The sequence below is a fragment of the Saccopteryx leptura genome, chromosome 4 (genome assembly GCF_036850995.1).
Source record: "Saccopteryx leptura isolate mSacLep1 chromosome 4, mSacLep1_pri_phased_curated, whole genome shotgun sequence".
Taxonomy (NCBI): domain Eukaryota; kingdom Metazoa; phylum Chordata; class Mammalia; order Chiroptera; family Emballonuridae; genus Saccopteryx; species Saccopteryx leptura.
In genome coordinates, this window is record NC_089506.1 from 139,154,219 (window position 1) to 140,307,651 (window position 1,153,433).

At 36.5% G+C, this 1,153,433-nt stretch overlaps 1 protein-coding gene and 2 non-coding genes across 4 annotated transcripts; all 3 read right to left on the reverse strand.

Moving 5' to 3' along the window:
* Nucleotides 1–90,677: 90,677 nt before the first annotated feature.
* On the reverse strand, nt 90,678–628,167 carry EDIL3 (EGF like repeats and discoidin domains 3). 2 transcript variants are annotated; one of them, XM_066381790.1, is made up of 11 exons: nt 627,554–628,167; nt 474,144–474,272; nt 445,189–445,218; nt 397,072–397,200; nt 316,966–317,079; nt 259,556–259,737; nt 217,041–217,196; nt 215,342–215,486; nt 210,055–210,239; nt 123,047–123,202; nt 90,678–93,554 (listed from the first exon to the last, which is right to left on the reverse strand). In XM_066381790.1, the coding sequence occupies exons 1-11, from the start codon at nt 627,618–627,620 to the stop codon at nt 93,405–93,407; spliced, it is 1,443 nt and encodes a 480-aa protein (XP_066237887.1). In that variant the 5' UTR covers nt 627,621–628,167; the 3' UTR covers nt 90,678–93,404. The 2 variants fall into 2 exon arrangements, with proteins under 2 accessions (XP_066237887.1, XP_066237888.1); XM_066381791.1 differs by lacking the exon at nt 445,189–445,218.
* TRNAV-GAC (transfer RNA valine (anticodon GAC)) lies at nt 188,820–188,895 on the reverse strand. Its single transcript has one exon. It is a non-coding gene; the product is annotated as a tRNA-Val (tRNA).
* A 274,500-nt stretch (nt 628,168–902,667) lies between the features above and the next one.
* Nucleotides 902,668–902,743, reverse strand: TRNAI-GAU (transfer RNA isoleucine (anticodon GAU)). Its single transcript has one exon. It is a non-coding gene; the product is annotated as a tRNA-Ile (tRNA).
* Nucleotides 902,744–1,153,433: the final 250,690 nt, after the last annotated feature.

Sequence of the window (1,153,433 nt, forward strand, 5' to 3'; positions counted from 1 at the left end):
CAGAACTCAAGTACCAAAGTTGTAGAACAGAGGTTCAGTCTGATTACACAGGTCTAACATCTGATATTGTTTTCACCACTGCCAACACTATTATTTTACTTTGTAAAAAACTAGATAAGTAACTGTATTTTTATTTAGCTTCACTTATATGGTGAATAGCTCTAGTTTTCACTTTTCCTTTGTGCATTTGTATATGTGTGCATCTGTAGAGTCATTCACTTTATTTAATGCAATACAACCTTACTATAAAATGTTTTGCTACACCATCTTTTCAACTATATCAATGCAACAGAATATATTTTTAATGTTTATTATGATGCCAAGTAGTTCTTTTGCATTTTAAAAGTGATACCCTGAAAAATGAATCCATGTCTATCAATATCACATATATTTTTAAAAATTTTTTTCTTTTAAAATGATTTTAAGAGAAAGGAAGGAGAAAGAGGGGGTACAGATCTACGGTTTCTCTTATTAATGCCAGCATTGCTTGACTCTTGCATGTGCCTGACTGAGGGACCAAACCAGCAACCTTGGCGTGTTGCAACAATGCTCTAAGCAACTGATCTACCTACCCAGGGCTCACATGTAGTTCTTAATTATTTATATTGAACCTTTGAGTTTAATTTTATCATTATCCCCATTTTCTTAAGTAAAACAAAGGCTCAAAAGGAATTCCAAAACTGTAGTTTTTCAGTGAATCTGACAGGTCATTAAGCCCAGATTCTTCATGTTATATAATTTTTTTTAAATGAGCTTTGTGTGTATTTCTATTTTTTATAAATGAAAAGTTAAAACAAAGTGCCTGACACAAAAGTGTTGGAATTTTTTTAACTTTCAGAATTTTCTATGACATTTCAATGAGAAAGAAAAAAATTATCCATTACTTGGTTTTTAGGACTGCCTTTAAAATTTTATCACTGCATCATTTTCTGAGAAAGAATCTCCTAAAATAGCTGAGGTAACCTCTATGAAATATGGTTTATACATATATTCTAGTTAGTTTAGTAGCAATTAGTAACACATGAGTAAAGAACCATATTTTAAGGTCATGGAGACTGAGCTTAGTGAATGATATTTTGCTTTATAAGAGTCTGTTGGGGGATGTTATGAATAACAATAAGGAAAGAACATGTATTTGCATCTATAGTGAATGCCCCAGGATCATGAGGCCTTGAGAACAATCCGTGCTCAATTTCCACTGCCTGAGTGACACCCCAGACTACCCTCCCCAGCAGAGAAAAGCTGCAAACAGTCTCTCACTGCAAGGATCATTATCTATTTCACACCACTTTCATTGCTCTTTTCATCCTAAAGTTCTCAGAATGAGTTTTATTCATTCTATAACTATAATACATCTAGTTTTGACACTTTTTATCAGTAATTACAAAAGAATCAGTAGACTGAAATTTGGAGCAATTCAGATATTGTTGAACTCAACTGTGACTCAATTTTGTAGAACTTCCGATATAAAATATGACAAGCAAACTTTCCTGCTTTGTACAATTAAGACCAGAAAAAGGGCATCTGCTCAAAATCCTCTCAGTGGAGGCAAACTTTAGATACACTTTCTAAACCAAAACCATATCCATCTTTCTCTATTTTCTTTCCCCAGTTTATGTTCATTCTAGCACGCATCACTCCCTGACATTATAATATCTAATTATTAAGTCACTCTCTGTCTTTTCAGTGGAATGTAAGCACTATGAGAATAGGATTTTGTTTATTCACCTTTGTATCTTTAGTACTAAGACAATGCCTGGCACATTTTTATTGGATAAATGAATGATAGGACTATAAGGTCCTTGAAGGTGCATTTCTGTACAAATATGTATGAGTGTGTGTGCATGTACATTCACCATTGACAGTTTCAGGGCCTTAGATTTCAGCATTTAATCCATACTGATTAATTTCTGAAAAAAAATCTAAGTGCTAGGTATTAAGATAAGTGAATATGAATAAGATAGAATCCCTGCCCACATAGAATTTAGCAACTTACAGAACATTACATTAATCTAATATCTGGGGGTGGATTTTATGATTTTATTTTTATTTTTTTAATTTATTGACTGGTTTTAGAGAGCGAGTAAGGGAGAAAGAGACAGACAGACAGAAACATTAATCTGTTTCTGTATGTGCTGTGACCAGGGACCAAACCTGCAACCTCTGTTTATCAGGATGACACTCTAGCCCAGGGGTCGGGAACCTTTTTGGCTGAGAGAGCCATGAACGCCACATATTTTAAAGTGTAATTCTGTGAGAGCCATACAACAACACGTTACACATTATCCAATAAAAATTTGGTGTTGTCCTGGAGGACAGCTGTGATTGGCTCCAGCCACCCGCAACCATGAACATGAGCGGTAGGAAATGAATGGATTGTAATACATGAGAATGTTTTATATATATATTTTAATTTATTTATTAAATTTAATGCAGTGACATTGATAAATCAGGGTACATATGTTGAAAGAAAACATCTCTAGATTATTTTGACATTTGATTGTGCTGCGTACCCCTCCCCCAAAGTTAAATTGTCTTCTGTCACCTTCTATCTGGTTTTCTTGTGCCCCTCCCCTCCCCCAACCCCTCTCTCCTTCTTCGCCCCATCCCCCCTCCCCCCACCCCCACCTCTGTTGCCATCACATTCTTGTTCATGTCTCTGAGTCTCATTTTTATACCCCTTCTATGTATGGATTCATATAGTTCTTAGTTTTTTTCTCATTTACTTATTTCATTCTGTATAATGTTATCAAGGTCCATCCATGTTATTGTAAATGATCCGATGTCATCATTTCTTATGGCTGAGTAGTATTCCATAGTATATATGTACCAAAGCTTTTTAATCCACTCGTCCTCTGACGGACACTTGGGCTGTTTCCAGATCTTCGCTATTGTGAACAATGCTGCCACAAACATGGGGATGCATTTCTCCTTTTGGAGCCGTTCTATGGTATCCTTGGGGTATATTCCTAAAAGTGGGATAGCTGGGTCAAAAGGCAGTTTGATTTTCAGTTTTTTGAGAAATCTCCGTACTGTTTTCCACAGTGGCTGCACCAGTCTGCATTCTCACCAGCAGTGCAGGAGGGTTCCCTTTTCTCCACATCCTTGCCAGAACTTATTCTGTGTTGTTTTGTTGATGAGCACCATTCTGACTGGTGTGAGGTGATATCTCATTGTGGTTTTAATTTGCATTTCTCTAATGATTAGTGATGTTGAGCATTTTTTCATATGCCTATTGGCCATCAGTATGTCCTCTTTGGAGAAGTGTCTATTCATCTCCTTTGCCCATTTTTGAATTGCATTGTTTGTCTTCCTGGTGTTGAGATTTATAAGTTCTTTATAAATTTTGGTTATTAACCCCTTATCAGACGTATTGTCAAATATGTTCTCCCATTGTGTAGTTTGTCTTTTTATTCTGTTCTTGTTGTCTTTAGCTGTGCAAAAGCTTTTTAGTTTGATATAGTCCCATTTGTTTATCCTGTCTTTTATTTCACTTCCCTGTGGAGATAAATCAGCAAATATATTGCTCCGAGAGATGTCCGAGAGCTTACTGCCTATGTTTTCTTCTAAGGTGCTTATGGTTTCACGGCCTACATTTAAGTCTTTTATCCATTTTGAGTTTATTTTTGTGAGTGGTGTAAGCTGGTGATCTAGTTTCATTTTTTTGCAGGTAGCTGTCCAATTTTCCCAACACCATTTGTTAAAGAGGCTGTCTTTACTCCATTGTATTTCCTTACCTCCTTTGTCAAACATCACTTGTCCATAGAACTGTGGGTTTATTTCTCGGTTCTCTGTTCTGTTCCATTGATCTATATGCCTGTTCTTATGCCAGTACCAGGCTGTTTTGAGTACAATGGCCTTGTAGTATAATTTGATATCAGGAAGTGTGATACCTCCCCCTTTATTCTTCTTTTTTAAGATTGCTGAGGCTATTCGTGTTCTCTTTTGGTTCCATATAAATTTTTGGAATATTTGTTCTATATCTTTGAAGTATGTCATTGGTATTTTAATTGGTATTGCATTGAATTTATAGATTGCTTTAGGTAAAATAGACATTTTAATGATGTTTATTCTTCCTAACTATGAGCACAGTATATTCTTCCACTTGTTTGTATCTTCCTTGATTTCTTTTATCAATACTTTGAAATTTCCGAGTACAAGTCTTTAGTCTCCTTGGTTAAGTTTACTCCTAGGTACTTCATTTTTTTGGTTGTAATTGTGAAGGGGATTGTTTCCTTAATTTCTCTTTCTGACTGTTCATAGTTGGTGTATAAAAATGCCTCTGATTTCTGAGTATTGATTTTTTATCGTACCACTTTGCTGAATTCATTTATCAGGTCCAGTAGCTTTTTGACTGAGACTTTAGGGTTTTCTATATACAATATCATATCATCTGCAAATAATGATAGTTTTACTTCTTCTTTTCCAACTTGAATACCTTTTATTTCTTCTTCTTGTCTGATTGCTGTGGCTAGGACTTCCAGGACTATGTTAAATAAGAGTGGTGAAAGGGGGCACCCTTGCCTTGTTCCTGATCTTAAGGGTATTGCTTTTAATTTTTTCCCATTGAGTATGATGTTGGCTGTGGGTTTCTCATAGATGGCTTTTATCATGTTGAGGTATGTTCCCTGTATTCCCACTTTGCTGAGAGTTTTGATCATGAATGGGTGCTGGATTTTATCAAATACTTTTTCTGCATCTGTTGAAATTATCATATGGTTTTTCTCCTTCTTTTTGTTTATGTGATGAATCACATTGATTGATTTACGAATATTGTACCAGCCTTGCCTCCCCAGAATAAATCCCACTTGATCATGGTGTATGATTTTTTCCATATATTGTTGGATCCGGTTTGCTAATATTTTGTTGAGGATTTTAGCATCTATATTCATCAGAGATATTGGCCTATAATTTTCTTTCTTTGTGTTGTCTTTGCCTGGTTTTGGAATCAGAATTATACTCACCTCATAAAAGGAGCTTGGAAGTCTTCCTTCCTCTTGAATTTTTTGAAATAGTTTGAGAAGGATAGGAGTTAGTTCTTCTCTGAATATTTTGTAGAATAGAGTTGTGAAGCCATCAGGCCCTGGACTTTTCTTTGTTGGGAGTTTTTTCATAACTGTTTCGATCTCATTTGTTGTAATCGGTCTGTTTAGGTTTTCTGATTCTTCCAGATTGATTTTTGGAAGATTGTATGTTTCAAGGAATTTGTCCATTTCATCTAGGTTGTCTAGTTTTTTGGCATACAGTTCTTCATAGTATTTTCTTACAATATTTTGTATTTCTGTTGTGTCAGTTGTTATTTCTCCTCTCTCATTTCTAATTTAATTTATTTGAGTCCTCTCTTTTTCTTGGTGAGTCTAGTTAAAGATTCATCTATCTTGTTTACCTTTTCAAAGAACAAGCTCCTAGTTTCATTGATCCTCTGTATTGTTTCTTTAGCATCTATGTCATTTATTTCTGTTCTGACCTTTATTATTTTCTTCCTTCTACTACATTTGGGCTTTACTTGCTGTTCTTTTTGTAGTTCTTTTAGATGCAGGGTTAAGTTGTTTATTTGAGCTTTTTCTAGCTTCTGAAAGTGTGCCTGTAGTGCTATGAACTTCCCTATAAGTACTGCTTTTGCTGTGTCCCATAAATTTTGAGTTGTTGTATGCTCCTTGTCATTCGTTTCTAGGAAATTTTTTATTTCTTCTTTGATCTCATTCTTAATCCATTCATTATTTAACAACCTGCTATTTAGTTTCCATGTGTTTGAGGATTTTTGAACTTTTCTGTTGTGCTTCATTTCTAGTTTCATGTCATTGTGATCGGAGAAAGTACTTGATATGATTTCAGTCTTCTTAAATTTTTTGAGAGCACTTTTGTGCCCTAACATGTGGTCTATCCTAGAGAATGTACCATGAGCACATGAAATGAATGTATATTCTGCTGCTTTAGGGTGAAAGGTTCTGAAGATATCTATTAAATTGAGTTGATCTAGTGTTTCCAATAAGTCTGCTGTTTCTTTGTTAATTTTCTTTCTTGAGGATCTATCTAGTGATGTTAGTTGGGTATTGAAATCCCCTACTATTATAGTATTGCTGTTGATATCACCCTTTAAATCCATCAAAGTCTGCTTTATATATCTGGGTGCTCCTATATTAGGTGCATAGATATTTATAATAGTTATATCTTCCTGTTGGATTGCTCTCTTTATCATTATGTAGTGGCCTTCTTTATCTCTTACTATATCCTTTGTTTTAAAGTCCAATTTGTCTGATATAAGTGTTGCTACCCCAGCTTTTTTTCATTTCCATTTGCATGAAAATTTTCCATCCTTTTACCTTCAATCTATGTGTATCTTTTGTTCTAAGGTGTGTCTCTTGTAGACATCATATATATGGGTCCTGTTTTCTTATCCATGCAGCTACCCTATGTCTTTTGATTGGATCATTTAATCCATTTACATTTAAGGTTATTATTGATATGAAGTTGTTTATTGCCATTTTCTTCTTTAAAGGTATATTCCTTTTTTGCTATATTCTTTTCCCACTTTGATCTGTTTACAACAGGCCCCTTAACATTTCCTGCAGCATTGGTTTAGTCGTCATGAGTTCCTTGAGTTGTTTTTTGTCTGGGAAGCTTTTTATTTCTCCTTCGATTTTAAACGATAGCCTTGCTGGATAAAGTAATCTTGGTTGTAGGTTCTTGTTCTGCATTACTTTGAATATTTCTTGCCATTCCCTTCTGGCCTCAAGTGTTTCTGTTGAGAAGTCAGATGTCATCCTTATGGGGGCTCCTTTGTAGGTGATAACTTTTTTTTCTCTTGCAGCTTTTAATATTTTCTCTTTATCGCTTAGCTTTGGTATTTTAATTATGATGTGTCTTGGTGTAGGTTTCTTTAGGTTTCTCTTTAATGGAGTCCTCTGTGCTTCTTGGACTTGTGAGAGTTTCTCTTGCATTAATTTAGGGAAGTTTTCAGCTACGATATGATTTAAAAAAGTCTCTATCCCTTGTTCTTTTTCTTCTTCTTCAGGAACCCCTATGATGCAGATGTTATTTCTCTTCATGTTGTCACAGAGCTCTCTAAGGATTTCCTCTGACCTTTTGAGTCTCTTTTCTCTTTTCTTCTCTGCTTTCATGCCTTCATTCCAGTTGTCCTCCAACTCGCTGATTCGATCTTCAGCTCTATCTATCCTGTTTTTAATTCCTTCCATTGTGGTCTTTATTTCTGATATTGTATTTGTCATCTCTAACTGATTCTTTTTTATACTTGCTATTTCTTTATTTAGGTATTCATAATGAGGCCTGACCTGTGGTGGCACATGACCATACATTGTTGTTCTAAGATCCCTAAGCATCCTTACAATCATTATTTTGAACTCTGCATCTGGAAGTTTGATTATTTCCATATCACTCAGTTCATCTTTTGAAGGTGTCTCTTGTGGTTTCATTTAGATTGCACTTCTTTGTCTTCTCATTGTCTGTTTTGGGGTTTTTTATTTGTAGAGTTGGTTGAGTCTAGGCTTGTCTGCCTCCAGTTTTCAGTTATTTCTAGGTCTTCTTGGGTTGGTATCAGCTGTTTTCTGTAATCCACTTTTGGATTTGGGCAGCTTTGAAGTCTTGATTTGTTTGTTTTCTTAACAGGTAATAGTCTTGTTTACTGATCTCAGCAGGGGGCTTCCTTGAAACTGTATCCAGGAATATGGTGGGTGTAACCTGAGACTCAGAAGGCCTCTAGCCAATTAATCTCTCTGGGGGCAGGGTGTTTTCTCAGCTTCAGTAGAGGGAGGTGTATCTCAGATCTCCATGGAGTCCTGAGTTACTGCCCCTCCTCCCCACTTCTTGTTTTCAGCTGTGTCTTGTTATGCTGATTGGATGTCTGGAGATCTCTGATCCAGAAGCAATTCAGCTCTGTTTTGTGAAAGGTTCAGTCCCTCTCCCAGCTATGGCCACTTCCAGCATGGATGAGTCAGCTTTTTTAGTTCGTCTCCTGCATTCCTAGCCCCTCACAGTCTGTCCCTCTCCCTGTCCTTTCCACTTGGGAGATAAGCTGGTCTTTTCAATACACCTCACTCTCTAGTTGCCAGGAAAGTGGCTGTGAGCAGTAGTTTCTGCCCTTTTCCCTTGTGTGAGATCCCCTCTGGGCTCTCAGCCTCACCACCCCCCCTCCGTTCCTGTAAGCAGGGGATATTCAGGTGCTCCCTACCAGGTTTTTTGTGGCTTCTTCTTTGCTCCTTGGTTTTTGAGAGCTGTTCTTGTAGTACAGAGTTGGTTTTTCATGCTTATTTTTCCTATATTGATTTGTATTCCAGTTTGGTGGTGAGAGCTGGGCATCTGTGCATCTGCCTACTCCACTGCCATCTTTTCCTCTCCATGTTTTATATTTTTATTGTTCTTCTTATTATTTTTATTAAAAATGTCTGCGAGCCAGATGCAGTCATCAAAAGAGCCACATATGGCTCACGAGCCATAGGTTCCCGACCCCTGCCATAGCCAATGAAGCTATCTATCTGTTCAGGGCTGGGGTTGGGTTTTAAGACTGCATAACCAGAAGCATTGAATTTTCTTTACTTACAGAGCGTAAGCTATATTTAAATGTCATAAAAGACAACCAATGCAGATCTCAGGACATAGCCACTCTTATGAGTTAAGCCACTGTTTCTATCAGCAATATTTGAATACAAACATTTTAGCAGGGATTGGTAATTAATTAAAGCAATAGCACTTTTGATAACCTATTGTCATTAAAAATTTTTATTGAACCTCCTATATGGTAGGTTTATCTATATTTATATTTCCAAAGTGCCTAGAAGAGACATGGTAAAAGATCAAATTTGTGGAAAGCCAAGGCTAAGGACCAAGAGAGCAAAGGGTTTTGTCAGGACTCTTGGTCTTTCCAAGGTGAGGACCTGGGGTAAGCAGAGAAGAACATAAGAGGCAGGCATTAAAGGAAAGCAGAAGTCAGGTATAGAAATAAAGGTTTGCCAAAAATTAATAGTTATGACTTATAACTTTTCATAGAACTTTAAGGTAAATTCAGATATTATACATTATCTAGGTCAATCCTTCATTTTAGAAATGAAGAAAATGAGGCCTAAAAATGTATGATGACTTGCCTATTGCCAGTTGCTAGAACTGTATTTGACTACTATGGTTTCATAACTATTTGTCATTAATTATTTTCTTTTGTTCTTTTGGTAACTAGCTTTGAGTTTTGTTTAGGGATCTGACTCCCTTTTATCCCCAGCTTTTGTGGCATAGTGAACTTCATTCACAGACTTCAGGGGTAAATAATGAGACCTCAGCCTAACCCAACTAGAAGAAGCCATAACTTTAGACACATTGATGGTCTCAGTGTGACTCCAGTGATGCACTCAAGTGACACATTGTTACTTCCAGTTTTTTTCCCAGTCCCAAAAAGCTGTGTTCTCTACTTCTAGCTTGACTCAAACTTAAAAGGAGGAGAAACTAAAGCTCCTCCAACCATCTTGCTATTCCCAGCAAGAACCTGTCTTGGACTGAAGCCAAGGCAGAGGATTTGGGGCCCAGGATGATGGAGGACTCAGGGTCTGGTGTCATTGTTGAAACCTCTGTATCAAGCAGTGTCTGAAATGCCACAGTGTCTCTTGTATGTCTCAGCTTCCTGAGTTATTGAACTCCTTTGTTCATTTTTCTTTTTCTTTTTTTCTTATACATATTTGGAATAAAGTTTGCACTTTTATTTGTTTATTTATTTCAATTTAAATGCCCTAACTAGTACACCGGTGGATCCTGACTCGTTTGTTGTTTGGATGTGTTTCTTGTGCACTGCCATAAGGATAGTCACACAGGTGAATGTGTCTGCTGGCATGATTTGGTAGAACTAGTGTAGATACGGCTACAAAAATTTAGTATGGGATATAGATTAAAAATATCAGATTTTGGGATAGAAAAACAAGAGCTCAAGTCCCCTTTCTATTTCTAAGACCTTCAGTAATTTTCTTTGACTCACTTCTCACCAGCTTTTTCAGATACAAAATGGAGACAATAGTTCTACTTGACTTATGGAATCATTCTGAGAATAAAGTGAGATTATTTGCCTTTAGCATTAACAGAGCCCAGCACATGGTTAAACACTCAGAGGTGTATTATGGTGATTCCTGTTATGTTGTGTTAACTAGTTAGCATTGGCCCAACATAGAGTCATTGCTAACTAATGGTGGGTTAAACGTAGAGTGTTTTAATTTGGAGTCAGAAGAATTTGATCTTACTATTTCCTTCAAAGATGTTATTTTTAAAATATATTATAGTCCTTTTTTCATATTACCACTTGTATATAGGCAATGATTTTCTTAGGGCTCTCCTTTCTTCATGTTGTTTTCCAAAGACCCTTTGTAGGTTCTGTTTGCATCCCTGATTTCCTCCTGCACAGCCAGGTTACTTAATGATTTAATGGACAACCTGCCTGTTAGTTAAACATGCTAAAAGAAATTGTGACTGATTCATTTATTTTTATTTCTAATTTGTCCTTATGCACTCTCTAAAGATGTTTCTTATGTTTCATTTTCAGAGATCCCAGTCATTTTTTGGCCTAATATATACAACTTTATGCTTCTGAAATATGTTAGAATAGGTAGAAAAATAGATCTTTTACATGTTTTCAATTATAGTGGTACCTTGAGATACAAACAGACCAACATAAGAATTTTTTCAAATACAAGCTGTTTGGAGTGTGAGACGGCCAGCCTGATATCCTGGTCGGCACGCACGGAGAGGGGGAAGAGACTCCTCTGAGTGCCTCGGGAGTGGGCGCTGGTGTTCCCGGACAGAGAAGCAGAGTCAGGGGCCTTTGTGTGGGCCAAAAGCAGAATCTCTGGCTTCCCCAGCACCCTGAAAAAGCCGTGCACGGGGAGGGAGCAAGAGCTAATTCCAATGCTGGAACTTTTCCGTGCGGGCGGGGGTCTCATTTGGAGTAAGAGATGGCCGGCTCCATATCCCGGTCTGTGCGCAAAGATAGTGAGCAAGAGATTCCTCAGAGCGCCCCGGGGAGTGGGCGCCCGCCCGTGTTATGGACAAAGGGGCAAAGTCAGAGGTCTTTGTGTGAGCGGAATCCCTGCTTGATTATGCTAGCAGCTCTGACTGATTGAGCCTTACCCAGAGCCCTGTGCTGAGTGGCAATTTGCCAGCTCTTTGAGCCTTTAACTATACAGGCAGAGGCAGCAGCAACCACATAGCTGGATTATCAGGCTACTAATTCAGGAAGGAAAGACTAGGAGAGAGGCTCCAGGAACACGGATTCTCTCATTGGCAGAGCCTACAAATGCTAATGAGCCTCGACTGCCAATGAGACTGAAGCCCAATATATGACATCACCATAGAGACTTATAAACTGCAAACCTCTACCTGAGCGTGCCACAGGGGCAGAACCCAGGGTACAGAGTCACTGACCAGGAAGAGGGAGAGAAAAGAAAAAGCAAGAAGATAACCTCTCAAAATCAAGAATAATCCACAGACTTTATAACCTATCCCATTTTATTATATTTGTTCATTTGTTTCTCTTATCTTCATGTCTTGATTATTTTCTTCCTCTTCCAATTTGGTCGTTTAATTCTCTGCTTGTCTTACTCTCTCCTCTCCTTGAACTACACTACCCATAAGTGTTACATCTCCCATTATCTTTTCTTTCTTATTCCTTTCTCTCTATGAGGGCTGCACTCCAAAACCCTTAACTCTCTCTCTCTCTCTCCTTTTTTTCTTTTTTCTTCTTTTAGTGGTTCCCTCTTTTTTTCTCTCTCTCTCTTTCTTTTCTCCCTCTATATTAGTTTCTTTCTTTCTCCTTTACGTCTCCTCTCATTCAATCCTCAATAACAAACATATTATCTTATCTGGGACTCAAACTTATGTTTGTGGCATTTTGGGGTTTTTTTACTTCACTTTTTAAACTCACTAGCAGTGCTCCCAACCCTGGCTCACTATTTTATCTAGTTCTTGTTCCACTAAATATAATAGTAATTTTTTAATCCTGCCCCCATTTTCCTGTTTCCTTCTTATTCCTCTCATCATATCTCTTAGTCAACCAACACCTAAAAGCAAATCATTTTATTCTTGACTGAAATTTTTTCCTTATTTGCATTTTGTGGGTCCATACCCCTTAATTACTTGCCCCTTTATTACTTCTCCCCAACTCAGGCCCTCCATTATAGACATTGTTTGTTCTATTTAGCACAATATAATTCACAGTTAACCACAAGATTTTCTCAAGAATGAGGTGAGAGGAGAGGAGAGGAAAAAAGGAGGGGGGGAATAATTTTTTTTTAATTTTTAAAAAAATTCTTTTCTATTTTTACTTTTATTTTACTAACTTTTTATTCTTCATTAAATCTCATTAATACTATCAACAAAACCACCTTCAGATGCCATTAAGGAAGAGAAAATAGAATATCATGGATACAAAAGAAAGAGAGGTAACACAGATAGATGAGGAAAAATCTGTGGAGAAAAAATTTAATATATTGGAAACCTTGGAGCTAAATGACAGAGAATTTAAAATAGAAATCCTAAAAATACTCAGAGATATACAAGAAAACACAGAAAGGTAATTTAGGGAGCTCAGAAAACAACTCAATGAACACAAAGAATATATTACCAAGGAAATTGAAACTATAAAAACAAATCAAACAGAGATGAAAAACTGAATTCACGAGCTGAGAAATGAGGTAACAAGCTTAGCTAATAGAACAGGCCAGATAGAAGGTAGGATTAGTGAAATAGAAGACAAGCAACTTGAGGCACAACATAGAAAAGAAGAAAGAGACTCAAAATTAAAAAAAATGAGATAGCGCTACAGGAATTATCTGACTCCATCAAAAAGAATAACATAAGAATAATAGGTATATTGGAGGAAGAAGAGAGAGAAAATGGAATGGAGAACATATTCAAACAAATAATAGATGAGAACTTCCCAAGCCTGTGAAAGAATTAAAGCCTCAAATTCTAGAAGCAAATAGAACTCCGAGTTTTCTTAACCCCAACAACACCAAGGCACTACTCCAAGGCACATCATAATGAAATTGGCACAAACCAATGACAAAGAAAAAATTCTCAAGGCAGCCAGGGAAAAGAAGAGTACAACATATAAAAGAAGGCCCATTAGATTATCATCCGATTTCTCAACAGACACTCTACAAGCTAGAAGAGAGTGGACCCCAATATTTAAAGTCCTGAGAAAGATGAACTTACAGCCAAGAATACTATACCCATCAAAGCTATCCTTCAAATACGAAAGAGAAATAAAAACATTCACAGATACAGAAAAGAGGAGAAAATTTATCATCATAAGACCCCCACTCCAGGAATTACTAAAGGAGGTTCTCCAATCAGATAAAAAGAAAAACAAACAAACAAAAAAAACCCCAAAAACAAAACCACAAGTAAAAGCTCCAAGAAGAACACAATAAAACCAAATTTAAAATGTGACAACAAAAAAAAAATGGGGGGGAGAGGATGGAGATTAACAGTAGCAAAGGATTATGGAGTGCAAAAGTACTCACAAGATACTGCACTACAATGAACAGGGTAGGAACCCTTTTCATTACTTAATGGTAACCATCACTGAAAAAACCACCACAGAAGCACATGATTTAAAAAAGATAGCAACAGAGGAAAGATGTATGGAATACAACCAAATAAAAACAAAAGATAGAAAAACGAAAGAAAAGAATCAAACAAGACACAAAACTAACAGAAAGCAATCTCTAAAATGTAAATATGGAACTCACAAGTGTCAATAATTACACTAAATATAAACGGATTAAACTCACTAATAAAAAAGTACAGAGTAGAAAAATGGATTAAAAAAATCCAATTGTATGCTGCCTATAAGAAACTCATCTAAGCAACAAGGATAAAAACAAATTCAAAGTGAAAGGCTGGAAAACAATACTTCAAGCAAATAACCTCCAAAAAAAAGCAGGCGTAGCAATACTCATATCTGATAATGCTGACTACAAGACAGGAAAAGTACTCAGAGACAAAAATGGCCATTTCAAATGGTTAAGGGAACACTGAATCAAGAAGACATAACAATTCTTAATATATATGCACCAAACCAAGGAGCACCAAAATATATAAGACAGCTACTCTTATTGACCTTAAAACAAAAACTGACAAAAATACAATCATACTTGGAGACCTCAATACACCACTGACGGCTCTAGATCGGTCATCCAAACAGAGAATCAATAAAGATATAATGGCTTTAAACAAAACACTAGAGCACCTGGATATGATAGACATCTACAGGACATTTCATCCCAAAGTGAGAGTATACATTTTTCTCCAGTGTGAAAAATGATCTCCAATGATCTCAACATGGATCATTCTCAAGAATTGACCATATGTTGGGCCACAAAAACAACATCAGCAAATTCAGAAAAATCGAAGTTGTACCAAGCATATTTTCTGATCATAAAGCCTTGAAATTAGAATTCAACTGCAAAAAAGAGGGAAAAAATCCCACAAAAATGTGGAAACTAAACAACATACTTTTAAAAAATGAATGGGTCAAAGAAGAAATTAGTGCAGAGATTAAAAGATATATACAGACAAATGAAAATGACAATACAATATATCAGATTCTATGGGATGCAGCAAAAGCAGTGATAAGAGGGAAGTTCATATCACTTCAGGCATATATGAACAAACAAGAGAGAGCCCAAGTGAACCACTTAACTTCCCACCTTAAGGAACTAGAAAAAGAAGAACAAAGACAACCCAAAACCAGCCAAAGAAAGGAGATAATAAAAATCAGAGCAGAAATAAATGAAATAGAGAACAGAAAAAGTATAGAAAATATTAATAGAACAAGGAGCTGGTTCTCTGAAAAGATCAACAAAATTGACAAACCCTTGGCAAGACTTACCAAGGAAAAAAGAGAAAGAACTTATATAAACAAAATCCAAAATGAAAGAGGAGAAATGACCACAGACACCATAGATATACAAAGAATTATTGTAGAATACTACGAAAAACTTTATGCCACTAAATTCAACAACCTAGAAGAAATGGATAAATTTCTAGAAAAATACAACCTTCCTAGACTGAATCAAGAAGAAGCAGAAAGCCTAAATAGACCTATTAGTATAGAAGAAATAGAAAAAAACCATTAAAAACCTCCCCAAAAATAAAAGTTCAGGCCCAGATGGCTATACTAGTGAATTTTATCAAACATGCAAAGAAGACTTGGTTCCTATTCTACTCAAAGTCTTCCAAAAACTTGAAGAAGAAGCAATCCTTCCAAACACATTTTATGAGGCCAACATAACCCTCATACCGAAACCAGTCAAGGATGGCACAAAAAAAGAAAGCTACAGACCAATATCTCTAATGAATACAGATGCTAAAATAATAAACAAAATACTAGCAAATCGAATACAACAACATATTAAAAAAATAATACATCATGATCAAGTGGGATTCATCCCAGAATCTCAAGGATGGTTCAACATACGTAAAATGGTTAACGTAATACACCATATCAACAAAACAAAGAACAAAAACCACATGATCTTATCAATAGACGCAGAAAAGGCTTTTGATAAAATACAACACAATTTTATGTTTAAGACTCTCAACAAAATGGGTATAGAAGGAAAATATCTCAATATGATAAAGGCCATATATGATAAACCATCAGCTAATATCATATTAAATGGCACAAAACTGAAGGTTTTCGCCCTTAAATCAGGAACAAGACAGGCTTGTCCACTCTCTCCACTCTTATTTAATGTGGTACTAGAGGTTCTAGCTAGAGCAATAAGATAAGACAAAGAAATAAAAGACATCCAACACCCTTAAAGGCTCCAATGCCCCAAAGGGATCTCATAGGATGCCATCTGGATCCTGCTTTAATAGTGGAAAAGAAGGTAATTGAGCTAAAGCCTGCCAGGCTTACATGCCTCGGCTGTGAGGAAACAGGGACACTGGAAGGTAGGCTTCCCCCTTGCTCCTCTAAGGGAGGGTTCAGTCTCCTCCAGCCCTGCTCCAGCCACCTATGACCTAACCTTGCCCAGAAAGCTGGGGCTTGCCACTGAAGGCTGAAGGTGCCCAGGGCCGTCGGCCCCATCTATGACACTGTGGACGAGCCTAGGGTATTTCTTCAAGAAGCAGGTAAACTGATCTCATTTGCACAAGGGCCACTTAACTATGTTTTGCCTGAATAGTCAGGTTTTTTTATTCTTCCCTCAACGATCTCTGTTGTGGGTATTGATACTCCTATTTTCTGCTGCTTTTCTTAATATATAGTGTTTCCTTTATCCCTCCTACCTCAATGTCCCACTCATTTTTCAGGCTTGGTCCTACTCCTAATTTAGAGCTCTCTTTCCCCCTTTTGCCAACTTCTATTATGAATTTACCTTTGCCACCCAGCTTAGTGTATCCCAAGGTTCTCTTTACCGCGCCACAGTTGCAGAGCTCCAGGGAAAAGCAACCTGGTCTCAACTCTTCAGGCAGAGGAGAACAGAAGCTCCATATCCACGCATGCTGCAAATGGCTTTTCCAGTCTACCTGAATCATTACCAGCTAGAAGCAGCGGTCATTGGGACTTGGACATGAGCTGCAAAGTATAGAATGGAGACAATAATTCCAGTGCCATGCGGACTTTTCCTGTGTGGACTTTTCCTGGACTCCTGCTCCCTGTGACAGCTCCTAACAGACTGAACTGTGGTTGGGTTGCATTTTTCAGGAATTTGGCATGGTAATGGGGCCAATTTGGACTTGGTGAACAGGTTAAGGACACTACTCTTTTATGGATTCTTGCTGTATTGGCCAAGAGTTTGCTTAAAGGCGTTTAATCACTGTAAAAAAAATAGAAGACTGGATAAAGAATATGGGGCACATATACACCATGGTATACTATTCAGCTAGAAGAAACGATGACATCGGATCACTTACAGCAGAATGGTGGAACCTTGATAACATTATGCGGAGTGAAATAAGCAAATCAGAAAAAAACAAGAACTGCAGGAGTCCATACATTTGTGGGACATAAAAGCGAGACTAAGAGACATGTACAGGAGTGTGGTGGTTATGGGAGGTGGGGAGAGGGAATAGGGTAGAGGGGGAAGGGGAGGGGGAGGGGTACAAAGAAAACTGGATAGAGGGTGACGGAGGACGATCTCTCTTTTGGTGATGGGTATGCAACAGAACTAAATGACAAGATAACCTGGAAATGTTTTCTTTGAATATATGTACCCTGATTTATTGATGTTACCCCATTAAAATAAAAAGTTATTTATAAAAAAAAAAAGAAATAAAAGACATCCAGATAGGAAAAGAAGAAGGAAAGTATCATTTTTTGTAGATCATATGATCCTATACATCGAAAACCCCAAAGAATCCACAAAAAGACTACTAGAAACAATAAGCCAATACAGTAAGGTCGCAGGATACAAAATTAACATATAAAAGTCCATAGCCTTTCTATATGCCAACAATGAAACATTTGAGAATGAACTCAAAAAAATAATCCCCTTCACGATTGCAACAAAAAAAATAAAATACCTAGGAATAAACATAACAAAGAATGTAAATGACTTATATAATGGAAACTACAAACCTTTCTTAAGGGAAATTGAAAAAGATATAATGGAAGAATATTCCTTGTTTTTGGTTAGGAAGAATAAATATAATCAAGATGGCCATATTACCCAAAGCAACATACAAATTTAATGCAATTCTCATCAAAATTCCAATGACATTTTTTAAAGAAATGGAACAAAAAATCATCAGATTTATATAGAACTATAAAAAACCCTGAATAGCCAAAGCAATCCTAAAGAAAAAGAATGAAGCTGGGGGCATTACAATACCTGACTTCAAACTATATTATAGGGCCACGACAATCAAAACAGCATGGTATTGACAGAAAAATAGACACTCAGACCAATGGAACAGAATAGAAAGCCCAGAAATAAAACCACATATATATGGTCAAATAATTTTTGATAAAGGGGCCAACAACACACAATGGAGAAAAGAAAGCCTCTTCAAGGAATGGTGCTGGGAAAACTGGAAAGCCACATGCAAAAGAATGAAATTGGACTACAGTTTTTCCCCTTGTACTAAAATTAATTCAAAATGGATCAAAGATGTAAATATAAGACCTGAAACAATAAAGTACATAGAAGAAGACATAGGTTCTACACTCATGGACCTTGGTTTTAAAAAGCATTTTATGGATTTGACTCCAAAGGCAAGAGAAGTGAAGCAAAGATAAATGAATGGGACTACATCAGACTAAGAAGTTTTTGCTCAGCAAGAGAAACTGATAACAAAATAAACAGCCAACTAAATGGGAAATGATATTTTCAAACAACTGCTCAGATAAGGGCCTAATATCCAAAATATACAAAGAACTCATAAAACTCAACAACAAACAAACAAACAATCCAATAAAAAATGGGAAGAGGACATGAACAGACACTTCTCCCAGGAAGAAATACAAATGGCCAACAGATATATGAAAAGATGCTCATCTTCATTAGTTATTAGAGAAATGCAAATCAAAACTGCAATGAGATACCACCTCACACCTGTTAGATTAGCTATTATTAACAAGACAGGTAATAGCAAATGTTGGAGAGGCTGTGGAGAAAAAGGAACCCTCATTCACTGTTGGTGGGAATGTAAAGTAGTATACAACAATTATGGAAGAAAGTATGGTGGTTCCTCAAAACCTGAAAATAGAACTACCTTATGACCCAGCAATCCCTCTACTGGGTATATACTCCCCAAACTCAGAAACATTGATATGTAAAGACACGTGCAGCCCCATGTTCATTGCAGCATTGTTCACAGTGGCCAGGACATGGAAACAACCAATAAGCCCTTCAATAGAAGACTGGATTAAGAAGATGTGGCACATATAGACTATGGAATATTACTCAGCCATAAGAAATGATGACATCGGATTATTTACAGCAAAATGGTGGAATCTTGATAACATTGTACGAAGTGAAATAAGTAAATCAGAAAAATCCAGGAACTGCATTATTCCATACGTAGGTGGGATATAAAAGCGAGACTAAGAGACATTGATAAGAGTGTGGTGGTTATGGGGGGTGAGGGGAGAGGGAGAGGGAAAGGGGGAGGGGGAGGGGCACAAAGAAACCTAGATAGAAGGTGACAGAGGACAATCTGACTTTGGGTGATGGGTAAGCAACATAATTGATTGACAAGATAACCTGGACATGTTTTCTTTGAACATATGTACCCTGATTTATTGAAGTCACCCTAGTAAAATTAATAAAAAAAAATACAAGCTGTGACTGGATTCATATTTTTGTTCGAGATCCAAGTGAAATTTTGAGGTACGAGTCATGATTCGCGAAGCTGCCGCTGGTTGGTGCGTTGGTGCTCGGGTCCAGTATCGGCAGTTTGATATACAAGTTGACTGACTTTCGAGCTCAGTTACAGAAAAAATTAAATTTGTATCTCAAGGTACCACTTTGTATGTTATTTTCTTCATAAGGGCAAACTCCTTTTGCACTGATAGAACAATTTCATATATATATATATATATATATATATATACATTGTGTTTAAAGTTTATCTTTACTTTTGGCATTTACAATATGCAGGGGGTTGAATTTCTCTGATTATAGGTTAACTATCTTTCATTACTTCGTGTGAGCGTGTTTTAGTGGCACAGTTTTAAGTTAGAATGGACCACATGCTGAGGAGAATGGGATAAACCAGCAGTGAGAATTTAATAAGTACAGTAACCTTGGACTCTCCTTGTATTCTCCTTACTGGGTGGATAATGAGAATCTGGGTAAACAAGATAATTCCAAGGCAATATTTTCCAATTACTTTCTGTGTTGTTGATCTCTGTAATATAACTTTTTGTGTGTGATGGTTGCTTTTTTATATTCTAGCAAAACTTCAATAATGTGGAATCATTTTGAAGAAAATAATGTTCTTTATAATTCTTTTTTTTTCTTTTTTTAAAATTATTATTATTATTTTTAATTTTTTCATTTTAGAGAGGAGAGAGAGAGAGACAGAGAGAGAGAGGGGAGACAGAGAGAGAGAAGGGAGGGAGGAGCTGGAAGCATCAACTCCCATATGTGCCTTGACCAGGCAAGCCCAGGGTTTCGACCCGGCGTCCTCAGCATTTCCAGGTCGATGCTTTATCCACTGTGCCACCACAGGCCAGGCTATAACTCTTTAAACAGAAAAGCTTCTATTGTACTTTAGGGTCTAAGTTCCCAAGATCTAAACAGGTCTACAACTGACTCAGAATACAAAAAATATTTTTTAGAGCATGGGAAAACCATTTGGCTGGACAGCACATCTAACAACCAGTGCCTTGAGTGGCCACTTGGGTAAAAGTCCTTTAAATGTTTTTGTCAATGCTACATAAAAATATAATTTTTCTAAGATCATAATTTCTCTGAATCAATGTGACCCCGTAGCCTGAATGATAGATTTTTATGAATGTAATGCAATCTAGTTTGGGAATTAAGATGGTGACACCCACAGTTGTATAGATTTATCCGCTAGTAAATTTCTTATTAGCATGAATGGAGTGGCTGAGAGAGAAAAATATACTAAAATAGTCTGGTTGCTTCCCATAGAATCGACTTTTTTCTTTCCCCTTGTTTCTAGGTCCTACTATAAAACAGAGCAAGTTTATCTGTCAGGTTTTCAGCTCAGAAAAATAAATCTATTTTAGTTGTTTTAAACTCAGGGGTTAGTAGGGCTCATATAATCATTGATAGGCCTGATGAACAGTCACTGGGTGTTTGCAAAAATATTTTCACAAACTGTATAGCAGAGCTGGACTGCAAAGGCAGCAGATGACTCTTCAAAAATCTGATGAATCATGAAGTTACTGCCACAACTGTCGACTTCAGCCGCATGTAACCTTTGCCACTGCCTACACCAGAAAATGTTATGCTATACACTCGTTCCTCTTCTCCTGTCAAATTCAGTTTAGATGCAGAGTCTCCTGGGATTAGATCTGATCGACAGAACCTAAATTGTCTGGAATTTTACCCACAAAAGAATGAGGAAAATCTAGTTCTTAGGGTTCAGGCCACTGCAGACAGGAAGGCAGGCTAGAAGAGGGCTGAAATGATTGCTGAATGAACCAGCCAGAGATCTGTCCAGGGGTTCAGCATGTGTGCATGTTTTAATAATTTAAGAATCTGATGTGTGACATCCTTAGGGAAAAACATTCAGATTAAATTCCTTATATGTTTGGGTTATAAATATCTGATGATTTGGCAGGGATGCACAGAGGGAAGGGAGAGAGATAGGAAGGAACAGGAGGGCATTAACCAGAAGCAGGATCCTAGGATCAGAAAGATGCATGTTGGTGAGACCTCTTTCAGATTCTCAGGGTTCTTCATACCACTACATCTGCCTTGCTTTCTTCATAGTCAGTGGCTTCCATAAATCAGGTCTTTGCCTCACTTCTTTACCTTGCTCATTCAATCTCTTAGCAGAAGACAGAAACCACTTATCTCCCTGGGCAAGGCAGAGGCTTTTGTCTCTGAGGGAGCTATAAATGATTTTCTGTGAGGCCTTTTCACTTTCTATATGACTAACATAAAATATACCATTAAATATACTGGCATCTTCCTACAATCGCCACGACATAAGAAGAGGGTTAAACTTGTTCCTTACCAGAGGTGAGCACTTCATGCATTTGAATCTTCCTTTACCATCAGTGTCTGTTTGGGGACTGCTTATAGACGAGTGGGGTCTGGCACTGGTACAACTACAGGGGTGGAAATCTGAGATTTCTGCTAACATTGTATGGCCCCACATGAAACACTCAGTTCTCAGCCCTACCGAATTAACTGCTTCTTTCCTCTCTTTAAGTGGCCGCATCTGGACAGTCTTCAAGATGAGGAACATCTGTTCCCACCCTTAAATTTTCAGTTTCTCCCTAAAACTTGGGTCTAAAACCTAGTGCATGGCAGAGCCAATACCAAGCTGTGTGTTTGCATGACAAAGCAGAGTGCAAGGCCCTCTCTGAGTGCCCCTGAGGCCTCTCTTCTAGTTACGCTGCACACAGTGTCTGTTGTCTGGGGCTCTCTCAGGCTGGATCCTGACGGCAGGGCTGCATTTTGAAACAGAGTGAGTTTTTCTAGAACATCATTTTGATGCTCATTTAATTCTAATTGTCTTTAAATATGAGAAACTAAGATATGAGTAAGAATGGAAAGCTCACCCACTTTTCACTCTCTCAATTCAGGCAACTTATTGGGAGATGGCTCCTTAGGCTTCACTGGAGTGGTTGGGACTATTTTCAAAGAATTACCTAGAAGCTCTTAGTAGACAACTTGCATATATTTTTGTTTCTCTCAAAAAAACAGGAAATCTATGTCAATTGTTATTTCAAAAATCTAATCTCTTCTGTGAATATTTTTCTAAAAGACTTGGCATTATCAAAGGTCTATGGAAATGGCTATCCCCTCATCCACAGAGATGTCCTTTTCCTTTCAGACAACTTGGCAATCGGCTGGTGAGCCAATCTTATTAATGTCTGTCCTTTGGTAGAAAGTAAATGGTCATTTGAGTCTAGTAAAGAACAATAGTAATGTAATAGGGACTGGAAATACTAAATGCTGGATTTAATTGCTGGAAGTGTCAACTGTATGTCAATTGGATGAGTGCTTTTGAAGTGAAAGAAAAATTCGGATTGTGAGATGTTTTTTCAGATTCATCGTCCTCAAGTTATTAAAATTTAAACTTAAAAAAATATATTGCTACATGAATGTAATGCTCAAACTGCCTCACATTTTACTATCAACTCTAAGGGCATTTGTGACAAATATGTATTAATTAAAATGTTTCAAAACAATTTTTTTTGTCTATTAGTAGTAAATTAATTTCCTTTGAAATAGTCTTTGTCAAGGAGAACTGGAAGGTTTATTTGCCATAGTAGAATGCCATTAATATAGTAGAAAACCTACAGATTTAAAAATTTTGAATCCTGTTCACTTGGTATTTGGACAATCATTCTGTATCTGTATTATTTCTCATTGTTAATCTGAGCATAATTACTCTGAAATTAATTTACTCAATAACAATCTATTGGGCACCTGTCTATGCCAGGCACTAAGCTACTATTTTAAAACAAAATCTATCACTGCCATTAAGAAGCTGTAATCCTGGGTATAAAAAAAACACTTTGGAAACATTAAAGGTGTTTGTAGTTAATATTAAAATATGTAAAGAGGGAGTCTTTCTTTGAAATAAATCTTATTTTTGAAATAAAATATTATCTTATCTTCAAAATAAAATATTCGATGCTCTAGTTTCTAATATCTCTTAGTATTTTCTTTCCCAAAATCACAGTGGCAAATTTCTAATATACTCTAACTCTCTAACATGTTATTTTTAAGTGGATAGGCCACTTTCTGCCATGAGTTTGCAAATTCCAGAGGTTGTCTCTCTCAGCTCCACATGGCTTTCTAGTTAAATGTTTATAGCCCTGTCCCCTGGCAGAGACTGCTGAAGGACAAACATCTTTTAACATTGCCAATCGTCTTGAAATGCTGTCTCATTACTAGATACGTAGGACTATTAAAGCAACTCATTTTCTTGTGTTGTTTTTTATTTCTATAATTCTCCCCTTGGTGAACACATATTCTTTTGTATTTGCTTTCAGTGTGACAGCAGTAATTCTATCGTATTGTATGTGAGTTGGTGGAGCAGAGATGCTGATTGATGCCTGTCAAGTATCACTGCATTTCATTTTTGACAACCCATTCCTGTGGAGGGGCTATTTTGATTTTTGTTAAGTTAGTGGTTTGTTTGGAATGGTTACCATGTTATGCATATGGCTTACATTTTCTTTTTCTGAAAGAGGAGTATTGCAGTTAAAAATTACACTATTCACCTGACAAACTAGAAATGTTAGAATGGAAAGAATCCCTCTGCCCCAAGAGCATTGGAGACCCTGGATAAACCCATGAGGAACCTGGGATTGTCCATGATTAACTTTTAATTTATTAAAATAGATTAAAAATGGTATTTTATGTTTAAATAACTTACTAAAACAATTTTTCTAGTTATCAATTCCAGCTGTTAACAATTCTTACTCTGGGGCAGTTGTTTTATTTATAACAAAATGGCCCAATATTGAGTTTTGGAAAGGAATACAGGTAGCTCATAACAAAAACTCTCCACAGGTTGCCTTCAATTAAAGAAATAATCTTGAAGCTGAAAATTTTGAAAACCTCCAATGAGATAAAGGCCCCAGATATGCAAAGGACTCCTATTAAGACGCTGGAATTTCACAAAATTGTAAACATTAATTAAGCCCCTTTTACATCAAATGCAGCCACACCTCCACTTCTCAGTAATGCCTTCCTCCACATTCAAATCTCTCTGCTAACCTTTGGTAAAATATTTTATTCTGTAAGCATTTATTTATTTTTTCTTTAACATACTTTTTCATTGTCCCTAGCAATGTTCAAGTAACACTCAAAGATCCTCAGTCCCTGAACTTAAGGAACTCAGGCTAGGAAAACCAACATGAAAATATGTGTGAGAATTGTTGTGATGTAATTATGTCCACACAGAGTAGAGCATTATCAAAAGATAGCACTAAATGAATAAATGTAGAGATTTTTCTCATTCTTACAACACTGGAATTTTAAAACAGCTTTTTACTTTAGGAAATAGAACACTTAATATCCCAGGGAAGTCGGTTCCATTAGCTTACATATCCCAAGCCTAATTCCAGGAAATGGATAGCTGAACAAGAAGAGTCATGAAAATAATTCTTTCCAGACAAAGTTACTTTCAAAGTCAGATTTCCCTGTTTTACTAATTGACTTATAGGAACTAAATTCTTGGTAATGTTGTAATGGCTAGTTGATCTTTTCTTCCAGTTATTAACACTTAGGAAATATTGAGATCTAGTCTCACAGCTGTATGAATAGAAACAACTAATAAGTCAAAACATAAAGTTTAGAATCTATTAAAAATTGACATGTGGCCACTATGTGATGAGTGGTAGTACAAATTTCAAGAATGTTTCTTGGGTCTTTGGAAGAGACTGGAACATAATTAGAATTGTATAAAGAGCAGTGATCCTCACTCTTTTTATATTATTGACCTCTTGAGAATTTGATGGAAGCATGGAACCTCTTAGGAAAATGCACATAAACAGTTGTAGAGTTTTCATTGAAACTTGTAAGTGGAATCTGCATCACTTTTGGGGAGCTTTCCAATGTCTGGGACTTGCTTTTTAGTGCTTCTTTCATCAAGAATCCACATTTCTAATAATTACTGTTAGAATATAAGGAACACTTGAGAGTAAAGGAATCACATAGTTAAATATTTCTGAGTTTCATAAACTTTGGGGTTTGTTCTTAAGAAAATCAAATCTTATCTTTCGATGCCACTGTCTTCTCATGGCATGATCAGGCATGGTCCTGATTATCTGAATAGACTCTACCTGTTGAATCTGTCACAGTTCCTGCACCTCTCACTCCTCTGCCATATGAGTTGCCAGAGTGATTGACCCAAAACATGTTACATGATTGAAAACCTCATTGGCTCCTCCAGCCCGTTTGTGTGAGCCCTGCATCACGGAGTTGAGTACCATATCCTCTCACCTCTATGTCTCCCCAGCTTCCTGCGCCCAGTTCCATCTCTTACATACTTCTCAGAGGCCTCGTTGTTCCCCTCTTCACAGCGTCACGGTCTATATCACCATACTCTGCCCTTTTGCTTGAAACCTACTTTTACCTCTGCCCTCTTGTGAACCATTTCTCATTCTATAAAATTCAGTGCAGAGGTCAATTCCCATGGGAAACCCACCCTAACACACTAATCATTTTTCCTATGATTCATGACACCTTGAACAGGATTCTACTGATGCTTTTACTATATCATATTTAAATTTTATTTTTCATTTATTTGAATCACCAACTAGATACAAGATTTCTTGTGAGTAAAAAACTTTCTGTCTTTAGAGCCCAGGATCATAGCCAGCAGACCGTGCAAGTCAGTTGAATTGAGAAGTACAAAGTCAATCTTTTAAAAATCTTATTTTTAATAGTAATTCATTTATATGCAGAAAAAAGACTTGTGGTATTTTAATTAGTTGTCTATTAGGGCATTCAAGTGGTAATTTGGCAAGAGTCTTTTAAAATCATCCAAAAGCCAATGTTTTAATATAAGCCTTAGAGGGAAGATCAGGGATTTACATAACAGTAGAGCCAGCCCTAAAATATTGGCAGAAAGAGCAGGAAAAACACATTTAGATGAGCACTTTGGTACAGTAAGTTGACAAATATTTCTAAATATCATTTGGAGGCTGGCCCCCAATTCTCAAGGTCAATTTAAATTGCAGGAAGTTGGGGAATGAATGCTATGACTTTTATCTCAAAGAATGGCAGACTTGACCTACTAAAGCTGGCAAATATTTCAAAATAACCTTTGAGACACTTTGAAATTTAGTTGCTCTAATTAGCAACAACTACATATAGAACTAGATAAGCATATTACTTTAAATTTAAAGGCTATACATTGTCTTCTAAGTATTTCTTATTTATTTATTCATCTTGTACCATTTATTTCAAGAGATCTTTGTTTTTTCTTTGAAATGTAGCCATTGTTAAAAAAAACTTTCCACTATAATAAAAGTCATTCTTGATATTGTTGAGTAAATATCTCTACAATGCTATAATTATAGGATAGATACCATTTTCTTTTGTAGTTAATTGCACTCTTATTTTGACCTTTTCCTCTTTCTTTGGGATATATTTATGCATTGTTATTTTAAGGATAATATATTAAAGAATTAAAAATTTTAAGTTCAAATCAAAAAACAACCAGAGCAGCAGAAGAAATATTATGCACATGCATTAGTGAGGCACTTGTTACTACTTTGTTTTTAATACCCATCTTGTAATATTTCCTCAGTATATATGTTAATTACTTGATTCAAAAACTGCTTAAGTATATCAGTAAGTAGAGAACTAAAATTGACATTCTCTAAAATTTAAATTGCATATATTTGGTGTTTTCATTTAGGAAGTAAGGTTAGTAACAACAAATAAAATATGATTATAAAATAAATATAGGAATAGTAAAAGAATGAAACTTTTAGAGTTTCTACCACTAAGCTAAGGAAAGCAGGTTAGCTTTTGGAATGAGACATCAAATTGAATAGCTGACTTTTCATATACATTGTTGCTTAAATGATTTGTATCTGTGTAATATGTTGCTTGTATATATAACTATGTATATATACATGTTATGTATATGTATGATTATATAAAATTTTGTATGTATAAGTAATTTTAATATATATTATACATAAATATATTGTTTAGATATGATATATAACATACATAAATGATCCATTTTATGTAATAAAATTTATATTAATATTATCAATATATTATATATTATCTATTGTGCATAGATATTGTGTATATGAATATAACAGTAAAATTTATAAAATATTTAAATTTTTAACATTTTAATTTATTATTATACATAGTTATATTAAAATTATATATTTCCAAGAAAATAATCAATGGAGTATTAAACTTTATCTGAGTAGAAGCTATTTTTAAAAATTTAATGAAATTGAAGTATGCATTTGTGTCTTAAAGTTATACAGTTGAACTATAGTTACTTGATTTATCAATTTAAGTAATCCTTATTGATCTTTTGCTATAAATGTGGTCCAGTCAGGGCACTAAAGCTTTCTTCCACCTTCTTCCCACTCCATTTCCTGCTTCTTTTTTAGTGACTTAAATTATTCTACATCTCAGAATTTCTATTGTTAGGATTTGCTTGGTAACATAGCCTGAGTCAAAAGCTGTTTTACTTCCCAGGAGTGCTTTTGTCCTGCTGTAAAACATTGTTTTATTCCAGAGAAGGAGAAAAAATAATCTATGCTTATAGTAAAAACAAGCAAAACTCACGAAACAAGAGAAATGAAAATAAGCACTTCACAGTAACAAAGCATTAAACATGGCAACAGTTTTGTAAAAAGCAATGTTCTTAGAGGCTTCTGGAAACATCAGTGTTCCTGACCTGTAAAGTATTTATTTACTCCCTAAATGGCAGCAGGTCTTTTTCCTTTGAGGATGGGTTGTCAACGATATATCTTTGAATCAATACCATTTGGAAGGAGTCATCAAGTTAATTTATCCCTTTAGTGTCTTCTCTACCTAGATCGACAGCTAGGCAGACAGCAAGAATGAAAACCCATGTTTCTCAAGATGAAATAGTTTGTAGGGAATTCTAGGGCACTCTAATTACTATCACTCTAACTAAAACATAAAGGCAGGTTGCCTTTTAATTCAAAGTCTGATGGTGTAAAGGGATTTGAAAAATGAAACAAGCTTTCAGTCCAGTGTTTGCAGAGGCACACATGGCAGAAACAGGGGCAAGGTTTGCATAAAGCCTATAGAAACAATACGTCTGCATTTTCATTTTCCCATAATTGTGACCATCATGCTGATTAATCATAGGCTATGTCATATTGTATCTCAAGACTTAGGGACAGATGAAATTAGAATAATGCCTATGATCAAGAATTGTGTGCTATTGGTTGTAAATAGAATCTATACTCTTGAATCCTCCCTTGTCGCACAGGATAAAGGTTCCTGCTTGAGTCTCTGGAGCCCTGTTTGGTTGGAGCATCTGCTTCCATTGGCTCTGACAGGAGCACTTTCCTAAGGGAATCCCACTCTTCTCTCTTCCCTTCTAATTATTCAGAAAACTTCCCTCCTTCCATGGCTACCTTCAGGGGATCAAAACCATGTTTGTTGATTTCTCCAGAGAAATTGCTCAGGGGCAACCCACCACAGACAACACAGAGATGACAGGGAGTCATCTAAGAATGTGAAATCATGAAGAACAAAATACAAACCACTTAAGCAAAGAGTTTATCCACGTTAATAGCTTTGCAGTGCTTCAAAAGCTTCTAGAAAAGGGGCTTTTATTATGTTGCAAACAGTGGGTGCTTAACCTGCTGAGAATGGCCTGATGGAGGAGGGGCTTAAGAACACAGTGGAGAAGGGAGGGGCCCCTGGCCAGCAGGGGAGGAGAAAGACTGGTATTTGCAGGTGAATGAGAAACAGGATCCTACAAAGGGAGGGGAGGGGGCTCTTGAAGAGAAGAGACCCAAGTGAAGAGGTCCGCAGATGGACAGAGGGGGTCCCGAGAGAGGGGTACCCCCAGGGGTCAGGCAGAAGGGGGATAGAGTTGGGGTCCGGCAAAGGAGGGAAGATCAGGAGTGGAGGTTTTAGGTGAGGTTTCTCTGGCCGGAAAAGGGCCTGCGTGGTAAAACAGGAGGCACAGAGATTAGGATGGGAACATAAATAACTAGAAGCCCTGAATGTAAAGGATCTAAATGTAGGGTGGTCAGCAATGGGTGGACGGTCATGTGAGGAACCCAGGCCCGGGAACTTTGGCTAGGACCGCCCACACTCGGGTGCGCCAAAAGAAACTTCCCAGGAGCCCTTTGGAAAAAAGCGACTGTCTGTCAGCCAGTGAGATTTCACCACATCATATTAGCTCGACCACCCTAGAGACCCTTTAAATATCCCCCACGGGGTCACCTTATGCGAATTCCCTGGCCTCTGTGTCCCCGGGACCAGGGAACATCTTCGGCCAGGTTGAGCTCTGTACTCAATAAAGCCTTTTATTATTCTACACTTCATGGCTCCAGCACCTTCCTTCTTCCTCGGGGGGGGGGGGGGAGGGGGGAATACCTTACAGATGATACAAATGATAACTGTTGTAGCTGTGCTTCTTTAAAAGGAAATACAATACAATAATGAAAGCTATCTACCTGCTGAATTGAAAGGTCTTGAAAATTTCTTAGCTGGTTGCTCATTGTTTGTAACATGAGCTGCCCATGGAATAACTTGGGCAGGTTTAAAGTATTGATGCCTGGATCCCATTATCAGAGATTTTAATTTATGACAGCTAGAGTGTAGCCTGGGTCTTGGGATTTTGAAACCTTCCAGGTGATATGTACATAAGGTTGAAAATCATTTTCTAAATTGCATGAGCTGCATATACTGGGTGCTTATTTTGTTCTGGCCCTAAGCTAAATGCATTACATATGAAATCTTGTTTGTTCAGCAAAACAACTCTTTGAAGTTGCAACTGGTACCTCCACTTTACAGATGAGGACACTATACTCAGGCAGGCTAAGTGAATTTCTGAAAGTCACATGGCTGGTGAACAGTAGAGAAAGGATTTGGATCAGATCTGTCCACAATCCTGTGGTGTTGAGCACTCTCTTTGGCAGTTTTGAGGCCAATGCAGAACAAATGGCTGATAACTTGTTAAGTGTGTTACAAGGTTTCTTTGTTTTGTTTTGTTTTTTAATTTTTCTTTTAGAGTAGTTTTAAATGTATAGAAGAGTTGCAGAGATAAAACAGGAATTTCTCATTCTCACTTTGGTGGACTGAGAAGATGGCAGTGGAGTAGGCAGACGCACAGACGCCCAGCTCTCACCACCAAACTGGAATACAAATTAATTTAGGAAAAATCAGCATGAAAAACCAACTCTGAACTACAAAAACAGCTCTCAAAAATGAAGGAGCAAAGAAGAAGCCACAAAAAACCTGGTAGGGAGCACCTGAATCTCCCCTGCTTACAGGAATGGGGGGGGGGTGAGGCTGAGAGCCCAGAGGGGATCTCACACAGGGAAAAGAGCAGAAACTACTGCTCACAGCCACTTGCCTGGCGACCAGAGAGTGAGGTGTGTTGAAAAGACCAGCTTATCTCCCAAGTGGAAAGGACAGGGAGAAGGACAGACTGTGAGGGGCTAGGAATGCAGGAGATGAACTAAAAAAGCTGACTCATCCATGCTGGAGGCGGCCATAGCTGGGGGAGGGACTGAACCTTTCATAAAACAGAGCTGAATTGCTTCTGGATTAGAGATCTCCGGACATCTATCCAGCTCCAATCAGCGCAACAAGACACAGCTGAAAACAAGTGGGGAGAAGGGGCAGTAACTCAGGTCTCCATGGAGATCTGAGATACACCTCCCCCTACTGAAGCTGAGAAAACACCCTGCCCCCAGAGAGATTAATTGGCTAAAGAGGCCTTCAGAGTCTCAGGTTACACTCACCGCATTCCTGGACACAAATTCAAGGAAGCCCCTGCTGAGATCAGTAAAAAGACTACCACCTGTTAAGAAAATAAACAAATCAAGACTTCAAAGCTGCCCAAATCGGAAAGTGGATTACAGATAACAGCTGATACCAACCCAAGAAGACCTAGAAATAACTGAAAACTGGAGACAGACAACACCAAGCCTAGACTCCACTCTACAAATAAAAAACCCAAAAACAGACAATGAGAAAACAAAGAAGTGCAATCCAAATGAAACCACAAGAGACACCTTCAAAAGATGAACTGAGTGATATGGAAATAATCATTCTCACCTTGGTGGGAGGTTGTTACAACACAGTCAGCAAATGCTAAAACCAGACCTCTAACCCCTCCCCTGGCCCCACCTCCAGCCCATGTTAAACTTTTAGCAGCACACTATTGCTTAAGCATCAACACTGCTTACACGGATTGTGAACATTTCTGACTAGAAAAACAGTATTTCACTTGAGTATTTCCAAATTTTGATAAGATTCTCAATCAAAAATATTTGTATGTATGAGGTGTATTCTCAAGTGTTGAAAGATGGAATGCAATGTTATTTCTTCTGGATAAATTTTAAGTGTTAGTGAACTTAATGAAAAATTAAAAGAAAATGATATCTGTATTTTATATCTCATATATCCAGAGAGACATGCTTGTTAACCTTCTATAAAACTTTTCAGGTTGTATGAGCTTTAAGGTATAAATGTATTGTAAATACATTTATTTTTTATAAAGTTTTTATACAGATAGAAGTTTCACGCAAATCATAATAAAAATTAGCTTTATATTTATTTCATTATAGTTTAATATTTTTAAATTTTTATCTTAAAAACTTTATGACCTAATCAAATAATTTTAATGTTTTAGAAAGTTTTTCTATTTAAATACCAAAATGTATGCCAATTATAAAAGCCATATTACAAAGAACAAATGCCATATTACAATACTACATGTGAAAGCAATGTGAGTTTAGCTAAACCTAATTCCTCAATCAAAGACAAAGCCACTTTTTACTCTATTTTTTAAAATTTATTAATTGGATTTAGAAAGACTGAGAAAGGAAAGGGGAGGGAGAGAGAGAGAGAGAAGCATTCATTGTTGTTCCATTCAGTGTGCACTCACTGGTCACTTTCCGAATGCATCCTGATTGGGGACTGTTGGGCAGATAAAATGTATTATGCTCACTTTGTTAAAGATGGCACCACTGCCCACGTGGAGGCCGTTGCCCAGGTGATATTAATGTGTGTCTCTATGGATCGTTGCAGCCTGGGGCTTGGTTTTGGGATTAAGCCTTTCCCACCCTTTTTGATGTGGGGTGGTACAATCCAATCATGCCTCAGAGAAATGACTCTACTAGAGACTTCCCTATTTTGTATATTGGATTAGAGGTTGTGAAGCTACAATATAAAATGGGGACGAAGTGGGAGCTTGGACTCTTGGTTCCGGAGATTATCATTAGAAGAGAGAGCAGAGGAGAGCAGAGAAAGGCTACGTGGAAGAGGCCAAGAGAAGCAGCCAAGATGGTGGAGTGCTGAGTGAGATGCCAATTTGTGTAGAGTTTGTATTTGGGATAAGGAAGGAGATGGGGAACAGAGGTGAATAAGTCTGGTGAGCTAGAAACCTTTGATTCTAGGAAACTCGGATAAGTCAGTGGCTTTGTGAGCACTGAATGTGACTGGGTTTTGGAGCCCAGTGTGTATTTTTACTTGCCCGCCGGGTGCAAGCTAGGATTAAAGGTAATGGCCCACCAGTTTTTGGCTCCTTTGTTTCTTTACCGACTGTCCGAATCCAATGCGAACCTGCATGTGAATGGCCATGATGGCGGCTCCTGGCTTTACAGGGACTGAACCTGCAACCTTGTTGTTTCAAAATAACACTCTAACCGATTGAGCCAAATGGCCAGGGCTCACTTACTCTAAAATAACATCTTCCTACTCCAGTTAAGAATAATCCCTCCTCCTTCTGATTTATTCCAACTATTTGTTTGACACTTAACACCAGGAAACCTGCATTTGCAAGGTTGGTTTACAGGTTCTCTCTCTTAAAGGATCCCCTCTTTTGTTATGAATGTTTTGCTTGGATACTCTTCTTACTAGTTCGTTTTATTTCTCTTGTACATACTTCTCAGAAACTCAAATTTCATAGTATCTTATGGTTTGAAGAGATGTTAAATATCTTTCCAGCACCTTATTGGTGATATCCCTCAGAAAATCTCCTCCTTGTAACGATGTCATCCCTGAGCCAGAGTGACTTGGAGGGAGTGTGACCTATGCAGTTACCCAGGACTCCATGTCAGAAGGACCTCAATTTGGTTTAATTCTCTGCTGCTGTGTATTAAAATTTTTTATTTTTGAAAAATGGGCCCTGAATTTTATTTGGCAGCAGGGCAGTAAATTTTGTAGTCAGTTCTACATCCAGCTTTCGATCGATTGTGTGCACTGACTACATCTTTCCTTTCCTGAGAGTAATCCATTGCTTCGATTGCAGTTGTTGTACAGCAAATATTTGCTGCCTGTATGAAAGACTCCGCCCACCCTGCTGATTCCACCAAACAAGAGCCAGGGTCTGGGTGGGGGGTGTACAAACTCATTGTAGACTGTTTTCACAGTGGTAATGGCTTTCATTATGTACTAAAGTGGCTGAGGATAGCCTCAAAAAAGAGTCTTTGGGGATAAATAGACATATTACAATATTTCATAAAGTAACTAACATTAAAGACATTTTTTATGACACAATAAATTAATGTTTTAGGCTTTGTGTATAATGTTGGTAATAATAATATATGTTAAAATATAATAACATCAGAAAAAATTCAACTGAGATTTTTTTTGTCTCATTTTCACTGAAGCCTGAAGGTATTTAAAACACCATTTGGCAAATGTAGGTTTTGAATAATCAGTCAGCAAAGCCTAAATCATTTCTTAATGTTACATGAAAATTAAAAAAAAAATAAAAAGAGAAAAGATAGAAAGATTTTTACCAGAGACTCAAACTGCTCTTGCCCTGCTCAGTGGGAAACCTTATTCAATTCATTATTGTGCTATTTTATTTTCCTTCATTAGGCAAATGAACAACATTGAAAAGTAAAATAATGAATGAGAATGTGGTCTTAGGTCTGTACTTTGAAAAACCAACAAAAGATCCACCAGCCATTTAAAAGCTAGCAAACTCTAATAAAACAGGAAATTTTAATTATTGCATTTTAATATTTGTATGTAGAAGTGGTGAGCATGCATGATATAGAAGATAAATGCTCAGTGTTGTTTAAGGTACTACCTCAGACACTAAGTGGTTTTATTTCTGTCATACATATTAATAAAACATCTCTTATAATTTATAGTTGGGTAAATGAATGGACAGAAATGCTTCATTATATAGTAATATTGTTGTAATAGTGCATTGCCTTCTTAATGTGGGTAATAATACTCTATTATGTTTGGAGAATGAACAAAACTAAAATCTTTGTATCTACTGATTTAATATAGCCTACCCTGAAATCATATAACTGAAGGAAGCAGCATTGTATTAAATTTTGAAGACTTTTTTTAAGAGAAGAAATATTTATTTTATTTTTTAATTTTTCAATTACAGTTGACTTTCAATATTATTTTATATTAGTTTAGGTGTACAGCATAGTGGTTAAACATTTTTATTGATTATGAAAATGTGTATGAGAAAACTAATTGATGGTTTGCTTTCCAGTTATTCTTTTTTTTTTTTTTTTTTTTTATAATTTTATTTTTTTAATGGGGTGACATCAATAAATCAGGATACATATATTCAAAGATAACAAGTCCAGGTTATCTTGTCGTTCAATTATGTTGCATACCCACCACCCAAAGTCAGATTGTCCTCTGTCACCTTCTATCTTGTTTTCTTTGTGCCCCTCCCCACCCCCTATCCCTCTCCCATTCCCCCCTCCCCCCCCCGTAACCACCACACTCTTATAAATGTCTCTTAGTTTCACTATTATGTCCCACCTACGTATGGAATAATACAGTTCCTGGTTTTTTCTGATTTACTTATTTCGCTTCGTATCATGTTATCAAGATCCCACCATTTTGCTGTAAATGTTCCGATGTCATCATTTCTTATGGCTGAGTAGTATTCCATAGTGTATATGTGCCACATCTTCTTTATCCAGTCATCTATTGATGGGCTTTTTGGTTGTTTCCATGTCCTGGCCACTGTGAATAATGCTGCAATAAACATGGGGCTGCATGTGTCTTTAAGTATCAATGTTTCTGAGTTTTTGGGATATATACCCAGTAGAGGGATTGCTGGGTCATAAGGTAGTTCTATTTTCAGTTTTTTGAGGAACCACCATACTTTCTTCCATAATGGTTGTACTACTTTACATTCCCACCAACAGTGTATGAGGGTTCCTTTTTCTCCACAGCCTCTCCAACATTTGCTGTTACCTGACTTGCTAATAACAGCTAATCGAACAGGTGTGAGGTGGTATCTCATTACCGTTTTGATTTGCATTTCTCTAATAGCTAAAGAAGATGAGCATCTTTTCATATATCTGTTAGCCATTTGTATTTCTTCCTGGGAGAAGTGTCTATTCATATCCTCTTCCCATTTTTTTATTGGATTGTTTGTTTGTTTGTTGTTGAGTTTTATGAGTTCTTTGTATATTTTGGATATTAGGCCCTTATCTGAGCTGTCGTTTGAAAAATCATTTCCCATTTAGTTGGCTTTCTGTTTATTTTTTTATCAGTTTCTCTTGCTGAGCAAAAACTTCTTAGTCTGATGTAGTCCCATTCATTAATTTTTGCCTTCACTTCTCTTGCCATTGGAGTCAAATTCATAAAATGCTCTTTAAAACCCAGGTCCCTGAGTTGAGTACCTATGTCTTCTTCTATGTACTTAATTGTTTCAGGTCTTATGTTTAGATCTTTGATCCATTTTGAGTTAATTTTTGTACAGGGGGAGAGACTGTAGTCCAGTTTCATTCTTTTGCATGTGGCTTTCCAGTTTTCCCAGCACCATTTATTGAAGAGGCTTTCTTTTCTCCATTGTGTGTTGTTGGCCCCTTTATCAAAAATTATTTGACTATATATATGTGGTTTTATTTCTGGACTTTCTATTCTGTTCCATGGTCTGAGTGTCTATTTTTCTGCCAATACCATGCTGTTTTGATTGTCATGGCCCTATAATAGAGTTTGAAGTCAGGTATTGAAATGCCCCCAGCTTCATTCTTTTTCTTTAGGATTGCTTTGGCTATTCGGGGTTTTTTATAGTTCCATATAAATCTGATAATTTTTTGCTCTATTTCTTTAAAAAACGTCATTGGAAGTTTGATGGGAATTGCATTAAATTTGTATATTGCTTTGGGTAATATAGCCATCTTGATTATATTTATTCTTCCTAGCCAAGAACAAGGTATATTCTTCCATCTCATTATATCTTTTTCGATTTCCCTTAACAATGGTTTATAGTTTTCATTATATAAGTCCTTTACATTCTTTGTTATGTTTATTCCTAAGTATTTTATTTTTTTTGTTGCAATCGTGAAGGGGATTGTTCTTTTGAGTTCCTTCTCAGTTGTTTCATTGTTGGCATATAGAAAGGCTATTGACTTCTGTATGTTAATTTTGTATCCTGCGACCTTACTGTATTGGCTTATTGTTTCTAGTAGTCTTTTTGTGGATTCTTTGGGGTTTTCGATGTATAGTATCATATCATCTGCAAAAAGTGATACCTTTACTTCTTCTTTTCCGATATGGATGCCTTTTATTTCTTTGTCTTGTCTGATTGCTCTGGCTAGAACCTCTAGTACCACATTAAATAAGAGTGGAGAGAGTGGACAACCCTGTCTTTTTCCTGATTTAAGGGGGAAAGCCTTCAGTTTAGTGCCATTTAATATGATGTTAGCTGATGGTTTATCATATATGGCCTTTATCATGTTGAGATATTTTCCTTCTATACCCATTTTGTTGAGAGTCTTAAACATAAAATTGTGTTGTATTTTATCAAAAGCCTTTTCTGCGTCTATTGATAAGATCATGTAGTTTTTGTTCTTTGTTTTGTTGATATGTTGTATTACATTATCCGTTTTACGTATGTTGAACCATCCTTGAGATTCTGGGATGAATCCCACTTGATCATGATGTATTATTTTTTTAATATGTTGTTGTATTCGATTTGCTAGTATTTTGTTTAGTATTTTAGCATCTGTATTCATTAGAGATATTGGTCTGTAGTTTTCTTTTTTTGTGCCATCCTTGCCTGGTTTTGGTATGAGGGTTATGTTGGCCTCATAAAATGTGTTTGGAAGTATTGCTTCTTCTTCAATTTTTTGGAAGACTTTGAGTAGAATAGGAACCAAGTCTTCTTTGAATGTTTGATAAAATTCGCTGGTATAGCCGTCAGGGCCTGGACTTTTATTTTTGGGGAGGTTTTTAATGGTTTTTTCTATTTCTTCTCTACTAATAGGTCTGTTTAGGCTTTCTGCTTCTTCTTGACTCAGTCTAGGAAGGTTGTATTGTTCTAGGAATTTATCCATTTCTTCTAGGTTGTTGAATTTAGTGGCATAAAGTTTTTCATAGTATTCTAAAATAATTCTTTGTATATCTACGGTGTCCGTGGTGATTTCTCCTCTTTCATTTTGGATTTTGTTTATATGAGTTCTTTCTCTTTTTTCCTTGGTAAGTCTTGCCAAGGGTTTGTCAATTTTGTTGATCTTTTCAAAGAACCAGCTCCTTGTTCTATTAATTTTTTCTATAGTTTTTCTGTTCTCTAATTCATTTATTTCTGCTCTGATTTTTATTATCTCCTTTCTTCGGCTGGTTTTGGGTTGTCTTTGTTCTTCTTTTTCTAGTTCCTTAAGGTGGGAAGTTAAGTCGTTCACTTGGGCTCTCTCTTGTTTGTTCATATATGCCTGAAGTGATATGAACTTCCCTCTTATCACTGCTTTTGCTGCATCCCATAGATTCTGATATGTCGTATTGTCATTTTCATTAGTCTGTATATATCTTTTGATCTCTGCACTTATTTCTTCTTTGACCCATTCATTTTTTAAAAGTATGTTGTTTAGTTTCCACATTTTTGTGGGATTTTTTTCCTCTTTTTTGCAGTTGAATTCTAGTTTCAAGGCTTTATGATCAGAAAATATGCTTGGTACAACTTCAATTTTTCTGAATTTGCTGATGTTGTTTTTGTGGCCCAACATATGGTCAATTCTTGAGAATGATCCATGTACACTGGAGAAAAATGTATACTCAGTCACTTTGGGATGAAATGTCCTGTAGATGTCTATCATATCCAGGTGTTCTAGTGTTTTGTTTAAGGCCACTATGTCTTTGTTGATTCTCTGTTTGGATGACCGATCTAGAACCGTCAGCGGTGTATTGAGGTCTCCAAGTATGATTGTGTTTTTGTCAGTTTTTGTTTTAAGATCAATAAGTAGCTGTCTTATATATTTTGGTGCTCCTTGGTTTGGTGCATATATATTAAGAATTGTTATGTCTTCTTGATTCAGTGTCCCCTTAGCCATTATGAAATGGCCATTTTTGTCTCTGAGTACTTTTCCTGTCTTGTAGTCAGCATTATCCGATATGAGTATTGCTACACCTGCTTTTTTTTGGATGTTATTTGCTTGGAGTATTGTTTTCCAGCCTTTCACTTTGAATTTGTTTTTATCCTTGTTACTTAGATGAGTTTCCTGTAGGCAGCATACAGTTGGATTTTCTTTTTTAATCCATTCTGCTACTCTGTGCCTTTTTATTGGTGAGTTTAATCCGTTTACATTTAGTGTAATTATTGATACTTGTGGGTTCCCTATTGCCATTTTATATCTTGCTTTCTGTTAGTTTTGTGTCTTGTTTGATCCTTCTCTTTTGTTTTTCTATCTTTTGTTTTTATTTGGTTGTATTCCATACATCTTTCCACTGTTGCTATCTTTTTTATCTCATGTGCTTCTGTGGTGGTTTTTTCAATGGTGGTTACCTTTGAATAATGAAAAGGGTCCCTACCCTGTTCATTGTAGCTAACTATTTTGTGAGTACTTTTGCACTCCATCGTCCTTTGCTACTGTTAATCTCCATCTTCTCCCCCTCTTTCTTTTTGTTGTTGTCACAGTTTAAATTTGGTTTTATTGTGTTCTTCTTGGAGCTTTTACTTGTGGCTCTTTTTTTTTTTGTTCTTTGTATCTGATTGGAGAACCCCCTTTAGCAATTCCTGGAGTGGGGGTTTTCTGATGATAAATTCCCTCATCTTTTCTGTATCTGTGAATGTTTTTATTTCTCCTTCATATTTGAAGGATAGCTTTGATGGGTATAGTATTCGTGGCTGAAAGTTCCTCTCTTTCAGGACTTTAAATATTGGGGTCCATTCTCTTCTAGCTTGTAGAGTTTCTGCTGAGAAATCTGATGATAATCTAATGGGCCTTCCTTTATATGTTGTATTCTTCTTTTCCCTGGCTGCCTTGAGAATTTTTTCTTTGCTGTTGGTTTGTGTCAATTTCATTATGATATGCCTTGGAGTAGGTTTGTTGGGGTTAAGAAAACTTGGAGTTCTGTTTGCTTCTTGAACTTGAGGCTTTAGTTCTTTCCACAGGCTTGGGAAGTTCTCATCTATTATTTGTTTGAGTATGTTCTCCATTCCATTTTCTCTCTCTTCTCCCTCTGATATACCTATTATTCTTATGTTATTCTTTTTGATGGAGTCAGATAATTCTTGTAGGGCTATCTCATTTTTTTTAATTTTTGAGTCTCTTTCTTCTTCTCTCTGTTGTGCCTCAAGTTGCTTGTCTTCTATTTCACTAATCCTCTCTTCTATCTGACCTGTTCTATTAGCTAAGCTTGTTACTTCGTTTTTCAGCTCGTGAATTGAGTTTTTCATCTCTGTTTGATTTGTTTTTATAGTTTCAATTTCCTTGGACATATATTCTTTGTGTTCATTGAGTTGTTTTCTGAGCTCCCTAAATTGCCTTTCTGTGTTTTCTTGTATATCTCGGAGGATTTTTAGGATTTCTATCTTGAATTCTCTGTCATTTAGCTCCAAGGTTTCCAATATATTAAATTTTTTCTCCATAGATTTTTCCTCATCTAGCTGTGTTACCTCTCTTTCTTTTGTATCCATGATATTCGATTTTCTCTTCCTTAATGGCATCTGAGGGTGGTTTTGTTGATAGTATTAATGAGATTTAATAAAGAATAAAAAGTTTAAAAAAATAATTAAAAAAAATCGAAAAAAGTTGTTTTTTTAAAAAAAATTAATAATGTAATAAAGAAAAATAAAATAAAATAAAAATTAAAAAAAAAAAAGGAAATTATTCCCCCCCTCCTTTTTTCCTCTCCTCTCCTCTCCCCTCTTTCTTGATAAAATCTTGTGGTGGACTGAATTATAACAAACAATGCCTGTGATGGAGGGCCTGAATTGGGGAAAAGTAATAAAGGGGCAAAAAAAAAAAAAAAAAAAAGAAAAAAGAAGAAGAAGAAAAAAAAAAAGAGCGTATGGACCCACAAAAAGCAAATAAGGAAAAAATTTGGGTCAAGAATAAAATGATTTGCTTTTAGGAGTTGGTTGTCTAAGAGTTATGATGAGAGGATTAAGAGGAAAATGGAAAAACGGGGGGACAAATTAAAAAATTACTATTGTATTTAGTGGAACAAGAACTAGATAATATGGAGAGCCAGGGATGGGAGCACTGCTAGTGAGTTAAAAAGGTGAAGTAAAAACCCCCCAGAATGCCACAAACATAAGTTTGAGTCCCAGATAAGATAATTTGTTTGTTACTGAGGTTTGAGTGAGAGGAGATGTAAAGGAGAAAGGAAGAAACTAATATAGAGGGAGAAAAGAAAGAGAGAGAGAGAGAAAAAAAAAGAGGGAACCACTAAAAGAAGAAAAAAGTAAGGAGAGAGAGAGAGAGAGTTAAGGGTTTTGGAGTGCAACCCTCATAGAGAGAAAGGAAGAGAAGAGAAAAGATAATGGGAGATGTAGCACTTATGGGTAGTGTAGTTCAAGGAGAGGAGAGAGTAAGACCAGCAGAGAGTTAATCGGCCAAATTGGAGGAGGAAAAAAAGTATCAAGAATGAAGATAAGAGAAACAAACGAACAAATATAATAAAATGGGATAGGTTATAAAGTCTGCAGATTATTCTTGATTTTGAGAGGTTATCTTCTTGCTTTTTCTTTTCTCTCCCTCTTCCTGGTCAGTGACTCTGTTCCCCGGGTTCTGCCCCTTTGGCACGCTCAGGTAGAGGTTTGCAGTTGATAAGTCTCTATGGCAATGTCATGTATTGAGCTTTAATCTCTTTGGCAGTCGAGGCTCATTAACATTTATAGGCTCCGACAGTGAGAGAGTCCGTGTTCCTGGAGCCTTTCTCCTAGTCTTTCCTTCCTCAATTAGTAGCCTGATAATCCAGCTATGGGGTTGCTGCTGCCTCTGCCTGGATAGTAAGAGGCTCAAAGAGCTGGCAACTCCCCACTCTATTTCCACTCAGCACAGGGCTCTGGGTAAGGCTCAGTCAGTCAGAGCTGCTAGCATAATCAGGTGGGCTTTCCGGCCATTCAAAGACCTCTGGCTCTGCCACTCTGTCCGGTAACACAAGCGGGTGCCCACTTCCGGGGCGCTTGGAGGAAACTCTCACTCACTGGCTGCGCGCGCAGACCAGGATATCCGGCCAGCAGTCTCACGCTCTGAGTGAAACCCCCAACCACAGGGAAAAGTTGCAGCGTTGGAATTGAGTCTCGCTCCGTCCCCGTGCACGGCTTTTGCAAGGCGCTGGGGCCATTCCAGTTATTCTTAAACAGAAATATTGTCAAAGCCTGGCATAGATCACTGGTTTTCAACTGGGGGCAATTTTGCTCCCAAGGGACATTTGGTAACGTCTGGAGACAGTTTACGGTTGTCACAATAGTAAAGGATGGGGGAGCCCCAATATGATGGGCATCTAGTGGGTAGAGGAACGGAATACTGATAAACACCTGCAAATGCACGGGATATACCCCCACAGTGAATAATTATGTGACCCAAATGGCAGTACTGCCCATGGTGAGAAATGCTGGCATAAATCAACAACTATCTTTCATCTCCGACTCACTTTCCCCACTGAAGAACACTCAGCTGCAGGCTTTACAAAATAAGCATTTAAACCAGGAAGTCCAGCATCATTCCAGTGATCCAGATTCACTTACTTCTCCTTGGTAACCTTGCATAGTAAATGGCTTTCATATTACCTCAAATCAAGGGTAATGAAAGGGCTTGCTTTCTTCTGGCTTAAGGACTTCTAGGAGGTCTTAGCTTCATTTTTTTCCTCTTTATTAAATTCACTGGAGTTATATAAGTAAGTAAAATTAAGTAAGTTTCAGGTGTACAATTCTACAACACATCATCTGTGTTTCGTATTGTGTGTTTACCACCGCAAGTCAGTCTCCTCCGTCTCCATTTGTCCCCTTGTGCCCTCTTCTGCCCCTCCTACCTCTCTTCCCCTCCGGTAATCACCATGCCTTGTTTGTGTCTAAGAGATTTTTGTTTGTTTGTTTGTTTTTACTTAATCATTTTATCATTTTCACCCAGCCCTGCAACTCCCCTTGACGCTAATAGTAAACGTTGTAAGCACAAATAGGTATTACACTAACAATGACTACTTTAATATTGAAAACTTGACCTTTTTGATTGAACAGGTTGTTTTCTATTCAAAATTCAGTTTACTAAATGGTTGGTCAAATTCTCCCTTTGTATTTTTATTTATTTAAATTCCATGCTGTGAAATATCACAGGGTAAGTGTTCAACAGTAAGCAAAATAATTGTTTCTATCTAGATGTATACCTTAACTAAAGAAAACCATTTATTTAGCACTGAAAGTAGTAAAATTTTCAGAAGTTAGATTGGCTGTATTGTTCCTGTTACTAAGTGAATTGAAAGGTGCAGCATACTGAATGTTTAAAAGTATGAGAGATTTATTACATAAAAACATGTAAAATGTATTAAAAAATAGTAGCTTTTGAAATGTTAGTTTCTAAATAAGCAAATTTTAATTAAATCAAAATTATTTTATTCTAAATATGCAAAGCTTCTAAATAGACCTTAGAAATAAGCTTCCCAAAGAAATATCACATAGTTTTAAATAATTATGACTCACAAATAACAATTAATTTGGTAGACCCTAACTCCTACTGAGCAGAAATAATATTTGTGCATTTATTTGCATGTATTTGTTAGACATATATTTGTGAAAGGAATTGTTGAATTATTATAGATATGATGAAAATTGTGATAACCTGATGCAATAACTACACGAATCAACAGAGAAAAATAAAAACCATTGACAACGTGTGAGGAAGATGCCTATAAAAATGTTAAAATGTTCATTTTGGTCAATAGACACATCACAGTAGTATATGAAATATAGTAAATGAAACTTTGTTATAGTTCTCTTAAAAATCTTTTTTTCTAAGAATCCTCGGACAAAATCCTCCATTATAGGAACCTGAGAGACCATAGTGATCTCAGTACATCAAATCCCTGGACCACTCCTAAACTGCCTGTCGAGCATGCCTTCCCATTGTTCCACATCTGTGATATGGATCCCCTTCCCAGTGTTGGAAGAGTGTGGGCTGCCAATTATGTCTGTAATGCCCACAGTTAATTTCCAGAAGTCACACATTAAGTTAGGCTCAAAGCACAATGTTGCCCGTTGGCTTGCTGCTTTAGGAATCACGCTAATCGTCAAGGGAACTTGACCCACACTGAGGCAGCATGGAGTCCAGACCCAGCCAGCAGGCGCCGGGGCGGGACTCTTCGGGCAGGCTGGGACACACACACACACACACACACACACACACACACACACACACACACTCTCTCTCTCTCTCTCTCTCTCTCTCTCTCCCCCTCTCCCGGCAGGCTCAGGGGCGGGACTCTTCTCCCTCTCCTGGCAGGCTCAGGGGTGCGTCATTTCCCCTGCAGAGCAAGGAAGGACAAAACCCGAAGGCAAGATTTTTGGAAATGTTATATGAAATTTGAAAACAGACTTTCCGTGAAATGTAACATTTTCTCATTAAACTAATGACTGAAGAACAGCTGTTGACTTTAGTTCAGTGAGCTTTGGGGCTTTCTCTTATTGCATCTTTTTTTTTTTCTTCAAAATGTGCAAGTGTTAGTGTAAGGATAAAGTCTAGGACTTGCGGTTAGGTGACCTGAATTCAATTCCCTTTCCAGTACCAATAAGCTATGTGATCTTCATCTAGCCTTTTCTCTGTCATGCTTCATTGCCACTTATGAAATAGAGTTAGTAATATAGTGATTTTAGAGATTTTACAATTTTTGTTTTAGTTACAATGTTGAATGGCAAACAGATCCACTACTTTTGTTAGATGATTTCTTGTCTTTTTCTTTCTTTCTTTTTTTTTTTTTTTTTTTTTTTTTTTATGGGGAGAGAGAGAGAGAGAGATAGTGACAGACAGGAATGGAGAGAAATGAGAAGCATCAATCATTAGTTTTTCATTGTGACACCTTAGTTGTTCATTGATTGCTTTCTCATATGTGCTTTGACCGCAGGCCTTTAGCAGACCAAGTGACCCCTTGCTCAAGCCAGCGACCTTGGGTCCAAGCTGATGAGCTTTGCTCAAACCAGATGAGCCCGTGCTCAAGCTGGTGACCTCAGGGTCTCGAACCTGGGTCCTCTGCATCCCAGTCCGATGCTCTATCCACTGCGCCACCGCCTGGTCAGGCTCTTGTCTTTTTCTTATAACTCAAATTCTAATAATTTCTTATCTCACAATGTATACACGTACAAACACACACAAACACACAATCTTTGTGGCTAAATCAGCGGTTCTCAACCTGTGGGTCACGACCCTGGCAGGGTTGCCTAAAGCCATCGGAAAATACATAATGCATATCAGGTATTTACATTCCGAATCATAACTGTAGCAAAATTACAGTTATGAAGTAGCCACCAAAATTGTTTTTTGGTTTGGGGTCACCGCAACATGAGGAACTGTACTGCGGGGTCATGGCATTAGAAAGGTTGAGAACCACTGAGCTAAATGAAAAAATACTCGTGGCTAACCTAAGGAAAGTTACCTCAGTGTTTAAGAACATCTAAAATGACTTTGTGTAAGTCTCTTCATACAAGTTTTTTTTTCCAGTCACAGGGTGAGTTTATTTGATTTTTTAGTTCATATTCCCTACTCTGTATTTATAGGCATATACTGCACACACCCTTTGGTTAAATCTCAGTTTACAGATTATTTTTGCTTAAATCAGAGAGTCCATTATTGTGCTTTGCTTCACAAAAGTCTGCATTTAGTTTGTAGAAAATATTTAAAGAATGTGACCTTTAGAATTAAGTTTACTTTGAGCTAAAGGTAGTATGTCAATAGATCCTTTTCCTATGGTTGGTTACACGATGATTTTCTTTTATAAAAAAATTAGTCTATTTAATGTAAACACTTCACTGACTTTAAATTGCATATACTCTATTTCTGTTACTCATAAGACAGCCTGTGAAAGATACTCTATGCTCAATGGTTATTATTGATTAACCTCAATTTACATGGGAGTTGATATGGTGAGTTGGAGAAAATTCGGAGAATTTATATTTTAACAGAAGGTAAATTTTGAAGATCTTTAAACAGCCTTGTTACTAGATTTAAAGTCAAGTCTCCTGGATATATTGTGCTGTTTCTATTTGAAAGAGCTCAATGGACTCCATTATTTTAAATACATGGTTTCTTCTTCCTGTATTAATAAAACTGAACTTATTCCATTTTTTTGCTTGTCACAAAGCTTAGTGCTGGGTTGAGATAGTAAGTGCACTTACTTAACACTTGAAAGCTGAAAAAAAAAACCCAAAGTTAGAATAATACCTAAATTGCAACAAAAAATTCACTGGTTTTACCGTGTATATTCCCTGTTTTTCTGAAGCAGCTGATTTGGCAGAATGGTAAAATGACCATTTGAAAACTCATTTACATCATCAGCTAAGTGGCCATACCTTTCAGAACCAGGGGAAGATTTTCCAGACCATTGTATATACTCTGAATGAGTATCCAATATAGTGTGCTGTTTCTCCTATAGCCAGGAGTTATGGATCCAGACATAGAAGGGCAGAAATGGGAGATGTTACGCTCACTATATCTAGTAATTCACTAGCAAAATCTTTGCTTCCTATGTCTGGAATCTTATGCCTTGCTAGCCTAGCAACCTTAGTTCCAAAGGGAGGAATGCCTCTACCAGGAGATACAACAAAGATTCCATTGAATTAGAATCTAAGACTGACACCTAGCATTTCTCTGAATTAACAAAGAAAAGGAGTTACTTTTCAGCCTGGGGTGATTGATCCTGACTATCAAGGGGAAATAAGACTACTACTTCAAAAACAAAGTAAGAAAAAATATATCCCATGTGTGTCTCTTAGTATTCAATGTAAATGCAAAACTATAGCAACTTAATTTAGCAGGACTACCAATGGCATAGATCCTTTAAGAATAAATGTGCATGAAATAAAGGCAGTATCTAATAAATGGTATTGGGAAAATTGGACAGGTACATGCAAAAAAATGAAACTAGACCACCAACTTAAACCATTCACAAAAATAAACTCAAAATGGATAAAAGAATTAAAATGTAAGTCATGAAACCATAAACATCTTGGAAGAAAACATAGGCAGTAAACTCTCCAATGTCTCTCATAGCAATGTTTTTGCTGATTTATCTCCACGGGCAAGTGAAATAAAGGACAAAATAAACAAATGGGACTATATCAAACTAAAAGGCTTTTGCACACCAAAAGACACTGTTAACAAAATAAAAAGACAACCCACACAATGGGAGAACATAACTCACCAATATGCCTGATAAGGGGATAATAACCAAAATTTATAAGAACTTCTAAAACTCAACACCAGGAAAGTAAACAATCCAATTAAAAAATGGGCAAAGGAACTGAATAGACACTTCTCCAAAGAGGACATACAGATGGCCAATAGGCATATGAAAAAATGTTCAACATCACTAATCATTAGAGAAATGCAAATTAAAACCACAATGAGATACCACCTCAAACCTGTCAGAATGGCGCTCATTAACAGATCAACACATAATAAGTGCTGGCGAGGGTGTGGAGAAAGGGGGACCCTCCTGCACTGCTGGTGGGAATGCAGACTGGTGCAGCCACTGTGGAAAACAGTATGGAGATTCCTCAAAAAATTAAAGATGGAGCCGCCTTTTGACCCAGCTATCCCACTTTTAGGAATATACCCTAAGAATATCAAATCACTGATTCAAAAGAAGATATGTACACCCATGTTTATGGCAGCATTGTTTACAATAGCGAAGATCTGGAAACAGACCAAGTGTCTGTCAGTGGACGAGTGGATTAAAAAGTGATGGTACATATACATAATGGAATACTACAGGGACGTGAAGAAGAAGGAAATCTTACCTTTTGTGATGGCATGGATGGACCTGGAGATTATTATGCTAAGTGAAATAAGCCAGGCAGAGAAAGAGAAAGATCATATGATCTCACTTATATGTGGAATCTAATGAACAAAGTGAACTGAGGAACGGAATAGAGGCAGAGGCAGGGTCACAGGGACCAGAGGGACAGCTATCAGAGGGAAGGGGGATGAGGTGATGGGACCAGAGAAGGTGAAGGGATTAGTGAAATTATATATACATAACACATAGATACAGATAGCAGGACAGCAAATCCCAGATGGAAGGGGGGAGGGAGTTAGGGGGAGAGGGCAAAGGGGGTGTAATGAGGGACACGTGGGTGGGGTGAGGGTGTTATATTTAGTGGGACACTTGAATCCATGTTAACACAATAAATTAAAATTAATAAAAATAAAAGAATAACTGTGTGGGTCATTTCACCAGGTACAGAATCAGCACAGCCAGCTGATGTGTTTGTTAAAGGCAAAGGGAATATGAATGAATCTTGAAGAAGGTGGTTGTAAATACCAGTGTTGACCATATGACCAGTTACAGAAGCAAGGGCTGTAATTGTCATGAGGATTTCCTTCTTTTTTTGTTGTGAATATGTTTGAGTGTATATATTTCTTTTTCTTCCCTTTCTCCTGATTATGTAACATAATATGCTTTCACTTTGTCTCAATGTATTGTTAACTTTATGTCATAGTATGTAATTTACAGAATATCAAGAAGAGTAAACAGTACCCCAAAACCTTGCATCTTCTTCTGGGGAAAGATTTAGTGAATTTTCAGTTGTATCAGGATGCTTATATCATGTTAGGTGGAAATATGGCCTTGGTATTGTCTTTACTTGGAGATAAAATGTGGATTAAGGAGATTTGTTTAGGTCAGCGGTTCTCAACCTGTGGGTCATGACCCCGGCGGGGGTCTAACGACCAAAACGCAGGGGTCGCCTAAAGCCATCGGAAAATACATATTTATTATACAATACATTTTTATTTCCGATGGCTTTAGGCAACCCCTGTGTTTTGGTCATTCGACCCCCACTGGGGTCGTGACCCACAGCTTGAGAACTGCTGGTTTAGGTACTAGGTTGACAAAGTGTGGACTTGTGGTGGTTAATTTTTATGTGTCTAACTGACTGGATCACAGCATCTAAATATTTGGTCAAATATTTTTCTAGATGTCTCTGTAAAAGTATATTTTACATGAGATTAAAATTTAAGTCAGTATACTTTGAATAAAGCAGACTACTTTTTGAATATTAATGGGCATCATCCAAGCAGTTGAAGATCTTAACAGAAAAGACTGACTTCTCTGGAAGAAGAGGGAATTCTTCCAAAAGACTGCCTTTGAACTTCAAGCGTAATATTGACTCTTTCTTGGGTCGTCAACCTTCCTGCTTAACATGCAGATTTTGGACTTGCCAAGCCTCTAAAATTACATGAGTCAATGCCTTAAAATAATTACAAATATTATATATATATGACATATATAGGACATATATACATATATAGGACATATATAATATATATAATATATTATTAGAAATAATAATAGCTCATTTATTATATGTTTGGTGTGAGCTAACATGTATTAGCTGCTATAAATATATATATCTATATATATATATATAGATAGATATAGATATATATAGGTTCTGTTTCTCTGTTGAACCAATACAGATTTTCAAGACAACTTAAAAACCAATAATAACAATATGCTATCATAAGCAATATAATAGGATTTCACTAGAATTAAGCTCAGTGAAAACAGACATTTGTCTCTTGATCACTGTTCTATCACCTAAAACATTGACCAGTAAAGAGTAGGCAGTCAATAAATACTTGTTTAATGAATGAATGAGAAACTTGAAGAGTATTAATCATTTAGCAAATGAAAAAACTACATACAAAGTTTATTTAGAAATTAATCAAATGTGTTAATTACAGGCTGGATTTGATGATTATTGATAATCATTAATAAAAAAGTGATCAGAGTGAAGTGGTAGACAGATGCCAGTTTAACAATAATTTAAGACCCAGTTAAAAAATAAATAAATAGGTATAAATGTAAATAACCTTTAAAGAGTTTGCTCATAATTCTCTCCCTGTCTCTGTCTTTCTTACACACATACATGCATGTATATACATACAATGACAGGTTTATAATGACATAACACTTTAAAAAAGAAGAGGAGATTTAGTGAGAGAAAAACTATAGAGAAGAAGAAAGATTAACATCTTGCAAATAATATTTAATATAACGGGTTTTTAAAAATCCAGATTTAATTACTAACTAGCTATTTGACCTCAGAGGAGTTCCTTTACCTTGTTCAGCCTCAATTTATTCACCATAGAATAGATATAACAATAGCTACCTCAGAGGGTTTGAGTTTGAGTTCAAAATGTAGAAGTTCTCAGAATTTTCTCAGTAACTAGTGGGTGTAGCAGTTTTAAAACTTGGACATTCCTTGAGATGTTCTATCCATTCGAATCTGAAGTTATTATAACTACTTCAAGCAATCGAATTTGTTGAAACAGATGATATATGACTTCTGACACTAGGTCAAAAAATGCCATGCAGCTTCTGCCTTGTGTTGTTGGAATACTGAACCATGAGGTAAGGTCAGCTACCCTGAAAACACTCACCATGCTGGAGAAGCCACGTGTTTGCAGTCCTGCCAGTGGCTCAGCCAAGGCCTCAGTATGTCCATGACAAAGGCATATTGGTAGAAAATTCTTCAGCCTCAGCTTTTCAAAGCACCAATCCCTCCAATTTCAGTCTTTTTTTTTTTTTTTTTTTTTTGTATTTTTCTGAAGTTAGAAGCTGGGAGGCAGTCAGACAAGATCCACCTGGCATGCCGCCTGATGCTCGGGCTCCTCTGGGACATTGCTCTGCTGCGGCTGGAGCCATTCTAGCACCTGAGGCAGAGGCAATGGAGCCATCCTCAGCACCTGGGCCAACCTTGCTCCAATGGAGCCTTGGCTGCTGGAGGGCAAGAGAGAGACAGAGAGAAAGAAGAGGGGAAGGGTGGACAAGGGCGCTTCTCCCGTGTGCCCTGACCGGGAATCAAACCCGGGACTTCCACATGCCAGGTCGACACTCTACCGCTGAGCCAATCAGCCAGGGCCAATTTTAATCTTTTAAACTACTACCTCTACATCATAAAACAGAGACAATCCCCACTTGCTGTGCTTTATTCACATTACTTATCTACCAAGTAGGTGATCATAATGAAATGATTATTAGTTTACAGCACTAGGTTTGGGGTGGTTTGTTAGGAATAGTAACTGGAAAACAGGAGTGTTGGTGGTTGCTAACATGTTCAAGAAGGTAATAAGCACATTTACTTCAGCTATTGAATGTTGTTCTCACAGCAAACATTTAATGAATGAGCTACTCTTATTATTTCCAGTTATCATATAGGGATCTTAAAGCACAGGTGTGGTGAAAATTCTTTCTGATGTCACAGAATTAATAAACATAAAATTTGTATTCATACTCAGGTCTTTTCATTGTATAACTAAGAAGTTTAAGATGAGGAAAATAAAAAAAATAGAGAAAAGGAGAGATAGAGGGACAGTGAAGAATGCTGATGAGTGTGGGTCTATTGACTTAGAACAGTGAAGGAGGGGCCAGTTTTGCTTCTGAGAGTGAAGGGGAGGGAGGCTGTAATGATGGGAGCCTTGATGGGGCTGAGGACCAGGGAAAGTAGCAATGGTTTATATTTAGACTACCACCACTGTGGTACATAAGTGAGGGAGCTGGCTATGGAGGGGAAAAAATTACTGAAAACATTGCATGAGAAATCCATAAGGAATTGGAGATGAGAAATTTGTCATGATAGCATTGTGACTTCCCCATAGGGTGACATCAATCAAATGTAATTCTTGAAGAGGCAGCTTTGGGGATTGGTCAAAGGTTAGAAATTTGCAGAATCATTGTGCTGGAGGAAATACAATAAATATAGTTTCTACGTACTCTGTTCTAGGTACTCAATAAATACTGTTTGGGGAGTCAAAGATGCTGGTGAGGTATGGTCTGGATTAGTGAAGATGAGCCTAGGGAGTGAAAGTCTGAATGAGAGGAAAGCAGAATGATACTGAGAGTAAGAAGGTGAGAGAGCATGACAAGTGAGATTGTGGTACAGAGTGGGAGCTTAGAGTTTAAAATGCCAAAGAAGTAATATATTTTGTTGGAACAAGGTCTTAAAATGAAGTATTTATCTTTATTGAAGTGAAGGAGAAATTTGAGGAACTTTGAGGCCAGACTTTAGATTTATCAAATCTTCCTGCACCTTCAATTTGCCTGACATAAAGATTAGGTAACTGTTGCAGACTGAATATTTGTATTTTCTCAAAATTCCTATGTTAAAATTCTAACTTCTAATTATATTAGGTGATGATATTAGGCAGTGAGGCCTGTGGGAGACAGTTAGGTCATGAGAGTGGAACTCACACAAATGCGGATATGAAACCCAAGAAAGCGTGTTTCTCGTCCTGTTTCAGCCACAGGAGGATGCGTGAGCGACTTCCATCTAAAGTGTCCCATGAGGAAGAGGGTTTTCACCGAAACCAGATCTGCCAGGGCCTTTATCTGGGACTTCCCAGCCTCCAGAACTGGAAAAATAAATGTTTATTAAGGCACTAGTCTATATTATATTTGTTAAAGCAGTGTGAGCTAAGACAGTGACTGTTGCAATAGGTCTTCAGGATGAGTAGGATATGTTTCAAGATTAAAAAAAGAAAAGTGAGGATAGTAAAAGTTTCAAGAGAGGATCAGAGATATGTAAACCCTTTGAGCCAAGCCCAGCTATTGCCTTAGAAATAGTGATAACAGGAACTGTTTGCACAAGTGATGAGTGAGTTCAAGCCCTGTCCTAGGTAGAAGTCCTCTATCTCTGAGTGTCAGCTTTTCAGTATAGTTAGTAATATTAAATGTTTGAATGGGAACAATCTCTGCTTAAAATAACAAAATAACTCAATTGTGAATTTAAGAATATTGGTTGTAAAAATATACATTAAGATTTTGAGAAGTTCTGTGAAAGTATTTAACACTTTTAATATAGTTGTATTTTAAATTCTTATTTTCATGCACATATAGAGGGGAAAAGAATTGTTGACTTGTAGCCAAATATTATTAGCAGTAAAACATGAATGCATGTGCCTAATTCAGACCCTGGGAGTCATTAAACAGCTGGACGAAGGTTCCGCTTTTCCTTCTGTACACTGAAGAACAGGAGCAAATGGCTTTATGAGTTCAAAATTCACAGTGTATTGTATCAGCCAGTCTGAAAAATAAAAACATTGGTAATAGTTGGGCTAAAATCACTGGGTAGAGTGAAGTGTTCCAAAGGCAATGATGCATACATCTCCTACTCCTAATCACCACCCCATCCAACATGCTCATCAAGCAAGGCAGAGCCCGTTTGCTGCTCTGGGCTCAGGAGGGCACTGTGTTGCTGAGCAAAGGGGGACAGCCACTGAACTCACAGTGACCACAAGAGAGAACAAGTTAATTGTGGATCACAAAAGAGGAGTGAATAAGGGGCTGTTCTCAGGCTGCTGATCAGCGGATGATTTAATGAAGTCGACAGAAACCATGCTCTGAGCGATGCTTGCCCCAATTCTGGAAATGCCTGGTGCTGCTTCTTTCTGACACATGGCTTCCAGCATTATCTTCCTTTTTGCTACTTCTGTAGCCACTGCTTTAATTCAGCTCATCAGCTTACATCTAGGCTGCTTCATATGCTCCTAACTGATTGCCTCCTTCCCTTCAGATATTTTACTCACTTTTTAAAAGAATGTTTCTCAAACACAGTTATGATAATTTCATTTTTTTGTAAGGTAGTGATCAATGTGTAGCTGAGAACACATTTCCCCTGCTTCCCTTAGAAGGTGTGGCCATGTGACCAGATTTTGTCCTGGGGATATGCAAAGAATTAATGGGTTTACGCTCTGGTTTCTGGACTTGAAAAGAAAAAGACTCTGTCCTCTTCTGCCTCTTTCTTTCCTCCCAACTGACCAGATGCCCAAGTGATGGTAGAGATTGGATCAACCTGTTTAAGAGAGCAGGGCAACAAGACCAAGAGGTCTGGGCTCCAATAGTATGCCGCTGCCCTGTCAGCCCTGGATTGCATTAGGCTCAGGTCTTTATGTAGGGGAGGAGAGGAATCAACTTTTGTGTTGCTTAAGACACTGTTATATTTGGTCCTTATTATGGCATTAAAACCTGTATTATAAGATACTTTGTTTAAAAAGCCTTCACTGGCTCCCCATTGCTTAAAGATACGCTGTAAAGCCAGTAGCCATGGCCACCATCACAGCCGCTTGACCCGTGCAGGTTCTCATTAGATTCGGACAGATGGTAAAGAAACAATAGAGCCAAGAACTGGTGGGCCATTAGCTTTAATCTTAGCTTGCACCCAGCAGGCAAGAAATAAACACAGTGGGAAAACACTTCCCTTTCCATTCAGGGCTCCCAAAGCCACTGACTCATCCGAGTTTCCTAGAATCAAAGGTTTCTAGCTCACCAGCCTTATTCACCTCTGTTCCCCATCTCCTTCTCTCTGCACAAACTCTGCACTAACTGGCTTCTCCCTCAGCACTCCACCATCTTGGATGCTTCTCCTGACCTCCTTTATATGGCTGTTCTCTGCTCTCCTCTAGCATGGGCTCCTCCTAGAACATAATCACTCTTCTCTGGAACAATGTAATCTCTCTTCCTTTTAAAACCTTTTGGTGCTCTGGCCGGTTGGCTCAGCAGTAGAGCGTCGGCCTAGCGTGTGGAGGACCCAGGTTCGATTCCCGGCCAGGGCACACAGGAGAAGCGCCCATTTGCTTCTCCACCCCTCCGCCACACTTTCCTCTCTGTCTCTCTCTTCCCCTCGAGCAGCCAAGGCTCCATTGGAGCAAAGATGGCCCGGGCGCTGGGGATGGCTCTGTGGCCTCTGCCTCAGGCACTAGAGTGGCTCTGGTCGCAACATGGCGATGCCCAGGATGGGCAGAGCATCGCCCCCTGGTGGGCAGAGCATCACCCCATGGTGGGCGTGCCGGGTGGATCCTGGTCGGGCGCATGCGGGAGTCTGTCTGACTGTCTCTCCCTGTTTCCAGCTTCAGAAAAATGAAAAAAAAAAAAAACAACAAAAAAAAACCTTTTGGTGCGAAAGCCCTCCCCCAACACATATTAACATAATCATGCCCATCCCAAGCAAAAAGGGCAACTAATACCATCACCTGGGAGACGGGCTTCCACGTGGGCAGTGCCATCTTTAACAAAGTGAGCATAATATATTTTATCTGCCCAACATATGCCCATATCTCCAAGGGCAGAGTACGGCCAGTATACATGGCACTATCAAAGCCGCCTGGCCCATGCAGGTTCACATTAGATTCAGACAGATGGTAATGAAACAACGGAGCCAAGAACTAGTGGGCCATCATCTTCAATCCTAGCTTGCACCCAGCGGGCAAGTAAAAACACACACTGGGCTCCAAAACCCACTCATTCAGTGCTCACAAAGCTACTGACTTATCCGAGTTTCCTAGAATCAAAGGTTTCTAGCTCACCAGACTTATTCACCTCTGTTCCCCATCTCCTTCCTTCTCTCTGCACAAACTGGCTTTTCCTTCAGCACTCCACCATCTTGGCTGCTTCTCCTTGCCTCCTCCACGTGGCCTCTCTCTGCTCTTCTCTCTGCTCTTTCCTCTAATGCTAGTCTCAGGAACCAAGAGAGTAAGCTTCTGGTCTGCCCCACTTTATAGTGCAGAAATCAAAACCTTTAATCCAATATACAAAATAGAGAAGTATCTGATACAAAGTCTACCCCACATCAAAAAGGGTGGGAAAGGCTTAGTCTTAAAACCAAGCCCAAGGCTACAAGGATCCTGCCTGCCCACAGCCTGCCCCCAACGCACATTAATATCACCTGGGTGACAGGCTTCCATATGGCAGCGCCATCTTTAACAAAGTGAGCATAATATATTTTATCTGCCCAACAGACAGCATTTAAGGTTCTTTCAATTTAGGTTCAGTTCAGCTTTGCAGGTTAATTCCGTCACTTGCCCTATAAATACACTTCTCTAGCCACATTAGTTCTCCCTATTCTCCAAACATACCTTCATCTGATACCTTCAAATATGCTGTTTGTTCTCTTTTTTTTTCCATTTAACAAAATGCTTTGCAGTCACCCTTCAAACTCTGAAGGTTTAGTTCTAATGTCACTGTGCCTTCCTGAATTCTGAAATAATTTTCCCTGGGTGATTTAACTTTTTCTTCCTCAGGGTTTCCAGAGTACTCTCTTGTGTGTGTATGTGTGCATGTCACATTTCCTTATAATTTCTTGCATTAAAATTTGTGTTTACCTCTTTCTCTAAAGATTATTTCATTATGTCATAGTGGCCAGAAGTAGACTATACTCCAGGCCTCCCTCCTCAGTCTTGTCATAGGCAAAGTGAACAGTGGGTAATCAGGATGAACCAAAAACAGAGGAATCTGTTTTTCTGGAGGCATGGAACCCTGAATAAAATTGAAGTTCTATTAGCAAGGAGGAATGGAATGAGGCTTTGGAGTTGCTTTATGTACTTTTCAAACTAAAATGCCTGACAATAGTGGGCAGACCAGGAAATCAAACAGCAGATGCCTTTGCTTACTGGATTCAAGCTGGAAAAATAGTCCCTGACAGGATATAGTCAGTGTTGTGTGTCTCTAAAACTTTGAAAGATAAAGAGGAAGTCTGCAGAGTACCTCTCTAGGGATAGGAAGTAATTAGGTCAGTGTAGTCCCTGAGAACAGGCATGTCTTGTCTCACTGGATGTGGAAATGCCCTCCTGTGTATCTAACATCGACAGCTGCCCTTTGACACTGTTTCTGACAGATCTGACTAGAGCAGGCCCACTTGGTCTGAAATGCAAGAAGTCAGAGCCAGTGCATCTGGCTTCATCTGCCTGCATCCCACACCCAGCCTTAACCAAAGAATCACGCCATCTCCTCAGTCTTCAACATTTGTGAGTGAAGAATCTCTCTGTTTAGCGCTTTAAATTTTCTTTGAAAAACACTCCTTGTTTCTATGTGTATTCTTAACATCCAGCCCGATAAGAGGGTTTTTGGACTATAATTTTTATCAACACGAGTTCTGTGAAAACAGGACTGTATGGCCAGTAGCCGTTGCCATCCCAGCCAAGCATGTGCAGGTTCCCATTAGATTTAGACAGACGGTAAAGAAACAGCAGAACTGAAAAATGGTAGGCCGTTCCTTTACTCTAGCCTTGCAACTGGCCAGCAAGTAAAAACACACTGAGCACCGAAACCCAGTCACACATACTTCAGTTACAATCAGGAGAATCTTTTCCGTTTATTCCTAGAATCAAAGGTCCCCCACCAGCCTCAGTCCCCTCTGGCTCCCCATCTCTTTCCCTCTGCAGAAACTCTGCAAAAACATGGCTTCCTTCCTCTTCTTTCTCCTTCTTCTTAAAACTTTTTTTGCACAAAACCCCTCCACAGGCACACATTAGCATAACAAAGTTCCTTCCCAAGCAGGAAGGTAATAGCAGTTTCACCTGGCAGTGCCATTCGCATGGGCAGTGGCCATTTTTAACAATAAAAGTGAGCAAATGTAAAAATTACATTTTACAACCTGATTTGCCAACAAGGAGATATTAGGGGGAAATGCACACATCTAAAGTACTGTTGGGCAGATAAAATATATTATGCTCACTTTGTTAAAGATGTCGATGCCTACAGGGAAGCCCGTCACCCAGGTGATAATATTAATTGCCCTCTTGCTTGGGATGTGCGTGATTATATTAATGTGTGTTGGGGGTGGCCTGGGGGTAGGCAGGATCTTGGTTTTGGACTTGGTTTAGCCTTAGGCTTGGTTTTAGGACTAAGCCTTTCCCACCCTTTTTGATGTGCGGTGGTGCACTCTCATGAGGAATCCCATTATGCCTCAGATAAGAGACTTATCTTGTATCAGAGACTTCCATGTTTGATGTTGGATTAAAGATTTTGATTTCTACACTATAAAGTGGGGCAGACTGGGAGTTTGCTTTCTCTCGGTTCCTGAGATTAGCATTCAAGAGGAGAGCAGAGAAGGCCACGTGGAATAGGCCAGGAGAAGTAGCCAAGATGATGGAGAGCAGAGGGAGAAGCCAGTTTGTGCAGAGTTTGTGCAGAGAGAAGGAGATAGGTAACAGAAGTGAGTGAGGCTGGTGAGGTAGAAACCTTTGATACTAGGAAACTCAGATAAGTCAGTAGCTTTGTGAGCCCTGAATGAGTGGGTTTTGGAGCCCAGTGTGTGTTATTACTTGCCCGTCGGGTGCAAGCTAGGATTAAAGCTATTGGCCCACCAGTTTTTGGCTCCGTTGTTTCATTACTGACTGTCGAAATCAAATGCGAACCTGCATGGACCAGGCGGCTGTGATGATGGCTGTGGATACTGGCTTTACAAGTACTAAAATGATTTTGAAAAGAAACTTTGAAATGAAAATTAATGATACGATTTCTGTTCTTGTCTTTTCTTCTTTTCTTTAATGTCTGAATAAGCTTAGAAGAGCAGAAAAAGCAGAATGTTTAAGCAATGAATAGGAGCTTGTCACTTCAGCATAGTGGTTGAGAACATGAGTTCTGGGGTCTGAGTTGTGGGATGATGGTCAGGACCCATTCTATGGGAACAGAGAATAAAAGCTGCCCTGCTTTAGCCTCCTCAGGTATAACAGAGAGATAATATCACTGACATCCTGGAGATGACTTTTTAGGAATTAAATAAGTATATGGTATCTTTATTTAGTGCTGGCACATGGTATGTGCAATAAATATTATAGCTTTCTTTTATATTTTTTACGTTACATTCATCTGTCAATGAATACTCCTTTTCCTTGACTTTATCAATGCAAGAAATGTCCAAACCTGTAAGAACTTTATGAGTTTATTTGAGCCAAACTGTCGCTAATTGTTGGGAACTAAAATCTCAACAAATTGAGAAAATTCTCTGGAAAATTACCATTTTACCACTTTTTTATACATTACAATCAAAGGGGAAGATGTAAGGCAGGGGTCGGGAACCTATGGCTCACGAGCTAGATGTGGCTTTTTTGATGGCTGCATCTGGCTCACACAAATCTTTTATAAAAAAATAATAACGTTAAAAATGTAAAACATTCTCATATATTCTCATCCATTCATTTCCTACCGCTCATGTTCATGGTTGCGGGTGGCTGGAGCCAATCACAGCTGTTCTCCGAGACAACACCAAATTTTTATTGGATAATGCATAACGTACACAGGTCATTGTGAGGTCAGGAAGTAAACTTTCCTCCTTTTAATTAAGTAGTCAGCTAGCTAATTGCAGAAACCCTTTTGTTTGTTTGTTTGTTTGTTTTTTATTGAATTTAATGCAGTGACATTGATAAATCATAGTACATATGTTGAGAGAAAACATCTCCAGATTATTTTGATATTTGAATATTCTGTATACTCCTCACCCAAAGTCAAATTGTCTTCCATCACCTTCTATCTAGTTTTCTTTGTGCCCCTCCACTCCCCCACAACCTCTCTTCTACCTCGCCCCATCCCCCCCTTCCGCTACTCCCCACCCCCGTTACCATCACATTCTTGTTCATGTCTCTGAGTCTCATTTTTATGTCCCATCTATGTATAGATTCGTATAGTTCTTAGTTTTTTCTGATTTACTTATTTCACTCCATATAATGTTACCAAGGTCCATCCACGTTATTGTAAATGATCCGATGTCATTTCTTATGGCTGAGAAGTATTCCATAGTATGTACCAAAGCCTTTTAATCCACTCGTCCTCTGACAGACGACACTTGGGCTGTTTCCATATCTTCGGTATTGTGCACAATGCTGCCACAAACATGGGGGTGCATTTCTCCTTTTGGAGTTATTCTATGGTGTTCTTGGGGTATATTCCTAAAAGTGCAATAGCTGGGTCAAAAGGCGGCTCCATCTTTAATTTTTTGAGAAATATCCATACTGTTTTCCACAGTGGCTGCACCAGTCTGCATTCCCACTGGCAGTGCGGGAGGGTTCCCTTTTCTCCACATCCTCGCCAGCACTTATTCTGTGTTGTTTTGTTGATGAGTGCGATTCTGACTGGTGTGAGGTGATATCTCATTGTGGTTTTAATTTGCATTTCTCTAATGATTAGTGATGTTGAGCATTTTTTCATATGCGTATTGGCCATCTGTGTGTCCTCTTTGGAGAAGTGTCTATTCATTTCTTTCTCCCATTTTTGATTGGATTGTTTGTCTTCCTGGTGTTGAGATTTACAAGTTCTTTATAAATTTTGGTTATTAACCCCTTATCACATGTATTGTTAAATATGTTCTTCCATTGTGTAGTTTGTCTTTTTATTCTATTCTTATTGTCTTTAGCTGTGCAAAAGCTTTTTAGTTTGATATAGTCCCATTTGTTTATCCTATCTTTTATTTCACTTGCCTGTGGAGATAAATCAGCAAATATATTGCTCTGAGAGATGTTGGAGAACTTACTGCCTATGTTTTCTTCTAAGATGCTTATGGTTTCACAGCTTACACTTAAGTCTTTTATCGATTTTGAGTTGATTTTCGTGAGCGGAGTAAAATGGTGATCTAGTTTCATTTTTTTGCAGGTAGCTGTCCCATTTTCCCAACACCATTTGTTAAAGAGGCTATCTTTACTCCATTGTATTTCCTTACCTCCTTTGTCAAATATCAATTGTCCATATAGCTGTGGGTTTATTTCTGGGTTCTCTGTTCTATTCTGTTGATCTATATGCCTGTTCTTATGCCAGTACCAGGCTGTTTTGAGTACAATGGCCTTGTAGTATAACTTGATATCAGGAAGTGTGATACCTCCCACTTTATTCTTCTTTTTTAAGATTGCTGAGGCTATTCGTGTTATTTTTTGGTTCCATATAAATTTTTGGAATATGTGATCTATATCTTTGAAGTATGTCATTGGTATTTTAATTGATATTGCATTGAATTTATAGATTGCTTTGGGTAATATACACATTTTAATGATGTTTATTCTTCCTAACCTTGAACATGGTATATGCTTCCATTTGTTTGTATCTTCCTTGATTTCTTTTATCAATGCTTTATAATTTTCCGAGTACAAGTCTTTAGTCTCCTTGGTTAAGTTTACTCCTAGGTACTTCATTTTTTTGGTTGTAATAGTGAAGGGTATTGTTTCCTCAATTTCTCTTTCTGACTGTTCATTGTTGGCGTATAAAAATGCCTCTGATTTCTGAGTATTGATTTTATATCCTGCCACTTTGCTGAATTCATTTATCAGGTCCAGTAGTTTTTTGACTGAGACTTTAGAGTTTTCTATATACAATATTATATCATCTGCAAATAATGATAATTTTATTTCTTCTTTTCCAATTTGAGTGCTTTTATTTCTTCTTCTTGACTGATTGCTGTGGCTAGGACTTCCAGGACTATGTTAAATACGAGTGATGAAAGGGGGCACCCCTGCCTTGTTCCTGATCTTAAGGGGATTGCTTTTAATTTTTGCCCATTGAGTATGATATTGGCTGTGGGTTTCTCATAGATGGCTTTTATCATGTTGAGGTATATTCCCTGTATTCCTACTTTGCTGAGAGCTTTGATCAAGAATGGGTGATAGATTTTATCAAATGCCTTTTCTGCATCTATTGAAATTATCATGTGGTTTTTCTCCTTCTTTTTGTTTATGTGATGAATCACATTGATTGATTTATGAATATTGTACCAGCATTGCCTTCCTAGAATAAATCCCACTTGATCATGGTGTATGGTTTTTTTCATATATTGTTGGATCTGGTTTGCTAATATTTTTTTGAGGATTGGCATCTATATTCATCAGAGATATTGGCCTATAATTTTCTTTCTTTGTGTTGTCTTTGCCTGATTTTGAAATCAAAATTATGCTCACCTCGTAAAAGGAGCTTGGGAGTCTTCCTTCCTCTTGAATTTTTTGAAATAGTTTGAGAAGGATAGGAGTTAGTTCTTCTCTGAATATTTTGTAGAATAGAGTTGTGAAGCCATCAGGCCCTGGACTTTTTTTTGTTGGGAGTTTTTTGATAACTGTTTCAATCTCATTTGGTGTAATCGGTCTGTTTAGGTTTTCTGATTCTTCCAGATTAATTTTTGGAAGATTGTAGGTTTCAAGGAATTTGTCCATTTCATTTAAGGTTGTCTAGTTTTTTGGTATACAGTTCTTCATAGTATTTTCTTACAATATTTTGTATTTCTGTTGTGTCTGTTGTTATTTCTCCTCTCTCATTTCTAATTTAATTTATTTGAATCCTCTCTCTTTTTTTCTTGGTGAGTCTAGTTAAAGGTTCATCTGTCTTGTTTACCTTTTCAAAGAACCAGCTCCTAGTTTCATTGATCCTCTGTATTGTTTCTTTAGCCTCTATGTCATTTATTTGTGCTCTAATCTTTATTATTTCCTTCCTTCTACCACATTTGGGATTTACTTGCTGTTCTTTTTGTAGTTTTTTTAGATGCAGGGTTAAGTTGTTTATTTGAGCTTTTTCTAGCTTCTGAAAGTATGCCTGTAGTGCTATGAACTTCCCTATAAGTACTGCTTTTGCTGTGTCCCATAAATTTTGAGTTGTTGTATACTCATTGTCATTTTTTTCTAGGAATTATTTTATTTCTTCTTTGATTTTATTCTTAATCCATTTGTTATTTAACAACCTGCTATTTAGTTCCCATGTTTCTGAGAATTTTTTAGCTTTTCTGTTGTGGTTCATTTCTAGTTTCATGCCGTTGTGATCAGAGAATGTGCTTGATATGATTTCAATCTTCTTAAATTTGTTGAGACCACTTTTGTGCCGTAACATGTGGTCTATCCTAGAGAATGTACCATGAGCACATGAAATGAACGTATATTCTGCTGCTTTAGGGTGAAAGGTTCTGAAGATATCTATTAAATCGAGTTGATCTAGTGTTTCCAATAAGTCTGCTGTTTCTTTGTTAATTTTCTTTCTTGAGGATCTATCTAGTGATGTTAGTGGGGTATTGAAATCCCCTATTATTATAGTATTGCTGTTGATCTCGCCCTTTAAATCCATCAAAGTCTGCTTTATATATTTAGGTGCTCCTATATTAGGTGCATAGATATTTATAATAGTTTTATCTTCCTGTTGGATTGCTCCCTTTATCATTATGTAGTGGCCTTCTTTATCTCTTACTATATCCTTTGTTTTGAAGTCCATTTTGTCTGATGTAAGTATTGCTACCCCAGCCTTTTTTTCATTTCCATTTGCATGAAATGTTTTTTTTTCCATCCTTTTACCTTCAATCTATGTGCATCTTTTGTTCTAAGGTGTGTCTCTTGTAGACATCATATATATGGGTCCTGTTTTCTTATCCATGCAGCTACCCTATGTCTTTTGATTGGATCATTTAATCCATTTACGTTTAAGGTTATTATTGATATGAAGTTGTTTATTGCCATTTTATTCTTTAAAGGTGTATTCCTTTTTTGCTATATTCTTTTCCCACTTTGATCTTTGTTTACAACAGGCCCCTTAACGTTTCCTGAAGCATTGGTTTGGTTGTAATGAATTCCTTGAGTTGTTTTTTGTGTGGGAAGCTTTTTATTTCTCCTTCGATTTTAAATGATAGCCTTGCTGGATCAAGTAGTCTTGGTTGTAGGTTCTTGTTCTGCATTACTTTGAATATTTCTTGCCAATCCTTTCTGGCCTCAAGTGTTTCTGTTGAGAAGTCAGATATCATCCTTATGGGGGCTCCTTTGTAGGTGATAGCCTTTTTTTTCTCTTGCAGCTTTTATTATTTTCTCTTTATCACTTAGCTTTGGTATTTTAATTATGATGTGTCTTGGTGTAGGTTTCTTTGGGTTTCTCGTTAATGGAGTTCTCTGTACTTCTTGAACTTGTGAGAGTTTCTACTGCATTAATTTAGGGAAGTTTTCAACTATGATATAATTGAACAAAGTCTCTATCCCTTGTTCTTTCTCTTCTTCTTCAGGAACCCCTATGATGCAGATGTTATTTCTCTTCATGTTGTCACAGAGCTCTCTAAGAATTTCCTCAGACTTTTTGAGTCTCCTTTTTCTTCTCTGCTTTCTTGCCTTCATTCAAGTTGTCCTCCAACTTGCTGATTCGATCCTTAGCACTATCCATCCTGTTTTTAATTCCTTCCATTGTGGTCTTTTTTCTGATATTGTATTTGTCATCTCTGACTGATTCTTTTTTAATATTTCAATATCCTTTTTAATACTTGCTATTTTTTTTATTTAGGTGTTCATAATGACCATCCATTGTTGTTCTAAGATCCATAAGCATCCTTACAATCATTATTTTGAACTCTGCATCTCGAAGTTTGATTATTTCCATATCACTCAGTTCATCTCCTGAAGGTTTCTCTTGTGGTTTCATTTGCATTGCGCTTCTTTGTCTTCTCATTGTCTGTGTTTGGGTGTTTTGTTTGTAGAGTTGGTTGAATCTAGGCTTGGTGTTGTCTGCCTCCAGTTTTCAATTGTGTTATTTCTAGATCTTCTTGAGTTGGTATCAGCTATTATTTGTAATCCACTTTCGGGTTTGGGCAGCTTTGAAGTCTTCATTTGTTTGTTTTCTTAACAGGTGATAGTCTTGTTTACTGATCTCAGCAGGGGGCTTCCTTGAAACTGTATCCAGGAATGCAATGGATATAACCTGAGACTCTGAAGGCCTCTTCCTCCAACTAATCTCTCTGGGGACAGGGTGTTTTCTGAGCTTCAGTAGGGGGAGATGTATCTCAGATCTCCATGGAGACCTGAGTTACTGCCCCTCCTCCCCACTTCTTGTTTTCAGCTGTGTCTTGTTGCGCTAATTGGAGCTGGAGAGATGTCTGGAGATCTCTGATCCAGAAGCAATTCAGTACTGTTTTGTGGGGAAGGATCAGTCCCTCCCCCAGCTATGGCCGCCTCCAGCATGGATGAGTCAGCTTTTTTAGGTCGTCTCCTGCATTTCTTAGCCCCTCACAGTCTGTCCCTCTCTCTCTCTACTTTCCACTTGGGAGATAAGCTGGCCTTTTCAACACATCTCGCTCCCTGGTCGCCAGGCAAGTGGCTGTGAGCATTATTTTCTGCTCTTTTCTCTGGAGTGAGATCCCCTCTGGGCTCTCAGCCTCACCCCCCCCCTCCGTTCCTGTAAGCAGGGGAGATTCAGGCGCTCCCTACCAGGTTTGTTGTGGCTTCTTCTTTGCTCCTTGGTTTTTGAGAGCTGTTCTTGTAGTCCAGAGTTGGTTTTTCACGCTGATTTTTTTCTAAATTGATATTTATTTCAGTTTGGTGGTGAAAGCTGGGTGTCTGTGCATCTGCCTACTCCGCTGCCATCTTCAGGTCTCTGAAGAAACCCTTTTGATGAAGATGGCTAAAAGAAAAAAAAAAGAGAAGTATTGTACTTTTCAGCAGGAATGGACGAAGGAATTTGCCTTTGTGGAGAGAGCAGGTTCTGCAGTGTGTCTAATATGCAATGATAAAATTGCATCAATGAAATGGTCAAATATAAAGCAGCACTTCGACACATGCCATAGTACATTTGCATTGAAATATCTAGCAGAAGACAGCAGGAAGAAAGCATGTCAGAGATACAGTGCAGAGTGCAAGCTAGTTAGCAGCAACTCGGTGTTTGGACCCAAGTGGAATTCGGTTAGCTTTGCTGGTGCTTTAGCAATTGTGAGAAATGGCAAGCCATTCACAGATGGGGAGCATGCCAAAACATTCATGCTTGATGTTGCCAATGAACTTTTTGACGACTTTTTGGATAAAGACAAGATAATCAAACAAATAAAAGACATGCCTCTGTCAGCAAGAACTGTTCACGATTGTACCATCATGATGGCAAATCAAATTGAGGCAACACAAGTGAAGGACATAAATGCAGCACCATTCTTTTCTCTCGCTTTGGATGACTCAAAAGATGTAAGCCATTTATCCTAGTTCAGCGTGATTGCAAGGTATACTGTTGGGGACACACTATGTGAGAAAAGTCTTGCTGTTTTGCCTATGAAAGAGACAACAAGAGGGGAGGATTTATTCAAGTCTTTCACTGAATTCGCTAAAGAAAAATATCTACCAATGGATAAACTTATTTTGGTGTGTACTGATGGTGCTCCGTGCATGGTGGGGAAAAACAGAGGATTCGTAGTGCTTCTTCATGGACATGAAAAGAGACCCATCCTAAGTTTTCACTGCATCCTACATCAGGAGGTGCTTTGTGCTCAGATGTGTGGCGAGGTGCTTTGTGCTCAGATATGTGGCGAGCAGCTTGGTGAGGTGATGTCGCTGGTCATTTGGGTGGTCAACTTTATTGTTTCCTGATCTTTAAATGATTGCCAGTTTAAAACACTTCTGGATGAAGTTGGGAATAATTATCCTGGTCTGCTTCTGCACAGCAGTGTGCATTGTTTGTCAAGAAGGAAAGTGCTCAGTCGTTTCACGGCTTGTCTGAGCAAAATCCGGACTTTTCTTGAAATGAAAAACGTCGAGCATCCTGAGTTAGCTAACACTGAGTGGCTCCTGAAGTTCTACTATCTCATAGACATGACTGAACATCTGAACCAGCTCAATGTGAAAATGCAAGGTGTTGGAAATACAGTCTTATCCCTTCAACAAGCAGTATTTACATTTGAAAACAAGCTGGAACTCTTCATCACTAACATTGAAAAGGTCATTTACTACACTTTTAATAACTGGGAGAGTTTAAAGATGCATGCACAGCAAGTGACCCTGCTCAACATCTTGATCTCCAACAGCTAGTGGGCTTCACATCTAATCTCTTGCAGTCATTCAAAGTGCACTTTGGAGAATTTCATGAGCAGACTCGTCTTTTTAAGTTCATCACTCATCCACACGAATGTGCAGTGGACAGCGCCGACCTGAGTTTCATCCCCGGTGTCTCCGTCAGAGATTTTGAGCTACAAGCTGCTGTCCTGAAGGCCTTAGACATTTGAGTGAATAAGTTCAAGTCACTGAATGAAGATTTGGTAAGACTTGCATGACAGCAAGCAGAGTTGGTGAGCAAACACAAGTGGGGAGAAATGAAAAAACTTCAACCGCTGACCAGCTGATTATCAACACTTGGAACGTGCTTCCTGTCACATACCACACACTGTGGCATGTGAGTATTGCTGTACTGACAATGTTTGGCTCTATGTATGCATGTGAGCAGTCTTTCTCACATTGAAAGAATGTTAAGACCAACCTACAATCACATTTAATGGATGGAAGTCTCAGCGCCTGCATGAAGCTTAACCTCACCACGTATCAACCAGACTACAAAGCCAACAGCAAAACCATGCAGCACCAGAAGTCGTATTAATGGTAAGAAGTACTTTATTCATCATTGGTTAGCAACAGCATAACAACGTTATTAAAAAGAATTCAGAGACTTATTGTACTTTAAATGTGTTGGTCTTACATAAAATGCACACATTTACTTATATTTAGTGTTAAACATATTGTATGGCTCTCACAGAATTACATTTTAAAATATGTGGCGTTCATGGCTCTCTCAGCCAAAAAGGTTCCCGACCCCTGATATAAGGGGAGAGAAAGCAAAGTGGAGAAATCTCTGGGATTGGATAAAAAGTAAAAGTGTATGTGCTGACACTTCTTTTACATAAGCAGGAATAAGAGAGTAAACAGTTAGTTAAGGTGGTAATAACAATGAGCAGTTGTTGGTTCCTGCTCTGGTGGGAGGCCTGCCCTGGGAGGCAGGAAAAGAAGGAAGATTACCTTTACATTTCAAAGGAATGTTCTCAGGTATGTTATTGTAGATACAAAAGTTCTATCAATTTGATTAATGTAAGCATTGACCTCTGTTTAGAGAGAAATACCTCCCTAAGACAAGACTACCCACCATGAACTGCATTTAGTTAGACAGTTTTTATTTCAGACCATTCTGAGCAGTTAGTTTAGGTCTCTGAGTGTGCCAGGCCATCGTGCAGGGCTCACCTAGGCTTGTCAGATTTAGTCTGTGGCCCAGTCTTTCATTTTTGTGCTCAACCTCCTACACAGCCTAAGAAAACTAACTGTTTAAAAGTCCTATCATATTGCCAGGATTGGCAACCTTATGAAAAGAGAATGTCAAGAACTCAATATCTTTTCTTTATGGCATGCTGGAATATTAATTGGGAGACTATAAACCAATGTGTAAGTAATGATTCTGGACTGGATTTAGATTAGATAATGGTTCTTGTTAAAGTGTGGATAGGACGAGCATATGGGGGAATTTTGTAGGTAGGTTTTTATAGGATGTAGTGAAATATCATAAATGTGGTGGAGGAGAAGAAGTCTTAAAATTAACCCACACAGCATTTTTGGCACATATCTATGTCGGCCACCCCTGAGACAGTCCAAGGGTTTGAAGTGGATTTATGCCCAAATTCTTTGTGGCATAATTTAAAAGATTTTTAAGCAAAATATGCTGCACAGTGAACACACACTGTGTGCATTATAAATGGTCTGTGTATTGCTGTGGTTCAGCACAGATAAAACAAGCTGGTCTGCCCCAGCCAAATTTATGCAGTCATGAGATTATGCTTTGAATCTAATCCTGCATTCTAAATCCACTTTCAACCCCATTAATGAGTATGTATTACAATGAAATATACTGGGGTTTGCACCTTTTGGATGACCCACAAGTGTCACCATTTAATGTGGAGTGAGAAGGGATCAATGTGTTCTCCCAGCCTGTGTGGGTCTGACTGCAGGAAACTGCAACTCAATCTTTGAAGCAAAGACTTTCCTCTGCCTCTCAGAGTAAATAGCCGGAGAGAGCTTCCTCACTCCAAGGAAGCCTAGATAAGTGTGTGAGAGGAAGGGAGAAGGCTGTTTGTTGTGTCTGTCAGATGGCACCTGAAGGAAGGCAGCTGGTTCCTGCTGAGCGATAACTCCGAGGTTACTGAGGCAAAGATAAAAAGCTCACTCGGTCAAAACACATTACAAACCGAAAGATCCCCAATAGCAGTTTTTAGCAATGCTTCCCAAGCCTTTCTGTGAACAAAAGGGAAGGCTTTTTTGAAGGGATATAAGAACTGTACTTTACTAAGTGAAGCAAGTGTAGAACAGGCGCTCAGGCACACACATGGACACACACACACTCCGTAGAAACCAGGTCCATCAGCTGTAGATGGCTGACTCCTTCCTCGGTAGAACACTTTAAGAGAAGAAATCATTGCAAAGGATCAGAATAATCAGAACAGAGAATTTCAATGCTTGAAGCAGAAACTGTTATGGCTCCAGATACAGACAGTGTTAGTGGTGGTGCTAGCGGTGATGTTAGAAGTCTGTCAGGAAGCATGAGGAATGAAACACCTAAATTTATAGGTCAGTGGAAAACCTCACTAACTCAATGCTGCAGTTGGTGTCTGACAAGCATTTTTAAACTCTGACCTGCTTTTGATAAACATACCCTTCTAGGATATATTCTTCCCATCCTCACTCAGGGGTATTTCCCTTCCCTTTACAGTTTCCTCCTTCCACCCCACATATGCCTTCACCATGAAGATTTTTATGGGGATTTATTTTCTATAGTTTCTATTTCCTCTAAATTAGCTTCCCTTACCCACAAAACATAAAACTATATTATCATTGTGACCCAACTTTTTTTTAATATAGAACTCTCTCCTGTACCCTACTGATGAGGTTACCACCCTGACCTCTCCTCACCTCATGTATTCTCCCAACCACTTTTTAGGTGTTTTGACATAATTTTCCAGGCTAAAGCACTGAAATAAATAGTGAAATGACTAGCCTTATCTAAAAGATATCTGATAAAGTATGTGCTGTAGGATGTGGCTTAAAGTGAGATACTTATTAATTCCATCTTTTAAAGAACAAACAGAACTTTTCTCTCTTGCTAGTTTCTTTCAGATGCCATTTCAACACCTATATATTTTTTTCCAATCATCCCAGCAATGTCCATTATGTAGCAAGAAGTCTTGAACAAAAGCTTGTCCTTTGTTTACCCATTGATGATTCAGGGCTGTCTTAATGAGCAATGACATCAGGGGAAGCTCTTTGAGTGAGCTTCTGCAGTTGCTGAGAAAGACAAGGCAAGACCTGAAGAGGGTAGTAGATTTGTTGGACTAAGTCCCTGCATCCAAGAGCCACAGAAGCAACCTTCTCTCTAAGTTTGCTGGGTTGGCAAAGAATTGGCCCAGTAGAAGTAAGAAAATGGTCAAAGTTTCAAAGGGGAGCCTGGGAGCAATGCTTGATGGTTGGATCAGAAGATGACTTTTGCGTAGTCACTCCTGTCATCTCTAGGCATGATTTTCAGGAATCTAGAGCTGGAAACATGGATTGAGAGAGGTTCCAGCAAGAGACGATAGCCTCAGAGTAGGATTAGCACAAGATGGTGGTATACCATAGGAAGAAGTCATGAAGTTAAGCAAGAAATGAAACATATTTTGGTTGTCCCTAGGACAGGGTTTGTTTGAGCAGAGTTGAGAGGCAGCTATAGTGATACTAATGTAAAAGACTAGTTTATTTGTTTCAGAATGATGGAGAAAATATCAGATGCCACAAGCTAGAAGGAAAGAAATGAAGCATATATGATGAATCATTCTATAGATCTCTTTGAGCCAGAAAGGTGGGATTTGAAGAAACCAGAGGTTCCCAAGATTTTGCTCATAGTAGGATAGTTGGATTTATTGGTCTGATGCCCTATTAAAATTCTGTCATGTAGGATGACTTGGGAAAATTGTCTTAAATATTTTGTTTGCACATACATACCATCTGTCACAAAAATATGATATTGATAGTGTCCAATGTGATCACTTTCCATTTCTAAAATGTTCAAGACTTTTTCCTCATCTAAACCATGTTTTCTTTGGTAAAACAAGAGTGAAAAAGGACAAGAGCAAAATATAAGGTGTAGTTTTTTTCTGTTTCAGACTTCAGAGAATTCTGCCATAAAAGCCCACTTACCTGTAGCTGAACTATAGTAAATACTGTTGACAATCTCCCACAAAGATGTTTTCTAGAGAACCTTTGCTTGAGACTAAGTGCTAGCCTTCTGTGTGGTGGAGCAGGCACATCAGTGATGGCTCTGACCGTAAGTTCTGATTGGCACAGCTCTGGAATGGCGAACGTTAGGAAGATACCACCACAAGGCACACTCCTGCAGCCCCTTGAATGGCTCCTTGAAAAGTCAGCTGCTGCCCCTGGAACAAACTGAACTGAAGGAGTTCTGTGTGCAACCAGCTTCTCCAGGCTTGTGGGCTGAAGTCAAAGCTGCATGCACCTTTTATGTTGTTGTTTTTATATATTAAACTTTCCATTTATATTTTGACACCCTCTTTGAGTACAGTAGGACAGTTGAGCCACATTAATGATTTCTTTCAAAATGTTTTCTATACTAAAAAGGTAATGAATTCAGAGACTTAAATGAGTTAAGCCCTTAAAAGTATTATTTGATTTTTTTTAGCCTAACCAGCTGTTTCTGAACGTACTAATGAAAAAAGTTCTCCTTCCAAGAAGAAGGAGAGGTGAGAAAAGGAGACAGAGAGAGAGGGAGAGAGAGAGAGAGAGAGAGAGAGAGAGAGAGAGGAGAAATAGATAATAAAGGTAGGAAAAGAAAGAGTACAATTAAAGGTAAATTTATGGAAATACTTTAAAGGCAAGTGTTTTTACTTTTTTAGTTTGTCAACTCCCACTGCGTTAAATTAACTATAAAAGTAACAGTAATTTATTTCAGCAATTAGAAATAACTTTTCATATCTTTTCCCTACAAAATATAATTACTAAGAATTTATTTCAAAAAATTGATTTTAGAAAGAGAGGAAGGGAAAGAGAGAAAGAGAAAGATAGATATGTTGTTCTACTTATTTGCGTTTATTTGGTTGTATGTGCCCTGACTGGGGATTTAATCTACAACCTTGGTGTATCAGGATGATGCTCTATCTGACTGAGTTATTTGGCCAGGGCAAGAATTCTTATACATATTTTGAACTATTTAATCTTACATATAGTTACTAAATATAGTTTAATACCAATTTCACTTAAAATTTTCAAATAAAGAAACAAAATGCATATTGTGTATAATTCATTGTGTTTTAACTTAATAAATTTTTCTGAGTGCTAGGGCTTTACCTATATGCAAATTACTTAGCCCCTTAATTTTCTTTTTTAATTCAGTGAGAAGAGGGGAGGCAGAGCCTCCTGCATGTGTCCCCATTAGGATTCACCCAGCAAACCCACTAAGGGGCAATACTCTGCCCATCTGGGGCGTTGTTCCATTACTCAGCAACTGAGTTCTTTTTAGTGCCTGAGGTGGAGGCCATGGAGCCATCCTCAGCTCCTGGGGCCAACTTGCTCCAATCGAGCCATGGCTGCAAGAGAGAGAGAGAGAGAGAAAGAGAAAGAAAGAGAGAGAGAGAAAGAGAGAGAGAGAAGTTGGGGGGGAACAGATGGGCATTTCTCCTTTGTACCTTGACCAGGAATCAAACTTGGAACATCCACATGCTGGGCTGATACTCTACAACTGAGCCTACAGGCCAGGGCTTAGCTACTTAATTAAAAAAATTTTTATTAATTCATTTTTAGAGAAAGAGTAGAGAGAAAGAGAGAGAGAGAGAAAGGAAAGGGAAGAGCAGGAAGCATCAACTCCCATATGTACCTTGAATAGGGAAGCACAGAGTTTCGAACAAGCAACCTCAGCATTCCAGGTTGATGCTTTATCCACTGTGCCACCACAGGTCAGGCATTAGTTACTTAATTTTAATGGAAGAAAAACTGAAGATGTTCATACTTTTGCTTATGCAGGTGGCTAAAGATACATGAATTAATAACCCAAACTTTGGAGGGAAGGAATGGTGGAAGGAAGAATGGCTCTCTTTTGTTGGTACATGAGCTACACAGTCTCCATCTTCCCCTTGGTGGTGTAGAAGACTACCATCATAAGCAGAAGGGACCTGTGATCCACTGCCAGCCCAGAATTCTGGGAATTGGCAAATGTGCGTATGTTACACTGTCTTGGGTGCTGGGAGTGGACGTGGCTGAGTCAGGCTGCAGAGAGTTCTGAGAACAGCTCCATGTCTTCTTCCCTACAGAAAAGCTCAGGAGAAGCTCTGTTTGTTCACATTCATTTGCTTGTTATTCATTCATTACTCAACAAATATCCCAGAGAATTGATGTCTCTATAGGATTAGCAATACACAAAAACTCTAATGGAGCTTGTATTCTAGTGAATCATCCCAGTCACCCAAAGAAGTGTCAGTGTCAGCTTGGACAGAGGTCAGCAGCTTGAGGGGTCAGGGTAAAGGGGAGTAGCTTCTGATGGCAAGATGGAGCAGCAGTTGTCCCAGTGAGGAAAGGCTACCACTGTGGACAGCAGCAGAGATGTCATCTACAAGATAGAGTGATTCTACGTATCCCAACAGATTCAGATCCCTTAGCTCACTAACTCACATGGCCTTCTATATATCTGAAGCTTAGGCTCAACCCCAGGCTGAAAGACTGGCAGGGGAAAGGTAGTGGATTTGAGGACAAATGAATAATTTTATAAAACAACTTAGCTTAGTTTTCTTAAAAAGGAAATAATTAAATTACTTTTGTTTTTGAAGGAGGAGGCTATAGGGGAAATATAAAGTACTATTTTGTATACCTAAGTTTTGATTTGTGAAAAGTATATCTATATAAGTAACAAAAATAAAAATTACACATCAAAACCCTGGAATTTATGAAGTGCCTGTACAGTTGAACTTTGAGAAACATAGGGTTTAAGAGTGCCAGCCCTATGCAGTCAAAAACCCACTTACAACTTTTGTCTTGCCCCAAATTTAATTAATGTCCCTTGGTATCTGGTGAATCGGTTCAAACCTGTGTTGTTTAAAGATCAACTGTATATTCTGGAAAGATCAACATATTTCCAGAAGAAAAACTATCCAGACAAAAAGCTTCCAGTAAACTTCTCAGAGAGGATTTGGGATTTGAACTTAAGTCTCTTTAAATTTGACATGCCTTTTTTGAAAGTTGGGGAGGGGGAACCCTAGGTTCATTAAGTAATGATACTAAATATTTGCACATATGGATGCCTCGAACATATCAATATAAAGAAGGTATATCCACCAAATGGAAGGAGTTGGCACTTGTCAGCAGATGTTGCAGAATCCTGGATATGACATCTGGCACATGCCTAGGGATGCACTAGGAAATTGAGATTTGCAAATAGAATTTATAATTTAAAACACCAAACTTAGAATGTGCTAATAATATTCAAGTTTACATATTCCTACTCTTTGAATAATGTCAATGTTTGAACCTATGAATAACTAATTCCTTTTTTGGAAACCAAACAGGTAGCAGAGGTAAGAATACAACTCTCAAATGGATTACTATTTTTATTACAAATTAACGCATAATACTGAAACCACACCATTGGAATTAATTTATTCTAATAAATGTTCTCTAACATTTATTGAGCCATGGTTATTGTTTCAGGACTTGATTTTGTGATGAGGCCAATTACATTTTTGGGGGGCAGCATTACAGAAATGCTGAAAACACCTAAGGATATGGCGAAAGAAAGAAATAGGACATATAAATGCAAAAAATTGCTTTTATTTTTGTGTGATTATGAGGAGTAAAATTACTGAAACTAGAAGCTAACTTAAGAGACACGCATTTAAAAAATATTTAAAAAATCATTTTAGACTATAAATCAGTGACTCTCGTTAATTTATAGGACTGTTCTAATGAAAGCTTCTGTGGAATCACCTATCAAATTAAAACTTGCAAAAACACAATACTGCTTTCCAATTTATGCTTTTTAGTAATATGAAATATAGACCATAAACTATAACAAATGTACAAACATGCAGTTTTATTTAAATTATTGAAAAATTTTGGAATAAAATTTTCTAATGAACATATTTTGAAGGAAAAAAGAAATCAAATATTTTTTAAATAAAATGAAAAGGTAAATCTTGAGAGATTTAATATTTTACCAACAATGATTTTGTAAAACATTATTTTTGAGTTTGCTCACTTTTATTGTTACAAAATGGCGCTGGGCAGCACCAGGCAAATATATGTGGTCTGTGAAATTGCAAATTACCTTCCTGCTTGGGAAGGGCCATTGTTTTGCTAATGTTTGCTGGGGGACAGATTTTCTTGCCAGAAAGTTTTGAAAAGAGAGAGGAGAAGAAGAAAGAGGAAGAAAGAAGCCATGTTTGCAGAGTAAGAACAGAGAATGCAGAGTGCTGGAGAAGAAGCCATGTCCAGAGAGGAGAAGGTGTGCAGATGGGGAACCAGAGCTGAGGGGCTTTTGTTAGCTCTGCTGAGACTGGTTGGGGCCTTTGATTCTAGGATAAACTGGAGAAGATTCTCCTGGTTGAGGAGCTGGATAATGTGTCAGGGCTTTGTGAGTTCTCAATGAAAAGGGAAGTGTTTTTCCTGTGTGTTTGCTCATTGGCCGGTGTGAGACTTCAATAAAAAAAAACGGCCCACCATTTCTTGGCTCCACTGTTTCTTTACCGTCTGCTGGAATCCAATGAGAACCTGCGTGTGCATGGCCATGACACCTGGCCATACAACCAGCTAAATAACTTTTGTTAGAAAGAGTCAGAAATAAGGTCTTAGGCACTTATGCAAAGGTGTCAATGTAATAGAGAGGTTTTTTTTATATGGTGGGCAGCAGTTTGTATCAGCTTGGTATTCTGTTTTTCTAATCCCAATTCCACCATTATTAACAAGCCCTTTGAATTCAGGTAGAATTTCGGCTTAATTATGTTGGACCCAAGTCCAAGCAAGCCACAGTGAGTAGTCACTTAATAGAAACTTATTCAACTCTGGAGAGTGGCTCAGTGGATAGAGCATTGGCCGGCATATGGGTGTCCTGGGTTCAGTTCCCAGTTAGGGCACACAGAAGATGCACTATCTCCTTCTCTTCTCCTCCCTCTCCTCTTTCTCTCCCTCTTACCCTACCAAAGCCAGTGGTTTGATTGGTTTGAGTGTAGCCCAGAGCTCCATTGGAGGACACCAGACTCAGGTGCTAAAAATAGCTCAGTACTCGAGAATTAGCCCCCGCAGGATTGCTGAATGTATCCCAGTCAGGGTGCACTAGGGAGTCTGCCTCACTCTCCTCTCCTCTCACACATAAATAAATAAATAAATAAATAAATAAATAAATAAATAAATAAATAATAAATAAATAAAGAAACAAAGAAACAACCTCATTCAATGAATAACAAAGATTCTAGAATTATTGTTTTTACTTTTTTGGTTGAATATATAACTCACCCAATACATCCTTAGTGTATCTATTCTAGCCTTTTGCAAAGGCAGAAATAAAAAGTAGGAAGGATTTCCATTCTCATTTTAGGTACAACTTTCAGTTCTGAGCACCTTCAGTGGAGGGGAGATGGCAGCAAAAGCTGGGATTTTCACTTTTATGCTTAAGGTTTCTTAGGGTAGAACATTTTCAGAATATGCTAAATGTATTGTAACATTCTAAAATATTGATAGTCACTTATACTCAAAGTTTGCCTTTAATAAAAACAGTAGACAGGTACTGGAACTAGTCAAACCTCTGTCCCCAGCTAATAAGATGCTAATTATAATTAGCAAAAGAGGCCTCTCCTAGCAATATGATACCACTTAGTTTGCCAACTGGGAAGGAGGCTGGGTCTAACCTATGCTCACGTGCCCTGGCCTGTCAGCTTCATTCATGGCACAATCTGCTTGACCACACACAGATGCCCTGGAAATCAATTTTTTCCTTGATATTTTCATGAATTCTTTTGTTTTGCCTTTAGTAGACACTAAATAAATTTCCTAGATGAGAGAGTACTTGGAACACAGATTTCAAATCATTATTTACTGTGAAAATAGTTTTTAAAAAGAAATAGGAATACATATATGGCATTGTGCTTAAGAAGGAAAAGGATATTGGCCCAAACCGACTCAGAATAACGTACTGTGCAGAAATACTGTAGAGATAATTGGGCACTCACAATAGGCTACAAACGGAATGTTCTTCAAGCGTACAGATTCTGCTCTAAAATAAGCCTCCTACAGGATAAACAAGATAAGGTTTGTAAATGCGATCACTACATTCCAAGTGTCCTACCAGTCTGATAACTTACATTTCTCAGAAGATTATTTAAAACATTGAATAGGTTTTAAAAAATTAAAGAGTGATAAGAAAATCAAGGATATTTTTTTTATTTCTGTAAAGAACAAGAACAGAATAATTGTAAAAAGACCAGTTTTCCGATTTTAGTGAAATAAATGAATTCAGCTTCAGCAAGGATGTAATGCAAATATTAGGGGGAAGATTGGCCATTAAAATTTTAAAGATTTAGGCTAGACTATCCTTTCTTGAACATATTTAGATATTGTATGAATACAACCTGGAGAATTAAACATTTAAACAAATGCATCCCAGAATTGGCAGTCCTTTAATTCCAGTTTTCGGAAACTTCTCTCAGTTTATTTTGGCTCACTGATGAATAATTGACAGGGAATTGACTATTTAAATCAAGTTATAGAAATTTAATTTACTGATTGCATGTGGTTGCATAAGGTTGTCACTAATTAAGCCCCTAATTCTACTAATTGAAAAGTCATTGGAGGATGAAAAAGATAATGCCATTTATTTATTGTTCTTTACATTGTGTTAGTACCTATACTATAATATAATGTCTAAGATATTATTCACTACTCAACTTCTTTTCTAGTCAAGAGAATGTTGGTTCTTAAATATTGGAAACCAGCACCCAAGAAGGGGTAATTTTTTGTTTTCTTTACATTACTTGGGATTTAAAATTTTTATTTTTTTATTTATTATTCTCACAGTTGTAGCTTATTTATATTTCTCAGCTTTATAAAAATATATTTGACACAAAACACTGAGCCAGTTTAAGATAAACAACTTCATGATTTGATACAGTTACATTTTGTGAAATGATCATCAAAGTAGGGTTGGTAATACCTTCATCTTTTCACATAATTATCATTGTGGCATGTGTGTGTGTGCGCGAGCGCGTGCCTGCGTGAGAAAAACATTTAATAGCTACTCTCCCAGCAGCTTTCAAAAATATAATATAATATGGTTAACTATAGTTACTATGTGGCACATTAGATCTGCAGAACTTATTCAGTTCATGACTGAAATTATGTACCTTTTGACTGACATCTCTCAATCTCCCCACTCTCCCCCAACTCCTGGCAACCACCATCCTACTTTCTGTTTCTATCAGTTCAGCTTGTTTAGATACCACATATAAGTGATACCATACTTGTATGTGTTTGTTTTTCTATGTCTGACCTCTTTTCATTAGCACCATGCCCTTTAGGTCCATCCATGTTGTCTCAAATGGCAGGATTAGTTTCTTTCTCATGGCTTAATGAAATTCTTTTTTAAAATTGGAAATACATGTGGTTCTTCTTAACAATAGAGGATATTTTAAAAAATTTTAAATGTAATTTTTTTAATTATTGCATTAACTATCTAAAGCTTTCTACATGAGGATCAGCCATTTATTGTGTCTAAAGATAGCAGATGCATTAACATTTTGGGTTTATTGCTCACTTTTTAAAAAATATTAACACATCAGATTCCTCACAGTAGTCACTTATTTTTCAGTAATTTATGGATCTTTCTTCATATGTTCATAAGATTATCAACACTTTACCCACTGATTAATTCTTTCAACTATATTAATACTGGTGTACTAAATAATTTAAGACAATTTGATAAATTGCAGAATAAGCAATGCATTCTCAGTTGGAGGCAAGTCATTCCTGTTGTTAATGTACTAGGATGCAATGACACACATTTTCAGCACCCTTTGACTTAAAAGAAGTAAAAGAATATGGAACTAGATGGCAGATGTCATAGATCGAGGTGCAAATGAGAGCCCTGCAACCTGGGACCATCTAACTGCCTTCAGTTTCTCTTTCTCTTCCTACAAAGAGGACGTGTTAGTCCATTCTTTCTAGAGTTGTCATAATAGTAAATTGGATGCTTCAGGTGTCATGTATATTAAATTGGACAGTTTGATTTCACTTCAGGTGTCCCCTCCCTCAGATCATCTTCCCTTACCTACTTCATTTACTTTGTAGGTGCTTTTATTCTATGTCCTTTTTGTAGCTTGAGCATAATTTTGACATAGCATCCAATATGATTGTTACTTTCTCATCTACCCCCACCACTGCTCTCAGAAAGCCAGCCTTATCATGCCTGTATTTTCATAAACTTGCATAGTGCTTAAATTTTTCTAACAGAATAATTTTTAAAAATAAGATTGGTTAATGTTAATATTAATATAGCACAGTTTCTTCAGTGCTATAAAGGAATTGAGCTTTTATTTATATCTCCAGTGAAAATGGAAACATTTTAATATGTTACAGGACCTGAATTATAGTCTAATGCTCTAATTTAGAATCATAAGTGTTTTTTATATTAGGTTTAGTTAAGACTCTCAAGTGAAAATAAATTAGTAGTATGAGTTTATTAAAAAAACAGCTTAGAAGGTTAGAATGAGGGTGTGTAGGGAATCACTATATGAGTTTTCAACCATAAGTGATATAGAAAAATTCATTAAAAACAATCAAGCAGAAGTCTATTAAAAGAAAGTACCAAGCAAAACAACACAACATAGGGTTCTGCATTATGTTAAACCATAAGTGGCAGGTCCCCATAGGTAGCCATTGCTCATGCTGCAAAACCATCTTGAGGCTGTAATCAATGAAATGGAATAGGGTACAATTTGTTTTTCTACATATTTTATGGTGAGAAGGGAAAAGAGCTGTATTCAACACACACACACACAAAAAAACAAACTCACAATTCTCTATGTAGTATTTTTGTTTTTTACAAAAGCCTCTCAGGCCTCCAGCACCACATCACTTTTCTGTCTTCACCAAGCCCATGAAAGCTTCGTATTGTCAGGATCCATCTAGTTCTGGCTCTAACTTACATTGGTCACCAGCATACCAGGCAGCTAGGAGTCATTGCCAGTTTAGAAAGCTGTTCTAAAAATGACCAAGTAGCAGTGGTGTTTAAATTTTAATATCTGTGTCTCAGAGTAAGAAAAATAATTTACACTGTAATGTAGAACACATATACTCAGGAATATAACTGAAATAATATCTTATGAAAGAATTTTTATAATGGACTGTTGTGGACCATTAATGGCAAAAAGCCATTATAGATTCGAGGATTAGCAAAAGGCTAAGTTCTCCCCCCTCCATCTCCATATTTGGCTTTGATGCTGAGTATTTGCACCCAATCCACTTGCTTCCTTGGGTTGCTGGAAGCAATATACATGCCCTTCCTCTGACTCTTTGTTTGTTTCAGATGTTTGTAAATTTCACAATGTATCCTGTTTTTGCCTTGGGAAAGTTCCTGTCTTAGCCTTTGATGTGCAACTTTGTATCAGGGTCCTTGATTTGCATATGTCTATATAATAAAATGAACTGGGGCTATGAGGCACTCAGATACTACCAGGCAGTTTGAGGAGTCCTCCCAGTCCCATAGGTTTTGCTCTGACAAAGTGTGTTTCCTCAATTCCGCACTGTTATTAGGAGCTGCGCTGGTCCGGGGCAATGGACCAATTTTTCCCTTCCTCCCCTCTGCTCCTTTCCACCCCTCTTAGTACATTTAATTAAAAAATGAGTACTAGTCCTAACCCACACTAATTTCTCTTCACAGAAAGTATAAAATATTTTTACTATTTTTTAACCCTTTGAGTAGTATGAACATTCAGGTATGTCCCTGTACCTCCTCACCATCCAGAGTACAATCGTACATGTACATCTTTGAGCTGGAGCAGTAAAGGTGTGCATGCACGCCTCCCTTTCAGAAGCATTGCAGCACGTGTTGCCGTCTATCCTGGAGGCTGGTGAGCCCAGTTATCACTATAAAGCATCTCTGAAGAGCGCTACCACCTGTTCCATAATGCTAGTAACTATGCTCAGCCTTGAGTACGTGCATACCACATGTAGCTGCCGTAGTTCTGCTGACAGAACTTACAGCACTCACAGCTGGTTTTTGTCACTTTATAAGTTACTATTGTTGTTCTAATACCACAATATTCAGGATCTTACATGGTACAACTGTTGTATTTATAATTTTTTTCTTTTTTCTCAACATATACATCACTCATTTGTCTAAAATTTTCAGCTCTTCCCCAGGAAAGATGTCGAGACATCATCAGGCAGGAAGGCTAGCTCCAGAAGATATTCATAATATCTGACAAATGCAGTCTGATGATGAATATCTTGCAGTGATAGTGATTTCAATGATGAAATAATCAATTCTTCATCTGATGAAAGTTCTTCTGATCCTGGGCCAGCAACACAAGCAAAAGCCTCATTTGACGCCAGATAAACCACCTGTGTTGAAGAAGTGGATATCTAAAAGAAAGTTTCTTCCAGCAATTTCTCATCTTTGATTATTTAAATTCAGGTATTTTCAATAGTTTTTCTCAGAAACTGAATAACATTGATGACAACAATAGACTGGAAATTTCAATTTTCAAAGAGATTGTTGACAAAGGTTTTCTGAGCAAAATTGTGATTGAAATGAATAATTATCACGAATTTATTTTTGAAAATAAAGACATGAAAGAAAAATCAAAGTTACAGAAGTGGAAAGGAATTACTGTAGAAGACTTGTATGTTTTTCTAGCTCTTGTTATGTTGATGGGACATATAAAAAAGAACAGACTGAAGGACTACTGGTCAAAAAATTCTTTGATTGAAACACCAATCTTTGGAAAAATTATGTCATTGGATAGTTTTCAGCTATGCTACAACTATTGCACTTTTATGATAACAAAATCCAACCCCAAGGTGATTGACTGTATAAAATTAGGGCTGTTGTAGACCATATCAGAAGAAAATATCAATCTATTCTTTATCGATTTAGAAAATTGTGCATTGATAAAAGCATAGTGGCTTGGAAAGGGCGCCTTCAATGAAAACAGTTTATTTCATCTAAATGTCATAGATTTGGGACAAAGATGTTCCTTCTTTGTGACTGTGAAACAGGATTTGTCCTTGACCACATAGATTAATTATACAAGGAAGGAAACTGAGATTGAGTATGATGAAAAAGTTGCAATCTCAGGTTCTGTGGTGAAGACATTACTTACTCCTTACACAGGAAAAACCATAACATCTACCTTGACAATTGGTATACAAGTCCTAATTTGTTTGAATATTTACATGAAAATGGAACTGGTGCTTGTGGTACAGTTAGAAAACACCAAAAGGGAATGCCCGAGTTTCCTAAGAATATAAAAAAGGGTGAATGCATCTCAAGACATACTACAATCATGTTAGCTCAAAGATGGTGTGATAAAAGAGAGGTCAACATGCTAACTACAATTCACAAGGACTTGATGATTGAAACTGGCAAAAGTGATTATACTACTGGGTAAAGCATTACCAAGCCACTAAGTGTGGTCAGGTAAAATGAGAATATGGGTTTGATTGACAAGGCTGATATGCAAATAAGTTTCACAGGAAATGTAAGAAAAACCATGAAATGGTATATAAAATTATTTTTCCATGATATTGACATTGCTGTTTTGAACTCATACATTGTGTATCAGATGAAGTCTGGAAGAAGACTTCAGACGGCAGCTAATTGATCAGCTTTTGGAGGAGTTTGTGAAAGAGAGGAAATCACCCAGAAGAGGCTCACCATCATCAGTAGGAGACAGCCTTTGTCTTTCAGGGCACCACTTCCCAAAGCCAGTCCCTGCAACAGCCTCAAAGGATAAGCCACAACGAAAATGCTTCGTATGTCAGCACACTATAAGAAGGGACGTAAATGGAGGGACACAAGGCTGATGTGCATTGAATGTAACAAACTACTTTGCTGCATCCATGTTTTGAGGAATACCACAGTTTGAAAATTTTTTAAACATAAGGGACAAATAAAAATACCTATAAATTGTCTTAAGAATATCATTGTATGCAAATACATATTTGAGATTCTGCTAATAACAATACTTCTTTATTTACAGCTGGGAGGTATGCAAAAATTGCATGAGATAACAAAAATTGTATTTTAAAAATGTGTAAGGCAACATTAAAAAAAGGCAAATGTATGTTCTTCTTGTTTCTATAAATTGGTTATCAAACAAACATGATTTTAAGTTAATAAAACTGGAACTATTTTTATTTTTTGAAAAAATTCTCCCAGGGGTCAGCGAGCATGAATAAAACTCACTGCTCAAAGTGTTAAGCATGTCTTTTGGAGTCTCAGTCTACAACCCAATCAGTTTATAAAGTTACTTATAATACTAAAAACAGGTTCCTTTCTGGGATGTATCTTAGTTCATTCAGGACACTATAATAAAATACTACATACTGGGTCACTAATGAACAACAGAAATTAATAAATATTTCACATCTGGAGGCTGAAAAGTCCAAGTTCAATGTGTAAGCATGGTCAAGAAAAGCCTGCTTTCTGGTTCATAGCTAGTGACTTTTTGCTGTGTCTTCACATGGTGGAAGGAGCTAGGAACCTTTCTGGGGTCCCTTTTATAAGGGCATTAATCCCATTTGTGAGAGTTTCACCCTCAAGACATAAGCATGTCTCAAAGGTTCCACTTACTATTCCATCAGTTTTGGGGGTTAAAATTTCAACCTATGAATTTGTGAGGGCAGTGCACAAACATTCATACCTTAGCAGGATGCTTCTGCTGTTAAAAAAAAATAGCATTCTTCCTGGGAATGATGTTAGCATAATGTTAGCATGAGAAATACCCTTGATCTCTCCCCTTGAAATTTCAACAAATTGAATAGCTACCCAATGGACTAAAGGTAGAAAGGGTAAAAAATAAAGGTGGAAGATAAAAAGCACTTTTGGTCTGCTTAGGATAAGGGAGAAACGTGCAGTGGCTAGGTCTTTCCCTGCCTGGAAGAGCAGAGACATTGGGGGAAATTTGGTGTGATATTGAACCACAGCAGAGGTGGAGTCACCACCAGTGTTCCTAGGGTCCGCCTACAGTCCTCACTCAGAGACACAAAACCCCAAAGTGTGCCCCCTCTATACCTCCAGCCTCCCAAATCCTGCCTCCCTCCCCTTGTGGTATGGAGAAGGACAGAGAAATACTGCAAAGCTAAAAAAGCAGAGGTGCTCTGTGTCTGGTCCCTTGCTCTGTAGGGATGCAGGGATGAGCAGGAAGTCTGAGATCACCATTGTTAAAGCCCCAAAGCCCTCAAAAGTCCCACCCATCATCACAACTGCAGCCCTGCCTCCACCTTTGCACAGCAGATTCTTAGCAGAGTTCAACCTGGGATTTTACAGAGCTAAAATTTGTAATCCATCACCACCTACTGGAAAAGATAGAAAAACATCTTGGAAATATTTTTGAACATTGTTTCTTTTTATTCTTTTTTTAGTTGTTTTATTTGTGCTCGATTATTTATTTATTTATTTATTTATTTATTTATTTAGGGTTTTGTGTTTTTCATTTTTTCTTTAATTTTTAATTTAATTTTTAAATTTATTTTTACTTTTATATAATTTGTTGCTGTTCTTTACTTGATTTTTTTTCTACAAACTACTCTTAAATTCCCTCAAAGCAGAAGAAGGAAGACCATTACTACCCAAGAAAATGACACAGTTCAGAAAAAAATAAAAAATATCTAGAAAGCAATCTCAATCATACAGAAACTTTGGAGTTAGACAACAGAGAATTCAAAATTGAAGTTCTGAAAATACTCAGTGAGATGCAAGAAAACAGCAATAGGCAACTTAATGAGCTCAGAAAACAAAATAAATACCTCTCCAAGGAGACTGAAATTTTAAAAACAGAGATGAAGAACTCAATATATGAATTGAAAAATAAGACAGTAAGTATATCAAATAGAACAAACCAGAGAGAGGAGAGAATCAATGACATCAAAGACAGGCAACTAGATGTGATACAGAGGGAAGGAGAGACTCATAAATTAAAAAGCCAGAGAGAGCTCTACAAGAATTGTCTGTCTCCATCAGAAAGAGCAATATAAGAATAATTAAGGAGAATTTCTCAAGCTTATGGAAAGCGTTAGGTTCTCAAATCTGAGAAGTAAACAATGCCTAATTACCTCAACCTAAACAAGTTTTCTCCAAGGCATATTGTAAAAAAAAAAAAAAAAAGTAAAAAATCAATGACAAAGAAAGAATCCTCAAGGCAGCTAGGGAAAAAAATTTAACATATAAAGGAAGGCCCAGCAGGTTATCATCAGACTTTTCAGCAGAAACTCTACAAGCCAGAAGAGAGTAGACCCAAATATTCAAAGCAGTGAAAGAGAGAAATTACCAGCCAAGAATACTATTATCAATCAAAGTTATCCTTAAAATATGAAGGAGAAATAAAAACTTTTCCAAATATACAGAAGCCAAGGAAACTTTTCACCAGAAAACCCCCACTGTAAGATATACTGAAGTGGGTTATTCCACTAGATACAAAGAACAAAACAACACAAAGCTACAAATAAAAGCTCCAACAAGATTACAATTTCAACAAGGATAATCTGTTTAATTTAACAAAGGATGTGAAGGACCTAAATACTGAAAAGTACAAAGCATTATTAAAAGAAATTGAAAAAGATACAATGAAATTGAAAAATAGTTAATGTTCATGGATTGGAAGAATTAACATACAGTAAAGTATTTCCCCATGTATAAGACGCACCTTAATTTTGGGGCCTGAAATTTGAAAAAAAAATGTATTACATAAAGTTATTGAACTCAAGTTTTATTCATCATAAAATTCAATGAGTGCAAAAACAAGTGCAAAAAGCAGAAAATGCAAGTAAAAAAATCTACAACCACTGTATAAGATGCACCCAGTTTTTAGAACCCAAAGTTTTCAAAGAAGGATGCGTCTTATATATGGGAAAATATTGTAGTTAAAATGCCCATATTTTCCAAAGCAATATACAAATTTAATGCAATCCCCATTAAAATCCCAATGAGGTTTCTTAAAGCAATAGAACAAAAAGTCACTAGATTTGTATGGAGCCATAGAAGACCCCAATTAGCCAAAGCAATCCTGAGGAAAAAGAATGAAGCTGGAGGTATCACACTACCTGACTTCAAATTATACTATATAGCCACAATAATCAAAACAGCATGGTATTGGCAGAAAAACAGACAAACAGACCAATGGAACAGAATTGAGAGCCCGAAATAAAACCACATATATATAGACAAATCATCTTTGCCAAGCAAAAAACACACAATAAAGAAAAGAAAGCCTTGGCCCTAGCCGATTGGCTCAGTGGTAGAGTGTCTGCCCGGTATGTGGAAGTCCTGGGCTTGATTCCTGGTCAGGACACACAGGAGAAGTGCCCATCTGCTTCTCCACCCTTCCCCATCTTCTTTCTATCTCTCTCTTCCCCTCCTGTAGCCAAGGCTCCATTGGAGCAAAGTTGGCCCGAGTGCTGAGGATGGCTCCATGGCCTCTGCCTCAGGTGGTAGTATGGCTCCAGCTGCAACAAAGCAATGCCCCAGATGGGTAGAGCATCACCTCTTGGTGGGCGTGCTGGGTAGATTGTGTCCGGGCACATACTGAAGTCTGTCTGACTGCCTCCCTGCTTCTAACTTTGAAAAAATATAAATAAATAAATAAATAAATAAATAAATAAATAAATACCTCTTCAATAAATTGTGCTGAGAAAACTGGAAAGCCATATGTAAAAGAATGAATCCTGACTATACCTTGTCCCCATGCATAAAAATTAATTCAAAATGGATCAAAGACCTAAATATAAGACCTAAAACGATAAATCATGTAGAAGAAAACATAGGCAGTAATTTCTTGGACCAAGGGAAGTCAAGTCTACAATGAATGAATAGGACTATATCAAATTAAGAAACTTCTGCACAGCAAAAGAAACTGACAACAAAACAAACAGGCAGCCAAACAAATGCGAGTTGATATTTTCAAACAACAGCTCCAATAATGGGTTAATATCCAAAGTATATAAGAAATTCACAAAGCTCAACAACAAACAAGCAAACAATCCAATTAAAAAGTGAGGAGAGGACCTGAAGGGACACTTCTAAGAAGACATACAAATGGCCAATAGATATATGAAAAGAGGTTTATCTTTGCCAGTTAGAAAAAGGCATATCAAAAGTACAATGGGATACCACCTCACACCTGTTAGATTGCCTGTTATCAACAAGACAAGTTATAACAACTGTTAGAGAGGCTGTGGAGAAAAAGGAACCCTCATCCACTGCTGGTGGGAATGTAAACTGGTACAACCATTATGGAAGACAATATGGTGGTTCCTCAAACAATTGAGAATAAAGTTACCATATGATCCAGCAATCCCTTTACTATTTCCTCACACAAAAAATTCAAAAACATTGGTATGCAAAGACACATGCAGTCTCATGTTCTTTGCAGCATTATTCATGGTGGCCAGGACATGGAAACAACCAAAGTGTCCCTTGACTGAGGATTGAATAAAGAAGATGTGTTGCATATATACAATGGAATACTACACAGCCATAAGAAATAATGACACATTGCCATTTATGACAACATGGGCGGACCTTGAAAACATTATACTGAGTGAAATAAGTAAATCAGTAAAAGCTTTAAGAACTATATGATTTTACACATAGGTAGGATATAAAACTGAGACTCTCATGGACATAGAGAAAAGTGAAATGGTTACCTGGGGGAGAGGGGGAGAGAGACGGGAGGAAAGGGACAAATATATGGTGATGGAAAATGATTTGACTTTGGGTAGTGGGTACACAACACAATGAACATTTTAAATGCTATAGAGATGTTCACTAAAACCCTATGTATTTTTGTTGATCAATGTCATCCCATTAAATTTAATTTCAAGATAAAATAATTAAAAATAACCAAAAAATAACATTCTTCCTATTTATACCTAAGAAACTTGAAAACTGCTAAGTTAAATGGCTTCAGGTTGATTATTTTGTGCTTTCTTTGTGATATGCCATTTAAAACAAAAAATTTTTTTGATTGATTTCAGAGAGAGAAGGAGACACACATACACAGAAACATCAATATCTTGTTTTATTTATTTATGCATTCATTGGTTGGTTCTTTTATGTACCTTGACCAGGGATTGAACCCACAACCTTGGTGTATCTGGACAATAACAAACTACACTACCTAGCCAATGCTGTGATATGCCATTTTGAACCTCTCAGTTTAAATCTTCTTTCCTGGAAAATGTCACTGGCCTTGAAAAGAGGCATACTGACCATGTCCACCAGAGTTGCTGGCCTGCTATCATTGTTTTACTAAAAAGTAAGGCCTTTTTAGTATTTTTTTTGTTTAAATTACTGCTAAATTCTAAGAAGTAAAAAAATTATAAATTTTCTGTAAATCTATGTGTAATTTGTGATTTACATCAGTTATCACTGAAAACATCCCTTTTCTGTCACAATCCTGTCCTCCAGTCGCAGCTGTCTTTCTGTGAGTTCTCTTCAGTGGTTTGGCCTGATGCGTATGTAAGTTATCACAAAACTGTTTCCATATTGGCCATGGGGGATGTAGTGTTTGCATGCACTATTAGTCTCTTTGTCACCAGTTCTTTTCCAGGTGGCAGCAGGTTGAGTTTATGTTTCAGTTCATCATTATCAACATATTTATCTGTGGGCAAATGAATGGTACTATAGGGATTTTAAAAAAATATAAAAGTGTAGTTCATGCCTTTGAGAACATTAAAATAAAATTAAATCAGAGGCAGTCACCATATGCAATGTTTAATATGCTAATATGGTGACTATCTGCTGATGCCACTATACCATATTTCCACAACATGACTGTTTTCAAATGATTCAATCAACTCCTGCCAAGATGTGCAAAAACAACTAACTTTTTCAAAAATGTTTTCCTATTTCTGCTACCAAATTCATCTAATAGAATATCTCTTGGAGTAAGTGGTACTTGCCTAGTGTGGAAAACACTTTATTTGGTAGCAATGTTGAAACATCCAATGTGAATTATAGCCACTTACTGCACAGAATCAAGGAATCCTATTCTCCTCTTCACAATCAATAGAAAATGGTACTCACACTAACTATTTTTTCTTTTTAAAGAAACGTGACAATACAGTTTGTTCCAGGGCAGTTCAGACATCTCTCAACTATGGTTTAGTTAAGCCACATCTCTCAAATGTGGTTTAGTCCTCCATTTATAGGCTCAGGTGAAAGGGTCCTTTTGCATCTCCAGGGCTAGAAGCAATATTGTTCACAAAAAAATAACTACCTAACTTGGTTGTTAATATTGTTTAAACAATATTTCAGGAAGAGATAGAGAACATTGTATTTCTGATAGTAAAAATTCATGTATCTTTACCAAAATGTTTACTTAAAATCATGTGTGCAAACCTGAAGAGCTAGATGTGTTAAGATTTTAGGTTAGAGAGTATTTTCTATTTATAAAGTTATCTTTACAGATTTTTTAAAAAAACAAGCTTTAACATGCTCATACTTTCTTCCTTGAAATTCTAAGTGTTTATTATTTTTACATCTTGAATCAGTGTTGGGCAAACAAGTGTGTTAAGCTTGCTCACCTTGTACTTTGCTTGATTTGTGTAAGAGCACGGGGCAGTGCCATGCGTGTATAGTCTATGTAAGGCTGCAGGTGCTTGCCCTCAGGGTGGCAGATTGTAGACTGTGGATTGCTTGCCATCATAGGGAGGGGCCGTTTTTGCTTTGGTTTTCAGGAGAAGGGGTTCCCCCTGCCCTCCTGTTTTGCTTGTTAGCCCTGAGAGAGGGAAGCAGTTTGCCCTGCTTGTCAGCCATTGCGAGACTCTAATAAACAAAATGGCCCACCATTTTCTGGCTCCACAGTTCCTTTACAATCTGCCTGAATCCAATGTAAATCTGCATGACCATGGTACCAGCCTTACAATCAGTAATTTTGAATGCCTCATAGTTGAACATTTTCTGTTGAATAATTATTCTGCTATCACAATGTGGTTATTCTGTATACATGTTATCATGATTATTGGTCTTATTGAAAAAAAAGTGTATGTATATAATTGGTTTCATTTAGAAAAGGCATATTTCTGTACACTTTTGTGTGTGTAAAAATTAGGCAAGGAATGGAACCCCATGGAACCATTCACATTGAAATGCATGTAAGTAAGAATACGTATGGATACATAAACATATACAGTGACTAAAAACTATGAGAGTTCCACTGAGGCTCAACTAAGGAGTCAACACTTAATATCTTAAGTTGTGAATTCTAAGAAAATATCTAAATAGTGAGAAGCACACAGACTTAATATTTTTACCAGTGACTTTCAGAGAGGCAGAAACATGTTTTGTGAAGAAGCTAAGTGTTATGATTATCTTTAAGCAATAGCTGAAGTTACATGGCTAAATACATACTAATGTTTGAGTTATTGCTTACTTGACTGTATCACTTCATTATACTTCTGAGAATCATATACCTAAAAAAAAAAAAAAGAAATAGAAATAATAGCATCTGGTTAACAATAAGCCCCATCCTGGAACATAATATTTTAATTTATTGTTTTAGGTAAAAATATGACTGGATTATTAGAATTACAATAAAAATTCCTCTGCTAAATTGAAAGGGGAGAAATAAACACATTTTAATGCTTTTGGATAGGCTAATTTTGATAATATTAATGTATATTTGGAAGCCGTTGTAATTTTTTTCTGTATTTTTAACTGTTTTATATAAATAAATAAATAATAAACAAATTAAGCAAAAAAATTTTTTTAGGGACAGAGACAGGAAGGGAGAGAGAGGAGAAGTATCAATTCTTCATTGCAGCTCTGTAGTCTCCTCAGTTGTTCATTGATTGCTTTCTCATATGTGCTTTGGCTGGGGGTGGGGTGAATGACCCCTTGCTCAAACCAGCAACCTTGGACTCAAGTCAGCAACCTTGGGCTTCAAGCCAGTGACCATGGAGTCATGTCTATGATCCCAAGCTCAAGATAGTAACCTCATGTTAAAATTAGTGAGCCTGCGCTCAAGTTGGTGACCTCAGGGTTTTGAAACTGGATCCTCTGCATCCCACTCCAATGCTCTATCCACTGCGCCACCACCTGGTCAGGCCAAACCAAGCAACTTTTAAAAATGGTAGTGTGCATTCACATTCAGACAATTTATATATTCTTACAAATGTGTTTAATTACAACTACTTCAAAATTATCTCAGATTTTCAAAAGTTTTATTTTAAGTTTGAAGACTAGACAAGATCATACTGACTTTACAACATCCTACATGATTTAAGTATATATACAAAAAAAAAAAAAAGACCCAACATTGGAATATTACACAGCTTGATTGTTTGCAAAGGTTATTTGTGTCTTAGTTATTCTGTACTTAATGACACATCAGAACCAGCAGTATTATATTTTATAATTTGTGGATAGCAAAGATACAATCATTAGTACCCTCAGTCTTCAAAATTCATACCAATCCTTATGAAGTCATACAGAAAGAGAAAGTCAACCTTAAAATTAGAATTAGTGACTATGATATATGCTTTTAATAAGACATAGATAAAGTGGAGATGTTTAAAATTTTAATTTTATAGATTATAAAATTAACATAGTTACTCAGTGTGGTGAAGACTAGGGGATTCTTTGTATTCTGCTTATGAGATTTTACTTGTTTTGGTGTGAGTTTAAATAGAGTAAATTTGCTTTAATTTAATTTCACTGATACAAGTGACACAAAACCTACATGCAATAATTAACATTTTGACATGTGGAAATTCCTTTACTGTCATGAATTTTGGGCATCATGGGACAAATAAATATTCTGTTCATCATGGCATGTTGAGCATTTTGAGCAGAGGGAAAACACAAGCAAGAGAAATTTGTTTCATTGTATTTCTAAAAGATAAATAGAGTTTTAACTTTGTTTAAACACTACCAATGGAATAAAATTTAAGTGTCATGATAAGACATGAATAATTTTAAAAAACTAAATCATTACAAAGAATTACTTATAATTTTTTAAACATAGTCTATTAAGAATGAAGAATTATGCATTATCTACAAGGAAAAACAGTGATATGATGGGACAATAAAACTTTAAAGAAGTAAGGGCTACTGGCTAGCAGTAAGTGTGTATGTATTTTTGAACTTAATTATTTTTAACATGACTTTAAAATTTAGCAAGTTAAAAATATTTCAATTTTTTAAAGTTATCTTAAAAAGACAATACTGAGGACGACAGTTTTGTTTATGAAGGAAAAACTGATCACCATTTCAGATACTTCAAATCAACAATTTCATATTAGGAACGTGAAGTAGAAAGCATGTAGACATAGGACAAGTTTGTGGCCAGTCCTGATTTTGTTCTTATTAAAAATACCATTATGATTGACTTTCTCTTTAGATTCTTCACTATAATTGAAGACCACTTCATATATATACATCATTAAGAAATGCTAATAACACATGAACAGACAAGACAGTAACAGTCTCGTGGCTTTTGTTATGCAGCACAAATAATGGGAAAAACAACTTAGCAGTGTTGCACAGGGCCTCAGCACTTTGTACACATACCGTGTTTTTTATTCCAGAACCTTAATTTAAAACTCCAGTAATTCTGTCTAAGCCTTATGAAATAAATAATTTTAAAGCTTATAAATTAGATGTTGAGGACTTTTATGGAGGCAGTGTAAGCTTTAATTTGAGAAACATATCAAGAAACCTCCATTATCAATAACAAATTGTTATGATAATTGTTTTTTTAAGATCTTTGAAGCAAAATAAGTAGAAATCAATTTTCATCTTTAAAATAGTTTACTACTTTGTCATTAGTGTAAGTACTTTTCTTCCACAAATAACTACACAATGTGCTTAAACCACCACCAGTTTCAAATCTTAATAAAATTCTGGTTTCACAGGAAATGCAATGTTGAACATAGAAATGAGTAAGATTGGCCAAGCTATGCAATGCTATGTTAACATTTGTTTGTTAAAAAAAATAGACAAACAAAGCCTTCATTATTCTATTATGTTAAAGTAAAGATAAGGCTATATAAATACCATCAAAATGAAGATAGAAATTTTGGTTTAAAGGAACATAATACAATTCTGTTTTTGTTTATTTTGCAAAATGGTAGTATTAGGTTCTTTATAAAGGAAATATTTGGAATTTACATAGTTATAACTTCATTCAAAAAATAACTTCTGATTCACTCTACTGATATTAATTATTGTCAATCTACTAATTTTCAACCATGTTCCATATATCAACAAACATGATATTTATTTTAGGCAAATAATAGAAAAAACTCAATTGAGAAAATATGAATTCATTCAGGCAATATACAATATAAAAATATAAAACAGAACAAAAGGAAAAAAATCACATAATGTCTGATTAGAAATAATAAAAGTAAAATGAGAATTATAACGTCAATTAGTACTGCATGTTAGAAATTCTTCAAAATTCTGTTATAAACACTGGCAGTATTTGGTAGGCACAGGGAAACAATTAGGATAATGTAAAGTCACTACAGAAAAAAAACTTATTTCTATCATTGTAATATTTCTTTTATAAGATCTGGTTGAGTATTGATTATAAAAGCTCTATCAATTCTTGCTTTTATTTGATAACTGTGAGGTTTTTTTACCCTTGCTACTTTCTTTCCCTAATATATTTTAATCAGTGTAAATAATTCAGAAAACCATGTGAACAGTAATTCACAGTTAATGTGATGTTAAGAAATTCAAATGATAAAAATCAAAATAAACTATTGAAAAGGCAGGCTTAGACCTCCTTAAAAATACAATTAGAGGCCTACCACAATTAGAGCACTTTTTTCATGAAAAATCCCTTTCAGTGTCCTACAGATTTCGCATAGTTCATTCCATGGAGTCAGAAAGGGGGGAAATAAAGGGAAGGGTTGTAGGGAGTTGGTCTGCTCACTCCTCCTCTGTGCAGCCCAGCAGCTCCGACCGCAGAGTGATCCTCCCGTACCAGGACCAAGGAAGGATTCTTACCAGCCGTGCATAAATGGGAGGGTCGATGACGTTTTTTCTGTGGGTATCATTGTCAAAATTGCCCTGGAAAACCTGGTAAAGGAGAGTGAAGAATATCAATCATATAGCCTTCTTTTTTGGGGGGGGGGATTATTTTAATGTTCTTGTTTCAAGTTATTTTCCCCAAATGTGATATTTGATAATTAATCATGTATGTTTTTAAAAATACATTGCAGCTTCTTATTAATAATTTTTTTTTTAAGACAAAGAGAGTCAGAGAGAGGGATACATAGGGATAGACAGACAGGAAGGGAGAGAGATGAGAAGCATCAATCATCAGTTTTTTGTTGCGCATTGCTACACCTTAGTTGTTCATTGATTGCTTTCTCATATGTGCCTTGACCGTGGGTCTTCAGTGGACCGAGTAACTCCTTGCTTGAGCCAGTGACCTTGGGTCCAAGCTGGTGAGCTTTTTGCTCAAACCGGATGAGCCCATGCTCAAGCAGGCAACCTTGGGGTCTCGAACCTGGGTCTTCTGCTTCCCAGTCCGATGCTCTATCCACTGCGCCACTGCCTGGTCAGGCCTTTTTAATAATCTTTTAAAAATTAGGTTGTTAATTAATGTTTAAAGGCTTCCCCAAACTATGGCCCGTGGGCCACATGTGGCCCCCTGAGGCCATTTATCCGGCCCCCAACCACACTTCCAGAAGGGGCACCTCTTTCATTGGTGGTCAGTGAGAGGAGCACTGTATGTGGCGGCCCTCTAATAGTCTGAGGGACAGTGAACTGGTCCCCTGTGTAAAAAGTTTGGGGACCCCTGGAACTTTAAATCATAGGAATATTTGTTGCATAATGCATGAATACATAGATCTATCATTTTTATCTGCTAATCAGTGTTTTTTTTAATGCAACAAATATTTATTTTTTGCTTTTGTCAGAGTGACATTGGTTATTCAGTTTGCTGACAATGCTGTCTTCTAAAGGTGACTCAGAGATCCAAATTGCTGGCAAATTGTAGCCACATCTGAAATATGTGGCCTTGACATTTACAAGGGACAAACGGAGAGTCAGTTTTTAGATTGTGTAGGATATTTGAAAGAACAAGGTATGGAAGTAGCTTACATCATTTCTGGATACATTTCATTGACTTTAACCCATTATGTGACCCTGGCCCAACTGAAAAGGAGGCAACGGAGAGCAGCACATAGAGAGCTGGTGAGCATCAACCGTCTATCAGTGTTTTCTGCTCACTTCTCACATAGAGAACAAGATTAATCCATCTCCAAGAGAGACAACCTAATCAATGCTGTTTTTGAACTACACTTCTTTTGGCTTCTCTATTAATTCCTGGATCCATACAAGTCTGCTGTGATCATTGTGGATTACTCTTAGATACTGCCATTGTATGACTGTTCTACTTTATTATTCTGTTGTTTCAAACTTCTTAAAGCATTTTTCTCCCATGAGACCTTTATAATAATTTTAGGAAGTTTCTGCTTCAGAAAAAAATGAAAATCAAAATCATAACATTGGGATCTTGTCAAGAATGGCATTAAATTACACAGTACTTTTAGAGAAATTCATGTATTCATAATATTTAGTCTTAAAAAATTTACTATTTTAAACCTATAGATTCTGAACATTTATTATTAAAGTACTTCTAACTATTTCATATTTACATTTTTGTTTAGTACAATTAGGATAGTAAAAATTGCTCCAAGGTTTTCCTTTTAACTTTATGAAACATATTATAATTGGAAGATAATTTCTTTCTTGTTTGAGATAAAAACTTGACTATATGGCCAAAGGGAGGCCTGAAAATATTTCCTAAAAGCAGGGGAAAAACTCCACCATATGAAAATATTTAGCCCATATTTTGAACATCCTAAAATTAAAGGGAATGTTTTTAAAATGGTCTTCCCTGATTAGTCAGTTCAGTCCCACATGATCACAAAAGGTTCTCTGGAAAGAAAAAAAGATATTCTTCTTTAAAGCATTAAACAGTATGGCACTGATTAATAGAAGCAACAGACAATATGGAGTACTCTTTTTGCTGGTTACATGGAAAGACTATGAGGGGAAACACAAAGTGCTATTCTCATCTGGTGGGGAATAATTTTCAACTTGACCCCAAATATATCTCAAAGGTTATTTTGGAATAAATATTTGCTAAAGAGGAGAATACTGAACTGTAGCAAATCTAGAATTCATTTTCCTGTAATATCTGAATTCATATTCATTTCATAGGAATTTTATCCTCAGCAATGTCCTGGTTTGTACTGGCCAAGGAGGAACTAATTCTGGATTAAAATGTGGTACTAACAGTATTTCTGCTCTCAAAAGCTCACATGTATAGGACATACCATGCAAACTCTCATCAAAATCTTGGGAGAGGTTGTCATTGCAACAGCAAGAAATAGGAGAATACATGCTAAGGTTTCCTGACATTATCTCTGACATATGATATTGGATTCAAATGCTTCACTGCGACTGTGGTGTTACAATTTAATATAGAATCTGAAATCCAATTTCATACTCTTGCTAGAGAATTTAATGTATATATTTGGAATAATAGAGTTTAAATTCATTAACTTTCATCACAAGATCTGTGACAGTCTAAAATATAGTGTTATATTAGTTGTTGGGAAAGGAATAAGGAAAAAACAATTTTAAGCATCTGGTCTTCAGCACATTTCCATAAGAAACTATCAACCCACAAACCAATAGTTGACTTATTAGTTATCTTTATATCTGTATAAAAGAGACTACATGTAAAGAGATAACATCAGCTCTGAAACTGCATACAGCTAGGACACTTCTGATTTAATGTGTACAAGTCATAAATATTTGAATGCTCATTAAAAAATTAAATAAAGGTTCATAGAACAGGATGATTTTTTTAAAAATGTTACAGGAAAACAGTCAAAATCTACATTAGAATCACCCAAACCATGATCTAAAAGTATTGAAAATATAGTTTTATTTTCAGAGTGCTCTCGATAATGACACAGCACAGAACACAAAGCACACATTTGCAAATTCTAGCCTAACACCTTGTACATGCAGTGCAAACACGTGGCACACAGGCCGTTTTCTTGCCTCTAGCACTAGGAAGATCCTGCTTAAGGAATGCTGTCTCAGTGTTTCACCGGGTGAGAAAATGCACACTCAGTATTTCTAGTTAGCTTTACATAATCAGTAAGAATTGAAGAAGAGTGCTTTCACATACACACTTTAGAGATATAAGCACCTTGATTGAAATCAAGTCTAAAAAGGCTAATGGAGAACATGAATCTCCATATAGAAGGGAAAACATATATGAAATAGAGGCTTTGATTTACAAGTTTATAAAAAGAGTATGCACAAGTTTCAGTTTCAGGAAACTTAATTAGCCAATGACAAGTTAGCTGAGGTACTCAACATGGTAATGTTTAGGGGTCTCTTAGGCTTTTCCTAGCATATGAGGTCTCAAGAAAAAGGCACTCAAGGTAGTTTGGAGAGGTTTCCACAACTACAACCAAGAGAAGATAGGAGAAAATGGAGAAAATGCAGCTGCCACAATATGGCTGAGATCTTGGCTTTTGTTTCTAATATCAACTCTTCTATGATACTAGTTAAAATTCAAATCAGATTCAAGCAAGAATTCAAATCTCAATGCAGAGAGACTATTAGATAAAATAAAAGTTAGACACTGGTAGCAACATTTAATATTTTTTGTTAATATTTTTTGTAAGGTGACATTTGTCATTCTTTGTGAGAGACGATGTCTATTAAAGCCAGAGTGGATGACATCAATAAGAGGTGCCAGGGATCATGGAAAAAAGCAAGATTCTTCATGACAGAGCAGGGCATATCTGTTTCCTTTGCCGGTCATGGACTATGACTCTGCCTTCCACAAAGATGAAGAAATCCTTTGGGGATTTCTTACATATACTATTAAGTAGCAAGTCATCTGATTTGTGAAGATGTAATTCTTAATTGTTTTAAATTTAACTCATGAAAAGTTTTAAAGAGAATCTCATTGTTCTAATCTTTTGGAAGTCATGTTCATATCATCCAAATACTGATTAGTTTTAAGCATGTTTACACAATTTTCCTAAGCTCTGCAAGGCCAAGTTAGTATTTTAGCAAGGTCTCAAGTGACCATCAGTTCCTTCCTTTGGCCTTTTAATCACACCCTTCTAATTTCATGATTTCTCTTCTGATATGTGAATACTGAAACTGTATGTAGGATTGAAGATACTAAGGAAATAAGTGTTGGCTTTGACTATCCATGTGTACTGATCTTATACCCTTAAGAGAGAGAGAAAGGACAAAGATAAAAAATCCATTTCTCTAGGGTAGCATGTTGTAAGTGTGTGTGTGTTTGTGTGAGGATGGGGTAAAGCAGGGCAAAAGTTATGAATTCTTTATTTAGCAAATATAATTTTAATTATTTATCTTCTTTATCGAGAGTGCTTATAAAGCAGTTAGAAGAGAACAGTCTTTTCTAGCTCTGACTCCTGAGAAACCCTGTACAGTATTTATTTAATTTACTCGGAAAATGGAAAGAACTGAAACTTAGAAGAGTAGGCACAGCACCAACTCCTCTCTAATATTTTGAACATGGACCATTCCATCTATGGATGGTAATATAACCTGGCAGGTATGAATTTAGACACTTTGAAAGTTGGCCTTTTTATTAGGCTGAAATATATCCTAGTTGATTTATTATTTTTATTTTCCTAATGCTTTATTATTTATGTATTTATTTATTAAGTGAAAGGCAGGGAGGTGGAGAGACAGACTCCTGCATGTGCCTCGACAGGGATCCACCCAGCAACCCCCATCTGGGGCTGATGTTTTGCCCATCTGGGGCTGCTACTCTATTGTTCAGCAACCAAGCCTTTCCAGCAACTGAGGCAAGGCCATGGAGCCATGCACAGTGCCTGGGGCCAACTTGCTTATTTGAGCTATAGTGGTGGGAGGAGTAAGTGGGGTAAGGGGTGGAGAAGTTGATGGTCGCTTCTCCTGTGTGCCCTGACCAGTTATTGAACTGGGACTTCCATACTCTGTGTGACGCTCTACTGCTGAGCCAACTGGCCAGGGCCCTATGTTTTATTCTTAATGAACACAGAAACCTAGCTATCAAAAACAACAAGAACACCACTGTTGACATATGTAATAATAACTAACACTAACCTTCAAACTCAAATTCAATGCTTGGCTAAATATTCATGATTCTTTAAAAAAACTCCTCATGTAAGAGGATTTTCAAACTTATCTTGATTTCATTCCATTGGCATTTGTTTGGACACTGCATATAGTTATTACCTGATTGGCTCAAAAGAGTGCACCTTTGTTGTAGATGCAATATTTCTATTAATGCAGTCTAAGTATTAAAACTATTATACTACATTTGGGTCATGGTTCATTGATTTCTGGTCAAATAAACTCTGAACTTGTTCATAAAATTTCTCTTATGCTAGAATTTTCCTATTTTTTTTACTGTAAGATGGATTTATAGTGAATGTAGAAATTTATATTTATCCCCATTTTATTGAATTCATAATATTCTTAAAATAGCAGTTCCTAGTTAAAATTATGATTGATTTAAAAGGTAGTAGAAATGTAACAGACATTAGAATCTAAGTATCTATTTTATAACATAGCCATTTATGTATTATGTGAGTATATAATCGAATTATTATGGGTAACATAAAGGACTTATTAGTTTATGGTTAAGCATCATAAAACTCATTTTAATGTACTTAGTATCAAAATTACTTAAATTTTTTTAATTGTAAAATATTTCAGGTGTAGTTTGAATCAATGTTTTAAGTGACTTAAAGTCATAAAATTTTTCACAGAATGAGTATGTACAAATGGTGTTAAACATATTTGTCCATCTGAATAAGGTTTATTAAAGAGGCTTCATTTTTTTCTAAGTCTATCATTAGATTATCAATATATTTTAGACTAAGTTGAAATTTAATTTATATCCTACTTTGCCTTAACTTGAAGCATTTTAAAAATCAAAACTTTCATTAAAAAATAAAATGTATTATCTTAAAATACATAGGAAATAGTTTTTGAAAAATATTTCAGTTAATTGTATAAATCTACATCACATTAAAATTTTTTTTGGCAGGTTTGCATGTGTGAAACTTCTGTTAGGGATTAGATCTAAAAAGTTTGAAAACAAAGTTTGATTCTTTTAGCTGACATAGACTCTAGCTATTTGCAGTGAATTCAATTTTCTAGGAAAATTTACCAGCATCCTGAAACCATTTCATGATTGAATGGCTGGTATATCAATCTTGATGGTTTTCTCTACAATCAATTCCACTAAACCAATGAAACTCTGTAACAAAATTAGTCTAACTATAAGGACATTCTTTCAGATGTAATAAGGAAACAAAAAACCAGTTTTCAGATAATTTTCAATATTCTAGGAAATGTTCCTTGGAAAATAGTATGTATTGAGAATCACATTCTAAGAGTTACAACAAACAAACAAAAAACACAAGGCTTTTGTAGAAGATAGAAGATTGTATTAACAAGGGTCTACACAGATGATTAGTATGCAGAAGAATGAGTTGGGGGCTAGCCATCACTATAGGATATCCCAACAATACTGCAGCAAAAAGAGTGAGCAGCAGAGAGGAGTAGGGAGTTATCGCAGTGCTTTCCAACCCAAAGCATCTTGAGTAGCACTATTTCCCTCCAATGTTGCTGGTGAAGCAAGCCACACCCACCTGAAACAACTTGCTAGCAGGTGGAAACTTCTGCTTAGTTCATGCTGTGTTGAATCTAGTTTAGTCCTAGTATCTGCAGATACATGTCATTCCAATGAGCAGTGTATAGTTCATACAACTTTGTGCAGTATGAGTGTGCAGTAAGACTAATCTTACACAAAGGGAGGTTTGTACTTTGTTTTCAATTCCTGGAAAAGAATCTCTAATCCTTTGGGAAGTCCTGTATGATAAAAATGTATTTGTTTACATGGGGGCCTTGGGCCATCAGAGAGTACATGACAATAGTGTGAGTTGTGGGGGGAGGGTTTCGGGCCAACTTCACTACTAGAGGGGCTGGAGACCAAAGCCAGACACACAGACATTCAATCATGTCTACGTGACTGAGCTTTAATAAAATCGCTGAGCATCAAAGCTGAGTTGAGTTTCTCTGGTTGGCAATACTGTACTTGCATATTGTGACACATCATTGCTAAGAGAGGTTAATATTCTCCAAGATGCCACTGAGAGAGAACAGGAAGCTCAAGCCTGGAACTCTTCTAGATTCTGCCACATATGCGTGGCTAATTTTTATTTGAATCCTTTAATTGTAATTGTGAGTATAATACTTTTAAATGAGTTCTGCAAGTCTTTTTAGTGAATCATCAACCCTAATGTGGTCTTAGGGACCTCTGAACTTGGAATTGGTGTCAGAAATAAGGGTGAAATTGTGAACTCCCAAATTTTGCAATGAGCAATTGATGTTAAGGGTTTAGAAGACTTTTTGATATTTGTAATATTGATTAGCTTGAAAGGGATCTCAATTATCTGAAAAAATTGTCACTTAAACTTCCTCGTGTTATGTGTCAGCCTTGTGACAAAATTAATTATTAACTTAATCTTTCCTGATTCTTTGAGTAAATCCTGACATGACAACCTATTGACATTTTAAAAAAATTATAGCCCTAGAGTCCTCTTTCTAAGTCCCCTACTCTTGGGCTCTACTCTATTTTACTTACTTGATTGTATGTTTATTTTCTGGATAATATTCATTATCATGGACAAATTTTTAAATATATCCAACAACTAGCATTACTTGTTCTGTTTCATATTTCAGTAACAAAATAATTCAACAGCTTTAGTCTTCTGTATTTCTTTATTGTCATTTTTGCAAAGGTTTACACATTCTTTGGGGAATATTACTTTGGCTATCTACTGAGGAATACCTAATTTAAAATCTCCTGAGAAACTGCAGTCAGGTTTTCTGAAAGCTGTAGAGCATGGTGACGTATATAAATAATTCTGCACCATATTTTGTATTGTTTGACAATTTTTCTGTGTTCCTTTCAATATGTTGTTTTGTTTCATAAGCCCTTTTAAAAGTCTGGACCCTGGTTGCTTCAGAGATTTCTCTGTTTCCCAAGCTCCCTCAGTGAAATTGCGTAAGGTTTTCACACTGCCTACCCAAAGATTTCACTTCAAAGGTCCAATTAGGGAACAATTTTGTTTGATGGGGGAGTGCAAAGAAAAACCTGAGGACAAGTTTCCTGTCTTTCTTCCACCAGTGCATGATGATTTTCAACCATTCAAATGAATATATGAATTCTCCAAGAAAATTATTTCCACTCCCATTGTTGCTCTCAGGAGATTTCTTGGGATTCTGAAATTGGCTCTTTTGTTATAATGTAAAAAACTAGGTCTTTGGCTTCAGGGAATGCTACATTTCACTGAACCAATCTGGCTTTGCTTCATGCTCCAACTGTATAGAAATCTCTGATTATATCCCAAGGAATTTTTTTAACTAAACTACAAATTTGATGTTCAATTAGAATTCATGCAGTACTATTTTGCACTGTATTGTTCTTTGTTAGACCTTTTTTCCCCCAAAATGCATCAATAGGAGATTTTCATATAATTGGCCCCAAATGCAAAAATGTTTTATTTTTTTCTACCCTGGTAATAGAGGCTACTTATTAGTTTTCAAATTGTCATACATTCTCTGTCATTTTCCTGTACTTGATGTGAAAGCTCATTGGCTGATACATAATTCTTGATTGGGAAAGTGAGCTGTGACCTCTTTCTAAAATTCATTCTTTTCTGGGTACACAGGGTTTGGAGTGTCGGGAAGGAGGAGGAAATGGCACAACTTTGGGAGTGTTTTTGAGAACTTTTAACTCTGGCCTCACACAGAAGGGGTAAACTGACCGGAAAACATATAAGATTAAGGGATCCACAGTCATATCAACTTCTCTGTTAGTGGAAAGCTGGCATAGGTTAGACTTGTAATTTCCCAGTCCAGTGTGAAAGGGACAAGCTGAGCTGAGATTTTTCTAAGATACAACCCAGCCAGATGAGGGTGGAAAGAAACTGGAGAGAAAGCAGCCACCTGCATTCCTTCTGTGGTTTTCTTCCATAACCTGGACACCAAGTAGCTGGAGTCCTGCCAGCTTCCTGGAAAGAGCCAGAAGAGCCTCGCTGAGAAATGCATATGGTGTTTGTATTAGGTGATGATCTTGAAAGACAACTCAGAGAAAATCAAAGCAAAAGACTCTCTGTCAACTGTTATCTTCCTTCTGTTAAACAAGCTGGCATTTAGAACACTCGGTCTAAAAGTCAGTAGGTAGGACACACCACTGTATTTAACTTCTTTTATAATGAAAGTTTCCTTAAGTAACAAGACTATCTTAGAAAATATATCACATAGGATGATTGCCTATAAAGATTTATGGAACATAAAATATGCCATTCTAAACTGTGGCTATATGTTTAAACTACGTGCTTTCTAGCATTAGATTTTAACTGCCATAAGAAATATTCTTCCAGAAACATTAGAACTAGAAAATCATCTTTTCAAAGATTTTTCCAGGAGATATTACCAGGAGTTGTCAGAGACTAAAACCATCAAAGTTTTTTCTTCTTAGTCTAACATCAGAAATGCAGAAATGCCTTTTCTTTTTTTCTATAAAAGTACTGAGTAGCCTGCCTCACCTTTGAAGCTCAATACTCATCTCTCAGAAAATCCTCAATCACACCAGGCATTTGCGTTTTATCAGAACAGTCTATGCTCTGACTCTACCCCTTCATAGCAGATATGTAGACGATGGGGTAGTAGAGAAATTGCTGTCTGCTAATTCACACCCCACTAGGAAACTTTTCATCTCTCAGTGTCTCTGAAGGGTTTCATGCTGTCTTGTGCAGAAACGATTTAGTACAGAGATGTATGTATGAGCACAGCAGTGATTTAAGCACTCGACCATGTGTCTAAGCCAAACTAGTGCTGAGGAAAAGAGAGTGTTGGGGAGTGGCAGAAGATAATGCTGGAGATGAGAGCGGAGATGGAGGATGTGGGTGTGTGTGCATTTGTGTGTTTGCCTAGGCTTAAAGGAGGGCAGTGTCCTTTATCCTCTCTCCTTCCGTGTATTCTCAGGAGGCCAGCTGGAAGATCGGGGAGATCTTTAATGGAAATAGGGTTGTAAGATGTAAGGTATGGCATATACTTGCACTTAAAAATTATTCAGTGTTAATCTGCACTTTAAATTTAACAGGGTGGCCTGTATTTTATTTGCTATATCTGACAGCTGTATGTAAAGACTATAGGAGATCTTAGCCCTGAGCTGAGCATGTGCAAACTCTGCTTTGGTCTGAGCTGAACCCAGAGAACCCAGAGTCATTTTGTCTCAGTGAATTGAGGGTATATTTGTTAATGAAATATACTTGTTATCAGGAGAGAAAAGTCAACTATGTTATTACTTATAGATATTGGTAAACTATAAAAAACAAATAAAAGTGCTATTTTGCTATATAATAGTAGCATTATTTTCACTCTTATGAAAAATGCCTTTCTTTAATTATTATTAACCATTTAACATTTCATTTATCAATACAAATTAATTTTGTCCCTAGCTTTACTGGAAAGCAGGAAATTAATCCTGTTTTCAGTTTTCTGTATTTTGGTCATCTGCTCACAGTTTCAGAAAAACTAGAAGAAATGTTCCTTCATGCAGGTATAATCACTGGATTCATATTTTACTTATTGTATTTTTTATTTTTAAATCTTTATTGCTTTTAATTTATTGTGCTTACATAGATTCAAATGTCCTACAGAATATATCTCCCCCCAACCTGAGTGTTCCCTTCACAGGCCCTTTGCCCCCTCCTCCAACCTCCTCCCCCCTTCCCTCCAGGGTTTGCTGTCCTGCTCTCTATACTGCTGTGTTATGTATATATAATTTCACTAATCTCTTTCCCTTCTCTGATCCCATCCTCTCATCCCCTTTCCCTCTGTCTGCTTTCCCTCTAGTCCATTTGATTCCACCTTTACCTCTATTCTGTTACTCAGTTCACATTGTTCATTGGATTCCTCATATGAGTGAGGTGATAGATATTTTTCTTTCCCTGCCTGGCTTATTTCACTTAGCATGATAGTCTCCAGGTCCATCCATGTTGTCACAAAAGGTAAGATTTCTTTTTTTTTTGTGACTGTGTAGTATTCCATTGTGTATATGTACCACAACTTTTCAATCCCCTCGTCTACTGATGGACACTTGGGCTGTTTCCAGATATTAGCTATTGTAAACAATGCTGCAAATAAACATGGAAGTACATACCTTCTTATGAATCAGTGATTTGGTATTTTTAGGATATATTCCTAAAAGTGACATAGCTGGATCAAAAGGCAGTTCTGTTTTTAATTTTTCAAGGAAACACCATCCTGTTTTAAACAGTGGCTGCACCAGTCTGCATTCCCACCAGCAGTGCAGGAGGGTTCCCTTTTCTCCACACCCTCGCCAGCACTTATTATGTGTTGTTTTTTTAATGAGTGCCATTGTGACAGGTGTGAGGTGGTGTCTCATTCTGGTTTTAATTTGCATTTCTCTAATGATTAGTGATGTTGAACATTTTTTCATCTGCCTATTGGTCATCTGTATGTCCTCTTTGGAGAAGTTTCTATTCAGTTCTTTTGCCCATTTTTTTATTGCATTGTTGAGCTTCCTGGTGTTGAGTTTTAGAAGTTCTTTATAAATTTTGCTTATTAACCCCTTATCAGATGTATTGTCGAATATGTTCTCCCATTATGTGGTTTGTCTTTTTATTATGTTCATATTCTCTTTAGCTGTGCACAAGCTTTTTAGTTTGATATAGTCCCATGTGTTCATCCTATTCTTTATTTCACTTGCCTGTGGAGACAAATCAGCAAATATATTGTTGCGAGAGATGTCGGAGAGTTTACTGCCTATGTTTTCTTCCAAAATGATTATGATTTCCTGACTTACATTTAATTCTTCTATGCATTTTGAGTTTATTTTTGTGTATGGTGTAAGTTGGTGGTCTAGTTTCATTTTTTTGCAAGTACCTGTCCAATTTTCCCAACATCATTTGTTAAAGAGACTGTCTTTTCTCCATTGTATGCTCTTACCTCCTTTGTCAAATATCAATTGTCCATAAGGTGTGGGTTTATTTCTGGGTTCTCTGTTCTGTTCCACTGATCGGTATGCCTGTTCTTATGCTAGTACCAAGCTGTTTTGAGTACAATGGCCTTGTAGTATAACTTGATATCAGGAAGTGTGATAACAGCCACTTTATTCATCTTTTAAAAGATTGCTGAGGCTATTCATGTTTTTTGGTTCCATATAAATTTTTGGAATATTTGTTCTATATCTTTGAAGTATGCCATTGGTATTTTAATACAAATTGTATTAAATTTATAGATTACTTTGGGTAATATAGACATTTTAATGATGTTTATTCTTCCTATCCATGAACACGGTATATGCTTCCACTTGTTTGTATCATCCTTGGTTTCTTTTATCAATGTTTTATAATTTTCTGAGTACAAGTTTTTAACCTCTGTGGTTTAATTTACTCCTAGGTACTTTATTTTTTTTGTTACAGTAGTGAAAGAGATTATTTCCTTAATTTCTCTTTCAGACAATTTATGATTGGTGTATAAAAATGCCAATGATTTCTGAATATTAATTTTATATTCTGCCACCTTGCTGAATTCATTTATCAGGTCCTGTATTTTTTTGACTGAGACTTTATGGTTTTCTACGTACAGTATCATGTTATCAGCAAATAATGATAGTTTTACTTTTTCTCTTCTAATTTGGATGCCTTTTATTTCTTCTTTTTATCTGATTGCTGTGGCTAGGACTTCCAGGACTATGTTGAATAAGAGTGGTGAAAGGGGGCACCCCTGCCTTGTTCCTGATCTTAAGGAGATTGCTTTTAATTTTAGCCCATTGAGTATGATGTTGGCTTTGGGTTTGTCAAAGATGGCTTTTATCATGTTGAGGTATGTTCCCTGTATTCCCACTTTGCTCTGAGTTTTTTATCATAAATGGGTGCTGGATTTTATCAAATGCTTTCTCTGCATCTATTGATATTATCATGTGATTTTTCTCCTTTCTTTTGTTTATGTGATGAATCACATTGACTGATTTGTGAATATTGTACCAGCCTTGCCTCCCCAGGATAAATCTCACTTGATCATGATGTATGATTTTTCTTTATGTATTGCTGGATTCAGTTTGCTAATATTTTGTTCAGAATTTTAGCATCTAAGCTCATCAGGGATATTGGCCTATAGTTTTCTTTCTTTCTAGTGTCTATGCCTGATTTTAGAATAATGATTATGCTCACCTCATAAAAGGAGCTTGGAAGTCTTTGCTCATCTTGAATTTGTTAAAATAGCTTGATAAGGATAGGAGTTAGTTCTTTTTGGAATATTTGGTAAAATTTGGTTGTGAAGCCATCTGCCTCAGGACTTTAGTTTGTTGGGAGTTTTTTGATAACTGTTTTGATCTCATTTGTTGTAATCAGTCTGTTTAGGTTTTCTGATTCTTCCAGATTGATTTTTGAAAGATTATATGTTTCAAAGAATTTTTCCATTTCACCTAGGTTGTCTAATTTTTTGGCATACAATTCTGAATAGTATTTTCTTACAATCTTTGTATTTCTGCTGTGTCAGTTGTTACTTCTCCACTCTCATTTCTAATTTTATTTATTTGAGTCCTCTCTTTTTCTTGGTAAGTCTGGTTAAAGGTTCAACAATTTGTTTACCTTTTCAAAGTACCAGCTCTTGGTTTTATTGATATTCTGCATTGTCTTTTTAGCCTCTGTGTCATTTATTTCTGCACTGATGTTTATTATTTCCTTCCTTCTTCTTCCTCTGAAGGAAAAGAACTTGCTGTTCTTTTTCTAGTCCTTTTAGATGCAGGGTTAAGTTGTTTATTTGAGCTTTTACTTGCTTCTTATGCTATGCCTGTAATGCTATAAACTTCCCTCTCAGAACTGCTTTTGCTGTCCTATAAATTTTGATTTGTTGTATGTTAATTTTCATTTGTTTCAAGAAAAATTTTAATTTATTCTTTGATCTCATTATTAATCTATTTCTTATTTAATAACATGCTATTTAGTCTGTAAGTGTTTGGATGTTTTTCAGTTTTTCTATTGTAGTTTATTTCTAGTTTCATGGCACTGTGATCAGAGAAGATGCTTAATATAATTTCAATCTTCTTAAATTCATTGAGACTCATTTTGTGTCCTAACATGTGGTCTATCGAAGAGAATGTACCATGAGCACTTGAAAAGAATGTAAATTCTGCTGCTTTAGGGTGAAAGGTCCTGAAGATATCTGTTAAATCCAGTTGATCTAGTGTGTCCTTTAAGTCTGCTGTTTCTTTGTTTATTTTCTTTCTTGAGGATCTATCCATTGATGTTAGTGGAGTATTAAAATCCCCTACTATTATAGTATTGCTGTTGATCTCACCCTTTATGTCCATCAAAATCTACTTTATACATATATTTAGGGGTCCATATACTAGGTGCATAGATGTTTATAAAGGTTATGTCTTGCTGTTGGATTGTTCCCTTTATCATTATGTAGTGACCTTCTTTATGCCTTACTATAGCCTTTGTTTTAAAGTCTATTTTGTCGGCCCTGGCCGGTTGGCTCAGTGGTAGAGCGTCGGCCTGGTGTGTGGGGGACCCGGGTTCGATTCCCAGCCAAGGCACATAGGAGAGGTGCCCATTTGCTTCTCCACCCCCCCCTCCTTCCTCTCTGTCTCTCTCTTCCCCTCCCGCAGCCGAGGCTGCATTGGAGCAAAGATGGCCCAGGCACTGGGGATGGCTCCTTGGCCTCTGCCCCAGGTGCTAGAGTGGCTCTGGTCGCGGCAGAGTGACGCCCCGGAGGGGCAGAGCATCGCCCCCTGGTGGGCAGAGTGTCGCCCCTGGTGGGCATGCTGGCTGGATCCCGGTAGGGCGCATGCGGGAGTCTGTCTGACTGTCTCTCCCCATTTCCAGCTTCAGAAAAATACAAAATAAATAAATAAATAAATAAAGTCTATTTTGTCTATTACAAGTATTGCTACCCCAGCTTTTTTATTCCTTTCTGTTTCTATCCTTTCCCTTTTAGCCTATGTGTATCTTTTGTTCTGAGGTGGGTCTCTTGTAGGCAGCATATGAATGGGTCCTGTTTTCTTATCCATTCATCTACCCTATGTCTTTTGAATAGAGCATTTAATCCATTTACATTTAAGGTTATTATTGATATGTAGTTGTTTATTGCCATTTTATTCTTTAAATCTACAATCCTCTTTCTCTAGATTTTTTTTCCCTTTTGCTCTGTTACAGCAGACCCCTTAACATCTCTTGCAGCATTGGTTTAGTTGTAATGAATTCCTGTAGTGTTTTTTTTTTTCTGTGAATCTTTTTATTTCTTCTTCAATTTTAAATGATAGCCTTCCTAGATAAAGAAGTCTTGGTTGTAGGCTCTTGTTCTGCATTATTTTGAATATTTCTTGCCATTCCTTTCTGGCCTCAAGTGTTTCTGTTGAAAAGTCAGATGTCATCCTTATGAGGGATCCTTTGTAAGTTATTGACTGCTTTTCTCTTGTAACTTTCAGTATTCTTTCTTTATCTCTTAGCTTTGGTATTTTAGTTATGATGTGTCTTGGTGTAGGTCTCTTTGGGTTCCTCTTTAATGGGATTCTCTGTGCTTCTTGAATTTGTGTGACTTTTTTCTTTTTTGTATTTTTCTGAAGTTGGAAACGGGGAGGCAGTCAGACATACTCCCACATGTGCCTGACCGGGATCCACCAGCATGCCCACCAGGGGGCGATGCTCTGCCCATCTGGGGCGTTGCTCTGTTGCAACCAGAGCCATTTTAGCACCTGAGGCAGAAGCCATAGAGCCATCCTCAGTGCCCGGGACAACTTTGCTCCAATGGAGCCTTGGCTGCAGGAGGGGAAGAAAGAGACAGAGGGGAAGGAGAGGAGGAGGGGTGGAGAAACAGATGGGCGCTTCTCTTGTGTGCCCTGGCCAGGAATCGAACTCAGGACTCCTGAATACCAGGCTGACGCTCTACCACTGAACCAACCAGCCAGGGCTGAACTTGTGTGACTTTTTTCTTCATCTGTTTAGGGAAGTTTTCAGCTATGGTTTCTTTAATCAGGTTTTCTATCTCTTGTTCTTTCTCTTCTCCTTCAGGAATCCTTATGATGCAGATGTTGTTTCTCTTCATCCTGTCACAGAGCTCTCTTAGAGTTTCCTTAGACATTTAATTTATTTTATTTTATTTATTCATTTTTAGAGAAGACAGAGAGAGGGATAGAGAGAGACAGAGAGGGAGAGAGAGGAGAGAGAGGCAGAGAGAGAGAAGGGGGGAGGAGCTGGAAGCATCAACTCCCATATGTGCCTTGACCAGGCAAGCCCAGGGTTTTGAACCGGCGACCTCAGCATTTGCATGTCGATGCTTTATCCACTGCACCACCACAGGTCAGGCTCCTTAGACTTTTTGAGCCTGTTTTCTCTTTGCTGCTCTGCTCCTGTGCTTTTGTTTATCCTGTGCTCTCAATTGCTGATTTGATCCTCTGCTTCATCCAGCCTGCTTTTAATTCCTTCTAGTGTAGTCTTCATTTCTGATATTGTATTTGTCATTTTTGACTGGTTCTTCTTTATTATTTCAATGTCCTTTTTGATGCTTGTTACCTCTTTATTTAGGTTCTCATAATGTCTATCCATTGTTGCTCTAAGATCCTTGAGCATCCTAACAATCATTGTTTTAAACTTTGTAAGTTGGTAATTTGGTTACTTCCATCTCATTCATTTCTTTATCTGGGGATTTCTTTGGTTGATTCATTTGGATGGCATTTCTCTGTCTTCCCATTTTTTCTGTGTATAGACTACTCTTTGGTTTTGCTGTTTGAATAGCTAGCTGGGTCTAGGGTTTAAGTTGTCTGCCTCCAGCTATCAGTTGTGTTGGTTCTAGATCTTCTTGGGTTGTCATGATCTGTTGTTTTTAATCCGCTATGGGCTACTTGTCAGCAGGTACTGCTCTTTTTGTTGTCTGTATTGGTGATTTCTGTACCTGGGTAGTGTGGGAGGGGTCAACCTTTTTATAAGGATCAGCTTCCTCCTGCTTAGGACTGTCAGCAGCTCTGGAAAAGCTGCAAACTCTGAAATATTTGCCTCCACTTTTTGGTTTTTCCACCTTTTCTTGCAGCTGCCTCGTCTTTCCAGAGTCTTCTGTTTAAAGACTGTAGTGTGCGCTCAACTTGCCTTACCTAATCAACCTCTGTACAGATTGCAAGCTGTTGGGTTAGGGTAGCTGAGGTTGGGAATATGTTAATGGGACCCCCTACTTTAGGGGTCTCTTGGGAAGTAGCTCAGTACAGGAACTGTGGACCCTACTCCAGGGCCTAATCCCTCAGCCACTGCTGGAAACTCGAATTTTATTTCTCCCCTTCAAGGTGAGCCATGGAAAAGTCTGAATTTCCTTTAATTACTTTTTCTGCTGCCTCTTACTGTTGGCTTTTTGCTGGGCCTGGCAGGAATCCAGGGGTTAGGATGAGTAGTGGGCATGGCCTGGTTCTTGGTCCCAGTTGTCACTCTATCCAGACTTTTTTTTACAAACCTCCATAGGGTGTGGCTACAGTAGTGCAGTGGGTGGGCCTCTGAGAATCAGAGGTGGGGTTTGCCTGCGGGCTCTCTGGGGTTGGGTGTGTTTTTAGCATTGGAAGGGGGAGGTGTAGCTCAGGTCTCACTGGAAACCTGAGTCACTGACCTGCCACCTAATTCCTCGCCTTTCCAAAAAACCCTATGCTTTGGCTGGAGCTGGAGAGATTTCCGGGGATGAGGCAGCTGCCTTTTCCTCAGTGGTGTGGGACTAAGGGAATGCCCCTCCCATGAAAATGTCCACCTCAGCATTGGAGAATGACTCAGTACATGTGTTCCAGTCACCATCACAGTGTCTCTCCCTGGCCTCCAACTTTACACTCTCCTCCTGCAACTCCAGTCCTCTCAGCTCTCCCTCCCCGGGAGCCCTGGGTAAGTGGCTGTGAACGTGTGTTCTGAGTGGGCCCTTTAAAACGGAATCTTCATCTAAGAGCTCTCTTTCTCGCAGACAGAAACCTGACTTTTTTACAGATAAATGCTGACTGGTCACCTCTTCTAGGTTCTGAGGCTCTATGCTGGGGCTCCGGGTTTGGGGTTGAGGACCCACATTTCTCAGGGCAACCCACTCCACCATGAGAATCCCTCCAGGCCACCGCTTACTCCTGGGAGCAGGGTAGCCCTTTTGTGTCTCCGCCCTTCCTACCAGTCTAGGTGTGGCTTTTTCAGTGATCCTTGGTTATAGATTCTTCTTAGTTTAGTACAAAGTTGGTTTTTCACAATGATTGCTCTTAATTTGAGTTGTAATCCAATTTGGTCCTGGAAGGTGGCAGTTGGAACATCTGCCTACTCCGTTGCCATCTTGGAATCTCATCTGTTATTTTTAAAAGTTCTCTTGTAATCAGTTTTATGTCTCAAATTGTACCAGAAGCTTTAGAATGATGAGAAGTGTGTTGACTTTTTAATAAGATCCCCAAGGTGCTGAATCCAAATGTGTGTCTCAAGAGAGCACCATACATATATATAACAATATTACTTTGAGATTCAGTAAAAGGAAACATATAAGAAGTACTGTCTAATGGGTCACTTTAGAGGGTGTGACAAAATCAGAAATCTTGCTATATTTTTTCATAAAAATGGAGCTATAATGAGTATCTTGTATTCTTTAGATTCAAAGTATGAAAAAGAAAAAGACAAATATTAATTCTTTTTTGAAAGTGATAGAGACTTTTAATTGCTGAACATACTGCAGCTGATGGTATGATAGTGGATAGTAAAAAATGGCATATGTACTACACATAACTAGTGTTCTTGAATTTTTTTTATCTTCAAAATATATTAAATAGGCCTGACCAGGCAGTGGCACAGTGAATACAGCATCGAACTGGGATGCAAAGGACCCAGGTTTGAGACCCTGAGGTCACCAGCTTGAGTGCGGGCTCATCTGGTTTGAGCAAAAGCTCACCAGCTTGGACCCAAGGTTGCTGGCTTGAGCAAGGGGTTACTTGGTCTGCTGTAGCCCCACGATCAAGGCACATATGAGAAAGCATTCAATGAACAACTAAGGTGTTGCAACAAAAAACTAATGATTGATGCTTCTCATCTCTCTCTGTTCCTGTCTGTCTGTCCCTATCTATCCCTCTCTCTGACTCTCTCTCTGTCTTTGTAAAATATATATATATTAAATAGTCAAAATATTAGTTTTTTAGAAATTATATAGAAATGAAATGGGTTTATATTTTTTGCTATATTCTACCCAATAGTCAATGCGTTGTTTCAACGACCAAAATAACGACAGGGTTTCTGAATTATTTAGACTGATCAAGGACTCATCTCCAAAGTAGGACTAAGAGTCTGTAATATTTCCAACAAAAATATTAAAATTTTTTCTTAGCTAACTTTTTAATCTGGTTCATTACTGCCATTTAATAGATAATAAAAAAATACTTAAATTTAAACAAAATTTATTAAAGTTTGATTTCTATGACTATTCTCCTGGGGAACTATTCACAATCAACATATTTTATGTAGTAACAGTTTTAATCAGAGGGTTATAGTTGGGCTTAACACTTAAGGGTCCCTCACAGTCGTAATACAAGGGTGATCTAAATAAGATAATGAGTAACTCTTTTCCATTGAGGAATATTGTTATTATACAGTTGTATCTAATAATATGTAAGTCAATCATAAATGTGATATATTTATAATATTCAGTGCAGATATTTTTACTATTGTCTAATGACTGATAACTAGGAAGACAAAAATTAAGAAATTTTAAGATTTTCAGTGTTTGAACATTGGGAAAGTAAGGTATAAAGATGTAATAATAAATGTGTTATTTTTTATTTACAAACATTTTACTTTTATAACTTTCTTATACTACACATTTCTTGTGCTTTTCATACCTATCTTTTTTTATTCACTCAGAATATGTTTACTAGAAAAACTATAAGGTTTCATATTTTAGGTAGTTGTCAAATTTTTGAAATTAAAATGTGGGTTTTGGGGACATAAAATAATGACTACAAAGAAACACATATTCATTCCTCATTGTATTTCCCTGCATTGTTTTTTCCTGTGTCCATAACCTTATTGAGAATGACGTATCATAGTACCTGTGGCAGGATGTTATCTGTAACTAAATATAAATCACAAGAACAGAAAGATTACCTCACCCTTTTTGCTCCCAATCCACTACCCAAATTGTTGTATTTGTTGGATTTTGTGCTTGATATTTACTCATTTATTTTAGTACTTGATGGTGTGTCCTTAGACAAGCACTTTGATTTTGTTTCTTTTTTGTTTTAAATAGAGAAGATTAAAAATTCCAAATATCGAAGAAATATAATGTCTTCTTTGGTCAAAATCAATCATATATTTCACACTGCTAATCTTGAATATTACAGAATGAAAAATAGCATACGAAGAATTTCCTCTGCAACTTTAAAATCCATCCTTGAAGAAAGACAAATAGTTTTTTATTACTACCTCCAAATAAACCAAATGACTTTTTAAAATTAATGAGCTCCTAAATATACAATGGCCTCTGATTTTTCCTAGTTGTCTTATTTCTATTCTAGCATGTGGGTAGTTACTGGATTCTTTGGTTGTCTTTATTTAATTTACTAATCCTCTCCCTGTTCAACTTCTTCCCATAAACCCACTTCCTGTTCCTCTCTTTCTTTTATGCTCTTACATCCTTTCATACACTAGGTTCAGGTACAAATATCTTAAGGTAAGTAGGGTATTTGGAGTATATGTTAAACATGAAAATAGAAATACAGCCCTGCCTATTTTCCTCTGAAGTTAGGGTGAGTCTTGTGCCTTGTTTCTGATCCCAAGCCTTTACTTCAAAACTGATTCTGTAAGAGAGTCCCCATCATGTTGTTCTCTGAGTATGTAACAACTGCTATTACATTACTCATTGGTGACAGTGTGATGCTTTCCAAATTTAAACTTGTTCACTGTAGTTATCCTTCTCAATCCAATAGTCAGATCTAGAACTGCAAACAACTTTCACTTTGGTATATCAATTCTACACTGAGATGCTTCCCGAGAGAGAGAGTAGCCTTCTTGCTCAGAGACTGGCAAAATCTACAGAGGTCCCTTCTATTTTTGGCAAGAGCATGAATTATAAATGTTAAATAAGGAATTATAGGATATCTTTGAGTTATGTAGTTGTTGTACTATATATATTATGAGAATAACTGAACTTATTTATTTATAGTTTTCACGAAATGTTGTTCACATGTTAGTAGATCTCTGTTCAGTCTTGATTAACACATTAGCTCCTAAGACAGCTACTTTTTAAAAGTCTTAATTCTATGTAGTTCTTATTGAGTTAAAAGTCAAATCATAATATTAACTATTATTATCTCCTTCTCTTCACTCTTAGACAGGACTATTTATTTTATTTATATTTGTTTGGGCAGACCAATTTAATATAGTTATTTAAAACTAAAAAGGGTGAGTTCGTCATTAAACTTTACATTATGCCTGAATAACAACATTCTCAGATGGTATCCTAAATTTGAAAATAACACCTATATTTATGTAAATATAGGCAATTTTGCATTATTCACACCAACTATATCCTAGTCTGGTCCTATCATATTGAATTACAACTAGGAGGAAAGCAGATAAAATTCTAAAGAACATTTGATACCTGATAGTTTTTATTTAAATGACTGTCCTTATTTTTAGAAAACTCTAAACCTATATCATGTTCTCCTTGACTTAATTCTGATTAAGTCAGTCACCAGATACCTAAGTTAAGTAATCTACTGTGGCTACATATAAATCTCCGTCATGAAAAGGTACAGCTCACCATTTTTGAATTTGAGTGTTTTCTGTAGTCAACTAGTTATTGAAAGTTGCTTTCAGAAAAGAAGCTACTTTTCTTTCTCCCAAACCTTATTTGAAGACAGTAGCAGGACTCTTGAGTTCTAATGGTCTCCGACTAGGACAGAGAGAATCTTTCCTTGATCCTGCTGCTCAGAAACTCGTAGCTGCTCCACCTTGAAAGACTAACTTACCCCCTTTCATTTTCTGCCTGCTGATTGCCACTGAAGATTCCATTTATTTACCTCACAAGAGATTCTTCAGGTTTTAAGTTTCTGAGCCAGGTCAAACTTCAAAAGAATAGCATGGCTACTGACTACTGGACTGACATCTCATTCAGTCTGCTCACTGATGAGCTGGACTTTCCAGGCTTTCAGTATTCAAATTCAGTTCCCGCTAATTGGGAGTGCCAGCTTCAGTAGGAATGACAGGATGCCCTGGGGCATGTGGAAGCACTGTTGAATTCGAATATATCCACCAGTACAGATTATGGCAGCTTTATTAATGAGAATTGTTACGTGGCTGCTTCTGTTTTTCACATTAATGTTGAGAAAAGAAAGGAAGTCGAGAAGAACCAGGAATTTTGTTTTTCTATTGGAAAGTCACAGACTTTTATAATCTCTGGTCTACTTCTTTTTTAGAGTTGTCAGATAATACACTGGGTAGGTTATACTTTTATTCTTCAAAATAAGCTGACTAAAAAATAAAGTTCTTCCATCTATCTTGAGGTCCTCATTAGATTAGAACTGAGATTTTTCCCCCCCATACATCTGGCAGAGTAGACAGTAACTGCTTGCTGAACACATAACTAAACGAACAATCTGTGTTCCTAACTACTTAAATCTATTAGTTAAATTTAAAATTCATTTAAAGCTAATTCATGTCTACCTTCTGGTGTTCATAAGAGAACTGGCAAGCTTATTAAAATCAAAACTTACTTTTGGAGACTGATTTATATTGACTTCTTCTGACAAATGAGAGGCTAACGAAAGTCCTAAAGAATTATAATATTTTCCATTTTAACTTAGAAAAATACAAAGTTATATTTAGTTTCAAAAACTTAATTTTGGTTTTGCTGTCCATTAAAGACATCTTTCCCACACCTCTTTATTATTCAAATTAGCTGGGGCCTCTGTAAACATTTAGGTTCTTAGCTCATCTGCAGAGTCTGAGGTGGGGCCCAGAAATCTGTGTTTCTTAACAAGCTCTGGCATGAGTGTTATGATCAGACAGTTTTGATAAACATCGAATTAGAGATTCACAAAGGTGTTGTAGATTGTTCTTGATGAACATATGCCATTAATTTATAGTCCCAAAAAAGCTTTTTGTAAATGGAGTTTTGATTTTCTTTTATAGATAATCTAGAGTAAAGTTGTAATATATTTGATTTGTGCTTTTAAAAATCCTGGATAATTTTTCAGGGAGCAAGACAAAATAGACTATTAGCAGCTTCTTTTTTTTTTTTCCAAAGAAGAAAGCTCCCATGGTGTGAATTTATGTTTATTTAAACACCGTGATATTATGACTAATATGCTGGATGAAAAATCCATCTTAATTTCTAATTTTTCCATATAAGCACTTTTCCTAAAATTTATTATTGTTTTTACTTTGGCTTATAACCTTAAAAATTAAATACTGAAAGTGTCTGTCAAATTTTGCAATTTTCCTGCTAACTGCAGTAAAAAACAGCTCCAAAAGTATAAAACAAATGTTCTTTTCATGAGAGCAAAGGAACATTTGACTTTCAAATTAAAAATGTATCTGAACCCGTGTTGTAGAGAAATATAAAAGTTGGTTAAATGTTAGAAAATACATATTGTGGACTAGAAAAAGTAAGAATGCACAGACTGTAATTATGAAAGATTTAATGTGGGATTTTGTAAAAAATATAGAATACTGAAGTAAACTGCAATTCTTCTGAAAGCTCTGTGACGGTAGTGAAAAATTGACATCTCAAAGAAGAGAACAAAGCATCTATTTTTTTTCAATTGACTTTTGGGGTACAAGTATACACACAGACACATACATACACATTCATGCGTATATTTAGACACTCTTTTGCACATGTATAATTTTTTCCTTGGCATTGCTTTCCTGAGGCTTAGTCAGTTATGACTAATGAAAAACAGAAAGGGCATTCATACATTTTTAGAATTTCATTTACACCACTTATAATAAACCTAAAATATTGCTTTATTTTGATATTGTTTTGCTGAAGTAATAATCTTGTTTCTGGATTTACATCATATTCACACCCACACACCCAAAATATATGAGAGTAAGCAGTCAAAAACAAAACAAAACAAAAACCAAAAAAACCATAAAACAAAGAAACAGAAAGGCACAAATAAAGGAATTAGAAAATTTTGTAAATACCTATTTCCTTTTGAAATGTGCACCAGTAAAACATTTTGCAGGCACATGATTTTCCCTGAAACATAATTCACATGTTATATTTATTCAGATGAAAGTTTGAAGTTGAATTTGTGCTTGTAAAGAATGAGAATATTTTTCCCTTATGGAAAATAATTATGAAAAACAGAACACAAATAATACTAAGAATCAATAGGAGGTGGGACTTGTTCAAGTTTAGAAAAATTAATTGCTAAATTGTTTAGGGACTCTCTAAAGAGGAAGGGCACATCGATAAAGGATATATGAAAATGTAGGTAAAATACTTAGTAATAAGAGTAATAATAACATCGAAAGACAACATTTGGATATATAAGATATATGTGTGTGTGTGTATAAATGTATATTAGTATATATATAAATACCTATATTCACAAATGTTCAAAAAACTTATGTAATACATTTTCTCATTTATTTATAAAATTGCCTTCTCTTTGGGAATGGAGATGCTTATTGCCCTGCAGTTTCTTCTCATACATAAAGTATTTCTTTATTATAATAATGATTGCTACATTCTAATCTACAGTTTATTGGTGTTAGTTTTTTCAGTAATACATAGTAAATTTATCTAAGGCTTTTTAATTATATCAATTAGTTATAATACAGGTATTATAATAAACTGGCTATATTTGAGTTTAAAACTACCAGTCATGTTTGTTGAGTTTGGGTTGGCAAAAAAGTAATTTCGGTTTTGTAGTGTGAAATAAAACTCATTTTTTATACAAAGAATAAACTTTTATCAATTATATATTTTTCCATTTTGTTCAATGACCCTTTCCCATCTTTCTTGTAGCTTCATGATTCCACACTCATAGAAATTTTGGTCCTTATTGTCAAAAAATTGAACCAAGTGCGATTTAAGGTCATCATCATTTGTGAAAGTTTACCATTCAAAGAGTTTTGCAAACTTTATAATAATTGGTAATCAGATGGTGCCAAGTCAGGGCTGTATGTGAGGATGCGACATCACTTCCCAACCAAGTTTCAATAATTTCCCACAAATTACTAAAGATGTGTGAGGCTTTACATTATCATGGTGGAACACGAATTCCTTGGCGATTTGCCAATTCTGGCCTTTTTTTTTTTTTTTTTGATTACTGCATCCAGTTTCATTAGTTGTTGACAGTAAACATCTGAATTGATCATCTGGTTTCTTGGAAGCAGCTCAAAATACACAACACCTTTGTAGTCTCACCAAATTGACAGCATGACCTTTCTTTGATGCAATTCAGCTTTAGATGTGGTTTGTGCAGGTTCATCACTCTTGGACCATGATCGTTTTCACATGATGTTACTGTAGATGACCCATTCTTCATCACCAATAATGATTCTTTTCAAAAAAGGGTCGATTTCATTGCGCTTGAGATGCTTATTGCAAATATTGATTTGTCGTGTTAAGTGGATCTCTTTCAATTCATGCAGAACCCAGATATCGAGCTTCTTAGCAAGTCCAAGACATTTTAAGTGATTTTCAATTGTTGTGTGTGATACACTTAACCTCTCTGCAATCTCTCGAACAGTTATATGACAATCCTCTTCAATTATGGCTTTGATTTGGTCATCATCAACCTCAGTAGGTCGATCAGAATGTTGGTCACCTTTGAGTGAAAAATCTCCAGAACAGAATTTTTAAAACCGATTCTGACCCATGAATTCTGTTATTCAGTCCACACCATAAACTTCACGTATCTTTCTGTAAGCCTCAGCAGCTTTCTTTCCTTTACAGAAATAAAAAAGGAAAATATGCCAAAAATGTTTGTTTTTGCACTCCATGTTAAAATTGACCCGAAACTAACAGCTACAAACAAAATTACGCACAACTTGATTCTAAAGTAACCTAAATGTGTGTGATATCAAATGTTAAAAGGAAAAAACCATAACACTGACAACACTGACAGAGTCCTTCAAAAACAATTACAATGCTATGTGTGAAGATCAAAAATACTTTCTTGCCAACCCAAAGTATAGCCAATAGTCCTGTTTATAAAATTAAAATAGTTTAATTTTTCAGAAATTTTAACATTGAATAGATGATACTGTGACATTGTCTCACATGAGAATTCTAGTTTAGATGCTTTTCACTGAATATGTCAATTTATACTCATAATTTCATGACTTACCTATTTCTTTTTTTACATTTAGACTTATTTTGGAGATATCAAAATCAAGATTGTACCATAATAAATGTAGCTCCTAATTATACAAATGTATAACTATAATCTGTTTTGTTTGTGTTTATGGAAGTAAGTTTTTGGGCTCTAGATTAATGTGAAGGTAGTCTTGATGAGTTTAAAATGCATGCCACAAATCCTAAAGCAATTGGTAAAATTAAAAGAAAATGTTATATCAAATAAGTCACCATCACACCAACAAATGGAATCATTAAAAATTCAATTAATCCAAAAAAGGCAGAAAAATAGAAATGAAGAAAACACATCACAACCAAGAAAATAAGTAGCAAGATGATAGATGTAAACTCAATTACATTAACATTCATTTCAAATACAAATACTCCAGTTAAAAGCAGAGATAGTTGGATTTAAAAACAGGAGACTCAAGTATATGTTGTACAGAAGCAATGCATTTCAAATATAAAGTACAATTAGGTTAAAAGGAAAAGAATGGATATAATGTATACTCACATATCACTAATCAAAAGAAAACTAAAGTACCTTTAACAATACCGGCAAAATAGATTTCAGAGTAAAAAATTTACCAGAAATAAAGAAGGTAATTTTTGAATGATAAAGGAGCTATTTGATCAAGAGGACATTACAATCCTATTTGCTCATGCATCTTTTAACAGAGCTTCAAAATATATCGACTAAACATGGATATAACTGCAAAGAGAAATGGAGAAATTTCCACTTGTAGTTGGAGATTTTGACATCGCTCTCTCCACGTAGAGAGTACAAGTAGATAAGAAATCACTAAAGATATGGGAAACCTGAACAACACTGTCAAGTAACTTGGCCAGCTTGTTATAAAAGTTTTATATACAGTTCATCTAAGATAACGAAATAAAATATATTACCATATTTTTTGCTCCATAAGACACACTTTTTTTCTCAAAAGTGGAGGGGAAAATGCCTGTGCATCTTATGGAGCAAATGTTCATTTTTTTTTAGCTGCTGCGGGTCCCGGGACAACTAGAAGAGTATTTGAACATTAAAGTCTCTTCTCATTTGTTAATAACAATGCTAATGGTTGTTCATACTGTTGTTGAGTTTACATTGTTGAGATATTGTGGTATATTTTATTAAATATTTTAACACACCATTTGGTTCAGAATACTTTTTTTCTTAATTTCCTCCTTAAAACCCTAGGTGTGTCTGATGTTCAGGTGTGTCTTATGGATCAAAAAATATGGTAATATGAAAATTTCTATTAAGGGAAATGTTTAAAATTATTAATATGTAATCAATAAATTGCATGCTTATTATAAATAAAAACAAAGAAATATTTCACTGCTACAATGGTTTAACAATATTTTTCTTCACACTTCTTTCCAAATCCATCTACATAAGGATTTCACCATTATAGATGTGCTTTCTTAGTAAATATTATACATGGGTAATGGATAAAAATAATTATCTACTTTAAAATTAATTCCAAGAGTTGTAAAATTTAAAAGTTTAAAATCACCTTACGGAACTACACTTTTTATGCATCAGAATGCCTACTGTGAAAGGTGATAGACAGGAACTGAAATAATTACTTGCAATACATAATGGCAGATATTTGTTGACAGCTCAAAAATAAATTTGAATACAGTTTTACAAAACACTCAATATTAAGTCAATCTAAGATGCCACTGATTATAATATATGGCATTATTTTATGTTCTTCTGGAAAATAATAAGTGCTGCCAATTAAAATATGACATTGTCAGATGCAGCAGTTTCTGAGATGGTAGAGTGTAAAATGTGTGTATGTTCTGAGATGTTAAATGAATGTATTAAGAAGCTAAATAGTTGTGCTCTAAAATGTTAAAAGGTAAATAGGTATAGCTTTCATAATCTAAACTTAAAAACATGTCTGCTCTAAAATGAATTTTGTGTGAACTGAATTCAGACTCTGTTGACCCACTTTTAAGCCATTGTAAGCTTTGAATTTCTAAAAATATATATAAATTTTCTGTCTGGATACTTGAAGAAAAAAGATATTGCCAACTCTCTATTGGTTAATAGTACAGTAAGAGTGAGTGAATAAAAGAGCTACATAAAATAGAAAAAAATTATTATTAACTCAGAAATACTTAATATGTATAAAATTATGTTATATGATCTCCCAAATCCTTGAACAATGAGATTTTGTTTCTGTTGATATCTTCAGAAAGATAGAGTTCTTTGCAAAAAGACTTTAAGCAATAAAAAAATAAATAAATTAAAAAAAGACTTTAAGCAATGACTTAATATCAATTTTATTAGTCCAGTTGACATGTTTTAACGTCTGACCCAACTAATTATTGATATTATCCTGGCTCACTTCCATTTGCCAGGGTCTCATAGAAATTTAGACTTGTAGATACTAGGAAAAGATGTTCAAAACAGTAAGAGTTTTTAGAAAAAGAAGTAGAAATTGTATATTGAATGATTGTATGGTGCATGAATATCTATTATTGTAACATTAAAACAGATTATACAGGTTAGAAAATTAAATGAATCTATGAATTAAACACAATCAAGAAAATTGAGCACACAAATATTTTATATTTAAATTTTGACAAACCAGTACAGTAGTCAAAATTTGTATATTTCTGAAATTTCTAATTGTTAAAATAATCAATGAAATACAAATATTTAAATATCTTTCAGTTAATCTTTGAAATATTTTCCCCCAAAACACATTTTTTCTAATACCGGTAATGTATTTTAGTAATAAAAATATAGTATCACACTTTGAAACAATAACTATTTGTATGTGCTTTATAATAAATTATTGAAGTTTCTATTAGCTTTGTAAAATATAATCTGAATCCTAGTTGGATCTCAGGAAATGATAATATAGAAATTGTTATTAGTAAAGCAATTTGTTTTTCTACAGTTGCACCTTACCTTATTTGACTAAACTTCTTTATAGTGCTATTCTTTGAAATTTTTTATCTAACATACATTTTCCAATGCATGTGGTCATTATTTTCATTATGGATGTATAAGCAGTGTATTTAATCAAACTTGTGTACAATTTGATCCTCCACTTCTGCATATAAACCACATGACTTACCTTATCTTTTCTTTGTTTTTCATCTTGGTATACAGTCCAATGTTCTCCATCGTTGCTATAAGCTAGTTTGTAGGAGCCTACAAACTGTACATGACCAAAATCTTTAGCTCCTTGTGTAATAATGCCAGTCACTTTGGTAGGGACCAGAAGGTCTACCTAAAAAAAAAAGAGAAGACATAATTTATTTATTTATTTAATTTTTTAATATTTTTCTGAAGTTGGAAATGGGAGGCAGTCAGACAGACTCCCACATGCGCCCAACCAGGATCCACCCAGCATGCCCACCAGGGGCAATGCTCTGCCCATCTGAGGCATTGCTCTGTTGTGGCTGGAGCCATTCTAGCGCCTGAGGCGGAGGCCATAGAGCCATCCTCAATGCCCGGGCCAACTTTGCTCCAATGGAGCCTTGGCTGCAGGAGGGGAAGGGAAAGACAGAGAGGAAGGAGAGGGGGAGGGGTGGAGAAGCAGATGGGCACTTCTCCTGTGTGCCCTGGCCAGGACTCCTGCACGCCAGGCCAACACTCTACCACTGAGCCAACCGGCCTGGGCCGAGAAGACATAATTTAAATGCCACAATAGAGTCTATTATAAATTTACAAGTTTCTTCAACTCAAGAGATTAATTAAGAAACATATATGCTATAAGCTAAATTCCATTGATTATTTATAATATGAAACTATGCCTGAGTCTGTTTATTGACTTGTAATTTTGATTTTGCCATTGGAGTAAACAGTTTAAGACTTGAACAATCATCGTGACCATTTTAACATAAAAAAGATGGTCATTTCAGCATACCAGTCAATTTTATATTAAACTGATCATCCAATTGTGCAATTTTGAGTAGCTGAGATAGTACAGAGCTGGCAAGCCTCACCTTCTTGACATTGATTATTATCCCCCAGAAATTATATTTTAATTTAACTTGCTGGCTTTACTGGTCAATTCATATTAATAAAAATAAAATTATTGCTGTGTATGCATCAGAAACAAAAATGGTAATAGATGTTTCATAATTAAATGTTACATAAAATATCAACCCTGTTCTCATGAATTTAATCAGTTAAGTAATGTAAAGTAAAATAATCATGATCCAATCAAAATCCTCTTTTGAAAACTAAAAACATTGAGAAGAAAGTAAAATATTCTTAAAAAATGAAGGATGATTAAAATATGCATCCATGACCTGTGGGATCTGTGGTCATAATGTATTCATTCCTGCAAAATATATACTTAAAGGACAAATATATACTTAAATACCTATGGTGATTTAGTAAGCATTAAATTCATCAAAATGTAATTGAAATACAAAAGATAGGGATGATTTTTATCAAAGAAGAAAACATAATATTGAATAGTTTAGTATTCTTCCTCTTCATTCCCTAATTTATGAATCTTTTCTTATATCTTATAATACTATAAGAAAAAACTATGGAAAATTTTTTTTTTCTGTGGGTACAATTCTTACAAGACTTTATTTTTTGTTTCTTAAAGGTTCTTGATCTATGACTTCCTTTCTTCTCTTAGAATACTGCCTATATTCTTTTACTTCCTATGACCAAGTGCCCTGTTACATCCTTGATTTTATCATCTTTAACTGTCATGATCCCATATGTGACCTTTGTGGCTTTCAACCACTATATCCTTTTGTTTCTATTTCAGGTTCTCCATCCTGTGACATGTACATAGCCACAAATAGACAGTCATGGGTCAGATTCAGGCCATGAATGAGAATAAGAGAGCTAGGAGGATGCAGTGAATAGAGCATATTTACTGACATAATGCTCAACAAATAAAGATATGAAAGAAAGTCCCAATGTTTCACAACCTAGAAATATTCCTTAGAAAAATAACATAAACTTTTTGCTCACTTTCTGAAACAGTTTTAAATAAAAACATTAGCTCAAATTGGACAATGAATTAAGACAGAAAGCCACCTTTAATGCTTTATTAAAATATTTTAGAAAGTTTCACAAAAACTATAAAATGCTGGGCTTCTATTTTTGCTATTTTCCAAACATATATTATCTAAAAGTTTTACGCATGATTTTGCAGGATGGCAAAATTCTAATATCCTGGAAAAGAAACTGTTGTTGTCTCACACTATACTAAGTACTTTCTTGTATGTCCTTATTTAATACTCCCTCAACAACCTTGTATGATGGGCTATTATTTTCACTTTTGAGATTAGGGAATAGATGCCTAACACAACAGTGATTAAAGAAAGAACCTCAGATTCAAATCCATGTCTTTTTGATTCAATGTTCTGCATACATATAGATTCTCAGTCAATGATAGCCCCCACCCCCATTCTCTGTGACTAGTTGAGGAATTTCTGAGGAATTTCAGAGCTTTCTCACCACACTCATCAAATTTACAGCAACTCAAAACCCCAGGCAAAAACACTCCTGCTTTTACAATATGGGGAAAGCAGCCTGCTTTTACATAAATTTCCCCTCTGTTATTCAGCTGTCTGGACTTGTCCTAAATCCAAATCTAACTACTCAGTGACATCTAGGCAAAGCCTCTGGTTTTCAAATGCTCTTGATGTTGCTAACACTTAATAAATGGGAAAATAAGAAAGAAAAAATCTCTTAAAAGAGAAAGAAAGAAAAAAAGTTCTGGTTTGCCATTAAGGCTGTAAACACATAGGAACTCAAAGAATATGAACGCCCGCTGGGCTAGATTCTTCATTCCCTAAAGTTCTATACATTGTTACTAAGATGATGTAATGAGGAATCTTATATAATCTTTTTTTCTGTGGCAGTTCTTAAAGTCAGCTGGGTTTCCTGCTGGGTGGAGATGTTTTCTCCTTAAGCTGTGTGTCTTGGCTCTTCATAACAGATATTTTTTCTCTTGCTTTAACTACTCCCCTTCTCCAGGTTGTTTTTTTTTTTTTTTTTTAATCTAGAAATGGGTTTTTTTTTACAGTTAAGTCAACTTCTTGACTTAAATAGTCAGCAATCTGTTTCAAGTTGGATTTAGTCCTAAAATTTGTCACATGAAACAGTATATGAGACCCAAGCAAATCTCCATTTTTTTCAGTGTAAAAATAACCAGCATCCTCCACTTAGCGTGAGATAGCTATGACAGGGCACATACAGATCTCACTCTGAGACACACTTATGGGCGTGGCACTCTCGTTTCAGAACAAGGGTGAGCCTAGAAAAGCCTATTCCTGTGGACTGGTGCTAACCTTAGCCCAGGATCACTCTGAGCTCTTATAGATCTTCTGAGCTCAAGTTGTATTGTAAACATGTTGGACAAAATGACTTCTGCTGTTTTAGGCTGTTACCTCCCAAGGTTTGGCTCAAGCAGAGCATTTTATTTAGGACAGTGAACTGGCACAGGAGTACTTTTAGCTTGGTGCACTGCGCTTCCTATCCCCATCTGTATTAAATATGCTTACATGTAACGGTCCCTCAATAAAGCTTTTGTTAGATTGAGAGAGAACTATTTCCTAAGCCTGTTCTATGGGCAAGAATTAACCCATGGCTAAAAATGTTGCAATGTATCATAGCAGAAAATGCTAACTGCTTTTCTTTCATTTCTCTACACAGGATAACATTACTAGTCAAGGGAACACAATGTCGGCCCTGGCTGGTTGGCTCAGTGGTAGAGCGTCGGCCTGGCGTGCAAGGGGTCCCGGGTTCGATTCCCAGCCAGGGCACACAGGAGAAGCGCCCATCTGCTTCTCCACCCCTCCCCCTCTCCTTCCTCTCTGTCTCTCTCTTCCCCTCCTGCAGCCAAGGCTCCATTGGAGCAAAGATGGCCCGGGCACTGGGGATGGCTCCGCACTGAGGATGGCTCCGCACTGGGGATGGCTCCTTGGCCTCTGCCCCAGGCGCTAGAGTGGCTCTGGTCGCAGCAGAGCGACGCCCCGGAGGGGCAGAGCATCGCCCCCTGGTGGGCAGAGCGTAGCCCCTGGTGGGCGTGCTGGGTGGTTCCCGGTCCGGCGCATGCGGGAGTCTGTCTGACTGTCTCTCCCCGTTTCCAGCTTCAGAAAAATACAAAAAAAAAAAAAAATCCTCTCTGATTTTCAGGAAATGTGATTGTGAGAAGCAGCATAGTCTCGGGGAGCTGGATGGTCTGGGTGCCCAATCTGGCTCTACCCTTAGTGGCTAACTGCCCTTGGGCAAGTTATGGTACCTCTCTACATCCCACTTTCTTCATCCAGAAAATGAGGATAATAAATAGCCTTCATAGGATTTATGAGGATTAGACATGTTAATATCTATTAAGTGTATAAAACAAAATATAATCAGGGCTATATAAGATTTTGACAACAAACAGTAAATAAATCTGGGGGGAAAATCTAATATTGGTCGTAGAGCACCTGATTAGAAGCATAACTATAGAAATAGGAAAATCAGTTGGCCAGATTATTCTAGAAACAACTTCTGGATCATAGTATATTTTGGTCACCTTCTAAGTACAGAATATACAGAAAAACAGTCATTTCACTTTGGTTTAAAGTAAAGGAAATTTGAAACAGCTAAAATTCCCATTCATGGATGACCTGCTTAACTAAAACTAATATAATTAATTGTATGGAATTTTGTGCATCCCCACTTGAATATTAAGATTATGTTACAATAGAGAAATGGTCCTAAAATAATATTAGAAAACCCCATTACAAATTATACTGATATTCCCTTTAATTGCAAGAGTGAGAAAAGAGGGGTACATATAGAGAGAGGTTTAAATGATATGTAAGAAAAAAAAGTATTGCAGGTGGATGATGTAGGAATATAACATTTTTTGTTGTACAATAATACCCTGTAATGCCTGACCTAATGGCTCAGTGAATAAAGCGTCAACCTGGAATGCTAAGATCGCCAGTTTGAACCCCAGGCTTGCCTGGTCAAGGCACATACAAAAAGCAACTACTAAAAGTTGATGCTTCCTGCTCTCCCCACCCCTTTCTCTTTCCCTTCTCTCTAAAATCAATAAATAAAAATATTTAAAAATCTTATCTCTTAGCAAAGTATAAACATTTTTAGAGTGTCTAACAGAAGAACAGTGTAGAATAACTCAGAGCATTTGTTTGAGAAAGGTCGAGATAAGCTACATTTCAGATATCTGCAAACCGCCCTGACAGATGGCTCCCTGGAAGGAGATAGAGTAGAGAAGTCATGATTTTCATGGAGATGTTCCTAGAGGAATGAGCAAAATGAAAAGTGATGCAGATAAATACGTGTGCAGAACAGTGAGCAAAAAGACCAAAGAGATTTATCACAGATATATGCCACTCCACTGCATCTAAAATGCTCTAGTTTTTGCTTTACCATGCATCAATTATTTTGGATTATTTATTTTATAACTTCATGGAGATCTGTAAAATTAACCATTAAACAGGAATAACTTTGAAGCTAATATAATAATATAGCATTTAAAAATAACTTTATGGATAAACTATTTAGATATTTTTGTTTAAAAGAATTTTCACCATACTATTACCTAAATCAGTAAGTAGTACATAATCCTGTCTACTTCAAGGCACATCATTAATTGTACTTGACATTTGAACAATATTGTTGGTTATTAGATGTTGGTTATACTTGGTGCAACTATTTCCTTGATGGGAAGGACCTGCCATTTGAAAGATAGTATACTTTGTTTCATTTGTCATCAGAAAGACTATACATCTCCACTGGCAATATCTGGTAATTTTTTTCTCTTCATATTCACTATACATCTGTTTTACATTTTTTACAATAGAAAAATGCAATTTTTTACATTTAATATATATAAATATGGTGATTAGTGAAATTTAACTTTACATATTTCTAATTGTTCAGTCTCTCTAATAATAGATACATATATTCTCTTTAATGTCGTTTATCAAGTACCTTGTAAAGTCAGAAGTCACGGCCAGGGCCACTATCAAAGCAGCCTGGCCCATACAGGTTTGCATTGGATTCGGACAGTCGGTAAAGAAACAATGGAGCCAAAAACTGGTGGGCCATAGTCTTTAATCCTAGCTTGCATCCGGCGGGCAAGTAAAAACATACACTGGGCTTCAAAACCCACTCACATTCAGTGCTCACAAAGCCACTGACTTATCCGAGTTTCCTAGAATCAAAGGTTTCTAGCTCACCAGCCTTATTCTCCTCAGTTCCCCATCTCCTTCCTTATCCCAGATACAAACTCTGCACAAACTGGCATCTCACTCAGCACTCCACCATCTTGGCTGCTTCTCCTGGCCTACTCCACGTGGCCTCCTTCTGCTCTCTGCTCTGCTCTCTCTTCTAATGATAATCTCAGGAGCCAAGAGAGCAAGCTCTCGTTCTGTCCCCATATTATAGTGTAGCTTCACAACCTTTAATCCAATATACAAAATAGGGAAGTCTCTAATACAAAGTCACTTCTCTGAGGCATGATTGGATTGTACCGCCCCACATCAAAAAGGGTGGGAAAGGCTTAATCCCAAAACCAAGCCCCAGGCTACAAGGATTCTGCCTGCCCAGAGAGACACACATTAATATCACCTGGGCAACGGACTCCACGTGGGCAGCGCCACTTTAACAAAGTGAATATAATATATTTTATCTGCCCAACATACCTATTAGAGATTTTCATTTTGTTTTTATAAGCACTTTTTATAGAGCATAATACTGGCTTCTATTTGTTGCATTTTTCCCTAATTTGTTGTCATTAATTTTATATTTGACACACAATTTTTGAAATTTCCTATACTCAAATCTATCAATCATTCCCTCTGGAATGCATATTTGTTTATGACCAAAAAGACCTTCTATTTAACTAAATCAGTTAAAAATTATTTACAGCATGACCAGCCAGTGCAACAGTGGATGGAGTATTGGACTGGGATGCAGAAGACCCAGGTTCGAAACCCTGAGGTCACCAGGTTGAGCGTGGGCTCATGTGGTTTGAGCAAGGCTCACCAGCTTGAGCCCAAGGTTGCTAGCTTGAGCAAGGAGTCCCTCGGCCTGCTGTAGCCCCCCAGTCAAGGCACATATAAGAAAGCAATCAAGGAACAACTAAGGTGCCACAACAAAGAATTGATGCTTCTCATCTCTCTCCCTTCCTGTCTGTCCCTCTCTCTGTCTGTCATACACACACACACACAAAATAATTTACATCTTCTCCTATAATTTTCTCTGTTTTCTAAATTTCCTTCCTTCCTTCCCTCCTCCCTCCCTTTCTTCCTTCCTTCCTTCCTTCCTTCCTTCCTTCCTTCCTTCCTTCCTTCCTTCCTTCCTTCCTTCCTTCCTTCCTTCCTTCCACATCTAAATCCTCTTGGCTTTATGTCTATATATCATGGGACATATGTCTATATATCATGGGGCACCTATATATCATGGTACATAGAGTTCATACATAATTACTTTATAAGAATGTAATTTTCTCAATAATTTTTGTCAAATAAAATATTTCTTCTCCCCCTACCTAGCTAATCATCATTGTCATCATCAACATGTACTAGACTATATCTTAATGAGATTCTCTTTTATTCCTTTTGGATAAAGTGGGCCCATTCAAGCTGTGCACTATTCTGGAAGAGACAGGTGTGCTCAAAATGTTTTCTTGTCTTATATTTTAAAATACTGTTTCTGCTTCTTTTGGTGCCTCTCACTGGAAGTTCAGTTATCCAAAGGCTAGCTCTTCTGATTTTCTTTATTCATAGTGTTTCTCACTGTTTTCATTTTTTTTTATTTTTACTATTCTCTTTTGCATTCTCAGAGTTTCACCATTTTGCTCTCAATATTGCTAATTTTATTTTTGATAATCCAATTTCTATTGCTAAATTTTAAGTTTTCCTTGAAATACATGATTATTTAAGATAAATCCTTCATCATGTCAGCATTTATCTCATTTTATTTCTCATGGAGAAACTATCTTTATATAAATTCTAGTAAATTCTTGTTTCCATAAACAAATTTCTATTTTTATAGTTTTTCTTCATACTTTTAAAATACTATTATTTGTTACCCTGCATGTGTAAGTATAAGCCCCACCTCATCTTGTTTTATTTTCTTTTACTTGCACAGAGCCTGGTATTTGCTAGCACACTAGTCATAACGTTTCCTCTTTACGTCCCACTATCAGGCAGTTGTGACCTTTCTGACCTTGAGATAGCCACACTGCTTCCAGCCTTGTTACTAATTCCCCGTGGGTGTTTCAACAGTGCAGTTTAGCTGGTCTGAAGAGCAAGCCGCTCCTACTCTTGCTGTTTTTCCTTTTAATATAGGAAAGATAACTTATTTTCTTCTATTTTTTTAGATTGTATTTATTCATTTTACATAGGAGAGAGAGAAAGAGAGAGAGAAGGAAAGAAGGAGCAGGAAACATCAACTGCCAAACCAGGCAAGCCCAGGTTTTAAACTGGTGACCTCAGTGTTCCAGGTCATTGCTTTATCCACTGTGCCACCGCAGGCCAGGTGTTATTTTATTAATAATAAAAAAATCCAAAGCATTCTCTTGTCAAATGTAAAATCACCGGGCTATGCAATTTGGTTTTCATCATTCACCATCCACCTGGCATATACAAGGTCTTTCAAGAAAAACATATTGGGTGAATTAATGAGCCAACATATAGCCAAAGATATCCTGTTCCTCTTTGGCAGGTTTGTTTCATGGGGCAAGTGGGTGTGATGGGACATTGGGAGGTATAGTACTGGTCATACCATGCTGTTTGTGGTTGGGATAAAGTGACTGTTGGGCCCTCCAGGCCACGGAGCTGGCTCAGGTCTTGGCCACCACTGTTCTGCTTCAGATGTTGGAAGCCCCATACTGAAGTTACAGGGGACCCGGCTGAGATAGCCTGGAAAGTCATCATCTGACATATATTTCAATATGTACTTCATGGACAATGGGAAGGAATCAAGGGCTGTGCAGTCATGATTTAGAAGTTGAATGTGTTAGAATAAGGTTAAGTGATAGTCTCATAAGCTCAACATAGACATACTTAAAATCAAGTCTTATTTCTCAGCTCCAGGGAGACTTTTCAAATGTAGTTCTCAGGAAAATAGTTGAGAAAATCAATCAAGCTTCATTAGAACTCTTTGCATAAAATAGTTCTAAATAAAAATGTGTCTGTCAAGATTTTCTCATTAAATCTCAAAGATGTTTAAAATCTAAAAACTACTGACATTATAAACACAAGAGGGAAATTTTTGGTTTTCTATTCTTTTCTTAATGAGCATATATTTGTAATATTCTATATAATTTTTATTTTTTGAAAAATTATTCTCAAACAATTATAGTTACAAGTAACTAAACTTGACATTAACCTAATGGGTAAACTCTTAACCAATTTCTCCAAGTTGTATGTCAAAAGAGTAGAAAAAAATTCTTAAGGAAAAGAATGATACTGTTTCTTTAAATTATTGAAAATGATTTTCTGCTGAGTTCTTCAAAATAAGATCACCCTGGGAGAGTAGAATTAGTATGTTTATGTTCAAGCCTGATTTTGATTTGGCTGAGAACTTTGACAATATTTCATTAATAAGAATTCAGAGCAGTGGCTAATGAATTATTTTGAAATTGATAGGGTTATTTTTAATTGGTTAATGGGGACTTCTTTGATCAATGTACATGATGATATTGAATATATAATATTAAAATATTTTAACTATAAAGCCCAAATGAAGTGGTAAATGATTTGCATGTTCTTTGTTAAGCCAAATTTGGAGCGACTCAAAACATGAAAGACAGGAACAAGGTACGTCGTTTACACATCAAAGCTTTATTGTCTAGCTTGGCCAAGCGTGGCAGCTCCAACAGAAATCTGAGGGAGAGCGCGCCAGCCCTTTGTTCTACCTAGTTTTTATAGTTTTGTAAGTGGGAAGTACAGAAGCAAAAATTGTAATTAGGAGCCTGTAAGGCCAGGAGCCGCCATTGTGGCCATTCACATGCAGGTTCCCATTGGATTCAGGCAGACGATAAAGAAATGGCGGAGTCAGAGGACGGGGGGCCATCCTATTTATTGGTGTCTCACCAAGACAGGCAAACCACAAAAGAAGACAAGGGAAAAGCAGAAAACCAGCTCTTCCCATGAAGGGCAAGGGATCAGGGAAGCCCCTGCAATTGTGATAGCAGGAACTGTGTGTCCAAGCTCCTGGTCTGTCCCACTTTATAGTGTAAAAAACCAAAATCCCTTAATCCAATATACAAACAAGGAAGTCTCTGATACAAAGTCACTTATCCAAGGCATAATTGGATTCCTCATGAGAGTGCACCACCCAGATCATACAATCAGTCAAGGGTGTGGGGAAAAGCTTAGTCCCAAAACCAAACCTTAGGCTACAACGACCCGGCCTGCCCACAGCCTGTCCCCCACACCCAATATAAGTCACAAGCGAGCAAACATATATATCATATTTACAAACCCATTTGACCAACAGAGCCCTTTACCACTATTGGTTATAGTCATATGTCCTTTAACATGATAGGACCATGTTCAATTTTGCAAGCCATACATCATGTTGGAGAAAACAAAATTTACAAATCAGCACAATGGTAGAAAGGTGTCTCTTTACATATTAAAAGGCCTTCCTATATTTTCTAGTGTTCATCCGCCATCTCTCTGTCCAGAGTCAGCCGTATTAACCACATGCATTTACATAGGAGAGGTAGTTTCCATGGGGACAAATGCCTGCAAATGGCTCATTGCTATAAGAAAAGGTTTATTTTGGCTTTTCTCTTCCTGCACCTGGCTAGCCATTCACCCATTTCCCCACAGGTGTGGTGGAATGTCTGGGAATCCATGTTTTCCTTCCCTTTGCATTTACAATACAATGCCAAGGGCCATCCTGGTTATGCCAATCACACAGTACAGAGACTATTCTCACAATTTCTCTGCACACTTTAACCCAAATTAATAAAATGTTCTCCAAGCCTCCTAAAATATTAATATTAATTCTGTAGCCTTTGGTACTTTACAACACCTGCGGGTGAAGGGTGAAATGGCTCAATGGCTCCTCATTCTTTAGAAAGGGATAACATAATTTAAGAAGAAATTAAAATAGTTTGTTTTTTAGAACTTTTTATAGCACAGTGAGAGGAGAACTGTAAAGCCAGAAGCCAGGGCCAGGGCCACCATCACAGCAGCCTCCTGGCCCATGCAGGTTCGCTTTGGATTCAGACAGTCGGTAAAGAAACTGTGGAGCCAAAAACTGATAGGCCATTTTCTTTAATTCTAGCTTGCACCCGGCGGGCAAGTAAAAATACACACTGGGCTCCCAAACCCACTCACATTCAGTGCTCACAAAGCCACTGACTTATCCGAGTTTCCTAGAATCAAAGGTTTCTAGCTCACCAGCCTTATTCTCCTCAGTTCCCCATCTCCTTCCTTCTCCCAGATACAAACTCTACATAAACCGGCATCTCACTCAGCACTCCGCCATCTTGGCTGCTTCTCCTGGCCTACTCCACGTGGCCTCCTTCTGCTCTCTCATGGTAATCATCCCAGGAACCAAAAGCACCCAAGCTCCCGCTTCGTCCCCATTTTATAATGTATAAATCCAAACCCTTAATCCAATATACAAAATAGGGAAGTCTCTAATACAAAGTCACTTTCTGAGGCATGATTGGATTGTACCACCCCACATCAAAAAGGGTAGAAAAGGCTTAATCCCAAAACCAAGCCCCAGGCTACAAGGATTCTGCCTGCCTTCAGCCCACCCCAACACACATTAATATCACCTGGGCGACGGCCTCCTCGTGTTATCTTTAACAAAGTGAGCATAATACATTTTATCTGCCCAACAAGAACCTAGGTAAAAACCGAGGCACAATCTTTTATAAAGCTAAAGAGTCACTGAACTGTGGATTAAACCAGTTTGTATTTCAGTACTCAGAATTTGGTTGAAGGTTCACTTGAAAAGCTGTTTGAATATGTATCTTTGACAGGTACTTTACTTAATATAATTTTCTCAACAGAATTGTATTTTGTGCAACCATTATATATTTTTGAGACTGACATTTAAAAACACAAAACATCTATATGCAAATATGTATGTCAATATATATATTTCCATAAATTTTCTTGTCTGTGAGTAAATGAAAATCACGAAAACTCTGAAAATAAAACATCCATATACTAAAGTACACTGTAGTGATGGCAAATCACATGGCAATATTTTAAATATTAAGAGGCCCTTGACAGGTAGAAAAGTTGACAGAATGCATAATGTAATTAATTCTATGCACCATGCTTGCTGGAGGACATGTGCATTTTATGTTAATATAAAACATTGCCAGTCTCACAATTTGTAAATCATCTATCGAGTCCTATACATCATTTAGTTTCATTAGACCATGTAAGCCTTAATTCTAGATTTTACAGTCTTAACTAGATATGTACACATTTTATGGTGATTGATTTTAAGCTAAAACAATGCCACCAAAGAGATACAACATGCAAAAAACCTCTATGTAACTATTTCCTCTTGTCATTACAAAAGGAAGCGGAAAGGGGCATAGACTCCAAGGAACCAGGCAGGAGGTGACTCCTCAAATTGCTTTGGGAAATTGTACCATCAATGTCAACAGCTGAAAAACAGCCCAGGTCAGCATGTTGTTCTGAAGAGATTGCTGGGGAAAGCAGGGACAATGGCCCAGCAGGAAGAGAAATAAATGCCTTTGGATTACAGGGTTAAGAAACACTGACATAGAAAGTGAAATACTCTAGGGAGACTTTACAAAACAAACTTTTGTCCAAAGGACAGAGTATACATATAGTATGAATAAAAAGAATAGAAATTACTTCCATTCAGAAGCATGGTCAGTAACACTGTCAGCATTTTATTAGCATAAGAAGGACAAGTCAGGCTGTGGATCTGGCAGGGCTATCTAGTTCATCAGTGCTCTAGTCACCACAGATTCTAAGTGTCATCTGAAAGAGCCTCATTAAAACCCATGGTTATAGATTTCCTCATTGAATGCCCATAAAATTAGCATGTTTTATTTATGTGTATTAATTTATTTATGGTATATATATCTTATCTATATTCTCCCACTGTTCTTGATGCTAATTTCCTCGTGTTTTGTTGCCAAGTAGAAATAAGAAGCAGCTGTTGTACACATGAAACTCCAATCTCATCAAGCTACCCCTTAGGCCTCAATATTTATCTCCCATTTATTTTCCTTAATATAGTATCCAATGTCTTTTGAGATTAAGTGGTAGAATATAAAACTAGGTGCTGGTTGTTTATAAAATCTTAATACTATCTAATAAACATATTTTAATTAAGTCCCACAGTACAATATGCCGTGGATATATCTATCATGAAGCTCCAAATAGGAATATGCCTAAAAGTTATAATGTTATGGCTTGCATATAGAGTATATAACTTTTATCACATAACGTTCTTCTTGATTTCATATGAACGCTCATTTTTTACTTCTTTAGAAAAGTGGCACTATATTTAAGGGACTCTTGTATCTATGCTAGTCTCAGAACAAGGACTCATTTCTTTGTGCAAACAATCTCATATGTTAAAAATCTCATTCTTTAGCTCTAAAACTGTTCATGCACTATATTTTCAACTACTATAAAATAGCTCATAAACCACAGTCTTAAATTAGGTATGGAATTAATAAATCACTTGAAACAAACTCATTATATTAAACTTATTTATTTTTTTGCATATATATTTAAGATTTTAAACACTCTCTGAGTTATAGCTCACTTCACTGAAGGTTCATTTATTGATTTAAAAGAATTTTCTGAGACACCCACCAATTGAACATCTCTGCAATAACTCTATGATATCCCATCTGGGTCTTAAGAAACAAAATGAAAGTTTAATACTGATTTTAAAAAATCATGTAGAAATTATCTAGAATGACACTAAAAGTATAATTTCAGAAAATTATTTATAATGAAACAAATTAGCAAGGAAATATAAAAACAAAAATAAAAAACTAGTCATCCTCATGAACTACTCACAAGATTTGTCCTTTGATTTTGTGGCTTGTACTAAAAGTGGTTATTTTGGCTTGTCATTCCAATTATAGAGAAATCAGGTACATTTTAAAAATGCTGAAATAACTGCTAATTTTAGAATCAGAATATGAGCTTTGACACATCTCTATGTTGGACAGAATTACTATAAGATCAACACAAATTAGTTTTCAGTGTCTCCTTAAGGGGAGAGGGGACATTCAGGACAGAAGTCACACATATTCTTTACTACCTTCTAAATCCTGGTTTTCTGAAAAAATAAAAAACAAACAAACCAACAAAAATGTGACCTGGCAACGCTTTTTCTCTACTTTTTTGTAAAGTAATACCTTTCTAAAAAAAATAACAGCAACTAACATTAACTGTCATTTAGAAACTATGCTTTAGGAACAAGAAATATCACTCTTGTTGGGAACATTGAAGGCAAATTGTGATGAATAATTCTGAAATAAAATATTCTTTTTTAAAACTTTCAGGTTATAACAATTAATGTGGTTGTATGTTCAAGACAGAAACAATAATTTAAAATAATCCAACAACAAAAATCCAGACTTTAAAAGAATGTGTTTATCATTTCTGCACTGAAAATGCCTTTACATATAGCTTTTTTATAGATATATTTTATTAGAGTAAATCTTTCCCTTCTATTATTTATTTGCTACATAATTTAAAGCCATAAATAGGTTTTAAATTTTATTAAATTATATGTGTTTATATTGAGATGCTCACACATAATGAACACAACAAATAGCCATAAGTTCAATATACAACACTGACAATACCTACATGCACATATGCCATTGTCTTCCTTCATTTCCCAACCAAGGTTACCCAGTACTACATTTTCATTATTTCCTTCATTGGTTGATTGATTTAATTTAATGTGTTTTGGGGAGAGAGAGAGAGAGACAGATGAACGGACAGACAGGAAGGGAGAGAAATGAGAAGGATCAATTCATAGTTGAGTCACTTTAGTTATTCATTGATTGCTTTTTCGTAGGTGACTTGACCCGGGGGCTCCAGTTTAGCCAGTGACTTCATGCTCAAACCAGCAACCTTGGGCTTCAAGCCAGTGACCTTTGAGCTCAAACCACTGACCACGGGGACATGTCTATGATCCCATGCTCAAGTTGATACTCTGCACTCAAGCTGGTGAGCCTGCTCTTAAGCTGGCAATTTTGGGGTTTTGAACCTGGGTCCTCAGCATCTCAGGTCAACACTCTATCCACTGCATCACCACCCGGTTAGGCGATTTTCTTGACTTTTAAAACTCAGTTTTATTACATATAAAAGGATCCCTAGATAAATTATATTTATTTTGACCGCTGTGTAATTTTCCATGTGTGCATATGAGAAAATATATTTACTCATTCTACTCTCAGGAGTATTTAAATATTTATAGGTTTTGCTTTCAAAATCAATGCTATACTTTTTTATACTTGAATCCTGCTATATATATATATATGCAGATATTTCTTGTGATTATGTATGAGTGCAATTCTTTTGGTTGTAGAGTATATGAATGTGTAATTTTATAAGGTAAGGCCAAATACAAAACATACATTCTTTATTCTTAATTTTCTATCTTGTTAATTAACATTAGATTTTTTAAATGTGAGCATTTATTCCTGGAATAAATTCTTCTCTATTAGTAAACCTATTTAAACTTTGATGGATTCTATTTAATAATATTCTATACCTAAGACTCTTGCATCTCTGTTCACAAGTGAGATTCTAAATCATTTTTCTTTTGCCCAGCTTTGGTACCAGGAAACCAAAGTTTCATAAAAGAATTTAGGAAGCCTCCTCTCTCTGTTTTCTGTGGAATAGCTTGTATAACACAGAGGGTATATATTTTTTGAAAGCTGTTAAGTATTTAATGATGGTAGGTCTTTTTAGGTTTTTTTTTTTCTCTCTTTTTTGAATGTGATCTTACAGGTTTCTATCTTTGAGAAAATACGTTTTGGTAATTGTAGGGCCAGGGGCTGCAGCTGTTGTGGCCATTCACATGCAGGTTCTCATTGAATTCGAGCAGATGGTAAAGAAACAGTGGAACCAAAAAATGGTGGGCCATTCCTTTATTAAAGTCTCACATCGTTGGATGAGCAAGCACACAGGGAAAACACTTCCTTTCATTCAGAGCTCCCAAAGCCCTGACACATTCTCTGGTTCCACACCAGGAGAATCTTCTCCGGTTTCTCCTGGAATCAAAGGCCCCACCAGCCTCAGTAGGGCTCCCAAAGCCCCTCAGCTCTGGTTCCCCATCTGCACACCTTCTCTTTCCCTGCCACATTGCTTCTCTCTCCTTCTGCAAACCTACTTGGGCCCACAAAATCCCTCCTCCAGCCAACATTAGCAAAACAATGGCCCCTCCCAAGCAGGAATGCAATTAGCAATTTACAATCAACTGCCCTGATCTGAGGGCAAGCACACACATGGCTGCCCAGCGCCATTTCTTGATATATATAAGATATATCTAAATATAAAGTAAATAAGGCAAGATGTTAACTTTTGTTAAATTTGGGTATTATATTGTTCTCTAAACATGAGTAAAATAGTTTATAACTTAAAAAAACACACAGTATATTGTGGACCCATGGGAAAGGACTTAGCTAATCTTTGTATTTGTTTTTTTAGAAGTATGTGAGTGTGACAGAGGGAGTAGCATCTTTTAAGATATCTAATTTTCTCTATTAATACTTATACTCTATATTTAGTTTTACAATATAACCCCAAAACATATTCTACCTTAGAATGAAAAGTAACATAACTAGGTAACTTCTGAATGTTTTTAAAAAAAATTCTGCTTGCCCACAATTTTGTAACTCAAGGCCTAAAAGAAGCTAGTATAAATAAGTGTTTAAAACCAAAGCCTATATATCATTTTTTTTGGTATTTCACATGACTTCTTTTTATTATTGAAGCCATAGTACTAACATTGTGCTATTCATTTAAAATAATGACTTTGTTTTGCTAGCTTTCTTTTTCATATTCCTGCAATTTTGCTGCCTTTGGCATAAAATAATGATGGCAAAATCCTGTAAACATAAAACTATAATGAAATCTGTAATATTTCATAAATTATATTACAAAACTAAGTATTCATAATGACAGACAGGTAAAAAACTAAATGTAATCACATTATCTCCTATAAATTTTATCATTTTCTAGCTATAAGTTTTACAAAAAACACCTTAAAGAATTTTTAAAACTATGCATAAGAGTAACAAAACTTAATGAAAGTAACTAAAATATATTTATCACCTTCCCAACATGCTGCATCCCCCTCTTCTCCCAGCTTTTCTTGTTACAGATGCCTAATGCAGAACTAAATGCTCAACAAACCTGTTATCATTTTTCATTACTGAATGGAGCCTAAATTAATATATCAATAAATAAATCAAAATTAATAAGGAATCTATATTTGAGGTTCATCTGCAGCTCATATGTAAAGGGCTCTATGCTTTCTTTCTCAACTGTCAATCTATGCTCTCTTTAATATATATATCCCTCCATGAGAGTAGGAATCAAATTATGTTCACAGTATCTGTTTATGGATGTCTGAGACTTTGAGAGTTTTTTCTGTGCTTTATCTTTGTTTTAGATCTATGCATCTTTCAAGTTTATTGTAATATTTGCCTCGATGAGGCCTCCAGGAACATGCTTATTAGACAGGTATACAGTTAAGATGGAAAGTGATTAGGTCAGAAACACAGGTTAGAATCAGTTTCTCAAAAATAGCAGGCTGAACTTTTCTTCATAGGTAAGCAGCAAGAAAAAATAATATGTAAATATTTAAGTAATTTTTATTACTGAGAAAGTCATTTTAAGGTGATATACAGTATTACGAATTTCATGTTTATACTGCATGGCACTGTGAATTTGGCAGCATTGTACAGTACATATCAACTTTGAATGGAAAAGATTAAAGTTAGAATAACTTTAATGCTTTGTCAGTAATGCAGTCTTTCACCTCGGACTAACTAAAAGGAAGTTACCTAGATTCATAGACTGGTAATGAGAATGAAAAACCCAGGGATAGTCAGTCTGACAGGTGAAAGGACAGAGACTGTTGTTTTTCTTTTTACCCCACTGTTCATTTGATTTCATCAGAGCTTAAATCAAGATAAAGAGTGCCAAACTGACAGCCAATGACAGCCCTCAGGAATAAGAGTGGGTTACCACGTTCAGGTCAGAAATTGGTAGATAAGGAGCTAGGGACTAGCAGAAGTTAGTAGAATATCAAGTCCAATGTCATTTTGCCAAGTAAGTTTCAGAATTAGGAGGCCGAGGGAAATGGTATGGTTTGAATTTTCTTGTTAGGGCTGGAAATGTTGTTTATGCAAATCTGAACTTAACACTGGCTAAAGAGGTCAGTCCAGAGGAATGTCAGACAGAGAAAATAGGCTAAGTTAGGCCCGTTGGTCCAGATGTCTTGAAAGACAGGATGTTAAGGTTGATGGATGGGATTTCAGGGACCCAGGAGTGATGAAAGGAAGGAGAGCTCCTGCAGAAAGCTGAGGATTTCAGGGAAGTCTGGTGAGAAGCGTTGTATAGGAAGCAGAGCATGCGTGAAAGACAGGGGTTCAAACAGGGACTGCGGGCAGTTTTGGAGATGTCTGGCAGACAGCAACAGGTAAAGTACCAAGCACGTAGACACTGCATTTCAGAACAGAGACAGGTACCGAAGTCTATGTCCTTCAGTGTTTGGATTCTCTTCTTGGGGAATATTGATTGGGAAGGCTACATTTGGTAACAAATGAAAATATCAGGCAGGGAATGAACTTGGAGGTCAAATAGGGTTGTTGTCTAAAGCAGCAACTGGGAACAGAGAGGAATTGCAGCAATTCTTATGATGCTTGACCCAGAGCTCATGTGACTGGGCTTGTTCACATGCTGACTGTCTTGGCATAATATTAACTCCAAAGTTTGTGACTGTACCATGAACCTGCAAATATGAACAAGGTGCCATCTACTGTGGGGACTGGGGGTAACAGAAGAAAGAAGCCAGAAAGGTCATTATGTTAATGAATTCCAACCAGGTCACTGAAGAGCTGAGTGTCCTGAGAAGCGCTGCAGCAGATGTCATCTGCTCTTCCACCAGTCCTGTGTAAAATGCAGCCCATTCAACGCTCAGGCAGCTTCCACCAGTGACAAACTAGTTATGGCAGTGACAGGCCAGCATGAAGCAGGGTTTATGTGCATGAGTAACACATCATAGCACTAAGCAAAGATTACACACACACACATGCACACACACGCACTATACAAGCATAGTATGGTTTCTATAATTTCAAAATTTCCTTGATTTGCTCCTCAAACTTTCCTGTGATTGTCTCTTCTTTTATCCCAGACTAACTAAAAGGAGGAATTCAGGGAAATGCAGAAGACTTTTTCTACTTGATTTCTGTAGATTCTTTTCTGCACTAATATGCTATATTTGCTTACATGCTGATTACTCCTAAGAAAAATAATCAGAAATAAATATAATTAAAATCTTTAATGATCAATATAGGCCATTGCATCAGTTCTCTATTATGGCATAATAATTTCTATAGTTTACTAACTCTTGGTATGACCTATCTACTAGGAAAAGTGTAAGATAATCTTCTGGTTAGACAAAATATTCTTTAAAGATTCTCATTTATTTCCTTCATGCTTGGTTGTGAATGTGAAGTGTGGGCTTTTAGAGACTGGATTTAACTGAATTTAATTGTGGTGTCTGAATGTTGGTACAATGCCCAGAAAGCTTTGTGGAATGGAAAATTTTGTATACCAAAATAATAAATAAGGGCCATACTATGCCCTGCTCTAAAACCTCTTGTGTCTTCTTGTTTCTAAAATCAATTTTTGGTTGAAAAAGAGAAAATCCTACCTTTTAAAAATGACTAAATTGGCCTTGATTATATGTCTTCCTAAAGTTCTTACTGATTGTTCAATGTATTTAACCTGTCTAGTGCCAGGTAAATTATTTTAAAATTCAGTAAATTAATTCATGGAATTTTAAATCAGCTTGAATAGGTTTATATGATTATTTTAAATACTACGATTTGACCCATTTTTGTTAACCTTGATTTTGGGACCAATGAATTTTTTAATTTTTTGTGTCAATCAAGGTTTATAGTGAAATATGAAAGTCTGTATTAAAAAGTATATTGTTGTGCTGGATGGAGAGCTAATTGGAGAGCATCAGGTGGGGTATGGATGTGCCGAGTGTGATAATCAGTCAGGGCACAAAAGAGACCATCTGCTTCTCTTCCTCTCCCTCTCCTGGTGGCTCGACTGGTTTGAGCATAGGCCTCAGGTGCTGAGGGGATCTCCACTGATTTGAGCATCAGCTCCAGACAGGGGCTTGCAGGGTAGAGCCCAGTCGGGGTGCATGCGGCAGTCTGTCTCTCTATCTCCCCTCTTCTCACTTTAAAAAAAAGTATATTGTTGCAATGCACATTAAACACATAAATTCTGGAAACAAGATAAATGCCAATGGAAAGCCATGAGGGAGAGGCTAAGTGCCCTGAGTTAAAAACGAGCATGCAAAATATTTACTACTACTTCCTTTGATTTAAAAAGAAAATAATTAGAAAATCATTTCAACAATAAAGAAAAAAAAAAAACTTGTATAAAAAGGGCAGTCATCAAGTACTCTAAATACTCGTGGAAATTTTTTTATTTTGATAAAATTCCAAATAAGCAAGAAACATTCTTTATATAACAAAGTTTTTTCCATCAAATGATGTAAATCTAAAACTATGTAGATCTAAATGATGTAGATCTAAAACTAGACAATATGGATTTAAATCTTGAATCTGTTTTGCATGAGCTCGATAACCTTTAAGTTAGTTAATTCCCTGTACCTCACTTGTAAAACGAGAGGCATAGTTTAGAATGTTTTTGAAGTTCCTTTCCATTTGAAAATCTCTGGGATTCCCTATGCTACAGGTTAATCAATGCACCTCTGTTAAATTTTCTCTTATACTCTATTTAGTCAAGCATCAATCCAACCTTCACTGAGTGTCTATTATGTATTGGGCCCCAGGTTACTAAACTTCTGCTGGAGCTTCAGTGTCATGGGAGAAGCAGACCCGTGTATGTACATTAGGGCACAAAGGTGTGGTCCCCTTGAGATATGGGAACAAAACATCTGCAGGGTGTGGAGAGCCAGCTGGGCTCAGGTGAACCTGAACGTTGCAAGATTGGCAGGAAGAAAGGAGGGAAGAACATTCCAAATTAGAAGTACACTTGCAAGTGCACAGTATTTCAGAAGAGCTGTATTTGGAAATGGAGGGAAATTTCCTTGTGGGTGGAAGATAGGGCAGAAGAGCTGGAGGGAAAGAAGGCTGGAATGGAACTTTGGAACTGACTTGCTAAGGGCTTTTCTTAGTCACTAGCTGGAGTTAGTAAATGGAGAAATTTACAGTCTAAGAAATTAAGATTTTACCTGAAATGTGCTATTTTAAAAGATTTAGTAACTAGGTTTACATCATGTATTCCACTGTGCAAAGCCTGACCCCCTTTGGATTTTAGGTTCTTTGTAAAATGTCTATGCCTAGCCTTCAACACCACATTTCTGTTCTAAATTTGGGCAGTCTTTACATGCCAATTTTTATGCAGAACACCCCATTTGCAAAGGGCTTAATCTATTACCAGTACATCCGGTGAGCCCAACTGTGCACTTCCATAGCATTTTATGCCTTTTTAAAAAGTAGCATTTATTCATGTAGTATGACGTCAATTTTTTTTTTACTTAGCCAGACTACCAGATAGTATTCTATATTTAATATCTAGTGGCATTAGTGTGCTGTCTTTTTAATGTTTACTATTTGTCAAAATATGTAGCCAATTTTTCACCTAGGGAGAAATTTTCTATATCCCCCTTTAGGTGTACTAGAAAAAAAGAAGCTGCTAAAAATCAATTTTTCCATTTCTGAAAAGTGAAGAGCCTTTGTGTATCTGCAGTTTCTATTTCAAAGTGTTTGCTTCTTCCAGCTTAATCTTTTAAATGGTCATTGCAACTTTGCCTCATTATCCATATATATGTCCAGTATATGCAAACTCATCACTTGTGCTGAACCTCCACCATTTTGTTATAAGCTCTGAGGAGAATCATTACATATTCAACAAAGAGTCTGAGTATAATGATGTAATAAATTTTTTTTCCATATTTTTTGGCTTAAATTTTTTGTTTCACAGATCATATGCAGAATATATATTTAGCTATTACTAAATATCACATGTAGCTTATTGGATGTAATATAATACTTAACTATATACCATACATATATACATAGTTCATTAAGAAAATCTCAAATAACTTGTGTTGTAATGTAACCAGTGTTGATGAGAAAGAAAATGGAAGCTGGGCTGAGGAAGCAAAATGGAACACAGTGAGTATTTCCGGACTATGAGATATGGTATGGTCTTCTGAGCACACAGGATATCCTGGTCTGCAGCTTGCTTTTCCCCATAGAAAATGACTCTCCTCGTCTAGATGTTACCATTTCACATCTACTCTAAAACTGTATGTTGTTCCTCATATTTGCAGAACCTTTATAGGTTTTTTCTCATATGTGAGGAGAAGAGTAATGATAACAGTAAGTAAGCAGCCAAAATCAACACATTTATATATTGACATTTCAAGTGATTTATGTGCTTATCAGAATGCTCAATAAAATATTTGCATAATGACCAAATTTACTAATGCATTAAACAACTAACCATCTCTTTCTGACTCAGGCAACTTTGTTTTTAAAGCTGAATGGCATTCAGTGAGATTTATATTTATTAAATTTAAATACATTTTCCTTTGAAATTAAAAAATATATAATCAATTAAACTATGCTCCCATAAGAGCAAGAGGAAAACAGCTCTTCTTTAACATTTCCTTTTAGATTTAGTGTCGGTCTCACTTTGCACCGAGCTCATCTGCTCTATCTGGGAAGTAAGAGGAAGAGCTCTCTCTGGGGAGCTGGCAGCCGGGGCTCAGTGGGAACGCAGTCCTTTCTTCTTGCCTGTGTATCTCTGGAAACCAGTGCTTTTTTTCTGAGACTATTTCCTCTTCTATACAATGGGGTTCAGAGCAACTGTCCTCAATCTTCTTATATAATTGTTCTCAGGGTCAAATGAGATATAAAATTATTTCTGTAAATTTCCTATAAAATGTTGTGCTAAAATATATTTTAAATCATATTTATTCTAAAACATGTTTATTCTTAAAGAGCTATATGAGCTAAGTGTCTTAGAACAATGTGATCCAAATTAAAATTCAACATAAAGATGTAATAAGGAGCAATAGCAGCTATCTAATGACAACCAAGGAGGACATTTCACAACCCTACAACAGTCACTGCTTGTAGAAGTGGCCAGCTATTTGGGTTGGTAATCTTTTGATAAGAAGTATTTTTAAGTCATTGGAAGATGATTTTAAGGAAAAACAAAATCAGTTATTAAGGCTTTTATTCACAAATTGATTTAAGTTTACAAAGTAAATTTCAAATGGCTCACTGTTGCTTTCATGTGGTTTCAGATAATTGAATAAATCCCTAGTACCGGGGTAATGGTTTTTCCTTAGGTACTTAAAATCTTGAAACTGAGCTTGTGGGGAAATATAATTCCTTTTATATTTTAACAAGTGCTAGGCAGAGAGAAGCAGCTCCTCCCCATCTGTTCCTCCAGATATAAGCAAAGATTAGTCCCACTAGAGAAAGCTCTGGACTCTCAGTGATTTTCCTTACACTCCCCCCCCCCAGCTCCCCTTTCCACCATGTGTTTGGGTTCCCTCTGTTCCCACTGTCCAAATGCAAGGCTTACTAACAGTTCTGCAGAATGGAGATGGCCCCCAGGTAGAGGGGCTCCACTGGCCAGAAGAATATTCTGATTTTTTCCTTGTTGATGCTATCTTGAAATATGTATTAGTCCTTATCTTTTGGGAAGGGGAGATGCAGTGTCCCTGATGGCTGCTTTGGAAGTTTCTCGAATAGTATCACTCCTATGAGTGAAAGTAGACAAAAGACAGAGTAGGATACAGAATGGCTAAAGAGATAAATAGATCTTGTAAGACATACTTGACTAAAATATAGACTTTAGGTGTGACATTTGGATTGCAGTGTAGGCCTGTGATTTCAACCTGCCTGCTGTCATGTTCTTGTATATTCCCTTCCCCTGAGTGCAGGCAGGACCTGTGACTTGCTTGTAACCCATCAAATATGGCAAAGACAGTGAGATTTTAGTTTCTTGATCACTTTACATTATATAAGACTTTGTCTTGCCAAACTGAAGCCGAGTTTCTTCTAGCTGGCTCTAGAGACCGTTCTGTGAAATCCATGTGGCAGGAAACTATAGGTTGCCTCCAGAGAAAAAATGTGACCTCCAGCAACTGAAGATGTCCTGTAGGACATGAGGGCAGCCTCCAGCTGGCAGCCAATGAAACAGCTGGGCCCTCATACAATAACAAAAATATGAATTCTTACAACAATAGAAATTGGCTTGGGAACAGATTATTCCCCAATCAAGCTTTTAGGTATAAATACAGCCCAACTGATGCCTCAATTGTATCTTTCGGAGACTCTGAGCAGAGGACCTAGCTAAGCCCTGGCTGGACTTATGATCCACAAAATCTGTAATGTAATAAATATGTATTGTTTTAATTTGTAGTAATTTGTCACACAGCAATAGGAAACTAATATACCAAATAATAGGAGGAAATTAGAAAGATGACTTGGTTAAATGATTAGAAGGCAAGTAATATGTAAAGTGAAGGACACGGCCACATGGGGAACGGCTAGCAGAAGAGTGTTCTGTATTATTTACAAGAGTGAAGACCTGCATTTATAAATGAAATATGAAGCATTCCTGTAGAGCGTACCTTTAAAATGCAAAGTCATTTCAACTTATCTTATATCTTTTGGGTTCTAAAGCTTTTCTTTCTAGCAAATATTTGTGTTGCTTACTTACGTGTTATCCCTGTATTGCATATTTCATTTTCACAGCTTTGTTTAGAATCTCTATAGCAACAGGCCTACTCCCACTTCCTTTCCTTAACTAGTTGTACTACAAGAAACTCTATTTTTTATCATAACATAAACAGTGAATTTGACACCTTTTATTAAGGGTAAAGGTACAGTGAAGTAGTTAAATCTTTTTAAATTAGGAATAGCTAGAGTACTTTCTGTTAACCAATTACTTTATCCTACTGTATTTTGCTTCATTGATTCACCATCTGCTTCAAATTTCATCCAACATGTTTTCCTTCTTTGATCACACCTCTTATTTTCTCACTTTTACTTAAATTCACATGAATCTTATGAAAGTTAACACATTAATAGTTTCCACATGGCACAGTCTCTAGGTCATTCATTGCCAATTAATCTTGGCCATTATTTAAACAGCACAGGGAATACCTTATATGGACAATGTGATTTTGATGGCACTGGGGAGAGAGGGGAAATGGGGTTTATATGTATTCTCACCCACAGTTGCAAACAGCATCTCTTAGGATTTGGCAAGATGCTGACATACTTTGACTATCTGCCACTCTTATCACAGGCAGAATGTAGGTTTTTCTCATCGCTCTCTTTCCCCCTGCTATCTTGCTAGAAGGCCTCTATTTTTCCAAAGTTTTCTATGTAAAAATGTGAGCACATTCACATCTTCTGTTTCATCCAACCTATTTATCATTCACATTTAGAAAATTTGTGGATTCAGATAATTTCCATTTTATGTTCTAGTGTCTATTAGTCTGCATTGGGAGGTTTCATAAAGGGTAGCGGGTGAACAAATAAAGATATGATGATGAAAGAATGATGGTAGATAGTAAGAGCTGTTGTCACAGTGCTGCATTTCTAGATGGCAATTCACAACATACACCTATAAAAGCACCTAAACATAGACTTTGTGTATCTCCAAGCCAGTTCAGAACTGCAAACAACAGCAAGGATATAATAACTGTGTATAGAAGTCCACCCTATAAATTCTTTGGATTAAAAATATTTAATTATTCCATAGACACCAGTAAAACAAAATATGACTTGGCCATTATCAGGTTGATTTAGACAATGTGCCCCATGAGCCTTCATAAATAAGGCTAAATGCACTCTTACTTTTTACAAAAGTATCTTCATAATACAGGCCATTACAGTGATCATTTCAACAAAGATTCAAAGCATTTCTATCTAGAAACTGGTTAAAAAAGTAGCAATAAAGAGATAAAGGCAAGTAAATAAAGAGTTGAAAAGGAAATTTATACAAGCACTCAAGACTTAGTGTATGCTTATAATCAAAGTATTAAATTAAGCTCATATCCAATCCAATCAATTTATATTGATAAATTACTTTATCAATACTGTGATTTCTATATGTATTTAAAACAAAGTACAAGCTGAAAAAATAAAAGATGCTTTCCAAAAGTGTTTTTATTTTTTAATGTTATAAAATATTATTGTAGATTAATATATTATCATATATTATATTCTAAAATTTATGACATTAGAGTGTTTTTAAAATGAGATTTTAATTAATTAGGTAATAATTATTTACTTTAGTTTTCATTTCTGGATTAGTAAAGTACATACATCAAGTTTTAAATTTTGGTTTAGATTAAGTGTTTACTCAAATCATCAAATCATCTACTGCTTAAGTATGTGTGGAAGCACAAACTGTTATTTCAGAAGATCTCATTTACCTTAAGAAGAGAAAATCTTAAAATATTCACTATTATAAAACATTAGAATAAAAAATTCCAGTAAAGAAGAAATAAAAGAGCCCAACTGGTTCTCAACTGCACTGTAAGCAAAACTGTAATTATCGTAAGATAATTTTTTTCTTTTTTTGTGTGACAGAGAGAGATAGAGAGAGGTACAGATAGGAACAGACAGACAGGAAAGGAGAGAGATGAGAAGCATCACTTCTTTTTTGTGGCACCTTAGTTGTTCATTGACTGCTTTCTCATATGTGTTTGACCAGGGGCAACAGCAGAGCAAGTGACCTCTTGCTCAAGCCAGAGACCTTTGGATCAAGCCAGTGACCAGTGGGTCATGTCTATGACCCCACACTCAAGCCAGTGATCCTGCGCTCAAAATGGTGAGCCCCGCTCAAGCCAGATGGGCCTGTGTTATAGTTGGTTCCCTTTGGGTTTCGAACCTGGGTCCTCCATGTCCTAGTCCAACACTCTGTCCACTGAGCCACCACCTGGTCGGGCAAATTTCTTAAATTTATAAAAAGCGTGCCTTCCTTCATTTAACATAAAGACTTCACAACCTTCTTAATATTATTTAAAATTTTAAATAAACTATGAATAAAACAAAATCAAAGCAATGTAAAAAAAATAATGTTTTATTTATAAACCACACATATTTTTCTCCATCATACAGTAAAATAAGAAACACACATACATGAACTACTTTCTCTTATCTAAATCCTTACTTTTGCATTCTGTAAATGTCATCCTTTAATCATATTAAGGGAATATTGGACAGAATTTTCAGAGAATAAGTTTTGAATCTTCTAGTCTACCTGCCACAAGACCTTGTTCTTAAATTCTAAACAAGTAGTATTCAAGCATGTCAAATTTTAAGTAATTCTAATGGGAAATTAGTTTCCGTGAAAATCAAAATGAGGAATTATTTCTTTGCAGATTATTTAGGTTATATCCTGCTTTTGTAAATGTAATTTTCCATGGACCTCGAGTGTGCAAGATGGTGAAAGTTGGAATATGAAGACTGACAGGAAGAGACAGGGCTGACCCAGATGCATTGGTTGAGTCTTCTCCTCTGTGCTTTAGTACCCACTTTACACCCCAAGTCCTCCAAGTTCTGAGTTTCTAAGGAATATAATTAGAAAACTACCAACTTAAAATATTTCTGACATATATTATTCAGTACCCACACCCTTTCACTTCTGATTCAATTTTTGGACATTGTACTACCTAAAGTTTATCCATCACTATGTGTAGTGTGGTTCAGGAGACTATGGTAAAGGCATATTATAACATGTTTTCTTTAAGTCAGGACATAGTTGGAAGCCCCGCAAACTGTATATCTATCTCCATTATATTTGTATTCGAGTATTGTATACATTCTTTGTGCTGCAAACCATTCTTTGGTCATCCCACAGAGCTAGAGGTATTAAATTAATATAGAAAATATTTTCAGATAACTATATTCTTTCTCAATAACTATAGCTGTTATATCATCAGTAGACTAAGTTAAATAGAAGAGATTTTGATTACTATATCAAGTTACTTTTTGGAAGAGTACCTAAAACAAAACTTACAGAAATCTACTGGGAATAGTTTCACATTTTTTTAAAATTTATTTATTAAATTCAATGCAGTGACATTGATAAATCAGGGTACATATGTTGAGAGAAAACATCTCTAGATTATTTTGACATTTGATTGTGCTGTATACCTGTCCCCCAAAGTTAAATTGTCTTCTATCACCTTCTATCTGATTTTCTTTGTGCCCCTCCCCTCCCCCAACCCCTCTCTCCTTCTTCACCCCATCCCCCCTCCCCCCACCCCAAAAATCTCAATTATTTTACCATTTCAGGCTATTGTGTGAAGGTTTTTATTTAGAAAAAAAATCTGTTTTAACAGTTCCATTTTATACTCTCTACTCAGGCAACAAATGTAAGTTGTTTTAATAGAACCTATTTAATAACTTTTTTTTTAAATCTTTTTTCTTTTTTTAATTTTAATTTTAATTTATTCATTTTTTAGAGAGGAGAGAGAGAGAGGGAGAGAGAGAGACAGAAAGGAGAGAGACACACAGAGAGAGAAGGGGGGAGGAGCTGGAAGCATCAACTCCCATATGTGCCTTGACCAGGCAAGCCCAGGGTTTCAAACCGGTGACCTCAGCATTTCCAGGTCGATGCTTTATCCACTGCGCCACCACAGGTCAGGCCAATAACTTTTTTTTATTGGATGATTGAAGGAGAGATCTGAATAAAAGTCTTAAATTTGACGTTTGGTAATAGTTATAGATTCTTTTTTTGGCTGGCATTTTATGAGAGAGAAACACTATTTACCAACACCATATTGCTTAGTTCTTTCCAAATTACTTCTTGCCTGGAGGAAAAAACCTGGATTTACTGGATGTATTTCTACCTAAATTATAAGCAGAAAAATAAATTTCTCATTTTGTTTTTCAAAACAACTTGTTTCCCTTTGGAATTACTTAAAATGTAGCCAAATTAGAAAATATAATTATGTGTTCAAAACTCTTTATTTCACATTTCTTAACTCTTTACTTATTTCCTTTTTAATCTTTTCTATCTTATATGTGTTTGTCTAGGTGGCTGGTATGTGAAAGATATCCCTCTTTCATTGCAGGAGCAATTCAGATTAAATATGCACACAGTTTGGATTCCCTTTTCTTTCCCTTATACCAATAGTACTTATAATACCTGTTTATTAACAAAATACGCATGAGCCTGAGCAGGTGGTGGCGCAGTGGATAGAGCGTCAGACTGCGATGTGGAGGACCCAGGGTTGAGACCCTGAGGTCGCCAGCTTGAGTGCGGGCTCATCTGGTTTGAGCAAGTCTCACCAGCTTGAGCCCAAGGTCGCTGGCTCCAGCAAGGGGTCACTAGGTCTGCTGTAGCCACCGTCCACCCCCCCCTCCCCCCGTCAAGGCACATATGAGAAATCAATCAACGAACAACTAGGGAGCCACAATAAAGTATTGATTTTTTTTATCTGTCTCCCTTCCTGTCTGTCTGTCCCTATCTATTCCTCTCCCTGACTCTCTCTGTCTCTGCTACAACAACAACAACAACAAAAAATACACATGACAAAATAAGTGTTTAAAAATTCAGTGACACTTTTAAATGCATTTTTAATTCCTAACAGCAGTACCTATACAGATTTATTTATTTATTTTTTTATTTCCTGGAAACAACACAGTATGTTAGGAATCTACAATACCCTAGCAAGTCCTCCAGCTCTTCTATCTGCTCTTCTGTTCCAAACATCAGGGGTTTGAAGAAATCTGGTTAGGAGTTACTAGTATGTAAATAAACACGTTTCAGGGAAGAAGAGTGAGGAAGTAAGGAAAGGCATTTATTCCACAAACGTCTCTTTCTATAGTGTTCCTTTCTGTCCTTTCTATTAGAACTAGCATACAATTCATGAACCATTTGCAAAGTTATTTTTGTATCAGTCCAAAGAGTAGAGTTATCTGGCAATAATCATTAAAACTACTGAGCTATTACATGCTAAAAACGAATGTGGAATGTACAAAGTTGAAACTTTAGTTCATTTTCATATACAGGTACTCTTAAAATTTTAATAAAATCCAAACTCTATGAGACATCACATAATCACTTTAGAGATTAAAAATATCATAATCTTGCCTAGTGAGTCATTTTAATGGTCAGTGAAATTGGTATGCTATCTGTGATCTTACTTAGTGGATATGTCTCAATTCCTGCTTTATTGCTTTCTATTACCATGTTTTATTCATCTGCCTATTTCTCTCCTGCTCAAAATTTCCAAATGAGAACAGAAAATACCTTAACTTTTATGAAGGCTCATTCTCCCTCCTACTCAATAAGCAAGGTTATGAGTCAGATATATTCTTGACAGACATATTTTTATCTATAATGAGCTAAGACAATATGTACCCTAAATTTACCTGGGTTTCTGTAATTGATCAATTAGGAGGCATAAAGTATAGCCACTGTGTTCACATTTTACCCTGGCCTATTTATGAGTAATCTTAGGCTTCTTTCATTTCAGTAGTCAAATTTAATGATGCCTGGTAAATCTGAAGATAGTTTGAGATGAAAAGAGAGCAAGGTGTTGCTGATTAACTTTATAGTTGTTCCTACAATCATGTCAGCCAACATATTATGTAAGTGCCGTTGGACAACTGCAAACTTTTCTAATAATATTAGACACAGAGTGATGGAATTGTAAAATCTCACACTACAGTACTGAAAAAGAATTTTCATGATGCCTATATTTCTATATAATTATAGCTATGTTTTCCACTTTGGTATTCAAGCAGAAAGAATCTACTGTGACTAAAAGGAAATTCAAGAACCCCCCTTTCATCTCAATGTGTGCAAGAACACAGAACAGCAGAGAGAGCATGGTAGTCAGCAGCAGAAAACACTGGTAGTTCCAGAATGGGCAGTCACCATAGAAAATATGAGCATTCTCCCACTGAGAGCTGGCCTTGTCGGTGATGAAGGCTTGTTTGTTCTTTGAGCAAGAAACAGAAATAGCAGCGGTGATAGCCAGGAGCACTATCTGTATAAGATGCCAATATCAGTATTGGACACATTACAGAGTCTCCAGGGTGTTTTGGGGGGTAGAGTGATGTAAGATAATGTTAGTACATTCGATTGTGGTAATATTACAATAAACAGGCAATTACAACACAGGGTCATGATGCTTTGATATGGGAAATGTTCCACTTCTTTGTTACAATAAAAGCAGCTTTATAACCTTGGAAGGTCAGGCAAGTCTTCCCAGAATGACTGATATCTGAAATGAGCTCTAGTACTTCTCTATATAGAGAGTAATCCACAGAGCATTGCCATCATTGAGAAGCAATTGTTTGAAATAACAAATCTTGTGCCCTGGCATGAACTTACTGAAATAAATTTGTATTTTAACCAGATATCCAGGTGAACTGAATACACATTAGAGTTTGAGAAGAAGCAGTGTTCTGGAAGATGACTTGCTAGTGGCCAAGTGAACAAGCAGGAAGACAACCTTCCAGAAGGAAGGAAAAACATGGGCAAAGAGCTAGAGGTAGGAAAAACTTTTCCCTTATTGGAAACATAGGGATGTACCAGTTAGCATTGCCAGAAGGCAGAATTTACTGGGAGAGGTCATTGAGAATGAGATAAGAGAAATGTGCTGAGACTGGGTAAAGGCAGATAGTAAATGCTATGTAGTGGAGTTGAACTTTATATAAAGTAATGATTGAGAGGGTCAATTTTATATTTTAGTAAGTTTTTTTTTAGCTGCTTCATGGAGAAATTTTTGGCAGACAGCAAGTATTGAAGTAAGGAGATCATTCAGGACCCTATTTTAGTAGCTAAGGGAAAAAAAGATGACTTAAACTAGACAATGGCAATGATGGTGGAAAGAATTGCACTAATTTGAGGAGTAGCAATGTGAACAATTTGAACAGATTTGGTAATTAATTAAATACAGAAGACTGTGAGGTATGAGTAAGGGGGAAGAAATCACAGATGTTTCTATATTTCTGGCTTGGGCATTTGGGTAGTTGGTGGGACCAATCCCTGAAAATGAGGATTGACTTTTGATAAAAAAGATAAGCAACTTATTAAACATGTTGAATATCTATAGGGTGATAATACATGGTAGTAGTTGGATATATAGGTCTAGAGCTATACATTTGGGAGTCATCAATATAGAGTTGTTAACAAGGGATGAAGAGTAGATTATACCACCCAGGAAGAGCATATAACTTGAATGGAAAAGAAGGCAGAGGAGTATTGGGCAATAAGAACAATAGCCCTAAAACATATCCGTAAAGATTAGTCAAAAGGTTGAAAGAAAAATAATATTACTATTTCCAAAACTAGAGGTAACTTTCTAACAATGTCAAATGTAAAATATTTATTGCTGATGTGATCTTGCTAAAAGCAGTTTTAGAGAAGTGATAGGGCAGAAGAGTCAAGTAGGAGGGTAAGGATGTGAAAAAGTGAAAATAATGAATAGGTCATTGACTGACTTAATGGAAAGGGAGAGTGGAGCTATTTAATGCAGTCCCACATTTAAAAGCTTCTTTAAAGATTTCTAAATTTATATATGTGAACTTTGTGCCTCCCACCCCACATCACTTGTTTGTTTGTTTTGTTTCACTTTAATTTTTACTTCCCAAAATGGGAAAAAGAAAGTCAGCCACGTTCTTTACAAAATTCTGTTTAATGAAGCTTATTTTTATTTGAGTTCATTCATATTGTACAAACATCATAACTGGGAAATTATGAAAGTGATAACCATTAACCTGATGACTGCTTTGCTATAGGGCCAAGAACAGATGGAGCCAATGGGAACTCCCAACATTCTTTTCGAAATTTGGAAAATCCAGCCTGCAGTATAATGAGATGGCATTTTCACTCCCTGGGACTTATTCAAAGCTTTTGTTCTGAATAACAAATATCTCTAACACACTGAAGTCACCATCTCTATCTGTGATATGATCATCTTCAGAAATATCTTAACATGCTAACATTATTGGTATGCAATTAAGCAAAATTCCAGGTATATTAAGGTTTAATTTAATAAGACTAACATTTGAATTAGGAAGTTGCTAGATTAATGACACTGAGAAATGTCAAGAGTAAAGAACACTCTTACAAATAAGCTGCTGCACAAACATCAAAGCAAGACTTTATAAAAGTAAAGGCGAATCTGATGGCTGGAAACCTGGAAGGTGTCTAGAAATTGATGAAAACTGTGCCTATAAGCAGACACCTGAAGTACTGTAGGTGGTGGGAAGGAAGAACTTTCCACTGACCAGGCAAGATGGTCATCAAATGGGATAGACAACCCTTTCCTTTATTGCATTTTCCCTGATCTTGGCCCAGATGGCGACCACTACCATCAGTTCAGGCACAGGATTGACTTCTTTGCTAAATTCTTTAAATCAAGGACAATAATTTGTTAAGACTGATGTGATTATTCATATTCAACAAAGGTAGAAACTGAGCTTAGTGAGGATAAGCAAGTCATACAGCTAACAGGTGTCTTACTCGAGACTCAGAGTCCAGCCTGGCAGATGCCAAGGTTCACACTGACGAGAGCAAGGCACCTGTCTCCCAGAAATCCATTAAATACTTTTCACAATTATGGTTGAGGTTGTGATGAGACATAACATTTAAAATCCAAACCTCCTGTTTCTACTTCTTTCTTGGTACTTGTGTAATGTTTACACCAAGGTGACATTTTTTCTACAATTATATATAATTTTAATCAGAAGTCTGGGGACATTATAACAATAGCTTTTCTACTCCTTTAATCTCATTCTTTGTAATATTTTGCTTGCATATTTCACTCATATGTCAGGTTGCTAATTTTTTCCATCTTTGTTTTATTTACTGCACCACATTCTCCTCTCCTTCAAAATTATTATTAATTCTTCTAGATTACCTTCTATACAGGTTCCATATTTTCCAAATTTTTATGTTATTTGTCCTTGGTTTTACAAACATAAAGTATGGTTTTATGTATATTTTTGTCTAGTTTCATGGGTGATTTTAATGTTAATAGCGCTGTGTACTGTTTCGTGCTTCTGAGTTTACAAAGCATTATCTCAAATAATTATACTATTCCATATATATAATATCCCCCATTGTATTGCCAATTCCATGTTATTCATGAACTGAATAAATCTTTGGTCAGCTAGTGATGGGTATTTTATAAATAACTGTCTAATAGGCTGTTCACATTTACGTTTAATCACATTTTCCCACACAGGAGAGGATTTCCGATAGGTGTCAAGTCTAGGGCAGTTGAGGGTTACTTCTGGGAAACAAACTTGGACTTCATTCATTCAAAAGTCAATCCACTGAGTTAGCAGATAGCATATAGCAAAAGTGTCTTTAAAAGGGTTGCAGGGGGTATCATATGTATGATGGCTCCCTATCACCTCTCCAAAGGGGAGGCATTGTCTATAATACCCCAGTGAGAACTTTGGAGCCCTGTGGCATACTCTGTTAGCTACTGCTTTGTGTAACATATCTTTTAGTTTCCATATCCTTTGCCATCAGTAACATTGCATATCATCTATGCCTGTATGCTTCTTTAGTCGCTATGTCACCATTTTATACAAACCCACAGAACTCTAAACCTGCACTTTCCCTAATAATCTTCCCAATCTCAGTCATCAGCCAAAAAGCTAAAAATTGTACTTGATTTTTCTTTGCCCTCATGCCTTACACTCATTCTCTCAAATTTTATAAAATCACCTTCAAAATTTAAACTGACTCTACTTATCTCCTTTGCTATCTCCCATGTTCAAAACCCTGTCTCATTTCTCATTTGAATATTGTACTACTGTCTTAATGTCTAATTGGTCTTAATGCTTCTATTGTTGCCCTTCTATAGTCAATTCTCTTTGTATTTGTCAATGTAATCTTTTAAAAACTTAGACAAATAATCCATCCTTGTTTAAAATCTCTAATGACTTGTGTGTGTGTGTGTGTGTGTTTGTGTGTGTCAGAGACACAGAGAGAGAGGCAGAGAGTGGGACAAATAGGAACAGACAGGAAGAGAGATGAGAAACATCATTCATTTGTTTTGGTATCTTACTTGTTCATTGATTGCTTTTTTATATGTGCCTTGACCAGGGCACTACAGCAGAGCAAGTGACCCCTTGTTCAAGCCAGCAACCTTGGTTTCAAGCCAGCAACCATAGGGTCGTGTCTATGGTCCCACACTCAACCTAGCGACCCTGCACTCAAATTGGTAAGCCCACACTCAAGTTGATGACATCAGGGTTTTGAACCTGGGTCTTCTGTGTCCCAGTCCAATGCTCTACCCACTGCATCACTGCCTGGTGAGACTCTAATGACTGCTTATTGTCCACAAAGCAAAGCAGATGAACTGGGGTGGCCAGGGCCCGGACCATCTCTCCAAACTCAACTACGGTGTGTCTCTGCCTTGTTCCCACTGCTCTGGCCACAGTGTCCTTCCTTTTTCTCTACTATGCCAAGTTTATCCCTACCTTTGAATCTTGGCTTTGCCTTTGTCCCCCCAAACTTATTTGCATGATTTGCATTCCCACTTCATTCTAGTAACTATTCTAATTTCAAGTCTCCAGAGATGTGGCCCATCTGACTACCTTATTTAAAATAGCAACCTCATTTTCATTAATATACATACACACATTCACACAGTTTTATGTATTTTGCCGTGTTCTGGGTTAACTTTACGGCAATTTTATCACCTGCCATTAGCATTAGATTAAAGTATTTGTTAATTGGTAGCTTCTCTACTAGACTATAATAAGTTCCATGAGGGTGTGGAGGTATCTTGGTCTTCCCTCTACTCCCAGTGCTTAGCATGATGCCTACCTAGAACATGGAATGCACCCAGTAAATGTTGGTTGAATAAACTGTTATTATTCATTTTTATCTTTGCAGGAAGGAATTGAAAAGAGAAAGTGAACAGGGAAGCCCCTCTAAGAGTCAGTATGATAGATAGAAGAAAGAGGGTGTGTTTTGGAGTTATACAAGTGTGGACTCAGACTGGCTGGAATAGCTAACCTGTGTGATCTCAGGCAAGTGACTTACCTCACTAACCTGGTGGGGTTTTTTTCTTTTTTGACACATAAATAACAACTGTAGTGTCTATTTTGCACAGTTTTTGTAAAGGCCAAAGATAACTTCTATGGAATTCCTAGCTTTCTGCCTGCCACTGCAACTCATACAGGACTAGCACCAGACAGGATATAGTCCTGAGGTTAGGACATTGACCTCACTGTGAGTTCTAGTGATAAGTATCAATTCAGTAACAAAAACTATTTGGATTTAACCAAATGTTCATGCTCACATTGGAAATACAGTCCAGTGGTGTTTGGGATAATGCCTGCTTAATATTGACTGTACAAGGCTTTGTTAAACCTTGCATTTAAAAAAATTTACAAAGATTTTTCAACAGAGTAGACCAACTTACCATTGCATTGAAAATATTTTATTTGTAACTGTAAACGGAGCTTCTCAAATTGCTCTTCTTCATGGTTTGAGGCATATTTTTAAATTATAATTACTCTTCCCTAAACTATTGAAAGGCATAATAAAGTAATCAAAAAAGTTCCAAATCTTTCCAGATACATTTTAATCTTTTTTTCCTTGACTGAAGAAGCCAAACTTATTACCCTCTAAATAGCTTTAATTTTACATGATTCTAACTGAATGCATAAAATCTATTAGGTACATTGCCATTAGCATGAAGATTTTTACTGTGCTTAGATAAAATGTGCTCGTCCAGCCTTACTAGTTTCTTCCTAATTAAATAATATATAGCTAGAAGATTTAAAGAACCTAAAAATGTTTTAAATTGCTATACATATATAATTTTTAAATATTAAGAAATCCTTTCCATGCTTTTTGGGAAAAAAATTTTTTTTTACTTATTATGTTTATTTTATTTATAAGAACAGAAGCTAAAAAATGCACACCTTCCATTTTTAGATAATCTCATATACAAGTATAATATACATTAAGTCAACTTTGAAATTAAATCTCAAACCTTTAATCTAAAAACAATAAGGGATAGTGTTCATTTAAAAAGAGCCATTCTATTAGGTAATCTCAGTCTAAGTAGTAGGTGTGATTTATGACTTAGAGCAGTGTGATTAAGAGCTAAATGTCTAGTTTTTTTTAAAAAAATTCTTTAATCATGAAGTCTGAAGTTATTTAAAATAAAAAAAAAAAGGCTCAGGAGTATTATACTGCCAAGCAATAATGATTCTTTCTTTGTGGGAGGTGATTGTTAATATGTTAAATGAAGACATTTTGAGGAATATGAGATATAAACATCATTCTCTTATTCATTTATTTAACACATATTTATTGAGTGTTAACATTGTGGTAAGCATGTTTATGAAGGTTGGGACGCAGCAGTGAGAACAGAAAAATGAAATATGTGTAAGTACATGTTCCCATTCAAGTTTAAAGTACATGTTCAACCCAAGCTAATGATGCAAGTTATACAAATATATCTCTCAGTATATAAACAGATGGCATATTTTATCTATTTTCTGGGGAATAACCTCTAAGCAGAATTAACAAAATGCTAAAGTACTCAGTCAACAAATTACTTTGTTTGAAAAATTTGTCCATGTAATTATAATTCATCATATAGACTGCATTATAGATAAATCAAAAGCTATTATTTTATTTTTCTTTTTTGTTTTTATTGGGCCATAGTGCACCTTATAATTAGCCGTACCTACTTAAATTGCATTTGACTTTCCAATCTTTAAGTTCTGAAACACTAAGAATTAAACCAGCACTATCAACTTACAATGTATGATAATAATTTATTTTGTTTGAAAAAATCATGACTCCATTATGTTTCACAGTATTTTTCAATGAGCTTCTTTTACAACTTTTCCCAAGATCATGGAATGGCCATAGCAGTTGTCTGGAACTGGAAAGTCATTTTTAAAAACTCTTTGGTCACATTTGTGATGAAAAGTTGCAGACTCTTTAATAAAGTATAATGTGAAATGAAATGTCATTTTAACAAGAAACCCAGGAGAAAAAAAATAAAAGGATAACTAACTCACTCACTCAGGCAATCATTTTTCTGTGTCTGTGGGTAGTTGGCTGTGAATTTGAATATATAAAGAACCGATAAGTTGCTCTGGATAACCAAATAGTACCAGAAGTTGATGAGATCTACCTTTTGTCTGTATATGGCTTGCAATTAAAAACATTAAAAAGCTAGACAGAGTGCACAATGATCTCGGTACCTGTAAGCAACTCTGTAGATGTGCTTCTCCTGGTGATTATAATAGAAACGGTTTCATTTTATAAGTGAATGAACCAGGACACTTCGATAAGCTGAGGAGTGATTTTAGTATGTGGTTCACTTGGGGTCTAACCGGATTTGGCTACTGACTGTTTCGTAACCATGGCTCCCTGAGAAGGAGACAATACTGTGAGTGAAGCTGCATGGACTCTGAAGGGTGATATCAAAGCTGCAGCATACAGCAGCTCCATTGTAGTAATATAATGACACCTTTAGAGACGGGTAAGTGGTACAAATCATCTAATCCAGGGGTCTCAAACTCGCGGCCCGCGGGCCACATGCGGCCCGCCGAACAATTTTGTGCAGCCCGCAGACTAATCCACGAAGTTCAAAATATTTTGGATAAAATTAAGTAAGCCTAGGGGCCTACTTGTATTTTTCATTGCTCTAGCATCCCAGCTAGATATTAGCTTAGTTAACAGCAGTTGTGATGCGAACTACAGTTTCTGGTCGTTTTGTGACACTGAGTAAACTGCATGTACGATTGTGCTTGTTGTACTGATTTTTTTTTGTTTTCAACTGCAGTGAGAAAAGTGTTGTGTAACAGTTGCCTTTTGTAGACCTAGTACGGCCTGCCAAAGGGCTGTGATCTTGCTCTGTGGCCCACATGCTGAGTTGAGTTTGAGACCCCTGATCTAATCCAAAGGGGGAACAAGAAAGATGTATTAAGTAAGAGGTGGCATAGCTTTGACTGAAATTCTTTCAACTCTTGTTCTTAGGCCAGTAGTTTAGGTATAGATTCATACTGTCATTCTAGAATTATTCATAAGTTTCTCTTCTAGGTAACATTCTACCATTTTCTCAAAGATCGCACATAAAAACTTGGTATCAAATAAAAAAAAATATTTGCTTCTTAACATGGAAATTAAAATAAGTAAAAAATTAAGATAGTATTTTTATATAAAAAATGTATATTTTCCTAACCAAACTCTCAGTATTGGATGAAGAAAATCACTTCACTGGGATGATACTGATAAGAATGTATAGTATCAATTTATCGTGAGAAATATCACAGGAATACATGGATGGAATATGGCTGTCTGGTATTGAAATAAAGTGAAAAAATAAGGTTTTCATCAGCACTAAAATTGCATAGAAATTCTATCAAAAATGAACTGAGAAGTCTCTAAGAAGTAAAAAGATTCGTATAAGTAGCAGAAGCACTCTCGAGAAGTAAATGTTAAAGTTGTGGCAATAACCCTGAGAGTTTTCATTTAGAGTTACAGCTTAGAGGACTGCATTTCTTCTATGTCTTTGTTATCTCATAAATCTGTTTATGACCATGTATGTTACAGCTTGTGGAGTAAATTTGCTCTAAGTGGTATGTGATGAGATTTCTAATTAAAGGAGAATGTATTGTGTAAGCCAAATTTCAGTGTAAGTCTAGTTTATCTTTATGTATACCAAAACCCTGGTTAGCTCTAATAATTATAGTTCATCTTACTTCTTTCTTGTTCTCTGCTGATCCCAATGTTGTAAATGCATAAAAATTAATGTTTTGAATTTATATCCCCTTTTGTATTTCATATTTGACAGGTGCTATAATTTATTTAGTTCAAAAAATATTGACAGCAAAGGCTTTGTATTATGAGATATAAGAGATCACAGATGATTTAAAATTCATAATATTATTACAGCTGAAAGGATCTTAGATTATTTGTCCAGCATTTTTATTTAAAAAATAAGGAAACAGAGAACTTGGCTAAGATATTTGTACTTGTTGGTGGGGCTAACACTAAAACTGAGGTCCCTTGGATCTGACCTACTTACCATAACTTAATATTGCAGTTCACGAGGCTGGATTCACTGAACTTCTGAAGCTTACTATTTGTAAGAACCATAAACTTCTTTTTAATGGTTTAAAAAAGGTAAATGCAAGATATTATGCTGGAAACAAAGTACAACTCAAACAAACAAACAAAAACAAACAAACAAAGCACTGTAGACTTCATTACGGCAAAGGTGTGATGCCTATAGTCTTTGTTATCTGGACTCATGTAATCTCTTGGTTATAAAATGATCTTTCACTTGGATTGCTAAACTACCCAGTTACTGCTATAGATGTCAAACTGTGAATCAAGATAAGTAGTATTTGTAGAGGGAAACAACAACAGAAGGCTTGATACTATGTTAAACACTTCTCATATAAAAAAATCAAATTTAATCCTCTTCAGGGTCCTATGAAAGAGCTAACAGATATATTCTTTTAAAAATTACAAATGAACAGATGAGAAAATGTAACCTCTATGAGATTAATTTGGCTACATGGAGTGAAAACTTCTGTGAAAGAATGCGAATTCAGACCTAGACCTTTCTGTTCAAACCATCTATGTCCTTTCTCAATAACACCCGGAGGAAGGGAGGTCTGTGTTCTTTCCATGGTGTCATCTTGTTATTCAGGCCTACTTAAAGTTATTCATAAACCTCCTTTCCTTGGAAAGCAGCTGTGTGTGAACCCTGCAGAAATTCAGCGTCCATGTAGGTTAATTATTTTGCAGTCAGTGTGGGAAGGACAACAGAAGGGCACTGGGTTTGAATATTGAAAGACCAAGGTTTAATCTTTCTCAGTAGCTCTGTGACTTTGAATCTGGTCCTTAACCATAATTAATCTCACTTTGCTCATTTACAAAATGGTGAAGGCCCTGGTGAGTGGCTCAGTGGATAAAGCATCATCTTGGTGTGCTGAGTTCACAGGTTCCACCCCAATCAGGGCATGTAAGAGAAGCAATCAATAAATATGCAACTAAATGGAACAACTAAGTGTAACAATGAGTTGATCCTTCTTTCTCTCTTTCTCTCCTTTCCTCTCTCTCTCCCTTTCCTCTTCTCTCTCTCTCTCTCTTAAATCAATGGAAAAAATTTAAAAACTGATGAGATGATGTGTACCCAATATATTTCACAGTTTTACAACAATCAATTCAGAAAGTGCTCAAAAACCTTCTCTCTATTAATGTTCCTCCTCTCATATTCACCCTCACACTCAACCTAGTTCTACTGAAAGATTTACAGCATTCTTTTTAAAATCAAAATTACTAACAAATATAAGGTATTATATTTTGTATCAAGCTATTTTGGGTAGGATCCATAGAAAGATTCAGTGAGAATAATTATTATTTTTAAAGGCAGTTTCATTTTATAATGTGTAAACAACACTCTGTGCCTTCATAAGAAGCACAGTATTCTGAGTTTTAAAATAAATTTAGAAGATCTTTCATAGGAAGCTATATTTACTCTTGTGAAACTGAGAGAGGATCAAAATAATTGTGAAATTCATGGTTTATTTTTACAGTTTAGGAATAGAAATACTTTGTGGTATACCAGTAAAATTTTTAAGTTTTTTAAAGTTATATTTTTTAAAATAAATGTGGAACACATGTAGAGACTGCATTCACTGGATATGATGAAGCATAACCTGGAAAAATGACAGATTGTAGTCACTGGGTAATATGATATGAATTAAAAATAGAATAATGTGAATTCATTCTGTTGTTTTCTTTCTAATAGTCACTTATTCTGTCATCTATTAGTATTGATCATTAATTGTGTCAATTCCAAAAAAGTTTCTCTATAAATCCAGAGGAACAAATAATACAGTCCCAGAGAAAGTTTGCTTTATTCCACTCTGAGTCATCATAGATGTCACTTTTCCTTGATCATTATATAAAAAATTGTCCATGAGAGAACAAAATTATTGACTTGTGTATTTATTGGCCCTACTCTGCAATATATTGGCCTTACTTTTCTGTGTCTAACTAAGTCTCCTCCTTGCTGAAGTCTAGTTACCCGAGTTCATGGTCAAGTCTCTTTTTTGTGAGCCCTTGTGGCATGGTTGTCTCAAGTAGGCAGTAGGCAATCAGTATAGAGTAGCACACATTGTTTTTCAGGTTTTTAATTATACATTCTGACTCTACATCTAGATGTGAGACTCTTATATATGATATTCCTATGTAACCTTTGCCTCAATACAGCATCTGCTTTATTAGACAATCATACACATTCTTGATGAGATTCATGAAGAATGAATGGGTAAGAAATCTTCCTGAAGTTTTAACTTCTGTTTCCACAAGAAGATTTATTCCCTTAATGACTAATAAGAGAGATGTTTGTTTCTTCAAATCTCTCTCTGGGTTTAATATATCGATAGACCAGAAGGGCATGAAAAAAATGTTCAATAAATCTCTCCACAGCTGACCTGACTCTCACATTTGCTCTCTCACTCAATCTTTGTTCTACTCTGGAGAATCACAAAGTGCTATCAGTCCCTTGCAGACCTTCACTCCTATAACATCCTTAGTTTTCAGTTGGAGCAACCCTGGAAGCATATAAATTTCCCTATTCAAAAGAAAAGCTGAGGTCTTCTGAGAATAGCCTTGCTCTAGTGGTGTTAAAAAGTCATGAATCTGGCCTGACCCATGGTGGCACAGTGGGTAAAGCATCGAGCTGGAATGCTGAGGTCACTGGCCGGAAACGCCAGGCTTGCCCAGTCAAGGCACATACAAAAAGCAAGTACGAGTTGATGCTTCCTGCTCCACCAAACCCCTGCCTTTCTCTCCCTCTCTAAAAATCATTTAAAAAAATCTTTAAAAAGAAAAGCAAACATAAAAAAACAAAGTCATTAACTGGAATTACAAAACTTCAACTCCGTGACCCCCATGAAAGGCAAAGAAAACTGATCCTGAAGCTGGCGGTCATCATACTTTGCAGAAACTTCCTTCTCCTCTTGAAATGTAAAGGACAAAAATAACATGGGGAGAAAAACACACCTTTTTTGGGCTTTTAAGTATTTGTATCTAAAGGGTTGGATATGCAAGATCTATTTTCATCTTACTTCCTAGCAATATAAGTTTGAACAGAGGACCAAATTGGGCTAATTATGCTGGTTCTAGCTGAGCCCTTGGTTCCACTCCTTAGTTGTTACAACTTGTCTTCTACACGAGTTTAGTTCCTGCTTTCTGGTAGGACTGCTCTGGGGGCACTGGGGCTGCCCGTATTGCTCTGCAACCGAAGGGCTCCTTGGCCAAGTCAGTGTGGGTACAATGCAATTAATGGCCCTTCATGAACATTCAGAATTAGTATTAGTGCATTAAAATGTAGCTCTAACTTTGTGCAAAAAAATACCTTCCTTTTATAATTTTATGTATTCCCTCCAGTTTTAGTCTTTTAAAATTAACGTTTTGTAAAATGCTGTTTTAGTACATAAAATATACCCTTTTCTATTATACATAGAAGGCATTTCTTACATGTTTAAAAAGATTTTACCTTCATGTGAGCCTTATACTCAGCTACTAATTTCTTTAATAATTTAGGGGACTTGATGGATTGGGAATGGCTCAAATTTATATTCACCTAAAGGAAATATGGATTAAGAAGATTGCTTTCTTATGGGCCATTTCTCCAGAGATAGTGGCCTGAATTAAGGAATAAAATGTCAAGTCAAACTATTTCTCATTACAATCTAGCGATCTAAATGGCAGCCATTATGATAAGTCCAGAGGGGTTACATTTACAAGGGAACAGGTTTATTGACTACTGAAAATCAATCTTTCTTTGCATCCTTTTAGCTTTTAGAGCAATATTTTTTACCAAATAAAATAGTCACTCTCTTTTAAAAATTTTTTATCTCAATATAGCTAACTAGACAATGGAATATAAATTGTTTACATGCGTACATGCACACATGCGCGTGCACACACACACACTCACACACACCCCCATATTTACACACACACTCACACACACTCACACACACACCCATATAATATCTGTCCCAGTGACTGAACTATCTATATTACTAGCTGCTTTCTTCAGCAAAAACAGTACTATTTCATGGGAAAGAGTAAATATATAAATAAATTATTTTCTTCATCAGAACATAGTTTTACAGAGAAATACCTTTCTACTTCTCCTTCCCATTTCCTCACAGAAGAAACGGCTACATAAGTACACAGCTAAACACTCTCCCGGCCACAGCTATATATGTGCCACAGTTTGTACATTTAGGCAGAACAAAGAAAAGATATTGCTTGCACTTTTAAAAGGGATTAAAAGTTAAGGAGAAAAAACGAAAAAGAAGCGCATTAAAACTAAAGATAAAAAAATAAGTGAAAATTTTAAATGAGCTAAGAAATGACTAACAAATTAATTTTTTTCTGTTTTAAGACTGAGTAAATTGTGGAAACTATTGATGCTCTTTAAATTGTGCAGCAAAATCTGAAGTAGAATACTATCTTTTGCAAATATTTAAGTTTATTTTAATCATATGAATTTAACAAGAATTAGATATTGGACAGCATAAATTTAGTCTTACCTTAATGTATTGATATCATAAAACCTTATCCCTTGGAATAGTGTAGCTTATTAAACAACATTTTGGTATTAATATTTCTACTAATCTAACATTTTCAAAATTGTACAGAAGTTAAGTATGGGCTATTTGTCCGCATATTGGCCCACATACTATGTAATAATATGCTTATTGCGAATGCTAAAATGTACTTGACTACTTAAATTTTATTCAAATTTTAAGCTAAATAGATGTGTTTTTTGATAAAAAAAAAAATTGGGTGTCGAGGTTACTATTAACCTGTCTCATTAGGCCTTTTTTCTTTATTGTATATTGTGGACCCTACTACTGACTGACACAGAGCAAAATGATAACCATCCCATTATCAACCACCCAAAATCCCCAAAATTATTTCAATATTTAAATAACTTGCAAGATTACAACTCAAATGACACAATAGCACTGCTCCATTTAAACTTACTTTTTCCGTACAGCTGAAAAGATTAGATTTGAATAATTTATTTTAATGTTTTCATTTATATGTGGTGCATTAAAATTTTACTTGTTCTGAGCCATTAATGATGGACTACAACCCAATTTCCAGGATTTAGAGATTATTTCCACACAAAGTAGCCTTGGTGTTTTTACTATGCAAACCTTCTCAGCAGCATGCAAAACCGGAACTCTCCTTTTCTCCTAATTGGCCTGACTCAGGCATGCTTTAACTAAACAGACCCCTCATTCTATGCTATTCAAAAAGAGAGTATAGCTGTTTTCTGGAAAATATCTTTTGTCACCCATGTTAGAGTCCTTTGACATTATTACCAATAGTCTACTTAAAATCAAACATCATTTAAAATGTTTTAGTAAACTGTCTTTAGCATCAGTGTTTTATTTGCTTTTTCCTTCTATCCTGTAATACCTCAAGTTTTCAACCATTTATTCATTCATTTAATGACTATGTTCTGAGCCTGGGTGCTAGGCACTTTTCAGGATATAGATGTCTACATTCAGAACATGGTTACCTTCCAGTTTACTCTATTGCAAGGGTGACAAGTTATTATGCAGCTGCTAAAACCTGGAGTAGAAAGAAAGAAGGCTGAACAGGGTGTTAGGCTCTCTGGGTTCAGATTCAATTATGAATCTGCTACTTTCTAGCTGTGTGATGCTTTGTGCTCTAAGAAGTAGAAAAACTCAATCCATAATGACTTAAATATTTAGTGAAATTTATTATTTCATAAAACATGAAGTCTTAAATTAGGGAAGCTCCAGGGTTGGTTAACGAAGGGGTTTATTATCTGCCAATACATAAGTTCTTCCCATTTCTTTACTATTTTCAAAATATTGATTTTGTCCCTCCATCAACATCCCAAAATGGCTGCCACATTACATACCAATGCAATCACATTTAACATTCAGTATGCAGCAAGAACACGTTTTACTAAATAAGAAAAGTCGTCCCTTCCTTTGTAAGTATTATATATACAAAAGACTGGGGTTTTGTTTCCATGAGTTTACTCTGTCCCTTGCAATTTTGTCACTTGACTCAAACTAGGTTAACCAGATTATCTCAGAAGAATTGGGACTGAGCTCATAAACTTGGACTCTTTACCTGACGATGACATTAATTTGATTCCATGAGAAATCTTAGTACCTTGCTACTTCAAATGGTGTTCCCTGCTCCAGTTACATGTGTATTAACTCTGTGATGGTTAGAAACGCAGAGTATCTTGTTTTATCCCAATACACAATGATTCAGAATCTGCATTTTGACAGGATGCCTAGGTGATTCATATGCATACTAAATTTGGCAAGTCATTACTCTTGTTAAAATACAAGATTTCTGTTTTCACTCCGCAGATGTTTTGAATCCAAATATTTCATCAGTTATGCTAACACTGATGCTTCAGACAAAAGCATTATCTGAGGCAAACTGCATTGCACCAATTTAATTCTTTAATCAATTTCCTTTACAGAAATAACATTTCCTTTTTTATTTTCTTTAAATTATTTTATTGGATCAATTATTCTCTAAGCAAGTATTACAACAAAAAGTCAATTCACTTTTCTTTTTCATATAAAATTACTGTATAGTGTTTAACCTGCTGTCACTATGTCTTCTTTTTTTAGTGGGGGTACATTTCTACTAAGTCCTATTTCCTGCCTTTAATTGAGCAATTGTAACTTTTGATTACTGCATTAATATCTTTTTTTTTTTTTTTTTTTTTTTTTTGGTATTTTTCTGAAGCTGGAAACGGGGAGAGACAGTCAGACAGACTCCCGCATGCGCCCGACTGGGATCCACCTGGCACGCCCACCAGGGGCGAAGCTCTGCCCACCAGGGGGCGATGCTCTGCCCCTCTGGGGCGTCGCTCTGCCGCGACCAGAGCCACTCTAGCGCCTGGGGCAGAGGCCAAGGAACCATCCCCAGCGCCCGGGCCATCTTTGCTCCAATGGAGCCTTGGCTGCAGGAGGGGAAGAGAGAGACCGAGAGGAAGGAGGGCGGGGGTGGAGAAGCAAATGGGCGCTTCTCCTATGTGCCCTGGCCGGGAATCGAACCTGGGTCCCCCGCACGCCAGGCCAACGCTCTACCGCTGAGCCAACCGGCCAGGGCCTGATTACTGCATTAATATTTAGTCAGTACAAATTCTACTCAACTTTGTTTCATCTACAGCCAATTTAATTTCCACTTGATTATTTATAACTAATTGTCTTTTTGAATTAGAAAACAAACTATAAATAGTTACCTTCAAATCAATTAAATATTTGCAGCTATTTTGATGTGTTGCCTATTCAAGTCTTAAGTTAAATAAAGTCTTGACATTTAGGTTCAAAATGGTTCATGAAAAAACATCCTACTTTAGTTTTTTCTCTTTTGAGCTCAAGGTAGTTTATGTTTGTACACTATAAAGACATTATCAGAGAGAATAAATAGTGTGTGTTGGTTATACTGTAAGAATATCCACAAACAAATAATCAAAAATTCTACTGAAATACAGGCTGGGGTAAAAGTAGGTTTAAAGTTACCCTTATGAAAAATAACTCAAAAATTAATAAATAAGACAATAATAAACTCTGTTTTGCATACTCATAACTGTAAACCTACTTTTGCCCCATTTTGTATAATCTCCTAAAAGATAAAATTTATGTCTCATTCATGTTTATTATCCTGGAAGAATCTGTAGTACCATCACAAGTGTTCAAAATATTTGTTACATTAGAGAGAGAAATAATAAACATACTTATCTTCAAACATATGTTATAAGAATTCAGAGAAGAAAAACTTGCTCCTAGTTATAAGATTATAAGATGTAACCTTGTCATGTAGTAGCTGGTATTCCTTCTGGAGGGTACAGCACAACCAGATATGGAGATGACTATGCCTAGAGCTTTTTTTGGGACACAGTTCATTACAATTAAGAGTAAAATGTTTATGAGCTAGCATTGGAATGTTAATTTGGAAATATAGAAAGACTTTGAAGCAGAGTCACTATTCTGATCAGTGAGATAATTAATGTTGGTAGTCAAGAACAAATCAGAAGAGGATAGAGAGTGGGGAGTGGAATGAGGAGAAGAAAATTAGTGCATAGTCTACTGTAGAGGGAGCAGAGCCAGCACCTGGAGAATGGGAACTGGACAGGAACAGAAGGCAGGGATGCTGAAGATGCTTTGTAGCAAAGGTGTCTCCCACCCTTGGACTCTCTTCTCTTCTCATGCTGCACATTCCTCCTGAAGAGATTGTACCTTTTCTCAAGTTATTTGCTAATGCCATTCAAATTTTAGTTTGCTGCCTCCTGAACTACAGATATTTTAATCACTTCAGACTAACAACAGGGAATTTCTTATTCCATGTTTCATTTTTTAAAATAAATTTTTATTAATTTTAATGAGGTGACAATAATAAATCAGGGTACATATATTCAAAGAAAACATGTCCAAGTTATCTTGTCATTCAATTATGTTGCATACCCATTACTCAAAGTAAGATTGTCCTCCGTCACCTTCTATCTAGTTTGTGCCCCTCCCTCTCCCCTGTAACCACCACACTCTTGTCCATGTCTCTTAGTCTCATTTTTATGTCCCACCAATGTATGGAATCATGCAGTTCTTGTTTTTTTCTGATTTACTTATTTTACTCCATATAATGTTATCAAGATTCCACCATTTTGTTGTAAATGACTGATGTCATCATTTATTATGGCTTTGTAGTATTCCATAGTGTATATGTGCCACATCTTCTTTATCCCATCTTCTATTGAAGGGCTTTTTGGTTGTTTCCATGTCTTGGCCACTGTGAACAATGCTGCAATGAACATGGGGCTGCATGTGTTTTTATGTATCAATGTTTCTGAGTTTTGGGGGTATATACCTAGTAGAGGGATTGCTGGGCCATAAGGTAGTTCTATTTTCAGTTTTTTGAGGGACCACCATATTTTCTTCCATAATGGTTATACTACTTTACATTCCCACCAACAGTGAATGAGGGTTCCTTTTTCTTCACAGCCTCTCCAACCTTTGCTATTACCTGTCTTGTTGATAATAGCTAATCTAACAGGTGTAAGGGGGTATCTCATTGTAGTTTTGATTTGCATTTCTCTAATAACTAATGAAGCTGAGCATCTTTTCATATATCTGTTGGCCATTTGTATTTCTTCCTGGGAGAAGTGTCTGTTCATGTCCTCTTCCCATTTTTTATTGGATTGTTTGTTTGTTTGTTGTTGAGTTTTATGAGTTCTTTGTATATTTTGGATATTAGGCCCTTATCTGAGATGTTGTTTGAAAATATCATTTCCCATTTAGTTGGCTTTCTGTTTATTTTGTTATCAGTTTCTCTTGCTGAGCTAAAACTTCTTCGTCTGATGTAGTCCCATTCATTTATCTTTGCCTTCACTTCTCTTGCCTTTGGAGTCAAATTCATAAAATGCTCTTTAAAACCAAGGTCCATGAGTTTAGTACCTATGTCTTCTATGTACTTTATTGTTTCAGGTCTTATATTTAGGTATTTGATCCATTTTGAGTTAATTTTAGTACAAGGGGACAAGCTGTAGTCCAGTTTCATTCTTTTGCATGTGGCTTTCCAGTTTTCCCAGCACCATTTGTTGAAGAGGCTTTCTTTTCTCCATAGTGTGTTGTTGGCCCCTTTATCGAAAATTATTTGACCATATATATGTGATTTTATTTCTGGACTTTTTATTCTGTTCCATTGGTCTGAGTGTCTATTTTTCTGCCAATACCATGCTGTTTTGATCGCCGTGGCCCTATTATATAGTTTGAAGTCAGGTATTGTAATGCCCCCAGCTTCATTATTTTTTCCTTAGGATTGCTTTGGCTATTCGAGGTTTTTTATAGTTCCATATAAATCTCATGAATTTTTGTTCCATTTCTTTAAAAAATGTCACTGGAATTTTGATGGGAATTGCATTAAATTTATGAATTGCTTTGGGTAATATGGCCATTTTGATTATATTTAGTCTTCCTATCCAAGAACAAGAAATATTTTTGTATCTCATTGTATCTTTTTCGATTTCCCTTAACAATGGTTTGTAGTTTTCATTATATAACTCATTTACATTCTTTGTTATGTTTATTCCTAGATATTTTATTTTTTTGTTGCAATTGTGAGGGGGATTATTTTTTTTGAGTTCGTTTTCTAATATTTCATTGTTGGCATATAGAAAGGCTATGGACTTTTGTATATTAATTTTGTATCCTGCAACCTTACTGTATTGGTTTATTGTTTCTAGTAATCTTTTTGTAGAGTCTTTGGGGTTTTCAATGCATTGAATCATATCATCTGCAAAAAGTAATACCTTTACTTCTTCTTTTTCGATCTGGATGCCTTTTATTTCTTTCTCTTGTCTGATTGCTTTGGCCAGAACCTCTAGCACCACGTTAAATAAGAGTGGAGAGAGTGGACAACCCTGTCTTGTTCCTGATTTAAGGGGGAAAGTCCTCAGTTTTATGCCACTTAATAGGATGTTGGCTGATGGTTTATCACATATGGCTTTTATCGTGTTGAGATATTTTTCTTCTATACCCATTTTGTTGAGTGTCTTAAACATAAAGTTGTCTTGTATTTTATCAAAAGCCTTTTTTGTATCTATTGATAAGATCATGTGGGTTTTGTTCTTTGTTATGTTGATATGGTGTATTTATGTATGTTGAACCATCCTTAAGATTCTGGGGTGAATCCCATTTGATCATGATGTATTATTTTCGTAATATGTTATTTATTCGATTTGCTAGTACTTTGTTTAGTATTTTAGCATATGTATTCATTAGAGATATTGGTCTGTAGTTTTCTTTTTTTGTGCTGTCCTTGCCAGGTTTCGGTATGAGGGGTATGTTGGCCTCATAAAATGTGTTTGGAAGTATTGCTTCTTCTTCAATTTTTTGGAAGACGTTGAGTAGAATGGGAACCAAGTCTTCTTTAAATGTTTGATAGAATTCACTAGTGTAACCATCTGGGCCTGGACTTTTACTTTTGGGGAGGTTTTTAATAGTTTTTTTTTTTTTTTATTTCTTGCCTAGTAATTGGTTTGTTTAGGCTTTCTGCTTCTTCTTGACTCAGTCTAGAAAGGTTGTATTGTTCTAGGAATTTATCCATTTCTTCTAGGTTGTTGAATTTAGTGGCATAAAGTTTTTCATAGTATTCTGCAATAATTCTTTGTATCTCTATGATGTCCGTGGTGATTTCTCCTCTTTCATTTTGGATTTTGTTTATATGAGTTATTTCTCTTTTTTCCTTGGTAAGTCTTGCCAGGGGTTTGTCAATTTTGTTGAAATTTTCAAAGAACCAGCTCCTTATTCTATTAATTTTTTCTACAGTTTTTCTGTTCTCTATTTCATTTATTTCTACTCTGATTTTTATTATCTCCTTTCTTCGGCTGGTTTTGGGTTTCTTTGTTCTTTTTCTAGTTCTTTAAGGTGTGAAGTTAAGTGGTTTACTTGGACTCTCTCTTGTCTGTTCATATAGGCCTGAAGTGATATGAACTTCCCTCTTATTACTGTTTTTGCTGCATCCCAGAGATTCTGATATGTCGTATTGTCATTTTCATTTGTCTGTATGTATCTTTTGATCTCTGCGCTTATTTCTTCTTTGACCCATTCATATTTAGAAGTATGTTGTTTAGTTTCCACATTTTTGTGGGTGTTTTTTTCCTCTTTTTTGCAGCTGAATTCTAGTTTCAAAGCTTTATGATCAGAAAATATGCTTGGTACAATTTTGATTTTTTTGAATTTGCTGATGTTATTTTTGTGGCCCAACATATGGTCAATTGTTGAGAATGTTTCATGTGCACTAGAGAAAAATGTATACTCTGTCGCTTTGGGATGAAGTGTCCTGTAGATATCTATCATATCCAGGTGCTCTACTGTTTCATTTAAGGCCAATATATCTTTATTGATTTTCTGTTTGGATGAACGATCTAGAGCCATCAGCACTATATTGAGGTTTCCAGGTATGATTGTATTTTTGTCAGTTTTTGTTTTTAGGTCAGAAGACTATACTTTCAGGGATCATTTCTATAGTTTGTTTGTTTTTAGGTCAGTAAGTAGCTGTTTTTTATATTTTGGTGCTCCTTGGTTTGGTGCACATATATCAAGAATTGTTATGTCTTCTTGATTCAGTGTCCCCTTAATCATTATGAAATGGCCATTTTTGTCTCTGAGTACCTTTGCTGTCATGTAGTCATCATTATTGGATATAAATATTGCTACACCTGCTTTTTTTTTGGATATTATTTGCTTGGAGTATTGTTTCTTAGCCTTTCACTTTGAATTTGTTTTTATCCTTGTTGCTTAGATGTGTTTCTTGTAGGCAGCATACAGTTGGATTTTCTTTTTAATCCATTCTGCTAGTCTGTGTCTTTTTATTGGTGAGTTTAAACCATTTACATTTAGTGTAATTATTGACACTTGTGGGTTTCCTATTGCCATTTTATAAATTGCTTTCTGTTAGTTTTGTATCTTGTTTGATTCTTCTCTTTTGTTTTTCTATCATTTGTTTTTGTTTGTTTGTATTCCATACTTCTTTCTTCTGTTGCTACCTTTTTTAAATTATGTGCTTCTATGGTGGTTTTTTTCAAGGGTGTTTACCATTAAGTAATGAAAAGGGTACCTACTATATTCATTGTAGTACTCTATCTTATGGGTGTTTCTGCACTCCATCATCCTTTTCTATTGTTAATCTCTGACCTTTCACCTTTTTTTTTGTTTTTGTTGTCACAGTTTAAATTTGATTTTATTGTGTTCTTGGTGGAGATTTTACTTGTAGTTTTGTTTTGTTTTGTTCTTTATATCTGATTGGAAAACCCCCTTTAGTATTTCCTGGACTGGGGTTTTCTGATGATAAATTCCCTCATCTTTTCTGTATGTGTGAATGTGTTTAATTCTCCTTCATATTTGAAGGATAGCTTTAATGGTATAGTATTCTTGGCTGGAAGTTTTTCTCTTTTAGAACTTTAAATATTGGGGTCCATTCTCTTCTAGCTTGTAGAGTTTCTTCTGAGAAATCTGATGATAATCTAATAGGCCTTCCTTTATATGTTATATTCTTCTTTTCCTTGGCTGCCTTGAGAATTTTTTCTTGGTCATTCGTTTGTGCCAATTTCATTATGATGTGCCTTGGAGTAGGTTTGTTGGGGTTAAGAAAACTCGCTGTTCTGTTTCTTTCTTGAATTTGAGGCTTTAGTTCTTTTCACAGGCTTGGGAAGTTCTTGTCTATTAGTTGTTTGAATATGTTCTCCATTCCATTTTCTCTCTCTTCTTCCTCTGATATACCTATTATTATTATGTTATTCTTTTTGATGGAGTCAGACAATTCCTGTAGGGCTTTCTCGTTTTTTTTTTAAATTTTTGAGTCTCTCTCTTTTTTACTCTGTTGTGCCTCAAGTTGCTTGTCTTCTATGTCACTAATCCTATCTTCTATCTGGCCTGTTCTATTACCTAAGCTTGTTACCTCATTTTTCAGCTCGTGAATTGAGTTTTTCATCTGTTTGATTTGTTTTTATAGTTCCAATTTCTTTGGTAATATATTCTTTGTGTTTGTTGAGTTGTTATCTGAGCTCCCTAAGTTGCCTTTCTGTGTTTTCTTGTATATCTCTGAGTATTTTTAGGATTTCTATTTTAAATTTTCTGTCATTTAGCTCCAAGATTTCCAATATATTAAATTTTTTCTCCATAGATTTTTCCACATCTATCTGTGCTACTTCTCTATTTGTTGTATCCATGATATTCGATTTCCTTTTTCTTAATGGCATCTGAGGGTTATCTTGTTGATAGCAATAATAAGAATTAATAAAGAATAAAAGGTAAAAAAAAGAATGGAAAAAAATAATTTATCATTTTCCCTTTTTTTTCTTCTCTTCCCCTCCTCTTCTCTCCTCCTTTGGAAAATATCATGAAGAACTATGAATTATATTATGCTAAATGGAACAAAAACTGCCTATAATGGAGTGCCTGAGTTGAGGGGAAGTGTTCAAGGGGCAAAAAAGGAGGTAGGGACCCAGAAAATGCAAAGCATAAAGAATTTGGGTCAAGTATAAAATGATTTGCTTGTAAGTGATGGTCTACTAAGTGATATAATGAGGGGGATAAGAGGGAAACAGGAAAAAGGAAAAGAAAATTACTATTGTATTAAGTGGAGCAAAAACTAGATAGAATTGAGAGCCAGGTTTGGGAGGAATGCTAATGAGTTAAAAGGTGAAGTAAAAAGCACCCAAAGTGCCAAAAAAAAAATTTGAGTCCCAAATAAAATAATTTGTTCATGATTGAGGATTGAATGAGAGGAAAAGTAAAAGGAGAAAAGAAGAAACTAATAGAGAGGGAGAAAAAGAAAAAGGGAAAACAAAAAGAAGAAAAAAGAAAAAAAACAAAAAGAGAGAGAGAGAGAGAGTTAATGGTTTTGGAGTGTAACCCTCATGGAGAGAAAGGAAGAAGAAAAGATAAAAAAGGGAAATGTAACACTTATGGGTAGTGTAGTTCAAGAAGAGGAAAGAATAAGATGGGCAGAGAATAAAAGGACCAAGGTGGAGGAAAAAGAAATAATAATAATAATAAAGGCAAGAAGATGAAAGAAACAAAAAAAAATAGTGGAACAAGTTATAAAGTCTGTGGATTTTTCTTAATTTTGAGAAGTTAACTTTTTCCTTTTTCTTTCCTCTCCCTCTTCCTGGTCAGTGACTCTTTACCCCAGGCTCTGCCCCTGTGGCACGCTTAGGTAGGGATTTGTAGTTGATGAGACTCTACAGTGATTTCATCTATTAGGCTTCAGTCTCGTTGGTCGTCAAGGCTTGTTAGCATTTGCAGGCTACAACAATGAGAGAGTCCGTTTTTCCAGAGCCTCTCTCCTAGTCTCTCCTTCCTGAATTAACAGCCTGATGATCCAGCTATGAGGCTGTCACTGCCTCTGCCTGGAGAGTAAGAGACTCAAAGAGCTGGCAAATCCCCACTCTATCCCCACTCAGTGCAGGACTCTGGGTAAGGGTCTGTCAGTCAGAACCACCGGCATAATCAGGTGGGGCTGGGAGCCAATTGCTCTCAAGGTGACTTTCTATGAGCCTCCAGGCCTGTTCAGCATGCCTAGCACTCTGTGGGACCACTCTCCCCAGGCTTTTTGTACTTTATAACCTGTTTTGGCTGGGAAGAAGATGCCCTAGTCACTGCCTGCAGAATAGGAGGTCTTAACATCTGCCAAGTCCCTCTTTTTAACATATAGCCCTGAGTATGAAGCTCTGCCAATCAGAAGTTGCCCCCACTCCTATGTGCATAGCAAGAAGCAATAAAAAATATCATGCCTCTTGTCTTAGATTGCTGAACTGAGAGAGATCTTGTCAGTTAGGGCCATGTATGTCAGTTGGGAGGTGAGCAGACACTGGGTTAAGCTAATTTCAGTGATTGGATCTACTGATCTGCTCCAGGAAAGACTGCAAGCTGCCTGCACGCCCTTCCTCTGACGATCTGCTCCAGGAAGGACTGCAAGCTGCCCGGAACCCCTCCCCCAATGCTTGATTGTTAGCTTCAATGGCTGGGTGAGGCACCCCACCCACCCAGAGAAACTCAAGTGTAGGGAAGTTCGCTTTGGCGCACTCCCCGCGCGCTGCTGGCAGCTGCTGCTCACCCTTTTTTTCCGGGGTCCAGCGTGGGTATTAGCTCGCATGGGCTGAGTCACCACAGGCACACCCTTTCCTCGGCTTGAACATCTATGCCGCAGCCTAGCTTCCTCCACACCCTTAGCGCCCCCTGACTCTCAGTTCCAAGTGAAAGCAGCCTTTGCTCAGGTTAGTGAGGTAGGCGGAGTGTTCCTTTTTCCATCTTATTTTCTTCAGGGTTGATTATATAGTCAATTTTTCACTTGATCATACCTTCATTTTCAGTGTGTGGGACTCCCAGATGCTCCAAGGATAGATTTTTCTGTCTCTGGTTGATGAAATTGTTGAAATTTTGGGGAGGTTTGTCAGTTGCACTCCTCATGGCACCATTTCTCTGATGTCACTTTATTATTCCATGTTTTATATGAACAATGTTTTTCCCCAAATTAAGATTTCTTTTCTTGGTGACTATATTATGAAATGTAAAAATCAGATTTATATACTACTAGTCATGCAGGACCACCAATTTTATGTCTAAATTTGCTCCTCTAGTTTTCTCCCTGTAGCAGAGGCTTGTTCTAACTGCCTCTGCTATAATCAGGGGCCTTTTTCGTGTTTCCCTAACTTGTTTTCTTATCAGTGTCTTTATTCTCAAGGTCTATCATTCACACAGCTACAGAGGAATCATTCCGCTGTGCATATCTAACTATGCCATTTCGCAACTTAATATTCATCAATGACTCCTAACTTCTGCCGTTGAAAAATGTAGTAAGTTGCAATGAAAAGGCCAATGTAAATTTTAATCAGAAACGTAAATGTAAAGTTTGATTCTACAATATATTAGTCATATGGACTTGAGCAAGTTATTTAATTTAGCTGGCCCTCAGTTTCAAACATTTTCTTTATAAGACTATTATGAAAATTAAATGGAATTGTTGAGATAAATTGCTCAATAAAATATGTAGTAGACATTGAACCAATACATATTAAATAAAAATTACCATTAAAATGACAATAAAATCTTTAAAAATATTTAGGCAAAACCAAGATTGAATATTCCCTTAGCCTAACATCAATTTTTTAATAATGAGGCAATAAAGTTACTATTAAGATCCATGTTAATTGTTTAGGAAAGTACATTTCAATTTAACTGTGAAATGAATATTTTCAGCAAATCTTGGCTCATGTTATGATAAAGACACATATAAAGAAACTCTCTTGGTATACTGGTCTCTGAACAAAGTGAACTTAAGTAATAAGTGATAAAGAAATCCTGGTGTCCCATGCCAGCACATAAGATTGGTTTTGCTTTTGGATTAGAATGCAAAGAAGTAACTTTTCTAGCTGAGCCTGCCACATGATAAATGATGGAGAGTGAAGTCACAAGATGTGTAGCCACCATTAGAAGGAAAGAGAATTGGGAATAATAGGAAAGTTAAAGTAAATAAAATGAGATTTATCTTTTGATAGTGGGAGGCAAATAAGCATAGGATTGTGATTTATTTTTTTCTAGAATTAGGAGAGACCTAGCCTCTTTTATAGACAATGAGTAGGAAGAAGTGAGTGACTCAACCTGTAGTACAGAAGCATATAACTGAAGCATCCAATGAGGTAGGACATTGTATAATTAGAGCATTACATGGCAAAAATGATAAAGAGTCCTTGAAAAGTAAGCCTGAATAAAGTTAAATCTTGATAAAAAGGAAGAGTCCTCCTCTATGAAATAGGAAAAAAGGAAGAGAGAATGATTGCAGCTGAGATAAATTTGTGGCCCTTAGTGAGTTCCATACTTGTGTGAATATTAGCATGATCCAGGGGACTCCTATAAAATGATCAATACAAGGACTGATCAAATACCTCTCAACAGGGAATTCTTTGAAGCCCTCAGGTGATTTCAATGTTTAACCAGGACTGAGATCCATAGAGTTGCTTTGAGGTAAAGAAAACAAAAATGGAAGATAAATGACCTGAAGGAGTTTATCTCAATCTCACTAGCTATGAAAAATGTCCAGTCTTTTGCAGGATGAGAGAAGTGTTTATGGAATGGGGGCTGTAAAATCACTTAAAGTTGTGTAAATGTCCTCCACTTCTCATCGTACTACTTCTGTTTACATTAATATGTGGTAAGTGATAGTTACAGACGTCCACCCTAGCTGCTTAGCTAAGTTGGTTAGAGGGTCATCCCAAAACACAAAGGTTGCAGGTTGAATCCCCAGTCAGGAAATAATGCATGTCCAACTAAGTGGAATAACAAATGAATACTTATCTCTCTCTCTCTCTCTTTTCCTTTCTCTGTTTCTCTAAAATCAATCAAAAATATTTTTAGAAGTTACAGACATCAAGAACACACCATACAAAGCAGCGAAGCTTCATGGAGCTATCTACTGCTGTCAAATTCCCAAGGTGATGGTTAGTGGAAGTGAGGTTGACCGATTCAGAAAAAAAGATGACACAAGAAATATAATGTGCCTTAGTGGCATCTACCTTAGAAAAAAAGCACAGAAAAAGAATAACATGTAGCCCTGGCCGGTTGGCTCAGTGGTAGGGTGTTGGCTCGGCGTGTAGAAGTCCTGGGTTCAACGGGCCAGGGCACACAGGAGAAGCACCCATATGCTTCTCCACACTTCCCCCTCCCCTTTCTCTCTACCTCTCTCTTCCCCTCCCACAGCCAAGGCTCCACTGGAGTAAAGTTGGCCCGGGTGCTGAGGATGGCCCCATGGCCTCTGCCTCAGGTGCTAGAATGGCTCCAGTTGTAATAATAAAATGCCCCAAATGGGCAGAGCATGGCCCCCTGGTGGGCATGGAAGGTGGATCCTGGTCGGATGCATGCAAGAGTCTGTCTCTCTACCTCCCTGCTTCTCACTTCAGAAAAATTCCAAAAAAAAAAAAGAAGAACAAGAATGTAAAAGAACAAGACACTGTAAAAAATGTATGTGTGTAGCTTATACTTTTGATGTATATTATAAATTTATACTTTTATTCAAAAACTTGTTATTCTGCTACAGAAATCATCTAATAAAGGAGAGCACAATTAGGTAAACATGATAGAGAAAAATATATAATCTAATAAATAATTTATTGGAATTTTTAATTTTAAATCATCTTTTTTATTCAATTACAGTTGACATAAGATATATTAGATTCAGGTGTACTCCGCAGCCTCTTGACATTATATAATTAACTAACTAATCATCCTGATAAATCTCAAACCCATCTGATTATAGTAAATAATAGATTTAATATATTATATAATACAATATTATTTACTATATTCCTTATGCTGTATTTTACATTCCCTTACTATTCTGTAATTACCAATTTCCTCTTCTTAATCCCTCCACCTTTGTAACCCCCACTTTATATGGCAACTATCAAAATGTTCTCTGTGTTTATGAGTCTGTGTCTGTTCTGCTTATTTGTTTTTCTTTTATTTTCTTTTTTAGATTCAATTATTGATAGATATGTATTTTTTGTCATTTTATTGTTCATATTCTTTATCTATTTTTTTTTTTTGCCTTTTTCCAAAGTTAGAAGTGGGGAGGCAGTCAGACAGACTCCTGCATGTGCCCAACCAGGATCCACCCAACATGCCCACCAGGGGGCGATGCTCTGCCCATCTGGGGTGTTGCTCCTTAGTGGCCGGAGCCATACTAGTGCCTGAAGTGGAGGCTACGGAGCCATCCTCAGCTCCCGGGCCCACTTTGTTCCAATGAAGCCTTGGCTGTGGGAGGGGAAAAGAGACAGAGAGGAAGGAGAGGGGCAGGGGTGGAGAAGCATATGGGCGCTTCTCCTGTGTGCCCTGGCCGGGGATGGAACCCAGGACTTCCACACGTTGGTCCGAAACTCTACCGCTGACCCAACCGGCCAGGGTTTTTTTTTCTCTTTTTAAAGATGTCCCTTTAACATTTTATGTAAACCTGGTTTGCTGATGATGAGCTCCTTTAGCTTCTTCTTGTCTGAGTAGCTCTTTATCTGTCCTTTGATTCTATTATTGCTTTGCTGAATAAAGTAATCTTGGTTGTAGGTCTTTGCTTTTCATCACTTTGAATATTTCTTGACAATTTCTTATGGCATGCAAAGTTTCTGTTGTGAAATCAGCTGACAGTCTCATGCAAGCTTCCTTGTAGCTAGCTAACTAACTGCTTTTTCTCTTGATGCTTCTAAGACTCTCTCTTTGTCCTTATCCTTTGGCATTACAATGTGTCTTGGTGTAGACCTCTTTGGGTTCATCTTGTTTGGGACTCTCTGCACTCCCTAGACTTGTATATCTATTTCCTTCACTGGGTTAGGGAAGTTTTCTGTCATTTTTTCAAATAAGTTTTCAGTTTCTTCTCCTTCCAGCAGCATCCCCAATATGCTAATGTTGGTATGCTTGAAGTTGTTCCTTACACTATCTTTATTTTTTTGGATTATTTTTTCTTTTTGCTATTCTGAATAATAATATTGCTTACATATAATTTTAAATTTGCATAAATAATGTCCCTCTGTTTTGACATTCTGAATATAGACATATATTTATATGAATAAAAAAGTTATTTAAATTTCCTAAGGCTAAAGTGATCTTTTTTTAAATTTATTTTTATTTTTCTTAAGTGAGATGTGGGAAAGCAGAGACACAGACTCCCCCTTGTGCCCTGCCTGGGATCCACCAGGCAAGCCTCCAATGGGGGATGCTCAGCCCATCTGGGGCCTTTGCTCTGTTGCTTGGCAACCGAGCTATTTTAGTGCCCAAGGCAAGGCCATGGAAGCCATCCTCAGTGCCAGGAGCCAACCTGCTCCAACTGAGCCATGGAAGCAGGAGAAGGAAGAGATAGAGGGACAGAAGGAAGGGGTGGAGAAGCAGATGGTCACTTCTGTGTGCCAAGAATCGAACCCAGGACATTGACACAGCAGGCCGATGTTCTACTGCTGAGTCAACTGGCCAGGGCCTAAAGTGACCTTTATCACAGGTCTTTCCTTGGGAATTGCTCTGGTATCCTGCAGTTTGATGAAAGAATAAAAAAAAATCTTAAGACTTTATATTGGGGTATTCTAATAGCATGCAATAACTTCTTTCATATGTTTCCTATAATAAACATAATACACTGCACCAATGTGATAATACTAAAAGAACAACAATGATAACACCTTCCCTAGTGCTAGGTTGCATTAATTAAAATCTACAATCTCAGAGGCAGAAACACTCTCACAGGCTACTCCCCCTATTTGACTCTATACTGATTAGAATATTTATGAAGCATTGTGTTCACTTACGGGGACCACTTTTTAAAAGCTACGAAAGACGGCACGTAGAAAAGGACAAAAGAGTTTGCTAGAGGTGTCACTATTAACAATGTAAGGTTAGGAAGTGACTAGAAATTCAGTGAAGCATGTTTAAGAAAGGGAAATTTAATAATCCAGGGATGGAGTTTCCTGTAACTGGAATTATATATATAGGTATAGGCTCAATGATCATACATCTATAAAGGCTCCATTGAAAGGATTCTAAATATCAAGTCTGGTTTTTGATCTGGATGATCTTCAAGTCCCTTTTTAAATCTGTAACTCAATTATTAGAAAAAACAATGTATACGTATACAAATAGTTGATGCTATTAAGGTATTAGTGTTTTACTTTTTTGTTTACTTAAAAAATCTTATGTGACATACTTTATAATTACACACATATTCTCATATCTAAATGTAAGTAATAATTTTTTAAAAAATACTAATTACATATTTTAGAAAGTTCAAACCAATTATCTACATTATTTTTAAACTTTCAATCTTGTAACTTCTAATTCATAAACATCCAAAATAAGGTTAAATGGCTTTCCTTAAGGAATAGATGCATCAGTAATTCTAAAAATATCTACTAAGCAAAGCAGTCTTTTAAGTTATAGCTGGGATAAGATAAATAACACAAGAACATGTATGTTAGATTTTTGTTTATTCCTAGGTAATTATATATTTATAATATAGAGTGGCTCAAAAATATTAATTTAAGCATATATCTTGAAGCACCTAACAGATTATGTTACACTGTTGTGATTTTAACTTCTAGGATCTGATTTTAGCATGAATTGTGAAGTATTTTCTATCCTCTCCAGGTTATATCCATAAAGAAACACTAGAATACCAGTTCTGATCTCTGTGGTAGCAGAATCAGAAGAGGCTTAACGACTAGGGAGCAGCCAGAGTTATGAACTGTGGCAGCCTCCACCTCCTTACGCCTGACTGGACCTTCCTCAGCCAGAGCAACTGCTCTACTTCTCTCAGGTCTGTCCCTTCACTAAACTTCTGTCATAGACTGACTGGATTCAGTAATTATATTTGTTTTCTAGAGTGGCCATGCAGACTAGTTGGCATAAACAACAGAAATTTATTTTTTCATAGTTCTAGAGGCTATAAGTCCCAGATCAAGATGTCAGCATATGGCTGATTTTTTTCCTGTATCTCCAAATGGTCTTTCTGTGCATGCTTGTGCCCTAATCTCCTTGCCTTGCAAGGGCACCAATTGTATTTGATCAGGGCTTGCTCACACATGTGGCCTCATTTCACTTTCTTTGCCCCTGTAGATACTGTATCTCCAAACACAGTCACATTCTAAAGTACCAGGGGTTAGAACTTCAACATCTGGATTTGGGGGGCATAAATCAGCCCACATCAGTGACTTAAAAAAGTTATGTTTCATATGAAGTACTTGTTTGAGACATTATTATCAAGTTTTGATGGACTAGTTTTGGATTAAGAAATTTTGTTAAGTTAAAGAAGATAACTTAAATAACAATTTTTATTTTAGCCTACTGCATTTTCAGGCAAAAGTCTGGAAACTATTGTAGAGTTGTGATTTATTTGCTAATTCTATTCATTTACTATTTATTCCCAGAAAAACTAACTCAGATGACACAAAAGCCTTTTCAAAAACTTAAAATATTACAGAGGAATTTCAGTTATAATTTTAGGTTTGCTGGACTTATTAGCATAAAATCTCATTGAAGTTTGTTAACATAACCCCTGAAATATAATAGAGAAAAGTGCAAAGTAGTATTTGAAAAGCATACTTGTTCTTTATATATGAAGAAATCAGTGCTTTTTCTTATGAAAGAGCTTTTCAGAAAAGAATTCATGTAAGATTTCTAAATGGCTTTCCTATTTAATTAAAAATAAAGTTTTATCTGAAATGGATTAAATTCAAATACTGTTTAATTAAACCAAAACCTTTAAGAGGATCACTCCAATAAGATCAATTAACATTCTGTTCCATATTGAACATAATTAAAAAGGCAATTCTTATAATTCCCTGGCATAACCTTTAAAATGTGCTTGGTCTTTACAACATATCTATATGGCATTTCCTTAAATATCTAAACAGTTAAATAGAAAAATTATATACTAAGTTTAATGTTAGTATTTGTTAAAATTAAAATTATTTTAAAAAATAGAATATATCTTATTTGATAATTGATACTTCCAATTTACTTGTGAATTCTACATGAAAAATAAATTCTTATAGAAAAAAAGAATTAAATCTTATATTAGGGAACTGAAATATTGAGCAAATATGAGAGGAATTTGAGGCTACACATTCCTTCTGAAAAACTGAATAGTTTTCATTCAGTGTTTTTGAAATATTTTTCTTTAAATTTTGGAGCCACACAGCTTATGTAGACATAGCAAAATTTTATTAATGCCAATAATAATTTGTAAAGAAAGCTTATATTTTCATGTACTCGTGAACTAGCCAGGAAAATTTTTAGAAACAGAAATAAATATATCAAAGTGACCTTTGACCAATGTTGCTTTGTGATTTAGTGATTATTAAAGGGAATTTTCAAGTATGCTCTACATTTTAATACACATGTATATTACATATATACATATTTGTAATACATACATATATAAAATATACATGACACTGTTTGCTGTCAAAAATATGCGGTTACATTTCTCCCATCAAACAAAAATAATTTTGAAATGTGCTTTAAGACAAGGTGAATGAATGAGAAGATGTTTAAATGTAACAGTCAACAATGTGCAGGTAGGCTAAGCGAACCTTCAGAGCAGTCTGGTCTTGGGCACGCTCACAGGGGAAAGCCACGCCCCCAGACATGGTAGAGCTTCAAAACCCTCAAGTTAAAAGAGCTTCTTTGTTCCGAAGGTCATGTCTTCAGGTTTTGTGGCTGTCTGCCCCCACATAGACTTGCCAGGACTTTATACTCGGGCTCTTTTCACATAATTTGCATCTCTGATTCATTATTCCAGTGTAGGTTGTTCCTCTGGAGAGAGAAGTCCTAACTCCTACACTTTCTTATACTACCTGCTCACTGCACTGCTTGTTTCTTGCTGCTCTGGTGATTTGTTTTAACTTGATTATTTCCTGACTAAAACCCAATTTTGCATATGAAATAGCTGAGCACTTAACCAATAAGAATTATTGTTTATTTTCTTCATCTTTCCCATACTTTATTTTTTCCTTTGGTATTATTTTAAAATTGATCTACAACAACCTACAAGATACATATAAGTTAAATATATTAAAATACTAGCCAGGTGCTGTGTAACAAGAAAAGTAAGTGAGGTTTAGGAAAAAATGCAAATAATCTGGTGTGTCTAGAGTTCTGGTGGACTTTCCTGTGAACCAGCAGTTATCTCTGGACCACCATACTTTCTGTGGGATACACTAGCTTAGTGATCTAGACTTTAATTTGTACTGGAACTACATTTTACTACGGCAGCCAGAAAAAGGGTCTGTTTTCTTACTCACCACAGATACCTTTCTGATACAAAAACAAAAGTTCCCTCTCTTTGCATGTCCTATTAGGTGGGGAAGCTCTTCAGAGAGGGAAGAGAGGTTGCTAGCTGGCTAGTACCCACTTTAACCAAGCAGAATGCAGGGCAAGATTCTGAACCCGCCAGAAGGATTCCAGACTGTCTTCTTAGAAACAAACCTGAGTGCAGCCACTGCACAAGAGTAGAAGACCAGAAATATTACATAGTTAAAAAGACTTTAGCATTTGAATTTACTCATTTTAAGAGTAATTGGTCATGTATTTTCTAAATAGTTGAATCAATTTTACTAAAATTAGAAGAGCCCCACGTGACAGGTGCATAATTATGCTTGCCATTAAACACAAACACAGATGCATGTGACAAAATTAGAAGCCATTACTTCATTGAGAAAAGAATGAAACTTGTTTTCCATTTCTCTTTTTTTTAATTGTGTAGGAATTTTTGTTGGACATTTTTTTTTAGATTTTATTTATTCATTTTTTAGAGAGACAGGATAGAGAGAGAAGGAGGGAGGAGCAGGAAGCATCAACTCCCATATGTGCTTTGACCAGCAAGCCCAGGGTTTCGAACCGGCGACCTCAGTGTTCCAGGTGGATGTGCTATCCACTGCGCCACCCCAGGTCAGGCCCCATTTCTCATTTTTTATTTAAAAATTTCAACTAAGCTTTGGTTTTTCTCAAAGACCAAAGGATATGCTGTTCTCTGTTTTAAAAATTTTCCACATTTTAGTGGAAATTAGTGGTCAGGTCATTCTAGAACAGCGGTTCTCAACCTGTGGGTCGTGACCCTGGCGGCGGTCGCCCTGTGTTTTGGTCGTTCGACCCCCGCCAGGTCGCGACCCACAGGTTGAGTACCGCTGTTCTAGAAGTAATGGAGAAAATTTTTTTTTTTTTTTTTGTATTTTTCTGAAGCTGGAAACGGGGAGGCAGTCAGACAGACTCCCGCATGCGCCTGACCAGGATCCACCCGGCACGCCCACCAGGGGAAGATGCTCTGCCCATCCAGGGCGTCGCTCTGTTGCGACCAGAGCCACGCTAGCGCCTGGGGCAGAGGCCACAGAGCCATCCCCAGCACCCGGGCCATCTTTTGCTCCAGTGGAGCCTCTGCTGTGGGAGGGGAAGAGAGAGACAGAGAGGAAGGAGAGGGGGAGGGGTGGAGCAGCAGATGGGTGCCTCTCCTGTGTGCCCTGGCCGGGAATCGAACCCGGGACTTCCGCACGTCAGGCCGACGCTCTACCACTGAGCCAACTGGCCAGGGCCTGGAGAAAAATTTTATCAGACCACAGGGTAAGACCTCCTTTACTGCAGTCATAATAACCATCACCATGTCATGATCAACTCTACATGAAAGACACCACAAAAAGCAAATTTGCCTTTGACCTACCTAGAATGACCCTGGCTATAATTTTGCTTACTGTACCCACATGGGTGAAAAGACATTGCTTATGTTTCAGGAAGGATGGTAACATCTTTCATGGATGTCCTTTCATTTAATTTTTACAAATATCCTTTGACATAAGTTTGGTGTCATTTTGAAGATGAAAAGAGCTGGATGGTGAATTTGTCCCACTAATAAGTATAGTGATAAACAGAGATAGATTTTGAACCACAGTCATTGAAATCTATTCTTGTATTTCATCTCTTCACCATTCAATAAGTGCTCTGAAGACAAAGTCTTTTCCAGCTTCAGTCAGACTGGCCACATAACTAATATCAAGTCCCATGTTGTAAGTCCAGTAGGTGTCAGTGAGCGACGCCTCTTACTACTTGAGCTTTTGGAAGACAGACGTTATAGTGATTTATTTTTTATTTTTTTGTGTCATTGCCTTTTATTATAGATGTCTCTTAAAATGGGCTTATGAAATTGGAATTTCTCAAACCCATACGAATTTAGGAATGATTAAACTGAATTTCACATGAGAATTATCACTCATATTAGCTATAGATAAAAATAGTTCATTTGAGCCTCTGTATAAATAAAGCTTTTTATTCTAGACTTGAAGAAACTTTAGGGCAACAGGGAGCAAAGTTCACCCTAATATGATGGTATAAGTAAATCTCAGCAAAAGTCCAGCTGATTAATTCAACTCTCTCATGCTAGAATTGTAATCTCATTTCCTTTCTCTACAGCTCCTATTACAGAAACTTTTCAGTTTTAATATTAAATATGTTTTCAATTTTTCTTAGCTAGGAATTAAAAAATAAAATCAGTTTCATATTTGAAATGATTTTCTAGAATTTAATTCATTATAAATATTTATGTGAATACATCTTGAAATGGGATCATTCTTCGGTACAACTGTTTCATTAAACATCTTAAATTTCATTTTACTATTATGCCATCACTTTAATTAAAATTTTATGCAAAGAGTATACTGCATAATATACTTAAACATTTAAAGTTTCAATCACATTGTAGGAACTTAACTATTTTCAGTTTCTCAGATATGCTGTGCGTGGTTTTTTATTTTTAATATCAAGGACTATACATATGGTTTTTTCTGAAATATTTTTACTCTACCTCCCTACTTCTATTTTCAGACACAACTAACTGCTGCTTATATTATAGGTCTCTGCTCAGATATCACTTTCATAGGATGTCTTACCTGATCCCCAGAGCAGATTTCTACTATATATTCTCATAGTCTTCTCATCTTTCTCTTTTTTATTTCTTGTTTATAGCTCTGTCTTTATGAACTAGAATCCTCATAAGAGCAGGAACCTGTCTTTTTTTCCTAACCTCTGAATGTCTTTTTTCTTAACCTCTGAATCCTCAAAGTGTGGACCTAGAATTCATTCAATAAATATTTGCAGACTGTGTGGGCGATAGTGAGTAATATTGCAAAAATGTGCAAATTTTGTTTAAAAATCTCAAAGGATATACCATAATAAAAATTATTTAACTGTGAACCAGTGAACACTCTTTGTTTCATTCCCTCCTGAGTAATCTGAATGGAAAGTTCTGGATGATGATGTTAAATACCCAGGAGACCTATCTCTCTTGGGAATAGCAATGGCAAACACAAAACGTGGCTCTTGTGTGGGAATGTGTAGACGCAGTGCAATCATGTCTGTGCTTCTCACTAGAGAGGACCATTCAAGGTTCTCTCTGGATAAGCTAGGATTTTAAGATACACTCGTAGGCACTATCCCTTCTCTGGATGCCCAGTAGGTATCAACAGGGAACACAGGCATTTATATTTCCATTTATGTGATGATATCTCATCTACTTTAAAAATATGGAAACAGGGCCCCCCAAAAGGCAGGTAATCTTCTCAGGGATTTACCATAAATCAGTAGCACAGACAAACAAAAACTCTACTTCTTTGTACATTTTAAAGATAGCCTTTCTAAACACCTCATTTTAACACATTTCTTTGGAGTCTGATACCTTATTGCCCTAGACCAACAAATCTTAGACAGGTAGGGATTTTAATAAGTCCTGAATTGGATATTGATATAGAGGTGATTCTAAAAGCCGCTAAGGAACTTGAATTTTAGTAAAATGCAATTGTAAAGTTGTAAAACCTGAGTTCTCTGTGAGAACTTTCCTTATTCAGAGCTGCTTGAGAGCTAACAGTTTCTTCACTCATTAAACTGCTTCTTCCTCTTTCTGATTTTTAGTCTCTGCTTGTCAGCAGGTCTTTGACAGAGAAGTTTGCCCTATGCATACTTTCATGATCCTGCTTTCCCCGGTCCCCTAGCTGAACCCCACCCCATTGAAAAAAGGATGAAATCTAACGTGAAGCAGGAGGCCTCACTTCCCATGTGCCTCGCGCTTGCCTCAGATCACTCACTATTCTGTGTGTCCCACACAGTGTCCTCAGCTGAAAGGGTGAGACAGGGCTGAAAAGCTTACTGGGTTCTGCTCACTAAAGGCCTTAGAATCACTGGTCTGTTCAGAGAAGGGACCTCTTTTTTATACAAGCATCTTGGGGACATGCAATGAACCACACTCAATCTTTTTCCTGGCCTGTGATGTTTCTATTTCTCCACACAGGGCTCCCATTGTGTCCCTACATGTCAGCCCCCCGTGTGAGACTAAACTGTGTGTCACTCACTCTTGAGCTTAGAATTAGTGCTACTCCTCCAATTGTGGTTCCCCAGCTGAGGTCCTGCTCAGGATCTCTCTCTCTTAATGAACATTGATTCTTACTAGACTCATGCTAGAAAATTGCCACCAATAGTGTTTTACTCACTGGGCCTATTATTTGCTATTAGCTGAGCTATGGTGTGTGTACATGTGTGTGTGTGTATAATCATCACAATTATTTGTCTGATCTTGAAGTTTAGTTGAACATTCTTTGCTTTCTCCCTTACCTGAACTGCCTAATCATTTTCCATAGCTGAGCAGACTCTGCAGCAACCCCCAGTCAAAGGCACCCAGCTTTAGCTCTTAGATACCTCTACTTCTCTCTGCCCTATGTTGTAAAATAGGACAGAATGATAGAAGTAAATTATGATTAAAGTGCTTTGTTTTCTCTAAGTCATATCTGAAGAGTGGATTAAAGCTGGGGGACTATTTCTTCCTTGAGGTTCTTATTTTAAAATAAACTAAGAAAAAACTTTTTGATTGTCTTTAGCAAATTAAACATCTTCATGGGCTGATAGGGAACATAGAAAATACCAATTTTGGATTAAAAGGTAAAAGGGAGTGGTGCATGCTGGGAAATTAGAGGGTATATGCTTCATTCACTTAGGGCCTTCAAATTATTATTCAAATTAAATTCTTTTTTTTTTATTCATTCAATAAGAAGAGGGGAGGCAAAGAGACAGAGTCCTGATACTCTAACCAGGATCCACCTGATAAGCCCACTAGGGGGTGATGCTCTGCCCATCTGGGGCATTGCTTCATTGCTCAGCAACGAAGTTCTTCTTATCACCTCAGATGGAGGCCATGAAGCCATCCTTAGTGCCCAGGGCCAACTTGCTCCAACCAAGCCATGTCTGGAGGAGGGGGGGAGGAGAGAGAGAAGCAAAGCAAATGGGGGAGGGGTAGAGAAACAGATGGGTGCTTCTCCTGTGTGCCCTGACAAGGAGTCAAACCCAGGACACCTACACGCTGGGCTGATGCTCTACCAGTGAGCTAAATGGCCAGGGCCATTCAAATTAAAAAATTTAAAATCACCCTACTGTCTTAAAAACCCTGGCCTAAATTTGAACCCAGACCACTGCTACTAATCTGCAGTCTTTGTTGAAGTATTCTTTGCAAAGCTAGCCAATTTTGCGCAATTGTTATTGTTAATAATATATAATGTTTGCTTTCTCATCCAGTTCCTATCAATTCTACTAAAGGGACACATCTCTCTTTTTGGGTGAGGTCCAGAGTAGCATTGCATTGCTATAATTACCACTATCATTATTCTCCTTATCATTAGCTATGAGTGTTTAATGAAGGCTCACTATGAGCAAGGCATTTTGCTGAGTACTACACCTGCATTATATAATATAAAGCTTAGAACACCCACATCAATCAGTAAGTACTATTATGCTTATTTTGTACATTCTTTAACCTCTGGCTTCCAGACATTTAAAGAAGTTGCTGGTTGATTTCCTTTTGGCTTCAGGAGACTACTGAAGCTGTCAGATGAATTTCTGTGACAGTGACATGCTCCTGTGTCTAGTTTTATAATGTAAATCAGGACCCACTCTCTGTTTTTTCTATTTCCCAAACCTCCCACTCAGAAGGGGAGCATCACTTTGGTCACATCTTCAGTCAAGCTAAGTCACAGAGCAAAGCACAAGGCCAGCTGGTGAGTGGGTTCATCCTCTTTCAGAAGAGAGCGATAGGGAGGAGCAGCAGTGAGTCTTTCAAACAATAACATAATTCTCATACTACATACAGCTCTTCAATACGTGTGATGCATCATATACTCTTGGGCTGGTATCAATACCTTTTCATTGAAAATTTTGTAAGTAAATTCCCATGTAAAAAAACAAACTATAATTTAACATATGTGTGTTTTACATTCTTGACATATTACTATCATAATATCACAAGATGATTGAAACCTGGAGGACATAGAGAGAGTTGTCTCTAAATAGCATTAATTGGCCAGTGCTTATTTTTCAATATTCTTTGTGATTTTTTGTACATTCAGTTGTGTGAAGAAAAATAATAAACCTGATTTATTTGACTTTTACTAGAAAATAACTGTTGCTTCTAGTCTATTTTGTAGATATTGAAAAGTAGGTAAAGTTTTAAAAATTAGAAAGAAATACTAAGAAATAAGATAGGTTTCTCTAATATGTTTTGCATTTATTTGATCCATTAATAAACCTACCTTAGAAAGGAATATATATGCTCCATATAAACAAATTTTAGTATATTAAAAAATAAGGTGGAAAAAAAAACTTCCTAAAGAGATTTCTAGATTTTCTATATTTAAACCTGATAAGCATTTTAATTCATGATATTATCTATAGTTAAAATTTCCAATTACTATATTTTTTACATGCACTTTTTCCCAAGACCTGAGTTATAGGTAGAAAACTGTTTTCTATTATTGTGTTCTCATAATTCTCCAGGGACAAACAAATCAACAAATAAAAACAACCCCCCCAAATGATCAGTGGATAGACTTTTTATAAAACTTAACATCTTTTACTACTAATTTTTGTTAAATATTTGGAATTCTGTACCTCTTGTTGGTTAGTCTGGATTGGAAGGTAGAAAAAATGTCCATTAATATGAATAGTAAGTTCAAATAACAGCAAAGCATGTCATAATTCTCTTTTTACCTTATGCTCTGGGAGAAGTTCTCCCCATGCAGTATGTTGGGGAAAATTGTCACCCAGCCTGTTTCCCATATTTCACCTGAGTGATGGGTCTGTCCAAGCAGATGGTGGCTCCAAGGTGGCTAGAAATTTTTGGTTTCTCCTTATGCTCTCTACAAACCTTTCTAAATAATCATTTGTGATAAATTATGGTGTACTTTCTCTCCAAGTGTAGCTTAAAGGTGTGTCTCCTACCTCTACCTCTACCTTTTCCATGACAATTCCAACAAGATGCTTTTCTTCTACAAGGAAGTTCTAGACTTTCCCCTAAAAACTTGGCTGTGTTGAGTGAATGCATGACTATGTTGGCAGCTCCTATTACAAATACCTGGTTAGATTGGAGTAACTTTCCAAGCGGAGTGACTTTCCAGAAGAAGAAAAGCTGAATTGATACAACTGTGGGTATTTCACAGCAGAGGCTTGGGGAGAGGTTTATAGCATTGTCACATAGTTAAATAGAACTTTTCTGAAAAAATCCAGGTGTCTAGGCAACATTTGAAACATGTAAAAAAAACCTGACTCAAAGCTAGAAATACAAAGTGGCCTGTGTTGCCTCCTTGTCTTTTGTCTCTTGGTTTAATATAATGTGGCCATAGGATTTGAGATCAACATCAAGTCTAGTACTGCTAATCTGTGGAGTTTATGTTTTAATGCTGAGGAAGAAGCAGGGAAGTGAACTCACATAGGGCATTTACCCTGTTCCAGGTACCTTGAAAAATGTTTATATGCATGACCACATTCAAACTTCTAACAGGCCTGTGGAGTGGGCATTTACTGCATTTCTGAGGTGAAGAAACTGGTGCTCAGAAGGAAAATGCCATTCGCAATGTCATACAGCTACTACATAAGTAGAATTAAGATTTGAGTTCAGATCCTAGACTGTGGGTATCTTTTTAGAGTTTGAATTCAACTGAGCCAAAACACTTTGAGAATCTTAAATGCTATCCAGTGGCAATGTCTACAAACTGTAGATATGAAATTCCAAATGTCATTAGGAGTCAATAAGGGAATTTCCTGGAAACTTCAACCCATTCCCACGATGGAAAATATTATATTGAGTTCCTATATGTTGAAAAAGACTGACTTCTACAGTTTATCACCCAGCTGCATGTGTGGATTCTAAAGGGTTCACCTTAACTCCAGAAATTTACTATATACAAAAGGTCAAGAAGAAAGATATGCTTGTTTTTCCCAGAATAAAATAGGAAATTAATTATATTGAAGTAGAGGTCAATTTAAGCATATTTGTTTGAGTTTTAATGAGTTATTGCCTTTCTAATATCTATTTATCTGGAATATAGGTATAGTATAAAACAATTACAGATGAGCTATTTTTTAAAACCATTATTTATTGACTAAATCATCATTATATTAGCATCATAACCTAGTTCAATTAGAAATTTGGGGGTGGACAGAAATGAGTGAGATGGAGTGAAAATGGGGCTGCTGGATTTAGCAAAATAAAATGCAGGATGCTCAGTAAATTATTAACTTTAGATAAATAACATTATTTTTTTGTACATACATGTATGTACTCTGAAACATTTGGGCCTCACTTATACTAAAAAAAAAATCATCATTTATCCAAAATTATTAACTTAGTATTCTGTATTTTTATCTGGCTAACTTAAATAAAAAAAATATGGTGTCTGTAGTTTCACTGGTTACTGGGTTATTCTGATTAATAAAAATAGTGGTAACTAACAATATTATAGTAATAATTTTCAAGCATATTACTTATGTTAATTCATTTCATTCTTAACACAACCCTATATGGTCGATATTATTATTCCTATTTAGAAAATGGTATATTGAGAAACTGAATGGTAGAGTGGTTTATCCATAGTCAAACAGCTAGTTAGTGCGGAAAAGGAGTTTAAACCCTGAGAATTTTGTTACAAATTTCACCATTCTAAGTTATGAAAATACTATTTTTTATCAATATATCAGTTAATTTAAAATTACTCTAGACCAGGGGTCTCAAACTCAACTCAGCATGTGGGCCACAGAGCAAGATCACAGCCGTTCAGCGGCCGCACTAGGTCTACAAAAGGCAACTGTTACACAACACTTTTCTCACTGCAGTTGAAAACAAAAAAAAAAAAACAGTACAATAAGCACAATCGTACATGCAGTTTACTCAGTGTCACAAAACGACCAGAAACTGTAGTTCGCATCACAACTGCTGTTAACTAAGCTAATATCTAGATAGGATGCTAGAGAAATGAAAAATACAAGTAGGCCCCTAGGCTTACTTAATTTTATCCAAAATATTTTGAACTTCGTGGATTAGTCTGCGGGCCGCACAAAATTGTTTGGCGGGCCGCATGCGGCCCGCGGGCCGCGAGTTTGAGATCCCTGCTCTAGACCCTGGCTGGTTATCTCAGTCAGTTAAGAATACTGTTCCAAAACAACAAGGTCGTGGGTCCCATCCCTAGTTAGGGCACACACAGGAAACAACCAAGGATGCACAACTAGTGGAACAGCAAATACTTCCCCGCCCCTCTCTCCTTTCCTCTCTGTTTCTTTAAAAATCATTTCCAATCCAGCTTTAGCTGGACAGCTCCGTTGGTTGGAGCATTGTCCTGGAGGAAGACGGTTGCTGGTTTGATTCCTCACTCAGGGCACACACAGGAGCATCTTAATGTTCCTGTCTCTCTCTCTCTCCCTGTCTCTCTCAAAATTAATATATAAAATAAAGTAACCCTATAAACTGCACCCACATTGATACTTTATTTTTTTGGTTACTGAAGCAGTTATATTTTTCTGTCCATTGTTTTTTAATTTTTTAAATTTAATTTATGGAGTGACACCAGTTAACAAAATTATCCAGGTTTCAAGTGCTCAGTTCCACAGCACATCTCTGTGCACTGTGCTGTGTGTTCGCCCCTCCAGGCCAAGTCTCTGTCCAGCCCCATTTGTACCTCCTATCCCCTCCTGTCATTTCCTTGCAATCGCTACACTGTTGTCCGATCCATGAGTTTCTTTCTCTCTTTTTGTTGGTTTTTACTCAATTCCTCAAACCCCCTCACCCAGTCCCCCTTACAGCTGTCAGCCTGCTTTCTATCTATGAGTCTGTCTCTATTTTGTTTGATAATTTTTGAAAATATTTTTAGAAGACTTTTAACTTACATCAAGTACCTATTTTAAACAAGGCCTCTTCATCAGACAAAAACAGTAAACTTAATATTCCATCTTCTCTGAACATATTTTACTTTCTTTAATCAGTACTTCACAAACTGATAGTGTCTCATGGTGACTTTTAGAAATATCTGTGATTATGATACACACATCAAAAAACAAATTAACAAAAATGTTGGGTTCATTTATTTAATAAATGATCAAAAATATAAGCCTAAATTTTGAATTATGCATATATGACATTTCTCTAATTCAAACTATCCTAATACTTTACTCCTGAACTGCAATTAGATTCATACTGAAGTGTATGAATATACTTTGGCAGCACGTGTATTAGATTCGTACTTAAATAATTTTCTGTTTGACATGTCTAAGCTAGTCCCATTGGATTGGTTGCCTCTAACTGAATATATTTGTCAGTTAAGCCATAAATGACCAATTCCCTTTCTCTCAAACTTTACCTTGTGCAAGAATCCTAGGATATCTATACAAAAAATGAAACCCTTCTATGTGTATGGGATTCGGGAACTGCATTTTCAGTCAGCTCATGCCAGCAGATTCTGAGTTGACACCAACATGCAAGGAGGTATAAGCAGCTGGTGGTTTGCTGTTCCCGCTGAGGGCTTTAAAGCTGCTTTGTGTTTAGAATTTCCCCTATTTCCCATTGCAGAGCTTTGAGGCAGCTGTAGAAACATACGTATGTATACAGTTAGTGTTACGTTCTAAAGTACTCTTAGATCTATTTTCTTGTATACACCGCTCCACTCACATCATCAGGCATATGCCTAACAGAGAAGATGAGTCCTGCGGTACTCATGAAAGGCCATCGAATCCTATAGCTTTGGGGATTAAAAGTCTACAGCATGTCATGAAAGAAACAATGGCTGAGCCTCAAATAGGTGGTAGGAGAGGGGAGAAAAGTAACTTGAAATTTAATTAGAACAATAGCTATTCAATTATCCTTGTTTTTATTTTATTCATTTACTGTAAACCCTCCTAACCATATTGGTTTTGTTAATTATGTTGCATATAAATGTAATAATAATCATATACTATTTTGCATTAATAATTAATATAATTTTGAATGCAATCTGAAAAATTTATTCCATTTTTAAAATTTTAAAACTGTAGAACAAAATATCATATAAATAGATGCTAATTAATAATGGCTATAGGTAAATATTTCTTGATTTTTCTCATATAGATAATACTACATAAAATACTTTTTATATATAATTTAGCAGCATAAATAAAATAATGCAAAAGGACACATGAACCCATTCTATTGAATATATATATATACACCCTGCCTCTTTTAAAGATTTTTTTCTATCAAAAGCCACTGAACATATTGAATAGGAAATGTAGGGAACAACAGGAAATCATATTATCAATAAGACTATAGTCTGACTTCTTAAATAAGAAAAACTTCATTTTTATAAAATATTTGTAAAGTAATGCTTTTATAGTTCCACGTTTCTGTGGCTCAACGGCAGAGAATGCTACAAAATGTCTATTGTTTATCTTTTGTGTCCCATTTTACTGTAAAACAGTGACTATCTTAATATGAATTCTACATTAAAATTTAATGCATGTTAGTTATTAAAACCTCTCTCATTAGAATGAAGAGAGAGAACTTTACACCATGAATGCAGAGAAAGTAAAGCCAACATGTATAAACATTCCAACAAAAAACTTTATAATTCATATATTTAAGGATAGAAGTTTCAATGATGATTCTCTGTCATTTTCAGTGAGAGAGAACCATTTTAAAGAAAATTATCAGATGTTCTTTTCAATAAATGAGAAATTTTTCTACCACTTGAGTAATGAATAAGTATTTATGTACTGTTGTAAACTTCTCTAGCTAAGCCCTTTATCTCAGAGGAACTGTTTCTTAGCAGGCAAACTGTCCACACGTTCTTCTCCTTGCTCAGAGTAGTCACTGTAGAGAGCACATTTGATTCATGTCATGAGTTGACTATTCTTCAGGTACTAAAGTAATTCTGGGCTAACTTTAACTTATGTATGACATTCTTTCTAAAGATGAAATGAAAATAATGCTTTGAATTTTTTAGGCAATTTAAATGCTTGGCTTGTACAGATACGGACATAGAATTGATAAAATTGTTGGTGATACTGAGTAGGTCTATTACAAAATAGTAAATGCCCTGAATTGAAAAATCTATTTCCAAATGCATGTATTTTGCATATATTTTGCTGTACTAAAAGAATTATAAAATATTTGATAAAAAAAAGACTACTAAGGTTAGATTCGTTCGACATGATAGATGCAAAGAGTCGTAAAAATAGCACTCAACAGAAAATAGAGAAACTAGGTTTTAGGATGAAGTTCTGACATTTATATGATTAAACCTTATAGCCTCTATAAATTGTTTTTTCATGTTTTGAGACAGAATATTTTATACAAATAATTACATGTACCCAGATTATAATGAGAATACAGTGAAAATAACTATAAAAGCCCTTTGAAAACAACAAAGTGCTACAAAAATACAATGTAATTAATACAGAATATTCTAAAGTGGTTCATAGGGGTGTTAAAATGTGATAAAATAAGTTTAAAAATTACCAAATAAAATGAATCCCTTTATTATAGGATGCTTAAGAATCCTATGTTAATATCTATCTGAATCATTAAGAACAGAGAAGAGGATACACACTTGACTAAATATATTTTAGCACAAAATATTGGGTATTATAGAAGAAGTGTTCTTCAGGACACACTTTGGAAAGTGGTGATAAATTGATAATTTGAGGAGGAAAGCAACCTAATTTGTTTTAGAAACCTGCCTTTTTAGGATGAAGGAGTGATATACTATGCTCAATTAGGTCATGAGCAGATTTAGAAAAAGAGGGCAGTTTGTAAACTCTGGGTCTATAGTCAGGAGGACTGAATTCTGGTAACAGAAATACCTAAAGAAAAAGAACATCTAAAACAAAAAAAAATTGTGCGTCTAGATCAGGTACCAAGAAAGCTAAGATTTAGTTTAGCTATGACAGCCAGCTGAACGCAGGTGAACTGAGACGCAGGCCGTCAAAGTGCCATCAGGTGGCTCCGCGAGCAGGGTCAGAGTGAAACTTCCTCAGAGATGAAAATGAGCAGATGATAAAGAGGCAATGAACCTTCTGAGGGCAGGCTGAAGCTGGAATGTAAGGCCAAAGAGTGAATAAACCAAACAGCAAAGACCTGAGAAATCTCAGGTGAGAAGAGGGCATGAAGGAGGGACAGTCAAGAACGCACCAGGATTCATAGGAAGTGAGATCGGTCAAAAGGAGAGAGCAGTATCAGATATCCTGACAGAGCCAGGAAAGGGGCCTACGCGATGAGTTAAGAAGTGTAAACTCTGGTCGGTCTTGATCCTGAGACCACAGTCTGTCTCACATAAGAAAACTGATAGCTATTTTTTTTCCTAAACTACACACTAATTCCAGAAAGCAATTATTTGGAAGCTGTAGGAAGATATGTCCTTAGGCACATCTTAGAGAATCTCAGAGAATATTCTACCCAAATGTTAATACAGAAACTGGTGTGCTTAAGTGGACCTAACATTTCCAGGAGACATACTATGCCAGTGAACTACAGTAGCAGCATAAAAGAAAAACAGTAGAGATATAAAATTCGCTTCGCCGAGGCATGTTTTCCATACAGAAATGTTATTTTAATAGTGAAAGAGAAAATAAATGCAATGCTTGCTACAAATAAATTTATTTCATGTTGACATTAGCTGGCAAATAAATACTTCATGAACAGAGATATTTAATCATAAAGTGAAAATTGGATGACCTACTACTCATCATAGCATCACTAGCTTTAAAGAAAAATGACAGGTCTTTAGGATACACCAAAGCCACTGGACCAAGTGAGCTGAACTCATCAGAGTACAGGGCAAAGCAGCATTCTCTTAAATGTGGTGTGTACATAAGAGACAATCCATCAAATTGTAGAAAGAAAAAAAAATAGAATTTACATCCTGTTTCCTATTTGTTATAGAAATTACATTTTCTAAATATTTCTTGTGTGTTCAATGTTCAGTAACACTGTAAGGGTTATACAATTTTATAGTGTGGGACAGCAGATTTAGAGCAGTGGTCCCCAACCTTTTTTGGGCCATGAACTGGTTTAATGCTAGAAAATATTTTCACGGACCGGCCTTTAGGGTGGGATGAATAAATGTATCACGTGACTGAGACAAGCTTCAAGAGTGAGTCTTAGACAGATGTAACAGAGGGAATCTGGTCATTTCTTAAAAATAAAACATCGTTCAGACCTAAATATAAATAAAATGGAAATAATGTAAGTTATTTATTCTTTCTCTGCGGACCAGTACCAAATGGCCCACGGACCGGTATCGGTCCGCGGCCCGGGGATTGGGGATCACTGATTTAGAGGGCAAGCTGGATCCACAGATATTACAGAAACATTCCATCAAGACAGGCATGGCCAGAACTGTATTGGTCAGCAATAGAAGGGCTTCTTCATCTGCAAACATGACCGTGTGAACGGAACCACCTCACTCACTAAATGGTCTTTAAAATAATGTGGTAAAAATCATAAGAGCTTTCTGGCAGGTGTTGAGTTCCCCTTCCACTGCTGATTGGCTGTGCAATCTTAGCAAGCCTCTCACACTTTCCAAAGCCTCATAAAACAGACATAATTTAGTCAATGAGGGGGTTACTCAAGAAGACAAGTTGAGATCACTGGTTAAAGTTGATTCCCTTTTTATCTGAAAGACTTTACCAATGCTCAACTTATTTAAAATAGTATTCCCCAATTCTGAATTTTACCCACTGGCATATTTTCAGACCATACTTTTTAGAGAATAATGGTTATCATCCTTATAACTATATTTCATTAATACAAAGATAACTAATATGTCAAAAAAATAAAATTCCTTTGTACAGACAGGTATCAGAAGCTTTTAATTCTCATTATCATAAAAACATGAATGGACCTGCTGTGCACATGTAATTCTTATAAGTCCTGCTGTTCAGTTTTTCAATGGTTTCAAATACTGGTTCTGAGAAGAAGCACCCAACTCCGCACATATCTGTTTATTGTTTTTGGATATCTACTCCATGACAATTAGGGCATCAGTAATCATAAATGCAGACACAGACACAGTGTCAAATGTATCTTTCAGTTCCTTGCACCTGGCATTATATTTTGTTATAACAGGTTATCTCAAAAATATTTATTTCAATTTTAAAGGTTATAAAGCCATTTAAATAACCTCCAAACCACAAACCCTCCATCTAATTTTTAAGTACCTTTGCAAAACTGCTCTGTGTACTGAATTTAATATTTATTCCTTCCTATAGCCACTATTGCTTTGTGTATTTTTCATGATTTGTTATATGTAAGTTCTAGTTCATTAATACTTCACAATGGTTAACATGTCTCACTGTTTCATCTTAGGGAATTCTTTTTCAAAAAGTTGTTTATAGAGAGCACTGACCCAAAGAAATGAGTCATCATTAGAAAGAAAAGGTAAGAAAAATAATTTGAGTATTAAGGAGATACACCTCAAATATATGAGTTAACTTTTTTTTTTTTTTTTTCTGAAGCTGGAAAAAGGGAGAGACAGTCAGACAGACTCCCGCATGCGCCCGACCGGGATCCACCCGGCACGCCCACCATGGGGCGATGCTCTTCCCACCAGGGGGCGATGCTCTGCCCATCCTGGGCGTCGCCATGTTGTGACCAGAGCCACTCTAGCGCCTGAGGCAGAGGCCACAGAGCCATCCCCAGCACCCGGGCCATCTTTGCTCCAATGGAGCCTTGGCTACGGGAGGGGAAGAGAGAGACAGAAAGGAAGGCGGGGCGGAGGGGTGGAGAAGCAAATGGGCGCTTCTCCTGTGTGCCCTGGCCGGGAATCGAACCCGGGTCCTCCGCACGCTAGGCCGACGCTCTACCGCTGAGCCAACCGGCCAGGGCCATGAGTTAACTTTTTTAAAGATTATTTTTGAGGTTAAGTGGACAAATCTGTACTACTCATTAAATTATACAATGTCTTTTTTGTTAACATCAACAGATATTAGCACCCAATAATATTCTGATTACTTTGGATCAGACCAATCATCATTGAGATATTATTAGAATTTTAGTTGTGTGAGAGGCTTTAAAAGAGGAAGGTTCCCTGGGATGTTATCATTTTTGTAATATCCATATTTTAGATGAAAAAGAAAAAGCTGCGTTCCAAAATATTGATGTGATTTCTCAGCCCTCAAACCAGATTTTTGGACTTCAGCTTACGCAGTCAGCATACCACATTGATGCTGGGTGTTCTCTCCTTGCCCTGTGAGCAGTTTCCCTATAAATATCCTACTCAGTTTTGCTTTTTTATTAGTTTTTTGTATCTGGAAAATGGATATTCCCTTTGATATTGTGAAATTATTTTTTAAAGAAAGATAATTTACATTCGAAGCAAAGTATGGACATCTTTTGACTCATTTCATTCACTCTACAATACATTAACATTATGAAGGTGGAAACTTTCACAATCATCCATAAATTAAATTTTATTATTTACTCTTTTTTTAGATCTTCTTTATAACTGAATCCTTCATGTAGGTTTATTGTTTACTATGTTTAAAATTTTGGAAGAGTAACTTGGAAATCAGACTATTCTTTCATATTGACAAGTGCTTCCCAGTGGCCTAGAGGACCCTTGATCTTTGAAAATTCTTCCTCTAGCTCGAATGTAAGTAAATTGTTCAGAGGGCAAGAGAAGTTAATAGCTCTAAGGAAGTTATATATTTTATGGCTAGAATACACCCTTTTAAAAATCTGAAACAAACTAAATTAAATATGGCTTATTTAATTAGAAAGCTTAAATTCAATTACTTCCTTACACATTTCTGTAAAATCAGTATTGAAATAAAGTTGTATAGGGTTAGCTGCAATTTTGACAAAGGTCAACACTAATATGTATAGTTTAATAACTCATTTAATTCTACTGATTTTGATGAAATAACATGCAGACTATTTTAAATTAGCAAATGTTTCATGAAATAGACCAAAAGGTCATTTCCTAGGTGACACTGTGACATTTCCTTCCTGTTAGTCATTTATATTATACTTTCATTTATGAAATCTGAAAAGCTTTTCAATAGACTCAATTATAGATGATGAATTACCACCAATAAGGTAATGAATACACACATAAGTGTATTCACTATAAGAGAATTTATGTCTTTAACTATAATACATTTTTTAAAAAAAGTTGATTAGTTAATCCAAGTTAATTCAAAGAGTACTCATTTTTTATTTGCACCCATTATTCTACAATATTTCTTCATAATTAATGATTATCATCTGTAGTGCTTCTACCTCTGATAGAATGTCATTAAATACAACAATTTTGTGCTGAATTTTAATTAGTGTTTCTGAGTATAAATATTAAGGGAATTTACTCAATGTGCTGTAGCCACTGAAAATGGACATAAAAACACATAACCATTCTAATAAGAATATTATTTCAGTAGAGAACATGGCCAAATAACATAATGTTCATTTTTTAAATTATTAATAATATTATTACTATTCCCAGGTAAAGAGTTGAAAATTCTAATGCTACTTAGGTAAAAAAATAATTTTTTTGTTTGCCAATGCAAATTTATCCATAATTTTCAGTTTGCAACTGATCTAACAATATATAACTTTATATATTTCATAGTTTTATTGAAAATTTCCTTTTGAAAGAAGCAAAGAATAAATATGTAGATCTTCACTCTTGGTTAAAATTGGTGGCTGCAGAAGCCGCTGGACGGAGAAAGAAGGAAGCGACCAGTTGCTGGGTGCCTAGCCGTGCTTCTTCTGTTCTGTCTTTCGTCTTATTTAATCTGCCTTAAAATCCAACAAAATTTCTGGGTCTTTTGTTTAGAAACTAGCCCCCCCCCCCAAAAAAAAAAAAAAAAAAAAAAAAGAAACTAGCCCAAGAAGATTAATAGTCTTCTCCTAAAATAACTAAATGTTATTTTATTTTATAACATAGATTAAAATCTTGTCCAACTACATGTAAGAAATGTCCAGCTATTAGTCATAAATGATTGGTTTATGATCATTCAACCTAGATGTAAGATTTTTTTTAAAAGGCAGAAAATGTAATTTAACTAAAAAAAAAATCCCGTGTTTTTGAAAAACACTTTGGGGCCCTGGCCGGTTGGCTCAGTGGTAGAGTGTCGGCCTGGCGTGCAGGAATCCCAGGTTCGATTCCCGGCCAGGGCACACAGGAGAAGCACCCATCTCCTTCTCCACCCCTCCCCCTCTCCTTCCTCTCTGTCTCTCTCTTCCCCTCCTGCAGCCGAGGCTCCATTGGAGCAAAGATGGCCTGGGCGTTGGAGATGGCTCTGTGGCCTCTGCCTCAGGCACTAGAATGGCTCTGGTTGCAACAGAGCGATGCCCCAGATGGGCAGAGCATCGCCCCCTGGTGGGCGTGCCGGGTGGATCCCGGTCTGGCGCATGCGAGAGTCTGTCTGACTGCCTCCCCGTTTCCAGCTTCGGAAAAATGGAAAAAAAAAAACAAAAGAAAAACACTTTGGTAGGGCTTCTTGCTCAAAATATTAGAACATCAAACACATCAAAGTGATGAGATATTTTATCAGAGGTGTAAGAAATGCATGTCATTTAGGGCTGCCTGTGTACTTAACTCTTTTGCCCTGTATATGTAAGAAATAGCATAATGATTTCACGCTTAAAAGTAGCACAAGGAAGTTGCTAATCAGTTGGGTAAGATCACTTCTAAAAACTAATGCAAAGACATTGCTTAAGATGCTTAAGAAACTTATGATATTTAGACTGTATAAAAAAGACAGGAAGCATCTTCAGAGTAATAAGAAGAATAAAATGTTAAAGTGATATTTGAATATGTATTTCTTAAAAATATTTTTGGGGTTTCATTGAGAACAATTGTATTTCCAGACATTATCTGTTGAGTAAGTTTTGGAAACACTACATTGAAATAAAACATCTTTAGAGGGTTACTATATAGGTAGTATATAGAAGAAATTTCTTTATTTTTATTTTATTTGATTTGATTGCATGAGAGGCAGGAGGCAGAGAAAGACTCCTACATGCACCCTAACTAGGATCCACCTGGCAAGCCCCCTATAGGATGATGCTCTGCCCATCTGGGGCCGCTGCTCTGTTGCTTGGCAGTTGAGCGCTTTCAGTGCCTGTGGTGAAGCCATGGAGCCATCCTCAGTGTCTGGGGCCAAATTGTTCGACCCATTCTAGCCATGGCTGGCTATGAGAGGGGAGGAGAGAGAGTGTGGTAGAGAAGTGGGGGGAAGGGTGGGGTGGAGAAGCAGATGGTGGCTTCTCTTGTGTGCCTTGATTGGGAATTGAACTGGGACTTTCACATGCCAGGCTGATGCTCTACTGCTGAGCTAACCAGCCAGGGCCAGAATTTTTTTTTTAAATAGATAAACAAGAGATTAATAATGAAGTAAGGGAATTTAAATAACAGACATGTTTTCACTTATGAAGAACTATTTCTCAGAATTGATACATCTTAGTTAAAAACAAAACTAAAATTTATAAATTCAGGAACCTCAAATAAGGATAATAATTAACTCTATATCAACAATTTAAAAATAAAATCACCCCATGCATTATCTATAAAAATGTTAATCTCATTTTCAACAAAGACACTAACAATCATAGCAATGTACAGTTGAACAGATATTTTCTTGACAAGACAACACTAAAAATAGTAACAGTTCTGTAGCACTTTCCTATGTGATGTCAAGAGAAAAACATATATAAGAAGATGTCAATTTACCTTGCCTTGGAGATTCTGAATATGTTTTGACAACAAAAAATAGATATATACTAGAAGAACTGGTCCTTGAATTTATAGAAAATCTGTCACCAACAAAATGAGTGAATTTCAGCATGCAAGTGACTTTAAGAAGACGATTGAAAAACCATCTTAAAAAAATGTGATGGGTGTAGGTTTACATTGAAAAGTACACCCTGATACCTGTAAAAATATTAGTTTGATTCTATCTTTCTAAAGAAATCTGTCATTGATAATTGCTACATGTGGATATTTTTAGAGTCTACCAGTGTGCCTGAGTTACTTACAGAGTGTAAAATATTTTGTATTATTCCACATGACGTTTTGACTCACAGATGATATTTAATCTGAAGTATGACTAGAATTTTTCCAATTAAAAAATATACAGCAACAAAGAACAAGTTTAACTTTACCATTCAATTATAACAAACAGAAAGGAATGTTCCCATGGCTTCTTCAAATTGTCTCTGGGTGATGGGCACACAACACAATCAACAGTTCAAATGCTATAGAAATATTTACCTGAAACCTATGTACTCTTACTGATTAACGTCACTCTGTTAATTTAATTTTCTAAATAAAAAATTAAACTTAAAAAAATTTTAAAAAGATTTTAAAACTTTATAAAGGCTATGCATTATAGTAATTTAGTTTCTGTATTATAAAAGCCAGGTCTCTTTTTATTTTTTTCAGTGAGAGGAGGGGAGGCAGAGACAGACTTCTACGTGCTTCCCAAACGAGATCCAACTGAAAAGCTAGATCTTTAATATGAGGCTTTGGTTTTGTTCTTAAATATCATTTTAAAATTTGAGGAGATTAGCAGTTGGCCTCTTAAATCAGTCATCAAAATCATGTTGCATAGACCCAAATTAATAAATTCAATTATACTTTGAACTACACATTTATCTATTCATTAATTCAACAAATATTTATTGAATGTCTGCATGTGTCATGTATGGTGACAGGTATTTAGTTAGGTGCTGGACAACAAGTTAAGAAAGTCAGAAAGACAAATATGATCCCATCCCTCCCTGAGCAAATGATGAACCATGAATACACAATTTCCAACATAGTGTGATAATGCTATGAGGAATAACAGGTGACACGGTGGTATACAGCAGAGAACTTAAGTCAGATCTGGTGTGGGAGGGAGCTTGTAACAAAGCCTAATTAAAATTGTAAGTGTGGCTTACTTCAGATGCACCCAGAGAAACACATAACCAAACTGCCGCTGAAGGATTTCACCAGTGAATGGCCAGGATGCTGTGGGCAAAGCAGCTCTTTCCATTTTTTTCTCTAGGGAGGGGCATTTATAAAGAATGGGAAGAGAGTGATACTGTCTGGTTTGAGAGACTGAAGAAAATTTGTAAGAGTGGGGTAAGAGAGAAAACGGGGCCAAGACATGCACACTTTTAGGTTATATTTAAAAATTTGTACTTTATTCTGAGACTCATAAGAAGCAATTGAAAGATTTTCAAAAGAAAGTAAAAAAATTATTTGCATTTTGCAAAAAAAAAAATTATACTGTTAGAATTTGGCAAATAGATTATTAAAGAGTAAAACCATAAGCCAGAAAGCTGCAATTACCCAGATGAAAGAGGGTGGCAGCCAGGGGGTGACAGTGCCATGAGGAGGGGAGAACTGCTCTGGGGTTAGAGTGGTTACAATAGCAGTGCTGATTGAATAGTTGATGTGTGTGCAGTTAGTGAAAGTGCGGTTGGCAGAAATATAATAGGCAGAGGAAAGGTGACCTGAAGTCCTATAGGGAGCACTGGCTAGGAGGATGGAAAAAAACCAAGTATAATGTCATACAAATTAAATAAAAGAAATGGTCTACAAAACAGGTAATGTTTTAAGGACATGAATAGGGTGCTGCTCCCTTATGTGCCATGGTGATTTTTCATGCTATGTAATGCTTTACAGATGCATCACAAATAAACATTTGTTAAATGAGTGATTTAATTTCATAAGTACAGGGTTCTGGGAGGATAAATATATTTTAAAATAAAAATGTTTATGGACTAGTAAAAAGAGAAAGACATATATAATTATCTATAAAGCATGGTAGCTAATGAAAGAGCTCAGTAAAGATCTAGATCAATAGACAATGTAAGGGAAAGAAAAGTGAACATTTCTAAATGTGAGAATAAGGAAAAATGAGGCCGTTAGAAGAAAAGACTGCCTCTGCTTTCCTCCTATAATGTAGCTCTCTTATGAGAATGTAATCAAATTGCTCTATTGCCTAGCAACCACAGGAAATGAGCTAGTAAGTCGTGATTCCTGATTCTATGGGAACAATCTGCAGGTCAGTGGCATGATTTCCAGGTGATGTAGATTCCTGCTGTGATGCTTTCAACCCAATATTGACTGGAAGCATTAGAATGGAGGAGAGTTAAAATGCAAATGCTCTCCTAATCAAATTGACCTATGCATAGTATGATCTGGTACAGCCTGCTGCATCAATCTGACAGCGGCATCTATGAATCAACACTGGAGAAAAAAGAGCACAGACATGGCTTACTAGGAATTCTTGTTTTGCCAAATTAGTTAAGCCAAACAGGTAGGCTCATATAAATTAGTATGAAGGTAATGACTCTGGCATTCACCTAACCAACAGGAAATCTTTGTAAAGAAGAGACACAGTGGGTAGTGAATTTTGAAATTTGAAAATATTACCTGTAACCATTGCGACTGGTCGTTGTGGCCGGAGGTCCAGGCATTCACTTTGCCCTGCTTGTCCAGCCGCGCTTTCCTTGGCTCCCAAGCGAACATGTCCATGTTGAGAGTGCGGAAGGTGCTGGAGGCAGTGAGCTGATGGTCTTGTATGTGTCCTGACTTCATCCCCAGGGGCTCAGAGCAGCCTGGGGGGAAGGGGAAGGGCTCCATGAGAGACAGTTTATCACCCGGGAAGTTTCCTGTCTTCATTTTAGACAGGCAAGAGAAGAATAAACATAATGTTATTCATTCCCCCAAAGAGAGAGCATCTAATTTTTTTCTTTAAAGGCTATAATCAGAAACAAGTCTGCACCAAAATCGAGAAACAAAATAGCCAATTTAGGTTATTTTGTCTGAATATATTTTGGAAAAATTGGAAACAAGACAGACAATTCAATACTTTTCTGTGATAGATGATTTTGCAAAAATGAAAACAATACTGAAATACTTTCTCCTGTCTCATTAATGATAGCCTCATGACTGTTCCTTAGTTGTCAACAGTTTCATAGTCTTTTTAAAAATGGAACATTTTCTCACAAAATATGTTTCGTTTTCTTTTATTTGTTTCTGTAATACTGCAAATGAAAGTCTCCTTAGTACAAAGTCATTTTCACAAACGGTTCCAATGGTATATTCTAAACTGGACAGCATTTTTTTTCTAAGAAATATCTGTTAATCTTTATCACTGATTCTTATAGCACCAACATGGCTTCTTCTGGAAGGCAGGATGCTAATATCTATTCCCTGTATACCATGTGCCAGACATTGTGGAAGTGTAGGATTTAAACAAATACATTAAAGAAGAAAATAAGCTAATTCTAGCAAGTCTTTGTATATATTCTTATATTTCTATTATACTCAATTACTTCTAGTATTAGGTATTTTTGGAAGATTCTCAAATATGCCACATATGTGTTCACACTGCAAATTTTGGGGTTATCTGTTCTTGAAAAAGTGTGTTGTGCTTGTATATGTGTGTATTAATTCCCAATCTTGAATTACAATTGTGACAAAATTTCATCCACAAAGCCTGTATCAGGAAGTATGATCCTGTCATCACATTAGTTAGAGGTTCAGTTTTCCATATGTAAGACTTATATTTTGGCCAAGGAAACACAAGGTAAGTTTGATGATCAAGAAAGTCAAGATAAAAGGAAGCTTTCTCCAATCAATCCCATCTCCTCATAGTCATTTAGTTTCTGTGTGGATTTGTACCCATTATTTAATCACATTGTACCTGAGTTTGCTCATCTTTAAAATAGTGATAATAATAGAAACTACTTTAAAGGATGTGTTTTAAGAAAATACTTAATAAACAACGTATTTAGAAACAGTGCCAGTATACAGCTAGCGTTCAGTAAATGATAGCTATTTTTATTATTTCTGTAAAGCTCATTCCAACAGAAAACACTGGTAGGTCCACATTTCAGCAATCTATGAGTGCTAAGAAATCCTTTAGGACTGGCTGCAGTTTCTAAAACTAGGCCATTTTAAGTCAAGGTTCTAAAAGAAGTGGCTTAGAACTCCTCATTGATAAAAATTCTTAAGTATAATTACTTGTTTTCAGTCGATCTAAATAACTTCTTTCTTCTTGAGACTCTTTCATGTCTGCCTTAAACTCCACCTTCTAAGACAGGGGTCCCCAAACTTTTTACACAGGGGGCCAGTTCACTGTCCCTCAGACCGTTGGAGGGCCGGATTATAAAAAAAACTATGAACAAATCCTATGCACACTGCACATATCTTATTTTAAAGTAAATAAACAAAACGGGAACAAATACAATATTTAAAATAAAGAACAAGTAAATTTAAATCAACAAACTGACCAGTATTTCAATGGAACTATAGGCCTGCTTTTGGCTAATGAGATGGTCAATGTGCTCCTCTCACTGACCACCAATGAAAGAGGTGCCCCTTCCGGCGGAAGTGCGGTGGGGGCCAGATAAATGGCCTCAGGGGGCCGCATGCAGCCCATAGGCCATAGTTTGGGGACCCCTGTTCTAAAAAATGCCCATCCTATGCAAACATAACCAAAACTGTCATGGAGGGTTAGCCAATTATTTCTTAGTACAAGTCCTGTTGGGTTTCAGGATAGGATAAATATACTGTTAAGTCCATGATAAAAATAGCCTTAAATCCTCAATATAAGTTCTGGAGGAAGAAAGTTTTATAACAAATCTCAAAGACTGTAGGAAATTCTAGTCTTCATGACATGCTGTTTATCTTTAGACAGTTCTATGGTAACATACATTGTCTATATTATAGATTTCTGACCTGTTCTTCTATTGATCCTACCATGTCACTAACCCCATCCTGCCCTGTTATTGGAGTTTTTATAAAGCTGCTTGACTTGCAGAAGAGATACAAAGGAAAAGGAAAGGTGGTGATTTTTTCCTTTTGTGATGTAGCACAGTATATATATATGGGATAGGATGATTTTCCTTTGACCATTTTTGCTAAGTCATAGAAATCACTTCCCACCCATTTTGTTGTCTAGTACTTAGCCCAGAGGAAGTTCTGAATTATTTATTCAAAGAATGAATGAATGAGTATTCACTTAATTATGGTCATGATCCACTTTATTCTAAACGTCTTAAATCACATCTATTTCAGAGAATTTAGTGGATTTTCTGTTTAAGTATCTGGGAAAGATTACTGATTTTCTAGGTAGGCTTAGAGATCTTGTAACAGTTTACTGAATACAATAAGGCAGTCTTGGGCTTTGTAGTCTTGCATTGGGTTGCGGGAAATAGTTTGGTTCATTATATTACTGTTTATTTCCAAGTGTAATAGTTAAACTCTTCCAATTTGCCTCACAAATTTCCCTTCTTATCCATATGATTTCATAGGTACAAATTAATGAACACATTTACCAGCATGGATAGCACCTGAATAAATTGAAATATTAACAATTAAATTGATTATTTTTATCATGAGGTGCTCTAGCTTTTAAAAGTATACATCAAGTAATATTATTCTCTGCATGCATGTTCAAAATCAATTTGTGGGGTAGGGAGATAGGTATGGCTTCTTTCTGAATACATAAAATCTGTGAAGTGTCAGGTGTAACCTCTTGTCAAACTTGAAAGTAAAATACAATCACCTTTTTGGGGTGTAACTGTGCCATGTATGAGAGACTGACCCTCATGAATCAAATGACTGAAAAAAATGGGGAAGGTGATGTTGAGCAACTGAAAACCACAGGACTTGCAGCAAACATCATCATAGTGTGGCTTCTTCTTGATTGCTTTATGATGAATGACTTAGTGTTGACACCAGCCTGTGGTGATAGAGTGACGTGCAATATAAACACTGGGTAGCAATAATTCTGCTGAGATTTACTGGTTGTCAGTAAGCTGGTTTGAATTAGCAAAATAAGGAAAAACACTCCTGTTGGGATAATTAATAGAACTAAAACCATATGTTGGCTGCTTCATAAAAGGCACCCATATTTAATGTGAAATATGATTCTTAAAACAGAGTCACTCTGCTAGTTAAACGTCTCTAATTACTTTAAATGTAATGTGTTCATCTAACATTTGTTTTTTTTTTTAATAGCACCTTTTATTTGCTTAAAAATCATTGCTTTTCTCAGTGTCACAAATAAACCTAAGATGGAAGGAAATATAAAGTATACAGTATAACTGATATGCAACCTCTTGAAATGAATAAATAGTTCTCAGTTGTTCTGTTGCAGGGATGTGTCCTCCTCTTTTTGAAACTAAATAGTATAGCATGTCCGTAAAGTCATGGTGCACTTTTGACCAGTCACAGGAAAGCAACAAATGATAGAAATGTGAAATCTGCACCAAATAAAAGGAAAACTCTCCAGTTTCATACCTATTCAGTGCAGTTCGATGTGAGCTCACGCACAGATTTTTTAGGGCTTCTACAGACTTGTCATTGACTGATGGCCTTCCAGAATAGGGTTTCTCCACCAAACTGCCGGTTTCCTTCAACTGCTTATCCCACCAAGTAATGTTATTCCTATGTGGTGGCACTTCGTTATAAACGCGTCGATATTCACATTGCACTTTGGTCACAGATTGGATTTTAGCGAGCCACAGAACACACTGAACTTTCCTCTGTACTGTCCACATCTCAACTGGCATGGCCATGGGCTGCTCTGCTGTATACACAGTGTTAAGTCATCATCTGCTCATGCGCACATGCTGCCACATCATCCTACAGAAACTGGGAGGGTTTTCCTTTTATTTGGTGATTTCACATTTCTATTGTCTTTTGTTACTTTCCTGTGACCAGTCAAAAGTGCACCATGACTTTACAAAACACTGTATTATTGTTAAGTTTGACAAAGCCTTCATATTTGAAGTTTATACTAGAAATTGGGGCAAATTTGAATTATTTTTTCAAAACACAGTTGTTAGAACAAAATACTTTCAGGCCACAGTAGCAAAGATTGTTTATAAATGTTGATGCTAGAATTATAAGAACCACCACCAAAAATATAACTCAGCGAAATGCCTAAACAAGATTTTTCATTTAGGTCAGAGTCTAGCTGTTCTGAAATGGGACCACTGTGAGATCCACACATTAAGTTTTTATCTTTATATCTAACAGTGATGCTCTTGGTAGACAAGGATTATTTAACACTGAGTCCTTTGATAGATTATCTTTGATTTGGTTTATCACTATTTGTACAATAAGCAAGATGGTAGTAGATAAGAATGATCCAAGAATGAATTTATAGTAACAATCCTGTTATTGAAAAATTGTCTCCTTGGGAAAAATGATAAATTTACATGTTTCATTATAAAAAGAAATACTCCAAAAGCCAAGTTGATACAAGTAGTTGGACAATGATAAAGCTTATTTTTCTATTGTATATATTCTAAATGTAACTGCAATTTATGAAGTCAGTTTATTAAATTTTTGTAACAAAATATAAATCATAGGTACTATTAAAAATGAGACATTTAAGTAAACAAAAGTTTCTGGGGAGAATTTGTTGTATTTTCATTGACCACTCAAAGAAATGCACTACTTCTTCTGTGTCTGCTCTCTTCTGTTTTAGAACTTTTTTTCCTACACACACACACACACACACACACACACACACACACACACACACACACACACACACAGTTTCTCATTGAACCATGCCCTAGACATTTTAGAAGAAATGAGTATCTACGGATGCTGAAAAACTGCAGGTTCGTAGTAAACTACATACTATTATATGTTTTATCTTTAAAGAAAATAATGAAATAGCTAATATGAGACTCACCTGATAGTTCACATCCAAGAAGCTCCATTCTCAAAGTACAGTGTCTTCGACATACTTGGGGATAAAGTCTTACATACTGAGCTTTTATGGGGGGTGTGAAAGAGTTAGCATAGGGTGTGTTGTTATCAACATTTCCACGAAACACCTGTGTAAAGAGATAATACAGAATTATAATTATTAATCATAATAGTTCCTTTACCTATTTTTATATATTGATCTTATATCCTACCCAATATAATCTTTCCAAAAAATAGATTAAATAATTTGGGGGTCTGGAACATTTAGGAATCACCTAGCCATCAGCTGAATATATAAAACCTAAGCTTAACTATTAAAGTTAAAAACTACTATTGCTGACAGTATGAACTATGTTTTACTATGAGTGTATTGCCCATTTTAAGCCCAGTCTTTCAGAGCCAGGGGTATGCTTTTCTTTTTTCTGAGCAATGAGAACTTTAAGCCTTTCAACTTAATCTGGGTCTCCCTATCTTGCTATTAGTATCTATCCTTTTATTTCCTTTAGGAACTCATCTTTCCAAGGACTATACCTCCTGTTCACTCAGGCTCTCTAATGCTATGAGCAAAAAGAAGTATGATGCTTTAAGGTCTGATTCCTAAGATTACTTCCTTATTATCCAGTCCCAGATCACTGGATAAGAGACTCATAATTCTTTATATCTACATCTCCAGGGGAAAATTATATTTCCCTCTAAAAATTAAAGGTTAAGTGTGTTATTTTTAATTTCTTTAAGTCTCATTTTTATTTTGCCTTTTATATAACCTGGTAATCAGTATTTTTATTTAAACTCATTTAAGAAAGTAATTTTTAAAGCCTGTCATTTATAATTTGTTAAGTCTAGTCTAATGAGTTCTTTTTAAATGGCATGAGATACAGGTTGTGATATTTTTTTGAATTAAAAAATTTAATAAAAAATTAATAAAAAATTGGGAATATCATAAAAGGTAAAAGAAACATTGAATATTTATTTCCTTTAAAATACATTATTCTGCTAAATGATAATATATTTCTTCTAATATTAAGTGTATAAAGCTATACATCTTTTCTATCATTTGGTATTTTTCTTTTAAAATAATATTTTTTTCTTTACAAATAATAGTTTTTTTATCTTTTTTTTCTTTTTTTCTTTATTCATTTTTAGAGAGGAGAGAGAGAGGGAGAGAGAGAGAGAGAGACAGAGAGAGAGAAGGGGAGAGGAGTTGGAAGCATCAACTCCCATATGTGCCTTGACCAGGCAAGCCCAGGGTTTCAAACCAGCGACCTCAACACTTCCAGGTCGTCGCGTTATCCACTGCGCCACCACAGGTCAGGCACAAATAATAGTTTTAATGTATAGTTATTTGGTTATGGAAAGTGCTAATCTGTCAAAGCAATAAAGTAAAATTGAAATGGACTATTGTTAAAAGAAAACAAGTGTCACACACACATTGTTAACTATGTGATAAAGTGTGATAAAGTGTTCATAAGATCACGAATGAAAATCAGAATAAGTCTTAAATGGTAGCCAGTGTATATTTTTAACTTGAAAAAACACCTTACCCTTTTTACCTCACTAGTCTAAAAAATCATAAAATTCTTTTCAACAACATAAAGCTTCTGCTGAAGACTCAGTATTCATTTGGTAATCAATGGTTATTAGTGAAATTTGAATTTTAAATTAGCATGTTAAGTCATTCTTACCATGTCTTCATTGGTGCCTTTCATTTTGTACATTGTCCAACTCTTTCCATCATTACTGTAGGCAATTTTGTAGGATTTTATATATTCTGGGCTTCCAATCCTCTTGGCACCTTGGGTAATCACACCAGTAACTCTCATTTTTCTTTGTAAATTTATCTGAGGATACAAGATAATTAGTGGTTATCTCATTGCTTTCCGGATAACAATATGGATATTATCCATTTTGAGAATGAAAGATTTTTATCAGTATATATTTAAAAAATATATACTGTATATATTAAATATCAGTATATATTAAAAATGATATTAATTTTCTTGTACTTTTTAAAACGTAAATATTAAATATATATCAAGTTTAGGTTCAAAATCTTTCTCTAATGGAATACCCTTTCCAAGGAGAGCAGTATTTGTGAATAAACTTTGAAAAGGGCAATGGGTCCCAAAAATATTACGTATAGAAACATTGGTTGGCTATGAAATGAAGGTGTGACTTAGTAAACTGAAAAGGGGAATATCATTTTGTCAAATAACCTCAGTGATATTACAATAAAAATCGAAGGTCAACATAATTGTAAATGTGTCTCAAATGAAGATTTCCCTGAGATCTTTGAGTGCTAGAATCAAAAATAAGTAAAGGCAAAAATATTGACAAAATTCCCATTCAAAGAGAAATATCTTCAGTTTCTGGATCTTTACAAGGTTGTCTCCACTATAGGTTTTAGAGAGTTTTTCATCAAATACTTGCTCTTCTCATTTCATCATATGGAGACTTTCTAACTGGTATTTTCTCTTCATATTTTCTCCCCATTTCAATCACCCAACAAGTGTTTCCTACAGGAATAACAGCCATCTAACAAGAATTTTAATATTCTTCTCATATTTAAATAGGAGAAGTTCCTTTTGTCACTTAATATATAATAATAAAATGCTCAATCAGAAGAAAATACATTTTCAAGTATGAAAAATATTAATTGTTTCATTCACTTTAAAATGCCTTTATGCTGTATGTAAAATTTATACTTAGTAGAAAGGTATTGTTTCAATGTTCTTAAAAAATTGTTATACAGTTCCCCTCTCCACTAACTACAAATCCAGAGAAAACCAGAATATCTTCAGATTCATGTAAGTGATTAGAAGTTTTCACTTTCTAATAAAGCTCTGAGAGTTAACATTTGAAATGGTACATGATGAACATGACAAAACCAGCCTTTGTAATCAGCTATCTATCATCTATCTATCTATCTATCTATCTATCTATCTATCTATCTATCTATCATCTATCTATCATCTATCTATCTATCTATCTATCTATCTATCTATCTATCTATCATCTATCTTCTATATATCTACCTACCTACCTAGCTATATATCTATCTTTTTAACTATCTTCATGTCAAATATTCAAAAAGTTAAAAATGAGAACTAAGAAAGTTATCCTTAAAGTTTTCCCATCCCCTACGAATACAGTGACTGATGAAAAGGCCTACAATGTTTTATTTCCCTGGATTTATAGATTTTAAATGTGTTAACGTGTTATGGGAAATCCTAAATCCTGCATGTAAGCAGCGCCCTTTTTTCTCTGGCTTTTTAAAGTGTGCCAACATAGCAAGGTCTACATTCCTCTCCATTCTGAGCTTCCTAGTCTCACCTTCCTTCTTTGAATGGTGTGAGCTTCCTCCCTGGCTGGTGCTCACAGAGCAATTCTCAGTTTTACTTAAGAAAACCTGAAATTTTGATGAGTTAAAACCTGAGGTTGGGTCGTCCCCATCTCTGACAGGTGAGCATGCCCCTTTTTCCCTCTTGCAGTGCAAATCTTGTAAACAACACTTTTGCTTTTGAGTTTTGTGTCTATGGTTAGTGAATTGAGTCTGAGATCCAATATTGCTTTTCTCACTTCAATATATAGACATCAAAATTACTCACATAAATACATTTTATGACCCATTCTTGTTTGAAGGCTCAAAAAAGACAATGTCTCCCATAGAGAAAACTTTTACTTATAACTTTTTTTTTTTGACAGAAACAGAGAGAGATTCAGAGAGAGGGACAGATAGACAGGAAGGGAGAGAGATGAGAAGCATCAATTCTTCGTTGTGGCACCTTACTTGTTTATTGATTGGTTTGCAGATGTGTTTTGACGGGGAGCTACAGCAGAGTGAGTAACTTCTTGCTCAAGCCAGAGACCTTAGGCTGAAGCCAGCAACCTTGGGCTTCAAGCCAGGGACATTTGGGCTCAAAGCCAGCGACCATGGGTTATGTCTATGACCCCATGCTCAAGCCAGATGAGCCCATGCTCAAGTTGGCGACCTCAGAGTTTTGAATCTGGGTCCTCTGAGTCCATTCCAACTCTCTATCCACTGTGCTGCCACCTGGTCAGGCTTACTTATTACTTTTAAAATTGATCTTTGTTAGTTTATTTAAAGATTGATTTTTAGAATTTTAACTGTGGGACTTGGAATAGATAACCGCTGAAAGATGCTTTATTTTATTATGTTAATAAATAACCACATGGTTACGAAAGAATAACATTATTCTAGTATCTTGTGTGACATTCTTTTTCCTTTTCTTTTTTAATCTGAGACTTTTCGTGATCTGAACCTTTCTAAAATATACAACGTAAAGAATAAAGAGTTTGAATTATGTTTCTTCCTAATTTGGAAGTCAAATTCAATACCTGATAGTGCTGAACAATCCTTTTTCATTTTTTTTTTTTTTTTGTATTTTTCTGAAGCTGGAAACGGGGAGAGACAGTCAGACAGACTCCCGCATGCGCCCGACCGGGATCCACCCGACACGCCCACCAGGGGCGAAGCTCTACCCACCAGGGGGCGATGCTCTGCCCCTCTGGGGCGTCGCTCTGCCGCGACCAGAGCCACTCTAGCGCCTGGGGCAGAGGCCAAGGAGCCATTCCCAGCGCCCGGGCCATCTTTGCTCCAATGGAGCCTTGGCTGCGGGAGGGGAAGAGAGAGACAGAGAGGAAGGAGGGGGGGGGGAGAAGCAAATGGGCGCTTCTCCTATGTGCCCTGGCCGAGAATCTAACCCGGGTCCCCCCCACGCCAGGCCGATGCTCTACCGCTGAGCCAACTGGCCAGGGCTCCTTTTTCAATTTTTTTTATGTCATTTCAATTATCTTGTTTACATATGTTATGGATAGCCAAATTTCTAGAGTTTAGCTGATGAGCTATAGACTAATTTTCTAAAGCTTAAATTATAGAATCATAAGAATCAAAAATGAGAATTTTTAAGTGATTTATAAAATAGTGGTCCTGAGATTATTAAGAGTTACTAGCTTTTGAGTTTTCATGTTTCTAGTACTATTAAGCTTGAATGATAGGAATACAATATAAAATGGCTAAGATTTCACCATCATAGTCATACTCAAATTTAATACCGGAAATCTATATTGCTATAAGAAACAATTTAGTCAGGGAAGAAGGTTATAGAGTGATTTGAGAAACATCTCCACCACAAAACCTGCTACAAGTAAGTCCTTTTTATTCCATTTTGACATTATTTTTTAATCTCTTGTAAAATAGCATTGGTTAAAAAGTGGTTGGCCTTTTATTTTGTCTATTCTGCTTGTACTAACCACCCCAGACACTATGTTAAAGTCCTACTATATTGAAGTTGCATCAGTATAACAGAAATGAAAATTAATTAGTAAACCCCACTATGTAAAAATGTTTTGTATTTAAAATAAGGAATTTTCAAATCAGTAAAGAAAAGATAGAATATTCAATAACTTGATTAGGACAATTTAGTAGACATATTAAATAAATAAATTTAGCTCAATCTCTGTCATTTTATTCCAGAGTAAATTCTAGGTAAATTAAATATTTAAATAAAAAAATGAAACCACAAAAAGACTAGAAGAAAATATAGAAATAAATATAATATCAGAGTAGAAATGATTTTGTAATTGTGGCACTAATTTAAAAAATTTTATTTTATTAAACTAAAAATTTCTTTGAGATAAAGGGTAAAATAAAGTCAACATACAAATGACAAAGTGGGGTTAATTTTTTTTTTTTAAGTTAAGCAATTTTATTCTAGAAATGTAGCTTACAAGTATAATCACACATAGGCAAATTGATATAGATAAAAAAGTTGCTTCACGTAATGTTATTGTATAATAAAACACAATTTCAAATAGCTTAAAATGTCTATCAATAAAGGTCTAAGTCATTTCATTATGGAAAAGTCCAGAAAATAAAATACTATTCTGTTGTTAAACAAATGAACAAAAATGAGGAGGGAAAAAGGAGAAGAAGAGGGAGAAACACCCTGGCTGGGTGACTCGATGGCAGAAACATTGTCCTGGGGTGTTGGAGGTGGCAGGTTCGAGACCCCTGGTCAGGACATACAACCGATAACACACAACTCAGTGGGATGGCAAGTCATGTTTTTCTCTTTCTCTCTCTCTCTCTCAAATCAAGGGAAAAATTTTAAAAAATGTATACATATATTTATTGTAGATGTTTTTATGTTAGCAAAGAAGAGAAACTTAGGTAAATATCCACAGAGAAATAGAGAGTTTAAAATATAAAATGTGCATGTGTGTGTCCTCTTGCATACATGTAAATAGGCATATTTTCTAAGAGAAGTGATTGACTAGATTTATACATTGCTATCTAAAAACATCAGAATGTGAGAAAGCAAACAGAATTAAATATACACAATGCCACTTATGTAAATTTAAAAACACATATGTATAACATAACATCAGGCACTTTTTGTTAATTCATTTGAATATATCAACACGGAGAAGGTAAAATGAAGGTTGCACATCAACTCTAGTAGTTTGGGTGTCTTTATGTGTAAAGACAAATGGGAAGGAAGGTAAGGAATGAATAATAATGCCATGAAATAAGAAGGTTCATCCTCAAATCAGTGCTGGCAGATGATGTCCTAAGTGGAAGAAGGGTTCGTTGGTTCCTCCCAATTACTCCTCTCTTTTCCAGGACAGGAAAATGATGTAAGTGCGGCCATCTGATACAGTAGTTCTGTTACATACAAAAGCATTTCCTGAGATTTATTCCCTAGTGTAAAATACAGTGCATAAGCACTTTAAGCATACTTATTTAATAACATACTTAAAATTATTTATGGTTGTAATTTAGGTAAAAGATAATATTAAGCAAGTAATTAGCTTTAAGAGTGGCTCTACAAATAGCTAATTGTTTTTCTCTACCTCTAGCTTGTTACCAAAACTTGTGAAACGTTCACAAAGGGCATCCAAGGTGGGTCTGAACGGTAGCTGGTCTCACTCTACATATACCCTCCAAACATAATGGGCAAAAAAACATTGTTTGCAAAGCTGAGCTATTTTTTTATTATATTTATTGGAAAACAATCATTCAGTTTTTTAAATTTTGTAATACATGGGATGTTGAAGGGGAAGAATTAGTTTGTTAAGGAAATGTAGGAAGCTTTTACCAGTTCAAGATTTTGAAAATAAAAATTGGAACATATTAAAATTTTTAAGGGTTTATTTGTACAAAAATCTATATAAAAGAGCCAGTCCAAATCAAAAGTGATTAGGAAGACTCCAACAACAGGAACTAGGGGAGAAACTTTTATATAGAAGAGATGGAAGCAAAGAAAATAAATTATTTGATTGGCTATGGCTTAAGTGGCTGCATTATTTTGAAACACCTAGTTGGCTGTTTGTGATTGTCCTTAGGTTTTGACTTTTTAATCTTGAGACATTATAGGCTTAGCTTTTGGTTTGCTGAAGTAGCTTGCTAAGGTATTAAAGCCAACTCAGTCTAATGGTCTCCTTGTTTCATTAATTTAACAAGATCAGTTAGTAAGAAAAATACGTACCTGATTATAATTTAGTCTTAGAAAAATCATGTTAAACTCTAACAAAGTGGTTATTTCTTTAATGATTATTGAAGCAAAAATACAAGCAGTAGTTTGTGAATTGCTATTTAAAAATAAAGATTTGAAGATAGCATATTACATTACAGTACCATATAAAAATACAGTACTTAATAATCTATAGCAATAATCATGCATACCAATGTTTTCACTATTTGCACAAGACACAGGAAATTTATTTAAATTGAATATTAAAATTAGTGAATAGAGGATTTTGATGTATTAATTTTTCTCTTTTAATAAGGATTATGGATTACTATATAAATAATAAAGTACTAGTTAAAAGATTAAATAACAAAAGGAAAAACCTGATAGGCATATGCCATGGAAATACAGATATATATATTCCATCACCAGAATTGCTAAAAATATACCTTATGTAATGCTGGTGGCCGAGGCCAGGCAGGTTCACTTTGAATTCGGGCAGATGGTAGAAAAATTGCAGAGTCAGAAAGCGTTGGGCCATTCCGAGTAATAAAGTCTCACATGGTGGACAAGCACACAGGCAGGGGAAACCCTCTCTCAAGCAAAAAAATCACAAAATGGCCCCTCACAGTGGTGGGCAGGCAATCTGCCACCTGCAATCCCCCTGAGCACAGCACCCATAGCCCTTACATAGGCCACACACACATGGTGCTGCCACACTTTGATAAATTTGCTGTTACTGTATATTAGATAAGCACGTATTCATGCATAAGTTAAAAGAAAAACACATTTCTTAAATAAAGAATGATCAAGCTACAACCACCTTTTAATTTCAGGAAATGAGTATTTCATTTGAACATCAGAACTGTCCTTCTAATGAATTAAAAGCAAAAGCAATAATTTTCATGAGATTATTTGTGGGGCAGCTGTGTTAGGCTTGCTCGCGGGTTTACCGGCTGCAAGCACTTTGCTTGATTAGTGTGTGTGAGCACGTGGTGGAGGCACATGAGCATGGCCTATATGGGTGCCTCCCCTGGGTGGTGATTCTTCCAGGTTGCTCTCCTGCCACCGTGAGATGAAGTTTTCCTTGCTCCCTTGCCCTTACAGAGAATAGCAGATTTTCCTTTGTTTATTAGCTCTTTCTCTTTTGTTGTTTATTTGCTTGCCTGTCTTTGCTAGTTTCAAATAAACAGGGATGGCCCAATGCTTTCTGGTTCTGCAGTTAGTTCCTCTACCGTCTGCCTGAATTCAGTGGGAACCTGCCTGGCCTCAACCACCAGCATTACATCTGGCATAGTGGGCAGGATTCGGAGCAGACTTTATCAGCCGCCTACATCTTTGAAGGGTGGTGTAGAGAAGTGGTCACTGTTCTCCAGCATATATGATTCCCCATATGGTTCTAGCAGGGGCCAGCCCCATGGCTGTACTTATGGGGGCTGTAGGCTGGGTGTTTTTTATAGCCCTGTGAGGGAAAACTGAGAGCTCTCTGTGGGAAGCGGCGAGAGGTCAAGAGCTCCAGGGTGAACTGTGGACCTAGCTGCAACAATGGCAGGGAATGAGCTGGAGAAAGAGGTGCAGAGAGTCAAGACCAATTTGCCTTCACTTGGGAAGGGTGGACCTTTACAGTATTACCACAGGGCTATTTGCATAGCCCCACCTTGTTCCATGGGCTGGTGGTTGCTGACCTGGCTAAATGGAAATAGCTAGAGGCGGTTCATATGTATCATTATGTTGATTACATTATGTTAATTAGTGACACTCTTCCAGAACTGAAACAAGCAGTCCCTACCCTGCTATCCTATATGAAAGCATGTGGCTGGGTGGTCAAAGAGGGCAAATGACAAGAACCTGGGTTATCTGTTAAGTTCTTGGACATTGTCTGGTCTGGTAAGACAAAGGTTATCCCTGACGCAGTTATAGATAAGATCCAAGCACACCCTGTGCCCACTACGGTAAAACAGTTACAGGTATTTGTAGGTTTGTTGGGGTATTGGTGAGCATTCATACCCTATTTAGATCAGTTACTGAATCCCTTTTATCACCTTATTTGGAAGGGGGTTCGCTGGGACTGGACTGAGCAGGCACAAGGTGCATTTGTAACCGCTAAGAGAGCTATCAAGGTGAAACAGGCCTTGAATGTGTTTGATCCTGCCAGGCCCTGTGAGCTGGATGTTCATGTAACCTCTGAGGGGTTTGGATGGGGCTTGTGGCAATGGACGGAGCACCTACAGCAATCTATTGGGTTTCGGTACCAATTGTGGAAAGGCGCTGAAGTCCGTTACTCATTAGTAGAGAAGCAGCTGGCAGCTGTGTATGCTGCCCTCTTGGCCACTGAGATTATTATGACTACAAGTTCAGTTATAGTCAAGACAACCTACCCTATTGCAAGATGGGTGAGAGATTGGGCGACCAAACCACGTAGTGGTATGGCCCAAATGTCCACCCTGGCCAACTGGGGTGCCTACCTGAAACAGTGCTGTGCTCTTAGCACCAGCCCATTGAGGGCAGAACTGCAGGAAGTCTTGGGTCCAGTCACTTATGCGACCTTCAAGTCAGGTGCAGCTGGGGCTCAGGATGCAGAACCTGAAGTCAGTCCCTACCAGGAGGGGTGAATGCCCATCCCCGAGGATGCCTTGTATACTGATGGTTCCAGCAGGGGACAACCTGCCAAGTGGACGGCCATAGCCTTCCATCTGGCCACTGAGACTACTTGGATGGACACAGGTACAGGCCAAAGCAGCCAATGGGAGGAATTAAGAAGTGTATAGTTAGTTGCCCATAATGAATCTTCACCTCTGGTGATCTGTACTGACAGCTGGGCTGTCTATCGTGGACTGACCCTTTGGATTGCTACTTGGCATATTAACCAGTTGATGATAATGCACCATCCACTATGGGGTCAGGCCATGTGGAAGAACTTATAGGAAATAGGATACCAGAAGCAGGTGACAATATACCATGTCACAGGGCATGCCCCTCTAGCCCATCCTGGGAATGATGAGGCAGACACTTTGGCAAGGTTGTGATGGTTGGAGACTGTGCCTGCAGGTGATGTGGCGCAGTGGCTCCACAGGTGTCTGCTTCATGGGGGACAAAAAACTATGTGGGCTACGGTTAAGGCATGGACACATGCCTGTGTCCTATGCAGAGGTACTTGCAGCCTGCGAACAATGTGCAGTGTGTTCTAAGGAGCACCCGCGGAGACAACTGGCATCACCTGGACAGATCCAAAGAGGTCGTGTTCCACTGACACAGGGGCAGACAGACGTCACTGGAGCCTTACCAAAGTCAGACAGGTACCAGTATGCAGTCACATGTGTAGATACTAACACTGGTCTGCTTACTGCTTACGCTGCCTGTAACCCTGACCAGAGGACAGTCATACAGGCTCTGGACCGTCTGAGTGCTGTGTACAGGTGGCCGCTGGTCCTTGTACGTGACAATGGTACCCATTTCATGGGTTCTATGGTGAAGCAATGGGCTCAAGACCTAGGGGTGGACTGGAAGTACCATGTCCCTACCACCCACAGGCTGCTGGTGTCACTGAGTGGTATAATGGACTCTTAAAGCAAGGCCTATGACAAGAGGGGGCACTAGCTCCCTTACTGGATGGACATGCCACTTGTGGACAGTACTCCGGATTTTGAATGAGAGATCTCAACGGGGGGTTTGGGGTGGGGGCAGCTCTGGTGGAGGCCCTCCTGCACTGGCAGCTGCCCCCATCCAGTTGCAGATACGGGCCAAGGATGCTTTGCTCAAACTGGACTTTGGACGGCAGGGCAATGTGCTTTTGCCCCAATAGCCCTCCTTAAAGGCCAGTGGCTTCAGTGGACATGGCCCTGGATGGTACATGGCCCTGGATGGTACACCTAAAATGGGCAGCCTTGTTGGCACCATGGGGAAAGGGGCTAGAGGTGGACCTCCAGTTAACTCCTTGGGAAACCAGCCCCTGGCCGCCTAAGGTAGAAGTGTATTATTATCCCTTGAGTGCTCAGGGGGACAGCATTATGAAGGGCACCTTTGTAATTTCTTTATGGCCCATAATGAGTTGCCCATTTTGCTGCACACAGAACCAGCAGATCCTGGTGTGCAGGCCAGTAAGGTTTGGAATGCCAACCCAGGCGGCCTCTGGTACCTGCTACTATGCTGTCTGCAGTCAGAACTCTGGTCTGTATTCTGCCAGAAAGGAAAGATTTTCCTCTCTTGGTGCCACTGACCATTCTACATTTCGCCCATAGCTTGTGTTTGTAATTTTGTTACCATCATCTGCACTGTTTTGTTTTTGTAATGTACCTCACTCCTCCCACAGGGACCATCGCAGAAGAGACCTGTCACACAGATTGTGAGGCGAGCAACCCTAAAGGGATGGAATGTGGGGCAGCTGGTAGGCTTGCTCACGGGTTACCGGCTGCAAGCACTGCTTGATTGGTGCATGGATGTGTGGCTGTGCTATGTGTGTGTGGCCTGTGTAAGGCTACGGGCGCTTGCTCTCGAGAGAGGTTGGGGACTGTGGATGCGTGCATTGCCTGCCCACCACTGTGAGGGCCCATTTTGCTGTTTGCCTGAGAGGCAGTTTCCCCTGCCTGTGTCCTTGTCTGCCATTGTGAGACTTTATTAAATGGAGTGGCCCAACCCTTTCCGGCTCCACAGTTTCTCTACCATCTGCCCAAATCCAGTGTGAACTTGCCTGGCCTCGACCACTGGCATTACATCATATAATTAATATAAACTATTTTGTCAAATGCATCTTTTAACATTTTCTGTGGAAATCTGGATGGTGGGAAGGTGTCTCAGGAGGAATCTCTCTTAAGCAACCTCCATATCACCAGCAACCTAATCAATGAGCACGCTTTACTCCCACTGTTAAGCACCCTCACTGCTCCCTACACTCTGGTGCTTTGAGCTATTCTGTGAGGCCCACTCACTTATGTTTTGCCAAATGAACTGCACACTAACCGTGAGTCAGTTGTAGTTGCTCCCCAACATGTTTTATTCCCAGTTGTCTTGTCATTTTAATCATGGATTAAACACAATTTCTGAAAGATGACTAGGAAAAGAGATTGTTTTTTACCAACAAAAAAATTAAAAAAACTTTGAAAAACCTTGAACACAATCAATAATATTGGGGAAAATTATTACTATAGAATCTATGCTTGAATAACTTTACCAGCATGAATTAAGCAAAGAAATAAAAACTAAAGTATCAATAATGCTTCATGGGTGTGGTTCATCCAAGAAACATGAAACAATTTAAATGTTTTTTTTTTCTTTTAATCGGTTTTTCTCAACTAATTCTCAAACTACTGATAAGAGGGCTTCTAAACTATTTTCACTCTTTGGAATGCTGGTCTGCCTGTGACAGTTCAGTTAACTGTCTTCTTGGAAGAAAATATGGGAAAAGAACACGTGAAAGAACCTAAAAACTGTAATCATTGCATGACTTCTTGTACTTGGTAAAACTTCCAATCAAAGTGAAACACCTCATTCACAAAATAGCATGTAGCAGAAACAATGCACAATCTTGGGTTTAACCTGTTGGTTGTTCTGTCCTGGCCCGCCGTAACAGTTTCTTCTGAATGCCACCTGTTTCTGAAGGGCTTTCACTATTGTGTACTCATCAACCCTACAGGTTCTTGCAGCGATTTGAGTTTCTTCACATGTTTCAACATTCACAGTTTCACATTCAGGAATAAACTGAACTATGGGTAATTTGTTTAAAGACTTCAACCTGTATATTAAGTTAGATAGAAAAGTATATATTGGTAGTCTAAAACCCTCATAAATAAGATGTTATGGTCTGAGTAAAGATTAAAATTCATATGCTCAGAATTTTTTATTTTTCTTGTGTTTTCCTGATTACTTTATATGGCTAGAATCAGAATGAGAGGAGTCAATGTTTGTAAAAAGCCTGACAATCTGAACGCATTCAGTAAAAAGCTGGAAGGAAGAAGGAATAGAAGAGGGAGGGAAGAAAGGGGGAAAAGAGGGAGGAAGGGAGGGAGGAGGGAAGGGGGGAGGGAAGGAGAAAAATGAAGAAACCATGAACAGATAGAAGAGAAGAAACAAGAGAAATAGAGAAAATGGTGTCAGTACACAACTAGAGATGTTGACCCCAATTAAAATACACTAGATATAACAAAAATATAGCTTGACAAAGCTATATTTTTCAAAGAAGCCTGACATGTTACCTAAAAGAAAAAAAATCCTTGATGTACGAGCATAGAGGCAGTGGGTATGCTAGGAAGGGTGGAGGCTGTGTGGGCCAGGAATACAATTTTCTTGAATTTCTGTAGGTGGCCAATGTTGACAGAGATAGGTTTTATAAGGATATGAGTGGGCAATAGAAATGCACATAGCAAAAGAAGCATCACAAACCTGTTCTTTAAAAAATAGGAGGAAGGAAGGAAGGAAGGAAGGATGGAAGGAAGGAAGGAAGGAAGGAAGGGAGGGAGGGAGGGAGGGAGGGAGGGAGGGAGGGAGGGAGGGAAGGAGGGAGGGAGGGAAAGGAAGAAAGAAAGAAATGTAAGCTCTGTTGGGAAATTTTAAGTATTATCAAACAATTTTAAAGACAGATTTCAGGAGAGGTGCATTATTTCCAACAGCTGGCCCAGGAGCAAGTGGTGGTGGTGGGGGGGTTACTTCAGGATGCACCTGCAGGCTCTCTTCTGCTTCAATCATCTCACCGAGTGGACTCTAAAGTAAGTGTGGTTGAGGACAGTGCTGAATGCATCAGAGGAGTCAAGTCAGCATGTCTAATTAATGTAATTAAAATTCCCCGATGCCTGTATCTCTAGCCAGGACAGTGAAGGATTAGTTAAAAGAGGAGAATACATTATGCCCCTGTGTTCTCTAATTTTTTCTGTATTATTTGTAGCATGCAAATAACAGATCATTTCCAAGTGGTGCTATAAAAACACTCTATACGTTTCCATTTATGAGAATATTATTGGTAGTGGCAGCCAGCGACCTAAAATTTTAAATGCTGACATGGGATCAATTAAACATCAAGATATAAACAAATACCACATAAGAACTTGAAAGGTACTTCTGGGAAGCAGAATTCTGTGTATATGGACAATTCTTTGTTTATATGGACTGAAAAAAAAAAGAAGTCTGCAAAGCAAACATGCTTTAGCACTAAAGGTGGCAAATTTTCTAGGATATTATTTCCTAACATTATGCAACATGAATGAATTAAACAAAAAGACAAATGAGGAATAAATAGAAGGAGCTGAAACCTCTGGGACATATGCAATAGCTATTACTGAGTAATAACTTAGCTTGCTATATTTTTTGTGTTCTTCTGGTTTTATTTTAAAATCTCACATCTGTGATTCAAAAATAAAATAAAATAAATATATTTTAGAAATAAAATAGCCTTGTTAAATTGGAAGTTATCAGCATATGCTCTGATAAATAACAAACAAAGATATTTTATGGCTTTTTTTGAGAACTTCATGATTCACAAATTTTGCATAAGTAGACAAACAAAATAATACTTGGTTATTTCTCCTTATTATTAAATTGTTACTCTAGACCTAATAGTAGCTGCTAGGAATGTTATTAATTGAGTTAACCAGATTATCTCATTTCAGACTGAACTAAGTTTTCTAATATGACTCCAAAATGGGATACACAGTGGAGATAATTCTATAGTCTCTTAAAATTCTACCTGATATAAAAATTCATTGCAGTTCATAGTAAATTCTCCCTAGAAAAGCAAGAATATATTTTAATCTTTCTCTCTTCTTACACATTTCTCTTGTAAGGATTAATTTGTAATTTGTCTTGTATTTTTATGGAAATTATGGGTACTACACTTAAATAATAAACTATTTTTGAATAACATATGGAAGGTAAAATTCCCTAAGCTGTTTTAACATTTTGGATACCTTTACAAGCCAATAAGTCCTGAAAATTGAAGTCAGAGTTTTTCAAAACAAACACCTGGGACTAGGTTTGTTGGGAGTGGGACCCTGAGCAGGAATGAGCAGGCCAGAGCTTGCACAGGAAGTCCTGAACTGCAAGTCCGGGGTCTGCAGACAGTCCTCCTTTCTCGTGCTGCTCAGCCATGAGCACCACTAAGACTTCAAAGTGTCTGCCTCTACCCAGGCAGAGGAGAAATGACAACAGAAGTTCTGTTTTTGTCAGGGTGGGAGTAGATCACTGGACTTAAGAGCAAGATATTTGTTTTTCTGAAAACCCAGGCTGGTAACCTGGTTGTGCCACTGTCCTTCCTAACATGGCATTGGGCAAGTTCCTCAACCTTTGTAAACCAGAATCTCTTCTTTGTATTAACCTTAAGAAATAAATTGAACAATTTTAGTCTTCTGTATAGGCCAACAAGGGAATAGGGTGGGGAAACTTTAGTCATCTCTGCTCCATTAAAAGTAATAAGAAGAATACACAAAGAGCAAAACCAATCACAAAAAAATATTTTACTCCCTACATTGCCCTCTTGTAAAACATCTACTTCTAAATTAAGTAGAAAAATAATACTTTTACTAGTGTTCAAAGAAACAGTTTAATCATACTAAACAATTTTAAATAGCAAAATTACAATTATTTGAAATTTATAAGGAAGAAAATATATAATTTTGTTGACTAGATGTTGGCAATTAGGAAATTTTAAAATATAATTTACTGATGATATTATTGTAAAATTTATTGCTATTTCCCCTAACTAAACACTATAATACAATTTTATCTAACATTTTCTAAACTTTGAAAAATAAATTGTTTTTAAATGGAAGAATATTATTCCTTTATTTTTGTAATGTCATTACTGTGTTGTTAGGCAGGATAGGAGTTATCAGAACAAGAGAAGGGGAAAGTGAACAAGGAGGCTTTATCTCACTCACTGAATAAGGGAGTCAGCAGTCCTGAGACCAGACGAAACAAGATAACTGGGTGTCCCGAAGACTACAGGTAAAACTACAAAGAGAAACAAAGCCTAGAAGTTGAGTATATAAATAAGAAGACGCCATCAGGCATGGGCACTCAGACTTGGGGAGTTTCTGCTTTGTGCCTTGTGACAAATGTCTTGCTTTGCTTAATAAACTGATTGCTTTGTTTGAAAGCTGCACCCTGTCTCTTGTCTAAATTCTTTCCCATGAGTGTGACAAGAACGAAGGAGAGAGAAACCCCAGGGACTCGGATCTTCTCTTTGGTGTCATGACTGGGATTACAATGAGTTTATTGCTTTCTGGGGACTCTTCTGCTTCTGTTTATTGCTTTTCTGTGAACAACCAGAAAGGTGTAATTACAGTAATTTAATTGGACTTTGATCAGGGTTGTGTGCATTGACAGAAATAATAACAGTTTATAAGTGCTTGAGTTTGCCTGGGCTCTGAAGATTGAAGAGTCACTTTCTCTCTCTAGTTCAGACCCTGTGAAACATGACCTCCAAAAAGAGAAATTTAAGCCATAAATTGGCTAGTAAATTGCTACAGCTTTCCTGCCCCCTTGGCTTTGACAGCTGCAGCTGTACTTACACCCATCTTGTAGAGTGTGCAAGCAGGGCTCTTGTTGTTTCTGTCCAGCGGCAAAGAGGAGACCTCCACAGGGACTTCATATACTTCTGAGATGTTACCCAAGTTTGGATAAGGAAATTTCCGCTTTAACTTGCCTATATCTTCACTCAGGGCATACATTGGTAGGAGGACCATTAACCAACAACGTTTCTTGGACAGAGGAGCAATAACTCGCAGTAAAGATTAAGAGTTCGTCCCCCTCCCTGAGCAGGGAAAGGTACTAGAAGGTTTTCCCACTTACCCCTCTGTTACTGCTGGTGTGAGTTTTCTGGTTCTTTTTCTACTACTTCAATTAGTTTCAAATTTAAATCCAGAATCTCCCTCAGCCCCAACTTCAAGCAGCTTTACACCGTTGCCTAGCAACCACCCAACAGCTTCCTCCAGGTGCAGCAGTAAGGGTGGTATGGCTGAGCCTGCAAGACTTGTCTGTGCAGTTCAGCCTCGGAGCAGAAGAGCCAGGGACAGGAAGATTTATATTAAACTAATTGGAAAATAATAATTTTAAAGGAAAGCTCCACAAAATTAAACTAATCTAAAAATGAGCAGGAAACACAGGGGGTTCCCTCCTTACATCTATTGGTGGGAATAGACTGATTACAATTTTTACTTTAAGAAGAAATCTGGCAGGAAACAAGAGGTCACTATTAGTGGGGCTATCATTTGCTTAAGACTAGTGTGACACTCGAAGGAGTTAAAATTTCTTTTAAAGGCTCTCCACAGGAAAGCCAGAGACAGAGGTCAATGAGGTAGATTTCCATTGTAAGAACAGAGACGTAAGGGGAGCATGAGGTGCTGGGCTGGAATTAAGGGTTACAAAGTGTATGCCAGCAGTTGTGGCCGTCATGGCTATTCACCTGTAAATTCTCATTGAATTCGGGCAGATGGTAAAGAAACAGTGGAGCCAAAAAATGGTGGGCCATTCCTTTATTCAGGTCTTGCACCGGCCAACGAGCAAACACACAGGGCTCTCAAAGCCACTGACACATTCTCCGGTTCCACAACCAGGAGATTATTCTCCAGTTTCTCCTAAAATCAAACACCCCACCAGTCTTGCAAAAGCCCCTCAGCTCTGGTTCCCCATCTGCACACACTTCCTCTCTGCACAAACTGTTTTCTTCTTTAGCACTCTGCATTCTCTCTGCTCTCCCTGCAAAACATGGCTTCTCTCTCTCAGCAAACATTATTAGCAAAACAATGGTCCTTCCCAAGCAGGAAGGTAATTTACAGTTTCACAGTTCACATAACTGGTGCTGCCCAGAGCCATTCTATAGCACTAAAAGTGAGCAAACTCAAAAAATACAAATTTTACAAACTCATTTGCCCAATACAGTAAGACTAGCTAATTCTAGAAACCTATATCTGAGAGGGTCCACACTCAACAGATGGTCTTAGAAGAGCTGTCCTCTCCAAAGGGTCTGAGAAGGGTTGCCCCCCCTCACAAGGTCTGAGAGGGGACGCCCTCTCCAAAGGATCAGAGAGGTGACACTCTTTCCAAATGGTATATAAAACATGGAAATAAAAACAGAGGATGCTCAATGTCTCACATGATCTCCTCCATTCTCATTCAAATGGGAAATCAAGGCTCAAAACCACAAAATATGCCTCTAGGATGCATCCTTAAGTATTAGAATAAATTTGACCCGCAAACCTTAAAGAAAAAAGGATAAAGATTCATCTGTAATATAGCATGGTCGCAATATAAATTAGGAGATAGTGAGGTTTGGCCTAAAATGTTAATTTAAATTATAACACTATCATACAGTTAGATTTGAGACAAAGAAAATGGACAGAGATGCCACATGTACAGGCCTTTATGGCACTAAGAAATAATTTTAGGTTATGTAAAAATTGTAAAATAGATTCTACCCTTTTAGCAATTATGAATAAATAGGCACCTGACTCAGGGATATAGGAAAAAGTTCTGTGCCCCCCTCTATGGTACCACAGAAACCAGTGGACCCCTTGGCTTCAGAACCAGCACCACCATATACAGAGTTCACAGACCTTGGAGAAGATGAAGCAACTAAGCCTAAAAATGAAGACAGACCACCAGCGTGAGCAGTGCCTCTGGGCTCCTTCCCTATGGGAAGCCCAGGATCACTGGGGACAGTAGGGTTCAGGTGCCATTCACCATACGGGACTTATTAAGCACTAAAGATTAGATAGCTTCACAAATGATCCCAGCAAATTTATAAATGAATAGAAAAAAAATAACCTTAACCTTTTATCTGTCCTGGAAGGATGTTAATTTAGTCCTCCAGGAGGCGTTAACTTTTGAAGGTAAAGACATTAAGCCAAAGGCACTAGCTTACGCCAATGAGTTACATTTACAAAATTAAAATTAAAATTACCCATCAGGAATGGATGTGGTACCCTATATAGACCCTCATTGGAATTATTACGCAGACAATAGAAAATGATGAAGGAATCACATAATCTGTCTCTTATAGGAAATGAAAAATTTTCAAAAAAACCCCAGTTAATTATAGTAAACTAGTATGCCCCATGGAGGCTATGCTAAGGGTGGCTTCCTCAGTGTTTTATAATAGAGGTCAAGAAGAGAAGGAGATGGCCTTATAAAAGAAAAAACCCAAGGAGAAGAGGCAGGCTCAGTTAACAGTTGCCCTACAAGGGCAACGGCCTCTAGACCCACACAGGGGAAAGCCCAAGGGCACTCCTGGCAACTGTCGTAAGTGCAGAAAGCCTGGACAGTGGAAGTGGGACTACCTGGGACAGGACCTCCCTGAAAACTGTGCCCCTTATGCCCAAAGTTTAGCCATTGGAGGAGGGACTGTCCCGAGGGCCAAAGGGACCAGGCTGGAACCTCTGGGTACCATGGACTTGAACTGAGAGGGTCCTGTGCTCCCAGGAGGCTCCCATTGGATCACCTTCATAGAAGGACAGAGCCACGAGTGACTCTTAAAGTGGAAGGAAGGCCTATGAATTTTCTTTTACACAAGGCAGCTGCTTTCTCTGTGCTAAATCGTGGACTCTCTCTTCTGATAACACTGTCATACAAGGAGTAGATGGCACACCCTGGGCAACACATTTTTACTCTACTCCCAAAAGGCCTCTGAGGAGTGCCACCTTTGCACATCAATTTTCAGTTATGGCAGAGTGCACTAGTCCATTGTTAGGCAGGGATATTTTAAGTAAAATTATAATTTCAAGTAATTTTCTCCATGAGGAACCTGCCCCTATTATGGAATTATTTGTTAAAAGAGGATCAACTAAAACTGATATAGATAAGGAACAAGAACTCAGCTCTCAAGTTTCGGCAACATGAATTCCTAGATGAGCTCACAAAGCCAAACCAGTTATAATCAAATTAAAAGATCCAACCAGTTCTCCTAAGAGAGGACAGTTCCCCATAAATTTAGAGGCCAGGGAAGGGCTACAGAAAATCAATTACATTCCTTGGGCCATAGATTACTAGTAGCTTGCAATTCTCTCTGTAATACTTATCAAGTTAAGAAAAAGGATGGAACCTATAGACTGGTTCAAGATTTCAGGGCAATCAATGAGGTCATTATCCCTATACATTCTATAGTACCAAACCCTTATACTATCTTGGAACAAATTCCTCCTCAAACACAGTGGTTCTCTGTACCAGATTTAAAGTTTATCTTCTTCCGCATCCCACTAGACCAAGCCTGACAATTTTTATTTGCTTTTGAAGGGAGACTCACAAGGACATGAGCAAAAACTGACCTGGACTATTCTCCCTCAGGAATTTAGAGATAGTCAACATTTACTTAAGTAGGCATTAGTAGAGGACTTAAGGGACCTATCACTTGAGGGAGGACAGCCAAATAATACAATACCCCAGCATGCTGTCATAGAAGCTCAAGCTTTGCCCCCAGGAACCTCAGCACAATTAGCAGAACTAATAACTTTCACAAGAGCCCTATAAGTAGGAAAGGATAAAAGATTAAATATATACATTAATTATAAATATGCATTTTTAATATTACATACTCACACAGCTATTTGTCAAGAAAGAGGATATCGAAACACAAAACAGAAATCAATACAATGTGGACTTTACATCTCTCAACTCCTAGAAGCTATTAAATTGCTCCAAGAAATAGCAGTAATTCATTGTAGGGGCAGTGGTGGGATTTTAACTGGTTCGCTCCAGTTTGGCAGAACCGATACCTAAGTTTTTGTTGAGTTCAGTTTTTGGCAGTCACCCAATGTGGAAATCACAAATTTACATTCCTTACTTTTTTTTAATGTTCATCTGCATAACAGTGTATTCTAAGTGCCTGTAGTAATATTCATTCCACCCATAGGTGAAAAAAATTGCAAGTGAGGGTGCCAACCAAGAAGCAATATGAAAATATCTTAAATAACAGTTTTATTGGTTTCTTTGTTGAGTATTATTTAATATTTTTCCTTAATATTTTAAAAGTCCTTCTTATAACATAATCTAGTTTTGTGTACTACTTTTATTTATCTTATTTAAGTATTAAATGCATGAAATAATAAACTACCTTTCTGTATATTGTATTTTTATACTTAAAACAGTTATTAGGGCAGAGATCTGGTTGTTAAATAATTTGTATAGCTTTGCTTAATAAACTGCTTATTTGCTTAAATGCTACTCCCTGTTTCTTGTCTGAATTCTTTTTCACAAGTGTGACAAGAACTAGAGAGAAACCCCAGGGACTCAGGACATCTCTGGTGACATTGTGATATGAATTTATAAAACAAGTTATTTTTAATAAGCAAAAACTACTGCATACTTATCACTAACCATATGTAATCACATAAAAATTTCATTCATAACTTCAGTTTTACCGTTAATTTTATGAAAGGTGAATCTATTTTTAAGATTAATGAGATTATAAAAAAAACAGTAACTTTCTGATAACAGAATATTATTACTATTTGATTAGGACATTCAAAATTAAGTAAACTAAATTATCCTTGACTTTTTTTTGTTTGTTGTTGTTAGCTTGAACTATAGATTTTTACCATTGTTAGATCACTTTTTATTTTTCAAACCTTTAGTGGTTTCCCTCTCTTACCGAATTAAAGCATGTGCATTTTCACTCTGGCATGCACAAATTCCTACGAGGACAGCCAAAACTATTTTTCCAGCTGTGTTTCTGATTATTTCCACACATGCAGTTATGCTTCTACATCATCACTAAATATATTTAATTCATCCAATATTTCTTGCAGGTCTATAAATCTACAAATGTGATGATAGATACAGTGAAAAATGTAAAAACAGAAAGATATTTGCACTTATCCTATGTAATGTAAAGAGGAAAAGACACAAATAATTGCAATATAAAGCAGGATTTTATAAATAGTAAACAGAAGGACAAATGGCTTATCATAGCAATAATGAGTGAATATCAGTTATACTGACTGGAAAGACAGACCCAAGACCTATAAAGGTCAAGTGGTGTGCCCAAGCTCACATGCCAGGAATAAATGTTAATCCCAGATCTTGAGGAGAGCAAAAGAGATAGCCCAAAAAGTAGAGTGCTCACTATGCTTGGGCAGTAGGAGGGGTCTGGTAAGGCTGGAAAAAAAAGGTAATTCTTTTGCTATGTTTGTTTACCTGAACATCCCTTTTATCTATTGCAATAACTAGAAACTTGCCTGTTCTTTATACCTTATTTTAAATGGCTTCTTTCTCACCTACATGTTCACTTAAAATTACTCTGGCACTAATATATTCTGCTTTAATATACTACTGAACATGTTATTTGCATATTCATATTAGGTATGATTTGGTTCAGCTGTGAGTGATAAAAAGCCAGGTTAACAGTGGCTTAAATAAGAAAGAGGTTGGCTTCCCCCTTGTGTAAATATGTGAGTAGGCAGAAGAGGCCAACAGACCCAGGTCCCCACACTTTCTATCTTGTTGCCACTACATGTAACCATGATCTCATGATTCATGATGGCAGCATGTAGTTGTAGGATAGAGGAAGAAATGAAGAGAGAGAAGAGACAGGTGGATGCTGCCTCTTAAGAAAGGTTCCCTAAAAGCACCATGTGAACTCTGCTTATATGCCTTTGGCCATTTGTGAGTCATGTGGCCACAGCCACTGGAATGGGAGGTTGGAAAATGTAGCCCAAAGCCTACATTTTTATATAGAACATATAGAATTTTATATAGAATAAGACTATGTCTGAGGTAGAACATGCTCAACTAATAATTGTCTCACTATTGGAATGGGTGAAACGGATGTTGGGAGACAAATGCTTGGCCACAATTCTCAATATATATTTGATGAACAAGAATGTAAACACTCACTGTATGACCAATTAATGACTAAACATCCATAATATAAACCTCACAACAATCCTAAGAGGCCGTTGTTTTTTTGTTGCCACTTTCTACCTAAAGAAGTTATATCTTAGAGTGGTTAGGTAGTTATTTAAAGAGACTGGCCAGCTGAATCCAGAACTACTCATCTTGATCACCATATCACTTCACCACAGAATATAACTGCTTGTGCGAATGTGTTTTACTTGTATTAGATTTACAGGTGATGTGGTTTATTTATATCCACACTATTTATCAGTTTACTTAATAGATATTTATTAAGGGAATAAAGAAAATGTTCTACATTCTGGGGATATCAAAAGAATTATGACAGCATATTTGTTCTTAATTATTACCATTTAGTCACTGGGATTGGTGAGAATATAAACCAAGCTAGGAGACAGTGTCCCTACCCTCACACAGTTTACCTAATAATAAGATAAACTATGAGAAGAGCTAGATAAGAAAAGATGCTATCAGGGGGTGGGGTGAAGTTGGGGAAGGCTTCCTTGAGAGCGTAGCACATAGAACAGCAGTTGGCACATGGGAAATAACCCAAGGAGTATATTTAAAAATTAATTTATTTATTTATCAGCTTAAATGAAGTTGAGGTTCACTTCGGAGGATGTTTTTTTCTAAGTCTGGGAAAGCAGAAGAGAGCAGCAGGTCCTGCGGGGCTAGAGCTCAAATAAATCCTCCACCTTCCCCATAGCACATTAGTGTGGACTCAACTGTTTATTGAATTAAATCAAACAGCTTTTCACCCTCTCAAATGTTCACACAATAAAGTAGAAATATTTCACATAAGATAATTTAAAATTTTATTTGCTTAAATAAGCTCCATAAGAGCACAGGCAACTAGTCTATTGCCCAAAGAGCTCTCTGCAAATAGCAGCTGCTCATTAAATACTAGTTCATCTATGGCAGGCTTGAAATCAAGAAAATATTCTGAAAAATAATAGAAAATGTACTCTTCTTTCAACGTTTATGTACATTTTACAAACCTGGATTAATTTGCCTAACAAGAGCTAAGATCTGTTGACAATATTAAAATGTCTTACTTGCTTTTTGTTCTTCAAGATATTTAAGTTTAAGAGCTTGAAAGCTGCCTTTATGTAAAAAATACTAGTTGACATTAAATTCCTGCTGGGAAAACTAGAAAATCACAACTACTTCTGAAATTCAGCACTCTATCTCTCTCTCTTTTTTTTTTTACAGAGACAGAGAGAGAGTCAGAGAGAGGGATAGGGACAGACAGACAGGAACAGAGAGAGATGAGAAGCATCAATCATTAGTTTTTCATTGCGCATTGCGACACCTTAGTTGTTCATTGATTGCTTTCTCACATGTGCCTTGATCGTGGGCCTTCAGCAGACCGAGTAACCCCTTGCTCGAGCTAGCGACCTTGGGTCCAAGCTGGTGAGCTTTTTGCTCAAACCAGATGAGCCTGAGCTCAAGCTGGCGACCTCGGGGTCTCGAACCTGGGTCCTCGGCATCCCAGTCCGATGCTCTGTCCACTGCGCCACCGCCTGGTCAGGCTCTATCTCTTTTTTTAAAAAATATTTTAAAATTTTAAGATTTTTTTATTTTTCTAAAGTGAGAAACAGGGAAGCAAAGAGACAGACTCCTGCATGTGCCTGATTGAGATCCACCTGGCATGTCCACCAGGGGGCGATGTTCTGCCCCTCTGGAAAGTTGCTCTGCTGCAATCGGAGCCATTCTAGCACCTCAGGTGCATGAAGCCATCCTCAGTGCCCGGATCAACTTTGCTCCAATGGAGCCTCGGCTGCAGGAGGGGAAGAGAGAGACAGAGAGAAAAGAGAGGGGGAAGGGTGGAGAAGCAGATGGGTGCTTCTCCTGTGTGCCCTGGCAAAATCAAACCCAGGACTTCCACACTCTGTGCTGACGCTCTATTGCTGAGCCTACTGGCCAGGGCCCAGCACTCTATCTCTTAATAGCACTAATGATAGCAACAAAGGAGACCTGAGTTTAATGTAATTTTTTTTTTAAGTCCGAGAAATAATAATATAGCTTATGTATCATGAACTCAGAGAAGTAATTCAAAACTATTGAAGCATTAGATATATAATAGAAGAAAATAAGTGTGAGTATATTTGTGGAAAAAAAGAGGCTTTTATCATTTTTCAAGAACCAAATTCAGAACAAAATTAATCAATGTACACTAAGCCAATGTGAGGCTGAAACAGCTACTTTTTAAATTAAATATATCAATTCTGGGGAAAGTAGCAGCAGTATCAACATTAAAAACAAAAATGTGGAAAAAAGGTAACCAACATATGGTACAACAACAAAGTGTCCTGATGACGATGTCAGCATAGAATGGACTTCCTCAGAAGTTTAGATTTCAGTTCTTTTCTTCCTAAGGGTCCTGCACAATGGTGCTCCTAAGACGCTATTGCATTGTGCACTATTTTGACAGAAATGAAAATGGAAGGGAAAGAAACATTCCACACTATGGGAAGATACTCTATTTTGGAGTTCCCATCTGTCCCCTAACTATTTAGTTCATGTCTAAGTGGATACCACCCGACCTCCATTCCATTAGGGGTGGCCATGTGACTTACAAACGGCAAGCATATAGGCGTCACCTGGGGCAGTGCCCGCTCCACCCACTGCCACTCCCCATGCACGGCAGCAAACTCTCTCTTCCAACTTTGTTCTGGACTCTGTTATCAGGATTTTCTCCAAGTAAATCAAACATTAGAAACAAAAATAAATTCATCATTTTTCTTGATTTCTATATTTCTGTTAATGGTGCCAAAAACATGCTCAAGCTCAAAATCCTGGAATTTAATTTTTATTGTTTTTTTCCCTCCCCTCTCCTAACACACAATTCAATCAGTTGTCAATGCTTCCCCCTCAAGCTCTCTTAAATTTTGTTTTTTCTATTTTGATTTCAGCAGCTACCAGTCTATTTCAGGTCCCCCTCCAGTCAGTTAGTAATAAATGTCTCCTAACTGGTATGCCTGCTCCTAGACTTACTTCGGCACTCAGCTCAACACTGAGTCAGTGACATTTTACCAAATGCTTTGTAAGCAACTGGGCATTGTGTTGAATACTCACAATACATACCATGACATGTCATCTTCTTAAACTCTAGTCTGACAGTGTCAATAACCTGCTGAAAACTCTTCAGTAACTATGAAGTGCCACTTTAGTGAGCACTGATGTATTTCATATTCTGGTGTCTCTTTATACTCACAGACATTTACCCTCTTGTTCCTCCTACAGATACCCAACTTCTCAGTAGAGCAAGACCAGTCCCTGATGTACCCTGAGTTCCCTCCATCTCTCTCTGACTTTCTTTATTCTAGTTCCTCTGTCTGGAAAAATTTCTTCAATGAATGTCATTCTCAAAAAATGGTGAATATGTTAAATTATCTTTCAATAATTGAAATGTAAATGGTTTTGCCATGTTTTCATTATATTAAAGTTGTATAGAAAGTAAGTATTTCTTTCTTAAAGATTGCTAAGGCCAGGCTGAGGATTTAACAATAAAATATTTAAAGCCTGGTTTCATAAGGATGTGGATATTTCCATAATTCTTTTGCTATTTAATTATGAAAATTAGTGAAGGACTCATGTTATAGGCTAAAATCCCTTGGAAACAATTAAACATTACTATATATATCCAGTTCATGGAGGAATGGGGATCCCATTTAGGGCAGACATTGATGCAGGCAGATTAATACTAAAATGTCACCAAAGCAGCTGTAGTAGTTAGGTATTGGATTTGTGAATAATTAATGCCTTCCATTACTCTAAAATGTTTCACACTGATGTCTCATTTTTAAGAGCAATATGTTCTTCACCAACATCTTAATTTATTTAATTAAGTTGCTTCTAATAATGAAGAGGGCACATCTATGATGAAGTATGTCTCTCTTGCTAGACTGAGCTCTTCATCAGGGTAGCGATTTCTAGTCTTTCTCAGGATCAACACTATTACAATCCAACTGTGGTGGCTGCTCATTATATAGTCTTCTGGATCCCAATTCTGACTTATTAAATCAGAAACTCTAAAGATGGGGACTAAATTAAAAAACTGGCCAGGTAATTTTTAAATAGCTGCGTCTGAGAACCACTGTCTCAGGCTAGAGGTGAACTGCTTGCTTATGGTCAAATATGAAATTTATAAGATACAGTAGTCACTTTATAAAGCCTTATGAAAATCTGAGACTTCACCATACCAAATACCAGTATACCAGTAAAGGAGAACTTCTAAAAGCTATAAAAGAAGGAATAGTACAGAGGCTACAAATGGTTTAGTACTGGACTCTTACACAAGTTGCCTACATTTAAATCTCAATTCTGCAACTTTCCAAGTTACTGAATTTGGACAACTTATCTTTCTATGCCTAGATTTCCCCATCTGAATAAATAGGGTAATAACAATACCAAGTACATGGAATTATGGAATTAATATATGTAAAGCAGTTGAAATAGCATATAGTGCTAGCTTTTAAAATATCCTAAACCCAATACATAATACTATGTATGGATAATGACACTCACTTGTCTCATATATATATATATATATATATATATATATATATATATATATATATATATACACACACACACACACACACACACACACACCCATGAATCTAGTAACTTGTACTAAATACATTCAGTTAATTTAAACAACAGTAACAAACTTTTCTAAATGGAAGTGTTTCAAATTAATTACTGTCTTAAGAAAATAAAGCTTTCAGAATCAGGCTAGGTAGCTTGGTACTCGGTCACATTTTCAATACAAGGAGGTTTTCATTGAGTCATTCAGGCAGAACAAATCCGTTCAGTGTCTGCAGTGGAAATAAGGAATTCCTTCAGCCCAATCCAAATAGGAATCCCACTAGTTCCCAGAAGATAAACACAGAGACAATCAAACCTTTAGCCAGACTCACTTATCCCCCTACTTCTCTGCATTTCTCACCTCTAGGGACTCAGGACAGACTGTCAATAGACCCTCTCTGTGTTGCAGGAGGTACTTGCAGTCCTATTAGGATGAACTGTTGCATTAGATGGTGTAGCAGACTAATTCATAAGCAGCATCTCTCTATAGGCTGTTCTAATAGGCAGGTTTCACACCTTTGGTGTAGGCTGGGTTCACAGTCACGGGAATACTGAGGAGTGCACTTAACAATATAGAAAAAGGTTACAATAAGAAACTGAAAACTATAGGAAATCAGTGTGTTATCTCCTTTAGTTGTATGTGCTAAATATTGAAATATATGTCCCAGTGGCTACGTAGATGGTTCATGTGAAGAGATAAGAAAAGGGAACAATGGATTTAATCAAAATAAGTTATAAAAGCAGAGATTCTGAACTTTGAATGTTTAAATTATTTCATAACATTAGTGACTTATTACTTTCAATCAATTCAGATTATCTTCATTTCACTCCATCAGTATCATAATCTCAAAAAAAATGACGCTGGTAATATTCATGATACAATAAAAATGAAGCACAAGGAATTTAAAGTCTCAATGTTTGTAAATACAAAAGTTGTATAAAAAATGTTTTTCTCATGGCCAAAATATATATCAAGTATAAGAAAATGTCTTTTATATAGGGGTTTTATTGAATTATCCACTAAGAGTTTAATAGACATTAAAAATTAGGTTAGCCCTGGCCAGGTGGCTCAGTATATAAAGCAACATCTTGGCACATAGAGGTTCCAGGCTCAACCTCTGGTCAGGGCATGTATGGGAAGCAACCAGTGAGTGCACAACTAGTGGAACAACTAGATGGAACAGCAAGTTGATGCTCTTCTCTCTCTCAAGTCAATGAAAATTATTTTAAATTAAAAAATTTATTAAATGCCTGTAATCTTTACATTCTTTATTTTATGAATAGTAGTAACAAAAAAATCATATTATGGTAGTGTGATGATGATAATAAATTTATGAAAATGTGCAAGGCATTAAAACAAACATTTAATGTTTAACATTTCAGGAACACATCATAAACGGAATAAAGAAGATGAATATTTTGGTGTTTGGCACTCAGGATTTAATTAGCAGACCTCCTGGCAAACACCTTACAGATAATACCCATGCCCATCTGATGTTGCTTGTAAAAGTGGTTTGAAGTGACTACCGAGGGAAATATGAAACATTTGGATTTGCAGAAAGTTTGAATTTCCTGCTGCCCAGATGGATAAGGCATATTCTATACTGTGGAGAAATGTACCACATATGGCACCAATAGTATCGTGCTTAGATAGCACAATCCAAATGTAAGTATGTAACAGTTGAACATAGACAGGGAACTGAGTTGTTTGGGCATTTTCAGTATCACTCAGTACAGTATAATGATCATAAGAGATGTGAAAATAAACACCACCTCTCTTTCATCTATTGTGTTCAATATCCTCCCTTCTTCTCCTCCTCCTCCTCCTTCTTCTTCTTCCTCTTCCTCTTCCTCCTCCTCCTCTTCCTCCTTTTTCTTTTTTTTTCTTTTTATTCTTATTCATTTATTTCTTCTGACAGAGAGACTGGGATGGACAGACAGGAAGGGAAAGAGCCAGTGACCTTAGGTTCAAGCCAGTAATCTTGGCCTTCGAGCCAGCAACCTCTGAGCTCAAACCAGCAACCATGGGGTAATGTCTATGATCCCACAGTCAAGCCGGCGACACTGAGCTCAAACTGGTGAGCCAGCGCTCAAGCCAGTACCTTGCGGTTTCGAATCTGGGTCCTCAGTGTCCCAGGTCGATGCTCTCTCCACTGTGCCACTGCATGGTCAGACTCTTCTTCTGATAATCAATAATCTGCATTTATCCAACATACATTTTTTTAAAAAAATCAAGCAGCTATAAAAATCAACTTAAATCAAGTGTTATTACTATTTGGTACAGTGTAAGAGAGAGAAAGATAAACGGTGACTATAAAGGTATGTTAGTTGTTATGATTGGTAGAATGGGGAAAAAAGACCCTGTTGTTGCTTCTATCTTTGGAAATAAAAATCAGGAATTCCAGGAATCACTCTATAGAAGAGGGAACAAAGGAGCAGAGTGTAAAGAGGATTGGTAGATGGTCAATAGATGAACCATCAGGTGTATATGCCTAAATTCAGGAGCAAAAAACAGCCAGATGAATTTGAGGATCAGCAGGAATTTCACACCAATGAGGCCTTGGATGCTGAAGTTGTACAGGAAGTAGCTTAAAAGAAAGAAAAGAGGTTCCCAATACAGTCTTTTAAATTAGGGATCAACTGCAATATGCTTAATCATATGTTCTATAGCTCATAGAATCTGAAGTTAAGATCCAAAACACATCATTTAAAGCTAATAAGTAAGCAGTATACTGTTAGTATAAATGTGGTAAATGACCAAATAGAGACTAAATATATTATTTTCAGTGCAGAGACATCAAATCATTTTTACCTAATGCTAAATGATGTTTTGTTTTTAAAAATAAAGATGGAATTTTTAAAACACACATGCCTATTTCTGAGAGTTCACCTCTAATCAATAACTTAAAAAATAGTAATTTTTCATTCAGGATTACTGTATTTTTTAAAAGAGATATTAGAAGAAATAACATATTAATGTTTAGATATATATACTTAGCTCTATAGAGATGTTTAATATAGATGGGAGTGTACAGGAGAGTGTAGCTTTTTTTCTTTTTCATTTTTTTTTATAGGAAAAACCAGGCTAAAATGTTTTTTGCTTGAATGAAGAAGCAGTAAAAATCGATTAGATTCTATACATACATAATTGCATATAGAATTCATATACATATGTATTTATAAATAGACACAACCTGAAAATAAAAGTTTCTTAAATTTTGTGTTTTTAAAAATGGTTGTTATGTCTCAAGGAACTCTAGCTATGTATCGGTATCAAAAAAGTTTTCACACATATTATATACAGGCTTTAGAGTGAAATAAATAATTGTTCTCTTTTTCACGTCATCTTGAATTCTACTGGTCACAAACTTAAGAACAAAACCTCACCATATATGGAATTTGTACTTCAGAGATGTAAATTTGTAACATTATTTGCACTCAACTACTTCTTTTTGGGGGCCATGTTTTCTATACTATTATTTTGTTGAAAAATGCTCAAGTCGGGTGTTGTCTCTTTGGGATATTTTAAATTTTCCAACAGTTAAAACTTAATAGCTATTTAGGAACATTAACAGTTAAAAATACTTATAAATTTATAATTAATGAATAACGCTTACTTATGAATTGTTATACCAAGTGAGATGCACATCTGAGCAGGGTACATGATGTGGTTCCACCTTCGTATACTTTAGAGCAGGGGTCTCAAACTCGCGGCCCGCGGGCCGCATGCGGCCCACCGAACAATTTCGTGCGGCCCGCAGACTAATCCACGAAGTTCAAAATATTTTGGATAAAATTAAGTAAGCCTAGGGGCCTACTTGTATTTTTCATTTCTCTAGCATCCTAGCTAGATATTAGCTTAGTTAACAGCAGTTGTCATGCGAACTACAGTTTCTGGTCGTTTTGTGACACTGAGTAAACTGCATGTACGATTGTGCTTGTTGTACTGTTTTTTTTTTTTTTTTTTTCAACTGCAGTGAGAAAAGTGTTGCGTAACAGTTGCCTTTTGTAGACCTAGTGCGGCCCGCCGAATGGCTGTGATCTTGCTCTGCGGCCCACATGCTGAGTTGAGTTTGAGACCCCTGCTTTAGAGATTTACTGGCTTACATACTTTCCACAATCCTTCCTCATTTTCCTTCACTGTTTTTCCCTTCTTTCCAACTATCCACTTATGAAGTGATTACTACCTGCAGATTCAACAACAAAGTGCCTCACATCATCAGAAAAAAAATGTTTTAAATTTTACATATATATTAAATTTTTATTAATTTTAATTTATTGTATCAACATGGATTCAAGTGTCCCACTCAATATAACACCCTCACCCCCCACCCACGTGCCCCATGTTTCATCCCCTTTGTATCCATCCTCCTAACACCCTCCCACCTTCCCTCTGGGATTTGCTGTCCTGTTATCTATATCTCTGTGTTATGTACATATCATTTCACTAATTCCTTCACCTTCTCTGATCCCATCCCCTCATCCCCCTTCCCTCTGACAGCTGTCCTTCTGCTTCCTGTGACCCCACCTCTGCCTCTATTCCATTCCTCAGTTCACTTTGTTCATTAGATTCCACATATAAGTGAGATCATAGGATGTCTGTTTTTCTTTGCCTGGTTTATTTCACATGACATAATAATCTCCAGGTCTATCCATGTTGTTGCAAAAGGTAAGATTTTCCTCTTTTATATGGCAGTGTAGTATTCCACTGTATATATGTACCACTGCTTTTTAATCCACTCATCCAATGACGGACAGTTGGGCTGTTTCCAGCTCTTGGCTATTGTAAACAATGCTGCCATAAACATGAGAATACATATCTTCTTTTAAATCAGTAATTTGATATTCTTAGGACATATTCCTAAAAGTGGGATAGCTGGGTCAAAAGGCAGTTCCATTTTTAATTTTTTGAGGAAACACCATACTGTTTTCCACAGTGGTTACAGGAGGGTTCCGTTTTCAGCACACCCTCGCCAGCACTTTTTGTGTGTTGATTTGTTAATGAGCGCCATTCTGACAAGTGTGAGGTGGTATCTCATTGTGGTTTTCATTTGTATTTCTCTGATCATTAGTAACATTGAACATTTTTTATATGCCTATTGGGAATTAGTGAAATGATATGTACATAACACAGAGATATAGATAACAGGACAGCAAATCCCATCTGTATTTCCTCTTTGGAGAAATGTCTATTCAGTTCCTTAGCCCATTTTTTTTTTTTTTGTATTTTTCTGAAGTTGGAAACAGGGAGGCAGTCAGACAGACTCCTGCATGTGCCCGACCGGGATCCACCCAGCATGCCCACCAGGGGGCAATGCTCTGCCCATCTGGGGCATTGCTCTGTTGCAACCAGAGCCATTCTAGCACCTGAGGCAGAGGCCATGGAGCCATCCTCAGCACCCGGGCCAACTTTGCTCCAATGGAGCCTTGGCTGTGGGAGGGGAAGAGAGAGACAGACAGGAAGGAGAGGGAGAGGGATGGAGAAGCAGATGGGCACTTCTCCTGTGTGCCCTGGCTGGGAATCGAACCTGGGACTCCTGCACGCCAGGCCGACGCTCTACCACTGAGCCATCCGGCCAGGGCTCCTTAGCCCATTTTTTAATTGGATTGTTGAGCTTCCTGGTGTTGAGTTTTAGAAGTTCTTTATAAATTTGGGTTATTAAGCCCTTAGCAAACACATTGGCAAATATGTACTCCCATTGGATGGGTTATCTTTTTATTTTAATAATGGTTTCTTTTGCTTTGCAAAAACTTTTTAGTTTGATATAATCCCATTTATTTATTTTGTCCTTTATTTCACTTGCCCAAGGAGATAAATCGGCAAAAATATTGCTATGAGAGATATTGGAGAGTTTACTGCCTATGTTTTCTTCCAAGATGTTTATGGTGTCTTGACTTACATTTAAGTCTTTTATCAATTTTGAGTTTATTTTTGTGAATGGTGTAAATTGGTGATCTAGTTTCACATTTTTGCATGTATGTGTCCAATTTTCCCAACACCATTTATTAAAAAGACTGTCTTTACTCCATTACATGCTCTTACCTCCTTTGTCAAATATCAATTGACCAAAAAGGCGTGGGTTTATTTTTGGGTTCTCTGTTCTGTTCCATTGATCTGTATGTCTGTTCTTATGCCAGTACCAAGCTGTTTTGATTATAATGGCCTTGTAGTATACCTTGATATCATGAAGTCTGATACTTCCCACTTTATTCTTCATTTTCAAGATTGCTGAGGCTATTATGGTTCTTTTTGGTTCCATATAAATTTTTGGAATATTTGCTCTTTATCTTTGAAGTATGCCATTGGTATTTTTATAGGAATTGCATTGAATTTATAGATTGTTTTTGGAAATATAGACACTTTAATGATGTTTATTCTTCCTATCCATGAACACGATATATGCTTCCCTTGTTTGTATCCTATTTGATTTCTTTTTTCAATGTCTTATAATTTTCCCAATATAAATCTTTTACATCTTTGGTTAAATTTACTCTTAGGTATGTTATTTTTGTTGTTGTTGCAGTAGTGAAAGGGATCATTTCCTTAATTTCTCTTTCAGACAGATTATTGTCGGTATATAAAAATGCCACTGATTTCTGAATGTTAATTTTATATCCTGCCACTTTGCCGAATTCATTTATCAGGTCCAGTAGTTTTTTGACTGAGACTTTAGGGTTTTCTATGTACATGTCATCACCAAATAATGATAGTTTTACTTCTTCTTTTCCAAAATGGATGCCTTTTATTTCTTCTTCTTTTCTGATTGCTGTGGCTAGGACTTCCAGAACTATGTTGAATAAGAGTGGTGAAAGGAGGCACCCCTGCCTTGTTCCTGATCTTAAGGGGATTGCTTTTAATTTTTGCCCATTGAGTATGATGTTGGCTGTGGATTTGTCATAGATGGCCTTTATCATGTTGAGATATGTTCTCTGTATTCCCACTTTGCTAAGAGTTTTGATCATAAATAGGTGCTGGATTTTATTGAATGCTTTTTCTGCATCTGATAGATTCATGATTGATAGACTCATGTGATTTTTATTCCTTTTGTTTTTGTGATGAATCACATTGATTGAATTGCGAATATTGTACCAGCCTTGCCTCCCCTGGAATAAATCCTACTTGATCATGACGTATGACTTTTTTCATGTATTGCTGGATCTGGTTTGCTAATATTTTGTTAAAAATTTTAGCATCTATGTTCACCAAGGATATTAGTCTATAATTTTCTTTATTTGTAGTGTCTTTACCTGGTTGTGGAATGAGGATAATGCTTGCCTCATAAAAGGATCTGGGGAGTCTTCCCTCCTCTCGAATTTTTTGAAATAGCTTGAAAAGGATAGGTGTTAGTTTTTCTTGGAATGTTTGGTAAAATTCGCCTGTGAAGTCATCAGGTCCAGGGCTTTTGTTTGCTGGCAGTTTTTTGATAACTCTTTCAACTTAATTTGTTGTTATCAGTTTAGGTTTTCTGAATCTTCCAGATTGAGTTTTGCAAGATTTTATGTTGCTAGGAATTTATCCATTTTACCTAGGTTGCCCAATTCTTTTTTGCATATTGATCTTCATAGTATTTTCTTACAATCCTTTGTATTTCCGCAGTGTCAGTTGTTACTTCTCCACTTTCATTTCTAATTTTATTTATTTGAGTCGTCTCTTTTTCTCGATGAGTCTGGTTAAAGGTTCAACAATCTTATTTTTCTTTTCAAGGAACCAGCTCTTAATTTCATTGATCATTTGTATTGTTTTTTTAGCCTTTATGTCATTTATTTCTACTCTGATCTTTATTATTTCCTCCATTCTACCTCTTCTGGGATTTATTTGTTAGTCTTTTTCTAGTTCTTTTATATGCAGGTTTGTTTATTTTAGCTTTTACTTTGCTTCTGGAGGTATGCCCATAATTCTATGAACTTCCCTTTCATGATGCTTTTGCTGTGTCCCACAAATTTTGAGTTGTTCTATGTTTGTTTTCATTTGTTTTAAGGAAATTTTACATTTCTTTTTTGATGTTATTGTTAACTCATTTGTTATTTAATAACATGAAATTTAGCCTCCAAGTGTTTGAAGTTTTTCTATTGTATTTGATTTCTAGTTTCATGGCATTGTGATCAGAGAAGATGCTTGATATGATTTCAATCTTCTTAAATTTATTAAGACTTCTTTTATGTCCTAACATATGGTCTATCCTAGAGAATGTACCATGAGCACTTGAAAAGAATGTATATTCTGCTGCTTTAGGTGAAAGGTTCTGAAGCTATCAATTAAATTCAGTTGATCTAGTGTGTCATTGAAGGCTGCTATATCTCTGTTAATTTTCTGTCTGGAGAATCTATCCATTTATGTAAGTGGGGTATTAAAATCTCCTTCTATTTTGGTATTGTTGTCAATCTTGCCCTTTAGGTCTATCAAAATCTCCTTTATATATTTAGGTGCTCCTATAATAGGCACATAAATATGTACAATGAGTATATCTTCTTGTCAGATTGCTCCCTTTATCATTATGAAGTAGCCTTCTTTATCCCTTACTACAGCCTTTGTTTTGAAGGCTATTTTGTCAGATATAAGTGTTGCTACCCACTTTTTTTTTATTTCCATTTGCATAAAATATTTTTTCCATCCCTTCACTTTCAGTCTATGTATATCTTTTGTTCTGAGGTGGGTCTCTTGTAGACAGCATATGTCCTGTTTTCTTATCTTGCTACTACCCTATGTCTTTTGATTGGACCATTTAATCTGTTTACATTTAAGGTTTTTATTGATATGTAGTTGTTTATTGCCATTTTATTCTTGAAGTCTACAATCCTCTTTTACTTGATTTCTTTTTTTTTTTTTTCATTTGCTCTTTTTATAGCAGTCCCTTTAACATTTATTGCAGTATTGGTTTGGTTGTAATGAATTCCTTGAGTTGTTATGTATGTGTGTGTGTTTTTTTTGTTTGTTTGGGTTTTTTTTTTTTTTTTTTTTTGTCTGGGCTGCTTTTTATTTCTCCTTCAATTTTAAACAATAGCCTTGCTGGATAAAGTAGTCTTAGTTGTAGGTTTCTGTTTTTATCACTTGGAATATTTTTTGCCAATGCCTTCTGACCTCAACTGTTTCTTTTGAGAAGTTGGATATTATCCTTATGGGATCTCCTCTGTAAATAATTAACTGCTTTTCTTTTGCAGCTTTTAGTATTCTTTCTCTGTCTCTTAATATTGGCATTTTAATTATGATGTGTCTTGGTGTAGACCTTTTTGGGTTCCTCTTTAATGGGACTCTCTGTGCTTCTTGAATTTGTATGACTTTTTCCTTCATAAATTTAGGGAAATTTTCAGCTATGATTTCTTCAAACAGGTTCTCTATTCCTTGTTCATTCTCTTCTCCTTCAGGAACCCCTATAATGGGGATGCTGTTTCTTTTCATGTTATCACAGAGGTCTCTTCGAATTTCCTCAGTCTTTTTGCACCTCTTTTCCTTTTGCTGCTCTATGTCTGTAGTTATGTTTATCTTGTCTTTTAAATCACTGATTTGATCCTATGCATTATCCTCCCTACTGTAGATTTCTTCTAGTGTAGTCCTCATTTCTGATATTGTATTTGTCATTTCTGATTGGTTCTTTTTGATGATTTTAATGTTCTTTTTGATGCTTGCTATCTCTTTATTTAGGTGCTCATTATGTCCATCCATTGTTGCTCTAAGATCCTTGAGCATCCTAAAAATTGTTTTAATGTCTGCATCCGGTAGTTTGGTTACTTCTATTTCATTTAGTTATATTTCTGGGAATTTTTTTTGTTGATTCATTTGGGTCACATTTCTCTGTCTGCCCATTTCATCTTTGTATTAGGTAGCACTGTCTGACTTTGAAATTTTTGTGGTGTCTTTAGGAGGAAGATGGGCCCGGTGGTACTGACCTCCAGGCCACCTGTATTCTTGTTCTAGGAATGCTTCTTGAGGGTACTATTTTCTTTCCTGTTTTCTGTGAGTATTGAATGCAGTTGGACTTTTTGTGAGTACTATTGTTCCTTTAGAATGGCTAGCTCTAAGAGTCAACCTTGATCGTGTGTATAACACACTGTGCAATGTTCATCTTGCTAGGTGTATTTATTCTCCACAGTGTGTGGTACCTGCTAGACTCCACCTTTGGGCATGCTGCTTTTGTAGCTAGCTGAGTCTAGGGTTGGTGCTGTCTGTCACCCATTACCAGTTGTGTTGGTTCTTGGTCTTCTTGTGTTGGCATCAGCTGTTGTTTGTAACCCACTGTGGACTACCTGTCTGCAATTACTACTCTTTTTGCTGTTTGTGTCTGTGTTTTCTGTGCCTGGGTAGTGTGGGAGGGGCCAATTTGGGTATAACAATCAGCCTCCTCCTGCTTAGGATGACAGCAGCTCTAGAAAAACCCCAACTCTGTATAATTTGACTCCACTTTTCAGCTGCTCCACTTCCGCTTGCAGATGCCTGGTCTTCCCACAGAGTCTACTGTAGAAAGACTGTAATGTGGGCTCAGATTGGCCTCACCCCTCTACAAGTTGCAAGACTGTTGAGTTAGGGCAGCTGAAGTTGGGAATACAATGTTAGTGAGATGCCCTACTGTAAAGCTCTCTTGGTCAGGAGCTTAGTACAAGGAATGTGGACTCTACTCGAGAGCCTAATCCATCAGCCACTGCTGGATACTCATATTTTATTTCTCCCCAACAAAGTGAGCAGCTAGTTCAGATTGAATGTGACTGACAGTCTCCTCTGCAGAAATTCTTACAGCTGATGAAACCCTGGTCTCAGGGAGGAATACTGAGAGGGGCCTCTCCTGGGGCTGACTGTGCCTCCTCAGAAAGAGGCTAAGCCCCTCAACCAAATTCAACAATAGGCTCACAGGGACCCACACTTTAAATGTCCATGCTCTAAGCCTCTCTTCCTTCCCCCTGTGGAATCTAGCCCAGCAGGGCAGGATATACAGGACTCAGGCTAGCTGACTATGAAGCTCCGCCTGATCCAATGTACATGAACCGCTGTGCTGGTGCTTATCACATATCAAACTGAGTAAAATTTGCTTCAGTTGGGCCAGGTGTGAGGAGCCCTTTCTCAGGATACCACTTTAGCAAGGGTTGTTAGGTCCTGAAAAACCCTTGCTAGAGTGGTCCACAGCTGGCCTCTGAATGTGCCATCCCTGGCCTTCCTGGAAGAAATCTGGTGCAGACCAATGGGAGACACTATCCATGACTGGCCCTCAGCAACCTTCTTGGAGCTACAGGCAATCTAGAGTTTGCAGCTCCCTCTGCTGGGTCCAGGTTCTCATGTAAATACCAAGCTGCACTGCTAGGAGGTTTTAACCCAGAATGGGCCTGGGTGAAGGTCTACTTTAAAGTCCAAGATTCCCTGAGCTCCGCCTCCTTCAGCCTCTGTCTGCTGGCTGTTTATTGGGCTTGGCTGCTGAAAAAACCTCTGCTAGAGTCTAGAGCCTACAGCAATTCAGTGCATAAGAAGGGTGGTGTGTGTGGTTCCGCCCTTCAGCCCCAGGTGTCAGTCTGTCCAGAATTTTTCATAGACTGCAGTAGGGTGTGGCCCAGGAGTGCAATGGGTGTGACCTCTGAGACCCAGAGGTGTGGTCTGCCTGCAGTCTGGACAGTTTCTATTGAGTCTCTGGAGAGGCAGAATCACCAGTCTTAGACTCAGAAGCATGTACAAGAAAGTACCAGTCTCAACACCGGAAAACTGAGGCACTGATGCAACCCTTGCCTCCTGGCATCTCAGAACAACCCAGTCTCCATGACTGGGGTGCAGGGACTCCTGAGCGCAGAGCAGTTGCTTTTCCCCAGGCTGATGTCTCTCAGAGGGGACTGCTCCACCCAAGAAAGATGGGGACTGCTGTATAATGACTCAGCACAGGGCTTTTGCTGACCAATCCCCACAGTGTCTCCCTGGGCCTACAACTTTACACTCTCCTCATGTAACTCTAGTCCTCTCAGTTTTCCTTCTACCAAGGCCCTGGGTAAGTGGCTGTGAACAAGATTTTCTGCGTGGGCCCTTTAAGATGGACCCTGAATCTCCAAGAGCTCTGTCTCTTTCTCGCAGACAGAAACCCAACTCTTTTCATTGCCAAATGCTGTGTGGGTTCCTCTTCTAGGCTCTGGGACTCTAGTCTGCGGCACCCTACCTGGGCCTTAGGACCCACACCTCTCAGGGTGACCCTCCCTGCAGTGAGAATCCCTCCAGACCCTCTGCTGCAGCTTCCTTTTGGGAGTAGAATGGCCCTTTCACATCTCCATCTTTCCTACTGGTCTTGGTATGGGTTCTTCTGTGGTCCTTGGTAGGATCTCTTCTTGTAGTTTATAAGTAGTTTATTAAGATGATTGTTCTTAAATTAAGTTGTAATCCAATTTGGTCCTTAGAGTTGGCAGTTGGAATATATGCCTACTCTGCCGCCATCTTGGAATCTCCCTATTTATATATTTTTTAAAGTAACACAAGCAGTACAAACCCAGGCAAGGAGCTGATGAAACATATTACAGTGCAGTGTGAGGATGACCACTGCAATAGCAATCCAGACTTTTTTGTTTTTATCAAATGATCATGTGATTCCCATGCACATTAAAGATTGAGGCATTATTATCTCTTCCTCCCACAAACTCTGTGGCATACAGGAAAGAAACATATTAAGATCACATTCATATTTTTTTAAAAAGAAAATAAATTATTTAAAAGAGAATTTTCAAAACATTTTTCTCATTGATAAAATACTAGTACTGAAACTACTGGTAAATTAACTTTCAAAGGCAAATTATAGGTTTGCCATCAAGTAGATCAGCAGGTAATAATACAGCTTTGTAATATATAGTGTAACCAGGATTTCTCTCCTCTCATAGTCTATATAGTATGTTCAGCAATGTTTAATTTAACAAGAGTTCAATTAAACATAAACTCTGAATATAGTAAAATGCAATGGTTCAAATATAATAGTTTGCTGATGATTTAAGACCAGGCCACAAAAGTTGTATTATTATGTTTACCCTTCTTCTCTTTTAATATTTTATATTAAGAGCATTTGGAAAGCAAGCTGTTTTTCTTCTAGTGCTTAGTAGAACAAAGAGATGACATCTGTTCAGTATATGTTTGTTGAGTGGATGAAAATAATAAAGCTTGAAATATACCAAAACAAAATCACCTAAGAAATTTTGAAAACTATAATATTTTACTGCATGTAGCTATATAAAACATAACAGAAAGTAATTATCTTTAAAAATAAATAACAAATAGTTATCCTTACTGACATATGTCCATTAGCCAAGTACCCACACAGAGGATTTAAATAAGTTTTTGCATTTTTATATGAGATAACGCAAGACATATCTCCATAACTGTGCATAGTTGCTATTTCTGTCAGGTCAGCCAGAAAGAGAAGTTGATATTCCAGGATTCTAATGAGCCAGTGTTTGAAGTGTTGATTTATTAGTTGAGAAAAAATCTGTTTGAGGAAATAAAGCTCAAAAAAACTTGGGGAAAAAAAAAAACCCAACAGGATTTTGTTTAACTGTATTCACTTGATCAATCTTTTAAATCCAGAATCAACTATGAACATTACGGTGCTGTCAGTAATTGCATACTGAGTGTGTACATTTAAAATGGCCATTTTAATTTTAATTTTCTCAAGACAAGGAATAAAGTAAAATTGATACTAATTAGTACATGTGTGTCACACACTTGAAAGATGAGGGGAATACTGTGCTCATTTTAAGTGAGTTTAACTGAAGTACTCAGATGTTTCATTTGAAGAACTGATTATAAATTAAATAATTAAATGACAAAGGAAATTAATAATGTTCGGCACAGAAAATTTGGTAAATGATTTTTTTTATCAGAGCCTCTTAATATGATTTTCTTTAAGAAAGAGATAACTTTTAATGTTTTAGAAAAATAACTTAAAAAGTAAGTTATTAACAAATACAATAATGTAATTTATACTCTGAACACAATACTATTGAATAACACAGTATTTTTGAATAACAATGGTGTATTGTTGGTTTTCCTCCCATTATCTGCAACATATCTTCATCTAATATGGAACCCTTTTAATTTACTGTTACTGTTTTTCTCTAAGAGCTCATTATCATCTTGACACTAATAGTAAAGTAATAGTAGTAATCATAATAAACTGCCCTTAAAAGTAAAAAGAATATTTAATGTTTCAACATAAGCTTATTAAAGTCATATTTATCTACCTATAATCATGGGATAAACAGAATTTAAAGTTCATTCATATTTTGAAAGGCAAATGATGCATTAGTGTTAAGTGTGCAATACAATGGGACTAAGCAAACTGACATATCAGAACATGAGGCTTTGATGCAGTGTTTCTCAGTATGTTGTTTATAGTCACAGAAACATGGTGGTCACTGAAGTTCACAAACATAATCTGTCAAACAGAATCCATGATGCAAACTAAGACATATTCTCTCAATTGTTCTGTAATTCCTGCTCTAAATCTTAATTTCTAAAGTTTTATCATGACCCCAATTCCACAAATGCTTTTCATAATAGTCAAGTGAAAAAAAATGGTCTCAGGAATGACTTTCAGCAAATAGAATGCAAATACTTTTTTGGGTCTATTTTAAACTGTAAATGGAAATTCATTAGCCTATGATCAAAACTATACAGATGTGCCATTTCCTTGGCTGAAATTCCCATGGCACATGTGGCTATAGATTAGAAAAATCATGTGTAATTTAAGATGCGATTTTTGCATATGCATGTAAACAAATGCATAAAACTAAACAAAATAAAAATACCAGGTAAACACATGAAGTTATATAGATCAGTGGTCCCCAACCTTTTTTGGGCCACGGACTGGTTTAATGTTAGAAAATATTTTCACGGACTGGCCTTTAGGGTGGGACGGATAAATGCACAAAATAAAATTATGTGACCGGCGTAAAAACTGTGGTATTTTTAAATATAATTGTCGAACTTACGAGAGAAGCATCTAGAGTGAATCTTAGACAGATGTAACGGGGAATCTGGTCATTTTTTAAAAATAAAACATCCTTCAGACTTAAATATAAATAAAGTGGAAATAATGTAAGTTATTTATTCTTTCTCTGTGGACCAGTATCAAATGGCCCACGGACTGGTACCGGTCCGCGGCCTGGGGGTTGGGGACCACTGATATAGATGAAAGAAATGTCTGTAGGATATGCAAAACTCTACAAGAAGCCTGAGAACAAGGAAAACCTCTGAAGGAGATTGTGGCCCTTTTCCTAAAATAAGGAAGTCAATATTTTTGGCCATAAATTAATTTTTCTTTCTATTAACTGCATGTAAAGCAGCCCTTATACATTGTACTTAATAATGTCACATCAAAGATTCCTGTGTTAAAAACTACCTTGATACAAAATATGTAGTAAACAGAACAGATCAGATACTTAAACAAATCAAAATTCTATGATAGTTCCCTATTCCAAAGGAATAAGACCAAACCTTTTAGTTTGTTTAAATCTTAAGACACACCAAACTCATACACTGAAAGTGAACCCATTCCTCCAGCAACCATTACACAAATCCTGATTTTCTATGATGTCCCCCAGATTCCCATTTAGTATCTTTGATCAGGCTATTTCCTTGGCTTCTAGTCTCTACTGAAAGCCATCTTTCAAGGACTACTTCAAAATTTATCTTCCCCATGAAGCTTTCTCATGATAATTCATTGCTTCTTCTTCTGACCCCATTGTGGATTGGACTTTCCTTCTCTTTAGCATGTACCAGTGACTGGTTAGATGTTATTAATGTGCTCATCCCTCACTCTAACAGAGGTATAATGTTTTCACAGAGAACTGGTTTGAAAAACTTGTGTTCTCCTACTATAAAGTTGACTGTCTCGCTTCAGTTAAATTCTCAAAGAACATTTATCTGAATTTAATATACAGTACTGGTAGTGCTACCATCCACTCCACCTTTGTGAAATCACTCAATATCTGAGTCTATCATTGATTTCTCCTGTTTTAAAAAAATAGGTGACTGATGATAACAAATGAAATTATATATTGAATCATCCTTATTTGTTGTAAAAATTTCTTTCTTTGATATGCACCTTATAATAGTGATATTTCTAACCAAGAATTAAACATTTTTTTACCCTCATAACATACTTTTCAATGGAATGTATGTTTTCTACAGTTTCAGAGCTGATAGCCTATTTCGACTCACCTAAATTATCCTTTCCTCTGTGATCATGAAAAAAAAAATCATATTTGGGCTCTCACTCTCTTCTTTCTAAAATGACTCTGGTTATTTTTTGGCAGTAACCTTGTCCCATCCCATCTGTTACCTGAATCCATGACCATCTGTCATTTTCTGCAGCTGTCCAGGCATTTATAAGCCCCTTCTTATTAAGACGAGCATAGTAGGGATACCACTTCTGGAGTCCAAAAAGGGCTCGGTGAGTAGATGAAGCTGTGATTTGCTGATTTGATATGATTCCACCTTCAATTCCCAATGGGCCCGAGCATTCTGGGAACAAATCAGAAAAAAATGTGAATGTTATTAAGAATAATCTATATTTAAAATGTGGCTAATAGATTTGATGAGAGTTGATTTTTAAATGATTTTGATTTGTACTGTTGTACCACTTAAGCCTCAGGTACTTTATAGATGTTATGAATCATTACATGAAAAAAATAATCCTTGTTCCTTATGACATTCTCTTTTTCTTTCTCTGAGTGCAGCATCTGAACAGACATTTCCTTTCTGCATTGTGATTCTGCATTATGTACAATTATCCTTTGGCTGTGGATCACGTCAACAAAAGCACAATGACCTTAAAAGGCCTATCTCATGTTTCATATTCCTAGGGATTAGTGTGCCTCATAAATCATAAGTTCTAAATAAATATCTGTTTATATATTATTTCTTTTCTAGCCTTCCTCTGAGGTTGTATCAAAATGATTTTCATGCTGACTTAGCATTTTTCATTAATATAAACTTTTTAACTTAAATTTTTATAACTAGTGTCAGTTATGATTGCACAAAAAAAAGCAATGTGTAAATATGTCAACATTTAAAAACATTATAATAATAACTGGTGATATGGTATACATAACAGAAAATATGTTGACACCTTATTTATATAAAGTAAACAAGTAAACTCTAACATTGTATACAAGAGTAGGCATACCATTTAGTAAATAAAAATATTAAAATTTATATTTCCAATATTTTTATTTCAAAATTCACAATTACATATTGAAATTCTGCACTTGCATTTTAACATTTTTATTTTTCTTTAAATTTGTGACTTGAATATTTAAGAGAAATTTTCTAATAAAAAAAACACTATGATTAAAAACATAAAAGTAAAATGCATTCTCAGATAACAATTTGTTTAGGTTTTAAAAGTAGAACTGGGGCGTCAACTCATCCAAAATTTATATATATTTGTATTAAATATATTTGTGTTTCATAATTATTTTATAAAATTTCACCAAAGTGTACATTTATTTTAAATTCAATTTTGAAAATTTATAAATAATACAAATAATAAAACGTAACATCTAGTTTTCTTAATTTTATTAACATGTCATACACTATACTTAACTTTGTGTCAAATTAGATTTGTAAAGAAAATATAATAATCCTATTATAAAATATGCTTCAATAATTTATTTTAAAAATTTAAAATATAAAAGTACCACATTGCCATTATTAAATGCCACTCTATAGATGTCAACTTGATCAGTGATTGTTACCCAGTGCATTTTATAGATTTTAATTACTATTGAAGTCCAACATTTGTCTGTAATTAAATGTTTACATCAGTTTGACATTAAAAATATGAAAGAAAGAATTCTGCCCCTGGATTATAATATTTTTTAAATTTACAAAGATGTTTCCTATTGGTAACCATTTTTTTCATTAAGCATAAACATAACTCTTTTTTTTCTATTCCATGAACAGAGACAAAGTAGCTCTAAGCACATTACTAACATTTCCCCAAATGCTTTAAAACCCTTAAACACTTTTTATAAAAAGAATAAAAATATGTGAATAAGTAATCATCTTAATCAGACTTTATTAGTAAAATGATATTAATAAACCAAAGATTACCTCTGTGTGACTAATGATTAATAAATCTTTCACTTGTCAAGTTAAATTTAAATACTAAGGACTTTTCTAAAACATAATTAGAGCTGTTTAGCACTTTATGAAGGTGCACTGTATCACGTTGAAGTCATTAAATTAAGAAGACATTCATTTTGATGATTGCAGTATTAGGAGTCACAGATAATCTGGTTTTCACATTCCAAAAATATTAACATCGAGAACTCAAATGCTGAGTCTTCTGATTCTTGCTTTACTTCTGTTTTATAGAATTTTTACAGAGTTCATAAACGCACAAAGACTTTCACGATGGCATTGATTTAAACAACTTCAGGAGGCTGACATTTAGGAATATTGCCATGAAAGGAATTTCAAGTATCCTTGTCCTTGATTTGTGCAATGTTTGGTGGGAAGATGCAGCAGGCAGGAAGGCCATATATTGTAGGCCTGTCAGTAGTACGGCAGAGCTAGAGAGCCAGCTTTAATTAATTAAACTCTGTGACAGCCTTAGAAAGAACTCTATACATTTAGTTATGTACTTCTAAAAACCTTATTTTGAATTGAACATCTTCACCAAATCTGTAACTATTTAAAAAGTGATTAGTCCTCAAACCACACTATTTAATAAGTCTCCTTCATCAGTACTCTTAACAACCAACCTCCCCTTCTTAGCTAACACCTCAGAGAACACATTGGCCTGGAACTGTTGTATCATTATATAAGCCAAACACCAATTAGAGATTTAAGAAGTAAATATTTTAATATATATTTTTTTACTCTGCCATAAGTCTCATAATCTTTGCCATGTCCTCACTGGTCATTTTTTCAAACAAAATATAATTCAAAACATATATATGTGAGGCAATATATATATATATATATATATATATATATATATATATATATATATATATATATATATATATGTGAGGCAAGCCATATATATGTGTGAGGCATCATCAGCTTACTTCCTTGCTGGTTAGTGGTCCTCAATTTTTCTCATTTTAAAAATTAGGGGTTATAATAAAACCTAATTTACCAGTTGTGAGGGAATAAAAGATAAAAAGTATTTTGCCATTGTAAGTATAAATTGTTTAAAAAATAATAAGCTTCATTCTGTAAAGTCACATACAGACTTCTCTCTAAGTTGAGGAGACTGTGACTTCAGCTCCGACAGAGGAGGCACTGGGTCCTCTCACTGTTACCTCCTCAATGCACACAAAGGCTCCTACACAGACAGAGTTCACAAATGTGTGCTGAACACTGGTATTGGGGCCTTGTTTTTCTAAAAAGTAAACTAATATGCAAACCCAAATCTTACACTTTATTTCACACTGGAAAATTGTCATGACGGCAGCTTTTTCTGTCACTAATCATTTGGACCACAATCAAATGGATGTCATCATAATAAAAGGTTCAAAATCCAATTTCCTTTGCCTGTGCTATCCATCTCCCCAATGTCCTATTAAAATTAACAGTTATAAAAACGAATGAAGGAGATGCAATTCAGAATGCAAATGATTATACACCTAAGATTAAGTGACCTTAAACAGTGAACAACAGATGCTTAAAGGAAAGATAGTATGGAGCTATACATTACTATCATTATCAAATAAATGAAAGAAGGTTATGAAATACTACTAGTTGAAAAACTTAGTATCACATGAGCATTCTGAAGTTTGAAAAGAGTATCCACTGTATTTTCTTTCATAATAGAAATAATATTTTAGGGATAAAAAGGCTATCATGACTATATAATAAATGAGAAGGAAGGAAGTTAAGCTCCGTAAAAAGTGAGTCTGAAATATAAGTGATCTGCTTCAGAAATAATAAGTAGTACCAACTGATAAAGAGTTCAGTAATTCTTCAAAGGTTGATTCTGAATCTCTTTCCTTTGCTGTTATTTTATATGACAGATGTGTACTTACAGATTCCTAGGAAAGAAGGTCAGAGAATTATCATTAAACAAACATGTAGAATATCACTAGTGGCATTCAGGATATGACAGAGCTTTCACAAATTGGTATACTTTTAAAAAAGTAGGTGACCATCAATGGCAGTGAGTCACAGAAATAAATAGTGATGAGCATCGTGTACCTTTAAAGGTTTTAAAAAAATTAACCTACTACCAATATTAGCTTAGTATTGCTTATCTAATATAAATAAGTTCATTCAGTGTTGACTAATGTAATGACCTTTATTATGTGTCCACCTCTCCATCAATCCCCCTTCCACTTATCCTCCATTCATGCATTATATCTCAGTTTTGAAAAATATACACTTATTGAAGATCTATTATATATCAAGCACTTTTTAGGCAGTGGAGATACAGGGATTAAAAATTTAGAAACAGTCTCAAATCTTAGAACTCATATTCTAGTCAAAAAAGAAACACAGATAAGTAAAAAATACCATAAAATACTATGTAAAGAATGAAAGTTGCTGAGGGTGTGTCAGGTGATCAGTGATAGCCTTTCTGAGAAGTGACATTAGATGTGATCTCTGGAGAAGCAGGAGTTGGCTGCTGTGCTAGTTTTACTGTACTGTTGCTTTCAGTACAGTGAGAGAGACACACACAGAAATAAAAAACATTTATTATAATGTAATATGTGATGGTGTATGCACAGGAGTCAATGAGAACCAAGTGGGAATCATAACCCAGCCTGGGGGTCTGGGAAGGATTTGCTGGAGAAGAGTAGGAGCTGACACAGTGAAGAAGGAAGGGAGGCAGACACAGACAGGAAACAGCTGGCGTGACTGGGGAAGCAGACGCAGGGCAGTATCACGAGACCAGGATGTGTTGGTGGAGGATGGTCAAGAGGGGGTGAAGAAGTAGAGAAATTTGATTATTTTGCTGAAGAGCTTGCTGAGGGGTCGTGATTCACTTTGTGAAGGAAGCTGTTCAAAGATTCTAACTATGGTTACATTTTCATTTCCTGTTGGTCATTCCTGCTATCTCATGGAGAACAGATTTAAGGGGGAAAAAACTAATGCCAAATAGCAAGTGACCACAATTGTCCAGGTGAAAAATTATGTTGGTCAAAAAGAGATTTAAAAAAGAGGAAGAGCGCAAAGCTTACTTAAAAAGTAAAACTATTGCCTGACCAGGCGGTGGCTCAGTGGATAGAGCGTTGGACTGGGATGCAGAGGACCCAGGTTCGAGACCCCGAGGTTGTCAGCTTGAGCATGGGCTCATCTGGTTTGAGCAAAAAGCTCACCAGCTTGGAGCCAAGGTCGATGGCTCAAGCAAGGGGTTACTCGGTCTGCTGAAGGCCCACAGTCAAGGCACACATGAGAAAGCAATCAATGAACAACTAAAGTGTCGCAACGAAAAACTAATAATTGATGCTTCTCATCTCTCTCTGTTCCTGTCTGTCTGTCCCTATCTATCCCTCTCTCTGACTTTCTCTCTCTCTGTTTCTGTAAAAAAAAAAAAAAAAAAAAAAGTAAAACTATTTTACAGAGCTAGTAGTAATAATTAGACATAATGCAGAGGAGAGACATGGAGTATCATCAAAGGTGATAGAGAGCACAAAGAGTGCTCTTTTTATTTGGGATTGTCCATGCCTCACAAATAACACAACTGAACCTAATTCCTCCCTTTAAATTTTATCAAAATTATTCTTTCTGCTGGTTTGCAATTGGGAGGACCTGTTTTGTTCCAGCTGCTAATGCCATGATGACCCTGCTGGGCTACAGTCATATCCACCAGACTGCAGGGACAGGAAAGGAAAGTAAAAACCTGCTTCTCTACTTAAGCCACACCCAGAACATTCCTGCCCCACAAGTCACCCACGTGTATCACATGTGTTCATCTATTGTCCCACAGAACGGGGAGCCCCTTTGTGGGCAGGGATTACATGCCTCAGTATCTAGCAGCAAGCATTGATCTTTGCAAATACTTAATAAATACTTATAGAGAAAATTACTTTTGAAATAAATGTGAAAGGTAAATAAACAGTAAAAATTACAGTTAACATTGTAATATTCTATTTGCATAAATTATTTTTTAAGTTAAAAAATCCATTTCACCTACTCTCTCAAGAATATATCAATATAGACGACTTTAGAAATCATTCATATGCTGAGTGAAGAGGAAGAGCACTTCTTTACATGAAAAAACAACAACAAACAGTTGAGTATATTACTTGTCTTTCAACTAGTTGCCACTCAGTCAGCAGATATTTCTGAAATTGTCCATGTTATCCCTACAGTGAGCCCAGTGGCAATTTGATCAATACCAAATATGGCAGGAGAATACGGAGTCAACATTTCTGATCGTTATATGTGTATGTATGCATCTTTGGCATTGTGCTTGCTTTTGTCAGGTTTACAATATTCCTAAATTAAGGAGTCCAGTCAACACCAATTACCAAAGGCTTTTGGGCATTATTTACACAGTTAGAAAAAATAACTGCTTTGCCTGCATTGTCTGAGTGGCCTGGAAATCCCTCTGACATGAGGCCCCACTGTTCCGCTGTTCAGACTAACTGAGTCGGTGAGTGAAGTCACCTGGTAGGTTGAGCAAGAAGAACAGCTGGGCCGCTGGGGCCAAGCCTCCCATGTCCTTCTTTGAGCATATATCCCCTTTTGCCAAATCCCTGTGAGTAAAACAGCTTCAAAGCCAAGTGCTTCTCCCTCTGCAAACTTATTCTCTGGAGTATGGCAAAGAATGGCATCTGCATTTTATTGATCTAGCAGCTGACAAGTGAGCAGTGCCTCAAAATGTCTCACGTTTTGTTCCTGAGTGTGCCGATTAAGCCTTTCAAATGAGTGAGATGCATGGCTGAATCCATAACAGGACCGCACTGCTTTCATTTGCTCTATCTCAATATCCAGACCTTTTCAGAACGAAAAGATTTCAAATTAAAACCATGTAAGAAACAAATCTCCTTTAAACATCTCCAGTCCTCTCTTTTTCCGGTCATCTCATCCTCTTGCCGGAGTGTGAGTCCTCTGCTGTGCACGATAATTGTGCTGAACATGAGTGCTGGCGAATGGATTACTGATGATCTCCAACACTGCAGAAATTAATGCTGATTCAAGCATAAACCTCCCCCAGCGCCACTTGGAAGGCAGCCTTTCCTTTATTCCTAGCGCCTGTTTTATTTTAGGGTTGTCTTGAGATCAGGCTCTAAAATGGTGAGGGAGAGATCTGAGCCACTCACAGTTTCTCACATTGTGGCCTAAGGGTTAAAAGGAGCCCTGAAGATTTCTTTTTCTTGTAAGAATTGTCACCTACACCCCCACATTTGTACTGATCTCTCTTAGGCAATTATTTTGTTGTTGTTGTTGAGTAATATCAGAAGACAGAGGACAAAGGAGGGAAGGAAGACAAGATGCGTAAGAAAGGCTGATCGCAGGTATAGAGCTTAGATGTACAGCTTTGTCTTTGGGAGACAGGAGACCATAATGGAGCCTCCTGGACACAGCGAGAATGTAAAGGTGGACATGCATATCCCAGCCTTCCCTTCACACACTCACTCACTCACAAGTCCCCATAGAGCAACCCCTGGGGTCAGCCTCTTGTCATGGCATGGGAGGGATCACCTTAAAAGGACTTAGAGTGACAACTCCTTTTGGTGATGACTGTTTCTCTCCACACCTAGAGATGACTTTTTTTTGTATGAGAGCTTGAGCTTCACATACGGCCACAGTAACCTTGCTTAGGGAAATTAGTAATTGCAAAATCATTAAAAACAGTTTTTAATGATTAGTTAAGCTGATTTGGATTGTGCATAAAATGCATGTATACTTTAGAGAAAAAGCTATTTCTTTGTATTCGATGGGCTGCTTAGCCTGGAAAAATGCTAATTTTCTTTACAATTGTGAAGACTGACTGTGATATGTGGCCCCTAAAGAATTTTCTTCATTCTATTAGAAACTGTATTCTATTATTTTCTATAGTAGAAAGCTTAGACATGTTCAAGATAAATGATGAGAAATAATTATTTGTGTATATATTTTCTCTTAGATAATAAACTTTTTAAAGGTATAAACCATGTCTTTGCATTACTTATGTTTCCAAATCACTTAACTCAGTGACTTTTAAATTTGTTCTCAATATTGTGGGTTAAAGTAAATTGAAATAAATCATTGCTTTTTGTGAATTACTTCTCTCTGTTGAAACTGAATTAAACATTGAATGTAGATAAACATACTGGGTGAGGGTAAAATTCAGAAATTCTTTCTTGGTATGCTGAAATGCTGGAACTATATAGGAATTAGCTATTGGATGTAGGGGAAATGTGTTTGTAATAAAAACCAGCATTCATAAAATTACAAACTCAATTATCAGCTATGTAGCTATTTTCCTGTAAAATGTGGTTATGCTTTTCTTCACACTCTGTTATCTCAAGTCAATTATGATATATTATCAGTTTAAATTAATTGTTTTGATTCAGAAAAAAAATTAAACCCATGAATAAGCTAAATTATAATAGCAAAGTGACCAACAGTATTTCCCAAAGCTAGTTTTTATCACACTAATGCAGAATAATGGTGTTGGCATTATTTACGTAGTAGAGCCTATGGACTCTAGTATTCAAAACCAAAATTCTTACTAAAATAATTCACAAGCCGAACAACCTAATAAGACTATAATCCTATCACAGTGCTCAGTGTTGCTATGGGACAAAAGAGTGCATTTTAATTACTTAAGATGCATTCTTTCTAAAAAGAGAAGCATATCGGTTTGTCAAGTGCCGCTTGCACTTTTGCAGCCAAGCAAGAATTCAGTGACTTATACTTAGGCTTCCACTTAAACTGCACAATTCATCTTTGACCAGCTATAAAGACAACAACATGGTTTGATAGAACATTTGTCTGTGGAGTCAAAAGTCTGCAATTCAAAAACCTGCAGATTCATTCTTGATTCCAACAAAAGATTTACCAGCGCAAGAAAAAGCAAAAAGGGTTCAATGCCAAGGTAAATGCTAAAGGTGAGATTCAGTTGTTTCAGGACACATGAGTTTAATACCAAATGTAAATATTCGAACACTGCTATGCAGAAGACACATTTTATATTTATCAGTTATTTGCAACTTTAAGATTTTTTTTTTTTGTAAATGTATATCAGGATAAGTACCACAAGGCACTACTTCTGATATATTTCTTAAGTAATAATATTGGCACATCAAACACTGATTTTACTTGAGAGATAAATCACAGACACAAATCCAATTGTTAAGTATCTACACAATATTTCCGTACAATGTGTTATGCTTTTCTTCACACTAGATGTTATCTCAGGTCAAGTGAGACTCTGTTCTAGAGGTCAAAAGGAATTCAAGAAAATAAATAGGAAGCTATTGCAGATGGCAAGGTGTAATGAGCCCTTGTTAATGCTGGGACACTTAAGAAAGTCAGTGAAAATAAGGTAAGGAGCAAAACAGAACCTGGAAATACACATCAGATGATTTACTTATTTGAACTTTAGAGAAATTTACATTATGCATTCACTCCTAAAATTATAAAGAAATGATTGTCATATAGAAAATAAATAGGTATACCCATATAGTCAGAGAACTATTGAAGTCAAGGAAGGAAAAAAAGATACCTGCAAATGTGTGTGTATATATATATTTTTTAATTAAGTGAGGGGTGGGGAGGCAAGGAGGCAGAAAGATGGACTCCTGCATGCGTCCTGATCAGGGTCCATCTGGCAAGCCCCCTACAGAGCAATGCTCTGACCATTAGGGGCCGCTGCTGTTGCTCAGCAACCAAGCCATTTCAGTGCCTGAGGGGAGACCATGGAGCCATCCTCAGTGCCTGGGGCCAAACTGCTCAAACCGTTGGAGCCAAGGCTGTGGGAGGGGAGGGGAGGAGAAAGGGATGAGGAGGAGAAGCAGATGATCACTTCTCCTGTGTGCCTTGACCAGGAATTGAACACAGGATTTCCACACACCAGGCCAACATTCTACTGCTAAGCCAACTAGCCAGGGTGCAAATAATTTTTTAAAAGCTGCTCTCTATGTGATGATCTCAGCTCCATAGTATTTTTCTCTTCTAAAATAAAAAAAAGCCTGACCTGTGGTGGCGCAGTGGATAAAGTGTCGACCTGGAAATGCTGAGGTCGCTGGTTTGAAACCCTGGGCTTGCCTGGTCAAGGCACATATGGGAGTTGATGCTTCCAGCTCCTCCCCCCTTCTCTCTCTCTGTCTCTCTCTCTCCTCTCTAAAAATAAATAAAAAATAAAATAAAATAAAATAAAAAAACACATATATTTTGCCAGTGTTTCTAATATAAAGCTGAGACAGATGATGAAGTCTTGATTATAATGCATTTACTAATCAAGCATTCCTAGAGAAGAAAGTATTACAAACACTTTGCATCTAGTACTGTATTTGTGATGGCTTTAGTAGTTCTAAAACAGTTCAACATAGAAATTTTAAAACAAAACAAGTGTAAAGCTACTAAAGAAAAGGATGATTTATAAATTTTATAGAAAGGAAATCTAGGAGAGTTTAACATAGTAGAAACTAAGCCAGCTTTCCATACCTTACCGCTCAGTCAGAAGAGAGTCATACAAGGCTTGTTTTATAATATAATGACTACAGGTCAGACTATTAAAATAGAAAGTTTAACTTCTGCTTATTTTCAAATTTATTATAGTTACTGATAAACTAGACCCTGATATTATGCACTTTCCAGTTTAAATGTTCATTTTCATTGGAAAATATTTGTAGAAAAAAAAACTTCTAAAGTTTGTATCAGAGCTACTTAATAATGCATACATACATTTTAGAAAAGTGAAACTATTTAAAACTCTTATATCTGGATTTAAATCTTCAGCTGCTAAAATGAGTGTAGAATATTTGCTGTGTTCAATAAAATACCCATAATGGGATAAATTGCTATTTTCTGGTCTGCTGAAAGAGAATATTATTATTATGTGGTTCAGCCTAATGATTAAGTGAATAAATATGCTTTTTATAAACTTATGTTAAAAATATATGATAACTATACAGATAAAAAAAATCTTATGACTGCCCACTAGGAATTTGTAAATTTTGCAAAAGTAGTTAAAACAACTTCCATGCTTTTCTTTAAGCTTTTTTTATATTTAATTTTTAATTTATTGTGTTAACATGCCCATAGTGAATGGTAGCTTTTATGTTGTTGTTATTTATTGTTATAAAGCAAAAATCAGTGTTTGTCCCTGGCCGGTTGGCTCAGTGGTAGAGCATTGGCCAGGCATGCGGAAGTCCAGGATTTGATTTCCGTCCGGGGCACACAGGAGAAGCGCCCATCTGCTTCTCCACCCCTCCCCCTCTCCTTCCTCTCTGTCTCTCTCTTCCCCTCCTGCAGCCAAGGCTCCATTGGAGCAAAGATGACCTGGGTGCTGGGGATGGCTCCATGGCCTTTGCCTCAGGCGCTAGACTGGCTCTGGTCACAAGAGAGCGACGCCCGGGATGGGCAGAGCATCGCCCCCTGGTGGGCGTGCCGGGTGGATCCCGGTAGGGCGCATGCGGGAGTCTGTCTGACTGCCTCCCCGTTTCCAGCTTCAGAAAAATACAAAAAAAAAAAAAAAAAAAAAAAGATTCATGGGGTGAATGGCTTGCAATGTGACTACCCAGAGACCAAGGTTTAAACATATGTTTAGTCAGTTTTACATGAATCCACTTCTTGTTCAAGAAATAACAGGGAAGTAGAATATTTCTCATTTTCCACACAAAATATTATTTAATAAAAATTAACACACAATAAGCATAATTACTAATCATAGAAAGTTACTGAAAATGAGTCAAAATGTCACGCCACTTGCCATTTCCTTAATATCACATTCATCATCAAATAATTCTGTCACCAAAGCATTCAGATAAATTTCTGCCTGGCGGAAATATAAGCTATGGCTTCTTGTAATAAAATAAACACTAAATGATTCCTTACAGTAAATTTCCAGACTCACCAGAAATAAAAATTACTAATTAAATAATCTCTTTTAAAATAGGTCTGTGTCTGGCAGGCACTGTCCCTCATTATGGTATAAAATGGGGATCTCCTATGGAAAAGTCTCATATGAAATCTTTTTTTTTTTCCATACGAAATCTTTGATCAACAAGATTAGAACCCTGAGAAGCACCTTTATAATCAAGTTTCTTTCTCAATTTAATATCCGTGTTATCCTATCTTTAGGTTAGATGGAGATGTAGTTTTAGCTGGTGGCAATTTTGTTACAATAATCAAAGAAATCTCATTTCCTAAAGTCTATAACTGAGAGTAAAGTAACAAACCATTTCCCCCCAAACTGAATAATACCTGGTTCCCATATCTTCAGCATGACCTTTTCTGTTTCATCATGACTTATTTTTCCAATCAATCTGAGAAGAATATTAATATTCATTGTCTCAGATTTTCAAGGACATAAAGGGGATGCATTAGAAGAAAAGCATGAAATGTCACTTAGCACCTAGCCTACTCTTTTTCTGATCTGATTTTGAGATATAAGAAAACCATGCATAAATACTGGTTTCTTATGAAGTGTCGTATAAAGAGAGTAAAATGAAAAAACTCTGCTCTAAAGGTATGAAATCTTTCTTTTCTCTCACAGATATTCCTGAAGAATAAAAATAAAGCCTGTGCATATTTATTGCAAATATGTCAGGCATTGTATCCTCAAAATAACCCCATAAAGAGTAGGTTCATTCCCAAAATTAATTGAGGTAACTGAGACACACAGAGGTTAAATAACTCCCCTACAGACACAGAGCCAAGATTAATTCCCAGATATATCTGTTAGCAAAATGTCATGATAAACATTGTGATATGAAATGCTAGAGGTATTATGTTTGCTGTGTATGTTTTAAGTAGTGTAGAAAAGTGATGAAAAATGACAAGAAAGGCACTTGGCCACCCTGTTTATAAAGATAGAGAGTAGTAATGTAAATCAGGTTGTGTTCATCTTCATCATTGTTTCTGTCATAGATAATGGACTGAATAAAAAAATAATACAGGCCCTGGCCGGTTGGCTCAGCGGTAGAGCGTCGGCCTGGCGTGCGGGGGACCCAGGTTCGATTCCCTGCCAGGGCACATAGGAGAAGCTCCCATTTGCTTCTCCACCCCCCCCCTCCTTCCTCTCTGTCTCTCTCTTCCCCTCCTGCAGCCAAGGCTCCATTGGAGCAAAGATGGCCCAGGTAGGGTGCCGGGGTTGGCTCCTTGGCCTCCGCCCCAGGCGCTGGAGTGGCTCTGGTCATGGCAGAGCGACGCCCCGGAGGGGCAGAGCATCGTCCCTTGGTGGGCAGAGCGTCGCCCCTGGTGGGCGGGCCGGGTGGATTCCGGTTGAGCGCATGCGGGAGTCTGTCTGACTGTCTCTCCCCGTTTCCAGCTTCGGAATTAAAAAAAAAAAAATTAAAAAAAAATAATAATACAGCCTCTTATTCATTCAACATTTAGCAAGTATATTTTGAACCTCTTCTTTGTGCAAGGCAGAGGCATTACATTTCTTATCTTAGTCTTTTAAGGTTCAAAATGATGATCAGCTGGGAGTAGCATAGTAGAAACTAATTTGAAGTTAGAATCAATTTATAACTAGAAATGTATAGAAAAGGACTACGGTGACTTACGTACCTCAATGATTTAGATAGCTTTAATTTTCCTTTCTTTTACTGTTTATTTTTTCTCTAAAACATAAGAACTGTTTTATATCTACACTTTTAAAAATGTCAATATGGCACAGGCCATTCTTCTCTGTTAAATAAAATGCTTCAGCATAAACTGTGCAAGTAATTGTTTCCAATGTTAACATTTTCAAACATAAAATTAGCATCTAGGTATCACATTTGTCTAAATTAGGATACACAAGTAAAAAAAAAGTTTATCCATAATTTCCAAAATTTTTATTATTAATTTATTGAGAACTTTGAGTCCTAATCCAGGGTTGTTTTTGTGGTTGATGTTAATTTTTGTTTCTAATAGCTTTGTATTTTAGATGCACAATAGTCTTTAGAACAATTAAGCAAACACCAGTTGAACATTCTTGTGCACATTAACTTGCATTTCCCTTGTATATTTCTCTTTTCTGTCATATTCAATTTAATGTAGATTCAAGATCAATGACTTGTTCTAAAAGATTAAAAAGTAAACATAAGAAAATAAGTAAATTGATATGATTACTCCACATACCATGTAATCATTTTAAAATTCAGTTTTATGTTTCACTTCTCAAAAGCACGACTAATTAATAACATGGAGTTATTAACTCAAAAATGATATTGGCAAGTTTTAACTTGTATTAATACTCTCTGGTTAGCCCTGGCTGGTTTGCTCAGTAGTAAGTGTCGGCCCAGCGTGTGGGTGTCCTGGGTTTGATTCCTGATCAAGGCACACAGGAGAGACATCCATCTACTTCTCTACCACTCCCTCTCTTAATTTTCTCTCTCTCTGCCCCTCCTGCAACCATTGCTCAATTGGAGTGAGTTGGCCACAAGAGCTAAGGCCTCCATCTCAGGTACTAAGAAGAACTTGGTTGCTGAGCAATGGAGCAACACCCCAGATGGGCAGAGCATCACTCCTTAGTGGGCTTTCTGGGTGGATCTTGGGTGGGGCAAATGTGAGACTCTGTCTCCTTGCCTCCCCTCCTTTCACTGAATAATAATAAAAAAAAGTCTCTGGTAACAGGTGGAACATTAAAATATCTATTTGTACTAGTAATTAAAGTAGCCTTATAGACAATTTATTTGGCTGATTAGCTCCTGAAGTTTTAAATCTGAACTGTGGTGGTGCACTGTATAGAGTGTGAACCTGCAATGCTGAGGTTGCCTGTTTTAAATCCCCAGTTTAGCTGGTCAAGGTGTATATAAAAAGCAACAACTATGAATTAATACTTCTCACTCCTAACCTCTTAACCTGCCTTCTCTCTATTCTCTTCTCTCTGAAAATCAATAAATAAAGTATTTTTAAAAAGCTAAAATTAAAGGAAAATAAAAGTATATGAACTATTCTTGGAAATAAAAAGTCTGGGACTAGAATGTAAAACAGTAACTACCTTTTACTTATATGCTGTTAACAAGTGTAAGGACAATCCTATAAATCCTTTCTGATGTGTGTGTGTGTGTGTGTGTGTGTGTGTGTGTGTGTGTGTGTGTGTGTGTGTTTGTGTGTGTGTGTGTGACAGAGACAGAGTGAGATGGAGAGAAGGACAGATAGGGACAGACAGGTAGGAAGGAGAGAGATGAGAAGCATCAATTCTTCATTGCGGTTTCCTAGTTTCCTTAGTTGTTCATTGACTGCTTTCTCTTATGTGCCTTGACCAGGGAGCTGAAGCAGAGTGAGTGACCCCTTGTTCAAGCCAGTGACCTTGGGCTCAAGTCAGCAATCTTGGACTTCAAGACAGTGACCTTTAGGTTCAAGCCAGTTACCATCATGTCATGTCTATGATCCCACACTCAAGCCAGCAACCCTGCGCTCAAGCTGGTCAGCCTTTGCTCAAGCCAGATGAGCCCTCACTCAAGGTGGTTTTTGAACCTGGGTTCTTTGTGTCCCAGTTTGATGCTCTATCCACTGTGCCACTGCCTGATCAGGCGGATATTCTTGTTTTTTAAATTCAGTTTAAATTCAAATTAAATATATATATAGTAGTCTATTCATTATATTTAAATAAGTGATACTCTACTTTCCATTTATTATTATTATTTTTTAAAATTAATTTTAATGAGGTGACATTGATAAATCAGGGTACATATGTTCAGAGAAAACATCTCTAGGTTATTTTTGACATTTGATTGTGCTGCATTCCCATTACCCAAAGTCCAATTGTCTTCTGTCACCTTCCAACTGGTTTTCTTTGTGCCTCTCCCCTCCCCCAACACCCTCCCTCTCTTCCCCCCACCTCGTAACCCCCACACTCTTGTCCATGTCTCTGAGTCTTATTTTTATGTCTCACCTATGTATGGAATCATATAGTTCTTAGTTCTTTCTGATTTACTTATTCCGCTCAGTATAATGTTATCAAGGTCTATCCATGTTGTTGTAAATGATCCGATGTCATCATTTCTTATGGCTCAGTAGTATTCCATAGTATATATATGTATCAAAGCTTTCTAATACACTCGTCCACTGATGGACACTTGGGCTGTTTCCAGATCTTCGCTATTGTGAACAATGCTGCCACAAACATGGGACTGCATTTCTTCTTTTCAAAAAGTGCTATGGTGTTCTTGGGGTATATTCCTAAAAGTGGGATAGCTGGGTCAAAATGCAGTTTGATTTTTAATTTCTTGAGGAATCTCCATACTGTTTTCCACAGTGGCTGCACCAGTCTGCATTTCCACCAGCAGTGCAGGAGGGTTCCCTTTTCTCCACATCCTCGTCAGCACTTATTCTGTGTTGTTTTGTTGATGAGCACCATTCTGACTGGTGTGAGGTGATATCTCATTGTGGTTTTAATTTGCATTTCTCTAATGATTAGTGATGTTGAGCATTTTTTCATATGCCTATTGGCCATCTGTATCTCCTCTTTGGAGAAGTGTCTATTCATTTCTTTCCCCCATTTCTGATTGGATTTTTTGTCTTCCTGGTATTGAGTTTTACAAGTTTTTTATAAATTTTGGTTCTTAACCCCTTATCAGATGTATTGTCAAATATATTCTCCCATTGTGTAGTTTGTCTTTTTTATTCTGTTCTTATTGTCTTTAGCTGTGCAGAAGCTTTTTAGTTTGATAAAGTCCCATTTGTTTATCCTGTCTTTTATTTCACTTGCCCATGGAGCTATATCTGCAAATATATTGCTGCGAGAGATGTCAGAGAGCTTACTGCCTATGTTTTCTTCTAAGATGTTTATGGTTTTACAGCTTACATTTAAGTCTTTTATCCTTTTTGAGAGTATTTTTGTGAATGGTGTAAGTTGGTGGTCTAGTTTCATTTTTTTTTTTTTTTTTTTTTGCAGGTAGCTGTCCAATTTTCCCAACACCATTTGTTAAAGAGACTGTCTTTACTCCAATGTATGCTCTTACCTCCTTTGTCAAATATCAGTTGTCCATAAAAGTGTGGGTTTATTTCTGGGTTCTCAGTTCTGTTTCATTGATCGATATGCCTGTTCTTATGCCAGGACCAGGCTGTTTTGAGTACAATGGCTTTGTAGTATAACTTGATATCCGGAAGTGTGATACCTCCCACTTTATTCTTCCTTTTCAAGATTGCTGAGGCTATTCGTGTTCTCCTTTGGTTCCATATAAATTTTTGGAATATGTGTTCTGTATCTTTGAAGTAAGTCATTGGTATTTTAATTGGTATTGCATTGAATTTATAAATTGCTTTGGGTAATATAGACGTCTTAATGATGTTTATTCTTCCTAACCATGAGCATATTATATGCTTCAACTTGTTTGTATCTTCCCTGATATCTTTGATCAATGTTATGTAATTTTCCAAGTACAATTCTTTAATCTCCCTACTTAAATTTATTCCTAGGTACTTTATTATTTTGGTTGCAATGGTGAAGGGGATTGCTTCCTTAATTTGTCTTTCTGACAGTTCACTGTTAGTGTATAAAAATGCCTCTGATTTCTGAGTATTAATTTTATATCCTGCCACCTTGCTGAATTCATTTATGAGATTCAGTAGTTTTTCGACTGAGACTTTAGGGTTTTCTATGTACAATATCATATCATCTGTAAATAATAATAGTTTTACTTCTTCTTTTCCAATTTAGATGCCTTTTATTTCTTCTTCTTGTCTGATTGCTGTGGCTAGGAATTCCAGACTATGTTGAATAAGAGTGGTGAAAGGGGACACCCCTGCCTTGTTTCTAATCTTAAGGGGATTGCTTTTAATTTTTGCCTATTGAGTATGATGTTGGATATGGGTTTGTCATAGATGGCCTTTATCATGTTCAGGTATGTTCCTTGTATTCCCACTCTGCTGAGATTTTTAATCATGAATTGAGGCTGGATATTATGAAATGTTTTTTTTTTCTGCATCTATTGAAATTATCATGTGGCTTTTCTCCTTCCTTTTGTTTATGTGATGAATCACATTGATTGATTTGTGAATATTGTACCAGCCTTGCCTCCCAAGAATAAATCCCACTTGATCATGGTGTATGATTTTTTTCATATATTGCTGGATCCGGTTTGCTAATATTTTGTTGAGGATTTTAGCATCTATATTCATCAGGGATAATGGCCTATAATTTTCTTTCTTTGTGTTGTCTTTGCCTGGCTTTGAAATCAGAATTATACTTGCCTCATAAAAGGAGCTTGGAAGTCTTCCTTCCACTTGAATTTTTTGAAATAGCTTGAGAAGCATAGGAGTTAGTTCTTTGAATATTTGATAGAATTCACTTGTGAAGCCATCAGGCCCAGGACTTTTCTTTTTTGGGAGTTTTTGATAACTGTTTCCATCTCATTTGTTGTAATCAGTCTGTTTAGCTTTTCTGATTCTTCCAGATTGATTTTTGGAAGATTACATATTTCAAGGAATTTGTCCATTTCATCTAGGTTGTCTAGTTTTTTGGTGTACAGTTCTTCATACAATATTTTCTTACAATATTTTGTATTTCTGTTGTGTCAGTTGTTATTTCTCCACTCTCGTTTCTAATTTTATTTATTTGAGTCCTCTCTCTTTTTTTCTTGGTGAGTCTGGTTAAAGGTTCATCGATCTTGTTTACCTTTACCAAGAACCAGCTTCTGGTTTCATTGATCCTCTGTATTGTTTACTTAGCATTTATGTCATTTATTTTTGCTCTGATCTTTATTATTTCCTTCCTTATACTAGCTCTGGGCTTTACTTACTGTTCTTTTTCTAGTTCTTTTAGATGCAAGGTCAAGTTGTTTATTAGAGCTTTTTCTAGCTTCTTGAGGTATGCTTGTAATGCTATGAACTTCCCTCTCAGGATTGCTTTTGCTGTGTCTCATAAAATTTGAGTGGATGTTTACTCATTATCATTCCTTTCTAAGAATTTTAAAATTTCTTCTTTGATCTCATTGTTAACCCATTCATTATTTAACAACCTGTTATTTAGTTTCCAAGTGTTTGAGTATTTTTGAGTTTTTCTGTTGTGGTTGATTTCTAGTTTTATGCCATTGTGGTCAGAGAAAATGCTCGATATGATTTCAATCTTCTTAAATTTGTTGAGCCCGCTTTTGTGCCCTAACATGTGGTCTATCCTAGAGAATGTACCATGAGCACTTGAAAAGAATGTATATTCTGCTGTTTAGGGTGAAAGGTTCTGAAGATATCTATTAAATTGAGTTGATCTAGTATGACCTTTAAGTCTGCTATTTCTTTGTTAATTTTCTTTCTTGAGGATCTATATAGTGATGTTAGTGGGGTATTGAAATCGTCTACTATTATAGTATTGCTGTTGATCATGCTCTTTAAATCCATCAAAGTCTGCTTTATATATTTAGGTGCTCCTATATTAGGTACTTAGATATTTATAATGGTTATATTTTCCTGTTGGATTGCTCTCTTTATCATTATGTAGTGACCTTCTTTATCTTTTACTATAGCCTTTGTTTTAAAGTCAATTTTGTCTGATATAAGTATTGCTACCCCAGCTTTTTTTTCATTTCCATTGGCATGAAATATTTTTTTCCATCCTTTTATCTTTAGTCTATGTGCATCTTTTGTTTTAAGGTGTGTCTCTTGTAGACAGCATGTGTATGGGTCCTGTTTTCTTATCCATACAGCTAACCTATGTCTTTTGACTGGATCATTTAACTATTTACATTTAAGGTTATTATTGATATGTAATTGTTTATTGCCATTTTATTCTTTAAAATTGTATTCCTCTTTTGCTATATTTTTTTCTCCTTTGATCTGTTTACAACAGGCCCCTTAGCATTTCTTGCAGCCTTGGTTTGGTTGTAGTGAATTTCTTGAGGTTTTTTTTGTCTGGAAAGCTTTTTACTTCTCCTTCAGTTTTAAACGATAGCCTTGCTGGATAAAGTAGTCTTGGTTGTAGGCTTTTGTTCTGCATTACTTTGAATATTTCTTGCCATTCCCTCCTGGCCTCAGTGTTTCTGTTGAGAAGTCAAAAGTCATCCTTATGGGGGCTCCATTGTATGTGATAGTCTTTTTTTCTCTAGCAGCTTTTAATATTTTCTCTTTATCACTTAGGTTTTGTATTTTAATTATGATGTGTCTTGATGTAGATTTCTTTGGGTTTCTTTAATGGAGTTCTGTGTGCTTCTTGAACTTGTGAGCTGTTCTCCTGCCTTAATTGAGGGAAGTTTTCAGCTATGATAATTTTGAACAACGTTTCTGTCTCTTGTTCTTCAGGAACCCCTATTATGCAGATGTTATTTCTCTTCATGTTGTCACAGAGCTCTCTTACTATTTCCTCAGACTTTTTGTGTTTTTTTTGTTTGTTTGTTTTTTAATTAATTAATTTATTTTTTTTAGAGATGAGAGAGAGAGAGAGGAGAGACAGAAAGAGAGAAGGGGGAGGAGCTGGAAGCATCAACTCCCATATGTGCCTTGACCAGGCAAGCCCAGGGTTTCGAACCGGCGACCTCAGCATTTCCAGGTCGACGCTTTATCCACTGCGTCACCACAGGTCAGGCCTCCTCAGACTTTTTGATTCTTTTCTTTTTTCTGCTGTGCTTCTGTGCCTTTATTTATCTTGTCCTCTAACTTGTGGATTCAATTCTCAGCTTCATCCATCCTGCTTCTAATTTCTTCCATTGTGTTCTTCATTTCTGATATTGTATTTGTCATTTCTGAATGATTCTTTTTTATTATTTCAATGTCCTTTTTTATATTTGCTATCTCTTTATTTAGGTGTTTGTAATGACCATCTATTGTTGTTCTAATATCTTTGAGCATCTTAACAATTGTTATTTTAAACTCTGCATCTGGTAATTTGGTTATATCTGACTCATTCATGTCCTTTTCTGGGGATTTCTCTTGATTCATTTGTGTTGCATTTCTCTGCCTTCTCATTTTTTTGTGTAAAAGAAGGTTTTGGCCACTAGAGTCCACTGGGTGTGGCCTCTGTGTTCCCTAGGTGTGGTCTGTCTGCAGGCCTGCCACCCCCTCTGCTGTTGCTGCCTAGGGCATTCGGGTATGGGCATTTCCAGTGTCTGCTCACTGGGGTTTTTGCTGTGGTTTTTGCCTCTCCTTCACGGGAGTGCTTGTGATCACATACTTGGGTGTCCAATCCTCGGTGGCCTTGGCCTTTGCCCCCCCGTGGGTGGTGTTATGCTCTGCCCTGAGGGCAGGGGTGAGCACCTTTGCTCAGCTGCAGGTCTCTGCCTGATTCTGGGCTTTTGCCCTGCCCCTGCAGGAGGAGCCTGCTCGTGAGACGGCTGCAAGCCTTGGCTCCACATGCCAGGTGGGACTGCATGCCCATGCTCAGTAGCGAGACTCTGCCTGTTCTGGGCTTTTGGATCCACCTCCGTGGGAGGAGCTGGCTCCCAATTCAGGCCGCAAGCCTCAGTTCCACTGGCAAGGCAAGGCTCTGCTCCTGTGCCCTTGTTCAAGGGCGGGTCTCTGCCCCTTCCGGGGCTCCTGCCTTTCCCGTGCAGGCTGGATTGCAAGCAGCCTGCAGCTGGGCTTGACCACTTTTGTATGTCCCTTCCTCCCCAGCCAGGCAAGACTGAGCTCACACCTGGGCCTCAGTGGTGGCCAGCCGGCTTCTGCCCTTGCCAATGGAACCATGCTTTCACATCCACCCTCCAGGAGCCCTCAGTTATGTGGGTGGGAGCACTGTAGCTCAGACCCTAAGACTCACTACTGTAGTCCCACAAGTTCCCTCCTTCTAAGTCACTCTGCTCTGGGTGCTGCGGGAGAGCCTGCCTGGCTGGGGTCCTGCCTCCCTCCACTGGCACCACTGTCTCCAGGGGAAACATCAACCGCAGACCCGAAGAGTGACTTGTCACAGAGGTCAGGATGGCCGTCTCCCAAAACATTTCTCACTGTGCCTCCCAGGCCACACTCTCCCCCTGCTACTCTGGTCCTCCCCTCCCTCCCTGCCCCACAGAGCCTGGGCGAGTGGCCACAAGAGAGGCCCTCCACGTGGTCCCTTCAAGAAGAATCCTAGGTCTGAGGAATCAGTCTCCCCTCCACAAACAGTATCCTGTCTTGCCTCCAGCCAAACACTGTCCACACACCTCCTCAAGGCCCTGGGGGCTGAAGGCTGGGGCCCCGCTCCCGGGACTCAGGACCCTGACCCCTCTGCCAAACCCACCTCCACCCACGTGAGACTCTCTTGGCTTCCACTTGCTCTGGGGAGCTGGGCAGCCCTCTCTGTGCCTCCGCCCCTCCCACCAGTCTCAGCATGCTCCCCTTAGTGCTCCCTGGCTGAAGAGTCCCCCCAGTCAAGTCTAAAGTTGGTTCCTCCAGATGATGGCCCCCAAAATCAGCCTGTAATCCACCCTGGTTCTGGGAGGTGGAAGCTGGCATGTCAGCCTACTCCATTGCCATCCCATCTTCTTCTCTCCATTTATTATTTTTTAATATTATTGTTTTCTTCTTCTTTTTCTATGTGAGAGGAGGGGAGATAGAAATACTGACTCCTGCATGCTCCCTGACTGGGATCCACCTGGCAGCCCCCTTCTAGGGTCAATGTTCTGCCTAGCTAGGGTTATGCTTGCAACCAAACTATTTTTAATGCCTGAGGCAGAAGCTCCATGGAGACATCCTCAGCACCAAAGACAGTGCACTTGAACTAATTAAGCAATAGCTGAGGGAGGGGAAGAGAGAGAGTGAGAAAAGGGCAGGGTGAAAAATAAACGTTTGCTTCTCCTGTGTGCTTTAACTTGAAATGGTACTTAGGACATCCATATGCTGGGCCGATGCAGTACCACTGAGCCAAACAGCCATTGCTGGTTTCTACTTTTTATGTTATTCAAATTGATAAAGGCACATAGTTTCCTCTCTGTCTCTCTAAAGAACTCTTACTAAACTCAAAGAAATCTTAGCCATTTAAACGTCCAGGTTTGTCAAATGTCTGATTTATCCATGCAGAGATTTTAGGTGTTACAGACAGTGGTAGAATTCAGCTGGTTCACACTAGTTCAGCAGAACTAAGACCTAATACTTTGTTAAGTTTAGGAAACTGGTTGTTAAAATGGCACTTGTAATCAGGGTTCTCTCCAAGGTGGGTGCCTGGGCAGCTGATCAATGTGGAAATCAGAAATTTACATTCCTTACTCTATTTTAATGTTCATCTGTGCAACAGCATACTCTAAGTGCCTGTAGTAATGTTCATTACATCCATAGGTAAAAAAAATTGCAAGTGAGGACACCAATCAAGAAACAATATGGAAAAACAAAACAAAACAAAAACAAATCAACTTTGGGCTAAACCAAGAGGAATCTACTACCAAAGATCACCAAAGAAGCCACACTGAGACTGGTAGGAAAAGCAGAAACACAGAGAGGGCTTCCCAGCTCCTGGGAGCAAGTGGTAGCCCAGAGGGACCCACATGGTGGGGTGGATTGCCCAGAGAGGGGAGGGTCCTGGGCCCCTGGGCCAGAGCCCCAGACTGAAGCCCCAGAGCCTAGAAGAGGTATATGGACAGTACTTAGCTGCAAAACAAGTCAGGATACCTTTTGTGAGAAAGAGACAGATTTCTCAGACTCAGGATTCATCTTAAAGGGACCATGCAGAAAACCTCTTTCATAACCACTCACCTGGGGTTATGGAGAATGGGGAGAGAAGAGAGGACCAGAGTAGCAGGATGAGACTGTAATCTAGGAAGCACAGGGAGAAATACTTTGAGGGACAACCACACCAACCCCTGGGCTGAGTCACTCCCCAAATTTAAAGTGAATATTTTTCCTGGAACCAGCAATACCAGCAAAGGGAAGCAGGTCACCAGTCAAACAAAAGCTCTCCTGCTACAGTCAGAGCAAAGAGTTGCTTAGAAGCAGAGAGCCCATCAGGGATACAGTATTGAGTTCTAAGGTATGAGTTGCATCGCCCCCACCCACACTGCTGAGTACTTGTCTGAGGGAAGGTGGCTATGGGATGCAGGAGTGTGGTCCTGTCTGCAGGGGCAAAGGCCAGGGGCCAGCCGTGGCTGTGGGCTGGGCATACAAATGTGGTTCTGCCTGCAGTTCTGCCTGCAATCCTGCCTGTAGGGGCAAGAAAAAGCCAAGGAACCAGCCAAGGCTTGTGGCCGGGTGATCACGAATGCAGTCCTGCCTGAGCAGGTGGGGCGGAAGCCTGGGAACTGACTGAGGTTTGTGGCCGGGAACAAAAGTAAACTACCACCTGCAGGGGCCGAGCGGAGGCCAGGGGCTGGCTGTGGTGGTGGCCGGATGAGGATGAGCAGTCCACCTGCGGAGGAAAGACAGAAGCTACAGCAGCTACAGCGGTGGGCCAGAACTGGCAATGCCCATTCCCGTATGCCCAAGGCAGGCAGCATCAGTGATGGTGAGCCTGTGGACAGACCACACCTCAGGAACACAGAGGCCACATCCATTGGACTCCTGTAACCATACCCTTCTGAGGGCTGAAAAAGAAGAAAAATATAAAATAAAGTAAAAAAAAAAAAAGAACTCTGGATAGAACGATACCTGAGGTTAACAGGCAAGCCACATCCAATACTGTACCTAACCCTTGATTTACAGTACTGAGCCCAACAAGCAGCCATAAATAAGAGGTGGCAGAAAGTGGATCTCAGGGGAATCTGAACATTTAAATGAACATCCTCCAGACCAAAAGTAGATAAAAGCTAGCCTAAAAGTGCACTTGATATTAACAGTGGCACCTGGGCTCAGCAGAGGCGGCCACAAAATCTGGATCACCTGTTACTCCAAAAAAGTAGATAAGGAAAAGTTATAGGCAGCAACCCCCCACTGGTCTGCGCTAGGCTTCAGTCAAGAAGGTCCAGGGCACCTGACCAGGCAGTGACGCAGTGGATAGAGTATCGGACTGAGCTGCGGAGGACTCAGGTTTGAGACCCTGAGGTCGCCAGTTTGAGCACGGGCTCATCTGGTTTGAACAAAGCTCACCAGCTTGGACCCAAGGTGCTGGTTCAAGCAAAAGATTACTTGTTCTGCTGAAGGCCCATGGTCAAGGCACATATGAGAACGTAATCAATGAACAACTAAGGTGTTGCAACATGCAATGAAAAACTGATGATTGATGCTTCTCATCTCTCTCCATTCCTCTCTGTCTGTCCTTGTCTATCCCTCTCTCTGATTCTCTCTCTGTCTATGAAAAAAAAAAAAAAAAAAAAAGGTCCAGGGCTGGTACATCCAGAGACCAGATAAGGAGCATAATTTCCGGATCTAACAACCCTTGTTAAAGTGATATCTTAAGAAAGGGCTCTTCACACCTGACCCAATTAAGATATAGAAAACACCAGTAGGAGTGATGTCATGGAAATGGCGCCATGAGCAGCGCATCCGACAGATCTCCCCAAAATCTCAACAAATTTATCAACTAGAAACAGAAAAATTCATCCTCGGAGCATTCCGGAGTTCCACACAAACTGAAAGCGAAAGGACTGTTATCACTCGAATCTGAGAGACGAGGGTGTGGAGGAAGCTAACTACCGCAGGGACGTTCATTCAAGCTGCAGAAGGAGTGCGCCTGTGGTAAGTCGGCCCACACTCAGGAGCGGCGAGCAGCCGCCGGCGCGCGCCCGGTGCCGCGGTCCAGTCGCAGAGCGAGCACCGCCAGCGTCCCCAGCGGCCCGCGCACTCCGAGTGAGAGTCCCCAGCCACTGGTGCCTGGAGCACCCCATTCAAGCGCGTGCCCTGGGCGTCCCAAGAGCCCAGAGCGCCCCACTGGCCCACACACCCAGGGTGCCCCATTATCCCGCGCGCCTGGTGCGCCCCAGCCGCCAGCAGCGGGGCGAGCAGGAGAAGCGCCAGGGCTGTCTTCCTATTTGGGAGATTCTCTGCGTGGCCGGTGCACCTCACCCAGCCATTCAAGCTAACAATCAAGCATTGGGGGAGGGGCGCGGGCAGCCTGAAATACTTTTTTTCTGGAGCACAGCTGCGGATCCAATCACTGAAATTAGCTTAACCCACAAAATCTGCGCACCTACGGGGCTCTAATTGATAAGATCTCTCTCAGTTCAGCGATTCAAGACAAGAGGCGTGATATTTTTTAGTGCCTCTCGCTAAAGGGGCAGGGGCAACTTCTGATTGACAGAGCCTCCATATTCAGGAATAAACGCTAACAAGAGGGACTTGGCAGATAATAATATCTATAATACACTAGTCGCAAGCAGCGACTAGTGCCTCTTCTTCCCAGCCAAAACAGGCTACAAAGTGTGGAAAGCCTGGATTGAGTGGTCCAACTGAATGCTAGGTGCTGAACAGTCACCTTGACAACAATTGACTCCCAGCCCCGCCTGATTACGCTGGAGGCTCTGACTGCCAGAGCCTTTCCTAAAGCCTTGCGCTGAGTGGGGATAGAGTGCGGATTTCCTAGCTCTTTGAGCCTCTTACTCCCCAGGCAGAAGCAGTAGAAGCCTTATATCACCAGGCTGCTAATTCAGGAAGGGGAGACTAGGAGAGAGACTCCAGGAAAGCAAACTCTCTCATTGTTGGACCCTGCAAACACCAACAAGCCTTGACTACCAGCAAGACTAAAGCCAATTATGTGACATTGCCATAGAATCCCATCAACTGCAAATCCCTACCTAAGTGTGACACAGAGACAGAGCCTGGGGTAGAGTCACCGACCAGGAAGAGGGAGAGAAAAGAAAAAGGAAGAAGTTAACCTCTCAAAATCAAGAAAAATCCACAGACTTTATAACTTTTTCCACTAATTTTTCATTGTTGTTGTTTGTTTCTTCTATCTTATTGCCTTTATTATTATTATTTCTATTTCCTCCACCTCGGTCCGTTTATTCTCTGCCCATCTTATGCTTCCCTTTTCTTGAACTACACTACCCATGAGTGTTACATTTTATTTCTTTTCTTCATCCTCACTCCCCTTTAAGGTTACACTCCAAAACACTTAACTCTCACTCTCTCCCATTTTGTTTTTTTTGTTTTGCTTTATTTTGTTTTTTTTTTCTCTTCCTTTTTTTCTTCCTTTGTTTTTCTCTTTTTCTTATTTTTTCCTTTCTATTCGTTTCATCTTTTCTCCTTTTACTTTTCCTCCCATTTAATCCTCAATCGCGAACAAATTATTTAATTTGGGACTCAAGTTTTTTTTTTTTTTTTTGCTTTTGTTTTTGGGGGTTTATTTTGTTTGTTTATTTTAGTGGCATTTTGGGTACTTTTTACGTTGCTTTTTAACTCACTAGCATTCCTCCCAACCCAAGGTCTCCATTGTATTTAGTCTTTGCTCCACTTATTACAACAGATTTTTACTTTTTATTTTTATTTTTTTTCTTCTTTATTATTCTTTTTTTCCCCTTTTTTCTGGTTCCCTCTTATCCCTCTTATTATATCTCTTAGTTGACCATCACTTACAAGCAAATCATCTTTTGCTTGTCTAAGATTTTCTCCTTTTATTTTATTTTTTTTGCATTTAGTAGGTCCCTACTCCCTTTTTTTGCCGCTTGAACTCTTCACCCCAAATCAGGCCCTCTGTTATAGGCAGTTTTTGTTCCATTTAGCATAATATAATTCACAGGTCATCACGATATTTCCCTGAGGAGGGGAGAGAAGGGGAAGAGAAGAAAGAAAAAAGGGGGAAATAATAAATTATTACTGTTTTTTTTTTTTTGTGGGGTGATTTGCCTTTTTTTTTTTTTTTTTTACTTTTTACTCTTTATTAATTCTAAATAGTGCTATCAACAAGACCACCCTCAGATGCCAATAAGAAAGAGGAAATCGAATATTATGGATACAAAAGATAGAGAGGTAACAAATGGATGTGGAAAAATCTATGGAGAAAAGATTTAACATATTGGAAGCCTTGGAGCTAAATGACAGAGAATTTAAAATAGAACTCTTAAAAATACTCAGAGATATACAAGAAAACACAGAAAGGCAATTTAGGGAGATCAGAAAACAACTCAATGAACACAAAGAATATATTACCAAGGAAATTGAAACTATAAAAACAAATCAAACAGAAATGAAAAACTCAATTCACGAGCTGAAAAACGAGGTAACAAGCCTAGCTAACAGAACAGCCCAGATAGAAGATAGGATTAGTGAAATAGAAGACAAGCAACTTGAGGCACAACAGAGAGAAGAAGAAAGAAACTTAAAAATAATAAAAAATGAGAAAACCCTACAGGAATTGTCTGACTCCATCAGAAAGAATAACATAAGAATAATAGGTATATCAGAGGGAGAAGAGAAAGAAAATGGAATGGAGAATATACTCAAACAAATAATAGACGAGAACTTCCCAAGCCTGTGGAAAGAACTAAAGCCTCAAATTCAAGAAGCAAACAGAACACCGAGTTTTCTTAACCCCAACAAACCCACTCCAAGGCACATCATAATAAAGATGACACAAACCAATGACAAAGAAAAAATTCTCAAGGCAGCCAGGGAAAAGAAGAGTACAACATATAAAGGAAAGCCTATTAGATTATCATCAGATTCCTCAGCAGAAACTCTACAAGCTAGAAGAGAGTGGACCCCAATATTTAAAGCCCTGAAAGAGAGGAACTTTCAGCCAAGAATACTATACCCATCAAAGCTATCCTTCAAGTATGAAGGAGATATAAAAACATTCACAAATACAGGAAAGATGAGAGAATTTATCAGCAGAAAGCCCCCACTCCAGGAAATGCTAAAGGGGGTTTTCCAACCAGATTCAAAGAACAAAAGAAAACAAAACCACAAGTAACAGCTCCACCAAGAACACAATAAAACCAAACTTAAACTGTGACAAGAAAAGAAAAAAAAGGGGGTGAGAGGATGGAGATTAATAGTAGCAAAGGACGATGAAGTGCAGAAATACTCATAAGATAGGGTACTACAATGAATATGGTAAGTACCCTTTTCACTACTTAATGGTAACCACCCTTGAAAAAACCACCACAAAAACACTTGACTTAAAAAAGGTAGCAACAGAGGAAAGAAGAATGGAATACAAACAAACAAAAACAAATGATAGAAAAACAAAAGAGAAGAATCAAACAAGATACAAAACTAACAGAAAGCAATTTATAAAATGGCAATAGGGAACCCACAAGTGTCAATAATTACACTAAATGTAAATGGATTAAAATTACCAATAAAAAGACACAAAATAGCAGAATGGATTAAAAAAGAAAATCCAACTATATGCTGCCTACAAGAAACACATCTAAGCAACAAGGATAAAAACAAATTCAAAGTGAAAGGCTGGAAAACAATACTCCAAGCAAACAACACCCCAAAAAAAGCAGGTGTAGCAATACTCATATCTAATAATGCTGACTACAAGACAGAAAAAGTACTCACAGACAAAAATGGTCATTTCATAATGATTAAGGGGAAGTTGAATCAAGAAGACATAACAATCCTTAATATATATGCACCAAACCAAGGAGCACCAAAATATATAAGACAGCTACTTATTGACCTTAAAACAAAAACTAACAAAAATACAATCATACTTGGAGACCTCAATACACTGCTGACGCTCTAGATCGGTCATCCAAACAGAGAATCAATAAAGATATAGTGGCCTTAAATGAAATACTAGAAAAACTGGATATGATAGACATCTACAGGACACTTCATCCCAAAGCGACAGAGTATACATTTTTCTCTAGTGTACATGGAACATTCTCAAGAATTGACCATATGTTGGGCCACAAAGACTATATCAGCAAATTTAGAAAAATTGAAATTATACCAAGCATATTCTCTGATCATAAAGCCTTGAAATGAGAATTCAACTGCAAAAAAGAGGGGGAAAAACCCACAAAAATGTGGAAACTAAAAAACATACTTCTAAAAAATGAATGGGTCAAAGAAGAAATAAGTGCAGAGATCAAAAGATATATACAGACAGATGAAAATGAAAATACGACATATCAGAATATCTGGGATGCAGCAAAAGCAGTAATAAGAGGAAAGTTCATATCACTTCAGGCCTATATGAACAAACAAGAGAGAGCCCAAGTAAACCACTTAACTTCACACCTTAAGGAACTAGAAAAAGAAGAACAAAGACAACCCAAAACCAGCCGAAGAAAGGAGATAATAAAAATCAGAGCAGAAGTAAATGAAATAGAGAACAGAAAAACTATAGAAAAAATCAATAAAACAAGGAGCTGGTCCTTTGAAAAGATCAACAAAATTGACAAACCCTTGGCAAGACTCACCAAGGAAAAAAGGCACAGGACTCAAATAAATAAAATCCAAAATGAAAGAGGAGAGATCACCACAGACATCATAGATATACAAAGAATTATTGTAGAATACTATGAAAAACTATATGCCACCAAATACAACAATCTAGAAGAAATGGATAAATTCCTAGAACAATACAACCTTCCTAGACTGAGTCATGAAGAAGCAGAAAGCCTAAACACACCAATCAGCAGATAGGAAATAGAAAAAACTATTAAAAACCTTCCCAAAAATAAAAGTCCAGGCCCAGACGGTTATACTAATGAATTCTATCAAACATTCAAAGAAGACTTGTTTCCTATTCTACACAAAGTCTTCTAAAAAATTGAAGAAGAAGCAATACTTCCAAACACATTTTATGAGGCCAACATAACCCTCATACCAAAACCTGGCAAGGATGGCACAAAGAAAGAAAACTACAGACCAATATCTCTAATGAATACAGATGCTAAAATACTAAACAAAATACTGGCAAACTGAATACAACAACATATTAAAAAAATAATACATCATGATCAAGTGGGATTCATCCCAGAATCTCAAGGATGGTTCAACATACGTAAAACGGTTAACGTAATACACCATATCAACAAAACAAAGAACAAAAACCACATGATCTTATCAATAGATGCAGAAAAGGCTTTTGATAAAATACAACACAATTTTATGTTTAAGACTCTCAACAAAATGGGTATAGAAGGAAAATATCTCAACATGATAAAGGCCATATATGATAAACCATCAGCCAACATCATATTAAATGACATAAAACTGAGGACTTTCCACCTTAAATCAGGAACAAGACAGGGTTGTCCACTCTCTCCACTCTTATTTAATGTGGTTCTAGAAGTTCTGGCCAGAGCAATCAGTCAAGACAAAGAAATAAAAGGCATCCATATCGGAAAAGAAGAAGTAAAGGTATCACTTTTTGCTGATGACATGATCCTATACATCGAAAACCCGAAGGACTCCACAAAAAGATTATTAGAAACAATAAACCAATACAGTAAGGTTGCAGGATACAAAATTAACATACAAAAGTCCATAGCCTTTCTATATGCCAACAATGAAATATTAGAAAACGAACTCAAAAAAATAATCCCCTTCACGATTGCAACAAAAAAAATAAAATACCTAGAAATAAACATAACAAAGAATGTAAAGGACCTATATAATGAAAACTACAAGGCATTATTAAGAGAAATAGAAAAAGACACAATGAGATGGAAAAATATTCCTTGTTCTTGGATAGGAAGAATAAATATAATTAAAATGGCCATATTACCCAAAGCAATATATAAATTTAATGCAACTCCCATCAAAATTCCTATGAGATTTTTTAAAGAAATGGAACAAAAAAAAATCATCAGATTTATATGGAACTATAAAAAAACCTAAATAGCCAAAGCAATCCTAAGGAAAAAGAATGAAGCTGGGCGCATTACAATACCTGACTTTAAACTATATTATAGAGCCACGATAATCAAAACAGCATGGTATTGGCAGAAAAATAGACACTCAGACCAATGGAACAGAATAGAAAACCCAGAAATAAAACCACATATATATGGTCAAATAATCTTTGACAAAGGTGCCAACAACACACAATGGAGAAAAGAAAGCCTCTTCAACAAATGGTGTTGAGAAAACTGGAAAGCCACATGCAAAAGAATGAAACTCGACTACAGCCTGTCCCCATGTACTAAAATTAATTCAAAATGGATCAAAGACCTAAATATAAGACCTGAAAAAATAAAGTACATAGAAGAAGACATAGGTACTAAAATCATGGACCTGGGTTTTAAAGAACATTTTATGAACTTGACTCCAATGGCAAGAGAAGTGAAGGCAAAGATAAATGAATGGGACTACATCAGAATAAAAAGGTTTTGCTCAGCAAGAGAAATTGATATCAAAATAAACAGACAGCCAACTAAATGGGAAATGATATTTTCAAACAACATCTCAGATAAGGGCCTAATATCCAAAATATACAAAGAACTCATAAAACTCAACAACAAACAAACAAACAAACAATCCAATAAAAAAATGGGAAGAGGACATGAACAGACACTTCTCCCAGGAAGAAATACAAATGGCCAGCAGATATATGAAAAGATGCTCAGCTTTATTAGTTATTAAAGAAATGCAAATCAAAACTACAATGAGATACCACCTCACCCCTGTTAGATTAGCTATTATCAACAAGAGGATTAATAGCAAATGTTGGAGAGGCTGCGGAGAAAAGGGAACTCTCATCCACTGTTGGTGGGACTGTAAAATAGTACAACCATTATGGAGGAAAGTATGGTGGTTCCTCAAAAAACTGAAATAGAACTACCTTATGACCCAGCAATCCCTCTACTGGGTATATACCACAAAACCTCAGAAACACTGATACGTAAAGACACATGTAGCCCCATGTTCATTGCAGCACTGTTCACAGTGGCCAAGACATGGAAACAACCAAAAAGCCCTTCAATAGAAGACTGGGTAAAGAATATGTGGCACATATACACTATGGAATACTACTCAGCCATAAGAAATGATGACATCATATAATTTACAGCAAAATGGTGGGATCTTGATAACATTATATGGAGTGAAATAAGTAAATCAGAAAAAATCAAGAACTACATGATTCCATACATTGGTGGAACATAAAAACGAGACTAAGAGACATGGACAAGAGTGTGGTGGTTACCAGGGGTGGGGGGAGTGAGGACATAGGAGGGAGGGAGGGAGAGAGTTAGGGGAAGGGGGAAGGGCACAGAGAACTAGATAGAGGGTGATGGAGGACAATCTGACTATGGGCGAGGGGTATGCAACATAATTTAATGACAAGATAACCTAGACATGTTTTCTTTGAATATATGTACCCTGATTTATTAATGTCATCCCATTAACATTAATAAAAATATACTAAAAAAAAAAAAAAAAGAAAACACCAATAAAAATAACAAAAAGAACAGTGACCAGACAAATAGCTCATAGCAGTTTACAAACTGCAGCTGATGCCAACCCAAGAATATCTAGAAACAACACAACTCGAAACTGGAGGCAGACAATACCAACCCTAGACTCAGCTAGCTACAGAAACAACACACAACCAATAGAAGTGTCAATACACAGACAAAATAGGAAGACAGAGAAATGCAACCCAAATGAATCAACAGGAGAAATATCCAGAAAAAGATCTGAATGAGATGGAAATAATCAAATTACTGGATACAGAGTTTAAAATAATGATTGTTAGGATGCTCAAAGATCTTAGAGCAACAATGGATGGACATAACAATCACCTAAATAAAGAGATAGCAAGCATCAAAAAGGATATTGAAATCATATAAAAGAATCAGTCAGAAATGACAAATATAATTATCAGAAAAGAAGACCATACTAGAAGGAATTAAAGGTAGAATGGATGAAGCTGAGGATTGAATCAGCATTTTGAGGCCAAGATAATCAAAAGCAGAGAAGCAGAGTAGCAAAAAGAAAAGAGACTCAAAAAGTCTGAGGAAACTCTAAAATAGGTCTGTGACAACATTAAGAGAAACAATATCCGCATCATAGGAGTTCCTAAAGGAGAAGAGAAAGAACAAGGGATAGAAAACCTGATTAAAGAAATCATAGCTGAAAACTTCCCTAAATTGATGATGCAAAAAGTCAAATAAGTTCAAGAAGCACAGAGTCCCATGAAGAATGAACCCAAAGAGGCCTACACCAAGACACATCATAATTAAAATACAAAAATTAAGGAATAAAGAAAGAATACTAAAAGGTACAAGAGAAAGCAGTCAATTACCTACAGAAGAACCCCCATAAGAATGACATCTGACTTCAACAGGAACATTAGAGGCCAGAAGGGAATGACAAGAAATATTCAAAATAATACAAAACAAGAGCCTACAACCAAGACACCTCTATCCAGCAAGGCTATCATTTAAAATTGAAGGAGAAATAAAAAATTTCCTAGACAAAAAAAAAAAAAAAAACCTCAAGGAATTTACTACAACCAAACCAATGCTACAAGAAATGTTAAGGGGCCTGTTGAAAACAAAACAAATAGAAAAAAAATCAAGAAAAAAAGGAATATAGAAATAAAGAATAAAATAGCAATAAACAACTACATGTCAATGATAACCTTAAATGTAAATGGATTAAATGCTCTAATCAAAAGACATAAGGTAGCTGAGTGAATAAGAAAACAAGACCTGTACATATGCTGTCTACAAGAGACTCACCACAAAACAAAAGACCTGTACATATGCTGTCTACACGTACACAGACTGAAAGTGAAGGGATGAAAAAAAATATTTCATGCAAATGGGAATGAAAAAAAAGCTGGGGTAGCAATACTTATATCTGACAAAATAGACTTTAAAACAAAGACTATGGTAAGAAATAAAGAAGGTCACTACATAATAGTAAAGGTAGCAATCCAACAGGAAGATATTACCACTATAAATATCTATGAACCTAATATAGAAGCACCTAAATTTATAAAGCAGATTTTGATGGACATAAAGGGTGAGATCAACAGCAATGCTATAATAGTAGGGGATTTTAGTACCCCACTAACATCAATGGATAAGTCCTCAAGGAAGAAAATGAACAGAAACAGCAGCCTTAAATGACACACTAGATCAACTGAATCTAAGAAGTGTCTTCAGAATGTTTCACCCTAAAGCAGCAGAATATACATTCTTTTCAAGTGCTCATGGTACGTTCTCCAGAATAGACCACATGTTAGGAAACAAAATGAGTATCAATAAATTTATAAAGATTGAAATCATATTCATCTTCTCTGATCACAATGCTATGAAACTAGATATCAATTACAATAGAAAAACAAAGAACATTCAAACACTTAGAAACTAAACAGGATGCTATTAAATAACGAATGGGATAACAATGAGAGCATAGAAGAAATAAAAAATTTTCTTGAAAGAAATGAAAATTAACATAAAACAACTCAAAATTTATGGGTCACAGCAAAAGCAGTCCTGAGAGGGAAGTCATAGCATTACAGGCATACCTTAATAAGCTAGAAAAAGCCCAAATAAACAACCTAATCTTATATCTAAAAGAACTAGAAAAAGAACAACAAACAAAGCACAGAGGAAGTAGAAGGAGGGAAATAATAAAAATCAGAATGGAAATAAATGACATAGAGGCTAAAAAAACAATACAGAGGATCAATCAAACCAAGAGTTGGTTCTTTGAAAAAGTAAACAAGATTGATGAACCTTTAACCAAACTCACCAAGAAAAAAAGAGAGAACCTCAAATAAATAAAATGAGAAATAAGAGAGGAGAAGTAACAACTGACATAACAGAAATACAAAGGATTGTAAGAAAATATTATGAAGAACTGTATGCCATAAAATTAAGACAATCTAGGCAAAATGGACAAATTCCTCAAAACATGTCTTTCAAAAATTAATATAGAACAATCAGAAAACCTAAACCGACAGATTTCATCATATGAGAGTGAAACAGTTATCAAAAAACTCCGAACAAAGAAAAGTCCTGGGCCACATGGCTTCACAGGCAAATTTTACAAAACATTCAAAGAAGAACTAACTTCTATCCTTCTCAAGCTATTTTGACAAATTCAAGAAAAGGGAAGACTTGCAAACTCCTTTTATGAGGCAAGTGTTATCCTCATTTTAAAATCAGGCATGGACACTATAAAGAAAGAAAACTATAGACCAATAGCCCTGATGAACTTAGATGCTAAAATTCTCAAAAAAATATTAGCAAACCACATCCAGCAATACATGAAAAAAATCATACATCATGATCAAGTGGGATTTTTTCTGGGGAGACATGTCTGGTACAATATTCACAAATCAATCAATGTGATTCATCACATAAACAAAAGAAAGGGTAAAAAATCACATGATAATATTAATAGATGCAGAAAAAGCATTTGATAAAATCCAGCACCCATTTATGATCAAACCTCTCAGCAAAATGAGAATACAGGGAACATACCTCAACATGATAAACATACCTCATCTATGACAAACCCACAGCCAACATCATATTCAATGGGTAAAAATTAAAAGCAATCCCTTAAGATTAGAAACAGGGCAGTGGTGCCCCATTTCACCACTCTTATTCAACATAGTTCTGGAAGTCCTAGCCACAGCAATCAGACAAGAAGAAGAGATAAATGGCATCCAAATAGGAAAAGAAGAAGTAAAACTATCATTATTTGCTGATGATATGATACTATACATAGAAAACCCTAAAGTCTCAATCAGAAAACTACTGGACCTGATAAATGAACTCAGCAGGTGGCAGGATATAAAATCTATATTCAAAATCAGTGGCATTTTTATACACCAACAATTAACTGTCTGAAAAAGAAATTAATAAAACAATCCCCTTCACTACTGCAACAAAATAAATAAAGTACTAGGAGTAAATTTTACCAAGAAAGTTAAAGATTTGTACTTTAAAAATTATAATACATTGATAAAGAAAATCAAGGAAGATACAAACAATTGGAAGCATATATTGTGTTCATGGATAGACAGAATAAACATCATTAAAATGTCTATATTACCCAAAGCAATCTATAAATTCAAAGCAATTCTTATTAAAATAGCAATGACATACTTCAAAGATATAGAACAAATATTCCAAACATAGATATGGAACCAAAAGAGAACACGAATAGCCTCAGCAATCCTGAAAAGGAAGAATAAAGTGGGGGGTATCACACTTTTTAATATCAAGTTATACTACAAGGCCATTGTACTCAAAACAGGTTGGTACTGGCATAAGAACAGGCATATAAATCAATGGAACAGAACAGAGAACCCAGAAATAAACCCACACCTTTATGGACAACTGATATTTGACAAGGGTGGTAAGAGCATACAACGGAGTAAAGACAGTGTCTTTAACAAATGGTGTGGGCAAAACTGGACAGTTACTTGCAAAAGAAAAGAAAAAAATGAAACTGGATCACCAACTTACACCATTCACAAAAATAAACTCAAAATGGATAAAAGACTCAAATATAAGTTGTGAAACCATAAACATCTTAGAAGAAAACATAGGCAGTAAACTCTTCAATATCTCTCGCAGCAATATATTTGCTGATTTATCACCACGGGCAAGTGAAATAAAGGACAGGATGAACAAATGGGACGATATGAAACTAAAAATCTTTTGCACAGAAAAAGACACCATTAAGAAAATAAAAAGACAACCCACACAATGGGAGAATATATTCGCCAATAATCTGATAAGGGGTTAATAACCAAAATTTATAAAGAACTTCTAAAACTCAACACCAGGAAGCTCAACAATCCAATTAAAAAGTGGGCAAAGGAACTGAATAGACACTTCTCCAAAGAGGACATACAGATGGCCAATAGGCATATGAAAAAATGCTCAACATCACCAATCATTAGAGAAATGCAAATTAAAACCACAATGAGATACCACCTCACACTTGTCAGAATAGAGCTCATTAATAAAACGACACATAATTAATAAGTGCTGGCAAGGATGTGGAGAAAAGGGAACCCTCCTGCACTGCTGGTGGGATTGCAGACTGGTGCAGCCACTGTGGAAAACAGTATGGAGATTCTCAAAAAATTAAAAATGGAACTGCCCTTTGACCCAGCTATCTTACTTTTAGGAATATATCCCAAGAATACTAAGTCACTGATTCAAAAGAAGAAATGTATCTCCATGTTGCACCATTGTTTACAATAGCCAAGATCTGGAAACAGCCCAAGTGTCCGTCAGTGGACGAGTGGATAGTATTCCATATGTACAATGGAATACTATGCGGCCATGAGGAAGAAGGAAAGTTACCTTTTGCAACAACATGGATGGACGTGGAAATTATCATGCTAAGTGAAATAAGCCAGGCAGAGAAAGAGAAATATGATATGACCTCACTAATTTGAGGAATCTAATGAACAATGTGAACTGAAGAATATAATAGAGGCAGAGGCAGGATCAAAGGGACCCGAGGGAAAGTGGTCAGAGGGAAAGTGGAAGAGAAGATGGGATCAGAGAAGGGAAAGAGATTGATGAAATTATATATACACAGCACAGCATTATAGAGAGCAGGACAGCAAATCCTGGAGGGAAGGGGGGGTGTTGGAGAGAGGGAGCAAAGGGGGGCCTGAGGGGAACATTGGGGTGGGGGGGAGATATACTTGGTGGGACACTTGAATCTATGTAAACACAATAAATTAAAATCATAAATAAAGAAAAGAAATAATATGGAAGTATCTTAAATAAGAGTTTTATTGTTTTTTGTCAGGTATTATTTAATATTTTTTCATTAATATTTTAAAACTCTTATAACATAATCTAGTTTTATGTATCTCTTTTGTTGTTCCTACTTAAGTATTAAATGCATGAAATAATAAACTACTTTCAGAATATTATTCTTTTTATACTTAAAATGGTCATTAGGGCTAAGAACCAGTTGTTAAATTATTTTAATCCCACTACTGGTTACAGAGACAAGGAAAGATACATTGAGGAAAAGTCTATTCATAAAAAAAACTTTAGATCTGAAATGGGATTAGGATAAGTAGACAGATGAAAGGTAGACTCTGGAAAGAATAAAGTAACAATAAATAAATGTTGTAAGCATAGCCTTTGTAGTATACTGTATGTGGTGGATTTTAGAAAAAAAATTAAAACGTTAATTTTGTGTTTTCCAAGTGTTCACTTCTAGATACAGATTACTTTTGTAATCAAAAAATAATATTTCAAAATTACAAAGGGTCATTCAAAGCAAGAAAAAGGCCAACAGTTCTTGAAGTGGACTTCTGAGATTCTATTGCCTGTTGCTAAGTGGTGCAGAGATCCTCACTGGAAACTGCTTGAGAGGTAATTGTGCCGAGAAAAAGATAAATGAACTACTTTCTAATCAAGGTAGGGATCTGTGTGTGAGTGGGTTTGGAACGCTGTGTATTAATCTTATTGGTATTGAATTATTCTAAACACATCTCCACATTTGTGTAAGATACTCTGTGGACAAATACATGGGCTTCTACAAATAGCGCCTGACATAAATAATGGTAAAATATTCATACTCATCGTGGAAAACACAACCAGACTACCAGAATTTATGCATCATATGCCTTAGTATCAATCCATATTTTTATTCTATAGATTTAAAAATAATTACCTGGATGGCTTAGCCTAGTTATACATGCTTGCTGGAAGTACATTTTTTGAGGATGGTCATGTTACCTAAATTTCTGTGTTATTGTTATAGACTGAGGTGAGATAAACATCTCATTATTGTGTACCATGGTGTATATCATCTTATAAGTTTAAGATGCTTTCTGATTCAGAGACATTAATATGTTCAAATAAAGGCATATATTTTAGAATAGAGGGAATGAGGAAAGATATATGATTTATGTTTATTTTGGGCTTTTTTCCTTTTCCTTAAATATTTTTTTAATTTCATATTTCTAGTATTACCAAATATATTACAATTAGGCAATATCACAACTGGTACAGGTAAACCATAACAACAAAATTCTTTCTTTTAGGTCATATTAGAAAAGAAAATTTGAGCATTTTATTACCAGATTGAAAGAATGAAATAATGTTTTTTTCTGTTAGATTTACTTACCCATATCATTGGACAAAATTTTATGTTTCTTTGTAATATTTTCAGGCACCTCCAGAATATTGATTTTTTTTACTGTTTATGATTAGACCAAACACTAGAACACAGTTACTAAACAATTCTCGGAGGATTTTTGTAGTGTTCTACATTATGAGTAATCTCACCTAAGCTCTTACGATAAAATCCATCTGACTACTCAAAAGGTTAAATGTTTATAAAAAGTTTGTATTTTGCTATGCTTGGCATAAGACTTAAGAGGCACTAAATGAATTGTTTTTCCTTCTCAGGTACAATTATAAGTGGATTATTTTTTGTGTTAGAAGTAATCTCATTCTCTAATCCATAGTTCTACTTATTTTTCATCAAAGGAAGTCACCCCAAGTAAAATATTGTTATAATGGAGAAATAAGATAAATTGAAATTCATCATTCATGTAAAGAAGAAAACAGACTAAACACATAGAGAAAAGCAAAAATTCTATGTGTAAACCTAAAAATAGCCCTCTTGAATGATGTTAATTATGTGGAGCTGCTTTCCTGTAATAAAAAAAATAAGGAAAAGAAAGTATAAAAGAGCAATATGTCAAATGTCTTGATATCAATGACTATAGTTGTCTCAGCATCTGCTATTGTCACTGTTATATTGCAAAAAAGCTAAGTTGTTAAATGACTAGTCATTTTCACTTTTTTATTCCATTCTGATAACCAGAGATCTATGCAAACTTATCCTCTCTTTTAAAAAGAAGGCAAAGCCCTGACAGGATAGCTCAGTTGCTTACAGCATTGGCCCAAAGTGCAGTTCGATCCCCAGGCAGGGCACATACAGGAACAGCTCAAAGTTCCTGTCTCTCTGTCTCCTTCCTCTCTTGCTGAAATCAATAATAATAAATAAATAAGTTTTTTTTTTAAAAAGGAAGGCCAACTAAGTGATAAAATTGTACCAGTCAGGGGAGTGTACACTCTTGAAAATAACTCTAGGTACAAGTATATACAGTCATAAGAATTAATTTAAATACAGACTAAATTATATACTTAGTGACAAGACTTTCATCTTGATATTGATGCTCTGAAACTGATGTGAACACCAACTGAAAATATCACAAAATTAACAGACTGACCTTTTTGTTTGTTTGTTGTTTTTTAGGTAATGAGCAATCTGCATTTACTTTGTATTTGTTACCATGACTTTGATGATGCTTTATGGTTAATTCATAAACTAGCTGCATTATTCTAAAGTGACTGTGTATATGGCACTGGCAACCCAAATAACTAAATTAATTATAAAATTTTATGTAGATAATACAAGCAGTCCCAGGGTTATATATGTAGGTTTGAAAATGTGTAAGTATTTTTATGCACAGAAAGGTAAAAATAAATACTATGTTTAAGACAAACATCTGACTACATTGCATTTAATAGGTAAATGTACCTGTTCCAACTTATATGCAAATTCAACTTAAGAACAATTCTACAGTCTGACCAGGCAGTGGCACAGTGGATGGAGCGTCAGACTGGGACGCAGAGTACCCAGGTTCGAAACCTCAAGGTTGCTGGCTTGAGAGCAGGATCATAGACATGACTCCATGGTTGCTGGTTTGAAGTCCATGTCGCTGGCTTGAGCAAGGGGTCTCTTGCTCTGCTGGAGAACCCCTCCATCAAGGCACATATTAACTAAGATGCTGCAACAAAGAATTGATGCTTCTCAACTCTCTCCCTTTTTATCTGCCTGTCCCTGTCTTTCTCCCTCTCTTACTAAAACAATAGAAAAAAAAAGTATCATCTGCTATTTTACCTATATTATTATCGCATGGAGCTAGAGTGAAAAGACCGGGGATAGTAGACATTCAATGAAAGTGGCTCATTAATCCCTTTCATTTCTAAAAGCTTCATCCATACTAGACTGAAGGGAAAAAAATCTTTTGAAACAGGTTCTGAACCTTTTCATCAGTCTAGTGACACTTCAACTCTTTTTTCAGAATAGTGCTTTTACAGAAGCACAATGTAACTATCAAAATATTTAAAAATATGTGATATAGTAATATATTCTTTTCTCTAGTAACATATTAAATAATAGAGAGAGTGGCAGGTCTATTATAGTTTTTCATGAGTAAAACATGTAAATTATGTTTTCAGATGTGTGTAACACATATAATAACAACTTCTATTAATGACAGTGATTGGTACTGTTAACACAGATTCATTGTTGTCTACATTTGTAATAGATAGTTTTAATACCTAATACCTAAAAATTCTAATTTTTAGGTAGTCATTAGTAAAAATAACATAATTTTTTATAAAAAGATACAGACACCCTAAATTCTTTTTTTTAAAGCTTTTATTATATATCTTTTTTATTTATTCATTTTTTAGAGAGGAGAGAAGGAGAGAGAGAAGGTGGGGAGAAGCAGGAAGCATCAACTCCCATGTGTGCCTTGACCAGGCAAGTCCACGATTTCAACCCGGCAACCTCAGTGTTTCAGGTCAACATTTTATCCACTGTGCCACCACAGGTCAGGCCAGACACCCTGGATTTTATTCAATTATCCCTTGATGGCCCTGTATACTAGGTTCAAATTTTGCATTAAACATTCAAGGGTGGAACTGAGAAGGTCATTATATTAATTCCTGTTGCAAAGAGTTCGTGTTCTGTTACACTGAAAACAATTAACAATGGTAAAATTCAGGAATAATTCTTTTTTAGTCAGAGAGAAATGGAGAGATAGAGGTGGGTGGGGGAACATTGATCTCTTCCTGTGTTTGCCCTGACCAGGGATCGAACTGGCAACCTCTGCTTTGGGACGATGCTCCAACCAAGCTATCTGGCCAGGGCGAATTCAGGAATGATTCTAATGGGAAAGAAAATAACATTATTAAATTAGTTAACATAATTAAGTGGATATAATGTGATATTTTTATGCCAAACAGTCGCTTTATGAATGGTTAAGAAATTGTTTGGTACATACATAAAATGGAATACCACTCAACCACAAGAAATGACGAAATATTGCATCTGTGACAACATGGATGGACTTGGAGAACATTATGCTAAGCGAAATAAGTAAATCAGAAAAAGCTAAGAACTGAATGTTTTCCCACATAGGTGGATATAAAACTAAGACTTGTGGGTATAGACAAAAGTGAAGTGGCTCCAGGAGAGGGGAGTGGAGGGGAGCAAACGGACAGATATGAGGTGCTGGACACTGATCTGACTTTGGGTGATGTGCACACAATGCAATGAATAGTTCATGTGCTGTGGAGATGTATAATTGAAACGTGTTCCTACAGACCAATGTCACCCCATTAAATTTAATTTCTAAATAAAAATTTTAAAATAATAAAAAATTTAAAAAGAAATAGTGTGTCAGTTGGAGTGAAGTATACCAGAGAAAATGTAAAGTGAATTGTATTTTGAGCAAAGCACTACAGATCTTTGGATTTCTTGGAGCTATGAGCTGCAGTTACAATATCTTGCTGTTTTGTACTTAGATAATAGTGCTGAGTATTTATAGGCTTCCTTATATAACTGTAGTTCTATCATTTTTCTTGTCAGAATAGTTTATTTTCTGTCCCTGCTCCTGTTTTCCTTGAATTTTAGTATTGGATTTACTGACTTTGCTCTGGCTCTACTTCTTTTTATAAAATCTTATTCCTCAAGTTCAATTTATTTTTAAGTTGGATACTTTATGTGTTTATTCTCTTTGGAGCTCTAAAAAGAATGTGTATTATTGACCAGATAAAGCTATTAAGGTAACTATTATGAAATTTATTTTTAGGTCCTTGATCACTTGAATGTCTTGTTGGGGTTTAAGATTGCTCAAAGTAGAGTGCGTAGTAACTTGGGAGAAGCGGTCTGTGGCTATTCTTTCTTATTTAGCACCTGCTCAGTCTGGAAGAGTTGCAAACTAGCATTCTCTTCTACCACCCACTGCAACTATTTAGGGGCCATCAATGGTTGGAGACTCCAAATTAAAAAAAGTCTTCTCTTAGATATCCATTTCCTTGACCAGCTTCAGTTTTTGGAAATATATTTTCCCTTATTTCAGTTTTTGTTCTTTATTTCTCAGATTATTCTGTTACATTTTTGCACCTTTGCAAATAACGTTCCTTTACCTGCCTTAAATTCTATCGTTAGGAATCTTAACGCTCTTTCCATTTTTTACTCTCTCCCTTAGCACTAACACTCAAATTTGCCACTTCACTCTTCTCATCTGATCCTTAAGTCTAAGTCTCTTTATTACCAGTGTTTTCCTGAGCTATCAACTGCCTTTCAATAACTAGCTGTACTACCCTATCAGGAATGTGCCAAATGCACCTGCCATTCAATATGTCTCTGCAGGAAGGACATTTGTTGTGACCCTGTCCTTCAGTGGAAGGAGATTGCTTTGAAGATGAAATTCAGAACATGTACATGGCTCTCTGTCCTATTGCAGCTGGAAGCCATCAAGTCCAAGTCTGCTGCTTTGACTGAAAACTGCAACAAGGGGCGTGCAACTAGGTGTCACTGACCAACTTATCTCCATGGAGGCCATAACATTTTATTGCAACCTTTGGGTTTTCAGGGAATCAGAAAAAAACTGTGTACATTTAGTACAAGGTCAGAAACCACTGATATGCTTTCCTTTCTTGTATTTGAGAAACACATTTATCTATGCTGTTCTGTGGAGGTGGATGAGATAAAAGCAGAAACTACTGTGGTTTGTGCCTCATATTACTGCATTATAAAACAGCCATTTCAGCCGCAGATGATATTCATATTCAAAATTTCACCTAAATATCCCACAATGCTCTGTATTGTGCAATGTAACAAAGTGCAGAGGATAACTGCTGGCCCAGAGGTTACTTTCACCATGTTCCCACTACAAAGTCCTAGGGTGACTTATTATCTAGTAGTTTCCTTATGAAGAGAATTTTATTTTTCTTTATTGTTCATATTGTATCTGGGTTATTTCCCCCTCTTTCTTTAAGGTTTAATAATGGAGTGATGATTGAAATGACTGAATTTTCAGTGTGAGAAAATGACAATATTTTTCAATCATTACGCTACAATTCTAAATTTTATGAGGGGAAATCAAGTTGTCCTATGTCGTCCCCGGACTCTCTTACTCTCTTTATCTCTGCATATTTTATCGTTTGTTTTTTTATCTTGAAATAGGAAATAGTAGGATGAGTTTTAGCCTGAAGAATAAATGTAAGACTAAATATTAATCCCTGAGCATTTGCAGTTTAGCACATAATGGGAATGAGATCATTTGAAAATCAAGAAGGTCTTACTAGATGTTTCAGTAATTATTTGCAATCAACTACAAAACTGTCAGGTAATGAGAATCTGATTCAATTTATTAGAAGTGGTAAGCAAGTCTTAGGGGATCTATTTGAGCATTTTGCTGATATTTTTTTTTCTGTCTTTCCTTTATAAGGTATCACTTTAAAGTCTAGCAGGTGAACTTTTAAAGTGTGATGTGTCTGTACAAAAGCATTGGGCCACATTTGTAATGATATACCTGGAGGCATCTGATTGAAGATGAAATTTCTGTGTCAGACACAGAAAATCTATTTTGGTTTTGTCATTGAGTCAATTTTTTGTGTGTTTATTGTTGCGAAGACTTCATCCTGCAGTAATGTTGGAATCATTTTGTCCCTTGAGGGCTATTGATTAAATGGCATACTATTCTGTTTGTTCATTTTTTTAAGAACATATCTTTTTTAAAAAATGTGAGAAATTAAGTAACAATAATTATCTATCCTCAAATATTTATAGTTATGATTATTTCCATTTATATCTGTATATATTTAGGGGAAATTTTTAAATATTATGAATCTTGAATTTAACATTATACAGTTAATCCTAATTGTAAGTCATTCACCAATCTGTAGTCTATTTCTCTATTTTATATTATGTTCACAAAAAGTGAAGAAAGAGGTAAAGAGTTCTTCTCCTATCCTCTTGTGTCCTGGATTCATTCCTATTTCTCATTTAAGGAAAATAATCTTAAATTTACATTAGACAATGTTCTCAAAGACAAAAATTGTGGAAGTATGTCATTTTAAATTTATAAAACACAGATATTTTTATCTGAAATGAAAATAGAAGGATTAGAGTTAATGATTACTTTTCTTTGTTTCTCTTTGATTTCATGAAATATTTTCAAAAGTTAGAGCCTATTTTGGTGTTTTAAAAGTTGCTGTGGTTGCAGATCAAGATAATTTATGAAATAGATTTTTAAGATATAAATATTCCTTGCCATTGACTAGTCTTTTTTAAATGTATATTTATATTTATTGTGAAATGATCACCACAATTAGCCTAGTAGCATCCAACACCAAACAGTTTACTGACTGGTCTTGACTCCACATTGTCAAAACCTAAAAGGTAAATGATTATCCTAAAAACTCTATCACACATGAGAATTACACAGCAATAAAATTCATCCACTAAATATTAAGATTTCATGGACTAACAATTTGTTTATGCTTGAGCATATCATCCTTCTCATAAAATTCTCATCTCTACCACCTTTCCTGTTTTTATTTGGTACCTACTATACATTCTTCTGGTCTCAGCAGAAATGCCACTTTCTTAAATCTCCCAAACAGAAGAGGTACCTCTGTCACGACTTCCTTTTCTTTTCATTCATGGCACTCATCATGTTTTATAATTAAATATTAAGTCAGTCCTATTTTTCTCTCCCACTCATCTTTATATTCCATACAGCAGGAGCTGAGTTTATTTAATAATCAATGTTGCTCCAGCTGTAGAAGGTGGCTACTCTTTGATATAATTTCGTGAATGAATTAATTCATTCATATTTGGTCTCAAACCCCCTATGTAATCATGTTAAGAAAAAAATCAATAAATATTTGCAGCTAATTTATTTTATTGCATAATTGAATACATTCACAAACCGAACTTATCCAATTTTTATATTAAATTTATGTGTGTAGTAATTCTCAATTTTACTCTCTTATAAATATTTGTTATTTTATTTTTCAAACTTTTTGTTTTATATGAGAATTTCATCATATTTTGCTTTGAATCTATATCATACCTGGATATAGAAGAGTACAAATTCAATGGCTTGTAATATAGAACTATATATAATCTTTGACCACCTATATAGGGTAAGAAAATACTGAAATTGTTTCACAAGTTAATTTTTCTTCATCATCCACTAAAAGACTCGATCAGATAACAGTGGCAGCTTACAATAATTACAAATACAAAGACGTAGATAAAAAAAAGTTGGTCTTTGTGATTCAGAAGTTATGTTATGATGTCATATTTTTAAAAAGCCAAAACAATTCTTATGTCTTATAATGGTTTTTGGTTGGATTAACAATATTTCTTTATTGAAAATTATATTAATACCACAGGATTGCCTAAAGTTATGTACTTATAAAACACAGTATACAGGCATTAGAGCTGATTTCTACACAAGGTGTTTTCAAGTACAGAGTCAGTTGCTAAAGATAGGAAAGTTATTTGAGTATATAATAAAATTCTTTTTTTTTGTGGCAGAGAGAGAGAGAGTCAGAGAGAGGGACAGATAGGGACAGAAAGACAGGAAGGGAGAGAGATGAGAAACATCAATTCTTCATTGCAGTTCCTTAGTTGTCCATTGATTGATTTCTCATATGTGCCTTCACCGGCGGGCTACAGCAGACTGAGTGACCCTTTCCTTGAGCCAGCGACCTTGGGCTCAAGCTGGTGAGCCTTGCTCAAATCCAATGACCCCTTGCTCAAGCTGGCAACCTTGGGATCTCAAACCGGGTCCTCCACGTCCCAGTCTGATGCTCTATCCACTGCACCACCAGCTGGTCAGGCTATAATAAAATTCTTATATTACACAAATTTATAACAAAATAAAAGGTTAGATATGTTAACACTGGCTTTTCAAATAACTCTTGTGACTATTTTTTATTTATGCAATTATTTATTAATTTACATTTGTTGATCTATGTATTTTCCTAAGTACTTTATATATGCTATTAATTTTAATCTGCCCATCAATGTAAAGCAAATGGTATTATTATTTCCACTTACAGATAAGCAATCTGAGGCTCAGAAGGGCAACTAATTTGTTCAGACATATAGTTTCAAAGAGGAAATGAGCAGAGTTTACATCCAGTTCTATTTGTACGCCAAGCCTATGCTCTTTCCTCCTACTGTCAAGTACAAGTGTTCTTAAAGTTTACAGTGTAATCAAGTGTTCCTTTCACCCTATGACATCCAGGCTCATCATCCAGCTGCAGTGGCTGGACTGCAGGCCAGTTTCTGTAGTTTACTCACCACGTGAAGCTATGCAAATCATTTCATTACTCGGTAGCACAGTTTTCTCTGTTAAATAGAGCCAGTGATAAATGAACCTACTACAAAGAGTGTTAAGAGGATTAAATGAATTAATGTTTAAAATATTTAGGATAGTGCTTGGCACATGGTAAGTTAAAAAGTTTAAATTGACATCAACATTATCAAATGATGATTAGTTGGTGGCAAAGTATCAAGGTATAGATGAGTGTTTGTAGTTATTTAAAATTTGTCTTTACAAAAATAGTTATTGTGCGGAACATAGAAAAATACCAATCACATAATTTATTTATCTCTAAAATGCTGTAGCAATTTTCACTAAGCTTGCACTTACACAAGTGTACTTGGCAGGGCACACTGACATCTAAAGAACACATACATTTATACAGCATATGTTGTACATGCTTGTGTATTTGTAAGTATCAGCTCACTTATAATGAAGGCTTAGGAGTTACAGCTCTTCACCTGACCAGGCAGTGGCACAGTGGATAGAGCATCGGACTAGGATGCGGAGGGACCCAGGTTCGAGGCCCCGAGGTTGTCAGCTTGAGCGCGGGCTCATCTGGTTTGAGCAAAAGCTCACCAGCTTGATTGAGCCCAAGGTCACTGGCTCGAGCAAGGGGTTACTTGGTCTGCTGAAGGCCCACGGTCAAGGCATATATGAGAAAGCAATCAATGAACAACTAAGGTGTTACAACGTGCAACGAAAAACTAATGATTGATGCTTCTTGTCTCTTCGTTCCTGTCTGTTTCTGTCTCTGTAAAAAAAATAAAAAAGAGTTACAGCTCTTCAACAGATGAAGGTAGAAAATTATTTATAGTTTTCAAAATATAGTCACATGTATCATCATCTTTTGTCCTTATAACTTTATAGACAGAATTCTTGAAGAAGGTATAGAAGCATCTAAATAAAACCTCATTTTATTAAAAGTTTAAAAATCTGGATAATTTTTGATGTTTAGAAACATAAGTTTTTTTCTTAGCTGAAGATTTAGTTTTCATTTTTTACTAAAACCCATTAAAATCATTCAAGTCATAATACTTTTTGGCATAATAATTTGGGGATGTTGCATTATGAGAGCTCCCTTAATTTCCATAAGTAACAATAGCAATGGAAATGAATTTGAGTGCCATTTCTGAAATTTAATCATGTCACATTTAAACACCCTGGAGGGAACTGTAGATGGCTACTGTGAGCTAGATAGTCCAATAAATGAAAACAATCTTAGTTATTTTAGATTAGTTAACTAAAGTGCTATCAATTTCCACTCTACTTACTTTGCTTTAAACATCATGTTCTGTTAAATACACATGGCAAAGCATAGCTGTTCTCATGAGAATAAGTTTACATTCCAGTTAATCATCATTTTCCTTTCAAGCTGTTTATGAAAATAGCTGTCTGAGCATTAGAGTGTATATCATTTAAAAGTAAGAAGAAAATATAAATTAAAAATTTAATTAGAAAAATTGCTGTAATACTGTAATAAAGACTGTGGAGCATTTAAATGATTTTTACATTTAATCAAAAGTAACTTTAATAAAAATAAAACTTAACCAAACCTAATTGAATTCCCGATAGCAAACAAATAAAAAATAAAACAAAAAAAATAACTGAGATTTGCCAACGACAATGGTAAGTTGTATGAACTTTATCTAGATATCTAAACTGAAATTTTTTAAGTGAAAATATTATTGTCTTCACTCACCTATAAACATAATTAGTAAATAATTAGTGCAAAAATTATAGGTATACTTTTAACAAGTATCAAAACATTTTTAATATCATTTGATATAATCATATTATTGTTAAAAATGTTAAATAAATGATTTACATCCACATAATATTATTGCCACATAATTGGGCATCATGTTATAATAGATAGGGTTAGATATAAATTTATTCCTTATGAAGTAAAGTGCTTAATATCTACATTAATTAAAGACATTAATTATACTAAAATTCACAAATATTTTTACATAATATTTATTAAAGTAGCATCTCAACATAAACATCTTGTATTCACATATCTATTGATTTAATTGATATGGATGAGAAATAAGTTATCTAAGACCAATTATGAAGATTTTTGCATGCAGAATTGGCATTAAAAAAGGAACAGGATCTCTTCCTGCCTCTCATTATAAATCCATCTCTATAACCCCATTGCAAAATAGAATCATAACAGGTTTTATTAAGTCAAAGAAAAGCAATTCAACTTGCAATACTACTTAGTGAGTACCAACTAAAATAATAGATTACATTTTATTATTCTGGCAAAAGAAGCTTTATAATGCTGCTTAAAAATAGAAAAATAACTTGATAATAGTTGAAGACATTGAGAAATCAGATATCAATCCTATACCTAAGAAACTCAAATGCTAGGTTCATTCATTCATTTAGCAAATATTTATTGAGCACTTACTGTTTGTCAGTTCCATTTAGGCAATTGTGATTAGAACAGCCAAATCTCTTCTGCATGGAGTACATACTCCATTGGAGAATTAGTCAATCAATAAACAATATTAAAAGTAAAAATATATGTTCGTGATTCGTGTGAAGGAGAAAAACTGTAGCAGAGAAGGATGCAGGTGGAGATGTCAGGGAAAACCTCACTGAAGAAGTGTTTTTTATGCAAGGACCTGAAGGAGATTTGGGAGTATCTATAGCAGATACTGTGGAAGACAGGAGGGAGAAAAAGAACTGCTCCAGGGCAAGACTGTGCTAGCTATGTGCTAAGTGTGTACTAGGTGTGTGCCAGAGCCCAGCAGTGCATGCGAAAGTCAGAGTCCTAGGAGAGGAGGTCAGAGAGGGAGTGAGTAGGGTGGAAGGACAGACAGGTCCTGCAGGGCCCCGCAGACAGGACTGTAATTTTCGCTGTCTGAAATCAGGAGCCAATAGAAGATCCTGGGCTGCAAGGTGATGCACTCTGACTTTTGTTTTCACAGGTTCCCTCTGGCACCTGAGCTAAGATGAGCCTGTGGAAGAACCACAGGCAGACAGAAGGAGTGACTTCTCTTAAGTAAAATTGTCTAGCAAGACTTTCAAGCCTGTAAAATATTCTCTCTGGGGTGAGTGTGTGTGTGTGTGTGTGTGTGTGTGTGTGTGTGTATGCGCACACGCGCATGTTGGAGCTTTGGGGAGCCTTGTGGTTAGCATGGAGCCCTGGTTTATTAGCTCTCATCTCCCTCCCATCTCTCTCCTTTGTCTTTTCTTTTTCTTTTCTTTTCTTTTTTTTTTTTTTTTTTGTATTTTTTCTGAAGCTGGAAACAGGGAGAGACAGTCAGACAGACTCCTGCATGCGCCCGACCGGGATCCACCCGGCACGCCCACCAGGGGCGATGCTCTGCCCACCAGGGGGCGATGCTCTGCCCACCAGGAGGCGATGCTCTGCCCCTCCGGGAGGTCGCTCTTTTGCGACCAGAGCCACTCTAGCGCCTGGGGCAGAGGCCAAGGAGCCATCCCCAGCGCCTGGGCCATCATTTTTGCTCCAATGGAGCCTTGGCTGAGGGAGGGGAAGAGAGAGACAGAGAGGAAGGAGGGGGTGGGGGTGGAGAAGCAAATGGGCGCCTCTCCTATGTGCCCTGGCCGGGAACCGAACCCGGGTCCCCCGCACGCCAGGCCGACGCTCTACCGCTGAGCCAACAGGCCAGGGCCACCTTTGTCTTTTCTATATATAGTCTTACTAAAGATTGCCAGCTAGGCTCTGCTGCTCTGTATACCTCATCCTTTTCAGTTTATATCTCTGTTTGTTTCTGCCATTCATCTTCACACTTGTGAAATGAGAGGAGTTAGAGATACAATGTAAGAAGCAGCCCAGAGAGATGTGTGGTCAGTCCAGCATTTTCTTCACATATCCCGTGCTCTCATTAAATTGTCATTTGATATCATTATTCTTTTAGATCATAAAAGTACTATGTCTTTTTTAAAAAAAATAAAATAAAGTATTTCCTGGCCGGGTGGCTCAATTTTTTAGAGCAGTGGTTCTCAAACTTTTTTAAGTCAGGGAGCATTTAAAATCTTACAAATAATTGTAGGCACGCTGTATACAATGTTCTGAGAAATACGTTATAATAATTAAGTCAAATATTAAAGAAAAAAATATAAAGTCCAAGCATGCTCTTATGGTAATTAAATGAAATAAATACTTCAAAATTAAATTTATTCTGACATTAAAAACATTTTATGTTACATTTTTTGATTTATGTTTTTTAGAATTCATAAAAAAGAGGGGTTAAAAATTAAAAAATGACAAAAAATTATCTTTTTATATATATAGTATATAGATACATTCTTAGTAAGATTTGGTAAATTCGGCAGGTCCTGGCACAAATGTGTTAAGTTTTTTCATTCTTATGTTTATGAGAAACATGATCCTGATGTGTCCTAGCAATTTCTTCAATGTATGGGTATATATTTGAAAGGCAAACTCTCATTTTCTCGTCAATACATTGAAGAATTCCTCTCTTTTTACTCTTAATTGTATTGAGAGTAGAAAATCCTAATTCACATAAATAGGATGTTGAAAATTGTAGTAAAATGTTCAAAGCTTTTTTAGGTATTGCCACATATTCTTCTTTTATAGAAACCCAAAAGGCTTCAAGAGACAATTGCTTATGTTTAATCATCAATCCAAAACCCCCACCATACATATCATCTTAACTTCACACCAAACAAAGGATAGAAGAAACTCTCCTCCAGTCTTTCCGGGGACCATGGGGGGTAGTGTAAACAATCCAGCACCAGAGCTTAACAGCCTTTTGCAACCTAATCAGGCAAGTTAGGTGGGGGGTTGGGCAGACTGTCAATTTACAGCCAATTCCCCACACCTCTGTCCCCCAAAAATCTAAACTCCAAAAACCCTGTTGGTGTTTTGGTCTGCAACAGGCACATATTTCTCTGGAATACCATAGGGCACACCTGGAAATCTTCTAGGGTGCACCAGTACACGCTGGCGCACACTTTGAGAACTACTGGGTTAGAGTATTGTTGGATATACCAATGTTGTAGGTTTGATACCTGGTCAGGGCACATACAAGAATCAACCAATGGCCTGACCAGGCGGTGGCGCAGTGGATAGAGTGTCGGACTGGGATGCAGAGGACACAGTTTCGAGACCCCGAGGTCACCAGCTTGAGCACGGGTTCATCTGGTTTGAGCAAAAAAGTCCACCAGCTTGAACCCAAGGTTGCTGGCTCCAACAAGGGGCTACTTGGTCTGCTGAAGACCCGCAGTCAAGGCACATATGAGAAAGCAATCAATGAACAACTAAGGTGTTGCCACTCGCAATGAAAAACTAATGATTGATGCTTCTCATCTCTCTCCGTTCCTGTCGGTCTGTCCCTGTCTATCCCTCTCTCTGACTCACTCTCTGTATCTGTAAAAAAAAAAAAAAAAAAAAAAAAAAATCAACCAATGAATGTATAAAGTGGAAAAACAACTTGATCTTTCATTCTCTCTCTCAAATCAATAAATAAAAAATTTAAAAAATCAAAATATTTAGAAAAATAATGAAGACCCAACTATAATATAATAAACATTAAACTACTTCCTTTGTGGGAAGGTTTTGTTCATGTTCTTGCTGGTTTTCTTTGCCTGTTGTATTTATTTAATTTTATTGAGCTGAAGCATGTAATAAATTAAGGATAAGTAATATTTGCTTTATATGATCAACATAACTATTTCCCCAGTTTATTGTTTTATAGTTTACCATTATTACACAGATATTGTAGTGTTCAAGTCATTTGTATCCCTTTGCAATATATGTAATTATCTATTATTTTGGAGGGTGTTGAGAAAGATTCCATTTTAAAATATACCAGAACTTCATTAACCCATTAGTAGAAATAAGAGAGAAGTGGGACAAGTAAAGCAAATGTGAGTGTAGGAGCCAAAGAGTAGACTGAGGCAGTTTCGATCTGAACACAATGATAACAGCATTTCAGTGCAGGCAAGCCCTGACCCACCATGTAGTTAGTCCCTATCATTCTCCCTTCTCTTTCCTTCCTTCAATATCTGCCAAAACAAATGGCTTCCCTACCATTACTACAGGATAAACCCACCCAATGGTATCCCTGTGAAACATTATCCAAAAGTTTATCAATCCTACTAAAGAGTGGAAGCCAGCCCAACCTGTGATGGTGCAGGTGATAAAGCATTGACCTGTAGTGCTGAGGTTGTCAATTCAAAACCCCAGGCTTGCCTCCTCAAGGCACATGACAGACACAGCTACTAGAAGTTGGTGTTTCCCATTCCTCCTGCCTCTCTTTCTGTCCCTCTCTCTCCTCTCTAATATCAATAAATAAAATCTTAAATTAAAAAAAAAAGAATGGAAGGCAGTACACTGAATATAAACTATATGTATAATGCCAACTCTAAAGATTGTACCTTTGATCAGGTTAGGGCCAGCACTACCTGGGGCCCACAGGTGTTGCTATGTGCCCTGTCATGAATGAATGCTCTGAGTATTCAATGTGCAGAAATAAATCATCATTATGGCAGAATATACTTTCTTACTCTCAATTTTTAAAATTCTATAAAGCCACAGAAAAACGCAGAACCATATCCCCAGAAACCCAGGCAATAGCAAGAATAAGAATCTTAATTTATTAAAAACACTAACCAGCCTGCCATAAGTATTCTCTTTGTTGGAACACAGAGGATGATCAGAGGAAGTGGTAGGGTCAGAGCATATGATAGGGTAAGGAAAATACCTTATTATAACAGTCATTTTCAATGAGAAGTCAGCATTTAGTAAAAAATATTATATAAATACTGCCTGACCTGTAGTGGCGCAATGGATAAAGTGCCGACCTAGAATGCTGAGGTCACTGGTTCAAAACCGGGTTCTTTCCTGGTCAAGGAACATATGGGAGTTGATGTTTCCTGCTCCTCTCCCCTTCTCTCTCCCTTCTCTCTCTCTCTCTTTCCTCTCTAAAGTGAATAACTAAAATCTTAAAATAATATATAAATATAAAACCAAGTCAAAGAAAAACAAGGAATTTCATTAAACACAATATCAAAAACTGATTGAAAGACAATAGGCACAAACTGAGGACAATTAAATTCAAAGTCTATTTCAACATAGCCTTCCATAATCCATCAGGTTTTTTATCTTAAGGGTATTTTCAGATGTGGTGAGTTCAGCAAAAGTCTCTGATGGGAGGATGAACAGGCTTTAGCTATTGGTTTCAATGTCTACTTCACAGCCAGGTCTCCTTTTATTTTTAACATAGAGGCAAGCAACTGGCTGTCTAGTTGCTCCCTGGTCAGTATGAGGAACAAGGACATATAGATAACACCAAGTCCTAGGTCTCCTCTACTATGGCAGAGGATTGTTTACAACCACAGACGTCACTTCTTAAGGTCACTCAAAAGCTAGGGTTTGAGCACCTCAAGAGGCACTCACCCTTAGATAGGATTCTCATGACATGTCCCCTAGACAGTTCTCCTGAAAGTCTCATTCTCTTCTCACTCCCTGAGCAGGCCCCCTATTGGTCAGAGCTGGCCTTGCCATGTGTAGACATGGTCTTATCCAGACATTGCTTTAAGCTCTGCCAATGTTCTAGTTCTGCCTGGAAGTCCTTTATTCTGGCACTAGGTCTCTGATTTTGCTGCATGAAAGTCAAGTAGACATTTCCATCAGCTTTTTATTCTTCATCATATTACTTAAGTGTTTCTTTTCAGATACCTTAGAAGGATTGTTGACTGGGCAGCCATCTTTAAGACATGAATCAGAGTAAAAAGGGTGCAAGAGCTGTGCCTGGTCAAAAGCCAATTGAACTCAAATTTAATTTAACTTAATGGGTAGTCAGTTAAATGTTTTGTAGGATGGTTGCTAGGTTACTTGACTGGGTGGCTATTTTTCTGTCGTCAACCTTTTACTCAGCTGCCCTTTCTTTCCATCCCTCAGTGCCTGCAGCTTCTTTTCAATTCATTAGCAATGTCCTCCAATAATTCTCTTTTAAAATATTTTATTTTTATTTATTTATTTTTGTGATAGAGACAGAGAGAGTCAGAGAGTGAGACAGACAGGAACAGACAGACAGGAAGGGAGAGAGATTAGAAGCATCAATTCTTCATTGCGGCACCTTACTTGTTCATTGATTGCTTTATCATATGTGCCTTGACCGTGAGGCTACAGCAGACTGAGTGACCCCTTGCTCGAGCCAGTGACCTTGGGCTCAAGCTGGTGAGCTTTGCTCAAACCAGATAAGCCCACGCTCAAGCTGGCAACCTTGGGGTCTCGAACCTGGGTCCTCTGCATCCCAGTCCGATGCTCTATTCACTGTGCCATCACCTGGTCAGGCTCCAATAATTCTTAAGGTTAAAAAAATTTTCCCCAACCCAAGGTATCTTTGATATTAGAAATTTTATTGTTTTTGGAAATGACTAGGTTAATGAGCATTCCTGGATCATTATTTTGTTTATATATATATAACTCAAAGGAACTCTTAATTTTCCCTTTTTATGTTATAAATTACCATTGTCAAAGGGGAGGAAGAGAAGGAAAATGAGAAATAGAGTTGTTACTATGGCTAGAGAGGAAGGAGTGTGTATGAGTGTGTGTGTATGTGTGTAAGTATGTGTGTGGGTGTGAGTATGTATAAGAGAGAGATGTAGGGTTCTTTTGTGTTGATCTTGTTCAACTCTATATGAAGAGATATCTCAATGTAGAGGGAAATAATCTGAACTGAGAATCATAGGACTCAATTTTAGATTTTTTCTAGCCCTGCTTCTGTCACCAACTATTAGAGTTGGGTAAGCCACATAGCCTAGATGTCTCAGTTTCGGCATCTGAATTCTAATCTGAATTTGCCTTCTGAATTTCTATAATGTTGTGATGCTCTAATAGCATAATGTACATCAAAACAGCAGCATTATCAAACACATATAATTGCCCAACTATCATTACTATTCTCATTAGTATACATTTGTGCCCAATTCTGGCCTCATCCCATGGACTCCAACCCTGTTACTATATTTTCCTAGTATTTTGTTTGTTTTGGAAAGAGAGGTGCTTTGTGCTTCTTTGTTTAATGCGGTAAATAGATTATTGTTCTAACATTTGTTCCATAATCTCAAGACTGCCTTAGGCTAAGAAGAAAAACTGTGTGTCAAATTGCTACTAATGGGTTTGCCAACTCAGCATGAATTCTCCCTTATTTTTACCTTTTATTTTTTGATAGAGGCTATCTGGCTATGTTATGCTGAATGTATTGTCTCTGAATATTTACTCTGGTGAAAATTTAGGTCATACACATACTCAAAAGCCATAATTGCGAGTTATGAAAGAAATGAACTTGGGATCTGGGGAACTGTGGCACTATGTTCAGACCACAAGGTGACCACTCCTGTGCCCATCATGCACCGAGACCTATCCTGGAGAATCTATATACATTAACAACATTAAAACTACAAATGTTAAATGTGCTATTTCAATAAATTTTGAAGTCTGGAAGTAAACTACATTGATGTCAGCTCAAATTCAATTACAAATGCAGGCTATGCAAATTAAACTTTATATGTACATTTATATGAATACTTACTGTATTGACAGTTTCTTCCCATGAATTCACCTGGGCACTCACAGGAGTAGTTAGCAACAAGGTCTGTACATATTCCACCATTTTTGCAAGGCTCGGTTTCACATTCATTTATATCTGAGGAAAGCAAAAAGAACATAGAAAATGAATTTTTGGTGAAAATGATTAGTTATGGAATGGTTTGGGCATTACAAATAAAGTCTAAGTATGCAATTATATTTTGTGTGTCTTAATCTTGAGTCAATAATACAAATGCTGCTTCAATTTATTAACAATTAAATTAAATCAAATACAAATGGAATTGAAACTCTAAATCGGAGACCAACAAACTGAACTACTCTCTGATCAGAAAATATGAATAGTGTGGGGAAATAATCCGTGTATTCTCAGAATCAAATCAAACAACTTAACCGTGATGTATTGGAATCACTTACAAGATCTTGAAACCTCCCCAGCAGCAACAACTGCCAATTAACACTGTTTCATTTTATTTTAATTCATTAAAATTCAAACAGACAGAGATGTTTTAGTTTCTAAGTAGTTTGCCTTTGATGAATGCAATGAGAAGCAAATTAGAGTTAAAAGCGAAAGCTCATTACATGCAAAGTATTATAAATGTAAATGATGATCACTTCCTAATCTCATTCAAGGGTTTCTAAAGTTAGGATGACTAAAGGGACTTACCCTTTGATAAATTATTATTATACCTGATGGAAAATTATTGGTAATATAAAACATTCAGCAAATTATTTTAAGTTCTATGCTAATTTTGGACAACAGAGATAACAAGTATGATTTTAAGTGAAAAAGAGATAATGTCTAACTTAGTCCAATATCAGTCACTAATATTTACAAATTATTCTAAGCACAGCCCCACACTGGGTTCCGTGTCAGCTAGTGAAATAGCAGGAGGACACACACTGCTCCCAACGCTTCTCTTCTTATCGTCCATTCCAAAGAACTCCCTCTCTGTCTTTCTCCCACAACTCTGTTTTCATTCAACCTTCTTATACAACTAAACGATGTTACTTAGGAATTGTTTTGACACACATCTTTCACCTTTTCACCTGGTCAGCCTGTTCTTTATAGCTCTGCAAATGATACATACTGTCTTCTGGGCATTAGTACCCCAAAAATGCTTCCTGATATTTCTAACATAAAATTAGAAATAGTGGTTCAGACAATATAATATTTTTAGTATTTCAGATGTGTGTCCTGCCTTCTGATACACTACAATGTATCAAATGGTATTTCTGAAGTCATGGGTTTTCATAGTTCTTAAAGCAATATATATGGTCATTAAATTACCCCCTCAAGACCAAACAAGGGCAAAATACTACAAAAATCTCTATTTTGCCCTTTCTTTTATCTTTTTCTTCCAAATAGTATCTCCTCCTGGAAGTAAGGCTGTCCATCTTTCATTCTCAGTTTACAGTAGAAATTTTGGTCTAAGTTTTCTTAGGCAGATGATGACTTTCTCTGAAAAAGCTATCCTTTTTGTATCTGGCTGACTGTCACAACATAAGAATAAAATAATTCATGATATTGTTTAGAAAAAACTGAAATAATTTGAGTATGTTATTATATCAAATAGTAGAATAAAACCAGAATCTGATAGTCTCTAAAAGTAGCTATGCACTAGAAAATATGACTCCCAAATATTTAACACTAAAACTTTCCAGAAGTAAAGAAAAAAAAGAAAGAAGTCATTTATTTTCTTATCTGATGTAATATTTAGCTTCCTTTAGTCATATCAAAATTTCACTTAGTCTTTATATTGAACTAACACAAAATATTTTCATTAGATTTTAAAAGTGGCACAAGAGTCGCTGTGCTGTTTACTTTTCTGCAACTCTGGAACATGCTTAATATGTCTTTCCCTTTATTATATCTACTAAAATCGGTTTTAGATGAGAATATGTCAAAGGCTGATAAGTTAAACCTTTGTTTCTTAGAGAGTGCATTGCCTTATTTTGTAAGTTAGTCATAAAAAGATATTCTTTTATACACTGATACAGGAGAAACTGAGTATTGATGTCTGAAGATCACAAGGAAATATAATTTGATCTGGGACATGAAGGAAATATTCAATTAGGATTAATAAGGACAGGATGAAAATGGTGGTATATTTCCAAGCAGGAAACCAGAATGAGTCACAACTTTGAAGAGAAGTGTTCATGGTATGAAGGTGCAGGAATAACCCAGCTTGTCTAGAGCAAAGAATGGGAAGAGGAGTGCTAGCGCCCACATCTGAGATGTAGATAAGGAACAGATTACGAAGAACCTTTCGAGACTGCTAAGGGGGCTGCCCTTTATCTTTTAGCATTCAAGTCCTGGAACTGGCCGGGGTTCCAGGGTACTCTCTGCATCCTTGTACTTTAGAAAGATGTAGCAGAACCATATGTGGGATAGGCTTAAAAAATGAGTAAAGGAAGGACAGAGAGTCGCACAAGATTTGATGTTAATAGGTATAACATATATTTTAATTTTTAGGTAAGAGGCTCTAAGCATTTTCCCATTTAAAGACTGAGCCTACCTCATGAGTAAAATCAAATCTAGCCTTTGCTGCTTTGAAATGTCAATAGTAAGAAGTTTCTTCATTCATGATGTGAAAAAATCAAGAGTTAAAACATATCCATTTAGCAAATGAGGACACCTTTCTTAGCATCCTTGCATCTTCCAAGCCTTTACACCAGGGGTAATTAACCGTTTTATACCTACGCCCACTTTTGTATCTCTGTTAGTACTAACATTTTCTAACCGCCCACTGGTTTCACAGTAATGGTGATTTATAAATTAGGAAAGTTTACTTTATAAAATTTATAAAGCAGAGATACAGCAAGTTAAAGCATATAATAATAATTACTTACCAAGTACTTTATGTTGGATTTTTGCTTAGTTTGGCAGAATAAATCTTTATGAAACAACTTACTATAGTTAAATCTATCATTTTATTTATACTTTGGTTGCTCCGCTACTGCCCAACATGAAAGCTGAAATGCCCACTAGTGGGCGGTAGGGACCAGGTTGACTACCTCTGCTTTACACAATAAATTGTATTTACATATGGTAATGTGAATCTAATAGAGATTAATCAACCTTTAAACCTTCTGTTTGTTCTTCAAGACAGATCTACAATAGTCAACAAAGGAAGTTGTAGTTAAGAATATCTAATTCTAGCCTGACTAGGCAGTGGCTCAGTATATAGAGCGTGGAACTGGGATGCAGAAGACCCAGGTTCAAAACCCCGAGGTTGTCAGCTTGAGCATGGATCCATCTGGTTTGAGCAAGGCTCACCAGCTTGAGCCCAAGGTCACTGGCTTGAGCAAGGGGTGACTTGGTTTGCTATAGCCCCCCCCCATCAAGGCACATACAAGAAAGTAATCAATGAACAACTAAGGTGATGCAACAAAGAATTGATGCTTCTCATCTCTCTCCCTTCCTGTCTGTCCCTATCTGTCCCTCTCTCTGTCTCTCTCTGTCTTTGCCACAAAAAAATAAAAAAGTCTAATTCTAAAAAAGAAGCTAGACCTTTACCCTGACAGGAACATGAAGTAAAATAAACTGGAATTCCATTGCTAAATGAAAATGTTTTATAGCCACACTCAGTTTGTGATAAAGAAGAACATTTTATAGTTTGGGCATTTTTCAATACTTTTTAACTTAAAGAACTATCTTAAATCTAACTCATAAAAATGAAAATGTTATACTGAGTTATTTTTTTAATATAGTGCAAAATGAGTAAAACATTTCTACATATGTATGTATCCAGAAACATGTAGGCTCAGAGAACAGATGCAAATTACACGGACATGGTTATATATTAGTATCATGTAGGGATTCTTTCAGCGGTGAAGGCTATTTGCACTGTGACTAACACAAGTAATCAAAATGGAAACAGATCTCAATTTGAATAAATCATGTTTAATTAAAGACTAGATATAAATGTTCACAGAACAGAATGCAATAAAATGAAAATTAAACATCTTTGTAATAAATCACATACATATCTCTTTTTCACAGATCAAGGCATTATCACTTCCAGAAAAAAGTTCACATCTAGTGCAAATATACTACTATATTAGATTATTTTTATAACTAAAAAAAATTTGAAACAGCTGTTCCTAAATAAAATAGAAATTCCCATATTTGGTCATATTTATAGTTCATTTATAATAATAATTGCTAATATTGTTTGAGATCTCTACTTCTATTGCTTAATGAGAACTGTTTTAAAAAACAACCTCACTAGAAATTGGATTTTATAATCAAAACACCCAGCTGAGTCTTGGTTTCTCACTCTTAACACATAAAACTTTGCTGCCTAAGTAGGACCAGGATACAGAAACAAGAGCTCAATCTGGATATTCAGATGTAAACTCAAAACACACTTTTTTGGAGAGGAGACAGTGAAGAAAAAGAAAATAAAGACTGAAAAGGAAGAGATGCAAGAGTAGACAGATTGTCACAACAGTATGAATTTCTTAGAAGCAAGGAAGTGCCCTATGAGGAATTCCATGTCCTTTGCTCTGTTGTAAACATACTACACAGAGTCATTCACTGTATATGTAAAAGTTACACTCTTTAACATTGCCACTATGTCACGCTTAGCCCCTTTTACACAGATTTGTAAAGGTGTGTTCCCAGTCTACCTTATTTGTCTTGAGTTTTAGCCAACAAATAATTGGCCAGAAAGTTACCATTTCTTCTTTGTGGTAAGGATATTATATTTAATGCTTGCTTTTTTAGAAATATTCAAGTATATGATATAGTATTATTCACTATAATCACCATACTGGACATTAGAGTCCTGAATTTGTTAATCATATAACTGGAAGTTTGTACCCTTTGACCAGTATTTTCTCTTTTTTATCCACCCATGGAAACTACTACTCTACTCTCTATTTCTCTGAGTTTGTCTTTTCTAGATTTCACATAGAAGTAAGGTCATGCTCACTTTGCCTTTCTCTAACTTAGCATAATGTCCTCAAGATCTACTCAAGTATTACAAATGGCAGAATTTCCTTCTTTCTCATGAGTGAATAATATTCCCCCCCCCCTCTCTCTCTCTCTGTGTGTGTGTGTGTGTGTGTGTGTGTGTGATGCTTATCCATTCATCTACTTATGGACACTTGATTGTCTTTAAATCTTGGTTATTATGGGTAATGTTATAAAAACAGTATAGACATTTCCCACCAAAATTAAAAATAAAACTACTATATAATCCAGCAATCCAGCTCTAGATATAAATCCAAAGAAATTGAAATCAGGATCTCATAAAGATATTGACTTAGACTCAGTGGTGGGATTCAGCCAGTTCACACTGGTTTGGCAGAACCAATACCTAAGGTTTTTGTTGAATTCAGCAAACTGGTTGTTAAGATGGCACCTGTAATTAAAGTTCTTTCCAAGGTGGGTGCCTGGGCAGCCGTCCAATGTAAATATCACAAATTTGCATTCTTTAATCTTTTTTAACATTTATCTGCACAACAGTATATTCTAGCACCCGTAGTAATATTCATTCCATTCATAGGTGAAAACCAATTTGATGAAACTATGCTTGTAGTATTTATTTCATAAAATTTACTAGAGTGACGTCAGAGAAATAGTGCTGTGAAAGGTGCTCACAGTCTGTCCCCTTGAAATTTCAACAAATTTAACAACTAAACACAGAAAAATCTTAGGAGCACCTGATATATACACACACCAGACAAAGGTATGACTGGGCAAAAAGGTGGGTGAATATACAATGCACTCTGAAGGAAATAAGACGTAAAATAGGGTATTTCACTTTCCTCACTGATCTGAGGAAGGGGCACTTTTGTCTGGAGCTGAGCAAAGCAGAAGGTGGAAGGCAGAGGGATGGAGCTGAGTTAGGGTGGATCCTCAAGCAAAAGAAAGAATATATCAGCTCTGCCTGGGATCATAGAAGCAGGGCTCGTGCCCAGGCAGCAGTTCTACCTAAGGTTACTGGTATGGGGTGCTTGCATGAGCTGGCACCAGCATCAGCAGCTTTGTGCATCCCCAGCTCTGCGATCACAGGCAGTGTGCAAGTGGCTCTACCTGGCACCACTGATGTGGGCACATGTGCGTGTGCATGGGCTGGAGGGCATAGCCTGAGGTTATCGGTGATACACATCTGTGTTGCCAGAATCCTTGGGCCTGGGACTGCCCAGGCGGGTTGCCTCTGTGGGGCTGATGCAGGTTTTGAGTGCATTTCCAGCTCTGACTGAGACCACAGGCCTGGAGCGCCTGAGTGAGCAGATGCAGGCCTCTGTGTGCATTGCTGCAGTCACAGGTGCTAGTCGTGCACCTGTGGGCTACCAAAAAGTGAACGAGGGAGAAGCCTGTGGAGATTAGACCTGCAGCTTGCTGAGGCATGCTAGACATGCCCGGGAGCCCTTAGAAAGGTGCTTGATCTGCCATCATCTCCTGCCTGCTCTTGCTGTTGGCTCTGGTTGGCACAGTCTTACTCAGAACTGCACTTTGAGTGGTGCTGGAGGAGGGACCTGGCAGCTCTCAGAGCCTCTTGCTCTGCAAATAGTGGCTGGGATGAGCCTCACAGCTGGTCTCCAGGTTGGTAACTTAGGTGGCAGAGATGTTGGGAGAGGCACCTGGAAGGCTGAGACTCCCATTGTCAAAAACCTAACAAGCCCCACCTACCAATGGGTCTGAGGCCCAACCTATGTCATTGCCACAGCAACAAACCAGCAAACCTCTGTCCAAGAACCCCACAGGGGCAAAATCTGTAGTACAGCGCCACCTGCCAAAAAAAAGGGAAGAAGCTACCACTCAAAAACAAAAAAAACCAACCTACATCTTTACAACTGTTTTTGATTTTTTTCATTTTGGTCATTTTATCTTCTTTTTATTCTTTCCATTTCCTTTTGAGCTTCATTATCCACAGTTATTACATTTTTCATTCTTGTTTTTTATGAGGGTTTAATTTTAGAAAACTTTACTTTTCTTTTCTTTTACTTTTTCTCTCATTTGATCATTTACCATCAATTATTATATTTTGGATTCATATTTTTTATGGCATTTTGCATGTTTTTTACTTCATTTTTTATCTCTTTTGTAATTTTTCCTCAGTTCCTGCTCCTTGTTCTCTATAGTTTTGTTCCACTTATCATTATAGAATTTTAATATTTTCACTGTATCTTTTCAATTTTAACTTTATTTTTTAATTATCTCTTATTAGTGTTATTAACAATACCACTATCAAATGCCATTAAGGAAAAAGAAATTAAATATCATGGGAAAAAAAGACAGAAATGTAGCTCACATAGATGATGAAAAATTTCTCTAAAAAATTCAATTACTTGGAAACATGGAGTTATATGATAGAAAATAAAAATTAAAGTCTTAAAAATCCTCATGAAAATACAAGAAAGCATGAAAAGGCAATTTAAAGAGCTCAAAAAACTATTTAATGAACAAAGGGAATACCTCACCAAGGAAATTGAAACTATAAAAACAAATCAAACAGAGATGAAAAACTCAATACATGACTGAAAAATGAGGTAACAAGCTTAGTTAATAGAACAGGCCAGATAGAGAAAAGTAATAGTGACATAGAAGACAGGCAACTAGAGATACTACAGAAAAAAGAGGAGAGAGACTCATGAATTAAAAAAAAAATGAGAAAGCACTAAAGGAATTGTCTGACCCATCAGAAAGAGGAACATAAGAATAATGGTTATAACAGAAGGAGAAAAGAGAGAAAATGGTATGGAGAACATATTCAAACAAATAATTGATAAAAACTTTGAAAGCCTGTGGAAGGAACTAGAGCCTCAAATCCAAGAACAAAACAGAACATCAAGTTACCTTAACCCAAACAGACCTACTTCAAGGCACACTGTAATAAAATTATCACAAAACAATGACCAAAAAAATCATCAAGGCAGCCAAGAAAAACTAGAATACAACATATAAAGACTCATCAGGCTATCATCAGATTTTTCAGCAGAAACTCTACAAGCCAGAAGAGAGTGGACCCCAATATTTAAAGTACTGAAAGAGAGAAACTGCTAGCCAAGAATAATATGTACATCAAAGCTATCCTTCAAAGATGAAGGGGAAATAAAAACACTCACAAATATAGAAAAGATTAGGAAATTTATCACCAGAAAACCCCCACTTAAGGAAATACTAAAGGGGGTTATCTGACCAGATACAAAGAACAAAACAAAACAAAATCACAAGTAAAAGCTCCAACAAGATCACAGTAAAACCAAGATTAATCTGTGACAACAAAAAGAAAAAAGGGGAGAGAAAAAAGGTTAGCAGTAACAAAGGAGGATAGAATGCAGAAGCATTAATGAGATAATGTACTACAATATGATATATATCCTTTTTATTACCTAATGGTAACCACCCCTGAAGAAACCACTACAGAAACACATGGCTTAAAAAAAAGAAGAAACAGAGGAAAAAAGTATGGAATACAAACAAACAAAAACAAATGACAGAAAAACAGAAGAGAAGAACTAAACAAGAAACAGAGCTATCAGAAAGCAATATATAAAATGGCAACAGAAACCCCTCAAGTGTCAATAATTATTTGAAATGTAAATCGATTGAACTCACCAATAAAAAGATACAGAGTAGTAGAATAGATTAAAAAAGAAAATCCAACTATATGCTTCCTTCAAGAAACATATCTAAGCTACAAGGATAAAAACAAATTTAAACTGAAAGGTTGGAAAAGGATTCTCCAAGCAAATAATATCCAAAGAAAAGCAGGTGTAGCCACACCCATATCTAACAATGCTGATTACAGATAGCAAAGGTAATCAGAGACAAAGATGGTCATTTCATAATAATAAAGGGGACATTGAATCAAGAAGACATAACACTTATTAATAGATATACACCAAAACAAGAAGCATCAAAGTATATAAGACACCTACTAACTGATCTAAAAATAAAAACCAACTAAAATACAATAATACTTGGAGACCTCAATACACCACTGACAGCTCTAGATCACTCATCAAAACAGAAAATCAATAAAGATATATTGGCCTGAAACAAAACACTAGAACAATTGGATATGATAGACATCTACAGGACATTTCATTTCGAAACGTCAGAATGTACATTTCTCTCCGGTATACATGAAACATTCTAAAGAATTGATCATATGTTGGGCCCCAAAACTAATGTCAACAAGTTCAGAAAGATTAAAATTACACCAAGCATATTCTCTGACCATAAATCTTTGAAACTAGAATTCAACTGCAAAAAAGAAATAAACAAACCCACAAAAATGTGGAAATTAAACAACATACTTCTAAAAAATGAGTGGATCAAAGAAGAAATAAAAGCAAAGATCAAAGGATATATACCAACAAACAAAAATGACTACATGACATATCAGAATCTCTGGGATGTAGCAAAAGCAGTAATAAGAGGAAAGTTCTTATCACTACAGGCTTATATGAACAAACAAGAGAGAGCCTAACTAAACAACTTAGCATTACATCTTAAGGAACTAGAAAAAGAAGAACAAAGGCAACCCAAAACCAGTAGAAGAAAGAAAATAATAAAAATTAGGGCAGAATAAATGAAATAGAGAACAGAAAAACTATAGAAAAAAATCAATAAAACTAAGAGCTACATCTTTGAAATGATCAACAAAATTGACAAACCCTTGGCAAAACTCACTAAGGAAAAAAAGAAAGGACTCATATAAACACAATTCAAAATGAAAGAGGAGAAATTACCACAGATTTTATAGATATACAAAGAATACAATGAAAATCTATATGCCACCAAATTTAACAATCTAGAAAAATGAATAAATTTCTAGAACAATACAATCTTCCTAAACTGATTCACGAAGAAGTAGATAGTCTAAACAGACCCATAAGCAGAGAGGAAATAGAAACAACTATCAAAAACCTTCCAAAAAATAAAAATCCAGGGCCAGACAGCTATCCTAGTTTTAATTATATCAAACATTTAAAGAAGACTTGGTTCCTATTCTACTCAAAGTCTTCCAAAAAATTGAAGAAGCAATACTTACTAACACATTTTATGAGGCCAACATAACCCTCATACCAAAACCTGGCAAGGACAATACAAAAAAAGGAAACTACAGATCAATATCTCTAATGAATACAGATGCTAAAATCCTAACCAAAATATTAGCAAATCAAATACAACAACACATTAAAAATAATTTGTCATGATCAAGTGGGATTTATCCCTGAATCACAAGGATGATTCAACATACATAAAACAATTAATGTAATATTCCATATCAACAACAACAAAAAACCATATGATCCTATCAATAGATGCAGAAAAGACATTTGATAAAATACATCATTTTATGTTTAAAATGCTCAACAAAATGGGTATAGAAGGAAAATATCTCAACATAATAAAGGCCATTTATAAAAAACCATCAGCTGACATATTAAATGGCATAAAACTGAAAACTTTCCCTCTAAAATCAGGAACAAGACAAGGCTGTCCACTTTCTCTACTCTTATTCAACATAGTGCTGGAAGTTCTCGCCAGAGCAATCAGACAAGACAAAGAAATAAAAGGCATCCATATCAGAAAAGAGGAAGTAAAGGTATCACTTTTTTCAGATATGATCCTGTACATCGAAAACCCCAAAGATTCCATAGAAAGACTATTAGAAACAATAAACCAATACAGTAAGACCGCAGGATACAAAATTAATATACAGAAGTCTATTGCCTTCTTATATGCCAATAATGAAACTTCAGAATATGAACTCCAAAAAATAATCCCTTTTATGGTTGCAACAACAATAAAAAAAAATACCTAGGAATAAACATATCAAAGAATGTAAGGACCTATATAAAGAAAACTACAAAGCATTGTTAAGGGAAATTAAAAAAGATACAAGGAAATGAAAAAGTATTCCTTGTTCTTGGATAGGAAGAATAAACATAGTTAAAATGACCATATGACCCAAAGCAATATACAAATTTAATGCAATTCCCATCAAATTTCCAATGTCATTTTTTAAAGAAATGAAACAAAAAATCATCAGGTTTATATGGAACTATAAAATCCCCAAATAGCCAAAGTAATTCTAAGGAAAAAGAACGAAGCTGGGGGCATTAAAATATCTGACTTCAAATTATATTACAGAGCCACAGTAATCAAAACAGCATGATATTGGCAGAAAAATAGACACTCAGACCAATGGAATAGAATAGAGAGCCCAGAAATAAAACCACATATACATGGTCAAATCATATTTGATAAAGAACACACAATGAAGAAAAGAAAGCCTCTTCAATAAATGTTGTTGGAAAAACTGGAGAGCCATGCGCAAAAGAATGAAACTCGACTACAGTTTGTCACCTTGTACCAAAATTAATTCAGAATGGATCAAAGATCTAAATATAAGATATGAAACAATAAATTACATAAAAGAAAACATATGTACTAAACTCATGGACCGTGGCCATAGAGGACATTTTATGAATATTTTATGACTTCAAAGGCAAGGGAAGTAAAGGCAAAGATAAATGAATGGGACTACATCAGACTAAGAGGTTTTTGTACAGCAAAAGAAGTTGACAACAAAATAGACAGCCAACTAAATGGGAGTTGATATTGTCAAACAACAGCTCAGATAAGGGCCTAATATCCAAAATATACAAGGAACTCACAAAACTCAACAACCAACAAACAAACAATCCAATAAAAAAGTGGGAAGAGGACATGAACAGACACTTCTCCCAGGAAGAAATACAAATGGCCAACAGATATATGAAAAGATGCTCATCTTCACTAGCTATTAGAGAAATGTAAATCAAAACTACAATGAGATACCACCTCATGCCTGTTAGATTAGATATTATCAACAAGAGAGGTAATAACAAGTGTTAGAGAGGCTGTGGAGAAAAAGGAAACCTCATCCACTGTTGGTGGGAATGTAAAGTAGTACAATCATTATGGAAGAAAGTATGGTGGTTCCTCAAAAAATTAAGAATAGAACTACCATATGACCCAGCAATCCCTCTACTGGGAATATAACCCCATAACTCAAAAACATTGGTATGTAAAGACACATGCAGCCCCATGTTCATTGCAGCATTGTTCACAGTGGCCAAGACATGGAAACAACCAAAAAGCCTTCAATAGATGACTGGATAAAGAAGATATGGTATATATATACTATGGAATACTACTCAGCCATAAGAAATGATGACATCGGATCATTTACAACAACATGGATGGACCTTGATAATATTATACTGAGTGAAATAAGTAAATCAGAAAAAACTAAGAAGTGTACGATTCCATACATAGGTTGTATACAAAATTGAGACTCATGGACATGGATATGATTGCAGTGGTTACCGGTGGGAGGGAAGGGAGGAGAGGGAGGGGGTGGAGGGAGGGGAGAGGCATAAAGAAAACCAAATAAAAGGCGATGGAGGACAATTTGACTTTGGGTGATGGGTATACAACATAATCAATGTAAAAATGATCTGGAGATGTTTTCTCTGAATCTATGTACTCTAGTTGATCAATGTTACCCTGTTAAAATTAACTGTCTAAATAAAATTGGATAAAATAAATTCACTATACCTTTGATAAAATACTACGTTTTAAGTCGCTCCTGTTTTTTACTTCAGTAAATAAACATATAATGTAAAAAAGTGCCAAACAATAAGGAGATGACAAGCTGTCATTTGTTTCAGCTTTGTGTTATGCAATATATATATATATATATATATATATATATATATATATATAAATATATAAATATATATATTTGTATTTTTCTGAAGTTGGAAACAGGGAGGGAGTCAGACTCCCACATGCACCCGACGGGGATCCACCTGGCATGCCCACCAAGGGGCAATGTTCTGCCCATCTGGGGCATCGCTCTGCTGCAACCAGAGCCATTCTAGCACCTGAGGCAGAGGCCACAGAGCCATCCTCAGTGCCTGGGCCAACTTTGCTCCAATGGAGCCTTGGCTGCGGGAGGGGAAGAGAGAGACAGAGAGGAAGGAGAGGGGGAAGGGTGGTGAAGCATTTGGGCGCCTCTCCTGTGTGCCCTGGCTGGGAATCGAACCCAGGCCTCCTGCACGCCAGGCTGACGCTCTACCACTGAGCCAACCGGCCAGGGCTGCAATATCTTAAATAACAGTTTTATTGTGTTTTGTCAGGTATTTTTTAATTTTTTTATTAATATTTTAAAACTCATAACATAATCTAGTTTTGTGTACCTCTTTTATTGTTTTTATTTAAGTATAAAATGCATAAAATAAATTAACTTTTGGTATATAATTTTTTTATACTTAAAATGGTCATTAGGTCAGAAAACTGGTTGTTAAATTATGTGAACCCACCACTGCTTAGAGTATTTTGAACACTGACAACAATTTATACCTGGACACCTAATCCTTCTTGGAACAAAAATCCACATAATCTCCTTTTTAGTGGAGACAAAGGCAAACTAATTCAATCATGAGCATACTTCCTTTTCATTCCCAAGTACATCCAGGTTCCAGAAACATCAAGAAGGAATGACTAATTCTCAAGTTGAGCAGGGCTTATTTTTACATATTAAAAGAACATGATGATAAATTCCTTTTTTTTTCCTTTGCAAAGAAATAATTTTTTTTACTTCCTTGTTCCTTCCCTTGGGCTGTCTTTTCTCACTGCAATATTGTTATTGACTGTTAATTAGCCAACATGAGTTATTTTCAAGAGCCTGCTCTATTTGATCCTTACAGCACATCTTTCTTGGGCTCCCCATTAGCTATTAAATATTCCTTAGACCTCCTGTGAGGGACTGCTTTTAAAATTTGACCTTTTATTTTTGTTCTTATCTAAAACTTATGGTTTTTCCATTTTTCTTTTAAGTATGAACAACTTATAATGAATTTTTTGGAATTCTATTCTCCCACTTAGATATTAAATTTAGTTATATCATAAGCAGTATTACCTATAGGTTTGCCTAGTTTTTTTCTGGGACCAGTTCAATAAATTCTTAATCGTGTATGCTTGAACTCCCTTTTGACCTGGCATGTTGTTTCATTACTAATAAAATTATGTTAAAGTAGAAAAGTAAAATCAGCATTCTTCAATCAGAACATATCACACACAAACATTTTATTATAGTTTATTGATAACCTTCATTTACCAAGAACAATAGTATTTATTCATTGATTTTTAAAATTAACTTTATTGGTGTGACACTGGTTAATAAAATTACATAGGTGTGGCCCTGGCCAGGTGGCTCAGTGGTAGAGCATCGGCCTGGTGTGCAGGTGTCCTGGGTTCGATTCCCAGCCAGGGCACACAGGAGAAGCGCCCCTCTGCTTCTCTACCCCTCCCCCTCTCCTTCCTGTCTGCCTCTCTCTTTCCCTCCCACAGTCAAGGCTCCATTGGAGCAAGGTTGGCCCGGGCGCTGAGGATGACTCTGTGGCCTCTGCCTCAGGCGTTAGAATGGCTCTGGTTGCAACAGAGCAATGCCCCAGATGGGCAGAGCATCACCCCCTGGTGGGCATTCCGGGTGGATCCCCATCGGGCGCATGCAGGAGTCTGTCTGACTGCCTCCCTGTTTACAACTTCAGAAAAATACAAAAAAAAAAAATTCATAGGTATCAGGTGAACCATTCCATAATACATCACCTGCACACTGCACCGCACATTAACCATAATAGCATTAAAACAAATCAGAGAGGTATTTATCATCAGAACTTTCTAACAGACATCATACTCTCTGTCCATCACTATCTTAGAATATTAACATTTATTTTTAATATTTCAATTTAGATGCAAAACCTTTTTGAGACAAAGAATTTTGACAGAGCCTTATTCTCTACAATGTCTCTGTATAAAATTATCCCTATAAGGCTTTATTTGCCTTAATCAGATATTGATCAATAAGATAAGATAGCTATTTCAAGGTACTAATAAAGCCTAAACCAAAAGAGATAGAGAAAGAGTTGAAGAGAAGGTAATAAGGGTGGTACTTTAACTCAAATATTTAAGGCCTTAAAAATGCATACATAGCCTGACAGGTGGTTGTTCAGTGGATAGAGCATTGGACTGTGATGTGGAAGACCCAGGTTCGAAACCCTAAGGTCACTGGCTTGAACAAGGGGTCACTTGATCTGCTGTAGCTCCCCAGTCAAGGCACATATGAGAAAGCAATCAATAAACAACTAAGGTACCACAATAAAGAATTGATGCTTCTCGTCTCTCTCCCTTTCTCTCTGTCTCTCCCTCTTTCTCTGTCTCTGTCACACACACACACACACAAAAAGACATAAATAAAAGGTATAATGAAAAATATATAGTAAAAGCTAAAAAGAATGAATGTGTCCGATAAAAAGTTTTACCAAAGAGCAAACCATCTCCAAGGAAATTTCCCTTGCAGCATGTAATATAGTAATTGCAATAAGTATTTGTTCTCAGGAAAGAAAAAACTGGGAATATTGGACACGTAGGGAATCATTAACTGTAAAATTAGAGCAAGTCTCTTGATTGGGGCAGTTATAGCAGACTATGCCTCTAAAGGGGCTCTATTAAGGAGAATGGAGTTCAATAATGCTCATTTCAAATGTCAGAACTTTAAAAACATACCAATGATTGGTTTAAAAAAACAACAGCATTGATTTATGTGAAATATGGCATTAAAGTGGATACCCTGAACCACCAGGAAGACAAACACATGTGTCCTAAAGTAAATTAAGTCTGAAACATTTCTGGAGGCAAAAATGACAAAACAAAAGCTGTCTTACTTCCATGCACATCATGAGAAGGCAGCATGCTAGGGAAAATATAAGTCACAAAGAAACGAGAAAGACCACATAGGAGATTTACTGACTTCATAAAAGAAGTCATAAGTATGAGTTTATAGGAGTTGAGCAGGGCTGTTAAGGTAAAAAAATTGTGGACATCACTCATTCATAGGATCACCAGGAGTTATAGTTGATTCAGTGGCACATAACAACAACAATGCAAAGGACCCACAGCAGAGATTCTGATTTAAATGTACTGGGATGAAATGAAGGTGGTGATATTGTTTATATAGTAGTCCAGCTGATTCTAAGTGCAACCAGGGTTGATAAACACTGAAAAGAACCTTATGTGTGAAGCCCATCCACCCATCTGTTCATCCATCCTTAGTTTCTGTAGTAGGTACTAAGAATGTTAAGATTAATATATATATATATATCATGGCCCCTTACTTTCCTCAAGTCTCTTGCAGTATGTAGAAAAGAATATAATCAGTTAGAATGCAAAGAGAAAAAATCTCTAATGGGAGAATGAGTGCAAAATTTCTCAAAGGAACTCTGGTTACCAATAACTAAATTAGTCTAGCAGGCTAGAAAGTATTGAGTTTTAGGGGAGTAGTCTAGCAAATTAGGGAAAATACTTCTGAGTCATATGGAGTTATAAATAATTAACTCTTTAATGTTTTTTTTCTGAATTAATATGCATCTCTTATTCTGCAGATCTGAGACTGAGTTATATATTGTCTGGTTTCCTACTTTTGCTATGGTATGTTATCATTTATATTTTTTGCATATTTTAATGCTTTATCCAAAATTAACTACCTTATTCTGTAACTACATGTTAAATTAGTTCACTAGTACATCTCTCTATTTTAAGTGGTGAATATTAATGATCAACTATTTTCAGTTTGTTTCTATATTGAGTCATCAGACCCATAACTGGCTAAGATGGAATTCACATTCATATGGGAAGCAGAGCTGTAATTTATATGGTTGCCTTCGCTCACTCACTCACTCATTAAACTGTTCATGAGCACATTTTATGAATTAAGCTCTAAAATATATGATTGGTTTATCATAGGTCAGTAAATAGAGATAATCTCTGTTCTGAGAGATCTCATTTTCTGTAATTTCATTCAAGAGAGATACTGTAGTTGCAATAAAATAAAATGAAGTGGCCCTGGCCGGTTGGCTCAGTGGTAGAGCATCGGCCTGGCGTGCAGAAGTCCCGGGTTCGATTCCTGGCCAGGGCACACAGGAGAGGCGCCCATCTGCTTCTCCACCCCTCCCCCTCTCCTTCCTCTCTGTCTCTCTCTTCCCCTCCTGCAGCTAAAGCTCCATTGGAGCAAAGATGGCCTAGGCGCTGGGGATGGCTCCTTGGCCTCTGCCCCAGGCGCTAGAATGGCTCTAGTCGCAACAGAGCGACGCCCTGGAGGGGCAGAGCATCGCCCCCTGGTGGGCAGAGCGTCGCCCCTGGTGGGCGTGCCGGGTGGATCCCGGTCGGGCGCATGCGGAGTCTGTCTGACTGTCTCTCCCCGTTTCCAGCTTCAGAAAAATACAAAAAATAGAAAAAAAAAAAAATATATATATATAATGAAGTATGTCCTCTCTACCAGTGGTCCACAATCTTTTTTGGGCCACGGACCGGTTTAATGTCAGAAAATATTTTCACGGACCGGCCTTTAGCGTGGGCCGGATAAATGTATCACATGACCGAGACAAGCGTCAAGAGTGAGTCTTAGACGGATGAAACAGAGGGAATCTGGTCATTTTTAAAAAATAAAACATTGGGCCCTGGCCGGTTGGCTCAGTGGTAGAGCGTCGGCCTGGCGTGCAGGAGTCCTGGGTTCAATTCCCGGCCAGGGCACACAGGAGAAGCGCCCATCTGCTTCTCCACTCCTCCCCCTCTCCTTCCTCTCTGCCTCTCTCTTCCCCTCCTGCAGCCAGGGCTCCATTGGAGCAAGGTTGGCCCGGGCGCTGAGAATGGCTCCGTGCCCTCTGCCTCAGGTGCCAGAATGGCTCTGGTTGCAGCAGAGCAACACCCCAGATGGGCAGAGCATCGCCCCCTGGTGGGCATGCTGGGTGGATCCCAGTTGGGCGCATGCAGGAGTCTGTCTGACTGCCTCCCCATTTCCAGCTTTGGAAAAATATAAATAAATAAATAAATAAATAAATAAATAAATAAATAAATAAATAAATAAAACATCGTTCAGACTTAAATATAAGTAAAACGGAAATAATGTAAGTTATTTATTCTTTCTCTGCGGACCGGTATCAAATGGCCCACGTATCGGTACCAGTCCACAGCCCGGAAGTTGGGGACCACTGCTCTATACCATTATGTACAAAATGTACTATGATTATAGAAGAGGCCGTGGCTTGCCTAGTGGAGATGTGGAAAATTATTTATCAAAAGAAACATTGGATTAATGTTTAAAGAATCAGTAGGTGTTTTTTAGATGTGTTAAAGTGAGAAGGAACATAAAAAACACAATGTTTTCATAGAAACCTGAACATTTTAAAATGTCTGGATATTGATAGGGATTGTATGTGTAGAACTACTAGGGATACTGGTTACTAGTTAGGCTGGAACCAGATTTTTATGGTCTTATAAATCAAGTTAAGGAGTTTGAACTGTAGTCCTTGGGTACTGGGAAGTTAATAGAGAATTCAAGATGTGTGAAGGGAATACAGAATTGAATTTTTAGAAAGCTCATTCATATGTTCTAGAATTTCATTACCAGTAACATTTTGGAAAAACTAATTCAAAACATCACAAGAAAAAATTATGTTGACTCCGTAACACTCAGGTCACACATAATGACTATAACCATGTATCTTAAAACATTTAGCTTTCTTTGAAATGCATACAGACTTCCTAATACTTAGGGTTGCCAATATTTAGCAAATAAAAATACATGATGCCTATGCAATATTTAGAACATACTAATACAAAAAGTTTACCTAAAATTGAAATGTACCTGGACGCCCTGAATTTTATTTGGGGATCCAACTTCAATTGTCAACTAGAATGTGATTTCTCCATATTTTCTTTCTTGTCCTTTATATAAGCACTTTCATTTTCAGTGTATGGTCAAGCTTTTCATTTTTTATTTTTAGCAGACCCCGAAGAAAATTACTTGCAGTAAAAATCATTACTGACAAACGAGTGTTTCTCAGGCTATTGCTCAAAATAAAATCCTTTTGCTTGCATTTTGCAAATCTTTAGAGTTTACTTCTATATAAGCTATAATAAAAGTATGGACAAACAGCACTTTGGGATGATAATTGATAACAACAGTTAGTATATCCACCCTATTATAGATTATTTAATATGTGCCAAACATTATTCTAAGTGTTTTACACTTAACATCATACTCTCTGAGGTAGTTACTATTATTATATTGTTTTACATACAGGGAACCGAGACATTGAAAATGTAAAAATCTTGCCGAGTCATACAGGTGGTAAAAATTGGGATATCTTTTCTCAGATATATCTTCTCTAAGATATATGTTTTAAGAATCTATGCTATTCACACTTTACCACCAATGTAAATGATTAACATTTCCTCTCACTTTCACTTCCTACTTGCCTTCAGCCTATGTGTTGAGTACAACAGATATGAGATAATAAATGGTTCTTATGGGAAGAGGACATGAACAGACACTTCTCTCAGGAAGAAATACAAATGGCCAACAGATATATGAATAGATGTTCATCTTCATTAGTTATTAGAGAAATGTAAATCAAAACTGCAATGATATACCACCTCACACTTGTTAGATTAGCTATTATTAACAAGACAGGTAATAGCAAATGTTGGAGAGGCTCTGGAGAAAAAGGAACCTTCATTCACTGTTGGTGGGAATGTAAAGTAGTACAACCATTATGGAAGAAAGTATGGCGGTTCCTCAAAAAACTGAAAATAGAACTACCTTATGACCCAGCAATCACTCTACTGGGCATATACCCCCAAAACTCAGAAACATTGATACGTAAAGACACATGCAGCCCCATGTTCATTGCAGCATTGTTCACAGTGGCCAAGACATGGAAACAACCAAAAAGCCCTTCAATAGAAGACTGGATAAAGAAGAGGTGGCACATATACACTATGGAAAACTACTCAGCCCTAAAAAATGATGACTTCAGATCATTTACAACAAAATGGTGGGATCTTGATAACATTATACGAAGTGAAATAAGTAAATCAGAAAAAACCAAGAACTGTATTATTCCATACGTAGGTGGGACATAAAAACGAGACTAAGAGACTTTGATAAGTGTGTGGTGGTTACGGGGGGGGGGGAGGGAGAGAAAAAGGGGGAGGGGGAAGGGCACAAAGAAAACTAGATAGAAGGTGACAGAGGACAATCTGACTTTGGGTGATGGGTATGCAACATAAGTGAATGACAAGATAACCTGGACATGTTTTCTTTGAACATATGTACCCTGATTTATTGATGTCACCCTAGTAAAATTAATTTAAAAAAAATTTTAAAAAGCAAAAAAAAAAATAAAATCTTTAGATTAAAATGAAAATAAATAAATAAATAAATAAATAGTTCTTGATCTTAAAATGTTTATAATGTTCTACAAATATTATCAATGCTGCTTTGTGTCAGACTATAGTTTTACAGTCTTAATTTGTAATACTTTTTTCTTTATTCAGCTTAGTATTTTTCTCAAAACCTTAAAAAGTTTGGACTTCATGAACATCGGTTCTCTTTTATTCCTGAAATCTACAACTGCTGCTCCATTTAGAAATAGATTTGATTGCCTCTTACATTCTTTTATACACGCCTTTTAACTTCACATTCAGATGAATGGCATACATTTGTTTTTGTTTTTTTATAGAGGGTATGGGTACATTTTACATCTGTACAATTGAGATTTTTATTTTTCAGGGGTGACAATTCATGCTATTGTAAAATTTTTATTTGCAAGCATATACACAAAAAATTACATAAAATAATAAAATTAAGTGAATAATCATTAATATATGAATTAAGTTATATTTGGCAGATTTAGAGAAATAACCTTAAACGTTTTCTGTGGTAGGACCAAAACTAAAATCCATAATTTAAATTTTTCCATGTATAGACACTTTCTCTAGAAAAAATATAGATATATGCTAAACTAACAAATTTTGCATTCAATTTTAGGGTGTTTAGGACCCCCTGAACCTTATCTGTGTCCCTTTCTGTTGTCAGTGGCATTTGTGTGGTGGTGTGGTGTCTGAAAATAAAAACAGTGAATGTGCTTGTACATGCACTGCATAAGAATATCAGTTCTTCTGGGCATACCTGCAAGTGAAATGGCTGAGTCATTCATACATCTATAGATAATCTGAAAATGATTTCTAAAGTGGCTTTACTAGTTTGCACTCCATCAACAATGTAAATCTTAATATTTTTAAAGATACAAACTGCTTGAAACTTAGAGGTAACCATTTATTTCACTTCATAAGCAAGCTGTAAGTAGAAGGGCAGAACACCAATATGTTTTTTAATATATATATATTTAAGAGAGGCTTTTAAGGGGATAAATGAAATATTACAATTCATCAGGTTGAATTATTTTTTTCTTAAATGACCATACCTTTACAAAAGTAGACAATTAACTTCTAAAACACTGAAGCACTGAATGCATGTAAGTTGTGCCCCATTTAAACAACAGACACTGATACAGTTATTGGGTTGGGGAATAAGTTCGTAGCGTTTTTATATTTTCTTTTATTTTACAACGATTTGTTGCTGTTTGGCAAAGGGTAAGTATTCATTCGATAAAACTCTTTCTGCTCTACAAAACTATGTTAATTGTATTTTTGAGTTATTTAATTTTTTATTAGTTTTGAGGCTTAGAAATGGAATACCCAGGAGGCAAAAATCAACATTTTCGACACTTGCTCTTCTTTGCTTTTCATTGAGGTAAAAAAGCTGCCGAAGCAGCCTGGGCCATTTGCTACGTGTATGGAGAAGGTGTCATAGGCGAGTATACAGCATGGAAATGGTTTGCAAAGTTCAAAAATGGCGACTTTGACGTCGATGACACGTGCCGCAGCAGAAGGCCTTCTGAATTCGATGAAGAACTGGGAAATGCTCGAAAAGAATGCCACAGTCAACAAGGAGCTCTACATTGCCCAGCTACACCGTGTGAATGAGGCTATTCGACTGAAAAGACCTGATCGACATGGTCAAACCATACTCCTTCATGACAACGCCAGGCCCCATGTTGCACAAGTCGTCAAAGCTGCACTCCAAGAGCTCGAATGGGAGGTCCTTCAGCATCCGCCGTATTCTCCGGACCTTGCACCGACCGATTACCATCTTTTCCGCTCCCTGTCAAACCATATGAAGGGCATTACCTTCGATAACAAAGAGGTCCTTAAAAACTGGTTCAACAACTTCTTTGACACCAGACCAGGCGATTTTTGGCAGAACAGCATCAACAAATTGGTCGAGAGGTGGGAAGAGGTTGTAAACAGCAACGGCGAATATATAATTGATTAACTTATTGATATAATTATTGTTTTTTGTTTAAATAAAGTCTTCAGTAAAAATGCTACGAACTTATTCCCCAACCCATAAATTTGTACACGCTGACGAAGAATATCACTTAACTCTAGAATTAATTTCTTCAAATGTACTCTCTAAATCAATTATCACCTACAGGTACATGGAGCCCAGATAATAAAATAGGAACACTTTCTGTTCTTACACTTCCATATCTTTGAACTTTTATAAGTATGATTAAAAGCGATGTCTAAAATTAATGGATTTTATTATATTTCTAAAGTTACTGCCAGGATTAAATGGGGTAATTTATAGAAAATATTTCTTGTAAACTCTCAGATCTGGAAAAATTTTTCCACATTATTGTAATATGAGTTAATCCATAGTCATATTGTTCTGTAATATGTTTCATAGTTATGTTACTGAATGAAAATGTAGGTGTAGGAAAATGGTCAGAGATTAGATGCTGTCCTGAAACAGGTCTTTGGTGTGGACCTTGGAAAGCCAAGTCCACTGGGGGCAGAAGGCTGCCCTGCAAGCACTGATAAGACTGTTTAAAGGAAACAGCTGATTCCTACTGCCTTTTCCCTACATACCTGAAAGGTATTAGTTAATCAACCTTCTCTGCACCTGTATCCATTCTAGGCCAATGTGACCCAAGCTCTGCTGATTTGCTTGATGAGTAAAGAAGTGAATGAATGTGACGAGGCTGCAGAGAGCTGGGCTCTCAGTCCTAGAGGCTGGGAGTCCCCTGCACCCACCTGTTCTCTATGTTGTGTCTTGTGGGTTTTTTCTTAAGTCCTGCAGCTCCCTCCTTTTGTGCACACCTATTGCTGAGCTGGTCTCCCTATGTAGGTACTTTTTAATGAGAATTCTGTATACAAATACCTCTATTTTTGGGTTACCATTGGAGAAAATAAATGGGGATCATTTACATAAATATTCTACAGTAATAACTCAGTAGATACTCTCAAATATATTTCATTCTAAAGTGGTATTATTTTTCTTAAAAAACTAGAACATCAACCCTCTATATGTTTTGGCTGATAGATAACTGCGATCCAGGACTGATAGTCATCAACAGCCAGTAAATACAGAGAATACTCCTTCTTAAATTCTAGGCATTTCAGTTCCCATCAAGGTGAAAAAGTAGTGGTGGCTCCATTCTCAATTCCGGAATCTCATCTACATAATTACACCAGTCTTCATGGATTCCCGGCAGAGCTGGAAGCTATGAAACATCACCAAAGTCAAGGCCACCATGGACAAATCGGCTTTAAACAATCAATTCACTACTCAGTGCCAAAAAAAGTGTTGCTGACAGTCCACTCCTTTTTATAGTTCATTGTCTCTCCCATATTTATTGTTAAGTATGCCAAATGGACATATTTTCTTCATTAAAAGTGATAACATTGGCACTGAAGAGAATTTCTGCTTTTGGCCAAGATGTAACACCAGAGACCAGACTTGCCCTCTTGCCTGAAACAACTGAGGAAGTAAAGCAGACAAAACATATGAGACAACAGTTTACAATACACTGAACATTAGGAAAGGAAGGACAATAATTAACGGGATGGGCCGTAATATTGCCCAAGTTTACTGCCTTAAGAGGCATTCCAGACAATAGCACAGAGAGAAAGAATCCGGGTGGAGCCTGGAAAAATGTCTGAGTTGAAGAGAGCTGAGAGGAGAGAGTTACACAAGACAGCCCACAGCCATCTGTACAGTAGGTCCTGGACATGGGAGAGCTCTTGGGACTCAGTAGAGCAAAGATCAACTCAGGCAAGTGATGAAAATACTGAGGAGAGAACCATCTCAATGCACCAGAGGGAGAAACACTTGGAGATCAACCAAGCCAGGAAAACTCTCTTCAGTTAGACTGGAAAATAAACTAAGTCATGGGGTTCTGGGCAGAGGACTCAGAATGGCCTCCCTTGCACAGTGGGGCATAATGGGTCCTGGACTAAAGACTTCATTGGTCCTGCCTGACAATCTTATCAGCAAGATCCAGAAGGATCAAACTGTTTCCAAGTAACTTAACTCTGTAAGGAACTAAGCTCAAGAAGATATACAGGGCTACAGAGTATCTAGCACTCAGTAAGGGAAAATTCATGTCTGGAATCCAGTTGAAAATAGTAGACATGAAAAAAAGCAGGAGCAAGCCACATATTAGATTTAGCAGACAAGGATATTAAAATGTTTATCATAACTGTATTCCTTATGGTGTCCTTAATTACAACACAATTTAATTCCTACAGCAGTGACAAAACCCAAATTTTGGTGTAAGTTGAAACACACCCTAGCTTAACACAAATGGAACATTTGCACATTTAACAGTCCAAAATGGTATAGGTAAGCACACTGGGGACACCAACTCCCTCATATGCCGCATTACTGTGTATTCTTCTAGAATACACTGCCATGTGCAACCAAACTAGTTCACCCACATAATCCATAAATATGATGCTAATGGCATAAGCCAAAACATTCATATCTCAATTTTTTGAAGTTTTTATGAACATTGTAAACATCATATGTTGAGGCTGTCATAACTTGATGAACCCCTATATATTAAAAATGTTAAGTAGAAACATGGAAAATATTTTAAAAATATACAAATTTAACTTCCAAAGGTGAAAATTATAACGTGAAATAAAAAAATACACTAGACTAAAGCCAAATAGATATTGCAGAAGAAAAGACTAATGAATGTTAAAGACATGTAGAAACTATACAGAATAAAACAAAGAGAGTTGGGTAACATTCAATAAGTAGCCTAAAATAGAAGTGATTGGGGTCCCTAAAAAGGAGAAGGCAGAAAAATATTTGAATAAGTAATGGCCAAAATTTTTCTAAATATTATAAAAACTATCACCATAAATCCAGACAAGTCGATAAATCTCTGGCATCAGAAATATGAAGAAAAGTACACAAAAGCATGCTATGATTACAAAAAAATGTAGAATTAATTCTGCAAATAAATGTAATCTCAATAAATGGTTTAGAACAATAAAATATCTATGTGCAAAAAAAAAAAAAAAACCACAACCAACTAAACAACTATTACAATAACTCAGATAAATTTTTAAATCTTAGCCATTTTAATAGTTGTTTAGTGATATCATTTTTATTTTAATTATTATTTCTCTAAGGACAAATCCTGTCAAACATCCTTTTCTGTTTGTCATATAATTACACATATTCTTTTATGAAATGGCTCTTCAAATCTTTTACCAGATTTTTCTTTATCATTTGTTGTCTTCCTGTTGAGTTTTGATAATTCTTTTTTTTATTATTTACAAATTAAATGTAATGGAGCGGCATTAATCAATAAGAGTACATAGGTTTCAGGTAAACATTTCTATAGCAATTAAGCTGTTGAATATGTTGTATACCCATCACCCAAAGTCAAATCATTTTTCATCACTGTAAAGCCAGTAGCCACAGACACCATCACAGCCACCTGGCCCATGCAGGTTCGCATTAGATTTGGACAGACGGTAATGAAACAATGGAGCCAAAAACTGGTGGGCCATTATATTTAATCCTAGCTTGCACCCAGCAGGCAAGTAAAAACACACACTGGGCTCCAAAACCCACTCATTCAGTGCTCACAAAGCTACTGACTTATCCAAGTTTCCTAGAACCAAAGGATTCTAGCTCACTAGCCCTATTCACCACTGTTCCCCATCTCCTTCTCCTGCACAAACTCTGCACTAACTGGCTTCTCCTTCAGCACTCCACCATCCTGGCTGCCTCTCCTATCCTCCATGTGGCCTCTCTCTGCTCTCTTCTCTGCTCTTTCCTCTAATGCTAATCTCAGGAACCAAGAGAGAGCAAGCTCCTGGTCTGCCCCACTTTATAGTGTAGAAACCAAAACCTTTAATCCAATATACAAACAAGGAAGTCACTGATACAAAGTCACTTATCTGGGCATAATGGGATTCCTCATGAGAGTGCACCACCCCACATCAAAAAGGGTGGGAAAGGCTTAATCCCAAAACCAAGTCCCAGGCTACAAGGATCCTGCCTGCCCACAGCCCACCCCAACACACATTAATATAATCATGCCCATCCCAAGCAAGAAGGGCAATTAATATTATCATCTGGGCGACAGGCTTCCACATGGGCAGCGCCATCTTTAACAAGGTTAGCATAATATATTTTTATGTGCCCAACAATCCACCACTATGCTCACTTTACTACCCACAATCTACACCACCGCATCCCTATGCAAGGAAATTAGGCACATTACACAAATTACAACATGACAAATCATACAGTTTCAACAATTACAAAGATACATTTCACCAGTCTCTGAGCACTTTGCCTAAAGTGCAAAATATCCTCTGTCTTCTTTCTAGCCATGGGAAAAGCTTCCCGGGGAAGGGGAAGGGCCTCTGACAAAGCCGCCCCCCTCCCCCATCAGAGAATTTCACATTGTCCAAAATCCGTAAGTCCATCCAACAAAGGAGCCAGTGCCCACTCAGGTCATAGTTCAGGAATCAGTCCAAGCACATGGGGCCTCAGCCACCCCCCTCATTCCTGCCATCCTAGCAGGTCTTACACTGTCCCAAGGAGGAGCACGTAGCAATGGCAGTCAGAATTTCCATCTCTGCTCCAGAGAGCATGATGGCGTCCACCCTTATGTCCCCAAAATTGCAAACCTACCAGGGGTGTAGTAAGTGCTCCTTGCTGCTGGGCTCTCACCTTCTGGAGACTGCAGATCGCAACTCCAGCCCGATTCTCCTCATCCTCTAAAGAGGAACTGAAAACACCAGCTCCCACTGTTGGGCTCGAGTCCATGGCCACTGCCACCTTCTGCTCTGCAGGCCTTGCAGCTCTGGCCCTGGCCTCCTGCCGCTGCTGGCTCTCCTCAACATCCAGGGAAAGCTGCAACTCACAAACCCGATTGACCTCCTTCTCTGGTGCTTGCTCCAGCTCCAGGGTCGGCATCTCTTTCTCCCACGTTTGCCACAGACTATGCCAAATGTAAAGTCAGTAGCCACAGCCACCATCACAGCTGCCTGGCCCATGCAGGTTTGCACTAGATTCAGGTAGATGGTAATGAAACAATGGAGCCAATAACTGGTGGGCCATTACTTTATCCTAGCTTGTATCTGGCAGGCAAGTAAAAACACACACTGGGCTCCAAAACCCACTAATTTAGTGCTCACAAAGCTACTGATTTTTCTGAGTTTCCTAGAATTGAAGGTTTCTAGCTCACCAGCCTTATTCACCTCTGTTCCCCATTTCCTTCTCCTATATGAACTCTGCACAAACTGGCTTCTCCCTCAGCACTCCGCCATCTTGGCTGCTTCTCCTCTCCTCCACATGGCCTTTCTCTGCTCTCCTCTCTAATGTTATTCTCAGAACCCAAGAGAGAGCAAGCTCCTGGTCTGCCCCATATCATAGTATAGAAACCAAAACCTATAATCCAATATACAAGGAAGTCTCTGATAAATGTCACTTATCTGAGGCATAATGGGATTCCTCATGAGAGTGCACCACCCCATATCAAAAAAGGTGGGAAAAGTTTAGTCTCAAAACCAAGCCCCAGGCTTCAAGGATTCTGCCTGCCCACAGCGCCCTCCCCCCCCAACACACATTAATGTAATCACACCCATCCCAAGCAAGAAGGGCAACCAATATCATCACCTGGGTGACGGGCTTCCAGGTGAGCTGTGCCATCCTTAACAAAGTGAGCATAATATATCTTATCTGCCCAACAATCACCATGTAAGTTTTGATAATTCATTATAGCAACTGGTGGTGAGGATGTGGATAAATTAATCTCTCATACATTGTTGGTCAAAATGTAAAATAATACCATCATTCAGAAAATAGTTGGACAGTTTCTCAAATATTTAAACATACATTTACCACATGATCCAGCCATTCAAATCTTAGGTATTTACAAAAGGTAAATAAAGATTATGTCTTTACAAAGACGTGTATGACATTTCATAGCAGCTTGATTTGTAATAGCTCCAAACTTCAAACAGCCAAAATATTCATCAATCAGTGAATAGATAATCAAATTGTGATATACTCGTACAATTGAGAACTGCTCAGCAATGAAAAAGAATGAACTATTGATATAAGCAACAACATGAAGGATCTCAAAATAATTATGCTGAGTGAAAGAAACCAGACAAAACGGGAGCTATTTTTCTTATTCTACTTATGTCAATTTCTAGCAATGCAAATTAATCTGTAGAGACAGAAAGCAGATCAGTAGTTGTCTGAGATGAAGTGGCAGACGGATGGGAGGGATTATAAGGGGGTAGAAAAAAACATCTATAAGTGGTAAAAATGTTCAGTATTTTGATTAAAATGATGGTTTTCTAAGTGCACACAAAATACCAAAATGTGTCACATTGTACATTTTAAATATGTATATTTTATCACATGGTAATTATACCGCAAAAATGATGTTGAAGAAAGTGATCATGTCAGTATCCTTTTATAACTCATTTATCAGCTGTGCATTTACATACACTCACATACACACACATGTCTACATGCACACGCACACTATGCATATACATTGCAATACTAATGCAGGCCCACAAAGTTAATCAGGAACATTCGCTTTCTCAAATTCATATCAGAGAGGGTTTTTTTGTTTTTTTGTTTTTTATACTTGGTCAAATAAGTTTGTAAATATGATATATGTTTTCTCGCTTATAGTTTGCATTGGGTGTGGGTGACAGGTTGTAAGCAGGCAGGGTGGTTATAGCCTAAGGCTTAGTTTTAAGACTAAGCTTTTCCCCTCAACTTTGACTGATTGCATGATGTGGGGTGGTGCATTCTCATGAGGAATCCCATTATGCCTCAGATAAGTGACTTTGTATCAGAGATTTCCTTGTTTGTATATTGGATTAAAGGTTTTGATTTCTACACTATAAAATGGGGCAGACTGGGAGCTTGCTCTCTCTTGGTTCCTGAGATTAGCATTAGAGGAGAGAGCAGAGAAAGGATAGCAGAGAAAGGCCACATGGATGAGAGGAGAAGCAGCCAAGATGGTGGAGTGCTGAAGGAGAAGCCAGTTAGTGCAGAGTTTGTGCAGAGAGAAGGAGATGGGGAACAGAGGCGAATAAGGCTGGTGAGGTAGAAACCTTTGATTCTAAGAAACTCAGATAAGTCAGTGGCTTTGTGAGCACTAAATTAGTGGGTTTTGGAGCCCAGTGTATGTGTTTACTTGCCCACTGGGTGCAAGCTAAGATTAAAGGTAATGGCCCACCAATTCTTGGCTCCATTGTTTCAGTACCATCTGTCTGAATCCAATGTGAACCTGCATGGGCCAGGCTGCTCTGATGGTGGCCGTGGCTACTGGCTTTACAATACTTAGACCAAAAAGTGAAAACTATGCAGGCCAAATGAAATAAGGAAAGTCTTATTGAAAAGACTTAATAGTTTAATAAAACATATTAATAGAAGGCACTGTACTCCCTAATTTTTTTATGGGAATTCACTTCCTACTAAGTGGGTTACTTTCATCATTCATGAACTGCTTTGCAGGATGCCTTAAATAAAGACAAATGAAAAAAAAGTACAATAACTGCAAGATTTTCTATTGCTCATATATTTTGTGTTTCAGATTAAATTTATTTCTGGTGTGGCTGACTATAAGAAATCTGAAGGTTATTAAACTATAACTGGAATTACTCATACCTTCCCTAATAGTTCTTATTTCCTTATAATTGTTTTGAAACTCATAAAGTTATTGATGTGTATGTTTCCTGTACTCATCAATATTTAAGTGACTAATTTTTCTCTAGTTCTCTTTACTCTCATATGAGATATATGGCTTTAAATATATATATTTAAAGGAGAGTTTTATTATTAATTTCTTTTAATATACACTAAGATGAAAATACCAATTACAGTCATTACTTATCATTGTAATTTCACATTGTAAAAGTAAGCCTGCAGGGCAACAGTTTTCATAATGAAACTGATTAAAATATTTGGTTATTTCCATAACAAGAGCTTTAACAAATGGCCCTAATCTGTCAGAAAGGAATGGGTCTCATTAGAAACTGCATTGCTGTATTGTGCTATTGTAAGATTAATGTAGAAAAATGTTTAGTTCCTTTTAATAAAACCTAATAACTTGTGAATTGACTCAATATCTGTAAATAGTAAGTATAAGTGTAACCCCATCCACTTAATTGGGTTGTTTAATTCAGTCCTGAGTATAATGATTTGAGTTTATGCAGCAACTTACTTCCCTACTTCATTAAATCTCTTCCTGTGTTTCAGGGATAAAGTAAGGATTATGTGGTCTCAAATAGATGGACTACAGCATTTCTTCAGAAGTAATATTACTATATTTTTCTAAAGTAGAACCCATCTACAGATATTACAAACTTTAAAATATTCTGGTGACAGCAATAGAGTGTCAGCCCAATGTGTGGAAGTTCGGGTTTGATTCTGGGTCAGGGCACACAGGAGAAGCGCCCTTCTGCTTCTCCACCCCTCCCCTTCTCCTTCCTCTCTGTCTCTCTCTTCCCCTCCTGCAGCCAAGGCTCCATAGGAGCAAAGTTGGCCCGGGCACTGAGGATGGCTCCACGGCCTCCACCTCAGGTGCTAGAATGGCTCCAGTTGCAGTGGAGCAGCGCCCCAGAGGAGCTGAGCATCACCCCCTGGTGGGCATGCCGGGTGGATCCCGATTGGGGGCTTCTCACTTAGGAAAAATGCAAAAAATAAACATAAAAAAATAAAAAAATAAAAATAAAATAAAATATAAGGTCTAACAGAAAGTTCTGTCCATTTTTGGAATAAAACAAATACAAATTTTTCTTACTGCTAATAAACTTTATTAAATAATATAATTGCCATTATTATTAATGATTTCTTGCCAGCATGAGGGCAATTTGTATATCCCATTTTTGAAAAATGTTTTATCTTTTGATGCAAAAAATTGAACCAGTGCTTGTTTGATATCTTCTTCATTTTTGAATTTTTTGCCCTTCAAAAAATTTTGAAAGGACAAAAACAAGTGATAGTCGGAGGGTGCTAAGTCCAGGGAATATGGTGGATGTGACAGACATGCTTCTGTAGCATTTCTTCCTTGTTGAAATTCGTAAAAATTATAGTGGCATAAATGAACTTTATCAGTAGCCATGGATACACTATCGCTTCACACATAAGGCTAACGTGAATCAACTTTGTTTTAGTTAATTTGCTAAGCCAGTATGTATACATTAAGTGATAAAAATAGAGAGGCATGCATGTGCCAAATAAACATGTGCTTATATGTCGAAACTTGTTGTGATAGAAATGGACAGAACTTTCTGGTAGACCTTATATTTTGGTGAACTCCAGCAGAGATAAAGGACCAAGATCTATTGATGATCTATTCTACTAACTATGCAGGTATACTTTTGAAATCCATAGAGTTCTTTATATGTACACCCACCAAACTAAACTAAATTATATGTTAAAAAATATAGGTTATTGTAATTGTTCATAATTAAAATAACTGACACTTTGTTTTTATTTAACTGCTATATATATATTATAATTATAGGGGTACAATAATTTAATGCATTGCTTTTATTTCATTATTTGCATTATCAATAGATAACTCATTATAATCTTAAATGAGAATATGATCTCCAAAAACTACAGCCTTTCACTCTGTATTTTTTTAATGATTTTTTTATTTATTCATTTTGGAGAAGAGAAAGAGAAAGAGAGAGAGAGAAGTGGGGGAGGAGCAGGAAGCATCAACTCCCATATGTGCCTTGACTGGGTAAGCCCAGGATTTTGAACTGATGACCTCAGCATTCCAGGTTGACGCTTGATCCACTGCACTACTTTCACTCTTTATGAAGTGGTCACCTTTCACTCTTTATGTTCTGAATTCTGTTAGTTATTTAAGTATTTGAGTTCTTTCTTTGATTATTTTTACAAACTTAAACATATTTAAATCTGCTTTTTGTTCATCAGCTTTAGGCATTCAGGCTCTTTATCACTCATCATATCTCTTTCCTACCACTACAGCCCTGCTTCTTTTAATTCACTTTCAAAATAGTTTTTAGGTTTATATGATACATTCTGCCTCATTGTGGTAAGTATATCAGTCAATGAAAGTTACAGTTAGTCTGTGTAACAATCATCAACCGCCTTGGCACCAATATTCATATGATATTAATTTCTGCATCGTCTGAGTGTCAGTGAGAGGTGGTGGTTTCAGAAGATCTTGGGTGGGCTTCAGTGAGGTGCTCTGCTTTGAACTAAAGATCCTACCAGGTTTGGCTCTTTGCTGAGGTTTAGGCTCAAGTCTGCTCCCAATTGATTATTCAGAAATCCTAGCTGAGGATGACAGCAATATTTTCACCTCTCTGATTGTGAAAACAAGTAAAATATGCAAGCCTTCTTAAGGCTTAGTCTCAGAACTGGCTCACCTTCCTTCCACCCCATTCAATTGCCAAACCAAGTAAGATTTCCAAACTCAATGTTGAGGGGGTAAGATAAATATATTTCTCCCTTACAGGAAGAATTTCAAAGTCATATGACAAGGGAAAGAATATAGAGAGGGATGGAAAATTTGGGCAATAATTCCATCTGTATATTAATACTTTAATGTCTTGTATAAAATTGACTGCAAAAATCAGAAATTGAAGAGTATTTATAATACCGTGATTATAAAAACATTATTGACTATAGAACCAAGTAAAATCGTGGTTCAGCAAAACTGTGTCACACTATTGGACCTGTTCTAGCAACACAGTCAAATGGACTTCCTTTTGATATATTCTATTAATTGTTCAATCATGTTACCTTTAGATGCTTTGTATTTATAAAGGTGGTTTTTTTTCTCTGTCTCTTATTTTTCCCCCCACACTATCTTACTGTGTTTTTGTTCTTACTGTGTTTTTGAAATAAGTATAAATTTATTCAGCCTATGATCATAATCTCCCCAAATTTCTATTGAAATGCATTCTGTTGCTTCTTGAGGATGTCCCCCTGCCCTCTGATTAATTCTGCAGACTTGCACTGATTGTTACCCAGGCCTGCTGCCAGCTGTGTCCTAAGGTTTCTCTCCTTGTGTTCCATGGGCTAGCCTAGTCTTTCCTGGATCCTATTTCTTCTTTTCAAATCTCCTTTTCATTTGCCATAGAATATCTTCAGATGATTTTCATAAAAGGGGTAAGAAAAATATTATTTGGATCCTTTCTCTTAAAAATTATCACATGCTTGAATAATTTTTTTTTCTAGATTATCATTTTATTGGTGAACCAAATAAAATTACAGCTCTGTTGAAGATGTAGAACAACATTACATATATTGTAAACTTTAGGTAGTGAAAAATACATAACAAATAAAAAATGTTTACTTAAGTAATGATTGAAGAGTACCATATGTCAAAATAACTGTAAATTAAAAGAGATTAGGATGATATAGGCCATAAACATGACAAATGTCTGGTAGGTATATGGCATTCTGTCTCTATAGGTGTTATATCTTTTGAAGTAATATTGACTTGTAACATTTAACATTTGACCATAATATGAACATGAACATGTTTCCATCATATGCCTACAAATTAGTTCTTTTTTTTTTATAAATAAATTTCTATTTTAATGGGGTGACATCAATAAATCAGGGTACATATATTCAAAGAAAACATTTCCAGGTTATCTTGTCATTTAGTTCTGTTGCATACCCATCGCCCAAAGAGAGATCGTTCTCCATCACCCTCTATCCAGTTTTCTTTGTACCCCTCCCTCACTCCCTCCTCCCCTCCCCCCACCCCCCGTAACCACCCCACGCCTGTCCATGTCTCTTAGTCTTGAATTAAATTTGACTACTAATAGAAGTCTAAGTTCAAATTCATCTATCCCCAGAAATGTAAATGCATGTTCATTTCTTCATTGACTTCTGATACAGATAGTTACTATCTGAGAAGTCTGAAGCCAATATCAATGTTACTTTTTCAGGGTTATTTTTATGGTTAATTTTTGCTTCCTTTGGGGATTTTGGAATTATCTCTATTCCCATATTTTATTAGAAATTGCGGATGACGTCAGAGTAATGGCAGGGTAGGAAGCGATACCGATAAATCTCCCCCAAAACTCAACAAGATCTTCAACCAGAAACAGAAAAACCTATACTTGGAGCTTCCAGATGCTTCACAATACACCCAAAGGTATGATTGAGTGAAAAATTGGCTAAATATATAACCAAACCCCGAAGGAAATAGGGAGTAAGAAATGCTCCACCTTCCTCACTAACCTAAACAGGGCGGCTTTCTCTGGTAACTGTGAATATAGAAACTGAGGCGGGCAAAGGGGGTGAATACATCCAGGCTGTGACACAAACGGCTGAACCAGGCTGTGGCACGGAGATCCAAGCCAAGGAAAATCTGATCCTGTGGCAACCCGGGCAATACAAGCTAACACTCGCGCCAAACCCAAACAAAGAAAGACAAGCGGCGCGGACATTTTACCCGGTCTCCTGGTTGGTGCGCAGTTAGTGGGCGAGAGATTTCTTCCTAAGCCCCGGAAGTGGGTGCCCGTGTTGCCCCACGGAGAGGGAGGGTCAGAGGCCTTTCTGTGGGCTGAGGGCAGAGTCTCTGGGCAGCCCCAGCGCCCTGGGAAAGCCACGCACAGGAGGGAGTGAGAACTAATTCCAACGGTGGAGATTTTCCGTACTGGAGGGTGTTTCACTCAGAGGGAAACGCGGCCAGCCTCATATCCTGGTTTGCGCGCGCAGATAAGGAGTGAGCGATTCCTCCGAGTGCCTCGGCAGTGCGCGCCCGTGTTATCGCACAGAGGGGCAGAGTCAGGGGCCTTTGTGTGGGCCAAAGTGGAATCTCGGGCCACCCCAGCACCTTGCAAAAGCCGCACACGGGGACAGAGCGAGACTCAATTCCAACGCTGCAACTTTTCCCGGCGGTTGGGGGTTTCACTCAGAGCGTGAGACTGCTGGCCGGATATCCTGGTCTGCGCGCGCAGCCAGTGAGTGAGAGTTTCCTCCAAGCGCCCCGGAAGTGGGCGCCCGCTTGTGTTACCGGACAGAGTGGCAGAGCCAGAGGTCTTTGAATGGCCGGAAAGCCCGCCTGATTATGCTAGCAGCTCTGACTGACTGAGCTTTACCCAGAGCCCTGTGCTGAGTGGAAATAGAGTGGGGAGTTGCCAGCTCTTTGAGCCTCTTACTATCCAGGCAGAGGCAGCAGCAACCCCATAGCTGGATTATCAGGCTACTAATTGAGGAAGGAAAGACTAGGAGAAAGGCTCCAGGAACACGGACTCTCTCACTGTCAGAGCCTATAAATGCTAATAGCCTCGACTGCCAACGAGACTAAAGCACAATACATGACATTGCCATAGAGACTTATCAACTGCAAACCTCCACCTGAGCGTGGCAAAGGGGCAAAACCCGGGGTACAGAGTCACCGACCAGGAAGAGGGAGAGAAAAGAAAAAGCAAGAAGATAACCTCTCAAAATCAAGAATAATCTGCAGACTTTATAACCTATCCCATTTTATTATATTTGTTCGTTTGTTTCTCTTATCTTCATTCTTGATACTTTTTTTTTCCTCCTCCAATTTGGCCGATTAACTCTCTACCGGTCTTACTCTCTCCTCTCCTTGAACTACACTACCCATAAGTGTTACATCTCCCATTATCTTTTCCTTCTCTTCCTTTCTCTCTATGAGGGTTGCACTCCAAAACCCTTAACTCTCTCTCTCTCTCTCCTTTCTTTTTTCTTCTTTTAGTGGTTCCCTCTTTTTTTCTCTCTCTCTCTCTTTCTTTTCTCCCTCTATATTAGTTTCTTCCTTTCTCCTTTACATCTCCTCTCATTCAAACCTCAATAACAAACAAATTATCTTATCTGGGACTCAAACTTATGTTTGTGGCATTTTGGGGGGTTTTTACTTCACCTTTTTAACTCACTAGCAGTGCTCCCATCCCTGGATCTCCATATTATCTAGTTCTTGTTCCACTAAATACAATAGTAATTTTTTAATTTGTCCCCCCATTTTTCCATTTTCCTCTTAATCCTCTCATCATAACTCTTAGACAACCAACACCTAAAAGCAAATCATTTTATTCTTGACCCAAATTTTTTTCTTATTTGCTTTTTGTGGGTCCATACGCTCTTTTTTTTTTTCTTCTTTTTTCTTTCTTTTTTTTTTTTTTGCCCCCTTATTACTTTTCCCCAATTCAGGCCCTCCATCACAGGCATTGTTTGTTATAATTCACAGTCCACCACAAGATTTTATCAAGAAAGAGGGGAGAGGAGAGGAGAGGAAAAAAGGAGGAGGGGAATAATTTCCTTTTTTTTTTTTTTTTTTTTAAATTTTTATTTTATTTTATTTTTCTTTATTTCATTATTAATTTTTTTTTAAAAAAACAACTCTTTTCGATTTTTTTTATTATTTTTTTAAACTTTTTATTCTTTATTAAATCTCATTAATACTATCAACAAAACCACCCTCAGATGCCATTAAGGAAGAGAAAATAGAATACCATGGATACAAAAGAAAGAGAGGTAACACAGCTAGATGAGGAAAAATCTATGGAGAAAAAATTTAATATATTGGAATCCTTGGAGCTAAATGACAGAGAATTCAAGATAGAAATCCTAAAAATCCTCCGAGATATACAAGAAAACACAGAAAGGCAATTTAGGGAGCTCAGAAAACAACTCAATGAACACAAAGAATATATGTCCAAGGAAATTGAAACTATAAAAACAAATCAAACAGAGATGAAAAACTCAATTCACGAGCTGAAAAACGAAGTAACAAGCTTAGCTAATAGAACAGGTCAGATAGAAGAGAGGATTAGTGAAATAGAAGACAAGCAACTTGAGGCACAACAGAGAGAAGAAGAAAGAGACTCAAAAATTTAAAAAAATGAGATAGCCCTACAAGAATTATCTGACTCCATCAAAAAGAATAACATAAGAATAATAGGTATATCAGAGGGAGAAGAGAGAGAAAATGGAATGGAGAACATACTCAAACAAATAATAGATGAGAACTTCCCAAGCCTGTGGAAAGAACTAAAGCCTCAAGTTCAAGAAGCAAACAGAACTCCAAGTTTTCTTAACCCCAACAAACCTACTCCAAGGCATATCATAATGAAATTGACACAAACCAACAGCAAAGAAAAAATTCTCAAGGCAGCCAGGGAAAAGAAGAATACAACATATAAAGGAAGGCCCATTAGATTATCATCAGATTTCTCAGCAGAAACTCTACAAGCTAGAAGAGAGTGGACCCCAATATTTAAAGTCCTGAAAGAGAGGAACTTTCAGCCACGAATACTATACCCATCAAAGCTATCCTTCAAATATGAAGGAGAAATAAAAACATTCACAGACACAGAAAAGATGAGGGAATTTATCATCAGAAAACCCCCACTCCAGGAATTACTAAAGGGGGTTCTCCAATCAGATACAAAGAACAAAAAAAAACAGAGCCACAAGTAAAAGCTCCAAGAAGAACACAATAAAACCAAATTTAAACTGTGACAACAACAAAAAGAAAGAGGGGGAGAAGATGGAGATTAACAGTAGCAAAGGACGATGGAGTCCAAAAGTACTCACAAAATAGTTCGCTACAATGAACAGGGTAGGGACCCTTTTCATTATTCAAAGGTAACCTCCATTGAAAAAACCACCACAGAAGCACATGAGATAAAAAAGATAGCAACAGTGGAAAGATGTATGGAATACAACCAAATAAAAACAAAAGATAGAAAAACAAAAGAGAAGGATCAAACAAGACACAAAACTAATAGAAAGCAAGATATAAAATGGCAATAGGGAACTCACAAGTATCAATAATTACACTAAATGTAAACGGATTAAACTCACCAATAAAAAGGCACAGAGTAGCAGAATGGATTAAAAATAAAATCCAACTGTATGCTGCCTACAGGAAACTCATCTAAGTAACAAGGATAAAAACAAATTCAAAGTGAAAGGTTGGAAAACAATACTCCAAGCAAATAACATCCAAAAAAAAGCAGGTGTAGCAATACTCATATCGGATAATGCTGACTACAAGACAGGAAAAGTACTCAGAGACAAAAATGGCCATTTCATAATGGCTAAGGGGACACTGAATCAAGAAGACATAACAATTCTTAATATATATGCACCAAACCAAGGAGCACCAAAATATATAAGACAGCTACTTATTGATCTTAAAACAAAAACTGACAAAAACACAATCATACTTGGAGACCTCAATACACCGCTGACGGCTCTAGATTGGTCATCCAAACAGAGAATCAACAAAGACATAGTGGCCTTAAACAAAACACTAGAGCACCTGGATATGATAGACATCTACAGGACATTTCATCCCAAAGTGACTGAGTATACATTTTTCTCCAGTGTACATGGATCATTCTCAAGAATTGACCATATGTTGGGCCACAAAAACAACATCAGCAAATTCAGAAAAATTGAAGTTGTACCAAGCATATTTTCTGATCATAAAGCCTTGAAACTAGAATTCAACTGCAAAAAAGAGGAAAAAAATCCCACAAAAATGTGGAAACTAAACAACATACTTTTAAAAAATGAATGGGTCAAAGAAGAAATAAGTGCAGAGATTAAAAGATATATACAGACTAATGAAAATGACAATACGACATATCAGAATCTATGGGATGCAGCAAAAGCAGTGATAAGAGGGAAGTTCATATCACTTCAGGCATATATGAACAAACAAGAGAGAGCCCAAGTGAACCACTTAACTTCACACCTTAAGGAACTAGAAAAAGAAGAACAAAGACAACCCAAAACCAGCCGAAGAAAGGAGATAATAAAAATCAGAGCAGAAATAAATGAATTAGAGAACAGAAAAACTATAGAAAAAATTAATAGAACAAGGAGCTGGTTCTTTGAAAAGATCAACAAAATTGACAAACCCTTGGCAAGACTTACCAAGGAAAAAAGAGAAAGAACTCATATAAACAAAATCCAAAATGAAAGAGGAGAAATCACCACGGACACCATAGATATACAAAGAATTATTGTAGAATACTATGAAAAACTTTATGCCACTAAATTCAACAACCTAGAAGAAATGGATAAATTCCTAGAAAAATACAACCTTCCTAGACTGAGTCAAGAAGAAGCAGAAAGCCTAAACAGACCTATCAGTAGAGAAGAAATAGAAAAAACCATTAAAAACCTCCCCAAAAATAAAAGTCCAGGCCCTGACGGCTATACCAGCGAATTTTATCAAACATTCAAAGAAGACTTGGTTCCTATTCTACTCAAAGTCTTCCAAAAAATCAAAGAAGAAGCAATACTTCCAAACACATTTTACGAAGCCAACATAACCCTCATACCAAAACCAGGCAAGGATGGCACAAAAAAAGAAAACTACAGATCAATATCTCTAATGAATACAGATGCTAAAATACTAAACAAAATACTAGCAAATCGAATACAACAACATATTAAAAAAATAATACATCATGATCAAGTGGGATTCATCCCAGAATCTCAAGGATGGTTCAACATACGTAAAACGGTTAATGTAATACACCATATCAACAAAACAAAGAACAAAAACCACATGATCTTATCAATAGACGCAGAAAAGGTTTTCGATAAAATACAACACAAATTTATGTTTAAGACTCTCAACAAAATGGGTATAGAAGGAAAATATCTCAACATGATAAAGGCTATATATGATAAACCATCAGCTAACATCATATTAAATGGCACTAAACTGAAGGCTTTCCCCCTTAAATCAGGAACAAGACAGGGTTGTCCACTCTCTCCACTCTTATTTAATGTGGTACTAGAGGTTCTAGCCAGAGCAATCAGACAAGACAAAGAAATAAAAGGCATCCATATCGGAAAAGAAGAAGTAAAGGTATCACTTTTTGCAGATGATATGATACTATACATCGAAAACCCCAAAGAATCCACAAAAAGACTACTAGAAACAATAAGCCAATACAGTAAGGTCGCAGGATACAAAATTAACATACAGAAGTCAATAGCCTTTCTATATGCCAACAATGAAACAACTGAGAAGGAACTCAAAAGAATAATCCCCTTCACGATTGCAACAAAAAAAATAAAATACTTAGGAATAAACATAACAAAGAATGTAAAGGACTTATATAATGAAAACTATAAACCATTGTTAAGGGAAATCAAAAAAGATATAATGAGATGGAAGAATATTCCTTGTTCTTGGCTAGGAAGAATAAATATAATCAAGATGGCTATATTACCCAAAGCAATATACAAATTTAATGCAATTCCCATCAAACTTCCAATGACGTTTTTTAAAGAAATAGAGCAAAAAATCATCAGATTTATATGGAACTATAAAAAACCCCGAATAGCCAAAGCAATCCTAAAGAAAAAGAATGAAGCTGGGGGCATTTCAATACCTGACTTCAAACTCTATTATAGGGCCACGACAATCAAAACAGCATGGTATTGGCAGAAAAATAGACACTCAGACCAATGGAACAGAATAGAAAGTCCAGAAATAAAACCACATATATATAGTCAAATAATTTTAAAGGGGCCAACAACACACAATGGAGAAAAGAAAGCCTCTTCAATAAATGGTGCTGGGAAAACTGGAAAGCCACATGCAAAAGAATGAAACTGGACTACAGTCTCTCCCCCTGTACAAAAATTAACTCAAAATGGATCAAAGATCTAAACATAAGACCTGAAACAATTAAGTACATAGAAGAAGACATAGGTACTCAACTCAGGGACCTGGGTTTTAAAGAGCATTTTATGAATTTGACTCCAATGGCAAGAGAAGTGAAGACAAAAATTAATGAATGGGACTACATCAGACTAAGAAGTTTTTGCTCAGCAAGAGAAACTGCTAACAAAATAAACAGAAAGCCAACTAAATGGGAAATGATTTTTTCAAATGACAGCTCTGATAAGGGCCTAATATCCAAAATATACAAAGAACTCATAAAACTCAACAACAAACAAACAAACAATCCAATAAAAAAATGGGAAGAGGATATGAATAGACACTTCTCCCAGGAAGAAATACAAATGGCCAACAGATATATGAAAAGATGCTCATCTTCTTTAGCTATTAGAGAAATGCAAATCAAAACGGCAATGAGATACCACCTCACACCTGTTCGATTAGCTGTTATTAGCAAGTCAGGTAACAGCAAATGTTGGAGAGGCTGTGGAGAAAAAGGAACCCTCATACACTGTTGGTGGGAATGTAAAGTAGTACAACCATTATGGAAGAAAGTATGGTGGTTCCTCAAAAAACTGAAAATAGAACTACCTTATGACCCAGCAATCCCTCTACTGGGTATATATCCCAAAAACTCAGAAACATTGATACGTAAAGACACATGCAGCCCCATGTTTATTGCAGCATTGTTCACAGTGGCCAGGACATGGAAACAACCAAAAAGCCCGTCAATAGATGACTGGATAAAGAAGATGTGGCACATATACACTATGGAATACTACTCAGCCATAAGAAATGATGACATCGGAACATTTACAGCAAAATGGTGGGATCTTGATAACATGATACGAAGCAAAATAAGTAAATCAGAAAAAAACAGGAACTGTATTATTCCATATGTAGGTGGGACATAATAGTGAAACTAAGAGACATTTATAAGAGTGTGGTGGTTACGGGGGGGAGGGGGGAATGGGAGAGGGATAGGGGGTGGGGAGGGGCACAAAGAAAACAAGATAGAAGGTGACAGAGGACAATCTGACTTTGGGTGGTGGGTATGCAACATAATTGAACGACAAGATAACCTGGACTTGTTATCTTTGAATATATGTATCCTGATTTATTGATGTCACCCCATTAAAAAAATAAAATTATATAAAAAAAAAAAAAAAAAGAAATTGCCTGGATGTATCTATCTTGCTTTTTGTTCAATGAGTTGATATTCATTAATTTATTTCAGTATTAAGACTCATTTGATATTACCTGCAATTTTTCTATTCTCCCTAGAACTACAAAATTAGTCCTATTTTAAATTTGTTAAATTGATTCTCTGTCTGTTAAACATATATGTCATTCTTTTTAGTTTATTATACTTTAAATTGAGTTTTGGAATATTTCTCTGATTTTATTTTTCTATTGTTCTGATTTTATTTTTCTATTGAAAATTCTTCTAGTCATATTTTTCATAACCATGAACTGTTTTACAAAGTAACATATTCTTTTTCATGGATATCATATTTTCTTTATGCTTCTAATTAAGATTATTTTAAAAGATCTCTCTGTTCCATGAATCATTCTTGCTCCTCTTGTATCAGTTATTCTGTGTCCATTAGGGATCTTTTGTACTGTACTTTTGACTTCAAAGGACTAGTGATCCTTGATTGTATATTTGCATAAATGAAAAAGTAGACTAATTAATATACCTAAACACTGTGGTTGTCCCATTCTTTTTATAAGTTTATTTTCATCAACAGTCTCCTCTCCTACATAGAAGGACTGACACAGACTTGATGTATGTGGAGCATAGATAAGAAACAGGCAGCATGGCTACTTCTATCTTGCAAAATAAGAAGGATTTTATCCAGTTATGCCTATTTCCATGTTAGAAACCCAATCCCTCTCCAAGGGAACTGTTAAGGTTTTTAGAACTGTCTTCCAGCTTTAGCCTTGAAAATCATGCTTTGTATGTAGGGGGATAGCAACAGGCATTGCTGTTTAACAAGTTCTTAATTAACTAACCTGATTTCTGTCAACTCACTTCCCTTCACCAGGTGACTCCTAGCTTGGACTCTTCCACTAGAAGAACAGACTTTTCTAGGTCGGGGATGTAGGAGGCTCTTGGTCCCCTTCTCTATCAACATGATTCTTTCCCTATTCCTTCAGCTAGAAATGTAACAACTGGCTGTTAATAGTCCCTTCTCACTATTTGTAGACTATTAAAAATGTATTCTTTTTTCTTTATTTTCTTCTACTTCACTGTCACTTTAATAAAATTTGAGACAAAAGTTATGATAAAGTTACATATAATCAATGTGCCATCTTGAATGGCTAAATTTAAATTATATAGTATATAATATAAAATTAAGTGAAAATATGAGAACAAAAAGACAGTCTATTAGGGCATCTTCTTTTTCCATGTATTTGAACTAAAATTTTTACTCTTTATTCCAAGATTGTTAATAAAGATGCTTTTAAGCAATGGGAAATAAGTCTTCTACCATAGCCCCTTGACTTAAAGATGGCCCCTGGGAAAGGTGGCAGCCCCTACACAAAAGCATTTCTTCTGACTGTCAGTGAAGTTCCAGGACAGCACAGTCCCTGAAACAGCAATAAGCTCAGTCCCAGTGACTGTTTAGGAAAGCTTCAGGAGTAGTAATTCTTTTTTTCAAGCCTAGCATCTACTAGATAAAAATCTTTCTCCAGTCTATATTCATTTGAGACACCAGACCAGAGTATTATCACCACAGGTCATAAAGACAGAAAGAGAAGTTAAACACAAATGGGCTTGCTCCTTTTCCAGTGCCATCAGTATCAATGTTTTTATGCCAGGAATTTACCATAATCAATAAGTTTTTTGAAAACTCTCTAGAAGAAGAAGAGAAGATTTTTAATAAAGCCCTAAGAAAAGCTCTTTTACCATTTTGGTTTTACTAAAAGGCTGAAAAGCATTTGACAAGGATGTCTAAATAAACTTTTGGGGTTTTTTTTCTTTAAATGAAGTAAATATACTCATATTATTAATTCCAAAATAATTTTATATACATATACATTCTAAATGTGAAACAAGGTGCCCAATCAGTAACATTCAATTACTAAAAGAAATTAAGATAAAGAAGGGGTTGGTGGTAGGTAAGATGCCCAAACTCTTCAACAGTATATACCACACACACACAAATACTCTCTCACACACACTTTTTTGGCATATCTACTCAAACTTTGTTTTCTTGAATGTTCACATTCTGCATATATCAGTATAATTTTAAAAATAACTGTGTGGTACTATGTTTTTTCAAATTAATCTCTTGGGCCTTTTTCATTCTGTCCACATGGTATAACTCAATGTTTCTGACAGCGACAGGGCTGCCAATCTGTGTGATCTCTGTAAGGAAGCCAGTGGAGAGAATAATACCGAAGGTGATGAATTCTTTTTTCTTTTCTTTTCTTTAAAAATTTTTTTTTTTATTTTTCTGAAGTGAGAAGCGAGGGGGCAGAGAGACAGACACCCACATGTACCTAGCCAGGATCCACCCAGCATGCCCACTGGGGTGATGCTCTGTTGCAACCAGGGCCATTCTAGCGCCTGAGGCTGAGGCCACGGAGCCATCCTCAGTGCCGGGGCCAACTCTGCTCCAATGGAGCCTTGGCTGTGAGAGGGGAAGAGACAGACAGAGAGGAAGGAGAGGGGGAGGGGTGGAGAAGTAGATGGGCGCTTCTGTGTGCCCTGGCTGGGAATGGAACCCGGGACACCTGCACACCAGGCTAATGCTCTACCACTGAGCCAACTGGCAGTGATAAATATTTTTAATTCTTCTAAACTCTTCTTTGCAAATTTGTTTTTTTCATTGAAATTTCTTATAAGGATGTGTTATAAATTAAAAATAATGGCATATACTGTTGTAAAGTGCCAAAAGCTACAGAATTAATATTAATATTTTAGGAAATTTAAAGAACATTTTATTAATTTTGGCTAGGCTACAGAAAGGTTTTGTAAGTGTGATTTCTATGCTTATGTGATTAGCATCAAAACTAAGATGGCCAGTGGCATTGTGTTATAAATGCAGAAGAGGAAGGAGACTTGGACTCCCTGACCTTCCGCCATACCTATGGGAGGAGGGGTGAATAGCTAGCCAGATACAGAAAGAAAAAAAGATTAAATTAAAATCTTTTCTTATACTCATGAACCATTTACAAGTATCTGTCTCTATGGAAACTACTCCTCCCCTCCTGAAAGCATATGATTAATGTATGTATCTCTAAACAAAAGGTATAAACTTATGCCATGATGTCAGGTTGTCTCCCCTCCCATGTATAATTAGGAGTATATAAACTGCCCCAGAACTGTTTTGGGGGGCTGCACAATCTGGGACTGTTGCCCTGTGTCAGCCATATGTGGCTGGCATATTTAATAAATTTCCTCCTTTAATAAAACTTTTCAAATACTTATTTGGACTACGTGCCTCTGTGAACACCCGCGGATTTGTGGATTTAGATATTTTACAATATAAAGGGAAATGCATAAATTACTAAATGCATAAATATTCAGAAAAGTTAATTAAAATTAAAAATCCTTCAGTTTTAGAATATTGCAATCTTTGATGACAAAAAAGAAGGTATTTGAAAAATTTTCTAGACAATGATACCTAGAATATATTATTGAATAAAGAAATGTTGCCATAATGAAGTGGCATGCTGCATACAATTAAAGTGTTAACAGACAGACAGAACTGTTAGGCACAACAAGCTTCATTAAATATGAAGAAATATATTTTAAAAATATTATATTTATAAAACCAGATGTCCTAGTAAGTAAAAATAAAAATAAATTAAAATCTGACATATATAAATCTATCAACTATATTAGACAGTCAAGAAACATTTTGTCATTCTCATTTCTCTATTTTTATACAGCAATTCATAAAAAGATAACCTTAAGGGTTTTATCAATTTTATTCGTAACTCTGAAAGGAACCCTACTCAGATATTTTAAAGAATAGTATCTGCACTGAAGAAAATTAAAGTGAATACTAGAAAAATAATTTATCCAGTTCCTACTAGCAAAACACAAAAATTCAACTGCATTAATACATATCTAAATATGTCAGCTGTTTCTCAGAAACATTCCCTGAATTATGCTACAAAATAGAATACCTGGGAGATAAAAGAACATTTAAAACATCAACATAGAAACACATCAGTTACTAAAACATAATTTTAAACTGCTTCTAGCATATACAAGACACATTTACATTCCATTGCTATGTAATGCATAGTAGTACCTCATTATAAAGAAAGTTTTGCATATATTTGTTATTTATCCCTCAATCACATAGTAAAATTAGATAGTTACAAATGAAAGAATACATAAATATAAAAATCTTTGGTTTTATGTTCTGAAATCTTTCATCCTAAGATGTATAGAAAAACTATTACTTTAGGAAAAATGTATTTTCAATAAATTTTCTACTTTCTGTAATAGCATGTTTACCTTAATTTTTGCAACCTTCAGGTCAAAGAATTCAATTATGCCATCCCATACTTTTGTGTTTCAATTTCATTTTCATTAGATAGGGTATTGATCTAATAATCATACTCCCCCAAATGTCTACATTCATTTTCCCCCAAATGCATTTATTACAAAACATATCAAATTAGCCTCTCTGGTACCTATAGCAAAGGAACAAACAATAATAAAAAAGAAACAATGTACATTTTTATTATAATTTAACGATATTTCAGTTGCATACACTTGCACAGTCAAGTGGAAACATTTTAGCCAAGAGCATCTCCAGAGGGCCACTTTCTGCCTCTCTGCAATACAAATTAATGGGTAGAAACTTCCATTAACTAAAAGATTTAAAAGACAACTAACTATCCATTATAAATGAACAGTGCATTTATAAGTAATCTCACATTAAATCACTGTATGAAAGCTAAGGTGCAGTCATTGTCAAAAGTATTTCTCTTGGGGTGGCATAAATCTCTCTTATTGAGGTTTTATACTGTTTCAATAATCATAAGTAGATTATATAAATTTATAGGTAAATATGGTGCCTTTTGGGTAAGCTAGCAGTGGAGAAAATAGGTTAACATAAAAATAATAAAACATTTATTTTTTTTGGTTGCTCTTACAAGTCCAAGCTTATATGAGCTATATATTGTAAATTTATTTTTTCTTTCAAAAATTTCAGTCTCTTTTGTCCTTTCTCACCATGGTCTCAAAACTCTTAATCATATATTTCTAGCAGTAAAATTTTACAAGTGCTATGCACTCCCAATATATGTATAGCTAAGTGTTTTTAAATTATATACAATTATTACTAAATAAATGCATTAACATACATAGTGTAACGTGTAAAATATTTCTAAATGAGAAAAAGTTACAATAAATATTTTTAAGCATCTTCCTAATTGTGATGGCTGGCTTCTTATTCTATTAAAATCTCAAAATATGATATGCACTCTGGATGAGTTTATCAGTCATAATGGTAGATATAAAAATATGTCATATATCATGTTGGTAATTTCAATTTGTGGGGCCAATAATCTGTTAGATATAATTAGTTTTACACTGCTTTATCTCATAATGTTTGTGTTTAGCTCATAATAGGGAAAAAACATTAGCTTCTTCTCTTACTGCATTCCTGGTAATTTATCCAATCCCACATTTCTCTGCAAGTTTCTTTCTAGGTTAATTGTACTTTTGGTGAAAGTTAATTTAATGAAAAATAGATAGTAAGCAGCCCCACTGTGCTGGAAGTGTGCTGCCTGTGGAACTCTTACTCTTCCCTCAGTACCTCGGCCACAGTGTCCTTTCTACACACCACCCACTAAGGTGCCTTTGTCAAGCAATGTGGCACACAGAACAATTAATACATGTTCTCGTTAACAAATAAACATACAAGTAAGTTTTCTTATTTTCTCTGCGCCTGTCAGAGAACTGTTTCTTGCCCTTTTCTAATGTCTACACACATCAGTGTCTAAGAAGATGGACCTGGGAATTTAACTTATGTCCTATTTGTTTTTAAGTATAAAGCCATGCTCAATTATTTATGACTCCTAGAGAATAACTACTAGTCTATAGAATTATATTTTTCTTGTTTGGATCTTTTCAAATCTAATGGACGACTGAACGAAAGGGGAAAAAAACATTTCTTAAGCTAGCTTCAGGACAATTACTTCTTCAGAAGAGGTTAGTATCACACATCTTGTACTCAAGTTTATGTATTTTGGTCAGATGCTAGGACCACAGTGTGATAGGGTGATCCAAAGCAGAAAATTAATATTGGGTTCTTAATTAACCAAAAAGTTTCCCAGTATATAAGATATAAACAAGCAAAAACTTCTTTTTACCTAATGTTAGATATTTATTTCTACCTATCATTGAATCAAATCTTGAAGCAACTTCCAGAATTTTCTGCTTACTTTTAGGTAGTAAAAATATCCTTAGTTTACTTTCAGTAATAAACAACAATAACATACTTTACATGCTACAGTAAATTTAGTCTTGTACCATCTAAAAACTGAAAGTCAAATCCCATTTGAAAATTTCTTCCCTAGCTTTGGTCTGCCTTCCTTAGGCTGGGAAATTGCAGCGGGGAGAAACAGACATTCTCCTAACATGTGCAGGGTCTGAAAGAAACATTCAAGTTTTAATAAAGCTAACAAATTGTAAAATCTACATACTCTTCTGTGTTTCTAACAATGTGGAAACCTGGTTTGAGATGAAACTGCCAGATATGACTGAGTTTCAGAAAACAAGGTGAGGCCCATGGTAGAGAGGGGTTTCAACCCACCCTCTCAGGGGATCCCTTGCCTGAACACCCGGGCTCTGCCTCCCCACCCAGCAAATGGTTACTCCATGGTTTGTCAGTGGGCTGTGAGGTGTGCACACTAGTGACCCAGTCCATCAATGGCAGAAGAGATATGGAGAAGAGGCCTACATACATCCTGTAATTAAGTTGGGTGCCGTTGGGTGCCGTTAGGACAGAGTACTTGGGGCTTCTAGGTACTTTGAGCACAGTCTGGAAGGGCATCTACCATCAGGTGGACGTGCTCCTTCATTCCCATTGACTCCTTGCCTGTTGGAGATGTTGATGCAAGACAAAAGCCAGGCCAGAGCAAAGTCTTCAATATGAGAGACATGGGACAGGGCACCCTCCTGGCAATGTCCAAGGAAGAGCTGGAAAGAGTTGGGGTCAGAGATACTCTCTCATTCCAATGCATCCTTCACTCTCTAACTGCATTTTGACTTCCTATTATCAGGGTGAATGAGGTGAAAATTTTCATTGATGCTCAGAGTGAAATGTGGCATTGGTAACCCCTGGAGGGCAGATGTGCTATTGTCGGCTCATTCTCTCCTGGAGTATTGTAATTTTGTTACTTTTGTTTTTGAAGACACCTCATGACTGGAATTTCTTGCCTTCTGCTGCCATCTGCGATAGGTCAGTATGCTTTGCCCCTGGCTCCCCATGGACCACTAGCCAGGTAGGTCAGAGAACTTCTCTAGGCATTTCCATAGGCTCCATCCCTCTTAAGAAAACACAGCTGCTTAGTTTTGAGTCACATCTGACCCCCTGGAAATACCACACATGTTCTTTCTCTGACAAGTTCTAGAAGTGTGGTTTGCTCTTCAAACAATCCCTTGCCTTTGTGTATCAGGTGGGCACAACTTAATTCACAGCCTCTTGTCTTTGGACCTACCTAGGAAAGATAAATCACCAGTTTGTATGTAATTCATTATACAAAGTCATTAAAAATAATAAGAGAAAAAAATTAATGTTTTATTTTTTTCTAATCTCCTGTAGTTTCTTTTTTCTTACTAATGAACTTAATATAAAGGTTTTAAAAGGAAATATTTAGGGAAAAGAGACAGTCTAATTTTAAAATTCATCAAGGCTCTTGGGTTTTTTTTTTACTTAGGAATAATTTAAAATTAAAAGTTGGACAAAATTTTTGAACCTCAAAAAGTGACTCTACTTTTGAATGATAAAACCAATTATGTCCAAAGTCCCTGAAAAAGAAAAAAAATGTCCAGGAGGTCCATTTAAAATATATTTATTGAACCACTTGAGAATGGCAGACCATAAGCTGCAGCAGAAGAATAACTGGCAATAAATATTTTTCTTCAGTTCAGTTGCTCTGAAGGGGAAAGAAAAAGACTATGTTCTCATGTAAAAATGCCATTTACACTTTACTGGACGATACTCAGAGAGAAATGAAATAACTTATTTAACTCTTGACTTTGAAGTATCAATTAAAAACATAGAGCACATTAAGAGTTAAACTATCCTTGAGGAAATAAGACAGTTTCAGGTTTCTTTAGTTTTTGATATATAAGATCATCAACACTATAATACACTAAGTACCTTAGATGACTAAACATTTTTTTAAAATGATAGTCCAGGAAATTAGTTAAGCAAGTTTAAAAGATGAACCAGTGATCTACAAATAATAATCAGCCATCCTGAGTCAATTTATACAGTATATAATTTAGGGTAATGTTGGTAGCAACATATTAACAAGAATATTGTCATCTTTTACAGAAAAATGCACATGGAGGATTTTAGCACACAAACATACATACACACACTCATACACGTGTAGACTTGTAGATATACAATGAATTTCATCCAAAATGAAAACAAGAAAATGATTCTAGAAAAACGTTAGGCACATTGTCACCAAAATAATACCTTTACAACTTCTAAGTGGACTCGGTTGCTCACTCTATTCAAGTGTGGCGAATCATTTACACATAGTTCCATGGAAACCTGGAGTGACTGACTGCCTCTACAAAGGCTGACTTGGACCTCTGGTGACCATAAGGGAGTTCTCTCTACCGCTGTGCATGCTGCACTGTGCTTTGCTGTTCTATTAAAGATGCAGAGCCATTCGGGGAGAATCTGAAGTAATTATTTATTTTTAATATATATCTCGCTTATTCCACAAAGCTGTTAAACAGCTTGCAGAAAAATCCCTACATCTTAAGATATTGGAAAATAAAAATAGATATTCAAAACCATACAGGAGAGTGGAAGCAATAGGAAGCTAGAATAGAATAGTTATTGGCATTTGAACATTAAGTTTTTCTATGTCATAGAAGCAAAACAGCTTTTATAGTTCTCAGTACCCGATAACACTGGAGAATCTTTGTGTCTCAGAAAAGAGAAACATGTGCTCCCTGAATCTGTATAAAATGATTGAAGTACACTGATAAGATAATAAACTCATTCAGCAGATATTTATTGTGCACCCTTGCTAGATATAAGGAATACATTGCTATGTAAAACAGACACATAATGCTGCCAAACAAGAAAAGAAACTTCAAGAGGTCCAGTGCAGAGAGAAGACAACTGGAATTATCTCTATTGAAATTGACATGGTTTCCTCTAAGTTTCTGTTTTGGTTACCAAACATAAGCAAGTGTTTACTGAGCTCTTGCTGGCCATTCATTTACTCATTCGTCTATCAAATATATTTGAGTACTCACTAAGAGCAAGGGACAATTCCAGATTATGATCAAGGATGACTCAGGTAGTAACTGTTTTTAAGCTACCTGGGACGATGAGAAATACCCAAATAAATAGAAAGCAAGGTACAAAGAAAGAAGATATAAGTGACACTGAAGGAAGTCCTTTGCTTGAGAAAGGAGGGGCTCCCAGATATGCTCCTGGTGGGTCTGGTCCTGACAGGAGGGCCAGGAGGTAGAAATGGAAAGCATATGAGCAAAGGCAGCAGGATGAACAGTCCAGGAACATAGAGGAGGACGGCAAGCCACTTACTCGGCAAAGCATTTGGTATATAAAGAGGAATATGGAAATAAAGTAAGAAAGTTAGGCCAGGGCCAGGTTTTGGTAAGAGATCAGGTGCAGCTTGCAGAGCTGGTGCCCTTTACTGTGCCTCTTGTTGTGCAAGGGTTAGGAAAGCAAGCAAACAGGTAGGCTGCTGCCCTGAAGAGCTTCGGAAAGTAATATGCAATACATAATATAATCTAACATAGCAAGGCAAATGCAAGATCCTTGCATTTAATTATTCTCATGTACCTTTCTTTTACCAGATGATGTACAGCTTTCTATAAAGAAAATAGCTATACAGCTAGCACAGTTATGGGAAGATCACTGTAAAGCCAGTAGCCAGAGCCACCATCACAGCCACCTGGCCCAAGCAGGTTCACATTGGATTCGGACAGATGGTAATGAAACAATGGAGCCAAGAACTGGTGGGCCATCATCTTTAATCCTAGCTTGCACCCAGTGGGCAAGTAAAAACACACACTGGGCTCCAAAACCCACTCATTCAGTGCTCACAAAGCTACTGACTTATCCGAGTTTCTAGAATCAAAGGTTTCTAGCTCTCCAGCCTTATTCACCTCTGTTCCCCATCTCCTTCTCTCTGCACAAACTCTGCACAAACTGGCTTTTCCTTCAGTACTCCACCATTTTGGCTGCTTCTCCTTGCCTCCTCCACATGGCTTCTCTCTGCTCTCCTCTCTGCTCTCTCCTCTAATGCTAATCTCAAGAACCGAGAGAGAGCAAGCTTCCGGCCTGCCCCACTTTATAGTGCAGAAATCAAAACCTTTAATCCAATATACAAAATAGGGAAGTCTCTAATACAAAGTCACTTATCTGAGGCATGATGGGATTGTACCACCCCACATCAAAAAGGGTGGGAAAGGCTTAGTCTTAAAACCAAGCCCCAGGCTACAAGGATCCTGCCTGCCCACAGCCCGCCCCCAACACACATTAATATAATCACGCCCATCCCAAGCAATCACCTGGGTGATGGGTTTCCACGTGGCCAGCACCATCTTTACAAAAGTGAGCATAATATATTTTATCTGCCCAACAGTCACATATTTAGAGCCTTCAGATCTATGACAGAATCACCTTCTACTGTGTTTACCATTTATGTGTGACTGTGGGTTCTCAGGATGCAGTTATACCACAACAGTTAACTCTTGTGCTGTTGTCTTCTCTAAAAGCTATTGCCCCCTACCTTAGAATACTGCTCTTGAAGGATTCACTGCCTAGGCTGTGTGAATGTAGCTCAAAAAGATTCCACTGTAAAACAATGCAGCATTGAAGCACACACAAGTGAGAAAAGGTGGCGGACAATGGGCCACGCTGGCAAGAAAGTTTACATAGAAAAGCAACTTAAAGAAAAACAGTGTGCTGCCTGGCAGTCGCCAGAAATGGCTCAGTCTAGTAGGAAAAGCTGCAAATGGCTTTCCAGATAATCTTGATGCAAAGCATTGCTTATCACTTCTTTATCTCTCAGACAAAGAGGTCACCACAGGCAGCACCACATTACTATAATCACTATTTCTGGAGAGAATTATAAATGCTTAATCAATCAATGCTTGTAAACCCTGTAAATCAGATGCAGGGCTGGACATTCCTCCTTATGTGCACTAGCATTAAGATGCGCACATGTGCCCGATGCAAAAGATCCCCTAATTACTCTTCAACCTCGCCCTGCCCTTGCCTCCAACATATTCACCATTCATTTGCCAATAACTCCCTCACTTCCCCAGTTCTCTGCTTCACTTTGTTTTCAACTGTCCTCTCACTTTTGCCTCAAGATTAAGCTCTCCATATGATCTTATGAGGTCACTCGCACATGCCTCTCTTCCAGGTAATTGAGTTAAGCATTATGAAACAAGTTTTATAATTATCTAACAATTATTCATCTAGCTTTTTCAACTGCAGCATTCCTCAGAGCCTTCAATGGCTAATAAACATTGACAGTCTCCAAAAGGAGGAAGTAATGTACAATGTTCTTAAACTTATTTGGCCGCAGGACTCTTGTTAGACGAAGCAGTATTATTCTTCACACTAATTTCATAAGCTATTGAAGGCATACATCATTTCCTAGAGGATTTCTGTTCATTTGTTTGATTTTTTCTTTCACAGAGCCCAACATCATAAAAGATGCTGTGCTAGTAGATGATACATTAATGGGTTAATTTGTTAAAAGATTAATGGTTGAGTTACTCACTTATTTATTTAACAATTATTTATCAGGCACCTAGTATGAGATTTTTAGGCATAGAGAATAGAACAAAACTAAACAATTCAAGTTCTTGCTCTTAAGAAGCTTACTTTCTTAAGGAAAGAATAATAATAATAAATACATATGTTTAGTGGTGAGGAGTACTAAAAATAATAAAGCAAAGAAAGGGAATTGGATAGTAAAGAGATGGTGGAGGAAGGGTCACAGAATGACATTGTACTCGAGGTAGTTGGAGAGGGCACTCTGGAGAATTACCACTTGTTCAAAGATCTAACAAAAAAATAAATGAGTGAGTCTGACTAGGCAGTGCACAGTGTTGGACTGGAATGCAGAAAACCCAGGTTTGAAACCTCGAGGTCGCTGGCTTGAGCACGGGCTCATCCAGCTTGAGCTGACTCACTAGCAAGAGTGCAGGATCGCTGGCTTGAGTGTGGGATCATAGACATGACCCATGGTTGCTGACTTGAGTCCAACAGTCATTGGTTTGAGCCCAAGGTCACTGGCTTGAGCGAGTGGCCATTTACTCTGCTGTAGACCCCAGGTCAAGGCACATATGAGAAAGCAATCAATGAATAACTAAGGAGCCACAATGAACAAATTGATGCTTCTCATCTCTCTCCTTTTCTGTTTATCTGTCCCTATCTGTCCTTCTCTCTGTCTCTGTCTCTCTCTCTCTCTCTCTCTCTCTCTCTCTCTCTCTCTCACACACACACACACACACACACAATGAATGAGTGAACCTTGCAATTATCCAAGAGAGGCCAGTAGGGAGAGGCCCCAGACTGGAAGTGAGCTCAATATATTTGAGAAGAACAGTGTAACAAAAATGAAACAAACAGGATGGAGCAGGGTTGGGGATGAGGTCAGAGTTGGTGGGAACAGAATGCATCAGGCTCTCTTGGTCAGTATAAAGCTTTAGATTCTACTCTATGTAAACTAGAAAACCATGGAGGGTTTTGTACACAGAATGACCTAGTATCAGCTATGTTTTAAGAGGATCACTCTGGTTGTTGTTTTGAAAACAGACTGGGCCAAGTGTGAAGACAACACAGTCATTAAGAGTATGTCATCAATAGGGCCCTAGAGGAGAAGTATAAGTAAGAGCACCTCTCTCTCCCTTCCATCATCTGTGCCTCCTTCTTATCCTACTTATTGAGAAGGTGTACACTCTTATTATAGAACTTTGCTTTTTAAGACATCAAGTGTTCCATCCTCCCTGTTGCAAAATTAGCTCAGATACAATGATTATTTTAGTTTTATTTTAGTACCAATTTCTCCTACCATAATTAAAGAATAAGTAGTTTAAAAACCAATCATAGAAATAATGATAGTTTATAATGTATAGATATTTTAATTATACATAACACCACATATATTAAATTTCCTGAGCATCATCAACCTGAATCTAAAAATAGGCAAAAGTCCTGGTTATTTATATTTTATACTAGAGAAAACTAAGGCTTAGCATAAACATTAGTTCAAGTTCCAATGACTCATTAATAGCACAGAAGGAATTGATGTTGGTGTTTCCTCTACATTTCTGTTTTCAACCCACTTTATGTCTTCATTTTCCAAATAAACTGTACTTGTTTTATTTAGAAACAGAAGCAAATTATTTAATTACTACTAAAAAAAGCCTTTTTCATATGTTTGGGAAGAAGAATTCTCTTTGAAATGCTCTAATTTAAGATATATCTTATAAAACCTCTTGAATATCTAAGGACAATTTATTTCCAAAGGATAAGACCTTAAGTTTCTCTAAACATATAGTTTACAGCATGATTGCAAAGTCAATTAAGAATCCTGAGAGTAAAATCAATCACATTATATTCTAAAAGCTGCTGTAAGTAAATATCATATATGTACTCAATGTAATTGTGATATGCAGATATCTATTAAAATGTAAATGATGTTCTCTTTTTCATAATTATTATTGTATTTTAATATGTAATTATATTAGTCATAATATACATATCATTTCTAATATAACATTTTCTTTAAAATACATTTTATTGGAGTGACGTCAGAGAAATGGCACTGTGAGGGGTGCTCCCGAAACCTCTCCCTAAAATTTCAACAACTAGAGGCAGAAAAACAATCTCATGAGCATCTGAAATACACATACATCAAACAAAGGTACAATTGGGTGAAATGGTGCCTGAATATAAATCGCGCTGAAGGAAATAAGATGGAGAACACAGTAGTTCGCTTTCCTCACTAACCCGAGGAAGGGCTGCTTTCACTTGGAACTGAGAGGAAAGGAGGGCTGGGGCCTAGGGCAGAAGCTGGGCTGGGGCAGAGACATTCAAGCCGAGGAGAGAGTGGGCTGGCGGCTCAGCACACATGGAGCTAACACCAGTAGCATACCTGGCAGAGGTGGGCAAGCAGTTACCTTGTTTACTCACGGTATCCTGTTTGGTGAGTGCGGGCAGTTTGCGAGTGGATCCACCTGGTGCTTCGGGCATGGGTGCCTGTGTTCCTGGACAGAGGGGCTGGGTTGGAGACAGTCAGTAGTAGCTCTCTGCATGGGCTGTGACCAGAGTCTCTGTATAATCCCGGTGCCCCAAACAACAGTGCACAGGAAGTGCACAGAGAGCCGGCTTTCCTACACCTGGACCTGTCCGGAGGTGGCGCCTCTGCCAGCCATATAGGCTAACAAAGCACATTCCGGAAAAGAGAACTGCAGAAGCACTGTGGAGAAGGGCATGCAGGTAGCTTGCTGGAGCAGGCAGCCTCTGGAGAGCAGACCCATGGAATGCTGAAAGGAGCCTGACCTGCAGTTTGCTTACACTGGTGGCTCTGGCTGACAAAGCCTTCTTTCCCAGGGCTGCAATTTACATGGACCCTGAGGAGGGACTTAATAGATCTTAGAGCCTCTTGCTCTGTAGGCAGTGGCTGGGGCAACTTCCTGACAGCCGATATAGGTTAAAAAGTATAGTCCCATGGAACAGACCTCAGAGAACACTGTGGAAGTTGGACAGGCTGGGTTGTAGGCTTCTCAACAAGGGAGAAGCCTGTGGAGAGCAGACCTGCAGAGCGCTGAGGCAAATTTAACTAGACATATCTGAGGAACCATAGAAAGGAGCCTATCCAGAAGTCAGCTCACTCCCCTGCCTACTTGAGCTGGTGGCTCCGGTTGGCAGAGCTTTCATACACAGAGCTATGCTTTGAATGAACATGGAGGAGGGACTTGGAAGCTTTTAAGACTTCTTCCTCTGCAGGCAGTGACTGGGGCACCTTCCTGCCAGCCGATACAGATTACACAGTGCAAAAAGCCTGAGGAGAGTAGACCCGAGAAGCACTGAGGCATACTTGACATGCCCAGAGGCTGATAGAAAGACACCTGAAAGGAAATTGGCTCCCAGCCCTGCCTGATTACGCTGGTGGCTATGGCTGGCAAAGCCTTACACAAAACCCTGCTTTGAGTGAAAATAGAAGGGGGATTTGGCAGCTCTTAGAGCCTCTTGCTCTCCAGGCAGTGGCTGGGGCAACTTCACAGCTGGATCCCAGGCTGCTGGTTCAGGAAAAGAGATTTAGGAAGAGGCTCAGAAAAAACGGATTCTCCCATTGTCGGAGCCTGCAAATGCTAACAAGCCCCACCTACCAATGGGACTGAGGAATAATTTATGTCATCACCATAGTGACACAACAGCAAATCTCTGCCTAAGAGTACCACAGAGGCAGAACCTGGGGTACAGTGACACTGGCAAAAAGAGAGAGAAGAAAGAAAAAGGAAGAAGATAAATTCCTAAAATCAGGAAAAAACTAGTCTTTATAACTTTTTCCATTTTTTTCCTTGTATTTTTATCATTTTTTTCTTCAACCTTGGTCATTTTATCCTCTTTCCATTTTATTCTTTTCTTTTCATTTTGAATGCTATTACCCATAGGTGTTACATTTTCCATTCTTTTTTTTCCTATAAGTGTTATATTCCAAACAACTTAACTCAATTTTTTTCTCTCTGTCTTTCTTTTTGTTTCTTCTTTTCTCTTTCACTTTTCTCTCATTTGAATCTCACCCACAAGCAAATTATTTTATTCTAGATTTAATTTTTTTCTTTGTGGCATTTTTGTGTGCTTTTTATTTCACTTTTATCTCTTTAGCATTTCCCTCAACTCCGGCTCTCCATTCTATAGTTTTTGTTCCACTTAATACAATAGAATTGTCATTTTTCACTGTATTTCTTTCTTTTTTCTTTTTTTCTTCTCTTCTCATACACTATTTTTCTAATTTGACCATCATTTACTAACAAAGTATTTTATTGATCCAAAATTTTCTCTTGTGGCATTTTGTGGGTCCTTGCCTTGTTTTTTTTACCTCTTCATCACTTCCACCCAACACAGGCCCTCCATTCTATGTATTTTTTTTTATTTAATAATTTTATTTTTTTAATGGGGTGACATCAATAAATCAGGATACATATATTCAAAGATAACAAGTCCAGGTCATCTTGTCGTTCAATTATGTTGCATACCCATCACCCAAAGTCAGATTGTCCTCTGTCACCTTCTATCTTGTTTTCTTTGTGCCCCTCCCCCTCCCCCTTTCCCTCTCCCATTCCCCCCCCCCCCGTAACCACCACACTCTTATCAATGTCTCTTAGTTTCATTTTTATGTCCCACCTATGTATGGAATAATGCAGTTCTTGTTTTTTTCTGATTTACTTATTTCGCTTCGTATCATGTTATCAAGATCCCACCATTTTGCTGTAAATGTTCTGATGTCATCATTTCTTATGGCTGAGTAGTATTCCATAGTGTATATGTGCCACATCTTCTTTATCCAGTCATCTATTGACGGGCTTTTTGGTTGTTTCCATGTCCTGGCCACTGTGAACAATGCTGCAATAAACATGGGGCTGCATGTGTTCTATGTATTTTTGTTCCACTTAGAATAGAATTTTCAGTTTATCACTGCATTTTCTCAAAAACTATTTTATTTTCTTATTAACTCTTATTAGTGTTATTAACAATACCACTCTCAAATTCCACTAAGGAAAAATAAATCAAATATCATGGATACAATAGAAAGAGATGTTGTTCAGATCAGTGAGAAAAATCTACAGAAAAAAATCAATATCTTGGAAACCTTAGAGTTAAATGACAGAGAATTTAAAATTGAAGTCCTAAAAATGCTCAGGGATATACGAGAAAGCACAAAAAAAGGCAATTTAGGGAGATCAAAGAATAATTCAACAAACAGAAAGAATACATCAACAAGGAAATTGAAACTATGAAAACAAATCAAACAGAGATGAAAAACTCAATTCATGAACTGAAAAATGAGGTAACAAGCTTAGCCAATAGAATAGGCCAGAAAGAGGAGAGAATTAGGGACATAGAAGACAGGCAACTAGAGGCACTAGAGAAAAGATAAGAGAGACTCATGAATTAAAATAAAATGAGAAAGCCCTACATGAATAGTTTGACTCCATCAGGAAGAACAACATAAGAATAATGGGTATATCAGAAGGAGAAGAGAGAGAAAATGGAATGGAGAACATATGCAAACAAATAATAGAAGAGAACTTCATAAGCCTGTGGAAAGAACTAAAGCCTTGAATTCAAAAAGCAAACAGAACACCGAGTTATCTGAACCCTAATACACCTACTCCAAGGCACATCATAATGAAATTGGCACAAACCAATAACAAAGAAAAATTCTCAAGGCATCGAGGGAAAAGAATATGACACAGAAAGGAAGACTCATTAGATTATCAGCAGATTTCTAAGCAGAAACTCTACAAGCTAAAAAAGAGTGAAGCCCAATATGTAAAGTTCTGAAAGAGAGGAACTTCCAGCCAAGAATACTATACCCATCAAAGCTATCCTTCAAATACAAAAAAAGAAATAAAAACATTCACAGATACAGAAAAGATGAAGAAATTTATTACCAGAAAACACCCCACTACAGGAAATACTAAAAGGTGTTTTCTACCAGATACAAAGAACAAAACAAAACTGCAAGTAAAAGCTCCATCAAGATTGCAATAAAAACAACATTAATCTGTGAAAACAAAGACAAAGAAGGGGAGAGGACAAAGATTAACAGTAGCAAAGGAGGATGGAGTGCAGAAGCACTCATGAGATAATGTACTACAATGAACATGATATGTATCCTTTCCATTACTTAATGGTAATCACCCGGGAAAAAACCACCACAGAAGCACATGGTTTGAAAAAAGAAGTAACAGAGAAAAGAAGTATGGATTACAATCAAATAAAAACAAATGATAGAAAAACAAAAGAGAAGATCCAAACAAGATACAAAACTATCAGAAAGCAATATATAAAACGACAATAGAAAACCGTCAAGTATCAATAATTATATTAAATGTAAATGGATTGAACTCACCAATAAAAAGACACAGAGTAGCAGAATGGATTAAAAAAGAAAATCCAACAGTATGCTGATTAAAAAAAACACACATCTAAGCTACAAGGATAAAACCAAATTCGGAGTGAAAGGTTGGAAAACAATACTCCAAGCAAATAACATCCAAAAAAAAAGCAGATGTAGCAATACTCATATCTAACAATGCTGAATACAAGATGGCAAAGGTAATAAGAAACAAAAATGGTCATTTCATAATGATGAAGGGGACTTTGAAACAAAAAGACATAACACTTCGTAATATATATGCACGAAACCAAGGAGCACCAAAATATATAAGATAGCTACTGCCTGACCTGTGGTGGCACAGTGGAAAAAGCGTCTACCTGGAATGCTGAGGTTGCCAGTTCAAAACCCTGGGCTTGCCTGGTTAAGGCACATATGGGAGTTGATGCTTCCTGCTCCTCCCTCTTCTCTCTCTCTCTCTCCTCTCTAAAATGAATAAATAGAATCTTAAAAAAAAAAAAGACAGCTACTGACTGACCTAAAAACAAAAACTGACAAAAATACAATCATACTTGGAGACCTCAATACACTGCTGATGGCTTTAGATTGTTCATCCAAACAAAAATTCAATAAAGAAATATTGACCTTAAATAAAACACTAAAACAATTAGATATAATGTACATCTACAGGACATTTCATCCCAAAGTGCTAGAGTATACATTTTTCTTCAGTGTACATGAAACATTCTCAAGAATTGACCATATCTTGGGCCACAAAACAAACATCAACAAATTCAGAAAGATTGAAATTATACCAAGCATATTTTCTGATCAGAAAGCCTTCAAACTAGAATTCAACTGCAAAAAAGAGGTAAACAAACACAAAAATGTAAAAACTAAACAACATACCTTTAAAAAATGAGTAGATCAAAGAAGAAATAAAAGCAGAGATCAAAAGATACATACAGACAAATGAAAATAACAATATGACATATCAGAATCTATGGGATGCAGCAAAAACAGTAATAAGAGGGAAGTTCATATCTACAGGCCTGTATGAAAAAACAAGAGAGAGCTCAAGTAAACCATTTAACTTTAACTTTACATCTTAAGAAACTAGAAAAAGAAGAACAAAGACAACCCAAAACTAGCAGGACAAAGGAAATAATAAAAATCAGAGTAGAAATAAACAAAATAGAGAACAGACAAACTATAAAAAAATTCCTCAAACAAGGAGCTGGTTCTTTGAAAAGATCAACAAAATTGACAAACCCTTGGCAAGAATCACTAAGGAAAAAAGAGAAAGGACTCATATACACAAAGTTCAAAATGAAAGAGGAGAAATTACCACAGATATTATAGATATACAAAGAATTCTTGTAAATACCATAAGAAACTATATGCCACCAAATTTAACAATTGAGAAGAAATGGATAAATTCTTAGAACAATACAATCTTCCTAGACTGAGACATGAAGAAGCAGAAAGTGTACACAGATCCATAAGCAGGAAGGAAATAAAAACAACTATCAAAAACCTCCCAAAAATAAAAGTCCAGGGCCAGACAGCTATACTAGTGAATTCTATCAAACATTCAAAGAAGACTTGGTTCCTATTCTACTCAAAGTCTTCCAAAAAATTGAAGAAGAAGCAATACTGCCAAACACATTTTATAAGGCCAACATAACCCTCATACCAAAACCTGGCAAGGATGACAAAAAGAAAAAAAAAAAAAAAACTACAGACCAATATCTCTAATGAAGACAGATACTAAAATACTAAACAAAATAATAGCAAATCGAATACAACAACACATTAAAAAAATAATTCATCATGATCAAGTGAGATTTATTCCGGAATCACAAAGATGTTTCAACATACGTAAAACAGTTAACATAATACACCATATCAAAAAACAAAGATTAAAAACCATATGATCTTATCAATAGATGCAGAAAAGGCATTCAATAAAGTACAACATCATTTTATGTTTAAAACTCTTAACCAAATGGGTATAGAAGAAAATTATCTCAACATAATAAAGGCCATTTATGATAAACCATCAGGTAACATCATATTAAATGGAATAAAACTGAGGACTTTTCCCCTGAAATCAGGAACAAGACAAGGTTGTCCACTCTCTCCACTTATTCAACGTAGTGCTGGAAGTTTTAGCCAGAGCAATCAGACAAGAGAAAGAAATAAAAGGCATTCATATTGGGAAAGAAGAAGTAAAGGTTTCACTTTTTGCAGATGATATGATCCTATACATCAAAAACCCCAAAGACTCTACAAAAAGACTACTAGAAACAATAAACCAATACAGTAAGGTCACAGGATACAAAATTAATATAAAAAAGTCCATTGCCTTCCTATATGCCAACAATGAAACATTGGAAAAACAGCTCAAAAAAATAATCCCCTTTATGTTTGCAACAAGAAAAAATAAAATACCTAGAAATGAACATAACAAAGAGAGTAAAGGACCTATATAATGAAAACTACAAAGCATTGTTAAGGGAAATGGAAAAAGATATAATGAAATGGAAAAATATTCCTTCTTCATGGATTGGAAGAATAAATATAGTCAAGATGACTAAATTACCCAAAGCAATATACAAATTTAATAATATTCCCATCAAAATTCCAATGTCATTTTTTAAAGAAATGAAACAAAAAATCATCAGATTTATATGGAACTATAAAAAACCCAAATAGCCAAAGCAATCCCAAGGAAAAAGAATGAAGGTGGGGGCATTAGAATACCTGATTTCAAAGTATATTGTAGAGCCACGATAATCAAAACAGCATTGTATTGGCAGAAAAATAGACACTCAGACCAATGGAACAGAATAGAAAGCCCAGAAATAAAACCACATGTATATGGTCAAATAATTTTTGATAAAGGGGCCAACAACACACAATGGAGAAAAGAAAGCCTCTTCAACAACTGGTGCTGGGAAAACTGGAAAGCCAAGTGCTAAAGAATGAAACTCGACTACAGTTTGTGCCCTTTTACTAAAATTAATTCAAAATGGATCAAAGACCTAAATATGAGACTTGAAACAATAAATTACATAGAAGAAAACATAGGTACTAAACTCATGGACCATGGATATAAAGAGCACTTTATGAATTTGACTCCAAAGGCAAGGGAAGTGAAGGCAAAGATAAATGAATGGGACTACATCAGAACATCAGATTAAGAAGCTTTTGCATAGCAAGAAAAACTGACAAAAAAAAAAAAAATGAACAGACCAGCCAAATAAATGGGAGATGATATTTTCAAACAACAGCCCAGATAAGGGCCTAATATCCAAACTATACAAAGAACTCACAAAACTTAACAACAAACAAGCAAATAATTCAATAAAAAAATGGGAAGAGGCCCTGGCCGGTTGGCTCAGCGGTAGAGCGTCAGCCTGGCATGCGGAGGACCCGGGTTCGATTCCCAGCCAGGGCACACAGGAGAAGCGCCCATTTGCTTCTCCACCCCCTACCCCCTCCTTCCTCTGTGTCTCTCTCTTCCCCTCCTGCAGTGAGGCTCCATTGGATCAAAGATGGCCTGGGCGCTGGGAATGGCTCCTTGGCCTCTGCCTCAGGCGCTAGAATGGCTCTGGTTGCAACGCCCCAGATGGGCAGCCCCTATAAGGATGACATCAGAGTTCTCAACAGAAACACTTGAGGCCAGAAGGGAATGGCAAGAAATATTCAAAGTCATGCAAAACAAAAACCTACAACCATGACTACTTTATCCAGCAAGGCTATCATTTAAAATTGAAGGAGAAAAAAAAGCTTCCCAGGCAAAAAAAAAAAAAAAAAAAAAACCCTCAAGAAATTCATTACAACCAAACCAATGCTGCAGGAAATGTTAAGAGGCATGGTGTAAACAAATCAAAGTGGGAAAAGAATATAGCAAAAGAAGAATACAGCTTTAAAGAATAAAATGGCAATAAATAACAACATATCAATAATAACCTTAAATGTAAATGGATTAATAATCCAATCAAATGACATAGGGTAGCTGCATGGATAAGAAAACAGGACCTGTACATATGCTGTCTACAAGAGACACACCTTAAAACAAAAGAAGCACATAGACTACTGAAGGTAAAAGGATAGAAAAAAACATTTCATGCAAATGGAAATGAAAAAAAATCTGGGGTAGCAATACTTATATCAGACAAAATGGACTTTAAAACAAAGAATAGAGTAAGAGTTAAAGAAGGCTACTACATAATGATAAAGGGAGCAATCCAACAGGAAGATATAACTAATATAAATGGATGGACCTTGATAACATTATACAAAGTGAAATAAGTAAACCAGAAAAAAGAACTGTACGAATCCATAAATAGATGAGACATAAAAATGAGACTCAGAGACATGGTCAAGAATGTGATGGTAACGGATTGGGGGAGAGGAGTTGAGGAAGAAGAGAGAAGGAGTGGGGGGAGGGGAGGGACACAAAGAAAACCAGATAAAAGGTGACGGAAGACAATTTGACTTTGGGTGAGGGGTATGCAGCATAATCAAATGTCAAAATAATGTGGATATGTTTTCTTGGAACATATGTACCCTGATTTATCAATGTCACTGCATTAAAATTAATAAAAATAAGATAAAGAAAGAAGACGTAACAATTCCTAATATATATGCACCAAACCAAGGAGCACCAAAATATATAAGACAGCTACTTATTGACCTTAAAACAAAAACTGATAAAAATACAATCATACTTGGAGACCTCAATACACTGCTGACAGCTCTGGATTGTTCATCCAAACAGAAAATTAATAAAGATATATTGGCCTTAAACAAAACACTAGAACACCAGGATATGATAGACATCTATAGGACGTTTCATCCCAAAGCGATAGAGTATACATTTTTCTCTAGTGTACATGGAACATTCTCAAGAATTGACCATATCTTGGGCAACAAAAATAACATCAGCAAATTCAAAAAATCGAAATTGTACCAAGCATATTTTCTGACCATAAAACCTTGAAACTAGAATTCAACTGCAAAAAAGAGAAAAATAAAACCACAAAAATGTGGAAACTAAACAACATACTTTTAAAAAATGAATGGGTCAAAGAAGAAATAAGCACAGAGATCAAAAGATATATACAGACAAATGAAAGTGACAATACGACATAGCAGAATCTATGGGATGCAGCAAAAGCAGTGATAAGAGAGAAGTTCATATCACTTCAGGCTTCTATGAACAAACAAGAGAGGGCCCAAGTGAACTACTTAACTTCACACTTCAAGGAACTAGAAAAAGAAGAACAAAGACATCCCAAAGGCAGCTGAAGAAAGGAGATAATAAAAATCAGAGCAGAAATAAATGAAATGTAGAACAGAAAAACTATAGAAAAAATTAATAGAACAAGGAGCTGGTTCTTTGAAAAGATCAACAAAATTGACAAACCCTTGGCAAGACTCATCAAGGAAAAAAGAGAAAGGACTCATATAAACAAAATCCAAAATGAAAAAGGAGAAATCATCACAGATATCATAGATATACAAAGAATTATTGTAGAATACTACAAAAAACTATATGCCACTAAATTCAACAACCTAGAAGAAATGGATCAATTCCTAGAACAATACAGCCTTCCTAGAGTGAGTCAAGAAGAAGCAGAAAGCATAAACAGACCAATTAGCAGGGAAGAAATAGAAAAAAGCTATTAAAAAAACCTCCCCAAAAATAAAAGTCCAGGCTCAAGACGGCTATACCAGTGAATTTTATCAAACATTCAAAGAAGACTTGGTTCCGATTCTACTCAAAGTCTTCCAAAAAATTGAAGAGGAGGCAATACTTCCAAACACATTTTATGAGGCAAACATAACCCTCATACCGAAACCTGGCAATGATGGCACAAAAAAAAAGAAAACTACAGACCAATATCTCTAATAAATACAAATGCTAAAATACTAAACAAAATACTAGCAAATCGAATATAACAACATATTAAAAAAATAATACATCATAATCAGGTGGGATTCATCCCAGAATCTCAACATATGTAAAACAGTTAACGTAATACATCATATCAACAAAACAAAGAACAAAAACCACATGATCTTATCAATAGATGCATAAAAGGCATTCGATAAAATACAACACAATTTTATGTTTAACACCCTCAACAAAATGGGCATAGAATGTTCCATCTCAACATGATAAAGGCTATATATGATAAACCATCAGCTAACATCATATTAAATAGCATAAAACTAAAGGCTTTCCCCCTTAAATCAGGAACAAGACAGGGTTGTCCACTGTCTCCACTCTTATTTAACATGGTGCTAGAGGATCTAGCCAGAGCAATCAGACAAGATAAAGAAATAAAAGGCATCTATATCAGAAAAGAAGAAGTAAAGGTATCACTTTTTGCAGATAATGTGATCCTCTACGTTGAAAACCCCAAAGACTCTACAAAAAGAGTAATAGAAACAATAAACCAATACAGTAAGGTCACAGGATACAAAATTAACATACAAAAGTCCATAGCCTTTGTATATGCCAACAATAAAACATTAGAGAACAAACTCAAAAAATAATCCCCTTCACGATTGCAAAAAAAATAATCCACCTAGGAATAAACATAACAAAAAATGTAAAGGACCTATATAATGAAAACTACAAAGCATTGTTAAGGGAAATTGAAAAAGATACAATGAGATGGAAATATATTCCTTGTTCTTGGATAGGAAGAATAAATATAATCAAGATGGCCATATTACCGAAAGCAATATACAAATTTACTGCAATTCCCATCAAAATTCCAATGACATTTTTTAAAGGAATGGAACAAAAAATCATCAGATTTATATGAAACTATAAAAAAAACCCAAATAGCCAAAGCGATCCTAAAGAAAAAGAATGAAGCAGGGGGCATTATAATACCTGACTTCAAAGTATATTATAGAGCCACGACAATCAAAACAGCATGGTATTGGCAGACAAATAGACACTCAGACCAATGGAACAGAATAGAAAGCCCAGAAATAAAACAACATATATATTGTCAAATAATTTTTGAAAAAGGGGCCAACAACACACACTGGAGAGAAGAATGCCTCTTCAACAAATGGTGCGGGGAATACTGGAAATCTACATGCAAAATAATGAAACTCGACAATAGTTTGTCCCCTTGTACTAAAATTAATTCAAAATGGATCAAAGACCTAAATATAAGACCTGAAACAATAAAGTACATAGAACAGTGGTTCTCAACCTTTCTAATGCTGTGACCCCGCAATACAGTTCCTCATGTTGCGGTGACCCCAAACCAAAAATAATTTTGGTGGCTACTTCATAACTGTAATTTTGCTACACTTATGATTTGGAATGTAAATACCTGATATGCATTATGCTTTTTTCCGATGGCTTTAGGCGACCCCTCCAGGTTCGCGACCCCCAGGTTGAGAACTGCTGACATAGAAGAATGCATAGGTTCTAAACTCATGGACCTGGGTTTTAAAGAGCATTTTATGAATTTGACTCCAAAGGCAAGGGAAGTGAAGGCAAAAATAAATGAATGGGACTCCATCAGACTAAGAAGTTTTTGCTCCACAAGAGAAACTGACAACAAAATAAACAGACAACCAACTAAATGGGAGATGATATTTTTAAACAACAGCTCAGATAAGGGCCTAATATCCAAAATATACAAAGAACTTATAAAATTCAACAACAAACAAACAAACAACCCAATAAAAAAATGGGAAGAGGACATGAACAGACACTTCTCCCAGGAAGAAATACAAATGGCCAACAGATATATGAAAAGATGCTCATCTTCTTTAGTTATTAGAGAAATGCAAATCAAAACTACAATGAGATACCACCTCACACCTGTTAGATTAACTATTATCAACAAAACAGGTAATAGCAAATGTTGGAGAGGCTGTGAAGAAAAAGGAACCCTCATTCCCTGCTGGTAGGAATGTAAAGTAGTATAACCATTATGGAAGAAAGTATGGTGGTTTCTCAAAAGACTGAAAATAGAACCACCTTATGACCCATCAATCCCTCTACTTTTGGGTATATACCCCCAAAACTCAGAAACATTGATATGTAGAGACACATGCAGCCCCATGTTCATTGCAGCATTTTTCACAGTGGCCAAGACATGGAAACAACCAAAAAGCCCTTCAATAGATGACTGGATAAAGAAGATGTGGCACATATACACTAAAGAATACTACTCAGCCATAAGAAATGATGACATCGGATCATTTACAGCAAAATGATGGGATCTTGATAACATTATACGGAATGAAATAAGTAAATCAGAAAAAAACAAGAACTGCATTATTCCATATGTAGGTGGGACATAAAAACGAGACTAAGAGACATGGACGAGAGTGTGGTGGTTACCAGGAGTGGGGGGAGGGAAGGAGAGGGGAAAGGGGAGGGGGAGGGACACAAAGAAAACTAGATAGAAGGTGACAGAGGACAATCTGACTTTGGGTGATGGGTATGCAACATAAGTGAATGACAAAATAACCTGGACATGTTTTCTTTGAACATGTGTACCCTGATTTATTGATGTCACCCCATTAAAATTAATAAAAATAAAAAAAAGATAGATATAACTATAGTAAGTTGTTTTATAAAGATTTATTCTGCCAAACTTAGTGAAAATCTGACATAAAGTACTTGGTAAGTAATAATTATTATATGCTTTAACTCTGCTTTGTAAATTTTATAAAGTAAAGTTACTTCTCTACTTTATAAATCACCATTACTGTGGAACTGGTGGGCAGTTAGATACTTTTACTACTAACAGAGATACAAAAGTGGGAGTTAGGTATAAAAAGGTTGAGTGTCCCTGCTCTACTGTGTATATACCCCCAAAACTCAAATATTGCAATACACTAGTACGTAAAGACACATGCAGTCCCATGTTCATTGCAGCATTGTTCACAGTGTCCAAACATGGAAACAAAAAGAAGTCCTTTAATAGAGGATTGGATAAAGAAGATGTGGTACATATATATTATGGAATACTACTCAGCCGTAAGAAATGATGACGTCGGATCATTTACAACAACATGGATGGACCTTGATAACTTTATACTGAGTGAAATAAGTAAATCAGAAAAAAACTAAAATATATTTTATTTTACTATTAAGACTCAGCCAATGTACAAATTAAAGTGACAGCATATCAAAAGGCATAGTTTTTTGGGTCCTTTAAAATTACCAGAGTTTAAAAATTAACTTTCTTAAGTAATATATATATTTAAGGTATTAATTATATATGCATACATGTATATATGTGTAAATTATATATTTTTTCTTTAAAACTCTTGATTCTATCCTAATTATGCTGTTAAAAGCAGGAAAGAAAAGTCAATAACAATGCCTACTGGAAATTATAATACTGCCTAAAACTATGACAAGAAGTAAATAAATATATATATAATGCTACTGAAGTTTATTAGTATGGGCCCAATATAATTTACTTTAAGTTATTTTCCAAATCTGAACATTGTTCAGCTTCTAACTCTTCATGACCACCTCAGTCCAAGTCACCAACATCTCCCAACTGGTCTTAGTTGTTCCACTCTTACCCCTAACAGAGCCCATTCTCCATCTGTGGCCACAATCATTCTCCAAACAGAAGTTAGTTCATGTACTCTCCACCCTCCTAGGTGTCCTTCAGTAATTACAATAAAATAAAGTCTTCTCTATGGCTTATGAGTCCATACATCACCTGTCCCTTGACTACTGCTCAGTCCCTTGACTCCTTTTGGCTTCCTTTCCTCGTTATTCACCATGCTTCATGCATACCCCTCTTTGGACTTTAAGCTTGCTACTCCATTTGGTTAGTTGGCTGGCCCCGGACTTCTTTCATGTCTCAGCTCAAAGTCACTTGGTGGGAGAAAGCTTCTTTGGCCATGCTCTAAAATAGCACTCAAATAACTGTTCTATAGTCCCTATCCTTCTAACACATATCAGTACTTGATATTATATACTATTACTGTTATCTTTGTAAATTTAGTTTTCTATTCAGATAATTGTAGATTCATATGTATTGGTAAATAAAAATAACAGATCTCATGTACAATTTACCAAGTTCCCCTCAATGATTACCATTTTGCAAAACTCTGATATAAAGCACAACTAAAATATTAATATTATAACACATCAATCTTATTCAGATTTCTCTAGTTTGAATTTTATTCATTTGTGTGAATCTAAGTAATTCTATGTAATTTTACCACATCTGTAGATTTGTGTCAGTATAGTGAATAGTTCCAACACCACAATGTGTCCTTTTATAACCACACTCACCTTCATACCCTCACTCCCTAACACTTGGAAAACACTAATCTGTCCTCTATTTCTAAAATTTTGTTATTTAAAAAAATGTTATATGATTGGAATTATCTTGGGATTGGCTTTTTTTATTGGCTTAGTTTTCCTGGAGATAGTTCTTTACTTTTCATTGCTGAATAGTGAGTATTCCATATATAATATATATATATATATATATTATATATGGAATACACAGACACACACACACACACACACATATATATATACACATACACATACATACACACATACATACATATCACTGTTCTTTAAACCATTCACCTGTTGAAATATATCTGGGTTCATTCTAGTTTTGACTATTATCAGTAAAACTGTTATGAACATCCACAATCAAATTCTTGTGTGAACTTCAGTTTTTATTTCTCGGGGGTAAATGCCCAAGAGTGCAATCTCTGGGCTGTATGGTAGATATTTGTATCATAGTTTTATTATCATTTTTCCACATTAGAATGGAATCCCTTTGAAACCAGGACTTTGTTATTTTGGTTCAGTTCTATATCCATATGTCCAAAACAGTGCTACCATATACTTGCTAACGTACACTTGTTAGATGAGTTACTTCAGAGCCTTATGGAGATGTAATCTCACATGCACAGGTGGTATTGCTTTTATAACTGATTGCAGTTAAATGAGTCTGCAAAGAATTCCCTGGGAATGATGGTAGATTTGAGAATAAGGGAGCTGTGGACATGGTACCTGTCCCCCAACATGCCTGAGGTAGCAGGTAGAGCCCTGAATGCAAGAGCAGTTAGGGCAGGAAGCAGGAAGGCTAAGGAGTAAAAGATGTGAGTAAAAGGTTGTATGAGTGTCTGTGAAAAGCCACAAGACTTCCAATCTCCAGAAACACAATAAAAATCAAAGTCATTATGGCTCAACCTGCATGACCCGTGGTGGCACAGTGTTTTTGCCACTGATTTAGCCACATGATACACATCTCATCACCCTTTTCTGGATCTGAAGCTGCTGTCCCTAAAAGTGCCATCTCATTTGCGCTTTGTATCAGTTAGTGCTGGAGAAATCATGAATAGTTGATGTACAAAGCTGTTTTTAAATTTTGTATTATATAGAGCAGCGGTTCTCAACCTGTGGGTCGCGACCCCGGAGGGGTTCGAACGACCAAAACACAGGGTTGCCTAAAGCCATCAGAAAATACATATTTATTATACAATACATTTTTAAATAAAATATGTATTTCTGATGGCTTTAGGCGACCCCTGTGTTTTGGTCATTCAACCCCCTCCGGGGTCGCGACCCACAGGTTGAGAACCGCTGATGTAGAGGGTCAATCTGGGATGCAGAGTTCTCAGGTTTGAGACCCCAAGATTGCCAGCTGCAGTGTGGGCTCATCTGGCCTGCGCGCAGGCTCACCAGCTTGAGTGTGGGATCATCAACATGATCTCACGGTCATTGGCTTAAAACCCATGGCTGCTGGCTTGAACCCAAGGTTGCTGGCTTGAGCAAGGAGTCGCTGGCTCAGCTTGAGCCCCCCCCCCCCAATCAAGGCACCTATGAGAAGCAACCAATAAACAACTAAAGTGATGCAACTATGAATTGAAACTTCTCATCTCTCTCCCTTCCTCTCTCTCTCTCAATCTTTATCTCTCAAAAAGAAAAGGCTCAACTGCTCTGGTATTTTCTCTGATCATGGGCAGCCTCAGTTGCCTGGTGGCCACTGGGGAGGACTTCAGGGGAGAATGAGGTTCCCCATAGGCAACTGCTATGGAAAGTGGCAGCTAACAGCAACAGCAATTTGGAAATCAATGTTAACCTCAACACAAGCTGGGAGGCCTGGGAAATCTGAATTACATGCAACCATTTGTTTAAAGATGGTATTCGTGGTACCAATACTATTCCTGCAGATATCCTTTAGAAAATCCTAGGTGAATCAATTCCAGAGAGTCAATCCTATTAGTATAAATACACCATCTTCATAACTATAACCTTCTGGCAAAATTGTTTAACATATTTCTGTTCAGAGTTTATGTTTTTCTTATCACCACATTTCTTTTAATAAGTAACGGAAAAAAAAGAACATTTAACTGTTATTTTTTGTTTGTTTGTTTGTTTTTTCCTGTATTTTTCTGAAGCCGGAAACGGGGAGAGACAGTCAGACAGACTCCCACATGCGCCCGACCGGGATCCACCCGGCATGCCCACCAGGGGGCGACGCTCTGCCCACCAGGGGGTGATGCTCTGCCCCTCCGGGGCGTTGCTCTGTTGCGACCAGAGCCACTCTAGTGCCTGGGGCAGAGGCCGAGGAGCCATCCCCAGCGCCCGGGCCATCTTTGCTCCAGTGGAGCCTCGGCTGCGGGAGGGAAGAGAGAGACAGAGAGGAAGGAGAGGGGGAGGGGTGGAGAAGCAGATGGGCGCTTCTCCTGTGTGCCCTGGCCGGAACCCGGGACTTCTGCACGCCAGGCCGACGCTCTATCACTGAGCCAACCGGCCAGGGCCAGTTAACTGTTATTTAAATAGCAATTTTCAAATACATATTTTGAGTTTGTAAGTATCTGAGTATTTCATTGCAAAAATCACAAATAGTCTGTACTGTATTTGAATAGTGTCTCCATTTAAATATTCATTACATACATCTGCCAGGACAGTGTTCTTTGTGAGAGTCCTGCAAAGGATGAAAACAAGAAAGTAAAAATGCCTTGGAATTCTGGTTACTGACGATAGATTAAGGGATAAATAGTTTAAGAACTGACAGTTAAGCCTGGCCAGGCAGTGGTGCAGTGGATAGAGCATCAGACTGGGACACAGAGAACCCAGGTTCAAAACCACAAGGTCGCCAGCTTGAGAGTGGGCTCACCATCTTGAGCACAGGGTCACTCGAGGCTTGAGTGTGGGATCATAGACATGACCCCATGGTCATTGGCTTGAGCAAGGGGTCACTCACTCTGCTGTAGCCCCCTGGTCAAAGGACATAGGAGAAAGCAATCAATCAGCAACTAAGAAGCCACAACAAAGAATTGATGCTTCTCATCTCTCTCTCTTCCTATCTGTCTATCCCTCTCTCTGTCTCTCTCTCTGTCTCTATCACACACACAAAAAAGGAACTGGAAATTAATATGTTCCTCTGGCTTGATTGATTGAAATAGTTAAGGGTTCTTGCTATAAGATGATTTCCATTATATTAAACAAAGGTTGAATAGCACAATTCAGTAAGGTTGCCTGATTATATGTTTAGTGTGCAATGACATTTGTATATTCTAAACTTGGTTTCTCTTTGAGTATTTCTCTACTTAGTGTCTTTAAGACATAGCAATTTCTCTCAGTGTGGTTCTAGAACACTGACCGCATTAGAATCATCCAGGGAGGTTTTAAAGCTCCTAGACCATACACCAGACCAATTAAATCAAAGTCTCACGTGTGGGAGCCAGGCACCAGTGTTTTTTATAGTTTCCAGGTAATTCTAATGTGCAGCCAAGACTGAGAACTAATGTTCCAGAATCATTAGTGTCAGATTCAGAGGGTACTCATTAATAGTCAGACCTGGGTCCAAAATTAAATCTATTAAATTGGATTATCTATGAATAAGCAAGAAGAATCTGAATATTTATCAGCACTGCCAGATAATTTATATTTATATAAGTTGAAGAACCTATGGCTTTTATAGTTAAGGGGGATAACACCAACCAGCAAAAACATCAGTGAACAAGAAAATATGAAATCTCAATCCACAGTCAGTAAAGTTTTGGGGTTTGGAGAAGAGTCTATTTTGAAAGTCTTCTTAGAGGTCTTTATATTTAACCTGTGCAAGTTATACAGTTTGCTAATGTCAGTGATAAGTCCAGGTAAAGTTTCCACAGTATTGAAATGCACACTTTATTAGGGCAAATTTATCCTCTAGTAGAAAATCTAAAATAAAGAAGCCATCAATCTAAAATTGGAAAGAGTAGTTAAATGAAATAATAATTACCTATTAGAGTTAAGGATGTTTAAAAAAGAATTCTTATACACAAGCATAAAGCTCCAAAAGAAGCTTCCCACTCATTTTTTTAAAATTACAATTAAAATATGTTTTGAAAATGAGGAAAAATTAAGAACCAATAGATATTCCTAACATATTTAAAAATATTGGTCTATAAAGAAGAAGGAAATAAGGCAAAGAATTATCACCTTCAATTTTATAAGCCTATTATTTCCTGAATATAACACAAGGTAAAGTTCTCAGGGCTTCTGGAATTGAATTATATTGAATTGAATTATTGTATGAGAACACTGAAGCACAGAACCATTAAGTGCTAACAGACTCTCCATCAGTTGATCAAAGCAGAACTGCATCAAAAACCCAGGTCTAATCCAAAATTATTCCCCTAAAAGCATGCATCCTTCAGTATAATTTGGAAATTAAAGGTATTTCTTTAAGCTAGTAGTCTTCACACTTGGTATACCTAAACATCATATAAATGCTTTAACATATTCAGGATACCGACCAAAGATATTGATTCAATAGGGCTGAGATTCTATACGTTTAACAAGCACCACCAACAAGATTCTATATGTTTAACAAGCACCATGAACTGGAAAAAACTTGAATTGACAAATATGTAATTAATCCAATTATCAGTGATCTTCAAAAAAGCAAACTTCATTGGCTAACTCTGAGAAAAGTGAAATATATGTTACAACACGACTCTAAAAATATTTTGTTGAATGTATAAATCCATTAATCAATAGTATAAAGTTAAGAACAAACTGGTTTACAATAGTTGACATACTATACAAAGAGGAAAGTTTTAGACTACCAACTTTCTCAGTGGGCAAAAGGACTAGAAAGCATATCATCTTGAGCTAGTCTGATAAAATGTGCCATTTCTTTACAGCAGTCCATTTTTTGTTTAGGGATTTGTGGACACCTAAAACACTCTCCTTCCTCAAAGACTAGAAACCTAAGAAAGGTGCTCTGGAAAGGAGTCAAAGGCTGAGAGCTGTGCAGAAGTAGGAAAGAATGAGCAGAATGCCGTCCTTGGTAAGAAAGGCAGAGTTCTGGGAACAAAGTGATGGTCTTTCCCTAAGGCATTGTATTTGCTACTAGGCAACAAATAAAATAGGTTAATTCTAGCCAGTCTCAAATGTGATTCCCAACAGAAAACCAGTTGCTTAAAAATGCCTTTCAAAAGTCTAAACTCTAGGTAATTTTGGTTTTTAACTAATCCTATAATTTATCTTTTATAATTATACTAACCACATACACACACATATACACATACATGTATATATATGCATATGCATATATATATATATATTTCGCATTATGGTATAGCATTTTAAGAACACGTATAATTTGGTAATTCCATATAAAACCAATACTGATCATTATTAGTTTTATAAAATTATAAACTTATGCTAATTTCAGTACCACAGAAGTGTATGTAATGGCTAAAATCCCAAACACTGACAAAAATGCTACTGAGAATACAAAACAACAAAAGCTATCGTTTAGTGCTGATCAGTATGCAAAATGGTACAGCCACTGTGAGAGGCATTTGGGCAGTTTTTTACAAAACTAAATGTATTCTTACCAAATGATTTAGCAATCACACTCTTAGATACTTATTCAAATGAGTTGAACACTGAGGTCCACACAGAAGCCTGTACTTGAATGTTTATGGTAACTTTACTCATAGTTTCTCCAAAAAGCAGCAACTAAATGTTCTTCAATAGTTGAAAATAAACAAACTGTGGTAGATCCATAAAATGAAATATTATATCACAGTGGGTTTTTTTAAAAAAAAAGAGCTGTCAAGTCACAACAAGACGTGGAAGAACCTTAAATGCATTTTGCTAAGTGAAGGAAGTTAGTCCGAAAAGTCTACATGCTACATGATTCCAGGTACATGCTGTAGGATTCCAACTGTGTGACATTCTAGAAAAAGGGAAAACTATGGCGATAATAAAAAAACAAAAATCAGTGGTTGCCATGGTGGGGGTGGAGGAGAAAACAGGATGAGTATGTGGAGCATTTAGGTCAGTGAAACTATTCTATATGAAGCTATAGCAGATACCTGACATTATGCATTTTTCAAAAACCAAAGAACTATACACTGTAAATAGTGAACCCAATTATTAATTATGGGCTTTTATAATAATTTATTAATACTGTTTTATCAATTATAACAAATATATCATATTAATGCAAGATGTTAATAATAGGGGAAACTATGAAGGAAGAGAGATATACACAGACTCTCTGTTCAATATTTCTATAAATTAAAAACTGTTCTGAAAACCAATAGTTACTAATTTATAAAAAAATGTATATGAGTAATATTAATGCTGGCACTAAAAACATTTTTTCTAATTTGTAACATATTGATAAAATAGTTATTAAACCACATCTATTAACTATGTATTTGTCATTCCTGTATCATGAAACTTAAAATTCTTTAACTATTTAGCTATATTCCAAAAGCTATTTAATTCATATGCTGTCAATAGAACAAATTAAATAGCTCCCCCATATAAAGTCTGAAGAATTTTTTTTTAATATTCTTTTCCCAAAGAAATGTTCATATTATACTGGTATAGCTCTCATTTTCATTGTAGTTTTGATTTGCAAAAACCACAGTAAATATTTTGTCTCTAATTATTGTTATATAAATGAATGCAGAAGTTGCTACCTTAATCTACGAAATCATTCCCTTTAGCTATTAAGAGGCCCAGGCAGTATTTGTCAAACTTCCATATGCAATCACTTCAGTTGGTGCGAGGTGCACCTGATCATCTGCGTTTCTAACAAGCATCCAGGCAATGCTGGTGCATAGCCACACCATGAATAGCAAGGTTTGTAGAATTTCTAGCCCATGAAACTATTATCATTGATAAAAACAAACCCAAGTACTGAGCAGTTCTTTCAGGAATTAAAAATTCTTTTGTTTCTACCTACCTGGAAAAGCTCTCAGTGCTCCCAGCATTTTGAAATCTACTTTCCCAATATATAATCCTTTTCAATTTCATCTATAAAAGGGAAGCCTTGATAATCTTTGTACAGTAAGCAAGCTACCCATGTAATCATAATACTTTCCTAGCTGGTGTGAAACAAAGATAATCTATTTCTAGTCCTAGATTTATATATTTTCAGTTGCAGAAAGGTCAAGTGACTGGCTCAAGGTCATTTATCCAATAACTGGAAAGGTCAGGTGTCAAATCTAAGTCTCTGATGCCAAACCCAGTTCTTTCCCCTCTATTGTCTGTTGCTTCTTATAGTGATACACTTCAGGTTATCAGGACCAGCTTACTTAGACCACAAAAACCCAGTTCTGAATTGAATAGCTCAGCTTCGGGCTTTCCATTACAATTCCTGACATCGGTTTAAGGTTTTGTGGCGCATCAGCTGCTGTATGGGGGAGGGTTTCTTTGTGTTTCGTAATAAGCTTTGAAATTCAGCACAATTATGGGGATTGATGAGCTTATTTGAGTATAGAGTAAGCTATGAGAGAAAAGATTTAGTTGTTCTACTGTGTAGAATGGGGATAAAAATGATTTGTCTATTTCTCCAAACCTAATGTTTCTCTTGAGAGAACTCACAGCCAGCAAATTGTGTGGGAGTCAGAGGCAGGTGGATACCTTCCACCTGTCTACACCAGTCTCACTTATATTGGGATAAAGACATGGCTTGATGCCTTCAGTGAAACTTCCAGGCTTTTAAAGATAACTGGAATAAATATTTCTTTATAATATGAAGAAAACAAAGCCCAGAGATGTGAAAAAAATTTGTGTTATTGTACAGATATTATTAGTTAGAATTAAGATTTGGAGTTTCTCAACCTCTGGTTTAAGGGCCAGCCCTAATTTCACCCTGACATCAGCAGTAGTTTGGGTGAAAGGGATCATAAATATGAAATGTAAAGTGACAAAAGGATCTACATTTATCTTCCAGATGCTGTCTTTTGAAGGATTGTGAACAGTAAGACTGCTTCTGTGTACTTGATCCTCTTCCTCCTGATGCCCTGCAGCCTAGAAAGAGGAAGTTAGGATATTATGCATTACCTGGGGTACAGTTCCTGCCTCTGCACACTGGACAACAGCCCCTCATGGAGATCCTGTTCTCAGTTCCAAGGAGTTTTCCTCTGTCCCTGTGTGTGCTGTGTGCCAGCAGCTCTGCGCTGAGGCGCTCGGGTTGGACAGCCAGGCTTCTCCCTCTGGGCACTGCTCTGACATACTTTGCAGTGTTGTTAATAAGTTAGATATATTGTTTTCATGAGGTTAAGTGAATGTGAACTAATGAAAGGCAACCAGGAGGCGTCTATGCTACCATCTTTGTCTTTCTGCGCATGTGCTAAGGTGTTCCTGTGTGAAGGCTGAGTCGTGAGGGAGAGAATCAGTAGTGAAGGAGAATCAGCCTCAGTAACTCAGGCAAAGAAAAATAGCCTCCCAGTTCCTTCTTGGTGACCTGAGCTCTTAGAGATAATTACAAATGCCAGTTGTGAGGAGTACAAGTGCCCTTTGTCCTCTAACAGGCTTCTACAGGAACTCCACAAACTCCTAGGGATGACAAGTCTTCTGACAAGGATGAAATGCCTCCAAAGTCTCAGAGCAGGGGACATACTGTCTTTTTTACCAGCAGTTGTTAATCTGTCTCTGGCTGACACGCCCAGCTTTGGCTCACTCATTCCTAACACCGTCCTCTTAATTACCACTCTTCAGGGCTCCTATCCCTATGCTTCCGACCACATGCCATTCATTCTACTGATCTCCCTCTAAACAACATCCTCTCCCTCCATCGAAACTCAGCTCACACACTGCAGCCTCTGTAAGAACCTTCTCCCACAGTTTACAGTCCAGTGTGGCCTCACTGCTTCTTGACCCCTACACAGTTAATGGCCCACCCCACTTATTCGGCATTTATGCTGAGTCATACTTCTGAGAAAAAAAATCATCACAAGTGGACATATTTTGTTTAACTTACCAGGATAAATAAGAATGGGGATAAAAGAGAGAAATGCAAATACCACACTTACTGAGTTTTCAGAGATTTTCATGCTAAAAATACAAACATGTTAAGAAGGAGGAAACTGGCTTATAGATAGGGTGGGGGTGGGGTGCTGTTTTCTTTCCTGGGTATCACCTCTGAAACTACTGCACAGAATTGTATCTGGAAAGCTTGAAGAAGGTAGCTTCAGGGAAAGTATAAAAAAAGAGATAAGTTTCAGTTTAATTTAAAGAGTAAAATTTTGCAAGTGTGGCTAAACAATAATGAAAAGGTCAACAAAAGATGGATAGCACCGGTGTCACGGGGAGGACTGAACACGATCTAGGAGTCCGTGGCCAGAGAGGTGGTATATTCCTTGAGAGAGAAGCAGTGTTAGCCAACGTCCAATGCTCTTTGTTGCTCAAAGATTCTATTGTTCCACTACAAACAAGAATGATAATGACTTGTATACTCTGCACTCAATAATAATAAAAGCACAAAGATCATGGATAACTTACTGTGCTGACAGTGAATCCCATTAAATCCTCGGGGACATTTACAAACATAGCCTATGAATGTGTCCCCTCGGTACGCTGCACTTATTTCACAGGTTCCTCCATTATGGCATGGGTTGGGAATGCAAGGACCTGAAAGACAGATAACAATTCTTACCGATTTATGCATGTACTTTAAAGTAAACATTGGGTCAACATTTTACAATTAACTGCTTTATAGAGAAGTGTTTTGAATATCAGTGGTACAGGAAATGGGCTAGTTGTGTGGGCTCTGGAGACCAAGGGGTTTGAATCTTGGTTTAACTGCTTCCTAGCCTAGTGATTGTGAAGGATTTATTTAACCTGTCTGTGCCTCAGTATCACCTTCTGTTAAATGTCAATACTAATAGATCTACCTCAAAATGTAATGATACAGATAAAAAAATTCATACATATAAAATGGATATTTGTGTGACACATACTAACTGTGCAAAACATATTAGCACTATGTAAAGTATTGTTATTTAGGTCTTCAAATTGTAAAATATCTTTTGCATGTTTATAACTTAGTATTGAAAGACAATTTCTGCAGTTACGATGACTGAAGAGCTTTATACCCTGCTGGTAAATGAATAAACTTGAAAATGACTGTAACCATATAGGCCAAATTGATGTGAATAGCTGGTTGCAATACTTTTATAAACTATTTATTAAGAGTTTGTGATGAGCCACACTTCTGGAGAACCATTCATTTTTGCCTATCAATAAGAAGTAGCTCATAAAAAGTTGCATATATAGTCTGACCAGGCAGTGGCACAGTGGATGGAGCGTCGACCTGGAAACACTGAGGTCGCCGGTTTGAAACCCTGGGCTTTCCTGGTCAAGGCGCATGTGGGAGTTGATGCTTCCTGCTCCTCCCCCCTTCTCTCTCTCTCTCTCCTCTCTAAAATGAATAAATAAAAAATATTTTTTTAAAAAAAGTTGCATATAGAGAGAGAGCTTATAATCATTTGTAAGCTTTAAGAAAGTAACTTCGCCAGAGTGACTGATGCCTGTGACACCCAAGGTAAGTGTGCTGTTCAATCTCCCTTGGAGTAAACCAGCTGCCAGCATAGTGCAGGTGGGGCACTGGGCTAGTCCCCTGACCCAGAACTTTCCTCGTACACATTCTTCATTCTGGGTGCCCCTTTAAAATGGCTGGGCTTTTCACAAAAAGTATAATGATCTAAGGCTTTTTCTATACAATTTTCTTTCCTTCTTTTTCTCCTTTCAGAGGTGACAGCCTTGTGTCACAGCCTGAAGGTTAATTCTGCTTCCTATTGCTCCTCCCCCTCTCCATACAAACATTTCCCAATAAACCTTTTGTACCTTTAATTCTGTCTTATAGTTGGATTTTTGGAAGATGCTAATTGACTCAGGGCAGAATTCAGAATGGAGACTGTGAAGGGAAAAGGCAATCTGAAGAAAGAAAAAGCTCACCTTGAGCAATGAAGAAAGAACACCAGAAAATATATGGTATGCTCTAATTTTGTCTTTATTTGTTAGGAAGAGTAAAACAAAATACCTTAATAAGTGAAAGATAAATTACTAAAGAGAAAGTGAAGATCCATATATTAGGAAAAAAAAGTAGAAGTAATTAAATCAAGTTTTTGATTATGTATGAAGGGTTGAATCCCAGAATACTGGAGGAAGGTTAGTTAAGAAAAAGAATAAATAGTTTCAGCAAAAACTAAAGGGAAGAGAAAAGAATTGGGCACAAGAATAGTGATAACTTGAGGCAAGTGGATGGAATCCACCAGGCAAGGCTTCTGAAAGAGTGCAATAGGAGACGGTCCTCAAGCATGGGTCATTGCTGGAAAAGGAAATTCATCATCATTATTCTGAGCAGTGAAATAGGAGGTCAATAACAAGAACCATTTAGGATTTGGGCAACATTGCCCTGCATTGAGGCAAGACTTTATAACTCTAACGTTTTGTAAAAATTAATGATTGAACAACTGAACAAAAAAGATATTCATGAAATAAGAAACAATGTGGCAACTCAACACTGTCTGGTTCTTTACTTCCTGATAAGTCTGATTTTAAAAAGTAAAAAGAAATCAATGTATCTGTGATTTTTTTCCATATTCTTCATACCAGTACACTTACTTAAGTAAGCATTTTTATGCTGTACAGTACATGTCAATTATACAAACCAATACATGCCCTGGAAGTGCTGCTATGTTGCCAATGATTGAGACAGGAAGAAAGTCCATTATCAGTGATAAATATTGTGGTGACTGAATTATTTACTTTTATCATTAAGAGATGCAAATCATGCTACAGAATACATCTCTCCTCTTCTCGGTTTCTACATGTTCTGTCCTTTCAAATGAATTAGCATTTCATGATGGCTTACAATTTACAAATTCTTTTCACATAAATAATCTCATTTAATCCCCACAGTAACTTGATGAGATGGTGGTCATTACTGCTCTCTTACATTTTAAAAAAACTGAAGGTCAGAAAGATAGAATGTTTCTCAAATAAATTCTGTGAATAATGCATTCAGGTCACAAACTAAGAATCTGTTATTCTAAAACAATAATTCCTTAGAGAATCAACTAATTAAGAAAAAGAGAATAAAGTAAAAGTGATATTGGAGTTCTGGTTCACTCCAAAATCAGAGAAATGCATTCCTTCATCTTTTTTATTAAGTGGAAACTGAAAACTATACATATAACTGCAAAAGAAAAAATAAATCGAAATAATCATGGTCAAAGAATTATATAATTTTGAACAAATAAGAAGTCTTGAAGATACCTACTCTAATCTTTCAATTTTGCCAATGAGAAAACAAAGCCTAATAAGAATTCAGTGACTTCCCTCCCAAGAAAAACAGCTAATGTGAGAAAAATTGGGTTTAAGGAATTATATCTCTTAGGATAAAAGTTATTAAATCTCAAAATGATTAAGCTATTCCTGATCCCTTAAGAGAATAATGTAATTTATATGAGAAAAAAAATAAATCTTTTCCATGCTTCCTTCCACAGAGTTAAGTGAAGGAGAGGTTAAAAAAACAAACAAACAAACAAACAAAAACTGAATAAGTCTTCTGCACTTCTTGGAAGCAGTTAAAGCTGTGAAGCCAAGGAAGATGGTTGATAGAGATATCTTTGAAGAAGAAGAGGCGAATATGACCCTGGGATAGATGATATTGTTTACTCAAGCTTACTATAATTTTGGAGAAGTAGAATTTGGCTAGAAGTTGAGTATGTGTTAATGGGTCTGCATAAAAGGGAAGAGTTTAGGAATAGATGGGAAAGCCCAGGAAAGGGGCTCCTAAAAGCAGAGATGAAAGCAGAATTCAGGAGGAGAGGGGGTCAGGCTGTGTGTTGAGAGTCTACAATATGTGGATAAAAGTAGCTGGTAAGAAATTGACATGTCCATAGTTTAAATTGACATTTTTTGCACAGCTGTCATGTGAATGGTCTCAGCTGGAGTATTCAGATCTACACTCGCGCCTACTAAGTACTGACCTGAGTGTGGTGTTTGGGAAGTCAAGAAATAGGGCTGTGCTGTCCCTCATTTTGGCAGAAGGGAAGGAATGTTACAATACATGACACTAAGGGATTCAAGAGTCCGTGAATACAGGAACCTGAAGAGACAGAGCTGACAGAGGTATCTAAAGTCTTAGATACTCTAGATATTTCCTGAGGGCATAGGTGAAACTTGTCCAGCAATTTTGGTGCAGCCTCTGGGATTCCCAAAAGACATGAGTTAGAGAGTTGGAGCTCATTTTATTTACACCCCAAAGGACATCATGACCTCAGCTTACATCTAGTCTCAGAAAAAGATTACCTATTACAGAGGTTGTGACCGCTGTGTCTTACCTCAAGATATTCGGTGATTTTTATTTAAAAGGGTGAAGATAAGGGAAGGCAAATGGAACTAAGATTTAATGTCTGGAGTGCCTTGTATGCTAGGGAATATGAAATATACGTAGTATTTTTTAAAATGCTGTGTAAAAATAGGTATTTAAAAAAATTTTTGTTTTAGAGGAAAGAAAACAGCCTTGCTGGAAGAGGTTTAATAACACATCTAACTGGAAAATCCAAGATTTTTATACAATCTGCCTTACTGCAAATCTATGTACTTTCTATTAAGCCATACTTCCTGCCATGTTGATTTGTGTATTTATTTATATGTTAGTCTTGACAGATGCAAATAGAATCAGCATGGATTCACTAAACAGATTCCTATACATAATAAAGGAATCGAAAGTCTTCCTAAATGGAAATATTTCAGAGTATTCTCAGGAAAAGGTTAGAGTATATTAGATATTATGAATATAGATAGATAGGCTTTGCTATATGCTAACAGTACTCTAGTTTAGCTATGTTTGAAATCAACTGTCAAACATGAGTATTTCCCCAATATTATTTTGTAATAATATATTTTGGGTTCATAGAGTGTTTCTTATACTGTGAGAATAAGTAAGACATGGACCCTGCCCAACATACAGGTTTTTTTTGTTTATTTTTGTCCCTAATCATTATACTGTGGGATGATATTATATGCCTTGCACAGACTCTTCTGAGTACTCATGATAGAATGTTGAAAGGAGTGGTTGCATGTTGCTCTTCCCCCATTAGCCTGTAAATTCTCTGTGGGAAGATTCATGATCAGGACATAGTAGGTGGTTGATACATTTTGAATAAGCAAGGGTAAGGCAATAGAGTTACAACCCTTATATCTTTTGCCTAAACCACCTTCAAATTCAGGTTTATAAGATATTAGTATCCATTATTGTTATTATTATTATTCAGTGAGAAGAGGGGAGGCAGAGACAGATTCCCACATGTGCCCCAACAAGGAGATTCACCGGGCAAGTGCACCAGGGGGTGATGCTCTGCCCATCTTGGGCATTGCTCTACTGCTCAGCAACTGAGCTCTTCTTATTGACATGAGCCTAAGGCCATGAAGTCAATCTCAGCAACTGGGGCCAACTCCTTCCAATCAAGCCATGGCTGCAGGATGGGGACAGGAAGAAAGAGAGAGAGAAGCAAGAAGAGGAGGAGTGCTTCTCCTGTGTGCCCTGACCAGGACTAAAACTGGGGACATCCACATGCCAGGCCGATCTCTACCACTGTGCAAATGGACCAGGGCCATATCCTTTGTTTATTCACTCAGTAATTAATTAAGATACATTCTGTAACTTTTTTACAGCTTTCAAGATTCAAATTTTTTTTTTTTTAATTTTATTTCTTTCTGCATATCTTGGCAAATTGCTTGAGTAAGAAAGACCTGGCATTTTTTTTAAAAGATTTTATTCATTATAGAGAGGGGAGAGAGAGAGAGAGAGAAGGGGGGAGGAGCAGGAAGCATCAACTCCCATATGTGCCTTGACCAGGCAAGCCCAGGGTTTTGAACCAGCAACCTCAGCGTTTCCAGGTTGATGCTTTATCCACTGCGCCACCACAGGTCAGGCAAGATTCAAATTCTTTACATTTATAATTAGGTTCCAATATTTTTGTCCCTAATACAGTTTAAGCTTCAAGAGTATTACATCTGCAATAGTATTACAATTGTAAATAACAGATCATTAGAATGTATACTTTTTCATAATGATTACATGTATCTTAACTCTAGCAAATATGATATATAATCAAGAAAAATGTAATATTGTATACTTTCATTAGTAATGTTTTGATCTTCTAATTTAACAATTCCTGTTTAAATAAAGACATTTACTTAAAGTACCAACAACATGAAATAATCAGAATGCAAGTTAGTACAGAAAAATAACATAATAAATGAAGCCCAATATCTATCTCTCAACTCCCTAATTTACTTGCCAGACAGAAAGTTGTTTTTTTTTTTAATTTTGTTTTATGAGGTTTTCTTTTCTTTTCTTTTTTTATTTATTTATTCATTTTAGAGAGGAGAGAGACAGAGACAGAGAGGAGAGAGAGACAGGGGGGAGGAGCTGGAAGCATCAACTCCCATATGTGCCTTGACCAGGCAAGCCCAGGGTTTCGAACAGGTGACCTCAGCATTTCCAGGTCGATGCTTTATCCACTGCGCCATCACAGGTCAGGCGAAAGTTTTGTTTTTGATGTTAGAAACATTTAAAACCTATAACAGTTTTCAGGTTTCTATCTCCATTGATAAGTGAACTAATCATATGGGAATTAAAGATCCTAGTAAACTCTTGTTTGGGTTTGTGTTTTCCCCCCTCCAATAATCTTCTCTCTTTTGATACTGAAAATAGTATTTTAGGGTCTAGGCACACTAATAAATTATAATCATCACCTATAGCAAATACTGTTGCTTATACTGTGAAGATAGTAGCAAACTGACCCTAAACCTGTTTAGCAACAATTTTTTTTTTCTTAAATTTCAGGTTGAATATAATTTATTCATTTGGTGCCTATTATGTGCTGAACATTCTGCTAGTAATTTGTGATAAATACTTTAAATGAAGTTAAGTTGTTAGCAGCTGGAAGAGTAAGTTCACAATACAAGAAAATACTAAGTTATCCAGTTTATGTACCTCATTTTTTTTTAATTTTTTTATTTATTTACTCATTTTTAGAGTGGAGAGAGACAGAGAGGGAGAGAGAGGAGAGAGAGACAGAGAGAGAGAAGGGGGGAGGAGCTGGAAGCATCAACTCCCATATGTGCCTTGACCAGGCAAGCCCAGGGTTTCGAAACATCAACCTCAGCATTTCCAGGTCGACGCTTTATCCACTGCACCACCACAGGTCAGGCTGTACCTCATTTTTTAAAGGTAATTTAAATGACTATCCTTTACTGTGAATATACTATACTCAGAATTAATATTTTGTTGTTGTTTATGTAATGATTTCTGGAAATTTAGGTCTAGAATTTCATTATTACAAAGGATTACATTCTTAACTTTTGTGATCAAAACTTTGGTGTATTTGGGGCAGCTCATGTCTTTTCTGTAATGTCAGCGTGTGTGTGCGTGCGCGCGCACACACATCTCAAACTTATATATAGCTTTGAAAACAATTTAATACCAGAGCACAATTTGAAAACAAGTAGGGATTACTTAACCAGTTAGAGCTTGTAAAAACAAAAAGTATCTTTTTAAAAGTTTGCTGTTTTTGGTGTTACAGATGTACGAAAGGAGTCTACTGAGTGGTGATTACGAGTTTCAGTTCTAATTAGTACTCAAAAAAGTCCTTATCTGATTAGACAACAACACTTGGTAATATCACTCTTCACAATGAAAATGTAAGTGGACTTTCAAGATACAAGAGACTTTAAGGAGTTTTAAAATCGATAATGCTGTAATACTTTTGTAGGTAATCTTTAAGTAGCTCGTCACACAATGGGGACAACAGATGATCAATATTAATGAAAAACTGAATTTGAAGCATGCTTTCCAGGCATTTTTATGCAAGTTCTTGTAAGTGTGTCAACAAGATTAACTGCTCACAAAAGCACCAGATCTGTATGGTCTGTTTCTTTTCTGCATCCCTTCTCACAATGCCCACAATAGAGAACTGATGCTATTCCCATATGTGTAACATGGTTAGCTTTTCACACATTTAGAGACTATACCCTAAATCATAAATTTTTTATAGCATGTAATCAGATTACTAGGAAGTAAATAGGTCAAAGTTCTCCTGTGATTATGTGTATACAGCCTTGGTCAATTTTACAAATTAAACTGCTAAAACATTGGTAGTTAGATATTAAAAATGGATGTACATTATTATGTAATAAGAACATGCCAACAAGGCAATTGCAAGAACTAGTCTAACAAACTGTTCTAACAGTACAATGAAATAGCAATAATGGTGACCCAGAAGTCCACTCCACATTCTGGTCTGCGAGTTACATTCACATTGTCATGCTATAGTGTTGGTTTAACATTTAATAAGTTTTAAACATTTTGGAGGTTGTTATTTTGAACCATTGCCACTTTATTTTAAAATCAGTTGAAGAAGAAAACATTATTTGGGGGGAACATTCATATGATTGATGCCTTTTTTTTTTTTGTATTTTTCTGAAGTTGGAAACAGGGAGGCAGTCAGACAGACTCCCACATGCTCCCGACTGGGATCCACCCGGCATGCTCACCAGGGGGTGATGCTCTGCCCATCTAGGGCGTTCCTCTGTTGCAACCAGAGCCATTCTAGCACCTGAGGCGGAGGCCATAGAGCCATCCTCAGCTCCCAGGCCAACTTTGCTCCAATGGAGCCCCGGCAGCGGGAGGGGAAGAGATAGACAGAGAGGAAGGAGAAGGGGAGGGGTGGAGAAGCAGAAGGGCACTTCTCCTGTGTGCCCTGGCTGGGACTCCTGCACGCCAGGCCGACACTCTACTACTGAGCCAACCGGTGATTGATGCTTTTAAAACCATTTTACTTCTGTCTCTTCCTCTTTAAAATATAAAGGAAAAATTCAGCCATTTGAGGAGGAAATTGTGTATTTAGTGTTTATATAGAGGTAGATAAACTACAAATAAGTATAAAACACTTACTTCTAGGAAAGAATCAGAAAATTCAACAAATTCTTTTTTTGGATATAAAAATATTTGAATAGATTATGAAAATTGAAATCTGGGGCTAAACACACCAATAAACTTTCCTCTCAAGAATTAAGATCAGACTCTCTCTACACAACTGTCTATAGAATGGCACTGAGATGACTAGTGGCTAATAAGGTGTTTTGGAAACCCTGTATTAGTTTCCCAGAGCTGCTATAGTAAATTACCATAAGCTTGGTGGCTTCAAACAACCAAAATGTATTCTCCCACAGTCTGGAAGCCTGAAGTCTGAAATCAAGCTGTTATCTGGGCTACACTCCCTCTGAAGGCTCTTAAGAAAAATCCTCCTTTCCCTTTTCTCTTCCTGCTACTGGTGGTTCCTGACATTCCTTGACTTGTAACAACATAACTCTAATCTCTACATCTCTACATCTGAGCTTTGTGTGTGTGTGTGTGTGTGTGTGTGTGTGTGTGTGTGTGTGTGTGTGACAGAGACACACAGAGAGAGAAAGACAGAGGGACAGAGGGACAGAGACAGGAAGGGAGAGAGATGAGAGGCATCAGTTCTTTGTTGTGGCTCCTTAGTTGTTCATTGGTTGTTTTCTCATCTGTTCCTTGACTGGGGTGTGGGGGGGGGGGGCTACAGCAGAGTAAGTGACCCCTTGTTCAAACCAGCAACCTTAGGCTCAAGCCAGCAACCTTGGGCTTTAAGCCAGTGATCCCGCGCTTAAGCTGGTGAGCGCATGTTCAAGTCTGATGAGCCCATGCTCAAGCTGGCGACCTCAGGGTTTCGAACCTGGGTCCTCCACATCCCAGTCTGACACTCTATCGCAGGCATGGTCAACAGTTTGTGCCCCCAGGCCAGATTAGAAAGAAAACTTTTTTCACAGGCTGGACAAAATATTAAAATTAAAAAATGTTAAAAACAAAAACGATTCATTTCAGTAAAAAAAAATTTTATTATGTCATTTGTTTATGACTGTGAGTGAAAAAAATTTTAATATACAATATTATTTTAATAAAAATATAATTACATACTGTATAAATATCCAAATTGTATCACAATCGCCTGACCAGGTGGTGGCACAGTGGATGGAGCATCGGACTGGGATGTGGAGGACCCAGGTTGGAGACCCCAAGGTTACCAGCTTGAGCGTGGGCTCATCTGGTTTGAGCAAAGCTCACCAGCTTGGAACCAAGGTCGCTGGCTTAAGCAAGGGGTTACTCGGACTGCTGAAGGTCCACGGTCAAGGCACATATGAGAAAGCAATCAATGAACAACTAAGGTGTCGCAACAAAAAACTGATGATTGATGCTTCTCATCTTTCTTCGTTCCTGTCTGTCTGTCCCCATCTGTCTCTCTCTCTGACTCTCTCTCTGTCTCTGTAAAAAAAAAAAAAAAAAAAAAAAACTGTATCGCAATCGAAACAATATTTAATTAATAGAATGAGCTTGAAGGGATATATCACAATTAAAACAATTATTTCGTTTTACAAACAGCCTGGACACATTTTCAGTTATCAACTGCGGCTATTGTCTATGCTACAATGCCACTTGATTCAGCACACTTGATCACAAAAATAATGAATTGTTTGACCTTGGGTGCACACTGGCAAACTCCGCCTAAAAGAATGTGAGTTTCACATCACTGCTAAATGTTAAATAGTTCATATCGAGTACAGACGAGGACAAAAGTTGTAAATCTTTATAATGGATTTTAAAAAAAAAAATAAAGAAGTATCATGAATCCATTTGACCAATTGGAAGTTAACCCTAGATTAGTCACATGCGGAATTCTTTTCCGTGTATCACTATCTTCTTAAATATCTTGATTTCCAATAATCAAAGACACTTTTGCTTCTCAGTAGCTGAGATCTTAAAGTAGTGGAGGATATTAAAAATTTAATCGCGGGCGGCATAAACTCATTACGCGGGCCAAATCTGGCCTGCGGGCCATATGTTGGCCATGCCTGCTTATCCACTGCTCCACTGCCTGGTCAGGCTCTGCCTCCATCCTTACATATCTTCTTTTCTGTATCTCTCCTTTTCTTATAAGTAAACCAGCCATTGGATTTAGTGCTCTCCTTGATCCACCATTTCATCTCAAGGTCTCCATTCAGCTCGCTGGAAAGCCATGATGAGCTGAATTCTGCTCCCTCTAGATTCCTATGTTGAAGCCTTATGCCCAAGTACCTCAGAATGTGACTATATTTGTAAACAGGACCTTTAAAGAGGTAATTAAGATAAAGAGGCCATATGAATGGGCCTTAATGTAATCCAATTTCTCTTATAAGAAGAGGAGATTTAGATACAACAAAAAGAGACACCAGTAATGTACACACACAGAAAAGAGTCATGTGAAGACAAAACAATAAGTTGTCTATTGACAACTGAACAAGAAATGCCTCAGGGGAAACGATCTGCCAACATCTTGATCTCACACTTGGAGAACTGTAAGCAACTTACTTTCTATTGTTGAAGGCACCCAGGGTGTGGTATTTTGTTATGGCAGCCCTGGAAAACTAGTGCTTATTTCCAATAGGGTCACATCATGAGATTCCCTGTAGAGAGGAATTTTGGGGAGGTATTCTTCAAACCACTATAGTTCCTGAGTAGTTGTTTTCTTAAAGCAATGGAGTTCATGAAAGAAACCAGAGCCCTCATTTATTGTTAGAGTTGGCTGACAAGGCACTCTTATGTATCAACAATTAACACCTTAATTAAAACTATTTTCACTTGGCTCTCATCACAAAGAATGGTAAATATATTTTAATGGTTTCAATGGATCAAAAAGAACAGTCTAAATTTAGAGTAGTGCTTAGGAAGAGTACCAAAATGCCTTCTTAGGTGGCACCCAGGTTTATCAGTCACATCAGGATGGAAGGAAAAATGAAGAAAGAATGTAGATTTTTTTTTGGAGTTGATCTCTTTTTCACTTAAAACTTTTATTTAAAGTTAGGCTTGCTAAAAGGAGTATGTTTTTTAAGTGGTCAGCCAGCATTCTGAGAAAGTCTTTATGTGAATTATTTCTGTGAACATATATAATCATTTTGGATACATTAGTTGGTATTCCCAATAAATAAATATATTATCAAAAATTAGGCCCTGGCTGGTTGGCTCAGTGGTATAGTGTCAGCCTGGTGTGTGGAATTCTGGGTTCAATTCCCTGCCAGGGCACACAGGAGAAGCAACCATCTGCTTCTCCACCCTTTCCCCTCTCTTTCCTCTCTATCTCTCTCTTCTCCTCCTGCAGCCAAAGCTCCATTGGAGCAAAGTTGGCCCAGGCACAGAGGATAGCTCCATGGCCTCCACCTCAGGCGCTAGAATGGTTCCGATTGCAGTGGAGCAACACCCCAGAGGGGCAGACCATTGCCCCCTGGTGGGCTTGCCGGGTGTATCCCAGTCGGGCACATGTGGGAGTCTGTCTGCTTCCACTTCCCAATCCCCACCAGGCTTCTCACTTCGGAAAAATACAAAAAAAAAAAAAATTAGAAGAACTTTAAAATATAGCAAAAGGGTCTATCATTTCATAAAGTGACAAGTATTGCTGTAGCTGTCTTTTGTTATGGAAAAAGTCTCCCATTCTCTCCCATGGCTGCTCATCTCACACACCAGGGCCAAAACAAGCTTCCTAGGCAACCACATGCCTAACGGAAGTGTTCAGCTCAGAATGTTTTATTACCCAAATAGCAATCTGTCTCATTACTCTGTAATTGCCATGCATACACATTTTTTTTAAATCCTCTAAAACTTTCTTGTCTATTTTGGGACATCACTTAGCTAACCAATAACATTTGCTGACTGATTGTGGGATATTATTGTTAACAGAGCAATATGTACATGGTAAATACAAGACAAAAGACAATCTTGTCTTCTGAATTTTTTTCTTTTTTATTTTCTTTTTTTTCTTAAGACAAAGGGAAATTACAGTGACAATGTGACTGTGAACATTAAGGATAGTATTAGAGGCCTTGTGGAAAAATAAATGTCATATGAAATTGAGTGATTATTTATTGTTGAAGTTAGTAATAGAAGGCCCAGGTGCATCTTAAAATTGTGGGTCAGTGAGCTAACCACTTCCAAAATCTAAGAGAAATATGGATATCAAAAATAATCAGTGTCACACTTATATTTTTACAGATGGCCACTAAAATAAGAATAATGGCTTCTCTGTGAAAATTACTGTGAAACTTCCGAAACCATAAATACAATTCAAGCTAATGGATAAAACTGACATTCAATATTTTTTTTATCAATCTAAAGAGGAAAACAAATCTCTTTCTGCTTCTAGTAATTGCAGAAAATCAGCTCTGGTTGCCTGTAGTTCAACGATTTCTCTCTAACTCCTTAAAAAGCCCTGTTTAATCAGGGAGCTGTTTGCAAACAGATTTCTGCAAATCACTTGTTTGAGAGGTGCATCTGTCAGAACTCACATGCCATGGGTGGCAAAATACAGTTCAAGCTTGAGAATACACATCAGCAGGAGATACGAAGTGATAAGATATTCAAGTTTGTCATTAGCTAAGGAAGTTTGTTTCCTCTTCTACACGTCAATAGGATAGGCCCTATCCGATGGACATAGATTAAAGACAGAGCAGAGACCAATATCATCTATGCGTATTATAATAAGCAAATATCTGAAACCAAGTTTCAGGAACATCAAGCAATTTTACCATTTTACACAGCGTCTTTAAACAGCTACTAAAATTCCACGTTCATCATCAATCTCTCTCTGAGAGCTCTTCACCTTTTTCAGGCTCCTACTGAACTTGCCACCTGCATGACGTGGTTACCATCTTAGCATCTAACTGTACACTATTTCCTTTTTTGTTTCTCTAATGAGATTAGAAATTGTGTGCACACAAACTCCTACTCCTCATATTTTTTAACCCCAAAGACCCTGATAAAGTGGCTAGATGGTTTGATGTTTCTTCATAAAAGTGTGATGATTAATGGAAAATTATTATTAATTTTAGGAATATTAGCATATAATCCAAACTACTAATAGCCTGTAACAAAAATATGAAGTTTAGTGAAAAGATACATTTTCATCTGTAGCTTTTCTCATCGAAACAGCAGGTTTTCAATGACCCAATTTTAAGTCTGGGACGAAGTCTGATTTTTTTTTTTTTTTTGCTGATTGCTCTGGCACTTCGTAATCTTGTAATTTCAAGAGATGTTAAAAACAGGAGTGCTGTTTCTACAGAACTAGAGCTCTTTCACTTGAAGTTTAGCATAGTGGTTTTGATTGTGAAGGCAGTGACAGAACGTGGGGAAAGGATTGTTATTTTTACTTTTGGAATCTGCCCTCTGTGACTGCCATCTTAATCCTACAGAGCAATATCTCTGCAGGAGATACCCCAGCGGTGCTGAGCTGGGGAGAGCTCCCACGCAGGCTTCCCAGCTGAGAACAGTGGACGCGCAGCCGGGCAGGCGGGTTACTGTTTGGATTGCCTCCTTGGATCTCACATGTGACTTGTTTGTGACAGACTTGAGGAAGCATAAAACAAAGCAGGCATAGATTCTGGCCAGCTGGCCATCTGTTTCCTCACCCACTGTGATAATTTGGTCATGTAGGATTTTGTTAAGTGAGCATTAAGTAATGACCATGTCAAACATAGTACATAATGGATGCTTCTTAATCACTGCTAAAAGCTTTGGGGATGCTTGCCCAAACACAGATTGGGTCACCAAAATAAACCAAAAAAAAAAAAAAATAATAATATATATATATATATATATATATATATATATATATATATATATATATATTTTTTTTTTTTTTTTTAAAGGAAGAGCAATGAAATAGATGCAAAACAGCAACCATTGACTTCTTTTTCATTTTTATTTTTCATCATTTTTATTTATGTCAAATAGAAGGTGTAGGGCTCACAAGGAAGATAGGTAATATTACTATCCCATTATGCATGTGTCAATTTATATTGGCAAAGTAATAAAGAATTATAAAATTAAAGAAATAGTGAGTGGCTTTATTATCTTCACCCGAATTGAAACACTTAAGATTATAGCCATTATCATCAAGCTTTTCCAAATAATTCTCCAGAATAACACCAAGTAGTTACTGATAGGTCAAAATACTTTCTTGCTGTATTTTTAAAGATCAATCAAAGTATTCTATTCTTAGAAAGCAGATTTTCTATTATAAACAATAAAAAATTGCTAAACTTTTTAAGCCCCTAAATGGCTAGGTAGTGATATAGTCAGTACACTATTTTATTTGGACAAGCTCCTACTGCCTAGAATTCCAAAGTCTATAAATTTGAACTAAAATTGCATGGCCAATGTTGCCTTTACTGTTGACAAAATGAAACCAAAATGTTCCACCTAAAACGTTATTGTCCCTTCACCTAAACAAGATCATTTTTATTCCTAGGATTCTAGTCAAATGGTTCCCCAATTCAGGAAACCTTTCTTCAACCCATTTTCTCTTCCAAATCTCCCCTTTCTTCCCAGACAACCCAAGTTTCATATCCTCTTATCTATCATTTATTCTTATTCTCTTCAACAATTTTCTATCTTCTCTGTTACAGCCCCTGTTTGTTACTCATTAATCTATCCACTTACATAATCATTCATTTCACATTTAAAGCTCCTATTTCAGACATAGTGCTAAGTATACTGGAGTTATGATAGTAAGTAAAACAGGTAGTCTTTCTGCTGTCAGTCAAATGGAAGGACTTCAGTCAAATAGAAGGACTGAAAGCAATCAAATAATTGCATAAAGTAATGTAATTATTTAATGAATCATGAAGAAAAGGTATAGAAAATGATGCAAAAGCTAGGAGCTAAAAACCAGTAAGAGGTAAGATAAAAAAAAATGAGTTTATACTCATAGATCTGTGGAAGAAAGAGCAGAGCGAGAGCTAGGATCTTCATGAAGGGCAGTGTAACTGGAGCAGACAGAGCAAAGGCAGAGAGATGGACTGAGACCAGGGCAGGCAGCCTGTCAAAGGTCATATACAAAAAAAATTTGGCTTCATGACATACAAGATGAAACAAAAGTAGGTTCATAGTTTGTTTATGTAAAATAATACAAATAATAAATAATAATACAAGAATAAACTTGGTGTTTTGCATACTCACAACTGTAAACCTACATTTGCCACACCCTACATACTGACATGTTTAAGCAATATGATAATAGGACTGGAATTTCAATTTTAAAGATAATTCTGTGTGATGTATAGACAATACTTTGAAAAGGATTGGTGAAGCTTGATAGGATGCCTGCATTAGAAAGGTGACTGGTAGATAGAAAAGAAGTAGACAGAATTGAGAAATAAAGGTCAAGAAAAATGATTAGGTTTCTAGATTTTACACTTCAGTGGATGAATGTTGGTGCCATTCCCTAATACAAAAAGACTGCCAAAGTTTCTAGATTGGAAGTAAATGTCCTGATCCAGTTTCGGATCTGTTATGGAACAGGACATTTCAAGAAGGCCGAAGAGTGTGGCCTTAGAGATATACATGTTAGTGTCCTTGGTTAGAGGTAAAAGTTAATGGGTATAGAGGTAGTTGTCTACTGAAAGACTAGAGGCAGTACAGAGAATCCAAGATCAAGACTGAAGAAATGCCATCATTTAATGGCCAGATAGAAAATGTAATGGTTCAGAGAAAGCAGCAGCCAAAGAGGTTAGAAAAAATATTAGCAGGAAAGTGAAATAATTGTAGCACTTAACATTATTGCTTTCTTTTATTAATAAACTATATAAAATATCTGTATTTTTATCATTCTGAATAGATTTTAAGGTCCCAAACCATGGGATTTCTGCTTTATATTAATTTTATAGCTCACCCTATTTTTTATATACTCTCTAGCACACAATATGTGGTTGCTGAATGGATAAAAAAATGCTTACAATTTCATAGACTGAATATTTTGGCAATGTACATTATGAAAATGTCCTCATTTAAGTAACATTATTTTGTACCAAAAGGACATTCTAAGTAATTCTTCTGTTTATCTAGGGAGTCACTTTCATGTACCTAAAGGAAAAGCCAAGTTGGAGAAACTGCCAATACTTTTGCTTCCAAAGGAAGGCTTATTTGGCTAATAAGAATAACAAATTTTTCAGTAACCTCAATTCCTTTGGAATCTATAGAGGAAAAGGAAAGGCAGAGAGAAGGATGAAAGGGATATGAAAATGAAGAAAGATAGAAAAAGTACATGTTGAGAAAATAAACAAGTTTTCAGATTTACTTAAAGTCTTTTGGCTGCTTTTGTTTTTTGCTTTTTCATGATTGTCTCTGGTGTTACTCTCAATTAACTGGTTGTACTGTCATTTAACTAACCCTAGAAAGTCCTTTTGTTTAAGTATACATTACAAATGGTTCCTGTATGAACATTCTGACTAGAGAAACTTCCAAGATTTGCCTATTAAAGATAAGCAATATGTTGGTGGGAAAAAAAAGAAAGACATTTAGAAATAATAACATCCTATTTTATGTAAAGTACTTATCTATACTTTCATGTCTATGCTTCCTCATAGACATGAAAATGTAGCAGGTAGTTAAATATTTGAGAAATCAGGAAATCCACTTAAAAATGTGTATAACAATTTATTATCACTGCAAACCCAATTAAAATTGTTCAGCTATTAAATACAATTCACTTTCTAACCCATCAGAGAAAGTATTTAATGTATGCAGCACAGATTTGCATTGCTATAAAAATCTTTATTTCTACTTTTCCAGAATTATGCATTTAAATTTGTAAATTCCATGTTACATTAATCACATGAATATAGATGGGCAATTTTTAGTTATGAAGCTATGGTAATCACTGTATTCCCTAGAAAGGAAATAATGGTAAAATTTGTGGTAAATTTTGTTCAAGAGCGACTATAGTTCATAAAATGGCAAGGTTTCTTTCACAAAAGTTATTAGATGTTTAAATTCTCCTCAGCTTCATGAAAATAATAAAAATAAATATACTTTAATATTATTGTCTCAGGACTCTGATTGACATTGTCTCTAATACTACACAGAATATGGTCATATAGTCATTAAAAGAAGTGGCAATAATCCAGGTTTGACTGCACTGTGATTTAACATTTACAGTGTTTTCATGATCCAAATAAAATATACTGATTAAAATGATCAGGATGAAACCATCTGGACACAGAAAAAAGCTGAGTTTCCCATCCTCAGTACAAAATGCTTCAGGTTATTTCTGCGGTTACCCTTTCTTATTTCTTATTCTATAATATTTACATAAAATATTATAGGACAGAGAAATTATATTCAGTAGAGAAGCCTTTAGTTAATAAAAACTTTAAATAATTAACTAGAGAAGTTATTACCAACATGCTATTTAAATATAGTAGGTTTGAAATTTAAATATACTGTTACATTTTATGATCAGTTTATCAAGTATAAAAGATTTTCTTTTTTTAATTTTAATTTATTGTGTTAACGTGGACTCAAGTGTCCCACTGAATATAACACCCTCATCCCCCCATCCTCATGTCTCTAATTACATCCCCTTTCTACTCTCCCTCTAACTTTCTCTCTCCTTCCCTCTGAGATTTGCTATTCTGTTATCTGTATCTATGTGTTATGTTTAAATAATTTCACTAATCCCTTTATTTCTCTGATCCCATCCTTTCATCCCACTTCCCTCTGACTGCTGTCCCTCTGCTCCCTGTGACCCCCACCTCCAACTCTATTCCATTCCTCAGTTTACTTTGTTCATTAGATTCCAAATAGTATAAGTGAGATCATATGATATTTGTCTTTTTCTGCCTGGCTTATTTCACTTAGCATAATAATCCCCAGATCCATCCAGGCCATCACAAAAGGTAAGATTACCCTCTTTTTCATGGCCACATAATATTTCATTGTGTATAAGTACCACTGCTTTTTAATCCAGTAGTCCACTGATGGACACTTGGGTTGTTTCCAGATCCTGACTATTGTAAACAATGCTGCAATAAACATGGGGGTGTACATCTTCTTTTGAATCAGTTATTTGGTATTCTTAAGATATATTCCTAAAAGTAGGATAGCTGGGTCAAAAGGCACTTCCATTTTTAATTTTTTGAGGAAACCCCATACAATTCTCCAAAATGGCTGCACCAGTCTGCATTCCCACCAGCAGTACAGGAAGGTTCCCTTTCTTCCACATTCTTCTCAGCACTTATTGTGTGTTGATTTGTTAATGAGCACTATTCTGACAGGTGTGAGGTGGTATCTCATTGTGGTTTTAATTTGTATTTCTCTACTGATTAGTGATGTTGAGCATTTTTTCATACACATGCCTATTGGCCATGCATATGTCCTCTTTGGAGAAAAGTCTTTCACCCCCTTTTTTTTTGTGACAGAGATAGGGAAAGAGACACAGAAAGGGACATATAGGGGCAGACAGACAGGAAGGGAGAAAGATGAGAAGCATCAATTCTTCATTGCGGCACCTTAGTTGTTCATTGATTACTTTCTTATATATGCCTTGAATGGGGGGCTACAGAAGACTGAGTGACCCCTTGCTCAAGCCAGCGACCCTGGGCTCAAGCTAGTGAGCCTTGCTCAAAACAGATGAGCCCATGCTCAAGCTGGTGATCTTGGGATCTTGAACTGGAGTTCTCTGTGTCCCAGTCCAAAGCTCTATCCATTGTGCCACTGCCTGGTCGGGCTCTTTTGCCAACTTTTTAATTGGTTTGTTTACTTTCCTGGTATTGAGTTTTAGAAGTTCTTAATAAATTTTGGTTATTAACCCCTTATCAGATGTATTGGCAAATATGTTCTCCCATTGTGTGGGTTGTCTTTTCATTTTGTTCATGGTGTCTTTTGCTGTACAAAAGCATTTGAGTTTGATTTGTTTATTTTGTCTTTTATTTCACTTGCTCGTGGAGATAAATCTGCAAAAATATTGATACAAGAGATATCAGATAGTTTGCTGCCTCTGTTTTCTTCAAGGATGTTTATGGTTTCATGACTTACATTTAAGTCTTTTCTCTGTTTTGAATTTATTTTTGTGAATGGTATAAGTTGATGGTCTAGTTTCATATCTTTGGATTTACCTACCCAATTTTTCCAACATCATTTATTAAAGAGACTCTTCACTCCACCTCCTTTGTCATAAATCAATGGACCATAAAGGCATGGGTTTATTTCTGGGTTCTTTGTTCTGTTTCATTGATCTGTGTGCCTGTTCTTATGTCAGTATCAAGCTGTTTTGATTACTATGACCTTATAGTAAACTTGATATCAAGAAGTGTGATACCTCTCACTTTATTCTTTATTTTTAAGATTGAGGCTATTCATGTTCCACATAAATATTTGGAATATTTGTTCTATATCTTTGGGGTATGCCATTGGTATTTGATAGGAATTGCTTTGAATTTATAGATTGCTTTGGGTAATATAGACATTTTAATGATGTTTATTCTTCCTATCCATGAACACGGTATATGTTTCCTCTTGATTGTATCTTTTTTTATTTCTTTATTTCAATGTCTTATAATTTTCTGAGTACAAGTCCTTTACCTCCTTGGTTAAATTTTCTTCTAGGTACTTTATTTTGTTGTTGCAATAGTGAAGGGTGTTGTTTCCTTAATTTCTCTTTTAAACAGTTTATTTTTGGTGTATAAAAATGCCACTTATTTCTGAACATTAATTTTATATCCTGCCACCTTGCTGAATTCATTTATCAGGTCTAGTAGTGGGTTTTTTTTTTTTGTTTTATTTGTTTGTTTGTTTTTTGAGACAGAGACAGAGAGAGAGATAGAGGGACAGACAAGCAGAAAGGGAGAGAGAGAAGTATTAATTCTTCATTGAAGCCACTTAGTCTCCTTAGTTGCTCACTGATTCCTTTCTCATATCTGTCTTAACCCAGGGGGCTACAGCAGAGCAAGTGACCCCTTGCTCAAACCAATGACCTTGGATTCAAGTCAATGACCTTGGGCATCAAGACAGCAACCTTGAGCTCAAGCCAGCAACCCCGCACTCAAGTTGATTAGCCCCACCAAAGCCAGAGCAGCCCACACTCAAGTTGGTGACCTATGGGTTTTGAACCTGGGTCTCCGCATCTGAGTCCAATGCTCTATCCATTGCACCATTGCCTAGTCAGGCTCTAGTAGTTTTTTGACTGAGACTTTAGGGTTTTTTATGTACAGTATCATGTCATCAGCAAATAATGATAGTTTTACTTCTTTTCTAATTTGGATGGTTTTTGTTTCTTCTTCTTGTCTGATTGCTGTGGCTAGGACTCCTAGAACTATGTTGAATAAGAGTTTTGAGAGGGTGCACCTCTGCCTTGTTCCTGATCTTATGGGGATTGTTTATAATTTTTTGCCCATTGAGTGTGATGCTGGATGTGGGTTTGTCATAGATGGCTTTTATTATGTTGAGGTATGTTCTCTGTATTCCCACTTTGCTGAGGGTTTTTGGCATAAATGGGTGCTGAATTTTTATCAAATGCTTTTTCTGCTTCTATTGATATAATCATGTGATTTTTATCCTTCCCTTTTTTTTGTGATAAATCACATTACTGATTAGTAAATATTGCACTAGCCTTGCCTCTTCAAAATAAATCCCACTTGATCATGATGTATGAAATCTTAATGTATTGCTGGATCCTGTTTGTTATTTTGTTTAGAATTTTAGCATCTATGTTCATCAGGGATATTGGTCTATAGTTTTCTTTCTTTGTAGTATCTTTTCCTGGTTCTGAAATGACGATAATACTTGCCTCATAAAAGGAGCTTGGAAATCTTTCCTCCTCTTGAAAATTTTGAAATACTTTGAGAAGGATAGGTGATAGTTCTTTGAATAGTTGGTAAAATTTGCTTGTGAAACCATCCGGTCCAGGACTTTTGTTTGCTGGGAGTTTTTGACAACTGTTTCAATTTTATTTGTTGTAATCAGTTTATTAAGTTTTCTGATTCTTCCAGACTGAGTTTTGGAAGATTGTATGTTTCTAGAAATTTATCCATTTCACCTAGGTTGTGCAATTTCTTGGCATATAGATCTTCATAGTATTTTCTTACAATCTTACATAGTATTTCTGCAGTGTCAGTTGTTATTCCTTTAATTTCTTTTCTAATTTTATTTATTTGAGTTCTCTCTCTCTCTTTTTTTTTCCATAATTTGGTTAAAGTTTCGTCAATCTTGTTTAGCTTTTCAGAGAACCAGTTCTTGGTTTCATTGATCATTTGTATTATATTTTTAGCCTCTGTGTCATTTATTTCAATTCTGATCTTTATTATTTCCTTTCTTCTACTTCCTCTGGGCTTTATTTGTTGGTCTTTTTCTAGTATTTTTCTAGATGCAGGGTTAACTTGTTTTTTGAGCTTTTTCTTGCTTCTTAAGGTATCTTGTAATGTTATGAACTTCCCCTCAAGACTGCTTTTTCTGTGTCCCATAAATTTTGAGTTGTTTTATATTCATTTTCATTTGTTTCAAGGAAATTTTTTTATTTCTTCCTTGATCTCATTGTTAACCCATTCATTATTAAATAACATGCTATTTAGCCTCCAACTGTTTGAATGTTTTTCAGTTTCTTTATTGTAGCTGATCTCTAGTTTCATGCCATTGTGATCAGACAAGATGCTTGATATGATTTTAATCTTCTTAACTTTAGTGAGACTCATTTTGTGTCCTAACATGTGGTCTTTCCTAGAGAATGTACTGTGAGCACGTGAAAAGAATGTAAATTGTGCTGCTTTGGGGTGAAAGGTTTTGAATTATCTATTAAATTCAGTTGATCTAGTGTGTCACTTAAGGCCGCTGTTTCTTTGTTAATTTTCTGTCTGGAAGATCTATCCATTGATGTTAGTGAGGTATTAAAATCCCCTACTATTATAGTATTGCTGTTGATCTTGCCCTTTATGTCCATCAAACTCTGCTTTATATATTTAGGTGCTCCTATATTAGGTGCATGAATATTTACAATGGTTATATCCTCCTGTTGGATTGCTCCCTTTATCCTTATGTAGTGACCTTCTTTATTCCATTGGTTTTAAAGTCTATTTTGTCAGATATAAGTATTGCTACCCCAGCTTTATTTTCATTTCCATATGTGTGAAATATTTTTTTCCATCCTTTTACTCTCATTCTATGTGTATCTTTTGTTCTGAGGTGGTTCTGTTGTAGACATCATATGGATGGGATGAGTTTTCTTATCCATTCAGCTACCTTATGTTTTTTGATTGGAGCATTTAATCCATTTACATTTAAGGTTATTATTGATATGTACTTATTTATTGTCATTTTATTCTTTAATCTGCAATCCACTTTTTCTCAATTTCTTTTTCTCCTTTACTCTTTTTACACCAGGCCCCTTAACATTTTTTGCAGTACTGGTTTGGTGGTAATGAATATTTTTGGGTTTTTTTATTTTGTTTTGTTTTTTGTTTTTTGTTTTTTGTTTTTGTCTGGGAAGCTTTTTATTTCTTCTTCTATTTTTAATAATACCATTGTTAGATAAAGAAGTCTTGGTTGTAAGTTCTTATTTTGCATCTCTTTGAATATTTCTAGCCAATCCCTTCTGGCCTCAAGTGTTTCTGTTTAGAAGTCAGATGTCATTTTTATGAGGGCTCCTGTGTAGGTAATTAACTGCATTTCTCATGAAGCTTTTAGTATTCTTTCTTTGGCTCTTTAATTATGATGTGTCTTGGTGTAGGCCTCCTTGGGTTCATTTTTAATAGTACTCTCTGTGCTTATTGAACTTGTGTGATGTTTTTCTTCTTCAATATAAATTTTTAGCTTTGATTTCTTCAAACAGTTTCTCTACCTCTTGTTCATTTTCTTCTCCTTCAGGATGTGGATGTTGTTTCTTTTCATGTTGTCACAGAGGTCTTTTAGAGTTTCCACAGTATTTTGAGCCTCTTTTTATTTTCCTGCTCTACTTCTGTGCTTTTGTTTATCTTGTCCTCTAAATCCCTGATCCGATCCTCTGCTTCAGCCTGCTGTTAATTCCTGCTACTGCAGTCTTCATTTTTGATATTGTATTTGTCATTTCTGACTGGTTCTTTTTTATGATTTCAATTTCCTTTTTGATGCTTGCTATCTCTTTATTTAGGAGCTCATTATGTCCATCCGTTGTTGCTCTAAGATCCCTGAGCATCTTAAAAATCATTATTATAAATTCTGTGTCTAATTGTTTGATTTCTTATATTTCATTTAGTTCTTTTTCTGGAGATTTCTCATTTATTCATTTGGGGTGTATTTTTCTGTCTGCCTATTTTGGCTGTGTATTAAGTAGCACTGTCTGACTTTGACATTTTTCTGTATCTTTAGGAGAAAGATGGACTTGGTGGTACTGACCTCCAGGCCACCTGTTTTCCTTGTGCTAGGAATGCTTCTTGAGGTTACTATTTTTCCTGCTGTTGTCTGTGAGTATTGAATTCAGTTAGTCATTTTGTGGGTACTAGTATCCCTTCAGGCTGGATGGCTCTAAGGATCAACCTTTATGATGTGTATTACACACACTGTGCAATGTCTGTCCTGTTAGCTGTATTTATTCTCCATAGTGTCTGGTGCCTGCTAGACTCCTCTTTTCAGCATGCTTCTTGTTTAGCATGCTGAGTCTAGGGTTGGTGCTGTCTGTCACCCACTACCAGTTGTGTTGGCTCTAGATCTTCTTGGGTTGGCATCAGCTGTTGTTTGTCACCCACTGTGGGCTACTTGTGTGGAACTACTGCTTTTTTAGCTGTTTGTGTTTTCTATGCCTGGGTAGTATAGGAGGGGCCAACCTTTGTAGAAGGATCAGCTTTCTTCTCCTTAGAAATGACAGCAGCTCTGTAAAAGCCCCAAGCTCTGTAAGATTTGTCTCCACTTTTCAGCTGCTTCTTCTCTTTTTGTAGCTGCCTGGTCATCTTCCTACAGAGTCTACTTTAGAGAGACTTTAGTGTGGGCTCAGACTGGCCTCACTCAACCAACCCCTCTACAGGTTGCACACTTGGTGGGTTAGGGCAGTTGAGGTTGCTGATACAACATTAGTGTGACCCCCTACTTCAAGGATCTCTTGGTCAAGAGCTCAGTACGAGGATTGTGGCCCCTACTCCAGAGCCTAATCCTTCAGCCACTGCTGGGTAGTCAAATTTTATTTCTCTCCAACAAGGTGAGAAGCAGGTTTAGATTGAGTGTGGCCGACAGTCCCTTCTGCGGAAGTTCTTACAGCTGGTGAGACCCTTGTTTCAGGGAGGAAGACTGAGAGAGTCAACTCCTGGGGCTGACTGTGCCTCCCCGGAAAGTGGCTAAGCCCCTTGACCAAATCCAACATTAGGCTTGCAAGGATCCACACTTTAAATATCCATACTCCAAATCTCCCTCCCTTCCCCCTGTGGATTCTAGCCCTTCAGGGCAAGATAACCAACACCCAGGCCAGTTTACTGTGAAGTTTCCACCCTATCCAATGCACATGAGCCGCTATGTTGGTGCTGATCACAGAGAGTGGAGCTTGCCTCGGCTGGGCCAGGTGTGAAGAGCTCTTCCTTAGGATAATCCACTAGCAAGGGTTGTTAGATCCTGAATCGATGCTCTCTGCAGCTGGCCCCTGGATGTGCCAGCCCTGGGCTTCCCTGGCAGGAACCCAGTGCAGACCAGTGGAGACACTGCCAGTGACTGGCCCTCAGCAATCTTCTTGGAGCTACAAGCAATCTAGTTTGTGGTTGCCTTTGCTGGGCCCAGGTGCACATAGAAATACCAAGCTGCACACCTAAGCTAGCTTTTACCCATAATGGGCCTGGGGATAATTCACTTAAAAGGTCAAGCTTTCCTGAGTCCTGACTCCTGAAGCCTCTATCTGCCACTGAAAAAACCTCTGGTAGAGTCTAGAGCCTGCGGCAATTCCAGGTTTAGGAAAGGTGGTGGGGATGGCTCTACCTCTCTGCCCCAAATGTTAGTGTATCCAGACTTTTTTCATGACTTCAGTAGGGTGTGGCCCCAGGAGTCTGGTGGGAGGTGACCTCTGAGACACAGAGGTGTGGTCTGCCGCACTTTGGACATTTTCCACTGAGTTTACTATGAGGTGGAATTACCATTCTTAGACTCAGGAGCATGTAGGGGAATATTTCAGCCTCAATACCAGAAAACTGAGTCACTGACATGCCCCTTGTTTCAGAACAACCCAGTCTCCATGGTTGGGCAGGAGAGTCTCCTGAGGGCAGGGCAGTTGCTTTTCCCCAGTTTGATGCAGCACAAAGCAAATGTTTCACCCAAGAAAGATGGCAACTACAATATTGGAGAATGAGTCAGCACAGGGGTTCTGGTGGCTGTCCCCCACTGTGTCTTTCCCTGGGCCTCCAACTTTACAATCTCCTCATGAAACTCTGTTTCTCTCAGCTCTCCCTCCACTGGAGCCCCAGATAAGTGGCTGTGAACAAGATTTTCTGCACTGGCCCTTGAAGATAGAGCCTGTGTCTCCAAGAGCTTCATCTCTTTGTTATAGACAGAAACCTACAAATGCTGTGTCAGCACCTCTTCTAAGCTCTGGAGCTTTAGGTTGGGGCTCTGAGCCTGGGGCTGAGGCCCCATACCTTTCAGGGCTACCCTTCCCATTGTGAGAGTCCCTCCGGACTCTCCGCTGCCGCTTGCTCCTGGGAGTAGGCAATTCCCTCTGCGTCTCCACCCTTCCTACCGGTCTCAGTGTGGCTTCTTTGATCCTTGGTTATAGACTCTTCTTTGTTTAGTCTGAAGTTGGTTTTTCAAGGTGATTGTTCTTAAATTAAGTTGTAATCCAATTTGGTTCTGGAACATCCATCTACAGCATTGTCATTTTCTGAAACCATATTTTAACTCAAATATAAAAGATTTTCATAGTAACCAATAATTTACTAGAAGTGACAGAATGTATGTCTGCTACTTGGTCAATATAACACAACTTTGAGTGATTTTTTTCCTGCAAAGAGAGTTTTAAAATAAATTATGCCTCTAATTAAAGAGGTCACAAACTACAAAGAGATTTATGATTAGTTACTTAGTGCTAAGAAAAAGTCAGTTGTAAATGTACAGACATTGTAATTCCCAAAGTAGCTGAATAATGTCCATCTACAAAGCAGATGTATAATGTACATCATTGTACAAGACATGGTGGTACTTTGATAAAGAAGATTTTGTTAAATTCTAGTGAAAGATTGTCAAATAGCTAACTTGTCTTTGGCTGTTTAAGGATAACCATAATATTCAACATTAAATATTTTCTTGATATATTTTACCCCCATAACTTTAGGAAGAATTTTATTTCTTTAATATTTTTTCTGGATAAGTTAATTTGACCATGCTTATGTCATACGACTTGAGCGCTCCAAATTTTTTTCATTTATGTGCCAAAGGGGGACTTAAAATCTCAAGAAGAATCCCAGCTCTTTTCACAGGAGCTACTTTAGTCCACCTCTGTGCTGAAAAGCACAGTCTTTGATTCAGATCATTGTGTTTATCAGGTCTGTCAATTTTCTAAAGACAATGTCATTCCTACCTTTGTCTAAGCTGGCCTTGTAACACAAGGGTATATATACTTGTACCATAAATCTGAGTCATTAGGAAATGTTAGCTCTACATCCAAAATGCTGAGTGGCTATAAAGCCAGAAAACATAGGAGAATACTCACCAAAAAAAAATGATTTATTTATATTTCCCTGGAAAGCAATGAAAGACTTGGGTCGACACAGCCCCTGTTGCTGTGCTGCCATCAGGCTTTTGCTTCATCTACTTGCACTGGCTGCTCCCTCTACCTAAGAAGTTCTTCTGCTAAATCTTTCACCTCTATCAAACCTTGAATCAAAGTCATCTTTATTTATTTGTTTGTTTATTTTATTTGTCAGAGAGATCCCTGATAGAAAGTAAGTGCCACAAGGGCACAGAACTTTGTTTTGGTCATTGATAAATCCCAAATGCCTGGCAATAAAGTACTCACTTATCTTTGTAGACAGAATATAATTCTGTATTTGAATGGCTAAGTTTTCCAAGGACTCAGCAGGCAATACAACATTAAACCTACTAAATACTGGGCAAAAGTTGGATTCATCCCTGTATTGTGTCAGAACACCAGTTATCCATGCACATCAGATCATTTTGATAAATACAGAAGTGCTTTTATAGGATTATATTTTACTGTTATACCATTGATTTACATAAAAAGACTTTAGAAAAAACACTTTATTTTATTTACTATTAAAAGTTATGTTATCCAGGACCCTAGAAGAAGTATCTCTGAACTTAAGATCAAGAATTATTTTCTTTTCATGCACAACAGATCTAGTTTATTATTATGGCCATTTGAATTTTTAGCATCATTCTGTCTTCGGAAACTCATTTAGCAGCTACTATATGCCAGGCACCGGGTCCAGTGAATAATATCAAAACAAAATCCATGACTTCAAGAATCTTATATGCCAATGAAGATTGCAGACATGTAAATAAATAAATCAATGTAATAAAATAATGCTAATGCAAGGCAAATAAAGAATGTTCTGAAAGAATGTAGAAAGAACACCTCATCCAATACCTGGGACTCAGTTTTGACACCCTGAAATAAGAACCATCCAAAACTGAGGTCTATAGGATAAATAGAAGTTGGCTAGCAGGGTGCAGGTCGGTTATCACCCTTCAGGCAGAGGGGGATTATAGCATGTTTAACTATCAAAGAATGGCTAATTTGTACAGCTGAAACAAACAAAATATAATTGCATCCTGAAGTAAAAGGGGAAAAAAATTGGCAAGAATAAAAGACAGATTAGCATAGACTGATTATGAAAACCCTCACAGCCAGATTAGAGATTTAGACTTTATCTTGAAGGTAACAGGAAATTATTTAGGAGTTTTAAACAAAGAATGACTGGAGGTGTAGGATTAGTTATTTGATGGAGTTACTGAAAGATGGTTTCTATTTCCAAATCATTTATATATCTCATTAGTAGAAAGGATAGTGAGCAGTAGTGTAATAGGAAAAGAAGTAGAAATATTTGAAATATCATCTGGCGGGCCACAGGAGCTGTCTGAGTAAGTCAGTCAAAGGATTTGTAGTTAGTGTTGATGTTCAGCTGCTGTTGAAGACAAGAAAATTGTAATGGTACCACTCTCTTCTGCATGGTGTGACATTTCTTCTTTGCTTAGCAGAAAAGGATGATGATATCATTAATCCAAAGTTAGGAGTTTTCTAGATACATACAGCTCAGGAAAAGTAATGCAAAGAAAATGACAATGTGCAAGAGAATGTTTTTGATTACAGACTTTGGTGTCCTGGCTTAGTAAAAGGCTTCAAGGAGTGAAAGAAAGGGGTCAGGACACAGAGATAGGAGGCTTAAGATCAAAGAGCACGTGTAGTTTAAAAAACTAAATGAGCCTGTCCTGCAGTAAGGCAGTGAATAAAGTGTCTACCTGGAACACTGAGGTCGCCGGTTCAAATCCCTGGGCTTGTCCAGTCAAGGCACATACAGGAAGCAACTATTATGAGTAGATGCTTGCCACTTCATCTCTCTCCTTCTCACTCTCATTTTCCCTTTCTTGCCCCCTCCATCTCTCTCTCTCCAAAAATCAATAAATAAAATCTAAAAAAACAAAACTAAATTAGTTCTGGGACTGAAAAAAAAATGTGAAACCACATATTAAATGCATATATACAATCTAGATATATATTTATAAAATGTTAGAGAAGTCTTAATGCTTAGCAACGTACTGAGCTATTCTTCTTAACATGTTCAGAATGAATAAAGGAGTATTAGCAAGAAAGTAACATTCTGTGTAGGACTACGTCATTCAAGGTTATTGATATCTGTTTGCCCACCGCTTAAAGTCATCCAGCAGGAAATACCATACTTTTATAAACACTGTGTTAAGACAAAAATAGTTGTCTGGGAAGATGATGAGCACATCATAAAATGTGTATGCCATGGATTCGGGTCCTTCAATTTCAAGATAAACATGAGCAGCAGAAATTTGTATTTGACCAGATAAGCAGAGATGAATGAGAACATGGACTAAAGAAGAGTGTATCCAGACAGGAGTTCTGTTTTAGTAGTTACCCAAGATATTACAGTTTTTAAGATGGAATGAGATTGCCTGGCTGTAAGATTTCCAGAAAAATTAATTTCCAACAGTGTCCTGCTTGATAGAGAGACTCAAACTTCTGTGTAAAGAGCAAATTGCAATAAAAATTAATTTTGTTTCTGAAGATATCTTTGTTCTGGTGGGTAGTGATGAAATGGTCCAGTGTGTTAGGACCTTTGATAGTTTGAAAACAGCAGCACCCCTTAAGAAAGAGGTTTAAAGTCAAATTTATGGCTCACCTGTATTATGCAGGCCTATGCTACAAGTGTGCAAAAACTTTATACACAGACTTCACCCAAATTTCACCTGAATTTGATGACTTCACTATATTTCCTTTGTCCTTTTCTTCTTTTCCAGTCACATGTAACCAGAAAAAAAAATAATCCTTCCTTACTCTTTCTAACCATTTTTAGAAAGAGATGAAAAATCTTATACTGCATAGATGGAATGTTCAAACATCAGTGAAAGGATGTGTATGCGTGATCCAACCCAAAGTAAAAATGGCTTGGTCGGTAACTTTTTTTTGGCTTGGCAAGGTTTTTGAATAAACTTGATCTCTTATAGTTGGATGTCTCTGCCCTTACTTTGCAATGGGATATTTAAACAATGTGATAGATTTCAGAGCAAGAAAAAACAGAAAAAAAAAACAAAAAACCATGGAGACTGAGATAGAGGAGCAAATCTTGGAACAGAGTATACCAATGGAGAGAAAATAAAGGAAAAGGATCAACTTTCTGTTTCTTTTTCCTTAATATGAAGAATAGTCATATTAAACATCAAGTTTATTTTTTATTCGTTGTGTCATTTTTATTTCTTACAGGCAGCTTCAAATCTCCAGTAAAATCTTTAAAATAGGAAGCTTTGTGTCATTGGGATTGAGGTCCTTTATGGCAAGCAGTAAAATGAAATACAAGCATTCTCTTATGACAACTCAGTTGTTCAGTGAAGAGTTTCATTAGCTATAACATGTGGCAGAGCCCTGGAAATGTGTCCTCTGACCAGCCACAAAGTAAACAAAGTGGTGATAGCCAAGTTGAGAGCAACTAAAGCAAATGGTGTGTTATGACTGAGGACAACAAGCTTTTAATTTCTAATAGTATATTAATACAGTTCTCCCAGAAGCCTGAAATATTAGTAAAATCCAGGTGATTGCAATTAGGATTACATTTGGGGTTTAATTTTTTTGAATGAGCTTATTTAGAATATGAATTATAAATGTTGTATGATTTGTATCTGAGTTTGAAGATGCCTCTGTAAAATCACTATGAAAAAAGGCAGAATATTAATTAATCAATCCAACTGAGTTCAAATTTTTTCAGGGATTAATCATGATTATGAAGATCTTTAGCATACATAAGCAATGACACATATTTTTTCAACAAACCAAACTGGACATAGAAATTAATTAATATTAATAAGTAACCAAAAAATATGGTATGCTTTCTTTCCAATTGTTAAAAAAAAATTACGTTTCAAGATAAGAATTATAACATATATAAAAATAACTATAGCACCCTAATTATGTAAATATTTTCATTGATATATGATGAAATTTAAGATTTAGAAGTAGAATTATATTTTTATTGAGACACACAAAATATTAAACTTGTTACATACATTTGTGATATATTATACTTGTCTTAACAAAACCAAAGTGATTAGTTATATAATTATTCCAATAAAACTCAAGATCATTTTAAAAGAGACAAAAATAAAATTCTCAAGTTCAAATTAGTCTGATGTTAGTAGCAGACAGGCATTACTAATAGCTTAGACATTGATAGTAAGAAAACAACTTCTTTGGAAAGTACTGGCATAATGGAAAAGAAACTGGAAGACTTATCTTCCAGGGAGAAAGGCAGAGCGACAGATCTTCCAGGTCACGTGGTTTCCACTAAAGCTCTTCTTCATAGGGTAGCCTAAGGTTACATATCAAGCATAAGGCACTCAGGCATAGAGTGGGGTAAAATTGGATGTTGTATAACATTTTAAAAATATATATTTGTTTGAGTAATACAAATTTTGAATTGTTTGTACTTTAAATCTCAAAGAAATAATCTGAAATATGAATACTAATTCCCAAATATACATCATTTGACTCTTGTGTAGAAAGCAGCTTAAAATCCATTTCTGTCCTTTTATCAGGGGTATGATCTAAGAAAAAGAGAGCAAGGTAGATGTTTCAGTGATTTGTAAGCACACTGATAGCTAGATCTGCTAGCAAATATTTTCTTAGGAGGAGAAATCTTATCCATAAATATTTTTAGCAGGATGTCTCTAGTTTATAAATGTTTATGGTAAACAAATCTACAATCTATAAATTTATAAAGCACAGTACTATGGCAAATTTCATATAAACTATACAACTATATAAAGACAACATCATCCAAACACTTTCCATAGACATGGTAATCCACGTATCAGACTTAGAAAACTCATTTGATTTTCCATCTCAGAGAGCATGTATCCAGTGCACAAAACAGAGACCTGGGGAGCTGTCCACAATGTCCTAAAACTCCCTTCTTTACCTGTGCCGCTTGGCTACTCCTATCCTTGAAATCAATAATAAGGTTTGATATTGGGTAAAGTCTCTGATTTGTGTAAGTCTGATTCCAAAATCCACACTTTAAATTAGCTCAACTATAGTTAGTTACCTTTTTAAAAATTTTGTATAGACTAAAAATAAAATATCTGACGTGGTCCAAATTTCCTCAAGTTGAGTGGTTAAGTGACCTTTAACATAACATAACTATGAAGTGGAGTAGAATATTGTGATTAAGTTTAAAATATAAAAGCAATTTAACTGTATGCAAAAATCTGCAAGGAATTTTATAAATGCAAAATGAAAGCACACAGATTATGCTACAACTAAGTAAAATGTGGTGTACACAAAATGATAGGCACTAAAAAATAAACAGACTTTTTTAATAGCAGTTATGATGGAGAATTTTTGTTGTAAAGAGTGTGGGTAAGGGAGTTGGCAATGCAGGCAAGAGAACTAACTAGTGTGAAAGTCTTTAAAATTGTCAGAGTATGGTCATTAAGATTTCCCAAATGTACCAGTTCTCACAGACACAAAGTAGGATTGCACTTCTCCATTTTTTACTTTTCCAAAGTGAGAAGCCGGGAAGGGGGAGGTGTCGGCAGACAGAAAGACCCCCACATGTGCCTGACCTGGATCCACCTGGCAAGCCCACCAGAAAGCGATGCTCAGCCCATCTGGGGTGTTGCTCCACTGCAACCAGAGCCATTCTAGTGCCTGAGGCAGAGGCCACAGAGCCATCCTTGGCACCGAGGCCAACTTTGCTACCATGGAGCCTTGGCTTCGGGAGGGGAAGAGAGAGATAGAGAGAAAGGAGAGGGGGAAGGGTGGAGAAGCAGATGGGTATTTCTCCTGTGTGCTCTGGCCAGGAATCGAACCTGGGACTTCCAAATGCCAGGCCGATGCTCTACCGCTGAGACAACTGGCCAGGGCTTACATTTTTTTCAAGTTAGTATTGGTCATCTGAATTTGTTTAATAACATAAGAAGTGATGTTCATCATTTCTGATACAAGTTTTAAGAACTAATGAGTGATTTATCATGTTTGTCCCACACTGCTTTGGTGACTATAGAAGCAACTGTTGAGATATAGCCAATGTTAGCCTGGGTTATTGAGTGTTAGTTGGGCATACATAATGGGAGACAGATTTAATAGTATTGCAGAATAAGAAGGAAATGACTGTAGGAGGTAATATTGAAGAAGAGAACAGAATTAAAGGTGACTTGGATGTTTTGTGCCTGACATAGAAATAAGCAATGCCATTGAGAGTGAAACTACATGAAGACAGAGGGGAAAAAGTTAAGAATATCACTTCTTGCCTGACCAGGGATGGTGCAGTGGGACGTGAAGGACCCAGGTTTGAAACCCTGAGATCTCCAGCTTGAGCATGGGCTCACCAGCTTGAGCGCTGGGTAGCTGGGCTGAGCGTGGGACCATAGACATGACCCCATGGTCGCTGGCTTGAGCCCAAAGGTCTCTGGCTTGAGCAAGGGGTCACTCACTCTGCTGTAGCCCCCATTCAAGGCACATATGAGGAAGCAATCAATGGACAACTCAGATGCTGCAACAAAGAATTGATGGTTTTCATCTCTTTCCTTTCCTGTTTGTCTGTCCCTCTCTCTGTCACACACACACAAAAAAGAATATTGCTGCTTACATGTAGGTCATTAGATGTGTCTTGCTGATGTGTGAAAATAGAAATGAACTTCAGGAGTGAGTCTAGGCTACACAGAAGAGGGAGAAGAGAAATCATCCTCACATATCTTCTAAACTTGTTAGTCCCCCCAGGTCTTTTGCATATAATTTCTCAATAATTATAATGTAACCATTTCAGTACGAGAACTGAATCCTTAAATTTTAGTTATCCAGATTAGGAGTACTATCCATAAAGGAACTAGAAGAAGCTAGGGAAGATTGCAGAAAAGAGAGATGAGGACATAGAAAAGACTACATACAGAAGGAAGACAAAGGAAGCAGGGCACTAAATAGGAACAAACATTTTTAAAGCTAATTGAGAATACAGTGTCCCTGAGGTCAAGGGGGGAAACGTTAAGAAGTAATGGATGCTGCAGAGAACACTAGATCCATCATCTTCAAACTCTTGAATTTTACCTCTAATAATTAACTAGTGAGAGGCAAACTGAAAAATACTCTTAATAGCTTTTAATATAGTAATATTCTGAAGAACAATACTCTGAGAAAATCTTAAAGATGGGGTGTTTTATGAGCATCACACTGCATGTTTGCCTAAATTAGAATCTATGGAATTATATAAATACTAGTACTAGGAATATTTTTTATTTCCTCAGATAAAAATGCCCAGCAAAGATAACCCAATAGATGTTGAATGAAACCCTTAACAAGCCTAAATCATATATGTAGATTAATTCTACAAATTGCTCTCAACAGAAATTTGGATCTCAGCCATGAATGGGTGTGCCAACAGCACATGCTGCTGGTGAGTCATAATGCCTGATGAGAGTCATGGGAACCTCTGAAATGGATATATGTTCAAAGGATCTTCAGGGAAATCTTAAATGAGAATGCATTTTAAAATTTTAACTGATAAGTCACAGAGATGTGTGACTATTATAAAATCTACAACATAATGGAAGTTTTACTCTCTCCAGTGTCATTTCAGAACTTTAGGTCATGGGCTCATTACATGTCTAGACATAACAGGTGATATTAGTTAAAAATGTCACTATTTCTTTAAGAAAAAAAGCTCCCCTTTTAATATAACTTAAGAGAAAATACTTGAATTTTTTATATGAACTATCTCAGAAAAAAGGTAAAAATTAAAGAATTGAACATATATATCTATAGATATGTTATTTTGGAAAAAATTTTGATTGTTATATGCTTTTGCCAATTCCCTAGATATAATCAACAATTCTTACAAAATCTGGATTCTGTCATTAGAAAACACCTTTTATTTATCTGTTTTTAATCTAAATTTGTTTTAGCAACTTGGGAGTCAAAGCTTAACCTTACTGTTAAGGTTTATCTGTTTTATCTACAAAAATTTCCACTTTTGTTGCTTGGCACTTCTAAAACAGCTAGTGAAAGCAAAACATCAAGTGCAATTTTATCTTAGAGAAGAATATTTACAGCACTTATTGGACAAAGAGTGATTAAACCTAATTAAAAATATTATAAAATGTATTTAAAATGCCTCATTAGAAAATAATTGGTTGTCCAAGCAAATACTACACTTTGGTATAGCCCTTTTAGTCAAATTCACTTTCATATACTTCAGGGAGTAATGCCCTCTGAACATATACCTTGAAATTAACAGTACAGAGAAAAATTTTAAAATTAAGATATTTAGAACATGTCTATTTTAATTATTTCCATCAAAATATAGGTAAAATAAAACTAAATTTTTCCAATCAAGGTAACATTTTTATAACCCAATTCCATGTTTTCGATGTTCAATCCATTCTTTAATTATTCTGCCCTTTCCTTCAATTTTATTTAAAAATTTGCATGCATCTCTATTAAAAACCTAGTTTTATTCATTATTCATTTATTTCCATCTCTGGGTCTACAAGTAACCTGTTCTCTCCTTCTTGTCTGCTTGAATTCCAATTAACTTTGAAATTCAGCAGGCTGCTTATTACTACAGCATTAGTATCCTTCAAAGAGTCTTTTACTCTTCTTTGAAATAACACAGTAGTGACCTCAAAATAGTTCTTTAAATTTTCTTTTTTTATTGTGATCATTTATAAGCATAAGCTAATTGACCTAAGGTCACCTATCAAAACATAGTCCCATGACCCAAAAGAGAAATTTTAATTTTGTATATTTTTTTAAATGTACCATGTTCTGTAAGTTGCCTTGATAATTAAAATGGTAACTTTCTACATAGTCACATATATATGTTGGCCCCATCTGTGTTTAACTTTTTACAAGGAAAATATTTAGATAGCCTCAAAATATGTGAGGAAAAAAAGAAACATTCAAATAACCTACAAAATAAGGATGGGCAGTAATTTGACAAGGAGCAAGAAAAACAATAAAGTCAGATGTGTTATTGCAAAAGACTGCATTTTTTTCACAAAGGAAATGTGTAACAGCCATAATATTTAAAGTATTTTAAAGTGTGCTTGAAGAACCTGAACTACTTGAATTTTCAATGATAAATGGTGAATAGTAAGGCTGTGCTTAACTTCTATCAATCATGGAGTAGAGAAGTTGGCAGTGTTATAACACTCAACAACAAAAATACATGTATTTATTGGGTATCCAATTCACTAGTAAATAAAGTGGAAGAAATCCCATTAAAATGATTCCTGACACATTTTTCACAGCAATCTACTGGTATTTCTGGCTCTATCCCTTACGTTACTCCATATAATGATTTCCCAGGGTTCTTTCCACATCACAGGGAGACACTTGCCTTCTGTTACCTGAATCTAGAAAGAGCTTAGATCTCTAAACACATTCCAATTCACTGATTATCACCATCCCCCTTGAAGAACATCTTCCAGGTATTAAAAATAGATAGGTGTACCAAAGAGATTTATATGTAAAAATTATCAGGAAAGTTAAATTTTAAGTAATAGAGATTAAAAATTTCTATGTGTATTGCAGTAAGGTTAAGCTTTGACTACTAAGTTCTAAAACAAATTTGGGTAAAAGATTGTTCTCTTTACCACAGACAATGCTTCTGTTTTATTCAAAACAGATCGCTCATATTCAGCTAATTTTTTTTCTGCCTACAAATGATAAAATTGAAATGAAAATAAGTCCAAGAGGACAAACAATTCCAATTCACATTTGGTACATACTAAAAGGAACACAAATTTCTTGAAGGATAGAAAAAAACTATGGCTCCCCAAGCTCTATTCAATCCTCTTTCATACTAAACATGATTTATTTGAAAGACAATAAGAAAGATCCTGTGATCTCAGGATCTGGATACCTTCCTCAAGCATGCTAATATCAACTATCTGCTACAGAGAATATTCCTAACAGATACACAATCAGTATTTGGAAAAAAGAGAATTCAATGAGTTACCGATGAGAAATGTAAGACTTGAGATGGATATAAAAAGGATAGATTTTGGAAATAGGGAAAGAAAAACATCTTTTAGATAGACAAGTGTGAATTAAAGCTTCAAGTAAAAATGAGCAAAATATATAGGCTTGGAATAGAAAAGACTATTATTCTGTTTCTAGGGAGGAAAACATGGGTGTGACGGCTCTTAGAACCAGGCACAGGCTTCATGGAGTGAAACGAATGAATGCCTTAAGGAACCAGCTTACTGCTTTCTTCATTTCCAGAGTAAGGATAAAATTAGTGTGAATCAATAGTTTTATTTCTCAACTTCCCACTGCCTACCCAAGTATCAACGAGCACAAAGTAACTGGATGATTAAACAACCACAGTCCGAAAACTTAAGTTAACTTAAAAACATGCTAATTTCCCTTTCCTATAGCTCTATAAATCCTCAGAAACCTTCCAAGTTGGACAACTTGCTTGAGCACTCTGTCTAAAGAATATCAGTAGAAATTCAATATAAATCAGAATTCTCAGCAGTTTCTTCATGATCTTACAAATAAAACTTGCTGTAAACTTAATGTGTTTCAGTAGGTAAAATGTAAAATGCTAAAATTCTGGAAAGAATTCTATATGTAGTCAGTTTTTAATTATTTATATTTTAGTTTTATTGGTAGCTTAGTACTTGCTTGACTTTTCCCAACACATTTAAATACTAAATTATAGGATGAAACTACTTCAGGGTATCAGTCACTTATGAGGATAATAATGTCTGTTGAAGAACATCTAAAGCCTGAGCACAAACCTGGCTGTTTGTACAGTGGTTTTTATTCTTTTTTTGAGAAATGTTGTATTTATTCTTTATCAAGAGCCGCTAGTCAGCTATCAAAACAATAAAATATACTGTAAAATATTATTTAAATTGGATAAGAAGTAAATACTAGATATTTTATCATTTAGATTTATGTCTAGAGTAGCAGAAAATTAGCTGAATAGTTATGAAACGTGCTTTTAAATCTTGGTGAAGTCTAGCAGTTGAAAATGTGTTTTGTGTAACATTTTTTAAGAAATGCATTCCAGGAATACTATACCCAGGTTTATTTTATTTTATTTTAAAATGCATTACTCCGACTTAAAAATATATACTATCCATGCAACTTTGAAAATAAAATTTGAAAATGCCTGAGCTTAATAGATATGCATCAATAAGACTGCAATAATGAGGAAGTTATTGTACAAAAAACCACAACAAGAAAAAAATGCAGGTCTTTTCTTTTCCTTCTTTCTCCTGCAGTCTGAACTCAGGAAGCCCTGTGGCATGCAGGCCTGTGGGCCCTGTGGGCAGGGCCCTGCACTCTGAGGCCTCCCTGCAGGGAGCCAATCCACTCCTTATCATGGCCTGTGGACAGTGATTGTTGTCGGGTTGGAGTTTCTTAAACCATTTGCTGTGGTTTCCATTCAGTAATTATGAACAATGGCTAAATTATTGATATTGCTAGACTCCCACACAAAAAGAATCACTAAGCAAAACATACTCTTTTTTACTGCAACAAAAGCAGAAAAGCAAAGAACAATGCTATAGCCTTTTCTCTGCTAAGGGATTTAAGTAATCTTAAAGCATCAAGATTTTTATCAAATTATCAGTATTATCTTTTTTATTAGTTAGTTCTTAAATTGGAAAATATATCTGTCATCAGCTCTCTCTTTAGATTATCTCATAAGAAAGAACTATGTATGTTCTTTTGGGTTGATAAAGCTTTAAAATCAGCATAAAGTCATTGTGGCTTAATTTAATCATTAATTCAATCATGCAATAAATATTTATTAAGCATGTGCCATGTACCTAACATTTGCTCTAACTCCTGGAGATTCAATAGTGTATAAAATAAGCAAAAAAAAACAAAACAAAAAACCAAAAAAAAAAACAGCCTTCAGGGAGTTTATGTTTAGCCTGGGCAGACAGTAAGTAAACTATATAGGCAGAGTGTGGAGACAGTGCTGATATTAAAAGATAAAGCAGAGCAAGGGACCATGACCATTTGGAGAAGATGTGGCCTTTTTAAGAATAAGAGAAGGTTTTCCTGAGAAGGAACCACAGGATCAAACACAGGGATGTGTGGGGTAGTCATGCAGATACCTGCAGGAGAAGCCCTCAGACAATAGGTCTGTTGAGTGCAAAGCTCAGGTAAGACAGTAATGTGTCCAGGATCTGTGTTTGTGTTTGTTTTGTAGAAATGGAAGGACAGCATGGCATTAATAAGAAATGCAGCCAGGGAGGTAATGGAAAAGGATGAAAATAATATCTAGTTTCACTCATAAATATACTTGAGGATTAGATGAGAGCTATGAGAGGGCTTGGGCCAGAACAGTGACGGGATCCACAGACTTTGTAAGAGAATTGCCCTGGCCTCTCTGTTGAGAAGGGAGTGCAGAGGGGCTGGCCATACAGCAAGAACACCAGTTAGGAGACTAATGCATAATCAACCACACGTAAAAAGATGGTGCCTTGGACTAAGGTGATGGTAGAGATGATGGCAAGAAGTGATTAAATTTTGTATATATTTTAGAGAAGCTGAAAAGATTTTGTATATATTTTAGAGAGGTGACGATATTGTTCTAGGTATCATCAAAGTTGACCCTGAAGGTTTTAGTTTGAGCTGAGGAGATGGAGAAGATCTAAGAGCAGCTGGACTGTGGTAGAACATTTTTTTAATACAAATGTTCAATGTGGATGAAGGCAGCAGGGGGATTTTCATTTTCTATCTTTATTCTTTTCAAAATGTCACATGATCTATAAAGTATAACAGTGATCAGATTGTTATTTAAAATAATAGTAAGCTTTTGCACATGTAATTATGTACAGCTTTGTAATACATGCATAACATAAATAATTCTGTAAGTTTTATAATTAAAACATACATATGCTATTTAAAACTCTTTGTAAGTGAAGCAAAGGCAGATTTGCTGCAGTAGAAAAGCACAAGGTTTTCCCAGAGAAATCTGAATTTCATCCTGTCTGTTACCTGTTTGTCATATTACCTTTGGGTATATTTCTTCATAATTTAAACTTAGTGTTTCCCTCTTTAAATATACATATATTACTATCTTCATTGTTTTATTGTGAAATTAAATAAAATAAAGTACATAGTATATTGCCTCAGTATATTGTCTAATAATCATAATCAAAATCACAGTAATAGTATGACAAAAACATTAATGATAATGAAAGTAAAAACAGTCAGATTAGTGCGTCTAGAATAAGGATCACGCGGTAAGCACTTTACATGTGTCATTATGTGAGATTCTTACAGAAAACCTCTAAGGTAGTCACTATACCACTTTCTGGATGAAGAAAATAAAACCTTTAAAAGGAAAATGCTTTACAGGTAGGAGGTACCTATTTTTTTTCTATTAAATTTATTGAGGTGACACTGGTCAGTAAAATCATAGAGGTTTCAGGTGTAAAACTCTGTAATGCATCATCTATATATTGTGTTGTGTGTTTAGCACCCTAAGTCAAATCTTCCTCCATTACCATTTAACCGCTCTTTACCCTCTTCTACCTACCCCACCCCCTTTCCCTATTGTAATCCCTGCACTATTGTCTGTTTCTATGAGTTTTCTTTCTTTGCTTAATCCCTTCACCATTTTCACCAGCTCCAATCTCTTTTCCTCTGACAGCTGCCAGTCTGTTCTCTGAATCTGTCAGTCTGTTTCTATTTTGTTCATTAGATTTGACATATTAGTAAATCATGTGGTATTTGTCTTTCTCTGACTGGCTTTTTTTACTTAGTATAATACCATCTAGGTCTATCCATGCTGTTGCAAAAGAGAAGACTTCCTTCTTTTTTATGGCTGAATAGTATTCCATTGTGTAAATGTATCACATCTTAAACATTTCTCATAGCAATATGTTTTCTGATATGTTGCCTCAGGCAAGAAAAACAAAAGAAAAATAAACAAATAGGACTACATAAAACTAAAAAAATTTTGCACAGCAAAAAAACCCATCAACAAAATGAAAGACAACCCAAGGAATGGGAAAACACATTCACTGATATATCTGATAAGAACTTAATATCCAGAATTCATAAAGATCTTGCAATACTCAACACCAAAAAAAAATCCAATTAAGAAATAAATGGGCATAGAACTTGAATAGACACATCTCCAAAGAGAACATAGAGATGGCTAATAGACATATGAAAAGATGTTCAATGTCACCTAAGATCAGAGAAATACAAATTAAAACCACAGTCAGATATCACCTCACACCTGCCAGACTGCCTATCATTAATAAATCAGCCAACAACAAAGGTTGGCAAGGGTGTGGAGAAAAGGGCACCTCCTGCACTGCTGGTGGGAATGCAGTTTGGTGCAGCCACTGTGGAAAGCAGTATGGAGTTACCTCAAAAAATTAAAAACGGAACTGCCTTATGACATAGCAATTACACTTCTGCGACTATATCTAAAGAAACCCAGAATACTAATTCGAAAGAATATATGCACCCTTATGTTCACTGCAACATTATTTATGATAGTCAAGATGTGTAAGCAGTACAAGCGCCCTTCAATAAATGAGTGAATATTGAAGACAGTTATTTATCTGAAGATAAAAGTACCTAAAGTCATAGGTTCAAGGCTTCAAGTCCATGGGGTTTTAGCCTACCCATCATGAAACAGAAAGTTTAATGTCGTCTTTGAACCAACGAGTTATTGGAATATTAAATAAATATGTCTCAGTGCTCTATTCCTATTAAACTTAGAGTTGAAACTCGAGCAGCAAAAAAAAAATCGACCCAGACAATTGGAGATGGCATTAAAAATGAATCTAATCAATGCAGGGAGAGCTAGAACTGAAAGAGGCCTGAAGCTGAAGTATAAATAGTAGGGCAACATGCTTGGTTATTAAACATTGCAAATTTTTTTTTTCTGAAGTAGACTTGCTGAAAATTAACTTAGTTTGTGTTTATATAATTTTTATTAATTCTTTATGATGGCTAAATACAAAAAATTTTAAATTTAATATGTAAAATTATATTTATCGATATTGGCTACACTACGGTTTGCCACTCTAGAAGTTGCTGCAATTTCCTAAGAAGAGCTTTGCCTCAAGACTGTACCTCAGAGATCCTGCTGGAGGTGCCAGCAGTCTGCCCGGCCTGACTGATTTTGGACTTGCCAGCCTTAATAATTGCATGAGTCAATTCCTTATTATAACCCTTTTAGTTTTATATATTTATACATGTACATGCATCCTTCTGGTTCTGCTTCTCTAAAGAACATTGATTAGTACATTGTCTGTTTCTATTTATATACCTTTCTTATTTTTTTAAAAAACACTGATGCTTTTTCAATACTTGATCTTCTAATGAACCTGGTTTACTATTTGGTTGTCTCTCAGCATTCTTAAGGTCAACAGCACAAAAACGATTGTTAATTGAAATAATATAAAATTTCTAAAAACATTAAAGTTTGATTTCCACCTCAGGAATTATTTTTTAACATTGTGATGAGGTGACTTTCAATAAGTTGAATTTTTAATGCTCTAGAAACTTATATGAAAGATTAAGTCATTTATTTTTTCCCAAGCTTAATAGACTAAAGTTGAATGGCCATTTTCTAATATTTTAAACATGAAATTATTCTGATTTGGCATAAGTTCATGATAAAAATTATTTTATCTATAATAAGATAATATCAGCCTGAAGTAATTTAACCAAAGGTGTTATTTAATACTCTTAGGAATTTTTCTGGACAAAAAAACTTAACATGACTATCACTCTGAAATCTGGGAAAGGAAGATTATAGTTAGCTCTAATAAATAGAGCTGAGTTAGTTTTATTGTTCCTGTAGAAATAGATCATTAATGCAGAAGGAAAGATCAGTTCAGTACAGGTAATGTATACATAAATACATAGTTTTGGCAAACATAGAAAATATGTGTATGCACATGAGAAAAAAATAAAGGATATGGTGAAGTTAGAATTCTAAGAGTCACAAATGTACAATACTGCAAATACAAATCCAGACTTTAGTATTCCTAAAATGTGCCCCAAGTTTATTTTTTCACAGTTTTCCAAGGCCTCATAAGAATTTTTAGGAAATAATATGAAAAATATACCAAACTGAAGGAAAAAATCTAAGAAGATACTAAAAAGTGAAAAAAGGGGATGATATTGATTTTTTCCTGTTGGCTTTACTAATCATCCACCTAGAATGAGTTTCACCTTTTTCATTCCTATAGAATATGATGTCCCTCAGCCACACAGCTTCTGATCTTGAGAGAAAGCTAAAATCAGCCTCATGCTTGAGGGGAGGACCTTGGCTGGCCGCCTGTTTCATAGCTGGCAGAAGGGATCCGAGCCTGTCCAATTAGAAGGGATCTCAGGACACCTGCTTTGAAGGCTGTGGAACAAATGTCATTTCTTTGTCCTCTCTGGACATGAATAAAGATGCATACAGCCACAGCAGCTGTTGGCAGATATATCACACCACAAGGGAAACCAGTTTGAAGATAAAGATAAATTGTATATCACAGAAGACAAAGCAGAAAATCAGGGAAAGAAAAACAAAAACCAGATTTTTAGTGACATCATTGAACACCTCATTCTAAATTCTGTGAGCCAATAAAATCCCTTATTATTTAAGCAACATTAAATTGGCTTATCTGTTACAACTAAAATAATTATGTCACAATACATAACAATTTTGAATGTTTTCATTGCTAGATATGAACATACATTACTGAAGAGGTGACAGCTTCAACCTTTATTATGAGGGATTTTAGTTATTTTACATATTTCTTGACAATAAGATCATAAGATTTTTAACTATTTATTTCCAGTCCAGTTGTACACTTTTGAGAAAAGAACATAGTATAACTATCTCTATATTCATAAATATATAAGTAAAGGTATAAAGATATTATTTCTCCCTCTTTTATTTAATTTTTAAACTTACTTAAAAATAAAGATATGAAGTCTATAATATCCTACTGGTATCACTATCTGGGCAATAAAATTTATCTTGGTAAAGATATAAAAAAATACTATCTAAATATAACAGAGATTTCAATCACATTTTTTTTCACAGTTCAAAATCAACATCACACACCTATCAATAAGAAAGTTTTGTTTCAAAAAGAAAAGTAAGCACTATTTGGTCTTTTCTCAAATGCCTTTTAACAAACTGACCAAAGTCAGGGCCCACAATCTCAAATATTCTGAAGAAAGTTTCAAAAGAGAGTTTTGAAAAATCATTTGAGCAATAGTAGCATCATTGGATTACATCTATCACTTCTATGTGTGATTTATTCAGAGGCATTGTATCTACTTACTAAATATTAATCTCACTTGCTGATAATTATATTTTAGGATATAACCTAGCTTGAAGAAACTTTTTGTATAGTTCATAGATTTTTACAGTCAATGAAATAAGATATTTAAGTACCTGAATATAACATTGAACTAATATAAAAGAAGCTTCTGATATTACAGAAACAGGCATCAGGTGAAATTGCCCTAGTAACTCAGTTGCTACAAAGCATGTTCCTTTAGCTAATGCACCTCATTAGAACATTCAGAGCTGAAAATGATTAACAAGTGGATGCTCCATGTTCAAAAATGGGATATATCTCCATCAGGACATATTTTGTACCTTCTCTACAAATCAACACAAAATGTAGCATCTCTTTTTTTGCATGGCAATTTAGATGTTTAAATGAAAAGAATTAGGCATGTTCAGAAAAATAGCTCAAGACAGAATAAAGTGTGAAAATATTCTAAACAGACACATGAGAAGAGAGTGACAAAATAACTTCTTTATTTTAATGATGACAGTCATTACAACTCTAAATATAAGACAATTCAAAGAGGCTCTGTCCAAAAGAGAAAGGCCATATCATTTTGTAGCATTATAACACAAACAAAACAAGTATCTAATATCTCATTAATTTTCTCAAGATTATATTTTGTCTTCTTGATTTTTCCACATTATATGTTATTCAAGATAGAAACCTATTGTTTCATTTAAAAATAGTTCTAAACAGTGAGAATTTGTCATGATTCTTGAATTATAATTAATCCAATTCTGTGTACTGTGGGGTCAAAAGCAATCTAGATTTGTTATATCATATTTATACAGGTAGCAGAGTTGAGCAGCAGAAGCTTGCTGGGCTCATAATATCCATATATTGAAAATATTTAATAAATCATTCACTCAGTAGTAGTATTCATTAGGACCTACACATTTAGATAAATCTTGTATACATTTGTTTTAAAAATAATTATTTTAATTCATAATTTATACATTAACAAATAGTAATCAGGAACTGGGGAGTATTTGGTAGTAATAATATCCTCATTAATGTTATAATTTCTTCTATTATTGAACTTTAAAGGGTAGCAGATATCCTATTACAAATATAAAAGTCATATAATTTAGAGAAATTAAAATATGTATTTGAAGGAGTTATTGTCCAATTATGTTGTGAATTGATGGAAGAATATGAATTTGATAATGATATCATGTGGGTATATATAAAAGATTAATTTAGGCATAATTTTTGTGATAAGAAAAGATTGTATTTCATTGATCATTTAAATAAAATAGAGAAATAACAAGAAAGAAAGATAAATTTCAGGAGGACCACAGAATGAATCTGAGGTAAGAAAGGATCATTCATTCTAGGTGAATTCTACTGATGGAAGGAGATGAGAGTACAAACAGAACATCAATCATGTATTAACTAAATAGATCATAAATAACAATTTAGAATAAGATATATTTTAATACATATTACTAAAAAGATACAAATAAAATAATAAATTAAGAAAAAGAATTGTTGAAAAATTTGGGGTAAGGGGTACTAAAAAGGACTAAAAAAATCATAATCCACTTTCCACAATTATTCATATAACTTATGAAATCAAGTCCTTACAAATCTTGTAATACTTTTCTTTTAAAACTTTTAGTACAACTACATGCTGTAATTCTCTTTATCTACTTTGCTAACATCAAAAAGAAAATAGTTGGCTTCCACTGGCAGTTTTTATATTGAAGATGTCTGCTTTAAATTATAAATTTTCTCAATGTTAATATAATCTCTATGTGAAATTATTTTGTTAAAATATTCCTTAAGAATACATTTGTTCTAAACATTTATGCTAAAATCACAACAAAAATATCTGATTATTTCTGCAAACAAAAAATATTTTTAAAACAAAATTTAAATCTATATTCAGATCACTCTAACATATTTATTTTTCAAATAAATATTTATTCATTAAATAAATGTATGAAGAAAAAAATTCAGTTATATTTATCAAAACACATTCTCAGTGAGCAGAAAAATTATTAAAATAACTTTAGAATAAGAAAATTACACTAAGAAATAGTTATATTGTACTTAAATATCACTTACCTTAGGTTAAAATTAATCTTCATCATTCAAAACTAATAGTTATTTTGCAATGGCACCAAAATTGCTTGGCAGACAACACAGCAAGGCATGGGGTAACAGTATAAGAGAAATGGGATGGGTTAGAAAAGTATTGTTGTTCCCAAGTTTGGATACTCACAGAAAAAGAAAATTCAATTAAGGTTGAGAAATAGTCTTTGACCAACCTTGTAGACACTAAAGCCTCAAACCAGGGCAAAAAAAAAGTCAGAAACTAGGCAGAGGAGAATAATAAGAACAGATGAGTTTGCTATTAAGTCATATTATTAGATTGCTCCTAAAAATAGGCAACAGAAAACTGACTAGAGTGGGAGAAAAAAAACAAAACAGTGAATTCTTACAATCTAAATAAGGTTATAAACTATCTAATGATATTATGGAAGTGAGGCTATACCTAATTCTGTGATTCCATTAATAAGGCAGTTATAATTATGATGAGTATACTGCAATATGGCATCATTAGAATCCATCAAAGATAGTTGAAAGATATTTCTTTTCTTTTCTTTTGTTGAATTTTAGATATTTTGAACTTACTCATAGGTAAAAATCTCTGCTCAGTTCTGGAGGATGGTAGAAATTAAGAAATCTTCTGCCAGTTAAAATAAGTTAAGTCTATGAAATGAAATGATTCTGCCTTGTATCTGAGCTCCAATAACTGGGCTAGATTCCCTCTGGCTTGAAAATTAAGTCCCACTTTTTTCATTAGTTTTAATAACTATTTCCTGCTCTTGTCTCTCAAGCCTAACTCTTTTCTTCAATTACTTGCCTAAGAAGGAATCTAGTGCTGAGGTCTAATCTTTTCTTGTCAGAACAGCCTCTAATTCCTACATCTCAGGGCTTGATCCCTTTTTTCTTATATTGCTGCTCTGCTAGCCTGTGACTTTTATTAACTATTAATCAGATTAGCTGAGCTGCCTACTTTATCCTTATAAATGTGTCTGGTCTTTGCGCTGCTGGCATCTCTCTTTGACCCATTCCATTGTGCTAGAACCATGCTGAAAATATCATGCCTTCTCTGTGATTTCCATTCTTCATAATATTTAGTTCTGACTTCACCCTGTGCTTACTAAATGATGATTAGCTAAATGAGGAACAGAACCATGATGCCAAGTTTTAATATTAAGTTACATATAATGGTAAACATTATAGTTTTAAATAAAGTGAGTGGTTGAAGCAACAACATAATTTTTATCCTTAAATATAAATGTTCAGTTTTGGTTATATATTTGATAATGCAATAGTCTATCATAGAAGGTCATATTTTTGAAAGGGTGTTTTATCACTTTGTTCTCCCCATTTTATGATTTGTTCTGCATTTTAACATTTTAATATTTTTCTGCTGATTTATTTTTTTTGGCATTTTATTGAATGTTTTAATTTTCCTTATTCTTTAACGTTGATGTGATATTTTGTGTTATGTTTTCCTTTGTTCCTTTCTATTTCTATTTAAAACTCCAACATCATTTAGTCTAGGACAACAGATTCAAGAAATGAAAATATACATAAATAAATAAAACTGTACCAGTTTTCTGGTTGAAACCTTACAATATACACTTCAAAGGGTTGTGTCTCCATTACTAAGGGCATTAAATTAAATAAGAATAATCTTTACAGAATAGGAACTCTACCTGCAGAAGTTGGCTCCTCTTCATCTGATGCTACAGTGGGTGAGGGGGGGGGTAGGGAGAGAGAGAGAAAGGGAGAGAGAAAGAGGGAGAAACAGAGATTGAGATTTCATATTTCTAAACAATGACTATAAGCTTTTGTAATATTGTTTATACATTAGAAATCTGTCACTAGATAATTAATGACAGATTAATGAGTATTTACATTAAATTAAGATTTATATATTCATATTTAAAAATATGTATATATATATATAAGTAAAGACCATTCAGATGTCCAAATTTGATTTTTCTTTCCTTTTGCTAATAAAAGGGACCTTAATTAGTTTGAAAGTAATTATTATAATTATTATAAATAATACCATTTCAAATATGTTATATATAACATAAAAACTCTCCACCATCAATCACTTTGTGGGAATATTTTATTAGGAAAGAGGAATGAAAAGACATTGTTGATAGTCAAAATATTGTTCCCTGAGGTAGAAGTTACAAATAAAATACGAGTTATTAAGTGTTAGAGTGACTCAGAATCACACTGTATGTTAGTTAAGCACAAATATTCTAGTTCTCCCTGCCCCCCAGCACTTTCTCTCTCTCTCTCTCTCTCCCTCTCTCTCTCTCTCTCTCTGACACACACACACACACAAACACACACACACACACACACAAATTCACTCTCACATGCATCACATATTTCAGGATTCAGTAGTGGTGATCTTGTGGCGAGACTACAGAATCTGCATTTTAAAGTTACCCAAAGTTGTTTTGACACAAGTGTTCCACAGCCCACACATGGATAAACAGGGATATTATGAAAAGAGAGGCCACAATATGAAAGTACAAGTTTATGTTAGACCTGTGGTTCTCAACCCGGAAACTATATTAGAATGCCAAACTCTGGGACTCACCTCACACCAAATAATCAGAATCTCTTTCAGTAGCACAACTTGTAGCCAGGATTAAGACACTGCTTACTGATATTAATATAAGGTAACATGAACTATAACCCAAAGTGTGAATCATTTTGATTCCTGTTTTTAAAGGGAGGATATTTTGAGAGCAGCAAAACTCCAAGGATAAGAGCCTACGGCTGGGTGTATGTGGGGGATAGCACATGGTAATTACAACAGTGAAAAAAGAACTTATCTGAAGTAACTTCCCAATTTTCCCTAGAACACACCTCATCACCTTTACATTAATAGACTCTCAATGAGGAATTATTTTTTCTCTGTGCACAAGTATAGCTTACTCAGAATATTACTGCTGAAATGTATGACAGAAGCCAGCAGTATTTAATTTGATTCATGGAGGGTTTGTTTTTTTTTTGTATTTTGTATTTTTCCAGAGTTAGAAGCAGGGAGGCAGACAGACAGACTCCTGGATGCATTGACCAGGATCCACCTGGCATGCCCACCAGGGGGCGAAGATCTTGCCCATCTGGGGCATCACTCTGTTGCAGCCGGAGGCATTCTAGTGCCTGAGGCAGAGGCCATGGAGCTATTCCCAGTGGCAGGGCCAACTTTGCTCCAATGGAGCCTTGGATGCTGGAGGGGAAGAGAGAGATAGAGAGAAAGGAGAGGGAGAAGGGTGGAGAAGCAGATGGTCGCTTCTCCTGTGTGCCCTGACCAGGAATCGAACCCGGGACTCCTGCATGCCGGGCCGAAGCTCTACCGGTGAGCCAACTGGCCAGGGCTGATTGATGGAGTTTTAAAATAGAGGTTTATTCAGCTGAATTGCCTATAAAGGAGCTCTGTTCCCAGGTGATTCATTGATCAAGGTGTCACTGTGCAACCAGGGAGCAGTCTCCACTCTTTCCATTAAGGTACAGCTGCACAGAGTTCACTCTGACAGCTGACTTTGTGTCCTCACAGTGCTTTTCTCTCACACTATTTAGTTTATGTCCTTGGCACATAAAGAAGTAGGGAGAGAAAACACAGTTGGCATGGATGGTGTAGAGAACATAAATATTTAAAAAGCTGTAAGCTCCTTTATCATGTCCAAAATATATCATTATATGTTCATAGAGGAAAAGTATAGCTTACAGGAATTCCCTTTTAGGAAAATACCATAGGGGTTTGTAGAAGTGCTGAGTTAGATGGATCATTGTTAGTAAAAGTCTAGAGATTCAAAAGGGAAAATAAAAAAAACCACTTATGACTAGTTATTTTGTGTGTGTGAACTCAATTTATAAAGCAACTGATGAGATGAAAATTACTCTTATTTGATAGATGAAGATAGTGATGTTCAGAGTGACTGAGCAATTTGGCTAAGGTCAATTGCATTTGAGCTCATGCCACTGTGATTTTTAAAAGACAAAACTCTTTCCATTATTCCTGCTGTCTCATAAAGTGCTGATTCCATATTCACTAAGAGAAAAACTGAAACAGGGAGAAGCTGTCATGGAACCAGGATTGGCTTACAGCTCTGATAACATCAGTCAAAATTAAGCATAAGGGGGGAAAAAACTGGTTGTAGAGGTTGGGAGAGAAAACCCTTTACAAACTCTAAAAAAAAGTTCTTCCACTGAAACTTCAGGTTCCCTACAGTCCAGGGATAGACATAAGTACCTGAGATCCTGACTAGGTCATTAAACAAAGTATCCTAAGTATGTGATGCTTGAGGAAGAAAGATTAAGTCTAAGATTTTATTCGTTAGTTATACAGTTATGAATAAGCAAGGAATTTTAGGAAAGGACAAACAAGCATTGAAATAAACACAATTTCAAATGTATAGGAGTTCTAGCAATTAAAAATGTCTTAAAACCGATAGATAAGTGAATTCCCAACTGCCTTCTTGATGTTCCGCTTATCTGTCAGACCTCACCCTTACTGGACTATCATCCCTGAGACAGAGGAATTCCAAGAAGCTGGCAAGCCGCCCCAAGGAGGAGCATTCCAGAAAGCTGAAATTCTAAAACCATAAAAGAGAACATACCAGAATTTTTGCCTCAGTATCCCCTCAGGCTCTCCCAAACACTATATAATTCTTCCCTAGTCTGTCACCAGTGCTCTTCTCCCCCTCCCCCAGAAGTGCCCGGCAGGGTTCCTTTCTCCTTACAATAAAGCCTGTTACTCTGGTGTTTTCAGACTCCCATGGATTCCAACATTTGGTGCCAAAACCCAGGACAGGATACTAACTGCCTGGACAATCCCTCTTTGCCGTCCAAACTTACAACCAGGAAAGCAATGGGCAGCAGCAGCTCATCCCGGGCTTACTCCCTGATTTTGTTTGGATGTGTAATTGTAGGTTGATTGGCCAGCAGTTTAACCCTGTCCTGAACCCCTGCTGAACCAGAGAGGTAAGGAGTTTCTCCCTTCCCTTTCCCTGATTGGCCTCCAAATTTCTCTCTACAAACACTCCTTCCTGGTCAGACAGTTTTGACTTTGGACCCCATATCTACAGGTGGTCTGCCTCTACTCCTTTATGGACTTCTATGAAAGTCCAGGCTCACCTAGCGAGGCCCCTCTCCTACATCCCGGGATCTCAGCCTTGGGGTGACGACCTCCTGTCTGAGACTCTCTTTCTACGGAGATTTTCTCCTCTCGGAACTGTGACTGAAGGCGGGGACACCCCCTTCTCTCACCAGTCTTCTCTACTGTGGGCTCCTCTCAGTCCAAACCATCCAGACAGACTCTCCTTGGAACGTGGGCTCCTCCCAATCTCAGGCCTCAGAGACTATTCCTCTACTCCTTCAGGACTCCTCCTTTGGGACTCACCCTACTCTCTGAGGTTCACAGTTTGGAAGGTTTCTACTCCGAGCGGCCTGCTTCCACGAATATCCTGGAAAGTCTAAGCACCTAGCCAGGTTGCTTTCTACTACCATTACAATATCCTAAGAGATCCTGACAATTTCTGCCACCAGATGGGGATGGCATCAGAAATTCCTTACGTGCAAGCCTTTCTTTTTGCTTTGCTCCTGTCCTTAATTTCTGTGCTGACTGTTCTATACGCAGGCCATTTTTGGCCAAAGAAACCTCACCTAAAACCTCCACTCTTAATCCTTCCTTCTCCATGGACTCTCAACTCTCTCTCCCTCCTGCCTGACCCATAGGGACACCCCTCTCTCAGGACCCCTCTCTGTACCCTATGCACAGCATGCAATATCAAAACTAGTACTCTCTTACAATATGTAAATAACCTACTCCTCTGCAGCCCCCCCTGCCTGCCTCAAGGAGACACACCACCACCTTTCTTAACTTCCTCACCATGAAGGGGTATCATCTCTTCTCTGCTAAGGCTCAACTTCATTCTCAGCCCATAGTTTATCTAGGCATCACCTTAACCCCCACCACCTGAGGTCTCACCCTAGATCGAACTCAGACCCTCCACAGTCTCCAAACACCTACAATCGCAGATTAAATAGGCTTCTTTAAACACTGAATTCCCAATTTTGGTCTCTTAGTCAAACCCCTCAGTGAGATCTTCTGAGCATGGCTTTTAAGGTCTATAATGGCCAAGGAAGTAACAGAAAAGGCAAATAAGGCCCAAAAGTAGTCAGGAAATACCAGCTTTTGGCATATGCTCTTAAAGGCTCCAGTGCCCTAAAGGGCTTCATAGGATTCCATTAGGGCCCTGCTCCAGAGTGGAAAGAAAGGTCATTTGAACTGAAGCCTGCCAGGCTTCCCAGCCCCATCAAGGGACATATCATTGCTGTGGTAAAGGGACACGAGAAGGTAAGCTTCCCCCTTGCTCCATGGAGGGAGGGTTCAGTCTCTTCTAGCCCTGCCCCAGCTACCTGTGACCTGACTTTGCACAGCATGCTGGGAATTGCCACTGAAGGCCCAAGGACATCGTTCACAAGCCTAAGGTATTTCTTCCAAGTAGCAGATAAACTAATCTCATTTCTTGGAAACACAAGGGCCATCTACTATGCCTTGCCTCAATATTTGATTTTTATTTATCCCTCAAAGATCTCTACTGTGGGTATTGACAGTCTGATTTTGTTACTTTATTTAATGTATAGCATCTCCTTTATTCCTCTTGTCTCAATGCTCCATGCCTATTGTAGGCTGGGACCTGCTGCTAATTCCAGCTAGAAGCAGTGTTCACTAGGACTTAAACTCTAGCTGCAAAGTGTAGAAATGTAACCACCCTTTCCCTAAGTACTTGCAGGATTTACAGGTTACTCAGCAAACTGTTCAAAGACTGTTCAAGAGGCACTTCCAGCAGTACATCACCCAAGGACTGACTTTCACATGGACAGGTCCACACACCGTGATCCTGACAACTCCCACTGCTGCTAAGGGCAGTTCTTTCCTCCACTCTGACCATCTGGAGCTCAGAAACAGAGAAACAAACCCGACCTCTTGTCCTTCCATTCTCTATTCATCTCTCAGCCTGCTTCACCCAATCAGGGGCTTTCTACTCATGTAGATACACCTATATGTATCTCCCTACTAACTGGACAGAAACCTATACCCTAATCTATCTCACCCCAAATATCAACCTAATCCCACCCCATAAGCCTCTTTCAACTCCTAGTACACTACCCATCAATCTAAGAACCAAACAAGCTATACAGGTAATTTCTCTTCTTTTGCTTTAGGAATTTCTAAAAAAATAGGTCTAGGGGCAGGGGGACTGACCACCTCCTTGTCTTATTTCTACTGTCTCTCTCTCTGAAGCCCAGTGAATTTGTAAACATGGAATTAGTGGTTTCACAAAACTGGGTGTCTTGACTATTGCCTTTCATTAGTCCACACATTTTCTTATTTATTTTTCTAACTTTTGGACCCTTCCTCTTATGTTTGTTCACTAGTTTCTTACAGAACCACATGCAGACCTTCACCAATCAGAAAATTAGAAAAATCTACCTAACCCTACATACCAACCCTAAAACCTGCGCTCGTGTAACAGAAAAATCTGAAACCCAATATCAGCAAACCTAAATCCTATCTTTCAGCCCCTACAGGTTCCCTAACCCTAAAGCTCTCTGGTATCCCTGAAGAACTAAGAGAATGAATAGCATTCACCTCTAAACACTTCTCAGTCTTTTTACCCTTCACATAGTAAGGGGACAGGATCCCTGGGTCTTCTTGGCTGAAGAAGAGCCTACAAATGGACCTGAAATATTTCTTTTAGCTTAAGCTAACTGCTCTCTCCAGGGCTGCCAGGAAAGAATATCTCTAACTTTACTATGGAAGAACTTTCACCCCCGCTATACGACCCTCCTTATCTCTGTATTCCTGATCTCCAAATTCTTGCCTCCTTCTTTATCAAGTTCCTACAGGCCCGGATGAGAGAAATCTCTAGAATTACCTACAATCAAATGCTCCTACACTCCTATTCCCAATACCCCAAGGAGAACTTCACGAGGGAAATATCAAATAGGTAGGGATGACAGCAGGATGAAGCCACCCCTCAGTCGGAGAAGTTCTCTCCTGAATGTTCTCCAAACCCCCTTCCTTTTAACCACACATATTCAGTCCTTCTAAAACTTACACCAACAGGTTTCCTGTCTCTAAAAATCTCCACATGTCCTCCTACTTGAGAGGAACCAGACCAGCACGTCTTATGAGGCTCATCCAGGAGACCATGTATCACCATGTCACCCTTTTCAAACAGCACTCGTAGCAAGCAGCTAACAATTATTACCTCACAAAATTTTTTTTACTTTCTCACTCAGGTTTTCGAAAACATCACCTGGTTTAGACCTCACAACACAGAAATTGATGACCTCCTTAACTGGATGGGGGACTTGGCTTGGCAAGGTTCCCTTCCTGAGTTCTCTCCAGAAGAAACAATAATTTTCCAATTTTTCTCCTCTTTCTCCTTGTCACCCATCACCGTATATTATAAAATTAATAACTGCCTTTCTTTTATATGTAACCACAGAGTTGAGAAATGATAGATACATGAATTCCAAACAGCCCTTTTGATGTTCCGCTTATCTGTCAGACCTCACCCTTGCTGGACTATTGCCCCTGAGACAGAGAAATTCCAAGAAGCTGGCAAGTCCCCCAAGAAGGAGCATTCCAGAAAGCTGAAATCCTAAAACCGTAAAAGGGAACATACCAGAGCTTTTGACTCAGTACCCCCTCAGGCTCTCCCAAGCACTACAGTGTGTCTGTAAAGTCATGATGCACTTTTGACCAGTCACAGAAAAACAACAAAAGAGATAGAAATGTGAAATCTGCACTAAATAAAAAGAAAATCCTCCCAGTTTCCATAGGATGATGTGGCAGCATGTACGCATGCGCAGATGATGACGTAACACCATGTATAAAGCGGAGCAGCCCACAGCCATGCCAGTCCAGATGTGGACGGTACAGAGGAAAGTTCAGTGTGTTTTGTAGCTCACTAAATTCGAATCCATGACCAAAGTGCAAGGTGAATATCGGCACATTTATAACGAAGCACCATGACTTTAATTACTTAAAACAGAGAATCACAGATGTTATTCACTCTGTTACACCAGATGTCCTTACCTGTGTGTGGCAAGAACTTCACTATTGTCTGGATGTGTGTAGGGCAACCAATGGAGCCCACATCGAACTGCACTGAATAGTTATGAAACTGGGAGAGTTTTCCTTTTATTTGGTGCAGATTTCACTTTTCTATCTTTTGTTGTTTTCCTGTGACCGGTCAAGAGTGCACCATGACTTTATGGACACATGTGTATAATTCGCCCCAGTCTGTAACCAGCGCTCTTCTCCCCGGGAGAAGTGTCCGGCAGGGTTTCTTTCTTCCTTTCAATAAAGCCTGTTACTCCAATCTTTTTGGACTCCCATGGATTCCAACAAAAACCAAAGTCTCTGGGGCAAGTAGTGCACTAATCTACACTTGACCTGTAATACCTGAAAGCATCTTTGTAACAAATTATCAATACTAGAGTCAGCAAGTGCACAAGTCTGCATAGAATTCTATTTTTATGCAACATCTCCAAAGTGGTGGTTCTTCATAATACATAGATATCAGTAACCAATATTTATACCATTATAACACACATTTGTACCCACAAACTCACAAAAGCACACGTATAAGGTAGCATTGGTACTAATTCACTGTTTCAGTTATCTCTGACAAAGATGGCTTTGTAGGCTAACAGTATTACCAAACGAAGCATTATGAACTGTTACCAGATGGCAGTTTGATCTCCATAAGTACATATAAGCCTCAAAATGGACATTAGCATTATCTCCTTTGCTGATATTTAAGTGAACTATTCATCACAGAGGGAAGTCTCAAGTTATGCAAATGATTCTTTACTCTTTGTATATGCTTCTTAGAATTCTTAAAATCAGCATATCAAATACATACATATGTCTGTGTCATATGCAAATTCCTCTAATACTAGAGATTAAGAAATATACACATGGGTCCTGCCCAGGAGGCTCGGTGGATAAAGCATCAACCTGGGCATGCTAGTGGTTGCAGGTTTGACCCCCAGTTAAGGCACATATGAGAAGCAATCAATGACTGCATACCTAAATGGAACAAAGAAGTAAAATAAGTTAATGCTTTTCTCTCTCTCTCCCTCCCTCCCCCATCCTTTCTTTTTTTCTCTCCTTTTCTTTTCAATGAAAAAAAAGTACATGCCTCATGCAGAATAAAAATAAACAAACTAACAAATGATTTTGTATTGCTCTATCTGGTCAAAATGCAGAAGGATGTATGGAAATTATGATGACAGAAAAAGAAGCATTAAAATATATACTTATATACAAAATTTAGCTAAGTGTGGCCTTGTCATTGCCTGTGAGGGAATAACCCTGGGTATTTATTAAAATGCCCCAGATCCACTAAATTTGAATTTGGGGTGTTAGTATGGGTTTCTGCTTTTCTACAAAGCTCAGCAAGTGACTGTTACGGACACTGCATTTTCAGAATTATAGCTTTACCCATTAAATCAAAGTTTGTGGAAGTGGGAAAGAGCCATCGGCCCAGTTGTTGGAGCTTCAGGAGTAAACTAGCTGGCCCTTCAGAAACCTTTGCAATGTATACTGCATTTCTTTACCAGTTTTCAATGTTCTTTCTTTTATGTCTTCAGGTTTATTGAGTCTCTATCAATCCTTGGGGGAAGATGACTTCTCTTTTGAATTCAAGAGGAAGTTTGTATCTCTGAACTAAATAAACCTTTTTCCCTTTCTTGACCACAGTTATTGTTCTAGATAGCTATAGCACCCATTTGGGGACAATAATGTGTAAGAACAGGTTTGTGTGTGTTTAAATTAGGAGAAGCTCTTGGAAAGAGGGCTCCTTATTCTTCTGAAAAAGTGTCTGAAAGAACCCTCTTTCTTTCTCCTTTAGATATGGACAAGGAAGTTTGTGGCCAGAGGTAAACTGGCAGTCATCTTACAACCATGATGGGAATCACCTTTAGAAAGAAGCCAATCCGACTCAAAGGCAGTAGAGAATCAGGAAGCAATAACATTATTGATGATATTGTTGAGCCTTTGAATCATATTCTGTCTTAACTCTGAACCCTTGTTCTAAGAAAAAGTACTTCTTTATTGTTTATTTAGTTTTAGTAGAGTTTTTTCTTATTTGCCACTAAATAGCATTCTGCTACAACCTCCATTTAAAATCTATTAGAAAGTATAAGGAATTAATACTGTCTCTGAGGCAGATGAGACCCGGAATACAGAGTCTTGGGCTGTAATCTCAGAGGGCAGCTGTGATTTTAAGTTCACTATAATATTAACCTATTTATCTGATTTTGAAGCTGGTCATTGTTTTTCTGGAGTCAGGCAGTGTACATGTTCATGAACTGGGTTGTTGCTTGGAAGAAGTAGGAAAAGGCATCCTATAAACTTTCTTCAAGTTTATTTTAGTATTGGCCTTCTTTCCTTCCCCTTCCATCCTTCCTCCCTCCCTCACCCATTTGTTTCACAGGATCAACGGTCAAGTATAATAACTACCTAAACCCAATGGGTTGTATATTATTACCCTGATATACATATGATATTAAAAAGCACATACTTAATCATAGACAGGCTCTAGTCTCTTTATATGGTCTCAATAATTCTTATACCTCCCGGTTTTGTCTGTACTATCCTTGGTGTTTTAAGTAAACTTCAATAACTGAGAAATTCCATCCATTTACAATAATGCTATACCCAATGCGGTTCACCTTCAAATAAGATATAATCATTATGAAATATATGATACATTTTTTAGCATTATTATCTATTTTATATATAGATGCTACTCAATTCATATTGACGGATGGATCATTTTGTTTGCTATATTATAAAACTAGTTAATTATGGCCTGACCAGGCGGTGGCACACTGGATAGAGCATCGGACTGGGATGCAAAGGACCCAGGTTCGAGACCCCGAGGTTGCCAGCTTGAGTGAGGACTCATCTGGTTTGAGTAAAGCTCACCAGCTTGGACCCATGGTCGCTGGCTTGAAGGGGTTACTCAGTCTGCTATAGCCCCACGGTCAAGGCACATATGAGAAAGCAATCAATGAACAACTAAGGTATCGCAACAAAAAACTGATAATTGATGCTTCTCATCTCTTCCGTTCCTGTCTGTCTGTCCCTATCTATCCCTTTCTCTCTGTCTCTTTAAAAAAACAACAAATAAACCCCCCAAAATTAGTTAATTATGTACCAAATGTGCTTTTTAAGTATAGAATTATGTATGTGACTCATTATTTCCTTAAGCAAAGCAGCAAGAAATATGTAGTTCTGTATTCTGACAATATTTTAGAATGTTTTTATTCAACTGCAGTGATGCAAAAATAATAATGATAATATTTATGTATGGTTATTCATGCCTGCCCAGATGTTAAAAGCTACAAATGTCTGTGGGGGAGGAATTACTAAAGCAAAGAAGAGTAAATTATCATTTCAAATTTGTGAACTCAGTCATTTAAGTAGGTTGTAGAGTTGTCTCTGGAAGTATTCAATAAAGTATTTAGAGAGAAGTTTTGGATTATATACTCTATGTTTTATTGTTTGTTTCTTTGTTCAATTGTTTGTTCTTGGTCAATGGCCCAATGAAGACATGCCTCAGGTCTTAAAAGTTGCAATTGCCAACTTCTTCCTCCTGAAATCATGAAGAGGAGTATAAGTCTCTCTTGGCCAAAAGCTTCAGACAGCATATTATGTGTTCAATTTTTCACTCTCTGAATTGCAGATTATTTGGGTCTCTGTGAGGAGCAGCAGACAATGTTACTTTCATAGAAAATGTTCTGAAGAACAGAAAGTCTTCTTTATTCTATAAGTTTTTATATGCATTTTGATTCCTGTGTTAAATTAGGAGGTGCCATATATTTGAGTACAGTTAATAACAAGCAATACATAAAATATAATTATGTACACATGTAGTTAGTATATAAGTATATTTAGTAGTCTCTCCCGTTAGACTAAGAGTTTCCTAAGAGCAAGGATGTGCTTTTTTTGCTTACTATTATAGCTACAGTTTTTAGAATACTGCCTATATAACTGTAGGGATTAACAAATATTTGTTAAAAGAAAGAAAATACATATTTATTTAATGTAGTCCTCAGATTTTGGTAATAGCAACTTTTAATTCCTGTTACTTAATAAAATTTAGCTGCTTCATTATATTACTATATTACTTCACTTACCAAGAAAAGCCTATATCTTCATTTAGGTTTAAGTTATACAAATCTATATATAATGATTATATATATAATAATTTATATAACTATACAAAGCCATATAAATCATATTTTCTTTCTGGGCAGGAAAGAAAAGAAATAATGGTTAAAAAGACAATGGTTGCTTTAATGACCATTTGATCATCTCAAGAAAAAATAAACCTGTGATTTTAAACTAACTCAAAATCATCAAATGATAGTTTATTAATTAAATAGATTCATTAAAGTAGAACTGTAAAATGTACTTTCTAGGGTTAGTGGTTATATAGCTCACATGGATTTTACAACCTACTTATATTGTGAATCATGTTAATAGCAATTAGCAATGCCACTGTGATTTTCTCATTATAGAAAGCGGGACAAATGGGGAAATAATAAAGAACAAATAGGTATTATAGTTTCATTTTTTGCCATTGAGTTAAAAAAATAAATAGTTTCTAAAACTAAGCCAGTGTTAGGAAGCTGAGAAATAATAGGACTCAAGTAACTTACATTCATATCTCAGCCTGTATTAAAAAGACTCTGGGGACATGACTAGGTCACATTTGTCTACATAAAGGAAGTACTAAGAATATTTAAGCTAGGTGATTTGACATTACAAAGGCCTTATAATTCACATTTTTATGTAGCTATTCAATTGTTCTCAATACCTTTTGTTTATTCAATGTGCCTTCCCTCCCTATCCAAACTCATCCCATCCTTGTGGACAGAGTTTAAGTCTCAGCACCCCCAATTCTTCAGTATTTACTTTAGCATCCAGCTCTATATACAAGTCCCACTGAATTTTAAACTATAAAAAAGCCAATTCTAAAGAAAACTGCACAACTATTTTCCAGTCTTGTTCCCAAACTGGACATTATCCATTTTATATTATTTCAAGGGAAATGAAAATGTATAGTAAATATAACTGGTATTGAGTAAATACTTTTGGAAAGTTATCCAGTTTTACAGACGAGAAAATGAAGTTCAGCAAATGAACTTAATGACTGTTTTTACATTATTGTGAGCCATGTAAAGTGAGAATTAGAAATTAATGTATACAAAAATAAATTCATAGATAATTATAAAAAAAGAAACTTGTGAGACATAAAGCAGACAAGAAGGTATATAAGTGATTGCTTAGATTTATCAATTTCAACAAAATTAATTTGTAATCTATTTGAAAATTTAATATAGGAAAGGGAATAATTCTGCAATGACGGTGTTGTTTAATGTGACTAGAGAAACCATGAGACTGAGGTACTTATCCACCACAAGTGAATTGCAGATGGTCAGAGCACCCATACTCTTGTCCTTCACAGCGTTTCTACAGAAGGATGCTGACGCCATCAGGCTGATGCGCTATGGATTTCTGCTTATTTATGTGAGAGACTGCTTATTCCAACTTCAATTTATTCCCATAAGTCTGAACAAATGAGCTAATCTAAAAGCAGATCTGCTAAAACCCAAAAATCAAAAATACTAGAAAGTATTGGGTAGATCAGCAATATTGACACAAATCTCAGTGACAGCATCCGCTTAAGGAAACCACAGAAAATATTGTCAGAAGAAATCTTGTGATTAAGGGTGTTGGCAGCAAAATCATTGTTACAATGGGTTAAGGTTTGCAATAGAAAATAAAAGTACTATTTAATAAATCATCTAAATAACAACTCAAAACTTACCTCAAACAGAATTTTGAAATAAAATTATTAAACATCAGACTACATGTAGGGTGGGGCAAATATAGGTTTATAGTTGTCAGTACATAAAACAGTTTATTCTTGCATTATTATTGCACTATTTTCCATACAAACAATTGTAAACCTACTTTAGCCACATCCTGCATACACACATAGTATACAATTATGGACATTTATAATATAATAAAAATAAAAAGGGGATTATATAACATATCATGTTTGATAACTTGCTTTTTTCTTTAATTTATTGCACATTTTCCTATGTCAACATAATGCTACTAAAGAAAGTAGTGAAAAAAATATTTTATGGAAATAACATAACATTTAATTCTCTACTGAGTGATATTTGGATAGACTCAGAGATTTCTCTCCTATAAATAATATTTCAAAGAATAATCATACTTCATTTGAATAGTGGTAGAAACACAAAACAAAACAAAACAAAATGGCCATATTATTTCATTAAATAAATGGGAGTCCATAACCCTAAACACAGTATTAAATATTTACTCTTTGTAAATAAGGTTTCTAAGTTATCTTTCTTTCTAGGCCATCAACCTATCTTTAGTAATAATTCTTCTTAAATATATTGGGCTTATATTTCTGTCTTCCTCCTACCAAAGTTACACCTTGCAATAGTTATCAATAATGGAGATCAAGTAAAACTTCTAGTGTCTGAGGTCTAAATAGCACCAAAAACAAAGAAATTGCTGAGATCTGGGCTTGTGCAGATGCAGCCTTGGACTTACAGATTTCCCTGTCCATGACCCCTTACCCCACTATGGATGGATCTTTATGGTCGAACACTGAATATATTTGTGCCTTTGGCAATTATTATCCACTATTCTTTTTTCAAGAAAAATGGTTATATTTTAATTTTTGTATAATGCATATAACTAGTGATGAGTTAATACTTTTGGAAAGCTATTTAATTTTACAAACAAGAAAATAAAGTCTCAAATGTGAACTTAATGATTGTTTTTAATTATTGTGAGTAAAACTTAATTTTTTAAAAATATATGATGACTAGTTAAAGACAAATTTACCTTATTAAAAAATATAATGCATGTATAAGTATGTGTACAGAAGCAAGTATTTAATACGTTCAAGTTATTATAACATGACATTTTTACTACTTTTGAAATTTGTGAAGCCTTTTTCACTGCTTATATTCCAAAGATGAATTCAGAAATTTTATGATGGCTTTGAAATGATGTATTACGAAAATATAGATCCACACACTGGCTTAATTAAAGTATCTTTTGAAACTGAAGAGATGGAGGAAAACAAATACAGTGGGCAGGTCTGACTTGAGGGGAGCTGAGATATCTCTGGTGGGTCTGTTTCTCTTTAGTCAGGGGGGTTTTTTGTTGTTTTTTTTTCATGTTTTTGAACTCATCCCAAGGACACTAACTCCAAGAGATAAATCACAGTCTCTTGTTGCTTATATGAACTCCACTAATCCAACATGTCACTTACTTAATTCAGCAATGAGTTAATGATTGCTATGGAGGATTTCTTTTCCTGCCTGTTAAAACAAAAGCTAAAATGAAATGCTTTCTTTTCAAAATTATTAGGACCTTCTTGAAGACAAAAGAGTCAGTGTACCCACATTTAGGTGTTAATCAAATGACATTGACCATGTAATTTCCCTATCTGCAAAACATGTCTCCCAGGATTAAATTTCTCCTTAATTGGAATGTCTTTAAAGAAGTCAACTGATAAAAATGTGGACAAGTCTAAATTTAAAACAGTGAAATTGAATAAAGTTTCAGGGCTAGTCAAGGAGGGCTCAAGCACCATTCCTCTTATCTTTGAGGTTATTTTCAAATTGTGAATGTACAATATTAACTTTTACTCTTCCAAAAAATAAAATGTAAAATCCAATCAAAACTTAAAGAACACTTAGTCCAACCTACAAACCAAAAATCTAAATATTGCTTCAAAACTTGTAGTGACAGGGAATCCATCACCTCAGAAAGAAACATGTCACCTCACTCTCCCAGAGATAACCTCTGGAAAACAATGGGATAATGTGGTTCTTTCTTTGATATACAAGCCATTCAAATATTTGAAGACAGTGATCATATTTCCCATAATTCTCTTCTTAATTGAGATGAACATCTTCACATAATTTTATATATCACAGCATATACCCTTTGGTCATCAAATTTGTTAATCTTTTCTTGATAAATTTTGTCAAGTTCTTTTAATACAGCAACAAGAATGAGATCTTATAACAAAAATTAGTTCCCTAGATAAGCTCTAACTAATACAAGAAAACAATGGCATTATTACCTGCCTTCTTTAGGCTACTCTATCACAACAATTCAGCATTGTATTATTAGCTACTAAAAGAATAAAGAATTAACTTCTTTCTCCTCGTTCCTCTAGCCCCACATTGTAGACCAATTCCTAGGACAATGAGGACTACTAAATCTTATCTCCTTCCTGTCTTAGGGAAAGAATGGGCTGGAATAAAAGGAGGGGCACAAAATGAGACCATGTTTAAGATGGGAGGAGTCAAGGGAGACTATGGTTGAATGCAAGCGATGTTAAAAATATTTCAGCAATAGGAAAAAATGCAAAATTTTGAAATCAAGCAAAGCCTTAGAGGTATTCTTCAAATTCTGCACTTTCTAGCAAAGGATATAGTTTGCATGTATTTCATATACAGTTGATTAAGGCCATAAGCAGTAAAACCAAACTTCTGTCTTAACTGCAAAACTTTCCTTCCTGTCCAAGACTACATGTCCATTCAGGGGAATATAAATATTTTATGTTTTCTCATGGGAATTTCTACATGTCAACTGACATTTCTAGTCATAGAAAGGTTTCCTAGAAACTCTATTTAAACCTTATAATTGTTTCTTCCAAAAATTAAATTCTAGTTAGAAATCCTAGATTAGAGATTAGCAATAATTTCAGTCAATAAACTACACTCAACCTCTTCTCAATTAACCTATTAGATCAAGTCTTACTGAAAACAATCACAATGATTAATGAATTTAAAAATAAATTTATCTCAGAGGCAGAATAAAAATGTAATAGAAAAAATAATACAACTTAATTCTAAAAATAAAAGAACATGAGGTAGTACTCAAATATTATTTCAAATATTGTTCTGTTGAGAGTTCTGTGTTGTTTTATTTTTATAATGTTTGCATGCTTCAATTGTGTATTACCAATACAGGTTATAGAATCATGTTCCCAGGACAATTTTAATAACATTGAAAATTATATTATAGAACTAGTTCAAGAAGATGACTAGAGGTCCTATACAATATAGGTTCAGCCCACCTTCCTGATCTGGCCCCGATAAGCACCAATAATCTGAACAACCATTAATGCTAATTCTTCTAAAAAGTTCCCAAGTTTCTCATCTTTGTATGTATCATCTGTATTTTGCTTAAAATGTTCTTATCTAATAACTTTACTGGTGAACTAGACTTTCATCCCAGACTATCTCAAAAGCCAACTGAGCCATCAAATCTGAACCCCAGAACTAGAAGTGTCCTTTCTTCTTCTTGATATCTAATAGCACTATGTTTTTCTCTTATGATCACTGGGTTTTTGCATTGTGTGTTTGCGACTATTGATGTGTGTTTTTTATAATCCTTTCCCAAATGTAAGTATCTGAAGGGCAGGCTCTTCACCTTCAGGTCATAGGCAAAGGAGAGATTAGCCTCTGGTGGCCAGAAATAGCTTTCCAGAGACCCTCAAATATATTTGTTACATGGAAGATCCTATTGTCTTTTTCTACGATGTGATTCTATTATTATGCAAAGCCACAAAGAGTTTATTGTTGATCTATTTCATATAAGAACTCAATATGAATATGTTGTTATGAATTTCAACTTAGTATTTATTAGGCCTTTACAGAATTCTATTTTGCAATCTTATAAAGAAAAAACAATTCATAAGTTATTTGCTATGAGTGTAAGAAAAGTTATATTCATTAAAAGCCAATTTCTAATTATGCAAATGTTACTTAAATTACTCATAATTTTATATAATAAAACATAGGGTTGATTTGTCAGATTATATGTTGAAGAAAAGAAATTTTTGAAAAATTAAAAGCTGATAGCTAAATTGCCCCCAGTTTGCACATTCAAGCACAAGCAGAAAAAAAAATCCTGACATAAATATAATAGGTTAGTATTCATTGGACATTTCAACAATATTATTAATGACTGAAATGATGGAAGAATATTCAGGGCCTCAGAAGCTCAATTTCTGTATGTAGTTTTTGAATTGTCTATAGGTTTATTTATATTTACTTATTTTATAACTCTATATAGCTCAAATTATATGCAAAACAGCATTAAAAGCTTTATACATATTAATTTGTTTAATTTGAAAGAAAATCCTTATGAAGTTGGTACTATTATTATGCCAATTTTACAGAGAAGAAATTAAGTAGAAAATTGAGGGGTTAAGCAACTTGATCAAAGCAATAGAGACAGTAAGCAGAACAGCCAGGATTTGAATTCAGTGTGGCTGAGTTTTCAACCACCACACCAGGATGAATTCTTTGAGAATATGTTTTTACAGAATAACAAGAAGGCATGTGCTAAATGCTGGAATTAGGGGTATTATTATTATTATTATTATTATTCCAAGTTTTCTCACTGTTTCAAACCATCCATCTCCATATGTGTAACCAACACATTCTAAATTGAACACACAGTCAAGTGTAAAAACCATGAAACAGATTTCAAGTTTAACACCTGTTTTTTCTGCTTTTAAGCAGGAATCTATGACCTTGTTCTAGTCATTATGTTTATCACAAATCACTTTCCTATTTAACATTGAGATTGGTATTAGCTCAACTGTTTATTTCAAGGTTATTACAAGAATGATATATGTATTAGCACTTTAGTAATAGAGTATTCTAAAAATACAAGACACTGTTAAAGGAAAAAAGGTGATGAAAAAATGTCCTTGGCATCATGGTGATTATTAGTAAATTGTATATATACACTGGCTACCCTTTTCAATGTTTATTCCATAATGGCCTGATAACCAGCCTGCCTAGTTGTGAGATAAGACTTACCACGTGAGTTTTGAGTCAGAAAATCATTGTGGAGACTAACATAGCTCAACCTCCATAGTTGAATAATTAATAGAGGCTGACCTTATTGGCCAGAACATGCTATGTGATGCATCCTGATTTACCCATTGTCTGTGAAGCCAAAATTATTGATTAAAAGAGAGCTGAGCTGACACAAACAACACCTATCTTCGTGAAAATGTTTGGCTGCTGCTGTGTTAATGAGTAATAGAAATAAGTTCTGCACCAATCTCTCTATGATTTGGATGAAGCCATTAGGGTCTAATTACTCAATTAAAATCTTACCAGATAAAGACATTGTAGAATTATCAGTATGTTATGTGAGAAAGGTGTTCATTCTTATTTAAAATTTGCTCTATTTTCCAAGGATTAGTATTAAGAAAACAACTTTATCTCAGTTTTATCTTTCGCTAAAGACTAAAATTTTGTTCTCCTTATTTATTTCCCAAGTTTTAATTTAAATAAAATCAACATAACAATAAATATTGGTTATTATTCATTTAAATTCATAATTTAGTAAATTTTACACTTTTAAAGGGAAAATTAAATATGTTCTGAAAAGAATTCTGCCCAAATTCTCTCTCATTATTTGACTCATTATGTTTTGCCATTGTCCTTTAAATAATATGGATTATAGAATTTGCCCTCACATAAATACTTTGATATATGTTGGACAATAAATTGTCTTTTAGAGTACAAAGTTACCTTGAAGTGTCAACCAGTTTTCCTATGACTTCAGGTACTGTGGCCAAAAAAACCTTCAACACAATGACATCTCCTTGAAGCTCCTTGAGAAAAGATTCAGTTTCTGTTGCATTTTAGCAATGCTTGTACTCTCCTCTAGTAATTGCTCATGACAAATAGCATTTTTCTAACACATAGTAAGAGCCAATAGAATTCATCAATTAAATAATCTATTTATTTATATTAAGTTCTACAGTAGTTATTAATAGTTCTAAGAAATAAATTTTAACTTATCAAAATACTTATTTTCAATAAAATTTTAATGTTTCATCTCTTTCTCTTCATTCTATCATCTGTGTAATTAATGATAGGAGGTAATTCTCTGTCATTCATCCAATAGGCTTTCACTTTCCACTCTAGTGATAGTAATCATTTTCCCACTTCCTACCTTTATCTAACCTTTTTAGGCTTTCTTTATCCAGTTATCTTAAGTCTGCTCCGTACTGTGCTCTAGAGTCAGTGTTTAAGATTTCTTTGATTAAATTCCTACTACCTCTCTTGTTAGTCTTAATTTTAGAGGACAGCCTATTCCTCATATTTTATCAAACTGGACTTTATATATACCTGTTTTAAGTTTTTCCTCTTAAATTGATTTACAGCCTAATATAATAATTAGTAAGTAAAAGTAAAAGAGGTTATAGTCTTCATGTTATTCAAAAAAATTTGATGAGTTACCAGTTTATTTTTTTGCTCTCCAAGTACATTTTTTCTCCTCCAACTGTATAAACCAAATAACTATAAACTTAAATTCATTAGACTTAGGCCTACTAAGCTTTTCTTTAATCATAAATTAATCATGATAAACTATTTAGCCATTGTTATTTATATATAAAAATTTAGTCTAAGGATACAATGGTGAATGTACACAAAATAGTTACCAGTGTATATATGTGGAGTCTAAAATAAGAAATGAACTAACAAGCAAAAGAGACTCAGACTTTAATTTGATAGAAAGCAGGCAGACAGTTGTTGGAGGGGAGACAAGGTTGGTGGGCTGAGGGTGGAGGGATTGAACTAAAGAAGAAAAACTACAAGACCACAGACACAAACAGCAGTGTGGTGATTGCCAGAGGTGAGGGGGTGGAGGGAGGTGGAGGAAGGCACAGGGGAATACATGGTGATGGACAGAGACTTGACTTAAGGTGGTGAACACACAGTACAGTGCACAGATGATATGTTGCAGAATTGTGCACCTGAAACCTGTATAATTCTGTTAAACAATGTCACCCTAATAAATTCCATAAAAAAGGGAAAAAAAGGCTTATAATAGAGAAAATTTGCATAAAACTTAAATGTCCAAAAAATAGGGGCTGGTTGAAAAAATGATGTAAATGACAGAATGTTAGCCTGACATTTTAAATAATACCTGAAAGAACTAGTAATGAATGGAAATATATTAATTTTATAATAAAAATAACATAAGTGGTTATCAAAGGACATACAGTATATACAGTATAAGTTTTACACACATGTTTACACAAACATGCAAGTACACTATTTTAAATAAAGGGTTCAATTTAAGTTGCTATTATGCTTTATATGACTATATGGCTGTAGAAACATACATCATATACAGATAAATGATACAGAAGGATAAAATATATATAACTTAATATTATAATGTATTTATTTTGCCTTATAATTTCTAAATTTTCTTCTTTATTACTTTTGTAAAGAATAAAACAAATAAATTCTATACAATATATTTACCAATTCTATGACAAAACCAGCGCATACTGTTAACTTCTCTTCCTATTAATGGCATTCAGCAAATCAATCAAAATATAATTATTTTTTATTCTCTTGATCTATTTTAATCATAGGAAGAACATTTTTCTCAATCTCAAGAAACATATCAATTTTACTAAGATGATAAAATGTTAACACCTTTCACAGTTACCTAAAAATAATGTTATGTTTTAGTAACCTGCTCTGTTTGGGATATCATAGATTTACATGTAATTTATTCAATTAAAAGAAAACAAACAATAGGTTTAGTTGTCAGAATAAAAAAACAGATTTATGATAAAAATCAATGAAGAAGATAAAATCAAGTAACTGTATGAAAAGTTTGAAGATCGTTGGTACGTTTTGACTATTTTATGTCATTTGTGAGTCACCTGTAGACCTCTTTTTCATAATAGTGCTCAACTTGGAAGAGAATATTTTTCTAGAGATCGATGCTAAATTTGCCACTTAGCCTATCACTTTAAAATAGTAATTTTCCTTTTTATAAATGTGTAAAATTGCACATTTTGGCAGTGGCATAACAAATTTAATGCCATTTTATTGAAAATCTAAATGAAAGGACAATTTAATGTCACTTTCCATTTTCACTTATCTAGTTTTTTAATGTATTTTAATGTATTTTCCTAACATGAACAGTAAATAATCAAGTTTTTTCATTTTAAAGTTTTTATTTTTGCCCTTGTTAAAAATAGCTAATAACCTAAAAGTAAAAATCTACAAATATATATGTATTTTTACCAACTTTTTGTGTTGCCAATAAAAACTGTTAAAAAGTCAAATAAGAGAATTAACTAATATTCCATGGTATATTGTAACACTAGCCACAGATTCTTTACTTTTTACATAATTCTTTACTTCTTGCATCCTCACCTTTGCAATATGAAGTGACAGATCCACTCATTAAAGTGTTGTTAGCGCCTGACCAGGTGGTGGCGCAGTGAATAGAAAGTTGAACTGGAATGCGGAAGACCTGGGTTGAAACCCAAGGTCCCGCCTGGAGTGCGGGCTCATCTGGTTTGAGCAAGGTTCACTAGCTTGAGCCCAAGGTTGTTGGCTTGACCAAGGGGTCATTCAGTCTGCTGTAGTCCCCCAGTCAAGGCACATATGAGAAAGCAATCAACGAACAACTAAGATGCCACATGAAGAATTGATACTTCTCATTTCTCTCTCTTCCTGTCTGTCTGTTCCTGTCTGTCCCTTTCTCTGTCTCCCTCTGTCTCTGTCACAAAAATAAAATAAAGTAAAATAAAGTGTTGTTAGCTAATGTGACACAAGTTGAGATTTAAAAAATGTTTGTAATTGGATCTTGATCTTTTTTCTGCTCTTGGGATCTTTCCACCATCACTACATAAGGAAGCTTGATCTAGCAGAGAGACAAGACATCTTATCTTCTACTGTCTGGCATCAGTCAACCAGAATACTTACCTAACTTACAGAATTGTTAGATAAATGTTTATTTAAATATTTTAAATCTGTAGTGATTTGTTAAGAAAAAAAGCTTAATGATATACATCCATTATCACTTCATTCAGAAGAGTAATCATCCCCTATCAATAAGAAAGGTATAGACTCAGAAAAAAAGACAATGATTAAAATGATAGGCCCTGGCAGACTCACTCAGTGGTCGAGCATCGGCCTGTTGTGTGGAAGTCCCAGTGTGATTCCCAGTCAAGGCACAGAGGAAAGGCAACCATCTGTTTCTCTCCACCCTTCTCCTTCCCCTTTCTCTATCTCGCCCTATGAAACCATGGCTCAAATAGTTTGAGCAAGTTGGCCCCAGGCACTGAGGATGGCACCATGGTCTCACCTCCGGAGTTAAAACAGCTTGGTTGCTGAACAATGGAGTAACTGTCTCAGATGGACAGAGCATCACGTGATAGGGGGTTTGCTGGGTGGAAAATAATTCACTTTTCTATAACAACCTTGCATCCTACAACTGTGCTAAATTTGTTTATCGTTTCAAGAGTTTTTTGGTTGATTCTCAGAATTTCTTGCCACATAGATGATCATGTCATCTGTAAACAGACTGTTTTATTTCTTCCTTCCCAATCTGTGAACCTTTTGTTTCTTTTCTTGTCTATTGCATTAGCTAGTAGTTCTAGTACAATGTTGAAAAGGGGTAGTGAGAGAATCATCCTAGTCTTGTTTCTGATCCATGTGGGAAAGCTTTGAGTTTCTCACCATTAAATATGACTTTAGCTATAGTTTTTCTTTGTAGATATTCTTTATCCTGTTGAGGAATATCCCCTGTATTCCTAGCCATCTTTTAAAATCTTCCTTGAATTCTTTCATGTACCATAATCGAGCTCTTTCTCCAAAACTATAATAAAAATGACCTTAGCAATATCATTTATTAAGTCACATGTGATCAACGTGAATGTTATTTCAATTAACTTTTCCACAATGTTTGACACTGCTGATCACTCATTTATTAAAACACTGTTTTACCCTTATCTATTGGGGTGCCACATTCTCCTGGTTTCTCTTCTATCTCCCTGACCACTCTCAGACTCCCTTTGTATTTAACTTTCTCTACCTACTCCTAAATTATTGAACTTCTTATCAGTTTCCATTTCTTTGTCCTCATATATTTTCTAAGTTTTTGTGCTTCTGAGCAGATCCATATATTCCCTGGGCATTGATAACTATTTGTATAATTTGACTTACAAATCTATATCTGAATTCTTAACTGACATCTAGTATTTTCCTCAAATTCAATACATGAAATAGTGAACACATTTTCTGCCTTCTGATTCAGTGTACCCTCAATTTGCATTATATCAGTAAATGGCACCCAGTTGCTAAGGTCAGAAACTATTGATGTTTCTTCTTCATTCTTTACTTTCTCTAAACGCATACTCAATTACCCCATAAATATCCAATAATTATCTACTATATCTTTTAAATATTTATTTTCACTCTTCTTTCTATTCCCTTTGTCACCACACTGATCCAGGCCAAGATAATCATGTTTGACCTGGTCTCTTGCAATATCCTTCTATCTGTATCCCTGACAAATCTGTTCTATTTTTTCCCCCATATGATCAAGTACACATTCTCCACTGCTCTCTGCATAACTCCAAATTCTTTAAAAATGTTTGCCACACAGCAGAATCTGCCATCACCACCGTCTCCAGACTCAGTGCTAGAAACAATGTCTCCCTCTTGCAAGCTCTAGGTACACTGAATTTATTCCACACTGAATTATGACTTTTCTTATCTCCTGGCTTTCCTAACAATTATTTTCTCTGCCTTGCATACTTTCAGCTTTCTGTCCGTTAGGTTGAAATGATCTTGAAAAGTGCTATCAAGATTCAATTTTTTTCCCAGTAGCCAAGCATTTCCTGACACCTCACTTAAGATAGAATACCTGCTTTATATTCTTATGGCTCCACATGCTTCTCCTATCACAACACCCATCATATTAATATATTTATTAATTCATCTGCTTTCCTTGCTAGACAACAATTTCTGTAGGTTTGCTTAGCATTGCATTCTACCGTTTAGGTAACTATTAGTAAGTACTCAATAAATATTTAAGAATCACTGAAAACTAAGATTGCATTTTTTCAAAAGAGCATATCACTTATTTTTTTCTCATTGGTTGTACAATACACTGTGTTTGTGTAGTAAAAGTTTATATTTATCATTAGTTTACTGAATTAGGCTGATAGCATACAGAGAATTATGCCACGAAACTTAAACAATTTAATAGTTCCCCCAAATTTTATGTGAACTCTAGAATATTCAATAGTAATAGAAATTTCTATATAAAATCAATATGTCAATATTTGGCTCTAAATTACACAGTATTATCCAGGAAGGTGAGGGAGTAATTGGGAAGTAATTTGGGGCTTAACCATATGGGTGTTTGTCCACAAGTGTCCCAGAGGAGTTAGCATTACATGCACGCCTGTGCAAACACTGATTAATCTGGCCAATGTCTTTCAATCTGAAGATGTATAGAGTGTTTTTTTCTTCTTTCTTTTATGCTGAGAGATGTTTTATTTATTGCTTTTTATGAATATTATAAGTGAGTCTTAATAACACTAAGAGGCTGAGAACATTGAGTTTGGAGACAGGTCTGTAAAGGGGGGTGTGTGTGGTGGAGAAAAAGAGAGAGAAAAAAACAGAGACAGAGAGAGACACTGGGAGTGACAGAGACAAAAAACGTAGAAGACAGCTAGTCGAATATACAGACAGATTAAGAATTAAGGTAAAAAAAAAAGCAATGTTGTCTAACAAATGAAGTTCTCAAATCTGAGCAAGTCAGTATCCCCAAGCTTCTACACATAATATAGGAATGTAAGGAATGTGAGAATTATATGCAGATGTGATGAAGAGTTTTGTACTTATCTGGAACTAGCTACTTTGAGAGAGAAAAATTAAAATGCAAAATTGGATGAGAATCTCTTTGGAAAAAAGTAGCATCTAGAACTTTAAACAAGGCTACCACAAAGTAATGATGTTTGAAGTAAAATCAAAAAGCAATTTTTACCTCTAAGTATAGTGTGTATTTGAAGTTCTTCTTTCCAGATATACCACGATTGAGCAAGTATATGTTTGATTACAGAATAAACAGAGCAAAACTAATTTTTAATTGAGATCAAAACAACTTTCCTAAACAAATATAAACAAGATTATTTTCTTGCCTTTGTTAATTAAAAATAAGAAGATTTAGAACTTCACATAATCATAAAATTCATATGGCTCAAAAGGTTAGAAAAAACCTTAGACATATTTCAATCTTTGAGTGATTAATGTAGAAGTAGAGATAGCAATATCAGCTCAAACTTTTGTCTTTTAAAATCTTACATTAAAATATGTATAGCTCTTTTTTTTAAGTAAAATTTTAGTACACTGTGCTTTCTGCATTAGTTCTACCTAACAGCAGGGAAACAACAACAAACAGATCTCAGTAAAGGAGGAGATTTTTTTAATCTAAAAGAAAGGACCGGGAGTCCCAGGTTCGATTCCCGGCCAGGGCACACAGGAGAAGTGCCCATCTGCTTCTCCACCCCTCCCCCTCTCCTTCCTCTCTGTCTCTTCCCCTCCCGCAGCAAGGCTCCATTGGAGCAAAGATGGCCCAGGTGCTGGGGATGGCTCCTTGGCCTCTGCCCCAGGCACTAAAGTGGCTCTGGTCGCAGCAGAGCGACAACCCTGGAGGGGCAGAGCATCGCCCCCTGGTGGGCAGTGCATCGCCTCCTGGTGGGCGTGCCGGTGGATCCTAGTTGGGCACATGCGGGAGTCTGTCTGACTCTCTCTCCCTGTTTCCAGCTTCAGAAAAAAAAATAAATAATAATAATAAATAAATAAATAAAAGAAAGGAGGCCTTTAATGGCTTAATATTTTATTTATTTTGTTCCAATAATTAGTTTTTAAAATATGAAAAAAAAAATTAAGGTTGGTTAAATATAAGGGCATTGTTACTAAGTGTTTTTATTCTGTAAATATTCAGTATGCCATTATTATATGTAAAAAACACAAAGTTGAGAAAGAGGTAGTAGAAAGGCAAATAAGGTAAATGTCTGTCTTGAAGAGTTATCTAACCTGAAAATTATACTTGGTTTTTCTCTATTCTCTCATTTTTTGAAAATATTATTTTACAATATATATCAAATTGTATTTAAGGAACTATAGACATTTGAAACTGTTAGGACACCTTTTTCCATTATTTTAATTTTATAATACTAATAAATTAAATTGGAAATGGCATAACAAATGTGCTATGCTAAATGGTAAAGCAAATAAAATCTAGAAAATTTTCTTCCAAGAACTCCTAAATATAACTATGAAAGAATGAGACTGCTTGAAACATATCATAAAAATGTCCAGCTTAAGATAATATAGTATAACTACCTCAATTTTGAATATCAAACTTTTTAATAATATATAATAATAAAACTGAGTAAAACTTAATTCTGTAAGCATTTGATCTCCAAAGTCTTACTGAATCACATGAAATATTATAGTGCATTTAGTTTTTAAAATGCTGCTGCTAATTTTATCATTCTTCTGATAAAATGATGACTATGGAGTAAATTTTTAAAAATATGGCTGAGAGTATTCAAATGTTTATTAAAAAATTATATGAAGATATTATTTTTAAAATTATTTAAATACATTTGCCTTTTCAATTATAGATTTGGCTCTTACAAAGTAGCAAAAAAATGTTATATATTACAAATCTAAAGCACTGCTATGTTTGGGTTTAGTGGGCTTAAAATATAACACTAAATTTTAATTCTATTCATATATTCCTGTTAGAAATGTTTATGTCTATAATTTTCTTCAGAGCTATACACTTTCCTAAGGATATAATTCTCATATGAAACTCTGAAACTCACTGTACATATTTGAAGAATGGGTCAAAGTGGTTAGAACAGTGCAATTTTTATGGCATTGTATCAAATCCACTTAAACAGCAGCAAGTTTAAAAGCTTTAAAAGAGAATTATCTTTGAAATGAATTAATGAACATGGTACTTTCAAGCAATCATATATAATTAACTAACATTTTTAGATATAATAGATTTATATTAATGTAATATAAAAAATACAAGAAAAAGGCACTTAAAAAATAAAGCAAGCTCTGGCTGGTTGGCTCAGTGGTAGAGCATTGGCCAGCATATGGAAGTCCTAGGCTGAATTCCTGGTCAGGGCACACAGGAGAAGTTACCATCTGCTTCTCCACCCTTCCCCATTCTCTTTCTCTCTCTTTCTCTTTCTCTTCCCCTTCTGCAGCCATAGTTCAAACTGGTTTGAGTGAGTGGCTCTCCAGTGATGAGATGGCTCCATGGCCTCTGTCTTAAGCGCAAAAAAAAAAAAAAAAATGGCTTCTTGCTAAGTGATGGAGCAATGGCCCTGATGGGCAGGGCATTGCCCCCTAGTGGGCTTGCCTGGTGAATGCCAGTTGGGGCGCATGCCAGAGTCTGTCTCTCTTCCTCCCCTCCTCTCACTAAAAGATGAGATAGATAGATAGATAGATAGATAGATAGATAGATAGATAGATAGATAGATAAATAGATAGATAGATAGATAGATAGATAGATAGATAGATAGATAGATAGATAGATATAGATAGATAGGTAGATAGATAGATGAATAAAATTAATAAAGCACACTAAAATCTAGTAATTAGTGGCCAAAAATGGCTGTTAATAGTTTTATTTAATCATTTTATCAATCATTCAACCAGTAATGATTGGGCTCCTACTATACATAAAGGTGCTTCCTATAACACACTATTACTTTCCTTCTTCAAAGCTATTTTTCAAGTCATAGAAATTTCCAACTTGCCCAATGTTTGTGCTGGTTGACAGAACTTTAATCAAAATACGTTTGGTTTTCCTACATAAAGCAGATACTTCCTATTCTTCTTGGTACTGATTTGAAAAAATGTAGAAATCTGTTCAAACTTAATCATGCTATTACCTTTAATCAGAGAGAAAAATCCATATACAAGTTTACATAGTGCTAAATTATTTAAAGTACAGCTATTTTTTTTAATGGGGAACTATTCAGAAATTATGGAAGTTACTCTGAATCCAAAATTATACATGCCAATAAAGTACTTCACAGATGGTAAAAAACATTGAAATGTAACCAATGAATATTTAGTATCTGCAAAGCAAACTTTTGTGAGAAGACTTTGAGAAACAATGTAACTGGTATACTGTCTGCTTTTATATGTGTCTTAGAAAAGTAAAAATTAGAGCAGCTATGAAATACTTATGAATATCAGTCACTAAAATAAGTTCTATTTTACTTAGAGTGACAATGTAATTTGAATAAATTGACTTACGCATTATTTTCCACTGTGAATGAAAATTTGAATAAATGTATAATATTAAAGAGATAAGAAATTTATTATATCCTACTAGTACTTGTAGTGCCTTTAAAGTATAGTGTTAATCACTAAAACATTTTCAATTATTTGTTGAGAACACCACTAATAACACATAATTTAAAGTAAAATTGAAATTATAAAATTGAGATTCCTACAAAGGAGTAAACTAATTAACAACTTGCAGCAATCTTATACAGAATACTCACAATGCACCACAGTCAAATTTGTCAGTCACTCATCAAAACAAAAAAGATAACTTAAGATGCTTAAATCTTGCACTTACCAACCTCCACAACACTAGAACAGTTGGGATCTGTGAAGCCGTCTGGACACTCACAGGAAAAGGAATCTTCAGATAATCCTGACAAACAGATACCTCCATTTTCACAGGGATTGGGATCACAAATATCACCTGAAGAATAAAGAAACAGGTCTTGTTTTTTTGTTTCTGTGTTAGCAGTGAAATGTACTATCTCACACACCCCATGTATCTTCCTTTGGTAAAGTCATCATGCAATTTAGATTTACACATAAGGTATGCTAGACCCATTTGAAACCTTGTGCTTTTAAGAGATGGTATGTAACATGGTAAAAATTAAAATTTATAATTCAAATAGTTCATACTGCATTGCATACTAAAAGTTATTAATGCAGTTTGGGGTTCCTTCATTACATGTAAATCAACTGCTATCTAACTTGTTAAAGATTAACTGAAATATCTATGGTAAACAGGTTTATTAATTACTTCAATAAATAACCTTTCAGTAGCACACACTGTGCTTTTTCACTTTCCAGTTCCTCCCACTTAATTGGTGTGGTTTGCTTCTGGATCCCTAGATTCTGGGCTTGTTCACATGACTTGCTTTGGCCAGTAGGATGTTAGCGGACTTGAAGAAAGCAGAGATTTGGTAAGCACAAGAGTATTTCTATGTCCTTTTGGAATTCTGCTGTGTCATGAGAATAAATTCAGGCTAGCTTATTTAAAAGAGGTAAAATAAAAAGAGGTAAGATAATCTTGTAAGGATAAGAGAGAAACTGCTACCAAGAAATAAGTTGTTCCACAACAAAGATCTAAACTATGTGTCCCTGGCTTTGGTACTGGGTGGCAAGTAAAATCTGGGAAGGCACTGAAGGAATGGCTGTGAGCAGCTAGAGAAATAGCTATCTGTGCAATGCACAGAGGCACAGCCAGTAGAGCTGGCACCTGAGGACACTTCAGTGACCAAAAATGTACCTAATAAACTTCCGTTTCCAAGTTGTGAGATGTCCAGGCAGAATGTGGAAGTGTGAGCTGGATGGCTCTTCATAGCTTAATTTGATAAGAAAATGACATGCTAAATAAAGAACTGATGAGTTTCAAATTGAAGAGGAGCACGAAGGGACCAATGCTGTAGCAGATAAACAGCTCTTTCTCGACTCCAGCCTCTCAAACAGTGACATGGCCAATCCAGAGCTTGGTCAGAGAGACATGGCCTCAACGTAAATATCAAATCAAGGATGTGGCCATAAGACCCTTTGCAAAAACATTTCAAATAGTGTAGGTGCAACCTGAAAGACTCTCTCAGATAATTCAGAGTGTCTAGAAATCAGAAGGCTATTATCCCTGAGCAGCTTAATAGACCCCAAATAGCATTTTCCCAAGTGAAAAGCAGGCTTCAGACAGTCCTGGGTGTAGGTTTATTGCAGAGAGGATGTAGATCAGATTCAGAAAAGCTCATACAGGTTTTTTGTTTTTTTCTAAGTGAGAGTAGGGGAGATAGTGAGACAGACTATTATATGCACCCCAACCAGTATTCACCTGGCAACCCCTGCCTGGAGCCAATGCTCGAATCAAGTGAGTTATTTTAGCACCTGAGGCCAACACTCAGACCAACCAAGCTATCCTCAGCACCCAGGGCCAACCCTTGAACCAACTGAGCCACTGGCTGTGGGAGGGGAAGAGAGAAAGAAAGGGGAGAGGGAAGGGGGAGAGAAGCAGATGGTTGCTTCTCTTGGTGCCCTGACCAGGAATCAAACCTGAGATGTTCATACACCGGGCTGACACTCTATCTACTGAGCAAACCAGCAGGGCCCTATACAGTTCTAAAGAGCTTCACAGGTGAAAGTACCACCTCCTAGATTAAGAGAAAGAAGCTTTTCCAAAGTTATAAAAGCATCTGGGCCCCAACTCCCAAATACTTTGTATTTGTTAAGTAGCTTTATAAGAGTTTTCCCTTGAATTATTATATTTCTTTTCTAGACTACTTTAAAATGTTTGAAAAATAAAACTGAAGGTTAAGATTTTTGTAAAATTTATAAAGCAAGCCATTAGCTAGACTAGATGATACATAAAAATACCAAATTGAACACTGGAGCAGATATGAGAAAAGAGTCATGAAATAAGTGAATAAATGAGCAAATGAATATGTTCTGAGAATAACACAGATTGCAGTATGGCTGGCTCATGGAGTATTTGATTAGAAACAGCTGAGAAAGTGTAAATAGATCAGATCAGAGAAGATTAAAAAGAGATATTGTAAATTAGCATTTGAAGAGCCGGTGAATGTTTTTGCATGTATTTTAAAGTTATGACATGACTATATCCTTATTTTAAGTAGACTATCATGACATTATTTGATAGGGTACATTTGAATTGGGGAGGTTGATGACTGGTAAAGATATTTCAATACACCTTTTGTCTACCTCATTATGTATCTAGCTACCTAGCAACAGAGCTATCCCTCCTTTTGTCCATCTCTTTGTCCAGCTACCTTTTTATTCCTCGAGTACCTATTTTATGGTAAGGCACTTAGGTAAGCTCAGCATACAGAACTAAAGAGATACTTTACCATGAAGAAGTACAAAGCCTACTAGGAGAGATTTAAAAAGAAAAGCAATAGCGATTACAGCACAGAGTGATACGAGCTGTGATTAGTGTACATGATCCAAACTGCAGGGTCAGTGGAGACTTGTACAAGGATGCAGTGCTGTCAGGTGATGTAGAAGTGGATCTACGTTCCAGACAAAGAAAATAACTAATGCAGAGGGAAAGAGCATGGCTCATTCTAGGACTTCAATCAGCCCCAAAATTAGAGCATAGATGTGCATGAGTAACAGAGAGAAATCAACTCAGAGAGTGGCACGTTGAACCAAAATTTCAAAGTTTACCTTTAAGCAGTGGAAGATCATAAAAATACAAAGAAATAAACAAATGAAAAAGAGACTGTTCAGGTGGGGAAGTCTGTGGTCATGTTTGTGTTTTGGAATGATGACTCAGGCAGTACTGTGTTGGATCAAATGAGCAGAAGTCCCCTAAATCAGTACCACCCCTTCCTCCAGACAATTCCTCTAGAACAAAGGCAAGATTGTCGACATTTTCCAGAAAGACTCACATACCATTTTAAAAGTGACACCATGCCTCTCTGCCTTTGGTGTGAGCAAAGCAGCACAGCTTTGTACAGCCAGGCTTACAACGCTATCATCTCCTAACTCCTCACATTGCATGAAGATGACTATTAACACCCAAACTTTTTTTGGTGAGGTATCAGTCATAATTTTGTATATTGTCAATATTACAAAAAAAGAGAGAGTTCTACACTGCCCAGATTACACTCTGTTGTGGTGCACTCTCACCAGGTCAAAGCATGTTGTAGATGTCTCTGCTGTTTGATTGACACTGACAGAAGCAATGTCTCCAGGAGAAAGGCAGGGAATGAACAGAATCTTAGAGGTTCTTAAGCATATTACCTGTATGTGTATTTTTATCCAAAATCAAGAACCTCTCATGCTGACCTCTCTTAAACTCCTCCAGCCAAGTTCTTGCACAGTTTAGTAACTGAAGTGGTCTTACAGTCCAGAGATAGCAAAGGCCACAAGAGGCTGCAATGGCTGATTCCTTTGATTAGCCCATCATGATGGAGAGTCTTGATGTCCTAAGAAACCTTTCCTTGATACTTTGCTGCCCTTTGTAAGAGAATAAACTTAACCTAATCAGTTTTCTGCCAGGTATGTATGTCAGTCAAATGATGTTTCTGTGGTCAGAATGAGACAGGGTGATGCGTGCATCTTAAATTATATCTTGTAGATGCAAGCTACTATTTATCTGACTTATTTTTTCCTCTCTTGTCCTATTCTTTTTGTTCTTCTTTATATGCTTATGTCTACTTATTTCTAATACATTACATACTTGTAGAACCTCATATTTTATCCCCATTATTTGATATTTACTTAGTATCTTTTTGAAAAGTAGATAAAATGTAATAGAATTGAACAAAGTGATGTACAAGATAGTATCATGATGGCATTGTGACCAAATTCATGTGGGTATTGAGAGAGAGGAAGAAATCTGGCTTGATGTCTGAAGCTCCTTCCTGGATGATGGAGTAGCCTTTTATAAGGAAATATGCTAGGTTTAGTTTTAGAGGAATTATTGTGTTTGAGAAGTCTATGAGATATTTAAAATGAAAATATTCTATAAAGCTATTAATTAGGCAGATATAAAAATGAAGAGATTTTGATACAATGTGCATTGTTAAGTATAAAAGTGGAAACTGTATCTCACTGAGTCTTTGAAGGGAAGGCAGCCTGACCTGTGGTGGCGCAGTGGATAAAGCATTGACCTGGAATGCTGACGTGGCTGGTTTGAAGGGAAGGCAGAACCTGAGAGGGGATGGGAGCAGAGAAAAAAGAGGAGAGGAGAGGTCCTTGGGCACACCAAATAATAACTAAATAAGGAGAAAAGAAGAAAGATTCTTTTTTTTGTGTGTGACAGAGACAGAGAGAGGGACAGACAGGGACAAACAGACAGGAAGGAAGAGAGATAAGAAGCATCAGTTCTTCAGTGTGGCACCTTAGCTGTTCATTGATTGAGTTCTTATATGTGCCTTGAATGGGGGACTGCAGCTGAGCCAGTGACCCCTTGCTCAAGCCAGCGACCCTGAGCTCAAGCCAGCGACCCTGGGCTTCAATCCAGTGATCTTTGGGCTCAAGCCAGCAATCATGGGGTCATGTCTATGATCCCACACTCAAGCCAGCGAACCTGCGCTCAAACTGGTGAGCCCGCACTCGAACTAGATGAGCAAGCAACCCTGGGGTTTCAACACGGGTCTCTGCTTCTCAGGCGGACACTCTACGTGTTGTGCCACTGCCTGGTCAGGAGAGAAGGAATATTCTTAAAAAAAAAAAAAAAAAAAAAAAAAGAGGAATATTCATATTAGGCCTTTTCCATTCTAGTATAAATATTCAGTCTGTTCACTTAGGGTCTAGATCTGCCGGAGGTTAACAAAGGCCCCCATATGTACCTATGGTAGATGGACAGTGTCAACAGAAACAAAGTTTGGGCCCTGGATAGAGTATAGGCCAGACAACAGAAGCCTACCAAATATAATAGAATTATAGGTTATACTTTAAATCTTTTTGCCTATACCTAATTATTAATAGTCACCCTGTATCAGCTCAGTTCTCCACGAGGTAAATGCTAAAACAAGGTTAAGAGTGCAAGAAGCTTACTGAGGAGCAACACTTTTGAAAGATAAAATGAGAAGGAATCAGAAGCAGGCAGGAAAGTTTTCATCTGGTGATGCTGATCTGACATCTTTGAAAAGAAATGGGGGTGATGGGTGGTGAGAAAAACATTGAGCAGGTGAGTCTCACTCTGTAAGGCGGACTTGACAAAGTCTTAGCTAATTTACCAGAAGCTGCAGAGCAAAGATGACTCCTTAGAGGAGTCCCCTGAAGACAAAAAGGACCAGATACTAGTGCCCTTACCATGTTCCATCACTGGCGTGAGGTGGCTCAGGTGCAAGGAAGCCCTCAAGCTCAAGTGGGACCCTGAAAAAGCTGTAGAAGGGATGCTAGGAGCTAACTGCATTTCTTGTTCTTTCTTAAAGGGAGATTGGAATTCTGCACCACCGTGGGTGTTGCGGTCCCCATTCACTCTCACAATTGTCCAGGTTTGGATAAGTTACATGCCGATTATTTTCAGTGTACACCCACTATGGTATAGATCAGGGGTCCCCAAACTACGGCCCGCGGGCCACATGTGGCCCCCTGAGGCCATTTATCCGGCCCCCACCGCACTTCCAGAAGGGGCACCTCTTTCATTGGTGGTCAGTGAGAGGAGCATAGTTCCCATTGAAATACTGGTCAGTTTGTTGATTTAAATTTACTTGTTCTTTATTTTAAATGTTATATTTGTTCCCGTTTTGTTTTTTTACTTTAAAATAAGATATGTGCAGTGTGCATAGGGATTTGTTCATAGTTTTTTTTATAGTCCGGCCCTCCAATGGTCTGAGGGACAGTGAACTGGCCCCCTGTGTAAAAAGTTTGGGGACCCCTGGTATAGATGAAGGGTGATACCTTAACCAGAAAGAAATCCTCTCTTGCTGGAATTTCAAGTACAATTAAAATGCACTGTAGGGACTTCTGATTCTCTATTATTTCAATTAATTGGAGAAAGCATTAGTTAACATTCCTGATTAAAATGTACCAGACTTCTAGGCCTGACCAGGCAGTGGCGCAGTGGATAGAGCATCAGACTGGGATGCAGAGGACCCAGGTTCGAGACCCCGAGGTCGCCAGTTTGAGCGCGGGCTCATCTGGTTTGAGCAAAAGCTCACCAGCTTGGACCCGAACATTGCAGCTTGAGAAAAATGTTACTTGGTCTGCTGAAGGCCCATGGTCAAGGCACATATGAGAAAGCAATCAATGAACAACTAAGGTGTTGCAATGAAAAACTGATGATTGATACTTCTCATCTCTGTTCCTGTCTGTCTGTCCCTATCTATCTCTCTCTCTGTCTCTGTAAAAAAAAAAAAAAAGGCCCTGGCCAGTTGGCTCAGCGGTAGAGCGTCGGCCTGGCATGCAGGAGTCCCGGGTTCAAGATTCCCGGCCAGGGCACACAGGAGAGGTGCCCATTTGCTTCTCCACCCCTCCCCCTCTCCTTCCTCTCTGTCTCTCTTCCCCTCCCGCAGCTGAGGCTCCATTGGAGCAAAGTTGGCCCGGACGCTGGGGATGGCTCTGTGGCCTCTGCCTCAGGTGCTAGAATGGCTCTGGATGCAACAGAGCGACGCCCCAAAGGGGCGGAACATCACCCCCTGGTGGGCATGCCGGGTGGATCCCGGTCGGGCACATGCGGGAGTCTGTCTGACTGCCTCCCCGTTTCCAGCTTCGGAAAAATGAAAAAAAAAAAAAAAAGGAACAGACTTCTGGACTTCAAATCAGTATGTTTTTTTCCATTTGTTTGTTTCCTGCCCACTAGATGTGCTGGTACAGTCTTTTAAAGCAAAGTCGGCAGCCAGTGCAACAAGGCAGGCTCAACCAGGGAAGATAGGGCAGTATGCGATTCCATGATTCTGTATTCCACTGTCAGCAGGCTCCTAAAATAGACCTCTGCATATTATAATCTGTGTGCAGTGTTATATCTTGACACTCCTGGGCTGGCTAGCCTCACCTGCTTTAGATTAGGACAGATGTGTTTAATTTAAACCTAACTATGTTTTATGATTCCATCTGCAGTTTATGGCAGACTCAGGCAAATTAAGCTGATGCCGATTTGCCTTTTGGCAATAGAATGAAGCAATTATTTCTCCCAGGGGCAAGAAATCATTGCAGGCTAAATTTAACTTCCTGTTTGCCTGCTCTTTTCATCCCAACTCCCCAGTTCTGCTTGGACTGGGACCATTTCGTCTGTGTTCAGAGTCCACTTCATTTTTCTCACTTGTTGCCAGTCATCTCCTATTCAAGGTAATTCAGGGTCTCATTTCACTCCATTATCAATTTGCAATCCATTCTGTTCTAGCCTAGACAGCAAAATGTATAGGCATCTATAAAATATCCCATAGCACTGCAGAAGACAAGCAAAAAAATAAAATCCCATAAAACATAAAATTTTTATCTTTATGCTTGAGTTTGTATTTTTTCTCTGAGCTCAATATACAACTATGCAACTTCGAATGCTAGGAAAAGGAGAGGATTCTACGCTGATACCACTCTGGGAATTCGGTGGACCTAGTGATAAGCAAGACAATAATGAATTCAAGAAATAGGAAGCAGGCTAGTGTACCTGCAACACAGTAACAAAATGTCATTAAATGTTTTTTGTTGGCAACATATTTTAGTAGGAACCAATTTATAATTTAAAGTCCCACATTGGATTCTCTGTCCTGATATTCAAGGGAATATCTGCTAAGTTTTTTCTCAATATGCATCAAACATCTACTGAAAATTTATTTATATTTGCATGTTAATGTAGTTACCTCATTATTTATGAATATCTTTTTACATATGAATATATTTAGATAGTACTACTCTCATGTATTTACACAGTAATGTAAATAGGTTAATAATTTATTTGGGGGAATGCCTTCCTCTTCACTTTCTGCCCTTCCCAGAAGCCACCTAAAATACTCTGCACCTCACATCTGCTCTCCTCCACTTCTTATAAAACTTTATATACAGGTGCAAAGTAAAAACAAAAAAGTGATAAAATATCATTCAAGCACATTATTTCACTAACACAAGATATTATTTAATTCTTCAATAGCTCTATAAACTAAATGTGAAGGATATTACAATATATAATTATATGTGGAAAAGTCAAACACAGAGACCACCTAAATTTATGTTCCATAACCATGACAGTGCAGGTTTGTGTATTATAACCTCACCTTCAACTTACTGCTCTTCCATTGACTTGGCAGCTGTACTCTTATCATTTCATTTAAAACTAAAAGAAAATAAAAGCTTTGTCTTTAGCTGCACAAGTTAGTATTTGAGCCAACCTGTAAACAAAGTTAGTTGGCAAAATGAGCCAATTCTAGTTCACAAGTGAGCAATAACCCTAGTTAAAATGACATAAATTCATAAGAATTAGCATACTCAACTTGGTACAACTCACAGAAAATGTTAGCACTCCTATGACTTACTGCTGGTAAAATTGTGTAGAACAAAATAAATGTCACTTTTTGAACCAACAATAGGTCCCTTAATTTACTTTGGTGCCTCTTGAGAGTCCATTTGTGCTAAACATTGAGATTTTGTTTGTCGTACATTCTAATGAGTTTGATGCATAGATTTTAATTTTAAAACCTTCTTTCACAAATTAAAAGTTAGGACTGTAATCAGTTTATATTTCTTTAAAAAGTTAAAAAAGTTTGATTATTAGTTTTATAAGTTCTTTATAAATAAATTATAGTTGATATTTTAGAAAATCCTGCTATTTGGATATAGAAATACTATAAATAAAACAAAATGCTAATAAGTTTATTTGCACTGACAGGACGGATCTTCCACTCTATTGGAAAATCATTAGGCACAATTTTAATACAAGACCATCCCATTCTATGCCTTGTTGCTCAGAGGGCCCCCAAATGATCATATTCAGCCTTGAAAGACAGAAATCTAATGAATGAACATAGAAACTTAGACTTACTAAGCCACACTAATGCTAATTTAAAGCAGGATGTCTCTCAGCTGTTAGCCAGTGGTTTATCCCACCATTTTAAAATAACTTTTAAAAAATAAATAATTTTTAAATACTAAGGGAATACTGGGCTAAGGAAAGTTAGGAGAAAATCAGCAACAATTGTTGAGTGTTGACTATTTGAGTTTTACATCCCTTAACTCACAGCTTCAATGAAAGCTAGTTAACTGATAAAACGACAAATTTCTGGGGCTCTATATTTTGAAAGAAAATCTTTTGGCATATTCTGTATTTTAAAACACACTGGAGAATCCCTTAAAATAACAATATCTACAGTTTTTAGAATTGAAAGGGACATTAGAGATGATCTAACCCAGTGGCTCTCAAGCTTTGATGTATATGAGAACCACAGGGGAGCTTTTCAAGTTCCCAATGCCCAATCCAATCAGATCAGAATCACTGGGGCTGGACCCAACCATCACATTTCCTTCAAGTTCATGTGAAGATTTCAATCTATTAAAGAAGAAGGAAAATGAACAGGAGAAAGTGAAGAAGGAAAAAAAGGAAAAATTTGTATTTTCCTTCCTTCAAATGAGAGGAAGGTAAATGAGGAAAGATATTTATTTGACCAGCTTTGTTAGTACACTATGAATTTTGAAAATATAGTTTGCAGGAAACTAGAATAGGCAAATTGAAAATAAAGGCAACTGATGTATTAGGGAGAATATAATAGGTAACACTTAACACTAACAACATCTATTGAATTTCTATAAAATAATTAGTTGAATTTTATAAATTACCAGAAAATTCAACCATAGAGTTCCCAAGAACATTTTGACTATATTATTTCTACTTATAAAGAATATCTGTCTAGTCATTCAGTTAATATTTATTTAAGTCCATCTATGTACCATTAAAAGTATAATTATTGCACAAATATGGGGCCATAATAGACAATGAACCATTCTCTGGAGTCTAACAAAAGAAGCAGATAAATTGGCAGGTACTTATTATTGTATTTCAAGTCTAACAGAAAGGAAATGCCTGGTTATAAAGGATCATAAGACTGAGTTACCAAATTAATAACTGTGAATTAGAAAGCCACCTCAAAGCAAGTGACTTTTAATGTAAGACTAGAGGATTAGTTGAACCAGATAGACAAGGAGGTGAAACAAGAGATTCAACACCAAGGGAAAAGCATGTGCAGGTGCAAGGAGCAGAGCCAGAGCATGTATTCAAGGAACAGGTGCCACTCACATTGGCTACAGAGAAGAGGACAAACAGAAATGGCAAAAAGTAGGACTGAAGAGTAAGCAGTGGCCAGGACACGCAGGGCCGTTAAGACACTCATAAAGAGTTTTAGCATCTCTGAGTGTACAGGACAGCCATTTAAGGGTGTTAAGCAAGAGAGTGACATGATTTGGACAACTAGATAATTCACCTTGGATGCATTATGGAGAATGGATTATAAGGGGTCAAAATCTAAGTGCAACAGACCAGTAAGGAAGCAGCAAAGGTTATTCTGAAACAGGGAAATGCTGGCTTGGATTAGAATACCAACAATGGAAATGGAGAGAAGTGAACTCCAAGAGGTAGAATGAGAAACATTTACAGGTCTAATGTGATAATGGGTAGGAAAGAGAAGAACTAAGGATAAATTCACAAATCAAACTTCACAATAGTTCTGCCTTTCATTTTGAAGGAAAATATGATCTTAGGTGCAGTAAAGGGGGTGAGTACTTCCATTTTGGAAATGCTTGGATGACTACCCTATATATAGTCAGTGAGAAGTTGGTTTTATGAATTTGAACTTGAGGAGAAAAATTCAGGTTGGAGATAGAGAAATTAGCACAAAGCTGGTGTTTTTTTTAAATCAAGGAACAAAATAAATTCTGAGAAGAGAGTTCAGAAAGGTAATTTAGAAGCAGACATGTGTCCCTACATTGTAAACTCTAAAGTTTGGAATCATTTCGATTTACTTTCTCCCCAGTGCCAGAGATAAGTGCCTCGAGCATAGGCATTGTTATCTAAATAAAGTGTTATCCTAATAAACATTGTGTGGGAGACAGGTTGGAAATGCATTTAAAATGGCAGAAACTTGATAGTGTATTGGTGTTGATGGGAAGGAAGCAGGAACTAAAAGAAGGGGTTAAAGATAAAATACAGAGGGAATACTCAGAGGGTAAGAGGTGTGAAGACAGTATGTCAGAAGACAGAAGGGCTTCAGGATCGATGTTAAAGATTACCTTTGGTGTGAAGAAGACCATCCTAAACAGGGACAGTGGGCCGGATGCCAGTCTGTGTTAGGGAGTTCCCACCTGATGCTTTCTCTGCGTAGGATGCTGCTGCAAATACGATGGTATTAGAGGCCTGAGAAATGGAAAGTAACATGCACCTGCACTAAGTGGAAGGTTGCTTCCTGGAAAAAAATAGAAGAAAGATGGAGAGAAAGAACCTGAGCCCAGCTGGGTTTGAATACAAGAATTAGTAGTGGCAACATGTAACTAACTATGTATCTCATCAAGGTCAACAGCAAGGCTTATGCAGGAAGTAGGAGGCAGGATTCAGGTTTGCTGTTTCACCAGATAGCTCTGGTGAGGGTCATCACAGCAAAGAAGGGACACCTGAAAGCTTCAGACTTCTTAAAAAATGCATAAGATAGCTTACTGAATTTTATGCTCTAAGATTATATGTTTTTATAATTATAAAAAAGATGAAAAACCCTGTGAATTGTCCTTTCAGAAAACCATGCAGTTCTTTAGTAGACAGGAAAGGACAAACTAAAAGATAGAATTTGGCTGCTGTACATAAATAATGCAAAGATCATCACAGTAACACCTAGTCCATCGATCCTTGTCAAGAACACAAACTCACACTGACTTTATAAAAACAATTAGGTGATACTAAGAAAATAAAGTTCAGTGTCCTGTCCAATGGTGGAGGTTTCCTATTGCCTTCTTATTTAGATTATACATGGGAAATTCTGCCTTTTCTAAATGTGAAGCACTCAGCCACTGATAGGTATGTGAATTCCAAACTGCCCTCTTGATATTCCGCTTATCTGTCAGACCTCATCCTTACTGGACTATCGCCCCTGAGACAGAGGAATTCCAAGAAGCTGACAAGCCTCCCAAGGAGGAGCATTCTGGACATACCAGGACTTTTGATTCAACACTCACTTGCTCGAGATTCTCCTTTACCCTATAAATTCGTCCCCCCAGCTTGTACTGGTGCTCTTCTCCCTGGGAGAAGTGCCCAGCAGGGTTCCTTTCTTCCTTTCAATAAAGCCTGTTACTCTGGTCTTTTTGGACTCCCATGGATTCCAACATTTAATGCTGAAACCCAGGACAGGGTACTAACTGCCTGGACAATCCCTCTTTGCCGTCCAAACTTACAACCAGGAAAGCAATGGGCAGCAGCAGCTCATCCCGGGCTTACTCCCTGATTTTGTTTGGATGTGTAATTGTAGGTTGATTGGCCAGCAGTTTAACCCTGTCCTGAACCCCTGCTGGACCAGAAAGGTAAGGAGTTTCTCCCTTCCCTTTCCCTGATTGGCCTCCAAATTTCTCTCTACAAACACTCCTTCCTGGTCAGACAGTTTTGACTTTGGACCCCATATCTACAGGTGGTCTGCCTCTACTCCTTTATGGACTTCTATGAAAGTCCAGGCTCACCTAGCGAGGCCCCTCTCCTACATCCCGGGATCTCAGCCTTGGGGTGACGACCTCCTGTCTGAGACTCTCTTTCTATGGAGATTTTCTCCTCTCGGAACTGTGACTGAAGGCGGGGACACCCCCTTCTCTCACCAGTCTCCTCTACTGTGGGCTCCTCTCAGTCCAAACCATCCAGACAGACTCCCCTCGGAATGTGAGCTCTTCCCAATCTCAGGCCTCAGAAACTATTCCTCTACTCCTTCGGGACTCCTCCTTTGGGACTCACCCTACTCTCTGAGGTTCACAGTTTGGGAGGCTTCTACTCCGAGCGGCCTGCTTCTACGGATATCCTGGAAAGTCCAGGTGCCTCGCCAGGTTGCTTTCTACTACCATTACAATATCCTAAGAGATCTTGACAATTTCTGCCACCAGATGGGGAGGGCATCAGAGATTCCTTATGTGCAAGCCTTTCTCCTCCCTTCGCTCCTGTCCTTAATGTCTGTGCCGCTTGTTCTACATGCAGGCTGTTTTTGGCCAAAGAAATCTCACCTCAAACCTCTGCTCCTATTCTTTCCTTTTCCACGGATTCCCAACTCTCTCCCCTTCTGCCTGACCCCTGGGGGCACCCCTCTCTTAGGACCCCTCTCTGGTCCCTCTGCAAATCTCTTCACTTAAGTCTCTTCCCTCCAGAAAGCCTCCTCTCCTCTCTTTGCTAAATCCTCTTTCTCATTCACCTGAAAATACCAGTCTCTCTTTCTCCTCCCCTGCTGGCCAGGGGCCCCTCCATTCTTTACTGTCTTCTTAAACCCTTCCTTCCTCCTTACAGACTGGCAGCTCTGTCTCTTTTTCTTCTTTGACCCATCCATCCCCCTCCTCAGAGACTGACTGTGCCTTCCACTACCTCTGGTTCTCTCACCTCTCTTCAGAACTTCACATCTTTTTGACTCCTCTAACCACATGGCACCACCATTAATACCTCAACCTCTCCCTTTTCCTGAAGATTCTGAGCCTTCTTCTTTTCCTTCCAGCTGCTCACCTGTCCATCCATCTGCTTTCTTTCTTCCTCCCTTCTATGCTGACAACTCCTTGCCATATTGAAAAGCTTAAAAAGCAAAGTTGTCTATTGAGCTGTGTGAGTGAGTAATCCGTCTTGTCTCTTTGTTTGTCGAAAAATATCTCTAGTATAATTTGAATTGAAACAAGTAAAGCACACTCATTTACATTTCTCAATTTATAATTTGTATGTGAAGTCTTTGTTTAATGTGTAACTGTGCCTGTTTCTAATGCTTTAAACCAATAATTTTCCACCTCTTAAACCAGGCTTACTCATCCCCATGGACTCTCCCTACAATACCCCCATCCTTCCTGTACAAAACCTTCAGGGACTTATCGCCTCATACAAGTCTTACATCTAATCAATGAGGTGATAATTCTCCTCCATCCAGTAGTCCCTAATCTAACACATTACTGTCACACATTTCCTCAAACATCACTTACTTCAGGGTCCTAGATCTCAAGAATGCCTTCTTTACCATTCCTCTACACCCTGACATTTACTTTCTGTTTGCATTCACCTGGACTGACCTGGACACTAATGCAGTCCAGCAACTTACATAGACTGTCTTACCCCAGGGGATCAAAAACAGTCCACACCTGTTTGGGAAGGCACTAGCTCAGGATTTAACAGCATGCAATCTCAAAAGTAGTACTCTCTTACAATATGTGAATAACTTATTCCTCTGCAACCCCTCCCTGCCTGCCTCAAGGAGACACACTGCCACCTTTCTTAACTTCCTCACCATGAAGGGATATTGTATCTTCTCTGCTAAGGATCAAGTTCATTCTCAGTCCCTAGTCTATCTAGGCATCACCTTAACCCACACCACCTGAAGTGTCACCCTAGTGTGAACTCAGACCCTCCACAGTCTCCAACCACCTACCACCACATATCAAATCCTTTCTCTCCTCAGTCTAATAGACTTCTTTAAATACTGGATTCCAAAATTTTCTCTCTTAGTCAAGCCCCTCAGTGAGATCTTCTGAGCATGGCTTTTAAAGTCTATAATGGCCAATAAGAAAGAAAAGGCAAATAAGGCCCAAAAGAAGTCAGGAAATACCAGCTTTTGGCATACGCTCTTCAAGACTCCAGTGCCCTAAAGGACTTCATAGAATTCCCTCAGGGCCCTGCTCCAGAGTGGAAACAAAGTTCATTGAACTGCAGCCTGCCAGTTTTCCTGGCTCCATCAAGGGACACATCTTTGCTGTGGAAAGAGGGACATGAGAAGGTAAGCTGCCCCCTTGCTCCATGGAGGGAGGGTTCAGTCTCTTCTAGCCCTGCCCTAGCTACCTGTGACCTGACCTTGCACAGCATGCTGGAATTGCCACTGAAGGCCCAAGGACATTGTTCATGAGCCTAAGGTATTTCTTCCAAATAGCAGATAAACTGATCTCATTTCTTGTAAACACAAGGGCCATCTACTATGACTTGCCTGAATATTTGAGTATTATTTATACTTCGAAGATCTCTACTGTGGGTATTGACAGTCTGATTTTGTTACTTTATTTAATGTATAATATCTCCTTTATTCCTCTTGTCTCAATGCCTCATGCCTATTGTAGGCTGGAACCTTCTGCTAATTCCAGCTAGAAGCAGTGGTCACTAGGACTTAAACTCTAGCTACAAAGTGTATAAATGTAACCACCCTTTCTCTAAGTACTTACAGGATTTACAAGTTACTCAGCAAACTGTTCAAAGATTGTCCAAGATGCGCTTCCAGCAGTACATCACCCAAGGACTGACTTTCACGTGAACAGGTCCACACACTGTGATTCTGACAACTCCTATTGCTGCTAAGGGCAACTCTTTTCTCCACCCTAACCATCTGGAGCTCAGAAACAGAGAAATGAAACCGATCCCTTGTCCATCAATTCTCTATCCACCTCTCAACCTGCATCACCTAATCAGGGGCTTTCTACTTGTGTGGGCAGAAAACCTATATGTATCTCTCTACTAATTAGACAGAAACCTGTATCCTAATCTATCTCACCCCAAATATCAACCTAATCCCACCCCATGAGCCTCTTCCAGTTCCTAGTACACTACCCATCAATCTAAGGATCAAAGAAGCTATACAGGTAATTCCTCTTCTTGTTGCTTTAGGAATCTCTACAGAAGTAGGTCTAGGGGTAGGGGGACTAGACACTTCCTTGTCTTATTCTCACTCTATTTCTCTCTCTCTTTGAAGACCAGCGAATTTGTAAAAAAAAAAACCCAAGACATGGAATCAGTGGCTTCACACAAACTGGATGTCTTAACTATTGCCTTTCATTGATCCACTCACTCTTCTATTTATTTTTCTAACTTTCGAACCCTGCCTCTTACATTTGTTCACTAGTTTCTTACAGAACCACATGCAGAACTTCGCTAATTAGAAAGTTGGAAAAATCTACCTATCCCTACACACAAAACCTGAAACCTGCCCTTGCAAAACAGAAAAATCTGAAACCCAATATCAGCAAACCTCCTAAATCTTACCTTTCAAACCCTACAGGTCCCCTAACCCTAAAGCTCTCCTGTATCCCTGAAGAACTATGAGAATTAATAGCATTCACCTTTTAATGCTTCTCAGTCTTTTTACCCTTCACATAGTAAGGGGACAAGATCACTGGGTCTTCTTGGTGGAAGAAGAGCCTACAAATGGACAAGAAATATTTCTTTTAGCTCAAGCTAACTGCTCTCTCCACGGCTGCCAGGAAGAAATATCTCTAACTTTACCATGGAAGAACTTTCACCCCCCGCTATACAACCCTCCTTATCTCTGCATTCCTGATCTCCAAATTCTTGCCTCCTTCTTTATCAAGTTCCTACAGGCCCAGATGAAAGAAATCTCTAGAATTACCTACAATCAAATGCTCCTATACTCCTATTCCCAATACCCCAAGGAGAACTTCAAAAGGGAAGTAACAAATAGATAAGGATGACAGCAGGAAGAAGCCACCCCTTAGCCCAAGAAGTTCCCTCCAGAATGTTCTCCAAACCCAATTCCTTTTAACCACACATATTCAGTCCTTCTAAAAACTTACACCAACAGGTTTCCTGTCTCTAAAAGTTTCCATATATCCTCCCATTCAAGAGGAACCAGACCAGAGTAATGACGGGGTAGGAAGTGATACCGATATATCTCCCTCAAAACTCAACAAGATCTCAACCAGAAACAGAAAAACCTATTCTTGGAGCCTCCAGATGTTTCACAATACACCTGAAGGTATGGTCAAGCAAAAAATTGGCTAAATATATAACCAAACCCCGAAGGAAATAGGGAGTAAGAAATGATCCACCTTCCTCACTAACCTAAACAGGGCGGCTTTCACTGGGAACTGAGAATATAGAAACTAAGGCAGGCAAAGGGGGTGAATAGATCCAGGCCGTGGCACAAACGGCCGAACCAGGCTGTGGCACGGAGATCCAAGCCGAGGAAAAACTGTTCCTGTGGCAACCCGGGCAATACAAGCTAACACTCGCGCCAAACCCAGACAAAGAAAGACAAGTGGGTCAGCCATTTTCCCTGATCTCCTGGTTAGCGCGCGCAGATAGTGGGCGAGAGATTCCACCTAGAGCCCCAGGAGTGGGCGCCCGTGTTACCCCACAGAGAGGCAGAGTCAGGGGCCTTTGTGTGGGCCAAAAGTGGAATCTCGGGCTGCCCCAGTGCCTTGAAAAAGCCGCGCATGAGGAAGGAGCGAGAGCCAATTCCAATGCTGGAACTTTTCCATGCGGGTGGAGGTTTCACTCAGAGTGTGAGATAGCTGGCCTGATATCCTGGTCTGCGCGCACAGATAGTGAGCGAGAGATTCCTCCGAGTGCCTCAGCAGTGTGCGCCCGTGTTATCCCACAGAGGGGCAGAGCCAGGGGCCTTAGTGTGGGCCAAAAGCGGAATCTCGGACTGCCCCAGCGCCTTGAAAAAGCTGCACATGGGGACGGAGCGAGAGCCAATTCCAACACTGGAAGTTTTCAGTGCGGGTGGGGGTTTCACTCAGAGGGTGAGACTTCCGGCCCAATATCCTGGTATGTGCGCGCAGATAGTGAGGGAGAGTTTCCTCCAAGTGCCCAGGAAGTGGGCGCCCGCCCATGTTACCGGACAAAGTGGCAGAGCCAGAGGTCTTTGAGAGGGCAGAAGCCCCACCTGATTATGCTATCAGCTCTGACTGACTGAGCCTTACCCAGAGCCCTGTGCTGAGTGGGAATAGAGTGGGGAGTTGCCAGCTCTTTGAGCCTCTTACTATCCAGGCAGAGGCAGCAGCAACCCCATAGCTAGATTATCAGGCTACTAATTGAGGAAGGAAAGACTAGAAGAAAGGCTCCAGGAACACGAACTCTCTCACTGTCGGAGCCTATAAATGCTAATGAGCTTAGACTGCCAACGAGACTAAAGCAAAATACATGACATCTCCATAGAGACTTATCAACTGCAAACCTCTACCTGAGCGTGCCAAAGGGGCAGAACCCAGGGTACAGAGTCACCAACCAGGAAGAGGGAGAGAAAAGAAAAAGCAAGAAGATAACCTCTCAAAATCAAGAATAATCCGCAGACTTTATAACCTATCCCTTTTTATTATATTTGTTCATTTGTTTCTCTTATCTTCATTCTTGATATTTTTTTTTCCTCCTCCAATTTGGTCGTTTAACTCTCTGCCGGTCTTACTCTCTCCTCTCCTTGAACTACACTACCCATAAGTGTTACATCTCCCATTATCTTTTCTTTCCTTTATGAGGGTTGCACTCCAAAACCCTTAACTCTCTCTCTCTCTCTCTCTCTCTCTCTCTCTACTCTTTTTTCTTTTTTCTTCTTTTAGTGGTTCCCTCTTTTTTTTCTCTCTCTCTCTTTCTTTTCTCCCTCTATATTAGTTTCTTCCTTTGTCCTTTAAGTCTCCTCTCATTCAAACCTCAATAACGAACAAATTATCTTATCTGGGAATCAAACTTATGTTTGTGGAATTTTGGGGGGTTTTTACTTCACCTTTTTAACTCACTAGCAGTGCTCCCATCCCTGGCTCTCCATTTTATCTACTCCTTGTTTCACTAAATACAATAGTAATTTTTTTATTTCTCCTCCCGTTTTCTTGTTTCCCTCTTAATCCTCTCATCATAACTCTTAGTCAACCAACACCTAAAAGCAAATCATTTTATTCTTGACCAAAATTTTTTCCTTATTTGCTTTTTGTGGGTCAATACCTCCCCTTTTTTTTTCTATTTTTTTTTCCCCTTTATTACTTTTCCCCAATTCAGGTCCTCCATTACAGGCATTGTTTGTTCTATTTAATACAATATAATTCACAGTTCACCACAAGATTTTCTCAAAAAAGAGGGGAGAGGAAAGGAGAGGAAAAAAGGAGGGGGGGAATAATTTCCTTTTTTAAATTTTTATTTTATTTAATTTTTCTTTATTTCAATATTAATTTTTAAAAAAACAACTTTTTTCAATTTTTTATTTCTTTAACTTTTTATTCTTTATTAAATCTCATTAATACTATCAACAAAACCACCCTCAGATGACATTAAAGAAAAGGAAATCGAATATCATGGATACAAAAGAAAGAGAGGTAACACAGCTAGATGAGAAAAAATCTATGGAAAAAAAAAATTAATATATTGGAAACCTTGGAGCTAAATGACAGAGAATTCAAGATACAAATCCTAAAAATCCTCCAAGATATACAAGAAAACACAGAAAGGCAATTTAGGGAGCTCAGAAAACAACTCAATGAACACAAAGAATATATGTCCAAGGAAATTGAAACTATAAAAACAAATCAAACAGAGATGAAAAACTCAATTCACGAGCTGAAAAACGAGGAAACATGCTTAGCTAATAGAACAGGCCAGATGGAAGAGAGGATTAGTGAAATAGAAGACAAGCAACTTGAGGCACAACAGAGAGAAGAGGAAAGAGACTCAAAAATTTAAAAAAATGAGATAGCCCTACAAGAATTACCTGACTCCATCAAAAAGAATAACATAAGAATAATAGGTATATCAGAGGGAGAAGAGAGAGAAAATAGAATGGAGAACATACTCAAACAAATAATAGATGAGAACTTCCCAAGCCTGTGGAAAGAACTAAAGCCTCAAATTCAAGAAGCAAACAGAATTCCGAGTTTTTTTAACCCCTACAAACCTACTCCAAGGCACATCATAATGAAATTGGTACAAACCAATGGCAAAGAAAAAATTCTCAAGGCAGCCAGGGAAAAGAAGAATACAACATATAAAGGAAGGCCCATTAGATTATCATCAGATTTCTCAGCAGAAACTCTACAAGCTAGAAGAGAGTGGACGCCAATATTTAAAGTCCTGAAAGAGAGGAACTTTCAGCCACAAATACTATACCCATCAAAGCTATCCTTCAAATATGAAGGAGAAATAAAAACATTCACAGATACAGAAAAGAGATGAGGGAATTTATCATCAGAAAACTCCCACTCCAGGAATTACTAAAGGGGGTTCTCTAATCAGATACAAAGAACCAAAAAAAAAAAAAAAACAAAGCCACAAGTATAAGCTCCAAGAACACAATAAAACCAAATTTAAACTGTGACAACAAAAAAAAAGGGGGGGGGAGAGGATGGAGATTAACAGTAGCAAAGGACGATGGAGTGCAAAAGTACTCACAAAATAGTGTGCTACAATGAACAGGGTAGGAACCCTTTTCATTACTTAAAGGTAACCACCATTGAAAAAACCACCACAGAAGCACATGAGATAAAAAAGATAGCAACAGAGAAAATATGTATGGAATACAACCAAATAAAAACAAAAGATAGAAAAACGAAAGAGAAGGATCAAACAAGAAACAAAATTAACAGAAAGCAATATATAAAATAGCTATAGGGAACTCACAAGTGTCAATAATTACAATAAATGTAAATGGATTAAATTCACCAATAAAGAGGCACAGAGTAGCAGAATGGATTCAAAAAGAAAATCCAACTTTATGCTGCCTACAGGAAACTCATCTAAGTAACAAGGATAAAAACAAATTCAAAATGAAAAGCTGGAAAACAATACTCCAAGCAAATAACATCCAAAAAAAAGCAGGCGTAGCAATACTCATATCTGATAATGCTGAGTACAAGACAGCAAAAGTACTCAGAGACAAAAATGGCCATTTCATAATGGCTAAGGGGACACTGAATCAAGAAGACGTAACAATTCTTAATATATATGCACCAAACCAAGGAGCACCAAAATATATAAGACAGCTACTTATTGACCTTAAAACAAAAACTGACAAAAATACAATCATACTTGGAGTTGACGGCTCTAGATCGGTCATCCAAACAGAGAATCAATAAAGAGATATTGGCCTTAAATGAAACACTAGAGCACCTGGATATGATAGACATCTACAAGACACTTCACCCCAAAGCAACAGAGTATACATTTTTCTCTAGTGTACATGGAACATTCTCAAGAATTGACCATATGTTGGGCCACAAAAATAACATCAGCAAATTCAGAAAAATTGAAACTGTACCAAGCATATTTTCTGATCATAAAGCCTTGAAACTAGAATTCAACTGCAAAAAAGAAGAAAAAAATCCCACAAAAAAGTGGAAACTAAACAACATACTTTTAAAAAATGAATGTGTTAAAGAAGAAATAAATGCAGAGTTCAAAAGATACATACAGACAAATGAAAATGACAATACGACATATCAGAATCTATGGGATGCAGCAAAAGCAGTGATAAGAGGGAAGTTCATATCACTTCAGGCATATATGAACAAACAAGAGAGAGCCCAAGTGAACCACTTAACTTCCCATCTTAAGGAACTAGAAAAAGAAGAACAAAGACAACCCAAAACCAGCCGAAGAAAGGAGATAATAAAAATCAGAGCAGAAATAAATAAATTAGAGAACAGAAAAACTATAGAAAAAATTAATAGAACAAGGAGCAGGTTCTTTGAAAAGATCAACAAAATTGACAAACCCTTAGCAAGACTTACCAAGGAAAAAAGAGAAAGGACTCATATAAACAAAATCCAAAATGAAAGAGGAGAAATCACCACGGACACCGTAGATATACAAAGAATTATTGTAGAATACTATGGAAAACTTTATGCCACTAAATTCAACAACCTATAAGAAATGGATAAATTCCAAGAACAATACAACCTTCCTAGACTGAGTCAAGAAGAATCAGAAAGCCTAAACAGACCTATTAGTAGAGAAGAAATAGAAAAAACCATTAAAAACCTCCCCAAAAATAAAAGTCCAGGCCATGACGGCTATACCAGCGAATTTTATCAAACATTCAAAGAAGACTTGGTTCCTATTCTACTGAAAGTCTTCCAAAAAATCAAAGAAGAAGCAATACTTCCAAACACATTTTATGAGGCCAACATAACCCTCATACCAAAACCAGGCAAGGATGGCACAAAAAAAGAAAACTACAGACCAATATCTCTAATGAATACAGATGCTAAAATACTAAACAAAATACTAGCAAATCAAATACAACAACATATTAAAAAAATAATACATCATGATCAAGTGGGATTCATCCCAGAATCTCAAGGATGGTTCAACATACGTAAAACGGTTAACGTAATACACCATATCAACAAAACAAAGAACAAAAACCACATGATCTTATCAATAGACACAGAAAAGGCTTTCAATAAATTACAACACAATTTTATGTTTAAGACTCTCAACAAAATGGGTATGGAGGAAAAATATCTCAACATGATAAAGGCCATATATGATAAACCATCAGCTAACATCATATTAAATGGCACTAAACTGAAGGCTTTCCCCCTTAAATCAGGAACAAGACAGGGTTGTCCACTCTCTCCACTCTTATTTAATGTGGTACTAGAGGTTCTAGCCAGAGCAATCAGACAAGACAAAAAATAAAAGGCATCCATATCAGAAAAGAAGAAGTAAAGGTATCACTTTTTGCAGATGATATGATCCTATACATCAAAACCCCCAAAGAATCCACAAAAAGACTACTAGAAACAATAAGCCAATAGAGTAAGGTCGCAGGATACAAAATTAACATACAGAAGTCAATAGCCTTTCTATATGCCAACAATGAAACAACTGAGAACGAACTCAAAAGAATAACCCCCTTCATGATTGCAACAAAAAAAATAAAATACTTAGGAATAAATATAACAAAGAATGTAAAGGACTTATATAATGAAAAATATATACCATTGTTAAGAGAAATCGAAAAAGATATAATGAGATGGAAGAATATACCTTGTTCTTGGTTAGGAAGAATAAATATAATCAAGATGGCCATATTACCCAAAGCAATCTACAAATTTAATGCAATTCCCATCAAAATTCCAATGACATTTTTTAAAGAAATAGCGCAAAAAATCATCAGATTTATATGGAACTATAAAAAAACCCGAATAGCCAAAGCAATCCAAAAGAAAAAGAATGAAGCTGGGAACATTACAATAGCTGACTTCAAACTATCTTATAGGGCCACGACAATCAAAACAGCATGGTATTGGCAGAAAAATAGACACTCAGACCAATAAAACAGAAGAGAAAACCCAGAAATGAAACCACATATATATAGTCAAATAATTTTTGATAAAGGGGCCAACAACACACAATGGAGAAAAGAAAGCCTCTTCAATAAATGGTGCTGGGAAAACTGGAAAGCCACATGCAAAGGAATGAAACTGTACTATAATTTGTCCCCCTGTACTAAAATTAACTCAAAATGGATCAAAGATCTAAACATAAGACCTGAAACAATTAAGTACATAGAAGAAGACATAGGTACTCAATCATGGACCTGGGTTTTAAAGAGCATTTTATGAATTTGACTCCAAAGGCAAGAGAAGTGAAGGCAAAAATTAGTGAGTGGGACTACATCAGACTAAGAAGTTTTTGCTCAGCAAGAGAAAGTGATAACAAAATAAACAGAAAGCCAACTAAATGGGAAATGATATTTTCAAACAACAGCTCAGATAAGGGCCTAATATCCAAAATTTACAAAGAACTCATAAAACTCAACAACAAACAAACAAGCAATCCAATAAATAAATGGGAAGAGGACATGAACAGACACTTCTCCCAGGAAGAAGTACAAATGGCCAACAGATATATGAAAAGATGCTCATCTTCTTTAGCTATTAGAGAAATGCAAATCAAAACTGCAATGAGATACCACCTCACATCTGTTAGATTAGCTATTATTAACAAGACGGGTAATAACAAATGTTGGAGAGGCTGTGGAGAAAAAGGAACCCTCATACACTGTTGTTGGGAATGTAAAGTAGTACAACCATTATGGAAGAAAGTATGGTGGTTCCTCAAAAAACTGAAAATAGAACTACCTTATGACCCAGCAATCCCTCTACTGGGTATATACCCCCAAAACTCAGAAACATTGATACGTAAAGACACATGCAGCCCCATGTTCATTGCAGCATTGTTCACAGTGGCCAGGACATGGAAACAACCAAAAAGGCCGTCAATAGATGACTGGATAAAGAAGATGTGGCATGTATACACTATGGAATACTACTCAGCCATAAGAAATGATGACATCGGATCATTTACAGCAAAATGGTGGGATCTTGATAACATTATATGAATTGAAATAAGTAAATCAGAAAAAACCAGAAACTGCATTATTCCATACGTAGGTGGGACATAAAAGTGAAACTAAGAGACATTGATAAGAGTGTGGTGGTTACAGGGGGAGGGGGGGAAAGGGAGAGGGAAGGGGGAGGGGGAGATGCACAAAGAAAACTAGATAGAAGGTGACAGAGGACAATCTGACTTTGGGTGATGGATGTGCAACATAATTGAACGACAAGATAACCTGGACTTGTTATCTTTGAATATATGTATCCTGATTCATTCATGTCGCCCCATTAAAAAAACAAAATTATTTAAAAAAAAAAAAAAAAAAAAAAAAAAAGAGGAACCAGACCAGCATATCTCATGAGGCTCATCCAGGAGACCATGTATCACCATGTCACCCTGTTCAATCAGTCCTCGCAGCATGCAACTAACAATTATTACCTCACAAAATTTTTTTACTTCCTCAGGTTTTTGAAAATATCACCTGGTTTAGACCTCAAAGCACGGAAATTAATGACCTCCTTAACTGGATGGAGAACTTGGCTTGGCAAGGTTCCTTTCTTGAGTTCTCTCCAGAAGAAACAATAATTTTCCAATTTTTTCTCCTCTTTCTCCTCTTCATGCCTCACCGTATATTTTAAAATTAATAACTGCCTTTCTTTTATATGTAATCACAGAGCTGAGAAATGATAATTACATGAATTCTAAACAGCCCTTTTGATGTTTCGCTTATCTGTCAGACCTCACCCTTGCTGGACTATCACCCTTGAGACAGAGGAATTCCAAGAAGCTGGCAAGCTGCCCCAAGGAGGAGCATAACAGAAAGCTGAAATCCTAAAACTGTAAAAGGGAACATACCAGAACTTTTGACTCAGTACCCCCTCAGGCTCTCCCAAGCACTATATAATTCACCCCTGGTCTGTAACCGGTGCTCTTCTCCCCAAGAAAAGTGCCCGGCAGGGTTCTTTTCTTCCTTTAATAAAGCCTGTTACTCTGATCTTTTCAGACTCCCATGGATTCCAACACCACAAGATAAAAATAACCTCCAAAGAAAATTCATCAAAAACAAGTCGCCTAACTTGATTCCTTAATAAACATAGTAATGACAAGCAAGTGCATTTTTTTAATCCCTACATAATCCACTTTATCAATTTTTCATGCAGGAAGAATATGTCATGTCAAAATGACAAAAAAATTGTAAAGTCTAATTTTGTGTTTTATTTAGAATCTTGTTTAAAAAGTCATACTTTAAGAAAGTAGTAGAATGACAGTTTCACACTTAAGCATGTAAAAATTAAAAGATTATATTTTACTGATTTAAATTCAGCCTCAATTATTTATTGCTAAGCTGTACTGATATATGCTAATTGATATATACTAAATGACAAATTAGTATATCATTGCATTGAACAATATATTTACACACTATACCACTGAAGCTGACTGTATATGTTTATCTATTTGGTGGATGGAAAGAAATCACAAAAATTAAAACTAGCTTTTTCTTACAAATGTGTTGTGGAGCTGTGTACCTGAAACCTGTATAATTTCATTAACCAGTGTAAATTTGATAAATTCAATAAAAGGAAAAGAAAGTCCTCTTGCAAGTAGAAATAACCAAGAGATACCTATTTAATTTGTGAAATAAAAGTCATATTCCTAAAATAAGATTTATAATTTGATTACATTTTATAAAAAAATTAATGATTTCTATTTACTTTTTGTAACCATATTTTCACATAAGAGCAACGCTTTATCAAATAGCTGTTGAACATGCTCTAATTTCAATATTTTCTAATATATTTTTAAAAAGCAGAAACAAACCACTTTGATAGGCTACATTTTAAAGGCAAGGTTACTGTTGTGCCAAATATAAACTCTTTAATTCTTTTAATAAGCATAGAATGTGTTATTCAGATTTAATGGCCAATGTGTTTTCTTAACACAAGACATTTGAAGGCCCTGGCCGGTTGGCTCAGTGGTAGAGCGTCGGCCTGGCGTGCAGAAGTCCCGGGTTCGATTCCCAGCCAGGGCACACAGGAGAAGCACCCATCTGCTTCTCCACCCCTCCCCCTCTCCTTCCTCTCTGTCTCTCTCTTCCCGTCCCGCAGCCGAGGCTCCATTGGAGCAGAGATGACCCGGGCGCTGGGGATGGCTCCTTGGCCTCTGCCCCAGGCGCTAGAGTGGGCTCTGGTCGCAACAGAGCGATGCCCCAGAGGGGCAGAGCATTGCCCCCTGGTGGGCAGAGCATCGCCCCTGGTGGGCGTGCCGGGTGGATCCCGGTGGGGCGCATGCGGGAGTCTGTCTGACTGTCTCTCCCCGTTTCCAGCTTTGGAAAAATACAAAAAAAAAAAAGAAAAAAAGAAAAAAAAAGAAAAGACATTTGAGCAATTAACTCAGTGGAAGTTAGAAATTATTTGTGTTCTTCCCATTTTATTGATTTTCATCAGGTATTAGGTTATGGCTGTAGGTACCCCAATTTGCATCTTTATAGGGAACAACCTGAATGTAAGTAAGGTAAGAAGCAAAATGTTCTTTCTTTAGTAGTTCAATAGACCTTAATGGAAGTCTATTTAGAATATTAGTGCTTTTATACTAAAAAGACCAGGGAAATATTTAGGTAGTGGGACTATCTTATCCCTGTGGCCGACCAAGTAGAAATGTGACTTGCTAAAAGGAAGCCATTAAGCACTAAAAAGGACTTTTTGAGAACTTGAATATACTAAAACACACATTGCCTCTATTCCATAAAGTCTTTATTCTGCATTAGATCACACACTATGAGCTTTAGTTGGTAGTGACCCTCTGTATTCCTCCTATCTTCATTTTTATGATCATTTGATACTTCCCAGTCCATTCCCAGTCTCTAAACCAGCCCTTATTTGAAAGGGGAGTGTTTATGCAGCTCCAGCCCAATGCTCAGAACTAAACATGTTTACCCTGTTATTCTCTTCCCTCATTTGTTGAATTATTGATCATGTAATCCTGTCAGTGAATTTTAAACAAGGGTGGTATGAGTGCAGTTTAGAATAACCTGGGGTATAGGGCTTCAAACACAACCTTTGGGAAACTCCCTGCTCCAAGCCTTGAATTGCTCTGTTCTGAATAATTGTCTTGGAGACAATATTCCGTTTAGGTCTGAGATCATGTAATCTATTCCTGAAAATCTTATCTTCTACAAATTATCTGCTTGCTCAAATTTCCAAATTTTATATACCCCTTAGATTCTTCTATTCCATTATTTAGTCAATTAGATAGAACATTTTATTTATTTTGTAGTAATACTAGTTAATTTTTACTAGTCTTAAATATGTGCCAAACTTTATACTAAGTACCTTATGAGTATTGTCTTATTGTATTTCCTTAATATCCCTACAAGAAACTTTGCTGATATTTATATACAAAAATTAAAATCTACTAAAGTGGCAGAATTTACTCAAAGTCATAAAAGAACAATAGTAAAGTGAGATTCACACATAGGCGACTTTGCTTCAGAAATAAGTAACTGTGTGTTTACCCTTGCCCTCATCCTCCTTTACCTTCTTTCTTCACTTCTTCATTTCTTCAATTCTTCAAGTTCTTTTCCTTCTCTGACTAATGTTCAATTATTCAGCATTGTTGTTTGCTGCCCACCTTCTATCCTTTTCATAATAGCACCCTCTTGGGTTTTTCCTCTATCATTTGCATATCTGATCCTTCCTTTACTTAAAGGGGAACAACCCTGAGTTATACTTGACAATTAACATTGGCTCATTATAAATTTTCTCCTCCTAGTGTGGGCAATGCTTCCTTAACACAAGCAATGACAGACAGTTGATATTAGGTCTAGTACTGGAATAGACCACACTGAAAATATATACTATGTTGATACACTGATTTCTTGATACTATATTTATTCCCTATTACAGAAATTATTAATAAATAGGTCACTAGGGTTTGAATATTATAAAACAAGTTTATTTATTACTTTAAATAGTACTTGGAATAGTAGGTGAATCACCACAACATATAAATCATTGTTATACACACATACACACACACACACACTTATTTAAAAAATACAATGATGACAAAACATGTGAAAATAACAAAACAGCTCTAATGTAGCTTTTAGAAGCTTGAGATAGTACATCTCAGAAATACTTTGGCTAGAAATAGTTTGTTGTCCTTCCTATTAAATGGTAGCAGTAGATCAATGAGTCATAAAATAGAATTATTAGTGGAGTAAAGAACAACTTCTGCTCTAAGTGACTTATGACTACATTTTTCCCCCATTGTTAAGAACACTTTAAGCAACAGAGTCAGTTATGTATTTTCTCTGGGTAAATACCAATCCCCTCTAAATCCATGTCACATTTACAAAGATGAGATTATGGCCAGTTTATATGTAAGAGTAAAATGGTTTTTTATTGGAAACAAGTATAAGATCATATAGATTAAAAATAACACAGTGAGCACTTGGGCATTGATTTTAGTAGTATCATCTAATGATGCAATCTACAGTGTACATAAAGCTACTCAGAACCTAGGTTTCCCCTTAGGTTTTAGATAACACATCTGTTTTACTGAGTATCTACTATAACCCAAGCACTTTTATTGTCTTCTTGGAAAAATTTTGGAGATTATATACCAAAGCAAAGCCTTCAAAAACAAAAATAAACAAGTGAAACTATGTCAAATTTAAAAGCTTCTGCACACAAAGGAAACCACCTACAAAATAAAGAGGAAAACTATAGAGTAGAAGAAAACACTTTTAAATCTAAGGTGACCAATAGTCCTCCTTTAGGGAGGACAGTCCTTCTTTTGTAAGTTCTGTTCTCCCTCAAAAAGTGTCCTTCTACATGTCCCCCTTTTCAATATTGGAAGAATAATCTGTAAATGTCCATATTCGATCGATGCAGAGTGGATCCATTGAGTGTGATGTGACGTATTTGTATTTGACATGACGAATTGTCAAGGATCAGTATAGCGCAGCGAGACGAGATTATGAGATGCATGCACTCTGCACGGGAAACCTTGAGAGAACGCGCGATATACTGAGTGTGCAAATGGCTTTGTGTACTTTACTGAAACACGACACAGCACATATGACATTGTAGACTCACGATTATTTCTTTCTAAGTGAATATTCAATCATAGACAGGTAAGCACAATTCACATTTTATTAATTCATTATCTATTTAATAATTTCCAAATACATATCATTTTATTTATAAGTATTTCCCAAAATTTGAGTTTTAAAGTGGAAATGTAACCTCAAACCATATCTATTAATAATGTATTTTGATTAAATAGTTGCATAAAGCAGATGTTTTTTAATTAGAAAATGATAAATACAACTGAATATCACTCCAAATTTGTGATTTTGTTTGATATTTAGTTTTGTTAATTTAGCTTTTTCAATTGCTAATGATTTTTGGACAAGTGAGAAATTGAGGTTGAATGTTGATACTCTAGCTGCAGTACTTACTATAAAATTCAATAGGAAGGATATTTCTTGTTCAGATATTTCCAGTATTGTGTTACAAGGTGATACATTGACAAAAAATATTTATTCAATGAAAAAGTATTCATTTAGATAATATTATCTAAGTGAGCACTTTTTTCTTACAATTATTATTAAAATTAATAAGCATGTAAGCTAATTATAATATAAAATATTATAAATATTTTATTATGCATTTATCATATTATAGTGTATTATTGTTGCAATGGATAAAATGTTTCTTTTATTTACAATATTGTTTTCATCAATTTCTTTTTGTCCTCCTTTTCACTGTAAAAACGTTGGTCACCTTAGTAAATCATATATCTCATAAAGGGCTAATATCCAAAATATATAAAGAACTCATACAATACAGTAGGAAAAAGCAAATAATCTCAATAAAAATGAGAAGATAAAATAGACATTTAACAAGAGGACATACAAAAGTCAATGAGTACATAAAAATATGTGCCATATCACTAATCATCAAGTAAATGCAAATCAAAACCCAAAATAAGACATCATCTCACATCTTTCAGAATGGCTATCGTAAAAAGACAAAAGAAACACTTGTTGGTAAAGTTGTGGAGCAAAGCTAAGACTTTTGCACTACTGGTATATATGCTATGAAAACAGTTTGGCGAGTCCTTGAAAAATTAAAAATGGAACTATCATATGATCCAGCAATGCCACTTCTGAGTATAGGGCCAAAGAAAATGAAAACAGTGTACATCAATCCATCAATAAATGAACAGAGAAAGATGTGGCACACACACACACACACACACACATACACACACCGCTCACAAAAATTAGGGGATATTTTATCGCTTCCTATTCATTTTGAAATATCCTCTAGTTTTTGTAAGCAGTATATATATGAATATTATTTAACTATGAGAAAAGATATCCTGGTATTTGCAACATCATGGATAAAACTTGAGGGCATTATGCTAAGTGAATTAGTCAGACAAAGATATACAATATAATGTACAGTATGATGGTTTTTGGCAAATTTCCCAGACCTAGGGGGAGGAAACCTAAGGGAGGTATCAATAGACACTAAAGTATCTCCAGAGGACCTGCCTGCCCTCTCTTCCCTTTTGCTCTCCCAGCCCTTGAGGTTGGAATACCTCTTTAGAGTAGTTCATTAGAATTTGTAAGCCTAGGTTCATATACCAATGCTGCTACATCTTGATGAAATATATATGCAAGGAGATCAACATAGGCTTTCTCTAGATAGTTTATGAGAGTATTTAATCATTCTTCATGTACTTATTTTGTAATGTTTTCTAGATTTATATGCACTTTTTTTGTAATAAGAAAAGAAACTTAATTTAAAAAACAACATTTAACAATCAAATTAGCAGCTATGTAGGAGCAGAAAGAGATACCAAGGTTAAATGAAAAGAAACAGAGGTTAGTGAACATTAGGATGGGCGATGAATATTAAAGTATACTTAATACAGGAAATATTAAAAACTTTAGGAACTCAGCCTCTTCTTATTATAAGCATATTAGAAACCCTTAAGGTTTATCATAGCTATTAAATTTATGAACCTATGGATATATAGGTATTAGTCAGTGAATAAGCTGATATTGTTTGCTTCAATTAATATATAATTCAATTCTAAGTCATTTTAAAATTTTTGATTGATATGTACCCTGACCTGAGAGTTTAAAATTTGTATTTCTGGTTTAGTTAATTTTCAAAATTAATAATGCTTATATAAAGCAGTAATGATATACCAAGCATTTTTCTAAGCACTTTATAGATATCTCATATAAACTTCACAATAACCATACGACATGAATACTACTATTAGCATCATTTTGCAATTTAAAAAGGTTAATAAAAACTAAGGTTAAATAAGTCATTCAAGGTTCCACGTCTAATAAGGAATGTCATTTATATTTAACTTCACACAATCAGATTTTTCATTCTCTGATTTAGAACCTGACAGAGGAACAAAGTGAGATCCATAGAGTAGGCAGAAATAAAAATATTATGGAAACATAAGTAATGGTCTAGATCACTTATACAGCCCAATCCTGGAAAAAAGTCATAGTTATTCATCCATCTCTGATTCATTCAAATGTAATTTATTGTGCTCCTAACTAGATTCAAGGCACAGGGTTAATTTCATATGAGAGTTAAACTGCAAACTTATGAGACTCCTCGTATGCCTAATTTGTCATTCAAATTCTATCTAGATACTTAAAATCCACCTTTTCTGGATTTTTTGAAAAGAAGAGAAACACACAAAATTGACTATATTCTAAAATATCATATCATTAATGTGAACTTTAATGTGAAATAATAATGCTTGTTTCACTGTTACTTTAAAAGGGGACTTCATGTATTACAGAGGGAAAACTAATGTTGATGTTCAAGTATCTCTCATGAATGATTTATGTGCCTTTGATTTTCCCTGTGAAGTCATTAGTTACTGATGTGTTGAAAGCTTGTAAGCTACTGAGACTTAGTTTACCTCTGGATAGAGAATCTATTTCATGTTCATTTCAAATCCCTTATCAGGTTTTTCACTTTAATAAAATTATGTCTCATGCTTTTTAAAGTAATTACTTAATTACTAAATCAACTACATTCTAATACCATGGGGAATAAAATTCAATTTTAGTCACTTCATTGGCAATGATAAAATCTAGATGCATTTCCAGAGTTAAAATGGAAACTCTTCAGGAAGCATGACATAATTCATAGCAGTCAAAGGAATTACACACCACATCCTCAATTGGAAATGATTCAGATTTGGATACTCTGCTATCATCTTTTGCTCAGGAGATATTCTGGTAGTTTTTCTTCTTGATTGATTTTTTATTTAGTCTTGTTCTTTAACAAAAGGAATGAAAATCTAAAACTGCTCACAATTCAACAACCTGTGCTATAACAGCATTTCACAGTGGGGCTGCAGAAGGCCAGTGGCTCTACCTCTCTTTCTCTACGGTTGTCTTGGCTTTGCTTGTCTCTAGTATCTGGTTAGGCATCTGAAGCGTTTCTTGTCTAGTACCCAAAAGACCAAAGTAGTGGTGGGATTTAAAGCCACACACTGTGATAATCAGAAGAAAAGAGTCTCTGAAAAGCACTTTTTATTCAGAGCAAGAGGATTTATTTCCAAGAGGACTTGGGGATTTCCCCCACTACATATTGGTCTTAAATATGTATGTACAGTGCATATTTCTCAGATGCCTTGTGCTAATGACCTTAAGAGTTCCTGAATGAATCAGCTAGAAAGGAGGACTGTTTCTTTAGAACAATCAGGTCCACTTGTTGGCAGGCAGAACAACATGAATATACTAATGGTGAACTCAGTCTGTCTGATTCCTGGGTTCTAATGTAGCTTTTTGCATGCTTGTACAATTCACTTAACCTCTCTGTGCTCTACAATTTCCATATATAGAGAGTGGGAATGATAATGGTACTTACCTGATAAGGTTGTGGTAAGATTTAAATGAGTTTTTATTCATAAAACACTTAGAAAAATATCTAGCATATAATAAGCAGTACTTAAATGTTAAAATGGCCCATAAAATCTATTTGAATCATGAGAGATACAACATTGCTGTAAGGTATTTTTCCCCGCCGAGAAGGAAGAAAGAGGCCAGAGCCACAAAGTGTGGAATAGCAAACGGCTTTATTGAGTACAGAGCACACATCCCGCCCGGCAAGGTTCCCTGGCCCCGAGGTAAGATGGAGGCTAGGGAAGTTGCACGGATTAAACCACGTGGGAGATATTTAAAGGGGTCCCTCTAGGGAAGCTAACATGACGCGGTGAAATCCCACTGGCTGGTAGACGGTTGCTTTTTTCCAAAGGGTTCCTGTAAAGCTTCTTTTGGCGCGCTTGGTTGTGGGCGGTCCTAGCCAAAGTTCGCGAGTCTGAGTTCCCCATGTGACCATCCCCCATTATCCACCGACCTTACAATTGCCACAGTGCCCCGGAAGTTCTCAACCACACGTTTTTATGCGTTGGTTACCTACTGATGCAACTGCAAATTTTGCCTTTTTTTTCATTTTTATTTTTATTTCATCAAGGCTTCTACCACAATCTTTACATACAGTGGTTTCCCACAATAGTAGTCCCATGGCACTGCCTTCGTCATGCCTTTAAATATTTATACATACACATCCATCTCCTAATATTTCCAGGTCTTTAATATATGAGAAGAGGTTAGGCCACCTCATTTTATACCTGTACAATCATTTTGTTTGATTATAACTTTGATACTAATTACTGTTCATCCCAATATATATACAAGTATGCTTTATGGTCAAAATAAGGTCGAGAGCTTGATAAAAGGTAGAGAGGAAATGATCTATTTGGCATTGTCTTTGTACCATGACTTCTGTTCTTGGTGCATGTCTGCTCTTCCTCAGAATGCTTTATTTCTAATTTTAAAAGTGCTATTTGAACATTCTAAAATATTTTAGTATCATTTTTACACTTCAAAATTTAATTTCATTACATTCACCATTTTTCAAATATTTTATTTTACTCAGCTTTATACAAAATAAATAAGTGTATAAAATATACTTTACGAATATTATTGGTAACTTTAAGTGAAATGTAAGGTAATTTTAAAATATTAATTTTTATATAAAAATTGATGATTATTTGAAACTTTATACATCAGTGAAAATAAATAACAGCAGGAACAACTACACACACACACACACACAAAGAGAAAGATCTTCAGAGCATAAGAGTCATCAGAGTGGTAATTATAATTTATTGCATTTTATCAAAATTTATTTCTTTTATCATATACTCAAAAATATATTTTATATTCAATCTCACATAACAACCACTTGACTTTATAAAGAATACACCTATCAAATTTTAGAAACAAAAAGGACTCCAAAGATGGTTTAACCTACCTCCTTTGAACTTTAAATGAGTAAAGAGAGGTCTACAAATACAGTGAAATCCAGCAAGTAGTGCACACGTTGGGTGGAATCTTAGTCTGCTGCTCCCTTACTCAGTGTCTATTTTTTACTGTACTATGCCATCTATTACATTGTTATTATTTTTGGTTGAAGAAAAACTGAGGTTTTAGTGCGAATGAATGACAAGAACTGTTTCAATGAGTCATTTCCATACTACTGCTACTATCTGCCAAGCCACAAAGATGAGAACACAACAAAATCAACTTTTCATTTTGCATTTAGACTTTTCTTTTTATCAAATGTGAAAAATAATTAATTATTACAAAAGTCTTTCTTAGATTTTTTTTATGGTATTTCTTACTTTAATCATGTATTGATATATAGTCAGTTCATTTAGGAGCACAGAAGTCTGCATGCATGAAGAAATCACAGGGATTGATATAAACTGTATTAAAATACCCTTAGCAATCATTCGCAATTATGTAATAACATAATTTGTTTGATTTTCTTTACAACATTAATTTCTATTGAATATTTTTTCTCTAATTCTCAACTAAACATAGAATGTTTGTTAGACATGAAAAGAAGACTCTGGAAGATTTTAGTTTTATTCCTAAGGCAATCTAAAGAGTAAAAGGGATGATAACCTAGAATATTTGTAGCTAAAATAAGTGATTAAAGAAGCATTATTATTCACAGACAGTGGATATGAGAGAACCGTAACAACTAGAGAAATATATCAACTAATTCCCCAGAGGTAGGTAGTAAATGATTTTGACAAATGCATGATCACAAAGATCTGATAGGTAAAATGAAAAGTTAATCTTAAACACCAACATTTTTCTTGTTAAATGAAACTGTTAATACTATCTCAAGGTTTCATTATCAAAAGAGTAAACTATATTTTATTCATTGAAGTTTTTTATTTGCTGCACAGTTTTTTCTAGTTTGCATTTTTCATTCATGTATAATCAGTAAGTTTCCCCCTTGTATTGGTGGGATCTCATTTTCTTCCTGCCCTGAGTCTTTTAAAGCCAGCTAGGAGTCATCCACTTTTTTTCTTTTCAAACACGTTTAGGCCTTTACAGGCTGTTCCTTTGCTTTCTAATCCTATTGTAAGACATTTCTTTTGTTGGCTGCTCATTCATATGCTTCTATACAAAAAATTTTTAGTTTGCTCAAAGTGATAGTGAGAATCCCAAAATAAAAAAAAGGTGGCTCTCTACTTTAAATCCAGTTTTAGAAGATTATAGTGTGAAGCAGTGGTGGGATTCACCCAGTTCACACTGCTTGGGCAGAACCGATACATAATTTGTTGTTGAGTTTGGTGAGCTGGTTGTTAAAATGGCACTAGTAATCAGGGTTCTCTCTAAGGAGGGCACCTTGGCAGCTGCCCAATGTAGAAAGCACAAGTTTACATTCCTTACTCTTTTTAAATTTTCATCTGTACAACAGCGTATTCTAAGCCCATAGTAATGTTCATTCCATTCATAGGTGAAAAAAAATGGCAAGTGAGGACACCAGTCAAGAAGCAATATGAAAATATCTTAAATAACAGTTTTATTGTTTTTTTGCTAGGTATTATTTAATATTTTTAATGGTTTAAAACCCTTATCTAGTTTTGTGTACTTTTATTGTTCTAATTTAAGTATTAAATGCGTGAAATAATAAACTACCTCTCAGTATATTGTTATTTTATATTTAAAACAGTCATTAGGGAGAAGAATCGGTTGTTAAATTATTTGAATCCCATCAATGGTGTGAAGGTATGCCTAAATTTAAAGTTATATGAATTTTAGAAAATATTTACATTTTCTTGCTGATGAATTAGCAACACAAATTTAAGATAGATGTTGAGAATTTTCAGCTCTTGTTGTTATTTCTTTCTGTACTTAATCTCAAAGTGTGCTTTTCTGTAATTTTTTAATCTTTCTCTTCATAATTTATAAACACTAATTTGTTTCTTTTTTCATCTGTTTATTTTATCGATGAATGTTTTTATTTCTTCCTTGGCATTATTTTGCTGATATACCTCTTGACTTTATGTTCAAGTTGTTTGATATTGGTTTTACATAGCACATAAGAATAAGTAAACCAAATTAGGCAACTTTCTAAACATTTAGACTTTTTAAATATACTACCTTTTTGTGATCACAATGTTGTTATTCTCTAACTTTGGTCTATTAATACCAGGAGCCTACAAACTACTACCTGTTATATAAAGTAAAGCTTTTTCTTTAACGAGCTGATGTCTCTTTTGCTTAATTAAAATTTTAATTATCATTTATTTGTTATTTTATGTTAAAGAATTGCATTTACTTGTAAAAATGATTACCATTCATTTATCTTCATTTTTATATATGTAGTTACTAAAGTTACATTCAGAAATTGAAATATCTCTTTATGTGTACTTCTTAACACTTACTAAACATAGTTGAGTATGACTGTCATAGTTTTTAAATTTATTCATTAAACATATATTTTTTTATATTGGTTAATTTTAGAGAGACAAAGAGTGGATGAGGGAGAGAGAGAGAGAGCACTCATTTGTTGTTCCACTTAGTTATGCACTCACTGGTTGCTTCCTGTATGTGCCTGGACCAGTTGACTGAGCTAACCAGTTAGGGCCTCCACATGCATATTCTATGAATCTACTTGTGCCTTATGTAGTGAAATAGGAATTTATAACATCACAAGTATAGTTTCTATCATTTACAGGGAGGTCTTGTAATATATTTTATCATTTAAAAAAATTGCACAAATAAAAGCAAAACGAATTATTTTAATGTAGAAATCAATTTCAAAGCATGAAATTGAACCTCTTACTTTGAAAGTTAATTCACATTATAATGTAGTTATTGAAAATAATGTATGCCTTTCTGTTAGGGCTATCTTCCTGAAGTAGCATCCTTGAAAACTCAACCTTTTAATGTTTCCATCAGTATGACTAGAATTTTAATAATGCCTATTTATGTATAGCATATTTTCCCTCAAATAATCCATAGCAGTTATAAAAATGTATTTTTCCCAATAGCCCATATTAATCACATGGTTTAGGTTGTCTTCTCCATTTTATAGATAAAAAGCTTTATGCAAATTGACATAAAAGGGAATGTCTGAGAATGATGTTAAGAGTGAATAAGAGTTTATAAAATAAGAGTAGATGGAAAGGGAGAGGATTTTAAGCAATAATTGCAAACAAATAGAAGCATAATATAACAGGGCATGTGTCCCTCTCATGTGTTCTCACAGTGTATTTCATTTATTTATTTTAATCACTGCCTCTGTTACTAGAGTATATGTACTTGAGCATACCTTGTGATAAAATAGTATCTTAAAAATTATTTGGACTCCACACATAAGTGAACAAAATAAACTAATAAACAAAATAGAAACAGATTCATATAGAGTGAGAACACACTGACAGCTCAGAGGGGAGAGGGGTTGAGGGCTGGATGAAAAAGGTGAAGGGATTATGCAAAGAAAAAAATCTCACAGACACAGACAACAGGGAGAGGGGACATGGAAAGAGGTAGACGAGTATGAAGGAGGAATAACTGGTGATGGAAAGAGACTTGCCTTGGGGTAGTGAACACACAATACAATATACAGATGATGTATTATAAAAATTGTACAACTAAAACTATGTAATTTTATTAACCAATGTCACCCCAATAAATTCATTAAAAAACTTAAAAAGATAAAGTAAACATTAAATAATATTTACCTTGACTTCTATAGAATCAAAAGAATGAAAATTACTTCTTGAAAGTTACAACTTACATACTAATGGCTGAAAACACAGATCTTTATATTTTCATTCTTTCCACACATATCAGCATATTGAGAACGTATGGTGTGCCCCATATTCTGTTAGGCATAGGGGAAAGGAGGTAAGAATGACTGCCCAACTTGAGTCTTGCATTGAGAAAATGAACAAATAAACCATTAACATACCTGTGAGTCCATTGTTACTTCTTAGATTCTAACCTTACCAGAAAGAGAATGAAATTCTTTATGGAATGAGAAAGAACAGTGCAGGTGTCAGTGTGTAACACATTTGCCATGCTCAAGTGCCTTTGCATAAGTAAATGCAGACCTGCTAACTCCTCCCCTGGAGGAGCAGGAATTCCTCATCCTTCTCCCTCCGTTTACCTTGACATCTCTTACAGATAGTGGCTAATAATTTTCTACCCAGGTTCCCTGCTCTTTTGGAGAGCACACTGCATGGCTCAAGGGTTGTAGGAGCCAGATCAACCTCTTTCACACCCCAGCTCTACTACTTTTAGCCTTATCACCTTGGGAAAACCCTCTCTACCTCAATTTCTTTTACATTCTTAAACTGGGAGGCTTAAATAGGATAGCAAAATAATACCTGTATAGTAACTAGCACAGTGCCTAATGCATAATAGATATTCTTCCTTTCTCCTTTTTTTTGTGAAATAAGTTATTCAAATCTTGCTCAAGAATAAAGGTTATTAAGTTCAACTCCCTCCAATGGGAAGAAATAATTTAAATTTATGTAAAGTAATCGCATTAAAACTTTGTCTTAATGATTAGTCAATCCTATCAATAAAAGGAAAAACAAACTCTTTAGAAGAGCTCCCCCTGCATTCCACTAACTTGCTAAAAATTGTTTTTCTAGACTTTCCTTAAGAATCTTGCTACAAAGATTAGCATAAAGACTGCAGTCTGCATTCTACTATGCATTCTTTATTTGTATACAATGGTATTTACTGAGATTACTAAAATTTTCTTCTGCTAAACCTACAATGGCTGCTATTTTTTGAACAGATTACAATATATTGTGCATATCTTGAGGCTGTTTCTTTTCTTTTTCCTTTGTAGTCAAAACCACTATTTGCAGAGTACTTTGCTCTCTGTAACACTGCCTCTCCCATTCTAGTTTGGATGGATGCTTTGGTCAGAAAAGAGCTTTACCCTTTCCTACTGCTCTACCTTGTTCTCCTTGCCCACAGCGAAATCACAGCCTGAAGCTTCTGTCAGATATTTTTTCTGTTCTCTCTGTTGACATCTTCTATTTTCCAACTCCCGTTTCAAAATTGAATACTCTACGGCTGTACATTCTCTTGACACTTGGGAATTCTGTGCCAAAATAAGTATTCCTTTATTGGCTGTGGGTGATAGAGGCCAGTACTTAATCCCCAGAGCCTCTTTCCTGCTATTTAATGTACCACTGCGCAAGATTTGATGCTGTCCAGTTTTCCCAGAAGGTGGAAAGCCATACATGTCCATTGGTTATGTTGCTTGACCCTTTGGCCACATTGCTTTTCATTCTTCCCACATGACTTGTATCACTGAAGGGCAATGGCTGAGGGGCGGGAAATGGGGGCAAAATGTAATGTCTTTGTGTCTTCACTCTCTACAAACGCCTAGAAATGCGTTATTTTTTTGTGGTGTCCAGGACTCATAATGGTCTTTGCACTTCCCTCTACATCATCTTTACTGAGTAGTAAGGAATGTAAGTGAAAAATGTAATAAAGGATACAAATAGCAATTCACAGTATTTTTACCAGAGACAACGAGAACATGACTGCCCAAATAGTGTGATGTGATACAAAGACATGGATCTGTGATCCACAGAACTAGGTTCAAATGCCAGCCACACCAAGTATGAGTTGGATAACGTTGCACCAATTCATTAATTTCTTTAGGGTGTGGTTGCATCTCCTTGAAATATATATTAAATAAGATAGCGACCGTTCAGCAGGCTATTTCACTAGTACATTCTAACAGCTCAGCTTTTCTACAGTGTTTGATGTTCATTGTCTATAATAAGTTTTTCTTACTAGTTGTCTGTATGGGTTTGTTTTGGTAAAGTATATTACTATGGCTACTAAATAATAATATCTTCTCTTTACTTGGGAAGGGTATTATTATTTCTATCGCTTTTACAAACCTGACTGTCATTGCTTTGTGGACGGGATTGAAGACCTGGAATTCTGCCCTCATCACAATTTTGTCCTTTTGGAAAAATCACTTAAAATTTGTGTTTTGGTCATCTTTTTCATAAAAGAAAAAAAAAATCTAAGTATTTTTACCCTAACTCACAGGGTCATTGTGAGAGAAAAATGAGTTAATGTTTATTGATCACTTAGAGCAGAAGCTGGCACAGAGAAGTACTCAATACATGACCACTTGCACTGACTACTGACTGTCCGTGATCTATTTCAGGATTTGTATACTTTCTGAAGTGTTATATATTACATTTATTTTTAAGTGAGAGGCAGGGAGGTAGTGACACAGACTCCCTTATGTGCCCCTGATTGGGACCCACCCAGAAAGCCCCTGACCCCATGATGCTCTGCCCATCCAGATTCACTGCTCCATTACTCAGCAACTGAGCTATTCTAGCACCTTAGGTAAGGCCATGGAGCCATCCTCAGTGCCTGCGGCCAACTTTGTTTGAACCATTCAAGCCATGGCTCCAGAAGGGGAAGAAAAAAAGAGAAGAAGGGGCAGAGGGAGGGTGGAGAAGCAGATGATGGCGTCTCCCGTGTGTTCTGACTGGAATTAAACGTGGGACTTCTGCACACAAGGCCGATGCTAGACCTCGACCACTGAGCCAACTAGCTAGGGCCACTTTATCTTATTAATTAGTCTCATTCAATTCTATTTCTTTCCTTTACTGTGATCAACAGAATTCTAATCTGACTTTTAAAGGTTTTGATATTTTATACATAGGCTACCACCTAAATCACTTTACAGTGGAAAAGAATTTGACTGCAAATAGAAGAAAACGGCATTTATTTTTCTGATATCATTTTCTCTTAAACATATTATTCATTGGTCTTTTGAAGGCCTTTGCAGCCCATATTTCCATTCAGTAATGTGTAGTCTACCATAAAGTATTTTAGGTCTCATGTAAATATGATTCTTGTTTTCATCTATCAATTTCAAGGAAGTGTTCTAATCCACATTAAAAAATTAGCAAAATATCTAAATTGGTGCTATAAAAAGTTAGCTATTAACACAATTTCTGAGTGACATCTGTGATCACATGTGGAAATGGCAACTGCACACTTGGTTTTCTTCTGCTTGGGCAGTTATGTGCACCTACACACTTGACCCATCTTGTTCTTTTCTGATTATGACAAGTAGACACATCCTAACACTGGCTCTGCTAATAGTAACCTCAGACATTTCTAGTACTTTTTTTCAAGTTATAAAATATTTCAAATAAACAGGGAAGCAAAAGGATGAATATAATGAAACATGTGTACCTACCACATAACTGCACCATATTTTAACATTGTCTTCCATTTCACTTTTATTTTTAAAGAATCAAAGCATTGAGGACATAGAGGTAAGTCTGTGTTCACCCCTCCTTAATTCCATCCCTCTTTCTTGCTCAGTCTGCAGAGGAAACCACTGGTATAATTTTTCTATTTATACTTTTAATACATGATTTATATTTTTATATCAGTATGGGTCCATACAAATGTAGAGTTTTATTTAACTCTTTCAAATTTACATATAGTCTTATATTCAACGTATGCCTCTACATTTTTTCCTTAAAACTGTATTTGTGCAATTTATTCATGCTTACCCACAAAAATGTGAAATTAATTTCACATTTTAATTGTTTTGTAACATTCTATTGTGCATGCATGTGTGTGTGTGTTACACACACACAAACACACATATGTTTTTCTACTGATAGATGTTTAGAATATAAGGTTTTCCTTTTTTGTGTGTTCTGTTTATTTGATTGATTTTGCTATTACATTTTAGTATGTGTCTCCTCACATTGAGGTAGAGTTGCTCGGTCAAATGCTATGCATTTACTAAACTATTTTCAAGCCATTCTTCAAAGCAGTAGCATCTACTTATATTACCTACATCAGTGTGTGAGTCTCTGTGCTCCACATTCTTGTCAGCATTTTGTGCTGTCAGTCTTTTTAGTCTCTGCAAATCTATCAATTTGCAGAGTAAATTGTTTTACTTTTTATTTCCCTGATTACTGTTTTCTTCTACTTAAATGAAGAAAATTGGCATTTACAGTTAATTATTCAATATTGATTTATAATGACTCATTATCTATTAAGTATTAATTAATCTGTTTTATATAACTTTTGAAAACCTAGCAAATATTGATTTTCCTTGATCAATAAATTTCTTTTTGGGATTATCTACTCAAATGTCCTCTAGGAAAAATAGAAGATAAAAGAAATTTTTCTTTCCTTTTTTTTTTTTTTTTTTTTTTAGCCAACATGTCATTGTGAAAGAAGACAAGCTGGTAAAATTTTATATTGATTTGGTATGTTCAGCAATCATTTATAAGAGCAAATACAGAGTATAAGATACATATTAAAGAACTGACTAAAAATGACTAAGCAAGACTACAGTTTTTCTTCCCATTATGCCATTTCATGTGGGTATTTAAGAAATGCCTGCTGATGATACAATAATGATAATATTATAGTTAAAATCATTTAAAAATTATATGATCAGTTAACTATTCATGTTAACTATTCATAGTCTAAGAGTTAGAAACTGCTGTAATTATGGTTGACAGGTCTCTTTAAATAAACCTTTTTCTTCACTATAACTCCACTTTTATTTTATAAGGACAAACTAAACTTACTTTATTTTGCAGAGCTATCTTTACAGACTCCTTTTTTTAAAAACTAAATATGACCTCAGTTTTCCTTCAAAGACCATAGTAAACTAAACCATATTACAACTTAAAAATCCATCAAAGGTGTGCCATTGACTTTAATAAAAAAATCTCAATTATTTACAATGAAACACAAATTGCTATCCACTTTTTTGACCATATTGAACTACTACTTGAAATTCATAGATCTTCTTTAGTCTCTCATCATCATTCAGCAACATGAGCATTATCTCTTCAGGAAAACCATTTACATACATTCTAAGTTTCCTAGCATATACTTATATTCCTTTTTTTTTTTTTTCCTACTTCTGTGGCCATTTGCCAACTGGTGGATTTCCATTTATATATGTCTATGACACCACAAGTTTATTATTAATTGAACATCTCTCTTACCCACTATTGGGCAGATAAAATGTATTATGCTCACTTTGTTAATGATGGCACTGCCCACGTGGAGGTCCATCTCCCAGATGATGGTATTGGTTGCCCTTCTTGCTTGGGATGGGTGTGATTACATTAATGTGTGTTGGGGGAGGGCTGTGGGCAGGCAGCATCCTTGTAGCCTGGGGCTTGGTTTTAGGACTAAGCCTTTCCCACCCTTTTTAATGTGGGGTGGTGCAATCCCATCATGCCTCAGATAAGTGACTTTGTATTAGACTTCTCTATTTTGTAAATTGGATTAAAGGTTTTGATTAAAGGTTTTGATTTCTGCACAATAAAGTGGGGCAGACTGAGAGCTTGCTCTCTTGGTTCCTGAGGTTAGCATTAGAGGAGACAGCAGAGAAGAGAGAGCAGAGAGCAGAGCAGAGAAAGGCCATGTGGAAATGGTCAGGAGTAACAGCCAAGATGGTGGAGTGCTGAGTGAGAAGCCAGTTTGTGAAGAGTTTGTAGGGAGAAGGAAGGAAATCGAGAACAGAGGTGAATAAGTCTGGTGAGCTAGAAACCTTTGATTCTAGGAAACTCGGATAAGTCAGTGGCTTTGTGAGCACTGAATGTGAGTGGGTTTTGGAGCCCAGTGTATGTTTTTACTTGCCCGCCAGGTGCAAGCTAGGATTAAAGACTATGGCCCACCAGTTTGTGGCTCCATTGTTTCTTTACCGACTGTCCGAATCCAATGCGAACCTGCATAGGCCAGAAGGCTGCTGTGATAGTGGCCCTGGCCATGGCTTCTGGCTTTACAAGCCCAATGTGTGTTTTCACTTGCCCGCTAGGTGCAAGTTAGGATTAAAAATGATGGCCCACCAGTTTTTGGCTCTGTTGTTTCTTTACCAACTGTCCAAATCCAATAAGAACTTGCATGTGAATGGCCACAATGGTGGCTACTGGCCATACACCCACTAATACCTGGTTCTTCAGTGAAGAACATGACTTCTCATCCAGTTGCACAAGACAAGACCTGGTATCAGTGCTTTTTCCTCCCTCATCCTCAGCATTCAATTAGTGATCACCAAGTATTTATACTTTTCACATTCTACTTCTTATATTACTTAGAAATCTATTCTCTTCTCTTCACCCCCACACTCAATACCATCATCATACCATCTTGACATTTTTTGCCAAGAGTCCTCACCTCCACCATATTCAATCTTCATCTCTAAACTATGACCTCATTTTCCCAAGTCTGAGCTATCTGCCCTGCCCTCCTTCCACCCCCATTTCTGGTGAGAGAGCACCTCCCAGAAACACCATAGCACATCTTATGTACCAGTGTCACCAAATCCATGCACCTTTTCTGTTTATTAGTTCTTCCCTACCAGGCCATGGGATCTTTAAGGACAAAGGCCCATCCTTCATGATTTTATCACCAACTCTGAGAATGGTATACGATGCCATCATCATATTCAGGAACTATCTGCTAAAAAAATCTATTAGAAGCCCTGGCTGGTTGGCTCAGTGGTAGAGCATTGGCCCAGCGTGTGGAAGTCCCAGGTTCAATTCCCAGTCAGGGCATATAAGAGAAGCGACCATCTGTTTCTCCATCCTTCCCCCTCCTTTGTGTGTGTTTGTATGTCTCTCTCTCCTCCTCCTGCAGATGCGCTTCGAATAGTTCAAGCATATTGCCCCTGGGCATTGAGGATGGCTCCATGGCCTTGCCTCAGGCACTGAAATAGCTCATTTGCTGAGCAATGGAGCAGCTGCCCCAGATGAGCAGAGCATCACCCTGTAAGGGGGTTTCCAGGTGTATCCCAGTAGAACCACATGCAGGAGCCTTTCTCTCTGCCTCACCATCTCTCACTTAATAAAAGAAAGAAAAGAATCAATTAGAATAAATCTAATGAGATGGACATTATTAAGAAAAATAGCCTGAGGGTTACTTGGTTACTTGTCCTCTTTTATTGTTTTTAACTAAGAAATGTTTCTGACTGATATGACAATAATTTTAACTTCTAGAAATCTTTAAAGAGTTTTAGTCTAACATTGCAATTAAGGGAAATGCAATAAAAACAAGTCTTTAAGAACATTAGACCATAGTACATAATTAGAAATAGATGCTAAAATTTGTTGCTTTAATGCCACATTTTTTGTTGTGTTCTAACACAACAAAAAAAAACGCTGTCCCATTCCTTCCTGAAAGATATGTTTTTTTATTTGTAGCTAAGTATCAGTTACTATCCAGAAGACAATGGAAAAAAATCTATAAAAACTATTATTTTCAGTGACATTCTGTGTACCAGAGAAAGCACTGTGATGGGTTGAGATTTAATTTAACAAATAAACCAAACAACTGTCACAAGAAGTCGATATCTACAAGAATGTTTCTAAAGGCACACAAAATGAATCTGTGTTAAACAACATTATGGTGAGAAAGTATAGATAAACTATATGCATAAATACATAAATCTGTATAGCAGTGAATGTGAACATTTCTGAATAAGCAGGCTCAATTTAAATGTCAAAAAATCAAGAACTGATATAATCTGAGTTGCAATTTTAAGTCTCATTAGAAAAAAGCTTAATGACACAATGCTACCAAAAACTAAGTACTGTACCCTAAATTTAAATGTCTTAATCCCAATAGTGCCCACATATCTTTCAAAATATATATATGTATGCGAGTGTGTGAACTACATTTAGTCTTCAAATGCTTCTACTGTATTTAGTCTTCAAATGCTATTTTATCTACATATAAATTTTCTAATTTGAAGTTAGTTGAGAGCTACTGATACCTCTTATATAAGAAGCATTACTGGTTAGAAAACAGAGACCATGCTTTGTGGGCTTTGCATCCCTTATGCTAGGTACAATGTCTGGCATCTAGTAGGTATGCAATACATGACCAGTTGAATAAACCAAAACATTTTGTCTTTACAGTATTAAAGAGTTAATGTTGTTGCCTGACCAGGCGGTGGCACAGTGGATAGAGCATAAGCTTGGGATGCTGTGAACCCAGGTGCAAAACCACGAGGTCCCTGGCTTGATTGTGGGCTCACCAGCTTGAGTGCGGGGTCATCAGCTTGAGTGAGAGATCATAGACATGACCCCATGGTTGCTGGCTTGAGCCCAAAGTACACTGGCTTGAAACCCAAGGTTACTGGCTTGAGCCCAAGATCACTGGCCTGAGCAAGGGGTCACAGGCTCGGTTGCAGCTCCCTGGTCAAGGCACATAAGAGAAAGCAATCAATGAACAACTAAGGTGCTGCAATGAAGAATTGATGCTTTTCTCATCTCTCTCCCTTCTTGTCAGTCTATCTCTCTCTCTGCTAAAAAAACAAACAAACAAAAATACCTACCAAAAAATACATTTTTTTTTAGATTTTCAATTTATTCACTTTTTAGAGAGAGAGAGAAAGGAAGATAGTGAAAGAGAAGGGGTGGGGGAAGGAGCAGGAAGCATCAACTCCCATATGTGCCTTGACCAGGCAAGACCAGGGTTTTGAACCAGGAACCTAAATGTTCCAGATTGAAGCTTTATCCACTGCACCATTACAGGTCAGGTGACAAAATACATTTGTAAAAGAACACTATAATAAAAAGATCATCATGTTATACTGAGGTTCCCAGGTTGCTGAAAGAAATTCTGCATGTAGCTACCAGGACGTCTGAACCCACTTGGTATGTATGCATTGCCACACTTTCAGTGACAGCTGCTGCTTTTGCCATGGGTTTAATGAAGGGAAGTGATGGACTGTGGAAGACCTCAGATAGAAGACGCCTTTACAGGAAAAGTGTCAGGGTGAATGGTTCTGTCAGTGGCATGAAGGATCCAATGGCACTCATTAATTTCAGTAACAGTACTATATATGGAAATGGGAGACACACAGAGCTCAAAATGGAAAATATGTTATGTACGGAGTTCTTTTTACCTGTTTGAACATAATTGCTGGCAGTTAGAATTTCAGTCTTTATTAATTTCATGGGAATTTTCTCCATGGATTTACCTAAGATGAAACTCTTAGCCTGTATCTTTAAATACTTACTTTAGCTTTAGGCGTACTGTGAACTCTAGTCAGACTGAATAAATATTCTTGAGCTTTGCTTTGTGCATCGAGCTCTCCTGAGGATCTCGTAGGCAATAGATTGTAGTTCAAGATACTGAAAATGGCTTTAATTCTGTGATATGATGTATTTTCCCAAAAACTGATGTGTGTTTTAACTTGTTGAACTCTTCATCTATACATCCAGAGGGAAGTGGTAGTAAGGAATAATAATATGTCCCTGGTTTAAAGAAAAATACATAGATACCCCCATGAACATAGATTTATTAATTAAATATAAAAAAAGATGACAACAATAAATCTTGCAGGGTAGGCTGATATGCGGTGCTTAAGATCTTACTTATCAAGCCTGTATTGAAAGAACTCAGCAGACAGCCACCCTAAGAGTTAACGCAATGTATTTAGCATCTATTCTTGGTGTACTTGCTTGTTTTGATAAATTAAGCCAGAAATCTACATTATACATTTAGTTGGATTATTACTTATATTAAAGCCTCTTGGTTGCTTTTCTTGTATATTTTATAACAGGTTAAATAGGACAACAGAATACACAAAATAATATAGAATTTATTTGTTCTTATGAAGATTTAAGATTCAATGTTTTCTCCCTTTATGGATTTTTTCTCCTGCCTTCATAAAAGGGCCCTGTGCTACAGGTTGGAGTCAGGCTGACGCTCCGCTGTTCAGCGTTCAGGGTTTGCAGCGGAGCATCCGGAACGGCACCAGCTCTCCCCACTGAAGTCTGTGCTGAACTCTGGGAACACTGCCCAACGAGTCACAGCCTCAGTCACATTAATGCAGAAGGCTGGGGAGAATTATAAGAATCCTACTTTATAGTTCACAGAACATTTTATTGGTGCTCTTCTAAAAACAACCTCCTACCAAAGATGTCTGTGACCAAAGACTGATCCTGGTAATGAGATGAGAAGGTAGCCACTTAATAGAAGACTCAGAGACTTTTGGCTGGTGACCATTTAGATAATATTGTTAAATGATGTAATATATGCATATATTTTATAAAATTGTAGAGTTCTATTAATTTAAGCCTGTTAATTAACTTGCCATACACACACACACACACACACACACACACACACACACACACACACACACACATATATATATATTTGGGAGAATGTATATATACTCTCCCAAAAGTGCCAATTGATCTTTTATATAAGAATGAAAGCTTAATGTTGTATCTAATATACTATGTAAGATTATTTTAAGAGGAAAACATTTTTTTTGAGGAATCATGTCACTTTATTTGTAAATATCCATAATATAAAATGAACTTTTAAATTTTTCATTCCATTTTATGTATTTTTATTAAATTTATTGGGGTGGCCTGACCTGTGGTGGCGCAGTGGATAAGGCATCGACCTGGAATGCTGAGGTCACCGGTTCAAAACCCTGGGCTTGCCTGGTCAAGGCACATATGGGAGCTGATGCTTCCTGCTTCTCTCTCTCTCTCCCTCTCTCTCATTTTCTCTCTCTCTCTCTCCTGTCTGAAATGAATAAATAAAGTCTTTAGAAAAATTAAAAAAAAATAAATTTATTGGAGTGATATTGGTTAATAAGATGATAGGTTTCAAGTGTACGTTTCTATGATACATGTTCTGTATTATTGTACTATGTGCCCACCACCTAAAGTCAAATTATCTTCTGTCACCATATATCATATTTGCACCACTTTATTTTTTTATTATTATTTAATTAATTGTGTTACATAGATTCTAGTGTCGCCCCAAATGCATCCTCCCTCCCCCTTATTTCCCTCAACATCTCCCTCCCCCTCCTGACAGTGCCCTCCCCTTCAAGTTTATACCATCCTATCACCCCTTTCCCTCTGTCCTCTTTTAAGAGGAAAACTTTTTACTAAGCATGTCAGATGTTGGCATTTGGCTTCCAAGGGTGCTGGCATTTTTTGTGGCATCTCTTTGATCTTTAGCAGAACTGAGTTGAAAAAAAAAGAAAATAATAATAGGTCTTTTTAGATTCTAAATATTTGGTATATTAAATTCGGAGGTCAGATCACCACCTAAATATTTGTCAGAATGATTTCCACTGCTGTTTAGAATTCAGGCTGGATTTTTATAGTAATCAACAAAATTACATAAGCTTAATGAACAGTGAGGGTTAATGTGCAAGAATGTCTGTGTGCTACCACACAGTCACGAGCCTAGTGACTATATGAGAAATATGGGTCATGTGGAAAAATGTAGTGAACCCTTTGACACTGAAAATATTGCTTAACACAATTGTCATTTCTTAGTCTTCATCTCACCTGCTTGGTCATCAGCATTTGACACGACCGAGCACCGCCTCCTCTACACTATTTTCGTAGCTTCCAATATGTTTTCCCCTGGCTTTCCTCCCACTTCTCTGGTCATTCCTTCTTTGCAGGCTCTCCCTGTTCCTCTTGAACTCTTAATTTTACAGCACTCCAGGGCTCAGTTCTTGGACTTCTTTTCTTCTCTAGCAATACTCCCCCTTTGTGATTTCATCTGGCTTTAAATACCACCTAGACTGATGACTCTTAACATTTTTACCTCCAGCCTGTATTCCCTTAAACTCCAACTTATAATTGCAAACTCACTTGGATGACTAATGGGCATCTTCAATTTAACATGTCCAAGCTCCTAATCATCTCCCTCAAGCCTACTTTTACTACTGTCTTTCTCATTTCAGTTAATGTCAATTTCACTCTTCCTGTTGCTCAGGCCAAAAGCCTCGGAGGCAGTACTGACTCATTACTTTCTCTCATGCCCACATCGTCTCTGTCAGCAGCTCCTGTTGGCTCTAACTTCAAACTACATCTAGAATTTGACCACGTCTCACCCCCTACTGCTAATATTTGAGTTCAATCCACAGTCATCTTTGCCAGAATTGTTTTGCTAACCTCCTAACTGGTTTCTTTACTTTATTTCTTTCTCTTTTCAGTATTTTATCACATGTCAGAAGATTGGTTTTGTCAAAACATGTCAGATCATGTTACCCTTCTGCTCAAAATTTTCACTGTATGGATGATACTTGAACACTTTAACATGAAGTATAACTTGGCCCTGACAGTTGAAATGAATTCCGGCATCAACCTAATAAGACTGGGTAATCCCTACTAAAATGATTCTAATACTCAATTCCAATATGGGGATGTGTTAAGGGTGACGTGGGATCCCCACACCAACAAGCAATCTTGGACAACAGCTGAGTTTTCTATCATTCAATTCAATTCAATTCTGATACTATCTACCCTGAGATAGCATCAGATCTTACAGGTTAAGGGTTCATTCCTACCAGAGTGTCACTCCCTGTGACATACACATACTTCAGAGGACACAATTCCAGGTTGTCACCAGTGCTAATGATAAACTGGCTATAGGTATAGGTTTTAGTGACTCCATGGGTTTGATTAATTTACTAGAGGAATTTATAGAACTCAAAGAAACATTTTACTAACTATCTTACCAATTTATTATAAAATGATAAAACTCAGAAACAGCCATATTGAAGATATGCAGAGGGCAAGGTGTAGAGAAAGGACCAGGAGCTTTCTGGCATCATTACATGGGCATGACTAAGTCATTGGCCACTGAAGATTGATTCAACCTCCTCCTCCTCTTCCCTCCCTGGAGATCTGGGAGTAGGACTAAAAGTTCAGCCCCTTTGATTAAATGGTTGATTCCCCTGGCAATGAGTCCATATCTTCTGGTTACCTAGGGACTTCCAAAAGCAATTTCATTAGCCTAACAAAAAACACCTTTTCTCTTATCATAGGTAATTCTATTAGTTTTGGCAACTCTGGATCAGAAATAGGGTTAAGAACAAATGCATATTTCTTTTATTATTTTTATTAACTTTTAATTTATTGATTTTACATGGATTCAAGTGTCCCACTGAATATAACTCCCTCACCCCCACCCCTGTGTCCCTTTTTTTATATCCCATTTGCTCCCCTCCCCCTAACTTCCTCCCCCCTTCCCTCTAGGATTTGCTGTCCTGTTATCTGTATCTCTGTGTTATGTATATATAGTTTCACTAATCTGTTTAACTCCTCAGATCCTGTCCCCTCATCCCTCTTCCTTCTGACTGCTGTCCCCTCTGGTCCCTGTGACTCTGCCTCTGTCTCTATTCCGTTCCTCAGTTCATTTTGTTCATTAGATTCCACATATATGTGAGATCACATGATATTGTCTTTCTCTGCCTGGCTTATTTCACTGAGCATAATAATCTCCAGGTGCATCCATGCCATCACAAAAGGTAAGATTTCCTTCCTTTTCACAGCTGCACAGAATTCCACTGAGTATATGAACCACTGCTTTTTTAAAAAATTAATTATTATTATTATTATTAAATTTAATGCAGTGACATTGATAAATCAGGGTACATATGTTGAGAGAAAACATCTCCAGATTATTTTGACATTTGATTATGCTGTATACCCATCACCCAAAGTCAAATTGTTCTCCGTCACCTCCTATCTGATTTTCTTTGTGCCCCTCCCCTCCCCCCACCCAATCTCTCTCCCTCCTCGCCCCATCTCCCCAACACCCTCAACCCCCACCCCATTTCCATCATTTTCTTATCCATTTCTCTGAGTCTCATTTTTATGTCCCATCTTTGTATGGATTCATATAGTTCTTAGTTTTTTCTGGTTTACTTATTTCACTCCGTATAATGTTATCAAGGTCCATCCATGTTATTATAAATGATCCAATGTCATCATTTCTTATGACTGAGTAGTATTCCATAGTATATATGTACCAAAGCTTTTTAATCCACTCATCCTCTGACAGACACTTGGGCTGTTTCCAGATCTTGGCTATTATAAACAATGCTGCAATAAACACAGGTGAACATTTCTTCTTTTGAATCAGTGATCTGGTATTCTTAGGATATATTCCTAAAAGTGGGATAGCTGGGTCAAAGGGCAGTTCCATTTTGAATTTTTTGAGGAAACCCTATACAGTTCTCCACAGGATCTGCACAAGTTGGCATTACCACCAGCAGTACAGGAGGGTTCCCTTTTCTCCACACCCTTGCCAGCATTTATTGTGTGTTGTTTTCTTAATGAGCGCCATTCTGACTGATGTGAGGTGATATTTCATTATGGTTTTAATTTGCATTTCTTTAATGATTAGTGATGTTGAACATTTTTTCATATGCCTATTGGCCATATCTGTGTCCTTTTTGGAGAAGTGTCTATTCATTTCTTTTGCCCATTTTTTAATTGGATTGTTTACCTTCCTGGTTTTAAGTTTTAGAAGTTCTTTATAAATATTGTTTATTAAACTTTTATCAGCCATATTGATGAATATGTCCTCCCATTGTGTGGGTTGTCTTTTTATTTTGTTCATGGTGTCTTTTGCTGTGCAAAAGCTTTTCAGTTTGATATAGTCTTATTTGTTCATCCTGTCCTTTATTTCCCTTGCCCATGGAGATAAATCGGCAAAAATATTGCTGCGAGTTATGTCGGAGAGCTTATTGCCTATGTTTTTCTCTAGGATACTTATGGTTTTATGACTTACATTTAAGTCTTTTTTTTTAGTTTATTTATTTATTTTTTTAAAATAATTTTATATTTTTAATGGGGCGACATCAATAAATCAGGATACATATATTCAAAGATAACAAGTCCAGGTCATCTTGTCGTTCAATTATGTTGCATACCCATCACCCAAAGTCAGATTGTCCTCTGTCACCTTCTATCTAGTTTTCTTTGTGCCCCTCCCCCTCCCCCTTTCCCTCTCCCTCTCCCTCCTCCCCCCGTAACCACCACACTCTTATCAATGTCTCTTAGTTTTACTTTTATGTCCCACCTATGTATGGAATAATGCAGTTCCTGGTTTTTTCTGATTTACTTATTTCACTTCGTATCATGTTATCAAGATCCCACCATTTTGCTGTAAATGATTCGATGTCATCCTTTCTTATGGCTGAGTAGTATTCCATAGTGTATATGTGCCACATCTTCTTTATCCAGTCATCTATTGACGGCCTTTTTGGTTGTTTCCATGTCCTGGCCACTGTGAACAATGCTGCAATGAACACGGGGCTGCATGTGTCTTTACGTATCAATGTTTCTGAGTTTTGGGGGTATATACCCAGTAGAGGGATTGCTGGGTCATAAGGTAGTTCTATTTGCAGTTTTTTGAGGAACCACCATACTTTCTTCCATAATGATTGTACTACTTTACATTCCCACCAACAGTGTATGAGGGTTCCTTTTTCTCCACAGCCTCTCCAACATTTGCTATTACCTGTCTTGTTAATAATAGCTAATCTAACAGATGTGAGGTGGTATCTCATTGCAGTTTTGATTTGCATTTCTCTAATAGCTAAAGAAGATGAGCATCTTTTCATATATCTGTTGGCCATTTGTATTTCTTCCTGGGAGAAGTGTCTGTTTATGTCCTCTTCCCATTTTTTTATTGGATTGTTTGTTTGTTTGTTGTTGAGTTTTATGAGTTCTTTGTATATTTTGTCCATTTTGATTTTATTTTTGTGAATGGTGTAAGTTGGTGGTCTAGTTTCATTTTTTGCTTGTACCTGTTTAATTTTCCCAATACCATTTATTAAAGAGACTGTCCTTACTCAATTGTATGCTCTTACCTTCTTCGTCAAATATCAATTGATCATAAAGGCATGGGTTTATTTCTGGGTTCTCTGTTCCATTTCATTGATCTGTATGCCTGTTCTTATGCCAGTCCCAAGCTGTTTTGAGTATAATGGCCTTGTAGTATAACTTGATATCAGGAAGTGTGATACCATCCACTTTATTCTTTATTTTCAAGATTGCTGAGACTATTCATGCTCTTTTTTGGTTCTATAAATTTTTGGAATATTTGTTCTATATCTTTGAAGTATGCCAGTGGTATTTAAATAGGAATTGCATTAAATTTATAGATTGCTTTGGGTAATATAGACGTTTTAATGATGTTTATTCTTCCTATCCATGAACATGGTATATGCTTCCACGTGTTTGTATCTTCCATGATTTCTTTTATGAACGTTTTATAATATTCAGAGTAAAAGTCTTTTACCTCCTTGGTTAAATTTACTTCTAGGTTCTTTATTTTTTGTTGTTGTCGTTGCAATACTGAAGGGGATTGTTTCCTTAATTTGTCTTTCAGACAGTTTAGTGTTTGTATAAAAAAGGGCAATGATTTCTGAATATTAATTTTATATCCTGTCACCTTGCCAAATTCTTTTATCAGGTCCAGTAGTTTTTTGACTGAGATTTTAGGATTTTCTATGTACGGTATGATGTCATCAGCAAATAATGATAGTTTTACTTCTTCTTTTCCTATTTGAAAGCCTTTTATTTCTTCTTATTGTCTGATTGCTATGGCTAGGACTTCCAGAACTATGTTGAATAAGAGTGATGAAAGGGGACACCCCTGCCTTGTTCCTGATCTTAAGGGAATTGCTTTTAATTTTTGCCCATTGACTATGATGTTGGCTGTGTGTTTGTCATAGATGGCCTTTATCATGTTGAGGTATGTTCCCGGTATTCCAACTTTGCTGAGAGTTTTGATCATAAATGGGTGATGGATTTTATCAAATGCTTTTTCTGCATCTATTGATATTATCATGTGATTTTTATCCTTCCGTTTGTTTGTGTGGTGAATCACATTGATTGATTTGCAAATATTGTGCCGACCTTGCCTCCCTAGAATAAATCCCACTTGATCGTGATGTATCATTTTTTTCATGTATTGCTGGATCTGATTTGCTAATATTTTGTTGAGAATTTTAACATCTATATTCATCAGGGATATTGGCCTCTAGTTTTCTTTCTTTCTAGTGTCTTTTCCTGAATTTGGAATGAGGATTATACTTGCCTCACAAAAAGAGCTTGGAAGTCTTCCCTGTTTTTAATTTTTTGAAATAGCTTGAGATGGATAGTTGTTAGTTCTTTGAATATTTGGTAAAATTCACCTGTGAAGCCTTCTAGTCCAAGACTTTTCTTTGGTGGGAGTTTTTTTTTTTATAACTGTTTCAATTTCATTTGTTGTAATCAGTGTGTTTAGGTTTTCTGATTCTTCCAGATTGAGTTTTGGAAGGTTATATGTATCTAGGAATTTATCCATTTCATCTAGGTTGTCCAATTTTTTGGCATACAGATCTTCATAGTATTTTCTTACAATCCTTTGTATTTCTGTGGTGTCAGTTGTTACTTTGCCACTTTCATTTCTAATTTTATTTATTTGAGTCCTCTCTCTTTTTTTCTTGATGCATCTGGTTAAAGGTTTATCAATCTTATTTACCTTTTCAAAAAACCAGCCCTTGGTTTGATTGATCTACTGTATTTTTTTTTTTTTTTTTTTGGCCTGTATGTCATTTATTTCCGCTCTGATCTTTATTATTTCCTTCCTTCTATTTCCTCTGGGCTTTTACTTGCTGTTTTTTTATAATTCTTTTAGATGCATGTTTAAGTTGTTCATTTGAGCTTTTTTTTAGCTTCTTAAGGTACGCCTGTAGTGCTATGAACTTACCTCTCAGGACTGCTATTGTTATGTCCCATAAATTATGAGTTGTTGTGTGTTCATTTTCATTTGTTTCAAGAAAATTTCTGATTTCTTCCATGATCTTGTTGTTAATCCCTTCATTGTTTAATATTATGCTTGTAAAGCCAGTAGCCACGGCCACCATCACAGCCACCTGGCCCGTATGGGTTTACATTTGATTTGGATAGATGGTAATTGAAACAATGAAGCCAAGAACTGGTGGTCCATTACCTTTAATCCTAGCTTGCACCTGGTGGGTGAGAAATATACACAGTGGAAAAACTCTTCGCTTTCCATTCAGGGCTCCCAAAGCCACTGACTTATTCAAGTTTCCTAGAATCAAAGGTTTCTACCTCACCAGTCTTATTCACCTCTGTTCCCCATCTCCTTCTCTCTGCACAAACTCTGCATGAACTGGCTTCTCCTTAAGCACTCCATCATTTTGGCTGCTTCTCTTCTACAATGCTAATCTCAGGAACTGAGAGCTAGCTCCCGGTCTGCCCCATTTTATAGTGTAGAAATCAAAACCTTTAATTCAATATAGAAACAAGGAAGTCTCTGAAACAAAGTCACTTATCTGAGGCATAATGGAATTCCTCATGAGAGTGCACCACCCCACATCAAAAAGGGTGGAAAAGGTTTAGTTCTAAAACCAAGCCAAAGGCTACAAGGATCCTGCCTGCCCGCAGCCCTCCCACAACACACATTAATATAATCACACGCATCACAAGCAAGAGGGCAATTTATATTATCACCTGGGTGACGGGCTTCCCCGTAGGCATCGACATCTTTAACAAAGTGAGCATAATATATTTTATCTGCCCAACACTACTTTAAATGTGTGTATTTTTCCCCTTATATCTCCTTGTTGGTCAAATAAGTTTGTAAAATGTAATTTTTACATTTGCTCACTTTTATTGTTAAAAATGGCCACTGCCAATGTGAATGGCGCTGCCAGGTGAAACTGCTATTACCTTCCTGCTTGGGAAGGAGCTTTGTTATGCTAATGTGTGCCTGCGAAGTGGTTTTGTTCAAAAAAGTTTTAAGAAGAAGGAGAAAGAAGAGGAAGGAAGCCATGTTTTTGCAGAGTTTCTGCAGAGGGAAAGAGATGGGGAGCCAGAGGGGACTGAGGCTGGTGGGGGACCTTTGATTCTAGGAAAAAACGGAAAAGATTCTCCTGGTTGTAACTGAAGAATGTGTGACTGGGTTTTGGTGCTCAGTGTGTTTTTACTTGCTGGCCAGTTGCAAGGCTAGAGTAAAGGAACGGCCTACCATTTTTCGGTTCTGCTGTTTCTTTACTGTCTGTCTAAATCTAATGGGAACCTGCACATGCTTGGCTGGGATGGCAACGGCTACTGGCCATACAGTCCTGTTTTCACAGAACTCGTGTTGATAAAATTATAGTCCAAAAACCCTCTCATCAGGCTGGATGTTAAGAGTACACATAGGAGCAAGGAGTGTTTTTCAAAGAAAATTTAAAGCACTAAACAGAGAGATCCTTCACTCACAAACGTTGAAGACTGAGGAGATGGCGTGATTCTTTGGTTAAGGCTGGGTGTGGGATGCAGGCAGATGAAGCCAGATGCACTGGCTCTGACTTCTTGCATTTCAGACCAAGTGGGCCTGCTCTAGTCAGATCTGTCAGAAACAGTGTCAAAGGGCAGCTGTCGATGTCAGATATACAGGAGGGCATTTCCACATCCAGTGAGACAAGACATGCCTGTTCTCAGGGACTACACTGACCTAATTACTTCCTATCCCTAGAGAGGTACTCTGCAGACTTCCTCCTTATCTTTCAAAGTTTTAGAGACACACAACACTGACTATATCCTGTCAGGGACTATTTTTCCAGCTTGAATCCAGTAAGCAAAGGCATCTGCTGTTTTATTTCCTGGTCTGCCCACTATTGTCAGGCATTTTAGTTTGAAAAGTACATAAAGCAACTCCAAAGCCTCATTCCATTCCTCCTTGCTAATAGAACTTCAATTTTATTTAGGGTTCCATGCCTCCAGAAAAACAGATTCCTCTGTTTTTTGTTCATCCTGATTACCCACTGTTCACTTTGCCTATGACAAGACTGAGGAGGGAGGCCTGGAGTATAGTCTACTTCTGGCCACTATGACATAATGAAATAATCTTTAGAGAAAGAGGTAAACACAAATTTTAATGCAAGAACTTATAAGGAAATGTGACATGCACACATACACACACCAGAGAGTACTCTGGAAAGCCTGAGGAAGAAAAAGTTAAATCACCCAGGGAAAATTATTTCAAGAATTCAGGAAGGCACAGTGACATTAGAACTAAACCTTCAGAGTTTGAAGGGTGACTGCAAAGCTTTTTGTTAAATGGGAAAAAAAAGAGAAAAAACAGCATATTTGAAGGTATCAGATGAAGGTATGTTTGGAGAAAAAGGGAGGACTAATGTGGCTAGAGAAGTGTATTTATAGGGCAAGTGACGGAATTAACCTGCAAAGCTGAACTGAACCTAAATTGAAAGAACCTTAAATGCTGTCTGTTGGGCAGATAAAATATATTACGCTCAGTTTTTTAAAGATGGCGCTGCCCACCTGGAAGGCCATCACCCAGGTGATATTAATGTGTATTGGGGGCGGGCTGTGGGCAGGCAGGATTCTTGTAGCCTGGGGCTTGGTTTTAGCACTAAGCCTTTCCCACCCTTTTTGATGTGGGATGGTACAATCCCATCATGCCTCAGATAAGTGACTTTGTATTAGAGACTTCCCTATTTTGTATATTGGATTAAAGGTTTTGATTTCTGCACTATAAAGTGGGGCAGACTAGAAGCTTGCTCTCTCGGTTTCTGATATTAGCATTAGAGGAGAGAGCAGAGAGGAGAGCAGAGAGAGGCCACATGGAGGAGGCCAGGAGAAGCAGCCAGGATGGTGGAGTGCTGAGTGAGAAGCCAGTTTGTGAGAGTTTGTGCAGGAAGAAGGAAGGAGATGGGGAACAGAGGTAAATAAGGCTGGTGAACTAGAAACTGTTTGATTATAGGAAACTCGGATAAGTCAGTAGCTTTGTGAGCACTGAATGAGTGGGTTTGGAAGCCCAGTGTGTGTTTTTACTTGCCTGCTGGGTGCAAGCTAAGATTAAAGATGATGGCCCACCAGTTCTTGGCTCCATTGTTTCATTACCATCTGTCTGAATCTAATGTGAACCTACATTGGCTGGGCAGCTGTGATGGTGGCCGTGGCCACTGGCTTCACATTTGGCTTAGTCTGTGGCAGGATTCCAAACAAATGAGTATGGAGCCACCACCACCTTTGAGTGGTGGAGTAGAGGACTGGCTGCTGTTATGGTTCCCCATGGCTGTACTTTTGGGGGCCATAGGCTGGTTGACTTTTACAGCCATGTGTGAGGAAACCGAGAGCTCTGTGAAAGAGGCTGCCTGGGACCTGCAAACTGAGTAGTGGAAGGAGCTGGAGCAAATGTGGAGAGACAGATGCTGAACCTGAAACTGGAGGAAGCGCTGGAAGAGGAGGTCTACCAGGTTTGCGAGACTCGCCTGGAAATGGAGCAGCCGCTGGAGGAATCACAGGTTCATGAGTCGCAGATCACTGTGGAGCTCCTTTCTACTTGCAGGATGTACGCTTCCCAATTTATGAATCATTGAGTCATCAATTAGATCTTCAATTTTTCTCAGTTGATTTTTTTTGTATTTTTCTGAAGTGAGAAGTAAAGAGTCAGAAAGACTGACTCCTGCATGCACCTAACCAGGATCCACCTGGCATGCCCACCAGGGGGCGACATTTTGCCCATCCCGGCCATTGCTCCATTGCGGCCGGAGCCATTCTATCACCTGAGGGGGAGGCCATGGAGCCATCCTCAACACCCGGGCCAACTTTGCTCCAATGGAGCCTTGGCTGCGGGAGGGGAAGAGAGAAATAGAGAGAAAAGAGAGGGTGGAGGGTGGAGAAGCAGTTGGGTGCTTCTCCTGTTGTCTGTGGCCTGGAATCAAATCCAGGACTTCCACGTGTGGGGCCAACGCTCTAGCGCTGAGCCAACCGGCCAGGGCCTCGTTTGATTTTTTATAATAGTACAAAAGCCATTCCGGTTTCAGTGCTGCCGTGATAACTGAGATTTCTTTCGCAGCCAGCCTCATCATGAGCAACTTCTCCTTTTACCCATTGCTGCTTCCCTTCTTCCTGTAAGTGTTCTTCTTACATGCAATCTCTATTCCAGTGTCTTCTGTAGGGGGAGTCCCAGCTGAATATACATCATCTCTAACACATAAGATATTGAGTACCTGTGCTATTTCATGTAGTTGTGTTTCAATCCTTGAAGAGACCTCTCACTAAACACTTGCTTTACTCTGACTATACATTTAAATTAAATATTATCCACAATGGAACATTATAACCAGAAGAATTTGCTCATTTTATAACCGGTCTGATAATCCAATTTAAAATTTCAATATGTAGTATCAAAAAAGCAAGGCAATATATGCCCAAGAGTGAGGATATGTGACAGTTAGAATCATATGCATTACTCCGTAGCTGCTTGTAGAATTGAACAGAACTAAAAAGAAAAAGGGGCTCACAGTTTTATATTCAGCTAATTCAATTAAGGGTTACTATTTTTCTGTACTAAATTGATTTTCATTATCTGCACAGAGAATGTTAGCCAAATGGTATTGAGACATTTAATTATATTTTAGTTATATTCATACACCTACCACACACGCACATGCACACACACACACACACACACACACACGCTCAATTGGCTTGCTCAAGTATAGTCAGAGTACTAAAACAAAGGAATAATCTCATCTTTTAAAAAGCAGAAGTTATCAAATTGAATTTTTAAAAATCTAACTATATGCCCTTTTCAAAAGATACATTTAAAAGCAAACAACCTAAAAGAAAATAGTATGATGGAATATAATGTATACCAAAGGCATTCTATTTAAAAAAATGCAATATAAATATCAAACTGAATTTATTTTCAGAGAAAAATCTATACAAAGATTATAACATAAGTGACAATCAGCCAGCAAGTTAGAACATTTATTATCATATATACACATAAATACATAGCCTAGAAATATAAAAACAGTAACTGAAAAACTATATAGAACAAATTATAGTGAAATTTAATTATATTTTATAGCCCCTTTCCACACATAAACACATATACCATTGGTGTCTCAGATTTAGTTAAAAAAAAATAAAACTCAGAAAAAGTACTAAAACCTAACTGTCCTAGGCAGTAGCTGTCACCACAGTGTTTATCTATATTAAAATCAATTAAAGTTAAAAATAAAATTAAAATTTCAAATTGAATTCTTCAGTCATACTAGCTACATTTTAAGAGTCCAGTTAACTATGTGTATTGAGTGATCATGTTATTATCCACCTCAAATATGGAACATTTCCATCATCACAGAAAGTTCTATTGTACAGTGCTGTTACAGAGTAGAGATCAAACTTGTAACAGAGAAGAAAAACAGATGGAGGATAGTAAGTAAAGACAGAATTGTTTTTTTAATGTTCCTTAATTTTTTTTTAAAGAACTGTATTTGTAGATTAATTGTATATCTAAAATTACTTAAAAAAAACCCCACCACTCCTCACAAAACAGGTAACTTTAATAACAATTATTCCATGAATGCAAATTTCTTAGATATTCATATTTATAAAAATTTCCGGCCCTGGCCAGTTGGCTCAGTGGTAGAGCGTCGGCCTGGCATGCGGGGGACCCGGGTTTGATTCCCGGCCAGGGCACACAGGAGAAGCGCCCATTTGCTTCTCCACCCCCACCCCCCTCCTTCCTCTCTGTCTCTCTCTTCCCCTCCCGCAGCCAAGGCTCCATTGGAGCAAAGATGGCCCGCGCGCTGGGGATGGCTCCTTGGCCTCTGCCCCAGGCACTAGAGTGGCTCTGGTTGCAACAGAGCGAAGCCCCGGAGGGGCAGAGCGTCGCCCCCTGGTGGGCAGAGCTTCGTTCGCCCCTGGTGGGCGTGCCGGGTGGATCCCGGTCTGGCGCATGCGGGAGTCTGTCTGACTGTCTCTCCCCGTTTCCAGCTTCAGAAAAATACAAAAAAAAAAAAAAAAAAAATACATCATTAAGGTGGGCCCTAATCCATTGATTGAAGTTCTTATAAGAATAGAAAATTAGGGTGTAGAAATGTTCAGAGGAAGGAACATGTGAAGACAATGGGAGAACTGGCCACTTACCACCCTCAGAAAACACTAACCTTGTGGGCACCTTGCTCTTTGATTTGTACCCTCCAGAACTGTGAGAAAATAAATTCCTGTTTTCCACACCCTTCAATCTGTGGTATTATGGCAACCCTAACAAATTCATACAACATGCTTTATATCTTTCTTTGACACAAGACTCTGTCTCACACCTGTCTACTGACAATGATCATAAATTTCAATGTGTTGATCATATTATTTAAAAAAACCCTCAAAATTATAGCATGCATAATTTAGAGCTTGTTTTCTGAATCAGATATTAAAAGGCACTCAGACTTCAGAATGTGGTTCATGCTGAATAGGATGTACTGTTCTGGAGCCAGGAATGCATCTGCTCTTTATTAGTGTTTTTCGCTTGATTCTCTCAGCTGTGCACAGAAGAAACCAGATGAGAGCATGGCACAGACCTCTGCAACACACTGTCAAGCCCATGGCGATTATATGCACTGTCCGTGGCGGACAGGAGGCTGTGTTATGTTTAATGGCTGAAGATAAAAAGATCAAGTATGATGCTACAATTGCATCCTCACTATTTAAAAATATTTTTGAAAAATATACTACCATAATAATAATTGGATCTCATAGTGTACACTCTTGGTGATTTCACAAACTGATGGAAGCATTAGACATTAGAAGCTCATGGGTGCATGAGTCAACCAAGGGTTATTGCTAACAACACACTTTACAAATAAATTAACTTAATTGGCCTTGTAACCCTAGAAGCTACAACTATTATTACCAAATTTTACAGTTGGGGGACCTAAGTTACAGGGAGACTGAGCAAAGTTGTCAAGGTCCCGAAAGCTGCCCCCGGTTCTGAAGCCTGGTTCTCTGTGCTCTGAACCATTGTGTTAACAGTTTCGTTGCAAAGATCTCTGCTAACATTTGCTTTCAAGCATAAATTTACCCACATATAGGGAGAAATGAACCTGTCAGGTTCAATCCACATGCATCCCAGTTAATACTTTACATAAAGAAAAAAAAATTTAAACTGGCAAATCTATAGCCTTTAGGGATACATAGATATTCAGGTTGTAGTGTTGTAAAACAATCAAAGAAATGATTACTGTACAAATAAAGATAATGTTTCTTTTGCCAAATGTGGGAAAGAAGGTGGGTGGAGGGGGGGCTGTTCTAAGAAAAGGGAACCAGAAATAACACATCTGGGCTGGAGTTTTTTAGACCTGGTGAAGGTTACCTGAGTTTCCTCTTTCAAATAACTCAATTTTTTGGTAGATGTATGTATCCACCCATCTATCACAACAAATTCTTAGTATATTTATACAGACATATAAATACATCTTTTTTTATTTCCTGGAAACAGAAAAATGTCACATATCTTATTTACAAGTATTTATATAAAATACATGAAGTATGACAGTGTGAAAAATGTAAGTCAAAATTACATGCTTTAAAAATACCTTTTAAAAATTGCATGTATCATAGTAACCATAAAGTAAGTTGTCATTCAGATGGAAATGCTGTGAAAAGTTTCCACTAACCATCTATAACCCACAAATATTCATGAGAAATAAAAGAATTTGGAACTCTTATCACAGTTTAATTTTTTGGTAGATGTATGTATCCACCCATCTATCTATGTATAGCTCACTCAAATACTATACCAACTAAAGGGATTCCTATATTGTAACACACACACACACGTGTGTGTGCAAAAAAGCAAAAACAAAAACAAAAACAAAAGTACCCTAATACCATAATCCATTAATTGAAAGTATTTTAAAAAGCCATGTAGTTTTTTTACTTAGGAAATTTATTAGCCAATATTTACTGGCTAGTCTTTATTGGGTGCTTACTTGGTTTCTGATGCTGAACTCCAACAATAAATTAAATTAAGTACCATTACGATCTTCACCTTACAGAATCCAGAGGTTAACACGCTGCCCAGCTACACTGCTGGTACATAGTGACCCCAAGACTTACACCAAAAAAGCCCCGCTTTCAAGGCTTTATGTCACTACACAGAAGCACTGGCAACATTGAGATGGGCCAGTAAATTGAATGCAGTGTACATTATGGTACAATGTGTTTTAATATTAATACATGTTGATAAAGTATAAGTTTATCTGGAGTAGTTTTTCAGTTCCAGTTCCTATAGATGTTGCACAGGGAATTCAATACAAGAATACTGGCAAGAATAGAAAAAGGTAGAAGAGTCAACAGTCATGAGAAAATGGAAAATTTTAGTATTTTTTTCTTCCTATGCCATACATAACAACATAAAGGAAATTAAAAGAAAATATTATTGTATATACAACCTTTAAAAATAACATCTCTTATGCGTGAATATATAGGTGTGTCGACTTTAGCATACATATTTGGTTAATGTGTCATTTGAAGGAAGGCTGTTATTCCACCCTAAAAATAATGTTAGACCTCATTCATGTTTTAAGAACATGAACTACCAATGGAAATCATCTAAAGTATTCAGAAAATGATGTTTATACTTAACAAATTTAGCCATTACTACTACAGCAACAAGAAAGTTTGTCATTATAACAGTGGGGTATTAAAGCATGCATATCATAAAGATTAACTAAATTAAATTGTTAGACTTTAAATATATTTTTGAATATTGAAAAAGATTTTGTGTGTAAAGTGGGAAAAAAGTAGGCTTACTAACTTTTCCTAAATTTAATGACTAATTTCTGAAAGCTATAATTAGAATTAATTGCTTCGTTTAAAAAATATCATAAGAGACATGATTTAGGACATGGCCCTTTAAATATATTTCTCTTAAAAGATACAACTACACAATTTTCCTAAATTACCATATTTCCCCATGTATAAGAGACCCTTTTTTTTTTTTTTTTTTTTTGGAAACTCTGGGGTCTAAAGCCTGGGTAGGTCTTATACAGTGGTTGTAGATTTTTTTTTACTTACATTTCTAGCTTTTTTGACAGTGATGAGTTGTATGATTTTTATGATGAATAAAACCTGAGTTTAGTTAACTTTATGTAATACATTTTTTTTCAAATTTCAAGCCCCAATATTAAGGTGCGTCTTATACATGGGAGCATCTTTTGCATGGGGAGATACAACACTTACAACACAATAAGGCAGAAGATATTCATTGCCATTAATTATTACACAAAAACTTGGATTGAATTATTCTTAACTGCTATATAAACACCATTTTCTATATTGTAACAGAAACAGTTTGAATGCCCCAAGACTTTGTTTCCAGGTGACACTGATCCATGATGTTAGCAGCCACAAGGAGGGAACACTTGCAAATATATGCATAAAATGGAAGTTAGTGTATCTTTATTTCAGAGCTGGGTTTTACCACTTTGTAGCTGTGCCACATTCATAGCAATTGTACTTTACCTCTTCTAGTTTGGGCTTCCTCACCTATAAAATCTGCCTCAATTTGCTCTAAGGATAAATTCACACTACACAAAAAGCAACAAACTTTGTATCTGACACATAGTAGGCAGTTTATACCTGTCAGTTACTTTCTTTGTTTTCCAACTCTAACAAGCATTAGATAGTTACAGTAAAGATATTGAACTTCCCCCCTTCTTTGCTTCAGGGTATTCATCTTCCTTTCCAGCTCCACATGCTTGGAGCTCCAGTCAGTGAAGTTCAGACTAGCTTAGTAGGTACCTTATTACTCTTGTAACAATGTTCCCCTTTAGTAAGGTATTTTAGTGATTTTTATGGATAAAATTTACATTCCAGAATAAGTCTGTTCTATTCTGTATTTCCCATAAGGTCTATGAGAGTGACACATACGCAATGAACATTATATACATATTTTGAAATTAAAATGAAACTATTTCTGTATCGGAAGACCACAGTGTGTTTATTTTTAGTAAGTTAATGTGCTTTTAAAGTGATAAAAGGAATAATAAAATCTAATTTTCACGTCATTCAAATTTGAAACAGAAGTGACATTTAGGTCGATGTTTTAGACACAGGTATCTAAATGAAACTTGTCACCACTATGTGATATCTGCCCTCTCTAACTCACTCATATGGACTGACTGGCTACAGGACTCTACAGAAACTGCTCTTTTCTTTTCTTTCTGAGTTCATATATAATTTATCATTGTGAAAGCAATGGTCACATACTTGTCTTCCACTCAAACTGAACATAATTGACCTCTCCACTCTGAAACCACTTCCTCTCAAGGTTACTACCATCTACTGGGTCTTTTCTTGTCTCACTGAATATTGATTCTCAGTCTTTTTGTTTAGGGTGCTTCAGGGTTTAACCCTGTGGCTGCTTCACTCATCTACTACATTCTCTCTAGGTCACATCATATAGCCTCATTTGCAAGCTGCCTACTGATGATTATAACATCTAAATCTCCAGCAGAGAGGGGAACCAGTCTGGAAAACCTTTGAGCTGGTGCTGAGAAATTAAATACCAAGAAGGACAACTAGATTCAGAATATTCTATTGACAAGGCGCAGCATAAGTAAGGAGAATCTGCCTCTGGAATTCACTAACAGGTAGTAAATAGAAAGATAGTCACAATCCTCATCACACATGGCAGGGCTCCAAATCCCAACTTGTTGAACTAAGGGATAGTAGTGAACATCTTCTTCTTTTTAAAGTATGAACAAATAGGAGAAGAAGTTAAAGTCAGTGATACCTAGAGCAGCAGGAGAGGGCTGGGTGGCAGGGAACTGCTGTTTCTTCTGTTGCACATTAGTTGAAAAAATATGTATCTGTATATGTTTGCTTCATATATATGGAAAACCAGTTAATACAAGTATAATGCTTCTTGAAGCTGTTGAGATCCCCATAAAAATTTAAATTATTAAGCCTGGCCCAGAGATTTTACTTCCTTAAATTGATTGTTTTTCCTACAGCAGATAATCTTCTATCTTTTGAATCTAACCTCCATTTGTCCCAAAATAAATTTAATAAAGTTATATGGAATTATTTCTTTTTTATGACTACAATTACTATTTTCTGCTATTCTAAGTAACCTTTATTGGTATTTCATTATATGTACAAAAATCAGTTTTTCTTAATTACCATATTTTCATATGTTTAATGAAATTTGTATACTTCCATTTCAATTACATCTCAGAAGAGATAAGAGGTGAACATGTATGATCAGTAACCACTTTGACCCTACAGCACCTATATTTATGTTTTTCTATAGAGCATTAATTATTTAATTTTAATTTTTAGTTTTAGTTTCTTTTTGAGAGAGAGGTAGGGGGAGAGACAGAGAAAGAGAGAGAGAGAGAGAGAGAGAGAGAGAGAGAGAGACATCGACCTCTTGTTCCACTTATTCGTGTCATCATTGGTTGATTCCCACATGTGTCCTGACCTGGGATTGAACCCACAATACCAGCATGCCAGGATGACTCTCCAACCAACTGAGACACCTGCCAAGTCCTAGAGCAATCATTATTAACCACTGAATTTGGAACATGATATATGTCACAACATATTGGAAATTTATGATACCACATATGTACGACATCTACCCTTTCTGGTCTGAATTTACCAACATTTTATAGTATGTCAGTTTTCTATTGTTGCCACTGGATTATTTTTACTGGATTAAAATCAAGGTGTTAGTAGGTTGCAGTCCCTCTGGATGCTCACAGGAAGAATCTGTCCTGATGCCTTTTCCAGTTTCTACAAGAAGGATACGTGTGTGTGTGTGTGTGTGTGTGTGTGTGTGTGTGTGTGTGTGTGTGTGTGTATAATATTATATTGCTTTTGGCCTGATCCTCTATCTTCAAACTCAGCAACATTGCACCTCTCTGGGCATTCCTTTGCAGTCATATCTTCCTCTCTCCTGAACTCAACCAGGAAAGTTTCTCTGATTCAGAGGGCCCATGGATATTCCAGGATAGTTTTCTCATTACAAAGTCCTTAACCTTACTCACATATGCAAACTGCCAAGGGAAGTAACATATTCATATGTGCTGTGATTTAAAAAGGATATAGACATCTTTGGGAGGTCATTATTCAGCCCACCACACCCATTATTATGAATGTAAGCGTATCAGTTAAAACTCTTAATAACATTGGATATGTTGTATGATCCAAGGGAATTATTTTATTTCCTGAGATAAATGTTTATAACATATAATGAAGTATAACTATATAGAAAATAAACTTCTATTCTACAAAAGAGTATAGAGAGAAATCGATCTTTAAGAAATATTTGTTAATTTAAAATAAATTTAAATAGTAACTCAATTCCACAATGCATCTATTTATAAAATAATTTTATGTGTCACTTCAACCAAAACTACATTCTCAAGTAAATGGTTTTATATCCATTCCTTGTCTATGAGACAAGGAAACAGGATACACAACACACTTAAAATCATATGATTATCAGATGGCGATATTTCGGGGCCATACACACACATATATATGTACATACAGGGACCTTATAATATTTAAGAAATTTTACAGAGAATCATATGGAATCAGAAGTAATAAAAAAAATCAAATGCAAAAACATGAAGTAAAATGAATCCAACAATATGTGCTACAAATGATAGCTATTATGACAGGACAAATTTTAGACTTGCCAATCTCAAAATAATCCTGTTAAATCAAGTCATATGTAATACATTATACTTTTATTCTTGCAAGCCTTAGCATTTGCTGCTGTAGTGAGCCAAACACAGAAATAGAAAGGTCAGATCCTTTCCTGCTGAAATATGTCAGCCTCCATCTTGTCATCTAAATCACAATAATCATTATTTTAACAAAATACTGTCATACTTGCACTAAAGAATAAAACTACAGTTGTAAATCATCAAGTTGCAGGCCATGGTGACTTATGACTTTGTGAAGCAATCATTAATCAAATAAATTATTCTTTAAAAAAACCAACAAGACGAAACTCTTCCTTTTGTAATGGTTTTTACTAATCCTCTCAAGGTGTAGCTCAATGATTCCTTAGCACGGATAGGTCCAAAGCAGATAAAGAGGACATGAAGGAGAAGAGGAAAAGGAAAAGGATTTCTAAATGTTTGTTCAGCTGGGTTCCAGATGTGTGTTTTTCTCTTCTATTTTTTTCCTAACTAGAGCTTCCATAGTTTTCAGCATATTATCAAAATAGTGAGAGACACAAGGAGCTGTCTTCTGCTGACTGGAAACACTTACAGAAGCAAACATTACATTAATATTTTTAATTGGCACAAATGTTTTCTCTATATAAACAGTATTGACTCTAGAGAAAATATATTTGTAAAATATCTGTCTCAAAAATCAGTGTTTTAGAGCAACCATAAATCTGGTAACTTCCTGAAAGATTTAGTATCAATTAGAGAATCTCGATTTTATTCTTTTTTCAGTTCCATTTTAATGTTTTATTAGTTTTTTTTCCCCTGCAGCTTATATTAACACATTAATAACTTTACATGATTTTTAAAAAACTTGTAATCTCAAGTACTTTATTTTAAATGAATCTTTGCAGCCTGTAGAAGGTTCAAGCTGAAATTATCATGTTTCTCAAAAAAAATCCATAAAATATAATTTTTCCAAGTATTTTCTGTATTATCTATCTTTATTATATGTCTTCTATTCTATGCAATATCATCATCTTACCTGCTGGGGATTTTGAGCCTACAAGGATGATAGTATAAACTAGTTCAATCAGAATAGAAGGTAGCCAATCCCCCAAATTTACAAAAAGGATAGATTGTTGAGCAGAAAACCAATGAACATCATTTACTATTACTCAGGGTAATAGTGTTTTGCACTGTGCCGTAATTATGCTCACAATATAGTGAACCATCTTTCTGTTGGGCAAATGAGTTTGTAAAATTTGTGTTATTTGAGTTTGCTTATTTTTATTGTTAAAAATGGCACTGGGCAGTGCCAGGTATGTGATCTGTAAAATTGCTAATTACATTCCTGCTTGGGAAGTGTCATTGTTATGCTAATTTGTGCTGGAGGGGAGGTTTTGGCACCAAAAAAAAAAAGATTTAAAAGGAAAGGAAAGGAAGGAGGAGATAGAGAAAGAGGCCAAGATAGCAGGGAAAGAGAGAGAAGCCAGTTCTGCAGAATAAGAAACTGTAAGGCCAGGAGCCATGGCTGTCACTATCAAAGCAGCCGCCTGGCCCATGCAGGTTCCCACTGGATTCGGGCAGATGGTAAAGAAACGGCGGAGTTGGAGGATGGTGGGCCATCCTATTTATTGGTGTCTCACCAAGACAGGCAAACCACAAAAGAAGACAAGGGAAAAGCAGAAAACCAGCTTTTCCCATGAAGGGCAAGGGATCAGGGAAGCCCCTGCAATCGTGATAGCAGGAACTGAGTGAGCCAGCTCCTGGTCCATCCCACTTTATAGTGTAGAAAACCAAAATCCCTTAATCCAATATACAAACAAGGAAGTCCCCGATACAAAGTCACTTATCCAAGGCATAATTGGATTCCTCATGAGAGTGCACCACCCAGATCATAAAATCAGTCAAGGGTGTGGGGAAAAGCTTAGTCCTAAAACCAAACCTTAGGCTACAACGACCTGGCCTGCCTATAGCCTGTCCCCCACACCCAATATAAGTCACAAGCGAGCAAACATATATATCATATTTACAAACTTATTTGACCAACAGAAGCCATGTTGGCAGATAGAAAACAAGAGGTGAGGGGCTTTGAGACTACTGGGACCTTTGATTCTAGTTGAAACTGGAAAAGATTCTCCTGGTTGTGGAACTGGATAATGTGTCAGTAGCTTTGTGAGCTCTGAATGAGTGAAAGGGAAGTGTTTTTTCCCTGTGTGTTTCTCATGTTGGCCAGTTTCAGACTTGAATAAAGGAATGGCCCACCACTTTCTGGCTCCACTGTTGCTTTACTGTCTGCCTGAATCCAATGGGAACCTGCATGTGAATGGTCACGATAGTAGTGGCTACTGGCCATACAGAGAAAGAGAGGGACTTTTCTTCTCTGTAGAGAATCCCGCCACCTGCATCCTGGATCTCATCTTTTGCCATACCTGCCAGACTTTTATTTCTGCCATCATCACCTCTAACCCTTTAGTTTCTGTATGGCCAAGGGCTGCCATTGAGGAGCCACTGAGTCACTTCACCTGCAGGTGTTGTAAGGTACCAAAAACTACAGAATTAATATTAATATTTTAAGAGGCTTGGAGAACATTTTATTAATTTCGGTTAAGGTGTGAAGAGAAATTGTGAGAATAGTCCCTGTACTGTGTGATTGGCATAACCAGGATGGCTCTTGGCATTGTATTGTAAATGCAAGGGGAGGAAAACATGGATTCCCAGACATTCCACCACACCTGTGGGGAAAGGGGTGAATGGCTAGCCAGGTGCAGGAACAGAAAAGCCAAAATAAACCTTTTCTTATAGCAATGAGCCATTTGCGGGCATTTGTCCCCACAGAAACTACCTCTCCTATGTAAATGCATGTGGTTAATACATGTGATTCTAGACAGAGAGATAGCAGATAAACACTAGATAATATAGGAAAGCTTTTTAATATGTAAAGAGACATCTTTCTACCATTGTATTGACTTGTAAATTTTGTTTTCTCCAAAATGATTTATGGCTTGCAAATTGTACATGGTCCTATCATGTTAAAGGACATATGACTATAACAAATAGTGGTAAAGGGCTCCTAATTACAATTTTTGCTTCTGTACTTCCCACTTACAAAACTGTAAAAACTAAGTAGAACGAAGGGCCAGTGCACGCTCCCTCAGACCAATATTGGAGTTGCCACCGCTTGGCCAAGCTAGACAATAAAGCTTTGATGTGTAATCGACGGACTTTGTTCATGTCTTCAATGTTTCGGGTCCCTCCGGATTAGGATTAATACCATCGTGGCCATTCACAAGTAGGTTCTCATTGAATTCCAGCAGACGGTAAAGAAATGGTGGAGTCGAAAGATGGTGAATCATTCTGTTTATTGGTGTCTCACCAAGACAGGCAAGCCACAGAGAAGCCAAGGGAAAAGCAGAAAACTGCTTTACCTATAGAGGGCAAGGGATCAGGGAGGCCTCTGCAATGCTGATAGCAGGAACCAAGAGAGCGGCCCCGTCTGCTCCACTTTATAGTGTAGAAAATTAAAGCATTTAAGCCAATATACAAATAAGGAAGTCTCTGATACAAAGCCACTTATCTGAGGCATAAATGGGATTCTGTATAAAAGTGCACCAGCCCCTATCATGCAACAGTCAAGGACGTGAGGAAAAGCTTTGTTTTGAGAAGACATTAGTATTAGAAGGGAGAGAAAGGCTTAATCTTAAAACTAAGCCTTAGGCTATAATAACTTTGTCAGCTTACAGCCTGTCTCCCACACACAAAACGAGCAAACATATACATCATATTTACAAACTTATTTGACCAACAGTTTATTATTGTAAACTTTGTCTTTTGAGCTTTCATTTGTGCCCATGTCTTTCTTAATCATAAAAATGAAGAACTTTACTCAAGCCTCATATCTCATCATTTTCTCTATTGATATCTTCAAAACTGAGGTCTCTGTAGCCTTCAGTACATCTCAGATCTTTTAGTAGTATTCCAGCCCACTGGGAACTATTAATGTCGCGTAGAAAAAACCTACTCAAGATACAAATTTATGTCAAGAGGAAGAGAAGGGGAGGCCTGCCAAGGGAAGCAAAGAGAGACCTCCTGAATCTTCTCCCTTAGTTTTTATTATTAGAAGCAGAACAGAGGTAACAGGGAGGGAGATCATGTGACAAGGGGAAGAATGATTAGTGGCTGTTTTGCTGACATGGAGAAAGGGCTAAATTGATCAGAATATTCTTTTCTTTTGCTAATTAACAACCACAAAGGAAGGGGCAATCCAGAACCTGCAGGCTAATTTTCTAAAGCTCCTTCACATGCATTCCTTTGTGTCTGTATAAAGCTCACCCACTCACATTTTCTTGGTGTTTGTATCCAAGAGACTTTCACTCAGGGCTTTTAACTAAAGTTCCCCAATCCAAGGCTTAGGAGGTTCAAAGTTATATGGGTGATTCCTTACACCTTTTGAATGAAGCAAATTCATTTATCATCTTTTAATTTACTTTTTTCAGTAAATACAGTAAAGATTGTGCTTATTAGAGCTATTTTTTTTTCATAATTTGTGGTATGTCACAGTGTCTTTAATTTTTTCTAAAAGCAATTCTCAGATCAAAGCATGAAGAGGTCATTCAAGAAAGTGTGGACTGCTGTATAGCTTACTTTATTTTCGATGGATGCAGATTCATGTATTCATTGATGTGGACAAACCATAATTATTTAAATGATCTTTGACCCTAAATGCTATGATAGTAAATGTATGAAGATACACAGGATTAAATGATCCAATAAACAATATAGCTCATTCTTAAGGTTTTCACCATTGAGTAACAAGGATGTTTTCTAGGTAAAACGGAATTGATAACAGAGTATCTGGTTTTAACATAATAAAACAGGCTTTATTACATTTTGTGGTATATGTCAATGGACTGACAAGAATGTCAAACTTAAGGTTTTCAACTCAAAAGCTATCGAGGGTGTGCCACTTGTATTAGTTGAAGTATGGAGCATTCTCAGTAGTAACAGAACATCTGTCATTTAACTGTCATGAATAACAGACCACAAAATTCTGAATGCCAGCTTGTAGTTGTGAACATGTAGCTGCTATTACACTCTTCTTGCTTACTAGCATTAATATAAAAATGTAGAAGAGAAATAGATCCTATTTTATGTACCTTTAATGAGAATTTGGAACCAAATCTTAGAGCATACTGTTATAAAGATCAATTAAGTGTTCAAGGTAAAATTATGTTTTGCATATCATATTGAGGGTCTGATAACTTATATATATTACATTGGAATAAGCTTTACTGAAATTCACTAATAGCATTATATCTTTATTACTAAGTCCTCAAAAAGTTATTTCAATATTAACAAATTTATGCAACTTCAAAATACAACCAATGGATATGGGTCAAGGAATACTAGGAATGATGAAAACATCATCTTTTAAAACACAAAAATAGAGCCTTCACTTTGTATGTGTATGAAGAAATGATCTCTCAAATTAAAAATAAAAAATAGCCTCTCCAGGCAGTGGCGCAGTGGATAGAGCATCGGACTGGGATGCGGAAGGACTCAGATTCGAGACCCCGAGGTCGCCAGCTTGAGCGCGAGCTCATCTGGCTTGAGCAAAAATTTCACCAGCTTGGACCCAAGGTCACTGGCTCGAGCAAGGGGTTACTTGGTCTGCTGAAAGCCTGCAGTCAAGGCACATATGAGAAAGCAATCAATGAACAACTAAGGTGTTGCAACGAAAAACTGATGATTGATGCTTCTCATCTCTCTCTGTTCCTGTCTGTCCCTATCTATCCCTCTCTCTGACTCTCTCTCTCTGTCCTTGTAAAAGAAAAAATAAATACAAAAAAATTTAAAAAAATAAATAAAAAATAAAAGCAGTATTCATTAATATAATCTAGAGATGGAAAAATTTTTACTATAACTTTAATGTAAATATAAATAAATGTAAAGCTCTTAGGAGTCCAAAACATGATATTAGATAATGACTTCAAATATTTTGGATAAACTAACAAAATAAAACTATTCTTAGTATTTAAGAAGTGAATAATATTAAGCAGTCAAACAAAATAAATTGAGAATTAACAAATCCAGGGTTTAAGGAGTAATTAAATAATTCTGATTTCATCATTCTTTAAGACTATAAAATGTTCATTTAAATGTGTAAAGCCAGAAGCCAGCCACCTGGCCCGTGCAGGTTCGCATTGGATTTGGACAGTCGGTAAAGAAACAATGGAGCCAAAAACTGGTGGGCCATTACCTTTAATTCTAGCTTGCAAGTAAAAACACACACTGGGCTCCAAAACCCACTCACATTCAGTGCTCACAAAGCTACTGACTTATCCGAGTTTCCTAGAATCAAACAGTTTCTAGCTCACCAGACTTTATTCACCTCTGTTCCCCATCTCCTTCCTTCTCCCTGCACAAACACTGCACAAACCGGCTTCTCACTCAACACTCCGCCATCTTGGCTGCTTCTCCTGGCCTCCTTGACGTGGCCTTTCTCTGCTCTCTGCTCTGCTCTCTCCTCTAATCTCAGGAACCAAGAGCGTAAGCTCCCGTTCTGCCCCCATTTTATAGTGTAGAAATCAAAACCTTTAATCCAATATACAAAATAGGGGAAGTCTCTAATACAAAGTCACTTATCTGGGGCATGATGGGATTGTACCACCCCACATCAAAAAGGGTGCGAAAGGCTTAATCCCAAAACCAAGTCCCAGACTACAAGGATTCTGCTTGCCCACAGCCCGCCCCCAACACACATTAATATCACCTGGGTGACGGCCTCCACGTGGGCAGTGCCATCTTTAACAAAGTGAGCATAATATATTTTATCTGCCCAACAAAATGCTATTATTAGATATATATTTTTAATTCTAGAAATATCTCAGCGGGTACATATGTGAACAATTATATTTACTACCTCCTCTCTTGCATAAGGTGAAATGGTTTCCTTGGATCACCTTGCAACTATTTTCTGTGCCTACTTTGTATATAATTTGTTCTACAAAATTTAGCTCTTATCAGTTGTTATGTAATCACTCCCAAAGGCTTATATTAGCTCTGTTGCCCTTGATCTCAGGAGCCTTTTTAGAAGGAGGCTGTAATCTACCAGCTAAGTGAAGCAAGGTCTCCCTTACACTCTCAGCAGTATTTGATTTGGTGCTATGTGTTCAATTCTAAGCTGTGAGTTCTATTACTTATTAGTCAAAAAATAACTTCAAGATACACTGTGTACATGTTTTCTTTACATTCATCTTATGTCTTCCAAAACATCTGACCTGTGAATTTAAGCACATTCCTTTTCAGGTTTATTTAAGGAATAGAATTTCCTTCTTATTTGGGATGAGTTGTCATTTTCCAACTTTCTATTTCTTTGGATGAAAGCATCAAAGCAAGCTCAAGAAATTATTCTAGCAATAGTCACCAGGCACAAGTGAGCCCTTTTCTTCTTATATTTCTTTTGCTTTTGGCAGAGCAGTATTAGAATCAACTGCCATGGAAAAATGTCATTGACTTAGGCTGAGCCCTGGCTTCTAATATAGAAAGAAGACCAATCAAACAGCAAATAGCCTGATGAGGCATTTGGAATTGTATTCTTTTAAAGCCATAAAGGTTGGTTAATATTAGGAACCATAACATCAACTAATTAACATCTAAAGTTCATAATATATTTATAAAATTAGGCCATACTTTATTGATAACACTATACTGGTAAACATTATTGTTGTAAATAATAACGACTTTATTCTCATCTCCAACCTTCTAAGAACTAAATAGAATATTCCTTGATATATAATATTATGGAAAATAGGTAAATTCTGTTCTATAGTTAAATTATCTCTTGACCAGTATTGCTCAGATGGCATCAGAAAAATTTTAGAGCTTAGTGAGTAATTTAGCCCTAAATCATGAGTCAAATGCTAGACACAAATATATATATATATTTTTTTTTTCCCCCTGAAGTGAGAAGTGAGGAGGCAGAGACAAATTTCCACATGTGCCCGACCGGGATCCACCTGGCTAGCACACCAGAGAACAATGCTCTGTCAATCTGGGACATTGCTCCATTGCAACCAGAGCCATTCTAGCGCCTGAGGCGGAGGCCATGGAGCTATCCTCAGTGCCCAGGCCAACTTTGCTACAATGGTGTCTTCGCTGCTGAAGGAAGGGAAGAGAGAGAGAGAAAAGAGAGGGGGAAGGGTGGAGAAACAGATGGGCATCTCTTCTGTGTGCCCTGGCTGAGAATTGAACCTGGGACTTCTACACACCGGGCCAACACTCTACCACTTAGCAAACCGGCTAGGGCCCACAAATCTATTTCTAATGAAAGTCTTTTCCCCAGTGCCTCTGTTTTGTTATTTTGAGTTGTTAACGTTGGTGGCAAAACTTTCAAAGTTGTAAGTCATGCTTCTTGAACACATCATTTTCTGAGCAGATTTAATCAGAAGGATCTTCTGTAGCCAGCCTTTTTGAGTCTTGTTTTCCACAATGAGTTAGTGATTATTTGTGTACGCAGCCTTCAAACCCTGGATTTACTACCTACCAGCCATATGACTTTAGACAAATCATTTTACCTCCTTGTTCCTCAGCTTCCTTATCTACATAATGTGAGATATAATAGTACCTATTCAGAGGAGTTTTATAAAAAATATATGAGCTGACTCATGAGCAAAGCTTTATACAATACCTGACACACAGTAACTATTCAATAAGTTAATTATTATTCATATACTCTTCCAGTTAGCATCAACTAAGTATCCTTCTCCCATGTATTAGGTGCTAGAGATCCAAAAGGCAAAAATGACATAATCATAACAAATATATAATCTAGTTAGGGTGGTACATTAAAATACAAAAATAAATACCAGAACACATTAAAAAAAAGATAACAAATCATTCCATAGTAAGTGATGGAAGCAAGATCAGTCAAGGTAAGTCTTATGAAACAAGTGACTCCAACCTGCATCTTGAGGTAAATGATGTCTGTGAATTACTGCAAAGTTGGTAAGAAAGAGCTAGCCAAACATACCAATAATAAAATTTAACAGAAAAAAAAATAACAAGATATGGGTAAGATCAGTGCTGAAGTAGTTTGGATAAAAAAATAAATAAAAAGGTTGCACTAAAACAGAGAGGTCATTTTAGGAACGTGATAAGCTACAGTTATTAGGAAAAAATAAAAGTGTTTAGATCAGTTTTATCCATTACACAAGTGAGCAATAAAAAAAAAAATCATTACAGCCTGACCAGGTGGTGGTGCAGTAGATAGAGCATCCGCCTGGGACACTGAGGATCTAGGATCGAAACCCTGACGTCACTGGTTTGAGTGTGGGCTCACCACCTTGAGTATGGGGTTGCAGACTTGAGCATGGGATCATAGACATAACCCCATGGTGGTTTGCTTGAGCCCAAAGGTTGCTGGCTCTAAGCCCAAGGTCGCTGGCTCAGCTGGAGCCCCCCCCCCCTCCCACATCAAGTCATATATGGGAGTAATCAATGAACTAAGGAGCTGCAACTATGAATTGATGCTTCTCATTTCTCTCCTTTTATATCTGTCTGTCCCTGTTTGTCCCTCTCTCCTTATCTCCCTCTCTCTCGCAAAAAAATAAAATAAAATAAAAAATAAAAAAATTACTATATGTTCTTGAAGAGTATAATAACATCAAAATTATGCTTTGAAAAAGTTATGCCAGCATCTGTAGGCTGCATGCTCCAGGTTGAAGAAACACCGGAAGCACAGAGTTGGCAGTTGAGGCTTTGAAAGCAAATGAACTCTCTCTGAGGGAGTTATTAGAGGGAAAAAAAAGCAGAGGGCAAGGCCAGCTTTGACGAAAGTTCACAATTAGCTAGTGCTTCTATAGGAGAGAGGTATAAAAAAGTTTGGTCCTGGGTGCACAAAGCAGTGGAGAGGTGGAGAATATGGATTAGGAGGGGGTTGGGGGAGACAAATTTGGGTTTGAAAGAAGTGGCTGGGGTGAAAAGGTAAACCAGAAAGAGAGTCAGAGGCTAGAACATGGTGGGATTCTTACATTATTCTTTTACCCACAAAAAGACTGGAAACAATTATGATTAGATCTATATTTTAGAACAATGAGTCTGGCTGAATTGTGTGAAGGAAATACTGGAGGGCAGAGGAGACTAAAGGCAGGGAGACAACAGACGGGTCAACTACAATACTCAGTGTGAGAGAGGTGGCCAAATAAATGAGGAAGAAAGGAATTTAAGACAACTGGGACACACAATCAGTATGCCCTAATGGCTTCCTAGCTTCCTGACCTTTATTATCAATAATGATCCAGTTTGGGCAGACAGAAGAGAGATTGCAAAGTGTATTTTGAAAATGCTGACTGTGAAGGGCTTGTAAGACATGCTGTAGGTGGGCCTGACCTGCGGTGGGGCAGTGGATAAAGCGTCTACCTGGAAAGCTGAGGTTGCAGGTTCAAAACTCTGGGCTTGCCCAGTCAAGGCACATATGAGAGTTGATGCTTCCTGCTCCTCTCCCTTTGTGGCCCCCTTCTCTCTCTCTCTCTCTCTCTCTCTCTCTCTCTCTCTGTCTCTCTCTCCTCTCTCAAATAAATAAATAAAAATTTTAAAAAAAGACATGCTGTAGGCAGTTACAAACTTGTATCTGAAATTTGAAGAGAGCAGCAGTGGCTATTTGTAGGACCACAAGCTTAGGGCGATTTGTCCATAGGAATATTCCTAGTGTTCATGTGACAGCTTCCCAAATGAAGTCTACTCCTAATCATCTGCAGAGCAGCCAAGCTAGTGGCACCTTAACTGAAATTGGTTTTTAAGTGATGGGTACATGCCTTCTATTGTATCTTAATTTGATTCAGTTTTATTGGGAACCATTATTTTCTTGGCCATGTAGAAAGGTAAATTTAGAACTCTTCTGCGTAACAACTTTTAGAAATACTAAAATCAAATACAAAGTAAATCATTAATTTAGAACTGAGATTTTATGAGACAAAAATATTTGGAATTCCAACAGGACAAGATGATTCATATTATTAGAAATAAGACTAAAACACATTTTTAAAAATAATATTATTTTCATTAAAAGATCAATTTATTGGTCTGATATATATTTAATAAGATTTTTAAATTTAATATTTTTTTAATTTAATATTTTAAAAAATTAAATTGATATATATTTTTCTAGTTATATATTATATTTTTCAAATAAAGATTCCTCAGTATAAATAATACAACCTTTTGATCATACAACTGGGCAACATTCTAACATCAGTCATTCAGTTGCTTTATTTTGGACCCATGAGAATTAGTTAACAATAACTTATGTAGGCTGAGTGCTTTTCAAAAGACCAAAAAAAAAAAAAAAGGGGGGGGGAGCTATTACATTTATAATTTCTTTTCGTAATTTAAATAAAGATTTAAGACTTAATAAAACACACATTTCCTTTCATGAGCTATACAAGTGGGGATACATACTGAGAACACAATTTTCACCTTACTTCAAACTCACATGTCATGAGTTCAAGATCAGCATTTCCAACAGATTTTTCCTATTTACCCTCTCCTGTCCATTTATCTAGCACCTTTTTTTCTTAATGTTGCTGGTTTGTCTGTTTTTCATGCTAACAATTTTGTACTAATTTGGTAGTGATAAATTATTTCCACAGTCCCTTAAACCCACACAGTCTCCTCATTGCTTCCCCTCAATTCCAGAGATGCCTTACAAATTTGAAACAGCAAGCCTCTATTAGGGGAGAAATCTTCTTATGGAAAACAAAAAACTGAATTCTAACACTGAAACCACGCACTTTACAATGATTCTATTGACAAGGAAAATAACTGAAACTTGTAATTGAGGCATTCTTTCAGAAAACACTTCTCAGCTCACAGTGGCACTTAACAAACTATCACTGTCTGAAGATGCTTATGATGTTGTTGAGGTCATATTAGAAATCTTTGGATTAATGGAAGCAATTATTTTACCCAAATAAAGTATGAGAAAAAGGTATTTTTTAAAAAAAATATTTTAATTATTTTTATTTATTTATTTATTTTAGAGATGAGAGAGAGAGAAAGAGAGAGAGAGAGAAAAGGGGGGGGAGGAGCAGGAAGCATCAACTCCCATATGTGCCTTGACCAGGCAAGCCCAGGATTTTGAACCAGCAACCTCAGCATTCCAGGTTGATGCTTGATCCACTGTGCCACCACCAGTCAGGTGAGAAAAAGGTATTTTTAAATATGGGGGAAATTATATTAGCGCAGTGTAAAACTTCAGGCCTTGCTGTAATTATGTAGAAATCACGTATTCTAAAAATAGTATGCTCATTTCCTTTATGTCAAGACTACAATTTTAAATTATTTGAAGAATTTAAAGAAAACATAATTTTACTGTTCCCCCAGAAGACAGACTAACGTTGAAAAATAGATCACTTAAATCTGCAGTAACAATTTTTCTTCATATGAGTGTTTGCTGCATCCTAAGGTCTTGCTCACTTAGGACGCAACTTAAAAAAGCAGATTCACAAACACAAGAATTTACACATATACCAAATATACTTTGATGGAGTTACAACTTGCCAACAATAAAGTATACAAATCATGAGTGTACAACTTAGTGTCTACATATATGTGTTATGTGCCATTGAGTCAGCTTCAACTCTCGGTGACTCTATGAATGAGTGATCTCCACTATGTCCTGTCCTCTACAACTCTGCTCAGTTCCTCTGGATTGAATCCTATGGCTTCTTTCATGGAGCCACCCATCTTATATTTGGTCTTTCTCTTTTCCTGCTGTCTGGTATATTTCCCCCAGCATTACTGTCTTTTCCAAAGAACCTTGCTCTTTCATCATGTGCCCAAAGTAGAACAGCTTTAGTTTAGCCATTTTTGTATCCAGTGAGATTTTCAGCTTAATTTGCTCTGACACCCACTTTTTTGTCTTTCTGGTGGCCAAGGGGTCTGTGTAGAGCTCTCCTTCAGCACCATACTGCACATGGACCAATTTTTATTTTATCAGTCTTTGTCAGTGTCCAACATTTCCATCCATACATAATATTTGGGAATATGCGGTATGGATCTTAGTTTAGTCTCTAATAACACATCTTTGATGTCGGTGATCTTCCCTAATTCTTCCAATGCTGCTCTTCCAAGTCTCAGTCTTCCCTTGATTTCTGGGCTGTACTCTCCATTTGAATTGATGACTGAAGCAAAGTAAGCAAAATCTTTAACAATTTCAAAGTTTTTATTGTCTATGTTAAAGTTGTGTATTTCTTCTGTAGTCATAATTTTCATCTTCTTGATGTTCAATTGCAGCCCTGCTTTGGTACTTTCTTGTTTCACTTTCATCAAAAGTTACAAATTATTGCCACCTTCTGCCAATAAGATGATGTTATCTCCATATAAGTTATGGATTTCTTCTACCAATTTTAACTCCTTCCTCTGAGTCTAGCCCAGTGTTTTTTTGTATGACATGTTCTATGTACAGATTAAACAAATATGGAGATAAAATACACCCTTATCGGAACCCTTTTATTGTAGTAAACTATTCTGTCTCTCCATGTTCCCTGTTGACAGTGACTTCCTGTATACAGTACAGGTTACATGTCAGGACACTCAGGGGTGAAGGCAGAACATTTTCTCTCCGAGCACCCCAAAGCTATTTATGATCCATGCAATCAAAAACTTTATTGTAGTCTATAAAACACAGACTAACTTTCTCTGAAATTTTTCAGTGCACTCCAGTAACCAGTGAATGCATGCAAATAGATTTCAAGTATCTCTTCCTTATCTAAAACACAGCTTTCAGAGGTATGCTTTTTTATAACTTCCCAGATAAAACTGGGTCGTTTCCACACTCCAGCATGCTTCCTTGTGTTCTCATCCACTCAATCATCATTGCAAAGGTAAATATTTTTTACCCACCATGATTATAGTTTAGTTTTTGCCTGCCTCTGAATTTAATATAAATGAAATAAAATGTGTTATGTATATATAATTTCACCAATCTCTTTCCCTTCTCTGATCTCATCCTTTCATCCCCTTTCCTTCTGTCCGCCTTCCCTCTGGTCCCTTTGATCCCTCCTCTGCCTCTATTCCGTTCCTCAGTTCACATTGTTCATTAGATTCCTCAAATGAGTGAGATCATATGATATTTTTCTTTTCCTGCCTGGCTTATTTCACTTAGCATAATAGTTTCCAGGTCCATCCATATTGTTGCAAAAGGTAAGATTTCCTTCCTTTTTGTGGCCACATAGTATTCCATTGTGTATATGTACCACCACTTTTTAATCCACTCGTCCACTGACGGACACTTGGTCTGTTTCCAGATCTTGGCTATTGTGAACAATACTGCCATAAACATGGGGGTGCATTTCTTCTTTTGAATCAGTGATTTGGTATTCTTAACATATATTCCTAAAAGTGGGATGGCTGGGTCAAAAGGCAGTTCCACTTTTAATTTTTTGAGGAATCTCCATATTGTTTTTCACAGTGGCTGCACCAGTCTGCATTCCCACCAGCAGTGCAGGAGGGTTCCCTTTTCTCCACACCCTCACCAGCACTTATTGTGTGTTGTTTTGTTAATGAGCACCATTCTGACAAGTGTGAGGTGATATCTCATTGTGGTTTTAATTTACATTTTCTAATGATTAGTGATGTTAAACATTTTTTCATATGCCTATTGGCCATCTGTATGTCCTCTTTGGAGAAGTGTCTATTCAGTTCTTTTGCCCATTTTTGATTGGATTTCCTGGAGTTGAGTTTTATAAGTTCTTTATATATTTTGGTTATTAACCCCTTATCAGACTTATTGTCGAATATGTTCTCCCATTGTGTGGTTTGTCTTTTTATTTTGTTCATCTGTGTTTAGCTGTGCAAAAGCTTTTTAGTTTGATATAGTCCTTAAATGGAATGAATTCTTTGAAAGCTGGTTTCTTTCATGTAGTATCATAGCTGTGAGATTCATCCATATTTTTATGTGAAGAAGTTTTTCATCATTGCTGTAGAGTATTCCTTGAATGAATATACTAATTTTTGTGTCCTTTCTGCTGTTGGTGGACATGTGTATTTTTTCTATTTTTTTTTTTAATTCATAAATGATGCCACTATAAAATTATTCTTCAAGCCATATATTAAAGTTTGAATTGCTTGGCCTTGGGTTGTGTTTAGTTAGTTAATATATACTAGCTTCCGTAGATAATGACAAGTAGCTTCCAAGAGGTGGTATCTATGTGCCCTCCCACCATTCAGTGTACTTTTTTTTTTAATCAGTGGGAAGAGGGTAGGCAGAGAGACAGACTCCCACATACATCCTGACCAGGATCCAACCGGCAAGCCCACTAAGGGGCTATGCTCTGCCCATCTGAAAGTTGCAAACTGTCACAATCTATCATACCTCCCATCCATTCTTTTAAGGACCCTTTTATCCCTTCTAAAAATCCTTTACTCCTCCCTAAAAGACCTACATCCTTCACCCCCAGTACTTCTTTTTTAAGATTGTATTTAAGCCTGAATTCTAAATCCACCTATTTGAGTTTTTTCTCCCCTCTGGGTTTCTCCCGTGCATTCACAAGGTATCATAGTAGTAAGCTTCTGTTTGTTTATCTCTTGTTACTCTATCTTTTGTCACAGTGGTCTTGACTAAGATCTCAGAAGGTAAAGAAAAAATATTTTCCTCTCCTACACCAGCCATTTAACCTTTGTGCTATTTCATTTCCCTATGATTTCTACAAAGTACATAATATTTACCTAAAAGGATATTCTAAGCATTAAGTATATGATTATTCCAAAGAAACAAGTAAACTTCCTAATACACTCCAGTAGTTCTCAGATTATACTTCAGTCACCTGAAAAGCTTTTTAAACTCCCAATGTTCCAGCCACAACTCACAATAATTAAATCTAGTGTAGGACCTAGACACCAGTACTTTTTAAACCCCTGGAAAATTCCAAAGCTGTAACCAAATTGCAGATACTTACAAATGACCCTCATTCTATAGGTATAATACAGGACAGGTGCCATTTAGTCAGGTCCAGTAGTTGAAAAAGAATGGAAGATCCCAGGGGAAACAAGAGGGCGGCTGCATTAGAACAAAGCAAGCTGAGATGCACAGCTCATGGGCAGAGGTTAAGGAGTGACTCCAGTGACAAATCTTCACCATCACAGATGTGACGCACTCTGCTAGGTCTTCACAGTGTCTGGGAAACATCTGCTTTACCTTCACACCCAATTTGCTTCACTCCTTTTCCCTTTTAATTCAGTGTTTGACTTTTATACAATAAATGCATGCTGAGGAAAGTCTACTTTAGGCTACAGGAAGAATTTTTTTATTAATAACAGTTGTACAGAAATATGTTAAAAGGTTTCTTAGATTTCATAAATTTTAGCATGTTAAAATTATTGAACTAATTTACCTTTGCAGGAAAGAATATCAATTTTCTTCCAAAACATTTTTTGATAAAATGTCATCATTCAATCTTTTCCACTATATTCCTCCTGTTCTACAATGTGAAACATTTAAAACATATAATTTTTTATAATGTCCAAAACAATACATATAGAATATATATTTTGAAAACTCTTCAAGATATTACACTTTAAAATCCACTTCTGATTTAATGGATATGCATGCTTATTCAGTTTTTTAATTGAATATGTCTCAAAAATCAAAGAAATTTCAAGAAATTTGTTATGTTTAATGAGTGGGACACTTGAAACCATGTCAACACAATAATTAAAAAGGAAAAGAAAATTATTATGCCAACCCCATTATTTCAAGTAGTTTGAACAATTTAAAACATAAATACTTTTTTCTATTTATTGTAGTTGTACAAACTGAATAATGAGGAGTGTGATCTGATGTTACCAATGTTCACAATACATGAATACTTTTCTATTAAAATTTTTCATTTTACTCAACTCTGATTTAATAGAATTTATGGCTATAACTACAAAGATAAAAAGTGAACTGGTATATTTCCAGTGAATTTCATCATCAAATACTAATGACCCAACTGAAAATACTCATATGTTTCTCAGTGATTGAAATAATTGTCTGCACTCAAGTCTGCATTTTGCTGCTTACCATACATATAAATTATTTGAAATTTAATTTGTGAGTTACTGAGAAACTTCTGAAATTATGCAAGTTTCATAATCATCAGTCCTGAGCTTCAGCAATCCAGACAATCACAAAGTTCATTCAACTTCTAGTTCTTCGGATTAAGAAACTGAGATTTAGATAATTTAATTCACAAGTAAGTACAATAGTTGTAAAGCCCAGAGTAGCATACAAGTCTCATGATTACCAAATCCAGAGTTTTTCATTTGTTTATTTTCTGTTATACTATGGTATCTCCCTTTATGCTAGAATTTTTTTTTTAAAAGATAAAACATTTTATTGATTTCAGTGTATCTGTGATGTGAACTATACCAAACAGCTGATTAAAGAAATTTAATGTAATATTTCTGAAAATATTGTCTCATTTTCTTGTAATTGAACCTCTTTTTAAGTTCAATGCAGTATACTGTTTGAAGGAATTATCATAAGAATACCCTAAAAATACTTTGCAATCTGAAATGTATTACTTAAAAATGTAACAACACAGGCATCACTAAAAGCTTGTTGAAAAGGCAGAAACTAATGTCTCGCCCGAAATTCAATTAATCATTATCTGCATTTTAACTAGAGTCCTGGGAACTTATATATCTATTGAATTTGGGAAGAATGGTAGCCCCACCCAGGGAAAAAGACAATACATACAATCTAGTCAACAGTTGGAATTTCAAAGCAGAAATGGAAGTTGAGAGCTCTAGGTTTTATTAAGATCTCATTGCTAATGTGGGGCTGGATTCGAATTGAGGTATTCTAAATCTCTTGCTGAGGAGCCACTGAGCCATTTCACCCACAGGTGTTGTAAAGTACCAAAGGCTACAGAATTAATATTAATATTTTAGGAGGCTTGGAGAACATTTTATTAATTTGGATTAAGGTGTGCAGAGAAATTGTGAGAATAGTCTCTGTACTGTGTGATTGGCATAACCAGGATGGCCCTTGGCATTGTATTGTAAATGCAAGGGGAGGAAAACATGGATTCCCAGACATTCCACCACACCTGTGGGAAAAGGGGTGAATGGCTAGCCAGGTGCAGGAACAGAAAAGCCAAAAATAAACCTTTTCTTATAGCAATGAGTCATTTGCGGGCATTTGTCCCCACCAAAACTACCTCTCCTATGTAAATGCGTGTGTGACTCTGGACAGAGAGATAGCAGATAAACACTAGATAATATAGGAATGCCTTTAATATGTAAAGAGACATCTTTCTACCATTGTGTTGGCTTGTAAATTTTGTTTTCTCCAAAATGATGTATGGTTTGCAAATTGAACGTGGTCCTATCATGTTAAAGGACATATGACTATAACCAATAGCAATAAGGGGCTCCTAATTGCAATTTTTGCTTCTGTACTTCCCCCACTTACAAAACTATAAAAACTAAGTAGAACAAAGGGCCAGCGCGCTCTCCCTCAGATTTCTGTCGGAGTTCCCGTCGCTTGGCCAAGCTAGACAATAAAGCTTTGATGTGTAAACGACGGACCTTGCTCCTGTCTTCCATATTTCGGGTCCCTCCGAATTTGGATTAACATTGCTATTTACGTTGTGTTAGTGTTATGCAATATTGACAGCCTCCAAGCAGATCCAGTCTTCCCTTCTGATAAGAAGTCTCAGACTGCTTACAAATGCTCTGGATCCAAGCATCTTACACCAAATGTTAGAAAGAGAATAAAAGAACTTCCACCAAAGGTTCTTCTACATAAGAATGTCAACAGGAAGAAAGCTAAGGCAGTATATACATGCAGTTGCAGCATTTCTTGTGAGCAGACAGTTTTGCTAAAGTTTCTGGGTTTTAATTTTTAATTGAATGTATTGGGGTGACATTGGTTAATAAAATTATACAGGTTTCAGGTGCATAGTTCTACAGCACCTCATCTGCCCACTGCCTGTGCATTCACCACCCAGGTCCAATCTCCTTCCTTCCCCATTTATCCCCTTTGCCCTCTTCTACCTCCCACCAGGTGATCACCATACTATTGTATGTGTTTATGAGCTGAATTTTTGTTTTTGTTTTAGTTTTTGTTTTGTTTTTTTTTTTTTGCTTAATCCATTCATATTTTTCACTTGGTCCCTGTAAAGCCAGGAGCTAGGGCTGCCACTATCAAAGCAGCCTTCTGGCCCATGCAGGTTCGCATTGGATTCGGTCAGTGGGTAAAGAAACAACGGAGCCAAGAACTGATAGGTCATTTTCTTTAATTCTAGCTTGCTGTTGGGAAGATAAAATATATTATGCATCAGTTCTTGGCTCCGTTGTTTCTTTACCAACTGTCCGAATCCAATGCGAACCTGCGTGAGCTGGGCTGCTGTGATGGTGGCCCTGGCCCTGGCTGCTGGCTTTACACTTGCACCCAGCAGGCAAGTAAAAACACACACTGGGCTCCAAAACCCACTCACATTCAGTGCTCTCAAAGCCACTGACTTATCCGAGTTTCCTAGAATCAAAGGTTTCTAGATCACCAGCCTTATTCTCCTCAGTTCCCCATCTCCTTCCTTATCCCAGATACAAACTCTGTACAACCTGGCATCTCACTCAGCACTCCGCCATCTTGGCTGCTTCTCCTGGCCACATGGCCTCTTTCTGCTCTCTGCCCTGCTCCCTCTGCTCTCCCATGCTAATCATCCCAGGAACCAAGAGAAGAAACTCTGTTCTGCCCCCATTTTATATTGTAGCTTCACAACCTCTAATCCAATATACAAAATAGGGAAGTGTCTAATACAAAGTCACTTCTCTGAGGCATGATTGGATTGTACCGCCCCACATCAACAAGGGTGGGAAAGGTTTAACCCAAAACCAAGCCCCAGGCTACAAGGATTCTGCCTGCCTCCCAACACACATTAATATCACCTGGGCAACGGCCTCCACGTGGGCAGCGCCACTTTAACAAAGTGAGCATAATACATTTTATCTGCCCAACAGTCCCCCTGAAGTTTTTGGTGGGGAAACCTTATCCATTAAAAAATTCCATTTTATTCTAGTTTGTTGAGAATTTTTGTCATGATGTTTATTAACTATTACTTTCTGCAACTATTTAAATATTTTTTTCTTTTTAACATGCTAATATGGCAAACCTATTTTAAAAGTTTGAGCCAGATTATATTCATAGAAAATAAATTCAATTTTGTGTTATGATGCATTATCTTATTCCCTCACTGTATTAAACTTTGCTAAAATTTTGTTTAGGATTTTTGCATTCATTTTTATGAGTGAGACTGACCTGCACTTTTTTTTTCCAATTGTTTTTATCGGGTTTAGTTATCAAAACTGAAAAAGTCTCATTAATTAAGATAAAACACTTTTTTTAGAATAATTTCTCTAAAAGCTATACATTTCCCTCTAGTTATTTTTAACATCTTAATGACTGTTCAGAGTTTCTATTTCCCTCCCAGTAAATTTTGGTAAATGTATTTTTCTAGGAATTTGTTCATTTTATTTCTCTAAATATCCTTTTAATTGTCTGTAGTATCTGAAATTCTGTCCATAATGTGCCTCCAAAAAGCATTTATTAGGACCTTATCTCCTTTAGCTTGATGCATCATGAAAGGTTTTAACACCTTATTTCTTGAATGTAAGATCTGAAACTATAAATTACATAGAAAGAAACATAAGTACTAATCTCATGAACCTTGGCCATAGAGAACAATTTATGAATTTGACCCCAAAGGCCAGGGTAGTAAAAGCAAAAATGAATGGATTATATCAAACTAAAATGTTTCTGCACAGCAAAAGAAACTGACAACAAAACAAATAAGCAGCCAACTAAATGGGAGGTGATATTTGCAAACAACAGTTCTGATAAGGGATTCATTCAAAATATATAAAGAACTCACAAAACTCAGCAACACACAAGCAAACAATCCAATTAAAAAATGGGGAGAGGACCTGAACAGACACTTTTCCCAAGAAGACATACAAATGGCCAACAGGTATATGAAAAGATGCTCATCTTCACTAGCTATTAGAGAAATGCAAATCAAAACTACAATGAGATACCACCTCACACCTGTTAGATTGGTCATTATCAGCAAGACAGGTGACAAGTGTTGCAGAGGCTGTGGAGAAAAAGAAACCCTTATTCACTGCTGGTAGGAATGTAAAATGGTACAGTCATTATGGAAGAAAGTATGGTGGTTCCTCAAAAAATTAAGACTAGAACTACCATATGACCCAGCAATCCCTCTACTGGGTATATACCCCCAAAACTCAAAAACTTGGTACATAAAGACACATGCAGCCCCATGTTCATCTCAGCATTGTTCACAGTGGCCAAGACATGGAAACAACCAAAGTGTCCCTTAATAAAGGATTAAATAAAGAAGATGTGATACATGTATACTATGGAATACTACTCAGCCACAAGAAATGATGACATTGGATCATTTACAACAACATGGATGGACCTTGATAACATTATACTGAGTGAAATAGTAAATAAGGAAAAGCTAAGAGCTGTATGATTTCATCCATAGGTGGGATATAAAACTAAAGCTCATGGACACAAATAAAAGTGAAGTGGTTACAAGGGGTAGAGGGTGGGGGGAAGGGTATAAAGAGAGACAAATATAAGGTGATGGGAATTGATTTCACTTTGAGTGATGGGCATACAATATAATCAACAGTTCAAATGGTATAGAAATGTTTACCTGAAATCTCTTTACTCTTATTGATTCTGCAATAAAAACATAGACCTCAGGGGAAATTTTTTTTTAAAAAACCCCAAATATTTACCTTTTTGACACTATTATATATTTTTTAAATTTTATAAATTTTTACTCTTATCTTTATTATATCTTCAGCTTGAATTTGCTTGGATTTATTTTTTAGGCCTAATCTAGTAAGTATTAATATTATGTCTACATAAATTTTACATTTTTCTTCCTTCTTAATAACTCTAATGGTTACACATTTCCCTCAAATTCTTGCTTTAATGCATTCCCCAGGTAGACATATAATATTTTTATTTTTATGCTTTGCAAAGTGTTTCACCTTTCACACTATTCTCTTGATGCATGAGGGCTTTTTCATTTGTTTTAAAATAATTTCCAAACCTATGCAGTTTTGTGGTTAACTTATATTATTGATATTTAGCTAAAATTAAGTTCTGAAAATACAATCTCATAATGTCAGTTCTCTAAAATATGTGAGAGCTGCTTTATAATTTAGAATGCTGACAATTTTGAATAATGTTTTATGTATTTCTGAAAATAACATGTATTCTGTGTCTGCTGGTGACAGTTTTCCCTTAATATTTCCTATACACATTAATGACGTTTTTTTAATTGGCTTGTTATATCAATTACAGGAATATAAAGTTTAAAATCTATCTGAAGTTAACTTGTCAATTTATCTCTCTTTTTTTTTTTTTTTTTTTTTTTTTTTAGGTAAGAGGAGAAAGATAGTGAGGCAGACTCATGAATACGTCCCAACAGAAATCCACCTGGCAAACCTGTCTGGGGTTGATGCTCGAGTACTGAGCTATTTTTAGCACCTGCCCTCAGACCAATGTAGCTATCTTCATCACATGGGACCATGCTGAACCAGTCGAGCCATTGGCTGTGGAAGAAGAAGAGGGAAAGAAGGGGGACAAGGAGCAGAAGTGAAGCAGATAGTTATTTCTCTCTTGTGCCCAGACTGGGAAGCAAAACCAGGACTTCCATATGACAGGCCGACACTCTATCCACTGACCCACCAACCAGGGCCTCAATTTATCCTTTTTAAATTTTGACTTTGCATATTTTGATCTGTTTTTAGTTGATAACAAGACCAGAACTCATATGTTACTGAAGACTTAAACATTTATTTATTTATGTTATAGCCCCCAATCTCTAGTAATACTTCTTAAAAGTCTATTTAATCTAATTTTTAAAAATTGCTTCATTTTGATTTTTGTCTACTTTATATTTTTTCTATTCTTTTTTCGACTTTCAACATTTTCTTCTTATATTTTAAATGTATCTCCTGTTAATATATTGCTTTATTTATTTACCTTTTATTTAACAGATTTTGTCTTTGTACTAGAAAATCCATATATACTGCTCACAAAAATTAGGGTATATTTTATAGCTTTATATTCATTTTTGAAATATCCCTTAATGTTTGTGAGCAGTATATATTGGCTGAGAACACTGATGTGGTTTGTTTGGTTTTTTTTTTGGCTTCTCATTTGTCCTGTTTTTGCTAAAAAGTATTTTTTCCTCTCTTTGTATTAACCAAGATTCCCCTCATCAATACCCTCATTCCATCCATTCCCCTATAGTACAGCATATATATTTCTTTCATTTGTTACTATTCAGTTGTTGCTTTACTGTAGTTGACTAAAATTTTGTAAATCCATATTTTCCCCAATGTGTTTGGCTAACCAATATCTCTGTCCTTTTCCAGAATAATACAGTGATCTTTAAATCTTTATCTATGATCATCCACTTCAAAAGCAATTGATCTACAAGACGTTGCTTATAACTTGATTTTTCTAACCTGAAGGAGACTGCATATTTTTATTATGATTTTCATACAGTCAACATTTGATTAGATTTTTGTCCAGTTTGTTTAACTTTTTTTTGCTCACAATCCCTTCGTGCAGACTGTTCTGACATAATTACTATGTTCCTTCTTCTGTAAGGTCAAGTGTGCATTGTTAGTGTTAAATCCTCTCAGTTTCTATTTTTCTGAAAATATCTTTCTTTTCCCTTAGTTTTGAATAAGTATATATGATATAATATAATTCTAGGTTGGAAGAATTTTTAGGTCTTACAAAATACAAATCATTATCTTCTGACTCCAATCATTGCCATCAAAAAGCTAATAATAAATTTAGTCTTTATTTTTGTGTTGGACTTCTGTATTTTCTCTTTGGTTACCTGTAAGATCTCTTTGTCTGTAGCATCCTGTGTCACTATACTGTATTTCAGCATGGATTTTTATTCTTATTCTTTTATTTTTTGCTTTTGTTTCCAGTGTATACCGAATCATTCATTTTTACTCTTCACTCTTCTTCTTTTAATATATTTCTTTTTACTCTGTTCTGCAATCTAGATAATTTCTTTAGATATAGCTACCTATTCTGTAAATATCTTTTCAATTGAATCAATACTTGAGTTTTTCAGTTTAATAAGCTCACTTATTAAAAAGAATTTCAGTAGTTATGTTTTTCATTTCCTTACATTCAATTTAGTTCGTTGCAATGTAACTGGCTGTTTTTTATAGTCACTTGTCATACTTTATATTCATATTCTCTTATAGTTACTTGTCATGTAGCTTTTGTCATACTTCCAACTTCATCTGTTTTGGTTTATTTGTTTAAAGATATTAAAGTAAAGATATTTATACTCCTCATATAATAATTTTTGTTTTGTACAGTCTTTACAAACTTGGTTCTGCATTTTAAAAATATTTTTCATACTGACTCACTTCTCTATATATTTTGTTTGTATTTATTGTATATTCTTTGGAACTGTTTCTGGGAGAACACATAGTGTTTGTACTTAATATTTCTTTTTTCTGCAGAGAGATTTTGTTTTGGTTCAGTTATACACCTGAGACACCAATATTTCCCTAGATCAGTTTCTGTTAAAATTTAGGTGTAGAGGTTTGGGAGCCACGCAGTTAGTGTGAATAGCAGTCATAATGCCCTATGAAGGAGCTCCTGCAATTAGGATTTCTCCAGGAGATCCTTTTTTTTTTACTATTATCACTTTGCCTCTTTCTAATGACTGGAATGATTAAGCAAGCTGGGTTTCTTTTTTCTTCTCCCTTTGAGGGTATAGACTTAATTTTTCTCAGTTTTCTATGGGGATAGGTGTGGCACCCCATCTAGGAAGTAATCTATAACTATTTGCAAAATGAATGAAAGAATGCTTTTCAAAGAGCATTTATTTCCAATATTAAATTACCACTTAAATAAGGTTTATTACTGTTTTCTACACGTAAAGTTTTTTTTTTGCTTCATTAGAGTGAGAAAGAAGCCAACAATAAACAATATTTTTTTAAAAGAGGGTAACATGGAAAATTTCCTGAATCACAGTTTGCAGAAGTATGTCATGTGCAATTAAACATTTTAGCCTTTCTCAGTAATCCACTGCTACAGAACTGGAAGTTCTATATATAGAATTTGATTCTTACATCTGTGTCTTAAAAAGGAATCAGTCCAAGCATATAAGACTTTGTGCACATTTCTGCCATGGTGATATTGGCTATAAAGAAAATCCTTCCCAGGACTACCACCTTCCTGTCCACCATCTCTATACTGCAATTTCTCTAGAAAGATGTGGTGGTTATCATAATGGATAATAACCCTCAAGAGAATAACTCTTTGTATAGCCACAATGAATATGATCTACAATGATGTAATTCATCTATAAACAAGTGCCTTAAGTGATTTTAGATCTCTGAAACTTGAATCAAACATTTTTGAAATGGATAGATGATTCTTATATACCTAGTCTCCTAATGCATATTACAAATGGCTCTACAGAAAGACAAAGTTCATCCCACTATCTCCTTATCATGCTTCAGTGCAGGAAATAGCACATTTCTTCATTTCAAAGAACACCAGAATTTAGCTGAGATAAATGCCTCCTATCATTCCATCAGTAAAAGAAATGCAGTATCCTGAATGAAGTAAAATTCAAGTAACTGTCAGTGGTTCATATTATCTTTCACTGAGTCTGTAAGATTATCTCAGTTGAGAAAAGGAGAAGATACAGATACTCGTAAAGTTTTCTACAAATACTTAAAATTTTCCTCAGGGAACTTTCCGCTTCAATGTCTGACCTTTCAGAGAGAGACTGTCTTCTAAAAGAACTGCAGCTCTTCGCACAGACCCCTCAGTCACACCAGTTTTACAGAGCAGTCAGCCCTGAGTCTCTCACCACTTAGGAAATTTCACTATCTGCATACTGCATGATTATATGCTAAGTATCCTTATTCTGCATATTTCCTTCTTATAATAAATACAAAAAACTATATCTGCTTTGAGAACAGAATAATTGCTATTAAGTTTCTTTCTTTCTTTTTTCTTGATAATAAGAGAGAAAGACATGAAAAGGAAAATGACCATTAGTTTTTCTCTTCCATGGCAAGTATACTTCGTAGGAAAACCTGAATGCTGTATTTACCAGCTGCATGTTATCAACACCTTATACTACCAGGAAAACAACAAAAATGAAGTAAAAGTTGGAAAATTCCCATTAAAGAAATACTGATGTATTTCTGTGATACTAAGATTTCTCCTGCATATTCAAGATAAAGACAATTATATTGTATTTTCCAATGCTGTGAATGTAAGAGAGATGTTCTTTAGATGCCTTACTACAAAGAATACAGCTGGTCCTCCTACACAGTGCTTGCTCTGTGGGCTCCCAGAGTTGTATAGCTTATCTGCTGCATTCTATGACACTGCCACAGTATTAGTTTATGTGAGTTTATTAGAAGTTAGCATACCGATACCACTTGTTTGCAATGCTTATCTCTATTCCTCTGTTTCTGTGAGAATACTTAGTGCTGAGCACCTAATATTTCCCTTTCCTACAGTGGGGTTTTGTACTACATTTGATACAGGTTTTGTACATCCTCTTGTTATTTCAAAATTCATATATTATTGTTGCTATTATTTTGCTTCTTTATTCCACTGTTTTAACTATTTGCCAATTTATGTTATGCTTATAACAATTAACAATTTCTAAGGCATTTTCACAGATATTGCTTATAACAATATTGTCAAATAAGAAGAGAGGTTATTATTGCCTTGGCATAAAAGAAAAAAATAGAGATTTAGAATTATCAGCTATCCTATCAAAAATTACATAATTTGTAATTTTTTATAAAAGTTACTTATAGATTTTTTAGAAGAAATCCTATTTCAAAGAGTACAAACTTACAGATTGATTTTCAAATATGAAATAAAAATATCTAAATGTCATCGGAAAAGAAGAAGTAAAGGTATCACTTATTGCTGATGATATGATCCTATACATCGAAAACCCAAAGGACTCCACAAAAAGATTTCTAGAAACAATAAACCAATACAGTAAGGTCGCAGGATACAAAATTAACATACAAAAGTCCATAGCCTTTCTATATGCCAACAATGAAATATTAGAAAACGAACTCAAAAAAAATAATCCCCTTCACGATTGCAACAAAAAAAATAAAATACCTAGGAATAAACATAACAAAGAATGTAAAGGACCTATATAACGAAAACTATAAGGCATTGCTAAGAGAAATAGAAAAAGACACAATGAGATGGAAAAATATTCCTTGTTCTTGGATAGGAAGAATAAATATAATTAAAATGGCCACATTACCCAAAGTAATATATAAATTTAATGCAATTCCCATCAAAATTCCTATGACATTTTTTAAAGAAATGGAACAAAAAATCATAAGATTTATATGAAACTATAAAAAACCCCGAATAGCCAAAGCAATCCTAAAGAAAAAGAATGAAGCTGGGGGCATTACAAAACCTGACTTTAAACTATATTATAGGGCCACAATAATCAAAACTGCATGGTATTGGCAGAAAAATAGACACTCAGACCAATGGAACAGAATAGAAAGCCCAGAAATAAAACCACATATATATGGTCAAATAATCTTTGATAAAGGGGCCAACAACACACAATGGAGAAAAGAAAACCTCTTCAACAAATGGTGTTGGGAAAACTGGAAAGAAACATGCAAAAGAATGAAACTCGACTACAACCTGTCCCCATGTACTAAAATTAATTCAAAATGGATCAAAGACCTAAATATAAGATCTGAAACAATAAAGTACATAGAAGAAGACATAGGTACTCAACTCATGGATCTGGGTTTTAAAGAACATTTTATGAACTTGACTCCAATGGCAAGAGAAGTGAAGGCAAAGATAAATGAATGGGACTACATCAGAATAAAAAGTTTTTGCTCAGCAAGAGAAACTGATATCAAAATAAACAGACAGCCAACTAATTGGGAACTGATATTTTCAAACAACAGCTCAGATAAGGGCCTAATATCCAAAATTTACAAAGAACTCATAAAACTCAACAACAAACAAACAAACAATCCAATAAATAAATGGGAAGAGGACATGAACAGACACTTCTCCCAGGAAGAAATACAAATGGCCAACAGATATATGAAAAGATGCTCAGCTTCATTAGTTATTAGAGAAATACAAATTAAAACTACAATGAGATACCACCTCACCCCTGTTAGATTAGCTATTATCAACAAGACGGGTAATAGCAAATGTTGGAGAGGCTGCGGAGAAAAGGGAACTCTCATCCACTGTTGGTGGGACTGTAAAGTAGTACAACCATTATGGAGGAAAGTATGGTGGTTCCTCAAAAAACTGAAAATAGAACTACCTTATGACCCAGCAATCCCTGTACTGGGAATATACCCCAAAACCTCAGAAACATTGATACGTAAAGATACATGTAGCCCCATGTTCATTGCAGCACTGTTCACAGTGGCCAAGACATGGAAACAACCAAAAAGCCCTTCAATAGAAGACTGGATAAAGATGTGGCACATATACACTATGGAATACTACTCAGCCATAAGAAATGATGACATCAGATCATTTACAGCAAAATGGTGGGATCTTGATAACATTATACGGAGTGAAATAAGTAAATCAGAAAAAAACAAGAACTACATGATTCCATACATTGGTGGAACATAAAAACGAGACTAAGAGACATGGACAAGAGTGTGGTGGTTACCAGGGGTGGGGGGAGGGAGGACGCAGGAGGGAGGGAGGGAGAGAGTTAGGGGGAGGGGGAGGGGCACAGAGAAAACTAGATAGAGGGTGACGGAGGACAATCTGACTCTGGGCGAGGGGTATGCAACATAATTTAATGACAAGATAACCTAGACATGTTTTCTTTGAATATATGTACCCTGAATTATTAATGTCATCCCATTAACATTAATAAAAATTTATATAAAAAAATATATCTAAATGTCTAAATATAGTACTTAGATATCTATTGATAGTTACCTGAAGTTATTTGATAAAAAGTGAGTATATAATTTCCAGAGCTGTATTTATATAAGATTAAATTCTAATATTAACCTGCAAATAACTAATTCATCCCAAACAGATATGAGTATGATGAACAGATAGCCTAAGTTCCAAAAAAACTACTGGTTTCTCCTAGAGTAACAAGTGCTTTTTTTTTTCAGTGCCAAAATAAAAGGTTTAGGGCTAAAACTAGTCTGTAATGCCTGTAACTGGAAGTGTAGAAGAGTACATTTTGCTTTTATTTTAACGACAATGAAGAAGTAAGAGTAAGACATAACAGGTATAAGCAGGCTACGTGCTTACTGTACTGACTTGCCAATGGAGTGTGAGTACCCAAATACTTTATAGAATAAAGCCTCACAATAGTTAATTTCAACATTTAAATGGGTACAATCTATATTTTCTTACATGTCTTTAATGTCAGGACACTTGATGAAAATGAAAGTGGAATTGTTAGTTTATACAATTGGATTGATAGATTTAGTATATTTATAGCTCTCAATCATATTCTTAACAATTTATTTTTAAATAAATTAAAGATATGTATTTTATATGTTGTCAAGTCAACTCCCAGCAGGATGAACTAAAAGAGATAAATTTTAAAATATTATTCTTATTAATAGGATGTGTTCTAACATTCAGCTATCTTTTTTGATCTGTGTTTAATGAATAAAGTGAATTGAAATATCATTTAGATCAGGGATAGTCAACCTTTTTATACCTACCTCCCACTTTTGTATCTCTGTTAGTAGTAAAATTTTCTAACTGCCCACTGGTTCCACAGTAATGGTGATTTATAAAGTAGGAAAGTAACTTTACTTTATAAAATTTATAAAGCAGAGTTACAACATGTTAAAGCATATAATAATAGTTACTTACCAAGTACTTTATGTAGGATTTTTGCTTAGTTTGGCAGAATAAATCTTTATAAAACAACTTACTGTAGTTAAATCTATCTTTTTATTTATACTTGGGTTGCTCCGCTACCACCCACCATGAAAGCTGGAATGCCCACTAGGGGGCGGTAGGGACCAGGTTGACTACCACTGATTTAGATGAACGTATAGATTAATAGAAAATGTGGTCAACACTTACAATAGAGAGAGCAATCACCAATAAAATCTCTTAGTTCTTTTTATTTAATTTGTAATGCAACCTCCCAGGTCTGCTTATCTTTAAGTGCTTAGTGAGGGCTCTGGCAGGGTTGCACACATGCCTGTGGGCCAGCTCTCCTTCCTAGGTGGCAGCACTGACTGCAGCCAAGACCAACACAGAGCACACTTGGCTCTATGCTCCTGGAATACCGTTAGGTAAAGTAAAATGGATCAGGAAGGGGCTCGCGTTTTAGCCTTTACAGAAACTTTTCTGTTGTTTTAATTTCATTTTGTTTTCTCACATTTATCACCAAAGATTTTTGTGTAAGAATATATATTTATTTATTTATTTATTTATTTATTTATTTATTTATTTATTTATTTTAAGTCCCCTCATTGAGACCTGGAATGATGAATTCTCAGTCAATATTTAATGAATAAAGAAGTAAACTTATATGAGCTCAAAGAAATATCAAATTATTCGCCTCTAGAGTTCAGGACAAAATGGCAACTATGTTATGCAGGTAGATACATTCTTCCATTAGAAAATGCCCCCAAAGCCTCTCCAGCCAAACTTGGATGTGTAGTGTCTGCCTGACTGAAGGGAAAATCTAATATCAGATCAGACTCAGTGTAGGAAAATAACGTGAAGAGAGGAATAGAGAGTACTGCAATAATTAGTTCCCTAACTTAAGTTAAAGGTGAAAGCCACTGCAGGGTTCAGAATAAAGTACTTTGTATTTATGAAATCTTGCACTGAAACTAACCTTCTATAACCAGTACTTTTCCTCACTGGGATTAACAGGACCCCTCTTTTTGCACTCACATGGAAGAGAAGCCAGGACCTCATTGGCAAGACATAATGTCCTGTGATAAGAAGGTCCAAGGACAGTGTTGCTATAATAGTATTATTGGTATATGTCATTGATTCAATAAAATGTTTAATGGCAGAGGTACAGATTCCATAAGTAAATCTATGGTTTCTCAAAAGGCTAGTATGAACACTTTACCGTAGAGCTTCTACGGTAAAGATCACCTTGAAACTCACATAAACACATTGCAGAATGGAGGGGAAATTGACCTTGTACTTCTTATTGCACTGAGGAGAGAAATAATCAGGCTATTTTATTATTATTTTTTTTATTTTTTATTTTTTTTTGTATTTTTCTGAAGCTGGAAACGGGGAGAGACAGCCAGACAGACTCCCGCATGCACCCGAACCATTAAAATTCAATAGTGAAATAATTTTAAATATGAGAATATCACTAAATAGTATTAATTACTATGTATGTAAATTGAAATTTATGTACAATAAATTAGAAAATAAAAAGAAAATTCATAGCTTCTTAGGGAGAAACAAAAGGAGGGTTTTAATGGATATAAAACTGAAATTTCACTAAGAAACATTTTAGAAAAATAGTCCCAAGAAACTAAAATATTCACAACAAGATGATTACCTGTGATTTCATTAACATTCAAACAACTAGTAAAAAGATCAAGGACAGCCTGACCAGGTGGTGGCACAGTGGATAGAGCATCTGACTGGTCTCACGAAGACCCAGATTTGAAGCCCAGAGGTCCCTGGCTTGAGTGTGGGCTCACTAGATTGAGTGCAGGATCACTGGCTTGAGCATAGAATCATAGACATGACCTCATGGTTGCTGGCTTGAGCCCAAAGGTCACTGGCTTGAGCAGTGGTCACTCACTGTGCTGTAGCCCCTCAGGGCACCTATGAGAAAGCAATCAATAAACTAAGGTGTTGCAATGAAGAATTGATGTTGCTCATCTCTCTCCCTTCCTGTCTGTCTGTCCCTATCTCTGTCTCCCTCTCTCTGTCTCTTGTCACAAAAACAAACAAACAAACAAAAAAAATGATCAAGCACAAGCTTAGTAGAAGAGTTACTTCATATTGAAAGATAAATTTCTGTGTCAAGAGGTAAATAACAAATTAGAGACTTCAACTTTTTTACTTATGTTTGTTCTACTTTAAAAACAGGACATTTTAATCTGGGACTGTAAGTAGTAGATAGTCATAACATGACAGCAGACATACCTAGCACCTCCCAAACTCCCCAGTGTTTCTTTTTTAAAAATTAAATTTATTACAGTGACATGAGTTAGCGTGCTTAATGGATTTCAGGTGCCCAATTCTACAACACCTCTCAGTACACCCTGTCGTGTGTTCACCCCCACCCCCAAGTCAAAGAAGACTGCAGACAGAGCATAAAATTCTCTCATGCTAAAATTTTGTTCTTTATCTTGTGTGTTTTTTAATATTTGAAACATACATAACTCATTAATCAATAAGACCACAAGGCCTTACGCTATACAAATAATCAAGCATAGTATTAATATATAAATGTTATACCAATATATGCCATTTCCTCCTATAATCTACTCAACAGGAAAATGATATGGACACAAACTTCTCTTTCAAAAATGAATCAACAAATATCAGTAATTTATTAGATTCAGATTCATACATATAAGAATTTCTGCCTGATGGAAGATAAAGAAAACAAAGATATCAGAGATATAACCTTTCAGGTTCTTGGGATAATGGAGCAAGGGCCTTAACTTAAAAAATGCAATAAATCTGCGATGTTTCTTCCTGCCCAGAAGAACAGTAGAGATATCGGTAGTCACTGGATTTCTTTCATTCTCAATCTTTTTATGTTAGAGTGCTGCCCTTGCACAGGGACCATGTGGGAAAAATGAAACACTTTATTTATCAAATACTGCAACTGAAAAAAAGAGAGAAGAGTTTACTTCAAGTTTTTATTTACTTATTAGAAACCAACTTCTACTACCTTCTTCATTTTACATTTAATCTAAGCATCCCCATTCAGAATTTGTTGCTCATACACCTTGACTCATTGTGCCTTTTTAACCTTTGTTTTTTGTTTTCCTACTTGCCTTTCAGAGATACATACCTATTGATTAATTTGGCACATACTAATTGAATGCATTTTATGAACTGGCAGAAAATGGTGAAAACAAACTTGGATTTACTGACCTGAAAGTGTCATTATCATAAAATACTATTATTTTTAATGACACCTTTAAAGGTTTTTAAATTTATTTTATTTTTCTTCTTTTCTTTTAAATATCACCTTCTATATGTCTTCCTAAAATCATCTATTCTTTTAAATTCTTTGTTAATAGATACTGTTTGTTTTCCTTTTTTAACATTCTAACTAATGACTGAGGGTTCATATGCCTTAGCCTTTTTGTGCAATAACATTTTAAATGAAATTTTCAGCTCTATTCTCCAGGTCAGAGAACATAAAATAACTGGTAGATAAGATATATAAGAATTTTATATAAAGTAATTCTCATTACTTTTCTTGGTAATTCTCACTCATGATTCTTTCACTTATACCAAAACTGAGGAGAAGTTTTCAAATTTCGTAGTAATTTTAGTCCACAATTGGTCCTTCCTAATTGTATCTCAGGATATCAGTCTGTGAGGTGGTCAGAAAAAGAAGTTGTGACTGAGCCGGGGGCCTGTAGTCCGAGTGCTCCAAGAAAAGGCTATTTTGTAGCCACAGCCTGGTCCGTAGCAGTCACTGATTCCACACTCACAATGCAGTCCATCACTCTGAACTTCAGTGTAACAGGGCTTCCCAGGCAATAAGCCTAATGCAAAATCAAGTAATTATTTCATTCACTAATGTATGGTTTTCTAGCACAGCATATTGGTTAATTGTTTGGGCTCACCATGAAGATCTGAATGTTGTTCCACAGATACTATATGTTTGGGAATAACATGGTTTGCCTTGTCTAAACTTCAGTTTCTTCTTCGATAAATAGGAACAATAATGTTATCTACCATGGAGAGTTGTTATGGGAATTAATGAGAAGATTCGTGTCAACATCTAAATGCAGCTTCTAACATATAAATCTCTGGTAACTGTCAAATCTTATCATTGTAACATGACTCCTTTCCAGTCTTCTGAGTGGAAGGTGATTTGTTTGGGGACATTTTTTTCTCCAGAATCTGTTAAACTAGTCATTTTCAGATATATTTATATAACAAATAATAACTATTTTAAATTATACAAAAAAATTAATACATGCAAAATTACTTCACTGAGAGAACAGTAATGGTGACCAGCACTCAGATGTTGAACCGCCAGAATCTGAAGATATTAAAAGGAAACTATGGCTCCATCCTCCAGCTCAAAGTCTGCAATATCAAATGGAGACCACAAATTGTACATAAGTAATTACAAGGCAGGCGGCATTAATTGCTACAAACAAGAAAGTGGTGTATGCCCTGAGAAGGAAGTGAAGAATACAAAGCAGGGTTAGGGAATTTTGAACTGATATTTGATATAGAAATAAAGTCTTAATGAATAGATAAGAAAACAGAAACTGTGAGTATAACTTTTGAGATAGTGAGACTAGCGTGTTCAAAGGCACAGAAGTGTAAAAAAAAGCCTCCTGTTTTCGGTCCACAGTTGAAGAACAGGAGTTGGAAGATGAAACTGGAAAAACAAACGGGATCAGATAATGAATCCTTATGCACTAAGGTCTGTCACTGAAGGATTCGGCAGAGAGACTACCTCAGTGTAAAGGTCATTATTGCAATGGTACGGAGGATGGACTAGAGGAGGTTGAAACATGATTCAAAATTAATGGGAAGTATTTACAATAATATAGAAAGGTAGAATGAGAGCTGGGATGAAAGCAGTGAGAGTAGTAGAAAAGAAGTAAAATATAAATAATTGTTTAAGAAACAGCACTGGCTCAGTAACTATGACTGGAGGGGAAAGAGGGTGAGGAATGTAGTTTACAAAGAATCGCTGGATTCAGCCTTGGTGCACAGGGTCGATAGCAGTGTTTTATACATGTATATAATTTACAGTACAGTTGAGAGAATGTTAAATATCACTATAAAATAATATTTTATAGCTTTCTCTTACATAATGCAAATAGAAATATAAAACATGATGCCAAGGACATATCTCTCCTATTTTCCTTTGAAGTGAGATTTTATCTCCCAACTCCAAGATAAATTAAAAATAAAAATCTTTGAAGTTGAAGGGACTTTCTTAACGTCCCTTTTATAGTAAGTAGCACAGCAGCAGAGCCAACTTAATTCTTGCCTAGACTGAGGTAGTTTTTTAATCACAGGGACTCCATAGAGTTGCACAGGTTGATTACAGCATAAGGGAGCCAGAAAAAGTGACCACACTCTGGTGTTCAGAGGGCTGACTTCCAGACATAGCCCTGTCCACTGACCCAAGTCGGTACATAAACTAATTCACAGAAAAGTCCTTTTGATAACTAGAGCTGTGCACCCTCAGAGCTTTCTCTTTATAGAGGAAGAAATTGTTTGAATTTACATAAAGGTGCCAAAGTCACCTTGGCCTTGATGCAGCTCTCTTTGCCCATTATATGTTAAGAACTTCATCTATTTAAATATTGATCTGCTTTGGAAAACAGTAACTGGAAAGTACCCCAAAGCTGAAGAAAAGGTGTGCAAGTAACACTGAATATCTGTGTAAGACACTACTTAGTTGGGAATTTCCTGCACTCATTCCAAATGATAAGTATAACCTCAAATTATAGAACATGAACAACTAATAAACACTGTAATTGTAATTGTTCTAGCATAACTAAAATGAAGTACAAGTATATACATGGCAATATAATGTATACAGTGCTCTTTCAGGGAAAAACTGCTCTGAAAGAGAAAAGAAACGTCCACATGAGGACATGGATCTAGAGCAAATACACATAGGATATGATTCAGATTGAAAAAAAAAAAGAAAACCCTTTCTCTGGTATCATATAAGGTTCATTTTACATTACCTAAAAATTTATAACTAAATGACTAGAGTCAGGCTGACTGACCTTCAGTATTTTCCATAATGTTTGGTAATGGTAAATAATGAATCACAATCAGAAAAGTTGATTTCTTCTACATTCATGCAAATATTTTACTTTTACTATAGAAACATAATCTCCAATTTCATTCTGAACAAGAAATCAAATCATATGCAAAACCATGCAAAAGCCATGAAGTTGCCCTTTTTTGTACCATAATAAAATAAGAGGCCATCAATCATCAACTTTATAATATGCATTTTCTATTCTCTTTGCATCATGCTTCTGTGATTCTCTTTTGTTAAACACTGACTTACATATATATAATCATTAAAAAATTTGACAAAGAAACATATTTAGAAAACTACCTCTAGTTTTATTAAAATTCTTGTTTTAACATTATTTAGGCTAGTATCTCCATTGCCAACCACCTATACTAGTTCTGGGAAGGATAGGAAGAACTAAGGAGACTATTCCTTAAGAAACCCATTTCTGACTAAATATGGCTGGCCCTGTAATTTGCTTTGACCAACAGAATGCAACCTGATGTGAGGTAAATAGAAACTATACAATCTGTTTATACTGTTTGGATGGTTTCATAAACTCCTGTCATTTGCCACAAGAAGACCATGAAAAATAAAAAACACGTGAGTAAATACAAATAGAAATTGTAGCCTCTGGTCAAGCCCAGATAACCTACAGCAGGAAGAGGAGATACTTAGTTAAGTCCAGTATAGATTTGAACACCAGTTGATCTGTAGACATGTGAGCAAAAAAACTAATGTTTCTTTGTTTAACCTGCTGCATTTGTGTTTATTATGCACCATGAATTTGGCAATAGCTGACTGTTACAACAGCCATATCACCTTGATCAAAATTTTCAACTTCTCTGAATCTCACTTTCTCCATTTGTACAAAAGAGAAATGGTTGATACATAATGATAATACCTAATTTAATGGTTGTGAAAACCAAATGAGATAAAATATGTAAATCACTAGCATAGTGCCTTAAATATATTACTTCCTATAAGCAATTTAATAGGCAGATTGGTTCTGCTCCATGCTGAAACTACCGAAACATTCATTTTATCCAAATACCTTTCCATCTTTTCTTGGTATGCAGTTATTGAAGGCAGTCAAATTGATTAATTTTTTCCTCAACTGTTGTAGCTTCAGATGCACCTTAGGAAGAACATGCAAGATGGGAGGGCTATTCCCAGATGAACTGACTTGGGAGATTTTTCTTTTCTTCTCTTTTGCTTCCTACCTTCCTAATAATTTTAATTAAGAAAACTGACACGATTCACCATGTGAGACAGCTATTTCTTCTCATATACTCCCAACCCAACCCTATTGCTAAATTTTTTGTTATTTATTTGATACTCATTTCATAAAACACACTGTTACTAACTATATGGATTTAGTCTTATTTTCCATTGCAAGAAGAGCACCTCATACTTCCTATTACCAGCCCTGTCCAGCCAGTGCTCAGAAGTATAGTAGATATTCAATAAAATTTACCTCTAATTTTACCCACATCTTACTTTCAGTAGATTAGTCAACCAGATGATATCACCCACAACTCATTCAGTTTTTCTCCCTCCATCAACATTGTGATAATTCTGTATTAAAAGAAAATCAACCCAAAATTCATTGGCTTAAAATGATGCTTTTTTTTTTCAATTTTTTTTTGGGGGGGGCAAGGAGAGGCAGCAGGTTGCTCAAGATTAGGCTGGATAAAGTCCTAGACCTTTGGCTCCAGACCGCAGGCTGCCAATTAGGTTCAGGTTGATTTATATGCCTTTAAAGGCTCCCTCAGCCACCTGCTATCAGAACTCTCAGAGCATGGTTCTCGTACTGTGGACCAAGACAGGTCTGTCTCGGGGCTTTCGTTAGGAACCAGCACACTATCCCTTCTACCCTTTGGCTAAATGTTTCATGACAAAACCCAGCATCATTGTGGGGGTGGGGGAGTATAACTCTTCTCATTCTCAGGCATTTTAAGGTCACGTGAAAGAAGAGAGTGAAGAATTTAGAACAATAATCCAATCTACTAAGACCTTTCTCTAGGAAAGAAAATAACTTTTTTCCAATATTAATGCAGTTCCCCAAGTCTGGCTACATGGACATGTGACCTGTGAAGTCATACAGGGGCTCACACTTTAAAGTGCTTCTCTCATGGTTTAATGTTCTTCATTGCTGTGTTAAAACTCCTAATCAGGTGTGAACAATGAGTACCATATATTCATTTTGTACTGGGCTCTGCAAATTATGTGGCTAGAGCTATAGCTCTCTACTCCTCCCATCCCCTCTCTTTTCTCCCTTGCTCTTCTATCTGCTAGGAACTGTGGTAGATGCTGGAGGACAGTAGAAATGACTGACCAGAACCCACTCTCCTGTCCTGTACTTTACAAGAGACTGCTTATAATAATATATCATCATATATGTTTATTTTTTACTTTCCACATAGCTCCATTTTTACACATAGCATACCCAGCACACACTGAACTCCAGTTATGTGCAATGTACTAGACGAGGTCAACAACAGACACAAATACTTGCTCTGATGGACTTTATATTCTAGTTGAATGAAGAGTTGTTTGGCCACTGTGACAGCTTAAAAAAAAGTTTACAATAATATAAACAGAGCTGAGCCTCATAGAAACAAAGGAAAAGTAAAATGAAAACAACAAAAAAACAGATTAACATAAAAGATAACTGTTCCTGATATTTCTATAAGGTTTTGTTACAAATCTGTATGCTTTCTTCCAAAGTAAGTCTGGACAGCTTCTATTGTCATGTTATTGTATAGATAAGAAGCGTCACACAACCACCTAAAAGCTTTCTGAGACTAGATACTAAAAAAAATTTTGATGACAAGAGCCAACTAATATAAACAGAAATAAGATCAACCAGAAAATCCATCCCTTGTCAATTAATTACTTTGAAAACCATTTTAACTTTCTAATGGAAAAAGACATTTTGAAAATGTACTTTTTGCCATTGGCAAACAGTCACATATAATATAAAAAATACAACTGAGTATCCCAATGTCCTTTCTTTGTACCAATATGTCCCTTTGTTGTAATGAGGACTTTACTGCAAATATTATAACTTATTTTTAGATAGCTTCTTTCTCCCTAAAATCTCAAAATGCATCAAATGCATTATCAATGCATTTTTTTCCTTATGCCAGTCTTTCTTCCCATTTTTAAGTGAGAAAGGTATACAATCATTATGTTCTTTCATTAGGCCCTAAGCGGTGAATTGATTTCTTTTTCTGAATAAAATTTTATCAAAAAATTTGTGGACCACCATTATTCAGTTTTCTAGAACCAAATAAGCATTTTTTTGAACAACAGAACAGCAAGTGAATCTTTGTATGATGAATTTTCTATCCTTCGTGATTGTTCAGTACTACACTTCAATTTTAAATTCAAATACTGACTTAGAATCAAACTGTTGGCCAGAGTGTTATTCCTCTTTTTTCACTGTTTCCCCCTTATTTCAAACTTCTAGAGCTAGAAGCAAACTTATAAATTCATCTTTCTGTATGCTTGTAATCAAGTTTCCTTCAAATTTTGATAGTTCTTTTTATAACAAAAGAACATTTTCCTTGAACTTTTCAGCAGTTAAGTAGTCATGAGTTCTTTTTATACAGCTTCCCTATTCAAGGAACCTAACTGTTGTAAATCAAGGTGTTGATAGTAAAATCAGGACTAAATCCCTCTCTGAATATGCTGTCCAAACTCTTTCTACTGTCTCGTGCTACTTTAAATCTCCATGGTCCCTAATCTAATCTTTCTACATTTTCAAGACTTAAACTCATTGTAAATATATGTCTTGAAATTTTCAACGACAAAAATGCAAGAAACAAAATATTCTTCTATTTTCTATTTTCTCTAGAGAGAAAGTAAAAGGAAGAAGTCATTTAAATTTGGCCCACTTAAAATTGTGGTGTGTGCCTTCTCTGTTAGCTAATACATTTTTTTTTCTCAGTTGAAAACTTTCATCTGACAAAATTCAGCACTTAGAATACTTATTTTTCTTTTATTTAGCATTAGCTGAGTTCTTAGAACATATAAAACTTAAAAAAAATAATGTGGTTGGCATAACTTCTATTCTTGGCTATGTTCCTGAACTGCTATACAATGAGTCAGGTCCTTTTAATTTGAAGTAAAAATGGTTTCTTGACATTCATGTTATGATGTTAATAAATAGCTTTATTTTCCTTAAAGGAGGGATAAAACTGTCTAGCTTATCTATTTTCAGATGGGCCAGCTCATCTGTACTGTGGTAGAAAGTATACTTGAAATTACTTAATTTGATAAAACTGTGAGAATTACCAAGTGATGTAATACAGTGGTACCTTGAGATATGAATTTAATTTGTTCTGTAACCGAGCTCGTAAGTCAGTCAACTCATATATCAAACTGCCAATTCTGAACCCGTGCACCAACGCTCCAAACTAGTGGCAGCTTCCCGAATCACGACTTGTATCTTGGAATTTCGCTCAGATCTGAAACAAAAATACGGACTGAGTCGCAGCTCGTATCTTAAAAATTCATATGTTGGTCTGTTCATATCTCAAGGTACCACTGTATTTCCATTAGAACTTGTTCTTACTTAAGGACTTCAGAATGCCAACCTGAACTAAGCACCTATTAAGGTTTATTCAATATATACAACATGAGTAATTATAAATTTATTTTTACTTGTATGTCAATAAGATAAGCAGAATCAAGATTGCTCTCTGTGGACTATTGTTTCACTCTAACTCATATTCACTAACAGGACCCTTTGACTTGAAAAGGAATCTGGGAAATGAATAGGGTCTTCTCTCCTATGGGAAATGCTCTAGGGTTGGTACCAAAGACCCCAAATTTCAAGGTCTTTTACTGAAGTCAGTCTGTAGCCAAGGCTAGGAAAAAATTTCAGACTAAGATTCCAAAAGGATTCTAAAATGAAACTATTATATCTTTAATATTTGGGAAAAATGACCTATACACTTCAGAGAGGTGCTCCTCCAATAAAATAATTCTATCTTTTGGGGAAAAAAAAGGTAGTCCATCTATCTCTGGAACTTGTGTGGTAACAGAGGCTCTGTAAATGTGGAAGAGAAGCTACTATTTGGGAAAAAAGATAACAAACACATTGTAGATCCAGAGTTAGGAAAAATCCAAAATGCTTACAGAACATGAGCTAACCAATTCTGAGTGTGAAAATTCATTTTCATATATTCTGTTGTAACTGGCACACTGTAGATATTCCTCTACATGTCTCATTATAAGCAAACAAGTTACAAGTATTTGAAAACTCTGGCCTGTGTGACTGAGGACTGCGCTACACTTGCACTGCCCCATAGGAGCCATTAGTTTACAGTAGCTACTGAGCACTTGAATGTGGCTAGTATGGTAGCAAAACTAAATGTTTACTTTTTTGATAATTTTATAAATTTTAATTTAAATAAATTCTAATAATGCAGCTATGAGAAAAATTTAAACCTGTTAAGAACTTGAGTATGTGATTCTGCTTTTTCAAAAGTGACTTTTATGAAATCTAAACAGATAAAGTATCTCTGTTAAAAATTTATCTAGATTGAGATATACTATTAATGTAAAACACACACTAGAGTACAAATGCTTAGAATAAAACATAGAATGTTATATCATTAATAATTTTATACTGTTAAGTTTTTCAATGAGAATCTTTTTGACATATTGGATAAAATTAAATAAAATATATTTTCACAGCTTTTTTGAGGTATAACTGACAAAACTGTAAGCTATTTAAAGTATAAAATGTGGTGATTTGATATACATATACATTGGAAAGGTCCCCACTGCCACAGAGTTTTCCATCTTGTATATTTACCTTAGGTTTTGTTTTGGTGAGAACATTTCAGTTTCACTCTCTTAACGCTACAATGTTAGCAAACACAGTTGCCATTAAAATATATTATTAAAAATAATTTAATGTATTTTTAATATTTTTTAACCTAGCTACTAGAAAATTTTAAATTACACATTTCTATTAAATAGAGCTGCCTAAGACAATGATCATTTACATGTTAAATGCTAGGGCTCTTGATTTAAACAGTTTATATTGCTTCAAAATTATAATTCCATTTTCAAAAAATCAGTCAGATATATCACTTACACTTAAAGCAAACTGGTGGTAACATTATAAAAATTCTTGTAATTGTTTACAAAGCAGTTTAAAAGATTATGTATTTTCACATAAACATTTGAATCACTTAGTGGTTATTCTCTCATCTTTTCCTGTGGCTTGTTTTCTTGATTCACACAGATAAAATTTTGCAGGACAGTATAAGTCTCTTTTGTAATATCTCCCATCCACTACAGAGGAAGTACATAACCACATAAATCCTTCTGGAATTATAATACAGGGTAACATATTCCACATCATCTTGCCATAAAGAGATAAAACCCAACTGATTACAGATCTCTGAAGCACATTCTGCCCAGTGAAGTCCCCTTGAGTTCAACTACTTATAGAAAGAAAGATTACTCAAATATTCTTTTCAAAATATCTATTATTCTTGGAGTAGTTTTCAGCGGGACAAAAGTAAACAGCAATAATAAAATATAAGATCAAAAAAAGTCAGATATGCTTCCAATTTAAAGCTACCAATTAGGTTCAGTTCAAGAAGTGAATTAAAGTAGAACTCTCGCTCTCTAATTATAATGTTGTCCCCGAGTCACCGTGTAACAAAATATCTACCATCTGAGCATGTCTTAAAGATGTCCAACTTTAAAATAATATCATAACATTATTAATTGCTCCCTAATTAGGTATGACTCAGGGGAGTACAGAAAAAGATAATGTGTTTATGCTTTAATTTTAATTAATATGCATAGATGAATAGAGGCCAGAAAAAAAGCATCTTTGTGCATTATAATAATTTATATATTGCCATATATAAACATAAAAGTAACTGAATATTTTGTAAAACTTTCAATAATGAAATGTAGTCAAATAAAAATACAAAGAAAAAGATATATTTTAAGCTTGTAAAAGCTGGTTCAATCTCTAAAAATAGGTACAGATTGAATAACCTCAAATGTATGGAAGAATCTCACTCAGCAAATCCCTAGGCAACCGCAGCAACGTCCGCACTACAGAGCAGATGAGTTCAGAAAACCCCTATTGGAATACGTTAAAAAACACAATGTCTGTTTTGTTTTTTAAAAACTGATGCTTGTACAAATTATATTTACACTTAATTCTATCATTTTTCTCTTAAATCTTTATTTCAAGATCAGCAAATGTTTTGTATAAAAGGCCAGATAATGAATATTTTAGGCTTCTGGGTCATACACTCTCTGTCAATATTACATAATCTTTCCGATTTAGTATAAATGCAGTCAGAGACAATACATAAACCAATGGTTTGACTGCATTCCAATAAAACTTTATCTACAAAAACAGGCTTTGGGGACTGATTTGGCTCAAGGGTCATAGTTGAGCGATCTCTGCACTCTCTTTAAACAATTGAACTTGTTAATTTAATTTTGCTAATCATGGTATTTTCATGAATATGCGCCTTAAGTAGACAGTAAAACTGTGAACTTATTCAAATTGCATGAAATGCAAAGCTCTATTTTTATCTGTTCTCTTGTTGGAAAAGTTACTAATCTTATATTGCTCTAAAAATTTAAAAATCTTTCATAAGAAGAAAGAATTGTTATGCTCCATTTGGGAATAGCTAATTGACATTTGCAGTAATATTTGTCTTTAATTTTATTATAATATACTGTGCTCATATCATTAATTATAGCAACTAAAGCTAAGTGTAGGTGACTTCTCTATTGATCTTTACTTAAATATACATAGCTATATTTTGGGGTTTGCCTTATAATCTCAGATATAATTTACTAACTTTTAAAGACAGGGTTGGATTAAGATTAATTTTGGAGGAAAATTCTAGCCACATAATAGAAGTAGTTGTTTAATCTGATTTTACATATCACACTTACAGTCATCTTCATATTCACCTTCTCTCGCACTATTACATTGCAGCTTTCTTAATGGTAGATATGTGTCTCACTAGTTTTAGCCCTTCCAGTTTTACCATAGTTTCTTCCATTTAGAAAGGAGTCAATATCTACTTTCTTGAACTACTTTTCTTTTTGTGATACATTGATACATTTACCCAAATCTGTATCATAAAGACTTGGAAAGCAGGAATGCTCCCTTTGAAGGAATGAGATAAAATCCCCTGGCAGTATGCATTGTCTCCGTCAGGTTCCCCAAGGACAGAACTTGATAGTAGGTTCAAGGCCAGGCACAGGAAGTAGTGGTGAAGGTGTGGGAAAATAATTCATGGAAGAAAGGGCAGGCAGTAAAGAGTGATTACTAAACCACTGCAGAAGTCCATGGGAGAAAACTGGAAAAGGTAGAAAAGACACTTTGGAGATTTATACCATATGGAGCACGAGCACTGGAGCTGGTGTATTTATACATCAAATCCCTACAGTCAGTTTGAACTGATCCATAGAGGTGTTAATTATTTGTCATTTCTACTTGAACTGTTTCAGAAAAAGCCTTTAGGTAGAGAAATGGTCCAGTAGCTGGCCATCATCCTGAGCACCCCAAATGCAGGGCCTGGGGATACAGGGCGAGGGATTGAGTGTTTGCTATTGTTATATTCATCTTTGTCTCCTGTTCACTCTTCCTGTGCAATATTCTAAAAAAAAACAAAAAGAACCCTATTTTATCAAGCTTTTTTATTCAATGATTCTCTCTCTTTGGCTTGACAAAATCTAAAATCTCTACCTGATATTCCTTTTTCATTTTTTATGTTCCTGTGTAGCAAAACAAACAAAACCAAAAGGAAAAAAATATTCCACACACACAAAATTGTAAATTTGAGATGCATAGCTAGTTGGATTAAGGATGCATAAATTAAAACATATTAATGATTTTCCAATGTGTTAAGTTTTTCTCTTTGGCCTTGATAGTCACAAAACTCACCAATTCATGTAACATCATTCTTTCTTTATTATTATTATTTTTTTCTGAAGTGAGAAGCTGGGAGGCAGAGAGACAGACGTCTGCGCGTGCCCGACTGGAAATCACCCAGGAAGCCCACCAGGGGGCGATGCTCTGCCCATCTGGGGCATTGCTCTGTTGCAACCAGAGCTATTCCAGTGCCTGAGGTGGAGGCCATGGAGCCATCCTCAGCATCCAGGGCCAACTTTGTTCCAATGAAGCCTTGGCTGTGGGAGGGGAAGAGAGAGAGACAGATAGAAAGGAAAGGGGGAGGGGTGGAGAAGCAGATGGGTACTTCTCCTGTGTGCTCTGGCTGGGAATCAAATCTGGGACTTCCACATGCCGGGCCAACACTCTACTACTGAGCCAACCAGTCAGGGCCCATGTAACATCATTCTTAATGTCTATTGAAGGTATAAGTATCCTAATGTTTTCAAAATATTTAAAGTACTAGCTTAACTCTTTCAAAATTCCAATTTCTAGCTAGTGTTTGTACAGCAACATTACACTAGAAAAAATTTTCATGTACTAATAAATAAAAATCATATTTTATGGCTCTGGCCAGGTGGCTTAGTGAATAGTGTGTCGCTGGCACCCTCATGTCACAGATTTGTTCCCAGTTAGGGCATACATGAGAAACAACCTATGAGTGCACAACTAAGTAGAACAATTAAGTGGAACAACGAGTTGATGCTTCTCATTCTCTCTCCCTTCCCTTCCCTTCTCCCTCCCACTTCCTTTCTCACTTTTTCTTTTAAATCAATGAAAAATTTTAAAAAATTATATTTCATTACCTCTTTGATTCTGGCAATTAAAATATTTTAGACAATGACTTTTAACAAATAAAAATAACATGATTTCAACTTATATGCGTAGCCCTGCCTGTAATTCTAATGACTCTTGCACATTATACCTCAAAATTTTACCTAAAATATAGCTTCTTTTTTTCTTTTTTTTTCTGTACTATGTAACATACCAGCCTTTTAAAAGCTAAATAATATTCTTGTTAACTTCTGTGGCCAAATTTAGGAATATGTTCTACTATCATTATTTATAAAGAGAAACACACAGCTTGCTTTCCCAAGCATGGGTCTCAATGCAACGATGCACTAGATATTTCTGCAGCTCTGTACTGTGGAAAATTCATGTTCAGAGGAAACTGTCCACCGTGTTGCCTGGACCTGCTCTACTTGCAGTAGCTTGTTTCTTCTTCCTAGAGCTACAGTTTAGGAAGGACTTAAAAAAAAAAATGATCTACTTTGTAGATCAACCAGCTAACCTTTTTATCCTAAGAGTTAACTTATAGTAGCCATACACTTAACCATTTCCTGACTCAAAATGTACACAATTGATTATTGAAGAAAAGAACTATGGTTTCATGACTTAAACATTTAAATACATTTTTAGTAATAAAAATAATTTGGGGTCATTTTGAAAAATTTGAACATGCAAAATTTTACAAAGCAACATTGCATTTTCAAAGAAATCATGTTCATACATTTCTAGTCATTTTTCATTAATAAACATAAATAAAATAAAACTACCTATTAAGTTGTTAGGTGATGACCATCAACCCACTTCCATGTCAATAAATATAACTCACAGCATTTTAATAACTGCATACTATATAGCACAGTTATACCAGTCATTTAAATTCCTACTTTCTAATTTTATATTATATGCAATGTTACAATTTTTTTATGTACACATATCTTAGCAAATACTGTTGATTAACTAAAAAATATTATTTAATTTACTATGTGTCAGAAACTGTTTCAGAAATTTTAGCAATATTAACTTATTTAATCCTCATAACAGCTCTATCAGATAGCTATTTTTATTTCCTCAATGTCCAGATGAGGACCCTAAGGCACAGAGAGAGTAAGCACACAGCAATATCACACAGGTGGTAAGTAGAAAATCAAGGTGTCTAATCCAGGCTAGCTCTAGGATTTGTGTTCTAATCCACTGAAATAAGTTATATTAGAGTATTTATCTCTCAATATTATGTAATTAGTGCAATTCTTCTTCAATAGTATGGTTCACCTTTAGTTAGTATGATATATTAGATTCTTTAAACTCTTGTATCTAATGCCTATTTCTCACCAAAAAATTTGGACCAATTTATATCTCTCTAATAATCCATGACCAGAAGAATAACATTAGATATTATTAAAGTTTTAATTTTTACCTTACTCAGAGGTAGCAAAAGCTGTATCATGCAAGTTGAATTTCTATTTACCTATTAGTGAGGTTGAATATTCTTTAATGTTTCTTCTTCTTTTCTTTCTTTCTTTTCTTTTTTTTTTATTAAGTGAGAGGCAGGAAGGCAGAGAGACAGACTCCTGCATGTGCCCTGACTGGGATACACCCGGCAAGTTTCCTACAGAGCAATACTCTGCCCATTTGGCAGCCGCTGCTCTGTTGCTCGGCAACTGAGCCACTTCAGCTCCTGAGACGAGGACGTGGAGCCATCCTCAGCACCGGGGTCAACCTGCTGGAACCACTTGAGACATGGCTGCAGGGGTGGGAGAGAGAGAGACAGAGAGAGAAAGGAGGGGAGTGGAAGGGGTGGAGAAGCAGATTGTTGCTTCTCCTGTGTGCCCTGACAGAAACTGAACCCTGAGATTTCCACATGCCGGGATGACAATGCTCCACCATTGAGCTAACTGGCCAGGGCCAAATATGTTTCTTAAAGGTATTTGAGATGAATGCCATTTGTAGAAAATGAGCACCTAACCTAAATGAGTTTTTTAGCATTTAATTAAAAGATTTGGATTTGGCCGTGGCTGGTTGGCTAAGTGGATAGAGCTTTGGCCCAGTGTATGGATATTTCTGGTTCAATTCTGGTCAGGACACATAAGAGATGGGACCTCTGCTTCTCTCTCCCTCCCTCTCCCCTTCTCTCCCTCTTCCCCTCACACACCAGTGGCTTGATTGTTTCAAGTGAGTGTTGCCCTGGGTGCTGAGGATGGCTCAGTTGATTTGAGCATCATCCCAGACAAAGTTTGCCAGGTGGATCCCGGTTGGGCACATTGCAGAATCAGTCCCACTGTCTCCCTTTTTCTCACTTAAAAAAAGATTTAGTTTTAAGACAACTGTATGTATATTTAAAATTCTCAAACTTGTATATACTTGTATATAAACCATAGGACAACCATTTATCTGACAATTCACAAGAGACTAATAAAATTTAACTCTTGCAATAACAAAATTATTATTAAAATAATAGTATGAGATTAGCTACATTTTATATAATAATGATCCAGAATTGTCTTTAAAGGGTGGCCATACTATATATCATTTAAACTTACAAACAAAAGTACTCCTGGACAGATATTTCATTTCTGTTTCGAATATTCACCTTATTATCGCTTACTCTAGCCCAGCATTGTTCAATAGAAAAATATAAAGTGAGCTAGCACAAGCAATTTAAAATTTTCTCGTAGTCTTGTTAAAAAGAGGAAAAATATGGAAAAAATTAATTTTAATAAAATTATTTAATTATCATTTAAACATGTAATCAATATGAAAATTAATGAGATACTTTATGGTTTGTTTTATACTAAATCTTTGAAATCCAGGGTATGTTTTTTATTCCCAGCACATATCAATTCAGACTGGCCACATTTTACATATCTAATTCCTATAAATACACTACTGAATTTGGGCATCATAGCAAATAGCCTTTGTCAATTAGAGCATCTCCCTCCCCTACCCTTTTTATCTTTCAAATCAGCTCTTCCTGGTTTTAAAAATATGTTCATAGGTCAGCAAAGACAAGTGCTTTTAGAAAACTGTATGCTCTTATGAGTGTTATTTACTCATTTTTATCTATTTTGACTCTTTAGGATATTGTTGAAACTATACATTTGCAGCATCATTTCTGTTTTTGCAATATTATCTGATCCAAAATCTACCTACAACTTTGGCATTATTTGAAGACATCTTGCTGACAAACACTGTGTTCTAGCTCTGGGCATGTTGCTAATCACTTGTGTAGATTTGAGGAACCCTTCTTTCCATCTCTGTGAAGGCAATCAAGGAACTCTGTCTAAGCTTTTTATCTCTAAATCCTGTCAAGACCCAAAGCCCATTTTCATGATGATGAGTGGGGTGACCTTGAGAAAGTCAATGAAGGTCTTACTTTCTTCTTCCATCAAATGAGGATAATAACACTTACCTAACAAAGGTGTGATTAGGCCTAAATTGTATACTGTTTACTCCACATTGAACACTCAATTACATTTAACACTTAACAATTATTAAATGTAAATATTCTTATCTACAAAATATTGATTTGAACTAAAATGTGCTCCAAGATTCTTTCCAATTAAAATATTCAATAATTCAGTGAAATTTATAAAATCGGCCCTGGCCGGTTGGCTCAGCGGTAGAGCGTCGGCCTAGCGTGCGGAGGACCCGGGTTCGATTCCCGGCCAGGGCACATAGGAGAAGCGCCCATTTGCTTCTCCACCCCTCCGCCGCACTTTCCTCTCTGTCTCTCTCTTCCCCTCCCGCAGCCAAGGCTCCATTGGAGCAAAGATGGCCCGGGCGCTGGGCATGGCTCTGTGGCCTCTGCCTCAGGCGCTAGAGTGGCTCTGGTCGCAATATGGCGACGCCCAGGATGGGCAGAGCATCGCCCCCTGGGGGGCAGAGCACCGCCCCTGGTGGGCGTGCCGGGTAGATCCCGGTCGGGCGCATGCGGGAGTCTGTCTGACTGTCTATCCCCGTTTCCAGCTTCAGAAAAATGAAAAAAAAAAAAAAAAAAAAAAAAAAAAAGAAATTTATAAAATCATAGCATGTGGATAATAGAGGTAAATTTAAAGGGAATTTACTCACTCACCTCCCCATAGAGGGAGGATAGGTTAGCTTTCTTTCCCTGATAACTGTGCAAAGACAGCATGAGTACATGGGCACATTGCATCATGCCTACCTGGATTGAGTACTTTTTAGAGGCAGCAGAGTCAGGGGTGATGTCAACATGTTTAACAACTGGTAAAACATGAACCGAATCCCAGCCCTGGCCAGTTGCTCAGTGGTAGAGTGTCGGCCTGGCGTATGGAAGTCCCAGGTTTGATTCCTGGCCAGTGCACACAGGAGAAGTGCCCATCTGCTTCTCCACCCTTCCCTCTCTCCCTCTATCTCTCTCTTACTCTCTCTTCCCCTCCTGCAGCCAAGGCTCCATTGGAGCAAAGTTGGCTTGGATGCTGAGGATGACTCCATGGCCTCCACCTCAGGCACTAGAGTGGCTCTAGTTGCAACGGAGCAACGCACCAGATGAGAAGAGCATCATCCTCTGGTGGGCTCACTGGGTGAATCATGATCGGGTGCATGCAGGAGTCTGTCTCTCTGCCTCCCCACTTCTCACTTCAGAAAAATACAAAAAACAAATGAAAAAAAACCATGAACCCCAACAAATCAGACCAGTTGTCACAAATAACCTCAAGGAAAGGTAGTTCCATGTAAACCAACTAAAATGGTCATTCTGGTATCTCCCAGCAAGTAGAGGCACTGGCAGGCAGGCAGAACTTAATATCTGAATACTTATTTAATACATGATCTTGGGTAATTAACTTAAACGCATAGGCTGCACCTTTTTCATCTTTAAAAAGAGGTACGTTTATAAGAGATCTCTTATCTAAAGATAATTAATTCCAAGATAAAAAATCTTTTAAATGAATCTAAGTAAATAGTATTCAAAATATCTTACCATTAATGCAAAAAAAAAAAAAATAGGTTTGATTGAGACTTATCTTGAACTAAAAACTATGGAAGAAAATGTATTTTCATCTTACATGTAGCAAAACTAAGTTATAATTGATCTAGTACTCAGAAAAAAGAATTAATCAAAAACTGATGAGGGAGCCTGACCAGGCAGTGGCACAGAGCATTGGACTGGAATGCAGAGGACCCAGGTTCGAGACCCCGAGGTCGCCAGCTTGAGTGCAAGCTCATCTGCTTTGAGCAAGGCTCACCAGCTTGAGCACAAGGTCGCTGGCTCGAGCAAGGGGTCACTCAGTCTGCTGGAGCCTCCCAGTCAGGCATATGTTAGAAAGCAATCAATGAACAACTAAGGTCCCGCAACGAAGAATTGATGCTTCTCATCTCTCTCCCTTCCTGTCTGTCTCTATCTGTCCCTCTTTCTGACTCTCTCTGTCACTGTCACAAAAAAAAAGAACCCATGAGAAAGAAATATGGAGTTATTGTCCCCCCCAAAATTGTCTGATAGTATATTTTTCATTTTAGTAATGACACTGACAGCACAACCATAAAGAGGGTCATTTTGAAAAACAAGTTTATAGGTAATCATCAGTTATCCCAAGAACTTCTCAATTTTTTTTTCATATCATTTTCATTTGAAGCCATATTGCCATGGGTTAGCATTATATTTATTTCTGGTAGCTGACTACTGGTTAGTAAACAATCAACAATATATAGGTTCAGGCTCTTGTGTTAATCAGAGTGTTTTTAAAATGACTACTTATGGCCCTGGCCGGTTGGCTCAGCGGTAAAGCGTCGGCCTGGCGTGCGGGGGACCCGGGTTTGATTCCCGGCCAGGGAACATAGGAGAAGCGCCCATTTGCTTCTCCACCCCCCTCTCCTTCCTCTCTGTCTCTCTCTTCCCCTCCCGCAGCCAAGGCTCCATTGGAGCAAAGATGGCCCGGCGCTGGGGATGGCTCCTTGGCCTCTGCCCCAGGCGCTAGAGTGGCTCTAGTCACGGCAGAGCGATACCCTGGAGGGGCAGAGCATCGCCCCCTGGTGGGCAGAGCTTCGTTCGCCCCTGGTGGGCGTGCCGGGTGGATCCCGGTCTGGCGCATGCGGGAGTCTGTCTGACTGTCTCTCCCCGTTTCCAGCTTCAGAAAACAAACAAACAAACAAACAAAAATAAAATGACTACTTATTATTTTAGTCATCTTTCACTAGTACTTTCTTCTCTTAAAAATGTTTGCTTCCCTGCCAAACTTTATAACTTTGGGCATGTGTGTAATGAATACATATGCAGTAAGAACCTTGTAAATAAATTATGTGTGTTCTAATGAGGGTCAAATAAAATAATATCAAATAAAGCATGGCAGATGAATAAATAAATGCTAAAGCCTAGTCTAGTTTTCCATTTGACCTCACTGGGCAGGAAGGACAAATGCCAATGTTTGAATAGAAGCATGCACAGTGACCCTGGGGAGCAAGCCATGTGGGGCCACATCCATTGCTCTTTCTGTGGTGACAATGCTCGGAGACCAAGAAGGGAAGAAAGTATATCTTTTATTGCCAGTGACTCAGCTAAAAATAATTTTAAAATGTCCAACTAATTGTTTACAGTTAAATAAATACCGCATAAAAAAGTATTTTAAAAATCAGTTTTATATTTTCTTAAGCTTACATGTTACAATTCCCCACATATATATAACTTAACTACATTGAAGACATAATTTAGTGTAGAATTCTATTTTATATCACATCATTTCTATATTTTAACAATTTTCATCATTTCCTTATGAGAAATTTTATATCATTGTATTACCTCTAGGTTAAAGTTTGCCTCATATTTTTAAATCACCTCCTTAAATATTACCTATGAAATTATGTTAAAATAAGACCCTAGATATATACATCTCTGTGTAAAACATAAAAAAATTTCCAAACCTGAGTAAATAGTCCATTTATCTCTAACAATATTAAACATATTTTAGCACTGTTAAATTATATATATAGACAATCTTAACAAGTTATGGAAGTATTAGAAAGTATAATTTCACATTAAAATTAAGAAAAAGAAACACCCTTAGGTGAAAATCATAATACAGTTCACCACCACTTTTAAGTGAATTGATAAACTTATTTTTAAACATATTGCTTTCTAAATTAGTATTTAATTCAATTTTAATTGGATTTTTATTTATTTTGATGTTCAGTCTTATAAATTCCTTATAAATTTTATATATTAACCCTTTATATTATGTTCAATTTTTTTTTTCAGTGTTTTATACTTTTCTGAGTACTGGTCTTTTACATCTTTGGTTAAATTTATTCCTAGGTATTAAAACATTTGTAAAGGACCTGAATAGACACTGAACCAAGGGCATACAAACGGCCAATAAACATGAAAAGATGCTCAATATAACTAATCATCAGAGAAATGCAAATTAAAACCATAATAAAATATCACCTCGCACCTGTCAGAATCATCATCATCAATAAATTCACAAACAAGTGGGCGAGGATGTGGAGAAAAGGAAACCCTCCCGCACTGCTGGTGGGAATGCAGACTGGTGCAGCCACCGTGGGAAGCAGTATACAGTCACCTCAAAAAATTAAAAATGGAACTGCCTTTTGATCCAGGATTCTACTTCTAGAAGTTTATCTGAATAAACCTGAAATGCTTATTTGAAAGAATGTATGCACCCTTATGTTCAGCAGCATTACTTATAATAAGCAAGATTTTGGAAACAGTTCCAATGTCCATCAGTAGATGAGAAGATAAGAAAGCTGTGGTATATTTACAAAATAGAGTAAGATTTTCTTTTTTTACTCTTTGTGACAACAAGGATGGATCTGGAGAGGATTATACTAAGTAACATAAGCCAGTCAGAGTAAAACAAGTACCATATGTAGAATCTAATGAACAAATGAACTAACAACAAAAGAGAGAAAAACTCATAGATAGCAACCTGGACAGCTATAAGGAGGTGGGGGAGTTGAGGGATAGGGGAAGATGAGATTGAGCAAAACAAAAAGAAAAGAAAAAAAGCTTATAACATGGACAACAGTGTGTGATTAAGTAATTGCAGGGGAGAGGAGTATTGTGGGAGGTGGAGTAGGCTAAATGGTGATGGATGGAGACTTGACTTGGGGTGGTGAACACAATATAGTGAACAGAGATGTGTTGTAGAACTGTATGCCTGAAAGCTTCATAATTTTGTTCAACGGTGTCACCTCAATTAACTCGATAAAAAGAAAAAAATTATGCCTGACAAGACAGTGGCGCAGTGGATATAGCATTGGATTGGGACGCAGAGGACCCATGTTCGTAACCCGAGGTCACCGGCTTGAGCATGGTCTCATCTGATTTGAGCAAAGCTCACCAGCTTGAACCCAAGGTCGCTGGCTTGAGCAAGGAGTCACTTGTTCTGCTGTAGCCCCCAGTCAAGGCACATATGAGAAAGCAATCAATGAGCAACAAAGATACTGCAACAAAGGATTGATGCTTCTCATCCTATCTGTCCCTCTCTCTGTCACAAAAATAAATAAATAAATAAATAAATAAATAAATAATAAATACTTTTTAATTAAGATGAATTCACTCTTTGAGTGTTTTAAAAATCTTAACCAGCTTGACAGGTGGTGGTGCAGTAGATAGAGTGTGTTAACCTGGGATGCTGAAGACTCAGGATTGAAACCCCAAGGTTGTTGGCTTGATTGAAGGCTTTTCCAGTTTGAGTGTGTGGTCTCCAGCTTGAGTGTAGGATCATAGGCATGACTAGGGTTGCTGTCTAGAAGCCGAGGGTTGCTGGCTTAAAGCACAGGGTTGCTGGCTTGGGTTAGGGGCCTCTGGCTCAACTGCAGTCGCCTGGTCAAGGCACATATGAGAAAGCAATCAATGAACAACTAAAGTGCCACAACTTCAAGTTGATGCTTCTCTCCCTTCCTGTCTGTCTGTCCCTCTCTTTGTCTCTATCTAGCTAAAAACAAAGAAAAGCAAAACAAAACAAAACAAAATACAAAAAACTTAACTAATTGCATAAAAAAGGATCAGGTAAAAATAAACATTTTCAAAATTTAAGATGTCAAAACAAGAATGCTAATAAGGGGGAGTATTCTTACATCAGAGTATTAGTCTCCTACTCCGTGATGGCGAACGTTTTTTTTTATAAAAACCGCCCACTTTTGCAGTGCTGGTCAACCTGGTCCCTCCCGCCCACTAGTGGGCGGTAGCGGAGCAACCAACGGTGCCCCGATTGGTCCACCATGAAAGCTGGAATGCCCACTAGTGGGCGGGAAGGACCAGGTTGACGAGCACTGCAAAAGTGGGTGGTTTTTATAAAAAGGTTCACCATCACGGCTCCTACTGCTACTAGAAGACTGAAATATGAGTGGGCCTCCCTGGAGTAATATCAAGATTTCAGCAGAACGCATTCCTTTCTGGAGGTTCTAGGGTTAAATCTGTTGTCTCGCCTTTTTCAACTGCTAGAGGCTACCTGTGTGTTTCTTTACTCCTGTGGTTTCCTCTTCATCTTTAAAGTCAGAAATGGCCACTTGAATCTTTTCCACAATCACCACTGTGACTGCCTCGGTCTTCACATCTCCTCTAAATGTCCAGCCTCTTTCTTTCACTTTAAGAATCCTTAGGCCCACCAGATAATCCAAGATAATCTCCCCATTTCAACATTCTTGAATTACATCTGCAAAATTTCTTTTTTGGAGGTTCAGGATCTTAAACCTTGACATCTTTGGGGGCCTATTATACTGCCTACCATATCAGATAAATACAGTGCTGCTAGTTCTTCTCCATATAATATTGGATCTAACCAATCATACTCATTTTCTTCTTATGTTCATTTTACCAGTAATTCAGGGGTGGATTCTTCAAGTATCATATGTAAGTTCTTCAGCCCTTGTGAGAACAATCGTTCTGATGTCTGTTCACACTTCTAGTTGCAGCCTCCCATCCCCATCCCAGGACTCTGATCATGTTCTTATCTTTTGGTGAATAAAATGGAAATATAGAATCGCTAGGGGATACTGACTGAATAATCACCATTTCTTTCTCTCCTAGGTGGCTAAATCAGTGGCAGTAACCACAAGAAAAGCAGAACTCACAAGAAACCTCAGACTAACCATAGGAATCCTCCACACAGCCAAGGGGTTTTCTGCACAAACAATAGTTAGCTCAAATACACTGAAACCTCATAATTTGGGGGTTTAGAAGATAGTCTCTTTGAATGCCTTACAGGAGGATATTGCATTCTGGAAATATATCTGATCTTATCTAATTTTTAATGCATCTTTTATTCTCCTTAGACTCTAAATGGAGTAGTTTTCTATAATCATATGTAAGCCAAAAGGCCACAGAAAAGTGTTGTTCATAATTGTGAATGTTGACAACAATGTGATGTGAGCAGGCGACACAAGAAGTTGTTCTAAAAGAACAAGAAATTCCCCTTTGAAATTGCTTTCACGTATTGGTCTATAAAATATTTAAAGATGTAAACAGTGGTAGTTGTTTTCCATCTGAGATTATATACAATTTTTAGAAGTAACACATCTCTCAATATCAGCCAGTAAACTTATAAAAGATGAAGCTGAGCAAGGAGCTTCGGGGTAGAAGCTAACTGTGGCATAAGGAAGATGGCACCCATTTTTATACAATAACTGCATAAACAGTTTTAAAAGGAGTTTGAGATACCAACTTAACAATCATGGTGTCATTTTGAAAAAAGGAATAAACCTCTCAGTGTGATTACTTTGAAGAAGAACACTCATGTAGTTATGGGAATTTGGGTTTGTTTATTAAAAACTGCAATTTTAATATTATTGATGTTCTACCTTATATAAATTAAGATTTACATTTTATAGCTGTGATTTCAATCTAAAATGACCTAAATATAAAAAAATAAAACATTTTAGGTCAACCTTTTTATTTATTAAAATATTACCAGGCATGTCTGGCTCTATGGCATTATCATAAAATGTGCAAGGCAGCTATACTCAACACAGCAAGTGTTTAGATAAATGTCCTTGCTAATATACAACTTTTGCCCAAAATTTAGTCAGATAAGCATTTAATTAGATAAATAATTTATTATAACACATTGCTAATCATTAAATATAAAAGTACAAATTGCATTTTTAAAATATTCAATTTTATTTCTGAAATAAATAACTAACCCAAGACAAATTCCATCATTATGGCCCTCTAGTTGTACAGCTCATCCATATTGATGTTACAATTTTAAACAAGTTGGGAATCCCATAAAAACTTGGCAATATGAAAAATAAAATTGCCAGCTTATGGTTAAATTATAAAATCTCAATGGATATAAAAGATTGACTTTTCAGGACAGCAAGAGTTGACTGGGAATTAAGGTATCATGATACCCAAGGAAAGAATATGTCAATCAGAAGTGCTTCAGTAAGTGAGCAGGATGGGAAAAGAATTTAGTCAGCAGTTTGGACACCCAAACTGAAAAGCTAAGCTTGTCATTGGCTATCCAAGCACCAGACATTGACTAGGAAAATGAAGACTGTGGCTCGGGCTGCGGGACAGATGCGTCCCTGTGGGTCAGAACATGTCTGTCTCTGACCATTAAACATTCATTTTTTTCAACTACACCTCTTTTCTAATTCCATGGTCAATAAGGAGTGAATGATATGACTAGAAGTTTTGTTTGTCTTTTGTATCATCAGTGATAATTACTAAAATTTATGTTCAGATTTAATACTTTTCAAATTATATATCCTTAGGAATTCACATCTAGGAGATAAATCTGTTTTTATTGTATTGACCAAACCATGTTTGCAGGACTGAGAGACTAAACTATTACTACTCGATGAGCCTCAATGATTACCAAGTAGGAGAAGCTCAGGGCCAAATGGTGAAAGATACTGGAGTCATAAGACAGTGGGTCATGTAGGGCAAAATGATATAAGCTGAGAAGAAAAGGAAGAGAAGGGTTAATAGAGTGGAAAAGTGGAGATTTTATGAGGTCAAAGAACAGGTGTTGTAAGGATAACTGAGTAATTCAAAATCTAATTACTTTCCAATAGTTTGGACCTTACAGAAATGTGTGAGAAAATATAGGAACAGCTATTTGTACAGCCTTTTCTGAATTCAATTAGTACATTCAGAACCCAGCTAATTCACTTAAAGACTGAAGTTTGACAAATTAAAGGCCAAGATATTTGAAGCCTGAGAATAAATTCACTGCCCCCAGAACATCTCCCAATATAAAATGAGCAGATAAGCTGAATGCCCTTTATCAGTCATTTCCTATTAGTTTTGTAAAGAAGAAATAAATAATGCCATCACTTGTGTAGGTTATAACCTCCAGAATGGTAATTATCTCAATGAGAACCTCAGTAAACACTGAAAGTAAAAGAGACCGAAGCAAATTTCAAAGCAGAGCTTGGTACAGAGCTAAGAAATCTTACCAGATTGCCACGGCAAAAAATGGTCCCTTACGAGGATTTTGATTTTATTTCACTGTAATCATGTATGGTATATCTAAGTCATGGGAGGAGGGAGTGAGTATAAATATACTGTAATAATGGCCTCTCATGCAAGAAGAGTGCAATCTATTTTCCAATCACCCAATCTAGTGTTTAATTAAAAAACAGCAAAAATAGTATACATGGGCAGTGGCTTACAGTTGTTTAGCAAGATTCTTCTAAAATATTTTTCCTAAAATTTTGTAGGCACCATATTAACATATTACATATTTTTGTATGTGCTAGAAAAGTGTCAGCAATGAATAGGTCAAACACAGATATCTTGCCTCTCAGTATAGCTTTGGTCCACTTTCCTAAGTCAATTCTCCAACAAAAGTAGTAATAAAAAAAGATAAACAATTGATGGATTTTACTTAACCTGTTCAAAAGAAAATCTCATTAGTCTGAACTTGGTTCAGATGTACATCAGAAAAGATTTAGTCAAAGCAAACGCTTTCCAATGATAACACCTTTCTGGGATATAATCATCAACACACACACACACACACACATACATTCTTTAAGCCTTAAAGCAGGATGAAGCCTCTGTACATTATCTTCTTGTCTTGTGAACCTGACTATTCTGTAAAAAAGAAATAAGTGTAACTACCAATATCTTTAAAACTAGAAGTCACATATCTATTCAAAGTGGCAATCTTTACATCTAGGAGAATTAAGTGAGTATAGGTATTTTAAACTTCTCTGATTCTGTTAACACCTCCATTGTTTTAAAGGTTTTGTTATCTCAGCTTTTAAAGGGTCTGATGTTAATAATCTGTTTATTTTTCTGAAAACTGGCAGATTCACATATTTATTTTAGTTTAAAAAACTTCATTATTTGAAATGCTGATTTTTTAGCAGTACTGTTCATCATGTTATAAAAATATTAATAAGAGGTTATAAAAATATTAATAATTCAAGTAGCTTATCAATTATATCCTATGTGCAAAGAGCTTTTGTAAGCACTGTGAAATATATTAAGGTATTGAATAACCTTACTATTTATATTAATTCTTGTTTTAAAACAAGGTAAAGTCTGAGTAATGAGATAATCTATATAGAAAGGCTTTATATTTTATAAAACCATATAAAGCTAATATTGTTAATATGACCATTCCCTTCAAAGTGACCTATAAATTGAATGCAATTTTAATAAAAATTATAGTAAGCTTTTTTGAAAAAATTGACATTTCTAAAATGTATACAAAAATACAAAAGATATAGATTAGAATAAATTCAGAATCACTACACTACCTAAGTACAAGCTAAAGTAATTAAGACATCTGTTATTGGTATAAAGATAGAGGAACAGACTAAAGATATGGAATAAATACAACCAAGCACCAAGACAATTCAATGGAGAAAACAGTCTTTCCAAAAGTAGTGCTGAAATAACTGATTCACTTTATAAGAAAACAAATCTCAACCTGTTCCTTGTATACATACAAAAATTAATTGAGAAAGGATCATAAACTTAAGTGTAAAACTTAGAACTATGAGAGTTTTAGAAGAAAAAAAAATGACAATATATTTGTGACACTAGATTGACAAAGACCTTTTAGGATATCAAAACAGTATAAAAGAAAAAATCAATAATCTATACTATCAAAATTAGACATTATCAAAAGGCACAATTAATAAAAAATATATCAAGCTATAAGTAGTAAGAATATCTGCAATATATATCCAGCAAAGTACTCATCCAGGGTATATACAGAACCCCTACAAATCAAATTTAAAATATGCAAACAACAACAAAGAATTAATATTTGTAAAAGATTGAAGGCTTCATAAAAGAATATATATGTATGGTCAATAATCTCATGATAATGTCCTCAACAACCTTAGTCATTAGAAAAAAAGCTAAAATCACAGTGAGAAAGCATTTTATATCAAGTATAATAACTACAATCAAAATGCTAATAGTGACAAATTTTGATGAGGATATGGAATGACTGAGTCCTTCATGCACAGCTGATGGGACCACAGAATTATAAAATCATTTTGGAGTTCTGTTGAGTAGGTTTTCATCAAGTTAACATATATCTTACACAAGAGAAATTAAATTTTATATCTATTAAAAATATTTTATAAGATTTTTCAAATTATATTTATTCATAATAGCTAAACCCTGGAAACAATTCAATTTTCTATCAACTAAAGAACAGATAAACCAATTGCAGTATACTTATCTGAAACACTAATCAGGAATCAAAGGAATGCATTTAAGATATGTGCAAAAACAAGGATAAATAGGAAGCCCAAACCCATGACAGCATGATGCCAGATTATAAAGTATACACACACACTCACACACTATTAGAACGACATGAAGTCCAAAAATAGCCAAAATTAATCTATGCTGATAGAAATCAGAAGCAGATGTTGGAGAGAGGAGAGATAGGATGGATTTGACTGAAAATAACGTGGGAAAACTTTCTAGAATTATGAAAATGTTCTACATCTTGTTTAAGGCATGGTTAGATGGATACATACAATTTTGAAAACTCACTGAAATAAACACTTAAAATTGTGTGTTTTTGTCTAACAATAATGCTTCTAAAAATTTATAGTACTCTTTTGTCATTATAAGTATATCAGTAATTTTCATAAACCAAAAGAACTAATATTGACCATCTCAACATAATAGTCTAATAACCTAAATTGGAAGTGATCAATAGACTGGTTACACAAGAGTTTTCTGTATATTATTTCAGAGCTGCAATCTAGGTAACAACACCCTAGAATAACAAGCATATATAGATATATAATAAAATGAACTTAATGTAGAATACATATAAAACAAATTCCCAAATAAGCAGTAATACCAAAGGAACCGAGTTTTGATTATAAACACGTGTAAATAAGTTCACTAAAGTGGTTTTTATTTTAATTTTCTGGATTATCAGCTTTGAAAATGCATAACAATATATTTTTGTTTTACTACACACCTGTATTATTACTGTAACAAAAGAAACAACAGTGTTTTAAGTTCCTGTGGTGCAGTCAAATTATTCATCAATTCATTTTGTTTTAATTTCCTTTTTTTAGGAGTCAGGGAATCGTTAAACTCTCTGAATAAGCTCTAAATTTTTTAACTCTGTCTTCCCCCTAGTCCGTGTCTTTCTATAATTTCTTGGCTCAAAAATATAGTTGATCCAAGCTACACAGCATAAGTATGATTTTATTTTATTAAATGTTGTAGCATGATGGTTTGCATTCCTAATATTGCCAAATTACCTGAATATTAAGTTCTCTATGATTCAATTACATAATAAAATTCATATTTTCAGATTGATACAGCAAGGTAAACAAGCCCAAGAAATCACTGTTGAAGTTTGTATGCTCCAATTGCCTGGGCTCGATTCAAGGCTTTGTGCTTAGTAATTGCCTTCACAATTAATCCTGGAAAAGTTCTTTATACTTCTCATTATTACAAAGTCAACTGATTTAATTTATAGCATATTCCCAATTAAAGTTAAATCAGCAATCTGAAACCTCCAACATTAGATTGGTTTTCTATGTAGCTGTTATCTGCAATAACATTTTAAATATTTCAAGGCACTCTTAAATTATGGGGAATACAGAGCAAAATAAATAACCCCTATAAAAATAAGAGGAGTAAAAATGAACAAATATATGGGACAGAAAATGATTTGATTTTGGGAGGTGGACACCAAATGCAATCAACAGTTTAAATGCTATAGAAATGTTTACCTGAAACCTATGTACTCTTACTGATCAATGTCACCCCATTTAATTTAATTTCTAAATGAAAATAAATAAATAAAATAAAAATAATCCAAAAATGTTACTTCAAATTGATCTATGCCACTTCCCAAAGAACATGCAGAAATTATTTTTAGCAACAAGTTTGCTTTTATTTTTGTTTTATTTGTAATTTTGACTTCCCCCAATTTTTTATGTTTAAAGCAATAACCATATGAATTCTATCACTAACTAAATATGTTATTTAATTAAGGTATTTATTCTTCTAATTTATTTAAATATTTTTCTTTATAATAAGTCAGTAGAAATTCATAAAAACATATACATTACTATTACTAAGGAGAAAACATCCCAATAATGTGATTGCATTTTGGTGTTGGAATCTAAGCTAATTTTTGTTTTGAGAGGTATAAAGAAATTGCTAGTTCAAAAATAATTTATTGTCCATAAGTAATTTTAAAATTGAGCTTTATAGAAACAAAGTAAACATACTTCTTAGGAATAATTCAATAATACTAACCAAAATATTTTAAGTATTGAGGAAATTTGTGGACTCACTTTGGGACTAAAAGTTGAAGTTTTGGGCTGCAGGAAATAGCTGAAAAAAAGATGACCCTGATTCCTCTAGAGGTGGCAATTTCTTCAGTGGGGTGTGAAATAAAAACTTTTTAACTTTTTATATTTGCATGAACAAAAAATATTTCTTAGCCAGTCACTCTAGATCAGGGGTAGTCAATATTTTTATAGCTAATGCCCACTTTTGTATCTCTGTTAATAGTAAAATTTTCTAACTGCCCACCGGTTCTACAGTAATGGTGATTTATAAAGTAGGGAAGTAATTTTACTTTATAAAATTTATAAAGCAGAGTTACAACAAGTTAAAGCATATAATAATAATTACTTACCAAGTTCTTTATTTTCACTAAGTTTGGCAGAATAAATCTTTATAAAACAACTTACTATAGTTAAATTTATCTTTTTATTTATACTTTGGTTGCTCCGCTACCACCCACCATGAAAGCTGGAACACCCACTAGTGGGCGGTAGGGACCAGGTTGACTACCACTGCTCTAGATCTTACTTTAGGGTTAAAAAAGAGAGTGAAACCATAGACACTTAGTGACATCAGATGTGAATATGCCCATTTTAACACGTGAGAGCTGTCCATAGTTTGATCATCACCAGTTAAGTTCTCACAATGCAGTGACTAACTATGACTCAGATTTGTCATTATTTATTAACTGTGTATGTTTTTTTTCCAAATAATTATGAAAAAACATTTTCATGGCATCTGAATGTGTTTAGTAAAACATACAAATATATACGAATGGAATATTGCATAAAATTGTAAATTGTCATGACTTCAGTACTATCTGATTTTATAAATATATAAAAAACAAAGCAAGAATTTGTAGCTACTACCAAAACAGGCAGTTTTATATGATAGTTTCAGGTTTCAAAACCATGCCCCATATATTGCATAATTTCCATTCAGATCATTACAATAAGCAAAAAAGACAAATAGTGTAGAGACTATTATTTCTATTTTTGTCAAAAAAGGAAATTAAGGTTCAGTGATTAGGGTCTGCTCATAGTTGCAAGGTGAGTTCTTTATAGAGCCAAGATTAAGTTTTTTGATACCTAAACTAGTGCATGGTGTTAATATGAATGAAAAGTTATAAAAAAAAAAAAACCTATATCCACATGACATTGTATATATAAATAATAATAGAATTTTGGTCCCATGATCTTTACTCCGTGGTGTTATACACATTAAATATGTTATGCTATATGGTGAAAGGGACTTTGTAGATGCAATTAAAATTGCTAATCAGCTAATCTTAAAATAGGGAGATATTCATGAATCTTCCTGTCACAATTATTCCTTCATGGAGACATTCATATAATACAGAAATTGACATAGTAGTCTTCTACTCTGAATCATTGTCTATTTGATTCATTCTGTAGGACATCAAATAGTTTTATTATAATCCTTAAAACATGTTTGTGTATCTATATCTTGTGTTTAACCTAAATATCTTGTCTTAATGGAAATATTTTTGTTTTGTTTTGTTTAGTTTTACCTGAAAAAAAGGAAAGGGACAGTGAGCAAGTAGTAATAGTCACTTCTTTAAAATACAAACATAATTCTTTATTTTAAAACCTTTAGCCCAACATCAACTTAATTTATCCACTTTTTAGATAAAATATAGAAACAATTTTGAACTGCTGAAAGGCAAGACCTACAGTTTTCTGAGTATTAAGTATTAACCACATCACTACCAGTCATGAATAAGTAGATGACAAAAGGCTTTCATGCTGTTAGCTTCCTTATATTCAGTCTTTACAATTGAAACTACTAGGCAAAAATGTAATAAAAATAACCTAAAATAGCTTCACAGTTTCTATTATAGGTTATAAATCAAGACATAACTCACAGTCTATATTCAGAAGAAAGAATAAGTGCAATTAGGTGGGAAGAATATACAGGAAGCTAAGACCTCCTGGTGCATTAGGAGACACTGAGCAATGGTCTATTAGAGACAATGCTATAGACGTATGCTCAATTCCGTCCATATACTGAAACCTAATACCTAATGTGATGTGCTTTGAAGATGGGCTTTGGGGAGGTAATTAGGTCATGAGGCTGGTGGCCTCATGAATGAGATCAGTGCCCTTATAAAAAAAGACTTCCTTGCCTTGTTACCCATGGGAGGACACAAGAAGCAGACTTCTTACCAGACACTGAATCTGTCAGCTTATGATCTTGAACTTCCTAGCCTCCAGTACTCAGAAACAAATTTCTATTTTTTATAATTTACCTAGTTTATGGCATTTTTATTATAACCTTAACAGACTAAAGTCCAAATTTAAATAGCCCCAAATTAAGTAATTTAAAGCCAGAAACATAATATTTGTTTATATTATTTACATTTAACATATAACATATGTTACATTTACATATAACATATATTTAACATATATTCAAGGATTGACAAACTTTGTTGGTCAGCCAATTTGTCAAACTGATCCAGGTTCCCATCTTTTCCCTGTAACATTCTCCATTGGAATGTGTCCTAGGGTAACTGTCCTCTTTATGGGAATAACCACAAACACAATTAAGAAGATAATATCTAAGGGTATTGAGGGTTTATATTGTGCCAGGATCTGGAAGCATATTACATGCATTATGTCTGTTCATCATTATAATAGTCCATCTTGAGTCACAGACATTGTTCTAAACACTTAACCTGTATTAAATCCTCACAGTGACACTAGGAGTCAGGCCCTATTATTATCATCACCGTTTTGTATTTTACATTTTTGAAATCAAGGTTAGTCATCTGTTGAATTTGAAAACTCTTACTCCTGAGCCTGGGAGCTTTATCTTGCTTTATGTTTACTTATTTTACTTTCTAATTATCACATTATCTATACATTACTATAATATGTTTTGTTTTTATATAAATATAAAACTTCACATTTTAATGCTATATGTAATATACACTAATAAATTCAATTCTTAAAGGATCCTATTGCAGGGTTTGAGAACCTATGGCTCGTGAGCCAGATGTGGCTCTTTTGATGGCTGCATCTGGCTCATAGACAAATCTTTAATAAAAAATAATGTTAAAAATATAAAACATTCTCATGTATTAAAATCCATCCATTTCCTACTGCTCATGTTCATGGTTGCGGGTGGCTGGAGCCAATCACAGTTGCCCTCTGGGACAACGCCAAATTTTTATTGGATAATGTGTAACGTACACGGGTCGTTGTATGGCTCTCACGGAATTACATTTTAAAATATGTGGCATTCAGCCTAACCAGGTGGTGGTGCAGTGGATAGAGCGTTGGACTGGGATGCGGAAGGAATCAGGTTAGAGACCCCGAGGTTGCCAGCTTGAGCGCAGGCTCATCTGGCTTGAGCAAAAAGCTCACCAGCTTGGACCCAAGGTCGCTGGCTCGAGCAAAGGGTTACTCAGTCTGCTGAAGGCCCACAGTCAATGCACATATGAGAAAGCAATCAATGAACAACTAAGGTGTTGCAACGAAAAACTGATGATTGATGCTTCTCATCTCTCTGCATTCCTGTCTGTCTGTCCCTATCTATCCCTCTCTCTGACTCTCTCTCTGTCCCTGTAAAAAAAAATGTGGCTTTCTTGGTTCTCTCAGCCAAAATGGTTCCTAACCCCTGTCCTATTGTATCTGAAATGATAAATTAACAAAAATGGAAAATAGATAAGTGAGTGCTCTATTAATTAATGAAGGCCCTAGAAGTGGATTCATAAAAGTACCCAACAAAAAAATCAGACTGCTTAGTAGGTACTTAGTTATTTCAAAACTTAGAAAAACAGAAAACTCTAACAATATTTAAAGTGCTCCAAAGAACAGAGCTTCCCAATTATTTCTACAAATCTAGTATTGCTCCAATACCAAGCTTGATAAGGATAGCTCAAAATATCATTTATGAAAATAAATGCAAGTCTCCTACTAAAATATTAGCAAACCACATTCAGATATATTTCTAAATAATTGTGCATGATGGCACAAACATATTACAAAATTAGAAAAATTAAAACTATGTTCTATTGTCAAACTAAGGAAAACACTCAAGTGAGTCTCTGAACTGATGCAAGTATATCATAGAATGTAGTATATGATACAAACCTCTTTTTCTAACAATTGTTATAATTTGTGTTGGGACACATAGCTAATGGTTTGGTGGGGAAAAAAAGCAATTCTTAATGCACTTAAATTTGATACCAGAAGCAGGCCATAAAAAATATATGTAAATATATTTTACAAAATGAATTTGCTTTAACATTGTATAACAAACATAAACACAATATAAAGACAAAACTTGAGACAACATACACCTCACTTCTTTGATTTTCTTGAACAGTGAGGCTGTACCCGAGCACCATACATAAAAGTAAAACCTACTTCTGAAATGCCCACCCTCTCTTTGTAACCCACCATCTCCTGTGTTTATTCTCTGTTCCCTTTCATTAGAATATAAGTTCTCTTTGAACAAGGACTTGAGTCTGTTTTGTTTATTGTTGTAATTCTAAACTCAGAACAATTTTAGCATCTTTCTCTGCTCAATAAGAGTTGTTGAATAAATAAATTATGCAACTATGAGGTATGGTTCATCTATGGTTAAAAATATTATTTTGAGATATTTACTCATTGTAACAAGTCTCTAAATACAGACACCAAAATGTCACTAGTATAATTTTTCTTCAATGTGTGTATACTTAATGGTTCAAAAATAATTAAAATTTTAAAAGAAGAGCCTGACCTGAGGTGACACAGTGGATAAAGCCTAGATCTGGAACAATGAGGTCGCTGGTTAGAAAATCTGGACGTCCATGGTCAAGGTACATATGACAAGCAATCAATGAACAACTAAAGTGAAGCAACTATGAGTTGATACTTCTTGCTGCCCCCCTTCAAATCAATAAAAATAAAATCTTAAAAAAACCTTTAAAAAAAGAATAAAAAATTAACAGCCCCACAAAATAAATTGCCAAAGGTTCTTTCTTGTCACATAAAAAGAGGAGGAAAGCATTAGGTTTTGCAATTTTTTATTCTATACAACCCTTTGTTGTATGCACCTTTTTTAGAAAGACACATAGCTCAGAGCTTGCCAGCTAGGAGTAGAAATCATATAATTACTGAGGACACAAGCATACAAATTGATTTAGAAAATTGATTTTAAAAGGCATTTAAGAAAGGTAGAAGTATAGTCACCTAAAGGGAATAAACAGTAGTTTGCCATGACATAAACATTGTCACTACACAAACAATTCTAAACAGAGCTGCTTTTCAGGCTCCTGAGCAGACACAGCTCCCAGGTGCTGTCTTTTTTCTTCTGCCCAGTGCATCTGGGTTCAGCAGGTGTGACTGCATGGTGGCAGGAGGGAAAGAAGTTATGGTTGAAGGAAAGTTATTGCTGATACAGTTTATAGGCTTGATCCCAAGAGCTCTGGGAAAATTAGCTGATCAAAGAGCTAGCTGCAAGTCTTCCACCTGACAATTAAAAATACCAAGTGCTTTGAGTTTCTTGTACATATTTTCTTGTCAACCCTTGATCATAAAGTGACAGTCTAAAGCTTACTGTCAATATTTGATATATAATTACAACTATTTTGTTGAATTTGTTAATTTAAGGTAAAACCTGAATCTTGCTTTTTTAAGCATTTATAAATTAGACAGCTGTGGTGACTAGGAGGTCATTTATTTAACCAGTTTTTAGAGTTTGCCACTACTGCTTATTGCTTTTGAAAAGTATATCACTTGTGTCATAAATCACATGTCAGTGCATCAGGGCATCAAGTAGATAAGAATGTATTAAGTAGGTTAATGGATCTATCAATGGAATAAGTTTTTTTAACCAGAGAAAGATTTATATATCAGCATAGTTGTTTATATTCATGTTTTTCATTCATTGATGCATGCATAAATTCAGTCAGCAAATACCAACTGAGTATCTACTATGTGTGCAACAGTATGTTTGGAGTTGAATACATATTAGGGAACAAAAGAGATGCCTGTTCTGCCCATGTGGCACTTACAATACATTGGAAACAAATAGAAAACAAATAAAACAATAAAAAAGTGGTTATATCACTATGATTTTTGAAAAAAAATGCTATAATTTTTTTAAAAATATAGCATGATAGAGAATAAAGGGTATATGACATGTCTATGTGCATGCATTGAAGCATTGATTACCAAAAGAAAGTGATCAGAGAGACCAGATTATGTGAAGGTGTGCAGTTTCAACTTAGAAAGGAGCTAAGGGCAGAAAATGGCAATGTACAGAAGATAGCTAGAAATAAAGAATTTGAAAAAATAGAAATAGAGATAGGTGATAGTTTCAAGAAGAGAATAAACACTTAAAGGCCCAAAAAGAAATAAATGTTTAACAAACCCCAAAAACTCAGAAAAGGAATATGTACATTGCTTTATTATTGAGCAGATATGTACATGATATAAAAACACTAATAAATAGTAGTAACATATTAATATAGTTTATAGGAAATAAAATTAGGTTATTCTGAGTCTGTGACCAGAGCATACACCATACAATAGTAACAACCATTATATTAAGTACAAAATTAAATTCCCAGGGAAGGCAAATGCAAAATAAAATTATGAAAAAAGACATAGATAAAAATTCTTTGAAAAAAGGTGTTCTTCTAGAAAAACAATTAGCAAGGCAATAGATTAAAAATTAAGAATGTATTTTCAAAATAAAATCATACAGACTAATGGGCATGGCATTATTTCAGGAAAACACATACCTAGAATTCTTTGTTAAGATTTTGGCAAGCCTCTTAAATAAATACGTAGGATACATGGACAGATTCCAAATGAAACAACTAAAATGATGAAAGGAAGGATTTACAAGGACAGATTAAAGCATGTCAGACACTGAAGAAGAAACATCATGGTTTACAAATATTTGAAACATGTAAATTTGAGGAAATTCTTTGTTTAATAGGTTACACAATTATGAGTATGTTAAAATTGCAAAGGAAATATTCCCCTAGTAATAATGTTGTTTTTCAGTCAGAACCATTTATACAGTGATTCAAACATGGCCAAGGGTTTAGGCCACCAAGCAGACACTGAGATTCCCAGTAACCTAAACTATGCAGACCTCAAAATACATAGAGGCCAGTCTGAGTAAGGCAAAGTAGGTCAGGACACAACTACAAAAATCTTCCAGTCCCCTAGCTGAGCTTTAACTGTGGAAGGGATTCTCCCATAGATTGGGCTTTTCTCTGCAGCTGTGCTATAGTGAAGCGTCTTGAACATGGATCTGTAAGATATAGGGGTTTTATTTTTGAGTGAGAATCATTCTGTTCCTAGTCTATACCTGTCAATGGGGAAAATAATAACCTGAGGTAGTTAATAAGGTTGAAAAGAGCTGTTGTATATGAAAACATATTTTATGTGCTTAAATGTGTTACTCTTAGTGAGACATAGCAATTATTATAATGAAGACTGTAAAAAAGCATGAAGCCTGGGACTGGGCTAGTATATGTGTTTCTGCTCTAGAGGAATTCAGCTCTACTCTCTGTCACTGTTTATCCTAGAACACTCTTAAACTGAATACTGTTTTCTCTCCCATAGCTTCTAGACCTGAGATGTGGCACAAGTACCTCTTGCTCCTCTATGAGACTGCCTGAACATTCTCTCTCCCACACAGTTTTAATTTCATATCATATTTATTCCTCAATAATACCCCCTATTATAGTTATATCCTGATTTCTGTACCATGTGCCTTTACTCCTTGAAGATTTCTGTTCTTGCTTCAGTGTCATTCTCTCTGACATTTCTTCGAGTATTAAGGTGACCAAATTTTTACAATGAAAAGAAGGACAAAAATAAATTGAAGAAAACAATAGTGTAAATAAAAGAAACATTTTATTCATTGCAACAATAACATTATAATATAATAAATGCATGATAAAATATTTGTATATTTTATATTGTAATTATGCTTACATGCATATTAATTTTAATAATTATAAGAAAAAAGTACTCATTTAGATAATATTATCTAAATGAGTACTTTTCAATTGAATGAATATTTTTTGTCAATGTATCATCTTATAACAATATATTAGAAATATCTGAACAAGAAATATCTTTCATATTGAATTTTATGGCAAGTGTTGCAGCTAGAGTATCAACATTCAATCTCAATTTCTCACTTGTCCAAAAATCATTAGCAATTGAAAAAACTCTTTCAACTGTTGCATTAGTTCCAGGGCAGCACAACGTGAACTGAACAAGAATAAGTAAATTTTCACATGGAATATGCTCATTTTTGAAATGGCTGAATATCTTTTATCAATTTTGACATGTTCATTTTCCCATTGTATTAATTTTTCATAATTTAAATATACATTCAGTCTTCTAATTTCTTCAAAGACACAATTGTCATCTATTTTGATGTCTGGCATTTCTTTAGATAAAAACTAAAGATAAGATTCAATATCTGTTCAATATATTTATGATGAAGTAAAAAAACACCATTGAAAACCGTTATGTCCCATGATGTTTGTTTCAGAACATCCTTCGATATATTGAAAACATGTCTGGTAAAAATTCTGCATTTCGTTGATAAACTTTTCTATTATGCCTGGATTTGATTCCTCTAAGTCTGACAATTTTCTTTTTATAATTAAAGGTAGAAATATTTCTTTAAAACGAGATTTATATTGAAGGATAAAGTCATTCAAAATAAGACTAACTTTTGTAGCTGAAATGTGTTTACCTTCAATGTTTTGAATCATTTTGTGAAAAATTGATGTTTGATTATGTACAAAATACATTAATATCTCAGATATTTTATTACTGAAAAATGATTCCAGGATTTTAGGACATTTGTCTAAACTTAAATAATATGAATGGAGAGGCTCAAATAATTGTAGAATACTCTCTATAGCAGGTGTTAGAGCAAGCCATTTAACTTTTGAATATCCTGAAAGCTTTTTGTATTTAATATTTGCTTCTTCACAAAATGGTTTTAAAGTAGCAACACAAATGGTAAAATGACTAAAATGCAAATAAATTTTAGTTATTGTTACTTCTACATCAATTGGCATGGCACATGATGATGTGTTGATTGCATTTAACAAAATATGTGCTTTACAATCTATTCCTAGTATTTTCTTTTGGAGTAACTCTTGAATTTTACATACACATTATGCATCCCTTTGTGTCTTCGCCTACCAAAATGTGTATTTGTACTATCAGCCGTTAGTGCAACAACTTTGGATTTCTAATTGTTTTCATTTATTACTCTCTATAGATGGTTTGACAAAATTTCAGAAGTTTTGCCCTCAATGGATTCTAAATTTAAAATTTTTATCTGAATGCCCTTGGTAACATTAAAATATTATACTATTACTGTATTGAATACAACTTAATTTCATTATGATTTGATTCATTAGATTAAATTGTTACAAATGCTGCAGTTTCCAAGTCCTCTGTAAGTATTTTGTCAAAATAATTTTTAAATACTGATTTCAAAATAGCCTCACATTTTGTCCAGGCACATAAAGATTTTGCATTGTGAAACTTTTTCAATAATTCATTTGTACAATCCATACTGTGAAAACTTTGTGAATTCTGGTATAAAATACAAATGTTCCCTCCATTGCAGCCAACTGTTTTTCATATTCAGAATAGTTTAAATTTTTTAAAAAACTTGTTACTTTACAAGTGGAAGCTGATGCATCTAATGATTGCTTATGTTTGTTGGTGGTCAAGTGTTTCGTTATCACTGCTCTGCCCCCAACTGCAATACAAAATTCTCTGCTGCAAATATTACAGAAAACAATGGGATCTTTCTTTAATATGAGGAATGAAAAACTGAAAAGTTTATCATTGAACTGGCATTTTCTATTTTGGAATTTTTGCATCCCTTAAATGAAATTTAAAATAAAACATAAAATATAGAGCTACACAAACAATGAAAGCACATTAGAAACTGAAAACATTACATCATGGTAGGCAAATTTTCTAGAAGCTAAATTAACAAAACTAAATATCAAACAAAACCACTAATTTAGAGTGATATTTAGTTGTATTTATCATTTTCTAATTTAAAAATATCTGTTTTATAAAACTAGTAAATCAAAATAGGTTATTAATAGATATGGTTTGAGGTTAGATTTCCACTTTAAAATTCAAATTTCGGGAAAATACTTGTAAATGAAATTACACGTATTTGGAAGTTATTAAATAGATAATGAATTAATAAAACGTGAATTGTGCTTACCTTTCTATGAGTGAATATTCACTGAGAAAGAAATAATTGAGCATCTACAATGTCATTTGTGCCATCTCGTGTTACAGTAAGAAGTACACAAAGCCATTTGCATGCTCAGTATATCGCATGCTCTCCCAAGGTCTCCCGTGCGGAGCGCATACTTCTCATAATTGCGTCTTGCCACACTGCACTTATCCTTGATGAATCGTCATGTCAAATACAAATACGTCACATCACAAGCAATGGATCGACTCTGCATCGATCAGATATGGACATTTACAGATTAGTCTTCCAATATCAAAAAGGAGGACATGTAAGAGGACACTTTTTGAGGGAGGACAAAACTTACAAAAGAAGAACTATCCTCCCTAAAGGAGGATGATTGGTCACATTACTGGTATAATTTTGGGGGACTTCAATACCTATATAGATGATTTTTCCAAAACCAAGGCCATTTATGCCTTGACTCTTTACTTCTAATAATCTTGTCTGCTATCCTCCTGCAACCATAACTCTTATGGTCATATTCCCAAATTTACAGTTATTAATAATTATAACTATAGTGTAGTTACTTCAATGCTGCTATACTCTTACTCATACCATCACTTTCTATCTTTATTGCTTACTTCCTTTAAAACCCCTACTCAATCCCTCACCTCCACCAGGATTTCCAGTGGATCCTACTACCTTTAGACAGCACTCCACTTTTCTTAGTGCCAGGAATGGAAAAGGAACTTTGGAAACTATCTTAGTTTGGGACTTAATGAAGCAAAAATTATGAAAGAATCATAGCTGAGGAATTCATAAGTGGTTAAATCCCTCATGAAATGGATAGGTACAGAGGCCAGGTTTAGAAAAAAAAAGAGAAAAGAAGGATGGAAAATTAGAGCACTGACAAGAATGGGTTCAATGGGAATAAAGAGCAAAGAGAGATAAAAGAAGATTCTATTAAGAGATGGAAAGTCAGAGAAATTTACAGTATTGGTACCTGAGTAAGTCCCATGATTAAAATCAAGTCTAGTGAATAACATTGCCAGTATGTACTTAAAAATGAATATGCAAATCATTATGTTGGGTACTCTCATGAAGTTTAATGCCAAGATGTTATAAGGGTCACAAGTTCATGTGTTAACTTTTTTCTTTTTCATTTTTTTTTCTTTTTTTTTTTTTAGAGAGAGAAAGAGGAGAAGTATCAACTTGTAGTTGCATCACTTTAGTTGTTCATTGATTATTCCTCATACAAGCCTTGATGATTGCTCAAGTCAAGCCAGTGGCCCCTTTCTCAAGCCAGCGATCTTGGGTTCACACAGTGACCATGGGATCATGTCAAAGACCTCATACTCAAGCTGGCTACTCTGTGCCAGATGAGCAAGTGCTCAAGCAGGAGATTTTGAACCTGGGATCTCAGCATCTCAGGTAGACACTCTATCCTCTGAGCCACCTCCAGTCAGGCCATGTGTTAATGTTTTTAAGGGAACAAATGTTAGAGGACAAACAAGGTTTTGAAATCATTGAGGAAGTTCAAGATGTCATGATGGTTACTTAGGCTCCAAGGAGGAAAGGAAGTCATATATGCTGATGATAAGAAAGTGTTAATATTGGACTGAGAAGCAGTTTGAAATAGTTTTCAAAAAAGCACGCAGGAGCACACCAACTCTTCCTTTACATTTTGTGAGTCCAAGAACCAAGGAAAATAAAAACACACACACACACAACTTTAATTCTCTGAAGCAAAGAGGTATACAGAAAAGGGTAAAAAAAAATTGAAATCAGAAAATATAAAGTCAAGTTCCAATTGTAATTGGTTGCTTGAATTACAGGCCATACTGAATTATAGGTCATATGACTTTTTGAACCTCAGGTTTCCTTGTTAAATGAGATTAAGAATGCCTGCTCTGCCTATGTTTCCTAATATAGTGGCAGAAAATGCTTAAGAAATTTTAACTATTGTTTTGTTATTATTATTTTAGAGGAATAAATATAATAAAATGTATGGAAGTATATTTTAACTACTATATATTGTAGAGATACACAGAAGATATTAATAAAGTGACCTAATATGAGATGGTGTAATTTTAACTATTCTGTAAAATATTTAAAGTTTATTTAATTCTAGTTTTAAAAAATAAACCATATTTTAGTTAAATAATTGTTCAAATAAACCAGAAAACATAATTTTCTAGCTGATGTGGTTTGAGACACTTTGGTGTTTTTGTTTGGCTAAAATTTCTTTTTTTTTTTTTTTTTTTTTTTAATTTTTTTAATTAATTTTTATTTTATTTATTCATTTTAGAAAGGAGAGAGAGAGAGAGGAGACAGAGAGAGAGAAGGGGGAGGAGCAGGAGGCATCAACTCCCATATGTGCCTTGACCAGGCAAGCCCAGGGTTTTGAACTGGCAACCTCAGCATTTCCAGGTCGATGCTTTATCCACTGCACCACCACAGGTGAGGCCCTAAAATTTCTTAATAAATTACACAGAAATAAAATTAAATAAGGATGGGATGCAAGATAAGTTAAAAACCTTCATTAAACTAGCAGAAATAAAACCTCCTTAAATTTTAAGATCACTTTGTCTTATATTTTATATCTGAAAATTACAGAGAAAGCAAGCTCTAATGCGAGGTATTAAATAGCAATGGAACGACACAGAGGAGAAATGGAATCTTAGATAATTAAAACAAAGCCAAAAATCATGCTGAAAAAAAAAATTGAATAGCAAGATTTTGAAGATTATGTGTTTTGAATTACTTCCTAACTACTCCTCTTCTCTCTCCCATCTTCACTGTTCTTACTAGTGTTACATTATTCTGATAGACACATTAATTCTTTCTGATCAGGATCTAATCCAGCCTTTATTTCTTAATGTAAAAAGAAAAAAAATATGACACTTTACACACTTAAATTTGAAAAATTTAGGTCTGGCTGGTTGGCTCAGTGGTAGAGTGTCGGCCCAGTGTGTAGATGTCCCGAGTTCGATGCCTGGCCAGGGCACACAGGAGAAGTGCCTGTTTGCTTCTCCACCCTTCCCCCACCCCATTTTCTCTCTCTCTCTCTCACTTCCCCTCCTGCAGCCAAGGCTCCATTGAAGCAAAGTTGGCCTCAGGCACTAAGGATGGCTCCATGGCCTTCGCCTCAGGTGCTAGAATGGTTCCAATTACAATGGAGCAACACCCCAGATGGGCAGAGCTTCGTCCCCTGGTGGACATGCCAGGTCGATCCCGGTTGGGTACATGCGGGAGTCTGTCTCTGCCTCCCCGCTTCTTACTTCAGAAAAATACAAAAAAAATGTATTTTTTTGAAAAATTTAAAAATATTGTCCCAAGAGAATAAATACAATTTACCCCTTCCAGAATATCAACCAGTTAAATAGTAGAGATAGTATGTTTTACAATAAGAAAATTATTTAACAAAATATCTCCATGACACAGAGGTTCTGTCACATAGTATGGTTTAGTAGTTAAGAGAACAAGCTTAGATTTAAACTGGATTCTTATTCTAACAAGCTACTCAGTAGTTGTGCTATTTTAGGAAATTATTTAACCTCTCTGTTATCTTCACTTTATCACTCATATGTAAATAATAATAATATCTACCTCAGATTGTTGTGAGAATCAAAGATGGTACTTAGAACAGTAAAACACATTGCATGTGCTTTAAATACTGCACTTATTAATAGTACTTATAAAGATATCAGAATGAATGTCCCTTGTTAACTTTTCTAGCAAGATACCTTAAACTGATATGTTGGCAGTCCCCAAGTAAAAACAAGAAAGAAAAAAAAAAGGTATCTAAAAAATTGTTGTTAGGTCAAAATTAAAATTAGCTGAAATATCAGAACCTTGTATCTAACAAGGTAATCTATCACTTAGAAGGTAGCTTTCTTCCCCCCCTTTTTTCTTAATCAAATTAATTGGGGTGACACTGGTTAAGAAAATTATACAGCATTCAGGTGCACAATTCTACATCTTCTGTACACTTTAAAGTGTGTCCACCCACCCAAGTCAGGTCTCCTTCCTCACCACTAATCCCTCCTCCACCCTCCTCCACGTCCAGCCCGCCCCCAGCAATCACCACACTGCTATCCGTGTCCAGGAGTTTTTCCTCCTCTATTTCTGTCCGGTAATTGATGATGCATCACAAACACAAAAAACACTCTCTATCATGCTTGCTCATTAACATTCTATTTCAAACTAAAAGAAGCATTTTCAAAGTAAGTTCATCTACAACACAGATTGTAAAAAGTGAAAAACAAAGTCCTTAAAACTTTTTTGACCTTTTTTTTTTAAATACAGAAGACACAGTGCTGCTTAAATGAGTGGGTGATTCTTCCGGAACAATGATTTGGGGCAAGAGGAATAGCTCCGTTCATTTCAGTATAGAGACTTTCTCTTTTTGGTTTTGTTGTTGCTGTTTAGTAGAGTTGTTTCTTTTGTCTGGTACTGTTCTAAGCTCTGGCTACGTAGGAAGCACAAAATATGAAGCAAGAACTTGGCATATAAATATTAAAGCATTTTAAGTGGCAATTTGCTTTCTGTTTGTCTATGGAAAACATTTCAAAAAAGCATATGTTTACAATACAAAAGTTAAACTATGGAAAGATAAAAGGTAAGTAAACAAGTGGGAAAAATAATGTGGCTAGAACTGAAGTTCCATGCACATTTGGAGAGAAATATGGGAGGACAGAGGGCATCAAAGATATGAGAACAGACAGAAGATTCATGTTCATAGATGGGATTGCCATTACCAGGAGGGATTTGTCAGCTTCCTTCAGATACAAATAGCCTCCAATGCTCATTTAACTGTTCTAGTCTTTTTTGCTCAAGAGTCATGTACCCATTTTACCCTGGCTGTCTTCACAATAATCTCCAGTATCAGTAAAATGTAAATATTTATCCTGAACTCAGTACAAGAAAGGATTTTAAAGGATTATTTTGCATTCCCAAAATAAATTACTTTATCAAATAACAAGCATAAACCTTAAAGAATGCAATGGTGGCCTAACCCCATTTAGAGATTACTTTCAAATCAAGCACACTATCGTCTAACAAGATTAAAACCTTGGTCTTCCCATTTATGCACTGTTATAATATATTAAATTATTTTTAAAGACATCAATCAGTTTGCTACAGACCCATTTTAGAAAATAGACAAAGTAAAGCTAAGATATAAAGTCAGTCTTTCTCCATAGTAACAATCACTTTCAAAAATGCTTTAGTACTTTAAAAGCCCTCACTTAAATTCTTGTACATAAATCCGCCATTCCACTTCATGCACTATTAAATCTTCTGTTGAACAAATCCTACTCAATTACTACCAATATAATAATGCACATTTTAAAACAAAATAACAGTACATTTTCTTTTAAAGCATAACCAAATAATTGCAGGACATTTTATATGCATTCTGAGATCTACTTTTCAATCACAAAAAAGCATATGGGAAAAAATCAACCAAAAATATATAATAACATTTTCTCTGGCATGGTGGGAAAATAAAGTTTCTAAACAAGCAAATTCTTTAGACTTCAATCACTTTCACCATTAAATTCAACATAAAAAAATATCTTCAATGATGCATATACTTCACTAACTTTGTACTGGAAAATGTTAAACATATTGCAGTAAGTCTGTGTCTAGAATGAGAGACCAATATTGGCGCCAATTACTATAACATTTTGTCACACAACAATGCCTTTTAGCTTTATATTTAGCCAAACCCACTCTCCAGTAAATGTGCCCAGTTTTTTACCCTGTAAGCTATCACTGATTTTACATGTCCTTTCACTGCTTTTGCATATTACTTTTCCAGTCTCCTCTTTGTCTAGCAGCTGCCATGTTTTATTGCTCTGATTAAGTGTGACCTATTACTTCATATGCTCTTCCTTCTCTGGAACTAGTTTAAAGAGAGACCAGAAACACAAAAACCAAGAGCGATGGATATTTCTATATGATCTAAGGCCTAACTGTTCTATTTATTTTAGGTGATCAGAAGTTTTTGATGTGTCCTTCTAGGTTCTCAGCTATGTGCTGCAGTCAAAGCAAGAGACTTCACTCTCAGCAGAGTGGCTATAAATATTTGCCTAGCTAATAGATTTAGGCAGGTCACTGTGATCAAATCCTGAGTCGCTCCAAAATTGAGATTCTAATTTATTTCCATTTATGTTTTAAAGCTCAGGATTTAGTAGTACAGGTTTTACATTGTCATCTTTTTTTTTTTTTTCCTAACAAGAAAATAAATCACAAATTCCAGTTTTGGAGATTTGCAACCTTTTTAGAATGATGACAGAATTTTACAGTGAAAGCTGTGCCCTAGATGCTATCAAGCAAGAAAATGTTGGGTGTGTGCCAAGAGAGGATGGAAAAAGATGGAAAGAGAAAGAGAGATTTTTATTTGAAGAGGACTCAGAAAGGATGCTGCTAAAGACAGACTTTTTGGCATGATGTCAGCAACTGTATAAAAAAACTGAGAGAACTTGTAGAAATAGTGTAATTGTGAATCTGTAGGTTTCTTAAAACAATATCAGCAGAAGGCAGGACTACTTTGCAAGGAAAGGCCATCAGGTAAGGATCACTCTGAAACTCATAAATGATTTCAAGTCACTGACAGCTTGATAAACAATAAGCACATAGATAAGGATTAATAACAGGTTGAAGTGGGTAATAAAACTTTATGTCATTTAATCATTTATATAACATAATGCAACTTATGTTATTGAGAAACTTGCAAACTCTAGAAAACATATACTTTACCATCATAGAAAAGGATATGTAGTCATCTCTTTCAACTACTATAGATATGCATATATATATATATAGTCAATATATATTTCCATGTAAATATATATATTTCTGTGATCAAATCAAATATATATATATTTACATAGATATGTATATCCATGTAAATCAATATAACAGAATTTCCATTTATAAAACATAAAGTTGGTATAAAGAATAAGCTTAAAAGTATGTCAAACATTTCAATAATAATTGTTTTACTGCAAGCACCTCATAGTTCTATATGTATTTCCTTTAAAGGTACTCAGGAGACCCCTGAGAAATAATGGATCAACCTAGCCAGACGCTTGTTTGTAAGAGCGATACTGTTCCTACATGAAAATCTGTGGTTCAAGCCGTGGGTCCTCTTTTTTTCTGGGGAGCAATGAAAACTAAGTAATAACATGAGTTTCATCCTGAGTAAAAATTCACTTTATGTGGATTTGCAGGTTAGTGTTTACTAGTTTACTTCTTTTATTTTTTCCATCTTTCCTTTAAAAGATCTCCACTGACTATCCTGACATCTGCTGGCAAGGGCAAAGTGGATTCCAGTCTAGTTTCTCCTCAACAACAATTCTCTCAAATCGGACCTTTTACAGGTATTTTAAGTGAGAATTAAATGGTAATTCATTCAGGTTAAATATTTATAGTACTTAATTACTAGCACCATCACACAACTGTGAGAAAATTATCAATACAGTAGTAACCACTGGGCTACTGTATATGAATACATGCTTGCTTTGATTAATCAACAAGCATTAAAATCATTACATGGGCAATTAAAAACAAACAAAAATAAAACAAAAACATGCCAGGCATCTTCATTAAAACACCACCAGTAAGAATTAAATAATGGGAAAGTCTTGGCTTTGATTTTCTAATGTTTTCTTTATTTTATAATAATGTCAGTTTACAAACTACTTAGGAGATAAGCTCAACTATATAAAGAATACATTTATTAGCTCTGACAGAAGCCATACCATTTTCATATACCTGTAAAACTTGCTACTTTTTTCTTGGTACTTACTCATTCTGATTTACTATGGCTTGAACTGAGTTCCAAAGCCTGCATTGTTTTTGTTGTTGTTTGTTTTGTTTTATTTTGGCAAGGGTATAATAAAGCCACTACATCATAAATCATACTCAGTGCTATTGTACCTGGGAGTGTGTTCAGTAAACAAGTATTGGAATTTTTTTTTTAGGCTTTAAGCACTCTCAAATGTAGCAAGTTTTTAAAAGTGTACAACTGATAACATATACAATCCATCCTATTATTCAAAATCCTGCAAAAGATAAAAAGTTTTAAAAATGAACTCGTTAGTTTATAATTTTCTTAATATCAGTGAAATTAGGAGTTTGCGCTATGAATTTAGACTATCAAAACTGTCAACATATTTTACAATTAGTGTGAGTAACCAAGCTATTTTATTTTAGTCATGTATACTTTAACCCTTTAAACTGCTATAATTTGTGAGAAAAATTATAATATCTAGCAATGAAAACAAATTTTATTAATAATTTATTAAAACTCTTAGATCCTGAGTTCATGTTTTATATAAATAATGACTTTAAGATATTTGAGAAAAATACAACAGAATTCTAATTTAGAGAAGAGTATAGAAGTGTTACATTTGCCTGGTTTTGAAGATCTTTAATACTTCAAGACCATAGAAGGATAATAGATCACTTTGATTTTTCAACCATTAATTTGTGTTATTATAAATTTTTCTAAAATTATATAAATTTAAAACAATTTTAAGGAAACATTTCAAGAATAATCAGAAAAATAAGATTCATGATGGGGGGGGGATGTATGTTGTACCATGTCAGTGTATGATATGGCCAAGATTTTGTATTAATGTCAAATAGTCACCCTTAAGTATTACTTTCAATTCAACATCTTAAAACTATTTTAAAATGTTTTACCAGGTATGTAAAGTTAGCACTTATTTTTTAAAGTATAAAATTAATGTTCATGTAAATTAGGTAATAAAGACACTAATGTACAATAACTTAAAAAAACATAAAAAAACCCTTTTACTTCAGCATAAATATTACTATACTAATCACAGAAGTGTAGTGTTATCTTCTGTGAGATTCTTTAGGTAGGTACTAATTTATTTTCACATAGAATTAACTAAAATTGTTATTGATTTAAAAATGCAAATGCCAATGATTCATAGTATTTAGGACATGTCTAGACATTTTTAGACAGTGCCATTTGCTAAAGACCAGGCACAAACTGCAGGCACAGGGACAGAGTGCATATGTCCCGTGCTTGCTGCAACTGTACGCATATTATTGGATTTTTTAGAGTAACCCATAAAGATAAATAATTTAAAGGTTAATTAAATATTCAATCTGACTGATCCATTGGTTTAATTTTAAAATAAAAATGACTAATAAAAGGAATTGTATGTCCTTATCAAATCCCAAGCATTAATGCATGGAAATTGTAACCCATACAGGGAAACTTCAATTTCTAAAAGGCATACACTGGATAATGATGTGTGGGGGGGAGTGGAGGGTACAGGGGATTTCTGAGTGTTGACAGTGGCTACAGTAACTTTGCTCAAAGTTTAATTGTCTGGAGCTGTCACACAAGCTGCGCTCTGCCTTCTGCAGAGCTGTGGAGAACAAAGTGGAAAGGTGTAAGTTTAACATAAATTATTCATGGAAAATATTGTTTCTTCCTGAAGCCCTCTTTCCCTCTCCCCACAGGCTGGCAGAAAAATGAGAAAGCTACTTAAGAATATGAAGTACACAGCTGCTCAAGCACTGTCTAGGAGCCTGAATGGGGAGGCCAGGCAACCTCACTGTGGCTGGTCTGTCCAGAGGAGTGAGCTGTGCCTTGAGCGTGGTTATCTTCAGGAGGCAGAGCTTAGGACTGCAGCGAGATGGGACTCACCGCGTCCCGGGGCTCCTGTAATCAGACCAAGCAAGGCTACAGAGGAGGCCACACACACTAAAAACATCATCTCTTCCACCCTTGATGCCCTCCACCTCGGAGCGGGGACAGATGGTGGCGGTGGCATACTGTACGTGCTGTGAGTGGGGGTGTGTGTGTGCGCTTTCGTGTTTGGGGTGGGAACGGAGGCGGGGAAGGGAGGAGAAAGGTAGGAGTGCCTACAGTTCTCCCCTTCCCTTACCAGCTGACGGGTAAAGTGCAAAAGAAATTCAGAAGGGAAAAAAGAGAACTGAAAAATATCGGCGGTGGGAGCCCTATATTTATCATATCGCTGGGGGATTCTGCCGAGCAACTCCAGAGCCGTTACCATTCTTCCATGACCTCCAGTGGAGAGGCTGCCTCTGCCTGATCGCTGGAAGGGCACTTTGTAAATGTAGGCGAGGTACACACCTACACACAAGCTACACGCTGGAGAAAATCGCTTCATTTCGGGGGCAGGGAGAGAGGCCGAAGAAAGGAGAGGTCACAGAACACTACAGGCAGGTCATTGAGGGCTTGTGGCCAAGAACAGACGGCTTCTTGGGCGAATAGTAGCCCCAGAGTACACAATTTTTTATGAAACAAATACTAGATGGATGGGTGCATGCATGGATGGTGCAGAATATTCATGCAGTATCTAACCTCAAATGGAGTCTACTCAACATTTTTTTAATCCAACTACCCATTTTTAGAGGCACAGCATTTTACACCCTGTAGTGCACTCAGATCTCCCCGCGAAGCAGCATGAGGACCCCTTAGGAGGGGCCGCTGGCGTCCGTGAGTGCAGAAGGGGCGCCACCCCCTCTCGCGGCCTCCCCAGAGCCCCTGCTGCTCTCCCTGCCCTCTTTCCGTGCCAACTTCAGCCTCCAGCAGCGCAGAGACGGGTTACAGCACAACCAGGGCTCGTATTGAAAAGCCTCTCCTCGCAAAGGACCGGGAAGTCACCTGAACAATTCAGGAGGAGACTCATCTAAGTCCTCTATTTTTTATTTTATTTATTTTCTTAACAGGGTGGTTTATTTCACACAAGTCATAGAAAACACCGCTAGACCAGCTCTTACAACTTTTCCGCTTTCGGACGGGGATGCAAGGGCCGTCAGGCCCCTCACAATGTTCTATTTCCAGAGTTAAGCTTGTATGGAAGGGACTGCAAAGCTGGAGGCCCCTAGGATTAGAGGAGAGGCGGATTCCCGGGGTTTTCCTGTAATCGATGCTGCCTTCGTGGATAGAGAGTCAGAAGAAAGCCGAATTAACTCGTCAGACCTTTTTCCATCCCACCCTCGTTCAAAACTCCCAGCATTAGGTTCGGATTCGCAAACTGCTCAGCCCGGCCCTCATCGAAGCCACCGCACCTCAGGGGCAAGCAGTCCTGCGGCTCTCTAGCCTCCTCTCGTTTCAACTAGGTGACTCCCCGGGCACGGCGCCCAGGAAATGCCTGCCCTGTGTCCAGAGAGGGCTTTGAGAGGACTGCCCAGGGAAGGTTCGAGCGTCCATCCGATGCCCAGTGAGCGGAGGAATCTCTGGTACCCAAGAGCGCCCTTTCCTCCCGCCTCCCTTTCTTTCCCCGTCTTTCTCCAATCTCACCTCGTTATCTCGCACCCTCTTTCCCCGCTCAGCCCCGCATACTCGCTCTGACTTTGCTAGCACTTTTCCAGGTAACCCAGAGTGTGCGCCTCCTCCACGCAGCCCGCGGTGTTCATCCCCCTACCCGCCCGAAGGACTGCCTCCAGCCCGATGCACAGCGTTTCCCAGAGGACTACGCTCCGTCCCGCACCCAGCGGCGGGACCCCCGCCGTCTCACCTTTGCAGAACTGGGGGACACTGAGGCTGAGCACGACCAAAAGCCAGGCGGCCACCGAGCGCTCCATGATCCCTTCTCCCGGACTTGACCCTGGCTGGTCTGTGGTAGTAGCTGGGGGCAGTGTGGCCCAGGTGACTCCGCACGGCAGCAGCAACCCCGCCCCTGACAGTGAATTCAGAAAGATGTCTTCTTCCCGCAGCGCTTCCTTAAACAAATTCTTGGAGAAGGCGAGAAAGAGTGGATGACCAAAAAGAGGAATCTTTCTTCTCCCTTTTCCTGCTCTCTGGCGCAAAAAGGTGGGCGTGCTTTGGGGAGCTGCCGGGCTCAGCCTCCGCTGCGGGTGGGTCCCGGTTGAGGCTCGGCAGGCGGGGCGGGGCGCGGGCTCCGGGCTGGGCTCCGGTCGCCGGCACCGGCAGACCGCAGACGGTGCGCTCAGCTGGCGCTGCTAGCGCCGCTCTCGCTGCTCGCGGCTGCGGGGCTTCTGACTTGGAGAACAATGAAGCGTGAGCAGGCGGGGGAAGCTATCCAGCAGCTGGGAGCAGTGTGTACAAACAGAGGCGGCGTGCGTGCGAGCCTGGGCCTCCCAGTGCGTTCCCCTCCCCCGGCGCCACCCACCCCCTGTCCTCCCTCGTATTCCAACCCTCAGTCTCCCCCTCCCTACCCCGTCTCTCTCTCTCTCTCTCTCTCTCTCTCTCTCTCTCTCTCTCTCTCTCTCTCTCTCTCCCCCCCCCCCCCCAAGTGGCTCCTTCTGCTGGAAAAGAAAAGGGAGACAACGGCAGCCACACCCTGGCACCTGCCATCGCCTCCGAAGTTCCTACATTCCTACGTTGTTTGTCCCTTTTCCACACGGGCCAGAAACGCTGGGGTTAAGGGAAGCACCTTTGCTATCTGAGATTCTCCTGATTTCCAGCATTGACTTTATAATTAACCACATTAAGGATTCCCCTGAAGTCCAGTTCTCGGCACAGCCAGGAAAAGAAGTTAAGAGATTTTGAAAAGTGGCCCTTGGGGCACAAAGCTTCAAGAGAGAGAGAACCCTGCAAAGCAAATTGTCCTGGGTTCTCAGGATTGCAGCCTACTCAGCAGCCAGACTGATGAGCTAAGACAGGGCTGCTCTACTGTTCTATGGTTCTCTCTGCACTTTTGTTAGCTTTGGGGCTGGGACAGAGAGTTGTAAGCTCATCTCTTCAAAAGGGCAAAAAAGTGAAGATGAATAAAAGACATGCGACTTGTTAAGCAGGACATCTGTTTCAGATGGGAAATATTGGGGCAAATTTGGGGACCGTGCAAGAAAAGAGAAAGAAGGCAATGACAGATTCTTCAAGCATCACTAACGTGGATCAAATTACCCTGGTACCCAACAAAACAATATAAATGGACTGGTTTTTGCAGTGAAAGTGGCTGAAACAAAATATAGCGGATGGTTTACAATACTGTTCTCTTTTTCGGGTTAGAATGATTGCTTAGTGTACATGGATTCAATCCCGGCAGTTTCAGGTACCAGAATGAAACACAGCCTCCCCTCTCCCCTTTTTCTAGAGAGGATAGTAGAAAGACAGAAACACAGACACAGAAAAACTGAAGGAAACATTCTTAATGACTAGGATTTGAAAGGAGAATGCACTAAGAAAAGTATAATAGGACATTTGACCATGCATCTTCATCTCCTTTTGCTTCCTTGAGTTCTTTAAACTTTAAGTTCCATCTTCCTTTTGGAATTTGAAGTAAGATCAAGGATGTAAGACTGGTGGGAAGTCATACGTGTATATAACTATCAAGGAGTTCAGGTATTGTACCACTGGCAAACAAAAACAATAGCAACAGAAATTATTTCAAAACAAGGTTTGTTCAAATCTCATGTTTGGTGGGAGGATAAAAGAATATTGTTTTCTGTTAATAGATTTCTAAAATGTGTTATGTTTTCAATTGCAGTTTACATTCAATATTATTTTGTATTAACTTCAGATGCATATCATATTGTTTACACAACTGTATATATGTTACAAAGTGTTCCCTTTGATATTTTCAGTACTTAACTGGCACCATACATAATTACAGTATTATTGACTGTATTTCATATGTTGTACTTTACATCCCCATGACTATTTTTGCAACTATCAATCTGTAACCTTTTAGTTGGGAGACTAGGTGAAAGAAATAGTTTCTAAAAAATGACTTTCCTAAGGGAAAAAGAGAGAATAATTTATTTGCTGACTATTTTCATCTTTAAAGCCACTGATGTTGAAAAAAGAAAAAAGAAAGACACTGTCTAGAGCTGAAGCAATAAGTTTTAAACAATCAAATTCCAACTTTCTGGCACACCATTATTACTTAATTTTGAAAATGTTCTTTCAGTCATGCTGTGGCATGTCTACCATAAGGTATCCATTTATTTAGAAAGGAGATGTCTAGTATTAGTGTTAAGGTATTAGGATTTCTAAAAGATAGTAATAAATGTCAAAAATATAAAATAAAAAACCAGTGTTTCTGTGATATGATATTATTTTCTTATTAAATTCTCTATTTATTTCTACTTTTCTGATGATATATGACCTTAATAAGCATGTTAGGAAGCTAACTATTTTTTGACAATAGTATGTGTTACTAAATTTTTTAAAAAAATTTATTTTCTTAAAAACTGTCCTGGCCAGATAGCTTGGTTGTTTAGCATTATCCAGAAGAGCAGAGGTTACCAGTTCATTCCGTGGTCAGAACACATACAGGAACAGATTGATATTCCTGTCTCTCTCTCTCTCTTTTCCTTCTCCCTCTCTAAAATCAATAAACTAAACATTAAAATAAGAAAAGCTCTTTAAAAAAAACTCCAGATGAGCATAAAACTACATTAAAATGTATATTCTGTGACCAGATACCTGGAGTTGTGACTATAAATGCCATCCTGTATTACCTGGTAGAGAACTTGTAAAATATGTTGCCAGTTTAATACCTCTACTTGCATAAGTCCCATTTCTGGTCTAAATCTGATACATAGCCTTAAATCATAGTTCCCTGTGACTATTTACCCCTTCTATTTTTACCCTCTTATTGATCATGATCATGTACCAATAAGCCTTTAATTTCAAAGGTTCAAGGCAATTTACCCAATTTCCATGTTTAGGACTCATTTTACTCTTGCTAAATTCAGATAGAGCCTGTTCAGAAGTGAAATATAAGAAATGTTAGAAGACCAAAAGAAATAGATTTATTTTAAAAAGAAGAAAAAATAAAAGGATGAAATTCTATTATGAATCCTTTACCTCACATGAAGTGCTAATCATGTATGAGCCAGCCCACGGTTTTATAACCTCTCCACATATGTGTCTAAAGTGCCCCAAATGAATCAGTATACCACTTGAAGATAGCACTTCTCAAAATATCTTCTTCAGGCTTACTTTCCAAGATGTTAATAGGTTTCTGGAAAAACAAAAAAATTTATATGGTCAAATAATTTAGGTAATATTGCACATCCAAGCAGCATCTTGAAGATTCTCGCTGAATAATAGCATATAAAACTTTGAAAGTTTTTGTGATTAAGAAACTTTTCCAAAGGTGTTTAATCCAGAATATTGTAAAATTTTCTTTTATCACTAGGACAAGCTTTTTCTCAGAACACTTGTTAACATATTGTACACTTAGTGATACAAGAAAAAGAACTTGGAAAACATTGTCAGAAAATAAAGCAGAATAAAGTATCAGCAAAATGAACAAAAATAGGACTCTGGAAAGATTGCTGATTTTTAAAAATTGTTCCTTTTTGCTTAGAGTTTGGACTCTGGAGCAGAATATTTCTGAATTGGAATACTGTCACTACCCCTATAACTTGTAACATAGGCAAGGTAGTTATTGCCAAGCCATAGTATTCTCCTCTGTTAAATGGAGTTCATAAAAGTACAAAACTCATAGTAATAGGTTATTGTGGTGACCAAAGGGCTTAACCCAGTAGGGGGTTCATAGTGATGAGGATGATAAAGAAAATGAAGAAGGAAGAGGAGGAGAAAATAAATAAGACAATAATAACCTATGGAATTCCAAAAAAGATTTTCTCAATAGTTGGATTATCTCCATTCCCCATCAACCATCCCCAGTTAAAACAGCAAATAACACTAAATGCGGCATTTCTTATTATTTCTGTAATTATGTAATGGTACTTACAAATAAACTAGATATAGGAAGAGTCTTAAATTATTTTATCAAATTGTACTCAGTACTATTTTTTTTTTAAATTTAGTGAGAGGAAAGGAGGCAGAGACAGACTCCCACATGCTCCCCAACCAGGATGCACCCAGCAAGCCCATTGGGATGCGATACTTGCCTATATGGAGTCCTTGCTCCCTTGCAACCAGAGCCATTCTAGCACCTGAGGCAGAGGCCATGGAGCCACTTCAGTGGAACCTTGGCTGTGGAGGGGAGGAGCAGAGAGAGAGAGAGAGAGAGAGAAGCGAGAGGGGGAGGGGTGGAGATGCAGATGGATGCTTCTCCTGTGTGCCCTAGCCAGGAATAGAACCCAGGACATCCACATGTCAGGCTGACACTCTACCACTGAGCCAAATGACCAGGGCTGAACTCAGTACTATATACTTTTATCAATTTGCATTAAAAAATTTTTTTGTTGTTTTGCATTTCAAGTACTTTACTTTCTTTAATAACCAAAATGCACTGGATTAAAATTTTGATTTCAGCCTTGTGTAATTCAAAGCAGAAAATCCAGTCAAGCCCCCACCTGGACTTTAGGCATATAGAACTGTGAGCTAATAAACTGTTGTTATTTTGAACTGCTAAATTTGCAGTAAGCTGTTAAGCAGAAAGGGAAAAATAACACAGTTGATCATTATTATTATTCTATTTTATAGAGAGGGAATAAGACATGGATTGCCTAGGGAGAGTGCCCATGGTTTCATCTTAGTGTTAAAGCAAGTAATTTTACTTAAACAATCTGAATTCAGAGTCTACTGCACTCTACTAGCAACAATTATGAAGTGTCAACTGTATACAAAACATTAATGCATTTTCACATATATTGCTTCGCTAAATCATCCCAACAAGCTTTATGAGGTAACTATTATTATCTCCATTTAACTGTTCAGGAAACTTAGGATCAAAACATTGAAGTAATTTGCCCAAGATTAAGGCACTACAAAGGAATGGAGCCAGGAGCCAGGGTCTGAGCCCTAGTTTAATTCCAGTAGTGATTTTCATAACCATTATGTTGTAGCTTCTATTTTGATACTTACTTTATGTATTTATAACATAGGTAGCTATAATAGTAATTGTCATTTTTTAGTATAGTCTGCATTCTCTCCGATCTTTTTAATTTATCACTTTAAAGTATACTCTGCTTGAATGTAGAGTTCCAAGCACATTTTAAAATTCTCCAATATATTTGCATAACTCAAAACAGTTGTTTCATTGCTCTCCATAAATACCAAGCTGATACTTTCTTCTCCAATCTTTATTCATGCTGATGTGATCACCTGAAATGACCTCTCACAAATTCTACTATCTGAATTTGTGTCTCCCCATAAGACCACAACAGAATCATAATTCCTTAGACTTAACACTTTTTATTTTTATCTAGTTGTTTCACTGGTGTTATAAATGTTTCTTGCCAAAATGATAATTATATGCTTTAGACATAATTGAACTTTTAAACTTCTTTAGTCCTCCCACCATGCACACTAAGGAACATCCATTATTAAGACTATACATTTTGGGCCCTGGCCAGTTGGCTCAGTGGTAGAGCATACACCCAGGGTGTGGATGTCCTTGGTTTGATTCCCAGTCAGGGCACACAGGAGAGGAGCCCATCTGCTTCTCCATGCCTCCCCTTCTTGCTTTTTTCTCTCTCCCTCCCTCCTGCAGCCATGGCTTGATAGGAGCAAGTTGGCCCCAGGCTCTGAGGATGGCTTCATGGCCCCCACCTCAGGTGCAAAGAAGAGCTCTGTTGCCAGCCTGGCCCCAGATGGGCAGAGCATTGCCCCCTAGTGGGCTTGCCGGGTGGATCCCAGTTGGGGCACATGCAGGAGTCTGTCTCTACCTCCCCTCCTCTCACTAAATAATAATAATAATAATAATAATAAGAAGAAGAAGAAGAAGAAGAAGAAGAAGTACACATTTTATACTAAATTCCCAGTTCCCAGTATATTTCCCTGATTGATTCTCCAGTGGATGCTGTTTCCAGAAAATATTCAGGGTCATTACACAAGAGTAAGCCTTTGCTTTCAGAATCCAATCCTGGTAAGAGAAATTTCTAGTACCTCTAATTCATTCCCTTCCAGTGACTTGATTTTTAGCTCCCTAAACTATTTTTGAGTAATTTATACTTTTATACAATAAAAGTTTAAAGGTAAAAACATACAGGAAATAAAAGTGTCTCTCTTAGTGTCATTTCCTTCTTATACAAAGTTTCCTCCCCAGGAGTCACTGCTAGCAGTGGCTATCGTGATATAATCTTCTAAAATATCTGTGGACACACACACACACACACAGATATACATACAGATGTGTGTGTATTGTATATGTGCATATATATATATATATATATATATATATATATATATACATACATGTTTTCCACAACAATTAATATAAATATGCATCTTTTTTTCACAAAATATTAAATTTTTCTGAAATTATATCAAGGGCAGTGTATTATTTCTAGAACATAAATCTCTTTTAATAGACACTTGTTATCAGGCTTTTGCTGTTGCCAAAAATGTTCAATGAGCACACATTACCTTGCACACAGGTGCAAGATAAACTTGTTGGAAAATATTGCTTAAAACAGCATTGGTGATTGAGGGTATGTACATTTAAAGTTGTGGTAGATCTTGCCATATTGCCATTCATAAAAGATGTATGAATTCATCCTTCCACCTGTAATGCATCAGAGAGCTTGTCTCCTACATTTAATGCAATGTATTAGCAATTTGGGGCTTGTCAATCTTGTTAATGAAAACTGGCATCACATGGTTTTGAATATCTCATAAGTAGGTCTTAGTGACTTTCACATATTTAAAAAAATTTATATTTTCTTTATGCTACTTGATGTCATGATATTTCATGTCTTTCACTCTTTGTTTTACTAGATCACTGACTTATTTCTTGATTGGTAGGAATTTTGAATGTATGAAAGAAATTAGTCCATTGTGTGTTATATTTATGTCAAAAAATTTCCCAGCTAGTTTACAGATAACTTGTTTGATTTCATTGGGTTAAAATGTGTTGTGTATGGAGTGATGAAATTTAACCATCTTTGGTTATGATTTTATTGGTTTTTATTTCTGCTAAGATAGGTTCTTACTATTCTGCATTTATAAACATATTCTTTTTTTTTATTTAAATAAATTTTTATTAATGTTAATGGGGTGACATTAATAAATCAGGGTACATATATTCAAAGAAAACATGTCTAGGTTATCTTGTCATTAAATTATGTTGCATACCCATCACCCAAAGCAGATTGTCCTCCGTCACCTTCTATCTAGTTTTCTTTGTGCCCCTCCCTCTCCCCCTAACCCTCTCCCTCCTTCCCTCCCGCGTCCTCCCTCCCCCCACCCCTGGTAACCACCACACTCTTGTCCATGTCTCTTAGTCTCGTTTTTATGTTCCACCAATGTATGGAATCATGTAGTTCTTGTTTTTTTCTGATTTACTTATTTCACTCCATATAATGTTATCAAGATCCCACCATTTTGTTGTAAATGATCCGAAGTCATCATTTCTTATGGCCGAGTAGTATTCCATAGTGTATATGTGCCACATTTTCTTTATCCAGTCTTCTATTGAAGGGCTTTTTGGTTGTTTCCGTGTCTTGGCCACTGTGAACAGTGCTGCAATGAACATGGGGCTACATGTGTCTTTGTGTATCCATGTTTCTGAGGTTTTGGGGTATATACCCAGTAGAGGGATTGCTGGGTCATAAGGTAGTTCTATTTTCAGTTTTTTGAGGAACCACCATACTTTCCTCCATAATGGTTGTACTACTTTACAGTCCCACCAACAGTGGATGAGAGTTCCCTTTTCTCCGCAGCCTCTCCAACATTTGCTATTACCCATCTTGTTGATAATAGCTAATCTAACAGGGGTGAGGTGGTATCTCATTGTAGTTTTGATTTGCATTTCTTTAATAACTAATGAAGATGAGCATCTTTTCATATATCTGTTGGCCATTTGTATTTCTTCCTGGGAGAAGTGTCTGTTCATGTCCTCTTCCCATTTTTTTATTGGATTGTTTGTTTGTTTGTTTGTTGAGTTTTATGAGTTCTTTGTAAATTTTGGATATTAGGCCCTTATCTGAGCTGTTGTTTGAAAATATCATTTCCCATTTAGTTGGCTGTCTGTTTATTTTGATATCAGTTTCTCTTGCTGAGCAAAAACTTTTTATTCTGATGTAGTCCCATTCATTTATCTTTGCCTTCACTACTCTTGCCTGTGGAGTCAAGTTCATAAAATGTTCTTTAAAACCCAGGTCCATGAGTTTAGTACCTATGTCTTCTTCTATGTACTTTATTGTTTCAGGTCTTATATTTAGGTCTTTGATCCATTTTGAATTAATTTTAGTACATGGGGACAAGCTGTAGTCGAGTTTCATTCTTTTGCATGTGGCTTTCCAGTTTTCCCAACACCATTTGTTGAAGAGGCTTTCTTTTCTCCATTGTGTGTTGTTGGCCCCTTTATCAAAAATTATTTGACTAGATATATGTGGTTTTATTTCTGGGCTTTCTATTCTGTTCCATTGGTCTGAGTGTCTATTTTTCTGCCAATACCATGCTGTTTTGATTGTCGTGGCCCTATAATATAGTTTGAAGTCAGGTATTGTAATGCCCCCAGCTTCATTCTTTTTCCTTAGGATTGCTTTGGCTATTCGGGGTTTTTTATACTTCCATATAAATCTGATGATTTTTTGTTCCATTTCTTTAAAAAATGTCATAGGAATTTTGATGGGAATTGCATTAAATTTATAAATTGCTTTGGGTAATATGGCCATTTTAATTATATTTATTCTTCCTATCCAAGAACAAGGAATATTTTTCCATCTCATTGTGTCTTTTTCTATTTCTCTTAACAATGCTTTGTAGTTTTCTTTATATAGGTCCTTTACATTCTTTGTTATGTTTATTCCTAGGTATTTCAGTTTTTTTTGTTGCAATCATGAAGGGGATTATTTTTTTGAGTTCGTTTTTGTAATACACCATATCAACAAAACAAAGAACCAAAACCACATGATCTTATCAATAGACGCAGAAAAGGCTTTCGATAAAATACAACACAATTTTATGTCTAAGACTCTCAACAAAATGGGTGTAGAAGGAAAATATCTCAACATGATAAAGGCCATATATGATAAACCATCAGCCAACATCATATTAAATGGCATAAAACTGAGGAGTTTCCACCTTAAATCAGGAACAAGACAGGGTTGTCCACTCTCCCCACTCTTATTTAACGCGGTGCTAGAAGTTCTGGCCAGAGCAATCAGACAAGACAAAGAAATAAAAGGCATCCATATCGGAAAAGAAGAAGTAAAGGTATCACTTTTTGCAGATGATATGATCCTATTCATCGAAAACCCCAAAGAATCCACAAAAAGACTACTAGAAACAATAAGCCAATACAGTAAAGTCAGAGGATACAAAATTAACATACTAAAGTCCATAGCCTTTTTATATGCCAACAATAAACATATTCTTTTATATTGTATTTTAATACTTTTATGGTGTTATGGTTTCATGTATGTATTCACAATTTTTATTGAAGTAAAATTTGTTTTTGTATAATGGTATATAGCATTTACTTGTTTTCGAGAAAACTACCAGTTACATTAAAACAACAACAACAAAAAAGCACTTATTAAATAAAATCCATGTCTGCTTTACTGACATGGCATGCCAACCCAGTCACTTAGTTATTATGTATTTGTCTCCACTGATTATTTTTATGAACTCATCCATTGGGTTATCTATTTATGGGCCAGTACCACACTCTTATTGTTTTAAAATGTTTTTAATAACTTCTAGGATAAAATACCTTTATCTACTTCTCTTAAAAAATATCTTCCCACTACTGTTGTACATTTATTTCTCCCATATGAACTTTAGAATGAGCTTATATAGTTGAAATGGTAATAAACATGTTTATAATATTAGTATTCCTATCTCTATATCCAAGTTTTCCTTTATGTTTCTCTTGTTGGTTTTTATTTAGGTATTTGATTTTTTTAGTACCCATCTAAATGATTTTTCCATTATATTTTGTAACTGATTATTTTATGTTTATATATGTGTGTATGTGCGTGAACTAGTCAATTTATCAGTCTCTTCCTATTTATATTCATTTTCCAGTTCATCCTTTGGGGTTTTCTAGATATACAATTTTATCACTTGAATATATGATAATATTAGTTTTACCTCCTGTGTTCAGATTTCCATATTTACTTATTTTCACCATCAAATTATTTTAACTGCTGCCCAATAAATGCTAATCAAATGCACATACTTGTATTATTTTTGACTCTAATATGACCAGTCTAGTGACCTTTTGCAGACACAGCCATGTGTCAGGTTCCCTGAGTCCAATGAAAGCATTACAGTAATTTTCTATATACCAGAATTTGCTTAAAAAATAATGAAAAAGTGACTTTAAGAAATCAAGTTATTATTATCAGTGTAGAAAGGGAGTAAGTGCTCATGAATGTACAAGATAGAATAATGTTTTCTTTACAGGAAATTGAGATGCTTGAGAAGATTCATCAGGATAGGAGGCTATGAACTTTGAGGTTGCATTTGACTGAAAACTGGAAATCAGTGCCTTCTGTCTTAAAAAAAAAAAAAAAGATAAACACTTTATGCCCACCATAGTCATAGTTATTTAAGTATATGATTAACTAGGGAAAAAATGATATTGTAAATTTCCAAAAAACAATCTTGGACTATTTCCTCTTTTATTTTCATTGACATTCCCCCCTCTATTTAGAGCATGGCTGAAAACTGAGTCAGAGTTTTGTTTAATTAAAACATAGAAAACGTCTTGTTTTTCATATCAAGCATAGTAATTGGACCAAACCTAAAGAAACATAAAAAAACCCAAAAACATTTATCTATAAAAAAATGGCAAAGACTGTGAATAAACAACATCTTTTATTTTCCAGGTTCCAAAATGGACTGCAACTTAAAGAGAAAACTCTGTCAATAAAACATTGTTTCCACAATCACTATTTTATTTTTAAAAATTAAATATGCAAATAGAATATATTTCAATGTTTGATATTGTGGTAAGTGTAATTTAAAATATGATTTGTTTTTTCAGCCAAAGAAAGAATAATATTTAATTTCATGTGTTTAATGCTTATATTGATTCTATTACTGCCGTCAGTAGATAAAATACTGTTAGAACAATTTTCCTTACAAAGTAATTTAACATACTTCACTAAAATAAAATATCATACATGCCTTATAATGTAGTTGTAATTTGTCTTATTATATTAGCATAATATAAGATATTTGATTAAATGCTTTAAACTCATATATTTCTCATACAAACCAATACAAAACCATAGTGCCTGTATAACAATGGGAGAATGAAAGAAATATCATGGTCCTTATGAAGAAAATTATAATATCTTTTTTTTGTTGTTGTATTTTTCTGAAGCTAGAAATGGGGAGAGACAGTCAGACAGACTCCCACATGCGCCCAACCGGGATCCACCCGGCACGCCCACCAGGGGACGACGCTCTGCCCACCAGAGGGCGATGCTCTGCCCCTCCGGGGCGTCACTCTGTTGCAACCAGAGCCACTCTAGCTCCTGGGGCAGAGGCCAAGGAGCCATCCCCAGCGCCCGGGCCATCCTTGCTCCAATGGAGCCTCGGCTGCGGGAGGGGAAGAGAGAGACAGAGAGGAAGGAGAGGGGAGGGGTGGAGAAGCAGATGGGCACCTCTCCTGTGTGCCCTGGCCGGGAATTGAACCCGGGACTTCTGCACGCCAGGCTGACGCTCTACCATTGAGCCAACTGGCCAGGGCCAAATTATAATATCTTTATCTTATACTTTTGAGAGTGAACAAAACAAAATAAATTTTAAAGCAAAAGATTTTCTTTTGTAATTTAAAATTAAATTTTTATTCTGAAAAATACACTGCTTAATAAAATAAAACAAACCACAGACTGAACAAACATATTTGAAATAATATATATTTTATATAAGGAGTTGTTTTTAGAATATATAAAGAACTCAAAAGTCAATATAAAAATGATAACTACGAGAACAAACACCTCAACAGAAAAGACACAAATGGCACAATGGTGTATAAGATGCTCAAGATGATTTAATAGGAAAATGAAAATTCAAACCACATAGTAAAAGCACTGCACAAGTATCAGAATGGTAAAAAATAGAGAACTAAACACACTAACCAAATGTTGATAAGGGCACAGAGCAATAGGAGGCCATCTCTCCCACAAGCCTAAAACATTTACTATCTGATCGCTTACAGAAAAAGTTTAAAGACCTCTGGTATATGATAACATCAGTGTACTATTTTTTGTCAGTCATCCTTAAGTCTAAAATAATTTCAATACAAAATAAATTAAAATGCCCTTTGATTTATGTCATCAGTATAAACTTCCAGTCAAGATGGCAGGGTCCATGAACAGTACTTGCTTCCTCCCACACCATATCAATTCTAGAACTTTCATCATTCAAATTACCTGAGATCTGGCTGAATGGAAGTCCTCCAACTAGGAAATTTAAGAAGCCACATCAAGATTGGTAAGAGGGGAAGAGACGTGGAACGAGTTGGTACCACACTCACGTGTGGCGCATAAAAATGAGGAGAAATACCTTGGTTACATTGGTCCCCTCTAAGGAGCAAGGGGTCCCAGTCCTACACCAGATCCCCCAGTCCAGGGTTCCAGTGCCAGGAACGGAGTTTCCCATTACTTCTGGCTGTAAAAACCAGCAGGGATTGAGGCTCAGTGAAACAGAGGGCTGCTGGAGTCCCAGGCAGTTCCTCTTAAAAGTCTTTACATGTACTTACTTAGACTCACCTCCTCTGAGATTGAGCCTAGGGACAGCAGCTTGAAAGGAACCAGAGGCATATGCGGAAGAAATGAATTGCTCAGCATCAGTGTAAGCACTGCAGGACAGCTTTCTCCTAGAGAGACGTGCTAGCAGAGGCAATTGATTCTTTGAGCCTTCCCTGCACAGAGCCAACAGGTGGGCACCATATCTGGAGCTCCATCCACCTGGCTCAGGCTCTCTACCCTGCACTGGAGAGTCCCTGAGGCTGTGCCCTGCCTAACTTTCAGGCCCACCCAAGCTGTTTCCAGTGGCTTTTCCAAATGAATGGCCTATCTTGGCCTATGTTTCAGATTTTCCTAAAATCTCTCAGATAAGCAGCATCTGGACTCAGCATGCCCAGCACTAGTAGCAGCTGGACTTGGTTTGAAGCTTGGCTTCACCTGGACACCTTCAATCCCAGCACAAGTAGTAGCCATCTGTAGATTGTTTTGTAGCTAATGCCAGGTGGCCCCTGGCAGAACATAGGTGGCAGCTAACCTTGGCTTGTACCTCCCAGAAGGCCCCAGAGCCAGCACTCTCAGTAGACAGCTTTAGGCCATGTTGAAGCATTACCACTCAACCACCTTCACAGGCAACACACTCAAGCGGCAGACTCGGCAAGCACCAGAGCCCTGCTGAAGTAAGGCCTGCTCTGTGGGGTGGCTCCCTACATAGTTGATCCTCCAAAGAGGTTAGATATCAGTGTTTGGTGGTCACTTTTCTTTTGTAGTTTATTTATCATTTTATTATAAGAAATACATCTCAGAATGCTCACTACAAAATACTGTAATGACAAAAATTAACATGAATTTGAAAATACAGATTATAAATCAAACAAAATTCAGTTTTTTAAATAAAATGATGAATTTAGAGGATCTCTTGGACTAGCAAATTGAACATGAGTAAATTAAAAGTTCATCCAAATGTAAGATAGGTAGGTACTCTTGACAAAAATTTTAAAATTGCATTCTTCTGCGGAAGTCCTGGGTTCGATTCCTGGCCAGGGCACACAGGAGAGGCGCCCATCTGCTTCTCCACCCCTCCCCCTCTCCTTCCTCTCTGTCTCTCTCTTCCCCTCCCGCAGCCAAGGCTCCATTGGAGCAAAAGATGGCCCGGGTGCTGGGGATGGCTCCATGGCCTCTGCCCCAGGCACTAGAGTGGCTCTGGTCGCAACAGAGCGACGCCCCGGATGGGCAGAGCATCGCCCCCTGGTGGGCAAGCCGGGTGGATCCTGGTCGGGCGCATGCGGGAGTTTGTCTGACTGTTTCCCCGTTTCCAGCTTCAGAAAAATACAAAAAAAAAAGAAAAAAAGAAAATAAAATAAAATTAACATTGATATTGATATGCAAACTATCCTGTAGTTGTGTTTATGAGAAGAAGACATCATAACTGTGTTTACGGTGAGGAATAGAAGTGTTTCCACTGTCGCCTAAGAGGATCTGACTCAACATTAGCTGAAAAAACCTACTATTTTAACATTTTCCTTTCCTCTATTAAATAATGTGTCACTCTGGGCTATGACTCAAGCTGGTGACTCATTTCTGCCCAAGATGCTGCCTGTGGATCTTGAGTAATAACTGAAAACACCAGAAAGTTTTCCCCTTAGAATAATAGACTTGGTTTTGATAACAAGTATCATAAATAATTGATCCACAACTTGTAGCTGCTTCACTTTAAATAAAGGAAGTTGGTAGGCCCTTTTTCTACTTTTTACTGCAGCAAAATCTTTTATTGTTTTATCTGCTTTATATTCTACTCTACTTATATTTTTATTACTATATTTATTTCAGCTTTTTAATTTTTAATATTTACTTTTTAAATGCAGAAAATAATTTTTTGAATTCTCTGACTAGCTTACATTCCCAACAAGGGAGATAGACAGCTCTTTTGCTACTAATCAGTTCTGTAAAATACCTATTAATGTTATAAAATAGATCTCCTTTTTCAGTCCCAGATAGCACCTTTGCCCTAAAAGCGGTCTTGTAGGGGAAGTGGTTAGTGCAGAGCTTAAATCATTGTTTCTGGCAGTCAGTGGGACTGCTGGCTGAGGAGTCACTCCCACGGGAGCAATAAGCACCAACTCAGACAGCTCAGGGCAATGACTAGAGTATTGCTGTTTTCTAAATCCTAGATCATTCAGTTCTTAATAAATGTATCCAGGAAGTAAAGGTAACGTTCTGGCAGTGACTAAGCCTTCCATTCAACCATAATATGGGATGAAAAGGAAATTGGAAATCATTATAATATCTTTTGTTTTATTTATTTTTCAAGTTGCATAGTTTAGCACTTCCAAAACTAATGTAGATAACTCTTCAGTGGTTCAAATTTTTGGTGGCATTCTAACCCAACTAAAATGCCAGAGGTGTGCAAACAGGAGCAGCATATAGAAGCATATCTTAAGTTGGTAAGCCACATACAGAAGTGAAGTAGAACAAGTAGAATACAATAAGTGATGATGGCAAATTGCAAAATTCATGTCCAGTCTAAAGGTGATAGCAGCTACCCAACTATAGTCAGTTTTTGCCTTGTGGGACTATGAGCCCAGCAGGGCCAGGTTCCAATTTTCAACACCTGAAATTTAGTAGGAAATTCCCAATTTCAACATGCAGGTGTAACTCAACATTTCTGCAAATCAAATAAAGTAAGCATACTTCTAGTTACTAGATTTTTTTTAAAGTAAAATATTTTCTATTTGAATAATTAAATTAAAAATAGATTAATAATCAGAGAAATATAAATTAAAATCACAATGAGATATCACCTTACACCTGTCAGAATGACTATCAAGCTCTGGCTGGTTAACTCAGTCGGTTAAAATTATTGTCCTGGCTCTGGCCGGTTTGCTTAGTGGATAGAGCATCAACTTGGCATATGGATGTCCCAGGTTTGGTCCCTGGTCAGGGCACAAACCAAACAAAAACAAAAACAAAAACACAGCTGAGTGAAACAACAAATGCTCTCTTCCCCGAGTGAAACAACAAATGCTCTCTTCCCCCTCCCCTCTCTCTCCCTTTCTCTCTCTTTCTAAAAATCAATAAAGATTAAGCCCTGGCTGGATAGCTCGATTGGTTGGCATGTCATCCAGTTCAAGTCCCCAGTCAGGACAAATACGGTGGCAGCTCAATGTTCCTGTCTCTCCCTGCCTCTCTCAAAAAAGAAACAAACAAACGGCTATCAATAAATCCACAAACAACAAGTCTTGGAGGGGATGCAGAGAAAAAGGAACCCTCACACACTGTTGATAGGAATGCAGATTTGTGAAGCCACTGTGAAAAGCAATGTGGAGTTACACTCTCCCCCCCAAAAAAAACCCAAAACAATGGAACTGTCTTATGACCCAGAAATCCCACTTCTGGGAATATATCAAAAGAAACATGAAACACTAATTTGAAAGAATATATTCACCCCTAGGTTCAGAGCACTGTTATTTATGATAGCCAAGATATGGAAGCAGTGCAAGTACTCATCAGTAGATGAGTGGATAAAAAAGCTGTGTTATTTTTACACAATGGAATACTACTGAGCTGGGAAAAGGAAATCTTACCCTTTGCTACAGCAGATGGACGTGGACAGCATTATTCTAAGGGCAAGAAGCCAGTCAGAGTAAGATAAATACCATATAATTTTACTCATGTGTGAAATCTAATGAACAAATTAAACTAAAAGACAAAATAGAAATAGACTCATAGAGAACAGACTGACAGCTGTCAGAAGAATAGGGCTGTGGGGCTGGGTGAAAAATATAAAGAGATTAAGAAAAAAAAAATCATGGATACAGACAACAGTATGGTGATTACCGAAGAAAAAGAGAGTAAAGGGAGGTAGAAGAGAGAAAAGCTGAGATAAACTGTGGTGGAAGGAGTCTTGACTTGGGGTAGTGACCACACATTACAATACACAAATGATGTATTATAGATTTGCACACCTAAAATCAATATAATTTTATTAACCAATGTCACCTCAATAAATTTAATACAAAATAAATAAAATAAAAAATTTAAATGTTATACTAAGTAAAGAAGTCAAAGACAAAAAATCATATACTTTTAGAAAATGCAAAAGTATAGTAGTAGGAAACACATTAATGGTTATCCAGGCCGGAGAAGGGATCTACTGAAAAGAGACTTAAAAATAATACTTAGGGTATTGAAATTATACTATTGATAGATCTTGACTATAGTAAAAGATACATAACTATGCAATTGCCAAAATTCATCAAACAGTACATCTAAAATAAAAGAATATTATATGTAAATTGTATCTTAATAAAGTTATTTTTTAAAATTAAGATTTTTTCCCTGGCTGGTTGGCTCAGCAGTAGTTTTGGCCCAGCATGTAAAAGTCCTGGGTTCAATTCCTGGTCAGGGCACACAGGAGAAGCAATCCTCTGCTTCTCCACCCCTCACCCTTCCTTCTCTCTTACTCTCTCTCTCCCTCTCCCACCACCATGGCTCATTCAAGCAAGACGACCCTGGCTGCAGAGGATAGCACCATGGCCTCGCATCAGCTCAGTTGACGAGCAATGGAGCAATAGCCCCAGATGGGCAGATCATTGCTCCACAGGGAGCTTGCCAGGTAGAACCTGGTCAGGGCACATGTGTGAATGTGTCTCTCTGCCTTCCCACTTCTCACTTCATAAAAAAATTTAAAAAAGAAAAAAATTAAGATTTTTTAAAATTAGAGAAAAATTTTCTTATCTACATAAAAAAATTCTGTACAGCCTGACCAAGTGGTGGCGCAGCGGATAGAATGTGGAACTGGGACGGGGAGGACCCAGGTTCTAAACCCTGAGGTTGCCGCTCGAGTGCGAGCTCATCTGGTTTGAGCAAAGCTAACCAGCTTGAGCCCAAGGTCGCTGGCTTGAGCAAGGGGTCACTCGGTCTGCTGTAGCCCCCCCACCCATCCGAAAGGCACATATGAGAAAGCAATCAATGAACAACTAAGGTGTAACAATGAAGAACTGATGCTTGTCATCTCTTTCTCTGTCTGTAACCATCTGTCTTTCTTTCTGTCTCAGTTACAGAAAAATTCTGTACATCAAAAAATCATAAAATAATTAAAACTTAAATATCAAAGCAGACAGAATACTTCCCAGTGATGACTGACTCTCATGTACACTGATGAGAATGTTAATTGCTTCCACCTTCTAAGAACAATTTGGCAATATAAATGAGGAACCTTAAAAATAAATATAGACATTGACCAAGTAAAATAATTTCTAAGAATGTGTCCATAATTCATTTAATATAGTTTTATATATTATTATAATTCAGTTACAAGGGTTGTTATTTTATAATATTTATTATATCAAGCATATGTATCATTATTTACTATATCTAATATTCTATGTTAAATAGCCATCATTAACTAAAAGGTTAAGTAATCTTAACTAACTAAATAAAAACAGTTTTATGTTCCTCATAACATGAGGTTTTAATTAATTTTTAAGACATTAAGGTGAATTCTTACATTTAATCTAGTTTTTTTGAATGTTAAAAAAATTCACCCATAATCCAACACTACTTCTTAATGACTGCTAACATTTGGAATATACCTTTCCAGAATGTATTCTAAATATATATAAACAGAGTACATAAATATGTATATATTATTTCCTCCCTTCCTTTCTATCTTTATACTCTTCTATCTCTTCCATTATACATTAATAAATGTATCATTGATTTATTTATGGTTCATTACATATTTAAAGGTAATTTTAAAATGTTTATATATTATTCTTTGTTGACAAATACAACACAATTGTCTGATCCCATATCAATTGGTTTTCAGGTTGTCTGTAGTTTTGGTTGTTGTCGATTATCTTACTATTACAGACAATGCTGTGACAAATATGTTAGTAAATATATCTATAAAAACTCTGTTAATCACTTCTTTAGGGAAGGTTCTTAGTTGAGAGGTTTCTGGATAAAAAAGTGTGCATGTTTTAAATTCTAATCTATACTCCTGAAATATTCCAGAAAGTTTGTCCAAGTTAATCTTTCATTAGTATTGTATCAGAATACTCACTCATTTCCTCCATCAATACTACAGTAGATATGAGCAGGCTTTTTGAGTTATGCAAGTCTGATAGTCAAAAATCCCATATTATTTTGTATTACTCTAATAGTAAGGTTAAAGATCTCCATTTGTTTTTGTACCTATAACTGTCATCTTCTTTGAATTACCTATTTATTAATATATTCTATGCCCATTTCTCATTGTAAGATGTTATTTTTCCCACATAATTCCATAGAAGTTTTAGGTTAATATAATGAAAATATGTTTTCTTAAATATTTCTCAATATTTTTTCAGGTTGTCTTTTAAATTTGTTAAACAGAAGTTTTAAATATTTTATGTAGTTTATCAGTCTTTTCATTTGCTTGATATTGTACCATTTTTGTGCACAAAATTTAGTGAAAAATACAGAGTACCAAATTTTACTCCTGACTCTATGTATTTTATACAATGATATAGTCATATGTACATAAATTATCAAATATGCATATATAATAGAAAACAGAATATATGTATATATACTATCTTTTGCATCCATTCTGTATTTAAAACCACTTACAAGAGCCTACATTACATTTTTATTTAGAAGAAACGTATTTTCTTCTTTGGAGGTAAATTGCCAGTTGTTCATACATTACCATTTTGTCATAGGTCCTTGCGTCTTTCCAACCAACAAATCTTCTGAAAGCATCTTACTTTCCATGCGAAATTGACAATGTCTGTTTATCTGGAAAGCATGGTAATTCTTTGCTACACTCTTCAGCTGTGCATTTTAGTACTTAATCATAATTCCTTCATTCATGAAATAAGAAAGGAATGGAGAAGGACAAGAGCACTGTGTTGTTATTTTCAGTCAGTGTTTTCTTCTTGCTTACACTAGTGGGCAAGTGCTTGCAATAGATTCAGATTTTGTGAGACTTTTAAAGCTTATGTGATGTAGCTGTCTCTCTCTACAAAACATAATACAAAGCTATAAATAAAAAATTAGATAAGTGAATATTCATTTAGAGTGACGAAGATTATTTTTAAATCTTAAAAATCTGAGATACATCTCAGAGTTTCAACCATCACAAAATAAAACATTTTAATTTATTAATAGCCTGTTGTTCTGTCATTTCTTTTGTATATATACTTTTTTTATAAATAAATTTTTATTTTAATGGGTGACATCAATAAATCAGGGTACATATATTCAAAGAAAACATTTCCAGGTTATCTTGTCATTTAGTTCTGTTGCATACCCATCACCCAAAGAGAGATCATCCTCCGTCACCCTCTATCCAGTTTTCTTTGTACCCCTCCCCCTCCCCCTATCCCTCCTTCCCTCCCCCCACCCCCCGTAACCACCACACTCCTGTCCATGTCTCTTAGTCTCGTTTTTATGTCCCACCAATGTATGGAATCCTGCAGTTCTTGTTTTTTTCTGATTCACTTATTTCACTCTGCATAATGTTATCAAGATTCCACCATTCTGCTGTAAGTGATCCAATGTCATAATTTCTTCTAGCTGAATAGTATACCATGGTGTATATGTGCCCCATCTTCTTTATCCAGTCTTCTATTTTTTTATATAGTGATTAAAAGCCTTTAAGCAAACTCTTGGCCAATACAGCAAGAATCCATAAAAGAGTAGTGTCCTTAACATGTTCACCAAGTCCAAGTTGGCCCCATCACCATGCCAAATCCCTGAAAAATGCAACCCAACCACAGTTCAGTCTGTTAGGAGCTGTCACAGGAAGCAGGAGTCCAGGAAAAGTCCACATCCAGGAAAAGTCCGCATGGCACTGGAGTTGTCACTATTCTATACTTTGCAGCTCATGTCCAAGTCCCAATGACCGCTGCTTCTAGCTGGTAATGATTCAGGTAGACTGGAAAAGCCATTTGCAGTATGCGTGGATATGGAGCTTCTGTTCTCCTTTGCCTGGAGAGATGAGACCAGGTTGCTTTTCCCTGGAGCTCTGCGACTGTGGCATGGTAAAGAAAACCTTGGGATACACTAAGCTGGGTGGCAAAGGTAGATTCATAATAGAAGTTGGCAAAAGGGGGAAAGAGAGCTCTAAATTAGGAGTAGGTCCCAGCCTGAAATATGAGTGGGGCATTGAGGTAGGAGGGATAAGGGAAACACTATATATTAAGCAAAGCAGCAGAAAATAGGACTATCAACACCCACAACAGAGGTCTTTGAGGGAAGAATAAAAAACCTGACTATTTAGGCAAAACACAGTTAAGTGGCCCTTGTGCAAATGAGATCAGTTTACCTGCTTCTTGGAAGAAATACCCTAGGCTCGTCCACAGTGTTGTAGATGGGGCCGACGGCCCTGGGCACCTTCAGCCTTCAGTGGCAAACCCCAGCTTTCTGGGCAAGGTTAGGTCATAGGTGGCTGGAGCAGGGCTGGAAGAGACTGAACCCTCCCTTAGAGGAATGAGGGGGAAGCCTACCTTCCAGTGTCCCTGTTTCCTCACAGCAGAGGCATGTAAGCCTGGCAGGCTTTAGCTCAATGACCTTCCTTTCCACTATTGAAGCAGGATTCAGATGGCATCCTATGAGACCCCTTTGGGGCATTGGAGCCTTTAAGGGTGTATCCTAAAAGCTGGTAGTTCCCCTGATCTCTGTTGGGCTTTTTCTGCCTCTAGGTATCTTAAAAGCCATGCTCAGAAGATCTTGCTGAGGGGTTTGAGGATCCCCATCCGCCTATATAAATATTTTCCATATATCTGGAGCTATTTGGAAAAAGACAAAACAATGTTATTAGCTGGATCTAATAAAGAAGGTAGTAGTTTGCAGACGAAAAAGATTTGGTGTCTCCTGTTCATCAGCATTCAACAGAAATGTAAATTTTTTTTTTAAGTAAAAAGTATGATATGGTAGACCCGTAGGAGTTCCAGGATATGACTACCCCCTTTAAAAATTTTTTTTTAAATTGACTGAAAATGTTTGCTGAGTACACTTTAATAATACCTTAACTTTAAAAATTGTAAGCATGACAAAATACAGTGAATGCTTTTGCTCCATATGCAGGAGCATTTTCAGTTTAGCCAGTTTAAGAAATCCAATAATAGAACAATGCATACAGACAATGAGCTATAAAATGCTTAGCAGCCTCTCCTGTTCTGACAAGAGGTTACTATAGATCCGGAATATGTATCCACTGTAATGTGGACATACGACTGTTTGCCAAATGAAAGTATATGAGTATATGTATATATACTTTTTGATTGCTTCTTTAAGAACATTTTCAAATATAAGTTTCCATGCAGAGAAAGCTAATTTGACCTTTTCTCTAGCATGATTCATCAAAAAAAATTTTCATTAATAATTTGTTGTGTTATTTGTCACTACTTCTAGTCAGTAATGTGAAAAAATTTTTAAATCAGTATTAATATTCATAAAACTTCATCCATTTTCTTTTTTAAAAAAAGATGTAACAATTCAAGGAGTATTTCACAGACTGGATCTCTGGATCTATAGTTGTCAAACTATTTCTCTTCCACAGTCTACAAAGAGTTGGTGCTGGTCACCTCCAGATGATCTAGTCCTACACCTTGCTGTCACAGCCGTTGGTCAGTTAAGATAGTCAGTGGTGGGAACAGTCAGAGCCATTGCTACTGTAGGTAAAAGTGACTGCAAATCATATAAATTATGTGCCACTAAACCCAAAATAAATGTATCTTTGATTCAACTTGTGATGATCATATCTCCAAAATTCCCATGGTCCCTCCAATGCCACCCCTCATAAAGGACAGAAACAATGGACAAAAACCTTTTTCAAAATTTTAAAGAGCATATGACCATATGAACACATAGCCAGGTACTTGGAAGAAACTGGTACAAAGGAGAATTCCTAAAGCTTAACCTTCACTAGCATCAACATGAATCTTCCTCTAGTGAGAACTTCAATCAACCTATAGAACTACTTTGTTCTTCCCCAGAATAAATTGCTCAGTAATTGGTGGAATAACCTGAAATTTCTGTTATCATTTTGGAAAGGAAAAGTAGAAAAAGGGACAAACTGATTCTAGAAATTCCTGTTCATGGTGGCCACCAGCCAAACTCCTTAACAGAGTTAAATAAATGCAAGCCTTATTAATGAGAGATGAAACGTCATTCTTTCATTCATCAAAGTTTTGTTTTTAATCATTAATAAATGTTACCAAAATCTTTCCTATATTTGTAGTTGTATAGGAAATATTTTGGAAAGTTTCCATTAAAATATTAGCAAAGGTTATCTCTGAGGGATGTAATTATGGATATTTTAAAATTTAATTTAAAATATTCCATTAAAAATTTTAAGCATTACACATACTGCTTTTTAAAATGTTGTAAAATTATAAAACTATTTCAAAAGCAATGAAATATATGATGTTCAGTATGTAAGCTACACAATAATATAGAGGTTTCATATAATAGTAATCAATTTTAGTTCATATAAACCTCGTGTTATTCTGGACTTATTTTTATACCAGTTATTTGACTTCAGCATCAGTGATACAGAATTTCTGGATGTCTTGATAAACCCATGGGTTTTATACTTTTTTAAGCTAAATCTTGATGAAACAGATGATAATCTGAGGCTTGCCTGCTACACTGTAAAAATCCCTCTGTATTTGTAATGAAGGCTTCATCTCTCTATCAAAAGTGTGTGTCAAGAATGGATAAATGGAACTCTTTTTAAACACAGACTAACAGATTTATTAACTAATTTTTTTTATTCTCAGAATTTAAATTTTTGTTAAATTTTTAGGAACATGGACTACTGCATTGTTCATTTAATTTGCATTTCCATAACTTTTATGCAGCTAAATCACATTTAATTTCTAGCTGTTTTCCAACTGTAGGCTATAAGCTACATAGGAGCAATAATCAATGTAGTTATATTTCAGGATGCGGAGAAGAACCTCCCACACCCACCTAGGAATCATTTTATTGTCCCACTGCCTTAACTGTCACCATTAGAGCTTTTTTTATTATTGGTGTTAAACACCAGAATTTTTTAAAAATTTTTTATTACATTTTAATTTATTCTGTTTACATGCACTCAAGTGTCCCACTGAATATAACTTTCTCACCACCCACCCTTGTGTACCTTTTTATACCCCCTTAGCCCCCCTTCCCCAACTCCCCTCCCTTTGTTCTAGGATTTTTTTTTAATAAATTTTTTTATTAATGTTAATGGGATGACATTAATAAATCAGGGTACATATATTCAAAGAAAACATGTCAAGGTTATCTTGTCATTAAATTATGTTGCATACCCCTCGCCCAGAGTCAGATTGTCCTCCGTCACCCTCTATCTAGTTTTCTCTGTGCCCCTCCCCGTCCCCCTAACTGTCTCCCTCCCTCCCTCCTGCATCCTCCCTCCCCCCACCCCTGGTAACCACCACACTCTTGTCCATGTCTCTTAGTCTCGTTTTTATGTTCCACCAATGTATGGAATCATGTAGTTCTTGTTTTTTTCTGATTTACTTATTTCACTCCATATAATGTTATCAAGATCCCACCATTTTGTTGTAAATGATCTGATGTCATCATTTCTTATGGCTGAGTAGTATTCCATAGTGTATATGTGCCACATCTTCTTTATCCAGTCTTCTATTGAAGGGCTTTTTGTTTTTTTCCATGTCTTGGCCACTGTGAACAGTGCTGCAATGAACATGGGGCTACATGTATCTTTACGTATCAATGTTTCTGAGGTTTTGGGGTATATACCCAGTACAGGAATTGCTGGGTCATAAGGTAGTTCTATTTTCAGTTTTTTGAGGAACCACCATACTTTCCTCCATAATGGTTGTACTACTTTACAGTCCCACCAACAGTGGATGAGAGTTCCCTTTTCTCCGCAGCCTCTCCAACATTTGCTATTACCCGTCTTCTTGATAATAGCTAATCTAACAGGGGTGAGGTGGTATCTCATTGTAGTTTTAATTTGAATTTCTCTAATAACTAATGAAGCTGAGCATCTTTTCATATATCTGTTGGCCATTTGTATTTCTTCCTGGGAGAAGTGTCTGTTCATGTCCTCTTCCCATTTATTTATTGGATTGTTTGTTTGTTTGTTGTTGAGTTTTATGAGTTCTTTGTAAATTTTGGATATTAGGCCCTTATCTGAGCTGTTGTTTGAAAATATCATTTCCCATTTAGTTGGCTGTTTATTTTGATATCACTTTCTCTTGCTGAGCAAAAACTTTTTATTCTGATGTAGTCCCATTCATTTATCTTTGCCTTCACTTCTCTTGCCATCGGAGTCAGGTTCATAAAATGTTCTTTAAAACCCAGGTCCATGAGTTTAGTACCTAGGTTTTCTTCTATGTACTTTATTGTTTCAGGTCTTATATTTAGGTCTTTGATCCATTTTGAATTAATTTTAGTACACGGGGATAGGCTGTAGTCGAGTTTCATTCTTTTGCATGTGGCTTTCCAGTTTTCCCAACACCATTTGTTGAAGAGGCTTTCTTTTTTCCATTGTGTGTTGTTGGCCCCTTTATCAAAGATTATTTGACCATATATATGTGGTTTTATTTCTGGGCTTTCTATTCTGTTCCATTGGTCTGAGTGCCTATTTTTCTGCCAATACCATGCTGTTTTGATTGTCGTGGCCCTATAATATAGTTTGAAGTCAGGTATTGTAATGCCCCCAGCTTCATTCTTTTTCTTTAGGATTGCTTTGGCTATTCGGGGTTTTTTATACTTCCATATAAATCTGATGATTTTTTTGTTCCATTTCTTTAAAAAATGTCATAGGAATTTTGATGGGAATTGCATTAAATTTATATATTGCTTTGGGTAATATGGCCATTTTAATTATATTTATTCTTCCTATCCAAGAACAAGGAATATTTTTCCATCTCATTGTGTCTTTTTCTATTTCTCTTAGCAATGCCTTGTAGTTTTCGTTATATAGGTCCTTTACATTCTTTGTTATGTTTATTCCTAGGTACTTTATTTTTTTTTGTTGCAATCCTGAAGGGGATTATTTTTTTGAGTTCGTTTTCTAATATTTCATTGTTGGCATATAGAAAGGCTATGGACTTTTGTATGTTAATTTTGTATCCTGCAACCTTACTGTATTGGTTTATTGTTTCTAGTAATGTCTTTGTGGAGTCCTTCGGGTTTTCGATGTATAGGATCACATCATCAGCAAAAAGTGATACCTTTACTTCTTCTTTTCCGATATGGATGCCTTTTATTTCTTTGTCTTGTCTGATTGCTCTGGCCAGAACTTCTAGCACCACGTTAAATAAGAGTGGAGAGAGTGGACAACCCTGTCTTGTTCCTGATTTAAGGTGGAAACTCCTCAGTTTTATGCCATTTAATATGATGTTGGCTGATGGTTTATCATATATGGCCTTTATCATGTTGAGATATTTTCCTTCTATACCCATTTTGTTGAGAGTCTTAGACATAAAATTGTGTTGTATTTTATCGAAAGCCTTTTCTGCGTCTATTGATAAGATCATGTGGTTTTTGTTCTTTGTTTTGTTGATATGGTGTATTACGTTAACCGTTTTATGTGTGTTGAACCATCCTTGAGATTTTGGGATGAATCCCACTTGATCATGATGTATTATCTTTTTAATATGTTTTTGTATTCGATTTACCAGCATTTTGTTTAGTATTTTAGCATCTGTATTCATTAGAGATATTGGTCTGTAGTTTTCTTTCTTTGTGCCATCCTTGCCAGGTTTTGGTATGAGGGTTATGTTGGCCTCATAAAATGTGTTTGGAAGTATTGCTTCTTCTTCAATTTTTTGGAAGACTTTGAGTAGAATAGGAACCAAGTCTTCTTTGAATGTTTGATAGAATTCACTAGTATAACCGTCTGGGCCTGGACTTTTATTTTTGAGGAGGTTTTTAATAGTTTTTTCTATTTCCTCCCTGCTGATTGGTCTGTTTAGGCTTTCTGCTTCTTCATGACTCAGTCTAGGAAGGTTGTATTGTTCTAGGAATTTATCCATTTCTTCTAGATTGTTGAATTTGGTGGCATATAGTTTTTCATAGTATTCTACAATAATTCTTTGTATATCTATGATGTCTGTGGTGATCTCTCCTGTTTCATTTTGGATTTTATTTATTTGAGTCCTGTGCCTTTTTTCCTTGGTGAGTCTTGCCAAGGGTTTGTCAATTTTGTTGATCTTTTCAAAGAACCAGCTCCTTGTTTTATTGATTTTTTTCTATAATTTTTCTGTTCTCTATTTTGTTTATTTCTGCTCTGATTTTTATTATCTCCTTTCTTCGGCTGGTTTTGGGTTGTCTTTGTTCTTCTTTTTCTAGTTCCTTAAGGTGTGAAGTTAAGTGGTTTACTTGGGCTCTCTCTTGCTTGTTCATATAGGCCTGAAGTGATATGAACTTTCCTCTTATTACTGCTTTTACTGCATCCCAGAGATTCTGATATGTCGTATTGTCATTTTCATTTGTCTGTATATATCATTTGATCTCTGCGCTTATTTCTTCTTTGACCCATTCATTTTTTAGAAGTATATTGTTTAGTTTCCACAATTTTGTGGTTTTTTCCCCCTCTTTTTTACAGTTGAATTCTACTTTCAAGGCTTTATGATCAGAGAATATGCTTGATACAATTTCAATTTTTCTAAATTTGCTGATATTGTCTTTGTGGCCCAACATATGGTCAATTCTTGAGAATGTTCCATGTACACTAGAGAAAAATGTATACTCTGTCGCTTTGGGATGAAGTGTCCTGTAGATGTCTATCATATCCAGGTGTTCTAGTATTTCGTTTAAGGCCACTATATCTTTATTAATTCTCTGTTTGGATGACCGATCTAGAGCAGTCAGCAGTGTATTGAGGTCTCCAAGTATGATTGTATTTTTGTCAGTTTTTGTTTTAAGGTCAATAAGTAGCTGTCTTATATATTTGGTGCTCCTTGGTTTGGTGCATATATATTAAGAATTGTTATGTCTTCTTGATTCAGTGTCCCCTTAATCATTATGAAATGATCATTTTTGTCTCTGAGTACTTTTTCTGTCTTGTAGTCAGCATTATTAGATATAAGTATTGCTACACCTGCTTTTTTTTGGGTGTTGTTTGCTTGAACTATTGTTTTCCAGCCTTTCACTTTGAATTTGTTTTTATCCTTGTTGCTTAGATGTGTTTCTTGTAGGCAGCATACAGTTGGATTTTCTTTTTTAATCCATTCTGCTACTCTGTGTCTTTTTATTGGTAAGTTTAATCCATTTACATTTAGTGTAATTATTGACACTTGTGGGTTCCCTATTGCCATTTTATAAATTGCTTTCTGTTAGTTTTGTATCTTGTTTGATTCTTCTCTTTTGTTTTTCTATCATTTGTTTTTGTTTGGTTGTATTCCATACTTCTTTCCTCTGTTGCTACCTTTTTTAAGTCAAGTGTTTTTGTGGTGGTTTTTTTAAGGGTGGTTACCATTAAGTAATGAAAAGGGTACCTACCATATTCATTGTAGTACCCTATCTTATGAGTATTTCTGCGCTTCATCGTCCTTTGCTACTGTTAATCTTCATCCTTTCCTTCCTTTTTTTTCTTTTGTTGTCACAGTTTAAGTTTGGTTTTCTTGTTTTCTTGGTGGAGCTTTTACTTGTGGTTTTGTTTTCTTTTGTTCTTTGAATCTGGTTGGAAAACCCCCTTTATTATTTCCTGGACTGGGGGCTTTCTGATGATAAATTCTCTCATCTTTTCTGTATTTGTGAATGTTTTTATATCTCCTTCGTACTTGAAGGATAGCTTTGATGGGTATAGTATTCTTGGCTGAAAGTTCCTCTCTTTCAGGGTTTTAAATATTGGGGTTCACTCTCTTATAGCTTGTAGAGTTTCTCCTGAGAAATCCGATGATAATCTAATAGGCCTTCCTTTATATGTTGTATTCTTCTTTTCCCTGGCTGCCTTGAGAATTTTTTCTTTGTCATTGGTTTGTGTCATCTTCATTATGATGTGCCTTGGAGTGGGTTTGTTGGGGTTAAGAAAACTCGGTGTTCTGTTTGCTTCTTGAATTTGAGGCTTTAGTTCTTTCCACAGGCTTGGGAAGTTCTCATCTATTATTTGTTTGAGTATATTCTCTATTCCATTTTCTTTCTCTTCTCCCTCTGATATACCTATTATTCTTATGTTATTCTTTCTGATGGAGTCAGACAATTCCTGTAGGGCTTTATCGTTTTTTTATTATTTTTGAGTCTCTTTCTTCTTCTCTCTGTTGTGCCTCAAGTTGCTTGTCTTCTATTTCACTAATCCTATCTTCTATCTGAGCTGTTCTATCAGCTACGCTTGTTACCTCGTTTTTCAGCTCGTGAATTGAGTTTTTCATTTCTGTTTGATTTGTTTTTATAATTTCAATTTCCTTGGTAATATATTCTTTGTGTTCATTGAGTTGTTTTCTGATCTCCCTAAATTGCCTTTCTGTGTTTTCTTGTATATCTCTGAGTATTTTTAAGATTTCTATTTTAAATTCTCTGTCATTTGGCTCCAAGGCTTCCAATATGTTAAATCTTTTCTCCATAGATTTTTCCACATCTATTTGTGTTACCTCTCTATCTTTTGTATCCATAATATTCGATTTCCTTTTTCTTATTGGCATCTGAGGGTGGTCTTGTTGATAGTATTAATTAGAATTAATAAAGAATAAAAAGAAAAAAAGGGAAAACACCCCACAAAAAAAACAGTAATAATTTATTATTTCCCCCTTTCTTTTTTCTTCTCTTCCCCTCCTCTCCCCTCCTTAGGGAAATATCGTGATGACCTGTGAATTACATTATGCTAAATGGAACAAAAACTGCCTATAACGGAGGGCCTGATTTGGGTTCAAGAGTTCAAGGGGCAAAAAAGTGAGTAGGGACCTACTAAATGCAAAAAAAAAAAAAGAAGGAGAAAAATCTTAGACAAGCATAAAATGATTTCCTTGTAAGTGATGGTCGACTAAGAGATATAATGAGAGGGATAAGAGGGAAACAGAAAAAAGAGAGAAAAAATAATAATAATTAAAGAAGAAAGAAATAAAAATAATAAGTAAAAATCTGTTGTGTTAAGTGAAGTGAAGACTAAATACAATGGAGACTTTGGGTTGGGAGGAATGCTAGTGAGTTAAAAAGCAATGTAAAAAGTACCCAAAATGCCTCAAAAACAAACAAACAAAGAAAAACCAAAAACAAAAGCAAAAAAAAAAACCCCAAAAAACTTGAGTCCCAAATTAAATAATTTGTTCGTGATTGAGGATTGAATGGGAGGAAAAGTAAAAGAAGAAAAGAAGAAACGAATAGAAAGGAAAAAATAAGAAAAAGAGAGAAACGAAGGAAGAAAAAAAGGAAAAGAAAAAAGAAAAAAAAACCCAAAAAACAGAAGGGGAGAGAGTGAGAGTTAAGGGTTTTGGAGTGTAACCCTAAAGGAGAGTAAGGATGAAGAAAAGAAATAAAATGTAACACTTATGGGTAGTGTAGTTCAAGAAAAGGGAAGCATAAGATGGGCAGAGAATAAAAGGACCGAGGTGGAGGAAATAGAAATAATAATAAAGGCAATAAGATAGAAGAAAGAAACAACAACAATGAAGAATTAGTGGAACAAGTTATAAAATCTGTGGATTATTCTTGATTTTGAGAGGTTAACTTCTTCCTTTTTCTTTTCTCTCCCTCTTCCTGGTCGGTGACTCTGTACCCCAGGCTCTGCCCCTGTGTCACGCTTAGGTAGGGATTTGCAGTTGATGGGATTCTATGGCAATGTCATATAATTGGCTTTAGTCTCGCTGGTAGTCAAGGCTTGTTGGCATTTGCAGGGTCCAACAATGAGAGAGTTTGCTTTCCTGGAGTCTCTCTCCTAGTCTCCTTTTCCTGAATTAGCAGCCTGGTGATCCAGTTATGAGGCTGCCACTGCTTCTGTCTGGGGAGTAAGAGGCTCAAAGAGCTGGGATATCCCCACTCTATCCCCACTCAGTGCAAGGCTCTGGGTAAGGCTCTGACAGTCAGAGCCTCCAGCGTAATCAGGTGGGGCTGGGAGTCAATTGTTGTCAAGGTGACTGTTCAGCGCCTAGCATTCAGTTGGACCACTCAACCCAGGCTTTCCATACTTTGTAGCCTGTTTTGGCTGGGAAGAAGAGGCACTAGTTGCTGCTTGCTGTATAGATCTTAATATCTGCCAAGTCCCTCTTGTTAGCATATATCCCTGAATATGGAGGCTCTGTCAATCAGAAGTTGCCCCCGCCCCTTTAGCGAGAGGCACTGAAAAATATCATGCCTCTTGTCTTGGATCGCTGAACTGAGAGAGATCCTATAAATTAGAGCCCCGTGGGTGCGCAGATTTTGTGGGTTAAGCTAATTTCAGTGATTGGATCCACAGCTGTGCTCCAGAAAGTATTTCAGGCTGCCTGCGCACCCCTCCCCCAACACTTGATTGGTAGCTTGAATGGCTGGGTGAGGTGCCCTGCCCATGAAAAGAATCTCCCTAATAGGGAAGACAACCTTGGCGCCCCTCCCGGACCACCGCTCGGGGCACGCGCGCAGTCTCTCAGGGCACACCGGTGGCTGGGGACCCTCACTCGCAGTGTGCGGGCCGCTGGGGATGCTGGTGGTGTAAGGGAGTTCGCTCTGTGACCGGACCGCGGTACGGGGTGCGCACCTGGTTTCTCAGGGCACGCTGGTGGCTGGGGACTCGCAAGGGAGCTCGCTGTGTGACCGGACCGCGGCACGGGGCGCGTGCACGGTTTCTCACGGCACGCCGGCGGCCGCTCGCAGCACCCAGGCTTCCGCTCCCCGAGTGTGGTCGGGCAGTTGCACGCGTGGGTTGACTCACCACAGGCGTACTCCCTCCTTGGCTTGAATGAACGTCCGTGCGGTAGTTAGCTTCCTCCACACCGTCTCTCAGATTCAAATGATAACAGTCCTTTCGCTTTCAGTGTGTGTAAAACTCCAGAGTGCTCAGAGGATAAATTTTTCTGTTTCTAGTGAATTTGTTGAGATTTTGGGGAGATCTGTCGGACGTGCTGCTCACGGCGCCATTTCCATAACCTGCTCTAGGATTTGCTGTTTTATTATCCATATCTCTGTTATGTATATATAGTTTCACTAATCTCTTCACCTTCTCTGATCCCATCCCCTCATCCTCCATCCCTCTGACTGCTGTCCCTCTGCTCCCTGTGATCCCTCCTCTGCCTCTATTCGGTTCCTCAGTTCACTTTGTTCATTAGATCCCACATATAAGTGAGATCATATGATATTTTCTTTCTCTGCCAGGCTTATTTCTCTTAGCATAATAATCTCCAGGTCCTTCCAGGTGTCACAAAAGGTAAGATCTACTTCTTTTTCAGGGATGCGTAGTATTCCATTGTGTATATCATTGGTAGTCAACCTGGTCTCTACCACTCACTGGTGGGCATTCCAGCTTTCATGGTGGGCAGTAGCGGAGCAACCAAAGTATAAATAAAAAGATAGATTTAAATATAGTAAGTTGTTTTATAAAGATTTATTCTGCCAAACTTAGCAAAAATTTGACATAAAGTACTTGGTAAGTAATTATTATTATATGCTTTAACTTGCTGTAACTCTGCTTTATAAATTTTATAAAGTAAAGTTACTTCTCTACTTTATAAATTACCATTACTGTGGAACCAGTGGGCGGTTAGAAAATTTTACTACTAACAGAGATACAAAAGTGGGCGGTAGGTATAAAAAGGTTGACGACCCTGGTGTATAAGTACCACAGCTTTTTAATCCACTCGTCCACTGACAGACACTTGAGATGTTTCCAGATCTTGGGTATTGTAAACAATGCTGCAGTAAATATGGGAGTGCATTTCTTCTTTTGAATCAGTGATTTGGTATTTTTAGGATATATTCCTAAAAGTGGGATAGCTGGGTCAAAAGGCACTTTCATTTTTAATTTTTTGAGGAAACCCCATACAGTTCTCCACAGTGGCTGCACCAGTCTGCATTCCCACCAGCAGTGCAAGAGGGTTTTCTTTTCTCCACACCCTCGCCAGCATTTGTTGTATGTTGTTTTGTTAATGAGCGCCATTCTGACAGGTGTGAGGTAGTATCTCATTGTGGTTTTAATTTGCATTTCTCTGAAAACTAGTGACATTGAACATTTTTTCATATGCCTATTGGCTATCTGTATGTCCTCTTTGGAGAATTGTCTACTCAGTTCTTTTGTCCATTTTTAAATTTTATTTACCTTCCAGGTGTTGAGTTTTAGAAGTTCTTTATAAATTTTGGCAATAAATCCCTTATCAGATGTATTAGTGAATATGTTCTCCCATTGTGTGGGTTGTTTTTTTATTTTTTTCATGGTGTCTTTTGCTGTGCAAACCTTTTTATTTTTATTTTATTATTTTATTTTTTTCATTTTTCTGAAGCTGGAAACAGGGAGAGACAGTCAGACAGACTCCCGCATGCGCCCGACCGGGATCCACCCGGCACGCCCACCAGGGGGCGATGCTCTGCCCATCCTGGGCATTGCCATGTTGCGACCAGAGCCACTCTAGCGCCTGAGGCAGAGGCCACAGAGCCATCCCCAGCGCCCGGACCATCTTTGCTCCAATGGAGCCTTGGCTGCAGGAGGGGAAGAGAGAGACAGAGAGGAAAGCGTGGCAGAGGGGTGGAGAAGCAAATGGGCGCTTCTCCTGTGTGCCCTGGCCGGGAATTGAACCTGGGTCTTCTGCACACTAAGCCGACGCTCTACTGCTGAGCGAACTGGCCAGGGCCTGTGCAAACCTTTTTAATTTGTTGTAGTCCCATTTGTACATCCTGTCCTTTATTTCACTTGCTCGTGGAGATAAACCAGCAAAAATATTGCTACGAGAGATATCAAAGAGTTTACTGCCAACGTTTTCTTCCAAGATGTTTATGGTTTTGCGACTTACATTTAAGTCTTTTATCCACTTTGATTTTATTTTTGTGAATGGTGTAAGTTGGTGGTCTAGTTTCATTTTTTGCATGTACCTGTTTAATTTTCCCAACACCATTTATTAAAGAGACTGTCCTTACTCAGTTGTATACTCTTACCTCCTTTTTCAAATATCAATTGACCATAAAGATATAGGCTTATTTCTTGATTCCCTGTTCTGGTTCATTGATCTGTATGCTTGTTCTTATGCCAGTACCAAGCTGTTTTGAGTACAATGGTCTTGTAGTATAACTTGATATCAGGAAGTGTGATACCTTCCACTTTATTCTTCTTTTTCAAGATTGTTGAGGCTATTCGTGTTCTTTTTCAGTTCCATATAAATTTTTGGAATATTTATTCTATATCTTTTAAGTATGCCATTGGTATTTTAATAGGAATTGCATTGAATTTATAGATTGCTTTAGGTAATATAGACATTTTAATGATGTTTATTCTTCCTATCCATGAACACAGTATATGCTTCCACTTGTTTGTATCTTCTTTGATTTTTTTAATCAATGTTTTATAATTTTTTGATGAAAAGTCCTTTACCTCCTTGGTTAAATTTAATCCTAGGTACTTTACTTTTTGTTGTTGTAATAGTGGAGATTGTTTCCTTAATTTCTCTTTCAGACAGTTTATTTTTGGTGTATAAAAATGTCACTGATTTCCAAATATTAATTTTATATCCTGCCACCTTGCTGAATTCATTTATCAGGTCTAGTAGTGTTCTGACTGAGACTTTATGGTTTTCTATGTACAGTATCATGTCATCAGCAAATAATGATAGTTTTACTACTTCTCCAATTCGAATGCCTTTTATTACTTCTAGTCTGGCTGCTGTAGCTAGGACTTCCAGAACTATGTTGAATAAGGGTGGTGAAAGGGGGGCACCCCGGACTTGTTCCTGATCTTATGGGGATTAATTTTAATTTTTGCTCATGGAGTATGATGTTGGCTGTGGATTTGTCATAGATGATCTTTATCATGTTGAGGTAGTTCTCTGTATTTCCACTTTGCTGAGAATGTTGATCTTAAATGGGTGCTGGATTTTATCAAAAGTTTTTTTGCATCTATTAATATTATCATGTGATTTTTATCCTTCCTTTTGTTTCTGTGATAAATCACATTGATTTGCAAACATTGTATCAGCCTTGCCTCCCAAGAACAAATCCCACTTGATTATGATGTATGATTTTTTTTCATGTATTGCTGGATCCAGTGTGCTAATATTTTGTTAAGAGTTTTAGTATCTAAGTTCATCAGGTATATTGATCTACAGTTTTCTTTCTTTGTAGTGTTCTTACCTGGTTTTGTAATGAGGATTATGCTTTCCCCATAAATGGAGCTTGGATTCGTTCCTTCCTCTTGAATTATTTGAAATAGCTTGAGAAGGATATAAGTTAGTTCTTCTTTGAATGTTTTGTAAAATTCTCCTGCAAAGCTATCTGGTCCAGGATTTTTGTTTACTGGGAGTTTTTTGATAACTGTTTCAATTTCATTTCTTGTATTCAGTCTGTTTAGATTTTCTGATTCTTCCAAATTGAGTTTTGGAAGATTATATGTTTCTAGGAATTTATCTATTTCACCCAGATGGTCTAAATTTTTGGCATACAAATCTTCATAGTATTTTCTTGGACTCCTTTGTATTTCTGCAGTGTCAGTTGTTACTTCTCCAGTTTCATTTCTAATTTTATTTATTTGAGTCCTCTCACTTTTTTTCTTGATGAGTCTAGTTAAAGGTTCACCAATCTTGTTTACCTTTTCAAAAAATCAGCTCTTGGTTTCATTGAACTTTTGTATTTTTTTTTAGCCTCTATGTAATTTACTTCCACTCTGATCTTTATTATTTCCTTCCTTCTACTTCCTCTGGGTTTTACTTCATGTTCTTTTTCTAGTTCTTTTAGATGCAGGTTTAAGTTGTTTATTTAAGCTTTTCTTGCTTCTCAAGTTATGACTGTAGTGTTATGAACTTCTCTCTCAGGACTGCTTTTACTGTGTCCCATAAATTTGGAGTTGTTGTATGTTCATATTCATGTGTTTCAAGGAAATTTTTTATTTCTTTTTTGATTTCATTGTTAACCCATTTGTTATTTAATAACATGCTATTTAGCCTCCAAGTGTTTGAATGTTTTTCAGTTTTTCTATTGTAGTTGATTTTGAGTTTTATGCCATTATGATCAGAGAAGATGCTTCATATAATTTTAATCTTCTTAAATTTATTGAGACTCTTTGTGTTGACATATGGTCTATCCTAGAGAATGTACTGTGAACACTTGAAAAAAATCTATATTCTGCTGCTTTGGGGTGAAAGTTTCTGAAGATATCAATTAAATTCAGTTGATCTAGTGTGTCATTCAAGGCTGCTGTTTCTCTTTTTGTTTGTTTGTTTGTTTTTTACAGAGACAGAGAGTCAGAGAGAGAGATAGATAGGGACAGACAGACAGGAAGGGAGAGAAATAAGAAGCATTAATTTTTGTTATGGCACTTTATTTGTTCATTGATTGCTCTCTTATATGTGCCTTTACCAGAGAGGCCACAGCAGACTGAGTAACCTCTTGCTCAAGCTAGCAACGTTGGGCTAAAGCTGGTGAGCTGTGCTGAAACAAAATGAGCCCATGCTCAAGCTGGCAATCTCAAGGTTTTGAACCTGGGTCCTCGCATCTGAGTCCAATGCTCTGTCAACTGCGCCACCGCCTGGTCAGGCTAAGGCTGTTATCTCTTTGATAATTTTCTCTGGAAGGTATATCAATTAATGTTAGTGGAGTATTAAAATTCCCTACTATTATAATATTGCTGTTGATCTTGTCCTTTATGTCCATCAAAACCTGCTTTCTATATTTGGATGCTCCTATATTAGGTGTATAGATATTTACAATAGTTATATTCTCCTGTTGGATTGCTCTCTTTATCATTGTGTAGTGACATTCTTTATTCCTTAATATAGCCTTTGTTTTAAAGATGATTTTTTCAGAAATGAGAATTGCTATCCCAGTTTTTTTTTCATTTTCCTCTGCATGAGATACATTTTTTTCATCACTTCACTTTTAGTCTATATGTATATTTTGTTCTGAAGTGGGTCTCTTGTAGACAGCATATGTACAGGTCCTGTTTTCCTATCCATGCAGCTACCCTATGTCTTTTCATTGGAACATTTAACTGTTTACATTTAAGGCTATTATTGATATTTAGTTTTTTATTGCCATTTTATTCTGTAAATCTACAATCCTCTTTTTCTAGATATTTTTTTCCTTTACTCCTTTTACAGCAGGCCCCTTAACATTTCTTGAAGTACTGGTTTGGTTGTGACTGATTCCTTGAGTTTGGTTTTTTTGTCTGGGATGCTGTTTATTTTCCCTTCAATTTTTTTTCATTACTAATTTCAAATTTTTATTTATTTGAACATAATCTCCCTTTCTCTTTCCACCTCCCCTCACTTTTTTTCCCTTAAAAAACATAGTAGCATTATGAGAACATTAACTAACATTCCTCAATGTAGCTTGAGGAAATTTCACATCTGCAGTTATTTTATCAAAGTCATGACTGCAACCAAATATTCAATTATCTCTCCATTATATTTTTCGTTTTTATTTTTTATTATTAATTTTAATGGGGTGGCATTGGTAAATCAGGGTACATATGTTCAGAGAAAACATCTCTAGGTTATTTTGACATTTGATTATGCTACATTCCCATCACTCAAAGTCCAATTGTCTTCCATCACTTTCTAAAGATTTTCTTTGTGCCGCTCCCCTCCCCCAACACCCTCCCTCTCCTCACCCGCACCCTGTAACCCCCACACTTCTGTCCATGTCTCTGAGTCTCATTTTTATGTCCCATCTATGTATGGAATCATATAGTTTTTAGTTTTTTCTGATTTACTTATTTCGCTCAGTATAATGTTATCAAGGTCCATCCATGCAGTTGTAAATGATCCGATGTCATCATTTCTTATGGCTGAGTAGTATTCCATAGTGTATATGTATCAAAGCCTTTTAATCCACTCGTCCACTGACAGACACTTTGGCTATTTCCAGATCTTCACTATTGTGAACAATGCTGCCATAAACTTGAGGGTGCATTTCTTCTTTTCAAACAGTGCTATGGTGTTCTTGGGGTATATTCCTAACAGTGGTATAGCTGGGTCAAAAGGCAGTTCTATTTTAATTTTTTGAGGAATCTCCATACTGTTTTCCACAGTGGCTGCACCAGTCTGCATTCCAACCAGCAGTGCAGGAGGGTTCCCTTTTTTCCACATCCTCACCAGCACTTATTCTGTGTTGTTTTGTTGATGAGCACCATTCTGACTGGTGTGAGGTGATATCTCATTGTGGTTTTAATTTGCACTTCTCTAATGATTAGTGATGTTGAGCATTTTTTCATATGCCTATTGGCCATCTGTATGTCCTCTTTGGAGAAGTGTCTATTCATCTCTTTTGCCCATTTTTGGATTGGATTGTTTGTCTTCCTGGTATTAAGTTTTACAAGTTCTTTATAAATTTTGGTTATTAACCGCTTATGAGATGCATTGTCAAATATATTCTCCCATTGTGTAGTTTGTCTTTTTATTCTGTTCTTATTGTCTTTAGCTGTGCAGAAGCTTTTTAGTTTGATAAAGTCCCATTTGTTTATCCTGTCTTTTATTTCACTTGCCTGTGGAGACAAATTGGCAAATATTTTGCTGAGAGAGATGTCAGAGAGCTTACTGCCTATGTTTTCTTTTAAGATGCTTATGGTTTTACAGCTTATATTTAAGTCTTTTATCTATTTTGTGCTTATTTTTGTGAATGGTGTAAGTTGGTGGTTTACTTTCATTTTTTTGCAGGTAACTGTCCATTTTTCCCAACACCATTTGTTGAAGAGGCTGTCTTTACTCCAATATATGTTCTTACCTCCTTTGTCAAATATCAGGTGTCCATAAAAGTGTGGGTTTATTTCTAGGTTCTCAGTTCTGTTCCATTCATCTATATGCCTGTTCTTATGCCAGTACCAGGCTGTTTTGAGTACAATGGCCTTGTAGTATAACTTGATATCCCAAAGTGTGATACCTCCCACTTTATTCTACCGTTTCAAGATTGCTGAGGCTATTCTTGTTCTCTTTTGGTTCCATATAAATTTTTGGAATATATGTTCTATATCTTTGAAGTAAGTCATTGGTATTTTAATTGGTATTGCATTAAATTTATAAATTGCTTTGGGTAATATCAACATTTTAATGACGTTTATTCTTCCTAACCATGAGTACGGTATATGCTTCCACTTTTTTGTATCTTCCCTTATTTCTTTTATCAATGTTTTATAATTTTTCGAGTACAAGTCTTTAATCTCCCTGCTTCAATTTATTCCTAGGTACTTTATTTTTTTGGTTGCAATGGGAAAGGGGATTAATTCCTTAATTTCTCTTTCTGACAGTTAATTGTTAGTGTATAAAAATGCCTCTGATTTCTGCATATTAATTTTATATCCTGCCACCTTGCTGAATTCATTTATCAGGTCTAGTATTTTTTTTTTTACTGCAACTTTAGGGTTTTCTATATACAATATCATATCATCTGCAAATAATGATAGTTTTACTTCTTCTTTTCCAATTTGGATACCTTTTATTTCTTTTTCTTGTCTGATTGCTGTGGCTAGGACTTCCAGAACTCTGTTGTATAAGAGTGGTGAAAGGGGGTACCCCTGCCTTGTTCCTGATCTTAAGGGGATTGCTTTTAATTTTTGCCTATTGAGTATGATGTTGGCTGTGGATTTGTCATAGATGGCCTTTATCATGTTGAGGTATGTTCCCTGTATTCCCACTTTGCTGAGAGTTTTGATCATGAATGGGTGCTGGATTTTATCAAATGCTTTTTCTGCATCTATTGAAATTATCATGTGTTTTTTCTCCTTCCTTTTATTTATGTGTTAAATCACATTGATTGATTTGTGAATATTGTACCAGCCTTGCCTCCCCAGAATAAATCCCACTTGATCATGGTGTATGTATGATTTTTTTCATATATTGCTGGATCTGGTTTGCTAATATTTTGTTGAGGATTTTAGCATCTAAATTCATCAGGGATATTGGCCTATAATTTTCTTTCTTTGTGTTGTCTTTTCCTGGTTTTGGAATCAGAATTATGCTTTCCTCATACAAGGAGCTTGGAAGTCTTCCTTCCTCTTGAATTTTTTGAAATAGCTTGAGAAACATAGGAGTTAGTTCTTTGAATATTTGGTAGACTTCACCTGTGAAGCCATCATGCCCAGAACTTTCCATTTTTGGGAGTTTTTTGACAACTGTTTCCATCTCATTTGTTTAGGTTTTCAGATTCTTCCAGATTAATTTTTAGAAGATTATATGTTTTCAGGAATTTGTCAATTTCATCTAGGTTGTCTAGTTTTTTGGCACACAGTTCTTTATAATATTTTCTTACAATATTTTGTATTTCTGTTGTGTCAGTTATTATTTCTCCACTCTCATTTCTAATTTTATTTATTTGAGTCCTCTCTCTTTTCTTCTTGGTGAGTCTGGTTAAAGGTTCATCGATCTTGTTTGCCTTTTCTAAGAACCAGCTCCTGGTTTCATTGATCCTTTGTATTGTTTCTTTACCCTCTATTTAATTTATTTCTGCTCTGATCTTTATTATTTCCTTCCTTCTATTAGCTCTGGGCTTTACTTGCTGTTCTTTTTCTTGTTCTTTTAGATGTAGGGTCAAGTTGTTTATTTGAGCTTTTTCTAGCTTTTTGAGGTATGCCTGTAATGCTATGAACTTCCCTCTCAGGACTGCTTTTGCTGTGTCCCATAAATTTTGAGTTGATGTATGCTCATTATTGTTCGTTTCTAGGAATTTTTTAATTTCTTCTTTGATCTCAATGTTTACCCATTCATTATTTAATAACATACTTTTTAGTTTCCAAATGTTGTGGTTGATTTCTAGTTTCATGCCATTGTGATTGGAGAAAGTGCTCAAAATGATTTCAATCTTCTTAAATTTGTTGAGACTGTTTTTGTGCCCTAACATGTGGTCTATTCTAGAGAATGTACCATGAGTACTTGAAAAGAATGTATAATCTGCTATTTTAGTGTGAAAGGTTCTGAGGATATTTATTAAATTAAGTTGATCTAGTATGTCCTTTAAGTCTGCTGTTTCTTTGTTAATTTTCTTTCTTGAGGGTCTATCCAGTGATGTTAGTGGGGTATTGAAATACCCTACTATCATAATATTGCTTTTGATCTTGCTCTTTAAATCCATCAAAGTCTGCTTTATATATTTAGGTGCTCCTATATTAGGTGCGTAGATATTTATAACGGTTATATCTTCCTGTTGGATTGCTCTCTTTATCATTATGTAGTGACCTTCTTTATCTCTAACTATAGTCTTTGTTTTAAAGTCCATTTTGTCTGATATAAATATTGCTACCCAAGCATATTTTTTGTTTCCATTTGCATGAAATATTTTTTTCTATCCTTTTATCTTCAGTGTGTGTGCATCTTTTGTTTTAAGTTGTGTCTCTTGTAGATAGCATATGTGGGTCCTGTTTTCTTATCCATGCTGCTACCCTATGTCTTTTGATTGTATATTTAATCCTTTTATATTTAAGGTTATTATTGATCTGTAATTGTTTATTGCCATTTTATTCTTTAAAACTCTATTCCTCTTTTGCTATATTCTTTTTATTCTTTGATCTGTTTACAACAGGCCCCTTAGTATTTCTTGTAGCCTTGGTTTGGTTGTAGTGAATTCCTTGAGTTTTTTTTTTTGTTTGTTTGTTTGTTTGTTTGGAAAGCTTTTTATTGCCCTGTAAATTTTAAATGATAGCCTTGCTGGATAAAGTAGTCATGGTTGTAGGCTCTTGTTCTGCATTACTTTGAATATTTCTTGCCATTCCCTTCTGGCCTCAAGTGTTTCTGTTGAGAAGTTGGAAGTCATCCTTATGGGGGCTCCTTTGTAGATAAGTCTTTTTTTCTCTAGCAGCTTTTAATATTTTCTTCTTTATCACTTAGGTTTGGTATTTTAATTATGATATGTTGTGGTGTTGATTTTTTTGGGTTTCTCTTTAATGAAGTTCTCTGTGCTTCTTGAACATGTGAGATATTTTTCTGCCTTAATTGTGGGAAGTTTTCAGCTATGATATGCTTGAACAAAGTCTCTATCCCTTGTTCTTTCTCTTCTTCTTCAGGAACCCCTATCATGTGGATGTTATTTCTCTTCATGTTGTCACAGAGCTCTCTTAGAGTTTTCTCAGACTTTTTGTGTCTCTTTTCTTTTTTTGCTCTGCTTCCGTGCCTTTATTTATCATGTCCTCTAACTCACTGATTTGATTCTCAGCTTCATCCATCCTGCTTTTAATTCCTTCCATTGTGTTCTTCATTTCTAATATTGTATTTGTCATTTCTGACTGATTATTTTTATAATTTTAATGTCCTTTTTTATATTTGCTATCTCTTTATTTTGGTGTTCAATGACCATCCATTGTTGTTCTAATATCTTTGAGCATCCTAACAATTATTATTTTAATCTCTGCATCTGGTAATTTGGTTATATCTGATTCATTCAGGTCCTTTTCTGGGGATTTCTCTTGGTTCATTTGTGTTGCATTTCTCTGCCTTCTCATTTTCTCTGTGTAAAGGAAGGTTTTGGCCACTGGAGTCCACTGGGTTTGGCCTGTTTCCTAGGTATGGTATGTCTGCAGGCCCACCACCCCCTCTGCTGTTGCTGCCTAGGACGTTTGAATATGGGTTTTTCCAGTGCCTGCCAACTCGGGCTGTTGCTGTGGTTTCCACCTCTCCTTCACAGGAGCAGCTGTGATCATGTGCTCTGTTGTACAAGCCTTGGTTGCCTTGGCCATTGCCCCACCCCCATGGGTGGCACTATGCTCAGCCCTGAGAGCAATGGTGAGCACCTTTGCTCATCTGCGGGTCTCCGCCTGTTTCCGGGCTTGTGCCCCGCCCTTGCAGGAGGAGCCCGCTCGTGGGACGGCTTCTAAGCCTTGGCTCCACAGGCCAGGCAGGACTGCATGCCCACGCTCAGTAGCAGGACTCTTCCTGTTCTGGGTTTTTGGCTCCACCCCCGCAGAAGGAGCTGGCTTCGAAGTCAAGGCACAAGCTTTGGTTCTGCGGGTGGGGCAAGTCTGTGCTCTTGCACACTTACTCAAGGGCTGGTCTCTACCCCTTCTGGGGTTCCCGCCCTTCTCCGCAGGCTCGATTACAGGCTGCCGGCAGCTGGGCTTGACTGCTTTTGTATGCCCCCTCCTCCCCAGCCAGGCAAGACTGAGCTCATACCTGGGGCCAGTGGTGGCCAGTCAGCTTCTGCCCTTGCTGACAGAACTGCACTTCCATGTCCCACAGCCACCCGCCCTCCAGCGAGCCCTCAGCCGTGTGGGTGGGGCCGCTGCAGCTCAGACCCTAACACTCACTACTGTAGTCCCAAAAGCTCCTTCCTTCTAAGCGACTCTACTTTGAGTGCCGCGGGAGAGTTTGTTTGGCTGGTGTCCTGCTTCCCTTTGTTGGTATTGCTGTATCCAGGGGAAATATTCCCTTCAGATTTGGGGAGTGACTCGTCCCAGGGGTTTAGGGTGGCTATCTCTCAAAATGTTTCTCCCTGTGCCTCCTAGATTACACTTTCTTCCTGCTACTCCAGTACTCTCCTCTCTCCCCGTCCCCCTGGAGCCCCGGGTGAGTGGTTGTGAGAGACGTGTTCTGCATGGTCCCTTTAAGAATAATCGTGGGTCTGAGAAATCAGTTCTTTCTCACAAAGAGTATCCTGACTTGTTTCCATCTAAATACTGTCTATATGCCTCTTCTAGGCTCTGGGGCTGCAGGCTGGGGCTTTGTTCCTGGTGCTCAGGACTATCCCCTCTCTGCTAAACTCACTTCCCGCCACGCGAGTCTCTCCCGGCTGCCGTTCGCTCCAGGGAGCTGGGCAGCCCTCTCCGTGTTTCCGCTTTTCCTACCAGTCTCAGTGTGGCTTCGTCAGTGTTCCTTGGTTGAAGAGTCCTCTTAGTTTAGTCCAAAGTTGGTTTTTCCAGATGATAGTTCTTAAAATTAGTTTGTAATCCACTTTGGTTCTGGGAGGTGGATGTTGGTATGGCTGCCTACTCCAGTGCCATTTTGTCTCTCTTCCCTTCAATTTTAAATAATAACCTTGCTGGATAAAATAGTCTTGGTTGTAGGTTCTTGTTTTGCATCACATTTGATATTTCTTGCCAATCCTTTCTGGCCTCAAGTGTTTCTGTTGAGAAGTAGGATGTCATCCTTATGCGGGTTTCTCTGTAGGTAATTAACTGTTTTTGTCTTTCAGCTTTTAGTATTCTTTCTTTGTCTCTTAACTTTGATATTTTAATTATGATGTGTCTTGCTGTAGGCCTCCTTGGTTTCCTCCTTAAGGGAACACTCTGTGTTTCTTGAATATGTGTGACTTATTCCTTCATCAATTTAGGGAAATTTTTAGATATGATTTCTTTAAACAGGTTCTTTATTCCTTGTTCATTCTCTTCTTCAGAAACCCCTATGATGCATATGTTGTTTCTCTTCATGTTGTCACAGAGCTCTCTTAGAGTTTTCTTAGACTTTTTGAGCCTCTTTTCTTTTTGCTGCTCTGCTTTTGTGCTTTTGTTTATCTTGTCCTTTAAATCACTGATCCAATCTTCTGCTTCTTCCAGCCTGCTATTAATTCCTTCTAGTGCAGTCTTCATTTCTGATATTGTATTTGTCATTTCTGACTGTTTCTATTTTTTTTAATTTAAATTTATTTTTTGATGCTTGCTACCTCTTTATTTAGGTGCAAATTATGTCAATCCATTGTTGCTCTACAATTCCTGAGCATTCTAAATATCATTGTTTTAAACTCTGCATCTGGTATTTTGGTTACTTCCATTTCACTGTTATTTTCTGGGGTTTTGTGTTGTTGATTCATTTGAGTCACATTTCTCTGTCAGCCTATTTTGTCTGTGTATTAGGTAGCACTGCCTGAGTTTGAAATTTTTGAGTAGACTCTATAACAAAGACAGGCTTGGTGGTACTGCCTTCCAGGCTACTTGATTTCCTTGTTCTAGAAATGTTTCTTGAGGGTACTATTTTCCCTTTTGTTGTATGTGAGTATTAGATGCATTTGAGTCTTTCATGGGTATAGCTATCTCTTCAGGCTGGCTGGCTCTAAGGTCAACCTTGATCATGTGTATTACACACTGCAATGTCTGTCCTATTGGGCGTATTTATTCTCCACAGTGTCTGTGCCTGCTAGACTCCACCTTTAGGTGCCCTGCTTGTGTAAGTAGTTGAGTCTAGGGTTGGTGCTGTCTGCCACTTACAGTAGTGTTGGCTCTAGTTCTTCTTGGGTTGGTGTCAGCTGTTGTTTGTAACCTGCTGTGGGCTACCAGTCTGCAGCTACTTCACTTTTTACTGTTTGTGTCTGCATTTTCTGTGTCTGGGTACTGTGGGAGAGACCAACTTTTGTATAAGGATCAGCTTTCTCCTGCTTAGAGATGACAGCAGCTCCATACAAGCCCCAAGCTCTGTAAGATTTATCACCACTTTTCAGCTGCTCCTCCTCTTGCAGGTGCCTGGTCTTCCATAAAGTCTTCTGTAGAAAGAATGTAGAGTGGGCTCAGATTGGCCTTACCCAACCAACCCCTCTATAGGTTGCATGTTTGGTAAGTTAGGGCAGCTGAAGTGAATACAATGTTTGTGGGACCCTTATTTCAGAAGTCTCTTGGTCAGAAGATCAGTACATTGAATGTGGCCCCTACTCCAGAGCTTTATATCTTAGCCATTGCTGGATATCCTGAAATTTTATTTCTCTCCAACAAGGTAAGCTGCAGGTTCAAGTTGGCTGACATTCTGCTCTGCAGAAGGTCTTTCAGCTATTGAGACCCCATTCTTATGGAGGAAGACTGAGAATGTCCTCTCCTGGGGTTGACTGTTCCCCTCCTGAAGGTGGCTAAGCCCCTTGACCAGATCCAACAATAGACTCACAGGGACTCACACATTAAATGTCTGTGCTCCAAGCCTCTGTCCCTTCCTCCTGTGGAATCTAGCCTAGTAGAACAAAATATCCAGTGCCCAGGCTGGCTGACTGTGAAGCTCCACTCTATCCGCTGCACATAAGCTGCTGTGCTGGTGCTGATCACAGAGAGTGGAACTCCACTCAGCTAGGCCTGGTATGAGGAGTTTTTCCTAAGGATACCACTCTAGTAAGGGTTGTTAAGCCCTAAACTGATGTTTTCCACAGCTGGACCCTGCATGTGCCAGCCCTGTGCCTCCCAAGCAGGAACCCAGTGGATACCAGTGGGAGACACTGCCCGTGACTGGCCCTCAGCAACCTTTTTGGAACTACAAGCAATTCAGAGTTTGTGGCTGCCTCTACTGGGCCCAGGTGCACATGGAAATATCAAGCTGCACTCTTAGGCTGCCTTTCACTCTGGTCCTAGGGGAAAGTTGGCTCTAATGGCTAAATTACCCTGAGTCCCGCCTCCTGTAGCCTGTCTGCTGGCTGCTTGTTGGGCTCAGCGGCTGAAAAAATCTCTGCTAGAGTCTAGAGCCGGGGTCCCCAAACTTTTTACACAGGGGGCCAGTTCACTGTCCCTCAGACCGTTGGAGGGCCAGACTATAAAAAAAACTATGAACAAATCCCTATTCACACTGCACATATCTTATTTTAAAGTAAAAAAACAAAATGGGAACAAATACAATATTTAAAATAAAAAACAAGTAAATTTAAATCAACAAACTGACCAGTATTTCAATGGAAACTATGCTCCTCTCACTGACCATCAATGAAAGAGGTGCCTCTTCTGGAAGTGCGGTGGGGGCCGGATAAATGGCCTCAGGGGGCCGCATGCGGCCCGTGGGCCGTAGTTTGAGGACCCCTGGTCTAGAGCTTGCAGCAATTCAGGGATTAGGAAGGGTGGCGGGTGTGGCTCCGCCCCTTGACCCCAGGTGTCAGTCTGTCCAGACTTTTTTTACAGATCTCAATAGGCTGGGTCCCCAGGAGGCTGGTGGGTATGGCCTCTGAGACTCAGAGGTGTGGTCTGCCCCCTCTCAGGACAGTTTCAGCTGAGTCTCTTGTGAAGTGGAAGCACCAGTCATAGACTCCGGAGAGTGTGTGTGTGAGGGAGCTCCGGTCTCAACAACAGAAAGCTGAGTCACTGATGCACCCCTTGCTTCCTGGCCTCTCAGAATGACCTGTCTCAATGACTGGGCCCGGAGAGACCCTGAGGGGGAGCAGCTGCTTTTCCCCAGGCTGATGCCCTCAGAGGGGATTGCTCCAGAAAGATTTTGACTGCATTACTAGAGAATGATTCAGCACAGGGGTTCCGTGACCATTCCCCACAGTGTCTCTACCTGGGCCTCCAAATTTACACTCTCTTACCACAACTCCAGTCCTGTCAGCTCTCCCCCACCAGAGCCCAGGGTAAATGGCTGTGAACAAGGTTTCTGTGGAGGCCCTTTAAGGTGGAGTCAGTGTCTAATAGCTGTGTCTCTTTCTTGCTGGCAAAAACCGGGCTCTTTTTAAAGCTAACTATTGTCTGGGCACCTCTTCTAGGCTCTGGGGCTCTGGGCCTCAAGCTGAGCACCCACACCTCTCAGGGCAACCCACCCTGCGGTGAGAGTCCCTCCGGGCTGCTGCTCGCTCCTGGGAGCGGGGCAGCCCTTCCCACATCTCTGCCCTTCCTACCAGTCTGGGTGTGGCTTCTTCTGTGATCCTTGGATATAGACTCCTCTTAGTTTAGTCCAAAGTTGGTTTTCCAAGATGATTACTCTTAAATTAAATTGTAATCCAATTTAGTCCTGGGAGGTGGCAGTTGGAACATCTGTCTACTCCGTCACCATCCAGATTTATTAACTAATTAATGACATAAATTACTAATTATTTATAGAATTATAAATAATATTTTATAATAACATATTAGTGCATTGTTTATATGAATTACTTATTTTAAAGTAAAGATTACACTAAGGTTTCCAGTAAACAGAGTTGGGCTAGGGTAATTCTCTGATTATATGGTGTAATTTTATAGGAACATGATGTTACTAATCTTTGAGATAATGTAGCCAGTGTGGCCTGAAGACTTTTGTAGTTTAATTTATCTTTAATATGGATTTGTGGGCTCTTTAGGCCTATCAGCTATCCAAAAAGAAGACCATCTTTTGCTACTTCCCTTTGTCATTAAATTCCTGTTTCCAATCAATCAGCACACATTTTATTAAAAGCAAGATTCTGAGAAAAAGGCAAAGAAATATAAGAATCACAACTTGTTTTTTAAAAGTTCATAATCTATGTGTGCAGGTGGAGAAGCTTTAACATTTGAAGATAATTAAAATAATTGTATTAACATAATTCAGTAATAAATATTGAGGATTTTGTTGTCATTCTTTGCTGTTTATGTGTTGTTTTTTTTAAAATTTTTATTTATTTATTCATTTTAGAGAGGAGAAGGAGAGACAGAGAGAGACAGAGGAGAGAAGGAGCTGGAAGCATCAACTCCCATATGTGCCTTGACCAGGCAAGCCCAGGGTTTCGAACCGGCAACCTCAGCATTTCCAGGTCGACGCTTTATCCACTGCGCCACCACAGGTCAGGCTGTTTATGTGTTTTATCAAGAGTAAAATATAACTGTTTCAGTGTCTGGAGATGAGGCAGGAGATAGATCAATAATATACTAATCAATCTCTCATGTCCTTTAGGAATATTGATAAGGTGGTTGTCCTCAGTATTCTACTGTAGATGACCCTTTAAGAATTCTGTACAGGACATAAGACGCTGACTCTTAATTCTCCATTTACTGTACAGGGGGTCTTTGGGTTACGACTCAATTCTGTTCCTACAACAGTGATGTAACCTGAATTTTTTGTGTAAGTCGAAACACACCTTACCCTAAGTCACTTACTTTTCCTAACACAGTTCTAAATCATAATCTACAACATAAAAACTCAACTAAGCCATAGAAAAAAGAAAAGGACACAAATACAGTGTGTCCGTATAGTCATGGTGCACTTTTGGCAGGTCACAGGAAAGCAACAAAAGGCAACAGAAGTGTGAAATCTGCACCAAATAAAAGGAAAACCCTCTCAGTTTCTGTAGGATGATGTGGCAGTATGTGCACATGCGCAGATGATGACATAACACCGTGTATACTGCGGAGCAGCCCACGGCCATGCCAGTAGAGATGTGGACGGTACAGAGGAAAGTTCAGTGTGTTCTGTGGCTCGCTAAATTCGAATCCGTGACCAAAGTGCAATGTGAATATCGGCGCATTTATAATGAAGTACCACCACATAGGAATAACATTACTTGGTGGGATAAGCAGTTGAAGGAAACCGGCAGTTTGGTGGAAAAACCCAGTTCTGGTAGGCCATCAGTCAGTGACAAGTCTGTAGAGGCTATACGGGATTGCTACCTAAGGAGCCCTAAAAAATCTGTGCGTGAGCCCACATCGAACTGCACTGAAGAGGTATAAAACTGGAAGAGTTTTCCTTTTATTTGGTGCAGATTTCACATTTCTATCATTTTTGTTGTGACCAGTCAAAAGTGTACCATAACTTTACAGACACACTGTATACTGTACTGTACACTGTACTGTAGTAACAGAAAAAATGACAAAAAATGAATGTAAAAAAAGATTCCTTACCTTTATTCTTGTGCTTGGCTTGCACACTGGAAGGGGCATTGCAAGGTGGTAGAGAGTGACCTGTTAGGAGGAAGAAGCTGGAGAAGCAGGAGAACATGCAGGAGGTGCTAAAGATACTGGATCAGGTGAATCAAGATTGCCTAAGGAACACGCAGGAGATGCTGGAAATGATTCTGCCTGTACTACAGGTGTTTCATCTTGAGAAGCAGCTAATGTAGAGGGAACAGGATCTGTTGCTGGCCTCACTACCTTCTTAAAGAATTGTTCCAGACCACCCGTGTTATCTGTAAGTACGACGGTAACAGTATAAGCTGAAACACATCTCAACTTTTTAAAGATATTTTTGGGAGTGAGTGTCGTAAATTTGAAACATCATATGTTGAGACTGTTGTAACCCAAGGGTCCCCTGTGTTAGTCATTTCCTTTGTTGTATTTAAGAGGATATGATTTTTAAAATTACAATTGTGAATGGAATTTTTATTGACCAATATAAGAAATGGGATGACAAAGAAGTTCTGTCAACCATGTTTTTGTCTGAATTTCCAGAATGTATACCTGACCTTTGTTATACTAGAAGATGTGCTTATATGAGTATTTTTCATTAGGTTTTATAATCATTTAAATAAGTTTAATTTCTTATGTTTAATTAAATCCAGATGGTTTATCTAAAATAGATATTTCACTGTCACTTAAAAATAAACATAAAATATTAACTCTTTATCTTCAGAGGGGATTTTAAAAAATTAGTATATAGATTATCTACTGATAAACCATTCCTTGAGAAGAAGCTATTTTAAGATATCATCTTGAGCAGTAACAGATTAGCCTATAATTGTGATAATACCTCTTAAGCTCTAATCATCACCTCAGGGGTGTATATATCTCTGTAGAATCAAAGAAATAGGCCAAAACCTAACACAGACCTTAAAAGTATATGGTCAAAGCAAACTGCACATCCGGAAATCCAGGGAACCATAATAAGCTTCCATCATGAAAATTTTCAAACCATTAGAATAAGCACCAGCATCAAGACTAGAAAAGGGAGAAACACCTGACATAATGAAGAGAGCTGTGGTTCCCATTTGTGGATATTATTCTACAAAGTGTTAGGTGAGAAATACTGAAAAGAAGTTACCAGGAAACATATTTAATTGATAGAATTTATAATTCCACTTTTTGGAGATTCTAGGTCCTTTCTGATTTAGACCAGCAAATGTTGATGCCTACTTATATTTGTTTTCATAGTATCATAGAAACCTATAAATATTTAATCAATGTTTTCTAGGTACATTGCCTCTCACAATTTAGTTCTTTCTAAAGTGAATGTTCTCTTCTCATGGATATTAACAGAACATGATAGAATGACTTTCACTTTTAATTTTCTAAACACTTTGAAGGCTGCTCCATGGAGGCACTGTTTAGATCTGAATATCTCTAAGGCCTAAGTGCATTCTCATCTAGCACTGTGTTCCTGGGGCTAACATTTTGCAGTTCTATGGCAGAGGTAATTATTCAATAAATGTTGGCCTGCTGAATAAATGATCAGAGGATAATGGTTAAATCTAAATATTTATAATCCAGATTCTTGGTAGTTGTATGATTCTGAACTATATGATCTGCCCTCTTTTATGTCTTTCATATAACACAACAGGAAAAATATTGACATTCACAGTTTTCCCAAATAAAGGAAACTATATTACATAATTGTCTTTGAATAAAAACCAATGAGGGAAAATTTTCAAAACATACTTGTGGTTTTGGTTTATCAAAATATGCTATTGGAAGAAAATCAGAGTAGAAAATGGGAGAAAATTACTTCTAAATTATAATATACAACAGTGGGAAAAAATCTCTGTAAAAATGTCTGGAAGGGATTAAAGGAAAACAAAATATTCTTCCACCACTGCAGCTCTCTGCCTCAGGATCACTGGACTATTATTACTCCTCTATTGCACAGTCCATGTGCCTACCTTCTTTCTCTTCAGGAAGAGAGAACACAGGGGCATCCTGAATAGAGAAGAAGAAAAAAATTCCATTGCCCATTGTCCACCACTGTCCTTTGACATTGAAAATGATTTCCCTTTGGATAGGTTTTAAATTTTTCTTTCAGAGCATATTGACTCACAAAAGCACTTTATGGTTTACTTGTAGAATATGCACTTAGTACTAATAGCATGCTTATTTCTTGCCCCTGATGTTACAGAAACAGATTGTTTTTCCAGACATAAATGCAGAAATATTTTTATTTTGAAGTAGACTATCTTATTTCTCCTATGTATTTATATTTGGTTTGAGATCTAACATCTTTTAAGATTTATTATTTAAAATAAATTAGCCTGAAAATTTTAAAATGAAAAATAAATAAAATGTACAATATTAATACTAATAAATATGTCTAAGTACAATTTACTACTGTTACAAAATATATAAAAATTATCTTCAGATGTTTGGACATACACTAATTAAAATATACATTCAAATTATCTTCAATGTTGTATGAACTTTATCAACTTAAACTATTGCCAAATAAGATTATATAAAAACATATAGCAGTCAACATTAGACATGAGTGAGTTATGCTGTTATATGATTAATTTTGCTGTTTGTGAGATGTAGCACTTTTATGTAGAAAATATCAGAGTTGGGTAATTAAATGCATAAAGGCAATAGTATTCTGAATTGCTTTCTTTTTGGAGTAATATTTTTCAAGGTCCTTCCATATGATGCTAAAAATGATGACATACTCTGTACTCATTTACCAAAATGACTAAAAAAGAAATACAGAAATATAATTACAGCTGTTTCTTTCCTTTCCTATCTTGAGTAATTCCATTCTAAAATGATTAGGTGGACAGACTAATGCTGGCTTTTGATGGAGGGGAAGGCTGGCACGGGAGTCAGAGGTCAGCCCAGGTAGAAGAGTCTGTGCTGGGGGACAACATGCATACACTCAAGTGTTTCAGTGAAAGGAAAAGTTCTTTGTATTGTATTTACAACTCTTCTGTAAGTTTGAAAATGTTTTAAAAATAATATAAAGAAATATAATTACAAAAGTTTGTTCTTGCTTAAGAGCATGAAAATAAAAATCAATCAGGTTAAAAAGTTTCAAATAATGATCTGTAGATTGGATATGCCCATAAAACTTCTCATAGAAAAAAAATTTTTTCCAAAGAAGTCTGATTATATTAAGTTCTTGTTTAGAGTCTGCGAACATAGAAGAATCTATCACTTATCCTGGATTTTTATGTATCATTGAGCAATAAAATAGGTAAACAACTCAATGAATACTGACTGACTGAAAATTACAAACTATTAACTTTCAATATGTAATGAAATCAAGTACCATGACTTAGAAACCCAGCATGGCACAATTTTGGGGGGGAAAAACAACTAATCACAACGTTAAACGTAGAAATCTACTCCTTTCTCTGTCAAATTGTGTTTTGTATGTAAAAATAAAATTGTTAGAATGATTAAGAACTTAAATAGTTTGAACTTACCATTGCATTGTGAATTGATGGATTTCAATGAAATGAACTACAGAAATAAGCACTTAATATAAATAATCGTGTCTTGATTTTGAATATAGAGACACAAGCATCATTCTTCTATCCAAGCTTTTATTTGAGTAAACACAGCTTTAAAAATCTTTGTAAAAATAGAGCGATTTCTTAGGACTCATCACTTAATCATCTGTTTATTAGGAATGTATTTATGATAGATGTAATACCTTGTTTTTCAAGGAGTTAAAATGGTTTTTATGTGGCAATTGGTTAGTAGCTTAATTATCTCATTTTAAAAAGTGTATATTTTTTGTTTTGGATTTTGTTTTGCTTTACTTTTTATTTAAATGTATTTAAGCTTAGAGTAAAAAGAAATCACTTAAATTTGTGCTAAAGCATGTAATAGACACTATGGATTTGAATAACATTAATATATGTGAATAGGGGAGATTTCAGGTATCTAGTTCCATTTTCTATAATTCATTGCTTAGTAAGTATGGTAAATAAGATTATTTTTGTAGCAAATATTCCTAACACTATTTCTTTCTTACGCTGATCTGGGAGAATATATTTTTCTACCCACAGATGCTGGATTGAATATGACTTATCTTTGGCCTTTGAGGTGTTATTGAATGTGATGTAAGAACAGGTAAAAACTGAGTTCTGGCTGCCTTTCTTGTACTTCTGCCTTCAGCCCTGAAAGTAATTGATGGTTCAAGAAAGACAAGAGGCTTGCAAAGCTGGTAGGAGTAATTATGTCCTTTCTTTAGAAGTAGTGATAAAACTAATATGCAGATCTTTATCAGGCAAGCACAATAGTGTGGAAAGATCAGACAGAGAAAGAGAAAAATCTATAATGGCAAAGAGAGCAGAGGTACATTTAAGAACTGTAGATTAGAGATAAATATGAATTTGTGTTTGGGCATATTCATCCATACATCAGTAAACTACATTCCTATAGAATGAGTCTTTCTATAGGATAGTAAGAATTTAATAAAATTGTGATTAAGGTATTTACTGAGTCAAATGAATCCCTGAAGTACCTGGATAGGTCCATTAATATTGATTAAAAGGCAGGGAATAAGAAGATAAACACTATAATAGTGTCCCTTAATTTAACAGACTGCTAACAATAGACTTTAAATTTTACACATTATTATAATGAAAGTGAAAATATTACTAATATTTTCATTTCATTTTAAATTCATTTGGCATTTATGGTAAAATTTTAAATATATATTAGATTTCTTGCTTTAGAAGACAGAGATTAACATAAAAATTTTATTAACTAAATTAAATGCACAAATACATAATTTAATTTTAATACATCATTGATTTTTATAATGGTTTTAAATTAAATTTATTCATTCACCAAATAGTTATTGACTTCCTTTTATGAAGCAAGCATTGTATTAGGCAGTGGGACAAAATTGTGAGCAAAATCATGCAACATGTTTGCTTTCATGGAACTTAAATCCAAGTAAGGAGAGATAATTAACCTAAAAGTTACACAGATAAATGAACTGTGCCTTGTAATGAGAAAGGAGAAGCACATGGTAAGATGATTTGCATTTTATCTATTCCTAGTGTGTGCTTGCATATTCATTCTCTTATTGGAGAGTTGATGAGTAGAAATTGTTAATCCTTTTTTTTTGAGGAGAGGAGATAGCGAGACAGACTCCTGTCAACAGTTGAATCAATTAAGCTATTTTTAGCACCTGAGGCTGACACACTCAGACCAACTGAACAATCCTTAGCATCTGCAGCTGACATTTGAGCCAATCGAGCCACTGGCTTTAGGAGCAGAAAAAGGGGAGAAAAGTTGATGATCATTGTGCGTGTGTGCGTGTGCGTGTGTGTGTGTGTGTGTGTGTGTGTGTATGTGTGTATGTAGAGACAGAAAGGCAATATTGATTATGAATGATATTTTGCAACTGTTTTCCTTAAAAATCAAATTGTCTATGACATTCACCATTAGTTTGATGAAGTTTACCAACAAAGAGTTTCCAAACTGTCATGTCTAAATATCAGTGATGTTTACCTACTCTTAACACCAAAGAAAGTAGTTCATGACCCCAAAATTTCATAGTGTGTTTCAAAATTTTTTTCCTTTACTATCATGGCATCTCTACAACTGACAAGGGTGACCAGATAAAATATAAAAACATGCCTTATTCACTTTCTACATAGCTTCTAATCTTGTACTCTTTTAGAAATAATGACAGTCTATAGCAACCATACATTTGTTTCTTTGCCCTGGTATTCTGTGCTGGCCTTACATTCCTTAATGAAACGGTTCAGTTATTTCCTGAAATAGATCTTTCTTTTTATTAAGACAGAAATCCTCTATATCTTCTATTTCTTATTATATTTATTGTATGTAAAAACATTATTCTATCATAACCTATCACTTATTAAATTAAAACAAACAAAGCTTACATTTTATCTTTTAGGAAATTGATCTATTTTTCTTTAAACTCTTATACAAAATTCACTTCACAAATTACCCAATTTTCTTATAGTTCATAATTCTTTAAAAATTAGCATTTTTCTTATTATATTTTTAAAACAATCAATGAAAATTTAAAATAAAAATTATGGGCCTTATGCTTAAATTGTAATACATGAGAACTTTCATTATTCCAAGCATATTTCATATTGAAGCTGCACAATTCAGTTTATTGAAAATATATTATTGATAACATCTATTTTCTAAGCACTGAAAGAATTAAAGATGAAAAATGAATGGTCTCTGCCCAAGCTTGTTATCTAAATAATGGTATAGACATAGAACACTAATATAAAAACACATTAACAGTTATAAATTATTAAAGGTATAGTTATAATAAAATGAGAATATGAATAATAAGTTTGATAATTTTGGTAGTCAAAGATTTTACATCAATTATGTAGAACTGGTGCTACAATTGTCAGTCATTTTATATTAGCTGAATAGATTGCCTCAGTCTTTATGCTTTTCTTTTTGGAACTTTTTGTAAGGACTACACTGTCATAAAATTTTTTCCCCCAATTTTCAGGAGGAGATTTACACATCTATTAAATTTCTAATCCATAAACTGTATTTCCAGTTTCAAAAAATATCAAACAGTTTGTGCTTTTATAGAAATTAGAAATTATCTCTGAACAGCTGCATTTTTACCCTTTTCAAATTTGTTTAAATTAAGAGATGATTTTATTTCTCAGCATCTTAAGAAAAAAAAATTAAATGATAGTTTTATTTTTTGTTCAAGAAATGTATGTTACTTTTCCAATTGTTCTATTTATAAACAACATGGAAATTCTTGAACTCACCATCAAAGCAATACTAAGCTGTAGTCTATCAGTGTGGGCAATATCATGTGGATCAGAAAAAGGCCAGGCCTTTCACACTAGCCAACACTTTCCAGTTGAAAATACTATTTTACACATAAAGGACATTTACAAAATTTGTTATATTTTTATTTATATATATATTGACTTCTTTTAGTTTAAAGAAAATGAATCAAACCTTATTTCCACAGAAAATAAAAGTTTCAGAAAATACCAGGTTCTATTTGATTCTTTAGATATAGGAGAGAAAAAGCAGATGAATTAACATAGGCAAAAGAGGACCGAGGGGGCAATGATCCATCTTGTGACAGACATTATTGCACATATGTATTTCATTTAAGTTACACTGATCCTTTCCAAGAGATACATGTTTTAATTCACACTTCCCTTTTGAGCCAGAAGGCAGTCTCTTATCCACATAAGAGTGTGATATAGTTTTATTATCAGACTTTGGGAACTCCCACTTGCAAAGGTCTTCATCTTCCAGGTTATTGAGATGTATTGTTCTAATATTATTTCTTAACAGTTCCAACCCTTGTGGATGATAAAAATTTGGGCCTAAGTTTTTCTCCTATTACCTTAATAGTTGCCTTCAAACTGCACCTTATAGTGATATTAATGCTAACAGCAGAATCATTGCCATCATAAGTACACATACCAAAATCAACACCAGCACCAATGCCAATCTCAATACTAATACCAAAATCAATACCAGTACCAATATAAAAACTGGTGCCAATACCAACATTAATACTAATACTAATAACAACAACAGCCCCAATGTTGACACAAATACCAGTATGAGCACAGACATCACTATAAATGCAAATACCAACACCAACACCAATATCAATGTGTCTAAATTACTTCACATCAAGGACCATGTTAGTGCATTCTAATTACATAATATTCTCACAATAAATATATATTGCAATTATTAGTGTAGTTATTTTAAGATGAGGAGACTGAGCCTAAAAAAGATCAAGTAACTCACTCAATGGCTTAGAGTTACCAATGGGTAAAGTCAGAACTAGTTCTCAAATCTGTCGGCATGAAGTATAATACACTGTTGTCATTTTCATACTACTTTGAAACTTTCAAGAATTGTATATTCTCCATTTTTGCCTTATGTAGGCTTTTCTGTTAAAATTATAGAGATGTAAGCTTCCATCTTTCAGAAAGAAATGTACATATTTATTAAATTGAATTTGAATTTTCTAGTCAAGTGGCAGAAATATTTAAATTGCTGATTGATCATCTAACAATATGTGTAATTGCTTATCTAGTCCTTCATTAAGGTTTCAGTGTGCTTAAATTCTTTGGCCATATTTGAAGAATTTATTAAAACATTTTTGAAGAATATATAAAATTCTTAGCCTTCCAAATTGGGATGTAAGTGCATTTTTGCTAATCTGTCAACTCATTCAGCTACTAGTTTGGAAAATTTTCCATTGGTCATGATTCCCAATCACCACAATGATGCAAACATTGCACTTTTTCATTCTAGGCAAACTTTATTTCACATTGTTCAATGCAGTCACCAGATTTGGTTTGGCCTCTCAATGCATCTTGCATCTTTTAAGCTTTTACATGTTCATAATCTTTACTTTGAGAGAAATAGCTCCCATTACAAGTTTTCTAAGTCAATAAACCACATGAATAGTGTATAGACTTAATTCCTTTATTTATCACGTATCAATCTTTTATAACATAATAATGAAGAATAAAACCTAAATGCATGGACAAATACAAATAAGATCAAATCAAGTTGGGAATCTCATGCTTTGCTTATTTCAAAACAATCTCAAATGATCATTTGCTCCAGTGTGGTCAGCTCTCATTATGGTCTCTGCTTCTACAGTATTATCTAACTAATCATTGTATTTCCTGTCTCTACTTTCACTTGACAATTGACAGTAGTCCACATTTTTTGTTATTTTCCAACTTTAACAAAGAAACAAATAAACAGTCTGGCCAGGTAGCTCAGTTGGTTAGAGTGTTTTCCCCGATATGCAAAGCTTGTATGCTGGGCCTCAGTCAGTATATATACAACAATCAACCAATTAATGTGTAAATAAGTGGAACAGCAAATTAATGTTTCTCTCTCTCTCCATCTCTCTCCTTCTCTATCTAAAATCAATTAAAAAATAGATTATTTGCATTTGCTCTCTTTTCTGATTGGTGTACTATTTCTTTATTTGCTTTTATAGTTTAACTCTTTAAAAGAGTTGTATATTCTATTTTCACTCTTTAAATAGCTCCCATTCACTGCTCAAATTTCTCAACCAAGCTATAGCTTCACATTCCTCATACCCTACTTTATTTTACTCTTTCTCCTCACATAGTACTTCTCATTTGTAATTTATTAGATAATCTACTAATTTTCATATTTATTGGTTATTTGTCTCCTCTCATAGAAGTTTTACAAAGGCATAATAAGTCCACAAATATTTTAACCCCAAGTATCTATAATACTGACTGGCATAAATGGCATTCAATTAATGGGTGTTGAGTGAAATAATAGCCAATTATCTCACTTGTTTCCTTCTATTCCTGAAAACTTTTATAATCATACTTAGTAATGTTACCATTTAATTTATTTTCTTTTATTCTAAAATACTTTTAATATATTTAAAGATCAGATGTAAGATTTTGTTTAGCGTGTGAGAGTTAATAAAAATTCTCATATAGTGTAGAAGCTGTGGTTCGCAAGATTAAGAGTAAGATATGATGAATGAGTTCTCCAGAGTGAAAACATTTCAGGTAACAGAAATAGCACGAGTAACTGTGGAGAAGTGGAGAAATGTGAAGAAGTGGAAATGAACGGTGTATTCAGGAAAGCAGCAAGGAGCCAGAATGAGGGGAGAGATGTTAGACAAAGTAGAGGTAGTGGTAGATAGCTGGTGAGGAATTGAATATGGGAAGCTGTGGGTCTGACCAAAATACTTTGATTTTAGAATTAAAAAGACATGATCTAATAAGCTCTTGATCAGGGAAGTGAAATGATAAAAGACATGTTTTAGAAAGATTAAGTATTAATATCACTTGCTCTTTGTAACTTAAAATGAGTGAGATACTAACAGAAAGTGCAATTAATAAATACATTTTAACAACTACTTTCTTCTAGGCTCTGTCCTAAGTGCTTACATATTTTATTTTATTTAACAAAAAAGTAATAATGCAATATAATTACATTTTTGTGTACAAAGTGTATTAACCTTTCATTCTTACAAGTAAAATTAGGATTTATTTCAAAATATACTATATTTGCAGATATGATATCTATTTCTCAGGTATATATCATGTTTTATAAAATTGTTCTAACTATACTGATAACTATACCAAATCACAACTGTTTTTTTCTTTATGCCAATCATAATATTTACAAAAATGACCTATATTTAATGCATTTAAAATGTATTTCCTGAATAAATAATTTAGTTTACATTTATTATGTATATATATTTATATGTATGCATATACACAAATATAGATAAAGAAGAAATACATCTATTTTAGTTTTTTACATTTTTAAAAGGTGTCAACTCTGTAAAGTGATAAGTTTGACTTCTGGTCAAAATGGCTGAGTAGGTAAATGTAGTAATCACATCCTCCTGCAACCATACCAAAATTACAACTAAAATATAGAACAACCATCATTCAGAACCACCTGAAATCTGGCTGAGTGAAAGACCTACAATTAAGGAACTAAAGAAAGAGCCAATTAAGACTGGTAAAAGGGGCACAGACATGGAATGTGTTGGTCCCATACCCATGGGTGGTAAAGGTCAGGAGAGATATCTTGGCTACAGAGGTCCCCCTCAGCCCCCACACCAAAACCCCCACCTCATGGCTTTAGTGTCAGGAAGAGAAGTCCCTATAACTCATGACTATAAAAACCAGCAGGCTTGAGACTGAGTGAGACAGAGTACTGCTGTAGTCCTAGGCAGTCCTTCTTAAAGGGTCAGCACACAAAATTACTAAAACTTATTCCCTCTGAGTTCCAGTGGTGGGGCTGCAGCTTGAAAAGAACCAAAGACATATGGGGAAGAACCGAATTGGCCAGTATCAGAGCAAGAGCTCCTATGGGGAGCAGCTTTTTCCCAGACAGAAGTGCTAGCAGAGGCCATTGTTCCTTTGATGAGCCCTTCCTTGACAGAGTAAGCAGGTAGGCACCATATCTGAGACTCCACCAATCTAGCTTACACTGTTTGCCTTCTTGGTGACTGCCTGAGGCCATGTCCCACCAAATTTCGGGCCCACCTAAGCTATTTCCAGAGGCTTTTAAATGGCCTGTCTTGGCTCATGCTTCAGATTTTCCTAAAATCTATCAAAAGAGCAGCATCTTGCCCCAGTGTACCCTGTACAATTGGCTGCCTCAGGCCTTAGTTTGAGGCTTAGCCTCACCTGAACACCTTCAAGCCCAGCACAGTAGCAGCTATCTGCAGATAGCTTTGTAGCTCATGGTAGGTGGCCTCAGGAAGAATACAGGTTAACAGCTAATGTTGGCCAGCCTCTCATGTGGCCTCTGACCCAGAGCACCCAGATGACAGCTTCAGACCATGTCTAAGCACTACCACCCAACCAACACCATAAACAATATACTCAGGGAGCAGACTCAGTGAGCACCAAGCAACACCAAGGTGTAACCTGCATGGCAGATTCTCCATGGTTTTTGGTCATAGCCATTCCCTGCAGCTTATTGTTTGGGGATAAATCACACAACTGACATGTCAAGAGCAAATAAGGCTCAACTACAACAGGAGGTTTATATAGCTTACCTGGGGTTGCATCTGGAGTGCCGAGCTTAGGTGATCAGGGAGGCTGTGTCAGTGACTCTACAAGGCTGCTTTATCAAGCCTGGGAGACATAGTAGCTCTACCTAATACATAGAAGCAAATACAAGGAGACAACAAAAATGAAAAGACACAGAAACATGTCCCAAATGAAAGAACAGAACAAAACTCCAGAAAAACAAACAAACAATTAGAGACAATCTATGAAATGCAGAGTTCAAAACACTGGTTATAATAATGCTCAATGAATTTTAGAAAAAGTAAATGAATTTAGTGAGAACTTCAACAAAGAGATAGGAAACATAAAAATGGAGATAGAAAACATAAAAACAAACAAGTGAGAAATGAAGGATATGTTAACTAAGATAAAGAATAATTTATAGGGTACATTAGAGTAGAGGAAGCTGAGAATCAAATCAGAATCTGGAACATAAGGAAGCAAAAACAGGCCCTGGCCGGTTGGCTCAGTGGTAGAGCGTCGGCCTGGTGTGCGGGGGACCCGGGTTCGATTCCCAGCCAGGGCACATAGAAGAAGCACCCATTTGCTTCTCCACCCCCCCTCCTTCCTCTCTGTCTCTCTCTTCCCCTCCCGCAGCCAAGGCTCCACTGGAGCAAAAATGGCCCGCGCGCTGGGGATGGCTCCTTGGCCGCTGCCCCAGGTGCTAGAGTGGCACTGGTCATGGCAGAGCGACGCCCTGGAGGGGAAGAGCATCGCCCCCTGGTGGGCAGAGCTTTGCCCCTGGTGGGCGTGCCGGGTGGATCCCGGTCGGGCGCATGTGGGAGTCTGTCTGACTGTCTCTCCCCGTTTCCAGCTTCAGAAAAATACAAAAAACAAAACAAAACAAAACAAAAAAACTGCCAATCAATAGAGCAAAAAGAAAAAAGAATAAAAAAATAAATAAGGATAGTGTGAGTGGCCTCTGGAATAACTTCAAGCTTACTTCTGGAATAACTTCAAGCTTACTAATATTTGCATCATGGGGATGCTGGAACAAAAAGAGAGAAAACAAGAAATTGAAAACTGGCCTTAGCCTGTTGCCTCAGTGGTAGAGCATTGGCCTGGCATGTGAAAGTCCCAGGTTTGATTCCTGGCCAGGGCACACAAGAGAAGTGCCCTACCCTTCTCCCTTGCCTTTCCCTCTATCTCTCACTTCTCCTCTCACAGCCAAGGCTCCATTGGAGCAAAGTTGACCTGGGCACTGAGAATGGCTCCATGGCCTACGCCTCAGGTGCTAGAATGGCTCTGGTTGCAACAAAGGAACAGCCCAGATGGGCAAAGATTTGCCCCCTGGTGTGCTTGCCATGTGGATCCTGGTCAGATGCATTTGGGAGTCTGTCTCTCTGTCTTACTGGTTCACATTTCAGAACAAAAATACAACAACAAACATACAAAAATAATTGATAACCTGTTTGAAAAAATAATGGCAGAAAACTTTTCTAACTTGGTGAAGGATATAGAGCAGGAGTCAGGAACCTATGGCTCATGAGCCAGATGTGGCTCTTTTGATGGCTGCATCTGGCTCGCAGACAAATCTTTAATAAAAAAAAATAATAATGTTAAAAATATAAAACATTCTCATGTATTACAATCCATTCATTTCTTACGGCTCATGTTCATGGTTGCAGTTGGCTGGAGCCAATCACAGCTGTCCTCCGGGACAACACCAAATTTTTAATGGATAATGCGTAGCGTACTCGGGGTCATTGAGGTCAGGAAGTAAACTTCCCTCCTTTTAATCAAATAGTCAGCAGCTAATTGCAGAAACCGTTTTGTTGAAGAAGATGGCTAAAAGAAAAAAAGATGAGGAGTAGCGTACTTTTCAGCAGGAATGAACAGAGGTATTTGCCTTTGTGGAGAGAGCAGGTTCTGCAGTGTGTCTAATATGCAATAATAAAATTGTATCAATGAAATAATCAAATATAAAGTGGCACTTCGACACATGCCATACTACATTTGTATCGAAATATCCAGTGGGGGACAGCAGGAAGAAAGCATGTCAAGAGCTACTGTGCAGAGTGCAAGCTGGTCAGCAGCAACTCTGTGTTTGGACCAACAAGGTGACTGGAATTCGGCTAGCTTTGCTGTTTTTTTTTTTTTTTTTTTCAATTGTGAGAAACAGAAAGCCATTCACAGATGGGGAGTATGCCAATAAATTCATGCTTGATGTTGCCAATGAACTTTTTGACTTTTCGGATAAAGACAAGATAATCAAACAAATAAAAGACATGCCTCTGTTGGCAAGAACTGTTCACGATCGTACCATCATGATGGCAAATCAAGTTGAGACAACACAAGTGAAGGACATAAATGCAGCACCATTCCTTTCTTTCGCTTTGGATGAGTCAACAGATGTAAGCCATTTATTTCAGTTCAGCGTGATTGCAAGGTATGCTGTCGGTGACACACTACATGAGGAAGGTCTTGCTGTTTTGCCTATGGAAGAGACAACAAGAGGGGAGGATTTATTCAAGTCTTTCACTGAGTTTGCTAAAGAAAAAAATCTATCAATGGATGAACTTATTTCGGTGTGTACTGATGGTGCTCCGTGCACGGTGGGGAAAACAGGATTCGTAGCGCTTCTTCATGAACATGAAAAGAGACCCATCCTAAGTTTTCACTGCATCTACATCAGGAGGTGCTTTGTGCTCAGATGTGTGGCGAGCAGCTTGGTGAGGTGATGTCGCTGGTCATTCAGGTGGTCAACTTTATTGTTGCCCGAGTTTTAAATGATCGCCAGTTTAAAACACTGCTGGATGAAGTTGGCAATAATTATCCTGGTCTGCTTCTGCACAGCAATGTGCATTGTTGCCAAGAGGGAAGGTGCTCAGCTGTTTTGCAGCTTGACTGAGCAAAATCCGGACTTTTTTTGAAATGAAAAACGTCAAGCATCCTGGGTTAGCTAACACTGAGTGAATCCTGAAGTTCTACTATCTTGTGGACATGACTTAGCATTTAAGCCAGCTCAATGTGAAAATGCAAGGCATTGGAAATACAGTCTTATCCTTTCAACAAGCAGTGTTTGCATTTGAAAACAAGCTGGAACTCTTCATCGCTGACATCGAAACAGGTCATTTACTACACTTTGAAAAACTGGGAGAGTTTAAAGATGCATGCACAGCAAGTGATCCTGCTCAACACCTTGATCTCCTGCAGCTAGCGGGCTTCACATCTAATTTCCTGCAGTCATTCAAAGCACGCTTTGGAGAATTTGTGAGCGCACTCATCTTTTTAAGTTCATCATCCATCCACACAAATGTGCAGTGGACAGCGCCGACCTGAGTTACATCCCCGGTGTCTCCATCAGAGATTTTGAACTACAAGCTGCTGACCTGAAGGCCTCAGATATGTGGGTAAATAAGTTCAAGTCACTGAATGAAGATTTGGAAATACTTGCATGACAGCAAGCAGAGTTGGCGAGCAAACACAAGTGGGGAGAAATGAAAAAACTTCAACCCGTGTACCAGCTGATTGTCAAAACTTGGAACGTGCTTCCCATCACATACCACACACTGCAGCGTATGAGTATTGCTGTACTGACAATGATTGGCTCTACGTATGCATGTGAACAGTCTTTCTCACATCTAAGGAACATTAAGACCAACCTATGATCACATTTAATGGGTGAAAGTCTCAACGCCTGTATAAAGCTTAACCTCACCACATATCAACCAGACCACAAAGCTATCAGCAAAACTATGCAGCACCAGAAGTCGCATTAATGGTAAGAAGTACTTTATTCATCACTGGTTAGCAACAGCATAACAACATTATAAAAAGAATTCAGAGTCTTATTGTACTAAATAAGTCTAAAAGTGTTGGTCTTATACAAAATGCACACATATACTTGTATTTAGTGTTAAACATATTGTATGGCTCTCACGGAATTACATTTTAAAATATGTGGTGTTCATGGCTCTCTCGGTTCCTGACCTCTGATTTAAGATGTAAAAGAAGATTGAGTTAGTAAAGATCAACCAATTCTTACATAATAGTTTACATATCCATTTTTCACAATTAATAGGTGACTGAATTATGTTAGTATATAATTTTCTGCCTAAGAAGAAGTAAATAGTGACAGTGATAGAAGAGAATAGAGTGACAGTGTATCAACTGATTATTAAGTGATTAGTTCTTCCAATTACTTTCTATAATCTATAAAAATATTTGGGAGATATGATTTCTTAGTCCTATCAGCTGTTCCACTATAATAATTTTTGGCTGTTTTTCTAAGAAATAAAACTTTGGCTTGTTAAATTTTTTATTAAATATAGGCACACATTTTTCTCTATGTCTCTGAGAACAGTATGAGGGATGTTAGATATAAAGAACATGCTCTTGACAGAGTGAGTTGTTAAAAATTACAATAAGTTATAACCAGGGAAGGTTAGCAGACTTTTAAATGCAATGAGTCATCATCTTAATAACAGCATAAAAGCATGTAAGAAATGCCATTCAAGATCAACCAGTGTCCGTCTAGCTGCTATTATATAAATGCCTAGCATGCAGTAGCTTCCTTCCTAATATTTACTTTGAAAAATGTAAGTCAAGTCTTGCTCTCACTTAATGCAGTCTTTGAGGAGTGAATTTAATGTAGTTTAAATATATTCATCTTATTATTCAGCACAACATATTTTGGGATATCAGAGAAAAATTTTCCTCATTTTTTTATACCTATGTCATTCAGTCTTTGAAGGAGTGTCCATTTAATTAATTGAATGCATTCAATCATTCATCTGATAAATGTAATTTAAAATATCATTAGAGAACTCACAACATAGAAGAAACTGATAGGCATTGTATAAACTCAATAGAAATGGGAATTTTTCATTATAATCTATGTATTTATCAGTTAAGAGTGGCTTTTGGTTGTGAGAACAGAGATTCATAAATCAGTAACTTAACAAAGTAGGTTATTGTTTTGCAAAAAATTATTTAAAAATGCATTGTGAAATCTTGGAATGGGCACTCCAGACTTGCACAGCAGGTTCACAATATTATCAGGATTCAGGATACTTTCATTTCCCCACATAGCCTTTTGTAGGATGTACTTATTGTCTCATGGTCATGGAGAGTAGCTGAAGTGCGATCCTTCACATCTGTATTCCAGGAAGGAAGAAGGGGAAAGGCAAAAGGAAAAAACTGCCTGCCCCACACCCGCTTCTTTACCTATAGAGTACTCAAAAAATTTGGCCAGAACTTAATTATAAGGCCATGCATACTACTGCAAGTTGGCTGGGAAATGTCTCTGCTAAGTTGGGATATATCCTCCACAAATAAATCAGAGTCCTGTTAGGAAAGCAGCAAACAGCAAGGACCATTAGATAAGCAACAGAAGGCCCCCAACACATCCTCTGTGAATGCTCCCCATGCTTACTGCACTGGACTTGTCATCGTTCCCATAGTATTTATCTAGTTCCACAGTTTTTTACTTTTAATTGTTCTTTGCTATTCCCTCTGTTTTAATTTTTATTTCTTTGTTTTCCTTGATTTTTTGGGGGAATATTACAAACTTCAAGAGAAAGCAGTGGAACATATTTCTTAAAATAAATCAGGGATCTGTGACAAACCTGGCAGGGAAACTGGGGTCTTTTCAACAGACAACCCTCTTGCGAGCTGGCTCTCCAAGTGACACACTGCCCCATGGATCCTAGCTAATGCTTCATGGTTTGCACCAAGTTGCAAGGTGGTGGGTTAGTGGGGAGACAAATGGCTTGGTGCCCTGTAGCCATTCTCCAGCACACGGCTTAGAGGGAGAAGCAAGCTTTCCCTCACCCTTTCCATTGCAAGGTGTGTGCCAGGTCAGGGGATAGTTACCCGACTTCAACTGTGAGCAGTCTTCAATGGTAGCTGTGTCTGCTTGATGTCCTGGAAGCTTCTCCAGGACTTCCACATAGCACACTCTTGGTTACGCAGGAGAATGCTGCTTCCAGCACAAAGATCCAAGAGGAGCTTTAAAAAGTCAGGGAGCTGAACCACTTAGTGTTCTCACTGGAGAAATGGCCTGTGAGTGACAATCTCATATACTGGTGCCTGGGTGACCTTCCACCTGGAGATGGTGGAGTGCAATGTGGAAGTCACTCTGTTTTTAAAAACACATCTCAGCACCTTCTTTTAAAACCTTTTTCATTTTTTCCTCAGAATTTATTATTCTCTTTTCTAGCTTCGTAAAGATTTACTTCTTATACTGTGTTTATGCAGAGCAATTTGGATTATCATAGTTTTACATATTGTATCCCTCCAGGTTATTTTTAACTATGAGACATCTGGGACCTGTCATATTTATTTTTGTACTATGTATTAGTAACTTATATATGATAGCTTTCAATATATTTGCTGAACTAAACATGTAGATCTCAACTTTAAATAAACCTAAAATTTAGTAAGCAAAATAACCAGTCTTCATAAATAACATAATGAAAGACAGAAATTAGGAATGGTCTGACAGAGGTTCATATAATGTATGGAGGACATTATCTCTGTGGGTTTGCTTAAAAGTTGACACTAAATATACATATTCCTTATTTTCTTGATCATTTTGGACTTAAATTTATCATTGATATGGCCATTCCTAATTTTATATAGATCTGCTTCCTCAACTATTCTTTTTCCACATTTTCTTCTATCTGCTTCCATTTCTTACCTCTCCATTATTCATAAATATATTGTATGTTCTAAGTACTATGTTCTCTCATAGTAAAATAGCAAATCAGTTTTCTTTTTATCTAAATTGGTTCTTTAGCCATATACATTTTTAAAATTTTATATGAATGTATTATTTCAATTGGTTTCCAAAGCTTCATGTGTTCCCTAGGACATTGTCAAGAGGAAACTAGAGGAAAAAGGAGGAATAAAGTAAAATAATTATTCTTCCAACTGCCTCCCTAAGGTGAGTTTAGGTTGGTACCCCTGGACCGAAAGGCATTGCTCTTTTCAAGACAGTCTGGGATCCTGTGACTATTCTATCCTTCCTATTCCTTAGGGCTTAAGACTGGTAACACTTTACCTCTGGTTTCCCTCATACTAATTATTCCATTTATAAATAAATTTTCATTATAAATATTATATAAATATAAATATATTATAAATAAAAATTGATATTTCATTTGTAAATCAAGTTTTCAAAACCCTGATAAGAAATTACTCTATTTATTTTTTCTCCATAATTTCTTCTTTAACTCTGTAGTCTGTATTATATCTTTTCTTCTTAGAAAAGTCATTTATGGCTACTTGAAAGTGGAAACAGATAGCTCACTGAAGATCGATTCCAATCCAAGTATTTTCCCTTTAGGGAAATGGTGATCATTATAAGAACACCTGTGAGAGAGAAGTTGGATGAAAGCCTTGAACTAGTTGGTCATAAGATATGGCACAAGGTCAGTGAAAACTGTAGCTTATTTATTACATATCAAAGGGAAGCAAGGCAACATGGCCAAGTGATTCAAAACAGTTTAAAGCTTTTGCACTAACAGATTTAGATGGGTGCCAAGCATTTTTATATTAGACATACTTTGTTTTATTGTGCTTTGCTTAATTTTATTTTATAGAGGTTGTATTTTTAACAAATCAAATGTTTGTGGTGACCCCGAGTTGAGCACGTCTATTGGTACCATTTTTCCAACAGCATTTGCTCACTTTATGTCTCTGTGTTACATTTGGCATTTCTCACTTTCAAGAGTTTCATTATTATTATATTTGTTAAAGTGATCTGAGATCATTGATCTTTCATGTTACTATTTTAATTGTTTGCAAGGGGCATGGATTGTACCCATATAAAATTATAAACTTAATAAATATTCTCTGTGTTCCGATTGCTCCGCTGACCAGTTATTCCCTTCCATCCCCTTTTTTCCTCAGTTTCCCTATTCCCTGAGAAAGAACAATATTGAAACTAGGCCAATTAATAACCCTACAATGGCCTCTAAGTGTTCAAGTGAAAAAACGAGTTGCATGTTTCCCCCTTTAAATCAAAAGCTAGAAAATCTTAAAATTACTTGAGGAAAGATAGTTGGAATCTAAGACAGGCAAAAAGCTAGTTATCTTGCACCAAACAGTTAATGAAATTTTGTATGCAAAATGAAATTCTTGAAAAAATTTTAATGTGCTATTCCAGTGTCTGCAGGAATAATAAGAAAGTAAAACAGCCTTATTGCTTCTTATTGCTGATATGGAGAAAGTTGTAGTGGTCTATACAGAAGGCTAAGCCAGCCATAACATTCCCTAAAACCAAAGCCTAATCTAGAGCAAAGTCCTAACTCTCCTCAGCTCTATGAAGGCTGAGAGAGGTAAGGAGCCTGTAAAAGAAAAGTTTGAAGCTAGCAAATGTTGGTTCATGAGATTTAAGGAGAGATGTCATTTCTATAACATAAAAGAACAAGGTGAAACAAGTTGCAGCAAGTTGTCCAGAAGATCTAGCTAAGATAACTAATAAAGGCTAATACACTTCACAACAGTTTTTCAGGATAGGCAAAACAGCCTTATATTGGAAGAAGATGTCAGTAGGACCTAATAGCTAGCAAGACAAGTCAATGCCTGGCTTCAAAGGTTGCCTCTTCCGTTAGTGGCTAATGTAGCTGATGACTTTAAGTTAAAGTCAGTGCTGACTTTCCATTAAAAAAATTCTAGGCCCCTAAGGATTATACTCAATCAACTCTGTCTGTGCTCTGTAAATGGCACAATAAAGCCTGGATGACAGCACATCTGTTTACAACATGGTTTACCAAATATTTTAAGCTCATTGTTGAGACCTACTGCTCAGAAAATAAAGTTTCCTTTCAAAATGCTGCTGCTCATTGACAATGCACCTGGGAAAAGTATGAGATTAATATTAGATGTTGTGGTAGCAAGACCTATTCTGCAGCCTATAGATCAAGAAGTAATTTCAAATTTTAACTCTTATTATTTAAGAATACATTTCCTAAAACCAACTCTTCTGCAGACAGTCATTCCTCTTATTGATCTGGGCAAAATAATCTGAGAACTTCTGAAGAGGATTCACCATTCTATATGCCATTAAAAATATTTGTGATGCATGGGAAAAGGTCAAAATATTAATGTTAACAGAGTTCAGGAGTTATTTCCAACCCTCATGTGTGACTTTGAGGGCTTCAAGACTTTAGTGGAGAGTTACTGCAAATGTGATGGAAAAAGTGAGAACTAAAATTAGTAGGGGAACAGGGGCTAAAGATGTGAGTAAACTGCTTCACTCTCATGATAAACCTCACAGATGAGGAATAGCTTTTCATGCAGGAGCAAAGACAGTGGTTCCTTGAGGTGGAAACTAATCCTGGTAAGGATGCTGTGGAAATTGTTAAAATGATGACAAATGGGTTTAGAATATTATATAAATTTAGTTGATAAAGCATTTGCAGGGTGTGGGGGGCTTGACTTCAGTAGTTCTACTATGAACTATCAAACAGCATCAGGTGCTACAAAGCAATTCTTTGTGAAAGGAAGAATCAACTGATGCAGCAAACTTCATTGTTGTCTTATTTTAAGAAATTGTCACAGTCACCCCAGCCTCAAGCAACCACCACCTCCCTGGTCAGTCAGCAGTCATCAACAAAGCCTTGACTAGCAAAAAAAGATCATGGCTTGCTGAAGACTCAGATAATTTTTAACAATAAATTATTTTTTAATTATTTTATGTACAATGTTTTAAGACAATGCTATTGCATACTTAGTAGACTACAGTATAGCATTAAGATAACTTCTACATGATTTGTTTGATTTACTCTGTTGTGGTATTTGCTGCATTGCAGTTGTCTGGAACTGAACCTGCAATATCTTTCAAGTATGCCTCTATTTAATGAGAGCATACTCTTTAAAATTAGCCCTTGGCTATACTTTAGATTACCTAGATAGATCAATGGAGAAGTAAGTGGATTTGTTAAAAATATATTATTCAGCTTGACCAGGCAGTGGCACAGTAGATAGAGCGTTGGACTGGGACATGGAAAACCCAGAATCGAAACTCTGAGGTCACTGGCTTGAGCACAGGCTCATCGGCTTGAGCAAGGGGTCGCTGGCTTGAGTGTGGAATAATAGACATGACCCCATGATCACTGGCTTAAGCCCAAAGGTTGCTAGCTTGAAGCCCAAAGGTCTCTGGCTTGAGCAAGAGGCCACTTCCTCTGCTGTAGCCCCCCCACCCCTGCCCGTCAAGGCACATATGAGAAAGTAATCAATGAACAACTAAGGAGCAGCAATGAAGAATTGATGCTTCTCATTTCTCTTCCTGTTTGTTCCTATTTGTCCCTCTCTCTGACTCTGTTTCTGTCAAAAATATATATATATACTGATATATATATATGTATATTATTCAATCTTATTAACTAAGAAGTAATATTTAATACCATAGATCCCTGACCCAATTTAAAATTATAGGTAAAGAATATACAGTACCTGAAAATGTAAAATAATTAAATACTTAGATAACACTGTATAAATGAATTTCTTAGTTTTAATTCAATTGCGTTTTTAATTTCTACTAAATTTTATTTAAATAACATATTACCAAATTTCATTTTAATTACCAAAATGAAAACTATACAAATCAATCTGTGATTAATTTTATAAAATATTATTTGATAGTATTGGATATTATGACTAAATTAACTAGATAACTTAAATGGAAGATTTTAGCCTGATTATTCTATATCTATGACTGGGCTTTTGCAATAACAGAAAAAATAATATAAAAGTAAATGATAACTTTTAGCTGTTCTGTTTTTACTGCCCTTATATGGTCTATGGGAAACAGCAGGGCGTAAGATTAAAAAAAACAAATTAAAATTTTAAAATCCTCTTGTTATACTATCACCCAGATAATAGTTTCAGACTAATTAACAACAGTTTTCCTTTAACTATTTTGACCCAGTCTCATTTCTTTGGTTCTCTCCTTTCAAAACCACATGAGAAAAGTACCTTGAATACAATACCTGGAAAGATACATACTAAATGTTACTAGTAGTTACCCTAGGGCAGTAAGATTTCAGATAGCTTTATTATTTTCTTTTTGCTCATTCATATTTCTAATGTTTATCCACAGTGAAATGTGTTTCTTGTAAAATTAAACAGAAATAATCCCAAATCCCAATATGGTAATTTTAAGGATACTTTCTCAATATAGAACTGTATATATTTAAACAGTTCAGAACTAGTCCTGAACTATCTCTTATAATTAAATTCAATGTTTCTGTTGCATTGATTTGAGAATGTACTTGAACTTAAGTTGATTCTATTTTAAAAATACTGCTGAATACCTAATACGTGTCATACATTCTCTGCTAAGCCCTGAACAGGAATGAAGAGATGCAATGTCTACCTTAAAGAAATCCACAGAGATATCACAAATTATAGTACAAAGTCAAAGGGAATAACGTCTACTCTAGAGTTGTACCAATTAATGCACAGAAAAAGCTAGTATTATTTTTTGACTTTTGAAGGTGAATAGCTATACTATTTGGAATCTTAAAGGTGAGTAAAATCCTAGTATTTAAAGGGCAGAACGGCATAGAAAGGATGGGAAAAATTTTAATTTGGAGCAAAAAGTCTTTGGCAATAGTATATTTGAGTGTCCTTTAAATATGAAAAGTACTATTATGTGGAGGATGATATAGATGCATTTTATGTTGCTTGAGCCAGCAAGATTAGGGCATATCTTTATTTTTTTTCTCACCCGTTGTTGGTTATGTCTGTGATTTTTATCAATACCTTCATAAAATACAAAACGTTTGAGTACAATATTGTTAATAAAAAAATATGAGACAATTTATTTCAATATCACTTTTAAGATGGTTTCTAAAAATTCCTTTTGCCTTTTAAATAGAAGTTACATTTAGATATATATACATAAATTAAACCAAGCTGCCTTAGTTTAATATGTTTACTGAGAGTATATATCTTTGCTTTTAGCTTTATGAGAAAACTATCATGTTGATTATAACATTATGAACTATAAATGGATGAGGTAAACAAGAAAATTGAAAATTATTATTGGTAAAATCTTCTGAACAATTTATGTTAAGAATGTAAAGATAGTTTTGCAAATTGTTCTTTTTCTGCTATTTTCATCAATGAACCTAATAGAGAATAAAATCAGTCAGAAACTTTCAAATGTAGAGATAAGAAAGTTTGCTACAGTGAGAAATTTACCACAAAAAATTAATCTTGTGCTATGATATTCATAAGCAGAACAAACTTTAAAGACTATAAAATATCTTTAAGGCCTAGCCTGACCTGTGGTGGCGCAGTGGATAAAGCATCGACCTGGAATGCTGAGGTCACCGGTTGAAAACCCTAGATTGCCTGGTCAAGGCACATAGGGGAGTTGATGCTTCCGGCTCCTCCCCCTTCTCTCTCACACTCTCGCTCTCTCTAAAATGAATAAATTAAAGAAATACTGCTTAATACAGAGTTATGCAATAAAATATTGTTTATTTAAAAAAATATATCTTTAAGGCCTGAGTTATGGACCCAAGCTTGAATTCTGGAATCTGGATAAGTTTTGTGATTTGGGAGCTTCCAATTGTGCCTCTTGAAAATGACTAAATAAGGTCTACATAGAAGTAAGAAGAACACACAAAGAGAAACTTTACCCTGAGGAACAAAGTGCCTGATTTAAATGAAATTTCTTCAGTCTGCTTTTGTGTTTTGTCTTTTGCCACTAAAATGTCAGTCTATAGTGTAGGATATATAAAATAAAATAATATAGCTCTTGGAGAAGGAAGTGTTTTCTTTAAAATCTATTATAAATAAACATAATTATTAAACTTGAATATGATAGAATTCTAATAGAATGTAATGCTTTAAATTTTCTGATTAATTAAATATCTATTTTTATGTCTTACAATTTTCTTAAACTTTGATTGAAAATGCCCTAATAAGACGCACAGAGCATCATTAAATTTGGCTGTTAGTTGATGCTATTGGAATAACTATGATTAAATATCCTGAATATTCAAACATGTTTAGGTTTCAAAAATTTTATAAAGAAACACCATATATTGGTATTGTTCTTCGTACTAAAAGTTTGAGACAAAGAAAAAATAATAGGTATTGAAAGGCAGTGCCATAGTTGTAGAGGGCATCAGAGATCAGACTGAATTCTTTGAGGAATGTATGGGCTGCTGTATGCCCTTATTGTTTTGGGTGCTGGGGACACAGAAACAAAATGAACAAAAGAAGCAGAACAAACTACTTTCATAAAACTTATGGCTGAGGGAAGAAACAGAGGGCATTGCATTAAAAAACTTAATTTGATGGCAAGAGAATGAAAAATGCCTCTTCTAACTACTTATTTTACTCAGCAGTAGATAGTGTGGTAGGAGAAGGCTGTTTACAGGCAACTGGAGCACAAGAAGGAAAGTGTGAAGTACTCATCTATGAGACGACAGTAGGATTGATGGAAGCACTAAAGATACACTTAGCTTAAGGTTTGTGATCATAAATAGACTCTGTGCTTGTATATATTTATCTAAGCAGTTGTAGAATATACAGTTAGAGTATACAATGGCAGGATTTTCCTCAGCAAATATATAGGAGGAGAAGAATAAAGGTTTGAAAGGACTATGTTCAAGAGTAATAATAATGATTGGTGTGGAATCGAAGTCAGACAAAGAGAGGATTGAGGAAAAGATGTGGTTGAGGGAAGATAAAACGATGGTAGGATAGATGAATTGGAGTTTCTGATAAGTCAAAGAATTATTGGAATCAGAACACTAGAATAAATGAGCTGAATAATAAAAGCTTATAAATTGAGAGTTGGATGCTTAAAATTGAGAATATAGAGGTGGTGCAATTATTAGTAAAAAGATCTAGAGCCTGATTATGGAAATGAGTTGATTAAAGAAAGAATAATAAGATCATTGGAAATGCAGATCAGTTACAGAAAGATAGAAATAATCAGAAAGTATTTGCATTGTTCTAGACCATAGTTTGAGAGAACTGATATAATTTAAATCACTAATATCCACAAAATTTTACTCAACTCATAGAAAACCACTCTAATATATGGACATTCACATGTATTAGTATATATGCATATACATGTCTGTGTATCCCAAATATTACTAGGTGGTCATTTTTGTGAGCTAAGTCTAATATCAGCATGATAACATATGCAAAAGAAAAATAATTCTGACTCTGAAAAACTTAAAAATTACAGTATCTCTTTAATCTATATTTTTTAAAGAAAATCTAAGTTACTTCTAGTTTACTTCTTATGCTAGTTTATTACTCTCTTTCTCTTTCTTTTTCTTAGATGTCTGGTCACCCTGATGAGAGCTGTAAATCAATCTGAAGCTCCTGGTACTCCCGCCATTTACATCATCCCACATTAAACAGCATAAATCATACTTTTTTTTTAAAGGCATCAGAGGAAAAATTTTATAAATTCTTATACTTTCACATATTTAGTACCTGTCATATGTGTTTATGTATATAAAATATGCATAAATATTTGCTCATATGTGTCAGAGAATGAGAGAGAGTTTATTCAAAGACATGAGATGGAGGGATTTGCCTGAACTGCTGAGAATCAGAACTATGGGGAGGAAAGCTTTATTAAATGATAGATCTTCACTGGTTGCATATTCAGGTAACTTTGAGAGCATGACTGTAAATAAATGAATGAGGAATCGAGTTTGACATTTGCATGATGAAATATGAAGCCCATTTTCAATAATTTTAGTGATCCTCTAAATATCATTTAGAATTGTTAGCTGACCTAAATTTCCATTTGGTTAATGACTTTCTTTGCAAAGCATATGACAAGCTGTCACTGCCATAACTCTAGTAATACATCAATGAATTCCACCTTTTCTGAATTTTTGTATATTTATACCGAAAGCAATAGATAAAATTCCTAGGTAGAATAGAAATTGACACACTCTGTTATAAAACCAAGAGAGAATATTAATGTTTAAAACATTCATGTTTTTTAATATAATGCAAAACACAGGGCTGAATACATCTGTTAAATAAAAAAACATTTAACAGTATCCTAGGATAAAAATCCTCATTTATCATTTTTGGGTATAAACAAAATAACTTTCAGAAGTCTATAACAAAGTTTTTTGGGTTTTGTTTTTTTAATAAAAATACTTGCAAAGCCAAGAGGATTTCAGTAGGCAAGAAATTACTTTTTGTTTTTTTAAACAAAGTTAAATCCCTAGTAAATAATACTAATATGTCTCTCTCATACCTGCTTTTGTTTTTCAGTGAGAAATGATAAACAAGAAATAGGCAAAAGGAGAAAAAAATACTGTAGCACATAGTTCAATTTGTAACTCCAATGCTGTGAATTATAATTCTTATTGACTTATTTACTTGAATAGTTATTAGCTCATAATGAGGTGTTCTCATCACTGAATGACATGAGATCATTTTAAATTGATTTATTAAACGGCTTGGCATTTGCGTGGAAAAATCAGTGCTGAATAGGTAAGGGTCTACTGATATAGGCAGATTATTTGATTGCAAGAAAAAGAAACAGCACAGGGGAGGGCATAGGAAAAAGGGCAGGTACCTGGCAGGTGCACGCCGTATCTATCATCCAGTACTGCGGAAGAAGCTTAATCTGCCCAGGCCCAGAGTTAGGTAGTTGTCATTCATGGACATTCATTTCTTCACTCATTCATTCTCTCTTTCTCTCTCACCTTTGTAGTCCATGCTCACTAAGCTAAATAGTCTCTCTTCTCTGCTAACCACTACACATCTGCTTCTTTTATTCTGTCTTTCTAAACCAACTCTTTTAGCTTTACCTCCAAATGCTCTTCATGTAGCTGTCCTAGTAAAAGATTTATACACAATTCCTAGCTCAAGGGCCCAAGGAAGTCAAACTATATACTTTGAGTTGCAGCTGGTATCAGGGGAGTACCCAAGAACCAGTCACCTGCAACTTGGAGGTGGGTACAGAGAGAAGGGGCAATACGAGCAGGTCGGTCAGGAAGCACTCTTTCAGAATGGCCTAAGGCACTGATGCAGATGGTTAAAATTCCCAATTATTTACTATTTTTAAAAGGTCTAGAAAGTTTCTTATCTCGTGCACTCTTTCACAGTTGCCTATAGAAGAACTCCCGTGAATTACTATTCTTTTTTGGGAAAGTACATTCTCTTAGAAATTCAAAAGACTTAGGGGAATATTGCATGTGATAAAAACAGAATAGGAAATACTTGTTAGTCTGAATGAACCCAGTCATCTACTTATAATAAATTATAACAGCAATGAACTTAAGGTAGCTTCTAATTTCACTGTCTTACAGGGAAAGGAAGGAAGCTGCAGAGGTTTACACGTTTGTAAAAGTCAAGGCTAGAGTCCAGTTTCATTCATGCTAAGTCCAGTACTGTTTCACTGTACTGAAGTGTTTTCTTTGTAACAATTCAGTTTGACCAGTGTACTAAGAAAAACACAATTTTGTTCTACTGGAAATGTCGGTATTAGTTTTCTATTGCTACTATAACAAATTACAGCACATGTTGTGGCTTAAAATACAGGTTTATTTATTATCTTGCAGTTCTGAAGTTCAGAAGTTTGATGTGAGTTTTACTAGGCTAAAATCAAGTTCTCAGCAGTGGGCTGTATTCCTTTCTGGAGGCTCTAAAGGAGAATCCATTTCCTTGCATTTTCCAGCTTCCAGAGGCTGCCCACAAAGTGTCTAGTGTCTCTTTCCATGTTTAAAGCCAGCAATGGCATGTTAAGTCCTTTCATATCAAAACACTCTACTCTACTTCCATCCTCACATCTTTCTCTCACCCTATTTTATTTATTTAAGTGAGGGTAGGGAGAGAGAGAGAGAGACTCCCATATATGCCCTGACTGGGATCCCCCCTGGCAACCCCTGTCTGGTGCCAACGATCAATCAACAAAGCACCTGAGGCTGATGTGCTGGGACCAACCTAGCCATCCACAGCACCCAGGGTCATGCTCGAACCAAGTGAGCCACTGGCTGTGAGAGAGGAAGAAGGAGAAAGGGGACAGAGAAAGGGGGAGAGAAGCAGAATTGAACCCAGGATGTCCATATATTGGGCTGATGCTCTATCTACTGAACCAACTAGCCAGGGCCCTCTTTCAGTTTTGAAGACTGTTGTGATTACACTGAGCTCTCTCAGGTAATTCAGGACAATTTCTCTATTTTAAGGTCAGCTGATTTGTAACCTTAATTCTACCTGCAACATTAATTCCCCTTTGCCAAATACCCAAATGTATTGACAGGTTTGAAGGTTTGGGGTATTAGGACTTGGAAATTTTTAGGTTTATTATTTACCTTAAAGAAGACAATTCTCGAAATAGGTCACAGATATGAACATATGCTTATCGGGGATGGGTGGGCTGTCCAGAAGATGGTTTCCTTGGTTTCTGCCACTCTTGCCATTCAGTTTCTTTTCCGGCCTCCAGAATGTTCTTTATTACCTCAGGCTTATGTCCTTATATTATACCTTCTAACTATTGAGGTTTTATAAGACTCAATTTCAGGTTGTATATTAAGCTACATACACCTTTTCAAAAAAATTAACTACTTTCAGAAGGCCCTCCTATACCCTAAACAGCCAGCTATTATATTCTGTTTATATTACTTCTCATTACTACCAGTTTTTTTTCAACCTCCTGAATTTAATTCTCTGTAGAAATTTGTGGGAAAAATTAATATATTTATTTGTACACTTGGAAAAGCAGAAGGATAATTGCTTTGGTGACTTCACATGACCTAAAGCAACAAGACAGTGACATAGCTGAGGACAGATTCTAGTTCTTTAGTTTCCGTTTCATGTTTCTACAAAGCATAACTCAATGAAGAAAAGAATCTTATATGAATTAAACATTCTCCTTTGAATAGAAATAAGTGTTTCTTTTTCATTTTAATATCTTCCACAGGACATTCTGTGAACTGGAAAGAAAGGCCCTGTGATGAAGCTGTACCGTGCTAGCACTTCAGCTGGCAGATTACTAACTTCTTGTTCAAGAGCTGTATTTCCCTTAAGAGAACCTGAGCAGTTACAGTCGCAGGAAGATTTTATGTGGTCTTCATTTTTCTGTTAATGAAGCTCTACTACCTTTAAGAACTGAAAAGCAAGACCTCTGCCATCAAAAAAAAAATCACAGTTCTCTGGAAGACATATTCAGGAGCAGTTAGCAAATATTGCACTGGCTTTTACATGTTACCAGGCTTTAGAAGAGGTGCAAAGGTGAGATCAGAGAATTAACAGACTGTGTAAACTGAATATAATATTGACTGCTAAAGGAATATATGATTAGAATTAAATAGAAAAAAACTAAAATAAAAAAGAACAAGTATATACTTTTCTCTTACAGGTTGAAGTTTATCCTAAAAAGAATTTAAATTTTCAATAAAGAATATAAGATTTTAAGAAAATGGTCAATATTTTAACTACAAATAAATGAATATAATTTTCTTGCTCATAAAGATAAAGTTTTAGCACTTTTTAAACATGAAGCTCATATATAGCTTGCTATTAAATTTTAAAGGATCCTAACACTGAATTATTTGTCCACTGAGAAGAGATGAGGATCTTGTTTTTACTATGAAAGGACTCACAGCAGTTTTTAAGAGTTGTGTTTTAGAGCAAAATAGCATGCTCCTATATGTAAGGCTAAGATCATCCACAAATTACAATACTAAGATCATAAGAATTTCCAATTACTGTGTATGGATGCAGAAGATGGACAGTGAAAAAGGCTAATAAGAAAAAATTAATTCACTAAAACATGGTTTTGGAAGTGAGGTCTACAGATACCCTAGACTTCCCAAAGGATTCACAAATAAATTCAGAGCAAATTTAGCCTAAAATATTGTTGAAGGCAAAAATGACAAAACTGAGGTTGTCCTTCTTTGGGCAGGGTTCTTTGGAAAAGACAATAATGCTGAAAAAAAAAAGCAGCAGGTAAACAAGAAGACCAAATATGAGATGGACTGACTCCATAAAAGAAGCCATAGGTATGAGTCTATAGGAGCCAAGCAGGGCTGTTAAGGTCAGGACACTGTGGACATCACTCATTCATAGGATCTCCAGTAGTCAGAGCAAACTTAGCATGCTGCATACATGTGTAAGTAGATAAACTTACAACACCTTCTTAGAGTACATTTCCTTTATCCGGCATAGGGTGTCTACATTTTAAATTACTTTAAATGATTATGATTATTTCTGGGCTCTATTTTGGCATTTCAACAAATGGCTAAGCTCTGGTTGAAATACAAAGATTAAGTTGTTATTCACATTTTCTGTTAGCATGGATAAACATTTGAAATTGACATATTCACTTGAATTCTACGATTCATTCATAACAATATACTGAGTGTATTTATTCTAGTCATGGTTTTAGGTTCCAGAGAGCTAAAGATAGATAAGACACTATGAGGTAGAAAACATATACACAAATGATTATCATAAAATGGAAAAGTTAGTGACAGACATATATAACCTAAATCTTTAAAACAAAAACCCTTGTAGGAACTATCCTGGGTAAGAGCATTCCCATCATAGGGAGCTTCATTTGAACACTCATGAAGACACAAAACAACATAATGTAGGTGGAGATGTAGAAGCAGCTCATATAGTTAGCTAATAGAGCTCAAAAGGAGAAGAGTGAATATATGTCTGCAGAGATAGAATGGGTCAAGGTAAGTTAATTGTGGCATACAAGGTAGTTTGAATTTCCGTCTATAGAAATTAGAGAATGGCTATACATAACACAGTGTTATAGAGAACAGAAAAGCAAATCCTGGAGGGAAGGGGGGAGGGCGCTGAGGGGAGGGGAGGGGAGCAAGAGGGATGTTGAAGAGAACACTGGGGTAGTGAGGATGTATTCAATGGGACACTGAATCTATGTAAACACAATAAATTAAAATCAATAAAAAAGTCAGAGAAAATTTAGACCAAATACTAAAAGAAAAAAAAAAAGAAATTAGAAAGGCCACTGATGAATTTTTTTATAAACTTGTTTCTAATGATATATAATACCTCCTTTCTTTATTTTTTATTTTTAAATTTTTATTAATTTTAATGCAGTGACATTGATAAATCAGGGTACATATGTTCTGAGAAAACATCTCCAGATTATTTTGACATTTGATTATGCTGCATACCCTCACACTGGAGAATTTTAAGAGCTGCTTTCTGTTTTAAACAGGGAACCTTGGCAGTGGTGTGGAGAACAGATTTGGGAGCACAAGATTAGCAGGATGAGCAGCAAGGAATACAGGTAATTAAGAGAATGTTGAATTATTTCAAGGGAGAGATGTTTCTGAATCTCAAAAAGGATGAAGAACTGAGGAAAAAAATTAAAGAAATATTTAGGAGACAAAACTGCCAAGACAAGCGACAATTGCCAATACTGCCAGGCTGGGGACAGAGGGAGACACAGAAATCAAATAATTATTCTTGGGTATTTCACTTGAGTGACTGGATAGATGGTTGATATCAGTTTGATTAGAGAAGAAGAAAGATATCAAGGATGGGTAGGAGGAGAGAGATGAGAGGTAGGAGGGGATATTTACTGGTCATTGCACTTGTAGGCAAACTGGTTCCCTTTACATTAGTGGATGCTGAATGATAGTGTAGTAACATCAGAAGGCATTCATTATCTTCAAAGAATTTAAAAATAGAATGTGTATTCTCAACTATATTAACATTTTTTTTATTTTAAAAATATTCTTTGCACATAAAAATAGGTTAAGTTTGTTCATTTACAGAGAAAAGCAATAGAAAATTAGACTGATTTTTGAGGCATTCCATGATTCTGTCCTAGGGTTAACCTTTAAGACGTAATTTTAAAAGTTTAAGGAAATTCATCAAGCATCCCTAGATTTATTAATGAGTTAAGTATTTATCAGACTTAATTCATTTAATCCATGGAATTATGGCTGACAATAAATAGGTAGCTCAAGCTATCCATCTGGTTCATGTTTACTTTGAGATTAATGTTTATGCTTCTTAGATTTGGTCATTACCACATCACTAAGATGCAATTTATAAAACTCAATCAAATGAAACCGAACAGAAAATCATCTAACCAAACATGTTACTTCATAATGTAATGAATTCCATGTCATCTTCAACTAGCAATAACTTTATGGTATACTGGCTATGAAAAAGATCTAAAAGCCTGATTATACAGAAATAAGTAAGATCTGGTGTTCTATTAACTGACTTTGGAAACATATATATTGTTATGAATTCGTCCTTGTTAAAATGAATTTTAAAGAATCAGAAATATTATATTACATAATGTGATAAAAATTTAATGACACAAAATCTCCACCAACACTAAAATAAAATACCTCTAGATCTCCTCTCCTTCTGTGCCCCTCACACTTCGGTGCCTCTGTGCCTCCTTCTACACACACATTTCTAACAGGATAGACTATGGAAACGTAGTGGCAGAACAAATGTGAGAAAGCTGTTCATACCGTGATTTTTTTATGTATAGGATGTCAATGACTTGTCTTTGTTATGATATAGTTTATTTTAACTAAAAAAAAAATATCTATAGGGCTGGCACATAAGTGGCCCATAGGAAGAAAGGTCTTTTAAACTTCCAGGATATTATTTTAACTATTCCTAAATCATTATGACAAAAAATGTACTAGAATGTGATACCCAAATGAACTAAGAGTTGATGTGCTTCCCTAAGCACTTAAAAGAGTAGAATGCTTTGGCACTGGGCAAAATCTGACATTTTATGTTTAATCACAACACAGTGTGCTCTATACACTTGTTGCTTATTTTGCTAAATAGTTTCAGACTAATAAATTAGATCTCAAAGGAATAAAAGACATCCAAAGAAAATCACTAAACTACTTAATCTTAAAGGATTTAAACATTCAATGAGTACTTAAAGATGGTCTATCTATACAATTCCACCTCATCAGGCAGTTCAATGAAAGGTGAGACTATTATATTTAACTTCTTGGTATGCTCCAGATTAGGCAAAGGGGTCGTAAGTATTAGGTTGATACTTGAAATTTGATCTAGACATAGTTGTGATAATTTCCGATTTTCTTTGTAAAGCAGGTCATATAATTTTTTGTCAGACCTTGTTTTGTAATGATTGTCTTTGTAATAATTGTCCTCAGCATTATTATTTTTTCAAATTGGCTTTATCATGTATGTCAAAACTATTTGAGAACAATTGAACTAAGACACTTTTCCTCAGGGAATAGAAAATGATCATTTTAATACCAAAATGAGAAGAAATATTGATTCCAGGGCACCAACCAGAAAGCCAAGCATTGCTATAATCCCACCACAGAGTAAAGTATATTTAAATGGATATCTTATGGAAAATGTTGTCAGATGACTCTGAAGCACTTTTCACATAAGAAAAAAATACACATTTATTAATTTCCTAGTCACCAAAGAGCCACATTAAAAAATTTCTTATAAGCCTGACCTGTGGTGGCACAGTGGTTAAAGCGTCGACCTGGAAATGCTGAGGTCACCGATTCAAAACCCTGGGCTTGCCTGGTCAAGGCACATATGGGAGTTGATGCTTCCAGCTCCTCCCCCCTTCTCTCTCTCTGTCTCTCTCTCCACTCTGTCTCTCCTCTCTAAAATGAATAAATAAAAAAAATTTAAAAAAAGATTTCTTATAGTTGAGAGATTTTTCAAGGTTATGATATTATCTATTAAATAGCAAAACATGAGATGCACAAGATGAAAAAAATTAGCAACTTTCAATTTTACATTCAGTAGTCAGTCCTGGGAAGTAACTGAATGTCCTTGATACCGTACTATGGTTAGTTTCTGCCATTCTAGGCATTTTGTTGAATACCGATTTTACCTTTATGGGTTTGAAATTATAAACAGTGTCAGGGAATGGTGAAATAAGTACATGGACTTATTTGATCTTGTTTGCAATAAGAATTCAGATATGTGGATTTTTATGATTAGAATGAATGCTTTTTTTATTAGAATGAAGACTCTTTGTTTTTTTTATGTGTTTAATAATTTAATGCAATGGTTTTACAAATAAGAGTGGAATAAATTTAGAGCAAAGACATTTTTTGGTTTAGACTAATAATGATTTACTTGAAACTAAATTATTGGATTTGAAATATAGTGAATTGTAGAATTATTTTATAAAACTGTATCTTCATTTTAATTCAAAATATCAATGCCAGTCCTGGCCAGTTGGCTCAGTGGTAGAGCCTAGGTCTGGCATGTGAACGTCCTGGGTTCAATTCCTGTTCAGGGCACACAGGAGAAGTGACCATCTGCTTCTCCATGCCTCCCCCTCCCCTTTTTCTCTACCTCTTTCCCTCCCACAGCCAAGGTTTGAATGGTTTGAGCAATTTGGACCTGGGTGCTGAGGATGGCTCCATGGCTTCACCTCAAGCACAGAAATCACTCAGTTGCTGAGCAATGGAGCAATGGCCCCAGACAAACAGAACATTGCCTTGTAGGGGCTTGCCAAGTGAATTGTGGTTGGGGCACATGCAGGAATCTGTGTCTCTGTTTCCCTGCCTCCCTGCCTTTCCCTTAATAACAATAATTTTTAAAAATTAATGCATTTGACTATTGCAATTTAACACTTTTAAAGCCAAAGATGTGTTATATTTTATTTATTTCTTTATTTTTTAAAATTAATTTTAATGGGGTGACATTGATAAATCAGGATACATATGTTCAGAGAAAACATCTCTAGGTTATTTTGACATTTGATTATGCTGCATTCCCATCACCCAAAGTCCAATTGTCTTCCATCACCTTCTAACTGTTTTTTTTGTGCCCCTCCCCTCACCCAACCCCCACCCTCTCCTCCCCCCCCCACACACTCTTGTCCATGTCTCTGAGTGTCATTTTTATGTCCCTATGTATGGAATCAAATAGTTCTTAATTTTTTTCTGATTTACTTATTTCGCTCAGTATAATGTTATCAAAGTTCATGCATGTTGTTGTAATTGATCCGATGTCAGCATTTCTTATGGCTGAGTAGTATTCCATAGTGTATAAGTACCAAAGCTTTTTAATCCACTCGTCCTCTGACAGACACTTGGGCTGTTTCCAGATCTTTGCTATTGTGAACAATACTGCCATAAACATGGGGGTGCATTTCTTCTTTTCCAATAGTGCTATGGTGTTCTTGGGGTATATTTCTAAAAGTGGTAGAGCTGGGTCAAAAGGCAGTTTGATTTTCAATTTTTTGAGTAATTTCCATATTGTTTTCCACAGAGACTGCACCAGTCTACATTCCCACCAGCAGTGCAGGAGGGTTCCCTTTTCTCCACATCCTCGCTAGCACTTATTCTGTGTTGTTTTGTTGATGAGCGCCATTCTGACTGGTGTGAGGTGATATCTCATTGTGGTTTTAATTTGCATTTCTCTAATGATTAGTGATGTTGAGCATTTTTTCATATGCCTATTGGCCATCTGTATGTCCTCTTTGGAGAAGTGTCTATTCATTTCTTTTGCTCATTTTTGGATTGGATTGGATTGTCTTCCTGGTATTGAGTTTTACAAGTTCTTTATAAATTTTGGTTATTTACCCCTTATCAGATGTATTGTCAAATATATTCTCGCATTATGTAGTTTGTCTTTTTATACTGTTCTTATTGTCTTTAGCTGTGTAAAAGCTTTTTAGTTTGATATAGTCCCATTTGTTTATCCTGTCTTTTATTTCACTTGCACATAAAGATAAATAGGCAAATATATTGCTGTGAGAGATGTCAGAGAGCTTACTGCCTATGTTTTCTTCTAAGATGCTTATAGACTTATGGCTTACATTGAAGTCGTTTATCCATTTTGAGCTTATTTTTGTGAATGGTGTAAGTTGGTGGTCTAGTTTCAGTTTTTTGCAGGTAGCTGTCCAATCTTCCCAACACCATTTATTAAAGAGGCTGTCTTTACTCCATTGTATGCCCTTATCTCCTTTGTCAAATATCAGTTGTCCATAGAGCTGTGGGTTTATTTCTGTGTTCTCTGTTCTGTTCCATTGATCTATATGCCTGTTCTTATGCCAGTACCAGGCTGTTTTGAGTACAATGGCCTTGTAGTATAACTTCATATCAGGAAGTGTGATACCTCCCACTTTATTCTTCCCTTTCAAGATTGTTGAGGCTATTCGTGTTCTCTTTTGGTTCCATATAAATTTTTGGAATATGTGTTCTATATCTTTGAAGTAAGTCTTTGGTATTTTAATCGGAATTGCACTGAATTTATAAATTGATTTGGGTAATATAGATATTTTAATAATGTTTATTCTTTCTAACCATGAACACGGTATATGCTTCCACTTGTTTGTATCTTCTCTGGTTTCTTTTATCAATGTTTTATAATTTTCTGAGTACAAGTCTTTAATCTCCCTGGTTCAATTTATTCCTAGGTACTTTATTTTTTTGGTTGCAATAGTGAAGGGAATTGCTTCCTTAATTTCTCTTTCTGACAGTTCATTGTTAATGTATAAAAATGCCTCTGATTTCTGAGTATTAATTTTATATCCTGCCACCTTACTGAATTTATTTATCAGGTTCAGTAGTTTTTTGACTGTGCCTTTAAGATTTTCTATATACAATATCATATCATCTGCAAATAATGATAGTTTTATTTCTTCTTTTCCAATTTGGATGCCTTTTATTTCTTTTTCTTGTTTGATTGCTGTGGCTAGGACTTCCAGAACTAAATTGAATAAGAGTGGTGAAAGGGAGCACCCCTGCCTTCTTCCTGATCTTAAGGGGATTGCTTTTAATTTTTGCCCATTGAGTATGACGTTGGCTGTGGGTTTTTCATAGATGGCCTATATCATGTTGAGGTATATTCCTTGTATTCCCACTTTGCTGAGAGTTTTGATCATGAATGGGTGCTGAATTTTATCAAATGCTTTTTCTGCATCTATTGAAATTATCATGTAGTTTTTCTCCTTCCTTTTGTTTATGTGATGAATCACATTGATTCATTTGCGAATATTGTACCAGCCTTGACTTCCAAGAATATATCCCACTTGATCATGGTATATGATTTTTTTCATATATTGCTGGATCCAGTTTGCTAATATATATATATATATATATATTTGTATTTTTCTGACGCTAGAAACAGGGAGATACACTCAGACAGACACCCGCATGTGCCCGACCGGGATCCACCCAGCACGCCCAACAAGGGGTGACGCTCTGCCCCTCCAGGGCGTCGCTCTGCCGTGACCAGAGCCACTCTAGCACCTGGGGCAGAGGCCAAGGAGCCATCCCCAGCACCCGGGCCATCTTTTGCTCCAATGGAGCCTCGGCTGTGGGAGGGGAAGAGAGAGACAGAGAGGAATGAGAGGGGGAGGGGTGGAGAAGCAGATTGGCGCTTCTCCTGTGTGCCCTGGCCAGGAATTGAATCCAGGACTTCTGCACGCCAGTCCGACGCTCTACCACTGAGCCAACCGGCCAGGGCAATTTGCTAATATTTTGTTGAGGATTTTAGCATCTAAATTTATCAGGGAGCCCTGGCCTATTGGCTCAGCGGTAGAGCGTCGGCCTGGCGTGCGGGGGACCTGGGTTCGATTCTCGGCCAGGGCACATAGGAGAAGTGCCCATTTGCTTCTTCTCCACCCCACCCCCTCCTTCCTCTCTGTCTCTCTCTTCCCCTCCTGCAGCCAAGGCTCCATTGGAGCAAAGATGGCCCGGGCGCTGGGGATGGCTCCTTGTCCTCTGCCCCAGGCGCTGGAGTGGCTCTGGTCACGTCAGAGCGACACCCCTGAGGGGCAGAGCATCAACCCCTGGTGGGCAGAGCGTCGCCCCTGGTGGGTGTGCCAGGTGGATCTAGGTCGGGCGCATGCGGGAGTCTGTCTGACTGTCTCTCCCCGTTTCCAGCTTCAGAAAAATACAAAAAAAAAAAAAAAACCATAAATTTATCAGGGATATTGGCTTATAATTTTCTTTCTTTTTGTTGTCTTTGCCTGGTTTTGAAATCAGAATTACTCTCACCTCATAAAAGGAGCTTGGAAGTCTTTTTTCCTCTTGAATTTTTTGAAATAGCTTGAAAAGGATAGCAGTTAATTCTTCTTTGAATATTTGGTAGAATTCATTTGTGAAGCCATCAAGCCCCGGACTTTTCTATTTTGGAAGTTTATTGATAACTGTTTCGATCTCATTTGTTGTAATTGGTCTGTTTATATTTTCTGATTCTTCCAGATTAATTTTTGGAAGATTATATATTTTAAGGAATATCTCCATTTCATCTAGATTGTCTAGTTTTTTGGCATACAATTTTTCATAGTATCTTCTTACAATATTTTGTATTTCTGTTGTGTCAGTTGTTATTTCTCCACTCTCATTTTTAATTTTATTTATTTGAGTCCTCTCTCTTTTTTTCTTGGTGAGTCTGGTTAAAGGTTCATCATTCTTGTTTACCTTTTCAAAGAACCAGCTCCTGGTTTCATTGATCTGTATTGTTTCTTTGGCCTCTATGCCATTTATTTCTGCTCTGATCTTTATTATTCCCTTCCTTCTACTACCTCTTGGCTTTACTTGCTGTTCTTTTACTAGTTCTTTTAGATTCAGGGTCAAATTGTTTATTTGACCTTTTTCTAGCTTCTTAAGGTATGCCTGTAATGCTATGAACTTCCCTCTCAGGACTGCTTTTGCTGTGTCCCATAAATTTTGAGTTGATGTATGCTCATTATCATTCATTTCTAGAAATTTTTAAATTTCTTCTTTGATCTCACTGTTAACCCATTCGTTATTTAATAATATGCTATTTAGTTTCCAAGTATTTGAGTATTTTTCAGTTTTTCTGTTGTGATTGATTTCTACTTTCATGCCATTGTTATCAGAGAAAGTGCTCGATATGATTTCAATCTTCTTAAATTTGGGGAGACGGCTTTTGTGCCCTAACATCTGGTCTGTCCTAGAGAATGTACCATAAGCACTTGAAAAGAATATATATTCTGCTGCTTTAGGGTGAAAGGTTCTGAAGATATTTATTAAATCGAGTTGATCTAAGTATGTCCTTTAAGTCTGCTGTTTCTTTGTTAATTTTCTTTCTTGAGGATCTATCTAGTGATGTTAGTGGGGTATTGAAATCCCCTACTATTATAGTATTGCTGTTGATCTCACCCTTTAAATTCATCAAAGTCTGCTTTATATATTTAGGTGCTCCTATGTTAGGTGCTTAGATATTTATAATGGTTATATCTTCCTGTTGGTTTGCTTCCTTTATCATTATGTAGTGAACTTCTTTATCTCTTACTATAGCCTTTGTTTTAAAGTCCATTTTGTCTGATATAAGTATTGCTCCCCAGCTTTTTTTTCATTTCCATTTACATGAAATATTTTTTTCCATCCTTTTATCTTCAGTGTATGTGCATCTTTTGTTTTAAGGTGTGTTTCTTATAGACAGCATATGTCTATAAGATCGGATCATTTAATCCATTTACATTTAAGGTTATTATTGATATGTAGTTGTTTATTGCCATTTTATTCTTTAAAACTGTATTTCTCTTTTGATATATTCTTTTTCTCCTTTGATCTGTTTACAACAGGCCCCTTAGCATTTCTTGCAGCATTGGTTTGGTTGTAGTGAATTCCTTGCATTTTTTTTGTCTGGAAAGCTTTTTATTTCTCCTCAATTTTAATTGATAGCCTTGCTGGATAAAGTAGTCTTGGTTGTAGGCTCTTGTTCTGCATTACTTTGAATATTTCTTGCTATTCCCTTCTGGCTTTAAGTGTTTCTGTTTGAAGCCTGAAGTCATCCTTATGGGGGCTCCTTTGTAGGTGATAGTCTCTTTTTTGTCTAGCAGCTTTTAATATTTTCTTTTTATCACTTACCTTTGGTATTTTAATTATGATGTGTCTTGGTGTAGATTCTCTTTAATGGAGTTCTCTGTACTTCTTGAACTTGTGAGATGTTTTTCTTAATTGAGGGAAGTTTTCAGCTATGATATGTTTGAACAAACTCTCTATCCCTTGTTCTTTTTCTTCTTCTTCAGAAATGAATGTTATTTCTCTTCATATTGTCTCAGAGCTCTCTTAGAGTTTCCTCAGACTTTTTAAATCTCTTTTCTTTTTTCTGCTCTGCTTCCATGCCTTGATTTATCTTGTCCTCTAACTCACTGATTTGATTCTCAGCTTCATCCATCCTGCTTTTAATTCCTTCCATTGTGTTCTTCATTTTTGATATTGTATTTGTCATTTCTGACTGATTCTTTTTTATTATTTCAATGTCCTTTTTTATATTTGCTATTTCTTTATTTAGGTGTTCATAATGACCATCCATTGTTGTTCTAATATCTTTGAGCATCCTAACAATCATTATTTTAATCTCTGCATCTGGTAATTTGGTTATATCTGACTCATTCAGGTCCTTTTCTGGGGATGTCTCTTGATTTATTTGTGTTGCATTTTTCTGCCTTCTCATTTTTTTGTGTAAAGGAATGTTTTGACCACTGGAGTCCACTAGGTGTGGTCTGTCTGCAGGCCTGTCACCCCCTCTGCTGTTGCTGACTAGGGCGTCCGGGTATGGGCGTTGTTGGTGCCTGCTCACTGGGGCTGTTGCTGTGGTTTCCGCCTCTCCTTCATGGGAGTGGCTGTGATCACGTGCTCATGTGTACAAGCCTCGGTGGCCTTGGCCTTCACCCTGCCCCCATGGGAGGCTTTATATTTGGCCCTGAGGGCAGGGGTGAGCATCTTTGCTTAGCAATAGGTCTCTGCCTGATTCTTGGCTGTCGCCCTGCCTCTGCAGGAGGAACCCTCTCATAGGACGTCTGCAAGCTTTGGCTCCATAGGCTGGGCAGGACTGCATGCCCACACTCAGTAGTGGGACTCCGCCTCTTCTGGGCCACAAGCTTTGGTTCCTGCACACTTGCTCAAGGGCAGGTCTCCTCTCCTTCCAGAGCTCCTGCCCTTACCCCACAGGCTGGATTGCAGGCTGCCCGCTGCTGTGTTTGACCACTTTTTGCGCATCCCCTCCACCCCAGCCTGGCAAGACTGAGTTCAAACCTGGGCCTCAATGGTGGACAGCTGGCTTCTGCCCTTGCCAACAGAACCGTGCTTCTGCGTCCCACCACCACCCGCCCTCGAGCAAGCCCTCAGCCGTGTGGGTGGGGGCGCTGCAGCTCAGACTCTAACACTCACTACTGTAGACCCGAAAGCTCCCTCCTCCTAAGCGACTCTGCTCTGAGTGCCGCAGGAGAGCTTGTTTGGCTGGTGTCCTGCTTCCCTTTGCTGGTATTGCTGTTTCCAGGAGAAATATTCCCTTCAGATTTGGGGAGAGACTCATCCCAGGGGTTCAGGTGGCTGTTTCTCAAAATGTTTCTCCCTGTGCCTCCTAGATTACACTCTCTTCCTGCTGCTCTGGTCCTCTCCTCTCTCCCTGTCCCCTGGAGCCCCGGGTGAGTGGTTGTGAAAGAGGTTTTCTGCATGGTCCCTTTGAGAAGAATCCTAGGTCTGAGAAATCAGTCTCTTTCTCACAAACAGTATCCTGTCTTGTTTCCAGCTAAATACTGTCCATATGCCTCTTTTAGGCTCTGGGGCTGCAGGCTGGGGCTTTGTTCCTGGGGCTCAGGACCCTCCCCTCTCTGCTAAACTCACTTTCTGCCACGCGAGTCCTGGCTGCCATTTGCTCCGGGGAGCTGCGCAGCCCTCACGCATTTCCGCTTTTCCTACCAGTCTCCGTGTGGCTTCTTCAGTGTTCCTTGTTTGAACAGTCCTCTTAGTTTAGTCCAAAGTTGGTTTTTCCAGATGATGGTTCTTAAAATTAGTTTGTAATCTACTTTGGTTCTGGGAGGTGGAAATTGGTACGTCCGCCTACTCCATCGCCATCTTGTCTTCCATGTTATATTTTATAATTTAGGGTTTCATATATGAATTTACAGCAATTGCTTAGTATATAAAGTATATACACAGTGACAAAACAAGCTCCTTGTGATGGAAATGTAACTTATCATGATTTATTATTTGGAGACAACAATAATAAAATATGAAAACATCTCATCAAATTTAGTTTTTGATGCATCTATTTTATTATAAAAATACTTTTTAGAATTTTTTCCAATATGCTTTCATAGCCATAAGCTTGATTTTAATAGAGACACAAATTGTTTCATTTGCGGTTTGGAAGTTCACATTTAAAAAAGTGCTGATACAACCATTACCAGGCTATTCAAATCTTTCCTAAGTCAAATAATCATAAATTGAAATGAACGTTTTACCCTAAATAAGTATGCTCATGCCTCAAAGGGCTATCCTCTAAGTACTTTTTATCTGTCACATAGGATCTTTGTACTCACCAAATGCATGTATAAATTCACATATAAGGGTCCTAAAGAATCTACAATTTATAACCCTAGTGTACATTATTATCTCATTAGCTATGCAAAGTGCTTTAGCACATTATGCATTTCATATAAAACCAGAATTTTGAAAGTTCTTCTATATAATACATTTGGTGATTTTTTTAAATCTGTAATTTAGATAACATATAATTTACAAAGCATAATGAATGCTTAATCCCTGCCATGTATGGCTAGTCAGAGGTTTTGATAGTCATGCTGTGTTTCCCACATATTTTTCAGGAGATCATAATTTATGTTAATTGTAGGGTATCACCTATCTAACCTTGAAACATTAATGACTTGGATTGGAGAACTCTAGTTAAAAGCCTGAGTGAATGTCTCTTGGAGGCAAACACCAGGAAATTGTGTGATTGAGTCACCTTTGTGGAGACACAAAGAGACACATGTGAACGGGCTTTTGAAAATTAGCGGTTCTAGATTGCTCTTCATTTGTGCTTATTAATTAGCAAAAGAAAAAAATGTTCTGGCCAAATTAACCCTTTCTCCATGTCAGCAAAATGGCTATTAGTCATTCTTTAACACCTGTTCTCCTTCCCTTGTAATCCTGTTACCTCTGTTCTGCTTCTGATCAATAATAGCTGAGGGAGAAGGAAATTCAAGAGGTCTTCTTTGCTTCCCTTGGCAGGTCTCCCCCTCTTCCTCTTGACATAAGTTTGTGTCCTGAGTAGGTTTCTTCCATGTGACACTGGTAGTTTCCAGCAGGCTGCAGTACTACAGTTAATGACTCATTTTCCTAACAATAAGTATCATTTTATATCAAACAAAATAATTCCTAAATAGGCCAGATGCTTACTAAGTAACATAGTAATAGAAATATACACTTAAATTAGTTCAAGGTTTCTACTCCTATCCCTGGCAATAAGAAATCCTCAATACAAACACAAAGTAAAATTTATTAAAAATTAGATATGATATAAACAGAAGTGTTATCATCCTTGATTGGTATTTATGAACATTTTAGTAAGAGTATGTTACATTTAGTATTTTGATCATTTTATTACTATTAAATTTTCTATGGTGTTATGTTTATTATAAAAACCATAAAATAGAATTTATAAAGAAAGCTGAGAAAATGTCAACCTCAAATTCTATGTCAACATGAGAGTAAATTAACTTAAGTGCACTTTTATTACTTGCCAAGAAAAAAGGTTAGAAAAGATGTCTATAGATATTCAAAATATCCCTTGCAGACAATGCTTTTACTATTAACATTATCACTGTTTCCAATATCACTAAGAAATTTAAGTCTTTAAAGGCCCCAGAACTTATTCCAACAGAAGGCATAACTTTATCACTTCTCTGCTGGCCTGATGGATACCACATCCTTTAGGAAGACATCCAGGCCCTGGCCGGTTGGCTCAGCGGTAGAGCGTCGGCCTAGCGTGCGGAGGACCCGGGTTCGATTCCCGGCCAGGGCACACAGGAGAAGCGCCCATTTGCTTCTCCACCCCTCCGCTGCGCTTTCCTCTCTGTCTCTCTCTTCCCCTCCCGCAGCCAAGGCTCCATTGGAGCAAAGATGGCCCGGGCGCTGGGGATGGCTTTGTGGCCTATACCTCAGGCGCTAGAGTGGCTCTGGTCGCAACATGGCGACGCCCAGGATGGGCAGAGCATCGCCCCCTGGTGGGCAGAGCGTCGCCCCTGGTGGGCGTGCCGGGTGGATCCCGGTCGGGCGCATGCGGGAGTCTGTCTGACTGTCTCTCCCTGTTTCCAAGCTTCAGAAAAATGAAAAAAGAAAAAAAAAAAAAAAAAAAAGGAAGACATCCAGTGACTATGGATGATGATTTTTAATTACAATAAATTTTTTTCTCACTGAATCATAGCACAGAAAAAAAAATATGTACAGTGCATGAAAACTATGAAAATATATTTCCTGCAATAAGTCAGTATACTTTATTTTATTGATTAATTTATTTATTTTTGACAGAGAGAGAGAGAGAGAGAGAGTCAGAGAGAGGGACAGATAGGGACAGACAGGAAGAGAGATGACAAGCATCAATTCTTTGTTGCAGCTCTTTAGTCTCCTTAGTTGTTCATTGATTGCTTTCTCATATGTGCCTTTACCAGGGTGCTCCAGCAGAGCGAGGGACCCCTTGCTTAAGCCATCAACCCTGTGCTCAAGCTGGTGAGCCTGCACTCAAACCGGATGAACCTGTGCTCAAGCCGGCAACCTCGGGGTTTCAAACCTGGGTCCTCCACATTCCAGTCCAATGCTCCATCCACTGAGTCACTACTGGTCATGTAGTCAGTATATTTTAAATTGAATTTTATTGGGGTGACACTGGTATTTTTAGTATATATTAGATTTTTTTATATAAATTTAAAAATTCTGTCTTTATATTTTAACCTAAGATCTTCATACATATGATTTAACTTATAAATTACTTGCAAAGATGTAAAAACTGACACAATATGATTTATTCTAGATTTTTTAAAAACAGAGTTATTAAGTCCTGAGTAGTATGAGGTAACTGAGAAGAACAAATGTTTATTGAAAATATGCTTATTTTTCATATTAAATGAATGTTTCCCTTCAAATATTTTCAGCAAATAAATATAAATGTTTTACATTAATACTGTACCTAGCCAGATAACATTGTCCTTTATAGAAATTCAAGGTTTAAATTAAGAAGAAATGTTTTTCCATATCCAGTAACTTTGTTAACCTAGCACTTTATTATATTGATGTACAATCAGAATCACTAATTATTTTTTCCTTATTAACACTTTACAGTCCTCTAAAGAATTGTTGATTCAAGGCATTTTAGTAAAATAAAGCTTGAGGCACTTGTGCTTTAATATTTTATTTTGGAAATTTTATTTGGACATATTTATGCCTTTATAGCATAACTATGAAACTTTAATTTTCCATGATAGTGTCAGGAAATATATATATATATATATATATATTCTTTTATAAGCTGGTATCTGGTGGTATATTCTACATGTTAAAATCTGCCATGCTACTAAAATTATTAAGTTAAAAGATAATGGGTGAATATAATTACTCTAAATTTTTTTCTCAAAATTTTGTATTTCTAAAAATAATTTGTATACTCTTGAAACAATTTAGAATAATTATGTTAGATTTTATATAATGAGTAAACAATGGTTCTAAAACATTTAGCTGCAAATTTCTTTAATAAAAATAAAGATAGAATATAATTTTACATAAAAGCATTGTTTTTTAATGCCATGAATGGGTGTATGTTTAAGCATACGTTCTGGTAGTTAGTAACCACAAGACTGGGTAATTCAAATCTTAAGACTTAGATTCTTTATTTGCAAATGATGCAAATTTGATTACCTTATAGAGGGCTGTGAATATTAAATGAGATAATGTTTGTGTAGTCTATAGCATGTATTACTTAGAAAGTAACAGCAATAATCACAAATGAAATAGGTGAGCATCTCTAGTGAAACACAGGCTGAAGTTAAGTCCTGCTTTCCTAGGTTGGCCCGCGTTCTCTTCTGGGCACAATTGATGGTTCAGAAGATGAACTTCAAATTCTTTCTTCTCCACATTCTTACATTAAATTGAGGTTTTTAACTATGATCTAGAAAACAGTGGGTCAGATAGATGACAAGCAGTTTGCTTATTATATGCTCTATTCTTCCCTACTGTCTCATTGAGACATAGAATCAGGATCATTTCCTGCTTACAGGGGTTTACACATTAGAGTAATTTGGAGCTAACATTCAAAATAACTTGCTTCACACATAATGGCTGGTAATAGTGGGCAGAATTTTAACTCTAATTCCTAGTAAGTACTGAGGCATGACATTTGCAATTGACTGGATTTCATGGGGTGTTGGAAAGTACAGAATTGTTTGCTGCCATTTTGCAATCTAGGGGGCATCCAAATGTTAAGAGAGCAAGAAGAGCACTGGTTTGGGACAGAGATCAGTCCCTGTGCCTTATTATCTGAATATATTCCTTCCTATTATATTTACATATTTCTAATTTATTGATTTTATAGAGAGAAGAAGAGGAGGAGGGAGGGGGAGAGGAGAGAGAGAAAGAGAGAAAGAGAGAGAGAGAGAGATCAATTTGTTGTTTCTTTCACTTATTTATGCATTTATTGGTTGCTTCTGTTGTGTGCCCTGACTAAGGATCAAAGGGGTTAAACCCACAACCTTGGTGTATTGGATGATACTTTATCCAACTGACCTATTCAGCCAGGGCCCCTTTCTATTATCTTATAAGACTCTCAACCAGAATTATTTCCAGGGTTAATGGTCCCACATATTGAATCATGGGGAAGGATTTTTATGCTAACCTTGGCATTACACTAGGCAAATTCAAAATATTGTGCCTAGTATAATAGATAAGGGTTGTAGGCCAGAAATTTAGGCTGTGGTCTGCTGGAAAGTTCTTCAGGACACAGTTTGCATCTGTGGTCTACAGATTAGCCAGGAAGCTCTTCTTCTGGAGTGACAGGAACAACTGAGCCATGTGCTTCTCATTTTTCATAAAAGCTAATCTGGACTTAATCACACTGTTCCACAGCAATATATGCTACTACCAGACCAGGATCCTCAAAACTTTTATCTAATTATGACACCAGGCTCAAAGCCCTGAAATTTGTAATCTACGTACTTCTAGATGCAACTATTTTGATGCCTTCTTTTGCTCCAAAGATCTATGAAAATGACTCATCTTTCCCCTAGGTTCCATCAGATAATTGAGAGAAAAACTATACAAGTGCTTTCATATTGGGGGGAAAACAGAAGAATATTTTATTCACTGGTCCATGACAATTCAGAAATCCAGTTAGACCAATGTTGCTTGGTCTACCCAATTTAGAAAAAGAATGCTTTTTAATTAGGACCTGGTCTGTCCTCTGGAAAGCACTCCCCCATCCATCATTTTCCTAGGCTTCCCAGATCCAACCATTGTATATTCTGTCATTTCCACTCCCCTTGGCCACTTATGAATATGCTATTGGGAAACTTCTGAGAATTATTTCTAGTTTAGTTCCTACTAGGTAGGGTCTAAGAAATCTTTTCCCCTTTTGAACTGCCTCAATTTCTTTTCAGCCGTGTAGACAGTACTTTTGTTAGAATAATTATTTTAAAAACTTGTGGTTTACAATGAATTTTGTTGTATTAATTCTATTCCCAAAGCTATACCTATAATTCTCTCTGCTGTGATTGGGCATGTCAGCCTGTTGTGGAAGACCTTTAAGACTACAGGAAATATCTTTTTTTTCCCTAGTTGAAACATTCTAATAGACACTATCTGCATACTTTCAGACAGTTATTTTATTATTTTTCAATTATAGTTTACATTTAGTACTATTTTATTAGTGTCAGGTGTAAAGCACAGTGGATAGACATTCATATAGGTATAAAGTATCCTCTCCAATAATTCAAGGGCCAACTGGGCATCATAGTTATTATAATATTGTTTTCCATCTGAGATTCTATAACATTTTACCTAATGACATATATAATTTATGCTCATTATTGTTGATATTAAGGCATGACAACTTTGCATAATTTTTTGTTCTATGTGACGTTTTGTTTTGTTTCACAAAATTAGGGGATCAGTAAATGTGCAGCCTTTTGTACAGTGCATTTTCACCAATGAAACAAAAGTTGGTTTTTCATCTCATTTGCATAATTGAACAACTTTCTTTGACTTGTTGTTTGCTTTTCTGATGTTCTTGTTTAATAAAAAAAATCAAATGCTTCTTTTTTTATCGCTTCATATTTATTTTGAAATATCTCCTAATTTTTGTGAGAAGTATATATTCTCTATGCTTTATTTATATCCCCATGCCTATTTTGTAACTACTGTCACCTTATTTCATCTTGTCCACCAACACTCCTCCCTTCTGGCCTCTCATAGTTTATTCTCTGTAAGTTTATTTCAATTTTGTTTGTTTGTTTGTTTGTTTGTTTTTTCTTTTTCATTTTTTTTTCTGAAGCTGGAAACAGGGAGAGACAGTCAGACAGACTCCCGCATGCGCCCGACCGGGATCCACCCGGCACGCCCACCATGGGGCGATGCTCTGCCCACCAGGGGGCAATGCTCTGCCCATCCTGGGCGTCGCCATGTTGCGACCAGAGCCACTCTAGCGCCTGAGGCAGAGGCCACAGAGCCATCCCCAGCGCCCAGGCCATCCTTGCTCCAATGGAGCCTTGGCTGCGGGAGGGGAAGAGAGAGACAGAGAGGAAAGTGCGGCAGAGGGGTGGAGAAGCAAATGGGCGCTTCTCCTGTGTGCCCTGGCCGGGAATCGAACCCGGGTCCTCCGCACGCTAGGCCGACGCTCTACCGCTGAGCCAACCGGCCAGGGCCTTGTTTGTTTGTTTTGTTCTTTAGATTCCACATATAAATGATATCATATAGCATTTATCTTTTTCTGTATGGTTTATTTTACTTGGCATAATACCCTCTATGTCCATCCATGCTGTTGCAAATGGTCAGATTTCATTCTTTTTTATGGCCAAATAATATTCCATACCTTAGACTTTCATCATTGTCCCAGATCTTGTTTATTTTGAGAATATTTTTTTCAATTGGGAAAACTAGATATAAAAAACAGTTTTGTTTTCTAATCCAGCTTCAGCTCAGTTAGGGAGCACAGTATTTTGGGAGTAGGTAGGGAGCTGGGGTTTGGTTAGCTGTGAACTAGAGCAAAGGAGAAACTGCCCATGAGTATCTCATGCTCCAGCAGGCCAACTCTGGTCTTGTTTACATGGCAATGTCATGGCTTAATAATGAAATAGAGGCCCAGGCTATTTGCTTAGTGGATAGAGCATTGGCCTGGTGTTTGGACATTCTGGGTTTGACCCTGGTCAGGACACACAGGAGAAGTGACCCCTCGCTTTCCTTTTTCTCCCTCTTCTGCTCCCACAGCCAGTGACTCAATTGGTTTCAGCACTGGCCTCAAGCATTGAGGGAAGCTTGGTTATTTAAGCATTAGAGCCCTAGATGGGAGTTGTTGGGTGGATCCTAGTCTGGTTGCATGGGAGAGTCTGTCTCTCTATGACCCCCCAATGAAAAATAAAATAGAAAGGAGAAAGACCTCAGAACTGGTGCATGATAACTTCCACAACATTCCATTGGCTAGCTGTGATTGAAGGATAAATAGATGCTATGTCTTTATGAAAGGAGAAATGAGTGACAAACATTTTTGCAATCTACCATAAGAATGAAAACATGAATAAATGGTTGGATTTAATGTAGTATCAGGCAATCCAAAATTGATTTTTACCATTTTCAGTTCTTTGTAAGCATCCTTTATGGTATAGAAATTAGAAATAAACAGCAGTTGGACAAAGAAATGTCTATGTTCCTAATATCTGTTAACATCTCTTTCTACTGTCTCATTTAGTCTGCAAATCAGAATCCTTTCCTTGGGACAAGGATCATAGAGCAGAGATTATATACTATGCTGGGCATTAGAAATTTTAAATAAAAAATAGGATACGCACTATAATATTTAATAAAATAAACCATAAAGATAAACTAATCATTGTGACTTTTAGATTACTGGAATCAAAGAGAAGTTTTCAGAGAAGAAACAAACATCTCCAACAAAGAATCATAACTAGAACAGCTTCAAAGCTTTTAATTACTACAGTAGAAACTAGAAAACAGTGGGTCAATGTCTTTAAGATTTTGAAGGAAAATGTTTATAACCTAGAAATCTACCATTGTACAAACTACCAACCAAATGCAAGGACAAGAACTTTAATTTTCTTCTGATAATACACTTGCTTAGAAATTTATTCAAGAACATAATCTAACAAGTGAGATTAAGAGGAAGGAAGGGAGGAAGGAAGGAAGGAAGGGAGAGAGGAAGAAAGGAAGGAATGAAGGAAGGAAGGAAGGAAGGAAGGAAGGAAGGAAGGAAGGAAGGAAGGAAGGAAGGAAGGAATTATATATTTGAAAAGGAGACCCACACTGAAAAGAAAAATAAATCCCTTGATGATGGTAAAGGGCATCCAGGATTCCTGCTGCATACCAGATGCATAAAGGTAAAGTAGCTCAGTTAGGAACAGGGTAAGTCATTTGTAGACAAAGAGAGTAAAGAACTCAATATCCATCAACCTATTGAAAGTCAATGGAGTTATCACTCTCATGCAAGATAATGTATAACTGAAATTGAACCATAGGACAGTAAACAGGTATTTTCCTTACCTGATGGTTAAGCTAAGGCCTAGTGTCTTTTGGTAATCAACATCTATGCAAGAAACTTCTATGGTCTCTAGTCTACAGTGCAGAAAAGAACACAAGTGTGCCAAATAAAAAGAATTAGCTTGGTTTGTAGGATACTTAATACCCAGAAAAGTCCACTTACTTCTGGATAGGAGAATTGTATGATGGGTATTAAACCAAAACTTAATTACTGCTGTTTACTTATTTATTTATTTCAGATTTTGGACTGCATGCATATATTTTCTATTCATAATATAAATAGAACAAATATATTTGATAAGACAGAAATGACTAAAGAAGTTAATTATATTTTGCTATGAAGTGTCTTCAAGAAACATTTTTAAGAGATAAAAGAAAGGTGTAGAAGATTATATATAGTTAACCACTGTTTTGTTCACAAAAATACACATTCACACACACACACACACATATATGTCTTAAGACAAGCATGTATTTATACATATACACATACAAATATATGTATTTATATATACACATACATGTATATTTATTATTCCTTTAAGATGCTTAAAATGATTTTTTTTTAAAAACTGGTAGGATCAGTTACCTCCGCAGAAGAGAGTGTGTACACATGAACTGAAGATGGAAACAGCACACTTATCAATATAAAACTTTGCATTCCCTTTGCTTTTGTACCACATATCTATATTACTAACTCAAAAATTAATAAAATATAATCATAAATAACTTTCACTAATATGATTACATTATATAAAATTTACTGTTCTACAATAGAAAACAGATGGTCACTTTTACCTGAGTCCTTGCTCTGTTCTGCAGTTTGTCCCACTGCTTAACTTCAGTTAAATGACATGACTACCTATGGGTCTCAGATTTTTTCATCTATAACATTTTATTTAATAACATGTATAATTTATGCTCATTATTGTTGATATTAAGCTTGACAACTTTGTATAATTTTTTGTTCTATGTGCCAGCATTTTGTTTTGTTTCACTATTCAGTAGATAAGGGAGCACCTAGAACAGTCTCTGACATTGGACCCCAAACAGAGGTTTGTAGAATGAATGACTGAATGGAAATCATTTTGAACAAACTGCCAGGAGTCTGCCATTTTCGCCAGAGTTCAATGCTAGTTAAGCTGTTAATATGCAATTGTGTTCTTGTTGGAACTGCAGCATATATCAAAGTGCTTACCCTATTTGAGTGGTCTGAGAAGTAAGATTCTCATTCAGACAGAAATGTTCATTGTGTGCCTCATCTCCTCTTCCTCATTGGTGCAGCAATGCATGTTTAGTCCCAAACTAATTTGTGATTATGTGCCAGACTTCAATAGTCCAATTAGCATCCTTATCTCCACAGTATTAGAAAACAAGTTGCCTCATATTGTTACAATTTACAACTTAAAATTTTTAGATTCTGTAGAGAAAACCTACATCAATTTGTCAAAAGAAAATCTGATTTGTTTGAATTTGAAATCATTCTTTTCTACATTTATAATAGATGTCTTTTTCCAATTCAATCTGAAAAACATATATTCCCACCAGAATTTGACTGTGTGAAGATTGGAATAACATCAAAAACCTATTTTTACCTGAATAATGAATAAAAAATATTTTGCAAGAAATATATCAAAAAATGAATTAAATGATCATCTGCTCTGTGACTGCTTTTCCATGGGTGACATATGTGCTAATGATTATTTTTCATTTCATAGGATACATAACTTTGCACAAAGTTCTGAAAGCTACATTAAAAAGTTATGGGTCGAGGGAAAAATAACCTAAAATTGAACAATATAATTAATTCTATGGTTGGAAAAATTTTGTATATTTGATCTTAAATCATTTCAGGATTTCTAGATATTTTAGTAGCAAAAAATACATATAATAAATTTTCCCCAGCTAAACTAAAATAGAGGAAATAAAAATGTATATGTATATTCATTCATTTATTCAACAGTGATTTACAGTTAGATACAGGCACTATATTTAGTGTTTAGAATCCTAAAATATGAATTATACATTAATATTTTTGAGTCTTGATGGCTTCATGTTTACACACCTAAGTGAATACAAGCAATGGTTTTAACTTTAAACTTATTTTTAACCATGCAAATCTAAATTGCATATTTGAGACAGTTTAAGCAAATCTCACTCATGGGGAAAATTCTTGAGTGACACTGTAGTACATTATTCCTATGTAGTTTAATACAATTTAAGTTTATTCCCTAATCCACCTATTCTCCAGCAGGTCATTCATTAAATTCTTAATTCCATACATATTTCTTAAGTCCTACTATGTGCTAAGAATGCTCTAGGCATTGGAGATAGAGCAGTGAACAAACTCAGACCCAAGTCACTATAACTGTATAATCTAGTCTGCTAAGAAGCTGCAAAGCACAGAATCAATAAAGGAATTAAATTGAAAATGCAGGGCTTCCCTGGCTGGGTCAGCTCACTCACTGTCCAGCACTACGGGGAAAATAAATGACTGGACAATGTGCTTTGCCAATATGGGCTATTAGTAAACTGGAATCTTGGATTAAGACATTGCTATGATTATTAAACCAAAATTCTTCTCACTTTACCTCCTTGCTACATTACTCATTCCCCAACTCTCAAGATTATAATTTATTGCCCTTAACATAGAAAAATATTTTGAACCCAGAACTTTGTTTCTGCATAAGTCCTAACCCAATTATATATCCTATACTTAATTTATGTGAGGTTCTGCCTTCTTTTCTGCCCTGTATATATCTCTAGAATAATATCCTTTTCTTCAGCTAAACTGAAAGTCTCAATCAAATAATGTAACCAATCTACTCAAATACCTTATTTGTTTTATGAGTTTTTCCCTTAGAGATTAGTACCACAATATCTGTGATACAGGATAAGTTTAAAATACCCTCTCCTCAGAGAATTGACATATTTTTCTTAACAGTATTAAACCAGTAAGAAATGAAATCATTTTGTTATGAGAAAAAATTTACTCTAGTCTAGTAGTTCAAAATCAATTCAGATTATGTTGATTATTTTGTGTGTGATCTGGAGATATCAGAATATTTCCTGATGGTTATGTATATCACAATCATAAAACCACCATATCTAAGTTGAGTTCCAGTCATCAGCAAGAGGAAGCAATTTAGTGAAATAGAAGGTGCTTTTTGGCTACCCTGAGCTCAGCTGAGTTATTCTCATCTGACACTCAGTTCCAGTGATGAGGCTTACACTCTAAGGAATTTGGAGATTTATTAGTTTAGAAATTAACTCTCTTCTTGGTTGCTATAAAATGGCTGAAGATTCCTTTATTTCAGAAATAATAGGTTCTAATTTTTATATTTAGGCACTAGAAATAGAGTATTTTATCAAGTGCTCTCCATTCTAATGGAACTTGGTAGCATTGACTGTATTGAGGGCTAAACATTCCACTCATAAATATTAATGGTAATTTTGGATTTATATGAACTTTAAGAAAATTTATCATGAGTTTATTTCTAATGTACATTTGAAGGATTTGTGAGACCTGTGACTTGTATATAACTTCAGAGCTTAATTTTTATATGTAGTGTAGATAAATGTTTGGCTTAGTATTTTTCTAAGATTTAATCAAACTTTCAAAAATAATTAAAAAGAATGCTTTTGATTGCAAAGTTGTATCTCTGGAGATCTGGTGTGATGAAGAGATCTAAAGATGAGCAAGTAATTAGACATTATGATTCCAGTTGGGGACAGAGATGGCAGCTGGAACTTGGTAAAATGAATCTGCTTTCTCAAATCTGGTCTTGCCAGGGATATTTTCTCCCTTTGGCATAAGAAGAAGCAATGCCGTTATCGTCTCCTGTACAAGACACCAAATTACTTGCATTGGTCTTCTTGCTGTCACTATAGCTGGCTCTTACTTATCTTAGGACAAATTTTTTCACTTGGGCTCTGGATCCAATTCACTCTTACCCTCTTAAAAGCATTCATTGCTTTTGTGATAATATTCTCCTCTATGATTTTTTCTTTCTTTCTCAAGAACCCCATTCATCTTAACAGAATTAAACCAGTAAGCCTGGGCATTATTCTAGAGATATAAAAAGACTTATTCTACTAGTAGTAGCATATAAATAACCAGTAGTATGTTCCATCCTAAAAATAAATGAGATCTCCTCTGGCCCAGTGTTCTGAATAAAGTACATGCCAGTCAATATTAAAAAAAGTTTTCTAGGTGTTTGGGTAGGGAAGAAGCCTAGCTTATAGCATTTTTCAAAGGCTATGGTATAGATACTCTTACCCTGACTGATTTCAAGTTATCAGCAGAATGCAAGAACCATATAGTGTATATGCTGTCCACAAGAAACCCACCTCAGAATGAAAGATACACACAGAATAAAAAGTAAAGGGATGGAAAAAGACATTTAATGCAAATGGAAAGAAAGGAAAGCTGGAGTAGCAATGCTTCTATCTGAAAAAATAAACTTTAAAACTAAGAGACAAAGAAAGATCCCACATAATCATAAAGGAAGCAATTCGACAAGAGGATATAACTCTTGTAAACATTTACACAGCCAATGTAGGAGCACCTAATATGTGGAGCAGATCTACCTTTATCCAAATCCAGGTGTTGGCACTCAGAATAAGGATCAGTTCAAAAAATTCCCAAAATTATCTTCAGTGTAGTAGTACTAGTAGTAGTAATGAACATTTTCTATGTTTCAGGCATTGTGTTAAGTTCTTCTTGTGAATTCAATTTTCTATAAATACAATGAGATAAATACTATTATCACATTACAGAAAAAAGCACTAGGACATACAAAAGAGAGAGACACAATAAATAAAATTGGAAACAAAAGAGGAAACTTTATAACTGATAAGAGACAACAGTAAAAAATTTTATGACGACAAATTGAAAACCTAAAAAAAATGAATAAATGGATATATTTGGATATAAGGATAAATTCCTAAAAACATACAATCTACTAAGATGGAGTCATGAAGAAGTAAAAAATTTGAGCAGACTAATAACAAAAAGACTGAGTTAGTAATTTAAAACTTCCCAGGAAAGTTGAGGATCAGTTGTCTTCACTGGTGAATTCTACCAAATATTTAAAGAAGAATAAATACCAGTTCTTTTTACTTTTTTAAGAAACTCAGTTTATAAGGCCAGCATTAACCTGATACTGAAACAAGACAAGGACACCACAAGAAAATATAATTACAAGCCAATAATTCTGGAAAACATAGATGAAAAAAATCCTCAGCAAAATATTAGCAAACTGATTTAAAAAATACACTTAAAGGAGCATGTACGACAATCAAGTGGGATTTATTGCAGGGATAAAAGTATGGTTCACATACAAAAATCAATCAATATGATATACCACATTAACAAAATAAAGACTAAAATAATATGATCTTATCCATAATGCAGAAAAAGCATTGGACAAAATTCCACATACATTCATGATGAAAAACTCTCAACAAACTGGGTATAGTAAGAACATTTTCCGACATAATAATGTCCACACAGAATAAGCCCACAGTTAACTTCCTACTCTATGGCAAAAGGTAAAAGCTTTTACTTTAAGACCAGAAACAAGATAAGGATACCCACTATCATATCTCTTATTCAGATAGTACTGGAAATCATAGCCAGTGCAATGTGGCAAGAAAAAGAAACAAAAGAAATTAAAATTATAAAGTAAGAAGTAAACTGGTTTTCATTTTAAAATGACATATTATATAGAACCCTAACACACCATCAAAAAAACAAACAAAAAAACACTGAATTCAGTAATATGACAGAATATAAAATTATTTTTACACTAATAATTGACTATGAGAAAGATAATTTTTAAAACAATCCACTTTACAGTTGCATAAAAAAAAAACAACCCTAAAAGTAAATTTAGGCCCTGGCTGATTGGCTCAGTGGTAGAGCGTCTGCCTGGCATGCAGGACTCCTGGGTTTGATTCCTGGCCAGGGCACACAGGTGAGGCACCCATCTGCTTCTCCACTCCTCTCTCTCTCCTTCCTCTTTGTCTCTCTCTTCTCCGCCCGCAGCCAAGGCTCCATTGGAGCAAAGTTGGCCCGGGCGCTGAGAATGGCTCCATGGCCTCTGTCTCAGGCACTAGAGTGGCCCTGGTTGCAACAGATCAACGCCCCAGATGGGCAGATCATCACCCCCTGGTGGGCATGCCAGGTGGATCCAGGTCAGGCACATGCGGGAGTCTGACTGACTGCCTCCCCGTTTCCAACTTCAAAAAAATACAAAAAATAAAAATAAATAAAAAAGTAAATTTAACCAAAAAGTTGAAATATCTATATTGAAAACTATAAGACACTAGTGAAAAAAAATTAAAGACATAAATAAATGAAAACTTATTCCATGTACATGGATTAAAAGAGTTAATATTGTTAAAATGTCCATAATACTTGAAAAAAAAATCTACCAATTCAATCCAATTCTATAAAAATTCCAAAGGCATTTCTCACAAATAAAACCAACAATGCTAAAATTTGTATGGAACCATAAGACTCCAAGCATCCAAAGCAATCTTGAGAAAGAAAAACAATGCTGGAATTATCAGACTTCTGATTTCAAGCTATATTACAAAGCCATTATAATCAAAACAGTATGGCCTTGGCATAAAAACAAAAACAGATCAATGGAAGACAATAGAGAGCTCAAAAATAAACTTATGCATATATAATTATTAAGTTATGACAAATGAACCAGGGTATACAATAGGAAAAGAACAGTCTCTTTAATAAGTGGGAAACTAGCCACATATCTTGTACCAAACACAAGAATCAACTGAAAGTGTATTAAATAATTAAATATAAGATGTGAAACCATAAACCTACTAAAAGAAAACATAAGGGGTAATCTCTTTGACATTATCTTGGTAATGATTTTTAGATTTCACAACAAAAGCAATGACAACAAAAGTGAAAATCAGCAAGTGGGAATATATCCAACTTAAAAGCTGCTGCACAGCAAAAGAAACTATAAAAAAATTGAAAAGTCAATCTATGGAATGGGAGAATATATTTGTAATCCATATATATAATAAAGAGTGACCACACACACATACATAAACACACACACATACACAAAGGGGTGGGCTAAAGTAAGTTTACACTTGTGAGTGTGCAAAACACAGAATTTATTCTTGTATTATTATTTACTAAATATTGTATTATTCTTTTTATAAACTGACTATAAACCTACTTTCCCCCCACTCTGGTATACACTTCTACAACTCAATAGATAAAACCTGAACAAATCTAATTAAAAATGAGAAAAGAAACTGAATAGACATCTTTCCAAAGATAAGATACAAATAGCAAAGAAGTACATGCTCATCATAGCTGATCATCAGGGAAATGTAAATCAAAACCATGGGGTATCATTTTACATCTGCTGGAATGACTATCACAAAAAAAATAAAAACAAGTATTGGCAATGATGTAGAGAAAAAGGAATTCTTATGTATTTTTTGTGGGAATGTATATTGGTGCAGCCACTATAAAAATAATATGTAGGTTCCTCAAAAAATAAAAATAGAACTGCCTTATGATCCAGCAATTTCATTTTTCAAGAGTTTACCTGTGAGAAACAGAAGCACTATCCTGAAAAAATATTTTCACCCTCATGTTAATTGCAGCATTATTTATAATAACGAAGAAATGGAAACACCTTAAGTGTCCATCATTGGCAAGTAAGTGGATAAAGATAGTATTATGTTTTTATACACATAAACACACACACACACACACACACAAATATTATTTAGGCCTAAAAAGAAGGAGATTCTGCCATTTGCAACAAAATAGGTGGAGTTTGAGGGCATAATGCTTAGTGGAATAAGTTAGACAGAGAAGGACATACTGTATGATCTCACTTATATATGGAAAGAAACCATACACACTCAGAAACAGATACAGAGAACAGACTGGTGATTGCAGAGGTGAGGGCTAGGCATGGGCAAAATAGGTGAGGGGGTTCAAAAGATGCAAACTTCCAGTCATAAGATAAGTAAGTACTAGGGATGAAATGTACAGTATGGTGACTATTGTCGATAATACTGTAACTTGTTAAGAGAGTGGAACTTAAAAGTTTTTATTGCAAAGAAAAAAACATTTTTAACTACATGAAGTGATGGATGTTAACTAAACTTATTGTGGTAATCATTTTGCAAAATATACATACTATATTGAATAATTATGTTGTTTAACTAAAACTAATACAGTGGTATTTGTTCATTGGATCTCAACAAAAATTAAGGGAGAGTTAAATCATCTGTTTCTAAAAATTTGCCTAAGTTATATGTATATACTTCACGTATATATTTTTATTACAAAATATATAAATATGTAGAATGGAGATGATAGTTATGTTAAAGTAACAGACTTCTATTAGTAAACATTTATTAAAGAGCAGGTATAATTTTACTACCATTGACAAATGATCTTTTTTTAATTCATGATAATAGTTTTTCATCTTTTTTTCTTCATTCTTTCTTTTCTTACTTTCCTTTCAGTTTTTCTTCTTTCCTTCCTCCCTCCATTTTCCCATCCTCCTCTCCTCTCCTTCCTTTTTCTGTCCTTCCCTCTCTCCCTGTTGTGCTCCTTTCTTTTCTCCTTCCCTTCACTTCCCCTTCCTCTCACTTCTACCCTTCTGTCCCCTTCTTGGGTCAGAGTCTTCCCATTAAGTATTTCTTTGGTGCCACACACTGTTTCTGGCCATAAAGACTATGTGGTAAATAAGACTGTAGTCTCTATCCTTGTACACCTCCCAGGTTTGTGGTGAAGGATGGAAGTAAGCATTAGATAGTACTTAAAATACAGTTAGCAAATTATAAAAATAGAGGCAGATGTTTAGGAACTTGAAACAGAGGATCTGACCTAGACTAGGGTCCAGAAAGTTTTTTTTCTCTGGTCAAAATCATTTGATACAGAGATGTAATGAAATGCAGCTAAGTTAATTTTACTGATTCTGTCTGAGGTTAAATTTTCATAATAAATAATTTAATATGACTTTGAAATAGTCATTTATGCAGCACATTAGACTCACCTAGGATTATATTAAAGATGCATTTAAATTTTTATTTCTATTAAAATTAAGACTTTTTTTATACAAACAACACTAACTGCATCTTTTAGAGAGTATGATTATTTTATGTTCATTTTCCCTCTCTGCAAATGCACTTTAAAATATCAATGAAGAAATAATACTTGATTTATAAAATTCAGCTTTTACAAAAAGATTCTTTTGAGAAATACACTCTGTTTCTTAGCTCAAAAATATTTCAGAAGTTTGCTTGGAACATCAAAATCATTATAAATGCAATAATCCTCATTAGACTGTTGAGTGAGTCTTAGATACTATCATAATAGAAAACTGAAGGACAAGTGGTATTTCTAAGCACAGCAAGTCATATTTTTATTATATACTTAGCCTTTCTCTATGTAATCAATCCCTGGGACATTTAAATTGGTTGGTCCAGTTAAAATTAAATTGTTTAAGATGGATGTATTGAGAATATTATATTTTAGTTTGAGAAATTTGAGAAATGAAAGTAATCTCAAATTCAATTTTTTAGGAGAAAATTCGAGTGTGACTTAAACCTACTGCAAAGAGAACTAAAATATATTTTTAATTTTCTACCACTAATTTTATGTTTTTTTTTGTTTTGGGGGATTTTTTTTTGTTAGTGAGAGGAGGGGAGATAGTGAGTCAGACTTCCACATGTGCCTCAACTGGGATTCACCCGGCAACCCCCATTTGGGACCAATGCTCAAATCAACCAAGCTATCCTCAGCATCTGAGGCCAACACTTACACCAACCAAACTATCTTCAGCTCCAGGGGCAGACGCTTGAACCAAATGAGCCACTAGCTGTGGGAGGGGAAGATAGAGAAAAGGTGGAGTGGGAGAGGTAAAGAAGCAGATGATCCCTTCTCTTGTGTACCCTGACTGGGAATTGAACCCAGCATGCCCATACACTGGGCACATCCCTATCCACTAAGCCACCAGTCAGAGCCTTTAATTTTTTAAATATTTCTGTTTTTTGCTTTGGGGATTATTGCAAATTAAAACTTCAATTATTTAATATTTAAAGTTAGGTAGAATAAGTGCCACTGAAGGTGAAGAGTGGTGATTTAATGACAATACAGGAATGTGAACATTTATCTGTGATTATTTTCTCCCTACACTACTTCAAAGAGCACACAATAGATTTTTGTGGTTTTGCACCAGAGAAAGTGGTTGCATATTGGTCTACTAGTTTTCTGTTGCTGTGTAATAAATGACCACAAACTTACTGGTTAAAAACAACACAAATTTATTGCTTTACAGTGTCCCTAGTTTAGAAATCTTATTATAACTATTTGGGTCTTCTGCTCAAGGGCTCACAAAGCTAAAATCTAGCTGTCAGCTGGGGCTGAGATTTCATTTCACACTTTAGGGTTTTGTCCAAGTTTATTGGCTGTTGACAGAATTGAGTTCCTTGAAGCTGTAGGACTGAGGACCTCAGCTCCTAGTGGCCACACACTGTTCCTTGTCTCTTTACAATTTGGCTGTTTCCTTCTTCAAGACCAATAAGAAAAGAACTCTAGTCTTTCAAATCATTTTGGTCTCTGCATGCCAGAGCTTTTGAAGTAGATTCTCTGAATATGTGAGGACCACCAAAGATAATCTCTTTTGAATAAAGCCAACTGTTTAAAGATCTTAATTACATCTGCAAAATCCCTTCACCTTCTCCATACACCTTTCCGTGGGAAGAATATCCCATCATATTCATTGCGCTGACCCTTAAACTGAGCAGATTAAGCAGAGCATGTACACAGGGAACCAAAATTAGTAGGCCAGTAGAGCATTCTGTCTACCACAAGAGGCTTCCTAAGAATTACTTCCAGTTTATAACACAGAAGGAATACCATCAGGAGAAAGTAGTACTTTTTAAAATAAATTATGAAGCAAATGGCATGTCTTTAAAAAGTTTATTGAAAAACAGATACAACTTTTAGTAGATGGCATAACAGCTAAAATACCATAAATTAAATGAACTCATTTTTATTTAATTAGAAAACAGTTCAAAATGCATTGAAACATGCACTTTATAGTTTTGGTATAAAAATATAAACAATATTTTATAGGATGGTATTTTTGTGTTGTATCACATACCTATTTTAATTTAGGAAGATGATTAGTGAATTGAATTTTCAACTTAGGTATAACAGTGCAATTGTTCGTACATTTTGTGTTTATTGTGGCATATCAGGAAAACATCTTCACATGGGTACACTTTCAGACTAGGGAGGAAGACAGCAAACTGACCTTTCTAATTCTCTCAAGTTAGGCTGCTCTCGAAGTCATTAATTGTTTCATCTTAACCTGCTTACTTCCCATTTGTTGAAAATCAGAAGATATAATTTTACATCATGTATTTGAAATATATATTATGACTTCTATATTTGAACAAAGTTTTAGAATCAAAAGTCTTCAAATTTAAATATCTTAGTGCCTTGGATCACTGAAGAGTATCTTTTTAAGTATAATTGAAAAATAAAAAGTATTAAAGAAAAAATATATAATAAATAAAAATTTCACAAATGTTTCCTGTACGAAAAGATGCTCAACACATATTAACAATGATAATTAAGTCAATGATATAAATAGCCTTGAGAACTGGAAATTTTCCTAGCATCCATACGCAAGCAGAGCATCAGGGCTTTCTGTTCACGTACTAGATTATACACAACATATAGCTGTGTAGTACTTATTGCTTAAACACTTATTAACAGACAGAGTATCAAAACAAGTTTAGCCACTGTTAAAAGTAATCTAATGTTTATTTTAGAGGAAAAATATTTCTAGGTTCTACTCTACTTATGTACTTTTACATCGACTTATGTATGTTTTAGGAACGACTCCTAACATCACTATGGAGTAAATGCAGCAAGTCTGTCCATAAAAAATTCTTTTTGGCCTGACCAGGAAGTGGCACAGTGGATGGAACATCATCAGCCTGGGACACCGAGGACCCAAGTTAGAAACCCCAAGGTCACCAGCTTGATTGTAGGGTTGCCAGCTTGAGTGCAAGATCATAGACGTGACCTCATGGTGGCTGGCTTGAGTCCAAAAATCAGTGGCTTGGAGCCCAAGGTCGCTGGCTTGAGCCCAAGGTCACTGGCTTGAGCAAGGGGTCACAGGCTCGGCTGGAGCCCCTTGGTCAAGACACATAAGAGAAAGCAATCAATGAACAATTAACGGGCTGCAACTATGAATTGATGCTTCTCAAAGCTAACCCTGTCTGTCTGTCCCTCTCTCTGTCTCTCACCAAAATAGATAGATAGATAGATAGATAGATAGATAGATAGATAGATAGATAGATAGATAGATAGATAGATAGATAGATAGATGATAGATAGATAGATAGATGATAGATAGATGATAGATAGATAGATGGATAGATAGATAGATAGATAGATAGATAGATAGATAGATAGATAGATAGATAGATAGATAGATGATAGATAGATAGATAAATTCTTTTTGTGCTGCACCAGATAAACAAGATATATTTTGGAGGGTTCTTCACCCTCCCTACTTATGAGAATGTTTTTTGGAATGTATATGGATTTACTAAAGACCATGATACTGTCTGATCAAAGGCATTGGAATCAGATAAAACTTAAAGGCAATCACTGTGGCTCAGAAACTTTCCAGCAATTACGTTGGCCTGTTATTTAATCTCTTTAAAGGCCAATTTTTATTCTGATCTCTCAAATCAGTTAATAAAAAAATGATAAATAAATTGATTAGCACATTGTCTAACATGAATTTTGATCTAAGCAAGTAGCAGTTAATATTGTTGCTATTAGAATATAGGCTTCCTGTATTTTCTGATAATCAAAAGTGAACTTTTGGTTCCAATTTTACTTTTGCTTTAAGAAGTGTTGGAAGAAAATGTAACAACAGTTTAAGGAAAACAACACATAAAACGCTATTAACCAATTCACATTCAATTTATTGGTACCCCAATAAATTTAATTATAAATGACACAAGAGCTCATATTCTTGCATAATATGCAATTGGTTACACAAATGAAAGGTCTATGTTTGTTTGACTATCTGCATATCAGTTCCATACTGAAAATACTTTATTTTAGATTGCTTCTGCAATTAGGGAAACTGGGCATTATTTCAATGCTTCATGTTAAAAACTAAAAAGAAAATTACATTATGTCAACATGACTCACTCCCAATTTGTGATCATTTTATTTTGGTAGTATTTGGTTTTTCCTCCTAAACTTGAGAAAAAAATGGTACATGGAATTGAGGATTTGAAATGATTTAGAAATCATCACTTAAAAAACAACAACATCAATCCAGGACGGAGATCATTTAAATTTTGCCATTTTTGTTTGTTTTTTTTATCTCTGGCGGGATGTTGTTGACACTCTCAGTGTGCCACAGTTCATCAGAATATACTGTCTTCAGCAGAGACAGCTGTTTGCCCGACCTTCTGCACTACGTGCTGATCCTTGCTTTGCACATTTTCTGCCAACCACTTGATGTTCACACAGAAGTCAATGATTACTGTCAATTCTATGCCAAAATTTTCTTTATACAAAAATATAACTAGAGCTTTTGAAATCTGTATACTGGAGCCTAATCACGACAATGGCTAACTATTCTATATTTATTCAATGAAACCAAAAATTTTTATACTGTTCTTTTTAATACTGTGGTAGGAACAATAGGCCAGGTATAGAGGGTTACCAAGACAGAGAGCCTTGGGTGCCTAGCAATGGGCAGAATTGTAAATCCTTGTACACCATGCCCTTAAGCATTAACCCCCGGAAGATGCCATCTAGGCTTCAGCTGCTTTTCAGCTCCAAGCCCGGAGAAGTAGCAAAATCAAATGAAGTGACGCCATGGCTGAATTCAGGACCAGCTGCACTGAGAAATGAGTGGGAATGACCAATCAGTGAAAACCACAAGGGAGCCCACTTGGAAAACTGATGAATGTTCTATTGGGATTCTTCCCTAAGCCCTCCACATGTGTTCTCTCTCTTTAACCAGAGCATGCCTGCACCTCTATTCCTCTTTTGTTTCTCAAGGCTTGTACCTCTTTCTCTCTCTCTTCTAAGCTCCAAGGGCCCTTTATTTGCTTTTGTAACTCATTTCATGAGCCCATTTCTTCTATGATTCACTTCTTCTACTCTGGTGACTTTTTAAATAAATGTCTCTTATAGTTTGAGTTTTATCTCTGAATTCTTTCTTTTCTAGATCTCAAGTACTGAGGTTGCTAAACCAAGGTCTGGCCTAACTTGTCACTAAGGCCTGATGCCATTTTTTTTTTCTGCCAGTAACAATACTGCTCTTATCTCACCAAAAGAAACAAATATATCTGAAATAATGCTAAAATAGGCTGTTTGACTTATTGAGTCTGTCAATATAGTTGTTTGTTTTTTTTTTTTTTGGTTTTTTTTTTTTTGAGAGCCTACTATGCTTACAGAAGTTCTGAAGAAAACTGTGATAAGAAACAATTGCAGAAGAAAAACAAAACAAAACAATGAAAGATAATTAGAATTTTTTCCTTAAAATGTGCTAATATAGTCTCATCTTCTAAAAGAATGTCATAATGGGAGCTGTTATTTCTACCTTAGAGATTATATATTCTCTAATGACTTAAAGAAATGTGAAGAGTTGAGGTCCTACCTTGCTAAAACATGAAAAGTTTCCTAAAGGAAAGTTCATTCCTTATAATTAAAATTTATTTACTTTTCCTAAGTTAGAAACAAGTATTTCTCATTTGCTTTTTAAACATTGCAAATCAGACACTTTCTTTTTTTCAGTATTTCATGGATACCATGTACACTCTAGGATTCTGTATCCTAAAAGACTGTGAACTATTTTCCCTGCTTTGAGAACTTAACTTAGGTAACTGTCTCCTTACTATCAATAATATTCCTTTAAGTTACTAAACTTCTCTTGTAAATAATAGGTATGATTAAGTAGATTTCAAATGTAGGCTTTGGAAATCCAAATTTACCAGTAGTATTTCAGAAGCTTACAGAACCATGAGTCCTTTAAAACATTTTATTATATTTTGGGGAAACTATATTATATTACTTTTGAATAATCTGGTGTTCCATGGCTCAAGGGGGAAAATAGGTATAAATATATAGAGAGAAAATAGATAGAAGTGGAGTCACCATCTCTCTTCCAATATGTGCACACATTGGAAGTGTGCACTGAAAGGCAAGTCTAGGAATAACTGAATCTGCCACCTTTATAGCTAATACTTGAGGAAAGGAATTGTAAAACCCAATTCATCATCATCATTTATTAACCTTCCACTTCACACACACCTGCTTGATTTTTTTGAACTACTCTTTTGATGATCTCTTTAAGTAAAGTACAACCCTTTTCTTTCCTAGTCCAAGGAAAGTGGGCTGGAGAATGCTGTATTAGCTAAAATGACTTGAATTCTTTCTAAGCAAAGAACTTACTTATCTTCAAACAAAAGCACTCAAAATCTTATTTGTAGCGGTTCCTTCATTACAGTTGCTGCCTTAAGGACAGCAAAACAACACTTTCTGTTGCTTTAATTAAGCTCATTTTGAACAAAATTTAGGAGAAATGGGTTTTTTTCTCTGTGAGGCTGGTGAAGTATATTCCTGTTTCTTGTCATGTTTCTGTGTGCTAATGATAAGCTTCATAGTTGTAAATCATTTCTCTGTGTTTCTTGCTTGCGATCTTAGCAAACTGTCTTTCTGAACTGATAGGAAGATGTTATGTTGAAGGATAGTTTATAAAAGTTAGAACTATTTTACCAAACATAAATTATAGCATTCAGAATTAATCCTTTCCATATGGAACTATATTGTAAAATATATTGATCTATATCTCTTGATGTTCATCACTTCATAAACTGATCTGCTCCTTCTGTTCATGTTTTAAAATATTGAGAGGAACATCCTCATCCTTTTATATGTTACAATCCATACTTCATTTTAGATTTTAGTCTTACCTATATCTTAATATATACATATTACATTCATTCTTCCTTTATAATACATATATATACACATACATAGTATATATGAATATACATTTAGTAGGTGGCTGAACAGTGAACAGATATATTTATATATATGCATATATATAAGAAAAATATTTTAAATACATTAAATAAATACAATGTGTGTATTCACTGATTTACAGCATATCAAATGCAAAACACATCAAAATCCAAACTTCAGAACAAGTCAAAATTCTCAAAAAGCAAAAAAAAAAGTATTTCTTTTTCTTTTTAACCCACAAAAAATTATAGAACAACTGCTGTGTTCAAAGTACTTTTTGTTCTTTAAAAATGAAAAATCTTTATAAAAGCCCAAGAAACAAAGATGGAAATTGTTTGATTCTATTTAAATGGTTGTTCTGTGGGGAACAAAGTCTTCTCCATAGCAAAGCCCCAGAAATCTGTCAGCATTAGAAAACTCATACAGGTCAACTATAGAGACCCAAAGCTTCTGAGGGATATATCTCCTTGAAGTAGAGGAAATGCTTCTCTTCTGAATCACCTTCTTAAAAATGTTTTGTTCTCATTTTTTTCTTCAACTTCTATAATTTGGTTTCCTCAGCTACCTTAAGAACATGCTTGCTTATATACATACCACTTGCTTTAGCACTTAAGGAATGACAGAATTAACACATTAAGCCCCTTAAAACTTTTCAATATTACTTGGAAACCACATATATTAAATTGTTGTCATTTCAAATGCTCTGAGAACCATATACATTGTGAAAGAACTACCAGAAGTCTACTCTAGAATAAGTAGATTAAAAATAAAACAACTGTAGGAAAAAATACAAGAGGTTAATGAATCTTGATTCAAAAAATAAATAAATAAATAAAGCAGAATTGAAAAGCCATAAGTGGTTCCTCAAAAAAAAAAACAACCCACTAATAAAATGGTCAAACCAGTGGATAATATATTTAAGAAACTAAAGATGATAACAAAAAAGGAGAAAGATTAAAGCAAATATAGCAAGAGAAATAGAGAAGATTTTTAAAAGTGATTCTAGTATATTTAGATGTATCCATTTTGTTAGTTTTATATTTACCCTTGGTCAAATGCAACATGTCTGAAATGAGTGGGAGGAAAGAGAATCAGACCTATTGCAGGAGAATCACTAGCGAAGAAAGTGCAGACCAAGAAACAGGCAATGACCTTGCCAAGGGATGATGATGCCAACCTAGAAGATGATGCTCTGTTTGATGTGGTGTATCAGCCAGGACAGAAAGCTGCTTTCATAAGTAAACATTTTGGTTTGGGGCTAGACAATGAACAGGCAATTCCAATGCAGTGTGATAAGCAGTACATTGGTGGTAGTGATGGGGATGAATATGGAAGTTGATTGGGAGCAGGAGGTGGGTACAGAGAGCTGTCAGAATAAATAATCTTAGATGAGGAGGTAGTTGCCCTGTGATGGTCTCAGGGCCAGGGGGGAATGAGGGATGAGACTTGAGAAGGTAAGCAGAGACTAGAGAATAAAGTACCATCACAAAAATAGTAGCCTCTATCTTGTTTTTTCTCTGGTTCTCTTGAAGCAATCTTTTTGATGTCCCTGATCTTTTATTGTATGGTATGAACTATTACCATGCTACCCCAGTTACTCAGTTGTAGACCTGAGATTTAAATCTAAGCAATCTCACTCCATAGTACACATGCATAATTACTATGATCTGATGTTTGTCTAAAAAAGAGTGAGAAGACTGAGTAAAGATCTAGAAAAATTGATGGGATTGAAACAAACTCGCCAGTATTTTTAATCCCTTCAAAGCATATCTGAATAGATAGTTTAGTATGCCTGAACAATAGCATCTAGAAGAAGGCTTGGCACATATTATTATTAAATATATATTTTGTTGTATGAATAAATATCTTTTAAAAAATATACCACAATTTATGGCTGTTCAGAAAATTTATCTTTAACACTAAGTCTAGTTTTGATTTTTTACCTGTTGAAATATAATGAAGAATAAATATACTAGACTATTTATATTAGTCTGACTAGACATAAATAGAATTAAATTAAGAATATACTTACAAGGCCCTGGCCAGTTGGCTCAGGGGTAGAGCGTCAGCCTGGCGTGCAGAAGTCCCGGGTTTTATTCCCGGCCAGGGCACACAGGAGAAGCGCCCATCTGCTTCTCCACCCCTTGCCCTCTCCTTCTTCTCTGTCTCTCTCTTCCCCTCCCGCAGCCGAGGCTCCATTGGAGCAAAGATGGCCCGGGCGCTGGGGATGGCTCCATGGCCTCTGCCTCAGGCGCTAGAGTGGCTCTGGTCACAACAGAGCAACGCCCCGGATGGGCAGAGCATCGCCCCCTGGTGGGCATGCCGGGTGGATCCCAGTCAGGCGCATGCGGGAGTCTGTCTGACTGCCTCCCCGTTTCCAGCTTCAGAAAAATACACACACACACAAAAAAGAATATACTAACAAAATAAACGTATAAAAGAATTTCTGTAAAGCTATTCATGTTAACCCCAGTAAATATTAAACTCGGCTTTTCGTAACCATTATTTAATATTATTGATCTAGTAATTAAAGTTATGAATTCTATAACAAATCAAAAGTATACTCAATCCTATGCTTTCACCTCTGCCTGAGTTTTTGTTACAGTTCAATGGCCTGTTCCCCTTTCAGAAGAAGAAATGTTAACACAGGTGATGAATCATAGACACCTGGCTGACACACATGAAGAGTTAACACCAGAGCAAGAAAATTACCCCTCAGTTCCCCTCCTCTTTCTCCCACCATGCTGAGCCTTGCAGTTTCAATTCTTGGACAAGGCCAAGAGGACAACCTGACCACAGAAACATGTATACACCAATTTCAGAAAAACAATAACTAGTTTATGAGCTACTTGTTAGCTTTAGTTCCAGTCACAAGGCCAAGAGGAACACAGAAGTCCAGCCAGCCATAAAAATAAGAAAGTTCCTTTCCCAAGAGAAACCACACATTTGCCCTTCCCCTATGAGTTTTCCCCAACCCGAGTCACCCTGTTCCCCTATATAATCTGAACAAGGCATCTGAGCTGTTAAGGTGGATTTTTGAGGACAGGAGTACCCCTCCCCTCCCTACTAACTCAGGCTGCTGGTTCTTGAATAAACCTCTTTCCTTTTAACCAGCACCTGTCACATGAATAGTGGCTTTCTGTGTTGTGGCCAGCAGCCGAACCTGCATTCAGTAACAAAAGAACTCCAGGGAAAATCAAGATAGCAAGAAATTGAAGCTCTAGAATGACCAGTGGTGGCACAGTGAACGAAGCATCAGTCTGAAATGCTGAAGTTAGTGGTTCAAAACCCGGAGATCACTTGCTCTGAGCATGGGGTCGTCAGCACAGGGCCACTGGCTTGAGCAGAGGATCATTCACATGATTCCAAGCTTGAGCTCAAAGGTCACTGGCATGGAAAGACCAAAGTTGCTGGCTTGAATAAGGGAATATTGGCATGGCCTGGTCAAGATATGTAAAAGAAGCTCAATGTACAACTAAAGTAAAAGCAACTATGCCCAACCAGGTGGTGGCACAGTGGATAGAGCATCGAACTGGGACATGGAGGACCCAGGTTCTAATCCTCTAAGTCACTGGCTTGAGCACGGGCTTGTCCGTCTTGAACGTGGGCTCACTAACTTGAGGGCAGGGTCGTTGGCTTCAGCGTAGGATCATAGACATGACCCCATGGTTGCTAACTTGAGCCCAAGGCCATTGACTTGAGCAAGGGGTCACTGGCTTGGTAGGAGCCCCCCCCCAGTCAAGGCACATATGAGAAAGCAATCAATGAATAACTAAAATGCCACAATGAAGAATTGATGTTTCTCGTCTCTTTGTCTGTCTGTCTCTGACTCTGTCCCTAAGAAAAAAAAAAGCAAGCAAGCAAGCAACTATGAGTTGATGCTTGTCATTCTCTCTTCCTTCTCTTGGAAGCAATCAATGCACAACAAAAATGAAAGCAACTACAAGTTGATGCTTCTCATCTCTCTCTCTTTATCTATCTCTCTTTCTCAAAAAAAAAAAAAAAAAAGCAGCTCTATTTTTTTTTTACCTCTACCTCACTCAAGTCTCTTTTTCTACTTAATTAATTTCTCTTAACCCTTTAATCTAGATTTTTTTTTGTTTTTTTCTCTATTGGTTAATTAATACTAAGCACACAAACTATCTTAGATTCTTACTTAATCAGTTTCTTCAGATATCATTTTAGGATAGATAGAATAAGAATGCCTAGGTTTAAACCCCAGCACTACTACAATATTAAGAAGTGGGTGTTAATGTAACTGGTGACATATTGGCATACTCATGGGGGAAATTCACTAGAAGGCAAGATGGCGTACTATGAGAAGCAGACAGTTTTTAGAAATAAATTTCAATGGGTCTTTTAATACTACACACCTTGCAAGCAGAGACTAACTGTCCTTTTATAGTTCAGAGTATCTTTCAATGATGATTATATCATAAATAGCCTTGAAATATAAAGTGAGTGTCTCCCTCAGGAGAAGAGTAAAATAAAATAAAGAGAAAGAAAGTCAGTAAAATAAAAACCAAGGATCTCTCCATACCGAAGGCCAGGCAAGTTATCTTATTGTCCATTGTAAAACATCATGTTCCTTAGGTTAGTGTTTCCTCAGTGGTAACACAGACCTATTGTATGCACATCATCCAACTGAATCCATCTGTGTTGCCCATATGGAACTGTGGGTAAAGGAACTGTTACAAACATGAAACCCATGCTGCTTAATGTGCAATAAGTAATAAAGTCTTTTTTCTCTGACCCAAGAGTCTGTTTTCTGCCAGCACCTGTAAAACTGTGACAGACTGACTTGTCAACTGGCATGCAGAGTAAAATCTTAGCACCTTTACACTTATTCACAAGTCTCACACTAAAATTCTAAAACCATACTATTCTTCAATATTTTACTTTCTAAAACAAACAAACAAACAAAATATGTAGAAATAGTTACACTTTAAGATTGTTGGGAGACTTTTAACAAAATGGCACTGAAAAAAAAGTGAAGGAAGCCCCTGCTCCTACCAAAGCCGAAGCTAACACAAAGGCTTTGAAGGTACAAAAACAGTGTTGCATCAAGGTATTCACAGCAACTAATAAAAGAAGAAGAAGAAGGAGAAGAAGGAGGAAGAAGGAGAAGGAGAAGGTAGATGAAGAGGAGGAGGAAAAGCTGTCTGTCCCTACTTTCCAATGTCTCAAGACACTGTGGCTCCAAAGCCAGTTCAAATATGCTTAGTAGAGTCACCCCAGGACAAACAGTTTTGACCACTGTGCCATCAGTTTCTTCTGACTACCATGAATATGATAGAAGAGAACAGTACACTTGTGTTAACTGTGAATGTCAATGCCAACAAGCACCAAATTATACAGTCTGTGAAAAAGCTCTAGGACATTGACATGACCAATGTCAGCAGCCTGATTGGACTGGTTGGAGAGAAGAAGGCATATCTTTAACATCCAACTACGATGCTTAGGATGCTGCTAACAAAATTGGGATTATCTAAACTGAGTCCAGATGAGGTGACAAATTTAAATGACCTAATTTAATGCCTACCATAGAGTAACATTCAATAAAGATTACCTAGTATTACATAACTCTAATACATCATAAACCAATTGTGCCTTAATATAATTAGGGTTATATAATTATAGGCTCTTTTTAAGAAAACCCCTTTATTTCCCTGCAATGTTTGGTTTTGGAAAACTGCTAAGTTTCCTAAATTCCTCTACAGGTACTTTCTTTTTGATGTCTTGAATTTTCCTATTTCTTTCACTTCAGTTTAATAATAAACATTTATTATTTTCACAGGACCAGAGAAGGAAGCCAACATGTGCCACCCAGGACTATAGTGCATGGTACCAGTATAGGTCAGAAGGCAGGAGTAGGAGATAAGGTTATGCTTAGGTCATAGCCTTTATTGAGGTGTCTGTAGACAAATTCAGATAAGGCAGGGTAAAGAGTTTAGAATTGGTTAACTAGAATAACTCCAGCAGGTTTGGGCTACAGATGATTTCCAGGAGCCTGGGACCCAGTACTGGATGGTTAAGGCTGAGGAACTTTGCCTTCTGGGTGCACAGGCCAGATGGAAGAGATGTGGCTCCAGACTAATTAGTTTGCGTGTCAAAGATGTGTTCCAAGCTGGACCCTGTGCTATCTCTAAGGATGGGCTGGTCCCAGGAGGAACAGTCTCTACTCAGTAGAATGCTTTTTAAGATGTCAAATATCATAATACACAGACATAAAAAATATAATGCAGGGAAGAGGTCACTTTCCAACTCTGGATTCTATGTCAACACATGGGCTCTGAATCAGCACTACTTATGTCAAAACTTCAAAATGTCCCTTCTGCAAAGTTTCTCTATTTTTTGTCCTATCCCTTCTTCCTGTGGTGGGTCAAGCTTAGTCCTTAAAGCCTGGCTGAAAAAGGGCATTCCATTATTTCTTTTTCTTTTTCTGTGACACATTACCCACAGCACAAACTTTTGAAAGTTTTATTCCTAACATCTCTCATCTCTGTGGATAAAAAAGAGGATCCCCATGGAAAGTAATCTCACAGTGTGGTCTGATTATAAATTTCTAAATGGGCAAATCATGATGGGTAGTCATGCCCAGTGGTGGGATTTCAACAACTTAACAACCGATTCTCTGCCCTAATGACCATTATAAGTATAAAAACAATGATATACCAAAAGATTATTATTTCATGCATTTAATACTTAAATAAGAACAATAAAAGAGGTACACAAAACTAGATTATGTTATAAGAAAAAGTTCTAAAATATTAAGGGAAAGTATTAAATAATATCTGACAAAAAACAATAAAACTGTTATTTAAGGTATTTCCATACTGCGTCTTGATTGGCATTTCACTAGCAATTATTTTCACCTATGGATGGAATGAACATTACTGCAGGTGCTTAGAATATACTGTTGTGCAGATGAATGTTAAAAAAGAACAAGGAATGTAAATTTGTGATTTCCACATTGGATAGCTCAGGCACCCACCTTAGAGAGAACTTGATTACTACTGCCATTTTAACTGGTTTTCCAAACTCAACAAAAAAATTAGGTATTGGTTCTGTAGAACTGTTGCAAACCAGCTGAATCCCACCACTGGTCATGCCCCAGACCTTATCTTTGCCTTAAAGCAGCCTTGTCCATGGTTTCTGTGCATTTAAATTAATGCCTCTGAAAAGCCTCTTTTATATCTATATATATCTGTATATATCAATATATAATGTTTTATTTATTTATTCATTTTAGAAAGGAGAGAGAGAGAGAGAGAGAGAGAGAGAGAAGGGGGAGGAGCAGGAAGCAACAACTCCTATATGTGCCTTGACCAGGCAAGCCCAGGGTTTCAAACCGGCGACCTCAGCGTTTCCAGGTTGACACTTTATCGACTGCACCACCAGAGATCAGGCAAGCCTCTTTTTAAACAACTTCTTCAAATGGGTGACCCATTTTATAGAGAGTACCTAATCTCATTAGCCATCTAGTAATCCAGTCCCTGCCTAGTTTTTTCTCACCTTCTTGTGTAATCTTCCTTACATCCCCTCCTTAATTTTAAGTGCATAAAAAGCTGCAAAACTGTTATTCTTCAAAGCATTTGAGATCTTCCTTCCTAGCATATGCTGTCAGTTTAGCTCAGTGTTGGGCAGATAAAATATAGTATGCTTACTTTGTTAAAGATGGCACTGCCCACATGGAAGCCGGTCGCCCAAGTTATGGTATTGGTTGCCCTTCTTGCTTGAGATGGGCGTGATTATATTAATGTGTGTTGGGGGCGGGCTGTGGGCAGGGAGGATCCTTGTAGCCTGGGGCATGGTTTTAGGACTAAACCTTTTTCCCACCCTTTTTGATGTGGGGTGGTGCACTCTCATGAGGAATCCCATTATGCCTCAGATAAGTGACTTTGTGTCAGAGACTTCCTTGTTTGTATATTGGATTAAACATTTTGGTTTCTACACTATAAAGTGGGGCAGACCGGGAGCTTGCTGTCTCTTGGTTTCTGAGATTAGCATTAGAGAAAAGAGCAGAGAAAGGCCACGTGGAGGAGGCCACGAGAAACAGCCAAGATGGTGGAGTGCTGTTGGGCAGATAAAATGTATTATGCTCACTTTGTTAAAGTGGCACTGCCCACGTGGAGGCCGTTGCCCAGGTGATATTAATGTGTGTCTCTGTGGGCAGGCAGAATCCTTGTAGCCTGGGGCTTGGTTTTGGGATTAAGTCTTGCCCATCCTTTTCGATGTGGGGCGGTACAATCCAATCATGCCTCAGAGAAGTGACTTTGTATTAGAGACTTCCCTGTTTTGTATATTGGATTAAGGGTTTGGATTTCTACACTATAAAATGGGGATGGAGCAGGAGCTTGTGCTCTTGGTTCCTGAGATTATCAGAGGAGAGAACAGAGCAGAGAGCAGAAGGAGGCCACGTGGAGCAGGCCAGGAGAAGCAGCTAAGATGGTGGAGTGCTGAGTGAGATGCCAGTTTGTGTAGAGTTTGTATCTGGGATAAGGAAGGAGATGGGGAACTGAGGAGAATAAGGCTGGTGAGCTAGAAATCTTTGATTCTAGGAAACTCGGATAAGTCAGTGGCTTTGTGAGCACTGAATGTGAGTGGGTTTTGGAGCCCAGTGTGTGTTTTTACTTGCCCGCCGGGTGCAAGCTAGAATTAAAGAAAATGGCCTATCAGTTTTTGGCTCCGTTGTTTCTTTACCGACTGTCCGAATCCAATGCGAACCTGCATAGACCGGGCAGCTGTGATGGTAGCCTTGGCTGCTGGCTTTACAAGTGATGAGGGAGAAGCCAGTTTGTACAGAGTTTGTGCAGGGAGAAGGAGATGGGGAACAGAGGTAAATAAGTCTGGCGAGCTAGGAACCTTTGATTCTCAGAAACTCGGATAAGTCAGTAGCTTTGTGAGCACTGAATGAGTGGGTTTTGGAGCCCAGTGTGTGTTTTTACTTGCCTGCCAGGTGCAAGCTAGGATTAAAGGTGATGGCTCACCAGTTTTTGGCTCCGTTGTTTCATTACCGTCTGTTCTAATCTAATGTGAACCTTCATGGGCCAGGCGGCTGTGATGGTGGCTGTAGCTACTGGCTTTACACTCAGATAATTTTTTTATAAAGATTCTCCACAAATTTTGTATGTCAACATCTCAAAGAATTAGATATAGATTTTTAGAACATAGCAGTTTCTTAGATTAAATTCTCATGGCTATAAATTGGTTGTTAAATTTGAGGCAGAGCGGATTGCCTTTCTTATATTTTCCTAATTCATTGCTTAAGAACCTATCAATTCTTTCTTCAGAACCCGTGAATTGTCCTAGTGTCGCAGTGGATAAAGCATCAACCTGGAATGTTCAGGTCGCTAATTCAAAACCCCGAGTTTGCCCAGTCAAGGCACATACAAGAAGCAACCACTACAAGTTGATGATTCCTGCTCTTCCTCTATCTTTCTTTCTCTTTCTCTATCTCTCTTTTCTATAAAGTCAATTAAAATTTTTTATATAAAAATAAAGTAGGCATTTCAGTTTTTCCAGATAAAAAAATCCTTGAAGTCTAATCAATCCACTCTTGATATTGTTTTGATGCCAAAATATGTTACTGTTGAGCTTTTGGTCCCACATAATTAGATAAGCCCCCAAAGTTGTAACTCTCAATTCAGAGACATTTTTAGTTCCAATAGACAATCATCTGTAAGGTCATCAACTGGTTCCAGAAACATCCCTTAATCAGAGATCCAGAACATGAATTTACTCTCTAGCTTGTTCAACTCTTCACCCCTCATCCCACTGCCTATCTAGTGGTTTGAAAGATTTTCATGTTCAACCCACAGAATACAAAGGATTTAGCTGTGCCTCTTTTTTCTCAAACATTCCAAAAAGAGGCTAATTTTAATGAGTCCAAGATATTTTTCTGGCAATTCTTTCACTAGAAAAGAGGAAATAAAATACAACTTTAACCTCTGGCAGGATATCCTCTCTAGAGTACCTGTTACAAAGCAGGCTCTGAATACTAGGTAAGGTTCAGTCTCAACCCTGACTGAATATTTATTTCTGTTATTAACATAGCATTTGAGATTGCCTACAGAGTCAGATGTCACAGGATATGTATGAAATTCAATGGGAGGTCCTCTACATAAGTGTAAAAATTGTAGACTTGTAAGACAAGGAAAAATATATGGAAAGTAAGAGTTCTTGCTAGCTAAATGAGGCAAAATAGTTCAAAATGATTTGAAAAAAAATGACATAAGTGTGGACAAAAAGGAGCCACATGCTGAACCTGACAAGCTCGGGGAAAGCCTGCATGGTGTCCTTACAGACTCTGGGACCTAAAGTAACCACACAGGATGGTCTGAAATTGAAACTTTCTAACTAAAAGCAGTTTATGATGGGTAGTCATATCCTAGGGAGTTAGTCTCTATCTGAACAAGGTCAATGTTTGCTGTGAAGCCTGTCTGTTGCCTTTTGTATCTACAATAATGTACCTGATAACATGATTTGAAATGTGAGCATAATCTTTTTTCAGCCCCCTCAGGTCAGGCATCCCACCAGAGCAGGAACCAACAAACCCTTTCATTGTTATTATCATCACGTTAACTCACTTAGCCTTTGTTGTGCCTCCCTGGGTAAGAGAGCTTTTGGTGTATACATTTTCATTTTTATATAATCCCAGAGATTCCACTCCTTTGCTTTCTTCTGCTTCCCTAATCTATCACCAATTTCATGTAACCCCCTTACACCTTTCCCTTTGATTATAATGTATAAAATAAATGGTGAAACTGCCACTTTTCGGAGCACTTCCTCAATTCTCTGAGACTTTGCTTCCTGGAAATTGTTGACAGTTTGGCTCAAATAAACCATAAAAAATTCTTATAGGTTTGGAAGTTGTTTTAAGTTAACATAAACTTGCAAATTTTACAAGGAAAAGGAGTATTTAAAAGGAAAGAAAAAAATAAAAATAAATAAAAAGAAAGAAGTCATTAACATGTTCTCAAGGCTAAATAAATGAAAATTAAGTCTAATTAGAAAAAATGGTAGTTATAATCTGGAAATAAGGTTGAAGTTTCAAATAAAAATTCAAAGAAATGTAAATTAACTCAAAGGGACAAGAGCTGATAGATCAATCTTTTGGTTATTATACAAAATGCTTGTAGGAAAACTAAACAGGACTCAGGCTGTTACAACAATAAATAAGAACACAACTTCCTGACAAGCAGCTCTCCTGCTGTACAACCTGTGACGGAGTTGAGTTTATGTGGGATGGTCTTACTGTTTTTTAGTGAGCTTTTTAATTCTAAGAACCTTTTAATTCTAGAAATTAGCACAGAAGTAACTGAATATCTCTCTGATGCTCAATACAATTTGGCATATTCAAATATTCCACAGAATTTAATTCTAATTTAAAATAAAAATTTAGTAATTAATACAGATTTGTGATTTTATTCAAAAAATTAGAGAAAATATTTTAACAGCATAGAAACATTCATGAAGCTTGAAAGAACATATATAATATATACGATACATATATGTGTGTATATATGTGTGTGTGTGTGTGTGTGTATGTGTGTGTGTGTGTGTGTGTGTATATATATATATACAGGCTTTGTTAGATACTGTAAAACGAGTAGCAGTGGTCGCCATCACAAGAACTGGTGGGCCATTACCTTTAATCCTAGCTGGCACCTGGCAGGCAAGTGAAAACACACTGGCTTCCAAAACCCACTCATTCAGTGCTCACAAAGCTACTGACTTATCCGAGTTTCCTAGAATCAAAGGTTCCTAGCTTGCCAAACTTATTCACCTCTGTTCCCCATCTCCTTCCTTCTCCCTGCACAAACTCTGCACAAACTGGCTTCTCCCTTAGCACTCCACTATCTTATCTGCTTCTCTGGCCTCCTCCACAAGGCCTTTCTCTGCTCTCCTGTCTAATGCTAATCTCAGGAACTGAGAGAGAGCAAGCTCCCTGTCTGCCCCACTTTATAGTGTAGAAACCAAAACCTTTAATCCAATATACAAACAAGGAAGTCTCTGATACAAAGTCAGTTATCTGAGGCATGATGGGATTCTTCATGAGCAGGGTTCCAGAACCTTCTTGGCTGAGAGAGCCATGAACACCACATATTTTAAAATGTAATTCCGTGAGAGCCATATAATATGTTTAACACTAAATACAAGTATATGTGTGCTTTTTATGTAAGACCAACACTTTTCAAATACAATGTCTCTGAATTATTTTTAATAATGTTGTTATGCTGTTGCTAACCAATAATGAATAAAGTACTTCTTACCATTAATGCGATTTCTGGTGCTGCATGGTTTTGCTGATGACTTTGTAATCTGGTTGATATGTGGTGCGGTTAAGCTTCATTCAGATGTTGAGACTTCTGTCCATTAAACGTGACTGTAGGTTGGTCATAACGTTCTTTAGATTTGAGAAAGACTGCTCACATGCATATGTAGAGCCAAACATTGTCAGTAAAGCAATACTCACATGCTGCAGTGATTGGTATGTGACGGGAAGCATGTTCCAAGTTTTGACAATCAGCTGGTTCGTGGGTTGAAGTTTTTTCATTTCTACCCACTTGTGTTTGCTCGCCAACTCTGCTTGCTGTTGTGAAAGTCTTTCCAAATCTTTATTCAGTGACTTGAACTTATTCACCCACATGTCTGAGGCCTTCAGGTTAGAAGCTTTTAGCTCAAAATCTCTGACAGAGACACTGGGGATGTAACTCAGGTCAGCGCTGTCCACTGCACACTCATGTGGATGGGTAATGAACTTAAAAATACAAGCGTGCTCACGAAATTCTCCAAAGCGCACTTTGAATGAGTGCAGGAGATTAGATGTGAAGCTCACTAGCTGCTGAAGATCAAGGTGTTGAGCAGGGTCACTTGCTGTGCATGCATCTTTAAACTCTCCCAGTTTTTCAAAGTGTAGTAAATGATTTGTTTCGATGTCAGCGATGAAGAGTTTCAGCTTGTTTTCAAATGCAAACACTGCTTGTTGAAGGGATAAGACTGTATTTCCAACGCCTCACATTTTCACATTGAGCTGGTTGAATGTTCAGTCATGTCCACAAGATAGTAGAACTTCAGAAGCCACTCAGTGTTAACTAAGGATGCTCAACATTTTTCATTTCAAGAAAAGTCCTGATTTCGCTCAGTTAAACTGCGAAATGGCTGAACACCTTCCCTCTTGACAACCAACGCACATTGCTCTGCAGAAGCAGCCCAGGATAGTTATTCCCAACTTCATCCAGCAGTGTTTTAAACTGGCGATCATTTAAAGCTCGGGCAACAATAAAGTTGACCACCCGAATGACCAGTGACATCACCTCACCAAGCTGCTCGCCACACATCTGAGCACCAAGTGCTTCCTGATGTAGGATGCAGTGAAAACTTAGAATGAGTCTCTTTTCATGTTCACAGAGAAGCGCTACAAATCCTGTTTTTTCCCACCATGCACGGAGCACCATCAGTACACACCAAAATAAGTTTATCAATGGGTAGATTTTTTTCTTTAGCGAAATCAGTGAAAGACTTGAATAAATTTCCCCCTCTTGTTGTCTCTTTCATAGGCAAAACAGCAAGACTTTCCTCATGTAGTGTGTCACCGACAGCATACCTTGCAATCACGCTGAACGGGGATAAATGGCTTATGTCTGTTGACTCATCCAAAGTGAGAGAAAAGAATGGTGCTGCATTTATGTTCTTCACTTGTGTTGCCCCAACTTGATTTGCCATCATGATGGTACGATCGTGAATAGTTCTTGCCGACAGAGGCATGTTTTTTATTTGTTTGATTATCTTGTCTTTATTCAAAAAGTCGTCAAAAAGTTCATTGGCAACATCAAGCATAAATGTATTGGCATACTCACCATCTATGAATGGCTTTCCGTTTCTCACAATTGCTAAAGCAGCAGCAAAGCTAGCTGAATTCCAGTCACCTTGTTGGGTCCAAACACAGAGTTGCTGCTGACTAGCTTGTATTCTGCCCAGTAGCTCTTGACATACTTTCTTCCTGCTGTCCCCCGCTAGATTTTTCGATTCAGATGTAATATGGCATGTGTTGAATTGCCGCTTTATATTTTACCATTTCATTGATGCAATTTTATCATTGCATATTAGACTCACTGAAGAACCTGCTCTATCCAGAAAGGCCAATTCCTCTGTCCATTCCTGCTGAGAAGTACAATACTCCTCATCTGTTTTTCTTTTAGCCATCTTCTTCAACAAAAGGGTTTCTATAATTAGCTATCTGACTACTTGATTAAAAGGAAGGAATTTTACTTCGTGACCTCACAATGACCCATGTACATTATGCATTATCCAATAAAAATTTGGTGTTGTCCCGGAGGACAGCTGTGATTGGCTCTAGCCTCCTGCAACCATAAACATGAGCAGTAGGCAATGAATGGATTGTAATACATGAGAATGTTTTATATTTTTACCATTATTATTGTTTTTATTAAAGATTTGTCTGTGAGTCAGATGCAGCCATCAAAAGAGCCACATCTGGTTCACGAGCCATAGGTTCCTGACACATGCTCATGAGAGTGCACCACCCTACATCAAAAAGGGTGGGAAAGGCTTAGTCTTAAAACTAAGCCTTAGGCTATAAGAATCTTGCCTGCTTACAGCCTGTCTCCCCACATCCAATGGAAACTATAAATGAGCAAAATATATATCATTATTTACAAACTTATTTGACCAACAGATACCAACAACTTTCTGGAAAGCTTGGGAAGATTTTGTTTTTTATTTGGAGTATAAAATACTTTAAAAATTTTGACTATATTTTCTTTAAAAAATTCAGCTAGAAATTAAAGAAATATAATTAGCTAAGCTATATTAGCATTATAGATGAAAATATATGCGATTGAAAATTAAAATTAACTTCATTTATGAATTACACATGATAGTAAATCTAACATGTAGTTTAAAACTAAAGTAAATACAAATGGCTTTTTTACTGTAATTGAACACCAAAACAACTTACTGTAAAATATATATACTGTATCTGCTAAAATATTTTAATAAAAAAGAGATTAATAAGATTAATAACATATAGTTAGGCAAATTCATGAAAAAAATGTATAGTTATTCAAAAAATAATGATCTACATTATTTAAGAGGTTTGTTTACATCTAATAGATAATTTTTTATGTAAATAAAATAGTTTCAAATAATAACTAGGGGATTTTTTGAAAAGTGGATTTGCTTAAATGAACTTGAAGTACTGTACCTCCTGAAGATTTATTTTTGCAGGTTTCGGAATGTTGGTTAAATTGTTTCTATATTGCATGTCAGAGTATTTTATTCTTTTTTTATTATTATTTATCTACTTTCAGACTTGACTGACATTATAAAATAAAGGATTATTAGATGGTAATGTCTCTGTAATAACAGTATGGACTTGGGAATAATTTCTACCATAACATTGACTTGTGTTCTTAGACTCAATTATATCTCTGATCCCTTGGGCTACATGTTTTACAGCAAAGTATTTATGTTGACCTTTATTATGTCCATCATTAAGACAAAAAACTAAACGCTCAAAGCACAGCATTAAAGAATTGTTTGCTGAGAACACAGTAAGAATGGCAAACATTCCAAGATAAATATATGCATATGCATGACCTGAATTAAGTATACATTTAAAGTATAAAATAGCAGTCTCTGGATGACTGTGGCAATGAGGACGTGTTTCAAATTATTGTCATAATATAAAATAAGTGTTCCTCTATTTATTGAACTTATGTTTTCATATTATACAAATGGATCAAGCTATTTAAATAAATTCTTACTAGTTGCCTGAGATAAAGATTCTTGGATTTTCTTAAAATTACTATAAAGACACAAAACAGAAAAAGCAAAAGCTAGGACATACAATTTATTGGTTGACAGTGTGTGGGGAGGTTAATTAGAAACAGGTTGACCCTAACATGTGGAACTAGAGCAAGAGTATAAATGGTAGATCAAGACTGTGGTAGACTGATTGCAGAAATGACTCCAAATTTCTACCCTCTCTTGTATTCTCCTCCTATAATCTTAATTTCAGGCTCCTTATATCAAGTGGTAGAGTTTCTTTCCCTACTGCTTGCACTCAGGCTGAATTTAAGAATTGTGTTGGCCAATAGACTTAGTGAAAATAATACAGAGTTCTGAAACTATGTTTCAAGAGACCTTGCATAAACCCACTTTTCTCTTAGTACTGTTACCACCATGAAACCAACATGGGCTAGCTTCATGGAACAGATTTTAGTCATGTCATTTGAGACATTCTAAACAAGCCGGCCTCCAGCCAAGCAACTAGTGATCACCTACAGTTCTTCCAAACCTGGCCCTGTATTAAAATAATTGCTTGATGAACCAAATCGACTTTGGATAAGTAGTAATAGAATTTTAAAGTAAGTAAGTAAATAAATAAATAAATAAATAAATAAAGTCAATTTTTAAGCCACTAAATTGGGGATATTTGTTATACTGATAACTAATAAATACATAAACCAGAAATTGAGATTCTAATTTTCTTCTAAAATTATTATTTCTTATTATCTGAAATATATTAATCACAGAACTTTTAAACTTCATGTGTGATACCTTCAATGGACTAATTTCTATTATCTAGGTTTGTTCTCTTGATTTTGTCATTTAGTGTCATTTGTGTTATGTCTGGTAGATTTGCTTTAGCGCAGCAAAGTCTGTTTGAAAACTGTAGAGATAATTTGAGACTCTGGTTACTGGTTACTTTCTACAGAGAAGAATTATTTGTTTCTTGCAAGCAGCTGCCATATTTTCCCATGTATGAGATGCATCCTTTTTTGAAAATTTTGGGGTCTAAAAGTGGGTGTGTCTTACACAGTGGTTATAGATTTCTTTACTTGCATTTCCCACTTTTTCACGCTTGTTTTTGTGTTCATTGTTGAAGACAGTGATTCGTCATCAGACAGATGAGGGCAAAAATAATGGATGGGAGTTTTGGCAATGATGAGGAGTTGTATGAATTTTATGATGAATAAAACTTGAGTTCAATAACTTTATATAATACATTTGTTTTCAAAATTCAGGCCCCTAAATTAAGGTGTGTCTTATTCATGGAGTGTCTTATACATGGGGAGATGCAGTAACTAAAGAAAGATCATCCTAATCCAAATCATGGTTTAGGTAGGGCATTTAAGGCAGAGTTAAAGTTTTTGTGAGGACAAGTCTGTAATTTAGTTTTTCCTACTCCTAAATCTTATTCTAACTGAGAAGTTTCAGTTTTTGGGTGGACTGATGCATTTCTATATTCCTTTACTTCTAAGATATAGACCTTCATAGTGCCTGAATAAAAATCTGGAGTATTTTCTAAAGTCCTTCGCTCTTGCCAGGTTACACCTTCTATTTTTTGTTTTCTAACCCCGTTTAACTTTCAAAATCTGCTGAACTCCTTAATCTGTTTACCAGAGGTATCAAATTGACAAATGCATCAAGGAGACTGTGGCGGAGTGAGAGACAAGTGCTTGAAATGCTGTTTTTTTCGTTGTACTTTTTCTTGGATCTAGATTCCACAAAAATGGTTGACAGTATCTGTAATATATTCAAATGGAAGTTTCTTACATGTTCCATGAATTTTTTAGCTCTCTGCAGGAAGGTTAGTCTGCTTTAAGCCAATTCACCAAAGCTAAAAGTGAAAACATCATATTTTCATCTAATTGAATCAATGGCTTCAACTTCCTTTTACAAGTTATCTCGTTGAACGTTAAAACATATCTACTAAAGTGTCATTTATTCTTCAATCATTAGAATTATTTTTTTTCTAATTATATATTCCAGTGCCACTCCTCTGTGTATCCTTAGAAGCTGTGTATGAGAGAACAATTTCTGTGTTTTTCATGGATAAATGTAAACTGATTTAATGTCTGGCACATGGTCCTTTCCTAAACTGCTCCTAATTTTTGAAAATTCAATTTCTCTAAGTATAAAATGGTTAAGAGTACCACCTTAGAAATTTCAATCTTTGAGAGTCACATAAGCAAGCTCAACAGACAATATCATATATCAAAGAAATTAAAAATATATATATTTAATGCATTTGAAAATTGAATAAATGATTTACAGTAATATGCACAGTAGAAAAAAATTGATTTTATGATAATATTGAGTAATGAAGAGAAACTACAGGAGTGGGATTCTCTCCCCTAGAATTTCCCAGGGTTATTTACATGTACTGTATACGTTTCATGATCTCAATTATTATAGTTCCATTAATTTTTTAAAAAATTAAAATATTTTTCAATTTTATAGAAAAACAAAGTAACTAAAATAATTCATGAATATTTTTTATTATGTCATGTTATTTTTCAACTGTTTGCCAGTTTTAAAAGCTGATTTTTAAACATGTGATGACATACATTACACAGCACACTGTTATAGTATTAAGATGACTGAAATAATTTGATTAACATTTTTTATTTAATTCTTTTATTTCTCAGGTAGTAGTTCAGTAATGAAAGTCAACTAAAACAATAGAACTTGATATATTTTTCAGTAGGAAAAAATTTTGTCAAATGAAGTAATACTAGAAAATTTATTGGTTCACAATATGCCATTTACAAATTATTTTAATAAATTCAAGTTATATAGATTTGTTTAAATTCTCCTTAATTTCTTTTCCTAAGTATATCATTTTAACCATTTCTGACATTGAACAAAGTGAAATTCAATATGTTCAATGACACTGCAATTTTTTTCAAACAAATTATGAGACAGTGATGGGTAAATTAATTATCCTACCTAAACAGCCTAAATTTATAGTAAAATGTCTATGATAATTAGGAAGATAAATGAGAACATGCTAGCGCAGGCAGAGCTCAGGAATGTGGCAGCTTTGTTTCCAGGTGTGTGTGGCCATGAAGCGAGTGACGGTATTGGTGCTGCTGGAGGGTCGTATCTTCAGTTTGCAGAAAGACACAACAGCTGTGGTGTGCAGTACGGGGAAGCATGATAGAACAGAGTATGCCTGTAAGAAACAATATTTTCATGAAGCAGAACACAAGTCTTGAAGATTTTACCATTTTAAAGTTAAAGCTATGGCTCACTTATTATGCATATTGTACCTTAAACTTTATTCTAATTTTAAAATTGTTTTAAAATGAAATGGAGAGAGCACCATTATATTAAACTCCTCAAAGTAATGTCTGATTTTTTTCCCTTTAAAGTAATTCAGTCTGTCAAATCCATTTATATTACTTAAACAGTTACTGACGCGGCTAAGCATATTGTATGTAATTCTGGGAGTCATTTTTCATAAGGAGTTTTAGGTAATCTAAAACAGCTCACAGAAAGAAAAATAATGGGAGGGAGGAAGGAAATTCAGAATCCATGTTATATCATACTAAAAATCATAAATAGGGCTGCTCACCATCAAAAAAAATGTTCAGGACTACCATATGAAATAAAAAACATATCCCTTATGTATGGCCCCATTCAAGAAAACAGAATAAATCAATGTATAACACTGAGAAACAGAATTAATTTTACATAAAAAGTCAAAGTTGTCTAATTTTTCTAAAGAGGAAATGAGTTTATGAGAACTCAAGTACCAGATTAGTGAGGATGATGAGAATAGACATAGGAAGAAAGGGTAATTGTCTTGAATGTTCATTGCAACACTTACAATCTGTTATGAACATTGATGAGTTAATCTATGAACTATTAAATATATAGTTTTAATCCCTGTTGAGTTTACACAATAATTTAAATGATTTTAAATACTAATAACAGAGAGTCACAATATTTTTAATACTAAAAAATGTTAAAGCTTATTTATCCCAACTCTCTCATTTAACAGATGAGAAAACCAAGGCCAACTATACCAAGTAAAACTTGCTACAGATTATTATGTAATGAGAGTGAGAAGATCTTGTGTCTATAGATAATGTTATGCTAGTAAGTGATTAAGAATGTTAGTACTGGTTTGTTAAGAAGACCCACAATATTACACACAAGTTATAAGAAATAAGGCAAATTACTTAATTTTCCTAAATCTTAGTTTTTACTTATATAAAACGGGAGTTGGAGAAAAGAAACAAAGCTTCATAGCAACATATGAAAGATAAGAAATATAATAGTGGAAAAAAATATTAAAAGAATCATTTCTTTTTTTTTTTTTTAATTCAGGGAGAGGAGAGGAGATAGAGACAGCCACGCACATGGTCCCTACTGGAATTCACCTGGCAAGCCCACTAAGGGGTGATACTCTGCCCATCTGGGGTGCTGCTCTGTTGCTCAACAACTGAGCTCTTCTGGGACCTGAGTCAAAGGCTATGGAGCCATCCTCAGTGCCCAGGGTCAATTTTCTCCAAAAGAGCCATAGCTGCAGAAGGAGAAGAGAGAGACAGAGAAAAGGGGGAGGGGAGGGGTGAAGAAGCAGATGGGTGCCTCTCTTGTGTATCCTGACTGGGAATTAACTCGGGCCTTCCACACATGGGGCCAATGCTCTACTACTGAGCCAATCGGCCAAGGCAAAAATCATTTCTTAACTTTTCTGTTAACTGCATTCTTTTCTGTAGGTTTTTAAAAATGTCTATAATTTTGTTTCTTTAATATTTCTTTTACAATGACATAAATTAAGACATTGGTACTCAAATCATAGCTTTATTTTCTTATTAATTATACAACTTCATTGACTCTTTTGTTTGTTTGTTTTTTGTATTTTTCTGAAGCTGGAAACGGGGAGAGACAGTCAGACAGACTCCCACATGCGCCTGACCGGGATCCACCCGGCAGGCCCACCAGGGGCGACGCTCTGCCCCTCCAGGGTGTCGCTCTGCTGCGACCAGAGCCACTCTAGCGCCTGGGGCAGAGGCCAAGGAGCCATCCCCAGCGCCCGGGCCATCTTTGCTCCAATGGAGCCTTGGCTGCGGGAGGGGAAGAGAGAGACAGAGAGGAAGGAGGGGGGGGTGGAGAAGCAAATGGGCGCATCTCCTATGTGCCCTGGCCGGGAATCGAACCAGGGTCCCCCGCACGCCAGGCCGACGCTCTACCACTGAGCCAACCGGCCAGGGCCTCAACTTCATTGACTCTTTATTGTTTTTAGCTGCAATCTTAGAAACAGTTTAAGCTTCTGGATTAACATTTATGTAATTTACTGATTTTATTTACTAAATTTATTTTCTAATTTACTTTTAAATTATTTTGTATACTTTAAGAAAAATGTTTTTTTTGTTTTGTATTTTAGTTATTTCTCACACATGTATTTAAGGTTTGAACATCATGTGTGTGTGTAGTCATAGCTGCTAAAGGACAATAAAGTCAAAATACATGTGGCAAATATGCACTACAGACTGCCTGCCACTCAGGCACAAGAAAAGATAAACTCTGCCATTTGAGACAACACGCATGGACCTTGAGAATACTGTGCCAAGCAAAATAAGTCCCTCAGAAAAAGCTAAGAGCCTGACCTGTGGTGGCGCAGTGGATAAAGCGTCAACCTGGAATGCTGAGGTTGCCAGTTCCTGGGCTTGCCTGGTCAAGGCACATGTGGGAGTTGATGCTTCCTGCTCCTCCCCTTCTCTCTCTCTCTCTCTTTCTCTCTCTTTCTCTCTCTCTCTCCTCTAAAATGAATAAATAAATAAATAATAATTTATAAAAACCATGTGATTTTACTCATATGTAGGGTATAAAACTGAAACTCACAGACACAGACAATAGTATGGTGGTTACCAGCAGAAAGGGAAAAGGGGAAGGGGAGTAGTGGGCAGGTAAAGGGGGCCAAATATATTGTGACAAAGATGGTTTGACTTTGGGTGGTAAACACACAATGCAATATAGATATAATGTACCTTAGAAATGTACGCTTGAAACCTAGTGATCCTATTAACTAACGTCACCCCAATAAATTTATTTTAAAGACACATTTCAAGACTTAACCATACCAATAGTGACTTTCAATAAATAGTGTGCTTGAAAATACACTATTTATGATTTCTCTAAAACACCAAGAAAAGCTATAAATTAATTGAAACATACTAGATATTGAACTAAAATTATATTTCAGAGAATTTTCTAGACTATACTAATTTCATGTAGCTTGCATCTGTGATAGTAAATCACACATAAATTTTTTTTTGTAAAGTACAAATATCATAATACAACTAAGACATGGATTTTGGATCCCTTGCAAATAATAATTTACTTTTAAATATTTAATGGTTCAAACATGCCTGAATACCAGTTCATCCATGATTTCAACTTATTATGAATTGGTTATGTGTTGGTGCTTAGATAAGTTATGATGTTTATGCTTATAGAAGAAACATGAATTGGGCTTCTCTAACACAAACAAGTCCATTGTAACGGCTGAAGTACACCTGACAATACTCTCCATTCTAATCCATTTATTAGAAATATTTATTTATCTAAAATACTTTATCTATTATGATTTTTTAAAAATAAAAATAAAAACTTTGTTGTAATTTTCAAAGCTATTTATAACCTTGAAAAGGATATTTTGCTTGTCTCTAAAAACACTCTGTTAATTGAATATAATGGACCAATATCAAGAACTTGATATTTCTTTAATTGAGTTCATTGTCTTTACTTTTGATAAGGGAATAAGTAGCTTTGTATTATAGAACATTTTTAACATGAAAATACAAAAATATCTATCCAAACTTTCTTATGAAACAAAGGCACATATCTTCTTAACAGTCTTAATAGGCAAAGCTGTTCTAGATGAAAATAACTATATCTAAAAGAAAGTCATAAACAGCTGAGTTGTATAACCATTTGTTAACCCAACTTGAAATTAAATTTCATACAATCTTTAAATACCTTTGCTTACGGAACTTAAAGTAGAAAATTTCAAATACATAGGCATAGAGAGCTATAATAAGTCACCTGTGTATAATAGTGCATTGTACTCTATTTAGTTCATCTCTGTTGTGTGAACTGGATGACCCCAGACACTTCTCAGCAATCTTTTTGTGGCGTCACAAAGTAGAATCTGATGTCTGACTTTCTTTTTCACTTGCAGTAGGATATTTAGTGCATTCTATTGAGTTCGGTATTCATTCTGACATTTAATTTTTTATTAGTTATTTCATCATTAATAAATTTATTCACTCTGTTATTTAATAGCCAATAGTCAATACTAAATCAATCTACATATATTTTGTTAAAATATTAATACATGCAACATATGTAAAAAAACTAACATAAATATAGAAAGTTAATTATTATTATTTTATAAATAGAAGCTCTTGATTTTGTTTCACTAAGAAACAAAAGATAGAATTGGAGTCACAGAAAATCATAGATCAAATATATAGTAGAGTCTATGGCCAAGGAAGAAAAGAAAAGGACTCATGAATCTTTTAGAAATGAGCACCAGGGAAAAGTTGTGGCTTAGGTAGTTAAAGGATCATATATCCCAATGGGAGAAAGACCAGAAAAAAGAGAGATGATTGATTCCTCAGAGGGTCAACAGAAATCACCAAGTAACCAGCTCAATCCAAGGGATAGAAGAAGAAAGATAGTAAGAGAAAGAGAATACAGTTTTTAGTTTTTACTTATTAAAGAAAATTTCAAACATAGACAAAATAAGTTATAATATAATAAAGACATATATTCTTACCACTCAACTTGAATATTTCTACCATTTTACTATTCTTTATTTTAGGGGATTGTTTGTGTGTTTTGATTCAGGGAAATTTAAAAGTAAAGTCACACACCATATCCTTTCCCCTTTAATTGTCTTAATGTGCATCTCTGCTAAGGGGGAAAAACCTATTTATATACCACTGTGGTATGGTTGCAATAAGCACAATTAACAACAGTTTATTAATTTTTTTCTTGTCATAACCCAATCCATATTTAAGTTTCCTCAGATTGTCTTTTTTGCTGCTGATTTGTTTAAAGCAGATTCCAAGAGATCTACTCAGTTGGTTGCTGTGGCTATTCTAATTTAATCATTTTTATCTTTAATACCTGAATTCTTCTATATAATTTTTAAACTTTACAATGTTAACTAATTTATTATCTTGTTTTGTTTTATTTATTTTTTTTTGACAGAGACAGAGAGAAAGTCAGAGAGAGGGACAGATAGAAACAGCCAGGAAGGGAGAGAGATGAGAAGCATCAATTCTTTGTTGTGGCACCTTAGTTGGTCATTGATTTCATTCTCATATGTGCCTTGCCTGGGGGGCTACAGCAAAGCAAGTGAGCCCTTTCAAGCCAGCAACCTTGGGCTCAAGCCAGAGACCTTTGGGCTCAAGCCAGTTACCATGAGGTCATGTCTATGATCCCACGCTCAAGCCAGCGATTCTGTGCACAAGCTGGTAAGCCCCTGCTCAACCTGGATGAGCCTGCGCTCAAGTTGCCGACCTCAGGGGTTTGTACCTGGGTCCTCTGCGACCCAGTCCAGCGCTCTATCCACTGTGTCACCACCTGGTCAAGCTAATTTATTATCTTGAAATAAAATACTTCTAGAAAGGTAAAATAAATTCTTAATTATTTGCCTAAAAATTCAAATGGATCAAGAAATTAATATGTAGATGGCCTTATTTGGTTACTGATTTGATTGATATGCACCCTAGGAAAGAATTAAAATATGTTTATATTAAAGTATATATACACAACTATTTGTTTTCTTTTTTTAAATTGGATTTATTGGGGTGATATCAGTTAATAAAAGTATATGGATTTCAGGTGTACTGTTCCACAATGCATTATCTGCACATTTCACTGTGTGTTCACCACCTAAGTCAGCTCTTCTTCCATCACCATTTATCTCCCCTTTACTCTCTTCTACCTTCCCTATCACCTCTTCTTTCTGGTAATCCCCATACTCTTGTCTGTGTCTATGAGCTTTTCTTTAACACACACCTATTTTCAACTAAAAGACTCATCCCGGGGTATCCCTGAGGACATAAATGCCAAGATTTAAAGTTGTGAATGAGATTACTGATCTTGTTTTATTGCTCTGCCATTATGAGGATATAGGGAAAACCTGTTTGCTTTTCTACATATTTTTTAGATTCTGCTCTTCATATTGACTGTTTCTCTCTTTTTACACCTCAAGTTTCAAATGTCTCAGAGATGAATGTCTGGATAAATTAGTCATCATTCTCAGAGATTTTATGTTGGTTCACTCATTCTGGATAATTAGGTATATGGGGTCAATTTGACAATTTGTTTGTAAAAATTCACTTATAAATAGACTGTGTAAATAATAATATGAATCAAAGAAGTGATGAAAGAAGCCAGACACCACAAGCCAGGCTCTCTGGTTGATTGGCTCACAATAGAGTGTTGGCCCAGTGTGTGGAAATCCTGGGTTCAGTTCCTGGTCAGGGCACACAGGAGAAGTGACCATTTGCTTCTACCCCCCTCTCCTTCCCCCTCCTTTCTTTCTTTCTCTTTTCCCCTCTCACAGCCATGGCTTGAATTGTTCAAGCAAGTTGGCCCAGGTGCTGAGGATGTCTACATGGCCTGCCTCAGATGCTGAAATAGCTTGGTTGCCCAGCAACAGAGCAGTGGCTGCAGATGGGCAGAGTATCACCCTGTAGAGGGCTTGCTGTAAGGATGCCGGTCGGGCACATGCGGGAGTCTATCTCTACCTCCCTGCCTCTCACCTGGTAAAAAAGAAGAAGAAGAAGAAGAAGAAGAAGAAGAAGAAGAAGAAGAAGAAGAAGAAGAAGAAGAAGAAGAAGAAGAAGAAGAAGAAGAAACCACTGAAGAAGCAGCAACAATATCTTTATTTGAAACTATATCCTTCAGTATCAGACAGAAAGCCTTATGAGGTTTCTATTTTGTTTGTATCTACACAGACAAGACAGCAGTTCAGCAGTTCATGACTCATTAGGTGTGATAGCTATGGTGAGAGTTTGATCATCGAATTTGATATAGTCTATAAAGAAGACATACAAGTCTAATAGCATGGATTTGGACAGAATGTTGAATAAGAAGTGTTCTTAAGACTAATATTCATTAGCATGGGCTATTTCAACAATAACATTTTTTTTAATTAAATGAGAGGAGTGGAGTCGGACAGATTTATTCCTGCATGTATCCCAACAGGGATCTACCCGGAAAGCCCCCATGGGGGGATGCTCTGCTCATCTGGCACCATTGCTCTATTACTTGGCAACCAAGTTATTTTTTTAGTGCCTGAGGTCGAAACCGTGGAGCCATTCTCAGTACCTGGGGCCAACTTGTTAGAACCAATCTGAGCCATGGCTACAAGAAGGGAAGAGATAGATAGAGAGAGAAAGAGAAAGGGGAGGGGGAGGGGGAGAGGAGCAGATGGTTGCTTCTCCTGTGTGTCCTGACCAGAATTGAACTTGGGACAATCACACGCCAGGCAACACTCTACCACTAAGCCAACTGGCCAAGGCCAATATAACATTTTTAATCTAGTACCTTCATGTTGTTGTTGAGTAGTGAATATTTACTGAAAAATTTTAAAAAAATATTTCTTTCACTATTATCTAAAATTTTTATTTCATGCTACAGATAAATAAACGAGCATAATGGGTATAACTACAACACAATCACATAACTAGTTGTATACTCAGGTTTAAAACTTTTTGTTAGTAATTTTAATTAATACCAGCAACTATGTCCCAATCTTTAGTAGTAGGAGACATGTAAATGAAGAAACACCAGGGGCAGTAATTTCTCTGGCTTCCATGTGTGGTACATTGATTCCAAAATGGTAATATAATATAGGGGCTTTATGGTAGGGATGTATGGTAGTATTTTATAGCTAGATTCCTATTAATTCCTATTGCCTTTTAGGGTTTCTATCAGGAGCACTATATGTACAGAATTTGATAGCCTTTTGGGATTTCTATCAGGGCACTATATGTACAGAATTTGATAGCCACTGAAAACTCACTCGCCCTAAATAGAAGTTGTCTCTAGAATATAGAGACTAGAGAAAAAGGCTAACACCATGTTTATAAATGTTTTTGCATTCCATTTTTCTTGTCTAAAAGTCAGATCCACATTGTGAAACCAATACATTTTTAGTCCAGGTTAATGCAGAAGCCAAAAACAACTCCAACTTTGCTTTCAGTTTTCATCAAAGAAAAACATCATGTTGTCATGATTTACCCTGACACTTGTTCAATCTTTCACCATATCTAAAGCTAAATTGTTCTTATAAACCTTTATGATGTAGAGTATTTAAAAAGAGTATAAGTGTCCCTGGCCAGTGGCTCAGTGGATAGAGTGTTGACTTAGTGTATGGAGCATATGAATATCCTAGGTTTGATTCCTGGTCAAGGCACACAGGAGAAGTGACCATCTGCTTCTCCCACCCTCCCTCTCCCCGTTCTCTCCTTCTTCCCCTCCCACAGCCAGTGGCTCAATTAGTTTGAGCATAACCCCAGGCACTGAGGCTACTTTAGTTGATCTGAGTGCCTCAGCCTCAGGTGCTAAAAATAGCTTGGTACTTGAGCATTGGCCCCAGACAAGGGTTGCTGGGTGGATCCTGGTTGGAGATCATGTGAGAGTTTGCCTCACTATCTTCCTGCCACTCACCTAAAAATGAATAAATAAAAATTAAAAAAGCATAAGTGTAAGGTTTACAGTCATATGGCAGTGAATTTCAACAAGTTGTTATACGGCTCTCTGTCCTTACCTTTAGTTTCACTGACAATCATTCTATTTAGAGTTAATTTATAATATTCATATAAAGTTTCCACTTGATGTCAAGTTGTCTTGAGAATGAAAAGATTTTGTTCTTACAAAAGTATTATTGAACTTGATTTCATTTTAGCTTACATTCAATTTTGACATTATTTGACCTGGACTTGAATGTACTTAACACTGAGTAGACAAATTCTTATATAAGACAATCTTGATTAACTTGATCTTTCAGCAAAATATTTTGCAAATCAAAACTGCATTTAATGTGTAATACAGTTGGATTTTGAAATGATTATTCTAGTGCTGTTTACTGGCAAAAATAGTTAAAAGACTGTTCTTCCCACTGCTAGAAGAGAAAGTCAGATTTCTCACTTGAACCTTTTTCATTCACTAAATATTTTACCAGTGAAAAACTCAAAATAGCAACAAAACAGGATGAAAAAGAAATATTTATTTTTTTACTTATGAAACCATCCTTATTTTTTAAAGATTTTATTTATTCATTTTAGAGAAGGAGGGAGAAAGAGAGAGAGAGAGAAGGGAGAGAGAAGGGGGGAGGAGAAGGAAGCATCAACTCCCATATGTGCCTTGACTGGGCAAGCCCAGGGTTTTGAACCGGCAACCTCAGCATTCCAGGTCGATGCTTTATCCACTGTGCCACCACAGGTCAGGTGAAATCATCCTTATTTTTTAAAAATCAACAAAATATTGTATATATGAAGGCTCAAAAAGATCATGTAACTTGGAATAAATATGCTATGTTACTAATTTAATGATATTAGTCTGACTAATCATAAAGTAGAGCCAAATAAGAATGTTCTAACAAAGTAAGTTTATAAAAGGGTTCCTGTAAAATGTTAAATACAGTCTGTTGTTTTTATAACCATGACTCAATATTACTAATTTGGTAATCAAAGTCAGTATTCTGTAACAAATTACTAGTATATAGTCAATCCTGTATTCTCACCTCTGGCCAAGCTCTCATTACTGTTGACAGGCCTGTTCCTTTCCAGCTGGTGCATATCAAGGGTTAACATCCAAACAAGAAGAATAAGCAGAGGCTCCCACCCTTCCTCTCAATCCCACTATACCGGGGTTTGCAGTTCTGTCTCTTGCTTGCTCAGGGCCAAACAAGGCAGCTTGACTGTGGAAATCTATGGACACTTGTTACATGAAGCAAAAATCCTAATTTCTTGCTAGCTTCAGTGTCTGTAACAAACAAAGACTCCAACTTTCACATATGCCAACTCTGGGAGCTGTGTGGGCTTCGATCAGTTATCTAAACAAATTGTGCTGAGTCCTTCAGCAAAAACTCTCAGTGCCCTCCTTTGGATTCCTTTGCTCTATTTTATTCATTTCCTCCTCCTTCTCCCTCCTTATAAAAATCCCTGCCTGCACCAAAAGAGAAAAATAGTTACGTTTTTTGTTTTTGTTTGTTTTTAAGTGAGAGGAGAGGAGATGGTGAGACAGACTCCTTCATTTGCCCCAACCAGAATCTACCCAGTAACCTTTGTCTGGGGCCATGCTAGAATCAATTGAGCTATTTTTAGTGCTTGAGGCTGATGTGCTTGGACCAACTGAGCTATTCTCAGTGCCAGGGCTAATACTTGAACCACTTGAGCCATTGGCTGCAGGAGGTGAAGAGGGAAAGAAGGGGAAAAAGGAGGGGAAGAGAAGCAGATGGTCGTTTCTCTTGTGTGCCCTGACTGGGAATCGAACCTGGGACATTTAAGTTGACACTCTACCCACTGAACTAACTGGCCAGGGTGAAAATGTTTTTTTTTTGAGGAAAGGAGTGCACCCTCCTCCACCCCCCATCCAGTCTTTTCAGGTGGCCAGCACTTGAATAAACTTCTTTCCTTCTACCTGCCCCTTGTCATGTAATTGGTTTCCACAGCAACAGGCAGCTGGACCAGAGGCTTATTTTTCCAGTTTCAACCAGACACAATAAGGGGGTAGTTCGGCTTTGCCAGTAAAGGGAGGGGTGGATGCCAGCCTTTTCTCTCACTTTCCTTGGGGCTAAAATGCTCCTTTTCATTATAAATATTATAGAAAAGGAAATTTATTTCTGCTTAAAAACTAGTGCCTTTTCTAAATTCACTTAAGTACCTAGAAAAGGAGAACTCCAATTTTTACATTTTGCTTTTTAGTTGTCTTTAATTTATTTGAAGAATTTGTAAGCTAAGGAGATAGGATATTGACTTAAGCACCTGAAAATTTCTGTTTCCCATATAGTAAGATGAATGTGAATTTCACGGTCCTGTAATGTTGCTAGGTGGCTTTATCTATCTCATTTTTTTAAAATAAAGGATGCAAAAATAAGTTATTTATCATAATTTATTTCAAAATTTTTGTTGCAGTATGTAAATACTTAGAATATCTTAATATAGAAATGTTTTTTTTTCCTGTCTTAGATGCATTAAAAATTTAAGATCAAGTACTATCAACCCTTAAGATGTTGGAAGTGAATTTTCTGATCAATTTAGGTTGTGGAACTAATAGCCATCAAACTATTTTGAATGAGCAAGGACATGAAATTTTGATTTGAAAAAGAATAAGAAAGAGCATCCCTTTGTAAATGAATGCTGTGTGCTTAAATCTATCAAAAGAGGACCATGAAGGACAATATTTTGAAGGCTCAGGAGCAAATGGGTATAAAATTATCGGACTCAAGATATATGTCCACGTAATTATTACCCTGCCTAGCTTTCATTTGAATAAATAGCCTTAGCTGGCCCATAGACCCATACCAGTTCTTATCCCAGTAGCAGCAGTTAAGGATTGACTTCATCAGAAGTCAGCATCTCCCCAATCAGTCACCCAGCAAATGATACACATGTCTCTGCTATACATATCTCTAACACGTTATCAAAATTATCTATGAAAGCCAAAAAAGAGTTTGTAGTAAAATTGTTACAGCAACCACAGGAAACTGAGACAATGGCTTAAAAAATTTATGTTGGCCCTGGCCGGTTGGCTCAGTGGTAGAGTGTCAGCCTGGCGTGCGGAAGTCCCGGGTTCGATTCCCGGCCAGGGCACACAGGAGAGGCGCCCATCTGCTTCTCCACCCCTCCCTCTCTCTGTCTCTCTCTTCCCCTCCCACAGCCAGGGCTCCATTGGAGCAAAAGATGGCCCGGGCGCTGGGGATGGCTCCTTGGCCTCTGCCCCAAGTGCTAGAGTGGCTCTGGTCATGACAGAGCGATGCCCCAGATGGGCAGAGCATTGCCCCCTGGTGGGCATGCCGGGTGGATCCCGGCCTGGCGCCTGTGGGAGTCTGTCTGACTGCCTCCCCATTTCCAGCTTCAGAAAAATACAAAATAAATAAATAAATAAATAACATTATGTTTCATAAATTCACGGATTAAATAGGAACAGTTTGACAATTTTTTTACAATTAACTGAGAGGTGAGGAGGCAGAGAGACAGACTCCTGCATGCACCCTGACTGGAATCCATCTGGCAAGCTCTCTATGAGGTGATGCTCTGTCCATCTGGGACATTGCTCTGTTACTCAACAACCAAGCTATTCTAGAAGCCATGGAGCCATCCTCAGCACCTGAAGCCAACTTGCTCAAATCATTTGAGCCATGGCTGTGGGAGGAGAAGAGAGAGAAAGATAAAGATAATTCAAAAGAGAGAGAGAGAGAGAGAGAGAGAGAGAGAGAGAGAGAAGGGGGTTGGAGAAGCAGATGGTTGCTTCTCCTGTGTGCCCTGACTGGGAATCAAACCCAGGTATTCCATACTCCAAGCTGACACTCTACTACTCAGCCAACCAGCCAGGGCCTTGACAATTTTTGTTTGGAGTCTTTCATGGGGTTATAGTCAGATTGGCTGAGGCTGTACTGAAGCAAAGTTTGAGTGGGCTAGAATCCCTTATGGTTCACTACATGGCTGATCATTAATGCTGGTTATGTATGGCCTGGCAGCTCATCCAGACCAATAGACTGAAGTTTCTCAATGTGGCTTAAGCCTCTGATATCATGGCAGCTGAATTTCAGGAGGGAGCATCCCAAGAGAATACTAAGAGTGAGAATAAGAGACCTAAGTGACACTGAAATGCTCTCTATGACCTAAACTCAGTAGCTCCAGGAATCATTTCCATTGGATTTTACCTGCCAGGGAAATGAAGAGTAGTCCAAATTCAAATATAAGCAAATTAACTACCTCTTTTTTTTTAAGATGTTAATTTTTTTATTGATTTTAATTTACTGTGTTTACATAGATTCTAGTGTCCCCCTGAATTCATTCCCCCTCCCACGTTCCTCTCAACATCCCCCTTAACCTCTGCCCTCAACGCCTTCCCCCGCTTCCCTCCAGGAAGAAGCAAAGTAGTTGTAGCCAGATGTAATCTATCATACCAGGTTGCACTTTTAAATTTTAGACAACCTAGAGTAATTTCCAACATTTGAGTCTGTCAAATTTTGTTTTGTAACACTCTGCGTCATACAACCTGTCACAGAAATGTGGCTCCTGGTTTTTTCTACACCAGCACTATGCTAAAATGTTTTTCCCCCAAGCTTAAAACAGTCTTCATTCCTTCACTTCTGCTAAATTTTTACCTAAATTTTAGGACATAGTCTGTGTTCTGGTTTACCTTAGTTTTTTAATGCTCCACACGACATCTATTTTCTGAATTCCTTTTTTCAAATTTATTCTAGACCTCCTGTATCCTCAATGCGTGTGTGCTGGTGACAGAAGCCCACCTGAGACAGAACTTGTTTAGAGATGGCAGCTGGGTGAGCAGTTGTAATAGTCCATTACAGTGGCCGGCATTAGCCTTCTGTTTGCTTACTCATGATATTTTCTGATTATGTAATTATAGAAACACACTCACTAAGTGTCTGTCCATCTACTTTACCCTTAGGAACATTTTGACTCATTGCAGTAAATGTTTGTGGGTGAGTTCATACTAATTGTCACTTTAATCTTCTTGCTCATTGATGGAATCACATCTATCTTGTGGCTTTTTGTTATGAATTCCCTACTAGACTCTTCCCACCCATTCTGCTTTACCATTACACTTTGAAATTTGACAGCCAGCTCTGCCATCACTGCCAGCCTCCAGATGATAGCTTCTAATGATTATCTTATACTGCAAGTACCACCATCACTATTGCATTTCTCACCTCCTTAGTGATGGCAGTGTCCTCTGGCAACTCTTAAGGAACATAGTGAAGTAATGGGTTCTCAGGTTATAGAGAAAATTTCATAATAAAGCTGTAAAGTGAATAAAAATATATAACATGGTATAATTAGATTGGGTGATAAAGTAAGGTCTCTGAAGAAATGATATTTAATTTGAAAACAATGCAAAAAATGAGTTAATCATTTAGAGTTAATAGTAGAAAGTTTTTATGAGAAAAATTTCTATCTATATATTCAGATTATATTTTTTTCTTAATACTCAAATTTCATATTTTTAATTCCTTCTGGTTTTTCCACAATGACCTCATATAACCACTACATTATAGTATTTACCCTCTTGCTTCTTGGGCTTTGAACTTGAATTAAAAACTGTTTAACTCTTCATCTTTTGAAGGTAGTTTCTTCACATATCTTTAATCCTGCTGAACACAGATATCAGAAAGATGAGTTTGACTTCCTAGTCTTAATTAGAGATTTTTCTTTGCACAAACTCCTGTCCCAGCATTTATCAACAATGTAAACTGCAATAGTTCTCCATTTTTGTCTGTTTCAATATGCTATCAGCTCTTTGAAAGAAGAAACCACATTTTATGCTTCTATCCAGCATATGGCCCAGTGTTCTGTGTTCTTAGGATGAATGAAAAAGTGAATAAAAGTGTTTTATTTTTAATATTTCAATTTTTTTTATTTTAGTGAAGTGTGAGGCAAGGAGGCAGATAGACTCCTGCATGTGCCCCGACTTGGATCCACACCACAAGTCCCCTACAAGGTGATGCTCTGCCCATCTCAGGCCACTGCATCATTGCTGGGCAACTGAGTCATCTCAGTTCCTGAGGGGAGGTCAGTCCTCCTCAGCGCCCTGGGCTAACTTGCTTGAAGCATTCAAGCCATGGCTTCAGGATGGGAAGAGAGAGAGAGAGAGAGAAAGAGTGAGAGAGAGAGAGAGAGAGAGAGAAGTAGGAGGAGGAAGGGTGGAGAAGCAGATTGGCACTTCTTCTTTGTGCCCTGACCAGGAATTGAACCCAGGATTTCCACACACCGGGGCAACACTCTACTGCTGAGCCAACTAGCCAGAGCCAAAACAGTGTTTCTTGAGAACAGCTGTTTATCAGTCCTGGGAATGAGGATAAATATATATATGCTACTTGAATAAAGAAAGCTCTATGGGAGTACTGACATCACCTGAGCTTAGTGCTATGTTCTAGTCCTAAAGTAGAGGTTGACATAATAGTGAATGCTCAATAAATACTTGTCGATTGTTGAATGAATAAGATAACAGCCTCATTTAAATTAGCAAAAATTGAAAGCTATATTTCACTCTGCCTCTTACAGTAAGCAAGTGTAATCCAAACCTAGAAAAAGATGCATTGCAATAAACCATATTAAAATATGCATTATGTGAATTTGCTTTACTCCTGACATGACCAGTATTTTTCTCTCCTTCATTTTCCCTGGAACCTTGTTTTCTTCTCTACTTACATGATCTTCATTCATATCTTTTAGAAAACTACTTCAAATGTATTTTTGAGTAGGTAAAAAAATATATAAACTTTATTTTTTCTGGGCAAGCAATAAAAACTAACAAGGAGGAATCTTAACTATCAGCCTAGATATTATGCAAATTTTAAATATCTTAGATATATTTTTCTATGTAGGGCTGATAAGCTATCCATCTGTAAGACAGATTAAAAATACTTAGCAATTTATTATAAAATGGAAAAATATATTTATTCTTTGAAATTAGGTGTTTGAGGCTACTTTATTTTAAATTTTTAGTTTTGGCTATTAACTGAAAAACTTTAAAACTTTCAGTGAAAATAATAGAAATTCTACAGTAAAATTCTAAATTTTAAAAATTAAACATATTTAAATTGTGAAAATCAGGCTATAAAGAGAGTTATCAAGTCAAAGAAAAGAGAAGTTACACTGAATAAAAATGTGTGTAATTATTCTCTGAGTCTCAGTTTCTCTCTTCCTAGCCTAAAATGGTTGGGAAAAGTTATTGAATTTTATTACATTCTGAAATTTTATGACTTTGCTTATCAGCTTATCCTTCTGACAATATACTGAAAAAGTGAATTTCTTTAACTCATTTTTTATAGCTGGAAGAAGTTCTTCAGTGTGTCTATTAATAGTGCCCTTGAAACAATAAAAAAATAAAAATCAGTAAAAAATGAAACTAAAAGGCATAATTCTACAAAATAATACAATTCCAGTATACATATGTATCTATGCTAAAGACTGTTTTGAATACCTACAGCCAGTAAAAATAATTTCGAAAAGTTCTAGGTTCCAGAATCATGCCTAGAAGCTCAGATAGTCTGGCTGAATTGATTTGAAGCAGAACTGCATAAAGTTATCAGAGCCATTATGGGAGCAATTCTATTAGTCTTTTAGCTGAGACAAGCTTTGAGAGAAAAAAAAATATGGTGTGGACTAGGAAGGCAATGAAGTTGAAGGCTTGAAGATACGTTTTAGTGAAAAGAGTGACTTAGGGATATTAGGGAAGCAAAGTACGTCAAAAATAGATACAGGGATATAACAGAATTCTTTGTTCATGTGAAGGTGAAAAACTGCTTATAGGCTCTTTGCTTCTTGTAGGCAAATCTCAGGGTCAGAAATTACTTATGGGTTCTCCTACAGGCCTTTGAGTGCCTCTTGTCTCAGAGGTTTAATTTATAGTGAATGAATAATTTAAGGTGTTGGATTAACAAAAAGAAGTCATATATGAGGAAAACAATGGGTTTTCCATGGAAAGTAATATAAACGTTAGAGTGTTTTCTTTTAAAAAAAGACCACAAACAACAACCAGCTTTTAAAATGTTTCCCATAATGCCAAATTGACGTATTTGAGGGAAATGGTAGGTAGAACTTCTAAGAGTTATTTGAAGTATACAACTAAACAATGAAGGGTTCTTGAGTTAGAAATTTGGAGAAAGCATATTTGATCTAATTAACATATTTAAAACTCTGCTAAAATGCCATTTTTTTCAAGAGTATTTTCTTGCTAATGCCATTTGCTCAATCATAACTCCTGACCGAAACGTTCACCCTTCAAATGTGATTTTACTCATATTCTCTAGTAGCACTTACTTCTCAGAAATAGAATTATTTTTCACATGGTTATCTATATCTGTAACAAGATTGTGTGCTATTTGAGATGAAGTGGCAATATCTTATTTATATCTCCGTCTTCATTGCCCAAGCCTTATGCTAGTCACATTATAGGTACTTTGTAGTTAATGAGCAATTATATGATTTGCAATACAAAAAAAAACAATTGTCATCCCAAATATGAGTAAGACTTAAGCCATTGTATACATCAGAACTTTGTCTCATAGGATATTCTGTCTGATTAATTTTTAATTAAAAATTTATTTGGTTTGAGATACAATTTTAACTTCTAATAACCTAGGATGCTTATCAAAACTCCATGAAATCTTTTGAGATTCACTTATCACCAAATTAATAAATCTCAAATTTTGTCCAACCTGTTTTTTGTTGCTTAATACACACAGAGATAGCTGTATAAATCTCAAAATCTAAAATATTATAGAATTATGACATGCTTATTTCTAATTGCATACTCTAATTAACTCTATGTGTTACTTATAGAATTAATAAGTACATTTTCAGAATGTCTAGAAAAGACCCATTATACATAATTGTCTTATATTAATTATAATAAACTATTTAAATTTTAGATCATCTAATATTAAGGTCTATCAGCTGATGAAAATGTAATTCTCTTCTCCAAAATGACTGGCATATGTTCATGCATGAAAAGGTATGTTGTTTATCAAACTGAAAGTCAAAGAATTTAAAACTAAGCTGTTAGGTAAATGGATAGCCAGGGTTACATAAAAAGGTCAAGCATGCATTAAATTGCCTTGGCAGTTATTCCTAGAAACTATGTGATTCTTTAACCCTGATGAAATTTTATTTATCATAAATAGTATTTACATGAAAGACAAGAAAAGTTTCTTGAGAAAATAAAAAAAAACTATAATAGACCAAGAATAGCCAATATATTGTAATTGATGATTGCATTCTAGCACATTAGATCTGATGGCCATATTTGCAGATCCCGGTTTTGCCCCATAGTAGTTATGTTATTTCACCCTCTGAAAATCGATATCTTGATCTGCAAAATTAAAGATGGAGCACTTGCAAGATTGTTTTGAATATTAAATCATTAAGACATAAATAACCCTCAATATATTGCATGTTATTAGTACCTTAATGCCTAGTTTTCTTTTATTTCATTCCTCCCTTTTACTTGCAAATTCTGCTTTTTAATTTTCTTTTATTTTTTAAATGTGTTTTCTTACTTTCTTGGTTTTGATAGATACTGTTTTTCACTGTCATTCCCCTTCAAATAGTACTTTTACTTATTTACTCCAAATAAGATAAAAAAACTTTACAAAAAGAGAACTAACCTGTTTCCAGCCTCCACAACACAGATCTCCCTCCTTCTCTTTCTCCCTCTCACTCACCTCTCTCCTTCCCTTCTTCCTCTTTCCCCCCTTTCACCCCTTCCAATTAGAAAACAAGGCTGACATGTGAAGGGAAAAATGTAAAACTAATGAAGATACTAGAGTATATACAATGTATACCCAAAATGAATAAAGAATTAAAGGATGTATTGAACAAAAGGTTTAAGAAATTGAGATTCTTCTTCAGATTTTAACATGTCTGTATTACAGGAAATAATGGCCAATCCAATGCCAGGAGAACAGATGGGTTCAATATGAAAAATGAATTCATAGATTGATGGTTTCAACATGACAAAAGTTTTTATATGAGAAAAGTGGCATTACAGAAATGAGAATTTAGCCTTGTTATTTTAGTCCTTGTCATTCTAGTCTTTATTTACTCCCACAGGGTTTTAGTCTCTCCTTATCAAAATCACAACCATGTTAAATGTAGAGAGCAATATATTCTCAGTCAGTCATTCCTATCTGTCATTCCATTCAGGTTCTCAGCTTGCATCTAGAGTGAGAGACCATAGAGTAAAAATAAAAACAACAAATTATGTCTAAATTACATAAAAATATGTTTGCAAATTACATCTTTATTCTACATTTCTGAAATTATTGGCATAACTTCCCTGCCAGATAAAAGCCATAAGAAGTCAATCAACACTTCATGGGGTGAGGTTATGAAACACCATGCCAAATGAATTTTGAGACATTTTATTAGACTCTTGGGATGGCTGTTCTTAGGAAATCCCAGTGAGATTAGAACACTAATTCTTGCTCATCTAATCTTGGAAAAGTGTTTTTACTAATCTTCATTATCTGAAATTATAATATAAAACTGTCCCCTGACATAGGATGTTTTTTTTCTTTTTTTTAATCTTATTTTTATTAATTTTAATGCAGTGACATTGATAAATCAGGGTACATATGTTCCGAAAACACATCTCCAGATTATTTTGACCTTTGATTATGCTGCATGCCCCTCACTCAAAGTCAAATCGTCCTCAGTCACCCTCTATCTGGTTTTCTTTGTGCCCCTACACTCCCCCCACTCCCTCCTTCTCCTTCCTTGCCCCCTCACCACCACTCCACCCCACTCCCTGTTACCATCACATTCTTGTCCATGTCTCTGAGTCTCTTTTTTTTTTTTGTATTTTTCTGAAGCTGGAAACGGGGAGGCAGTCAGACAGACTCCCGTATGCGCACGAACAAGATCCACCCGGCACGCCCACCAGGGGCGACGCTCTGCCCACCAGGGGGCGATGCTCTGCCCCTCCGGGGCGGGGGGGGGGTCGCTCTGCCGAGACCAGAGCCACCCTAGCGCCTGGGGCAGAGGCCAAGGAGCCATCTCCAGCGCCCAGGCCGTCTTTGCTCCAATGGAGCCTTGGCTGCGGGAGGGGAAGAGAGAGACAGAGAGGAAGGAGGAGGGGGTGGAGAAGCAAATGGGCGCTTCTCCTATGTGCCCTGGCCGGGAATCGAACCGGGGTCCCCTGCACGCCAGGCCGACGCTCTACCGCTGAGCCAACCGGCCAGGGACCCGAGTCTCATTTTTATGTCCCATCTATGCATGAGTTCATATAGTTTTTAGTTTTTTTTCTGATTTACTTATTTCACTCCGTATAATGTTATCAAGGTCCATCCATCTTATTGTAAATGATCCAATGTCATCATTTCTTATGGCTGAGTATAAGTATTCCATAGTATATATGTACCAAAGCTTTTTAATCCACTCGTCCTCTGACGGACACTTGGGCTGTTTCCAGATATTCCCAATTGTGAACAATGCTGCCACAAACATGGGGGTGCATTTCTCCTTCTGGAACTGTTCTATGGTGTCCTTGAGGTATATTCCTAAAAGTGGGATGGCTGGGTCAAAAGGCAGTTCGATTTTCAATTTTTTGAGGAATCTCCATACTGTTTTCCACAGAGGCTACACCAGTCTGCATTCCCACCAGCAATGCAGGAGGGTTCCCTTTTCTCCACATCCTCGCCAGCACTTATTCTGTGTTGTTTTGTTGATGAGCGCCATTCTAACCAGTGTGAGGTTATATCTCATTGTGGTTTTAATTTGCATTTCTCTAATGATTAATGATGTTGAGCATTTTTTCATATGCCTATTGGCCATCTGTATATCCTCTTTGGAGAAGTGTCTATTAATTTCTTTTGCCCATTTTTAGATTGGATTGTTTGTCTTCCTAGTGTAGAGATTTACAAGTCCTTTATAAATTTTGGTTATTAACCCCTTATCAGACATACTGTCAAATATGTTCTCTCATTGTGTAGTTTGTCTTTTTATTCTGTTCTTATTGTCTTTGGCTGTGCAAAAGCTTTTTAGTTTGATTTAGTCCCATTTGTTTATCCTGTCTTTTATTTCCCTTGCCCGTGGAGATAAATCAGCAAATATATCGCTACGAGAGATGTCGGAAAGCTTACTGCCTGTTTTCTTCTAAGATGCTTATGGTTTGACGCCTTACATTTAAGTCTTTTATCCATTTTGAGTTTATTTTTGTAAATGGTGTAAGTTGGTGGTCTAGTTTCATTTTTTTTCAGGTTGCTGTCCAATTTTCCCAACACCATTTGTTGAAGAGGCTTTCTTTGCTCCATTGTATTTGCTTACCTCCTTTGTCAAATATCAGTTGTCCATAGAGCTGTGGGTTTATTTCTGGGTTCTCCGTTCTGTTCCATTGATCTATGTGTCTGTTCTTATGCCAGTACCAGGCTGTTTTGAGTACAATGGCCTTGTAGTATAGCTTGATATCAGGAAGTGTGATACCTCCCCCTTTATTCTTCTTTTTTAAGATTGCTGAAGCTATTCATGTTCTCTTTTGGTTCCATATAAATTTTTTGAATATGTGATCTATATCTTTAAAGTATGTCATTGGTATTTTAATTGGTATAGCATTGAATTTATAGATTGCTTTGGGTAATATAGACAGTTTAATGATGTTTATTCTTCCTAACCCTGAGCATGGTATATGCTTCCACTTGTTTGTATCTTCCTTGATTTCTTTTATCAATGTTTTATAATTTTCCAAGTACAAGTCTTTAGTCTCCTTGGTTAAACTTACTCCTAGGTATTTTATTATTTTGGTTGTAATAGTGAAGGGGATTGTTTCCTTAATTTCTCTTTCTGCCTGCTCATTGTTGGTGTATAAAAATGCCTCTGATTTCTCGGTATTAATTTTATATCCTGCCACCTTGCTGAATTCATTTATCAGGTGCAGTAGTTTTTTGACTGCGACTTTAGGGTTTTCTATATACAATATCATATCATCTGCAAAAATTGATAGCTTTACTTCTTCTTTTCCAACTTGAACGCCTTTTATTTCTTCTTCTTGTCTGATTGCTATGGCTAGGACTTCCAGAACTATGTTGCATAAGAGTGGTGAAAGGGGGCACCCCTGCCTTGTTCCTGATCTTAAGGGGATTGCTTTTAATTTTTGTCCATTGAGTATGATGTTGGCTTGGGTTTGTCATAGATGGCTTTTATCATGTAGAGGTATGTTCCCTGTATTCCCACTTTGCTGAGAGTTTTGATCATCAATGGGTGCTGGATTTTATCAAATGCTTTTTCTGCATCTATTGAAATTATCATGTGTTTTTTTTCCTTCCTTTCATTTATGTGATGAATAACATTGATAGATTTGTGAATATTGTACCAGCCTTGCCTCCCCAGAATAAATCCCACTTGATAATGGTGTATGATTTTTTCCATATATTGTTGGATCCAGTTTGCTAATATTTTGTTGAGGATTTTAGCATCTATATTCATCAGGGATATTGGCCTATAATTTTCTTTCTTTGTCTTGTCTTTGCCTGGTTTTGGAATCAGAATTATGCTCGCCCCATAAAAGGAGCTTGGAAGTCTTCCTTCCTCTTGAATTTTTTGAAATATCTTGAGAAGGATAGGAGTTATTTCTTCTTTGAATAGTTGGTAGAATTCAGTTGTGAAGCCATCTGGCCCAGGACTTTTCTTTGTTGGGAGTTTTTTGATAACTTTTTTTTATCTCATTTGTTATCATCAGTCTGTTTTGGTTTTCTGATTCTTCCAGACTGATTTTTGGAAGATTGTATGTTTTAAGGAATTTGTCCATTTCATCTAGATTGTCTAGTTTTTTGGCATACAGTTCTTCATAATATTTTCTTACAATCCTTTGTATTTCTGTTGTGTCAGTTGTTATTTTTCCCCTCTCATTTCTAATTTTATTTATTTGAGTCCTCTCTCTCTTTTTCTTGGTGACTCTAGTTAAAGGTTCATCAATCTTGTTTACCTTTTCAAAAAACGAGCTCCTAGTTTCATTGATCCTCTGTATTGTTTCTTTAGTCTCTATATCATTTATTTCTGCTATGATTTTTATTATTTCCTTCCTTTTACTACATTTAGGCTTTACTTGCTGTTCTTTTTCTAGTTCTTTTAGATGCAGGGTTAAGTTGTTTATTTGAGCTTTTTCTAGCGTCTTAAAGTGTGCCTGTAGTGCTATGATCTTTCCTCTCAGTATTGCTTTTGTTGTATCCCATAAATTTTGAGTTGTTGTATGCTCGTTATCATTAGTTTCTGGGAATTTTTTTATTTCTTCTTTGATCTCATTCTTGATCCATTTGTTATTTAACAACCTGCTATTTAGTTTCCATATGTTTGAGAATTTTTGAGCTTTTCTGTTGTGATTGATTTATAGTTTCATGCCATTGTGATCAGAGAAAGTGTTTGATATGATTTCAATCTACTTAAATTTGTTGAGACCACTTTTGTGCCCTAACATATGGTCTATCCTAGAGAATGTACCATGAGCACTTGAAAAGAATGTATATTCTGCTGCTTTAGGGTGAAAGATTCTGTAGATATCTGTTAAATCTTGTTGATCTAGTGTGTCCATTAAGTCTGCTCTTTCTTTGTTAATTTTTTTTCTTGTGGATCTATCTAGTGATGTTAGTGGGGTATTAAAATCCCATACTATTATAGTGTTGCTATTGATCTTGCTCTTTATATCCATCAAAGTCTGCTTTATATATTTAGGTGCTCTTATATTAGGTGCGTAGATATTTATAATAGTTATATCTTCTTGTTGGATTGCTCCCTTTATCATTATGTAGTGGCCTTCTTTATCTCTTACTATATTTTTTGTTTTAAAGTTCATTTTGTCTGATATAAGTATTGCTACTCAGCTTTTTTTAAATTTCCATTTGCATGAAATGTTTTTATCCATCCTTTTACCTTCAACCTATGTGCATCTTTTGTTTTAAGGTGTGTCTCTTGTAGACAGCATATGTACGGGTCCTGTTTTCTTATCCATGCAGCTACCTTATGTCTTTTGATTGGATCACTTAATCCATTTACATTTAAGGTTATTATTGACACGTAGTTGTTTATTGCCATTTTCTTCTTTAAAGCTGTATTCCTCTTTTGCTATATTCTTTTCCCACTTTGATCTGTTTACACCATGCCCCTTAACATTTCCTGCAGCATTGGTTTGGTTGTAATGAATTCCTTGAGGTTTTTTTTTGTCTGGGAAACTTTTTATTTCTCCTTCTATTTTAAATGATAGCCTTGCTGGATAAAGTAGGTCCTTGTTCTGCATTACTTTGAATATTTCTTGCCATTACCTTCTGGCTTCAAGTGTTTCTGTTGAGAAGTCTGATGTCATTCTTATGGGAGCTCCTTTTTAGGTGATAGTCTTTTTTTCTCTTACAGCTTTTAATATTTTCTCTTTATCACTTAGCTTTGGTATTTTAATCATGATGTGTCTTGTTGTAGGTTTCTTTGGGTTTCTTTTTAGTGGAGTTCTCTGTGCTTCTTGAATTTGTGAGAATTTCTCCTGCATTAATTTAGGGAAGTTTTCAGCTATGATATGATTGAATAAAGCCTCTATCCCTTGTTCTTTCTCTTCTTCTTCAGGAACCCCTATGATGTGGATGTTATTTCTCTTTATGTTGTCACAGAGCTCTCTAAGAGTTTCCTCAGACATTTTGAGTCTCTTTTCTTTTCTCTGCTCTGCTTTCATGCCTACATTCCAGTTGTCTTCCAACTCGCTGATTTGATCCTCAGCTCCATCCATCCTGTTTTCAATTCCTTCCATTGTGGTCTTCATTTCTGATATTATATTTGTCATCTCCGACTGATTCCTTTTTAATATTTCAATATCCTTTTTTATACTTGCTATTTCTTTATTTAGGTGTTCATGATGACCATCCATTGTTGTTCTAAGATCCCTAATCATCCTTACAATCATTATTTTAAACTCCACATCCGGAAGTTTGATTATTTACATATCACTCAGTTCATCTCCTGAAAGTCTCTGTTGTGGTTTCATTTTGATTGCACTTCTTTGTCTTCTCATTGTGCCTGGGTGTCTGGGTGTTTTCTTTGTAGAGCTGTTTGAGTCTAGGCTTGGTGTTATCTGCCTCTAGTTTTTGCTTGTGTTGTTTCTAAGTCTTCTTGGGTCGGCATCAGTTATTATTTTTAATCCACTTTAGGATTTGGGCTGCTTTGAAGTCTTGATTTGTTTGTTTTCTTAACAGGTGATTGTCTTGTTTGCTGATATCAGCAGGGGGCTTATTTGAAACGGTATCCAGGAATGCGGTGGGTGTGTCCTGAGGCTCTGAAGTCCTCTTCTGCCAGTTAATCTCTCTGGGGGTGGGTTGCTTTCTCAGCTTCAGTTGGGGGAGGTGTATCTCATATCTCCATGAAGACCTGAGTTACTGCCCCTCCTCCCCACTTCTTGTTTTCAGCTATGTCGTGTTGCGCTGATTGGAGCTGGAGAGATGTCTGTATCTCTGTGACCTGGAAGTACTTTTGTATTTTGCTTTGTGGAAGGATCAGCCCCTCCCCCAGTTATGGCCACCTCCAGCACTGAATGAGTCAGCTTTTTATGTCATCACCTATATTCCTCTCCCCCTCACCATCCTTCTCTCTCTTTCTCCTTTCTTTTTGGAAGACAAGCAGACCCTTTCAACACAACTCGCTCCCTGGTCATCAGGAAAGTGGCTGTGAGCAGTATTTACTGCTCTTTTCCTTGGCGTGAGAGCCCAGCCTCACCCCCCTTCCCTGTTCCTGTAAGCAGGGGAGATTCAGGCACTCCCTACCAGGTTTGTGTGGCTTCCTCTTTGCTCCTGATTTTTGAAAGCTGTTCTTGTAGTCCAGATTTGGTTTTTCATGCTGATGGTTCATAAATTAGTTTATAATCCAGTTCGGTGGTGTGAGCTGGGAGTCTGTGCATCTGCCTACTCCGCTGCCATCTTCAGGTCCTTCCCTGACATAGGATGTTAACTTCTATATTTGTAATAAGTTAGTTAGTTAATGACAGTCTACTTCATTATTTATGGGAAAAATGGTTTTGTTTAACCATTTCATTACCAACTTTATGATGAAAGTGGAAACAATTAAAGCATAATCTATAAAAAACTCAAATATTACTATATGACACACTTATGTAAACATGTGCTTAAGAGAATTAAAGTGGTGAGAGGAGACTGAGTGCTCTTAAGAGAAGATGTAGTTAGCCTTTCAACTAAATATAGTGCTCAAGGTGTTGACTTTGTGAAAACACATCAGAGTAATAATAAACACTTTAACATACTCTTATTTTAAGACACTACAGTTGTTCATCTGGTCAAATATAAGAGGTGGAAAAATAAAAAATCATTGACCTTCTCAATCTTTAACTGTAACCTTGAGATACAAGTAAAGGTCAACAGCAGTTTCTTTACGTTTACAGGTAACTCTTGAAAAGTTCAGAAGATGCCAGTGTGGAAAATATGTGAGAGTTTGTATTGTGTTGAATTTACTGTGATGCAATAAAACATTTATTCCTATAAATTTCTGAAAGAAAGCTGTAGTTCCTTACAAAAAAGGAATAGAAATTAAAATTTGGTCCTTTTGAGGCGAGCATAATCATGATTTAAAACTGTATATTTATAGGAGAAAAAAAAGATGAAAAAGTTGAGTACTATATGTTTATGATACTGTTTTATCCTGACATTTGTGTGAGATGTTATCCTCATTTTCAGAGGAGGTACTTGAGAAAAGATAAATGAGGTAGGTGATTTGTCCAAAATAACAGAGCCAGAAAACATGCAAAATAGTCTGAAATCAAGATCAAGATGGGGGAGGATAAGGAGGCTGTGAAAGAGAAGCTTATCAAGGTAGTTTAAAGCCATGTGCATTCTCAACAGATAAAACCAAAATGTCTAAAAGAAACTTTTTCATTAAAGGCAGTCAAAAATCTCCAATCTTTGAAATAGATCATTTTTTCTAAGTATTTTTTGAAATCTAGAACCAAAATGTTTTGGAAGCAAAAATTAGATTTATTTATGGGGGGAGGGGTAAGAAACCAACTCATGTTGATGTCCAGCAGATAGTAGGCACATGGCAGCCTAATACCTCCAGACCTTGGTACCATAGCCCTTGTTTTACTGTTCCTGCTGTACCAGGTCATCAAATATGTGTGACCAAGGAGAATCTCCTGCTTCCAGGGTGAGCTCCCCACTCCCTTTGTCTCCCCAAGTCCCCAGCTAGGGCTAATCTTCACCCCTAGGAAAATCTGCTTAATTCCATACTCAACAAAGGTGGCTGTGACATGAGTTCTGCATTGGTGACAGCAACAAGGACCACCACACACAGCCAAGACCTGAAGCACTGGAGCTCTTGCTCTTTGACCAGCCTCCCCTGTGACTCTAGCAAATGTAGGTAACACTTGTTGTGGAGCAGCCATGGGGCTCCCAGATCCCTCGAGCAGCTGAAGGAGATTTATTTATCACCTCAGATATTTGGTAACTGATTCATTCTTTCATTCAATAGAAAACAATTCTTTACCCTTTTCAGCAGCTCTACAATTTTAAGCAAATTCTCTTGTCAACAGACTTTCTTTCTCATGTTAAACCAAATTCTGTTTCATAAAAATGCAAAGTAAAATCTTTAATGTCTATCTTTTATAAAACAGGGAGTATTTGCTCAGTGAATTTTTCCAGTCCTTTCACATACAGTACATACCAAAGATAATTCAGTTTTTCCTTAATTATACATGTGTATTTACTCTTAAGATTCTGTAGCATTGTATTTTAGTCAATAAAGCTTTTTATACATCCAGTAGTTCACATTACTGCCTTCTCTCCAATAATATAGATTTATAGTATATACTGATTTAGCTTTCAAAATAGTAAGTAATATGTCATTACCTTATTCATTTAATTTGTAATTTATGTTCATTTTGCTGGAAGTGAATAAATAATTCCACTTCTTTAAACATCCTTCTTTAATCTCAAGTGTACTACCATATTTCACTGTGCAGAAAGAACTTGCTCTGGAAAACCATTCACCAAATTCTACTGCTCTGCAGTAGCAGTGCTGAATAGGTACAACAAATACTATAATTCTGTGGAGCCCCCAAAAAACCCTGGACAATCTTAAGAAAGAAGAACAAAGCTGGAAATGTCATACTTCTTGTTTCAAACTATAGTATATTACAAAGTTATAGTAAATGAACAGTGTGACATTGCATAAAAACAGTGACATAGATCAATGGTACAAAATAGAAAGCCCAGAAATAAGTTTATGTATAAAAGGCCTCATTTATGGCAAAGGAGCTAAGGATACATAATAAGTAAAAGGATTACCTCTTCAAAAAATGGTGCTAAGAAACTGCATAGCCACATGCAAAAAAACAAAACCAGATCCCTCTCATACACCATACACAAAAGACAATTTAATATGGACTTAACTATAGGATCTGAAACCATAAAACTTAGAAAGCTCTTTGACACTGGTCTTGGCAATTTTTTTTTATTTGACACTAAAAGCAAAAGCAACAAAAGCAAAAATAAATAAATGAAATTATAATAAAATATAAAGCTTCTGTCCAGGAAAGGAAATAATTAACAAATCAAATGGCAATCTATGGAATGAAAAGAAAATCTGTAAATCATATATCTGATAAGGGGTTAATATCCAAGAAATTTAAAGAATTCATACAACTCAATAACAAAATCCCAAACAATTTAACAAAAATATTTTCAGAAGAGCTAAATAGACATTTTTCTAAAGAAGACAAATGGCTGACAGACACATGAAAAGATGTTTAACATCATTAAAATTGGGTAAGTGGAACCCAAAACCACAAGGAGATCACGCCTGTTAGAACTACTGTCATCAAAAGACAAGAGATAAGAAGTGATGATGACGATGTGAAGAAAAAGGAACCCTTGTTCACCCTTGGTGAAAAATGTAAATTTGTACAGTTACTATGGAGTACAGTACTGAAGTTCCTCAAAAAATTAAGAACTGAACTACCATATGAGAATTCCATTTCTGGGTGTATATCTGGAGAAAATAAACATAGGATATCACTGAGAGATCATATGCACTCCTGTGTTCATTACAACATTATTTATAATAGCCAAGAAATGAAAACAAGTGTCCATCAATGGATGAACATATAAAGAAGATGTGACATTATCTATTACATGCCTATACATACATAGATGACCCTTGAAGGTATTATGTTAAATGAAATCGGCCAGAGAGAAAAAGACAAATACTGGAATGTCATCACTAATATATGCAATCTAATAAACAGCTAAACTCATAGAAACAGAGGGTATGAAGGTCGTTTCCTGAGGCTGGAGGGAGAGGGGTGAGGAAAATATGGAGAGGCTGGTAAAAGAGTATAAATTTTCAACTATATGAGGAATAAGGTCTGAAGATCGAATGTAATACATGGTGACTATAGTTGTTAGCACTGCATTGTACAACTGAAATTTGCTAAGAGTAGAACTTAAATATTCTCACACAAAAGAAAAGATTTAAAATGTAATTTTGTTTAATTTGGTGATACTGGGCATATTAATGGTCTATTGCCACTTAGCAAATTGCTCCACAGGTAGGGCTGACACATGCACAAACTTATTATCTTATAGTTTTGTGCATTGAGTCAGGCAAGTGTTAGCAGGGTCTTTTGCTGCTTCTCAGAAGGCTACATCAAGATTTAGACTGGATTGCATTCTATCTAGAAGCTTAAATAGGGAAGAATCTCATTCTGTTTTTAAGCTCATTCATATTGGGGGAAGAATTGATTTCCTAACAGCCATATGACTGAGGTTGCCAGCTTCTTGCTGGCTCTGGCGTTGGTTCCCTCAGTTCTAGAGGCGCCAGTAGAACCCTGTCATGACATCTTCTTCATAGGGAGTTCCTAATATGGCTGCTTGCTTCTTCAAGGTCAGTAAGAGGCTCTCCTACTCCATTTTAGCTCAAGTCTGCTAAAATGGTGTCCTATATATAAAAATATACATACCTTTTGCCATATTCTATATTGTCTAGAACAAGTTTCCCTCCTAAACTCTAGTTGAAGAGATCATACAAGAAAATGACTCATTGGGGGTTACCATAGGTGTGTTTGCCACACATCTTCCCAATTTCAGGATGAAATGACATGATGCAAGCACCTAAAAATTAAGCACATATTATTTAATATATTTCCCATATTGTTTATAAGATTTTATTTGTATGAAAGTATACATGCCCAAATGGCTCCAGACATATTAAAGGACTGTTTTATTCTTCTTTTCCAAGTGAGAAGAAGAAAGATAGAAAGACCGACTCCCTCAGTGGGAATCCAACCAGCAACCCCTGTCAGGGGCCAATGTTCTGCCCATCTGGGGTCATATTGCAACTGAGCTATTTTTAGCACCTGGGGCAGAGGCTCCACAAAGCCATCCTTAGTACCTAGGGCCAATGTGCTCAAACCAATGGAGCCATGCTGTGAGAAGGGCAAAGATAGAGAGAGAAGGGTGAGAACGAGGGGTAGAGAAGTAGATGGTCACTTCTGTGTGTCCTGTTCGGGAATCGAACCTGAGACATCAACACTCCAGGCTAATGCTCTACCACTGAGCCAACTAGCCAGGACCTTAAAGGACTTTTGGTCTCAATATTTTTTACCTGTTTGAATACAAATACTACTAACTCATTTACTGCATTTTGTAATAATCACATTCCACTTAGTTTACAATTCTTTCTCTTCCTTTCTTTTTCCTTTTTTCAGTATAATAAAATAGTAAAAAATTATAATTTGCTCCATTTTGCATTTATTCATATCCTAAGGTCTTTTCACAGCAAAACATATTTTTGATCTTCATAATGGTTTCATCTACAATCTTTCTATCTGTGTTGTCTCACAAAATGGGAAGGGGAGAGAGAGAGAACTCCAGTGCTCTGGCAACTGCAGTATTCAGAATAACAAAGATAAGCATTGAAAGATTTGGCTGGATTGACATCAGTAGCAAAAACAAAGCATTATTTATAAAGCCTGCCTGGCTACAATTTTCCAATGGTAATTTCTATTCCCTGACTCATTCCTTCTTTAGCATACACATTTAATGAAAATATGGAACAAAACCCCAAAAATATCTAATTCCAAAGCACACTCAAGTATTGCTTAGAATGAAAAAAAGTTGTAAGAACAAATCACTGTGACTGGGATTTTAATAGGGGAAGCCATGACTTCAAAGTAGCTGTGGGTGTAGAATTCAGTGCACCAGGTAAACAAAGCCGCTGCTTTTGTCTTTGTGCAACACAGAAATTCACACCCCTGTCTAACTGCCTGGCTTAATCTTCCTCCCTTTTCAGTAAAGCTGTAGATATGTTTGTATTTGGAAGGAGTTTCCCTGTGGAAATTAGCATGATGGACCAGATAGCTTAGGTAATAATGTAACCAGGGTTACTGAACATTTATTTCACTGCTGGCTTTAGCAAGAAGATCATACAGTTAATCCACAAGTACTTCCTAAATTCTTATCAAATGCAAGATACACAGTGGCAAACCAGCCTATAATCAAATGAGATAATGCCAATGATAGCATGCTGTAAATGATAAATCTGTTAAAATAAGAGTTATGATTATTTGAAATAATAAATTATTATTTATGCTGGTTTTTGTGCTTTTATTAATTCTGTTGGAAGTATCCCAGAATCATTTGGATTGAAGTATATTACGGTTAAAACCAAGCATACTGGGAGCCGGGTCAAAAAGTTAATTGAAAGCAAATCCTATTCTTAGAACATGCTCCCAAGATTCCACTATGTCTACTTTATAAGTAGCAAGATAAGGAGTCTTTATCTCTCCAGTGAGTAAATGGACTGATTAGGGAGAGAACAGTGAATTTTTAGATGTCCGATATTCCAGGCAAATCTAATTTATTAAACAGTGATCTAAACTAAAGGTGTTCTTCTGCTATGCAGAGTCCAATTGACCTCAAGATCATTATATTATCATCATATTTACCTCTAATTATAAATGCATAGTTTGGCATAACACTGGTACATTTCATACATAGAGACATTGAGAAATGGCCTTTACACATTTCACTAGTCATGAAAGAAAAGTGATGATTTAGCCTTAAGCCAACTTCCCTGCTTTGGGCTCTATACTTTTTTCTTATTTTCTATTTCTTTATCATTTACTGAGAAGCTCCTGTTATCCCACATTTCTCTTCCACAAATAGAGCCCTGAACTCAAAGCAGCCTTTTTAAGAAACAGCACTGATCCTGCTTACTTATTAAGTGGGCTTTGAATGCTTATTATTCAATGCTATCTCTTTGACTTGTTACATTTGGTGTTGCCTTCAGCTGGAGGGCATATATAGGGAATCTCTATTTTTTATTTTTTTCTTCTCTTTTCTTTCTTTCTTTGCAATCAGTAGTGGTAATATCAGAACATAGACAACCAACAGCTCCCACACCAGATGGCTTCTGGTGCTGCTTTTGTGTACTTTGGTGAAGGAGGGTGAGACTTTGCAAGCCATTATATCCTTCCAATCTGCACATTGCCATTTTAATATTAATGCAGTTTTTCTAAAGAATATTCCCCAAACTGCAAGTTGATAAACAGATGCATTCTCCTGACATTCCTCTTCAATTCAAAGGGAGTTTTGAATTTAAAGGCCCATAAATCGTCTCCTTGCAGTGAAGGCACTTATTTCTGCACTTGTCAGTTAGAACTGCATACATATTGGAAAAGTTAATGTCTTGGTTTTAAATTTAATTTTCACATTCTTTGTAATGTATTCAAGATAAATAATCATGATACCATTTTATAGCAATTTATTATTATTTTTTAACATAGAAAGGTCTGAGGTCTAATTAATACTTTGTGAATTATAAAGAAACTGAGCATACTCAGTTACATATTACAGTAAGCCCTTAAAATTTAAAGTAGTTTGGGCTTGAGGGAGAGCATCATACACATGAGTAATGCTACACTTACTTGGCATTTGTCCCAGAGTGTATTGATGTTGTTTGGAAAGTTCCTGATCAAGAGTAGTAGATGTTAGGCCTGACCTGTGGTGGTGCAGTGGATAAAGCATCAACCTGGAATGCTGAGGTCAACTATTTGAAACCCTGGACTTGCCTGGTCAAGGCACATATGGGATTTGATGCTTCCAGCTCCTCCCCCTTCTCTCTCCCTTTCTCTCTCCTCTTTAAAGTTAGTAAATAAAATCTTAAAAATAAAAGGAGTAGTAGACGTTAGCTGTCTTAGAAATAAACCCATTAGGAAAGACAAGGCTCATATCATCAATCACAATCAGTCTATACAAAAAATTTAAATTTAGAAAGAAATAAACTTTCAGAGGGTTACTTTATTTAAAAATAAAATGTAGTTTGAAGGTTTATTTTGTAGAGTTTTTTATACTGTGGTTATATACATGTATATAACAAAGATATATAATATAATATAATAATATAATATACTTAATTAAACATACTTGTTTTAAAACAGTTTATTAAATTAAATTGTATGTGACAAACTAAAATATCTAGCATAAAAAATATGTAAACAAGACATTTTCGTCTCTCAATTGAAAGTCAAGTGATCAGTCAAGGGCTTATAGAATGCACTATAGTATCAGTCATTTAGGCACCATTACTATTTCATGGTGTGACCTTAACCTCGGTACAAAGACAATCGAGTCTGCATTTTTAGCAAAAGAGTAAAAGAAACAGAGAAGGCAAGAATATAGGTGTATGCTCATTGTCTCTTGAGAATGGTTTCTGAAAGTCACTGTTTAACACTTTGCTTTCTTTATGACTCATGCTCCTAACCTTAGTAATTGGGTCTATCTAGCTGCAAGGGAGTTAGGAAATGTCATCTTCAAAATAATAATTAAAGGATTCTATTTCTGTAGAGAAAGAGTAATACCTGAAATGGCTGAGAATAGATGGAAAGATAAATAAAGAGTGACACTTGAAGAATAAGGGACTCAGACATAGAGGAGTCCACCAAAATATTATGAGATATACCTCAGGGAACTCAACCAAGACCCACAGTAGATATTAAAAAAAAAAACCCAAAAACTTTTCAGGCTTCCCTTGAGTGGAGAAAGGGGAAGTATAATTGGGAACATTTCAAAATACTCCAGAGCACTGTTCTTCTTAATAAGGCCTGTACTCAGGAAAGTAGTTAAAAAGAGCCTAACCGCTTAGAGTATTTTTGGACCCTAACTGACCTGTAGAAATACCCAATTACAGCCCAATCTGGCCATCTTATCCCCTCTAGGAGGGAAGAAAAATTGAGAAACACTTGGGAAGTTTACAGTCCAGAGGCATAGGGACATAAAAGATGGAGATTTAATTATAAGATTATAGAATGCTTGATCTCACTCCACACCTCACTACCATATTACTAAAGGCTTATTTACAGCAGGTTTCATTTTGAACTTTTTACCAGTACATCATGTTGGGCTAAAAATATATATATGGTATACTAAAATGCACAAAACACAATTAGAAGAAATGGAGCTAGCATCAGAACCACATATGGCAGAGATGTTAGAATTATAAGACTGAGTATTTAAAAACAACTATGATTAGGACAAAGGTTAAAGGATGAAGTAGAGAGCATGCAAGAATGAATGGGAAATATAAGCAGAGAAATGGAAAATCAGAAAAGAACCAAAAAATTACTAGAGATAAAATGAAATGTAGTAGCAATAAATAGTACCTTTGAAAGTCTCATTAGTAGACTGGACATGAATGAGGAAAGAATCTCTGAGCTGGAAAAGATATTAATAGAATTCTTGGAAAGCAAAAAGAACAGAGATTAAAAAATAAAAAAGCAGAATATCAAAAAACTTTGAGACAACTGCAAAAGATATAATGTGCATAATAACATCAATAGAAGAAAAAAAAAGAAACAGTAATATTTCAAACAATAATGACTGAGGCCCTGGCTTGTTGGCTCAGTGGTAGAGCATTGGCCAGGTGTCTGGAAGTCCTGGGTTTGATTCCCAGACAAGACACACAGGAGAAGCACCCATCTGCTTCTCCACCCTTCCCCCTCTCCTTTCTCTCTATCTCTCTCTTCGCCTCCTGCAGCCAATGCTCCATTGGAGCAAAGTTGGCCTGGGTGATAAGGATGGCTCCATGGCCTCTGTCTCAGGTGTTAGAATGGCTCTGGCCACAAGGGAGCAAAGCCCCAGATGGGCAGAGCATTGCCTCCTGGTGGGCTTGCAAGGTAGATCTCGGTCAGGCGCATGTGGGACCCTGTCTCTCTGCCTCCCAGCTTCTCACTTCAGAGAAAAAAAATACAGAAAACATACCTAGAAGCTCAGAAAATACCAAATATGATAAATGCCCTGCAAAAAAAACTATACTTGAGTATATAATTTTAAAACTACAGAAAATCAAATTAAAAGAAAATTTCCTGAAAGAAGCTGAGAGTAGAGAGTCTTACCTATAGAGAAACAAAGATAAGCATTATTGCCAACTTCTTAGCAAACTTGCAAGAAAGAAAAGAGTGAAGTGAAATATTTCAAGTGTTAAGAGAATAAAATCATCTACCTTGGAATTCTGTAGCCTGTGAAATTATCTTTCAAAAGTGAAAGAAAAATAAAGCCATTGTCAGACAAACAAAAATTGAGAAAATCTGTTATCAGTAGGACAGTCTTACAAGAGAGAAAGAAGAAGAAAATAATATATGTCGAAAATTAGCTCCACATAAAGTAAGGAAGATTATTGTAGAATGAATAGTAGAGATAAAATAAAACTTTTATTTTTCTTATTATTAGTTGATCTAACAGATAATAGATTGTTTAAAATAATACCAATAATATATTTAAACATGTATGCTTATGATACATCTTTATGTATGTTATCTATAATATGCATGCATTCTTACATATAAATGAATGAATGATTGCAATGGTACAAGGATGGCAGAGAGTAATTAATATATTTTTATTATTATAAGGTATACACACTATGCATGAAAGGTTATAGTGTTATTTAAAAATGGAACTGAATTAGCTGTAAATATATACTACAAACTCTGGGGCAACTAAAAAAAGAAGAAAAAGTGATATGGTAAGAAAAAAGAAAATTTATATACTGCTCAATTCAAAACACCCCCCCAAAAAACAGTGAAAGACAAAAACAGCAGAATAAATCTTTATAAAACAACTTACTATAGTTAAATCTTTTTATTTATACTTTGGTTGCTCCGCTACCATCCACCATGAAAGCTGGAACACCCACTAGTGGGCTGTAGGGACCAGGTTGACTACCACTGATTTAAACTCTTTGAAATTGATTTCTGATTTTGACCTCAAACTCTTTACTCACTGCAATAATGAACTATACCCTTTCTTGCACTTTCTGGGTCTGATGCCTGAAGAGCAAAAGTTGAAGATTATGAAGTTTACTTAGACATGGAACCATCCCCAGGGCTTACGAAAGATACCTGGAGAGGCTTCCAATCTTGTTTTGGGGAGTGAAAAATAAGTGCAGAACCAACCAGAACAAAACATCTCTTGGTGGTCTCACAGGAGATCTAGGCCAAAAGATATGAAAAGTACAAAAACAGTTTGATCTGATGCTTATATATCTTTTATTGACACAGATGTTAATCTTCCTAATTTATCATCGAGCATTTTGCATGCTTTAGGGTGAGATGATCAAGGAAAGTAACTGGAAAATAATGCAAAACAAGAACAGCAACTAGAAATGAGTAGCAACCATGGTAGATATTACTCCAACTACAGGTATATTAATAATTATTTTGAATGCCAATGGTCTAATTGTACAAATTAGAAAACAGAATTTTTCAGAGTGGTTCATAAACAATACTCAACTAAATAGAGTCTAAAAGAAACCCAAATATACAAAAAAATTAAAAGTATACAGCAAAAAATATACCACACAAACACTAATCAAAAGAAAGCAGGAGTAGCTATATTAATTTTAGAGCAGATTTCAAAGCAATAAAAGTTATCAGGAATAAAAAGGGCACTGCATAGTAATAAACTTCTCAATTCTCCAAGGAGTCAGTAGATTTTATTGTGTATAAGTCTAACAGTAGAATGTCAAACACTCTGAGACAAAACGTGATAGAAATACAAGGAGAAATATGTAAATCTACTATCATAATTAGAGACTTCAACATCCTTGTCTCAGAGAATCAGTAAGAACATCGTTAAACCAAACACCATAAATTAGGTGGATATAATTGACTTCTCTAGACTATATCATCCAACAAGAGCAGAATACACATTCTTCTTGAGCTCACATGGAACATTCACCAAGATAAACCACATTCTGGACCATCTAACACACATTAACAAACTAACAAATTTAAAAAGAATAGAAATCTGGCCCTGGCTGGTTGGCTCAGCTGTAGAGCATCAACCGGGAGTGTAGAAGTCCTGGCTTCTGTTCTCAGTCAGGGCATACAGGAGAAGGGACCATCTGCTTCTCCCACCCTTCCCTCTTTCTCTCTATCTTTTTCTTTTCCCCTCCTGCATCCATGGCTTGAATGGTGCAAGCAAAGTTGGCCATGGGCACTGAGGATGGCTACATGGCCTTTCCTCAGGTGCTAAAATATCTCAGTTGCCAAGCAACACAGCAGCCGTAGCAGATGAGCAGAACATTTCCCCATAGGGAGTAAGCCTGGTGGATCCCAGTCAGGATGTATGCTGGAATCTGTCTCTGCCTCTCCACCTCTCACTTAATAATAATAATAAAAACTAAAATAAAACAAAACAAAAACATAAAAAGAAATCATATGATATTTGCCCTCAAACCACAGTGGAATTAAACTAGAAATCAATAACAGAAACAGAACTTAGAAAAACCTAAATTCACAGATCTTAAATAACATGTCTCTAAATAACACACAGATCAAAGTAGAGCTCTAAACAGAAATTTTAAAAATATATTTCTATTTAAACAAAAATGAAAAGACAAAATAAAGGTTTATTGGAGGCTGTAAAAACAGTGTTTAGAGGGAAATTTGTAGCACTGAATAAATATAATAAAAATAAATAATGAACTAAAGTTGATAATCCAAGTTTCCACCTTTGGTAACTAGAAACACAAAAATGAATTAAATTCAAACTGAGCAGAAGAAAATAAATAATAAAAGTTAGAAGAGAAATCAATAAAATTGAAAATGAAAAATTAATAGAGAAATGAAACAAAAAGCTCTTTGAAAAGATCAATACAGTAAAATCAATAAGCCTCTAGGCTAAATAAATAGATAAGACAGAGGACACAATTACTAACATCAGAAATGAGACTGTGTACATTACTACTGATCCCATAGATATTAAAATAATAATAAAGGAATATTATAAACAATTCCATTGACACACATTTAATAATCTAGATAAAATGGATCAATTCCTTGAAAGACACGATTTGCCAAAAGTCATACAAGAAAAAATAGATGAGGAGTGACGTCAGAGAAATGGCGCCATGAGGAGAGATACTGATAAATCTCTGCAAAATTTTTACAAGTTCTTCAACCAGAGACAGAAAAATCTATCCTTGGAGTGTCTGGAAGTTCCATACACTGAAAATGAAGGTATGATCGAGCAAAAATTTGACTAAATTTATAATCAACCCTATAGGAAATAAGAAAGAGAAAGGAACACTCTGCCTTCCTCACTAACCTGAGCGAAGGCTGCTTTCACTTGGAACTGAGAGAGAGTGAGAGCTGAGGGTGTGGAGGGAGCTGGGCTGCGGCAAAGACGTCCAAGCTGAAGAAAGAGTGTGCCTGCGGTGACTCAGCCGGACTGGCAAAGACGGGTGATCAGAAGCCGCCATTTAGCCCTGATATCCTGGTCAGCGAGCACGGATAGTGTGTGAGAGGATCCTCCTAGCGCTCTGGGAGTGGGCACCTGTGTTTCTGGACAGAGTGGCAGGGTCAGAGGCTTTGCGTGGGCTGTGACCAGAGTCTCGATGTGGTCCCTGCACCCTGAACAGCAGTGCACGGGGAGTGCACAAATGTGAACTTCCCTACACCAGAACTTTTCTGGGAGGGCAGGGCACCTCACCCAACCATTCAAGCTAACATCCTTGAGAAGAAAAAATATGAAAGCATTAGGGGGAGAGATGTGCAAGCAGCTTGCAGTCTGTCTCTGGAGCAGATCTGTGAATCCAATCACTGAAATTAGCTTAACCCACAGCCTGCTCACCTCCCAACTGACCTACGTGGCTCTAACTGACAAGATCTGTCTCAGTTCAGTGACCTAAGACAAGAGGCATGATATGTTTGAGTGCCTCTCGCTATGCACATAAGGGTAGGGGAAACTTCTGATTGGCAGAGCTTTCATACTCAGGGCTATATATTAAAAAGAGGGACTTGGCAGCTTCTAAGATCTGTTCTGCAAGCAGCGACTAGGGCATCTTCTTCCCAGCCAAAACAGGTTACAAAGTGCAAAAAGCCTGGGGAGAGTGGTCCCACAGAGTGCTGAGGCATATTGGACATGCCAGAGGCTCATAGAAAGGCACCTTAAGAGCGATTGGCTCCCAGGCCTGCCTGATTACACTGGCGGCTCAGACTGACAAAACCTTACCCAGAGCCCTGCACTGAGTGGGGATAGAGTGGGGATTTGCCAGCTCTTTGAGCCTCTTACTCTCCAGGCAGAGGCAGCGGCAACCTCATAATTGCATCATCAGGCTGCTAATTCAGGAAGAAGAGACTAGGAGAGAGGCTCCAGGAAAACGGACTCTCTCATTGTCGGAGCCTGCAAATGCTAATGAGCCTGGACTGTCAACCAGACTGAAGCCTAATATATGACATCGCCATAGAGACTTATCAACTGCAAATCTCTACCTAAGCGTGCCACAGGGGCAGAGCTTGGAGTACAGAGTCACCAACCAGGAAGAGGTAGAGGAAAGAAAAAGCAAGAACATAACATCTCAAAATCAAGAAAAATCCACAGACTTTATAACTTTTTCCATTTTTTTGGTTTCTTTCATCTTCTTGTCTTTATTATTTTTTTTCCTCCTCCACTTGGTCCATTTATTCTCTGCCCGTATTATTCTTTCCCCTTCTTGAACTACACTACCCATAAGTGTTACATCTTCCATTTTCTTTCTTTTCTTCTTCCTTTCTCTCTCTGAGGGTTACACTCCAAAACCATTAACTCTCTCTCTCTTTTTGTTCTTTTTTCTTTTTTCTTCTTTTACTTTTTCTTTTTTCTCCCTTTGTATTAGTTTCTTCCTTTCTCCATTACTTTTCCTCTCATTCAATCCTCAATCATAAACAAATTATTTTATTTGGGACTCAAAATTTTTTTCTTTGTGGCATTTTGGGTGCTTTTGACTTCGTTTTTTAACTCATTAGCATTCCACCCAACCCCAGCTCTCTATTTTACCTAGTTTTTGCTCCACTTAATAAAATAGTAATTTTTTTTCCTTTTTACTATTTCCCTCTTATCCCTCTCATTATATCTCTTAGTCAACCATCATTTACAAGCAAATCATTTTATTCTTGACCGAAGTTTTTTCCTTTTTTGCATTTTGTGGGTCCCTACCTCATTTTTTCCCCTTTATCACTTCTCCCCAAATTAGCCCCCCCCCATTATAGGTAGTTTTTATTCCATTTAGCACAATATAATTTACAGTTCATCATGATATTTTCTCAAGGACGAGGAGATAGGATAAGAGAAAAAGAGGGAATTAATAAATTTTCTTTCTTTTTCCTATCCATTTATTTTCTTTTTTTTTTACTTTTTATTCTTTATTAATTCTCATTAGTGCTATCAACAAAACAACCCTCAGATGCCATTATGAAAAAGAAATCTAATATCATGGATACAAAAGACAGATATGGAGCACAGATAGATGAGAAAAAATCTATGGAGAAAAAATTTAATATATTGGAAACCTTAGAGCTAAATGAAAGAGAATTTAAAATAGAAATCCTAAAAATACTCAGAGATATACAAGAAAACACAGAAAGGCAATTTAGGGAGCTCAGAAAAGAAATCAACGAACACAAAGAATATATTACCAAGGAAATTGAAACTATAAAAACAAATCAAACAGAGATGAAAAACTCAATTCATGAACTGAAAAATAAGTTATCAAGCTTAGCTAATAGAACAGGCCAGATAGAAAGTAAGATTAGTGACATAGAAACAAGCAACTTGAGGCACAACAGAGAGAAGAAGAGAGAGAATTAAAAATTTAAAAAAATGAGAGAGCCCTACAGGAACTGTCTGACTCCATCAAAAGACTAACATAAAAATAGTAGGTATATCAGAGGGAGAAGAGAGAGAAAATGGAATGGAGAACATATTCAAACAAATAATAGACGAGAACTTCCCAAGCCTGCGGAAAGAACTGAAGCCTTAAATTCAAGAAGCAAACAGAACACCGAGTTTTCTTAACCACAACAGACCTACTCCAAGGCACATCATAATGAAATTGGCACAAACCAACGACAAAGAAAAAATTCTCAAGGCAGCCAGGAAAAAGAAGAATATAACATATAAAGGAAGGCCTATTAGATTATCATTGGATTTCTCAGCAGAAACTCTACAAGCTAGAAGAGAGTGGACCCCAATATTTAAAATCCTGGAAGAGAGGAACTTTCAGCCAAGAATACTGTACCCACCTAAGTAATCCTTCAAATACAAAGAAAAAATAAAAACATTCACAGATAAAGAAAAGATGAGGAAATTTATCATCAGAAAACCCCCACTCCAGGAAATACTAAAGGGGTTTTCCAACCAGATACAAAGAACCAAACAAAACAAAACCACAAGTAAAAGCTCCACCAAGAACACAATAAAACCAAATTTAAACTGTGACAACAAATACAAAAAAAGAAGCAGGTGGGAGAGGATGGAGATTAATAGTAGCAAAGGACGATGGAGTACAGAAGCACTCATAAGATAGTGTACTACAATGAACATGGTAGGTACCCTTTTCATTACTTAATGGTAACCACCCTTGAAAAAACCACCACTAAGCACATGACTTAAAAAAGGTAGCAACAGAGGAAAGAAGTATGGAATACAACCAAACAAAAACAAATGATAGAAAAACAAAAGAGAAGAATCAAACAAGATACAAAACTAACAGAAAGCAATTTATAAAATGGCAATAGGGAACCCACAAGTGTCAATAATTACACTAAATGTAAATGAATTAAATTCACCAATAAAAAAAAAACAGAGTAGCAGAATGGATTAAAAAAGAAAACCCAACTTTATGCTGCCTACAAGAAACACATCTAAACAACAAGGATAAAAACAAATTCAAAGTGAAAGGCTGGAAAACAATACTCCAAGCAAACAACACCCAAAAAAAAGCAGGTGTAGCAATACTCATATCTAATAATGCTGACTACAAGACAGAAAAAGTACTCAGAGACAAAAATGGTCATTTCATAATGATTAAGGGGACACTGAATCAAGAAGACATAACAATTCTTAATATATATGCACCAAACCAGGGAGCACCAAAATATATAAGACAGCTACTTATTGACCTAAAAACAAAAACTGACAAAAATACAATCATACTTGAAGACCTCAATACATCGCTGACGACTCTAGAACGTTCATCCAAACAGAAAATCAATAAAGATATATTGGCCTTAAACGAAACACTAGAGCACTTGGATATGATAGACATCTACAGGACATTTCATCCCAAAGTGACAGAGTATATATTTTTCTCTAGTGTACATGGAACATTCTCAAGAATTGACCATATGTTGGGCCACAAAAATAACATCAGCAAATTCAGAAAAATCGAAATTGTACCAAGCATATTTTTTGATCATAAAGCCTTGAAACTAGAATTCAACTGCAAAAAAAGAGAAAAATACCCCACAAAAATGTGGAACCTAAACAACATAGTTCTAAAAAATGAATGGGTCAAAGAATAAATAAGCACAGAGATCAAAAGATATATACAGACAAATGAAAATGACAATAGGACATATCAGAATCTCTGGGATGCAGCAAAAGCAGTAATAAGAATGAAGATCATATCACTTTAGGCCTATATGAACAAACAAGAGAGAGCCCAAGGAAAAGACTTTACTTCACACCTTAAGGAACTAGAAAAAGAACTAAGACAACCCAAAACCAGCCGAAGAAAGGAGATAATAAAAATCAGAGCAGAAATAAATAAAATAGAGAATAGAAAAACTATAGAAAAAATTAATAAAACAAGGAGCTGGTTATTTGAAAAGATCAACAAAATTGACAAATCTTTGGCAAAACTCACCAAGGAAAAAAGAGAAAGGACTCATATAAACAAAATACAAAATGAAAGAGGAGAAATCACCACAGATATCAAAGATATACAAATAATAATTGTATAATACTATGAAAAACTATATGCCACCAAATTCAACAATCTAGAAGAAATAGATAAATTCCTAGAACAATACAACCTTCCTAGACTGAGTCATGAAGAAGCAGAAAGCCTAAACAGACCAATTAGCAGGGAGGAAATAGAAAAAAATATTAAAAACCTCCACAAAAATATAAGTCCAGGCCCAGACAGTTATACTAGTGAATTCTATCAAACATTCAAAGAAGAGTTGGTTCCTATTCTACTCAAAGTCTTCCAAAAAATTGAAGAAGAAGCAATACTTTCAAACACATTTCATGAGGCCAACATAATCCTCATAACAAAACCTGGCAAGGAAGGCACACACACACAAAAAACCACTACAGACCAATATCTCTAATGAATACAGATGCTAAAATACTAAACAAAATACTAGCAAATCGAATACAACAACATATTAAAAAAATAATATATCATGATCAAGTGGAATTCATCCCAGAATCTCAAGGATGGTTCAACATACATAAAACAGTTAACGTAATAAACCATGTCATCAAGCAAAGAACAGAAACAACATGATCTTATCAATAGATGCAGAAAAGGCATTCGATAAAATACAACACAACTTTATGTTTAAGACATTCAACAAAATGGATATAGAAGGAAAATATCTCAACATAATAAAGGCCATATATGATAAACCATCAGCTAACATCATAAAACTGAGGACTTTCCCCCTTAAATCAGGAACAAGACAGGATTGTCCACTCTCTCCACTCTTATTTAATGTGGGGGTACAAGTTCTAGCCAGAGCAATCAGACAAGATAAAGAAATAAAAGGCATCCATATCAAAAAAGAAGAAGTAAAGGTATCACTTTTTGCAAATGATATTATCCTATACATCGAAAACCCCAAGGACTCCACAATAAGATTACTAGAAACAATAAACCAATATAGTAAGGTCACAGAATACAAAATTAATATACAAAAGTCCATAGCCTTTCTATATGCCAATAAGGAAACATTAGAAACCGAACTGAAAAAAATAATCCCCTTCATGATTGCAAAAAAAATAAAATAAAAATACCTAGGAATAAACATAACAAAGAACATAAAGGACCTATATAATGAAAACTACAAAGCACTGTTAAGGGAAATTGAAAAATATACGAGATGGAAAAATATTCCTTGTTCTTGGATAGAAAGAATAAATATAATCAAAATGACCATATTACCGAAAGCAATATACAAATTTAATATAATTCCCATCAAAATTCCAATGACATTTTTTAAAGAAATGGATCAAAAAGAATCATCAGATTTATATGGAACTATAAAAACCCCGAATAGCCAAAGCAATCCTAAGGAAAAAGAATGAAGCTGGGGGCATTACAATACCTGACTTCAAACTATATTATAGAGCCACAACAATCAAAACCGCATGGTATTGGCAGAAAAATAGACACTCAGACCAAAGGAACATAATAGAAAGTCCAGAAATAAAACCACATATATATGGTCAAATAATTTTCAATAAAGGGGCCAACAACACACAATGGAGAAAAGAAATCCTCTTCAACAAATGGTGCTGGGAAAACTGAAAAGCCACATGCAAAAGAATGAAACTCGAGTACAGTTTATTACTTTGTACTAAAATTAATTCAAAATGGATCAGAGACCTAAATATAAGACCTGAAATAATAAATTACATAGAAAAAATCATACATACTAAACTCATGGACCTTGGTTATAAACAGGTCTTTGAATTTGACTTTATGAATTTGACTCCAAAGGCAAGGGAAGTGAAGGCAAAAATAAATGAATGGGACTATATCAGACTAAGAAGTTTTTGCTCAGCAAGAGAAACTGACAACAAAATAAAAAGACAGCCAACTAAATGGGAAATGATATTTTCAAACAACAGCTCAGATAAGGGCCTAGTACCCAAAATATACAAAGAACTCATAAAACTCAACAACAAACAAACAACCCAATAAAAAAATGGGAAGAAGACATGAACAGACAGTTCTCCCAGGAAGAAATACAAATGGCCAACAGATATATGAAAAGATGCTCATCTTCATTAGTTATTAGAGAAATGCAAATCAAAACTACAATAAGGCCCTGGCCGGTTGGCTCAGAGGTAGAGTGTCGGCCTGGCGTGCAGAAGTCCCGGGTTCAATTCCCGGCCAGGGCACACAGGAGAAGCACCCATCTGTTTCTCCACCCCTCCCCCTCTCCTTCCTCTCTGTCTCTCTCTTCCCCTCCTACAGCCAAGGCTCCATTGGAGCAAAAGATGGCCCGGGCACTGAGGATGGCTCCTTGGCCTCTGCCCCAGGCGCTAGAGTGGCTCTGGTTGCAACCGAGCGACGCCCGGATGGGCAGAGCATCACCCCCTGGTGGGCGTGCCGGGTGGATCCCGGTCAGGCGCATGCGGGAGTCTGTCTGACTGTCTCCCCGTTTCCAGATTCAGAAAAATACAAACAAAACAAAACAAAAAAATTACAATAAGATACCACTTCCACCTGTTAGATTAGCTATTATCAACAAGACAGGTAATAGCAAATGTTGGAGAGGCTGTGGAGAAAAAGGAACCCTCATTCACTTTTGGTAGGAATGTAAAGTAGTACAACCTTTATGGAAGAAAGTATGGTGGTTCCTTAAAAAAAAAAAACCCACAAAAACTGAAAATAGAACTACCTTATGACCCAGCAATCGCTCTACTGAGTATATACCCCAAAAACTCAGAGACATTGATACGTAAAGACACATGCAGCCCTATGTGCACTGCAGCATTGTTCACAGTGGCCAAGACATTGAAACAACCAAAAAGCCCTTCAATAGATGACTGTATAAAAAAGAGGTGGCACATATACACTATGGAATACTACTCAGCCATAAGAAATGAGGACATCGGATCATTTACAACAAAATGGTTGGATCTTGATAACATTATACAAAGTGAAATAAGTAAATCGGAAAAAAACAAGAACTGCATGATGCCATACATAGGTGGGACATAAAAATGGAGACTAAGTGACATGGACAAGAATGTGGTGGTTACCGGGGGTGGAGGAGGAGAGTGAGGGAGAGCGGAAGGAGGAGGGGGAGGGGCACAAAGAAAACTAGATAGAAGGTGACAGAGGACTATCTGACTTTAAGTGATGGGTATACAACATAATTGAATGACAAGATAACCTGGACATGTTTTCCTTGAACATATGTACCCTGATTTATTGATGTTACCCCATTAAAATTAATAAAAATTTATATAAAAAAAGAAAAAAATTAATGATTTGAATAGGCCCATATCTATTTAGAATTTAGTCAATGAATAATGATCTTCTAAAACAGAAAGCACCAGGCACAGATGAATTCACTAGTGAACTGGACAAATAATCACACCAAATCTCTACAATCTCTTTCAGAGATACAGTCAGTGAGAATATATCCTAATTTATTTCATGAGATTATCACTCCTGTAATACCGAAACAAGAAAAATACATTACAAAATATCAAAACTACAGACCAATATTTTTGATGAATATAGATGAAAAAGTTCTCAACAAAATATTAGCAAAGAAATTATAAGGAAGTCAAAAAGAATTCAGCATCATGACCAAGTGGATTTATCTATGGTATGCAGGGTTGGTCCACTTCTTTTTAATATCATACTGGAAATTTTTTTGCTAATACAATAGGCAAAACCAGTAACAAAAGCGTACAGATTGGTGCCTGACCTGTGGTGGCGCAGTGGATAAAGTATCAACCTGGAATGCTGAGGTTGCTGGTTCAAAACCCTGGGCTTGCTGGTCAAGGCAATATGGGAGTTGATGCTTCCTGCTCCTCCCCCTTCTCTCTCTCCCTCTCTCTCACCTCTCTAAAATGAATAAATAAAGTCTTCAAAAAAAAAAAAAAACTTAGTGTGATAACATTGGCTACTAACATCATAAAAAAAAAGGTGTACAGATTGGAGAAAAAAATAAAACTATCTTTGTTTGCAGATAATATGATAGCATATGTAGAAAAACCGAAAAATTAAAAAATTCCCACCTGAAACTAATAAGATAATAGAACAAGGCTGGAAGATATAAGGAATAAAAGATTAATACATAATCAATTGCTTTCACAGACACCAGCAAAGAACAATTGCAATTTGAAATAAAAAACACAATACCGTTTACATTGGCACCCCACAAAATGAAATGGTTAAACCTAAAAAAACATGTAATCAATATATATGAGGACAACTACAAAACTCTGATGAATAAAATTTTAAATAAATAAATAAATAAAGATTTTTTTTTTATCCATGTTCCTTGATAGGAAAACTCAACAGTGTCAAAATGTCAGTTCTTCCTAATTTAATCTACAGATTCAATGCATTCCCAGTCAAAACCCCAGAAAGTTATTTTTATGAATTTTAACAAACTGAGTCTAAAGTTTATATGGAGAGGAAAAAGACATGAAATAATCAACATAATATTGAAGAAGAACAAAGATAAGGACTAACACAACCATACTTTAAGACCTGTTATAATGCTACAGTAATGAAGACAATGTGGTATTTACAAAAAACTAGATAATTATATCAGTGGAAAGAAGAGAAATCTCAGAAATAGATCACCAAATATATAGTCAACTGACATTTAACAAAGGAGCAAAATAGCAAAGATAGTCTTTTCCACAAATTGTCTTAGAACAATTGGTTATCTATCTACATGCAGAAAAACAAATCTAGATGTGTTCCCTATATGCTTTATAAAAATTAAGTTTGGTTGGATCACAGACCTAAACATAAAATGAAATTCTATAAAACTCCTAGAAGATAACATAGGAGAAATCCTAGATGACCTTGGTATGGGCAAGACTTTTAAGATACATCACCAAAGGCAGAAGCTATGAAAGAAATAATTGATAAGCTGGGCTTCATTAAAATTAAAAACTTATGCTTTGCAAACAGCAATTTCAATAGGAGAACACAAGCCACAGACTGCATTAAATATTTGCAACAGACACATATGATAAAGAAATATTACTCAAAATATTAAAAGAATTGTTATAATATGATAATAAAAAAACAAAGCCTGGGCCCTGACCAGATAACTCAGTTGGTTAGAGTGTCGTCCTGAAGCACAGAGGTTGATGGTTCGATCCCTGGTCAGGGCACATACTGGAACAAATCGATGTTTCTGTCTCTCTCTCTCTCTCTCCCTTCTTCTCTCTCTAAAAAATAATTTTAAAATATTAATTAATTAAAAATAGGAAAAAATGTGAACAGACAGCTCACCAGAAAAGTTGTATAGATGGCAAATAAGCATAGACAAAGCATTCAACAGCATATATTATTAGAGGATTGCAATATATAAATATTTATTTATGACCCTGGCCGGTTGGCTCAATGGTAGAGCGTCGGCCTGGCGTGCAGGAGTCCCAGGTTCGATTCCCGGCCAGGGGCACACAGGAGAGGCGCCTATCTGCTTCTCCACCCCTCCCCCTCTCCTTCCTCTCTGTCTCTCTCTTCCCCTCCTGCAGGGCTCCATTGGAGCAAAGTTTGCCCAGGCGCTGAGGATGGCTCCATGGCCTCTGCCTCAGGCGCTAGAATGGCTCTGATTGCGGCAGAGCGATGCCCCAGATGGGCAGAGCATCGCCCCCTGGTGGGCATGTCAGGTGGATCCTGGCCGGGCGCATGCAGGAGTCTGTCTGACTGCCTCCCCGTTTCCAACTTCAGAAAAATACAAAAAAAAAAATATTTATTTGTTTTTGACAGGGACACAGAGAGAGTCAGAGAGAGGGATAGATAGGGACAGACAGACAGAAATGAGAGAGATGAGAAGCATCAATTTTTCGTTGAGGCACTTTAGTTGTTCACTCATTGCTTTCTCATATATACTTTGACTGTGGGGCTATAGCAGACCAAGTGACCCCTTGCTCAAGCCAGAGACCTTGCGTCCAAGCTGGTGAGCTTTGCTCAAACCAGATGAATCCATGCTCAAGCTGGCAACCTTGTGGTCTTGAACCTGGGTCCTCTGCATTTCAGTCCGATGCTCTATTCGCTGTACCACCGCCTGGTCAGGCGAGGCTTGCAAATTAAAGCAAGATACCACTATACAGCTTTTAGAATGAACAAAATCCAGAACACTGACAACACCAAATGGTGGAGAAGGTGTGGAACAACAAGAATTCTTAGTCGTTGCTGGTCAAAACACAAAGTTACTGCCACATTGGAGACAGTTTAGCACTTTGCTACAAAGTTGAACATACTATTATATGCTCCAGCAATCATGTTTCTTGGTATTTTTTTATATTTAAAATTTATTGATTGATTTGAGAGAGAGAGAAAGAGAGAGAGAGAAACATCAATCTGTTGTTCCACTTATCTATGCATTTATTGGTTGATTTTTCTATGTACCCTGATCCGGGAAAAAGGCATAACCTTAGCATGTTATGACAATGCTCTAAGAAACTGAGCTATCCGTCCAGGGCTACACTTCCTGGTATTTACTCAAAGGAGCTCAAAACTTATAGGTGCACAAAATCCAGCACATAGATTTTTATGGCAGCTTATTCATAATTCCAAAACATGAAAGCAATTGAGATGTCCTTCAGTAGATGAATAATTAACTATACGATGGTATATCCAAACAATAGAATATTATTCAGCACTAAAAAGTATGAGCCTTCAAGAAAGGAAAGAAACATAAATGCATATTAGTAAGTGAAAGAAATGAATCTGAAGACATTGCATATTACTATATGACATTCTGGAAAAGGCAGAACTATGGAGACAGTAAAAAGATCAGTATTGCTAATGGTTGGGGGTGAGGGAGGGATAAATAGCTAGAGGTAAGGATTTGGGGGGAGTGAAAATACCCTGTATTAAATTAAATGATGGATACATATCATTATACAATTTTTCAAACTTATAGAATGTACAGCACCAAGTGTTAACCCTATGGTAAACCATGAAGTTTGGGTGATTATGATGCAAGAAAATAACTTTTTTAGCCATACTAATGTACCACTCTGGTGAGGATTGTTAATTATTGGAGGCTTTGTATTTGTGGGGGCAAGGGATATATGCTAAAATTTTTGTGACTTTCACTCAATTTTGTTGTGAACATTAAACTACTTAAAAAAATGAAGCTTACTAAAGAAAAATTATAACCAAGCAAAATGTAATGCACAGTTTCTGTTCTTACCAAATTTGAGATCTAATTATAGAAGTAGGTGCTAAGCCATGAGAAGTTAATAGCAAATATAAGACAATTGCATGATATATCATATTTAATGAGTCTAGAAAGAGCTATGAGTTCAAAACAAGGACAACTCTGAATGAGCTGGAGTTGCCCATGAAGATTTGATGGAAAAGATGAAACTGAACTTCACATAGATTGGTTATAGTGAGAGGAGAATAAGGAACCTATATTAGAGACATAAACAATATTCACCCCTTTAAGTAGTGCCCTAACCTTCCTGTTCTATGATTAGATATGAGTCTGCTGCTCTAGAAACAATGCTAGAGTTGCTTCGTTAAAGGACTGGTTCATCAATTCTTTTTGCTTAATAAATACTAAGCAAAAAGAATTGATGAACCAGTACTGTTTTTAAAAATTATTTTGATGAACAGATTATTCATATCATGAGAAAAATCCCATCCTAAAGGAAGTTTTAAATTAGATAAAACATACAACTTATCTTCTTCCTAGTTCAAATGTAAGGGCAGATCATTGGTGCACTATGAACATATCAATATACTATTCTTTAAATTAAAAGTGTTGAATGAGTAAAGGAAATTTAATAAGTAACAATAAAAATACTTGTATATAGATTGAATTCCTCAAGGGTAAGTCCCCAGTTTTTTGTTTTTGTTTTTGTTTTTGTATTTTTCTGAAGCTGGAAACGGGGAGAGACAGTCAGACAGACTCCCGCATGCGCCCGACCGGGATCCACCCGGCACGCCCACCAGGGGCGATGCTCTGCCCACCAGGGGGCTATGCTCTGCCCCTCCGGGGCGTCGCTCTGCCGTGACCAGAGCCAATCTAGCACCTGGGGCAGAGGCCAAGGAGCCATCCCCAGAGCCCGGGCCATCTTTGCTCCAATGGAGCCTTAGCTGCAGGAGGGGAAGAGAGAGACAGAGAGGAAGGAGGGGGGGATGGAGAAGCAAATGGGCGCTTCTCCTGTGTGCCCTGGCCGGGAATCGAACCCGGGTCCCCCGCACGCCAGGCCGACGCTCGTCCCATTTTACTTATTGATGCTTACATGAAGCCTAGCACATAGATGACACTCAAAAACCTTTTTCTATCTCAATTTAAAATAATTCTAATTTAAATATATGCTCACATTAAATATATTTATTTTTTACATATTTGACGATGATCCTAAAATAATCAAATCACAACTATTATACTGTATATATTTCACTTAAAAGATAACACATAAATAGACATATGCTCATACATATTTAACTCTTGAAGGTTCATATGTATGCAGAGTCAAAAATGTGGTCAAAGATAATTGTTATATGTATTGTTTATATTTAAGAGTTGGTGGCTTGTGGGCAGAAGAATTAAATTTGGATGCTCTTTTGTGCATATAATTTTTTAAGCCTCAACATATTTTGATTATAAAATTGGGCTTTATACTCTTCTGGATTTAATTATCTAAATAACAGATTTTTCTTACATTCTTTCATCTCATCACATTTTTAAACTTTGTAAGTTATTTCTTTTAAATAACCAGTCAAATGCTTTTCTTAAAATGGCAAATTAGTACAGTGCTAACAACTTGTTCAGTTTAAAAGGTTGTTTGAAAGATGTTACCAAGATTAATACTAATTTATACTGATTTTGACAGCTTTTCAGTAACATGATATTACACTAAAATTAATAAAAATCATATTTTAAGGTGATTAGAAATGTTCGGAGCCTGTCTCTTGAGTAATAGACATTTCTATAAGTTGTTTGGGTATCACTGAGCATATGATTGAGCTACAAAAACTGTGTGTTATAGGGTCGTATTACATTCATTCATCCACTCATGCAGTCATGCCTCAGTCTTCTAGTTTCTTTTGCCTTTCATCCTCTCTAAAGTCTCTCAATGAGCTCTGTTCAGTTAATTCAGCTGGTTAGAGCAACCCAAGGTTGTGGATTCAATCCCCACTCAGGGCATATATAAGAGTCAACCATCAGAAGCATAAAAAAATGGAATAACACATTAATGTTTCTCTCTCTCTCTCTCTCCATATATTTATACCTTCCTCTCTAAAATCAATAAAAATTAAATAAAAATAAAAATCTCTCACTTAAGTATTATACACTATGAGCACATTAGTTTGTCCTTTCAGTTCACTTGCCAAAGAATACCTTTTTCCATGTTATAATCTTGAGGCAGCCAGTTCACAAATCCACTGCTTCCTGTTTGTTAATTTCCTCCTTCATACTGCCTTTCTCACCTTACCTACGTTTCACGATTTATAATTATCACATTCTTGCAAATGCCTTTTGCTCTCTACTTTTTAAATGCTTAGAACTATGAACTGAATAATTCTGGTAAAAACAGAACAAAACGAATTTGATCCCAAACAAAACAAAACCCCAAGACTAGGAAGGTTGGTTTCAATTTAATGCATATTCACCTAAATATTGGTAAAGTTTTCTTCCATCTTCTCTGCTACTACCATCAACTTCTCTTTTCTATCTCTAGACTGCTTTCCACTCTTTGTTAGAGTCTTCCCTATTACCTAATCTATGGCCAACTTTTATAGCAATCTTCATAAAATTAAAAGTCACTGCTATCACTCCCAAGCTTAAAAGCCAGTTGCCCTTAAGTAGCACCCTAAACCCCCTTAAAAAGTTTGCATCCTGTACTCTTCATTACAAAAGCCTATTTGTTTTCCTCTCATTCTCTTAGGCTGTCTTTCTCTTCAGCACACTTAATCCACAATGTCTTTCCACTCCCTCAAATATATCAAGTACTTTCTCACCCAGGCCCTCATTTCTACAGTCAGGCCTCTGAAAAGCCTCTTCTTACTTTCAGATAAGTCTTTTCTTCTCCAAATCTAAAGTTGATTCTCTAGAATTACCTTGCAAAGGACCTTGTTCTATTTTTTTTTTTTTTTTTTGTATTTTTCTGAAGCTGGAAACAGGGAGGTAGTCAGACAGACTCCTGCATGCTCCCGACCCAGATCCACCCGGCATGCCCACCAGGGGGCAAAGCTCTGCCCATCCAGGGCGTCGCTCTGTCGCGACCAGAGCCACTCTAGCGCCTGGGGCAGAGGCCAAGGAGCCATCCCCAGAGCCCAGGCCATCTTTTGCTCCAATGGAGCCTTGGCTGCGGGAGGGGAAGAGAGAGACAGAGAGGAAGGAGAGGGGGAGGGGTGGAGAAGCAGATGGACACCTCTCCTGTGTGCCTTGGCCGGGAATCGAACCTGGTACTTCCGCACACCAGGCCGATGGTCTACCACTGAGCCAACCGGCCAGGGCCAGACCTTGTTCTTCTAATCACTTCTCACCATGTGTAACTGTGTTTTTGTATTTACTTACTCTTTGCTTCTCCCAGTAAACTCTGTGATTCAGGCAGGAAACGTCACCATACATGGCCATGCATAACACAGTCCCTAGAACATAGACATTGCCTCATTAGTATTGGATAAACTTACAAATAAAAGAATGGATGAATGAAATGTGCTGTTAGGTGAACATATAGTAATTTGGAAACAGTATATTTTAAATACCCGTACACAAGCTGAAAAAGAAACCATTAAAATTTTTTTAAAGGTTAATAATGGATTAATACAGTTTTTTAAAAAAATCCTATCAGTTTCTGATTTACTTCTAATATAATAAAATGCATTTAACTTCTCCAAAATAGATTTAATTATGTAATAACTAATTTCTGTGTTTTCAATAGCCAAAAAAAGTGAATATATCATATGGGTCTAATTCAACCTTATAAAGAGCCAGAAACTGCAGGCCATAGAATTTAAATGAATCGCTAAATGCCACCCAACTAGCCAGTGGCAGAACTGCTACTGGAATTTAAGAGTAAATCTAAAATCTTACTTTTTATAAAATGTAATGTAAAAATCTTCCAAAAGTTGTTTAGGTTTTACCTAGTACTTCTTAAAAACATGATGACGGAGGGCTTTAATAAAGCGGTAGGTTACTACTGAGTTATCTTAGTTCATTTGTTCCAGTGGTAATTTAAAGATACTTTTCAGTGGGTAGTTTAAAGATACTTTTCAGTGAAATAGAATCCAGGCTCTCTTTTCTGTAATTGGCTTTCACTGAGCCTGAGACATTTTTATTATTCAGTTCTCTTCCTTAGCACTCCTTACTGTCTTTCTATACAATTGATACTTGTTTAATAACATGCATGCTGATATTTAGGCCTGTGTAACCTTTAGTTATCACTTTGAACTTAGTTAAATTGCTTTTAGTTCTTGATTGAAGGCTACAGATAGAATCAGATCTGTCACCTTAATTGTTGCCTCAAGACCTCCAGAAAAGAATTTGTAGAGGAACTATACAGAGACAGGCAGCTTTTTAAGATGAATCTCTAGCCACCCAGAATAATAAAATAAGCAGAATTTGTTATAATTACATTCTTTTCCAAATTGCAGCCCAATCAATAGGTATTAATACATCAGGCAGCATGTTTTTTTTGAACTGTTTCTTATCACTACACTTTTCCAAGTCTCCTGTTTTTGTCTCATTGTTTCTTCTTCTAGGACATGTTTTAGTTAATTTACAAGGATATTGTAACTTCAGCAGAATAACTGTCAGAAAAGTGTTCCCAAGGAGGCAGGTTCATTCAATTAACATAAAGTGAGCTGTATTTCACTGGTATAGGTAATGTTCTAGAGTTCCAAGGCAGAGATAATTGCATCCATGGGTCATGCTGCTTTTATTTATTGGTTTTATTAAATTGTATTGCTTATTACTATGATGTACAAGTCTATAACCCAGACCATTCTGTTTTCTTTTTCCTTTTGTTACTAAAGAATAATATACCTTTACATGCATTTTTAACTCTCATTTATAGGTTGTTTTGTATGTCTTTTCCCTTTAGTTTATGTTGTGATTTTTTTCACTTTGCAAAATCTTTTATACAGAGCTCCCTGAAAGCATTAGCAATATCTATTCAAAGTTGTTTCCTCTGAATGTCAAAAGGTGCAAATATATAGTTCTTACTAAAATAAACCTGACTCCTTTTATCTACATGCAGATCACATTGCAAATTTCTTGATCTACAAGTGGTATGAATTTCAAAATGTATGAGCTTTCTGGCCTTGCACAAGTCAAACATTTAAACCTCATTTTCTTTAGGGATAACAGTATTGGTCTTATCTAAGTTATAAGTTATTGTGAATCTAAAATTCCCCATTCATTGCAAAGGAATTTGTAATAGATATAATAAAATGAGCAATCATTATGTCACTATTTATGTTGACGTAAGCAATGTTCAAACCTATAGATAAGTTTTACAAGAGTTTATCTGAGCTAAAATGACTACCTTTTTCAGAGGAAGATCTCAAATGCAGAGAATAACAGTTTTGTAGCTTCTTTTATGCATTTGAAATGAAGAGGGAGAATAAGAAAGATGACATGGAGGTGGGAGAAAGCGAGGTGAGATTGGATTACAGGATGGTTAACAAGATTCTGGGCTCTCTTGAGGGTGGCTACACTTATATCAAGGGTCTGTTAACCTAGATGAACAGAAACAATGTACAGGGGAGGCTTAGTTAAGGCAAAAATAAATCTTTTACTTAAAAGTTAAATGACTGGGGTGCGACTACCCACCACCTGCCTACTTAGGAATTTATGATCAGATCACCCTGTGAAGTTACTTTCCTTAGAACCACTTTTTTGCCCACATTTACTGTCATAGGCAGAAAGCAGTACAAGCATAGGTTTTTCTACAATGATAAATCTTCAAAGTGTTCTGGTGATTTTGCAAAGTCTTCCTCATGTGGATGAAAAAGTGGCCACATGCTGAACTTGACAAACTCAAAGGAGCCTTGCAAACTCAGAGACATAAAGTAACCACACAGTATGGTTTAAAATTAAAACTTTCTAATGAAAAGCAGTTCATGGTGGATAGTCATGTCCTAGGGAGGTATTTAACTCTAACAAAGATCAATGCTTACTTTAATCAAGCCTGACTGTTGTCTTTTGCAACTACAATCATGTACCTGATATGAAATGTAAGAGTGATCTTCTTTTCCTGCCCTACTCAGGGCAGGTATCCTACCAGAGCAGGAACCAACAAACTCCCTCAGTGTTGTTGTTATCATGGTAATTAATTTAACTATCTATGACTGCTTATATAAAAGAAGTTTGAGTACATACATTTTACTTTTTCTCCAATCTCAGAGATCCCCCCATTTTGCCTTCTCCCCCTCCCTAATCTATCACCAATCAATTTCATGTAACCCCCTTACATCTTCCCCTTTGATTCTAATGTATAAAGTAAGTGGTAAAACGGCCATTTTCTGGAGCATTTTCTCAATACACTGAGACATTGCTTCCCAGAAATTGCCCACAGTTTAACTCAAATAAACTTATAAAAATACCTACAGCTTTGAAAGTTTCTTATATTAACTCTTGGTTTCTATTCAACTCAAAAAAAAAAAGACAATATAGAGCTAACAGATGGTCAATATTTTACTTAAATTTCTAATTTTCAAGTTAAGTAAATATAATATATATATTTTAAAGTTAGATTGCTGCAAACAATACAAAACTTTATTATGTAAGTTAAAAGATGCAGCATTTTAATTTTCATCTATATATTTTAAAAGTTTGTCTCTAAGCTCTTTTTATGCTGTATGGCCCGTAGTCGCGGCCAACTTGGCCATGCACATGCAGGTTCACATTAGATTTGGGCAGACAGTAAAGAAACAGTGGAGCCAAAGAATGGTGGGCCATTCCTTTATTAGTCTCACACTGGCCAAGGAACAGCACACAGAACAAACACTTGCCTTTCATTCAGGGCTCCCAAAGCCACTGACACATTCTCTAGTTCCACTACCAGGAAAATCTTCTCCAGTTTCTCCTAGAATCAAGGTCCCACAAGTCTTACTGGGGCTCGCAAAGCCCCTCACCTCTGGTTCCCCATCTGCACACTTTCTCTTTCCCTGCCAACATGGCTTCTTCTCCAGCACTCTGTATTCCCTCTTCTCTCACTCTGCAAACATGGCTTCTTTATGCCTCTCCTTCTTCCCTTCTTTTCTCTCTTTCAAAACTTTCTGCCTGAAAACCTGTCCTCCAGCAAACATTAGCAAAACAATGGCCCTTCCTAAGCATGAAGGTAATTTGCAATATCACAACCACATATAGGTGGCGCTGCCCAGCCCCCAATGCAAACTGTAAGCAAGCAAACGTAAAACTTATATTTTACAAACTTATTTGACCAAAACATGCATTTATCATTACTGTTGATGGTTTTGATATTGTTAGGGACATAATAATCTCATCTATTTGGAGCCCATTGACTCAAGCATTGGAACTTATATGTTATCATAAAAAGTATTCTTTTAAGTTGCTTAAACACTTTTTATATTAAAATGTGTTTTAATTCTCTGGTTGGCTCAGTGGTAGAGCGTCGGCCTGGCGTGCAGGAGTCCCGGGTTCGATTCCCGGCCAGGGCACACAGGAGAAGCGCCCATCTGCTTCTCCACCCCTCCCCCTCTCCTTCCTCTCTGTCTCTCTCTTCCCCTCCCACAGCTGAGGCTCCATTGTTTGCCCCGGTGCTGAGGATGGCACTGTGGCCTCTGCCTCAGGCGCTAGAATGGCTCTGGTTGCAACAGAGCAACGCCCCAGATGGGCAGAGCATCGCCCCCTGGTGGGCATGCCGGGTGGATCCCGGTCGGGCACATGCGGGAGTCTGTCTGCCTCCTTGTTTCCAGCTTTGGAAAAATGCAAAAAAATAAAAAATAAAATGTGTTTTAATTCTTATAAAATCCAGTTGAAAGTAGCAAGTAAATTTCTTTTCTTTTCTTTTAGCGAGTGAATGAGGGAGAGAAAGGGATGGACAGAGATAGTCAGACAGCAAGGGAGAGAGATGAGAAGCATCAACTTGTAGTTGTGTCACTTTAGTTGTTCATTGATTGCTTTCTCATACATGTGTTGATGGAAGGTGAGGCAGGCTCCAGCTGAGCCAAGGACCACTGGCTCAAGCCAATGACCTTGGGTTCAAGCCAGCAACCATGGAGTCATCTCTGTGATCCCATGCTCAAATCAGCAACCCTGCGCTCCAAGCTGGTGAGCCTACTCTCAAGTTGGTGGCATCAGGGTTTTGAACCTGGGTCCTCAGTGTTCCAGGTCAATACTCTATCCACTGCACCACCACGTGATCAGGCATAAAGTAAATTTTTTTCAAAAATTTAAATTACATACATGTGTTTAAAGCTTTGTTTTAAATATTCTATTTTAATTTTCCAAATATATTGAGGATTAAGGTATTTAGAGTAAATAAAAAGGAGCCCTTTAAAGCACTAAGGAAGTAGCTGATGAATCACATTGTTTATTCAATGTGATTAACAATGATTTCTGAAAAATCCAACCTAACATTCTATCATCAATTAAATTCAAAAGATATTTATTTTGTTGCAACTGGACAGTGAGAAAACAAACATTTTGCCACACAATTAAGTAGGAAAATTAAAGAGTCTTTGTTGGGCAGATAAAATGTATTATGCTCACTTTGTAAAAGATAACGCTGCCCACGTGGAGGCCGTTGCCCAGGTGATATTAATGTGTGTTGGGGGGCAGGCAGGATCGTTGTAGCCTGGGGCTTGGTTTTTGGATTAAGCCTTTCCCACCCTTTTGATGTGGGGCGGTACAATCCAATCATGCCTCAGAGAAGTGACTTTGTATTAGAGACTTCTCTATTTTGTATATTGGATTAAAGGTTTTGAATCTACACTATAAAATGGGGGCAGAACGAGAGTTTGCTTTCTTGGTTCCCGGGATGATTAGCATGAGAGAGCAGAGGGAGCAGAGCAGAGAGCAGAAAGAGGTCATGTGGCCAGGAGAAGCACCAAGATGGCGGAGTGCTGAGTGAGATGCCAGTTTGTGCAGAGTTTGTATCTGGGATAAGGAAGGAGATGGGGAACTGAGGAGAATAAGGCTGGTGAGCTAGAAACCTTTGATTCTAGGAAACTCGGATAAGTCAGTGGCTTTGTGAGCACTGAATGTGAGTGGGTTTTGGAGCCCAGTGTGTAGTTTTTACTTGCCCGCCGGGTGCAAGCTAGAATTAAAGAAAATGGCCTATCAGTTTTTGGCTCCATTGTTTCTTTACCAACTGTCCGAATCTAATGCAAACCTGCATGGGCCAGGAGGCTGCTGTGATAGTGGCCCTGGCTTCTGGCTTTACAGTCTTTAACTTAATGCCGGTAACCACCAGTGGATTCACATCCTAAAGAACTCACAGCCTGAACGAACTCAGGGGTTTGCTTTTAAAGGTATAAAGAAGCGAGGTTGGGGAGGGGGGTGGTGAGCGCCTAGCCAAAGCAGTTTTACAAAAGTGAAACAGGCTTTCGGTTCTCATTGGAACAATCTAGGGAGAGAGTGCTCAGCAAAGATTTTACAAAAAGCAAGAGAATGTGCTCGGTCACCTTGGCCTTTTACAGAGGTTGTGAAGGCAGCACCCTGTGGGCTTTCCGGAATCTACACATTAGTGAGCATTTATGGCCTTTACAGAACTCTTGTCATTTACTCATTTGCAAATCTTGCAAACCTTGTTCTGTGGTCAGGGATATTGTGTTTCTACATTTCAATTTTATCCAAGGTGGCTGGTGAAGTTGCCAAGGAAAGATTTGCTGCCCCCATTAGAACCTACTGGCTATTTTTACCATCACTAACTGAAGGGCAGTCCAACATTGTGTGTCACCTGATATGACAGTTGTTCTAAACCTTGAGTGCACATTGGAGCTTCCTGAGGAACTTTGAAAATAAAACAAAACAAACACAATGTCTAGTCCGCATCTCAGGTCATTATGTCAGAGCCCTATAGGTAGGACTTAAGTTTGGTGCAGGGTGGTGCGGTGGTAGTAGGGTTTAAGTATCCCAGGTGATTTGAGTGTGCAGACAAATTTAAACATAATCCAGCCTATGAAGATAAATACCACTCATAGAAGGGAATTCAGGTGATAGAGAAGAACTTCTCAAACTTAAAGGTGTATACAAATCACCCAAGAACCTTATTGAAATAAAGATGCTATTTGTGGTCTGTGGAATGGCCCAAGATTCTGCTTTTATAATAAGCTCCAGACTCTCAGCTATCTGGAATCTGTGCTGCTGAATCCCATCCATATTTTGATTAGCATTGGGATAGAGGACACTATGAAATAGCATGCAAATCAAAATGGTTTTATATGGGAAGATTCCTTTACATTTATTTATTTATTTATTTATTTATTTATTTATTTATTTATTTATTTATTTATTTATATAATCTTTTTATTGAATTTATTGGGGTGGTATTATTTAATAAAATTATATAGGTTTCAGGTATACAATTCTATATTATATCATCTGTATATTATATTGTGTTTTCAGCACCCTAAGTCTTCCATCATCATTTATTCTCCATTATCCTCTTCTACCTCCCCTCTATCTCTTTCCTCTTACAAACCCCATACTGATGTCTGTGGCTATAAGGTTTTTTTTCTTTGCTTATATCCTTATGGAAATAAATGAACTTTTTTATTGTCATGTATTATTGGATAAGCTTTTTATTGTGATAAAAGATCATAATATAAAATTTAACATTTTAATTATTTTTAAGTGTAGAGTTCAATGGCATTAAGTACATGCATTCCCATTTTTGTGCAACCATCACCACCATTCATCTGTAGAACTTTCTCATCATTCCAAACTGAATTCTGTATGCATTAAACAATAACTCAATTTCCACCTCCCACTAGCCCTTGCTAACCACTGTAAACTTTCTGTCTCTATGAATTTGACTATTCTAGGTGCCTTATGCACATGGAACTGTATGACGTTTGTCCTTTTGTGTTTGGCTTATTTAACTGAGCATAATGTCTTCAAGGTTCATTCATTGCACCACGTGCCAGAATCATTTCTTTCTAAAGAAGAATAATATTCAATTGTTGTGTATATACCACATATTGTCCGTTCATCCACTGATAAACATTTGGGTTGTTTTTACTTTTTGTGTATTGTGAATAATGCTACTATAAACACTGGTTTTCAATCAATCTTTCTGTAAACAACCAAAATATTTGATCATCTGTATTATGATAAAAAGAAATTAATGTTCATCTTGTAAGATATGACAATGGCATTGTAATTAATAAATAAAATGGTCTTATTTTTAAAAAATGCATAGGACTAAAATGGCACATCTGGAATTAACTCCTAAAATATTTTAGCAATAAACAACAGAAAAGAAAAAGTGATAAGTAAAGGCAATGTGCAAAACCCTGATAATTGTTGAGTCTGGGTGTTGGGCATATTAGATATATACACTATATTCTTTTTCTGTATTTCTAAACATTTTAACATTTTAAAAGGTAGTTGATTCTCATTATTTGCAGATTCTGTGTTTTTTACTTTGTCCACTTGCAAAAATGTGTTTGTAACATTCAAATCAATGCTCAGGGACACTTCCATGGCCATTTGCAGACCTGCACAGGGTGTTGAAAATTTTGCATCTCCCAATAGCCTACTTTCCTAGCTGAAGTAGACCAAGGTGACACTGTCATCTTGATTCAGCTCTCATCCTATAAACTAATGTCTGTTTCACTATCTATTTACCACCATGTTTTCCACATATCTGTGCTTTTTGATGATGATTTTGCTGTTTAAAATGACACCCAAGTGTAGTGCTGAAGTGGTGGCTAGTGTTCCCAAGCACAAGAAGGATGTGATATGCCTTACAGAAAAAAGACATGTGGTAGATAAGCTTTGTTCAGGCATGAGTTTTCATGCTCTTATATGGGAATTCAACGTTAAGCAATTCAATGTTTTTTAATATTAAATAAGGTGTTTTTAAACAGAAACACACACAATACTAGGTTATGTACTGGTCTATTAAAGAAACATATGAGAGGCTTGTAAGGCTCTAACCCTGTTTTTCCCAGAAGAACAAGCATTCTGTATTTGCAGATTTAATGTTTGTGGCAAATTTATGGAACATAACTACTACAAATAATGAGAATGACTGTATTTATTAAGTGTATAGATTATTTTTCCACTGAAAAACTCTGATTCTCTCTGATAAGTCAAAATATAATGTAAAACTGCGCATGATTGATTTTGATACAGGTGCTATCACTAATAAGAGTTAATGGTGACAAAAGTTAAATGGCATGGGGTATATGAGGGTCCCAGACTATAAGCCTCGGCACCTAAATTTACTTCTCTATCCCTGTTACTCTCCACACACAATCAATCAATCACTATAATCACTATTTCCTCTGGAAATCATCTGATAAATAATATGACTCTACAACCCATCATTTCTTTTTTTTATTGTTTGTTTTATTTTTAATTTTTAAATTTTATTTGGGAAATGAACTTTAACAAGGTGACCTTGGTCAATAAGAGTACATAGGTTTCAGGTGAACATTTCTATATCATTTGAATTGTTGATTATGTTGTATACCCATCACCCAAAGTCAAATCATTTTCCATCACCTTGTATTTGTTCCTCTTTACACCCTTCCCTTCACCCCCTTACAACTCCCCATTCACTCAAGTCCCCTTCCTCCTCCATCATGTTCCCTTCCTCCTGGAAACCACTTCACTTTTATCTATGTCCATAGTCTCAGTTTTATACACCACCTATTTGTGAAATTATACAGTTCTTAGTACATCCATGTAGTCATAAATGTCACTATGTCATCATTTCTTATGGCTGAGTAGTATTCCATTGTATATATGTACCACAACTTCTTTATCCAATCCTCTATTAAGGGACACTTTGATTCTTTCCATGTCTTGGCCACTGTGAATAATGCTGTGATGAATATGGGGGTGCATGTGTCTTTACCAATGTCTTTGAGTTTTGGGGGTAGATACCCAGTAGAGGGATTGCTGGGTCATATGGTAGTTCTATTCTTAATTTTTGAGGAACCACCATACTTTCTTCAATATGGTTGTACTAATTTGCATTCTCCCCAGCAGTGAATGTCTTTTTCTTTACAGCCTCTCCAACACTTGTTATTACTTGTCTTGTTAATAGCTAATCTAACAGGCGTGAGGTGGTATCTCATTATAGTTTTGATTTGCATTTCTCGAATGGCTAGTGACAATGAGCATCTTTTTATATACCTGTTGGCCATTTGTATTTCTTCCTGGGAGAAGTGTTTGTTCAGGTCCTCTCCCATTTTTTAATTGGGTTGTTTGCTTATTTCTTACTGAGTTTTATGAGTTCTTTTTATATTTTAGATGTTAATCCATTATCAGAGCTGTTGTTTGCAAATATAATCTTCCATTTAGTTGGCTATTTGTTTTATTGTCAGTTTCTTTTTCTGTGGAAAACCTTTTTAGTTTGATATAGTCCATTCATTTATTATTGCTTTTACTTTACTTGTCTTTGGGGTCAAATTCATAAATTATTCTCTATGGCCAAGGTCCATGAGTTTAGTACCTATGTTTTATTCTATGTAATTTATTGTTTCAGATCTTATATTTAGGTCTTCCATCCATTTTGAATTAATATTTGTGCAGGGGGACAAACTACAGTCAATTTTCATTTTCTTGCATGTGGTTTTCCAATTTTCCCAGCACAATCTATTGAAGAAGCATTCTTTTCTCCATTGTGTGTTTTTGGCTCCTTTGTCGAAGATGTTTTTGGCTCCTTTGTCCATATATATGTGGCTTTATTTCTAGGTTCTCAATTCTGTCCTTTCGGTATGTATGTCTATTTTTCTGCCAATATGATGCTGTTTTGATTATTGTGGCCCTAAAGTATAATTTGAAGTCAGGTAGTGTGATACCTACAGCTTCATTTTTTTTTTTCCCCTCAGGATTGCTTTGGATATTCAGGTGTTTTTACAGCTTCTTACAAACCTGGAATTTTTAGTTCTATTTCTTTAAAACATGACATTAGGATTTTGATGGAAATTGCATTAAATTTGTATATTGCTTTTGGCAATATGGCCATTTTAACTATGTTGATTCTTCCATTCCATAACATGGAATATTTTTCCCTTTCATTGCATCTTTTTCAATTTCTTTCAATAATGTTTTGTAGTTTTCAGTGTTTAGGTCCTTCAGATCCTTTGTTAAGTTTACTGTTATGTACTTTATTTTTTTATTGTTGCAATTGCAAAAGGAATTGTTGTGTTTTTTTTTAGTTAATTTTCCAAAGTTTCATCATTGGTGTATAGAAAAGCAGTAGACTTTTGTATATTGATTTTTATTTTTAAACTTTACTGTATTGGTTTATTGTTTCTAATAGTTTTTTGGTAGAGTCTTTGGGGGTTTTATATAATATATAGGATCATGTCATTTGCAAAAAGTGATACCTTTACTTCTTCTTTCCTGATATGAATGCCTTTTATTTTTTTCTCTTGCCTGATTGCTATGGCTAAAACTTCTAGAATTATGTTTAATAAGAATGGAGAATGGACAGCATTGTCTCATTCCTGGTTTTAGAAGAAAAGCCTTCATTTTTTCACCATTCAGTATGATATTAGCTCATGGTTTGTTATATATGGCCTTTATAATGTTGAGGTACTTACCTTCTATTTTGATTTTATTGAGTGTTTTACACATAAAGGCATCCTGAATCTTATTGAATGCCTTCTCTGCATCTATTGATCAGATCAGATCTTCTTTTTTTTTGTTTTGTTAATGTGGTGTATTAAGTTGATTAAAATCCATATAGTGAATCATCTTTGCACTCCTGGAATAAATCCCACTTGATCATGCTGTATTATTTTATTAATATATTGCTGTAGTTGATCTGCTCATATTTTGATTAGGATTTTTATATCTGTATTCATTAGAGATATTGGTATGTAGTTTTCTTTTTTTGTGTTGTCCTCGCCAGGTTTTCATATAAGGGTTATGTTGGCCTCAAAAATGTATTGGGGCCCTGGCCGGTTGGCTCAGTGGTGGAGCATCTGCCTGGCATGCAGGAGTCCCCGGTTTGATTCCCAGCCAGAGCACACAGGAGAAGCGCCCATCTGCTTCTCCACCCCTCTCCCACTCCTTCCTCTCTGTCTCTCTCTTCTTCTCCCGCAGCTAAGGCTCCATTGGAGCAAAGTTGGCCCGGGTGCTGGGGATGGCTCTATGGCCTCTGCCTCAGGCACTAGAATGGCTCTGGATGCAACAGAGCAACACCCCAGATGGGCAGAGCATCGCCCCCTGGTAGGCATGCCAGGCGGATCCTGGTTAGGCACATGCGGGAGTCTGTCTGACTGCCTCCCTGTTTCCAACTTCAGAAAAATACAAAAGAAATGTATTAGGGACTATTGCTTCTTATATTTTTTGAAAGACTTTGAGAAAGATAAGTACCAAATATTCTTTGAATATTTAGTAGAATTCACTAGTGTAACCATCTCATCCTGAAATTTTGTTTTGGGGGAGATTATTGATAGTTGTTTTTATTTCTTCCCTGCTTATAGGTCTATTTAGGTTTTTCACTTCTTTATGGCTCAGTTTAAGAATATTGTATAGTTCTAGGAATTTATTCATTTACTCTAGGTTGTTAAATTTGGTGGTATACAATCTTTTATAATATTCTTCTATGATCTTTTGTATATCTATGATTGTGGTAATTTCTCCTCTTTCGTTTTATATTTTGTTTATATGAGTCCTTCTTCTTTTTTCCTTAGTGAGTCTAGACAGTGATTTGTCAATTTTACTGATTTTTTCAAAGAGCCAGCTCTTTGTTGTATTAATTTATTAATAGTTATTGGTTTTTTGTTCTTTATTTCATTTAGTTCTGCTCTAATTTTTACTATTTCTTTTCTTCTGCTGACTTTGGGTTTTCTTTGTTTTTCTTTTCCTAGTTCCTTACGTTGTGATGTTAGGTTGTTTACTTGGGATCTCTCTTGTTCCTTCATATAACCTGTAATGATATAAACTTACCTCTATTACAACTTTTGCTGTATCCCAGGAATTTTGATATGTCATATTATCATTTTCATTTGTCTGTATATATCTTTTAATCTCTGCTTTTATTTCTTTTTTGACTCAGTCATACTTTTTAGAAGTATGTTGTTTAATTTCCATATTTTTATGGATTTCTTTACTTCTTTTTTGCAGCTAAATTCTAATTTCAAAGCCTTATGATCAGAAAATATGCTTGGTATAATTTCAATCTTCCTGAATTTGTTGATGTTAGTTTTTTATCCCAACATATGGTCTATCCTTGAGAATGTTCCATGTACACAGGAGAAGAATGTATAATCTGATGTTTTGGGATAAATGTCCTATAAATGTCTATTATGTCTATTTGGTCCAAAGTGGTGTTTAAGACCAATATTTCTTTATTGATTTTCTGTTTGGATTATCTATTTAAAGTCATCAATGGTGTGTTGAAATCTCCAGTATCATCATGTTTTTGCCTGCTTCTATTTTTAGATCAATCAGTAGATGTCTTATATATTTTGGTGCTCCTTGTTTTGGTGCATATATATTAAGGAGCATTATGTCTTTTTGATACAATGTCCCCTTTATCATTATGAAATGTCCATCTTAATCTCTGGTTATCTTTGCTGTCTTGAAGTCAATATCATCAGATATGACTATGGCAATATCTACTTTTCTTTGGATATTATTTTCTTGGAGAATTGTTTTCCAACTTTTCACTTTGAATCTACTTTTGTCTTTGCAGCTTACATGTGTCTCTTGAAGGCAGCATAAGGTTGAGTTTTGCTTTTTTATCCAGTCCGCTACTCTGTGTCTCTTTATTAGTGATTTCAGCCCATTTATATTTATAGTACTTATTGATACTTGAGGATTTCCTATAACCATTTTATGTTTTGTTTTCTGGTAGCTTTGTGTCCTGTTTGGTTCTTCTCCTTTTTGTTTCTGTCAGTTTTGTTTTTGTTCAGTGGTATTCTATACTTCTTTCCCTTGTTTCTTCTTTTTTAAGCTGTGTGTTTCAGTAGTGGCCTTTTCATGGGTGGTTACTATTAGGTTAAGAAAAATTCTTCATATGCACAAGAGTTCTTTGTCATATGAGTACTTTTGCACTTCATCCTCCTTTGCTACTCCACAGATCTTAACCTCTTCCCCTTTATGTCATTGCTGTCACAGATTATCCTTGTTTTTATTATGACTTTTTTGGAGATTTTACTTGTAGTTTTTATTTGTTTTATTCTTTCTTCCTAGTCAAATAACCCCTTTAAGTATTTTCTGCAATGGGGGTTATCTGATGATTCCTTCAGCTTCTGTATATCTGTAAAAGTTTTTATTTCTTCTGCATATTTGATGGATAACTTTGATGGATATGCTATTCTTGTCTGGGAAATCCTCTCTTTTAATACTTTGAATATTTTGGTCCACTCTCTTCTGTCTTGTAGTTTCTGCTGAGAATTTTGATGGCAACATAATGGGCTTTCCTTTGTCTTCTCTTCCTTAGTTGTCTTGAGAATTTTTTTTTTGTCATGATTTTTAATAATTCTATTACAATGTGCCTTGGAGTAGGTTTGTTTGGGTTGAAATAAGTCAGTGTTCTGTTTGCTTCTTGGATTTGAGGCTCTAACTCTTTTCATAGTCAGGCTTGGAAAATTCTCATCAATTATTTGTTTGAATAGGCTGTCCCTTCCTTTTTCCCTCTTTTCTTCTTCTGATATACCCATTAATCTTGTATTGCTATTTTTGATGGAGTCGGACAATTCTTGTAGAGCTAGAGCTCTCTTGGTTTTTTTGTTGTTTTTTTTTTTTTAATTCGTGAGTCCTCTCCTCTTCTTTGTGTAGCTTTTCTAACTTCCTGTGTTCAATGTCACTGATTCTTTCCTTTATCTGTCTAGTTCTATTAGCTAAACTTGCTACTTTATTTCTCAATTCACATATTGGGTTCTTCACCTCTGTTTTTAAAGTTTCAATCTCCTTAGTGAGATATTTGTTTTATTCATGAATTTGTTTTCTGAGCTCATTAAGTAGCCTATTGGTGTCTTCTCACATTCCATTGACTATTTCTGGAATTTCAATTTAAAACTCTCTATTATTTAACTCCACGATTTCCATATGATTGAGTTTTTTTCCAGAGATTGTTCATTTCTTTTCTGAGAAATGTCTTTGTCTTGTGTAGTAATGGTATTCAATTTCTTCTTTCTTGATAGCATTTAAGAGTGGTATTGTTAAGAACAATAGCAAAAAAAACACAAAAAATATTGAAATATTAAAATAAAATTTAATAAAATATATAAAAGTTTAAAAAATTGACAAATAAAGAAGAAAAACCACCAAAAGCAAAGAAAACAAACCAAAACACCCACAAAATAAGAATAAAAATATAAAAAGAATTAAAAATAAAATTTAAAGATGTAAAAAAAAAAGAATGAGAAAGAAAAAAACAGAAAATAGGGGAAAAAAGAAAAAATAAATTTTGGTTTTGAGAGGTTTCTTCCAGTAGGTGTTGCTGTGTTACAACTTTTAGCTCTGTGAAGTTCCTGGGCTGTCTGCTGAGATGTTACTGTCACAATGATATAGGCCAGCCTGCAGTTTTCTTGGAGGGTGGGGCATGTTTTGAGGACTTTTTAGCTTTGGCCTTATGGCTTTGGCTTTACAACTTCAGTTTTTGGCTTTGTAGCTCTAACAATGGAAATCTCAGGCTTCCAGGCCCTCCTTTCCACATCTCCACAGACCTGGGGAGCAGATGTGGGGCACCTCTGTTCTTCAAAGGAGAGCGTGGCTCCGGAGAGCTAGCTGTGGGGTTTATTTCTGCCACTCTCCATACTGCAAGGTGAGGGAGGCAGTATCTGGGAGGCTGGGGCTGCACTTTAGCTTTCTCTGTCTCTGCTGAGTGTGGACTGCAGGCAAACCATGTAAACACTGGCCATGATCCCACACTCTTGCTGCTTTGGTTTATCTCCTTCTATGCCCCTCTATCTCACCACTCCTCCTGGCAGAAAGGGACCCAGTCACTCCAAGTTTCCCTTTCCATACCCCTCAAACAAAATCTAGACAGCTTGAGTTTCCCTCCTCCCTGTAGTCCAGCAGAGAAAAATACCCAGTCATACCAGGTTTATCTCCTTTTCTCTCCAAAGCCCACTGTGATTGCATATTATTTTCCATCCCTCTTTTTACCTCATTCCACCTTTAGTCCACTCAGTGTGTGGATCTTTCAGGTGTGCTTGCAAATCCAAATGGGGTAATTCACTGCATTATAGTTGTTCAATTTGTTGAAATTTCAAAGGAAGAGATCAAGAGTATCTCTTACACCACCATTACTCTGATGTCATTCTTGATATAAAACTTACAAATCATCATTTCTTCTATCATCATCTCTGGATTTATTTAATAACTTTTTATCCATACTTCCTGTCTCCTATATTGTTTTTTCTCACATCCATTCTTTGGACAAAGGCCACCATGATAAATCACTTAAAACGGTATTTTTAACATTGTTCAATGACTTCAAGGATTCTGGCAAGGATTTTTAACTACAGTCCAAGAATGGTGTTCAATGAATCAGGACCCATGAAATGTGTACAAAATGTTAAAATGTGTCTAATTGATTCACCCTTCTCCAGAAGATATACAGCTTTTATCACATCCTTCAAGGAGTGTTGATGACATACCCTTACCAAAAATATCAAATCTAAGTTACTCAACAAAGTCTAGAACAGCGGTTCTCAACCTGTGGGGCATGACCCCAGCAGGAGTTGAACGACCAAAACACAGGGGTCGCCTAAAGCCATCAAAAAATACATATTTATTATACAATACATTTTTAAATAAAATATGTATTTCCGATGGCTTTAGGTGACCCCTGTGTTTTGGTCATTCGACTCCCGCCGGGGTCGCGACTCACAGGTTGAGAACCGCTGGTCTAGAAGGTCTTCCATAATCTCACTTCTGCTGCTACCTCTACAGCCTAGTCTCTCAATACTCCCTATTTATCCTGCAGCAACACTAAATGCTTATGATCCCCAGCACACACCATAGTTATACTCACAGAAACCAATGATTGAAATGTTTTTGTTTTGTTAGAGAGAGATAGACATACAGGAAGGGAGAGAGATGAGAAGCATCAACTCATTACTAAAGTTGTGACACTTTAGTTATCCATTGATTACTTTCTCATGTGTGTTTTGACCTGGGGGCTCCAGCCAAGCCAGATAACCCTTGCTCAAGAAAGTGACCTTTGGCTTCAAGCCAGCAATCTTTAGGTTCAACATAGCAAACATGAGTTCATGTCTGCAATCCCACATTCAAGCCAGTGACCTCGTGCTCAAGCTGGTGAGCCCATGCTCAATGCAGATGAGCCAACACTCAAAGTGGCAATCTCTTGGTTTCAAACCTCAGTCCTCAGCATCACAGGCTGGTGCTCTATTCACTGTGTCACCACCTGGTCAGGCTGAAATGTGTTTCTGATTGCACTCTCCTACACTTTGATTAGTTAAATTCTCATTTTTAAAAAGCTTTTTAAGATTTTATTTATTTTAAAGAAGAGAGAGAGTGTGTGAAGAAAGAGGAGAAGAGCAGGAAGCATCAACTCCCATATGTGCTTTGGGTTTAGAACCAGCAACCTCTGCATTCCAAGCTGACGTTATATCCACTGTGCCACTACAGGTGAGGCCAAGTTCTCCTCATTCTTTAAGACACTCTAATCAATATTGTGAAATGCACTATATGGGTTGTAATAAATAATAAGATAATCAGTGTATCTGAACACAATGTGAAAGAATACAGTGTTGTAAAATGATGTCAGAGTGTCAGAGAGGTAGTCAGGAACCAGACTATGTGGAATTTGGTAAACTGAGATAATAAGTTTGCATTTTATCCCTGTGTAATAAAAAACCAATAGAAAGTTGTAATAAGGGGGTCCAACATAACTGACTTTCTGGTTTAAAGATATTATTCTGATGTACAGAGAAGAGCCTATGGATAAAGTGACAAGCTGAAGAAAGGAGATAGATTAGGAGGATATTGCAGTAATCTATCCAAGATGATAGTAACTTGACAAGGATGGTAGCAGTAAAGATGGAAAGAAATAGAACTTCTGGGGTTAGACTGTGATATGTTTAGAAGGTCAAATTGGCAGGATGAATTAATGAACTGTTTGTGGGAATAGCTAGTTTTTTTTACCCCAGTAATTGGATGAATGATTATTCCATTTACTAAGGAGGCAAAAGAAGAATGGAAGCAAGATATCTAATACTCTTTTTTTAATGTTTATTTCATTGATTTTAGAGAGAGAGAAAGAAGAAAAGGGAGAGAGAAAAACAGGAAGAGAGAGAGAGAGAGAGAGAGAGAGAGAGAGAGAGAGAGAGTAATACCAATCTGTTTCTGTATGTGCCCTGTCCAGGGATTGAACCAGCAATCTCTGTGCTTTGGGATGTTGCTCTAATCAACTGAGCTTTTTGACCAGGGCAACTTCCAATGTTCTCTAGAATACTGGTAGCAGATATGACATAGATATATAATTGAATGGGAAAACATGTTTTCTATTATGTGAATTATATGTAAACATGTTGCCTTTAAGTACATATGAATATCTAGTTCCAGAAACTTCTATCTAACTCTCAGAAAATTTTGTTTTCAATAAAAAATTAGAAAGAATACCTATAAAAGCAATATTTTTACCTTGATGGTGTTTATAAAATAACTCTGTGGACCTCAAACTACGTGGAGCTGAAGTCTCCTAAGCCCATCTACTGCAAGATTCACATTAAATTAAAATTATGCATACAATGCTTCAGACTTCTTTTTTTGATAAGCTTTTATAAATATTGATGGTAGGGATTTATATATAATCTGACTTGAATCATTACAATTAATCCATTTTTAAACAACTGACCTTCTAATTAAATAATGAATAAACAAATCTATTACAAAATCCTAGTCAGTAATTTTTAAAGCTTGATAATTGAGGGAGGATTACTGGCTATAATTCTAATCTTGAATAAAGATGACAGAATTTGGCCTTTTGATCTTACTAAAAGTAATATTTCATTTTGTTTGTAAATGTGAAACAAATACTTTGAATTACCTTTAGTTAAACACTATTCTATATGACTCAAATTCAGCTATCTCATAAGGAGATAGCTTTTCTCAGTTCTCTTTTTCCTACTCTTTGGGTTAAAATTGGCACACTATGTATCATTCTGACAATACATTGACTCCCTTAAGCAGCCATAATGAAATTTAGACCTATTGATGATATTCCTTTCTTTTTATTTTTACACCTTACATTAGCTTCATTAGAAAATATTGTAAGGTTTATTTCAAATATATCTGAAATTTGACCAGTGATCTCCATTTTTAGTGTTAATAGGCTGCTCAAATTGCCATAACAAAATATCATAAATTTAGCTGTTAAGCAAAAGATGTGTCCTCACAGTTGTGAAGGCTGAAAGTCTGAGATCAAGGTGCTATAAGTTTGGCTTCTTCTGAGACCTCTCTTCTTGGCGTGCCTCCTTACTGTGTCATCACATGACCTCTTCTCAGTGCATGCACATCCTGGTGTCTCTTTGTGTGTCCTAATCTCACACTTTGTAAAGACATCAGTCACACTGGATTAGGGTCCACCCCAAAGGCCTCATTTTAACATAATTGCCTCTTTAAAAGACCTCTCTCCAACTAGAGTCACATTTTAAGGTACTAGGAGTCAGGTCTTCAACATATAAAATTTGGAGAAACACAGTTTCGCTCAAAACAGTGCCCCACTCTTAATAACTTCAGTTTAGTCCAAGCCATTATCATTTTCCTCCCCCCAAAACAATAGCATCCAGTCTGCCCCTTTTCTACCATTTTACTTCCTACAATCAATTGTTAATAAAATAGAATTATCCCATTGAAACTGCTTCAATCCCACTAAAGGCTTCCCATCTTTTTTTTTTTTTTTTTCTTTTAACAAAGAGAGAGTCAGAGAGAAGGACAAATAGGGACAGACAGACAGGAAGGAGAGAGATGACAGGCATCAATTCTTCCTTGTGGCGTCTTAGTTGTTCATTGATTGCTTGTTTGTTGATTGTTTTCTCATATATGCTCTGGAGGGGGGGGCTACAACAGAGCAAGTGACCCCTTGCTCAAGCCAGCGACCTTTGGGGCTCAAGCCAGCAACCATGGGGTCATATCTATGATCTCACGCTCAAGCCAGCAATCCCGCGCTCAAGCTTGCAACCTCAGGGTTCTGAACCTAGGTCTTCTATGTCCCAGTTTGATGCTTTATCCACTGTGCCACCACCTGGTCATGCAAAGGCTTCCCATTTGATTGAGAATAAAACCTTATGACCAATGTAATTTTTATCAGCCCAACTTCTTTCCTTCTTGGTTTCACATTGAATTCCTCTCCTCCTCTGTCACACTCATCTAGTCACATTGATTTCCTTGCTGTTCCTTGAGCAAGTTAGGCCTCTACATGTTGTTCTCTTTACTTAAAATGATATGCCTGGTAAAATCTATATGCCTATCTCTATTCTTCCCTAAAGTCTTTCCTCAAAACTCATTTCAGTAAGGTGTTTCTTAGGAACCCTTTCTAAAATTTTAACTCCATTCTGATGCTTCATTTCCCACTTCCTTGCTGTTTCTCCTCTCCTTAGCACTCACCACCTTCTAAATGATGCATATTTTTCATACTCATTTATTTTATTTTCTGTTTTGCCCACTAAAACACGAGCTTCAGGGCTGGAGTTTTTATTTATCTTATTTACTCCTCCTGATACTCCAGCACATAGAATTATGCCCAAATCAGAATAAGTATTAAAAAAATATTGTTGATTGAATAAATGGTTCTTCTTAGTATACTAGGAAAATAATTATTGTTGTAAAAATTTGGTCTAAAGATTATATTGCCTTTTGTTCATCTCTATAATGGCTTTTTTGATAGTTCTTCAATATGTGATAGTGGTAGACAATGTCATTACCAATGACAAAACTGAATTTCATATAATGTTTTATATAAATAGATAAAAATATGGGAAAATAATTGAGCAGATTTAAAGGCAGCACATCCAGACTGGTAATTTTAGAAAGATTTCCCAGAATGACAAATATAGATTTCTTGTTTAAAATTAAATCTATTGAAGTGACATTGGTTAATAAAATTATATTGGTTTCAGGTGTACAATTCTATAATACATCATCTGTACACTGTATTGTGTCCACTACTCAAAGTAAAATCTCCTCCCATCACCATTTATTTCCTCTATACCCTCTTCTACTTACTATTACCCTATTATCCCTCTGGTAATCACTATACTGTTGTCTGTGTCCACAGGGGCTTATTTTGTTTGCTTTGTTTTTGTTTTGCTTAATCCCTTTTTCTTTTCACCTAACCCTCTGAACTCCTTCCCTTCTAATGATTGTCAGTCTTTTCTCTGTGAGTCAATTGTATTTTGTCTTTTAGATTATTTTGTTCATTAGATTCCACATATGTGTAAAATTATATGGTACTTGTATTTCTCTGACTGGCTTATTTTGCTTAGCATAATGCTTTCCAGGTTTATACATGTTGTCATAAAGGTTGAGATTTCCAACTGTTTTATAGCTGAATAGTATTTCATTGTGCAAATGTACCACAACATTTTTATCCACTTATTTATTGTTGAACACTTGGGCTGATTCCAAATCTTGGCTAGTGTAAATAATGTTTCAATAAGCATAATGGTGCATATATTCTTTCAAATTTGAATTTCGGGTTTCTTTGAATATATTCCCAGAAGTGGAATTACTGGGTCATAAGGCAGTTTTATTTTTAATTTTTTAGGTAACTCTATACTGATTTCCACAGTGGCTGTACCGATCTATATTCTCACCAACAATTCACAAGGGCTCCCTTTTTTCTACAACCTCGCCAATATTTGTTTGATTTATTGATGAGTGCCATTCTGACAGATGTGAAGTGATATCTCATTGTGATTTTAATTTGCCTTTCTCTGATTGTAAGTGACTTTGAGCATCTTTTCATATGTCTATTGGCCATCTGTATATTTTGTTTGGAGAAGTGTCAATAGAAGTCCTCTGCCCATGTTTTAATTGCATTGTTTGTTTCTTTTGGTGTTGAGTTCTACAAGTGTCTTATAAATTTTAAATATTAACCCCTTCATCAGATGTCATTGGCAAATATGTTCTCCCATGCAGTGGGTTGCCTTTTAATTTTGTTGATGGTTTCCTTGGTTATGCAAAAATTTTTAAATTTTATGTACTCCCATTTATTTGTTTAGTTTTTGTTTCTCTTGCTCAAGGCAATATTTCAGGAAAAAAATATTGTTACAAGAAATGTCCAAGATTTTACCGTTTATGTTATCTTCTAAATTTTTAGGATTTGAGTCTAACATTTAAGTATTTACTCCATTTGAAATTTATTCTTATGTGTGGTGTAAAAAGGTGGTCTAGTTTTATTTTTTTGTACATATCTGTCTAATTTTCTCAACACCATTTATTGAATACTATCTTTCCCTGATTGAATATTTTTACTTCCTTTGCCAAATATTAATTGACTGTAAAGACATGGGTTTATTTCTGGGCTTTCTATTATGTTCCATCAATGTATATATCTTTTTTATGCCAGTATCATTTTGTTTTGATTACTGTGGCCTTGTAGTATAGTTTTATATCAGGTAGCATGATTCCTCCAAGTTTGTTGTTCATTCTCAAGATCACTGTTGGGATCTTTTCTGACTCCAAATACATTTTGAAATATTTCTTCTAGTTCTGTAAAATATGCCATTGGTATCTTGATGGAAATTGTGTTGAATCTATAGGTTGTTTTGAGTAGTACGGACATTTTAATGATGTTAATTCTTTCTATCCATTAACAGGGTATATGCTTCCACTTGTTTGCATCTTCTTCACTTTTTTTTTCCCTTCAATGTCTTACAATTTTCTGAGTTCAGGTCTTTCATATCCCTGAATAAATTTGCCTCAAGGTATTTTACAATGCTATTGTAAATGGGGTTATTTCCCTTAGTAACATTTCACTATTGTACAAAAGTGCAACTTGATTTCTGAATATTTACTTTGTATTCTGTTACTTTACTGAATTGATTTATGAGTTCTAGTAGTTTTCTGGTGGAATCTTCAGAGCTCTCTGTATATAGTATCATATCATTTGTAAATAATGAGTTTTACTTCTTTTATTCTAATTTGGATGCTTTTTATTTCTTCTTATTGTGTTATTGTAGGCAAGACTGCCAATGCTTGTCCATATTATCCAAATTTTTGACATATAGTTGTTTGTACAAATATAGGTTTCTTTATACATGTTTTGCCATCCTAGTGGGAAACCCTAACTTGCTTTTCTTCCTGGCCATGTGTGTTTGTGTGTGGGAAGAAAGGGAACTTATTGGAAGAAGTATGATTATTTCAGTATAATGTTTCCTCTATAGGCACATAATAATTGCTGTTAGCAATGTCCATTTACAAAGTTCAAAGTTATAGTATAAGTAAAATAAATGTGTATGGATATCAGGTCTTACAGACAGTAAAATTAAAACATATATTCTTAAGTTGCTCCTTAGAGATGCACACAATTAATTGAAGACAGATAATTGCATGTATAATGGTTTCTTGTAGACTAAGTACCTGTTTACAAATCAAATGATTCAATTTGTGATCTCAAGTGTGTGCTGTCTATGCTCAATTAACCCATTATGGCTTGCATAAACACCTACTTTGTAAAAATGAGGACTTTAATATTTTAAGATCCTTTAAATTATAATACAAATTTAACAACAAAGAGTGAAATAAAATCACTATTTCCTAATCTAAGAGATGTGCCTTATTGAGTACTCCTTGGAGTCTTTTGCTACTATTGTTTGAGGCTTATAAGTTTGTGAAACCTGTTTAAATAAGTTCTCTATGCAAATGACATATATTCTACAATATTATAAAACATGACTTATAAAAATCTGAAAGGCAATATTTAAAAAACATTTGAGAGTGACAACTAAGCTTCTTTAAAGAGCTGTCTCCAAGTGTGAAAAGTAGGTGTATTATTTATTTACTCACTCATTCATTTAAAAATTATTAAACAACATTTATAAAGTACCATGGAAGGTACACAGAGAAAGAAGATATGAACCCTGCATTTGACACATGATTAAATGGATCTGATCCATACCTTTAGATGCTGTAGGAGCTATAGGCATGATGATACAAGCTCAAATGTTGGAGTCACACAGGTTTACAACCAGCTCCATATCTTAGAAAATGAGCAAATGAGAATATATACATCATCACTTTTAGCCTTAGTTTTCTTATCCATAAATGTGGACCAATATAGAACCATGCTCAGGGAGTAATGAGAAAATAATAAACTGTTTCACATATTTGAAAAACTCACAAAATACAAAACGTTTTATTGTTCTCTAGGTTAAGGAAAAAAATTGTTTCTATTTTGCCATAACTTAATTTCCGTTATCTTTACAGATAAATAAAAAAATATTTTTATATCATCTTCACAGGTGAGTAAAACAAGACTCATAACTAGGTAATGAATGCCACAGGTACAGTAAACTCTTTTGTAGGTAGAACAAGAATAATCAGGGGTAAGATTATCATTCATTTGGTGAAGTTGGACAGCTTCTTTGAAGTTTTGTGAATATATGGCTAAATAAACAACAAAATAATATGCCAAGAAGGCAAATTTTAGAATGTATGCAGTGAATAAAAATGATATTTCTGTTATATAGATCTGAGGCTTAGTTTAAAATCAAAAAGGTCTTTTATATAAAGGAAGAATAAACACCAGGGAAAATAATTTGATGTTCTTCCTTTGTCATTTATTTTCTATTAGACTCTCCAACTCAAATAAATTGAAATAATTTTTCTCTCCAGGTGAAAACAAAGGAAAAATCATCATATAGAATTTGGAATGAAGATAGAAAATATGGCTATTTTATTTTTTATATTGTCCTTTAAGAAGCCTTTGTTTGAAAATAAAATTTAGTTTGATTTTTAGTGGTAGTAAATGAAAATAAAGATATATCCCTGGCATTGGTAGGGCCAGGTGCAAGTGATTTGATAGATGGTTGTTAATTTCTTGAACATAACTGATTTTAGTATTCATTTTGGTAACTGAATATTGAATGTTTGAATTGGTGAAATTTGCTACTACTCTAAATTCATTTTATTTGACCACTAAAATATAATTGCATTATATGTGAGACTTACAGGCTCAGAAAAAAAAATAAGGTTTTTTTTGTTTGTTTCCTCTCTCAATCTCTCTCTTATTCTTTTTCCCTTCCTCCCTCCTTCCTTTCCTTCCTTCCTTCCTTCCTTCCTTCCTTCCTTCCTTCCTTCCTTCCTTCCTTCCTTCCTTCCTTCCTTCCTCTTTCCTTCCTTCCTTCACTCATATTTTCTATATGTTTGTGTTTCCAAAGAGAGATAAGAAGTGTCCCCTATTTATTTTCTGTTCTTTTAAAAAGAAAAAAATCTCTTGAAAAAAATTACTGATGATATGTCCATAATGACTCGACTAACGTATTTAATATCTACCATAAATTAATTTTACATAGAAAAGACTGATTTTTTATTATAAAATAACCATGAAATTTCAAACTCTATTTGCATATGTCCCTATTTTTTGTGATTAGGTAGTGAATATATATCGAAATATAACCTTACATTCATTGCATGCTTTGCACTACTCTCTTTGAGAATTCTGGTTCCACTGCACATTGCCAGCAGTGATCCAAACTATTATGTTCTGTGGCCCTTATGCATCACGGCTTTTCATGACATGTAGACAGCCTCTGAGTATACTTCTATTGTAGCCATTTTCTCTGTGTTCAGCTCTATCTTTTTTTCATGAATGCATTGGGGTTGTCAGTTGAAGTGTATTTGTTATATAGTCAACACCAGAAAGGGATATGCCTATTAGATGTAAGATTTATAAAAATATTATAAATTGATTAAGTATTAATTAATAAGAAGATAATATTATATTATAATAGTTTTTCAAAATAGTGGGCCATGGCTTTACTTCTGTCTGAAATAGTAGGGAAAAATGAGAAAGACATTCATTTACACCATTTCTTATTTAGTACCCATTCCGTTCTCTTGTATCATAATTTATTTTTTCCTATTGATTTTAGAAGTCAAATGTCACTTAGAACATGGAGATAATTTAGAAGAAAAGATGTATTTGAGAAAACTGAGGAATAAAACCAACTCATACAACTCAATAACCAAAAAATAATAATAATCTACAAAATGTACACAGGACATGAAAAGACATTTCTCCATGAAAGACAAACAGATGGTCAACAGACATATCAAAAGATGCTCTATATTACTAGTCATTAAGGAAATGCAAATCAAAACCACAATGAGATATTACCTGACACCAGTCAGAATGGTTATTATCAAAAAGTCAACAGCCTGACAAGAAAGTGGTGCAGTGGATAGAGTATTGACCGGGGACTCTGAGAACACAGGTTTGAACCTTGAAGTTGCTGGCTTGAGCGTGGGGTCTCTGACTTGATCATGGGATCATAGACATAACACCATGGACGATGGCTTGAGCAAAGAGTCACTGCCTTCAGCTGGAGCCTGTTGGTTAAGGCATGTATGAGAAAGCTATCAGTGAACAACTAAAGTGCCACAACAATTTGATGCTTCTCATCTCTCTCCCTTCCTGTCTGTCTGTGTCTGTCTCTCAACAAATAACATGTGTTGGCAAAAATGTGGAGAAAAGGGAACTCTTGTGCAATATTTGTAGGAATACAAACTAGTGCAGGCACTGTGGGAAACAGTATGAAGAGTTTTCAAATTTTAAAAATAGATTTACCTTACTACCAAGCAATTCTACTTCTAAGTATTTAATGAAAATGAAAACACTAATTAGAAAAGAAATATGCATCCTTATGTTCATTACAATAGCCAAAATATAGAAACAACCTAGGTTTCTATTAGATTGATGAATGGATAAATAAAATGTGTAAATACACACACACATGGACATGTGCATGCACAATGGAGTTTTATGCAACAATAAAAAATAATGACATCTTGTCATTTGTAACAACATGCATGGATCAAGAAGGTGTTATGTTAAGCCAAATAAATCAGGCAGTAAAAGAACAATACCATATGGTTTCATTTATAGGTGGAATCTAAAAACAAAACAAAACAAACAAAAATAGATTCATAGAAACAAAGACCAAAGGGATGGTTACCAGAAGAAAGGGGTGAGAAAAGGGTGAAAATGAGAAAAAGAATATAGTCAGTAATATTGTAGTAAGTTTACACAATGACAGATAATTATTAGAAGTAGTGGATCACATTGTAAGGTATAAAAATATCCAATAGGCCCTGGCCGGTTGGCTCAGTGGTAGAGCGTCGGCCTGGCGTGCAGGAGTCCCAGGTTCGATTCCTGGCCAGGGCACACAGGAGAGGTGCCCATCTGCTTCTCCACCCCTCCCCCTCTCCTTCCTCTCTGTCTCTCTCTTCCCCTCCCGCAGCCGAGGCTCCATTGGAGCAAAGATGGCCCAGGCGCTGGGGATAGCTCCTTGGCCTCTGCCCCAGGTGCTAGAGTGGCTCTGGTCGCAACAGAGCGATGCCCTGGAGGGGCAGAACATCGCCCCCTGGTGGGCAGAGCGTCGCCCCCTGGTGGGCGTGCCAGGTGGATCCCGGTCGGGCGCATGCGGGAGTCTGTCTGACTGACTCCCTGTTTCCAGCTTCAGAAAAATACAAAAAAAAAAAAAAAAAAATCCAACCAATGTATTTTACACCTGAAACTAATATAACCAATATATTATAGTTTACCAACTATACTAAAATTAAAAATATTTTAATAAAATATAAATACATTGCAGAATACATTGGTAGAGCCAACATTTCTTTTAAACAGTGGATCAGAAGCAATTTCCCAGAAAAATGTAACTTGTTTCCAAATGTATCATGGCAACTTCATATTATTAACAAGTAGACAAGAAAATTTGCAGAAGCAGCACAGAGTAGTGGTATCTGACTTTTTTTAAATAACAGGTTGTCACAGAATTTGAATGTCTGATTTTTATTTCTTTAAACAATATACATTATTCATTTATCCCTCTTTTACCTTTTCTATTATTTCTGGTACATATATAAAGAAACAATCTTTCATCATTTAAAAAAATATCATGATATCTATCCTATGAATATCAACTTATTTACTAAATGAAAGACATATTTTCCATGTTCCCAAAAAGTTAAATAAAATTGGCATTGTTTATGTTAATCTGCCACTTATTATTGTGTATCAGAATTTTTGAGTTCTGTCCTGTATTTGTAATGAGACAACGACAATCTTCTGTGTTTATTGTAACATGGAAGCATTTCTACAGCCACTGATTCACAGCAGACAGCTATTGTTGTGTTGGCTGTTGTCATTCTTTTATCTGACAGTGTAAGGAAAAAAGAGGTTAGTGCTAATGTCCATGACTAAATAATCAGGTATTGCATGTTTTAAAAATTCTTGTGGCATAGGATTTAAAAATTACTGATCTAACTGCTAACGATTTTCATTGTAAGAAAAGAGTATCTGCCTTCCACCATGTACTTGGTTATTTTGGTCATTTGAATTTTTGTTTGTTTTTTATTTTTAGGTTTTTGTAACAGAAACTTTTAACAGAGACATGGATTATTAGTTGCAAATTTCTTATAAATTCTACTAAATTACAATAATTCAAATAAAGTTTAAATCTACATATGGAGAATCTCACTTGGACAGTGGAAAGGTAGTAGGTCCAAAGTGATGCAAGTATTTAACAAATACAGTTAAAACCATTTTAAGCCAATTTAAGTAGAAAAAATTAAAAATAGAGTATTTTGATCTCTCAATTATTTTAGAGTATAAACTTGCTATATATTAATTATTTTTTACATTAGATAGACAACAGAATACATTTAATACTAAAATTACAGTGTGAAAGGTAAAATTGCCTTGGCATAATTACAACTTAAGCTTCTGGGAGTGTGCTTGATGGGGACCATTATAAACATCAGTTATCCAGTTATAATTCAAGAAGCCAGAACATTTATTAAGCTTTCATTGTATAACAAACAGCTTGTAAAGGATTTGGAACTATATAGATGATGAGTAATTTACTTTTATTATTATGTCGAGTGAAACACAAAATATTTTTATAGAGGTAATTAATTTTTTGTTTTTCCTATGTGTTAGTGTTTACTGACTTTTTCCAATATTTCTTTTTCTTTTTTTTTTTTTGTATTTTTCTGAAGTTGGAAACGGGGAGACAGACAGACTCCCACATGCACCAGTCAGGGATCCACCTGGCATGCCCACCAGGGGGCAATGCTCTGCCCATTTGGGGCATTGGTCTGCTGCGACCAGAGCCACTCTAGCACCTGAGGCAGAGGCCATAGAACCATCCCCAGCGCCCGGGCCAATCTTGCTCCAATGGAGCCTTGGCTGCGGGAGGGGAAGAGAGAGACAGAGAGGAAGGAGAGGGGGAGGGGTGGAGAAGCAGATGGGTGATTCTCCTGTGTGCCCTGGCTGGGAATTGAACCCGGGACTCCTGCATGCCAGGCCGATGCTCCACCACTGAGCAAACCGGCCAGGGCCTTTCCAATATGTCTTAGCAAGTATTACGTCTTTCATTTTCATAATAACATTTTTCATTTTTTTCTTGTAAATGATTTTGTTCTCCATATATGGAATTTTAACTTGGAGAAGATTTTATATTAAGATATGTGTCTCATTTTCTAAATCAGATGGATAAGATTCTTGTTACTGACCCTTTTCTCATTGATTTGAATTTTTTCTGAACCTCAAATTAATCACGAGAATAAAAACATTATTCATCAACCAGTGGTTTAGGTAATAATGCTATTTTTTACATTTTAATTTTATACTGTTTAACCACAAGATTTATAGAACAAACAGTGCTAAAAATGGTCATGAGAGATTATGCTTTATGTATAACAAGGAAAAATTCAGTGAGGTGGGTTCAATAAAATAAAAATATTTGGAAAAAGAAATAATAGTATTTTGTTCCGTGGAAGAATCTAATAGGTTTACAATGATCTCAATCTTTTGCATTAGTTTACTTTCTCAAACTTATTATTATACTATCCTGTCCTGATAGTATAAACATGCTATAATTTTTACTTTGTTTCCCTTATAAATGTTGCATATGTATTACTTTATAATATTTAAAAAAACAAAACAATTATTTAATAGAGCAATAAATATTTTTTGAAAAAGAATAATTCTTGCTTCAATATTTTTCATAGAAAAAGTAGAGGTCATTTATATACAAAAATGTTTCTAGGAGTCATGAGACATCCTGATAACCTTGAAGCTATAACAGAGATAAATAAAACAAATGTGAATATCGTTAATGTATGACTATCTTCAGTTGTGACTATGTTCATCACCAGGAAGTTCTGAAATTTTTCACTTATAGCTGCATCCTGATCTTCTGTTTCTTATACTTGAAAAATATAGTCATCACTCTTAAAGGCAAAAATAATAAACTCACAGTATTAACAAATATTTTAACTACAATTGTACTGAAAATTGTAGAAAAATTAAACCAGATAGAAGTCCCTTATGCTTATAGCTCTTACAATATCATAAAGCCAAACAATCTTATGAATTAAATATACACAATAAAAACAATAAAATTTAAATTAACAATATCAATTTTGTTTGACAAATAATGTTTTGATGAAATTAAATTGCCTTTCATGAGGTGTATAGTAGTTTCTTAGGCATAAGCTCTTCCAAATTGTAATAAATTTTAATTTCAAATTACGCTAAGATTTTTTATGTGTAAAACAGTGAGACCACTTACTGTTCTCTTGGTATAAATTGTGTTATTCTGTTTACCTTCATTAGCTTGTGACAAAGTAGGACTCTTGCCACCTTAGTCATATAATAAATATAAATGTAGCCACTTAACTAAAGTGATATTTGGTCTTAGGCATCCAGGTGTTCCAGTATACACTTAAAATAATCTTTTAGGGTTTTATTATTGACAACTCAGGATTTTTTAAGAATAGACTTGAAAAATCTTCAGAGAGACTCAGAACTTAGTGCAGAAATATTAAATCAGTTATAAACAAAATTCAGAAATAAAAGTACTTTAAAAAACTATTACCTATCAGGCTAAATACATGTCAATGGACAATGTCACAAAAATAAAATAAAATATAAAAACAAAACAAAATTCTCCAAACATCGAATATCCAAAATATAAGAAAACTTTAGAAAAAAATATACAAAAGAATAAGAAAAACTACATGTATAAAAATGAAAACTATGAAACACTAGTTACAATGCAGGTTCTTTCATTTTTCCTTTAGAAAGAAAAACAAAAACATGCTTATTTCCAGGATAAAGCTGAAAGTAGGATGGTGTCAAGTTGAAGGTGGGATGGAGTTGGAATCAAATGCAGAATTCCTAGTCTCCAAAGAAAGGGACTACCTCTAATTAATTCAGAATCTAACACAAATTAAAGTGAGAAAAGGTCAATTATATTCAGAATTCTGTATTAGAGATTTGATTTTGTTTGGCAGCCAAGTCTTTGTCCTTTGATTTGTAGATGGAGCTTTCACAGTATTTAGCAGTACCATTGCCTCTGCCGTAGCCCACACTGGTGTTTTTCTTCTGCAGCTATGGGAATGCTAATTCGGTCTTGGTTTAATACAGAATTTTTGTAGCAATATCAGCACTAACTTGAGTTTATTCACATTTTTTTTATAAAATTCATTTCTCAAAGTGTGAATATTAGGTTGATATTTGGATTAATATTACAATTTAAAGCAAACTCAATTTTCAAACATTTCACTAGAGAAGTCTAGTTTCAAACTGTATTTTAATTGATATTAAAGGTAAAATAATAATGGAAACTTATGAGATATGTATCTATAAGACATTTTATATAAATGTGTTAACTTTTTAAAAAGACTTATTTTATCCCGAGTGGATTAAAAAACGTTGGTACATATATACAATGGAATACTATGGGGCCATGAAAAAGAAGGAAATATTACCTTTTGTGACAACATGGATGGACATGGAAACTATTATGTTAAGTGAAATAAGCCAGGCAGAGAAAAAAATATATTATATGACCTCACTCATTTGAGGAATCCAATGAACAATGTGAACTGAGGAATGAAATAGAGACAGAGGCAAGATCAAAGGGACCAGAGGAAAAAAGAATAGAGGAAAGGGGGATGATAGGATGGGATAAAGCTGAAGGGAAGGGGGGAGGGCGTTATGGGGTGGCAGGCAAGGGAGATGTTGAGGGGAATACGGGGGAGGGAATGTATTTGTGGCAACACTAGAATCTATGTAAACACAATAAATTAAAAAAAAGTAAAATAATAAAAAAAGATTTATTTACTCATGCAATTAAAATTTCCATTTGTAAAATAAAAATAATAACCATAATAATCCAATGTGACTATAATATTTGATTCCTTCTTATGTATTTACCTAAATATTTTTTCATTAACTTTTTTTATTTTATTTTTTTACAGAGACAGAGAAAGAGTCAGAGAGAGGAATAGATAGAGACAGACAGACAGGAACGAAAAGAGATGAGAAGTATCAATCATCAGTTTTTCATTGCGACACCTTAGTTGTTCATTGATTGCTTTCTCATATGTGCCTTGGCCAGGGGGCTCCAGCAGACCAAGTAACCCCTTGCTCAAGCCAGTGACCTTGGGTCCAAGCTGGTGAGCTTTGCTCAAACCAGATGAGCCCACGCTCAAGCTGGTGACCTCGGGGTCTCAAACCTGGGTCCTCTGCATCTCAGTCTGATGCTCTATCCACCGCGCCACCACCTGGTCAGGCTCATTAACATTTTTTAAAATAATTTCATGTAGACAATTAATTTTAACAAGGTGACAATGGTCAACTAGAGCACATAGATTCAGAGAAAACATCTCCAAATCCTTTTGACATTCAATTATGTTGTATGCCCATCACCCAGTCAAGTTGTCCTCCTTCACCCTTCATTTGGTTTTCTTTATGTCTCTCCCTTTGCAACAACCCCTCCTTTTTTTCCCTTCCCCTCCTCCTGGTAACCACTGCATTGTTATCTATGTTCATGAGTCTCAGTTTTGTGTTCGACCTATGTATGAATCATACAGTTCATAGTATTTTCTGATTTACTTATTTCACTTAGTATAATGTTATCAAGGCCCATCCACGTTGTCGTAAAAGATCCAATATTATCATTTCTTATGGCTGAGGAGCATTCCATAGTATATATGTACCACATCTTCTTTATCCAATCTTTTATTGAAGGGCTTTTTGGTTGTTTCCATGTCTTGGTCACCATGAACAATGCTGCGATGAACATGGGGCGGCATGGGTCTTTACGTACCAATGATATCGAGCTTTTGGGGTACATACCCAGTAGAGGGATTGCTGGGTCATATGGTAGTTCTATTCTTAATATTTTGAGGAACCATCATACTTTCTTCCATAATGGCTGAACTACTTTACATTCCTACCAACAGGGAATGAGTGTTCCTTTTTCTCCACAGCCTCTCCAACAATTAATGTTACCTGTCTTTTTGGTAATATCTAATCTAACAGGCATGAGGTGGTATCTCATTGTAGTTTTGATTTGCATTTCTCTAATAGTTAGTGAAGATGAGCACATTTTCATATATCTATTGGCCATTTGTATTTCTTCCTGGGAGAAGTGTCTGTTCATGTCCTCTTCCCATTTTTTTATTGAATTGTTTGCTTGTTTGTTGTTGAGTTTTATGAGTTCTTTAATATTTTGGATATTAGCCCTTTATCTGCGCTGTTGTTCAAAGATATCATCTCTCATTTAGTTGGCTGTATGTTTATTTTTAGATTTTTTTATTTATTCATTTTTATTAGAGAGAGAGGGGGAGAGAGAGGGAGAGATAGAGAACAGGGGAGGAGCAGGAAGCATCAACTCCCATATGTGCCTTGACCAGGCAAGCCCAGGGTTTTGAACCAGTGACCTCAGCATCCCAGGTCGATGCTTTATCCACTGCATCACCATAGGTCAGGCCTCTCTGTTTGTTTTGTTGTCAGTTTCTTTTGCTGTGCAAAAACTTCTTAGTCTGATGTAGTCCCATTCATTTATCTTTGCTTTTACTACCCTTGCATCTGGAGTCAAATTCATAAAATGTTCTCTATGGCCAAGGTCCATGAGTTTAGTACCTATATTTTCTTCTATGTATTTTACTGTTTCAGATTTCATATTTAGGTCTTTGATCCATTTAGAATTAATTTTTGTACAGGAGACGAACCATAGTCAAGTTTCATTCTTTTGCAAGTGGCTTTCCTATTCTCCCAGCACCATCTATTGAAGAGGCTTTCTTTTCTCCATTGTGTGTTTTTGACTCCTTTATCAAAGATGATTTGACCATATGTATGTGGTTTTATTTTGGGGCTTTCTATTCTGCTCCATTGGTCTGAGTGTCTATTTTTCTGCCTATACCATGCTGTTTTGATTATTGTGGCTCTGTAGTATAATGTGAAGTTGGGTACTGTAATGCCCCTAGCTTCATTTTTTTTTAATCTTAGGATTACTTTGGCTCTTTGGGTTTTTTTATGGTTCCATATAAACCTGATAATTTTTTGTTTTGTTTCTTTAAAAAATGATATTGGAATTTTGATTGGAATTGTATTAAATTTGTATATTACTTTGGGTAATATGGTTATTTTAACTATATTTATTCTTCCTATCCAAGAACAAGGAATATTTTTCCATTTCATTATGTCATTTTTGATTTCCCTTAACAATGCTTTGTATTTTTCATTATATAGGTCCTTTACATTCTTTGTTATGTTTATTCCTAGGTTTTTTTTGTTGTTGTTGTAACCATAAAAAGGATTATTTTTTTAGTTCATTTTCTGAAGCTTCATTGTTGGCATATAAGAAAGCAGTTGACTTCAGTATATTAATTTGTATCCTGAAACCTTGGTTTATTGTTTCTAATAGTCTTTCTGTGGAGTCTTTGGGGTTTTCTATATACAGAATCTTATCATCTGCAAAAAGTGAAACCTTTACTTCTTCTTTTCCAATATGAATGCCGTTTATTTTTTTTTTCTATTGTCTGATTGCTCTGGCTAGAACTTCCAGCACTACATGGAATAGGAGTGGATAAAGTGGGCAATCTTGTCTTGTTCCTGATTTTAGGGAAAAGTTTTCAGTTATTTGCCATTTAATATGATGTTAGCTAATGGTTTGTCATAAATGGGCTTTATTATGTTGAAACATTTTTCTTCTATACCCATTTTGTTTAGTGTTTAAACATAAAATGATGTTGTATTTTATCGAATGCCTTTTCTGCATCTATTGATAGGACCATATGGTTTTCGTTCTTTGGTTTGTTGATATGGTGTATTACATTAAGTGTTTTATGTATGTTGAACCATCCTTGTGATTCTGGGATGAATCCCACTTGATTATGATCAGTTATTTTTTTAATGTGTTGTTGTATACGGTTTGCTAGTACTTTGTTTAGGGTTTTTGCATCTGTATTCATCAGAGATATTGGTCTGCAGTTTTATCTTTTTGTGTTGTCCTTGCCAGGTTTTGGTATGAGGGTTATGTTGGCCTCATAAAATGTATTTGGAAGTATTTCTCCTTCTTCAATTTTTTGGAAGACTTTGAGTAGAATAGGAACCAAGTCTTCTTTGAATGTTTGATAGAATTCACTAGCATAGCCATCTGGACCTGGAGTTTTATTTTTGGGGAGGTTTTTGATAGTTGTTTCTATTTCATTCCTGCTTATGGGTCTGTTTAGGCTTTCTACTTCTTCATGATCTAGTCTAAGAAGATTATATTGTTCTAATTATCCATTTCTTCTAGATTGTTAAATTTGGTAGCATATGTTTTTTCATAGTATTCTACAATAATACTTTTTATATCTATGATACCTGTGGTAATTTCTCCTCTTTCATTTTGAATTTTGTTTATATGAGTCCTTTCTCTTCTTTCCTTAGTGAGTCTTGCCAAGGGTTTGTCAATTTTGTTGATCTCTTCAAAGAACCAGCTCCTTGTTTTATTGATTCTATTTTTCTGTTCTCTATTTCATTTATTTCTGCTCTAATTTTATTATTTCTTTACTTCTGCTGGTTTTGGGTTGCCTTTGTTCTTCTTTTTCTAGTTCCTTAAGATGTGATGTTAAGTTCTTTACTTGGGCTCTCTCTTGTTTGTTCATATAACCCTGTAATGATATCAATTTTCCTCTTATTACTGCTTTTTCTGCATCCCAGAGATTCTGATATGTCATGTTGTCATTTTTATTTGTCTGTATATATCCTTTGATTTCTGCTTTTATTCCTTCTTTGATCCAGTCAATTTTTAAAGTATATTGTTTAATTTTCACATTTTTGTGGGTTTGTTTAGTTCTTTTTTGAAGTTGAATCCTAGTTTCAAAGCTTTATGGTCAGAGAATATTCTTGGTATAATTTCAAGCTTTCTGAATTTGTTGATGTTAATTTTGTGTCCCAACATATGGTCAATTCTTGAGAATATACCATGTACACTGGAGAAAAATGTATACTCTGATATTTGGGATGAAATGTCCTATAGATGTCTATCATATTCAATTGATCTAGTGTTTCATTTAAGGCCAATATTTCTTTATTACTTTTCTGTTTAGATGAATGATCTAGAGCAGCGGTTCTCAACCTGTGGGTCGCAACCCCAGCGGGGATCGAATGACCAAATCACAGGGGTCGCCTAAAGCCATTGGAAAATACATATTTATTATACAATACATTTTTAAATAAAATATGTATTTCCAATGGTTTTAGACGACCCCTGTGTTTTAGTCATTCAACCCCACCGGGTCACGACCCACAGGTTAAGTATTGCTGATCTAGAGCAGTCAATGGAATATTGAGGCCTCCAAGTATGATTATATTTTTGTCAGCTTTTATTTTTAGATCAGTTAGTAGATGTCATATACTTTGGTGCTCCTTGTTTTGGTGCATACATATTAAGAAGTGTTATGACTTCTTGATTTAATGTCTCCTTTATCTTTATAAAATGACCATTTTTGTCCTTATTACCTTTGTTGTCTTGTAGTCAGCATTGTTAGATATGAAAATGGCTACACCTGTTTTTCTTTGGATGTTATTTACTTGGAAAATCATTTTCCAGCCTAACACTTTGAGTCTCTTTTTATTCTTGTAGCTTATATGTTTCTTGAAGGCAGCATACAGTTGGATTTTCTCTTTTGATCCATTCTGCTACTCTGTAGTTTTTTCTTGGTGAGTTCAATCCATTTATGTTTAGTGTGATTACTGACACTTGAGGGATTTTGTTTGACATTTTATATATTGCTTTCTAAAGCTGTATTTCTTGTTTTGTTCTTCTCTTTTGTTTTTCTGTCATTTGTTTTTATCTGGTTGTATTTCACACTTTTTTCCTCTATTTCTTCTTTTTCTAAGTGATGTGTTTTAGTAGTGGTATTCTCAGGGGTGGTTACCATTAGGTAATTAAAAGAATATATATCACATTCATTGTAGTTCATTATCTCATGAGTGTTTCTGCACTCCATCCTCCTTTGTTACTGCTAATTTTTGTCTTCTTTCCTTTTTTTGTATTTGTTGTCACAGATTATTCTTGTTTTTATTGTGCTCTTTTTGGAGCTTTTACTTGTAATTTTCTTTTGTTTTGTTCTTTGTATCTGGTAGTATAATCCCCTTTAGAATTTTCTGAAGTGGAAATTTTCTGGTGATAAAATCTCTCATCTTCTCTATATCTATGAATATTTTTATTTCCCCTTCATATTTGAAGGAAAGCTTTGATGGGTATAGTATTCTTGGCTGAAAGTTTCTCTCTTTCAGTACTTTAAATATTGGGGCCCACTCTATTCTGGCTTTAAAGTTTCTTCTGAGAAATCTGTTGATAACCTAGTGGGCCTTCCTTTATATGTTGTAGTCTTCTTTTCCCTGGCTGCTTTGAGGATTTTTTTTGTCATTGATTTGTGATAATTTCATTATGATGTGCCTTAGAGTAGGTCTGTTTGGGTTAAGGTAACTCAGTGTTCTGTTTGCTTCTTGGATTTGAGGCTCTAATTCTTTCCACAGGCTTGGTAAATTCTCATCAATTATTTGTTTGAATATGCTCTCCATTCCTTTTTCTCTTCTCCTTCTGATATACCCATTATTCTTCTATTTCTCTTTCTGATGGAGTCTGACAATTCTTGTAGGGTTTTCTCATTTTTTTTTTTAAGTTCATGAGTCTCTCTCTTGTTCTCTCTGTAGTATCTCTTGTTGCCTGTCTTCTATGTCAGTAACTCTTCTATATGGCCTGTTCTATTAGTTAAACTTATAACCTCATTTTTCAGTTCATGTATTGAGGTTGTTTGTTTTTTATCTCTGTTTGGTTCCTTTTTATAATTGCAATGTCCTTGATAAAGTATTTCTTTGTTCATTGGATTGTTTTTTGAGTTCACTAAATTGTCTTTTAGAGCTCTCTTGTATTTCATTGAGTATATTTTGGAGTTCAATTTTGAATTCCTTGTCATTTAACTCCAAGATTTCCACGTAATTGAATTTCTTTTCTAGAGATTTTTTATCATCTATCTGAGCGATGTCTCTGTCTTTTCTATTCATGATATTTTATTTCTTTTTTCTTAATGGCATTTGAAAGTGGTATTGTTAATAACAGTAATGAGATAATTAAGAAAGTAAAAGAAAACTTGAAACAATAAAAATTTTATAATGATAAGTGGAACAAAACTACAGAGAACGAGGAGTAGGAACTGAGGAGAGATGACAAAATAGAAAAAATATGTAGTCAAAAATAAGCAAAATGTCATAAAAATATGAGTCTGAAATATAATAATTTGATGATGTGAGGATCAGATGAGAGCAAAAAAAGAAGAAAAAAGATAATGGAGTAGAAAGGAGAAGGGAGAATAAAGAGAAAGAAAGGACAAAAAATAGAGTACAAAACAAAGAGAAAGGAAAAGAAAAAAGAATGAAAAAAAAAAAACAGAAGTAAATTTTTATGAAATAAAACCCTCACAAAAAAACCAGAATGAATAATGTAACAACTGGATAATGTAGTTCAAAAGAAAAATAATAATAAGAGAAAAAAGAAAAAAGAAAAAGGAAAGAAGTAAAAATGACAAAAATGAGGCCCTGGCTGGTTTGCTCAGTGGTAGAGAGTCAGCCTGGTGTGCAGGCATCCTGGGTTCAATTCCCGGCCAGGTCACACAGGAGAAGCACCCATCTGCTTCTCCACCCCTTCCCCTCTCCTTCCTCTCTGTCTCTCTCTTCCCCTCCCACAGCCAAAGCTCCATTGGAGCAAAGTTGGCCCGGGCACTGAGGATGGCTCCATGGCCTCTTCTGCCTCAGGCGCTAGAATGGCCCTGATTGCAATAGAGCAACGCCCCAGTTGGTCAGAGCATCACCCCCTGGTGGGCATGCCAGGTGAATCCCGGTCGGGTGCATGTGGGAGTCTGTCTGATTGCCTTCCCGTTTCCAACTTCAGAAAAATACAAAAAAAAAAAAACCCAAAAAAATGATAAATCCACTTAAAAACTGTAATTTTTTCTTGGTTTTGAGAGATAGCTTCTTCCCTTTTTTATGGCAGGTGGCACTGTACTATGAGTTTTGCTTCTGCATGGCTCGTGGACAGAGTTCTGCTGGTGTGTCGCTGTGGCAGTAACATAGGCAGGGCCTCAGTCACCTTGGCAGTGGGGCTTGTTAGGGCTTTGCAATTATCTGGCTCTAGTAATGGGAGTCTCAGTTTTCCAGACACCTCTCTGCACATCCCTCCCACTGGAGCTAGCAGCCTGGAGACTTACCTGTGGGGTCTGTGTCAGCTACTGTCCTCACAGCAAGAAAATCTATGTACAGCTAGGTCTCCCCTCCTACTGCTCAAAGCACAGTTCTGTGGAAGGCAGTGGGAACCAGAGCTGTCAGTGTGAGCCGGCAGGGCACAGACCAAGGGCCAAGTTCCTTTCTGTTACACACAGGCAAAATTCTATGGGCCGCAGGCTTATCTGGCATGCCTTAGCATGCTGCAGTTTTAATCTCTATGGGCTTTTCCTGCTTGTTCTGCTTGGTAGCCCGGGACAGGCCACATGTGTGTCCAGCTCCCATGACTACACACAGATGATTGCAGCTGCTGTTCAGGTGCCCAGCCCCGGCATTCTCAGGCTGAGGGTCTTTGCCCACGTATGTGCCTGGTGCAGGAGATTGTGGAGCCAGTAATGCCCAAAGATGCTGGTGCCCCCGCAGGTGCCCAGTGCTGGGGATAGTGGAACCGGGAGTGCCCAAAAATGCTGGTGTCACGCAGGTGCCCAGCATCGTTAATCTCTGGCAAAGCACCTAGGTCCACATACACACCCACTCGCTCCCCGTGCTGGTGATGTTAGGTGGAGTCTCTAGTGCTGCTGGGAATAAACAAAGATGCTGGTGCCAGCCCACGCGAGCACCGTGTGCTGGTAATTTTAGGTGGATTCCACCACCTGTGTGTGCGCCCAGTGTCTGCAATCTCAAGCAGAGCCGGTGTGATCTTTCCTTTGTTTGTGCGCCTGCCCTAGCTCCACTCCATCCCGATTAGTTCAGTCTCTCCTCTTCGCCGGCCTCCAAATGTGTCCCTACCTCAGATCAGCGTGGAAAGCAAATTCCCCGTTCTCCGTCTTACATATTCAGCCACTTTTTCACCCAATCATACCTTTGTCTGGTGTGTGTAAATTTCGAGTGCTCCTAAGGGATTTTTTGTTTTTTTCCTCTGTGTTCAGTTGTTAAATTTGTTGAAATTTCAAGGGGAGAGGTTGGGAGAATCTCTCACACTACCATTTCTACTTAAATACTCTTACATACATATATCTGTCCTTTGCATTCTCCTGGTTCCTATGAACAATATATCATAAGTAGTTTCTATTTTGCTATATAGCATTATAATAAGAATTTAAACTAACTTCTCTTACTAAATTTTTCTATAAAATATTACATTATCACAGAAGCCAAAACCTACTGAAAAGCTAAACAGAAGCCCTAAATTTCAACGAGCCAGATATAATTTTCAATATTTTCTATACACAATTTAGAATTTATTTTTTTCCTAAAAATATATGAGAATATTTACATATTTTTTTTAATTTTCTGATTTTCTTTATTGTTTAAAGGGAAGAAGCAATTTTTAAAGGTTTCTTTAATCATTGTTTTTTTTTTAATAAATTTTTATTAATGATAATGGTATGACATTAATAAATCAGGGTACATATATTCAAAGAAAACATGTCTAGGCCATTTTGTCATTAAATTATGTTGCATACCCCTCGCCCAGAGTCAGATTGTCCTCCGCCTCCCTCTATCTAGTTCTCTGTGCCCCTCCCCCTCCCCCTAACTCTCTCCCTCCTTCCCTCCCATGTCCTCCCTCCCCCCACCCCTGGTAACCACCACACTCTTGTCCATGTCTCTTAGTCTTGTTTTATACTCCACCAACGTATGGAATCATGTAGTTCTTGTTTTTTTCTGATTTACTTATTTCACTCCGTATAATGTTATCAAGATCCCACCATTTTGCTGTAAATGATCTGATGTCATCATTTCTTATGGCTGAATAGTATTCCATAGTGTATATGTGCCACATCTTTTTTATCCAGTCTTCTATTGAAGGGCTTTTTGGTTGTTTCCATGTCTTGGCCACTGTGAACAGTGCTGCAATGAACATGAGGCTACATGTGTCTTTATGTATCAATGTTTCTGAGTTTTTGGGGTATATACCCAGTAGAGGGATTGCTGGGTCATAAGGTAGTTCTATTTGCAGTTTTTTGAGGAACCACCATACTTTCCTCCATAATGGTTGTACTACGTTACAGTCCCACCAACAGTGTATGAGAGTTCCCTTTTCTCCGCAGCCTCTCCAACATTTGCTATTACCCGTCTTGTTGATAATAGCTAATCTAACAGGGGTGAGGTGGTATCTCATTGTAGTTTTGATTTGCACTTCTCTAATAACTAATGAAGCTGAGCATCTTTTCATATATCTGTTGGCCATTTGTATTTCTTCCTGGGAGAAGTGTCTGTTCATGTCCTCTTCCCATTTTTTTATTGGATTGTTTGTTTGTTGTTGAGTTTTATGAGTTCTTTGTAAATTTTGGATATTAGGCCCTTATCTGAGCTGTTGTTTGAAAATATCATTTCCCATTTAGTTGGCTGTCTGTTTATTTTGATATCAGTTTCTCTTGCTGAGCAAAAACTTTTTATTCTGATGTAGTCCCATTCATTTATCTTTGCCTTCACTTCTCTTGCCATTGGAGTCAAGTTCATAAAATGTTCTTTAAAACCCAGGTCCATGATTTTAGTACCTATGTCTTCTTCTATGTACTTTATTGTTTCAGGTCTTATATTTAGGTCTTTGATCCATTTTGAAATAATTTTAGAACACGGGGACAGGCTGTAGTCGAGTTTCATTCTTTTGCATGTGCCTTTCCAGTTTTCCCAACACCATTTGTTGAAGAGGCTTTCTTTTCTCCATTGTGTGTTGTTGGCCCCTTTATCAAAGATTATTTGACCATATATATGTGGTTTTATTTCTGGGCTTTCTATTCTGTTCCATTGGTCTGAGTGTCTATTTTTCTGCCAATACCATGTTGTTTTGATTATCATGGTCCTATAATATAGTTTAAAGTCAGGTATTGTAATGCCCCCAGCTTCATTCTTTTTCCTTAGGATTGTTTTGGCTATTCAGGGTTTTTTATAGTTCCATATAAATCTGATGATTTTTTGTTTCATTTCTTTAAAAAATCTCATAGGAATTTTGATGGGAATTGCATTAAATTTATATATTGCTTTGGGAAGTATGGCCATTTTAATTATATTTATTCTTCCTATCCAAGAACAAGGAATATTTTTCCATCTCATTGTGTCTTTTTCTATTTCTCTTAATAATGCCTTGTAGTTTTCATTATATAGGTCCTTTACATTCTTTGTTATGTTTATTCCTAGGTATTTTATTTATTTTGTTGCAATCGTGAAGGGGATTATTTTTTTGAGTTCGTTTTCTAATATTTCATTGTTGGCATATAGAAAGGCTATGGGCTTTTGTATGTTAATTTTGTATCCTGCGACCTTACTGTATTGGTTTATTGTTTCTAATAATCTTTTTCTGGAGTCCTTCGGGTTTTCGATGTATAGGATCATATCATCAGCAAAAAGTGATACCTTTACTTCTTCTTTTCCGATATGGATGCCTTTTATTTCTTTGTCTTGTCTGATTGCTCTGGCCAGAACTTCTAGCACCACGTTAATTAAGAGTGGAGAGAGTGGACAACCCTGTCTTGTTCCTGATTTAAGGTAGAAAGTCCTCAGTTTTATGCCGTTTAATATGATGTTAGCTGATGGTTTATCATATATGGCCTTTATCATGTTGAGATATTTTCCTTCTATACCCATTTTGTTGAGAGTCTTAAATATAAAATTGTGTTGTATTTTATCAAAAGCCTTTTCTGCATCTATTGATAAGATCATGTGGTTTTTGTTCTTTGTTTTGTTGATATGGTGTATTACGTTAACCGTTTTGCGTATGTTGAACCATCCTTGAGATTCTGGGATGAATCCCACTTGATCATGATGTATTATTTTTTAAATATGTTGTTGTATTCGGTTTGCCAGTATTTTGTTTAGTATTTTAGCATCTGTATTCATTAGAGATATTGGTCTGTAGTTTTCTTTCTTTGTGCCATCCTTGCCAGGTTTTGGTATGAGGGTTAGGTTGGCCTCATAAAATGTGTTTGGAAGTATTGCTTCTTCTTCAATTTTTTGGAAGACTTTGAGTAGAATAGGAACCAAGTCTTTTTTGAATGTTTGATAGAATTCACCAGTATAACCGTCTGGGCCTGGACTTTTATGTTTGGGGAGGTTTTTAATAGTTTTTTCTATTTCCTCCCTGCTGATTGGTCTGTTTAGTCTTTCCGCTTCTTCATGACTCAGTCTAGGAAGGTTGTATTGTTCTAGGAATTTATCCATTTCTTCTAGATTGTTGTATTTGGTGGCATATAATTTTTCATAGTATTCTACAATAATTCTTTGTATATCTATGATGTCTGTGGTGATCTCTCCTCTTTCATTTTGGATTTTATTTATTTGAGTCCTGTGCCTTTTTTCCTTGGTGAGTCTTGCCAAGGGTTTGTCAATTTTGTTGATCTTTTCAAAGAACCAGCTCCTTGTTTTATTGATTTTTTCTATAGTTTTTCTGTTCTCTATTTCATTTATTTCTGCTCTGATTTTTATTATCTCCTTTCTTCGGGCTGGTTTTGGGTTGTCTTTGTTCTTCTTTTTCTAGTTCCTTAAGGTGTGAAGTTAAGTGGTTTACTTCGGCTCTCTCTTATTTGTTCATATAGGCCTGAAGTGATATGAACTTTCCTCTTAATACTGCTTTTGCTGCATCCCAGAGATTCTGATATGTCGTATTTTCATTTTCATTTGTCTGTATATATCTTTTGATCTCTGCGCTTATTTCTTCTTTGACCCATTCATTTTTTAGAAGTATGTTGTTTAGTTTCCACATTTTTGTGGGTTTTTCCCTCTCTTTTTTGCAGTTAAATTCTAGTTTCAAGGCTTTATGATCAGAAAATATGCTCGGTACAATTTCAATTTTTCTGTATTTGCTGATATTGTCTTTGTGGCCCAACATATGGTCAATTCTTGAGAATGTTCCATGTACACTAGAGAAAAATGTATACTCTGTCGCTTTGGGATGAAGTGTCCTGTAGATGTCTATCATATCCAGGTGTTCTAGTATTTCGTTTAAGGCCACTATATCTTTATTGATTCTCTGTTTGGATGACTGATCTAGAGCCGTCAGCACTGTATTGAGGTCTCCAAGTATGATTGTATTTTTGTCAGTTTTTGTTTTAAGATCAATAAGTAGCTGTCTTATATATTTTGGTGCTCCTTGGTTTGGTGCATATATATTAAGGATTGTTATGTCTTCTTGATTCAACTTCCCCTTAATCATTATGAAATGACCATTTTTGTCTCTGAGTACTTTTTCTGTCTTGTAGTCAGCATTATTAGATATGAGTATTGCTACACCTGCTTTTTTTTGGGTGTTGTTTGCTTGGAGTATTGTTTTCCAGCCTTTCACTTTGAATTTGTTTTGATCCTTGTTGCTTAGATGTGTTTCTTGTAGGCAGCATACAGTTGGATTTTCTTTTTTAATCCATTCTGCTACTCTGTGTCTTTTTATTGGTAAGTTTAATCCATTTACATTTAGTGTAATTATTGACACTTGTGGGTTCCCTACTGCCATTTTATAAATTGCTTTCTGTTAGTTTTGTATCTTGTTTGATTCTTCTCTTTTGTTTTTCTATCATTTGTTTTTGTTTGTTTGTGTTCCATACTTCTTTCCTCTGTTGCTACCTTTTTTAAGTCAAGTGTTTTTGTGGTGGTTTTTTCAAGGGTGGTTACCATTAAGTAATGAAAAGGGTACCTACCATATTCATTGTAGTACCCTATCTTATGAGTATTTCTGCACTTCATCGTCCTTTGCTACTGTTAATCTCCATCCTCTCCCCCCTTTTTTTCCTTTGTTGTCACAGTTTAAGTTTGGTTTTATTGTGTTCTTGGTGGAGCTGTTACTTGTGGTGTTGTTTTCTTTTGTTCTTTGAATCTGGTTGGAAAACCCCCTTTAGTATTTCCTGGAGTGGGGGCTTTCTGCTGATAAATTCTCTCATCTTTTCAGTATTTGTGAATGTTTTTATATCTCCTTCGTACTTGAAGGATAGCTTTGATGGTTATAGTATTCTTGGCTGAAAGTTCCTCTCTTTCAGGGCTTTAAATATTGGGGTCCACTCTCTTCTAGCTTGTAGAATTTCTGCTGAGAAATCTGATGATAATCTAATAGGCCTTCCTTTATATGTTGTACTCTTCTTTTCCCTGGCTGCCTTGAGAATTTTTTCTTTGTCATTGGTTTGTGTCATCTTCATTATGATGTGCCTTGGAGTGGGTTTGTTGGGGTTAAGAAAACTTGGTGTTCTGTTTGCTTCTTGAATTTGAGGCTTTAGTTCTTTCCACAGGCTAGGGAAGTTCTCATCTATTATTTGTTTGAGTATATTCTCCATTCCATTTTCTTTCTCTTCTCCCTCTGATATACCTATTATTCTTATGTTATTCTTTCTGATGGAGTCAGACAATTCCTGTAGGGCTTTCTCGTTTTCTATTATTTTTGAGTCTCTTTCTTCTTCTCTCTGTTGTGCCTCAAGTTGTTTGTCTTCTATTTCACTAATCCTATCTTCTATCTGGGCTGTTCTGTTAGCTAAGCTTGTTACCTCATTTTTCAGCTCGTGAATTGAGTTTTTCATTTCTGTTTGATTTGTTTTTATAGTTTCAATTTTCTTGGTAATATATTCTTTGTGTTCATTGAGTTGTTTTCTGACCTCCCTAAATTGCCTTTCTGTGTTTTCTTGTATATCTCTGAGTATTTTTAAGATTTCTATTTTAAATTGTCTGTCATTTAGCTCCAAGGCTTCCAATATGTTAAGTCTTTTCTCCATAGATTTTTCCACATCTATTTGTGTTACCTCTCTTTCTTTTGTATCCATAATATTCAATTTCCTCTTTCTTATTGGCATCTGAGGGTGGTCTTGTTGATAGCACACAGGCGCACTCCCTCCGCGGCTTGAATGAACGTCCCTGCAGTAGTTAGCTTCCTCCACACCCTCGTCTCTCAGATTCAAGTGATAACAGTCCTTTCGCTTTCAGTTTGTGTGGAACTCTGGAATGCTCCGAGGATAAATTTTTCTCTTTCTAGTTGATAAATTTGTTGTGATTTTGGGGATATCTGTCGGACGCGCTACTCACGGCGCCATTTCCGTGACATCACTCTAATGAATATATGCATATTTATAAGAAATTCTATGGGTTCCTCAATAGAACTTTTCTCCCCAGGGTGCTTTGTCTAATAATGATGGTAATTAAAAGATGAGTTTAGATTCCCTGAAATACAGGTAGAATGATTCTTAAGACATTGTGGTAGTCCACTCCAATGAAATATGGAAGCTCACTGGGTCTTTTCTTACCAATTCTCTTGCTTTTCATAGACCTGTACTGTGGTCTGAAGATAATTCCTTCTAATTATTCTTCCCCTTTTTCTTTTATAGGTGTCTTCCTAATAAATCTGTTTTATATCTAATACTTTCTTGATTGCTTTTTAAAAAATCCAAAAAAACTAAAGTAGTGCTAAGAATAGTTAGAGAAAACAAGAAGTAAGATGAAGTTTTGGGATTGGCCAACTGATCATCAAATGGGCCAAGAGCATGCTTTTGGCATAGCAAGAAATCCATTAAACCATAGGCTACAGCTGCCAACAGAGCTCTTTGGAGTCCAGTGAAAAAAACAGTCACTATCTTGGCCAGAGTGATTGACACTCACAAACGGAGCAGGTAGAAGTATAGATGGTACCTGAGTGGTCTACATATGTGCTCCTTAGTGCCCTCATACTATTGTAATTGTGAATGGACAGCTGTGACAATTATAGTCCAAGAACTTTCATGATTGCCAAAAGTTTAGGCTCTCAGGAATGAAGGTTGGGCTACATCACAAGATTAGTCATGAAAACCCAACAAGGTGATAGCTGATAGTAAGGGAATTTTAGCATGGGTAATAGACGTGAGGATGAGTATGATTTATAACCAGAGGCAGGTTTAACAGCGGGTGCACCCAGTGTGGGCCTTGGGCTCCGACTTCTGAAGGGCCCTACAAAACCCCCACTTTGCACTTTTTCCTAATGACACTAAGTTTTGTTTCATATGTGCAATTTTAACATTAATAGTACATAATATTTTTTATTTATTTAAAAATATGGTTAACATGTATTTTTATTTTCCTTGTCTCTGTCTTTTTTTTTAAGGGGCCAATATTTTCTTCTGTGCCTGGGACCCCAACTGATCTTAATCTGCCTCTGCTTATGACCCAGAGAAAAACTGAGCAGTGAGTGTGGCTGCTGTTGTCAAACAATTTCTCTTCTAAGTTTCCCCTCAAGAAGAGACAACCATGGCCAACGTGATGGCACTATTCTTTGAACCTGCATTGGGAATTATATCTGTGCAGTATCTAGTACTCTCAGTTGGCCTAACACTAGACTGCTACTTGAGACTATTTCTGGTGCATCCTCCTTCCTTTCCCCTCTCCTTCCACTGGTGTCATAATTGCATTGTATTCCTAATGATCTCCCCACCTACACTTTCTTTCTTCTTTCATCCTCATAGAAATTTCTCCAATGCATTTATTATTCATCTAACCTCAACTTGGTGTTTGCCATTCAGAGTACTCAAATGAACACAGGCATGTTCTACACTCTCTCCCAGAGGTTTCCTGGAGGAGCTGAGCTCAGGTGTCCACAGTAATTATTAACCTGCAGATTAATATACCTTGTTTTGAATACTTTCTATTCCATGTTTCATATCCCTATTCCTCTACCTAATCCCTCTGAGATTAAATTGATGTGAGCAGTTTGAAAATAAATTCACCCTTTCTTGATACAAATTTCAAAGGGTGGAGCCTAATTCTTCTTTCCTTCAGTGTGAGTCAGAATCAGTCGCGGAATCAGTCACCCGGGTCTAATGATAGAAGAAATAATGATACATTCTGCTAACAGCCCACAGGAAACAAAGCCTCCAGCCCATAGCCATGTGACCCCTTTAAAGGAGATCCTCTGACTTACTTAAATCCTTAGATGATCCCTAAATACCTTGACTGCAAGCTCAGGTGATACCCTACATCAGAAGTGCTCAATTAAAGCTATTTTAAAGATGGTATGTTTTTAGTAATTTGTTATACAAAAGATAAATAATACACCCTTAAATTTATCACATACACTCAAGTTCTTTTCTCAGAATTAGCTTCTGGAGAAACACACACACATACTCATATATATATATATATATATATATATATATATATATATATATATATCTGCATAATATAGAGAATATTCTGGGTATATGTAGATTTCTCATATTATATGCACAAATAATTTAGTAATAGGATTTATTTTTTACCATTAACACATTTTAAATAATTTTCAAAAATATCTATATATATAGCATTCTTATTAGTTACTCATAGTATTCTATTATGTGAATGTCTCATAATGTGTTTAAGCATCTCTTCTTTTTGATGAGAAATTGAAAGTGTTTCTCATTTGTAGGCTTTTATTGTCTACTATAAAAAATAAAACAATATATTAGTTGATAATCATTGATTAAAAATGTAAAACATTTAAATCACTTGTGCCTCATTCTATAACATAATTCATAATTATACTCATCTTGCAACTGTAATTAGAGCAAAGGACAGATGGTAAAAGTTTAAAATGATGTGTTTATTAAAATCATGTAGGCTGCCAAATAATTTCTTACCATTAGCGTCTGTTCATTAACTGATCCATTGAGACAGGGTGGATGAAATTTGAAGGTGGCTAGACAGAATATTAAGTAACTCTAGTGTCTAAATAGAAAGGGTATATTTACAATCAAAGGGGCAGCAAACAACATCATGGAAAATGGTAACATAGTTTTAGTTTTATTCTATTTAAATATGATAAAAATTTCTAAAGAGTACAGAATATTCATTAATTTTATTAAAAATTAATGAGATGAATTAATAATATAGATAATATTCTGGGTATGTGTAAATTTCTCAAATCAGGTATGGCATTTATGCTTGAAAGTAGATATGTTGCAAATAATCTTAAACACAAAAAATTTTAGAATGGGATTAGAGGAATAACTCATAGAAACTGAGGAAAAGAATTCACTAGACATTGAAGACAAGTGAGGACAAGAACTCCAGTGTCAACAGTTTATTTATTGATTGATTAATTTTAGTTATATGCAGGTAGACTTGCTCTAATTTTTGGTCTATAATATTTCTAAGCAACCGTGAAACAAAAATAACAACAGTTATTGAGTATGTACTAAGTATTCTCAGGTGCTATATGTATGTTTTATCTTATGCAACCTTCACAGGAATTCAAAGAGATAAGTACTTATATTATCATTCATTTACGCATGTGAAAACTGATACACAGAGTTCATACCTAACCTGTGGTTGTTACACATCCATTATGTGATAAAGAAAAAAAACCAAACATGTTCAACTTTATTTAAGAGGCTCTGGTTATTGCTCCTTTCCACACTGCAGTCCTGAAACTATAAAACTAACTTGACTTTCTGAATACCAAGTTTTAAGTTCATATAAAATGCCCTCCTTGCCCTGAGGTGGATCATATCCTCACTCCTAATTCAGTCAACTATGACTAGGGAATTGAACAACACTATGTCCAAATGACATTTGCCCTTGAAACAATGGGAATAATGGGATCAGTAGAGGGCTTTTTTAGCAATAAACATGTATGGTGGAATACAGAGGAGAAAATAAAACAAATGAGAAAGTATAAACAAATACCAAATTTTTGCTAAAGAGTAAATAAGAACATTTTTTTTTTGGTATTTTTTGTATTTTTCTGAAGTGAGAAGTGGGGAGGCAGAGAGATAGACTCTTGCATGTGCCAGACTGGGATCTACCCACCCAGCAAGCCCAGCAGGGGTGATGCTCTGCTCATCTGGGGTCCTTGTTTTGTTGCAACTGGAGCCATTTTAGTGCCTGAGGCAGGGGTCATGGAGCCATCCTCAGAGCCAGGGCCAACTTTGCTCCCATGGAGCCTTGGCTGCAGGAGGGGAAGAGAGAGATAAAGAGAAAGGAGAGAGGGAAGGGTAGAGAAGCAGATGGGCACTTCTGTGTGCCCTGACTGGGAGTCAAACCTGGGACATCAACATGCCTGGCCGATGCTCTACCACTGAGCAAACTGGCCAGAGCAAAAACATTTTTTTAATGTATAAATAGTACACAAAAAGAGTGCATTATGATTATAGAATGAGGTGTGATTTCTTATCTAAGAAGTACAATAAAAGCAAATTCAAATTTAGAAGAAGCTTAGTATTTTATTTTATTTTATTTATTTATATAAAAAATTGTTATGTATTTTTTTAAAGAGAGGAAGGGAGATAATGAGAGACAGAGAAAGAGACAGGAACATTAATCTGTTCCTGTATGTGCCCTGAATGGGGATTGAACCAGCAACTTCTGTGCTTCAGGAAAATACTTTAACCAATTTAGCTCTCCAACCAAGGCAAAGCTTAGTATTTTAAACACATACCTTTTATTTTATTTTATTTTATTATTTTTTTTATTCAGTGAGAGGCAGGATAGGGAGGCAGAGAGACAGATTTCCACTTGTGCCCCAGCTCCCACCGGGACCACCCAGCAAGCCCACTAGGAGGTGATGCTCTGCCCATGCTTCTCAGTTGCTTGGGAACAAAGTAATTTCAGTGCTTGAGAAGGCCATAGAGCCATCCCCAGAGCTCAGGGCCAACTTGCTCCAACCATTTGAGCTTCGCCTATGGGAACGGGGTGAAGGTGGGGTGTGGGGGGGGTGAAGAAGCAAATGGTTGCTTTTCCTGAGTGACCTGACCGGAAGTTGAACCCGGGACTTCTATAAACCCGGTTGATATTCTACTGCTAAGCCAAATGGCCAGGGCAATACATCTCTTAAAATCAGAAGGTAATCTTTGCTATGGCTCAGTTTTAAGGTACATTTTAGGGTTGGTTAAAGGGCAAAATTCTGTATAACGTTAAATATCCCTGAGAGTTATTACATTTCATGCTGAGTAGAGTGTCTGAGAGAGGATTTGAGGTGAATTTATGACATGTCATATGTTTTCAGGACAAATTACAGTGAGAGGTAAATAAAACATATATTTTATGTATCCACAGCCAGGGCACATATCTTCAATGCCTATCCTCAATGAAAATTTAAATGGTGAGTTTCATGCATGTACAGCCCCATGTGCTCTCCCATTGTTTCTTTAGCATCACAGAAATGAATGTTATATACATATACAGATATACACACACATATATCTGTTATACAGTTCTTAACTCAGGTTAGGATTACATTTTGTCCAGAAATGGAGAATAAACAGTGATCAGCAAAGTTGGATATTACATTATAAATTAAAAATTGGTCTAGATCAGTGGTTCTCAACCTGTGGGTCGCGACCCCGGCGGGGGTCAAACGACCAAAACACAGGGGCCTGTGTTTTGGTCGTTTGACCCCCGCCGGGGTCGCGACCCACAGGTTGAGAACTGCTGGTCTAGATTATCTATTTATTTTCATTTGGCATTTTATTAATGGCTTAATTTTCCTTTTCTTTTCTTTTTTTTTTTTTTTTTTGTATTTTTCTGAAGTGAGAAGAAGCGGGGTGGGGGAGTGGGGGGAGAGGCAAACAGATTCCTGCATGCTCTGGACTGGGATCCACCGGGCATGCCCACCAGGGTGTGATGCTTGGCCCCTCTGGGGCGTTGCTTTGCTGCAGTAGGAGACATTCTAGCGCCTGAGGCGGAAGCCATGAAGCCATCCTCAGTGCCCCGAGCCAACTTTGCTCCAGTGGAACCTTGGCTGCAGGAAGGAAAAAAAGAGATAGAGAGAAAGGACAGAGGGAAGAGTGGAGAAGCAGATGGGCATTTCTCCTGTGTGCCCTGGCCAGGAATCAAACCCGGGACTTCCACATGCTGGGTCATCGCTCTACTGCAGAGCCAACCGGCCAGGGCCTTAGTTTTTCTTGATGATAGCTCAGTTTATCCATTATTTAATGAAATTTAATAGCAATGTACATAGAATCTACACATGTAATGTAGAGATATGATTAAGCTGGCACAGGTTATTTTTTTTTAATTAGAAGAATGCTATCAATCTAGATATATTAGAGAAAGTTGAAAATTTAATAAAGAAATTTAATTTTTAAAAATAAAGAGAAATTGAATTTAATAACAAGATTTAAGAAAAAAAAAAGTTCTTTGTTCCTGGCCAGTTGTCTCAGTGGTAGAGGGCTGCCTGATGTATGGAAGTTCTAGGTTCAAATCCTGGTCAGGGAACACAGGAGAAGCAACCATCTGCTTCTCCACCCCTTCTCCTTCTCCTTCTCCTTCTCCTTCTCCTTCTCCTTCTCCTTCTCCTTTTCTCTCTCTCTCTCTCTCTCTCTCTCTCTCTCTCTCTCTTTCTCTCTCCACTCTCCTGAACCCATTGCTATAATGGTTTGAGCAGTTTGGCCTCGGGCACTGAAGATGGCTCCATGGTCTCCACCACAGGTGCTGAAATAGCCTGGCTGCCAAGCAGAAGAGCAGCAGCCTCAGATGGGCAGAACATCACCGTGAAGGGGGCTTACTGGGTAGATCCCCATCTAGGTGCATGTGGGAGTCTGTCTCTCTGCCTTACTATCTCCCCCCTCTCACTTAAAAAAAAAGGTTCTTTTTTTCTATCCTTTTTAGTTTGTTTTGGGGATCAAATTGAAAAATGTATACTATAGAAATAGTGTTCAAATTTAAGCCTGTGACTCCAAAATGATTTTTTAATTTACAGTAAAAACAAAAAATGACTCACACTCAAAATGATTTTTTAAGTACCAAAGTGTACATTACATGCAGTAATTTCTTTGAAGTCTGGTTGAGTTAATTTTAAACTTTGGGTGGGTGAAGAGACTAGAACTTTGTATTCTTAGAGTTTCTTTAGTTATTCCTGAAGTAGCACCCACAGTAACACTATTTTTTCTTTATGTGTCTTTTATTGATTTTCATTCTTAAATACAAATTCTTTACATTTGCGTTCTAGTCTTCAGAATCTTATTTTGTTCCTTTAGTTCTTACTGTATTAATGATCTATTGCTGCATAACAAATTATACCAAAATTTAGCACCTTAATACACATTTACAATCTTGTACTTTCTATGGGTCAGTTATCAGGTATGACTCCTCTGATTCAGAGTCTCAGGAAGCTGTAATTAAGGTTTTGCCTAGGGCTGCATTAATCCCATGTTTAACTGACCAGGATTCCCTTTCCAAGCTCACTCAGTGTATTGTTGGTAGGATTTTATGCTTTGCATACTGTTGACTGAAATTCTCAGTTCTTTGTGAGCTTTTGGTTCATTGCTATTTTCCTTCTCTATCAAAACAAGCATGTGAGGAGAAAAAATAGCAGGGAGATGAAAGTCCAAGATTTTAATAACTGAAAATTAGAGATGACATCCATCACTTTTGCTGTATTCTATTTAGCAGAAGCAAATCACTAGGCCCAGCACATATCAAGGAGTGGGGGAAGGGGAAACTCCACAAAAGTGTGTTGTAAGAGGAAGAACCATTGGGAGTCATTGTAGAAGGCTGCCTAATGTATCTATTCTGCACCAGTATCAACCTGGCACTATCATGATTATCTGAGGAGCTTTTACTTATTTATTTACTTTCTATTTTTATTATGGATTAATTTTAGACTTAAAGTTGTTGAGAGTAAAATACCTAGGAATAAATTTAACCAGGAAAGTAAAATACCTGTCCTTTGAAAACTATAGACACTAATATAAGGAATTGAAGAAGACACAAATAAATGAAAAAGTATTCAAAGCTCATGGATTAGAAAAATTAATATTGTTAAAATGTCCATACTAACCAAAGCAATCTACAGATTCAATGTAATCTCTATCAAAACTCCAATGACATTATTCATAAAAATAGAAAAAACAGTTCTAAGATTTGTATAAAACCACAAATGACCCTGAATAACGAAAGAAGTCTTGACAAAGAAAAACAGAGCTGAAGGTCTTATACTTCTTAATTTCAAACTGTATTACAAACTATACTAATACAAGCAATATGATATTGGCATAAAAACAGACATAAATCAGTGGAACAGAAAAGAAAGTCCCAAAATAATCCCATGCTTAAATGGTCTATTTTTGAGAAAGGAGCCAAGAATATACAATGAAGAAAAAATAATCTTTTCAATAAACAGTGTTGGGAACACTGGACAGCCCCATTCAAGGGAGTGAAACTGGACCCCTTTCTTACATATAACACAAAAATTGATTCAAAATCGATTAAATACTAAGATGTAAAAGCTGAATTTATAAAACTTCTAGGAGAAAATACAGGTGCTAAGCTCTTTGACATTGATCTTAGCAATTTTTTCTATTTGATACAAAAGACAAAGGCAACAAAAAGAACCTAAGTTGGACTACATCAAAGTAGAAAAAATGTATGGCCAAGGAAAGAGTCAACAGAGTGAAAAAGCAATTTATGGAATGGGAGAAAATATGTGCCAATTAAATATTTAATAAAAAATTTATTTCTAAAATATGTGAAGAACTCTTATAATTTAATAGAAAAAAACCCAAACCAATGTCAAAAATGAACAAAAGATCTGAGTAGAGATTTTGCCAAAGAAGACATACAAATGGCCAATGGGTATATGAAAATATGCTTAACAGCAATAATCATCACAGAAATGCAAATTAATACCACGATGAAATGTCACTTCACACCTTTGAGAATGGCTAGTATTAAAGATAAGGCATAAGTGTTGGTGAGGAAATGGAGAAAAGGGAACAGTGTCGGTAGGAGTATAAATTACTCAGTCGCTATGTAAAATAGTAGAAAGCTTTCTCAAAAAAAATAAAAATAAACCTATCATATCATCCATCTCTTCTAATTCTGGGTATTTGCCCCCCCAAAAAAAATGAAATCACCAGCTTGAAGAAATATCTTTATCCCCATATACATTGCAGCCTTATTCACAAAAACCAAGATATTGAAATGTCCTAAGTGTTCATCAACAAATAGATAAAGAAATGTGGTATATACACACAACAGAGTATTATTCAGTCATTAAAAAGAAGAAAATTCTGCCATTTTCGATGACATGGATGGGCATTGGTGGACATTAGACTTAGTCAAAGAAAAATACCGTGTGATACCATTTATATGTAGAATATAAAAACAACAACAACAGAATTTAAAAGAACAGAATGTAAAAGAACAGAATATAAAAGAACAGATTGATGGTTGCTAGAGATGAGGGAGGCGGTAGGGAAAATGTATGAAATTGATCAAATGGTATAAACTAGCTCTCAGATAGATATATACCAGGAAAGTGATGTACACCATAATTATTATAGTGAATAATATTGTATTGTATATTTGAAAATTGCCAAGAGAACAGATCTTAAATGTCCTCATCACTCACATACACACAAATTTTGTAAATCTGTATGGTGATGGATGTCAACTAAACTTATTGTAGTAATCATTCAGCAATATATACATATATTAAATCATATTGTACACCTAAAACAAATGTAACGTTATATGTCAATTATACCTCAGTTTTAAAAAACTGCTTTAATATTTTAAAGAGTTCATTTGTATTCCTCACCTTGTTTAAACTAACATTAATTACTTATATGACTAGAATACAATGAACAAGAATAAAAAACTAACACTGGTATAATATTATTAGATAAACTAAGTACCTTAATCAAATATCACTAATTTTTCACCTAACATCATTTTTGTGTCCCAAGATTTTACAACAGATCCTGCATTGCAGTTAATTGTTATTTCTCAAATCTTATGATCAAATGCTGTGAGGAGACCAAGGCCACATAGTGAGACCCACATGAGAAAAACTGGTAACACCCCTTCCCCATCTCTCAGTCCAAGTTGAGTTCTCAGCCACATCTTACACCAACTTGGCAACAATGCTAGTGAATCATCTTGGAAGTACATCTTTCAGTCCTCATTGAGCAATCCTCGCTAATGCTGAATAGAGCAGAAATGAGTTTTTTCCACTGAGCTCTGCCCAAGTTGCAGATTTCCTGAGAAAAATAAATGATTATAGTTGTTTTAAGCCACTAAGTTTTAGGGTAACTTGTTGCACAATCAATGACTAGAGCAGTCATTTGATACTGTTCTAATGAAATAGCTTACTACCTGTATTTTATTTCATCTGTTTTATGCCATGGCTGACTAATCATATGATTCCAGTAAGCATTAGGTCTTTCTGACCCTCAACAAAAAATACAGTGTGTCCGTAAAGTCATGGTGCACTTTGACCAGTCACAGGAAAGCAACAAAAGACAATGGAAATGTGAAATCTGCACCAAATAAAAGGAAAACTTTCCCAGTTTCATATCTATTCAGTGCAATTCAATGTGGGCTCATGCACAGACTTTTTAGGGCTCCTTAGGTAGCTATCCCGTATAGCCTCTACAGACTTGTCACTGACTGATGGCCTACCAGAATGGGGTTTCTCCACCAAACTGCCAGTTTCCTTCAACTGCTTATCCCACCAAGTAATGTTATTCCTATGTGGTGGCGCTTCGTTATAAATGCGCCGATATTCACGTTGCACTTTGGTCATGGATTCGAATTTAGTGAGCCACAGAACACAGTGAACTCTATACCATCCACATCTTGACTGGCATGGCCGTGGGCTGCTCCGCTGTATACACGGTGTTACGTCATCATCTGCGCATGCGCACACGTTGCCACATCATCCTACAGGGTTTTCCTTTTATTTGGTGCAGATTTTACATTTCTATCATCTTTTTTGCTTTCCTGCGATCAGTCAAAACTGCACCATGACTTTACGGACACACTGTATATTAATAGAAAAAAAAAAATCTAAAATCTAAAATGCTCAGTATCAACAGATACTGTGGTTTGGCAGCAAGGCATGCTAATCATACCTTCTCTCTTCCTACCACATTATTACCCCTTGTAGTACACCAAGGAGGCTGGGAGGGATTTGATCATTTTAGCTTTTACTCTATGAAATCACTTTGTATTCAGGAAATGTCAGGCAACACTTGATCCTTCTGATAGATACAGTGTTAATCTCTTAAGTGAGATGTAAATATTTTCATCAGCATTGTAGGAATTAGAAGCCTTTTTATGAGAACCAATTTATCAACTAAAGATACCAGCATTTCTACTCAGAAGTCATAGGGAAAAAGATAAGGGAATATTTCGTAATTTATATGTTGATTGTCTGAAGACTATAGTGCTAAGTAGACAAATGGTTCAGTGGTCAAAATCACTGTATTATTTTACAATCTGTTTCTATCAGTTAGCACTTTAGATAACATAAACAAGGAAAAATAAAGAAAATACAGAACACAGTCACATCAGAAGTACTTTCAATAAAACTTAAGAATCACCATGATCGATTGTTCAGTTAGATCATCTTAATTTTGAAGATTGCAAGGACAAGAATTGGCACCATTCTATGTTTTTTATTCTCTTTCCATAGTTTATTTTCTAAAATCTATTTGAACTTCCTTAATGAAATCCCTACTGGCATATTAACATTTTTGGTCTTAAAGAATATCAAATTAACAATAATATTTTCTGAACCAAGACTCATTAGTTAGACCATTTTTATTTTTTTATACTAAGTCACTAAAAAAAATTTAGGTTCTAAAAATAGGATTTGGGACTCTCAGAAATCTTGCTTGGAGTATTACAAGGTTAGTCAATATTTTATTCATCTCAACTCACAAGACTTTAATTTAAAATTTTTTTCTTTTTCTTTTTTCCTTTCAGTAAGGAATTAGAATTTCTGAGAAGTCTTTCTATACAGATTTTGAAAAATTATTTTAGTAGTACTGTACTGAGTTGATGCACTGTTAATTCAAAGCAGGTCCTGGGCATGTTGCCTTGAGTCATTGGTTGTGGTTAGAAATCACACCACAAATATTTTCTAAATGGTTTCACTGTATATTATATAACATATTCAGAATTTTTGTGGAGGCTGAGGTCAAGAGGCAAAAGACACAGTGACACCAACTTCAGACTCCAACTACCCATTTGTCTCTCTTTACATTTATACATGACAGTTAATTATGATAACAATTTTTATAGGCTGTCTCTCTGGAAGGTAAAGGTTCCCAACTTTCTCCTCTTATGGAGGAAAGGAACATAATTATTGGATTTTTTAGTGTCAGACTTTGTGTAGCTAGTAGAGAAAAGAAAGAAATGTAAAATAAAAATAGGGCAGGCACTAGCTCTTGAGAAATTCACAACCAAATTAGGGAGGAAAGTACATACATGGGATCATAGGAGAGGTGTTCAAATACAGATTAGAACATGCTCCCATGGAATAGAAGAAAAACTATGAAAATTTAGGAATAAATTTTAGAGAAAAAACACAATTTTAACTTTAAGAGGAAAATGCTGAAATATAAAATAAACTCATGAAACGTGTTATATAAGGGTATGCAGCTGAAGTTATGGGATAGCATATGAATATATACCTGTAACATAAACTGACCTTATATTCACTTTGGCATTTAAGTAAGTTCAATTATTTTTATGATTAATGTCTTGTGCATTAAATTTTCAAGATCTTGTTAAAAATAGGTCTTTAGGTTTATTTCTTTAGCTTCATAGGCTTCTTTATTTTTTTATTGTTTAGTTTTGAGTTTCTCTGTACTTCAAATTTAGGTCTGTAGAGTTTTATTTTTCTACCTATAAAGCTTTATCATGTACCTTTAACTGACATGTTTTATAGTTGTAAGAATAAACCAGTTATGTTTCCCTTTCAGATTCTTAAATATACTCTTTTTCACACTGAACACACCTTTACCTTGTCAACAACTCCCATGTCTGCGTCATCTGGAGAAAGAATAGACCGGGCAGTGAACCTAACCTCAGTGCTAGTAAATCAGAATATAGAATCTAGGGACCATCCCTTGTAGGAACTAAGCATTAATATTCTGACACAGAATTAGAAATTAACCTTTTGACCTGTCATCCTGTTAAATCTAATTGTCTAAATAAAAAAAAAGAAAAAACCTCAAACAGAAAAAGTGATTTCCATAATAAATATCACCAAAGAGCAATTTTGCTAATAGTTGGCAGAAGGTAAATTGACAAATGTTCATCAATAAGTAATAGCACATTATTGTGAATTAGCTTTCCCAATGGCTCCATGAATCTTTATTTATTATGTTTGTACACACTACAAAACTCTAATGGTAGAAATGTATTTCAGGATTAGGATCTAAGTTAAAATAGTGCCACAAGTGATCTGACATATTCACATGATTGGCTTTGTCAGAAGTGTATCTGGAAACTTACCAGACCAATTGCCTCATTGTCATTTGCAATAATCCAGATGACAGAGTAAGTCAGAAAAATATTTTTCCCAGAATGTGGCATCATCATCAGCTGCTCCACTGTGGGCTAGTTGTAGGGAATAGAAATATTTATCTTTCTTTTTATGTACAGAAAAGTACATAATGTCATACAATATGTATGATTATAAGATATACTTCCAGTAACCAAGAATTTTGATACTACAAGAAAAGAATGAAATATAGGAAGTTAATATGAATATTTATGAAAAAAAATAGCAGGGATAAATCAGAGCTGAATCATCAAATTATGAAAATAAACAAGAAAATTATAGCTAATAAAGATCATAAATACAACAGGTATAGTATAAAGAATATGGTGCTCCATGTTCTGAAAGAATTGATTTAACAAGTAAATTATAATTATTATTATTTTTTGTCTTTTCTTTTTTCCAAGTGAAAGGAGAGGAGAGAGTGAGACAGACTCCCATGTGCATCCTAACTGGGATCCACCTGGCAAGTCCTGTCTGGGGCCAATGCTTAATTCAGTTGAGCTATTTTTAGAATCTGAGGCCTATGCTCAGACCAACAGAGCTATCCTCAGTGCCCAGGGCTGATGTTCAAACCAATTGAGCCACTGGCTCCAGTAGGGGAAGAGGGAAAGAGAGGGGAGAAGGAGGAGGGGAGAAGTAGATGGTCATTTCTCCTGCCTGCCCTGACCAGGAATCAAACCTGGGACGTCCATATGTCAGACTGATGCTCTAATCCAGGGGTCCCCAAACTTTTTACACAGGGGGCCAGTTCACTGTCCCTCAGACCATTGGAAGGCCACCATATACAGTGCTCCTCGCATTGATCACCAATGAAAGAGGTGCCCCTCCTGGAAGTGCAGCAGGGGGGGCTGGATAAATGGCCTCAGGGGGCCGCATGCGGCCCGCGGGCCATAGTTTCGGGACACTTGCAATCCATTGAGACAACTGGCCAGGGCTTAAATGACAATTATTGATTACAATAAATTTATGCACATTTTGGATTTAGTAATCTCAATTATGTAAATATTTCGATTGCCCTTTTATATTTGAATACAACTTTAAACATCCTTCAATATCTTTATAAGCTTCTTGGCTTCTCATTGCTCCAGCACAAAAACCACATTGTTTGTCTAACATTTTAGAACAGAGAAAGACATAGACTTCTTCAAGACTGCTAACTAGGAAGATAGGACATTTTTAATCAACGTTTTCAGCTTTCTCTACCATTCTTCTGCATACTTTTATTTCTGTAGACACTAACTTCACTCTAGATTTTACTGGATCCTTTTTATGGGTGCTTAGTTACTTAGCATAGATAATATATAACAATTGTAAATTCAGTTAACCTCAAATGTTGCATGAAACATTCTAAATATATTATTTTTTTCTGTAGTTAATAAATCAGCATGTAAGCAGGGTAATGCTAAATGAGACTAGCTGATGAATAATTGTTAAAGTATTAGTGTATAATGAAGAAATGTCCCTATTAAATATACATATATGCTAAAATACTGATAATAATCAGTAATTTCTGCTAGTATATTGTGAGATTTTAAAATCAAAGGTATTAAAACTCTTTGATTTTATTTTTATCCTTAGGCTGCCCTAATCTTACACATTAACCCCTAAGATGTAGCATGTAGGCAGCTTAATGAACACGTTGCAAATTCCTTATGTCATCATATGCAATAGGAAGTGACGATCAACACTAGTTTGCTCCTAAGGATATAAACCTGGCATTTTAGAGTAATGGCTTCTACAGGTGTCTGAAGGTGAATATTTTTGAGGCTATATTTTTTAGAAATAGCCTGATTTGCTTATTTTCTAACTGCTGATTCCATTTACAGTAGATACAATCATGAGCTAATGCATAGCTATTTTGCTGCTCAGCAGTCTGGCTTTACAAAATTTAGCTGTCTTCTTCCTACATCCTTGAACAAATAGAATGATCATGACTTGTGAACTGAGTTTTAGTAATCCATGTGTGAGGGTAATGGCATTTCAAACAAAAGCTCATGATTTTTGAAATGTAAGTCACTCTCTTAAAGGAAAATAAATTATTTACAAGATACATTTAGCACATGGGATTAAGAATTGAAAACTCATTTGAAAAGTTTCAACTTTACTTTCTAATGCATTAAAATTTAAACTTTATTTAGATTCAGGATAGTCTGCTTTCATATATTCAATTAAAGCCATTGTGTGTGATTTTTTTTGCAACAAAAATTCAACTTTTCATAAAGCATATACCTAAGGAAAAAAATAACTTTTTAATTTTTTTTTATTTTTTATTTATTTTTTTTTGCTTAGCAAACTGCCTTAGAAAAATTTTGAATAGTATTTAGAGAATAATGTCTCACTTTCTGCTTAAAATTTTACCTTGGAAATATAGCTGATAATGTTTTCATGTATTTTGCTCTTGATCTGGACTTTTTAAATTATTTCCTTGATTCAACTAATTTTAGCAAAATTCTTATACTTATTATAGAGATGAGTTCTAGGCCAAATGAACACATCAGGTCCCTGAGTGCTAATGATCAGTAGAAGAATCTAAAAGGGAGGTCAACAATCTAAATATGTCCTCCTTGCTGACCATGTCTACTTTGTCATTACCTGCTGATGATATTGATCATATCTGATAAGTTGCTTCATCCTAAAAAGATTTAATGGACTGGTGCACTCATAATTGTCCCATAAGGGGACAATACAAACTTAGGTGTTAATGTGACAGGTATTTGCTTTTATTTATTATTTCTATCCCCAAATACATGCATTAGAAATTCTTTCTAGCAAATCTCTGCTATTGAATATCCTTGATGAGAGGCTGGATATTATTGGGGCCTAACAGTGGTTTCAAATAATGCTGCAAACAATTTCCACTTTAATCAAGTATTTATTATTAACCTGATTGTAGAACGTATCATAGTGTAATGTTTCTTGCCTGAAAAATCTTTTGACTAGATGTAATTCCATGACATATCAAACAATGAATATCTTTTATGAAAACACGCACGCATGCACACACACAATGTGTTGCTCTGACCCAAGACTTCAGGAAATAAAATGCAGGGAATTGCATATAATATAAAGAAACTTCTGAGTAGAGAAACCCATAAGATGCTTAGGCTGTTATGTATTGGGTTACCAATATACAATAGATAGGCCGAGGCGGAGTTAACAGTGGGCGCACTGGCGCACCCTGGGCCTTGACTTCTGAAGGGCCCCGCAAAACCCCAACTTTACACTTTTTTAATGTAAGGGGACCAATATTTTTTTCTGCACCTGGGGCCTCAACCGACTTTAATCCACCTCTGTAGAAAGGTTAAATCCTTGTAAAAGACTTAGGTCTCAAGTTATAACTTTCCTAGGAAAAAAGATTACTTATTATTCACATATTTCTCAGCTGAAGATAATACACACTCTTCTTTTTATTTAATTTTAAGGCAGGATCTCTACTTACACAAAACTAAAGCCAAACCTCAGCTTTGCCACAAGTGAATAGATAAATATAATTAAAATAGCTAGTGATTCACCACAAAATAGTTCATTTTACTTCCAGAGTTTTATGATGAAATACTTTTTTTCTAACACAGCTATAAAAATAGAAACTTTTCATAAACTTGAAGTCTAGTTGCATTTCCAAATACATGTTTTATTTTTATTAAACACTAATGCATGAATGTATGTCTAATATAATCTCAATTACTGCTGATATAGCCAAAGTCTCATGTAACATCCTAACCATAAATTCAGTATCTTTCTCCAAACTAAACTTAGATAAAAAATATATATATAATTAGCCTGTGGTGGCGCAGTGGATAAAGCATCGACCTGGAAATGCTGAGATCGCCAGTTCGAAACCCTGGGCTTGCCTGGTCAAGGCACATATGGGAGTTGATGCTTCCAGCTCCTCCCCCCTTCTCTCTCTCTGTTTCTCTTTCTCCCTCTCTCTCTCTCCTCTCTAAAAATGAATAAAATTAAAAATATATATATAATTATAAGCCAGAAGGCAAAGTAGTAAGGTTGAGAAAAAATATATACTCTGTGGAACTATGTAAGTATGGATTAAAAGATTTGTTTCTATATTACTAGCTGTGTGATCTAGGGCAAATCCCTCAGGTTCTCTGAGTATCAGTGTCCTCAAATATAAAATGCAGAATAGTTATGAATTTTTAGAGATGATGTGTTATGTGTCTGTTATGTACTAAGTGCTAAATAAATAGTTGTTAAATTATTAAAGAAACCATAAATACGAAAGTATTGGAAAACTAGAGACACAGTGATAAATTATGACCCTGACCTGAGGGCAAAGAAGCGTAAGCTTAGAAAGATTTTTTTCAGCATTCGTAACCAAGAAACTAAAGATGAGTTTCCCTGATGCTATATCTACAGAATGAATTCCAGAGGCAGCAAATCTCATTCTTCCAAGATACATATGCACACACTCTGACAAAGAACCTCTGAGCAAAAGCCAGAAACTCTGTGAAAAACAAAAATGTTTTGTGCCAAAGACAGAACAAAGCAAAGCATGACAGAACACAAAACCTTACTTCCAGTGTTCAAAGTATAAGCTATGAGTCATTAACAAAATAGTACTTTGGATCTTAACTTATTATTTCAGAGAAAAAAATCAATTAAGAATTATGTGGATTTAGTGCACTCAAGTCAAAATATTTTTGCTAAGGTAAAATTGGTAATAAAAGCACATCCCTAGTGATGTTTAAAGAAGGTCATATAAGGCCCTTTGAATGTAGAATGCTAAGCCTGTTGGTTAAGTATCTTAAAAAACATGGATATTCCAATGGGCCAGGTTTGTATGGCATTCAACATTCAATGTGAATATCCTCTGTGAATGGTAATCTTATGGTACCAAATATGTAAATATTCAGTTTACGTTTGTAATATTAGGGCCATTTTAAACCAATTTCTTCGGTTTTGAAGTTTCTGTGCTTGCAAATTTAGAGAATACAGCTTTTGAAATGTTATTACTCTGGGGGGAGGCTCAGACAAGGGCATAGGAGAAAGTTGTCATTTGTATATCTATAAAAGTCATTAATGGCAATAAGAAGAATTAGGTGGAGAATCCTTTACCTTCCAAACATAATATGACAGCATTTGTAAAACCAAATTGAGAAACCAGCAAGCTTTCAATTCTGAAGAGAAGAAAGCAGTTGTAGGTATAAGAAAATAAGTGTCTTATTGGGTGAATAAATTTTGGCTTCTTTGAAACAAAAGAAGTAGTAGATTTCTAATAAATCAAAATATAAAAAAAAAATAGCTAACAACCTGGTAGAAAGTATCTGGAAGGAAATGCTGATTTCCTTCCAGAAGTACATTTCTCTACTCAGAAGTTTCTTTATATTATATGCAATTCCCTGCATTTTATTTCCTGAAGTCTTCGGTCACATTTATCTTGACTCAGATATTACATAAATTTTTTAATGTAAAGTCTAATTTAAATCCCATGTGCACCACAAAAATTATAATACTATTTTTTAAATGCATCTAAAACTAGAACATAGTTTAAAATATATGAGTAGAACAATCATTTCTTACAAAACTGTTAACATTAATGGGCCACTAGATCATTCATTTTGTTGGATCTTCATATTTTTTATATTCCCCTAATACAGTAAGTAGAAAGTGAAATACAATGGAAAATTAGAAAGTAAAACTATCTATCAGTTTCTCCATGTGTAAGATGCACTCATGTATAAGACGCACCTTGATTTTGGTGCCTGATTTGAAAAAAAGTGTATTATATAAAGTTATTGAACTCAAGTTTTATTCATCATAAAATTCATACAACTCCTCATCACTGTCAAAACTCCCATCCATTAGCTTGTCCTCACCTGTGTCTGATGACGAATCACTGTCTTCATATATTGTCTTGTCCTTAGTTACATCTATAGTATTTGAAATGTCACACTTCTTAAATGACTTGGCAATGACCTCAATCTTGATATTATCCCTGGATCTTTTCACCCAGGTACAAACTTCTCCTATAGTTAGTTCCTTCACTCTTCCTGCTGGTATCAAATTGTCCCCAGAAGACTTCATCCATTGGTTCTATCCATATCTCGTGGCAGCTTTGAAGGGTTTGTTAATGCTGACATCAAGTGGTTGGAGCTAGACCGTGAAGCATCCAGGTATGATGGCAAGTTTTGTTATCTGCTCTGCGGCAATCTTCTTTGTGTTTTTTTGTTATGAACTGATCAAGCACCAGTAGGGCAGGTTTTTGTAAGAGCCCACCTGGTCTCCTTTTACAAATGTTTTCAAACCAGATCTTCATCCCATCCTGATCCATCCAACCCTTGTCATGAACATGGACAATCACTCCTTGAGAAATATCTTCTTTTTGGCATTGTTTTGTATTTGAAAATCAGCATAGGAGGCAGCTTGGTTCTGTCGGCACAGCAAGCTAGAACAACTGTATAATGGCTCTTTTCATGTCCACTTGTCTTCACAGTTACAGTTTTCACCCCCTTCCTATCAACAGTTCTGTTCCTTGGGACATCAAATTACAGAGGGACTTTGTCCATATTTGCAATCTGTCCCAACTCAAACTGATGTGTCTTCCGACATTGAATGACAAAATGATGATATTTAAGGACCTTCTGCTCATAGCTTTCAGGCATCTTTTGGGCAAGTCTGGTGCATGTACACATGCTTAGTTCATTCTGTTTCATGAACCTGAAGCACCAATTGTGTCCTCCTTTGAAATCAGTAACTTCTTTTCCATCAGCAATTCTTCTTGCCTCATGCTGAACCATCTCTGTGGACACAGGAAATCCAATGCCCTTTGCTCTTCAATCCATGTCTTCAATTCTCTCTTTAAATCAGGCCATTTTGCTGACTTGCCTCTCATGGCCTTCTTCTGCTGTGGCATTTTCAGTAGGGTTTCTTCTTTCTGGAGCCAGTCTCAGATTGAGTTCTCAGTTGAAGGAGGACCAATTTTATGATCACCAGCACGATTTCCATTCACTTTTGCAAACTGGATCACTTTTAACTTGAATTCAGCACTGTACAAAAATCTTTTCTGCACTATTTCTAGGCAGGACGTGGCAAAACATAATCTATCATAATATACCAGAAACAAGTGCAAAACAATGAGCGCAAAGACAGTGTAAAAAAGCGGGAAATGCAAGTAAAAAAATCTACAACCGCTGTATAAGATGCACTCAGTTTTTAGACCCCAAATTTTTCGTAAAAGGGTGTGTCTTATACATGGAGGAGTGCAGTATATCTTCATTTCATCAATTAATTTAAGAAAGATATTTAACATTTAATAATCAGTATCTTACCAAAATCTTATGTAATCAGAGATAGGAAAGCCTCAAAATGTTTATCAGATTAAAAGTTAATTTGAACCAATATTGCAAAGTGCTTTATGAAATGTTATCAAAATAATGAAAAGAACCTGTATCTCCAATGTACAACTTAAAACCAACTAGAAAGTTGGTTAATTTGTTCTTCTTTTACTGACAGATTGTAGTAATTCAGTAAAAATAGATTTTTTTTCAATGTTATACTAATGCATTTGAGTCTATTTTAAATCAAGAAAATAAAAAGTGTGAAAAGTAATATTTATGAAAGGGAAACCAGAAATATTACTAAATATTTATGGAGGTCTTATAGTAATAGATAAGTATTTCAAAGTTTAACTAAACCTGATGCCACCCTCTATTTTTATCAGTGCTGTTTATATTGAATGAGAAAAAATCTATCTATATATGCTTAGGTTCCTTTATCTATTTTTTTTCCAGAATGCCCCAATTAATTAGAAAACTTTTTTTAAATCTATTAAGTAGATTTTAATTATTATATAATAGTCATAGTATTTATGGTTTTATGGTAACAACAAGGTTTGGATAGAACCTACAGCATTGACTACTGAGATTTATAGGATACTGATATTTTCTGGCACTCTTTGAGGAACATGCTGAAATCCCTCCAAGCCCTCAAATAACACATCATCCAGACTATTAGCAGATTTTTTTTTCAGTTTTGTTTGTATTTTCAGGAAAGAATAGGAGTGGCATGATGTTTTGGATAAACTATAAGCCAAAAGTATTGATGTGCTACTTGGAAATACAAACAGAAACTTTTTTGGGTTGACTATCATCCATCTTGGCATAGATTATATTTCCCATAACTGTTATTGTTTCTTATTTATTTATTTTGGAGGTGGAGGTAATTCCATGAACTTCTTTGGTGGCCAGAAGAAACAGCTGGCATAAGCTATTCTTGGAAGAGGTGCCAAGGGTAGGAGTCCATGGGTAGCTGGTGGTGTAAAAGACTTTGAATCTGTCTCAGCAGCTGTCACTGCAATGGGCACAGTACAAATAGGCAAAGTGTTGCTCTTTTTGCCAAGGCTTTCTGCACTTTTGGCACTGTGTTCTCAACAGTTCTGAGTGTTGTGTAGCTGCCTGCAAAAGATGCAGGACTGTGTGGGTCAATGTGTAGAAAGATACTGGATTTTTCATTTCAAGGCAAACTATTTTTTTTTTCTTGTGACAGAGAGAGACAGAGAGAAGGATAGACAGGGACAGACAGACTAGAAGGGAGAGATGAGAAGCATCAATTCTTCATTGTGGCACCTTAGTTTCACACTGATTATTTTCTCATATATGCCTCGACTGGGGGGCTACAGCAGACCAAGTGACCCTTTGCTCAAGCCAGTGACCTTGGGTTCATGTCGGTGAGCCTTGCTCAAATCTGATGAGTATACACTCAAGTCGGCAACCTCGGGGTTTGAACCTGGGTCCTCTGTGTCCCAGTCCGATGCTCTATCCACTGTGCCACCGCCTGGTCAGGCTCTAGGCACACTTGCCAAAAAATAACAGTGAAGGCCTTGGTATCTTTGTTTCACTGACTAAGTATATCCTGAAATTTGATTTTGTCTTATCATTAAGTAAATTTTATGAAATCTATTGCTGGTTTTGAGAATTCTGTGTTCCATAAGAAAACAGGATTTGAAGGAGAGAAGCTAAATCCATAGGTACAAGGTTTGCCAAATGGCTCAGTTGTTTAAAGGTAATTTCACACAGACAGTTATTGTCTCTTCTTTATCTGCAATATTACTTCAGAAACTTATTTTGGTTCAAACATCATCAAGTGTGAAATGTGAATGACAATGGATCAAATTCTATTGTAAAGAAAAGATACATAATTACAATCCCATTATATAAACAAAGGGTTAAATTTAAATAAACTAAGACATTTAGTTTGACAAAGTGGTAACTATTATAGCAAATACTTTACCAAACATTTTAAATGAAAGATAAATAACATTGGTCAAATACAAACTGAATCTTTTTAACATATATCTGGGCTTGACACAGAGCATTTAATAAAAGCAAGGTTAAAGGCTTCACTCTCTAATGGGCATTCCTGCATCTCTCTTAATCTATTCTTGACAGTAGGTAGAAGCCTGGGTAAGATGTGATGTACATTTATTGGCCTTTAAACTGAAATGGGACATATTTTTAAGTGCATTATATAAGGTATTAAGGGACACATTATATGAAAATAATACTGCCTGACCTGTGGTGGTACAGTGGATAAAACATTGACCTGGAATGCTGAAGTCACCAGTTCAAAACCCTGGACTTGTCTGGTCAAGGCACATATGAGATTTGATGTTTCCTGTTCCTTCCCTCCTTCTCTCTCTCTCTCTTCTCTAAAATGAATAGTCTTAAAAAAAATTTTTAAAAGAAAATAATACTTAACTTTGAGTAGCACAATTTTTATGGTAATACCAGTGAAGAAATCATAAAAACAAACAAAAACAACAACAACAAAAACAACAATGGATTAAATTCTATGAAGAAAAATAAAGGAATATAGCCTCTTCATATGTTGATTATTGATTCATTTTTATTATCTTCTGGTATAAACAGATATACTACAGCTTACTTTAGACAGCTTAAAATAATTATTTGTATTTATATTATTATGTTTTTATTTGTTTTAACATTTGAAAGTTAAATTTTCTGAGTTAATTGAACTTTTGAGACAGATAGAAACTCATAATGCAATGAAATATGACTAAAGTGTAACCAGATGTATTTCAATCCTACAAAACTTCTCCTGGTAACTTTTATCACAGATAAAAGAAATTGTTTTTCTGGTATCACTATATATTGCATTAAAAATATTGCTATTTTGGCCGTGGTTGGTGGCTCAGTGGATAGAGCATCTCCAGCTGTGGACATGCAGGGTTCTATCTCCAGTCAGGGCACATGTGATAAGCAGACATCTGCTTCTCTCTCTCTTCCCATCCTGTAGCCAGTGGCTTGATTGGTTGGAGCAAGGCCCCTGGCTGCTGAAGAAGGCTCCAACTGGTCTGAGTGCATCAGCCTCAGGCACTAAAAAAGCTTAATATGCAAGCAAAGGCCCTTGATAGTGTGGCCGGGTGGATCCTGGTTGGGGCACATGTGGAAATCTGTCTCACTATTTCCCCGCCTCTCACTTAAAAAGAAAAAGAAAAAAAAGAAAAGAAAGATATTGCTATTTCCCTAAAAAGGGCAGTGGAATTGCTTTTTCCCTAAATTTAAAATTATTTTAGCAGCTTCTATGCGTCTATTCCTTTACAGCATTTGAAAATCCAAGAAACAGTGCATCTATACAAACCTGACAGGGGAGTTATGCCACTGATGAGAACTACTCATGGATTTTAATAGTATGTGTGAGTTCAAAATATTTTTCTCTATATCTTCTATAAGCCAGAAATAATTTATGAAAATATGTTTATAACTTTCCAGGTTTTTCTATTTGTTTAGAGTATATTTATGGGGAAAAATACCTTGTAGTAAACTTTGGATACATATAATGGACAATTAAAGTCAACATAAATAATTTACATCTCATTTCTGTCTAAAATTAATGTATCCACTACACTTTGCATTCTCCTGACTTTTTAGTTTGTCTTTACCATTTATGTTTCTTGTCCTCATAATTTTATTTAATAAAAATTCATGTTTTAAATAAATATTTCTTAATGTTTCTTACCATAATATACATATTAAATAACATATCTGTATTCATGGTATCAGTCATTACATTCAATTTACCAAATTTAAATTTATTTGACAAAGTATTACATGAGTTAATTAGTAAAGATGTTGACATATGCCAGATATAAACACCTGAAAGGTTTTATGATGTTCATAGAAAACAACAAAAACACCCACAAATTTCAATTATTATTATTCTGAAATACACAATTCTTAAAAACTTCTCAATTTCTAATTTAAATAATGACATACATATATGTCTTCTCAAATCTATCTTTCATTTCATAATTTTTAAAAACATTTTATGTTTTTGCTTTTTTTTTTCTTATTGAACTTGGGGTGACATTGGTTAATGAAACCATATAGATTTCAAGTATACAACTTCATAAAACATCATCTACACACCACATTGTGTACTTACCACCTAACGTCAATTCTCTTTTCATCCCCACTTACCCCCCTTTGCATACTTCCACCTCCCCTCCCCCTCTCCACTTGGCTGTCAGCATACTGTGTCCATGTCTGCGTGTCATATATATGTATTTTTACTTAATCCCTTCACTTTTTCTCACCCAGCTACGCAAGCTCCCTGCCCCCTGACAGCTATCTGTCTGTTTTATGTATCTATGTTCCTATTTCTATTTTATTCATTTAATTAATTTTTGTTGATTAAATTCCAAATGTAAATGAGATCATATGGTACTTGTCTTTCTCTGACTGGCTTATTTCACTTAGCATAATAATTTCCAGGTCTTTGCTGTTGCAAAAGGTAAAATGATCTTCTTTTTTAAGGCTGAGTAGTGTTCCATTGTGTAAATGTACTATAGCATGTTGATCCACTCAGCTACTGATGGGCACTTAGGCTGCTTCCAAATCTTGGCTATTGTAAACAATGCTGCAATGAATATAGGGGTACATATATATATTTTCAAGTTAGTGTTTTAGGCTTTTTTGGATATATTCCCAGAAGTGGGATGGCTTGGTCAAAAGGTAGTACCATTTTTAATGCTTTGAGGAAACTACATAATGTTTTTCACTGAAGCTGTACCAATCTGTATTCACACCAGGAGTGCATGAGGATTTCCTTTTCTCCACATCCTGGCCAGCACTTGTTGTTTGTTGATTCATTAACAAAAACCTTCCTGACAGGTGTGAGGTAACATCTCATCATGGTTTTAATTTGCATCTCTCTGATGATTAGTGATGTTGAGCATCTTTTCATAGGTCTATCAACAATCTGAATGTCCTCTTTGGCAAAGTGTCTATTCAAATACTTTGCTCATTTTTTAATTGGGTTGTTTGACTTCTTGATGTTGAGTTTTGTAAATTCCTTATATATTTTGGAAATTAACCCCTTATCAGATTCATCATTGGTGAATACATTCTCCATTCTGTGGGTCGCCTCTTAATTTTGTTGATTGTTTCCTTTGTTGTGCAAAAGCATTTTAGTTTAATGTAGTCTCATTTGTTTATTTTTTTCTTTTATTTCCCTTGCTCTAGGAGATATATCAGAAAAAATATTGTTATGAGAGGTCTGAGATTTTACTTTAGATGTTTTCTTCTAGGATATTTATACTTTAGCAACTTAACATTTAAGCAGTTTATTGATTTTGAGTTTATTTTTGTATATAGTGTAAGTTGGAGATCTAGTTTCTTTTTTTTTTTTGGCATTTAGCTGTTTAATTTTCCCAACACCAATTATTGAAGAGACTGCCTTTATTCTATGTTCTTGTTTTCTTTGTCAAATATTAATATTAATTGACAAGAAAGGTGCGGGTTAATTACTGGGCTCTTTATTATGTTCTGTTGATCTATATGCCTGCTCTATGACAGTATCAGGCTTTGATTACAATAGCCTGTAGTGCAGTTTGATATCGGGTAGTATCGTTTTATTTTGTTTGTCCCCTTATTTATTTAAAAATATTAGCAGACTTATTTTGCATTATTTATTCTGGTCTTCAAATTCTTACCTAGTTCTTGCCTCAAACATTGTGCTGTTCAACTAGGAAATAGAAAACTCATTTATTAAACCAGAGTGAAATGACTCTTTAGTATAAGTCAGAAAAGTACAAATTTGAAGCCTTATTCCAGTAGGTACCTTTAAGGACCCTTAAATGCTTTCTCTTTTAGTATATGTTGGTATTATTAATAATATGTGAAATGTTTATAAATTATTAAGTGAAAAAGTAAAACACACGCTGCAAAGTAATATGCAGATTGTGATTCAATTTTAATGTAGAAATATATATATAGAGAGAGAAATGACTATCTTGTGATACTAAAGTTAAATATTAGTGTAAAGATGATTTTCATTTTATATTGTATAGATTAAGATATAATTTTACATACTATTAGTTGATAAAAAAAGTTACTTAATTATAAAAGCTTTTTTTATACATTTTAAAAAAATTTATTTTGACATAGGACAGAGGAAATGATCCGGGATTTCTGTGTTAGCTTCCAAAGAAGGATTTGTCTTTACTATTCAAATGGAGAAAATCTGGGAGAAATATACTGGGCACACTGGAGGTGTATTTCCCGGTTAATATAATAAATTAGTAAATCACCCTATGTCAATAGTGCTTTGGAAAAGATAAAATTGATCTCTGCTCTTAAAAAGTTTATATTCTAGTGACAATATGACATACCAAAAAAAAAAAAAAAAAAAAAGGGAGCGAATGGCTGGGCAGATGCTAGGATTGTTGTTAAGGTGTGAGGCAGTATTTTCTCTTAACCCTGCTACAACTAATGAATATAGGAAAGTCACTTAAAATCTTTTTTTTGTGATCTTTCTCATTTGTCATTATCATCATTGCCTTCCATGGTGCTGTTGTGAGATAAAACTTGGTCACAAACAAAACAGAGAGAGAGAGAGAGAGAGAGACACCATTGTCCAAGATCGCACATGTTAGAAAAAAGAAGTCATATGGGGTTTCAGATAGTAGAAACATTGTTAATCATACTATGAAGCAGAAACTGATAAGCTCCAAACATAATTTTTATATAAAAACAGATAAAATATTGTTTTTATTATATGAGTGCTGGTTTGAAGATTCTAGCAAATATATAATAATCTATCTCACTAAATGTTAACAAGAAACTAAATTATGAAAAGAATGCCTATTAGCCAGAAATTAAGATTCTTGTTATTTAAACCAAGGGAGGTATAAAGGTATTCCCACAGAAACCTACACACATATTTTTATAGCAGCTTTATTCTGAATAGTCAAAATTGGGCAGCAACCAAGATGTCTTTCAGTGGGTGAACAAATAAACTGTGATACATACATACAAAAAGCATTACTCCATGCTAAAAATAAATGAGCTACCAAGCCATAAAAATACATGGAGAAAACTTAAATGTATATTGGTAAGTGAAAGAAATCAATTTGAACAGGTTACATATTGTAAGATTCCAGCTATATAACATTCTAGAAATGAAAATCTGTGAAGATAATAAAGGGCTAGTACTTGTCAGGGGCTGGGGGAAGAAAGGGATAAATAGGTGGAACAAGAATTTTTACTACAATGCAACTACTATGTATGATACTATAATGGTGGATATATGTCATTATAAATGTGTCCAAATACATATTATGTATGACACCAAAAGTGAACCCTATAATAAACTAGACAGATTGAGTAATAATAATGTATCAATGCAGGTTCATCGATTGTAACAAATGGACCACTCTGGTGGGGAGTACTGATAATGGAGGCTGTGCATGCATAGGGGCAGAAAGCATGTGAACTCTCTGAATCTTTCCGTCACTATTATATATATATATATATATATATATATATATATATATATATATATATATATATATATATATTTTTTTTTTTTTTTTTTTTTTTTTTTTTTTTTTCCCTGAAGTGTGAAGAAGGCCGGCAGAGAGACAGATTCCCGCATGTGCCCAACCGGGATCCACCTGGCAAGCCCACCAGGGGGCGGTGCTCTGCCCATCTGGGGTGTTGCTCCATTGCAGCCGCGGGGCCATTCTAATGCTTGAGGTGGAGGCCATGGAGCCATCCTCAGCGCCTAGGCCAACTTTGCTCCCATGGAGCCTTGGCTGAGGGAGGGGAAGAGAGAGATAAAGAGAAGAGAGAGGGGGAAGGGTAGAGAAGCAGATGGGTGCTTTTTCTGTGTGGCCTGACCCCGAAACATATATGAACAGGAATCAATGAGGGCCCTGACCGGGAATCAATAAACCCAGGACATCCATATACCAGGCCAATGCTCCACCACTGAGCCAATTGGCCAGGGCTTAGTTACTATTTTTATCAACCTAAAACTGCTTTAAAAATAAATTCTATTGGAAATAAAATATACACACAAACAGAACTATGACAAGGTTTTGCATCTCAATTATTAAGAGGTGACAGTACAATCAACAGAAATATGGTGAGAAATGAAAGTAGAGGGCCACGTTTGAATGAGGAGCTGGTTAAAAGTTTACTTTGGGGCCTTTTGAAATGGATGTTGGCAAGATATCCTGGTGGAAGGGCATATAAGGTAGGTTGCAATGTGAACCTCGATTTTCAGAAATATATCAGAACTTTATGGAAGTTATTCTCAATAGAAGTTGACTATTAAAGCCATTTAGGATTTTTAATTCTAAAACTTTCTTCACCTTCAAAGTTTTCCTAGAATTTTATTTCCTAGACATATGACTGAAGAAGAAAAATCAAAGTATATCAAATTCCTTTAATATATGTAGACCATTTTTATGGTTTTAACATAAAGAATGGTTGAGACTAAACTGTTTAAAATCTCCTATTTGGTTTGAACATTTAAAGACATTATCATTTTTTATGTGATAATGTCTCTAATGTAACAATAAATAATTGTTTTAAAGCATATATTAAAACAATTTATATCTTCTTCTAAACAGGTAATAGGTACTGCTTTCTTTTGAGAATATAATTTATTTTTAAAGTATGTTCTATAACAGGGTAATTTCTTTTCTTTTTGCATACATGTAATTCTTTTTCACTTTTGTAGTTTTATATCAGACTTCATTAAAATTATATTCATAATCGGGCACATTTTATTTAAGTTAGTTATTTAATCCAAATTGAAGTGTCGGCCCGAGAAGCCCTTTCTAAATAATTAGAAAGTGTCTTTAGTTTAACCTAGATCAAATACTTATATTTTAAAACTCAAGTGAATAGGCTTCTAAGCAATTACCTGAAATCTGTCCTTGAGCTTTTGACATTAAACAATTAAGCTCTATTTCTTGACTTTCAATTAGTATATTCACTATCTTACCCTGTATTTGATAAGTTGATTAATGAATCACCAGAGTAATTTCAATCCTGTCAAAATAATGGAGGAACTCATGGAACTCATGATATTTGTTCTTACTAATTAAGTTAAAAAAAATTTTTTTTTTCTGAAGTTGGAAACGAGGAGGCAGTCAGACAGACTCCCGCATGCGCCCAACCAGGATCCACCCGGTACGCCCACCAGGGGGTGATGCTCTGCCCATCTGGGGCATTGCTCTGTTGCAACCAGAGCCATTCAAGCGCCTGAGGCAGAGGCCACAGAGCCATCCCCAGCACCTGGGCCAACTTTGCTCCAATGGAGCCTTGGCTGTGGGAGGGGAAGAGAGAGACAGAGAGGAAGGAGAGGGGGAAGGGTGGAGAAGCAGATGGGCGCTTCTCCTGTGTGCCCTGGTCGGGAATCAAACCGGGACTCCTGCACGCCAGGCCAACGCTCTACCACTGAGCCAACCGGCCAGGGCCAAGTTTAAAATGTTAATTCAGCCTCTGTGCAGAGTTTACTACTGGAGATCATAAAAAAAGATGGAGCGTGGGAGAGAGAACAGTAGGAGTCTCCAGAAAAGTTCTGGTGATATTTTGGGTGGAGAATTAGATGTGGCCTATCTCAGGGAACTTATCATACTGCATGTAATTTTATTTTCTTTGCTTCATGTAAGGATATATGACATTTTAGAGTATTAAAATGTTAGAAAAAATATTTGGTTCAGAAAAGTTTCTTTCAATTTTTAAAAATTTAATAAAGTACTTTAATCATTCTTTTTGGACATCGGATGCTGCCTCCCATTCCTCTAGGAACTAATTTTTCCTGCTGAAACATTTGTTTGCTGTCAGGTAAACATGAGTTAGATGACAATAATTACAGAATTTCAGAAGATTAACCGAGACAGAGAAAAAAATTATTTAAAGAGCCTTGTGGTCAAACATAGAAATAACCCACAAGAAAAAAAAATAAACCAGTGATAAAAAAACTTGTTCTTTGATGTTTTATAGAGGTAAATAAAATATAGAAATGTTGCTTAAAATAATGTGCTTACTGTTGTTCTTTTGTACTTATATGAAAGCACTCTATATAGGAGTATATATGATGTAAGGTCAAAGGTAAAAAATAATTTGTGTATCAAATATTTTATCATACTGTCAAATTTACTGAAATCATAGATGATAGGATATAGTGCCAGTGACTATTCTGGGCACAAATGAAGTTTTTAGAGCATAAACAGCAGAAGGTCCCCTACACATAAAATATTTTAAACACTAATACATGTCAAAGATAGTTTTAAAGAATTCTAAGACTACTACTGCCTAGTGCCTCTTTTTGGGTGCCTTAAAAATACAGGAGAGTCAAGTTCTATAGCTCACTGTATTATTGTCAACGCAGTCAGTAACCAGTCTTTCTCTTTCTATTCAAATATCTTGTAGTAACCATCTATGTCCCCGGATTGTTGTAACCTAGTCTTCTGATGTGCTACTCTTCCCTGTCTGCCTCTCCAACATTCTGGGACCGACTACTTCTGCTTAACGGAAACCACAAGCCCTTTGTTTCTTTTCAGGAACACATTTTGGCTGGACCATTTTTCTCCTGTTTATACCTCAGCCAACTTCCAACTTCTAGTTGTACTTTTTTATTAGTGGCTACCCTTGCCCTTTGGCACAATTCTTGTCCTTTGCTTTTGCCTCTGAACTGTCATTTCCACCATGATGAATCTCTCTATCCCTTTGCTGCAAATCAGGAACTCACTGTAAAAAAAGCCACATTTTTTTCACTATATCTCCTACCCTAAGAAAACAATATTCCTTTTCCAGATAAATTCTTCCCCTTGCCTATTTTATCAAATTTCTATTTTGAAATCCACAATCTCTTCCAAAATAGCACTTTCCCACAGATCCTGTCCAAAGGACACTCTACCTTTCTTACAGCCTATGACTTTCTAAAAGAGAGGGCAACTGAGTCTGGTCACTGTTCACCAATTTCAGGTCACTGTTCTGTTTTCTTATTTACTCCAGGAATTCAATGTTTTTAAGCTCAAGATTCCATCATGGAATCAGACACTAAATTTTCATTGTGAATATCACAGTTTTGTCCACATCTGCATCACCATTTCCCTTAATTTCCACAGAGCCACTCTACCTTCCCCAACAATCGTAACTCTGGGGTCTATGACTTGTTATAGAACTGGTTGTGTATTATCCACATTGATGAAAATTTGTGTATTTTTATGTTTAAGTTCTTTCACTAAAATTCCTCAATGTTTCAAAAGACTCAAATACCCAGAGCTAATGTTACACTTCCCATTACATTTTAATAATATCTAATAAAAAATAGAAATTAGTTTTTATTTATTTTATTTAAAAGCAAATTTGATTCCTAAAAAAATTAGAACATTCCTAACCTATCAGATATCTGCCTTTTCAATGGTTGGTCATCCTCAGTCATGTGTATTTTCCTACTGCACATATACTTCCTTACCATATTCTATGTCAAAATAATATGACAACTAAGTCCTCATTACTGCTCAGCTTTTATTTACTTCTTATATTCTACCAGTTGTATTCCCCGTAGTGGCTATTTTAAATCTCTTCTGACAGTACCTAAGTATGGAATTGGGAGCCCCGGGTTTGCCACTTAATTTCTTTTATCATAAAATGGTCTCATAGGTGATAAAGGCCATGCTATCATCAAACACAACTGTCATAAAACTCCCTCAATGATATCTGTGTTACATCAGTTATCAATTATTTCCTCTCCAAAGAGGAGACATTCTTCTGCCTCCTGTGGTTTTGTCTGGGTGCCTTAACCCCCATTTTTCCCTATATATGTGTTCATGTGACCTTTTTCAGGATAAACTTGGTGGTGAAGAGATGAAAATAATGGGCTCTGGCTATTGGCTGCCTGAATTCAAATTCTTATGCTGCCATTTATTAACGACAAAAATAGTTATATTACTGTTCCTTGTCAATTTCCTGTTCTGTAATAAGAAAATGAAATAATGATACTTCTCATTAAGTTTTTGTGATTAATAAGTGAGATATATTTAAAATGCTATAACAGAGGAGAGCACAAGGTTTTCTATTTTCATAAAAAATATTCTTCCTGGCCCTGGCCACTTGGCTCAGTGGTGGAGCATCGGCCTGGCGTGCGGGGGACCCGGGTTCGATTCCCAGCCAGGGCACATAGGAGAGGCGCCCATTTGCTTCTCCACCACCCCCCTCCTTCCTCTCTGTCTCTCTCTTCCCCTCCCGCAGCCGGGGCTCCATTGGAGCAGGGATGGCCTGGGCACTGGGGATGGCTCCTTGGCCTCTGCCCCAGGCGCTAGAGTGGCTTTGGTCGCAGCAGAGCTACGCCCCGGAGGGGCAGGGCATCGCCCCCTGGTGGGCAGAGCGTCGCCCCTGGTGGGCGTGCCGGGTGGATCCCGGTCGGGCGCATGGGGGAGTCTGTCTGACTGTCTCTCCCCGTTTCCAGCTTCAGAAAAATACAAAAAAAAAAAAAGTAAAAAATATTCTTCCTGCTGGACCAGGTGGTAGCACAGTGGATTGAGTGTTGGACTGGAAGGTGTAGGACCTAGGTTCAAAACCCCAAGGTCACCAACTTGAGTGTGGGCTCATCTGGCTTGAGCACGTGCTCACTAGCTTGAGTATGGGGTCGCTGGCTTGAGCGTGGGATCATAAACATGACTCCTTGTCGCTGGCTTGGGCCCAAAGGTTGCTGGCTTGAAGCCCAAGGTCTCTGGTTTGAGCTCAAGGTTGCTGGCTTGAGCAAGGGGCCACTCGCTCTAATGTAGCACTCCCTCTCAGGTCAAGGCACATATGAGAAAGCATTCAGTGAACTAACATTCTGCAATGAAGAACAGATGCTTCTCATCTCTCTCCTTTCCTGTTGGTCTGTCCCTATTTGTCCCTCTCGCTGATATTCTCTCTCTGTCTCTATCAAAAAAAAAAAAAATCTTCCCTAATCTCCAATTTTTGTGTTCTGGCAACTCTTTTACTATATGTATTAAAATAATCAGAGTGCTCAAATTTTAAAATAAAATTATTCTTTACTGGTAAATGGAATCGAAATAAAATGACCAGTCATAAAATATATGATTTAACAAGATTTATGCATTTACCTTTTGTGATTTAGCATCACACCTGTGGGATATGTTTTTCAGCTCAACACCCAGAAATTACAGTGTTTACAAAGTATTTCTTTCTTTTTTTTTTTTTTTAAGATTTTATTTATTTAATTTTCAGAGAGGAGAGAGAGAGAGAGAGAAAGGGGAGGAGTAGGAAGCATCAACTCCCATATGTGCCTTGACCAGGCAAGCTCCCAGGGTATCGAACAGGCGACCTCAGTGTTCCAGGTCGACGCTTTATCCCACTGCGCCACCACAGGTCAGGCTACAAAGTATTTCAAATTCACACACTGACTGTTTTATTACCTCTGAATATTAATAGTTATAATGGGTGAAAATTGTTATAGTCTACCTGTCAATGCTTTTATACTATTAAAAAGCAGGCTTGACCTGTGGTGGCACAGTGGATAAAGCGTCAACCTGGAAATGCTGAGGTTGCCGGTTCGAAACTCTGGGTTTGCCTGGTCAAGGCACATATGGAAGTTGATGCTTCCAGCTCCTCCCGCCAGTCTCTCTCCTCTCTCTCTCTCTCTCTCTCTTTTTGTGTTTGTGTGTGTCTCTCTCTTCCTCTCTCTCTCCTCTCTAAAATGAATAAATAAAATAAAAATTAAAAAAGAAATAAAAAGCATTTATGCACATTAAATATATCATACACATTTCTGTTCAACTTCTAAAAATGCATTTAATTTATTTTGTCCTGAAAAGAGGGAAAGTTTTCTTATTATTTGTTCAAATTGTATATTACCCTGTTCTGCCTAGGATAAAACACATCTTTTCTTGAATCCTAATCAAAGTGTATGAGCTTGTCTCTTACTTCCAATCAGACAGATGTTAAGTAGGTTCCAGGTCTCTCAGTTGCTATAGGTATCTGGTTACAGTGTTCTGAAAATTGCTTACTGGGGACAATTAAGTGTAAGATTATTCTGTTGGACAGCCAAGAGTAGTTCGTAGTTTGGTTCCATGCTTATATTCTTAAAAGGTAATGAACATGTGTACATATGCATATGTGAAAATTGCATATGCAAAGTAATATATGCATGTAAATGTAAAGAATATTGAAAAGTAAAAAGTTTTCCAATTGTAAAACTTGGTAATAGCTTAAAGACATACAAGCAATAGTAGAAAGCCTTAAGAGGTCATTTGCAATTTATACTAAAACCTATATTTCTGATGCAGGCATCTTAAAAGGTTGTGCGCATTAGAGTAGAAAAAGAAATTCCTTTAATCTAAGTATGTTCTGGCTATAACTGTCTGGGACAAAAATATGAAATTGGATTCTCTTAAATTTAGTATGTTTTATCTTTGACCATTATTTACAACCCTAGGGGCACAGTTTCAAAGTACACAGAGAATCTATATTTAAATAACCAATAATCACATAAATAATATGCTATGCCCAAAAAAAGTCATTGGGAATAGTTTTTTTTAATTAATTTTAATTTATTGTGTTAAGCTGGATTCAAGTGTCCCACTCAATATAACACACTCACTACCTACCCCCATGTCCCTATTTACACCCCATTTGCCCCCGTCTCCCTAACTCCCTCCCCCCTTTCCTCTGGGATTTGCTGTCCTGTTATCTGTATCTATGTATTATGTATATATATGATAGTTTCACTAATCTCTTCATCTTTACTGACCCCATCCCCTCATCCCCCTTTCCTCTGACAGCTGTCCCTCTGCTCCCTGTGACTCTGCGTCTGTCTCTATTCCATTCCTCAGTTCACTGTGTTCTTTAGATTCCACATATAAGTGAGATCATATGATTTTTGTCTTTCTCTGCCTGACTTATTTCACTTAGCATAATAATCTCCAGGTCCATCCATGCCATCGCAAAAGGTAAGATTTCCTTCTTTGTCACAGCCACATAGTATTCCATTGTGTATATATACCACTGCTTTTTAATCCACTTGTCCACTGATAGACACTGGGGCTGTTTCTAGCTCTTGGCTATTGTAAATAATGTTGCAATTAACATGAGGGTGCATTTATTTTTTTCTGATCAGTGATTTCATATTCTTAGAATATATTCTTAAAAGTGGGAGAGATGGGTCAAAAGGCAGTTCCATTTTTCATTTTTTGAGGAAATATTATACTGTTCTCCACAGTGGCTGCACAAATCGCATTTCTACAAGTAGCGCAGGAGGGTTCTCTTTTCCCCACAACTTCATCAGCACTTATTGTGTGTTGATTTGGTATTTAGCACCATTCTGACAGGTGTGAGGTGGTATCTCATTTTGGTTTTAATTTGCATTTCTCTAATAATTAGTGATGTTGAACATTTTTTATATGCCTATTGGACATCTATATGTCCTCTTTGGAGAAGTGTATATTGAGTTATTTTGCCCATTTTTAATTAGATTGTTTACCTTTCTGGTGTTGAGTTTTAGAGGTTCTTTATAGTTTTTAGTTATTTACCCCTTATCAGACATATTGGCAAATATGTTCTCCCATTGTGTGTGTTGTCTTATTATTTTGTTCATGGTGTCTTTTGCTGTACACAAGCATTTTAGTTTGATACAGTCCCATTTGATTATCTTGGGCTTTATTTCACTTGCCTGTGGATATAAATCAGCAAACATATTGCAACAAGAGATATCAGAGAGTTTACTGCCAATGTTTTCTTCCAAGATGTTTATGGTTTCACAACATACATTTAAGTCTTTTATTCATTTGAGTTCATTTTTGTGAATGGTGTAATTTGGTGGTCTAGTTTCATTTATTTGCATGTACCTGTCTAATTTTCCCAACACCATTTATTAAAGAGACTGTCTTTACTCCACTGTATGTCTTATCTCCTTTGTAAAATATCAATGGAACATAAAGTTGTGAGTTAATTTCTGGGTTCTCTGTTCTGTTTCATTGATCTGAATGCCTGTTCTTATGCCAGTATCAAGCTGTTTTGATTATAATGACCTTGTAGTATAACTTGATATCAGAAAGTGTGATACCTCCCACTTTGTTCTTTATTTTCAAGATTGCTGAGGCTATTCATGTTCTTTTTTGGTTTTATATAAATTTTCAAAATATTTATCCCATATATTTGAAGTATGCCATTGGTATTTTAATAAAAATTACACTGAATTTATAGATTTCTTTGGGTAATGTAGACATTTTAATGATGTTTATTCTTTCTATCCATGAACATGGTATATGCTTCCTTTTGTTTTTATCTTCTTTGATTTCCTTTTCAATGTTTTATAATTTTCTAAGTACACATCTTTTACCTCCTTGGTTAAATTTACTTCTCGGTACTTTATTTTTTTGTTGTTGTTGCAATAGTGAAGGGGATGGTACTCTTAATTTCTCTTTCAGACAGTTTATTGTTGTATAAAAATGCCACTGATTCCTACATATTAATTTTATACCCTGCAACCTTGCCAAATTTATTTATCAGGTCTAGTAGTTTTTTGACTGAGACTTTATGGTTTTCTATGTGCAGTATCATGTCATCAGCAAATAATAATAATTTTACTTCTTCTTTTCCAATTTGGATGCCTTTTATTTCTTCTTCTTGTCTGATTGCTGTGGCTAGGACTTCCAGAAATCTGATGAATAAGAGTTGTAAAAGGGGACACCCCTGCCTTGTTCCTTTTTTTTTACAGATACAGAGAGAGAGAGAGATAGGGATAGATAGGGACAGACAGGCAGGAACAAAAAGAGATGAGAAGCATCAATCATCAGTTTTTCGTTGCGATACCTTAGTTGTTCATTGATTACTTTCTAATATATGCCTTGACCGTGAGCCTTCAGCAGACCGAATAACCCCTTGCTCGAGCCAGTGACCTTGGGTCAAACCAGATGAACCCATGCTCAAGCTGGCGACCTTGGGGTCTCAAACCTGGGTCTTCCGTATCCCAGTCCAATGCTCTATCCACTGCACCACTGCCGGGTCAGGCTGCCTTGTTCTTGATCTTAAGGAAATTGCGTTTGATTTTTTCACATTGAGTATGATGTTGGCTGTGGGTTTGTCATAAATGGCCATTACTATGTTGAGGTATGTTCCCTGTATTCCCACTTTGCTGAGAGTTTTGATCAAAAATGGGTGTTAGATTTTATCAAATGCTTTTTCTGCAACTATTGATATAATCATGAGACTTTTATTCTTCCATTTGTTTAAGTGATGAATCAGATTTATTGGTTTGCAAATGTACTAGCCTTTCATCTCTGGAATAAATCCCACTTCATCGTGATGTATGATTTTTTTTAATGTGTTGCTGGATCTGGTTTGCTAATGTTTTGTTGAGAATATTAGCATCTACATTCATCAGGGATATTGGTCTATAGTGTTTTTTTGTTTGTTTTTTTGTACTGTCTTTACTTGCTTTTGGAATAAGGATAATGCTTGCCTCATAAAAGAAGCTTGGAAGTCTTTCCTCTTGAGTTTTATTTTCTTTTTGTATTTTTCTGAAGCAAGAAGCAAGGAGGCATATAGACAGACTCTCACATGAGCCTTACAGAATCCTTGTGGCATGCCCACTAGGGTACAATACTCTGCTCATCTGGGCCATTGCTCAGTTGCAACCATAGCCATTTTAGCACCTGAGGCAGAGGCCATGGAGCCATCCTTATCACCCTGGCCAACTTTGCTCTAATGGAGCCTTGGCTGCAGGAGGAAAAAGAGTGACAGAGAAGAGAGGGGGAAGAGTGGAGAGGTAGATGGATGCCTCTCCTGCGTGCTCTGGCCGGGAATCAAACCTGGGTTTTCCATATGTTGAGATGACGCTTACCACTGAGTCAACCAGCCAGGGCTTTCTTGAATTTTTTAAAATAGCTTGAAAATCATAGGTGTTAATTCTTTTTTAAATGTTTTGTAAAATGTGCCTGTGAAGCCATCTGGTTCAGAACTTTTGTTTGATGAGAGTTTTTTTGATAACAGTTTCGATTTCATTTTTTGAAATTGGTCTGTATAAGTTTTCTGATTCTTCTAGATTGAATTTTGGAAAATTCCCTGTTTCTAGGAATTTATCCATTTCACTTAGATCAGGGGTTGGGAAGCTTTTTGTCTGAGAGAGCCATGAACACCACATATTTTAAAATGTAATTCCATGAGAGCCATACAATGACCAATGTACGTTACACATTATCCAATAAAAATTTGGTGTTGTCCTGGAGGGCAGCTGTGATTGGCTCCAGCCACCTGCAACCATGAACATGAGCAGTAGGAAATGAAAGGAGTGTAATACATGAGAATGTTTTATATTTTTAACATTATTTTTTTTATTAAAGATTTCTCTGTGAGCCAGATGCAGCCATCAAAAGAACCACATCTGCCTCACAAGCCATAGGTTCCTGACCCCTGACCTAGATTATCCAATTCTTTAGTATATAGACCTTCATAGTATTTTCTTACAATCCTCTGTATTTATGTGGTGTCAGGTGTTACTTCTCTACTTTCATTTCTAATTTTATTTATTTGAGTCCTCTCTTTTCTTTCTTGATAAATCTGGTTAAAGGTTTGTCAATCTTGTTTACCTTTGCAGAGAACCAGCTCTTGATTTTATTGATCTTTTGAATATTTTTTTAACCTATATGTCATTTATTTTTATTCTGATCTTCAGTATTTCCTTTCTTCTACTTCCTCAGGGCTTTATTTCTTTTTCTTTCTATAGTTCTTTTAGACACAGGGTTAAGTTATTTATTTGGGTTTTTTTTTTTTTTTTTTTTTGCTTATTAAGTATGCCTGTAATGCTATAAACTTCCCTCTCAGGACTGCTTTTGCAGCTGTGACCCATAAATTTTAAGTTGTTATATATATATATATATATATATATATATATATATATATATATATATATATATATATGTATTTTTCTGAAGCTGGAAACAGGGAGAGACAGTCAGACAGACTCCCGCATGCGCCCGACCGGGATCCACCTGGCACGTCCACCAGGGGCAACGCTCTGCCCACCAGGGGGCGATGCTCTGCCCCTCCGGGGCGTTGCTCTGCCGCGACCAGAGCCACTCTAGCGCCTGGGGCAGAGGATCCCCAGCACCCGGGCCATCTTTGCTCCAGTGGAGCCTTGGCTGCGGGAGGGGAAGAGAGAGACAGAGAGGAAGGAGAGGGGGGGTGGAGAAGCAAATGGGCACTTCTCCTATGTGCCCTGGCCGGGAATCGAACCCGGGTCCCCCGCACATCAGGCAGACGCTCTACCGCTGAGCCAACCGGCCAGGGCCTGTATGTACATTTTTATTTGTTGCAATGCAACTTTTTATTTTTTCCTTGATCTCATTGTTAACTCATTCGTTAATTAATAGCAGGCTATTTAGTCAACAAGTGTTTGAATGTTTTTCACTGTTTCTGTTGGAGTTGATTTCTCATTTCATTCCCTTGTGATCAGAGAAGATGCTTGATATGATTTCAATATTAAATTTATTGAGACTTGTTTTGTGTCCTAATATGTGATCTATCCTAGAGAATGTACCAGGAGTACTTGAAATAAATGCACATTCAGTTGCTCTAGTGTGAAAGGTTCTGAAGATATCAATTAAATTCAGTTGATTTAATGTGTCACTGATCTTTTTAAATTTTCTGTCTAGAAGATCTATCCATTGATGTTACTGGGGTATTAAAGTCTTCAACTATTATAGTATTGTTGTTGATCTTGTCCTTTTTGTCCATCAAAATTTGCTTTACATATTTAGGTCCTCCTATATTAAATGCATAAATATTTACAGTGTTTATATTCTTCTGTTGGATTGTTTCCTTTATCATTATGTATTGACATTCTTTGTCCCTTAATATAGCCTTTGTTTAAATGCTATTTTGTCTGATATAAGTATTGCTACCTTAGCTTTTTTAAAATTCCATTTACATGAAACACTTTTTTCTATCCCTTCACTTTCAGTCTATGGGTATCTTTTGTTCTGAGGTCGGTCTCTTGTGGACAGCAGATCTACGGGTTCTGTTTTCTTTTCCAACCAGCTACCTTATGTCTTTTTAAAATCTTATTTTTATTAATTTTAATGCACTGACATTGATAAATCGGGGTACATATGTTCCAAGAAAACATCTCCAGATTATTTTGACAATTGATTATGTTTCATACCCTTCACCTAAAGTAAAATTGTCTTCTGTCACCTTCTAGCTGGTTTTCTTTGTGCCCATCCCCTCACCCCACCCCCTCTCTCTCCTTCCATGCCCCCTCCGCACCCCCAACCTACCCCCCATTACCATCACATTCTTGTCCATGTCTCTGAGTCTCATTTTTATGTCCCATCTATGTATGGGTTCATATAGTTTTTAGTTTTTTTGATTTACTTAATTCTCTCTGTATAATGTTATCAAGGTCCATCCATGTTATTGTAAATGATTTGATGTCATCATTTCTTATGGCTGAGTAGTATTTCATAATATATATGTACCAAAGCTTTTTAATCCACTCGTGCACTGATGGACACTTGGTCAGATCTTTGCTATTGTGAACATGGGGATGCATTTCTGCTTTTGGAACAGTTTTATGGTGTTCTTAGGGTATATTCCTAAAAGTGGGATAGCTGGGTCAAAATGCAGTTCGGTTTTCAATATTTTGAGGAATCTCTATACTGTTTTCCACAGGGGATGCACCAGTCTGCATTCCCACCAGCAATGCAGGAGGGTTCCCTTTTCTCCACATCCTCACCAGCACTTATTCTGTGTTGTTTTGTTGATGAGCGCCATTCTGACTGGTGTGAGGTGATATCTCAGTGTGGTTTTAATTTGCATTTCTCTAATGATTAGTGATGTTAAGCATTTCTTCATATGCCTATTGGCTGTCTGTATGTCCTCTTTGGAGAAGTGTCTATTTATTTCTTTTTCCCATTTTTTGATTGGATTGTTTGTCTTCCTGGTTTTGAGATTTACAAGTTCTTTATAAATTTTGGTTATTAACCCCTTCTCAGACGTATTGTCAAATATGTTCTCCCATTATGTAGTTTGTCTTTTTATTGTCTTTGGCTGTGCAAAAGCTTTTTAGTTTGATATAGTCCCATTTGTTTATTCTGTCTTTTATTTCACTTGCTCATGGAAATAAATCAGCAAACGTATCGCTGTGAGAGATGTCGGAAAGCTTACTGCCTATGTTTTCTTCTAAGATGCTAATGGTTTCACGGCCTACATTTAAGTCTTTTATCCATTTTGAGTTTATTTTTGTGAATGGTGTCAGTTGGTGGTCTAGTTTCATTTTTTTGCAGGTAGCTGTCCAATTTTCCCAACACCATTTATTAAAGAGGCTATCTTTACTCCATTGTATGCCCTTAACTCCTTTGTCAAATATCAGTTGTCCATAGAGCTGTGGGTTTATTTCTGGGTTCTCTGTTCTGTTCTGTTGATCTATATGCCTGTTCTTATGCCAGTACCAGGCTGTTTTGAGTACAATGGCCTTGCAGGATAACTTGATATCAGGAAGTATGATACCTCCCACTTTATTTTTCTTTTTTAAGATTGCTGAGGCCATTAGTGTTCTCTTTTGGTTCCATATAAATTTTTGGAATATGTGATCTATATCTTTCAAGTATGTCATTGGTATTTTAATTGGTATTGCATTGAATTTATAAATTGCTTTGGGTAATATAGACATTTTAATGATGTTTTTTCTTCCTAACCATGAGCCCGGTATATGCTTCCTCTTTTTTGTATCTTCCTTGATTTCTTTTATCAATGTTTTATAATTTTCCAAGGACAAGTCTTTAGTCTTCTTGGTTAAATTTACTCCTAGGTACTTTACTTTTTTGGTTGTAATAGTGAAGGGAATTGTTTTCTTAATTTCTCTTTCTGACTGTTCATTGCTGGTATATAAAAATGCCTCCGATTTCTGAGTATTCATTTTATATCCCGCCACTTTGCTGAATTCGTTTATCAGGTGCAGTAGTTTTTTGACTGAGACTTTAGGGTTTTCTACAATATATACAATATCATCTGCAAATAATGATAGTTTTACTTCTTCTTTTCCAACTTGAATGCCTTTTATTTCTTCTTCTTGTCTGATTGCTGTGGCCAGGACTTCCAGGACTATGTTGAATAAGAGTGGTGAAAGGGGCATTCCTGCCTTGTTCCTGATCTTAAGGGGATTGCTTTTAATTTTTGCCCATTGAGTATGTCATAGATGGCTTTTATCATGTTGAGGTATGTTCCCTGTATTCCCACTTTGCTGAGAGTATTGATCATGAATATGTGCTGGATTTTATCAAATGCTTTTTCTGCATCTATTCGAATTATCATGTGGTTTTTCTCCTTCCTTTTGTTTATGTGATGAATCACGTTGATTGATTTGCGAATATTGTACCACCCTTGCCTTTCCAGAATAAATCTCACTTGATCATGGTGTATGATTTTTTTCCATATATTGTTGCATCCAGTTTGCTAATATTTTGTTGAGGATTTTAGAATCTATATTCATCAGGGATATTGGCCTATAATTTTCTTTCTTTGTGCTGTCTTTGCCTGATTTTGAAATCAGAATTAGGCTCGCCTCATAAAAGGAGCTTGGAAGTCTTCCTTCCTCTTGAATTTTTGAAATAGCTTGAGAAGGATAGGAGTTATTTCTTCTTTGAATATTTGGTAGAATTCAGTTGTGAAGCCATCTGGCCCAGGACTTTTCTTTGTTGGGAGTTTTTTGATAACTGTTTCAATCTCATTTGTTATCATCAGTCTGTTTAGGTTTTCTGATTCTTCCAGATTGATTTTTGGAAGATTGTGTGTTTCAAGGAATTTGTCCATTTCACCTAGGTTGTCTAGTTTTTTTGGCATACAGTTCTTCATAGTATTTTCTTACAATATTTTGTATTTCTGTTGTGTCAGTTGTTACTTCTCCTCTCTCATTTCTAATTTTATTTATTTGAGTCCTCTCTCTTTTTTCTTGGTGAGTCTAGTTAAAGGTTCATTGATCTTGTTTACCTTTTCAAAGAACCAGCTTCTAGTTTCATTGATCGTCTGCATTTTTCTTTAGCCTCTATGTCATTTATTTCTGCTCTGGTCCTTATTATTTTCTTCCTTTTACTACATTTAGGCTTTACTTGCTGTTCTTTTTCTAGTTCTTTTAGGTGCAGCGTTGTTTATTTGAGTTCTTTCTAGATTCTTAAAGTGTGCCTATAGTGCTATGAACTTCCTTGTCAGTACTGCTTTAGCTGTGTTCCATAAATTTTGAGTTGTTGTATGCTCATTATCATTTATTTCTAGGAATTTTTTTATTTCTTCTTTGATATCATTCTTAATCCATTCGTTACTTAACAACCTGCTATTTAGTTTCCATGGGTTTGAGAATTTTTGAGATTTTTCTGTTGTGGTTGATTTCTAGTTTCATGCCATTGTGATCAGAGAAAGTGCTTGATATAATTTCAATCTTCTTAAATTTGTTCAGATCACTTTTGTTCCATAACATGTGGTCTATCCTAGAGAATATACCATGAGCACTTGAAAAGAATGTATATTCTGCTGCTTTAGGGTGAAAGGTTTTGAAGATATCTATTAAATCAAGATGATCTAGTATGTCTTTAAGTTTGCTGTTTCTTTGTTAATTTTCTTTCTTGAGGATCTATCTAGTGATGTTAGTGGGGTATTGAAATCCCCTAGTATTATAGTATTGCTGTTGATCTCATCCTTTATATCCATCAAAGTCTGCTTTATATATTTAGGTGCTTCCATATTAGGTGCGTAGATATTTATAATAGTTATATCTTCCTGTTGGATTGCTCCCTTTATCATTATGTAGTGGCCTTTTTTATCTCTTACTATATCCTTTGTTTTAAAGTCCATTTTATTTGTTATAAGTATTGCTACCCCAACTTTTTTTCTGTTTCCATTTGCATGAAATGTTTTTTCCCATCCTTTACCTTCAGTTTATGTGCATCTTTTGTTTTAAGGTGTGTCTCTTGTAGACAGCATATATATGGGTCCTGTTTTTATATTTATGCAGCTACTCTATATCTTTTGATTGGATCATTTAATCCATTTACATTAAAGGTTATTATTGATATGCATTCATTTATTTCTATTTTATTCTTTAAATCTACAATCCTCTTTTTCTCAATATTTTTTTTCATTGCTCTTTTCACAGAAGGTGCCTTAACATTTCTTGCAGTACTGGTTTGGTTGTAATGAATCTCTTGAATTTTTTTTTTTTGTCTAGGAAGGTTTTTATTTCTCCTTTAGTTTTAAATGATAGGCTTGCTGCATAAAGAAGTCTTGGTTGTAGTTTCTTGTTTGGCATCACTTTGAATATTTCTTGCCAATTACTTCTGGCCTCAAGCGTTTCTGTTGAGAAGTTGGATGTCATCCTTATGGGGGCTCCTCTGTAGGTAATTAACTGTTTTTCTTTTGCAGTTTTTAGTTTTTTTCTTTGTCTTTTAACTTTGGCATTTTTAATTATGATGTGTCTTGGTGTAGGCCTCCTTGTGTTCCTCTTTAATGGGACTCTGTGCTTCTTGAAATGGTGTGACATTTTTTTTTTTTTTTAATGGAGTCACATCAATAAATCAGAGTACATATATTCAAAGAAAACATTTTCAGGTTATCTTGTCATTCAATTATGTTGCATACCCATCACCCAAAGTCAGATTGTCCTCTGTCACCTTCTATCTAGATTTCTTCATGCACCTCCCCCTCCCCCTTTCCCTCTTCCTCTCCCCCCACCCCCTTTAACCACCACACTCTTATCAATGTCTCTTAGTCTCACTTTTATATCCCACCTACGTATGGAATAATGCACTCCCTGTTTTTTTCTGATTTACTTATTTCACTTCGTATAATGTTATCAAGGTCCCACCATTTTGCTGTAAATGATCCGATGTCATCATTTCTTATGGCTGAGTAGTATTCCATAGTGTATATGAGCCACATCTTCTTTATCCAGTCATCTATTGATAGGCTTTTTGGTTGTTTTCATGTCCTGGCCGCTGTGAACAATGCTGCAATGAACATGGGGCTGCATGTGTCTTTACGTATCAATGTTTCTGAGTTTTGGGGGTATATACCCAGTAGAGGGATTGCTGGGTCATAAGGTTGTTATATTTTCAGTTTTTTGAGAAACCACCATACTTTCTTCCATAATGGTTGCACTACTTTACTTTCCCACCAACAGTGTATGAGGGTTCCTTTTTCTCCACAGCCTCTCCAACATTTGCTATTACCTGTCCTGTTAATAATAGCTAATCGAATAGGTGTGAGGTGGTATCTCATTGCAGTTTTGATTTGCATTTCTCTAATAACTAAAGAAGATGAGCACCTTTTCCTATATCTGTTGGCCATTTGTATTTCTTCCTGGGAGAAGTGTCTGTTCATGTCCTCTTCCCATGTTTTTATTGGATTGTTTGTTTGTTTGTTGTTGAGTTTAATGAGTTCTTTGTATATTTTGGATATTAGTCCCTTATCTGAGCTGTTGTTTGAAAATATCATTTCCCATTTAGTTGGCTGTCTGTTTATCTTGTTATCAGTTTCCCTTGCTGAGCAAATCTTCTTAGTCTGATGTAGTCCCACTCATTAATTTTTGCCTTCACTTCTCTTGCCTTTGGAGTCAAATTCATAAGATGCTCTTTAGAACCCAGGTCCATGAGTTTAGTGCCTATCTCTTCTTCTATGTACTTTATTGTTTCAGGTCTTATGTTTAGATCTTTGATCCATTTTGAGTTAATTTTAGTACAAAGGGACAAACTGTAGTCCAGTTTCATTCTTTTGCATGTGGCTTTCCAGTTCTCCCAGCACCATTTGTTGAAGAGGCTTTCTTTTCTTCATTGTGTGTTGTTGGCCCCTTTATCAAAAATTATTTGAATATATATATATATATATATATATATATATATATATATATATATATATATATATATGGTTTTATTTCTGGGCTTTCTATTCTGTTCCATTGGTCTGAGTGTCTATTTTTCTGCCAATACCATGCTCTTTTGATTGTCGTGGCCCTTAATATAGTTTGAAGTCAGGTATTGTAATGCCCCCAGCTTCATTCTTTTTCTTTAAGATTGCTTTGGCTATTCAGGGTTTTTTATACTTCCATATAAATCTGATGATTTTTTTGCTCCATTTCTTTAAAAAATGTCATTGGAATTTTGATGAGAATTCCATTAAATTTGTATATTGCTTTGGGTAATATGGCTATCTTGATTATATTTATTCTTTCTAACCAAGAACAAGGGATATTCTTCCATCTCATTATATCTTTTTTGATTTCCCTTAACAATGGTTTGTAGTTTTCATTATATGAGTCCTTTACATTTTTTGTTATGTTTATTCCTAGGTATTTCATTTTTTTTTGTTGCAATCGTGATGGGGTTATTTTTTTGAGTTCATTCTCAAATGTTTCATTGTTGTCATATAGAAAGGCTATTGACTTCTGTATGTTAATTTTGTATCCTGCGACCTTACTGTATTGACTTATTGTTTCTAGTAGTCTTTTTGTGGATTCTTTGGGGTTTTCGATGTATAGGATCATATCATCTGCAAAAAATGATACCTTTACTTCTTCTTTTTCGATATGGATGCCTTTTATTTCTTTGTCTTGTCTGATTGCTCTGGCTAGAACCTCTAGTACCACATTAAATAAGAGTGGAGAGAGTGGACAACTCTGTCTTGTTCCTGATTTAAGGGGAAAAGCCTTCAGTTTAGTGCCATTTAATATGATGTTAGCTGATGGTTTATCATATATGGCCTTTATCATGTTGAGATATTTTCCTTCTATACCCATTTTGTTGAGAGTCTTAAACATAAAATTGTGTTGTATTTTATCGAAAGCCTTTTCTGCATCTATTAATAAGATTATGTGTTTTTTGTTCTTTGTTTTGTTGATATGGTGTATTACGTTAACCGTTTTACGTATGCTGAACCATCCTTGACATTCTAGGATGAATCCCAATTGATCATGATGTATTATTTTTTTAATATGTTGTTGTATTCGATTTGCTAGTATTTTGTTTAGTATTTTAGCATCTGTATTCATTAGAGATATTGGTCTGTAGTCTTCTTATTTTGTGCCATCCTTGCCTGGTTTCGGTATGAGCGTTATGTTGGCCTCATATAATGTGTTTGGAAATATTGCTTCTTCTTCAATTTTTTGGAAGACTTTCTGTAGAATAGGAACCAAGTCTTCTTTGAATGTTTGATAAAATTCGCTGGCATAGCCGTCTTGGCTTGGACTTTTATTTTTGGGGAGGCTTTTAATGGTTTTTTCTATTTCTTTTCTACTAATAGGTCTGTTTAGGCTTTCTGCATCTTCTTGACTCAGTCTAGGAAGGTTGTATTGTTCTAGGAATTTATCCATTTCTTCTAGGTTGTTGAATTTAGTGGCATAAAGTTTTTCATAGTATTCTACCACAATTGTTTGTATATCTACGATGTCCGTGGTAATTTCTGCTCTTTCATTTTGATTTTGTTTATATGAGTTCTTTCTCTTTTTTCCTTGGTAAGTCTTGCCAAGGGTTTGTCAATTTTGTTGATCTTTTCAAAGGACCTGCTCCTTGTTCTATTAATTTTTTCTATAGTTTTTCTGTTCTCTATTTCATTTATTTCTGCTCTGATTTTTATTATCTCCTTTCTTTGGCTGGTTTTGGGTTGTCTTTGTTCTTCTTTTTCCAGTTCCTTAAGGTGTGAAGTTAAGTGCTTCAATTGGGCTCTCTCTTGTTTGTTCATATATGCCTGAAGTAATATGAACTTCTCTCTTATCACTGCTTTTGTTGCATCCCATATATTCTGATATGTCCTATTGTCATTTTCATTTGTCTGTATATATCTTTTTATCTCTGCACTTATTTCTTCTTTGACCCATTCATTTTTTAAAAGTGTGTTGTTTAGTTTCCACATTTTTGTGGGATTTTTTTCCATTTTTTTGCAGTTGAATTCTAGTTTCAAGGCTTTATGTTCAGAAAATATGCTTGGTACAACTTCGATTTTTCTGAATTTGCTGATGTTGTTTTTGTGGCCCAATATATGGTCTATTCTTGAGAATTATCCATGTTCACTGAAGAAAAATGTATACTCTGTCACTTTGGGATGAAATGTCCTGTAGATGTCTATCATATCCAGGTGCTCTAGTGTTTTGTTTAAGGCCAATATATCTTTGTTGATGCTCTGTTTGGATGACTGATCTAGAGCCATCAGCGGTGTATTGAGGTCTCCAAGTATGATTGTATTTTTGTCAGTTTTTGTTTTAAGGTCAATAAGTAGCTGTCATATATTTTGGTGCTCCTTGGTTTGGTGCATATATATTAAGGATTGTTATGTCTTTTGATTCAGTGTCCCCTTAGCCATTATGAAATGGCCATTTTTGTCTCTGAGTATTTTGCTTTCTTGTAGTCAGCATTATCAGATATGAGTATAGCTGTGCCTGCTTTTTTTGGATGTTATTTGCTTGGAGTATTGTTTTCCAGCCTTTCACTTTGAATTTGTTTTTACCCTTGTTGCTTAGATGATTTTCTTGTAGGCAGCATACAGTTGGATTTTTTTTTAATCCATTCTGCTACTCTGTGCCTTTTTATTGGTGAGTTTAATCTGTTTATATTTAGTGTAATTATTGACACTTGTGAGTTCCCTATTGCCATTTTGTAGGTTGTTTTCTGTTAGTTTTGTGTCTTGTTTGAACCTTCTCTTTTGTTTTTCTATCTTTTGTTTTTATTTGGTTATATTCCATACATCTTTCCTCTGTTGCTATCTTTTTTAAATCATGTGCTTCTGTGGTTTTTTCAATGGTGGTTACCATTAAGTAATAAAAAGGGTTCCTACCCTGTTCATTGTAGTGCACTATTTTGTGAGTATAATACTTTTGCACTCCATCATCCTTTGCTACTGTTAATCTCCATCCTCTCCCCCCTCTTTTTTTTTTGTTGTTGTTGTCACAGTTTAAATTTGGTTTTATTGTGTTCTTTGTGGAGCTTTTACTTGTGGCTTTTTTTTTTCTTTGTATCTGATTGGAGAACCCCCTTTAGTAATTCTTGGAGTGGGGGTTTTCTCATGATAAATTCCTTCATCTTTTCTGTATCTGAGAATGTTTTTATTTCTCCTTCATATTTGAAGGGTAGCTTTGATGGTTATAGTATTCGTGGCTGAAAGTTCCTCTCTTTCAGTATTTTAAATATTGGTGTCCACTCTCTTCTAGCTTGTAGAGTTTCTGTTGAGAAATCTGATGGTAATCTAATGGGCCTTCTTTTATTTTGTATTCTTCTTTTTCCTGGCTGCCTTGAGAATTTTTTCCTTGCCATTTGGTGTGACTTTTTCTTTCATCAATTTAGGAAAAATTTCAGCTATGATTTTTTCAAACAGTTTCTCTATCCCTTGATTGTTCTCTTCTCCTTCAGGAACCCCTATGATGCAAATGTTGTTTCTCTTCATGTTGTCACAGACGTATCTTAGATTTTTCTCAGTCTTTTTATACCTCTTTTTATTTTGCTGCTCTACTTCTGTGCTTATGTTAATCTTGTCTTTTTAATCACTGATTCAGGCTTCTGCTTCATCCAGCCTGCTGTTGAACCCTTCTACTGCAGTCTTCATTTCTGATATTGTATTTGTCAGTTCTGACTGGTTCTTTTTTATGACTTCAATGTTCTTTTTGATGCTTGCTATCTTTTTATTTAGGTGCTCATTATGTCCATCCATTATTGCTCTAAGGTCCTTGAGGATCCTAAAAATCATTATTTTAAACAATGCATCTGGTAGTTTCATTACTTCCATTTCATTTAGTTTTTTTTCTGGAGATTTCTCCTGTTGATTCATTTTGATCGTATTTCTTTGTCTGCCCATTTTGTCTGTGTATTAGGTAATGCTGTCTGACATTGAAATATTTGTGGGTCTTTATGAGGAATATGGGTTCAGTGGTACTGACCTCCATCTCACCTGTTTTTCTAGTTCTAGGAATGCTTCTTGAGGATACCATTGCAGTACTGGTTTGGTTGTAATGAATCTTTTGAAGTTTTTTTTTTTTTTTTTTTTTTTGTCTAGGAAGCTTTTTATTTCTCCTTTAGTTTTAAATGATAGGCTTGCTGGATAAATAAGTATTGAATGCTCTTGGTACTTTCATGGGTATGGTTATCCCTTCGGGCTAGCTGTCTTTAAGGATCAATATTGATTATGTGTATTAGACTCTTTGCAATGTCTGTTGTGTTGGGTATATTTATTCTCCACAAGTCTGGTGAGTGCTGCTTGTGTAGCTAGCTGAGTCTAGGGTTGTTTCTATCTGCCACCCACTACCAATTGTGTTGGTTGTAGAGCTTCTTGAATTGGCATCAGCTGTTATTTTAACCCTCTGTGGGCTACATGTCTGCAGCTATGGCTCTTTTTGCTATTTGTTTCTGTGTTTACTGTGCCTGGGTAGTGTGGGAGGGGCCAACTTTGTATAAGAATCAGCTTTCTCCTTCTTAGGGATGACAGCAAGTCTGTAAAAATCCCAACCTTTATAAGATTTGCTTTCACTTTTCAGCTTCTCTACCTCCTCTTGCAGCTGCCTTGTCTTCCCACAGAGTTGCAAGCTTGTTGGGTTAGGGAAGCTGAGTTGGGAATACAATGTTAGTGGGACCCCCTTCTTCATGTGTCTCTTGGTCAGAAGCTCAGTAAGGAAAATATGATCTCTACTACAGAGCCTAATCCTTCAACTATTTTGTAATACTCAATTTTATTTCTCCCCAACAAGGTCAGCAGTAGGTTCAGATTGACTGGGGCCAACAGTCCCTTTTGCAGAAGTTCTTACAGCTGTTGAGCCCATGGTCTCAGGGAGAAAGACTGAGAGCCCTTTCTTTGGTTGACTATGCCCCTCAGAAAGAGGTTAAGCCCCTCAACCAAATCCAACAATAGACTCACAGGGACCTGCATATTATATGTCCATGCTCCAAGCTTCTCTTCTTTCCCACTGTGATATCTAGCCTAGCAGGAAAAAATATCCAGCAGCCAGGCTGGCTGACTGTGAAGCTCCTCCCTATCCAGTGCAATGAGCCACTGTGCTGGTGTTGATCACAGATAGCGGATCTTGCTTCAGCTAGGTCAGGTGTGAGAAGCCCTTCCTTATGATAGCACTTTAGCAAGAATTGTTAGGTCCTGAACTGATGCTCTTCTCAGCTGGTCACTGAATATACCACCCCTGGGCCTTCCTGGCAGGAAACTGGCCAGAGCAGTGGTCGACACTGCTAGTGACTGGCTCTCAGCAACCTTCTTTGAGCTACAGGCAATCCAGAGTTTGTGGCTGCCTCTCCTTGGTCCAGGTGCTCATGATAATAACAAGCTGCACACCTAGTCTTGCTTTTACCCACACGGGGCCTGGGGGAAGGTCCACTTAAAAGGCCAAGGTTCCCTGAGTCCCACCTCCTAAGGCCATTGTCTACTGGCTTCTTGGGCTTGGTCACTGAAAAAAAGAAAACGCTAGTAGAATCCAGAGCCTGTGGTAATTCAGGGATTAGGAAGGGTGGTGGGTGTGACTCTGCCCCTCAGCCCTAGATGTCAGTCTATTCAGACTGTTTTCACAACCTCAGGAGGGTGTGGCCTCTGAGACCCAGAGTTGTGGTCTGCCTGCATTCCAGACAGTTTCTACTGAGTCTCCTGTGAGGGGAAATGACTGGTCTTAGACTCAGAAGCATGTGGCAGAAAGGTTCAGCCTTAACAAAGAAAACTGAGTCACTGATGTGCCCCCTGCTTTTCTGTATTTTGAGAAAGTACCAGTCTTCATGACTGGGGCAGGAGAGACTCCTCAGAGTAGAGCAGTTGCTTTTCCCCAGGCTGTTGCTGCTCAGAGGGAACTGCTCCACCCAGCAGAGATGGTGACTGCAGTATTGGAGAATGACTCAGCACAGGGGTTCTGGTGGCCGTTCCCCACAGTGTCTCTCCCTGGGCCTCTGTTATGCCAGTGGCTGAGGTCAAGCAGGTTCACATTGGATTCGGGCAGACAGTAAAAAATCTGCCAAATCAGAAAGGGTTGGACCATTCCTTTTAATAAATTCTCACAATGGCAGACAAAGACACAGGCAGAGGAAACCATCTCTCAGGCAAAGAAATATCAAAATGGTGAGCAGGTAATCCACGCACCCACAATCTTCCTGAGCACAAGCACCCATAGCCTTATATAGCCTATACACACATGGTGCAGCCACATGCTCACACATTAATCAAGCCAAGTGCTTGCAGCTGGAAACCCTGCGAGCAAGCCTAACACAGCTGCCTCACATCCCACCCTTTAGGATTGCTTACTTCACAATCTACATGACAGGAAACAGAGACTACAGCAACAGCAAAACGTACACAATAATTACAATAGTGCCCTTCACAATGTCTCTCTGAGTACTCTGCTTAGGGAGTTAACTGCAGGCCCACCTCCAATACCCCACAGCATGTTACCAACAAGGCCACCCATTGTAGGTGGGGGGCCTGTACAGTCCAGGGTCATGTCCATTGAAACCAAAAATGTCCTTAGTGTGTCTCTGCAACCTGGTGAGAGCAGCTTCCTGGTGTAGGAGGGCCTCCATAGGTGCCATGCCCCCCCATCAAGGTCTCTCATAATGTCCAAAAGCAGTATGTCCATCCATCAAGGGAGCAAGTGCCCCCAAAAGTCACTCCATGATAGATAGCTCAGCTATCTGTGCAAAATCACCAAGGTAAAGTTTCATTACATGCAACTAGCCATACAACTCTTTATTAACAAACATCAGTACCTTTTTGTAGTGTGCTATCTGTTGCTACAAGCCCTATCCAAACCCCTCAACAAGCTCACAGGGCCTGGTGGGGTCAAACACATTCAAAGCCTATGTTGCCTTAAGAGTTCTCTTAGCTGCTGCTGCTGTAAAAATTAAAAAAGCACCTATTACCTTCTAATGCAGGGGTTGGGAACCTATGGCTTATGAGCCAGATGTGGCTCTTTTGATTTCTGCTTCTGGCTCGCAGACAAATCTTTAATAAAAAAATAATAATGTTAAAAATACAAAACATTCTCATGTATTAAAATCCATTCATTTCCTACCATTCATGTTCATGGTTGCGGGTGGCTGGAGCCAATCACAGCTGTCCTCCGGGACAACACCAAATTTTTATTGGATAATGCATAATGTACATGGGTTGTTGTATGGCTCTAACAGAATTACATTTTAAAATATGTGGTGTTCATGGCTCTCTCAGCCAAAAAGGTTTCCGACCCCTGTTCTAATGCCATCAGCTACTGCACATTAAAAGGGGACCAGTGGATTGTCAATTTCACATGGGGCCTTTGGCCCCCACCTGTCCCTGTCAGAGGGGTCACTTGCCCTTCCCCCTATTCAAACTAAGACAACAGGTCTTGAGGATCGTGTAACCTGAGCGCTAGTCATTTTCCTGGCAGATGCCGGGGCCACCCACTTCCCCTGCTTTTTCAGAGGTTGGAACCTCTGTTTTGACTCAAGCTGCTGCCAAAGCTCCAACAAGACTTTGTTAGGCTTGCCATCTAATTTCTCTCTATCTGCCCCAGCCGCAATCAAATCTACCAACATCTGTGTTCAGGTAACTTTTGCAGGCCCATTTCTCTTGTTAATTGGGGGAGGGGGTAGAACAGTCAGCAGCCCTCACAGCCTTGTGTTCCATCTCTATTCTGAAGACCATGATGCCATCCATCCCCTATGTCCTGCAGCCGCACCAAGCAGGCTGCCAGGGGCTTAGTGGGTTTTTGCCTGAATTTCATCCCCAACTCCATCAGCTCTGCCCAGGTGTAGGGCTGGACCACAGAGTGCTCCACTACCCGGGGAGGAGGCTGTGGCTGCCCAGAGAGACTCTTGGTTGTTTGGTGACCACAAGCTGGGCTCTGAGTCCGAGACTGCATCTGTGGATGGCAATTGCAGTCTGAAACTCTCCATCAGAAGAGTTGAAAATGCCTGCTCCTACTGACTCAGAGATAGTCTACAAATGGAGCTCCATCTTCTGTGCTCAATTTGGCTCCTGCAGCTGCCAGCTCTCAGCCTGAAGCTGTCTCTCGAGTTCTTGAATCCACAGTTGTTTCTCCAACAACCATTGCTGCCAACATTCAGCTTCCAGGGTAAACTGCAACTTGTGAACCTGTAACTCTTTGTTCAGAGATGGCCCCAGTTACAAGCACTGTTGGCTCTCAGCCTGCACTTCACACTGCAGCTCTCAGACCCGGTCGGTCTCCCTCTCCTGCTCTCATTCCAGTTCACACTGTCGTTGGTGCTCAGTAGGCAGCTCATTCTGGAGTTTTTGACCTCGCTTGGCTTCTCATACTGAGTTCTTGGTTTTTTCTCACAGGATTATAAAAAATGCCCAGCCGACAGTCCCTACCAGGAGAGCCACCGGAACAGCCACTTCTTTATTCCACCCTCAAGGATGTCAGTGGCTCCATACCAATCTGCTCTGACCCTGCCCACTACACCAGATGTAATGCTGGTGGCCATGGCCAGGCAGGTTCACACTGGATTCAGGCAGATGGTACACATACTGTGGGTCTGGAAAGTGTTGGGCCATTTCCTTTAATAAAGTCTCACAACAGTGGGCAAGCACATAGGCAGCAGAAACCGCCTCTCAGGCAAACAAACAGCAGAATGGCCCCTCACAGTGGCAGGCAGGCAATCCGTGCATCTATTATAATCCCCAATCTCGTGTGATCGCAAGCACATTGCCCTGTATAGGCCACTCACACATGGCACAGCCATGTGTTCATGCACTAATCAAGCAAAATGCTTGTAGTTGGTATCCCTGTGAGCAAGCTTAACACAGCTACCCCACAGCCTCCAACTTTACACTCCCCTCATGCAACTCTAGTCTTCTCTGCTCTCCTTCCACTGGAGCCCTGAATAAGTGGCTGTGAGCAAGATTTTCTGTGTGGGCCCTTTAAGATGGAGCCTGTGTCTCTAAGAGCTCTGTCTCTTTCTCACAGACAGAAACCAGGCTCCTTTCACCTCCAAATGCTGTGTGGGTTCCTCTTCTAGGCTCTGGAGCTCTGGCCCTAGGATGGAGCACCCACACCTCTCAATGTGACCCTCCCTATAGGGAGAGTCCCTCCTGACCCCTTAGCTGCCGCTGCTCCTGGGATCAGGCAGCCCTGTCAGTGTCTCCGTCCTTCCTATCAGTCTCAGTGTGGCTTCCTCTGTGATCCTTTGTTATAGACTCTTTTTTGTTTAGTCCCAAATTGGTTTTTCAAGATGATTGTTCTATTTTTTTTTTTTAACAGAGACAGAGAGAGTCAGAGAGAGGGATAGATAGGGACAAACAGACAGGAACGCAGAGAGATGAGAAGCATTAATCATCAGTTTTTCATTGCAACACCTTAGTTGTTCATTGACTGCTTTCTCATTTGTGTCTTGACCGTGGGCCTTCAGCAGACTGAGTAACCCCTTCCTCGAGCCAGCGACCTTGGGTCCAAGCTGGTGAGTTTTGCTTAAACCAGGGGTCCCCAAACTTTTTACACAGGGGGCCAGTTCACTGTCCCTCAGGCCATTGGAGGGCTGGACTATAAAATAAACTATGAACAAATCCCTATGCACACTGCACATATCTTATTTTAAAGTAAAAAAACAAAACGGGAACAAATACAATTTTACAATAAAGAACAAGTAAATTTAAATCAACAAACAGACCAGTATTTTAATGGGAACTATGGGCCTGCTTTTGGACGTCTTCCATTGTGCAGCCACATAATCCTTTGCACAGTACCTTGTTCTCGTTCAGTTACTCTCAGAACACTGACCACTAATGAAAGAGGTGCCCCTTCCGGAAGTGCAGTGGGGCTGGATAAATGGCCTCAGGGGGCCGCATGCGGCCCGCGGGCCATAGTTTGGGGACCCCTGGCTTAAACCATAGGAGCCCGTGCTCAAGCTGGCGACCTCGGAGTCTCAAACCTGGGTCCTTCCGCATCCCAGTTTGATGCTCTATCCACTGCGCCACAGCCTGGTCAGGCAAGATGATTGTTCTTAAATTAAGTTGTATCTCAGTTTGGTCCTGGGAGGTGGCAGTTGAAACATCTGCCTACTCAGTCACCATTGTGGAATCCTGTGGTGAATAGTTTTAATGTCTAATGAGATTTGTCCTTAAACTCTTTATTTAAATGTGAGCTAATTAAAAAAAAAAAAAAAACGAAAAAGAAAACTCATTTTAGCAAATATTTGGCCTGGATATACATGAACATAATAAAATTCAAAGGTGGAAAATGTATATTTTTAAATTTAAATTTAATTTTAATGATATTACTACAGTGAGTTGGACTTAAATGTAATAAAAGCTGCTAACTAATTGTAAAATAAAACATGTCAAATTTGTCTTCAGTATCTTAGTTTCATTAATTTATAAATGAATTAGGCCTCAATACTTGGGGAAATATATTTTTTTTCCTGTTGAACAACTCTAAAATTATATGTTCTCACATAATTTCCTGATTGTAGGCTTTTTTTAATGTTAGAAAATAGAAAAATAATGTAAATACCTAAGTATTTTTTTATAGCTTGAACAATGGTTTCTTAAGCAACGTTATAATCTTATCAATATAATTGCCAAAAAATCTTTTTAAAAAGTGCATTCTAAAGGGTATTGGCATTTTATCTAAGGCATTATATAATATCTGCTTATTTTGAACTTGTTTACTGAGATTATGTTATTTTTTTTAACTTGTCAAATTTTCTTATTTACATTGTTTAAAATATTAATGCTGTGTTTTAGCTTTGGGGACACCATACTAATACATTACTTCAGTTTTAGTTTCCAATTTAGTTATTGTCTCAGAGATTTTCACAATGTGTCATAGAGATTAAAATATTTGGATAATGATGGTAATAACCCATGGTATTCCATAGACACTGCTGCAGTGATTGCTTAATCACTTTATGTAGTGTAGAGCTGATGGTGACTCCTACAATGGGGAGAAAATAGAATGGAAGTAATCAGGCTATCTATTCTAAAATCATCCTCTATTTACTAATTCTTTTATAAATCAGTTTCATCGGAAAAGAGAAAATGCAGCAACATATACTGTGACTTTACTGATAAAAACAGAACAATGTATAGATTATATTGGTTTCTGAATTTTTTGATATGAACATCCCTCTAACAGCTGAGGCTAAGACTATTCATTTTTTTCTTCCCAGATAGGTTTGTGTGACACTAAAGTTGTCATTTATTTAAACAGTAAGGCTATTGTTTCTGTATTTAGGGCATAGGAGAAAGTATACACAAAGTAGCTCTGGGAGATATATCCTCAATACTAGCTGCAAAAGGAGTACGTTGGTTAGCCTGCAACTTAGAAGTGATTTAAAATATATGGGAGAATGTGTGTAGGTTATATTCAAACACTTTTACATAAGGGGCTGGAACATCTGAGGATTTTGGTATTCGTAGGGCTTCTAGAACCAATCCTCCATCGATATGGAGGATAATTGTATCTTAAAAGAAAAAGCACCTCTTCTCCAAAACAAGCAAACAAACAAACAAACAAACCAAAAAAAACCCCAAAAGGCTATCAATGGGAAAATTTTTTTTTTCTATATAAAATTTAGGAAGCTAATAGTCGGTCAACAAGAATAAACAAATATTTTTGGAGAATGAAAATTGTTGTTTTTCTTCTACCTCATCTAACAGTAATTAAATGGTCTAAAAATTGGGAAATATGGTATCAAAGCATAAAAAAATTGGCTTCCTACAATATATTATGTTTTTTGTTTTGTTTTTAAAAAAAACATTTTCAATTTTACCAAAAACAATTTTTTTCCTTCCTTCCAACTGTACCATTTGTTTCACTGAAAGAGCTATGTGTAAAATAACCTGAAAATATGCAAGCCATGATTTAGAATCTTCATAAAGGAAATGTTTATAGCAAGTGAAATGGAGCTTTGGCCATTAGTTGGGAGAAGAAAGTTTAATTCCTAGAAATAAAAAGTAAAATAATAATAGAAATGAAGGCCTGGTTTAACCAAAAGTATTAAGAATAAAAGATGGAAAATAAAGGAACTCTTAGGATATTTCTAATATTAAAACACCCTATGTAGTCTGTAGCCATCTCACTTTCTATATGAATGTATGCTGCAGAGTTTCCAAGAGCTTCTTTAATTTTAGTGTTACTTCATTCTTCAAATGAAAAATTTGACATATTCATTTGGGGAGGCAGGTGTGGAGAGACAGCAATGTATTCATTCAAGTTGAAACTTTTCAAGAAGGCTTTGCAATACAGCTGGGCTAACCAACTATGCATTGCTAATAGTTTTTAGTATTTTCTGAATTTTTAGATATTCTTCTCTTACTACCTCATTTTATTCCTTTATTATATAGCTATTTACAGTTATATATAGTTATATATAGCCATATAAATGCATTGTATATAACCTTATATATGGTCAGATATATGTATTTTATATGTAATATATTATATATATAATACAGGGATGCCTCTGGTTACAACACAGTTCAATTTCTATGACAGTGGCATGCTTAAATTTTGGTGTAATTCAAAAAACACCCTAGCTTAACACAAACAGAACACCTGTATTTTTAACAGTCCAAAATGGTGTAGGCAAACATAGTGGGGGACGCCAACTCCCTCACACTTTTGCCATGTTACTGTGTATTTTTCCACCACTCGCAGCCAAACTAGTTCGCTCACGTGGTTTGTAAGTATGACATCAATGATTTAAGTCATAACACCCATGTTTCAATTTTTTAAAGTTTTTATGGGAGTGAGCATTGTAAACTCAAAATGTTGTATGTCGAGACAGTCATAACCTAAGGACCCCCTGTATACACATGGCTATAGTTATTTATAGACATTATATATGCATATGTTAGGATTAAAATAGTTTAAATTCTCATCTCACCATACATAAAATATTTCACCTTTTTGTTTCAGAATGTTTTGGATGTTAAATTTCTATATAAAATAGTTTGATGCTGATGACATTCAATACAGAATATTTTCTAATACAAAAATTAGAATATAGGATTCTCAGTTGTTTATCTGTTCTTACATGATTCTATGTGTACATTCTATTAAATAAATGTATTTAATGTACATTATACTTATTTCCAAGATAAATGACTAAAAGATATTTAAAAATTTTAACCTAATTGTGTGTGTGTGTGCTAAAACAGGAAGGATGTAATATAGAAAAAATAAAAAGGTAATACCAGTGGATAAAGAGGAAAACCCAATTAATCTTATAAGTCCTATAATTAAAAGACAAGAAACATAATCATCTTTTGAACTTAAAGATAGTTTCAGTTCAAAGTAAGCTAAAAGTTCCTTCTGTAGTTATGGTCTCCAACACAGATCAATTTTTGACTTGCATAAGCAATTGTAATGATTTGCTTCAGGTACAATTTGACTAATATAAAAAAGTGTTCTGAAAATTTAATTTAAAAAAAATTCAGTGAGCTCTCTGAAGTTGTTAATGGGGCATGACAATGTAAGGTTGAAAATCTGAATGGATGACGTCAGAGTAATGGCGGGGTAGTGGGTGCCCGTGTTACCCCACAGAGAGGCAGAGTCAGAGGCCTTTCTGTGGGCCAAAAGCAGAATCTCTGGGCAGCCCCAGCGCCCTGGGAAAGCCGCGCACGGGAGGGAGCGAGAACTAATTTTAACGGTGGAAATTTTCCGTGCTGTTGGGGGTTTCACTAAGAGGGAAACGCGGCCGGCCTCATATCCTGGTCTGCGCTCGCAGATAGTGAGTGAGAGATTCCTCCAAGTGCCTCGGCAGTGCGCGCCCATGTTATCACACAGAGGGGCAGAGTCAGGGGCCTTTGTGTGGGCCAAAGCGGAATCTCGGGCCGCCCCAGCGCCTTGCAAAAGCCACGCACGGGGATGGACCGAGAGCCAATTCCAACGCTGCAACTTTTCCATGCGGTTGGTGGTTTCACTCAGAGCGTGAGACTGCTGGCCGGATATCCTGTTCTGCACATGCAGATAGTGAGCGAGAGTTTCCTCCAAGCGCCAGGAAGTGGGCGCCCGCCTGTGTTACCGGACAGAGTGGCAGAGCCAGAGGTCTTTGAGTGGGCGGAAAGCCCGCCTGATTATGCTAGCAGCTCTGACTGACTGAGCCTTACCCAGAGCCCTGTGCTGAGTGGAAATAGAGTGGGGAGTTGCCAGCTCTTTGAGCCTCTTACTATCCAGGCAGAGGCAGCAGCAACCCCATAGCTGGATTATCAGGCTACTAATTGAGGAAGGAAAGACTAGGAGAAAGGCTCCAGGAACACGGACTCTCTCACTGTCGGAGCCTATAAATGCTAATGAGCCTCAACTGCCAATGAGACTAAAGCACAATACATGACATTGCCATAGAGACTTATCAACTGCAAACCTCTACCTGAGCGTGCCAAAGGGGCAGAACCTGGGGTACAGAGTCACCAACCAGGAAGAGGGAGAGAAAAGAAAAAGCAAGAAGATAACCTCTCAAAATCAAGAATAATCTGCAGACTTTATAACCTATCCCATTTTATTATATTTCTTCGTCTGTTTCTCTTATCTTCATTCTTGATACTTTTTTTCCTCCTCCAATTTGGCTGATTAACTCTCTGCCGGTCTTATTCTCTCCTCTCCTTGAACTACACTACCCATAAGTGTTACATCTCCCATTATCTTTTCTCTCCTCTTCCTTTCTCTCTATGAGGGTTGCACTCCAAAACCCTTAACTCTCTCTCTCTCTCCTTTCTTTTTTCTTCTTTTAGTGGTTCCCTCTTTTTTTCTCTCTCTCTCTTTCTTTTCTCCCTCTATATTAGTTTCTTCCTTTCTCCTTTACATCTCCTCCCATTCAAACCTCAATAACAAACAAATTATCTTATCTGGGACTCAAACTTATGTTTGTGGCATTTTGGGGAGTTTTTACTTCACCTTTTTAACTCACTAGCAGTGCTCCCATCCCTGGCTCTCCATTTTATCTAGTTCTTGTTCCACTAAATACAATAGTAATTTTTTAATTTGTCCCCCCATTTTTCTGTTTTCCTCTTATTCCTCTCATCATAATTCTTAGACAACCAACACCTAAAAGCAAATCATTTTATTCTTGACGCAATTTTTTTCCTTATTTGCTTTTTGTGGGTCCATACCCCCTTTTTTTTCCTTTTTTTTTTCTTTTTTTTTTTTCTTTTTTTTTTTTGCCCCTTTATTACTTTTCCTCAATTCAGGCCCTCCATCACAAGCATTGTTTGTTATAATTCACAGTTCACCACAAGATTTTCTCAAGAAAGAGGGGAGAGGAGAGGAGAGGTAAAAAGGAGAGGGGGAATAATTTCCTTTTTTTTAAATTTTTATTTTATTTTATTTTTCTTTATTTCATTATTACTTTTTTTTTAAAAAAAACAACTCTTTTTGATTTTTTATTTTTTTATTTTTTTTAACTTTTTATTCTTTACTAAATCTCATTAATACTATCAACAAAACCACCCTCAGATGCCATTAAGGAATAGAAAATCCAATATCATGGATACAAAAGAAAGAGAGGTAACACAGCTAGATGAGGAAAAATCTATGAAGAAAAAATTTAATATATTGGAATCCTTGGAGCTAAATGACAGAGAATTCAAGATAGAAATCCTAAAAATCCTCCGAGATATACAAGAAAACACAGAAAGGCAATTTAGGGAGCTCAGAAAACAACTCAATGAACACAAAGAATATATGTCCAAGGAAATTGAAACTATAAAAACAAATCAAACAGAGATGAAAACCTCAATTCACGAGCTGAAAAACTAAGTAACAAGCTTAGCTAGTAGAACAGGTCAGATAGAAGAGAGGATTAGTGAAATAGAAGACAAGCAACTTGAGGCACAACAGAGAGAAGAAGAAAGAGACTCAAAAATTAAAAAAAAATGAGATAGCCCTACAAGAATTATCTGACTCCATCAAAAAGAATAACATAAGAATAATAGGTATATCAGAGGGAGAAGACAGAGAAAATGGAATGGAGAACATACTCAAACAAATAATAAATGAGAACTTCCCAAGCCTGTGGAAAGAACTAAAGCCTCAAGTTCAAGAAGCAAACAGAACTCCGAGTTTTCTTAACCCCAACAAACCTACTCCAAGGCATATCATAATGAAATTGACACAAACCAACAGCAAAGAAAAAATTCTCAAGGCAGCCAGGGAAAAGAAGAATACAACATATAAAGGAAGGCCCATTAGATTATCATCAGATTTCTCAGCAGAAACTCTACAAGCTAGAAGAGAGTGGACCCCAATATTTAAAGTCCTGAAAGAGAGGAACTTTCAGCCACGAATACTATACCCATCAAAGCTATCCTTCAAATATGAAGGAGAAATAAACACATTCACAGATACAGAAAAGATGAGGGAATTTATCATCAGAAAACCCCCCTCCAGGGAATTACTAAAGGGGGTTCTCCAATCAGATACAAAGAACAAAAAAAAACAGAGCCACAAGTAAGAGCTCCAAGAAGAACACAATAAAACCAAATTTAAACTGTGACAACAACAAAAAGAAAGAGGGGGAGAAGATGGAGATTAACAGTAGCAAAGGACGATGGAGTGCAAAAGTACTCACAAAATAGTTTGCTACAATGAACAGGGTAGGGACCCTTTTCATTACTCAAAGGTAACCACCATTGAAAAAACCACCACAGAAGCACATGAGATAAAAAAGATAGCAACAGAGGAAAGATGTATGGAATACAACCAAATAAAAACAAAAGGTAGAAAAACGAAAGAGAAGGATCAAACAAGACACAAAACTAACAGAAAGCAAGATATAAAATGGCAATAGGGAACTCACAAGTATCAATAATTACACTAAATGTAAACGGATTAAACTCACCAATAAAAAGGCACAGAGTAGCAGAATGGATTAAAAAAGAAAATCCAACTCTATGCTGCCTACAGAAAACTCATCTAAGTAACAAGGATAAAAACAAATTCAAAGTGAAAGGCTGGAAAACAATATTCCAAGCAAATAACATCCAAAAAAAAGCAGGTGTAGCAATACTCATATCGGATAATACTGACTACAAGAAAGGAAAAGTACTCAGAGACAAAAATGGCCATTTCATAATGGCTAAGGGGACACTGAATCGAGAAGACATAACAATTCTTAATATATATGCACCAAACCAAGGAGCACCAAAATATATAAAACAGCTACTTATTGATCTTAAAACAAAAATTGACAAAAATACAATCATACTTGGAGACCTCAGTACACTGCTGATGGCTCTAGATCGGTCATCCAAACAGAGAATCAACAAAGACATAGTGGCCTTAAACAAAACACTAGAGCACCTGGATATGATAGACATCTACAGGACATTTCATCCCAAAGTGACTGAGTATACATTTTTCTCCAGTGTACATGGATCATTCTCAAGAACTGATCATATGTTGGGCCACAAAAACAACATCAGCAAATTCAGAAAAATTGAAGTTGTACCAAGCATATTTTCTGATCATAAAGCCTTGAAACTAGAATTCAACTGCAAAAAAGAGAAAAAAATCCTACAAAAATGTGGAAACTAAACAACATACTTTTAAAAAATGAATGGGTCAAAGAAGAAATAAGTGCAGAGATCAAAAGATAGATACAGACTAATGAAAATGACAATACGACATATCAGAATCTATGGGATGCAGCAAAAGCAGTGATAAGAGGGAAGCTCATATCACTTCAGGCATGTATGAACAAACAAGAGAGAGCCCAAGTGAACCACTTAACTTCCCACCTTAAGGAACTGGAAAAAGAAGAACAAAGACAACCCAAAACCACCCGAAAAAAGGAGATAATAAAAATCAGATCAGAAATAAATGAATTAGAGAACAGAAAACTATAGAAAAAATTAATAGAACAAGGAGCTGGTTCTTTGAAAAGATTAACAAAATTGACAAACCCTTGGCAAGACTTACCAAGGAAAAAAGAGAAAGAACTCATATAAACAAAATCCAAAATGAAAGAGGAGAAATCACCACGGACACCAGTAGATATACAAAGAATTATTGTAGAATACTATGAAAAACTTTATGCCACTAAATTCAACAACCTAGAAGAAATGGATAAATTCCTAGAAAAATACAACCTTCCTAGACTGAGTCAAGAAGAAGCAGAAAGCCTAAACAGACCTATCAGTAGAGAAGAAATAGAAAAAACCATTAAAAACCTCCCCCAAAATAAAAGTCCAGGCCCTGACGGCTATACCAGCGAATTTTATCAAACATTCAAAGAAGACTTGGTTCCTATTCTACAGAAAGTCTTCCAAAAAATTGAAGAAGAAGCAATACTTCCAAACACATTTTATGAGGCCAACATAACCCTCATACCAAAACCAGGCAAGGATGGCACAAAAAAAGAAAACTACAGACCAATAGCTCTAATGAATACAGATGCTAAAATACTAAACAAAATACTAGCAAATCGAATACAACAACATATTAAAAAAATAATACATCATGATCGAGTGGGATTCATCCCAGAATCTCAAGGATGGTTCAACATACGTAAAACGTTAACGTAATACACCATATCAACAAAACAAAGAACAAAAACCACATGATCTTTTCAATAGATGCAGAAAAGGCTTTCGATAAAATACAACACAATTTTATGTTTAAGACTCTCAACAAAATGGGTATAGAAGGAAAATATCTCAACATGATAAAGGCCATATATGATAAACCATCAGCTAACATCATATTAAATGGCACAAAACTGAAGGCTTTCCCCCTTAAATCAGGAACAAGACAGGATTGTCCACTCTCTCCACTCTTATTTAATATGGTACTAGAGGTTCTAGCCAGAGCAATCAGACAAGACAAAGAAATAAACGGCATCCATATCGGAAAAGAAGAAGTAAAGGTATCACTTTTTGCAGATGATATGATCCTATACATCGAAAACCCCAAAGAATCCACAAAAAGACTACTAGAAACAATAAGTCAATACAGTAAGGTCGCAGGATACAAAATTAACATACAGAAGTCAATAGCCTTTCTATATGCCAACAATGAAACAATTGAGAACGAACTCAAAAGAATAATCCCCTTCACAATTGCAACAAAAAAAATAAAATACTTAGGAATAAACATAACAAAGAATGTAAAGGACTTATATAATGAAAACTATAAACCATTGTTAAGGGAAATCGAGAAAGATATAATGAGATGGAAGAATATACCTTGTTCTTGGCTAGGAAGAATAAATATAATCAAGATGGCTATATTACCCAAAGCAATATACAAATTTAATGCAATTCCCATCAAACTTCCAATGACGTTTTTTAAAGAAATAGAGCAAAAAATCATCAGATTTATATGGAACTATAAAAACCCCGAATAGCCAAAGTAATCCGAAAGAAAAAGAATGAAGCTGGGTCATTACAATACGTGACTTCAAACTATATTATAGGGCCACGACAATCAAAACAGCATGGTATTGGCAGAAAAATAGACACTCAGACCAATGGAACAGAATAGAAAGTCCAGAAATAAAACCACATATATATAGTCAAATAATTTTTGATAAAGGGGCCAACAACACACAATGGAGAAAAGAAAGCCTCTTCAATAAATGGTGCTGGGAAAACTGGAAAGCCACATGCAAAACAATGAAACTGGACTACAGTCTCTCTCCCTGTACAAAAATTAACTCAAAATGGATCAAAGATCTAAACATAAGACCTGAAACAATTAAGTACATAGAAGAACACATAGGTACTCAACTCATGGACCTGGGTTTTAAAGAGCATTTTATGAATTTGACTCCACAGGCAAGAGAAGTGAAGGCAAAAATTAATGAATGGGACTACATCAGACTAAGACGTTTTTGCTCATCAAGAGAAACTGATAACAAAATAAACAGAAAGCCAACTAAGTGGGACATGATATTTTCAAACAACAGCTCAGATAAGGGCCTAATATCCAAAATACACAAAGAACTCATAAAACTCAACAACAAACAAACAACCAATCCAATAAAAAAATGGGAAGAGGATATGAACAGACACTTCTCCCAGGAAGAAATACAAATGGCCAACAGATATGTGAAAAGATGCTCATCTTCTTTAGCTATTAGAGAAATGCAAATCAAAACGGCAATGAGATACCACCTCACACCTGTTCGATTAGCCATTATTAGCAAGACAGGTAATAGCAAATGTTGGAGAGGCTGTGGAGAAAAAGGAACCCTCATACACTGTTGGTGGGAATGTAAAGTAGTACAACCATTATGGAAGAAAGTATGGTCGTTCCTCAAAAAAACTGAAAATGGAACTACCTTATGACCCAGCAATCCCTCTACTGGGTATATACCCCAAAAACTCAGAAACATTGATACGTAAAGACACATGCAGCCCCATGTTTATTGCAGCATTGTTCACAGTGGCCAGGACATGGAAACAACCAAAAAGCCCGTCAATAGATGACTGGATAAAGAAGATGTGGCACATATACACTATGGAATACTACTCAGCCATAAGAAATGATGACATCGGATCATTTACAGCAAAATGGTGGGATCTTGATAACATGATACGAAGCGAAATAAGTAAATCAGAAAAAAACCAAGAACTGCATTATTCCATACGTAGGTGGGACATAAAAGTGAAACTAAGAGACATTGATAAGAGTGTGGTGGTTACGGGGAGGAGGGGGGAATGGGAGAGGAAAAGGGGGAGGGAGAGGGGCACAAAGAAAACAAGATAGAAGGTGGCAGAGGACAATCTGACTTTGGGTGATGGGTATGCAACATAATTGAACGACAAGATACCCTGGACTTGTTATCTTTGAATATATGTATCCTGATTTATTGATGTCACCCCATTAAAAAAATAAAATTATTAAAAAAAAAAAAAAGAAAATCTGAATACATGTACTAGTCTTGTTCATGTAACTTGCAATTCACTGATTGCTAGTAAAGAGAAGAAACTTTGGATATTTTTAGAATATTTTGTAATGAAAATTTAAATTAAAATCTAAAAATCTCTTTTAGTGAAGTTAGTTAGATTTAAAGTGTGGATAAAAATAATGTTTTCAGAAATGCCTTAAAGTGTAGGCTCTGGTGCAGTGAATAGAGTGTCAACCTGGAATGCTGAGAACCCAGGTTCAAAACCCTGAGTTTGCTGGCTTGAGCGCATGCTAACCTGGCCTGAGCACAGGTCACCAACTTGAGTGTAGGATCATAGATATGACCCCATGGTCACTGGCTTGAGCCCAAGGATGTTGGCTTGAGCAAGGAGTCACTGGCTTGGCTAGAGTGTCTCCACCCCCTGTCAAAGCATATATAAGAAAGCAATCAATGAACAACTAAGGTGCTGCAACTATGAGTTGGGGCTTTCATCTCTCTCCCTTCCTGTTTATCCCTCTTTCTTGTCTGCACGCCCTAAAAAATAATAAAAAATAAATAAACTATACATACTGAATGAGTTCCCATTACTAAACATTTTTTGTGATATAAACTTACATCATTCAAAAAACGTTTTATTTTTTTCTATCTTTTACCTTGCCAAAACACTAGGCAGAGATGTAATGTTAGGGTAATTAGCAAAGTTCAAATTTGTTTCACTATTTTGAAACCCACATAGTAAATATGTTACTTAAGAATTTACTTGCAGACTTCATACCTAGAGCCTGCGTAGTGACCATAAACAATCCTTCATGATCAAAAGATAGAGATATTAGATCTCTTTCAATGACAAGCATAAAGATATATTTAATACTGTGTTATACATTTAATGTTCAGATTCAACATTTTAATAGCTTTTGACGTTATCTAAAGTCCACAGTATTTATGAGTCTTTGGCCAAGGCATTTAATAAGATTTAGGGACATAAATCTATATTATTTGAAAATATATTTAGTTTGACAGTGAAAATTATAATAGAATTTACACACTTAACTTTATGTCAGATTCACTTAACCTGATTGACCTCCCCCACAAGCATGGACAGATAGGCTCGATGCTGTGCATCCCTTTTCTCTACTTAACCGAGGTCATAATTAACCTTTAAGATTAATCTTAAATACCATATTTTTTAAAGATTTACTTTAAAGTCCCAGAGTTTATTAATCACTTCTCTGAGCTTACAAAGCGTTTTGTCCAAGTTCTGGTATAGTACTTGCATGTATTGTAATTTCTTTGATTTCAGTATATGCCTCCTCACCAGACAGTTAACCTTATAGATAAGAAGATATCTGTATTCAAATTTGGCAAATGTATAAATGGAGGAGCAAAGAAGTCTATAGAAACAAACAGATATTAGAAGAAGCACTCCTTCTGTCTGCTAAGAAATGTCTCCCTCAGAAATGAGAGTCACATAAAAGGTTCTCTGACCTTGTTATAGCACCAAGATCAATGACTGATATTTGTCTAAATACTGTATGTTCCTCCTGAATCACCCACTATCTTTAAATCTACACATGCTGATTCTGACTGCCTACTGGTTGAGGCAGCATTCTAATGTATATCTTCGGCTGTATACTGAAATATTTTGTTTGTATGTACAGAAATTCCAGCCTTCCCATACCCTAGGACCCTCATCAAGATCACTGACTGATAGGGCTTTGGAGGCTTGGATTCTTGGAGATTACCTAGTCAGAGAAAGGTTAGTGTGGTTTCCCTTTCCTTTTCTCTCTCTGGGAAAATGATCTAGTCATCTCTGCTAGAAAAAGGATAAAAAGAAGTCTGTTGTATGAATTGAATCCAGAATAATGAAGAGATGAGAAATTTGGCCCACAGAGTTTTAACTTACCCAAGAGTATTCACTCCATCATCCTGAATCCAGGACAATGTATTTTCTGCTACACAAAAGAACATGTATTTAAAACTTACAAGAGTAGGGTAATCTGGGATATTTTTCTTTTTTAATTTATCTATTGCTGTGTAACACATTACCTTGACACTTCATTGCTTAGAACAACTATGGCATTATTTCTCATGATTTTGTCAGTGGATTTGGCAGTTTGTCTTTTGGTTTTGCCTGGGTTCACTCATGCGAACATGTCAGGCATTTAACACTGCTGATGTCTGAGGCACCTCACATCTTCTCCACATGACCTGTCTTCTTTCCATAGCACTGACTGTCTTCCTTAGATATCTCAGAGCAGTGTTCCACAAAGGCAAAAGCAAAACTTACGAAGCCTCTTAGTGCCTCATTTCTGGGAACTCACATGGTGTCGATGTCACTTCTGCCACATGCAATGAGTCAACACAGGTCAAAAGCAAGCTCAGATTTAATGGGAGGGGATATGGATGACATCTCTTAATGAGGGAAGCTATAATATAATGCAGCTATGCTTTCAATCTGTGACAAGATTCTATTACACACTCAGTGGTTTCCAGTATCTAACATCAAATTTATTCTTTCAAGGTCAACAACTACTCATGCACAGAGGTTAAAAAGATATCAGTTACTATCATTGTGCTTAGTGTTTTTCTAGTGTTTCCTTTATTAGCTTGCATGAATAATTTGTTATGACCAAGTCACATTCCGTTATTTTTATAACTCTGGTTATTTTAACACACTTTGAAAAATGGGGTTATGTTAAACATTTGCCTTTTTTTTCTAAATGAACATATTAAATTAATAAAACAAATTTCTAATCATTATCTCAAATGATTGTAAAAAAATGATACAGAGAAGAAAAAAATTCAAAATGATAATGTAAAGCACTTGGAACAGGGTGCCCAATGAGGATTTTCTGTTTTATCATGATTTCCACAAAGAACCAAAGGTAAGGAAAATAGAGCATAACAAAATCATTATTTTGAAGGTCATTTCAAGGGATTGCCAGACCCTCCTAAGGTTTATTATGACATCACTACTCCTGTTATCTTATTCCTAACAATCAAACCAAAAGACCCTGAGAAGGAAGTTTCTAAGTACGGGATTTTTAGAAGCGCTCTTTATAGTATGGTAGCTAGTGTTGTGTTTCAGGTAAGCAAATTTATCAGAGGGTTAGAGGTGGTGAAAGGAAGGCTCCAAAAGAACCAGTGAATGGGGTTATGAGTGCCAAGCAGAAGAGGCTGGCAGGGTGCTCTGTGCTGTGCACACTGCTGATGTGCAAGGCACAACCTTGCCAGGTGTCGCATACTGTTCTAATTGTTTACATATGTTAACTCATTTACTTCTTACAATAATACTGCGAGATTAGTACTATTGCTGTCTACATTTTAAAATGAAGAAACTGAACCATAGGTAAATATGTGGAGATTTTGTGTATTTACTCATCCATCAGACCAAATTTAGGGGACTATGAAGGAAATATAGTTCATTGATGATTATGAACAAATTGAAAAAAATTAAGAAATATTTAAATACAAACTAAAAGATATAATATAAAACAGCAATTAAGTATAATAGACATTAAATTATTAGTATTTAGAAAAATGCATATGCATTTGTAAACAATCATTTTTTCAGAGTTAAAAGTTTTCATTATCAATACCATCCCTGCCAAAAATGGAGGGAAGGTGGAAATTTTCTTGGAGTTTTTGGGCTGGTTGGGCAGGAACATCATGAGACATACATTAGAAGAGTTTAAAAATAAATTAAAATGCACTGACCGCTTTGGGAATAGTTATGAGAGGCCATTTATGAGAGCTATAATAAAAGCATCATTGAATAAGGCTTAGTGAGCACATGTGAGGTCAACACTGTGGTGGAAAATTACAAGAGAAAAAAGACAAAGATGCTTTTGGTGTTTGGAACCTCTGGATGATGCTTTAGAATGTTGATGTTACTGACAGAATGAAGGTAGATGGGCATAAAGAAGATAACGTAAATTTTTAGATATGCCCTATTTGGGATGATAGAATTGCCAGGAGGGAGCTTAATGTAGGTAAGCTGTTAACATCCTCTTAATCATCAGTTATGCAACTACACGAATATACAAATTCAGCTTTCAAAGACATTTATTTAATAAATTGAGAGAAATTCAGTTATCAAGAGAAGTGCACTAATGTAACTAGTGACTGACTGTCAAAAGGGAAGTAATGGATAACACGATTCACCAGGGAAAAAAATTTAGTATGTGCTCTATTCTTGTCATATTTAAAATCCATCTTCAGGCCATAACATGGGTTTATGGTTTATGATAAAAATTGTTTTACATATATTTCATGGAGCCAGTGACCATTCATTTTATAGTGAAATAATTATACAGAAACTTGTAAGATGTGCAGAAAAAGGGAAAAGTGCATTATGGGGAAATAAAGCAAAATTAACATTTTTATTCATACACCAAAAAAATGCTATTAGATTGACTTCTAGGTTTTATTTCATTATTAAATGTTTACTTGTAAATTCCAAGTGTGTATGCACGGCAAAGATGTAGGAAAAGCATGTATTAAGGCCGGGCACTGCTGGAGCTCCAGCACGGGGGAGGACGCCGAAGAGGTGCAGAGCGGCGCAGCACCACGGGGGGTGCCCAGCCCACGCGGGGTCCAGGGCCAGGACCGTCAGCCTAGTGTTTCTCAACCGTTTCACCAGAAGAGGTGGTAGACATCACCAATTACAAATGAGGAAACGGAGGCCCAGAAACCAGAGGTTTGTCCCAGGCATCAGATGCTCCCAGCAGGGCTGGGACTTCACACAACTGTGCTATACGCAGGCAGGACGACCAGCTTGTCCTGATTTAGTTTTCATTGCAGGAGACCTCGAGTGCCCTGTGTGCACTCTGAGACCTGAAACCGCCTGCCACATTCGGGTCCAAAGGAAAAACAACGGCTCTGAGTCATTCGTACACTCAGTGCTGCCCCTGGCCTTCTCTGCTGGAAACAAACCCCCTCAGACATCAGAGCCCTGACTGCCCAGTTGCCTTTCCAGCTCCAGAGACTATTTAATGTAGCTTAGAAACAGAATTTAGGATGATTCACATGGCTCACATGAGAGGCACCAGGAGCAAAGGCCTCCACCCCCAGGCTCCTGAGGCTTCTCCTGGAAGAAACGTGCCTCCCATTCACCGGAGGGGTGCCGCCAAGCACCAGCAGAAGTGGAGATGGTTCACGGGGCCTCATTCAGCTCTGTAGGACCAGACCCACTTAGAGAAAGCCCCCGAGGGGGGAGGACAGTCGTGAACAGAACGCTGTGGTGGACTTGCCAGCCCTGGTGCCCCCTGCCCAGGTCACAGCTGCTATGAACATTAATGTTTCAAGACAAGGGGTGGTCCATCTGTCCAGTGTTCCCAGATACTTTCCTCCCTAGACACATCCCCAGTACAGAACACTGCACATAAATGCCCTACAGATGCCACACTGCAGGGGTCCTCAGGTTACTCCAGTCTCGACACACCACGTTTCCAGTTTACAATGCTCTCTCCCATTAAGGTGTATAAAGTCAAGACGTGGCTTATACGCTTAGCATCGTACTTATTTTTTTATACTCATTTTCTGTCATTTTTTCTGTTACTACAGTACAGTGGACAGTACAGTATATTTATGTCCTTTTCCTTTTTCTGTGGCTTAGTTGTGTTTTTGTGTTCTAGATTATGGTTTTACAACTGTGTTAGGATAGGTAAGTGACTTAGGCCAGGGTGTGTTTTGACTTACACCAAAATTCGGGTTATGTCACTGTCGTAGGAATGGAACTGTGCCATAACCCAAGGACCCCCTGTAACTTATTTTGGAAGAATGAGTGCTGGTATTTAACAGAAAACTGCTGGCATGGGAAAATCAACTTGGGATGGAAACACGTGAGAACAGTGCCCGGGGGGTTGGAAGTATCAGCTGGAGAACCCAGAGCCCCTGGCTGCAAACACTCCGTAGTGGCTCTGCCAGTCGGGGAGTGAGGCCTCCTCCGGGCCAGAGCCCAAGTACCCTTGGGCACCAGCCACTCAGAGACAGAAGGCAGGATATTGCAGATGGAACATCAGTGAGGGGTTCACACAGAGCCCACTGCCCAGTGGGGCCCCTGAGCCTTCATGACCAGCAGTCTCCATAGCCGCACCCTACTGTCTCCCGGGGGCATCTGCTCTCTTCCTGGACCCGGCCCTGCTGGTGGATCCTGTACAGAGTCTACAGAGTCTACTCTTCCTTGCTCTGGGCCTGATGGGCAGGCCCATGGCTCCTCTACTCCCTAATCTCCTCCTCCCTGAGGACTGCCTGGCACTCAGCATCCCTGCAACTCCTGTTTTGAAAAACCTAGCTCATCCCATCTATCAGCAATTAGTGGCTGGCTCAGCTCATCCTTCCAGAACCATCTTCGCCCACCCAAGCTGACTTGCAAAAGCAGGCCAAGATCCTGGAAAGCCATGCGGAGGAAACCAAACCCACCAGAACACAGCTATGGAAGAGACAGCCAGTGCATCCCCCAATAGATGTCCCCTGATGCTTGGAGCCCATCCTAACACACAATGATGGCATGTGAACAGTGTTACCTAGGCTCAGAGGCATCCAGTTTCTTGCAAGAAATCTCAGTGGCTGCCAGGAAGCTGTGCCCTTCCCCAAGGACATAGGGCATAGATAGGCCACAGTGCGGCAGCATGGCTCCCAGGACCTTTCTTAAGATCAGCCAGGGACTCTGAATGCAGATGAGCGTGCAGATGCAGCCGGGAAAGCAAGGGGGCTGGGGTGGCAAGGTGAGGTGTGGGTGAGCGAGCACATGTAAGACACAAACTAACAAAAACATATCATTATGGGGAGACAAAAGCATCCTTGGTACATTCTTTTTGAAAATAAAGTACACAAGTAAAGTAAAGACTACTAAAAGCAGAAGAAAAAAGAGTATCTATTAAGGATATCCTAATTCATAACAGTGGCAGTTTCAGAAGATACTAGACATTACATAGCTTGAAAGTTAAAAAGCTAATTAAGCTAACCTCATTTGTAAAATCTATGTAATTTTTGTTTCAGTTGGGGTAAGTTTCTACACAGGCTGAATATTTTGCTGTTTCTTCATGTCCTGTTTCTTAAAGTTAAATTGATCCAAAGCTACTAAGTTTATTAAGTATTAAAAAGTAGAAATTTAATTACTTCCTGACCCTTTGCCTAGATTGATAGTTCTCCAAATTTCTTTGTTTTTGAGGTCAACTAAATTTTTGGGAATTCTTTAGTAAAACACTTATCCACTGATAAATAACATAAATAGATCGATTGATTAATAGGTTTTAAGTATATTACTTATTCTTCCCTAATCATTTATTTATTATGAACTCTTATTTTTTATATGTTCACTTTACTTTCCTTTTACTGAATTTTTAGTGAATTTTCTAAAAATAGTGTCAAAATAGATAAAATAGGCTTTGGCCAGTAGGCTCAGTGGTATAGTATCAGCCAGAGCATGGAAGTCCTGGGTTCTATTTCCCGTCAGGGCACACAGGAGAAGCGTCCCTCTGCTTCTCCACTCCTCTCCCTCTCCTTCCTCTCTGTCTCTAGCACCTCAGGTGCTAGAATGGCTCTGGTTGCAACAGAGCAACACCTCAGATGGGCAGAGCATTGACCCCTGGTGGGCATGCCAGGTGGATCCTGGTCGGTGCATGTGGGAGTCTGTCTGTCTGCTTCCCCCTGCTTCTCACTTCAGAAAAATACAAAAAAAAAAAAAAAGATAAAATATTTTTTCTCAGCAATATAAAGTAATTAAGAGCATTGGCCTTGTAGATAGAATACCTAGAGTTAAATCTTGGCACCAACATTTAGTTGTATATGTTGGGCAGGTTGCTAGGTTCTCTGAGCTTCAGTTTCTTTATCTGATAAAATGAGATTGTAGAAATTATACGTAGCAAGCCAAGCATAGTACTAATTGGTGGTCATATTTTATGTTGCCATTTTTGCCACTGTTTGGGAAAAGAGAATGTCGTGTCACTAATTTATAGAGTGGGCTGGTTGAAATAGAATTACAAAAAGCATAGCTGTACCTTTTGAGAAGAAGTGAGTAAGGGAGAGAGAGAGAGAGAGAGAGAGAGAGAGAGTGATAACCGAGTAAAGGTTATACTAAGGCAGGCTGGTCATATATAAAAAACAGATTGGTAATAATTACAAAGCTCTAATTACTGAAAATGCTTCCTCATGAATTTAGTGAGTTTTACTAGCAGAGTTAGTCTAGCAGGATCAAATTACCACTTGTGATTTGGTTGAAGGGTGTCATACACATTAAAGGGTTGGACTCAATGACCTTCACAATCCATTTGAACTAAAAAATACTGTGCATTAAATACACATAACCAACTGTTCTACAATGAAATATAATACTTCTGGTCCTCTCTTTTATCACCTATTAGATCAGAGATGCAATCTCCCTTGAGGCAGATTCTCATTCTTTCCTCTTCTGAATCAAGTCAGGAGATAAACCCTCCACTCATAAAAGCAGGAATTAGGTATCATAGCTCCTTTGCCACTTAGCTGGGGGCCTACCCTGATGACTACCTTGTGAATCTGGCTGTAGCAAAATGATAAATCTAGTGGCTAGGCATTATTTTTTCTTGGTGATGAAACTAGAAATTAACTTCTACCTTTTCTCTTGTCCCTCATATTAAATACATTGAAAATGATTAGTGAGTTCAGAATGTTGTTTTAGTTAGTTGGTTCAATACACTTTACAAATATTTCTTTATACAGTTCTCCAATTCAGTAACATTAAATATTAAATAAATATGTTATCTTCTACCACAAACTCAATGTGAAGGAACTAGAGACTCATTTATACCAATGACACCTGACCAGTTGGGCACAGATCTTTCTCAGCGTCTATGTATTCTTGCGTGAGGGCTGACGCCCACTTTGTAGCCATCACTTCTTACTCTGTTCTTCTATCTTCAGTCTTAGAGCATTTCAAATGACTGTTTGTCATCCCATTAATTTGCAAGCTGATTTACATGCCCCGTGTCTTTGGGAAATGCCATAACATTTCTAAGCTGTTTCACTTGACAAATTGTCTCACAGTAGGAAAGCTACATCAATCATTCTTTTATGATATAAATTTGCATAGAAAGGAGATGTCCCATGTCAGTCCTTTGAAAGCTGTGTGGTTCACCTCCCTTCATTAATGGAGCAATTTTAAGCAAATTTTAAAGAATTGTTATTTTGCTGTCTTTTTATTTTGTCTTATTTTTATAAAATTTTAGGCCCTGGTTGGTTGACTCAGTGTTTGAATGTTGGCCTGACATGTGGAAGTCCTAGGTTTAATTCCCAATCAGGGCACACAGGATAAGTGGCTATCTGCTTTTCCACCACTTCCTCTTTCTCTTTCTCTTCTCCTCCTGCAGCCATAACTCAAATGATTTTAGCAAGTTGGCCCTGGGTTCTGAGGATGGCTTCGTGGCCTTGTCTCAGGTGCTAAGATGGCTCGGTTGGTCAAACAATGGAGCAGCAGCCCCAGAGGAGCAGAACATCCCAGGAAGGGACTTGCCAGGTGGATCCCAGCCGGGGAGCATTCAGAGACATGTTTGTCTTCCTCCCTACCTCTCAATAATAATAAAAAAGAATTTTAATTCATGTTGTGTAAGCATACATAAAAGTATATTAGAGGGATTTCAGGTTTTACAAAAAAAATACAGAGTGGTGCAAAAGTAGATTTATAGTTGTTCATATGGAAAATAATAGAATAGTTAATAAATAATAATACAAGATTAAACTCTGTTTTGCATACTCACAACTGTAAACCTATTTTTGCCCACCCTGATAATTGTCATTTTTAGAATTCACCAACATTATTTATTTTGTCCACATTGGCAGAAAATAATTACTTTACTTCTTCCCTACCTTTTAGGGTATGTGTTAGAACTAATGAACTGGGTACAAGAACATAGATATTCTGTATGTTGAGCTTACTAGCTGCCTACTATCAGCCTCTACAACTGCTTTATAGCATTTAATCTTCCTTAGAATTGGATATTTCTGTTGCCCTTTTTATGAAAGAGAAATGGAAAGATTAAAGAAATGTTGTTACCCTCCTGATGTAGCACTTTTAGGATCTGAGCTTAACTCTTCTGTCTACAGATTCAGGTTTCTTCCAAATACTGAAATAATAGGATTCATTGAAAACTTCCAAATAAGGTACATTATGATCAAAGTAATATTTTCTCATAACACTTCTTCTGTACATGTTTTTGCCCTATTCATATCCCTTGCTTAATTATCTTAATAAAGTTTTAGATCTTATTCTATATTGCCATTGTCTTTTTAAATTGGAAACAGCCATTAAAATAACAATTTACAGCAAATTAAAATTTATAGTAAAATGGAAAACCCCAAACCCTAAAACAATCAGATTTACATGGCTTCTTAGTGTAAGAAATTTTACTTTTACCTAGAAAAGTAAAATTTTTATAAGGTGGGACTTTACATTTTATTATTATTATTGATTTTGTTTTGTTTTGTTTTGTTTTGAGAGAGAGAGAGAACAGGAAGGGAGATGAGAAGCATCAACTCATATTTGTGTCACTTTTAGTTGTTCATTGATTGCTTCTCATATGTGCCTTAACCAGGGGACTCAAGTTGAGCCAGTGACCCCTTGCTAAAGCCAGCAACCTTAGATCAAGCCAGCGATCTTGGGGTCATATTGATGGTCCCGCTCAAGCTGGCCAGCCTGTGCTTAAGCTGGATGAGCCCATGCTCAAGCCAGTGACCTCAGAGTTTTGAACCTGGAACTGTAGTATCCCAGGTCAATGCTCTATCCACTACACCACCATCAGTCAAGGAAGGTGAACCTTTAGAGGAAAATAATGGTCATTTTATAGCTCATAATTAAAATTTAACTTTATGTTTCCATCAGCATTAAAATAATTTTTCCCTATATTTGATGAATATTTAAAGAATTATTATTTCATTCCTACATTCATATAAATGTGCAATTGAGTCTGATAAGAGGCTGAAAAATAAAAGCTCAAGGTAATAGGTCTTTAAAGGCTAAGGGAGTTAGGTTGTGCCTGGAATAGAGAAATTAACCAAATTGGCACAAGAGAAACCAAGACAAATGCCACTTGCTGAGAACAACGTGGTTATTAAGTGATGACTTAGATGATAAATGCTACATTTTTATGGCTCTAAGATACCATCAACCTTTTTCAGAAGTCATGTGTCACAATTTTTGAAATGTTAAAATATGCAACTTGGGGAGAGGGAGAGAAATCCTGTTCTTAAAAAACCTACGTGCCTTTAAAAAGATTGTAGTAGATACTGTAAAATTTAGACTAGAAATCATTTTTCAGCCCCCTATTAAGTTTGTAAATACCCAGGTTCTACTTTAAACCTGTATCCCCTTTAGAATTAATGTATAAAGTGATTCCTACTGTTTACTGAAACCTGACTGGTTAAGTGCTTGGTAGTATATATGTTTTCTAGCAGCAGATAATGTTGAGTTGCTTTTTGATGAAAATAGTACACTGAAAGTCTACAGCATAAGATAGTTAACAGGTTTCTTAAATTATTTTATGTGGTCACCTGAAATGAAGTACCTACTAGAAAGAAAACTTTGATGAAGCAAGTGGCTATTGCAACAGATCATCAGGGTAGCAGTAATGATTACTAGTGCTGTGTGGTGGGCCAGCAACTGAGACATTAAGAAAAATGAACTTGATGTAATAATAGATAGGGGTGGAAAGGAAAGCAAAGAGCCAAGAATAAATTCTAGGTTTCTTGTATTTAAGAATTGGTACACTGATGTTGTTAGTAATAAATGCAGTTAAGAAATGACTGAATCAATAATAATAAAAATAAATAAATAAATAAATAAATAAAAGACAGTGGTCTTAATAATTTTTGAAATTATCTGTTACACTGCACTAAAACATTAAACATACAGCTTTTGTATCTTTAGGGCTGGGAAACATTTCATGGTAAATTAGCATGCAAACAATTAAAACTGTCTCTTCTTTTTAAATAGTTGGTCCCAACAGGCAAGTGTGTTTACATATGCAATAAATGGACTCTCTCATTATATCATTGCCTATAAAGAACCAAGTCAAGTTTTATTAGAGACAGAACACAAAAGAGTTCTATATGTGCCAATGTCATATCCAACTATTAAAAAGACCAGTGGGTGTAGGAATTATGATTATTTAATGTGATATAACATATCTAATATAAACAAAATCCATTTACTCATTAATTATCAGAGAACAGATTTGGCAACCTGACTCCACACCATAGCAAGATTCTGAATCAATACAATTTAATTAGAATTAATTCTGATGAAAAAGTAGTCAATAAATAAGTAGGCATTAAATGTTAGTGAAGAGTAGAGGTAGAGTAGACTAGAGACATTCATATTCCTTGTTCTGTAATATCATGTCCATTATTTTGTTAATCTAAAAAATATTCTTTCATAAAAAACTGTAATTAAATTGTGATGTGTTAGAGAAAAATAATATGGTATGTTTTGGAGAGAGTGTATTATTTACCAGGAAAAGAAATCAATGACTCATAGTATTACTGGTGGAAAAACTGGAATCTGAGATTTTATTGTACTTACTGCTTGTTCACAGCCTAAAATCTCCCTGGAATTTATAAAATGAGGAAAAGGGCATGTCTTTGCATATGTAGGTGAATTGTAGATATTGCTCTGAAATGAGAATTCAAGACAGACCCAAGAAATTTTCCTGTGAATAAGGTAGATATTTTTCCAAAGAAAGAGAATGTGTTCTATTGGACATTGTTATTTGAAGTGTTGGATGCACTGGTAGATCAAAAAAAAGGGAGAATTCATACTGTCCACTCTTCTTATAAAGGCCCTTAATCTTAAATCTTTTACCCTTGTGTGGTTCTAGGAAAAGTTTAAGTTAACTAGAATTTCTGCCTAGTTCTTCCTATATTTTAGTTCTCTTCTAGTATTAGTAATGAATTTGAATTTCATCCAGTTATTGGTCTTGTGAAAATTGATATGATAAAATGACTCATTTATGCTCCATCCAGTTTCCTTCAGGACTTAATGAAAGAAGGGATGTTTACCTAGTCAGTGATCAAGAAGACTAATGGCTATTATTAGTGGTGAGGAAGACATTACAACCTAGAAAGTATCAGAGGAAAAATATGTAAGAGAGAGAGAAAAATGAAAATTTTTAGTTGGTTGATAGGTTAGAGAAGACCATACTTAGAAGGGGAATGATAGATATTAGGATGACACATTAAATAAACATTCTTCTGAACCAGGCCAGGTGCTTAGTGCTATGAATACAAAGAAAAAGAAAAGTCCTATCTTCAAAGACTTTGCAGTTTGTTAGGAAAGTGAATAATATAAACAATGATTAAAATGGAGCATTGCCTGACCAGGTGGTGGTGCAGTGGATAGAGTGTCGACCTGGAATGCTAAGGACCCACGTTTGAAACCCTAAGGTTGCCAGCTTAAGTGCGGACTCATCTGGCTTGAGCACGGCTTAGTTTGAGCACCCTGGTTAAGGCACATATGAGAAAGTAATCAATGAACAACTAAAATAACATAACTATGAGTTAATGCTTCTCATCACTCTCCCTTTCTGTCCCTGTCTATCTCTCTATATCAAAATAAGTAGATAAATAAATAAAACGGAGTGTTGTAAGTGTGAAGAAGGTGGGATGCACAGAGGGCTGTAAGATCTCATAGGATGGGATACTGAACACAGGGTGGGCAGGAGTAAAAGAAGGAGGTTTGAAGATAATCTAAAACCTGAGCAACTTTTAAAATAACATACTCTACAAAACCTTATAATTTGTAAAAGCATTCCCCTTTCTTATTGACAAGAAGAATATTAAAATTGTGAAGGAATCTATGTAAACAGGGAATTGATACTTGAGAATGATGTTGTTATTCCAAACAATACCTGAATTATGTTATTAGTTAATTCTTAGTTCCTCAACCATTTTTTTTCCCCAATTTGTACCTGATGCAATGTCTAAACAGTGGCCAACCAGCCAATATCTCATAACTGATATTCTCATCTTTTTGGAAGGCATCTGAATTCTTCCTCAGGTGGTATATGAATGTCATAAGCTTATACACTTTTGTGTGGGCAAATAAATTCTGAATATTTCTTTTGGCTTCAGATCTTAATATCATCTTGCTCAAAATTAGACTTTACCTCCACATTTATTTTTTATTTTGTAATGCAGCTCTTAATTGAATTGTCATTATTTTCTCAATTATTCCAGTAAAAACCCTTATATTGAAATTATTTCTCTCCTTACCCTTCAAATACCTTGTACCATGTAAGATTCTTTCTTAAATCTCCTTTCAACCTTATCTTTATCTTAATTCTCAATACCCTTGATTTACTTTAGGTCCTTAATATCTTTTGCTTAAAAAATTGAAATAATTGATTAGTATCTCTGACATCATTTACTTCTACTAATAAACCATCTTCTCCTCTTTCATAAAAGTAGTTTAATAAAAGTCAAAATGCTCTTCTGTCTCTTTCTTGAAATCCTTCATCATCTCCCACTTACTTGCCTATTTAACAAGAATTAAGTTCCTTAGCAACTCACCCCAGGTCTGGGTCCTACATAAAGTAGCTACTGCATTCCCTTTCTAACTTAAAACATGCTGGCCCCCACTATGGTTATGCTCTATCAAATGTAAAATATGTACTACTCCCTTCTTTTCCTTGTGCATACACTCTGACAGGGAGTTTCTATTTCTAACCTTGGTTTGGATTACCATTTCTATGTTGATGACTCCCAATCTGTATCTTTCTCCTATACCTATTTCCTAGACTCTAGACAAGGATTTCCAACTCAAATACTTATTTCTGCTAATGTGCACCACAGATATCTCAAATTCAACATTGCTACAAACTGGACTTATAATCTTCTTCCACAAATTCACAGCATATAGCATTTTAAAAGATTTGTAGTTATTTTAGGGAAATCCACATGTTCTGATGGCAATACTTTATTTTCTACATGTGAAAATGGGCCCAGGAAAGCTTCTCTGTCATGATGCTTGGTATTTAAAAAACCCTAGTTCTAACTAATTTAATGAAAAGGACATGAATTGCATCCTACAACTGAAAGGTCAATGTAAATCACATGAGGCTCAAACAATTATTTTTCATATGTTTCTCCTCTTCTCTTTCTACCATTCAGTTTAGTTTTTCTGCATTGCCTTCTTTGTCAGACAAGTATGCACCCTTTGTGGGGGAGGTGTAACATAGGTGCCAGATGCTTTAGATTTGTATCCTTTCCTTCTGCAGCTGTCAGCTTAAAATAGAGGTTTTCTTTCCCAGTGGTTAAAGAAAAATTTCCAGTGGAAAATATTGAATATATACTTCTGTCTCATTTTGATCCTAGGGATCGGTTATATTAAGATATATGTTACCCCAGAAGCCAGAACATGGAATGCTAGTTAAATCACATGCATTAAATATTTGAAGTCATTTAAGAGGTGCGGTGGGGAATTATGACACTGTTACCAGCAGGAGAAATGGATGCTAAGTAGGCTAAAGCAATAGCTATTTCCTGAGGTTACTTAGCAAATAAATAGCCTGGCAAGGACAAAAACTTAGGCCATTTAGTTCCTGCACTATGCTTTTTTCCCCCACTTTTAAAAAAAAATTTATATTTCTGAAGTGAGAAGCAGGGAGGCAGAGAGATAGACTCCTGCATGTACCCGACTAGGATCCACCCAGCATGCCCACCAGAGTCATTTTTCTGTGGCAACCAGAGCCACAGAGCCAGTCTAGCACCTGAGGTGGAAGCCATGGAGCCATCCTCACTATCCAGGCAACTTTGCTCCAATGGAGCCTTGGCTGCAGGAAGGGAAGAGAGAGATAGAGAGAAAGAAGAGGGGAGAAGGGTGGAGAAACAGATGGGTATTTCTCCTGTGTACCCTGGCTAAGAATTAAAGCCGGGACTTCCACACACTGGGACGACTCTCTACCACTGAGCCAACCACCCAGAGCCTCCTGCACTATGCTTTTTATCCTCTACAACAGGGGTTGGGAACCTATGGCTCGTGAGCCAGATGTGGCTTTTTTGATGGCTGCATTTTGCTTGCAGAAAAATCTTTAATAAAAAATAATAATGTTAAAAATATAAAACATTCTCATGTATTACAATTTATTCATTTCCTACTGTTTGTGTTCATAATTGCGGGTAGCTGGAGCCAATCACAGCTGTCCTCTGGGACAACACCAAATTTTTATTGGATAATGCGTAACGTACACAGGTTGTTTGTATGGCTTTCACAGAATTACATTTTAAAATATGTGGTGTTCATGGCTCTCTCAGCCAAAAAGTTTCCCGACCCCTGCTCTACAACAAATATTGTCAGCTATAGCTATAACTTAGCAACTCGAGACATGGAGAGATGTAAGACACAGGACCTCTGTTTCTAGGGAACTACAAATCTTAGATTAAATCAGTTGTTCACAACCATTTCATCATCCAGAATTTATAGTAGTCCCTCTTATCCATAGGAGATATGTTCTAAGACCCCCAGTGTATTCCTGAAACCTCAAATAATACTAAAATTTATGTAGATTGTGTCTTTTCCTATACATACATACTTACAATAAAATTTAACTTATAAAATAGGGCAGAGTCAGAGATAAACAATAACTAATAATAAATAGAACAATTATAACAACATATTATAATAAAAGTTATTTGAATGTGGTCTCTCTCTTGTCGCTTTTATTTTTTTCTTAGCCAGGGAGACAGAGACAGAGAGAAGGACAGACAAGGACAGACAGGCAGGAAGGGAGTGAGATGAGAAGCATCAATTCTTCGTTGCAGCTCTTTAGTTGTCCATTGATTGCTTTCTCATACATGCTTGACCAGGGGACTACAGCAGAGCCAGTGACCCATTGCTCAAGCAAGCAACCTTGGGCTCATACCAGCGACATTGAGCTTCAAGCCAGTAATGTTTGGGCTCAAGCCAGCAACCATGGGGTTATGTCTATTATCCACACTAAACCAGAGACCCCACACTCAAGCTGGTGAGCCCACATTCAAGAAGGCCACCTCTGGGTTTCAAACCTGGGTCCTCTGTGTCCCAGGCTGACACTCTTTCCACTGTACCACTACCTGGTCATGCTCTCTGGTCATTCTTTCACCAATAAATAAAGTGCCTTTTCATGTTAACTAAGTACTTATCATACATTGTGACATACTTTTGTAGTTTGAAGTGCAACAGCAAAACTAACAAAAAATTTTTTTCCGAGACCTGAAGATGGCAGCAGAGTAGCCGGACACACAGACGCCCAGCTCTCACCACGAAACTGGAATTCAAATCAATTTAAGAAAAATCAACGTGAAAAACCAACTCTGGACTAAAAGAACAGCTCTCAATAACCAAGGAGCAAAGAAAAAGCCACAACAAACATGGTAGGGAGCTCCTGCATCTCCCCTGCTTACAGGAACAGAGGTGTGGGATGAGGCTGAGAGCCCAGAGGGGATCTCACTCCAGGGAAAAGAGCAGAAAATACTGCTCACAGGCACTTGCCTGGCGACCAGGGAACAAGGTGTGTTGAAAAGTCCAGCTTATCTCCCAAATGGAAAGGAGAGAGAGAGGGACAGACTGAGAGGAGCTAAGGAATGCAGGAGACAACCTTAAAAAGCTGACTCATCAGTGCTGGAGGCAGCCATAGCTGGGGGAGGGACTGACTCTTCCACAAAACAATACTGAATTGCTTCCTGATCAGAGATCTCCAGACATCTCTCCAGCTCCAATCAGTGCAACAAGACACAGCTGAAAACAAGAAGTGGGGAGGAGGGGCAGTAACTCAGGTCTCCATGGAGATCTGAGATACACCTACCCCTATTGAAGCTGAGAAAACACCCTGCCCCCAGAGAGATTAGTTGGTGGAAGAGGCCTTCAGAGTCTCAGGTTACACCCATCGCATTCCTGGATACCGTTTCAAATAAGCCCCCTGCTGAGATCAGTAAACAAGACTATCACCTGTTAAGAAAACAAACAAATCAAGACTTCAAAGCTGCCCAAATCCAAAAGTGGATTACAAATAATAGCTGATACCAACCCAAGAAGACCTAGAAATAACACAACTGAAAACTGGAGGCAGACAACACCAAGCCTAGTCTCAACCAACTCTACAAACAAAACACCCAAACACAGACAATGAGAAGACAAAAAAGTGCAATCCAAATGAAACCACAAGAGAACCCTTCAGGAGATGAACTGAGTGATATGGAAATAATCAAACTTCCAGATATGGAGTTCAAAATAATGATTGTAAGGATGCTTAGGGATCTTAGAAAACAATGGATGGTCATTATGAACACCTAACTAAAGAAATAGCAAGTATAAAAAAAATCAATCGGAGATGACAAATACAATATCAGAAATAAAGACCACAATGGAAGAAATTAAAAACAGGATAGATGGAGCTGAAGATCGAATCAGTGAATTGCAGGACAACTGGAATGAAGGCATGAAAGCAGAGAAGAAAAAAAAATGACTCAAAAAGACTGAGGAAACTCTTAGAGAGCTCTGTGACAACATGAAGAGAAATAACATCCACATCACAGGGGTTCCTGAAGAAGAAAAAGAACAAGGGATAGAGACTTTGTTCAATCATATCATAGCTGAAAACTTCCCTAAATTAATGCAGGAGAAACTCTCACAAGTTCAAGAAGCACAGAGGACTCCATTAAAGAGAAACCCAAAGAAACCTACACCAATACACATCATAATTAAAATACCAAAGCTAAGCAATAAAGAGAAAATATGAAAAGCTGCAAGAGAAAAAAAAGCTATCACCTACAAAGGAGCCCCCATAAGGATGACATCCGACTTCTCAAAGAAACACGTGAGGCCAGAAAAGAATGGCAAGAAATATTCAAAGTAATGCAAAACAAGAATCTACAATCAAGACTCCTTTAACCAGCAAGGCTATCGTTTAAAATCAAAGGAGAAATAAAAAGCTTCCCAGAAAAAAAAACAGCTCAAAGAATTCATTACAACCAAACCAATGCTGCAGGAAATGTTACAGGGTCTGTTGTAAACAGATCAAAGTAGGAAAAGAATATAGCAAAAAAGAAATACAGCTTTAAAGAATAAAATGGCAATAAACAACTACATATTAATAATAACCATAAATGTAAATGGATTAAATGATCCAATCAAAAGACATAGGGTAGTTGCGTGGATAAGAAAACAGGACCCGAACATATGGTGTCAACAAGAGACACATCTTAGAACAAAAGATACATATAGATTGAAGGTAAAAGGATGAAAAAAAAATTTAATGCAAATGGAAATGAAAAAAAAGCTGGGGTAGCAATACTTATATCATACAAATTGAACTTTAAAACAAAGGATATACTAAGAAATAAAGAAGGCCACTATATATTGATAAAGGGAGTAATCCAACAGGAAGACATAACTATTATAAATATCTATGCACCTAATATAGGATCACCTAAATATATAAAGCAGACTTTGATGGAGTTAAGGGGTGAGATCAACAGCAATACTATAATAGAAGGGGATTTCAATACCCCACTAACATCACTAGATAGATCCTCAAGAAAGAAAATTAACAAAGAAAAAGCAGACTTATTGGACACACTAGATCAACTCGATTTAATAGATATCTTCAGAAGCTTTCACCCTAAACCAACAGAATATACATTCTTTTCAAGTGCTCATGGTATATTCTCTAGGATAGGCCACATGTTAGGGCACAAAAGTGGTCTCAACAAATTTAAGAAGATTGAAATCATATCAAGCATTTTCTCCAATCACAATGGAATGAACCGAGAAATGAACCACAACAGAAAAGTTCAAAAATTCTCAAACACATGGAAACTAAATAGCAGGTTGTTAAATAATGAATGGATTAAGAATGAGATCAAAGAAGAAATAAAAAAATTCCTAGAAATAAATGACAATGAGCATACAACAACTCAAAATTTATGGGACACAGCAAAAGCAGTACTGAGAGGGAAGTTCATAGCATCACAGGCACACTATAAGAAGCTAGAAAAAGCTCAAATAAACAACTTAACCCTGCATCTAAAAGAATTAGAAAAAGAACAGCAAGTAAAGCCCAATTGTAATAAAAGAAAGGAAATAATAAAGATCAGAGCAGAAATAAATGACATAGAGGCTAAAGAAAGAATATAGAGGATCAGTGAAACTAGGAGCTGATTCTTTGAAAAGGTAAACAAGATTGATAAGCCTCTAACTAGACTCACCAAGAAAAAGAGAGAGAGGACTCAAATAAATAAAATTAGAATTGAGAGTGGAAAAAAAACAACTGACACAACAGAAATACAAAATATTATAAGAAAATACTGTGAAGAACTGTATGCCAAAAAACTAGACAACCTAGATGAAATGCACAAATTCTTTGAAATATACAATCTTCCAAAAATCAATCTGAAAGAATCAGAAAATGTAAACAGATGGATTACTCCAAATGAGATCGAAACAGTTACCAAAAAACTCCCAACAAAGAAAAGTTCAGGGCCTGATGCCTTCACGACTGAATTCTACCAAATATTCAAAGAAGAACTAACTCCTATCCTTCTCAAACTATTTCAAAAAATTCAAGAGGAAGGCTTTCAAGCTCCTTTTATGAGGTGAGCATAATTCTGATTCCAAAACCAGGCAAAGACAACACAAAGAAAGAAAATTATAGGCCAATATTTCTGATGAATATAGATGCTAAAATCCTCAACAAAATATTAGCAAACTGGATCCAACAATATATGGAAAAAATCATACACCATGATCAAGTGGGATTTATTCTGGGGAGGCAAGGCTGGTACAATATCCGTGAATCAATCAATGTGATTCATCACATAAACAAAAAGAAGGAGAAAAACCATATGATAATTTCAATAGATGCAGAAAAAGCATTTGATAAAATTCAGCACCCATTCATGATCAAAACTCTCAGCAAAGTGGGAATACAGGGAACATACCTCAACATGATAAAAGCCATCTATGAGAAACCCACAGCCAACATCAAATGCAATGGGCAAAAATTAAAAGCAATATCCTTAAGATCAGGAACAAGGCAGGGGTGCCCCCTCTCACCACTCTCATTTAACATAGTCTTGGAAGTCCTGGCCACAGCAATCAGACAAGAAGAAGAAATAAAAGGCATTCAAGTTGGTAAAACAGCCTGGTCTGGGCATAAGAACAGGCATATAGATCAATGAAACAGAACAGAGAACCCAGAAATAAACCCACAGCTCTATGGACAACTGATATTTGACAAAGGAGGTAAGGAAATACAATGGAGTAAAGACAGCTTCTTCAACAAATGGTGTTGGGAAAATTGGACAGCTACCTGCAAAAAAATGAAACTAGATCACCAGCTTACAACACTCACAAAAATAAACTCAAAATGGATAAAAGACTTAAATGTAGGCTGTGAAACCATAAGCATCTTAGAAGAAAACATAGGCAGTAAGCTCTCCGACATCTCTCGGAGCAATATATTTGCTGTTTTATCTCCACGGGGAAGTAAAATAAAAGACAGGAAAGCAAATGGGACTATATCAAACTAAAAAGATTTTGCACAGCTAAAGACAATAACAACAGAATATAAAGACAAACTACACAATGGGAGGACATATTTGACAATACATCTGATAAGGGGTTAATAACCAAAATTTATAAAGGTCTTGTAAATCTCAATACCAGGAAAACAAACAATCCAATCAAAAAATGGGAGACAGAAATGAATAGACACTTCTCCAAAGAGGACATACAGATGGCCAATAGGCATATGAAAAAATGCTCAACATCACTAATCATTAGAGAAATGCAAATGAAAACCACAATGAGATATCACCTCACACCAGCCAGAATGGCGCTCATCTACAAAACAACACAGAGTAAGTGCTGGCGAGGATGTGGAGAAAAGGAAACCCTCCTGCACTGCTGGTGGGAATGCAGACTGGTGCAGCCCCTGTGGAAAACAGTATGGAGATTACTCAAAAAACTGATAATTGAACTGCCTTTTGACCCAGCTATCCCACTTTTAGGAATATACCCCAAGAACATCATAGAACTGCTCCAAAAGGAGAAATGCACCCTCATGTTTGTGGCAGCATTATTCACAATAGCGAAGATCTGGAAACAGCCCAATTGTCCGTCAGAGGGCGAGTGGATTAAAAAGCTTTGGTACATATATACTATGGAATACTACTCAGCCATAAGAAATGATGACATCGGATCATTTACAATAACATGGATGGACCTTGATAACATTATACCGAGTGAAATAAGTAAATTAGAAAAAACTAAGAAGTATATGAATCTATACATAGATGGGACATAAAAATGAGACTCAGCGACATGAACAAGAATGTGATGGCAACGGAGTGGGGGCTACTGGAGGGGGGAGGGGGCAAGGAAGGAGAGATGGGGTGGGGGAGGGGAGGGGAGGGGCACAAAGAAAACCAGATAGAAGGTGACAGAAGACAATTTGACTTTGGGGGAGGGTTATACAGCACAATCAAATGTCAAAATAATCTGGAGATATTTTCTCTCAACATATGTACCCTGATTTATCAATGTCACTGCATTAAATTTAATAAAAAAAGTTTTCAATAAATATCAAAAAAAATATTGATGAAAAAGAGAATTTTCCCTTCTTCAGTTTCACAGAAGTGGATTCTTTGTTACTGTAGATCTTGCCAATCTTAGCACGCAATTATTTTTTTTCTTTCTTTACTAACTTGAGAACTTTTATTCTTTTACATAGAGGAAACACCTATGACTTATTTTTGGCATATACAAATTCCTAACATCACTTCTCTTGCACTTTGGAGCCATTATTAAGTAATATGGATTATTTGAACAAAGCACTGTAACACTACAACAATCTATCTGAAAGCCAAAATAGCTACTAAGTGGCTAATGCGCGGGTAGCTTATGTATGCTAGACAATGGGATGATTTATATCCTGGTATAATAGAATGGGATGGCACAAAATTTTATTACTCTACTTAGAATGTTATGCAACTTATAATTTATGAATTAATTATGTCTGGAATTTTTCAGTTTATATTTTCAGACCACAGGTCTGATTGACCACAGGTAAATGAAACCATAGAAAAAGAAACTGTGGATATGGGTGAATTATTATATACTATTTTCTCTCAAGAAAGCTATGGTTTTAAAATTCTTATAAATGGCAATTATTATCTACAATTAATTTTTTATATTTAGTTGATATATTACATTATTTTATCATCCAAAAAGTTTACTCATCTAGAATTAACTGTTTACAGCAAATAACAGTGAAGATTGGTGATCTGGTTACTTTCTGCATACCCCCTCTCATTTCTGAGGTAGGGCCTGGCTTCATGTTTCTTCTGTACCTCCTAAGTTTGTCTTTTATGCTGAAAAAATATTTTTTCTTTTAACCTTCACATAAAAATTTCTATCCCTCAAAACAGCTAGTTGTTCATTAGAGTGTGGTAAGAGGAACTAGTTTACAATGACGTGCTGTTGATCTTTGGGGCTGCTCAAAAATTCTCTCCTCCTTACCCTTCTGGGTAGGATTGCACCTTCCCACCATCTTGGAGTTGAGCATGGCCACATGTCATGGTCCAGCCACGACAAGTCTATTATAGGGTCTTTGAATGGGAAAAGGCATGGAATTGAAATAAATTATAGGCATGGACTTAAAGATTATATATATATAATAATATATATATACACATATATATATATATTAAAGATAATATATATATTAAAGATTATACACACACACACACACACACAGATGGGTTCAGGAGGATGCCATGGCACACAGTCTCTACTGTTCCTTAGCTGAAATGTGTCTGCTCACAGAAACACATCCACCTTTATTCATAAAAAAAAAATGTGGTCAATCAGCAATTCAATTAAATTTCCAAGGCAACTCAAAGACAACCTTCACCATGCCATCCAAATCTACTTTACACTAATAAGAAACTAGCTTCCAGCATCCTCGGAGAACATGGGTGAGACAAATGAGAATCAGATGTAGCTCTTTGTTCACTAGGAAAATGAGGTGGGGTTTAGGCCCAGCAGCTCTGTCCAGATTGCAAAAATACCCTGTTTATTTATTCAGTCCCTAACATATCCCCCTTTTTATTGTTGCTCTTATTTTATTTAAAACTTTAATTTGTGTGCTGTGATTTATACTCATCTAAATTCCCATGTTCCAATTAGGAGGCAGACTGGAAAAATATAAAATAAACATTGAAATTGCCAATGCTAACAGATACTATACCAAGTGTCCTAATACAATTAAGTGATTAAAGTTTATTAGATTATCAAGCAAAGTCTTAACTAATACAACAGGATCTATAATAAAATTCTTACAGTATTAAATGTCTTTAACATGTTAATGTAATTTCACCAAGTCCATGTTGACACCATCATCACTTCATATTATTTGTAAACGTAACCTAACCCCACTTCACTCTGAGAACTGTCCCAAGGAGCAGGAGTCACACACATTCAGGAAATGTCCACAAGGCACTGGAGTTATGGTCACATTTCCACACTTTGCAGCTAAAATCCAAGTCCCAGTGACCACTGCTTCTAGCTGATAATGATTGAGATAGACTGGTAAAGGCATCTGCAGCACATATGGAGATAAAGCTTCCATTTTTTCAAACTGGAGAGATAAACCCAGGGTGCCTTTCCCTGGAGCTCTGCAACCATGGTGTGGTGAAGAGAAGCTTGAGATATACTTCTGGGTGGAAGAGGTATATTTGTCTAAATTAGAAGCAGTTTTCAGCCTAAAATAGGCATTAAGACAGGAGGAATAAAGGAAACACTATATATTAAACAAAGGAGTAGAAAATAAAGAATATCAATATCCACAGAGGTCTTCAAGAGATGAATAGAAATCCAAATATTCAGGCAAGGCATAGTAAGTGGCCCTCGTGTCCACAAGAAATAAGATCAGTTTACCTGCTACTTGGAAGAAATAACCCAGGCTTGTCCACAGTGACATGAGATGGGGCTGACAACCATGAGCACCTTTAGCATTCAGTGACAAGTCCCAGCAGGCTTGGCAAGGTCACAGGTGGCTGGAGCAGGACTGGAAGAGACTGAATCCTCCCTTAGAGGAGTGAAGGGTCAGCTAACCTTCCAGTGTCCCTTTTTTCCACAGCAAAAGTATGTCCCTAGTAGGAACAGAGAAGCCTGGCAGGCTTTAGATCAATGACCTTTCTTTCCACTCTTGAAGCAGTGCCCGGATGAGTCTTATGAGGCCCCTGTGGGGCATTGCAGCCTTTAAGGGTGTATGCCAAGAGCTGGTAATTTTCCTGATCTCGTTTGGGCTTCATCTGCTATGTTTTTTCCTCTTGGTCATTACAGACCTAAAAGCCATACTCAGAAGATCTCACTGAGGGTTTTGAGAGTCCACATCCACCTATATAAACTTTTTCTATATATCTAGAACTATTTAGGAAAGACAAAACAGTGTTACTAGCTGGATCAAATAAAAGAGGGTAGAAGTTTGCAAAATAAAGAGGTTTGTCATCTCCTGTATATCAGCATACAAAAGAAAAAAAAAATTTAAGTAAATAGATTTGCAGGAGTTCCAGAATATGACCAAAATATAGTAAATACATTTTCAAGTAATATTCCCATGCTTTTCAAAACATTTCTACCCCATTAATTAACAGGCAATTTAAATAATAAAAAAAATTTATAACTTTGTTAAAAAAATCCACCTTGCTTCAAGCTTTGCAGCTGTAGCAACTTTAGCTTGGAGTAGTTTGGCCAAATTAGGAAGTCTTTAGAACAGTGGTTCTCAACATGTGGGTTGTGATCCCGGCGGGGGTCAAATGACCAAAACACAGGGGTCGCCTAAAGCCATCAGAAAATACATATTTATTATACAATATATTTTTAAATAAAATATGTCTTTTCAATGGCTTTAGGCGACCCCTGTGTTTTGGTCATTCGACCCCTGCCAGGATCACGACCCACAGGTTGAGAACGCTGCTTTAGAATCTACATTATATTTTATTTAAATTTTTTTAAATAAATTTTTATTAATGTTAATGGGATGACATTAATAAATCAGGGTACATATATTCAAAGAAAACATGTCTAGGTTATCTTGTCATTAAATTATGTTGCATACCCCTCGCCCAGAGTCAGATTGTCCTCCGTCACCCTCTATCTAGTTTTCTCTGGGCCCCTCCCCCTCCCGCTGACTCTCTCCCTCCCTCCTGCGTCCTCCCCCCCCCCCAACTCTGGTAACCACCACAGTCTTGTCCATGTCTCTTAGTCTCGTTTTTATGTTCCACCAATGTATGGAATCATGTAGTTCTTGTTTTTTTCTGATTTACTTATTTCACTCCATATAATGTTATCAAAATCCCACCATTTTGCTGTAAATGATCTGATGTCATCATTTCTTATGGCTGAGTAGTATTCCATAGTGTATATGTGCCACATATTCTTTACCCAGTCTTCTATTGAAGGGCTTTTTGGTTGTTTCCATGTCTTGGCCACTGTGAACAGTGCTGCAATGAATATGAGGCTACATGTGTCTTTACATATCAATGTTTCTGAGGTTTGGGGGTATATACCCAGTAGAGGGATTGCTGGGTCATAAGGTATTTCTATTTTCAGTTTTCTGAGGAACCACCATACTTTCCTCCATAATGGTTGTACTACGTTACAGTCCCACCAACAGTGGATGAGAGTTCCCTTTTCTCCGCAGCCTCTCCAACATTTGCTATTACCCGTCTTGTTGATAATAGCTAATCTAACAGGGGTGAGGTGGTATCTCATTGTAGTTTTGATTTGCATTTCTCTAATAACTAATTAAGCTGAGCATCTTTTCATATATCTGTTGGCCATTTGTATTTCTTCCTGGGAGAAGTGTCTGTTCATGTCCTCTTCCCATTTTTTTATTGGATTATTTGTTTGTTTGTTGTTGAGTTTTATGAGTTCTTTGTAAATTTTGGGTATTAGGCCCTTATCTGAGCTGTTGTTTGAAAATATCATTTCCCATTTAGTTGGCTGTCTGTTTATTTTGATATCAGTTTCTCTTGCTGAGCAAAAACTTTTTATTCTGATGTAGTCCCATTCATTTATCTTTGCCTTCACTTCTCTTGCCATCGGAGTCAGGTTCATAAAATGTTCTTTAAAACCCAGGTCCATGAGTTTAGTACCTATGTCTTCTTCTATGTACTTTATTGTTTCAGGTCTTATATTTAGGTCTTTGAACCATTTTGAATTAATTTTAGTACACGGAAAAAGGCTGTAGTCGAGTTTCATTCTTTTGCATGTGGCTTTCCAGTTTTCCCAACACCATTTGTTGAAGAGGCTTTCTTTTCTCCATTGTGTGTTGTTGAACCCTTTATCAAAGATTATTTGACCATATATATGTGGTTTTATTTCTGGGCTTTCTATTCTGTTCCATTGGTCTGAATGTCTACTTTTCTGCCAATACCATGCTGTTTTGATTATTGTGGCCCTATAATATAGTTTAAAGTCAGGTATTGTAATGCCCCCAGCTTCATTCTTTTTCCTTAGGATTGCTTTGGCTATTTGGGGTATTTTATAGTTCCATATAAATCTGATGATTTTTTGTTTCATTTCTTTAAAAAATGTCATAGGAATTTTGATGGGAATTGCATTAAATTTATATATTGCTTTGGGTAATATGGCCATTTTAATTATATTTATTCTTCCTACCCAAGAACAAGGAATACTTTTCCATCTCATTGTGTCTTTTTCTATTTCTCTTAACAATGCCTTGTAGTTTTCGTTATATAGGTCCTTTACATGCTTTGTTATGTTTATTCCTAAGTATTTTATTTTATTTTTTTGTTGCAATCGTGAAGGGGATTATTATTTTGAGTTCGTTTTCTAATATTTCATTGTTGGCATATAGAAAGGCTATGGACTTTTGTATGTTAATTTTGTATCCTGCCACCTTACTGTATTGGTTTATTGTTTCTAGTAAACTTTTTGTGGAGTCCTTCGTGTTTTCGATTTATACGATCATATCATCAGCAAAAAGTGATACCTTTACTTCTTCTTTTTCGATCTGGATGCCTTTTATTTCTTTGTCTTGTCTGATTGCTCTGGCCAGAATTTCTAGCACCACGTTAAATAAGAGTGGAGAGAGGGGACAACCCTGTCTTGTTCCTGATTTAAGGTGGAAAGTCCTCAGTTTTATGCCATTTAATATGATGTTGGCTTATGGTTTATCATATATGGCCTTTATCATGTTGAGATATTTTCCTTCTATACCCATTTTGTTGAGAGTCTTAAACATAAAATTGTGTTGTATTTTATCGAAAGCCTTTTCTGCATCTATTGATAAGATCATGTGATTTTTGTTTTTTGTTTTATTGATATGGTGTATTACGTTAACCGTTTTACATATGTTGAACCATCCTTGAGATTCTGGGATGAATCCCACTTGATCATGATGTATTATTTTTTTAATATGTTGTTGTATTCCATTTGCCAGTATTTTGTTTAGTATTTTAGCATCTGTATTCATTAGAGATATTGGTCTGTAGTTTTCTTTCTTTGTGCCATCCTTGCCAGGTTTTGGTATGAGGGTTATGTTTACCTTATAAAATGTGTTTGGAAATATTGCTTCTTCTTCAATTTTTTGGAAGACTTTGAGTAGAATAGGAACCAAGTCTTCTTTGAATGTTTGATAGAATTCACTAGTATAACTGTCTGGGCCTGAACTTTTATTTTTGGGGAGGTTTTTAATAGTTTTTTCTATTTCCTATCTGCTGATTGGTCTGTTTAGGCTTTCTGCTTCTTTATGACTCAGTCTAGGAAGGTTGTATTGTACTAGGAATTTATCCATTTCTTCTAGATTGTTGTATTTGGTGGCATATAGTTTTTCATAGTATTCTACAATAATTCTTTGTATATCTATGATGTCTGTGGTGATCTCTCCTCTTTCATTTTGGATTTTATTTATTTGAGTCCTGTGCCTTTTTACCTTGGTGAGTCTTGCCAAGGGTTTGTCAATTTTGTTGATCTTTTCAGAGAAACAGCTCCTTGTTGTATTGATTTTTTCTATAGTTTTTCTGTTCTCTATTTCGTTTATTTCTGCTCTGATTTTTATTATCTCCTTTCTTCGGCTGGTTTTGGGTTGTCTTTGTTCTTCTTTTTCTAGTTCCTTAATGTGTGAAGTTAAGTGGTTTACTTGGGCTCTCTCTTGTTTGTTCATATAGGCCTGAAGTGATATGAACTTTCCTCTTATTACTGCTTTTGCTGCATCCCAGAAATTCTGATATGTCCTATTTTCATTTTCATTTGTCTGTATATATCTTTTGATCTCTGTGCTTATTTCTTCTTTGACTCATTCATTTTTTAGAACTATGTTGTTCGGTTTCCACAATTTTGTGGGATTCCCCCCCTCTTTTTTACAGTTGAATTCTAGTTTCAAGACTTTATGATCAGAGAATATGCTTGGTATAATTTCAATTTTTCTAAATTTGCTGATATTGTCTTTGTGGCCCAACATATGGTCAATCTTGAGAATGTTCCATGTACACTAGAGAAAAATGTATACTCTGTCGCTTTGGGATGAAGTGTCCTGTAGATGTCTATCATATCCAGGTGTTCTAGTATTTCGTTTAAGGCCACTATATCTTTATTGATTCTCTGTTTGGATGACCGATCTAGAGTCGTCAGCAGTGTATTGAGGTCTCCAAGTATGATTGTATTTTTGTTAGTTTTTGTTTTAAGGTCAATAAGTAGCTGTCTTATATATTTTGGTGCTCCTTGGTTTGGTGCATATATATTAAAGATTGTTATGTCTTCTTGATTCAGTGACCCCTTAATCATTATGAAATGACCATTTTTGTCTCTGAGTACTTTTTCTGTCTTGTAGTCAGCATTATTAGATATTAGTATTGCTACACCTGCTTTTTTGGGGGTGTTTTTTGCTTGGAGTATTGTTTTCCAGCCTTTCACTTTGAATTTGTTTTTATCCTTGTTGCTTAGATGAGTTTCTTGTAGGCAGCATACAGTTGGATTTTCTTTTTTAATCCATTCTGCTACTCTGTCTTTTTATTGGTAAGTTTAATCCATTTACATTTAGTGTAATTATTGATACTTGTGGGTTCCCTATTGCCATTTTATAAATTGCTTTCTGTTAGTTTTGTATCTTGTTTGATTCTTCTCTTTTGTTTTTCTATCATTTGTTTTTGTGTGCACTGGAGAAAAATGTATACTCAGTCACTTTGGGATGAAATGTCCTGTAGATGTCTATCATATCCAGGTGCTCTAGTGTTTTGTTTAAGACCACTATGTCTTTGTTGATTCTCTGTTTGGATGACCAATCTAGAGCTGTCAGCGGTGTACTGAGGTCTCCAAGTATGATTGTATTTTTGTCAGTTTTTGTTTTAAGATCAATAAGTAGCTGTCTTATATATTTTGGTGCTCCTTGGTTTGGTGCATATTTATTAAGAATTGTTATGTCTTCTTGATTCAGTGTCCCCTTAGCCATTATGAAATGGCCATTTTTGTCTCTGAGTACTTTTCCTGTCTTGTAGTCAGCATTATTAGATATGAGTATTGCTACACCTGCTTTTTTTTGGATGTTATTTGCTTGGAGTATTGTTTTCCAGCCTTTCACTTTGAATTTGTTTTTATCCTTGTTACTTAGATGAGTTTCCTGTAGGCAGCATACAGTTGGATTTTCTTTTTTAATCCATTCTGCTACTCTGTGCCTTTTTATTGGTGAGTTTAATCCGTTTACATTTAGTGTAATTATTAACACTTGTGAGTTCCCTATTGCCATTTTATATCTTGCTTTCTGTTAGTTTTGTGTCTTGTTTGATCCTTCTCTTTCGTTTTTCTATCTTTTGTTTTTATTTGGTTGTATTCCATACATCTTTCCTCTGTTGCTATCTTTTTTATCTCATGTGCTTCTGTGGTGGTTTTTTCAATGGTGGTTACCTTTGAGTAATGAAAAGGGTCCCTACCCTGTTCATTGTAGCAAACTATTTTGTGAGTACTTTTGCACTCCATCGTCCTTTGCTACTGTTAATCTCCATCTTCTCCCCCTCTTTCTTTTTGTTGTTGTCACAGTTTAAATTTGGTTTTATTGTGTTCTTCTTGGAGCTTTTACTTGTGGCTCTGTTTTTTTTTGTTCTTTGTATCTGATTGGAGAACCCCCTTTAGTAATTCCTGGAGTGGGGGTTTTCTGATGATAAATTCCCTCATCTTTTCTGTATCTGTGAATGTTTTTATTTCTCCTTCATATTTGAAGGATAGCTTTGATGGTTATAGTATTTGTGGCTGAAAGTTCCTCTCTTTCACGACTTTAGATATTGGGGTCCACTCTCTTCTAGCTTGTAGAGTTTCTGCTGAGAAATCTGATGATAATCTAATGGGCCTTCCTTTATATGTTGTACTCTTCTTTTCCCTGGCGGCCTTGAGAATTTTTTCTTTGCTGTTGGTTTGTGTCAATTTCATTATGATATGCCTTGGAGTAGGTTTGTTGGGGTTAAGAAAACTCGGTGTTCTGTTTGCTTCTTGTACTTGAGGCTTTAGTTCTTTCCACAGGCTTGGGAAGTTCTCATTTATTATTTGTTTGAGTATGTTCTCCATTCCATTTTCTCTGTCTTCTCCCTCTGATATACCTATTATTCTTATGTTATTCTTTTTAATGTAGTCAAATAATTCTTGTAGGGCTATCCTTTTTTTTTTAATTTTTGAGTCTCTTTCTTCTTCTCTCTGTTGTGCCTCAAGTTGCTTGTCTTCTATTTCACTAATCCTCTCTTCTATATGACCTGTTCTAGTAGCTAAGCTTGTTACTTAGTTTTTCAGCTCGTGAATTGAGGTTTTCATCTCTGTTTGATTTGTTTTTATAGTTTCAATTTCCTTGGACATATATTCTTTGTGTTCATTGAGTTGTTTTCTGAGCTCCCTAAATTGCCTTTCTTTGTTTTCTTGTATATCTCGGAGGATTTTTAGGATTTCTATCTTGTATTCTCTGTCCTTTAGCTCCAAGGTTTCCAATATATTAAATTTTTTCTCCATAGATTTTTCCTCATCTAGCTGTGTTACCTCTCTTTCTTTTGTATCCATGATATTCCATTTTCTCTTCCTTAATGGCATCTTTGGGTGTATTGTGAAGCATCTGGAGGCTCCAAGTATAGGTTTTTCTGTTTGTGGTTGAAAATCTTGTTGAGTTTTGGGGGAGATTTATCGGTATTGCTTCCTACCCCGCCATTACTCTTACGTCATCTCGTGAATTGAGTTTTTCATTTCTGTTTGATTTGTTTTTATACTTTCAATTTCCTTGGTAATATATTCTTTGTGATCGTTGAGTTGTTTTCTGATCTCTCTAAATTGCCTTTCTGTGTTTTCTTTTATATCAATGTGTATTTTTAATATTTCTATTTTAAATTCTCTGTCATTTGGCTCCAAGGCTTCCAATATGTTAAATCTTTTCTCCATAGATTTTTCCACATTTATTTGTGTTACCTCTCTATCTTTTGTATCCATAATATTCGATTTCCTTTTTCTTATTGGCATCTGAGGGTGGTCTTGTTGATAGTATTAATAAGAATTAATAAAGAATAAAAAGGAAAAAAAAAAAAGTAAAACACCCCACAAAAAAAAAACAGTATTATTTCCCCCTTTTTTCTTTCTTCTCTTCCCCTCTTCTCCACTCCTTAGGGAAATATCGTGATGATCTGTGAATTATATTATGCTAAATGGAACATAAACTGCCTATAATGGAGGGCCTGATTTGGGGTGAAGAGTTCAGGGGGCAAAAAAGGGAGTAGGGACCTACTAAATGCAAAAAAAAAAAAAAAAAAAAGGAGAAAATCTTAGACAAGCATAAAATAATTTGCTTGTAAGTGATGGTCGACTAAGAGATATAATGAGAGTGGTAAGAGGGAAACAGAAAAGAGGAGAGAAAAAATAATAATAATTAAAGAAGAAAAAATAAAAATAATAAGTAAAAATCTGTTGTATTATTTGGAGCGAAGACTAACTACAATGGAGACCTTGGGTTGGGAGGAATGCTAGTGAGTTAAAAAGCAATGTAAAAAGTACCCAAAATGCCACAAAAACAAACAAAGGAAAACCAAAAACAAAAGAAAAAAAAAAAAGAAACCAAAAAAAAAGTTGAGTCCCAAATTAAAAAATTTGTTCGTGATTGAGGATTGAATGGGAGGAAAAGTAAAAGGAGAGAAGAAGAAACGAATAGAAAGGAAAAAATAAGAAAAAGAGAGAAATGAAGGAAGAAAAAAGGGAAGAGAAACAGAAGACAAAAGGGAAGAGAGTGAGAGTTAATTGTTTTGGAGTGTAACCTTAAAGGAGAGTAAGGATGAAGAAAAGAAATAAAATGTAACACTCATGGGTAGTGTAGTTCAAGAAAAGGGAAGCATAAGATGGGCAGAGAATAAAAGGACTGAGGTGTGGAAATAGAAATAATAATAAAGGCTATAAGAAAGAAAAAACAACAACAAAGAATTAGTGGAACAAGTTATAAAATCTGTGGATTATTCTTGATTTTGAGAGGTTAATTTTTTCCTTTTTCTTTTCTCTCCCTCTTTCTGGTCGGTGACTCTGTACCCCAGGCTCTGCCCCTGTGTCACGCTTAGGTAGGGATTTGCAGTTGATGGGATTCTATGGTAATGTCATATAATTGGCTTTAGTCTCGCTGGTAGTCAAGGCTTGTTGGCATTTGCAGGGTCCAACAATGAGAGAGTTTGCTTTCCTGGAGTCTCTCTCCTAGTCTCCCCTTCCTGAATTAGCAGCCTGGTGATCCAGTTATGAGGCTGCCACTGCTTCTGTCTGGGGATTAAGAGGCTCAAAGAGCTGGGAAATCCCCACTCTATCCCCACTCAGCGCAAGGCTCTGGGTAAGGCTCTGGCAGTCAGAGCCTCCAGCGTAATCAGGTGGGGCTGGGAGTCAATTGTTGTCAAGGTGACTGTTCAGCGCCTAGCATTCAGTTGGACCACTCAACCCAGGCTTTCCACACTTTGTAGCCTGTTTTGGCTGGGAAGAAGAGGCACTAGTCGCTGCTTGCTATATAGATCTTAATATCTGCCAAGTCCCTCTTGTTAGCGTATATCCCTGAATATGGAGGCTCTGTCAATCAGAAGTTGCCCCCGCCCCTTTAGCAAGAGGCACTGAAAAATATCATGCCTCTTGTCTTGGATTGCTGAACTGAGAGAGAACCTATCAATTAGAGCTCCGTGGGTGCGCAGATTTCGTGGGTTAAGCTAATTTCAGTGATTGGATCCACAGCTGTGCTCCAGAAAGTATATCAGGCTGCCTGCGCGCCCCTCCCCCAACACTTGATTGTTAGCTTTAATGGCTGGGTGAGGTGCCCTGCCCATGGAGAGAATCTCCAGAATGGGGAAGACAGCCTTGGCACCTCTCCCAGACCGCGGCACGGGGCACTCACGCGGTCTCTCAGGGCACACTGGTGGCTGGGGACCCTCACTCGCAGTGCGCGGGCCACTGGGGATGCTGGTGGTGTAAGGGAGCTCGCTCTGCAACTGGACCGCAGCATGGAGCGTGCGCACGGTTTCTCAGGGCACACCAGCAGCCGCCAGTGCCCAGGCTGCTGCTCCCCGAGTGTGGGCGGGCAGTTGCACGCTTGGGTTGACTCACCACAGGCCTACTCCCTCCTCGGCTTGAATGAACGTCCATGCGGTAGTTAGCTTCCTTCACACCGTCAGCTCTGACCCGTCTCTCAGATTCATGTGATAACAGTCCTTTCGCTTTCAGTGTGTGTGGAACTCCAGAATGCTCTGAGGATAAATTTTTCTGTTTTTAGTTGATAAATTTGTTGAGATTTTGGGGAGATCTGTCGGATGCGCTTCTCATGGCGCCATTTCTATGACGTCACTTCCATTTTATTTAAATTTTAATGAGCATGCTTTCCCTGTTCTACTTAAATTTTTAAATTCGTAGGGATGATATTTTATTTATAAAATATTAGAGCTGGGCATAAAGAATAACAAATAAGGGGTGACTAGATAGCAATGGAGTAGGCGGACTTACCAACTTCCACCTCCCAGAACCAAAGTGGATTACAACTTAATTTTCTGAACCATCATCTGGAAAAACCAACTTTGGACTAAACTAAGAAAACTCTTCAACCAAGGAACTCCGAAGAAGCCACACTGAGACTGGTAGGAAAAGTGGAAATGTGGAGAGGGCTGCCCAGCTCCCCGGAGCGAACGGCAGCCTGGAGAGAATCACATGGTGGGAAGTGAGTTTAGCAGAGAGGGGTCCTGAGTCCCAGGAACAAAGCCCCAGCCTGCAGCCCCAGAACCTAGAAGAGGCATATAGACAGTATTTAGCTGGAAACAATTCAGGAAACTGTTTGTGAAAAAGAGACTGATTTCTCAGACCCAGGATTCTTCTTAAAGGGACCACAGAAAAAACTTCTTTCACAACCACTCATCTGGGGCTCCAGGGGATGGGGAGAGAGGAAAGGATGGAAGCAGCGGGAAGAGAGTATAATCTAGGAAGTACAGGGAGAAACACTTTGAGAGACAGCCACCCTAACCCCTGGGACAAGTCACTCCCCAAATCTGAAGTGAATATATCCCCTGGAAATGGCAATACCAGCAAAAGGAAGCAGGACACCAGCCAAACAAGCTCTCCTGCAGCACTCAGAGCAGAGTCACCTAGAAGGAGGGAGTTTTGGGGACTACAGTATTGAGTCTTCGGGTTTGAGCTGCAGCGCCCCCACCCACACGGCTGAGGGCTCGCACAAGGGTGGGCAGTGGCAGGATGCAGAAGCACGGTTTTGTTGGCAAGGGTTGAAGCTGGCTGGCCATAACTGAGGCCCAGGTGTGAGCTCAGTCTTGCCTGGCTGGGGAGGAGGGGACATGCAAAAGTAGTCAAGGCCAGCTGTAGGAGGCCTGCAATCTAGCCTGTGGGGGAAGGGCAGGAGCCCCTGAAGGGGCAGAGACCCGCCCTTGAGCAATGGCACAGAAGTGCAGCCTTGTGGCCTGATGCGGGAGCCAGCTTCTCCCGTGGCAGTGGAGTGAAAGCCCAGAACAAGTGGAGTCCCACAACTGAGCGTGGGCATGCAGCCCCACCTGGCCTGTGGAACCAAAGCTTGCAGCCTTCCCAGGAGTGAGCTCCTCCTTCAGGGAGAGGGCAAAAGCCCAGAATCAGGCAGAGACCCGCAGCTGAGCAAAGGTGCTCACCCCTGCCCTCATGGCCTAGCATAACCCCATTAGTGGAGTGGGGTGAAGGCTGAGGCCACCAAGGCTTGTCCACATGAGCATGTAGTCAGCCCCTCCCATGAAGGAGAAGTGGAAACCACAACAGCCCCAGTGGGCAGGCACCAGCAATCCCCATACCCGAACGCCCTAGGCAGCAGCAGCAGAGGGAGTGGTGGGCCTGCAAACAGACCACAACTAGGGAACACAGAGGCCACACCCAGTGGACTCCAGTGGCCAAAACCTTTATCTACACAGATAAAATGTGAAGGCAGAGAAATGCAACACAAATGAATCAAGAGAAATCACCAGAAAAGAACCGGAATGAGCCAGATATAACCAAATTACCAGACACAGAGTTTAAAATAACGATTGGTAGGATGCACAAAGATCTTAGAACAACAATAGATGGTCATTACGAACACCTCAATAAAGAAATAGCAAATATTAAAAAAGACACTGAAATAATAAAAAAGAATCAGTCAGAAATGACAAATACAATATCAGAAATGAAGAACACAATGGAAGGAATTAAAAGAAGAATGGATGAAGCTGAGAATTGAATAAGCAAGTTACAGGACAAGATAAATGAAGGCATGGAAGCAGAGCAGAAAAAAGAAAAAAAGACTCAAAAAGTCTGAGGAAACTCTGAGAGCACTGTGAAAACATGAAGAGAAATAACATCCACATCATAGGGGTTCCTGAAGAAGAAGAGAAAAAACAAGAGATAGAGACTTTGTTCAACCATATTGTAGCTGAAAACTTCCCTAAACTAAGGCAGGAAAATGTCTCACAAGTTCAAGAAGCACAGAAAACTCCATTAAAGAGAAACCCAAAGAAATCTACACAAAGACAGATCATAATTAAAACCAAAGCTAAGTGGCCCTGGCCAGTTCGCTCAGTGGTAGAGCGCTGGCCTGGCGTGCAGAGGCCCCAGGTTTGATTCCTGGCCAGGGCACATAGGAGAAGCGCCCATCTGCTTCTCCACCCCTCCCCCTCTCCTTCCTCTCTGTCTCTCTCTTCCCCTCCCGCAGCCGAGGCTTCATTGGAGCAAAGATGGCCCGGGTGCTGGGGATGGCTCCTTGGCCTCCGCTACAGGCACTAGAGTGGCTCTGGTCATGACAGAGCGATGCCCCAGATGGGCAGAGCATCGCCCCCTGGTGGGCAGAGCATTGCCCCCTGATGGGCGTGCCAGGTGGATCCCGGATGGGCACATGCGGGAGTCTGTCTGACTGTCTCTCCCTGTTCCTAGCTTCAGAAAAATACAAAAAAAAAAAACAAAACAAAAAAAAAACCAAAGCTAAGTAATAAAGAGAAAATATTAAAAGCTGCTAGAGAAAAAAAGACTATCATCTACAAAGGAGCGCCCATAAGAATAACTTCTGACTTCTCAACAGAAACACTTGAGGCCAGAAGGGAATGGCAAGATATATTCAAAGTAATGCAGAAAAAGAACATATAACCAAGACTACTTTATCCAGCAAGGCTATCATTTAAAATTGAAAGAGAAATAAAAAGCTTTCCAGACAAAAAGAAAACATAAAAAAACTGAAGGAATTCACTACAACCAAACTAATGCTGCAAGAAATGCTAAGGGGCCTATTGTAAACAGATCAAAGAGGAAAAAAAATATAGCAAAAAAGGAATGTAGTTTTAAAGAATAAAATGGCAATAAACAACTACATATCAATAATAACCTTTAATGTAAATGGATTAAATGATCCAATCAAAAGACATAGGGTAGCTGCATGGATAAGAAAACAGGACCCATACATATGCTGTCTACAAGAGACACACCTTAAAACAAAAGATGCACATAGACTGAAAATAAAAGGATGAAAAAAAAAAATTTCATGCAAATGGAAATTAAAAAAAAAGCTGAGGTAGCAATACTTATATCAGACAAAATAGACCTTAAAACAAAGGTTTGAGATAAAGAAGGTCACTACATAATGATAAAGGGAGCAATCCAACAGGAAGATTTAACTGTTATAAATATCTACGCACCTAATATAGGAACACCTAAATATATAAACCAGACTTTGATGTATTTAAAGGGCAAGATCAACAGCAATACTATAATAGTAGGGGATTTCAATACCGCACTAACATCACTAGATAGATCCTCAAGAAAGAAAATTAACAAAGAAAAGGCAGACTTAAAGGACAGACTAGATCAACTTGATTTAATAGATATCTTCAGAACCTTTCACCCTAAAGCAGCAGCATGTACATTCTTTTCAAGTGCTCATGGTACATTCTCTAGGATAGACCACATGTTAGGGCACAAAAGTGGTCTCAACAAATTTAAGAAGATTGAAATCATATCGAGCACTTTCTTTGATCACAATAGCATGAAAGTAGAAATTAATCACAACAGAAAAACTGAAAAATATTCAAACACTTGGAAACAAAACAGCATGTTATTAAATAACAAATGGGTTAACAATGAGATAAAAAATTCCTAGAAATAAAAGATAATGAGCATATATCAACTCAAAATTTATGGGACATGGCAAAAGCACTACTGAGAGGGAAGTTCATAACATTACAAGCATACCTTAAAAAGCTAGATAAAGCTGAAATAAAAAACTTGACCCTGCATCTAAAAGAACTAGAAAAAGAACAGCAAGTAGAGCCCAGAGGAAGTAGAAGAAAGAATATAATAAATATTAGAGCAGAAATAAATGACATAGAGGCTAAAGAAACAATACAGAGGATCAATGAAACCAGGAACTGGTTCTTTGAAAAGATGAACAAGATCGATGAACCTTTAACCAGACTCACCAAGAGAAAATGAGAGAAGACTGAAATAAATATAATTAGAAATGAGAGTGGAGAAATAACAACTGACACAAAGAAATACAAAATATTGTAAGAAAATACTATGAAGAACAGTTTGCCAAAAAACTAGACAACCTAGATGAAATGGACAAATTCCTTGAAACATACAATCTTTCAAAAATTAATCTGGAAGAATCAGAAAACCTAAACAGACCAATTACAACAAATGAGATCAAAACAGTTATCAAAAAATTCCCTTCCAAAACAAGTCCTGGGCCAAATGGCTTCAAAGTGAATTCTACCATATATTCAAAGAAGAACTAATTCTTATCCTTCTCAAGGTATTTCAAAAAATTCAAGAGCAAGGAATACTTCCAAGCTCCTTTTATGAGGTAAGCATAATTCTGATTCTAATACCAGGCAAAGACAGCACAAAGAAAGAAAATTATAGGCCAATATCCCCAATGAATTGAGATGCTAAAATCTTCAACAAAATATTAGCAAACCAGATTCAGCAATATATGAAAAAAATCATACACCATGATCAAGTGGGATTTATTCTGGGGAGGCAAGGCTGGTATAATGTTCACAAATCAATGTGATTCATCACATAAACAAAAGGAAGGAGAAAAACCACATGATAATTCCAATAGATGCAGAAAAAGCCTTTGTTAAAATTCAGCACACATTCATGATCAAAACTATCAGCAAAGTAGGAATACAGGGAACATACCTATTCATGATAAAGGCAATCTATGATAAACCACAGCCAACATCATAATGAATGGGCAAAAATTAAAAGAAATCCCCTTAAGATCAGAAACAAGGCAAGGGTGCCCCTTTCACCACTCTTATTCAATATAATTCTGGAAGGCCTAGCAACAGCAATCAGACAAGAAAAAAAATAAATAAAAGGCATCCAAATTGGAAAAGAAGAATCAAAACTATCATTATTTGCAGATGATAAGATATTGTATATAGAAAACCCTAGAGTCTCAGTCAAAAAACTACTGGACTTGATAAATGAATTCAGCAAGGTGGCAGGATATAAAATTAATACTCAGAAATCAGAGGCATTTTTATACACTAACAATGAACTGTCAGAAATAGAAATTAAGAAGCAATCTCCTTCACCATTGCAATCAAAAAAATAAAGTTCCTAGGAATAAATTTAACCAGGGAGATTAAATACTTGTAGTTGGCAATTATAAAACATTGATAAAAGAAATCAAGGAAGATACAAACAAGTGGAGGCATATACCATGCTCATGGTTAGGAAGAACAAACATTATTAAAATGTCTATATTACCCAAAGCAATTTATAAATTCAATGCAATACCAATTAAAATACCAATGACTTACTTCAGAAATATAGAACACGTATTCCAAAAATTTATATGGAACCAAAAAAGAACACAAATTGCCTCAACAATCTTGAAAAGAAAGAATAAAGTGGGAGGTATAACACTTTCAGATATCAAGTTATACTACAAGGGTATTGTACTCAAACAGCCTGGTACTGGCATAAGAACAGGCATATAGATCTATGGAACAGAACAGAAACCCAGAAATAAACCCACACTTTTATGGGCAACTAATATTTGATAAAGAAGGTAAGAGCATACAATGGAGTAAAGACAGCCTCTTCAACAATGGTGTTTGGAAAAATTGGACAGCTACCTGCAAAAAAATAAAACTAGACCACCAACTTACACCATTCACAAAAATAAACTCAGAATGAATAAAAGAGTTAAATGTAAGCCATAAAACCATAAGCATCTTAGAGTAAAAGATAGGCAGTAAGTTCTGTGACATTTCTCACAGCAATATATTTGCCAATTTATCTCCACGGGCAAGTGAAATAAAAGACAGGATAAACAAATGGGACTATATCAAACTAAAAAGCTTTTGCACAGCTGAAGACAATAACAACAGAATAAAAATACAAACTACACAATGGGAGAACATATTTGACAATACGTCTGAGAAGGGGTTAATAACCAAAATTTATAAAGAACTTGTAATACTTAATATCAGGAGGACAAACCATCAATCAAAAAATGGGTGAAAGAAATGAATAGACACTTCCCCAAAGAGGACATACAGATGGCCAATAGGCATATAAAAAAATGCTCAACATCACTAATCATTAGAGAAATGCAAATTAAAACCACAATGAGATAACACCTCACACCAGTCAGAATGGCGCTCATCAACAAAACAACACAGAATAAGTGCTGGCGAGGATGTGGAGAAAAGGAAACCCTCCTGCACTGCTGGTGGGAATGCAGACTGGTGCAGCCACTGTGGAAAACAGTATGGAGATTCTTCAAAAAATTAAAAATCGAACTGCCTTTTGACCCAACTATTCCACTTTTAGGAATATGCCCCAAGAACATCATAGCACTGTTTTAAAAGAAGAAATGCACCCCCATGTTTATGGAAGCATTGTTCACAATAGCAAAAATCTGGAAACAGCCCAAGTGTCCATCAGTGGACAAGTGAATTAAAAAATTTTGGTACATATATGCTATTGAATACTACTCAGCCATAAGAAATGATGACATTGGACCTTTTACAACAACATGGATGGACCTTGATAACATTATACTGAATGAAATAAGTAAATCAGAAAAACCTAAGAACTATATGATCTTATACGTTGGTGGGATATAAAAATTAGACTCAAGAGACATGGACATGAGTGTGGGGGTTACCAGGTGGGGGGGAGGAAAGGGAGGGCATTGGAGGAGGGGAGGGGCACAAAGAAAAATGGTTTGAAGGTGATGGAAGACAATTTGTCTTTGGTTGATGAAATGCAGCATAATCAAAAGTCAAAATAACCTGGAGATGTTCTCTCTGAACATATGTACCTTGATTTATCAATGTCACTCCATTAAAATTAATTTTAAAATGTATTAGAGCTAGCATTTCCAATTTTTGCAGCAAGAACATAATTCAGACCTTTAAAACAGACACATTTAGACATTAAACAGACCCTTCACATACAATTACACAAATCAAGGGTGCAACTCAGGATTTTAGAGATTAGAATGTGGCCTGCTTGATCTTATGTAGGGTTATTTTAATAGGAACATGATAAGGATAAATACTAAACAGAAATTTCTTTGAAAAATCTCAAGTCGGCCGTATGAAATTTTTGTTTAGGCACATCCAAACAAGCTCCCCCTTCACCCTCTCTCCAGGCATAGAATAGGAAAGAAATAAAATGATAGTTTAGAGAAAGTTAGAGACTAATGGGAAAAAGCTGTAATTTTCCCAAACTCTTAAGTCTTTTTATTTACTAAAGCTCAAATTCTAATAGCTGCTGCAACTGGCAGCCTAGACTAATCATGCTGAGTCGTGGGCCACTGAAAGCCTCCAACTCAATCCCAGCCAAGCAGCAGACCTAGTTTACCAGGGTGGGAAGGCTTCCCCATTCACCTTCCTGCTTTACCTTCCCCTTGGCTGCAGCCTCCACCCATCTATGCCCAACCTAGCTGCGACATTGGAAACAACATTCACAGGCAGAAGTATTTCCCTGACCTTCTTTTTTTCATTTGTCCTGCCTTTTATCAAAAATTCTTGGAATCCTCACCTTAAAAGTTGTAGCAAAAGCAAGACCTTGCATGTATGAAGTCCCAACATCAGTGCAAATTCTGATATAATGTTTTTTCTATCACTATTCTTTCAACTGCCCGAATCAGCCGTAAAACAAATTCTTGATATTGCTCATCAGGATTTTGCCTAATATTGCTGAAATCCTCCACTTTTTCCCCTGCATCTTGAGCCTGATCCAAAGCTTGTTGGAGTGGGGATCTCCAAGGGTCTGAGGCAAAGACTTTGGGAGCAGAGAGCTGCAAAGGCGCAAAGTTTAAAATGACCAAAGCTGTGATATTCTCATCTCCCGAGTTATTCTCAGACTCCAAGGTTTTCTCATATTTACATTCCTCTGTTTCTACCTCATTCTGTTCAAACAACTTCTTCTCAAAAACATTTGTACAAAAAGAAAAAGTTCCCTCCCTTTTAATCCTACAACTCCCATATTTATTTTTCTCCCAAATTATTTTTTATTATACTTTCTCACCAAACTCTACTTAAAAGTTTTACTTTCTAAAAGCTTTATATTTACTTCATGTGACTTTATTATTATACTCTCCCCCCAAACTTTACTTAAAAGCTTCACTCTCTAGAAGCTTTATACTTACTTCGTGTGCACACTTCTGGGGAGTTCAATGACCTCTCCTCTTTTCCTTTTTCAATGGCCACAAATAGGGGCACCAATTGTCACGGTCCAGCCTTGACAAGTCTATTACGGGGTCTTCAAATGGGAAAAGGTATAAATAAATGATAGAGACATATATATAAATATATGATAGACAGGGATATATATATATATATATATATATATATATATATATATATATATATATATATGCAGAAGTGTTCAGGAGGACACCATGGCAGTCTCTACTGTGCCTTAGCCATAACATGCTGCTCAAAGAAACACATCCACTTTTAGTCATAGAAAAAATGTAGTCCATCAGCAATTTAATTAAGTTTCCAAGGCAACTCAAAGATAGCCCCCATCATACCATCCAAATCTACTTTACACTAATAAGAAACTAGATTCCAGCCTCCTCCGGAGAACATGGGTGAGACAAATGATAATCAGGTGTAGCTTTTTGTTAACTAGGCAAATGAGGTGGGGTTTGACTCAGCACCTCTGTCCAGATTGCAAAAGTACCCTGTTTATTTATTCAGTCCCCAGCAGCCACAGTGTGGTAGGCAGTTAGACATGAGCAGAGCAAGGACAATGGTCCAAGTACACAGGTCACCTAGGTGGAAATCCCCAGATGCCTAGCAATGGGAAAAACTGGGAATTCAAGGCCCTCACTCCCAGGGTAACCTTTCCTCCTCTGGCATTTTGCTAGTCATGCAGGTTAGACCTCCTTAAAAAGGAATGCACAAGGGGGCTTGAGAATAGCTCTTAAGCATTAAGCTCCCAGGACAATAAGTTTCGACCTGCATCAAATACAGCTAGACTTCAGTTCTATTTCAGCTCCAGGCCCAGAAAAGCATGAAAGTCAGACAAGTGAATGATGCTATGGCTGACATCAGAACAAGCAACACTGAGTAATTACCGCCTGGCCCATTGCTGACCCATCAGGAGAGACACAACCCTGAAGGGACACACCAGGAGAGCTGATGAATATTTCTTTGAGTCTGTCCTTGGGATATATAAATAAATTCCTTCAAAATGAAGGACCCAGTGTGGCTCTTTCTGTGGAGCATGCCCATGCCTTGCCCCACCCCCTGCCCCCAGGTGCATTTTCCTTGCCTCTCTCTTTCTCCTAAGCTCCAAGGGCCCTTCTTTTGCCTCTGTAAGTCATTTCCTGAGCCCATTTCTTTTAGAGCTGAATTTTACCTCTGTGGCTTTTTAAATAAACTTTTTCTTATAGTTTGAGTCTTGCTCTGGATTCTTTCTTAGCCAGAACTCAAGGACAAAGGTCGCTGAACCCAGGTCTGTTCTTACTTCCCCTGTCTAATAACTGGTGAAATTTTGCTGCCAACAATGGGATGCACTTTGGCTGACCAACTGTGCTCAGTAGCACGTGCCACTTCTAGAAGCATTGTTTAAGCCAGTGTAGAAGCAAACATCTTCCTTTTTGCTATTCCAGCAGTCATGGAAATGTGAGGACACTGACTTTTCTTCTGCCTTTATCCCTGAATATGATGTGCAAAGGCCTCTGCCACATTAGACACATCCCAGCAGAGATGACAATATTTTGTGTAGTGTTTGGTCACTAAGATTTTAGGGGTTGTCTATTCTTATAGCATAGCATAGGCTATTCAAATTGAGTCAAGTGTATTCACTAAATCACCCAGATAAATACCCTTGTCCACAGATACCTACAGTGCTAGAAAATGCATGGAGACAACAAACCAAAGGAAATACACAATGATGGGATTTTGAAATGTGAGAAGCATAAGGCATATCTGCATTTGATGCATTCCACATTAGGCAAATACTCTTCTGCATGCTAGAAACAAACAAACAAAAACAAAGACTAAATAAAAACAGACATACAACTTAAATCTGTAAAGACAGTCATAGCAGATTTATGTGAGTTCATTATTTCCTGAAACAGAAACACAAGAAGATATGAAAAGATATGCCCACACTTTTTATGAAATATACAGAAACAACCAAATCTAAGGGGGTATCATTTACAGTAGCTTCCAATTTAGTGACATCCAGAACATGAAAAAACAAAGTTCTGAGTCCCCCTGCTTCTGTTTAAATTTTGTCTCGAAGACAAGAACCTGATAAACTGCCCTTGAAATGCTGTGAAAGAAAAATAAAACTTTATTATCTCTCTGTAAAGTGAGTTAGAGAACGTTCTTCAGTTTGTCATAGGAAACAGGGAGAAAGGCTGGAGTTAATGAGCTGCTTGCACTGTGATGGGCTTCTTTGAACGGAGCTGTGCTTCTTCCTAGTGCAGCCGTCAGAAAGACAAAATCCACTTGGCAGCAGGATGCACCGTAATTAACATGGAGCCTGGGACAGAACGCTGTTTAATTTAACATGACTTCTATGAACTGTAGACAATAACAGCATGAATCTTCATTTACAAAGGCAATCTATCACCCCCCCCAAAAAATGAGAAAGTATCAGTCTTATAAGAAACTCAAACTTAAAATGCTTCAGAACAAAATGAACTTCACAGAACAAAATAAATGAATAAACAAACAAATAAATAAATAAATATAGTTTTAAAAATGTGAAGACAAATGTGAGAAATTTAATATCTGTATCTGAGGGGCAGTAACAAGGAAAATGCCATTTACCATCTGTGACTAAATATTCTAATGCCAAACATTTAATTTTCAGTAGCACCTTTAAGTGGCCTGTGGCTTTTTATTTATAGTAGGGGTTGGGAACCTATGGCTCTCAGCCAGATGTGGCTCTTTTGATGGCTACATCTGGCTTGCAGACAAATCTTTAATAAAAAAAATAATAACATTAAAAATATAAAACATCCTCATGTATTACAATCCATTCATTTCCTACCACTCATGTTCATGGTTGCAGGTAGCTGGAGCCAATCACAGCTGTCATCGGGAAAACACCAAATTTTTATTGGATAATGCATAATGTCCATGGGTCATTGTGAGGTCAGGAAGTAAACTTCCCTCCTTTTAATGAAGTAGTCAGCTAGCTAATTGCAGAAACCCTTTTGACGAAGAAGATGGCTGAAAAAAAAAAAAAGATGAAGAGTATCGTACTTTTCAGCAGGAATGGACAGAGGAATTTGCCTTTGTGGAGAGAGCAGGTTCTGCACTGCGTCTAATATGCAATGATAAAATTGTATCAATGAAACGGTCAAATATAAAGTGGCACTTCAACACACACCATACTATATTTGCATCGAACTATCCAGCAGAGGACATCAGGAAGAAAGCATGTCAAGAGCTACTGTGCAGAGTGCAAGCTAGTCAGCAGCAACTCTGTGTTTGGACCCAACAAGGTGACTGGAATTCAGCTAGCTTTGCTGGTGCTTTAGCAATTGTGAGAAACGGAAATCCATTCACAGATGGGGAGTATGCCAAAACATTCATGCTTGATGTTGCCAATAAATTTTTTGATGACTTTTTGGATAAAGACAAGATAATCAAACAAATAAAAGACATGCCTCTGTCGGCAAGAACTGTTCATGATCATAACATCATGACAGCAAATCAAATTGAGGCAACACAAGTGAAGGACATAAATGCAGCACCATTCTTTTCTCTCACTTTGGATGAGTCAACAGACGTAAGCCATTTATCCCAGTTCAGTATGATTGCAAGGTATGCTGTTGGTGACACACTACATGAGGAAAGTCTTGCTGTTTTGCCTATGAAAGAGACAACAAGAGGGGAGGATTTATTCAAGTCTTTCACTGAGTTCGATAAAGAAAAAAATCTACCAATGGATAAACTTATTTCGGTGTGTACTGATAATGCTCCATGCATGGTGGGGAAAAACAGAGGATTTGTTGTGCTTCTTTGTGAACATGAAAAAAGACCCATCCTAAGTTTTCACTGCGTCCTACATCAGGAGGTGCTTTGTGCTCAGATGTGTGGCGAGCAGCTTGGTGAGGTGATGTTGCTGGTCATTCCGGTGGTCAACTTTATTGTTGCCTGAGCTTTAAATGATCACCAGTTTAAAACACTGCTGGATGAAGTTGGCAGTAATTATCCTGGTCTGCTTCTGCAAAGCAATGTGTGTTTGTTGTCAAGAGGGATGGTGCTCAGCCATTTTGTGGCTTGTCTGAGAGAAATCCAAACTTTTCTTAAAATAAAAAACATCAAGCATCCTGAGTTAGCTAACACTGAGTGGCTCCTGAAGTTCTACTATTTCATGGACATGACTGAACATCTGAACCTGCTCAATGTAAAACTATAAGGCATTGGAAATACAGTCTTATCCCTTCAACAAGCAGTGTTTGCATTTGAAAACAAGCTGGAACTCTTCATCACGGACATTGAAACAGGTCGTTTACTACACTTTGAAAAACTGGGAGAGTTTAAAGATGCATGCACAGCAAGTGACCCTGCTCAACACCTTGATCTCCAGCAGCTAGTGGGCTTCATATCTAATCTTCTGCAGTCATTCAAAGTGCATTTTGGAGAATTTCGTGAGCACATTCATCTAAATTTATCACCCATCCACACGAGTGTGCAGTGGAGAGCGCTGACCTGAGTTACATCCCTGGTGTCTCTGTCAGAGATTTTAGCTATAAACGCTAACCTGAAGGCCTCAGACATGTGGGTGAATAAGTTCAAGTCACTGAATAAAAATTTGGAAAGACTTGCATGACAGCAAGCAAAGTTGGCGAGCAAACACAAGTGGGGAGAAATGAAAAAACTTCAACCTGTGGACCAGCTGATTGTCAAAACTTGGAACATGCTTCCCATCATATACCACACACTGCAGCATGTGAGTATTGCCATACTGACAATGTTTGGCTCTATGTATGCATGTGAGCAGTCTTTCTCACATTGAAAGAACGTAAGATCAACCTACAATCACGTTTAATGGATGGAAGTCCCCACACCTGCATGAAGCTTAACCTCACCACTTATCAACCAAACTGCAAAGCCATCAGCAAAACCATGCAGCACTGGAAGTTCCATTAATGGTAAGAAGTACTTTATTCATCATTGGTTAGCAACAGCATAACAAGGTTATTAAAAAAAATTCAGAGACTTATTGTACTTTAAAAGTGTTGGTCTCACATAAAATGCACACATTTACTTGTATTTAGTGTTAAACATATTGTATAGCTCTCATGGAATTACATTTTAAAATATCTGGCATTCATGGCTCTTTCAGCCAAAAAAAAATTCCAACCCCTGATCTATAGGCTTGGGAATTATAAGTTCTCTCTAATGACTTGGTAACAGAGGTAAAGGATGGCTTCAAATATTTCTTGAGGGAACAATTGATTTATGAAGAGACAAAGTTTGCATACCTCTAATTTGCATTTTGGGTATGTTGGACAGATAATTTTTTTAAATGAGATTTTTTTTTTTACAAAGACAAAGAGAGGGATAGATAGGGACAGACAGACAGGAACGGAGAGAGATGAGAGTCATCAATCATCAGTTTTTTGTTGCAACACCTTAGTTGTTCATTGATTGCTTTCTCATATGGGCCTTGACCAGACCGAGTAACCCCTTGCTCAAGCCAGCAATGTTGGGTTCAAGCTGATGAGCTTTTGCTCAAACAAGATGAGCCCATGCTCAAGCTGGTGACCTCAGGGTCTTGAACCTGGGTCTTCTGCATCCCAGTTTGATGTTATATCCAATGTGCTACTGCCTGGTCAGGCTAAAATGAGATTTTTATGTTTGCTCACTTTTATTGTTAAAAATGGCTGCTGCCCAGGTATGTGATCTGTGAAACTTAATTATCTTTCTGCTTGGGAAGGGCCATTGTCATGCTAATGTTTCTGAAGAAGGGGTTTTCTGTCCAAGAAAAGTTTTTGAGTAAGAAGAAGAAGGAAGAAGCAGCCAAGAGGGCAGAGTGCTGAAGGAGAAGCCAGTTTGTGCAGAGAGAAGAAGGGAGAAGGTGTGCAGATGGGGAACCAGAGGTGACTGAGCTAATGGGAGCCTTTGATTCTAGGAAAACCTGGATGTGTCAGTAGTTTTGTGGGCGCTGAATGAGTGTGTTTTGGAGCCCTATGTGTTGTTTTACTCACCTGCCAGGTGCGAGACTAGGATAAAGGAACGGCCCACCCATATTTGGCTCCACAGCTTCTTTACCATCTGTCTGAATCTAATGGAAACCTGCACCTGAATGGTCACGATGGCGGCCACTACTACTGAGCCTACAAAGAATATGGGAAAGAAAGAGTTCTATGAAGAAGGAGCTCTTCTGTAACTTTTTTTAGGTGCCCAGGTTTATTTTCTTCTTATAATTCTACTTCCTTTTGTTACATAATTTTATAAGTACCTGAATCCTGAGCCAACATATTATACCAAAAGTAAATCACAGATTATCAAAAATATATTGTGGGGCATCCTCTTAGTTTAAATGAAAATTTTATATTTGTTCCACAAATAAAGGTACAAAGATATAAGAAAATGACTAATAGGAGTCAATTCAATTTATTATAAGTATTAGCATTAATCAAGTCAGCTTGATTGGACTCACACTGAAAGATGAAAAACATGAAAGATTTTCTTAGGATTGGCCTGCATTATGGACTATTAGAGATTTAACTTTTATTAAAGCATGTTGTACAGCACACATTTTGCCTTAAAATCTATGTGTGAGTGGAAAATTTTTAAAAATGCTGGAGGTATGTAAGAGAAGGAGGTTTCCCTAACTCTTAAATGAGCTTTGATTCTTGTCAATTAGCATTAGAAAGGTAGTGTCAAAGAAAATATAGTTTTAAACACTGCACCTTTTAACTTTTTTAAAATAGCTATATTGTTTTAGAGTTCATTGTTTTTAGAGTTCCCTCTCATAAGATCCTCTGGAAGAAAATTAATATAAGGAATTATTTTTAAAAATCTGTCATTTTTTGATTAACATTTCTAATTACCTCAGGGGAAGCTGAAGTTACATAAAATTTCAAGTTTAAAATAGGAGTTTGTAGGGAATCACCCATCTAACCTTGAACCCTCTATGACTTGGGTTGGGGAACTTTAATTTTTTTAAAAATTTATTTTTATTTTTATTTATTTATGTATTTTTCACAGAGACAGAGAGTGAGTCTGAGAGAGGGATAGACAGGGACAGACAGACAGGAACGGAGAGAGATGAGAAGCATCAATCATTAGGTTTTCATTGTCCGTTGCAACACCTTAGTTGTTCATTGATTGCTTTCTCATATGTGCCTTGACCGCAGGCCTTCAGCAGACCGAGTAACCCCTTGTTGGACCCAGCGACCTTGGGTTCAAGCTGGTAGGCTTTTGCTCAAACCAGATGAGCCCTCGCTCAAGCTGGCGACCTCGGGGTCTCGAACCTGGGGTCTGCATCAAAGTCCGACGCTTTATCCACTGCGCCACCACCTGGTCAGGCGGGTTGGGGAACTTTAGTTAAAAGCCCTGAGTGGATGTCTCTTGGATGCAAACACCAAAACAGTGAGTGAGTGATTTTTGTGCCAATACAAAGGAATGCATGTGAATGGCCTTTAGAAAATTAGCCTAGAAGTTCTAGATTGCTCCTTCCTCTGTGCTTGTTAATTAGCAAAAGAAAAGAATGTACTGACCAAATTAGCCCTTTCTCCATGTCAGCAAAATAGTCATTAATCATTCTTCCCTTTGTCACCTGATCTCCCTCCCTTGTAATACTGTTACCTCTGCTCTGCTTCTGATAATAAAAGCTAAAGAAGAAGGAGATTCAGGAGGTCTCTCTTTGCCTCCCTTGGCAGGCCTCCCTTTCTCTTCCTATTAACATAAATTTGTGTCTTGCATAAGTTTTTTACACACAACAGCAGTAGCTCACAATGGGCTGGAGTACTACAGCAGTTTCTTTAAAAAATGGTATTGTTGCCCTGGCCAGTTGGCTCAGTGGTAGAGCGTCGGCCTGGTGTGCAGGAGTCCCGGGTTCAATTCCCGGCCAGGGCACACAGGAGAAGAGCCCATCTGCTTCTCCACCCCTGCCCCTCTCCTTCCTCTCTGTCTCTCTCTTCCCCTCCTACAGGGGAGGCTCCACTGGAGCAAAGATGGCCCGGGCACTGGGGATGGCTCTGTGGCCTCTGCCTCAGGCGCTAGAATGGCTCTGGATGCAACAGAGCGACGCCCCAGAGGGGCAGAACATCACCCCCTGGTGGGCATGCCAGGTGGATCCCGGTTGGGCACATGCGGGAGTCTGTCTGACTGCCTCTCCGTTTCCAGCTTCGGAAAAATGAAAAAAAAAATGGTATTGTTAATGTTGTAAAGTAGTGTATTTAAATTCGTGGGTTGCATAGACACACCAAGTCCAAATGAATTTTTGAGAAGTTTATTAATTAGTCAGCTAGCTACATGGGGTACAATCCCAAATCATATAGAAAGTCCCTACAATTCTGTGGCTGATTTTATAGATGTAAAGCCAGTAGCCACCGCCACCATCACAGCTGCCTGGCCCATGCAGGTTTGAATTTGATTCAGACAGATGTAATAAAACAACAAAGCCAAGAACTGGTGGGCCATTAGCTTTAATCCTAGCTTGCACCCGGTGGGCGAGAAATACACACAGTGGGAAAACACTTCTCTTTCTATTTTGGGCTTGCAAAGCCACTGACTTATCTGAGTTTCCTAGAATCAAAGGTTTCTACCTCACCAGCCTTATTCACCTCTGTTGGTCAAATAAGTTTGTAAATATAATATATGTTAGGTTCAAGGAAGTGTGCTGTGGCTGCCAGAGTCTAACTCTTAGAAAAACAGGAACAGGGAAGTGCTGACAAGGTCCCTGTGAGTCCGAGAACAAAGAGTTCAGCACAAAGTTGGGCGAACATCCTGCATTTTATGAGTTAGAGACCCTTATCAGAAGTTTATGTTTGAAATTCTCCACTAAGCTACATCCCCACCCCTGCTGCTATGCTGTGTGACCTCCCTAGTGAATAGCTAACTGCCACATCTGCTTCTGTATAATGCTTGCTCAGCCTAGATAGCCACCCTATAAAAAGGAGCCATTTTAGAAGCTCGGGGCTGCAGTGATCCCTTGCGTGGGTTGCCTGCAGTCCCTGCGCAGGTTTGCAATAAAACTTATAAAATTCACTTTGGGTTTGCTGTGGTCTGTCTCCTGGAATGTAACACAATATATGTTTGCTCGCTTATAGTTTGCATTGGGTGGGGGGGACAGGCTGTAAGCAGGCAGGTTGTTATAGCCTAAGGCAAGGGTCCCCAAACTACAGCCCACGGGTCGCATGAGGCCCCCTGAGGTCATTTATCCGGCCCCACCACATTTCTTGAAGGGGCACCTCCTTCATTGGTGGTCAGTGAGAGGAACACAGGATGTGGATGCATCCTGTGCTTCTGGAGTACTGTATGTGGTGGCGGCACAAAGCGCGGCATCACTCACGTACAGTAGTACTACTTCCGGTGACGTGGCATGCACACATCACAGCTCCAGAAGCGTGTCATATCACTTGTTACAGCTAACAGTGACAAATATGGAACTGGACATTGACCATCTCATTAGCCAAAAGCAGGCCCATAGCTCCCATTGAAATACTGGTCAGTTTGGTGATTTAAATTTACTTGTTCTTTATTTTAAATATTGTATTTGTTCCCATTTTGTTTTTCTACTTTAAAATAAGATATGTGCAGTGTGCATAGGGATTTGTTCATAGTTTTGTTTTTAATAGTCCAGCCCTCCAATGGTCTGAGGGACAGTAAACTGGCATCCTGTGTAAAAAGTTTGGGGACCCCTGGCCTATGGCTTAGTTTTAAGACTAAGGTTCTTCCCACATCCTTTACTGTTGCATGATAGGGGGTGGTACACTCTTATGAAGAATCCAATTATGCCTCAGATAAGTGACTTTGTATAGGATTTCCTTATTTGTATATTGGCTTAAAGGTTTTGATTTCTACACTATAAAATGGGGCAAAGGAGCCCATGCTGGAGGAAGGCAGAGAAAGGCTATGTGGAGGAGAGGAAAAACAGCCAAGTTGGCAGAGTGCTGAAGGAGAAGCCAGTTTGTGTAGAGAGAGGGAGATGGGGAACAGAGGTGAATAAAGCTGGTGAGGTAGAAACCTTTGATTCTAGGAAACTCAGGTAAGTCAGTGGCTTTGGGAGCCCTGAATAGAAAGGGAAGTGTTTTCTCACGGTGTGTATTTCTTGCCTGCCAGGTGCAAGCTAGGATTAAAGCTAATGGCCCAGCAGTTCTTGGCTCCATTGTTTCATTACCATCTGTCTGAATCAAATGCGAACCTGCATGGGCCAGGCGGTTGTGATGGTGGCCGCAGCTACTGGCTCTACAACTTCTGTTCCTCATCTCCTTCTCTCTGCACAAACTCTAAACAAACTGGCTTCTCCTTCAGCACTCTGCCATCTTGGCTGCTTCTCCTCTCCTCCACATAGCCTTTCTCTGCTCTCCTCCTGCATGGGCTCCTCTGCCTCATTTTATAGTGTAGAAATCAAAACCTTTAATCCAATATACAAACAAGGAAGTCTCTGATACAAAGTCACTTATCTGAGGCATGATGAAATTCCTCATGAGAGTGCACCACCCCACATCATGCAACAATCAAGGGTGTGCGGAAAAGCTTAGTTTTGAAAAGATCTTAGTACTAAAAGAGTGGGAAAGGCTTAGTCTTAAAACTAAGCCTTAGGCTATAACGACACCGCCTGCTTACAGCCTGTCCCCCACACCCAATGCAAACTATAAGCAAGCAAACATATATATCATATTTACAAACTTATTTGACCAACAATAGACCAAACCACATATTGTTTGGGGTGGGTAAGGAGGGGCTTGTGATCCTTTTCTAGAAGGATAAGATACTCTCATGACTTTAGAATGGGAGGGTGAGTCAGAATGTAGGAATTCTTAATTAAGGCATTTAAACATTCTTTTCTAAAGGCTTTTAAGAAAAGAAAAGAAAGAAAAGAAAAGAAAAGAAAAGAAAAGAAAAGAAAAGAAAAGAAAAGAAAAGTAAAGGGATTCTTAGATAAGTTCTATCTTCCTTGCCCTGGAGTTAAATGACTTATCTGACCCAGTTGTCCTTGTAAGCCAGGAAGCTCCTGCATTTTTCTCTTTTCATTGTCTATAGAAAGGAGGGAGTGAGATGCCTGACTTTTCCCCTTTAAAATGGCATTGCTAATACTAAGTGTTACTGTTCCTTGGCTCCTTATCACAATAAATTGATAGTTTCATTTTTAACAAATTTGCCTCCTATTTTTTATTTTTATTTTTATTTCAAGTACCTTATTTTAAAAAAATTGTGTGCATTTCTGTGTAAAATTAAATTACTTCTCTATGCATATTACATTTTTATACATAGTTTCATCATATTTCCAGGTTACTAGCCATCCCTATTTTGAGTATGAAATAAAAAGGCTAAGGACTGTGTTGGGCAAATGAGTTTGTAAAATTTGAATTTTTTGAGTTTGTTCACTTTTATTGTTAAAAAATGTCACTGTGCAGAGATGTGTGTGCTTGCCATGAGAGTAGGGCAGTTGATTGCAAATTGAGAACTGCATTCCTGCTTGGGGGGGGCATTGTTTTGCTAATGTTTTCTCCAGGAGAGATCTTTGTGGGCCCAGCCAATTTTGTAGGGAGAGGGGAGAGAATGCAGAGTGCTGAGGAAGAGGCCAGGTTTACAGAGAGAGAGAATTTGTGCAGTTAGAAAACCAGAGCTGAGTGGCTGTAGGAACTCTACTGAGGCTTGTAGGGGCTTTTGATTTTAGGAGGATCTGGAGAAGATTCTCCTGGTTGTGGAACCATCAAGGCTTTGGAAGCTTTGAATAAAAGGGAAGTGTTTACCCCTGTGTGTTTGCTCATTGGCCAGTTCAAGACTTTAACAAACAAAATGGCCCACTATTTTTTTGGCTCCCCTGTTTCTTTCCTGTGTGTCTGAATTCAATGAGAACCTGCATGGCCTTGATGGTGGTGGATGCTGTCCCTACAGACTGTTTCAGTGACTTTTCTAATCAACCAAATATAGTGTAACAAGAATGTTGAAAACCCCATGTATGTAAACCTGTTGGGCAGATAAAATATATTATGCTCACTTTGTTAAAAATGGCACTGCCCACCTGGAAGCCATCACCCAGGTGATATTAATGTGTGTTGAGGGCAGGCTGTGGGCAGGCAGAATCCTTGTAGCCTGTGGCTTGGTTTTAGGACTAAGCCTTTCCCAACCTTTTTGATGGGGGGTGGTGCAATCCCATCATGCCTCAGATATGTGACTTTGTATTAGAGACTTCCCTATTTTGTATATTGGATTAAAGGTTTTGATTTCTGCACTATAAAGTGGGGCAGACCAGGAGCTTGTCTCTCTTAATTCCTGAGACTAGCATTAGAGAGGAGAGCAGAGAAAGGCCACATGGAGGATACCAGGGGAAGCAGCCAAGGTGGTGGAGTGCTGAGTGAGAAGCTAGTTTGTGCAGAGTTTGTGCAGGGAGAAGGAAGGAGATGGGGAACAGAAGTAAATAAGGCTGGTGAGCTAGGAACCTTTGATTCTAGAAAACTCGGATAAGTCAGTAGCTTTGTGAGCACTGAATAAGTGGGTTTTGGAGCCCAGTGTGTGTTTTTACTTGCCCACTGTGTGCAAGCTAGGATTAAAGATAATAGTCCACCACTTCTTGGCTCCATTGTTTCATTACCATCTGTACAAATTCAATGCGAACCTGCATGGGCCAGGCAGCTGTGATGGTGGCCATGGATACTGATTTTATAAAACCCTTTGCCCATTTTTAATTGGGTTAATTTTTTGTGTTGTAGTGTTTTATACATTCTGGATATTATCCTTTTCCCAGATAAATGATTTGCATATATTTTGTGCCAGTCTGTAGGTTTTCTTTCCTTTCTATTTTTGTGTCTTTTAAAGCACAAACATTGTTAAGTTTGATGCAGTCCCATATATCTGTTTTTGCTTTTGTTTTCTGTGATTGAAGAGTCATATCCAAAAAATTGCAAAATCTAAGGTTATACTCCCCTGTGCTTTTTCTTAGGAGTTTTATAGTTTTAGATCTTATGTTTAGGTCATAATTTGAGTTAATTTTTGTATATGGTACCAGGATCCAATTTCATTCTTTTGCATGAGGCTGTCCAGTTTTTTCAATGCTATTTTTCTTCTTTCCCTGTTGAGTGATCTTGCCACCCTTGTTGAAGATCAGGTCATATATGTGTGAGTTTATTTCTGGGCTATTATATTCCATTAGTATATTTGTTTTTATGCCAGTACCATATTGTTTTGATTATTGTTTGTAGTATGTTTCAAACCAGGAATTTTGAGTTCTCCAACTTTGTTCTTCGTTTTTAATTTTTTTTTTTTTTTTTTTGGTTATTTTGGTCTCTTAATATTCCATATCAATATTAGGTTAAACTTTTATATTTCTGCAAAAAAATGCTGTTGGGCATTTCATAAGGATTGAGTTGAATATGTATATCACTATGGGAAATATTGTGATCTTAACAATATAGTCTTCTCTAGGCACATAGGATGGCTTTTTATTGGTGACATTTTCTTTCATCAATGATGTTCTAGTTTTTATAATATAATTCTTTCACCGTTTTGGTTATTTTAATTGCTAAATATTTTATTTTTTATGTTATTGTAAATAAAATTGTTTTAATTTGCTTTTCAATTAGTTCACTGTTATTTTGTAGCAATATAACTGATTTTAGTGTGTTCGTTCTGTGTTCTGCAACTTTGTTGAGTTTGTTTATTCAAATAATTTTTTTCTCTTCTGTAAAATCTTGTTTTTTTGTGTTTTTTTTTTTTTTGTGACAGAGACAGTGAGAGGCACAGATAGGGACAGACAGACAGGAGTGGAGAGAGATGAAAATCATCAGTTCTTTGTTGAGGCACATTGGTTGTTCACTGATTGCTTTCTCATATGTGCCTTGATCGGGAAGCTACAGCAGATCGAGTAACCCCTTGCTCAAGTCAGCAACCTTGGGCTCAAGCTGATGAGCCTTGCTCAAATCAAATGAGCCCATGCTTAACCTTGGGTTTAGAAGCTGGGTCCTCTGCATTCCAGTCTGATACTCTATTTACTGTGCCACCACCTGGTCAGGCATAGAGTTTTTGACACATATGATCATATTATCTATGAAAAGATAATTTTGCTTCTTCCTAGGAATATTTTATAAATATCCTTAAAAACCATATAAATTTTATACTCATTGCTTTCAGTAACATAATTGGAATTTCTTTTGTAGATGTAAAGAATAGAAGAAAAATATAATTAGAAATAAGAAATTATCACTAATACTGGGCAGCTAGTCTTTATAATATACCTCAATCCTCTAATATAGTGGTCCCCAGCCTTTTTTGGGCCATGGACCGGTTTAATGTCAGAAAATATTTTCATGGACCGGCCTTTAGGGTGGGATGGATAAATGTATCACATGACCGACACAGCGTCAAGAGTGAGTCTTAGACGAATATAACAGAGGGATTCTGGTCATTTTTAAAAAATAAAACATTGTTCAGACTTAAATATAAATAAAATGGAAATAATGTAAGTTATTTATTCTCTGTGGACCAGTACCAAATGGCCTACAGACTGGTACCGTTTTGCGGCCCAGGGGTTGGGGACCACTGCTCTAATATATCAACTTTTAATTACATTTATTTTATTTATAATTACTTAATCTGTTACCCAATATAATGTTTTAATGTGTGTGTTCTTAATAGTTGCTGATATTTTCAATCACATTATTGTTAGAATCCATGGGAGTCTGAAAAGACCAGAGTAACAGGCTTTATTGAAAGGAAGAGAAAAACCCTGCTGGGCACTTCTCTAGGGAGAAGGGCACCACGGTGTACAGACTAGGGGGGTGAATTTTATAGGGTTTGGGAGAGCCTGAGGAGGTACTGAGTCAGAAACAATGGAGCCAAAAACTGGCGGGCCATAGTCTTTAATTCTAGCTTGCACCTGGTGGGCAAGTAAAAACACACACTGGGCTCCAAAACCCACTCACATTCAGTGCTCACAAAGCCACTGACTTATCCGAGTTTCCTAGAATCAAAGGTTTCTAGCTCACCAGCCTTATTCTCCTCAGTTCCCCATCTCCTTCCTTCTCCAGCGTCAAACTGCACAAACTGGCCTCTCACTCAATACTCTGCCATCTTGGCTGCTTCTCCTGGCCTCATCCACATGGCCTTTCTCTGCTCTCTGCTGTCTCCTCTAATGCTAATCTCAGGAACTAAGAGCGCAAACTCTCATTCTGCCCCCATTTTATAGTGTAGCTTCACAACCTCTAATCCAATATACAAAACAGGGAAGTCTCTAATACAAAGTCACTTCTCTGAGGCATGATTGGATTGTACCGCCCCACATCAAAAAGGGTGGGAAAGGCTTAATCCCAAAACCAAGCCCCAGGCTACAACGATCCTGCTGCCTGCCTTTTAGCCCACTCCCAACACACATTAATATCACCTGGGCAACAGCCTCCACGTGGGCAGCATTATCTTTTACAAAGTGAGCATAATACATTTTATCTGTCCAACACTGGCCTTCAGAGAGAGAGAGAGAGAGAGAGAGAGGTAGTAAGACAGGGCAGTGGCCAGTCTCCCTGCCCCTAGACTTATTTTTATAGAAATTCTTAAAGCAACAAGAAGAGGAATTACTTTTATAGCTTGTTTGGTCCTTAGATTGATGGGTAGTGTACTAGGAACTGGAAGAGGCTCATGGGGTGGGATTAGGTTGATATTTGGGGTAGATAGATTAGGGTGCAATCCTGTATAATTAGTAGAGAGACACATATAGATGTCATGCTGTTTTTCTACTTTAGCAGCAGTGGGAGTTGTCAGGATCAGTGTGTGAACCTGTCCAAGTGAAAATTAGTCCTTGGGTGATTTACTGCTGGAAGTGCCTCTTGCACAGTCTTTGAACACTTTGCTGAGTAACCTGTAAATCCTGTAAGTACTTAGGGAAAGGGTGGTTACATTTCTACACTTTGCAGTTAGAGTTCAAGTCCTAGTGATCACTGCTTCTAGCTGGAATTAGCAGCAGGTCCCAGCCTACAATAGGCATGGGACATTGAGACAAGAGAATAAAGGAGATACTATACATTAAATAAAGCAAAAAAATCAAACTGTCAATACTCACAGTAGAGATCTTCGAGGGAAAAATAAAACTCAAATATTCAGGCAAGGCATAGTAGATGGCCCTTGTGTTTACAAGAAATGAGATTAGTTTATGTGCTACTTGGAAGAGATACCTAAAGCTCGTGAATGATGTCCTTGGGCCTTCAGTGGCAATTCCCAGCATGCTGGGCAAGGTCAGGTCACAGGTAGCTGGAGCAGGGCTAGAAGAGACTGAACCCTCCCTCCATGGAGCAAGGGGGCAGCTTACCTTCTTGTGTCCTTTTTCCACAGAAAAGACATGTCAACTGGTGGGGCCAGGAAGCCTGGCAGCCTTCAGTTCAATGACCTTTCTTTCCACTCTTGAATAGAATTCTATGAAGCCCTTTAGGGTGCTAGAGCCTTTAGGAGCATATGCCAAAAGCTGGTATTTCCTGACCTCTTTTTGGGCCTTATTTGCCTTTTATGTTATTCTGTTGGTCATTATAGACCTTAAAAGACATGCTCAGAAAATCTCGCTGAGGGGCTTGACTAAGAGTAAAATTGGAAATCCAGTGTTTAAAGAAGGCTATTAGATCAAGAAAAGAAAGGATTTGATTTGTGGTGGTAGGTGGTTGGAGACTGCGGAGGGTCTAAATTTGATCTAGGGTGAGACCTCAGGTGGTGGGGGTTAAGTTGATGCCTAGATAGACTTCGGACTAAGAGTGAAGTTGAGTCTTAGCAGAGAAGACACAATATTCCTTCATAGCAAGGAAGTTAAGAAGGGTGGTGGTGTATCTCCTTGAGGCAGGCAGGGAGGGGCTATAGAGAAATAGGTTATTTACATATTGTGAGGGAATGCTAGTTTTAAGATTGCATGCTGCTAAATTCTGAGCTAGTGCCTGCCCAAACAGGTATGGGCTGTTTCTGAACCTCTGGGGTAAGACAGTCCACATACATTGCTGGGCTGCATTAGTGTCTGGGTAAAGGCAAACAGAAAGTAAAAGCCAGGGTGTAGAGGAACGCTAAAGAAGACATTCTTGAGGTCTAGGACCCTGAAGTGAGTGGTGTTTGAAGGAATTTGTGACAGTAATCTGTAGAGATTAGGGACTACTGGATGGAGGGGAACTACTGCTTTATTTATTAGGCGTAAGTCTTATATGAGGCGATAAGCCCCTGAAGGTTTTTGAACAGGAAGGATGGGGGTATTTCAGGGAGAGTCCATGGGGATGAGTAAGCCTTCATTTAAGAAGCAGGTAATTATTGGTTTAAGGTCTTAGAAACAGACACAGTTACACGTTAAATTTAAATGGGAACTCTTTACTTGTTTCAATTATTTTCTGATAAAGAGAAGAAACAGATTACTTACTCACACAGCTTAATAGATAACTCTGCCTTTTTTAGTTTTTTGAGATGGCAGGGAGTTGTCAGCATAGATGGGAGGAAGAGAGGGAGCAGATGGATAGACACCATGAACAGCTGGATGGAAAAGGAGGATCAGAATCCACAGAAGGGGGAGGGGATTAAAGTGCTGGTGGTGGGGCCATGTGGTCAGAAAAGTAAAAAAGATTTAGAGCTCTGAGGAGAGGGGAGGGGAGAAGATGAGGGGGAGGAAGGCATAGGTGCCTATGGGGAGGGTGAAATGGGTAAGATACAGCCAAAGCTGTTGGGGTGGGGGGAATTGGTCAGAGAAGAGGGAGGCGGCATTGCAATCAGTAAGGAAGGAAGAGAGGCCAAAGAAGAGAGAGGCAGGGCCTGTGAGGAGGGGGTTTGGGGCAAAGGGAAGACAGGCACCTCTGGAGCTGGTGCTTCTAAGGAGGGGGGAGGGCACAAAAGAGAGACAGGCAGAGCGACAGCCTGTGAGGAGGAGGGGTTTAAGAACATAGTGGAGAAGGGAGGGGCCCTGGCCAGCAGGGGTGGAGAAAGAGAGACTGGTATTTTCAAGTGAATAAGAAACAGGATCCTGCGAATGGAGGGGAGAGGGATCTTGGAGGGAAGAGACCTGAGTGAAAGAGGTCCACAGAGGGACCAGAGAGGGGTCCTGAGAGAGGGGTGACCCTGGGAGTCAGGCAGGAGGGAGAGTTGGGAGTCCATGGAGAAGGAAAGATTAGGAGCAGAGGTTTTAGGTGAGGTTTCTTTGGCCAAAAACGGCCTGCATGTAGAACAGGCAGTACAGAAATTAAGGACAGGAGCGAAAGAAGAAGAAAGGCCTGCACGTAAAGAATCTCTGATGCCCTTCCCATTTGGTGGCAGAAATTGTCAAGATCTCTTAGGATATTGTAATTGAATATCCCGTTTTCAGGCCAATAGGAGTCATTGTCTAATTTGTATTGGGGCCATGCCATGTTACAGAAGAAAATGAGTTTTTTTGGCTTAAGGTCAGAGAGGCCCAACTTAGTGAGGTTTTTTATAAGACATCCTAGAAGGGTCTGGTTGGAAGGCTTAGACTCTGAAGAGCCCATATTGGAGAGAGGTGAGCAAGAGGGGGCGTCCCCACCTTTTGTCACTGTCCCAAGAGGAGAAAATCTCCGTGTGGGGGAGTCATCCCTGATAGAGGTCATCACCACCTGTCAGGGAGCTCCGAGTGAGAGAGTGGAGAGGTTTGGCTAGGTGCCTAGTCTTTCCATGCAGTCTACTGAGACTAAAAGTTAAACACCACAAGAGCTGAGACGTGTCAGAGAAAACCTTTTGACCAGAGAAAAATTTGTGGAAAAGAGAAGCTGACTGGGGAAGGGGAAGGGAGAAAACTCCTTACCTTCTGGTTTGTCAGGGCTTTAGGACAGTGTCAGATTGCTGGCCAATGGACCTACAATTGCTTGTCCAGGCTTCGTTTGGACAGCAAAGCGGGATCGTCCAGGCAACCAGTACCCTGTCCCAGGTTTCGGCACCAAATGTTGGAATCCATGGGAGTCCGCAAAGATCAGAGTAACAGGCCTTATTGAAAAGAAGACAAGAACCCTGCCAGGCACTTCTCCAGGGAGAAGGGCACTGGTACAGACTAGGGGGTGAATTTTATAGGGTTTGGAGAGCCTGAGTCAGAAGTTCTGGTATGTTCCCTTCTGTGGATTTACGGTTTTGGCTTCCTGGAATGCTCCTCCTTAGGACGGTTGATCAGTTTCCTGGAACTTTTCTGCCTCAGAGTGATTGTCCAGTAAGTATGGGTGAGGTCAGGCAGTCAGGCAGAACAACCAAAGGGCAGCTAGAAGTTCTGGTAAATTCATATATCTATCAATTAACTGTATTTTTTAATTTTCAAAGAACAGGTGAAAAGAAAGTTTGATTGCCATTAATCCTGGCAAAATAGGAAGAACCACTATGTAGATAAATTTATATATTAATAAAAAATACCAATTCTGTGAAATTTAAATCTTATGTCAGTGAGAATGACACTCTGTTATCCTTCTTATGGTTCCAGTTATATAGTCACAATATGTGTGATTTATACATGTGATTCAGTTTTATTAATATACTACTGGTTGGTCAAATAAGTTTGTAAATATGATACATAGGTTTTCTCACTTATAGTTTGCATTGTGTGGGAGAGGACAAGCTGTAAGCAGGTAGGGTTGTTATATCCTAAGACTTAGTTTTAAGACTAAGACTTTCTCACCCTAAGTGACTTTGTATCAGAGACTTCCTTGTTTGTATATTGCATTAAAGGTTTTGATTTCTACTCTATAAAATGGGGCATACTGGGAGCTTGCTCTCTCTTGGTTCCTTAGAATAACATTAGAGGAGAGAGCAGAAATAAAAGAGCAGAGAAAGGCCACGTGAAGGAAAGGAGAACCAGCCAAGATGGCGGAGTGCTGAAGGAGAAGCCAGTTTGTGCAGAGAGAAGGAGATGGGGAACAGAGTTGAATAAGGCTGGTGAGGTAGAAAACTTTTGATTCTAGAAAACTTGGATAAGTCAGTGGCTTTTGGAGCCCTGAATGGAAAAGGAAGTGTTTTCCCATTGTGTGTATTTCCTGCCCACCAGGTGCAAGCTAAGATAAAGATGATGGTCCACCAGTTCTTGGCTCCATTGTTTTATTACTATCTGATTCAAATGCAAACCTGCATGGGCCAGGCAGGTGTGATAGTGGCTGTGGCTACTGGCTTTACAACTACCATATAAACAAAGAATGGATTAATGTGTAATCATATAAAGGAAATGAAATAATTTATTTCTGGCCAGGATTTCTTTTTTTTTTTTTCAAAATCATAATAGCTATGAAATATTCAGCCAGTTGTTTAAATTATTTGGAACTTAGTTAAATCAATAATACTGAAGAGGTTAGAGTGATTCATAAGATACAGTCAACATAGAACAATATATTATTGAGAGTTTAAACAATCACGTTGAATAGAACAAAAGTATAAATTAAAATAATAAAAGGAAATGGTTTATGTTTTTTTGTATAATATAGTTGTATTAAGTTTTTTTCCAAAGACTTTCTGGAATGCTTTTAAAATAAAAATTTCTTGGAAAAACTCCTATCAATTGTCTCATCTATTCATTTATATTTGAAACCAGAAGTACCAAAGAGCTTTGAGAAATCAGATTAATTAAATGGAGACTATCTACAGAATGAAAACTTCAGGTCTATTTTACATGTGTAATTTTTATTGAAACACTAACTTTACCTAAAATATTTAATTAGGGTTTTATAATTTTAAATTTTTGTTCAGTAATATATGGATTCAATAATCATTTCTAATGATTATTTTAAATTAAAAAAATTATAGTATGATGGTGAGCTCCCAGAAAATCAAAAGAACCCTAGCAACAGGTGGATTCTGTCTACATTTATATGAATTTTGGCGTCTTTATAAGAATTATACACTCCTTCATGTATGTTTCAAAGATATAGTATCTGTATTATTTATTTCATGTTTTAAATTTGAAAATTAATCAGATAGATATGTTTTTATAACATATGACCCCAGTATATTTTAGCAGCATTACACTATTCTTATCATGTTTTTACTTTAATTTAGAGTACTCCACAGATTGAAAGGATGTAAGACATGAACAATAATGCATCCACTTTTTAGTTCCATTTTGGAAAAACTGTAATGTTTTTCATAGACTTTGTAATATTAAATAACCTATGCATATATTCATTCATCTCCTCAGAAGTATGCACAGCAGAATTTTAAATTTTAGATGATAATTGTTCTGAAGTTGAAAAAATGGCTGTCCTTGTGATGTAGTTTATTGTCACTAAAGTGAGATGTAAAATAATCTTTTTAAATATCTTTTTTTCTCTTTTATCTTATTCTTAATATGATTCTTTTTCTTTTTCTTTTTCTTTTTTTTCTTTTTTTTTTTTTTGAGGTATTATTTTGAAGTGCGAAGTAGGAAGGCAAAAAGACAGACTCTCACATGCACCCAACTGAGATTCACCCAGCAAGCCCACTAGGGGTTGATGCTCTGCCCAACAGGGTTGTCAATCCATAATAAGTAGAGCCATTCTAGCACCTGATGTCGAGGCCATGGAGCTATTCTCAGCATCCAGGCCAACTTTGCTCCAATAAAGCCTTGGCTGCAGGAAGAGAAGAGAGAGAGAAAGGAGAGGGGGGAGAGTGGAGAAGCAGATGGGTGCTTCTCCTGTGTGCCCTGGCCAGGAATCAAACCTGGGACTTCCACATACTGGGCAGACACTCTACCACTGAGCCAACCGGCCAGGGCCTTAATATGATTCTTTAATAAATATAATTGTTGGCCCTGGCCGGTTGGCTCAGCGGTAGAGCGTCGGCCTGGTGTGCGGGGGACCCGGATTTGATTCCCGGCCAGGGCACATAGGAGAAGCACCCATTTGCTTCTCCACCCCCACCCCCTCCTTTCTCTCTGTCTCTCTCTTCCCCTCCAGCAACCGAGGCTCCATTGGAGCAAAGATGGCCCGGGCGCTGGGGATGGCTCCTTGGCCTCTGCCCCAGGCGCTAGAGTGGCTCTGGTCACGGCAGAGTGACGCCCCGGAGGGGCAGAGCATTGCCCCCTGGTGGGCAGAGCGTTGCCCCTGGTGGGCATGCCGGGTGGATCCCAGTCGGGCGCATGCGGGAGTCTGTCTGACTGTCTCTCCCCGTTTCCAGCTTCAGAAAAATACAAAAATAAATAAATAAATAAATAAATAAATAAATAAATAAATAAATATAATTATTAATTTAAGTGTGTTATTTTATTAATACAACTATTGTGTTTCAGTACCACTATAGATTTTCTCATTTTCAAAATTGATTAATGAAAAGTTTGGATTCTCTAAGAATAAAATAAATTTATAATTTCTCTTTATATGTGATTTCTACCAACACAAGTAGAATTCACTTCCTGACTTATTTTGTGCGAACCTGATTTGTTTTTGTAATACCATTAAGGACCATTTTCTGTGCTTTATATTGTAATTGAGCAATACGACATCCACATTGTGCCCTCTTGGTTTCTATAGAACATTTACAAAAGTAAAAATTGAAGTTGAAGGAATTTCAATCATCAGAACATGCAATAATCTCTCTCTCTGTCTCTTTCTCTCTCTATATGTATATATACATATATATATATTTGTAATCTTTTAAGGCTACTAAAAATAGAAATAATCAAAATAAATATAAAACATCAACTACTAGATCCATTCAGTGAGTATTAATTTGGTGATGCTGTTTTTGGCAGAAAATCAGAAAATTCATTTGTGTCTAGAGTCCTAAAGCTATTTCACAATAAGAAATTTCTTATTTCTTTATTGACAATTTGAAAGAAAATGGCTTATCCCTGAAAATCATTTAATAGTAAAACTATGCAAATATATCCCAGGAGAACTCAGTAACTCTGGGCAAAGGAAATTTCATTGATTATTTGGGAAGCTGGAGAATGAGACTCAGTCTCTGGAAGAAAAGACCTCATTTAAATCCTTTTACTTTTTGCTGAGCAGCACAAGCTCATATTTATCATTTTTAAGTGAAATTACATGCTATTCCAAGTATAGTCATTAGAGCAGGCACAGTATAGGGCAGAACTCTGAAGCTGTGTTTGCTTATTGAACCTGAAATAACACACACAAATGACTTGAGAATAAATACTTAAAGAATTTAAATATTCAGAGACTATTCTAACATTAAAAAAAGATAATGCTAAAACAGAAATATCAGGGTATTTACCATCTTTCCCAAAAAAAACATATTACCTTCAATCTTCTATTTTTTCAATAAACTCCATGGTTGTCAGGGAAGAAAGATGTCCTAAAACCTGTTTTGCAGAACCAGAGATGTACAAGATTACAAGAGCTTAGTATTATATATTTGGCACTAATCAAAATCTACTAAATCCATGAGATTCTTGAGGTCCTGGGAGTCCTCTGGCCAATCCAGGACAGGCCAGTGGTGATTCTCTTTTCTTGCTGAACACAGAAACAAATGCATAATACAGTCAGAGATGATCAAATGCACTACTCTTATTGAAGCAACTGAAACATAAGGGAGTGTTTACCTTTAGCTTTCACAGGGCCTTGGGTAAAAAGGTAAATAGAAAAGACTTACATATATCTAAATCTTAAAAGTTATAAATTAAGCCATGAATTTTAAGTAAAACATGCTTTATTCTCCTTTTTAGACAATCTAAATATACCAAAATAACCTTTTAAAATCTATAACTGGAATATAAATAAACAATAAAATATTCTCAACAACTGAATTTAATGATTACTGCACATGTATGAGTATTCTTTTGGTGTCCTGATGAATAATACAATTAAGACACAATTTATATTATGGTTTTGAATTTCCATTAAATTTGTCTTTGCATTAGTTTCAGAAAAAAAATCAAAATTTTGTTATAGTTAAGATTTCCATGTAACTTCTGCTTTGTTAAGAATGATATCATATAATAAAATCTTTCCTGAGTGATCATAATTAGAAAGTTTTTTAATATTAATATTAATGTGACAAACTATACTCTACTGAAAACTACAACTGAAAGTTTCTAAAAGCAGCACAGTTATAGCTAGAGTTAAAAAAAAGACATTCATTTAATAATGAATGTTAAGGGCTCAGTCCTACAAAATTATCAAATATTATAAGGTATAAACATTGTAATGAGCTCCTATATGATAAATTCATTATTAAACAAAATATTTTAATTTCTTCCAATAATGTTTATGCTACTTAAAGAATCGCATACTATTTCTGAAATTCTTTCAAACTTTAATGTTGGGGCATTATAAAAAAAAATTTAAGATGCAATATGTTAATTACCTTGTTCATATTCTCCTCAGCCTGGATGGGATATGTGTTGATATATGTGATACTATGACTTGTAATAAAATAAATATTTGATCTTCATCCCTTTCTTGGCACAGACCTCCTAAAAACTGGAATTTTCTAAATTTTAAGAGCCTTAAAGCTGTTGTTTATATTCATATCAAGCACCTTTTAATCACACCTGAATTTGTGTTAATGAGGCAGATTTTGGAAACCTCCTAAAATTGGGGGCTGGTTGCCATGGAGCTAATCATGTAATTAGAGAGTTAGGAAGTTCAGCATCACCCCCTCACAATGGGGAGGAGAGAGGGGCTGAAGACTGACTTATTCAATCATGCATACTCAATGAAGCCTCCATAAAAAACCCAAAAGTACAGGGTTCAGAAGGCTTCTGGGTTGCTGAACATGTGGAAGAAGTAGCTGGGTAGTTAGTGATCCCAGAGAAGATGTGAAAATTCCAAACTCCTTCCTTTATACCTTGTTCTGTGCATCTCTTTCATCTGGCAATTCCTGAATTATATCCTTTTATAATACACTTGTGTATTATGGGATTATTGGACTCTCTAATTTACAACCAGTCCATTAGAGGTACATGCAATAACCTGGACTTGGAATTGGCATCTGAAGCAGTGGTGGGAGTCTTGTGGGACTGAACATTTAACTTGTGGGATCTGATCTGTCCCCAGGTAGACAATGTCAGAAATGAACTGAATTGACTCAGCTGACGTCCAGAGTTAGACAAACTTCTTGGCTTGGAAAACCCATATATTTGGTGACCAAAAGTGCCAAAAGTAAATTAGTAGTAGTGTTTTGCTTATAAAGAGGAACTCCATTAGATTTTTACTAGTAATATATAATGGCAAAAATAACCATGTTTATAGTAACTAATTTTAGCATTATTCATATGAGAATTTTCTCTAATACAGACAGACATGTTTTCTTGCTCTATTTTTCATATACTGAAAAAAATATTATCATGTATTCTATTTTTTTCTAAAACAATCTTCATTTTGGACACATTTTATAATTATTTAAAAATTATTTTAAGTACAATGGTCAAATATACATTTCTTTTTGTATAAGTTTTACTACTGTTAATAACAAGTAGGCCTGACCAGGCGGTGGCACAGTGGATAGACTGTTGAACTGGGATACGAAGGACCCAGGTTCGAGATCCCGAGGTTGCCAGCTTGAGCGTGGGCTCATCCGGTTTGAGCAAAGATCACCAGCTTGAACCCAAGGTCACTGGCTTGAGCAAGGGGTTACTTGGTCTGCTGTAACCCCACTGTCAAGGCACATATGAGGAAGCAATCAATGAACAACTAAGGTGTCGCAACAAAAAACTGATGATTGATGCTTCTCATCTCTCTCCGTCTGTCTGTCCCTATCTGTCTATCCCTCTCTCTGACTGTATCTCTGTCTCTGTAAAAAACAAAACAAAACAAAAAAAAACAACAAAAAAACAAGTAGAAGTTCACATCCAATGGCTATGTATAGAATAAAAATGAGCATAATTTATCATTTACAGAAATCACCATTTGCTCTTAAGAATCATCTGTTATTTCTGTAACTTTTCTTATGCAACTTGATAAATAATTAAATTGCTTTAAAAGCATTTAGTTGACATATTTTGTGTTTGAGATTGACTGTAAGATCAAGTTTGATATGTGTTTTATTCATAAAGATATTTCATGTTTGGACTGATTTACAATATATTATATCCAATCTATGAATTGTTCCAGAAAATGTTATCATTTCTATGCACAACTAAGGCCATGAACCCTATGAGCAAATTAAAACTAAATGTTATATATGGCACAACAGCAAATTCAATGATGCTGTCATAAATTATGGTTAATAACATTTTAAATTATTTAAAATAATTCTTAGTTTTTAAAGTTTGTTCTAATTAAATTTAACATTTTAGATACAAATTAGCTTTCATTTCCAGTGTTCAATATTTCTCTAGTTACCAATGTAAAATGGGTGTCATTTTATATGCATGTTACATCTACATCTTTACATATATAAATTTAATAATAATACCAAATATAGCTATCATATGCTACCACTGAGAATGTGCATTGATTTGTTGTTGCTCTCTAGAGCCATAAAAGAGAGGCAAGAAAAATGGACACTTACCACCACTAGAAAATGACACATCTTTTATGGAGGAGGTACTGAATTCATATTCTCTGAAAGGAGAAACTTGACAAGTTAATCTTTTGTGCCTGCACTTCTACTGTTTCAGTCTCCCTACATTTTGACACAGTGTCCATTTTCTGCTTTGGCAGGGGTACAACCTGCACATCTTCACCTCATTTGAAGACTGTTGCCTTATGTTAAAAGTTACAAGGCAAGATATGCTGTGAAGTGTTTCTGGTTTTTTTGAGTCATTTAAATACTTCTGATACCAATGTCCTAGGACAGAGCCTAAAAGCAAAACTGTCTAAAGGAAAAAGATATAATCACATAAGGTGACTCACAGCCAATTAGTAATATAGTTTCCAGAATCCATGCACAATGATTTTTTTCTGTGCTCTTTTATTTTCAGTTTAAAGCTGATATAAAGATATTTTAGTAAAACTCCCTAATTTTATCACTCAAAGAAAGCATGAAATTTATGATACATCTTGTTGTGATTCTGTTTAAACAAACTCTACTGTAATCTTCATTCTATGAGTCTAGAAAATCAAGAGATTATAGTAATTAAAATTGGTATTTTATATATTATTGATATTACAACTATTATAAAGAAAAAATTATAGGAGAGAAGACAAATAAACTAAGAGTTAGGAAACCTTGATTTTAATCTCAGCTTTGTAAGTGGCTACTTAAAACTTTCTGGTTCTCTTAAAATAAATAATTAAGAAAACACGACACAAGATTTTTTTAAACTTAATGAGCCTATGAATATTTATAACTTATGGATAATAAGTTTAACAACATAAAAAGTAAGAAACACTATTTAAATATATATTGGCAGAGATTTTTTTCCTCTTCATAGTTGTGGTATTTTAGTTGTTCATGGATCACTTTCTCATATGTACCTTGACCTGGGGGCTCAAGCTGAACCAGTGACCTCTTGCTCAAGCCTTGTACTCAAGCCAGCAACTTTTGGGCTCAAGTCAGCGACCATGGGTCATGTCTATGATCCCACACTCAAGCTGGCAACCTTGGGGTTTTGAACCTGGGTTTCAGCATACCAGGCTGAAGCTTTTTCTTTTTCCATTGTACCACCACCTGGTAAGGTAGAGATTTTTTTTCTCTTCGAATAAGGGAACTACTTTGCCTCTTTTTCTAGAGGTGTGGTTTCCAAAATGAGCCTCTACATATGTGTATTCCAAACTGCCCTCTTGATGTTCTGCTTATCTGTCAGACCTCACCCTTACTGCACTATCGCCACTGAGATAGAGGAATTCCAAAAAGCTGACAAGCCACTCCAAGGAGGGGCTCCAGACATACCAGGACTTTTGATTCATCACCCACATGCTTGAAATTCTTCTTGACCCTATATAATTTGTCCCCCTAGCTTGTACTTGTGCTCTTCTCCCCAGGAGAAGTGCCTGGCAGGGTTCCTTTCTTCCTTTCAATAAACCCTGTTACTCTGGTCTTTTGGACTCCCATGGATTCCAAAATTTGGTGCCGAAACCCGGGACAGGGTATTAACTGCCTGAACGATCCCTCTTTGCTGTCTAAACTTACAACCAGGGAAGCAATGGCAGCAGCAGCTCATCCCAGGCTTACTCCCTGATTCTGCTTGGACGTGTAATTGTAGGTCAATTGGCTGGCAGTCTAACCCTGTCCCAAACCCCTGCTGGACCAGAGAGGTAAGGAGTTTCTCCCTTCCCCTTCCCTAGTTGGCCTCCAAATTTCTAAAAACAGCCCTTCCTGGATGGATGATTTTGACTTCGGACCCCATATCTACAGATGGTCTGACTCTACTTGTTTATGGACTTCTACGAAAGTCTAGGCACGCCTAGCCAGGCCACTCTCCTACGTCCCGGGATCTCAGCCTTGGGTGACGACCTCTTGTCTGAGACTCTCTTTCTACGGAGACTTGCTCCTCTCAGAACTGTGACTGAAGGCAGGGACACCCCTCTCTCACCAGTCTCCTCTACTGTGGGCTCCTCTCAGTCCAAACCATCCAGACAGACTCCCCTCAGAACATGGGCTCCTCCCAATCTCAGGCCTCAGAGACTACTCCTCTACTCCTTCGGGACTCCTCCTTCGGGACTCACCCTACTCTCTGAGGTTCACAGTTTGGGAGGTTTCTACTCCGAGCAGCCTGCTTCTACGGACTTCCTCGAAAGTCTAGGCACCTAGCCAGGTTGCTTTTTACTACCATTACAATATCCTAAGAGATCTTGACAATTTCTGCCACCGGTTGGGGAGGGCATCAGAAATTCCTTACCTGCAGGCTTTTCTTCTCCCTTTTGTACTAATTTCTGTGACTTCTGTTCAACACACAGACCATTTTTGGCCAGAGAAACCTCCACTCATAATCTTTCCTTCTCTGTGGACTCCCAACTCTTTCTCCTCCCCTGCTGGCCAGGGGCCCCTCCCTTCTCCACTGTGTTCTTAAATCCCTCCTCCCTCCTTAGAAGCTGTGGCTTCAGCTGTGGTGCCTGTCTCTTCTCTGACCCCTCTTCCCTCCTTACAAACTGTGACTGTGCCTTCCACTACCCCTCGTCCTCTCCCCTCTCTTCAGAGCTCTAAATCTTTTTTGACTTCTCTGAAAATGTGGCACTTTAATCTCCTCCTCCTCTTGCAGATTCTGACCCTCCTTCTTTCCATTCAGCAAGCTGCTCACACTGTCCATCTGTTTTCTCTCTCCCTCCCCTCTATGCTGGCAACTCCCTGCCATCTCAAAAACCTTAAAAAAAAAGAGAATTGTATATTAAATTATGTGAGTAAGTAATTCATCTTGTCTCTTTGTCAGAAAATATCTCTAGTATAATTTTAATTGAAACAAGTAAAGCGCACTCATTTAAATTCCTTAATTCATAATGTGTATCTGAAGTCTTTGTTTAATGTGTAACTATGTCTGTTTCTAAGGCCTTAAACCAATAATTACCTGCTTCTTAAATGAAGGTTTACTCATCCCCATGGACTCTCCCTGTTCAAAATACCCCCATCCTTCCTGTTCAAAAACCTTCAGGGGCTTATCGCCTCATACAAGACTTACTCCTAATCAATGAGGCAATAGTTCCCCTCCATCCAGTAGTCCCTAATCTCTACAAGTTATGGTCACACAGTCCCTCAAACACCACTCACTTCAGGGTCCTAGACCTCAAGAATCCCTTTTTTAACATTCCTCTACACCCTGACTCTTACTTTCTGTTTACCTTTATGTGGACTGTCTTACCTTAGGAGATCAAAAACAGCCCACACCTGTTTCGGCAGACACTAGCTCAGGATTTAACAGCATGCAATCTCAAAACTAGTACTCTCTTACAATATGTAAATAACTCCTCTACAGCCCCTCCCTGCCTGCCTCAAGGAGACACACCACCACCCTTCTTAACTTCCTCACCATGAAGCGATATCATGTCTTCTCTGCTAAGGCTCAACCTTATTCTCAGTCTGTAGTCTATCTAGGCATTGCCTTAAGCCCCACCACCTGAAGTCTCACCCTAGATTGAACTCAGACCCTCTGCAGTCTCCAAGCACCTACCACCACAGATCAAATCCTTTCTCTCCTCAGTCTAATAGGCTTCTTTAAACACTGGATTTCCAATTTTACTCTTAGTCAAGCCCCTCAGTGAGATCTTCTGAGCATGGCTTTTAAGGTCTATAATGGCCAAGGAAGTAACAAAAAAGGCAAATAAGGCCCAAAAGAGGTCAGGAAATACCAGCTTTTGGCTCCAGCACCCGAAAGGGCTTCAGAGAATTCTATCAGGGCCCTACTTCAAGAGTGGAAAGAAAGGTCATTGAACTGAAGCCTGCCAGGCTTCCCAGCCCCACCAGTTGAAACATCTGTGCTGTGGAAAGAGGGACATGAGAAGGTAAGCTGCCTCCTTGCTCCATGGAGGGAGGGTTCAGTCTCTTCTAGCCCTGCTCCAGCTACCTGTGACCTGACCTTGCCCAGCATGCTGGAAATTGCCACTGAAGGCCCAAGGACATCATTCAGGAGCCTAAGTTATTTCTTCCAAATAGCAGATAAACTAATCTCATTTCTTGTAAACACAAGGGCCATCTACTATGCCTTGCGTGAATATTTGAGTTTTATTTATCCCTCGAAGATCTCTACTGTGGGTATTGATAGTTTGGTTTTTTTGCTTTATTTAATGTATAGTATCTCCTTTATTCTCTTGTCTCAATGTCCCATGCCTATTATAGGCTGGGACCTGCTTCTAATTCCAGCTAGAAGCAGTAGTCACTAGAACTTAAACTCTAACTGCAAAGTGTAGAAATGTAACCACCCTTTTACTAAGTACTTACAGGATTTACAGGTTACTCAGCAAAGTGTTCAAAGACTGTGCAAGAGGCACTTCCAGCAGTACATCACCCAAGGACTGACTTTCACATGAACAGGTCCACACACCGTGACCCTGACAACTCCCACTACTGCTAAAACAGAAAAATGGCATGCATGTCTTACTCCAACCACAAACCTGAATCTGATTGGTGTATGTATGGTGAAAATATGAAAAAACTAAGGACTCTTTTAATCAAACTTTGGGAAAAGGGAAAGTAGGGTAAAAAGAAAGTCAACCTAATTATCACTAACAGTTAAAGATTTTTAAATCAAGAGTTTTGACTAGAAAGGAATTGTATGGTTTTGATAATAGTATGTATAAGGTATGGAAATACTTTTGAAAGAAAAAGGAAAAAAAAGTTGTTATGAAGGTCAGTTATTTCTGGATAAGAAAGTTCATGAAAGTTGAAGGTTTATGTAAGTTGTAGAAGGTTTGTGCAGATTGTAGGAAGTTTGTATAAAGAAGAAAGAATTTGTACAGTCAGAAAACTGGTTTTCAAAGAATGTTTAATCAGTCACACTAGCTAACAATCCTTTACTCTCCCCACTTATTCAGATGACTCTTTCCTCCACCTTGACCATCTGGAGCTCAGAAACAGAGAAACAAACCCGACCCCTTGTCCTTCCATTCTCTATTCACCTCTCAGCCTGCCTCACCCAATCAGGGGCTTTCTACTCATATGGGACCAACACCTATATGTGTCTCCTTACTAATTGGACAAAAACCTGTACCCTAATCTATCTCACCCTAAATATCAACCTAATCCCACTCCATGAGCCTTTTTCAATTCCTAGTACACTACCCGTCAATCTAAGTACCAAATGAGCTGTACAAGTAATCCCTCTTCTTATTGCTTTAAAAATCTCTACAAAAGTAGGTCTAGGGGCAGGGCGACTGGCCACTTCCCTGTCTTATTTCTATTCACTCTCTCTCTCTCTCTCTCTGAAGCTCAGTGAATTTGTATACATGGAATCAGTGGTTTTATACAAACTGGGCGTCTTGACTATCGCCTTTCACTGGTCCACTCACTCTCCTATTTATTTTTCTAACTTTTAGACCCTTCCTCTTACATTTGTTCACTAGTTTTTTACAGAACCACATGCAGACCTTCGCCAATCAGAAAATTGGAAAAATCTACCTAACCCTACACACGAACCCTGAAACCTGCCCTCGTGAAACAGAAAAATCTGAAACCTTATATCAGCAAACCTCCTAAATCCAATCTTTTAACCCCTAGAGGTCCCCTAACCCTAAAGCTCTCCCATATCCCTGAAGAACTAGGAGAATGAATAACATTCACCTCTTAACGCTTCTCAGTCTTTTTACCCTTCACATAGTAAGGGGACAAGATCGCTGGGTCTTCTTGGCTGAAGAAGAGCCTACAAACAAACATGAAACATTTCTTTTAACTCAAGCTAACTGCTCTCTCCCGGGCTACCAGGAAAGAATATCTCTAACTTTACCATGGAAGAACTTTCACCCCCTGCTATACAACCCTCCTTATCTCTGCATCCCTAGTCTGCAAATACTTGCCTCTTTCTTTATCAAGTTTTTACAGGCCCGGATGAGAGAAATTTCTAGGATTACCTACAATCAAATGCTCCTACACTCTTATTCTCCAATACCCCAAGGAGAACTTCATGAGGGAAATATCAAATAGGTAGGGATGACAGCAGGAAGAAGCCGCCCCTCAGCCCGAGAAGTTCCCTCCTGAATGTTCTCCAAACCCCCTTCCTTTTAAACCATACATATTCAGTCCTTCTAAAACTTACACCAACAGGTTCCCTCTCTCTAAAAATCTCCACATGTCCTCCCATTTGAGAGGAACCAGATCAGCATGTCTCATGAGGCTCATCCAGGAGACTATGTATCACCATGTCACCCTGTTCAATCAGCACTCGCAGCAAGCAACTAACAATTTTTACCTTGCAAAATTTTTTTAGTTCCTCACTCAGGTTTTCGGAGACATCACCTGGTTCAGCCCTTACAGCATGGAAATTGACAACCTCCTTAATTGGATGAGGGACTCGGCTTGGCAAGGTTCCCTTCTTGAGTTCTCTCCAGAAAAAGAAATAATTTTTCATTTTTTTCTCCTCTTTTTCCTCATCACCCCTCACCATATATTATAAAATTAATAACTACCTTTCTTTTATATGTAACCACAGAGTTGAGAAATGACTGATATGTGTATTCCAAACTGCCGTCTTGATGTTCCGCTTATCTGTCAGACCTCACCCTTACTGGACTATCGCCCCTGAGACAGAGGAATTCCAAAAAGCTGACAAGCCGCCCCAAGGAGGAGCATTCCGGACATAACAGGACTTTTGATTCAACACCCACATGCTCAAAATTCTTCTTGACCCCATATAATTCGTCCCCCTAGCTTGTACTTGTGCTCTTCTCCCCCGGGAGAAGTGCCCAGCAGGGTTCCTTTCTTTCTTTCAATAAAGCCTGTTACTCTGGTCTTTCAGACTCCCGTGGATTCCAACATAGATAAAGAATCATCTGCCTTTTATGAGAGTTGGTTAGAAAAATAAATTATCAAGTTTGAGAGCCACCACTTTAGATCCATTCAGATTTAGAAAAGGATTTAAACAGCAAGTAATAAGGGAGAGATTCAAGATGGAAGCAGAATATGAGGGTGTTACACTCACTTTCTCCCAGGACCAAACTGGAGTTACAACCAAATTTAAGAGCAATCATTCTGAATAACCAACTCAAGATTAAGTAAAAAAGAGTCTTACTCTCAAGCATTCACAGAAGCCACATCAAGACTAACAGGAAGAGAACAAAAAGACTGGTCTTGCTCCCATGAGCAACAGATGAGTTTCTAGAGGAATATCTCAAATGTGGACTATGGAGGAATCCCCCTGGAAAGTGTGAGGCTTAAACTCAAAGCTAGGTTCTAAACCCAGAGCACCAGAGTGGAGAAGAGTCTCCCATAAAACCTCTGGAAGTAAAAAGCAGCAAGGTTTCTGTCTGCCAGAAATAGACAGGAACCTACAGATACTCAGGCACCCACTTTAAAAGCTAACACACAAAATCTCATTCACAGCTATTTACCCTGGGCTCTGGCAAAAGGAGGGCTGAGCTAACTAGAACTGCATGAGGAGAGTCAGCTGTTTGTTGCTCTAGAGAGAGACATGGGGGACAGACACCAGGATCCCTATGTGAGTCATTCTCCATCATTCTCCAATTCTTCAGTTGCCATCACTCTTGAGTGGAGCACTCCCTTTTGTACAACATCAGCCTGAGGGGAAAGCAATTGTCCCACCCTTAGAGCTCCCTCTTGCCCTACCCTGAGGAGATTGGGCCCTGCTGAGGAGTCAGCAGCCTTGGTCAAGGAGTAGAGATCTGAACAGACTCAGGGGGTGGGAATAGCTCAGTTGTCTGGCTTTAAGGCAGGTACCCATTTCCTTTTACTTTCCTGTGAATCTGACTGGCACATCCCTCTCACAGGAGAGTCAATAGACCCACCCTCAGGGATCTGGAGGCCACACCCACCCAACTCCTAGTGGCTTTGCCCTGCTGACATCCAAGCAAAGTCTGGAACAGACTAAGATCAATGGCTCTGGGGTGGAGGCCATGTCCATCACTTTCCCTGAAGCCTGACCAGCATTACCCTCTAAGGGAGATCTACCAGCCCCAGCCACCTGACCCTGCCAGAGGCTCTTTCAGTGACTGAGCATAACAGACAGCCAGCAGGTTGAGGCAGCTGGCGCTGGAGCTTGAGATGCCTTGGAACTTTTGCTAACCTGCCTCTGTGACCAGTGCTGGTAAAAGCCAGCCTTGGTGTGCAGCTTGTTTCTTCCCACATGCACCTAAGGGCAGCAAAGGCTGCCACAAAATGTGGCTCGCTTATAGCTCCAAATAGGTTGCTAAGGGCCAGTCATAGGCAGCTTCTTGCATTGGCCTACACCAAGTTCCCTCACAAGAGGCCTAGAATCAACACACCTATTGACCAACTTCAGATATTAGAGAAGGAATTAGCTTCACAAACAGCATGTCCAAAGGGAGATCTTGTCAGGCACCAAACCCAGCTGAAGTGAATTTCATTTCCTGTCATCAGCACCTGCACAATACCTCACATGGTTTGGTCAAGGTAGAGCCTCATAGTCAGTCAGGCTGAGGGTCAATCCCACACACAGTAGGCCAATAGCAATTAAGACTCAATTATAACAGGAGAGCCCACATAATCTACACAAGGGTCATTCCTAGAACAACCCAGCTCAGGTTATCAAGGAAACTGTACCACTGGACCCATCAGTACACTTGTTACATAAGGCCAACCCATGAAGACTGGGAATCATAATAGATCTATCTAATATAGAGAAACAAACACAAAAAGTTAAAATGGGGAGAAAAAGAAATGGGCCCCAAATGGCAGTACAGGAGAAATCTCTAGAAAAAGAGCTAAGTCAAATGGAGATAAGCAACTTATCAGACTTAGAATTCAGAGTCGTGGCAATACAAATGTTAAAGGAGCAAGGTAAGAATTTCAACCAAGACATAGCAAGCATTAAACACAAAAATAAACAAACAAAAAACAAAACAACAAAAAATCCATAGAAACCATGGAAAGGAACAAGTCACAAATGAAGTTCAGTAGCAGATCAGAGATCTTCTATTTAAATATACAAAGAGGACAAGTGACCTTCAATCATTTAACAAGTGAAGAAAGCAGACAATATTTGCAACTTTTTTTTGACAGAAAGCAAAATTTTCAAAGAAATTAATGATTTAGTTAAAAAAATAAAAAAGCTATGAAACTGCAAAAGTAAAGCCTAAGACCTAAGTTCTAACAAAGAAAAGCAGTAAATATTCAGGACGCATGGTTTCTAATGAAGACAGCCTTATTGATCATTAGATTCTGGCAAAAAACCATCAAACTACCCCTCTTTAATTTTCTCATTCAGGTTAATCATAATGAGTTCAGTCTGAAAAAAAACTACCAACTGATACAAGAAATCATGTGTCATGGTGCAGTAACTTTAGGAAACATTGTACTGTGTTTTTAGTCATTTGGTGCTAATTGAAGAGTATTTTAATAAAGGCACAAGTGCAAAAAAATCCCTCTAGATATGCTTATTTGTAAATTTGTGAATTGGGTGGATTCTGTTAGCCTATTTTAGCACAAAATAAAGTATTATAACAAGGCTTATTTCTTTCCATGTATGCTGCATATTATATTAGCATAACAGTGGAGAGAAGGGACATGGAAGAAATGCATTTATGCACTGAAGAACTGAAAACAGCAAAATATATTCTAATAAAATAAAGATAACTTTTAAGAAATGGAGTAAGAATTAAAAATTTTGTGAATACACTGATGTGTCATTGATGAAGTATGGATTAGAGCCATTTATTCCAATTATTAGTGTTATTAACAACTAGGTAAATCTAAAGTTCTTCTGAAAAACAAATGAGGAAGGAGGAAATATAGTATGAAAACATTACAAATTAATATGTAAAAGAAATGCATAGTTTAATTTTCACCAAAAACATTAGTAGAAGTAATTCCTATACAGAACATTTTTTCTTTTTTCTTTTTACTTTTGTGTTTTTCTGAAGTGAGAAGCCAAAAAGCAGAACGACAGAATTCCGCATGCACCTGATGGACTGGGATCCACCCGGCATGTCCACCAGGGGGTGATGTTCTGCCCATCTGGGAAATTGCTCTGTAGCAACTGGAGCCACTCTAGCGCCTTAGGTGGAGACCAGGACTGAGGTGGAGGCCATGGAGCCATCCTCGGTGCCTGGGCCAACTTTGCTCCAGTGGAGCCTTGGCTGCAGGAGGGGAAGAGAGAGACAGAGAGAAAGGAGAGGGGGACAGGTGGAGAAGCAGATGGGTGCTTCTCCTGTGTGTCCTGGCTGGGAATTGAACCCTGGACCTCTATATGCCAGGCCGATGTTCTACCACTGAGCTAGCTGGCCAGGGTCAGTGAATATTTTTTCTTTTTGGAGTAGAAAAAAATGCAATAAATCAATATTATTCCATAGATTTTTTTATTACTATAAATTTGTCTTAGTATATGGGTCAAGAAAGATATCTCAAAAAAACTTTCAAAATATGTGAACTAAATAAAAATACAGTTATCAAAATTTGTGGGATGGAGTAAAAGTAGAGCTTAATTAAGAAAAATTTCTAGCATAGAATGCATATATTAGAAAATAAGAAATGACTAAAATAAGCCATCTAAACCTCCACCTTAGAAAACTGGAAAAAGAGTAGAAAAAAAGAAATATTAAAAATTAGAGCAGAAATCAATTAAATCAAGAACAGAAAATCAACAAAAAATAAAACCTAAAACTGACTCTGAAAAGTTCAATTAAATTAATAAATCTCTCCCCACACTACCCAAGAAGAAAGGTATCACACAAATTACTAATATTAGAAATGAGAAAAGGAACATAGCTATAGATCCCAAAGACATTAAGAGAATAGAAAAGGAATACTATGATCAACTCTATGTCCACAAATTTGATACCTAAATGCAATGGAAAATTGTCAAAACTCACACAAGAAAAAATAATCTTAATAGGTCTATATCTACTTACATAAAAAATAAAAGTTTAGATTACAATTTCAATTTATATATATATATTCTTTTATAAAAGTATTTCATTTCTTTATAAAATATAAGTCATAGTTAAATATTACCATTACATTAAATATTTATCATTACCTTTAATGTGTGCAGACCATCTCTCATATAATGAGATTCAACTTATATGTAACAAACTAAATATATCAATCATATCATGTTGGTTTTATATAAATCTAGATTAAACACAGTAAAAAAAAAATGAGACAACATCTATGAAAACATTAGAGAAATAGTGAATTTCTCTAATAGTTAAAAAGTAAAGGATCCAAAGCAGTTAGAAATAACTGTCATTATTGACAAAAAACATTGCCCATGATTTCTTTTTTCTAATAGAACTCAGAAATTATAATGGGTTTGAATAAAGGTCTACATATAAATGCATTTGTAGATTAAAAGCAGGATTCCTACCTCCTTTATTGCTTTTTTTTTTTCTTTTTTTTTCTTTTTTTTTTTGTATTTTTCTGAAGCTGGAAACGGGGAGAGACAGTCAGACAGACTCCCACATGCGCCCGACCGGGATCCACCCGCCACGCCCACCAGGGGCGATGCTCTGCCCACCAGGGGGCGATGCTCTGCCCCTCCGGGGCTTCGCTCTGTCGCGACCAGAGCCACTTTAGCACCTGGGGCAGAGGCCAAGGAGCCATCCCCAGCGCCCGGGCCATCTTTGCTCCAATGGAGCCTCGGCTGCTGGAGGGGAAGAGAGAGACAGAGAGGAAGGAGAGAAAGAGGGGTGGAGAAGCAGATGGGTGCTTCTCCTGTGTGCCCTGGCCGGGAATCAAACCCGGGACTTCTGCATGCCAGGCTGACGCTCTACCACTGAGCCAACCAGCCAGGGCCTTTATTGGGTTTTTGATGCCTTCTTTTCTTGTGGCAGGACTCATACATTTTAAATTATGAAAATGTCCTTGAAGTTGAGATTCAGATACCTGGATTACAAACAAGTGCCAAGTGCACACAGACATCACCATGGTCTCATTATTACTATTAGTAATGTTTACTGTAAAACCATGTCTACACTTTGATTTCTGATGTAACTCCAAATCTCTCTCATGAGTGACTGGGCAAAGACAGCAAAGTTATGTCCATTTGTTTCATTTTGAGGGTTTTTTTTTTTACTTTTAATAAAAATTTGAAAAAATGATTATATTTTTGTTTTAGAAATAGAAATAGAGCTAATATAATATAGAACAACTCAAGCAATTTTTAGTTCAAGGTTGGGAAAGGAATTTCATTACCTTGGAAATCTTACCTTTACAAGATTTATTCCCTAGTTCTTTTTGCTATTTATATCTGTACATTTGGATGTTTATACCCAAAAGAGAGAGCTACCTGACATGCCCAAGACTTTGAGGCAGAGCTCAGCAATGTCTGTTCAACTTGGTTTAAGTCTCCCTTTTGAATATTTGGGAGACTTTTATCCTTTCACAAACACTTCAGAACAGGCATTCTTAAATAAAAGAGAACTGAATTGCTCAGATTTCATCAAGACAAGTCAATGCCCCCATTTAATGTTGTAAATGTTTAAAATGCAAATATATGGCAAAAATGTAGTCAGATACACGAGAAAATACTTTAATAATATATAAATTTTATAACTACAAAATATATGCTGCTCAAAAAAATTAGGGGATATTTTATAGCTTCATATTCATTTTGAAATATCCTCTAATTTTTGTTAGTAGTATACTTCTTAGTAGATACAAAATCAGAGACACACTTTAGAGAAATGACAACATCAATAAACGATGAAGTCCAATAATCCAGATGTGTTGCACTTTTTTCATTTTGAATAGAAAGTTTTGTCTTAATGAGAAAGGAAAGGGAGCCATCTAAGACCCAGAAAAAACAAGAAGTCTGTAAGCACCATTGAAAATAATATAATTAAGGAACACACACAACAGAAAAGAATAGGAGTGATTCTTTTTTGTGTGGGGGACAGAGACAGGGACAGATAGGGACAGACAGACAGGAAGGGAGATGAGAAGCATCAGTTCTTCGTTGTGGCTCCTTAGTCTCCTCAGTTGTTCATTCATTGCTTTCTCATATGTGCCTTGACCAAGGGGCTACAGCAGAGTGAGTGACTCCTTGCTCAAGCCAGCAACCTTGGGCTCAAGCTGGTGAGCCTTGGCCAAACCAGATAAGTCCGTGCTTAAGTTAGAATCCTCGGGGTTTCCAACCGGGTCCTTCATGTCTCAGTTTGACGCTCTATCCACTGCGCCACTGCCTGGTCAGGCTAGGAGTGATTCTTACATTACTGCCAGTAGCCAGCATGGCAGAATCCAACAGATTGTGGTGTCCTCTTCCATCAGGACCATTATAGTGATTGATTTGAGGTCTGTTAAATCACCTACATTTGGGGATCTAAAAAAAACCACATTAAAGTGGAATTATTTCCTTTATACATTTTATTTGTAAACAGTGCTCTCCCGATATGCCTTTTAATGAGTAAGGAAATATATGTTATGTTATATATTATAATATACATAATATTATAATTATAATATTATACATAATATACAAATATATGTTATGTATTATAATATACATAATATATGATTATCATATAAACATCTATGCATATTAAGTTATACATTGTTTATTTGGGTACCCTGATCTAGAACTGAGCAGAGTGCAAATGATGAATATGAGAATGTGTGTCCTAATTACAATCTAGCAGCTCTAACCTTTCAATCTTAGTTTTTTTTTTTTGTTTTTTTTTTCTTTTTTTTTATAATTTTATTTTTTTAATGGGGTGACATCAATAAATCAGGATACATATATTCAAAGATAACAAGTCCAGGTTATCTTGTCGTTCAATTATGTTGCATACCCACCACCCAAAGTCAGATTGTCCTCTGTCACCTTCTATCTTGTTTTCTTTGTGCCCCTCCCCACCCCCTATCCCTCTCCCATTCCCCCCTCCCCCCCCGTAACCACCACACTCTTATAAATGTCTCTTAGTTTCACTATTATGTCCCACCTACGAATGGAATAATACAGTTCCTGTTTTTTTCTGATTTACTTATTTCGCTTCGTATCATGTTATCAAGATCCCACCATTTTGCTGTAAATGTTCCGATGTCATCATTTCTTATGGCTGAGTAGTATTCCATAGTGTATATGTGCCACATCTTCTTTATCCAGTCATCTATTGATGGGCTTTTTGGTTGTTTCCATGTCCTGGCCACTGTGAACAATGCTGCAATAAACATGGGGCTGCATGTGTCTTTACGTATCAATGTTTCTGAGTTTTTGGGATATATACCCAGTAGAGAGATTGCTGGGTCATAAGGTAGTTCTATTTTCAGTTTTTTGAGGAACCACCATACTTTCTTCCATAATGGTTGTACTACTTTACATTCCCACCAACAGTGTATGAGGGTTCCTTTTTCTCCACAGCCTCTCCAACATTTGCTGTTACCTGACTTGCTAATAACAGCTAATCGAACAGGTGTGAGGTGGTATCTCATTGCCGTTTTGATTTGCATTTCTCTAATAGCTAAAGAAGATGAGCATCTTTTCATATATCTGTTGGCCATTTGTATTTCTTCCTGGGAGAAGTGTCTTTTCATATCCTCTTCCCATTTTTTTATTGGATTGTTTGTTTGTTTGTTGTTGAGTTTTATGAGTTCTTTGTATATTTTGGATATTAGGCCCTTATCTGAGCTGTCGTTTGAAAAAATCATTTCCCATTTAGTTGGCTTTCTGTTTATTTTGTTATCAGTTTCTCTTGCTGAGCAAAAACTTCTTAGTCTGATGTAGTCCCATTCATTAATTTTTGCCTTCACTTCTCTTGCCTGTGGAGTCAAATTCATAAAATGCTCTTTAAAACCCAGGTCCCTGAGTTGAGTACCTATGTCTTCTTCTATGTACTTAATTGTTTCAGGTCTTATGTTTAGATCTTTGATCCATTTTGAGTTAATTTTTGTACAGGGTGACAAACTGTAGTCCAGTTTCATTCTTTTGCATGTGGCTTTCCAGTTTTCCCAGCACCATTTATTGAAGAGGCTTTCTTTTCTCCATTGTGTGTTGTTGGCCCCTTTATCAAAAATTATTTGACTATATATATGTGGTTTTATTTCTGGACTTTCTATTCTGTTCCATTGGTCTGAGTGTCTATTTTTCTGCCAATACCATGCTGTTTTGATTGTCGTGGCCCTATAATAGAGTTTGAAGTCAGGTATTGAAATGCCCCCAGCTTCATTCTTTTTCTTTAGGATTGCTTTGGCTATTCGGGGGTTTTTATAGTTCCATATAAATCTGATGATTTTTTGCTCTATTTCTTTAAAAAATGTCATTGGAAGTTTGATGGGAATTGCATTAAATTTGTATATTGCTTTGGGTAATATAGCCATCTTGATTATATTTATTCTTCCTAGCCAAGAACAAGGTATATTCTTCCATCTCATTATATCTTTTTCGATTTCCCTTAACAATGGTTTATAGTTTTCATTATATAAGTCCTTTACATTCTTTGTTATGTTTATTCCTAAGTATTTTTTTGTTGTTGTTGCAATCGTGAAGGGGATTGTTCTTTTGAGTTCCTTCTCAGTTGTTTCATTGTTGGCATATAGAAAGGCTATTGACTTCTGTATGTTAATTTTGTATCCTGCGACCTTACTGTATTGGCTTATTGTTTCTAGTAGTCTTTTTGTGGATTCTTTGGGGTTTTCGATGTATAGTATCATATCATCTGCAAAAAGTGATACCTTTACTTCTTCTTTTCCGATATGGATGCCTTTTATTTCTTTGTCTTGTCTGATTGCTCTGGCTAGAACCTCTAGTACCACATTAAATAAGAGTGGAGAGAGTGGACAACCCTGTCTTGTTCCTGATTTAAGGGGGAAAGCCTTCAGTTTAGTGCCATTTAATATGTCAATCTTAGTTTAATGTATCAAATGTGGATTTTAAGATTAGTTTAAATATTTTTTATCCAGAGTCCTTAGTGTCTTGGTCCAAATGAGTGTCTCCAATAAGAATGTCATATGCAAAGGCATATCTTTGCTGGATAAAAAAGTTATGGTTTTGGTGCCTATTCTACTTGCATGGAAAGAGAATTACCAAAATATTTTCCTGAAGAATAGCTAGCTGCTTTGGATTTTTCCAAGGTCAATGTAGTATGGTCTGAGGGAAGTCACTAAAATAGAAATGGAAAAGATGACCAACATAAGAGAAAGTCTGACATTTTAACCAGTGGAGAATTCTACTGTAGAAACCTAGAGGCCTCACTGAGTAATTGATTAAAGTGCCTAGAAAGACCTACTTGCTCATAGTGACTGCAGAAAAATGGTGGCTAGGAAAGGGTGCACCTATAACTCAGATCACAGTTCACTTCTCTGGGCAAATCCATGAGATTTAGGGTCTCTATCGGAATACCTTTACAGGACCATGGAACTCTCTCATGAGTAACATCCGTTTTAAATTTTTGTTCCTGTGTCAAACTACTCTGCATTTGAATGCACACACAGTTTCAAAGATTAAAAACATCCAGTGAAAAGGGAGATTGTTGGAAAGACATCAAGATTACCTTGACCTCTGGGGAACCTTTCACTTCCAGGCTTCCCATGATTTAAGATACCTTTCACAGGTAAAGGATCTTGCAAATGGGGTTTCTATTTCTTCATGAAACAGCCTCTGTAAATTTCCTGGGAAATCCAGCAAGTTAATCTCTGCTGTTGCATTTTGTGGTAGGCCTCTCAAGTACCAGATAGGTTTCTAGGATGATTCATTCTTCTCCAGCTCCCATACATCCTGTTTGTGATGAATGTTCAAGAAATGCCCTGATAATAAAATTTTTGGCCTGGTTTTCCAAATCTTTTACTTTAACCCCCAAAACACTATAATACTCAAGTGCCAGACAGCATCACAGTCAAATTAGATTGTCTCGAGCTGGAAGCAATTTTTGCCAGTAAGATACAGGCTGGCATAAATGAGGTGACAGACATGAAGATATGCATGTTTTCAGTTTGAAGTGTATATTAGCAGGTTTGATGTAGTGTTTTCTATGCACAGCTTTAAAAATGGACTTTTTTGTGGTTTTAATCTAAGTTAAGCTTGGGAGGACCTGAGGCAGATAAAAACAAAGCATTTGAGTAATTGAGTAATATTCAGACAAGCCCAAACAATGAATAAAGTAGTGAAATCTAGTCAGATCTGTGAAGAAGTAGAATAAATCTTTAAGGCTTTTCTTATAAATATTCATTTATACAGAAAACACCAAGTACTATACATGTTCACATGTCTGCATATCTATCAAAAGTCCACTAACTAATCTGCATAAAATTAAAATGAGCTAATCTTCATAGGATATAAACCATTAGGTAATTCTTCCTTCCATTTTAAATTCTGTTTAGTATCTTTTTAGGTAGCCATTTGTGTTAGCTCCCAATCAATAGTGCATGTTTGTAGTCCTGGGAATGTAGTAAGTTATATTTATGTTGCCTTTCCTGTTTTCAAGGGTTGTTTATTTTTTAAACATTTATTAAGTGATTGCCATACAGGATTGAAGGACAAAGAAAGATAACCAAAACAGAACTAGACCCTCATATTAAGGATCTAGAGACAGAAGGTCTGAAAAAAGTAGCAGTATAGCAAAAATGCAAAGTACTTAAAAAGAACTAAAAAAAGCATATAGAGAATAATCTAAAAAATAAGTACTATGCAATTTCATAAAAGGTGTGACTTACACTTGGTGATTACAATAATTTAAACCATTCAAATATTTGAACATCTTGCTACTTCCTAATGATTTAAAGTCCCCTATGATGCAATATGTACAATTCTTTAAATGACTGCTCTATCTTTGTGGATATATCTCAACTGACATGCCACATTTTGGATTGTGTTTTAATTTTAGCTTAGAATGAAGAATACTCTCTCAGTGGACTGAATATTCTTAATTTTGGGTTAAAACCATTAGGAAAGATTCCATTCCACCTTTCTTAATATGGAGTTTTATTCCTTTAGTATGAATAACTCTTCTGATTTAAACAAAAAAGCTGCAAAGCAGGTCATCTTATCTCAACATTTTATTATTTTTCATAATAAACTTGTTCTGCTGTCAAGGTTCCATGTGAGATTAATACAAAAATTAACTTAAAAGATTATGTAGTGCTATTTTTACTTTCTTTACCAAAGAAAAATGTTTTCTTCATAGAAATCATTATGTTTTGCTTAATGAAAAACTGGAAGGAAGGTGTTTTATTCTGGAGTTTGAAAATAAATCTCAGTGTATGGCATTAATAAAAGGTTATTATCTTAGATATTATTTCATAATAGCTCATTACTATAAAAGAATTCAAATAGATAATGCTTCTATTACATGATTATTGAAAGCAGATGAATATTGCTTTGTTTGAATTATAACCCATAAATTTATTGATTTCATAAAAAAGGGGTGGCTAAATTTAATGAGTCACTCTATATATACCAAAATTCATTTTAAGAAACAATTGAGTCAATAAAAAACGCTAAGGGAGTGTTCCATTCAGATAAAAGGAATAGCTTACTGACCAACCCATCTCATCCCTTAGTTTTCCTACTAAATTCTTTTTTTTTTTTTAAATTTATTCATTTTAGAGAGGAGAGGGAGAGACAGAGAGAGAAAGAGAGAGAGAGAAGAGACAGAGAGAGAGAAGGTGGGAGGAGCTGAAAGCATCAACTCCCATATGTGCCTTGACCAGGCAAGCCCAGGGTTTCGAATCGGCGACCTCAGCATTTCCAGGTTGACGCTTTATCCACTGCGACACTACAGGTCAGTCCCCTACTAAATTCTTATTCAGACTTTTGGTCGGCCCCTTTGTAAAGCTCTTCAGTATATGTTTGCACTTGTAGTCATGTAAATGAATAAATGAAGAAATAATTTATATCTGCAATTCAGTGTTGTTATTCTCAGCTCATTACATTGAGAGCTCTGATATGTTCTTGATTATACTTCCACATTATCTTGACACCTTAGACAGAAAAAGAAGAACTTATTCCTCATATATGTGTATACATGTTTACCTAAGAGTTTCATATATATGAATAATATATGAATGTTTATATAAAATTATTTATAAACAATGCATGTTTTATATTCTCAAAAAGTATCTACATTTATTAAAATAACTCTTTTCTTCTGCACCACTCCATTAGAACCCACAGAAAATGATAAGGGTTTCACAGCAAGATTAGATATGGCTTTACTCTCAAAGTATATAATAATATATCATGCCAACCAAAAAAGAGAGAAAGTCTCTCTTAATCTAATTTCTTATCCCAGCAAACCCATATGTCTCAATTTCCCACTACAGGTATAGACTATTTCTATAACTCCAAAAAGTTCTCCTATGTTTTTTTCAGTCAGTCCCCACAGCCTTCAATCCCTAGAAAATTAGGTTGATTTTTTCTTTTTTAAATCAGTGTACATTAGTTTGCTTCTTCTAGAATTTTATATAAATAAGACCATGCATTATATCCTTTTTGTTTCTGGCTTCTTTTGTCAACGTAAGTCTAATAACCATTCAAGTTTTATGTATCAGTTGTTTACCATATTTTTCGCTCCATAGGTTGTACTTTTTTCCCCCAAAGGTGAAGGGAAAAATGGCGTGTGTCTTATGGAGCAAAAAATAAGGTATTTTATTAACTATTTTAACACACCATTTGGTTCAGAATACTTTTTTTCTTAGATTCCTCCTTATAATCCTAGGTGTGTCTTATGGTTAGGTGTGTCTTATGGAGCAAAAAATACAGTATTTCTTTTTATTGCTAAGAAGTATTCAATTATCTGACAAAACTACAATTTGGTTAATCATTCTTCTGTTATTGGACATTTGAATCACTTTCTGTTTTTGGCTATGATCAATTATACTTCTATAAACTTTATTGTGTGATTTTTTTTTCATTTTTCAAGATAAATAGTAAGAGTGATTGCTGGATTATAGTATATGCTGATATTTATAAAAATACATGAAATAATTTTACAAAGTGGTATCTTGTGATTTTAATTTCCATTTTCTTGATGATTAGAGGCTGAGAACATTTTCATGTTCTTACTGGCCATCTGTATATATTTTTTGAAGTGTCTGTTTATGTCTTTTGTCCTTTTGAGGGGATTACTGATCTTTTTATTAATGATTTGTAAGGTTTCTTTATATGTCCTAAAGCAACTGTTACATGGTCGATGTATGTTCCATAGTTACATTCTTCTATTTATACTTCATTTTCTTTAATGGTGTATTTTATGAACAGATTTTTAAAATTTTAATTAAGTACAATTAACAATTTTTTTCTTTTCTGCTTCTTTAAGAAACTTTTAACTGTAAAGTTCTGTTTCTTTTAGAAATGTTAGTTGTTTTCTTTACACTTTTGTCTATGATCCATCTCAAATTACATAGTATATGGTGTGAGGTAGGGATTATTATTTTTTTCCTTTGGGGATATATAGGTGTGAAAATGGAAATACAAACTCCTAAAAACTTTAAATTATGTTGGAAAATTTTTTTACAGAATTTTTTTACTGAATATGTGTCAATCTATTTCTGCACTATCTGTTTTCTGACTTTGGTCTTGGTCTTATTGTCTATTTTCCCAGCAATATCACTCTCTATTTTATAGCTTTATAATAGGTTTTAAAATCAGATACTGCATCTTTTAACTAAAATACATGTTCATGCCCCAAGCTTATTGGTTCCAAACCCATTGGCATCTAACACTAAGATGTCTCTCAGGTCATTATTTTTGGTGACTATTCTAGAAAATCTGACCATATAAACACTTTAAAAATTTAAGTAGAGTAAAATAGCTCCAAAGAGCCTGACCTGTGGTGGCGCAGTGGATAAAACGTCGACCTGGAAATGCTGAGGTCGCCGGTTCGAAACCCTGGGCTTGCCTGGTCAAGGCACATATGGGAGTTGATGCTTCCAGCTCCTCCCCCCTTCTCTCTCTCTGTCTCTCTCTCTCTGTCCTCTCTAAAAATGAATAAATAAATAATTTTAAAAAAAGTAGTGATGGTTTTTTATAAAAAAAAAAAAAAAAAAAATAGCTCCAAAGATATAGATCAAAACATAAATGAACATATGACTGAACTATAAATGAAGCCTTTGTGTAATTCTAAAAGATCCAAGCAGAATCTACTTCATCAGTTAATCACAACAAAAATAATTATGATAAAAATATTTAATATTGTTTTACTGCTTAAATCTTTTATCCAAGTTGTTCTAAAATAATTTCCTTCCCTGGCCTCCACTTCTTTATGAACTTATTTCATTTTTCCAAAACTTGGTATTTTTAGTTTTTCTTTCTCACCAGTATATCTTTAACTTCTCACTTCAACACATGTTTCCTGTTCATTGTACAGAAATACATTTAAATTATGTGTGTCCAATAACAAAACAACACAACAAACAAACCATTCTTCACATAATAAAATTCATAATTATGCATCCAGTTTATTGCCTTATCTCCCTGTTCCCACAATGGTCTTTCTTAAAGTATCAATTTATATGTATTCATGCAATCTACATAATAACCAGTCCTCATTCTAATTAGAAATACTGGTCAATGTCATTGTAGATAGTCTCTTTTCCTGTGGCCATTTAAAAAAATCTTCTTGCCTGGGCCGATTTGTTCAGTGATACAGCATCGGCTGGCATGTGGATGTCCGTGTCTGATTCCCCACCAGGGCACACAGAAGTGCCCATCTGCTTCTCCACACTTCCTCTTCCCCTTTCTCTTTCTCTTTGTCTTCCCCTCCTGCAGCAAAGGCTCCATTGGAGCAAAGTTGGCCCGGGTGCTGAGGATGACTCCATGGCCTCCACCTCACATGCTAAAAAATGGCTCTGGTGGGCCCTGGCCGGTTGGCTCAGTGGTAGAGCGTCGGCCTGGCGTGCAGAGGTCCCGGGTTCAATTCCCGGCCAGGGCACACAGGAGAAGTGCCCATCTGCTTCTCCACCCCTCCCCCTCTCCTTCCTCTCTGTCTCTCTCTTCCCCTCCCGCAGCCGAGGCTCCACTGGAGCAAAAGATGGCCCGGGCGCTGGGGATGGCTCCTTGGCCTCTGCCCCAGGTGCTAAAGTGGCTCTGGTCGCGGCAGAGCAATGCCATGGAGGGGCAGAGCATCGCCCCCTGGTGGGCAGAGTGTCGCCCCCTGGTGGGCGTGCCAAGTGGATCCCGGTCGGGCGCATGCGGGAGTCTGTCTGACTGTCTCTCCCCATTTCTAGCTTCAGAAAAATACAAAAAAAACAAAACAAAAATGGCTCTGGTTGCAATAGGCCAATGCCCCCAAAGGGCAGAGCATTGCCCCCTGGTGGGCTTCCTGTGTGGTACATACAGGAGTCTATCTGCCTCCCTGCTTCTCACTTCAGAAAAACTTAAAAAAAAAAGAAGCTATTGGATAACATTAAGTAAATAAGTTTAAAATAGTATAATAAACCAAATAATCAAAAAGTATTTATGCTCTGCACAAAAATTTAATGTGTTTTTCCAAAAAGTTTAATTTAAAAAATTAGAATTTCTAAAATTTTTAATGAAAGAGTCTAAAACATCATTATTAATTTAAATGCTATGGACTCCTGAAAATAGTGTCTAAATTTTAACACCTCACATTTTTGCCGATGTAACTTACTGAATGTATTTAATTATTTAGCAAACATTTCATGATACTGTATCTAGTCTATAAATTCTACTATAATTGCAAATCAAACTTTAATAAAATATGTCTTGACAGGCTTTCTGATTTTATTTTTTAACAATCTCCCCACTCACTCTGTTCTCGCTACATTGACCCATTTTTTCTGAAACAAACTCCCAACTAAAGTTATCTGTATTTTTTGTTGTTTGAATCTTTCCCTAGCTACCTATGCAGCTCATTCTTCAATCTCATTCAGGTCTCTGCTTAAATCAGTGGTCCCGGGGCCAAGGACCAGTACCAGTCCACAGGGAGAGAATAAATAACTTATATTATTTCTGTTTTATTTATATTTAAGTCTGAATGATGTTTTATTTTTTAAAAATGACCAGATTCCCTCTGTTACATCCATCTAAGACTCACTCTTGATACTTGTCTCATAAATTCTACAATTATACTTAAAAATACCACAGTTTTTACACCAGTCACATAATTTTATTTTGTGCATTTATCTGTCCCACCCTAACGGCCGGTCTGTGAAAATATTTTCTGACATTAAACTGGTCCGTGGCCCAAAAATGGTTGGGGACCAAATGTCATCTCATTTGAGACCTCTGTCACCATTTCACATAAAACATAACCTTCATGCCTCTCATCCAATGTTCTGCCTTGCTTTTCTGCATATCACTTAGTAAAGCAAAATTGAGAGTTACTAAACATTCAGTTAATTGCTAAATGAATAAAAACAAAGATTGATATAATCTTTTGAGGTCCAAGGAAATCCAATGTTCCTATTTCAGGCTCACTTATAGGTAATTTTTGGGAAGAGGACCTTTTCTACTTTGGACGGAAATAACACATAACAGACAGCCACTTATATGATGAAATTTCCATTCAAATAAATGTTGTATAGTCTGTTTGAAAAATAAATGACCTGCATAACTTGAATATCTCTGAGAAATTTAGCTTGACTCATTAAAGCAAGTTTCAGCATTTATACGTAGTATTATTTCTTTTTTTTTAAGATTTTATTTATTGATTTTTAGAGAGAGGAGAAAGAGAAGGAGAGAAGGGGGAGGAGCAGGAAGCATCAACTCCTACAGGTGCCTTGACCAGGTAAGCCCAGGGTTTTGAACTGGCAACCTCAGCATTCCAGTTCGACACTTTATCTGCTATGCCACCACAGGTCAGGCGCTTTTTTTCTTTTTGTTTTTTAAGTGAGAGCAGGGGAAATAGAGAAACAGACTCCTGCATGTGCTCAACCAGGATCCACCCAGCAACCCTTGTCTGAGGCCAATGTTCAAATCAGCTGAGCTATTTTTTGCACCTGATGCTGATGGTCTGGGACCAACCAAGCTACCCTCAGGGCTGAGGCTTGAACCATTGAGCCACTGGCTGTGGGAAAGGAAGAGAGAGAGAAGCAGATAGTCGCTTCTCATGTATGCCCTGACCAGGGATTGAACTTGGATGTCTGCACGACAGGCTGACATTCTAACCACTGAGCCAGGGCCCTTAGTGTTATTTTTAAAGTAACTATTATAATATAAAATGCCTGGCTCTTCTACAGGATTGTCCAAATGGGTTAAAATTTTAGCTTCAATCTGTGTCTCCCCTAATTTAGTTACATCCCCCCCCAAGAAATGTCCTTAAATTAAAATAATTCCTAAGAATTTTTGTAAAATACGAACAGATTTGATACCACTTTTTAAAGATCCCTGAGACTTATTCAGTTTTCAAAGTACATTTGGTGTTTGGAAAATCATAGATCTCAACAGTAAAGTAGCCAAACTGTGTTTTGAATAAAAGATACAATATAGTGATTTATTATAAGGATCAATGAGCCAGAATTTTGCAATTTCACATTAGATTGTAGGCTACAACAAGAAATTTCTTTTAAGAAATGAAAAAATAGGACTGATAGAAAATTTTTGAAAGGAAATCACCCACAACAAATAGGGGTAATACCTGCAAAATCTGTTATGAATTTTGATAAATATCATTTATAGTGCAGCTGCTTTCTAAAATGCCAGCAATATGAATGCCATTGAGAGTTTAGTTATTTTAGATAGATTTATTTTCAGATAGAGGACACATAAATCAAACCTGGTTTTATATGGTACATTTAAATACACATAGTCCACTTTCTGCTTGTGTATTCATCCTGAATAATTTATTTATTCACTTATTTATTAATTATTGAACATATTGCCTAAGAATAATTACCTTATAGTTTTCTCAGTCCTGCTACCAGAGAAGAAAAATTATATATTTTCATATTTATTAATTTCTTTACTTCTAAGAAGTAGTTAGAATTGGCCTTTCCCTTCTACCTTAAACAAATACAAAACTAGATGAGAAATATTAAGGAACTGTGCTCACCAGACAGCTCAGTTGGTTAGAGCAATATCCCGATAAGCAAAGGTTGCAGGTTCAAGACACACACAGGAACAGATCAATGTTTCTGTCTGTTTCCATCACTTTCTCTCTCCCTTTTTCCCTTCTTCTCTCTAAAATCAATCAATAAATTTAAAAAATATATATTGAGTGAGGATTTTCAGGCGTTGACTAATAGTGGTACAGGACTAACACTGCTGAGTGAAAGAATCTAAGACGAGCTCTATGTGCATTCTCTGACTGGTGACAGTTTCCCAACTGCAGCACAGGGAAGTAGGCACATCAATCCAGAATTAGTAGCCGGTATAAAAATCCTTCAAAAATCAGAGTGAAATAAAAATATATATTTTTAAATTTTATTTATTCATTTTTAGAGAGGAGAGAGAGAAACAGAGAGAGAGAAGGGGGGAGGAGCTGGAAGCATCAACTCCCATATGTGCCTTGACCAGGCAAGCCCAGGGTTTCGAACCGGCAACCTCAGCATTTCCAGGTCGATGCTTTATCCACTGCGCCACCACAGGTCAGGCCAAAAATATTTTTTATTTAAACACAACTGAAAGAATATGTTGCCAGCAGAGCTACACTACAAGTGATACTAAGAGAAGGTGATCAGGCTAACTGAAATGGATATCAAATGGAAACTGAGATCAATAAAAAGAATAGAGTGTGAGAATTGCTAACTATTTAGCTAAATAAAGAAAAAAATTCTTTTAATTTCATAAAAAGCAAATGAGTATTTAAAATTAATATTAATGTTGGGTAGGGTTAATAATACATGTAGGAGTAAAATATATGGCATTAATAGCCCAAAAGTCAAATGATCTCATATAGAAGTATGTTTTTTATAAAGTTTTTATATCTCTGAAGGGTGAAGAATGAAGTATGAGTGCTGCCATGTTAATTATATGTAGACTACAGTAAGTTAAAAGAGCCTATTATAATTTCTAGAGCAACCACTAAAATAACATAAAAATGAGTTATAGCTAAATATTCAATAAAGAACATAAAGTGGTATAAGATTAGATAAATAGTGAATGGAACAGAACAGAGTTTAGTAAAAGGCTCATGAATACAAGTAAATCAACAAAGTTTCCAAGGTACCCATCCACTCAACAGAAAAATTAAAGTCGTTTCATGAAATGATGTTGATTAATTGGATATACATATAAAAGAAAAAATAAACCTCTATCTCTAAGTTACCTTATCAAAATGTTAGTTAAAAAATGATCATAGACCCAACCATAAAAGATAAAATTATAATAAAGTATATAATAAAATATTCATATTAGAATAAGAAGGTTTCTTAAAGCATTAGAATCTTAAAAAGAAATAAGAAATTAAACTTCATCACATTTAAAAGAAATGAGAAGTAAGGGCATATTAGGAGAAAATATTTGTAATGCATATATATGTATTTATAAAACAGTATATATGATTCCATTTATAGGTTATAGAATAGACTAAACTAATTTAAGGTGATAAAAATACTACTGATGTGGGGGATTAGGAATTGGTAAGGATTCCCTGCAAAGAAGCAGGAAGGAATTCTCTGTGATGACAGAAATGTTTTCTATCCTGTGTGTAGTGTATGGTAGACAGAATAATTTCCTAAAAGATGTCTACATCCTAATGATCCTTATGCTCAGAACCTCAGAATCTGTTACTTTACATGACAAAAAGACTTTGCAGAGGTGATTATATAAAGAAACTTAAAATGGGAAGATTATGTTGGAATATGCAGGAGGAGTTAGTATAATCACAAGGTGCTTATAAGGGGAAGGCAAGAGGGCCAAAGTCAGAGAAATCGATGTGATGACAGAAGCTGAGTTTGGAGTGATGTGCTTTGATGGCAGAGAAAGAGACCAGGTAAGAAAGGGATGCAGGCAGCCTTTAGAAGCTGGAACCTAGAAGGAACCAGGCTTACCTGCATCTTGATTGAACACTGTAGAGATATTCAGGCTTCTGAACTCCAGAACTGGAAATTAACATTTATGTTCTGTAAGTTATTGAAAACGACAATTTGTTACAGCAGCGATAGGAAACTCATACAAAATGGTTGTTACATGGGTAGCTAAATATGTCAAAATCCATTGACATGTACAATTAAAAGCAGTGTATTTTAACGTATGTAAATTATACCTCAATAAAGTTGATTTTCGAGTACACTGAGAAAGTATTGTGTAGGAAACGTTTTGCATCGACTGCACTCGCTGAGGCCGGGTTCCTCAGCACAGTTGGAACTCGCTACACGTGCCTGCTGAGCATTGGAACAGAAGCTGCTCCAAAACCGACGTGTTATATAAACACTGGATTTTTAAAAACATTGTGCAAATATACTTCCTAAATATTGTTTGTAATAATTGACTACTAAAAATATATTTTCTATATATTGTACTAAATAAAATACATGATTAAATCACTTTTCCTCTTTTACTTTTTGTAATGTGGCTTCTAGAAAATTTATAATTACATATTGAACTCATATTAATTTCTTATAGACAGCTCTGATTCAGGTTCAGAAAAGGGTTAGATCCATATCTAGTTAGAATGAGATTCAGGGAAGGAATTTATCCTTTAAAACATTTCAGGAAAATAGGTAGAGAGAACAGTGTATTTGAGAAAACAGGAAATGAAAAGTCAAAAATTAGAAAGTGAGGAAGTTTAATGCATGTTTGAAGGATACCAAAAAATGATGGTTGGTTAGAGCACACAGCTAATAATGAGAAGTTATTAAAGATTGATTGAATAACCTCATTATTTTGTTCAAAGTAGCATAAATTCCCAGAATATTAGATAAATCCATATTTAAATGTAAACATAAATACTTTGCAATGTCAAATTTAAAGGATGCTGGCATTACCATGGTTAATATTTTATGGTATTTGCAACATTGTTCCATTAGCACAGATAGATTACAAAGATAATAGCTTCCATTAGCACAGAGAGTTAATTGTCTATGGAATTGATTTTTGTTTTTTTAGTTTTATGCTTAGTCTGCTTATTAGGAGAACAAATAACATACCTCTTCCCTGTCTAACTCTGCTAATAAGTAAGCTAACTTTAAATTCATGAAATAATCAAAACATGTGGTGATAGTGTACAATACTTAAAGGAAAAATAGAAAGGCAAATTTATAAATGGTGGTCTCCAGAATATCAAGTATTAGCTTATATTATAGAGGTTACAATACAAGACCAAGATATTTTGAATTGATTGAGTCATCTATACATATGCACTAATAGGATCAGATTTTTGTGGTATAAGTAGTTGTGTCATGGAAAAAATGCACTGGGATAATAGTAATCTCCATACATCTGTGTTCATAACACATACACACCAAAATGAATTGTGTATATATTTCAGTGCTATAAAATGTATCACTTGCCTCTTTCTGGTAACTCAAAAGATTGAACACACATTTCAGTTATCTTTGGGAAGAACTCACACACACACCTGTACATATACTCATCTATACATGATGTATAGATTATCTTGCACACTAAAAACATTTGATATACATTTTAAAATTTATAAGCACAGTAAACATGTCTTTTCAACTTCTATAAAACTAAGAGATAACCTAGATAACCTTTATATTTTGCTAAAATGCAATTAAGTTTAATAGGATCAATTTAATTTATTTAAAAAAGCTTAGAACTTAAACATATTTTTTGTACTAGTCACTACCACAATGAATAAAATGTCAGTTCCTGTAATTAAGAAATTGTCTATAAAAGAACAGAGATATATAGGTAGATGCTATAAAAAATAAAGTAATAACAGAGCTCAGGAATGTTCTTGGGCAGGGTTTCTTCTTCAGGGAGACCTGCTATGTGTTAAACTTGAACATGTTTATTCTAACCAGTGTCTTAAAAACAATATTAATTAACTGCTTAATAATTTGAAGACTATTCCTTGAAAGTTCTGGAGCAAAACTTAAAGGCACATTTCTAAAAAACTGACTATAACAGGGTACTTAATATAAAACCTAATTTCTAAAAAAAAAATTATTAAATATTTTGCAAAGAATTTTCAGCCTGGGAAATGAAGTAACATATTAAGTCTTGAAAAAGAAAGTATTCAACCTAGTTTAGGCATATATTGTCTACCTCATAAAATATTGTTTCACAGGAAAATAAACACTATTGCTAAATGGTGTTCTAACATAATACATTGCAATTGATATTTCATGTTAGTTAACAATAGACTGATAGATGTGTTCTCTGCTTTCCTTTAAAATAACTTTTTGTAGAAGATGACATTGACTTTACAGAATGATAAACTTGTGTGCTTTATAATTTAAAAACAAAAAGCTACAGAATTCAATCAGTATTTATGTGGGGTCATTTTATTCAGAATACTTAATTAGTATCAAGAAAAGAGAACATGAGATTGATATACCAAGGCTAGCAAATAGCCTATCTAACAATATAATAAAGTAATGTAATTTGTAACTGGAGTTTCTCATTTAGAAGAGGTGGGGTTATCCTTAAAATGCAGACTGCTTCATTAATGGGGGGCAGCAATGAAGTGATGGCTACCATTGATTGGGCTGAGTCAGGGCACAACAGGTCCCATAATAAATGGTTAGGGCAGTGGTCCCCAATCCCTGGTCCATGGACCGGTACCAGTCTGTGGGCCATTTGGTACCAGTCCACAGAGAAAGAATAAATAACTTACATTATTTCCATTTTATTTATATTTAAGTCTGAACAATGTTTTATTTTTTTTTAAATGACCAGATTCCCTCTGTTACATCTGTCTAAGACTCACTCTTAACGCTTGTCTCAGTCACGTGATACATTTATCCGTCCCACCCTAAAGGCCGGTCCATGAAAATATTTTCTGACATTAAACCGGTCCGTGGCCTAAAAAAGGTTGGGGACCACTGGTTTAGGGGATTCAGAGAGTCCTGACCTTTGACCTCTGTGGAGAACAGGAGGTTTTTACAACTTCAATGTGCACATGCTCCTACAATGAGAGAGGGAGATACAATGATGAGGCAGAGGAATTAATCTGACCATTGCTGTGTTCACCATCTATCACCCACAGAAGACTTGTAATTATTGTTGCCCTCAATGAAATAAAAAATTACAACAAAATTATGGCAATAATTTGCTGAATATCTTGTGTAACCACCTCTCAGTTTGTCTGTCTCTAAGTGCACAACTTTAAAATGTGTGACTACCTTCAAATATTGTGAGGATGAAATAAAACATGGATATAATATATACTTTAAAGTAATATATAAATGAAGAAATACAAATGACAAATCTGACTGTGTTACCTACCATTCAACAAACACACAAAGATAATAACATATATGGCTAAAACAGTATTGTGGAATATCTCACTGACATTCCTCTAATAATAAAATAGTCAGTATAAAGGAAGCTATATTTTAGTACAGGAAAAAAAAGTTATTTCATTTGAATTGAAAAAATATGGGAAATGTTAACCAATTTGTGACATCTGTTGCTGATAGATTATAATCAATGCTTTTCAGTAATATACCCTATCCTATTAAGTTAAAAAAAAAACACCTCATGGATATAGATAGAATAATCTAACAAATTTGAGATTTTTCATGTTGCCCTTTGGTATAGTTGCATTAAAATATATAACAAGGTTGAATACCTGCCTAAATAATGGGAAATGCATACTAACTCTAAGTAGTAGGGTTCTTGATGACTTTTATGGCTAATTTATCTTTATGAATATTATCAATGCAGCCCTTCTAATTATATGGAATGTGTGTGTGTGTGTGTGTGTGTGTGTGTGTGTGTATGTACCTGTATGTATTTATTAGCTTCAGATTTTTTTAATGGATAAAATCATTACAAATTGTGTTGAAGCTCTTAACTACCTCTTCTGGATCATATCTTCCCGATAAAAATTTGTTTATTTGAACACTTTCTATAAAATCTACTTTTGGTTTTGTCAATACTTCATTTTACACATACTGTTTTATACATTTTTATTTTATTTTAAAATATTTTATTTGCTGTGTTTTTGAACAGATATTACACGCAAATTGGATAAAAGTTAAAAGGTACATATTGCTATTTTTTTAAATATATGCCTCTTTTGCACTCTGCCCCCAGCTGAGTTTCCTTCTCTAGGGACAACCACTGTTATCCTCTCATGTTCATCTTTATGGGGCTATTAAAAGCATCCAAGCACACACAGATTTTTTTAAATGCAAATGGCATTTTATTTACACACACTATTCTGTACTCATGTTTCTGGAAAAAGAGGAAGTGTCTAAGAACATTAAAAAACAGAATTATAGAAGTCATGATACTTTTTACATTTTTCTTATGTAGAAGAGTATTCATACCAGCGAGATCAAATGAGTAATCCCTGTACCACTTTCCTGTTTCTTTTATATGAAACACATTAATTGATTCTAGTATTTTTCTCCATTCTGTCTGAATATACAGGGGTAGGCAAAAGTAAATTTATAGTTGTGAGTGCATGAAACACATAGTTTATTCTTGTATTATTATTTATAAATTATTGTATTATTTGCATTATAACTGTAAATCTACTTTTGCCCATTCCTGGAGCAGCATCAAATTATTTCTTAAAGTAACAAATTAAAATCAGGGTTGACATAAAAAACAGCAACTTATATTAGAATTTAATATTTTTATGTAATGCATATCCCCAATGCCCCTACTTCTTATTATTTTTTTCATAGTTCTCCCTATTTTTGGCCTGGTGCCTTTTTAAATTTAATTTAATTTTATTTTTTTGCCTAATAATCACCCAAGGCCTAATGAGACTGCATTCCCCAGCCAATTCTTATATTTTTCTGCAATAATTTCCTCTGTCCTGTCCTATCAAATTTGAGTTAGTAAAACTAAATTACAGAAAATAGAATAGAAACTATCTGTTTTCCTATTAAAGTAATCTATAAATAAAATTAAGTGATATAAAACCAGGTGCCATCCTTTCAGTATAATATATATATTTATGTAGTGAGGACCATTTGAAAATGATACTCTGAACTCAATTGATAATTGAGGACCCATTATTTTGTGATAGTTTATCTTTTGTCATCTCTAATATTATATTAATTATTTATTCTTTTTGCCTATATATAAATATTTAAATATAGTCCCAGGTAAATATATATTTTGTTAGCTTTGTACAATTATCTAATCTAATTTTCTAAATCCATAGCAAAGCACAAAATATTTTTTAAATAGTTATATACAAATATGCTAAAATATGATTGTGATTCTTAGTAATTATGAAAAAACCAGGGTACTTAAATTTTTAATGTTTCACTATTTATTGCCGATTTTAAATGAGTGTGAACCTGGTAGTACTATGTATTAGTATACAAATAAAGAAAAAGACATTTGCATAATTTTCAATATGCTTAGTGTTCTTAAGATCCTCAGAAAGTACTAATTCTTTTTTTTTTTTTTTAATAAATTTTTATTAATGGTAATGGGATGACATTAATAAATCAGGGTACATATATTCAAAGAAAACATGTCTAGGTTATTTTGTCATTAAATTATGTTGCATACCCCTCGCCCAATGTCAGATTGTCCTCCGCCACCCTCTATCTAGTTCTCTGTGCCCCTCCCCCTCCCCCTAACTCTCTCCCTCCCTCCCTCCCATGTCCTCCCTCCCCCCACCCCTGGTAACCACCACACTCTTGTCCATGTCTCTTAGTCTCGTTTTTATGTTCCACCAATGTATGGAATCATGTAGTTCTTGTTTTTTTCTGATTTACTTATTTCACTCCGTATAATGTTATCAAGATCCCACCATTTTGCTGTAAATGATCCGATGTCATCATTTCTTATGGCTGAGTAGTATTCCATAGTGTATATGTGCCACATCTTCTTTATCCAGTCTTCTATTGAAGGGCTTTTTGGTTGTTTCCATGTCTTGGCCACTGTGAACAGTGCTGCAATGAACATGGGGCTACATGTGTCTTTACGTATCAATGAGAAAGTACTAATTCTAGATTAGACCCAGCACTTGATATTTTTATAAGATACTAAACATTCTTGTAAAATTTCAATGTCTTTTTTTTATTGAGTTGTTGGGGGTGACATTGATTCACAAAACCATACAGGTTTCAAGTGCACAACTCAGCAAAACATCATCTGCACACTGCGTTGTGTGCCCATCGCCTCAGACAAAGTCTCTGTTGGTTCCCATTCCCTGCCCCTTTGCCCTTCTCCACCTACCCCTCAGCCCCCTTTCCCTCTGGCTATCTCCACACTGTTGTCTATGTTTATATGTTACATAATATATATGCATATATATATATGTATATATATATTGCTTAATATGTTAACTTTCTTTCATTTATTCCCCAAACCCTTTTCCCTCTGACAGCTGTCAGATTATTTTACAAATATAAATAAGCCACTTAAAGAAAGACAATATAACATATGGTCTTACTTGTGGAATCTAATGAACAAAATAAACTGATCAACAAAATTGTAACAGAGGCATGGGAACATGGATCAGTTGTCCTATGTCCTGAAGTAACCACTATTCCCTAGTCCACACTTGTTTGAGAATAACACTTTGAGGAGCAGCACTGAAGTTCTCCAGCCCTGTCCCTACTGTTTAGAAACTCTAGTCCCATATTCCAGTTCTTTCCAAGAGGTTATTAGGTTCACCTTTGAGTTATTATCTGAGATACACCAAGAACTCTCAATCTCTAATTTACAAATAGAGGACTAGGTCTATCCCTTCCTCTTTCTCTAATCTGGTACTATCATTAAACATTAGATATCAGTGAAGTGACAGGTTTGTTCCCAAAGTCCTCTAAACTTTCTCCCTCATCTGATGTCATGGCTAGTGCTCCTGATGCTGCCACTACCTGGGGCCCCATCACTGGAGTTGGAACAAGATGAAATTTCATGATTAATACTGTGTTCCTCAGAAGGAGAATAACTGCCAGCTCCACAGCGGAATACCTTTTGGTGTTCAACATTCACAGAAATTTTAGAGAGAGATCTTTAATCTGTAGAAACTGACAACTATGTTAGATTTTATTATATTGGTCTCAGCTGAGAGCAAAGTGGAGCAGAAGATAGTCAACCTTCTTTTCTGAAGCTTGCTTCCCTAGCTTAAACCAAAGTCAAGAAGCTGTTAGGTCTTGCTTCTATACAGATCCTGCACTACTGTCCCCAATGGTTCATAAGACATCTTTACTGTGTATATCTAGGTCTCAGTCTAAGATCACATAGTTGGCTATATAGTCTCATAAATTTCATAGAAGTTGTTTGAAGAAAATTTTATATTATTGAACAAAGACAAAAAATGGCTTTGTTTCAAAAGTGAACTTTGATATTTCATGTTAAAATTAAAAATATGTTGGGTTTCTTCAAAGTGATTATTGAAATAATGTTTATTCTAACTTCAACTTGGTAGACTTCTTTAAATGATTGAAACAGACCAGATCAAAATAAATAAATTATTGTCTATAAAAGCATAGATAATGATTTGAAAATATATATGGCCTATGGAATATAAATGTTAAGTAGGAGTATCTCATTATATTTAGTTAATTTCTTTTCAGAATTTGTATCTGCTTGGAACTGAAATGTTTTATTGGGAAAACATCATTGAAAATTGCACTTGCTAAACAGAAAGTTATTCAGAAGGCCAGTAAAACATTTTCAATCTCTGAAAATAAATAGCTTGAATGTAGAATAAGGTATATTGTTTAATTAGAAATCCTTGATATCACTCCCAGAAGATGCTTCTCCTAGAGACAGCAGTCACAGTAGAATATAAACTAGGTATTTTTACAAAACCTACTGGCTAAGTAACTTAATCCTGTTTTTCTGGATAATCTCAAAAAGCACTCATTAAGTGAAAACCATTACACATTATGCTATGAATGACTTCTGAAATGCTAAAGAATTAAATCCCAACACATCACTGCTTGTTCACCCCATTTGATACTGTGGTCCAGGCTTGGAGCAGCTGATATAAGTACCTTGACAGATGAATGGCATTTGTTTAATTTAAGTGACAGTCATCATGCTGTCTTTTGTTCAAAAGCACTATGAGGTTAATTGAACAGATATGAAAAATTAGCCAAGCTAAAATTGCCTCAGCTCTAAGTCAGAATTATTAATCTACTGGCCTTAATTTAGAGTGTCTTCATTTTCTATGATAGACTGAATTATGTAGACTGTTTAAGAGAGAAATGTTAATGATAATAACCTAATTTAAAATTTTACATGTGATCAGAAATTTCGGCATGGTCAAATTTAACAGACTTCAAATACTAATCATGAAAATATGGCCCTTCTATTGAATCTATTTATGCCATTATATGGGAAGGAAAATGTAAAAATAGGTCTTATCAGTGACTTTAATTCGGAAGTTAGCTTATGACCTTCAAAACCACCATTTTACACTAAATATAATCTTGGGTTTCATGAATACACAATGCTTTTCCATTTTATGTAGACAACAATGTGTTGCAGACTTTGTATCTTTCAGCAGAGTAATTAAGGCCACATCCATTGTGTTTCCATATAGTAAGTAATTACAGAGGTAATTGAAACAGTTCTACAGAGAATTAGCTTAATTTATCAAGCTATGGCTCTTATGGAATAAATGAACAGAGGCACTCTTCAGCTAAATTTTCTTCCATCCTCTGCCTATAGAATATGAATGAGAAGATTTACTACAATCGAATGAATTTCCATGCCCAAAGTGGGGAACATGGGAAAAACTAGGAACCTATGGGGAAAGCATTTCATTTCCCACTGCATCTCCTGTATACAAATCCACTTCCTTCCCTTCTAAACTATGTTTTTTTCCGTTTCCACATATAATTGAAACATATCTTATGTATAAATTAGGTACTAAATTTGGACAGCTTTCATAGTCAGAATTACACTTCAAAAATCCCTTAAATCTCTTAGATACAACCTCTGAATACTCAAAAGCCAAAGATTCATTTCTTTCAAGATATTAAGGTGGCATCATTCATTTATAGTAATTGTTTTTATAGCTGTGTTTAACTTTTCACATGTATTTCATATTTCAAAAAATATGCTGCTTATGTCCATTTTTTTTCCCTCATTAACCAGAGATAATGACTTTCAAGAAGACAAGAACTCTGGCACTTAATCCACTTATAACTAAAACACAGGTACCCACCCACTACACACTTCTTTTATCATACCCCTTGTACAACAGAATTTAAATTTAGCCACAGAATGTAGTATGAATATGACCTGGGACAGATGCTCTAATCAAGCCACAGAGAGTTTGAGGCTGCAGACATTACAAGCAAAACTGCATAGTGAGCTAACTCTGTTTATAGATGCTATGAAATATTTGAATTTATCCATAGGTAATATTCCTATAAGGACAAGGGGCATCTTCTTAAAGCTACATGAATTCAGAAAGAATTATTAAATGGATGAGGCAAAAGAGAGAATGAGGTTGAGGTAAACACTAAATAATATGTTGTCTGTATAGATATTATCTTTAGCATTGGCAATTTTTACATGCATTGGAAGATAAGATAAAAATAATGAAACAAAATGGAACAAAAACAATGTTTGGCCTTATCTAGAGATTTAATCTCATTTTGTTAATGATTGTCAGGTCTGGAGAGCCAATAAGCCTAATAAAACATGTTTTGTTAAGTTCTTATTAAATATCTGTTTCCTGACTGATGGTCCAGACTTAAAGGAAACACTAGATCCCTGGTCAGCAAACTGCAGATCACAAGCTCTTCGGCCCCTTGAGTGTGGCTCTCCCACAAAATACAACATGAGGGCGCTACCTCAATAAGGAATGTACCTACCTATATAGGTTGAGTTTAAAAAATTTGGCTCTCAAAAAAATTTCAATCATTATACTGTTGATATTTGGCTCTGTTGACTAATGAGTTTGCCAACCACTGCACTAGATCAACTGGATTTAATTGGTATCTTCAGAACCTTTCACCCTAAAGCAGCAGGGTGAAAGGTTTTTTTCAAGTGCCTATGGTACATTCTCTATGATAGACCACATGCTAGGACATAAAATGAATCTCAATAAATTTTAGAAGATTGAAATCATAACAAGCATCTTCTCTGATCATAATGACATGAAACTAGAAATTAACTATAATAGAAAAACTGAAAAACATTCAAACATTTGGAAATGAAACAGCATGTTCTTAAATAATAAATGGGTTAACAATCAGATTAATTAAGTAATAAAAATTTTCTTGAAACAAATAAAAATGTACATGCAAGAACTCAAAATTTATGGGACACTGCAAATGCAGTCCTAATAGAAAATTTCATAGCATTACTGGCATACCTTAAGAAAAAGCCTGAATAGAAAATGTAACCCTGTATCTAAAAGAACTAGAAAAAGAACAACAAACAAAGCCCAAGGAAGTAGAAGGAAGAAAATAATTAAAATCAGAGCTGAAATAAATGATATAGAGGCTAAAAAAGCAATACAGAAGACCAATGAAATCAAGAGCTGGTTCTTTGAAAAGGTAAAGAAGATTGATGAACCTTTTACCAGAATCACCAAGAAAAAAAGAGGGAGGACTCAAATTTAAAAAATTAGAAATGGGAGTGTAGCAGTAACAACTGACATAGCAGAAATACAAAGGATTGTAACAAAATACTATGAAGAATTGTATGCCAAAAAATTAGACAATCTTGGTGAAATGGACAAATCCCTTGAAACATATAATCTTTTAAAAATCAATCTGGAAGAATCAGAGAACCTAAACAGACCAATTACAACAAATGAGATTGAAAGAGTTATCAAAAAACGCCCAACAAACAAAAGTCCTCGCCAAGATGGCTTCACAGGCCAATTTTACCAAATATTTAAAGAAGAACTAACTCCTATCCTTCTCAAACTATTTCAAAAACTATAAGAGGAGGGAAGACTTCCAAGCTCTTTTAATGAGGTAAGCATAATTCTCATTCCAAAACCAGGCAAAGACACTACAAAGAAAGAAAATTATATGCCGATATCCCTGATGAACTTAAATGCTAAAATTCTCAACAAAATATTAGCAAATCAGATCCAGCAATACATGAAAAAAATCATACATCATGATCAAGTGGAGTTTATTCTGGGGAGGCAAGGTGATTCAATATTCCCAAAACAATCAATGTGATTCATCACATAAACCAAAGCAAAGAGAAAATCACATGATAATATCAATAGATGCATAAAAAGCATTTGATAAAATCCAGCACGCATTTTTGATCAAAACTCTCAGCAATGTGGAAATACAAGGAACATACCTCAACATTATAAAGGCCATCTATGACATACCCATGGCCAACATCATACCCAATGAGCACAAATTAAAAGCAATCAATCCCCTTAAGATCAGGAACAAGGCAGGGGTGCCCTCTTTCACCACTCTTATTCAATATAGTTTGGAAGTCCTAACCACAGTAATCATACAAGAAGAAGAAATAAAAGGTATCCAAATTGGAAAAAAAGAAGTAAAATGATCATTATTTGCTGATGACATAATACTGTTCATAGAAAACCTTAAAGTCTCAGTCAAAAAACTACTGGACTGATAAATGAATTCAGTAAGGTGGCAGGATATAAAATTAATATTCAGAAATCAGTGGCATTTTTATACACTAACAATAAATTGCATAAAAGAGAAATTAAGAAAACATTCCCCTTTACTATTACAACAACAAAAAAATAAAGTACCTAGGAATAAACTTAATCAAGGAGGTTTAAGACTTGTACTTGGAAAATTCTAAAACATTGATAAAAGAAATCAAGGAAGATACAAACAAGTGGAAGTATATACTGTGTTCATGGATATAAAGAATAAACATCATTAAAATGTCTTTCCTACCCTAAGGAATCTATAAATTCAATGCAAGTCCTATTAAAATACTAATGGCATACTTCAAAGATACAGAAATTCCAAAATTTTATATGGAACCAAAAAAGAACATGAATAACCTCAGCAATCTTTAAAAAAAGATTAAAGTGGGTGACATCACACTTCCAGATATCAAGTTATACTACAAGGCCATCTTACTCAAAACAGCCTGGTACTGGCATAAAAACAGGCATACAGATCAATGGAACAGAACATAAAATCCAGAAATAAACTCACACCTATATGGACAATTGATATTTGACAAAGGAGGTAAAAGCATACAATGAAATAAAGACAGTCTCGTTAACAAATAGAGTTAGGAAAATTGGACAGGTACTTGCAAGAAAATGAAACTAGACCTCCAACTTACACCATACACAAAAATAGACTCAAAATGAATAAAAGATTTCAATGTAAGAGGTGAAACCATAATCATCTTGGAAGATAACATAGGCAGTAAGCTCTCCAACATCTCTCACAGCAATATATTTGCTGATTTATCTCCATGGGCAAGTGAAATAAATGACAGAATGGACAAATGGGAACATATAAAGCTAAAAAGCTTTTGCACAGCTGAAGACAACATGAACAAAATAAAAAAACAAACCACACAATGGGAGAATATATTTGAAATAAGTCTGATAAAGGGTCAATAACCAAAATTCATAAAAAACTTCTAGAACTCAACAACAGAAAAGTAAACAACCCAATCAAAAAATGGGCAAAAGAACTAAATAGATACTTTTCCAAAGGTGACATACAGATGGCCAATAGGCATATGAAAAAAATGCTCAACATCACTAATCATTAGAAAAATGCAAATTAAAACCACAATGAAATAGCACCTCACACCTGTTAGAATGGCACATTAAGAAAACAACATATAATAAGTGCTAGTAAGGATGTGGAGAAAAGGGAACCCTGCTGTACTGCTGGTGGGAATGCAGACTTGTGTGGCCACTGTGAAAAACAGTATGGAGATTCCTCAAAAAATTAAAAATTAAAATGCCTTTAGACCCAGCTATCCCACATTTTGAAATATATCCTAAGAATACCAAATCACTGATTCAAAAGAAGAAATGCTTCCCCGTGTTATTGCAGCATTGTTTACAATAGCCAAGATCTGGTAACAGCCCAAGTGTCTGTCAGTGGACAAGTAGATTAAAAAGCAATGGTACATATATACAATGTATACTACTCAGCCGTGATAAAGGAAGAAAATCTTACCTTTTGTGACAACATGGATGAACCTGGAGACTATTATGCTAAGTGAAATAAGCCAGGTAGAGAAAAAAATATCATATGACCTCACTCATATGAGGAATTTAATGAACAATGTGAACTGAAGAATGGAACAGAGGTAGAGGCGGGATCAAAGGGACCAGATGGTAAGTGGACAGAGGGAACTGGGAGTAGAAGATGGGATCAGGAAGGCATAGAGATTAGTGAAATAATATAATAATTATATATACATAGCACAGTGTTATAGAGAACAGGACAACAAATCCTGAAGGGATGGGGGAGGGCTTTGTGGGGGAGAGGTTAAAGGGGGTATGAAGGGAAACACAGGGGTGGGGGGAAGGGAGATATATTCAGTGGGACCCTTCAATCTATGTAAGCACAATAAATTAAAACCAATAAAATTTTTTTTTAAAAAAAGTGTTTTTGGATACAAGATTCAAACATGTCAACGATCCCCAGAATTATTATGTTATTAATATATTATAAATATGATTCCATCAATAAAGATTGTGTTTGTTTGAAAGATGAACAAGTTGATTTTAATATTTATTTGAAAAATAACTATGCCATAATAGCCTTGGAAACATTGTAGAAGCTCAGTGGAAAAAAAAAGTGGAGGGTAATATATGTTAAAGTATAAGACTATAAATTAGCAAGTGTGCTTACAAATTAAAAATCAGTACATGAATAGTCAAATGATACATTTAAAAAGATTCAATAATATGTTTAAATGTGTAAGGGAATTTAATCTTTGATAAAGGTGGGGGAAAGAAGTTTATTTCAATAACTAGAGCAGGGATAACTGTATATCCAGATAGAAAAACACAAAACTGTATTAAATTCTATAATACAATAGTATAAACATAGCTGCATGGTTGGCACTAAGTCACTTCCTTATAATGGGTGAGCTTCCTTCCTGGGTATGCCCAGGAGGCTTCTGGGAGCTGGAGTATTCTCACAGCATTGCATCAGCCACAGCTGCTAGGAATGTGCTCTGTGCTCCACCCACATCTCCCCCTTCTCTTTTAATTAAGGCCAATTGGACTTGATGAATGACAGCTTGCTGCTGTTATAGCTTCTAAATGCTATGCATTATGCAGTGGAACCCTAGTAGAACTAAAACAACTATAATACCTATTATACTATATGCTAATAGATTAGCTGGATTAAACAATGGGCAAGCTTCTGTAATGTTTGACTAGTTAGGAAATAGAGCGGGGGGTCTTAAACAGGGGATTCCTCCAAGGGGTCAGGATGTCATTTTCCTGCTATTGTGTTACAGAGACCTTCTAGGTGCTGTTAAACACAGTTCCATTTTTATTGTAAAAAATGGATGTAGGTCCATGTACGCCCCCTTCCCACAAAGGTCCCAGCATCCAAACACAGAACAGATGGCTTGCTGTGGGCTGCATACTGCATATGGTTGCAAGGCACATTACACAAATTACAACATGACAAGTCATACAATTTCAACAATTACAGAAGTAAACTTCACCAGTCTCTGAGCACTTTGCCAAAAGCGCAAAATGTCCTTGACCTTTCTAGCCATGGGAAAAGCTTCCCGGGGCAGCAGAAGGGCCTCCAGTAAAGCCATCCCCCACCCCCATCAGGGTATTTCACATTGTCCAAAATCCGTAAGTCCATCCAACATAGGAGCCAGTGCTCACTCTGGTCATAGTCCAGGAAATCAGTCCATGCACATGAGGCCTCAGCCACCTGGCTCATCCCTGCCATTCTGGCAGGTCTTACACTGTCCCAAAGAGGAGCACATGGCAATGGCAGTCAACATTTCCATCTGTGCTCTGGAGAGCATGATGGCATCCACCCTATGTCCCAAAATGTCAGCAAACCCACCAGTGGCTTAGCAGGCACTCCCTGCCATTCCAGCGGCCACTGGGTGATGCAAGCCTGGCTTCCATTCATCCTCCCACCGCAGCTGCCACTGTTTACTTTCTGGAGTCTGTGAATCGCAACTCTGGCCGAATTCTCCTCATCCTCCAAAGATGAACTGAAAACACCAGCTCATGCTGTCAGGCTTGAGCCCTGGGCTGCTGCTGCCTGCATCTGGGAGTCAGCAGTCACTATAGCACACATAAGCAAGAACAGAGCACCAGGGCTTGGGGGCCCATCAGGGACAATTCTCTGGGCCTGCCCCGCCAAAGCCTCCACATCCCCCCAGGTGATGGGGCATGCATGCTGGCCACGAGGTCTTCTTCTGGAGCGCTAAGGACCTCCTCCCCTCAGGTGCAGTCAGTGTGGAGAAGGCCAGGGCTATGGCTTTGGACGGCTGAAGACTGAGCCACTTAGTGGGTGCACAAGAAACCCTGTCAAGCAGGTTGGGGGGGTTCCTGGGATCCAAATTGACTGAAAAACACAAGCATAACCTCTCCCTTGTGTTAGAAGAGGGTGTGATCCCTGCCACTGTGCCATGGATGGGTCCTTCCAGCATCATTTCAGAGAGAGAGGCGGGGGAGAGAGAGAGTGAGAGATGCAGAAAAATAGACAAGACAGACAGACAGACAGAAAAAAGACACATGGGGCATATAGGCTGGCCCATGGGTCTGCAGCAGGAACATGTGTTGGAGAAAATGGCGCCTGGGAGGCTGGGGTGGGGCACTGAGCCCAGGCAGGGAATGCGTAAGTAGCGACTTCCACTTTTTTCAGGCAGAGCTGATGGCGCGGTTAGCAATTCGGTTGATTTAATTTCTGCGCGCTCAGCCGCAATTTTGTCAAACTCGGAAGCTAAACTACTTTCCTCCTCAGTGGAGGGGGGCGAATAGGGAGGTAGGGGCTCCTCTGAAAGAGGAGTAGCCTGTAGGATATTAGGGACCGCCGGAGAGTCCCCAGCAGGAGCACAGGTCAAGCAAGCATGTATTGCCAATAAGGTAGGAGTGAGGCCGAGAGGGAACGTTTGCCCCCCATGCACCTCGGCCAAAGGAACGCGTCGGAGAGCTCGGGCCCAAGTATCTGAGTCCCAGAGAGGATCGTCCTCAATCCAGGGATTGAGACCAGAGGGAATCTCCCAGTAAGTACAGAGATTCTTTTCACAAACTTCAACTCGCCTACTCTGCAATAGGGCATGCAGGGCTCGAGCCTGCGGGGCTCGAGAGTGGGGGAGAAAGTTTCCCATTGCAGAGGGTCACTCACCTGTCCCTTGGATGCCGGTTAGGTCCCTGCCCGACACTGGGCGCCAGTTGTGGATAAGTCCTGCCGGGGGTGAAGACCACGGAGATGCAAAGACGGGACTCTGGGGACCAGGTTCAGTGACACAGATCCACTTTACTCAGGAAGTAAGCTAGCTTATATACACGGGTTCAGCCAATAGGATGTTACAGCGTGTCCTTCATAGCCAATGGCTGAAAAGATCAGGGAGCTGCGTGGTTGGTGCTAAGTCACTTCCTTATAGTGGGCGAGCTTCCTTCCTGGGTATGCCCTGGAGGCTTCTGGGAGCTAGAGTATTCTCACATTGCATCAGCCACAGCTGCTAGGAATGTGCTCTATGCTCCACCCACATAAAACTATGCAAACAACATACAATGGTTTTTAGTCAGGGAATGTAGAAAACTTTCCTATGACTTTTGAGTTCAGAATCTATGAAGAAAAAACTTAATATAGCTACATAAAATAAAACCATTCATTAAACATTAAACTGAAAAATGATAAAAAGAAAAGATATTTGCAACTTACATTAGAAAGATTTAACATTCTTAATATATACAATGTTTTTAAATATTGAGAGGACCAACAACCTGATAAAAAGTGGATATAGAGTATAAATATACAGTTCACAGAATAAGAAATGAAAATATTCCCAGTAATAGAAAGGTGTTCATTATAGCTCATATTTATGATAAGACACGATTTAAAACTGCATCAATATGCCATTTTTCATACAACAAATTCATAACATTAAAAAGTGAGTAACACAGTATGCTTGTAAGGCCATTTCATAGGGAAACAGAAACTCTCTCACATTGTTGGTAAAGATGCAAAATGGTACAATCATTATTATGGCTGCAATATGTAGGTAAATTATGTATAAATCTCACTTCTAGGAATCTACTCTGACATATAATGTAAAAATATAAACTATAAAATATTTGCATTGTTCGTAGGAAAAAAAAAGACCAAAAGACTAGGGCCTATGTTATATCCAGACAATAGAGTACTATCCATCTTTTTACAGAATAAGGAAGAAAGTCCTTTCTAGAGTACTACTGAATATGTAAAAAGAGATAGGGAAATGTGAATAATATACACATACACTTGTTTACCTTTCTAAAAAGAAATAATAAAAGAATAAGCCCAAACTAATCAGAATGATCACATATAGGTGAAGAAACAACATGAAGGAGGCAATATTTTTCTGAATTTAGATTTTTAATAATTTTGACATGAGAGACCATGTTAGTGCTTTACAAAATTTAAAACAAAGAAAAGTGTTTTAAATTTTATAAAAACTTAAAATAAACCAACAACTAAACTAAATTATATATTGAGTTTGTGTCATTATAGCCCAGGTAATAATTATTACAAGAGCTGTTAAAATACAAAAGTTTTTCTGTTCAAAGTGAAATAATCCCAAAGAAAATATATGAGCAAAGAAACACTAAATTATATTCAATGATATTGCTGACATTATTATTCTTGGTATTGCTATCAGAGGGTAAAACAAGTAACTACAGAATTAAATGAATGGTAAGAACCAAGAGATATATAAAAGAAAAGAGCCAAGTACGTACTGTACTTCTCTTGTTTAAACTACATTGGATTTACCAATGTAGTTGATATGAGAAAGTTATTCTTTATTTAAAAATTTAGTTAATAAATGCAGAAGAAATAAGAGAAAAAAAAGTATGCAATATATGGAAATATGATAGATTAGATTGACAACACCTGAACCCACTAACTGATTTTAACATCTCTAAGTCTGAGACAGTTAGACACCGCATTTCTCCTGGTATGATACAATAAATACACACCACCACTTAGGGTGTATTATTATCACTAGATCAATTTACTCTATTATACCCAATTATAGACAATGCATGTAAAAACATGTTAAATGACCCCATGAGGAAGCAATCTGCCAAATTCAGCATGTGGAAGAGCCTACAGGGCAAATGAAAAAGTCTTTAACAAATAAATATTATGAAAAAATAACAGAGATTGAGAACATTACAGATTGGAAGAAACTTAAGGGACATATCAATCAAGTACAATAAATGGACCCAATGTGGACCTTGATTTGATCAAACCAAACTTAAAAATAATTTGAAATATTTGGACACATACTAGGTATCAGTCAACGTTAATTGCTGTTAATTTGGTTAAATGTGATACTGTATTGTGGGTTAGTTTAAAAAAATAATTCCTTATTTTTTAGACATATCATATTGTAGATTATGGGGAAAATGATATGTCAGGATTTGTTTTAAAATACTGAAGTAGGCCTTGGCCAGTTAGTTCAGTGGATAGGGCATTGACCCAGATTGTATACGTCCCGGGTTTGATTCCTGGTCAGGGCACACAGGAGAAGTGACCATCTGCTTCTCTTCTCCTTCCTCTTCCCCTTCTCTCTCTTCCCTTCTTGCAGCCAGTGGCTCAATTGGTTTGAACATTGGCCTGGGTGCTGAAGATAGCTCAGTTGGTCTGAGTGTCACCCTACACAGAGGTTGCCAGGTGGATCCCAGTCAGGGTGTATGTGGGAGTCTGTCTCTCTATCTCCTCTCCTCTCACTTAAAAAAATAAATAAAATAATATACTGAAGCAAAACTTGTAAGAAATAAATGAAAACTTAGCAAACTTTGGTATATGTTAAAAATAGGTGTCAGTAGCCTGACCAGGTGGTGGCGCAGTGGATAGAGCGTCAGACTGGGATGCTAAAGACCCAGGTTCAAGGCCTGAGGTCACCAGCTTGAGCGTGGGCTCATCTGGCTTAAGCAAAAAAGCTCACCAGCTTGGACCCAAGGTTGCTGGCTGGAGCAAGGGGTTACTCAGTCTGCTGAAGGCCCCCGGTCAAGGCACATATGAGAAAGCAATCAATGAACAACTAAGGTGTCGCAACGAAAAACTGATGATTGATGCTTCTCATCTCTCTCTGTTCCTGTCTATCTGTCCCTATCTATCCCTCTCTCTGACTCTCTCTCTGTAAAAAAAATAAAAAATAAAAAAATAAAATAAAATAGCTGTCAGTATAGGAGCAATTTATTGTACTATTAACTTTACTTTGTATATTTAAATATTTTAATTTATTATAGAAATATTCAAATATACACAACAAAAGTAGTGCTGCTGAGTCTTATTCCATCATTTTATGTTACTTAGGAATTAGATGACTAATCAGAAAGGATGAAGTCCACACAGTAGCAATATATGACTCTGTTTTGAAAAGCAAAAATAAGTGCATGAAAAAGCACTTTTATTTTTTTCTAGCTGCCATAAAGGAATTAATTAGCAACTTGTTAAAGAATGATTATATGAAAAGAAAGCCATGAAGGAAGGAGGAAGATCACTGATCAAAGACTGGCTACTCTAGGAAACAGTGAAATAGACCATGTGGACTCTTGATACCCTCGAGTGTAGTGAAGGCAAAGGATATAAATATGTGAAAATAAATAAGCAAAGTCCTATCTAATGTCCTATGAGTTTTACTTTTGGATGTGCTCCAGACCAGTATTTCCCATGTTTTTAATGATTATTAATGAATCACTGGCACATCTATATTATCAATGGATATTATTAGATATCACCATATAATGTGAGACGCATACATTTCTCTGTGTATATACAATATGTATATATATATGTGTCTGTAAAGTCATGGTGTACTTTTGACCGGTCACAGGAAAGCAACAAAAGACGATAGAAATGTGAAATCTGCACCAAATAAAAGGAAAACTCTCTCAGTTTCATACCTATTCAGTGCAGTTTGATGTGGGCTCACACAGAGATTTTTTAGAGCTCCTCAGGTAGCTATCCCATATAGCCTCTACAGCAGGGGTCCCCAAACTACGGCCCGCGGGCCACATGCGGCCCCCGGAGGCCATTTATCCGGCCCCTGCCACACTTCTGGAAGGGGCACCTCTTTCATTGGTGGTCAGTGAGAGGAGCATAGTTCCCATTTAAATACTGGTCAGTTTGTTGATTTAAATTTACTTGTTCTTTATTTTAAATATTGTATTTGTTCCCATTTTGTTTTTTTTTTTACTTTAAAATAAGATATGTGCAGTGTGCATAGGGATTTGTTCATAGTTTTTTTTATAGTCCGGCCCTCCAATGGTCTGAGGGACAGTGAACTGGCCCCCTGTGTAAAAAGTTTGGGGACCCCTGCTCTACAGACTCGTCACTGACTGATGGCCTACCAGAATGGGGTTTCTCCTCCAAACTGCCAGTTTCCTTCAACTGCTTATCCCACCAAGTAATGTTATTCCTATGTAGTGGCGCTTCATTATAAACGCGCCGATATTCACATTGCACTTTGGTCATGGATTCGAATTTAGCGAGCCACAGAACACACTGAACTTTCCTCTGTACCGTCCACATCTTGACTGGCATGGCCGTGGGCTGCTCCACTGTATACACTGTGTTAAGTCATCATCTGCGCATGCGCACATGCTGCCACATCATCCTACAGAAACTGGGAGGGTTTTCCTTTTATTTGGTGCAGATTTCACATTTCTATCATCTTTTGTTGCTTTCCTGTGACCAGTCAAAAGTGCACCATGACTTTACAGACACACTGTATATACACATATACATATATATTAAATTACTCATATATATGATTATAAGAAAGGATAAACATATTTTTCAGCACAATTTTTATGTATATTCCCTGAAAACCTAAAAAATCACATGAAAGATGAAGTTTTACTCTTTTAAAATGAATCTCCTTATCTTTTTAAAAAATTTTAGCTGCTAAAATGAACACTGATAGTATTATGTATTGTAAAACCTTTCCTCCAAAAAAAAAAAAAATTCAATTTACATACAGAGTACATATGGTTAAAAAAAAGTAATAGGACCAAAAACGAAGTTGCTTATGTTAATTAAGCCCTATCACCAAAACTAAACTTGACTTAATTACACTTTCTATTCCACCAGAACTGCCTGATCAACATGAATTAGGTAATCTGCTTGATAGACTCCTGCCATCCCCTAAAGGAGAGGAGCTTTGCAATAACAAATGTGCTTCTTCACCTACTGTAACATGCTTGTTTCTGCTTTCTTCTGCCAGTCAAGGTCTTTCACTTTGTACAGGGCTTCAGAGCTTCTTTATATGTGCTCTTAGATTAGATGCTGCCATATTCAAATTGATTTTTGCTCAAATAAACTCTTAAACTGTTTAATATGTCCTTTTTTTTCACAGTACTATATGACAAATCAGCTACTTGGCATTTTATCGATGATGCTTTTAGAAACTCTACAGAATAGATATCATTTTCTCTATACTAACAGACTTAGAAATGTTAAGTAGTATTTCCTATAGGAGATATGTTACTATAATTTGTCCCACAATGTTTTATTTGTTCTAATTTATATATTCTGTTGTTTCTAAAGCAACACTTTTTCCTGGGGGTGATATGCCATGAATATTTGTTTTAGAATTCAGACTAAAAGCCACTAATTCCATTTAAAGTTTGTTTTCATCTATATCTCCTATAATTAAAAAAACCCACAAAACATTTCCCCTTTCATCTTATTTATTCCTCACCTGGTGTCTAAAGCTTCTTGATTTTTGCACTCTCAGAAGGTGTTGATGCTCACTCTACAGTGTCCAGTACTGTAGAACAGTGATGCTCAGCCTGCAGTCCTGGCCACTTGAGGATGTTGTACGGTCCCCTGAAAGGCTCCCAAATGAAAAGCAAAAAATTCTACAGCAAATTTAATAGACACTTTTGTTTCCAATATGACACCATCATTTCTGTGTGCCTGCACTCTGGCTGGCAATGCTGTGGAATGTTCATTCCCAATAAGATATAAATGATGACCTGAACACAAAGTACTACTAAGTGAGGGAATCTTGACAGTTATCTGCTATATTTGACAGAATGTTTAAAGAACAATTTCTTTTTCTGTTGGTAAAATATCTTTTATTTTTATTCTAAGTCAGAAAAGAAAAGAAACTTCAATATGACAGAAAAGCAACTGTGTCAAGAATTGCTCTTTCCTTTAGTTTTATATCAGAGGCTGGTGCTCAGGTCAGAGTAGAAATCACTTATTGGACTAATGCATAGCTTTTCTCGCTGATCATATTAGTTTTCCTAACCTGGGGTTTTGGATTAGATGTACATGGATCAGACATATTTTGTGAGGGGTGCTCCATTTGCAGAGATGGCATTTGGTTAGTAAAACAATGACTCCAATGGAACATCTGTTTTTATAGTTAAATACATTTGCATCTTATAAGTTGTGCTAGTCGGGAACCTAACTCAGAGATCAGAACAAGTAAAAACAATGGGTGTTCACAAATAAGAAGTCAATGTTTAATCAAGAAAGTAGTCAATGGGTGAAGATCAACACAAACAGCTTAGCAAGAGAACAGTCTGAGGAAAGAGGATGGATTGAAAGCTTTTTCTCAGGATATGCATGTGTTCTTAGGCAAGGGAAAGGCTTCATATATATATTTGTTGAAATACCAGGACTCATATGATATCATCATAAAGCAGATACATTTTCCCATACCTGTTGTTATAATCTGCTATGTTGGGATAGATTTATCTTGTTCTAGATTAAAACCTCTACCTAGTTCCAAAGTTCATTTGCTCACTCTTAGATCAAAAGGAACCCTCAGATCATTTTAGTTAAAAAGAAAAAAATATATATTTTTAAATTAATATATCCAGTCCAGTTTAATAATAAAAATTCTGAAACTGCTCAATGATAATTTCTCCTCTAATTCAAGTCTGGTTCAGTGTAAAAACGGGAACATGAAGAAAGAAACATGCTCAGCCTTTCCTGTATTTCCAATCATATATGGGGAAGCAGAAAGCCCTGTTGTACTACTAGTACTGGTTTGAGTATCTGCACCCTTCAGTGGGATTGAAATATGTTCAAAGTTGACTTTATTTTTCTATTGTGGAACACTGTCACCGGAGAGCTATTCTCATTAGACCAGAGGTAAGAGATAAGAGACTGCCACACTTACTGTGTCATGGTAAGGGCAGTTCAAATTCCCTTCTCTGTCTCTAATACAGTCTTTTACAACCTCAGGTGTTTGGGGTTATGAGGCATAAAAAAGACTTTAGACACTGCTTTTGCATGTCCTGAGTAGATGGTCCAGCATCTCAATTTGGGTTGTGGGACTATGTATTTCTCACATATTGCAATGAGGCAAGCAGACCCCAAAGCACACACTGCTATCGGAAATGCCACTTACCAAAATACTCATCACCTTACTCTCTGATTTTGCTTAAAGATCATTCTTAAAATACATACACTTTCTGTTTGACTACACAGAATCATCAGTTACATTTATTTCACACTAGATCTTTCTGTGTTTATTCTCTGTGGCAATAATGCAGTAATGAAGTCAACCCCCCTCCCGCTCTGCAACATGCCTACAGCAGACTCCATGTAAGAGAATCCTACAAATGCCTCCTACAGCAGAAGTCAGAGCAGATTTTGAGACATTTCTTAACTTAGAGCAAAACAAAATCTTTCAAGCTGTTTATTACCTGGAAGATTCTCTCCCTAGTGCAGTGGTTCTCAAACTTTTTGAAGTCAGGGAGCATTTAAAATCCTACAGATATTTGTAGGTGCACTATATACAAATTTTTGAAAAATTTGTTATAATAATTAAGTCAAATATTAAAGAAAAAATATAAAGTAAGTCCAAGCATACTTTTATGGTACTTAAAATTAATATGACAAAATTAAATTTATTCTGACATTAAAAAACATTTTTATGTTACATTTTTTGAGTTATGCATTTTAGAATTCATAAAAAAGAGGGGCTAGAAAATAAAAAGAGACAAACAGTTATCTTTTTATATGTATAGATACATTCTTAGTAAGATTTAGTAAATTCAGCAGGTCCTAGCATGAATGTGTTAAGTTTTTTTATTCTTGTGTTTATGAGAAACATAAGCCTAATGTATCCTACTGATGTCTTCAATGTTTGGGTATATATTTGAAAGGCAAACTCTCATTTCCTCATCAATACATTGAAGAATTTCTCTCTTTTTACCCTTAATTGTGTTGAGGGTAGAAAATTCTAATTCACATAAATAGGATGTTGAAAATTGTAGTAAAATGTTCAAAGCTTTTTTAGATATTTCCACATATTCTTCTTTTATAGAAATCCAAAAGGCTTCAAGGGAGAAATTTCTTATGTTTGATCATCAATCTAAAACCCCCACTATACATATCATCTTAACTTTACACCAAACAAAGGATAGAAGAAACTTGCCTCCAGTCTTTCTGGGGAACATGGGGGGTAGTGTAAATAATCCAGCACCACAGCTTAACAGCCTTTTGCAACCTAATCAGGCAAGTGAGGTGGGGTGTTGGGCAGAATGTCAGCTTACAGCCAATTCCCCACACCTCTGTCCCCCAAAAATCTAAACTGCAAAATCCCTGTTGGTTTTTGGTCCCCAACAGGCACATATTTCTCTGGAATACCATAGGGCACCTGGAAATCTTCTAGGGTGCACCAGTGTGCCCTGGCACACATTTTGAGAATCACTGCCCTAGTGTGTAAAGTTGTTTCTTATTTTCTTCCACCAAACACCTTCCTTTTGAAAGAGTTGAGACTAACATTTCTCATAGCTGTATTGCTTGGTTGGTTTTGCTTTTATACTGTGGTTGCTTCAAATTTCCCTTCAGGTATTTTTAGAGTGTATATCTTGTTTTGAAATTCTCCACAATATAGAAGTATTCTGACTAAGAAGAAATACCTAGTAATCAACCTATTAATTATGAAAAAAAATTCTATCCCTCCTTCATGCCTCACTTTGTTACAATTTCTTTTCTGTTTCTGCAAATTCCAAAAACTGTTCTCACCAACATTACCACCTCTACCTTTCTAAATCTTAGCCTTTTTCTCCCCTCTATGATAGCTGATATTTTTGGCCATTTAACCCTTCCTTAAAAATACACTTTTGACTATATGCTATATTCTCATCTCCTATATATTTATTTTTGCTTTGATAATTGTCTTTAGTTCCATGAATAGAGTTCTTTGCTCATCTTACGCATATTGCTTTCTGTCTTAATCCTTGATGAGTAACAAATAAAATTTTTGTTTATTCTTAATTCATGCCCTTGGTATCAGTTACCACATTTACAGTCATAACACCTGTGATGTTATTGTAGGTGGTGCTTTAGCGTTCATTCAAACTCTATTTTAGTAAGCCTTTTTGACTACAGAGATTTAAAAACTAAATGCTACTGGCCCTGCTGGGTATTGGTTGTAGCGCCCTTGCATCATGCCAAGGTTGTGGGTCTGAGCTCTGGTCAGGACACATACAAGAATCAGCCAATAAATGCATAAATAAGTGAAACAAAAATATTGATGTTTCTCTTGTTCACTCTCTCCCTTCCTTTCTCTCTACACTCAATCAATAAAAAAATAAAAACAAAGCTAAATGCTACATTTATCAGATTTAATTGCAGCTAGATATATGAATGAATTGGGATTTATATCTGTATAATAATATACATATATAATTACACACAGAAATAAAAAAAGACAAAGCAAGTGTATTAGTTTTTTCTTGCTGTCATAATAAGTTACTACAAACAAAATTGCTTAACCCTAGAACAAATGTATAAATTCTTAGAAATATACAACTTACCCTAAATGAGTCATGAAGAAATACAAAGTCTGAACGAACTGATTGCTAGTAAGGAGACTGAATCACTAACCAAAACCACTTGTAATGCTGGTAGCCAAGGCCAGGCAGGTACATGCTGGATTTGGGCAGAATGTAGAAAAACTTCGGAGCCAGAAAGCATTGGGCCATTACCATTTAATAAAGTCTTACAAGGGCAGATAAACAAACAGGCAGGGGAAAATCTCTTCTCATGGCAGCAAGCAAACAAACAAAAAAACTAGCTCTCACAATGGCAGGCAGGCAATCCACAAACTACCATCCACTTTGAGCGCAAGCACCTATAATCTTATATAGATTATACACATGTGGCACTACCATGTGCTCATGCACTAATCAAGCAAAGTGCTTGCAGCTAGTAAACCACCAAGCAAGCTTAACATAGCTATTTTCCCTACACCACCCAACAAACAAAAGTCCAAGACCAGACAGCTTCACTGGTGAACTCCACCAAATATTCAAAGAAGAATTAATACCAATCCTTCTTAAAATCTTCCAAACAAACAAACAAATAGAATTGGAAGGAACACTTCTAAACTCATTTTATAAAGCCAGCACTACCTTGATACCAAGGATGCCAAGACAAGATGCCATAAGAAAAGAAGATTGCAAGTCAATATCTTTGATGAACATAGATGTAAAAATCCCCAAGATTTTAGAAAACTGAACTCAACAAATTTAGTAGATTAAAATTAACAATAATTTGTAGACATATTTCATAACAGCATTGTTCTTCCAAAAGGCAGAAGCAATCTAAGTGTTGATCAGTGGGTCAATATATAAACAAAATATAGTATATACAAATAGGATATTATTCAACCCCAAAAGGGAGCACACTATGACATATATAACAAGGATAATAAACCTTGAAAACATTACACTAAATGAAATAATCCAATCACAAAAAGACAAACATGATTTCACTTATATGAGGTTTCTAAACAAAATTCATGAAAATAAAGTAGAATGGTGGTTGTCAGGGGTAGAGGGGAGGAAAGGAATGGAAGTTAGTCTTTCATGGGTGTAGAGTTTCAGTTTGCAAGATGAAGAGTTCTGTAGAATGCACAACATTATACTGTGAATGTACTGAACACTAATGAACTGTATAGTTAAAATATAGATAAAATGATGGAGGGCTAGTGGCCATGGCCATGCAGGTTCCCATTGGATTCGGCCAGATGGTAAAGGAACTGTGAAGCTGGAGAATGGCGGGCCATTCCATTTATTAGAGTTTAGCAATGGTGGACAAGCAAGTAGTCAGGGCAAACTGCATCTCTCTTTCTCTCTCAGCAAACAGGCCAAGGGAGAAAAGCCTTCTCAGGCAAACAATAGCAAAAATGGCCTTTCCCAGTGGTTGCAGGGAATCCGCAATCTACAATCTGCCACCCAGAGGGCAAGAAACTGCAGCTTTACATAGACTATACACACAAGGTGCTGCCCCCATGCTCATGCACCAATCAGGCAAAGTACAAATGAGCAAGCCTAACATACTAGTAACACACTTGTTTGCCCAACAGATGGTAAATTCTGTGTTATAAAGTGTGTCCATAAAGTCATGGTGCACTTTTGACTGGTCACAGGAAAGCAACAAAAGACGATAGAAATGTGAAATCTGCACCAAATAAAAGGAAAACACTCCCAGTTTCTGTAAGATGATGTGGCAGCATGTGCGCATGCACAGATGATGATGTAACACCATGTATACAGCGGAGCAGCCCACAGCCATGCCAGTTGAGATGTGGATGGTAGAGAGGAAAGTTCAGTGTGTTCTGTGGCTCGCTAAATTCAAATCCATGACCAAAGCACAACATGAATATTGGCGCATTTATAATGAAGTGCCACCGCATAGGAATAACATTACTCGGTGGGATAAGCAGTTGAAGGAAACCCGGCAGTTTGGTGGAGAAACCCCGTTCTGGTAGGCCATCAGTCAGTGACGAGTCTGTAAAGGTTATACGGGATAGCTACCTGAGGAGCCCTAAAAAATCTGTGCATGAGCCCACATCAAACTGCACTGAATAGGTATGAAACTGGGAGAGTTTTCCTTTTATTTGGTGCAGATTTCACATTTCTGTTGTCTTTTGTTGCTTTCCTCTGACCGGTCAAAAGTGCACCATGACTTTACGGACACATGTATATTGTGGGGAAAACAGCTGTGTTAGGCTTGCTTGCTGGTTTACTGGCTGCAAGCATTTTGCACAATTAGTGCATAAGCACGTGGCAGAATGTCATGTGTATGTCTCTATGAAAGGCTATGGGTGCTTCTCTTGGTGCTGATTCTCCTAGATTGCTTTCCCACCACTGTGAGGTGTGGTTCCCTGATTCCCTCAGCCACCACCATGGGTGGTGATCCATTGCCCTCCACTGCAAAAAGCAGGGTTTTTTTTTTTTTTGCTTATTTGTGTGAGCTTCTAATAAACAGAATAGCCCAGTGCTTTCTGGCTTTGCAGTTCCTCTACCGTCTGCCCATATTTAATGCAAACCTGCCTGGCCTCAACAACTGGCACTTATTTATACCTGGCCACAATTAAAAATTTAAAAAGTATTTTAAATACACATAAATCCCTGCATTAAAAATAATTACCTTAGAGTTCTTTAGGTTGAAGTACAACGTAGGTCTCACCGGGCAAAAGCAAGGTGACAGCAGGGTTTTGTTCTTCAATAGAGGTTCCAATGCAAAATCTGTTGAACCACCTACCTAAGGCCTTCACATTCCTTGGTCTACAGCTGTCTTTATCCATTTTCAAAACAGGTGGGTTAATATTTTCTGATGTTGAATGTCTGATTGACTACAGCTGAGAAGGGTTCAGATCTGTTAAGAACCCATGTGATTAGATTAGTGCTAATTAGCAAATGTAGTTCTGTGGGTGAAATCTAAACCCAGCAGCATATGGAGAGAAAGAAAAGACTGAAGAAAGGCAGGCTACTTCAGAATGGAAAGTAGCAGTTTTAATATGCAAAGGAACATACGTACAAGAGCGCAGCTGAAAGAAAAGTCAATCTCCAGACCTTCCCACCAGAATTTTAAAGCTTGTACAGAGACCTTAACTAAATTCGGATACCTATTCAGTCCAGCTGGCCTCAGCAACCCCTTACTCTCTCAATTCTGTGTTGTTAAAACAGCTCCTACTGATAGATTCCAAGATGGCAATGAAGTAGGTGGACATCCCAACAGCCATCTCCCAGGACCAAATGGAATTACAACTAAATTTAAAAATGATCTTCTTGAAAAACCAACTTTGGACTAAATGAAAAGAAGTCCATAACTAAGGATCACAGAAGAAGCAGCACTGAGACTGGTAGGAAGGGCGGAGATGGTGAAAGGGCTGCCTGCTCCCAGGAATGAACAGTGGCCGAGGTTCCAGAGGGTCTCACTGTGGGCAGGTTTGCCCTAAGAGGTGAGGCTTCTGAGCCCCAGGCCAGGCACTACAGCCTAGAGCCTCAGAGCCTGGAAGACACCCACACATTTGGCAGTGAAAAAAGATGAGGTGTTTGTGAGAAAGAGACAGAGTGCTCAGAGACTAGGCCTCCACCTTAACGGGCCCACACAGAAAATGTCATTACAGCCACTTACCCAGTGCTCCGGTGAAGAGAAGTTTGAGTGGACTAGAGTTGCACGAGGAGAGTATGAAGTTGGTGGCCCAGGGAGAGGCACTGTGAAGGGCAGCCATAAGAACCCCTGAGCTGTCATTCCCCAGTCCTGCTGTCTGCATCTTTGCTGGGTGGAGCGGTCCCCTCCCTGCAGCATCAGCCCGAGGAAAGTACATGCCCCACCCTCAGGAATTGTTCCTGCCCCACCCTATCGAGACTAGGCTGTTTTGAGAAGTCAGCCAGGAAAGAGGGGGCACATTAGTGATATTTTTCTGGCGTTGAAGCTAGAGCTTCACTCCCCAGACTATGACTGGTGCTTTCACCCCATGCGAGATAAGTAGAAACTGTGGGCAGACCACGTATCTGGGCTTCAAAGACCATACCCACTAGATTCCTGGTGGTCACACCCTACTGAGGTTTGTGGAAACTTCAGGACAGACTGACATCTGAGGCCCAGAAGTGGGAGCTACACATACCACCCTTTCTAATCTTTGAATTTCCCTAGAATCTAAACTCTACCAGAGGTTTTTTCAGTGGGCAAGCCCAATAAGCAGCCAGAAAACAGAGGCAGCAAGAGGTGGGGTGAATCTCAGGTAACTGTGTGTCTTTTGCTGACTTGCCCCCAGGCCCAGTGTGGGTAAAATCCAGCTTAACTGTGCAGCTTGGCATTTCTAGGTGCACCTGGGCTCAGCAGAGGCAGCTATAAATTCTGGTTTGCTTGTAGCTCCAAGAACATTACTTAGGGCCAGTCATTGGCAGTGTCCTGCATTGGTCTGCAGCAGGTTCCCTTCAGGGAGTGCCAGGCCCAGCACATTCAGTGGCCAGATGCAGAGAGCATTGGAACAGGATCCAACGATACTTACTGGCAGTGTGTCCCAAAGCAGGACTCATTGGACTCTGGGCCCAGCTGGGATGAGTTAACTTTCTGTGATCAGCACCTGCATAGTGGCTCATGCACACATTGGAATGGGTGGAGCTTCACAGTGAGCCAGCCCAGGCCCCGGATATTCTGCACCACTGAGCTAGGTTCCACATGGGGAAGGGAGAGAAGCTTGGATCATAGACATCAAAGATGTGGGTTACCTGGAGCCTATTGTTGGGTCCAGTCAAAGGGCCTAGCCACTTTCTGCAGAGACACAGTCAGCCCCAGTGTAAGATTTTCTTGATCTTCCTCCCTGAGACCAGGGATTCCCCCGCTGGTATAACTTCTGCAGAGGGGACTGTCAGCTCCACCAAACCAGAACATACTGCTCACCTCTCTGGGGAGAAGTAGAATTGGAGTATCCAACAGTGTGTGATGGATTAGGCTCTGGAGTAGGGGCCATTTTCCCCGTACTGAGCACCTGACCAAGAGACCCCTGAAGAAGGAGGTCCCACTAACATTGTCATCCCAACCTCAACTACCGTAACCCAGGAAGCTTGCAACCTATAGAGGTAGGGGTTAGTAGGGTGAGGCCAGTCTGAGCCCACAGTGCAGTCTTTCTACAGAAGACTTTGTGGGAAGACCAGGCAGCTGCAAGAGGAGGAGGAACAACTGAAAAGTGGAGGCAGATCTTATGAAGCTTGGTTCCTTTTACGGAGCTGCTGTCAGCTCTAAGCAGGAGGATATTGATCCTATACATAGGTTTTCTCCTCCCACATACATCCAGGCACAGAAAATGTAGATTCAAATAGGAGCAGAGTAGTAGCTCCAGACAGGTTGTCCATGGTGGGTTATAAACAATGCCTGATGCCAACCCATACCCAAACCCCACCTAAGAGGACCCAGAACCAACACAACCCATAGTGGGTGGCAGACTACACCAACACTAAACTCAAGTAGCTACACAAGCAGCATGTGTAAAGGAGGAGTCCAGCAGGCACCAGACACTGAAGAGAATAAATACACCCAACAGGACACACTGCACAGAGTCTAATATGCATGATCAAGGTTGACATTTACAGCCAGCCAGATTGAAGGGATAACACCAACCATGAAAGGGCAAACTGCATTCCAGACTCACATACAATAGTCAGGTAAATATAACCCTCAAGAAGCATTCCTAGATCAAGGAACTCAGGAGGTTTGACCATTAGTACCACTGAGTCCATCTTCCTCATAAAGATGCCATAACAGATTTGAAAGTCAGAGCAGAGCTACCTAATACACAGACAAACCCAAATGAATCAATAAGAAATTCCCCAAAAAACAGAACTAGATGAAGTGGAAGTAACCAAACTATCAGACACAGTTTAAAATAATGGTTATTAGGATGCTCAAGGATCTTGGAATAAGAATACATGATCACAATGAAAACTTAAAGAGACAGTAAACATTAAAAAGGACATTGAAATCATAAAAATAAAACCTGTCAGAAATGACAAATACAATATCAGAAATGAAGAAAGCACTAGAAGGAATCAAGAGCAGGCTGGATGAAGCAGAAGATCAAATCAGCAATTTGGAGGATAAGATAAATGTAAGCACAGAAGCAAAGCAGCAAAAAGAAAAGAGGGTCAAAGAGATTGAAGGAACTCTAAGAGACCTCTGTGACATGAAGAGAAACAAGATTGCATAATAGGGGTTCCTGAGGAGAAGAGAACAAAGGACAGAAAACTTGTCTAAAGACATCATAGCTGAAAACTTTTCTATACTGATGAAGGAAAAGTCACACAAGTTAAAAAAGCAAAGAGGTCCATTAAAGAGGAACCCAAGGAGGCCCATGCCAAGACACATAACACTTAAAATTTCAATGTTAAGAGACAAAAAAAAAACACCCAAAAAACTAGAAGCTGCAAGAAAAAAAAGCAATTAATTACCTACCTACAAAGGAACCCCCATAAGGGGGCTTCTCACCAGAAGCACTTGAGGATAGAAGGGATTGGCAAGAAATATTCAGTGATGCAAAACAGGAACTTACAATAAAGACTACTCTATCCATCAGACCTATCATTTAAAATTGAAGGAGAAATAAAGAGCTTCCCAGACAAAATAGGCTGAAGGAGTTCATTACCAACAAACCAGTACAGCAAAAAATTTTAAAGGGCCTACTATAAGAAGAGGAAAGGAAACAAACAAAATCAAAAGAAAGAGGGTTTTAGGTTTAAAGAATAAAATGGCAATTTAAAAGTATGTATCAATAATAACCTTAAATACAAATGAATTAAATGTTCCACAAAAAATAGCGTAGCTACAAGAATAAGAAAACAAGACCCATATATATACTGTCTACAAGAGACCCACCTCAGAACAAAAGATACACATAGACTGAAAATTAAAGGGTGGTAATAAAATAGTTCATGCAAATGGAAATAAAAAAATCCGGAAAAATATAGTAAAAATGTATATACGTTTTAACATATAGTATCAAAACATACAAAGCAAATTGGCAGGTGTGAAAAAAATAGACAAACTTAAAACTGTTGTGTAATATTTTACTTTACTAATAGAAGAAGTAGATATATTTCTGGAAATAATGTATCAACTTTTAACAGCAACATTAACAAATTACTTAATATATACATACTATTGTTATATATTAATCTGCATATGTTATAATATATATTTATTTACATATACAGATTTCTGTTCCTAACAACAAAATGCACAGTCTTTAAAAGCACATATGGTCTTTTCACAGAAATGACCATATGCTAGCATATTTCAACAAAATTTAACAGACTAAATTTATAGAGTATATTCTCTAAATGCATTGCTATTAACTTAGAAACACATTTCCAATATGTTGAGAAATAAATTAAAACATACACACACTTTTAAATAATACATGGGTCAAAAAAGAAGTCACTGCAGAAATTAGAAAATGTTTCAAGTTGAATAATAATAAAAAAACCACTGAGATACAACTAAAGCCATCTTTTGAGAATACAGTGGTACCTTGAGATATGAATTTAATTTGTTCTGTAACGTGCCAACTAGCACAAGCTTCCCAAATCACGACTCGTATCTTGGAATTTTGCTTGGATCTCGAACAAAAATATGGACTGAGTCACAGCTCGTATCTTAAAAAAAAATTTGTATGTTGGTCTATTTGTATCTCAAGGTACCACTGTAATTTATAGTTAACAGGCTATACAGAAAAATTTAAGAAGAATAATACATAGGAATGTAGAAAGAAGAAAATAACAAAAAGCAGAAATTAATGAAGTAGAAAAATATATACAAATAAAGAAAAGATTAAACAACCAAATAAAGGCACAAATAGATGTAAGACTGAGAAATGAAATATTACTATAGATTTTACAGAATTTGGTGTTACTTATAAGAAAATATCAATAGTTTTATGTCAATGAATTATAAAGTAATAAAATATAGATGAGATGGGCAAAATCAAAGGAATACTAAAGTTGAAGAAAACTGGCACAACAAGGAAAAGAAAATCTTCATGGACCTGTAACCATTAAAGAAATCAAGTGTGTTATTAATAAAGTTATCTCATCATAATATCTAAAAGCTTATGCAAACTCACTAACAAATGCTTACATAAATTTATGTTTTAATATTTACACATTTTACCAAACTTTTCTAGAAAAATAAAATAAATTTTATATGAATACATTACTAAATGCAGATCCACAGATCTGAAAATATTAAGAAACCAAATCCAGCCTGACCAGGCAGTGGCGCAGTGGATAGAGCATCGAACTGGGATGCGGAGGATCCAGGTTCGAGACCTCGAGGTCGCCAGCTTGAACACAGGCTCATCTGCTTTGAGGAAAGCTCACCAGCTTGGACCCAAGGTCGCTGGCTTGAGCAAGGGGTTACTCAGTCTGCTGAAGGCCCACGGTCAAGGCACATATGAGAAAGCAATCAATGAACAACTAAGGTATTACAACAAAAAACTAATGATTGATGTTTCTCATCTCTCTCCGTTCCTGTCTGTCTGTCCCTATCTATATTCCTCTCTCTGTCTCTGTAAAGAAAAGAAAAGAAAAGAAAAAACCAAATCCAGAGAGATAATATAAAGGTTAATTATTGCAGAATGAAAAATTTGTATTTATTTCAGTAATGTAAGGTCATCATGACATTAGAAAATCATTTTATATAATTCACCACATTGATAAAAACAGGAGAAATTATATCTCATTATCTTAATATCTTCAGAAAAGTTTTTTATAAAATAGGCATATTTTTTACTTTAACCAATCTATGTAAAATAAAGAATAAATAGAACATTAATTTGAATAAAAATATCTACAAAAAAGTTATAAAATACTATTAAATATAATGATAAAAATTTCAAAATTTTTCCTTTTGACTAGAGAAAAAGATAATCCACTCTCTCTCATGACTTCTCAATATTGACCTGATATGCCAACCAGTACAGATGACAGCGAAAATAAATGGTTTAAGGATTAGAGAGGTAGATATATAAAGGTTATTATTCATAGTTGACATGACTACATACACAAAAATATCAAAAGTTCTAAAAAATTAATGAAATGAATAAATGAGATTAATCAGCATTTCCAGAAATAGCTCGATATGCCAAAATTCATTAGTGTTACCACATACTAAAAAATGTTTTTAAATAATATTTTTACCAAAATACCACTTGTAATAACATTAAATAAAATCAAATATTAAGTGTTAAATCTAAAAAGTGTTTGCAAGACTTATTTGCAAAACATATATATAAGACATTAATTAAAAAAACAAAAACAACAACAAAAAATACCCTAAGCCCTGGCTGGGTAGATCAGTTGAGCATAGTCTCAATACACCAAGGTTGCAGGTTCGATCTCTAGTCAGGGCACATACAAAAAGCAATCAATAGATGCACAAATTAGTGGAACAACACATCAATCTTTCTCTCTTTATCTATATCTCTCTCCCTCTAAAATCAATAAATAATTTTTAAAAAATTTTTAAAAAGAAAAGAATGGAAACCTAAATAAGTAGGTAGATGTACAATTATAAAGACAATTCTTCACACTCATTAATTCTTATATGTGATATAAATAAAAATAATTATAGGTTCTATTAAGAAGATTCATAAATTAATTCTATTATTGTACGGAAATATAAAGATCAATCAGAGTCAAGACCTTTTCAAGAATTAAGTAAGAGGATTTGTTCTACTGGATAGTAAAACTTGCTAGAAAACACAGGAAAGCTTAACATCCTAGAGTTAGCCAGCGGAGGAGACCTGATCTCTCTCACATAGGAGAGTTGATTTGTAACAGAGTCAGCAATGCAGGACAGTAAGAAAGACCAATCCTCCTAGTAAATGGTTTTAGAAAAATTGCATCTTCATATGGAAAAAATATGATTTCTAACACACAGCACATTTAAATTTCAATATCAGTTACATTGTAGACATTTATTAAAGGTTACCAATAAAATCCCTAGAGCATAATATAGGAAAATAACATTAACCATGAGAGAGAAAATGTTTTTATGTTTTTAAGGAGAGGAATAAGATTTACTTAAAAAAAAAATTGGACATTTAAACTGAGAAATTTCATTATTTCATCAAGAACACCATTGCAAGAGACAATGCAAACCAGATGGTAGAAAAAGATAGAAAAACATGTAACTAATTAAAAATATTTTTTAAAATCTTAAAAATTACAAATGAAAATGATAAGAATGAAATTTGAATATTCAGCCCTGCTCAACTGGCTCAGTGTCAGCCTGGTCTATGGACATCCCAGGTTTGGTCCTCGGTCAGGGCACAGATGAGAAGTGACCATCTACTTCTCTTCCCCTCCCACTCCCCCTTTTATCCCTCTTTTCCTTCTATAGTCTGTGGCTTGATTGGTTTGATTTTAGGCCCTGGGCACCAAGGATTGCTCATTGGTCTGAGCGTCAGCCTCAGGCACTAAAAGTAGCTCAGTTGATTTGATGAGCATCAGCTCCGGACAGGGTTTGCCGGGTTGATCCTGGTCAGGTTGTATGCAGGAGTCTGTCTTACTATCTTTCCTCCTCTCACCATAAAAAAAAAAAAAAATTGAATATTCACTTTAACAAATAAGATACCCAATGTATATGGCACTTTGAGGAAGATGCTCAATGTATAGTAATTATATGAAAAACTGCTCAATGTCACTCATTATTTAAAAAAACTATAAATTAAAATAAAACCAAAACATTACTATAAATATGGCTAACCTTAAATAGTTTTGATAGCACACACTGTTGGTGATGATGAAAAAACACATACACTGCTGGTAATAGTGAAAAGTGCTACCAACTTGGGAGACAGTTTGGCATCATCTAGAAAAGTTGAAGTTTTTTATAGTCAATGAGAAAATAATTGTACTCCTGGAATTTAACAAAAACAATTGCATATCAAGAATGTTCATAATGATATCTCCCAAACAGAAAATAATCTAATGTCCAGCAAGAATAGAATGTATAAATAATATGTTATATTTTCACTATATTACACAGCATATTACACCATATTACACAACAAGATAAATGAATAAGACAAACATATTTTTTAAGTGAAAGAAAATGAACTTGAAGGATTCCACTTATATAGATTCAATACCAGGAGTATAATTTATAATCATTGTGGGCATGTTTTAAAGGTAAAAACATAGAAAATAAGAAAATAGTAGCTATAAAATTCAAGATAGTAATTACCTTTGCACAGTATGAAGGAAGTCATAACTTCAAAAGGATATAAAAAGGTAACTGCTGGAAATATACTATCTTGACCTCAGTAGAAATTATGCAGCTGCTCACTTTGTAATAACTTATTGATCTCTACATTTAAATTTTATGTTCCTTTCTATATGTGTAGTATATTTCACATTGAAGAAACTTTAGGAACTTAAGTAAAAAGGGATTTAGAATATAAGTAAAGGTCAAAAAAGAAAAAAGTACAGAAAATAACAAAGTAAACTTGGAAAAAACAATTTCAAGAAATGAAAATGATTTTGTAATCATAAGTTTAGACATAGCTGTAATAATAATTTAAAACTAGGAAATAGATTCTGAAGAACCTGTCCAGCAGCAAAGTAAGATGGAGGCAGAAACTATGTGAAAGAGATTGAAAGCCCAGAAGGACGCTGCGGAAAGAGAGACATTAGAGAGAAAAATATTAATTGAAAAATTTGTAGAACTAATTAATGAGGCACATTACTCTTCTATTTCAGGGATCTGAGTGAATCCAAGCTGTTAAATAAAGAAGAATTCATGTCCCTGGCCAAATATCTGGGTTGGTTAGAGCACCATCTGGTTATGCCAGGTTGTCATTTCGATCCTTGGTCAGGGCACATACAGAACCAGACTGATGTTTCTGACTGTCCCTTTTATTCTCTCTCTAAAATCAATGAATCATATATAAAAAAAAGTATTCATAAACAGACAGATCACAATGAAACCTCAGAATTTAAGAAATTCCCTGTATCATATATATCTATATCTATCTCAATTTCTTTAGATTGATAATTTTATTTTTTTTTATTTATTTTATTGGTTTTAGAGAGAGAGAAAGGGAGAGAGTGAGAGTGAGACAATAACATTAGTCTGTTCCTGTGTGTTCCCGGACCAGGGATCAAACTTGCCACTCCTGCATATTACGACAATGCTACAACCAATGAAGACATCTGGCCAGGGCTTTAATTTCTTAATAGCTAAAAATGTTTCATGAAGCAAGTTTCAAACATAGCTATGTGGTAAATTATTAAGAAATTAAATATAAACTATATATGGTTATCCTTTTTCTAAGCCTCTGGAAAAAAATAGCATAACAAAACAAAAGATAGTTACAATAACTCTTCTGCATTCCTTCCTTATAAGAAAACTCACTGTGTTTCCTCTTGAATTGATGTACAATATTTACTTCTATTGCTGACTCCAGCACTTTGTTACATCTCATTAATTCAAGGAGTAAGAAACATCAAGGAACATCAGGAACATCATTAATCCAGGACCATTTCTACCATGCCTAAGGGAAGATATTAAATATATTTCAAGATCTGACTAAAATAGTTATTAAAACACCTAACCACTATGTCTCCATTTATTTTCCTGGATAATTGTAACATCTTTGTCTTGGGTCATGGGTTGATATATGTCTTTGGGTTTCATTTGCTACATTATTTTTAGGCCAAGGTGAAAAGATAAGCTAAGTCACCACTAAAAACACTATAAAATGTTTTCAAGCTTGGTTTAAGAATCCTTTATACATCATAGTATGGTCCTAATAGAAGGCATGTTTTACTTAGTATCATTAGGCAATTTGGTGTATTTTTCTTCTGTTTGTTATTGCCTGTAATATAAGGCAATTTTTTTTCTTAAGGATCATAATTGCTAGCCTGACCAAGCAGTGGCACAGTATACTGAAAGAGCGTCGGACTGGGACACAGAGAACCCAGGTTCAGACCCGAGGTCCCCGGCTTAAGTGTGGACTCATCAGGTTTGAGCAAGGTTCTCCAGCTTGAGCCCAAGGTTGCTGGCTAGAGCAAGGGGTTACTCAGTCTTCTGTAGCCCCCTGGTCAAAGCACATATGAGAAAACAATCAATGAACAACTAAACAGCTGCAACAAAGAATTGATGCTTTTCATCTCTCTCCCTTCCTGTCTGTCTGTCCCTATCTGTCCCTCTCTCTGTCTCTATCACAAGAAAAAATAAATAAATAAAAATAGGGATCATAATTACTTAACACTACTTGAATAAGAAGTTCAACAATGCAATAAAGTTAACATGTAAGCAAGCAGCAAAACCTTTTTGAATTTTTCTTTTAAATGCATGCTACTTTCCATTTTAAATCTAATTTTACTACTGATTTTATAATTTTACATTTAAATATGTAATTATTTTATTAATATGTTTGTCAGTCTATTTCTCCACTGTAGTCTAAACAAGTAGCCTAATCCCCAACACACACTGAATACCTGATAAATGTTTGATGAAAAAGAAATCAAATACAGTGATAGCAAAGTAATTTAAAATGTATATTTTGTTATATTGTAGATTATTTTTGTTTCAGGTTAATAGTTATTTTAATTCTAAAAGGTGGCATGGGAAGGTACATACACTTTTACTTACTCAAAAACACTTACTTATATACATGTATTTAAAAAATTATCAGATGAGCCTGACTAGGTAGTGACACAGTGGATAGAGCATTGAACTGGGATGCAGAGGACCCAGATTAGAAACCCACAGGTTGCTGGCTTGAGCACAGGCTCACCTGGCTTGAGTATGGGCTCACCAGCTTGAGCATGGGGTTGCTGGGTTGAGCATGGGTTGAGAGACGTGACCCCATAGTCACTGGCTTAAGCCCAAAGGTTGCTGGCTTGAAGCCTAAACTCACTGGTTTAAAGCTCAAGCTCGCTGGCTTGAGCAAGGGGTCACTTGCTCTGCTGTAGCTCTCACCATCTCATTCAAGGCACATATGAGAAAGCAATCAATGAACAACTAAGGAGCCACAGTGAAAAATTGATGCTTCTCATCTCTCTCCCTTCCTGTCTGTCGGTCCTTATCTGTTCCTCTCTCTGTCTCTCTATCTCTGTCACAAAAAAAAAAAAATTCTCAGATGAGAAAAGAGTTGAAAATAACAAGATCTAACATAATGGTTCTCCCTTCTATATTATTGAAGCACATTGACATTGGGCTAAATGTATTTATTCTTTCCATTTAGAATTTCCAATAATACTCTTTTTTTCTTATTAACTTTTCTTATATAACTCAAGGGACAGGATTTCTGGGAGAATCAGCCAGAATTATATGTCATTATTGTAAATTAGATAGAATTTTTTATTTTTTGGTTACTATTAGATAATTAGCCCCATTAAAATGGAATGGATGCTTGTATTCCTCAACTTGGATTCTATTCTTTCAGTCTGTCTTAGGAATTCTTACAGCAGTTGTAAATGCCATCTTGTATTTTTCCAAATTTCATCATAAAAAAATCACTGAAGCTCACTTCCCACTTAGCACTGTATAAACCCTGCATCTGTAATATAGTTCAGGGATGCATCCTGCGCTGTATCAAAGCCATCCAGACACTTTGAATCTGGAGACAGCACACTATAGAAGAAAGAGACACATCAACCACAGTCATAAGACCTTAAGTTCATTTCCAGTTTTGACCTTCAGAAATTGTATAATATAAGCATATGTGTTCTCTTGATAGTTCTGATCCTGGGATATCTTGCAAATGGTGATAATTCTATATTAAGAAATAATAAAACTTATTTATATTTGCCTGCCATGTATATGTAAGTTATTATTCAGATAAGTCATTAAGATGACTTATTATTAGACAATATTAGAATAAGTAATTGTTAGCTGAGTGCAAAACTTTTAAAAAACAACCAAAGCATAGTGTCATCTGGGAATGATGCTGTTAAAAAAAAATATAAGGAGCATTCCAAAAACAAATATTTTTGGACCAAAATTTTCTAAGGGATTACTCTGGTTACAAAATGTTACCATACCTTATATTGGGTACACTTTTTTAATTATATGACTGGAATGACTTATTACAAAATTCTGGAAGTCAGAATTCCAGTCATACCACTATTGATTTTATATTAACATAAATATATTTTAATAAAATTACAAAGTTGAATAAATAGAACATCTGGTTACAAACTTTTTTTAACTAATAAAATAATCAAGATTGACTTTATGACTTTCTAATGGTCTCATAAATAATCTCATTCAGAGAAGCATAATGTCAAAATTCTTCATTCCTCTTAGCATGCTAGCACCCATTTGCTAAGGTCTAGTTTCCTTTCATTCTTTAACTTCTGCTAAAAACCTCAAGTCCTCATACCAAAAGAATATTTTGCAAAATTACAGTGACTGGGCTATTCCAACTTGATATTCTTCTCTAAAAGGAAGTACCTACATTTCTGTCCAGCCCTTGTGGTTTATGATTAATCATAACTTTTGTATAAAGCTTGCATTTGATGTGTACCACCGAGGACAAAACAGCGAAAGGTGTTGAATGTCAGTGTCTGCTAAAAGACTGTACCTGTAGTAAGAAACGGCAGTAGTAGGTTAGAAGCCTTTTGAAAAAAAATAGTTAGAAATCCAAAAGTAGGTGTACTCTTCATAATTTATCAGCTGACTCCACTAGTTTAGTATTTATAATCCAATCTGCTGGAGTTTAAGAGGCAGAAGAACAAAAATGTGAAGCGCTGCTTAAGGCTAAAAAGAAAAGAATAGCGACCCATTGAGACTTAAAAGACTTAGAAGCCAATAAAACTAAAGTGAGAAATACCATTCTTTAACAATGAATACATGTTCATCTATGAGTTTGATCTCTGTAAATGACCTTGTTTTAAGGAACAAATTTTAAATTTTTGGCCACATATTTGCTTATGTTCTCTACCATATATTTGCTGCTAGGAAGGGTAAAATTATCATCTAACAAAAGTCATCAAATCTAATGAATGTTAGATTTTAAAAGGCAACTTCATTTGACATTGACATATTACTGAGGAGATGATTCTAAAAAACAGTTACCATATCCCTTAAGGGGCACTTTTCAGAAATACAAGGTTTATTTTTAATATTTTCCACTAAGAGATTCTAAGAGTTGTCACCTCTTCTCTTTTGTATAGAGAATGATCAACCACATGTACAAAGTGAGAATGAGGTGACTTGGAAATTGTGTGATTAGTTTTATCTTCCCACTTAAAAATTTTAATTATATATTTTTATAATTAATAAATTACATTAAAAGCAAAGACAATATTTAAAACTTAAATACTTTTTATTTTACTGTTATATATGCTCTTGAAATGATTACATCTATGGTACCAATGCTATGTAATAGTGGATTACTGTACATCTCAAATTTACATTTAGGGATTATCTGTTGGTGTCATAAAATTGGCTGTGGTAGGAGTGTCTACAACACAGGTATTGTCAAATGCTATATAAATCAGTGATTGATTTATTGAATGATTATTGTATCTTGTTTTATAAAATAATGGGAAAATTTTAGTAATGAAGATAAAACTTAAAATAATGTTGTGTCATGTAGCTGTTACACTGTAAATAGCACAACAAATGAGGACTTTTTTCAGCCCTGGCTAGATAACTTAGTTGGTTGAAGCATTGTCCCAGAGCATGGTTGCCAGTTGGATTCCCCGGTTAGGGCACATACAGGAACAGATCAATGTTCCTGCCTCTCTCTCCCTGTTTCTCTTTCTCTCTTTCAAAAAAAATATAAATAAATAAAAGGATTTTTTCTTTCAGTATTAAAAAATTATCAAATGGTATGCCAAAGAAGTCTCTCATTTTATTGACTAATAAGAGAATTTTGAACATGTATGTCTTCAGTATTTCACTTTTGTCTTACTCTGAACATAACAAAAATATCAACTAGCATTTGCATCTAAACTACCTTTGTTTGTCAATAATGTGAGCAGCAATTTTGTTGAGTAGGATAGTGATTAGACATACTAATACCTTGATTGTGAGAAACTAGTGTTCATAACAGTATTATTAAATAGTAGATTTTGGGAAAAAAATAACAATTTTAAAGTTTTCAGTCTATAGAATTTTTGATAAAGAACATTGCATCTTATAATATCATGTGTAATTTGTTTTACATGTCCCTGATATTTGCAAACTTTATCATAAACTAATGTATGGACAGAGACATACTTTTTCCCCCTAGATACACAATTTTTAAACACTTATCAGCTGAAATAGCAAGGCTTAATGACAATGTGATTTCTGCCAACTTTTGGCTTTTATCTGGGTAAAATGGGAGCTATTAGAAAGTTCTGAATAGAGAAACAGCAGGGTCTGATAATGGTTTATAAAAATTATTCCCTGCTATTATATTGAAAATGAACTGATGATTATTACCTAATATCAGTTACCCCTGCTTTTTAGATAGATGCAAATGACACAAGATACAGAAACACATTACCTAGACAATGCTTGTGATAAGCTGTGTCTGTGTAATTAAATTCTGGCCAATGAGTTGTGGATAGAGATAATGGGAATACCATTCAGATTATGACTTTAAAAAAGAAAAGTAAGTTATGTTTCTGTTTTACAGATAAGGAAACTGAGACAGGTGAGTTTAAGTGACCTACCAAATGTCATAAAATTATTAAATAACAAACATGCTTCAAACTCAGGTAATTTCTCTCTAGAATCTATACTCGAAGCCAATATATTGTAGTGCATTATAGTGTATGAAGATTTTCTTTTATACCAAATTAGTTGAGACTTTAAATATCCAGTATATACTTTAAGCAGTCAATGCAATGTTATTAAAAGTCAAGATTGGTGAGGTAGATGGACAGATAGATGACTCACTTTATGAGTCAGAGACTGTTACAAGACACAATCTGTCATATAAGGAAACTTATGCTTCACCTTGCATATAATTTTTAAGTAAAATAAGCTTATGTGTGATTGTGAGTGTGTAATTTTACACACACAAATATAAATATCCACACATATGCATATGAGTAGGTATATGTGTGTATGTGTATATCTATGTATTGGTGATATATTTGAAAATTTCCAAAATATGTATGGCTAAATGACTATTTTTAGTTTAGCTCATGTTTACTTTATGCAATTTTAATCCTGCATTGTTGAAACTGCTACTTAAGTTTCCAATGTAATCACACAAAATAAAAAATAACTTAGATTTATTTCTGATAAAATATAAAGGCAGATTTAAAACTATTAAGTGATTTAAAAACTACTCAAATGCATAATTGTTTTCCTTCAAAACATAAAAAATTCAATGCAAACATAAATTGTGACTTTCTGAGTGATAAATAAGTCTCTCTGAAGTCCAGCATCTTTGCATTTGCTTTCTGCAGGCTCGCATAATCACTGCCAACCATTTCAAAATATAAAACATGTCACGAAACTTTATACAAAACCTGTCAATAATTTAATTTGTCAATAAGATAAAACCAAAAAACTAGCAAAAATTGACAACACTTCTGAAAGAATGCTATCTTGTTATAAAATGCCAAAGTCTAAGCCTTAAAAAGCATGGTAGAAGGAAGTTTCTAAATTACCATGGCAGCATAGCAATGAAGAATAAGCCATGTCAAAGAGAGAGTTATTGAAGGCACCCTCTTTTGTAAAACCAGACTGGATGAAGAAATTTGAGGAAAGAAAAATTTCTCTGAAGCACTGAAACTGTTCTTATTAAATCATTGAAAAAGTAGAACACAGACCCTCTGTAATATAACTGTGGTATAATGTGTGCCTTCCTATGGAAGGTAGAAAGCAATTTTTGGAAGACAGGGATGATTTGTTAGAGAGTTTAAGAAAGTTGTCTCTGGAGTCAGATCCCACTAACATCTTGAATTAGTCTCTTATTAGTCATGAGAAAATGGACCTATTTCTTAAAATTTCTATGCTTCATTTAGGTAATTTTAAAAATTAAAACAAATTGCAAGCAAAATATTTAACAGGGTTTTTCAACACATAGTAGATAATTCCTCCCTCCACCCCCATACAAAAATAGTGACATTGGACCTAGTAAAATTTGATGAGTCGAGTTAAAGTTGCATATAACCTTTTTGAGATTACTAAAAAATAGAGAAGTTCTTCAAGAAATAGTGACAGTAGAGGACCTTAAAATACCTCATAACACAAGGCACATTTAATTTCAGGATGCCATTTGAGTTCAAATGCAGAACTCCCTAAAGATTCAAAAGGCAATTGCCTTAGTAATCACTGCAGCTGAATCACATAGTATACTTCAAAACATTTCTTACTAAATGGTCTGAATAAATGTAAATGACTATAAGACTCTCAGTTTAGTTCTACATACAAATGCAGATAAAATGGAAATAAAATTATTTATTGAAGTTGGTTGAAGTCAGTTCCTACTCCTGAATTTCCTGTGGTGCTGAAAGAAAGGTTGGAAATTGGGTCATGCTTCTTTGTCCAGGGCCATGTTTTAGATTTCATTAGAGCATTCAGGTTTAGGATGAAGTAGCTCAGGGCTCGTGAGTATGAGAAAAACATTCAGAAATATTCTGCTTGCAGGCAACTTCAATTTGAATGGACTTATTTCTTTTTATGATTTTGCATGCAACATTTACCTCTGACATTCCTTTTCAGAAAGCTATCACAAAATATTATAAATACAAAAAAGTATTTTTGTTTATTCTTATTATTTATTTTTCTATAGGAATTACATACAGTTATATAATATGCATGTGTGTGTACATACATACACACACACACACACACACAGAATTTGGTAAGAATGACAAAAAGAAATAACCAAAAATCAATAACAAGTTTCATTTTAACACAAGCAAGACAAAATATCAACTTTAATATAAATGAATCATTTTCTTTCACACAGAAAAAAGACAGATATAGTGCATTAAGTTCTTAGGACCCAGGCTTTTTCCTTTTCTTACTCTGATGCCTTTGCTATGTCACATTAATATGGTATAAAGCTGGCTTCTCAGATATCTAATCCAGGTGAGAAGCAGGAAAGGTAAACAGAGGTGGGGAGTGAGAAGAGGAATTGATCCTGCTGATTCTAGTCATCTTGAAGTAATATCCTGGAGTCCCATCAAGCACTCTGTTTATGGTTCATCTTTTAGAACTGGGCCTTTGGCTACCCTAGCTGCAAGAATAGGGGAGGATAATGTTTTAGTGTTTTACAGTGCTAATAATAAAGGAAGCCAAGGTAGACCTGAGCTGTGGATGACTTTAGGTAGCCAATCATCATAATTGTCGCAGTAAATCTATAATTCAGGTACTTCAAGTTATGAAGATAATTCATTATTTATATACCTTGGGAAGTGAAACAAACTACCTTATATTAGATTTGCCAACACTAATATAGTTCGGATATTGAATTATCACATAAAATTAAAACAAGAAAGCAAAGGCATTTTCTTATATTTGGAAAGATCCTCTCATTCCTGAAAGCATTTGTAATAAATATTTAATGATTATAATATACTTTTTGAAAATTAAAAAGGAAAACACTTATTTTCCTGATAATTTTAATAATTATATAGGCTTGATAAAAGTTTTTAACTATTATCATTGAAAAACTTTAAAGAATTCTTTATTTTTTTGTTATGATTAAAACCATAAAATATTTAATAGTGTAGAAATGATGATCTGTAACTTACAATATAGTTTATAGCTCAAAGTTCTTACCAGTGGAACTCTCCAACAATATATTATTTCAAAATCCCACTCCCAAGCTTTCAGAATAATTACTAAGAAATTTTTTAATATAAAGAGTTTCTCCTTTAAATGAAACAAATTAAATAGGCTGAATTGTTGCTTGTTATAGACCCCAGACTCCACACACTTCAGTGTCAGAACAGAAAATTCAGAATTTCTGATGAGAAATGTATACTAGAAAGAAAAGAGACAGTATTCCCTTGGTTATATGCTGGGGTCCAGCCCCAGGGGGAATCCAGGGGTCCCACAGGAAGAGACGGCGTCGGCGCGAATCAAGTGAGAGAGCTGAATTCTTTTTTAGCATTCACTGCCAGGCATCTCTGCCAAATGCTGGTCTAGCTTTATTTTTATACACACACACTAAGTTGCAATCACATGGTATTCAGAATACATTGATTAATCATTGTTTTTGTTTCACTATGGTTACATATTTCTAGGTACAGTTAATTCATTTCTATAAGCTATAAATCAGGTGGTAAGTCATTCAAGGTACAGTTATACAATAACTTGAACAGCAATAACAATATTGGTACAAACTTCTAAAAGGTCAGTACTGATTAATAACTCTACCTTATTGTCCTATTGTCTAGTCAAATTTTATTCATCTACTAATTTCATACACTAATTAAGTTCTAACTTATTTTTCTCAGAGTGTTCCACCACCTGCAGGTCAAGTATGCAAGAAGAAAGGAAAGTTTCTCTACTCTACCACATGAAAAGGCTAGGGAGGGAAAGTAATGAATTAAGTAAAGGCTGAAAGGTGCTTCTGTGTATAGTTACTGTTTTCTACCTATTCATAAGTCACAATCTATTTTTTCTAACATGATTAATAAGAAGAAATTCTCCTACAACTTAACCCTTTTCGAGGGATGTCATAACCATCCTCTTATGTCTATGAGCCCAGGCAAAGGGGCTTAAGGCTTTTCTGTGGAACTCACACCCTCTGTCTCATTTCCAAAGAAATTACTATGAATCTACAGGGAAATCACGGTGATATTATCCCTGTGCCATAAATGATAGCATACACACCCAGAAAAGGGGGGAATATAAGGCCAGATTAATTCAAAAGGTCAAAGGGGGAAGTATCATTGCGCCTTTTCTCTGCTGTGACTTTGTCAACCAGCAGCCTTTGGTCTTCTCTGCTGTGACCTTGTCAGCCAGCAGTTGTCGATCTGCTTCCGATAGTTATACTTAAATCATCATATTACATTAGATAGTGTGGTAGGCTGAATAATGGTGTCTCCAATACGTCTATGTTCTTAGCCTTGGAACCTGTGAATATCTTACTTCCTATGATTTTATAGTTGTGATTAATTTAAGGATCTTGTTATGGTAATATTATTCTTAATTATCCAGTGCACTCAGTCTAATTCTATAGGTTCTTATGAGAAAGCAGTTGGAAAGTCAGTCAGAAAAGATGTATGATAAAAAGAAGTCAAAGAAGAAAGAAGATGCTATACTGCTGAACATGGAGGAATGGGCCACATGCCAAAGAATACAGGTGATATCTAGAAACCGGAAAAGACAAGGAAATGGGATTCCCTTGTTGAGACACCAAAAGGAATGTACTATTGCCCACACCTTGATTTTAAGATTTCTGACCTTCAGAATTGTAAGATGATAAATTTATGTTATTTTACTTTATTTATTTATTTTGTAAAAGATTTTATTTATTTATTTTAAAGAGAAGAATAAGAGAGAGAGAGAAATGGGGGAGGAGCAGGAAACATCAACTCCCATACGTGCCCTGATCAGGCAAGTCCATGATTTCGAACTGGCAACCATAGCATTCCAGGTTAATGCTTTATCCACTGCATCACCACAGGTCAGGCAAATTTATATTGTTTTAAACCACTGTGTTTGTGCTAATTTGTTACAACAACAGGAAACTAATACATTGAATATTTTGAGACACATAGAACAGTAAGAACTAATTTGGGGATGTGGTATACTTAAATTGTAGGGCCCCTGAATGGTACAATATTTAAATGAAGAGTTTTCTTACTACTCTAACATATGTCCCCTCCTCCAGCATGACCTTACTCTGAAGTGGTGGCACATCATTTCTTTCAGGAAAAACTAAATCTTTTCCTATATTTTTGTTTTTCCTTCATAACTACCACAGGTACTTTAATCATTACTGCTACTGGGCACATGTTTGTAGGAAGTAATAATCTATTTTTTTATGGGCAAGCCAAGTACAGGTTTATTGAATTCTAAAGGTCAGTACACAATTATTGGGGTTACTAATTGACTTTAATTTTTTTTTTCATTTTTCTGAAGCTGGAAACAGGGAGAGACAGTCAGACAGACTCCTGCATGCGCCCGACTGGGATCCACCCGGCACGCCCACCAGAGGCGACGCTCTGCCCACCAGGGGGCGATGCTCTGCCCATCCTGGGCATCGCCATGTTGCAACCAGAGCCACTCCAGCGCCTGAGGCAGAGGCCACAGAGCCATCCCCAGCACCCGGGCCATCTTTGCTCCAATGGAGCCTTGGCTGCAGGAGGGGAAGAGAGAGACAGAGAGGAAGGCGCGGCAGAGGGGTGGAGAAGCAAATGGGTGCTTCTCCTGTGTGCCCTGGCCAGGAATCGAACCCGGGTCCTCTGCATGCTAGGCCGATGCTCTACCCCTGAGCCAACCGGCCAGGGCCATTGACTTTAATTTTTTATGGGTCTTTCAGAAGTTTATAGCATATTTGCTATAAAAATGATTTAAGAATTGGCAGTATTTCAAAAGTCCTAACAAAAACACTTCTAGAGGGCGGGGCACACTGGTGAACTACAAACTATCTCATCAAGGCTAGGTTTCACACAGACTGTGATGAGAAATTTCTATGTTGTAGAACAATCTCTGTCATAGAAATAAATAGAAAGTAAAGAAACACTACTGTGATTGTAACCTTTGTGGGGGAAAGGTGCTTTGGTGATCTTACCTCTGCCATTTGCCCTTCTTTAAATAAATTGAAAATGTAACAGAGAATCTATAACACTATAATTTAATGGAATATGCTGTACAGTCCAGTCCAGTACTGTGTATTGACAGAAGATAGAAGTAACAAAAATTATATTACTTCAAAACTTATTCTATAAAATTATTTCAATTTCTACTACCTTCCACCAATATTGTTTTATTGTTTATGCTCAACAGCTTTTGTTTTTTATTAACAGACTTCAGCAGGGGTTCTACAGAGCAAAAAAGTTTTCTTCAAGGCAGAGGTATCTACATTGAGTGGCAGTTCAGAAAATCCTACAGACACTGGAATTGCTCCTCTGCTACTCTAACTGTGTGAGCTTCACCACCACAGAGATGATAAAGAACTGATTTAAAAATGAGTAATCTGGTCAGAGTAATGGCGTGGTAGGAAGCGATACAGATAAATCTCCCCCAAAACTCAACAAGATCTCAACCAGAAACAGAAAAACCTATCCTTGGAGCCTCCAGATGTTTCGCAATACACCCGAAGGTATGGTTGAGTGAAAAATTGGCTAAATATATAATCAAACCCCGAAGGAAATAGAGAGTAAGAAATGCTCTGCCTTCCTCACTAACCTAAACAGGGTGGCTTTCACTGGGAACTGAGAATATAGAAACTAAGGCGGGCAAAGGGGGTGAATAGATCCAGGGCGCGGCACAAACGGCTGAACCAGGCTGTGGCATGGAGATCCAAGCCGAGGAAAAACTGTGCCTGTGGCAACCCAGTCAATACAAGCTAACACTCGCGCCAAACCCAGACAAAGAAAGACAAGCAGGGCAGCCATTTTCCCCGATCTCCAGGTCGGCATGCGCAAATAGTGGGCGAGAGATTCCTCCGAGCACATCAGAAGTGGGCGCCCCTGTTACCCCACAGAGAGGCAGAGTCAGGGGCCTTTGTGTGCGGAATCTCTGGGCTGCCCCAGCGCCCTGAAAAAGCTGAGCATGGGGAGGGAACGAGAGCCAATTCCAATGCTGGAACTTTTCCGTGAGGGTGGGGGTTTCACTCAGAGGGTGAGGCGGCTGGCCTGATATCCTGGTCTGTGCGTGCAGATAGTGAGCGAGAGATTCCTCGGAGTGCCTCGGCAGTGTGCACCTGTGTTATCCCACAGAAGGGCAGAGTCAGGGGCCTTTGTGTGGTCCAAAAATGGAATCTCCAGACCGCCCCAGCGCCCTATAAAAGCCTCGCACGGGGAGAGAGAGAGCCAGTTCCAATGCTGGAACTTTTCCGTGCGGGAGGAGGTTTCACTCAGAGTGTGAGAATGCCAGCCTGATATCCTGGTCTGCGCACACAGATAGTGAGCGAGAGTTTCCTCCAAGCATCCTGGGAGTGGGCACCCGCCCATGTTACTGGACAGAGTGGCAGAGCCAGAGGTCTTTGAGTGGGCAGAAGCCCCGCCTGATTATGCTAGCAGCTCTGACTGACTGAGCCTTACCCAGAGCCCTGTGCTGAGTGGGAACAGAGTGGGGAGTTGCCAGCTCTTTGAGCCTCTTATTATCCAGGCAGAGGCAGCAGCAACCCCATAGCTGGATTATCAGGCTACTAATTGAGGAAGGAAAGACTAGGAGAGAGGCTCCAGGAACACGGACTCTCTCACTGTAGGAGCCTATAAATGCTAATGAGCTTCGACTGCCAACGAGACTGAAGCACAATACATGACATTGCCATAGAGACTTATCAACTGCAAATCTCTACCTGAGCGTGCCAAAGGGGCAGAACCCGGGGTACAGAGTCACTGACCAGGAAGAGGGAGAGAAAAGAAAAAGCAAAAAGATAACCTCTCAAAATCAAGAATAATCCACAGACTTTATAACCTATCCCTTTTATTATATTTGTTCGTTTGTTTCTCTTATCTTCATTCTTGATTTTTTTTTTCCTCCTCCAATTTGGTCGTTTAACTCTCTGCCGGTCTTACTCTCTCCTCTCCTTGAACTACACTACTCATAAGTGTTATATCTCCCATTATCTTTCCTTTCCTCTTCCTTTCTCTCTATGAGGGTTGCACTCCAAAACCCTTAACACTCTCTCTCTCTCCTCTTTTTTCTTTTCTCTTCTTTTAGTGGTTCCCTCTTTTTTTTCTCTCTCTCTCTTTCTTTTCTCCCTCTATATTAGTTTCATCCTTTCTCCTTTACGTCTCCTCTCATTCAAACCTCAATAAAGAACAAATTCTCTTATCTGGGACTCAAACTTATGTTTGTGACATTTTGGGGGGTTTTTACTTCACCTTTTTAACTCACTAGCAGTGCTCCCATCCCTGCCTCTACATTTTATCTAGTTCTTGTTCCACTAAATACAATAGTAACTTTTTAATTTGTCCCCCATTTTCCTGTTTTCCTCTTATTTCTCTAATCATAACTCTTAGTCAACCAACACCTAAAAGCAAATCATTCTATTCTTGACCTCAATTTTTTCCTTATTTTATTTTTGTGAGCCCATACCCCCCTTTCTTTCTTTGTTTGTTTTTTGCCCCTTTATTGCTTCTCCCCAATTCAGGCCCTCCATTACAGGCATTGTTTGTTATATTTAGTACAATATAATTCACAGTTCACCACAAGATTTTCTCAAGAAAGAGTGGAGAGGAGAGGAGAGGAAAAAAGGAGAGGGGGGGAATAATTTTCTTTTTTCTAATTCTTATTTTATTTTATTTTTCTTTATTTAATTATTAATTTTAAAAAAAAAAACAACTCTTTTTGATTTTTTATTTTTATTTTTTTAACTTTTTATTCTTTATTAAATCTCATTAATACTATCAACAAAACCACCCTCAGATGCCATTAAGGAAGAGAAAATCGAATATCATGGATACAAAAGAAAGAGAGGTAACACAGATAGATGAGGAAAACAACTATGGAGAAAAAATTTAACATATTGGAAACCTTGGACAGAGAATTCAAGATAGAAATCCTAAAAGTCCTCCGATATACAAGAAAACACAGAAAGGCAATTTAGGGAGCTCAGAAAACAACTCAATGAACACAAAGAATATATTTCCAAGGAAATTGGAAGTATAAAAAAACAAATCAAACAGAGATGAAAAAACTCAATTCATGAGCTGAAAAACGAGGTAACAAGCTTAGCTAACAGAACAGGTCAGACAGAAGGTAGGATTAGTGAAATAGAAGACAAGCAACTTGAGGCACAACAGAGAGAAGAAGAAAGAGACTCAAAAATTTAAAAAAATGATATAGCCCTACAGGAATTATCTGACTCCATCAAAAAGAATAACATAAGAATAATAGGTATATCAAAGGGAGAAGACAGAGAAAATGGAATGCAGAACATACTCAAACAAATAATAGATGAGAACTTCCCAAGCCTGTGGAAAGAACTAATGCCTCAAATTCAAGAAGCAAACAGAATTCCGAGTTTTCTTAACCCCAACAAATCTACTCCAAGGCACATCATAATGAAATTGGCACAAATCAATGGCAAAGAAAAAATTCTCAAGGAAGCCAGGGAAAAGAAGAATACAACATATAAAGGAAGGCCCATTAGATTATCATCAGATTTCTCAGCAGAAACTCTACAAGCTAGAAGAGAGTGGACCCCAATATTTAAAGTCCTGAAAGAGAGGAACTTTCAGCCACGAATAGTATACCCATCAAAGCTATCCTTCAAATATGAAGGAGAAATAAAAACATTCACAGATACAGAAAAGATGAGGGAATTTAACATCAGAAAACCCCCACTCCAGGAATTACTAAAGGGGGTTCTCCAATCAGATACAAAGAACAACAACAAAAAACAAAACAAAGCCACAGGTAAAAGCTCCAAGAAGAACACAATAAAACCAAATTTAAACTGTGACAACAACAAAAAGAAAGAGTGGGAGAAGATGGAGATTAACAGTAACAAAAGACGATGGACTGCAAAAGTACTCACAAAATAGTGCACTACAATGAACAGGGTAGGAACCCTTTTCATTACTTAAAGGTAACCACCATTGAAAAAACCACCACAGAAGCACATGATTTTAAAAAAATAGCAACAGAGGAAAGATGTATTGAATACAACCAAATAAAAACAAAAGATAGAAAAATGAAAGAGAAGGATCAAACAAGACACAAAACTAAAAGAAAGCAATCTATAAAATGGCAATAGGGAACTCACAAGTGTTAATAATTACACTAAATGTAAATGGATTAAACTCACCAATAAAAAGGCACAGAGTAGCAGAATGGATTAAAAAAGAAAATCCAACTGTATGCTGCCTACAAGAAACTCATCTAAGTAACAAGGATAAAAAAATTCAAAGTGAAAGGCTGGAAAAAAAAAATACTCCAAGCAAATAACGTCCAAAAAGAAGCAGGCGTAGCAATACTCATATCTGATAATGCTGAATACAAGACAGCAAAAGTACTCAGAGACAAAAATGGCCATTTCATTATGGCTAAGGGGACACTGAATCAAGAAGACATAACAATACTTAATATATATTCAACAAACCAAGGAGCACCAAAATATATTAGACAGCTACTTATTGACCTTAAAACAAAAACTGACAAAAATACAATCATACTTGGAGACCTCAATACACCACTGACGGCTCTAGATTGGACATCCAAACAGAGAATCAACAAAGATATAGTGGCCTTAAACAAAACACTAGAGCACCTGGATATGATAGACAACTACAGGACATTTCATACCAAAGTGACAGAGTATACATTTTTCTCCAGTGTACATGGATCATTCTCAAGAATTGACCATATGTTGGGCTACGAAAACAACATCAGCAAATTCAGAAAAATCAAAGTTGTACCAAGCATATTTTCTGATCATAAAGCCTTGAAACTAGAATTCAACTGCAAAAAAAAGGAAAAAAAATCCCACTAAAATGTGAAAACTAAACAACATACTTTTAAAAAATGAATGGGTCAAAGAAGAAATAAGTGCAGAGATCAAAAGATATATACAGACAAATGAAAATGACAGTACGACATATCAGAATCTATGGGATGCAGCAAAAGCAGTGATAAGAGGGAAGTTCATATCATTTCAGGCATATATGAACAAACAAGAGAGAGCCCAAGTGAACCACTTAACTTCACACCTTAAGGAACTAGAAAAAGAAGAACAAAGGCAACCCAAGAGCAGCCGAAGAAAGGAGATAATAAAAATCAGAGAAGGGCCCTGGCCGGTTGGCTCAGTGGTAGAGTGTCGGCCTGGCGTGCAGGGGTTCCAGGTTTGATTCCCGGCCAGGGCACACAGGAGAGGTGCCCATCTGCTTTTCCACCCCTCACCCACTCCTTCCTCTCTGTCTCTCTCTTCCCCTCCCGCAGCGAGGCTCCATTGGAGCAAGGATGGCCCGGGTGCTTGGGATGGCTCTTTGCCCTCTGTCCCAGGCACTAGAGTGGCACTAGTCATGGCAGAGCGATGCCCCGGAGGGGCAGAGCATCGCCCCTTGGTGGGCAGAGCGTCACCCCCTGGTGTGTGTGCCGGGTGGATCCCAGTCGGGCGCATGCGGGACTCTGTCTGACTGTCTCTCCCCGTTTCCAGCTTCAGAAAGATTAAAAAAAAAAAAAAATCATAGCAGGCCCTGGCCGGTTGGCTCGGTGGCAGAGTGTCGGCTTAGCGTGCAGAAGTCCCGGGTTTGATTCCCGGCCAGGGCACACAGGAGAAGCGCCCATCTGCTTCTCCACCCCGCCCCCTCTCCTTCCTCTCTGTCTCTCTCTTCCCCTCCTGCAGCGAGGCTCCATTGGAGCAAGGATGGCCCGGGCGCTGGGGATGGCTCCTTGGCCTCTGCCCCAGGTGTTGGAGTGGCTCTGGTCGCAACAGAGACCAGAGCATCGCCCCCTGGTGGGCGTGACGGGTGGATCCCGGTTGGGCGCATGTGGGAGAGTCTGTATGACTGTCTTTCCCCATTTCCAGCTTCAGAAAAAAAAAAAAATCAGAGCAGAAATAAATGAAATAGAGAACAGAAAAACTATAGAAAAAATTAATAGAACAAGGAGCTTTTTCTTTGAAAAGATCAACAAAATTGACAAACCCTTGACAAGACTTACCAAAGAAAAAAAGAGAAAGAACTCATATAAACAAAATCCAAAATGAAAGAGGAGAAATCACCACGGACACTGTAGATATACAAAGAATTATTTTAGAATACTATGAAATACTTTATGCCACTAAATTCAACAATCTAGAAGAAATGGATAAATTCGTAGAAAAATTCAACCTTCCTAGACTGAGTCAAGGAGAAGCAGAAAGCCTAAACAGACCTATTAGTAGAGAAGAAATAGAAAAAAACATTAAAAACCTCCCCAAAAGTAAAAGTCCAGGCCCAGACAGCTATACCATCAAATTTTATCAAACATTTAAAGAAGACTTGGTTTCCATTCTACTGAAAGTCTTCCAAAAAATTGAAGAAGAATCAATACTTCCAAACACATTTTATGAGGCCAACATAACCCTCATACCAAAACCAAACAAGGATGGCACAAAAAAAGAAAACTACAGACCAATATCTCTAAATGAATACAGATGCTAAAATACTAAACAAAATACTAGCAAATTGTATACAACAACATATTAAAGAAATAATACATCATGATCAAGTGGGATTCATCCCAGAATCTCAAGGATGGTTCAACATACATAAAACGGTTAACGTAATACACCATATCAACAAAACAAAGAACAAAAACCACATACTCTTATCAATAGACGCTGAAAAGGCTTTTGATAAAATACAGCACAATTTTATGTTTAAGACTCTCAACAAAATGGGTATAGAAGGAAAATATCTCAACATGATAAAAGGCCATATATGATGAACCATCAGCTAACATCATATTAAATGGCACTAAACTGAAGGCTTTCTCCCTTAAATCAGGAACAAGACAGGGTTGTCCACTCTCTCCACTCTTATTTAATGTGGTACTAGAGGTTCTAGCCAGAGCAATCAGACAAGACAAAGAAATAAAAGGCATTCCATATCGGAAAAGAAGAAGTAAAGGTATCACTTTTTGCAGATGATATGATCCTATACATCGAAAACCCGAAGGACTCCACAAAAAGATTATTAGAAACAATAAACCAATACAGTAAAGTCGCAGGATACAAAATTAACATACAGAAGTCCATAGCCTTTCTCTATGCCAACAATGACATATTAGAAAACGAACTCAAAAAAATAATCCCCTTCACGATTGCAACAAAAAAAATAAAATACCTAGGAATAAACATAACAAAGAATGTAAAGGACCTATATAATGAAAATTACAAAGCATTGTTAAGGGAAATTGAAAAAGATACAATGAGATGGAAAAATATTCCCTGTTCTTGGATAGGAAGAATAAATATAATCAAAATGGCCATATTACCCAAAGCAATATACAAATTTAATGCAATTCCCATCAAAATCCCTATGAGATTTTTTAAAGAAATGGAACAAAAAATCATCAGATTTATATGGAACTATAAAAATCCCCGAATAGCCAAAGCAATCCTAAAGAAAAAAAATGAAGCTGGGGACATTACAATACCTGACTTCAAACTATATTATAGGGCCACGACAATCAAAACAGCATGGTATTGGCAGAAAAATAGACACTCAAACCAATGGAACAGAATAGAAAGCCCAGAAATAAAACCACATATATATAGTCAAATAATTTTTGATAAAGGGGCCAAGAACACACAATGGAGAAAAGAAAGCCTCTCAATAAATGGTGCTGGTAAAACTGGAAAGCTACATGCAAAAGAAGGAAACTCAACTACAGTTTGTCCCCCTGTATTAAAATTAACTCAAAATGGATCAAAGATCTAAACATAAGACCTGAAACAATAAAGTACATAGAAGAAGACATAGGTACTCAACTCATGGACCTGGGTTTTAAAGAACATTTTATGAATTTGACTCCAAAGGCAAGAGAAGTGAAAGCAAAAATTAATGAATGGGACTGCATCAGACTAAAAAGTTTTTGCTCAGCAAGAGAAACTGATAACAAAATAAACAGAAAGCCAACTAAATGGAAAATGATATTTTCAAACAGCAGCTCAGATAAGGGCCTAATATCCAAAATATACAAAGAACTCATAAAACTCAACAACAAACAAACAATCCAATAAAAACATGGGAAGAGGACATGAACAGACACTTCTCCCGGGAAGAAATACAAATGGCCAACAGATATATGAAAAGATGCTCATCTTCTTTAGTTATTAGAGAAGTGCAAATCAAAACTGCAATGAGATACCACCTCACACCTGTTAGATTAGCTATTATTAACAAGACAGGTAATAGCAAATGTTGGAGAGGCTGTGGAGAAAAAGGTAACCTCATACACTGTTGGTGGGAATGTAAAGTAGTATAACCATTATGTACGAAAGTATGGTGGTTCCTCAAAAAACTGAAAATAGAACTACCTTATGACCCAGCATTCCCTCTACTGGGTATATACCCCAAAAACTCAGAAACACTGATACATAAAGACACATGCAGCCCCATGTTTATTGCAGCATTGTTCACAGTGGCCAGGACATGGAAAGAACCAAAAAACCCATCAATAGATGACTGGATAAAGAAGATGTGGCACATATACACTATGGAATACTACTCAGCCATAAGAAATGATGACATCGGATCATTTACAGCAGGGGTCCCGGCGGGCCGCATGTGGCCCCCTGAGGCCATTTATCCGGCCCCGCCACACTTCCAGAAGTGGCACCTCTTTCATTGGTGGTCAGTGAGAGGAGCATAGTTCCCATTGAAATACTGGTCAGTTTGTTGATTAAAATTACTTGTTCTTTATTTTAAATATTGTATTTGTTCCCGTTTTGTTTTTTTACTTTAAAATAAGATATGTGCAGTGTGCATAGGGATTTGTTCATAGTTTTTTTTTTTATAGTCCGGCCCTCCAACGGTCTGAGGGACAGTGAACTGACCCCCTGTGTAAAAAGTTTGGGGACCCCTGATTTACAGCAAAATGTTGGGATCTCGATAACATTATACAAAGTGAAATAAGTAAATCAGAAAAAAACAGGAACTGCATTATTCCATACGTAGGTGGGACATAAAAGTGAGACTAAGAGACATTGATAAGAGTGTGTGGTTACGGCGGGAGGGGGGAGAGGGAGAGGAAAAGAGGGAGGGGGAGGGGCACAAAGAAAACTAGATAGAAGGTGACAGAGGACAATCTGACTTTGGGTGATGGGTATGCAACATAATTGACCGACAATATAACCTGGATATGTTATCTTTGAATATATGTATCCTGATTTTTGATGTCGCCCCATTAAAAAAATAAAATTATTAGAAATAAATAAATAAATAAATAAATAAAAATGTATTTTATAATAAAAAAATTAAAAAATACATAAAAATGAGTAATCTCTGAAGCATCTAGAAAACAGTGCCCAAATTACTCAGTTAAGAAATTATTTGTTTATCCTATATGTCTCCCTATTTTTCCCCTAGTGTTACATTTGATGTTTAATTTCATTATAGAGTAAAATTTAATTTTATTTGGGCAACATGTCAATATTATGTCATGGTACTTGATCTATAAATTATATTTTTATTTCAGTAGTATATATTTATTATAGACATTTTATGTATATATTGTATAAATGTGTGTGTATTTGTGTATATTTATATGTGCTCTAAAATATGTATCTAAAGACCATTTATATAAGCAAACTCACAAATTTACAAACACATTTTCTACATTAATAACTATGTCTATTAAAATATATATACCAATAATTTCTAAATAATATGCTGTAATTTATATTTAAAATTATTGAAATTAGATTAGATGATAACTCACTATTTTTTCAGCTACTCATTCAGTAAATTAGAGATAATACAATTCAATTTTTGTACATTTGTTATGCCCAGAATCACTATAGCAATTCACTACAAGCCCAATAAATCTCACTAGAAAAATATTTTTTTTCTTTTTGTATAGGAAGCAACTTGAATATTTTTACTTTTGCTATGCCCTAGGAAGGTAAATTAAATTAGACATGTGCAGTATTATAGTTTAAATCAAGGTAAAGAGAATAATGAAATTTATATAAGCAATTATAGAAATAATTATCTGGTCATTAAAAAAAGAGGATTCTCTTGAATATATACAAAAAGGGAAGAAATGATACTTTCTTAAACTTTATTTTTTTTGTAATTTGAAAATTATTTTACTTATATCATTACATTTAATATTCAACAACAGCCCTATGAAGTAGATGTCACTATCAGACTTAACAGGTCCATGTGCCTTTTCCCAGGTCACATGGACTCGATTATGCTGGTCCAAAGTGCAGAGGAAACTGAATTCTTTCACTTGGACTTTCCTCCATATCAGCAATAATTAATAATATTAATAATAATTAGAGTAGGCTACTAAAAGGTCAAGAGTCTATGTGTAGAGACTCCCCTTTCTTTTCAAAGTTTTGTTATCGTTTTCAAACAATCTTCTACTGAATTCACTACTTCTGTGTATGTGTATATAACAAAATTAAATGAACCGTGACACAGTACTTCTACTTAGAATATTTTACTGAGGCCCAACTACCAGATCTCTCTAGATGTGCTGCCCCAAATTGTGAACCCAGTTAGATTGTCTTTAATGTCATCAGAAAACTCTGTTCTATGGGGCATTGTACGCTAGGACCCATGAAGATAAAGACCTAAAGTGTGTTTGTGACAGGCAGAATAATTACCAAGGCTTTGAATTCTATCTAAGACACTATTGGTCATAAGTATTAACACCCTTATTAGTATTTTCTACTTTTAGTCTTACATTCAAAGTCTACAAATTGAATGAATAGGCGATGTTTTATGGGTTCCTCATGTGCTCTTCTCACTACTAAATAAATTGAATATATTATGTAAAATGTATGTAGTAAATAGCTTATTAAACATGTGTAATTGGAATAAAAAAAAAACTTTAATAGGCTCTGCTAGATAGGATGAAAAAATAGCTGTAAATTCCTGTGCATAAGTCTAGGAGAGATTTGTGTTGCTTCTGATGCCATACAAAGAGAATGAAAATATAAAAATTTGAGAAACATTGAATATTGTAGGCCTTGAGGGGGATAGTGAGTCCTCCCCATTACAACCCACAATTTGAAATACTTGCTTTAAGTGGCACTATTGTAAAAATTAGTTGATAGAGTTGAGTTTTGTGCACAATAGTTAATTAAATAATAAGAAGAGAAAAACTACTAATAATGACAGAAGGGAGACATAAGCTTCAGCTCATATTAGGGTAACATTGATTTGAAGAAAGTGGTGATTGCTGGAAAGTGTGGAATTGGAGGAAGTTGTTGAAAGAATAAATGGTGATGAACAAAGATTTGACCTGAGAAGATGAACACACTTTATGGTGTACAGAAATGTTTTGTAGATTTAGGACCCTGAAATCTGTATAAGCTTGTTAACCAGTGTCATGCCAATAAATTCAATTCAAAAAATAAAGTCTTAATTTAAAGTTTTAAAAAAATGATGTTGAATACTAATTTGATGTAGACTATGGTAAGCATTTAAAAGATGCTCAAGAAAGCCATGTGTTTCAAAATACAGAAATGATTTTTTAAAAATTCCAATTTTTAAAAATTATCTACCTTAATAGTAAATAAATAAAGCATGGTCTTGATCTAATGATAACACAGCTTTTAATAGTAGCAAATAATTTTTTAAAAGGTGAAGGGATTAAGCAAAAATAAATACTTATAGACATAGACAATAGTGTTGAGCATGTAGGAAGAAAAGTGGAATGGAAGGAGGTAGAGAAGTATAGAGGGGAGATAGATGGTGATGGAGGAGACTTGACTTGGGGTGGTGAACACACAATGCAATACACAGATGATGTGTTATAGAATTGTACACTTGAAACCTGTGTAAGTTTATTAACCAATGTAACCCCAGTAAGTTCAATTAAAATTTTTAAAATGAATTTTAATGCATTTGTTATAGTTATTTTAATAATTTATGTACCCACCTGCAATGCAAAAATATAGTTTTTATCCCACATCCTTGTCAGCATTTGATATTGTAATTATTTTTAATTGTATCCATTCTAATGGTTGTACACTTTTATCTTATTTTGGTTATTTAATCTTTCATGGTAGTTAATGATGTGACCAAGATTTTTATATGTTTATTACTTTTTTGAATATCCACCCTTATAAGGTGTCTGTTAAAATTTTGGACAATTTTTATTTGATGTTTTAATTTATTTGTATAGACTTCTAGTATTTTATTCATTTATTTGTATATTTTAGATATACATTCTTGGCCTATTATGTTTATTGCAGATATCTTCACCACAATTGAAAAAGTAAACTAAGAAAGAGAAAAAACATGCAATTCAGGAACTAGGGAGTTTTAATGAAAGAAAGATGAAGGAAATTTCTAAAACCATAGTGAGAAGAAGTCTTAGAATAACAATTACACAGAGTCCAGAATACAATCAATCCAGACTATCCCAAACTATGTTTTGGCAGGGAACATTTTTTTCTTCTTGAAGTTGGAAACGGGGAGGCAGTCAGACAGACTCCCGCATGCGCCCGACTGGGATCCACCCGGCATGCCCACCAGGGGGCGATGCTCCGCCCATCTGGGGCATTGCTCTGTTGTGACCAGAGCCATTCTAGCGCCTAAAGCAGAGGCCACAGAGCCATCCTCAGCATGGTGCCAATTTTGCTCCAATGGAGCCCTGGCTGCTGGAGGGGAAGAGAGAGAGGAAGGAGAGAGGGAAGGGTGGAAAAGAAGATGGGTGCTTCTCCTGTGTGCCCTGGCCGGGAATCGAACTCAGGACTCCTGCACACCAGGCCAATGCGCTACCACTGAGCCAACCAGCCAGGGCCAGTAGGGAACATTTATTAAAAGGTCGATGAAAGTTTTGGATGGCCTTTAAAAAAGTGTAGAAAAATAAAAGATTGTTTTAGAAAAAAGAGGTATTAATAATATACTATAGGTTAAGCATGCAATATGAATTAGTAATATATTAGTTTAACCTCATTTTTGACATAATGATATTAGAAGTATGGCAGAGTTACAAGTGATTTATAAAAACATAGTTAAGTTATTATCTACCATAACAAGTACAAAATGTCTAAAATTGATGAATCCAAGTACACTATTTAATAATGTAAACACTGAAACTAGGAAGAATTGAAATGTTTGCTTCTAGGAACAATATGGGGTGTTGATAAACAATTATATGTATTTAAGTTTGTCAAGATAACATTAAAGTTATTTGTTTTTATCTGTTTGAAAAAATATAATTGTATAAAAAATAAAAATTAGTTCTAAGAAAATTAGTAATATTGTTCTAGTTTAAAGACTTAGACTATGATGCAAGGGTCCTCCAAATAACTTTTCACATCTGAGGACAGACCTAGATGATAAAGATTAGCTGAAGCAAAAGCAGTGATGAGCAAAAAGGCAAGATAGCAATTGGAATGCGCTTTTTTGAGTTCATGTAGTTAAAAAGTTAATATAAATGTAATTAGTACAGCCTACCTGGATCTTAGAAAGTAGGTTTATATTTAAAAAGTTTTTATTTTATTTTATTATATTTGCAGTTGTTATTAATATTTTGTATGAAAATTTCAGTATGGAGATATTTCCTTCAGAAAAACATTAATACAGTGTGTCCATAAAGTCATGGTGCACTTTTGACCAGTCACAAGAAAGCAACAAAAGACGACAGAAATGTGAAATCTGCACCAAATAAAAGGAAAACCCTCCAAGTTTCTGTAGGATGATGTGGCAGCATGTGCGCATGCACAGATGATGACGTAAGACCATGTATACAGCCGAGCAGCCCACGGCCATGCCAGTCGAGATGTGGACAGTACAGAGGAAAGTTCAGTGTGTTCTGTGGCTCGCTAAATTCGAATCTGTGACCAACATGCAACGTGAATATCGGCACATTTATATTGAAGTGCCACCACATAGGAATAAGATTACTCGGTGGGATAAGCAGTTGAAGGAAACCGGCAGTTTGGTGGAGAAACCCCGTTCTGGTAGGCCATAAGTCAGTGACGAGTCTGTAGAGGCTATACGGGATAGCTACCTAGGAGCCCTAAAAAATTTGTGCATGAGCCCACATTGAACTGCACTGAATAGGATGAAACTGGGAGAGTTTTCCTTTTATTTGGTGCAGATTTCACATTTCTATTGTCTTCTGTTGCTTTCCTCTGACCTGTCAAAAGTGCACCATGACTTTACGGACACACTGTATTTGGGAAGAATTTAAGATTCATATACTTGCTACCAATTATTTTACATTTAAGCTCATGTTTTTTTTTTAAAAAATAAGCTGTTGAAGAAAATACAAGATTAATATATACCTTTTATTTTTATTCATTTAATTTTATTATATAGTTATATTTTGTTAAATCATAAAAACTGATTTCTTTGGGATAAATCAATATGGATGACTAGTTATTTATTTCCCACTAATTTTGTTTCCTAAGTTTATAGTTACAAATGCCATTTTTAACATGAGAATCTATGGCCCTCTTAAGTGTTTAATAACTTACAATAGAGATTTTTGTCTTATATAAGCCTAACATCCTTCATTGTGAATGACTTTATTTTAGGTAATAGTTTTTTCCAAGTATCTGAAGGTTACAATTTTGCTTTTGGAGATACTATCTTGATAGATAATTAATGACACAGAGCTGGCAAAAAACAATAGTCATCTATCTAACTGTACATGTCCATAGTGACACTACTTTTGTACTATTAATATCATTTAGTGACCATAAATATCACATTGCAAGTATTTTTTCCATTTCCAAATGCATGTTTTCTATTGTGATCTAGATTCTGTTCTAATTTCTTTTGGTAATCTCAAAACCTGCTGAAGACAATAATAATAATAATAATAATAATAATAATAATCAAACTAATTCAATTAAGAATCAATTTATTTCTTTGACTAAACTTCCACCAAGGGCCTACCACACAAACAGTTAGGTCTCAGAGGGGACCACTGGCCTAGAATTACTGTGAGGTTGCTGAGCACATCAGCCCTGGAAACATTCAATGAGAAAACCTAATCATAAGTACGTTCTTTGTCTATTTGTTTTAAGCACCTATTAAACTTGCTTAGAGTTAAAGTTTACTTATTCTCCTTTCAGGTAAAAAAGCCATAGTGCTTGTGCTTACCTTCTCATACTGCATTCTATTCTCCACTGCCTGTATCAGATAGCTACTTCAGCTGACCAGGAGAAACATAAATCCCAATCTGTTATTACTGACTCATTTCTAAATCATGGCTCAGTAGTTAATGACTAGTAGTCAACACTGTGCATTAGAAATACAAGGGCAATTTAAAAAAAATACATGAGACTTTTTGCCTTAAACTGAATAATTAGTTAAGTTTTGTGGCAGAGTTCTATCCAATATTGGTTTTTGTTAAACTGCTGTCAAGTGTGAGAATCACTGTGAAGCATGTAAATTCTGTAGATGAAAGGTCACTGTTATCTAAAACACTATCAAAACTAGATACAGCCTACATTTCATTCTTGTTTTCCACCTGTCCAGTCACTAAGCAAGCCCCTAGAATCATTTGCATTCTCTCACACTCTCTTCTTTACAATGAGTGCAACTCTATTTTTAATTAATTAATTAATTAATTGTTTTTTTTTATAAATAAATTTTTATTTTAATGGGGTGACATCAATAAATCAGGGTACATATATTCAAAGAAAACATGTCCAGGTTATCTTGTCATTCAATTCTGTTGCATACCTATCCCCCAAAGTCAGATTGTCCTCCATCACCTTCTATTTTCTTTGTGCCCCTCCCCCACCCCTCCCCCTCTTCCTCCTTCCCTCCCCCTGCCCCCCATAACCACCATACTCTTGTCCATGGCAACTCTGTTTTATTGTCTTAAATTACTATCCTTCCCCCCCCCCCGAAATCCTTTTGATGTAAACCCTGGGGTTCCTTGTCTGTGTGCAGTAAACTACCCTCTACCTCTAGCTTCTTCTTTGAATATATATTGTGCTTTAAATGCTATATAGATGCACATGTGAACACTGCTTCGCCCTTGGCTATACTTCATTTGCTGTGAAGTGGGTTCCTTGCTCAGAGCAATGTTGTGTGCAATACTATGCTGGTGGATAACGCAGTCTGTAAATTCATGAATTGTAGTTCTCACAGAAGCCCTACATACAGGGAAAGCAAATCTGTGTTCAGAGGAAGTTTCTATTCCAGTAAGCACTGCCCTTTCTGATGAAAGTGGTTCAATGTAATCAACTTACTGTCAAGAACTGGCTGATCACCCCAGGGAGCATTGCCATATTTGGGACACAATGTTGGTTTCTGCTGCTGACAAATTAATCACTTAGTAGTGACTATAGCCAGGTCAGCCTCAATAAGTGAGTGTCCATGTCACTGAGCCCATGCATTTCCTCTCTGTCACACAACTACTTTGTTTGTAAACCTATTAGACAATGACAGGAATGGCTGGGGAAAAAAGCCAAAAAAGATAAACACCTACTCTAGAAATATTGATATTTCCATGTTAGATAGAAGTATATTCAACAAAAGTGAAGGGGCTTTCTATCTCTTTATGATAGAGTTTACAAAAAATACTTGTATTATATCCAAAGAAAACTCTAACATCAATGATGCTATCTTCCCACATGCAATTCACAAATTTTCTTATCCTTAATTATTTAAGTGTATCATCATAATGTCACTTAAATATTGTTTTATGGTTATGAAACAGATTATTAGGCTCTGCTTGAGTTGGACAGCCATTTTCTACCACCAAGAGTAACATTTTTGGACTAAAAAAGAAAAGCGGGTCATTTGAAATTGTATTACAATGATTACTTCTATTTTATACTATAGTAACCTCATAATAGTGGCCAAAGAAACCATACATTGAAAACAGTTCATGAAGTTTTATGCATAAAATGTCAATTTTGAAAATTATGGAGAAAAATGTGAAGTGGATAAAACGTATGTGGTACATACCAATGTAAGATTTAAATAAATTATATATTAAACCCAATGATTTTTATTATGTCAAAAATATGATATGTTTATAGTACAACAAACTACATAGGTAGTTTGGAAGAATAATTTATTATGAGTCTCTTACAAGACTATAAGGCTTATTATCCCATAACCCTAAAACAGCAACAATTTGATTTCTGTTTATTACATCCCAGTTTTATTTACATGCATCTGTATTTTATGTAGTTGAAATTTTACATCCTCTATTTTTATTATATTACAAGGTAGGTAATTTAAACAGCCTGTCAAGTGACTGGAGAAATAATAACATTCTTAGTTTTGAGTCTTAGAAATAAATCACCTAGAAAGTGGTGGCAAATTTGTTCTTATAAAATATAAGGAAGGAAAAAAGGTGAATGAATAAAGAGTTTTTCAAGCACAAGTGAAGTCAGTAGAGGAAGTTCATGCTGGGATACTATAGACTCTTACACACATCTTGTTAGAACTGTTTCTAACTGGTGCTAACAGAATTTTTCACTTAATGATCAGAATTCATTTAAGATTATTTACACTGTACACTGCTAGCATTTGGAAGAAATTAAATATGTGTATGATTCCATTATTTTTCCTGGTGTCTTTGTGTTAGGAATACATGTTTCTTGGCTAATTTCTTCACTTGCACTTAGTCCCCCACCTCCCTCCCTTCTGACAGCTGTCAGCCTGTTTCATGTGCTCATGCCTCTGTTTCTGTTCTGTTCATCAGTTTATTTTGTTCATTAGATTCCACATATAAGTAAGATTATGTGGTATTTATCTTTCTCTGACTGCTTATTTCACTTACCATAATAATTTCTGGGTCCATCCATGTCTCATATCTGCTAGAACTGATCTCATTAATAAATCAGCAAACAAGAAGTGCTGGTGAGGATGTGGAGAAAAGGGAACCCTCCTGCACTGCTGGTGGGAATGCAGACTGGTGCAGCCACTGTAGAAAACAGTATGGTGTTCCCTCAAAAAATTAAAAATGGAACTGCCTTTTGACCCAGCCATCCCACTTCAGGGATTCTGAATTTTTGAAAAGGTCTCCAAGTAGTTATGCTGGAGGTGAGTAGCATTTGTGTTTATTTACAGATTAGAATGCCAGGAGGCAGAGAGAAAGTGAATAATGTACCTAAGGTAAAATTTTGTAACCTTAGGTTTGAATACTGCTTGTCTATTTTTAGGGCTCAAGCTCTTATCAATTTTACTATGTTATTCTTTACTATTTCATATGGTTTCTTGAGGGTCAGATACAATAGTGAAATCACTTTATAAATAGTAAAGTTTTATGGTAATATATATATATATATATATATATATATATATGATATATAGTTGTGAAGAGACAGAGAGAGAGACAGAGAGAGGGACAGATAGGAACAGACAGACAGGAAGGGAGAGAGATGAGAAGCATCAATTCTTCCTTGCAGCTCCTTAGTTGTTCATTGATTGCTTTCTCATATATGCTTTGACCAGGGGCTACAGCAGACCAAGTGACCCCTTGCTCAAGCCAGCAACCTTGGGTTCAAGCTGGTAAGTTGTGCTCAAACCAGATGAGCCCACACTCAAGCTAGCCATCTCAGGGTTTTGAACCTTGGTCCTCTATTTCAGTCTGATGCTCTATCCACTGCACCACCTCCTGATCAGGCCTATGATATTCAGTATTATTTTCCACTTTTTATATGGTATTAATGAATACTATTTGAGAGGCTTACATTTACATAATATATCTCTTAAACTGGTATGTCTAATTTCAATAGCCATAAAATTACTGGAGTTGTTTCATTTTTGTTAGGTTTTTAGATATTAATTATTATAGATAATTTTATTACAGAAGTGGATATAAAAGCTTTAATATCTTCTTTTCTTCATAAAAAGTATTTCAAATAAACTCCAATATCAAAATATATGAATATTATTATTTTCCTCCATACATATTGCCAAATTATTTCCAAAATAACTACAATTATTTACAATATCCCCTCCTGTGTTTAAATCTGCTGGCTTCATCAAATTCTTATCAGCACTCCATATTACATAATTTATAATAGATGTTGAAATACAGAGTTATATTATAAGACTGCTTTGTTTTCATTCCTTTTATTATTACAGTGCACTTTATTTTACATATATATATATATATATATATTTATGGTATGTTTTATCAGATTACACCTATACAAATCTATTTTTTCTTTATTCATTATATTTATTAACTTTCTCATATTTAAGGTTAACACACTTGTTAACTAATAGTTGTTTCTTTTAATTTTGTTTTGTTTTCTTGCAAAGAAATAAGCTTTTATTTGAAGCAGCAAATATTTTTTTGTGTAGTTCATTTAATTCCATCAATTAGAGTGTTATTCTGTTTAATATTTCACCAATATTATGATTATTTTATTTTTTATAATGAATCTCTTAGTCCACTAAGATTTGCTTATATTTTGTTATGTTATATACCAAATAATTCAGGATCTAATATACCATAAATATTTATACTTTTTAGATCGAGATGCATTATGTGAAACCATGCAAAATTTTACTTCCCCTTATTTTTGGACATTTGATATTCTTTTACTTTATTCTATTACGTTGTGCTATTTATTCTTGCTTTCTTCTTCTTCTTCTTCTTCTTCTTCTTCTTCTTCTTCTTCTTCTTCTTCTTCTTCTTCTTTGCTTTGATTTAATTATATTACCTTTTGTGACAGCATAGATAGACATGAAGATTATTATGCTAAATAAAATAAGCCAGTCAGAGAAAGACAAATACCATGTGATCTCACATACATGTGGAATCTAATGAACAAATTAAACTGACCAACAAAATATAAACAAAGACATGGATACAGAGGAGAAGGGGTTGGGGGATTTGGTAATAAAATATAAAGGGAAAAGTAAAATATACTTATAAAACACATAGATACAGACAACAGTGTGGTGGTGATTGCCAGAGAGAAAGGGAGATGGGAGTTGGGAAGGTGGGCAAAGGGGGGAAAGAGGTCCAAGGAGACTTTGCTTTGGGTGGTGGGTGCACCATCATGCAGGTACAATGATGTTTTATGGAGCTGCACACCTGAGCCTGTACCCCAATAAATTTAATCTAAAAATTTTAATTAGGAAAATTGACTTCAAATTGTAACATTTTGTATGGTATAAGACCCACTTTCTGTCCTGTTTAAAAGTGGTCCTGGTTCTGATTATTTTTAACCATCCAAAAATTTTTGGCCTAATTAAATGGCAAAAATTTAAAGAAATAAAATGGGCTGGTTGACTTTCTCTTTTCTTACTGCTTTTATGGTAGGTATATGAAATCAGGAGTCATTTGGACGTTGGTGCTGACATAGGCATGTGTTCTCTTGGCTTAGTTAGGTATAAGTGGCTAATGAGGTGAAAAATGACTGGGAAAAAAAGAGTGTTATATACATCTGAGCTGGAAAAGCCTCACATTTGAATTAAAAATCAGAACATCGATATACTAAAATAAACATCTTCAAGAAAAATAATTTTCAGTTATTTTTAAATGATCTCAAGATTTGAGAAATTGGACGTTATCCAAGTAACAATGTTTACTCTTTGAATAACAATTAATAAAGTGAAAAGGCAAACCACATAACAGAAGAAAATATATAAAATAATAAATCTGACAAAATACTTTATTGAAGGATATATAAAGGTTTTTTTTCATATTACTCAATAGTAAGAAAACAAACAACCTTGAAAAATGGGCAAAATATTTAACAGATACTTCATAAAAGTATATTTATATAATTGTTGAAAAAACTCATGACAAAATGTCCAACATCATTAGTTATCAGAGAAACTCAGACTTAAAGCACAATGTGATATCATTATACACCCATGAGAATGAAGAAAAGTAGAGGCTGAAAATACAAGGTGTTGATGAGTATATGAAGCAAGTGGAAATCTCATACACAGTTGGTAGCAATGTAAAATAGAATAATGATTTCAGAAAGCTTTTTTTTTTATTAAGTGAGAGGCAGGGAGGCAGACAGACAGACTCCCACATGCACTCTCTGACTGGAATCCACCTAGTAAGCCCCCTATGGGACAACGCTCTGCCCTTCTGGAGTCACTGCTCCACTGCTTGGCAACCAAACTATTTTTAGTGCTTGAGGCGAGGCCATGGAGCCATCCTCAATGTCCAGGACCAACTTGCTGAAACTGTTTGAGCCATGACTGTGGGAGGAGAAAAGAAAGAGAGATAAGGAGGAGGGGTGGAGAAGCAGATGGACACTTCTGTGTGCCCTGACCAGAAATCAAACCCAGGATATCTACACATGGGGCTGGTGCTCTACCACTGAGCCAACAGAAAGTTATTTAGCAGTATTTTAAAATTTTAAATATATGCTTAGCTTATAGTCCAGCCATAGAACTCCTAGGTATTGATCAAAAATAATAAATAATTATGTTAATATAAAGACATGTAAACAAAGGTACATGGCTGCTGTTATAAAAATAGTTCAAAGTTGGAAACAAAATAAACATTAATAGATAACTTAGTTGAAATTTGTTGTGTTTCTATAAAATTAATAAAATATGTCCTGAAACATATTTGAGCTTGTTTTGAATTAAAGTGAAGTGAGAGTCAAGTTCACTTTACATACTAGTTAATGTGAGAAAAGAAAGGTGAATACTATTGGCTTTTTTTTTTTAATTTGAGTTTCTTTTTTTAAAATATTTTACCAACAGGACATGTCTAATAGTTTTCTTGCCTATATTCATATCATATGCATGCCAAAATTAGTGAAAACTTTTCTAAATATGTTTGGGTCACTGTATGATTCAGTACATGGATTCAGTTTAATCATATATCCCAATAAACAATTATACAAGAAGCTATAAGAAATCTGTGCCTAAGCTACAAAGAGCTTAACTGACTGAAATGTCAATTTACCTATGTCTAAATAACCTGTTTTTATGTACAGTGAGATTCCTATTAAATTCTTTTCCTAAAATAAGTTACATTTCAGCACAACAATTTTCTGCTCCTTTTTTAGATCACTCACTTTATTCTACCATTATATTTGAAACTACACCATTATTGTTTCAGAACATGAAATCATGATATGTGATGATGCTTTGAGGAGGAAGCACTGCAAGTAAGAGTTTAAAGTCATAATACTTTCTCATCCTTGTCTTCTGTTTGGGGATTGAATATATTCTTTCTCTTTATCCCTCCATTTGTATGTGGCTATAAAAGACCTGTGTGTTTTTGACATGAATCTTTTTTTTCTCCATATAATTGAAAATACTATATTTTCATTTCTATTTTATTTCTAAGCCTTCTTTCTGCTATAAGAATTCAGGGTTAAATTGCAGGTTTTTCAGAATATTTTTGGAGACAATAGAATGAAATATTGTATTTTACATGACAAATAGTCAGCAATTTCTTCATAGCTTCCCTGAGAGGAAGGAGTATTTTCATAAAGGGAGAAAAACTAGGAAGAATTTCAGTAAGGGTCATATCTGAAAATAAAATTGATATCTATAATAAATCTCCCTTACTTCTCCAATGCCAAACAATGCTGTGACTAAAACTGAAAGGAACATTACCCGAGTGCTCCAGTGTATAATAATTTTGGTATTTTTCTTCCTTATGCAGTACTAAAATCCTACTACTACTTAAAGTTGTACTCTATATATTTCCTTTTATAAAAGATAATGTAATTTGAGCTTTTGTTAAAGTCAAAGAAGCAAGATTTTATCTTCTTTGCACATAATAAAATAAAACAAGAAAGAATAAAATCATTGACTATTTGCCTTGAAAACAACTTTCATAATAACTTTTCTCTTTTTGAGTTACTATGTTTCAAATTAGTAGAAATACAACTCAACAATCTTTTATGAGTGTTTAAAGTTATAGAAACATAACTTTAATTTGCAATAGAATCATCTAATGATTTAATAATCTAATCAATAGTAAATCAGTTTTTATAAACTAAAGGAGTGCTATTTAAAGATAGATTAAGGCTATTTAAACTGGATTGTTATCAATTATAATATTGCAATCTAAATCAATCCTGAATCAGATATCCCGCATTGTTATTAATATCATTTTATCTTGATGCTGTCTTTTATCTTGAGATCTTCATTTATTTTTTACCTTGACTTACTTTAGGTAGAGGCATTTTTTAAAAGTCATGTGAGTTATCTAAACATAAAATACATTTAAACTCATTTGAGAGAATGCCTCTTAGTTTAATACTAAGTTAAATCCATACTGTGTAGTGTTCCTGGAGAAGCTGGAGCCCAGTTGAAGACCACTAATACAAAGCAAAAAAGACTGTTTTCAGATAACTTCCACAGTGAAAACTACTTCTGGGACTGAAATATAAAAAACAAGTTTCAAAAGACTTTATTCTGTGTTGTAGTAACAAGAATGTGCTCACAGCAGAGCCAATATTAAAGTGAATTCCTTCACATTTCATCACTTATTAACAAAAGTAGTCAGCTCTGGTAGAGATTATCGAAAGAATAAACAGAGACTAATACAAGTAGGCAAGACTTAAGTTGGACAAAATCACAAAGCATGAGAGGAAAGACTAAAATTAAAATCCTGGTCTATCTGTCCAGGACCCAGGTCCTTTTGATTGCTTATTTTATATACTAGGTGTCATTTGTCCCTTGAAATAACATCTATATTCACAAAAGTATTGCTTTTGTTCTTTACTTTACCAATGGGTGCTTCATCTTTCAGGTCATGGCCTATCCTTATAATTAACACAATGAAATAGCAAAAACAATGACATACCAAAATCACTATTTATTAAATCTATGTTAAATGGTTTAAAAATTATTTTATTTGATTCTAAAAGCTACCTTACTATTTCCACTTTAAATAAAATGTAACTAAGATTTAGAAAGGTGAAAGTTCCAAAACAATGTTATTCAAGGGAACTTATTAGAGCTGGGATGAAGATTAAGTTGATATTAAGCAAAGCCCAACTGCTTTCAACCATTAAGTCTTTACTGCCTTAGTTAGTGATCCACTGAAATGATCTTTCTTAACTTCTCCTTCTCAGTTGTTTAGATGTGACTCCCTTCTCAGTATAATGATGCATGTTTTTATTTCTGTAATCACAGTATATCTAAATTAATCAGAAATTCCATTTACAAGAGGTCACATGGCCTTGGCTGGTTGGCTCAGAGGTAGAGCATCAACTCAGCATGTGGAAGTCCTGGGTTTGAATCCTGCTCAGGGCACACAGGTCAAGCAATCATCTGCTTCTCCCTTCTCCCGCTCTCCTTTCTCTCTCTCTCTTCTACTCCTACAGCTATGCTATGGCTCTATTGATTGGAGTGTGTTGGCCCTGGGCACTGAGGATGGCTCCATGAAGCCTCTGCTTCAGGAGCAACAAAATAGCTTGGTTGTTAGCATTGGCCAGAAACGGGGGTTGCTGGGTCCCGGTAGGGGTGCATGTGGGAGTCTATCTCCCCTCCTCTCATTTAAATTAAAACCAAAAACCAAAAACCGGAGGCCATATAATATAGCTACGTACAGGATGGGACAGTTTAAGATCAGACTAGACCTGTGGTCAAATCCCATCTCTTCCATTAGCTTATTATTCACTAGCGGGAGTTTGATTGACATCCAAGTTTCCTCATGTGTAAAAGGGAATCATAATAGTATCTAACTCTGGGTTTTACAATTCCCTAAAGTAACGCATACAAGATTTATTGATAGTGCCTAAGGTCTAGTAAGATTTGCATCATGATTCTCTCCTTGCACTCCACATTTATCTGCCACTTTTGTTTTTCACTTTCTTCCAAGGACAACAACTTGCAGACTTTTAGACACTAGATCATTGAACTAATAAAAGTTTAATATTCTAAATATGTTTGGGGTTAAATAGATTATTTTTTTGTGTACTGGACCCATACAGTTCTCCAGAAAGTCAAAATAGTGTGTGTGTTCCTGCTTTTAAAAATCTCTGCTGGTTACATTCATTTTATATACCTATAATAATAGTTGTCATTTACTAAGTCCTTGCACTTTGCCAGGTTCTGTGCTGAAAGCTTGTTCTTCACTATTTGCTATAATACTACAAAAAACTTTTAGGGGCTGGTGCAATTATTATTTTCACTTTTCAAATAAAGAAATGTAATCTTAAGAACAATAAAAAATCTCATAGGTCCTAGTTCCTATGTGGTAGGGCCTAGAGTCACACAAGGCTCTCTAAAACTTCATTTTTAACCACTACAAACCCCATCAACTAAACTTTGTTATTTGTATGTCATGTTCTATAAAAATTTGGATTTATAGTCTTGGGGTAGTTCTAGTTCTTTTAATATTATTTATGTAGGATGTTAGAATTCCAATATTCTGGCCATGTAGATAGGGGAATAGAGCTCTGCTTGAACACTGCACATGACGCAGAGGCCATTTTACTTATAAGAAAGGTCCGAAGGCTCAGGTGTTCATCACCCTTTCCTGGCCTATAAAAGAGGTGGGGCTAATTAAAGTACCATGTTTTTACCCTTGTCCAAGTTTTTCACTGTAATTTAGAACCAGCCTATTTTAATAATAGCTACATTTTTAGATAGTATTCTCCTGCTTGGCTAATTGTAGCTATTTGAGTCAATGAAAAACTTAGGTATAAAATGTTTACTCCTTGGAAATTAAAAATAAAATTAATATGTGGCTAAATAAAAATTATTAAAGTCACATTAATGGATTCTGCTCATTAGCACAAATATTGCCATTTTAATGTTTTTCTCCAGTATTACATATAGATTTTAGAAACTGAATTAATAACATTTATGTGGCATTTTTAACAAATATTAATTTTTTTCCAAGATGTTTACTTCTTTGCAGGAGGGTAATTATTTTATCTTTTTAAAATAAATGTTAAATGAAAAACATCATTTGCATATATTTTTTAAGTTTTTTATTGATTTTTAGAAAGTGAGAGAGAGAGAGAGAGATGTGAAAGGAGAAAAAGAGAAAAATATCAATTTGTTGTTCCACTTATTTATGCATTTATTGATTGATTCTTGTATGTGCCCTGACCAGAGATTGAACCAACAACCTTGGCATATCTGGACAACAGTCTGATCAACCAAGTTATGTGGCCAGGCCAAAAAGCATCATTTAAATGAAAGCACCACCTATATGCAGCAGAGTTAATTTCACTGATATGATAGGTCACTTACAGACATTTAATTTTGTTTATGAATGCTAAAGACGCGATAATTTCAAAGGTGTATATTTGGAAAATGTCCTATTTTAGATGCTTACAAATTAAACATTAGCAAAAGTCCTTAGATAAATGGAAAAAGGTCATTTGAAATTTTGGTTTGGTAGATTTTAACAGCTGCAGTATAAATTGTAATTGCAATTTGAATTACTTGCAATGTGACTCTACTAAGATCTTAACCTGCTTAATGTTAAGCCCTCAGTGCTTGCAAGTAAGACACACATATACATTTATAAGTTGCTGGAGAGATTTTCCTGATTGCTGCTTTACTTCACTGTCATTTTTACATGTAACCGACTCAAAAGTTAAATATGATCTACAATTCTGTGAAGAAGACAAATAAAAAACCTCCCAAAACATAAAACTTCCAATGCTTGAATGAGTCTAAAGAACAAATATATTTACAGAAGATAAACATTCAGTTATTAAAACATTAATCTTTTCAAGATAATAGTCTAGGATAGTTTTATAGAAAATCTGAAAATAACATTTTTAAGGTGGGTTTAGTCCAGGGGTCTCAAACTCAACTCAGCATGTGGGCCGCAGAGCAAGATCACAACTGTTCGGCGGGCCGCACTAGGTCTACAAAAGGCAACTGTTACGCAACACTTTTCTCACTGCAGTTGAAAACAAAAAAAAATCAGTACAACAAGCACAATCGTACATGCAGTTTACTCAGTGTCACAAAATGACCAGAAACTGTAGTTCGCATCACAACTGCCGTTAACTAAGCTAATATCTAGCTAGGATGCTAGAGAAATGAAAAATACAAGTAGGCCCCTAGGCTTACTTAATTTTATCCAAAATATTTTGAACTTCGTGGATTAGTCTGCGGGCCGCACAAAATTGTTCGGCAGGCCGCATGCGGCCCGCGGGCCGCGAGTTTGAGACCCCTGATTTAGTCGAAATAAAAACAGTGTATATTTCAACAATTTTCTATTAGAGTTATAAGTTCTGGAAAAGTAAGGTATGTAATATTATATTTCTTTTTTCATTAAAAATTTAAAAACAGCCTGACCTGTGGTGGCGCAGTGGATAAAGCATCAACCTGGAAACACTGAGGTTGCTGGTTCAGGACCCTGGCTTGCCTGGTCAAGGCACATATGGGAGTTGATGCTTCCTGCTCCTCCCCCTTCTCTCTCTCTCTTCTCCCCCTCTCTAAAATGAATAAATAAATAAATAAATAAGAAATTTAGGCCTGACCTGTGGTGGCGCAGTGGGATAAAGTGTCGACCTGGAAATGCTGAGGTCGCCGGTTCGAAACCCTGGGCTTGCCTGGTCAAGGCACATATGGGAGTTGATGCTTTCAGCTCCTCCCCCCTGTCTCTCTCTCCTCTCTCTCTCTGTCTCGCTCTCTCTCTCCTCTCTAAAATGAGTAAATAAAAAAAAATTAAAAAAAAATTTTTAAAACATTCTTCTGGAAAAAACACAGTAAATTACATTCAAAAGTATTAAAGACAAGATCATGAATGCTGATTAAAATATAACAATAACACTTCAAGTGTGTAAAAATAAAATCAAAATTATAGAAACTTTAAAACAGCCATTGGATTATGCAGTGAAATAGGAAAAAGGAGTAGTAAATCATTATGTCCTTATTTCATAATTTGGCTAATTTCAAATTTTTAATTAGCTTAAAAACATATTATTATTTAGTGTCTTTATCCTCTTTTCATTTTATTTTGGGTCATCTTTCTCTTTCAAAAAATTTTGGCCATATATAGATATCAAACTAATAATCTATTAAAATTATTTTCCAAAATAAAAAAATGTAGCCAATTCCATATTGAGTTTTTCTATAATTTAAGGTATAACTGTATTGTAATGAATAATTAACGTGGAACATTATGTTAAAACTGCTTGTAAATATATAAACAGTTTGAATACAAAGGAAATTCAATAAATTGTTTTATTTTATAAAGAAATAAATTATTTACATTATAATAATACTTTCAGTAGGGATTCCTATCTTGGTTTAATAGATGGAGAAGTTGAGACTTCAAAAAATTTATGGGATGGTTCAATTTCATTTAAATATAAGAAGTTCTAGAACTAAAATACTGAAAATTTAACCTCACTCCTTGGTCGGTTTAATCATGTCACTGAAGGGTAGTAGAATATGTAACTTGATATGAGTATGATTTTGGCATGAGTATGATTTTGATTTAAAGGACTTGAATCACAACAGGTGCAAGAAGAAACCTCTGACCTTCACTCTTTCTCCTGAGAACAGGAAACAAAACTCCCAGATTAAAGATGTCCTCCCTATATCAGATCAAAGAATCATTATTAACAGCAATGGCGAGTCTAGGCTAAGAAAACTGAGCATAAACATTGTTAAAATTACTTTTACCATTCTTTAGTTTTTCTATGTTTTAGTTACTTTTCCACAATTGCCTCTTTTTGTACAGTTTAATATATAGGTACTTAGGTTTTGCCACTTTGGATCTTCACTTACTTCTGAAGCCTCCTTTGTAATGTAAAACTGTAGGTAATGAATTTTATGCTTTTCTCTTGTTAATCTGTCATTTGTTACAAAGTCCCCAACAAGACCTAAGAGCAGTAAAGACTTTTCCTTCCTTAATCCTTCTAAGACATCTTTTAAAGAGAAACTTACTAAATTGATTATTTCTCTAATTAGATCTTTTTTAGAACAGCACTAAAACCATAACTGATGTTTAAATGGAATTAGAAGTATTTTCATATATAATAAAATAATTTGAATAATTAAAGTTAATAAATTGTGACAGGTAAAAATACACCCAAGCACATATAATTTCCCTAGGGCCACTCAGGACTATAAGAGCTATCTGACAAAAGATTCATGCATCTCACTTATGTAGATGAATAAAATGGCAGCAGAAGATATGAATCATGTCACTGTAATACCAAGTCCCAAGGATGCAGTTATTTCTTAAGGAGAAATAATTTTAGTTTAGGAAAGACTGACATAAAGAAAAAGAAAGCCCAATATTCGTTACAATTCAAAGCTCTCAGCTTGTGTAGGGGCTTCAGTTTCACCTTGTCATTGATGCTGGTACTCTCTAAAGCAATGAGCCAAAGACTTAGGAATGTTATATTTTTTTACTATTTCATTAGCCACAGATCTCTTCTTTCCAGTAGAGTTAAATAAAAGTTATATACAGATGTGGCCTAACAATTTCTTATGAAATATAGAAAAGATTGTATGATGCATTTTTCCAGAATTATATGAACATAAAAGCTTTTATTGCCTGACCTGTGGTGGCGCAGTGGATAAAGCGTCGACCTGGAAATGCTGAGGTCGCCTGTTTGAAACCCTGGGCTTGCCTGGTCAAGGCACATATGGGAGTTGATGCTTCCAGCTCCTCCCCCCTGTCTCTCTCTCCTCCTGTCTCTCCTCTCTCTCTGTCTCTCTCTATCCCTCTCTCTCTCCTCTCTAAAATGAATAAATAAAATTTAAAAATTTAAAAAAAAAATCCAGAGTAGGCTTTAAAAAAAAAAAAAAGCTTTTATTTTTAACTAAATATATTGAGGGTAACACTGGTTTAAAAAATTATATAGATTTCAAGTGTACAATTCTATAACACATTATCTGTATATTATACTGTATGCTCACCACTCAAAGGAAAATCTTTTTCTGTCACCATGTCTTTGGCTCCCTTTACCCTTTACTGCCTCCCACACCCCTTCCTTCTGGTAACCACTATGTAGTTGTCTGTGTCTATGAGTTTTTGCTTATATATTTTTCTTATTTGTTTATTTGTTGCTTTCAGTTTTCTATCCCACATATGAGTGAAATAATGTAGTTCTTAACTATTTGTCTGACTTATTTTGCTTAGCATAATATTCTCAAGATCCAGCCATATTTTCACAAATGGCAGTATTTTATCTTTTGCCAATGTACCCAGTGGAGACCTTCAGAGCATGTCGAAGCACCCAACCACCTCCACAAGGGACACACTTAAGGGGTGAACTCATTGGGCAACAGAGCCCCACAGAAGTAATTCCTACTCTGTGGGGTGGGCCTCCACAGGGGTCAGAGGTCAGTGGTCAGTGGTCATATCCAGTCCTAGTAGCTGATTGGCCTGAGGATAAACCCCACCTCTTGATGTACCAACAGAATCAAGGTTCAATTACAAGAGGAAGGTGTAAACAATTCACATGGTGGGCACACCTTGGGTGCCCAGCTTGAGGGATCAAGGAGGCTGTCCTAATGGACCATACAGTCACCTATTATATTAGGCCACTCTACCAAGCCTGGAAGATGTCGCAGCTCTACCTAATACATAAAAACAAACACAGGGAGGTTGCAGAATTGAGGAGACAAAAACAGATCCCAAAGAAAAGAATACAACAAAACAGAAAAGTGCTGAGCAAAATAGAGTCAAGAAATCTACTAGATGCAGAGTTCAAAGAACTGGTTATAAGGCTGCTCAATGAACTTAGTGCAAACCTGAACAGTATAAAAAAGGTCCAATCAGAAATGAAGCATACCTTAACTAAAAGAAATAATTTACAGAAAATCAATAGTAGCGTAGATGAAGCCAAGAATTAAACCAGCTATTTGGGATATAAGGAAACAAAAAACACCCAATCAGAGCAGCAAAAAGGAAAAAAAGAATCCCCCCAAAATGAGAATAGAGTAAGTAAGAAGCCTCTGGGACAACTTCATTTGGATCATGGGGGTGCCAGAAGGAGAAAAGAGAGAGTAAGAAATTGAAAACCTATTTTTAAAATAACAGAAAACTTTTCTAACTTGGTGAATAAAATAAAAATACAGGTACAGGAAGAGCAGAGAGTCCCAAGCAAGATAACCCAAAGATCCTCACACCAAGACATCATAATTAAAATACAAAAGGTTATTTTTTTTTTTCAGTCAGTGATATGGTGACCTTGGGATATATTCCTATAACTGGGATGGCTGGGTCAAAGGGCAGTTACATTTCTAATTTTTTGAGGAACCTCCATACTGTTTTCCACAGTGGCTGCACCAGTCTGCATTCCCACTGTAGTGCAGGAAGGTTCCCTTTTCTCCACATCCTTGCCAGCACCTATCGTGTGTTGTTTTGTTAATGAGCGCCATTCTGACTGGTGTGAGGTGGTATCTTATTGTGGTTTTAATTTGCATTTCTCTAATGATTAGTGATGTTGAACATTTTTTCATTTGTCTATTGGCCATCTGTATGTCCTCTTTGGAGAAGTGTCTATTTATTTCTTGTGCCCATTTTTTGATTGGGTTGTTTATCTTCCTGGTGTTGAGTTTGCAGCCCCATGTTTATGTCTGTATTGTTCACAATAGCAAAGATCTGGAAACAGCCCAAGTGTCCATCAGTAAACGAGTGGATTAAAAAGACTGTGGTACATATATACAATGGAATACTATGGGGTTATGAAAAAGAAGTAAATATTACCTTTTGCAACAATATGGAGGGACCTGGAAACTATTATGTTGAGTGAAATAAGCCAGGCAGAGAAAGAAAAATATCATATGACCTCACTCATTTGAGGAATCCAAGGAATAATGAGAACTGAGGAACAGAATTGAGACAGAGGAGGGTTCAAAGGGACCAGAGGAAAAGAGGACAGAAGGAAAGGGGATGATAGGATGCGATAAATTTGAAGGGAAGGGGGAGGGCACCATAGGGAGGGGGCAAGGGAGATGTTGAGGGGAATAGGGGGGAGGGGGATGCATTCGGGGTGACCTTAGAATCTATGTAAACACAATTAATTAAATTAAAAAATAGCAACAAGAAAAAAATACAAAAGGTTAATGACAAGGAGAGAATCTTAAAAGCAGCAAGAGAAAAGCAGTTAGTTACCTACAAGGGAACTCCCATAAAACTGTCAGCTGATTTCTCAACGGAAACTTTGCAGGTCAGAAAGAATATTCAAAGAGATGTAAAACAAGGACCTATATCCAAGATTACTCTACTCAGTAAAGCTATCATTTAGAATTGAAAGGCAGGTAAAGAGCTTCCCAGGCAAGGAAAAGCTAAAAGAGTTCATCACCACCAAACCAGTATTATACAATATGTTAAAGGGTCTTCTTTAAGAAGAAGAAAAAACACAAAAAATATAACAATAAAATGGCAATAACTACATAACTATCAACAATTGAATCTAAAAACCAAAATGAACACAAACAGAACAGAAACAGACTCATTGATACAGAGGACATTTTGATGATTGCCAGATGGGAGATGGGGTTGTGAAGATGGGTGAAAAAGGTGAAAGGATTAAGAGGTACAAATTGCTTATTAATATAGAACAATCATGGGAAGTCTTGGCCAGTTGGCTCTGTGGATAGAGCTTCAGCAGGTGTGAAGACATCCTGGATTTAATCCCTGGTCAGGGCACATGAGAAGAGACCATCTGCTTCTCTTCCCACCCCTTTCCCCCTTCTCTCTCTCTTCTTATATTGAGCCAGTGGCTCGACTGGTTTGAGTGTCAGCCCCAGATGCTGAGGATAGCTCAGTTAATTTGAGCATGCAATCCAGACTGGGGTTGCTGGATGGATCCTGTTCAGGACGCATGCAGGATTCTGTCTATCTCCCCTCCTCTCACTTAAAAAAAAATAGAAAGAGCCTGTGGTGGCACAAGTGGATAAAGCTCGACCTAGGATGCTGAGGTCACTGGTTGGAAACCCTGGGCTTGCCTAGTCAAGGCATATATGGGAGTTGATGCTTCCTGCTCCTCCCCCTGTTTTCTCTATCTCTTTCCTCTCTTTCTCTCTCAAAGTGAATAAAATCTAAAAATAAATAAATAAATAAACTATCTGAATTTCCGTTTGATACTAATATTGTAGTTAGAACTGTAAATTCGGCCCTGGCCGGTTGGCTCAGTGGTAGAGCATCGGCCTGGTGTGTAGAAGTCCCAGGTTCAATTCCCGGCCAGGGCACACAGGAGAAGCACTCATCTGCTTCTACACCCCTCCTCCTCTCCTTCCTCTCTGTCCCTCTCTTCCCCTCCCACAGCAAGGCTCCATTGGAGCAAAGATGGCCCAGGCGCTGGGGATGGCTCCTTGGCCTCTGCCCCAGGCGCTAGAGTGGCTCTGGTTGCAACAGAGTGACGCCCTGGAGGGGCATAGCATCGCCCCCTGGTGGGCAGAGCGTCGCCCCCTGGTGGGCGTGCCAGGTGGTTCCCGGTCCGGCGCATGCGGGAGTCTGTCTGTCTCTCCCTGTTTCCAGCTTCAGAAAAATACAAAAAACAAACAAACTGTAAATTCTACTTGATATATATTGCAATTTTCTGGGACTAAATTCAATCTGAAGATTAGATACTAATAATTTTTTTTTTATTGTATTGGGCATAAAAACTACAGATATCCTTCAATAAAACAGAATATTTTAGCTTGAATGAAACATCTTCAATGTTATATCAGAAGATATTTATGTCATAAGTACCATATTTCCCCATGTAAAAGACACTCCCATATAAGACAAACCTTAATTTGGGGGCCCAAAATTTAAAAAGAAATGTATTATATATATAAAGTTATTGAATTCAAGTTTTATTCATTATAAAATTCATACTACTCATCCCCATTAAAACTCTCAGCCCTGGCCAGTTGGCTCATCAGTAGAGTACTGACCTGGTGTGTGGAAGTCCCAGGTTCAATTCCTGGTCAGGGCACACAGGAGAATTGCCCATCTGCTTCTCTACCCTTCTCCCTCTCCTTCCTCTCTATATCTCTCTTCCCCTCCTTCAGCCAAGGCTCCATTGGAGCAAATGTTGACCCAGGCACTGAGGACAGCTCCATGGCCTCCGCCTCAGTAGCTAGAATGGCTCCGGCCACAATGGAGCAACGCCCCAGATGGGCAGAGCATCGCCACCTGGTGGGCATGCCAGATGGATTTTAGTCAAGTGCATGCAGGAGTCTGTCTGACTGCCTCCCCGCTTCTAACTTCAGAAAAATACAAAATACAAAACAAAACAAAACAAAACAAAAAAAACAACTCTCACCCATTAGCTTGTCCTCATTTATGCCTGATGATGAATCACTGTCTTCAACAATGAGTGCAAAAACAAGCATGAAGCGGGAAATGCAAGTAAAGAAATCTACAACCACTGTATAAGATGCTCCCAGTTTTTAAAACCCAAATTTTTCAAAAAAGGGTACATCTTATACATGGGGAAATACAGTATGTATTTTAAATATAAAATCAATTTTCAAAAAGTTCCTTGCCTTACTTTCCCTTAGTTGCTGTAAAACATTACCATAAATTTAGCTTAATCCAAGGAAAAATTGTTCTGTTTCAGTTCTGAAGGCCAGAAGGAAAATCAATATCACTAGGCCAAAATCAAGGTGGTAACAGGGCTTCACGACTAGAGGTCCTGCAGTGGATCTACCCTTGCCTCATCTAGCTTTAATAGCCATCACAATGCTTGGCTTGTAATCCCATCTCTCAAATTTCAGCCTCTGTTGTTCCACTGCCTTATCTTCTGTCAAATCTTTCTCTGCCTCTGTCTCATAAAGATAAGTGTGACTTCATTTATGATCTATGGGGATAACCCAGGATACTTTCCCCATCAGAAGATATTTAATTATATCTGCAAAGCTTGTATTTGTTAGTTAAGGTAACAGTCACTGATTTCAGGCATTAGGATGTGGATACCTTTGGGGGAGCAGTATTTAGCCTGCTGCACTCTTTTACAACAACCTTCATATTTCAAAGGCTCATACATCCAGAAGCAAGTACACATATGTACATGTATATATATACATACATGCACACATACATATATGATGATTAAAATACATGTTTATCTCAAAACTTCTCAAGGAATTTTGAGTCATAATGTAATTTTTTAATATCTACTGCCATGCTAAGTGACACTCATAAAGGGGTTTTAAATAGAGTTTATGATGTCATGTGTCCCAGTAGAGCCCAAGCTCCACGTCCAACAGGCATCCCTGATTCGGCAGGGAACCCCCTTTTATGTTAATCTACTGAAATGTTACATCAAACCACTTTTTAAGATGTTCTTATTTACATTAATTTACAAAGTTATGGCTTCTTATCTATGTATAACTTCATACACTTACTGGACCCTGCTAGAAAGTCAGAGTCTGTATATTACATCGGCACACTCTATATTAATTCCTATCCAAATGGCATAACTTTATTTAATTTTAATAATTATTTTTAATATTATTTTAATTACTTTTATATATCTTCCATATTTTTGTTTTTTACATTTTATATACTGTATTAACTACTATAACATTATATTGCTACAACATTATGCATAACTCCTCAGGCATCTCTGAGAACTGTCTTTTCAATTATATCTATCTGAGAATAGTGCAACCCGTTTTCCAAAAACCAGACACCTTCTTCACTGCTCTCCCCTAGACCCCTACCCCAAATTCTACTCCGCCATTTGTCCTCGGTGACTTTGACTTTAAATCCCTTTGAAAGTTTTCTATTTTTCTCCATTTTTGTTTTTGCTACTCTGGCCCATACAGTTACTGACACTTGTCTGAGGAGTTAAAGAAGCTCTTTTATTGGTCTCAATGTACTACCTATTTTCTTCAGATTGACTCTCAACCTTGCAAACAGAATTACCTTTCAAAGCACAAAGATGATATCTGCATAAAAAAAAACCCAAAACCTTGCCCTGATTTTAGGATGAAGACCAAATTTCTTAACATGGTCAAAAGAATAGTTCTCAAGTTTGGTTAGCATTACTCTCCCATGACTTTTCTACATTTCAGTCCAAAGTTTTGTGCTAAAGAAACTTCTACCTGCAGTCCAAGGACTCTTACTGTATTAGACCAGGGAAGGCAACACCCCAGAGCACCTGTGAGCTCAGCCAAAAAATTTAATTTACAGAATTGAGTGACTTCTCACTCTGAGTAAAAAGAAAAAAAAATGATGACCTCAATTTGTGAGATGAGTTGAGGAAAGAGAGACAGTCACAGAAGGAAGTGTAAGTACAGGGAAAGGATAATACAGATAGATTTCTGAATGGGTTGGGGAAGGGGTAGAGATTCACCTGTATTCCCTACTTTGCTCTTCCAGAATGGCAAACTACTAATCTTTTGTTTCTGCAAATCTGTGAGATCTTGTTAACCTTAAAATAAAAATTTTCTCTATTTTACCCTATTTTTTCATATACTCTGAAATGTCAATGGGTCTTTGTATATTAAAACCAAAATAGCTGTGGAAAAGCCAAGAGATTAAAGTTAGAAAAGACAGAAAGTCTGTGGTCCAGTTAGATTTATTGAGAATAAAATCATTTTTAAAGGTAAATAGAGCCCAATTTCCCATGATACATGTTGCATTGGTGGTTTAGTGGTTAGCATAGCTGCCTTCCATGATACATGTTAACAACATGCTGAAATAAGAAACATTAAAATAAAATATTAAGGCCATCCCATAGGCAAATTACTTGTAGAAATGATATCAAAATGGTTAATAATGTTTTTAGTACATGTTCACTATCTCAGAATACATTGGAAGAATTCAGTAAATATTGTTTTTGTTAACACAATGATGTTGATAATTACATATTTCCTGAACTCAGTTAATTTAATTAATTCACACAGAATACTAAGTTTATAGTTACAGATCTTATAGTTAGCTTTGTTCCATATAAGTGCCTACAGATCAACTTGCACGTTAATAAGTCACCACTGCTGTGTATCATTAACTGCAATAGGAACGAACTAAATTAAAGTGTGAGATTGCATCAGTAAAATGATGAGTGCTTTAGAAACATAATTCAAATCTTGTGCTTTACTTATTATGGCTCACTAGTTTTATCTTTGTGTATGAAACTAGGCTACTTTATATCTTTGATGATGTGGCAGAGAAAAATAGTCCTTTGTGGATTTTTTTCCCTTCTTTCTTCTTTGTCTCTGTACATATCCATATGAAAGACTGTTTTAAAAATTATTCTGCACATAAATTAATACTTACAATTCTGCAGACTATTTTCTATTCTTCAACAATTACATCAACCATTTTTATTATTTTGATTATCCAATAGAGCTTTTTCATATAATTGCACCAAGAAGAGAAAGCAACTAACAATTAAAGTTGCTCACACAATTAGAATAATTACATTAATGTTATGAACTTATGGTAGACCCAGTTAAAATTGTTAAAAGCAGCAGTAAAATATTCTATAAATAAAATTAGGTTTTACCTCCACTGATTTGATTTGTTTACTTTGAATATTAAAGTGAAGGAAAGTAACAATAGAGAGGCACCATGCATTATAGAATCACAATCTAGTAAACACAGAGCCTCTGGTTAAGTGGAGAAAATAATATTTTTATATTCCTCAAAATTAAAAAAAAAATAATGAATGGTTAATTTCAGGATAATTTCTCAAGTCCTCATAAAACAGCCATAGTTGGTTCATCGGGGCTTTACCTAAAGCTGGTCTCACAGGACTTCACTATAATTTTGTCATTTTGAATATATAATGCATAGGAAAAATTCTCAGGTGTTTATCTGCAGTTAATTAAGTGAATCAATTCACTTTTTTTTGTTCATGACTATAAAAAGAAATCGTTGCTACTGCATTGGCCTATGCTTCCTCAATGTACAGAGAAGGTTTACATCAATGTGAGCATCACAATATATTAACTATACTTACATACAGTAATTAAACTCCCATATCTAGGTAAAAACAATTGTGTATGTCTCAGATCCAGCATTCATTAAATAGTTTATTAATAGATTTGAATGATGAGCTATAGGAAATATCAAAAAGCAGTTCATCTTTTTCCAATCCCACTCTAGAAACCAGTGCAACTTTAATTTTATAAAAGTATTTTGTACTTCTTAGAATATTTCCTTTTCTTTAAACCTACCTTTTTTTTGTTTTTATTTTTTATTTATTTATTTATTTAATTTTTAATTTTTTTACAGGGAAAGAGAGAGAATCAGAGAGAGGGATAGATAGAGACAGACAGACAGGAACGGAGAGAGATGAGAAGCATCAATCATCAGTTTTTCGTTGCGACACTGTAGTTGTTCATTGATTGCTTTCTCATATGTGCCTTGACTGCGGGCCTTCAGCAGACTGAGTAACCCCCCGCTCGAGCCAGTGACCTTGGGTCCATGCTAGTGAGCTTTTTGCTCAAGCCAGATGAGCCCACACTCAAGCTGGCAACCCCGGGGTCTTGAACCTGGGTCCTTCCGCATCCCAGTCCGATGCTCTATCTACTATGTCACCACCTGGTCAGGCTAAACCTACCTTTTTGAGTTATATTAACTTAATATAGTTTCATGTTTTTTTAATTTTGTTATAATAGAACCATACTGTACTTCTTTTATTGTATATTAAGAATCCCTACTGATTAATACATAAAGACTTTAAAGAATCTAATTTTTATATGTACACAAAATAAACACATAGCTATATTATTTAATCTAAATTAGATCACCTAATACATGCAATATGATTTTTAAAAATTTTTATTTATTAATTTTAGCGAGAGACGAAGGGAGTGAGAGGGAGACATGAACACAGACCTGCTCCTGCTTGTGCCCTTCTGCGGATCAAACCAGCAACCTCTGCACTTCAGGATGATGCTCCACCCAATGGAGCCAGCCAGCCAGGGCCAATGTGATTGTTTTTAGGACTGAGATAAAATTGCCAAATTTAGCACAATTTTAAAAATAACTACAGAATGCCTAGATAAATTTAAATTTTAGAAAGGAAAACCAAAAATACATTTTTAGTATATGTATGTCCTAAATATTGAATAGAGTATACTTATACTAAAAGGTATGTTTATACTAAAATATTATTCTTTGTTTATCTGAAGTTCCAATTTAACTGAGTTTCTTATATTTTATATGCAACCTTAGTGAGCAGGGCTTTTTATCTTTTGGTTTCCTTTTTGTCTCCCTGCAGCTTTCTTGCTCCACCCCTTTATTTAGCATTCCACTGTTCTTTACAAGACAACCTGCATTGAAATATCAAGGGTAAATATTTTGAGACTTCATTATGTTCTGTATACTTTTATAATAATAATAATAATAAATAATATTGAATGATTATTATAAGCAAGGCACTCTTAAGCATATAACATATTTAAATTAATTTCAAAATAACAATATGATGTAAGTACTACTGTTAGAGTCATTTTACGGATTTGAACTTCTAGACTCACATTTAAAGTACCTGCCATTTTTAACATATATGATACATTTATATACCTGTACTTTACAAATATCAAATATAGGCCTAATCTAGGGAATCCTATAAGATTGAAAACTCTGACTACTATATCAAAAAAGTTCAGATATTTCAATTTTCTGTAAACCAGTGCTAGTGTTATTATTAAATTGTATTTTAAAATATAGAAAGTTATCTAAACATTATAATCAAGTTAATTTTTAGGCTTTACATAGCATAAATTATGACTTCATAAGATAATTTGATTTGTTCAAATTTGACTTCTCTAATGAATATTTATACTTTTTTCTCTCTTTCATATACAGATAAACAGGTATAGATATTATATACTATATAGTATTTATTTGTTATAAAAATAAATATAAAAGTACAAAATGTTTATTAAGATTTTTACCAAGCATGTTTGCTTACTCTAAAGAGACGTTTTTAGCTTAGTATGCCAATGTAAGTTTTGTAAAATAAAAAGCATGCATTGATATTTCAAGTGAGTTTGAAATACACTTCACTGTGATGATCTGAGTCTTTGCCATGGCCACATTTCCATCTTAGTGAGCCAGGCTTGAAAGCAGAGAACATCTTACAGCTCTTCTTTGATATTTGAGCTAAAACATTCTTGGACAATAAATTTAGTATGAAGACAGAAAAAAGGTGTTTCTAATATAATTTCCCTCTACCAAAATCTATAGTAAGAAATTGAACAAATTCATACATCTAAAAGCAAACATTTTGATATCCCAGTTTTCCACACTACTACATTTGTGATGAAAGTCTATATTACTAATAGTATGCATGTGAATACCAAGTATTCTCTCTGTAAGAACAGGCAATGTCAATACTTAATATCACTGACTTGATTGTATCAAAGCTGTACGTAGTGGTGCTTCATAAAAATATATTAAAATTATTTGGTTATTAGAGAAATATCAATATATATTTAGGTAATATTTTAAGTACCTAGTAATTCTAGAAACAAAGATCCCCAAATTATAATGTGGCTGTGAAGAACAAAGAGTAATAATTATAATGACACCCTTCAGATGACATTATAGAGCAACTACTACTAATAAATTAATACTAAGAAATAAAAGTAATTGTACTAATATTAATAATTATATGAAAAACATTTATTAAATGAGTCTTTTGGGCCAACGATATTTTATGAGTGATATATATATCACACTGTTTATTTAATCATCACACAACTGTATCAAAATGGATGGTGTCTTAGTCCTCTCAGTCTGCTATAATAACATACCACAGTCTGGGTGGCTTACAAAAATAGACACTTTGCTCACAGTTCTGGAGGCTAGAAGGCTGAGATCAGGGTGCCAGCATGCCAAGGAGAAGGCTCACTTCTAGGTCACAGATTTCTAGTTGTGTCACCACCTGGTAGAAATGGCTGAGGAGCTCTCTGGAACCTCTTTTATAAGGGCACTAATGCCATTAATGATGGTTCCACTCTCGCTCACAAAGGCCCTACCTGTTAATACTACCACCTTTAGAGGTTAGGATTTCAACATATAAATTCTAAGTTGAGAGACACAGACCATAGCAGATACTATTTTTATCTATTTTCAGGTCAGTAAATTGAGGCATTGCAAGTTTACTGAGCAGGTCAGTCAACTGGAGCAGGTCAGTTTCCTGGGGCATGAGCCCCGATACATTGAGGCACATGCAAGCTAGTATGTGCTTTATAAACATACTTACTTCAGGGTCTGGCTTTTTAAACTGTATTTGTGAAAGCTCTTCCTGAAGTTTAGTCATAAGGATGTGCCTTTTATAAATTTTGCATATATTATATTATTTAAATTATTATAAAGCAATATATATTTGGTATAAAATTAATCAAGTGATAAAAAATAATAGAAGTTCCTTTATCTATATTCTGACTTGAATAGCACAATTCTACATCTCAGATCTAATTATTTGGAAAACAGAAAAAGTAATTTACTTTGTCCTATATTTGACATAACTTTTAAAAGTTCTTAGTGTTTTGCATAATTTTTTAGATAAATGGTTTTTTTGGTTATGCTTTAGTTTTAATTTTTTGATGACCTTATTCTACGACTTTCATGCTTCACCTGTACATCACGTTAACCAATGCAAATTTGATTGTTTTTTATTATTTTCATCCACAATGCAAAATTCTTAAACATCTCTCTGATTCACCAGTGTACTTCACAGGCTCATTTCAGAAACAAGCACTGTGCCCAATAGGTTATCAGCTAAAGGATAAGCATGCCAGCCAATACAGTAACGTGCTCACCACTGACTCAATTATTATGAAAAGGTGATAAGTGTCAATGTTTTCAAACTTCCTGGCTTCTTCAGAACAGAGAATATTTCATGGGAAATCGTGTTTATCCCATTCTTTAGCTACATCTGTTTATTTCTCACACTGAGAGGGGAAATGAAATAAGTCTAATGTTTTTCCTTAGTAGAAAATCTAAGCAGACACTTGTACAGGATATTTTATTTATGTTCCTAAAGAGATAAAATGTGTGTGTATACACACATATAATCTAATGGTAGTTTATTCATCCTTTTTTATTTCACTGGTATAATCTTGTAAAGTTTTGTGGTAATTGTTCTCTTTCCAAAATAAACCAACCTATGGGTACAATTAATTTTAGTTTAGTATAATTCCACAATCATACATCTATAAACATTGCAATAAATTAGTAAGCCTTCTTAATTTAAAAACTTTGGGGTCTGCTTGGTTTGCTCAGTGGCTAGAACATCAGCCCAGCGTATGGACATCTTGGGTTTGACTCCTGACCAGTTCACACCAAAGAAGCGACCATCTGCTTTTCACTCTCTTCTTCTCCCCCTACTCTTCCTCTTGCACTCTAGCAGCCAGTAGCTTCTTTGGTCCTAGCTTCAGCCACAGGCACTAAAAATAGCTCAGTTGATTCAAGCATCAGACATAGGTCAGGGAGTTGCCAGGTGGATCCTGGTTAGGGTGCATGTGGGAGTCTGTCTCACTATCTCCTTTCCTCTCACTTGGAAAAACAAAGTGTATATTTTCATGTAGTTGTTTATATTCTCACATGCACTTAGAAATGAAACACGCCCATTACCATTCATATACATGCCAATTCATTGAACTTTTAAATTAAAAACTATTCTTAAAGTCTGAAGAGTTTCTCTGTTAAATATTTTATTATTCTGACAAATGGATGTTTTCTTGTACAAGTAGTTTTAAATTTAAGAAGAAAATAACCATGTTAAATAAAAATTTGAGAGATTTATAAACAACAATTTCAACAATCTTCCTACCAAATTGTCTAGTTAAACACTGATTTATGAGAGAGATGTTCCTAGGATAAATAAAGGGAAAAAAGAGCTAAACTAATAGGATCCATAAAACTCAGCGTGGAGTCTATTAGAGCCTGAAGACTTTTTACTAGCCTGGAAAATGAAGCAGATATTTCAGTGCACAGGAGACAATAGAGAAAATGCTAAAAATATGCAGCAGCACAGCTGTGCCTGTGTCAGTTTCTCTGACCTGGTATTTTTGAAATAATTAAGTCCATTTTTATTTTTCATTTGCTTCAGTTATGTTCTCTGTAACTGTGATACTGAATTCACATTTGTAAATCATAAAAGTGGGACTTGGATATGGACATAAAATAGAAGTGATAACTCAGGTTTTCTACCTTAATTGATTGGCCAAACATACAACAAAGGCAAAATGAGTGTGGAGATGACAATTTTCTTGTTACTAAAGATAATATAATCAATCAAGCTACGTATTTCTGGAAATTAACAGAAAAATTTTCTTCCTAAAAGATCTTTACTCTTGATTTGTTTAAATTACTGCACTTAATTTTCTGGATGTAATTCATGACTTAAAAATTTCCCTTAAAATGAGGGGATTTTTAGTTGCCATATAAGTGTGCTTTATTGATCATTCCTTTTAAAATATCTAGTAAAATATTATTATTTTTTATTGTTAATAAAAACAATTACTTTGCATTTTAAACAGAATAACCTGAAGTCTACATCATGATTTGACAAGTTACCCAGGGGCTTACAGACAGGGTGTCTATCTCAATAGTGTGGCTCTGGGGATTGGGGATCTACCCAAACACAGGCAGAAGTTGTGAGGTAGGAAGTGGGCACAGTGAGATGTCATTCTTTCTTAAGGAAAAGGCAACAGAGCATCCTGAGTCACAACAAAGGAGTGCAACTTGCTTACCTTTATATCACTCTATTATATCACTCTAATAATAGTCACCATAACTTTATAGACTTCTATGTTGTGTATGGCTCACATTCCTAAGATATTAAAATAAGCAGATATATATATACATATATATATATATATATATACACACTCTTGTTTCTGTTAAAACAGTTAGTAGAAATAAATTTTAAAATATGTATTGTGATTAAAATTATTTTGAATTAGATAACGTTTTCCATGTAATATTTTCATTTTGGCACATGACTAATAGGTTTCAGTTCTTCAGGCTACAAACATAAGTTTTGTTTCTTTAAGTTCCAGTTTATGTTTCCTTGCCATTTTCTTTTTTTCTTTTTTTTAAATGAATTTTTATTAATGGTAATGGGATGACATTAATAAATCAGGGTACATATATTCAAAGAAAACATGTCTAGGTTCTTTTGTCATTAGATTATGTTGCATACCCCTCGCCCAAAGTCAGATTGTCCTTCGCCATCCTCTATCTAGTTCTCTGTGCCCTTCCCCCTCCCCCTAACTCTCCCCCTGTCCTCCCTCCCCCCACCCCTGGTAACCACCACACTCTTGTCCATGTCTCTTAGTCTCATTTTTATGTTCCACCAATGTATGGAATCATGTAGTACTTGTTTTTTTCTGATTTACTTATTTCACTCCTTATAATGTTATCAAGATCCCACCATTTTGCTGTAAATGATCTGATGTCATCATTTCTTATGGCTGAGTAGTATTCCATAGTGTATATGTGCCACATCTTCTTTATCCAGTCTTCTATTGAAGGGCTTTTTGGTTGTTTCCATGTCTTGGCCACTGTGAACAATGCTGCAATGAACATGGGGCTACATGTGTCTTCACGTATCAATGTTTCTGAGGTTTTGGGGTATATACCCAGTAGAGGGATTGCTGGGTCATAAGGTAGTTCTATTTGCAGTTTTTTGAGGAACCACCATACTTTCCTCCATAATGGTTGTACTACTTTACAGTCCCACCAACAGTGAATGAGGGTTCCTTTTTCTCCACAGCCTCTCCAACATTTGTTATTACCCGTCTTGTTGATAATAGCTAATCTAACAGGGGTGAGGTGGTATCTCATTGTAGTTTTGATTTGCATTTCCCTAATAACTAATGAAGCTGAGCATCTTTTCATATATCTGTTGGCCATTTGTATCTCTTCCTGGGAGAAGTGTCTATTCATGTCCTCTTCCCATTTTTTTATTGGATTGTTTGTTTGTTTGTTGTTAAGTTTTATGAGTTCTTTGTAAATTTTGGATATTAGGCCCTTATCTGAGCTGTTGTTTGAAAATATCATTTCCCATTTAGTTGGCTGTCTGTTTATTTTTATATCAGTTTCTCTTGCTGAGCAAAAACTTTTTATTCTGATGTAGTCCCATTCATTTATCTTTGCCTTCACTTCTCTTGCCATTGGAGTCAAGTTCATAAAATGTTCTTTAAAACCCAGGTCCATGAGTTTAGTACCTATGTCTTCTTCTATGTACTTTATAGTTTCAGGTCTTATATTTAGGTCTTTGATCCATTTTGAATTAATTTTAGTACACGGGGACAGGCTGTAGTCGAGTTTCATTCTTTTGCATGTGGCTTTCCAGTTTTCCCAACACCATTTGTTGAAGAGGCTTTCTATCCTCCATTGTGTGTTGTTGGCCCCTTTATCAAAGATTATTTGACCATATATATGTGGTTTTATTTCTGGGCTTTCTATTCTGTTCCATTGGTCTGAGTGTCTATTTTTCTGCCAATACCATGCTGTTTTGATTATCGTGGCCCTATAATATAGTTTAGAGTCAGGTATTGTAATGTCCCCAGCTTCATTCTTTTTCCTTAGGATTGTTTTAGCTATTCGGGGTTTTATATAGTTCCATATAAATCTGATGATTTTTTGTTCCATTTCTTTAAAAAATCTCATAGGGATTTTGATGGGAATTGCATTAAATTTGTATATTGCTTTGGGTAATATGGCCATTTTGATTATATTTATTCTTCCTATCCAAGAACAGGGAATATTTTTCCATCTCATTGTATCTTTTTCAATTTCCCTTAACAATGCTTTGTAATTTTCATTATATAGGTCCTTTACATTCTTTGTTATGTTTATTCCTAGGTATTTTATTTTTTTTGTTGCAATCGTGAAGGGGATTATTTTTTTGAGTTCGTTTTCTAATATGTCATTGTTGGCATAGAGAAAGGCTATGGACTTCTGTATGTTAATTTTGTATCCTGCGACTTTATTGTATTGGTTTATTGTTTCTAATAATCTTTTTGTGGAGTCCTTCGGGTTTTTGATGTATAGGATCATATCATCAGCAAAAAGTGATACCTTTACTTCTTCTTTTCCGATATGGATGCCTTTTATTTCTTTGTCTTGTCTGATTGCTCTGGCCAGAACTTCTAGCACCACATTAAATAAGAGTGGAGAGAGTGGACAACCCTGTCTTGTTCCTGATTTAAGGTAGAAAGTCCTCAGTTTTATGCTGTTTAAAATGATGTTGGCTGATGGTTTATCATATATGGCCTTTATCATGTTGAGATATTTTCCTTCTATACCCATTTTGTTGAGAGTCTTAAACATAAAATTGTGTTGTATTTTATCAAAAGCCTTTTCTGCATCTATTGATAAGATCATGTGGCTTTTGTTCTTTGTTTTGTTGATATGGTGTATTACGTTAACCGTTTTGCGTATGTTGAACCATCCTTGAGATTCTGGGATGAATCCCATTTGATCATGATGTATTTTTTTTTAATATGTTGCTGTATTCGGTTTGCCAGTATTTTGTTTAGAATTTTAGCATCTGTATTCATTAGAGATATTGGTCTGTAGTTTTCTTTCTTTGTGCCATCCTTGCCAGGTTTTGGTATGAGGGTTATGTTGGCCTCATAAAATGTGTTTGGAAGTATTGCTTCTTCTTCAATTTTTTGGAAGACTTTGAGTAGAATAGGAACCAAGTCTTCTTTGAATGTTTGATAGAATTCACTAGTATAACCGTCTGGGCCTGGACTTTTATTTTTGGGGAGGTTTTTAATAGTTTTTTCTATTTCCTCCCTGCTGATTGGTCTGTTTAGGCTTTCTGCTTCTTCATGACTCAGTCTAGGAAGGTTGTATTGTTCTAGGAATTTATCCATTTCTTCTAGATTGTTGTATTTGGTGGCATATAATTTTTCATAGTATTCTACAATAATTCTTTGTATATCTATGATGTCTGTGGTGATCTCTCCTCTTTCATTTTGGATTTTATTTATTTGAGTCCTGTGCCTTTTTTCCTTGGTGAGTCTTGCCAAGGGTTTGTCAATTTTGTTGATCTTTTCAAAGAACCAGCTCCTTGTTTTATTGATTTTTTCTATAGTTTTTCTGTTTTCTATTTCATTTATTTCTGCTCTGATTTTTATTATCTCCTTTCTTCGGCTGGTTTTGGGTTGTCTTTGTTCTTCTTTTTCTAGTTCCTTAAGGTGTGAAGTTAAGTGGTTTACTTCGGCTCTCTCTTGTTTGTTCATATAGGCCTGAAGTGATATGAACTTTCCTCTTATTACTGCTTTTGCTGCATCCCAGAGATTCTCATATGTCGTATTTTCATTTTCATTTGTCTGTATATATCTTTTGATCTCTGCGCTTATTTCTTCTTTGACCCATTCATTTTTTAGAAGTATGTTGTTTAGTTTCCACATTTTTGTGGGTTTTTCCCCCTCTTTTTTGCAGTTGAATTCTAGTTTCAAGGTTTTATGATCAGAAAATATGCTTGGTACAATTTCAATTTTTCTAAATTTGCTGATATTGTCTTTGTGGCCCAACATATGGTCAATTCTTGAGAATGTTCCATGTACACTAGAGAAAAATGTATACTCTGTCGCTTTGGGATGAAGTGTCCTGTAGATGTCTATCATATCCAGGTGTTCTAGTATTTCGTTTAAGGCCACTATATCTTTATTGATTCTCTGTTTGGATGACTGATCTAGAGCCGTCAGCGGAGTATTGAGGTCTCCAAGTATGATTGTATTTTTGTCAGTTTTTGTTTTAAGGTCAATAAGTAGCTGTCTTATATATTTTGGTGCTCCTTGGTTTGGTGCATATATATTAAGGATTGTTATGTCTTCTTGATTCAGTGTCCCCTTAATCATTATGAAATGACCATTTTTGTCTCTGAGTACTTTTTCTGTCTTGTAGTCAGCATTATCAGATATGAGTATTGCTACACCTGCTTTTTTTTGGGTGTTGTTTGCTTGGAGTATTGTTTTCTAGCCTTTCACTTTGAATTTGTTTTTATCCTTGTTGCTTAGATGTGTTTCTTGTAGGCAGCATATAGTTGGATTTTCTTTTTTAATCCATTCTGCTACTCTGTGTCTTTTCATTGGTAAGTTTAATCCATTTACATTTAGTGTAATTATTGACACTTGTGGGTTCCCTACTGCCATTTTATAAATTGCTTTCTGTTAGTTTTGTATCTAGTTTGATTCTTCTCTTTTGTTTTTCTATCATTTGTTTTTGTTTGTTTGTGTTCCATACTTCTTTCCTCTGTTGCTACCTTTTTTAAGTCAAGTGTTTTTGTGGTGGTTTTTTCTAGGGTGGTTACCATTAAGTAATGAAAAGGGTACCTACCATATTCATTGTAGTACCCTATCTTATAAGTATTTCTGCACTTCATCGTCCTTTGCTACTGTTAATCTCCATCCTCTCCCCCCTTTTTTTTCTTTGTTGTCACAGTTTAAGTTTGGTTTTATTGTGTTCTTGGTGGAGCTGTTACTTGTGGTGTTGTTTTCTTTTGTTCTTTGAATCTGGTTGGAAAACCCCCTTTAGTATTTCCTGGAGTGGGGGCTTTCTGTTGATAAATTCTCTCATCTTTTCTGAATTTGTGAATGTTTTTATATCTCCTTCATACTTGAAGGATAGCTTTGATGGGTATAGTATTCTTGGCTGAAAGTTCCTCTCTTTCAGGGCTTTAAATATTGGGGTCCACTCTCTTCTAGCTTGTAGAGTTTCTGCTGAGAAATCTGATGATAATCTAATAGGCCTTCCTTTATATGTTGTACTCTTCTTTTCCCTGGCTGCCTTGAGAATTTTTTCTTTGTCATTGGTTTGTGTCATCTTTATTATGATGTGCCTTTGAGTGGGTTTGTTGGGGTTAAGAAAACTCGGAGTTCTGTTTGCTTCTTGAATTTGAGGCTTTAGTTCTTTCCACAGGCTTGGGAAGTTTTCGTCTATTATTTGTTTGAGTATATTCTCCATTCCATTTTCTTTCTCTTCTCCCTCTGATATACCAATTATTCTTATGTTATTCTTTCTGATGGAGTCAGACAATTCCTGTAGGGCTTTCTCGTTTTTTATTATTTTTGAGTCTCTTTCTTATTCTCTCTGTTGTGCCTCAAGTTGTTTGTTTTCTATTTCACTAATCCTATCTTCAATCTGGGCTGTTCTGCTAGCTAAGCTTGTTACCTCGTTTTTCAGCTCGTGAATTGAGTTTTTCATTTCTGTTTGATTTGTTTTTATAGTTTCAATTTCCTTGGTAATATATTCTTTGTGTTCATTGAGTTGTTTTCTGATCTCCCTAAATTGCCTTTCTGTGTTTTCTGTATATCTCTGAGTATTTTTAAGATTTCTATTTTAAATTCTCTGTCATTTAGCTCCAAGGCTTCCAATATGTTAAGTCTTTTCTCCATAGATTTTTCCACATCTATTTGTGTTACCTCTCTTTCTTTTGTATTCATAATATTCGATTTCTTCTTTCTTATTGGCATCTGAGGGTGGTCTTGTTGATAGCACACAGGCGCACTTCCTCGCGGCTTGAATGAACGTTCCTGCGGTAGCTTCCTTCACACCCTCGTTTCTCAGATTCAAATGATAACAGTCCTTTCGCTTTCAGTTTGTGTGGAACTCCAGAATGCTCCGAGGATAAATTTTCCTGTTTCTAGTTGATAAATTTGTTGTGATTTTGGGGAGATCTGTCGGACGCGCTGCTCCCGGCGCCATTTCCGTGACGTCACTCTCCTTGCCATTTTCTATATTCAAACTGTTTGTTCTACTCAATCACGTTTTGACATCTACTTCTATATAAGGTAATAATCCGTACTAAGCTAAAACTTCCACATAACTGTAACTACTCCTACCAATGATAGGCCGCCCCGTATCCTCCTTCCTCCCGTAAATGCCATTAAAATTACTGAGCCAACCATAAACCCGGCTGCTCTCCCTTAGGAGACAGCCCGGCAGGTTTTCTCTCAATAAAGCCTGGTACACTGGTCTTTTGGACTCCAGTTGATTTTATCATTTGGTGCTGAAACAGGGATGGGGCTCCGGTTGCCTGGACGATCCTCCAGTTCTCACTCAAATTTACTACCAGGAAAGCTGCTGATAGAGGAAGCTTGTTCCGGGCTTATGCTTTAATTCGGCTTGGTCCTGGGAGCGGGGGTAGATTGTCTGGCTCTGTGGCCCTGTTCCGAACACCTGCCAGACCAGGATTAGGGATCCTTCTTCACCTCCCCTTTCTCCGGTAGGCACTCTTCCAAATTTTTCACCCTAAAAATCTGAGAAAGTAGACCTCAGGGTTTCTTGTGGACTCGGACTTATATTTTCAGAAGTCCAGGGGCCTGACCAAAAAACCTCCTACTCACTGGGACTGAATTCTTGCGGGTTATGACACTAACAATTCTTTCCCTTCCTTTCCCTATGGTTGGAAGAGAAAGAAGGGGGGCACTCCTCCTTCCTCCCTAACTCCCATCTACCTCCTTTACCTACACGGGGACCTCCCAATTTAAACCACCACGCAACACTCCCTTAGGTTGCTTACTCAAAAATCTCTCTACATTAGATCTTTCAGACCCTAAACTAAAAAAATTCATTTTCGGCCCCGGCTGGTTGGCTCAGCGGTAGAGCGTCGGCCTGGCGTGCAGGAGTCCCAGGTTCGATTCCTGGCCAGGGCACACAGGAGAAGTGCCCATCTGCTTCTCCACCCCTCCCCCTCTCCTTCCTCTCTGTCTCTCTCTTCCCCTCCCCCAGTGAGGCTCCATTGGAGCAAAGATGGCCCGGGCGCTGGGAATGGCTCTGTGACCTCTGCCTCAGGGGCTAGAATGGCTCTGGACGCAACAGAGCGACGCCCCAGATGGGCAGAGCATTGCCCCCTGGTGGGCATGCCGGGTGGATCCCAGTCAGGCGCATGAGGGAGTCTGTCTGACTGCCTCCCCGTTTCCAGCTTCAGAAAAATGAAAAAAAAAAAATTCATTTTCTTTTGCAATACCACGTGGTCCCAATATAAACTAGACAATAGTTCCCAATGGCCAAAAAAAAAAAAAAAAAAAAAAAGGTACTTTCAATTACAATACACTCAAAGATCTCAATAATTTTTGCCATTGGACAGGGAAGGCCTCAGAAATTCCTGATGTGCAGGCTTTCTTCTTTCTCCTATCTAGACCCTCCCTCTGTTCCTCTTGCTCCACCTACCAAGTACTTTTAGCAAGAACCCTTTCTCTCTCATCCTCCTCCAGCACTCCTCTAAGCTCTGATCTTTTTGACCCCTCTGACCATGTGGCGCCAGCACCTCAACCTCCTCCCCTATATAACCCCGACATAGAGCCCAAAACCAGTTCCCCAACTTCCCCCTCCTCTCCGCTTTCCCCTCCTAACCTCTGCCCTCGACCTCATGATCAACCTTATCCACAATCCTCCTCTCAAATCCCACACCTGGCAGGTCTCTATCCCCTACACTAGGTGGCAGGGGTGGAAGGCATCATTTGAGTCTCCATCTCTTTCTCTCTAACTGGCTTATCCCAAATTGAGTGCCATTTAGGCTCCTTTTCCTCTGACCCAGACACATATCTGTAATAATTCAAATACCCACTCAATCCTATGACCTTACATGACACGATCTCTACATAATCCTAACCTATTCCCTCACTTCCTCTGATAAAGACCGAGTCTGGACTTCTGCCCCGCAAATTTCAGATGAGGCCCATACTAGAAATAATGCCAATCCCGTAGGTACCACCACAGTTCTTAACACAGATCCTAATTGGAGCTACCAAACAAACCACCAAAATCGGACAGCTAGAAACCTTATGATTGATTACCTCCTCCAAGCATTAAAAAAATTAGTGAATAAGGCTGTAAACTATGACAAAATCAAAAAAATCGTCCAGTGCCCCCAAGAAAACCCTGAAGAATTCCTTAAACGCCTATCCCAGGCCCTCCAAAAATATGCTAGAGTAGACCCTACAATCCCGGCCAGCACGGTTCTGTTATACTCCCCCTTCATATCTCAATCCTCCCCAGACATTCAAAAACAAACTTAAAAAGTTGGAGGATGGGCTGAAAGTGTGGGGTGGTAAGCAATTAAGGACAGTCACGTGGGGAGCCCAGACATGGAAACTTTGGCTAGAACTGCCCGCCCACATCCAAGCATGTGGACAAGTCCTGCCAGGGATGAGGATGATGAAGACACAAAGACCTGACTCCAGGGACCAGGTTCAGTGGTGCAGATTAGGAAGTAAACTAGCTTATATACATGGGTTCAGCCAATAGGATGTTACAGCGTGTCCTTCATAATCAATGGCTGAAAAGATCAGGGAGCTGCGTGGTTGACGCTAAGTCACTTCCTTATAGTGGGCGATCTCACTTCCTGGGTATGCCCAGGAGGGTTCTGGGAGCTGGAGTATTCTCACAGCATTGCATCAGCCACAGCTGCTAGGAATGTGCTCTGCACTCTACCCACAACTCCCCCTTCTCTTTTAATTAAGGCCAATTTGACTTGATGAATGACAGCTTGCTATTGCAGCTTCTGAATGCTATGCATTATGCAACGAAACCCTAGTAGAACTAAAACAACTATAATACCTACTATACTATATGCTAATAGATTAGCTTGATTAAACAATGGGGCAATGTTTGTCTGTAATGTTTGACTAGTTAGAAAATAGAATGGGGGTCTTAAACAGGGGATTCCTCCTAGGGGTCAGGATGTCATTTCCCTCCCATTGTGTTACAGAGACCTTCTAGGTGCCATTAAACACAGTTCTATTTTGATTGTAAAAAATGGATGTAGGTTCATGCACACCCCCTTCCCACAAAGGTCCCAGCATCCAAACACAAAACAGAGGCTTGCCGTGGGCTGTGTACTGCATATGGTCACAAGGCACATTACACAAATTACAACAATATGACTAATCATACAATTTCAACAATTACAAGGGTACATTTCATCAGTCTCTGAGCACTTTGACAAAAGCACAAAATGTCCAAGGCCTTCTTTCTAGCCATGGGAAAAGCTTCTCAGGGCAGGAGAAGGGCCTCCAGCAAAGTTGCCCCCCACCCCCATCAGGGTATTTCATATTGTCCAAAATCCATAAGTCCATCCAACAAAGGAGCTAGTGTTCACTCGGGTCGTAGTCCAGGAAATCAGTCCATGCACATGAGGTGTCAGCCACCCCCCTCATCCCTGCCATCCTGGCAGGTCTTACATTGTCCCAAAGAGGAGCACATGGCAATGGCAGTCAGCATTTCCATCTCTGCTCTGGAGAGCATAATGGCATCCACCCTATGTCTCAAAATGTCAGTGAACCCACCAACGGCTTAGCAGGCACTCCCTGCCATTCCAGCGGCCACTGGGCGATGCAAGCCTAGCTTCCATTCATCCTCTTGCCGCAGCTGCCGCTGTTTACCTTCTGGAGTCTGCGAATCGCAACTCTGGCCCAATTCTCCTCATCTTCCAAAGATGAACTGAAAACACCAGCTTGCGCTGCCGGGCTCAAGCCCTGGGCTGCTGCTGCCTGCATCTGGGAGTCAGTGGTTACTATAGCACACATAAGCAAGAACAGAGCACCAGGGCCTGGGGGCCCATCAGGGGCAATTCTCTGGGCCTGCCCCGCCAAAGCCTCCACATCCCCCCAGGTGATGGGGTGCACATGCCGGCGGCGAGGTCTTCTTCTGGAGCACTGAGGACCTCCTCCCCTCAGGCGCAGTCAGTGTGGAGAAGGCAAGGGCTGTGGCTTTGGATGGGCAAAACTGAACCATTTAGTGGGTGCCCAAGAAAGCCTGTCAAGCAGGTTAGAGGGCTCCTGGGATACAAATTGGCTGAAAAACACAAGCATAACCTGTCCCTTACATTAGAAGAGGGTGTGATCCCCGCCACTGTGCTGTGGCTAGGTCCTTTCAGTGTCATTTCAGAGAGAGGGGGAGGGGAGAGAGAGAATGAGAGATACAGAAAAATAAGACAGACAGAGAGAAAAAATACACATGGGGCATATAGGCTGGCTCATGGGTCTGCAGAAAGAACACATGTTCAAGAAAATGGCATCTCAGAGTCTGGGGTGGGGCATTGAGCCCTGGCAGGGAATGCAAAATTAGCAACTTCTGCTTTTTCCGGCAGCAGAGCTGATGGCGCAGTTAGCAATTCGGTTGGTTTTGTTTCTGCGTGCTCAGCCGCAAACTCGGAGGCTAAACTACTTTTCTCCTCAGTGGAGGGGGTGCTAATAGGGAGGTAGGGGCTCCTCTGAAAGAGGAGGAGGGTCCCGAGTAGGAGCACCAGTCAAGCAGGCATGTATTGCCAATAAGGCAGGAGTGAGGCCAAGAGGGAAAGTTTGTCTCCCATGTACTTTGGCCAAACAGATGTGCCGGAAAGCTCAGGTCCAAATATCCAGATCCCAGAGAGACACATCCCTAATCCAGAGACTAAAACCAGAGAGAATCTCTCAGTAAGTACAGGGATCCTTTTCACAAACTTCAACTCGCCTAATCTGCAATAGGGCATGCAGGGCTTGAGCCTGCGGGGCTCAAGAGTGAGGGAGAAGGTTTCCCATTGCAGAGGGTCACTCACCCGTCCCTTGGATGCCGGTTAGGTCCCTTTCTGACATTGGGCATCAGTTGTGGACAAGTCTTGCCGGGGGTGAAGATGACGGAGATGCAAAGACCTGACTCCAGGGACCAGGTTCAGTGATGCAGATCCACTTTATTCAGGAAGTAAACTAGCTTATATACACAGGTTCAGCCAATAGGATGTTACAGCATGTCCTTCATAGCCAATGGCTGAAAAGATCAGGGAGCTGCGTGGTTGACGCTAAGTCACTTTCTTAAAGTGTATGCTCAGGAGGCTTCTGGGAGCTGGAGTATTCTCACAGCATTGCATCAGCCACACCTGCAAGGAATGTGCTCTGTACTCCACCCACACAAGCACACCAAAAGAAACTTCTCAGGAGCCCTTGGGAAAAGAGTGACCATCCGTCAGCCAGTGAGATTTCACCATGTCATGTTAGCTCGACCACCCTAGGGACTCTTTAAATATCTCTCACATGGGTCACTCCATGCAACTTCCCTGGCCTTCATGTTCCCAGCACCAGGGAACCTCATTGGACGGGATGTGCTCTGTACTAAATAAAGCTTTTGCTTATCCACACTTCGTGGCTATGCCCCTTCCTTCTTCCTTGGTGGGGAAAAATACCTTACATTTTGGTGCTGAAAACCTTGGAGGACTTGAAGTCCACAAGGACCGCTCTTCTCCCATTCCCTTCCGAGAAAGAACCGGGACCTCTGACCTTCCACCCATTTTGGTGCAATGGTGCAGTAGGTCCCCTGCCTCCAAACTCCCCTCAGTTCTTTTTGCCAAGACTCCCTGTCCGAAATTGTAACAGCATCAGGGTCCTCTTTTCCATCTGTTTCGAGTGTGTGTGTGCCCGTGGAGACATCCCAAATGCATCCACTTTTCCTATTTGTCCGGTGGCCAGAGATTGAGTTGCGGATGCTAATACTCAACTCTGACCATTCTGAGGACTGAGGGTGGCTATAGAGGCACAGGAATCTAAACCTAATCCAAAAACACTCCTGGAGTTGCCTTATCCAAGATCTCTCCCTCCCTAAAGAAGAAGAAACTGTTCCTCTTCTCCACTGTGGCCAGGCCACAGAACCCACTGGATAATCAGACCAGGTAGCCTCCTGAAGGGACTTTCGGTTTTAACACCCTCACCAATTTAACTATTGCCAAAAGAACTGGGAACTGGTTGGAGATCCCTTACATTCAGGGCTTCTAGTTATTTGCGCTCTCATCCTAAACTCTGTGCCGCCTGTTCTACCATGCAGGATTCTGTTTCTCATTCACCTGCAAATACCAGTCTCTCTTTCTCCTCCCCTACTGGCCAGGGGCCCCTCCCTTCTCCACTGTGTTCTTAAGCTCCTCCTCCATTAGGCTATTCTCACCCTGCCATTGGCCCTTACACTGGTTTGCAGGACCCCAAGGCTCAACCCCAATTTTCTTGCAGGAAGTTCTGGCCCTGTCCTACCTCAGGCTCCGGCGTTTCCTGCCAGATCTGGGTGCCGGGCTCCCCAGGAGCCCCCTCCTCTTATTCTAACCCCCAATCCCCTATCTGAGACTGGTGAACATGGCATTTAAACTTTTTAATGGTCTCGCCTGACCAGGCAGTGGTGCAGTGGATAAAGCATCGGACTGCAGAAGGACCCAGGTTCAAGACCCTGAGGTCCCCAGCTTGATTGTGGGCTCATCTGGTTTGAGCAAAAGCCCACCAGCTTGAACCCAAGTTTGCTGGCTCCAGCAAGGGGTTACTCGGTCTGCTGAAGGCCCACAGTCAAGGCACATATAGGAAAGCAATCAATGAACAACTAAGGTGTTGCAACGTGCAATGAAAAACTAATGATTGATGCTTCTCATCTCTCTCTGTCCCTGTCTATCCCTCTGTCTGACTCACTCTCTATCTCTATAAAGAAAAAAGAAAGTTTTTAATGGTCTTAACTAGTAAAAAAAAGGCCAAGGCTGTTTGCCAAGCCCACGTGCAGCAGAAGATAACACTCCAAACCCAGGCTCTTGTGGCAGCCCTGAGACCGACAGAGCAACAGGGGCAAGGCACAGGAAGTGCCAACCCAAGTCCAAACCACAAAGAGGAATCCCACCAGCTTGCTTTAAGTGTGGCAAGCAGGGTCACTGGTCCCGGCAGGGCCCCTGCCCGCAGTTGCCCATTGAGCCCTGCCCTGACTGCAAGCAGCCTGGTCACTGGTGGAGTGATTGCCTCTTTGGGCAACAGGCTTTTCCTCAGCGTCTCTACATGGAGGACGAGCCACCCAGATGGGAGGTCAGTCCAGCCAGACAGGCCCACTGCTTGAACTCCTAGACCTCATGGACAGCTGACACAACCTGGACTCAGAGACCCCCATCATCCTCACCAAAGCCAGGGTAATGCCACAGGAATGGGTAAGTCCATCTCATTTCTTGTGGACATGGGAGCTGCCTTCTCTGTTTTGCCATCACACTCTGGACCTCTAGTTCCCTCATGGGTCTCAGTTATGGGAATGGATGGGACCCCCCTTCTTTTCCTCTTGCACACCACTCCTGACATACATTTTTCCCCCTTCATACACCACTCCTGGCATACAGTTTTGCCTCAAGCTTGCCTCCTTGCAGGACCTCTGGCAGTCAAAACCACTGGACTCCGCCCATCTCCAGCTCACCAAAAGGATACCCCTATTACTCCTTTTTCTTTTTTTTAATCCTTAAAGGACTTCATTTGCAAAGTTTCTCAACTCACGGCCAAACAGATATTCCTCATGACACCCCTCAAAGCCACCACCTGCTGATCCCCCCACAACACCCCTAATCAGCAGGAAGTAGCCAGATGAATAAGCGGCACCCCTAATTAACACAAAAAGATCAGAAGGTGGGGTGGTCAGCAATGGGGGATGGTTACGTGGGGAACCCAGACCCAGGAACTTTGGCTAGAACTGCCTGCCCATATCCAGGCATGCCAAAAGAAACTTCCCAGGAGCCCTTGGGAAAAGAGCGACCGTCCATCAGCCAGTGAGATTTCACCACGTCATATTAGCTTGACCACCCTAGGGACCCTTTAAACATCTCCCACATGGGTCACTCCATGTGACTTCCCTGGCCTCCATGTTCCTGGGACCAGGGATCCTCATCAGATGGGATGCGCTCTGTACTAAATAAAGCTTTTGCTTATTGACACTTCGTGGCTATGCCTCTTTCTTCTTTCTTGGTGGGGAAAAATACCTTACAGGAAGCACCCCAAAGAAATCTAAACCTTGTGTTTAAAGTATTTCATAACCTGAGGAACAGAAAAGGGAGGACCAGAAGAGGAGAGATCAGGAAAACTACCTTATGCTAGTAGCAAAGGCCTTCTGAGAACACCCTCCAGTGGGCTCAAAAACCCCTCAAAAGGGGCATTCTGGAACTCCTTCAAACCCACTGGGGCCCTGCTTTAAATGCAGACAAAATGGGCACTGGGCTAATCAGTGCTCTAATCCCCAACCTCCTCCAGGTCCCAGCCCTCTCTGTCACCTTGAGGAACATTGGGGGGTAGATTGCCCTAGCTGTCAAAGGAGGATTGGAATAAACCACCCTATAACAAATCCCACATGTTGATCAAATAAGTTTATAAATATGATATATATGTTTGCTCGCTTATAGTTTGTATTGGGTGTGGGGGACAGGCTGTAAGCAAGCCGGGTCATTATAGCCTAGGGCAGGGGTCGGGAACTTTTTTGGCTGAGAGAGCCATGAACACCACATATTTTAAAATGTAATTACGTGAGAGCCATACAATATGTTTAACACTAAATATAAGTAAATGTGTGCATTTTATGTAAAACCAACACTTTTAAGTACAATAAGTCTATGAATTCTTTTTATAAAGTTATGCTGTTGCTAACCAATGATGAATAAAATACTTCTTACCATTAATGTGACTTCTGGTGCTGCATTGTTTTGCTGATGGCTTTGTAGTCTGGTTGATACGTGGTGAGGTTAAGCTTCATGCAGGCGTTGAGACTTCCATACGTTAAACGTGATTGTAGGTTGGTCTTAACGTTCTTTCAATGTGAGAAAGACTGCTCACATGCATACATAGAGCCAAACATTATCAGTATAGCAATACTCACATGCTGCAGTGTGTGGTATGTGATGGGAAGTGCGTTCCAAGTTTTGACAATTAGCTGGTCTGCGGATTGAAGTTTTTCCATTTCTCTCCACTTCTGTTTGTTCACCAACTCTGCTTGCTGTCATGCAAGTCTTTCCAAATCTTTATTCAGTGACTTGAACTTATTCACCCACATGTCTGAGGCCTTCAAGTCAGCAACTTGTAGCTCAAAAATCTCTGACGGAGACACCGGGGATGTAACTCATGTCGGCGCTGTCCACTGCACACTCGTGTGGATGGGCGATAAACTTAAAAAGACGAGTGAGCTCATGAAATTCTCCAAAGCATGTTTTGAATGACAGCAGGTAATTATATGTGAAGCCTGCTAGCTGCTGGAGATCAAGCTGTTGAGCAGGGCCACTTGCTGTGCATGCATCTTTAAACTCTCCCAGTTTTTCAAAGTGTAGTAAACGACCTGTTTCAATGTTGGCGATGAAGAGTTCCAGCTTGTTTTCAAATGCAAACACTGCTTGTTGAAGGGATAAGACTGTATTTCCAACACCTTGCATTTTCACATTGAGCTGGTTCAGATGCTCAGTCATGTCCACAAGATAGTAGAACTTCAGGAGTCACTCAGTGTTAGCTATCTCAGGATGCTGGACGTTTTTCATTTCAATAAAAGTCCGGATTTCACTCAGACAAGCTGCGAAACGACTGAGCATCTTCCCTCTTGACAACCAATGCACATTGCTGTGTAGAAGCAGACCAGGATAATTATTCCCAACTTTATCCAGCAGTGTTTTAAACTGGAAATCATTTAAAGCTTAGGCAACAATAATGTTGACTACCCGAATGACCAGCAACATCACCTCATCAAGCTGCTCACCACAAATCTGAGCACAAAGCACCTCCTGATGTAGGATGCAGTGAAAACTTAAGATAAGTCTCTTTTTATGTTCATGGAGAAGCGCTACAATTCCTCTGTTTTTCTCCACCATCCACGGAGCACCATCAGTACACACTGAAGTTTATCCATTGGTAGATTTTTTTCTTTATCAAACTCAGTGAAAGACTTGAATAAATCCTCCCCTCTTGTTGTCTCTTTCATTGGAAAAACAGCAAGACTTTCCTCACATAGTGTGTCACTGACCTCATACCTTACAATCATGCTGAACTGGGATAAATGGCTTATATCTGTTGACTCATCCAAAGCGAGAGAAAAAAAGGGCGCTATATTTATGTCCTACTCTTGTGTTGCCTCAATTTGATTTGCCATCATGATGGTAAAATCATGAATAGTTTTTGCTGACAGAGGCATGTCTTTTATTAGTTTGATTATCTTGTCTTTATCTGAAAAGTTGTCAAAAAGTTCATTGGCAACAATAAGCATGAATGTTTTGACATACTCCCCATCTGTGAATGGCTTTCCGTTTCTCACAATTGCTAAAGCACCAGCAAAGCTAGCTGAATTCCAGTCACCGTCTGGGTCCAAACATGGAGTTGCTGCTGACTAGCTTGCACTCTGCACAGTAGCTTTTGACATGCTTTCTTCCTGCTGTCCCCTGCTGGATATTTTGATGCAAGTATAGTATGGCGTGTGTCGAAGTGCTGCTTTATATTTGACTGTTTCATCAATGTAATTTTATTATTGCATATTAGACACACTGCAGAACCTGCTTTCTCCACCAAGGTGAATTCTTCTGTCCATTCCTGCTGAAAAGTATGATACTCCTCATCTTTTTTTTCTTTTAGCCATCTTCTTCGTCAAAAGGGTTTCTGCAATTAGCTAGCTGACAACTTCTTTAAAAGGAGAGAAGTTGCCCTGACCAGTTGGCTCAGTGGTAGAGTGTCGGCCTGGTGTGCAGGAGTCCCGGGTTCGATTCCCAGCCAGGGCACAAAGGAAAAGCGCCCATCTGCTTCTCCACCCCTCCCTCTCTCCTTCCTCTCTGTCTCTCTCTTCCCCTCCCGCAGCCGAGGCTCCATGGGAGCAAAGATTGCCTGGGCGCTGAGAATGGCTCTGTGGCCTCTGCCTCAGGTGCTAGAATGGCTCTGGATGCAACAGAGTGACACCCCAGAGGGGCAGAGCATCGGCCCCTGGTGGACATGCCAGGTGGATCCCGGTCAGGTACATGTGGGAGTCTGTCTGGCTGCCTCCACATTTCCAGCTTCAGAAAAAATGAAAAGAAAAAAAAAAAAAAAGAAAGAAAGAAAAAAAGAAGTAAATAAAAGGAGAGAAGTTTACTTCCTGACCTCACAATGACCTGTGTACATTACGCATTATCCAATAAAAATTTGGTGTTATCCCGGAGGACAGCTGTGATTGGCTCCAGCCACCCGCAACCATCAACAAGAGTGGTAGGAAATGAATGGATTGTAATACATGAGAATGTTTTATATTTTTAACGTTATTATTTTTTTATTATTAAAAATTTGTCTGCCAGCTAGATGCAGCCATAAAATAGCCACATATGGCTCATGAGTCAGAGGTTCCTGACCACCGGCCTTAGGCTTAATTTTAAGACTAAGCTATTCCCCACATCCTTGACTGATTGCATGATGTGGGGTGGTGCACTCTCATGAGGAATTCCATTATTCCTCAGATAAGTGACTTTGTATCAGAGACTTCTTTGTTTGTATATTGGATTGAAGGTTTTGATTTCTATACTATAATTTGGGGCAGACCTGTAGCTTGCTCTCTCTTGGTTCCTGCTATCACCATTGCAGGGGCCTCCCTGATACCTTGACCTTCATGGGAAAAGCAGGTTTTCTGCTTTTCCCTTGTCTTCTCTTGTGGCTTGACTGCCTTGATGAGACACCAATAAACAGAATGGCCCACCATCCTCTGACTCCACCATTCCTTTACCGTCTGCCCGAATCCAATGGGAATCTGCATGTGAATGGCCATGATGGCAGCTCCTGGCCTTACACCACACCTAGATCTCTGACAGATTTTCTGGGATTGGTGACTGAGGATTGCAGGGGTCCTGGGCAGCTGGCCCCGGTACTTATCATACACCACGAGCCCAGGGTAGAACTTTGTGTGACAAGTAAGCCTATCTTCTTTCTTGTAGACAACGGGGCTACCTTTTCCACCCTCCCTGAATTTTCCAGCCCTCTCATCACTTCCAACACAACAATCATTGGAGTCTTGGGAATTAAAACTAATCTTTTTAATAACTCAACCCCTCCTATATACTATGGAGGACATACAATTCATTCACCATTTCTTAGTTATCCCACAATGTCCTACCCCACTACTAGGTAGAGATATTCTCTCCCCACTACTAGGTAGAGATATCCTCTCCAAATTCCAAACTACCCAAATTTTAACTACTACATATAACAATTTTTCAGCCAATATTTTCCTTTCGCTGAAGGCAGACACAGACTCGGTCACAAACCCTTTTCCACAACCCCCAGAGAAGGTAAATCCCATAATTTGGGATGCCTCCCAAATCTCAGTTGCCAAACATCACACTCCCATCCTTATTCATCTCTAGAATCCCAACACCCACCCTTTTATTTGGCTACTACCATTTATTGGTCCACTCACTCTCATATTTGTCATTTCAGCTTTTGGGCCCTGTCTCCTATGCCGATTCTTTAGCTCCTCAAAGAACCACATGCAGGCCTTTACCAACCAAAAAATTAGAAAAATCTACCTAGTTTTAAACATCAACCCTGAAACCTACACTCACCAGGCAAAAAAATCCAAGCCCCTATGACTACAGAAAAAAAACACACCACCTCTACAACCCTACCCTTCCTTCTGCCTTATCAATTTTTTTATATATTATACAAAAGTAAAAAATAATTGCTTTCAGTTCTTCAGGCTATAAACATAAGTTTTGTTTCTTTAAGTTTCAATTTATCTTTCCCTGCCATTTGGTATATTCCAACTGTTTGTTCTACTCAATCACCTTTTGACGTCTACTTCTATATAAGATAATAACCCATACTAAACTAAAACTTTTGCATAACTGCCTAACTACTCCTACCAATGATGGGCTGCCCTGTATCCACCTTCCTCCCCTAAATGCCTTAAAAATTACTGTACCAACCATAAACCCGGCTGCTCTCCCTTACAAGACAGCCTGGCAGGTTTTCTCTCAATAAAGCCTGCTACACTGGTCTTTTGGACTCCAATTAATTCTTTTTTTTAAATAAATTTTTATTAATGTTAATGGGATGACATTAATAAATCAGGGTACATATATTAAAAAAAACATGTCTAGGTTATCTTGTCATTAAATTATGTTGCATACCCCTCGCCCAGAGCCAGAATGTCCGCCATCACTCTCTATCTAGTTTTCTTTGTGCCCCTCCTCCTCCCCCTAACCATCTCCCTCCTTCCCTCCCACGTCCTCCCTCCCCCCACCCCTGGTAACCACAACACTCTTGTCCAGGTTTCTTAGTCTCGTTTTTATGTTCACCAATGTATGGAATCATGTAGTTCTTGTTTTCTTCTGATTTACTTATTTCACTCAGTATAATGTTATCAAGATCCAACCATTTTGCTGTAAATGATCTGATGTCATCATTTCTTATGGCTGAGTAGTATTCCATAGTGTACATGTTCCACATCTTCTTTATCCAATCTTCTATTGAAGGGCTTTTTGGTTGTTTCCATGTCTTGGCCACTGTGAACAGTGCTGCAATGAACATGGGGCTACATGTGTCTTTACGTATCAATGTTTCTGAGGTTTTGGGGTATATACCCAGTACAGGGATTGCCGGGTCATAAGGTAGTTCTATTTAAAGTTTTTTGAGGAACCATCATACTTTCCTCCGTAATGGTTGTACTACTTTACAGTCCCACCAACAGTGGATGAGAGTTCCCTTTTCTCCGCAGCCTCTCCAACATTTGCTATTACCCGTCTTGTTGATAATAGCTAATCTAACAGGGGTGAGGTGGTATCTCATTGTAGTTTTGATTTGCATTTCTCTAATAACTAATGAAGCTGAACATATTTCATATATCTGTTGGCCATTTGTACTTCTTCCTGGGAGAAGTGTCTGTTCATGTCCTCTTCCCATTTTTTTATTGGATTGTTTGTTTGTTTGTTGAGTTTTATGAGTTCTTTGTAAATTTTGGATATTAGGCCCTTATCTGAGCTGTTTTTTGAAAATAACATTTCACATTTAGTTGGTTGTTTCTTTATTTTGTTATCAGTTTCTCTTGCTGAGCAAAAGCATTTTATTCTGATGTAGTCCCATTCATTTATCTTTGCCTTCACTTCTCTTGCCATTGGAGTCAAGTTCATAAAATGTTCTTTAAAACCCAGGTCCATGAATTTAGTACCTATGTCTTCTTCTATGTACTTTATTGGTTCAGGTCTTATATTTAGGTCTGTGATCCATTTTGAATTAATTTTAGTACACGGGGACAAGCTGTAGTCGAGTTTCATTCTTTTGCATGTGACTTTCCAGTTTTCCCAACACCATTTGTTGAAGAGGCTTTCTTTTCTCCATTGTGTGTTGTTGGCCCCTTTATCAAAGATTATTTGACCATATATATGTGGTTTTATTTCTGGGCTTTCTATTCTGTTCCATTGGTCAGAACGTCTATTTTTCTGCCAATACCATGCTGTTTTGATTATCGTGGCCCTATAATATAGTTTAAAGTCAGGTATTGTAATGCCCCCAGCTTCATTCTTTTTCGTTAGGATTGCTTTGGCTATTTGGGTTTTTTTATAGTTCCATATAGATCTGATGATTTTCTGTTCCATTTCTTTAAAAAATGTCATAGGAATTTTGATGGAAATTGCATTAAATTTATATATTGCTTTGGGTAATATGGCCATTTTAATTATATTTATTCTTCCTATCCAAGAACAGGGAATATTTTTCCATCTCATTGTGTCTTTTTCTATTTCTCTTAACAATGCTTTGTAGTTTTCATTATATAGGTCCTTTACATTCTGTGTTATGTTTATTCCTAGGTATTTTGTTGTTGTTGTTGCAATCGTGAAGGGAATTATTTTTTTGAGTTTGTTTTCTAATATTTCATTGTTGGCATATAGAAAAGCTATGGACTTTTGTATGTTAATTTTGTATCCTGCGACCTTACTGTATTGGTTTATTGTTACTAGTAATCCTTTGTGGATTCTTTGGGGTTTTCGATGTATAGGATCATATCATCAGCAAAAAGTGATATCTTTACTTCTTCTTTTCCGATATGGATGCCTTTTATTTCTTTGTCTTGTCTGATTGCTCTGGCCAGAACTTCTAGGATCATGTTAAATAAGAGTGGAGAGAGTGGACAACCCTGTCTTGTTCCTGATTTAAGGTGGAAAGTCCTCAGTTTTATTCCATTTAATATGATGTTGGCTGATGGTTTATCATATATGGCCTTTATCATGTTGAGATATTTTCCTTCTATACCCATTTTGTTGAGAGTCTTAAACATAAAATTGTGTTGTATTTTATCAAAAGCCTTTTCTGCATCTATTGATAAGATCATGTGGTTTTTGTTCTTTGTTTTGTTGATATGGTGTATTATGTTAACCGTTTTACGTATGTTGAACCATCCTTGAGATTCTGGGATGAATCCCATTTGATCATGATATATTATCTTTTTAATATGTTTTTGTATTCGATTTACCAGTATTTTGTTTAGTATTTTAGCATCTGTATTCATTAGAGATATTGGTCTGTAGTTTTCTTTCTTTGTGCCATCCTTGACAGGTTTTGGTATGAGGGTTATGTTGGCCTCATAAAATGTGTTTGGAAGTATTGCTTCTTCTTCAATTTTTTGGAAGACTTTGAGTAGAATAGGAACCAAGTCTTCTTTGAATGTTTGATAGAATTCACTAGTATAACCGTCTGGGCCTAGACTTTTATTTTTGGGGAGGTTTTTAATAGTTTTTTCTATTTCCTCCCTGCTGATTGGTCTGTTTAGGCTTTCTGTTTCTTCATGACCCAGTCTAGGAAGGTTGTATTGTTCTAGGAATTTATCCATTTCTTCTAGATTGTTGTATTTGGTGACATACTTTTTCATAGTATTCTACAATAATTCTTTGTATATCTATGATGTCTGTGGTGATTTCTCATCTTTCATTTTGGATTTTATTTATTTTAGTCCTGTGCCTTTTTTCCTTGGTGAGTCTTGCCAAGGGTTTGTCCATTTTGTTGATCTTTTCAAAGAAATAGCTCCTTGTTTTATTGATTTTTTTCTGTTCTCTATTTCATTTATTTCTGCTCTGATTTTTATTATCTCCTTTCTTCGGCTGGTATTGGGTTGTCTTTGTTCTTCTTTTTCTAGTTCCTTAAGATGTGAAGTGGTATACTTGGGCTCTCTCTTGTTTGTTCATATAGGCCTGAAGTGATATGAACTTTCCTCTTATTACTGCTTTTGCTGCATCCCAGAGATTCTGATATGTCCTATTGTCATTTTCATTTGTCTGTATATATTTTTGATCTCTGTGCTTATTTCTTCTTTGACCCATTCATTTTTTAGAAGTATGTTGTTTAGTTTCCACATTTTTGTGAGTTTTTCCCCCTCTTTTTTGCAGTTGAATTCTAGTTTCAAGGCTTTATGATCAGAGAATATGCTTGGTACAATTTCAATTTTTCTAAATTTGCTGATATTGTCCTTGTGGCCCAACATATGGTCAATTCTTGAGAATGTTCCATGTACACTAGAGAAAAATGTATACTCTGTCGCTTTGGGATGAAGTGTCCTGTAGATGTCTATCATATCCAAGTGTTCTAGTATTTCGTTTAAGGCCAAAATATCTTTATTGATTCTCTGTTTGGATGGCCGATCTACAGCCGTCAGTGGTATATTGAGGTCTCTAAGTATGATTGTATTTTTGTTCATTTTTGTTTTTAGGTAAATAAGTAGCTGCCTTATATATTTTGGTGCTCCTTGGTTTGGTGCATATATATTAAGGATTGTTATGTCTTCTTGATTCAGTGTCCCCTTAATCATTATGAAATGACCATTTTTGTCTCTGAGTACTTTTTCTGTCTTGTAGTCAGCATTATTAGATATGAGTATTGCTACACCTGCTTTTTTTTGGGTGTTGTTTGCTTGGACTATTGTTTTCCAACCTTTCACTTTGAATTTGTTTTTATCCTTGTTGTGTAGATGAGTTTCTTGTAGGCAGCATACAGTTGGATTTTCTTTTTTAATCCATTCTGCTACTCTGTGTCTTTTTATTGATAAGTTTAATCCATTTACATTTAGTGTAATTATTGACACTTGTGGGTTTCCTATTGCCATTTTATAAATTGCTTTCTGTTAGTTTTGTATCTTGTTTGATTCTTCTCTTTTGTTTTTCTATTATTTTTTTTCTTTGTTTGAGTTCCATACTTTTTTCTGTTGCTACCTTTTTAAGTCAAGTGTTTTTGTGGTGGTTTTTTCAAGGGTGGTTACCATTAAGTAATGAAAAGGGTACCTACCATATTCATTGTAGTACCCTATCTTATGAGTATTTCTGCGCTTCATCGTCCTTTGCTACTGTTAATCTCCATCTTCTCCCCCCTTTTTTTTCTTTTGTTGTCACAGTTTAAATTTGGTTTTATTGTGTTCTTGGTGGAGCTGTTACTTGTGGTTTTGTTTTGTTTTTTTCTTTGAATCTGGTTGGAAAACCCCCTTTAGTATTTCATGGAGTGGGGGCTTTCTGATGATAAATTCCCTCATCTTTTCTGTATCTGTGAATGTTTTTATATCTCCTTCATACTTAAAGGATAGCTTTGATGGGTACGGTATTCTTGGCTGAAAGTTCCTCTCTTTTAGGACTTTAAATATTGGGGTCCACTCTCTTCTAGCTTGTAGAGTTTCTGCTGAGAAATCTGATGATAATCTAATAGGCCTTCCTTTATATGTTGTACTCTTTTCTCTGGCTGCCTTGAGAATTTTTTCTTTGTCATTGGTTTCTGCCATCTTCATTATGATGTGCCTTGGAGTGGGTTTGTTGGGGTTAAGAAAACTCGGTGTTCTGTTTGCTTCTTGAATTTGAGGCTTTAGTTCTTTCCACAGGCTTGGGAAGTTCTCATCTATTATTTGTTTGAGTATATTCTCCATTCCATTTTCTTTCTCTTCTCCCTCTGATATACCTATTATTCTTATGTTGTTCTTTCTGATGGAGTCAGACAATTCCTGTAGGGCTTTCTCGTTTTTTATTATTTTTGAGTCTCTTTCTTCTCTCTGTTGTGCCTCAAGTTGTTTGTCTTCTATTTCACTAATCCTACCTTCTATCTGGGCTGTTCTATTAGCTAAGCTTGTTACCTCGTTTTTCAGCTCGTGAATTGAGTTTTTCATTTCTGTTTGATTTGTTTTTATTGTTTCATTTTTCTTGGTAATATATTCTTTGTGATCTTTGAGTTGTTTTCTGAGCTCCCTAAATTGCCTTTCTGTGTTTTCTTGTATATCTCTGAGTATTTTTAGGATTTCTATTTTAAATTGTCTGTCATTTAGCTCCAAGGTTTCCAATATGTTAAATTTTTTCTCCATAGATTTTTTTTACATCTATTTGTGTTACCTCTCTATCTTTTGTATCCATAATATTCGATTTCCTTTTTCTTATTGGCATCTGAGGGTGGTCTTGTTGATAGCACTAATTAGAGTTAATAAAGAATAAAAAGTAAAAAAAAAATTTTTGGGGGGGGAAAGAAAAAAAAAGAAAAGAAAAGGAAAAAAGAAAAACACCCCACAAAAAGAAAAAACAGTAATAATTTATTATTTCCCCCCCTTTTTTTTTATTCTCTTCCCCTCCTCTTCCCTCCTTAGGGAAATATCATGATGACCTGTGAATTATATTATGCTAAATGGAACAAAAACTGCCTATAATGGAGGGCCTGATTTGGGGTGAAGAGTTCAAGGGGCAAAAAAGGGAGTAGTGACCTACTAAATGCAAAAAAAGAAGAAAACCTTAGACAAGTATAAAATAATTTGCTTGTAAGTGATGGTCAACTAAGAGATATAATGAGAGGGATAAGAGGGAAACAGAAAAAAGGAGAAAAAAATAATTAAAGAAGAAAAAAAAATAAAAAAAAAGTAAAAATCTGTTGTATTAAGTGGAGCAAAGACTAAATACAATGGAGATATTGGGTTGGGAAGAATGTTAATGAGTTAAAAAACAAAGTAAAAAGTACCGAAAATGCCACAAAAACCAACAAACAAAAAAAACCCCAAAACAAAAACAAAACAAAACTTGAGTCCCAAATTAAATAATTTGTTTGTGATTGAGGATTGAATGGGAGGAAAAGTAAAAGGAGAAAAGAAGAAATGAATAGAAAGGGAGAAATAAGAAAAAGAGATAAACGAAGGAAGAAAAAAAGGAAAAGAAAAAAAACAAACGGGGAGAGAGTGAGAGTTAAGGGTTTCGGAGTGTAACCCTAAAGGAGAGTAAGGACGAAGAAAAGAAATAAAATATAACACTCATGGGTAGTGTAGTTCAAGAAAAGGGAAGAATAAGATGGGCAGAGAATAAAAGGACTGAGGTGGAGGAAATAGAAATAATAATAAAAAAGGCAATAAGATTGAAGAAACAAACAACAGCAATGAAAAAATAGTGGAACAAGTTATAAAGTCTGTGGATTTTTCTTGATTTTGAGAGGTTAACTTCTTCCTTTTTCTTTTCTCTCCCTCTTCCTGGTCGGTGACTCTGTACCCCAGGCTCTGCCCCTGTGTCACGCTCAGGTAGGGATTTGCAGTTGATGAGATTCTATGGCAATATCATATAATTGGCTTTAGTCTCATTGGTAGTCAAGGCTTGTTGGCATTTGCAGGATCCAAAAATGAGACAGTTTGCTTTCCCAGAGGCTCTCTCCTAGTCTCCCCTTCCTGAATTAGCAGCCTGGTGATCCAGCTATGAGGCTGCCACTGCTTCTGCCTGGGGAGTAAGAGGCTCAAAGAGCTGGGAAATCCCCACTCTATCCCCACTCAGCACAAGGCTCTGGGTAAGGCTCTGGAAGTCAGAGCCTCCAGCATAATCAGGCGGGGCTGGGATCCAATTGTTGTCAAGGTGACTTTCAATAAGCCTCTAGGCCTGTTCAGCACCTAGCATTCAGTTGGACCACTCAACCCAAGCTTTCCACACTTTGTAGCCTGTTTTGGCTGGGAAGAAGATGCACTAGTCACTGCTTGCTGTTTAGATCTTAATATCTGCCAAGTCCCTCTTGTTAGCGTATATCCCTGAATATAAAGGCTCTGTCAATCAGAAGTTGCCCCCGCCTCTTTAGTGAGAGGTACTAAAAAATATCAGACCTCTTGTCTTGGATCATTGAACTGAGAGAGATCTTATCAATTAGAGCCCTGTGGGTGCACAGATTTCCTGTGTTAAGCTTATTTCAGTGATTGGGTCCGCAGCTGTGCTCCAGAAAGTATTTCAAGCTGCCTGCACGCCCCTCCCCCAACACTTGATTGTTAGCTTGAATGGCTGGGTGAGGTGCCGCGCCCACGGAGAGAAGCTCTGGAGTAGGAAAGATATCTTTGGCACCCTTCCCACTTGCCTTGCCGCTGGCGGCTGGGGTGCACTGGGCGCGCGTGAGAATGGGGCACTCTGGGTGTGTGGGCGAGTGGGGTGCTCTGGGCATGTGGGCGAGTGGGACATTCAGGGCACGCAAGCAAATGGGGTGCTCTGGGCATGCCGGTGGCTGGGGACGTTCGCTTGCAGTGAGCGGGCCGCTGGGGATGCTCGGGGCGCAAGGGAGCTCGCTCTGCGACCGGACCACAGCATGGGGCGTGCACGCGGTTTCTCACGGCACACAGGCGGCAGCTCACAGTGCTCAGGCCATTCCTCCCCAAGTGTGGGTGGGCATTTGCATGCGTGGGTTGACTCACCATAGGCGCACTCCCTCCTTGGCTTGAATGAACGTCCGTGCAGTAGTTAGCTTCCTCCACACCCTCAGCTCCGTCTCGTCTCTCAGATTCAAGTGATAACAGCCCTTTTGCCTTCAGTGTGTGTGGAACTCCAGAATGCTCCGAGGATAAATTTTTCTGTTTCTAGTTGATAAATTTTTTGAGATTTTGGGGAGATCTGTCGTACGCGCTGCTCACGGCGCCATTTCCGTGATGTCACTTCCAAATTAATTCTATCAATGACTTTGTATGCTAGTTTTTCTTTCTTTTCATGGTGTTTATTGGAGTGACACTGGTTATCAAAATTATACAGGTTTCAGATGCACAATTCTACAATATCATCTACACATGGTATTGTGTGTTCACCACCCCAAGTTAATTCTCCATCCATCACCGTTTATCCTGCCTATCCCTTCCTCCACCTTCCTCTACACCAGTGTTTCCCAATGTTGGGCCCACGCCCCACAGGGGAACAATTCGATAGATAAGGGGGGCAATTTGAAAATGGACTTGACACGACTTTAACTCTTTCGCCCCGGGCCATTTAAATGCAATGCTAGATATCGATGTCAAATTTAACAAAAAATGCAATTCTTAAATAATTGCGGTAAATAATTATTAAGTATAATTTCGTTTGACGAGACCAAAATATCAACTGGGTGATTGGCGTCGTCAAGTAAACTTTGTCCTGGGTTCACCGCGGAGCATGCCGTCTGCCGCGGGGAACCCTGGACATTTTAAAAACTCGCTAAACAACGCACTTATTCTCACCTAATTGGCCCATCGCAACTTCTGTAGTGTTTCACATCATTCAGTTGGTGTTAATTTGAAATAAGTGTCAGTCAAAACTGTTGTAAAAGCTCGTTGATTTAATAAATATACATATATATATTGTATAGATATAATTGGTAAGTATTTGATTTTATTTTTATCAATATTAAACTCTTTATTAAGTACTTCTTGCATCGGGGCTAGAAAGCACTAATATTTTATAAATATTATTGGGGCTATAATAGTGCATGCATGACAATTTTAATTTTAGAAGCATAATTTTCCAGAAAATTTTGTCAAGTGGAAAAAATATAGATACCTTTTGATTTGCAGTGGTAGTGTAGTAAATGTGTTATATACATTTAAATAAATATGAATTTTTAATATACATTTACTCTATGTCACATTGAATATATTTTAACACATATTTTAATATTAGTTTTTAATTGATCTTATTTTTATTTCTTATAGCCCATAGTAAAATGAGTGGTGCAAGCAAGAAAAATCTCATCAATATTCAGAGGAATATTTAAAATTTGGGTTCATACCCACTGTTCACAATGAGCGCATTCCTTTTTGTCTTTTATGCCAGTAATGCTTGACCAATGAATCAATGAAACGAGGTCGTCTTGAGGCGCATTTGAAAGCAAAACATAGTGCTCATATTAATTCAGATTTGAGTTACTTTAAAACTTTAAAGAAAAATTTTGAAAAAAGAACATTAAAGTCTCTATTTATTGCTCATACTTCAACTAATAATCGTGTTTTGAGGCTAGTTATCAAATTTCTTTATTCATCACTAAAACTGGAGAAAATCACACTATAGGAGAGAATTTAATAAAACCATCAATATCAGCATTTCTTAAAACGGTTCTTGAAAAAGATGACAAAGATGTAAAAGCTATGCCACTCAGTGACAATACTGTTAGCAGAAGAATAGACAAAATGAGTGAGAATATTGAAAAACAACTTATTGAAAAGCTGAAAACAAGAAAATTCTCCTTGAAAATGGATGAATCAACTTTGAAAGACAATGAGGCAGTATTGATAACTTATGTAAGATATATTGATAAAGGACATTTTGCTGAAGAAATGTTGTTCTGTAAAAGATTAGAAAGCACCACTACCTCCAAAGATATATATAATAAGCTAAAAAACCTACTTAGTTTGCTGAAGATATGTTCTGTAAAAGATTTGAAAGCACCACTACCTCCAAAGATATATATAATAAGCTAAAAAACTACTTAGATGTCAATGATATACCAATGAAAAATATAACATCTTGTGCTGCAGATGGTGCTCCCAATATGATGGGCAAGAAAAATGGCTGCTTAAAATTGATGAAAGATGCCAATCCAGAAATGATTCTTGTGCATTGTGTTATTCATAGGGAAAACTTGGTAGCTAAAAACATCTCGCCTGTTCTGAATGAAGTATTACATACAGTAATAAAGTGTGTTAATGCTATTAAAGCTAGTGCCAAATGTGAGCGTCTTTTCAATCTATTTTGTGAAGAACAAAATGAAGACCATGTGAGACTTTTACTTCATACTAAAGTAAGATGGCTATCTAAAGGAAACTGTTTGAAAAGATTTATGGAACTGTTTGATACTCTTAGTGATTTTTTAAGGGACAAACTTGAAATGAAGTATCTGTTAACAATAGATGGCAAAGCATTTGTGAGTTATTTAGCCGATATCTTTGAAAAACTAAATATATTAAATAAGCAACTTCAAGGAACAAATAAAACTCTTGTTGATGCAAAAGCAAAGATATTTGGTTTCATTACCAATATTGAGTTATGTCAGAAACATATTAACAACAAAAACTTTAAACAGTTTCATTGGCTCCAAAAATGTGAAGTAACTGATACCGCTTTACTTGTTATTGTCAATCATTTGAATATTCTATTGGCTGATTTAAAAGAAAGATTTTCTGATTTAAAACAAATTGATTTCCCAACATGGATGATGCAGCCAATGTTAGTGGCTTTGTCTGATATATCAAATATGCAGTATCAAGAAGAACTCGCAGAATTGCAAAATGATGAGTCAGTTAAAGCTTTATTTAATATCAAAGGAGCGATGGCATGGCTTTGTGAGGAAACAGAAATCAAATACCCAAATTCAACCAAATGTGCAAGAAAACTATTGCTACCATTTCCATCTTCATTTTTAGCTGAATGTGGATTTAGTGCTGTAAATGATTTACTGGTAAAAAAAAGAAATCAGCTGGATATAACACAACATGGAGACTTGAGACTAAAGCTAAACAAATTGGAACCTAATATAAAATCTCTGTGCAGCAAGCTTCAAGCGCGAGGATCACACTAAATTAAAATAATAAATTAATATAGAAAAATCTGTATTAAAATTATTTGAAATTTAAATTTCTGTTTTTCATTATATGTTTTGAAATTTTACTTACTATGTTTTGTTAACAATTTCATAGTGATTTCTTCCTAGAACTTATCATTTATGTTTATTAAGTGAACAAATCAATTTTTTAATGTTAAAAATTATGTATGTTACATAAGGGGGGACATAAAAATTTTAGAAAGGTTAAGGTGGGGCATGGCACAAAAAAGGTTGGGAAACACTGCTCTACACCCATCTCCCTGGTAATCACTACATTGGTTTTGAAAATAAAGAAAATAATTTTAAATTATTAGAAACCAACAGAGGGAGCTTGTAATTCAATTAATAGGAGGAAACCAAAAAATTTAATGAAAAATTTACTATATAAATAAATATTCTTCAAGATACTGCATTCATAATTAGACTCAATTACTTAAAGTCTAAATAAACATATGTTAAGAAATAATTTTTCTAATATAAATCAAATAACTTAAAAAAGAAGTGCTTGAGATGTATAAGTAAATTGCTTATGAAATATGATCAAATCTACAATTCATTTCCTAAACCAAGAGGCCAGATATATCATAGATGGAATTTTGCTTGAATTTTTAAAAAATAACATTTTATACATAGGATTGTACCTCTCAATTCAATGTGTCAATACTTCAAAAATATATAAATGTTGTATTTTATTTAAATAAGAAAAAATCAATAATCATACATCAGGATAGACCTAGTTGTGTCATCATAGAAAAACATTTTGGATATCAGAGGTCTTTTAGTACTATAATTGAAGATGAGGGGTTTTAAAAATGTATTACAACACATCCTATTTTTTCTATACATGGGTTTGCTCTGCATTGGTGCTCTGAACTGGTCCTGGGTCCCAACCATTTGACTATAGCCATGAACACTTAACAATGTATATATAATCAACATGCTGTTTGGACTATTTCAAACACCTAACCAATACTAAATATCAGAAACATCTCTAAGTAGTTCTGAAAACATGAAAAATATTATGAGGTGACAGAAAATATTCTTTATTAAAAAAATGAACACCCAAACCCAGGAAGAACTTGATCAGATGCATTTACATTTGTTTGTATTTCTATCTTCTCATAATCATTAAATTTCTTACCTGGAGTTTTTTTCCTATATTTTTAATTATTGCATTGAAGTTGTTGGCATTATCTCTCATATCTTTATCATTACATGTTTTTGTAACCATATCTATCTAGGCTGCTCCATGTGTTTCTCAGTTTGTAGATTGAATAAAATAAAAATGATTTCTGTCCTCCCCCATCATATTGACAGTCTTTTATCATTCCAGATATGAGCAGGACTGGTTAGAAAATTTTTTTTTTCCTGGTTGGATTTTTTTTCTGTTTCACTCCCAGAGTGAAACATCCAAAGAATTCTGAGTTGGGAGAATAAAATACAATAGAGAAAAAAGAAGTGTCTTAAAGTTTAATCTCAGTCATCTCAACTTTGGGTAGAAAAGGACAAGGCGAAATAATACATAATAGTCAATGACCCCAGGATACAATAAAACTGAAGCAATATATTTTGATTATGAAATTCAAGAGGAGTAAAAGGGTAAGAGGAGTTACCAAAGCAGTACACTTATATCCAGTGAGCCTGAGAGAGTGACAAGGACATTTCTAAGAAGAGGTTATAGAACTACAGAAGATTGAGGTCTCAGCCAAGTTCTTGGAATGATTTTGGGCCTCAGAAGTTTCAGCCCTTTTTCTCCTTAGCTGGATCAGAGAGCTCTGGGATCTCCCAACCTAGAAAGTTACCCTTGCATTTGCATTCAGATTGAAGTGTCTTCCAAGCATGTTTGATCAAACCAGCATCTTTCTGAATATCCTTGGATCCTGAATGCACCTGGATGGTCATCTTTTGGAGTCAGAGAAAGTTAACCCTGAAGAATATTTCTCCTATATTTGACAACTTTCTGAAGCAGTGATGATAATAACTTTCACTCCTTTTCTCTAAGGCTTGCTATAACCTGTGAGTATTCACATTATAGATGAGAAAATATAACCCTAGAGAGGTTAAGTAACTTACCCTAGATCACACAAACTTGAAAATGGTGGAGTTCAGAGATGTCAAACATTTAGTGTCCTCTCTTTCCATAATTCCATGAATATTTCTTTCTTTCTTTTTAAAATTTTTTTAAGTGAGAGTAGGGGAGATACAAAGACAGACTCTTGTATGTACCTTTACCGGGATCCACCCGGCAACCCCCATCTAGGACCGCTGCTTTGCCCATCGGGGGCCATGCTGTAAATTGAGCTATCTTTAGAGCTTAATGTGGAGGTTCCATGGAGCTGTACTTAGCGCCTGGGGCCTATTTGCTCAAATCAATTGAGTCATGGCTGCAGGGGTAGAAGAGAGAGAGAGAGAAAAGGGGAAGAGAGAGGGAGGAGAAGCAGATGGTTGCCTCTCCTTTGTGCCCTGACTGGGAACTGAACCTGGGACTTCCATGTGCAAGGTAGATGTTCTTCCACTGAGCCAACCAACCAGGGCCTCCATGAATATTTCAAAAAGTACATTTTGCTTAGTAAGACTTTTTATTACCTAAATATTAATTTTCTTTCTATGACTGGAATTTTATTTGCTCAAATCATTTAAATGTTTTACACATTATTTTGTTTCACCCCTGCTGTATCATTAGTCAATAAATCAATTAAACAATAATCAAGAAAATAAAATGCAATTATGGACTTAAACCAAAATGACTGAGAAAGAATTTCTGTGCCAGTTCCAAGAACTTTATTGGAAGCTGCACTGAATCACACTCACATGTATTCAAAAACTGTTCCTAAAGCTTGGCCTTAAAGAAATGCCTTTCAACGTGTTCAATTTTAGACTTTTGTTACTAACTGCTATAAAGTGAATGGACTGTCAGACTTGAGATCTCAATTTTACTTAGAAAAGATGAACTCACTCTGTACAGCAAAAAAGAGAGAAAGCTAATAAGGAGTTGTAATTTAATCCTGCCAATAAGGAGAAAAGAAGTTGTATGAACAAAAGAACAGAAAAAGATATTTATGTCAATAAAAAAGGGGCCATATACTTAACCTCACAAGCTCAGAAGAGGCCTACAAGGCAGACTTACAAACTCAGACCTAAAATAACCACACAGAGTGGTGTGAAATAGAAACTTTCTATCTAAAAGATAGTCCCGGTGGGCAATCATGTCCTAGAGCAGTATATTTTGCTAATAAAGGTCAATGTTTACCTTCACTAGGCCTGTTTGTTGTCTTTTTGCATCTGCAATAACATACCTGATGACATGTCTTTGAAATGTAAGAGTAATCCTTTTTTTCCAGATCCCTCAAGGCATAACCACTAGAGCAGACCAGGAACCCCTCATTGTTATTGTCATGTAAATTGATAATTGTTAACTATTCTATAACTGCCTCTGTAAAAGTTTAAGCCCATACATTTTTACTTTTTATTCAATCGCAGAGATTTCTCCCATTTGCTTCTCCCACATCCCTAATCTATCACCAAAGGACTTCACATAACCTCTTATTTCTTCCCCTTTGATTCTGGCACATAAAATATGGGGTGAAACTGCCACTTTTCAGAGCACTTTTTCAATCCCTTGAGATTTTGCTTCCCAGCATTTGTCATCAGTTTGGCTCAAATAAACTCATTCCAATTATTACAGGGT

Coding starts and splice junctions, on each gene's coding strand:
- EDIL3 (XM_066381790.1), bottom strand. CDS start 627,620: ATGGAGCGCTCGGTGGCCGCCTGGCTTTTGGTCGTGCTCAGCCTCAGT. Junction 474,273..627,553: donor TGTCCCCCAGTTCTGCAAAG/GTGAGACGGCGG, acceptor TTTATTCTTCAG/GTGATATTTGTGATCCCAAT. Junction 445,219..474,143: donor TTCTAGTGTTGTGGAGGTTG/GTAAGTGCAAGA, acceptor CACCCACTGTAG/CATCAGATGAAGAGGAGCCA.